Source organism: Cervus elaphus, chromosome 19, assembly GCF_910594005.1.
Source record: "Cervus elaphus chromosome 19, mCerEla1.1, whole genome shotgun sequence".
NCBI classification, from domain to species: domain Eukaryota; kingdom Metazoa; phylum Chordata; class Mammalia; order Artiodactyla; family Cervidae; genus Cervus; species Cervus elaphus.
This window is the reverse complement of record NC_057833.1, coordinates 88157469-89310901: the sequence shown is the minus strand read 5'-3', so window position 1 is coordinate 89310901 and position 1153433 is coordinate 88157469. Positions and strand designations below refer to the sequence as shown.

The 1153433-nt window shown below is 43.4% G+C and overlaps 2 protein-coding genes, 1 non-coding gene and 1 pseudogene across 4 annotated transcripts; all 4 read right to left on the bottom strand.

Moving 5' to 3' along the window:
• Positions 1-53196: 53196 nt before the first annotated feature.
• Positions 53197-53303, bottom strand: LOC122676307. The gene has a single exon (XR_006335566.1). It is a non-coding gene; the product is annotated as a U6 spliceosomal RNA (small nuclear RNA).
• A 47691-nt stretch (positions 53304-100994) lies between these two features.
• On the bottom strand, positions 100995-127194 carry TRIM42 (tripartite motif containing 42). The gene is made up of 5 exons (XM_043875506.1): positions 126854-127194; positions 121104-121801; positions 114840-115663; positions 110781-111005; positions 100995-101081 (listed from the first exon to the last, which is right to left on the bottom strand). Exons 1-5 carry the CDS (start codon positions 127192-127194, stop codon positions 100995-100997), a joined length of 2175 nt encoding a protein of 724 aa, XP_043731441.1.
• A 77491-nt stretch (positions 127195-204685) lies between these two features.
• Positions 204686-932926, bottom strand: CLSTN2 (calsyntenin 2). Of its 2 annotated transcripts, none has more exons than XM_043874074.1 (17): positions 932639-932926; positions 656726-656848; positions 385362-385557; positions 383576-383784; positions 376722-376871; positions 339067-339252; positions 320602-320850; positions 312974-313095; positions 257771-257933; positions 242244-242410; positions 233308-233456; positions 228756-228973; positions 220795-220965; positions 220156-220301; positions 219904-220027; positions 218471-218655; positions 204686-216200 (listed from the first exon to the last, which is right to left on the bottom strand). In XM_043874074.1, the coding sequence occupies exons 1-17, from the start codon at positions 932739-932741 to the stop codon at positions 215997-215999; spliced, it is 2865 nt and encodes a 954-aa protein (XP_043730009.1). In that variant the 5' UTR covers positions 932742-932926; the 3' UTR covers positions 204686-215996. The 2 variants fall into 2 exon arrangements, with proteins under 2 accessions (XP_043730009.1, XP_043730008.1); XM_043874073.1 differs by having other exon boundaries at positions 228750-228973; positions 932639-932924.
• Positions 932927-995522: 62596 nt separating this feature from the next.
• LOC122676292 lies at positions 995523-995621 on the bottom strand (annotated as a pseudogene).
• Between the last annotated feature and the right edge of the window lie 157812 nt (positions 995622-1153433).

Here is a 1153433-nt window from a genome sequence, read left to right as displayed (position 1 = left end):
TTCCCTATCTCCTCCTCTTTTGTTTGACTTGGTGGGCATTTTTCATGTTCCTTTACCTGTTGGGTATTTCTCTGCCTTTTCGTCTTGTTTAGATTGCTGTGTCTGGAGTGGGCTTTCTGTATTCTGGAGGTCTGTGGTTCCTTATTATTGTGGAGGTTTTACCCAGTGGGTGGGGTTGAACAATTGGCTTGTCACGGTTTCCTGGTTAGGGAAGCTTGCATCAGTGTTCTGGTGCATGGAACTAGATTTCTTCTCTCTGGAGTGCAATGGAGTGCCCAGTAATGAGTTTTGAGATGGGTCTGTGTGTTAGGTGTGACCTTGGGCAGACTGTATGCTGACACTCAGGGCTATGTTCCTGCATTGCTGGAGAATTTGTGTGGTATGTCTTGCTCTAAAACTTATTGGCTCTTGGGTGGTGGTTGGTTTCAGTGTAGGTATGGAGGCTTTTGGATGGTCTCTTATTACTTAATGTTCCATGTAGTCAGGAGTTTTCTGGTGTTCTCAGGTTTTGGGCTTAAGTCTCCTGCCTCTGGATTTCAGTTTTATTCTTCCTGTAGTCTCAGGACTTCTCCAACTATACAGCACTGATAATAAAACTTCTAGGTTAATGGTGAAAAGATTCTCCCCCATGAGGGACACCCAGAGAGGTTCACAGAGTTACATGAAGAAGAGGAGAGGAAGGAGGGAGATAGAGATGAGCAGGAGGAGAAAAAGGGGGACTCAATAGGAGAGAGACAGATCTACGCAGTTGTCTGTTCCCAGAGTGTTCTCCGTAGCCCAGATACTCACAAAGGTTCACAGAATTGGATTGGGAAGAGAAGGGGAAAGGAGGAAATAGGGGTGTTCTGAGGTTGAAAACGGAGAGTCAGATTGGGAGAGAGTAATCAACACACTCCTGAATAAAAATGGGAACTGAATATTGGATTCTTAAATGTCCACAATTTATATCATATACTGAAAAACAAAGATTAAAAATCTAGAGTAGAGGTTAGACTCTTAAAAAATACAATATTAAAAACAAAAACCAAAACACAAAAAAATTTTAGAAATATATATGAAGTTTGGTTTAAAAATAGGGCTGCTTCTTTTTTTTTTTTTGGCAAGGTTATAGTGTAACGAAAATGAAAATTAAGGAGTAGTAGAGGAGTAATAGAGGACTTTAAAAGGAAATAAGAGAAAAAGAAAAATAGAAAAAAGAAGAGAAAAAGGAAAAAAAAACAAGAAAAAAGTTTTTTCCTAATTAAAAAAATCGTAAAAATCTATGAAAATGAAAGTTAAGGCGTAATGGGGGAGTAATAGGGAATTTTAAAAGAAAATAAAAGAGAAAAAAGAAAAAAGAAGAAAAAAATTTTTTTTACTTAAAAAAAAAAAGGTAAAAATATATCTAGGAATTTCTCTGGAGCTGTTGCGGTCAGTGTGGGTTCGGCTCAGTTTCAGATAGCTCCTCGTTACAGCTTACACTTCTTGATATCTACAGGCCCCTTCCGCTGTAGTCGGTGTTTTCTACAGGGATTTTAATCTGTTGCACCGGTCCCTTCTGAACCGGTTCCCTTTGTTTATTTGGCTTCTGTTTGCTGGTCTCTTCAGTGCCTAGTTTCCGCCCTGACACAGGCGGGCGGAGGTGGACTCTTATTCAGGCTGCTAGTTCCGTCGCTCTGCGGGGCGGGGTGGCGCTGCTTTCCCCGTCTACGCTGCTCAGGCTCCCGGCTGCCCTATATGGAGCGTGCCCTGCGCGGCATGCGGTTCCAGCCCTCGGGTGTTCCACAAAAGCACGGAACACAAAGCTGCGCCTGCTTTTTGTGCCTTCCCCGTCTGAGCGGCTCAGGCAGCCAGGAGCTTGACGAGTGCACGCTCCCTGCGCCCGCGCCAGTCAGGTGCCTGTGCCCTGTGTCTCGCTGCGACCCTCCTGGCAGATGTCGACCATCCAGAATCTCAGGAAGTCTTTGGTTAGAAACTGGAGGCCTGTTTGCAGTGCAGTGGGGGATGCGGTCCTTGGGGCCGAGCCTGCCCTTTACCCCTCCCCCCTGCCTCCTGCCTCCGGTGGGGCTGGGCCGGTCCGCAGCCTGCAAGCTCTTCTCTGGACTTGCTTGGTCCCTTTGTTCTGCGAACGGCCAGCAGTGTGTTCAGGCCAGTTAATTATCTCTCTTTTGCTGTCCCACAGTTTAAGTTGGTAACTCAAAAAATGCTCCCTCCGATTGTCCTCAGGGCACTCAGGCCCAGTCCTTACCCTAAGCAATGCCGCCTGCTCCTCTCCATTCTGCCCCCACTTGCTGGTGGCGGATGTGGGCGTCTGGGGTACTTTTCTGCTGGGAGTTGCTTTTAGGCACGTAATCTGTGGGTTTTATTTATTCTTCCCCTTCCAGTCAGGTTGCCCACCGAGATTCAAAAATTTCCCCTAGACCCGCCAGTGCGAGGGTTTCCTGGTGTTTGGAAACTTTATTAAGACTCCCTTCCCAGGACGGATCTCCGTCCTTAGCTCTTTTGTCTCTCTTTTTATCTTTTATATTTTGTCCTACCTCCTTTTGAAGACAATGGACTGCTTCTCTGGGTGTCTGATGACCTCGGCTAGCGACCAGAAGTTGTTTTGTGAAGTTTGCTCTGTGTTCAATTGTTCTTTCGATGAATTTGTAGGGGAGAAAGTGGTCTCCCCGTCCTATTCCTCCGCCATCTTGGCTCGTCCCCTCGAGTATTTGTTTTTCTTATGGCATCTTAGGGCGTCCCTGGTAGTGCAGTGGTAAAGAACCTGCCTTCCATGCATGAGATGCAGGAGATGTGGGTTTGATCCCTGGGTTGGGAAGATCCCCTGGAAGAAATGGCAACCCACTCCAGTATTCTTTTATTTTATTTTTTAAATTTTATTTTATTTATTTATTTATTTATTGTAGTGGTTTTTGCCATACATTGACATGAATCAGCCATGGATTTACATGTGTTCCCCATCCCGATCCCCCCTCCCCAGTATTCTTGCCTGGGAAATCCCATGGACAGAGGAGCCTGGCAGGCTACAATGCATGGGATTGAAAAAGAGTTTGATGTGACTGAGCTACTGAGCACATGTGTGTGCATAACTGATTCACTTTGCTGTACACCTGAAACCAATGCAATGTTGTGAATTAATGATATGCTGATAAAACTTTTTAAAATAAATAAAAATTTAAATATAAAGTAAAAAAATGACAGTTGCAATTCTGACATTCAGCAGGACTTGTATTTTTGTTCTTAAGTTTACCTTTATAATTGTAACTTTATATAATATTGTAAACTAAAATGGACTGGAATGGGTGAATTTACCTCAGATGACCATTATATCTACTATTGTGGGCAAGAATACCTTAGAAGAAATGGACTAGCCATCATGGTCAACAAAAGAGTCTGAAATGCAGTACTTGGATGCAATCTCAAAAACAACAGAATGATCTCTGTTCATTTCCAAGGCAAACCATTCAATATCATGGTAATCTAAGTCTATGCCCCAACCAGTAATGCTGAAGAAGCTGAGTTGAATGGTTCTATGAAGACCTACAAGACCTTCTAGAGTTAAAACCCCCAAAAGATGTCCTTTTCATTATAGGGGGCTGGAATGCAAAAGTAGGGACTCAAGAAACACCTGGAGTAACAGGCAAATTTGGCCTTGGAGTACAGAATGAAGCAGGGCAAAGGCTAATAGAGTTTTGTCAAGAGAATGCACTGGTCATAGCAAACACCCTCTTCCAACAACACAAGAGAAGACTATACACATGGACATCAGCAGATGGTCAACACCGAAATCAGATTGATTATATTGTTTGCAGCCAAAGATGGAGAAGTTCTATACAGTCAGCAAAAACAAGACTGGGACCTGACTGTGGCACAGACCATGAACTTCTTATTGCCAAATTCAGACTGAAATTGAAGAAAGTAGGGTAAACCTCTAGACCATTCAATCAAATGGTCTTACGATTATATAGTGGAAGTGACAAATAGATTTAAGGCATTAGATCTGATAGACAGAGTGCCTGAAGAACTATGGATGGAGGTTCGTGACATTGTACAGGAGACAGGGAGCAAGACCATCCCCAAGAAAAAGAAATGCAAAAAAGCAAAATGATTGTCCTAGGAGGCATTACAAACAGCCATGAAAAGAAGAGACGCCAAAAGCAAAGGAGAAAAGGAAAGATATACCCATTTGAATGCAGAGTTCCAAAGAATAGCAAGGAGAGATAAGAAAGCCTTCTTCAGTGATCAGTTGTATAGAAATAGAGGAAAACAATAGACTGGGTAAGACTAGAGATATTTCAAGAAAATTAGAGATACCAAGGGAACATTTCATGCAAAGATGTGTTCAATAAAGGACAGAAATAGTATGGACCTAATAGAAACAGAAAATATTAAGAAGAGGTGGCAAGAATACACAGAAGAACTGTACAAAAAAGATCTTCACGACCCAGATAACCATGATGGTGTGATGACTCACCTAGAGCCAGACATCCTGGAATGTGAAGTCAAGTGGGCCTTAGGAAGTATCACACGAAAAAAGCTAGTAGAGGTGATGGAATTCCAGTTGAGCTATTTCAAATACTAAAAGATGATGCTGTTAAAGTGCTACACTCAGTATGCTAGCAAATTTGAAAAACTCAGCAGTGGCCACAGGACTGGAAAAGGTCAGTTTTCATTCTAGTCCCAAAGAAAGGCAATGCCAAAGAATGCTCAAACTACTGAACAATTGCACTCATCTCATACACTAGTAAAGTAATGCTCAAAAATCTCCAAGCCAGGCTTCAACAATTCATGAACTGTGAACTACCAGATGTTCAAGCTGGATTTAGAAAAGGCAGAGGAATCAGAGATCAAATTGCCAACATCTGTTGGATCATCAAAAAGCAAGAGAGTTTCAGAAAAATATGTGTTTCTGCTTTATTGACTTATGCCAAAGCCTTTGACTGTGTGAGTCACAATAAACTGTGGAAAATTCTGAAAGAGATGGGAATACCAAACCACCTGACCTTCCTCTTGAGAAATTTGTATGCAGGTCAGGAAGCAACAGTTAGAACTGGACATGGAACAACAGACTGGTTCCAAGTAGCAAAAGGAGAATGTCAAGTCTGTATATTGTCACCGTGCTTATTTAACTTATATGCAGAGTACATCATGACAAACGCTGGGCTGGAAGAAGCACAAACTGGAATCAAGATTGCTGGGAGAAATACCAATAACCTCAGATATGCAGACGACACCACCCTTATGGCAGAAAGTGAAGAACTAAAGAGCCTCTTGATGAAAGTGAAAGAGGAGAATGAAAAAGCTGGCTTTAAGCTCAACATTCAGAAAACAAAGATCATGGCATCCGATCCCATCACTTTATGGCAAACGGGTGGAGAAACAGTGGAAATAGTGACAGACTTTATTTTTGGGGGCTCCAAAATCACTGCAGATAGTGACTGCAGCCATGAAATAAAAAGACGCTTACTCCTTGGAAGGAAAATTATGACCAACCTAGACAGCATGCTAAAAAACAGAGACGTTAGTTTGCTGACAAAAGTCCATCTAGTCAAGGCTATGGTTTTTCCAGTAGTCATGTATATGTGTGAGAGTTGGAGTATAAAGAAAGCTGAGTGCTGAAGAATTGATGCTTTTGAATTTTGGTGTTGGAGAAGACTCTTAAGAGTCCCTTGGACTGCAAGGAGATCCAACCACTCCATCCTAAAGGAAATCAGTCCTGAATATTCACTGGAAGGACTGATGTTGAAGATGAAACTCCAATACTTTGGCCACATGGTGTGAAGAGCTGACTCATTTGAAAAGACCCTGATGCTGGGAAAGATTGAAGACAGAAGGGGAAGGGGATGACAGAGGATGAGATGGTTCGATGCCATCACTGACTCAGTGGGCATGAGTTTGAGTAGGCTCGGGGAGTTGGAGATGGACAGGGAGGCCTGGTGTGCTGCAGTCCATGGGGTCGCAAAGAGTTGACCCCGACTGAGCTACTGAACAGCAGCGGCAGCAGCAGAGCTACTGAACTGTAGTGATAATATTGTGAGTGCTCTTTTTTCTAGACAGAATTGCTTAGTTCTTTTGTATGAATAATGATAATATTAATATGCTTCATATTCCCTATCCTCTCTTCCATCACCCACTCTTAGTGTTTACCATTGTGTCTTATAAAGTTGTTTACACATACACCTTAACTTGGTTTGTCAGCTTTGAACTATATTCTTTGGTTCTCCTATTACAAATGTAACAAGCTGCAAACTTACCCTGCTTCTCGTTTTCTCTACCCCTTCTCCTTTCCATTTTTTTAATTACTTGTGTCATTTATACACTGTAAAGGTATATAACATTTAAACTCTGTCACCTCCACCTTTGTTTAATAATTAATTTTAAAAAATTTATTTATTTATGGCTGTGGTAGGTCTTTGTTGCTTTGTACTTGTTTTCTCTAGTTACGGTGAGTGGGGGCTAGTCTTTGTTGTGGTGTGTGGGCTTCTCCTTGCAGAGGTCTCTTGCTGTGGAACATGGGATTTAGGCCCACAGACTTCAGTAGTTGCAGCACACAGGCTCTGCACTTGTGGCTTGAAGGCTCCTGAGCACCGACTCAGTAGTTGTGGTGCATGGCCTTAGTTGTTTCACGGCATGTGGAATCTTCCTGGACCAGGGTTCAAACCTGTGTCCCCTGCATTGGCAGGCAGATTCTTATCCACTGCACCACCAGGGAAGTCCACTATTGTTTCTGTTTTTTAATGTTTTGGTATTTTGGCTATGAGGCATGTCGTATCTTAGCTCCATGACCAGGGTTTGAACTTGCATCCCCTGCATTGGAAGGCAAAGTCTTAACCACTGAACTGCCAAGGGAGTCATAATTAATTAATTTTTAATTGTTATTAAGCTACAATTGACATATAGCATTATGTTAGTTTCAGGTATACAACATAATGACTCATTATTTGTATATATTGCAAAATGATCACCACATTCAGTCTAGTTAGCATTTGATGTTTAATCTTAATTTTGTGGTCATGGTCCATAGTACATAGTACTCTTAACTTGCCTTTTTGTTGTTGTTTGTTTCCTCAATAATCAGCTGGTTGGCTGAATGTTGATCTCTTGTGCATTCCTGAAGAAAGGTGAATGGGACAACATTACATAAATTTGAAGATTTCAAAGCTGTTAGCTTTGTTTGGCTTTGGAAGGACATTCTTTGCTGGGTATAAAATCCTTGGCACACAGGTCTCTTTCTTTGACAATCTAGTAAATGTTAAGTACATTATCTTCTTGTTTTGAATGTTGAAGAAATCTGAGACATGTCTGAATTCCCCGTTTAATGGGCTTGTCTCTTTGCTTGAACCCCTGGAAGAGTCTTTCTTTTCTTCCTGCCCTTTATCCCCTGCTCTCTCACTTTTCTCTTCTGCCCTCCCGTCTCTCTCTCTCTCCCTCTTTCTCTTTCACCCTCCGACCCTGTGGGGTGTGTCTCATGGCTGACAGCTCCCCTTTAATTTTCCCTGGTCCGTGGTATACTCTTCTTTTTAAAAAAATATTTATTTATTTATTTGGCTAGACAAAATCTTAAATGTGGCATGCAGGATCTTCCATCTTCATTACAATGTGTGAGATCTTTAGTTGTGGCATGTAGGATCCAGTTCCCTGATCAAGGATTGAACCCAGGCCTTCTGCATTGGGAGCATAGAGTTTTTAGCCACTGGACCACCAGGGAAGTCCATCCCCTTCTAATATGTAATTTCAGGTCTTCTTTTATGTATTCAGTTTCATCGTTTCTGTTTTCCTCTTTATGGACTCTGATTTTGTACATGTTGGATCTCCTTTGCTGCTGTAGCTATCCTTTTCTTTCTAATCCCCTTAAATTCTATCTTTATTTCATTCAATCCTGATTGCATTTATTGTATCTGTCCTTTATATTCTTTCATGTCTTTTCTACAGCTTATAGTCTTTCTTGTAAACTTTCCAATTTTGTTTTAATTTTTCTGATGGCTTATTAAACTTTTGGTCAATCATATTACAGAGTTCTGCTAGCTCACAGTTCATCTCCTCCTGTTTCTTGCTACAACTTCCCTGAATTCTGGTGTTTGTATTTTGTGGTATTCTTTCAGAGGGATGGTTGCTTTATTCATTTTTATAATATCATGGTGAAATATTTATGTGATTTTTTTGCTTTATAGAAAGATTTTTTTGGGATGCATGTTGTTCATCTGTTGGTAAATTTTGCTATTTTTCAAGTTTTTACCTTACAGTAACATTATATAGATGCAATGCTAGTTTATGTTTAAAAAACACTTATCAATAAATGTGCTAAATGTTTTATTTCCAGCTATTTGCATACAGTTTTTGATGTATGCACAAATCAAAGCATTCTTTGCTTTTCCCAAAATGGATTGATTGCTGGAAATATGGTTTTACTGTGTAGTTCTTTGTGTGGTCTTACTTCCTCTGTTTCTTTGAACCCCAGGGGTACTCTTCCTATGCTTTATGCTTCCCTTGGTCCCTGCAACTTGCTGCAAATAGGGTGGTAGCTTACACACTTCACAGTGAGTTGCTTGCCTTCAGGAATTTTATTTCTACTGGCACTTGTAAGATCTGCCATCACAATATTCTTTTGCAACTCAATTTTCCTTTTTTCCCCTTTCTTTCCATGTGATTTCTGTCTGATTTTAGTTGCTTTTGTCAACCTTTAAGTATATTTTGGAGTGTGCAGATTATATTTGGTTTCATGTTTCACTGAAAATGGAGTTTGTGGATATACATTAGTTTCAATTTTCCTGTTCCTTTCACATGATTTTAATAGAGAAGAGGACAGCAAGCTGATATGGACAACCATGTTCATACCAGAGGCCCTTACAATGACTTTATTTATTCTTTAAAATTGAAGTATAGTTAATTTACAGCATTGGGTTGTTTTACAATGTTGAGTTATTTCCAGGTGTTCAGAAAAGTGATTCAATTATGTATAAAAGCAGAGGCATCGTTGGTTATCCATTTTAAACATAGCAGTGTGTACGTGACCATCCCAATCTCCCTAGCTATCCCTTCCCCCTGGCAGCCACAAGTTTGAGTTCTAAGTCTGTGAGTCTCTTTCTGTTTTGTAAGTAACTTCATTTGTATCATTTCTTTTTAGATTCTATACATAGTGGATGTTTCATGGTATTTCTCCTTCTCTGTCTGACTTACTTCACTCAGTATGACACTCTCTAGGTCCATGCATGTTGCTTTTGTATAGCACATGGAACTCTGCTCAATGTTATGTGGCAGACTGGATGGGAAGGGCGTTTGAGGGAGAATGGACATGTGTATATGTACGAATGAGTCCCTTTGTTGTTCAGCTGAAACTATCACATTGTTAATCGGCTTTACCCCGATACAAAATAAAAGGTTTTTTTTTTTTTAAAGAACCCACCTGAGCAGTGTATTAGGTACTGTGTCATCAGTTGCCAGGATAAGAGAAGTGAATCCCTGTTCTCCCTTCCATTTCATTCCAATATTCTTAAGATGATCCTAAAAATTCAGCCTCACAAGGCTTAAGATGGGTACAGGTAACCAGCAAGTTGGGCAAAGCTATAATCAGACAAACAGATATCAGGTAACAAGAGGTGTGCCTCCACATTGTTCAGAACACAGGGACTGGGGGGTGGGGAGAGGGGCGGAAGACGTCACTTCACCGACAAAGGTCTGTGTAGTCAAATCTGTTTTTCCAGTGACACCAAAGAATCGATGCTTTCCAACTGTGGTGCTGGGGGAGACTCTCGAGAGTCCCTTCGACGGCAAGGAGATCAAATCAGTCAATCTTAAAGGAAATCAACCCTGAATATTCATTGGAAGGACTGATGCTGAGGCTCCAATACTTTGGCCACCTGATTTAAAGAGCTGACTCATTGCAAAAGACCCTGATGCTGGGAAAGGAGGAGAAGGGAGCGACAGAGGATGGGATGGTTGGATGGCGTCACGGACTCAATGGACGTGAGTTTGAAGAAACTCCGGGAGATGGTGAAGAACAGGGAAACCTGGTGTGCTGCAGTCCATGGGGTCACAAAGAGTTGGACATGACTTAGTGACTGAACAACAATAGTATACATACATACATACATATATATATATATATATATTCTGATTGTTTCTGGTACTGGTGCTGATCTTCTAACTGCAGGGAGGTTTTGGCCTTTCTGCTCTAAGTTTAGACTTTAAAATGTATATAGATCTCTGCTTCAACCATGTGAAGCTGATCAACTGCTTTCTCCTCCTATTTGCCTTAGCAAAAGTTTTAGTGGCCCAAGAGAATGATGTATGTTATGACCAATTAAGTTTTCTTTGTTTTATTCATTTGTCCTTTAAGTATTTGTTGAAAGACTACTACGTGCTGCCATATTTTTAAAAATTGAAGTGTAGTTAATCTACAGGCTTCTCTGGTGGCTCAGTGGTAGAGAATCTGCTTGTCATTCAGGAGACTCGGGTTCGATCCCTGGTTCAGGAAGATCCCCTGGAGGAGGGCATGGCTACCCACTACAGTATTCTTGCCTGGAGAATCCTATGGACAGAGAAGCCTGGAGGGCTACAGTCCACAGAATCACAGAGAGTCGGACATGACTGAGCAGCAGCAGCAGCATAGTTAGTTTACAATGTTGTGTTAGTTTCAAGTGTACGGCAAAGTGACTCAGTCACGCACACATATATTCTTTGTCAGATTCCTCTACCATATAGGTTATTATGAAATATTGAGTATACTTTCTTGTACTATACAGTAGGTCATTGTTGTTTACTGTTTACAATGACTTTAAGGTTTTCTCCCATCATGGGTTCTTCTTGTTTGAAACACTGCAGCACTGAGGTCTTTGGGTTCTTGAAAGAGTCCCTGCCTCTGCCCCAACTTAATAATAAAGGAGATTACAGATTTTTAAAAAGCCTCATATCTCTGGCTCTCCAGAAAGTTAAAGAATATGTGTTTTAGCTAAATCTGAGTTAAAACTTTAAGCTCTAAAATTTTCCACTGGAGCCATTTTGGAAGGAAATCATTCCAAATACTAACATATTTTTTGCTTTCTTGGGGCTTAAAGGACCTACTCTATGAATATGATTGTATACTAGGGGTTATTATGACTATATTGTACTAAAAAAGTTATTTCATTGAAGGAGTGGAGGGTATTGACATATATAAGAAGAGGCTTCAAAATGTATGTTTGGAGCTTTTGTCATACATAGTTTTCCCCCTTTTTCCTGGTGAGTAGATATTGGAGAAGGAAACGGCAACCCACTCTAGTACTCTTGTCTGGAAAATCTCATGGACAGAGGAGCCTGGTAGGCTATAGTCCATGGGGTCACTAAGAGTTGGACACGACTGAGCGACTTCACTTTCACTTTTCACTTTCATGAGTTGGAGGAGGAAATGGAAACCCACTCCAGTACTCTTGCCTGGAGAATTCCAGGGACGGAGGAGCCTGGTGGGCTGCCGTCTATGGGGTTGCAAAGAGTCGGACACGACTGACTGACTTAGCAGCAGCAGCAGCACCAGATATTCTATGGGTGCCTTTTCTTATAGCTTTGTGTTTGCCTGTCATTGTTCTCCTTTGGATTTGATGAAGGCTCAGCATTCAGACAGGTCTTCCTGGTGGCTCAGATGGTAAAAAATTCACCTGCAACACAGGAGACTCAGGTTTGATCTCCGGGTCAGGAAGATACCCTGGAGAAGGGAATGGCTACCCACTCCAGTATTCTTGCCTGGAGAATTACATGGACAGAGGAGTCTGGTGGACTACTGGGGTCGCAAAGAATCAGACGCGACTGTGTGACTAACACTTTCACTTTCAGCATTCAGACAACAAAGATTGCTGGAATTTTGTTGTTGTTGTTCAGTCCCTAAGTTGTGTCCAACTCTTTGTGTCCCATGGACTAAGCCTGCCAGGCTCCTCTGTGCTTGGGATTTTCCAGGCAAGAATACTGGAATGGGTTCCCATTTCCTTCTCTAGGGGGTCTTCTCTATCCAGGGATCAAACTTGTGTCTCCTGCATTGGGAGGCAGGTTCATTACCACTGAGCCACCAGGGAGGAATTATATATTAATATATGGTAAAAGTAAATACCTGTTGGGCATGACACGAGGGACTCTCCCATGGGGAAAGTACACAGACTTGGTCATATTTGCTTTATATCTTTGGCTTGGAAATCTGTTGTTCTTGGATCTCAGCTGCCTCATTCCTCATTGGAAGAAGAGAATTCCCATGCTGACAGTTCATCAGAATGACAGGTAGGAAAGTAAAGAATGCCCTGCAGCTGTGTAGGCTATGTAGGCTACATGGAGAAGGTCATTTGACCAGATTATGCCAGGTAGGTTATATGTGTGGCCACTGCTAGGACCAAAGTTATTTTGGCGGGGACATAAAGCAGAAAGGAAAGAAAGGTAAATAGTTACATTTCTGACACACTGGATGATTCTGTGGTCTTGATTTTATATATGCTTCATGATATTATTGTAATTGAATATTGTAGCTCTATAGTCTCTTTTCTTTGGAAACATCATGGAAATTGCCTTGCAGAGAACAGTGTCTTTGTGTCCTCATCTCCCTGTTGTCCCAGAGTTGGGGGAGGGGCAGATGTTTGCTATGCAGGCCAAGTGCACAGGGAAGGTTCTAAAGTTGTTAAGTGCAAGCTGCGAGATTCTAAGATTAATTGTGCTTCACTCTCCAGTGAGATTAGTGTATTATAAATCATAGAGGCATATCCCATCAATCTGGTGCCTGGATGCGGGGACCATGATAACCCCTAACTCAGCAGAAATGTACCTTCCATCCATTACGGCATCTCTCCTGGAATGAACCATGCAGTCCTCAGATAGGGCCAGGGCAACAGACAGCATTTTAAAAACATCTTTGTGATCACTTCCTTCTTTTATAACTCAGAAAGCATTTCTATGGCTCCTTGGTTTTATTCTACAATAACTTTAAAGGAGACAGATTTAAAGAAGTATTTTCTGGGTACTTAGTTTTGTTCAGCCCTTGGGCATGTTCTCTGGGGTTTTAAAATAAAAATATAAAGTAATCTCTACTCTCAATGAGCCTACCATTTAGTTGGGGAGAAAAGCCATTTTAATTATGATTATGTGATATTGATGCTAATTGCTATCATTGATTTAGCACTTACTATGTGCATAGCGGGGCTTCCCTGGTGGCTCAGATGGTAAAGAATCTGTCTGCAATGCAGGAGACTGAGTTCGATCCCTGGGTGGAGAAGATCCCCTGGAGAAGAAAATGGCAACCCACTTCAGTATTTTTGCCAGGAGAATTCCATGGACAGAGAATCCTGGTGGGCTATAGTCCATGGGATCGCAAAGAGTTGGACGTGACTGAGAGACTAAGCAACAACAGTGTGCATACCAATAGAATATACTAAGAAATGATTCATAGAACATATTTCAAATTCAATGCTGACAAGAACAGAAAAAGGAGGAATAAGGATTGACTAGATTAGTCGTGAAGGTCTGTGCTTAGAGAAGGTAGGTCTGTGCCGGGTCTTGTTCACAGGAAGGCTTTCGTGAGATGAGACAGGCTGTATTTCTCAGTGTGAGGGTGTAGATTGCGAGAGAGAAGGTTATCTGGAAGTGATGAGTAATGGAAGGAGGCTTGCAGGTAGCCAGTAGAACCACAGAATTTGCCGGTGTCTCTTGCTCTGCACCTCTTTGCCTTTCCAGGTTCCTACTGTTATATAAGTCACTTCCATTCTTCTTTGGAGCACCCTAGAGGAAGAAAATGCCCGTGGGAACACCTTAGCAAAATAGCCGATGAAGAGCTGAAGGCACTATAGCTAGATAGACAGGTAGGCTACATGAAGATCATTTGATCAGATTATGCCAGCTAGGTTAAGTGTGTAGACACTGGTGGGGCCCAAATTACTGTGATGATGTTTGGCAGGGAGATTAAATAAGCTTTCCTCCCTTCTGCCCTTTCCTCTTCCTCCTTCCTATCCTCCATTCTTTTTTCTTTTTAAAATATTTTTTTTTGATGTGGACCATTTTTAAAGTCTTTATTGAGTCTGATACAATATTGCTTCTGTTTATGCTTTGGTTTTTTGGCACAAGGAATGTGGGATCTTCATTCCCCAACCAGGGATCGAACCTGCATCCCCTGTATTGGATGGCAAAGTCTTAACCACTGGACCACCAGGAAAGTCCCTGTCCTCCTTTCTTATTGTGAATATTTCAAGCTTATCATTCTGTCCCTGCTGAGTTTAATCCCTCCTCTTCCTTCATGCTCAGCTCAGTTCTTTTAGCTACAATGTCATGGTCACACAATGCTCATTCTACTTTATTTATATACTCACTCAGCAAGTGCTTACTGAGGATTCCATAGCATTTTCAGAAAATAGACAACTTTACCAGAAGACAAGTAAGATGCAATTACAATATATTGTGACAAATACCTTGAAATGAGAAGCTGATAGCAAGAGGACTTAATTTTATTAAGGGAGGAGAGTGTCAGAAAAGAAGTGGCATAAAATTGAGAACTAAAAGTGTGAGTGGAGATGTTCTAAATCCTTCCTAAAGCTGTTGAGGGGGACCCCTGTCTGATCTGGGGTGCTGCTAGACACTTAAGCTTCTTGGTTGTCTTTGGCTGCCACCACCATTACACAGAAAATTAACATATATCAACACATATTATTCAATCAATACATATTTCTTGAGCAGTTCTGTGATTTAAACAGTGTCCTGGGCTCTGTAAACCAAACAGCTGTAAAAAAACCAAGCAAAGCACCTGATTTCACAGAGCTTACATTCTGGTAAGGATGAGCAGACAATGAATAAATAAGCACACATATGTAATATTCTGGATGTTATGGGGAAAAAATGAAACAGTAAGATGAGAGAATGTACGTTCTTGCATGTGTGTATATGAGTATGTACTATTTTAAATAGGGTGGTCTGGGCTTCTCTGTTAAGGGATATTTGAGCAAGAACTGATGAACTGAAGGAGTGAGTCACATGACTATCTGGGTGGTGGGGTGTGGGGTGGGGAGGGGACAGCATTCTAGGCAGAGGGAACAACCAGGACAAAGGCTCCCTGGAGGATGTGTGCTAGGAGTGTTCAGGAAACTTTAGGAAGGCCAGGTGGCTAGAGCTCTGAGAAGACCATAGAGATGAATGATGTTGCAGAGGTCCCTGCAGGCCTGATAGAGTCTCATCCCATGCAAGATTTACATTTAAGAGGATCACTTTGTCTATAGTGTGGAGATCTGACAATACAGGGATAAGAGTGGAAACAAGGTCAAGTAGGAACTTATTGCAAAAATCCAGGCAGGAGATGCTGGTAGCCTACAGGGTGGAAGAGGGAGAGGTGGCTGGATCCTCAAAGGCAGAATGGACAGGTTTGCTGATGATTTGGTGGTAGAATGAGAGAAGAAACAGCTTAATGATGACTCCAAGGATTTTGGCAGACTGGATTTGCCACTGACCGAGATGGGAAAGAGCATGGGAAAAACAGGTTTGGGGGAGCAAAGACATGTTAAGTTTGTTATGCCTGGCAATCATCTTAGTGGAGATCTTATACAGGCAGGTCATTCCACAAGTTCAAGGGAGAGTTGGGAAGTTGTCATTAAAAGCCATAAGAGAGGTTGAGATCATCAAGTGGGTGAGCCCAGAGAGAGAAGAAATGAGGTCTGAGAGCTGAACCTTGCGTGGGGGGCTCTATCTATGGTTTACAGGTTGGGGAGTTAAAAGGTCTAACAAGAGATGAAAAGGAAGCAGCCAATGAGATAGAAAAGTCAAGGAGTGCATGTTACCCTAGAAGCCAAGTAAAGAAAAGGTGTTTCAAAGAGGATGGAATGACCACCTCTGTCTGACACTGCTGAGAGGTCAATGGAGATGAGGTCACTGGGGACCAGAGCAGGTGTGATGGAGTGGTGGGGCCAATGCCTGATAGAGTGGGCTCAAAAGAGGAATAAAGGGGATACAGTACTAGAATACCTCTTCCATGGAATTCTGCTGCAAAAGTGAGGCAGAGAAATGAGGCTGTACCTGGTGGGGGAGGTGGAGCCAAGAGAGGAGTATTTCCAAGTGGGAGAAAAGCATTGTGTTTGTAGGAATGATCCAGTAGAGAGGAAAAGTGATGGTTCAGGAGACAGTGACACCTCTGGAGCAATGTCCAGCAGGTGAGAGGATGTGGGATGCAGTGACCAGGTCAGAAGGAGCAGCAGTAGCTCATTCCTGTAACAGGAGGGCAGAAGGTGGGGGTCTGAGTTGGGTGGCATATGAATTCTCTTCTGTTGCTCCTATTTTCTTGGTGAAATGAGATGTTGGGTTCTCTCCTGTGCGTGAGGATGGGGAGGAGATGTCAGAGGTGTGAGGAGAGAGGAAAAGGGAAAGTGGCTATCTAGGAGGGTGGGAGAGCATGAGACATTCCTGGGGGCAACAGCAAGAGTCCCTTTTAGGGAAGTGCTCATGAATTAAAAAATGGTCCAGGAAGACTGGGTCAGGACAGTGTTTAACTGGATAAACCAGATCTTAGCTGAGAAAAGAAAAGACACAAAAGGCAAAGGAGAAAAGGAAAGATATACCTATTTGAATGCAGGGTTCCAAAGAATGGCACGAGAGATAAGAAAGACTTCCTCAGTGATCAGTGCAAATAAACAGAGGAAAATAATAGAATGGGAAAGACTAGAGATCTCTTCAAGAAAATTAAAGATACCAAGGGAACATTTCATGCAAAGATGGGCACAATTAAGGAAAAAAATGGTATGAACCTAACAGAAGCAGAAGATATTAAGAACAGGTGGCAAGAATACACAGAACTATACAAAAAAGATCTTTATGACCCAGATAACCACAATGGTGTGATCACTCACCTAGAGCCAGACATCCTGGAATGTGAAGTCAAGTGGGCCTTTGGAAGCATCACTATGGACAAAGTTAGTGAAGGTGATGGAATTCCAGTTGAGGTATTTCAAATCCTGAAAAGTGCTGTAAAAGTGCTTCACTCAATATGCCAGCAAATTTGGAAAACTCAGCAGTGGCCACAGGACTGGAAAAGGTCAGTTTTCATTCCAATCCCAAAGAAAGACAATGACAAAGAATGTTCAAACAACTGCACAATTGCACTCATCTCACATGCTAGCAAAGTAATGCTCAAAATTCTCCAAGCCAGGCTTCAACAATATGTGAACCATGAACTTCCAGATGTTCAAGCTGGTTTTAGAAAAGGTAGAGGAACCAGAGATCAAATTGTCAACATCTGTTGGATCATAGAAAAAGCAAGAGAGTTCCAGAAAAACATCTACTTCTGCTTTACTGACTACGCCAAAGCCTTTGACTGTGTGGATCACAACAAACTGTGGAGAATTCTGAAAGAGATGGGAATACCAGACCACCTTACCTGCCTCCTGAGAAATCTGTATGCAGGTTAAGAAACAACAGAACTTGACAAGGAATAAAAGACTGGTTCTGGATAGGGAAAGGAGAGTGTCAAGTCTGTATATTGTCACCCTGCTTATTTAACTTATATGCAGAGTACATCATGAGAAATGTTGGGCTGGATGAAGCACAAACTGGAATCAAGATTGCTGGGAGAAATATCAATAACCTCAGACATGCAGATGACACAACCCTTATAGCAGAAAACGAAGAAGAACTAAAGAGCCTGGTGATGAAAGTGAAAGAGGAGAGTGAAAAAGTTGTCTTAAAACTCAACATTCAGAAAACTAAAATCAAGGGATCTGGTCCCATCACTTCGTGGCATATAGATGGGGAAACAATGGAAACAGTGACAGACTTTATTTTTGAGCTCCCAAATCACTGCAGATGGTGACTGCAGCCATGAAATTAAAAGATGCTTGCTCCTTGGAAGAAAAGTTATGACCAACCTAGACAGCATATTAAAAAGCAGAGACATTACTTTGCCAACAAAGGTCCATCTATTCAAGGCTATGGTTTTTCCAGTAGTCATGTATGGATGTGAGAGCTGGACAGTAAAGAAAGCTGAGCGCCGAAGAATTGATGCTTTTGAATTGTGGTGTTGGAGAAGACTCTTGAGTGTCCCTTAGAGTGTAAGGAAATTCACCCAGTCCATCCTAAAGGAAATCAGTCCTGAATATTCATTGGAAGGACTGATGTTGAAGCTGAAACTCCAATACTTTGGCTACATGATGCGAAGAGCTGACTCATTTGAAAAGACCCTGATGCTGGGAAAGATTGAAGGGAGGAGGAGAAGGGGACAACAGAGGATGAGATGGTTGAATGGCATCACTGATTCAATGGACATGAGTTTTACAAGCCCTTGGAGTTGGTGATGGACAGGGAGGCCTGGCGTGCTGCAGTCCATTGGGTTGCAAATAGTCAGACACAACTGAGCAACTGAACTGAAACCCTTGCAGTGAATGTTTTTGAAGGATTCTCCAGACAGTATTGAACATCACTATCATGTCAGGAGTGCGGGGCTATATTCTCAACAAGTGTGTGTGTGTGTGTTTGTGTGTGCATTTACTTGCACTCAGTCTTGTCTGACCCTTTGCAAACCGTGACCCACCATGCGCCTCTGTCCATGAGATTTTTCCAGGCAAGAATACTGGAGTGGGTTCCCATTCCCTTTTCCAGGGGATCTTCCCGACCCAGGGATCGAACCTGTGTCTCTTGTGAATCTTGCATTGGCAAGAGGAATCTTTACCACTAGCACCACCTGGGAATGCTCTCCATCTCTCAGGGTCATGGGGGTTGTAGAACTCCAGGGGGTTCCATTAATATTTATGTTTCCCTCCTGAGTCTGCTCAACTTCTATCTCTTCCAGGTTAGTCCCTTCTTTGGCTCCAAGCTGCAGTCAGTTTCCTTTCCGTGAATTCCTAACCTATAGGGCAGAGTTGCCAGATTTAGCTAACAAAAACACAGGATGTCATTTAAATATTACATGGGACATACTTGTACTAAAAAGTTATTGTTTATCTGAAATTCAAGTTTAACTAGGCATCTTGCATTTTATCTAGCAACTCATTGAGATTGGGAAACACACAGTTAAGGCTTTCATTCAGCAAACCTTTGTGTAGAGGGAACATGCCCTCTCCTGGACACTAAAGTAGAAGCATCAGGCCTGGACCCTGTGCTCTGGCCTGGGAGCACCAAACATGTATTTAGGTCACCAGCCAAATAGGGTCTCAGAAAAAACACTGCAAAAGGTTCAGCTTGAATAACTCCTCCAGAATTTTATGACCATAATATCTAAAGTAAAACTATTTTAATTTCAATATATATGAAAATTTGTGACTTATTTTTAGAGTACTATGTGTGTGTGTGTGTGTATATATATATATATATATTTTTTTTTTGGCTATACAACACATCATGTAGGATCTTAGTTCCCCAATCAGGGATCAAACCCACATGCCCTGCATTGGAAACATGGAGTCTTAACCACTGGAGTGCCAGGGAAGTTCCTATAATTTTTATTTTTAATGACATTTGGGAATGGAAGCATAGATATCTTTTCAATGCTTTGGATATCGAAGTCTCCATTATGATTCATCTGTCTAGGAAGAGTTTGTCATCATCATCGTCGGCTTTGGCGTTGACCACAAGTGGCTGTTGCTGGGCAGAGGCAGGGTGAAGATGGCGTGGCATCCCTGCTGTGCCATCTACTAGCTGTGAGGTCTTTGGGAGCCACTTGATCTCTCTGTACAATGACATTTAATCCTAAAATCGACCTCAGAGGGCTGGTGAGAAGATTAAAGGGTTAAAACTTGTGACGTGCTCCAAACCATGCACTAATGCATGGTAAGTACTAGATAAGTGTTGATGAATATAATCTGAACATCATTCAAAAAGCTACGCTGTATTTGATATATGTCCTGGTACTATGGGAGCTCAGAGCAGAGAGTGCAGAGTATTTCTGAATCGTGAAATGACTATCTGCATTGGTCTTTTATTTTCCCTTAAGCCTTCTTGAAGGTGCAGATCATGCTGCCCTCAGCTTGGTGTCCATCTGTCCCCCCATCTCAGCTGCACCTATATTGGTGTGATAGGGACCCTGGAAATATTTGTTGGTGGGTATATTAATGCTATTGACAGCCTCAAGAAATGTTGATGACATTCATGGGTGATGTTTCTCCAAGGTCACTGAGTTCCAAAATACTCTAAGTACCTGTAATTTCAGTATTCCTGATTTATTTGTAAAGACTAAGGCAAATGTACTTAATTTATGAGACCCAAGGTGAGCTTTATAGATACCCTAGGAATGAGAGCAAATTGAGAACTCATTTACCATTCACAGCTAAGTATACATTAGTATGCCAAGTAAAAGTAAGTTCCAACTGATGAAGCATTTAATAAATGACCAATTTTTTTTTACCACTTTTTTTTTCACCATACATTATCTAACTGAATTTCACAAACCTCTCTGAAAGTTAGATATTATTAACCTCACATTACATACAAGGGAGGGAAGGTGTGGAGCAGATAAGGAATTGCCTAAAGTCTCCTAAATAGTAATTAGTTGACCCTGGGTTCAAGTTCTGGATTGTCAGATTTCAAAACCCATGTTCAAAATGAATAAGCATATTTCTCAACATAAAAAGCTGGAGAACAGAGAAGAGGCCTGAGACCATTCATTCATTCAAATATTTACTGAAGTGTGGAGCCTGGAGAGGTGTGAAGAACAAGGCCCTGCCCTCAAGACGGTCACAGTTATATAGAATTGAGTAGAGTGAGTATGGTAAGTGCTCTAGCAGAGGCAAGGTAACATAAAGTGCTAGGATAACACAGAAGAGCCAGAGCTAAAGTTATCTGGGAATAGGGTGATGGCCTGCGGAGGCATCAGAGAGGAGAAGCCATTTTGCTGTACCAACTAAGAGAAAAGTGCTTATTTAGGTCTCATTCAGCATTTAATGGACCTGTATGCCACTTTACCCACATCACATATGAAGGAAACAAATATTTTTGAAAGTCTGCTTGGTACAAAGTGCTATGCTAGGCACTTTTCAAGGACAGAGGTTAACTTCTTGACAACCAATCTCCATTATACAGATAAAGATACTGAGGCTCAGAGTGGTTGAGATTTTCCTAAAGTGGGAAGTTATTACTTATTTACCAAATTCAGGTATTTATTTATTCACTTAGGGAACACTGGTTGAACACCTACAACGTGGTTGGTGCTGACTAAAAATGGTGGGCCAAGGAGAACTAGATCTCCCCCTGAGGCAGGAGATAGACAGGCTCCAGTCTAGATATTTACAACTAGCCTCTGGTTTGCACTTCAAAATAGAAGTAACAACAAAAACAAGGTCAATAGCCAAGCTTTGTCTCCTGGAAGCTCTTCAAGATAACAGTCATGGCAGGAGCAGAGAGGGGCTAAACCCTCCTTTAGTAAAAGATCAAGAAGTCATGTATTTCCCATCCTTGGGGCAAGGGAGACATGGCATATGTGCAGAAAGGCTGCTTGGGGGTCAAAAAGAAGGGGCACCACTCCAAGCCTTCCCCATAGGCATTGGGGCTGGAATCCATCTTGGAAAAATTATGCACGTATGTTGTGGAGGGTCCTAGGGCAGGTTAGGTGTGGTAAAGAAATCAGACAATTGGTCAAAGGTAAGCAAGGACCCAGAAGAACTACCCTATATGAAAGATTTAACTGCCTCTTTACCATGCTCTGCCTTGTTGGGGAGGAAGCCACACCCTTTGTCTCCCGGTATGCATCTCTGCCTTCGTTTTAATGAAACAGTTTCTCTGTATGCTCTCCCACTTATTGTTCTGTGTCTCTAATAATAAACTTTTTAACCTACATTTGCAGTTTTTACCTCCTTGAGAAATGCGTTTTTCTGTGGGGGCAAGAGCCAGGGAAAATTTTCTTCTAGCCTCTAGCCCTTGCTGGTCTCATGGCCAGGATTCCTGGTTTTCATCCAGGCTACCCAGATTCAATTCCTGGGCATGAAACTAAGATCTCACTTGAAGCCACCACTCACTGCTGCTGTCTTTTCTAGATCACTCACGGACAGACTACCATCCTGTGGAAAGATTGAACATAATATATCAGGTGGTGCTAGTTGTCAGGTATTCGCCTGCCAACGCAAGAGACACAGGTGTAGTTTCGACCCCTGGGTCGGGACCATCCACTGAAGTAGAAATGGCAACCCACTCCAGTGTTCTTGCCTGGAAAATCCCATGGACAGAGGCACCTGGTGGGCTACAGTCCATGGGGTCGCAGAGTCAGAAACAACTGAACATGCGCGCGCGCACACACATATGGAAAACAATACATCTTTTGAGAAGTTTCAAGTGAGAGTGACCGGAAAAACCTATGGATCTATAATTGGGATTGTCCTCTATTCTCTTCCCATGCAGGTTTGTGCCCAGGTTACAGGGCGAAGGTACCTTCAGTCAAAACCTCCAGTACAGCTCCACTGAGCATACAGGACTGCCATGCCCCGAGTCTGTAGGGAGCTCGGCGGAGACCCAGAGGAGAGAGGAGCAACATGTGGACTCTAAAGAGTAATGGAAGAGACCGTTCACAAGCATATGTGAGACACCCTTGGCAGTGTACCATAGAGTGGTATAATTCTGGAGGGGGAAAAAATCTGAGCTGAGAAATCCACTTTTGTGCTCTAATTCATTTTAGAAAACTTTATTGAGTTGCCATATTTAAAAAAATTAATTAATTAGTTTATTTGTTTGACTGTACCAGGTCTTAGTTGTGTCAGGATCTTTAGCCTCAGCATACTAACTCTTAGTTATGACATGTGGGATCTAGTTCCCTGACCAGGGGTTGAACCCAGGCCCCCTGTATAGAGAACTCAGAGTCTTAGCCTGTGGGCCACCAGAGAAGTACCTGTGCTCTAATTCTGATACTAATTTCACTTTTTTTTTTTTAAAAACAAAGGTCAGTGTTAGGGAGAGCAGACTCTCAAGAAGGTGAAGAGCAGGGCTGCCATGTTGATTTAGACCTTGGTACCCAGAGTGTGAAGAACCGGTCCTTGTGACCACATGCTGACTCTGGGTGGGTGTGGTGCAGAATGGGCTCTGTGCTAGGGAGAGACTGGATGGAAGCACTGGGCATCAGGAAGCCACAAAGACAAGTTCAGTATTCCCTAAGACCAATTTTTCCCCCTTATCACTTTGATCCTGGGAGAACCCGTGTACATAGTGAGGATTTCTCTGTTCATTTAAGGTTTTGGTCACAAGCAACAGAAACAGATCTTGTCTAATGTAATCGACTGATTGAGAAATCTCAATTCATTGGAGTCAAATCAAATATTGTATTTCATCCAGCTATTCCTGTGATTCTCAAAGTTTAATGTGCTTATGGATCACCTGGGGATCACGTTAAATGCAGATTCTGGTTCAGGCTAAAGGCAGAAATTCTGCTTGTCTAACAAGCCAATGCTGCCAGTCTGTGGGCCACACTGGAGTAACAGGAAAATCTACTTTATGCAATGTCCCTTGCCCCCTTGTGTTTCCCTAAACAGTCTTGGTCCTATTTTAACACCTTGCAAGAGTTGCAGGTTCTACTTTTTATGGAAGTCAAAGCTTATTCATCCTGTTTCTTATTTTAAAAAATTTAAAATAATGGTTTCAAGAATTTATTAGCCTCAAACTTTTGGGACGAATTCTCCTTTCTCTAGTGAAGGCTAGAATTATGGTCCTACCTTCTTAGATTGTGGAGGAGGTGTGAGGTCTGGTCCTGAAGTTACCCCTGCTCCCTGAAACAGCATCTCATCAGGGGTCTTGGAGTCAGACAGGGAGCAGAGATGGGGAGGGGAGGTCTCTCTCTTTTGGCTCCTCCATGACGGCCATGGGAAGTGTTGCAGATACCACTCTGCTTCAGGCAGCTCCAGCCATCACCAGGGCCCTTTGCTGGCTTCTCCTGACGGGGCTGTGTGGGGTTTTGGGGCAGTGCTCACCATGGCTCCTCCATCTCTTGGGAACAGACCAGAGGGGCAGGCTCCCCTCCCTTTGGCTCCTGGAGGTATACCCTTTTGTCAGGCTGGACATCCTCTCATGTGGCCTTGAACCAACTATTCCTGTGGAGCCAGCCTCTGTGTCTGGTGCTGGGTCCTGGCTCTGGGGCTAGTCGAGGGGAGCGGCCATCCTGGGTTCTCCCTCTTATGGATACGATGCTTGGGACCAGTGTCGGGCCACTGAGCATCCCACAGCAGGCTTCCAGGCTTCGGTGGGAAGTGGGCCAAGGCTCCTCATAAGACTCTTTCCACGTCACACTGCATGTCCAGAAGCCAGTTTCTCCCCTCCTCCTTCCAGGAACCACCATCATAGGAACTCATTCAACACACCTGACTTGAGATGTGTGCTTCTCTGTGGAAGATTTTCCTCCCAGGTGAAGCGATCTCAGGGAAAAGACGGGAAGGCAGAGGTGAGTCTCAAACATCTTCACCATGTTGGTGCTGATGGCTTCCATCTTGCAAATGTCCTATCTCTTTTTGGTCCACAGTGGGCTGGATGTCTGGATATAAATCTCTCCTTTATTGTTGTTGTTCAGTTGCTAAGTCATGTCCAGATCTTTTTGACCCCATGGACTGTAGCCCGCCGGGCTCCTCTGTCCATGGGATTTCCCAGGCAAGAATACTGAAGTGGGTTGCCACTTCCTCCTCCAGGAGATCTTTCTGACCCAAAGTTCAAACCGGTTCTCCTGCATTGACAGGCAGTTTCTTTACCCCTGGGCCACCAGGGAAGCCCGATAAATCTCTTCTTAGTCTATGCCATCGCATAGCACTGAGTAGCAATGCTCCCCTTAGTCCCTGTGGACAGAGCCCAGGTTGCTGGGCAGAGCAGCTCTACGGTGAAGACATGCTTGGCAGCCCCAGGTGTCTGAGGCTGTCAGCTCTGCTCCTGCTACAGGGTCTGGCCTCATGCTTGTTGTCATCATCCCTCACATTCACCTGGAGAGACTGAAAACCTGAGCCATTACAAAGCAGACAGATCTTCGTATTTGTGAAAGGTCCCAATTAATATTTCATGGAGAAAAGATTAATAAAACATCATGCAATTAGCTGCTTCCCTTCAGCCATCACATCTCATTAAGGGTGGCAGAGGCAGTCCCCGGGACTCCTGAGCCGGCAGCTGGCCTGGGCCCTGGCTTGCGCGGCAGCCCTGCTGGTTTAGCCACGGCCCCAGTTCTGCCTTGTCTGGGGAAGAACCTTCTCCCGTAAGTGGTGTGATAAATGGGGTTGGCTTTCAGCAGGATGGCTTTCAGCAGTCACACTTTGACCTGTGTCCCAGAACTTTCCCATCACTTACTCATTTATAGTCTTCAGTGTACTTGGTGCTGCGCTAAGTGCTGGGGAAGGAGCAGTGGTCGTAGCTCCACTTCTGAAGCCTCTGCCGGATGGATCCCAGCAAAGGCTCTGCTTATCCCTCGAGTCCCTTCCTGTCTGGTGCTGCCCATCCCCGACTCCTTCTGCCCACTCAGCTCTCATCTTCCACCCCATGAAGACCCTGAAGAGTTCATCCCACACTTTTGTGCCTTCGCTTTCTTCTGTAGGAGGCCTCCTCCCAGGCTTTCTTCTCTGGACCCCAAAGTTATACAAGGAGACCCCATCTCCGCCCCCACTTCATGAAGAATGGCACAGAAAAGGCAATGCTGGGGGCCATGAAAACTCTGTCTCAACACCTCCTTCTTACCTGGGCCAAGAGCAAGCAGGTGAGCCCAGTTTCCCATCTGAAACTTTCTCTTTCTCCTCAGTTTTCGTTTCTCTGGAGTAGAATGGTTAAGAGAGGAAAATAGGTTTGAACATGTGTCTGAAGTCCTAGGAGGGTAGCAGGTAGCCTTGGGCAGGTGACTGCATCTCTCCAAGCCTCAGGGTCATGCCTTGTGGAAGGGGAGGACAGTACTGACTGTATGGCCTGGGGAAAGGCTTCATGACCTACACTTTCCAGAGGGAAGCTGCAATGGTTACTTGAGATGGTTAATTTGGGTACCTGCTGGGTGGGCATCTGACCCAGAGGTGCTGGGCTGAGTGGCTGGCTCTGCTGGCCCCCAGGGGACAGGTCTATCCCTGTGAAGCAGAGCACTAGCACTTTTTTACACCTTGTTGATGCAGATATTATTAAATGGTGACACTGTCCCTGCTTTCATCCTGGCATCTCTGTGCGAGGCCGTGGCCTTGGTCTGGGATCAACATGTTGATGTGGTCCCAAAGCCCCAGAGACAGGAGCTGACAGCACCTTCTGACTCCCATAAGACTGCATCAGCTCGCATCCTCCTAGAAGGCTGTGATCACAATGAAGCCCAATTAGACATGTGGGATCGAGAGCATTGGGCCAGAATGTCACACTTGGCAGCCTGTCTGTTCATGTGTCAGGCCACCTTCTCTGAGCCCTTTGAGGCTGGAGGCAAGAAAACTGGTCATCAGTGAAACATCTTCAGAGTCAAAGTGACAGAGGAGGGCATTCATTCATAGCTTTGTTTGATCTACCCATGCAGGCAGTTGGCATTGCTGTAAAATGAATGGATTAGGAAATGCAATTATCTGGATGATTGCTTCAGCTTCCTAGCCAACTTCACCTGCTAGCCAACATCCACTTCACCTGTGGATAAGAGTGAGGAGAAGGAGGAGGAGAGGGAGATGAAGATGGGGAGGGAGAGGAAGGGAAAAGTGGGGAGAGACAGAGTGAAGAGAATGAACTAGGGAGAAATTTGATTTGGACTAGGTTGTGGAGAGTTTGGGCTGTGTGTCTCCACCCCAGTCCAGTGCAGCTGGAATCATCTAATAGTCTTTTTTTTTCCTTTCAGTCATTATTGAATTCATTACAATGTTGCTTCTGTTTATGTTTTGTTCTTTTGGCCATAAGGCATGTGGAATCCTAGTTCCCTGACCAGGGATTGAACCTGCACCCCCTGCATTGGAAGGCCAAGTCTTAACCACTGGACCACCAGGGAAGTCCTTCATCTGATAGTTTTCGTCAGAGACATGATGAAAACAGACCAGTTTGTTGGGGAGGTCATCGAAGGTCACTGTAGTGAATGCTGTTGGTGTCAAGCCTTAATCTCTTTTTTTACATTGGTACCATCTCCTAGCTACTGAGTGTTTGCTGCTAATAGCTCACAGCTGTCCCCTTTTTCTAAAGTGTTGCCCTTGGCCAAAGTGAGCCACTCTGCCTGAAAAACAGCATGCCCTTTCCCTTGCCCCTTAGGTCAATGCCTGACACAGGAGGCAATGAATCCGCTTTGCTTTGGTGTGGGACCAGTTCTGGTATAGCTAGTGTCATTTTTGAAGAAGCTGCTAAACTGGCAGAAGCATTACAGTTAGAGAAGACAAATTTCATATCCAAAATAGGTACCTAGTCTAGTGAAACATGTTGCCACCCACCCCTTGATGAAAGAGATGCAACGTAATCAACTTGCAACTGGGTGACTGGCTAGTCCCCTCAGGGAATTGTGCCACACTAGGGGCTTGGGGCTGTGCTATTGGTAAGTCAGACCTTTGGTAGTAGCAGTAACCAAGTCAGCCTTAGTGAGGGGATGTCCATGTTGTTGAACTTGTGTAGAGCTGCCATTCCTGCTAACATCCCATTTCGTACATCATCTGTAGGGCGAACATCCACAAAGCGTTCCATCTTGTCCATGTTATGAAGAGTCTCCTCTGTGGTAGATATTCTTTGGTGAGTATTCACATAGAACATAAATACCTTTCCATCCTGTGCCCATTCATAGAAAAAGACTCATTTCCCATATCCTTCACAAAATTTAGTAAGTTTGTGGTCACTTAAAAAATTTTTTTTTTCTGTACTAGATTCTTTCTGCTCTAATTCTGGCCCTCCAGTGTCACAAAAGATAGACCTTCTGATTTTTTCCCCATAGATTCTTGAGGCTATATTCATTTTTCAAATCTTTTATTTTCTTTGTTGTTTAGACCAGTTAATTTCTATGATATAATTTTGCTTTCTCTTTTCTCCATCATCTCCATCAGTTTTTGAGCTCATTCAGTGACTTTTAAATTTCACATATCCATATTCTTTTTAAAGCTTTGTGGCATAGTTGAAAATCAGGGAGTATGATACTTCCAGCTTTTCTCTTCTTTCTCAAAGTTGCTTTGGATCTTCAGGGTCTTTTGTGATTCCATACAAATTTTAGGATTATTTTTGCTACTTCTGTGAAATATGCCTTTGGTATTTTGACAGGGGTTGCATTGAATCTCTAAATTGCTTTGTGTAGCATGGATATTTTACCAATATAAATTCTTCCAACCCATGAGCATGGTGTATCTTTTCACTTATTTGCATTATTTTCAATTTCTTTTGTCATTGTCTTACAGTTTTCACAGCACAGGTCTTTCACCTCCTGATCAAATTTATTCCTAGTTATTTTATTCTTTTTGATAAAATTGTAAATGGGATTGCTTTCTTAATTTCTCATTCTGATGGATTATTATTAGTGTATAGACATGTTACAGATTTCTGTACATTACTTTTGTATCCTGCAACTTTACTGATTTCACCTATTAGTTCTGACAGTTTTTTGGTGGAGGCTATAGGGTTTTCCCTATACAGTATCATGTCATCTGCAAACAGTGATAATTTTATACAAGTGACCTTCTTGATCATTTGTAAGCAGATTTTTTTTTTTTTGAACATGCTATGCATGTCATTTGCTACCAGAGTCTTTGGAAATATGAGATTTTTGCTTAAATCATGATGTCTGCTGAGGTGCAAATGGCAGTTGGTGCCTGCAAAGGATGTCGTTAGTATTACAGTCCCTAAGTGGGTCCTGAAACTCCTAGTGTGGCGATATATAATCTTCTCTTCTTAAAAGAACAAACAGTAATAATAATTTTAGACTCTTGTCCTTATGTAAGGGAGGCCAAAACCATTGCATCCCAGCTCGGAAAGTTTCTTGCACACCCACACTAGGGAGGGAGAACATTATTCTCATTCTCCTGTTTAAAGCTCCTTTGTTTAGCAATCCTGTTTATTTAATGTTTTGACATATGTATACTTTTAATAAAAAAGAATTTATATTTGGCCTTTACCACTCAGTGAAGCAAACAAAAATGTTAAAGGGAAATGTGATCCTTTGACTCCTAAATAAACCAAAGTGTTAGTCTTTCAGTCGTGGCTGACTCCCTGCGACCCCATGGACTGTAGCCCACCAGGCACCTCTGTCCGCAGGATTCTCCAGACCAGAGTACTGGAGTGGGTAGCCATTCCCTTCTCCAGAGGATCTTCCTGACCCAGGGATCGAACCGGGGTCTCCTGCATTGTAGGCAGATTCTTTAACATCTGAGCCACCGGGCAATGGCTACCCACTCCAGTATTCTTGCCTGGAGAATTACAATCTTGCCTGGACAGAAAAGCATGAACGGTGTGTAGGCACACCAGCTCTCTGGGAGAAAAAAGTAAAGCAAAGGGAAATTTTAGTTGGAGTTTGCCTTGAACTCACAATTTTTGCCCAGCAAAATTAATACAAAGGGTCATAACATTCAAGTCTGCCTTTTTCTGAGACAGTTTGCTTGGGCCTGTGGGGATTCAGATGTAAGTTTCAGGCAACCTCTTTGTCACTGGCTTTGGTCAGCGAGGGAGAAAGGTCAGAAGTGGGGTCAAGGACTTTAGATAAGGAGACATTCTGCTAGTTAGGGAAATGGTTGGGTAGAATGCAGATTATAGCAAGGTGTTGCTTGGATTTTGTGTTTGACAGGTCTAAAAGGCAAGTGAGATCTTGGCCAGTCTCTGTCACCTAGGGCTTTGAAACTTGCATTTTATCCTAATTGAAAATAATTGAAGTACCATTTAGTCCAGGGAGAGGGACAGCCCCAGGGTTGACGGACATGTCTAAGCCTTCCAAACTTTTCTTTCTTTCCCTAGGGTCCCTCCTGAGGCAACATTCTTATGGTAATCCTAACTGAGGGCTCAAGTGTAAAGAAGCACCATAATGAGTGTTTGAAGGAGGAAGTTAAGAAAAATTGCCTTTATGCCTTTTTTCTGACCACGTCCCTTAAATTAGAGTCCCCAGACAGCATGCTTCAAGTCATTTGGCACAAGGTTACCTTTGGATTAACATGTCCCCACCTCACGCCCCCAAACAAAAGACAGAGTGCCAACGAGAGGGACAGTACTTGGAGGGGGCTTCTTATAGTGGTCTGGGGTAGAAAGAACCAAAGACCAGTGTTTTGAGTCAAAGCCAATATCAACACCAAGACCATGGCACAGGGGGAGGATTATAAAAGATGGCTTGAGTGGACATTGAAGTGTCAGGCTGGGGGTGGAAGAAATGGAAGTGTTTCTGGAACAAAGTAAGGTGGTCCTAGGTGGCTGTTGGCTGCCACTGGTGTGGGTGAAGTTTAGCATTGTTTGTTGGAGTAGAGTTGGGGACTGGGGTAGATAGGCTTGTTGCTGCTGCTGCTGCTAAGTCACTTCAGTCGTGTCCGACTCTGTGCGACCCCACCCCTGGGATTCTCCAGGCAAGAACACTGGAGTGGGTTGCCATTTCCTTCTCCAATGCATAAAAGTGAAAAGTGAAAGTGAAGTCGCTCAGTCATGTCCGACTCGTCGCGACCCCATTGACTGCAGCCTACCAGGCTCCTCCATCCATGGGATTTTCCAGGCAAGAGTACTGGAGTGGGGAGATAGGTTTGTTAGGTGGTCCTAAAGGTAGAGGATCCAGTCAGACAATATTGAGGTGGACTCTCAGGGTTTATTTCCCTCTCTCTTTGTCATGGTTGTGGCTACGGTGCGTGTCAGTCGCTTCAGTTGTGTTTGACTCTTTGTGACCACATGGACTATAGCCCATCAGACTCATCTTCCATGGGATTCTCCAGGCAAGAATACTGGAGTGGGTTATCATTCCCCCCTCCAGGGGATCTTCCACATCCAGGGATCAAACATGCCTCTCCTGCATTGTAGACAGATTTTTTACTGCTGGGCCACTGGGGAAGCCCTATAGCTATAGAATCTGTTGTAAATAAACAACATTTTCAACTTGTACATTTTCCCACTTATAGCTATAAGTATTGCTTTAACATATTATTTTATAAAAATAAAACGTGCTGAATGGTTTCAAAAAGAGCATAACAACTTCAAAAGCACAAAAGAGAATTAAGAAGAAAATAATCGGGAATAAGGCCACCCAGAGATAACTGGCATTGGTATTTTGGATGCAAAGGAACAATTGTTGAACATATATTTTCAACCAGGTGAGCTGACCAGGTGAGCCCTGCTGGGTAGGTATGAACCAGATCAGCCAGGTAAGCTACCATCCAGAGCAGATCTCCAGCTGGACTGTTGAATGGAGAAATCTTCAGATACATTGCCTCTCAGTAGATGCACCTTGTTAGGACTTCCCTGGTAGCTCAGCTGTTAAAGAATCTGCCTGTAATGCAGGAGACCCTGGTTCAATTCCTGGGTCAGGAAGACCCGCTGGAGAAGGAAAAGGCTACCCGCTCCAGTATTCTGACCTGGAGAATTCCATGGACTGTATAGTCCATGGGGTCACAAAGAGTCAGACACGACTGAGCGGTATGACATCATTTTGTCAATATCACTGGTGTGTTTCATCCTATGGAGCATCTGATACCATTTGGAGATGAGACCTGGGAAAGTAAAGCCCAAAATGATCCAGTTAATGAAATAGCTCAGCTTTGTGTACAAGTCTAAGGAGGGCTATTTTCAAGTCAATGTCATTACAGTCACTCAGTGGGGGAACATAATTTTCCAAGCATCTTCTGTAATGAAGACCTTATTACAATGATGTAAAGAAATATCCATGAGACGTGCACATCAGAGGATAGTGAGAACCCCAAACCATGACGTGTCCAATGAACTGTTTAATTGGAAAGGATTTTACCGGAGATGGCAGCCGCCCTCCTGACTCTCCAACTATGATGGGAAGTTATGGATTGTCGATCATCATCAACGCTGCCCACAAAATGGCAGGATGAAATCATATAAATGCAAATTATGCTGTAATTAAAGAGGAAAGAGGCAAGAAGCAAAAACATTTAGCTGAGCATGGCCTTCGGAGTCCTCTGTTGCCTTTGAGAGTTCAGGAAGGCTCTGAGGGTTTTCTTTGAAATCATCCCCTTAAGCTGTTGACGGGGGCAGGAGGTTAATGAAGAGAGCTGGTGCGACATTTCAAACTGACAGTCACTAGGGGTGTCAGATTGATGGGACTCTGACCCCTCACTGCAAGAAGAAGAGCAGACTCCCTGTTATTTACTGAGTCTCCCCACCACTGTTAATCTTCCAGGGACTCAGCACTGGAGCTGATGGAAAAGGAAGAAACAAACAGTGTTCCTCATATGGGGTGCTAGGACTGTTTTCATGGGCTATAAAGACATCTATTTCTTAAAATTAATTAATTAGTTTTTGGTTGTGATGGGTCTTTGTTGCTTTACGTAGGCTTTCTCTAGTTGCAGAGAGCGGGGGCTACTCTCTAGTTGTGGTACGCCGGCTTCTCATTGCAGCGACTTCTTTCTTGTGGAGCACAGCCTCTAGGTCATGGGTTTCAGTAGTTGTAGCACTCAGGCTCAGTAGTTGCGGCTTGTGGGCCCTAGAGTATGGGCTCAGCAGTTGTGGAGCACAGTCTTAGGTGCTCTGTGGCATGTGGGATCTTCCTGGGCTAGGAATCAAACCTGTGTCCCTTGCATTGACAGGCAGATTCCCACCCACTGTACCACCAGGGAAGTCCCATGACATCTATTTTTAATTTAATTTTTTCAGTAGTCCTGACATTCAAGTAAAAAATAAAGAAAAATAAAATGTAAACAAGTGAAATTTCCTTTTCCACTTTTAGCCCCTGCCCAGTCTCCCATCCTCCAACCACAAGAGCCATTGTTATTAGATTTCTGGGTACCTTCCAGAGTGTCCTTGTACTTATATATGCAGACATTGATATATATATATATATATTCTAATTTCCCACCACTTTTATTTCTAATTTTTTAAAAAAAATTATTTATTTTTGGCTACACTGGATCTTTGTTGCTGTACATGGGCTTTCTCTAGTTGCAGTGCATGGGCTTCTCATTGCAGTGGCTTCTCTTGTGGCAGAGCACAGGCTCTACGGAGATTGGGCTTCAGTAGTAGCTCATGGCCTCATTGCCTCGCAGCATGTGGAATCTTCCTGCACCAGGGATCAAACCCATGTCACCTGCGTTGGCAGATGGATTCTCAACCACTGTGCCACCAGCGAAGCCCTCCCTCCATTTTTATGTGGAAGGGAACATGTTACATTTTATACCTTGCTCTTTTACTATCTCATGGAGTCCTATCCATACCAGTGCATAGAAAGCATCCTTATTCTTTTCTACAGCTGCATTTTACTCCATGGATGTACCATACTTACTCATCTTCATTCATGGACATTTAGTTTATTTCCAATTTGGCTCCTACAAGCAAGTGTTTCTGTTTGAGAGGTCTGCTCGTCCCTGGATTCCGAACTCCATGGGGACTATGTCCTGGGCCTTATTCATAACACATAATATAATTTCCAATACCTAATGGATGCTCATAAATGTAAATAGTGAAATTCAGTTAAATTGAACATATATCCATACAAGGCAGTCATGGTGAACACAGCTGCCCACTGGGGTGATTTCAGTAGGCTTAATAAGAACCTTTCTTCCCTCCCCCACTCAACACCAAATGTTTTCAGATTTTTCTGGATCGTAGCTGGAATCCCTCTATTCCTTTCATCTCTTTAGCTCCCTGTTCCCACTAGTTAAAAGGCAAAAGCTTTACCCTGGTGTCTGCCAGTCATGCACTTCTCAGTGGGGGTCTTCAGACCTCCCTTTTCCTGGCTACATCATACCTTCTGACCATTTAGGAGACAGAGGGACAGACACTGACAACTGAGTCAAGTCATAACTGGCTCTCATTCATGCTACCAGGTAGTCAGTTACTTGATTGGTCCAGGACTTAGAACAGAGACTCTTGGCTTAAATCTTGGCTCAGACACTTCCCAGTGTGTGGCATTAGGCAGGTCACTTAATCTCTGTGTCTCCACTTATTTGGTGTGTAAAATAGAGATACTTACATTTATACCAACCTCATAGGGTTGCTAATGGGATCAATGAGCTGAAGTATTGAATACTTATGACAGTGCCTGGCTCACAGGAAGTGCTGTGTAAGGATTTACTGTCATTGTAATTGGCCCTCAGGGAGGGCAGGAAAGGGAGTCTCTGCTGCTCTCTGGTCCTGGTCTCTGCTCCTGAGTCTCTGCCACCACTTCCGGGCAACCTCTTCAAAGCTGTGTGGGGTTGGCACCCTCTTTCCTGCTTTCCTGGTGCAGAAATTTTGGGTCATGTCCTTTGACACCAGACCAAGGAGGGCTTGCATGAACTTCACTAACATTACATGCTCCTTCCCTATGTTCCATTTGCCTTGTGTCTCCTGGGAATGAGTACACAGATCTTTGATGAATTTTGCTTAAGAGTAATAGAAAGTAGCCACAGCCTATTAATTCCATCGATTTCCAAGTTAGACGGAAAAACCATGTCTTGATAGCACAGGGTTCCGTAGATAGATTTGATTGAGGTTTTCCTGTATTAGTGGTTTTTTCAGATAGGAAGGGGAGTGAGAGGTAGGGCATGGCTTGTATTATTGCAAGGTTTCTATATTTTCACATAAAATCATACAATTCTAACTTTAAGTAGACTGAAAAATTTAAGGATGTATATCATAATCCCTACAACAGCCACTAAAAATATAATTGAAAGAGACATAGTTAAAAAGCCAAAGAAGAATTCTAAAAATTATTAAATTATTTCAAAAGAAAGCAGGAAAAGAGGAAAAAAGGAACAAAAACAAGAGAACACAAACAAATCACATAAAAATGCTTGATGGCTTAGTTGCTAAGTTATGTCCAACTCTTGTGACCCCATGGACTGTAGCTCACCAGACTCCTCTGTCCTATGGGATTTTCCCAGGGAAGAATACTGGTGTGTGTTGCCATTTCCTTTCCCAGGGGATCTTCCTCACCCAGGGATCGAACCTGGGTCTCCTGCATTGCAGAAAAATTCTTTACCAAATGAGCCACCAGGGAAGCCCCATATATGTTTATATTGGTAATCACTACTCAAAAATAAAATAAATGAATCATTGATACATGGAACAATATGGATGGATCTCTAAATTTGTCTAGAATAAGCATGAAAAAGAATGCATATTGTCAATATTTATTTTCTATATCTATATCTATCTATCCATCCATCTAGCCAGCTAGCTATCAAATTCCACTTATATGAAGTACTGAAGTTCTAAATTGAGTCTATGGTGGAAAAAATCAGCAACTTACTTTATTGGGAAGGGGACAGGGATTTAACTAGAAGGGCATAAGGGGATTTTCTTGGGTGATATTTATGTTACTTATCTTCAAAGAGATTTGGGTTGAATGTATACATGTATGTCAGATTCATCAAATGGTACACTTAAGATTTGTGAGTTTCATTATACATAGGTTTACCTAGACAGAAAAAAGTCAATTAATGTTAACTTTAATTTAATTAAAGTTCACATGCTAAAGTATTTAGGGTGAAGTTTACTGATTTCTGCAATTTATTTGCATAAAAATTAAGGTAAATGATGGATAGAGAGATGGATAGATGGTAGATTTGTAATAAAACAATTATAATTAAATGTGAGTGGTAGAATTTAGGTAGTGAATATATAGTATGCATTCTTTCAACTTTCTTGTGTATTTGAAAGCTTTTATAATGAAAAATTGTTTTTTAAAAAGGTGAAACAAAAAAGGTAAAACCCAAGAAAATTTGTTGTCAGCACACCTACACAACAATAAATGCTGAGAAAGTTTCAAGTGGAAGGGAAATGATACCAGATGAAAACGTGAATCTATAAGGAAGAAGAACTCTGAAAATGCTAAGTAGCACATACTGTTTTTCCTTTATTTTCTATGTTCCTTAAAAGCAACTGACTGTTTAAAGCAAAAATGGTGACAAGTGTATTGTGGCATTTAAAATATATGTAGGAGTGAAATATACAACAACAAGAGTACAAAGGCAGGAGGGGGTGTAAAAAGAAATACACTTTGTTTCTTTATTGTAAAGGAGTGATGTAATATTGATTCCAGACAGAATGTGATAAGGATATGTGTTTTAATTATGAGAGCAATCATAAACATAAAGAGTCATAATTTAAAAACCAATCAATGGAATATAGAACTGAAAAATGCTTGAATAACCCCTAATGAAAGGTGAAAAAGAAGAAGAAAAAACAGTCTAGATAAGTAAAAAATGAGAATTACATTAACTGTAAATGGACTAAACATGCTATTTAAAAGGCAAAGATTCTCAGACCAAATAGAAAGCAAGACCTAAGTCTATGATGTTTAAAAGTTATACACTTGAAATACAAAGACACAGGGAGGTTAAAATAAAAGGAAAGAAAATATATGACATGTAAATACTAAGCACAAGAAAGCTGGTGTGGCTATATTTCTACCCCAGAAGGAGGATTACCAGAAATAAAGTGGGTCATTTCATAGTGAGGGACTGATTTTGGTTTAAACATCTCTAATAAGGATTCTAAATTTCAATCAAAATTGTTGCCTAAATCAACTGTTTTTGTTTGCGTTCTGCATTTTTATTTCTCTTCCTCTCACATCTCATCTAATTTCTTCCTCTCTAATATTATTAATTTGTTATAAAGTTCTTTTCTCATTTTTATTTCTTGAAAAACTAATTAGCAAAAATGAAATAATATTTAAATATTTGCTCATAGTTTCCCCTTTGTAACAATACATCTGCCTTTTAAAAAATTTTGTTCCTTTGTGATCCTGGTGCATATTCATAAACAACTTTGTAGCTGAAATTGTAACATGGATATAATTTTGCATTCTGGTATTTCTCTTGTATCAGTAAAACACCCTGTTTATGTTGCATGTATTATGGCAAGTTTTCTCAACCTTGACACTATTGACGTTTTGCACCAGACTTATTTGTAGGGAGCTCTCCTGTGAATTGTAGGTGGCTTAGCAGCACCCTAACCTCTACTTACTTGGTTCCAGTAGTCTCCAACCCCCTAGCTGTGACTATCAAAAATGTTTCCTGACTTTGTCAAAAGTTCCTCGAGAGGTAAAATCATCCTTGGTTGAGGACCACCGATTTCTGTGAATCATTTTTATTCACTTCCTAACATTAGTTAACATTTAGTTAAAGACTCATACTTTGCCAAACTATTTCCTGTTACTGGACATCTATATTATTTATAACATTTTACATTTTAAATTGCACTACATGCACTATGGCATGCTCATAGCCATTTCTTTCTTCTAGGCTATTCATTTTTCATAGAGTAAATTCCCAGGAGTCGGGTGTGGGAGTTCAAGGGCATTTGGTCATCCTCTTTTGAGTACTTTGAGGAGAAGAGGGCTCCTCAGAGTGAGCGAAAGGTGGGGCTTTCCATGGTTTCATGCTCTGAATTAGTCCCTTGCTAATATAAATCACCTGAATCATTTAGGACCCATCTGTGTCACAGAAAATAGTGCTAGGTGACTTATACATTTTGGTGCTGGGTCGACAAATTAGTTATCTGGGCTATAAATTACTGCAATGATCCATAAATCAGATCTGTATTATATAAATCAAAGACACAGATGTATGATGGGAATTTAAGAATACTAATTTATAAAACTCATTATGATAGATTGAACCACACTGCAAGGGAAAACTATGGCACATCCATCAGACCTCCTCACCCAAGGAGATATGAGATTCCCAGACTGGCACCAAGACAGCTAGGAAGTAAAGTCGATAGACTCTGCATGGAAGGGGAGTTTGGGGAAATCTTAGTGGCTCCTGCAAAACAGATTTCTGATGTTTATTTTAACTTTTAAGAAACCCCTAAAGTAAAGTTTTCCTTTTTTGTATTTTTTCCTCCAGAGTATCTGGTTCCACTGGGTTTAGGGGTGGTTTAGAAAGAAGCCAGGGCTTCCCTGGTGGCTCAGATGGTAACGAATCTGGCTGCAATGCAGGAGAAACAGGTTTGATCTCTGGGGGAGGACAACCCCCTGGAGAAGGGAATGGTAACCCACTCCAGTATTCTTGCCTGGAGAATCCCATGGACAGAGGAGCCTGGAGGGCTATCCATGAAATTGCAGAGAGACAGAAACAACTGAGAAACTAACATTTTCACTTTCAGAAAGAAGCTGAGTTTTTTCTTGTCTCTGTGCATACTGCTTCTCCAGCCTGAAATTCCCTCCAGCTCTCTCTTTTCTTCACTTATATTCATCCTCTCAGTTCTCAGTTTGAATGTCCTTTCTTCAGGGAGCCCTCTCCCACAGTCCCAAATGGATCAGGTCATCCTGTCAATGGCTTCTGTAGCTTCCACTTCCTCATCTCGAATGTCTCCATTCCCATCCATTATTCATGCCATGATTGGGCTCATGAATGAAAGCATAAGCTCCAGAAGAAAAATAGTAGCGTCTGCTTTGTCCTCTGCTGTATCTCTAACACCTAGTACATTTCTACAGACTACGTATGCTAGTGTTTCTGCAGTAAATGAATGATAGGAGACAGGAGGGTCCCACATCTAGGGTCTGGGGGCTGTGAGTTATCATTTCTAGCAGCTGCTGGGTCAATGATACATAAGGTATTAATAGTATTTTCTAAATTTTCTCAGCTGCTTTATAAGAACTTATTAAAGATTCTAACAAAAGGAGAGTTCGTGTGTAGGTAAGTTTAAATAAGTTACATATTTCATTCCCCACTAGGAGACCTAAGATGCACATCACCACAGGAAAGGCTCCTCTAGTTAAAAATGTTAAATACTTTTTCACTGAGGTCAGGGTATCCAAACAGAGGGAGGTTATCTGGGTGGTGACTTTTGCAGAATCCAATCACCAGCCTCTGATCAACACAGATTTCTTAGGCATTTCATGGTCTCCCCATGCTGGACCAGCTGATGCCAGAGGCACAGGCCGTAATCCTCTCCCACTAGGATCTTTTCTTGTTGGGGATACACATACTTACCTGTAACTGAAATCCCGGCTGAAATCTCAGGGCTACAAAACAAAAATTTATTTTTTTCTAACCACAGCCTTCAAACCTGCTCTGTTTCCCTACTTTATGACAACAGTTCCCACAGACCCTGTGATTTAACGGTCCCTTTAACTGTAGAAATGGTTACCCTGACAGTTGAGACACATTCAGGCAGCAGCAAGTCCTCTGATCGTATCCCCACTTGAGCCTCCCTCCCATGCAAAGCCACTCCTGCCCCAGGCTCAGGTGTGGTCTGAGACAGGTCTTCTTTTATTCTCTCTTCATCTTCATCTGCAGCTTTTCTGGAGTGGGCAGGCAAAGGGGAATTAAGACAAGGACCAAAACCTTTGCGCTTATTGGGGCCTGCCCCTGTGGTCCCCTTTCTGCTCCTAGGACTGGGTGTGGATGGTCTCCAGGGACAGGCAGGGACATGCTGGCTGTCTTGCAGGTAAATGCGTGGGCTTTCCTGAAGCCCCTCAGGAGGCGGTTCCTCATTGTCCAGGTCCCTGACCTCTCATGACATTCTTGCCCACCCTCCTAGTCTCTTTCTGGTGGAGCCCAGTGCCCTGGTAGCCTGTCCCTGGGCTGGTGCTCCCCACTTCCTCCCATGGCAATGGTTAGGACCGTGGGAGGGGCACCCTTGTCCCTCCAAACTCTGTGCCTCTCTCACCTCATGAGGCTGTCCTGGGCTGTTTTGCTCAGCTTCCCACCTTCAGAATTCTCCAGGTGACACTCAGGAGACTGTGGCCCCTCCCTCCCAAAGTACAGGCAATGCTTGGCCAAGCCTCCCAAGAACAGTCTCCCCATATTCTGCACTAGGGCAGCCTCGGAGCTGGAGTCCAGCTTTATGGAGGGGTGGACAGGCTCCCTTTCGGCAGCACCCTCCACCCTTCCGAGTAGTGCCCCTAAAGCCCTCCTCACCTGGCTCTGCTGGATCAGGATACCCACATCCCTCTTCAAGGCCATTTCCTCCAAGGGCCCCATCAGTGACCTTCTTTGACCTTCTGGGCTGCATATATGCACACATGAGAGGGTGCAGTGATGGGGTCAGTCCTACAGGACCTCTAGCTTGTTTCTTAGTAAGCACCTCGGGACTTTCTCCATGATTAGGGGCACTTAACACTAAAGACACTCAGCCACGGGACTGTGATTCTGAACTAAGCAGGAAAATCTCACTCATCTTTCTGTTCATGCACAGATGAATGGGCAGCATCAAATCACCCAAGACAGTGGACTTGGCTAGAGGTCTTTGCAATGCTCAAGGGATGTTCAGAGATAGGCTGGGACAATAGATCTGCGAGTCTGGCGAGGTTTCCCATGGGAGTTGGGACCTAAAATGTGCCTCAGAGGATTTTTTTTCCTTAAAAAAATTACATTATAAAAGTTATATATGTCTCTTATAAAGAACAACCACATAATAAAATAAAACTCCCATCCCTCCAGACTCACTTTCAGGATAACCTCTCATAACAGTTTGCCCTATATTGCCCCCCAGATCTTTTTAAATGTATATATAAACACACGTCTGAACCACAAATAAAGCACAAAGGTTTTTTGTTTTTTTTTTTTTTAAAGATTATCCCATGTGTACTGGCTTGAAGGATTTTGAACAGTCTTTCACCAAATACTTGCATATGGCTGTGGGTTGTGGTGAGACTGGCTAGTCCCTGAGGGCAGGGAGACAAGGAAAGCTGACTACATGTGGAGAACGGGGCTGCTGGACATAGCTCTGCAGGTTGTGCTCTGTCCAAGAACATCTGTCCAGGTCCTGTTGCCCAAGCAAAAGTCATGATTGCGTGTATCCTGGCAAGATGCCTTGGATGGAGGGATACTTTTTCATAATTACAACAAAGGCATTGACTCCCTGAGAAAGGTTCAGCTCATTGGTGGAGCTAGGGAGGGGAACAGACCATCCTAATGGTGGAGCAAGGCTGGAGGGTGACCCAAGGCCATGTACGCAGGGAGATGGGAGATCTCCATACAAAGGGAGTGTGAGCTGTGAGGTTCGGGACCACTGGGGACTCAGAGGAACACCTGGCTCCTGCCCCTGGGAGCTGACACTGTACCTCGGATGGAACTCACACCCTTGAGATAAATGTCAATGAACTGAACAAACGGACCACGGTGTTGTGCTGAAGTGAGAGACGCAGCTGGTATTCTAGACATCAGCTTCTTCTGCGTGGGGTGTGGGGGACGTGCTCATCAGGTTTTCTGATGGTCAGTGTCCCTCCTCTGCTCAAAACCCTTCACTGGTCTGTCTCCCGTTGCCTTCAGGGGAAAGAAAACCCAAACTTGGCAGGGCACCTAAGGATGGCCCTCTGAAATCTGACTGCTCCCCATCGCTCCCTCCCCATTTCCTGGCCTTGGGTGTTCTGGGACCTTCCACTCACATGGAGACTTTCAGAGTCCCTGAGAAGCCCCTGGCCTCAGTGCTCTGCAGTTTCTTGGCCTTGTCGACATGCTGCTCTCAGTCTGGGGGCCCATTACATGCTCCTTCCACCGCCCCTCCCTCTGTCTGGCTAACTCTTGTGTGCATGTGTGCTCAGCCGCTGAGTCCTGTCCAACTCTTTGCAACCCCATGGACTGTAGCCCACCAGGCTCCTTGTGCATGGGATTTCCCAGGCAAGAATATGCTGGAGTGGGTTGCCATTTCCTGCTCCAGGGGATCTTCCTGCCCCAGGGATAGAACCTGCATCTCCTGCATTGACAGGTGGGCTCTTTACCACTGAACCACCAAGGAAGCCCCTAGCAAACTCTTACTTAGTTCCTAACTGTGGCAATTCCTGTGGGGTTTGGGAATTTGCCCCTAGGATCCACGTTTAATCTTTCTTTTAATTTTTCTTTAAAGTCTTTATTGAATTTGTTATAATACTGCTTCTGTTTTGTGTTTTAGTCTTTTGGCTAGAGCCACCCTTATGGCAGAAAGTGAAGAGGAACTAAAAAGCCTCTTGATGAAAGTGAAAGAAGAGAGTGAAAAAGTTGGCTTAAAGCTCAACATTCGGAAAACTAAGATCATGGCGTCTGGTCCCACCACTTCATGGGAAATAGATGGGGAAACAGTGGAAATAGTGGCTGACTTTATTTTTTGGGGCTCCAAAATCACTGCAGATGGTGATTGCAGCCATGAAATTAAAAGACGCTTACTCCTTGGAGGGAAAGTTCTGACCAATCTAGATAGCATATTAAGGGGCAGAGACATTACTTTGCCAGCAAAGGTCTGTCTAGTCAAGGCTATGGTTTTTCCAGTGGTCATGTATGGATGTGAGAGTTGGACTGTGAAGAAAGCTGAGCACCGAAAAATTGATGCCTTTGAACTGTGGTGTCGGAGAAGACTCTTGAGAGTCCCTTGGACTGCAGGGAGATCCAACCAGTCCATCCTGAAGGAGATAAGTCCTGGGTGTTCATTGGAAGGACTGATGTTGAAGGTGAAATTCCAATACTTTGGCCACCTGATGCTAAGAGTTGACTCATTGGAAAAGACCCCGATCTGGGAAGGATTGGGGGCAGGAAGGGAAGGGGATGACAGAGGATGAGATGGCTGGATGGCATCACCGACTCGATGGACATGAGTTTGAGTAAACTCCGGGAGTTGGTGATGGACAGGGAGGCCTGGCGTGCTGCGATTCATGGGGTTGCAAAGAGTCAGACATGACTGAGCGACTGAGCTGAACTGAACTGAAGTGCATGTGTGATCTTAGCTCCCCAACCAAGCATTGAACCCACACCCCCTGCATTGAAAGGTGAAGTCTTAACCACTGGACCTCCGAGGAAGTCCCTTTCTTTTAGTTTAAGTGGAGTTGGAAGCAGCCCTGTTGGTGACCTCCAGTCTCCTATTCTGTCATTTGTTCCTAAAACTTCATGGCAGACAGAAAGGAGAAAGGAGGTCCAGATAACCCAGTGTGGGTCTCAGAGAGGGAGGCCTGCATGAAGAGACATTGAGCCTTTGTACAAATTAAACTTTTACGTGAAGTGGCAAACCATTACATGCTCTGCTGAGGTAGAAAATGGCATTTTTCTTTAAGCTCCGTTATGTTTGAAAGTTATTTGAATAAAAGTATACTTGTACAGCCAAATCAATTCCTTGTTAGAATGAGTCTATGCTTCTGAAACATTGTCTTTGAGGACACATGTATTTAATCTTGGTGGAATGTCATTCCGTTTGCTAACACCATTCAGCCTCAGTGTTCACTTGTAGCTAGAATGAACGTGAAGGAAATCCTAATTGTGTTTTGAGAATTAAAGCCTAACAACAACCACAAAAAAGTAAAACTTTGTCTCAAAAAGAAAAAGACTTCTTATATATGGTGCCTTTTGGGTACTCTGGAAAGCCTGAGATTGTTTTCAATCATCCAAGCAGGTTAGGCTATTTGTGCCGGTGTTGGCTACGAGTGATGGATGTGTCCTTCCTGGGCACAGAGGAAGGTGGGTGATGAAAAATGGCGACCTGCCTGCCTGCACGGGATCCTTCCATCTGCCCCCTTGCTCCCGTCTCCTGCTTAGTGAAATTCATCAAGTGAGCACTGTTCTAATGGCTGCTCCAACCAAAACAGTAAAAACCTATCAGAGAGTTACCTATTTGTATCCAATTGTGTTAACTTCCTACTAAGGTGCTTTTCTTCTGCTCTGCTCTTAACATCCAATGATGGATGATATAAGAAACATAGATGGGTAAAGCCCTCTATGGTATTTATTGTAGCTGGTTGGTGAGGATATTGTCCACTAAATCAGGGGACCTTGTTTGAACAGCCATATGAAAAATTTAAAGCTTGAGCACAAGAAAGGCATTGTTTCATCTGGAGAACTACTATGCTTTATTTTTCATGGACAAGTTCAATTTTGTAATTGATTGTCTTGCTTTGGCTGCCAGGAAACTCAGAGCCCTATTTGCAGTCCATTTTTCCTGTTCTAGTGTATGACCCTGTGAACCTATATTTATGTACGCTGTCCCCTTGATCATCTTTTTATTTTATTTGCACTTCTTTTCTGAAAGATTTTTATTTAATGTATACCTGACAGGCTACAGTCCATGGAGTTGCAAAATAGTTCGACATGATTTAGAAACTAACCACCAACCACAAAATATTTGTATTCATATCTCCAGCTCTAGGTACTTCTATCAAGCACACATAATGAGTAGAACCCAACAGGGTGCTAGCAGGAGATAAGTATTTGTATGTATTTTTTTCCCCACCACGTTCCCATAAGACCTGCTCTGTGTCTTGGACTTCCTTGTGCCTTGGATGAAATCCCTGTGAAGTTCAATAACTCTACTTGACACTCTTAGGGGAAAACATTTTTTGTTCACTTTCCATCACCAGAAGTCTCATTTTAATAGTTACAATGTTCACTCCAGAGCAGTAACCAAAATTCAGAACTTTTTTCCAGGTTAAACTTCTCCAGCTTTGAGCTCACTTCGGGATGGGAACCTTGGTGGGGAATTGTGGACTGGGGGTGCAGTCAGCATCTCTTTTGCCTTGAATTGTGCTTCTAGCTACCTCCCACCCTTTTCCCCAGCTTGCCCCTTGCTTCTCCTGAATTGGATGGAAGATAAGGGGTAGGAAAGCTTCTACCTGGCTGAGGCTGCTTTGTCCTAGGATAGAAAGAGTCTTGGTCTTTGCAATATGAACCTCAGCTTCCATAATGAAATCTAGAGGGCAAGACACAACACACATCTCTGCCCCACTGTTGGTCAAAGGCATTTACTCCTGGGCCACCTCAAGCCAAATCTCTCATACACTTGTTTAGACTAAGGTGTTACACCTGTCTCTGTACCTGTTACAGAATGAGAGCACAAAGTCAACTTCCCAAATAATTCTTATGATGCCCTTTTTGGACCTTGTTGACATCACTATTTGGCTGTGGACATTCAGAGAGCAATCTAGGAGGGATTATGGATAGAGGTGGGGCAGAGTAAGAACAAAATAAAGTGAGGCTCCTAGATACCAGCATTGTGCCCTGAAGTGGGTAGGGGAGGGAATGGTGAATTTGTGAAAGACAGGCTGCTGGACCAATGCAGTGGCTATGGGGAACCATCCATAGCCAGATAGTGATATGTTATGGGTTGAATTGCATCCTCTCAAAAACATATGCTGAGGCACTAATCCCCAGTATTCTGAATGTGACCTTAACTGGAAACAGGGTCTTTACCGATGTAATCAAGTTAAGATGAGGTCTCTAGGATGGGTGCTAATCCAGTAAGACTGGTATCCTTATAAGAAGAGAAGACAGAGACACAGATGTAGACTGAGAAAGGGTAATGAAGGTGAAGTTGGAGGCAGAAATTGGAGTGATGTGTCTTTAAGCCAAGGAGCACCAAGGATTGTTGACAACCATCAGAATCTAGTGGAGGAGCACTGAACTCCCTTGAGCCTCCAGGGGGAACCAACCCTGCTGGCATCTGTTTTTTTTTTTTTTTTTTAACAACTTAAAGTACCAACAAGCTTGATTGCATTCTTTTTTTATTAATTAATTAATCTTTGGCTGTGCTGGGTCTTTACTGCTGTGTGCAGCTCTCTTTAATTGTGGTGAACCGGGGCCACTCTTCGTTGTGGTGTGCGTGCTTCTCATTGCAGGGGCTTCTCTTGCTGCAGAGCACAATCCCTAGGGCATGTGCACTTCAGCAGCTGCATCACTCGGGTCTGATAGTGGCGGCTCCTGCACTCTAGAGCGTGGGCTCAGTAATTGTGGCTCATGGGATTAGTTGTTTTGCAGCACATAGGATCCTTCCAGACCAAGGAATGAACCTGTGTCCCCAGCATTAGCAGGCTGATTCCTACCCACTGTGCCACCAAGGAAGTCCCCTCCCATCAACATCTTGATTTTAGACATCCTTTCTCCATAACTGTGACAGATACATTAAAATTTTTTAAATTAGTTTTAATTTTTATTTTTTAAAAATTTGAAATTTATTTGTTTATTCCTTGGCTGCACTTGGTCTTTGTTGTGTCACACGAGCTTCTCTGGTTGAGTGTGTCGAGTGTGTCAGCTTAGCCCCGCAGCATGTGGGATCTTAGTTCCTCAACCAGGGATCAAACCTGCATCCCCTGCATTGCAGGTGGATTCTTAACCACTGGACCACCAGGGAAGTCCCCATTTTGTTGTTTTAAGCCATCCAAGTCTCTGGCAATTCGCTGTGGCAACCCAGGGAACTAACACAGAATGGGTGAAGAAATTCCATAGCTCTGTTCTCCTGCCAGACGGTGCTTGGCACTGGACAGATGCCTCCAAGCCCAGAAGCCAGAGAACAGAGGAACAGCTGGGCAGTCACCTCAAGGTCAGCCTCTGGGCATAGGGCAGGGTGGGGAGTGGAGGGAGGGTGGTTGCAAGTGGAGAATAAGCCCAACCAGCTCTGCTTCCGGCTTCCATCTTCTTCAAGGTCAGAATCAGGGGTTTCAGGGGGTCCATCCCAAAGGCACTGGAGAAACTGCTGCCTCAACCCCTCTTTTCTGCCCTTTGAATTTGGTTCTTTCATGAGCATGAAAGACTTGGAGCACAGCTGGCTCTTCAAAACTGTGTTTCGGATCAGAAGTTGGCTTTCCCAGGAGAATGAAGTTATAACCAGGCGCGGAGTGGTATGTGCATACTGAAGAAGGTGATGATGTACACGCTAAAAGCATGGGGAACCATAAACTTGAAATGCTGGTCAAACTCATTTGTAAGCAGGCAAACCCAAGTCAGAACTGCACGGAGATGAATCACTTGTCACCCTTCAGGTCAGCAGGCTCCCAGGGCTGCCTACTGCTCCTTTCAGGGCTGGCTGTGCATTCCATCAGGTGTAGAGACTCAGAACAGCGCTGGCATATGGTAGGTGCTCAACGAATGTGATCTCCTCTGGCTTCCTGGCTCAGCCTTTCCCCATCTCCCCTAACTGGCATTGTGAAGAATGTAACAGTGAGCACTCAAGGCACAGCATCAGGGTAGCAATGCTGTGCAGAGTTCAGCTGTACTGATGGGAACCCAGGCTGACGTCCCACTGAGCGCTCTCAGCAGTACATCCTCCAGAGGCCGAGCAAGCACGCTCACGCGAGAACTGACTGCATTCAACCACGTGGGTCTCCAGGGAAGTGGAAGGGCAGGGTGGTGGCTGAGAGTTAAGAACAACACCTGCACCTTCTGCCCATTGCTTCAGAATCGTAATCCCATTGAGAGAGCCCATGAAAGTTGAATGAGTGCAGCTATAGTGGGTGCTCTGCTCCTATGTTCTCAGATGTTTTAAGCATTTCCACCTTTCCCGGTCCAACACCCAGGAGTCAGCCCCTGCATCTTTGTTGGGGTTGCCCTTGGGCTACTGGGACCCTATTTGTCTCTGTGCACTGCTGGGCTGGAAGTGCCGTTGAATTAACATCCTCTTGGGGTCAGCCATTAACCACTGGCTGGTGGATATTCAGGTAGAAGTCTCCCAGCCCCCTAGAGCTCTGGCTAGGATGTGTGTGTTAGTCGCTGATTCATGTCTGACTCTTTGCAACCCCAAATACTGTAGCCCTCCAGGCTCCTCTGTCCATGGGATTTTCCAGGCAAGAATGCTGGAGCTGGTTGCCATTTCCTTCTCCAGGGAATCTTCTTGACCCAGGGATTGAAACTGTATCTTTTGCTTTGGCAGATGGATTCCTTATGATACCCTTAATAGCATGGTACCTGCTCTATTTGGAGGAGGGCATGGAAATCCACTCCAGTATTCTTGCCTGGAGAATCCCATGGACAGAGGAGTCTGGTAGACTACAGTCCACAGGGTCACAAAGAGTTGGACGTGACTGAAGCAACTTAGCATGAACCATGCATGCACCTGCTCTATTATTTTGCATCACGTGTATTTGCCTTGATTCTTATTTTTATGTAAGTGGATATAAAAATAAGCATGAAAGTTCATGGGGATGCAGATGGCCAAGTGCAGGGGAGTCTAACTGGGCACAGATTTCTAAAGTCCCCATTCCTTTTCAACCAAGAAATTCCATCCTCATATACAATGTAAGTAAGTTCTCCATAGGATGCCTCTGGTGTGGGGCTGTTTGGGAACCACCAACATGGTAAGAGATGACTAGATTTGCATTTTAAGATCAAGTGGACTGAAGGGCTGAGGTGAATTTTGGGGATGGGGGTGTTGGGAGTAGGAGGATCAGTGAGAGGCCTCTGGGAGAGCAGGGGACTGTGGTAACATGTAATAGGGACCAGGAGACATGCAGAGAAAGAGAGGCTGGTGGATTTAAGGCCTATTTTGGAATTAACATCAATGGGAAGTCCTGCTGTCATTCTTGGGAACACTGAGACCCTCAGAGATAGTCCATTCTATACTTGGCTTTTTCAAGTCTTGCTCTCTGGACTTTAAGAAACCTTCATCTCCTCTCCATTTCAGCCATCTATTCCAGTGACCACCCCACAGTCCATACCCTCCTATCACATGGATCTCCTATATTTTGATTTCCCAAATTGTGGTTATACTCTGACCATCCCTCCCAATCTTTCTATCACTCTCACTAGGCTCCTCCCACAACACCTGCTCTTTTTCCATATTGAGATTTCACCCCCTTGATCGTTCTAACTTCTTTCTATTTTCACCCTTTATGTAGTCACTTCCATTCTACCTTAAAGTCTATCACTCAATCTCTCTCTTGTCAAGATCTTCCCTCCCTTTCATACTTCTCCTTCACTACCATCCATGCAAGAGAACATGCTCTACATCAGATGGCTCACTCTGACTGTCTACTGTCTCCAAGTGTGACTGGGCACAATTACACAATTTGGCTGGTTGGGCCACTAGAAACTCATGACTTATGACCTGAGTTAGGTGCTCAGCTTTTCATGGAAAGATTGTATTTCCCTGGCAGTGCTCCCTTCTATTCCTCTCAGAAGCTCATTCATACTTTCTCCTTTCTCATCAAATCCTCTACGCCAATACCTTTCCATTCACCCTTGGGGGTTGACTTGATCTCTTACTGAGCCGAGAAAATAGTTGCTCAGAAGGGCATCCTTCCAAAACTTGCTCTATCTCCAAAACTCCTTACACCTCCACTCACTTTGTCTTCTTCCTACTGGTCTCACAGGAGAAAGCTCTCTTTTCTGGTGTAAGGCCACTTGCTCCAGTTGGGTCCCAATTTTTCCTCCTTCTGCACATTCTGTTTAAATTCTGACCATCACATTTTTCTCATCTTGGAAGGGTCCTTTGATCATCCTCGACCCCTGCTCTTCTCAGCTGGACAAGATCCCTTCCTAGTTGCCCCATTTTTAAGGTCCCCAATGCCTGTGTTGATGCTTTTGAACTGTGGTGCTGGAGAAGACTCTTAAGAGTCCCTTGGACTGAAAGGAGATCCAGCCAGTCCATCCTAAAGGAAATCAACCCTGAATATGCATTGGAAGGACTGACGCTGAAGCTGAAGTTCCAATACTTCAGTCACCTGATGTGGAGAGCCAACTCATTGGAAAAGAACCTGATGCTGGGGAAGATTGAAGGTAGAAGGAGAAGGGGATGACAGAGGATGAGATGGTTGGATGGCATCACCAGCTCAATGGATATGAGTCTGAGCAAACTCCAGGAGATGGTGAAGGACAGGGAGCCTGGTGTGCTATAATAGTCCATGGGGTTGCAAAGATTCAAACTTAGTGACTGAAAAACAGTAACCCCTGTGTTACAGGACTTCAGAGCTCAAGCCCTGAGGCCAATGGGGGCCAAGGTTGGATAAGAACCCCAGACCCCTGTTTCACTCGTGGACCAGGTTGGCCCTGGCCACATTGCTACCAAGTATGTCTTAGAAAACCCAGACATCTGAGGAGAGATTGAGTTTTCTGAATTGTCATCAACATTGACCTTAAAAAAGAAGCCTGGTAAGAAGAAAAGAGGATTTATCTCTCAATTTCAACCCTGTGAACTTCAGCTGGAGAATTGTGTTTAGGGAGTTTATTCTTCATAAGCCTATTACAAAAATAATACAGCTACATAATTGCAGGGGGAAAATTTTATTCTCTTTCTGTGATGGCCTGGAGGAAAAATAGAAGCACAGAGAAAAATTTCTACTTAGGAAAAATAACCAGAACTTCCCCAAAATGCTATGTAATTTGGTCGTGAGGTGCTTTGGGAAAAAAAAAGTCTATTTATCTTAAGCCCCTAAAGAAATATCCTCATGGAAAGATTATTTCATTGAAATTTATTTTAAGGAATTATTTAAAGAATGCTGGTCTTTACTACCCACTAATCAGATTTCATTTGATCTTACTTTGGTTTCTTTTTAGTTATGGGTAATTATTTTAAGACTGCTGATTGCCTGCTATAAAGGATTGGATTTTTATGTTATAAAAACACTTCGAATGATCTATGGGCCTGAACACTGTGGGGGAGACTGGGAAAGTTCTGGGAGGCAAATTGCTTTAAAGTCGATTGGGTTTTGTCTGGGCTGTGACAGTTCAGAAGCATGAAAATGGAGCCGCTCTGGAGCTTTGCTTCGGAGGCAGAAAGTTCCTCAAATGTGGCAGAGGTCTTAAAGGTGGTAGCAGACTGGCCAGAATCTCTGGAGATGGGGTGTGAGTCGAGCCCACTTCTGGGGAGGCCTGAACCTACTGCTGAATGAAGAAGACACTGCACCTCTCACAACATGGGTTTCTTGGGGCCTCAGAAAGAGCCTGGGTGGAAGGATGAGTCCCTGCACACTCCCAGTGCTTTCCTCTGGTGGGACTCTTCCTCTCATTTCCCAAAGTCCACCGTCAAGTACAAGCAGACAGGCGGGCAGGGACATGTATGTGGAGAACCCACGTGGTGTAGACAGTCATATGCCTACAGTCAGCATGGACTGACGGGATGGTGGGACCTTGAACAAGTGACTCAAATGCTCCAAGTCTCAGTCTTCTGACCTGCACAATGGGAGAAATAAGGCTGTTGTAAGGAATTAGTGAGATGATGCACATAAAGCATTCAGCCTGGTGCATGGCCCATAGTAGACAATACACGTCATTCTTGTGGGGCTTCCCAGGTGGCACAGTTCATTAAGAGCCCTCCTGCCAATGCAGGAGATAAAAGAGATGGGGGTTCAATCCCTGAGTTGGGAAGATCCCCTGGAATAGGAAATGGCAACCCACTCCTGCCTGAAAATATTCTTGCCTGGAAGATTCTCTGGACAGAGGAGCCTGGTAGGCTACAGTCCATGGGGTTGCAAAGTGTCAGACGTGACTGAGCACATCATTCTTGTTAGTATCTGGTAAATGGATTCATAAATGCCATCTTGGGAACCATTATGATAATTAGATAAGGTAAGTTAGGTGAAAGACTTAACACAGTGTAGGGCCCACAACAAACACTCAATACAGGGTAGTCATTAGTGAAAGTATCAGTAACATGTCTGAGTAGCTATTTGCCCACCTTTTCGAGCTCTCCCCCACCCTACCTCCACTTCCCTCATGGCCCTCTAGCTGTGCTGGCCTCCTGTTCCCCCACGTGCCCAAACCCAGTCCCTCTTTACCTGCCTCCTGTATCTGCACTCAGGGCTCCTTCTCATCACTCAGGCCTCAAGTCGAAAGCTGCCTCTGCAGAGAGAACCCTGGGCTCGAAAGTCTCTCCACCCCGCCTCTGCCCCACCCCTTCCACTATCTGTTCTGTGTGGGGCAGCATAAGCCAGTAGTTACTCAGTGCTCTCCAGGCTCTGTCCCAGGAGACCATCACAGCCTCCTGGAGGGACCGATGCCCTTGGGGCTTTGGGTGAGACAAGCCGGAATCAATGGGGTGAATGAATGCCCCTTTGGAGTGGATTGTGCCAAGACCCACATCCCCCAGCACTTCACGGAACCAGCTCCTCAGGGATTCTGGAGTTATCTGTGTTTGATTTATAAAACTTTCCCACGAAGGATTGCTTTGGGCTAGCAGTGGATGGCTGGTGCTGGATTATCTTAATGTCTTCCTGGAGAAACTTTGTGCAGGTTATTTTTCTTGCTAATAAGTGTCATATCTATTTATCTATCTGCCCAGGAATAACAATTCAACACTGCCACAGTTGTCCTTGCTGGAGAAAACCCTGTCTTTCCTGAGACGTATGTGCGTGCAATCCAGATGACTTATCATGAGTCTTCCTGGACCCTGACTGCGTGCATTTCTGGTGTTCTGTCTGGATTAGAGAGTAAATGGGGCAGCCCCTGCATGTTTGCAGTGACTCTCTGCAGGGGACTCAGAGGTCTCCATAGCTTAGGGCAATGCAATTGTATGAGTCTTCTTTCTACCCACAGCATCATGGCTCGCTATTTTCTAAGGCTTTCAGACAAAGTAGTTCTACCAGCATATGTGCATATGTTAGAAGGTAGAGCATAGTGGGGAAAAACAAAGCAAAATGATAAACATGGATTCTGAGGCTGAGATCAAAATTTGGATCCTGGAATTATTTGGCCTGCTAGCTGTGTGGGTCTTAGCCACTGTGGTAGACAGAATAATGGCCCTCTGAAGAATCCATGCCCTAATCCCTGGAACCTTTGAATGTGTTACCCCACTTGGCAGAAGACACTTTGCAGATGGGATCAAGGCAAGAATCTTGAGAAGGGGAGATTATCTTGGATTCTCTAGGTGGGCCCAGTGTCACCACAGGCATCCGTGTAAGAGGGACGTAGAGTCAGAAGAGATGTGATGATGGAGTGAAGGGTGAGAGAGAGAGGTGAAGGAGAGAGGGAGAGACAGGACAGAAAGAGAAAGAGAGAGAGAGAGCTACATTAGAAGGTGTTATACTGCTGGCTTTGAAGATGGACAGGGGGCCGTGAGCCAAGGAATGCAGGTGGCAGTTAGAAGCTGGAAAAAGCGAGGGAAAGAAGACCCCTAGAGCCTCTGAGGGAATATGGCTGTGCTGACACCTTGATTTTAGCCCAGTGAAGCCCATTTAGATTGTCTGACCTCCAAACCATATGACAACACAGCGTGTAGTTTTAAGCCACTGTTTGAGGTACTTTGTTACAGCAGCAATAGGAGACTGATACCAGCCTGCATTCCCTCTCTTAGCTTCTGTTAGCTCATTTCTAATCAGAGAAGAAAAGCCAGGCTAGGAATTGCTTTTCTGTAAGGTTGCTGGGTGGGTGAATGAAGTAGTGAGTTGGCAGAGATCTGCTAAGTGGGGAAGAGGAAGAAGGAAGCAGGGGAACATTCTGGGCATCAGGTACTCTGGACCAGGGAGTCCCCAACCCCCAAGTTGTTCCCCATTGCTGGCATTACCACCTGAATCACCACCCCTCTCCTTTTTAATAAATTTCAATCCACTGTGGAGCAATACTTTTATAAAATACAATAAAAATGAATCATTAGAAAAAATGAAATGAAAGACATACATAATCCAAGCCCCAGTCTTTTTTTTTTTTTTTGCTTTTTTTTTTTAAAAATATGGAACGCTTCACGAATTTGTGTGTCATCCTTGCGCAGGGGCCATGCTAATCTTCTCTGTATCGTTCCAATTTTAGTATATGTGCTGCCGAAGCGAGCACGAAGCCCCAGTCTTTTAAAAAAAATTTTATTATTATTATTATTATTTTAATTTATTTTTTTCCCATTTATTTTTGGAGGCTAATCACTTTACAATATTGTAGAGGTTTTTTGCCATACATTGACATGAATCAGCCATGGATTTACATGTGTTCCCCATCCGATCCCCCCTCCTGCCTCCCTCTCCATCCCATCCCTCTGGGTCTTCCCAGTGTGCCAGCCCTGAGCAGCCGTCTCACGCATCCAACCTGCAAGCCCCAGTCTTTTATTGTTGATTCAGTAGTCATCAAATTGCTCTTAAAATCTCTCGACACTGACTCTCATATTCTGTCCTCATGTCACTCTCTGTGGGTCGGGAACAGACAGCTTGGTCCCTGGTGCCAGCACACTCTCTGAGCCAATTGCTACCTAGAGGTGAGTGTAAGTTGCGGCCAAGATCTGGGGTGGTCAGACTGCCTTGCAGATGAGGCGATAGCCAGGCTGAATTCTGAGGCATCCAAAGGTGTTTACCAGAAAGAAATGAGCAAAAACAGAACAGAGGAAATAACATGCTGAAAGGCATGGAGGCAGACGGAAAAGGACAAATATCATATGATACTGCTTATATGAGGAATCTGAAAGAAGATACAAATGAACTTATTTACAAAACAAAAATAGACCCACAGACATAGAAAACTATGGTTACCAAAGGGGAAAGGGACCACAATTTAGGAGGTTGGGATTAACAGATGCACACTCCTGCATGTAAAACAGATAACCAACAAGGACCTACTGTTTAGTGCAGGAACTACACTCAGTATTTTGTAATAACCTATAAGGGGAAAGAATCTGAAAAAGAATATATACACACACATCTATATATACACACATACACACACACACACCTGAATCACTATGGTGTAAACCTGAAACGAACACAACCTTGCAAATCAACTATACTTCAATTTTAAAAAATCTTAGAAATAGAAAGCCACACCGTAAGGAGTACATCATATCTCAAACACGAATTTACCTCCTGGGATTCACACAGCCTGAAATTTGACCTGTCCTTGAGTCTCGATAAAAAGGAGACTACAGCGTGGAGTTAATGAAGAGGACATGACCTCTCACCTTAAAATCTTTCAGAAGCTGCCCCCTGCCTGTGGGCTCAAGTAACGGCTCTCACTGGAGCCCTGGCGCTGCTCCTTGATCCAGCCTCACCTGCCCAGCCCCTGTGCTCCAGGCCAAGGGGAATCCCCGCCCCTTCATCGAGACACATCCTTCCCTAGGACCCAGCATGCTGTTCCTCTGATGGGCATGCCCTTTTGCCTTCTCCTTGCCTGGTGAATTCTACCTGTTCTTCAGGTCTCAGCTTGAGCAACATTTCCTTGAAGACCATCTCTTCCCTCCCAGTTTTTGTCTCGGTATAGATTTCGGTGAGTACCTAAGGCAGGAGCTTCTCCGGTGGCTCAGTGGTAAAAAAAATTTGCCTGTAATGCGGGAGGTGCAGGTTTGATCCCTGGGTCAGGAAGATCCCCTGGAGAAGGGCATCATATCTTCAGTATTCTTGCCAGGAAAATCCAATGGACAGAGAAGCCTGGCAGGCTACAGTCCATGGCGTTGCAAAGAGTCAGACAAACTGAAGCGACTGTGCATGCATGCACAAGGCAGGGTTTTGCCCGCTTCAGTGCTCAGTGAGTATCTAGTGGTCGGATGAATAGACATGCTGTATTTCTCTCTCCCTAGCAGGCACCACAGTTCCAAAGAAAACTTTTATGTACTTATCTGTTTAATGTTAGTATTCTCACTAAACTATGACTGTATGGGGTCAGAGATCATGTCTGTTTTGCCTTCCACAGTGTCTTGCACATAATAGATACTCAAATACACATTGAATAAATATTTGAGTGATTGACTGAGCAACTGAATGATGGGAGTCGGGTGGGCTTGATGGGGCAAACCCTATGGGAAGAATTTGATTATCTTCCTTGAAGTTGCTTGAGAGTGGTGGCAACCACAGCTGACATTCAGAGGGCTCCCCCAACCCTAAAACCTCCTGCTGTGATCAATGGTGAGACCCGATGATCAAATGAGGGAACTTTTCAGATCGCAAGAGGAATTAGTGAGGTAAAGTTTACATTTTCTAGAGAAACAAAGTCTTGTCTTTTCCAGTGCAAGCAACTTCTTCATGCACAAAGATTTGAATTTATTTAGTTTTAGGAAGGTCTTGAATATTTTCTTCAGATAGAATGGCCACATTTGATAACAGCCAGCAAGCAAAGAAAACCCACAATAAAAACAACAATAACAGCAACAAAACAACCAAATGACCCAACTGTATGAGCAATTAATCAACCAGGAAACATCAGCTACTCCTGGGACACATGTAATCCAGAGGAGCTGGTTCTCGCATGTATTAAGTGCTCTATATATGTTAGCAGATGTGACTATGTGACTTTTGTTTTCTTAGATGCAGATGGCATTCCGTGGTCTTTCTGACTTGGCAGAATCTGTGGCTTCTTGGAGCAGACATAACAGCTGTTGGGCCCTTGGGAAGATGGGGCTGACTTGGAATTGCAATTGCTTTGTGCCTGGCTTGATGCAATGTGCCTTGATGACTATGAGGTCTGAGGAGGGCCACCTGACCACCTCCCAGGAGCCCCTCTGACGCTGTCGGTGCTGGCTCTCCAGATGGGGGTAGGTTTCCAGCCAAGGGTGCATAGTCAGAGCGTTTTCCTCTGTTGGGCAGCAAGCATGACTTCCCTGGGGTGTGAATTCCTCAGGCTCAGTGGACAGGCTTCTCTTGAGCCTTGATGGTCTCTAAGGAAAGGCCAGCACTCAGCTGTGCTTGTTAAAGACTCACTGACAAGCTATTCCATAGACACCAGTTCATAACCCCAGAGAGGAAAAATGATCGGGTGGAAAGAAGCCAACAGGAGGGGAATTCGGAGAGCTGGGACCAAGTCCTAGATCTGTGATCGCTCAGTTGCAGGTCTGAACTGAAAAACGGATGAGGAAGAAGAATTCTTCCTGGCTAACTTTGAGTGAGAAGTTGTTTTCTTCCTGCCTTTGGACTTGAACTGAAACATCAACTCTTTCTAGATATTGAGCCTGATGGCTTTTTTAAAAAGATGGTGGATTAATAGTCTATTTTTAAAAGTTTTATTGGAATATTGTTGAGCTACAATGTTGTGATAGTTTCCGGTGTATAGCATAGTGATTCAGTTATACATATACATACATTAATTCTCTTTCAGATTCTTTTCCCCTATAGGTTATCACAGAATATTGAGTAGAGTTACCTGTGCTATATAGTAGATCCTTGCTGGTTATCTATTTTATATCCAGTAGTGTGTCCCAGGAGAAGGTAATGGCACCCCACTCCAGTACTCTTGCTTGGAAAATCCCATGGACGGAGGAGCCTGGTAGGCTGCAGTCCATGGGGTCGCGAAGAGTCGGACATGACTGAGTGACTTCACTTTCACTTTTATGCATTGGAGAAGGAAATGGCAACCCACTCCAGTGTTCTTGCCTGGAGAGTCCCAGGGATGGGGTCGCACAGAGTCGGGCACGACTGAAGTGACTTAGCAGTGTGTCCCAAGTTTCTGATTTATCCCTGCCCGTCCCAAAGCCTCATGGCTTTTGGCTTTTGGACTGGAACTTCCCCATTAGCTCACCTGGTTCTCAGCCTTTCGGACTCAGACCAGAGCTACACCACTGGCTGTCCTGGGTCTCGGCCACACATGCACACACACACACACACACACATTAGCTCACCTGGTTCTCAGCCTTTCGGACTCAGACCAGAGCTACACCACTGGCTGTCCTGGGTCTCGGCCACACATGCACACACACACACACACACACACACACAGAGTTGATTCTGCTTCTTTGGTGAACCTAATATAGCACAGTCATAAAGTAGAGTGATCAGCGTGGTGATGGAGGTCTGAGTGCTTCGTCACAAAGATTCTACCAAGACAGGAAAGTGGGCCTTTGATCCCACTGTTGGGGAGTCCTTGTGGCACATGAACCCTCCCTAGCACCAGGGCAGGCCCCAGAATGGCAGCCTGCCCTGCCCTTGCAAATTCCCAAGACCATGGCTTCCATTGGGTCCAAAGCTTTGAGGGGGTATCAGCAGATGCAGAGGATCATTCATTTAGCAAATGTACATCAAGCATCCTTTATGGGATGGGCCTCATTATGAGAATACACTCATGAATAATGCAGATGTACAAGTCTCCTCTCTTACTGGGCCTTTGGTACAGCAGGGATGGGAGAGCAGGCAATGAAGAGCAGTAATGTTGTGTGAAGACCGTTAGGCATCATATTGGCTTCTTGAGGCAGTACCGTTAGGTAAGAAGCACATTCCAAGCAGAGGGCCAAGCCAGGGTGGAGGAGGGTGCAGAAAGAGGGTGACAGGGCTAGGCCTGGTGAGCATGACAGGGTGGTCTTTGGTGAGGCTGGAGGGCTGGGCTGGGCCGCCAACAGGTAGGACAGATAGACCATGGAAAAGACCTTAGACTTACTCCAAGTGGTGAGAACATTCTCTGGAGGGTCTTGAGTAGGGAATACTGTGATCGGATTCATAATGGAACACAACATCCCTCTGTCGTTGTCCAGGTGAGGGCTGAGGGTGGCCTGGACTGAGGTGGGTGCAGCGAGGAGGGACAGGTTCAGTAGGTGGGGTGTATTTTGGAGGCAGTGGGCTGTTGCTGATGAATTTGGGGGAAGGGGTACAAAAGAAGAGACAGATTCAAGAGAGAAACCTGATTTTCTAGGAAGTGGTGATCTGGCCGTCTCTGAGTTCATCAGAGGCCCTGACTGGAGTCAGTGATGGCATCCGCCACAGAGAGGTCAAGGCCAGCAAGTTTTGAGCAGAGGCCATCCTGGCCAGTCCCTTCATCTCACCTGAGCACTGGGGTAATGCCCTCTGACCTCCTCCTAGTTGCCCTAACAGCCACTTCTGGAAGCAGGTTGCTAAGGTCACCTCTGCAGGTCACTAAGGAAACTCGGGGCTACTATCTACTTCTTTCATTTCAGGCCCACCTGCCATTCAGGACAGCTCTGCCTTCTAGGGTGGGAAGGCTCCTCAGTTCCTGGGTGTCTTGGGTGTGGGGCAAAGGGCATCACAAGCTTTGGGATGAGCCTGGGTGGGTGAGTGCTTCCCACAGGACACGGTCTTCTCCCGGCATGCCAGACTCTCACCTGGGACCTGTTCATACCTGGAAGACCTTAGCCCTCTTCTGGGTTCTAATCCCGCTCATCCTCAAAGCTTTTTCTGCCAGCCCTTCCCACCCCAGGCCTCCCGTCTAAGTGCCCACAGCCTCTACATTAAAGTGAACTGTTTCTTTACTTGAGGGTCATCCTTGCTGAGCTGGAGAATTCCTCGAGGGCAGGGACTGTGTCTCCTTTCTATTCCCAGTGCCCATCTGGGGGGCCTTGTCCCTGTTTGGAGTGAAGCCGACAATGCAGCCACCAATGGCCACAGCAGCAGTGGCCTGGGGAGATTTTCAGCTTCCTTTTCTAGCGCTATTCAGTTTCCTTTTCACACCCAGCAGGACAAGGACGACAGACCCCAGTTCTATCTCCTGTTTCTTGATTAGGAAGACCTAGTTCTGAGTTCAGGTTGTAAATGAGACGCCACAATTGTTTTTTGAATAAAAGAGCCCAATTTGCTTGAATTTAGGCGATAAGTATGCTACTTCTCGGACCTGTTTGGCATTAGGTTCAAAGCAGACTGCATCAGACGTTCTATGATACAGGCTTGGTGTTGGGCTAAAATTCAAATGTAGTCATACTAATGGGAAAAAATCTGGAGGCTTTAATCACAGCTTGTGATTCAGCCTGATTGACAGTGTTTCCATTTTTTTTTTTAACATGCCCATTTTACATGTGGAGTGAATAACTGCTTTTTCATTTTGCTCCTGTAATAGGAAATGTTCTCATTGTGGAGGTAAAACTCTACAAGCAGCCCATCAGGTAGTAAAATGTAACTGTCTCGCCTGCCTGGAATGATCATCCATGGGAAGTGTCAGTCCCCCTGGGGGTCCATCTTGAAGGAGGTTTGCCCAAATTGCCAAGCTTGGAGGTAATTTGTTCATCACTTGGGGAGACATGCACTCAACATCAATGTCTTTCCTCTCCCCCAAATGAAACCTTAGTCTGGACATCAGCTCTGGGAACTCCACTCCATCTACTTCAGGTGAAAAAGGACTTGGTTAGAAGCATCTTGGGAGTGTTGCTGAGTCCAGCTTCAGAGATAAAGCTGGGCAGCAGGACCAGAGCTGGTCTGAGTGTGGTCCCAGCCCAGGAGTCTCTACTCCTCGTCCATCTCCAGTTTCTTCTCTTCGACTTTCTGTCTTGCTGTCACCCAGCCTTCCTCTGTTCCCCAGTTCTCATGATGGGGCCTGGTCACCACTTCCAGCTCCCAAATTTGCAAACCACACACCAGCTGCCGGTGCTCAATGCAGTGCTCTCTCCCTGGACCATCCATGGTAAGCAGAGGGTGGGGTGCGTTACCATGTAGAGCTTCTTCTACAACATCCTGGATGGAGTGGGGAAGGGTCAATTCCTAGATAAGTCATAGTAGAAGGTAATCCAAGGGTGTCCGTTACGTTGGTAGCAAGAGCCTAGAGTCACCCCACAAGTGGATAAGAAGCTCAGGGACTCCTGCCATGTTAGGATTCAAGTTCTGACAGGGAAACCCATAAATATCTGCTTATGAAGAAAGGGTTGTGTTTCCATGTGAAGCTGTGACTAGACCTAGTGAAGTGAAGTGAAGTGAAAGTCTTCCACTCGTGTTCGATTTTTTGCAACCCCAGGGACTATGCAGTCCAGGGAATTCTCCAGGCCAGAATACTGGAGTGGGTAGCCTTTCCCTTCTCCAAGGGGTCTTCCTAACCCAGGGATCAAACTTAGGTCTCCTGCACTGCAGACAGATTCTTTACCAGCTGAGCCACAAAGGAAGCCCAAGAGTACTGGAGTGGGTAGCCTATCCCTTCTCCAGCGGATCTTCCCGACCCAGAAATCAAACTGGGATCTCCTGCATTGCAGGCAGATTCTTTACCAACTGAATTATCAGGGAAGCCCTAAGTCCCTGACATTTGCCACCTCATTCTGAGAGCTTGTGCCACTGATGTAGTCTTGAGGGGTCAACCCTCCCCACACACGTGGTTCCCTTTCCCTCCTCAGAGTGGCTGCTCCTTAAGTGATATCCACAACAAACCAGGAGCTCCCGGCCACCTGATGCTGTCCCTCAGAAACATTGCTTCTGCACATGATCTCTCAGCCAGACAGCAGCCCATCTTACAGATGCAGAGCTGAGGCTCTAGCTTGGCGAACTTGTGAAGGTCACATAGACAGGACAAAGGGGGACTGGGACAAGCATTCACATGTTTCTGGTTTTAAAGCCTTTATTTATTTGCCTTTATTTCTTTTGCTTTAATTTAATTTTTATTTTATATTGGCGTACAGTTGACTTCTAATGTTGTGTTAGTTTCAAGTGTCCAGCAAAGTGATTCAGTTCCTTATATTCTTTTTCAGATTCTTTTCCATTATTGAGTATTAACCAAATATTGAGTTCCCTATGCTATACAGTAGGTCCTTGTTGATTATCTGTTTTATTTACTTAAGATTCATTTATGTGTTTTATTTTTGGCTGTGCTGGCTCTTCATTGCTGTGCGTGGGCTTTCTCTAGTTGTGGCAAGCAGGGGCTACTCTTTGTTTCCATGTGAAGGCTTTTCATCATGGTGGTGTCTCTTGCTGCCCAGCATGGGCTCGAGGGCTCTGGGACTTCAGTACTTGTGGCACTTGGGCTTAGTTGTTCTGTGGCATGTGGGATCTTCCTGGACCAGGGATCGAACCCATGTACCCTGCACTGGCAGGTGGATTCATAAACACTAGACCACAAGGAAGCCCAATGATCTATTTTGTTAAAGCCTTTATTTCATAACACACACAATGTTGTATACAGCATCATATCTGGAGACCAGGTTGTTAGCAAGAAGAAAACAAAAATGATGGAGAGGAAAGTGGGCTCATAATGAGACAGGATGCAGAAATGCTTGTGTGGACCAGATAGGATTTCTGGCCACTAGGACCTCAGATGGGCTTATAACCTATTCCATGCCTTGTGGATAGTCACGGTCCTCCCCCTGGATGTTGTGAATTTCCAGGTCCCCTCGTCACCCAGGTTCTCGGGCCTGTGGGTGCTTTCTCCTTGTGACCTAGCCTCGAACCAGCCTTGGAAACACATTTCTTTTCTTAGATAATGCCCCGAGCCTAAGTAAAACCTATTCACACAAAGTGAATGTAGGAATGTAATCTTTCCTTGAACACTGGGAGGTGGGTAGAAGATGGTTTCCAGCTGGCCATTCAGATAGTCTGAGTCACTCCCACTCATATATGTATGGTGAACACACCCAGGGATATTTCCATGCCCTCCTCACCCCATAGAGTCTCCTTGCCTCTCACCACCTGCAGACCTCCCCCTCCCCTTTCCTACCTTCTCTTGAGTTTCAGACAAAAACCACATAGTTCTCCATTTTATTTTGCCTAGCAGCTCATGGATGCACTTTCTGCCCCTTTCATAGTCCTTGTGTGGAACTGTGGCTTCTCTCTTACAAAGTCCCGCTCCCCTGTCCGCCCCTGGGGCTGCTGTCTCGGCTCTCCCAGGTCCAGCCTTGTCTGTCCACCTGGACCCGTGGCTACCCTTTTGCAGCCCCTGCCACAAGTTTCTGCTGTTTAAAGTCATTTTCCTCCGACAGCACAGCACTAGCTCAGCTGTCCCTGCCTGGAGCCTCCAGAAACAGCCATCCTTGAGGGGAGAGGGAAGGCATTCCTTTCCTGCAGTTGGAGCAGCCAAGGAAGAATGCGGTGGCAGGAGGAGCCTGGGCAGCCAGGAGCAGGGGAGAGGGGCAGAAAGAGCCTTAGGTTGGGGCAATGCGGGAAGCTGATGAAGGGCTCCGCCTGCCAGGGAGGGGGCGCCACAGTCTGTGCAGGGAGCAAAGACAACAAACTTGTCTGTTTTTTGGCCATGCACGGTGTTTAGGGGCTGGTTCTTAAATATTTCTCTGCCTCAGCCCTAAGCACAGCTCATAGAGGCAAATGGTGAACGCGTGCTGATGAAAGTAAGTGCGGGAATGGGTTTTGTCAACTGTGAAAGGGATTTAAGGTGCTAGGGAGTGGGTGGGTCCTGAAATCCCACTCCGCTTCAAGGTCGGCTCCGGGGTTCTGCAAAGCTGTACCCGGGGACCATAGTCCATGGACCAGTGAGGCCCACCAGCGCCTTGAGGGAGGAGTTAGCCTGTCTTAGTATTCGTGTTTCTGCCCCCATCACATACAACACGCGCCCCAGAGGAAACGCTTCCCAATAGAGATCCTAGTCTCCACAAGGTGGCGCCATTGTTCCGGCCAAAGCCCGCAGAGCCTGTGGGCAGGACCACACGGCTTGGAATTTGGAGTTGACTCCAAACTCCTCCAACCTGTCGGGCTCTAATCTCAACGCAGTGATATATTCTAATCCCATAACAAGGGGATTAACAAACCACTGTAGCTAATTTGAACTGAGAAAATCTGTTTCAGAGAGTGAATTCCAAGACGCTTCGTTCCCTTAGCTGGAGGAGAAGGTGGAAGCAGTTTCTGCGGAGTCACGACTCTGCTTGCAGGCTGGGCTGTGCACACAGGTGCAGCCTCCGGAACCGCAGCGCCCGCTGCCTCCAGCCCCCGTGCGCCGTCTGGGTGGGTGTCACACAGGCAGCAGGGGACAAATGGAGGGAGGGTCCCCACCCTAAGTTCCCAGCACTCCTTCCCTTGGCTTCGGACGCCCCTCTGCTCTTCTTCACGTCACATTTCTTCAAGGTCTAGTTCCCAAGGAGGCTCCTTGTGCACCCCCTACCGCAGGGACTAAGACTTTCTCTGAAATCTGGAAGCTCTTCTGACTGGATGACCGCTGACAACTAGGACAGGGACCCACCATTCTGTACCTTTTGTTTCTAGACTCTGCATCGGGCTGGTAATTCGCCTGAGACCACACCCCTGCAGTTGGAAGTTGTTTCCTGCACACAGCGAGCACTGGGTCGATATTTGTGGACGTGGAAGAGTGAAGTAAGACGTTACTTCCATAGTCAAGGATCTGGGAGATGTTCAATAGCGAAACATAAAAGGAGAGTTCTGTGGGTCATTACTCTTATTCTCAGATAGCTATAGATTATGGTTTTAGATCGTAATCTATAAACTAGCAGCATGACTTTGTATTAATATTGTTACAAATAACATTAAGAACAGGTGCATTTATTGAGTTCCTGATATATAGTGGTCCCTGTGCTATGCCTTTTACAAACCTACTTCATTGAGTTCCCCCAACTATCTAGGAGGCATTATTTCCAATTTCCGCAGGAGAAAAAGTAAGGCTTAGGGAGATTAAATTACCTGCTCAAGTTTCTAAGTTGGTGCTGGCCAAGCTCTGTGGGGTTGAATGTGGGACTTTCAAGTCACTTTCACAGGGACTCATGTGCTGGGGCATGAGTCCTTCTTCAGACCTGACTCTTGAAGGGCCCCTGGAGCATGGGGAGCTTTGCAGTAGGAGGACTGGCCTGGTAGAGGCCACAGTGGTGCATCTTGAGGACCTCGATTGAAGTGAAACCCTCAAATTGTCCTTCAGTAAGAACCAGACAAAGCCCAGACTAGAATGTATTTGCCCAGTAAAATTTGTGCAAAGAAAGTGTATCATTGCCCATTTGGTATGATTTTATAGTCACCAGGGGGACTTCCCTGTCCCCAGATATCTCCCTTTCTGGCCTGTTATGCTGCCCCATAACACCATTAGTTCTCATTTCCTTTGAGTCTGAAATGTTGTGCAGTCTGTCAACACTTTCTGTGACAGGACTTCCCTAGTGGTCCAGTGGTTAAGAAACCACCTTCAATGCAGGAAGGTGGGTTCAATCCCTGGTTGGGGAACTAAGATCCCACATGCCACAACTAAGACCCATTGCAGCCAAATAATTAATTAATTAAACTAATTCTCTATGATTTATCACACCTGGCAATGGATGGCTGTGAGACGTTTGGGAGGAGGGTGAGTGCCTTGAAGTGGCAGGGGGCTGGGGGCAGCTTTAGTTCCCTTCTGCTTCATGGCCAGGGATGAGGCCAACAGGAGGCAGAAGGGGACCCTGGAAGGCAGGGAGAATCCTGCCTTTGGATTTGGACCAGAGTTCTCAGGACCTTACTTTTCACCTGTTCTTGGCACCCTGATCCCCTGAGGCTGCCACTCTTGCAGCTGGAGTTCCAGACACAGTGGTTTGTGAAACAGGCAGAGCAGGTGCTGCTAGTGATGCGAGTTGGAGGAGGGAAGACAGGTCTTCAGTAGAATCTTCAATTGGCTGAAGATCCTGCAATGGAAATGCATTTTCTAGGGGAAAGATGTCTCTGGCTGAAAACTGAGTATTTCCTTGTTGGGGAAAAAAAAGAGCTAAAAGGGCCTCACTGGCCAGCTGCATGAACATCAGGAAGCCCCCAGTTGATTTCTGATTCTGGAAATTCCTTCTGCAGAGGATAAAGCCTTTTATCCTACTATTAAAAGCTAAGCTCAGGCTGCATACCCTTGCAGAGTGAATTCCTGATACTGCTTTTCCCTACAAGTCCATTGTTATGGAGGAGAGACCTGAGCAACTGGGGAGAGCGGGCAGGTGGGGCCAGGCAGGCAGGTTATCAGAGATGTCCTTGCACTTGCTGGTTTCATGGTGCACTGTAGGTTGGCCTCCTTGTGTTCGTGCTCAGACAGTCGTGTCTGATTCTTTGCAACCCCCTGTATTGTAGCCCGCTAGGCTCCTCTGTCCATGGGATTTCCCAGGCAAGAAAACTGGAGTGGGTTGCCATTTCCTTCTCCAAAGGATCTTCCTGACCCAAGGATGGAAACTGCGTCTCCTACACTGGTAGGCAGATTCTTTACCGCTGAGTCACCAGGGGAGCCCATGGTCTCCTTACAGAGGTCAAAAGTGTATGCATATGACTGATGAGGCTGTAGCCTTGACTATTTAGTAGTTTTCTGAGTTACTTTTATAGCATGCCTCCAAACTTGGTTGGCTTTGTTGACTTCAGAAAGTCCTCAAAGAGATCCAGCCCTGAGGACTTCCCTGGTGGTTAAGACTCTGTGTTTTACTCCAGGGGACACGGGTTCAGTCCTTGGTCAGGGGACTACGATCCTGCATGCCATGCTGCACAGCCAAAAAATTAGTAATTAAAAAAGAAGATATCCAACCCTAATCCCTGAAATCTGTGAATGTCACCTTAAATGGCAAAGGGTTCTGCAGTTATGATTCCGTTTAGGATCTTAAGATGGGGAGATGATCCTGGATTATTCATGTGGCCCCTATATGTAATCACAAGTTTCCTTAGAAGGCAAAAGGAGGGGGAGACTTGGCTATAGACAAAGAGGAAAAGGCCATGTGACAGAAGCGGAGGGAAGCAGGTCAGAGTGTCAGAGGGAAGGTACTGGCTTTGAAGATGGAGGAGGGGCCACGAGCCAAGGAATGCAGCGGTAGAGGCTGGAAAAGACAAGACCAGATCCTCTCTAGAGTCTCATGGCCCTGCCAACACCTGGATTTTGGTTAGTGGAATCGTTTTGGATTTCTCACCTCCAGAGCTATAAGCAAATACATATATGTGGCTTTAAGCCACCACGTGTGTGGCATTTTGTTACAGTGTCACAGGAAACTAATACATGGGCTGAGGTGGGAATTTCATCCTTGGGGTCCTGGCCCTTAAGGGGCTTCCACTTTAGGAGGCGAGATGAAACCTGCGAGGATCTTTGGATACTAACTGTGCACCACACTGTTTCCTACGTCCCTTAGCAGTGGAGTGGAGTGGGCTGAGGCTTGGGGGCAAAGAGTTTAGGCTCAGAGATGCCGGTTCAAGGCTGGTGCTGCCGTCTGTCATCTGATCGACTTTGAGAGTGTTAAGTGAACTCTTGAAACCCGGCAGCAGAAAATGGAGCTAAGAGTACAGGCTCTGTGAACATGAAACGAACTAAGGGCTGTGATGGAGTCATGTGAACTCAGTGCCTGGTCCGTTTATTGTAAATCCCTCATCCCTCTCCCCACAGACACACAAGGTATTGATGTTCTGAGTAACTGGGGAGGTGATTGTGAATTAGTCAAAAAAATCTGAATTCTAGGCTTTCGGTTAAAAAAAAAAAAATAAACCCATTATTTTACAGATGGGGAAACAGGCTCAGAGAAATTTCTGACTGTATCTCCAGCCCTACCAGTCAAGTGACAGTAAGATCTGTAAGTAAGGTATGATCAAATGCTCCTTCCTACCTTGTCAATCACCAAATCCAGCACTATTCTCTGACTTTTAGTCTCCTCCCTTCCACAGGCACAGATTGAGAAGGAAAAAAGGGTTGTTCTTAAATGAACATTGCAAGGGATCTGCTGACATTGAAGTGGACTTGGATTTTTAGTGATGTAAGCTACTGTAGCATAAGAAATAATGGCATTTAAAATCAGGCCCTGATGAGGCTGAGAAAGACAAATGCTTCATTTTTCTTGACTACAGTTGAGTTCCTCTATGCATATAAAAATCCCTGAAGGATCTAAAAGTGTGTGAAGTGTACATGTGCACACATGACCAAGGGAGGTCCACGTGAGAATGGGTATGCTGCATCTGAGTGAGCTGGTGTGAGTACCACATCCTCTGTTAGCTTGGACTGGAAGCCTCAGAAAGCAAGGCATGACTTGTGATTTGGCAGGTGATTCCAGGGAGCAGGGGCGGGGAACTCAGAGAAGTGAAACAGAGAAGGTGGGAAAGCCAGTCCAAGGGTATGTCATCGAGCTGGTCAATACTGTGTCAGTGGCCTCAAGGGGCCCTGGGTGGGTGTGCCTGGGGCTGGTCCCTGTGGGGGGTGGGAGAGAGGATCGTTGGTGACAATGTCAATAGCCTTCACCCATCTCACCTGGTTCATGCTACCAAGGGCCTGGCTGCTTGGCCACAGGCAGGTTCACAGGCCAGGACAGGGCATCTGGGGGCAGGAGAAGGAGTTGCATAGCTGGGGAGGCAGGTGTTTACAGCTGGTGGCTGCAGTAATGGGGGTAGAAAAGGCAGGCAAAAGATATGTGAGACAGGGCTTAAGATGTGTGCACCACTTTCTCCTACCAGAAGGACTTTTGCGTTGGTGTTGAAACCTCACTTCTGTCTTGTTTTTAAAAGCATCTTCCAAGTATTGGAGTCTGCAAGTATAGATGTGATGGGTTTTGTGCAAGCTCAGTAAACTATTTAGAATCTTTCTGTGCTAATTGACATAGCAAGGGAATGACATTGGCCAAGGATCTGGGATGCGTCATGCCCTGTGCTGGAAGAAAGGATGAGGAGATGAATACAACATGAGTTTCTGTCCTTAAGGAGGTACCACAGCTAAGGGGGTGGTGCTGGTTCCTGACAGTTGATGGGAGTGAAAATCTCAGCTTCTTAACCATTAGCTGTGGACTTAGGAAGCCCACACCACTTTTCTGAGCCTCAGTTTCCACACTGATGGAAATAATAATAATGTCTTTAGAGGCAGGATATCAAAATGAAATAATGCAATGAAGGTAAACTGCTTAGCTCAGTCCCTGGCCCGTTACACAATGGTGCTGATAAGAAGCTTGCTTGCAAGTGGGAAGATGCTGGTACAGGGTAATTCCTGGTCATGTGGTGAGTGTTGTCTACATTTGAGGGAAGCAAAATGAGGAATTAATGAAGGCTAGAATGAAGTGAAGTGAAAGTTGCTCAGTCATGTCCAACTCTTTGCAACCCCATGGACTGTAGCCCACCAGGCTCCTCTGTCCATGGAAGTCTCCAGGCAAGAATACTGGAGTGGGTAGCCATTTCCTTCTCCAGGGGACCTTCTTGACCCAGGGACTGAGTCAGGCGATCTGAGCCACCAGGGAAGTCCTAATGAAGGCTATGTAAAGATAAAGATTGTTGTTACAATCATACAAGATGACATCACATGGTGATTTTCATGTAAAATTCAGTCAAAGCAATTGAGAAACCATTAGGACCAGTAGCAGGTTCAGAAGTCTGGATGATTAGATTAGAAAACAAGAGGTTATATGAGAGAAGTTTAGAGAAAACAGACAGAATAGATGTTACTAGATGGGAGGAGATGATATTTTAAAGATGGCAGTTCTTCTCAAATTATTGTATAGACTCAATAAATCACATTGATTGTTAGTATGAGACTTGTTGCTACTTCATGATTGGAAACAAATGTGTCATATTTACCCTATTGTGCCTTTGACCCAACAATTCTGTTTTTAGGAGTCTTGCTGCTGTTCAGTTGCTCAGTTGTGTCTGACTCTTTGCAACCTCATGGACTGCAGCATTCCCCTCTTTCTTGTTCTTCACCAATTCCTGGAGCTTGTTCAGACTCATGTCCATCAAATCGGTGATGACATCCAACCATCTCATCCTGTGCCTTCCCCTTCTCCTCCTGCCTTCAATCTTTCTCAGCATCAGGATCTTTTCTAAGGAGTCAGTTCTTTGCATCAGGTGGCCAAAGTACTGGAGTTTCAGCTTCAGCATCAGTCCTTCCAATGAATATTCAGGACTGATCTTCTTTAGGATTGACTGGCTTAATCTCCTTGCAGTCCAAAGGACTCTCAAGAGTCTTCTCCGAGAGTAAGTGTTTCCGGCCATTCATACGCCCGACCTCGGCTGTCGGTGGTCGGATTTCGTGTACTATCAGGCCAAAAGGGTGACGGCACTGCTAGGATGAAGCTCGTGAGATTTTTGATGAAATTGAGTCACGAAACTGTAACCACTGAATTAAAGAATGGAACACAGGTCCATGGAACAATCACAGGTGTAGATGTCAGTATGAATACACATCTTAAAGCAGTGAAAATGACCCTGAAGAACAGAGAAACTGTACAGCTGGAAACACTGAGTATTCGAGGAAATAACATTCGGTATTTTATTCTGCCGGACAGCTTACCTCTGGATACACTACTCGTGGATGTGGAACCAAAGGTGAAGTCTAAGAAAAGGGAAGCTGTCGCAGGAAGAGGCCGAGGCCGAGGAAGAGGGGGTCCTAGGCGATAATGTCTCTCAAGACTACTATTTCAAAGTAGTTTTGTTTATGGCAGGTGGGGAAGGAAGACTAATCCATGACAGAGGAAGATTATGAGGCCGAGGCAAAGGAATTTGAAGTCCTAAGCGATAATGTTCCTCGAGCTTACTGTTTCACAGGGGTGGATGTTCAAGTTTTTTGTACAGGCTTTGTTTGTTTGTAGCAGTTTTTAATAAACATAAATGTAACAACAACAACAACAAAAAGAGTCTTCTCCAACACCATAGCTCAAAAGCATCAGTTCTTCATTGCTCGGCCTTCTTTATGGTCCAACTCTCACATCCATACATGGCTGCTGGATAAACTATAGCTTTGACTAGATGGACATTTGTTGGCAAAGTGATGTCTCTGCTTTTTAAAATGCTGTCTAGCTTTGTTATAGCTTCTTTTTTAGGAGTCTAGCCTCTAGCCATACTTAAGCATGAACTCGTCCAAGTTTCATTGCAATAGTTTGTGTTAGTAGGAAATTGGACACCATCTAACATTCTTCAATGGGGCTTCCCTAGTAGCTCAACTGGTAAAGAATCCACCTGCAATGCAGGAGACCACAGTTCGATTCCTGGGTCAGGAAGATCCGCTGGAGAAGGGATAGGCTACCTATGCCAGTATTCTTGGGCTTCCCTTGTGGCTCAGCTGGTAAAGAATCTGCCTGCAATGTGGGAGAACTGGATTCCATCCCTGGGTTGGGAAGATCCCATGGAGAAGGGAAAGGCTACCCACTCCAGTATTCTGGTCTGGAGAATTCCATGATTCTCTGATGTTATGGAATGCAATGTAATGGCAAATAAAGTCAGTGTGTATTGACAGGGAAGTTTTCTAAGACACTAATTCACAGGATAGTATGTACAGTATGCTTCCAATTGTGTGTAAATGAAAATACTGGCCCAGGTCATCACTAATTTCGCCGGAAACTGGAACAAGTTTACGAGAGATTTAATTTTCTCAAATGAAGGGATATTGTGTTTGTTAGTGTAAAAATAAGGTGAAAAGGAGTAACATATATTTTCCTTATAGAATAATAGTCCCAGTACATTTTTGGTATATAGTTGTTCCAAAATTTGACCCTTAATTGACACTCCTAATTTAATGAAAATAGCCTAGTCATCAAGTAAAAGCCTAAATGAGAGTGTTCATTTCTGTTTTTCTTGACTTATGATTCAGTATTTAAAATATAACTTTTCATCATAATCACTGAATATTGACTCTTCTATTTTCTTATACTTCTAGATTAATTTCCCTATTCATATAAAAAGCAATGGGTAACTTTAATTAAAGTTTTACGTTCTTTTTCATTCCTTGATCTTCCATAATTTTTACCTTTTTACATAAATCATACATGAATACACTTGAGTTTTGTGTTTCACCTTGCAGCTCACTGTGTTGGTTGAATTTGTTATCTCTTAGGTAGGCCATGGGGTTTTCTGGTGTCTCAGTGGTAAAGAATCTGCCTGCAGTGTGGGAGATCCAAGTTCAGTCCCTGGGTAGGGAAGATCCCCTGGAGAAGGGAATGGCAATCCATTCCAGTATTTTTGCCTGGGAAATCCTGTGGACAGAGGAGCCTGGTGGGCTACAGTCTATGGGATCACAAAGAGTCAAACACGACTGAGCGGCTAACACTTTCACTTTCAGCAGGCCATGGTGTCTGGAAGTCTTCGCTGATGAAGCCTGCACTTAGATTTTGGGACTTGGATGCAAACTGTTCTCACAGGTTCCCTGATGGTCTCACAGGTGGGTCATGGTGGGTGCTCAGGGGCTCCTTGGGCTTAGTCTCCCGTTTCATGTATTATCTGACTACTTTGGGTCTGAGCTGCAGCATGCAGGGTTTTCATTAGGTCTTGTGGGGTCTTTTGCTCAGCCACTGTGGTGCACAGGCTTAGTTGTCCTGCAGCATGTAGGGGCTGAGTTCCCCAACCAGGGATTGAACCTGTATCCCCTGCATTGCAAGGCAGATTCTTAACCACTGGGCCACCAGGGAAGCTTCAGTCTTCCCTTTCTTTTTGCTGTCTCCTTTAGGGTCACACCCTCCTGGACGTCCTGCCAGAGAACTTGTAGTCTTGTGTACCCAGGTGGGGAACTTAGAGTTTCCAGACTCTTCCAGGGAGCCCCACGAGACAAGTGAGTCCAACTCTTTTCCTAGGAGCAATAGCATTTCCCAGCTGTCATGATATTAATGTCTTCTCCAGGAAGGGGGGTAGCTGGAAAAAAAGAAGGCCAAGAAAGGAAAGCAGACCTGTTTTTTCTTGCCACAGCAGATGAGGATTTAAAGTGAAAAGGAGCAGGACTGTGTGATGGAAGAGAAGGCTGTGTGGTCCAGGCAAAGATGATCAGAGCAAAGGAACACATTGGGGAGGCGTGAACTCGCCAGACACCCCTTCTCACCCCACCTGCTTCAGCAAATGCCTGTCAGGGACCTTGTCAAAGGTTGTAGATCCTGACATCACAGAGTTTTTCTCTTTGCCACAGTCCCTTCATCTATAAAACGAGACCAATACTGGTGTATTGTGAGGATTTAATGAGTGAACATTTGTAAAGTGTTTAAAACAGGTCCTGGTGAGCCGTGAGGGCCATGTAAGTATAGGTATTAATATTGTGATGAACAATCTGTGGCCTTTAATTTTTTTCTTTACAGATGAGCTGCCTGTTTTTAAATTTTCCTTAGAATATCTTCTTCTCTGTTCAGGGAGAGTAAAGAAACTGCCAGCTTTGTACATTTAAACAACAAAGTGGTTTTATTTCAGAAACAGTCCCTATCATCCAGTCCTGGCCAAAACTTTTTTGGCATTTGCTTCTCTTTTTCCTCTCTTCTTCTTCTTCTTTTTTTTTTTTTTTTTTTTTGCCATACCACGAAGCTTGTGGGATCTTAGTTCCCCAACCAGGGATTGAACCTGGGCTGTGGCAGTGAAAGTGCTGAATCGTAAGCACCGGACCGCTAGAGAATTCCCAGCATTTGCTTTCCAGTTGGGTTTACCTGATCTGAGAAAAAGTTGGCTGGCCTCTGGGTACATGTTCTTTTGTGTTGGTTTTTCCTGTCATTGGGGAATCAGTGATGGCCCCATGGGAGCTGTTGGGAAAGCTCTGTATAGTTTGGAGAGAAGCTATGCCTTAGGTCCAAAGTTCCCCACAATGTCCAGCCACCTGCCTGTGGGTTCTGGGTGGGGTCTGGGTAAGCAGCTTGGTGAAGTGTAGCCTGCCAGCAGGGTAAGCAGATAAACAGGTCCCAGGATGGGAGCTTTGATGTGGAGCGTTACCAATTGCTGTAGTGTAAACAGTCCTACCATGGCCGATTTCAGACAGCCAGCATGAGGTCCCCGAATGTGGAGCTGTGAGGAGATGATGCTGGTCGGCAGGAATTGGCCTGCAAGCTGGTATGAGCCAGCTGGGGCTACCACCATCTGCTCGGGAAGAACATAGATGGAGCAGAAGAACACTTACTCCCATAGCAAAGGAGCTGTGGCTGGTAAGGTCAGGAATGTTCCTGCGGGGATTTCTTTCCGAGCAGGGAGTATTGGCTGAACCGGAATGGATTAACATTGTCTGAGCATCTCCAGAGCACTTTCTGAGCTTCATGCTTTGCAGACATGATCTCATTTGATCTTTGTGATGACATTGCAAGCCGGCTAATGTCAACCCCATTTTCATAGGAGGAGACAGAGCCTCAGAGCTTTAAGTAACTTGCCCAAGGTGATGCAGTGGTAGAACAGGGATTTAAACAATACCAGTGAAAGCATAATGACTCCTGGGATGGAAAGCAGCAGAGAATAATGCTAATGAAGAAATTATAGGTAATTCTCTATGGGTGAATCCATTTTCACTTCACTCTATCACTCTGACATAAAAACCATGGATTTAAGACTTGAAAGGAGGCTTTATTGAGCTTAACCCCTTATCAAACAGATAACGAAATTGGACTAGAGCCACTGAAATAGAGATAGTATGAGCCCATGTGCAGCAATAGTTAGGAAGGTAGTCTGTACTCTTGGAAGACAGAGGGAAGAACTGATTTTACTTCCCCAGGTCCCTCCATCCCATTCCAGGGCAAGGGGCAAGGGCGTTCTGTACCCTAATTTGGGGAAAACAGAGTGATTCCTTGGACCAGAATTGTAAATAAGCCCACGGGAGGATGTGTATCCTTCCCTCCCTGAGGGGCCTTCCCATGGATTCAAGCCCAAGGAGCGAGACACTGCTCAGGATGCTGATGGCTTCACACCTGCAGGCGACCAGCTGGCTGGGCACACGTCCCATGGTCTCCGTTTGAGGAGGAGGGCTGCCTTTGAGAACAGCACTGTGGGACTTCCTGGTTTGGCTGTCACTTCCGTGCAGAGGGACTGGAGAAAGTTCTGGCCCTCACCTTGTGTCTCAGCTTTTGTTTCTTAGGGAGGAGCTAAGCTGGCACATTTAAAACCTGCTGCTCACTCTGCACTGATTTCCTCTGTGAACGTAATGACAGCCTCTGGGTCAGATGGGGTCACCACAGGGGCAGGGTCACCATGCCTTCGGCCTGCAGGCAGGCTTTCCCATCATGTCTTGTGTCCATGGACAGTGGGCTTCCTCTCTCTCTGTGGCCCCTGGGCAGAGTGTGGTCAGCTTTGGGCCACACCATCTTTTCTCCACTCCATAAGATCATTCTGTGGTGGAGGCATAAAACAGATGCTTGCTTGAGGTGAATAGACTATTTTTTCCTACCATATTGCCTTTTGGGGTGTTGCCTATATGCCTATAAAACCTGCTGTGGTGCTAACCATAGTTTATTCACTCATTCATTCTTTTTATTTTAATTTTTTCTTTTTTATAAAATTTATTTTTAATTGGAGGATAATTGCTTTACAATATTGTGTCAGTTCCTGTCACACATCAACATGAATTAGTCATAAGTATACATATGTCCCTTCCTTCTTGAACTCCCCTTCCACCTCCCCCCCTCTAGGTTGTCACAGAATTCCCCGAGTCATACATCAAATTCCCACTGGCTATCTATTTCACATATGGTAGTGTATATGTTTCCATGCTACTCTATTTGTCCTATGCTCTCCTTCCTGCTGTGTGTCCATGAGTCTGTTCTCTATGTCTACACCTCCACTGCTGCCCTGAAAATAGGTTTATCAGTACCATCTTTCTAGATTCCATATATATGTGTTAATATACAATATTTGTTTTTCTCTTTCTGACTTACTTCACTTTGTATAATAGGCTCTAGGTTTGTCCACCTCGTTAGAACTGACTCAATTGTATTTCTTTTTATAGCTGAGTAATATTCCATTGTGTATATGTACCATAACTTCTTTATCCATTCATCTGTCTTTTTAAAAATTTTTCATTGGAGCATAGTTGATTTAAAATGTTGTGTTAGTTTCTGCTCTACAGCAAAATGAATCAGTTATATATGTACTATACCCACTCCTTTTTAGATTCTTTTCCCATATAGGTCATTACAAAGTGTTGATAGTGGCTTAGGTGGGTGGTTCTTGTTCTAGGTCTTTTATGAGTTTGCACATAAGACACTGGATGGGCCATATGAAGGCTCGACTAGGGCTGAAATGTCCACTCACATGGCTCTGGGCAAGGACCGTCACTTCTTCTCTGGCTTTTGGCAGGAGACCTGGGTTCCTCACCACATGGATCTTTCTTTAGGGCTGCCTGAGTGTCCTCTGACAGGGTAGCTGACTTCTCCCAGAGCAAGAGATCCAAAAGAAAGCAAGATAAAAGCCATCTACTCTCAAGTTTCACCCTGTAATTTCTACCACATTCTATATATTAGAAGCAACTCATCAAATCCAGCCCACCACACAATTCCCTGATTTAGCTCCACCTGTTGAAGGGAGGAGTGCCAAATAATTTGTAGACATGTTTTAAATTTATCACACCAAGTTTGACTGGATTCAAGGATGAAAATACAGTCTTTCTCTCTCCCTCTCAGTCTTTCTCTCCTGCTTCCATTTCACCAAAACACATGTTAGAAATTCCTTGGCTACTCTTGTTAAACCCTTCCCCTCTGTTCCTCATTTACTCAATCCGTGCTTATAAGGCACTTACACAAGGCAATGATTAAGCCAAAGGAATGAATTTCTAATGATAGAATATCAGGCATCATAGCGGGTTGATAGAGGGGATATTTTGGAGGTGAGAAGGATAATTACGTCCTTGTCCCAGGCATAAAACTCTACATCTCATAATAATTAAAAGTGAGGGACCACTGCTTTTCATATATTTTGTTTTCATTTCATCCTCATAGCTCTTACTGGCTATGCCCTGTACCAAGCACCAAGGACTGGCTATATGAGTGTGGTCATCAATGCACAGAGTTCAACACCAGTTACAGGCTTGCAAAGCTGGGCCAGAAAACAACACCACCAACAGCAAGGACAGCAACTTTAAAAGTTCCAGGCTCTCTCTTCTAAGTGTTCTACACATATTATCTCATGTGATTCTCACTATAGTTCCAAAAGGTGAAGTACTGGTACTATTGTCATTTTGCAACTGAGAAAACAGGCTCAAAGAGGTTGTGTACTCAGTTGCGTCCAACTCTTTGCAACTTCCTGGACTGTAGCCCAGTAGGCTCTTCTGTCCATGGGATTTTTCAGGCAAGAATACTGGTGTGGGTTGCCATTTCCTTCTCTGGGGGATTATCATGACCCAGGAATCGAACCTGTGTCTCTTGCACCTCTTGCATTGGCAGGCAGTTTCTTTACCACTAGCACCACCTCAAAGAGGTTGAGGTTGAGTCAATTTTTTCACAGTCACATGCTAAAAAGTGATGGTTTTGAATCAAGGTAACGTGATTCCATAAGGGTGGTGTCATCAGCATATCTGAGGTTATTGATATTTCTCCCAGCAATCTTGATTCCAGCTTGTGCAGAAAGTGAAGAGAAACTAAAAAGCCTCTTGATGAAAGTGAAAGAAGAGAGTGAAAAAGTTGGCTTAAAGCTCAACATTCAGAAAACTAAGATCATGGCATCTGGTCCCATCACTTCATGGGAAATAGATGGGGAGACAGTGGAAACAGTGGCTGACTTTATTTTTTGGGGCTCCAAAATCACTGCAGATGATGATTGCAGCCATGAAATTAAAAGACGCTTACTCCTTGGAAGGAAAGTTCTGACCAACCTGGATAGCATATTAAAAAGCAGAGACATTACTTTGCCAACAAAAGCTTAGTCTAGTCAAGGCTATGGTTTTTCCAGTGGTCATGTATGGATGTGAGAGTTGGACTGTGAAGAAAGCTGAGCACTGAAGAATTGATGTTTTTGAACTGTGGTGTTGGAGAAGACTCTTGAGAGTCCCTTGGACTGCAAGGAAATCCAACCAGTCCACCCTAAAGGAAATCAGTCCTGGGTGTTCATTCGAAGGACTGATGCTGACGCTGAAACTCCAATACTTTGGCCACCTGATGCTAAGAGTTGACTCATTGGAAAAGACCCTGATGCTAGGAGGGATTGGGGGCAGGAGGAGAAGGGGATGACAGAGGATGAGATGGCTGGATGGCATCACCGACTCGATGGGCATGAGTTTGGGTGAACTCTGGGAGTTGGTGATGGACAGGGAGGCCTGGTGTGCTGCAATTCATGGGGTTGCGAAGAGTCGGACACAACTGCGCGACTGAACTGAACTGAACTGAATGTGATTCCAACAGTGCACTCTGCAAGCTGACTTTGGTTAACACACTACAGTCTAAGTCAACGACATGACCCTCTGGGTGGAGACTTACTTGTATGGGTGGCATGTGGCATCTCTATGTGCTCTATGGAGCTGGCTTCCAGCTTCCTTCTTCCCCCACCCCCACTAGGGAATATTTTGATCTCTGTGAATCTCCAGGCAGAATAGGATTTCAACTACTGTCACTCCTCTGGGAAATATCTTACAAGAAATAGCAAAGAAAAGCCTAGCCAAAAAAAAAAAAAAAAAAAAAGCAGCATATCAGAACAGGAGAATATAGCATAACAGAATGCATTTTCTCTCTGCCTGTTCATACAGGTACACTGCATTGAGAAGGGGCTCTGAAAGCACCCTTGAACTGAATTCTAGGAAAGGCCAACCCCAGTGTGGTCATTAGGAATGTGGTCCTCTGATTTTCTTCCATCTGGGGCACGACAATGTCAAAGTTGCACATACCTGCCCCTTTGAGGTCAGGTGTGGCCATGGGGCTTTTGTTGGCTGGTGGAATGTGAGCAGAGGTGACATGTCTCACTTCTGGATGGAAGCCGTGCTCCACCCCTTTGCCTTGGGGCTGGCCAGGCTGCAGATGGCGCATTCTGTCAGCTTGGGTCTCAGAGTGGCAGAGCCCAGCCAATCTGTGATACACATGCAGTGAGAGATAGCTATACTTTTCTTAGGCCGTTGATTTTGGAATTCTTGTTATAGGATCACGATGTCCTGACTGATTAGTCATGACTGATGCATCAAGTCTCTCTGTCTCCCTGATGAAGGAGTTATCCTATGTCTCTAACCGAACCTGATCAAGAAGACAGGTCATGCTTAGGAGACTGAAGTAGTTGGATTTGGGATGGACCCATTGCTTACCTCAAAGTCACCCGAACCAAAATAGATTAAAAATGGGAAATTGAGGGGCTTCCCTGGTGGCTCAGTGGTGGAGAATCTGCCTACAAATGCAGGAGACACAGGTTTGATCCCTGGTCTGGGAAGATCCCACATGCCACGGAGCAACTAAGCCTGTGCACCACAGCTGATGAGCCTCAGCTCTGAAGCCTGGGAGCCGCAACTACTGAAGCCTGAGTGCCCTAGAGCCTTTGCTCCAAGAGAAGCCACTGTGACGAGAGGGCCAGCATTGCAACTAGAGAGTAGCCCCACTCGCCACAACTGAAGAAAGGCCTGAGCAGCAAGAAAGACCTAGCACAGCCAATAATAAATAAACAAGTAAATGATGTTTTTTTTTTTAAAATGGAAAATTGAACTGAGGATCATAATGGAACTTGGTAGATACATGGGAATTTAATTTTCCAGACAAAAGTTATATGAGACAGATTCTACTTTTCTGTATCTAATATCCCATTTGCTCTTTTGCAATGTGATCTTGCCCTTCCCCCAACAAGAGATGCGGTTGATTTCTCAGTTCTTGATTCCAGGCTGGACTTTGAGTACTCTAACCAAGAGAATTAATTGAGTGGAATTTGTGCTTTGCCAGTTCTGAAAGTAACTCTTAATTGACTGCATTTGGCCTGCTGTGTTCAGGTTCTGAGATACCATGTGGAGAGAGAGACTAAGAAGTATTACTGTACCAGATAAGTGAGTGATAGAAGCATCATGGAACTGGATTCTCCAGCCCCAGAGGCCCTGATTGATCCCACATAGGGCTAAGGTGAACCATCCAGATGGGTCTTTCCCCAGATCCATGACCCATATAATCATGAGCAAAATAGATGGTTTTTAGCCACTGTGTCTCGTGGTAGTGTTAGGTAATACTAGATAACTACACGTGAAAACAACAGTAACACCTGGAGGTAGCTAAAGCGTGACTTATTTTATTATTTTAAAGATAAATAAACTGATGCTCAATGACACTAACTCTTTTGCTCGGGATCACAGTGCTCCTTGGTGCCACCAAAAGCGCTGAACACACGTCTGATTATCAGCCTTGCTCGGAGGTTTTTCTACAACAAAAGACATCGGGGCACATAGGATGCTTGTGGCATATACTGCAAGTGGATCTACATAAGAGGAAAATGAAGCCCAGAGAGACTGGGGGCCTAGCTCAAGGTCACCTGGGGAGTCTGGGCCACTGAACAGACAATAATCCCCATCTTTTAACTCCAGGTCCAGTTCTCTGCCCTACAGGCTTCTGATTTCTCTATTATCTGAAAGAAAAAGAGCCAAATTGCTTGAACAATTAAAATGTGTTTTGTTGCCTTTGTTTCTTGGTAATACCCTGTAAAAGCAAATGATCATTCTCAGGGGGATGTTAAATAAAAAGCTATAAAAGTATCTCATTGCCACAGGCTGAACATTTGAAGGGAAATCTGCTGAGTGTGAGCCATGTTGTTGCAGCCAAGGGAGAGAAGGCAGCAGTCTGTTTCCACAGCCAGAGACCCTCTCGCAGACACCCTGCCCAGACCCACCTCTGGCTGCTGGTTTTCTCAAAATAGAAATAAAAATATAAATCTCAAGTGACATGCTTAATAGATGCTATTTAATAGTTATATATTATAACATAAATTACATAGTTTATAGATGGTTTAAAGCCCCATCATTGTCTTCCAAATTGTTCTGTCTCATCTCTTTCTCCCTCCCTAACATTACCTCTAGAAGATTTTACAGCTTTCTAGTCACTTCTTGGTTACAAGAACCCTGTTTTCAGGTGTTTAAAGGTCTAGTCAAATCTAAATAAAGACCCTAATTTCACATCTCCTTCCAGGTTAGAATGAGCCAAGCTGAGGGCTCTATAATGGGAAAGGAGGGCATGGTGACCTTGTTACATTTCCTTGCTGTTCATTCATATCCTTGCCACTGGTTCCTGCTTCCACTGCTTTTTCCTCCAAAGGTATACCCACAGCCTCTAACTCACCGGGCAGACACTGCTTTTGAATGAGATTCCATCAGGCTGCCTCAAGCCTTCTAACTCGCTTCCACTGGGGTTGTATGGGAATGCATGGGAATCTCAGTCGTCCTTGCCCCAACAAATGGTGGCAGTGCCGCCGCCAGCTGTGTCCCGTCTCTCCTTGTCCTGGCATTATGGGCGGCTTTTGCCGGGGCCGCCCTCACAATTCTCCAGGCGTGAATCTCTAGGCTCATGTGTCAAACCACAGAGTAAATTATCAAGGTGTCTGAAGAACACTCACCATTGTATCAGTCAGCTGGATGTACAATAAGTCTGTGTAACAACTCACCTCCAAACTGAGCAACATGTAGATTACTACATTTATTAAGCATTTATTTTCACAATCACAGGACTTCTGTTCAACTATTCAGGTATGACCTAAATCAAATCCCTTACGACTATACAGCGGAAGTGAGAAATAGATTTAAGGGACTAGATCTGATAAACAGACTGCCTGATGAACTATGGATGGAGGTTCGTGACATTGTACAGGAGACAGGGATCAAGACCATCCCCATGGAAAAGAAATACAAAAAGGCAAAATGGTTGCCTGAGGAGGCCTTACAAATAGCTGTGAAAAGGAGAGAAGCAAAAAGCAAAGGAGAAAAGGAAAGATATTCCCATTTGAATGCAGAGTTCCAAAGAACAGCCAGGAGAGGTAAGAAAGCCTTCCTCAGCGATCAATGCAAAGAAATAGAGGAAAACAACAGAATGGGAATGACTAGAGATCTCTTCAAGAAAATTAGAGATACCAAGGGAACATTTCATGCAAAGATGGGTTTGATAAAGGACAGAAATGGTATGGACCTAACAGAAGCAGACGATATTAAGAAGAAGTGGCAAGAATACACAGAAGAACTATACAAAAAAGATCTTCATGACCCAGATAATCACAATGGTGTGATCACTCACCTAGAGCCAGACATCCTGGAATGTGAAGTCAAGTGGGCCTTAGAAAGCATTACTATGAACAAAGCTAGTGGAAGTGATGGAATTCCAGTTGAGCTATTTCAAATCCTGAAAGATGATGCTGTGAAAGTGCTGCACTCAATATGCCAGCAAATTTGGAAAACCCAGCAGTGGCCACAGGACTGGAAAAGGTCAGTTTTCATTCCAATCCCTAAGAAAGGCAATCCGAAAGAATGCTCAAACTACCACACAATTGCACTCATCTCACACGCTAGTAAAGTAATGCTCAAAATTCTCCAAGCCAGGCTTCAGCAATACGTGAACCAAGAACTTCCAGATGTTCAAGCTGGTTTTAGAAAAGGCAGAGGAACCAGAGATCAAATTGCCAATATCAGCTGGATCATCGAAAAAGCAAGAAAGTTCCAGAAAAACATCTACTTCTGCTTTATTGACTATGCCAAAGCCTTCGACTGTGTGGATCACAATAAACTGTGGAGAATTCTGAAAGAGATGGGAATACCAGACCATCTGACCTGCCTCTGGAGAAACCTGTATTCAGGTCAGGATGCAACAGTTAGAACTGGACATGGACCAACAGACTGGTTCCAAATAGGAAAAGGAGTATGTCAAGGCTGTATAATGTCACCCTGTTTATTTAACTTATATGCAGAGTACATCATGAGAAATGCTGGGCTGGAAGAAGCACAAGCTGGAATCAAGATTGCCGGGAGAAATATCAACAACCTCAGATATGCAGATGACACCACCCTTATGGCAGAAAGTGAAGAGGAACTAAAAAACCTCTTGATGAAAGTGAAAGAGGAGAGTGAAAAAGTTGGCTTAAAGCTTAACATTCTCGGGGCTGGTGCACTGGGAAGACCCAGAGGGATCGGGTGGAGAGGGAGGTGGGAGGGGGCATCGGGATGGGGAATACATGTAAATCCATGGCTGATTCATGTCAATGTATGGCAAAAACCACTACAATATTGTAAAGTAATTAGCCTCCAACTAATAAAAATAAATGGAAAAAAAAAAAAGCTTAACATTCAGAAAACTAAGATCATGGCCTCTGGTCCCATCACCTCATGGAAAATAGATGGGGAGACAGTGGAAACAGTGTCAGACTTTAATTTTTTGGGCTCCAAAATCACTGCAGATGGTGATTGCAGCCATGAAATTAAAAGACGCTTACTCCTTGAAAGGAAAGTTATGACCAAACTAGATAGCATATTAAAAAGCAGAGACATTACTTGGCCAGCAAAGGTCCATCTGCTCAAGGCCATGGTTTTTCCAGTGGTCATGCATGGATGTGAGAGTTGGACTGTGAAGAAAGCTGAGCGCCGAAAAATTGATGCTTTTGAACTATGGTGTTGGAGAAGACTCTTGAGAGTCCTTTGGACTGCAAGGAGATCCAACCAGTCCATCCTAAAGATGATCAGTCCTGGGTGTTCATTGGAAGGACTGATGCTGAAGCTGAAACTCCAGTACTTTGGCCACCTGATGCTAAGAGTTGACTCATTGGAAAAGACCCTGATGCTGGGAGGGATTGGGGGCAGGAGAAGGGGATGACAGAGGATGAAATGACTGGATGGCATCACCGACTTGATGGATATGAGTTTGAGTAAACTCTGGGAGTTGGTGATGAACAGGGAGGCCTGGCGTGCTGTGATTCATGGGGTCGCAAAGAGTCGGACACGACTGAGCGACTGAACTGAACTGAACTGAACTGAATCAAGTTTGGCTTGTCAGCTCAGCTTCAAGTGATGGTTCCAGGTCATCTTGGCTCCTTGCTGCTGGTTGGGCTCAGGTTTATTTCATGTGTGTTCCTTCAAGGCCAAAACTAAAGGGGGAGCAAATTCCCTGGGAAGTTAAGCCCAAGAAATGGCAGAAGTACAAGAGAAAAAAATCAAATCATGCCTACACATTCAAGTATCTGCTAAATATGATGTCTGCTAATATCTCATTGGTCAGAACAAGCCCCATGACTGAGTGAAAATCCAGAGATAAGGAGGTAGGCATACTATGGGGGTCAAAACAAGTTACGTGCCCAAGTTCAAACTCCATGCGGTGGGAAAGAACACTCCCATGGGGACGGCTGATTGGAGGGAATACTTGCTCAATAAAAATCTAGTTTACCACAGTCGCTAAGATAGGATTTTGTTTCTGGAACTCAGCTTCTAGTTGGAGAGAAAACTGCCAGCCCTCCTTCAGTCTCTCCAGGAAGTTCTCCTCCTCCTGCCCTGAGGCTGCACACACATTCCGCTCCAGGGCAGAGGAAGGGAGGAGACCAGTTCTCTAATTCTACTTTACATTCAATGAGCTCTCTTTGATTAACTCATCTTCTAATTTATAATTTGGATGGCGTAGTGGTCACTGAATGGGTGTCTTTGTCTTTTAGCAAGACCTACATGAATGTATCTAGAGATTCTCTTTAAAATGGGTGAATACATATCATCTTTGGTTCTCAGCTTTGGAGCTTCAGCCAACCAGAAGAAAAGTCCAGTTAACCAGTCTCTTTAAAAATGATTATGCTATAATTCCCCTCAGATTATCTGTTTCTCCCCTATCTCCCTTAACACCCGTCAATGGACACCTTTCCGTGCCAAAATTCCTTATAACGATTTTAAAGTATTTGAAAGTATGGAGATGTCATAATTTAAATACTCAAGCTCTTAAATGGTAGGCATTTAGCTTGTCTTTAATGTTTTGTTATTTAGAACCACTTTGCAATATGTATTCCTGACATGCATCTTTATACACTTGTTTGTTTCCATAGAATATATTTCTAATGGTGGGATTGCTGAGTTTGCAATAAATTCCAATTTTTTTTTTTTTCATGGAGAAATTAAAACCTAACATAATATTTCCATACAACATTTCTTTACAACAACTATTGCTAGAGGCATCACTGTTTTACATTTTGGTAGACTGGCTAATTCTGATGTGAAAGTAGAAAGTCCCAAAGGGAAATCTGATTTAGAGTTGAGAAGATACAGGAAAGAAAAACACTTCAGTTGCTCCTTTTCTTTTCTCTAAATTTGTTCTACATGTGCTGACCAATAGTGCCAGACTGAAAGATGTCTTACCATCAAAGGAGAGACCAGACATTGGAGTTTCTGTTTCCTTCAGGGTCTCCCGATTCTTTGCAGCAGCAGCGTTTGGCATCTTCTGAGCCAGACTAACATGCTGAATGCGGGAGTGACAAGCATGACTGTTCCAATAATAAACGGCCCCTTAATGGGACAGGCAAGCTATATATCATGATTGCACCCAGATTCCAAGAATTCATCATGTACACCATGGAACATAAACTCTTACACTGAATGGTAATAAAAGGTAATATCCCAGCAACTATTCTTCTGTGTTTGTTCTTTGAGTAATATTATTACATTGCAATAACTTTAAAATATTTTCAATTTATTTCTTTTCTGGTTATTAAAGAAACATATTTTCTTTTGAAAGTAGAAGAAATGTATAAAGATGCAGGAAAAGATTTACCCCCATAATCTCACCACTTACAAGTTTATAGAATAAATGTTGGTATCTTGGCCCTGATTTATACTAATATTATTGTTGAGTCTGCAAAAATGGGGTATCACCCTCTGGTGGAAGCTTCCTGAATTGCAGGTAATGCAGATGACCAATCATTTACTAAGAGATAAATAAGGGAAGAAGCTTATCAGCTAGGAAGCAGTTCCGGAATGAAAATGGTGCCCCTTTCCCTCGGCAACATAATTCTCCTAAAAGAAAAATGGAGAATGAGAGGGTAACAGGCAGGAAGGCTAGGGGTCTCCAAATGGAGGAAATAGGCTGCAAATGTCAGATATTTTTTCTCTCTCTCTTAAGCGGCAGGAGGAAACAAACTACAAGTGTCAGATTTTTGGCTTCCCTGATAGCTCAGTTGGTAAAGAATCCCCCTGCAATGCAGGAGACCCCAGTTTGATTTCTGGGTTGGGAAGATCCCCTGGAGAAGTGATAGGCTATCCACCCCAGTATTCTTGGACTTCCCTTATGGCTCAGCTGGTAAAGAATCCACCCACAATGCGGTAGACCTAGGTTTGATCTCTTGATTGGGAAGATTCCCTGGAGAAGGGAAAGGCTACCCACCCCCAGTATTCTGGCCTGGAGAATTCCATGGGCTGTATAGTCCATGGGGTCATAGAGAGTCGGACATGACTGAGCAACTTTAAATGTAAATGTTAAAAAGGAAAAGGAAGTAATAGATCTCTGTTCACCTTTCAGTTCAGTTCAGTTCAGTCACTCAGTCATGTCTGACTCTTTGCAACCCCATGGACTGCAGCACGCCAGGCTTCCCTGTCCATCACCAGCTCCCGAAGCTTGCTCAAACTCATGTCCATTGATTTGGTGATGCCATCCAACCATCTCATCCTCTGTCGTCCCCTTCTCCTCCTGCCTTCAATCTTCCCCAGCATCAGGGTCTTTTCCAATGAGTCAGTTCTTTGCATCAGGTGGCCAAAGTATTAGAGTTTCAGCTTCAGCATCTTCCTTCTAATGAATATTCAGGACTGATTTCCTTTAGGATGGACTGGTTTGATCTCCTTGCAGTCCAAGGGACTCTCAAGAGTCTTCTCCAACACCACAGTTCAAAAGCATCAATTCTTCAGTGCTCAGCTTTCTTTATAGTCCGACTCTCACATCCATACATGACCCCTGGAAAAACCATAGTCTTGGCTAGAGAGACATTTGTTGGCAAAGTAATGTCTCTGCTTTTTGATATGCTGTCTAGGTTGGCCATAGCTTTTCTTCCAAGGAGCAAGTGTCTTTTAATTTCATGACTGCAGTCACCATCTGCAGTGATTTTAGAGTCCAAAAAAAATAAAATCTGTCACTGTTTTCATTGTTTCTCCATCTATTTTCCATGAAGTGATGGGACCGGATGCCATGATCTTAGTTTTCTGAATGTTGAGTTTTAAGCTAACTTTTTCACTCTCCTCTTTCACTTTCATCAAGAGGCTCTTTATTTATTCACTTTCTGCCTTAAGGGTGGTGTCATCTGTGTATCTGAAGTTATTGATATTTCTTCTGGCAATCCTGATTCCAGCTTGTGCTTCATCCAGCCTGGCATTTTGCATGATATACTCTGTGTATAAGTTAAATAAGCAGGGTGACAATATACAATCTTAACGTACACTTTTCCCTATTTGGAACCAGTCCGTTGTTCCATGTCCAGTTCTAACTGTTGCTTCTTGACATGCATACAGATTTCTCAGGAAGCAGGTCAGGTGGTCTGGTATTCCCGTCTCTTTAAGAATTTTCCATAGTTTGTTGTGATCTACACAGTCAACCAAGATAGCATATTAAAAAGCAGAGACATTACTTTGCCAACAAAGGTCTGTCTAGTCAAAGCTATGGTTTTTCCAGTGGTCATGTATGAGAGTTGAACTGTGAAGAAAGCTGAGTGCTGAAAAATTGATGCTTTTGCACTGTGGTGTTGGAGAGTCCCTTGGACTGCAAGGAGATCCAACCAGTCCAACCTAAAGGAGATCAGTCCTGGGTGTTCATTGGAAGGACTGATGTTGAAGCTGAAACTCCAATACTTTGGCCACCTGATGCTAAGAGTTGACTCATTGGAAAAGACCCTGATGCTGGGAGGGATTGAGGGCAGGAGGAGAAGGGGACGACAGAGGATGAGATGGTTGGATGGCATCACCGACTCGATGGACATGAGTTTGAGTGAACTCTGGGAGTTGGTGATAGACAGGGAGGCCTGGCGTGCTGTGATTCATGGGGTCGCAAAGAGTTGGACACAACTGAGCAACTGAACTGAACTGAACACAGTTAAAGGCTTCGATGTAGTCAATAAAGCAGGTGTTTTTCTGGAATGCTCTTTCTTTTTTTTTATGATCCAACAGATGTCGGCAATTTGGTCTCTGGTTCCTCTGACTTTTCTAAATTTAGTTTGTATATCTGAAAGTTCTCAGTTCATGGACTGTTGAAGCTTGGCTTGGAGAATTTTGAGCATTACTTTGCTAGCATGTGAGATGAGTGCAATTTTGCATAAGTTTGAACATTCTTTGACATTGCCTTTGTTTGGGATTGGAATAAAAACTGACCTTTTCCAGTCCTGTGGCCACTGATGAGTTTTCCAAATATGCTGGCATATTGAATGTAGCACTTTAACAGCATCATCTTTTAGGATTTGAAATTGCTCAACTGGAATTCTATCAGCCCTACTAACTTTGTTCTTAGTGATGCTTTCTAAGGCCCACTTGACTTCACATTGTAGGATGTCTGGCTCTAGGTGAGTGATTACACCATCATGGTTATCTGGGTCATGAAGATATTTTTTGTAAAGTTCTTCTGTGTATTCTTGTCACTTCTTAAAATCTTCTGCTTCTGTTAGGTCCATACCATTTCTGTCTTCTATTGTGCCCATCTTTGCATGAAATATTCCCTTGGTATCTCTAATTTTCTTGAAGGGATCTCTAGTCTTTCACAGTCTATTGTTTTCCTCTCTCTATTTGCATTGATCGCCTAAGAAGGCTTTCTTATCTCTGCTTGCTGTTCTTTGGAACTCTGCATTCAAAGGGTATATCTGTCCTTTTCTCCTTTGCCTTTAGCTTCTCTTCTTTTTTCAGCTATTTGTAAGGCCTCCTCAGACTACCATTTTGCTTCTTGGGGGATGATCTGGATCATTGCCTCCGTATAATGTCATGAACCTCCATCCATAGTTCTTCAGGGACTCTGTCTATCAGATTTAATCTCTTGAATCTATTTGTCACTTCCACTGTATAATCATAAGGGATTTGATTTAGGTCAGGTCCAGTGGACCAGGTTTTGTTCACCTTTGCCCCAAGACTTTTTTGTTCACCTTTGCTTGGAAGATTCAGTAAGAGCTGGGGAGAGGGATTGGAAAAAGCACAGGTGTGGAATCAGAGAAGGAACACAAAGGTGATGGAGAGGGCTTTAGAAAAAAGCTTCATTTATTCAACTCTCTTGCCCTAAGGCATCTTTGCTTTTTATTATTATTAAAGTTCTCCCTATTTTCATTGGCTACAGTATAGTAAGTTGGAGACAGTGTAAACCTGCTGGTTTGATTGAGTAGTTCTTTGGAAGAAAATTCAATCATAGGCTTTCCACATTTGAAAATCAGGCAAAACTATTTAATCATTCTAACTTTAGTTTCTGTGACTTTAAGAGAGCAAGATGAAAGAAAAAGAAACAAAGACAAACCAACCCAACCACAACCTTCTTCTTTGTGTATGAGAGTCTAGTTATGGGGAACTGGCTAAGTGGCTATGAGGAGAATCCATGACCAGGGGATCCTGGAAATGGGATTTATTTGCAGGGCCTAAATAAAGGGGCATGATTTTCTTCCATTTAAACCGTGCTCTAAAAGATTTCTACTTTAATTAGGTTAGTGGCCACAGGAGGCCCAATACTCAGACATTGCTAGGCAACCCTCTGTCACGGATGCTGGATGCTGATGCTGGGCTGGGGGCCGGCAGAAAGGCAACTGGACTGTAGCAGGGATTTCTGACTGTGAGGCGAGCAGAAGTAACGCAATTTAGATTAGGAGTAGGCCTTCCTACTATCAGGTAGCTTTCGCTTAACAATGACCACTGCTTGCCAATTAGGACCAATTAGCTTTCACCGATGTTTGCCAATTAGGAAATTAGGAACGGGGCGGAAACCCCCAGGAAAGTCCCGCGCGTGCAAAAGTATTGACCAATGAAATTGCTTTGCAAACGTGTAACCAATCCGCTTCTCACCCTATAAATTTGTGTAACAGCTTGGGCTCGGGGCTCTCTGACCCGCATCACTGCGTTGGTTGCGGGCGGAGAGTCCTGGCTCGAGTCAGTAATAAACTTCCCTTCCTGCGAGTTGCACTGTCTTGGAAGCCTTCTCTCTTCCCGCTCGGGGATTTGGACATCGGGCATAACACTGACCCTGTCAGGTTTGTGGTTTTCCCTAAACGTCAGGCTGTTGCTTGTGCTTTCAGAAGCTCTTTTTATCTTGCATTTGTTCATTGCCATAGCAGCTTCAAGTTCGAAAAATGCAAGCTTGCCTGTGGAACAGGCACTGCTATTTTTTCAGGCTGCACTCACTGCTTGGTGAGCATGCTGATTCCCAAGGCTCTTTGGTTGCTCTGTGGCCCAATATTGGACTTCCTGGCAGCGATGGTGATGGGCCTCCTAAAACTGCCCTGGGAAAAAAGTGCCAAGAGGCGCCCTTACCCTCATCTCAGGGCAAAATGAAGGAGCTCAGAGATAGGCAAATTCTCCTGAATGCAGAGCCTTTGAACTTGGAGCCCCCAGACTCCCACAGGGCACAAAGGTGGGATTATGGGCTTCTGGACTGTATTGACGTCCTGTTCCAAATTGTGTGGGTATGTGCTTTATGCAAAGGTCTGTCATTTCTCCATATTCTCAAAGTTATTGTTATTGCTCAGTTGCTAAGTTGTGTCTAAGTCTAGGAATTTTGAAAAAATTCAGAACTGCTCTGCCTTAAAAGAGGCAGTTCTCATCCAGACATGGCTGAATGGAATGATGGCAATTGTGTGGATTATTATCGCAATTGTAGCAACACATCCCGGTTACTGGGCATCCATCACAGGTCAGCACTTCACTTGAGGTTGTGGGGACTTATTCTCCTTATACCCCATGGTCTTCATGAGAGTCCTATCCAGTGTTACTCTCCCCTCTAACGGTGAACTCCTGAGGATCAGAGAATGCCAACACCCTGACAGGGTCCTGCAGACACAGAGTGGCCGAGACAGCACAGGGGCCCAGCTCTGGTGCCTCCTAGGCTGTGCCTCTCCGGGGAATCACCCAGGGAAGGTGACAATTGTTCAGATGAGGTGTCCTCCTGGGAATCTCTGCATATGTGTGAAGGACCTCCCCTTCCTGTCCCAGCTCTTCCTGGAGGGCTAGGAGGGAGATTATGTTTTTGGAGTTGGGATCAATCCCCTGAGACAATCTACACATCACAGGCGAGGTCCATTCAGCCGGTGGGTTCTCACCTTTAAACCCACAGAGCACTGGGCTGGTCCCAAGAGACCATTTCTCGACAGCTTAGCCCTTCAATTTTGCCCACATAAGACCTCAGCTTTTAAAGTGGAAAACACACACTTGAGCTCGGGGCCCTAATGTGTAACAGTGGACCTCGGTGGTCCTTCTTTCAGTGTCCCTTGTGGGGGACCATGCCCAAAGCCTCTGCTGAGATGAGACGAGAATGAAGAGGAAGAGCCCACCTGAACACGGCTGCGAGATCTTAGTGGGTGTCGCTGGGTCCAGGCCAGGACCTGGGCCCCTCTCCCAATGTCTCTGTTCCCCCAGAGCCACCTGGCAGACTCCACTCACCCTCCTCACCTGCCTCCTCTGAGAACCTTTCCCTACTCCCAGGGCATCTTGGACCTGCTTAGATCATGACCTGCCCAGGCTTGCACCTGAAGAGCCCCAATCCGAAAACAGTAGACAATGAAGTGAAAGTTTATGTAAGTGGCAGGACCCCTGCTCCAACCAGAGGATTTAAGAGGATAGTGTGGATCCTGATCAGACCCAGAAGCATCCCCAGGCGCCCGTCTACCTCTCACTTTTCAGCTTTGTTTTCAGAATGGCTGTGCATGAGACAGGGTACAGGGTGAAGGCAGGGCAGACCCCTCACCCATCACAGTCTCCAGGGCCAGGCTGCATCCTGTCTCAACTTCTCTGTGCCACTTATAAGCTGTGTCACCTTGGGCAAGTTATTTAACCTCTCTGTGGATCAATTCCTCACCAGTGAAGTGGAGATAATAATAGTGCCCACTGTGCTAAGACGCTTCAGTTGTGTCCCACTCTTTGTGGCCCCAGGGACTGTAGTCCACCAGGCTTCTCTGTCCATGGGATTTCCCAGGGAAAGAATACTGGAGTGGTTTGCCATTTCCTTCTCCAGGTCATCTTCCTGACCCAGGGATTGAACCTGCATCTCTTATGTCTCCTCTATTTGGCAGGTGGGTTCTTTACCACTAGTGCCAGCTGGAAAGCCCTAATATTAATAATAGGGCCTACTTCATAGAATTTTGTGAAAATTAAATGATCCCATACCTGTAAAATGCTTGCTACAGTGCCTGGAAAGTCATAAGTGTCAACTCTTTTGGTTATAATTACTACTATTATTTATTTCCAGCTTAACAACCTCATCACCCATAGGATAAACTTGAAATTTGTTTTTCACTGACCTCTCTTCAGTTCAGTTCAGTTCAGTCGCTCAGTCATGTCTGACTCTTGGCAACCCCATGAATTGCAGCATGCCAGGCCTCCCTGTCCATCACAAACTCCCGGAGTTTACTCAAACTCGTATCCATCGAGTCGGTGATGACATCCAGCCATCTCATCCTCTGTCATCCCCTTCACCTCCTGCCCCCAATCCCTCCCAGCATCAGGGTCTTTTCCAATGAGTCAACTCTTCACATGACCTCTCTTATCTGGCCACAAATGCCCCATCTAGGCTTATCCCTTCTTGGAGAGGAACACACTCCTGTGTATTTTTTCCTTCTGTGTGAGGGTTTCCCAACACCAAGTAATTCTCCATGACATCAGCTGGGTGTCCTCTGCTGCTGCTGAGTTGCTTCAGTCGTGTCCGACTCTGTGTGACCCCATAGACGGAAGCCCACCAGGCTCCACCGTCCCTGGGATTCTCCAGGCAAGAACACTGGAGTGGGTTGCCATTTATTCACTTCAGATCTGACCCTGTCTACCTTCAGATCCCAGCAGCGAGGGGCTCAATCCCACCAGACTGCCTCTGCAATTCTTAGGTGGTCACCTGCGTTTTTGAGCCACTGGCCAACCATCAGGGTTCCCACAGCTCCTCCTTGGGCTTGATCATTTGCTAAAACAGCTCACAGAACTCAGAAACAATCCCCTATGTTTACTAGTTTAGTATAGGATAAAGGATATGATAAAGGATACAGATGAACAACCAGATTGAGATACAGTAGAGAGGTCTGGGAGGGTCCTGAGTTCAGGTGCTTCTGTCCTTGTGGAGTTGGGGTGCATCACCCTCCAAGTACATGATGTATTCACTAGCTTGGAAGCTCCTAGAACATGTACTATTGGGATTTTTATGGGGCATCATCATGAAAGCATGTTTGCTTGTTAACTCCATTTCCAGACCCTCTCCCCACTCTGGAGGATGGGGAGAGGTCGGGCTGAAAAATTCCCAGCTTCAAAAACATGGTTTGGTCTTTCTGATGATCAGCCCCTATTGGGAGCCACCCAGGAGCCCACCCAGAGTTGTCTCAATAGAACAAAAGATGCTCTCATCACTTAGGAAATTACGAGGATTTTAGGAGCTGTGAATCAGAAACTGGGGTCAAAGGCTAAATGTCAGAATAAAAGATCCTCCCAGCACTCTTATTTACAAGAGTTTTAGATGCTCTGTGTCAGGAAACGAGGGCAGAGACCAATGTATGTATTTCTTTGTTTTACTCTCATGCACTTGATATGCTAATCTAACTTCTACCTCTTTCTCTGTGCTGTTCCCCTATCTGCTCTGCCTACCGCTTGTTTCTCTGCTCCTTTAAGTTCCTTCAACTTTCATGGCCCTGGGGATGTTCCATGCCTTCAACCAAACCTGGTCTGGACACAGAGCCCAAAGTGGGTGGCTTTGACTTTCTCCTATTGCTTCCGGTGTGGAAACCCATGGAGGGTAGAGCTTCCTCTATCAGCTCCTCTATTTGGCGGGTACAGTTTTAATTTTTTAAGTAATTATTTGATTTCATTTTTGGCTCTTCTGGGTCTTGGTTGCTGTGCAGGAGCTTTCTCTAGTTGTGACAAGTGGGGTCTCCTCTCTAGTTGCAGTGCACAGGCTTCTCATTGTGATGACTTCCCTTGTTGCAGAACATGGGCTCTAGGCACTCGGGCTTTGGTAGTTGCAGCATGCAGGCTCAGTAGTTGTGGCTCTCGGGCTGTAGAGCACCTGCTCAGTAGTTGTGGGGCAGAGGTTTAGCTGCTCTGCAGCATGTGGAATCCTCCTGGAGCAGGGATCAAACCCATGTCCCTTGCATTGGCAGGCAGACTCTTAACCACTGACCACCAGGAAAGCCCTTGATCAGTTTTTATGGAGTGACTTTGTTGTCTACTTTGGGGCTTGGAAAAAAACTTGCTATGGCTGGCTTTATTAAGATGAAAGACTCCCTTTATCTTGATTTTCTTGGAAGGCAAAAAAAAAAAAAAAAATCAAAGAAATAAACCGTGAAACATCTACAGTTTTATATAGAAAGCATTATTTCTGAGCTAAATGATTTTTTTTTTCCCTGAAGGAAAATTTAGAAATTGTAGCTCCTGGTGGAATTAAAGGAATGAAAATGAAGTCATGCATAGATTCACAGCAGCTGAAGAACTCTGTTCAGGACTCTATTTTGCTAACTTCTACAATTTGCTGTAAAAAATTCAAGCTTCTGGGCCCAGTTCAGTTTTGCAGTAACCCGTGTCCCTTGGGCTTCTCCCTAAATTGCATTTTTCCCCTAGATTCAGTCAATTATTTGCCTTGGAGCATATTGGCTTTTCTGAGAGCTTCTACACAACCTGACTTCTGGTTGTTTTTCTGGCAAAGAAATCATTTGATTTAAAGCCAAAATGTCTTTGTGAATCCTTTGGAAAACAGGGTGACAGGGAAAGGTCTCCCATCATCTTTCCATCTTGTCAGACTTTCCCTTCCTCCATGTCCCCTTCCCATTGCAGACTTGGAGTTACATTGGAGTATAATTGATTTGGGCTTCTCTGGTGTCTCAGTGGTAAAGAATCTACCTGCGAATGCAGAAGATGCATTGATTGAACCCTGAACCCAGGGTTCAATCCCTAGGTCAGGACAATCCCCTGCAGAAGAAAATGGCAACTCACTCCTGTATTCTTGTCTGGAGGATCCCAGGGCAAAGCAGCCTGGCAGGCTGCAATCCATGGGATCGCAACAGTGTTGAATACAACTTAGCGACTAAACAACAACAACAACAAATAGCTGATTTACGATGCTGGGTTAGTTTCAGCTGTACAGCACAGTGATTCAGTCATATATACATTTTCAGATTCTTTTCCTTATAAGTTACTACAAGATACTGAAGATACTTCCCTGTGCCATACAGTGGATCCTTATTTATCTATTTTATATAGTGTGTATCTATTAATCCCAAACTCCTAACTATCCCCCGTCTTCTCCTTTGGCAACCACATGTCTATTCTCTGTGTCTGTAAGTCTATTTCTGTTTCATACATAAGTTCATTTGTGTCATATTTTAGATTCTACATATAAGGGTTATTATACATTTGTCTTTCTCTGTCTGCTTTACTTCACTTAGTATGATAATCTCTAGGTCTATCCATGTTTCTGCAAATGGCAATGTTTTGCTTTTTTGTGGCACACATTCCATTGTATGTGTGTACCACATTTTCTGCATCCATTCATCTGTTGATGGACATTTAAGAACCATGCCTCTTTGATCTTCTAATCCTTCAAATCTAAGTGAAAGTGAAAAGTGAATGTGGTAGTTGCTCAGTCATGTCTGACTCTGCAACCCCGTGGACTGTAGCCTACCAGGTTCCTCTGTCCATGGAATTCTCCAGGCAGGAATACTGGAGTGGGTAGCCATTCCCTTCTCTAGAGCATCTTCCCTACCCAGGGATTGAACCCAGATCTCCTGTATTGCAGGCGGATTCTTTACCACCTGAGCGACTAAGACAAGTTCCTATTGGTTTAAGTTTTTGGGGAGAGATGATATGGTTCAAAGGCAGTGAATCTGGAGTGCATGTGTGCATATATGTGTATTTGTGTGCACATATATTCATTCATATGAGTGTATGTGTATATACGTGTATACGTGTGTGTGTGTGTGTGTGTGTGAGAGAGAGAGAGAGAGAGAGAGAGAGAGAGCTGAGTGTGTGTGGCTGGGTGCTGCTGATGGCTTTTACTAGGAAGACTTGTCAGCGGGCAGAAATAGGGGCACTTGTGTATAATATTGGTCCTGCCATTTTTGGTTCATATTATCTCTTTTTTCCCCTGCATATACCCCTTTATTTATTTTGGAGCAAAGCAACTGTTGAAATGATATCAACATTTCCCCACATACCCTGTTTCTCATTATCTCTCAGAGCAAAATGAGAGATAAAGATAAATAGCAAAGGGTAAATTCAGACTTTAACAACTCAAATCAATGAACATTTTCTGAGGATTTTTTGTGCCCAGATTCCATTCATTCCTGCTGCCATGCCCTTCTGCAAGCCATCTTCATGGTGGCCTCTCCTCTGGCCTGTGCCTTATCATTCCTGCCCATCCCTCGAAGGCTAACTCTGGTCCTCGTGCAGCCTGGAACCATCTTCCAGCAACTCAGCAGATCTAGTGGGTCCCACATGCTTGCTGGTCTGGGAAAGGGCCATTCCTCACAATCACTCAGAGGCTTTTAGAAAACACCAAAACCAAGGTCTCTGGGTCCTATAATCTGATCACTGGCTCTGGGGTGGACCCTGGGCATCTTTATTTTTAAAAAGCTCCATAGGTGATTCAAATGCTTACTTGGGATGGGGCCCCATAGCTCCAGAGGCCACACAACAGATTCAACACCCATGTGCTTTCCAGGTGGCCTGGCGGTTAGTAAGCAACCTGAAGACAGGAACTAGCTTCTTGTCTCTCTGGTCTCTCCTGCAGAGCCTATTTGAGTTGGAGACAATTGATGCCATTAGTATTCTAGCAAATCACTGAATCACATCCATCGATGGCTCAAGTTTGTGTCCCCAGTCCAGGCCTATAATTTGGGTCCTAGTCTCACATAATTGTGCCAATTATTAAGCTGATGTCTCTCAGCCTCTACCACACCTTTCTGGACTTGGTCTCTGATGCTGAGGTTGTGGCTCTGCAGATAGCATTTTTTTTTTTTTTTTTGCCAGCTTACTCCATGATGCTCTGCTACTAGAGGATACCAGAGGAAGACTGGGCTCCTGGGAGGGGGTGTAGGAAAAAGTTTCTTCCTGTCTTGCTCCCTCTTCTGGGTAGCATCATTTCCCAGGCTGTGGCAGTTCCGTTGTCACTGACAGTTTCCAGCTTTTCTCCGCACACCCGAGAACTGGCCTCCCAGAACTCCCCCAGAGACATCAGCACCAGCCTGGTGGTGACCCTTGCTCAGAGATCTGAGTCCCAGCTCAGCAGGGCTCCTCCTCACAGCCTCTGGTTCTGGTAAGCACACCTTCTTCCCTCCATTTCCCTGGCCATGGGATGACAGTGGCACCTAGGGGTGATAGCTGCCACCTCTGTGTTATCCCAGTGCCTCTTTTCTGTCCTGAGTCTTCCAACATCTGTTGACCAATTCCTGTATTCAGTTCACTCTGTTAAAAGGACTGGTGTGGTTTCTGTTTTCCAGACTGAATCAGACTGACACAACACCCAGATGCCGCTGATTCCACTCACTAATCCTTCAAGCATCCTCTTTCACCCAAGGCAGAACTCTAATGTTTCCCTGAAACTGAAACTTGTCTCTTCCCTTTCTGAACCTGTCATCCACCCAATGCTTCATCTGGAATCTTTGACACAATCCTTGGTTACTTTTGCCCGCTCACCCATATACACCATTGGTCAGAAAACTCTCTAGATTCCACCTTGAGCCTGTCCCTTCAGCCCAGGTAACCACGCTGGTGCTAACAGTCCTCCTGCCTTTTCTCTTGGCTCCTTGCAACTCACTGTCCACACAGAACCGGAAGTAACACTACTAAAATATAAATAGGGTTGTGACATTGCCTGGGTTACAGCTTCTTTACATGCATACCCTCTGTGATGGCCTTTAAGTTCTGCCAAGGCCATTTACCACCCTTCTTTTCTCCTAATTTCATGCAATCAAGCCTCTAGGAATGCTGTGTTCCCATTTTTTTCCTGCCTCAGGGCCTTAGCACTGCTGCCACTCTATCTGGGATGTTTTTCTCTTCTGCTTGTCACATGGCTGGTTTCTTCCCATTCTTAAGGAGATACTTTAAATTCACTTCTTGGGGAGCCGTTTACTAACAAAGCGTTATAGACTGGGTGTCTTATAATAACAGAGATTTACTTCTCACAGTTCTAGAGGCTGGAAGTCCAAGATTGGGGCACCAGCATAATCAGGTTCTGGTGAGGACCCTTCTTCTGTAGGTGTGGATGGTTGCCTTCTTGTTGTGTCCTCAAGCGATAGAAAGACAGTGAGTCAGTTCTCTAGCTTCATCTTATAAAGGCACTAATCCCATTCTTGAGGGTCCCACCCTCATGACCTAATTACCTCCCAAGGCTCCACCTTCCAATACCATCACATTGGGATTAGGGTTTAAATAGATGAATTTTGGAGAATGCAACATTCAGGCCATTTCACCCTCTTTTGAATTCATACCTCCCAGCTCCATGCTCCTTTTCTCCCTAGCACTTTTCATCATTTCTAGTCATCAGCATACTTATATCTTTGTCTTCCTCATTAGACTGTAAAATATGTGTGGCAGGACCATGCCTGTTTAATTCCCCACTGTGCTCCTTGTACCCAGGTCTCATTATACATGTGTTAAATGAATGAATGAATTTAGAGTGAAAAGAAAAAAAAAGAAAAAAGTAAGAAGAGGAGAAGTGCTAGAAAACTACCATTTTCTTAGCTAGCAACTATAGCAATATACTACAAAGTCTTTTCAAGTAGACATAGCCACTAATTATCTGTTCCTGTACTCAAACACTGTTCTCTAAAGAAAGACTGACAGGGATGTTGAAATATGCAGATATACAGTGAGATTATTGCTCAACATTGAAGTGATGTGAAGTGAAGTCACTCAGTCATGTCTGACTCTTTGTGACCCCATGGACTGTAGCCTACCAGGATCCTCTGTCCATGGGATTTTCCAGGCAAGAATACTGGAGTGGGTTGCCATTTGCTTCTCCAGTTGCTCAACATAGTGGTGTATATTTATAAATCTCTTGGTTATGTTAGTAGTACACACATATATGTACTACTATGTACATGCAGAATTATAAATCACTGTATTTTATGGCTGTAACTTATGAAATACTGTACATCAAATATACTTCAATTAAAAAAAAACTTCCTCTTTAGAACAGACTTGGAGACACAGTGGGGAATGGGAAGGGTGGGACTTGAGAGAGTAGCATTGAAACATACATTACTCTGTGTAAAATAGATAGCTAGTGGGAAGTTGCTATAGAACACAGGGAGCTCAACCCAGTGCTCTGTAACCTATAAGAGTAGGTTGGGTTTGGGGGAGTGGGAAGGAAGTTCAAGAGGGCAGGGACATATGTGTACTTATGGTTGATTTACGTTGTTGTAAGACAGGAACCAACACAACATTGTAAAGCAATCATTCTCCAATTTTAAAAAGAAACAAACGAAAACTTCCTTTTTAATAGTATTTTCTACTTTGTTACATGCTTTCATATTTATTACTCATTTGCATTTAACAACAGTCCTAAGACGTGGGAAAAGGAGCTTTATTCTTATTTTATAAAAGATTAGCTGTAAAATATCTAAACAAACCACATCATCATATAGACAATAAAGCTGACATCCTGCTTTATGAGATGAGAGGGACTCAGGCAAGGTGAGAGAGGAGCTCACTCAAGGGTACATGGCAGATTAGGGGAGTGCTGGTTTTATACCAGATCCTTGCCTCCCTTTTTATACCACAGGAAGAGTCCTGAGAGGGTGCAGTCTGTGTAAACCATATCCCAGGGACCCATTGACGTGCAAGGATTTCTGCACCACTAAGAAACTCCATCTTGCATTTGGGAGAATAGTTCAGCTACCAGTGAAGTGGGCTTCTCGGAGAATCCCACTGACAGTCTTGGTTGCTGAATGCAAGTTTACATGTTCTCTAGAGAGGCAAGATGGGGTGCTGAGGCTTATCTGATTCTGGTCATTCTTCTCGGCTCTGAGTAGGTGTGATCATTGTAATGCAAAATTGGTATCATTCTATTTTTTTTTCATCTAATTTCATTTTAGTTTATCAGTAGTAAAATCCCTGCTGGCATGTCATTTAATTTGCTCCCTGTGCTAATGATGATTCTGAAGCATTTTACAGAAATGATTATATGGTAATACCAGATCTGATGGTGGATTCAAGCCATCATTTATAGTAATAGGATCATGACGAAGCTCCCTGCGGTACCGCTCCTTCTAATACTGTTGTGGGGCAGGGCAGGAATCAGCTGAGCTTCATCTCACATTATTAGATCATCACCAGGGACTTCTCACAGGGAAAGGCCCTGTTCTGGCTCTGATGCTGAGCCTCTGGGCAAAATTATGGGTTGCAAATGCCATGATCCTATGGGTGAAGCTAAGTTGGCTGGCCACATATGCCCATGGGACAGCTCATGAAAAGGATGGGGTTAGAGAAAGGGGAGATCACTGCCCACCTGTCCGTTTCCATGCCCTCTCCCACTTCTGTGCCTAGACCCCCATGGTGCAATTTGACGTGTTGGGGGTGGGGTTCACAGGACGGTCATTCTGTGCCGCTGTCTTCCAACACTAGTTCCTCTGTCCCTGGTACTAATGTGCAATGTGAGCGTCACTAAATCAGCCAATGGAACAGAATAAATGAGGTGCTGTCCCTGCCTTAGAGACTAGGGACCAATGAGTGCTTCTGAGCATCATAGACTGGAATAGATGACTCTCTGGGGGATGGGGTGGGGAAGAAGTGCTCTGTGTTTAGTGAGAACCCAGGGAAAAAAAGGAGGTATCATCCCCAATTAGACCACCTGGAGAATCAGCAAAGACTTCCCAAAGGACGTGGTTGAGCTGGGGCCTATAAGACTGGTGGTGTCTTCTAACCAGCAATGGGGTGGAGTTCAGGAGAGGGTCGTTCCAGGCATGGATCCTTGTCAGGTAAGAAGCTCTGGAGGCTTCATGTTGTCTGACGGGCCTGGCCAGGTTCAGCGAGGTTGGAGCTGACACACAACTGCCATTCTTTACTGCCTTACTTCAAAGAACTGCAGGGAGGCCTCCTACCAGGCATTCTACTGCTCCTCCTTTGCTCTGAGGACCAGAAGGAGTGAAGGGAAGAGGGAGCACTCTCATTCTTTTGGTTCTGAGGCATGCCTCAGACCACAGGGTTAAAGTTATGGGAAGGCAAGTTCAGGCTCAATAATTAGGAAGTGCCTTCTAACAATATTGGCTTTTTCGTATTAAAACAGACTGAATAGGAAGGGAGTGATAGGCCTATGTTCACATGTGCCGTGTGCCTAGTCATGTCTGACTCTTTGTGACCCCATAGACTGTAGCCTGCCAGGCTCCTCTGTCCATGAAATTTTCCAGGCAAGAATACTGGAGTGGGTTGCCACTTCCTATTCCAGGGAATCTTCCCTACCCAGAGATCAAACCTGTGTCTCCTACGTCTTCTGCCTCCCCATCCATCAGTGATTTGCCCGAACATTAGTTCTAGTAACTAGAACTACTTAGGCCAGGATCAGAATGCACACCCAGGGACCTGACTTCAAAGAGAGTGACTTTTTTGTGTGTGTGTGAAAATATTCCCTTAAGGTTTATGTAAATGTTAGTCTCCATTTCTCATTTTATTTTTTATTTTTTTTTCATTTATTTTTATTAGTTTGAGGCTAATTACTTTACAATATTGTAGTGGTTTTTGCCATACATTGACATGAATCAGCCATGGATTTACATGTGTTCCCCATTCTGATCTCCCCTCCCACCTCCCTCCCCATCCCATCCCTCTGGGTCATCCCAGTGCACCAGCCCTGAGCACTTGTCTCATGCATCCAACCTGGACTGGCGATCTGTTTCACGCTTGATAATATACATGTTTCGATGCTGTTCTCTCAGATCATCCCACTCTCGCTTTCTCCCATAGAGTCCAACAGACATTTTTTTTTTAAACCAATGCTGCCTCTTACAAAACACTATAAAATTCTGAGCCTAGGGTTAGACCAGAGATAATAAAACATACTGACTTGCTGACTGTTTTGTATCTTAGTTTCAATTTAATGAGCAAACAGCAAGCCAAGACATCATGCATTTCCTTTTATTAGCTTTTAGTAGACTCCTGCTGAAATGGTTCAGAGGTCCAGGAAATATCGTCTACAACCTCACTGAAGAATGTGGTGAGAAAAATACTTTTACATATGTGTGTGTCTCTATGTGTCTACTTTGTGTTGCATCTCTGAGGTTGCTGCCTGCTCTGTAGGGATGCTCAGAAGCGTTTCTGGAGGGCAGTCTGGATATTCTTCAGCAGGCCCCACTTAGCTCGGTTCTTTCCACGCCCATCTGGTGTTGCCACCTGCAATCAGAAGCAGAGAGCCCTGGTACCAACCACAAGGGACACAGCAGCTCCCAGAAGCCTGGCCTCTGCAGCAGGCCAGACACTGCACACATTATCTGATTAGCTCGTCATGTCGACAATCACATGGGGCAGGTGCCATCAATCCCATTTCAAAGACCAAAAAAAAAAAAAAAAAAAAACAACAACTGAGGCTCAGAATAACCAGGTAGATTTCCTAAGTCTCATAGCTAGTATGTGGTGGGTTTGGGATTTCACAGAGAAGGTCCCACTTCTTTAAGGCAGCTCATGGGACTGAGTGCCGATTATTGGGTTGGGCTTCACCAGAGAGTAGCCCCAGGGTGCTCCCCACCCAACCCCTGGAAACTGTTTTGGTCACAGCTCATCATTTGCACATTTCAGCAAGTGTGTTTCATTTTCTTACGAGAGTGTGAGCACCCTGATTGGGATGTGGAGGCAACGACGGTCTTTCATCTCTGTATTGCCAACATTGGATGTGGTACAGAGAAGTGTCTTAGAAAATTGAATGAAAGGTGAATAGAACTATAATTTGTACATCTGCCAACTGTTTCTCTTTTATGTTTCATACTATCCCTGACCACAGTGCATAGTCAGTGCTCCCTAGAAAAGGCAGCTTGCATTGGGTTGCAGGACTTTCCTAGAAGTCTCACTGACTCAGCTTAGATGTGGAGCTCTATGCCTTACCTTGAGGGTGATGGACTTACCCAGATCTTGCTCTGGTGGCATTTCTGTTCCTTCCTAATACACATTTACCGACAAGGCATTTAGGGAGTGAGGTCAAAATCTGGGTGTGATAGACAGCGCACAGGATCAATGAGCTCAGTCTCGATGGATCAGGACTCATGGGGGAGGTGGAGTGGGGGGAGTGGGGGTGCAGTTTGGATTGTGAAGAGAAATGTTTATACAAAGCACAAAGTCTGTCTATGTAAGATTTTTATGTTTGTATTCAAAGGGAAAGGACAAAAAATAGACACTATTACCATTATGCTCTCTAGTTTTGCAAAATTTATTTTTAGTTTTAGAGAAAACAGGGCTTCATGCAAGATAAAGATTATATGTATGGTGTTAGATTACCCATACCTAGATAAAAATGGAAATAATACGTGGAGATAACCCTGATAAGGGTTATATAAATGTGTAAGATACACACACAGAGCTATTGGGGGCAGTGAGGAAGAAATAACAGTGTTGTGACAGGTTGGGAATTGACTCATAAAAATAGAGGATTTAAATTCTGTCTTAAAGGACAGGATCTTCAGAGATAAAGACTGAGTATGACATGTGAATGGGGCAGTGGGGACTGAGGTGTATCTGTGAACAGGAGGATCAGATGAAATAGGACGGAAGAAACAGAAGAGAACTTGAGATACTAAAGACATTGAGATGATAGCTGATAGACCTTCCCCAGCCCCAAACCTCAGATGGCTTTCCAAATCAATTCTGTCAAAATTTTGAAAAAGAGTAGTTTTAGAAAATAGAAAAAGAGCAATAGTTTCCTACCTCATTTTATCAAGCTAGTAAAATATTGGTTCCAGAAGCAGATAAAACCACGTAAGCAAAACAGTATTGGTCCGGTTCATATATGATCATAGATGCAATACTCCAAAGCAAAATATGAGCTAACTAAAGCCAAGTATATTATAAAAATAATGCATCATGATCATAGAGGGGTTTATGCCATGAATTAGAGTTTAACATCAGAAAAAATAATGTGATTTATTTCATTAATGCCTAGAAGAGAAAAATCACATGATTATCTTAAATGATATAAAAAATTATAAAGTTGCATAAGCTCTCAAAAATTTAAAAGTAGAAAGAACATTCCTTAACTTAATAAAGATTATACATCACAAAGACTAAATAAAAAAACCATCAGGGTTCAATGCAAAAACATTAAGATTAGAAATAAGAATAAGAATAAGACAAGGACATCAACCTTACAGCTGCCACTTACTTCTACAGGACCACTCGCCCTGGCCAAAGGTACAAGGAAAGAAAAAGAAACCAGTGTTCAAGAATTGTAAGGAAAGAGATAAAACTATCATTATAGCTGGTATGATCTTATGCTTGGGGAAAAAAGCAGAATCAACAGATAGACTCTCAGAATAATCTCAGAGAGATTATTGAGATTGCTGGTATCAGGATTAACCTATCAACACAGCAGTTTTTTTCCTAAGCCAGCAATACATTGTAAAATATAATTAAATAAAAATAACATTAATAATATACACCAAGTCTGTAAAATATATAGTTTAACCAGAAACATGTAGTACCTCTACAAGAAGAATTTTAAAACCTTAATAAAACACACAGGAGGTGATTTGAACAAAAATCAGAAATATTACAAAAATATTAATTGTTTCAAAGTTAGAGACTCAGTGCCTCCCCAACTGAATTCTACTTGTTTTATCTTTCTTTGTTTTTCTTTAGGAATTCAATTTACTTTCTCCAAAATGGAGTTGGCCTTCAATAAATGAGACCTTTAAAAAGCATTAATTTTCATGGTTCATGTAAAGGACAACATTTCTGTGATTAACTAAACAGACCTTAAAAAAGAAAGACGGACAATAGGGAGACTTACCTTAGCAGTTCATTAAGACATAGCACAAAACTGAAATCAACAAGTAATGTGGTACTGACATAAGAGCAAACAGACCGATGGAATACAGCAGAGAGCTCAGAGAAATGCCTCTAAATATATGGCAATTTAATATAAGGTCATATGGCATCTTTTTTGTGTTCTAATGGAGAGGATATTGCTAGGTAGATGATATTGGGAAAACTGGCCCATTCAATGTCCAAAAAAAGGAGAACATACATACCTAGCCCTACACACAAAGGTGAACTCTGGATGGATTAAAGTCCTAAATTTGAAAGGTGAAACTAAAGTTAATAAAAGAATATGTGGAAGATTACCTTTGTGATCTAAGCCTTCTTAAGGACTTTTTAAACAAAACTTCAAAAGGTCAAACCATGAAAAAAATAACTGGTGACACTGATCACATCAAAACGGAAGATTTCTGCTGTTTCATGAAGTACTCAATGAACAAAGTTAGTAGACAAATGTCAGAGCTGAGAAGATATTAGCAGTATCTAAAATCATGATCTAGAATATATAAGGTCATACTACAAATCATCTAGAAAAAGAAAAATGCAATGGAAGAATGAGTACATGATATTTAGCAGGCTATCTGCAGAAGAAGGAATCCTGAAAACAAGCATGTGAAATGAAATTTTAAATAATAAGGAGACAGCTCTTTATACCTCTCGGGCTAGCAAAATGGTAATGGGCTAGGTGGGGTCTAGGATATAGGGCCCCTCATTCACTCCTTATGGAATGTACATGCATCCAGTCAGATCAAGTACACACACACTCTATCCCCAGCAATTTCACTCATGGTATATGTCTGATAAGGGCTGAATTGTGTCCTTTGAAAATTTTTATGTTGAAGTCCTATTCCCAGTATTTCAGAATGTGATGTGTTTAGAGACAGGACTTTCAAAGAGTTGATTAAGTTAAAATGAGGTCATTATGGAGGGTCTTAACAAACCTAGACAGTGTATTAAAAAGTAAAGACATCACTTTGCTGACAAAGGTCCATATAGTCAAAGCTATTGTTTTTCCAGTAGTCATGTACAGATGTGAGAATTGGACCATAAAGAAGGTTGAATGCCAAATAATTGATGCTTTTGAATTGTGGTGCTGGAGAAGACTCTTGAGAGTTCCTTGGACAGCAAGGAGATCAAACCAGTCAATCCTGAGGGAAATCAACTCTGAATACTCAGAAGTACTGATGCTGAAGCTGAAGCTCCAATACTTTGGGTACCCGATGCAAAAAGCTGACTCACTGGAAAAGACCCTGATGCTGGCAAATATTGAAGGCAGGAGGAGAAGGGGGTGGAGAGGAGAAGGGCAGAGGATGAGATGGTTACATAGCATCACTGACTCAACGGACATGAGCTTGAGCAAATTCCAGGAGATAGTGAAGGACAGGGAAGCCTGGTGTGCCACAGTCCTTGGGATCACAGAGAGTCAGGCTTGGCTTGGTGATTGAACAACAACAAATCCAGTGTGATTATCTTTATAGAAGAGAAAGTCTGGGCACACAGACACACCCAAGGTGCACTTGAATGATAACAGACCCTGTGAGTCTTTTCTCACAGGGAGAAGGTGGGGAGAAAGTAGATATCTGCAAACCATGGGGAAGGGTTTCAGAAGAAACCAGACCCTCCAATACCTTGATCTTGGACTCCTGGCTTCCAGAACAGTGAGACAATACATTTCTGTTGTTTAAGCCAACTAGTCAGTAACGTTTTATGTGACAACCCTAGTAAACTAATAATATGTCCCAGAGAAAGTCTCACATCCCCATCCCACCCACGAAATATGAATAAGGCTGTTCACTGAGCATTATTAGAGGTCACCTGAGAGTCTATTCTGCTGAGTAAACAGGTAAAACCTGGTGAACACCAGCTCATTGTAAAGGATGGGGCAGTGTTAAGAGTTAGGGGCTAAATGTGCCCGACAACATGGGTGGTTCATAAAAACAGTGTTCAGAGTAAAAAGGTAAGACACAATAAGTTATGTAACACCACGCTGTTTGTGCAAATTAATAACACATTCAAAACAATACATACCATGTAACAACACATAAAAGCAACAAGATGCACAGAAAACATACTGGAACAGATATTTAGGGAGGAATAGTCACAAAAGGAATTAAATACATAAATAAGAAAGGGCTTGAAGTCCTAAGATTTTTTGCCCAATAAAACATAGCTCTCAAGAACAAAAGCACCCCCTAATACAAAAAAATCAAACAAACAAAAAGAAAAGGGCCTTACATAGACCCATGTTGGTAATGGACCATGGATTGAGGTATCTGACTAATTCCACCTTCTATGTGTGAGGTTAAAAAATGATAGATTAGGTTTGAGCCTAAATTATACTCATTCCAGGGTTCTAACTTATTGGCAGGGAAAATAGGAAGGGACCAATAGGGTTCTATTTACATGAACCATCAAGGGGCCCTTTGGAAAATGATGAATTCTAAGGAGACAGAGCATATAAACCACTTCAACTTCATTTCAGGGCATGGAGTCACTGTGAGTACGTGGGTGAGTGAGCGGGTAGCTTCGGGGTAGTTATTTCGAATGTGTATTAGTGTTGGTCACTCAAATTATCCTCTAATCCCAGCCCCTGAAGGTGTGTGTGTCACCTTAAGGCAGGGTGTCTGCAGTAGGGACAGAAGGAAAACCAGAAGGAGGGTTTTGTGAAACTGAACATGTCCAAGAAGGCCAGGGAGCCCTGGTCTGCGGCCGGACTTCCGGCCTAAGTGCAGCCGGAGCAGGAAGGAAGCAGCCCTGTGGGTACGCAGCCTAGCTGGCAGGACCGCTTCCTGAGCACACGTGAGGCACAGCTGAGGGGCGGGAGCAAGTACAGACTGAGAAGGAATTTGAGAGGATGGGTGGGGACAGGGATTGGTGCATTTCCTTAAGAACTGTAGGGAATGACACAGAACAGTACCAGTTTGTGATTATTCTGGGGCCTGAATATCTATCCCCAGACCTGATGTGATCTAGGACATCTGGTCTATGTCAGATGCGGTAGGCAGAATAAATTCCCCTGCAAAGATGCCCATGTCCAAATTCCAGGAGCCTGTGAACGTCATGTTACATGTCTGTGCTATGTGTGCTGAGTCGCTCAGTCCTGTCCGACTCTTTGTGACCCCACGGACTATAGCCCGCCAGGCTCCTCTGTCCATGGGATTCTCCAGGCAAGAACACTGGAGTGGGTTGCCGTGCCCTCCTCCAGGGGATATTCCCAACCCAGGGATCTAACCCAGGTCTCCCACAATCCAAGCAGATTCTTTACCGTCTGAGCCACTAGGGAAGCCCTGTTACATGGCAAAGGGGGATTAAGGTTTTAGTCAGCTGGTTTTAAGATAGGGAGATTAAGGACTTCCTGGTGGTCCAGTGGCTAAGACTCCACGCAGGGGCCTGGGTTCGATCCCTGGTCAGGGAACGAGATCCCACATGCTGTAACCAAAGATCCTGTGTACTGCAACAAAGACCCAGTGCAGCCAAATAAGTAAATATTAAAAAAAAAAAAAAAGAGAGATAGAGGGATTATACTGAATCATCAAGTGGATCCAATGTGACCACAAGAGTCCTTCAAAGTTGAAGAGGGAGAGGCAGAAGGGAACCAGAGAGATGATGATGTGAGGACTCAGCCTAAAGTTGCTGGCATTGAAAACAGAGGAAGAGGCCATGAGCCGAGGAATGTGGCAGCTGCTTGAAGTCTGAAAACGCAAGGAAATGAATTTTCCCCTGGAGCCTCTAGAAATCACAAAGCCCTGCTCACACCTTAGATCTCTGATCCCTAGAATTGTGAGTTAATAGGGAAATTTGTATTGTTTAAGCTACCAATTTGTTATAGCAGCAATAGGAAACTAAGGCACAGAGGAAAGTTAGATTTGTCATGGAAAGACTTCCCTGGAGATTTGAAGTCAGAGGGAGACAATGGGGTGAGAACGGGGGCAGTGGTTGTTAGGTGCCCTGAGGTCTAGAGGAAGAGCAGGAGGAAGGACGGAGGCCACAGAGTACATGGTTGATCCAAAACCACGTCTCCATTCCTTCTCAAACATCAGTGAAGCTCTTGGATGTTAGAAACTCTCACCTGTGAACTAGGGGCCAAGAGGGGTGAGCAAGGCCAGCATGATGTCTCTCCTCACTGCTCAAGTCTAGTACCCTTTCAATATGAAGTATGATTTTGCTTCATAAAAAAAAGTCCCACTCACTGCTGTTGATTGGACAGAATCCTTCCAGAGTGTGAGGCCAGGTCCCCTGAGGCTGAGCCCACCCTGCCCAGACTTCACTGCATCTTGTTATCTGATTATGGTACATGGGACAAAGAGCTTTCCTGCCTTGGATGAGACCTAGGTTCCCACTCAACTCCAGGTTACATAAGGCCAGTCAATTTCCCTCTCTGAGCCTCAGTTTCCTCTTCTGTAAACTGGAGGCAGTAACTCCCTGCCTTCGAGTGGTTGGGATGATCACTGATAATGAAAATACAGTGTTGGACACAGAGTCAGCCTGCAATGAATGAGACCTTTAAAAAGTGTTAAAGTTAATTTTCATGCTTCGTGTATTAGACTGCAAATAAAATCCCTAAAAAATAAAATCAACAAGCCGCAGACTATGAAAATCAAATATAAAAGATGTTATTTCACTTCCTTAACAAAAGGATGGGAATATTGTATTTTGGATAAGAAATGATTCTGCTGCCTCGTTATGGCATTTTAAATGAAACCTTTCAGGAATACCTGCATAGCACTGATGCCGAAGGAAAAAATATTTAGATTTTATAGGAAAGAGCTGAAGTCATTACTTTTATGAAGCTTTATAAATGTCATTCAAACACACCATCTTATTTTCATTTGCTATTGAAGCCTTTACTTATGCAAATCATGACAAATGTTAAGAAAAGCTGAGTTTCCCCTGGAATGCTAATATAATCACAAAGGAGGAAGAATTACTTCTGAAGGAAAAATCTATATTGCAGCTCTGTGAGTCAGATAAAAATGAAGCTTCCAGAAAAACTTATTAATTAGTGCTCTGCTTATTTAGAAATTGTTTTAAAAAGAAAAGAAACTGGAATGAGTTTTCTTTCCTTATAGGGAGTGCAAATGCTTGACATAAACAGTTTCAGGGGGCTGTTGCTTCTCAATTGATTGTAAAATAGCACAAGACAACTTTAAGGCCTCTTACAGTATTTTGCAATTATTAATTTTATGTATCAGTTTCTTTCTTCACTCTTTTATGTAGACATTTTTTCATATATTTATTTGTTTGGTCACATTTTTACCCGTGTATTCATTCAATAACCATTAAGAATCCACTCTATGCACAGTGCTTTGGTAAGCATTGTGGGAGAAAGAAAGATGAATTAAATGTGAATTTTGTTTTCAAGCAGTTCAGAGTGTAAGAGGGATGACAAAATATCTACCTAAGGAAGGCTGACACTCATTGGTCTCTCCACCCACATCTTTGTTCCTTGCATCTAAAAATGACTTAAGATACATGTAAAAAAAAAAAAATGAGTAACATTACTGAGTGCCCTTCATGGCAAGACATTTCAGAGGAATTTCTAAAAAATGAGTAGGCAGATGGAATCAGATTGAAGGAAAAACCCATAGTCAAAAGGACATGCTGTCAAATGTGGCGGCAGCAGTGGGTGTTCTTTGCTCTGGAGAGAAGGGTACCAGCAAGAACTGGGCTGTGGAGCAACTGAGCGACAGGGGACCTGGCTGGGGTCTAACAGGGAAGTGGCCAGGCGAATTTCTCATCACTCACTCTGCCTTCCCATGTGAGTGTCTGACCTCCATGGAGGGGGAGGGCATGCACAGGGGTGCTGTGCTCCAGAAAGAGCGCATCAGGGTGGAGTAGAGGGCCCCTGATTCCCCGGGAGACTTGCTTCTAGTGTAAGGAGCAACAGCTCAATCCTGCCCCACCCTTCCTCCCACTTCCCTTTATTACTAGAGGTAGCAACCAGTCAGATTCTCTTCTGCAAACATTTAACCAGAGTCCAAGGGCATGGAGCTAGCCAGACTGTGTTGGTCACACACAGATTGCACCACAAACCTCCAAAACCATATGCAAGCTGAATTTAGGGGAGGAGAAATGATGGGCTAGCTAATAGTGGTGGAGATTTGGACAGAAGCAGAGACGGAAGTAGGGCGTGGGTGGGAGGGAGTAGAATGAGAGATATTGATGGAGAGGCTGAGAAAAACTGATGACGTCCCAGTTTTCTTGTGTACCAGGTGTGTGTCCCGCCTGCAAGTGGTCTCACGAGAGTCCTCTCTCTCTGTACTATAAATTTGTTTTCAAAAGTCAAAAGGAATGGATTTATTCTCTTTACTTCTAAAGGATCTCTGATTAAGATATAATTTACTCTGATTCCTAAGAGCACCATCATGGTTGTACAGTAAGATAGTTCTAGGCAGTCTTGGCATTTTTTTTTCCCTTTCTCCTTTGAATATCAATAAAATTATGCCCATGAATGTATTTCCCCTGGAGATACAAGGAAGAACCAGCCTTGCATCATAAAAAAAGATAGGAATAATCTTATCCCTTCCTTTTTTGGAGTCCTTCCTGGCTTGCTCACTGGCAACTACTTGACTTTCAGATACACAACAAATACATTTTTTAGTATAATTATATCCTAAATATGGCATGGGACACACTAACACTAAAAAATTTATTCATTGCATGTGTCCTATATTTATATTGGTTAAATCTGATACACTATCTTTGCTTGAGTCACCACTGGGGATAATGAGTCACTTTTTTTTTTTGTCTATCTTACACCAAGATAATTTGTTTTCTAGACCTTGAGTTCCTTGAAGGCAAGAATTATGTCTTATTTTCCTCAGGACCTCTACATCCTAACCTGATACCTGGCATGAATGTTTTCTGAATCAGGCTGAAGTGACGATTCTCAGGCCTCATTGGCAAAGTGGGTTGAGGCCAGGGGCGCTCTCTGTGCCCTTGAGAAGCAAGTTTTCTGGGAGTAGAGGGGCCTGTGCACAGGGTGAGTTCCATGATCTCACGATCGTCCTGACAGCTGCATCCAGAGTGGACCAAGAACATCTGTCTGAGAAATAACGCGCACAGTACCTTGCAAATGTCACTCCATTGCCCGGGACCGTTATCATTGATGGCTCGCACTTTAAACAGATACTCGGTGTTGGGGGTCAGGTTGTGTAGCTCCAGATTCTGCTGCATTATGTCCCGAATTTGTCCACAGAGCTCTGTCCGCACATTGTTAGGAGGGGAAGTAATGAGTTCGTAGAATTCCATCTCAAAAGAGTCCACGTCTTCTGTTGGGCATGTCCAGTAAACCTAGGAAGAAATGGATGTGTTAGTGGGGTATTAGCACACGCCATGCAGTTTTCTTTTCTTTGAAGATCTGTGTTGTAGACCCCATGGGGTAAGTTTATTTATTTATTTATTTTTTGCTTTTTATTTTTTTTATTTTTTTATCTATTTTTTTTTTTTCAGCCCCTCTAGCTGCTGAAGACCTTGTGCAACAGTCTTGAAAGGCTGGGTGATGAGTCCTGACGTGATGCTTACCAAGTGTTTTAAGAACAGACAGATGCTCCTCTGGCTTCAGTTCCTATCAGTCTACGTGCAGGTGATCTTGCCCTTTGAACACCACTAACCAAAGTGTCTACCATTTACTGAACACCTGTTATGCATCAGTTTCTGTGTCAGACATTGCCTGACTCATGGGGTCCTCACAACTCCCTTGGAGGGAGATTTTATTATCCCATTTTCTAGTGGGGGCTTCCCAGTTGGTGTCGTGGTAAAAAGCCTGCCTGCCAATGCAGGAGACACAAGAGATGTGCGTTCAATCCCTGGGTCAGGAAGAACCCCGGGAGTAGGAAATGGCAACCCACTCCAGTATTCTTGCCTGGAAAATTCCATGGACAGAGGAGCCTGGTGGGCTGTAGCCCATGGGGTTGCAGAGTCGGACATAACTGAGTGACTGAGCATGTATGCAGGCATTTTACAGTGGAGGCTCAGAAAGGTTACATCTAGCAATTTCAACTAGAAGTTGAAAAGTGTATATATTTCAACCCTTCATTTATATACAAAAGAGTCGCAAAGAGGTGAAATGACTCATTCATGTAATGGAGAATGTATTTTCACACTCAAAGCATAAAATGTCAATTCTTGGGAAGAGAAATATTAACAGATGTTAATTAGTAGATTGTGCCTGACATATAAATATTTTGTAATAACTATATTTAAATAAACATTGCATATTTTATTTACATTTTCATAAAATTAAGTGTTATTGTACAGGGAGCTCAGCCCAGTTGCTCTGTGGTGACCTAGAGGGGTAGGATGGAGGGTGGGGTGGGAGGTAGGTACAAGAGGGAGGAGATGTATGTATACTTGCGGCTGAGTCACGCTATGTGGCAGAAATCAACCAACACTGTAAAGCAAACATCCACCAATTAAAAATTTAAAAATGTTGTTGTGTACAAAATAAACTTATAACTACTCTTATAAGTATACACATTTTAAAGTTTCTATGAATTTGTATGATTAATTTATAATTATTTTGTATATATTTACACTTTTAGAAGTGTAAAAAGCTTGACTTATTAATAAGTCATATAAATGTGTAAAGTTTTTGAACATTTTTTGATTATCAAAATGTACTCATTTTAAATACAAACTTGGAAAACACATAAAAAGTATAAGAAAGAAAGAAAATAAACATCTCTTATAATCTCACAGTTCAGTTAATAATTCATTATTATTTCTTTCCAATTTTAGAATACAAACACAAAAATTTATATAATTTGGATTATATTGCTTTGATTCCTGCTTTTTTCACTTATTACATTTTATATATGTCCCTGTATCATTAAAAATTCAGTAAAGCACCATTTTAATAATTGCCGCATAAATGATTTAGTCCTTCTATAGTTGAACATTTAGGTTGTTTCTAATTTTATACTCTAATAATGATGCATTGAACACTTTGGGGCATGGATCTTCATCACATTTTTAATCATTTCCTCAGGAGGGATTTCTAGAAATAAAATGGAGTTTTTGTAAAAAACTGTTTAAGATTTTTAAGATACATAGTGACAACTCATAAGGCTAACTTAAAGAGTACTTCCTATGCCAAAAGGAGACAATAAATTTAAGGTTACCAAAGGAGAAATGTGTAGGGGTGGAGGTATAAATTAGGAGCTTGGGATTAACACACACACACTACTGTATATAACATAGATAACCAACAAGGACCTACTATATAGCACAAGGAACTGTATTTGATATTCTATAATGACCTATATGAAAAAGAATCTGACAGAGAATGAATATATGTATATTTGTAACTGAATCACTCTGCTGTAACCTGAAACTAAAAAATCATTGTAAATCAACTACACTCCAATTAAATTAAAAAAAACAAAAACAAATATCCCCAAGCAAAAGAGAACTGTTGGTCAATCATCACTTGAGAGAGATGCCAACACTGATTTCAACTTCTGTATCACTGAGCACTGTGATTCCTGTGTGAACTATATCCCATGACCCTGAAATAGGTGTATTTCACCTATTCAGGTGACAACATATAAAAAATGATATTTTTATATCAAATACCACTCTCTGGCTGTAGGTTTAGGTCCAATTTCGAGAGTCAGTGACTTCACTGAGTTTTCCTGTGTACATTCCTTTCTTGAATTCATCAAGGGACCATTTACAGGTGGCATAGGGAGACTGTTCTCCAAGCCCAAGTATAGGGCAGATATCACCAGTCGTTCCCATCCAGAGCTAGATCTTGCCAACCTCTCAAGTGGTCTGAGTTGCCTGGAGATGAGACCTAATGCAATCCCTGATACAATGTCACATATATTGCAGGTTTTGCTGATCTAGTATCATTTGGAAGTGTAGGTTCAGCTACTTAGTTGTGGGAACCTGTTATGTGAAGGGCATAGATACATTTGCTTGTGTCTGACAGCCCATGGGAGGATATGTTCTGTATGTTCTACCTTGCAACATAAGGTCATTCTTGGAGTTAATTATAAATGCCAAAACATAGATTATGATGTTTCAGGAGAACAAAAATCTAAGGCTTGGTCAGTTCTCCCTTTAATTTTCTTGTTTCTAGATCCTTTGATACTGAAGTGTGGTCTGCTAATTGGTAGCAATGGCAACATCTGGAAGTCTGTTAGAAGTGCAGAATCTCAGGCCCCACTGAGACCCACTGAAGCAGACTCTGCAAATAACAAGATTCCCAGGTGCATGTTAATGTTTGAGAACCACTAGTTTAGGCTTCAAGGATGTTAAGTGTCTTTGTGAGTGTTCTCAGATCATGAGGACAGAAGCTGGACTCTGCTACATGGAAGCAGGCCATGGGTTGACTTAGGAATTGTCCCTCTAGTGACCCCAAGAGGAGGCAAGATATGCTCTCATAGAATATATTTTTTCCTCCCTGGATGCCAATAGAACATTATATGAACTATTCAATTTAGATTCATTCAGCTAGATTTGAAAGGAATGTTAAAAGATGGGCTATTTGTTCATGTTAGGCCAAGAAAGTCGAGGAAGAGTCACATCCCTTGATGCTGAATGATGGCAGTTGTAGAGGTCTGTGAGAGATACATACCCCTCCCTCACTAAAAGCGGAATCTCAGGAGATAAGAACTGGAATTCCATTGGGGATTATCCTTCTAGTCTTTCCAAATCATGAAGAGTCTAGATAGTTTCTTTAGAAAAAGTAGCAATTTAGAGGAATCACAGCTGATAGATCATGGAGCCCACTTTTCTAATTCCAATTTCTGTTCTCTTTCTACTGTTACAGGCTTTCCTTTGGGAAATATTACCCTCTTCAAGCAGTCTCTTCAAATTACTTTGGTTCCCAAATTGCAGTCTCTTTCAATAGAGAGCTGCCTTTGAAGTGGAATTGGGGCTTTCAGATGCATTTCTGGCTATGAGTTAAATATATTGTTTGGTTTAAGTCAATCTTAAGCTCTAAAGATTTCAGGAACTTATCCCTTTTGAATGGACTGACCACACAGAGTCCAGAGGAACAGATCTGAGTGACCAGATCCTAGTGGTCAATGAGCTAAGTGCAAACTTTCCTGACTACCCACCTCCATGCCATAGCTCACACCCTCCCATCTTTCCTACAGGGCCCAGAGCCTTTCTTACCTTGGCAGCTCTTGGATACACCAGAGTCTGGTAGATAACAATTGGGCCTGGAGTCTGCACAGAGCTATCGTTGAATGAGTACCAGTTGTGGAAGCTATTGCTATTCTGCACAGGCTGGTTTTCTACCCCTGCGCTCCAGTAGGTGTAGAGGCCGTCTGTGGGCTTGGCAGGTGCAGCTGACTGGGCTCGCCCATAGGCCTCCAGACCTATCTTGGTCTTCTCACAGGCAGGGGCATTGAAGGACAATAAGGAGGAGCTTCGCTGGTATATCTGCTGGTTGTCGAAGCTGTGGGTGCTGAAAGTGACCTTCCTGGCGATCATCATTTCTGAGTGCAGAGGGTAGGGGGACGGCAGGGAGTCCCCGGAGGAACATACCTTCTTGGGTCCTGTGGGGAAGAGCTCGTGAATGGCACTAGAGAGCTCAACGAAGTCCAAGGGCATGCAGTTCAAGGAGTGTAGCCGGAGCTGTGGGTCGGGCCTGTAAGTGCTCTGGATGCCATCCTCTATCTGGTCCACCAGGATCTTGGCTGACTGCAGGAATGCCACTTGGCCTGTCTCCTTCAGCGCCTCCTTGGAGTAGGCAATCAGGCCATCCATTTCGTTCACCTTCATGGTAGTGACATACACATACTTTTCAATCTCCTTCTGCCTGGACACCTCCAGATTCTCTATCTGCTCCATGATGGTTTTCTCTTTCTCCTGGAGAATGCTGCGCAGCTTGAGAAATCCATTTCTGATCTCTTTTCGCTTTACCTCCTTGTCAGCTTTAAAGCTGTTTTTTAAAATATTGAATTCCATGAGGTCATTATCAATTTCATAGCGGACTGCAAAACAACCAAGTTAGTTACTTCAGTTAAATTTTTCATTTCCCCAGATATCAAAGCCAGTGGCAAACTGGAGCATACTAACTTGGGCTCCAAAGAAGTGGGTGGAAAGGGAGGGAAACCACTTGTTGCTGGGCTGAAAGATGCTAACATAGGTTTATAAAGTGACTCTGGCCTCTCTCCAAACACCCTTCTCTTCCTCCTTGTCTAATATTTCCCTTGGGTATGATAGCCAGCCTTCCCTGGCATACTTCTATCTAATAATTCTTACATCCTTGGGTCTAAAGGTGAAAGTTCAAGGCCACCCTTGATATTAGTTTTCACTCAACTTCACCTGTCAGCAAGCTGGACTTGAGAAGAGGTGATGTCACAAAGTGATGGATTTGCCCCATGTGAAAGCCTAAGCTTTTGCAGGGGTGGGAGAAGAAATAAATTTCTGATGACTACTTCTAAATATTGCTTTGCCTCATTCACCAAAACCCAGCCCTAGGCAATAGTGGCAAACCAGCAAAGTTCCTCTTCGCTGTGGCTTCTCTTTGACATGTCCTTTTTCTCTGCTGGGGGCTTTGACTCCCTGTCTTACCTACCCCACCTCCCACTTCCTTTCCAGAAAGGGTCTGCTGTTACAAGTCAAGGAAAACCAAGTTCATCCTGCAGCCTTGACATGGAATTTGGGTTTTAAGTCTACTCAACCATTCAACAACCATTTATGGGACACCTGTTCCACATCATCTACTTTTCTAAGCTCTAGGGATACAGATATGAGTATGAGAGGCCACTGATGCTCCAGGAATGCACCAACCCAATGATACTGCAGTGCAGAGAATGCCAGGGCAGGGTGAGCATATGGCCCACCTCTGTCTGTGAAATGGCAACTTCATTGGTTTTAAAGGGTTTTAGGCATTAGACAGCAAATTGAATACAGGTCAACCTTCTGTGGCCTATTCTAGAGGTAAGGTCCTCTCTAGGAAAGGCTGACTCTGCAGTGAATTGATGGGCTATAATCCTTTCCAGATTTTACTCAGCCATGGGGGTGACCAAATCTTGGTTGGTAATGTGGTCCTGGATCACAGTAAGTTGGATCTCTGTGGGTGGTGGCCTTTGTGACAATGATGTGCATTAAACCCTAGTGTTCTGGCAAACTGTGAAAAGACGACGATGACTGTCTTGGTTACCACCATGACTAGGATATGTAGGGTGCTGGAAAGGTGTTTGCTGAGTGTGAGCCATTCTGCCGTGTTCTCTAACATCTTCAGGGTGAATGTCAGCAGTGTTGCTTTCTGGTCTACTTTCTGAAGCCCTAATTTCCTCTGCCCACCTCCTTCCTCACACTGGCCCAGAAGGGTGGATGGAGAAGCAATACAGATGGGGGCTGGATAGGGGACTATCAGGATATGATTGCAGTGGTGCTGAGAAATGCTCCCTGCCCTCCCCACATGAAAGCCCTGCTTGTGACTTAGGGCCCCAGAAATTCCACTTAATGATGCGTTGATTCCTTTGACTCTTCAGCAGTTACTCACTGTTAAAGATATTTGAATAGGAAATTCCTTGCTTTATTAGGGATTAGTTAGATATCTGTAGAGCAGAGTACAGAGAGACAAGATAAAAATGTCTTGATGAGGGGGAAGGAGGGGTTCCAGGAGAGGAGAAAAGAGAGGAGAGACCAGAAGTACTACCCACCCTCCCCCCCTCACCCCCACCAAATGCAACTTTGCAAGAGCTCCTCTTAGAACAAATTCAGAGCCAGGTCTCTTTCAGGCACTGTATTTAAAATTAGCTACTATTTATTAATCATTTATTATAGATCCAATCCATACATCATTGTGTGTCATACCTTGAATCGTATCCGTATATTATTATACATTTCATATAACTTCCTATGAGGAAGACATCATTTCCGTTTATAGAGGACACTAAGGCTGGTAGCTCAGATGGTAAAGCATCTGCCTACAATGTGGGAGACCTGGGTTCGATCCCTGGGTCGGGAAGATCCCCTGGAGAAGGAAATGGCAACTCACTCCAGTATTCTTGCCTGGAAAATTCCTTGGACTGAGGATCCTGGTAGGCTACAGTCCATGGGGTCGCAAAGAGTCGGACATGACTGAGTGACTTCACTTCTTCACTTCAAGGCTCAGAGAGGTAAAATGACTGTCCAGGGAAGTAGAAACCAGGGCCTGTCCCTAATTCTATTTGCCTAACTCCAGAGCCTTATGTTTTTAATTGCCCCAGTTGTCCTTCTCTGCCCTCTGTGAGCACTAGAATCACCTGGGAAACTTAAAAATAAAAGAAAGAAACCTATTAACTTTACCTGCTCAGTGAATCAGGCTGAGCTGAGGCTTGGGAAATCAGGTGGGACTGTCTGCAGCTAGATTTAGAATCTAATCCAGGGAACCTTCAGTGGGTCTTGTTAAAAGTGCAGATTCTGATGGAGTGGGACCTGAGGCTCTGCATTTCTAACAGGATCCCAAGTGATTCCCATGCTGCTGGACTTGGACCACACTTTGAGTGGCAAGGCACTAAACTTCTGAGCTCCCTTTAAGCCAGTGGTTCTCAACATTGGTGTCACATTAGAATTACGTGAGAGTTTTGAAAAATCCTCATTGCTTAGCCTATACTTCTATGGGGACAGGATACATATATCAGTTGTTAGTAAAGCTTCCCACTGGTCCCAGTAAGCAGCCAGACACTGCACAGCATCAACCCAAACCGAACCTTCTCTTCAGAGCCAGAGCTTCTCAAAGTGTGTTCTCAGATCACCTGATTTTAAATTATGTGGAGATCTGTTAACAGTGCAGATTTATAGCACCTCCCTGAAAATGAATTGAGTCCTTAAGAACAAGTTTGAGCCCTGGTTAAAAAAAAATTTTTTTTTTTTTAAACAAGGATGAACAGGCTCAATTCTTCCTCTATATCTGAATGGATATGCCACAAAGGTGGCCCTTTCCCAATGGCTGGGCTCATTGGAATTTGTAGCGATGTCCCTTCATTGTCTTGTTTTTCAGGTGTCCTGGACTTTGAGAAGATGATCCCAGCAGGACTTTGTTAAAGACCCAGGCTTTCTATGATTGCGTGAGGCCCATAGCGGGCTACATGCAGCATCTCTCTCCCTAAACCAAGCTCTGGAGAATCCAGTCAAGCTCAGGCCATGGGTCCACCTTAAGAAAACCCTGTAGGAACAAGAGGGGCTTCCACTGGCCTGGCAACATGACTCCTGTATAATATAAAGGCTTGCCTGGTGCTGTTCCCAAAATTAATAAATGTCCACTGACAAACCATATTTCTAGGCATGGAGCAATTGAGAAATCAAGGTGTTCCTGAAATAAGATGGTGAGAGGTCCTGAGAGGCATAATTAGCAAGGTCTGTCTCTGACCCACCTCTCTGTCCAATGGAACCTTTCTGTGCAGTTCAGGGGAAAGCTGCCCCCTTGTCATCTGTTTAGACAATGCTTCTGTGGACACTGAAATATCTGACAGGGGAGGAACTGGGCTGATCTGGGGCATCCTGGTCACTTGACTCTAGCCCACCTCTTAGAGGGACAGGCCGCAGGTGGTGGTGGTGGTCGCTGTTGTTTGTCAGTCTCTCTGTCTCTAGATTCTGACCACTGTTTAGCAGAGTAGGTTGTCAAATGAATGCTGTGGAGTTAACACAGGCTTTGGACTCAGAGAGACTAGGTCACCATTTACTAGGGGCCTTGTGCCAATTACTTCTTGGAATCCCAGTTGTCTTATCCATGGAGGGAATTTTAATGCTGTTACTATAAGATTATTGAAAAGATTAGACAATTCTGAAAGGCTTGGGTAAAGTAGGCCTCTGTTCAAGGAAGATATTCCCACGAATAAAAGAGCCTAAAAGAATCAATGAGATCCTCATGTCTACCCTGGTGGATATACACACAGAAATTACTGGACTCTTTGCTGATATCTGTAAAATATCATTGTACTGGGTTCCATCATGAGAACTTGACTCAGTTTCCCTTATAGAAACTACAACTATGGTATATGTAGTATTTACATATACCATGAGCAGGCATGCAGAGGAATAGCAAGCTGTGGACTAGAACATTATTAGCTATTTCTGGGTATTTGCTACCAGTTCATTTACTTTACTGTTTGCAACCTTGGGGGGAATTTAAAATCGAGTTAACTCTCAACATCAGTTAATTCTTTTCCCCTTCAAATTGGGAAAATACTGCAAGAAATCCATCCTTAAGGACAAAACATCTTAGACAGGCTCACAGAACTTCAGATCAAGCTCCTTCATTCTCCAAGGAGCAATATGAGGCCCAAGGTTACGAAAATTATAACCAAGATTATAGAATCTTTATGCACAAACTATGTGTGAGATCTGTTTTTATATGTTTCAGATAGAGTAACTCATTTAATCCTCACAAGCATCTAATGAGGGAGTTATTACTATTGTAACAGGGAAGAACAAATCTGACTCCATATTATATCTGTTCCTTTCGTTTTAACCTTTGTGTTTTGTTAACCTGTGCTTAGTCCTGCTGACTCTGCACATTTTGTAAAAGAATATTGCCCGTAGCCTGAAATATACATGCTAGCCTATTCTCAAGATTCTGATCTTCAAGAGTCCATTCATATAGAGATTAAAAGTTGCAGAACAGAGAATGACATTTGTCTTGTTGCAGCTTTGCAAGAACATGGTGACCTGATCTAGGTGGACAGCTGCGAGAACAAAGGATATAGACACCAAGAAGTTTGCAGCACCCAACCTTGCCCCTCCCTTACTCTGCCTTTAGAAAAGTGCTTTGCTGAAACCCTTTGGAGAATTCGGGAGTTGGGTGGGACAGGAGCCGCCTGTCTCCTTGCATGACCCTGCAATAAATCTTTCTCTGTTTCAAACTCCAACATTTCGATGGTTTGTTTGGCCTCACTGTGTGCTGGGCACATGAACTTGCATTGGGTAACACTATTATCCCCATTTTTCAGCTGAGAAAGCCAAGGCACAGGGAGTTAAATGGCTGGCAGTAGTTGCCAGATGTGACTACCAGGCCACTGACTTGCAGCCTGGCTCAGTGTCTCCCGGGGCTTGGACCCCTTCACCAGGTGGATTGGAGCTAAGGCTCTCTGTTAAACTGCTGCTGCTACTGCTGCTAAGTCGCTTCAGTCGTGTCTGACTCTGTGCGACCCCATAGACGGCAGCCCACCAGGCTCCCCCCTCCCTGGGATTCTCCAGGCAAGAACACTGGAGTGGGTTGCCATTTCTTTCTCCAATGCGTGAAAGTGAAGTCACCCAGTCTTGTCCGACTCTTCACGACCCCATGGACTGCAGCCTACCAGGCTCCTCCATCCACGGGATTTTCCAGGCAAGAGTACTGGAGTGGGGTGCCATTGCCTACCCTGAAACAGATCCTCCCAAATCACCTCCCCCATCAGTTCCTGAACTAGGAGTAGTGGAGGGAGAACAAGGGATCAGGACCTGCTTTGAACTTGGCGATGGCGCTGAAGAGCGCGGCGGCCCTCTCTGAGCAGGCGTCGATGAGGCTGATGGTGTCGTGGCCGCTGTGGAGGGAGGTCTTACAGAAGCCGCAGAGCAGCTCGTTGTCGTTGCGGCAGTACTCGATGATGCGGCTGGACGGGTGGTGGATGCAGATCTTCTCGTCCTGGTCCTCCGTGCTGGTGTCCACGAACACGTGGTCCTGCATGGCCACGTCCGAGTGGAAAGTCTTGAGGCACTCGTTGCAGAGGTTGAGGCGGCAGGTGAGGCAGCGCTTGTAGGCGATGCGCTGGCTGCGGCAGACCTGGCAGACGATGGGCCCGCTGGAGCGGTCGAAGCGCCACTTGAGGTAGCCGTGCTCCTGCATGTAGCGCTTGGTGAGGCGGCCGCGCAGGTAGTTCTCGGGCAGCTGCATCTTGTGGCTGTAGGGCATGCAGTGTGAGCGGCTGCACACCGGGCAGATGAGGATGAAGAAGTTCTCGGTGACCTCGGCGTGCTTCTGCAGCCGCCGCAGGCACTTCTCACACAGGCTGTGGTGGCAGGGCAGCATGAAGGAGTGCAGGCGCAGGCGGCCACAGATGGGGCACGACAGGTGGCTGACCAGGTTGCTGTTGGCCGTCGGCATCTTGGCCTCCTCCAGCTGCGTGTCGCTGCTCCCGATATGCAGCGCCGTCTTGGAGCTGCAAGGAGAAGAAAACATGCGGACTCAGGAGGCGGCCTCCGTTTCTCCCCCTCGGAAGGAACAGGTGCATCGCTGAGTCGCAGCGCGCTGTGATGGGGAGGAGCATGGGTTGTCCGACAAACCTGGTTCTAAACCCGCCTCCACCATCCTTTAGGTGGGCTCACGCATCTAAGTTAACCTCTGCCTGCCTGTCTCCTCATTATAGAATCACTTGATGGGGCTTCTTGAGAAAATGAAAATGGAACTGAATACCTCGATGGCCTTTGAGCAGTCCTTGGAACGCTGTACCTGATATGCAACTGCTTGTTGTTATTTCTGAGCAAGAGAAAAACAGCCCAGAGGGGCAGGCACTTTCAGCTGGGTATTGGGATTCTGTTGGCCATAGATAATATCACAGAACACCCGCAGCAGACAAGGCCATTCTGGGACTGTGGTGAAGCAAAGCAGAAACAAATCACTTCCTCATGTTTGAACTCAGAAGCAAGAACATTGTCCAAACCACAAAAATCACCAAACATCCCCTGTCCTGATTAAAAGCAGTGACTGCTGCTTTTTTTCTTAACCAATAGCAGGCTCAACCCTGTTATTTCCTTCTTCTATGCAAGATTTATTAAGATACCCAATAGGAGATTTACCCCTGTGTCCTCCCCTACCATGAGCATAAATCCTGTAATAACTTAGTGATGCCTTCTTACTGAGACAACTCACACTTGCTCATGGTGTATTTCCCTCTTGTTTCAGTGGGACAGTAAATCCAAAGTCCTCCAGCTATAGGTGTGTTCTTCGTGGGTTTTACCTAGAGGGCACCGACATCATTATTATTGGTATGTGTGAGAGGGAACACAGGGGTGGGCAAAGTGTTCTTCCCAGGACACCAAGAGGTCAGTCTCCCAGCCAAGCCCAGAACTTGAGTGTTCTAATGATCAGACCACAACTCTGGCTTATGGGGGTGGAAGTCCCATTAAGGTTGCACATGATGGAATGCACTGCTTTAGAGTTGCACCATTGAGATGTGTGATCACCTCTCTCATCCTCAGTTTCCTCCTTTATAAATCAAATCTCACAATACTACTTCCTTCATGAGGATTTTAAAGTCTCCATGGGATAATCCATGATAAGTGCTTAACTGCCTGGACATAGTAAGCATTCAATAAATGTGCTCTGTAATGACTTCATTCTGCTCCTAGCTAGCCCACGTCCACAGCAGAGAAAAACAATGGTCAAGTCTGCGAGAAGTGTATGCTTCTACTGTATGTGTCTGTTGAACATTTATCTAATATCTGAAACTGATATCATATATTGTAAGAACCGTGGATGAAGTAAGTGCATACTTGTAAAATTCAAGTGCATATTCTAAGAAACTACAATCAGGGCAGAAGCAGTTTGTGAAAATAAGTGAATTAGATGGAAGTATGATAAGATACTTAATTTGTGACTATTCTTTTCTCTCTTATCCTCTGTATTAGTGATGTCTGGGGGTTCAATTTGACATTGTGCCTGTGTTTTTTTGTTTTTTGTTTTTTTTTACTTTTCCCTTCTTGCAGTCCCTATATGCCCCTGGCTTCTTCCCCATTCCCTTAGCCAGGGACCTAGGTCTCAGAGCCCAGACAATCAAGTGTGATTTCCCAAAATAAGGCGCCCAAACATGCTGGGATGGAGTGGCCCTTTGGTGACAGTGCCCCTATGGAGACTTGGGCACCTGGGAAGCTCTCTCTTGGAGATTTGGATGCTGGTATCCAAACCTGTTAGCCTCAATGTTTTCAGTCTCATTCCTTCTCTGCTTTCCCAGCCTCTGATTTTTCCTGCCCAGGTCCTGAAGGGGTCACCTGGAGAAGCAGGCTAGTTTTACATATGGCAGCTGGATAGATTACTCCAGTTTGATAAGGTGGGACTCTGAGAATCAGGGTGTAATATAAAGAGAGATAGCAAGAGAATTCAGTAAGAGAGAGGGAGAGACAAGGGTGTTGGGGGAAGAGGAAAAGAGAATGCAGTGAGGAGACAGGTGTTAATGGCCCAGGGAGCTGGCATGGAGGTGAAAATGAAAGTGGGAAAAGGAGATGAGTAAGGCAAGGAGGGATGAATGAGCTCAGAGTGAGGTGGGATGAGGAAGATGCTGAGCAGGAAGCAGTGATGAAGAACAGGGGAGGCAGGGATCAGACACCAAAAGAGAGGCCAGATGGAAGGAATATCTCAACGTACCTAGCACAAGCCGCCTGACACTTGTGGTAGCATCTCTGACCATCATCAGAAAGCCTCAGGCCTGGACTCAGGCATTCAGTGACCATCATTCCAGGCCAAAACAGTTGCCAAGCCAAGCAGCCTGGTCTTCTTGTTGAGATAATGGCCTCTGCTCCCCTGTACAATGACTGCCTGCTCTCAGATTTAGGCCTGTTCCTTTTGTGCTTGGGTTCCCATCATATCACCTGCAAGTCTCCTGGCTTCCTTTCTTGTTCCCTCCAGGCCATTCTGCACTGTAGCATCACCTGGGGTTGGGGGAGGCTTTTCAAATCCTGATGTCCAGGTCCTACCCCAAGCCAATGAAATCAGAATGTCTGGGGGTGGGGGCCAGGTATCAGTAGTTTGTAAAGATCCCCGGGTGACTCTCATACAAAACAAAGTTTGGGAGTTCCTGGTCTAAGCATCCCCCCAAAAGCCAATGTCATCCCCCTCTTGTTGGAATGGCTCCGAGACGCTCCATTGCTGATTTGCAGGAAATGGGGCAGTTGAGAGGAGAGAGGGGTGTGGAAGCTACTTTCTGCTCCTTAGACCTTCGGGACTTGCATTGGGAACCCCTGGGTTCTCTATTCACTCAAAGATTGCAAGAGGTCTATGAGTTGAGAGTAACCTTTACTAAGCATCTACTAAGTGCTGACCTGTGAGAGAGAGCATATCCTTCCCTGAATTCACTGAACCTTTGCTCATAGGATTGTTCTAGCCTTGAAAGGTTTCCAGCCTGCCCCAATTTTTCTGCCTTTCCAAATGCTGTCATCCTAGAGGGCTGAGTTTTGGTCTTTCTCCTGTAAGAAGTGTGCCTCTGCCACCTCAGACAAAGTGACAGAGACTGCTGTGGTCAGAGCAGGAAGAGGATGTTCAGTGCCTGACACAGTGGGTTAATGCCTAAGTGAGTAACTGAGACTCTCAATGCAATGACGTCTGGCTAGGAACAAAGAGAAGGCTGGCAGCAGTTCATGGCCATCTGGAGTATTTATTCAGGCCACAGGGCCAAAAGCAGCCCGTGGAAGCTATTGCTTTTCTAAGAAGTGTTGCAGATATGAAGGGTTCAGAGGAGGAAGAGGAAGAGCAATTTATATTTTTATATCACATAACAGATTTCAAAGCGATGTTAATCCTCATACCCCCTGAATCACTGCAGGTACCATACTCTGCATTTTGAAAGACAGCATTTCAATTTAATTTTAATTTAAGCACACAAACTCTGGGTTCAAATTCTGACTACATCTTACTAGTGGTGTGATCTTGGGTCATTCAAACTCTTAAATGCTCAGTTTCCTCATAGGTGTGGTGGCCATGGGACAGGGATTACCTGGGGTCACGCACATGGGTCCTGGCAAGTTGTTTTTGCACTAAGCATCAGCTATTATTATTTTGTAAAGGTGAGCGAGGTGGGGTTTAGGAGAGCTCAGCACTCATACGGGGTGGGGCTTGGTTTGGAACTCAGGTCTATACTGGTTAGTGGCTGTTTAGGACACCTTCACTTCAGTGTTACAAAATTCTTTTTTTGAAGTGGAAGTAATTTTTATTGCTACATTTTGAAATGCAAACAAAAATATTTAAAATAATAACATCATTCAACATATATTTTTATTGTTACATTAAGTACAAAACAAATTATTTGTAGTGTTTTTTTAGCTCTTCTTTCCCTTTCTATTTTATTGAGATGTAGTTGACATTTAACAATGTTTAAGGTGTAGAACATAATAATTTGATTTACAAACATCAGGAAGTGATTATCACAGTAAATTTAGTGACCATCCATCTTCTCCGACAGATAAAAATGAAAGAAATGGAAAAACATTAAAAAATTTTTCTTATGCTAAGAACTCTTACGAGTTGTTCTCCTAACAACTTTCATATGTAACTGACAGAAGCATCAATTATGTTTATCCTCTTGTATATGATACCCCTAGTACCTATCTTTTTAAAATTTTTATTTTATTTTAATTGCAGGATAATCACCTTACAGTATTGTGATGGCCTCTGCCATACATCAGCATGAATCAGCCATAGGCATAGATGTGTCCCCTCCCTCCTGAACCCCCCTTCCACTTCTCTTCCCACCCCATCCTTCTGGGTTGTCACAGAGCACTGGCTTTGGGTTCCATGCATCATATGCCAAACTCCCACTGTGATCTATTTTACATATGGTACCTATCTATCTTATAACTGAAAGTTTGTATCTTTTGACCTTCACATCCAACGCCACATCCCCACCTTCTGCCTCTGATAACCACACATCTCCTCTTTTCCTGTATTTGTTTCTTTTTGAAGTGTAACTGACCCACAGCACTATGTTAGATCCTGTTACACACAACATAGTGACTTGATATTTCTGTACATTTCCAAATGATCACCACCGATGTCTAGCTACCATCTGTCACCATACAAAGACCATGTGATATATTTGTACCATGACGAAGTGTAACTAGGGATTTCCCTGGTGGCTAGATGGTAAAGAATCCACCTGCCAATGCAGAGACATGGGTTGGATCCCTAGGTGGAGAAGATCCCCTAGAAATGGCAACCCACTCCAGTTTTCTTGACTGGGAAAATCCCATGGACAGAGGAGCCCGGGACGACCGTCCATGGGGTTTCAAAGAGTCGGACATGACTGAGCAGCTAAAGAAAAAAAAAAATGTAACTAGAATTAATTGCTAGGAAGTTCTTGGGCTCTCCTTTTCAGATAAGGAGGTGGACTCGGGGCGGGAGCGCCGGCCTGCCCCGTCCCCACAGTCGGCGGGGGCGCCCCCTCCCCGTTTCCGGTTTCCGGTTTCCGGAGCCACGGCGGCCCGCGTCGCGGCGCAGCACTCACGAGGTGCGGATGCTCCGGAGGCGGCCCTTGCGGAAGGTGATGGTGGCATTGCGGCAGCAGCGGCTCTCGTAGTAGTAGCACTTGAGGTTGCTGCTGGCCGTGCAGCAGCACTTGCAGTTGGGGTCGTTGGCCCAGGAGCAGCAGCACCAGTGGCAGTTGGGGTTCTCGGAGCAGGTGCAGTGGCAGCACTGGCAGTTGCGCTCGTCTTTGTACGGGCAGGGCAGGCAGGTGCAGTTGCGCTCCGAGGTGAAGAGGAACTTGCAGCACAGGCAGGAGCATAGCCGCGGACAGCATCTCTGCCATGTACAACATGGAGAGCAAACGCACATGGCAGTATCCATGGCGCCTACATGGTGGGCACCCGCTCCTCGCACGCTTTAAGGCCCCTTCTACTGGAATCCTGCTGCCAGTTCTCCCTCGGAGGGGGCCACTCCTCCCCCTGATGAGGCCCGTCTGCTCGGAGGTTGCAAGAGGTTGGCTGTGATGAGGCCTTCACAGGTGGTGTACCTGCTGGGAAGCCCACGGGCTGACATTTACAGAGATCAGCCCCAGGCCATTTGCTTATGTCATAATCCCTGTCTCCCCACCATGTCTCACCATAAAGGGTAGGAGGGAGGGTGGGATCCGGGTGGGTAGTGGCACGTAGGCTGATGGACACTCTCTGCTTCCAGAGGACCAGCTCCAGAAGAGTGTCAATGCAGAGAGCATCCTGGAGGTTTGGCACCTTTGGGGTTATGAGATGGATTTCAGAAGCTATTTCTCTTTCCTTGGAACTTGGGCAAGTTGAGGCAGGGGTATGTCTTCATGGGCCGAAAGGCCTGGGTGTGGTGCACTGGAAATGTAGACATGATATTCCTCTCCTTGGACTGTTTTTGCATTGCTGGAACTCTTTATTTGATTAACAAAGTGCAGTGCTTACAAATAATAGTGCCATACATAAAGGGAATTACCATTTGTAGAAAGAATTAAAGGAAAAAAAAAGATATAGGTTCTTTAAGGCACTTCTTTCTGTAGTCACTGAGTTTGTTAGTCAGTGCATAGTCACTGCTGATTTTCATGAGGCTTCAGGCATAAGTCATTCTGAGTATTTCTTGGCATTTATTTTGCAGGCTCATGGAGTTTGGCTGAGACTCAGGCTCTGTTTCCTATGCCCCTGCCCTTCTCCCCAGTCCCATCCTGCTGTATCCCTTTTATCAGGAGGCTGGAATTCTATACAAGACTCTTTATCTCTGCTTTTATCATTAATATATGCTCAGTATCTCTAGAAATGACCTTCTATTTTAGGGGAGAATTTTGCTTTCCACTTTATGCAGCTTGCAAAGATTAAAAGAGCAGAAATTTCATGATCATACCATATATATGGTATGAACACTGTCTTATTTTTTGTCCAAAAAGAAACAGAAGCGAGAGCCAATTTGGCTGCAGGAATTTATTGCATAATATATTATCTCTCCCTATGATTATCACCTTTATAATAAGAAAGAACATTCACTGAGTGCTAGCTGTTCCATCCACGCTTTGATTTTAGGTTCCTACAGATGAAAATTTCGGATCCTCTACATCCTTATCAAAGCGTGTTATTTTTTTTTTTTTCAAAAATTATTATTACAGCCATCATGGTGGGTTAAGAAGTGGGCTTTTGTTGTGGTTAGACTTGAAGTTTCCTTATGACTAATGATATTGATTTGTATATCTTCTTTGGGCTTCCCTGGTGGCTCAGATGGTAAAGATCTGCTTGCAGTGCTGGAGACCCGGGTTCAATCCCAGGGTTGGGGAGATCCTCTGGACAAGGAAATGGCAACCCACTCCAGTATTCTTGCCTGGAGAATTCCATGGACAGAGGAACTTGGCAGGCTACACTCTGGTGTTGCAAAGAATAAGACAGGACTGAGCAGCTAACACAACACTTTGGAGAAATGTCTATTTAAATCCTTTGCCCAATTAAAAATTGAGCTATTTGTCTTTTTTATTGTTGAGTTATAGGAGTTCTGTGAATAATACAGAGACTACACAATTACCACATACAAGATTTGTAAATATTTTTTCCATTCTGTTTTTAGGTTTAAAAAAATTTTTTTTCACAGTTTTCTTTGAAGCACAAAAGTTTTAATTTTGATGAAGTCTAATTTATTTATATTTTTGTTATTATTGCTTGCCCTTTTTTGTGTCATTTAAGAAACTTTTGCCTAAGACTTACACCTACATTTTCTCCTAATACTTTATAGTTTGAACTATCACACTTAGGTCTTTGATTCATTTTGAATTAATTTTTAAATTTGATTTGAGAAAATCAATTAACCATAGATGGTTTACTACTGGACTCTATTCTGTTCCTTTGTTCTATGTGTCTATCTTTATATCAACCACACTGTTTTAACATGGCGGCTTTGTAGAAAGTTTTAAAATGGGGAAATGTGAGCTCTCCATATTTCTTTTCCTTGTAGAACTTATTTAGGGTATTCTAAGCCTGGTATATTTCAATATAAATTTTAAGATCAGCTTTCTTATTTTTTTTGCAAAAGGCTACTAGAATCTTGATAGGGATTGCATTTAATCTGTAAATCATTTGCAGAAGTATTTTCATATTAAAATTAAAATTTCCAATCCATGAACACAAGATACTTTTCCATTTATTTAGGTCTTCAAAGATTTCTGTTAACAATGTTTTTTAGTTTTCAGTGTACAAATTTGACACTTATATGGTTAAGTTTATTCCTAAGCATATTTTTTGGATACTGCTGTAAATAAAATTTTTTCTTAATTTTACTTTTGGATTGTTCATTGTTAGGGTATAGAAATGTAGCAGATCTTTGTATACTGGTCCTGTGTCCTGCAACTTTGATGAATTCTTTATTAGCTCTAATATTTTTTAATTAAAAAAGTTTTTTAAATTTCATGTCATCTGTGAATAGATATACTTTTACATGATTTTTTTTTGGGTATGACAAAAGAAGGATAGGCAACAAAAGCAAAAATCAACATGTGGGACTATGTCAAACTAAAAAGGCTCTGCACAGCAAAGGAAACAATCAGTAGAGTGAAGAAACAATCAATGAAATGATGCGAGAAAGTGAAAAAAAAAAGAAAAGGGAGAAAGTATTTTTAAACCATATATTTGATAAGAAGTAAATTTCTAAAATAAATGAAGGACTCATACAACTCAAGAGCAAAAAAAAAAAAAAAAGAAAGAAATCCCAGGTAATCCAACTAAAAATGAGCAGAAGACTTGAATAAATATTTTTTTTTCCGAAGAAGACATGCAAATGGTCAACAAGTACATAAAAAGTGCTCAACATCACTAATCATTAGGAAAATGCAAGTTAAATTCACAGTGAGATATCACCTCACATCAGTTAGGGTGGCTGTTGCTGAAAAGACAAGAAATAACAAGTGTTGAGGATATGGAGAAAAGGGAACCCTAGTACTCTGTTGGTGGGGATGTAAAATGATATAACTACTATAGAAGCAGTATGGAGGTTTCTTGAAAAGTTAAAAATAGAACTAAAGTAAGAAATCCCAGAAATCCCACTTCTGGTTGGGATAACTGAAGGAAAAGGTCAGTATCTTGAAGAGATGTCTGTACTCCTGTATTCATTGCAGCATTATTTACAATAGTCAGCATATGGAAACAGATTAAGTGTCCATCAGTAAATGAATGGAGAGAGAAAATGGGATACACATGCATACATACTCACACTGGAATATTCAGTCATAAAAAAGGAAATCCTGCATTTGTGTGACAACATGGATGAGCCTGCAGGATGTTCTGCTGAGTGAAATAAGTCAGATGGAGAAAGACAGCTATCGTATGATCTGGAAAAAAAAAGTAAGACTCAGAGAAACAGAGAGTGGAATGATGGTTTCCAGGAGTTGGGGGTAGGGACACGGGCAGATGTGGGTTAGGGAGTACAACCTCCATTTATAAGATGTATAAGTTCTGGAGATCTAATGTACAGCATGGTGACTATAGTTAATATTATGTACTTGAAATATGCTAAGACAGTAGATCTTAAGTATTCTTATCACACTAAAGACTATGGATATATTGATTAATGCGATTGTAGAAATCATTTTATAGCTTATCAAGTCATCATGTTGTATCCTTTATGTATATACAATTTTGCCACCCAATTGTTCCTCAATAAAGCAAGGGGAGAAACAAAATTAACATGCAAAAATCAATGACCTTCATATATACAAACAAAAACCAGAAGACATAAAAGGAAGGACTACCCATTTACATTCACAAACAGAACAAAAGCAAAAAACAAAGAAGTAAATAGGTATAAACTTGACCAGAAAGTTAAAAATCTATATTGGGTAAGTTCTAAAAGACCCTTGAAAGACTTAAATATGGGCCTGAACGAATGGAAATATGTACCATATTTATGGATAGCAAAACTCAACATCCTAAAGATGTTGCTCCCTAAATTAACACGTCCAATGTAATTTTAATAAGAACAGAATTTTTTTCTGAAGCTAGAGATGTTGCTTATAATGTTTACTTAAAGAAGAAATAAGCAAGAATAGCCAGGAAAACTCTGATGGAGAATAGAAAGAAAGGGGTGTACTTGTGCTTCCCTAGTGGCTCAGACGGTAAAGAATCTGCCTGCAATGCAGGAGACCTGGGTTTGATCCCTGGGATCCCCTGGGGAAGGGTCCAGCAACCCACAGCAGTATACTTGCCGAGAGAATCCCATGGGCAGACGAGCCTGATGGGCTACAGTCACTGGGGTTGCAAACAGTCAGACACGACTGGACAACTAACACTTTCACTTTTCACTTGTACTAAATATTTAAAAATTTTTATGCCTCTATAATTAAACAGTACTGGTGTTTGTGAAGAAATAGACTGACCCTGAAAGAGAAATAGAAAAATCCTAATAGACAAAATTGGATATGGAAATTTAATATGTATATAAAGGTATCATCTAAGGTCAATGGAGGAAAAGATGAAGTATTTCAAGTATATGGTTAGGACGACTGGATAGTCTTCTGTAAAAAAATAAAATTGAATCCATTCTTTACACCAAGATAAATGCTGGATGGATCAAAAGTTTACATGTGGTAAAAAATGAAATTATGCAAAAAAAGGAAACATGGACTAATTGCTTTGTAACTTGGGAGTGGGGTAAACCTTCCTAATTATGACAAAAATGCAAACACAATAAAGAAAAAAGATTGATAAATTTGATTACATAAATAAAAATATTTTAAAGGATTGAAACAAAACATAAACAAAAAAGTGAAGCAACCCCCCCGCCCCCCACAAAACTACCAAACCCACTCACATCAACAAAGTAGAAAGATGATGAAAAATTGAAAGCAGTGTGTAGCCTATGGGCAAAGATTTGATATCTTTAATATCTAAGGAGCTTCTAAAAATTTTATATGAAAAAGATCAAGTTTCCTTCAGAAAAATGAGCTAAAAATATAAAATTGATAGAAAAAATGTTATTAGCCTTGGCATGCTCGCGCTCAGTCGCTTCAGTCACATCCAATCTTCGTGAACCTACACACTGTAGCCACCAGGTTCCTCTAGCCATAGGATTCTCCAGGCAAGAATACCAGAGTGGGTTGCCATGCCCTTCTCCAGAGGATCTTCCTGACCCAGGGACTGAACCCAAGTCTCCTGCATTCCAGACAGATTCTTCACTGACTGAACCACCAGAGAAACCCTTGAAAGTGAAAGTGAAAGTGAAAGTTGCTCAGTTGTGTCTAACTCTTTGTGACCCCATGGACTGTAGTCCATGGAATTCTCCAGGCCAGAATATTGGAGTAGGTAGCCTTTTCCTTCTCCAGGGAATCTTCCCAACCCAGGGATCGAACCCAGGCCTCCCACATTGCAGGCGGATTCTTTACCAGCTGAGTCACAAGCGAAGCCCAAGAATACTAGAGTGGGTAGCCTATCCCTTCTCCAGCTGATCTTCCCGACCCAGGAATCGAACTGGGGTCTCCTGCATTGCAGGCAGATTCTTTACCAACTGAGCTATCAGGGAAGCCCAGAGAAGCCCTTACTAGCCTTTAATGATAAATAAAGTTTCTTACCTTTGCTCATCATAAGTGAAATGCAAAATAAATCAACACTGAAAAAAATCAACATTTTCTACCCATTAGATTACCAAAATTAAAAAAAAAGAAAGAAAATTGAGAACATATTCTCTTGGCAAAGCTCTAGATGAACAAAAGTTCTCAAGTGTATGGGAATGTTACACCAGGGAGGAGAGTTTGACATAACTCTCAAAATCTCATCTACCTGTTGACTCAGCTGTTTCAGTTCTAAGAATTTCTCCCAAGGATACACTGACAAAATTACAAACAAGATTTATTCATGGTGTTATTTATTACAGCACTATTTGTAATAGCACAAAACTGGGAACAGTTCATATGTCCATCATCAGAGAACTGATAAAATAAGCTAAAACAGACAATGGTGCTTAATGCTGTTACATAAAAGAATGAGAAAGACCTCCGGTGACTGTTTTAAAATGATTCTAAAATATGTTACTGAGTGTAAAAAGGTGAGGCAATGTGTATATAATGTGCAGCCATTCATCTCAGAAAAGGTTTTAAGTTGTTGGTTTAACTTGACATGAGAGATAGAAAGATAAAGCAAAAATTTAGATTTATAAGGGAGTGGAAGAATAAGGTGGAGGGGGAATATATCTTTAGAAACCAATTAAATATTTTGTATAATTATAATGCAAAATTAAGCTAAAAGAGCAATCCTAAAACTTAAAGCAAAATGAAAAAAAAAAAAAATGAGCCTGTGACTTGAGTTGGTGGTACAATCATACCAAGAGGAATTATTTTCAGTTAGTTTAAAACAGTAATTTGATTTTACCTAGTGGGATTGATCCCTAAGTACAGGCAAAATAAAGCAAGGAGAAAGCTTATGTTCTTTCACTAATTGTGCTGTTAATGCTAGTGTTAGTATTGTTCATCTGAAAGGGTTGTGTGTGTATTTTTCAATAAATGAGGAATTTTGTTGATGTCAATGAGTATCACAATCTAAGGCATGGGAGAAAGAATATACAGAGAGATGACTGCTGAAGTTAAGAACATTGGGTAGTCCTGATATGGATTAAAAACATCAATATCAACTCATGATGTATTTTACCTGAAGAAAATTTCTTTATTCTGGCCTCTGAAAAGGCCTTGAAACCATGACTCAGTTCAGTCAATTCAGTCACTTGGTTGTGTCTGACTCTTTGAGACTCCATGGACTGCAGCATGCCAGGCTTCCCCCGTCCATCACCAACTCCCAGAGCTTACTCAAACTCATGTCCATCGAGTCAGTGATGCCATCCAACCATCTCATCCTCTGTCGGCCCCTTCTCCCCCACCTTCAGTCTTTCCCAGCATCAGGGTCTTCTCCAGTGAGTCAGTTCTTTGCATCAGGTTGCCAAAGTATTGGAGTTTCAGCTTCAGCATCAGTCCTTCCAATGACTATTCAGGACTGATCTCCTTTAGGGCTGACTGGTTGGATTTCCTTGAAGTCCAAGGGACTCTCAAGAGTCTTCTCCAACACCACACTTCAAAAGCATCACTTCTTTGGTGCTCAGTTTTTTTTATAGTCCATCTCTCACATCCATACACGACTACTGGAAAAACCATAGCTTTGACTTGATGGACATTTATTGGTAAAGTAATGTCTCTGCTTTTTAATATGCTGTCTAGTTTGGTCATAGCTTTTCTTCAAAGGAGCAAGCATCTTTTAATTTCATGGCTGCAGTCACCATCGGCAGTGGTTTTGGAGCCCAAGAAAATAAAGTCTCTCACTGCTTCCATTGTTTCTCCATCTATTTCCCATGAAGTGATGGGACCAGATGCCATGATCTTAGTTTTCTGAATGTTGAGTTTTAAGTCAACATTTTCACTCTCCCCTCTTACTTTCATCGAGAGGCTCTTTGCCATTTTAGTTTTTTAGTTTTTCGCTTTCTGCCATTAGGGTGATGTCATCTGCATATCTGAGGGTATTGATACTTCTCCTGGCAATCTTGATTCCAGCTTGTGCTTCATCCAGCCTGGCATTTCGCATGATATGCTCTGCATATAAATTAAATAAACAGGGTCACAGTATACAGTCTTGAGGTACTCTTTTCCCAATTTGGAACCAGTCTGTTGTTCCATGTCCAGTTCTAACTGATGTTGTTTTACCTGCATACAGGTTTCTCAGGAAGCAGGTAAGGTGGTCTGGTATTCCCACCTCTTGAAGAATTTTCCACAGTTTGTTGTGATCCACACAGTCAAAGGCTTTGGTGCAGTCAATGAAGAAAATAGATGTTTTTCTGAAATTCTCTTCCTTTTTCTATGATTCAATGGATATTAGCAATTTGATCTCTGGTTTCTCTGCCTTTTCTAGCTTGAACATCTGGAAGTTCTCTGTTCATGCACTGTTGAAGCCTAGGTTGGAGAATTTTGAGCATTACTTTACTAGCGTGTGAGGTGAGTCCAATTGTGTGGTATTTGAACATTCTTTGACATTGCCTTTCTTTGGGATTGGAATCAAAACTGACCTTTTCCAGTCCTGTGGCCACTGCTGAGTTTTCCAAGTTTGCTGGCATATTGAATGCAGCACTTTAACAGCATCATCTTTTAGGATTTGAAATAGCTCAACTGGAATTCCATCACCTCCACTAGCTTTGTTCGTAGTGATGCTTTCTAAGGTCCACCTGACTTCACATTCAAGGATGTCTGGTTCTAGGTGAGTGATCACACCATCATGGTTATCTGGGTCATGAAGATATTTTTTGTATAGTTCTTCTATGTATTCTTGCCACCTCTTCTTAATATCTTCTGCTTCTGTTAGGTCCATACCATTTCTGTTTTTTATTGTGCCCATCTTTGCATGAAATGTTCCCTTGGTATCTCTAATTTTCTTGAGATTTCTAGTCTTTTCAATTCTATTGTTTTCCTCTATTTCTTTGCACTGATCACTGAGGAAGGCTTTATTGTCTCTCCTTGCTGTTCTTTGGAGCTCTGCATTCAAATGGGTCTATCTTTCCTTTTCTCCTTTGCCTTTAGCATCTCTTCTTTTCTTAGCTATTTGTAAGGCCTCCTTAGACAACCATTTTGCCTTTTTGCATTTCTTTTTCTTGGAAATGGTCTTGATGATTGCCTCCTGTACAATGTCATGAACCTCCATCCATAGTTCTTCAGGTACTCTGTCTGTCAGATCTAATCCCTTGAATCTGTTTGTCACTTCCACTGTATTTAGGTCATAAATGAATGGTCTAGTGGTTTTCTCTGCTTTCTTCAATTTAAGTCTGAGTTTGGCAATAAGGAGTTCATGGTCTGAGCCACAGTCAGCTCCCTGTCTTGTTTTTGCTGACTGTATAGAGCTTCTCCATCTTTGGCTGCAAAGAATAGAATCAATCTGGTGATGTTCATATGTAGAGTCTTTCCTTGTGTTGTTGGAAGAGGGTGTTTGCTATGACCTGTGCATTCTCTTGGCAAAACTCTATTAGCCTTTGCCCTGCTTCATTCTGTATTCCAAGGCCAAATTTACCTGTTACTCCAGGTATCTCTTGACTTCCTACTTTTGTATTCCAGTCCCCTATAATGAAAAGGACGTCTTTTTTGGGTGTTAGTTCTAGGCGGTCTTGTAGGTCTTCATAGAACTGTTCAACTTCAGCTTCTTCAGCATTACTGGTTGGGGCATAGACTTGAATTACTGTGATATTGAATGGTTTGCCTTGGAAATGAACAGAGATCATTCTGTTGTTTTTGAGACTGCATCCAAGTACTGCATTTCGGACTCTTTTGTTGACTATGAGGGCTACTCCATTTCTTCTAAGGGATTCCTGCCCACAGTAGTAGGTATAATGGCCATCTGAGTTAAATTCACCCATTCCTGTCTGTTTCAGTTCACTGATTCCTAAAATGTAGACGTTCACTCTTGCCATCTCTTGTTTGACCACTTCCAATTTACCTTGATTCATGTACCTAACTTCCAGGTTAATGAACCCTCTTGTCTCCTAGATTATGATCTCTAAATTTCAGCAAAATGAACCAGGGTGTTTTGGACAAATGATGGTCCCAGGCCTAGGGCAGGAAATGCACAAAACAAATGTGGATTTGGATATACGTTTTACAAAAGTCAACAAGTCCCCTTTGGGCACTAGCTCATTTAGCCTTGTTAGAGGATACAGGGCAAGAAGAATAGCATGCCAGGGGCAGGGGCAGGTATGACAGCTCACGTACAAAGGAATGAGACCAAATGAGTGGGTACAATGATGCTGTAATGCACTATCCAGGTATCTTTGTTAAGACTGAGATACTCACTCCTCTTGTTGGCTGCTTGCAGTCCACACCTGAATCTTTCCCTGGGAATTGCTTTCAGTGGAGGAGAGCTGCCTTGCCCAAGATTAAGCTCCAATTCAGGGAGCAGTCCTGCCTAAATTGGCACCACCCCAGTTACTGAGGCTTCTCTGATAGCTCAGTTGGTAAAGAATCAGCCTGCAGTGCAGGAGACCCCAGTTTGATTCCTGGGTCAGGAAGATCTGCTGGAGAAGGGTTAGGCTACCCACTCCAGCATTCTCGGGCTTCCCTTGTGGCTCAGCTGGTAAAGAATTCACCTGCAATGTGGGATACCTGGGTTTGATCCCTGGGTTGGGAAGGTCCCCTGGAGAAGGGAAAGGCTACCACTCCAGTATGCTGGCCTGGAGAATTCCATGGACTCTATAGTCCATGGGGTCACAAAGAGTTGGACATGACTGAGTGACTTTCACTAACCAGCTACTGAGGAAGTCCAATTGGATTGGCTGAGGTTTCCAGTTTCAACTATGTTACAGTTTAACATGTCCCGCTGTACAATCCTATTCCCCTCACTCCCCAGGAGCCCTCTCCAGTACACCTCTAGTGCATAAATTTCCATCTCATAGTCTGTTTCTTGGGGAACCCGGCCCAGCTGATGGATATGGAAGCCATTCCGGCTTATGAGCGCCATTTCCCTTATGAAACAATATGTTTTACTTCCTCCCAGGGGATTAGTTTCCAGGGGTCCTAGCAAGAGACATGCAGTTACAAGAATGCACTGCATTCAGAGAAGCTCAAACTATGAATCCTGTTTAGATATTTATAGTTAATTCATACTGCTCCCAGGCCAGGTGTAGTTTACTAATTAGAAGTCATTTTATAAGTATCCTCCAAGGCCAGGTGTAGTTTACTAATTAGAAGTCATTTTATAAGCAGTGTTGCCTGGTAACATAGACAACTTCCACCTTTATTATGTTTCCAGGGGAACAGAGCTAGGAGGTTAACTCAAGGTCATTTTTCTGGAGAGAAAGAGAGTGAGTTTGTTAACCATTCACATTTAAAGATAATCACAAAGATAACTGAAACAAGAGAAAAAACCCCACAACCCTCACTTGGATGATACTCGGAAACTAACTTATTTTGAGACCTGGTAAATAAAGGGAGAGAATAATTTATCTAGATTTTGTTATATGAACTGTATAAGGGGAATTTTCTCTTCACAGAGGTATCCTGGCTTCTGTGAGGATCGAAGAGGGATTGAATTGTGTTATCATCTATTGCAACTCCTACTGAAAAGGTGAATCTAGACAGGGGTCCCCAACTTCTATGATCTAACACCTAATGATCAGAGGTAGAGCTGATGTAATGATAGTAGAGATAAAGTGCACAGTAAACGTAATGCCCTTGAATCATCCCCAAACCATTCCCCACTCTCCTGGTCTATGGAAAAATTGTCTTCCATGAAACCGGTCCCTGGTGTCAAAAAATTTGGGGACTACTGATCTAGACAGTATCACCAGGGATAGCTAATAGTGCCAAAGACCATCAGACATTGTGTGCCCCCTGATGGAAGTACACAGCACTACCTATAATGTATTGCAAAAAGTATTTAATTTGACCAACTTCCCTGGTAGCTTAGACGGTAAAACGTGTGCCGACAATGCGGGAGACCAGGGTTCGATCCCTTGGTCGGGAAGATCCCCTGGAGAAGGAAATGGCAACTCACTCCAGTATTCTTTCCTGGAAAATCCTGTGGACTGAGGTTCCTGGTACGCTACAGTCCATGGGGTCGCAAAATGTAGATTGTGGAAAACACAATGACCTAGTTGTTTCAACAGAGACTTTGCAAGGGAGACACACACATACACAGATATAAAGGTGAAAATTTCTGATTTAAAAGCAACCTAAGACACAAGAGACATATAAACCAATTGTAATTCTTGAGTCTAAGATCCTGATTTGAACAAGTTGTAAAACTATTCATTATTCATGATTCAAATGAGGGATTTGACTACTGCTGGAAGATTGGATGATAGGAAAAAATGATTATTACTTTTTCAGATTTGATAATGGTATTGTGGTTATGTTATTTAGGAGAGTCCTTAACTTTTACATGTAAAGACAGATACATTTATAGATTAAGTGATAAAATATCTGTTTCCCTTCCCCCAAATAATCTAGACTGTAGTGAAGTAGGTAAGAGATTACATGAAAGAGATGAAAGTGAGTGGGAGATTACAGACTGGCCATGACCGGATAACTGCTGAAGCTTATCATTAGGTTTATGGGGGTGCTTTATACTATTTCCATGACTTTTATATGTTTGAAAATTTTAATTATAACAAGTAGAAGCATTTACACATTTACTTTTTAATATAATCATCTCACTCTTGGAAATCTTCCATAGGTCTAAGGATTATTAATGTAGCAACACTAACAAAAAGAAAAGAAACCCTGGAAATAAAATGAATACCCAACAATGACATATGGTTGAATTAATTGTGATAGTGCACTGTCATTAAAAAGAATAATTTAGAGCCAATTCAGTTCACCTGGAGGAGTTTGGGGGGATAATGTTGAATGAGAAAAGCAAGATGCACACAGGAGTATATAAGATCTCATTTTTTGAACGAAAAAAAAGACATGTGCCTATTTGTCTACTATGTGTAGTGTATATTAGAGGGTGTCCAGAGGGGTATTATCATGGTTTCCTTGGGGTTGGGGAGTGAGAAAGTATGAGCCCCTGTTGTGGGGTCAGACTGTGTTCTGGTCTAACTTTGTCACCAGTGGTGTCACTACGGAGAGTTCAGCAGTGTTCATGGAGCACTTCCTGTATGCCCGGCTGGCCTAGCAGCTGATGAGACAGCAATATAGATGCTATTCCTGTGACTTCCCTGCAGGTCTAGTGGTTAAGATTCCACCATCCAGGGCAGGAAGGTGGGAGGGGGGTTCAGGATGGGGAACACATGTAAATCCATGGCTGATTCATGTCAATGTATGGCAAAAACCACTACAATATTGTGAAGTGATTAGCCTTCAACTAATAAAAATAAATGGAAAAAAAAAAAAAAAGAATCCACCATCCAATGTAGGGGACGCAGATTCCAACCCTGGTCAGGGAACTAAAATCCAACATGCCTTGGAGCAACTAAGCCCATGTTGAAAATAACCAAGCCTGCATGCCTCCCTGAAGATCCATCTTAGCCGGAAAAAAAAGATAAAGTGTTGTTCCTATCTCTGGGAAGCTGCCATGTTGAGGAGGGAAGGTTGAAGATTGCAGAGCGCTGTGGGCATATTGCTTAACTTTCATGAACCTTAGTTTTCTTATTTGTGAAATGGGATTATGACATATGCTTCATAGGGCAATTTTGAGGCTTAAATATGTGCAACATGAATCTAACTGCACTGTCTTGGGCCACAATCTTCTCACTGTAAGACCCTAGCAGTTGCTGGTAAGGCCCTCATTGCTGGTATTGTCCCCAGGGGCAGAGAGATGGACCCTCAGAGCCCAGAAGGTGAGGGAGGGTGTTGGTCAGGGAGTCAATCTGAGAGCTAAGACAGAAGAGTGAGGTAGAATTGTATGATGGTTTCTTGAGAACATAGGAGAAAGGAGGCAAATGTGTGCATTTATCCTTCATTTGAAAGCATTCACTTAATCTGTGTGTGTGGGCTTCCCCAGTGGTGCAGATGGTAAAGAGTCTGCCTGCAATATGAGAGATCCAGGTTCGATCCTTGGGTTGGGAAGATCCCCTGGAGAAGGAAATGGCAACCCACCCCAGTATTCTTGCCTGGAGAATCCCATGGACAGAGAGCCTGGCAGGCTATAATCCTTGGGGTCGCAAGTAGTCGGACACGACTAAGGGACTAACACTCAATAACTGAATGTGTGTGTGTTAGTCGCTCAGTCGTGTCCAACTCTTTGTGACCCTGTGGACTGTAGCTCGCCAGGCTCCTCCGTTCATTGGGTTCTCCAGGCAAGAATACTGGAATGGGTCGCCATTCGCTTCTCCAGGGGATTTTCCTGACCCAGGGATTGAACCCAGGTCTCCTGCACTGCAGGCAGATTGTTTACCATCTGAGCCACCAGGGAGGCCCATTCACTAATTCTTTATATTAATACTTTATACGCAAGTGAACAAAGTAGATGAAGACCTGTGCCCCTTCAGAAGTGACAGTCCAAAAAGGGGAGACAGACACTAGACATTAAAAGGAATAAATGAGTAAATCTGATGATTCATTAAAGTTTCATGGGAAAGAGGAAAAGCAGAGCAGAGGAAGTGTATTAGTTAGCTAAGGCCGCTGTAACAAAGTGTCACAGACCAGGTGACATAAACAACAGAAATGTGTTGTCTCACTGGTCCGGAGCCTGGAGGTCTGGGATCAAGACCATGCTTCCTCTGCCGAATCTAGAGAAGGATCTATTCCAGGGAACTCTCCTAGCTTCTGGTAGTTCCCTGGCTTGTGGCAGCTTAACTGCAGTCCTCACCTGGCATTCTTCCTCTCTGCATGTGTGTCTCAGCGTCCAAATTTTATCTTTTTCTAAGGACATCAGTCAGATTAGGGGCCACTCTACTGCAGTGTGACCTCATCTTAACTAAGTACATTGACAGTGACCTTATTTCCATATAAGGTCCCATTTGGAGTTATTGGGGGTTGAGACTTCAGCAAACGAATTTACAGAACAGGAAGGGATGTGGACATGCCCATGATAGTGACAGTCTGCAGTAATAAATTGGGAAACTTGGTGAGAAGGGGACATTGGAGAGAAGGTTTGAAGAAGGTAGGGAGTGGGCCATGTGGCTATCTGGGGAACTGAAGACTATCCCAGGTAGAGAGGACAACCACTGCAAAGACACTTTGGCAGGCATGTGCTTGAGATTTTCTAGGAGCAGCAGGAAGGCACTGTGGCTGCAGCAGAGAAGGAGTGAACCAGGAGAAGTCAGATGGGATCAGGCCCTAAGCATGTGGCCCTTGGACACACGTGAAGGACTTTGGCTTTTACTTGGAGCATAATGATCAGTGGTTCTGGGCAGAGTGGCTATGTTGATAGACACAATCGATGGGTGGGGAAGCAGTTAGGAAGCCATGTCTGTGATCCATGTGGGAAATGACTGAATTAGGAGAGAGTGGAGAATTGCTGGAGCAACCTCCTGAGTAGAGAAGGGGAATCGGTCCACTGCAGAAGTAGAAGGATAGGCATGGATACTGGGCCTAGGTGAATATATTTAAATACTTTCCCCTTATTGCATATTTAAAGAATCTAGCAAAGTATGTGGTGGACAGAAGATTCTCAGTACAGGTTAGTTTTTCTTTCCTCTCCCTTCCATCCCAGAATCTGGTCTCCTGAGCACCCACCCATCATTCTCCATTCCCATCACTCAACTTGCTCTCTACTAATTCTTTAATCCTTAAATGATGTGAGCTGGTAGTGGCTTATAGAAATTTTTTGAATGGTTGCTCAATGAATCCTAGGTTTTAGAGCAGTACCTGGGGCCATGTGAGAGTTCAAGAATCCTAAATGGAGGAGCTCCCAGGGATTCCTGCCCATTCCTGTGCCCACTCCATGTCTCACTTTATCCAGAAAATCCAATATCTATGGTTTCTATGAAAGTGTTAGTTGCTCAGTTGTATCCAATTCTTTGCGACCCCATGGACTCTAGCTCGCCAGGCTCCTCTGTCCATGAAATTCTCCAGGCAAAAATACTGGAATGGGTAGTCATCCTTTTCTCCAGGGTGTCTTCCTGACCCAGGGATCGAAACTGGGTCTCATGCATTGCAGCCATATTCTTTACATCCACCAAGGAAGCCCCATGGTTTGTATTGAGGGGCACATTCAAGAATTTCATTTAAAAGCAAGAAGATTTCTGCTTCTTAAAAGTAACCCATTGCCTCAGAGCATTTCTTTTGTCTGAGCTATTTTAAAACCCTCTAATTCAAAAGAAATTAATCTCTAATGGTAGAATTTTAGATCATGGTTCTACTTGTTTTGCGGCAAACAGATTTTTTTCTGACTTCACACAATAATGATGGTGATGACAATGATAACTAATATTAATTCAGGGCTAAACTTGCCCTTGTTTAGGATCCTGCCAAGGAATTATAAAGAACGAAGCTATTCATAGCCAAAGCATAGATTTGTGAAGCCATTATGTTATAGCTTGGAGAGCTCTTAACAATACTCTAACTTCAACCCTTTCATTTTATTAACAAATAACTGAGAGAAATGTTGACTTGGTCAAGTTCATCTAAGGATGACTGGGTCTAGAATCCAAGCAACCTATGTCCCAGGTCCCCAATTTTCTCATTATATCCTGCTAGGAGGCAGGTGTCCTCAGATTAGTATAAGGAGTGCCATATCACAGCTGTTTAAACAAAGGGTAGACATGAAATGAATACTGAAGACATTTGATGTGACATTTACCATCCCTGGGAGTTCAGGTTTATAAGCTCCACCACATTTAAGAGCCTTTTAAAGTCTCTAATTGCTCATTTATCTGATGTTGCAAAAACAGTCTCCACAGATACAAACTGGCAGGTAAATAGGTTGTTGAGAATTTATTTAAAGTGATAAACTAGCATAATGCATCTTCCCTTGAGAGAATTATCAAAAGCACAGGATTATACCACCATTTGTAGTCATATTTCTTTTGGAGTCATTATTGGCTGTGGCCTCCTAATTTTCTTGGGGGAATATTTCATTTCTTACTCCACGAATGACTGCACTGTAAATAAACCTGCCAGCTCCCATGGGGACACGTGAATCAGAGCAACCTGGTGAAGGGTAAAGAAGACAATTTGGGGGTTGGCCAGATGTGGCTGTGGGTTCTACCTTTGCCTCTTAGATCTCTCTTACTTGGGGTAAGTGCTTTAGTTCTGGATGCCTTAATTTTCTCTTTGGTAAAATGGAAGTTATAATATCTGCCTCGTAGGATGGTTGTGGGGATGAAGGGAATGAAGGCTGTAGGGCATCTTATGCCATGGCTGGCTATAGCGGTGGTTCAGTTGCTAAGTTGTGTCTGACTTTTGCAATCCCATGGACTGTAGCCCACTATGCTGCTCTGTCCATGGGATTTCCCAGGCAAGAATACTAGAGTGGGTTGCCATTCTCTTCTGCAAGGGATCTTCTCAACCCAGGGATCGAATCCAAGTCTACTTCGTTGCAGGCAGTCTCCTACATTGCAGACACATTCTTTACTGACTGAGCCACAAGGAAAGCCATGGCTGGGTATGGTAGGTGATAAATAGTGAACCGCTCTGTCGGGAGGCAGAATAGAGATGTGATTTACAGGCCAAGTGTAGCCCCTGGACCAGCAGTTCCAATTTGGGGGCTTTGGCATCAGTCTGGTTGGATTCAAGCTTCAGAGTGGTTAGTAATTAGCTATGTAGCTTTGGGTGAAATCACTTTCTTAAAGTTAATGTTTGTTTACCTATGAAATGGGAAGGATGACCATAGGAGTACCTATTTTGTGGGTCATTTTTACATACTAATGAGATGTTGCAGAGTCTCTCACCCTGGCTGGCATTTGAGGAATCACTATTAGAATTTTCTAGAGCCTGATGTCCAGAAGCAGTAAGCCTGTGGTAAATAAAACTAGTGTGACAGTTTGGGAAAAGGAAAACTATTTCTATGTTCCTGTTTCAAATCAAAGTATTAGATGGATCTTTGGTTTCCAAACCACAACCTACCACATTTGTGTTAGCACTAAGTCTTAATAGTGATTAGTGCACTTCTGGGGCAATTGGAGAGGAGGTAAGTTGGGGAGAGGGCTGGCAGTTGGCTCAAGCTTATAATAAGAGGCTTGTACCAGCAGAACTGGAATAGATCTCAATAGTCATCTGCTCCAGGCCCTGTTGATACGGGAACACTCCCCCAGCCTCCCCAACTCATGAACCCTCAGTTTCTCCTTATACTCCTCTGGTGTTGGGGAGCTTCTTCCTTCTGCCAAAAAAAAGTCCATTTTTGTTCAATTTGTGAGGTCTCTGGTTGGGAAGCTCTTTTAAGTTAAGATGTTCAGTTCAGTTCAGTTGCTCAGTCATGTTCAACTCTTTGCAACCCCATGGACTGCAGCATGCCAGGCTTTTCTGTCCATCACCAACTCCCAGAGCTTGCTCAAACTCATGTCCATCAAGTCAGTGATGCCATCCAACCATCTCATCCTCTATCATCCCCTTCTCCTCCTGCCTTCAATTTTTCCCAGTTAAGATGTAGTAAGTTATGACGTGGTAAGGCTCAAAGAAACATGGAGTCAGTTTGGAACTGCTGTAGACTGACTGTGTTCCCACCAGAATTCACACATTAAAACCTAAACTCCTGTGGGATGGTATTTGGAGATAGGGTCTTGGGAGGTGATTAGGTCATGAGAGTGGAGAGTTCACAAGTGGGATTAGTGCCCTTAAAAAGAGAACAAACAACTCCTTGCTCCTCCTGCCATGTTGAGGACACAGCAAAGACTGCTGTCCTCAACATGGCAGGAATGGGTCCTCACCAGATCCCGCATCTGTGCCTTGATCTTGGACTTCCCAGCCTCCAGAACTGTGGGAGATAAATGTTTTTATTTAAGCCACTCCGTCTATGGTATTTTTGGTTATAGAAGTGTGAATGGACTAAGACAGGAACTATGTCTCAGGGTTGGGGACCAGGTTTTCCAATGTGATGTTTCCTTCTTATGAAATCATTCTAGTGTAATTTTTATTCATTAACCAATTTGGGGGGACATTTGTACTCTCAAAAGGTGAGCCACATTTTTTATGACATATTCATATGTTTAATTTGCAAGGAAAGGTTTTGAATTCCACAGGAAAATAAGTACTTTCTTGATTGAATTAAGTAAACAAACTATTAACTTTGTATTAGCTCCAAGCTACTCTCAAAACCTCAAATTTCTCTTGTGTTAATTATATGAAAGGGAACATTAGCCTTATTATTCAGAGCCCTCACTTTATGACAGCCCTGAGTTAGCTTAACAGTAACTGGTCAATGTCATTTACTGGAACAATCTGAATCCTTGCCAGTACTGCAAATCCTGTCTTTACTGGGTAGAAAAGGTTTAGTACTTGGGTTCCAGGCATTGACACTCCTTGTGGCAACCAAATTTCTCCTCAATAGATAGGATTAATCATTCCAGACAGAATTGTGATCCACTTCTTTGCCTGTTGGATCACTGGCATGCAGAGTCCAACCCAACCAGATCTCCATCTTGACTTCTAAGTCAAAGGAAGTGTTGTGTCATCTAGCAGCAAGATTTCCCTCTTGAATCTAAGACTATTTAAGCTAGTAGAACCCAAAGGTGTAAGGACAGCAAGTAAAAGTTCTCTAAGTGGATTATCAGGTATACTAATGAGAAGGACCACTCCTATTTCACCTTGTGATTCTCAGATGGTATACTACCTATGGGGGAAAACTACCATCTACTGGATGTTTACCCTCCTAAAACATCCTTTAGGAAGGTACCCCAATCTTGTAAGGCATTCTTTCCCACCTGGCTCTGTGGTGAGTCTCCAGCAAGCTGTTCCATGATTCTATGAGTCCAGTTGCTTTTAGGTGATGGGGTAGATGCTAGGATGTGTTGGAATTCTGTGAGCATGAGCCAACTGCTGTACTACTTTGGCCATGAAAATGAGTTGGTCAGAAACAATGTGGTGATGATTAATGAGATAGTGAATGAGCATTAAGTTCACAGACGGCTATGTGCTCAGTAGGGCTGATCTGGATTCAGTAGAAGGGCCTGTTTCAGTGAGGTCACATTGTTGGCCCTCTAGGATGGAAGGGCAGCATGGCAATCCCTGCACCACCGGGTGACTGGACGCCTCTACAGGGAACAGTGCCATGTTGGGGTTTCAGCACTGATCTCTGCTGTTGGCAGGTCACTCTCAGCAGTAGTTCAGGTGGGTTAGGATTGGTAGGGAAGGTCCATTTGGAGCTTCCATATAGCCTCCCTCCTTGTCACTATATTCAGGAGCCCATTGAGCAAGCACTGAAGTGGCTGGGGAAAGAGGTTGACAATCAACAGATTCTGTTGGGTTGGCTAAAAATTCATGTAGAGCTTTCTGTAACATCTTCCTGAAAATCCTGAATGAGTATTTTGGCCAACTCAGTATTTTGTCCACTTGATTATAACAACCACATTTGAATGAGCAATCACATAGAACAGAGATATCCAGATTTTATACCCACTTTGAGAGGGCCATCCATATACTTTCCCTGCAGACCTCCTGGTCACCAATTCTTTTCTTTCCCAACACTGACCTTATAGCCAGACTTATAGCCACTGATTCTGAATCAATGTAGGCTCTAACTTTCTGTAATGGGATTGATTCATCAGGCTTGTTTTTGCTTGAACTAGAGTATTTACAGCTATGTAGATAACATTAATTCCTCAGGAGGTTGTCAAACTCTTTCATTCTAAGGAATGCTGTGATCAGTTATCCATTGTCAAAAGTCCCATGGAGTCAAAACACTGGTAGTCCCTTTATCTCTGTTTCCCCTCATAGTGATTATACCAACTTTGTTTCTGGTGATTAATTTCTACCACCTGGCCTCTCTACCTCTTCCAGATACCATTATTTCCATTAAAATAATGGAATCATTAAAATGGCAGTGATATTCCACATTTTACATTAAATATATTCTTAAAGGAATAAGTTTGTTGACTGCATTGTAATAGAAAATTTTAATTTCATTTTCCAGTTGTTTTCTGCGAGCCTGATTTTAGTATGTTGAATTTGTTTCCTATGAATTCACTAAACTCACTTATTAACCCTAATAAATTTCATTGTAGATTTCTTAAGATTTTCTATGCTATCATGTCATCTGTACATAAATATTTTACTTTTTCCATCTCATTTTTTTCCTTCTTATTGCACTGACTGGAACTTCCAGTACTATGCTGAACAGAGGTGGTAATAGTGGACATGCTTCCCTTGTTCCCAATCTTAGGGAGAAAGTATTCTACCTTTTGGGCTTCCCTGGTGGCTCAGAGGTTAAAGTGTCTGCCTGCAATGTGGGAGACCTGGGTTCGATCCCTGGGTCAGGAAGATCTCCTGGAGAAGGAAATGGCTTGAGAGTGATGCTCACTGTAGTTTTGTTGATATTGACTGTAGTTTTAAAATTATATTACTTTTATAAGTTTCTTCTATTCCAAGTTTTAAAGTTGTTAATGAATGTTATTTTATCAAATAATTTTCTGCTTTTATTGAGACAATAAATGGTATTAAAAATGTTTTAAATTCACTAATGAGACAATCTGTCCTTCACTACAGGAACTTTTTTTGTTTTTACTATAAATTCAATGTCTCTAATAGTTATAGGGCTATTCATATTATATATTAAATTTTGTCAGTTTTTGTAGGTTGTGGTTATAAAGGAACTAATCTATATTTTCTAACTTGAATGTATTGATATAGTGTACATAAAAAAATCACTGCAGATGGTGATTGCAGCCAGGAAATTAAAAGATGCTTACTACTTGGAAGGAAAGTTATACCAACCTAGATAGCATATTAAAAAGCAGAGACATTACTTTGTCAACAAAGGTCCATCTAGACAATGCTATGGTTTTTCCAGTGGTCATGTATGGATGTGAGAGTTGGACTGTGAAGAAAGCTGAGGGCCGAAAAATTGATGCTTTTGAAGTGTGGTGTTGGAGAAGACTCTTGAGAGTCCCTTGGACTGCAAGGAGATCCAACCAGTCCATCCTAAAGGAGACCCATCCTGGGTGTTCATTGGAAGGACTGATGCTGAAACTGAAGCTCCAATACTTTGGCCACCTGATGCAAAGAGTTGACTCATTAGAAAAGACCCTGATTCTGGGAAGGATTGGGGACAGGAGGAGAAGGGGACGACAGAGGATGAGATGGCTGGATAGCATCACCAACTCGATGGACATGAGTTTAAGTAAGCTCTGGGAGTTGGTGATGGACAGGGAGGCCTGGCATGCTGCGATTCATGGGGTCGCAAAGAGTCAGACATGACTGAAAGACTGAATTGAACTGATAGTTGATTAACAATGTTTTAATAGCTTCAGGTAGACAGCAAAGTAATTCAGTTTTCATGTACATGTATCTTTTCTTTCTCAACTTCTTTTCCCATTTAGACTGTTATGTAATATTGAGCAGATTTCTATTTAATTTTTTATTAAATATAAACATTATATTTATATTTAATGCAGTTATTGATGTTGGATTAACTATACTATCTTCCCTGTGTTGTTTGTTGTATTTTATTTTGTTGTTGTTGTTGTTCAGTCACTAGGTCATGTCTGACTCTTTGCAGCCCCACCGACTGCAGCTTGCCAGGCTCCTCTGTCCTCCACTATCTCCCAGAGTTTGCTCAAATTCAGGACCATTGAGTCAGTGATGCTATCTAATCATCTCATCCTCTGTCACCCTCTTCTCCTTTTGCCTTTCAATCTTTCCCAGCATCAGGGTCTTTTCCAATGAGTTGGCTCTTCACATCAGGTGGCCAAAGTTTTGGAACTTCAGCCTCAGCATCAGTTCTCCCAATAAATATTCAGGACTGATTTCCTTTAGGATTGACTGGTTTGATCTCCTTGTAGTCCAAGGGACTCTCAAGAGTCTCCTCCAGCACTGCAGTTCGAAGGCATCAATTTTTCACACTCAGCCTTCTTTATGGTCCAACTTTCATGTCTGTACGTTACTACTGGAAAAACCACAGCTTTAACTATACAGACATTTGTCAGCAAAGTGATGTCTCTGCTCTTTAATGCATATTTTCTTATTTTACTAGTCCATTTCTATTTAATTTTGTATTAAATATAAACATTATATTTATATTTAATGCAGTTATTGAAGTTGGATTTCACTATACTATCTTATTGTTTTTATTTATCTCAGCTATTGTTTTTCTTTCTCTCTTTCTTGTCTTTTTTGGGTTGATCAAATATTTTTTAGTATTATACTCAAGTTCCTTAGTAAGATTCTTATAACAGTTTGGTGCTTTTTCACCAAAGTCCTTTGTGCTATTCTTTTAACACATATTGTATTTACATATGTTAAAAGCCTGCAAAGCAGTGTTATAATTTTTGTTTTAAATAGTCATATGTCTTTTAGAGGAATTAAGATTTGTATAATATCTTGTATTTACACACATCTTTACTTCAGTTCTCTTCAGTATTTTTGTGTGGATTTGAATTTCTATCTGATATCAGTTCCTTTTCATCTGAAGCACTTCATTTAGCATTTCTTGAAGTATTATTCTCATGACAACAAATGTTCTCAATCTTAGGTTATCTAAAAAAGTCTTTATTTATTTTTATTTTTTGAGGAATATTTTCCACAGGATATAGAACTATGAATTTTTTCTTTTAGCACTCTACAGATGTCACTTCTTACTACTTTGATCTTGGTTGTTTTTAAAGAGAACTGGCCATTATTCATATATTTTTTCCCTTTATCTAGTGTGCTATTTTCTGTGGCTGCTTTTGAGAATTTTCACTTATCTTTGGATTAAGCAGTTTGACCATGGCATGCCTAGCTCTGCTTTTCTTAATATTTTCTTTGTTTTGGTTTCTCTGAGCTTCATAAATCTATGCACGCTAAGTCACTTCAGTTGTGTCTGACTGTGCAACCCCACGGACTGTAGCCCGTCAGGCTCCTCTGTCCATGGGATTCTCCAGGCAAGAATACTGGAGTGGGTTGCCATGCCCTCCTCCAGGGGATCTTCCCAACCCAGAGATCGAACACTTGTCTCTTATGTCTCCTGCATTGGCAGGTGGGTTCTTTACCACTAGTGCCACCTGGGAAGGCCTCATGAATCTACAAGTTGATGTTAACAAAATTTGAAAAAATTTCATCCATTATATTTTCAGATGTTCCTTTCTTTCCGTGTTGTCCATCTCTTCTCCTTCTAGGACTGCAGTTGCTTGTTATTGTCTCATAGGAAGAGGACACTGTAACCCTTTCATTAAAAAGAAAAAAATTCTTTCTTCTCTCTGCTCTTCACTTTGGAAAACTGATACTGATCTCTTTCAAGTTCAAAGATTCTTTCTTCTGCTATTCTCAATTTTCTGTTAAGCCTATCCAGAAAATTTTTATGTCAGAGATTATACTTTTTTAGTTTTTAATTTTTTATTTGGTTCTTTTACATAGTTTCCATTTCTCTGCAGAGGAGCCTATTCTGACCATCTATTTTTATATTTACCTTTAAGAGTTTGAAAACATAACAGCGACTTTAAAATCCTTACCTGGTAATTCCAATATCATCTCAGAGTCAGTTGATATCAATTGATATTTTTTTCTTAGTTATGGCTCACATTTTCCTGTTTCCTCATATTGTCTGCTAGTAAGATATAATTGTAGGAACTTCCCTGGTGGTCTAGAGGTTAGGTATCTGCCTTCCAATGCAGGGAACATGGATTCAATCCCTGGTTAGGGAACTAAAATCCCACATTTTGCAGCACTACTAAGCCCATGTACCACAATGATACATTTAAATAAATAAATAAATATTTAAAAAGATTGTATTCTGAACATTAGGATGAAACATGATTAAAACTGTAGATTTTCTTGTTTTCCTCCAAAGATTGGTGGTTTTAATTTTAGGAAGCAGTTTTCTTATTTGAACTCAAATTCCAAAATCTGTCTCTTCTATGATTGGCAATGGCTGAAATATGCATTCAGTTCTTTCTGCCTTTTGACTGTTAAGTGAAGTAAAATTTGCTCAGTCGTGTCCAACTCTTTGCAATCCCATGGCCTATATAGTCCATGGAAATCTCCAGGCCAGAGTACTGGAGTGATAGCTTTTCCCTTCTCCAGGGAATCTTTCCAACCCAGGGATTAAACCCAGGTTTCCCGCATTGCAGGCAGATTCTTTACCAGCTGAGCCACAAGGGAAGCCCTGCCAGACCTCCAGGTATTTTCTCCAACGTGTGCGTGATTCATGGGTCAACTGTGGATTTGAGTAGGCTTTACATGCGGATTGTAGGCTTTAATCTTTGTTGCCTTCTTACCTTTCCAGACACCCTGGCAGCCGTGAACTCCATCCTCTGAGTCAGTAAGGCCACAGAGCTGTTGATGTTTGCTAGATTTCCAGCCCCACTTTGTATGGACTGGGGAAAGCCTGAAGGTGAAAATACGCACAAGCCAGTGCTGTCTTCTTGTAACAAGCTCCTCCAGTATCTGCCTGTTTTGATCACTTTTTAATGCTTTCAGGTAGATTAGATTTTCCTCAAGTTTGTCCAGAGTTTATAATTGATATCTGTGAGAGAGTTTGTCTGATAGTAGCTACTTTTATTACGGAAGCAAAATTCCAGCATCTTAAACTTTAAATTTAAATTTTACTATAAACTATATACTTGCACACAAATTCACCAAGTTTTTCAGTGAAGCCATGGCATTTTCTTCAAGTATGTTTCTTTTTTGAGTATGTATGTCCACAGCTTCCAATTTGGATTTCTTCAAGAGTAAAACAAGAACTTAAAGACACTTGTGAAGGACAAAGCCTTTCTTTGTGGTCTTAGGCTCAAACTGACATTTGTACTCACTTGATTTCAACAGGCACAGCTGGCTTTAGCTTCAGCTAGAAGGACTGTTGTTGCTTAGTTGCTCAGTCGTGTCTGACTCTTTGCGACTCCATGGACTGTAGCCCTCTGGGCTCCTCTGCCCATGGAATTCTCCAGGCAAGAATCCTGGAGCGTGTAGCCATTCCCTTCTCCAAAGGGTCTTCCCAACTCAGGAACTGAATTTGCGTCTCCTGCATTCACAGATGGATTCCTTACCACTGAGCTACCTGGAGAGTCCTCGACGAGAAGAATGTAGGACAGTAAATACAGCAGGAGAGCATCAGGTTTGCTTTTGTTCATGGTGTTCTCACACTAGTCAAAAGTCTATGTTTTTAGGGCTTTGAAGAACAGTTCAGGTACTGCAAAGGAGATCAGAACTGTGGTATGCAAGTGAGACATATTTACTGGTTATGGACAGGAGAATATCTCTCATCTTATATGCTCTTCTTAAAATGTGAACCTGTGACTTCTGCTACCTAGTGGTAGAGAATTTTTTCCCTTACTTTGGACCTGCTTTAGAACAATTTTGAAAAAAAAAAAAGAGAGAGAATTATCTACCCCTCAAATATTTGCTAGAATTCATTAGTAAAATCACCTGGCTATAGTATTCTGGGCAGACGTGAGATCTTGACAGGGTAACTCTTTGACATATTTCTTAGTTTCCACCATGATTTTCTCCTTAATTTGGAAGTTTTGGTAGTTTATATTTTCTTAAAAAAATCATATTTTCCATTCATATTTTCAAAGTTACTAATTCAGTTTTGGGCAAAATATACCTTTGAATTTTTCTCCACATTTGTGTTTTCTTCTTTATTCATTTCTAATTTTTATGTTTTTGCACTTTCTTTCTTTCCTGATTAGGCTATGCAGTAATGTATTGTGAAAGTGAAAGCCTCTCAGCTGTGTCTGACTCTTTGTGACCCCATGGACCATAGCCTGCCAAGCTCCTCTCTCCATGGAATTCTCCAGGTAAGAGTACTGGAGTGGGTAGCCACAATTGTGTTGATCTTTTTTCTCTAAAGGACCTGATCTTAAAAAATCTTTAATTCTATTATTTGTTGATCATAAATTAATTGTTTTTCTTTGAACTTCTTTTTTCTTTCTTTTTAAACTTTTTATGTTTCATGCTAATTTAATTTATATTCATTCTTGTTTATTGTCATAATATGTGTTTAAAGTTATGAATTTCCTTGTTGGTATAGTTTGAAAGTCTCCCAGTTCTAATTTGCGATGCTATTATTTTATTTTTAAGATATTTGACAATTGTAATTTATCTATTATCTTTGACCCAGTGGTTAAGATAGATGTTTCCCCCTTAATTTTCAACTTTTTGGCATTTCTTTGTTTCTGTTTGCTACTTATTATTGTTTTGTATTACATTCTTAGAATGTAGTTTGCATTATAACAACTTCTTAGAATTTATGTCTAAAAGATGGTAATTTTTATAAATGTACCATAGCTTCCTGAAAAAAACATAAATTTAATCATATAGTTTATATAGTTTATATCCTCATTTGCATCTACTCGATCTATCACAGATCTAAAGAGGTATATAAAAATCTATTAGTTTTATATTTTTGTCAGTTTCTGTTTGTATTTCCTGTAGTTTTATTTTACAAATGTTGATGCTTTGTTATTTGATTTCCAATGGTTCATGACAGTATTATCCATACTATGGATTGCAGCCATCATTATTATGAAGTGACTGCTTCTGCCCTCACACAATGCTTTTGACCTTGAATTCAACTTTATCTAACAGCAGAGTCACAGCTCCTGCCTTGAGTCCATTTAGGCTTTTGCTCCAGGTTAGGAAGCTGGTTTGGGAACAGAAGTGGTGTGGCTGCCCACCTGTCTCCCTCTGCCCTGCCTACATTGTTTCTCTGTGTGGTGGAAGGACAACATCCCACAGAGGGCCCTGCTTTTCCCCTGGCCCATTAAACCCCAATGTCCCCATCTCTCCTAGGTGAGGGCTCTTCAGGTCCCCTTCCCTGATCTTCGCAAGTTTACCATGCACTGGGTATTCACTGGTGAACAAGACACAGACCGTGGGAGACATTCAGAGGGAGAAGTCACACTGCTGCTGCTGCTGCTGCTAAGTCGCTTCAGTCATGTCCGACTCTGTGCGACCCCGTAGACGGAAGCCCACCAGGCTCCCCTGTCCCTGGGATTCTCCAGGCAAGAACACTGGAGTGGGTTGCCATTTCCTTCTCCAATGCATGAAAGAAAAAATGAAAGGGAAGTTGCTCAGTCGTCTGACTCTCAACAACTCCATGGACTGCAGCCTATCAGGCTCCTCCGTCCATGGGATTTTCCAGGCAAGAGTACTGGAGTGGGGTGCCATTGCCTTCTCTGGAAGTCACACTAGAGAATAGCAAGAGTTACCTCTGGTGCAGCCTCTGTTCTGAGTGGGTGGGTGCTGTAGGACGCAGGGCGCCTCCCCCATCCAGGCTTCCTGAGGAGGTGACACAGGTGACATATAGCCTACATAGAAGGTAGTCAGGCAAAGGGCAAGGAATATGTGGACATTCAAGACAGAGAGGGTATAATGATCAAAGGCAAGGAGATAGGTATTTATATACTGTGTCACAAAGAAGGTAGTTGAATTTCAAAGGAAGGAAATAATTAGCCCAAGGTAATCACAGCTAGTAAGTGATAGAATCAAGATTTGAATCCAGGTCTTTCTGACTTGTAAGTCTATGCTCTGCCCACTTTATTGTGCCACTTGCCCAAATGCCATTTTCCCCTCAACAATGTTCCATTTCCTTATCCTCTTCATGTATTTATGTTTCTAGTTACCACACTTTCTTCTCTAGTAACAAAGCTTTCACAAAGAAGAGCAAATGATTGACAACAGTTTAAAGTCTGAGTTATTTTCTCTCCAAGGAGATCTGGATTTTAACGAGATTAAAATCAGAGGCTAAAAGAATGCAACTCTAGTGGTGGAATTCTGTTCCTTGTTTAGAGATGGGAGTCTTTCAGTGCTTGAGAAGTTTCACCTCTGGAGCTGAACTGAAGGCTGGCCTCCCTCTCATCATCTCTGTGTTTCTTTGGTTTTCTATTTCTGTTGTTCTTTTGTTCACATAAATCCCTAGCTCTTTTGTGCCAAGGAGTCCTAACCCATCTCTTGTGATTGAATCCACGCTGGAACCCTGGACCTCTGGGAGGAAGGTGCTGAGAGGGGGACACAGGTTTCAGTGAGTGAGAGCCAAACTTTGCTCAGTTTACAGTTTTCTAAAGCTGTTCCTGCTTATGCACTGGTTCTTCCTTCATTATAGGGCTTGTGAAGACTCCCTTCTCTTGGAGTCCAGGGCCTTCCAGCTCTGCAAGATGTTTTGAATTGCCAGGAATACTTACCTGACCTGTGTCAGGAGGAAGCCAGCTTCTTCCTGCCATGGACCTCTGGCTCTGAATGAGTTTCTTCCATAAATTCATGCTGCCTCTTTCACCCCACGTTTCCACATCCCTTTGAGGTGGGAGGCACTCTAAGGTCCTGAATCTGATTGCTCCCTGCTCCAGAGGCCCATCTGCAATGGGGAAGTGCAAGTGATACATATCAGGACTCTTGGTCCTCCCCAGTCATCAGAAATTGATGAGATGCCAGACAAGACATTCAGGCAGGGCTTTACTGGGACTCCTGCAGCAGTAAGGAGTGAGAACAAACAACAGATTCCTTTGCTTGCTCCCTGAGTAGGGTGTTAGTTGGTTCCTTATGTAGGGTTAGGGTAGGGGTGTGTCCAGGGGGTCAGGTTGGAGGGTGGCTTAGGTGGTTTGCCCACCTTTTGGTGGTGTTGAGTGCAGGGGACATGCACAGTACCCTATTTTTGCTCCTGGCTCTTCATAAGCAGTAGTTGGGTTGTTGGGGGGGGGATTTTTGTATTTTGTCCAAAATTCACTCCAACTACACATGTATGCAGTTATTTTTAGTCCCTTGGAGTTTCTTTGTATTTTGTTGCCCAAGGAGATATTTGTCCAGGTGCAAGCACTGCAACAGAGTCCCAGGCCCCAGCCTGTCGTGAGAGGGAAGACTTCCCTTAGGTTTTGCTCTTCTCTCTTTGGCCAGTGAGTCTGGCCAGTGAGAGCATAGGAAATACAGAAATGCAAACCTTTTGTTACTCAGTTTACACTTTTACCATCACTGAATATATTTTTCAAACTTAAAATCAGTGAACATGGCGGGGCACTCAGGATTTTTTGTTTGGTTTGAAGTAAAATAATACCCAGTCAAAACCTGCTTAAACAAAACCAAAAAAAAAAAAAAAAGGAAATTTTGACTCATTTAACTGAACCACCCAGATGGTTTCAGACATCTATAGATGGATTTATTTCAGAGTTGTAGATGGATTTAAAGATTCAAACAGTGTTATATCAGACTCAGTTTCTCTCCACATCTCAGCTCTGTGTTTCAGCTCTGACTTGGCAGAGAGTCTCAGGTTCCACATGGTAACATGATGGTGGCAACAAGTCGCAAACTCCTTCTTCCTTACAGTTTAAATCCAGAAATGAAGACACTCGTCTCTCTCCTAGAAGACCTGCGTGCTTGTGTATGCTAAGTCATTTCAGTCGTGTCTGACTCTTTGCAACCCCATCCCACCGGGTTCCTCTGTCTATGGGCAATTCTCCAGGCAAGAATACTGGAGTGGGTGCCATACCCTCTTCCAGGGGATCTTCCCAACTCAGGGACCAAACCTGCTTCTCTTATGTCTCCTTCATTGGCAGGCAGGTTCTTTACCCCTAGCGACACCTGGCAAGCCCTAGCAGCATCTTATTGGCTCGGGTTGGGTCATGTGACCATTCCTAAGCCAACTGCTGTGGCCAGAGGAATGCACTGTGCTGACAGACTTAGACCCAACTCCCAACTTACACATTCACTACTGAAGCTGGGCATGGGCTGAACCTACAAGAGCACATGGACTGAGTGTGGGAGGGGGTGGATCCCCAGGGACTTCCCCCAGAAATACAGGGATGGGGTGGGGTTACCAGTACCATCGCAGATAGATGGTAAGCAGCAAAAGTACAGATATTTACCACACCTGAACTGACCAAGAATTTTGAACTTCCAGACTTAAAGCCAGATTGAGAGAAGTAATATGATGCCAGTGAATTGTCATTTCTGGAACATATTTTTCATTCAGTGACAAGCCTGTCACCGAGTATCAGTGATTTATGGTCACTGAACTGTTCCCTCAGTCCCTATGGTCTTTCTAATTATTTGGTAATATCTCCCAGGGGAAACCAACAGAGGAAAAACTGAATCTCACCCAGTCTAGATAATGTTGGAAATTTTAAGAGAGATTGTTTTGAAAACCTATTTATTATATGGGCTGAGAGCTTATAAATCGCTCTCAGTGTTTTCCAGAGAAGTGCGAAGTGCCCTGAAGGCTGCCAACAAAATGTGAAGTCAGCCAGAGAAAGGTAGAGAAACCTTTGGAAAAGATGTTATTGTTTCCCATTAGCTTTCATTCCATCTGAATCTGAGCAGGTGACCTGAGGAAGGAAAGAGGAGAGAAGAAAGGCATGGAATGCTGAATAAGCCCTTTACCAATAGTTTCAAAGGGAGAGATGCCACCTTCATCATTATAATTCTAAGGGAAGCACTCATGGTTCAAAGACATTGGAGTGTCTCTGCTTGCAGAACAGAACTTTACAGTGTGAAAAAGAGATCTCAGCACAAATTTCGGGTTGGGGGAACATCTTTTATGAGTAAACTCAAGCCAACCAAGTGATTTCCTCCAAAGCTCATCAGATTTCTAAGAAGGCAAGCAAAATTATTAATCATGGCACATATTTTATAGTGAACACAGAACAGTGAATTTGTTCCATAGTGATCTGATGGTGTTGGGTACAGAGAACCAGCCTGCAGAGACCAGACAGCAGGGTAGCAGAGGAATGGATACAGGTGAGTGGAAGCCATTTAATTCAGGAGTCTCCTTGAGAAACTTCCATTCCACTAGAGGAAGGGTCTCCCTGCTGCCAAGGGGAAGTGTTTGGGCAAATTCATTAAAGACAAAACCTGGGTAGTTCCTAGAGAATCATAGGCCCATAAACTTTGAAGGGACTTATCTCTTGGGGCCTTGGGTGGCAAAAACACTGGGCTGGGTGGTTTTTGTTTATCATGTTAAATTAACATGATGTATTACTTTTTGGAAAGGTTTTATGTCAAAAGGCCAAAGGGCATTCCTATGTTCCTGAGGTCTTCTAAAGGACAAGTTTAGGGACTTAGGTGGCCAAGGAAAAAATTAAAGCAGAAGATGCTAGTGGCCTTATCTGATCTAGAGGTATAAGTCCTAAAGAACTAGTCAAGTTTTATCTCTCCTTTCCCACTTCTCTCATGTCCCTACATATAAAGGTCAGGGCACCTTCTGCCTGGAAAGGGCCTCACCTAGAAAAGGCCTGGGTGGTGACCTGAGAAGGGCAGTTCTACTCTCCATGTTAGAAATTTCTTTCCAGCTATTTTTGTGGTGGCTTCTTTTGAGAATACCTTTCCTCCCCTTTGGAGAGATGTAAGACCCTAAAAGGAAGCATCTCATATGGTTTTAGTTACAACTGCATCTTTCTCAGGTAACAGAAGTCCTCTGCATGGTTCAGCCTAGTTTACTGAGTGGAATTTGGGGCCATAGTCTCATGATTACACATAATGTGTCTCTGTAGGAGGTCGGTCCTGGAAATATGACCCCAGGGATATATGTAGGAAGGAGGGGAAACTGAGACAGATGAATATGCAGAAATGGATCCTGAATATTTTGTACTCTCATTCAGACACATTCAGCCTCTTTCTATCATTCATAATTACCCTAAGTTGAATTTAAACCCAAGTCAGTCTGATGTCAAACTCATGTCCTTTCCCTTTTCTACTCAGGAATAAGGCCTTGAAGTACAGGCAGAATTTAGAAAAGCAGAGGGATAGGGAAAGAAGATCCAGCAGAAGGCAGAGGAGTAAGAACAGGCAGAAGGATGAGAAGGCCCTGGGTGTACTAAGAATGAAAGGTGGAAGGCTGATTGAGGAGGATGTCGATGCTGGGACCGGAGGCCCATGGAGCAGTGGAAATGAAAAGACATAGTGGAGAAAAGGTGACCAGGATGGGACTCTATCTTTAGGAAGCAGATGGATAGTCTGGGAGCTTTGAACAGATGGGGGATGTGATGGTAACAGAATGTCAGGGGCAGTGTGGTGGATGCCTTTACAGACAAGAAGCCTATCCACGGGGCTCCATTTCCATTATTGCCTCAGAGAAGACTGTGCTGTTGACTCTTTCTGCTTCCTTGGGGACCTGTGGGCCCATGCCTGAGGAGGTGCAGCTCCCAGCCTGCCCTCAGCACTGTCAGAGGAAGCTGAGTCCCAGGGCTCTTGGTGAATGTTCCAGAGTCCCCACAGTCAAGTTATGGCTAGATTTAGTCAAATCTTAAGTGTGGAAGAGATCTTGGAAATAGAAGAAAGGGTTTAGAAAGAAAAAAAATGGCTCTTTATTAGCTAGTCTACTGCAAATGTGCAAAGACAGCTCCTGGGGGTAGGGTGGCATTCTGGATAAACAAATGGGGAAGATGGCTTCCAAGACATAAACTGCCTCCACCCCACTTCCTACTTATTTTTAGCACTTTGGGACTAGTGTGGCAAAGATGCATTTGGTTTCAAAGTAATGTGGGAAAAAAAAGACTGGCTTTAACAAATAGTGACTTGAATGACTGAGATGTCTCGAGGTAGAAAATTCCATTTTCAGGCTCAGTCTGACCAGGGTGCTGGCTCTATTTCTCCAGCATTTCTTCTGCTCTGCTGTGAGTCAACTGCATTCCCAGACTGGCTTGCTTGAGTTCAGGCTGGCTGCAACAGTTGTAGGCTTCATATCCATACACTACTCCATCCAGAGCAAAAGAGCTGTTCTTTTCCAAACCATCCAAAGTCCTGAGTTGTATCTTAATTGGATCAGTTACCATGGTGAAAAGGAGGGAGTTATTCTGATAGATTTAGGACATTTGGGGCTGATATCAGGAATGAGGGTCTTCCCAGGTGACTCTAGGTGGCTTGCTAATGCAGGAGATATAACAGACCCAGGTTGGATCCCTGGGTTGGGAAGATCCCCTGGAGGGCACAGCAACCCACTCCAATATTCTTGCCTGAAGAATCCCATGGACAGAGGAGCCTGACAGACTATGGTCTACTGGGTTGCAAAGAGTTGGACACGACTGATGTGACTTAGTGCACACACATACACACACACCAGGAATGAGAGTGGTAGGTCAACCTTAGTCAGACCCTATGCCTACTAATACAATGGGATGGTGAGCAATAGATATTGTGGATGGAGGGGGCAACTAACAATGTCCTCTGCAAGGCTGGTCACTTTCTCATTAGGGCAGAGGACAAATACATCCATTCTGTGGTGAATGTGTGGAAGAGATTAAAAAAAATACCCCATGTTTATACCAATATAGATCCAGGGCCACAGGTGGAATGGGTATGCATTGCAGTGGAAATGCCATACAGTTCACAATGCCATCATTCTTTTTTGAAATTAATGAATTGCCTTATAAACATAGTGAAAGTAAAAGTGTTAGTCCCTCAGTCATGTCCAGCTCTTTGCAGCCCCATAGACTGCAGCCCGCCAGGCTCCTCTGTCCCTGGAATTCTCCAGACAAGAATACTGGAGTGGGTAGCCATTCTGTTCTCCAGGGGATCTTTCTGACGCAAGGATCGGATCCAGGTCTCCTGCATTGCAGGCAGATTCTTTACCATCTGAGCCAGCAGAATTCATATTAAATAGTTGGTCTAGATGTGCCATTTACAGATGAGCTGTTTGCTCAACGTAAGTTATTACTTGAGTATATAATGGTATTTGCCAAGTCATTGCCAAGTCACTTAAAGTGAGTGACAAAAATTTACTATGAAAATGAAGTGTCTAAATAAATAATATTTTCTTTTTTTCCCCACAAAAATATACCATTTGCAGCAAAAGCAATGATACAGAATTATCTGCTCTATGACACTCCCATACCCTTGTTACAGAGATAGATAAATTGATAGATAAGGTGAATTATCTCCTTTTACCATGTTTTTCCTAAAGATCCTGACAGACATAGGCTTCTGGTTGCTTCCCTTCTGATGAGACACAGAAAAGTTTATGATGGCTGTTCACCCACTCAAGCTAGAGCACAGCATCTCTCTATGTAAAATTAATTGGAAAACTAGTAAGTTTTCCTTGGGGCTTCCCTCATAGCTTAGTTGGTAAAGAATCCACCTGCGATGCAGGAGACCCCAGTTCGATTCCTGGGTTGGGAAGATCTGCTGGAGAAGGGAAACCTTACCCACTCCAGTATTCTGGCCTGGAGAATTCCATGGAATATGCAGTCCATGGGGTTGCAAAGAGTCAGACACAACTGAGTGACTTTCATTTCACTTCATTTCATGTTTTCCTTGGGCTTCCCAGGTGGTGCTAGTGGTAAGGAACCCATGTGCCAATTCAGGAGACAAAAGAGATGCAGGTTCAATCCTAGGTCGGGAAGATACACTGGAGGAAGGCATGGCAACCCACTCCAGTATTCTTGCCTAGAGAATCCCATGGACAGAGGAGCCTGGTGGGCTATATTCCATGGGGTCAAAAAGAGTTGAACACAACTGAAGTGACTTAGCATGCACGTACATATGTTTTCCTTGCTCTCTCTGTCTTTAGGGTGATTTGATACAGGTAGGGGAAGTCATTGCAATAGGCCCAGCAGGTGCAACAGAAGACCCACAGGTCCCTCACTTCTTCAGGGGATGAAGAAACTCAAGATGGGTCTTTCCTGTTGTAGGTGTGGAGAGGCTTCCTTTAGGTGTTCAGGGAAACCAAAATGAGAGGAGTTTGCGATGGTGTTGGATTTTTAAGCTCTTTTGGAATGTGCTGTTCCATAATGTTGGGATATAATCATCAACATCAGCAAAATAGCACCTCTGAAGAGACAGGACTGAGCTGTGCGCTAGGGACAGAACAGTGCAACAAATCACCTAGATTACAGAGTTTGACAGTTTGTAGCTTTAGGTCTTGTCAAGGACATGGCTTTTTTCTTTCTCATCTGTGGAAGAGCTCCATAGAGCACCTGAGATCCCAAATCTGTCCCCTACTATTCTGTCACAGGAGCTGAAATTTCATTTAAAATAACTTTTTTTTTTGTCCTTGAGACCCATGTACTCAGACTTTGTTGATTATACCCTTCAGCTCAAGGCACATTATCATCCCCTGTTTGGTGCAAACTCTCTTTCATTTATTTTATCTCCATTTTCCCCTTTTATCCCACAAGCCCACTTCATTTCCCTTATTCTGTAGGAGCCCATTCTAGAATATTTTATGTCCATCCATTCAATCCACCTTCCATGTGTTTATTCAGATAAGTCTGTTCTTAAAGATCTATAATGCAGTTTCTTTTTATTTATGTGGTTGGTTCTACGCTGTAGATCTCCTTTTGTTGCTTACTTTTTCCACTCAATATGTTGTTTAGACTTATCCATGTTGCTATGTTAAAATCAAATCTATTTTCTCCTCCTTTAGAGCATTTATCATAGGCAAATTCCACAATTATTTATCCAGAGGGACAACTGGGTTGCTTTCTCCTCTTTGTTATCATAAACAATATAGTGATAAGGATTTTTGCATGTTTCTCCTTATACTTGGATTTATGTGAGTTTCTCCCAGATAAGCATCAAGATATAGGGTACTTCTTGTCATTCAGACCTTCAAGATTGTCCTCAAACATGACAACACCAGTTACTCTTCCCAGCCAGGCACTAGGTAGTAGTGGTTTAATTTATGTCAATAATTGGATGTTTTATCACAGCAAGAACTCTTGTGTCCCACTGAGAGGGAAGCAACCAGAAACTTGTGGCTATTGAGCTCATTGGATAAAACATGGTGTTTTCTTTCTTTTTCTTTTCTTTCTTTATTTTTTCATTTGGCTGAGAGGGTACTTCATTGCAGCATGCATGGGCTTCTCTTGTCTTGGTGAGTGGGCTTTTCTAGGTATGGAGCATGGGCTCTAGAACGTGTGTGCAGGCTCAGTAGTTGTGGTAGGTGAGATTCTCTAGTTGCAGTGGGTGGGCTTAGTTTCCCTGTGGCTTGTGGGATCTTAGTTCCCTGACCAGACATTGAACCTGCGTGCCTGCATTGGAAAGTGGATCACCAGGAAAATCCAGTGTTTAACCACTGGACCACCAGAGCAGTCTAATGTTTTCTTATTTTAATGTGCAATTCTCTGATTACCAGTGAGATTGAGAATTTCTTCATATACTCATCAGCAATTTGTGGCTCCCTTCTTTTGGTTTTCCCACATCATTTGTCTATATTTGTTCTTAGGTTTTTTACCTTTTTATCACTGATATGGTAGCGAAAATAAGGTAGAAGGGTAAGTGCAAACTACCGTGTGTTTAACCATTATCCTATTGACATGTGGTCATTTCCAGCTTGGGATATAGCAGCAAGTTGGTTTATTTAAAAATTTTCAGCGTAATTCACATATTAGTAACAGACTAGCACGGAAAAAAAATATTTCTCTTAATAGACACAGAAAAAATATTTGACAAAATTGCAACACATGGTGAAAACACTCAGAAAATTAGGAATAAGGGACTTCCCTGGTGTTCCAGTGGTTAAGAATCTGCCTTCCAATGCAGGGTATGTAGGTTTGATCCCTTGTTGGGGAACTAAGATCCCACATGCCACAGGGCAGCTAAGCCAGCACACTGCAACTAAAGAAAGCCCACATGCTACAAAAAAGAGCCAGCACAGCCAAAATACCAAGAAAAAAGAAAATTAGGAATAAATGGAATTTCCTAAACCTGATAGAGCACTTACAAAAAACCTACAGTTAACATCATACTTAGTGGTGAAAGATTGAATGATTTCCCCTAAATTTGGGAAGCAAGGGAAGCATGACCCCTCTCACCACATCTCTTTAACATTGTACTGGAAGTCATGGCCAGTGCAATAAGGCAGGAAAGAGAAATAAGAAGCATGTAAATTGGGAAAGAAGTAAAATTGTTTTTATTCAAGGATAACATTATAGTCTCCATAGAAAATGTTAATAAAACTATTAAAAAGCTATTAAACTAAAAAAATTTATAGGCTTGCAGGACAGAATGTCAATGCACAAAAATAAATTGTATTTCTACATACTAGCTTTCCTAGTGGCTCAGACAGTAAAGAATCTACCTGCAGTGCAAGAGACCTGGGTTTGATCCCTGGTTTGGGAAGATCCCCTGGAGGAGGGAATGGCAAACCCACTCCAGCATTCTCGCCTGGAAGAATTCCGTAGACAGAGGAGCCTGGTAGGCAATAGTCCATAGGGTCACAAAGAGTCAGACATGACTAAGAAACTAACACTTATACTAGCAATGAACACATCAGAATTAAACTTAAAAATATTATTTAAGATAGTATTGAAAACACAAAATTATTTAGGGAAAATATAGAACACTGGGGGAAAATTTTAAAATACACACAAAATCTGTATATACTGAACATATATTTAGTATACTGGAAAATTATTGCTGGGAAAAAAATTTAGAAGACTTCCAAGACTTCTAGTTCCTGGTTCTGCATGTAAGGAGCTTAGACATAATCATTCCAGGGTTTCCCTGGTGACTCAGTATTAAAGACTCCATCTGCCAATTCGGAAGACATGAGTTCCATCCCTGGTCTGAGAAGATGAAACTCTTATGAAACTCTTATTTGCCACAGGACAAATAAGCCCATGCACCCCAACTGCTAAGCCTGTGCTCTAGAGCCCAGGAGCTGCAACTAATGAGCACATGTGTCACAGCTACTGAAGTCCGAGTGCCCTAGAGCCTGTGCTCCACAAGAGAAGCCACTGCAATGAGAAGCCTGCACACCGCAACTACAGAGTAGCCCCTGCTCGCTGCAACTAGATAAAAGCCCTTGAAGCAATGAAGGCCTGGCACCGCCAAAAATGAAATAAATAAATAAAATTATAAAAATAAGTCATCACTCTGTCTTAACAACAGGTAAAAAACTGACCAGGCTGAAAAATCAACTCTTCTTGAATCTGTAAGAGAAGAGAGGAGACAAGGGAAACTGCTGCCCCCAAGACTGAAGAGACACAGGAATGCAGAGGGTCATGGCTCACTGCCGCAGAGACTCACTAATGGAAATTGCCAAGGGAACCAGTGCTTTGGAGTAGGAAAACCTGAACTGTAATTGTTTAATTGCCAGAGGCTTCCTGTGGACAAATCTGAAAGTTAAAATCTCTAAAAGAACACAGTCATAGGGTAATGTGAGATTTACCTCCAGGAGCTTGACCAGCTTCCCACAGTAAGTAGAGAAAATTCCCTTGTGGTTCCCAGAGAAGCAGGGGAAAGGAATCATTTTGAAATCTGTAGATCACTTTGTTCTTCCTAACAAAGCTTGCATTCATGGGCAACTAGTTAATAAGAGCTTAACCTGCTGGGGTGTTTTCAGAGCCCAACTGACTTAGGGAAAGAAAAATAAACAAATCAGGCTAGCTCTAGCCTATCCTGTCCCACCTAATGGAGGAGAAAAAAAATGGAGAAACTCTTATGAAGTCCACAGACCAGGAACATTGTACAGTTGAACACTTCCCCTCCCCAACATGTTCCCACTACATCTCTAAGGGCCTATCCTGTAAATCATGTGTAGCTGTCAGGGAAAAAAATCACAAAGCATACTTTTTGCATGCCTTTGCCTTTTTGGCAAAAAACACAATTTGAAGAGACAGAGCAAGCAGCAGAACCAGGCATGGTAGGGATGTTGGAATTATCAGACCAAGAATTTAAAACAAATATGATCAATAATGTAAGGGTCCTATGGATAAAGTAGACAGAATTAAAGAACAATGGGCAATGTATGCAGAGAAATGGAAATCTTTTTCTTTTGGCCACGTGGCAAGCGAGATCTTCCCTGACCAGGGATTGAACCCATGCTCCTGTATTCACTGGGAGCGCAGAATCTTCACCACTGGACCACCAGGGAAGTCCAGAGAGATGGAAATCATAAGTTAGAACCAAAAATAAATGCTAGAGATAAAACCCCCTGTAACAGAAATGAAGAATGACTTTGATGGGCTTATTAGTAGACTGGACATGATTGAGGGAAGAATCTTTGAGCTAGAGGATGTAACAATAGAAGCTTTGAGAACTGAAAGGCAAAGAGAATAAAGACTGGAAAAAAACAGAACAGAATATCCAAGGACTGTGGGACAATTACAGAAGGATGAGCATCTATGAAATGGGAATACATGAAGGAGAAAAAAGGAGGGAACCAAAGAGATATCTGAAATGATAATGACTAGACTTTCCCCAAATTAATGTCAGACACCAAACCACAGATCCAGGAAGCTCAGAGAACAAAATTATACATAGGCATATCATTTTCAAACTACAGAAAAGTAAGAGAGAATAAATAAAATCCTGAAAGAAGCCAGAGGGGGGAAAATGTTATCCATAGAGGAACAAAGACAAGAAATTACATCTAACTTCTCAGAAACAATGGAAAAAATAAGAGTGGAGAGAAATATTTAGAGTACTGGAAGAAAAACGCATCAAACTAGAATTTTATACTCTGTGGAATTAACCTTCACAAATGAAGGAGAAATTAAGAGAAACAAAAATTCATTTCTCAGACAAATAAAAATTAAGAGAAATTGTGGTCAGTAGTAGTCTTATTTGCAAGAAGTTCTTTGGAGAAAAGGAACAACAAAAGTCAGTAACTTGGGTCTACATAAAGTAAGGAAGCACACTGAAGAAGAAATACATGAAGATGAAATAAAAACTTAACTTTTTCTTATTCTTAATTGATTGAATATATGACAGTTATATTTGAAATAACACCCACAATGTATTTGATTATGTGTGTATATATGTATATGTATTTGCTTATGTATATATTAACTTATTTGTATATATATGCTTATGTATACTTTAAAAAGACATAAGAAATGGAATAATATACCATATCAATTTGAAGACTCGATATTAAGAGGTCAGTTCTCCAGAAATTGATCTATAGATTCAAAGCAATTCCAACTGAAATCCTGGAAGGTTCCTTATAGCTTCTTTAAGAAGCAGATTCTATGATTTTTATAGAAATGCAAGGAACTTAGAATAGCCAAAGCCACTTTTATAGAGTAGAATAACAAGGGAGGACACACAGTACTTACTTTCCAGACTTATTACATAAAGCTACAATAATCAGCGTAGCTTGGATTAGGCATAAGGATAGACATGTAACTCAATGAAATAGCATGAAAAGTCCAGAAATGGACCAATGTGTATATGGTCAATTGATTTTCAACAAAGGTGTGATGATAATTCAATGAAGGAAGGCTAGTCTTTTCAACAAATGGAGTGGAACCAATTAGGTCGTCATATGGAGAAACAAATGAACCTTGATCCTACTTTCATACTATCTATAAAAATTAAACTCTAACAGAACATATTATAATCTAAAAGCTAAAACCATACCTTTTCCAGAAGTAGATATAGGGAAAAATGTTTATGACCATGGCTGAGATAAAGATTTCCTAGATAAAACACAAAAAACAGGAACTATGAAAGAAAAAATTTGGTCAGTTGGACTTCATGAAAATTAAGGATTTGCCCTTTGGCAGCCCTGTTAAGAAAAAAAAAAAAATCAAGTCTCAGGCTGGGAGAAAAACTTTGTCAGCCATGTATTGGGTAAAGGACTTGCATCCAGAATATATCAAGAACTCTTAAAACTTAGTTTTGAGAGTTCAAAGAACCCAATTTTTAAAAAAATGAACAAAAATTTGATGACCCTTTACCAAAGAAGATAAAGAAATGGCAAATAAGCATATAAAAAGGTACTTAATATCATTTGTCAGAAAATAAATTCAAATTAAAACCTCAACAAAATATCACTACACACAATTTAGCATAGCTGGATTGAAAAACTGATATTAATAATACCAACTATTAGAGAGGATGTAGAACTGGAACACAGAAATTATGGGAGAGGAAAATGGCATAGCCACTATGGAAAATAGTTCGGCACTTTTGTACAAAGTTAAATATATGTGTACCATAGACTCAGTGATTCCAATTCTAGATTTTTATCCTAGAGGAATTAAAGTATATTCCACATAAATATTTGTACATAAAGTTCATAGCAACTTTATTCAAAATTGACAAAAACCAAGAACAATGTAAATGTCCCTCAACAGGTGAATGGATAAATGGTGATATGTGCGTGCAATGGAATTCTACTCAGTAATAAATAGAAACAGTCTGATGATAGATGCAACAACATAGTTGAGTCTTTTTAAATATTTATTTATCAATATTTTATTTATTTGACAGTGTCAGATCTTAGTTGCAACATGTGGGATCTTCCAACTTTGTTGTGGCAGGCAGAATCCTTAGTTGTGGCACGTGAACTCTTAGCTGCAGCATGTGGGATCTAGTTCCCTGATCAAATCTGGGCCCCCTGCATTAGGAATGTGGAGTCTTAGTCACTGGACCACCAGGGAAGGCCCTGAATCTTAAAAGCATTGTGTTAAATGAAAGAAGACTCCAAAGAATATAGACCCTATTCTTCCATTTTATGACATTTTAGAAAGGGCTAAACGTTAGTGACAGGATGCAGATTGTGGTGGCCTGAAGCCAGGAACTTTGGGGGGTGCCACAGGGAACTTTTGGGGATGATGAAAATGTTTTATATCTTGACTGTGGTGGTTGTTACAAGATAGTATACTTCTGTCGAAACTTCTTACACTGTGCACTTAAAGCAGGTGACATGATCAAAGTTAGACTTTAATAAATCTGATTTTCCAAACTGTTGTAGTGTTTGCTGTGCTGTAGTGTTCCATATTGTTGGACGATCGATCCAGCATCAGAATGCTGGAGGGTTTGGGATAGGGTATAGGGGGAGTATTTTGAAGAAAGGGAAGCAGTTTGGGCTAGGAAGGTGTCCACAGCTTTGGGGAAGCCTCTGACATCAGGCCCATCATTACCAAATGCAGTATGGCTTCTGTCTGAATAAACTAATCATAGTAATAACTATCAGGCCTCCCAGGTGGTGCTAGTGGTAAAAAAAACCACATGCCAATGCAGTAGACACAAAAGACAGAGGTTCGATCCTTGGGTCAGGAAGATTCCCTGGAGTGGGAAATGGCAACCCACTCCAATATTCTTGCCTGGAGAATCCCATGGACAAAGGAGCCTGGTGGGCTATGGTCCATAGGGTCACAAAAAGTTGGACACGACTGAAGTGATTTAACACACATGCATGCTGTGCAAATATTATACAATTTAATCCTTGTATACATCATGTGGGATCTGTACCGTTAGCCTCATTTTTCTCGGGAAATAAATGAAGCTCCTGATAGTTATAGACCCATCAAGTCACCTGGACAGTGAGCTCTGACTGGAGCGAAGGATGGTTAGGAAAGCAGGACACCCTCTCTTTTTTTCTTTTAGTCTTATCCTGGCTTTGTTATTGTTATCAAGAACAGCAAACCCAAATGCCTTTAGGAGCCAGGTAGGTAGGTCATGTAGAAGAGGGGGAGGCCTGGGTGTCAGACTGCTTAAAGGGTGGAGTTGTGAGGAACATGCCCCATCTTTAGGAGCCAGCATCTTGTCAGCTCCAGCCAAGTTCTGCCAAGCAGGGGTGCCAGCTCCATGTGGCCAGCTCTTGTTTTCCAGGAGAAGCACAAATCTGAATTTAAAAGTAATCTTTAAAGTGAAAGAAACCGAGTTCTAATTTATAGCTTGAAAATTAAGAACAATTTTGTGTGGACCTAGCTACACACATTGTGGGTTAGATTAGGACCCAAATTTCACAAGATCTGTCCAATATAATCTTCTTTTAATCTAAGATTAAGAACCAAAAAAAGGAATTTTTTTGCCATATGCTATATTCAAAAATCTGGAAGAGTATATTGAATTTTTGGATGAATGCTACTTTAAACCATCTTGGCAGTTGCATTAGTCAGAATTTTCCAGAGAAACAGAACCAACATATATGAGAGATATATGTTTATTTTAAGGAATTAGTTCATGTGATTATGAAGACCCAGGGAAGAGCCAAAGTTGCAGTTCAAGTCTGACAAATTCCTGCAGAATTCCTGCTGCCAAATTCCTTCTTGTTCAGGGGAGATCAGTCTTTTGTACCATTTAGGCCTTCAACTGATCATATGAGACCCACCACTCTATGGAGGACATTGTGCTCCACTCTAGGTTTACTGATTTAAGTGTTAATCTCATCCAAAAAAGAAAGAAAGAAAGAAACCCTTACAGAAATATCCAGAATAATGTTTGGCCAAATATCTGGATGCTGTGGCCCTGCCAAGTTGACACATAAAATTAACCATCCCAGTTGGTAATATGCATAATGGAGGGGCAGTTTTGACAGGTAGGGCTGGGCTTTCTTGAAGACCTGGAGCAGGGATTGATCTGGGCTGTGATCAGCAGTCTTACATTTGGGACTGTGTTCCATACCAGCTGTCTCTAGAATGTAACCAGAAACACATCTAGGACACTAGAAAACGGGGACAGCAGCCTGTTACCCAGACTTGGCAGCCTTAATACAATAACTTTCAAGGAAAAGGCTGAAGTCAGAAGTTTGTTGCTGCTTGGAACAACTTTGTTAATCAGTACAGACCTCAGGGCCAAAAGCCAGGAGGTTGGAGATTGAAGTCTAGCACTTGTGAGTCAGTGAGTGAAGATTTTACCTGCCTGCAGGTCTGTTGATCACACTTGGCCAATGGACAGAATACCTTGGTTTGCATATATTTTATAAGCAAAAGAATCATTTATTTGTTAATTTAGGCTTCAAATGGAAAAACCAGCTGCCTGAAGAGGCGGAGTGGAAGAGTCAAATTGGACCCAACCACTAGTGGTCAGAGTATGAGCTGTGTCCCCACGTACAGTGGACACACTGTGCTCGGCAAGGTTGGGGCAAGGGCCTGTGCTCAGGGCTGGAGGTCCAGCTCCCAGCTCTGGTCAGTTAGGAAACAGATCCACTCCCAAGAGGGTGTGGGTGGAGAACATGAAGCAACCACTCTGACCCTTGGCATCCTCATCTCCTAAATAAGAACATTTCCTGAGCTTGTGTTGGTACATTTTTGGCTATACACTCTTTGATGGTCTTTTTACGCGTTAACAATTTTGTAATATTGCTTACAGACTATTGCTTAACAAATCAAATTGATACGCCCTTAGAGGAATTGAGTAAAGCAGTGGTCTCCAACCTTTCTGGCACAAGGGGCCAGTTTCACGGAAGTTAGTTTTTCCATGGACCGGGGCGGGACGATGGTTTCACAATGATTCAAGCTTATTATGTTTATTGTGCACTTTATTTCTTTTATTATTACATCAACTCCACCTCAGATCATCAGGCATTAGATCTCGGAGGTTGGGGACTCCTGGACTAGAGCGTCCTTGAAATGCTTAACACTAGGCAAAAGAGAAAAAATAATGAGAATTTAAAAAGGCTTTAAAGGAGCCGCACAGACTACATTGGGCTTACCGGGTGAGGTGGCGCTGGTGGTAAAGAATCCACCTGCCAATGCAGGAGATATGAGAGACATGAGTTCTATCCCCATAGAACTCATAGGGTCAAGAAGATCCCCATAGGTCAAGAAGGTCCCCTGGAGTAGGAAATGGCAACCCACTCTAGTATTCTTGCTTGGGAAATCCCATGGACAGAGGAGCCTGGTGGGCTAGTCTATGGGGTCGCAAAAGAGCAGGACACGAGTTAGCGACTAAACAACAATGATTTTAGCAGTTTTCTTTTATATCTCACCTGTTATTCTGTGCTCAGATCGGAGGAAAGAAAGAGGGCTTCAAATTATGTACTTACAATGCTACATTGACCCAACTCCCACTCTCCTTTCTGTTTTAAATTACAGGATGTGAATACATGGTGGGTCAATGATCAAACTCACACAACTAATGGAAATAAAGTTTACTTGGCTTGAAGGATGTGGACTGGAGGGGAATGGTAGGGAGAGGACCAGCTTGTGCAACCCTTGTGCATGTGTGAGGCACAGTGAAGCTCAGAACAAGACAAACACCCCGCACAAGACACATCCTGCCTGGAAAGGACACACCTGTTAATTCAGCTTACTAACTCTTAAGGGCAGAGTTTAAGCCCAGATATACTTTCCATGTGAACCTGAGCTCCAGAGTCAACCGCCAAAGCCAGAAGTTTTGCTACTGAAACCCTGAATTAGTTATGCTATGGTGGTGGTGGAGACTATCAATATTTCACATTATTTAATTTTTACTTTAATTACCTGGAATGTGACTTACTATTTGGAAATGACTCTTGAGAATACCTTGGACAGCAAGGAGATCAAACCAGTCAATCCTAAAGGAAATCAACCCTGAATATTTACTGGAAGGACTGATGCTGAAGCTGATGCCCTGATATTTTGGCCACCTGATGTGAAGAGTCAATTCATTAGAAAAGACCCTAATGCTGGGAGAGATTGAAGGCAGGAGGAGAAGGGATCGACAGAGGATAAAATAGTTGGATGGCATCAATGACTCAAATGGCAAGAATTTGGGCAAACTCTAAGAGGTAGTGAAGGACAGGGAAGCCTGGCATGCTGCAGTCCATGGGATTGCAAAGAGTCAGACATCACTGAGTGACTGAACAGCAACAAGGGGTAGGATGTCAACCTTTTGACCCATAAATTCTTTTTTTCCCTGCCCAGTAGTTGTTTATGTCTACTCCACAAGGCCTGGGATGGGGATGGGGTTTTTAGGTGGGGGGCACTGGAGGGCTTTTTCTGTAACTTTCCTGTGGGATGACACTTTCAAAAAATTAATTTGATTGACATGCAGTTGACTTACAGTTTTGTGTTCATTTCTGGTGCACAGCAGAGAGATTCAGTTATGCATATATACATTATTTTTCATATCCTATGCCATAATGGTTTAATCACAGGATATTGAATATAGTTCCCTGTGCTATATAGTAGGACTTTGTTGTTTATCCCTTCTTTGTTTTATTTTTGTCTGTGCCACGTAGCATGAAATATCTTAGTTTCCCCACCAGTGATTTGAACCTGTGCCTCCTGCAAGGGTAGAACAGAGTCCTAATCCCTGGACTGCCAGGGAATTCCCTATCCACTCTACATATACTAGTTTGCATCTGTTAATCCCAAACTCCCCATTCATACCTCCCCTCCACCCCCATCACCAGAGGACATCTTTTGCAGATTAAGTTATAAGACAGCAAGCAAATAACACTTTTAGTTTCCTGTGCACCTATTTGTTTATAACTGGCTTTTCTAGACTGGCTGGACCAGTTTTGGAGCAGAGGTGGGGTTATTTCAAAGACTTTCTTTCAAAGCTTTGTTTTCAGAACTCATTTTCTCCTCTTACTCTCAAAGGGGGGAAAAATGGTAGCTCGGTATAGTTTATTTACTAGCAGCTTTTCCAAGGGAATTGAAGTTCGGCATTTCAAAGGCTTTGTTTTCAGGACTTTTTTTCTTTCCAGTTTTTTTCCCTTAGAGATAAAAGTTAGATCTATACAGTTTACAAAAGAAGTTCTTCTATAGGGATTTGTGGGCTGGTTCTTTCAGGGTTGCCAGAAGTATTCACTGTCAAATTTCCCCCAATTCCTAGTCTGCTGGGTTCAAGCAGAAAGGGGCTTCAGCCTGTGACTTTGGGGTAGGGGGCTGTAGCTACCATCTTATTACTCCTCCTCAGAGTCTGGTGTCTAGTTTTACAGCTGCTCAGCTTCTGGCTGCTACCCAGGCCCCAACTCAGCCTCTGACAACACCTACCTTCATGTTCACGTCCATCCTGGCCTCTAGCCTGGTTTGGGATTGGCCAAGGACTACCTCAACCCCACAGCTCCTTCATGAGCTCTACAGCCTGCAGCATCCATGCCCCAGCTTCTCATTTCATCAGCTGAGACTGCATCTTTGAAGTCATCTCTGTGGGAGAAGTGAAAGGCAAAGGAGAAATAGAAAGATACACCCATCTGAATGTAGAGTTCCAGAGAATAGCAAGGAGAGATAAGAAAGCCTTCTCAAGTGAACAATGCAAAGAAATAAAGGAAAGCAATAGAATGGGAAAGACTAACAATCTCTTCAAGAAAATTAGAGATACCAAGGGAACATTTTATGCAAAGATGGGCACGATAAAAGACAGAAATGGTAAGGATGTAACAAAAGCAGAGGAGATTAAGAAAAGGTGACAAGAATACACAGAAGAACTATATAGAAAAGGTCTTAATGATCTGGCTAACCACAATGGTGTGGTCATTCACCTAGAGCCAAACATCCTGGAGTGTGAAATCAACTGGGCCTTAGGAAGTGTTACTACAAACAAAGCTAGTGGAGGTGATAGAATTCCAATTGGGCTATTTCAAATTCTAAAAGATTATGCTGTTAAAGTGCTGCACTCAATATGCCAGCAAATTTAGAAAACTCAGCAGTGGCCATAGGATTGGAAAAGGTCAGTTTTCATTCTAATCACAAAGAAGGGCAATGCCAAAGAGTGTTCAAACTACTGCACAATTGCACTCGTTTCACATGCTAGGAAGGTAATGCTCAAAATCTTTCGAGCTAAGCTTCAACAGCCCATGAACTGAGACTTCCAGATGTACAAGGTGGATTTAGAAAAGGCAGAGGAACCAGAGATCAAATTGCCAACATCTGCTGGATCATGGAAAAAGCAAGGGAATTCCAGAAAAACATCTACTTCTGCTTCATTGACTACACTAAAGCCTTTGTGTGGATCACAACAAACTGAGGAAAATTCTTCAAGAGATGGGAATACCAGACCACCTTACCTGTCTCCTGAGAAACCTATATGCAAGTCAATAAGCCACAGTTAGAAATGGACATGGAACAAAAAACTGGTTCAAAACTGGGAAAGGGGTACATCAAGGCTGCATATTGTTACTCTGCTTATTTAACTTCTATGCAGAGTACATCATGTGAAATGCTGGGCTGGATGAAGCACAAGCTGGAATCAAGATTACCAAGAGAACTATCAACAGCCTCAGATATGTAGATGATACCACTCTAGTGACTGAAAGTGAAGAGCCTCTTGATTTGGGTAAAAGAGGAGAGTGAAAAAGCTGGCTTAAAACTCAAAAAACTTAAAATTCAAAAAACTAAGATAATGGCATCTAGTCCTATCACTTCATGACAAATAGAAGGGGAAAAAGTAGAAGCAGGGATAAATTTTATTTTCTTGGGCTCCCAAATCACTGCAGATGGTGATGGCAGCCATTAAATTAAAAGACACCTGCTCCTTGGAAGGAAAGCCATGAAAACCTAGATGGTGTATTAAAAAGCAGAGACATCACTTTGCCAACAAAGGTCTGTGTATTCAAAGCTATGATTTTTCCAATAGTCATGTACAGATGGGAGAGTTGGATCATAAAGGCTAAGCATTGAAGAATTGATGCTTTTGAACTGTGGGGTTGGAGAAGACTCTTGAGAGTCCCTTGAACTGCAAGGAGATCAAACCAGTCAATCCTAAAGGAAATCAACCCTGAATATTCATTAGAAGGACTGATGGCTGAAGCTGAAGCTCCAATATTTTGGCCACCTGATGTGAACAGCCAACTCATTGGAAAAGACCCTAATGCTGGGAAAGATTGAAGACAGGAGGAGAAGGGGAGAGGATGAGATGGTTGGATGGCATCATCAACTCAATGGACTTGAGTCTGAGCAAACTCCAGGAGTTAGTGAAGGGAAGCCTGGTGTGCTGCAGTCCATGGGGTCACAAAAAGTTGGATACCACTGAGTGACTGAACAACAATCACCACAAATTGGGTATCTGATGCTTTCTGATGAGCTGACCTATAACTAGAAGCCCTAAGGCTCTATCTCCTGCAGCTACACACTATCTCCCAGGCTTCACATTCCCTTCCCCCACTTTTAAGGAGCTATTTTTGTGTGCAGCACCGTAGCTGCTGCCTGCGGGAGGAATGGTTGTGTTCGTAGCGTGTAAATGATGACCCTCACTCAGGTGTTGGGAAAAGCAAATCAACAGTTTACTTCACTTTGAGGTTGTAGGTACAGTGCGTAGGAAGTGGCCTGTCAGGGCCCATGCAAACATGGGAGGGTTTTTTCATAACGGGAAACCTGCTATGATCTAGAGCAAAGGTTGAGGAAATATAGATCACAGGGCCAATTCAACTTGCCACCACTTCTTGTACCTGACTGGACGACAGCCACAGGTGTTTGTTTACATATTCTGTCGCTACTTTCATGTCAAAGTCAGGGAGTTGTAACAGAGATCGCATGACACACAGATTCCAAAGTATTTACTATCTGATCTTTCCATCAAAAGTATGCCAATCCCTGGTCTTCAGTCTGTTGAGGAGAGGAAACTTGAGGCTTCCAGCAAGGCCCGGAGAGATTCAGGAAGGCTTCCTGATGGCTGTTCAGCATCCTTTAAAGTATCTGTTCTGGGTGTGTGAGATACGAGTGATGCTTAGCCATTTACTAAAGTAAGCCTAAGTGCATGTGACTTTGCCTGCACATGACAGCCTGAAGGAGGCTCCTAGTTGGCTCTTGCCCACTGTTCCCCTCCAAGGGATGCTATGCTCACAGGAAAGGACAGAACCAAAGATGATATTGTAATAATATTAGAAACAAAAAATGTTATGATTATTTGCATCTTTGTGAAGGTTTCAGGGTGTTATTTGCTTGGTGACACCTCATGAGACATAATGAGGCCATAAACTCTTTGACCACCCATCCTGACCCATTGGTAGGAGTTCAAACCCCCTTGGCCCCAAGGTCAAGGAGCACAGCAGAGTTGTGGGCTGCCACAGCCTGGGACAATCCACAAAACAACCACACTGGGAGAGTAAGTGATGCCTTCCTTGTTGGGTTTCTGCCCATTCATCCCTGGCCCTGGGTAGAACAGCTGAGGCCACACGGTGCACAAAACATGTGGTTTATTTATACTGATTGACTGTACCTGCAGGAGCATCACCAGATGCGCTGCACCTGAGAAATTCTCAAGTACTCAGATTCAGGATGTGGTTTTATCTTTACAACCCAAGATTATTCTCCATGACTGTGGTGTATTCCTCAAACAACAGTAAAGAAAATTTACTTGAAGTTTAAAAATAAGGCAAAGATGTAAGATGTCCTTTCAATGGCTAACAGGCTCAACCAAAGAGTACTTAATTATTTATGAGACTGTTCCTGTATTTGGCTTTGCTATTTGTTATTTATTAGAGTTGAGACATTGTGAAATTACATGTTGACTTATAATTCTATTTGATAATCACTGCTGCACACTGCCTCCCTTCAAATTGTGATTCAATTGCTCTGTAAGACAGTAACTAGTTTTATATCTGGCACAGCAATTGTCTTTTAATTTCCACCCCCCTTTTCCCCCAGCAATTTCATTTGAGCACTCTTTTTTAGAAAGCCTTTTGCTGAGAACAATACAAACCCTGCTCCCACATATTCTTGGAAGCAGCTGTACCATTTTACTGGCATATAGTTGTGATGAAAGTTATGCCCCAGCTTGTAATTTCAAGCCCCTCCTTCCTTAACGGACTCTCACATCCCATTGGCCAAAGAAAATCTCCTCAATTGCTAGGGCAAAGGAAGTGGGAATGAATAGTAGCTCAATAAGTATCTAACCAATTGTCATGGTTAGTTTCAGGTGTCAACTTAATTGGGCCTTGGGGTGCTCAGATAGCTGGTTAAACAGTATTTCTGGATGTGTCCCCTGAGGGTGTTTTTGGATGAGATTAGCAATTGAGATGGAGGCTTGAGTAAAGTAGAAGTCCCTCCCCGATGTGGGTAAACACTATGCAATCTACTGAGGGTCTGAATGGAACAAAAAGGCAGACAAGGGAGAATACCCTCTGCCTGACTGTGGAACTTGACAGCAATCTTTGCCCTCCGCACTCCTGGTTCTCAGACTAGAACTGCAATCTACGCCATTGGCTCTTATGCTCATGGGCTTTTGAACTATACCACTGGTCTTCCCGGCTTCTCCAGCTTGCTGATGGCAGACTGTGGGACTTCTCAGCCTCCAGGATTCTATGAGCCAATATCATCTATCTATCTATCCCAGCATTTATATCTATACCTGTATTGTGTCTTTCTGTCTGTATTTCTATAGCTCTTCCATTAGTTCTGTTTCTCTGGAGAACTCTGACTCATACATCAGCCACAGTGGATCAACTGGGGCATTTCATCAGCAGGTCTCACTGCAGTGCACTCAGTCAGATTCCTAGGGCAAATATGATCATGTATTATATGAAATATAGAAGCGTGCAAAATGACTTCTTAGCAAAAGCGCTGATTACAAATTGCACCCCTATGAATGTATATCACAGACTGTGATACAAGGCAGAGCCAGTTGGAGATAATAAGTAAATTTAACCAATTCAAATGTTGCAATGCCATAATCCTACACTGGTATCAGGTACAGATATTTGTTTCTTTTTTTTTTTTTTTTTTTAAGAATTTCACTTGTCACAACTTTGTAGGTAAATAGATAGGGCCAATGTAAGCATGCTCATAAAAGACTAAGGTTACACCCATTCAAAAAACATCTAAGATGAAGCAGAAAATTTGAATTAGAGGTGAGAAACTCTACAGACTTGGGGACTAAATCTTGCCCATCTTGTGTTTTGTAAATAAAGCTTTATTGAAACACTGTCAAGCACATCCCTTTACGTGTGGTGTTATGGCTGCTTTGGTGCTACCAGGGCACAGCTGAATATTTGCAACAGAGCCACAGGGCTCACAGAATCTGAAATAGGTACTCTTTGGCCCTTTACAGGAAGCATTTGCTGACCCCTGATGTAAAATAATCCAGGTCTGATTTTTGTCTATTCTTAAGCTGCCTCTGGATACACCATAAACTGCAAAGTGACCTGGAAGGCAGCAGGGTGAGCCTTGCTAATCCCGCAATCTCAGAGAACCAGAGCCTCCTCGGAGCTGTGGAAACAGGAGTCTACTAGGACCTGTTGAGAGCTTCTCCTTCCCTGTTTCTTTTCAGGCATTATAGAGAAGTTTTTCTAAAGGGAAAAATGTTCTGGATGTTACCATCTCTCAAAAATTGGAAACATTTTCCTCCCTCATACACCTTGAGCTGAAAACAAAAGATATTTCTTTGAAATGTGAAAAACTCCATTTGCAGCAGAAGAGACAGGCACATGCGGTGTCAGGCTGCTGGCTCCCTGCTGACATTGCCAGGATTAAAAATAGCCGTTCTGTTTGTCCTTCAGCTCTGTATTGAACTGGAGCCTCTGAGCCGAGTTCTCCTTAGCTTCACGCTTAATGAAGCATAATTTGTATTAATAGCAGCTATTAAATCTAGAGTGCTTAATATGAATTTACAGAGGAGGCCCTGAGTCACCGAGCACCTCAGACATGGTCCCCAGAGAGCTGAGCTCAGGCCTGGATGGTGGCAGTGATGAATCTTGGGCCTGGTGAGGTGAGGCAGCTGTGGCTGAGCAGGGGAGAAGCAGGGCTCAAACCTTCCACCAGCCTTGGGCTTTCTCAGGTCCCAGGTCCTGCTCATGGTCCCTGCACCAGGTAGTGGCTGCATTCCAGAAAAGGCAGTGTTGGGTGCTGGGCAACAAGTAGACTTGATGAATTTACTTGCATTTAGATTTGGATTCTGCTGTGTCAACTTGCCCTGTTCTCTTAACATCTCTGAACCTTAGTTTTTTTTTTAAACCTGAGAAATAGGGATAATTAAATAGGGATAATATAGTATGATATAATGGGAATTTCTGTGAAGAATAACAAGGAAAGACAGAAATGAACATTTGATGCTGGTTCTGTATCTCTGTTTTCTCATCCTTCTTTAAAACTATCACCATTTAAAATGTCACATGGAAGGATTTCTGTAGAAAATGATTGCAAGAAGCAAAAGAGCTCCTTTTCAGTTGTGCATTACCAAACATTTCCTTACTAGACCAGGCTTCCTGCCATTAACACATGCTGTGTTTGTATTTCCACTATTGTAAATCCCCTACTCGAAGGTCTGTCCCTGTCCCCGTCCCCACACCCACCCCATGAACTCCTTAAAGGCAGTGGGAGAAGAAAATGGTCCTTCTCATCATGAACTCTCCACTGTCTTAGCACAGAATCCTAAGTAGGTGTGCGATTGTATGGTTGCTATCAACAATCTAACTGTGCAATTAAGAAAACAGTATTAAACACTGGGTCTAATTTTCCTTTATAATATTTCCAGCTGCTTGCCCTTGGGAAAAGCACTTAGTCCATTTGGGCCTCAATTTCCACATCTGCAAAATGGGGCTAATAAGAATACAACTTCATAGATTGTTGAGACGATTAACTATAAATATATGCACTTAGGTTGGGCTTGTGCCCTCTAGTGGTTATTTTCACTGGAAGTGCCATATAGTTATCTCCATTGGAGCAGAAAAGACTGAAGAGCCTTCAGCGAGTAGCCAGTAGAGTTTTCTGACAGTTGCATGCTCAGTGTGAATGTCCCTTTCTGCCCTGGGCCATGGAATTTGGTCTCCATGGTGGAGGCCTGGCTTCAAGCAAAGCTTCTGCTCAGCACTTGGGGAGAGGGGAGAAAGCAACAGAACGCAAAACTTCAAAGAAACAATCAAGTTTGCAGTCTCCCTTTGGAAAGTACAGTTTGAGGTAAGTCATTGCAACCACGCCCCAGGGCCATTTAAACATGCCTGGGAGAGAACGCCTTTAAAAATCTGTTAAATCCCTGAAGCAGGAGCATTCAGAACAGCTGTAGTCTGGGACTCAGGCAGCCAACAGGAAAACAGACTGTGAAGACCTGGCAATATGGGAGTCTGAGCAACGTCACAGAGCCACCCTTTCCAAAGAGCCAGCATTAGGGGAGGAGGAGACTGCTCACTGTTTTATTTGGTCAGCAAGAATGCTCTTAGTTTCATGAGCAAGCTCATGAACCTATATCTTTACTCCCACATGCACCAGGGGAGTCTATTTCAGGGGATTATTCATTTCCATGATGTTGGCTTAGCCAACACAGAGGTAGGGCTCTTTGCTGGACTGTGTACATGCAGACAAGCATTCCCAGGACATTTGCCCATCTGTGGAAGGCAGGAGGCATCTGCAGGTTGATGACCTGGCAGGAGCTGAGGCGGATCCCCCAGCTCCAGGTAACGTAGCCTTTGGGACAAGAGAGGACTCTGTGTTTGCAGAGGAATAAACTGTGAGGTGACTTAAGGAGTCACAGGGACAGGGCAATAAGAATCTAGTTGGCTCCCAAGCTTGCTCCTTTTTCCTTCAGTGAGCAAGTGCTGAGGTGTCCACATAAGCTGAGACAGTGCAAATGAGACCGACTGGGACCTGGGACCTAAGACCCTTTACTGCAGTGCTTATACCTGGACAAATATCTCTTGGAGCAACAGAACACAAAGAAACTACAAAGAACTACAAATAACTTTATGTACGCTGCAGCATGAATCCCAGTAAAGACTTAACCTGAATTCCTCATCTGGCCTCTTATCAATTTCTATTGATTAAAGAGTTCAAGGACCCAGGTCAGTAACATAGAAACTTGGAAACAGCAAGTTCTCCCATCAGGGAGTGGATCCAGCATTTGCTTGGTTTTTACTGATTATGACTACAAAATTAGATAAAAATGGATATTTATTTAGAATAAGACAGACATTACATCAAATTTCATATATTTAAAAGCTGACAAAATCAGAAAAATAGCATTGAGCTTAAATCAACAATCAGACACAGTTCTATGATGCTTTTCACAAACATATTTTGATAGTATATACTTTGATCATCTCTTCATGTGGGAACAATTTTATAATGTTATTTTCTAAGGAAGAAAGAGATGATTCAGTCATTCCTTTTGCCTAGTTTGTCAAAAATTGCTTTATATTATTGGTAGTTGAGGAAAGTTTCTTTCATCCTCATGTATCATCACAGTAATGGCATGTAAATGGGAGGATTGTAAATTAAGAGAAAACTATCTCCAGTGTAAGGATTATATAATCTATTTCTCTTGCTGTTTTTTTTCTTGTTCAGTGATGTTCTGATTCTCGTCATCTCTTTTATCTCTTCTGCTGTTTTTTAATCTATACATTTTAAATATCATAACTCCTTCCTTATCTTCCTCTGGACCATCAGTGTTTTAGCCTAGAGTGATATAAGAGGTTTTGACATTTTGAAGCCTGTCTTTCAGTTGATATTTTTGACTTCCCCTAGGACAGTTTCCTTCTGTCATATTTTTGTTTTAGAGTGATCATTAATTTTGAAAATTATACAAAATTGATCTGTAATTAAGAATTACACAAAGGACATGGAAATCCACTTCTGTGACGCCAGTTACTGTTGTTCAGACCCTCAGTCCTGCCTGACTGTTTGTGACCCCATGGGCTGCAGCGCACCAGACTCCCCTGTCCTCCGCTGTCTCCTGGAGTTTGTTCAAATTCATGTCCACTGAATCAGTGATGCCATTTAACCATCTTATCCTCTGCCACCCGCTTCTCCTTCTGTCTTCAATCTTTCCCAGGGTCAAGGTCTTTTCCAGTGAGTTGGCTGTTCATATCACATGGCCAAAATATTGGAGCTTCAGCTTTAGCATCAGTCACTCCAATAAATATTCAGCACTGATCTCCTTTAGGATGGACTGCTTTGATCTCCTTGCAGTCCAAGGGACTCTCGAGAGTCTTCTCCGACACCACAGTTCAAAAGCATCAATTCTTCAGTGTATCATCCAACTCTCCCATCTGTACATAACTACTGGAAAAACCATAGCTTTGATTATACTGACCTTTGTCAGCAAAGTAATGTCTCTGCTTTTTAATATGTTGTCTAGGTTTGCCATAGATTTCCTTCCAAGGAGCAAGGTTCTCTTAATTTCATGGCTGCAGTCACTGTCAGCAGTGATTTCAAAACTCAAGAAAATAAAATCTGTCAATGTGTCCATTTTTTTCCCCACATATTTGCCAGGAAGTGATGAGACCAGATGCCACGATCTTAGTTTTTTGAATGTTGAGTTTTAATGCAGCTTTTTCACTCTCCTCTTTCACCCTCATCAAAAGGCTCTAAAGTTCCTCTTCTTTTGCCATTGGGTGGTATCATCTGCCTATCTGAGGCTATTGATACTTCTCCCAGCAATCTTGGTTCTAACTTGTGATTCATCTAGCCTGGCATTTCACATGATGTACTCTGCATCTAAGTTAAATAAACAGGGTGACAATATACAGCCTGGACATGGTCCTTCTCCAGTTTTGAACCAGTCTACTTTTCCATGTCCAGTTCCAACTGTTACTTTTTGAATTGCATACAGGTTTCTCAGCAGACACATGAGGTAGTCTGGTATTCTCATCTCTTTAAGAATTTTCCAGTTTGTTGTGATCAATACAGTCAAAGGCTTTAGCATAGTCAATAAAGCAGAAGTGGATGTTTTTCTGGAATTCCCTTGCTTTTTCCATGATCCTGCAGATGTTGGCAATTTGATCTCTGGTTCCTCTGCCTTTCCTATATCCAGCTTGTACATCTGGAAGTTCTTGGTTCACATACTGTTGAAGCCTAGTTTGAAGGATTTTGAGCATTCCCTTCCTAGCAAGTGAAATGAGTGCAGTTGTACAGTAGTTTGAATGGCAGTACTTGGTGTTTAACTGCATAATTTTGAAATAAACTTACTTTTATACTCCGTACACTGACTATGTAGGCGTTTGGCCAGACAAGTTTCTTCAGGTTGTTTTTTTGTGTCAATGCTAATTTTGTATGCAGTTTTATCTGTAGCTTCCAGACTTTTTGGAGGACAAATTACGTCAGCTATACTAAGCTGTACCTGATGTATGGGGAGGTTTAAGACATGGTATTTCCCACATAGACGTGTTCTCTGTTTGCATTATTGCTACAGGTTTGTGCCCTATAACACAAGAATCAAGATAAAATTTACTGTTACATTCCATAAAAAGGAATTTTAAAATGTGTGCCAAGTTTATAATTGTATATACAACATTATTAATTATAACCCTGAGAAGAGGGACATTTTTATCTGGGTGTGGATGAGCTCCAAAGCCTTTGCTTACAACTGTTTCTTCCTATGATGATAAGAGTATTACATATTTGGCTCTGGCTCCATGCATTCTTTTTTTTTTTTTTTTCGGCTGTGCTGGGTCTTTATCGCAGTGTGTGGGGGCTTCTCTAGTTCCAGCCTGGGAGCTTAGTTGCCCCGTGGCGTGTGGGATCTTAGTTCCCCAACCAGGGATCGAGTCCATATCCTGTGCCATTAGAAGGGACATTCTTAACCACTAGACAACCAGGGAAGTCCCTGGCTCCATGTGTTTTAATTTTTTTTGTTGTGGTTCACCTGCAGATGCAATGGAACATGTTTATACTGTCACCCCATCTCTGGAACTTTGTCCCTGACTCTGGAGGAGTTGGCACACATAGGTGAAAGCGTATCCCATAGAAGAAACTGCAGCACTTTTGTAAAATGTCCCACTCAATCCAAACTGAATCTATCCACAGCTGCTTCGGTGCCGCCTGCATGAAAGGAAGTGACACAGGGAAGTCAGATGGAGAGAGATGGCAGTGTGAACCCACTGTATCTTACTTATCTGATGTCAAAAATATCTTATTTTTGACAAATAGCATGACCATGAGGATACCAGAGCCTTGGGAAGGAACACTGGGCAAGTGAGGAGACCTGAGGCTAGAGCATCCTCAGCTTCATGGAGAATCCACCTCTGTCCATCCATAGAGAGGGAAGGAGGAAGAGAGAGAGGCTAGTAGACAGACATGGCAGGATAATTTGATCCTTCCGTGTCCAGGGAAAGCACACGGCAGTGGGGAATCAGAGAGGAGGGGACCTAAGTCAGTGTGGGTGGCAGGGAAGGTATTCTTGGGGAGAGAGTGTCCAAGCTGGAACCTGAATGATGGCCAGCACTTAGCTAGACAAACCAGTTGAGAGAGATGTTTCAGCTGGAGGGCACAGCATGAGCAAGGGTCCAGAGGTGTGGATGTCCACAGAGTCCAGGGATGTACAAATAGCTTGTGCTGTAACTCAGAGTGTCAAGAGAGAAGGGGACAGAAAAGAAGCTCAATAAAAAAGCAGGAGTGAAGTCACAAAGGGCCTGGAAGACCATGCTCAGGGGATTCTACCTGGGTCATGGGGGGATATTTTGAAAAAGGTGGATGGGATTTGCATTTAGAAAGCTCACTTAGAGCAATGTTGAATTGCATAGAAGTGGGGTAATTAAAACCAGGGCCGGTGCAGTAGTATGGATAAGAGTAGCTTTGTGTGGGAAGAAAAGGTCCAAATGTTAGGGGAAAAAATAAGAAAAAAATGAGAAAAAAGACTTTGTATGTGTGAGGATTTCGAAGGATAGTGATCTAAGTGTGTAAATTGATGTGATGTGGAGAGTGGGCAGAGGAAGAGAGTAGCTTTGTTGGGGAGGCTGGATGAGCCGCTTGATATTCTTACAGGGCATCTCATGCGTGAACTCTTCCAAGGAGAGTCTGTGGCATGGTAAGAGTTGAGGACATAGCACCAAACCCTGAAACAGTAACAGTGAAGGCAAAGAAGTGGAGGGATATGCATTGGAGATTGTGAAGAAATGGTCAAAATGTAGGAGGAAGATCGGTCTCCAGGGAAGTTTTCTTGGATTTGGGTGTGATCCTAGGACAGGTTAGAATCAGACAGAGCTTCCAAGGAACCAGTGATGGTTGGGAAGTGTTAGTTGCTCAGTTGTGTCTGACTCTTTCATGATCCCATGGACTGTAGCCTGCCAGGCTCCTCTGTCCATGGGGATTTTCCAGGCAAGAATACTGGAGTGGGTTTGCATGCCCTTTTCCAGATCTTCCCAACCCAGGGATAGAACCCAGGTCTCAGGCATTGGAAGGCAGATTCTTTAACCGTCTTAGTTACCAGGGAAGCCCACTGATGGTTGGGGAAGTCCCCCAAATGGCAAGCATGATTTCCATTTTAGAATTCCAGGTTACTTTTCCATGTTGGCATCATCTGGTTTATTGTGCCACTAATTTAAAAGAGAAAACAATTTCTATTTTATTTGTGTTTTTCTTCAGGGGGACTCAAGAAAATACAAAACAAGAGGACTCTCAATATCAGGTAGACATCCATGCAATCAATAGAGAACATAGACACATACAAGATAATTATAGTTTTATATTGCATGCTATTTAGGTGAATACAGTTATCCATTCTTCTACTTAAATTAGCCAGAATAATGCTATATAACTTAACACAATGAAGGTTTATTTCCCACACATAGTTCATATCTACCATGGTCAGTGATCTCAGCCCCACATGGTTACTCAGGATCCAGGCTGGCAGAAAGTCTACCATCTTGAAGCTACACCATTTGAAACATTTGACTTCTGTAGTCTCTTTACTAGGGAAGAAGAGAAGTCCTGGCTTTGTCATGTCCTGGCTCTAATTTGCTTTGTCCCAGAAGGGGTATGAAACACTTTAAGTCATAGTCCTCTGGCCATGTAACTGCCCATATAACTGTATGGAGCTGGGAAATGTGGAGGAGTATATGGTGACCAGTACATACCTCTGCCATGCTCCATGTTATAAAAATCCAAAGTCCCCAAAGCCAATTTACATCATAAAATATATACAAAAACCAATAATAAAATACCTTACAATTAATATTAGCAAGTATTAGTAAAATGCTTTTATTGAAAATCTAAACAAACATAAATGGAAGTGCATCTATGTCTGGTTTCATTAGAAGCAATTTACTTCTTTAAAACCCTAGTTATTTAGATACTGACATGTTATCTGTAACACTACCACATTGTCATTACATTTATATATTTTCCAAGCTTCTAATCACAACTTGTTCTTTCTGGTGATTGGCCTTCATCCAGCAGCACACCAAGAGTCACCTCATTAGAACAACAGACACTTCTATCACCCAGGGAATACTAAGCATTTTAAAAGCCCTGTTTAGGAACCAGGGGCAAGGACTAATATATGTATTTTCTACTATTTCATACCTTGAGGAAATTTTCATGCTATTTTATATTTATCTAAAGCTCATATTACTATGGCACAGAATAATTTTGGAATGTTACCAGTTTCTATAGCATATGGAAAGGAGAAAGCAAGGGAATTATTGCTTATTATTATGCTTATTTCTTATTGAAAGGAGGAAACGAGGGAATTCCAGAAAAACATCTATTTCTGCTTCATTGACTGTGCTAAACCCTTTGACTGCGTGGATGACAACAAACTGTAGAAAATTCTTCAAGAGATAGGAATACCAGACCACCTTACCTGCCTCCTGAGGAACCTGTGTGCATGTCAAGAAGCAACAGTTAGAACTGGACATGGCACAATGGACTGATTCCAAATTGGGAAAGGAGTATGTCAAGGCTGTATATTGGCACCCAGCTTATTTAACTTTTATGCAGAGTACATCATGTAAAATGCCAGACTGGAAGGTCCACAGCTGGAATCAAGATTGCTACAGGAAATATCAGCAACCTCAGATATGTAGATGATACTACTTAATGGCAGAAAGCAAGGAAAACTAAAGAGCTTCTTGATGAGGGTGAAAGAGGAGAGTGAAAAATCTGGCTTAAAACTCAACATTCAAAAAGCTAAGATCATGGCATCCAGTCCCATCACTTCATGGCAAATAGATGGGGAAAAAGTGGAAGCAGTGACAGATTTTATTTTCTTGGGTTCCCAAATCACTGCAGATGGTGACTGCAGCCATGAAATTAGAAGATGTTTGCTCCTTGAAAGGAAAGCTATGACAAACCTAGACAGCATATCAAAAAGCAGAGACATCACCTTGTTGACAAAGGTCATATAACCAAAGCTATGGTTTTTTCAGTAGTCATGTACAGATATGAGAGTTGTACCATAAAGAAGGCTGAGCACTGAAGAATTGATGCTTTTTTTTTTTTCATTTATTTTTATTAGTTGGAGGCTAATTACTTCACAACATTGCAGTGGGTTTTGTCATACATTGACATTAATCAGCCATGGAGTTACATGTATTCCCCATCCCGATCACCCCGCCCACCTCCCTCTCCACCCGATTCCTCTGGGTCCTCCCAGTGCACCAGGCCCGAGCACTTGTCTCATGCATCCCACCTGGGCTGGTGATCTGTTTCACCATAGATAATATACATGCTGTTCTTTCAAAACATCCCACCCTCACATTCTCCCACAGAATTCAAAAGTCTGTTCTGTACTTCTGTGTCACTTTTTCCGTTTTGCATATAGGGTTATCGTTACCATCTTTCTAAATTCCATATATATGTGTTAGTATGCTGTAATGTTCTTTATCTTTCTGGCCTACTTCACTCTGTATAAGGGGCTCCAGTTTCATCCATCTCATTAGGACTGGTTCAAATGAATTCTTTTTAATGGCTGAGTAATATTCCATGGTGTATATGTACCACAGCTTCCTTATCCATTCATCTGCTGATGGGCATCTAGGTTGCTTCCATGTCCTGGCTATTATAAACAGTGCTGCGATGAACACTGGGGTGCACGTGTCTCTTTCAGATCTGGTTTCCTCAGTGTGTATGCCCAGAAGTGGGATTGCTGGGTCATATGGCAGTTCTATTTCCCGTTTTTTAAGAAATCTCCACACTGTTTTCCATAGCGGCTGTACTAGTTTGCATTCCCACCAACAGTGTAAGAGGGTTCCCTTTTCTCCACACCCTCTCCAGCATTTATTGCTTGTAGACTTTTGGATAGCAGCCATCTTGACTGGAGTGTAATGGTACCTCATTGTGGTTTTGATTTGCATTTCTCTGATAACGAGTGATGTTGAGCATCTTTTCACGTGTTTGTTAGCCATCTGTATGTCTTCTTTGGAGAAATGTCTGTTTAGATCTTTGGCCCAACTTTTGATTGGGTCATTTATTTTCCTGGAGTTGAGCTTCAGGAGTTGCTTGTATATTTTTGAGATTAATCCTTTGTCTGTTGCTTCATTTGCTACTGTTTTCTCCCAATCTGAGGGCTGTCTTTTCACCTTACTTATAGTTTCTTTTGTTGTGCAAAAGCTTTTAAGTTTCATTAGGTCCCATTGCTTATTTTTGCTTTTATTTCCAATATTCTGGGAGGTGGCTCATAGAGGATCCTGCTGTGATTCATGTCGGAGAGTGTTTTGCCTATGTTCTCCTCTAGGAGTTTTATAGTTTCTAGTCTTACATTTAGATCTTTAATCCATTTTGAGTTTATTTTTGTGTATGGTGTTAGAAAGTGTTCTAGTTTCATCCTTTTACAAGTGGTTGACCAGTTTTCCCAGCACCACTTGTTAAAGAGGTTGTCTTTTTTCCATTGTATATCCTTGCCTCCTTTGTCAAAGATAAGGTGTCCATAGGTTCATGGATTTATCTCTGGGCTTTCTATTTTGTTCCATTGATCTACATTTCTGTCTTTGTGCCAGTACCATACTGTCTTGGTGACTGGCTTTGTAGTAGAGTCTGAAGTCAGGCAGGTTGATTCCTCCAGTTCCATTCTTCTTTCTCAAGATTACTTTGGCTATTCGAGGTTTTTTGTATTTCCATACAAATTGTGAAATTATTTGTTCTAGTTCTGTGAAAAATACCGTTGGTAGCTTGATAGGGATTGCATTGAATCTATAGACTGCTTTGGGGTAGAATAGCCATTTTGACAATATTGATTCTTCCAATCCATGAACACGGTATGTTTCTCCATCTGTTTGTGTCCTCTTTGATTTCTTTCATCAGTGTTTTATAGTTTTCTATGTATAGGTCTTTTGTTTCTTTAGGTAGATGTACTCCTAAGTATTTTATTCTTTTTGTTGCAATGGTGAATGGTATTGTTTCCTTAATTTCTCTTTCTGTTTTTTCATTGTTAGTGTATAGGAATGCAAGGGATTTCTGTGTGTTAATTTTATATCCTGCAACTTTACTATATTCATTGATTAGCTCTAATAATTTTCTGGTAGAGTCTTTAGGGTTTTCTATATAGAGGATCATGTCATCTGCAAACAGCGAGAGTTTCACTTCTTCTTTTCCTATCTGGATTCCTTTTACTTCTTTTTCTGCTCTGATTGCTGTGGCCAAAACTTCCAACACTATGTTGAATAGTAGTGGTGAGAGTGGGCACCCTTGTCTTGTTCCTGATTTCAGGGGAAATGCTTTCAATTTTTCACCATTGAGGGTAATGCTTGCTGTGGGTTTGTCATATATAGCTTTTATTATGTTGAGGTATGTTCCTTCTATTCCTGCTTTCTGGAGAGTTTTAATCATAAATGGATGTTGAATTTTGTCAAAGGCTTTCTCTGCATCTATTGAGATAATCGTATGGTTTTTATCTTTCAATTTGTTAATGTGGTGTATTACATTGATTGATTTGCGGATATTAAAGAATCCTTGCATTCCTGGGATAAAGCCCGCTTGGTCATGGTGTATGATTTTTTAAATATTCTGTTGGATTCTGTTTGCTAGAATTTTGTTAAGGATTTTTGCATCTATGTTCATCAGTGATATTGGCCTGTAGTTTTCTTTTTTTGTGGCATGCTTTTGAATTGTGGTGCCAGAGAAGACTCTTGAGAAACTCTTGGACTGCAAGGAGATCAAACCAGTCAATCCTAAAGGATAGTTCAGTACAGTTTAGTCACTCAGTTGTGTCTGACTCTTTGTGACCCCATGAACCACAGCACGCCAGGCCCCCTGTCCATCAACAACTCCCAAAGTCTACCCAAACCCATGTCCATTGAGTTGGTGATGCCATCCAACCATCTCATCCTCTGTCATCTCCTTCTTCTCCTGCCCTCAATCTTTCCCAGCATCAGGGTCTTTTCAAATGAGTCAGCTCTTCACATCAGGTGGCCAAAGTATTGGAGTTTCAGCTTCAACATCAGTCCTACCAATGAACACCCAGGACTGATCTCCTTTAGGATGGACTGGTTGGATCCCCTTGCAGTCCAAGGGACTCTCAAGAGTCTTCTCCAACATCAGAGTTTAAAAGCATCAATTCTTTGGCGCTCAGGTTTCTTTATAGTCCAACTCTCACATCCATTCATGACCACTGGAAAAACCATAGCCTTGAATAGACAGACCTTTTCCACAGTTTATTGTGATCCACACAGTCAGAAGGAAATCAGCCCTAAATATTCATTGGAAGGACTGATGCTATAGCTGAAGCTCCAATACTTTCACCACCTGATGCGAGGAGCCGACTCACTAGAAAATTACCCTGATGCTGGGAAAGATGGAGAGCAGGAGGAGAAGTGGATGACAGAGGATGAGTTGGTTGGATGGCATCACCAACTCAATGGACATGGGTTTGAGCAAACTCCGGGAGACGGTAGAGGACAGGCGAGCCTGGCATGCTGCAGTCCATGGGATCATAGAGTTGAACACAACTTAGTGACTGAATAACAATGACATACTTTAAAATTAGTAATTAAAATGAGCTTAATTACAATAGCATCTTATTTTTTTATTTTGAATTCATCTTGAAATTTCTGAAAGCTGTGATTTGCAGCTCTTTAAAAGTACTTGCATATAGGCCATTTTTCCCCTGGTCAAAACACATTCATTTCTCAAGAATGCTGTTTTGAAAGAAGTTTTTAAAAAACAGTTTTACAAATGGATTTTAGACATTCAATTGCTGTTTTTATATTGGATATTTAAGAGATACCTTTACTTATCAAAGGGCATTCCAAGTACTTAGTGGTAAAGAATCTACATGCCAAGGTAGGAGACACAAGAGATGGAGATTTAATCTCAGTCCAGAAGATACCCTGGAGGAGGAAATGGCAACCTGCTTTGGTATTCTTGCCTGCTGCCCCTTCCAGTTCTCTCATCTCTGTTCCAGGCAGGAGGAATAGAGAAAGGTGAAGTTGCCTTTTAATTCAGGCAAGAACATCTTCCTCAGGGTCTTCCAGCTATATCTAATTGCCCAAACTGAGTGATGTGACCATGCTTAGCTGCAGGGGTACAGGATGGTTGTATAATTTTAACTGTTCTGTTCACAAGTAGGGAAGTGAGAGTATTAACCATATAGGCAATTAGTAACATTTGCTGAACTTACCTGAGTTAAAATAAAGCTACTTATGTAACTAAAAAATTAAGAAGTATATATTTATTTGACCAGTGAGTAACATTCAGTGTTATTTATAATTGGCCTTCCTGTAGAGAGCCATCTTGGAGCATTTCTCAACTCCAGTCTTATATCTTTCTATATCTGACATCTGGGTATTTACCTCCTTTTAAATAAAATGATCTTTGGTTATTTTTAAAATCGAGTGAGGAGGACACTTTTGGTTAACCTATGAGATAACCAGGCAGATATAAATAGATCTAAATAAGGAAATGCTAGAAACCTTAATGGGGCTTCCCAGGTGGCTCAGTGGTAATGTGCCAAAGAATCTTCCTGCCAACAAAGGAGATGCAGGAGCTGTGGGTTCCATCCCTGGGTCAGGAAGATCTCCTGGAGAAGGAAATGGCAACCCACTCCAGTATTCTTGCCTGAAAGGTCCCATGGACAGAGGAGCCTGGCGGGCTACAGTTTATGGGTTTGCAAAAGAGTCAGACATGACTTAAATGACTAAAAAACAATAATAGAAGTCTTAACACAGATCCAAGTGTATCGAATGATTACCAGAGTCTGAAATGTTGTATTTCCCAGCTTTGTTCAATAATATGTTTTAATTTCTTTTGAACTTGCTCATGTCAAGTCCAAAGCAAGAGTTCCTCATCAGTGGTCAGCTCTGCCTCAAGTGGTCCATCTCCTGTTTCTACCATTGTCAACCATTCCTTCCAAGGATGCATGTCAATCTGCACCCGCTGGTAGAAGGGAAAGAACCTGCAGAACTGACTGTTCATAGCCAGTTTCTAACAGTGGCTGGCTTCCTGTCCATGCACATGCCACTGGTTAGAACTTCATCTTGGGACCCATTAAGAGCCCTGTCGCAAGGATGGGGCACTGTAAACTGTTTGCCAGGAAGAAGAGCAAAGGGGTTCAGAAAGACAGCTGGGCTCTGTCACATAACTGATTTGCCTGGTCAACAATTACCTTTTGGCAAACACTGGTTGAGTCTGGCAAGGTTGGTGGGGCTATATTTCTCTCCTCCACAATTTTGCTGCGGAAGAACCACAGAAACATGTTTTAAACTCAATTCTGATCAATGTACGAGAAGTCACAAGACAGTCACATGAGCTCTGCCTATAAAAAAGGAAGTCCTCATTCTCTATCCTTAATAACTGCTATGAATACTTTGAGTGAAAGGTTCACTCCTGGGCAGACCCTCAAATACTTAAAATATTCTGATGGCAGGAGCAGCCAGCCATTAAGCTGGGGGGCTGGATGAAGTGCTCTGTAAAGTGGGTGCTCCCAGGACCAGGGAACTCTAGACCTTAGTGCTGGTCTGAAGGAAGCGGGCTGCCATGCTTGCTTTCTTACTGGTTTTTTTTTTTTTTTTAATAATTTTATTTAATTATTTATTTATGTTTTTGGTTGTGCTGGGTCTTTGTTGCTGTGCTCGGGTTTTCTCTAGTTGAGGTGAGTGGGGGCTACTCCTCATTGCGATGGTTTCTCTTGTTTTGGAGCATGGGCTTTAGACATGCGGGCTTCACTAGTTGTGGTGCATGAGCTTAGCTGCCTTGCAGTATGTGGAATCTTTCTGGACCAGGGATGAAACCCATGTCCCCTGCATTGGCAGGTGTATTCTTAACCACTGGACAACCAGGGAAGTCCTCTTACTGATTTTAATACAAGGGCCATGGAGATCCAAACTCTCTCTGTAGGCAGCCATATATCCAGAACCAACCCTCATTTCATCTATTCAAGTTCCTTTATTGTTATGAGTAATAGTAGCAGTAATACTAATTTGGACCTCAGGTGCAAAAGGGCTGACCCAGTGCACCCTTCAGCTCCTGTAGTGCTGTCATTATTGTTCTCTGTTCAAAGTCCCGTTCCTCTCCTGTTCTCTTCTCCGTTGCATAGGTAATCCATGTAATGTTCTTTTATCTGTATGTGTTCTTGAAAGCATGTGTAGTTTTGTATGCCTTTTTAAAAATTTTATATTTACTCTATTGGGTTAGAGACCTCATTCTACTATCATTTTTTTTTCTGCCCTTATCACTGTTCTTTCATGATATGTTCTTACATGTTGCTATGCATGTTGGGTTGGATTTCCCAGGAAACAGACTATGAGATAGAGATTAGCCTGAAAGAAGTTTACTTGGAATGTTCTGTGCTTCAGGGTCAAGCCCTGGGACAGTGGGGAGGAGAGAGGAGGGAAGAGAAGCAGGACTGGGCAGGGGGAGGACCTGACCTGTGACCCAGATGATGGGGACCTCAGGGGGAGCTCTGGAGCTGGGACATTCCAGCAGAGTTGCCCTGACTTAAGGCAATGGGTCCATCCTCAAGGCATCAACCAGTTATTGGACCTGGGCTGCCCTGGTAGCGTGACTGGGAGAGGGGTTGACAGCAGTTGTCAGAGAGGACTGTGGGTAAGAGTATCAGTGGCCAACAGTTCCTGGGCCTGGAGGAACTGTTCAGTTCTGAATGCTTCTGTTCTGACAGAGGGCGCAGAACACACTCTACTAACTGCCATGCTACACGCTAAATCCAGGTTGTTCTTTCTAAGCCATGCTTCATAGCCCACCATGTTTACTTGCATGGCTTCAGATGGCCTGGACTCCCTGGTACCAGAAATGATGTTACAACAAACATCTCTACTTATCAGGTGGATCCAAGATGTTTCCCTGGGGATTGTCAAATGGAGTTTGATAGTGTTGGGTGCCTATATTCCCACCCGTGGTGCACAAGGGTATTTGGGCTTCATCAACTTGAAGTTATATAACTCTCTAATTTTTGCCATTCCGATGGGTCTGTGATGTTTGAATTTGGTTTAAATTTGCATTTCTATCATTTTTAATGGGTTTGAGAATATCGTTATACACCTTTTAGCCCCCTGAGTTTCCTCCTTTTTGAGTTGTCTGTTCACATTCTTTGTCCATTTTCTCTCGGGTTCTTAAAAATATTTCTGATCTCTCTTTAGCTGGTAAACAAACCTCCTGTATAGATTTTAATAATGATATCTAAAGAATTTAAGCAACCCTCCCTGGAGTGTGGATTCCTGTTCAGAATATTTCAATATTAACTAACCATTTTCTCTCTCTCTCTTTCTCTCTCTCTCACACACAATGCTATTTATGATGAAGTATTTTTGAAGAAATTCTCACTTTGATTATATAACAATTGTCTAGTTAATTTTAGCTGAGGATTTCTTTGGAGTGGCTGACAGTGTATGTGTGTGTGTTTAACTCTCACTGTTTTCTCTGTGCCTATTATTAATCCTTTTACATCTAAATCTACAAAACTTATAATATTTTCAACATTTAGGGGTTAGAACTTCTCAACTTATATTCAGCTGAATCTATAAAGGAGCTGAAGGAGGTAGAAAGACTGGTTTTTCTTCTATCTCTCTTGCAGTCTCCCCTGCTCTCCTCTTTTCTGTCTCTTTCTGGTATATTGGTCAAAATAAGGCCTTGGAATCCCTGAAGTCTATCATTTTGGGAATGTTTTTAAGGTACATTATTTTATCTAAGACAGAATATCCTATACCTGAGGGAAATGTTTTTCATCCCAGAAAATGTAAAGCCTTTCCAGACATGTGATGTGCACACAAGCTGGGCCACGATCCCAAACAGGTTCATCTTCAGACTCTCCTTTCATAGCTCGAATGGCAACCCACCCCAGTATTCTTGCCTGGAGAATCCCATGGACAGAGGATCCTGGTGGGCTACAGTCCATGGGGTTGCAAAGAGTTGGACAGGACACGACTGAGCGACTAACTCTTTCACTTCACTTTCATAGCTCACCGCCCACACGGGGGAGAAACACCCTCAGGGTGGTCTGCCTCAGCTTTCCCCAGGGGAAGTTTATGTCGGGGGATGAATCTAGTCACACCCATCTGCTTTGGGTTAAAATTTTCACTGAATACAGACCAAATCCTCCTGCAGTCTTTCCTGCAGAAGCCTGGGTTGTCTTTAAGATGGGCTGACAGTGCAGACTGTGTCCTCCCACACCCACGAAAATTCAGAATAACTATTCCAGCTAGAGCACAATATTTTAAAAATTCTTTTCCCCCCTGTTTTTGGGCCAAGCCGCATGGCATGTGGGATCTTAGTTCCCTGACCAGGAATTGAACCCATGCGGTGAAAGCAGAGTGTCTTTAACCACCGGACCTCCAGGGGAGTTCCTAGTGCACTGTTCTGAAACTGGTATCTTAAATTCATTTCCGAGCTGGAAGTGGCTTCTATTTACCTCATTGATACCACCTTTATCCTTGAGTCTAGATACCATATTTCCTCTTGGATGAAGGAACTTGGAAAGTCTGGCAGCACAACTGGCAGGGACGGTGGACATGCACCCAGGTTGCCCATCTCAGAAAGCGCTCACCAGAGCCTTCTGGTAGTGAGCAGTCTGCCCCACTGTCCCTCTGTCAAACTTAGCCAGAGTTACCTTCTAGTGGAAGAAGCATGCTTCTAGCTGTGTTTGGATCAAAATCTGCTAGCACCAGTCTCTCATGCTACCTTTTGGCTGCTGTTGAGAAGCAGAAAGTGTGCACCAAAGGGTTTTTTTAAATCAAAGTGTGCTCCCGCCAAGTGACAGAGTGGACATATTTTTGTCAAGTGAAAAGTTACCCCTCTTATCATTCATTAGCAGGAGGAAAATGCACAATGTAGTTTTTAAATTTTTTAAACATGTCATGTCTGAGAAGGCTCATGGCTGCCCATCATCTGCATTACAGGTAAACAGCTACATTTCCCAGAAAGTAGCCTCTTTCTTGAGATCACTTCAGGCTCCCCCCCGCCCCTCACCTTACCCCATATTAGTTAAGTCTGATGGGCACACGCATGCGCTCTGGACTGCAGGATTCCCCCCAAGAAGGAGTGGAGGATGTGTGTCTGTTACAAGTAGGTGGTGGCCAGCTTATTAACCGTATTATAAGCCTTGCAGTGGGTCTCCCTTTATCTTGCAGTTATGGGGGTCTCTTGGTGGATTTCGAGCAAGGAAGTAGCATAATCTTAATTGACAAAATCTGAGTCCATTTGGATTAGAGTAGCCCCAAGCTTAGTCTACATACTCACTGACTCTCTACCAGTGGGCTCATCCAGGCTGAGACACGGCATTTCAGGAGGTAGAGTCACAGGAAGTTTGGAGTGAAAGTCTTAGGGGAAGAATGCAGAGAGGAAAGTGAGATGGAATTCCTTCCAGATCTGCAGCCCATATCTGAACTCCGGCCTTGGTTCATTCATGCTGGAGAAGGCACTGCTGGATGGTGTTTCTGGAAGCTCAGTTTCTCTTGCCATCCCAATCATTCTGTTCAGGAATATCTGCTGGCTTCCACTAGCTGATGGTGCCTTTCTCGTTTGCAAATAGAAACCTTGACCAATTCACTTCTCTTTTCTTCCTCTTCTTAACTTAATCCTGGGAACTTTGGCTTTCTGATGAAGGTAATCTACCCTGGCATAGATGCCTGTAGCTTCAGAGGTGCCTCCTTTACAGTGTTCATAAGTACGATTATACTCTACTTATGAGTTATTTAATAATTGCTTCTGTCCTCCACTCGGCTGGTCATCCAGTGAAGGTGGGAAGCTGGTGTTGCTGGTATCCTGGTACCTAGCATGGTGGATGGTTCACAAGAGTCATTGTTAGGATCATGGAACAGCTTTGGGCAACTAACAGACAAATGAATGAATGAAGACTCCAAGTTGTTCTCAGCATTGTCATGGATTCCAGGATTCAGAGGTCAACAGAGACTTTGAGGACACTTAGCTGGCATTACTGCTCTGGGAAAGGAGACCCATTTGCCCTTGTTTCTGAGTATGTATTTTCATATAGTTTCCTTTCCTGTTGGTTTTTAGACTTCCTCTGGTTTACATACTTTTAGCATTTCTATTATTTTTGGAACTCTAGTTGGCTAATCAGGGCTTTTCAGTTCCTATCTGCTGTGTACTTTGGGAATGGTGGTAGCCCAAGGCACTAAAAAGGAAAAGAGCATTCTTCTCTGGGCTCTGGCACCTGCCATTGGCTTTCTCAAAGGCAATATTTTACTCTTCAAGGCTGGTTTTTTACTCTTCAAGGCTGGTTACCTCTTAGCTGCATGGGCAGACACTTGGTTCAGTAGCCCAAACACATTCTGAAAACCACATCTGTGTGGGAATCTGGATTCTGCCATTCACCAGCTGTGTAACCTTAACAGGAGACCTCCTCTCCTAGTTCCTTCATGTACAGGATGAGGGTGAAGGTTCTTTCCACATGGGGCTGTTGGAAGGATTCAGTTAGAAAATACCAATGAAGTGCCTGATCCACAGCAATACCTTCTCTTTCCGAAAACCTCCACATCAAGGAGATAAAGTGGAGATACCTATTGAGAGTGTTGTTCAGGGCAGACCCCAGGACCACTGAATGAATAGATGAGAGAATAGACAAAGGACGGACTGAATGAGTGAGGGTGTGACCCACACTATCTCTGACTAAGGGAGACTGGAGATCAGAACCATGATGTAAATACTCAGTGAATGCCCGTAGAGCTGGACATCGTGGGAGACTTGTTTTTTATTGGGGTATAATTGCTTTTTAATGTTGTACAAGTTTCTGCTATACAATGAAGTGAGTCAATCGTATGTATGCATATATCCCCTTTTTGGACCTACCTTCTACCCCCCTAATACCACCCATCTAGGTCATCACAGAGCACTGAGCTGAGCTCCCTGTGACTTACAGAAGGTTCCACTCACTATCTATTTTACACACATGATAGTGTATCTATGTCAGTTCCAATCTTCCAATTCATCCAACCCTCTTTCCCCACACCCTGTGTCCCCAGGTCTATTCTCTACGTCTGAAAACAGGTTCATCTGTATTATCCTTCTAGATTCCACATATGTGCATTAATATGTGATATTTTCTCTTTCTGACTTACTTCATTCTGTTTAATAGACTCTACGTCCATCCTTGGCTCTACAAATGACCCCCTTTCATTCCTTTTTATGGCTGAGTAATATTACATTGTGTATATGTCATCTTCTTTATCCGTTCATCTGTAGATGGACATCTAGGTTGCTTCCATGTCCTGGCTATTGTAAATAGTGCTCCAGTGACATTGGGGTGCATGTGTCTTTTTGTTTGGCAGATTCTTAATGGAAATTACCTCATTTAATTATCACAAGAATCTCTTAAGAAAGGTATCATTATCAACATTTTGTAAATGAGGAAATGAAAGCTCATGGAGAAGGTCACATAACAGTGGTACCATGACTAGTACGTGGTTTTATTAAGGAATCATGAAAATGGAAGGCCCTAGATATATACATGTGTGCATAGGGGTATTTGCAGGTATGTATATGTGCCTATGGTGTTTAACTTCATCCCAAGAAAACGGTAGGCCCTGATTACATGCCTGTGCAATGATTAGATGACTATAAATGTTGGTGGTAATTAGAAGGGACAAGGCAGATGAAGGGAAGGGTAGAACAGGAATAATGGTTTTGACAATGTGGCCTTGAGGAAGGGAACTCAAGGTCAATTCATGGAGGACTTCCGGGGCTGCCTTCCTATATTTTAGGGAAGAGAAAACTGGACTGAAGGTTCTGAGCAAGGTCAGAGGGGTGTTCCTGAGGATTCCAGGAGCCATGGCTGGGGGGCTTGTGTCCAGCGAGGGTCCTGGTGAGATTCATGGGCACATGAGGAAGTCTCTTCAATATGACCAGTGTATACGAGCACTCAGATCTTTTCCTTTTAAAGGTTTTTGAGTAGCTCCATAAATATGGAGCTCATAGACTATAGGCATCTGCTTTTGGACTGATTTGTTATTTCTGTTTAGTCACTAAGTTGTGTCCAGCTCTTTTACGACCCCACCATACTCATCTGCCCATGGGATTTTCCAGGCAAGGATACTGGAGTGGGTTCCCACTTCCTTCTCCAGGGGATCTTCCTGAACCAGGGATTGAACCTGGGTCTCCTGCATTGGCAGGCAGACTCTTTACCAATGAGCCACCTGGGAGAGTTAAAAACACCAGTTTGAGCCTGAGTGACCCTGAGCTTTATCATCATGTAGCCTCAGATTATGCACTTGGCCTCTCTGTACTTTGTAAATGGAGATATAAATCTAATAAAATTTTTGTGAGGTTAAAGTAAAATAATGCACATAAAGCACAGCACAGTTCCAAGTACCTAGTTAGTGCTTAATAAAATACATATATTAATAATGATTCCCATGACAACATTTGTTAGAATGGAAAGCACTTCTAAGCCATAGTCCATTTGGTTTTATTTTAAGATCATTACAGGGGCTTTGCTGGTGGTCTAGTGGTTAAGAATCTGCCTTGCAATGCAGGGACATGGGTTCAATCCCTGGTCAGGGAACCAGGATCCCACATGCTGTGGGGCAACAGAGCCCGTGCTCCACGACTAAGAACTGACACAGTCAAGGAAATAAATATTTTTTTTAAAGAAGATCATTACAAAAACACAGAGAGGCTCTTTGGAGGCCTGTCCCTTGGTTTGCTTTGCTAACATGCTGTGGTCTCAGTTGGGTGGGACTGACCCAGAGTTTCAAGCTGGGTGTTATCATGGTGACCAACCAGTGGCAAGGAAGAGAGTCCCTGCAGGTGCTGTGGCCACCCGTGGTACCCGGTCTTGAAGCTCAGTGAACCCTTTACCTTCTCCACTTCCCTTTGGCGGCCCAGCATCCCAGTGTGCAGGACACCAGCCAGCTCCAGCCTGTACGTGTCACCCTTCTGTTGGCCAGGCAGCACTGCTGACATCACACCCCGACGCTGGCGCCATCAGCAGCAATCCATACATGCTTGGGTTCCACAACTTTTCTTGGCCGATTGAACCTGAGATATTGCCTTCATGTGCAAGATCAAGAGCATAGAAACTGAAGGGACTTCCCTGGTGGTCCCTTAAGACTCTGCGTCTCCAATGCAGTGGGTATGAATTTGACCCTCAATCAGGGAACAAAGATCCCACACACCACATGGCCAAGAAAAGAAAAAACAATGATCAAAAAAGAGGATTCACACTGGAAGTTAAGGTGTGATACTGAGTGGGCTGTTGGAGCAGATAGGTATTGAGGGAAGTGGAGCTGGGACTCAGAGGTGTCATGCTTGGCATGAAATTAACTGCTTGGTTCTGGATGATTCCCTCAGATGAGGCACTGACAAAGGGAAGAACTATGGGTCTGGGCTCCAGGTCCTTATCTCAGGCTAAAGGCAAAATTTCCCAAAGTGAATGCTGGTCAGAAGGATCTTTAGGAGGGCAAGCATTCCACAGTCCAATCAGTTTGAGAAACTCTCTTTCCTACATTTTCTTCCAGATTCCCAATGCATGTTCTGAAAATTTCTGGCCTTAGGTCATGGGTACAGGTGCTCCGGGAGTCCTCTTGATACCTGAACTGTAAATAGTGGTGTGTGAAAGTGGCCTTGAAAAAGCTCACCATTAGGATCTCTTTCTAACCCTGACTTTAGTGATATCACGTTGGTGGCTTCAGATCAGCCAAAGAGGGAGTAGTTATGTCATGGGAGTCAGCAAATGCTACAAATTTGAACTCTTCCCCAGAACTGCTTGATAGACATCCTCCAGTACACCATGGCCCAGAGACCTGCTCGCCTTGGTCACGTCTTTGAGTACCCACATAGCTGACCATGACCCATAGGACCAAATAATAGGAATCAAGGGTGGTGTGACGATTCTTTGTTTCTGATGAATTGTACTCACCTGATCCACACTAATATGGTCTAGAATAGAGGTCACAGAATGGTCAACTGAGTCCTGAAGTCAGCCTGCTAATCCATTTTGGCGGGGGGTTGGGGGGGGGGAGTCCATACAACATTTGTTAAAACCCAGGAATTAGTGGCCAAAACTTAAAATCTGGTCTATTCCACATGAAAACCCAGGCTTCTGACTGTCTTGAAAGAGAAAATCAGAAGCTCTGGCAATCTTGAGCAATACCCTTGCACTGAGACAGGGGCTGGGGCTGAGAGTCAGTCACCCCTGTGGACTTGCGCACATTTGTCTTTACACTGAAGGCCCCATCCAGGTAACTGTTCTCCCTTTGGCTACCTTTACCTCTGCAGGCATGTGAGTTTGGCTTATAACAAAAAGTCAGTCCCGCGCTCTGTTCCTCCCACAGTTGGCTTGAGGTGCTTTACAGTAGGAAGGCCATGCTCCAGGGTGCAGAGGTGGGTAGGATCATCTTCCACTGGGGAAATCAAAGTGGCATTACTGATCTATAGCCCTGAAGCTCAGGGGGGAACTTTCTATCAGAGATCAGACTTCCATGATTTTGGGTATGCGAGGATGGATGGCATTACAGGTAGTAGGACCAGCAGGAGCAAAAGCATGGAGATAGGAATGTTCACGTGTGCTTCGGGAATTCCAAGACCTAGGATTCCTGCTAGGCAATTGGGTGATATAAGGGTGAAAGCGTAGACTGGGCCAGGTCACAGAGCCCCTTGGATTGGAGGTTTAATTCAGTTTAGCTTCATAAATGCTCTCTGAGCCCTTTCTAGCCCAGGTTCTCCACTAGAGCATGAACACAGGTCTGACTGAGATGAAAACCTCTGTCCAGGACTTTTATCCATAGTGTAGTCATTTATAAGTTGGTTTTTGTTGGTGTGTGTGTTTGCCATGGACCCTCATCAGGTTTACCTAACGTAAAGCCCTTTATTCAAACCTGATAAACCAGAAAAAGTTCAGTTAAAAAAAAATCTATCTTGTTTGACCTGAGGGACAAGGAAAGCCCTGGAGTTCCAGGGGATTTCCATATGAAGGGTAAGTTCCTAGAAGTCTCTGTAGCCTGTCTGCCTGGGAGGGCACCGCCCAGCAGAGCTTCACTCTCATGTGGACACAGTCAGAGAGGGAGGCCAAGAGCAGGCCGTTGTGGAGGCTGAGGGGTGAGGGGATGCTTTTGGAAGAGATGAGAGGGAATAGGCAGGAAAGATAATGAAGGGTCCGTTTATCAGACAGCAAGACCATGGGCCCAGTTGTTTCAAGAACAAAGGAATGATGAGAACTGTCAAGGGCCCTCTCTATATAGGGCTCCAGAGATGCCCAAGGATAGGGGTGTGTGTGTGTGTGTGTGTGTGTGTGTGCACTTGTGTATAAGTGTACTTGTGTGTGTGTTATCCAGGTGAAGATGGAAGGAACCCCAAACAGACAAAATCTTCTCAGGCTTCTTGCTGACTCTCTGAGACATAATACAAAAAATACAGTTCATTGTGATAAACCTGCTGTCTTCACATAGAACAGAAGAGCTCCTCTTAGGGTGTGAACAGCCTGTATTTGGGGGATCCTCATAGATGGGGAGATGTAAGCAGGGGTAGGAAAGGAAAGGGTGGCAAGGGTAGGTAGATAGCATATGGCTGGAGGAGGGTAGCCTGAGGTGCTTTAAAAAAAAGGGTCTATTGGTGATGTTTGCTGTGTTGCATGCAATGTGAATCCCCTCCATGACCTCAAAACTTCCAAGAAAACTGACTTTTCCTTCCTTCTCTCTGGAAGCAAAAAGTAAGACTTAACCCCTGGGTGGGCCCAATATAAATTAGGAGGGAGAGGCAGCTGTATCCGCGACTCACATAAAAGTCCTCTGGATGTCCACTGGGTTTGGATGGGAAGACAGCCCATCTTCAGGTTTCAAGAACAAGGTGGACCTGACTGGCACCTGGGTGTAAGGGAAGGTCAGCGGGAATGGAAGAGCAAGAAGCAATAGGCTGGGGAGAGAGAGAGAGGGGGAGAGTGCTGGCCTCAGCCCCACCTGCCCTCTTCAATGCCCCCAGCTCTCTTGGGTCTCATCTTCATCTTAATTAAGATCACACACATAGAGCTCCAGCGCTTTGTAGGTGCTCAGCAAACACCTTAGCACCGCCTTTGCATTGGTCTCCAGTAACAGTGCAGCCCAATTCCGCTCTGTGGGTAACAGGGTGCCCTGATGGAGCCCAGAGAGGGGCCAGTTTGCCATGTCACCATCCCTCAAATCGTCCCACGTCCCTCTCTCCCCCAGGCATAGATTTAGGACAGAGCCCCAGAGACTACTGACCCAATCAAAGCTGTTCTTAGCATCTCACCTCATCAGATAGTCTCGAGAACAAAAGCTCTCCGAGGTCACCTTTACTGTGAAATTTGAAAATCATATTTATTCACCAATTCACAGAAAGTGTCATAATGACCACCAACATGAATCAGTTTGTAGGCATTTACAAGCCAAGGCTGAAAATAAATATCTGTGTTGAATAGGCATTTAACAAATTACTTGGAAACAGCAAGAATCTGAATTGTTAGAAATTCAAAGTTTGTGATTCACACACGGGTAAGATCACAGTCATGGGAAGGAGCCCAACAGATTCCTATGATGGTTCTTATTTCTTCTTATATCTTTATATACATACAGCTTCTCGGTGCGCCTCACCTCGTGTCAGCCTGGAGTGGATCCGACAACTCAATTAGGCAGGGGAGGGGAGCTGAGAGAGGGTGGGGGGAGGCAAAAGGGCATTTTCCTCTGTGACTGGGCAATCTTGCTCAATGAGCAAGATGACAGCATGATCCCCTGAAATTAGATTCAGTATAAATGCATCTTTCTAATGAGATAGTCCAGAGTTTGCCTTTTATCACACTCATACACACACAATAGTATATTTAGTAAATAAACCCATTTTCTAAATTGAAGGAATTCACTCTGAGACAGCTAGAAGATCTCAGAAGTCTGACATGTGTCAGGTACACACTGGCCCAGCCATGGAGCTGCAGATGGCCATGGCGAGAGGCACTCTGGCCTCACTGGCAGAAACTGTCTAGACAGTGATGGTGATTAAAGGTGATTCTATAGAATGATGCTGCTGGCCCTTCCTCTGTCTATAGTGTCAACACCACAGAGGTTCTGAGGAGAGAAAGCTCACAGGACCTTTCCCCCACCCACTGTGGTCAGGCAGATTGGAATAAACAGTCATCCAAGGCTTCTAAATGCCGGTGGTAGCTCTGGATAAGGGAGAAGAAATCTCTAGACCTTTGAGATCAGCTGAGCCCAGAACCTTTTCATTTAGCTCCAGAACTGAAGTTGGCAAAATTCCACAGCATTTCATTGAGTATCTAGGAAATGGCAGAGACCACAGGAAGAGAGCCCCTAGCCCTGTTCCTTGTAGAAATATCTTGCTGGGAGTTATGCAGATGTGGCTTTAGTGGTACTGACTGACTTACTGTAACATTCTGTCAGTGATCACTACCAGAGAGCCTGACCCAAGACTTGCAGCTGGCTGACAGGATGCCGAATCTGTGAATCCACAAAAGCTTCTCATCCAGCTGTGATGATCTACAAGGGGGATGTGGCTGACCTGCTTCTCTGCAACTCATTTAACTTGGGGTGTGTTGATTCTAGGGCTTCCCAGGTGACTGATTGGTAAAGAATCTGCCTGCCAAGCAGGAGATGCAGGTTCCATCCCTAGGTTGGGAAGATCCCCTGGAGAAGGAAATGGCAACTCACTCCAGTGTTCCTGTCTGGGAAACCCCATGCAGAAGAGCCCAGCAGGCTACAGTCCATGGGGTCGCAAAGACTCAGACATGACTTACTGACTAAATAGCAGCAGCAGGGTGATACTACCGTCTACTAAGTGGCAACAAGCTGGACCTTCAATTTCTAAGCGTTTACCAAACTCTTACTATGTGCCAGTGTTTTGAGAGCAAGAATAACAGTAAGAAAAAGCATAACATCCAAACCAGGGCTTCTAAGGAATTTAAAATGTGAACCATTGACATCTTCATTTTACACCTCACTTATTTCTTCATTTTATATATGTGTGTGTGTATATATATATATGACACATATTTAGCTGTCCTTAGCTACTTGTCTGAAAATTTATATTTAATATACTAATTTTCCAAACATATGTCCCAAATCATTTTGACTCTTACCTTACTGACATTATAACGTCCATACCAATATAACATATCCACTCTACTACCTACAGATGTCTTTGAAAACAACTGATTTCTGCATGCAGTTTCTTTTCTAAACTCATCAACTGTTTTTCTTCCATCTCCTATCAAGTCTGTCCAGTAGAGACCACCAACAACCCCTTTTGGAAGCCACTGAAGCCAGGCTGGAAGCAGTCAAGTGGATTGATCCGTAATAACTAGTTCATCCAGAACTGAAATCAGCTTCAAACGACTCAGTTTGGAAGCGATTGATTTGCTTGCCTCAGCAGTCACATGACCAGACTCACCCATCCTTGGCTGAACCTTGGATTCTACAGCTGTCAATCTAGAGCAATCCTCTGGCTTCCCCAAGGAGCCATGTCCCTCTTGCTGTCACTCTTCCTCAGCCTCACCTGTTCCCTCTCCCAACTCTGAGTCACCTTTCCCCTCAATCTCTTCTCTTGTTTTTTGAGTAGTCAGTCCTGGGTAGCAAGTCTGGTTTCCTGATCTCCTAAATGCTTCTGCTTTATTTCCAGCATTTGAAATTAGTGAAAATGGGCATGACCTCTCCCGAATCCCACATGTCAGAGCCTCCTCTGCAGCCATGTAAGGGAGTTGGGGTTGGGGGTGGGGCTCCTGATCCTTCGTTCCAGACCCACCAGGATGGATGTACTTTTGTCTCAGAGGTGGACATTCATCATTACATTCACATCTGTGACCCTGCCCCCTCCCTCAAGCACAGGCAGAGCCCCGCATCAGAGAGCTATTAACCCTTTCCCAGGGTTGATATCTCCTCCTTTTCATTCCCTTTTCTGTAAGAGGGGCTGGAGCCTGTAGCTGAGACTTATGGTTGGTTCTCTGCTTCTGCAAATACACACAACCTGTGGGCTCATTTCTCTGAGAGTTCTTCCCATTGGGGAAAAAGAACCCTCCAATTTGTGTGTGTGTGCATATGCATGCATGTGTGCGTCCCATTTCTGTTCTGAAATGCTCAGGAAAAAAGGTCTTGGCAGCCAAGATGCATTTTTGTTTCAAGATAAAAGCAAACAGACATTAGAGCTGACATGTTTCTCTTGCCTGTGATTAATACACACCGTCTGCCTTTCAGCTCTTCTCATGTCTGTTGCCCTCTTTTCATTAGTCTGTTGGGAACTGAGCTTCATCTTGATGAATCTCCTCTGCAGTGAATCTGATAAAAGGGCCTGAAGAGCAGCACAGGCATTAACAGAGTATGACTTTCTCTCCTCGGTCAGGATGCTGCCCATGACCTTTGGGGCAAAGCCAGTCGGCTCATCAAGGCCCACCTACCCCGGCTCCTTGCCTAGGGGCTCCTGTTACTGGTTATAGCTGGGAGAGGGTCCCTCTCCAAAAAACCCCACTCTCTTCTTCCTCCACTGGGGCAGCAGGAGTGCTCCCCTTTCTCTACTGCACTTCTGTCCTCCTCCACCTGAATTTATAAAGGACCTGGACTTGTATACGGAGAGAAAAGATAGAGCCATCCTCCCTCATTGTAGCATCTTAATTTTTCAAACCCCAAATTCATGGAGGTTAAGTGATCTCTGCTATTCCATTTACTTCAGCATGTATAGAGCACATGCTGTGGCCGAGGTGCCTTGCTAGACACCCAGGGTGTTGCGATAGATACGTTTCTCTTCTCGCTTTGAGGAGGGGCCTGGGGCAGCCGAGGAGGCCACAGCCAGGGAGCCATCCTAGCCTTACACAAGCACGTTTTCTAGTGTTCTAGTCGCCCCCTCTGGTGCCTGGAAAATGAGGGCGGTGGTTCCTTTTCACTCAACGGAAAGTTTTCATGGAGTGGGCCCTGATTCTGGACATGTGGCACCTCAGCGTCCAGAGGTACCAGCTCCCCACTGCTCCTCAAGATGGGAGGAACTGCTGGTATTGGGACATGATTTTCTCTGGTGTTTCTGGCTAATGTAAATGGCTGTTATGTCCTGCCCAGTGCCACACTGCGTGTGTCCCACCTATATCTAGGACTTCAATGAACACTCCCCCTTATTCACTCACTCTACCTGATGTCATGGCTAGATCTGTGTCCTCACCCTCAGTTCACGGTGTGTCCCTGTCCTGCCTGCCAATAAGAACAAAACCCACCTGCTCCTGGAACTACTGAAGGCCTCTCCATCCTCTTTCTGCCACCCCCATGGGAGCTTTTGTCCCACGGGAGCCTTTGTAATAAGTGACTAACCTCAGGGAAACATATAACGTTGCCTTAAGGTCATGGGCGAGAAATGTTTCATGAGAGAACTCACAAAGAGGCCAGCTTGTGAACAGAGGCTCTCCTGGATCTAAGTGACATGAAGGAATGCTTTACCTTCCCCTCTTGGGTCTGGCTGATTCTCCCCTCTCTCTTCCCCCAGCACACTACTGGCCAGCCCCATTTGCCCTTGTCAGTATATTCTAATCTATGAGAGATGAGTTAATCCCAATAGGATCTTTGTGGTTTTAGGACACTGGACATTTAATTAGAAGATCTTTTCCAAGCTGGATTGGAGAAACAGAGGTGTCCTGGGGAGAGGGGGTGGCATTTGGGAGGTATCAGCAAGGAGATGGCTGAGAGGACCAGGAATGAGTCTGATCAGGAGGGGATGGGGGTTCGTAGGAGTTAAACAGTAGATGCTGGATCTCTGAGGTCATGTATCTGGGCTCCTTCCCAGCCCGTTTCTCTCTGTGCTTCCACCCCAAGGCCCAGCACCCCATTCTCTGATTCCCAAAAATCCATACATGAAGACAGATTCAGTACCCCAGAGCTAGGTGTAAATGACTAATAGGGCGCCAACTAGTTCCTTCCAAAGGTTTGTGGACCTTCACAGTTTAAACCTAATCTAGAAACTAAATCAATAAAAGGTGGACCTCAGGGATCCAGTTGATGGGGGGAAAGGGCATTGGTGGAGCCTGGCACCTTTGTAGGTCTTAGAAATTTGAGGGCCAAGACATTATTTGTAGGGAAGGCTGCACATTTGTTTTGGGGTTTTGTTTTCTACTTTCAGTAGCATCCAGAGTGAGTTACTGCCCTTCCAAGAAAAGCCATTCATTCCCCATCTGATTTAGTGGCTGCATGTGACACCGCATGGCACTGTCTCATTACAAATGGAGCCATGCTACAATCACCTGGCTGTGTCCTTAACTGACCTGGCTCCACTCCTGCAAGGCCCTGGGCCACTCCACCAGTGTACTGCAGTTTAATTGTTTCCCCTTAAAATACAGACGTGAAGGAGGCCACTCATCTTATAGGACCCTGGAAGGTGGCCTCCCTATGGCTGGGTGGCCTCGCTGCAGCTTCTCCTGGGCTGTCTTTCTCCAGGGTGAGTGGGGCCAGACCAGCAGGGAGTGGTTCATGCCCTAGGGGAGGAGCGGAATTGGGACTAGGACCAGGGTTCCCGGAAACCACTGACTCAGAGAGAGAGTGGATTAGAGCCTGGAGGACCCAGGAGAGAGGTGGGGCAGTCTGTTTCAGCATTCTCATCAGTACACAATTTAAAAAAAATCTTGTTAATAGTCATCGGCTCCCAATGGCAGCTTTAATCTTTCTTCTCATCCTCTGGATCAGTGGTCCTGAAACCTTAGTGTGCATCAGAATCAGAGAGCTCCTTAACACACAGGTGCCAGACACCACCCCAGTTTCTGGTTCAGCGGGTCTTGGGTGGGGCCCAGGAATTTGTATTTCTCATTTGATCCCAGGTGATGCTACTGCCTTGGCCTAAGGACACCTTGAGAGCCTGGATTCCATAGCATGGGGTGTGAACCTGCAGTAGGTCCTCACAACTCAGCCATTTTTCCTTCTTCAGCTCTAACCTGGGACCTCCGAACCCCAGGCTGTTCCACCTAGGCTGTAGATCTAGGCTCATGCTGGCTCCTGGACCTGGGTTGCCCTTCCTAACTTCCAATGTCTGGCTGCCTGCTGTTTCTACATATGAACTTCCTTTGGCTGGTTTCACTGAATCTCAGCCCTTGGCCATGCTATTTCTGCCTTGTAGGCAGGGTGACTGGCTTCCATCTACAGGCGAGCTGAATCAGCCTGGAATGGAATTAAGAAAAACCATTACAATATTGTAAAGTAATTAGCCTCTAACTAACATAAATAAATGAAAAAAAAAAAAAAAGAAACATGTAGGATAAGGCTGCCTACATCCCTAGAAAGTTCTCCACTTGGCCTCAGCAACGTGTGGCAGGGTTCCCACCTACCTCCTGACACAGTTGGAGAACTGCCAAAGCAAGCTATCCCCCTCTCCCAATCCCAACTTCTGTCCCCACCATCCGGACTGCTTGTGGACAGCCTCCAACAGGGCAGAGGAAACATCCCAGCAGCTTGGAAGATCCTCACAGGTAAAACCACCACTCATCCATCCTCCCTTCCCCATTCCTGGCACAGGGCCTGGCACGCCATAGGGGCTGAGCAAGGCTTTTCTGAATTACATTGAACAGAGCGGCAAACACAGAATCCCATCTGTTTGCTCATGGCATACAGGGGGTGTCTGATTGCTTTCTGGGGTGCTCATGAAGGTAACATCTTCTATCTCTTTTCGTCTCCCTGGAAGAGTCAAGTTTGGCTTCTAACCCACTTGTTACCAAGCCAACTCTTCTTTCTGGTTGGCGCCCCAAGGAAAACCAGAACAAGATCTATAAAGCAGGTACAGAATGAATTTATAAAGTAAAGCAAATAAGGGCAGGGAAATGAAGGTGCTGGAGTAGATTTCAAAACTTTCATTACTCATTGCCTTTGCCCACAGCTGGACAACAGAAAGTGGTTACATGAAAATTAAATTGTGCCCAGGGCTTTGGCTTGTCAGCCTTGATAAATGTCTGATGCCAATGGAGAATGCTGTAGCATCTTGAGCCTGCCAGGGTGCATCACAGGAGGCTTAGGGGGTCCCCCAAAGACCTCAGGATGGTCTTCCCTGAAAAGCATCTACATTGCACTGGTACATTTTTTTTCAAAGGATTAGACCAGCTCTCTCTCTCTCTCTCTCTTTTTTTTTTTAAGTAAAACTGATCTGGTTAATTCAAATAAGGGGATGGTTAAGAAGAAAGTTCTCCTGTTTTCCTTTTCTTCCTTTGGCTAATGTTGACTCATACAGCCAAGAAGACTGCTAATTTTGAAGTGTGCCCGGCTGGGCTTTCAACTGATTATGCTGTATTGATTTAAACAGTCACAAGTTTTTTAGATCATTTTTATAGCAATGGCATGAGCAGGGCTGAATGGAAATCAGTCTGAGATAATGAACATTCCTGCTTAGAAATCATTATGGGCTGAGTTGTTGGGGGAAGGCCCTGCACCTGGGAGCCAGCACTTAGCTCAGTGGGCTTCATGCTCAGCGGTCAGCGGGTTCCTGGATCCCAGGCTTTTGGCTCTTGACGAATGCTTGCCTGAGCTTGAGTCAATTCAACTAGTAACAAGTTATTTTTTGGTTTTTGTTTTTGTTTTCCCTCTGGAACATGGATTTTAAAAACAGTTTAGTTAAGGACTATGCATTATTTGCTGTTCATTTTGGAGGCAATGACCCCTGAGTAGTTAATGGGAGGGCCTAAGATACCTGCTTTCTCTTGGCAAATGAAAGGCTGGAAGGCTGCTTTCCACACACACACGGTTGAGGTGTGCAAATTGTGGCCCCAGGGCTGAATCTGCCCAGCTGCTAGTTTCTGTAAGGTCCATGGACTCAGTTATTTCTGTTTTTAAATACTGCAAAATAAAAGTCAAACAAGTAATAAATTTTTGTGACATCTGACAATAATATGAATTCAAACTGCCTGATTTTTTAGTGTTCATAAATAAAGTGTTTTTTTTTTTTTTAATATAGCCATATTCATCCATTTAAGTGTATTGTCTGTAGCTGGTTCATGCTACCATGGCAGGGTAGAATACTTGCGACAGAGACCTTATGGCCTGAAAAATCCAAGATATCACCAACTTGCTCCTTCCAGGTGAAGTCTGCCAATCCTGCCATATGTATAAGAACAGGGTACATTACTTCCCTTCCAGGAGTCCATCTCCCTGCAGGGTCCAGATCTGCCAGGTCACAGCCCTTACTACAAGCAGAGCTGTGTGGGCTAAGCCCTGCTTGATAGAATGACTGTATATATTTAAGACAGAGGTGGTGAAAGCAGAACCCACTTTTGGCAGAAATCACACTTTTGGTAACTAGACGAACTGAGGCCTCGGTCAGATTTATAGCACTTGATTAAACCTACTAGAGTGTACTTAGTATTATTTAACGCAGGTGGCCAACTAGTTGATTGCTTTACTCCACTAGGGCAACTCATTCTGTACTAGCCTTTCCCATCAACCTCCTCCTTCTCTTCTTCCTTGTCACCTGAGGTTTCAGCCTATGAGTTTCCAACCTCCAGAGAGCAGGATCTGGGCATCTGCTTGGCAAGACAAGCAATGGTCTGTCCTGTGGACAAACTGGTCAGCTGTTCCTTCCTGTCCAGATGGACATCTGCTGCTGCTGCTGTCTGGGTGAGAGGCCGCAGGGTATCCGGCCATCTGGGAGTTTGGGTTCCTACATGCCAACAGATGGAGACTGGAAAACGCTGGACTGATGAATGGCATTTTTCACCTGTGGTTAGAATCCTTGAGAGATGGCAATTTATGTTACTCACCACTTCCTGGACACTCCCTGGAGCTTCTGCTACTTTTATATAGTTGCCCCTTCTTGTTCTCACCTGTGGGGCTGAGTTCGGTGCTGGGAACACCATAAACACCCACAGACCCAGCAGTATCTCAGGTGCCTCATCCTCAGGGCTGGCAATACAGGCTGATCTCCCACAGTGGGAGCAGACAGAAAGGGCTCTGACCTGACCCCACTGTTTCTCTGCATATGAGTCCTGTCACAAGTGAATCGACTGCGCTGCCCTGGCCAAGTGCTACTTTCACCTGCTCCCTTCCCTCCAAAAGTCCCCAAACGTATAATGGTTTTTTGTGCCCCAAACAGCTCACTCAGCCGTAAATAAGTGATGTAGCCATTTGAGGCAGCAGAAGGCATGGGGACCACCTTCCCCACCCCAACCAAACCGAAAGACCTAGCAGAAGAAAGCACTCTCCTGAACACCAGACTTAAATATTTTAAACAAAAATCCAATTCCACAAGAATTGGCTTTAAACATATCCATACAGTATTCATTTTACTGTTATAATTTTGCAAGACTTCTGTTAGCTCCTGAAGGCCCAACTAAAGGATCTCTGTTTAACTAAGGGGACTGTAAGGAGTAAAATCCCGAGATTTTCTTCTAGTAGATGCATAGACCCAGCCTGACAGAAAAGGGCTATTGGGGAAATTCACAGAGGCGCTTATTTCCAGTCAATGAATAGAAAAACCACAAAGTTCTGCTAGTGCTTCTTCTAAGAAGGGAAAAATGAGAGCATGGGTTGAGTTTGTGAATGAGTCCATCTTCTTCCTGCAACTTCTCCCTCTCCCTCTGCATTTGTCTCTTACATGATTTCTATGCCTATTTCTCCTCTGCAGCTATCAAGTCCTTTAAAGGTTGGAAGAGTTTATTGTCTGCTTTCTTCCTTTCCCACAGCTGCTGGTAGAGTGCTTAGCACACAGCAGATTCCTAGCAATGCCTCTTGGTTCATGAACACAAATAAGTAGAATCAGAGTGGCAGGCCCTAGGCAAGGAGTGGATGGTGGGGAGTCCCATCTAGTTGATGCATCAGAAAAACTCTGAGCAAGATGCTGAATCTCTGAAGCTCAGTTTACTCAACATGAAAATGGGTCTAATAATAGATGTCCCCACTACCTCATAGGATTATTGGAGGCTTGAAGGAGAGAATAGATGCAAAAAACACTCTAGGCGATGGAAAAAACTGCCTAAGGTGGTTTCCTCAAATCAGAAGGTTTCCTTGAATCAGAAAGACCTGTCATGGATCCTCACTGGGTGGAGGTCAGACTAAAGGACACTGACGGTGGTCCCCCTTCATAAGTTCTGAGTTGGTAACACAGCAAGTAGAGTGAATAGATTCTGACCTTTCTTTCGAAGCTGAATGCCCTGTGCCTATGGACCAGCTCATTGCTGTGCCAAACCAATATGAGATGGTTGGGGAATGGGTGTGGGGAGAGTTCGCGGACAGACCATACATACTAAGGACAAAAAAGCCCAAGACATTTGAAACAAAGACATTCGCAGAGCCTCGTGGAAGTCCTATAACAGCTCTAGTTCTTGCCTGCTATCTTCTTGGCCACAAAAGATCACAAACCAGTTACTATAGCAACAACTCTCCTCCAAAAGTGTCCACGTTAAGATGGAGATGGAAAAGATTTTCTTATTTAAAAAAAGAAGAAAGAATGAAACTAGGTTTTTGGATATATCTGCCGTCCACCTAAGGCGTTGCTCCTTTTCTGAGAAGAAAAAAGAAGCTGTTATTATGGCAAACATGCTTCTAATTCCTAGCAGTTTAATCTCCAAACTCTTATTTTAGATTCGACGCAGTCCATGCTTGTTCCAATACATTCAAGAGGAATGTATCTTCTCAAGAGGCAGAACTGTGAACTAGGGGATGAGGGACCCTAAGACTAGATGGTGAGAGCCTTGTCCACTTTGGGGCCACCTTCTGGCCTGGGAGGGCCCAGCCACCCTCATCACCCAGCTGTTTCCACCATGCAGCCCAGCCGTACTTCTCCTCAGCCCTTCCTTCTGCTCCCCAGTTGTAGGTCTGTCTCAGTTGCTGCCGGGGGCAGTAGCTGCGTGGAATGCTTTCTGGCCTCCATGGTGTCCTGTGGTGGGAGCTGCCAGCAGGGCAGCCCTGCGGGGCTCAGTGGCCGCCAGCAAGGCAGATTTTCAGAGCACTTTGGCAGGAACCAGACCCTGCTGTGGCCAAGGACCTATTCTTGGTTTTGGACTTTTCATATAAGCTTCTATGGCCTCAAGAAGAACAAAGGAAAAGGCTCTCCAAAATGAGAGAGCGGATGTGTGTGTGGGGTGAGGGGAGCCCAAGCAAACCTGTCCTGCAAACTTAATTCCACCTGGGTAAGGATGTTCCTTTGACGTGCAGAGGACTTAGACCTCCGGGGTGTAGAGTCTGACTACCCTGCCTGTAGGAAGCAGCCTAGAGAGTCAGGTGAGGAGAATCTGCCAGACTGTTTGGAGAGAACATGGAGTCCGCACTCGCACAGTGGGTTGGAACTTAAGAGCCCTGGGGACGCGGAGCCCCCAAGTTGGGGAGCAACATAAAGGCTGATCTTCTCCCCTACTGGGAAGAGCAAACAGAGAGAACCCACAGATCTGGTTAACAGAATGCTGGGTGAGCCCTGGGCCAGAGAAGTGGGTGTCACAGGAAAACGTTCACCCTGAAGTTCCCCCTAAGGATGACGCTGGGCTTCTGGAAACTGCCCCAGGACTGGGACACGAGCAGAGCCCAGGGCGTAAAACGTGGGTTCCAGAATGCTGGGGAAGGCCTGCGCGGACCATCATGGAAATCAGAGGTGACATGTGATAGGCTGCGGTGTACATCGGGGCGGGGCTTACAAAACGGACAGGCGGGTGGGCGTGGCCCCGGGCACTAGTAGGGGAGGGTGGAGTCGTCCCACTCCAGCTGGGCTTTCTTGGCTCCACTCTGACCGTGTCTGCCCCTGCCGGACCCTTCCTCCTCCTCCTCGTCACTGCCCTCCGACTCGCTGCTGCTGGAGCTAAGGTCTTCCTCCGCTTCTTCCTCCTCCTCCTCTTCCTCGGTCTCCTCTTCCCCACGCCCTGGGGCTCCGTGTTTCTGGATGTCAGAAGAGAGAAGGGAAACGCTCATCATGGATGAGACAGAAGCCATGTTGGCGCTTATGTCTCTCTCTCCATTAAGGAGATAATTAGGGCACCTTGGAACTCCTTCCCTTAATGCTAAACCCTTGGGCCAGGAGATGGACTTTGGAAGGGAAGTCCTCTGGAGAAAGACCAGTTGGAGGACTAAGGAAAAGACAAGAAATGGCGAATTCCAAGACCCAAACTCAAGATAATTTGTTGTTTTAGGTACTGCACATTTAAGTTGATCCCATCCATCATCCAGTGAACCTTTTGGGTTAAGGTTTTGTTGTTGTTGTTTTGTTTTGTTTTAAATTTTTGGTGAGACTTCCCTGGTGGCTCAGATGGTAAAGAATCTGCCTACAATGTGGGAGACCTGGGTTTGATCCCTGGGTCAGGAAGATCCCCTGGAGAAGGGAACCCACTCTGGTATTCTTATCTGGAGAATTCCACGGACAGAGGAGCCTGGTAGGCTACAGTCCGTGGGATCACAAAGAGTCAGACACAACTGAGTGATGAACACTAACACACTTACATTTTTGGCAGCACCCCACAGCATGTGGGGCCTTGGTTCCTTGACCAGGGATCAAACCTGCACCCCCTGCTTGGAAGGTGGAGTCTTAACCACTGGACCACCAGGGAAGTCCTGGGTTAAGGTTTGTTTTCTGGCATTTCTGGAACCTATCTACATGGAACTTTCCAAGTCTTTAGTGACTTGCTTCTCAATGAGAGAATGACATTTAAGTTTGTACCCCTTTTCCAGGTAGGAAAATAATGTCTCTGGGAGCAGGTGGTCTTCTAAGCCAAGACTCAGGTGGGCTGCCCCTCAAAAATACTCCTTCCAGAAGGACAAAGTTCATGGTCCTCATTTTCCCTGCCTGCCCTTCATCACCCAACTTGTGTCCTAAACTCCACCCTACTCTTTTCCAGTCTTATCCCCTCCCCCGAGCTTTTTGGTGATTCCAGTAAAATCTGATATCTGGCTTTATGCTTTGAGTTGATGACTAGCCATAAAAAACACACACCCATGCCTGTCTTTATCCCTTCTCTGTAGTGTTTTCTCTTCTACCTTTACCTCCCCCTAAATCCTACCCATTCTTCAAGGTCTCTCTTAGGTTCCAAGGAGTATTCCCTGGACACTCCAGCCCCAAAGGCTTGCCCTACTCTTGCTTCACTGACTGCCAGGTTAGCCCTTGGCAAGCACACTCTGGTCAGGTAATCAGACTGCTTCAGGCATAATGATCTTGCATCCCACACCCAAGGCTCAGTTCTTTGAGGGTGGAAATTATGGGGTTCCACAGTGATGCACTTAGTACTACACCTCAGCACATGAGGGAAGCTGCATCAGTGTATTGGCTCTGAAACTGAAGCATGAAGCCAGGTGAGGGGGAAACTGGGGACAGGCTAGGACACTTCATTCTTCAGTGGCGCCTCGATGGCCAGTGGCTGCCTTGCTTTCCTGCTCCAGCCTTTCCCTCCACCCAGCACCCATGGGCAGACCAAAGGGCACAATGGAAGTGGCTTTTGTTGGTATTCATATGCCCAGATCAGGAGCACTGGACACTCATGGGTGGATTTGGGGAGCTGATGGCCAATTGGGACAATAAGAACTTTAGAATCAGGCAGTGGTGAGTTTGAATACTGGTGCTGACATTACCAGTTATGGGAGTCTGAACACTTTACTTTGCCTCCCTGAGTTGGTCCCACATTGGTAAATGAGGATGGGAACTCCTATGTCACAGGTTGCTGGGAAGATTAAATGAGGCGATGTGTACTGAGGACCCAGTGCAGTTCTGGCATGATGGGGGCTCAATAAATGGCAGGTGTTAGCATTGTGCTTTTGTATTTACCTACTCTGAGCCTCTAAGTGAGCTCTGCAGGCAGATGGAGCATAGCCACCTAATTTATACTGGTAGCTAATCAAAAATTCAATCCTGAGTCCCTGAGTATGAGTCAGCTCTGAGTTAAAGACTATGGGGGAGGCCAAGGACAGACACCACTTTGCTGCTTGGCTTAAGAAATGTCTGGTTCTGTTTGTTGACTGAGAGCAGTTCACAGGTTTTTGAGCAGTGCATGCAGTGGGTAGCAAAGTGTGGACCGTTCAAGTTGAGAGGGCTGGAGGAGCCCAGAGAAGGGAAGGATGAGTGGGATTAGGCTAGCTGGGCAGGGCTTCCAGCACAGAATGGATGGAACCCAGTGGAGGAGAGACATCCCACTTCAAGCTCCCAGTCCCTGCCTGAGGATCACCTCCATGGGGTTGACTGTGATAGTGAGCGCAGAATCATCCCAGTCCATCTCTGCTTCCTTGGCAGCCTCAGTCTCCTGGATGAAGTGCTGGTGGGCGATCCGGACCCGGTACACGCCCATGGCCACGACAAACACTAGCATGCACACGGAGATGATGATGACCACTGTGGCAATGCTCGGGACCACTGGAACGAGGAAGGAATTCGCATGACACAGTGAGCAAAGGACTAGCTTACTCTTGGGATGGAACATGATCGAAACATTCACGTGTAGCTTAAAATCTGCCTACACCTACCTCAGCTGGAGAACTCTGGGTCAGCACCTTAGTCTCTCTGGGCTTCACTTTTGTCATCTATCGATAATATAGTAGACTTAATCTTATGTTTATTGTCTGCATCTGTGTCTCTATCTCTGCTTTGTAAATAAGATCATCTATACCAATTTTTTCAGATTCCACATATATGCTTTAATATACCATATTTGTTTTTCTCTTTCTGACTTACTTCATTCTGGATGACATCTCTAGGTCCGTCCACATCTCTACAAATGACCCGATTTTGCTCCTCTTTATGGCTGAGTAATACTCTATTGCATATATGTTTGCCACATTCCTCTGTTGACGGACAGTTAGGTTGTTTCATGTCCTGATTATTGTAAACAATGCTGTGATTTGATACTCCGTATAAAGTGGATGACTAATGAGAACCAACTGTGTAGCACAGGGAACTGCTCGATGCTCTGTGGTGATCTAAACAGGAAGGAAATCCAGAAAAAGGGGATATCTGTCTACGTATAGGTGATTCACTTTTCTGTAGAGTAGAAACTAACACAACATTGTAAAGCAACTATAATCCTATATATATATATAGACTTAATCATTCCTACCCCATGGGTAGTTGTGAGAAGTAAATGAAATCATCCATGTGAATTTTCACAGAGGCACACAGTAGGTGCTTAATAAATGCACACTCTCTTTTATCTCTTGCTTTTTCCATCAAAGTGTAGGGCAGCTGCCCTGAGAGCCAGGGACTGTGGAGTTAAGTCAGGACAGAGAGAAGTGCCCACCAGACAGGAAGACGATATGCTAAGTGCTGGAACAGAAGGAAGGGTAGGAGCCTTTTCAATATGTTCACATGTGTGTGTGAGCATATGTGAGTTGTTCAGGGAAAGTGCCATGCAGCGCATAGCTTTGAATTAGGCTTAAAAAGATGCTAAACTATACTCCAGCCCTGTGTACGAACATGTTTTATCATCCACTGCCTGTAACTTCTTGTGTACTTGACCAGCTCCCTCCCAAGGCTGTGAGCACCTCAGAGCAAGGCTCATAGCTTCTCCATAGCCGGGTGCCTCCTTCAGTTCTGGCTGCTGCACCCTAACTGTTGAGTCACAATGACCACCTGGTATCCTGAGGTCCCTCCCCCCAGGTGACCTACCTGAACTGTGCTGGATGCTAGTCTGGGACTCCGGGTGGTGGATGGACTGGAGGAAGGGCGGCTGCGCGATAAGGTGGTTGACGTGCTCAGTGTCCGAGACTCTGACCTCATGGAGGACACTGACCTGGGAAGAGCAGGGAGAAGGTGCTGCTGACCGGGAGTGGCCGGTGGACCAGTGGTGCAGTTTCCTGAATAAATGAGGGAGTAAATGGGTGAGCTGGGGCTTCCCTCATCACCGCAGGTCTCACTCACCTCCAGGTTGAACTCATTGCTAGTGTAGCGCCCGTTGAGTTCTGAGCACTTGATCCTGAAGCGCCGGGACTCCAGGGCAGCTGGACGCCAGTTGCGGTAACGGATGTGACGCAGAACCTGCTCGTAGCGACTCATGGAGCCCACACCTGTGCCAAGAGACCACACCTGTCATAAGAAGGCAGAAGAGGAGATGCTGTGGAGACAGACTGTGCCTATGGGGAGCGAGGGTCTCCCTGAATTCGGCTAGGGTAAGTGCTTGGCGTGTTTAGGGGCAGACAATGTGGGAAAGCAGAGGTTCCAAGGAACCAATTAAGCTGAAGCACAGATTTTCCATGTAGACTGGCTCTCACTGGAATGTTTGACCTCAATCTGCCAAATGCTGCTGTAATACTTGCTGAGATCAAATATGATAAGAGCAGACTTCCACCTGGTTTCTACAGAAGACTTCCCCAGGAATGGAATGGAAGCCAGAACCAGAGGAGGTTGGAGCATCTTGTCCAAAGAGGGGCTAGAAGTCCATGCTTTGAGCTCAAGTGTCCCCTCCTGACCCCCCTCCATGGGTGATGGAGCTCCCATTGCACTCACGACTCTCTGGATGTGAGAGGGGACCACTGGGTCCAGGATTGAGCACCGCCTTACCGTAGATGGAGTAACCTGCTGTGGAGTTGGTGGCGTCCAGGTGTCGCTGGTGGAGCTCACTGTGGTTGAGCTCCAAGCACTCCTGTCTGGGGTCCAAGTCCCCTCCCAGCACTAAAATGTCACAGAAATCTAAGTTGTGAAGCATTTCTTCTAAAACTGCTGATTTGGGGGCTGTGGGAAGAGAGACAATGAAAAATACAGGCATGAGGACAGCGCAGATATTGGCGCCCACACACCCCGTCCTCCTCCGTGTCTGTACCCCAGGTTCAGGCTGGGTCAGGAGGAGAGGCTATAAGTCCCCCCAGGTCACCATCTCTGCTCGGATGGATGTCCAGGCAGCCCCTGAGGCAGGGCAGCATGAATTTGTGTGAAGAGCGTGAATACTGCAGTCAGAAGATGTGAATCTGAGTACTAGCACCACTCCTGAGAACCTATCTAGTTTACCCGTTGATTTCCTCATCCACAAAGAGGGCGAGAGCATTGAGAGGGTGGAAAACAGTGTCTGGCCTCTATATGATTTCAGTACCTTTAAACTATGGAATTTTGCACCTTGTTTAATATGTTCTATGTCTCTGGCTTTATAGTCTATGGGAACTGGAATAGAATTTGTATCCCGCCATTGTGTGAAAGTTGTATAAATCTTAATTTGTTGAGTTGGTTCATAGTGCTTTTCAGGTCTACTATATCACCTCTACTTTTCTATTCATTCTATTAAGTTTTGATAGTTTGATATTGAAACTCCAAATAAAAATCTTAATTTATCTACCTAAAAAGTAATTGTAATATATAGGGAGCTGCAGTCCATGGGGTCACAAAGAGTTGGATACAACTGAGTGAATGAACAACAAACAATGGAACTATATATAACTTTGTTCTGTATTTTCCAAGTCTCCTGTAAATGTATTATCATGCTTTTATAATTTGAAAAAGAAAAAAGAAAGAAAAAAAGCAAATGGTGTCTGGCACAGAATAGATGCTCAAGAAGAACTGGTCTCCTTTGGGACCAGAGGTGAGTTCCCCTCCATGAGGCTCTCATAGCTTTCCCCACGTGGTTATGGTGTATGTCTCTGTTGTTCCCAGTAGACTCTGAGCGTCTCTGAAGCACTTTGCATGACTGATTCCTCAGTATCTGACCCAGAGGCTGGTAGACACCTGTATTATGACACATTGCTCAAGTGGAGGTACACTGTTTATATAATTAAATAAGTAAATTGGTTAGTCTAGTTGGCAAGCTATTGGTCAGCCTAGCTGTCCTTGACTGATATTATGACACCCAAATTTCCCAGAGGATGTCTGAGTACTAGAATGCTGAACAAGTTGGTAGTCCTAAATTAAACTCCTACTTTAAAATAAAAGTGATTTGTGTTTGTGGAGTCTTTGCTTGATGCTAGGCACAGTGCAAAGGAAATCCTGATAGACACTAGAGGAGGTACTATTATTATCTCCATTTCCCTGAGTGGGGAATGGAACATCCATGAACTGGGCTAGATTGCCTGGGGTTACACAGACAGCCGGGGAGGAGCTGGATGGCAACCATGACCTTCTTATTTTTTAAAGATTTTTTTGATGTGGACCATTTTTAAAGTCTTTATTGAAGTTGTTATAATATTGCCTCTGTTTTATCTGGGTTTTTTCCTTGTTGTTGTTGTTTGTTTTTTGGTTTTTTTCTGGCTAAGAGGCATGCGGGCTTTTAGCTCTCTGACCAGAGAACAAACCTGCACCCCCTGTATTGGAAGGCAAAGTCTTTTTTTTTTTTCCGTTTATTTTTATTAGTTGGAGGCTAATTACTTAACAATATTGTAGTGGTTTTTGCCATACATTGACATGAATCAGCCATGGATTTACATGTGTTCCCCATCCTGATCCCCCCTCCCGCCTCTCTCCCCACCACATCCCTCTTGGTCTTCCCAGTGCACCAGCCCTGAGCACTTGTCTCGTGCATCCAACCTGGGCTGGTGATCTGTTTCACCCTTGATAGTATACTTGTTTCAGTGCTATTCTCGCAGAACCTCCCACCCTCGCCTTCTCCCACAGAGTCCAAAAGTCTGTTCTGTACTTCTGTGTCTCTTTTTCTGTTTGGCATATAGGGTTATCATTACCATCTTTTTAAATTTCATATATATGCGTTAGTATACTGTATTGGTCTTTATCTTTCTGGCTTACTTCACTCTGTATAATGGGCTCCAGTTTCATCCATCTCATTAGAACTGATTCAAATGAATTCTTTTTAATGGCCAATTAAATTCCATTGCGTATATGTACCACAGCTTCCTTATCCATTCGTCTGCTGATGGGCATCTAGGTTGCTTCCATGTCCTGGCTATTATAAACAGTGCTGTGATGAACATTGGGGTGCACGTGTCTCTTTCTAATCTGGTTTCCTTGGTGTGTATGCCCAGGAGTGGTATTCCTGGGTCATATGGCAGTTCTATTTCCAGTTTTTTAAGGAATCTCCACACTGTTTTCATATAGTGGCTGTACTAGTTTGCATTCCCACCAACAGTGTAAAAGGGTTCCCTTTTCTCCACACCCTCTCCAGCATTTACTGCTTGTAGACTTTTGGATAGCAGCCATCCTGACTGGCGTGTAATGGTACCTCGTTGTGGTTTTGATTTGCATTTCTCTAATAATGAGTGATGTTGAGCATCTTTTCATGTGTTTGTTAGCCATCTGTATGTCTTCTTTGGAGAAATGTCTGTTTAGTTCTTTGGCCCACTTTTTGACTGGGTCATTTATTTTTATGGAATTGAGCTGCAGGAGTTGCTTGTATATTTTTGAGATTAATCCTTTGTCTGTTGCTTCGTTTGCTATTATTTTCTCCCAATCTGAGGGCTGTCTTTTCACCTTGCTTATAGGTTCCTTTGTTGTGCAAAAGCTTTTAAGTTTAACTAGGTCCCATTTGTTTATTTTTGCTTTTATTTCCAGTATTCTGGGAGGTGGGTCATAGAGGATCTTGCTGTGATTTATGTCAGAGAGTATTTTGCCTGTGTTCTCCTCTAGGAGTTTCATAGTTTCTGGTCTTACATTTAGATCTTTAATACATTTTGTATTTATTTTTGTGTATGGTGTTAGAAAGTTCTAGTTTCATTCTTTTACAAGTGGTTGACCAGTTTTCCCAGCACCACTTGTTAAAGAGGTTGTCTTTTTTCCATTGTATATCCTTGCCTCCTTTGTCGAAGATAAGGTGTCCGTAGGTACGTGAATTTATCTCTGGGCTTTCTATTCTGTTCCATTGATCTATATTTCTGTCTTTGTGCCAGTACCATACTGTCTTGTTGACTGTGGCTTTGTCAGGCAGGTTGATTCCTCCAGTTCCATTGTTCTTTCTCAAGATTGCTTTGGCTATTCAAGGTTTTTTGTATTTCCATACAAATAGTGAAATTATTTGTTCTAGATTACTGAGGGTAGCTTGATAGGGATTGCATTGAATCTATAGATTGTTTGGGGTAGTGTAGCCATTTTCACAATATTGATTCTTCCAATCCATGAACATGGTATATTTCTCCATCTATTTGTGTCCTCTTTAATTTCTTTCATCAGTGTTTTATAATTTTCTATATATAGGTCTTTTGTTTCCTTAGGTAGATATACTCCTAAGTATTTTATTCTTTTTGTTGCAATGGTGAATGGTATTGTTTCCTTAATTTCTCTTTCTGTTTTCTCATTGTTAGCATATAGGAATGCAAGGGATTTCTGTGTGTTAATTTTATATCCTGCAACATTACTGTATTCATTGATTAGCTCTAGTAATTTTCTGGTAGAACTTTAGGTTTTTCTATGTAGAGGATCATGTCGTCTGCAAACAGCGAGAGTTTCACTTCTTCTTTTCCTATCTGGATTCCTTTTATTTCTTTTTCTGCTCTGATTGCTGTGGCCAACACTTCCAAAACTATGTTGAATAGTAGTGGTGACAGTGGGCACCCTTATCTTGTTCCTGACTTTAAGGGAAATGCTTTCAATTTTTCACCATTGAGGGTAATGCTTGCTGTGGGTTTGTCATATATAGCTTTTATTATGTTGAGGTATGTTCCTTCTATTCCTGCTTTCTGGAGAGTTTTAATCATAAATGGATGTTGAATTTTGTCAAAGGCTTTTTCTGCATCTATTGAGATAATCATATGGTTTTTTATCTTTCAATTTGTTAATGTGGTGCATTACATTGATCGATTTGCAGATATCAAAGAATCCTTGCATTCCTGGGATAAAGCCCACTTGGTCATGATGTATGATCTTTTTAATATGTTGTTGGATTCTGTTTGCTAGAATTCTGTTAAGGATTTTTGCATCTATGTTCATCAGTGATATTGGCCTGTAGTTTTCTTTTTTTGTGGTATCTTTGTCTGGTTTTGGTATTAGGGTGATGGGCCTCATAGAATAAGTTTGGAAGTTTGCCTTCTTCTGCAATTTTCTGGAAGAGTTTGAGTAAGATAAGTGTTAGCTCTTCTCTAAATTTTTGGTAGAATTCAGCTGTGAAGCCATCTGGTCCTGGGCTTTTGTTTGCTGGAAGATTTCTGATTACAGTTTCGATTTCCTTGCTTGTGATGGGTCTGTTAAGATCTTCTATTTCTTCCTGGTTCAGTTTTGGAAAGTTATACTTTTCTAAGAATTTGTCCATTTCTTCCAAGTCATCCATTTTATTGGCATATAGCTGCTGGTAGTAGTCTCCTATGATCTTTGTATTTCAGAGTTGTTTGTTGTGATCTCTCCATTTTCATTTCTAATTTTGTTGATTTGGTTCTTCTCCCTTTGTTTCTTAATGAGTCTGGCTAACGGTTTGTTAATTTTATTTATCTTTTCAAAAAACCAGCTTTTAGCTTTGTTGATTTTTGCTATGGTGTCTTTTGTTTCTTTTGCATTTATTTCTGCCCTGATTTTTAAGATTTCTTTTCTTCTGCTAACCCTGGGGTTCTTCATTTCTTCCTTTTCTAGTTGCTTTAGGTGCAGAGTTAGGTTATTTATTTGACTTTTTTCTTGCTTCTTGAGGTAAGCCTGTATTGCTATGAACCTTTCCCTTAGCACTGCTTTTACAGTGTCCCATAGGTTTGGGGTTGTTGAGTTTTCATTTTCATTCATTTCTGTGCATATTTTTATTTCTTTTTTGATTTCTTCTATGATTTATTGGTTATTCCGAAGTGTGTTAGTTAGCCTTCATATATTGGAATTTGGAAGGCAAAGTCTTAACCACTGGACCACCAGTCCGTGTGTGCTAAGTTGCTTCAGTCATTTCTGATTTGTGACCCTATGGACCACAGTCCTCCAGGCTCCTCCATCCATGGGATTCTCCAGGCAAAAATACTGGAGTGGGTTGCCATGCCCTCCTCCAGGGGATCTTCCTGACCCCAGGGAACCCACATCTTTCATGTCTCCTGCATTGGCTAGTTCTTTACCACCTTGGGAAGCCCCACTGGACCACCAGGGAAGTCCCCAGCCATGACTTTCTGATTTCACACTTTGTGACAGTCTCAGCCTCTGGGCCATTGCTCTTCAAATGTTTTTGATGTTGCAGGCATTTATTAAAAAAATTTGTGACCTGAGATCATGTAAATAAGTATATTTATTCATTAAGCAGACTGTTGTATTTTGTGCCTGATAAAACATTTATGAAAACAGAAATTTTAAAAGGATTCACAAAAGATGAGAGCTATTTTGAAATAATTATTTTATTTTGTTTAACTTTTAAGGAATACCCAAAATATTTTTTATTCTCACTGGATATATGTTGTTAATAAATAATTCCATATGCTTAATTTTAAAATGCTTGCCAGTGTCAATGGCTTTATGTATTGTTGGCAAAATCTAAAAGCACATTAATAAATACTTAACAAGGTCTATTATTAATAATGGTGCACATATATCTCTCTTTCAAATGGCATATGGTTTCTGGGGTTTCTCTGGAGCTATATCCTTCTGAGTCAGGTTGGGTCATCCTTGCTTCTAGGACCGCACGTGATTGACTGATTGCTCCCCCTAGGCAGAGGTGTGTTGACGCCACAATCTTCTCTTGTTCTCTCATGCTTGCATAATGGGCTAAATATTCCATTGGCAGTTTCCCTGATTCCCACTGCCCTAAGGGGACTGTTCTGGGCTGAGGAACTTACTGGAAAATCAGCCATGGTTAGTCCTGGAGGAGCTCCTTGTCTGGTTATTAGTAAACAGATAATCACCAACCATGAGCCTGCCAATGTGTGTGAGAGGGAGCCTTAGTGGTTGGGGGGCATACAGAGTGGTTAGAGGTGTATAGTCTGGGGTCAGGCTGGGGGCTGCCCCAGTGGTTGGGGGCTGCCCTCTGGAGGAGACATTGAACGTAGACTGTTTTTTTCAGTAATAACAGGGAATAGGACAGAGAAGGACCTTCCAGGCCAAGGACAGACCATGAGCAGATGTGTAAACTAACACAGAGGTGTTGGGGGAGAGAGGGGTGTGTGTGTCGTTGGCACTGAAACAGCGCAGTAAATGAATCCATGGGGGTAGAAGAAGGATGGTGGAGAGGGTCACTGGTGGAAGTGCCATTAGTGTGCTTGTTTAAGGCACCCACAATAATGATTATTCTTACAACCATAAGAGTAAAATTTTAAAAGTACTGATAATAGCTCTCAGGCACTTGGCTACATGTTTTGCATGCACTCTCATAAACAGAAGGTGACACGTGGACCCATACAATTGCTTGTCGCTAGATTACCTGTATGCTGATGTCAGGCCTCGAGAATTCAGATACTCTTAGCTATGGCCTGCAGCCCCTGCAATCAGAGTCTCTTCTTTTTCTGTCTGATTTCAGCCACAAATGAGGACCAGAGGGAAGATCACATGACCTAATGCATCTTGGAATATAACTGGAAAATGGTTCTGCCCAGCCAGTTGGCCCAACACCATCTATTTTTGTGAGCTTAGAAGGACAGCCTTGCCAGGCATCCCATTCCTAGGGACCAGCATGGATTAAGGCAGTGGGTAATTAGGATTATTATAGGAGCAGCCCTTCAGGGACTCAGGCCCACTGGCACTAGCACATCATTAGCAGCTGCTTTTGGAGGCAGAGATGGAGAGTTGAAAATATTGGAGGAGGAGGCAAAGATGGTTCTTAAACATATTCTTCCCATAGCTCTGGCCCCAGAGGTTTCCTGCCTTCTTTCTTTATCTTTCCATCCTTCTTCCCCTACCAGCTGAATACACTATAGATTTCAGATCAATGCAGTGTTTCTTCCTAGCAGGTAATTCAAATTACTTTTACTGAACGGCCCTCCCAACAATGAAACCACTGGAAAGAACAATTGCAAAGTTCCCTGAGAGTTGAGAGTGATATTACTGAAGCATGTTTCTTCATGCTTCTTTAGCTTTTCTTCTGATCACCAGAATGATACATGCCTACTATAGACCATTTTGCAGCTGTAGAAAAGTGAACAGTAGAAACAAATATGCTCTCCTGCTTCTCAGAGAATATCACTGTTATCCCTAGGTGTGTTTCCTTCTGGGCATTTTTCTATGTATTTTTTTTTTTCTTGACATAGTTGTTATCAGTATGTGTGTAGATACTCTGTAATTCACTTCTCACTTTTTTTTTTTTTTTTTAAACTTACAGTTTGGCATAAGTGCCTCCCCTCCAGCATCATACCTCTTATGTGTTGTTGTAGTTCAGTCACTATGGTGTGTTTACTCTTTGTGACCCCATGGACTGCAGCATACCAATTCGTGTTTGTCTTTCAACCATCTCCCTGAGTTTGCTCAAACTCATGTCCATTGACCCAGTGATGCCATGGCATCACCTCTTATGTGAGGGTACCACAATTTGCTAAGGCATTCACTCCCCGTGTTATTTATCTGCATTATCTCCAGGATTTTTTGTTCTGTTATAAATTACCCCACTATGGTGAATAATACTGTTGTCCTGAAGTGTGATTTGATAAGAAACATACTTTATGTGAGAATTTAAGTTCTACCACCCCTTGACTCAGTGTATGCACCTGTACCTGTGGTCTTCAAGTCACTGGGAGCCTCAGCTTTGGCGAAGGTGCTCACAATCTTGATGTCAGGGAAGAGGATCACCCCTCTGGTACTTTCAAACTGGGCAGCGGGTCTCCAGAAGCGGTCTGTGCCGTGGAGGGTGATCTGGGGCTCGACTGCCTGCAGCACCATCACGTAGGCATCCATGTCAGGGATGCTGATACACACATCTTCTCCAAAGCACCTGGGGAAACAGCAATCATTGCTGAAATTATCTATCATCCAATATGGACAAGTATACCTGCAACCACCTCTGGCCTTCAATGAGACATCCTGACTGCTTGAGAGCCTCTGACGATGTCAGCAGACATTCAAATTTAAAGTTACATTATTGACTCAAGTGCTAAAGAATCCCCCTGCAGTGCAAGAGACATAAGAGACAGCGTTTGATCCCTGGGTCAGAAAGATCTCCTGGAGGAGGAAATGGCAACCCACTCCAGTATTCTCACCTGGGAAATAACATGTTTAGTGGAGTCTGGTGGGCTACAGTGCACAGGGTCACAAAGAGTCAGACATGACTGAGCATGAACACATAGTCAAAACTACTAGCAATCTAGGAGAAATGGGAATTTTCTATACCCAGCAACAAGTAACCATTAAACCTTTAATTATCCTTTAACAGAGTAATCAACAGCAACATTAATTAGACAACAACTGCTTGCTCTGTGCATAAGGATTTAGTAAACAAGTTGTCATCTCGCTGGTTAGTTACAGCCATCTTACTAGGTGAGACCCCAGGGCTAGTCTCCCCTGTCTGCTGGAGCAGTGTATATGTTCTGTCTCTATGAGGATATCACACACATGCATGCCTGTTCCAGATGTACCGGCAGACTGCTATTGTAACCACACTCCTTAGTCCTGATATACTGCCACAAAAATGTCTGGGAGCCAGGGTGGTGTGACAAGAGCAAAGCCTGGGAAGTGAGACAGGCAAGGGTCCACTCCCGACTCTGCCACTCCTGGGCTCGGAGAATCTGGGCAGGGAGCATGACTGCTGCGAACCTCCGTCTCTTTATCTATAAATGGGACAATAATTATCTTATAGTAGTAAGGCTTGAGTGCAGGTGCCGTGTAGATAGGAAGCCACCCAAGAGCCTGCATCATGGTTGGAGCTCAGTAAATGCTGACAGACTAACACTCTCTTCAGACCTCATCAGGCATGCGTGTCACTGGCATACTCTGCTGCTCCTTGTGACCAAGACCCAGGTTACATGGGGAACCCTAGGGTCTAGATGGATGCTTTGGGAGTGATAGTGGATTCCAGCTGGTGGCAGTCATCAACTTATATCCTTTGACAAGGTTCCTGGGGGCAGGATAGGCTGAGCCACTCCATCTTCTTCTCCAGGGTGGGCTAGGTGTGGGCGTGGTGGTGGGCTCTTGCTCCCACTTGTTTTTTGGCCTTTGTGGCACCAGCAGCCCCTCTCCTTGCCAGTTTATGGAAGCCTGGTCCTAGAGCTGGAGACCAGCAGTCTGGTCTCTCTTCTTCACTGTAGGACTGACCTGGAGGTCAGCTACCTCCTGCCTGTTGTAGCCTCCAGGGGTGGCCTTTAGTGTGGAGGTGGAGCATTTTCTCCATCACTAGAACTGTTGGATGTATTTGCCATCTGTGAGCTCTGTTTTAGCATCTGTTCCAGGCCCCAGCAACCTGGTAGGCAGCAGACCCATGTTTCCCACCCTTCTTGCTGTCTTTCTGGGTCCTCCTAATGGCTCCAGGTGCCAGGTGATTCCCTTTGTGCTTCTCAGGAGTTTTTCTAGGATCCCTTTCCTAGCTGCCCTCCCACGCAGATGTTTGGCTGAGAAACATTTTGATAGACCAGAAAAGGTGTCATCTAAATGTCACAGTGATAATCTCATCTCCTTAATTTAACTCTGATCCCTGGGGACAAGAACTATGCCTTCTGTTTCTCTTGCATACTTACGGTATTTAGGAACTCTATCAAGGCTAGGTTGGTTAATTTAATTCAATTAATAAACATTTGTGAAGCATGATACTATATATAGAAAAATCCTAAAGATGCTACCAAAATCTATGAGAACTAATAAATGAATTCAGTAAGTTGCAGGATACAAAATTAATATGCAGAAATCTGTTGCATTTCTATACAGTAACAATGATCAGAAAAAGAAAAAGAAAACCATTTACAATTGCATCAGAAAGAATAAAATACCTAGGGATAAATCTAATTAAGAAGGTAGAATATCTGTACTCAGAAACTGCAAAACACTGATGAAAGAAATTAAAGATGTTACAAACAAATGGAAAGTTATGTATGGCATGTTCATGGATTGGAAGAATTAATATTATTAAAGTGACCATCCAAAGCAATCTACAGATTCAATGCAATCTCTATCACAATGCCAAGGGTATTTTTTTTTTAACTAAACTGGAACAAAAAATTCTAAAATTTGTACAAAACCTTAAAAGATCTCGAAAAGCCAAAACAATCTTGACAAAGAGGAACAAAGCTGAAGTCACTGAAGTCATTCCCTGACTTCAGACTATGCTGCCAATCTAGAGTGATCCAAACAGGTAAGGTACTGGCACAAAGAAAGACATGTAGACCAATGCAACAGAATAGAGAGCTCAGAACTGAGCTCATGCAGAGATGGTCAATTAATAAATGACAGAGGAGGCAAAAATATAAAATGAGGAAAAGACAGCTTCTTCAATAAATGATGTTGGAAAAACTGGACAGGTACATGCAAAAGAAACAAACTGGACTACTTTCTCACATCATACACAAAAATAAACTCAGAATGAGTAAGACCCAAAACCATAAAACTCTTAGAAGAAACACAGGAAGTATGTTTCTTTGACTTCGGTCTCAGCAATATTATTTTGGATCTGTCTCCTCAGGCAACGGAAACAAAAGCAAAAATAAACACATGGGACAATATCCAACTAAAAAACTTTTGCACAGTGAAGGAAACTCTCAACAATATAAAAAGGCAGCCTAATGAATGGGAGAAGATATTTGCAAATGACGTATACAGTAAAGGGGACTTCCCAGGTGGTACGGTGGTAAAGAATCCGCCTCCCAATGCAGGAGACGCAGGAGATGTGGGTTTGAAACCTGGGTTGGGAAGATTCCCTGGGGAAGGAAATGGCAACCCACTTCAGTATTCTTGTCTGGAAAATTCCATGGACACAGGAGCCTGGTGGGTTGTAGACCATGGTGTCACAAAGAGTCAGACACAACTGAGCACACACACTATATAGTAAGGGGTTAACATCCAAAATATGCAAAGGACTCATACAACTCTACAGCAAAAAACAGATAACCCAACTGAAAGATGGGCAGAGGACATGAATAGATATTTTTTCAAAGATTTACAGATGGCTGACAGACACATGAAAAGATGTTCAATATCACTAATCATCAGGGAAATGTGAATCAAAACCACTAGGTATCACCTCACCCCTATCATAATGGCTAATAGCAAAAATAAATAATAAGTGTTGGTGAGGAGGTAGAGTAAAGGAAGCCTCTATGCACTACTGGTTGGAATGCAAATTGGTGCTGCCACTGTGGTAAACAGTATGGAGGGTCCTCATAAAAACTAAACATAGAATTGCTATATAATCCAGCAATTTCATTTCTGAGTATTTTCCTGAACAGTGCTAATTTGATAAGATATATGCACACTAATGTTCACTGCAGCATTATTTACATTCATTAACTATGATATGGAAGCAGTCTAACTGTCCAAGGATAGATAGATAAAGAAGATGTGGATTTGTATATTTATGGTAAATACATATTTGTGTGTATATCTATATAGTATATATATTTAAAATATAATTATACAGACATAATTTATATAGTATATTTATATAGTATATATCTAATATACATATTAATGCTATAGCAATAATAAATTATATATATATAATATATATACAATGGAATATTACTAAGTCATAGAAAGAATAAAATCTTACAGTTTGCAACAATATGAATAGAGGATGTTATGTTAAGTGACATAAGTCAGACAGAGAAAGACTGTAGGATTTCACTTATATGTGGAATCTAAAAAAACAAACAAAACCAGATTCATAGATACAGAGAACAAACAGATGGTGGCCAGGAGGGTGGGGGTTGGGGTTGGGGTGAAATACGTGAAGGAGGTTAAGAGGTACGCACCTCCAGTTATAAAATAAAAGATCCACAGGGATGTGACATACAGCATAAGGAATATGCTCAATAGCATTGTAATAACTTTGTATAGTGACATATGATTACCAGATTTATCATGGTTATCATTTCATAATGTATGCAAATGTCAGATCACTATGCAGTACACCTAAAACTAACATAGTATTTTATATCAATTATATTTCACTTAAAAACAAAACCAAACAAAAGGAGAACACAAATCCATTGGGGTGGCCTCAAAGGGACAGTAGAGAAGCTGCCAGCAGCTGAAGAGAGGTGAACCCTAGTTTGCAAGAGAATATTCCCCAGTGACTATCCCTGATGCCTTGGCTGGGCCCCAGGCTGCCCAGTGTCCACTCACTGGACTTTGGAAGAGACTTTCAGGCGCCGCACACCCGCAGTTGGGAACTGCCTGGAGTTGATGTAGGAGACCTTCTGGAGGGCACGGTTGATATTTCCGATGTCGTCACCTTCCATCACCAGGACAGACTGCGAGGGGTTGAAATGATACTGGAAGACAGGGGTATCACAGGAGAGAATGGTCAGTCATGTTCACAGTTCCACAGAGACCCTCCATCTCCATACAAAGGCCACTGAGGCATCTCCAGAGCTTGTGGAAGTGTGGCAGCTGTGTGCACAGTGGCTGTTTTAATCCCTCAAACAATCTCGACTCTCCCCTGGTGGACTTTGGAACTCTCCACTGTAAGATACCCTGGGATTATAAACTGGTAATACCACCCGGAGCCACAGGATCAATCCTTTTTAGTCATCACGCTCCTGTGGTCCAGCCTTTGGCGGGCTCATGCTCAAGGCTACTATGAGGTCCTTCTCAGAAACTTTCAGCTCCTGGACTGCCCACCGCTTCAGCTGACAGCCTGGAAACCAGGGGCTTCAGCTCCTTTTGCTGTCTTGACTTTGACCTTGAACTGCTCCTCCATTCACCCTGCACTCCACTTCCTCACCCCATGTCCCATCGTTTCAGCTTCCAGTCGTAAAGTTCATTTTTAAGTTAATGGCCTTCTCTCTCTCTTAGATCTGATTCTTGATCTTGCCTTCTTGGTGCTAAACTTTGGCTTCCCAGGACTTCTAATCACTTGATATTTACACACCTGTCAGCTGCCTATCTGTCCCATTTGGGGTCCCTGGTATCACACATTCAGTGAAGGTCAGGGGGCTCTGATACTCCCCACTGAGTCACTTGGGTTCTCTAACCAGATAAACTCAATCCAAACTTCTATCTCTTCCATGGTATTATTCCATCCTCCAGCAGTTACTTTATTTTTGAATGAAGCATGGAGAACCGCCTTTGTACTAATCTGAGTTACTGACCCTTGACACACTTCTGAGTAATAACTATTAGGAACTACTATCTATAATATGTCAGGGACTTATCTGTGGATTCAGATTTTTTATCCAGTACTCGTGTCATAGGAAAGAGAGACATGGATATATTTTAATGTAGCTACTTGCCAATAATTATTTATATTTTTGAATAGATAACATATCCACATGGTTCAAATATATATATGGATATATGTGTGTATATATGTGGGGCTTCCCTGGTGGTTCAGTGATAAAGAACTTGCCTGTCAATGCAGGAGACATGGATTTGATCCCGGGGTAGGAAGATCCCGTGGAGAAGGAAATGGCAACCCACTCCAGTATTCTTCCTGGAAAATCCCATGGACAGAGAAGCTTGGAAGACTACAGTCCATGGGATCGCAAAGAGTCAGACATGACTGAACGACTAGACAACAACAACGGTGTGTGTGTGTGTGTGTGTGTGTGTGTGTGTGTGCGCGCGCGCGTGTTTGTATGCTAAGTGAAACTGTCCATCTTATTTTTATCTCCTGTGAAACTAATTTCCCCAACCCCATCCCACAGGTGATTGCTGTTCCATTAATTTCTTAGTGACAAATTGCATTATTATTCATAATTAGTTATTTGTCCTCCTAGGGAAAGGCTTATACAAGCCTGTCAACAGGTTTGATCATGTAACTTATGGTACCCTTCTACAGGATATACATTTTTGTCCTGTTGCACTCAATAGTGATCATGTGACTTGCTTGGCTAACAAAAAGTGGGCCAGTGTGTTATTTGGTTCACAACTTGGGTGGAAGATTTAACAGCCAGTTAATTCATGGTGCCATGTCCCTTTCCCTCTGCCATGAAACTTGCAAACTTCCCCAATGGTCTAACAGCCTGGGTCTCACAGTGAGGCGGGTATGGATAAGAGTTGCAGCTAATCTTTAGCGGACATGAAGTGTGCACAATAAAAAAAAATTCTATATATTCCATTGAAATTTTAAAGTCATTTGTTACTGCAGCATAACATAGCCTATCCTGACAGTTATATTTAAGCATTTAATGAATGTGTAATCAATGAATATAGATTCCCATTTTTCTTCTTTCTTCCACCAAAGATAGCTGGTTACATGCTATACTGTACTTTGTTTTTTCACTTAGCTTGTGTCTTAGAGGGCTTTTCTTTTCTTTTTTTAAAGTTGTATAATATTATTTAATATTAAATAATCTAACCAGTCTTCTAATATGAACATTTGGGTTGTTTCCAATCTTCTACTAATAATGCCACAGTGAATAATCTTTTATATATAACAATTTTAAAGTGTGTAAATATATCTGTAGAATAAATTCCTGTGAGTGAAATTGCTAGGTCAAAGGGTATATGCAGTTTAAATTTTAACAATGTTGCCAAATCTCTCTTTGCTAGGGATTATATCACTATACCCTCCCTCTCACGGTGTATGAGAATGCTCTTTTCTCAAAACCTCAACAGAAGAGCATGCTGTCAAACTTTAGGATTTTTGCCAATCTGACAGGTGATAAATACTATCTTGTGTAGTTTTATTTTGCAGTGCTCTTTCCAGGAAGTAGACTCAGTATATTCTGAAGGATTTAAGGGAAACATCTATTTTAGCTTTTCCCTGATATGACCTGGATGTCTTCACAAGAGTTTCTCATTCTGTGTCTGGACCCCACTAGGATGTAGATGTCTCATGAGCACTGTGGAGCCATTGCACATGGCAACCCACTCCAGTGTTCTTGTCTGCAAAATGCCATGGTCAGGGGAGCCTGGTGGGCTATAGACCATGGGGTTGCAAAGTTGGACATGACTGAGCACACACAACGCACATGGTGGCCCCCAGCCAACAGATGCTTAATCTCTGTCTCTTTCAAGTATCATGCTAGTGTTTCATTGTTATGTTCTCCTTAAAGCCTCCCTGGCTTCCCTCACTTATGTCCCCACTGGGTTCCTATAGTGCCTATGAAATGGTTTGTTGTTGTTTAGTCACTAAGTCATGTCTGACTCTTTTGGGACCCCATGGACTGTAGCCCAGCAGGCTCCTCTGTCCATGGGATTTCCCAGGCAAGAATACTGGAGTGCATTGCCATTTCCTTCTCAGGGGGAGCTTCCTGACCCAAGGATTCAACCTGCGACTTCTGCATTGTCAGGAGGATTCTTTACTACTGAGCTACTTGGGAAGCTCACATGATGATAGTATAATTATAGTGCAGTGACCATGCACTGAGGACGGGAGCTGTGACTCTTATCCCTGAATCTCAGAACCTCATCCTGAGTGCCCAGGAGCCCCTGTTAGATGAATGAGTGAATGGTCTTCCAACCCATATTTTACTCAGTATTTTTCTTTTTACTCCCCAAAAGGACTTTTTTTCGTCACTTGTCTTTTCAGTCAAGCCTTGGAGCAAATCATTATCAGTGCTTCCCAAACCGTGTTCTGCTTTCCTTCCTGGGCTTCCTGGAGGCTGTATGCCTCAGCTGCCTCAGGCCACCTGCAGGTGGACCATGTGGCTGTCTGCCCAATGGCATGCGAGAGGAAGTGATGCAGCCACTCTGGGCTGAGGTAGTGAAGAGCCCTGCTGGACGCCCCAGCTGTTTTCTTTCTCAACTCTGGTGTTCTAGGCAGAAAGCCTACCTCATTTCCCTGACTTAGGGTGGGAGAAAAATAAACTTTTAAGCACTAAGTGATAGAGTTTTCAAGTCATTTGCCATTGCAATTGTTTTATCCGTTAGAAGAATTTAGCCCTTCCTTCCCAGGCATGAGTCATGTCCCCCAAGGCTATGTGGTACTTTTGAAAGGTCATGGGCTGTGTAGACTTTGTACCCCAGGTCCAGAACGAGCTACAGAATACAGCTTGGGAATATTCACTTCCCCTTTCTGGACTTCATTTCTTCATTGAAAATAATGGGGATATTAATATTTACCTGTCTGGAGCTTAAGTAAGATAATGTATATAAAGTATCTAGCACTTAAAAAAAGGTACTCATTCTATAATAGTTTTTATTATAATTCTTAATACTGTAACTATTTCTGCACTGAGGCTTTGCCTATGCTGGTACCATTGCCTTCACGGTTCATCGTTCCCTGTGATCCAGTTTTCTCCCATCCTCAAAGCCCTGAGCAGAGTCTCTCTGAGCTGTGACATGTGGTCCCAAGCACTGTTCCCTGTGTTGGATTTGGGAGCCTACGGGCATATGCACAGCCTTTGGGTGATGCTACAGTGGGCCCCTAGCTGGCTTCTCTCTTCTTCTCACTAGCTTAGAGTGCTCAGCTGTGGAGATGCCACACACTGGTGAATCATCAGTAGTTCACAGTGTTTTACAAATCATCCACTTCTGATCTGAGCAGATTCAAGATCATTCTTCTAAACATACCACTTAAGTTTCTATGTTTTCCCCTGCCCTCATCTCTACCATCCCTGCTATGGAAGTCTTCTGGTGCTTTTGCTGTCTATCTCCTCCCCCAGCAGATTGCAAGCACCTCCAGGGCAGGATCGGCTGACTTTGTCAGCATCACCACAGGTCCAGTACACAATAAGCATGAGACAAGATGATGTCCCCTGCAGAAAAGGCTGATTTCTGAGCCTTGCATGAGGGCGGCATAGGAAAATCAAGCAGTGCTTCCAGAGGAATGGACTGGCAGCAACCCGTGGCATCAGCATCAGCAGAAGGCATTCCCACTGAAGGCTCCTTGAGAGAGGATGGGTTAGGGAATGTGTCGGATCTCTGATGAATACACAATTCTAATGAATACACAATTCTGGCTTCCAGAGCGTCCCAAAGACTGCCACAGGACATAAGGTGGGCGCTGGCCTAGCCATCAACACATTTTCCTACAAGATCAATAAAATCCTCCACTAGAGTAGGTTTTGTTTGTGTGCTTGTGTTGTCTTTTGTGGCATGACTAAAGGTCCGGCTCTGGTACTACAGGACACAGAATGGTGTTGGCATTACCACAGGGGCAGGCGATGGCTTCTTGGGAATCAGTGCTCACTCAGCCTGGAAAGCTGGTCTGTAGCCAGTGGTTCCTTTTTTTGAACCAAGGAGTGATTAGACAGATGGCCTTTGCAGAACGATCAGCTGTCCTGGAGGGTCAGGCTGGGACATCAGTGAAGTCCCTGCCCAAAGCCCTGGCCTGTTCTTGGGGAACAGACTGGCCATGGCACTCTGGGCATGTTACCCTTCCCTTGGGCACCTGCCAGCTTTTCTGTGCTGGGCCAGGGGAAGATTCACCACAATAGAGGCTATTCTGTTGCAAATATCACCCAGACTGACTTTTCAAAGGAAGCTGGGGCAGCAGCAATGCCCACTGCAAGGTCAACCCATCAGGAGAAGGGAACTGATTTGTTCAGAGCCTATTTAACAGGTTTTCTAGGGGAGATTTGTATCTATACCTCATCTATATGGATATCTTTGCTATATCTGATATATAAATATATGTACAAATATATAAAATATATGTATTATTCAATTCTTACATTGCTGCACGATGATATTAAGTCCATTTTACACATGAGGGAATTGGGGTTTAAAGGATTAAAGTACCTTGCCCAAGGTCACCCTGCTCAGAAATATCCATACTGTGCTTTGAATCTAGAAATGTTTTGTCCCAAAGTTCTTTCCCACACTTCCACACCAGAGACGACAAATTGGCAGGGATGAGGCTATGAAAATCAGAAGCAGATTTTCCTCAGGAATGTGGCGATTCCACTGTGTTTTGTATGAGTACATAACAGCAACCACCTTGGCCATTTACTCACTCCAGACAAGCTGGTGAAATATCCAGAAACGCACATTTTCCAGAGGAAAACAAGTGAGAAGAGGAACCCGCCTGGGTCCATGTGAGAAATCAAGATATTTCCTTAGTTCGTGGGAGGCTCTGGCTTCTTTGGACTAGCCAGAAAGGAAGGAGGAGTCTGGGAGCCAGCAGGGAAAACACTGCATGCGTGCTCGGTTGCTTCAGTCACGTCTGAAACTCTTTGCGATCCCATGGACCATAGCCTGCCAGGCTCCTGTGTCCGTGGGATTCTCCAGGCAAGAATACTGGAGTGGGTTGTCATGCCCTTCTCCAGGGGATCTTCCCAGCCCAGGGATTGAACCTGAGTCTCCTGCATTGCAGGCAGATTCTTTATTCCTGAGCCACCAGGGAAGCCCAGAGAAAACACTAGTCATTATTCAAAAACAAAATGAGGGATAAGAGGGAATACAGGTAGGAAGCAATTTTAATCATTTTCAAGAATGTCTTCTAATCTGAGCTGTGTGGAGGAAAGAGCCTAGACTTATTTTGGACAAGTCCCTGAGCCCCAATCTCCTTATATCTGAAATGGGGTCATAATATTTAATTTGTTGTGAGAAGTAGGGATAATGAACCTAAAATAGCCCCCAGTGGGTGCACCGTAAGTCATGTGTGTTATCATTAACTTTTCATATGCAATCTAGTTCTTGCCTGCTGAGTCCCAAGGATGGAATAGGATCATTTGCAGCGGCTGGTTCTGAGCAGGTGGTATACTAAAAAATGTCGGATTAGCCTCCTCTACCCCCCACAGCTATGGGTGCCCCTGAATTTAGCACTTCCTCTTTCCTAGGTAGGAACTGCCACGGTTCTTAATTTATATTCTGCGAATGTGTGGTTTTTAAGTCAGCACCTTTTGTTGATTTGTCTGGAGTGCTTGGAGTCCTGACACTGTGGCCCCAGGGGATGGTCCAGAGCAGAAAAGATCCACCCAGAGGCAGGGAGCGAATACAGAGTCAGAGAGGGGACAGATTCAGGATCTACCGCAGGACAGATTTCTGCATCACTGGCTTGAAAAACACTGAGAGAACAACGCACACAGGAGATCAGGGATCAAACCCCAGCTCTGCCTGTGAGAACACCCGTGTGAAATGTGCGTGAGGGCCTTGCCTGGGCCAGCTGTTGTGAAATTGACCAGTGGAAAGCTGGCCTTTGTATACATGTGGTCTTCTGAGTTTCCTTCGATGACAGGTGATTAGCTGTGTATCCAGAGCACCTGAGTGTGTGTTTTCATGCATGTTAAACAGTGTTCTGGAAAGCCATTCTTTACATTGTCCATGTACTCCTCCCATCATCTCCCGCTGACCCAGGTTCCAGGGTGAGCATTCTGAACCCTACATCTGTCCAGATCATGTTCCCTTGCATGGATAGAGCCCTTCAATGACTGCTTGTTGCCAAAAAAAAAAAAAAAAAAAAGAAATATCAGACATTAGCAAGGCCCCATGATGTGGCCTCTGCCTACCTCTCAGGTCTCTTTCTAGCTTTCCTCCTGCAATCTTGGTACTTGTAACACTGACCTTCCACCTAGAGTGACCTCCCTGCCCTCGGCCCCACCACCCCCTGCCTTTTTCCTGGGTGGTTCTTACTCATCCTTAACAATGTGCTTAGACCGAATTTGCCTGAGGAATCTAATTCTTCCAAGAAGCCTTCCCTCACTGCCCATGCCCCAGGTTCTGAAGCTCTGGAGCACAGCTGTCTGGGTTCACATTCTGGCTCTGCTCTTTACTCACTCCGAGATCCTTGGAAACTTTCTCTTCCAGGCCTCCATTCCTCATGTGTAAAATGGGAATATTCATGGTATAATTCTTTTTATCTTAGGGGTTACCTGGGGTTAAGGGAGTTAAATCAAGGGAGTTAAATTCAGGGCTTAAGGGAGCTTTTAGAACAGTGCCTGGCACCTGAGAAACCCTCAGTAAATGTTGGTACTTATAAATTACAGATATCTACTTGGACCACTGAGTTTCCCAAAGACAGTATACTTGGACCATTCACTTCTGTGTCCCTCTCCTCTACCCAGAACTGCATTCTGTGGTTGTCTGTGGAATGTTTGCTGAAGTGACTGCTACAGAAAGAGAAACATGATGTACCTAGACCACTGGTTCCTTCAAGGCCAGCCTGAGTCACAGCCCCACAAGCTGTTGGCCACTAAGAACATAAACAAGAGGCTCCTCTGTTGGAGGGGTGACTCCTTGGGTTCTGGCTGGGGACAGGAAGGCAGGGCAGCTCCATGGACAGTGCTGAGTGGGGACAGATGGGAAGCAGTGGGAAACCTCTGCCCTGGTCACCGCCTCCTTCAGAAAACTTCTCAGGGCTCTCCTGTGTTCCCAGAAGCAGAGGGAGGGCCACCCTGACTCTCAGAGAGGAGGCCAAGGGACTGCGTGCTCCCACTGGGATCCGCTATGAAGCAGCACAGGCCGTGATGATGTTTACCCCCCTCTTTGCTCAGGACTCTGAGGCCTGAGGCTGGCATGTGCTTCCTGATCCAGGTGAGGCCAGAGCTGTTCCTGCCCATCGGGGCTGAGAGGCTTGATGAGGACAGCCACTCATATCCTGCCCCCTTGGGAGGAGCTTTTCTCAAAATGTAGCTGGGATTCCCTGGGATCACTTTAGTTATAGTGTGCATGGATGACAAAAATTGTAAATCTGCTAGTATTCTCTCTGATGGGAGACATTGCCTGGAGCCCAGTCTGGGCCTCAACTTAATAATGGAGGACCCAATGACCTCAGCATCTGCTTTCTACTCCCACCCCACACCAGGATGACCCTCTGTGCTAATTCATATTTTCCATGGTGCAAACTTTTAATTCTATTTTTTTTTTGTATTTCTGAAAGGTATGCTTGCATGATCCCTCAGTTCCTTTGGGCAAATAAACAACAAAGCAGCCCACCACCAAGGAAAACAGTGAAATATAACAATTCCCTTCAGGTAGACATTGAACGTGTGCCTGCTTTTGTGCATCAAACTGATTACCCTCAGGCTTCATCAGGGAATTTCAGGAGATGGCACAAAGTCTGTTGTGTAGTCATGGTCACGATTCTCCCCGCTGTGGCCACACTGTCACCGTGGCACTGTCTCTGTGTCACATGGCAAGGAGCAACTCGGCTTCCAGGAGTGCACTGGTGCTGGGTGCCTCCCCCTCACAAAGCACCATCTGGCTGGGGGCGAGACTGGCTCCTTTCTTACCTTTATTCCTTGGCCCAGGCTTTCCAGGGAATTAATATCCAGCCCTTCCTTGCAGGCCTGCAGGCAGGAAATCACCTTCTGACTGTCCATTTTGCCAGGGCGGATGGTGAGACTGGCCAGGCTGCCATGGAAGAATTGAGCAAAGCGTGGCTTGGTGACTTCTCCTCCTAAAAGATAAAGAAGCACCATTATCTGCCCTGTGGCGATTGGGCAGGCAACATTGCTTCATGGTGCCATCCGGCCACGGAGCCAAGGATCCAGTGGTTGTGTCCCTTAAACCCGAGTTTTTCCTTCCAAGTGGAGAGTGCAGAGTCGTGAACACAGAATGTCAAGAGGATGTTATTGGCTGCCAGGACCTTGGCACTCCCCAGCTGCACCTGTTTCGGATTCTGGAATTCTTGAATTTAAAACATTTACTTTCAGAGGCACAGAATGTTTTAAAACAGCGGTCCCCAAGCATTCTGGCACCAGGAACCAGTTTTGTGGAAGACAATTTTTCCATGGGACAGAAGAGGGGGATGGTTTCAGGATGATTCAAGCACATTTCATTTATTGTGCCCTTTACTGTTATTGCATCAACTCCACCTTGGATCATCAGGCATTAGATCCTTGGAGGCTGGGGACCCCTGTTTTACAAGACGGAAAGTGCCTACAGAGTAAAAGCAGGGGAGAGGGAATCTACCAGTGATGCAAGACGTGCTGTGTGCCAGGCTGTCTGCTGGGGACTTCATCGGGGTCAGCCTGCAAAGAGGAATCAATGTTTCCAAATGACAGATAAGGAGCCCTGGGACTCAGAAAGGTGGAAGGACTTGCCTCAGGACATACAGCTAAACGCTGGAGCTGGTACTCTGGTTCTGGTCTGTGTGACTGCAGAGCTGGCATCTGCTACCCAGTGTTCATTTCACTGAGAGGCTGGTATGCGATTGACAGGTCCTAGGGCCCCGAGTCCCTGGGCTCCAACTCGCAGAGAGTTGATTTCATATCTGCTCAAATCCAGGTTATTTGTCATGCAGGGGCTTGCTTGATTCTGTTCTACCTCTGTCCTTTCCCTCACCTACATCCTTCTGCTGTCTGTGCCCGGGTCAGCTCTTCAGCTGGGGCAATTGTTCAATGTGGCTTGTGTTGCAAGGGCAACCTGGAAGCTGCCTCCTCCCATTCTCTCCCTCATTTCCCAAAGTTCCTTAACATCGATGCCCCTTTAGGTCCAGTGGAAGCCTCACCTCCTCCAGGAGCCCCTTCCCACTGACTTCATTGAGCACAAACACTGTTCCATTTGGGGGCAGCCTATGTCAACAACCTGAGCTTTGATCTTGTACTTCAGTTCATTCAGAGAGGTAGCCAAACGTGCAGGAAAGATGGATCTGGGCAGAACTCCAGCTTTGCTAATTCCCCGTGGGAGGTTCTGTAGCCTTTCTGAGCCTCCACTCACTTGTAGGGGACACTGCTGGGTTTTGCCTCCTGGTTCTCCTGTGCTGCCTCAGTGGCCCCCTCATCAGTTTCTCTAGCACCTGGAGGGCAGGTTTCTGGAAGGTTCTGCCAGAGTAACACCACGGTGACTTCTCTGCCCATGAGTGAGCCATGCTGTGTCAGCAAAGTCTGAACATCAGCCTGGGTGGCAGAGGATCCTCCACTGGGGGCCCTGTGTCAGTCTTATGGGAGTGGGCATCCTGATATCTGCATTCCCATAGTCTTCAGAGTTCTCTCTTAGCAGCTGATCCTTCATTATTCTAGTGGTCTGTTACAGTCAGTGAGTTTTTATATTTTCTTGTTGAAATTACTGTGTGGTTTCTCTCTTCTGATTGGGTCCAGACTGACACACCCTCTATGTTTGCACACATACTTTTGCTCTCACCCATTCTTCCCCATCCTGAGATACCACCTCCAAAGTGCTCAGGTCAGGAAGATCCCACAGGTTCTCCAAGACCCCTCAAGCTCCCAGCTCACCTTGCCTTCTCTCTGCCCTGAGCCTTGGCACACAGAGAATTCATTTCAGTGTACCTCTAAGAACTCAGCATTGTTAGTTAATGCACGTGTGTTTCATGTCTTCAAGAGCCTATAAGGGGTGGTTGTCAGTTTTGGCTGCACATTTTAATCATCTGGGGAATCTTTAAAAGAATAAACTGATTCTGGTACTGTATCCCACCCACAGAGGTTATGGCCTTTTTTTTTATAGACGTATAGTTGATTTACAATGTCACGTTAGTTTCAAGTGTGCAGCACAGTGACTCTGTATATATATATATTCCTTTTCAAGTTCTTTTCCCTTATAGGTTATTGTAAGATATTGAGTATAGTTCCCTTTGCAATACAGTAGGTCCTTGTTGTTCATTTTATATATAGTTGTAGGTATATGTTAATCCCAACCTCCTAAATTATCCCTCCCCCGCACCTCTCTTTCCCCTTTGGTAACCATGTTTGTTTTCTATGTCTATGAGTCTCTTTCTCTTTTGTAAATAAGCTTATTTGTATCTTTTTTTAGGGTGCACATATAAACCATATTATATTTGTCTTTCTCTGACTTCCTTCACTTAGTATGATATCTCTAAGTCCATCCATGTTGCTGCAAAGTGGCATTATTTCGTTCTTTTTATGGCTGAGTAATATTCCATTATGTGTGTGTGTGTGTGTGTGTGTGTGTGTGTTCAGTTCTTCAGTCATATTCAGCTCTTTGTGACCTCATGACTGTAGCCCACCAGGCTTCTCTGTCTAGGGAATTTTCCATGGCAAGAATACAGGCAGGGGATCTTCCTGACTTAGGGATCTAACCTGTGTCTCTTGTGTCTTCTGCATTGGCAGGTGGATTCAAAGTCATATATATATAGGCCAAGGTTCAGAACCACTGGGCTATCAGCTTCTTGAGGCTGGGCTTCTGCTTACTCCTAAGTGATCTCTCTCCTTTATGCCACCTGGTGGCTTACTCTTGCCCATCCTCACACATTGCTAGAATTTATTTAAGTCTGTCTCCTGGTTGGAAGGGAGCAGTCATGCATGATTCATTGTAATGAAGACAATACTGGGCAGGTAGCAGGGGCACTGAGGACTGTCCCAGGCACTTTGCACATGTTGTTCACTTATCCCTCTCAACAACATGAGCCCCTGTCCCGGTGTCATTGGGCATGCTGTCTGGCACACACGGTGGACACTTCCTAATTGTTGGCTGGATTGAAGGAGATGCTCCAGCAGAGTAGCCGACCTGTGGCATCTCTCCAGCATCCACCTCACTCCTGCCCTCTTGCACTGGCAGCACTGAGGTTTGGGGGGTAGACTCGAGTTCCAGGGATGGATTCTATTTATTCAAAGCTAATGCTATATATATATATATATATATATATATATATATATAAAACTTTGAATTCACCTGCCAATGCAGGAGGCACAAGAGACACAGGTTAGAGCTCTGAGTCAGGAAGATCCTCTATTTAGTCAAAGCTGGGTTTCCCTGGTAGCTCAGCTGGTAAAGAATCTGCCTGCAATGCAGGAGACCTGGATTCGATCCCTGGGTTGGTAAGATCCCCTGGAAAAGGGAAAGGCTACCCACTCCAGTATTATGGCCTAGAGAATTCCATGGACTGTATAGTCCATGGGGTTGCAAAGAGTTGGTCATGACTGGGCGACTTTCACTTTCAATCAGGCTGTTTTGTCTCCATTGCTCCAGTGACTGAGTCAGGCATGGACCTGGGACTGGTCACACCAGGTGAAGCCAGTCAGCACCTGGCATCCAAAAAACCACAGGGGCTGGTCTAGGGATAACCAGGAGATCAAGTTTAAGCCAATGAGATGGCAGAGAAACTGGCTGGCAGCCTCTGGGACAAGAGCTTCCATCTTCTCTCTAGAAGGCTTCTGGAACCTACTCTTGCTCTCTTTCCCTGGGGATCATTCTGTGAAGATAGAAGGCTGAGAGTGGCTGCAGCCATCCTGCAAGCAGACCAGGGACAACTAAGGCAATGCCTGGAGCAGGGGCAGAACCAGGAGGGTACAGCAGGCTGAGCAAATCCTGAGTAGACCTCCTCACTGCGTTACTGTGGGATATTTTCAGCTGTGGGAGCCAAGCATCCATCTTTATGGGTTTAAGCTGTTTTGACTCAGGCTACCCAGAACATCTTCACATTGGAAATGAATGGACAAGGCTCTATCAAAGTGCTCGGTCCACAGGTTTGACTTTGAGAGATGACCTGAGGTGATATCTCAGGCCATGGCTTTGGGTATGGGGGAGCCAATCTGGGGGTCTTTGGGTTTAGGCCCCTGAAGCCATCATGGTTAAGGTGCTCCTCACAGCCATTAGTATGCTCCTGCCCTACTGAAAGAACACTTCGGTTACCCTGCAGGAAGAAGGGTGTGAGCCTGGATCTGACTGGTAGACTGCCACACTCCAGGGCAGCCAGGTGGTTATCTCTTCCCTGCCTTGTCTCCCACTTAGAGCAGCAGATCCCACAACAAGTCTCAGTGACTAGGCAAGAACTCTGTGCCCAATGCTCTGTGAAGTCCTCAACATACATCATCTTATTGAACCTTCATAGAACTCTTGAGAGGTAGGCATTTCCTCTACAGTTAAAGAGGAATAAACTCAGGTTTAGAGAGAAGAGAGTGGCCAATGTCCCCTGAGGAGTAATTGGTGAAATGTGGGCTTCTAGAGAGTGAGTGCATCCATCCATGCTCAGGACCAGCTGGTCATCCTGGTGGTACTGGGCAGCCTAGTCTAGAGTGTGGCTGGTACTATGGAGAAGAGCATGGGGATTCCTTAAAAAAACAAACTAGGAATAAAACTACCATATGACCCAGCAATCCCACTACTGGGCATATACCCTGAGGAAACCATAATTGAAAAAAAAAAAGACATGTACTCCAATGTTCACTGCAGCTCTATTTACAATGGCTAGGATGTGGAAGCAACCTGACTGTCCATCCACAGATGAACGGATAAAGAAGTTGTGGTACATATACACAATGGAATATTACTCAGCCATAAAAAGGAACACATTTGAATCAGTTGTAGTGAGGTGGGTGTAGACTACACTGATGTAGCTAGGAACCCAGAGCCTGTTATACAGAGTGAAGTAAGTCAGAAAGAGAAAGACAAATACCATATAGTAATGCATATATGTGGAATCTAGAAAAATGGTACTGATGAACCTATTTGCAGGGCAAGAATAGAGACACAGATGTAGAGAACAGACTTGTAGACACAGTGGGGGAAGAAGACCATGGGACAAATTGAGTAGCATTGAAACACATACATTACCATGTGTGAAACAGAGAGCTATTGGAAAGTTGCTCTATAAAACACAAGGAGCTCAACCTGGTGCGTTGTGATGACACAGAGAGGTGGGACGGGGTGGCAGGTAGAAGGGAGGTTCAAGATGGAGGTCACATAAGTGTACTTATGGCTGATTCATGTTGATGTATGGCAGAAACCAATACAATATTTTAAATCAGTTATCCTCCAATTAAAATTAAATCAGAAAAAATAGAGTGTGGCTGGGAGAGAGCCCTTGTGGTCTCCCACCCAGAGCACCTCAACTGCTCACTCACCACTCACCATCCTTTACACTCTCCTGGATGCCAGAACATCTTCCTACACGCTATTTTCACTCAGCAAAACATCCATGTTTCCTTTTTGACTTAAGAATCCTAGACCTATGATACACTCTATTTATTAATGACGTGACTCCAGGAAAGCAATTCAATTAGCATTGTGCTGGCAAAAACTAGAAATATATTTGCACTCAGAGGTGGTTGTGATGCAGGATTAAAAAAAATAATGGATACATATACTGAAAAATCTTTCTATTTAATATCTAGGGTGTCTGCACACACCACATGGCTTCTCTGCTAACATTTAGATATACACATGCTCATGAATTATTTTAAGAAAAGAAAATAACCTGATTTCCAACACAAAGAACCTTCTCCAAATATTTGCAAACACAGATTCCTGAGGCTAGATCTGCACACATTTTTAAAGTGTTTGCTGTTTGCCTAGCATTCTGTTTGATTCAGCTGATGATAAGATAGGACTGTGTTTTCCAGGAGCTCACATTCAGTTGGGAGAATAAAGTATAGACACTGGAAAAGTAAAATAAAAATATAAGAGTAAATTGCCAGTTCAGTTGATTTCCTAAGGCAGTGCATGATTAATTTCCAAACACATGATATAGAAAATACATCCAACAGATCAGAGGAGAAAAATACTAGCCATGATTTATTAAGTCCCCAGGTGATGCTATTAAGGGATTTCTTAAGTCCCCAGGGCTTCCCTGGTGGCTCAGATGGTAAAGAATCTGCCTGCAATGCAGGAGACCTGGGTTTGATCCCTGGGTCCAGAAGATCCTTTGGAGAAGGGAGTGGCTACCCACTTCAGTATTCTTGCTGGGAGAATTCCATGGACAGAGGAGCCTGGTGGGCTAAGTCCATGGGGTCAGAGATTGAATACGACTGAGCTACTAACACACAGGTGGTGCTAGTGGTAAAGAATCCGCCTGCCAATGCAGGAGACTCAAGAGGTGCAGTTCGATCCCTGGGTTGGGAAGATCCCCTGGAGAAGGAAATGGAAACACACTCCAGTATTCCTGCCTGGAGAATACCATGGACAGAAGAACCTGGCAGGATACGGTCCATAGGGTTGCAAAGAGTTGGGCATGGCTGAAGCAACTTAGCACACACACATTAGGTCCTTAAAACATAACGATTTTTTTTCCCCCAGGGTATTTTATTTAATAATGCTTAAGTGGCAGGATTGTACTTTTGAGATCATAGTCTGTCTCTTCTGATTTCTTCCATCTTACCCTCAGTTTAAACATCTCTCTTCCTTGTGCTCACTGCTGCAAGAACGGTTGTGACAGGAGGGAGAGAAGACGGGGCTTGGAGCTGAGTCTCTTCCTCAATTTCATTTCAAGTCCTAAATTTAGAAGGGTGGGGAAGATGTATCTTCAACATCTGTGGACAATAGAGGGGGGAAAAAGCTGCCTTTCCCCAGTCTAGGAGATGATACCCCAGGCTAGGGGGTGGCAGGGGAGGTGTAGATGGATAGGATGACAGAGATGCAGAGTGAGGGCGAACACCCTGGAAACAGTGTGTGATGTTGGGAGGGAAAGCTAACCTGGCACATCTGGATAGATGGAGAGAAGGACTAAGAATGGCTTTACAAGGTATGAGAAGCAGAAGAGGTATTTCTGTGTCCCTAAGTAAGACAAGGAATTACACAGAGCACTGATGACCCCGAAGGACCATTAATGACTGAGGATCAAAGAGATGGACACCGTTTCAGTAGACACCTGCTTGGAAAGATGACTGGAGGCCCCTCAACACCCTAGCACCTTATACATCCCCCTGAAATCATCTGGCACCCTAAATGGCAACCCACTCGACTAATCTTGCCTGGAGAATCCCACAGACAGAGGAGCCTGGCAATCTGCAGTCCACGGGGTTGCAAGAGTCGGACACAACTGACTAAAGAAATGGGAGAATTCCAAATTTACCAAGGTTGAATCTCCCCGACTCAGATAGAAGAGGGACTGGAAGTGACACTAAGACGGATGTGGAAAAATGACTTTTTTCTTTGTGAATTCAGATTCTTACCTGCTAAACTACAACTCCTTTTACAGATGATGTTTTCACAGCTAGGTAACTTGCCTAAGGCCCTACAGGCAGAAGTTAGTGAAACTCTGATTCAGACTCAGGTTTTTCTTGCTCTCAAGCTTTTGACCTGAGTGCCATACAATACATATGGCTGGGAGGGTTCAAGCAGAATTTCTTGGAGGATCCCATAATTGGGCTGCTTCAGAAAGATGAGGACAGGTTGGGATTGATACAAGGCTGAGGGAGAATGTCCAATTACACGGAGTTCTGTAGACACTGAATGATTTCAGCAGCAACTCCCAGTGATTTGTGTCAAGCTTTCTGGGAAATATAGTTCTCATGAAAAATAATAGTATTTGGAAAAAGTGATTTAACATAGCTTGTGTTATTCTGAGCCAGAGTTTTCATTCAGCTTTCTTTCCACTGAGAGGTGGGCCCACCAACTATACACATAGCTTTACAATCAGTATTATTCACTTTCCTCTGAGTGAAAGACCTGTGTTGTGTGAATGGACAAAGTAGCTTCCCTTTGCAGAGTATGTGTGGGATGTCGCTGGTCTTTTTTTTCCTGCTGTCTTTCCCACAGCTATTTAGTCTGAGAAGCACATAGAAAGGAGTGGGGCCATGTTCCCTCCTGCTTGAGTTGGATGCGGCTCTGCGCACGGCTTGTTGATGGGGATGCCCCTCAATGAACACAATTTCACGGAGGGTTGGCTATCAATTTTGAGCAATGCAAATGGTGAGACCATTGGAAATCTTGCTTTCTCTCATTTCAGTGATGGAGATACCCACTGAATGCAAAGACTAAGTGAAGTGTGTAATAGACTCCCATAAACTCTGGCTTTAAAACCTGCACACAACCCCAGGGTTTAGAACTGTAATTGTAAGGACTGGTGGTCAGGGATGCTCTGCCCACAGGACTGGCCATGACACAGTCTCAGCAGGCTTTATTGATCCTTTGGTGGTTATGTCTCCATCCTTCCAGCATTTTCAGTGAACATTTGCATGGTGGGTTCTAAGTTCATAAGAAACATATGACTTATGGGATGACCCCAAAAGGTCAGTACTCTGGGGTTAGGCACCTAGATTCACAAAGTTGGAAGGGCCCTCATATATCAACCAGAATGGCCCGCCATTCTCCAGGAGCACAGAGGCAAGACACAGTCTTAAAAGACCCAGAGAAGGTAAGCAGCAGCAGTGAGGGTCTGGAATTCTTTTCTGACTCCAGATTCAGCCCTCCCATTAAACCAAGATGCCCAATGGGCCAGTCATTATCTTTGGCCTCAGCTTGACTTTGTCTGATCTGGGGAAGAATGCCCGGGGAGTCTAGGCAAATGGTTTGACTGCAGATTCCAGAATCTTCTGGCCTTCCTTGCTTGGCTATTAAACATCATCTGGTTCTACATGTCTCTAGAAGCAGAGGTGGGTGTAGCAGTATAGTTAAGGCTGTGGGTGACACAATTCTCAGTGCAAATCCAGGCTCTAGGTAACCCTTCCCAAGTTCTTATGTTCTTTGAGTCTCAGTTTCCTCATGAGCAAAATGGAGATGATAATTACATCCACAACATAGGGTTGTTAAAGCGAAGACAAGCCAGAGCTGAGCACAGTGCAGGAAATCATAACTAGCAGTCAGTTTTGGTGCCAGCAAGAACCAAGGGAACTCTGAGATGAGATGTTGTCATGGGAGTCTTCTCTTTCTTCAGGGGCTTCTTTCTCTTTTCTTTCTCCTTGCCCAAGTGTGTCTCTCAGAGAAGTTAAAATGATACTTAGAGTTAAAATGGTCTTTTTGCTCTAAGACCCTTGCTAAAATTTTCTAATTAATGTAACTTTCAGAATGAGATTCAAAGTTAAAATTGTAACTCAGTTATCCTGTGTTTCCACACATAAATCACCGAATTTTAAAGCTGATTTCATCTGTGTTGTCTTTAGACCAATATACCCTTATGTCAAATGAAGTCTAGGGCCTAGAATCATCTTTACTTGATTTTTAAAATACAGACAATGCTAAGAGACACCGTGTTAGTCATCTCTGTGTGTAATACATGAGCCATACACCTTTGTCAAAACAAACTCAAAACTGGGATATAATGCAGTAACCAATAATTATTGACCTTCTCCAGGACATGACATAGGAGGAAAGGGGAGGGAAGGGGAGTCTTTGAGAGCAGATAGTCCTTGCCTTCTGCAAATCCATGCCTTAGTGGGGGATAGAGACCTCGATTAATAACTCCAATGAGATGGTTCCCAAACAGTGCTCCAGGAACACTAATCTACAAAGAGTGAGTTCCATAGTGAAATAAGACTGAGAAACATAGGTTAGGTAATGTCAGACTGATTGGTTCCTTGGTGGGCTTCTGAGAGCTTTGAATAAACAAAGGTGCATTGTGACTCTTCAGTGTGGGGCTGTGGGGATGGCTTATATGGTTTCCCAAACTTGACCTTGGCCTTCTTGTGGAACCTGGGGGAACCAATCTTCATGAAACCCTTGGGAAATGCCACTTGAATGTAAAGCAGACTATGCTAGCACGTGCCTCTCTCCCAGCAGCAGAGACCTCCAGGGATGCAAAATAATTTCAACACAGACTTTATTAAGAGAATTTGTATTAAATTAGACCAAGTTTATTAAGTGATGACATGCACTCCAAGTCTGCACTAATTTTAGTGTCTGGCAAAAATAATGACCTGAAAATGTACACCAGATCTCAGGACCACATGTGGCTCCAATTCCCCTCTGTCTGAGGAACAGATGCTATTGATTACTGCAACTTTCAGCATCATTTCTGCCTTTTTATTCCTTCTTTTGGCCATTTGTATTCTTTAACTCAGCTCCTCCCAAAAGCCACAAGGAAGTGGGAGTTCTGTTTCTGTTTCTTAACAGAGTCTAATTTTTATAACCATCCTCTTCTCTATCTCCTGCTGCTTTGTTTGTTAAGTAGCGGGCAGGACTCAGCCAGACTAGGAGCTAGGGTAGAAAGCCCTCCCCACCCAAGATCAGGGGGTGCCATCATTAGGAAGAGGTGAAGCTGGACACTCTAGGAAGGCCAAGGTCCAGAGCACTGGAGGAGAGTCCCCAGCAGAGGCAGAGATGAGGTGGTCACTGGGGACAGAGCCACAAACAGGGAAGACAGTGATGAGCTCTGCCAAGAACAGATAAGGCTCAGGCAGGGGGCAGGGTGGTAGCTTCTTAAGTGTGTGTTTACAGCTATGCTTCTTCAAACACGTTTAGCCATTTCATTAAAACTACTCTAGCTCTGATATCATATAAAATAAGTAAGTCAGAGCTTCTCTGGTTGTCGTGTTGGGGGAGAGGTGCTCTGGAGTATCACCTGCTGGGGCATCTCTGTGGCTGGCGCATCAGTAGCCTTCCTAACTCACTCCCATGACAACTGAGTTATAGGTGCTGGGTGGTTGGACCCGGGGTAGAGGTCCAGGCACAAAGAAGATTATATAATTTTTATCATATATGAGTAGAACTTGAATTTTTGTTGTTAGAAATGGATGAATAGGGACTCTAAGGAAAAGGACAAATTAATTAGTCTTTTAAACAATCTTCCCGCATGGCATGACCCAGAGCGAGACAAGGGACCTGGTATTTGTTTAAAGACAGCAGTTTCACAGTCAGCACTGACTGATTTTGGCCAGGAGGGTCTGACTCCATCCTGGAAACACTGACAGAGCACAGAGGTGATGGCTAGGTGGCACACAGTGGCCACACAGAGACAGAAGGACTCTCTTGAGATGCAAGGTCCATCCTGACTTCAAAAGCCCTTCTCTAGAATTAAGATATGCCGCCTGCTTAAGGCCATCCTGGCAATATTTCTTAAGTGTAAGTGAAATCTCATTTTTTTTTAATTACTGGAAAAATACCAATGAAAATGAAGTTCCACTGATTACTCTGGCTTTCCGATTCAATCACAGGACACAGTAGGCTAAGTGGGGCAGCAGAGTCCTGCCTCGCCTCTGAGCTGGAGCCTCTGAGTTCCAGCTGTGAGTTCCCGGGAGCACCCAGCAAGCAGCTGCTAGCACATTATTTTCTATCCCCATTGTTAACACCCTGAATGGGAATTTCACAAATGGGAACTGGTTCCCTTGCCAACCTCAAAAGTACCTGAAAAACTCCCCACAATTACAGGCCCAAAGGGCCCTGTTCACACAGCGGGCTTATAATGTGTATGTATATAAGCGGACTTCGGAAGGCTTAGAAACATGCTGAGACAAGGGCTGTATCAGAGGCCACCAATTTCACGGCACAGTGTGCTATTGAAAGACCTTTTGATGTCTCCTCCCAAGACAAAGGGGACTTCCTTTGTAGCTCAGACAGTAAAGAATCTGCCTGCAATGCCAGAGACCCAGGTTCGATTCCTGAGTCGGGAAGATCCCTTGGAGAAGGAAATGGCAACCCACTCCAGTATTCTTGCCTGGAGAATCCTATGGACAGAGGAGCCTGGCAGGCTACAGTCCATGGGGTCGCAAGAGTTGGACACGACTTAGCGACTAAACCACCACCCAAGACAAAAACATGGCTCCAGGGAGCATGTACATATTCATGAGAATCCAAGCTCCTAACAAGGCAAGATGCACCCTATGGTCTGGTCTCAACTCTATCTCATCCTCTTCTCCACTCATTCCAATCCATGCACATTCCAGTGATAGGGCACCCTGGGCATGCTGACGTTAAGCTGCTCTGCCATGGCATATGCTGTTGCTACCTTTATCATCCTAGTGAATTCATACTCCTCCCATAAAGCTCAATTTTAGACTTTAAGGGATTTTTCTCCCATGCTGAAAATTCACCAGAGATTATCTTTTCCTTTCAGAAAAGATACCCAAATCGTCTCCGCGCTCAGAAGCCTGGATGATGAGTTCTCTCCTACAACATCAGCCCCATCTTCCAATGCTTGTCTTCTGACTGACTCTTTCCCAGGCTCAGTGACCTTCTTTCTGACCTAGAGATGGACCTGGTTGGCCAGGGCCTGTCTGTGAGGGTTAGTCCTGGGGAAGGGGAGAAGGTCAGTACGTTCAGGGAGCCGTGGGGAAGCTGGAACCACAGAGGCCAGAGTGTACCAAGGTCTTGTGGAAAATCTGCCATACAGGGTTTAGGTGCAAGGAGCAGAGAAGGAGGTAGAGGAGGCAACCAGCAGATGTTTTCAAATTTACACGTTCATTCAACTGAAACATGCCAAGCACACTCCAAGTGCCTGCCACCGAGTCCTTATAATAACCTTGCAATACAGGTATTACTCTAGATAAGGAAATAGGTGAGAAAGTATTAATAGGAGCTCAAGGAAGTTAGAGATTCTGCAGGTTTCCATTGCAGGCTGGGATGATGGGGATCAGATGTGGTCCCTGAGGGCCTCTAGGGAAGTCATGGTAAGGTTCCTGGTGACGACATGATTAGGGCCCTTTCTTCCTTTTTTAAATTAATTAATTTATTTTAATTGGGGAATAATTTCTTTATAATATTGTGGTGGTTTCTGCCATACATCGACAGGAATCAGTCATGGGTGCACATGTGTCCCCCCATCCTGAACCCCACTCCCACCTCCCTCCCCTACCCCATCCCTCTGGGTTGTCCCAGAGCACCAGCTTTGAGTGCCCTGCTTCATGCATCAAACTTGTACTGGTCATCTATTTTACATATGGTAATATACATGTTACAACGCTATTCTCTCATGTCATCCCACCCTCGCCTTCTCCCACATAATCCAAAAGTCTGTTCTTTACATCTGTGTGTCTTTTGCTGTCTTGCATATAGGACCATTGTTACTATCTTTCTAAATTCTACATATATGCATTAAAATGCTGTATTGAGGTTTCTCTTTCTGACTTACTTCACTCTGTATAATAGGCTCCAGTTTCATCCACCTCATTGGAATTGACTCAAATGCATTCTTAGCACTCTTTCTTATGGGAAGCATCCAATCTATGTTCCAAAATATCTACGGACTGGCTGTGGCATCTAGCTGGGGCATGAGCCACATGAGAGGGCTGTTGTTCTAACACCGTGTTCAGTGACTAACGATTCAGAGGCAACCTCTGAATTAGTGCCTTGCTATACTAACTAGTTTCATGGGTTTGCGCCAGATGACACAGTCTTCCTCTCTTAATATCCTGGGGAATTCTGCAATACTGAGGGAGCTCTTACCATGTTCTATGAAATGTTTGAGAAGATTTTTACTGTCATGTGATGTACATCAGACTTCAAGTAGGTGACTTCTACTCAAAAATACACTCTTACTCATAAGAAAAGAATGAAATAATGCCATATGTAGCAACATGGATGGACCTAGACATTATCATACAAGGTGAAGTAAGCCAGACAAACATTGATAATGCCTATATGTGGAATCTAAAAAAAAAAGAGATACAAATGAACTTATATACAAAACAAAAACATGAGAAAGTAGCATCGACATATATATACTACTATGTGTAAAACAGATAACTAGTGGGAAGCTGCTGCGTAACACAGGGGCCCAGCCCGATGCTCCGTGATGCCTTAGAGGGCTGGGATGAGGGTGGGTGGGAGGCCGGCTCAAGAGGGCAGGGATACACATACACATACACATAGAGCTCATTCCTATTGTTGCACTGCGGAAACCAATGCAACCCTGCAAAGCAGTTATCCTCCAATGAAAAATTTAAAAAGTTAATGCTAAATAAATTCTTTTCATTAAATAACAAATATATTTAGAAACTGGAAAAAAGAAACCCAGATACAGACTTACAGACAGAAAACAACCATGGTTACCAAAAAAGGAAAGGGGGGAATGGATAAATTAGGAATTTGGATTAACATATACACACTACTATAAACACAATAGATAATCAAGGACCTACTATTTAGCACAGGTGACGCTACTCAAGATTTTGCAATAACCTGTAAGGGAAAAGAGTTTGAAAAAGAACATATATAACTGAGTCACTTTGCTGTATACCTGAAACTAATACAACAATGTCAATCAACTATCCTTCAATTTAAAAAAACACACTGTCTCCCGCTGCCTCGTTCCTGCTTTGTCTCCTTCCCAGGTTCTGCACCCCTAGTGCTCCCAGGGCTGCACCTCATGCCCTCTTGCATCTTCTCTTGCATGGAGCTGCCCAGAACTTACTCTTTGTCCCAACCCAGATGGGCTTATGTCTCCCCTAGAGGGAGCCAGTCCTCTGAAGTCATAATCTTGTACCACAACCCACCTTTTCCCTCTGCCTGCACAGCAAATGGTTAAGGTCTCAAATCTTAGAAACCTGCAAAGAAGGCATCAACAGGAGTTTGAGGAGTCATCTCAAAGTACTGATCTGCTTATTTGAGGAGCGTTTTACTTCCCCTCTGGTCTCTCACTGATACTTCAAAGAAGCCCAGCTGTTAAGGGAGCAAAGACAAAGATGCCAACAGATCTGAGTGGGGAACAGAAAGGCTAGATGCATGCTGAGAGAGCTGGCTCTCCTACTTCCAAAGAGGTGATGAGTCTGGGTTTGAGGACTGGAGGAGAGGCAGCAGCAGAGGAAGAGAGTTCCCAGAACAGAGGATCGGGGTCTTAGACAATTCAAGTGGGGATAAAGAGAGATCCTTGGCTCCTGACCAGTGTAGAGAGCAACAGAGCCAACTGGCAATTTTTTATACCAGATTCCACTTGCAGGCTTTTCTCTACACAGCCCCAGTTTGAAACCAGATAAGGTTCCAGAATAATAAAATGCATTAGCAACTCAGAGGCAATCCTGAAATTGCTCATGTTGATCTAAAGTCAAAATCTGGTCTCAAGCCAAGTGCTTTATTATTACACAAGCTTAGTGCTTGGATTCATTCTTATCTTTTTAAGTCCTGTTTTATTAGTAGGGGACAGTAAATTTTCCTGGCTGAAGCTCATACCACTTGCTATGCCCTTTTCTTTGCCTTTACATTTGATGGACTGTACACAGATGGGCCAGGGAGAAGGGCTGGACTTAAGGGTTACCTTGCCAACAAGCGCCGACTGTCAGTTGCATGGCAATGTGAGATGGATGAATGGGCCAATCGTTAGTCACCAGGTATGGTTCATACGTTGCTCCATCCATGTATAAGGTGACCACAGGAAACTCCACATTGATGACATAGTAATGCCATTCTTTGTCACAAATCTAGTGAAAAGAAAGAGAAGCAACACTTAAAATTGAATACGCAATGAAACATCCAACAGACTTTTATTCTAATTATGAAAGAGGGAGAAGAGACCTTTAGGTTAACAATGTTTATTGCAAAGGACTCAGTGAACATAATGGCTGATATGCACTGAGGCTATAGAAATGCACATCAAACATGATGGAGCAAACCATGGGGTAGAGGAACACCTGGGAAACTAATCATTGGGTAAATAACTGACTATGGACAGATTATCTTGGTTACATAATTACCAACTGTCTAGGTTGGCAAGTTCTTGGTGGACAGGTGGGGGTGTCAACTTAAATTTTCTCTGTATGAAATTTTTTCTTAGTTCCTCAATAGAGAAAAAGTTAAAACTGTTTTTCGAAGCTTGGGGATGGATGGAGCTATAAAAAGAAAGATGCTAGGCTGGAAGCAGAAATGAAGATGAAGATAGAGAAGGGGCAGAGGAAGGGAAAGAGAAAGAACAAAACAGAAGAGGAAGAAATTAGGAGTTATGAGCAAGGACAAGGCAACAGACAAAGGAAGAAGGATTTTTCATAAGAACAGAAAACCTTCAATTCCTTTGTCTTTATATTATGCTTGCCCAAGGAGCTGTTGTAGTCTCATGCTCCTTTCAACTGAAGCAAAATAAATTCTGAGACAGATAGTCTTCTCAAGAAGATTCAGTTTCATCCTTCCTTAGAGCCCCTGGGAAGCCAAAGAAGGATGAGAGATGAGTCCTCCTGGCTGAACTTGGTACAGAGCACACTCACATTCACGTCCCCTCATAATTTCAGTACCTAAGACTTATGGTCTTAGACCTGTGAACCAAAACCTAACCTTAATGGGTGGGTAGAGACATTTGGAGCCAGGATAAAGTCACTATTCCTGACCTCAAGGTACTCAAATCCCACTTGTTGTTCAGTCGCTAAGTCATGTCTGACTCTGCGACTGCATGGCAGACTCCTCTGTCTTTCACTATCTCCTGGAGTTTGCTCAAATTCATGTCCATTGAGTCGGTGATGCTGTCTAACCAGCTCATCCTCTGTTGCCCCTTTATCATTCTGCCCTCAATCTTTCCCAGCATCAGGGACTTTTCCAATGAGTCAGCTCTTTGCATCCAGTGACCAAAGTATTGGAGCTTCAGTTTCAGCAGCAGTCTTTCCAGTGACTATTCAGGGTTGATTTCCTTTAGGATTGACTGGTTTGATGTCTTTGCAGTGTGATCCAAATTAGAAACCAACATGGCATGTCTTGGAAAACGAGCTAGGAAGAACAAAAGGTGGCAAGGCTGGGGAATGGCACCCCCTCCCTCCAATCCAAGCAAGTGCCCTAGAAGTCACATTAGACTCCATCTCTTCCCCGCTCCCTCGCCCTCAGATCCTTCTGCATCCTCTTGTCTTCATCGCTCTTGTCATCTGTGGCAGCGGAGACAGATGAGTTCTGCAGGAAGGTGACCCCAAGTGAAGGCATCAAAGTCCTCCCTACACCCCACTCTGGATTAAATGTGCTGTTTCTCATGAATAGATAACACCAACAGGGATGCTAAATGATCTTTTCCCTTTCATTTTAGAGTAAGATTTTTTCCCCTTAATGTTCTTTTTTATACTGTCTTGTCTCATGTCTCAGAAAATTACTCCTTTTGAAGTCCATTAACCTGATAAAGGCTGATGAATATTTTAGGGACCCTTGGAAGGTAAGCAGGAGGGGTCCAGGCAGACATTTCAAAAATCCTGTTATATTTCACTGAGTACACAGTTCAGCACTGCGTATATCCCACTAGAGGCCCTAACCCAGTTTATACTCCCCTCCTGCTTGATGCCTGTGATCAGACACTGGACTGAGTACACGAGTCTGGGGGTGGGTCTGGGACCCAGATGAGGCTGACCTAGGGGTATATGTATGGCAGAAAGGAAGACCAGGAGACAGGGTCTGGGGGCAACAGGAGACTGAGGAACTAAGGAGATTTCCGAGTGAGGAAGCTTGCAACCCAAGGAGGCCCAACATGCCCTGGACTTGCAGTCCAGGATGCAAGTCAAGGATGGCTAGTCAGAACACCCCTGCCCCCAGGATATCCTCTGAGGCATCAGGAAAGCTCTCACCAGCCCAGGGTGGGAAGGGAGCAGGTGGAAGTGCAATAACCCTCTCCGCATCTCATCCCCTTTGAAATGTAGACAAAGCACAAAAGTCAATTGGGCAGCACAAGGGGGCTCCCTTGCCCCGGTCGCCTGCACCCCACTTCCAGCGGCCGTGCTCTCGGGCCTGATGGCCACATAGAATCCACGTGCCGGCTGACTCTGCAGTGCTGCATGTCTGCCGGGGCTGGGTGGGGGCTGGGTCCTCTGGCTTGCTTTCTTTCACATCACTTACAGGGTGGGTAGCAGGAACAACGCCAAGGAGGTCTGGGCTGGGAGCAGGGTGGTACTCCAGGGTGAGCTGGGGACTGGAGAAGCCATTCACGAGAGGGGAGGAAGTTAGGCTGCCAGGAGTTGGTCTAAATGGCCTAGAAAGGGCCACATGGAAAGTTCTGAGTTTGTTTCCTCAGGAAATCAGGTATTTTTTTTTTTTTTAGCTTGGTTAATCTGGTTTTGTTTTATTGTTTTTTTTTTGTAGTGGTTTTTGCCATACATTGACATGAATCAGCCATGGATTTACATGTATTCCCCATCCCGATCCCCCCTCCCACCTCCCTCCCCACCCCATCCTTCTGGGTCTTCCCAGTGCACCAGTCCCAAGCACTTATCTCATGCATGCAACCTGGGCTGGTAATCTGTTTCACCCTTTATAATATACATGTTTTGATGCTGTTCTCTCAAAACATCCCACCCTCGCCTTCTCCCACAGAGTCCAAAAGTCTGTTCTGTACATCTGTGTCTCTTTTTCTGTTTTGCATATAGGGTTATCGTTACCATCTTTCTAAATTCCATAGATATGCGTTAGTATGCTGTATTGGTCTTTGTCTTTGAAATCAGGTATTTTTGAACATAGTTATTCAATATGTGATGCATTTACCTACAAACCAATGTGTGAGGGAGTGTACTAGAGGCTGTGTGGAATGCAGAACTTATCAGGTATGTGCTTTGCCTTCAGATTTTCAATTTCGGGCAGGGGTGGTGGTCGTGATAGTGGTGGTTAGGTATCAAATACACAAGAGACTTGAATGAAATGGGAATTGAGATTAGTCTTACACACAAGACACAACGCACTGTGAGATCCAGACTTCTGGCTGGGAGAAGCGGGCACGTAGGGTCACTAGAACTGCTAAGCCTCCATTAGGAATAGATGGTAAGGAAAACATTCCAGGCAAATGGAGCAGCAATCTTTTAATCCTTCATTCATCAATCCTATTGCCAAAAAAAGATACTGGGTTTGGGATGAATGGAGATTCACTCATTCATTCAGTCCTGCGGACATTTACTAAATGCATATCCTGCTTTGTGAAGGAAGGAAAGCACCTGTCCTCATGGAGCTTCCAGTTCAGACACAGAATTGACAAAAAGGCTTGCAACAATTGTGACTCCTGCCCACAGATTTGTGTGAGGCACTGGGATGACATGGTGGAGGGGAGTGAGTGTCTGATTGCCCTGTGAGGAGGGAAGGAGCACAGACGCAGTCCCATTGGTTTGGGAAAGGTGAGGAGTATGAGACGAGGCTACAAGGATAGCTTGGAACTGAGGTCCTAGGACTTGGACAGCTTTTTTATTTTTCCTACAGGCAGTATGAGGTACCAGTCTTTGAGGGCTGGAGGAAGATGGTAGTCATAGCAACAATCAATCTTGGGACATGCTTCTCAATGTCAAAGCAGCTTTTCCTCTTCCTTGTACCACTTAATCCTCCCTTGTTGTTGTTGTTTATTTGCTAAGTCCTGCCCGACTCTTTGTGACCCCATGGACTATAGCCTATCAGGCGATTTCCCAGGCAAGAATACTGGAGTGAAATGCCATTTCCTTCTCCAGGGGATCTTCTCAACCCAAAGATCAAACCTGCATCTTCGGCATGCTCACTGCCAAATCATGGTCTTGAGCAGATACTTAACTCTTATTCTTTTTAAAATACTTAGTTTTTTACTTTTAATTTTTTTTTTTGGTTGCCTTGTATTTTCATTGCTGCATGTGGGCTTTCTCTAGCTGCAGCGAGAGGAGGCCGCTCTTTAGTTGCGGTATGCAGGCTTCTCTTGTTGTGAAGCACAGGCCCTAGCGCGTGCAGACTCAGCAGCTGTGGTGCCCGGGCCTAACTGCCCCCTGGCATGTGGGATACTCCCAGACCAGGGGTCGAAGCTCTGTGCCCTGCCTTTGCAGGTGGATTCTCAACCTCTGGACCACCAGGGAAGTCCCAGACGCTTATCTCTTGAGTGATGGACTCACATGTCAGATTGCCCGAGTGGTCCGCTCGGTTGTCCCACAGGCACTTCAGACTCACCGTGTCCCAGACTGAGCCCTATAGCCCCGTGCCCCAGCCTCGCCTGCTCCTTGTCCCGTGTGCCCCGCCTCAGCGAATGCTCCCTCATCCAGTCTGTCATCCAAGCCAGTACACTGGGCACTGCTTTTGACTTCCTCCCTCTGTCCCTCCCTCCAGCTAAGTTACTGCCAAATGCCGAAGATGCTCCTCTCATTTGCTCTCACCACTCCATCCTCGCTTCTCCTTAGAATTTACAGTATGTACTAGAGAGGGCTTGAGAAAGCGTGTTTGACATTTCAGTAAGATGGAAGGCATTTCAACGGGGGGAGAGGACCAAATGTAGTAGGAGAAGCATGAGAAGTGGGTAGGACAGGGTGAGGGGCTGCCCTGGGGTTGAAGGCAGCCACAGAGTGCAGTGGGCGGGGCACCCAAGGAGGGGGTGGGGAGTCCTTGTAGGGTGAGCCTAGGGGTCACAGGTTGGGTATCACACTGGCTTTAGGAATTTCTGGGGAACCATGTTCTGGACTTGAGGAACGTACTTCAAGCTTCCTGATCCTTAATTCCTTCACCTGTAGAGTAAGGATAATAATAGTATGTACATCATGGGGTGGTTGTGTGAATTGAGCTAAAACAAAGCACTCAAAATACTTAGAGCATATTTTCAACCTGAACAGATATGGAAACTCCTTCCCTTTTCCAAACACATGGAGATGCTGCATAAACTATAACAACAATAGCAACAATATAAAACAAGAATAAGAGAGAAAGGCACGGCCTATCAGCTGTGGTTTCAAAGCCCACAGGAATCAGGAATGACTCAGGTCTTCTGTGCAAAGAAAACTCGAGTTGGCATGTCTGCATAAAGTCTGGGACTGTCTGAAGTCTGGGTCTTGGGACCACTGCCAATATCCACCCAGGGATGTGGGGGGAGGCCAGCCAATCACTCTGGTAAGCATCTCTTCTGAGATGTTACCCCTCCAAACCATTCCTGAGCATACATGTTAGCTTCAAGTGTAAACAACCCATTTGACATGGAAATCCAGAACTTAGACTCTACTTTAAAAATGCATCTTTGAAGTCTTTAGGCCTTTAGCAAAGACATACTCAAAACCTCTGGACAGACGTGTGCTCCCAACCCAGGGCATGAGCAGGACCATTCCTGCTGGAGATGAACTGAGAGTTAAAACTGATAAAACATAGAGGGAACAATTCTTTGCATGCCTGAGAAAAAGCAGACAAAACAGATGATCAAACACATTCCAGGAACCAGAGAAAATGGAGCAATTGGAAAGGAGGTAGGAGAAGGCAGGTTTGAAAAAGAACCAGAGAGAAATTTCAGAAATAAAAGACATAGTTGTTGAAATAAATCAAGAAAGCCAACAACAGAGTTAGTGAATTGGAAGAAAGATAAGATTACCGCAAAATGAAACATTCGATAAAGCAATCAAGAGAGATGATTCTGTGCATGATAGAAAGATACTTTCCAACCAGTGTTGTGTCAGATATGTGTGGCTGGAGGTGAGGCTGGTGGAAAGCAGTGGGGCTGGGATCCTGAGAAGCTTGTACACCACGCTAAGGAGTGTGTTACTTTATTTAAGTAAGTGCCTTGTGTTCTAGAAAGCCACTCTTCACTGCAGCAGCCTTCTCATGTGTTAGATTCAGATGAGAGTGAATACATAAGCTTCATAAGCTCCTACCCCACAGGACATATTTGAAGGGTAGGTCAAAATTGAACTTTGGTTGCTGAAATGGAACGCTAATGAACCAAGAGGATTGAAACCAACTGCATTCTCACCGAGGACTTGCAAGGCCACCTGGCCCCAGGCCACTGTTTTGGAACATTAGAAAGATGAGGTTTTGGTTAGTGCTAAGATCAACCTCACACCAAGGCAAAGATGCCACTCTTATTTGCAAATCGATTTAAGATCTCCCCAGGAGGTCGCCTGCGCTTCTGAATTGGCAGGGAAAAGTTCAGTGGTTTTTCAGCAGCAGGTGTTTATGACAGCTCAGAAAGCACCTGGTGGGTCTTCTGTCAAAAAGCAATTGCTGACTCAGGGCAGTGGAGCCCAGGGGAGCAGGAAACATAAAAGGTGGCCGGTGTCAAAGAGACTACTCCCATTTGCAATTTGGTTGAGGAACATTTGCGCAAATCCTCAAAACCATCCCAAAAGGTTGTCCTTGTAATTTGTGCTCAGAGAGTGTAAATCAAGAATTGCTAGCACCCAGGATTTAAATTTATCCATGGGGAGAGAGGAACACCTTTATTATGCAGCAATGATAAGACTGGTGCCCTGGCCCCATGATATGATTTTTGCCTGTGTGATCAGCTTACTGGATCAGCTGGTGTCACCCCAGCATGACACCCTGGGGAGATCCTTTAACTTCCAGGTCTTACTGATGGGCCTCATTTCCATGCAATGAAAAGTGCACTTCAATTAGTCCCTCAACCAGGATAAAGGTTCTCTTGCCCAGCCTGGGGCTGACTGGCAAATTCTGCAAAGCCCCACAGAGGTAGGGTTGGCTGAGTTGATGTGAGAGTCAGAGGTTAGGGCAGAAATCTCACTCTCAGTAAAGTGAGAGTACATCAACCCTGAATATTCATCGGAAGGACTGATGCTGAAGCTGCAGCCCCAATACTTTGGCCACCTAATGTGAAGAGACAACTCATTGGAAAAGTCCCTGATGCTAGGAAAGATTAAAGGCAGAAGGAGAAGGGGACAACAGAGGATGAGATGGTTGGATGGCATCACCGACTCAATAGACATGAGTTTGAGCAAACTCCAGGAGATGGTGAAGGACAGGGAAGCCTGGCATTCTGCTGTCCATGGGGTTGCAAAGAGGCAGACATGACTTAGTGACTGAACAACAATAACAAACATCTGTTGTCTAAACTGGCAATTGTGGTATTTTGTTATAGCAGCCTGAGCTGAGACATTTAGGAACTTGAAGCTCTACACATGCAAATTCTCAAGCCCTACCCTAGACCACTGAGGAGGAGTGCGCCTGGCAGTCTGTGTTTTAACAGGCCCTCCAGGTGGTTCAGAGAGGCTAAGTTTGAGAACCACTGCTGCAGAGCACTTACTGTGCTACTGTGGGGAATAGAATAGTCAGTTTGCCAAATTTTCTGAAGCCCTTTATTTTATTTTCCCGTGTGTGTGTGTGTGTGTGTGCTCAGTTGTGTCCAACTCTTTGCAACCCCATGGACAGTAGCCCCCCAGGCTCCTCTGTCCATGGGATTTCCCAGGCAAGAATACTGGAGTGGGTTGCCATTTCCTACTCCAGGGGATCTTCCTGATCCAGGACTTCCTGATCCACAACTTTTGTATCTATGGCATCGGCAGGTGGGTTCTTTACCACTGAACCACCTGGGAAGCCCTTGGGGCACCTATGAATATCGCCTGGAAAAAAACTCTCAGAAGACACATCCTGTGAGATTCATTCAATTCATTCAACACAGACTGATCAAGTGCCTACTATGTCCCAGGCACTTCCCTGGAACTGGGAATGTGACAACAAACAAAACAGGAAGATTTCTGCCAGCGACTTCCCGCTATCCACCAGACAGATGCTCCTTTCTCTGCACACCCTCCCCTCCCGCCATCCCTCCTGCCCCACCTGGAAGCTTTCCTGCCTCTGATCACACATTTGAGCACTCCCTCACCCCACCCCCCCCAAACAAAAAGCCTCCCAAGCCCGGCTTTTCCCCTTCCTCCCTGGTTTTTGTTTCCAGGACATGCCATGGAATTCATCTGCAGGTATTCTCCTCCTGAATTTCCCGAACAGCTGACATCTGTCAGGGCCCTGGGGCTCAGATCGGAGCCTTGAAGGCATGGTCTGCCTGTTGCAGGTTGTAAGCGACTGTGTACAGAGCAAGTTTAATATTTTAACAGGCCAGGAAGCATATGTCTTCAATTTGACAATTAGGAAAGAGACTATTCCTCGTCTAGGGTACTTTCCCTGATCACAATTGACTGCACAAAGAAAAGATTGCTTGGTTCCAGAAAGGAACTGTCTTGAAAGTGAGTGAACCCCATCACTTTAGGATGGGGTTGAGGCAGTTAGAGTTCCACCACATGAGTAAGACTCCCTCCCATAAAAGACTATGAGTTTCTCAAGGTACGGTCTAAGGGAAACAATGGCCACTTTCAATGAATGAATGAATGAATGATTACAGTATAAGCCAGCAACAGTGGAATCGGTTTCTCTAGAAAAAGGTGATGAGAGTCCAGATTAGGAAGCTGGAGCATGATCCTGATCATGAGGATGAGGCCCTATCTGTGTCAAACACTTGGAATCCTGGTGACCTCACTAGGCTGGCAGCCCAAGAGGAAGGGTTGCAAAAGTTCAGCAGACATGGAGAGTTCTGGAAGGTGGGAGCCTCATGGTGTAAAGGAAGCAGGGTGAAGGTCGTCAGATATGAGTGAGTCCTAGTAACAGTAAGACCCCGGCCTGGAAAGGACCCAGGACTGTCTTATCAGCCTCCCACCCACCCCCCCATCCTACACCCAGGCATGGTTGCCTCCTTGCAGTCTCACTGACTGGCAATGGCTTTTAGTGGGGGAAATTGCCTTTCTGATCTGGAACCTGGGGCAAGTTTCTTTAAGTGCCAGTTTCTTCATCTGTACAGTGGATAGAACATCCATGTTGCAGGAAGATCTGATTATGTATCCAGTGGATATTTACTGATAGCAGTAATGGGTCAGGAATTATTCTAGGTGTTGCATATATAAAGTGAGCAAAAATAGACACAGTTCCTTCCCTGAAGGAATAGACAGAAAATGAAATGTTCACATAAATAAATATAACTTTATATCTGAAAGAAATACCAGAAGGGGATGTGCATGCGTGTGTGCTAAATCCTTTAACCCATGTCCGACTCTTTGCGACCCTATGGACCATAGCCCACCAGGCTCCTCTGTCTATGGGGATTCCCCAGGCAAGAATAGTGGATTGGGTTGCCATGCCCTCCTCCAGGGGATCTGCCCAATCCAGGGATCAAACCCACATCTCTTATGTCTCCTACATTGGCAGGCAGGTTCTTTACCACTAGCGCCACCTGCAAAGCCCATGAAGGGGATGTACCAGGTGCAAAATGAGTCCATAATTGGGAGATTTATCCAGTTATGGAGGCTGGAAGTGATGGTGAAAGGAAGGAGGCAGGTGAGGGGGTCCGTAAGAAAGCTGGAGGCAGAGGGACAGCGCAGGTGGTGGCCCTGTGGCTAGAACACAAGGATGAGGGCCAGCTTGTAACAGGGTGGGCAGAGAACCCGGCAGAGCAGGTGCCGTGGAAGCACCAGGCTCAGCCCTTCTCCCAGCTGCACTGCTGCCAGCATATACTGGGGTGTCCTCCAAGCTCCCTGCCCCCCGATTAGCCTTCCTGTCTCCTCAGACCGGGCCCTTTGCTGCTCCAAACCTATGGGGGCGCCCATTCCCCACCAGGGGCTCACTCCTCAGCCCAACCCTAGAGAGGGGCTGAAGCAAGTTCAACACTGAGGCTCTGGAGTCTGGCCTCCACACTCAAATCCTGATTTGACTACTTCCTGGCTGTCATGGCACAATGTGACAGGTGACAGGCAAGTCACATTCCCTCTTTCTGCCTCAGTTTCTTCATCTATAAAATGGAAATAATAACATTAGCAACCACCTCATGAGTACCTCATATATATGACTTGACATCAGTTCAGTTCAGTTCAGTTGCTCAGTCGTGTCCAACTCTTTGTGACCCCATGCATGCCAGGCTTCCCTGTCCATCACCAACTCCTGGAGCTTGCTCAAACTCATATCCATTGAGTCAGTGATGCCATCCAACCATCTCATCCTCTGTCATCCCCCTCTCCTCCCACCTTTAATCTTTCCCAGCATCAGAGTCTTTTCAAATGAGTCAGTTCTTTGCATCAGGTGGCCAAAGTATTAGAGTTTCAGCTTCAGCATCAGTCCTTCCAATGAATATTCAGGACTTATTTCCTTTAGGATGGACTGGTTGGATCTCTTTGCAGCTCAAGGGACTCTTAAGAGTCGTTTCCAACACCGCAGTTCAAAAGCATCAATTCTTCAGTGCTCAGCTTTCTTTATAGTCCAACTCTCACATCCATACATAACTATTGGAAAAACCGTAGCTTTGACTAGATGGACATTTGTTGGCAAAGTAATGTCTCTGCTTTTTAATATGCTGTCTAGGTTGGTCATAACTTTTCTTCCAAGGAGCAGCATGTTTTAAACTCAGCATTCAGAAAACCGAGATCATGGCATTTGGTCCTATCACTTCATGGCAAATAGATGGGGAAACAATGGAAACAGTGACAGACTTTATGTTTTTGTGCTCCAAAATCACTGCAGCCATGAAATTAAATGATCTGACATAGTGAGTGCTTAAAAAAGAGGGGGCTATTCTTGGTGCTTGCTTGGTCCTCATTACCTTCAACTACTTCCTCTGCCCTCCCCGCAGGTGGTCCAGGACGTGCCCAGCTTCTCACCCCTTCAGGCTACCCAGGCTACTCTGTATCAGCCCACACCATCCCTGCCCACCTCCACCCTCTCAAGTCCCTCTCAAAACTTAAAGCACATATGTAATCCCACATTTTCTAGTAGCTCCATTAAAAATCTAAAAATAAAAAAAGTGAGTCAATGTTAATACTATGCTGTATTTAATCTGATATATCCATTTATCATTTCAACATGTAATCAACAGTAAAACTTAGAAAGACATTTTCCATTATGTTTTTCTTATGAAGTCTTTGTGTCTGTCACATTAATAGCACATCTCAGTTCAGACTAGCCGCATTTCAAGGACTCAACAGTCACACGTGGCTGGTGGCTGTCCTGTTGGTGAAGACAGTCTTTGACTCCAAGATCCATGAGGTCAAGAACCATGTCTGTCTCCAGGTATGTGGTAGGTTCTTGGTAACTGCAGATCGCATGAGTGAAAGCATGGATGGAAGGATGAATAGGTGCCATATTCTGCAAAGCCCCATCTGCTCTTCCCTGAGGCCTCTTCCTCTGTTACTAGGCACACAGCCTTTCAGCTACGATGGGGACCAAGTCCTGGGTAACAAGTGCCCAATGACCTTTCCAAAAAGAAAATGAGGGGCGAACTTAAAGGACCTGGAGACCGGGTGAGCACCATAAGGAGGGATGCGCAAAGAAGGAGAGGGGGTGGTGAAGATTTATGTTGTGTCAAGGAGGATAGACCCCATCCTCGGGAGCCCTCAGCCTCCTGCCTTCAGCAAGAGAGGGAGCTGCAGAAGAGTAGGTGGGAGGGTCCCCTGGAGCCTCTGACCAGTCTTTGGGTCAGAGAATATCAGGGATTCGGTCATGGTGAAGGAACTTGTAGGTGGCAGGGCTGGAGCCCAGAACTCCTGCTTCCTGTCCTCAGGTGCCTTTGAATGTTATCCTTTGACAAAGATAAAAATGAATCATAGGCTCTTTGAAGGGGACCCCAGGCTGCTCAGATGCAGCTAACTATTCAGTAATGTATGCATTTGAAGAAAATTAATTTTTCATCCTGCCACTCAGAATATTAAGACTGGCTGTCCATAAACACACAGTTTGACTCCTCTTTGCAAGTTAAAAAAAAGAGGAGGCATCTCAGCAGATATCTTTAGGGAAACATAATTATAATTTAGTTGGCATTTATTAATATCTTGGTGTAGATGAATAAAACTCCCCTGAATAATTCAAATAATAAATTCTGCCCCCTTGGAAAATTGAGCTGATCTTGAATGGAATTGTTTAAGTGTTTCCATCTCCAAAGACAGCACATGCCAAGTCAGCCAGTGCCTCCTGTATCTCAAATCTCACTGGGATCTCCTTAGGTATTGGCTCTGTGAACCAGGTGCCACGTGGCTAACCTCTCTCACAGGTCACATGCCCACCTGGTATGTATCTGTCAGCTCTCCTGAGCTGAGTGGAGAGTAGCTGAGACTCTACCCACTCTGAGGGTTGAGTGGCTGAGACAAGGGTGCCTTCCAAACAGAGCAGCTGAACTTCTAGCACAGAGACTGTACCACAGGGGCTTCCCACTTTGATTTTGCCCTGGTGGCCTCTGGAGTTCCTGATTATAATTACAGACTGTCAGTGCACCTTGGCTATAAACTTCACATGGCTGCTCCAGAAAAGATGCATCCTGGCCACATGTGGATCACCTGCTCCTCCCCCCGCCCCCACCCGCAGAGTGATTTCTGGAGAGGGAGGGGCCGATCTGCATTTTACAGGGGCCTCCAGGGAAGGCCTGTGAACAGGTTGCCTCTGCTAGGAATTCCACAGCAAAGAAATTGGGTGCCCTGTCTGAACTACAAGTCAGCCCATTAAGTTTGGGAGTCTGTGTAGAAATCTTTAGGGAACAGCCACAGTTTTAAAAGCATCAGTACATCCAAGATCTTAAGACCGGTCTGTTAGGGAGATTCACCACTTGGAATTTTCACTGTTGGGTTTTAGTCTCACACAAAGCTTTGGGAACAGTTTTTAAGATCCAGCAATATCTCTTCTCCCTCCCCACTTCCTCTTTCTTCTCCACTGGAACACCCAAAGAAACACAGGAACCTGCCAGCACCAACCTTCTCTTGTTTTGGAGACAAGGTGGGGTATGCTCTGACCAGCTCCATGCCCAGACTAGTCACTCAGCATGGACTCTGGGGCACCAATGAAGCACTGATCAGGGGCAAAGCACCTGCTAGTTTTAACCTTGGGTCTGATTGTAGATGTCAGGAAATACAAATGGGCCACTTCATTAAGAGAGATATGTGTGGTTCACCTCTATCCAAGCTACACTGTGTGGGGACCAGGTTGTATAGCCTTCAAACAAGACTGGGGAGGTCTAAGTGCACAATTCTGTGTTAGCCTTTGTATTAGTTTGCGAGGGCTGCTAGGAACCCTAGGTAGTACAGTGGTAAAGAATCCACCTGCAATGCAAGAGACACAGGTTTGATTGTAGGGTTGGGAAGATCCCCTGGAGGAAGAAATGGCAACCCACTCCAGTATTCTTGCCTGGGAAATTCCATGGACAGAGAATCCTGGTGGGCCACAATCCATGGGGTCACAAAAGAGTAGGACATGACTTAGCAACTAAACAACTACAAGGAAAGAACCACCAAAGAACCAAAGAACCACCCACTAGTAAGACCAAGAACTATTGGTCTTACAGTTCTGCAGGCTAGAAGTCTGAGATCAAGATGTTAGCAGGGTTGGTCCTTTGGAGGGTTCTGAGGGAAGGTCTGCTCCATGCCTAGGGTCAGTAGCCACAGGCCTCTCTCCTTGGCTCACAGATGCAGTCTACCAATCCTCCATCTTCACATCGTCATCTTCTAAGACACCAGTCACATTGGGTTAGGGGGTTGCAGGTCCGCCCTACTCCAGTATGACTTCATCTTCCTAATTCCATTTGTAACAACCTTTGCAAATAAAGTCACATTCTGGGGTATTAGAGGTTAGGACTTTAACAGCTGTTTTGGAGGAATCCAGTTCAACCCGTAACAGCCGTGTTCTGGCCATGTTCCCAAAGTGCAGGGCTGGGACTTATTAATAGAAAGTTCTCCAAGGCTGTGCCCAGCATTCTATCTTACCATGTACCTGATAGAAACAGTAAAGTGACCACATAGGTCACCATTGTTCTGGGGATGAGAAAAGGCTATTTGAATCCTATGTAATAATAGTAAACTGTGACATGTTATAGGTGTTCTGGAAATGTACATAAAAGAAGAATCAATAATTAAATAATTGAATCCCATTGAAAAGTCTGTACACTATATTCATTCATTCATCCAACAAATATGCATGCAGCCTGCCATGTGCTAGGCACCCTGCCTCATGTGGAAGAGGCTCAGTTCCTGCTTGGGGAGCCTGGAGCCTTGGCTCTGCCAGGCCAGGCCTCTGAGGTTCTCTCTGGTGACCTGGCAGAAGTGGGGGAGAGGCTCAGGCTTAAGACCACTTCATCAAGCGTTTATTATTATGCCTGAATATGAGCAAGATAATACTATATATATATATATATATATATATATACTATATACATGTATATATGTGTGTGTAAAATACTGGCCTCTGCCTATGGCTCCTGACCTAAAAATCCTTGTAAATAGCGGTGCTAGGAGAATCTTTTGTCCTAACATTTAGTCTTTGATCCCAGTTCCTGACACAGAGCTAAGACCTTTGTGATTTCCTTAATGATAAAAGCATCTGAGACCAAGCACCTCACTCTCTTGGGACTTCCTGTGTGGTAGAAATGCCATTTGTTCTAACAAGGCTACTCTTGGTGGATGAGAGTCAGTCACTAGAAAGGCGAAACCATGATTGGAAGCTTGGAACTTTTAGTCCTACCCACTATTCTAGGGAGAGGTGAGAGGGGAAAGGGGTTGCAGAAAGAGTTACTCGTGTGTCATGCCTACATGATAAAGCCTCCATAAAAATCCCAATAGTATGGGGTTCAGGGAACTTCCAGGTTGGTGAATACACCTATGTACTAGAAGGGTGAAAGTGAAACTGAAGTCACTCAGTCATGTCCGACTCTCTGTGACCCCGTGGACTGTAGCCCGCCAGGCTCCTCCATCCATGGGATTCTCCAGGCAAGAATACTAGAGTGGGTTGCCATTTCCTTCTCCAGGGGATCTTCCCGACCCAGGGATCGAACCCAGGTCTCCCACATTGCAGGCAGACGCTTTAACCTCTGAGCCACCAGGGAAGCCTAACAGACCCCAATTTCACAGGAACAGAAGCTCCTGAGTTTGGGACCCTTCTAGACCTCACCCTATGTGTCTCTTCATCTGACTGCTCATCTGTATCCTTTATCTATTTATTTTATTACATAAAAGTGATCAACACAGGTAAATGTTCCCCTGAATTCTGTGAGCTGTTCTAGCAAATGATCAAATCCAAGGAAGGGGTCATGGGGACCTCCGACTTGTAGCCTAGCTGGACAGAAGTGGTGGGTAACCTGGGGACTTACTACTTGTGATTGGCATCTGAAGTGGGTGTGTCTCATGTGACTGAGCCCGCAATCTCTGCTAATTCCAGTTAGTGACAGAAACTGAATCGAATGGTAGGACATCCAGCTGATACTGGGGAGAATTGCTTTGTATAAAAAAAACAAAACCACATCTAATATCAGAAGAGTTATGAGTGTGGCATAGTATGAGAGTAAAGGAAAAGTACACAGGTGAGTTTTTCTTAATACACTGAGATTCTAGGGGGAGGCGTTGAATTTATCAGGTAAGGGGAGGGTAGTGCTGAGAAGAGGGAGGGAAGGCCAAGACAAGGACTCTCCCAGGTCCTCATGGCCTGCAGGCTGCCTTTCCCGTGCTGTGGCTCTTTCTTGGAGATCCCAGATGAAGGCAACTCTACCAGGATGCCCTGTATGACCTTGGTCCTCAGTGTTTGTGTCAAGGGGAAGTTCTCCTTACAAATCTGCTAATATATTAATATAGTTGGGTCATGAAAAAAAATTTTCCCTCTGTCCCAAACTCTTGGATAAAACTTTTCTTTTCTTTCTTTTTTTTAGGAACTTCTTTAATAAGTTACATTTCTAACAAAATCCTGGAAGACAGACACATTAAAGTCACCCCCAACTTGGAGGCTTGGATGTGAGAGTTGGACTATAAACAAAGCTGAGCGCTGAAGAATTGATGCTTTTGAACTGTGGTGTTGGAGAAGACTCTTGAGAGTCCCTTGGACTGCAAGGAGATCAAACTAGTCAATCCTAAAGGAAATCAGTCCTGAATATTCATTGGAAGGACTGATGCTGAGGGTGAAACTCCAATACTTTGGCCACCTGATGTGAAGAACTGACTCATTGGAAAAGACCCTGATGCTGGGAAAGATAGAAGGTGGGAGGAGAAGGGGACGACAGAGGATGAGATGGTTGGATGGCATCACCGACTCAATGGACATAAGTTTGAGCAGGCTCCGGGAATCGGTGATGGACAGGGAAGCCTGGCGTGCTGCAGTCCATGGGATGGCAAAGAGTCGGACACGACTGAGTGACTGAACTGAACTGAACTTGTAGGCAGAATAATGGCCCCAGAGATGTCTATACTCTAACCCTAAAATCTGTGACTATGTTCTCTTACTTGGCAAAGGGACTTTTCAGAAGTGATTAAGTGAAAGATTTTGAGATGAGAAATTAGCCTGATTATCCTGGCAACCTCAAGGGTCCTTGTAAGTGAAAGGGAGGCAGGAGGGTCAGAGGTTATGTGATGAAGCAGAGGCCCATGTGACTGCTAACCTGGAAGATATAGGAAGTGCCACAAGCTGAGGAACATGGGGGAAGCCTCCAGAAGCCAGAAAGGGAAGGGAGTCCCATTCACCCCAGGGCTTTCAGAATGCACACCACTCTTCTAACACCTTGATTTTATTGAGTTGGTCAAAAAATCCCTTCAGGTTTTTCTGTAACATCTTATGGAAGAATCAAAAAAACTTTTTGGTCAACCCAATAGCTCTGATTTCAGACATCTGACCTCCAAACTCCAAGATTATAAATTTGTGTTGTTTGAAGCTACAAGTAGGTGGCAACCTGTATAGTAACAATAGGAAACCAACACACCCGTCTCACTAAACCCATAATCCCTGCTTCTCCAAACACACCCATTTTCTCACTGTCCTCTTTTGGTAGTCATCTCCATTTTTGCATCTCACTTCCATCAGTCACCCCTCCTTTTACTTCTCTCACCCTGGTTGGCCCACCCAGACCAGTTCCCAACTACACACCCTACACAGCTCTCTAACTCCCCACCCCAGCTCCAATCCTTCACTGATACCAGGCACAGTTATTACTCTGATCCCTGATTGCCCTCAGTATTTCAAAGAGTGTTTCTCATTACATGTCATCTATGGTCACTTTAAACAAACAAACAAGCAAGAATTCTATGTATCTAAAGACATTTAAATGGGCTGGCCACACACCACACAACTGGGGACCTATTGAATCTCCCCAAAGCCAGTTTCCTCATGAATTAAATGCTGTTTAGTAGGGGCTCATTTTCCTGAAATGCTAACAGTCTTTACATTCAGAGATGTGGAAATGGTTGTCCTTGGCTCCAGCAGTACTGAACCTGAATGATGTGCTCTTCAAAATCTCTGAAACATCTTCCCAGGGAAGGCACCCTTAGGAGAAGGGTTCCCCCCATCATCCTGTGACCTCACTCAATGTTGGTACTGCAAGTACCACCCTCTCTCATCTGCTTTGTGCTACTCCCAGGGCCAAGAATTCTGCAGGCATTGCCTTACTCAATTCTTCCAACAATTCTTGGAGGCAATACTATTATTTTTGCCACTTTACAGATCCAGGGAGGCTCAGAGAGGTTAAATAACTGGCCCGAGGTTTCACAGTGAGTTTGTGTCCAGAACCTGGCTGGAAAGCCTTGCTGAGCAAAACATGAGTCATCCATCAGCAACAGTACTTGCTAGTAGCAAAGGTGTCCCCTGGGAGCTGGTCAGAAATGAGAATCTCAGATCCTGCCCCAACACTGAATCAGAATGACATTCTAACAAGATCTCCAGGTGATGGGCTTACACATGAGAATTGAGAAGCTCTGCTCTACACCAAGATGTGGTGTTCTCACTCAAGAAACATCAATTCATTGTTGGATGAGAAGTTGAAGAGGGTGTCTGTCAGGGGTCCTTGCAAATCAAGTGGACATAGGCACTGTTGGAGGCCAGAGGGCCTTGGGAGAGGAGGTGAGGCTTCCCAAAGCATTCCATTTCATCCCTAAGCACTGAGAGGCGGGCATCCCTCAGGCCGAGCAGGGGAGGCCGCTCCTGCAGGGCTGAGGACTGCTGAAGGACTGACACCATACCGGGTGTTGGCCCTTGTGGGGTGGCTGCAGGTAGATGGCCTGCAAAGGGTGTTAGAATGTCAGAGCGACGGTGAGTGCCCTTGAAAACACCCCTGTCCAGACTGCACCTTCAGTCCCTTAGCCTAAGGAAAATGGGGCAGAAATTCAGGCAAGCTAGCTAGTAAGGAGAGGGAGAATAGGAGTAGGTCAGGGGAGGGGATGGATTGCTTTGGAAAGAAGATGCCTCGCTCGCCAGCAGTGTTGAGTACAGGGCCGGCGCTCTCAACAGACTTCTTCCATTAAGCGGGTTAGGGAGGTCTCCCCTCCCCACAAGACTCACCTAGAGATTAGAGGAGCCAGGCTGGTTCTCAATTGCTATCATTACTGCCTTTTAAATCCATTCACTTAGATCTCTTTTACTTATTTATACCCACCTCATTCCTCATCAGATTTAGGATTAATTTGTATTTATAATGGATACTTAATAACCACCATTAATGGCAACAGCACTCATCATTTTCCATTAATGAACTAACACCTTATTCTTTTCTTTTCTTTTTTTTTTTACCTTATTATTTTCAAAGTGCCCCTCATGTTATCCAACATTCTCCTGAGTCCCAGGGAGGAAGAATGGGTGAGCGTTCTATGTGTTCTACAAATGAGAACCATACATGCCTGCAGAAGTGCCATGATTCCATCAGAGGCAGCTTAAGGAGCTGGGCTCCTGATTCTAGATGACACTGCTTCCTTGGTATTTCCTTCAACCCAGTAAACACATGAAAACTGACCCAGCAGTAACAATACAACACTAGCGCAATGCAGGCAAAAAGAGAGCAGACTGCCCCACCCTGATTCAGGAACACTTTTCCCAGTTCCCCATCCTCTGAGCACACACCATGTTTTTGATTCATGACTGCAGGCTCCTGCTTGAACGCTTTGCTTTGGTTCCACTGTGGGATTGCCCACATCTATTAGAAAGCTTCTCTCCCTCACAGATAGGGGTGTATTTCTAATTTTCAAATACATTTCTCTATTTTAAATTCAAGTATCGTTTAAAATATTGTGTTAGTTTCAGGTGTGCAACAAAGTGATTCACATGTATTTTTACATATATATTCTTTTTCAGATTCTTTTCCATTATAGCTTATTACAAGATACTGAGGGGCTTTTATTCATTGGAAAAGACCCTGATGCTGGTAAAGATTGAGGGCAGGAGGAGAAGGGGGCAACAGAGGATGACACGGTTGGATGGCATCACTGACTCAATGGACATGAGTTTGAACAAACTCCAGGAGATAGTGAAGGACAGGGAAGCCTGGCATGCTGCAGTTCATGGGGTCCCAAAGAGTTGGACACAACTTAGTGACTGAACAACAACTACAAAATACTGCATATAGTTCCCTATGCTATATCTACTACTGTGGGCAGGAAGCCCTTAGAAGAAATGGAGTAGCTATCATAGTCAACAAAAGAGTCTGAAATGCAGTACTTGGATGCAATCTCAAAAATGACAGAATGATTTCTGTTCATTTCCAAGGCAAACCATTCAATATCACAGTAATCCAAGTCTATGCCCTGACCAGTAACACTGAAGAAGCTGGGTTGAACAGTTCTATGAAGACCTACAAGACCTTCTAGAACTAACACCCAAAAAAGAAAGACGTCCTTTTCATTATAGGGGACTGGAATGCAAAAGTAGGAAGTCAAGAAACACCTGGAGTAAAAGGCAAATTTCGCCTTGGAGTACAGAATGAAGCAGGGCAAAGGCTAACAGACTTCTGCCAAGAGAATGCACTGGTCATAGCAAACACCCTCTTCCAACAACACAAGAGAAGACTCTACACATGGACATCCCCAGATGGTCAACACCGAAATCAGACTGACTATATTCTTTGCAGCCAAAGGTGGAGAAGCTCTATACAGTCAGCAAAAACAAGACCGGGAGCAGACTGTGGCTCAGATCATGAACTCCTTATTGCCAAATTCAGACTGAAATTGAAGAAAGTGGAGAAAACCGCTAGGCCATTCAGGTATGACCGAAATCAAATCCCTTATGACTATACAATGGAAATGAGAAATAGATTTAAGGGACTAGATCTGATAGACAGAGTGCCTGATGAACTATGGATGGAGGTATGTGACAGTGTATAGGAGACAGGGATCAAGACAATCCCCCTGGAAAAGAAATGCAAAAAAGCAAAATGGCTGTTTGAGGAGGCCTTACAAATAGCTGTGAAAAGAAGGGAAGTGAAAAGCAAAGGAGAAAAGGAAAGATATACCCATTTGAATGCAGAGTTCCAAAGAATAGCAAGGAGAGATAAGAAAGCCTTCCTCAGAGATCAATGCAAAGAAATAGAGAACAAGAGAATGGGAAAGATCAGAGATCTCTTCAAGAAAATTTCAAGGGAACATTTCATGCAAAGATGGGCTCAATAAAGGACAGAAATGGTAGGGACCTAACAGAAGCAGAAGATACTAAGAAGAGGTGGCAAGAATACACAGAAGAACTGTACAAAAAAGATCTTCATGACCCAGATAATCATGATGGTATGATCACTCACCTAGAGCCAGACATCCTGGAATGTGAAGTCAAGTGGGCCTTAGGAAGCATCACTACAAACAAAGCCAGTGGAGGTGATGGTATTCCAGTTGAGCTATTTCAAATCCTGAAAGATGATGCTGTGAAAGTGCTGCACTCAATATGCCAGCAAATTTGGAAAACTCAGCAGCGTCCACAGGACTGGGAAAGGTCAGTTTTTATTCCAATCCCACAGAAAGGCAATGCCAAAAAAATGCTCAAACTACCACACAATTGCACTCATCTCACACGCTAATAAAGTAATGTTCAAAATTCTCCAAGTCAGGCTTCAGCAATACGTGAACCGTGAACTTCCAGATGTTCAAGCTGGTTTTAGAAAAGGCAGAGGAACCAGAGATCAAATTGCCAACATCTGCTGGATCATCGAAAAAGCAAGAGAGTTCCAGAAAAAACATCTATTTCTGCTTTATTGACTATGCCAAAGCCTTTGACTGTGTGGATCACAATAAACTGTGGAAAATTCTGAAAGAGATGGGAATACCACACCACCTGACCTGCCTTCTGAGAAATCTGTATGCAGGTCAGGAAGCAACAGTTAGAACTGGACATGGACCAACAGACTGGTTCCAAATAGGAAAAGGAGTATGTCAAGGCTGTATATTGTCACCCTGTTTATTTAACTTATATGCAGAGTACATCATGAGAAACGCTGGGCTGGAGGAAGCACAAGGTGGAATCAAGATTTCTGGGAGAAATGTCAGTAACCTCAGATATGCAGATGACACCACCCTTATGGCAGAATGTAAAGAAGAACTAAAGAGCCTATTGATGAAAGTGAAAGAGGAGAGTGAAAAAGTTGGCTTAAAGCGTAACATTTAGAAAACTAAGATCATGGCATCTGGTCCCATCACTTCATGGCAAATAGATGGGTAAACAGTGGAAACAATGACTGACTGTATTTCCTTGGGCTCCAAAATCACTGCAGATGGTGAATGCAGCCATGAAATTAAAAGACTCATTCCTTGGAAGGAAAGTTATGACCAATCTAGACAGCATATTAAAAAGCAGATGTTTCTTTGTCAACAAAGGTCCATCTAGTCAAGGCTATGGTTTTTCCAGTGGTTATGTATGGATGTGAGAGTTGGACTATAAAGAAACCTGAGTGCCAAAGAATTGATGCTTTTGAACTGTGGTGTTGGAGAAGACTCTTGAGAGTCCCTTGGACTGCAAGGAGATCCAACCAGTCCCTAAAGGAGATCAGTCCTGGGTGTTCATTGGAAGCACTGATGCTGAAGCTGAAACTCCAATACTTTAGCCCGCTGATGTGAAGAGCTGAGTCATTTGAAAAGACCCTGATGCTGGGAAAGATTGAGGTCAGGAGCAGAAGGGGACGACAGAGGATGAGATGGTTGGATGGCATCACTAACTCAATGGACATGAGTTTGGGTAAACTCCAGGAGTTGGTGATGGACAGGGAGGCCTGGTGTGCTGTGGTTCATGGGGTCGCAAAGAGTTGCACATGACTGAGTGGCTGAACTGAACTGAACTGAATGCTATACAGTAGAATCTTGTTGGTTATCTATTTTATATATAGTAGTATGTATATGTTAATCCCAACTAATTTATCCCTCCCTTGCTTTCTCCTTTGCTCACCATAAGTTTGTTTTCTGTGTCTGTGAGTCTATTTCTGTTTCATAAATAAGCCCACTTGTATCATCAAATATGCTTTTCCTCTGTGGTCTTCCATATATGTGTATGTGCTGCTTGGTCTGCTCATTTCCCAGATGTTTTCTGTCTCCTTAAACATTGATCAGCAAGACTGGTTTGGGGACCAGCCTCTGATATATAATGAGAAATGCCTTCCTCTTATGCTAAGTGGATGAAGGAGGAGATATTTACGTTCAGAATCCTCAAGGGTCATAAGCTGACTCTGAATTCCTGAGCCCCAACTTGGGGACCTCTAACCTGGACCTAGGGCTTCCCAGGTGGCACTAGTGGTAAAGAACCTGCCTGCCAGTGCAGGAGGCCTAACAGACATGGGTTTGATCCCTGGGTTGGGAAGATCCCCTGGAGGAGGGCATGCCAACCCACTCTAGTATATTCTTTTTCAATTAATTAATTTATTTTAAATGGAGGCTAATTTCTTTACAATATTGTGGTGGTTTCTGCCATACATCATCATGAATTAGCCACGGGTGCACATGTGTCCCCCACCCTGACCCCCCTTCCTCTGGGTTGTCCCAGAGCACTGGCTTGGAGTGCCCTGCTTCATGCATCAACTTGCACTGGTCATCTATTTTACACATGGTGATAAATATGTTTCAGTGTTATTCTCTCAAATCATCACACCCTTGCCTTCTCCCACAGAGTCCAAAAGTCTATTCTTTACACCTGTGTCTCTTTTGCTGTCTTGCATATAGGGTTGTTGTTACTGTCTTTCTAAATTCCATATATATGCATTAATACACTCTATTGATGTTTCTCTTTCTGACTTAGTTCACTCTGTATAATAGGCTCCAGTTTCATCCATCTCATTGGAACTGACTTAAATGCATTCTTTTTCATAGCTGAGTAATATTCCATTGCATTTATGTACCAGAAGTTCCTTATCCATTTGTCTGCCAATGGGCATCTAGGTTGCTTCCATGTCCTGGCTATTGTAAACAGTGCTGCAATAAACATTGGGGTACATGTTTCTCTTTCAATGCTGGTTTCCTCAGTGTATATGCCCAGCAGTAGGATTGCTGGGTCATATGGCAGTTCTATTTCCAGTTTTTTAAGGAATCTCCACACTGTTTTCCATAATGGCTGTACTAGTTTGCACTCCCACCCACGGTGTATGAGGGTTCCCTTCTCTCCACACTCTCTCCAGCATTTATTGTTTGTAAACTTTGTAATGACAGCCCTTCTGACTGGCGTGAGATGGTACCTCATTGTGGTTTTGATTTGCATTTCTCTAATAATGAGTGATGTTGAGCATCTTTTCATGTGTTTGTTAGCCATCTGTATGTCTTCTTTGGAGAAATGTCTGTTTAGCTCTTTGGCACACTCTTTGATAGTGTCGTTTATTTTTCTGGTATTGAGCTACATGAGCTGCTTGTATATTTTGGAGTATTCTTGCCTGGAGAATCCTGTGGACAGAGGAGCCTGGCAGGCTACGGTCCATAGGGTCACAAAGAGTCAGCACACAGCCCAGCCTGGACCTTCCTAGCTCCCTACGAAATGCCCTGATATCCACACCCTGCCCTCCCTTTGGTTAAGAACATGTGTCTTTTTTTTCCCCCATGGGGGTCTTAAATATCTGCACCCCATGCAAGGCAAGGGGTGAACCTCAGACACCCAGGCAGGCCAGTGAGAAGCAATCCACAAGAAATATTCAGAGACAGAGGAATTGTACCACCCACTCCACCCAGGGCATTTCTGCCAGTAACCCAGCTGCCTGGCACAAAGACCAGTCCCTCCATCTCCAAATGCTACCCTCGCATCCAGGCCTTAGGGCAGCTTGGCACCAGGCTAGGTCTTTGTTTGTGGGGCTGCAGTTCTCAGGGCCTCAGCCCAGAAGAAGACAGAAAAGAATCCCAAGTGAAGGGTGTCCTCCCACGTGTTTCTCTGACCATTTAGTTACAAGGGCCAGTCAAACTAATTACACTTTTGGGACACTGAAGACGTTAGGTAATTAAATTAAAGGACACTGCCTCACTGCTGAGTTCTGGAAGGTAGATGGTTTTTAGTGCAGGCGGTAGATGGGGTGGCGAGTCACGCAGTGAAAAGGAAACCTGGAGACCAAGGCAACCAGAGAAAGAGAAGCACCCGAGATGGTAAACTCTCCAAGGACTCAATATTGTGTTGACATTTTCAGGGAGTTAGTATATAAATTTTTTTCTAGCAAAATCCATCATCATAGAAATCTGGTTTTGCCATCAGGTTGTACGGCTGAGCCACAGATGGTAGGAGCTGAGTTCTGTGAAATTCAATGACATAAACTTGTTCCAGGGCAGGGTTGGGCATATAGTAAATGATCAATAAATGGTTCTTATTAGTACATAATTATTGTTACTTATTTGAGTTAGTACAAAAACATTCATCAAGTGCTCAGTGTTGGGGACTCCAAGGAATATTGTTCTTGCAGGTTCTTGGGGTTTTCAATAACAGATGTAGCCAAGGTTTAGAGGAAACACTTCAGGAAACCAAGCCTTACACTTGGCATGAGAGTTCAAGGCTACCAAGTTGTGTAGAGAGGTGATGACAATGGCTAGTGGTTGAACCAATTTAGCCTCAAGCACCCACTTTAGCCACCTTCAAGGATGAATGAGAAGGGCTGTTTTGAGGACATGACTCTCACTGGAGAGACAGGATTAACACACAGCAAAGATTTTGGGATTTATTTATACCTCAGCCCATCCAAAAGCAGATTTCATGTGGCTTATGAGGATAAAATCAATACAGGTTAAGAAAGCAGGTCAGAAAATAGGAAGAAGCAACGAAAGGGAAGATGTGGGAAGAACAGTTTGTCAGATCCACCTTGGGTCTTGGTACCACCTCTCTGTAGGTGGTGGGGAGGGGCATGGCCACACATTGGCTCCAGCTGTGCGGCAACTATCTCTGCATGGTCTGCCCAGCTGCTGACCAGTGGTGAGCTTCCCAAGGGCACAACCCACAGCGCTGCCCCTGCTATGGGCTCCCCAGCCATCTCTGAGCCATAAGACACAGCAGGACTCATGCCACCCAGAAATACAGAGGGGTGAACGCTCCTGGGGCAAACAGGAGGAAGGTGCCTGTGGACGAATTCTTCCTTTCTCTCCTCACCTAAGACACTGTAGCTTGTTATTCAAAGTTAATAACTGCTTTGGAAGAGCCATCACCTGAACTTGATAGTAAGCAGTGTCCAAGCCTGTAACATACTCTCTTCTTCATTGTTTTAATATTTTTTAATTGAAGTATAGTTGGTTTATAATGTTGTGTTAATTTCTGCTGTACAGCAAAGTGATCCAGTGTATATATATACATTCTTTTTAATACTCTTTTCCATTATGGCTTATCACAGGATATTGAATGTAGTTCTCTGTGCTATATAGTATGTGTATGCATGCTAAGTTGCTTCAGTCATGTCTGATTCTTTGTGACCCCATGGACTGTAGCCCACCAGGCCCCTCTGCCCATGGGAGTCTCCAGGCAAGAATACTGGAGTGGGTTGCCATGCCCTCCTCCTGGAGATCCTCCCAACCTAGGAATCGAACCCATGTCTCTTATGCTTTCTGCATTGGCAAGCAGGTTCTTTACAACTAGTGCCACCTGGGAAGCCCATGCTATATACAAGGACCTTGTTTTTGTCCATCCTATATATAAAAGCTGGATTTTTACATATAGATATATAAAAGTTATATATAAATGTAGGTGACCCAGGCTTCTTGCATTGCAAGCAGATTCTTTACCATCTGAGCCACCAGGGAAGCCATATATAAAAGCTTATATCTGCTAACCTTGACCTCTCAGACCATACCTCCCACAACCCTCTCCCCCGTGGCAATCACTAGTCTGTTTTGTGAGTCTGTTTCTGATTCTGTTTCATTGATAGATTCATTTGTGTCGTATTTTATATTCCACACATAAGTGATATCATATGGCATTTGTCTTTCTTTTTCTGTCTTACTTAAGTTAGTACAATAATCTGTAGTTGCATCCATGTTGTTGCAAATAGCATTATTTTGTTCTTTTTATGGCTGAGTAGTATTTCACTGTATATATGTACTACATCTTCTTTATCCATTCATCTGTCGATAAGATATTCAGGTTGTTTCCATGTATAGACTAGAACACACCCTCTTTATTTATCTCCTTTATTTGTGCCTCACTCCTTTCCCCCTCACTCTCATCTCCCTGAGCTTATCCTCTTTATTGTAAAGGAAAAACTCATATGTTTTCACTTTAGGCTTTGCTTTCCAGTGACTTGGGTGAAAATAGAAAGTTAAGATGAAGCTTTGGAGGGAGTATGTGTAGTTTGCCCCTAAATGTGTGCTGAAAGGGTTTACATTCTTAACAAAGGGGCCACCAGTTTCTACAAGCTAAAGAAATCAATGCACAGATGAAACCTGCTGAGTCCTATTACTGTACCACACCCATGCAATGAAGAGGCAGCTTTTGTCAAAGAGAAGCAGAGTTCTTCCTTGTACTTAGTCCAGACAGAGATCTCTCTTGTGGTTCTCAAAAGAAGACACTGTGTGTGATGTAGACAACACTATATTCAACATCACCCTTTACAGATTTGATAATGAGTTTAGGGGACTGGTTCTTATAACACACTTCACTGTAGTCTGAGAGTTTAACATCAAGGTATACTCCATTAAGAATACATAACTGAAAAGATAGTGTAGTATAAGATTAAGAATAGGGCTTTGAAGTAGCTTAGTGTGATTTCCAGTTCCTGACCACCTCTGTGACTTTGGGCAAATTAAATCCTCTAAGTCTCAGTATTCTTCATCTGTAAGACAGGTTGTGGAAAGGACAAATAAGATAATACACAAAATGTTTTCAGTATGACACTCAGCACACAGTGAGTATTCAGGAGAAATCGCTATTGATAAAACTGTCCTGAGAGGGGCCCTGGGATGAAATCTAAGAACAATGTGGTTCTCAGATAGTCTGTCTTAATTCAAGGATTAAGTGTAGAGTATTTTGTGTTGTAGCTCCCATATTTTTTCAAATAATCACACAAACAAAAATATATTTTAAATCGTGACAAATGCTTTGAAGAAAGAGCCCTGTAGTCTAGGGACTGGAGAAGGCTTGCTGGAAAAGCCTAGGGCCTCCCTCCTCAGACTAGCATGATGGGCAAAGTGATTCACAAATGTGGAAAAGGGCAGCCTTCACGAACAGTGGCCCCTCAGCCTCTCTAGGAGGCAGTATGCTGAAAGAACACAGGTTTTTAGACAGCTCAACTACAGAGTTGTGTGGCTTAGGACCAGCCACTTCAATGCTCTGAGCCTCAAGTCTCCTGTCTGTGAAATGGGAGAAATGGTTCTCCTGAGCAGACTGATGTGATGACTAAAAGAAAGAATGCAGGCAAAGTGCCTACAGCAGATTACAGTATGGGAAATCTCAGTAGTGTTCAGCCCTTCATCCTCCTCCCTTCTGCTGAATTAAAGCTGGTGATGTCATCCAGCTCCTGGTATGATAGGCAGCAGTTTTGCCAAGAATTTCTCTGTGACCCCCTCAGAACCTAGCTTAATGACTAGTATACAGCAGGCATGCACAGTAGGTGCTGCTCACAACATATTTGACTGAAGAAGCAAACTTGTCATATTGCCCTTAGGTTCCATGACTAATGTCATAGTTATAAGAACAGCATGACTGAGATTCTAAACAAACCCTGTAATGCATGTAAATGATTTTCCACCACCCTAAATAATAACACAGATTTAATTAAAAATACTTTAAAGACATCCTTTCAAAGCCTCAGTCCATCCCTCTATTCCTTTATCAGCCTCTCAATTTGCTGACTAGAGTGTGATTTTTGCTGAAACCTCTGAATGGCAAATCACATTTTCATCCCGAAGTGTCAGACATAAAGTCATGCAAGAGAATAAAATAATCAAAGGCCAAAGAGGTAAACCCAGCTAGGAGTGCAATGGGAAAACATAAGTGGGCCAATGATCTTCACAGACTTTTTTTTCTTTTGCTGATTAAACCAAAGTTCTTTACTGTAAATTAGAACAGTGTTCTCCTAAAATATTAATCTATGTTGTAAGTAAAAAAAAAAGTAGTCCATGGTTGATTGTAACAATTCAAACCACTGATGAGTGTTCTTTGTAGAGATGAGTGAGTTTATCAAACTCTTTGGGGAATATTCCTCACATGGTTAGAGATTTCTACCTCCAGTGGGAGCATAATTAATCTACAGACTACTAACCTCTTCCCATTTATCGTTATTTTCACCCACCCACCCACTCACTTCCATCCATCCACCTCCCTAGCCATCTACCCACTCAATCCATCCATCCATCTATCCACCTATCCATCCATCCATGCTGCCTCTAGCATGTACCTCATGAGTCCCTGCTGTGAGCCAGGCACTGCTAAAGTCCAGGGGGACACAACAGGAAAAAAGACTGGTGGGGTTCCTGCTCTCATGGAGAGAGACAACATAACTGCACAAGCAGTTACAGAATACAAACCAGGATTGTCCATACTGACATTCATGCAACCAAATTTCCTTGAGCTAAATGCAAAAGGCCAAGATCTCCTGTTTGTTGAGAAAGTAACTGTGTTTTCCCAAGAGAGTACAGCCCATCTCTGATTTAGCTCTGCATTACTAGTGCCTAGCATGAGACCTGGGACAGTACACACTCAGGAGAAGTGTTTAGTGATGAGAATCTACTCTGGGGCAACTTAAGGACCAGGATACTGTCTTACCTGCCTCTGCACAAAGCAGTGCAGCTAGGTTTTAATTCTACTAGCATTTCCTGAGACCTGTTCATTTCCCAAATACTGTACATGTTGTTCGGTGAACACATGTATGTGCTTTTGCTGGGTAGACTACTAGTAGTGAAACTTCTGGGACTACTAGGAGAATTACTAGGAGATCCTGCCAAGCAGTTTTCCAAAGTGGTTGTACCAATTTACATTCCCATAAGCAATACACAAGAGTTCCAGGTGTTCTGCACTCCTGCCAAGTCTTAGTATTGTCTTTGGTTCTTTTCTCTCCTCTTTTTCTTAACCATTCTGGTGGCTGTTTAGAGCACCTCATTGTGGACTTAGTTTGCATTTCCCTGATGTCTAATAAAGTTAAGCCCCCTTTTAAGCATGTACTGGCCATTCAGATAACCTTAGTGCAGTGCTTGCTTGGGTATTTTGAAGCCCCAGGATTTCTGTCTGCTTGGCTCACTGTGCATTCTCAGGGACCAGAGCAACTCGTGCCACGTACTAGGTGCTCGTTGTTAAGTAAACGTGCAAATTCACATACCTTTTCTACCATCATTTTCCTAATATTTTTTCTTTAAGTCAGCTTGTGGTGGTGGTGGTGGTGGTTTAGTCACTAAGTCACATGCGACTCTTGTGACCCCATGGACTGTAGCCTGTCAGGCTCCTCTGTCCATGGGATTCTCCAGGCAAGAATACTGGAGTGGCTTGCCGTTTCCTTCTCTAGGGGAATCTTCCCGACCCAGGGATTGAACCTGGCTCTCCTGCATTGCAGGCAGATTCTTTACCAACTGACCTATGAGGGAAGCCCCTTAAGTCAACTTACTCTTACTTAACTAACTGACTTAAAAAGTAATTTAATATAATTTCACAGCTCTGAAATCATGGCTGTAATATAAAAGTTACACTTTTCCTCTTACGCATTAAAATAAATGGGCAACAATTTTTTTTTTTTAAAATCCACTCATGTATTTCTAATTTCTCTCCCTTACCGCAACTGGTGATAGACTAATATCACCCAAACTAAATGATTTGATCCCCATGAACATTTAAGTGCTCTTATGGGTTGGGTATGACTAGCTTTCCCATTTGCATTAGTTGCTCAGTCATGTCCGACTCTTTGCAACCCCGTGGACTTTAGCTCACCAGGATCCTCTGTCCGTGAAATTCTCCAGGCAAGAATACAGGAGTGGGTTGCCATTTCCTTCTCCAGGGGATCAGCCTGACCCAGGGATTGAACCCAGGTCTCCTGCATTGCAGGCAGATTCTTAACCACCTAAGCCACCAGGGAAGCCCAGCTTCCCTGTATACCAGTGGTATGGGAACCACACCAGCATTCAGGGCAAGGGTGAAGTGGGCTCAGGAAACATGTATAGGTCAGACAGTGGTGCTGCAGCCCCTGCAACATCTTTAGAAAAACTGCCAAAGCGAGGTAGCCAAGTGGACAAAAGGCTGGGGGCAGAGGGGTGAGGGAGGGCAGGCAGATGGGTGAGCCACGTGAAGACATGGGAAGACAAATTAACATGACTAAGCTTGTGATGTAAAATATGTTTTCCAAGATTTTTTTTTTTTTTTCCAAGATTTTAAGTGACCAATCGTGCTTTCCTCCCAGGATAAAAAGCCTGAAATCTATTAGAGACAAATGACTTACAGGGGATTGAGACTGTGCTAAAATCTTATTAAATGAACAGCCTTTAAATGTTCAGCCTCTCTCTCCCTAGAAAAGCGGCTGTTAGATGAAATGCAGAAATTGAACACTCTCCAGTAATAAAGTGTAATGAGGAAGCCTCCTAGGCTTCTTTAATTGACTGCATGTGAACCTGCCCTGACATCACAGCCAGGAAGGCTGGTCTGTGGGACCTCTGCAAGGTGTGGGGTCTGCACATGCTGACTGAGCCGATGATGGGGTCAGTGTTCAGCCTACGACACTGCCAAGCGAGCAGACTGCCCATAGCTGAAAGGTGGTGAGCCACAGAATCCTGTCTGTTCAGAACATACTCCCAGGGGGTGGGCCACATTCTGAAGTGGTCCAGGGCAGTTCAGGCAGACTGGATAAAAGCCTTCTCTGTAGCTCAGGCATAGGGTTCTGGAATGAAAGTCAGTGGAGCCCCTACTCTGGGGGCAAATGATTCTTCAGTGTTGCCCATTAACTGTTTTTTCTGGGAATGGGTGTCTAACACACAGGCCCCAAGGGGTGTTCCAGTAGGAAGAGCCCTGGTTCCAGTAGGAAGGTATCCTTCCTTCATGTTAGTTAGTTGATGTTAGTCGCTCAGTAGCGTCCGACCCATTGTGACCCCATGGACTATAGCAGGTCAGGCTCCTCTGTCCATGAAATTCTCCAGGCAAGAATACTGGAGTGGGTTGCCATTCCCTTCCCTTTCCCACCTCAATGGGGGTGTAAACATGCACAGAGAAGAAGTGATTGGTGTGGAGCCCAAAGGATCCACAGAGCAGGGACCTAGGCTGCCATGCTTGTTCAATGGGCTGAGCAATAGAAGGAAGCAAAGACTCAAGTCTTTCATGTCTTTAGCCTTCACGGAGTCACTGCTTAGCAAAGTCAGAACCTCTGCTATGGAAACAGGAGTTGAGAAGCCCCAGAGGAGCCAGTGATGCCCAGGGAAGGTGCCAGTCAGATTGATAGGGATGCAGAAAGCCTGCAGTCAGAAAGCTACAGAGGGTACAATGCACTGTATTACCAGGTTTAATCCTCCCAGTCCTATGGGGTGTTATTTTATCCCCATTTTTAGAAATTGGGAAACAGCGATACAGTGAACTTACTTTCTCAAGTTTGCTTATGGCAGAGCACAGATTCCAGCCCAGAAAATCAGGTTCAGAAATCTGTGCACTTCACCACTAAACCAGGCTACCATCCACTGCCAGGTACCCTAGAGGGCAAAACTTCTTGTTTCTATTAAGCCCAGAATTCTAGAATTCTCCATAATAGATTCAAACTGGCTAAGCCAAGACTTTGATCTCTAGGATGAACAAGACCAAGTAAAAACAAGGACAAAGATAAAACAATATAATTTATTATCATCCAGCATGAATCAGGTGCTTTATATGCACACAGATAATGCTCATGTTTAAGATGAGGATATGGGGACTTGGAGGGATTAAGTAACATTCCTAACTTCCCACTGCTAGAGGGTGGCCATGGTACGATGTGAACTTGAGATTTCCTGTTCAAAAATTACACTCTCACTCCTATATAATTTCTTCTGCCTTCATGAGGCTGTATATTTTCTCCAAGTCTAGTGTACACACATCTGTCCTTCTTCTGTCATGGGTGTTTGAATGGTAAAGTGTCATCTGTCACCTGGGAAGGCGGCTGAGGCCCCAGGATAACCCTGGGAAGCTTGCATGGATTCATAGGTGCCCTGTCGGCGCACATGTAATGTACCCTAATTGTGCTTGGTACTCCCATTAAAACAAAAGCTGTGTTACTTTGTTGTTTTACTTGGTAACAATGACTTTTTCACTTTTATCGTTTGTGCTTTTCTGTTGCCAATCCCTTCAAGTTCTGGTCAGCCCACTCCCACAGACACACCAGCTGGACCTGTCAAGGAATCTGTCTCAGCCTTCCCTGGGAATGTCATTGGTTCAAAAGTGTAGGTTTGGGTTCAACTCTCAGCCCTTCTAGTCACTGACCAGTTGATCGAGGGCAAATTGTTCTATATCTTGTCTAAGCCTCAGTTACCTCCCATCTGAGTAATGGTGCAATAATGTCTGGCAGGAATTAATGAGACAGAGGAGAAGTGGTGTGAAGTTCAGGGCAGGGTCCCTGTCTATGAGCAGATCATCTGCCCACATCACCATAGTGAGACCGTAGTCAAGTTCCTTTAGAGCCAAGACAGAGTCACTATCACCCCGTGTGCTCACAATGGACCAGTGTATGGGTGGTATTCACAGTTGTTAGGTTCTGTCCTTGCTGTTCACGACAAGCCTCAGCTGCCCCTCAGAGCTGGCCAGGTGCCCCTCCCTGTCCACCTCTCCCTCTCTCCTAGCTCTGATTGTGGTAATGCAACTACCTTCTTTCTCACTCAGCTCTAACCTCCTTCAGGGCCAGGCTAGAGCTTCCTTCATTGCCAGAGCACATGGCAGAGTCTCCAGTGCACAGCAGCCCTACACCAACACCTGCTGCATCCTAATTTACCTTTAAATTTTTTTAAAAAAGTGTGGGGGCCTAGCTGTGTAGCATGTGAGATCTTAGTTTCCTGAGCAGGATCGAATCTGTACCCCCTGCATTGAAAGTGCCGAGTCTTAACCACTGGACAACTAGGGAAGCCTCTAAGTACATTTTTACTATAACTTGAAATAAGATGCCAAGAGCCACATAGATTAAGTGTAGAACCTACTGAACTATTTATATTATTGAGCAAACATCCTTCCAGCCACTGTTTAGGCTGAGAAAGAACTTTATCTGTTACAATCTCCCAGAAGCTCACCCTTCTGGTGATCCCTTCTGACAGGTGGATCCCACCTGTCAGAACCCCCTTCCTCCTCCCAAGAGTATGGTGTCCTGACTTTTAAAGTCTTTACTCACACAGTATCATCATTCACGTGGGGCTTCCTAGATGGTGCTAGTGGTAAAGAACCTGCCTGCCAATGCAAGAGACCTAAGAAATTCGGGTTGGATCCCTGGATTGGGGAGATCCCTTGCAGCAGGGCATAGCAACCCACTCTAGTATTCTTGTCTGGAGAATTCCATGAACAGAAAAGCCTGGTGGGCTACAGTTTATAGGATTGCAAAGAGTTGGACACAACTGAGCAAATTAGCATGCATGGTGACACACGCATTGTCATTCAAATTTGTATCCCTAGATACTATGGTTTAGTTTTTCCCATTAAAAAACTAATTTGTTATGCTTTTAAGTTTTTTTTTAATCTAAAGATTCCTCCTCCGTTGCTTTTTTCCTCAGAATTTATCTACTGAAGAACATAGGAATTTGACAAAGGAGGCAAAAATATACAATGGGGAAAAGACAATCTCTTAAACAAGTGGTGCTGGGAAAACTGATCAATCACCTGTAAAAGAATAAAACTAGAACACTTTCTAACACCATACACAAAAATAAACTCAAAATGGATTAAAGATCTAAATGTAAGACAAGAAACTATAAAACTCTTAGAGGAAAACATAGGCAAAACACTCTCTGACATAAATCACAGCAAGATCCTCTATGACCCACCTCTTAGAGTAATGGAAATAAAAATAAAAATAAACAAATGGGACCTAATTAAACTTAAAAGCCTTTGCACAATGAAGGAAACTATATGCAAGGTGAAAAGGCAGCCTTCAGTATGGAAGAAAATCATAGCAAATGAAACAACTGACAAAGGATTAATCTCCAAAATATACAAGCAGCTCATGCAGCTCAATACCAGAAAAATAAACGACCCAATCAAAAAGTGGGCCAAAGAACTAAACAGACATTTCTCCAAAGAAGACATACAGATGGCTAACAAACACACGAGAAGATACTCAACATCATTCATTATCAGAGAAATGCAAATCAAAACCACTACCTCACGCTGGTCAGAATGGCTGCCATCATAAATTCTACAAACAATAAATGCTGGAGAGAATGTGGTGAAAAGGGAACCCTCTTACACTGCTAGTGGGAGTGCAAACTAGTACAGCCACTATGGAGAACACTGTGTAGATTCCTTTAAAAACTTGAATAAAACTGCCATATGACCCAGCAATGTATGCTGGGCATACACACCAAGGAAATCAGAATTGAAACAGACACATGTACCTCATATTCACTGCAGCACTGTTTACAATAGCTAGGATGTGGAAGCAGCCTAGGTGGCCATCAGCAGACGAATGGGTAAGGAAGTTGCGGTACATATACACAATGGAGTATTACTCATCTATAAAAAAGAATGCATTTGAGTCAGTTCCAATGAGATGGATGAAACTGGAGCCTATTAGAGTGAAGTAAGTCAGAAAGAGAAACACCAATACAGTATATTAATGCATATATATGGAATTTAGAAAGACAGTAACAATGACCCTATATGCAAGAGAGCAAAAGAGACACAGATGTAAAGAACAGACTTTTGGACTATGTGGGAGAAGGCGAGGGTGGGACAACTTGAGAGAATAGCATTGAAACATGTATATTACCATATGTAAAATAGAAGACCAGTGCAAGTTCAACGCATGAATCAGGGCACTCAAAGCTGGTGCTCTGGGACAACCCAGAGGGATGGGGTGGGGAGGGAGGAGGGTGGGGGGTTCAGGATGGGGGGACACATTCACCCATGGCTGATTTATGCTGATGTATGGCAAAACCCTCCACAATATTGTAAAGTAAGGAACCCCCAATTAAAACAAATAAATAAATTTTTAAAAAGTCACCCTCCCCAAAAAACAAAAGAACACAGGACATTGACCTGTTGAGTTTCCCAGTCTTGATTTCATTAACTGCATACTCAAATTCAGCTCTGTCCCTACTGGAATAGGAAACCAGATCCAGATTTGTATTGTTCATTTTCTGCCCCAAGCCTGGAATTAGCTATTTCTTCAAGAAAAGCTAGTTTCTTTCGACACAAATGATATGCTAAAACCATAATCTGAATAAGGAGAGCAGAGGCCTATCAAAGTTGTTTTCACCAGATCAGTGCCTGGCATGGAGAAGCTGCTAAAATAGCATGTATTAAATGCTTGTGTATTTAGAAATAGGAGAGTGCTTATTCTACATCATCATCATTTATCATCCATTTATCTATCTATCTATCTATCTACCTATCTATCTATCTATCTATTTATCTACCTATCTATCTATCTATCTATCTCCCTTTCTTCCCAGGTTACTCAATGGTAAAAGACCTGCCTGCCTGTGCAGAAGATGTGGGTTTGATCCCTGGATTGGGAAGACCTTCCAGAGAAGGAAATGCAACCCACTCCAGTATTCTTGCCTGGGAAATCCTATGGACAGAGGAGCCTGGTGGGCTACAGTCCATGGGGTCGAAAAAGAATCAGACACAGCTTAAGATGCTTGCATCTATCTACCTAATTATTTATCCATGTGTATATATATATTATGGCAGTGATGGCCCTATACCACACTTACATGGATCTGAATAATCTGCTGCCACTCCTTCATTGACCTTCCTTTATAGTCATTATATCATTTAATCTTCACAAACAACCTTGAGGTGTTTACAACTAACCTCATTTCACAGATGAGGAAACCAAGGCTCAGAGTGGTGAAGTGCCTCATCCAGATCACACAGCTAATAAGAGCAGAGCCCAACCACAAACTCAAGTCTGACAGACTCCAAAGCCTGCCTGCTTTCCACTGCTCCTTCATGAGCATTTACCCCTGAAATATTTTGTATGTTCATTTGGAAATTTAATCTCAATTGAAATTTGTTATAAATGAGTGATTGAATAATCCTAACTTCATGGGGCCAAGTATAGACAGTCAAGCTTTGCACTCAGCCCATGAAAGAATCTTTCCTTCCTTATTTTATTTTTAGTTCCCAATGTGACATGTTTTGGCTGGGTATGGCAGAGGGATATTTTTAGTATTCTGGAATAAACCTGAAGGTATATTTTTCACTCTTGGCTTGTGAGGCTCATTTTATTCATATGTTTGCAGATACAAAAATAAGTGAATAATATCTTTAAGTCATTCATGTCTCAATTCTCATGTACACACCAATTATGGGCTCACTTTTTACTTGAGTTCAAATAATAGTTATAAGAGTTTCTCTTTGCTTTGTGCCCACATAGCCAAAGCCTCATTGTCCCCTTATATTTGTGATGGTAATGAAACCTTTTGAGAAGGTTGTTTGATGGAAGGGTATGTGACCCTTTTACTAGAAGCAGACCACATTACAAAGCTGATACAAAGCTGTTTCCTGGGAAACCTAAATAGAATGATAAGGGGTACTTGGTGTCTAACATTTCATGTAATGTCACGAAGGCAGATTTCGTATTGGGATAGGAAAGAGTTCTCTTCCCCATGAGCACATGGGAAGTTGCCACCTACACACTAAAGAGAAGAAGACAATGAATCCATAGGGTCAAGCACCAGGGCGGCTCCAGCACTGTCCTGTTTTTGTCTTGGACAATGAAATCAGGACAGTGTTTTTAGGAAGAATAATTTATCCCTTCTGATAAAGATGAGGGAGGGTCATAACATGTTTGTACCTTTATTTAGCCTAGAAGATTATAAGGAAATTGACTGCAGAGCCTCCATGGAACTGTTCATAGAGGCTATTTTGGCTTTTGAAGACGAAATGGCCACAAGGTCTGGAGGTGAGAGATGAGGATTTAAGGAAATGCCAAGTAAATATGGGAGACTCCTGATGTAAACGAGGGATTATTTCTGAGACCTTTGTGAATACCTTAATTCATAAATACTGTTTATAATTTCCCCCTTTAACCTCTAATTTATGGCTAAAATCATTACTTTTGTAGCCCTCTTCACTTATTCTTTATTTAAACACAGAGTGATACCTACGTTTTAAAAGGGAAAGAAGGATACTTACTCCATCTCAGGTATGCTGATTATCAGATGACACACACAGTCCTCAAGGCCTCTATGGTACACAGTTTTTGTTTTACTTCAATTCCAGAAAAATAAATGACCAATCAAAAAATGGGCCAAAGAACTAAACAGACATTTCTCCAAAGAAGACATACAGATGGCTAACAAACACATGAAAAGATGCTCAACATGACTCATTATCAGAGAAATGCAAATCAAAACCACAATGAGGTACCACTACAGGCCAGTCAGGATGGCTGCTATCCAAAAGTCTACTAGCAATAAATGCTGGAGAGGGTGTGGAGAAAAGGGAACCCTCTTACACTGTTGGTGGGAATGCAAACTAGTACAGCCGCTATGGAGAACAGTGTGGAGATTTCTTAAAAAACTGGAAATAGAACTTTTAATTAATTTATTTATTTTAACTGGAGGCTAATTACTTTACAATACTGTGGTAGTTTTTGCCATACACTGACATGAATCAGCCATGGGTGTAAACGGAACCTAAGGTTCGTTATAATCAGGTATGGTAAGATACACCTATTAGAGAAGTTCTTATACTCATAGATCCCTAGAAACAGGAGACGTGGCACACCATGAAGGGCTACACAGGGAAGCACTAGAGTTGCTCAGGAGGCAGAGGGGGTGAGAGGAGAAATAAGCTGAATAATTCCAATGGGCTCTAGGCTATAAGTGTGGTCCCCAGTTGTCCAGTACTTGGTTCTAGAATGCTTTAGGGCAGGTGTATAGTGTCCTGGTCTGCAGAAGTCCAATCAAAGGAGGCAGGTGGGGTAGGAACTCGGCACACCTTTCATAACAGAGAAGTGCTGGCAGACAAGTCATTTACTATCTCCAGAAATAAACTAGCTCTGAGAGGGACACTTCCTTCATGGGTTCACAAAACCCCCAAATGTCAATGCATCAAAATATAGGGGAAAAAACCCCATGACTGATACATGAAAGGGACAAGGTTGACACACTGCTTGCAGCCATAAGAGCAGCAAATTCCACCTTTCTTTCTATTCCTGCACTTCCAGGTCATTTTCTAAATCCCTTAAACTTATACCTGTTACTTCTCTTGCTTACTTTCTGAAACCCAAACTTCAGAATTTTCTCGCTAGGCCCTCTAAAGCATGACAACTCTGTTTCATGGCAAACAGACAACCATACATTCTTAAATATTGTGCCCAATTCCAATTAAAGATTGGGAGGTAAAAATCAGACCCTCCTTCATCATTCATACCAATCCGTGAGCACTCTTTTTAAGCATTATTTAAAAATCCCAGGCTCAATTTTTTCACTCCTTTTGTGACCCATGCACATCAATTGTTCTTTCCCATTGTCACCACCATCACCCAATTTTGTCTGTTTCAAGAAATCTACAACATCCTGAGCTTGTTTTTTTTTTTTTCTGAGCATCCCTTTAATTTCATGGTCTCTACTCTAAAGTAGGCCTTCTTTCACATGCATCGTTAGCTTATCATAGTATACTTAGAGCTAACATTAAAGTACTTTACATAAAATGTAAGAAGCGTGCAACAGTATAACTCCATTTCCCACACTCATCATTTGGTCTACTGCATTTATGTATTTTAAATCTATGTACATTTTATGCCCAGAGCACACTTGTAACTGTTGCAGTAAAAGTCATCATTTAAAGAAGTTAGGAGAGAAGTAAAGATAGTCTTTTATGTTCACTCACATATTACCATTTCCAGTTCTCTTCTTTCCTTCCTATAGATTTGTTTTTCCATCTGATACCACTGCCTTTCTATCTTGAAGACTTTGTCATCCCATCGTCTTCTGGTTTCCATCATTTCTAGTGAAATGTCAGCTGTAATTCATATTATTGTTCTCCCACATGAAAAAACAATTTTTTTTTCTCTTTCTCAGTGCTTTCAAAATTTTCTCTTTATTTTGGGTTTTCAACTTGTTTAGGAGAATGTGTTTAGGTGTGGTCTTCTTTGTATTTATTCAGTTTGGAGCATGCTTATCTTATTTAAATTTAAAAATGATGTTTTGTACCAAGTTTGGAAAACTTTTCAACCATTATGTTTTCAGTTAATTCTTTTATGCTCCATTCACTTATTTTTGTCCTTAGGTCCTTTTGAGACTTTTCTCTGTTCTTTATTCCTTTTTTCTTCTCTCACCCTTACCCCTCACTGACTCTAGATTTTAAAAAAAATCTATCTCCTCTTTCCTTCTCTCTTCATATTGTACCACTGCTTTTGATCTCTCTTCCAGTTTACTGACTCTTCTATCTCCAATCTGCCACTAAATCCTTCCTTTCATTTTAGATATCGTATTTTCCACTTTAGATTTTACATGTATGCATAGTTCCCATTTCACTGCTGATATTCCCCATCTATTCATTCATTGTGACAATACTTACTTTAAAACAATTTAAAATAGCTGCTTTAAACTTGCTTTCTGAAAATTCCAATATCTGTGTAATCTCAGGAACTGTTTCTTCTGAATGATTTTACTCTGAACCTTCAGTCAGTTCAGTTACCCAGTCATGTCCGACTCTTTGCGACCTCATGGAGTGGGGCATGCCAGGCTTCCCTGTCCATCACCACTCCCAGAGCCTGCTCAGACTCATGTCCATCGAGTCAGTGATGCCATCCAACCATCTCATCCTCTGTCCCCTTCTTCTTCCACTTTCCCAGCATCAGGGTCTTTTTCAATCTTTCCCAGCATCAGGGTCTTTTTCAACTCTGAACCTTAGGTCACATTTTTTCCTGTTTCCTCACATGTCTAATAATTTGTATCTCATACTTGGGACTGTGAATTTTACATAGTAGAAACTCTGGATTCTTGTTATCTTTCTCTGAGACTGTTGATTTTTATTAAATTATTTAAAGATCACTTTGCACCTGTAGACTTTGATTTTATACTATATAAGGGTATTAGTGTTTAGGTTTATGCTTAATCTTGAACAAGTCCCATAATCCTGACATGTGAACTTTACTTCTAATATATGTTTATTCTGTCATTTTTATTGGAAAACTCTGTTTATTTAGCCCTTATAACTCGGAGGAATTCTAAAATTTGTCTCATTTGAAATAGACAGTAACTAAAATCTCTGATCAGTATTTTCATCTTTTGTGCTATCTCTTTTCACTGGGTTTCCAAAATCTCCTCTGTGTGTCCATAGTCCAGGGGTAAGTCAAGGATCTGAAGTAAGTTTGCCTTCAGAGTTTGAGATCTCTTCCTATATATTCCTCCTTTCTGGTGTTATGTATGCTGTATGTATGCTTAGTCACTCTGTCATGTCTGACTCTTTGTGACTCTATGGACTGGAACCCCCCAGGCTCCTCTGTTGGGATTCTCCAAGCAAGAATACTGGAGTGGGTAGCCATGCTCTTTTCCAGGGAATCTTCCAGACCCAGGGATTGAACCTGAGTCTCCTGCACAGCAGGTGGATTCTTACCATTTGAGTCACCAAAGCCTTTCTGGTGTTAACTCCCTAAATTTCCAGGAATTCTTGAATTGATGAACTTCATCTTATGACACCTCAAGCTCAAGGAACTGTGGTTTTGCTTTCTTAGTTCCTTCCTTCCTTCTTTTCATTCTTCTTCACTTTTTAAAATTCTTACTTTTAATAATTTTATTAAATAGCTTCATAGATAAAAGCTATCTTATACATCATTCAATTCACTCATTGTAATTGTGCAATTCAATAATTTTAAATAAATTTATAAAGTTGTGCAACAACCATCACAATCTAGTTTTAGAACATTTCTGTCACCTAAAAATGACTGTGTTCATTTGTAGTTTACTCCTCCTCTGACTTTGAGTCCCAAGCAACCATTGAGCTATAACATTTTCCATCTTAAAACTGTGTTTTGCGGACATTTCATGTAAATGAATTCATGGACTATCTAGTCTTTGTTGTCTAGTTTTCATCACTTAGCAAAATGTTTTTGAAATTAATCTATGCTGTGTAAGTCAATATGTTGTTCCTTTTTATTGCTGAAAAGCATTCCATGTATGGATATACAATAGGCTATTTATTCATTCACCTGTTAAAGGACATCTTGGTTTTGTTTTGTTTTGCTTTTGGAAGCTTTTTTTCAATGTTCCTCAGATAATACTTATATAGCCCAACTGGTACTTGTAAGTCTATGGACCAGTGTTTGGGAATCATGGTGTAGAAAATCAAATTATGACATTCAGATAAGGACTCATCTTTTTAAATTTAAGAAGCATATTTTGGACACATATTTGTGTTAGATGCTGTGTTAAAGGTTAAAAAGGTGAATAAGACATGATATCCCAGCACAGTGGGAGAAATAAACCAACAAACAAAGACATGTAATGAAGTGTGAAAAATGGTGTGATAAAATTCTGGAGCCCTCATAGAGTTAAGGCTAATTCTTTATGGGAAGAGAATTACAGAAAAGTCTTATAAAGGATGTGATCCTTGAGTCTTGAAAGATGGTCTTAAAAGATGAACAAGTAATTGGTCAGTAAGATAGTGGAAATAACTTGCTTTGCCACGACAAATTCTGTTTTATTTTTAAAAGCTATGCAGATAGGTGTAAACATAGTATTGTCCAAACTGTCTTTACCTTGGAATTTTATGGAAACAAATTATTCCTGTGAGTGTCTGCTGAGATCAATGGATGGAGAAATATGGTGAAAACTTGGCAGATACTCCATTATGCCAAACTATATAAATAGTTCTCAACAGGATAAACACATAATGGAAAATAACCCATGTTCTTTTGTAGAATAGTAGACTTGGTCCAATACCTTAGGCAAATTGCTTAATCTTTCAGAGCCTCATTTTCAGCATCTGAAAAACTGAATTAAGAAATAGCTTCAAAAGTAACTGAGCAGATTAGACTTAATGTATGCAAATCAATGTATTTAGGGATTGGCACATAACAGCTTCTCAAAAAACGCGTTTTCCTTCTTTCCCTCACACATTGGCTGTTTGCCATTCTTGCACATAAGGGCTACAAGAAGTTAATGCAATCACAAGGCTTATTTGTCTTTTGATTCCTATTTCTGTTGTCTCAAGAACAGTACCTTCTTCCTAGTAACCAAGGGGTGCAATAGCTGTTTCATAATGAGGCCTTGCTTCCTTCTAAATATGCACTAATTGTCAAGGTGATGGAGGAGGTTCATTATTTAAAAGCATAATTAAAGGGCACTTCCTTTAGCTAAACTAATGAGCAGAAAGTGCAGCAATATTTGCATGTTTAGACATTAAGGATGGAAACAGATGACTCATAGGAGAATGGGAGGAAGCAGGGAAGGTAGGGCAAATTAATCTCACTGCCTAGGACCTCCAGGGTTATTGCATTGCAGGACGTCCCTGGAGGAGTGATCTTCCCTGAGAAGTCAGCTTCACTGGCTTTTCTTGTTTTATTGGATGAACAGCCCTCTTACCCCTGTACCTCAGGAGAAAGCTGATCTTTACTGCAAAAGATGCTAAAACATGATTCTTGATAAGCTGATCTTGGAATCTGTTTCTTGCTGGACATCCATGCCCTGTTCTAAACACTTAGGTATCAGCAAGATATTGATTCATTCTTCTCATGCTGTGTATTCACTAAGGTTGTAAATCCCCCCAAGTCAATACCAGTGCATTTTACCCTCTTGGCACATGTGTGTTAAGGTCATATTCAAGGTTCTTCCATTTATTAGAGGAGGGCATGGCAATCCACTACAGTATTCTTGCCTGGAGAACTCCATGGACAGAGGAGCCTGGTGGGCTGCAGCCCATGGGATTGCAAAGAGTTGGACATGACTGAAGTGGCTGAGCACATTTATTAGATAAGAGATGTGGAAAGCACCCTATTATGTCTCCTATTCTTCATCCTTAACCTGGGTGTTTTGCCTAAATTGCAAGAGTTTTGTTAGAATAAAAAAAGAAAGTGTCTGAAGCAAAGTAAGAATAGAAATAATGTTCAATCCAATTCTCTTTCTCACTATACAGCAATTTCGTGGTCATCAGTGCCTCTCTCTGCCTTGTGTCTCCTAAATGAGGGTGTTAGCATTAGAATGTGCCATTTTATATTAGGTTTCAATTATGCCAATTTCTTGTTTCCTATACTGTGGACGTGACACAGAGAGATGCTTGGGTTTGATGGCAAGGAGGAGTCTCCCTCCCCTCCCCCTGGTACCTAATCCCCAAAGCAGTCTAGAAAGATAGGAGCAAGTCACAGTCAGTGTGGTGACTGAGTCAAAGCTGCTTCCACTGGGACCACCCCAAGGCCTGAGCATCTTATTACTGAAATGGTAATTTGATTTACTAAGCATTTGTAATTATGTTGACATTGTTTTTGTCTTTTTAACAGTAAAATGAGACTGATTTTAAATATGTATTACAGGATGTCTACTGACCAGAAAATGTATTTGTTGCCTCTGGGCAGAGGTACAGGCTAAGACACAAATAATGATTTCACAGGAGCAAAAGGAATTACTGAGCAGATGCTCATCTGAGGAAAAGAGGCCAGAGAGGAGACACGTCTGCCAGCAGAGGGAGAAGGTATAGGATAATTAGCATCTTTGATTTGTTTAAATTTACCAGTGGTATAGCCTTCTACTTCAGGATGGAATAAAAGAGTGGGAGAAGCCAGGTGAGATCACAGCAGAGAAGAGAATTATAACTGAGCAGGACCCTATGAGACCTTTCTGGAACAAACTTCCCCCTCCCCACCTCCCTCAAGTCCTTTGTTTGCCTCTTATCTGAAGAAAAACTTTTGCCTCTTAGGCGTTCCCTGAGTTCCAAAGAATAAAATTAATCAGAGACATGAGAAAATGAAGAAAGGAAGGAAAACAGTCAAGCAAGACAAAATAATAGTTTAGCCATTAAACAAAGTCAAGGACCTTTAGATCCTCCTCAAGAGCCATAGATAATATTGTGAGAAATATCCCTTGAGATGTTTTCAGGTAGTGAAACCTCCACTAGGAGGAAGAAGTTAACTGTATGTTGCCCATAAGCACATGGACCCCAGACAAGTTGACACTAGGAGCCCAGTGATATTGACTCCCAATTACCTCACCACCAACTAATCAGAAAATGTCCAAAAGCTGATCAAGCACCTCATAACCCCTTTCCATCACCTTGGCTTTGAAAACGTTTCTTTGAAAGCCATCGGGGAATCCAGGTCTCTTAGGCACAAGCTGCCTGGACTCCTTGCTTGGCACCCTGCAGTGAATGCTGCACTTTCTTTCACCACAACCCAGTGTCAGTAAATTGGCTTCACTGCATGCAGACAAATGGACCCAAGTTTGGTTTGGTAACAGAATTACATTCCTGAAGCTCTTAATTCACCAAGAGTCTGGATTCTCCTTTAGCACAGGCTCTTCAGAAGAAAATTAAAGAAAATCCTTTGAGCAATAATGGAAAACCAAGAAAGCCTTGCAAAACCCCCTCTTTAAGCCATGACTCAGGATGTACTGATGAGCAAGGCTAAGGGGACCCTCAGCAGGTTTGTGGAGACTATGTCCCCAGTACAACGGATGGAATTACCTATTCGTCATCAGATCATACTGCAGGTTAGGCTTGTGATCATTTCCACTCACAGTCCTGACAGCCTTCATCTCCACCTTGCTAACCTTCCTTTCCTTCCTTTGGCTCACTTCATTTTGGTCTCTTGGTAATTTTCCCCTTTTAGTCATGGTTCTGCCTCTGAAACTCTGCAGAAGTCCCTTTCTTTCCAATAATAATAGCAGTGGCTGTTTGCTAACGGCCCACTGTAGATCAAAACTCTACCTGTGCATGCTAGCTGGCCAAATCAGAGCAGAGAGTTCATTTGGGAGCTGATTCCAGGGAGGAAGAAAGAAGAAGTTTACAGAGAATAAGACAGGGGGCACGGACAAGGTCATGGCTGTGGCTGGTGGGGTAGAGGGTTGGCTATCACTGGGACTCCTGAGAAGAGTGAAAGAGGCCACTAAGAAATGCTCCCCATCTTCACGCCTGGCTGCTCCCACGCCCTCTGAGTGAGGGGTGCTCCCAGGGCAGTAGGGCTGCTGCTTCTGGGCGGTGGTCCCTTGGAGCCAGCAGGCTTCTCTCCCCTGGAAGCAAGCCCTGTGGCACCAAGCTGAGAGCACAGCGGGGTGAGGTGTGAACTACAGTAGAGACCTTCCAGTGGAGGAGGTTTCTGTTCTTCAGGGGAATGACAGGTATTATCTAGAGGATCTCATTCAGATATCAACTCTGTCATTCTTAAGGTTCCAAGTGAGGCTCTGTCAAGAAAAGGAGGATTTTCTAAGTTTGTGTTAGCATTTTTCAGAACCAAGCATAAAGGACTCATGCTTCTTCCTTAAAGGCAGAGAGGTACCCTTCCCACTGATCATGGCTGGTGAGGTGACCTTAGGCTAGAGGAAAAATATGGCTTAGGGCAGAAGGAAAGGCTCAATCTGCCCCTTGGGGATCCTAATTCAGAGGCTTGTGAGGAAGCAGGCTTGGTGAACAGCAGGCAGTGAATGGGGGATGTTAAAGGCAGTGGTTCTTTATCCCTCCCTCCTAGGTCCATGCCTCCAAGGGGAGGGGTTCTATAGAGACCCTGGACAGAGGCCCCACACTGGGGTACAGAAGAGTCTCTGAACCTGCCTGGAAAGCTGGGCCCAGGGTCACCTCAGTAAAGTGTGGGAAGATGGGAGGTGATCTCCCAAAGGCCCATGAACAATGTATGTGTTTCCTATTGCTGCTATAAAAAAATAACCTCAGTTTTTCTGTTAAAACAACACAGATTTATTATATTACAGCTTTGGAGGTAAAAAAAAATCTGAAGTGAGTCTGTCTGGGCTTCAATCAAGGTGCCTTCTGGAGACTATAAGAGATAATCTGTTTTTGTTTTTGTTTTTTTTTTTAACCACCAGCTCATAGAAGTGGGTGCATTCCTTGGCTCATGTCACATCCTCTCTAACCCTTCTGCCTCCCTCCTGTAAGAATCCTTGTGGTTACATTGGATCCACTTGACTAACCCAAGATAATCTCCCTAGCTCAGGATCTTTAATTATGTCTATAAAGACCTTTAGCCATGAAAGGTAAAATATTCAGATTTCAGGGATTAGGAGGAGGACCACCTTTGGAGCCATTATTTTGTCTACCACAGGTAGGCACACTTACTTCACCAAGAATAAAAGATTTCTCCTTTCCCAGGAGCTTTGGATTTCTAAGCAAGTAGAATGGACTTAATGGGCAAAGGTGTTGGTCTGACAAATGTGAGTATTTGACTCAAATCCTGGCTCTGTCACTTTTTTCCAGAGGAACTTGGGCCTGTGATGTGTTCTCTCCTTTATGTGGGAGGAAAGAAGACCACTTGAGTCTAAGAGACCCTGCCCCACTCACAGCTGCCCCTTCTTCCTGGGTGTGGTGAGGGGGCCACTGGGGACAAAACATGCACCATAGGTGGCTCACTGGGGGCCCTGAGGAGCCTGGGTGAGGTGTTGTGTGATGGAGGTAACCAGTGCAGCAGAGATGGGCAGGATGAAAGGCTGCCAGGAAAGGAGCTTCGAGGGGGAGAGAACATGGCTCAGGAAATGGGTTGAAAGGATGGATTTCCAGGATGTTGGTACCGTCTCTAAAGAAAACAGAACGATTGGGATAACCATGTCGGCAGTCACTTTCCAGAGAGCAGGAGATGCGGTCACTGCACAGTCCTGACCCAAGAGGACCGAGGGCGTCTGAGGACCGTTCTCTGCCAACACCAAAAAATCACAGATGCCCCCCTCCCCAAATGTCTCTAGAAGTTCTTAGAGGTGAGAAGAGGCAGGAAGAGGGACATTGAAAAAAAGTAAGGACTTATAAAGGGAACTTATGTATTACAGAAAAATAAAGAAATAAGAATCACTGTGTTTGTGACTCTCCCCATCTCCTTATCCATTCTGAACAACCCTGCAAGTTGGCATCTTAAGGGAAGTCAATTGGGATTCTGCCTAAAGGAGAGACAAAAGAGGTTCTGGACATTCTTCCTCTCCATCTGATTAGGACACATGTTCCTAAAGGGAAGCAGGTCTCACCAAAGGCCAGTGTGCTGGCGGGGGGGGGTGGGGGGTGTTGAGTGGGGTATGTCACTGCATCAGAGGAAGCATGGCCAATGCACCCAAGAATCAGTCTTTAATTGTGGAATTTAGAGCACTGACAATGCCCAATTATTTTGCTCATTAAGACAACTGGTCTGGACTAGATTGACCATTTTCCAATTAACTCCTTGGCACTTGGCTATAATAATGATTGAACTAACTCATTTGACTTCCAGTGTGGCTGAAAGAGCAGATGTGAGTAAACTCATTCTACATCATTCAAACACACTTTCTTCACCAAGAATTAAAGATTTCTCCTCTCCCAGGAGCTTTGGATTTCTAAGCAAGTAGAATGGACTTAATGGGCAAAGACGATGGTCTGACAAATGTGAGTATTTGACTCAAATCCTGGCTCTGTCATCTTTTTCCAGAGGAACTTGGGCCTGTAACTTATTCTTTCCTTTATGTGAGAGGAAAGAAGACTACCTGGATCTAAGGGACTCTGCCCCACTCACATCTGCTCCTTCTTCCTGGGTGTGGTGAGGGGGCCACTGGGGACACAACATGCTCCCCGCCCCCCCCCCCCCACTTGACACTGGGAATCCAGCATTCTTCATGGAAGGTGGGGCATGGGAACTAGGACAGGAGGTGCTCAGAAAGGACAAATGGGCCTTATTGACGAAGATCAAACTTCTCCAACAGTCATGGTGTGGTTTTTCCTGTGTCCAAATGACAGTGGGTTTTTTGGTGACTGATCTTTTGTTTGTTTTTATCAGTGACCAGATTATAAAGTATACCATGGGAACATCTGGTTTGATGATACATTTTTAAATGAGAAAATACTCAATTTGGAAGGTTTTCTATGGCAATCTGACTCCCCATTTGTGAATGACTGGAAGTGCAGCATCAGGCTTGGATTCTTGTGTGGCCTGGATCTATGTGGTAGCTGAGTCTGAATGAGGACCCACAGTCACCCAGCCAGGCATCTGCACTCACTTCGACTTCTTCTTCTCTCCATGACTACTAGAGTTTGGGACTCTTGCAGGAGAATAATCCTCAGGTCTCTAAAACTGAGCATAATCTAGGCAGGGCTGTGGGCTCCTAAGGCAGGATCCTTTGTGTCTTTCTTCTCTCCCCCAGTGCTTGTTGCAATTTCTGGCACAGAGAAGGTGAGGTCAAACAGAATGGATTTCACTTCCTTGCGATTTTTCAGAGATGCATTTTTTTTCCCTTGTCTGAGCCTGGGGTGCCTATCCTCTTATTGCTCCATTAAGGCTGCCACTCAAGCTGTGTCTTCCAATAAGTGAATGTGCCGTCTCCCTCCAAGCACCAGTAAGTCCAAAGGGAAGATCATTAGAATTTGTGATGCTGAGTCAACCATATCCAAATAACACGGAAACTGGGAGGGCTGTAAATTAATAAACCTTTCCCATGTGAACTGGCAACTGGCCTTCTCCTCTGCTCTTGTCTGGGTTTGCACATGACTAAGTGCAGGCTTGAGGGATTTGCATTAGCAGATCATAAGTAAAAATCCCATTAAAATGACAGTCTCCTCATCGTGGATTCATTTTCAAGAAGTACACTGGATAGTTGGGGCACTTCTTGGGGTTGCCTGGTAATGGATTTACCTGGCAGCCTATATACCCTGGCAAAGGCCTTCTGAGGTGCAGGGGGAAGGGATGGGCTTTTTGGAAGCATGTAGCTCCTCTGTGACAACTACCACACTCCCTGGGCACACACTTGAAGAGCTATGTAGAAGCCAGCCCACCTATCATGCCCTTGTTTCCATGCCCACAAGCAGCATCTGTCACATGCTTAGTCTCCTGGCTGCAGAGAAAGAAAGTGAATGACCTGGCCTGTAGAAGCCAGCCCACCTATCATGCCCTTGTTTCCATGCCCACAAGCAGCATCTGTCACGTGCTTAGTCTCCTGGCTGCAGAGAAAGAAAGTGAATGACCTGGCCTGAGTTACATTTGCTTGAATGTGATATTTTATGAATGTCATACTAGCATTCCTTGCAGTTGTATCCCCCAAATTATGTTATTCTTTTGAATAACAAAATGCTTTGATTGTGGCCCATTCTTTGGGGATAAATTACTCAATATCATGCTATAAAAAGCTTCTTGATGCTTAATTCTCACCTGCTCCTCCAAACTGGGTCCTAACACCTGTTGAAACCGTACTCAAATCCCTATGTCCATGTCTTTGGAAGTAAAACTATTTTATTTTAGTCCCCCAGGTCACCTCTCAGTCTTAAAAGAATCCCTAAGGTGGGCCAGAAATTTGAATGCACATAATACATGGCTATCGTTGTTTAGTTGCTAAGTCCTGTCCAGCTCTTTTGCAACCCCATGGACTGTAACCCACCAGGCTCCTCTGTTCATGAGATTTGCCAGGCAAGAATACTGGAGTATTCTCCAGGGGATCTTCCTGACCCAGGGACTGAACCCATCTCCTGCATTGGCAGGTGAATTCTTTACTACTGAGCCACCAGGGAAGTCCACACAATACATTAGAGTGGCTTTGAAGGGTTAATGATTAGGAATTGTGAAACAAAGACTCATTGTTGAACTAACAAACTGGTGACAATTTAGACAATAAGGCATCCACAAAGCAGTGTCACCAAACTCCCAGGTCCCTGAAAAATACAGATAAAGGTCTGACACACATTCCTAAGTTGTTTTACAGGTTACAGACGCTCATCAGATGAAAGTTGCTGACTAAAAGCAGAGAGACTCCAGACAGGTTGAAACCAGATTGGTAATGCTTAAAACTTCACCTTGATGCCAATCAATTAGAACTATGCATGAGCTGATCATGTACTCTGAGGCCCACTCCCTCACACCACCTTTAAAATACTCTTCCCTGAAAGCCATGGGGAGTTCACAGTTTTTTGAGCATGAGCTGCCCATTCTTGTTGCTTGGAGCCTTAGAATAAATGCTGTACTTTCTTTCACCATAACCTGTGTCAGTTGGACGAATGGACCCAAGTCCAGGTTCAGTAACACTGTCAACGTCTTCCCCTTCCACCGTGTCCTTGTGCCCTGACACACAGAAAGCTTACAGTCCCCTGAAGACAACCCTCCTTCTCATTCCCTCCTGGCTTGGCTACCTGGCTCTACCTCCTCTGAACCCTTCCATCCCTCCCAGAAGCTTTCCCAGGCCCTTATACCCAGGGACATGTCAGGATCCTTCAGACTCTTCTCCACAGACTCCCCCTACCTGGTTCCCTGCCTTCTTCACATATCACATAGGATTGTACACTGTCTGTTTATGTGTTTGTCTGCCCCGTTGTCATGGATACTTTCAGAGAGCAGAGGCTTTACTTCAGCTGATCTCTGGTACCTAACAAAGAGTTTGGCACAAAGTTTATGCTCAGAATAAATGAGGTCTCATCAGGCAGTAGGACATTTATTATGCTTTTAGAACCCCTAAGGTGGGCCAGCAATTTGAATATACACAGCACATTAGACTGGCTTGAGCCTTTTCCACTCAAGGCCAGAAAGTTTTATAACAGTTACAGAACCACTGGGGGTAAAATCAGTGAGATCTTTGAAATAGTAAATTTATCAAGATCAAAGCTGAACCTTTGAGATCCAGAGAGTTAAAAAGGGCAAAATTTTAGAATTTTAAAATGTTCCATAAAAATGGATCAAAAGATCAATTAATCACCAGGAGGTTTTAAAAGATCTTGATTTTTCTTCTCTACTTCCCTCTCTTCCTCCCTCATTTTGTCTCTCCTTTCTTTTGATCTCAACATCCATTCATTTTTATGCAAACATTTACTGGACACCAACTGTGTGCTCAGGGCTACAATCTGTACTGAGAATTTGGAGAGAGTAGGACACAGACCTGCCCTCCAGGATCTCAGCACAAAGTGGGAAAAAAGGCAGGACAAATAAATGGGTAACTAAGGTAGAGTAAGTATTGGGATGGATTCTGCATGGAGTCTGGAGAGCATTGGGAAGAGGCAAGCTATACAAGAGGTGACCCAGAATGACTTCCTGAGGGAGGTACTTTATCAGATATACACAGTTTGGCATCAAATGACTTACATCCAAGAAACTTCGGTTATGTTTCTGTCTACAGAAAGAAGCTAGAGAGCTAAATAGTGGACAGAGGAATCTGGGCTGGTCTGTATATACCACTGGATTGCTAGTATGAGTATGGTGGAGGTTCCCTATTCCCACCTACCGTAGCTCCTCTCAGGGTGTGGGCAACTGTTCAAGTGAGCTGGGGCTTCTGATAATCAACAGGCAGGCTTTACATTTTTTTATGTTAATTTCTTTAGTAGAAGAATGCTATAGCTAAATTGTTGTTTGTTGTTTTTGTTTAGTCACTAAGTTGTGTCTGACTCTTTTGCAACCCCATGGACTGGAGCCCACCAGGCTCCTCTGTCCATTGGATTCTCCAAGCAAGAATACTGGAATAGGTTGCCATTTCCTTCTGCAGAGGATATTCCCAACCCAGGGATTGAAATCACGTTTCCTGCATTGGCAGGTGGATTCTTTACCACTGAGCCACCAGGGAAGCTCCATAAGCTAAACTGTGTCCCTGCAAATTCATATGTTGAAGCTCTAACCCCAAACATGGCTGTATTGGGAGAAAGGGTCTAATTTTCATTAGGAGTAATGAAGGTTAAATGAGGTCATAAGGGTAGGACTCTAGTCCAATAGGGTTCCTGCCTGATAAGGAGAAGGAAAGGTACCCAAGCTCTCTCCACCATGTGAGAACCCAGTGAGAAGGCTGCTGTCTGCAGCTAGGAAGAGGGTCCTCATGGGGGAACAGAACTGGCTAGCACCTTGATCTTGGACTTTCCAGCCTCAAGAACTGTTGAGAAATAAACCTCTGTTGTTCAGGCCAGCCAGGCTATGGTATTTGGTTATGGCAACCCAAGCTGACTAAGACAAGGAAGACAGAGCTTGAGCAAAGTGAAGATTTGACAGTTTCATAGGGTTTCATCAGGATAAACATTTTGCATAATTCCAATCTCCAGATAAAAATTATTTGAAATTTAAAAATGTAAACATTTTGCATTTTAATGAGCATGCTCACCAAAGAGCATTAGAGCATACGGAAAAAGCAGGTCCTAGCCATGTTTATTGTGTGACCTTGGCCAAGTTGCTGGATCATGGTCTCCTGCCCCATATTATCCACCCAGCAGGACTTGGGGAGAGAAGAGAATGAGCTATGCACACACAGTACCTGGCACAGAGCAGGCACACATGAATGGTAGTAAATGAGACCAGAGAAGTTTGGAAGATATTCAGTGGCTCTCAGCTCCTCCTTAAAATCATCAGTTTGGGAAAAGATTTCAGAATTCCTAGATTCACTATAGGGCTCCCCTGTGGCTCAGATGATAAGAAATCCACCTGCAATGCAGGAGACCTGGGTTCGATCCCTGAGTCGGGAAGATCCCCTGGAGAAGGGAATACTCGCTCCAGTATTCTCGCCAGAATTCCTTCCGCACCTAGTTTAAATTCCAAAGCCTATGACTTTCATTTGCCTATAACAGTGCTTTTCAATCCCATCTTAGGAAATACTGAAGGGCATCTATAATGATCTCAGCCAGTTAGAAATGTTTTTGTTAAAACCCCTCACAATACGGAATTTATTCTAATACACCTCAATTCATATTATGTATTTATAAAAACATCCCATAAAAATCATATGGCATTTTAGAAGGTAGCCAAGAGGTTGCTGGGAAATCAGATAAGCAATGTCAAGATAGTGTAATTTCTGTAAGACCCAGAATTCCTAATTCAGAAGAACATATATTAATCCAAACGCCATATTTCCAAAACCCCAGGGTCCAGCAGGATGGGATTTATTGAGAATGGATTAGGCAGTTGCCCCAGGGCTCCCTCAAACATCTTTCCCATCAGCCTGGCATCCTTGACCTTGTCACACTGCCTGATGTCCCACCATTGAGACATTCCCTGAGATTAATGAATCTCTCTCCTAAAGAGCATATGTCAGTGCATATAGAGGAAGAGTGGTAGCAATCATTCTCATCTCGGTGGAAATGAGTTCCTTCTGGCATGCTTTCCAGTGACACACTCTGAGATCAGCCCCACTGGGTGCCTGGGGCTTCAGCAGTAAAGGGAGTGGGGAGTGGTAGACACAGGTAATAAGGAAAGAGAAGGGAAAGGATTATGAAACATTCCGTCCCAAGCATGCTGAGGCAGGTGGCATCCACCTGGAGGGAGAAAAGAAGGTTGAGGGCCCCAGAAGCTCTCAGAATATGGGTTGGGCAGAAAGAAAGCAAACAAGAGATGAAGTAGAATGAGCATCATTTCATCTGCTTCATTAAGCAGCACCCATGCTATGACCCTCTTCTCTGCTGACCACCACGCTCCCTCTTGACAATATAAAACCATTGAACAAAAATTTACAACTCCCTCCCCCCCCCCCGCCTCCCGCCCAATCTAAGCAGAGGGCAACTCTAGGTTTGCTGCACTGACACTTCTTCAGCAACATGGCCCCCCAGAGAAATGCCACCTCCACAATCTCATCACTGCACGGCCCTCAGAAACAGACACTTCAAAGCATCTCATTCCAACCAGACACTTCATATGTCATTGACAAGTACGACACAGCGGCCCTTGTGATCACAAGTCAGGAGTCAGAGATTTTCCTGCTTCAGAAGAGAACATGCACTGCTCACAGAGCACTGCGTCACTGATGACTTCAAAGTCCTCAGGTCCCTGCTCTCAACCTGTGTCACTAAAGGCAAGGCTGCACCGTCACCCAAAGGAGAGCATCAAAGAGGAGACACAGAGCATTTATGACAAAAAGATGTGCTAACAAAGATCAGAAACCGGGCCTAGAGATCAAGAGGATCAGCTTCCAGGAGCTCCACAGGGAGCAAGCCGACAAGATGCACACTGGCAAGTCCACTGATGGGTGAAGGTCCCAGCCGGGAAGGGTGGTCCTCCCCACTTCCTACTGGCCTTTAAGGCGGCAGTTTCCATCCTGACTTCAAGATGTTGTGTGTCTCCCAGAGTTGCTGCTGCTGCTACTGCTGCTAAGTCGCTTCAGTCGTGTCCGACTCTGTGCGACGCCATAGACGGCAGCCCACCAGGCTCCCCCGTCCCTGGGATTCTTCAGGCAAGAACACTGGAGTGGGTTGCCATTTCCTTCTCCAATGCATGAAAGTGAAAAGCGAAAGTGAGGTCACTCAGTCGTGTCCAACTCCTAGCGACCCCATGGACTGCAGCCCACCAGGCTCCTCCGTCCATGGGATTTTCCAGGCAAGAGTACTGGAGTGGGGTGCCATTGCCTTCTCCGCTCCCAGAGTTGATTTTCCTCCAAATCAGCAAGTGACCAGAACCGTGAGATACCTACCCATTGCCATCATCCCTGGACCACATCAACCATCCCGGCAGAGGGGTGGGGGTGGGGGGGCAGGCGCGAGGGGAGCCCCATACCTGGTCCAGCTTCCAGTGGAACTCCGCGGGGCGGAAGGTGTCTGCCTGGTCAAAGTCCTTGCGCAAGAGGAAGACGAGGCGGCAGTTGTGCACGTACAGCGCGTAGTGATGCCGGTTCATCTCTGAAAAGCAGAAGGAGGGTGTGAGCGGCGCCGGAATCCCCAAGCCCATCAGCCCTGGAGGCGTCTTCCCGGTTCATCACTTCGCACAATCCCAGAAAACAAAGAAATGGGCATTCTAGCCTTTTCTTTTCCAACTGATCTAGAACACACGTGTGGAGCTCTCTGAAATGGAAGAGGTAGATTCCAGAAAGCCCACAAGAAACTTCTGCCGAGAAGCCATCTGGGCCTTAAATACCCACATTTACTGCATTAGCACCTGGATAAAATTACATATGTTCACAAGCTCTCTCTTTTTTGTACATAGACTTTTGGGAGTGCCAAGGACACTCTCTGACAATCACATCAGCCACTCTCGGTGCCTTTAACACAGCTGGATCCTCCCAGAGTTCTGGGCTCTTATTTTATTTCATCAGGCTTGACAGCAGTAACCACAGCGCACACCTTCATTTCTGTGTGAAGTTAAGGAGAGCTGCCTCTCCTCTGGCTGCTGAGAGGAGGGGGCAGGTCAATTTTCCAGCTCTAGACACAGTTCCCTGAATTTCCAAAGCAATGAATAAATACCTTTTTCCCCATACACAGACAACAGATGGGACTTTCTCTTCCCTACTAAAACTTCCTTTTCTGCTTAAAAAAAAAAATCAACTGGGCCCCAGCCATGATATCCTGTAGTCACAATATAACAACCATTGGGAGGGGAAGAGCTGTTCTTTGACCAATACTCAGAGAACTCACACTGTACTACAAAGAATCACAGAAGTCAAGTATGATGCACATGTTCTGTAAGTATTGGGCAAATGAGCAGATACAGCAAGAAGGGCATGGGCCCTGGATTCAGATAGACTTGGAGTGAAGCCATACCTCTGGATGATGCTGGAAAAGTAATTTAACCTCTTAAAGGCTTGATTTCCTTAGCTGTATCATGACAGGGGTGCTGGATTATCCTAATGTGTCATGAGAATAGGATGTTAGGATTGATTTTTGCACATCCTGTACACACCTTGCTTATGGAGGTATAAGTGGGAGGAATCAACACCAAATCCCACTTCTAGGCATGGGCTCTGAGTTGGTTTAAGCCAAAGGGGTTCATGAAACACCCCCCGCCACAGTGTTTGGTTCAGAACCCAGGTCCACATCCAGTATTGCAGACCATTCTCCTGGCCATGGGGCTTCTGTCAGGAAAGTGACTTGAGTCAGGCCAGTGATTCTGGAGCTGTTATAAGTAGTCTAGGAAAGAACTGTCTCCCTCTTTTAGCAGCTAGCAAGAAGAGACTCCCATCTCTTTCAAGAAGTTGCAGTATATAAGGGAGGCTTGGAGCTGCTGCAGCCATGTTTGCTAAGATGAAATTGATACATATAAGGTGGCAGATCTGAAAAATTGTAGAGAAAAGAAGCCAGGACCTTGATCACACTTTATCAGAAGCTGTCTGTCTTAGCTCTAGCCACTTTTAGTTACAAGAACCCCACATTCCCTTTATAATTTTGATTTTTAATCATTCAATATCAGTTTGCTCTGTATTTCCCATTCCTTGTAACTGAAAGCATCTTAATTGATACAATGAGGAAATGTGTATAAACCATCTGCCCAGAACAGATGTTCAATGGCTGTTGGTTATTATAAGGACTACTACACTGCCTCGTGACCATGACAACATAACAGAGTAGTGTCAGATGCTGTTTTCACGAAAGCATTACCGTTCTTCAAGATGCAACCAAAAGATGGACAGAAGGAGAATGGTCAGTTGCCAAGTGTGGCAGTATTGGTCAAGGCCAAAATTCAGGTGACTGCTTGGTCTTTACATTGATGAAATACCCAAGGCCTGCTTATAGGAATTTTACTAACCAGTTCTTGTCTCCCACACTATTGCCTAACTGATTTCCTATAGTTTCTATAGATAACTGTCAGGAAGATACAGAAAGATTTCTCCCCTTTAGCTTCATTTGGTATCAGGAGAGGTTGTGGTGAAGAGGTAAAAGAAGAATGAAAGGCCAGACCTCATGGGAGGTTTACAGCATCTCTTGGCCTCCCTCCCCCGCCCTCTGTTAGCTGGATCCCTGGAGTCACCACCCCCACCAGGGATAACTGGTTCCTCAATGACATGAGGAACATCAGTGACATGATACACTCAGAATTCAGCTCCTCTTTTGCTGTCCTTCAGTGCTCTCCCTAGCAGCCCCCCTCCTTTTCCTTGCCCATATGTCTGGCATATCTTAAAGTCTTCTGGCCACTGTCAGATATTAAAATAGTCCAGAAAGGTTCTGTCCAAATCAAATACCAGAGTGTCATTCATTAAAAGATCTTCCCCACTCAGCCTTGTCTGTGGCTCGTTGGCCACCAGTGGGGAAAGGACTTTTCTTGTCCCACTGCCTCCTCCCCCAAACTCCTCCCAGCTCCAGTCTTGGTCAGGGGCAGGGAAGGCAGATAAGGAGGAGAGACGTGGAGTCCCTTTAAAGAGGCAGTGGACTTTGTCATTTTCCCAGGGATGTCCAGTGTCCTCTGTCATGTGGGTCTACATGTGGGTTCCTTCATGGGTGCATTGGCTGGTTTTTGGAGAGGCTTTGCAGGGACCACCTGTAGCCATGAAACTGGGTATGGGCCCTGGTTAAAAAATGTTTTCAGCCCTTCTCCCCCCACTGTCCCTTCAATCTCCATGCCCTCAGTAAGAAAGGGCCTGTTACGACCTTCACACAGGAGTTGATCTGATACATGACACAGTCCCAATCTGGACAGCAGGGACATTCACACCACTTCCAGCCAACTTTGTTGGCTCTTACCTCTCCATTTGGAGAAGAAAATGGCAACTCACTCCGGTATTCTTGCCTAGAGAATCTCATGGACAGAGGAGCCTGGCAGGCTACAGTCCATGTGGTCGCAAGAATCAGATGCGACTTAGCAACAAAACCATCGCCACCACCACCTCTCCATTACTTCTCTAAGTCATTCTTTTCATGATTCCTTTGATGATTTTCGTGACACCTTTCCTGATCTTGGCACCTGCCCTTGGTTACTTATCCCTGCCCCTTGTCAATCTGCTTCTCCTACTGGAGTCCCACTTCCTGGCACTCAGCCCTCTTGGCTCCAGTCTCAACCATTTCTGGATGTCCGTTTGGTTCCCAAGAATACGAATAAAAACACTGATGTTCTGCTAAATTGTAGTAGGGCAGCCCTTCCCCCTGATGCTCATCTCTCCTCACTGCTCCCCACTCAGAGGCAGCCCCCATTAGCCTCTTGCCTTCAGATCATCTGGGCAAGAGTCAGAGCCAGGTACACCTTTCCTGTACCCTAAACTCCTAGGACACGAGTCACACTTGCCCAGAGCTCCCCTGGGCTCTGCTCCAACAGCAGGCTGGAACAGATGTAAGAGTGTTTGCAGCTCAGCCAACAGGCAGGTGGGAATGAGATTCCCACCTCCTCTCTACTTTAGACAACCTTGGTCCCTCTGAGAGGTTTTCTTGGCATCTCTGGACATGTGAGCATCCCTTCCTTGTCCAGCAGGCTGAGGGACCATCCTAGGACTCTCTACTAGGCTAGTACCTCTGCCCCCATCACTTGGCGATTTCTGGACTGGTTGGCCCCTCTGTATTGGAAAGCCCTGTATGAAAGTAGCTGGCACTGCAAGTGGCACATCATATTCAAATGAAACTCAGAGGCAGCAAGAGGGCTGATGCCAGGAAGAAAGGGTCCCACAGGAGGAGCGGGTGTATAGGGGGAGAGGAGTTTCTAAGAGAGGCCAGGAAAGGACATTGCTCACACCAGGAATGGAGAAATAGGGTTAACAAAGGTGGGGTTGGAGGGAGCACAAGTGCCCCTCACAATACCATGTGGTAGAGCCATTGCTATGTGTTCACCTAACCTTGTATCCTTGCTCTTAGAGACATAGCTTAAGTCATATCGCTGCTTCTCTCATGGTCAGATGGAACACTGAGATCAAATTCTCACCAGAAAACTGTGAGTATGTGGCTTGCTGGTCTAGCTAATAAAACCCTTCTGTGTTCAACCCTCTAGTCCAACTTTCTGTTCCATGGTTGAAAATGGCAGTGACAAATGATGGAAGGATCTTGAGTCCCCGAATGTCTGGGCAAAGCTGAGCCTCACCCCGCAGCTCCATCTCGGGCTGCTGGTCAGTGACAGGAGGGAAAACTAATGAAAGGTGTTAGTCACCGTGAGGCTTCTTGGTGGTTGTGCTGAGAGTGGTTTTCTTTCTTTTATAAAACTGCAATTAACCCTTGATGACTAATCAGTTCTGTTATCCAACTATTAATAAACTACTTCATCATAGGCTAGCACTGGTGAGTTTTACTTAGTGGGTAAGACAGAAACTAGTGCAATTTTCATGAAGGGCAATTTTGTAATTTGTATCAACAGCCTTTCTAACATTTATTGGGTTGACCAAAAAGTTTGTTTGGTTTTTTTCCATGACATCTTATGGGGAAATCCAAATGAACTTTTTGGCCAACACAATATATTCTTTAACTCAATAATTCAGCTTCTGGTCAGGAAATAATCAGAACTATCCATACAGGTATATACAAGAATGCTTATTATGTATTGCAATAATGCCTATTACAACATTATTTCAGTTGCATTTAAAAGGAAACAATCTAAATGTCTAACAAAAGGGAGCCAGTTAAATGAAGTATAATAAAGCCTCAGGACTGTCATGTAATTCATATTTGTAAAGAATATTTTATCACATAGAGAAATGACCTGGATACATGTAATGCTATTTAAGAGAGACATAATAGTATCAGAGGTATTATAAAAATAGATTGAAAAATGTAAGAATACTCTATATATACATAGAAATAAAAATAAGATTTCATTTCATAGTGAAATATGCCAACTCTTGTCAGAAAATACCTCCAATTATTAGAATTTTAGGTGACATATATTTTTTCTGCTTTTCTGTGATTTTTAGGTTACCTGCTATAAACATGTGTTGCTTTTATAACTTGACAATTCTTTTCCTGATACATAAAAGCCCTAATGAAGCTTTAGTTGATCCTGACAAATGTTTTAATTTAGGGCAGGAGATATATATAGGTTTATTTTCAAGTCAGAGAAATGAGAAAATCTTCCCCATTTTTTGTGTGCCAGTGTTGAGCGGATTGGCCCAGTGTTATTTCATGCTGAGGCCAAAGCTGAGCAGCGCCATAACTTGCTGGTTGAAGGGGCTGAAATGCCTACTGGGGGTGCTACTCTGATGAAAGTGAGGCATCATCATCTAATGCAAAGTTTTCAGCCATGGCTGCACGAAAGAATCCCCCAGATGCTGACTCACTGAGCCGGGGCAGGGCCCTGGCATTAGGTATTTTTACAGGGTCACCAGGTTATTCCAGTGCATAGTAGGGTTGAGAGCTGCTGTTCCAATCGCATGGTCCTGAAACATGAAATCAGTCCTGAATATTCATTGGAAGGACCGATGCTGAAGCTGAAACTCCAATACTTTGGCCATCTGATGTGAAGAACTGACTCATTGGAAAAGACCCTGATGCTGGGGAAGATTGAAGGCAGGAGAAGGGGATGACAGAGGATGAGATGGTTGGATGGCATCACCGACTCATTGGAAGTGAGTTTGAGTAAACTCTGGGAGTTGGTGATGGACATGGAGGCCTGGCGTGCTGCAGTCCATGGGGTTGCAATGAGTTGGATATGACTGAGGGACTGAACTGAGCTGAAACCTGAGCCAGAGGAACTAGGGCCAAGCCTGTTTCTTTGGCAGTCAATTGTGTTATCTTAGGTTAGTTGCTCAACCTTTCATATTCCAATTTCCTTCTCTGGAAGCCTGAAGGTCTCTATCTGCCTGACCTGCCTCTCAAGGGCATTTGATACATTTTAGAAATGACTCCATGTGTGTGGCCACTAACCTTAGCTGGGGATGCTTTGCATTTGGGCTCCTGGGTTCATGATGGAAGCACCCTGCCAGGCACTGCAAAGATGGGGCCACAGGGTGGTTCCTAGGGTCCTGGGCTGAGCGCTGAACCCAGTCCCAATCCCCCATGGCACCTTAAGCAGGTCTGTGGGGCCCTTCCTAGAGAAAGATCCTAGGAAAACCAATCCTTGGCCCTGGCTCTGACACCATATGCCTAGAAAAATGGGCAACTTCCTTTGTCTCAGTTTCTACATCCAAAAAACACTTTAACATGTATTGAAAAGATTAGGTGAAATAGGAAATGTGGGGTTCTCATAATAATAGAATGTGGAATAAAACCAGAAATAGTAGTGACAATGACAACCACATTGAGTAAATTGGCACTGATTTTATGTCTGGATCTGCTAAGTGATTTCATACATTATCTCATGTTTATCTCCCCCATTTTACATATGGGGAAACTGAACTGAAGCTGAGTAGCAAGCCCTCAAAGGTCATGTGTTAAATAGTGGGAAAGCTTCCATGTGAACTGTGGCTGTCCAGCGGCAGAGCTGAGCATGCAGACTTCCTTCTCTCCTGTCTTCTCACTGCACCATGGGCTGCTGTTATTTATTTGAAGTATTTTAACAAGAGTAGCATTTGAAATGGAAAACTGTGGGCGTCAAATTTTCATGAGATATCAGAGTATTTGTGTGTGTTTGTCTTTACATGTGGGGTGTGATGAGCAGAACATGGGGTTGGAGTTAGCCGGAGCTAAGCTTACCTTCCAGTTCTGATACCTACTGGCTGTATAATTTGGGATAAGCTACTTAACCTCTCAGGGATGTTTCCTTATCCTTAAAACTGAAAACACAATATTGCTTTTATAAAATCAATTGTAGAGATGTGAGACACTGTTTGGAACAGGAAGAGCTAACACAGATTGCACTTCCTGTGTGCCAGGTACTGTTCTAAAGCTCTATACGTACATCAAGTCACTTAATTCTGATAAAAAACCTTATGAGGTAGATAATACTATTAATAAAATGCATGTTTTATAGACTGGGAAATTGAGGCCCAGAGAGGTTAAACAACTTGCTCAAGATTACACAGCCGATAAGTGGTGGAGCATTTTTGACCACCAAGCTGTGAATCTCCTTACACACACTTAGCATACTGAAAAATAGCTAAGAAGACTTAGCTATCATTATTATGCACAGCAGTGATTTTCAACTACTGTTGTAAGTTAGCAGGACCCTTTCATTGAAAATTATCGTAATGGAAATATGCCTATATATAATACAGCGAAGGTGGAGCTGCTTTGCTTGAAGTCAAGATGAAATCCCCTCCCTCAGCCCTAGTCCCTGGTACAGCAGCCCTAAGTTACATCTGGGGAGGCTGAGGTTCTGAAGAACCCAGTCTGAAAACCACCAATGCCAACTTTTCAATTCTTTGGTGTCTGTACCCTACCTCCCATTTGTGGTCTTGCCCTACCCCAAGCCTGGGAAGTCAGCAGGCAGAAAACCAGAGACCAGATTGTTTTCCCAGGTCTCCTCTCATGCTCCTGTTTTTCTCCCACACTCTTGGTGGCCGTGGCCGTGCCTGACCAGCTGGGACATAACAGGCAGCTGCTAGGAAAGCTGGATGCGAGGCTCACCGGTTTTATCTGAGTTGCAGAGGATGGTTTCCTTCTCGGCTCTCACACCAGGGCTGGGGCCGTGCTTCATCCACATGGTGATGGTGAACTGGTCGGTCAGGTTCTTGGGCACAACTCCGTCAGGGATCTTGGCACCCTGCCTGCCATCGAACTTGAAGATCATTTCACTGCTGTCCACCAGCAGTCCTGTGGTCCAGTTGGTGGCAGCACTGGGGGATGGCAAGAGGTCAATGATGCCAGAGGAAGCTCCTACAGGGGGTGGGGACAGAGAGAACAAAGGGTCATGCCTCCCAGGCCAGGTGTCCTCATGTTCTGTTTTCTGCTCTCAGGGTCACAATGAACTAATCTGCGTACTCACCCAGAACTAAGAGCTCCGCCCTGAGCTGGGTGACTTGGGAAAAGAAGGGTTAAATGCCATCCTTGCCCAAGTTGCCTATGGTGGCTTGGGGAGGCATCAGTAACTTACAGACAAAAATATTCCATGTGAGAAAACAGAGTGCAATTAACCATTATACAAGGGAAAAAGTGCTGAAGGATTTAGAGAAATGAGATTACCCTGGGGGCTTTGATAAGCAGGCAAGGTTCCTGGAGAAGGCCAGGGCTTGATTCCAATCAATTGATTCATTCACACACTTATCCATTCATTAACCTGTCAGCCATTTATTGAGCACCGACCAGGTGCCAAGACCCCTCCCGGGTGCTGGCAAAGTAAAAGTGAATCAGCGCAGTCCCTGACCTGGAGGAGCTTGGTCCCCACAAATTGAAGGACACCTGGGATGCAGTGAGACCAGGGCTGTGATGGGGAAAGTCCTAGGTCCTGACCTGGAGGAGCTCGGTCCCCACAAATTGATGGACACCTGGGATGCAGGGAGACCAGGGTTGTGATAGAGGACACACAACCTGATTCCAAGAGGAGTGTGAATCACTCTGCACTCATCACACTTTTTTCCAATCATTTGTTTAGGCCAAATGGTACAGTGGTTGAGAACATGGGTTCTGAAGTTGGCAGAACTTAAATCTGATGCCTGGTGGTGGCCTGACTTTTGAGCCTCGTGACTGTGAGCAGAGACGTCAACTCTCGGACCCTCCGCCCCCTTCTCTGCCACCTGCCCTCCCAAGTGTTGTGTGGACCGGATGAGAGACGGCATCCTGGCTTGGGCGGTGTGCTTGGCACACCACGAATGGAGCTCACTCTAGTTAGCTATAACTCCATCATTTTTATTAGAGTTACTGTGATTTCTGCTACCACTACGATTCCAGGCTAAGGATAACCTGAGGCAGTGGGAGTGCTATAGGCGGATTTGTGTTTTGGAAGAATTACACCAACAGCTTTGTGGAGGGTGGGGCTGAGTGAGCCAGAGGAGGTGGCCCAGAAGGTAGGATGGCACAGCCAGGAGAGTAACTGGGCTGCCGTGGCCTTTTCATTGAAGCTCAGGTGCTGCCAGCAGTGTTCTTGGCATCCTTATGCTCTAGAGAGGAGCAGAGCTCAGCTACTCAGGGGATGAGGAAGGTTGAGGTCTTCCTAATACCAGGGAACAAGAACCAGGGAGTCCAAGGTATGCCTGGTGCAGGGGACCAGGTGTGTGGGGCTCCCTCGGCACAGTACCGACCAGGCGGTCATAAATGGATTTAATGGACAGCGGTTATGTGTATATAACCTGCCATTTGTCAGGGATCGCTGGACTTCTGAATTCTGTATATCAGAGACTTATCTCACCTGGGGACTGTGTTCCAGCCTCGGCCACCACAAACACCCCCTAGAATTGAAATGACCCTTGAAAATTCCTCAGAAAGGTGCTATATTAGAAACCAATGTACTTTGAAAATGTTTCACCCAGCCAGTTTTCCCTCTAGCCTTGGAACCTATTGGTTTGCAATTGAAGGCTGGCTGCGTGAAACATTTGTATCCTGAGAGCCAGCTGCTCTGCTTAGCTGGTGAGAAGCTCACCTTGGGAAAGGCCTCTGGGGAACTACAGCGTCTGAGATGTAGAGGGTGGCGATTCCAGTCTCTTAATTCACAATCACCCTGTAGCTAGCTTATCAAGGGAAATTGTGGGCAGCGTTGACTGTGTTATTAACAAGCATGTTTCTTAGGGCTTTTGCCTGGTAGCATGCCTGACACATAGTAGGTGCTCCATTAATGTTTATAACTGCCTTTCCTTCTGCAGAGTACCTCCGTGAGATGCTTCTGGCCCCTACTCAATACCCACTGAGCTTATTCTCCCAGCCTTTAGTCCATACCCTGCATCTCTCATCAATATGTACTTGGGATTTCCATGGTGGTCCAGAGGCTAAGACTCGATGATCACAATGCAAGGGGACCAGGGTTCAATCCCTGGTCAGGGGACTAGATCCCACATGCCACAACTAAACTTGCATGACATAACTAAGACCTGGCACAGCCAAGTAAATAAATATTAAAAAATAAATTTTACTCCTAGAGCCTTATGTGATATCCATTTTACTTATCTGATAAGCTAGTTCACACTAACATTGTAATGACTAGCAAAGCCTGTAGGGCTATGAATCTCCCTAGGTATTTGAAAGAAGGAAACCTACCAAGGTAGTGGTAGGTAAAGATTTGGGGGTAGTTGGGGAGTGGGACATACATGGTCTTTGGAATAAGTTCATTTTCCTAGAATCTCCCAGAATAATGCAACCTGGCAACAGCTTCTCTGTCCCATAAGTGAATTGGTTCAGACACCAGGATTTGTCCAGGATAACAGCTGGTGACTAAGGCTCACACAGAATGTATGTCGTTCCTGAAATTTCAGGTGGCCAGGGAGATGCAGGCTGACCATGCAGGGCTCCTGACTTCTAGCTCAAGCCAGTGCCCTCAATGCAATCTGGCAGGGCCTGGTTGGCCGTTATCAAGATCAGCTTCACCACCACACAGAGCCAGAGACTTGCATACCAGGGAACCAGGATGACATTGATATGGCTCAAAACTCCACCTCTTGAGCTTCCTTTTTGACTGAGGACCTTGCTGTTGTTAAGGAGCCGGTGTTCCTGCAGAATTCACTAGTCATTTAGGCTAGTGAAGGAGCTGATTGCTAATTTTCCCCAAAAGCAAGTTTGGATAGACGGAGGGAGGTGCAGAGGAAGGATGAGGTGGAGGGTGATGGAGAGAAAACAGAAAGAGAAGGTTAGGAGGAACAATTGGTTACATATCATTTTATGTATGTGTATTTAGGGAACTTTATTTTTCGTAGTTACAGACCTTTATTATTTTTTGACATTGATTTACAATGTTATGTTAGTTTCTGCTGTACAGCAAAATGACTCAGTTATCCATATGTATACATTATTTTTTATATTCTTTTCTATTATGGTTTATTACAAGATATTGAATATAATTTCCTGTGCCACACAGTAGGATCTTGCTTATCCATCCTATATGTAATAGTTTATTTCTGCTAAACCCAAACTCTCACTCTATCCCTTCTCCACACCCTCTACTCCCTGGCAAGTGCAAGTCTGTTTTCTATGTCTGTGAGTCTGTTCCTGTTTTGTAGATAAGTTTCTTTGTGTTAGATTCCACATATAAGTGATATCATATGGTATTTGTCCTTCTCTGTCTGACTTACTTTACTTAGTGTGACAATCTTTAGGTCCGTCCATGTTCCTGCAAATGGTTATCATGCTTCTATGAATATGGGGTGCATGTATCTTTTGAATTATACTCTCAACAGACATTTATTCTTATTTTCCTTGAAACATTTTATTAGACACTGAGTGGGTCCAGACTTAAGTACGTCAATGCTTTTCCTTAGTTATTCATCTAAGTGGTGGATATTATTATGATTCCAGTTTACAGTAAGAAATCCAAGGCTCAGCAAGCCCAGGATCACAGCCAGCGAGTGAGTGGACCCATCATCAGAACTTGCCAGCCCCAAAGCCCACAATCCCCACTGCACCACCTCGATCAACCTGGAGGAAGATCTTATCATCTCCTGCACATTAAAAAAAATGGAAGTATAGTGATTTATAATATTGTGTTAGTTTCAGGTGTATAGCAAAGTGATTTGGTTACACATATATATGTATGTATCTATACACTTTTTTTGATTCTTCTCCATTTTAGTTTATTACAAGATAGTGAATATAGCTCCCTTTGCTATACTGTAAAACACTGCTGTTATCTATTTTATATATGGTAGTGTACATCTGTTAATTCCATTTTCTCCAATTATCTGCTCCCAACCTCCTGTACATTTACAAACATGGAAACCGAGGCCCAGAAAGGGGAAATGACTTGACCAGGATCACACAGCCGCAGAGCTAGTTAGAGGCAGGCCCAGCTGTCGGACACCTGGTGATATTCTTTCTACCATATAGCGCAGTGTCCTGCCAAGCTCAGCCCAGAGCCCAGGACCAGGTTGCTGTCCACAGAGAGGCCTGCACCCTGGAAAGGCCATTGATGTCTTCCTTGATGAGGGAAATATCATGTCACTCTGCCCAGCCCACAGATGTTGCCTCTAGGAAAGCATGACACTGTGTTTCACTAGATGATACAGACTTCCACAGACTTAACTGATTGTATTTCATTTTCTAGGGGCTTCCCAGATGGCTCAGTGGTAAGGAATCCACCTGCCAATGCAAGAGGCTCGGGTTCGATCCCTGGGTCAGGAAGATCCCCTGGAGGAGGATATGGTAACCCATTCCAGTATCCTTGCCTGGAGACTCCACGGACAGAGTCTAGTGGGCTATAGTCCGTGGGATTGCAGAGTCAGACATGACTTAGTAACTGAGCAACAATTTCATTTTCTGGTGCACTGAAATAAAATGAGAGAGATTTCCTTTTTCCTAAAGTTCTCTCTCCTCTCCCCAAGGTATCCCATGGAAAGCAGTGGGTAAACAGGATGCATAAGATAGTGCAAAGATAGTGCGGTATTATCTGCATGTCAGGGTGTATTTAAGATGCAAATGTCCCTGGGACCCACTGGGCTGCTGAGAGCTCATACTGGTCTGGTGCACAGAAACTGTGGCCTGAGTGTAAGGGGCTTGCAACCAGAAATGAAGTCTGCTTTGAGGTCTCTGAGCCCTATCAAGGTGGAGAAGCCTTGCTGAGCCAGCAAGTAGATAAAGACAGGGGTGAGTTAGGCAGATTTCAGTACACACAGTGGAGTGAGAGCCCACGTGAAGCCTGGGGGCAGGGGTCACCATCTGGTCTTTTCTTTTTTAATGTTTACTTATTTATTTGGCTGCACTGGGTCTTAGTTGTGGCACATGGGGTCTTTAGTTGTGGCATGTGGGATCTAGTTCCCTGACCAGGAATCGAAGCCAGACCCCTGCATTGGGAGCAGGGAGTCTTAGCCACTGGACCACCAGGGAAGTCCCTGGACCTCTTAACTGTAGGGTTTGTGTGCTGTTCTGGATGGCCTTGGTGAAGGCAGAGTGCCCTCAGCATTTCACTGTGGGCCTGTGGCCATGGTGAGAGACATGGAGCCTCAGTCATGACTCCTTATGGTCCACAGTGGGATGCAGAAAGGGATAGGGAGAAGGGGAGGATCTCAGGGGAGAGGAACCATTGTAATCAAGGACACAGGCCTCATTTTGTAGCATCTTCCAAGATTAGCAATATCAACTCCATATTATTTCATTACATGCTTATATAATGTCTTAGTTATGCCAGGCACTGTGGTGGGAATACAGCAGTGAACTATGCAGCGATGGGCCCTCCCTCTAGAGACCCAGTGGAAAGTCTTCTAGTTTTGGTGGGTGGAATAGTTCATCGGTAGAGAGTCTTGACAAAGGTCCTACTTGAACTACATGAACTGCATGATGGTAGAAAGAATTCTTCTGTTCTTAACATGCTTCAGTGACCCACTGATCACAGTTGGCTGTGTGACTTGCTCTGACCAAGAAAATGTGAATGCAAACAACATGTGTCACTTTAGGGCAGAAACTTTATGAGCCAGTCCAAGCTTCACCACATGTATTTTTTCCATCTGCCATGAGATCAGCAATATTCTAGATAGAGACTATTCAGTTAGCCTGGATCCTGGTGGGAAACCGACATGCAACAGAGCCACAGTCAATCCAAGAAGGACATGTGGTAGGAATGGAAATTAACTTTTGTTATTTTAAGCCGATAGACTTTGGAATCATTTGTTACTGCAGCCTAACTTGCCCTGTCCTGACTGATAATGCATAAGTGACTAACATCAGTGGCTACCATAACCACTTTTCAATCTGCATGCCTTCAGGATGGAGGTGGAGGACTTCCTGACATCCTTTCCAAAGCTCACAGCTTGTTGATCCTACCATCAGATTATCCTTCCATCTCTGGAATCCTAGACAACAGGGCTTCTTCAAAGGCCTTGGAATCTCCCAGTGAAGCAAGCTGAGCTTTGGATGAAGATGGTCAGCCAGATCCATGGCAGGGCCGTGGATCCCCAGTGGCTGATCAGCCTGAGCAAGGCTGCTGCAGGCAAAAACCTTCTCCCCAGAATAGAAGGGCATGCTATATGGTAGCTACTTCATTGACTTTAAAGAAATCATAACCAAAGAGAAGCCCATTGCTTACTGTCATTACCCATTGCTCAGTGCATGCAACCCTTGCTCATGTATGAATAGTGATTTAGTTGGATTCCCAACATGTGTGCATCAATTTTCCTTATACTAAAAGGCCCAATTCAGCTCTGAGAATGGAAAAACTGGTTGTGACTGGGGAACTGGTGCTGTCCTCCTTGGAAGCACTGGCTCTTTAGAAGAATCTTGGAGGAATTGACAATGGTTTCTCATAGTTGAGCTATGCTGAGGGTATAAAACCTGGAACTGTGATTCTTAATGAGGACAAGCTCTGTTAAGCTGCCCAGTGTAGTATAAAACCATGGACTAAATTTTTTACATGACTGTCTTCGCCTTAAACTGTTAAGTGGTCTTATTAACTTCTAGATAACCTCATGAATGAAAGCATTTGGACACTGAACAAATATTTGCTGAATTAAAAATAAGCAAATGAGGACCTGGTGGTCCAGTAGTTAAGAATCTGCCTGCCAATGTAGGGGACATGGGTTTGATCCCAGGTCTGGGAAGATCACACTGCTGCGAGTCAGCTAAGCCCATGTGCTACAACCACTGAAGCCCGCATACTCTAGAGCCTGCGCTCTGCAACAAGAGAAGCCACCATAAATGAGAAGCCCATGAACTGCAACTAAACAGTAGCCCCCACTTGTCACAACTATAGAAAGCCTATGCAGCAAAAAAGATACAGTGCAGTCAAAATAGTAAATAAATTAAATAAGCAAGAAAGCTGAACCTGAGTTTTAAAAAAAAAATGAATGAATGAATGAACAGATTCTCTTTGAAAATCTCCTGTGCTCACAAGTGTATAAACTCTGAGAATAGCTCATGCCTGATGATCTGAGCTGGTCTGATGGATTCATTTCTTGATTTAACAGCAGGCTCTCACACTGCAGCCTCTCCTTCAACAGGACCTGTCCTTGGAGCTCTTGACTCCACACACAGAGCAGCTGACCCCGGGTGTCATACGGGTGGTGCTGGACAGATGCCAGGAGCCTGTGGTTTCAGGAAGGAGCAGTCCTGGCCTCAGGGCTCCGAGAGACATGTGTGTCACAAACTGCTTTGCTGCTTACTGTAATATGCAGTGACTCAGGGGCATGGAAGAAGGCCTTTTCTTAGGCTTGGGTTCATGTCAAATTGAATTTGGTCAGGAAGCCTCACTGGGGCCTCATCGTACATTTCATTCTCAAGGCAGTTTTGTGGCACTTCATCTTGGGAAGACCTGGGACTGAGATGGCAGAGTCCTTCATCTTGAATTTCTGAATCCAGAGGAAGTGATTAGCGGCTTGTCCAACTTCCCCATGAGGCCTGGCTTCACATACAGGAAGGTCAGTGGGGGACCGTGTTAGGCTAAATTTGTTCCTGCAAGTGGAAAGGGACACAGGTGCAGGACCTTGCATCACTTTTCCCAAAGTCTCAGCGCGCAAACCTCAGGCAGCAATATGGCTGATGTCTGGTGCTCCCTTGGAAACAAAGAGGCTTTTTTCTGGTGCTATTGCACCTGCCAGGTACTTCCTGACAGCGGCTCCGTCCGGCTGTTGTTTGATGGCTCCTTATTCAGGGATGCCATCACTGCTCCTTGTGAACGATACTGCAGGAAGAGGAAGCAGGTGGGCACTGATCCGACCTCTCTCAGAGGGGAAGGCAGCCTTGCCTGGGCTACTGCACAAGGACAGTGTCATAGAAGCAATGCCAGAATTCAAAAGCACCCAGGAGCCCTCCTGCACTGCTTCTGGTAGCAGAGATGACAGGCAAATATTGACTTAAGCAAAGGGTTTGGAATGGTAAAGGGGAAAGAAGCTCTAGCAAGAAAAAAAGTGAGCAAAGACATAGGGATGGGAATGAGCTGGGGATGGGGGAAAATGGAGTACTGTGGCCCAGAAGAGGCCACACACTGGGAAGAAATGGGCTCTAATGATGGACCAGTGTGATGGTGGCAGGTCCTCGGGAGCTCAGGAGGGTGGGGAGTCATTCTAGAGCCGGGCACCCATACCTGGCTGTTCCACAGGTATTTGTCATCACTGTTCCCTAAATCCACCCTTGCCTGGAATTTCTAGTTCTGGTTGGTGGCACTCTCATCCAGCTAGATGCTCACATTAGAATCTTCTAAGATTCCCTGTTTTTCACTGCTTGACAGCTAATCATGGTTGACTCTTACTGATTTTGCCTCCTAAATCTGTCTTAGGTTCATCCCTACCACCACTCCCCCAGTTCAGAAATCATTATCTCTTGCTTAGACTATGGCCATAACATCCTAATTGGTCTCCCTGTTACCATCCAAAGTCAATGGAGACATGTAGAATGAAAAATGCATGAACACTGGGGCTTAAAGTGTCGTGGTGGCCCTCTGGCTGGGAAACCCCGCCAGCAGCTTGTCGACGAGCTAGGGAAAACACAGAGAAGCTTGTCTTCAGAACCTAAGGAGCCCTGCATGAGTCAGGAATCACAGCCCAGGTTCTGCTTTAGAAGAGATCTGGTCTGCCTTACCCTCACGGTCTGGAGAGAGCATGGGGCCCGAGGAAGCAGACTTAACACAGATCAGATGGGCATATGTCTCACTCATTTGCTTCTGCCTTTTCTCCTCTGTAGATTCAAGAGGCAGACTCCTGATCTGGAGGCAGGAATAGGCCCGCCCCGTCAGGCTCACTTGGGGTTCCCAGAAGTGTGCATCAGGAAGTGAAAGTGAGGACTATACAGTCCATGGAATTCTCCAGGCCAGAATACTGGAGTGGGTAGTCTTTCCCTTCTCCAGGGGATCTTCCCAACCCAGGGATCAAACCCAGGTCTCCCACATGGCAGGCGATTCTTTGCCAGCTGAGCTTGACAAAGGGTCGCTCTCAGTACCAGATAAGCTTGCATCTCAGGGTAAAGTGCTTTCCTGACTGAATTAACCTGCCTTCCTGCCAGGTGAGGCTGGCAGCCCAGAGGAGTGAGCTATATTAACAACCAGATGCAATTTTGCTCTAAAGTTTTTTCCCTTGAAAAATCCTCTCCTTCTCTCCATCTCCTGTTATCCCCCCAGCAACATTCAGAATCAAATCACCCGTGCGTGCCCTTGGGCTCATCTGATCTTTAACAAGTTGACTCCATCATCTCCTAACCTGGAGGAGTTGAGGAAATGACTGTAACCTGCGGTGGCGTGGGGTTGAGCTGGCTTATAATTCAGGTGCACAGGGAGCGGGATGGGATATTCATTCAAAATGAGGTGTTGGCGGAGACGGCTTCTCTGTGCGTGGAGTAAAGAGCACTGGAGGCAGCTTTCTCGGTGCTGCGGGCTGCTGATGGGCATTTTTACAAGAGCTGTTTGGAATACTTAGGTTGTGCTGTTTTCCCCAATCTCCTGCATCATTCTAGAAAAACCTGCCTTCCCATGGGCCCTCCTTCCAGCCTGGCAACATGATAAATGGGCACTGTGCTACCCAAGCAGGGCATACTGCACATCCAGTTCTCAAATTGTCACTTGGTCCTTGGGCAAGAGCTACGTGCATGAAGGTGTGAGTGTGTGCCTGTGTACGTACCTGTGTGTTCACTGTGTGCGTGTGTGTACCTGTGAGTGCATGTGTGCGCCTCTGTGTGTGCATGTGTGCACCTCTGTGTGTGCATGTGTGTGCTTGTGTGCATTGCCCACCTAAGTGTGCATGTGTGTGTGCCTGTGCCTACTTTGTGTGCCTGTGTGCACCTGTGTGTGAATGTGTGTGTACTTGTGTGCATGTGTGCACTGTGTGCATGCGTGTACCTGCGTGCACCTGTGCGTGAATGTGTGTGTACTTGTGTGCATGTGTGCACTGTGTGCATGCGTGTACCTGCGTGCACCTGTGCGTGAATGTGTGTGTACTTGTGTGCATGTGTGCACTGTGTGCATGCGTGTACCTGCGTGCACCTGTGCGTGAATGTGTGTGTACTTGTGTGCATGTGTGCACTGTGTGCATGCGTGTACCTGCGTGCACCTGTGTGTGAATGTGTGTGTACTTGTGTGCATGTGTGCACTGTGTGCATGCGTGTGCCTGCGTGCACCTGTGTGTGAATGTGTGTGTACTTGTGTGCATGTGTGCACTGTGTGCATGCGTGTGCCTGCGTGCACCTGTGTGTGAATGTGTGTGTACTTGTGTGCATGTGTGCACTGTGTGCATGCGTGTGCCTGCGTGCACCTGTGTGTGAATGTGTGTGTACTTGTGTGCATGTGTGCACTGTGCGCATGCGTGTGCCTGTGTGCACCTGTGCGTGAATGTGTGTGTACTTGTGTGCATGTGTGCACTGTGCGCATGCGTGTGCCTGTGTGCACCTGTGCGTGAATGTGTGTGTACTTGTGTGCATGTGTGCACTGTGTGCATGCGTGTGCCTGTGTGCACCTGTGCGTGAATGTGTGTGTACTTGTGTGCATGTGTGCACTGTGTGCATGCGTGTGCCTGTGTGCACCTGTGCGTGAATGTGTGTGTACTTGTGTGCATGTGTGCACTGTGTGCATGCGTGTGCCTGTGTGCACCTGTGCGTGAATGTGTGTGTACTTGTGTGCATGTGTGCACTGTGTGCATGCGTGTGCCTGTGTGCACCTGTGTGTGAATGTGTGTGTACTTGTGTGCATGTGTGCACTGTGTGCATGCGTGTACCTGTGTGCACCTGTGCGTGAATGTGTGTGTACTTGTGTGCATGTGTGCACTGTGTGCATGCGTGTACCTGTGTGCACCTGTGTGTGAATGTGTGTGTACTTGTGTGCATGTGTGCACTGTGTGCATGCGTGTACCTGCGTGCACCTGTGTGTGAATGTGTGTGTACTTGTGTGCATGTGTGCACTGTGTGCATGCGTGTACCTGCGTGCACCTGTGTGTGAATGTGTGTGTACTTGTGTGCATGTGTGCACTGTGTGCATGCGTGTGCCTGTGTGCACCTGTGCGTGAATGTGTGTGTACTTGTGTGCATGTGTGCACTGTGTGCATGCGTGTGCCTGTGTGCACCTGTGCGTGAATGTGTGTGTACTTGTGTGCATGTGTGCACTGTGTGCATGTGTGTGCCTGTGTGCACCTGTGTGTGAATGTGTGTGTACTTGTGTGCATGTGTGCACTGTGTGCATGCGTGTACCTGTGTGCACCTGTGTGTGAATGTGTGTGTACTTGTGTGCATGTGTGCACTGTGTGCATGCGTGTACCTGTGTGCACCTGTGCGTGAATGTGTGTGTACTTGTGTGCATGTGTGCACTGTGTGCATGCGTGTGCCTGTGTGCACCTGTGTGTGAATGTGTGTGTACTTGTGTGCATGTGTGCACTGTGTGCATGCGTGTGCCTGTGTGCACCTGTGTGTGAATGTGTGTGTACTTGTGTGCATGTGTGCACTGTGTGCATGCGTGTACCTGTGTGCACCTGTGTGTGAATGTGTGTGTACTTGTGTGCATGTGTGCACTGTGTGCATGCGTGTACCTGCGTGCACCTGTGTGTGAATGTGTGTGTACTTGTGTGCATGTGTGCACTGTGTGCATGCGTGTGCCTGCGTGCACCTGTGTGTGAATGTGTGTGTACTTGTGTGCATGTGTGCACTGTGTGCATGTGTGTGCCTGTGTGCACCTGTGCGTGAATGTGTGTGTACTTGTGTGCATGTGTGCACTGTGTGCATGTGTGTGCCTGTGTGCACCTGTGTGTGAATGTGTGTGTACTTGTGTGCATGTGTGCACTGTGTGCATGCGTGTACCTGTGTGCACCTGTGTGTGAATGTGTGTGTACTTGTGTGCATGTGTGCACTGTGTGCATGTGTGTACCTGTGTGCACCTGTGTGTGAATGTGTGTGTACTTGTGTGCATGTGTGCACTGTGTGCATGCGTGTACCTGCGTGCACCTGTGTGTGAATGTGTGTGTACTTGTGTGCATGTGTGCACTGTGTGCATGCGTGTGCCTGCGTGCACCTGTGCGTGAATGTGTGTGTACTTGTGTGCATGTGTGCACTGTGTGCATGCGTGTGCCTGTGTGCACCTGTGCGTGAATGTGTGTGTACTTGTGTGCATGTGTGCACTGTGTGCATGTGTGTGCCTGTGTGCACCTGTGTGTGAATGTGTGTGTACTTGTGTGCATGTATGCACTGTGTGCATGCGTGTACCTGTGTGCACCTGTGCGTGAATGTGTGTGTACTTGTGTGCATGTGTGCACTGTGTGCATGCGTGTACCTGTGTGCACCTGTGTGTGAATGTGTGTGTACTTGTGTGCATGTGTGCACTGTGTGCATGCGTGTACCTGCGTGCACCTGTGTGTGAATGTGTGTGTACTTGTGTGCATGTGTGCACTGTGTGCATGCGTGTACCTGCGTGCACCTGTGTGTGAATGTGTGTGTACTTGTGTGCATGTGTGCACTGTGTGCATGCGTGTGCCTGTGTGCACCTGTGCGTGAATGTGTGTGTACTTGTGTGCATGTGTGCACTGTGTGCATGCGTGTGCCTGTGTGCACCTGTGCGTGAATGTGTGTGTACTTGTGTGCATGTGTGCACTGTGTGCATGTGTGTGCCTGTGTGCACCTGTGCGTGAATGTGTGTGTACTTGTGTGCATGTGTGCACTGTGTGCATGTGTGTGCCTGTGTGCACCTGTGCGTGAATGTGTGTGTACTTGTGTGCATGTGTGCACTGTGCGCATGCGTGTGCCTGTGTGCACCTGTGTGTGAATGTGTGTGTACTTGTGTGCATGTGTGCACTGTGTGCATGCGTGTACCTGTGTGCACCTGTGTGTGAATGTGTGTGTACTTGTGTGCATGTGTGCACTGTGCGCATGCGTGTACCTGTGTGCACCTGTGCGTGAATGTGTGTGTACTTGTGTGCATGTGTGCACTGTGTGCATGCGTGTACCTGCGTGCACCTGTGCGTGAATGTGTGTGTACTTGTGTGCATGTGTGCACTGTGTGCATGCGTGTACCTGCGTGCACCTGTGTGTGAATATGTGTGTACTTGTGTGCATGTGTGCACTGTGTGCATGCGTGTACCTGCGTGCACCTGTGTGTGAATGTGTGTGTACTTGTGTGCATGTGTGCACTGTGTGCATGCGTGTACCTGCGTGCACCTGTGTGTGAATGTGTGTGTACTTGTGTGCATGTGTGCACTGTGTGCATGCGTGTACCTGTGTGCACCTGTGTGTGAATGTGTGTGTACTTGTGTGCATGTGTGCACTGTGTGCATGCGTGTACCTGTGTGCACCTGTGTGTGAATGTGTGTGTACTTGTGTGCATGTGTGCACTGTGCGCATGCGTGTACCTGTGTGCACCTGTGTGTGAATGTGTGTGTACTTGTGTGCATGTGTGCACTGTGTGCATGCGTGTACCTGTGTGCACCTGTGCGTGAATGTGTGTGTACTTGTGTGCATGTGTGCACTGTGTGCATGCGTGTACCTGTGTGCACCTGTGTGTGAATGTGTGTGTACTTGTGTGCATGTGTGCACTGTGTGCATGTGTGTGCCTGTGTGCACCTGTGTGTGAATGTGTGTGTACTTGTGTGCATGTGTGCACTGTGTGCATGTGTGCACCTGTGTGTGAATGTGTGTGTACTTGTGTGCATGTGTGCACTGTGTGCATGCGTGTGCCTGTGTGCACCTGTGTGTGAATGTGTGTGTACTTGTGTGCATGTGTGCACTGTGTGCATGCGTGTACCTGTGTGCACCTGTGTGTGAATGTGTGTGTACTTGTGTGCCTGTGTGCACTGTGTGCATGCGTGTGCCTGTGTGCACCTGTGTGTGAATGTGTGTGTACTTGTGTGCATGTGTGCACTGTGTGCATGCGTGTACCTGCGTGCACCTGTGTGTGAATGTGTGTGTACTTGTGTGCATGTGTGCACTGTGTGCATGCGTGTGCCTGTGTGCACCTGTGCGTGAATGTGTGTGTACTTGTGTGCATGTGTGCACTGTGTGCATGCGTGTGCCTGTGTGCACCTGTGCGTGAATGTGTGTGTACTTGTGTGCATGTGTGCACTGTGTGCATGTGTGTGCCTGTGTGCACCTGTGTGTGAATGTGTGTGTACTTGTGTGCATGTGTGCACTGTGTGCATGCGTGTGCCTGTGTGCACCTGTGTGTGAATGTGTGTGTACTTGTGTGCATGTGTGCACTGTGTGCATGCGTGTACCTGTGTGCACCTGTGTGTGAATGTGTGTGTACTTGTGTGCATGTGTGCACTGTGTGCATGCGTGTACCTGCGTGCACCTGTGTGTGAATGTGTGTGTACTTGTGTGCATGTGTGCACTGTGTGCATGCGTGTACCTGCGTGCACCTGTGTGTGAATGTGTGTGTACTTGTGTGCATGTGTGCACTGTGTGCATGCGTGTACCTGCGTGCACCTGTGTGTGAATGTGTGTGTACTTGTGTGCATGTGTGCACTGTGTGCATGCGTGTACCTGCGTGCACCTGTGTGTGAATGTGTGTGTACTTGTGTGCATGTGTGCACTGTGTGCATGCGTGTGCCTGCGTGCACCTGTGCGTGAATGTGTGTGTACTTGTGTGCATGTGTGCACTGTGTGCATGCGTGTACCTGTGTGCACCTGTGTGTGAATGTGTGTGTACTTGTGTGCATGTGTGCACTGTGTGCATGTGTGTGCCTGTGTGCACCTGTGTGTGAATGTGTGTGTACTTGTGTGCATGTGTGCACTGTGTGCATGCGTGTACCTGTGTGCACCTGTGTGTGAATGTGTGTGTACTTGTGTGCATGTGTGCACTGTGTGCATGCGTGTACCTGTGTGCACCTGTGTGTGAATGTGTGTGTACTTGTGTGCATGTGTGCACTGTGTGCATGCGTGTACCTGTGTGCACCTGTGTGTGAATGTGTGTGTACTTGTGTGCATGTGTGCACTGTGTGCATGCGTGTACCTGTGTGCACCTGTGTGTGAATGTGTGTGTACTTGTGTGCATGTGTGCACTGTGTGCATGCGTGTGCCTGCGTGCACCTGTGTGTGAATGTGTGTGTACTTGTGTGCATGTGTGCACTGTGTGCATGCATGTACCTGCGTGCACCTGTGTGTGAATGTGTGTGTACTTGTGTGCATGTGTGCACTGTGTGCATGCGTGTACCTGTGTGCACCTGTGTGTGAATGTGTGTGTACTTGTGTGCATGTGTGCACTGTGTGCATGCGTGTGCCTGCGTGCACCTGTGTGTGAATGTGTGTGTACTTGTGTGCATGTGTGCACTGTGTGCATGTGTGTACCTGTGTGCACCTGTGCGTGAATGTGTGTGTACTTGTGTGCATGTGTGCACTGTGTGCATGCGTGTACCTGCGTGCACCTGTGTGTGAATGTGTGTGCCTGTATGTGCATACATGTGTATTTGCACCTTGTGTGTGTGTGCACAGAAGTGTGTGTGCATGTGTCTGTGTGTCGGTGGTAAGGGAGAAAAACTGCTCCAAAGACAGTAGTGGAGAGGTCCCCAGGAGGGGCTGCAGGCTGTGTTCAGGAAGCCACATCTTCCTTGGGAGATGGAGTTACCCCCAAGTACAGGCCCCGTCTTAAGACTAAGCTCTTTCTGGAGCTGCCCACAGTCCGTCTGGAGAGGCTGTGTGAGGGCCTGAATAGTCATGGAGAGAACAAGAAAGAAATGAAATATACATGGTGGGGAGGAAAGAGGCCCATCAACACATCCATGATCTGGTTTACCAAGCAGGTGGGACCACTTCCACCACACTGTGTCTTATTCTGCAGTTGACTTGAGAGATTTACATTCCAGCTCTAGAGGTCTGGCCCAGCATCACAGATCCAGAGCCAAAGAGCCCCTCCCTCCCATAGACCTACTTTCAAAGTCTGGCTCTGTCACTCCCTGTGTGACCTTAAAAATAATTTCTCCTCTCTGGGCTTCTAATTGTCCGTGTTTAAAACTGGATGAATAAGACCCTCCTCAGTGTGAATTAGGGTAGGTCATGTGAAGCTCACTGGAGAAGGGAATGGCAACCCACTCCAGATTTCTTACCTGGAGAATCCCGTGGACAGAGGAGCCTGGTGGGCTATAGTCCATAGGGTCGCAAAGAGTCAGACACGACTGAACAACTAACACACAAACATGTGAGGTGCACACAGCAGGTGCTCAATAAAGCTAAGGTTCATCGGGTAGAACCTGCATCAGCCTGGCTCCCAGTTCCAGCCTGCTTCTTTCTTGGGGCACCATCTCTCAGCCCACTGACAGCCAGCCCTCTGTCCCCCACACTTGGATCCTTCACGTTCCCCATCTCTCCTCCCAGCCCAGCTCTTCTCCAACATGGGCACCCAGGCCCGGCTTCACCAGCATGTGACCTGAAGTCACACGGGGCCCCCGGCTTGGTTTCATGCTTTGCTGTCTCTGCCTTAAAAGTATTCATAACTTTGGAACAAAGATCCAGCACTTTCATTTGCAGTAAGCCCTCGTGTTCCATAGCTGGTCCTGGAGGAGGAGACCCACTTCTCCCTAAGAGGCAGGCACCACCCTTCACCTTGGCCCCTGGGAAGGCACCTCTCTGAAATCAACACAGTATAGGGGAGCCGTGTTCCTTCAGGTCCCATGCTAGGTGCTCTTCCACACCTGGGGCTTGTGTCTACATGTGTGTGCCTGTGTGTGTACACAGGACCATAACATCCCTATGTTACTGATGAAGAATAGAGGCTTTGTCTCAGCACTTGCCCACAGCCTTGGAGTCGGTACATGGTGGGGTCTGAGCAGGTATGGTTGGTGCTGAAAGCTATGCCTTCCAACCCTTTAACCCAGGGGTCCCCAACCTTTGGGATCTAATGCCTGATGATCTGGGGTGGAGCTGATGTAATAATAACAGAAATAAAGTACACAGTAAATGTAATACGCTTGAATCATCCTGAAACCACCCCCCACCTCCAGTCTGTGGAAAAATTGTCTTCCACGAATCTAAAAAGGCATGATACACATGAAGTTACTAACAAAACAGAAAGAGGTTCACAGTCTTAGAGAACAGACTTATGGTTGCTGGCGGGAAAGGAAGGGGAAAAGGGATAGTTAGAGAGTTTGGGATGGATATGTACACACTGCTATATTTAAAGGATCACCAACAAGGACCCACTGTATAGCACAGGGAACTCTGCTCAGTGTTACGTGGCAGCCAGGATGGGAGGGGAGATTGGAGGAGAAGGGACATGTGTATATGTATGGCTGCGTCCCTTTGCTGTCCAGCAGAAACTATCACTACATTGTTTGTTAATCAGCCGTGCGTGTGTGCCTGCGTACTCCGTTGCTTCAGTTGTGTCCAAGTCTTTGCAACCCTGTGGACCATAGCCCCCCAGGCTTCCATCCATGGGATTCTCCAGGCAAAAATACTGGAGTGACTTGCCATGCCCTCCTCCAGGGGATCTTTCTGACCCAAGGACCAAACCCCCATCTCTTAGGTATCCTGCATTGGCAGCTGGGTTCTTTACCATTAACACCACCTGGGAAGCCTGTTAACTGGCTATACTCCAATACAAAATTGGAGAAGGCAATGGCAATCCACTCCAGTACTCTTGTCTGGAAAATCCCATGGACGGAGGGAGCCTGGTAGGCTGCAGTCCATGGGGTCGCTAAGAGTCCATGGGGTCACTGCAGTCCATGGGGTCGCTAAGACATGACTGAGCGACTTCACTCTCACTTTTCACTTTCCTGCTTTGAAGAAGGAAATGGCAACCCACTCCAGTGTTCTTGCTTGGAGAATCCCAGGAACGGGGGAGCCTGGTGGGCTGCTGTCTATGGGGTTGCATAGAGTCAGACATGACTGAAGCGACTTAGCAGCAGCAATACAAAATAAAAAACTTAAAAAAAAACTGCCTTCCATGAAACTGGTCCCTGGTGCCAAAAGGTTGGGCATTGCTGATTTAACCACAATAAGTAAACTTAATATTCATCCAGGGGTTACATGTGCCAGTGCAGTGGGGAGGGGCTGATTCCTTCGTAATATAGTAAGATACACTTTGTATATATTGTTTAAAACAATGAATTAAAAAACAACCCGAACAGGGAAGCCTACCACATAATTTCTGAAGGGACTTCTCAGAGTAGGTCTCCCGGTCACAGCCCTTCCCAATGTAGTTGGTCTGCAGCTCCGTGGTGATCTGGATGGAGGACACGGCCCCGTCGCACGTCTCCAGGTGGATGCTGGGGAACAAGGGCACGCTCCCTGAACCAGGCTGGTACTCAATCCTCTTGGTCCAGTCTGAGTAAACAAGGCAAGAGTGACTGTCAGTCAGGTGCAGACCGTTCTGCTGTAACATGTGCTTTGAAAATGTGCATTTGTTCCCACACAATTGATACCTTTGGAGAAGGAAATGGCAACCCACCTCAGTCTTCTTGCCTGGAGAATCCCATGGACAAAGGATAGGCCTAGCAGGCTTCAGTCCTTGGGTTCGCAAGAGTTGGATACGACTTAGTGACTAAACCACCACCACAATTGATACATTGGGAAATGATTCAAGGATAACAGGGATTTCACATTTGTTTATGCAAGATTTTGTCCCCAAGAAATGCTAGATGAATTCAGAAATCCATGCCTAGCTGAGCTAAGCCACGTAGGAAGGCATAAAACAGGCCCATGTACAGACCTCAAAACATCTACCAGCTACTCCACTCACCATGTGTGCTGAGCCACATCTGCCCGCAACGCAGTCACAGCTTTCTGTGTCATTCGGAAAACCCTCTTCACAATAGTGCATCAGCTTCAACCCTTCCTATATCCACCACCACGAGCAAACCTCAGGTCTCTTCAAGGTAAGGTACCGCATTTACTGTAGTCCTTATATATTTCTTAACCGTTTAACCTGTGTAAAACTGTGCTGGTGTTTTTTGTTTGTTTGTTTGTTTTCTGTCTCTTTTCTTCAAATAAGGTTGCCTTTTAATTTATTTTATTATTATTTTTTACTATGCTGGGCCTTTGTTCCTGTGCATGGGCTTTCTCTAGGTGTGGTGAAGGGGTGGTGTCTACCCTCTAGTTGCTATATGCAGGCATCTCACCGCAGTGGCTTCTCTTGTTGCAGAGCACAGGCTCTAGAACTCTGGCTCAGTGGTTGTGGTGCTGGCTTATTGCCGTGGGGGCATGTGGGATCTTCTAGGACCAGGGATCAAACCTGTGCCCCTGCCTTGGCAGGTGAGCTCTCAACCACTGGACCACCAGGGAAGCCACTTTGTCTCTTTTCATGCATCACTGATGATGTGTTTGACTGTTGAGTCCCTCGTCCCATTTTTCCCAGCAAGGTGATTTTCAGTAATGCATACACCTTGCCACAAGCAAACAAACAAAATAAGAGACCAAGGTAATTCAGGATTCCATGAGGGCCTGGGGTTAGGCACAATGATTCATTCCCTTTCAGGACTGTGACTTAAGTAGGGCTGATGTTCTTATCCCCGCATTTTAGTGGAAAAATAACTTGAAGACATCAAAGTGTTGGAGAGGAACAAAATCACAATCAAAATGACACCACACAAAAAAGAGCAATCAACAAAAATAAACACTGAGAGTGAGTATACACAAGAACTGATTGAAACAACAATAGTGGAGAGTCAGAGCCTAGGCAAGGCCATGCTCATGGTGACTGGCAACAGCACTTGCTGACAATGATGCCTGCCTGAGAAGTCTATGTAGGCCTGAGCCAGATTTGTGGGTAGAAGTCGAATCATCAAGGAACATGAGTTGTGGATACCATTATATATGACTCTCAAAGGTTTGTCACATTGCTAGATGGTATCTCTTTTTTAAAAAAGTTTTTTATGTGAACTGTTTTTTAAAGGTCTTTGTTGAATTTGTTACAATATTGCTTCTATTTTATGTTTTGGTTTTTTGTCTGGAGGCATGTGGGAGTTTAGCTCCTGGATCAGGGATTGAACGTGTACCCCATGCATTGGAAGGCAAAGTCTTAACCACTGAACAACCAGGGAAGTCCCTGGATGGTGTCCTTATGCCAAGGTAAAAATGAAAATCTATGGACTGCCTGCCTCACCCTTGGGAAACTCAGAAAGTCTTGCATTTAGGATCATTCATCAGCCACCAAGGGGTTCCCCGATAACGCCCACTGGCCACTGGCTGCCATCTTGAGGAAACCAGCAGAATGAAAGTTGCTGGGCTTAGGGACAGATGGCTTTGTTCAGTGAGCAAGTATGTGTTTGAGCTTCTTATGTATTCAGCTCTGCTTGGAGCAACACAGATACAGCAGTGAAGGAGTCAGAAAGGGTTCCTGCCTTGTGGAGCTGAGAGAGAGGCAAGCAATGAATACGCCATGCTGTCCTATTGCGGAGGGTAAGTGCTATGAAAGGAAAAGTGGTGACAGAGAGGAACTTCTTTAGCTGGAGAGAGTTCTTGTCTGAGCTGACGCCTGAATGTCAAGGATGAAAGCCCATGGGGAGCCTCAGAGAAGCTTGTTTGAAGTAGAGGCAGCAACGATCTTGGCTTGACTCCATCAGGTCAGGAAGTTCTTGGGCAGGCTAGTGAAGGTCTCCAAGCCTCAGGCATCTTATCAGTGAAGTGGGGACCATAGTGTGGGGGTGAGGACTAGGTGCAACCATGTGGGCCTGGCATGCAGTAGGGCTCCAATCCTCGCTATTGCTTCCCCGGAGAGGAAAGGAGATGCTCATGCCCCCTGCACATTCCACATAACCCAGCAATCTGGGTTTAGCTCTGAACCCCCAAGTTAACCAACCACCCTTTAATGTATTTTTTGGAGTCATGAGCAAAGATTTAACACCACGTTGTGAGGTTTATCACCAGGAAACTTGCTATGGGATGATTTTTGTTTGTTTGTTTCTAAATGAAACTTTATTGGAGTATACTTGCTTTACAATGCTTCCACTGTACAGCAAAGTGAATCAGCCATACATATACATATATTCACTCCCTCTTGGATTTCTTTCCCATTGAAAGGATGTTTAGATGACAATGACTATAGGTAAAAGAGATTATACCCAATTATATGTCTTTCTTCAGAGCCCCGAGGAGCTGTGTCTGGAATGGCCCATCACCTCCTGGAGGATTAGACTATGGAGTTGCTATAGCCCATGTGGCCCCAGGTCAATCTAAAGGACAAATCACTGGCAGACAGGAGGGCTTTTTGTCTGATATATCTGAAAATCAGAGTGCTGTAAGCAGCAGTCCACACATGACCAGGCTCGTCTCAACCTAGGTTCAAAATTTTGCATACCATTGTGCATTCAGTCATGCAATTTCTTCTGCATGGAGCTCCCTTCCTATTCCTTTCTGTCTGTTACCTCTACCACATAACTTTCAAGATATCTCCAGTCTGGATAGAAACCCTCCTCTGTGCCCTCACAGCATTCTCAACAGTAGAGTCCAAGCTGATGGTAAGTCTGAATCCCCATTATGCTGCACAATGCCTAGCACAGGGCAGATACTCACTAGACAGGGGTAGGAAGCGTGTAGGATATCACTGGACTGATCCATTTGTGTGCCTTCCCCTTCTTGTAACTAGGAACTCTTCAAAGGAGGAATTGTGAGTTTTTGATCTCTCCACACCTCCACACCAAGCTCCGAGCCCAGGAAATATTTTCCAGGTGGATCTGGGGAGCCCCAGAGACCTAACCTTGACTTCAGCCTTGGCAGCCTTTCTTGAGCCACAGACAGAACCCAGAGCCTATTTGTAACTTCTCTCGTACTTCTCCTGTCTGCCCCTATTCTCATCGTACAGAAACAACCACTCCAACAGAAGCCATCACATGTTTGCTTCTCTTTGTTCTCAGTAAGGCAATTGGCCCAGAAATGATAATGGAAGAATCTCTTCCCAGTAAAAAGATATAGTATCAAGGAGGAGGCTGCTCTTCTTCCCTTCCTCACTCCTGTCTCTCTGCGTCATCCTTCTCTTTAGAGATGCAATTTAAAAAGATCAGAGACATGGTTCTGTGCAGGATGCCCGTGGTATGGCCCGACATCACCAATTCTTGAGTCTCTCCTGCTAGTGGGTGAGAGATTCCTCACAACATCTGCTTCTGGAAGCCTCTTCTGTTAGAGAAGCCCAAGACATCCCTGGTATTGGTGTTCTGTGGGAGCTGTGGGCATTTCTTTCTCATCCAGATATGTTAGTGGTTATCTCTGATGAGAAATTCCAGCTCAAGTCATTTTAGAAGGCATGTAAGTACTGGACCAAATAAATAACAAGGCTTTATGTTGTCACCCTGCTTATGTAACTTATATGCAGAGTACATCAGGCGAAATGCCAGGCTGGATGAAGCACAAATTGGAATCAAGATTGCTGGGAGAAATATCAATAACCTCAGATATGCAGATAACACCACCCTTATGGCAGAAAGCAAAGAAGAACTAAAGAGTCTCTTGATGAAAGTGAAAGAGTAGAGTGAAAAAGTTGGCTTAAAGCTCAACATTCAGAAAACTAAGATCATGGCATCCGGTCCCATTACTTCATGGCAAATAGATGGGGAAACCATGGAAATAGTGACAGACTTTATTTTCTTGGGCTCCAAAATCATTGCAGTTGATGACTGCAGCCATGAAGTTAAAAGATGCTTGCTCCTTGGAAGAAAAGGTATGACAAACCTAGACAGCATATTAAAAAGCAGAGATATTACTTTGCCAACAAAGGTCCATCTAGTCAAAGCTATGGTTTTTACAGTAGTCATGTGTGGATGTGAGAGTTGGACCATAAAGAAAGCTGAGTGCCGAAGAATTGATGCTTTTGAACTATGGTGTTGGAGAAAACTCTTGAGAGTCCCTTGGACAGTAAGGAGATCAAATCAGTCAATCTTAAAGGAAATCAGTCCTGAATATTCATTGGAAGGACTGATGCTGAAGCTGAAACTCCAGTACTTTGGCCATCTGATGCAAAGAACTGACTCATTGGGAAAGATCCTGATGCTGAGAAAGACTGAAGGCAGGAGGAGAAGGGGATGACAGAGTATGAGATGTTTGGATGGCATCACTGACTCGATGGACAGGAGTTTGAACAAGCTTTGGGAGTTGGTGAAGGGAAGCCTGGCGTGCTGCAGTCCATGGGGTCACAAAAAGTTGGACACAACTGAGTGACTGAACTGAACTGAACAGCAGCGACAGAGTCCTACCAAAGTTTTCAGTCCTTTTTCTGCCTTTGGTTATGGGGGCAAGGCCCTTTCCAAGGAGAAATCAGGCAGAAAAGAACTTGAAGAACATCACACCTGCCAGTAGCTTTTGTGATCTCATGAGGCTTGTTTTTGAGGGTTTATGGAGGGCAGGCAAACCGTAACCATATCATAAAAGAAATCAATGAAGCTTTCTGAGTGTAGCATCCTTGAGATAGTGGGAAGCTCACACAAACATCTTTCATTTTCCAAGAAAGGGTGGGGGTTTAAGAGAGCAAAAGGCAAGTCATCAAACTCAGTGTTTGCCACATGAAATATCTATTCATTTTCATTTTCTGGAGGGTAGATGGCAGGATGACTAAAAGTATGACCCCTAAATTCAGGGTGTCTGGATTCAGATTCCAGCCTTCTCACTTCCTGTGTGGACTCTGAGTAAACCACAGTGGACTCAAGTGGGTAAGTAAACTTACCCACCTTGAGCCTGAATAAAAGTAGCACCTACCACCCAGGATCTGGGGAGATTAAATGCTGAATCATTTCAGCCTCAAACACAATGGACACATTCATCAGATATAGTATTAATGCTGTTAATTGATCATGTATCCAATAACATTTACTGCAGGAAATAAGAGGACATACAATTATTAGCATCTACAAGATGATAAGTGCTTTGACATCTGTTCTTTCATTTAATCCTCCCAGCGACCCAGTGAGTAGGTGTTACTATCTTAATAGTGCATATGGCAAAACTGTGGCTGAGAGTTGGTGTGACTTGCTCAAAGCTATATAGTTCTTTTACAATAACTCCTCTATGATTCTGAGGTTTTGCTGGGACTGAGAATGGCAATTTTTATGGATTTAGCTTTGAATATTCAATTTACACTGATAATTTTTTTTTTTAAATGATAATTTATGATGATGGTAAAGGATCAAGGAATATTGTCAGTTTCATCAATGCTTGACCTTGGGGGCATTTGTAGGGGTCGAGGGACTGCTTTGATACCGAGGACTTGAAGAAATCTGGGCTTGAATCTCATCTCACCCAAATTCGGGTGATGTGACCTTTGCGAAGCAGTTATCTTTGGGCCTCTGTGGCCTCACCTGTAGATCTGAGATACTTATACCTCCTCATGGGCTTGATGTATGCATTGAAGGCTAAGGGCCCAACAGAGTGACCTTCCCTCTGACACCTCATGATAGAAACATCCCACTTTGGTTCACAAGCTTCCTAAACTTCTCTGAACTATCCCACTTGGAAACTAAATCTTTTCGGAAAGAAAATCATGAAATGGTTCTTGAAAGATCTAGAGACTAGTTAATGAACTGTTGTTCATTATTTTTCTTAAATAAAGAGAAGAGAAGTGGACCACCTATTGTTTTAATGCTCAGGCTCAATGACATCATAAGCATTCCTAGAAAGGTTACCCTGGAATGCCTTCAGGAATTAAATTCCCTCTCAAGGGATTAAAGATTTAGAAATGCGATGAATGTATTATAACTCATGCTGAATTTGGGGAACATATATTTTCTCATTAGGAAAAGATTAACTACTTAGAACTCTCTTATTAGATGCCTGGAGGTGAAAAAAAGCTAAGCTGAGACTTCTGGAAAGCATAGGCTTTATGGGCTCTTATAATTCAAGACACTTGGTCCATCGTTCCAACTCTACACTCAGAAGTGACACAGAAGGATAGAAGGGAAAGACACAGGTGTGTCTGATGCTTCTTTTTCCTTAACTGTGCATGTTCAAGGGCCTCCAGCTCTTCCTGGTCTCAGCTCCTAGCAGAGGAAGAAGCATCAGGTTGTCCAGGAAATTGCTCCATTCATACAAAATAAATGGCTGGATGTGGGGATGCTGGGCAAGGGGAGAGATAGGGAAGGGGTTGTCCTGATTAGGGACTGTTCAGGCAGCTGATATCCTAGCCAGTCTCTGTGGGTGTCAACCACCTGGCATCTTTCAAGTCTTTCTTCCAGGAATGGGTGACTTTGATTTGGCACCCAGGGACTTCCTTTCCTACTGGGAGAAGCTCAGGAGGTATACACGCTTAACGGTAACATGCTTAACATCTTTATCTTCACTGGCATCCGGTGCACCTGAGCTGGGGGTGAGTGAAGAGGTAGAGATAGGCTGGAGAGGTAAGTGGAGGTCAGATGATAAATGCTGGCTAAGCGGTTTGGGTTTCATCTTAGGACCAGTGAAGAGCTATAAATGGGTGTTTAGTGAGGGTATGAAGAATCCAGACTGTGCTTTGGAAATGTCACTTAGCAGCTAGATTAGGTCTGGTGTTTAGAACACTAAAATATCTCCGATTGCCACCTCAAGATCAAGCCACACAGAGGTTCACCGCTGACAGGGTCACACAATAGGGAAATTAACTTCAGTTCAATTCAGCCAAATTCAAGAGTGTTAATTCTGCAGTTGGACAGACTCAGGTCTGAAGCATGACTCTGCCACACTTGGCTGTGTGGCCCTGGGTAAATCACTGAACCTCTCTGAGCTTCATTTTCACATCTGAAGAATGGTGATTACATAAATCCACCTTGAAGAGTTGATTTGGGAATTGGAGAAAAGGTATGCAAAGCACAGGGCTTCCCTGGTGGCTCAGGGGTAAAGAATTTGCTGGCCCGGCAGGAGATGCAGATTCTATCCCTGGGTAGGGAAGATCACCTGGAGGAGGCATGGCAACCCACTCCAGTATTCTTGCTTGGGAAATCCCATGGACAGAGGAGCCTGGCAGGCTGCAGTCCATGGAGTTGCAGAGTCTGCCGACTTAGCAACAAAACAACAATAACAACAAATGCAAAGCACCAGGAACAGAGAGCTACTGCTACTACTCCTATCATCAGTCTTGATCATTCTTATCATTATTCTGATGCTATGCATTGACTGAGCACCTACTATGGGCCAGGCAGAGCCCCAGGCATGAGAGACAGAAAAGTGTAACTCATGAGCCCTAGCTTGCAGGCACTGACAGCAGGTAAGGGGAGTGACAGACACACAGCCAGCTTTAAGGCAGACAGAGGGACAAAAAGCAGACCCCAGAGACCAAGAAGAGGTAAGTTTTACCAACTAGCGTGAACAAAGGAGGCTTCCTGGAAGAAGTGACCTGGACTTTGTTTTAGCATAGGTTGTATTATTACTTAAGTGTGATAAGGCCAACAGATCAGGATATAATTGCCACTGAAAAGAGAGTTTGTTATACTCACAAGTCCCAAATGGGGGGGGGGGGTCCCCCACCCTGGGGATGCATGGAGAATCACCGATAGTTAGGAGACAGAGGGAGAGGAGAAAACCATGGGCAAGAGCCTGTGTTATGGTTTGCATGGAAGGAAGAGGTCAGGCAAGGTAAGCAGCCTTAGAATCACCTAGTTTGTATAATTTCAGTGGCCTCTGGGGCATGGAGCTGTCCCTAGCTGTCTGGTATCTGGCCCTGGGGTGATTAGTGCAGGTAAACGTTGGCTGGAGTGTGAGACCCTGATAAAAGAGGTGGGTGGGATGTAGGTTCTGGGTTGGTTGATCAGTGCCTGAAAAGCAAAAGGGTAAGTTGTTCATTCTCTCTAGGAATGAGCTGACTGAGGGGGCAGTCCCTCCAGGCTCAGCCAGGCCCCAGTTGTCAAAGCATCAGGATGCAGGCAGTAGAAGGCATGGTTAACCCAGCACTGCAGGATACGGGGCACACAGTGGGCAGAGAGAATTCAAGGGTGTCACCACCGCGGCCTTGGGGCTGCACAACAAGCAGTCTACTTAGACGGAAAATGGTCTGAAAGGTGCGCCCCACTCAGCCGCCCGGCAGGACTCAGCAAGTGTAGACAAGTGTAAGGCCAGGAGTGGGCATCTAGGAGGCCGGGTGTGAGATGGGCCAGAAAGCAACTTTGGGGCCAGATTACAAGGGACTCGAGTGTTGGGCCAGGAAGCGAGCTTTTTGGTAAAAGAGTGACAAGAGTCAGCTTCTGAGACTCTCCTCATGTCTCCTCTCCCCCCCGGGCTCCTGGAGTGAGGTCCTCAGAATCCCAGCCTGACTTTGGTTAGAGCCATGGTGATGCTTAGACAACCGAGTATAGACATGAGAGAGGAGGAGTCAGATGCCTGCCTCCTCTGCCTGCCAGCTACTGCACCTTGCGCAAGACACCCTTTGTCTGTAAAATGGGGAGAATTTACAACTATACCTCATGGAACTGGTGTGGAGATTAGGCTAGATCATACATGTGGTAAAGCCGGGACTTGTGCCAGGCCTGCAGGACTCCAAAACTCAACCTCCAAAAGGATTGCTGGCTTTTCTGAGCTCATTTTCTTTTAACATTTTCTCTACTGCTGCTGTGGGTCTATAAGCACGGGATGGGACACTTAGTTGGAAGGAGTCAGAAGCTGGGCATCCAGTCCTGGCTCCAAGGCCAGCTTCCTGTACAGAAAGGCCCCATGCTTGGTGTAATGCTCTGCTGTCACTGTCTTGAAAATCATTTTGACCCCAATAGCTGCCTTTCTAGCTGAATAACCATAATGTTTCTGAGCCTCAGTTTCTTCATCTGTAGAATGGGAATATTAATTAACTATCCCAAAGAGAGGAGCCCAGGCTTTGGGGTCAGACTCAGGTGTAAGTCCTAGGTCTACCTATTGGTACCATGTACTGGGGGGCTAGTCAGTTCCTTTCTCGCCTAAGTTTACTCATGCAAACACTGGTGATATTATCACCTATTTCAGAGCTGTTGAAAGGGTTTATATCAGATGATAAATGCAAACTACTTAGCTTGGGCCCAATACATAAGACATACATCTCTTTTTAAGCATTAAATTATGTGATTTGCCCTTCCCCAATTAAAAACAATTACACACAGGCACACTTTCAAAAGAAAGAAAACACAAACTCTCTGAACGCAATTACAAATATAAGGAATCCTCTCCCTTCTTTCATTACTGACCCCTTTCCATTTACTATACTTATCTTCACAAGAGCATTTTATTACCTTTTAATTCTTACTAAAAAGAGAGATCTTAATTAACTACAAAAAAGAAGGAGGGAGAGAAAAAGATAGCCACGGTTTAGATCAGGGGGTACAGCTCAGAGCAGCCCTTTGCCTGGTGCTCAGTCCCTCCCACCCCTGGGGCTGGTCCTTCTCTTTCTCCAGGCCCCAAATCACATGTGACTTGGTAAAGGAGGTTGTCTGGGTCTCATCTTGGTGATGACCCCTACCTCCACCCACCTCCTGCCTGGTCTTCCCAACTGAGAATTATTGACTCATGTATCATCTATTCAATGTACTGGAGCATAACCTGTACATCACTCTGCAGGGCTTGGCACATAACTGGTGCTCAATAAATATCTAAGAAATGAGTGAATGATTAGACATATGAAAATCAAAACACACACACTGACATACACACTCACACACACATACATTCTAATTTGGCTGCCTAATGCAGGGAAGCTAGACTGCCAGACTTTACAATGGGAAGGGTCCTAGATGTAGCTGCTGTGTGTGTGTGTGTGCGTGTGCATGTGTGCATGCGTTTGTGTGTACACAATACATACACTTCAGCCTGAGTGTCTGTGGACGAGTGTGTATGATGATGAAACTGCACTTACATGCGACTCCAATTTTGGAAACCCTCATGTATTTGAAACCTTTTTGGTCCCCCAAGATGTCTCAGTAAATGTCAAATGAGACAACCAGCAATTTGTCCTCAAATTTTGTCCTGCCTGTGAAGTTCTCTTTAATTTCCTGATAACAGAAGGGGTTTAATTTCACCCCAAATCACCACCTTGATTACCAACTTCACAGTCTGAGAAAACCCTCACATCGTCACATGGGCAATTTCAAAGTCAGGCATGTGGGTGGACACTTTCAGGTCTTATTCTGGAAGCATCTGAGCAACTGCAGATAGTTTCCTGCCCAATGGCTTTTTGACAAAGTCTGGGGCTTCTATCATACCCTTTTCCCTGACCTGTTATTGTCAACCAGGAGAATGTACCATGAGTTAAGTAAGGATCATGTAAAGATGGCTTATGATCAGATTAAATTGAAAAGATTTGCATGTTGCATGTGCATGCTCATTTGTGTCCAACTCTTTGCAATCCCATGGACTGTAGCCCACCAGGCTCCCCTGTCCAGGGGATTTCTCAGGCAAGAATAGTAGAGTGGGTTGCCATTTCCTACTCCAGGGGATCTTCCTGACCCAGGAATCACACCCACATCTCTAGGGTCTCCTGCTTTGCCAGGCAGATTCTTTACCACTGAGCCATTTGGGAATCCCAAGCCTAAACCATTTCTGATTTTGTGGAGGGCAAAGGAAACAATAGATTCTGGGAGAATGCTACTCACTGTGGTCTATAGATGGGAGTGGCCTTGGAGTTACTTGTTATAGGTCTTCTATAGAAATCCAGGGTAACATTTAAAAAAATTTTTATAGCAATTTGACAGGGTGATTTTGTTTATCGAATCTAATAATACTTTAAAAATTGGCTTGTATTTTGAATGTCTTTGCTATTTATTTCATTTTTTCTAGAAATTTGTCTCTTACTGTTTTTACAAAATTAAGGTTCATGATGATTGGGAAAAAAACCAATCCTTCACCATAGGTGATTTGAGAAGTACAATAGGGAAGAACAAACCTGACTGTCTATTAGATCTGTTTCTTTTATTATTTTTTGACTACAAGAATGTTGCTTATACTGTGAAATATACATGATAACCTACTCTCAATGCTCTAACCTTTAAGAGTATAAAAGTTTTCCACTTATATAAAGGTAAGAAGTTGCAGAACAGAGAACAACATTTGTCTTATTGGAGGTCTGTAGAAGCATCATGACCTGACCTACATGGATAGTTGGAAGAACAAAGGATTCCAACACAAGATGTTTGCAACAACCAACCACATCCCCTTCTCCTTTTAGTATAACAGCAGTCTGAATTCTAACTCTGATAAAATAGTTGTTTGGGACACCAGTCGACCATCTTCTTGGTCTGCTGACTTTCTGATAAAGTCGCTATTCCTTGCCCCAGCAACTTGTCCCTTGATTTATTGACCTGTCTGGTAGTAAGCAGCATGAGCTTAGATTCAATCCAGAAGCATTACTCTAGATAATATCCTATCTATTTTCTAAAATTTACATCCAAAGACTTCAAATCTAGAAGGCAATACTTCAGAGGACTGTAACATTTTACTCTATACATCTACAGGGCTACTAATGCCCTTCTGCTTCTGAATTTTAGATGACTCCTGAGATCAAACTGTTTCCATTCCAGGTTTTTTTTTTAATTCTTTTTTAAAAATTAATTTATTTATCTTAATTGGAGGCTAATTATTTTACAATATTGTGTGATTTTTGCCATTCATTGATGTGAATCAGCCAAGGGTATACACGTGCCCCCATCCTGAACCCCCCACCCACTTCCCTCCCCATCCCATCTCTCTGGGTTGTCCCAGTGCACCGGCTTTGAGTGCTCTGTTTCACCCATCAAACTTAGACTGGTCATCTATTTCACAAATGGTAATATAGATGTTTCAGTGCTATTCTCTCAAATCATCCCACCCTCACTTTCTCCCACAGAGCCCAGAAGTCTGTTCTTTACATCTGTGTCTCTTTTGCTGTCTTGCATATAGGGTCATCGTTACCATCTTTCTAAACTCCATATATGTGCATTAATATACTGTATTGATGTTTTTCTTTCTGACTTACTTCACTCTGTATAATAGGCTCCAGTTTCATCCACCTCATTAGAATGGACTCAAATGTGTTCTTTTTAATAGCTGAGTAATATTCCATTATGTACATGTACCACAACTTTCTTATCCATTCATCTGTCGATGGACATCTAGGTTGCTTCCATGTCCTAGTCCACTCCAGTTTTATAGCCATGATTGCTTCTCACCTGGACCAATCACTGCAACAACTTCCTACTTTACCTCTCTTTTTGGCCTTCTAACCTACAATGGTTAACATTGCCTAACCACAATATATCCAATTATTCTTCCAGGAAATCTTCCGTGATTGCTCCAACCTAGACTGTGCTCTCTCCTCCTCAATTCACATGTCTTGCAATTTACTTCATCTACATGGAGCTCACACTGTGCTCCCCAAATTCTTGTCTATACACAGATTCAGGGTCAGGGTTGGCTTCAGGAGAATCACCTATAAAAGTTCTCAAGACACCCTTTTGGGTCTCACCTTGGGAGATCCCGGTAGAAGGTTTTGAGGAGGAAGCCCTGGAATCTGTCATTTTAACCAACCCCCCTCCGCAGATGTAGAGATAGACTTGGAAATGACCAGCCCAAACAATTTGCTATTTAGTTGCTAAGTTGTGTCCAACTGTTTGCAACCCCATAGACTGCAGCACATCAGGCTTCCCTGTCCATCACCATCTTCCAGTGAAGGCCTTGCTCACACTCATGTCCACTGAGTCAGTGATGCCATCCAACCACCTCATCCTCTGATGTTCCCTTCTCCTCCTGCCTTCAATCTTTCCCAGCATCAGGGTCTTTTCAGCTCTTCGCATCAGGTGGCCAAAGTATTAGAGCTTCAGCCAAAACAACATTGGGCGTTAAACTCCCACTCCATCTCTCACACATTCATGACTGCCAATAGTCGGGGAGGGGCCTGAGAAGGGATTTCTGCTCCCTATGCAGGATGCCCACAGGGAGATCTGTTTGCTGCCTGAAAGCTGACACAGCAGAGTAGGACTTCATACCGAAGGAGCTTAGAACAAGTATTCTTTTCTTTCTTCACATTGTGTGGGTGCCGATTCCAGAAGAACTGCAGATGCAAGATCAGGGCTCTCAGTGGAGAGAGAGCCACTTCCAGCTGTGAGGCCATGTGATTGATAAAACACTTTTTTATATATTGAGATATAGGGAAGTCACTTTGGTTACACGTGATGTAACTTGAAGTTTATGCTAACTAAAATAGCCTGTTTGTGGCCTATCAAACACACAGTATACATCTGCTTTAATTATGAAAGAAAAGGGCACACTGGCCAGAAGCAGACAATGTCCATGTTAACAATAAGGATTAAGTGCCCCTCTACCTGGTACACCAATGCTGGTACTCTTCTGATGATAAGACTTCCTTCCCAGGTGCCAAAGCCATACTGACTCGCTGTGTATGTGCTGGTCTGGTTTTTTTTTTTTTATTTTTGAAACCTTAAAGAAATGTAACCATGACTTGTTTAATATTCTTTGTTTTGACAAGATACAAAACTGTGATGAAAACTCTGCTTCTCTGGAGCAGTTTCTCAGAGTAATCTAGGAAGCTGGCTTCTGGCTTAGACTTCAGTTTGATTCAAATAAAACTCTTTTCTATTCTTATTATTGATTGTTTATTGACTGTTTTCATTGACACCCTCCCTGGTGATTTTGGGGTTGGCCACATGACTGGTTGTGAACAGTAGACTAAGCTGTTTATTTACTGCTGTGATTGTTTTCCACCTGAAACTCTCACCCCTCACCTCCATCTCCATCTACCAATCATGAGTTCCATAAAAGTGGGTCTGTCTCTTTTGCATAGATTTGAAATCTCCAGTGGTTGGTGCGGTTCCTAGAACATGGCTGGTTCTCACTAAATATCTGGGGAATGAATGATATGGCTGCTTTGTGGAAGGTATCTGCTCACGTTCTGGGTTCTGGGAATTCTCCAGGCCCTTCACTCTGGTCAGACTTTCTTCTTGCTGTCTTTATATTTGGATTCTCCTGCTCCCTCCAGCCTCTCTGAATTGAGGATGTTGCTGCTGTTCTGCTGGACTGGGTTTAGGGTTCACTCTGTGCGCTGCTTCTACAGATCGGCCCACAGCCCTTGGGCAAGGTCTGTTCTGCTTCCATGCCTGACACAGGCCCCCTTGGCACTGCACCCCGATCTGGTCAGCCCCTGGCTGTTTGTATGCTAGAAGGGAATCCATTCACTGGTTCTCTGATGCCCTTGGGAGCACCTTAGTTTTCCAACAAGCCTCTGAGCTTGCTGATGTGAGCACCACTTCTTTAAAGCTTGGGTCCTCCCCCTTTCACCTTGACTCCACACTCTCTGGGATTGTCAGTGCTGTCATCGAAGTGAATCGTGTGGTTTTCAAAAACCAGGGCCCCACACCAAATTTGGCTACCCTTACTCCCCACCCTTTTCATTCCTAGAGATTCTCAGCTTACATGCAGAAACATGTCCAGTAGAATTGATGCTGGAAAGGTACAGAAACCAGGCAATTTAAAAGCAGCCATTCTGGAAGACAAGTCTCCCAAGGGGACAATAATTAACTCAACCAACCAGGGCACTTTCTCTAGGATTTATAGAAACTCTTCTCTCTTATGTCCGATAAACATGAGCATTTTCCAGGCAATTTTCTTATCTTGGGATGAATGCATTATTGGTACAAGATGGAGTAGCTATTCTTCTAGAATCTTTACTTTTATAGCCTTGAAAAGCATTTACAATGCAAGAATATGGTTTTTCAAGCACACACTTTCAGTCTTTTTGTAAAGATGGCTTATGTAAACTTTTCAGATTCCGGTCACTTAAATCTCTTTAATCGATAGATGAGTGGCATGTGGTTGCAGAATTTATTTTTTTAAACAAAAGGACCACAACTCCAGGTGATATTAGAGGACTGCAGTGTTTTTCATTTCACTGAGTGACTTTCTAAAATTGGAACCAAATTATCATCTCTTTGGAAAATATGGCACAAAGCTGCAGAGTCCATCAAATACACTGGAAACCAGAGTCCAAGTGCCCAGGAGTGGGGAGAGGTGTCCCTCACGTGGATGGGCAGTGGGAGTCATCACAGATGATTAGACTGATGCTTGGAAAAACATATCTTGAGCCTCAAAATGACCATATGCTTTGGCCCAGGTGATAATACTCCCGAGAAAGTAATCCAAAATGCAGACAAAGATTTTTGCATAGATATTCACTGATACACAGAAAAGCAGAACCGAGCTAAAGCTGGCCAATCACGTTGCCCCATTTGACTGCAAGAACCCCATCAGGCACACTTGACCTTCTTTGAAAGAATGTTATGCAGCTGATGAGAGGGTGGTATGGTTTCATGAAGTGGGATAATATGTATGGCACTAAGTTAAGTAGGAAACACCCAAAGTTCAAATGACTATGTATGAAGGGAGAAATGAATACTATAATATTGATAATACTGCATTCATTAGATCATGGGAAACTTTTATTGTAATTATTATCTTTAAAAATTTCTTTTCAAGGGCTTCCCAGGTGGTGTTAATGGTAAGGAACCTGCCTGCCAATGTAAGAGAACCAAGTCCCTTCCCTGGTCCAGGAAGATCCCACATGCCATGGAGCAATTGAGCCCATGTGCCACAGCTCTAGAGGCCGTGAGCTGCAACTACTGAAGCTGGCGCACCCTAGAGCCTGCACTCCACAAATGAAGCCACCATAAAGAGAAGACTGTACACTGCGACAAAAAGGAGCCTCCACTCACTGCAACTAGAAAAAAAGCCCGCTCAGCAAACAAGACTCAGCACAGCCATAAATAAATAAATAAAATATAAATATATATATATTAAAAAATTTCTTTTCAAATGAGCAGGAAACACTTTATAATTTAAAATATATTTATATCAAAAAGTTGCAGTGATCCAATTGCTACTTATCGTACAGAACTTTTAAATGCTGCTTGAAAACCATCCCTCCCTTGGCCACTTGGGCAGACAGACAACCTGCCACTTCCCTTTGCCACCGAGCTCCTGTTGGCAGGTCTGAGTGCTGCCCACACACTAGGCATGGGGTGCTTTGTCTTGCATTCAGTCATGAAGGGTGTTACAAATTCATGGGGGGCTGAGAGCCTGAAGAGCAAAAGCCTTGGAGGTTGGCAGGGAGTGACATGCCGTCACTGTTTGCTTCTGGGCCTGGAGCCTGGAAGAAGGTGGGCGAGTCGGTCCACATGTGGCTGCCATTCGCCAGACCTCAGTGGGTAGATGAGCTCTGCTGTGCTCCTTGCCAACGGGTGTTGCCAAGTGCCACTGGCTGCTGTCACCCAGGCATGCAGAGTCTTGGGTCAGAGACAGACCCAGCACTGGGAGAGAGAGAGGGGCTTCTGGCTTCCCACAAATGACTCATCACTGAAACAAGGCTGAACAACCCATGTGTCTTAGACAGGCTGAAAATGAGGTCACATTGCAGTCTAGATACTAATTTCCATCAACCAGGTTATCAGAAATTCGTCATCCTCAGAGTGTACTAGTTTCTACAGCCCCAGACAGATACCCCACATTGGCCCACAATCTGAGAGGGGAGCTCCAAGACCCCCAGACCCCTTGAGCTTCCACATTGCTCTGGGCCCATGTGCCCATGCCTTGCCCTGCCCTCCCGACCAGGGCGACCAGCCTCCTGACTGAGGACCCCAACTGTGGATGCTCTGAAGGCCCCTAGACCTTGGCGGCTGACTCAGTTCCATGGGAAGGGCAGGGGAAGGGAAACTCCTCCCACCTACTGAGGCCCACCATGCTCCTTTGGGGTCCAGTGAAGTCTGGTTGGTACACCCACAGCCCAACAGAATCTCCCTGGAAAGTTCTGTCTACTTCATTCACTGTGCACTTTGGAAATCTAACCTCATCTGTCATGAAAACAAACAGGAAAATACCCAGTGGTTCATCCACTTGTGCCGAGTTTTCTCAGCACTCTTATCTGCAACTCAAACTCTTGTCTCTGCTCATTCACAGAGCGAGAAATGTTGAGTTGGACTCAGATGAGAACCCATGGCTGGCAGGTGCAGTACTGAAGGACCAGAGTCTGCTGGAGCACTCCTCCCTGCCTCTTCCCATCAGAGTCCATCCCTACCCCCTCGGGGCACCTGGCAAATTGGACTGGCCCCTCAATACAGCTCCAGTGCCATTTCATCCCTTTCCAAAGGCTTAGGCACCCCTGCTCTGACTTCCCTGGCATTATTCTGCCCCCATTAGAGATGAGGATGAGAGTGGCAAGGAGAGGTGAGTGGCTGGCTGTGGTCACATTCATCATGAGAACCAAGTGTCTGGTTGATGTTCAGATGACAAATATCAGGGGGGCCCCAGTCCCCGCTCTGACTTCCCTGGATTGGAATCATATATTCAGGATCTGGTCACCTGCTTTCTCTCATCCCTCTTCCAGCTCCCAGCCCCAGGGTGCCCTGCCCGCCTGGCTCAGGGTGGGCCCTGGGGGAAGTTCCCTGTGTTGAATGGGAAGCATTGAGCTACTAGGGAAGCCTTGAATGGAAGCATTGAAAGCATCTCTTTTGTGCTGGGACCTCAGCCACCCCTCTGCGTGGTTAGAACAGAGTTAGCGCTCTAGGCCACTGTCCTGGCATCTCCAGGGTCATTACACACTTCACTCTGTGAGTCCAGGGTAGACTCCTAGCTCTCCAGTCTGTTGCTCAGTCCACCAAGAGCCACATGATGAAGTTGCAGAGAGGGGTTGCTGGCATTATTCTGCCCCCATTAGAGATGAGGATGAGAGTGGCAGGGAGAGGTGAGTGGCTGACTGTGGTCACATTCATCATGAGAACCAAGTGTCTGGTTGATGTTCAGATGACAAATACCAGTGTCTAGGCTGATGATGCTTTCCAGTAATGCAGAGCAAGAAGGAAACCACCACTTAGTAAACTCTTGACTGGGCCTTTTATATGTACTATCAGTCTGCCTGGCATCAGCTGAGAAAGGGAGCAGGCCCTCCAAGAGGAGGAGGGCCACTTCACCGATGGTATAACTGAGGCTGAGATGTGAAATGACCTGCCTGAGAGCACATCCCAGCAAATGGCACCGACTAGCTGGCCTGACTCCTAAGCCCACTTTAGAGGCCTCTGTTTCTTCATCTCCTTCGTGGTTCACATGGAGATGCTCCTGCAAGCTGGGCGCAGCTCTGCCTTGGGACCACCCTCTCAGACAAGTGCTGTTCTTAGTCTCTTGCAGACACCATATCCAAGGACTCAAAGAGGTAAGTGACCTGCCCAATGTCCCTGAGTCAAGATGTGATGGAACCCGGATTTGAACCCAGATCTTTCTGGCTTTGGAGCAGCCCTCCCAAGCCCCATCCTCTGTTGACTCCCTTCAGGGTGAAATTCAAGTTGCCTGCAAATATTTAAAAGAACTATCCATGGAAGAAGGAGTTGGCTGACTACATGTGGCTTTGGGGCAGACCCAGGCCCATGGAGAGATGGGGTGGTGGGCTGGGGCACTGAGTCAGGAGACCTATACCAGCCCTGATTCCACCTCTCAGCATTTGGATGTCCTTGGGCAAGTCCCCCCTTCTCAGGGTCCAAGGGGTCATCCAAGAAGGCCTAGAGATGCCCTGCTCTCCTGAGCAAAGGCAGGCATCAACTGTAGGCTTGTGTGGCAGGATTGGCACCCTCCCCACCATTACCTGGCAAGCCACTGTCCTCTCTCATGGTTCCCTACTGTCCGACAACATGCTTTCTTATAACACGAGGAAAGGCTTCTAACTATGGGACTGTCCCCAAGATAGCTTTCCTCCAATGGTCTCCCAAGGAGGCCAGTGTCCTCCTTTGCTTTGAGACACTGCAGCTGAATGAGCAGGGGTCCTGTGTCTGCAGGCAGACAGGACTGGGTTTGCAGGCTGGTCCTGGGTATTACTAGCTGGCTGGCAAGAGTCTCAACCTCCAAGTCCTCATCTGCAAAATGGGAAAAACACAGCTTTCAGGGTGTGATGCAGAGTGAGTGGGTACATGAGTACCTGCCTCAGCCACACACAGGGCATGGCACACAAGAAGTGCTCGGTCAGCGTTGACTATTATTGTGGCTGAGCGCTGCTTGCGGTGAGTGCAGTCCACTCACCCCTCCCCCTGAGGATTGAGATTATGGACCCAGAAACCCTGGGGCTCATTTCCCCCCAGGCTCACATGGAGCCCGGGGAGCTGGGTTTTCGGGTGAGCACATTTATCCAGCAGGTCTTTAAGTGAATTAAAAAGTCATGGAGGGACTTCCCTGGTGGTCTAGTGGTTAAGACTCTGCACTTCCTCTGCAGTGGGCTAGCGTTCAATCCCGGTGCCACAGGCAGGCTTCACAGCGTGGCCAAATAAAGAAGTCACTGAGTAGGTAAATCAGCATCCTGTTCGGAGCCATCTGTTGCACCTTAAGGACCGACTGTGTCAGTGGTGTCCCAACAGGTCACTATTCACAGAGCAGGAGAGCCCCAGGAAGCTTCTCTGGGGGCACAGAGGTGCACTTGGCAGATCTGAGCTGACTCAACAGCCACAGTCCTGGGGTCACACCCACTGGAATTAGTGGAATTCTAATTACTGGGGTTGGGGGCAAAATGTTCCATTGTGATCTTAAGAATTGAAATAAAGGGAACTAAAAAGAGCTGCTGTTCATTAAGCCCTGTCACGTGTGGTTCTGAGCATGGTACGGGGCCCATAACCTTTCATCTCATCCTTACAAGAAGGCATTATTGTGCCCTTTACACTTGGGGGAAGCCCAGTCAGGCAGGAGTAACTTTCTCAAGGTTGAAGACTGGGTTGGAGCTGAACTGGGACTGAGACCTGGTTTCTCGGCCCCCTAGACTGTGCTCTTCCCACCCCGCCTCACTGTCTCCCGTTGGTCCCAGTCTTAGCCTCCAAAATCAAGGACATGGTGCTTAAGCCACACAGCCTTACCCAACTCTATGGATTTCAGTGTGTGTATGTGTCTGACCCATTTGTATGATAGTATCTATTTTATCAATTTTGGTCACAACATTATTTGCCTGATGATTTAAATTTTGCAAAACACTTCCACACATAGAGCCTCTTGTGGTCTTCCTAAATCATACAGAAGAGCCCTTGAGCCAAGGGTCATGATTTCTTAAATTTATAGTTGAGGAAACCCAAGCTAGCCAGGGAAGGGGCTTCAGCAAAGCCTGCAGATCATGATGGAGCTAAGTGTTGAGGAAATCCTTTCCACCCCCATCTAACTGTCTGCACTGTTTTTGTACCTGACTTCTGCATCCCTGTGCCCCCATCACCTTCCCCTCTGCGGGGATATGGGGTGGGAAGTGGTAGAGAATCCTGATAAAGAGGAGAGTCAGGAGGACAGGAGGACAATGAAGGGAGGGCACAGGGGATGAAGGAGCTGAGCCCCTGGGATGAACCTCAAATAAAGCCAAGTTTTGTCCTGTTGAGCGGAAGGGTAGATGGTGGATAATCTTCAGGCTTACATCTCTGACAGGAGATGGTGTCATCCTACTCTGGTGTGAGAAGCTGAGCTTGGGGCCAGCATCTTTTGGTTTGAAGCTTAACACCCAGGTCTTAGGCTCACATTGGGTTTCTCTGGCCCATGAGATCACCAGAGGCAACCTGAGGCTCAGACAAATGGTATCTATTTGTGGGCTTATTTTCAAATGAACTGCAATCTCAAGGGAACAGGGCATTGGATGAGGCTCAATTAAGGAAATGTGAAAAGGGTCAGGCATGGAGAAGGGAGGAAAAGAATACTGGGCACCATTTAGATGCAACCTATATATTAATTCATTGAACTCTAGCTGCTCCTTCAAGGTAAGTCTCATCACCATTTTGTAGATAAGGTGATAAAGAGATTACATATATTCCCGAAAGACATATGTATCTCTTGAACAGCTTTCTCAGATGCCCTTTGTATAGAGCTGCCCCGTTGTAAATTCCCAATCTCCTTGTTCTATTCTCCTCCTTGCTCCTGACACCTTAGTCCCTCTGGGATAGACTGACATGAATGTGAATTCCATCTCTGTGATCTATCAGATTCTATCAGCTGTGAGGTTCTGGGCAAGTCACTCAGTCTCTCTTGCCCCAAGTTTTCCTCATCTGTAAAATCGGCTAGAATTGCTTCTCTGTCTTCTGTGTGGTGAACCTTGCTTTGGACTTTTGTATCAATACTTCTTTGCCTCTGTCTAAATGTGTTCTTTTGTTGCTCTATTTTTTCTAGGCTTCCCTAGATACTCTGATAAACTACTACTCACTAAGGTATCAACGGACAATCATAGCTTCATGCAAGTGTCCGCAAACATTTTATGGAAAGGGCCAGATAATATTTTGGCTTTGAGGGTCATCTGGTCCCCATGAAACTCCTCAGCTCTGCTGTTGTAGTGCAAAAGCTGCCTTGAGATAATACGTAAATGAATGAGTGTACTGTATGCCAAAAACTTTATTTATGGGCAATAAAATTTGAATTTCATGGAATTTTCATGTGCCACAAAATATTATTCATCTTTTGATTTTTTTCAACCATTTAAGATGTGCTAACATTTTGTAGCTCACTGTTTCACAAAATCAGGTCGACTAGATTTGGTGAATCCTGGCTTAATAGTGACATTTGGCATTTGCAATTTAAGTGGGGATTATCCTGTTAAAGAAGAAAACCTCAGGGTCTAAATGGCATCACTAGGCTAAGGCCCCATGATATCAAACCTAGATTTAATACTTGACCTAACTGCAGTTCCAAACTTGTCAAGAAATGCAATCTTAATAGGGCAGTCTGGAATTTTATTCTCAGCACTAACAGGGTACTCTGTCATGTGAGATCTCTCCATCCCCCAAAGGAAGAAGCAACCTTCATGGTAGACTCTTGCCCTTTCCCCCCAAGAAAGTGGGCTGGTCTGAAACTATACTCTCTTTCTTTCTTTTTTTTTTTTTTCCTGCTAATAGCCTCCTTGCTCTACCCTCCTTCTATTAAAAACCTTCCATTTTGTACAACTTCTTGGAGCATCTGTCTAGGTACTAGATGAGATGCTGTTTGTTTCATGAATTATTGAATACAGCCAATTAGATTTTCACATTTACTTGGTGGCATTCTGTTTTTTAACAGATTTGATGGCAGTAGCAGGACTGAAGCAAACTTTCAATGTCATCTGGGGACAGCAGGAAACACAGGCGTGGTGTCCCGTGAACACTTTTAAGTTCACTGTCTTTCTCACCGTTGCAGAGCGCCACTGGTTCCTCTCAGATTGAGCTCCATTCACTTTGCTCTCAAACTCCCAGTATAGTCAGCTTGAGCTGGTAAATGATTCTGCCTGGAGCCAATAGAGCTGGCAGATGACTCTGCCTGGAGCCAAGCCCTTGGCCTTTCAGACTGCAATTTTCAGATTTTTGAGTGGAAAACCCCAGCCCTTGATTCTGTTCCCAGATTCCACATTGGGAACTGATGAAGGTTTAGTGTGCAATTCCACATTTGCTTGGAATTCTCCAAATTCCATGTTGGGAACTGTTGGTGTCAGTTGCAGTTATCCATTTTGTTTGGAATCAGTCCTCAATGCCTCAGTCCTTGGGGTCTGCTGGTTCAATCCTTTCCCCAAGCCTCCAGGGGAATTGCTGATGTTGCATACAGGGCCTTCTTGTAGCCAGGATGCAGAATCATCTCTTGGTTACTGCCTATATGTTAGTATGAACATGTTTGTCTTGTCTTGTATTGATTGTGTAGATAAAGGTTAATTGCTAATGAGATCCTTTATATCCAAAACTTGAGTGTGTCACCCTCTGGCATACCTTCTTATTTTATATCTGAGAACTGTGATTCCAGAAGCTGTAGACATTTTCAAAAATGGCAAAATCTTGCTAAGCTTGTTTTGTGTCCTGAGAGCTGGGCTCAGTAGCCATCCCGTTGGGGGTTCCAAAATATGACCAAACAGAAATGTGGGTTATGCTCCATTTGTAACTAGAGATAGCTGGATAGAAATGTGGGCTAAACTCCATTTGTAGCCAGGGATCTACCAGATTGCTGTCAACTCTCAGAGGAGTTACAATGGCCATTATGAGGGATAGATAGATCATTTAAAAACCCTACATAAAAGCTAGGGCTCCCAAATCATACAAACAGAATGGGATATCTATTTTGATAGGTATGCAGAAGTCTTCAAAAATTTTTGAAATTCCAAAATAGCTTCATTGAAAGACTTATTGCAAAACCTGTGAAAAAAATTAAAGACATAAATGGTACCTAAAACAAAAGCCACATCCCAATTCTTCAAGGAATTGGAAACAACTGTCTATATGTTGCAAATCTCTGCAGGACCTTTTTTTTTTTTTTTTTTTTTTGTCTTGTCAACCCCCAACCCTCACCTATTCCTCTCAAAATGCTTTAAAAAGTTAGGACATTGGACACAGAATTGTCCTGCACTTAATCTATGCCTTTGTGATGTAAATTTCCTACCCCTGTCTTCCGTAGGACCAAAGAGTCATTCTTTGAAATGCAAACTTAATAGAGAGTTTCTCACCAGAAGAAATAGAAGAGACAAAAAGGTAGAGAGACAGAAACAGAACACATATTTGGAAACTGGCTATAAGCTCTCTGCACCTATATATTTGTGTGTCTATATTATATGCATGTTGTAGATTATGATATGTTTCCCCACCTTTGGGGGGGTATCACCAAAATTAATCTGTAAAAGAGCTCCATTTAGTTGATTTGAAGGCAAGTGCTTGTATGAATTGGTCATTCTGAAGTTCTCAGAAATACAACAGAAACTCAAACATTTTTCAAGTTCACATGATTTGGGATAATCTTCAGCAAATAAAAGCTATTTTAAGTTGGTTGGTTTAATTTAAACAGATCTGTCTTTAAAGTTCTCAACAGTGAATATAACACAGATAACTTATTCTACCCAGGTTTACTAGTCAAATTCATGTTTCTTGGCCACAAAATTTGTCAGCAAAAATTAAAATAACTCAGGACAATGGCTGATTTTGTCATGAAGTTTTTGGTGGGTGATTTAGACATAATTGATGGCAGCAAATGAGTTGAAGTGAAAGTGAAAGTCGCTTAGTCCTGTCTGACTCTTTGCAACACTGTGGACTATACAGTCCATGGAATTCTCCAGACCAGAATACTGGAGAATCCCATTTCCCTTCTCCAGGGAACTTCCTGATCCAGGTATTAAACCCAGGTCTTCTGCATTGCAGGCAAATTCTTTACCAGCTGAGCCACCAGGGAAGCCCAGCAAATAAGTTATATAGGTGTAAATAGGATAAGAATTTATACATCAATTTTTTAGCAACAGTTATATCTTATTGTGTATGTACTTAAGAATAGCCTCCAAAGTCATTTTGGTAACTTGAAACTTTTGAATTTTCTTAAGTTAAATGATAGAAATTTGTAAAATATCTAGGTCATTTAAAATAAGACAGTCATGAAATATTAATTACTGAAATGTTTATCTACTTTTGGCTTCCGATTGCAGAGAAACTCAAGATAAATTTGGTTCTATTAGTAAATATGTTCTGTATCACACTGAAAGACTGTACTGTGAAGAAAGACATGTTTCTAGAAATTATGAAATATATTTATAAATTTGCCAATCTAAAATAAAATGCTTATCTGACATGTGGTTTACAACTACTTACTTCTTTAGTTTTCACTAAAAATTAAAGTTTCTAAGGGTTAAGAATTCTAATCAATATATGTAAAGTTATTGTAATAATAAGGGACACAATTTTGTATGCAAGGAAAGTAGGATGTGTTTCTTGGTTAAGAAAAGATATGAGGTGTGGAAATGCATACCTGTTAAGTGAAGTGAAAGTAATTTTGCCTAAACTAGAACTTCCGGTTATGAAAGACAAACTAAAAAAGTTGAAAAGAAAGAGAAAAAGCAGGAATTTTACCTTTTATAATCAATCAAGGTGGCTAAAATTGAATTGATATTATATGGATTTTATTATTATTTTTTTATATGGATTTTAAAATATACTTTAAACTAAAACTTGGTTTTCTTTCATCTGCTAAAGTGACAAAGGAGATTCTCTTTCCACATGCACTAAAAACCTCACTGACCCTTGGACTGAGCAGATAAAGGCAGAGAATGAATCCATCTCCTGGTTAGGAGTAAATACAAATGAGATATAAAATAAATTTCTCCTTAACTCTTGGAGACATTGCAGATTCTGTTGTAAAAGCACTAGCTGCCCAACAAAGATCCTTAGACTCTCTGGTCAAGATCATTCTTGATAATAGAATAGGCTTTTATCCTATTTTATTCAAATAGCTGAGCAAGTTGTCTGCGCTATACCTGGATTGACACTCAAGGGAAGTTGAAACTCAGTTACATAAAATTACCGAACAAACCACTTGGCTTGAAAGGGTGACTGCTTCAGTGGAGTCTTTCTTTGATTGGTTTGGGTCTTGGGGACCATGGCTCTAAAGCGTACTCCAAGCATTGTGAATTCTCCTGCTTATTATAATCACAGTAATACCTGAGTCTGTTTTATTTTCCTGAAAGTCTTAAATGCGTGTTTGCAGTTGCTAACCACCAAGCAAATGATCTCCATAAGACTAGAACATCAGAAAAAGGAAAATGAGAAGACTGATCAACTTAAGGATTATGAACCCAGAACCACGGCCTGTGAATGTCACAGGGATTAAGCAAAGACATCATGAGCTATGGACACCACACCCAGGCTCAACAAGGCTGTGAGAACTGCAGAGCAATAGGTGAGAGTGGTGTTTATGCCTGAACTTCTGATCGCTCAGACTGAGCATTTGACCAAAAACGGGGAAATATTCAAGGGAAAATCACAGGCTCAAAAGGGCATTGCTTGTGCTAAAGCCCTGATACCAAACCGAGATTTAATACCTGACCTGATCGAGGTTTTGACCTTCTCCAGGCATGTAATCCTTTCTTTCTCTCTTTCTCCCTTTTTCTTCATTCCTTCTTTCCTTTCTTCCTCCCTCCCTCTCTCCCTCCCTCTTTCTTTCTTTCTTCTGAAGTATAGTTGATTTACAATATTATATTAGTTTCAGGTGTATACAGGGATATAATTTTATTGGCCAACCTGGAATTTTCTGATCAGCACCAGTGATTTGCCAGAGGGACCCTTTTCATCCCCCAAAGGAAGAAGAGATAATCTGAATAATAGACCCTTGCCTTTCCCCTCAAAGAAGGTGACCTGACCTGGAACAATTCTTTCTTTTCATGTGCTCATAACTTCCTTGCACCTCCCTCCTTCTATAAAAATTCTCCATTTTGTACAACCTCTGAGAACAGTAGTTGGGATGCCTGCCTGACTCACCTATTTTTCAATAAAACAACTAGACCTTCATATTTACTACACTGAGTTTTGTTTTTTGACAGTCTTTTAGAAGAAAAAGTTGGTACCCCATAGTGGAATGTTGGACCACCTGGCAGGACAATGAAGGGGGGAACAGAGGTCAAGGAGCTGTCCTTTCCTCTGTCTTTCTGGAAATGCCCTCTTGTATATCAGCCTGCAACAAGGCTGACATCACCAAAAATCCTCCAGTGGACACATCTCCAACTTCTGAACCCCATCTGTTTCTGTTTCTCTAAGCAAATCTGGGTACCTTTGTGAGCTTATCACTTTATGATTCAAAATCAATGTCTCTCAACTAGTAAAATCTAAGTCAGCTCTTTGCTATACTTGATCAATAACTGATCTGACTTTTGCAAGGCAGAGGGTGAAGCCAGCTGACCCCTGGGACCTGGGTATTTTTCTACATGGCAGGGTGGCAGGGAAGTGGACAGCTGCAGAGGGAACAGACTATATACTTGACAAGGCTTAGCAGGCATCTTTTCTACTCTAGACACGCCTGACTGCCAGCCTTGTCCCCTTGCCTACGGAGTCTCATGGGATTTGCCTGAAAATCAAACCTCCTTTGCTGCTCAGTACTTTGAATTGGTTTTGGAATAAATACAGGACTTTAGATATTTTTCTAGAAGTGTTCCACTTAGTATGCTCTGGAATAATTGTCTTTTCAGGTGGTCTCCCTGCCCCAGTTTCTGCATCCCAGCCACTATCTACGTGGTCAGCCAAGCAGTGCTTCTGCTTCAGTACCCCCTTCATCATGCCTGGTGGAGCCTCTAGGCTTCCCATTGCCCTTGGGATAACATAGGAGGTCCCCCTCTGGATCTGGTCCCCATTGGCCTGTCCAGTCTTCTCCCCCATGCCCAGGCCATATCATGCTCTCCCCCACCTTCCTGTCACCAGATCCCTAGTCTAGGACACTCTTCTTCTCTGTGCTAAAACTATTATCCTTCAAGATCTACCCCAGGTACATCTCCTCCATGGCCTCTGCAAAGTAAAGTGTCTCTCCTTCATGTCCCCAATGCTCCCTCCAGCAGAACTTGTGTCCCTCTTATTGCCTTCTATACTATGAATCCTAATAGGTCTCTTTCCTCTATATCCCCAGCTTTCAGCACACCATGGGCCTTCAATATAGGGGGACTGAACTCTTTCCAGAATATCTCCTACTGTGTCATGTGTGTGTCAATTTCAGTTGTCTCACAATGCAAATAACTAAGGGAAAATGAATCTTATCCAGCAGCTTTCAGGCTGCTGTCTTTCCAACATAAAAATCTTAGACACCCTCTAGGTGTTTAGTAATATTTTCTGCCTGACCATCTGACTCCAAGCAAAAGCCATGGACCAGGAACATCCAGGTCTACCCCAGACTTACTGAGTCAGAATCTGGATTGTGCCCGCCCCCCAGGTGCTCATGTGCACACTCAGACGTGAGAAGCACTTCTCTAAAAGACATCCATCTCCTTCCTAATGAAGGCCTGATTTGTGGAATGGTAGAAACACCTTGACAGTTTGACGCACCTGGAGAATTAGTTAATCCCAAAAGAACAGAGAAGAGATGGCCATTATGTGGTTGCATCTCCTTTTCTTTCTGTATTAGATAGGACACCTTACTGTGAAGGTAAAAGGAGCTGGAACTGGGCCCGAGGGAGAAGCTCTAGGAACCGCCAGCACTGGGCGAACTGATACTGGGCGAGGTGTAATTGGCTGCCATGGGATGGTGCTCAGGGATGAAGCAGGCAAATTCTGCAGGGGCTGGAGTCAGAAAGCTGATTTGATGTGGGAACTTCAGACACAGAATGGCTGGATGTCTGGTTAGCAACATGCCTGGGAAGAAACGGTGAAGGCCTAGAAGGGAAGCATACAGCGGTTCTCTTCAGAGGGGAGCTGTTTTGCATAAAGTGAAAAAGTGAAAATGTTAATTCATTTAGTTGTGTCTGACTCTTCGCGACCCCATGGACTGTAACCCGCCAGGCTCCTCTGTCCATGGGATTCTCCAGGCAAGAATACTGGAGTGGGTTGCCATTCCCTTCTCCAGGGGATCTTCCCAACCCAGGGATCAAACTTGAGTCTCCTGCATGGCAGGCAGATAGATTCTTTACTGTCTGAGCCATCAGGAAAGCCACCATTTTGCATAAAGGGGACAGTAACAGACTGATCTTTGGGTCTCAGCTGGCAGGAGCAAGTAATAAATACAAAATCTGACTTGCAACAATAAAAAGGAAAATGTCCTAAGTAAGTGCTGTGTGGACGATACGTTCAGCTTGAAATGTAGAGAGACATGGTCAAGGGATTATAAAGAACAATAAAGGGAGGGATAGAGAAGGGATGTGGGGCTTCACTGGTGGTCTAGTGGTTAAGAATCCGCCTGCCAGTCTAGGGGACATGGGTTTGATCCCCGGTCCAGGAAGATCCCACATGCGGTGGAGCAACTGAGGCTGAAAGGCGCAACAACTGAAGTCTACCTCCCTAGAGTCTGTGCTCCGCAACAAGAGAAGCCACCGCAATGAGAAGTCCAAGCATTGCAATGAACAGTAGCCCCCGACTCTCCGCAACTAGAGAAAACCTCTGCACAGCAATGAAGACCCAGCATGAGCAGAAATAAATAAATCTTTAACAATAAAAAGGAAGAGATGATAGTCCATCACATAATATAAAAGTTAAACAAACAAAACCCTCAACCAGCAACTGAACTGCAAATGCTCCTCCAGGACACAGTCTGTGGCTCCTATAAGAGGAGGTCAGCAGCACCTTCTCAATGTCTGTTGCTGTTACTGACCCCATCACCCTGAGAGCCTCTGAGGGCGCTGCATCCTCTGTGGTGCTCTGACCCATGGAAAGATGCAGATTCGTCCTGAAGTCCTCAGGTGTGGGCATGCACAACTGCTTGGCAGAAGGGAAAGAGACCCTAAGAAGACTGCAAGTCCAGAAGCCTGGCATGAAAGGCACAAGCTCATATTCAGTGCATGTGCGGCAGGCACACGGTTTTCCTGGTTCCTATTAGAATCGTTCATTTTCATCTCCATGAATAAGAGTTGCTATCAGGCCCCTATGAGTTCTCTGAGCTCAGGACAAAGCACAGAGATTTAGTTTTCCCTTCCACTTGCACTAGTCTAAGTGATGCTTTGAGGAACCTCTTCTTCCCTGGGTAGCTGAGAAATGGGAATAATGCAAACTCAGGCAGATCTCCACCTATCCCTGCAGAGCAAGCTGACCCCTAACACCTTTTCAGAATTACAATCTCAGAACACAGCACAGAAGACAAAACGTAAGAGCAAGACCCATGCCCCTAGTATCCTGGGGTTATTTCTGGATGCCAAGCCTTCCTCCCTTGCTGTCAGCTGAGCCTCTGATAAGTCTTGCTCTGCCACTGGTGAGTGATGGTGGTAAGCAAGTTTACGTTTAGGTGATGGCTGGAAAATTCAGTGAGTGTCTGTGGGAAGTCCCACCGACAGAACCCATATCATTTCTGGGAAGACAAGATTCACCCACAGAAGAAAGTCAGAGAATGGAATACAGGAGCCCAAGAAGATAAGGCCTCAGCCAAAGTCTAAAAGGTAGATGGCAGAAAAGCCAGGGGGTGGGAGGTCCTCATATATAGCTGGGTAAGGCCAGCACCACCTTAGGAAAGCTGCAGCCCTATTTTCCCAGAAGGGGTTATGGTGATGGATAAATGGTCCAGTGCCCTAGGGCATCACCGGGGTCTGGGAGGAAGGGAGGGTTCTAACTGTGAGCAGGTCCCTGGCTTCCCCAGGACAGTTCCTGGGGAGAAGCTATGTACAGCATGGCTTCAAGGGCTGATTGGGAGAGAGTGGTCCAGGGGAGACAGAGGGCTCTGAGCGTGATGGATTGCTTTCACTATGCTGCAGTCCCCTCCTGCCTGGAGGGAAATGACTTAGAACAGGTACAAGAATTTGAACTGCCAAACTGTGTTTGGGTGCTGGCTCTTGCTGCTTGCCAGAAGCCAGCCCACGGAGGAGCCTGTTCTTCTGGGCAGTTACGCCTGGCACATATCTGCAGATCCCTCACTCAGAACTGGGTCCCAGGGGCTTGGGGATCATCGCAGCTCCTCACCCTGCATCCAAAATCTTGACTGTCAACCCTCCCCTCCCCTGACCTCTCCAAACTCACTCCCCACTTCTCCCTAGTCCCTACCCACTCCACAAACCAGACTGGCTTCCTGATACTGCTCACTGTGCCCTGAATAGCCTCCTACAGTGTAGCCTTCACCCCTACACCTGCTTCAGGAAGAGCCCACCCTTTCCCCTAGGAACCGAAGGCCTCCCCCAGTGAGGGGCAGCCTGCTTCATCTGCGATCAGTAAAACAAAACAAAACCAACCCAGTAAAACATGGCTCACTCCAGTTTGCTCTACAAAGCTGGGAGAAGGGGCTGGACAGGAGGCATATATCTGGGACTACTGGCGATGCTCTTCCCTGGATAAAGGAACACTTTAAGTTCCCTGGCAGCCCTAGCCAGTAGAAGAGAGAACTGGCCCCAAGTGGGAGGCAGAGTTTGCCCCTGTGGAGGAGTAAAGTGGGCCGGTATGGTGGAAGGAGGGAAGATTCTGCTCTCAGTCTGGGAGCTGGGATAGGAATTCCAGCAAAGTATTTTGATTTTGACCACTGCCACACATATCAGAGACCCAGGAGCATCTGTCTGTGATCTGTTAGCCTGCTGGGGTGATGGCTGGGGAGATAGACCTAATGCTGTCTACAGCGAGTAAGCTTGAGGGAAGAGGGGAGTGATGCAGAATCAGCATCAGCCACCCAAAGCTGGCAGACTCAGGCAGGGAGCCATCATCAAGTCATTGGTCCTAATGTAACACCTGTTTACACCATTTTGCCTGGCATGGTGAACTGATACAGGGAGGCGCTACTTCCTTCTTATTTCTGTTCCACACAAAGTTACATGTTCCATCATTCATTTGTCCACTCAACACTTGCCAATCACCTGCCTTGTGCCTGGCCCTGTGCTGGGCACTGCAGACACGCCAACAAATGGACGGCATCCTTGCCTCCTTGGCCTCGTTGTCAAGAGCGGAAACTAGCCTTGTGCCCCAAGGTAGGGCCCCACGCGTTTTTCATATACAGAACAAAACATTGTCAACATGTTTTACTTTGCATACATTGAACACTGAAATAAGTACAAACTCTGTTTGGAAATTACATTTAAATTTAAGTACAAAAATGTGATTCCAAATCTGTAGGTATCTCATTTATCAAAGACAACACAGATTGGGATCATTCTCCAGACATGGCTTTGGGTTTTGCTTAAAATCCCATTGGGAACGTGGTCCAGGCTTAGAAAGCTTTTATATTCTCTCTAGGCTTTCTTTTCACTTTACTCAAATAGCTTTCCATTCACTCATTCATTCATTCAAGGCCTATTTCCTGAGCACTTACCATTGGGGCCAGACATGTGTTAAGCCTGAGAAATTCTACTGTGAACAGGAGAGACAGAATCCTGTCCTCAGGATCCTAAGGGACTAGTGAATTACACTCAACCAGAGCTCAGGCCTCCTGAGGTTGTGAACACACAGTTTCCCATTCTGGTTTGTACTCTTTTCTCTGCCTCTGGCTTGATCCTAAATAGATGGACACCGAGATGACCCACCGTGCTCTTTACATCTCATGTATCTCACCTGTGTCTCCTCTTACTCAGCATTTCATCTTTTTTACTTTGTTCAAAGGAGCCACCCTTGTGGCTCAGCGGCAAAGAATCTGCCTGCCAATGCAGGAGATGTGGGGGTTTGATCTCTAGGTCAGGAAGACCCCCTGGAGAAGGAAATGGCAACCCAATCCAGTATTCTTGCCTGGGAAACCCTACAAACAGAAGAGCCTGGTGGACTACAGTTTATGGGGTCACAAAAGAGTTGGACACAACTGAGTGACTAAAAAACAACAAACTTTGTTCAAGAGCTAATGATTCTGGCTCTCTCCAAGGGTGGATTTAATTACCCCTCCCATCTTTCTAGCTTCAAGATTAAGGGAGATAAAGTTGTGCAGGGGACAATCTGAGGGCAGAGATTCAGGTGGTCCTCAGGTGTTCTTGCTTTGAACCATGAGGTCCTGCCAGTCTGGCCTGCTGAACTGGATTAGGACTGAATGCCTGACTAAAAGGCAGCCATTCAAAATCTGACCAGTGGTCTGGCATCAGCCTGTCTGATAGGGACATGAATGAAAAACACAGCTAATCACACCCTTTCTGCGTTGTTCAGTCACCAAGTCATGTCCGACTCTTTGCGACCCCATGGACTGCAGCACACCAGACTTCCCTGTCCTTTACCATTTCCCAGAGCTTGTTCAAACTCATGTCTATTGAGCCAGTGATACCATCCAACCATCTCATCCTCTGTCATCCCCTTCTCCTCTTGCCCTCAATCTTTCCCAGCATCAGGGTCTTTTCCAGCGAGTCAGCTCTTTGCATCAAGTGGCCAAAGTATTGGAGCTTCAGTTTCAGCATCAGTCTTTCCAACAAATATTCATGGTTGCTTTCCTTTAGGATTGACTGGTTTGATCTGCTTGAAGTCCAAGGGACTTTCAAGAGTCTTCTCTAGTACCACAGTTCAAAAGCATCAATTCTTCAGCACTCTGCCTTCTTTATGGTCCAGCTCTCACATCCATACATGATTACTGGAAAAACCATAGCTTTGATTATACAAATCTTTGTTGGCAAACTGATGTCACTGCTTTATAATGTGTTGTCTAAGTTTGTCATAGCTTTTCTACCAAGAAGCAAGCATCTTTTAATTTCATGGCTGCAGGCACCGTCCTTAGTGATTTTGTAGCCCAAGAAAATAAAATCTGCCACTGTTTCCATTTTTCCCCATCTATTTGCCATGAAGTGATGGGACTAGTGCATTCTCTTGGCAAAACTCTGTTAACCTTTGACCTGCTTTGTTTTATACTCCAAGGCCAAGTTTGTCTGTTACTCCAGGTTATCTCTTGACTTCCTACTTTTGCATTCCAGTCCTCTATAATGAAAAGGACATCTTTTTTGGGTGTTAGTTCCAGAAAGTCTTATAGGTCTTCATAGAACCATTCAACTTCAGCTTCTTCAGTATTACTGGTTGGGGCATAGACTTGGATTACTGTGATATTGAATGGTTTGTCTTGAAATGAACAGAGATCATTCTGTCATTTTTGAGATTGCATCCAAGTACTGCACTTTGGACTCTTTTGTTCACTATGAAGGCTACTCCATTTCTTCTAAGGGATTCTTGCCCATAGTAGTAGATAAAATGGTCATCTAGTTAAATTCACCCATTCTAGTCCATTTTAGTTCACTGATTCCTAAAATGTTGATGTTCATTCTCCATCTCCTGTTGACCACTTCCAATTCATGGACCTAACACTCCAGGTTCCTATGCAGTACTGCTCTTTACAGCACTGGACATTACTTCCATCACCAGTCACATCCACAACTGGGTGTTGTTTTTGCTTTGGCTCTGTCTTTATTCTTTCTGGAGCTATTTCTCCACTGATCTCACATAGCATATTGGGCACCTACCAGCCTGGGGAGTTCATCTTTCAGTATCCTATCTTTTGTGGATAGAATAGTGACTGTGGCTCAGATCATGAACTCCTTATTGCAAAATTCAGACTTAAATTGAACAAAGTAGGGAAAATAACTAGACCATTCAGGTATGATCTAAATCAAATCCCTTACGATTATAGAGTGGAAGTGACAAACAGATTCAAGGGATTAGATCTGATAGACTGTGTGCCTGAAGACCTATGGACGGAAGTTCGTGACATTGTACAGGAGGCAGTGATCAAGACCATCCCCAAGAAAAAGAAATGTGAAAAGGCAAAATGGTTGTGTGAGGAGGCCTTACAAATAGCTGAGAAAGAAGAGAAGCTAAATGCAAAGGAGGAAAGGAAAGATATATCTATTTGAATGCAGAGTTCCAAAGAATAGCAAGGAGAGATAAGAAAGTCTTCCTCAGTGATCAGTGCAAAGAAATAGAGGAAAATAATAGAATGGGAAAGACTAGAGATCTCTTCAAGAAAATCAGAGATACCAAGGGAACTTTTCATGCAAAGATGGGCACAATAAGGACAGAAATGGTACAGATCTAACAGAAGCAGAAAATATTAGGAAAGGAGGCAAGAATACACAGAACTATACAAAAAAGATCTTCATGACCCAGGTAACCACAATGGTGTGATCATTCACCTAGAGCCAGACATACTGGAATGTGAAGTCAAGTGGACCTTAGGAAGTATCACTATGAACAAAACTAGTGGAGGTGATGGAATTCCAGTTGAGTTATTTCAAATACTAAAAGATGATGCTGTTAAAGTGCTGCACTCAATATGCCAGCAAATATGGAAAACTCAGCAGTGGCCACAGGACTGGAAAAGGTCAGTTTCATCCTGATCCCAAAGAAAGGCAATGCCAAAGAATGTACAAACTACTGCACAATTGCACTCATCTCACACACTAGCAAAGTAATGTTCAAAATTCTCCAAGCCAGGTTTCCATAGTAGGTAAACTGTGAACTTCTTGATGTTCAAGCTGGATTTCGAAAAGGCAGAGAACCAGAAATCAAATTGCCAACATCCACTGGAATATCAAAAAAGCAAGAGAATTGCAGAAAAACATCTACTTCTACTTTATTGACTATGCCAAAGCCTTTGACTGTGTGCATCACAACAAACTATGTAAAATTCTTCAGGAGATGGGAATACCAGACCACCTCACCTGCCTCCTGAGAAATCTGTATGCAGGTCAAGAAGCAACAGTTAGAACTGGACATGGAAAAACAGACTGGTTCCAAATTGGGAAAGGAGTATGTCAAGGATGTATAGTGTCACCCTGCTTATTTAACTTATATGCAGAGTATATCATGTGAAATGCCAGGCTGGATGAAGCACAAGCTGGAGTCAAGATTGCTGTGAGAAATATCAATAACTTTAGATATGCACATGACCTCGTCCATATGGCAGAAAGCAAAGAACTAAAGAGCCTCTTTTTCTTCCCACTTCTAAAGATCCTCTTGATGAAAGTGAAAGAGGAGAGTGAAAAAGTTGGCTTAAAACTCAACATTCAGAAAACTAAGATTATAGCATCTGGTCCCATCACTTCATGGCAAGTAGATGGGGAAATAATGGAAACAGTGAGATACTTTATATTCTTGGGCTCCAAAATCACTGCAGATGGTGATTGCCGCCATGAAATTAAAAGACGCTTGCTCCTTGGAAGAAAAGCTATGATCAACCTAGATAGCATATTAAAATGCAGAGTTATTACTTTACTGACAAAAGTCCGTGTAGTCAAAGCTGTGGTTTTTCCAATAGTCATGTATGGATGTGAGAGTTGGACTACAAAGAAAGCTGGGCACAGAAGAATTGATGCTTTTGAACTGTGGTGTTGGAGAAGACTCTTGAGAGTTCCTTGGACTGCAAGGAGATCCAGCCAGTCCATTCTAAAGGAAATCAGTACTGAATATTCATTGGAACAACTGATACTGAAGCTGAAACTCCATTACTCTGGCCACCTGATGTGAAGAACTGACCCATTGGAAAAGACCCTGATGCTGAGAAAGATTGAAGGTGGGAGGAGAAGAAGCCGACAGAGGACGAGATGGTTGGATGGCATCACCGACTCAATGGACATGAGTTTGAGCAAGCTCTGGGAGATGGTGATAGACTGGGAAGCCTGGCATGCTGCAGTCCATGGGGTTGCAAAGAGTCAGACATGACTCAGCAACTGAACTAAGTGATGGGACCAGGAAGCTGAACAATGAAAGATACAGAGAGACATAGATAGAGAAGAAGGTAGAATGTAACAGGGGCTTTAAAGACATATGAAGGGAAGGTAACAGACAAAGGCCACGAGGCAGAGAAGTCCATGGAATACCATGAGTTATCAGTAAGCAGAAGCTGCAGCAGCAGCAGCAACCAGATGGCAGCACAGAGATGACTCCAGCATCCCTGCCCAGCCAGCAGGACTACTGAGGTTACCACTAGAACTCTTGTTTCTCCATAAACTCTTCAGTCCTCTGTGAGCTCCTTCTCTGCACTGGCCTTCCCATCCTTATTTCTCCTTAGTTCATTGCTATATCTCCATCACCTAAGAGTAAGCTGAACCTTCTATCTTTGCATCCTAAAAGAGCTAAACAAAAATGCACATCCATCTAAGGCCACTGTGTCTCCATTGCCAGGGCCAATAGTTTAGAAAGCTGCTAATGCAGAGGCTGTATTCTGAATCTCCAACCTCTGCCGGTATGCCCTCCATGCAAGCCCAAGGAACACGCAACCTTCCCTGGCTGCTGAGCGATGATCAAAACTTGAAACGCACTAGCAGCATGTAGGCTTTCTGGCACTTTCTCCTGAGCACTGTGGGATAATTACTATTGATTGGAAGATGTCATAAGACTTGAGAAAAGGCACCCTGGACAAACTGGGCACATGAGTTAGATGAGTTGCCTTGGACGTTCTGAGCTGTACAATGGGGGTAATATATCACCCAGGAGTTGTGAGAACAAATGGGCTACTCCATTTCTCATAGCAGAGTGCCTGTGCTTTACAAACTCCTCTATGATACACTGCGGTGATCAGAAGGCAGGTGCAGCCCCTCTGAGACGCACGGCCAGGCTGCCTTCAGCCGACAAGACTGACAAGAGCAGGCCCACCTTGCCAGCCAGGCTTGCAAACTGGCTTCACGTCCACCTGCACCAGGGTGTCCTGCGCGGCGGGCTTCTGTCCACAGTCGTAGGCGGTTACTAGGATCTCATACTGGTGCTGCTTGTCATAGCTCAGCTTCTCCGTGTTTCTGACATTTCCTGAGGACACAGGGACAATAATTTCAGATCGAGTGAACCAAGTTGCAGTTCTTTAAAATCCCTTCTGCCCTCCTCCAACCTTCACCAGAATAAAATGTCCCCATTTCCTATCTCTTTATAAAAGCTAGGGCACGTACGGAGCATGGCTTCCACACGTGGCCTGCTTGAGCCTTAGTGGCAGAGTCCTAGGAATTGCTGGCTGGAGCCACTCCAGCTGTGGGACAGAACTGGCAGGGAATTCTGTGCATCTGGAGTCCAACTGGTTGTATTAAGTATGGGGTTGTCAGAATACCACCCTAAACTGTGACTACGTCCCTGATATAGGGTGTCGTGTGCTCACGTTACATGAAATCTCTGGGGAAAAGATGGAATTCAGAAACTTCTCAACATGTATTTTTTTTTTAACATCTGGGCTCTTTGCCAGGAACATGCGCTGCCTCTTCTCACATTATTTTGCTACCAAAGAGGAAGTAAAATCAATAAGAGAAAACGTGTGACCTCTCTTCTGAAAGCTACACAGAATAATAGATTCCTTGCCCTGGTGGCAAAGACATTTTTCTTCTCCAAGAGAGATCAGATATTGTTTCTGAGGCATTTGTGTGTTTTTATTCCTGTGGGTTTGATACAATGGTTCAGAAATATTTGAAAATTAATGAGCAAACTTTTATTTGACTATTTTTGCTGAAATACAATTTTGGTTTCAAAAATGAATCAAGGCCTGATGTGCATTTAATTCTTTTAACTTTTTGATTCCCAGAGATTAAAGTCTTCCTTTGAGAAGAATAATTTCATTCTGGCTTTTCTTTTCCAATGAAAATTAGAGCTGACAGCAAATTAGAACTCAAATGATATCATCATCCTTTGCTAGAAGCAAAGATGGAAATTAAAAAACAAATCAACAAACAAATACACAAACATGGAATCACTGACTCAGGTATACAATTTCTGTGCACGTTTGTTGAATTTTTTGAAAAAAATATGAAAGTATAGTTGATTTGCAATGTTGTGTTAATTTCTGCTGTACAGCAAAGCGACTCAGTTATCCATACATATTCTTTTTCAGGTTCTTTTCCATTATGGTTTATCATAGGATATTGAATATAGTTCCCAGTGCTATACATTAGGACCATGTTGTTTATCCATCCTATATGGACTAGTTTGCATCTGCTCATCCCAAACTCCCAGTCCTTCCCTCTCCCACACTGCTTTCCCTCAGCAACTACTAGTCTGTTCTCTATGACTGTGTGACTTAGGTATAAATTTGTTTCAGTCTCAGCTTGGGGCCCCGCGCATGTGTGAAAGGACTCAGTGTGGGTTTAGTAATGTTCTCTTTGGCTTCTGTTAACAAACTAGTTCATGGTTATAGCCATCACAAGGGAGTATTTCTGCCAGGTGGAAGCACTGTAATAGGACCACGAGAATATGCTTCAGTAACATCAAATTGAATTTTGAACAAAAAGTTTTAGCTTTCTTTTTCTTTAAAGTTAAATGGCTCTCAAAAGATACACCTCGTAGAAGAGGAAGGCTCAGGGTTTACAGGCCGTGTGACATTCAGCAGACCAACACTATTGATTGTGGGAGAAAAATAAACACATGAGCCTGCAATCTTTGGCTCAATTTACCACAGCTCCACTTGAGTAAGAAGTCTTAATGAAACTGTCTGAGAAACTAATTTGCTTTCTCCACCACCACCAGCTTCACACAAGGGAGAATGGGTTTCAGAGGATAGGATTTGAAGCATTAGGTAAAATGAGAGTATAATATTGTTGCCGATGGTTGTGGGGGAAGGGTTGTATTTGGCTAAGTCACACTTTAAAAAAATTTTTTGAAAGATCACAAAAAACCATTCTTTTGCTTTTGTGACAATTGTTATTATTCTCCCAACTTGTTAATGATTTCTCCTAGTGGTATCTTCTCAGGAGACCTGAGTCCACAGTTACCCCAGGTGAGTACTGATCTCTGTGCGTATTTCTCTGTTCCAAATGAACCTGGGAAGCTAACTCTCAAAGAACTATCAGTATCTACCATGTGTCATAGTGAAAGTATTTTTTGAAAACTCAGCTGGGGCAGCGGATGCAATGAGACAAGTGCACTGACCTACACTCTCCTTCTGCCGGAATTTAAATTGGAGCAGCCGTTTTAGAAAGCTACACAGGTTGGTCACTTGGCAACTACTCATACCTTTTGGCCAAGCAATTCCACATCTAAAAACTGACTCCAGGAAAATGATACAAATTGCAAACCAACAAACATGTTCATCTAAGCATTATTTATTATTAAAACATTGAAAAAGAGTAAAGAAACTGGATGCCCAATGGTCAGGAGACAAGCTAAGCCTGAATCTCTGCTTAGATGGACTGCTGTTCACAGTAAAGTATTAATTATGAACTGTTTTATGGATGGAAAAAATCCATACAATCGAATGAAAAGTGAAAAAGGGAAAGTGTGGCCTTACTTTTGTTTCAAAACTTCGTGGAAAAAGTGCTGGCAAAATGTCAGTAGTAGTTCTCTTTGTTGGGATTACAAAAGTGACTTCTTCATACTTTTCTATGCTGCCCAGTTTCCCACCAGGGGAGTGCAGATCCTCTTCTATTCAGGTGGAAGAGAAGCATGTTCACATACTTGGAGATAAGCAGACTCGGGTTCACACCTCACTCTTAGGTGGCCAAGGGCCCTGACTCTCCAGGGCAGCCTGCAGAGGGCTCAGCGGAGGCTGTGTGCAACCAACCACCGCTTGGAAGGTACGGAAGCCTGCTAAGTGGAGGCGGGTGTCCTGGTGAGCCCTGCAGCTCCCTGTGAGGTCATCCCCACACCTGGCTGAGTGCTTGCTCTGTGCTGACAGTCTGAGGAATGCCTTGTGAGATCCGCCCTTTAACACAGGCACAGTATGCATTTATTTGCTTACTTCGGCTGCGCTGGGTCTTCACTGTGGTGCTCAGGCTTTCTCTACTTGTGGCTGATGTGGGCTTCTCAAGTTGTGCTGTGCAGGATTAGCTATCCCACAATATGTGGGATCTTAGTTCCCTGACCAGGGATTGAACCCATGTCTCCGGCACTAGAAGGCTGATTCTTAATAACTAGATCACCAGGGAAGTCCCTCGGGCACAGTATTTAATTCCCATTTTACAATGAGGATCTGACATCAAGTTTAAGTAATTTATCAAGGATCTACTTCTTCCCCTCTCTCTCACAGCGGTGGGCAGAGGATTAAGATGAAACTTTGAATTTTTGAACTTAAATACCATTGTCATACATTCCTGTCAAATATCACTGAAGACAGTGATAATATCACTGGTGAAAAACCTTTGGGATCAACTCTCAGGGGACCTGGCTCCAGTCCCCACTCTGCCAGCTCTTTACTCTTTAGGAATGTTTCTCCATCAGTTCAATGAAAGTGAGGATCTAGGACCTACCAATCTGAGAGAGACTAGTCAAGTGCTAGAAGTTTAGGGGGGCCGGAAGCCATCTGAAATGGATCCAAAATATCCCAAGAGTTGGCAATGCCACCAAATTAGTTACCTACTCATAATCTCAGCTTGAAAATCCACGGGGAGTGAGTAACCTTCATGTCCTGGTCACCCAGGCAGGTGTCTGATAATCACGGTGTCGTGAATGGAACACTCTCTATGCCAGGTACACTGTTAACATCATCCACGGGCACTGCCTCTCCTCGAGGCCTCCCTGCTACTGCCATGACATTTTAGGGGAGGAATTCAAGGGAAGGGAGGCCGAGGACCCCTGGTTGGAAGGGTTTGATTCTTGCGTTCAGACAGGTCAAACCACTTCCACGTAATGTCATCTATCCTCCCTGATGCCCTGCTCTGCTCTTTCCCCCACAAGCAGAGAGTCTGGCAGGTGGGAGGACCTAGGAGCCATCTCCCTAAAGTCCTGGGGCCAGAATGAGTAGACCCCAACTCAGCAGTACTTTTTCTAATGTGCATGCGAGGAACTTCTTCAAGGAGCTGGGAAGGTCGCTGGGAGAAGTGATGGATAAGGCCCAACAGGAAAGCTCATTAGAATGGGAGCTGCTTCTGTGTCTGCCCTGAGGTCCTGCCTTCATTACTGGAGAACTGCTTTTGTAAACCTTGCCATCAAGGGCCCACAATCCGTGGGAGCGCCCGCTCTCCTCTACATCTCAGGCTGTAAACCGACGTTGGAGGCAGAGGCCTGGCGAAGGACCATTACTCACTTTTAATGAGACAGTCAGGGAAATAAATTGGCATATGTTAGTGAAATGGCTCATCAAGGTGAGTAATTATCTTCATGGCTGGGGCAGTTTACCCTCTGATAAAGGAATTAGCATCTCCTCTCTCCTGGGGCTGTGGCTCCCCAGAACTAAGGCAGGAGGCCAAGGGCAGCTTGACCACTCGTTCTGGATGCCCTCCCCTCATCCAGTCCAGCTCTACGGCAAGGACTTGTCACTCCCCCAGCTCCAGAGCTCTCAGAGTCATAGACTGCACAGCTGATCATAGGAGACCAGAAAAATACAAAGCGTTATTCCATATTTATACAGTGGGGTGTGCGTGCCTGTGTGTGTGTGGTGGGAACAGGTCAGCCATGTCACAGGGCCTTGTAGGAAAAGCTATCCAGAGCAGTTCTGGCAGGCTCTACAAATGAAATCACCTGCTTCTTAATCCTGAGCCAAACTTTAATCACAGTACAATATTTTCTCCTTTACTTTATCATGCACTGATTTTGTGTCCCACAGAATTAATCTCTAGTGAGTGATGCCCAGGTGTGTGACTGACACTGGCCATGTGTTTCAGCATCTTATAAGGAAACATCTCTTCTATCACATTATCTGCTTTATGAATATTGGTTTCATCTTTCGAGACAGATGATAAACTCCTGGAGGTCAAGGATGAAGGGATCTGTAACAGTTCCCAGGATGCAGAGCACTCTGTTACAGGGTATGTTTCTCCCTGGTCTCAACATCAGGAACCCTGGGAAGCACCGAAGGTTTGCAAGCAGGTGACTGATGCTGTTTCCCTCTAGGCACTGGCTACCAGGAGGCTCAGGGCTAAGTCACTGCCTACCCCTGGGTCTGGTTCAGGGCACGCTTTGTGCACCACCCTCATCCCTGATGCTGCCTTTCTAGTTTTTTTTTTTTTTTTCAATTTTGCTAGATGGTAAGCTCCATGTGGGCAGGTCCACTTGCTTTGACTTCCCCTCTCTCTCTACTCCCAGTTTCCAGACTGTGCCTGGCACTTAATAAACATTGACAGAGTGGATGAACCTTAGGTCATACAAAGTTTACATCTTTGAGCAGTTAAATCCTGTTTGAAATAAAATGAGGATAATATACATATAACCACACACTCATGCTAATAATGAAACAATGTACTTGGCAAATAATTATCATTTGATTAATATCAAGTTATTGAGAGTTGAAGTGGGCCAAGCTGCCTGGGCCTCTGCCTATGGTGTTTATCCTGGAATGAGTTTTTAAAATAATGCTGGTGGGGAAATATCCAAATGGCTTTCTAAGTTTAGTTTGAGATTGGGGTGTAGTGGGAGGGGTCTTTCACTCCTCATTCCCACTAGGGTGGAAATTCTAAAAAAACATTGGCAAGAATGGATAAAGATGATGTGGCACACATATACGATGGAATATTACTCAACCACAAAAGTGGTGGAACGGTGCTGTTTGCAGAGACATGGAGGGACCTAGAGACTGATACAGAGTGAAGTGAAGTCAGAAAGAGAAAAACAAATACTGCATATTAATTCATATATGTGGAACCTAGAAAAATGGCACAGATGAACTGTTTGCAAAGCAGAAATACAGGCACAAATGCAGAGAACAAATGTATGGATACCAAGAGGGGAAGGGAGGGTGGGATGAACTGGGAGATTGGGATTGACATAGACACACTACTATGTATAAAACAGATAACTAATGAGAGACTACTGTATAGCACAGGGAACTCTACTCAATGCTCTGACCTAAATGGGAAGGAAATCCAAAAAGGAGGGGATACATATACATGTGCAGGGGATTCACTTTGCTGTACAGCAGAAACAAACACATCGTAAAGCAACTATAATAAAAATTAAAAAACAAAACAAACCCCCCCCCCCAAAATGGCAAGAGCTTCAAAGATTGCTATAGATCAGAAAATCTGCAGCTTAGAAGGTGTTTCCAAAATCTCCACCTGTTCTTTTAGTGTCTCTTTGGGAACAGACTGTTTTGGTGTAGAAGTGATGTTATAGCTTGTTATCTAGGAAACTAAGATGTGGCTGCATTGATGGTATGGCTCACGCTTGAATGAGAACAGGAAAATTCTACCAGAAAACCAACCTGTCTTCAGCATCCAGATATATGGCATTGTAAGTTCTATAGACTATTCACTAAAGAGATTTACAAAGTGTCTTGGGGTGTTTTGGAGAAGGGAATGGGAACCCACTCCAGTATTCTTGCCTGGAGAATCCCATGGATAGAGGAGCCTGGTAGGCTATAGTCCACTGGGTCGTAAAGAGTCGACCACAACTGAGCTTTAGACCTGGCTGGACTGCTAATTACGTGAAGTCATCCCTTCTAGCGCAGGGAGTGTACCCAAGTTCTGGGTACAGAGCCTAGATCAGGGGTGGCAGGGAGGCATCACCTGGCCAAGTACATTCAGAGCCTAAACTTGGCCTTCAGAGGGGTGGGGGGTGGAGCTGTTCCCTGCTCCCATCCACTGGGGTCCTCTAAGGACACTCACCATTCCTGTCGATGGCAAAAGGCACATCAGTCGTGACAATTTCATAGTTGCAAATCTGGCTATACTGGGGGGAGCAGTCTTCATCGATGGCCTCCACTTGCAGGATGCTGTCATAGATCTTGCCCTCCGTCACAATAGCCTTGTAGGCTGGCTCTTTGAAGGTGGGAGCAAACTCATTGACGTCCTTCACCTGGATATGGACCACAGCCCTAGAACAACACACAGGAAGGAAGAGATGCCAGTAATGAAAGAATTGCACCAGACTCTTGCACTTCCCATGGGCACTGATTCAGGTCCCAGGGCCAAGAGAGTGGAGAAATCATAAGACAATTGGGGTGGCTGTTGTCTGACGGCTCTGTTCCCTCTTCCACTGAGATGCCTTTGCCTGTCCTGCCCCAATCCTTTGAGATGAATTCATCCCAGAGAGATAGCCCCCACCCAGCTTCTTTGACCTTCCTTGTCACCCAGCTTTAGGCAACACATTTCCTCTAGAATTCAGTGGTCTCCAAGCTTTTTGGCACCAGGGACCAATTTCGTGGAAGATAGTTTTTCCATGGACCACGGATGGGGAAGGGATGGTTTCAGGATGATTCAATCACATTACATTTATTGTGCACTTTATTTCTATTATTATTCTGTTAGCTCCACCTCAGATCACCAGGCATTAGATCCTGGAGGTTAGGAATCCCTGCATCTCTCTAACTCATTTGTCCATTCACACTCCACTCAGCAAGAATTGAGCCACTCTTTAGCTCAGTTCAGTTCAGTCAGTCACTCAGTCGTGTCCAACTCTTTGTGACCCCATGGACTGTAGCACGCCTGGCTTCCCTGTCCATCACCAACCCCTGTACCTTGCTCAAATTCATGGCCATCAAGTCGGTGATGCTATCCAACCATCTCATCCCCTATTGTCCCCTTCTCCTCCTGCCTTCAATCTTTCCCAGCACCAGGGTCTTTTCCAATGAGTCAGTTCTTCACATCTGGTGGCCAAAGTATTGAGCCACTCTTGTGAAAAAGTGAAGTTGCTCAGTCGTGTCCAACTCTTTGTGACACCATGGACAGTAGCCCACCAGGCTCCTCCATCCATGGAATTTTCTAAGCAGGAGTACTGGAGTGGGTTGGCATTTCCTTCTCCAGGGGATCTTCCCAACCCAGGGATCAAACCTGGGTCTCCCGCATTGCGGGCAGATGCTTTAATCTCTGAGCCACCAGGGAATCCAATTTGAGAGAGTTATAACCCCAAATGAGGCTTCCTTGGTGGCTCAGATGGTAAAGAATCTGCCTGCAATGCAAGAGGCCAGGGTTCGATTCCTGGGTCAGGAAGATATCCTGGAGAATGAAATAGCAACCCACTCCAGTATTCTTGCCTGGAGAATTTCAGTTCAGTTGTCCATGGGGTTGCAGAGTTGGACACAACTGAGCGACTACCACTTTCACACTCTCTAACCCCAAAATGAAAGGTGTTGTGACGGACAGAAGCATATGGCCCGCCAGAAATCCAGGGAAAAGTCCCAGCCAGTTCTGCAGGGATAGGTTGGATCATGGAAAGCTTCCTAGAGGAAGCGACAACTAATTTCAGTTTTGATAGTAAAATCAGAGTGTCTGCATGTGAAGCAGAGGGATAGAGTATTCCAGGGGTAGAAAGTGACCCATGCTGATGCCTGCAGGGGTCTATGGACCTAGCCAGTGGTCTGGCAGACTGGAGCTTCAAGGAGTGACGTGCATGCGTATCGAAACAGACAGGCAGGCAGGAGAGCGAGGCAGGGAGCTCCATCAGGTCTCTCACTTGTGAGACTTCTTCCAGGCTGTCTCCCGGGGCCCTGTGCCACAGTCATAGGCCTGGATGATGAACGTGTACTCCTTCTGCAGCTCACAGTCGATGGGGCTCTTGGCACGGAGCCGGCCTTCTCCAGACGTCTTGTTGAGCACCACGGCCTCAAAGGGCAACTCCTGGCCATGTATCTTGAATGCACAGATTTCTCCTGCAGGAAGACAGAAGGACAGAGCAAGCATCTTAAGAACAGCCAGATTGCACACAGAACTTCGACTGGACCAGACTTACACACCCAAAAGCCCTAGGCCATTTCCCTCCACACAGATAATTGTCAAGCCGGAAGCAGCCTTTAGGGAGCCAGCTGAACTTGTTCCTTTCTGGGATGGTAACAACCGAATATCCCCCATCCAGTGTAGCTGGCAGAAAAAGCATGGGGGTGGGGAGGGTGGTCATCACGCAGGGGAGCTGGCTGCTCATCCCAGCTTGCCAGTTTTCCTGGCAGGTTTCTCGCCTGCCCTCTGCCCAGTATGAGATTAAGGAATTTGACCACAGTCAAAAGACAAATGACTGCAGAGGAAAGGAGAAAAAGGCCAAAGCTTTCACTGTCTTTTGTTCTGTGACAACATCCTCGATTCTTGAAAGTGTGCTCCGTGAAGCAGTGACCTGGGCATCCCTGGGGAGCTTGTTAGGATTACAGACTCCTAGGACCTGGACCCTGGACCTCCTGAGTCAGGAACTATATCTTTTTAATTTTTTTTAGTATGTCCATTATATCTTTTTTTTTTTGAAGTATAGTTGATTTATAATATTGTGTTAATTTCTGCTGTACAGCCAAGTGACTTAGTTATACATATGTATATATGTATATACATTCTTTTTTATGTTCTTTTGCATTACAGTTTATCACAGGATATTGAATATAGTTCCCTGTGCTACAGTAGGACCTTGTTTTTTATCTCTCCTATAAACGATAGTTTGCATCTGGTAACTTAATTAGGGTCCCCAGGTGACCTTTTGCTCAGTAAATGTGAGCAGCACTGCTCTGCTCTGTCCTTCACTCCTGGTTTAAGCACCCCAGGATGCTGTAGCCCCCTTCCGGTCTCTCACCCACTACTTCTCTGTGGGGACCGGGACAGACACCACTCCGAGTTTGCCATATTCTCTCCAAACAGTGGAGCTGAGTCTATGTGAGTTTCAGAATCCCCGTGGAGCCTGAGAAACCACCTTCTTAAGGAACTGACCATGTTGTAAAATGAATGCATTTCTCTCCCCCAGCTGGGTTCATGTGTATTATACCTTTTTCTCTGCATTAAAATGATAAAGCAATGAAAATATCTTCTTTACCTCAATTGGTGAATATTGATTTCTTGAACCCTGACTGTGAGCCCTGTAGTAAGTGTTCTGGAAAGTATTAAAGGTTTGAGACACATTCTCTCCCTGGGTTGAGGGAGCTTACAGACTTGTTGGGGAGACAATGTGTAGATGTCCAGAAGGACCATTCATAGTGTAAAGAGCTGGGTGAGCATCATGTGACATGGGCATCAAGGGGTCCAGGCTTCTGGTGAATAAAATATAGGCTTGAGCCCAAGGGCCTGAGTCATGTTGCAGGTTTGCTACTTACTAGCTGATTTAGTCAAATTATGTTGACTCGCTGGGTTTAAACTGTGTCATCAGTAAAAGCATCCAGGAGATGATGTTGCAGGGAGAGCATCTAACTGGCATGCCCCAACCCTGGTCTGACATTGTCCCAGCTGCACTGCTGGGACCAGGGTGAGGTGCCTACTGTATATACTTTAATGGGGTCCTCACATTCAGAGTGACCAGGCACCTGCCCAGCTGCTCCAAAGAACAGACACCACGAGAAGAAGGGATAACATGACTACATGTCTGCTCTGCCCAGGCATCCAGCTTTGTACCTCCACCCAGGTGATCTGGTTTAATCATCCCAGCAAACCTGCAAGGCAGACATTTTATACCAATTTGTACAAATTAACTACAAAAAGGATCAGAGAAGTTATTGCTTGCACAATGTCACAAAGTGAAAATTGGTATAAACCCCAGGTATGGCTGAATCCTAACTCCACACCCTTTCTGCTGCACTGCACTGTCTCCAAGCAGCCTTCTCAGAGGACCACTGCAGGAATTGCTTCCGGTAACATTCTAAAATCCTGTTCAAGCCTCACTCAGGAGAGAAAGCCCCCATTTTACATAGAGGAAGCATGCCCTGATCTCTTACTAACAATGTTTTCTGAGATGGTCAATCAATACCAATTTTACCTTTAGGCTTTTGTTTTTTATTATTTCATCGATCCTCAATTTCATTATGAACACTCCATTTTCACTACATTCCCTCCTGGCCATTTCTCAAATGTAGTCATGGAATAATGAACAAGACAGACAGCTTGTGGGCCAGGCTCTAACAAGAAGGCTGCTTCCCATTCTATCACTGCACTGCCTCTTGGACAAGACTAGGTCTACAGCCTTGAAGGTGAGAGAAGGGGTTATATCCCATCCTCAAGTTTCATTTCTGCTCTGAACTGGCTGGGCTTGAAGAGATGGACTTCTAACATGCCTGCCTTGAGATTCTATCTCAAGATCAATGCCAGTTACAGGAATACTAGCAGTAAATGTGCCCAGATTAGTTCTAGGGTATTCTCTGAAGTTCCCAACTACTGCCACAATTCTAAGACTCATTGGATCCTTTCTCTTTGAAGAGTCCAATTAAACTGAACGTAAATGAGGGCAATTCTCTGTTGGAGACACTTGATCTCATCTAGAGTAGTCCTCAAGGCTCAGAAATCCTGAACCAGAAGAAAGGAGAGGAAGGAGGAAAAGGCAAAGGAGGAGGGGGAGATGCAGACACAAGGGGAAGCTGAGAAAAGTAAACCTCAGGGCCACATGTTATCACGGAACTAAATGCAGTTCAATTCAACTCAATAGAACCAGTAATTTTTGAGAACACAGTAAGTGCAAGGCACTGTGCTGGACCTGGAGACACAAAGAAAACAGCTTGGATACCTTAAGGCAGTGATCCCCAGGGCCTTTGGTACCAGGAATTGATTTCATGGAAGATGATTTTTCCACAGATTGGGGATGTGGGGGGATGGTTTCAGGATGATTCAAGTCATTGCATTTATCGTGCACCCCATTTCTAATCCAATGTCACCACTGATCTGACAAGAGGCACTGGTCTATGGCCCAGAGGGTGGGGATCCCTCCCTTAAGGCATAAAGTTACCCAATCCTCAAGTCCTCATTACCTCCTAAAAGAGACAGTGAAGTTCACAAGGGCTATGCCATGCTCACTTAGTCTGCACCAGCTCAGACTGAGATGGGACTTAGCCTCCTTTGAACAAAAATTAGAATTCACCCTAGTGAAATACATCACCCTCGTTGATCCCACCTCTTCATCTGACTTTTGTGTTCTGGCTGCAAAAATGTTCATTCATTTATTCATCCATTCATCCATTTCATAAATATTTATTAGGAACTATGCTCCCTGCTTTATTGACTATGCCAAAGCCTTCGACTGTGTGGATCACAATAAACTGTGGAAAATTCTGAAGGAGATGGGAATACCAGACCACCTGACCTGCCTCTTGAGAAACCTGTATGCAGGTCAGGAAGCAATAGTTAGAACTGGACATGGAACAACAGACTGGTTCCAAATAGGAAAAGGAGTACGTCAAGGCTGTATATTGTCACCCTGCTTATTTAACTTATACGCAGAGTACATCATGAGAAACGCTGGGCTGGAAGAAGCTCAAGCTGGAATCAAGATTGCCGGGAGAAATATCAATAGCCTCAGATATGCAGATGATACCACCCTTATGGCAGAAAGTGAAGAGGAACTAAAAAGCCTCCTGATGAAAGTGAAAGAGGAGAGTGAAAAAGTTGGCTTAAAGCTCAACATTCAGAAAACTAAGATCATGGCATCTGGTCCCATCACCTCATGGGAAATAGATGGGAAGACAGTGGAAACAGTGTCAGACTATATTTTGGGGCTCCAAAATCACCGCAGATGGTGATTGCAGCCATGAAATTAAAAGACACTTACTCCTTGGAAGGAAAGTTATGATCAACCTAGATAGCATATTAAAAAGCATATTAAACCTAGATAGCATATTAAAGAGACATTACTTTACTAACAAAGGTCCGTCTGGTCAAGGCTATGGTTTTTCCAGTAGTCATGTATGGATGTGAGAGTTGGACTGTGAAGAAAGCTGAGTGCTGAAAAACTGATGCTTTTGAACTGTGGTGTTGGAGAAGACTCTTGAGAGTCCCTTGGACTGCAAGGAGGTCCGAGCAGTCCATCCTGAAGGAGATCAGTCCTGGGTGTTCATTGGAAGGACTGATGCTGAAGCTGAAACTCCAATAATTTGGCCACCTCATGCGAAGAGTTGACTCGTTGGAAAAGACCCTGATGCTGGGAAAGATTGGAGGCAGGAGGAGAAGGGGATGACAGAGGATGAGATGGCTGGATGGCATCACCGACTCGATGGGCATGAGTATGAATAAACTCCGGGAGTTTGTGATGGACAGGGAGGCCTGGCGTGCTGCGATTCATGGGGTTGCAAAGAGTCGGACGTGATTGAGCGACTGAACTGAACTGAACTGATGCTCCCAGCACTGATGAAATAGTGATGATCAAACTCCACCCAGGCCTGACCTATAAGCTGATAGCAGTCCAGCACAGGAGGAAGTTAAGGAATTGGATAATCACCTGCTGTCAGGAAGGATGGTGATGGTGATATGTGTATTGAAGGAGGTGCTAAGAGTCCTGACCTGGGCAGACTGGGCAGGGAGGTCTGAGCTAGATGTGATAGATGAGCTGAAATCACAGGAAGAGAAAAAGGGAGACACCCAGGCCACAGGAGAATGAACTGAGTTTCAAGCGGGGGGTAACACATGGGAGTGCCCTTCAGCAGGAAGGGACAAGGGGCTGCAGAGACCCGTGTGGCAGGAGCAGAGGCAATGGGGCAGGGCCAGCTTCATGAATTTGCAACCAGAGAGGCACTCAGGGGCCGTGTGCTCAAGAGGGCCCTGAGCATGGTTGAACTCTCCACTGTTGCCACACTGAAATTCTTAATAATGTTATCTTTGAACTTGGGTTTTGTAAATGAAATCTGGTGGGACAATGGAGTCTTTCTTGAGCAATGGAGGTGCTCCCTATTCATTGCTCCCCCTTCGTATCTAGTGGTCAGGATATGCCATGAGCAGAGCATTCTAGTGGACCCATGATGTGGAGAAGGAGATTCAGGAACCTCAGTGAGAGCAAGGTGAGCATGTGACATCTACAACTGAGTAATCCACTAGGCAGGGAGCTGATAACCCCATGAGGCTACCCTTTCTATTTAAACCAAAATTGAACACAGAACAAAGGCAAGTGACCAAAGAACCTTGTAATATCCTCTCTTACTATGTTCTTCCCTGTAGTAGCCAATCACTTAGGCTGAAAAGGATGACAGAGAGGTAAAGATAAAACCATCCATTATTCCTTTTCTTTTTACACCATCCTTACTACCAGCAAGCCAAAGGTACAGAACATTGGTAGAATATATGCATACGAAGAAGTGAAATGAAAACAGTTGAGTATTGCTTATGTAGCATTTATACTGCTCTGGTGAAGAATAAAATATGAATGCATACCTGAGCTAGGACATGCAAATTCTGTAATTTTCAGAGATGCTGCATAGCAGTTAACTGCTCTTCTATTTGCATTTGAAACTGCCATTGCATAGATAGTATAAAGATAAATGGTAGAAATTATGCTAATAAATGAAATTTTTAATTTTTCTTTACTTAGAATCACATCAAATAGCAAATTAAAAACACAGCAAGTTGAAAGAGACACTGAAAGACAGGAATGTGCTGGGACAGAGTCCTGAGGAAGAAGGATATTTAAAATTGCAGTTCCCAATATCTGTGAGTGACACATTGGGCTGTCCTGATCTTTTGTGAGGCCTGTCACCAGAATTTGTTATCACTAATAAAGCACAGTAGTAGGAGGGTGATATACTTAAAAGATCAGACCTAATGGCTTCCATATAAAAAATATCACTTTTAAAATCTTGCTTTCCAATCTGCTTTCCTGGGTGGGACAGTTGGTGTGTGACCTGTATGTGGGAATTCAATGCACAGATGCACAAGCACTTGGGATCAGCAATGGACTCTGTGGTGAAATGAGGCCAGCAGCACGGGGCATTAGCTGTGGCTCAAGGTAGTTGAACTCTGCTTCACTGAGAGTCCCTGGAGGGGCCAGACCAGTAGAGGACCCCCTGCAATGTCTGAGCAAGGGGGATTGTCATGTGGCTCCAGCCCATCATCACCTGCCTCTTTCTCACAAATACCTTTTCCTCTGCACCAGCACACCATATGACACATCAGCAGAAACTGGGGTAGTTTTCTCTTGAAAAAAAAAAAAAAAACTCTCTCTTAATTCCTCCTGTAAGATTCTGGGGAAAATGGAATGAAAAAATAGATGAAATTGATGAATGAATGAATTAATGAAACTGATTTTTAGAATATATTTTCTTTATACCCTTGAATACCCTTGACCAACAGATTGGATTGATTTTCTTTTTCAGGTGTGAAGACTGAGCCTCAGAGAGATTAAGTTGTTGACCCAAGGTCTCTTTGATAGTAAGGAGTGGATCAAGAACTGAGATCTAGACCCTTTGAATGTAAATCCTGTGCCCTCTGTCCTTTCATGTTGCTTACCACTCGGTGGGTATGATTTTCTAAGAGAGGGGTTTTCAAAGTGTGATTTGTACACCCCTTGGGTCCCTAGCAGAAAAGGCAATGGCACCCCACTCCAGTACTCTTGCCTGGAAAATCCCATGGATGGAGAAGCCTGGTAGACTGCGGTCCATGGGGTTGCTAAGAGTCAGACACACCTGAGCAACTTCATTTTCACTTTCTCTTTCATACATTGGAGAAGGAAATGGCAACCCACTCCACTGTTCTTGCCTGGAGAATCCCAGGGACGGGGGTGCCTGGTGGGTTGACGTCTATGGGGTTGCACAGAGTCGGACACGACTGAAGTGACTTAGCTTAGCTGGGTCCCTAAGGACCTTTCTGCAAGGTCCTCAAAGTCAAAACCATCATGATATTAACACTGAGATGTTATGTGACTTTTTCCCTGGTGATATTTGCACTGATGGTACAAAAGCAATGATGAATAAAAGTACTGATGCCTTAGTAGCGCCTGACTGCATTCTATGTGACAGGTACTAGCAAGTATTAGTTGCGGTAATTTACATGGTTTGGTTATTCAGCTTAAATCTGAGCTGTGTCTTGTATTATACTGTCGTTGGTGTGCATTGTTTCTGAAATTCAAAAATCATTTGTTTAGTGAGTAAATAAATGCATAAATAAACATTTACATTTTATCCAAAAAATAAAAAAATAAAAAAATAAAAAAAAAATAAAGGAAGAAGTCCAATTTCACTTAAGAATGTCTTTAATGATGCAGCAAATATTACCAATTTTCATAAATCTCAATCCTTGAGTACATATATTTTAATATTCTGCATAACAAAATGGAAAGTACTCATAAAGCATCTTTGTAGAGCAAAGTATGGTAGGAAAAGCATTCCTGTGATTAAAGTTGAGTGGGAGTTAAACTAGGATGTTTTCATAGGAGATGCTACTTTTACTTGAAAGAATGACTGACAGACAAACTATGTTTATTCAAATGAGTGTGTGGCAGACTTTCTTTTAAACTAAGTCTGTCACTTCAAGGAAAAGAACTCATCATAGTGGTTAACCAATGATAAATTTGAGACTTCAATTTTGGAAAATCTGTGTCTGCCACAGACCGTGTGACAATTTACCAATGCTTTAATACTTTTCTGATGAAATGAGTAGTGGTATTAAGGAATGTAAATGTTGATAGGGTATAATGAAATATGTCAGCTTTTGAAAGATCTACTTAACCTGAAATCAATATCTCCTAAACGACCAATGCATATTGTTATGCAGAATGTATGAGTAAAAGATTCATTCAAAGTGTGAAATGGACCAACGGATTTTAATACAGCAGTATATAATAAGTTCATCGATGTGATTTCAGATTCTTGATGGTAGCTAAACTTTAAGAAACTATTACTGGGACTTCCCTGGTGGTCCAGTGGTTGAGTCTGCCTGTCAACGTAAGGGGGTATGGGTTCGATCCCTGGTCTGGGGCGATCTCACACGCCTCAGAGCAACTAAGCCCATGTACCACAACTACTGCGCCCACACTCTAGAGACTTCGGGCCACAACAGGAGAAGACACCACAATGAGACGCTCACACACCGCAACTAGAGAAAGCCTACTTACAGCAATGAAGACCCAGCAGAGCCAAAACAAATAAATAATTTAAAAAAGAAGCTATTACTTACAGCGTTCTGGGGCAGTATCAGAGAAGAACAGCTACAATTATCTGAAAAGATTAAAATACTCCTCCCTTTTCCAACTATATACCTGAGTGAGGCCCTATTTTTTTCTCCACATACTTTAACCTACACAGCATATCACAACAGATTGAAGGGAGAGAAGTTATGAGGATCGAGCTGTCCTCTATTGAAGCAGACAATGAAGAGACTGCAAAAATGTGCACGGTACCACTCTTCACACTAATTTTGTTTTGGAAAATTTATTTTTTGGGTCAAATCAGTTATATATGTTAACCTGTAATGAGTTTATTATTGTGATTTTTTAAAAAATAAGTTAATAAATTAGCATTTGGAAGCTTCTCAATTTTTGTTTTGAATAGAGTAAATATCAGTAGGTATAACCCAAAGTGTCATTAGCAATGTTTAAGAGTATAATGTGGTCATGAAACCAAAACGTTTATCATTTACCAACCATAGTGACCAGCCAGATCATGATTCCATATTCTATTCCTGGTACTTGCAACATGATCCACCACCTGTCAGAAAACTCCTGATTTCAGAGCAACTCAGTTTTCTTTGCATTGCACAGCTGGGGCATTTGTAATAAGAAGAACCAGGCAGAGCTTGATATCAACAAGGTGCTGGGGGTGGGGCTTCATTTCTACATCTTCACTGAAGCATGGATGGTTAACATCTGGCTCTGGAGCTAGACAGGCTGGACTCGAATCCTCCATTATCTACATGTGTGACCTTGGGCAAGTCACTTATCTCTCTGTGACTGCTTTCTCATCTATGAACTGGCATGATATTAGTAACAGTTATTCATAGCATTCTTGGTTGTTGGAAGGATTAAATGAGCTAATACATGCAAAACACTTAACAGTGCTTGCCATGAAGTAAGTACTATATATATATGTTAGTGCTTACCAGTGTTATTATATTGAAGAAAAGCCACACACTTCTGGCAAACTCCCTGCTCATGTTTCAGAATGGGAGAGGCCAAATGTGGAGCTCATTTCACCATCAGAAATATTTTCAATGTGTGTCACATGTGCCATTAAAAACAGTCTGGGGGCTTCTCTCATGGTCTAGGGGTTAAGAATCCACCTGCCAATGCAGGGGACACGGGTTTGATCCTTGGTCTGGGAATATGCCATGTGCCATGGAGCAACTAAGCCTATGGGCTACAACTACTGGAGCCTGAATGCACCAGTGTCTGTGCTCCACAACAAGAGAAGCCACCATGATGAGAAGCCTGCACACCACAACTGGAGAGCAGCCTCTGCTTGCTGTAATTAGAGAAAGCCCCATGTGCAGTAATGAAGACCCAGCACAGCCAAAAGCAAATAAAAGTTAAAAAAAAAAGAGCATTTGCCTAACAAGCAAACAGTCTGGCAGCTCCTTAAAGTACTTTACACTTATCAGTCACAGCTTAACAACTTTCCTGGATATTGTTGGCCAATGATTGCATCCTGTGAATCTGCAAAATCTCGTCCAGGGCCAGTCCTGCCTCATGGGGAGAGATTCTGTGGGGGTGGGTTTGTGTGTCTGTCTGATTTTGCTCATCACAGTGACAGGAGGTTGCTAATGGCCTTTACCAGGCAGGAGTCAAGGGTGCTAAGGGCTTTCCTGGTGGTTCGTTTGGTAAAGAACCTGCCTGCCGGTGCAGGAGACACAAGTTTGATCCCTGGATTGGGAAGATCTCCTGCAGAAGGAAATGGCAACTAGCTCTAGTATTCTTGCCTGGGAAATCTCATGAACGGTGGAGCCTCGCAGGCTACAGTACATGGGGTCCCAAAGAGTCGGACATGACTGAGCGACTGAGCATGTATGCATGTAAAGGTGCTAAACGGCCTGTCCTGAGTGGGCCAGTCTTATAGCACTGAGAACAGTCTCACCCGGAATGGCCATAGCATCTCCTTGAGAAACACTGCACCCCAAGCAGATAGAATTGTTGGAACAAACATCAGGCCAGGTCCATGATCCCAGGTTTGAGGAAAATGAGAGATCTTGCCAAGGCTTCTGCTTCAGATTGGTGAGGTCCCTGCCGTTGGAGGATGGCATCATCTGCTCTGAGCTGCATGCTCTGTTCTCCCAGAACACACACTCGGCAGGCAGGGAATACTGACCACACCGCCTGAGGGCTGGGCAGAAGGGTTTCTTAATGTGTACCACACACCTCTATGAGGAGCCACCTGTAGTCACTAAAGGTGTAATAAAAAGGACAGGACAAATGCTAATCACACCAAGCGGTAATCATGCGCAGAAAATCAAATTAAGGCTGAACTTAAACTTAAAAAAAAAAAACGGTTGATTATAAGCCCTCCCACTTCAAACAAAAACTTGAAATTTCCAAAAGTGAAAAGTTGAAGGGAAAGGTTCAAAGGAGTGTCCTTGAACTTGGCTGCCCCCTTATGTATCTAGGTGGCAGGAAGATCTCAGATCAACCTACACAGGCCTTGCTCTGAGCCCCATCTCTGCTCTTCTTAGCTTTATGACCTTGAGTGTACCCCAAGTTCCTCTTCACAACTGAGGATATAGCCATGCCTAATCCTGAACATTCAGTGAGGCTGCACTGACACCCTAAATGTGAAAGAACTTTGGAAGGCATAAAACTCTATCTACTTTTTATTATTACAGTTATAATAAATCCTGCCTGAAGACCTGCAGCAGCTACAAGCATATTGGCAACTTACTTTGTTTCTATTAGAAACCAAAGGTGGCGGTGGGGGAATGTCACCATTTACAGTTATCTACTCAGTATTGAGCAAAAGTAAAATATACTCTCTTATTTCAAAAGTCATTTTCATTTTCCTAAAGCTTTGTGCTAAGTCAAAATCCCCCTCCTTTTGGAAGATTAACACAGCGGTTATGTTGTTGCTGAAACAGCAATGAAGTTAATGCATTTTTTCCTTCTTCAACAACATTGTTGAAAGAATAAATGGTGTAGCAACCAATGTATATGGTGAGATTTGGAGTGATCTCCAGGGTTCAATGAGTCACAACTGGGTCACAAAGAGCTTGGAGAGATGTCAGGCAACCATTTGTCTGGTTGGAGCCCATGGTCTGGAGGTGAAGGACTCCCAAGTACAAAAGCATGCTGTAGTTATCATTCACTCATCAAATCTTCCCCAGGTATAAAAAAATAAAGTAAGAAGAAAATGAATAATAATAATTTATAAAATTTATTCTAGCTTACATTTATTGGGTATTTATAGTGAGCCAGACATTAATTTAGGGCTACACCTTCCCTAGTTGCCCAGTTGGTAAAGAATCCACCTGCAATTCAGGAGACCCTGGTTCGATTCCTGGGTCAGGAAGATCTGCTGGAGAAAGGATAGGCTACCCACTCCAGTATCCTTGGGCTTCCCTGGTGGCTCAGCTGGTAATGAATCTGCTTGCAATGAGGGAGACCTGGGTTGGGCAGATCCCCTGGAGAAGGGAAAGGCTACCCACTCCAGTATTCTGGCCTGGAGAATTCCATGCACTTATAGTCCATGGGGTTGTAAAGAGTCGGACACAACTGAGTGACTTTTACTTCACTTGAAAACAAGTAGCCCGCTTCTCTCTGTGCTGACCAGCCTGGCCAGGGATGGGAGGTTTAGATGAACCAGAGATCAGCTCTGTCTTTGAGAACAGGAGAAGGAGGCAGGCATACAAAGAGATGAGTGCGACAGTAGCCGTTGAGGCTATAGTAGGTGTCTGCTCTGGTGTTAGGACATAAAGGATGATGGATCAGTCAGTCTCTCTCCTAAATACTTCCAGAATTAGTCGTGGTTGTCATGTGGCCACCACCATAACTGCAAGAAGGAAAACCTTTCAGCCTCTGTTGAGACAAGACCCTGTTCTGTGGACACAGCCATGTCTTTCTCTTTGCAAAGGTTTTGGTGCCGCTTTTCACAACAGAAGGATCAGTGTCTAAGAAAAGGTAAACCTAGATTCAAACCCTGACTCTTCACTTGTCTTCTCTAAAATTTATAAAAAGTTAATCTTTCCTATACCTCCATCTCTCCATTTGTGAAATGGGAATACAGCTGTCTCCCTCCAATGGTCACCATATTATAATCAGAATAGTACTTTTTTCTTTCTGAAGCTGAGAATTTATGATGGCATCAACTGGGTTAAGTGATTTGTGAAAAGCTATAGAGTGGATTCTCATCACAGCTGAATGAGGGAGGCAACAGAAAGCAATGGCAGGCCATATCAGATGGTCTCTTTCCTAGTTCTACTGTGTGATCTTACCAATGTTAGTAATGCCCAGTCCTTCTGCTGACCTCACTGGTTGATCCTGAGGTGTCTACAATTCAGATCAGGTGTGGACAGATGGCAGGAGGAGGGAATGAGCAAGAAAACCTCATTGACCAGGACAGTGACTGTTTATAGTGGCTGGATTTTTAATATTTGACAAGAGAGTGTTTAATTTTTGAGTGTATCAAAAATTACTGGCCTAGATACAATTACAGGAGGGGATAAGTACCTTTCCCACTGCCAGTGGGAGTAAGGACTGTAAAATAAGGGTAGAGAAACTTATTTAAAAATGAAGAATCTTGTTTGCACATAGCTTTTGGATACAGATGAAGACCTACAAAACCTTCTAGAACTAACACCAAAAAAAGATGTCCTTTTCATTATAGGGGACTGGAACACAAAAGAAGAAATTCAAGAGATACCTAGAGTAACAGGCAAATTTGGCCTTGGAGTACAAAATGAAGCAGGACAAAGGCTAACAGAGTTTTTCCAAGAGAATGCACTGGTCATAGCAAATACCCACTTCCAACAGCACAAGAGATGATGCTACACATAGACATCATCAGATGGTCAATACTGAAATCAGATTGATTTATTCTTTGCAATCGAATATGGAGATGCTCTATACAGTCAGCAAAAACAAGACCAGGAGCTGACTGTGGCTCAGATCATGAACTCCTTATTGCAAAATTCAGACTTAAATTGAACAAAGGAGGGGAAACCACTAGACCATTCAGGTATGACCTAAATCAAATACCTTATGATTATAGAGTGGAAGTGACAAATAGATTCAAGGGATTAGATCTGAAAGACAGAGTGCCTGAAGAACTATGGAGGGAAGTTTGTAACATTTTACAGGAAGTGGTGATCAAAACCATCCCCAAAAGAAATGCAAAAAGGCAAAATGGTTGTGTGAGGAGGCCTTACAAATAGCTGAGAAAAGCAGAGAAGTTGAAGGCAAAGGAGAAAAGGAAACATATATCCATCTGAATGCAGACTTCCAAAGAATAGCAAGGAGAGATAAGAAAGCCTTCCTCAGTGATCAGTGCAAGGAAATAGAGGAAAACAATAGAATGGGAAAGACTAGAGATCTCTTCAAGAAAATAGAGATACCAAGGGAACATTTCATGCAAAGATGGGCTTAATAAAGGACAGAAATGGTATGGATCCAACAGAAGCAGAAGATGCCAAGGAAAGCTGACAATAATCCACACAACTATACAAAAAAGATTTTCACAACCCAGACAACTATGATGGTGTGATCACTCATTTAGAGCCAGACATCCTGGAATGTGGAGTCAAGTGGGCCTTAGGAAGCATCACTACGAACAAAGCCAGTGGAGGTGATGGAATTCCAGTTGAGCTATTTCAAATCCCAAAAGATGATGCCGTTAAAGTGCTGCACTCAATATGCTAGCATATTTGGAAAACTCAGCGGTGGCCACAGGACTGGAAAAGGGCCATTTTCATTCCAATCCCAAAGAAAGGCAATGCCAAAGAATTTTCAAACTACCACACAAATTTCTCTCATTTAGCATACTAGCAAAGTAATGCTCAAAATTCTCCAAGCTAAGCTTCAACAGTACATGAACCAAGAACTTCTAGATCTAGATTTAGAAAAGGCAGAGGAACCAGAGACCAAATTGTCAATATCGTTGGATCATAGAAAAAGCAAGAGAATTCCAGAAAAAAAAATCTACTTCTCCTTTATTGACTATGCCAAAGCCTTTGACTGTGTGATTCGCAACAAACTGTGAAAAATTCTTCAAGAGATGGGAATACCAGACCACCTGACCTGCCTCCTGAGAAATCTGTATGCAGGTCAAGAAGCAACAGTTACAACCAGACGTGGAACAACAGACTGGTTCCAAATTGGGAAAAGAGTACATCAAGTCTGTATATTGTCACCTTGCTTATTAACTTCTATGCAGAGTACATCATGCAAAATGCTGACAGGATGAAGCACAAGTTGGAATCAAGATTGCTGGGATATATATCAATAAACTCAGGTATGTGGATGACACCACCCTTATGGCAGAAAGCGAAGGGTAACTAAGGAATCTCTTGATGAAAGTGAAAGAGGAGAGTGAAAAAGCTGGCTTAAAACTCAACATTCAGAAAACTAAGATCATGGCATCCAGTCCCATCACTTTATGGCAAATAGGTGGGGAAACAACGGAAACAGTGAGAGACTTCATATTCTTGGGCTCCAAAATCACTCCAAATGGTGACTGCAGCCATGAAATAAAGACTCTTGCTTTTTGGAAGAAAAGTTATAACAAACCTAGACAGCATATTGCAAAACTGAGACATTACTTTGCTGACAAAGGTCCATCTAGTCAAAGCTATGATTTTTCCAGTAGTCATGTATGGATGACTACTTTTCCCTTAGAGAAAATAAAATGGATGTTGAAGCACCCCAGAAAGTGAATAAGTCACATACAAATATAATGGCCTTTCACTACTGTCCAATTATCTCCATCAACAAAATTTTTGTAAGCACCTACTTGCTGTCAGAAGTGAATCTTACTAGGTGTCGAGGTCTCCAGAACCCCAAGACTCTGTCCTTACTTTCCTGGGGCTCACAACCGAGTTTTAGAAATAGAAGCTGTATATTAGATCAAATAATTAAAGATGTTTGAGGCTAATAAGTGCTAATGAGTTCTCAAGATATAAGGGCTAAATATTGCAGCCTCTTCAATTAATCAGAGGAAGACCTAATATTCAAATAGAATTGGTAGAATCATGCTGACAGCTAAAATCTTTGGAATCTTTCTGTCCCCCTTTTCCTCAGTGTCCAGACAGAGGGCTCAGACATGGCCTCAAGATTGAACCCGTCAGAGGTTCAAGCTCAGTTTTTATTTTCCCTGCCTCCTTTATTCTGAGTTTTTTTCATCTGCAGTGTCTTTTGGAACTTGGATAGACACAGGATGAAAGTTTCTCTTCAAAGAATAACTTCTTGAACACTTTATACTTTTCACTGTGGAAAAAGACCTTTTTAATGAAAAATAGAATGTAAAATTTCTCAATAATGTTCTATTTGCTAACATATCAAAATGATTATATTAGATAGTTTGGGTTACATAACATATATTAGTAAAACCAATTTCACCCGTTTCTTTTTACTGCTTTAGTGAGGCTACTAAAAAACATAAATCATGTATCTGTTTGAATTATTCCTCTGTTAGACAATGCTGCTCTACATTATTAATAATATACATCATTAAAGGCTAATTTTCCCATGAAAATAAATGAAAATAGAGAGATTCACTCTGTAGAACTGTTCTGCTTTAACACTGATTTTTATTTCTTAGCATGATTCCTAACATTTAGGAGAATGCTCCCTCTTAAAAAACAGCCCATTTGGCCTTCTTCAGATAATAAATTCAAATTTACCTCAAGTTCCCAAAGTGTTCATTGTCAGGCTTTGAATTAACATCGCATCTTAATGATTGCTTGGATGGCATTGTTATAGGACAAAAAATATTTGAAATTTTAATGACAGTAAAAATTTAAATAATAGCACAGTGGTCACTTTTATAAATTCACATGTATGTATTGATAAATGGTTTTAATACTAATTACCAGCTATGGTAGAAGTCTTTTGACAATAAAGTTCTAGTTTACAATTCATTTACTCTCTAGAATTCAAAATGTATAGCTCTTTATAAAGAAAATTTTATTTTTATAAAACAAATTTAATATTACACTAGTCATATTAATACTAAATAATACTTTTATAAAATAATAAATATATATTGCAAAAGTCATACTATGTCAATATTGTTATTGTACTTTTCCTAGTTAGAATCATTCAGATTCACACAAATTCAGTGCACTGTGCTCCTTTACCTGTGAGTAAAAGGATAGAACACTTGAGATTGTCAAAGGGACCCAAAGCGAGATGAGAAGACTCCGAACACAGACTCTCTCACAGGAACATCCATAATCCTTGGAAAATACTACCCCTCCTCCCCAACCCCCCCAAAAACCTAACAGTCTGGAGAGCGATTCAAAACAGGTAGATACTGGAGGGGAGTAGAAATTAGAGGAAGCTACACACACTGTGTGAATTTTTTTTTTCTGTTTTAAAATAATTTTTTAAAAATCGGTGTAAAATACATATAACCTAAAATCTAATCTTAACCACTTTTCAGTGTGTATTTCTGCATTACTAAGTGCATTCATGAGTTTTCTGTTTTGATCCTGCAACTTGAGAGCAACTGTGGCTCTGGTGGAGCAGGGAGGGGCTGAGACGCTAATAGAAAGTCTGGTCAAGTACACAGACCTGCTGGAGCAGGAGGGAGAATCCTAGAGAGGAGCAAGCCAGGGAAGGGGAAGCCCAAATTCTATGCTTAAACTCTACCAGTTGACCCCAGAATGATGTATGGTGGGGACAGACTGAAAGCCATCTGCAATGAGATCTGAACTGCTGCCCACAGCAGGCAAAAGAGAGTTCACAGTTTGGGTGGACCTAAGTAAATTGTCTATTAAACAAAATATCATCATTTTTTGGAAGGGATATCACAATCTAGATTCTTCTTGAAATAACATTCAAAATGTCTAGGATGCAATCCAAAATTACTTGACACATGAACAGACAGGAAGATGTGATCCTTTCTCAGAAACAGGGGCCAACCTCTAGATGACTCAGATATTTGTATTTTCAAACAAGTACATTAAGTTCTTATAAGATGTGTAAAGCTATAAAAGAAAACATGCTTGTAATGAATGAAAAGACAAATATAGAAAAAAATAAAAAAACAAATTCTATAACTAGAAGAGATAATATTTGAAATAAAATATTCATTGGATGGATTTCATGGCAGAATGCAGATGATAGAAGGACAGGTCAGTGAGTACATGACAGATCAATATAAAAGTAGCCAATCTGAAGGAAACAGAGAACAAAGCTTGGAAGGAAAGGAATGGTGCTTTGGTGACCTGTGGGAAATCTGAAGTAGAAAAAGAAAAAATATTGGAGAAAAATACAACCTCAGGAATGTACAGATTGATATAAAAAAGACTAACATAACAGGTAATTGGGGTCTCAGGAAAGAGACGAGAGGGAGAATGAGGCAAAAATAATACCCAAAAAATAATGGCTGACAAACTTTTCACATTTGTTGAATGGCACATATTTACATGTTAAAGAGGCCAATAAATCCCAAGAGGACTAAACATAAGTGAAATGACACCTGTGCACATCAAAGCCAAAGATAAAGAGAAAACAGCCACAGATTAATGACATTATATACAAGGAAACAATAACTAGAATGTTTGTGGGCTGATCATAAACCATGGAAACTAGAAGACAGAAGAACACCAGCTTTAAAAAACTAGAGAAAAAGGATCTATCAGTCTCTAATTTTATAGCAAAGAAAAATACCCTCCAAGAAAGAAGGTGAAATAAAAACATGTTAATTCTTCTCCACTAGACTGGACCTACTAGAAATATTGAAGGAATTATTTTCCAGCAAAAGAGAAATGATACTAGGGAAACACGGGTCTAAAGGGATAAATGATGATCAATAGGAATTTTAAGTATCTAAAAGACAATTCTTTCTTCTTAATTAGCTTCAGTTCAGTTCAGCCACTCAGCCATGTCCGACTCTTTGCGACCCTATGGACTGCAGCACGCCAGGCCTCCCTGTCCATCACCAACTACTGGAGTTTACTCAAACTCATATCCATTGAGTTGGTGATGCCATCCAACCATCTCATCCTCTGTCGTCCCCTTCTCCTCCTGCCTTCAATCTTTCCCAGCATCAGGGTCTTTTCAAGAGTCAGTTCTTCACATCAGGTGGCCAAAGTATTGGAGTTTCAGCTTCAGCATCAGTCCTTCCAATGATTATTCAGGGCTTATTTCCTTTAGGATTGGCTGACTGGACCTCCTTGCAGTCCAGGGGACTCTCGAGAGTCTTCTCCAACACCACAGTTCAAAAGCATCTATTCCTCAGCACTCAGCTTTCTTTATAGTCCAACTCTCACATCCATACGTGACTACTGGAAAAACCATAGCTTTGACTAGATGGACCTTTGTTGGCAAAGTAATGCATCTGCTTTTTAATATGCTGTCTAGGTTGGTTATAACTTTTCATCCATAGCTTTGACTAGATGGACCTTTGTTGGCAAAGTAATGCATCTGCTTTTTAATATGCTGTCTAGGTTGGTCATAACTTTTCATCCAAGGAGCAAGCGCTTTTTAATTTCATGACTGCAGTCACCATCTGCAGTGATTTTGGAGCCCAAGAATATAAAGTCTCTCACTGTTTCCATTGTTTCCCCATCTATTTGCCATAAAGTGATGAGAGCAGATGCCGTGATCTTAGTTTTCTGAATGTTGAGTTTTAAGCCAACTTTTTCACTCTCCTCTTTCACTTTCATCAAGTGGCTTTTTAGTTCTTCTTCACTTTCGGCCATAAGTATGATGTCATCTGCATATCTGAGGTTATTGATACTTCTCCCAGCAATCTTGATTCCAGCTTGTGCTTCATCCAGCCCAGCATTTCTCATGATGTACTCTGCATATAAATTAAATAAGCAGGGTGACAATATACAGCCTTGACGTACTCCTTTCCTGACTTGGAACCAGTCTGTTGTTCCATGTCCAGTTCTAACTGTTGCTTCTTGACCTGCAAACAGATTTCTCAGGAGACAGGTAAGGTGGTCTGGTGCTCCCATCTCTTTAAGAATTTTCCACAGTTTATTGTGATCCACACAGTCAAAGGCTTTGCCATAGTCAATAAAGGAGAAGTAGATGTTTTTCTGGAACTCTCTTGCTTTTTCGATGATCCAGGGGATGTTGGCAATTTGATCTCTGGTTTCTCTGCCTTTTCTAAATCCAGCTTGAACATCTGGAAGTTCACTGTTCACATACTGATGAATTAGCTTAAAGTATGTATTTTAAACTATTGTTTAAAGTAAAACTATAACATCATTTCTAGGGTTTATAAGGATGGCAGGAAAGGCCTTGTGAATGAACCAGTTGGTTGCAGGCTTTCTGCAATTTGCACAAAGTTAGAAAATATAGTTGTAGGAAGACTGTGAAAATTTACAGAGATATATATAAAGAGAAAGTAGTCACTAAAAGAAAGAAAAAAGACATTGCAGAAAAGTCAATAGATAAATGAAATTATAAGAATATTAAAATAATCCCAAAGAAGACAGGAAAGGAGCAATAGAGAAACAAACATTAGAGGCTAAACAGAAGAAAAGTAATAAAATGGTATACTTGGCTCTAATCATATCAATAATTATGTTAACTATTCCAGTAAAAAGAGGTTATCGGAATGGATAAGAATGCAAGACCCAATAATAGGCATGCTATCTATAAGAGATGTGCTCCAAATATAAAAACATATATAGGTCAAAAGAGATGAATGAGAAAGAATCCAACACAAATAGCAAGTATAGGAAGGCTGGAGCAGCTAAATAAATAGCAGATGAAACTGATGGCAAACAGAGATTAGTGCTAAAGAAGGACACTTTGTAATTGTAAAGGGAAGAGACAATGATAATAAAACATATACACCAAATTATTATCCTCAAAACACATGAAGCAGAAATGGACAGAATTAAAGGGAGAAATAGACAATTTCACAGCAATGTAGGAGAGTTTTAGTAATTGACTGAACAACAAACCAAATATGATGAATAAAGTCATAGGTAATCTAAATAACACTACCAACCGCTTTGTCCCAGCTGATATTTACAGAACTGCACCCAACTGCGGAATACATATTCAGTTCAACCTCACAAGTTATGCTGACAAAGAACATACTCTGGGCCATAAAATGACCCAATCAAACAAAAAGGTTGAAATCCTAGAGTCTGTTCTCTGATCACAATGGCACTAAATTGGAAACCACTAACATTTAACAGTAAGAGATCTAGAGAAACTCCACATATGTGGAAATCAAACAATACACAATTAAGCAGTACATGAATCAAAGAAGAAATTGAAAGGGATATTAGTAAATAATTTAAACTGAAGATAATATAAAAACAATATATCAGAATGTGTGGGTATGCAGATAAATCTGTTCTCATACAGAAATATGGCTTCAAGTGTATATATAATAAAAGAAAAAGATCTGATATCAAGAAGCCAGGAAAAGAAGAGTAAGGTAATCCACAGTAAGTGTATTTTAAAAACCCTATTATTACCACATTTAACCAAATGTTAAGTAATTTGTAATTTTTATAAAAATGTCTTCCCACAAAGAAAACTCCAGGCCTGAATTGTTTCATTAATAAGTTCTATCATATATCCAAAGAAGAAATGACACCAATTATACACGGCTCATTTTTAGAAAATAAAGGAGGAGGGAACACTGTCTCTTTTTAAGAGATTGATGCTATTCCAATACCAAAACCTGAAACAGACAGACATTAACAGACATTATAAGTAAGGGAGATGACAGACCTCTGTCATGAACACAGACACAAAAATCCTTAACAATATCCTAGCAAATTTCATCCAATTCTAAAAAAGGATTATGACTAAGTAGAACTTCTCCTAGAAATGCAAGACTCAGTCAATGTAATTCACCCAAACTTAGTAACAGGATAAAAGAGAAAAACCATATGGTCATTTTTCGATAGACAAAACAATTTGCCAAAATTCAGCACCCACGGGAAATATAGTCTCCCAGTAAATTAGAAACAGAAGAAACTTTTTCAAACTGATAATGGGCATCTATGATAAATCATGCTAATGGTGAAATAACAAATCCTTTCTTCCTGAAATCAGGAACAAGGTGGGAGGTCTACTCCTGCTACTCAGCCGTTCTTGGGTGATTATTTTGTGCCGGGTACAGTGCCAGTGACTTTAGAGCCACTCTTTGTGCCAGCAGAAATGAGAAGACTGGCGCACAGAGAGGTTAAGAAACTTCCCCAACATCACGGAGCAATCATAAGCCAACATTTACATTCAGAGACTTCAGAGTTCACCTCTGATCCCACTGTCTTCTCAATAGTATAGTAATAATTATTACTATAGAACCTAGAGGTGGGGAAAAGGCTCTGTATCTGGCTCCTTTCGCTCCCCCTCCCCCCAGCAGGCCCAGAGGCAGAAATGACGGCTGACACTTGTCCACCGGGGACAAAGCTGACACAGGCTGAAAGGTACATGGTTCTTAGGAGATGCTAGTGAGGGCTGTTGCCTGATTTACACCTCTCCATCAAAGACGCCATGCTCTCCGTCAAAGCAATATTCACATTACAGTGGTATTTTGCTATTCAAAGTGAGTCTAATTTGCTCATTTTCATTATTTAGAGGTAGTTAATTAAAAACTCAGCTGATATTTATTTTGCTTCCTTCACATCACCAGTGATTTCTTGCTGCTGTGTGTTCTCAGCATTACAGGTTTATGACTTGACACAGCCGATTGTGGGATTCTTATGGTTTTGTCTCCCATTATTTTAATTTCTAGCAAGACATTAAACTGCTGTAAGAATTCAGCCATGGCTGGTGAAGCATGAGGAACAGCCACGGTGCTCATCTTAATGAAAGAGCAGGCCCTACTGGGTTTTACAGTAGGGAATGGACACTTCATCCTTTCTACAAGGAGAAGGGAGGCTTTGGGGCTAGTAAAGGATTGACTGCAAGATTATACTGGCCAGAAACTGACAAACTTAATCCTAATCCCATCCAGCCATTTCACTATCACCTAATGATGGAATAGGAATTGCTATGCCAAAAAGTGGGCTGTGTTAACTGTGATGTTTCTAACAAAGCTAATGTGTTATTTCTCAAGAGTCATGCTAATTTTGCAATTCACTCTGTAAAATATCTAATATCTTTAAGACTTCTCTGGTGGTCAAGTGGTTAAGACTCCATGCTCCCAATGCAGGGGGCCTGGGTTTGATCCCTGGTCAGGGAACTAGGTCCCGCATGGCACAAACTCAAGATGCCACACAGTCAAAGATACTTATTTTTAGTCAAAGATATTTCTTTATTGATTGATTATTTCCCTGAACCAGACCTTAATTGTGGTACTCAATCAAGATCTTTGTTACAGCATGCATGATGCAACTAAACAGATTCTGCATGCACAACAAAGATCTTCTATGCCACAACTAAGACCTGGCACAGTCAAATACTAAATAAATAAATACCTTTGATTATGAAATTAATGTTGTTTATCCTTGCCTCTTTGAGTAGAATTAACATTCTGAGAAAATGTGTCATGCTTATCTGGCAACTCCAGACTTGCTTGGCAAGGGCCACTTCAAGTAGAGAGAAGCTCTGCTCGAAAATTGCTGGTTGAAGGTTAGGATATCAGAAAGCCAAATGGCAACTAATGCATAAGCTTTTTAATCTGGAAATCAAGGAGCAAAAATACCCCAACAAGCAGGCTTCTGCAGACTATCTGCAAACAGAAACCTGTGGAAACAGAAAGGCTTGCAAGCTGCAAGCCTTTTGAGAGGTTAGTAAGCAGCTGATATTACCATCAGCAGCCTTTATTCCTAAGAAAAAGGGCCATCCAAGTTGCTCTTGGTCAACTAATAGAGAACTCTCCCTTATAAGTATCTCCTGGGAGAACTCCTACACAAGCTTCAAAACCCAGTTATCTCCTTTGAGGAGCCTGCTCTGACTTCTCAAGCTGAGATGGGCATCACCTCCTTGGTGCCCATACTCCATGCCCCATGCTTCCCAGGCTCCCTGCACATTCTGCATTATGAATTGCTTCCACACATTTTTTCCCCCCTTTGGAGCTTCCGGAAGTAAGAATCTATACTTATCTTTCTGATTTTACTGCCTAGCTTAAGACCTGGCTTAATATAGGTGTTCAGGGAATACCTATTGGATGTCAAAGTCTTGATCAACTCATAGGAAAAATGGGATGACGGTTAAGAATCATTTGGAATCAGGATGACTTGGCTTCAAGTACCAGCTCCAACATTCCTACTCTGTGAACATGGCCAAAACGCATGGACTTTTCTAAACCTCAGTCTTCTCATCCATACAATGGGAATAATAACAGAACCTACTATATTGGGCTTTGTAAACTATAAATCAACAAAGCAAAGTGCAGGAAGCACTTTACAGGATGCTAGCATGGAAAAAGTATACAGTAGGTGTTGGCAATTGCTCACATCAGTGGTGGCACCTTTGTACTAAAGCTGGGAAAATAATTTTCTTTGGATTTTGTCCCCCTAGGAGAGAAAGAGCCTCAGAAGTCACCATCTGGTGTCAGAAAGATCCAGCAAGGTCATCACTAGGACCCTGCCTCCAGGTTTCTCTTTGCCCCTTTCTCTTTTACCTGGTCATTTCAAAGTCTGTTTAGCTCCTACCTCAGATCCCAGTTTGTGTCTGGGGCTCTGTCCTGTAAGACATCTCTGGTGGGCTGTCATTCCAGGTGCCAGGGCTCCTCTAACGCCTAATGCTATCAATAATCTTAGCCATGGCTTGCTTCTTCTGAGCTGGATACACCGTTGCATTCTTCCCAAATTAAGTTCTAGTCAATGGGCACACTACCAGTAGAACTATCACCTTACCAGCAACCCCACTGTCAGTAGGTATCCACCCCACTTGATGGATGAGTCAACTGAGGCACAGAGCAACTGGATGACCTGCTCAAGTCACTGTGGGATCTGGTCCCATGCGTTTCCTTGCTCTGGTACTCAGTCTCCACATCAAGCTTTTTCCTTGTACAGCAAGGCCTCTGAAACTGACAAACTACTGCAGGTGTACAAGACCTCACATTTTCACTTCTTGAGAAGTTCTGCTCATAATCCATATCTGGTACTGAAGTTCCCAAGTGTTCAGGTGGGGAACCCCAAAGGGGCATAGGCATATTTTAAATGTTTAATTCAAGTTAAGGCAAGTGTCAGAAAAATCCATATTTCCAGCTGCAGAAGAAAGAGAAATGGCAGCCCAATCAATATTACAGAAGTATATGGACTCTTTTTACTGTTCTATCAATTCTGGGAGCTAATAAGTCAGCCTCCCGGGGGACAGCTTCACAGTTTAAAACCAAAGTTCAGAGGCCGCTGCCTGTCAGGCATGACTCCAGCTTTCATTCTTATCAAGGTGGCTGGGAGATGAAGGACCTTCTTACACAAGGACCTGATGACCCCCTGGACACTGCTCATCAAGACCAGGGCTGCCTGGCTGATAACAAGCGCCTCCGATGTGGTTGGCTAATTCTTCATTTCCTTGTCATCAATAGTGCTGGCAAAGCCCCCCCAGAAGGCAGGCAGATTAAAATGTTAAATCAAACTCAGAAGAGAAATTTGAAAATCAATTTGAGGTTCCTGAAGAAAAGGCCAGGGAAGATAATTAAGGCTTGTAACTCCCAGCTTCATCTGCTTCATTTTATAATTCTGGGGCAAAATAAAACCATCACCCCCCAAGGAATCAGAGGGAGTAGGGATGCAATGGAAGGTCTGAGCATGCTCTGCAGGCTGGCAGCCACCATAGCCAAGGCATTCCAAGTTCACGGACAGGACGTGCACTCCAGTAAACCAGCCTTTCAGCGAACTGACTCAAAACATCTTTCTCATTTTCTTTTCATGTACTGTTTTTTTCTTCTTTTTCCTGGCAGCAGAAAGCCAATGCAAATGTGAAAGGTTGGCTGCTTCCAAGTTTACAGTAAATAACTTGAGAGAGTTGTAGATTGCCCAGGCCCTGGGTGTCAGGAGCTAATGCATTCTAAATGTAACCCATTTCCAGCAGAGCCAAACTCTGCTTTGACATTTTCCTTTGCCTCACACAGATATTTGTATTATCAGTGCTTTGCTCTGGCTCTAATTTGCCGATTGTGATTCACACGGACCAGCAATGCTAATAGGACGCTTCATTTCTCCCATGGGCCAATGCAAGATAAATTACAGCTTCATGATCCATCTCATTGTACAGTAAATACCCCTTTGCTTCTTCATACTTTCCATGCAAAACATATGTGGATGTAGTTCACTTTTTTAAGCTACAGAGAAATGGAAAGAGAAATGGAATTCCTCCTTCTCTAGGTAGGAGTTATTTATAGAAGACCCAGGAGAATTTAATTCCCTTGCTGCCAGCAGCAAAGGTCACATAATTATACTATCTCCAATAAGATCCAAAATTCTGCACACCCAAGTAAAATAAAATTGACAGAAGGAGTCATTTCTGCAGCTACTCAGAATTACCTTTGTTTTTATTGATTAGGAAGTCTGCATTGCACATTTCTGCACAAAATTATCAGCCCTAGTTTTTCATCCTCCTCCTGCTTGGTGAATGGCATTTGGCTTAGAAACTCCGGGATAAGCTTAGGGTACAACTACTTACATCTTTTGTCACTTGTTACTCTCCTAGCCAATCACAGTCATGCATGGGATATTAGGAATAATTAACAAGCACCTGTTACATTCCAGACACTGCAGAAGAGGCAAAAGAAATAGAATACCAGCTGACATCTTCTTAGGAAGAGGAGCTGTATGCACATAGCAGTGTGAAGTTTTAGACCAAAGAAAGATTCAGGCTTTTCTGGTAATGTTTCTCATCCTCAGTTTTTGAAGGATCACCTTTGTGATTTTGTCTATAATCCACAAAGACTTTTTTTTTTTAACATTTTTACTTCATAATTTCAATAAGATTTGCTCATTTTTACTTAAATTTATTTATAAGGAGAACACACTGGTGGCTCAGCGAAAAACAAATCTGCCTGCCAAAGAGGGAGATGAGGGTTCAATCCCTGGGTTGGGAGGATCTCCTGGAAAAGAAAATGGCAACCCACTCCAGTATGCTTACCTGGAAAATTCCATGGACAGAGGAGCCTGGTAGGCTATATAGTCCACAGGGTTGCAAAGAATTGGACATGACCTAGTGACTCAACTTATTTATAAAGAATATTTTTAACTATTACTACAGTTTGATAAGCAACACAATAATTCACAAAAACAAGGTGCTGTTTAGTTATGATTTCCAGTTTGACAGTGTTACTGCATAGTGAGTAAATAGACACATGCCCACCCATTTAATATAGCATCTGAGAAGTACAACAGAGACAAGCTAGTCAAGAGTAAGGTGGGGAAGGCTTCCTGGAGAAGGGGACATCTAAGTTGGGCTAGAAGTATGATTAGGAGTTCATCAGGAAGACAAGAAAAACTCCCATATTCCCTTGAGGTTTTCCTTGTGTCTCTGGCACCAGCCAAGATGTCTTGGTGTTAATTTATCTGTCATCCTTTCTGGAATAATGCAGAGAAATAAATTACTGACTATCCATCATGGACATCAAAATTGATTTGCACCAGCACCTTTCAAACTGCTTAAGCAGTTACTGTGACATGATCTGATCATTTTTTTTGTGAAACAACTCAAAAATGTCTGCTTTCACACTCAGCATCTCTCACGTGTTTTGATTGCTATGATTTAAAGACCACATTATAGGCTATTCCCACTTTCCCCAGGTTCTGATCCTCTGTTAGGATCAGAACCTCAGTCTCTCTAGCTTGCCACAAACATCCCAGTTTTCAAAGTGCATGAAGTGTAATGATGCCTGGAGACTTGGTTGTGGTGACCTCCCTCCTGGAGCTGAAGAATCCATTTCCTGGTTGTCTGATTGTCATACAGGGGAAAACCCCAGAGCCTTTTAGTTGGAGCCCCTCCATTTCTCCTCCTGAGGGCATAGAATCATCTCATTTCTCACAGAGCCTATGTGAAGCATGCTTGAAGTTTATGCAAAGAATAACAGCCTCTGCTGCTTCCTGTTTTTGATATTACTTTTCTGTAGCAGGAGGTTTTTAGCAGGGTTATCCCAGTAAATTGGGCCCCAAAAGGAATGAAGTAGAGCATAGTCCATAGATATTGACGAAGATGGTGCTGGTTTTAGGGGTGCTTGTTAACGTCCACGAAAACAAGCAGACTTCCTTGGCAAATCACATTGACTGAATCACTCAGTTGGAAGTAGAGACTGTGAGTTACTAATTTTCCCTGGATGATCAGCATCCCTTGGCCTTATGGGGCCACATGTTATCTAGAGGAAATACTGTTTCCATCTGTTAGAGACCCACAAAACAGTCCCCAGCACCCACTGTGAGCACAGCCTGAGTTAGGTGGCAGTAACCCATGGATAATAAACTGGGCAGGACCTTGTAGTCTCGAATCTGGTCTAATGGTAAAACTAAGTCTCCCTGAAACCAAGTTCCTCTGCCAAATTTATGATTAACCTCTCTATCTAAAACGTTATTCCCTCTCTCCTTGTCCCCAACCTGTTTCCCCCAGAAACGAAGAGTATCAAAGAAAAGGGGTGACTGAAGCCTAGCAGGCCCCTCTGGAGGCGTCCCAGGGCCAGGTCTCCACTCAGCCCACCACCGTGCCCCCCAACCTCTTGCTTGTTGGAAAACTTTAGTTTTCCAGGCCTCTCCTGAGTCTCAAAAGACTGGCTAAAGGCTATGAATAACAGTATGGAGGCCCCTTAAAAAACTAAAAATAGAACTACCATGTGACCCAGAAATCCCACTACAGGACATATACCCTGAGAAAACTATAATTCAAAAAGACACATGTACCCCAAGTTTCATAGCAGCACTATTTACAATAGCCAGGACATGGAAGCAACCTAGATGTCCACTGACAGATGAATGGATAAAGAAGATATGGTACATATATATAATGGAATTTACTCAGCCATAAAGAGGGATGGATTTGAGTCAGTTGTAGTGATGTGGATGAACCTAGAGCCTGTCATACAGAGTGAAGTCAGAAAGAAAAAAACAAATATCATATATTAATGCATATATATGGAATCCAGAAAAATGCTACAGATGAACCTATTTGCAGGGTAGTAATAGAGATGCAGATGTTGAGAATGGATGTATGGACATGAGACAGGGGAATGGGGGTGGAATGAACTGGAAGATTGGAATTGACCCGTATACACTACCAAGTGTAAAATAGATGGCTAGTGGGAACCTGCTCACAGCTCAGGGAGCTCAGCTTTGGGCTCTGTGGTGACCTAGAAGGGTGGAATTGGGGCAGGGTGGCAGGGAGGTCTAAGAGGGATGTATATATGTAGCTGATTCATTCTGTTGTACAGCAGAAACCAACACAGCATTGTAAAGCAGCTATACTCTAATTTTTTTTTTAAGAGTTAGTCATTGTAAGCATGTGAACATGCAGTAACAAAAAATAGCAGTTGGGCCAGAAGAATGGGCAACAATTTCAACCTCAAATCAGCCATACTGCAGACTCACAGAATCTTTACTTCCTCCTTGATGGACATAGATAACAGTCTCTGATATGCATTTCTGAGTTGCTTTTTTACAGAAGTCAGACTCCCACCAGATGGAAACTGCTGACCACAAGCACATAGACCCCAGGCCAGTTAGAACCAGAAGGTTGATGATGTTGACTCCCAAAATAACACCTGGTTACCTCACCATGCATGAATCGGAGAGCTGGGCACCAGCTAATCACACAGCCCAAGATCCCGCCTCCATTTTCTTCCTTTTGTTTTTAAAAAACTCACACCCCAGCCAGCAAGATGGACCTGAGACAAACTGAAGTTCCCTATCCTCTCAGCTGGTGCCTTCTCATTCAGCAAACTTCTTTCTCCTTTGGTTTGTTTGGTCTTACTGTGTGTCAGGCATATGAACTTGGAACAATGGAAAACAATGGAAAAGACAGGTATCAAATGAGTACAAGGCTGATGATGTGGTTACACACTGGGTTTAATGCTAGGATGGGAACGAACAAGAAAATAACTGCACGTAGGGAGGATGCTAGGTGAGTAAAAAAATGAGAAGAAATTTGTCAGTTGTATTGGGAGACAGGGAAGAAGGGTGGAGGGTAGATGTATAGGGCACTTGGGGTAGAAGAAATAGCAGTGCAAAGGCCCTGAGGTAGGAGTGTGCTGCTGCTGCTGCTGCTAAGTCACTTCAGCCGTGTCCGACTCTGTGCGACCCCATAGACAGCAGCCCACCAGGCTCCGACGTCGCTGGGATTCTCCAGGCAAGAACACTGGAGTGGGCTGCCATTTCCTTCTCCAATGCATGAAAGGGAAAAGTGAAAGTGAAGTCACTCAGTCGTGTCTGACTCCTAGCAACCCCATGGACTGCAGCCTACCAGGCTCCTCCATCCATGGGATTTTCCAGGCAAGAGTACTGAGGAGTGTGCTAGCCTCTTGTTAAGGAAGAGAAAGGGAGTCTGAATACAGTGAGGATGTGATCAGTAGCACAAGAAGAGTCAGAGAGGTAAGTATAGACATGTTTTCTAATTCAAGGCTTTCTGGTCTGACCCCAAATATATTCTTTAAAGGCCTCTTGTTTTCTGTTATTCAGTAGGCCTTGTGGCAAAGGTGGCCTCAGTGATGTTGTTTTAAAATGGCAAGGTCCAGTTGTTCAATTCAACAAACTCTGATACATTACCAGCCTCGGGTTGGCACTGTGCTCTTGCTGGGGACACCTAGCCAGACAATTTGGGAGGCTCCTGATGGCCTGTCACTCTCAGACTCTCCACATTGTGGAATCAAAACTATGGTGTCAGCTCTGAGTGGAGGAACTGTGTGGTCAATAAGTGTAACTTGATAACAATGAGAAGTCCCACCTAGGATGAGCCAGGCATCATGCTGTGTGCTTTACACACAGAATTTCATTTATACCTTGCAATGACCTTGGTGTTAGACTTTTATATGTGTATACACACACACACACACACACACACACAGACATATATACATACGTATGTATATATATATATATAATTCTCTTGGATTAAGCCACCCAGCTCATGGTATTTTGCTATAGCAGTCTAGCAGTCCTTGGAAATTGATACAAAAATCAAACCAGGAGGCTGACACTCTCTGCTTTCTGAGCTGCAAAGCCCACAAACACACTTATGCTTGGCTGCCCTTCAGGTCCAGTTGGTCCTGTGTGGGGGCCCTGGGGAAGCAGAGGGAGAGAACGTCCTTGAAGGACATGCAGTCCAGCCATGACTGTCATGTATGTATCATGTTCACTATCACAAGCCCCATGTGAGCAGATGGGAATCCAGCACACAGTGTGCTCAGAGTAAGTTTGTTAAATAGATGAAGAGTCAGCCACAGGGGTGGCTGAAGAGGTCCAGGCAGGGGAGCCCAACCAGGGGGTGTCTTGAGGGGGCTGGGCAGGAGGCTAGGGTCACCATAAAAAGCCCTGCAGAGTCGGTTGAAGGTGCTTAACTAGGTATTGTGCCTCTGACTAGATTTCTTTCAAGAGGAAATGAAAATAATCCTTGTCCGTGTTTCCAAAATTTGGAGGAACTGCTGACTTAAAAAAAAATAAATTGTCAAGGACGTCCATAAAAGGACTATACATAAAACCATTATTACTTCATTGCTACGTGCTGCCTCTCAAGGTGGTCAGTCTGATAGGCATTCTGGTTTACAACTGGCTAGACAAGACGAGATAGAGGGATGATGCAGAATGGGGGTGGGGGGCACTTTTGGGGTGAGGTTGTGATGTTTCAGTGGAATCATTTACTTATTTATTTTTAAAGATTTTTTTTTTTTTTTGATGTGGACCATTTTTAAAGTCTTTACCAAATTTGTTACAGTAGTGCTTCCATTTTATATTTTGGCTGTGAGGAAAGTGGGATCTTAGGTCCCCAACCAAGGATGGAACCCTTACCCCCTGCATTGGAAGGCAAAGTCTTAACCACTGGACAACCAAGAAAGTCCCTCTGTGGAATCATTTATAAGGAAAAAAAGCATCCAGGCTCTCTCCCTTCCTTGTCCATCATGGCCTTTGGGCAGGGAACCTGCCTGCTACAGCCTAGAAAGTGCAGTCTTGAGTACTACTTGCCACCATCCTGTGGGTTCATGCATGTGGGGGTGGGGCGAGAGACGGAAGTTGAAAACTTAGCCAAGCTAAACCGCCCAATCAGAGTGTCTCTTCCTGGTGTTTGGACTTGATTGACAGTGACTGAGTCATTTCTACCGTAGTAGGTTCTGGACTATGAGTCAAGCAGACTTGAGCTGGGGGCTGGGGTTGGGCCTTTGGGAAAGCAGATCTGAACTGTTTGAAGAGGACACATGAAAGAGAGGAGCAGAGAGGGAGGAACAAGGGACCCCAGAATGAGAGACAGACAGAGAAGATAGCTGTTGATGATAATTTTCCACTTCTAATAAGGCTTGAATATCCTTACTGCACTTTGTTTCTTTGGCATGAGCCTGTATCCTTTCAATAAGCCTTCTTTGTACTGGAGACAGCATGAGTGGCTTGCTGTTTCTGACCACTCAAGGTGTCCTTTCTGAGACACTGGATGAACCCTCACATCTGCTTCTTCCAAGACTTTTCTCAAACTTACCATTTGGTAATTAAAGAGCATACAAGACATAAAGTAACAGTGGGCTATCAACAAAAGAGATGAATCAAGGCAAAAGCCATTTTAAAACAGCATGAAAGGCAAATAACAAGGCTAAAATAAAAACGAACAACATAAAGCTCAAAATAAAAGTTGAATATGATGAGAAAACTGGTAGATAAAATATAAGCCAGGGATAAAAGTATAAGCAAGATAAAAGAAAGTCATTAAATCCTACATCAGCTGAGAACAATTAAAATATAAGAAACTGAAGAGCAAAGTGAAGAAGAAGAATATAATCTACAAACTATAAAACTAGGATAATCAGGCAATAAAACAAAATGGATGGGAAGATAGAGCTCATTTGTCTCCAGTGCATATGCCAAAGTCTTGAGTCTCTAAGAACAAAGACCATCAGGGCCTCTCCAGCCACATTAGTCACTGCTGGGCCACAGGTTTCCAAAACTGTTCCCCCATGGCAACCAGCTCCTAAGCAAATTTCTCTGACTAGAGCGTCCCAAGATCAGACAGCAGGCGTCTGTCTTCCCCTTTTCCCTTTCTTTCCTCTCTCCCTCAATTTATGCCTCCTCCCCAGGCTGGCTTCTTTAATGCAACACGGTGAAACCTGCCAGTCCATCCTAAAGGAGATTAGTCCTGGGTGTTCATTGGAGGGACTGATGTTGAAGCTGAAACTCCAATACTTTCTCCACCTGATGTGGAGAGCTGACTCATTTGAAAAGACCCTGATGCTGGGAAAGATTGAGGTCAGGAGGAGAAGGGGATGACAGAGGATGAGATGGTTGGATGGCATCACTGACACAATGGACATGGGTTTGGGTGGACTCCAGGAGCTGGTGATGGACAGGGAGGCCTGGTGTGCTGCAGCCCATGGGGTCGCAAAGAGTCGGACACAACTGAGCAACTGAACTGAACTGAACTGAAACCTGCACCAGGGCAGCTGCTCTCCATTGGTCCCTCAACTGCATTGTGAGCACCAAGGACTAGAGCTCATTCATTCAGTTCACTAGATAGTTCAGATGTCAAGATTCAGAACTGCCAGAGATAGGGGAAAGGGAACTGTTGGTGGTCATGTCAACTGGTGTATCCACTGTGGAAAACAATATGGCGATTTACCAAAAACTTAAAATAGAAATCCCATATGAACTAGCAACTTCACTTCTATTTTTCTGAAGAAAACAAAAACCCTCATTTGAAAACAGAAACACTCATTTCTGTTTTCTGTTGAAAAACAGAAACACTGTATTCTTTGCAATATTATTTGCAATATCCAAGATATGGAAGCAACCTAAGTGTCCATCAATAGATGAATGGATGAAGGCACATGCGTGTGTGGGTGTGGAATACATACTGAAATATATAATGGATATATAATTATTATAAATTCATTGTAATGAATATATAATGGAATACTACTCAGCCATAAAAAAGAATGAAATATTGCCGTTTGTGACAACATGGATGAACCTGGAAGGAGAAATAAGTCAAAGAATAACAAGTACCATATGAGGTCACTTGTATGTGGAATCTAAGAAACAAAACAAATGAACAAACATAACAAAGCAAAAACAGACTCATAGACAAGGAAATAAACAGGAGGTTGCCAGAAGGGAAGGAGGCAGGAAGATGAGTGAAAAAAGTGAGGGAGATTAAAAGATACACATTTACAGTCACAAAATAAATGAGTCACAGAGAAATGTGCAGTGTGGGGAATACAGTGTGGGGATAACAGATGGTAATCAAACTTATTGTGGGGATAGATCATTTTGTGATGTACAGAAATATTGAATCATTATGTTGTGTACCTGGAACTAACATAGTGGTGTCGGTCAATTATACTTCAATTAAAAAAAAAAAAGATTCAGAATGGTCATCCTGCTCCTAGATGGGCAAAGGGAACTGGAAGGCTAAAGGCCTTATCTGAAATTCTGTAAAAGACACAGAAGCTTTAGGTTGGGCTGGGGTGGCCAGAGGAAACCATCAGAGCAACAGAGTTGTCTGGGAGCAGCTGGCCTTCTCCCAACTCTCTCCAGAGTACTGGGAAGGATAGGACGGCCAACCTCAGTCAGGTGATACCAATATACATTCTGACGCAATCAAGAAGTTACCAGGGAGTTGACAGCAAAGCTGGTAGGAAACAGGCATCTGACTATGAAAATTATTTGCTCCATTTATTTAAGAGTTATATGATTGTTTTCCATTTATTTTTTATCAATTTGAAAAGCAATATTAGAAATTTGTTTATGTTGGTTATATTTTCAAATTTTTTGTCATAGTCATTTTTAATACATTGGATTATCATGTATTTAGGTTGGGCTGTCTCCTCTTTTCTTCTTGCTATAGGTTATGTCTTCTTTTTAACCTGTTCATCATTAGCAGAGGTTTATCCATTTAATCAGTGTTTTCAAAGAACCAGCAAATCCAAAGAATAGAAATCAAGGAAACAGCAAAGAAGCTTACAATAGAGAGGCTTATTTGGCAGCAGGGGTGGGGGAGGATCTATAAAACACAGTTAACAACATGGAGAGGAAGGTGAATGCTATATGAGTGTTTAGTAATGGGTCCTATCAGAATTCACTCTAAAGACACACCAGGCAGGCTGTGGAACATCAGGCGGGCTGTGGAAAAGGATAGAATGTGCACAGTCTGAGAGGAGGAGGAAGAGGAGGGGTGGGGGAGGATGAAGAGGAAGAGGAGGAGGGGGAGCAGGGGAAGGCATAGAACAGACAAGTTGACTGACCTGGTTCCTCTGCTAGGATTTAAGGCACAGAATTACACAGCAAATAAAGGCCAGGTCACAAAGGGCTGCTATGTGAGAGCCAGTGGGCAGGGGCTGTGGCACACCCTACAGCTAGTGGGCCTTGAAGGAGTCTGATGGATGGAGGATGCCGCCCTGAAGGACCTCTCTGCAGAGGAGCAGAGGGGCAAGCAGCTGGACAGGGAGGCCGCCAGTGGCACCGAAGGCCCAGGGCCCAGGGGTGGGGTCCAGCTGCAGGAAGCCTGCAGAGAAGATGAGAGAAGGGTCTAGAGCCTGAGCAATTGGGAAGGAAAATAGCTGGGGCCACGTGAGATGTCCAGTCCAGAGGGAGGGCTCCAGACAGTGGCCCATTTAGCACCGCAGTGCTGACAGGAGCCTCAGCCTCTTCGTTTTGACCCCTTCCCTTGGGCAGATTGGGGAGTGAGGCTCCACTTCACTCTTCAAAGACGTGATCACACCCCTACCTTTCCCACCATCAGAGCCCGCTCATGACAGTGTGTGTAGGTCAGAGCAACTGCTCCTATTGCCCTAAACAGGCAACAGTTGGCGCCTTGCTGAGCCAGCAGTCCTGACTGCTAGCACTCCACACATTCAGAGAGCTCTTCCCACTAAAGATGGTTGCACACCCTGGATGCACAGCCCCACGCTCAAAAGAGAAAAAGCTGGAGAGATTCCCTCTGAGCTGTTGGTCTCTGAGTCTCCTCTCAATAGACAGCACATAAGGGTGCAGAAGGGACCTTATGTGGGAGCGCAGTGAAGCAGAAAGCTGATTGCTTTCCATTTGGAAGTGTAGCTGCTCACATTGGGCATGTTTTAATGCTGGTGGGCACTCACAGAGCAGTGGCGGGGGGACGAGGTCATATTTCCCTCTGACTGAGCTGAGCTTCTCTCAAGAATAAAAAACAAACAGTCCTCAATGTTTCAGTGAAATTCTCTCTCTTATTATCAATATTAAAGTAGTCTTATGATCATGTTTGCTAGAATATAGTCTGCCATTTTTAAATGGATATTACACACACTTATAGTTTCCTTTATGCTATGAGCTATGTTTGGAAATTGTTGGCTTAAAACAGGTTCTTCACTCCAAGGTTTCTCAGACTTTAATATGCTAATTTGTACTGGGAATTTCCAAGAGAAATGGTGTTTCTAAGACTATGCATCCTTGGAACTATGAATATCTTTTTGTAGAGCATCTCCTGCAGCTAGCACTTCACAGGGTATCTTTAGGGAAGATTAGATTTCATCCTGGAAACTATGAGAGTATTATGGCCAGGGACACAGGCATGCATGTTTAAGTGTGGGCTTCCAGGAGCAACAGCGTAAACTGAGCTCCTATTCCTCCCTCCCCAAGCTGGATTTCCCAGGCTGGGTATACCTCCATCTGCTGCACACCTTTCTCCAGATTCATCCTCTGCCCTTGCTCCACCCAGATCCCCCAGTTACAGACCCCCTTGCCACGCAGCTGTTACTGGCTTGGTCTCTCTGGCCTCCACCCAAGGCCCATTGTGAAGCATCAATGTATTACAAGCGCTCCAGGAAGGGTGAGGTGGACATCGTGGGTGTCCCTCTGGGGTGAGGGTTGATGAGGACAGCCTGCCCGCTTCGTGGCAGCACTACTGTTTAATGTGAAGCTCCTTGACCACAGATTTGCTGAGCATATGCTACTCAGCCATTGTACCCTAACTGGTTTGATGCAGAAATCCTGAAATTGATGAAAATGTGTGGTCCTACCTGAGTCCTATACTTTTCCTGAGATGTAGTTGTTAGTTGTTCAGTTGCTAAGTTTAGTCTGACTCTTTGTGACTCCAGGAACTGCAGCACGCCAGGCTCCCCTGTCCTTCACTGTCTCTCAGAGCTTGCTCAAATTCATGTCCATTGAGTCAGTGATGCCATCCAACCATCTCATCCTCTGCCACCCCCTTCTCCTTTTGCCTTCAATCTTGCCCAGCATCAGGGTCTTTTCCAATGAGTTGGCTCATCGCATCAGATGGTCAAAGTATTGGAGCTTCACTTTCAGCATCAGTCCTTCCGAAGAATATTCAGGGTTGCTTTCCTTTAGGAATAACTGGTTTGATCTCCTTGATGTCCAAGCAACTGTCAAGAGTCTTCTCCAACACCACTGTTCAAAAACATCAGTTCTTTGGTGCTCAGCCTTCATTATGGTCCCATTACTCAGCTGATGTGCAGTTACTCAGCTGAAAGTAAAGATACACGTTCTTTCTCAGGCTTTCTTTTTATTTATTTATTTAATATTGTAGTGGTTTTTGCCATACATTGACATCCTTTAGGATGGATTATATTGGATGATGGGCATTTAGGCTCTAGTCCAAACTGAGACTGGACTCAATATACCTGGACATAGGTGGCATGGAGGGCAGGCATCAGGATGATTTACAGGAAGGTTCCAGGGTGACCACGTGTTGTCCCCAATGAAAGCAAGGGTTGAAGAGTATATTCATTGGGCCAAGTTGCTCCACAAACTGGGTGGCTTCAACAACAAAAATTCATTGCCTCACAGATCTGGAAGCTGGAAGTCTGAGAGTAAGGTGTTGGCAGAGTTGTTTTTTTCTGAGGGCTGTGAGGGAGAATCTATCCACGCTTCTCTCTCAGCTTTCTGTGAATGCTGGCTTCACCCCAATCTCCACTTTCACTTCTGTGTGTCCATGTCCAAATTCCCCTTTTTTTATCAGGACAGCAGTCACATTGAACTAGGGGCCTACCTACCCCAGGATGACCTCATCGTACCTAATCATATTGGCAAATATCCTCCTCCCACATAAGGTCACAGTCTGAGGTACTGGGGCATAGAACTTCAGTGAAAGAATTTTGAAGGGACACAATTCAACCTACATCAGGGAGGAATGTGGGATGACCCAGGAAGTTCATATGAGACCTGGAAACTGCGGGACTTCGCATGGTCTGAAGCCTGAATCGTGCCAGTGTCTTGAACAGCCTAAATGTTGTGTTGCTCAAACTTATGTCCATAGAATCGGTGATGCCATCCAACCGTCTCATCCTCTTGCCACCTTCTCCTCCTACCCTCAATGTTTCCCAGCATCAGGGTCTTTTCCAATGAGTTGGCGCTTCACATCAGATGGTATATTGACAGTATGTTATTTGTTACTGGTATGGAGGCTCCACTGGCACCAAAGATTGGTGCAGTCTGTGAAACTAGCTTGTGCAGAGAATGTCTAGCCTGTATCTGGTCCTTAGTCTAAGACAGCTCCTTGTCAGCCACCCCCTAACTCCCTATGTTCCAGCATGTTCTCTCCTTAATCCTCTTGTCAATTTTGTTTTTTTGCCACCATTTTCCAGGGCCATGTCTTCCAGGCCCAGCCACTCCTGACTTCAAAGATCAACCTACATGCTTCCTATGGCTGAAGCTCTCTGCTTCCCAAAGCCCTGGCAGACCCCTGGCTCCAGAGGTCCCTGCCAGGACTTGTAGAGGGCACGTCATACTTGGCCCCCTTTGTCTTTTAGCAGCCTTGGTGCCAGGGGAATTGCTGTGTGAAACATGTCACTTCTGAGAAGTGAGAAAATTCCTGCAAAAGGTGTTGTTTTCACTTATCAGGTGTTTAAATTTTTATGAGACACACAAACTTGTGGAAATTGCAGACTTTCAGATGGGTGTTTGGTATCTAGAGTCACCATGGTTTCCCAGCCAAGTCACTGGAGGTGGTGTGGGGTGTGTGTTTGCTTGGGGAGGGGTGGTACTAGGATGCTTCTTCTCATGGAAAAAACATAGTGTGCTCATGGGTCCAGCATGGTCCCTGTGGAGCTGGGTATCAGAAGTCAGCTTATCTCTAAAACATGTATTTATTCTTCTGTAAATTTGAAGGATTTTCTTTTTTCAACTACATGTCCTTCCCATGTAAGCTTGACTCCAGACTGCCCAGGGCGAGAACATGCTGAGTAAACACAGTTCTCTCAAGCTAGTGTAGTCATATCGGGGTCTCCTCCTTCCTCCTCAAACCTGATATGACAACCATATTCTAGAACCACAAAATCAGAGCCAAGCTGGATCATAAGCTTTCCATGATAATGCCTTATTTCCCTCCCTTTCTTTCTTCCTTCTGTAAGTATAAACTGAGTATCTACCATATGCCAGGCACTGTGCTAGGAGAAGTCTATAACACCAAGCCATCTTGGGTCTCTGGTGTGGTGGGGCAGACAAAACCCCCAAGCTTTCAACCCAGGACTGTATTTCAGTCCCATGCTTACTGACCTTAAGAAGACAGACTTCCTTGGGATCAGTGATTCTGTACCATGATTGCCCGTAAGAATCATCAGGAGACTTTTTATCAATACATATGTAGGTCCCAGGCCTCCCCTGAGAGCAGCTGAGTCTGACTGGGCATTCTAGTACAGAGCCAGGGTGGAGACCTGCCCTGGACCACCCCAGGGCTTCTTTAGACAATCCAAACACATGTCTTGTCCCCTCTTAGTTCAGTCATCCACCTGGTTAGTTCTCATGATTGATGGGGTGTTTCTAGACAAGACATGGAAATCAACCCTGCCTGGAGTAGGGGACTCTCAGACTGAAGACATGTTCTCACAATCCTATGGCAGTAGTCCTTATTCACTCCCAGGATAAATATGTAGTTTCAGCTTTTAACATAACATATATGTCTGTAACAAAAGGTGATCCCAAGAAACAACTTACATGGGGCCCTACTTGCAGCTCCAAGTGGTGCTTCCCAAGGTGAGGCCTGTGTGTCCATCTCCAGCCTTGATCCTCAACCATCTGCAATTAGGGATTTCAGTTCCTGGTGGTAGTAATACAAGGCTGGGTAACAGAAGTGAGTGGGGCAGGCTGAGTTAAGGATGACAAGTGGGAGGTTGGCCATAGGAGTGCTGATGCCAGGTCCAAAGTGGTTGGACTGTATTTAGCTCCCATTGGTTCTGGTCAAGCAAAAACTGAGATGTCAACTGTAGATGTACAGTTGCTTTGCAGATTTTTATAAAACATCTCCTGATTTTCCAATATTAAAAGCCAATCATTTTTTTAAAAAAAAATTAAAAACAAACAAGCAGGGGCTTCCTTGGTGGTCAGGTGGTTAAGAATCCATCTGCCAACATTGGAGATGTGGGTTCGACCCTTGGTCTGAGAGGATCCAACATGCCTCAGAGCAACTAAGCCCATGTGCCATAACAACCAAGCCTGTGCCATAGAGCCTGTGCTCTGTGACAAGAGAAGCCACCGTAATGAGAAGCCTTCATGCACCAGTGAAGACCCAGTGCAGCCAAAATTAATTAATTAATTGGTTTTTTAAAACAAACAAGCGAAACACACACTGAGCAATGCAAGTCAGACATGTCAACTGATCTGATTCAAGTTCTGGACCAAAAGGATGGGAAGTACACTGGCCAGGCAGCACTCTTAACTATGTACAGATCTTCTGTGATGGATCATTGCTGGTGACTTCTGCTGGATCCCAGGGTTAATTACTTGACGTTAGAGGCAGGATAGCCCCGTAGCTGGCATTCCTCTGCTGCCTGATGCGAAATGCAAGTATGAAGTTCATAAAGATCCATGATGTGAAAATCTTTCTCACTGACTCGGTATTGACTTACAATGGTTACTGATGAATTTTACACAAGACAGTTAAACAGGAAGCTGTAACAATGGAAGTGCCTAGAATCCAATTGATGAATTTGTTAATTACTGTTTCTCATCTCAGTGATGGGTCTTAAGTGTGGCTGGGTAACACTGGAGCCACAGTCTAGCCAGAAATTCATTTGTTTACTGAAAAATTACTACTGAACCTCTGCTTAAGGTGGGGGGCAGGTAGGGGGTACTATGACTCAGATGGGATGGTAAGGTCAACACTCTCCTAGAGGAGAAGAGACAACTGTCAATCAAAATGCCTCAATCGTGCTGTGAGAGGGGCAGGCTAACTCTGGAAATCTATACAATAAACTACATTCTTTTATGGATCAAGAGGTTGAGTATGTGGCTAATATTTCTTTTTTTAAATTAATTTATTTTATTTTATTTTTTATTTTTATTTTTTTTTTCACTTTTCTTTTCTTTTTTTTAAAAAAATTTTTTTATTATTATTATTTTTTTTCCCAGTGGGTTTTGTCATACATTGATATGAATCAGCCATGGATTTACATGTATTCCCAATCCTGATCCCCCCTCCCACCTCCCTCTCCACCCGATTCCTCTGGGTCTTCCCAGTGCACCAGGCCGGAGCACTTGTCTCATGCATCCCACCTGGGTTGGTGATCTGTTTCACCATAGATAGTATACATGCTGTTCTTTTGAAATATCCCACCCTCACATTCTCCCACAGAGTTCAAAAGTCTGTTCTGTATTTCTGTGTCTCTTTTTCCGTTTTGCATATAGGGTTATCGTTATCACCTTTCTAAATTCCATATATATGTGTTAGTATGCTGTAATGTTCTTTATCTTTCTGGCTTACTTCACTCTGTATAATGGGCTCCAGCTTCATCCATCTCATTAGGACTGGCTCAAATGAATTCTTTTTAATGGCTGAGTAATATTCCATGGTGTATATGTACCACAGCTTCCTTATCCATTCATCTGCTGATGGGCATCTAGGTTGCTTCCATGTCCTGGCTATTATAAACAGTGCTGCGATGAACATTGGGGTGCACGTGTCTCTTTCAGATCTGGTTTCCTCAGTGTGTATGCCCAGAAGTGGGATTGCTGGGTCATATGGCAGTTCTATTTCCAGTTTTTTAAGAAATCTCCACACTGTTTTCCATAGCGGCTGTACTAGTTTGCATTCCCACCAAGCGTGTAAGAGGGTTCCCTTTTCTCCACACCCTCTCCAGCATTTATTGCTTGTAGACTTTTGGATAGCAGCCATCCTGACTGGCGTGTAATGGTACCTCATTGTGGTTTTGATTTGCATTTCTCTAATAATGAGTGATGTTGAGCATCTTTTCATGTGTTTGTTAGCCATCTGTATGTCTTCTTTGGAGAAATGTCTGTTTAGTTCTTTGGCCCATTTTTTGATTGGGTCATTTATTTTTCTGGAATTGAGCTGCAGGAGTTGCTTGTATATTTTTGAGATTAGTCCTTTGTCTGTTGCTTCATTTGCTATTATTTTCTCCCAATCTGAGGGCTGTCTTTTCACCTTGCTTATAGTTTCCTTTGTAGTGCAAAAGCTTTTAAGTTTCATTAGGTCCCATTTGTTTAGTTTTGCTTTTATTTCCAATATTCTGGGAGGTGGGTCATAGAGGATCTTGCTGTGATTTATGTCGGAGAGTGTTTTGCCTATGTTCTCCTCTAGGAGTTTTATAGTTTCTGGTCTTACATTTAGATCTTTAATCCATTTTGAGTTTATTTTTGTGTATGGTGTTAGAAAGTGTTCTAGTTTCATTCTTTTACAAGTGGTTGACCAGTTTTCCCAGCACCACTTGTTAAAGAGATTGTCTTTTTTCCATTGTATATCCTTGCCTCCTTTGTCAAAGATAAGGTGTCCATAGGTTCGTGGATTTATCTCTGGGCTTTCTATTCTGTTCCATTGATCTATATTTCTGTCTTTGTGCCAGTACCATACTGTCTTGATGACTGTGGCTTTGTAGTAAAGTCTGAAGTCAGGCAGGTTGATTCCTCCAGTTCCATTCTTCTTTCTCAAGATTACTTTGGCTATTCGAGGTTTTTTGTATTTCCATACAAATTGTGAAATTCTTTGGTCTAGTTCTGTGAAAAATACCGTTGGTAGCTTGATAGGGATTGCATTGAATCTATAGACTGCTTTGGGTAGAATAGCCATTTTGACAATATTGATTCTTCCAATCCATGAACATGGTATGTTTCTCCATCTGTTTGTGTCCTCTTTGATTTCTTTCATCAGTGTTTTATAATTTTCTATGTATAGGTCTTTTGTTTCTTTAGGTAGATATACTCCTAAGTATTTTATTCTTTTTGTTGCAATGGTGAATGGTATTGTTTCCTTAATTTCTCTTTCTGTTTTTTCATTGTTAGTATATAGGAATGCAAGGGATTTCTGTGTGTTAATTTTATATCCTGCAACTTTACTATATTCATTGATTAGCTCTAGTAATTTTCTGGTAGAGTCTTTAGGGTTTTCTATATAGAGGATCATGTCATCTGCAAACAGTGAGAGTTTAACTTCTATTTTAATTGGAGGATAATTGCTTTACAATATTGTGATAGTTTTTGCTATCAACACGAATCGGCCACAGGTGTACATGTGCCCACCCCCCATCCTGAAACCCACTCCTAGCTCCCTCTCCACCCTATCCCTCTGGGTTGTCCCAGGGTACCGGCTTTGGGTGCCCTGCTTCATTCATTGAACTCACATTGGTTATCTGTTTTACAAATAGTAACATACATGTTTCAATGCTATTCTCTCAAATCATCCCACTCTTGCCTGCTCTACTGAGCCCAAAAGTTTGCTCTTTATGTCTGTGTCTCCTTTGCTGCCCTGCAGGTAGGATAGTCAGTACTGTCTTTCTAAATTCCATATATATGTGTTAATATGTGGTATTTGTCTTTCTCACTTCACTCCATATAACAGGCTCCAGGTTCATCCACCTCATTAGAACTGACTCAAATACATTCCTTTTCATAGCTAAGTAATATTCTACTGTGTATATGTACCACAACTACCTTATCCATTCATCTGCCTATAGACATCTAGTTTGCTTCCATGTCCTAGCTATTGTAAATAGTGCTGCAATGAACATTGGGATACATGCGTCTCTTTTGATTCTGGCTTCCTCAGGGTGTATTCTCAGCAGGGAGATTACTGGGTCATATGGCAGTTCTATTCCCAGTTTTTTTAAGGAATCACTGGAAGTAAATGTTGGATTTTCTAGATTGATCCTCCATGCCATAGAGATTTAATGGACAAAACCAGATCTGGTGGGAGAAATCTGCAACACCTCAGTTCTAAAGAATATATGAATCTTAATTTGTTTTTTAAGGAACTGTAATAAGTATGGAAAATTTAATCTTTTAAATATCTTAAATGTATTTAAGAGTATCCAAGTGTTTAATAAAGGTCATGTTGTACTTCATTAAAAAAAAAAAAAGGAGTCACCCACCTTTCTTTCTGCTTTCCAGATTGTTCTTTTCACTTAATGCTTCCATAGAACACTGTAAGATAATCAATGAATGCTAAAGCTAGAAAAAATAATTCTTTTATAAAATTGGGGTATAGTTGCTTCCCAACAATGTGTTAGTACAACAAAGTGAATCAGCTATTTGTATACATATATCCCCTTCCTCCTGAACCTCCCTCCTAGCCCTCTAGGTCATCACAGAGCACGGAGCTGAGTTTCCTGTTCTGTATAGTAGGTTCCCATTAGCTATTCACTTTACATATAGTAGTGTATATAGATCAATTCCATTCTCCCCATTCTCCCCATTCACCCCAACCCCCATTCCCCTCTCCCTGTCCACACGTCCATTCTCTATGTCTGTGACTCTATTCCTGCCCTGCAGCTGTACCATTTTTCTGAATTTCACATATATGCCATAATATACAGTATTTGATTTTCTCTTTCTGACTTACATCACTCTGCAAGAGTCTCTAGGCCCACTCACATCTCTACAAATAACCCAATATCATTCCTTTTCATTCTGAGTAATATTCCATTGTATATATGTACCACATCTTAAATTTTCCCAGTGAATGAATAGCAGGTGGTAATAGGCTGCTATAGGTAATAGTGCTATCCCAATGTGGAGAAAGATGGCAATTCCTCTGCTCTCTGATTGTAGGTGAGACAGAGGCAGAAGTAGGGTGGAGGTGAAATTTAGTGACGTGAGTACATGCTGGGTGCTGAAACAGTTTTTTTACAACTAACATGGGTCATCTTGAGGGCCTTCAAGCATAGGTAGAGACAAGCACAAGTTGAGAATTAAAGGCCACTTGGAACCAGCAGGAAAGATGAGATCCTGGCTCTGACCCATTGAGGGATGGGGCTTGATTCAGGCCAAAAATTGGATCTCCCAATAGGGTCTGGAGAGCTCCAGGTCCCATCCTTCCTTCTGGCGACACTGTCTCCTCCAGCCAGGCTGGCTTGTGTCCTTCTACTGGGTTATTCCCACATTTGAGCCTCTCCTCATGGAACCGCAGAGGCCCTGCCTCTTTCTCTGCACATCCCCCAAAGTCATCTACCTCCAAGGCCAGTTTTAGTCCCACAGAGCCTTCTCCTTCAGGAGCCCTTCCTGTCTACCTCATTTCCCTGGTGGAAGCTCCTGTACACGTGTATTTACCGAGTGTCTACCACATCGAAGGTACTTTATCTATAAATTAGCCTCTTTCACGCTCACCTGCTTTGGCCACCTGCTGTGAAGAACTGACTCATTTTAAAAGACCCTGATGCCAGAAAATATTGAAGGCAGGAGGAGAAGTAGACGGCAGGGGATGAGATGGTTGGATGGCATCACTGACTCAGTGGACATGAGTGAGTAAACTATGGGAGTTGGTGATGGACAGGGGGGCCTGGCATGCTGTGGTTCATGGGGTCACAAAGAGTCAGACACAGCTGAGCGGCTGAACTGAACTCACTCTCACCATCAGCCAGCACAGAAGGTTCACAGAAGAGAACATGGAGGGTCAGAGAAGTTCACCACAAGGGATGGGGCCACCCAGGTGCTAAGTGTTATGTATGGAGTTTGACCTCATACTTTTTTCCCTTTTAGGAGAGAAGTCACTCATTTTCTATATGGTACTTGTTTCAGCCTTTCCTTCAGGAACAACTATACCATGTACAAAAAAAAAAATCTCAATTATTTTTTAAAGAATTTTTAAGGTGTTCTCTTTCATTTAAAACTTCTTTGGGACTTCCCTGGTGGTCCAGTGGTTAAGAGTCTGCCTGCTAAAGCAAGGGACGCTGGTTTGATCCCCAGTCCAGGAAGATTTCGGGCTTCCCCAGTGACTCAGTGGTAAAGAATCTGCCTGCAGGATTCTCTGTGACCCAGAGTAATGGAAATAAAAGCAAAAACAAACAAATGGGGCCTAATTAAATTTAAAACCTTTTGCACAATGAAGGAAACTATAAACAAAGTGGAAAGACAGCCTTCAGAATGGGAGAAAATAATAGCAAACGAAGCAACTGATAAAGAATTAGTATCAAAAATATATAAGCAGCTCATGCACCTCAATACCAGAAAAACAAATGACCCAATCAAAAAGTGGGCCAAAGAACTAAACAGACATATCTCCAAAGAAGACATATAGATGGCTAACAAACACATGAAAAGATACTCAACATCACTCATTATCAGAGAAATACAAATCTAAACCACTATGAGGTACCGTCTCATGCCAGTCAGAATGGCTGCTATCAAAAAGTCTACAAACAATAAATGCTGGAGAGAGTATGGAGAAAAGGGAACCCTCTTAAACTGTTGGTGGGAATGCAAACTAGTACAGCCGCTATGGAGAACAGTGTGGAGATTCCTTAAAAAACTGGAAATAGAACTGCCATATGACCCTGAAATCCCACTGCTGGGCACATACACTGAGGAAACCAGAACTGAAAGAGATATGTGCACCCCAATGCTTATTGCAGCACTGTTTACAATAGCTAGGACATGGAAGCAACCTAGATGTCCATTGGCAGACAAATGGATAAGGAACTTGTGGTACATAAACACAATGGAATATTACTCAGCTATGAAAAAGAATGCATTTGAATCAGTTCTAATGCGGTGGATGAAACTGGAGCCTATTATATACAGAGTGAAGTAAGTCAGAAAGAGAAACACCAATACAGTATATTAACATATATATATGGAATTTAGAAAGATGATAATGATGACTCTATATGTGAGACAGCAAAAGAGACACAAAGAACAGACTTTTGGACTCTGTGGGAGAAGGCGAGGGTGGGATGATTTGAGAGAATAGCATTGAAAGATGTATATTACCATATGTGAAATAGATCACCAGTCCAAGTTCGATGCATGAAACAGGGCACGAAAAGCCGGTGCACTGGAACAGCCCAGAGGGATGAGATGGGAAGGGAGGTAAGAGGGGGGTTCAGGATGGGGGACACATGTACACCCATAGCTGATTCATCTCAGTGTATGGCAAAAACCACTACAATGTTGTAAATTAATTAGCCTCCAATTAAAATAAATTAATTAATTAAAAAAAAAGAATCCACATGCAATGCAAAAGATGCAAGAGCTGTGGGTTCGATCCCTGGGTTGGGAGGATCCTCTGGAGAAGGGAGAAAGGCATGGATACCTACTCCAGTATTCCTGCCTGAAGAATTCCATGGACAGAGGACACTGGCGGGCTTCAGTCCATAGGGTTGCCAAGGGTTGGACACGACTGGAGCAACTGAGTGCAGACACACATCAGGAAGATTCCATGTGTCGTGGGGCAGCTAAGCCCATGTTCCACAACTACTGAGCTGGCACACCCTAGAGCCTATAGTCTGCAACAAGAGAAGCCACTGCAGTGAAGAATAGCCCCTGCTTGCCACAACTAGAGAAAATCTGTGTGCAGCAATGAACACTCAGCAGAGCCAAAAATAAATAAATTTAAAAAAACTTCTTTTATTTTTAGTATCTTGATAAATGGAGTTACCATCTACCAAGTGTTTTGATCCAGAAATTCAGAAAGTTTCCTAGATTTTCCCCTTCCATGTATCCCTCACACTTTACATGTAATTAATCCCTGTACTCCCACCTCCTCCTTATCTCATCAAAGTGCCTTTGTCTCATCTTATAGTTTACCTGGACTACTGCAATAGCCTCCTAACTGTCCCCGCTCCAGTCCAACCTTTATAAGGTCACCAGAAAGTTCTTTCTATAAAGCTAAGCTGATCATGCTACCCCAGTGTTGAAAATCCTTTAGCGGTTAGCATTATCTTCAAATATACTCCAACTTCCTCAGCTTTAGCACCTCAAAATTTCATAACTGTATGAACTTTTCTTTATACAGTTAGCTTCTCTGTATGGGGTACCTGCTTTCTTCTCCAGGATAACCACCCACCAGCCTCCCATGCAGAGGGCTTTGCAGGGCCCAAGGCCAGCTTTTGTCTTTTCACATGGGGTAGGTTTCTCTTTACCTCCCTCTTCATCTCATCTCTACCTAATAGCCACAGTCCCAGGAGGAAAGAGGAGAAGTGGGCAAAGGGACTATTGCCCAGGGAGATGACGTTCAGATGGAGAGAAACCACAGCGACTGGAGCAGAAGCCAGGGACACAGACAGTGCCGGGGCCTGGGTCAGGGCAAGGAAGTGGTCTCAGAGGTCTGAAACCAGAGGCTGTGATGATCAGGCCACCTGACAGGACCTCTGGTCCTTGATCAAGCACACATCTGCCAGCAGTGGCCAAGCAGGGAGGGTGCCTGGGCAATGAATAACCTGGTATCTCTTTTTCTTCCCCTGAGCTCCTGCATGGCCCCAGTGACTGAACCAGCTGGAAACCAGAGGGCACAGCACAGAGCAAGGCAGGAGAGGAGGACTCTGGAGAGCAAGAGCCCCTGTACCTAGGCCTCCAGTCATCCATTACACCTTCCAGGCAACCTGGCCTAGGAGGCCCTCTTGACCACCCCATCCTCCATCCTCAGCTAACTCAGGGGTCCCTCCTCTGTGCTCTCAGGGCTCCATGACTGGCTTAGCTTGGGGACTCAGAGAAGCCACACTGAGCATGTGAATGAATCTAAGTATTTACATTCCACTGGTGGCCCCTCTCACCTCTAACTTGGGTAATGAGCTTCACATATTTACAATTTTCCATGTCAAATAGGTGTCCAAAGCCCTCCGCGGTTTAGATTTCAGGTTCTGGAGATTTTTAGATTCTGGAGAGTCTTAGAACTTACTTAATTCCCTCCTTCACCCTAGTGATGCCACAAGTAACCATGACAACTGCCTCCTGAGCCCAGACAGGAGTAATGACAGTTTGGAGCACTGGTTTTCTCCAGTTCCCATGCTCAGAACTTACAGGCTTACCAAATTCATCAAATATCCTAGGAGGTAGTGACACCATTCCAGTTTGACAAATTAAGCAGAGGTTCCACACCATACCCAGTGCTGCATATTTACTAAGTGGTAGAGCTAGGACTGGGGTGAGCACTTTTGGAGCTTTGTGCATTAAAAATGCTCTGCAGCCACAATCTTCCCAATTCAAAATATAAATGAAACATTGACACAAAACCAATGTAGATGATGGAGTTTTAGAATTCTAAAGTTCTGGATACACATCTCTAGAGCTGGACTGCTCTCCCTTTTGTGTGTTCCCCTCTTTTGCTGGTACCTGAAACACCCCTTGGTATCCCTCCTGGCCCTGAATGAGAGGGCCGGAATCTGGGTGGTGGGCTCAGCATACAAGTTCTTAAACACCAGGCCCACTGCCAGGCCATCTTGGTAAGCACTCTTTTGAGGGTAGAGTGACCTAGAACATTTCTTTCTGGCTGCATGTGGTCACACCAGTCATGTGAGTTTGGCTCTCCCTGCCCTCCTGCACATGCTGTCCAGCCCCAACCCAGTCCTGCCTCTGCTCTGGGTTGGTCAGTGTGAGCACCAGGGTCATTCCTAGCAATCAGGTCATGGCATCTTCCACCGTTCCCAGGTGCCAGCTGGTCCCAGAGGCTGGAAGGGGAAAACTCAAATACAGTAGTCCTCACATATCCATGGTTTCAGTTACCTGCTCTCAACCATGGCTTGAAAATGCTAGATGGAAAAAAATCCAGAAATGAACAATTGAAACATTTAAAATTGTGCACCATTTTGAGTAACATGATAATATCTCATACACCCCACTCTGTCTGGGATCTCCATCAACATTCTCTGTTCCAGACACCCAACCTTGGACATGATCATGACTCGATTATTCAGGATCAGCCTAAGCAGATAACCTTCTTTCTATGTAACATCAGAAGGTCAATAGCAGCCTAATACACCATCACGGCACCTACATCATTCACCTCTCTTCCTCTCATCATGTGGGCATTTTATCATATCACATTATCACGAGAAGAGGGAGAGTACACTACAGTAAGATATTTTGAGGAGATTCCCTGGCAGTCCAGCGGTTAGGAACCCTACTTTCACTGTTTAGGATGTGGGTTTGAATCCTAGTCTATGAACTGGAATCCTACAAACTGTGTGGGGTGGCTCCCCCAAAGAAGAAGATATTTTTAGAGGCACCATGTATATAGCTTTTATTAGAATCAGTTCAGTTCAGTTCAGTTGCTCAGTTGTGTCTGACGCTTTGTGACCCAATGGACTGCAGCACACCAGGCTTCTTGGTCCATCACCAACTCGTGGAGCTTACTCAAACTCATGTCCATTGAGTCAGTGATGCCATCTAACCATCTCATCCTCTGTCATCCCTTACTCCTTCCACCTTTAATCTTTCACAGCATCAGGGTCTTTCCCAATGAGTTAGTTTTTGACATCAGGTAGCAAGAGTATTGGGGAGAAGGAAATGGCAACCCACTCCAGTGTTCTTGCCTGGAGAATCCCAGGGATGGGGGAGCCTGGTGGGCTGCCGTCTATGGGGTTGCACAGAGTCAGACATGACTGAAGTGACTTAGCAGCGGCAGCAGCAAGAGTATTGGAGTTTCAGCTTCAGTATCAGTCCTTCCAATGATTATTCAGGGCTTATTTCCTTTAGGATTGGCTGACTGGACCTCCTTGCAGTCCAAGGGACTCTTGAGAGTCTTCTCCAACACCACAGTTCAAAAGCATCTATTTCTCAGCACTCAGCTTTCTTTATAGTCCAACTCTCACATCCATACGTGACTACTGGAAAAACCATAGCTTTGACTAGATGGACATTTGTTGGCAAAGTAATGTATATTGCTTTTTGATATGCTTTCTAGGTTGGTCATACCTTTTCTCCCAAGGAGCAAGCATCTTTTAATTTCATGGCTGTGGTCATCATCTACAGTGATTTTGGAGCCCAAGGAAATAATGTCTCTCACTGTTTCCATTGATTCCCTATCTATTTGCCATGAAGTGATGGGACTGGATGTCATCATCTTAGTTTTCTGAATGTTGAGCTTTAAGCCAACATTTTCACTCTCCTCTTTCACTTTCATCAAGAGGCTCTTTAGTTCTTCTTCGCTTTCTGCCATAAGGGTGGTGTCATCTGCATATCTGAGGTTATTGATACTTTTCCCAGAACTCTTGATTCCAGCTAGTGCTTCATTCAGCCTGGCATTTTGCATGATGTACTCTGCATATAAGTTAAATAAGCAGGGTGACAATATACAGCCTGGATGTACTCCTTTCCCAATTTGGAACTAGTCTGTTGTTCCATGTCCAGTTCTAACTGTTGCTTCTTGACCTGCATACAGATTTCTCAGGAGGCAGGTGAGGTGGTCTGGTATTCCCATCTCTTGAAGAATTTTACATAGTTTGTTGTGATCCACATAGTCAAAGGATTTGGTGTAGCCAATAAAGTAGAGGTAGATGTTTCTCTGGAATTCTCTTGCTTTTTTGATGATCCAATGGATGTTGGCAATTTGATCTTTGGTTCCTCTGCCTTTTCTAAATCCAGCTTGAACATCTGGAAGTTCACGGTTCACATCCTGTTGAAGCCTGGATTGGAGAATTTTGAGCATTATCTTGCTAGTGTGTGAGATGAGTGCAATTGTGCAGTAGTTTGAACATTCTTTCTTTTGCATTGCCTTTCTTTGGGATTGGAATGAAAACTGACCTTTTCCAGTCCTGTGGCCACTGCTGAGTTTTCCAAATTTGCTAGCATATTGAGTGCAGCACTTTCACAGTATCATCTTTTAGGATTTGAAATAGCTCAACTGGAATTCCATCACCTCCACCAGATTTATTCATTGTGATGCTTCCTAAGGCCCACTTGACTTTGAATTCTAGGATGTCTGGCTCTAGGTGAGTGATCACACCATCGCAGTTATCTGGGTCATGAAGAAATTTTTTTTATAGTTCTTCTGTGGATTCTTGTCACCTCTTCTTAATATCTTCTCCTTCTGTTAGTTCCATACTGTTTCTGTCCTTAATTGTGCCCATCTTTGCATGAAATGTTCCCTTGGTATCTCTAATTTTCTTGAAGAGATCTCTAGTCTTTCCCATTCTGTTATTTTCCTTGATTTCTTTTCTTTGATCACTGAGGAAGGCTGTCTTATCTCTCCTTGCTATTCTTTGGAACTCTGCATTCAAATGGATATATCTTTCCTTTTCTCCTTTGCCTTTAGCTTCTCTTCTATCCTCAGCTATTTGTAAGGCCTCCTCAGACAACCATTTTGCTTTTTGCATTTCTTTTTCTTGGAGATGGTTTTGATCACCACCTCCTGTACAATGTTATGAACCTCTATCTATAGTTCTTCAGGCACTCTGCCTATCAGATCTAATCCCTTGAATCTATTTGCCACTTCTACTGTATCATCATAAGGGATTAGATTTAGGTCATACCTGAATGGTCTAGTGGTTTCCCCTACTTTCTTCAATTTAAGTCTGAATGATCTGAGCCACAGTCAGCTCCTGGTCTTGTTTTTGCTGACTGTATAGAGTTTCTCCATCTTTGGCTGCAAAGAATATAATCAATCTGATTTTGGTATTGACTATCTGGTGATGTCCATGTGTACAGTCTTCTCTTATGTTGTTGGAAGAGAGTGTTGGCTCTAACCAGTACTTTTTCTTAGCAAAACTCTGTTAGTCTTTGACCTGCTTTGTTTTGTACTCCAAGACCAAATTTGCCTGTTACTCCAGGTATATCTTGACTTCCTACTTTTGCATTCTAGCCCTCTATAATGAAAAGTACATCTTTTTTGTGTGTTAGTTCCAGAAGGTCTTATAGGTCTTCATAGAACCGTTCAACTTCAGCTTCTTCAGCATTACTAGTCGGGTCATAGACTTGGATTACTGTGATATTGAATGGTTTGACTTGGAAATGAACAGAGGTCATTCTGTCGATTTTGAGATTGCATCCAAATACTGCATTTTAGACTCTTTTGTTGACCATGATGGCTACTCCATTTCTTCTAAGGCAATCTTGCCCACAGTAGTAGATATGATGGTCATCTGAGTTAAATTAACCCATTCCAGTCCATTTTAGTTCGTTGATTCCTAAAATGTCAATGTTCACTCTTGCCATCTCCTGTTCAACCATTTCCAATTTGCCTTGATTCATGGACCCAACATGCCAGGTTCCTATGCAATATTGCTCTTTACAGCATTGGACTTAACTTCCATCACCAGTCACATCCACAAGTTGGTGTTGTTTTTGCTTTGGCTCCATCTCTTCATTCTTTCTGGAATTATTTCTCCACTTATCTCCAGTAGCATGTTGGGCACCTACTGACCTGGGGAGTTCATCTTTCAGTGTCCTATCTTTTTGCCTTTTCATGCTGTTTATGGGGTTCTCAAGGCAAGAATACTGAAGTGGTTTCCCATTCCCTTCTCCAGTGGACCACATTTTGTCAGAACTCTCCACCATGTCCCGTCCAACTTGGGTGGCCCTACACAGCATGGCTCATAGTTTTATTGAGTTATACAAGGCTGTGGTCCATGTGATCAGTTTGGTTAGTTTTCTGTGATTGTGGTTTTCATTCTGTCTGCCCTAATTGCTCTATTTTATTATTAGTTATTGTTGTTAATCTCTTACTATGCCAACTCATAAATCAAATTTTATATATTCTGCATTCCAATCCTTTATTACATATATGATTTGTAATTTTCCCCCCAAGTCTATGGCTTATCTTTTCTTATTCCTTGTAGTGTCTCATGAAGCACAAAACTTTTAAAATTTTGATAAAGTCCAATTTATCGATATTTTTATGGGTCATACCTTTGGTGTCATATCTCGGAATTCCTTGTCTAATTTAAGATCATGAGATTTATAGTAAGTTTTGAAGTCATAACGTCTAACTCTCCCAACTTTGTTTGTCCTTTTCAAAGTTGTTCTGGCTATTCTGAGTCCTTTGATCAGCTTGTCAGTTTCTGCAAAAATAAGCCTGCTGAGATTTTGATAGGGATTGCCTTGAATATATAGATTCATTTGTGGAGAACTGCCACTGTAGTAGGGCCTCCCAGGTGGTGCTAGTGGTAAAGAACACGCCTACTAATGGAGGAGATGTAAGAGATGTGGGTTTGACCCCTGGGTTGAGAAGACCCCCAGGAGGAAGGCGTGGAAACTCCAGTATTGTCTGGAGAATCCCATGGATAGAGCAGCCTGTTGGGCTGCAGTCCATAGTGTTACAGAGTCAGACATGACTGAAGCGACTTAGCGCACACACACACACACGCCATGTAATAATAGTTAATCTCCCAATTCATCAACTTGGAATATCTCTCCCTTTATTTTGATATTTATTTTTTTCTCATCAATTTTAAAAATAATTTTCAGTGTGCAAGTCTTACACTTCTTTTTTTAAATTTGCTCCTAGATATTTTATCAATTTTGATGCTATTTTGAATGGAATCATTTTCTTATTTTCACTTTTGTAGTGTTCATCATTGGTATATAAAAATACAATTGATTTTTAATATTGATATTGTATCTGTGACTTGCTAAACTCATTCATTAGTTCTAGTTGAATTTTATTGATTTTGTAGGATTTTCTATATCCAGGTTCATGCTGTTTGTGAATAGGGACAATTTTTACTTCTTCCTTTCCAATCTGAATGTCTTTAATATCTTTTATATTATTGTTGTCTTATATCACTGACTTAGAAGCATCAGTTCAATGCTGAATATTAATAGAGGTGTTGAGAGTAGACATTCTTACCTTGTTTACATTTTGTGGGAAAAGCTTTCAGTCTTTCCTCATAAAATATAATAATAGTTGTAATGTTTTGTAAATTCTCTTTATTAAGTTAGAGAAGTTTCTCTGTTTTTAGTTGGAGTGGATGTTGAATTTTTTTCACATGCTTTTTTTTGTATCTATTGAGATGATCATGTGGCCTTTGTCCTTGCCATTTTTTCCTGTTCTAGTAAGATGGTGTAGTATATTAATTGGATTGGTTTTTGGACACTAACTCAGCCTTTGATTCCCAGGATAAATTCCACTTAGTCATGATGCATAATCTTTTTTATGTGTTGCTGGATTTGACTTGTTATATTTTGAGAGTGTTTGCATCTATGTTTCAGGAACCCATCCAGCATTCTTGCCTGGAGAATTTCATGGACAGAGGAGCCTGGTGCGCTATAGTCCATGGGGTTGCAAAGAATCAGACAGGACTGAGTTACTAACACTTACTTATGTTCATGAGAGATATTGGTGTGTGGTTTTCTTATGCCTTTGTCTGACTTTGGCCCCATAAAATAAGGTGAGAAGTGCTTCCTCCTCCTTTAGTTCCTGAAGCGTTTGTGAAGGTCTGGTGTTATCTTCTTTAAATATGTCATGGGATTCACCAGTGAAACCAACTTGACCTGGGCTTTCTTTGTGGGAAGATATTTCATTACTAACTCAATATATTTGCTTGCTAGAGGTTTATTAATATCTTATATTTATTTTTGAGTCCGTTTTAATTATTTGTGTCTTTTTAGAGATTTTTCCATCACCGCAGTTATCTAACTTATTGACATAAACTTGGTCATGATAGTTCCCCAGCCTTTTGTTTGCCTTTGGTCAATTTCTAGAGTCCAGAAATGGATGTTATTTATAATTTTTTTAGTTTTATTGTCTTTAAAATTTTTTATTATCAGTTTTACTTTTTAAATTAAAGCATTTTATTATTATTTTTTGTTATACTCCATTTTGAGGAGAGTGAGAGTATTTGCCAAGGTCCTCACTCCACCATTCCAGAAGTCACACCCTCCTTTTCTGGCTCTGATACTGTATCCTCATTTCTCAGTGAAGGACTTAGTGTGGATGACTAGTCAGACGTTTGGGTTTCTGTTCAAATGACAACTCCTCTGAGAGGCATTTCTTGGTCAATCTCCTCTCAAAAGCCTCCTCACTTCTCTTCTTTCCAAGTACTTATGATCACATCAGTCAGTTGTAATGTATCATAGCACTGATCACTAGTGGAATTTACTCAATTTAGTCAGTCAGTTTTTCACTTATTTTGTTTAAACTTTTTATTTTATATTGGAGTATAGCCTATTAACTTTGAATATTCATGGGAAGGACTGGTGCTGAAGCTGAAGCTCCAATCATTTGGCCACCTGATGCGAAGAGCCAACTCACTGGAAAAGACTGATGCTGGGAAAGATTGAGATCAAGAAGAAAAGGGGACAACAGAGGATGAGATGGTTGGATGGCATCACTGACTAATGGATGTGAGTTTGAGCAAGCTCCAGGAGATAGTGGAGGACAGGGAAGCCCATTGTGCTGTAGTCCATGGGGTCGCAAAAGACTCGGACCCAACTTAGCAACTGAATGACAATAGCCTACTAACAATGTTGTGACAGTTTCAGGTAGACAGTAAAGGGACTCAGCAATACATATACATGTATCTATTCTAGTTTTTCACTTGTTTGTGTGTTTCTTGCTCCATGCCTCCCTTAAGCCTCTCTGCCAGAATATTAGTGCCATGAAGGCAGAGGCTGCCTTCAACTCTATCTACAGCTGCCTGGCACCTTGAGGAGCCAGACAAATATTTTCTGAAGAATGAGGGAATGGAGGAAAAAAGAAAGGAAGGGTATAGGAGGAGTGAGGCCTTAATTTCCAGATCAGTGGTTTTCCCACCCTCTGTTACTCCTTTCTAAATTATAAATGTGTTCCCAGGAACACAATGAGGGAAAACTAATATACATGGAGCTTTACTGCCCAAGGGTGGTAGTAGACATTTACTGCACATTTCTAAGCCTCCCTTGCCATTAGGTTGGGGCCAAGTGACTGGTAGAATTTAACCGGAAGTAAGCCTATTATGTCTTGACTGTCCTAATTCAGCAAGATAGATATTTAGAGATGAGGCTGCTAAGGGTCAGAGGTTAATAAGCAAGATGACCAATCTCACCCAACTGATAAAAGGTGAAGCTAGCCTTCTTTTTAAACCTGATTCAGAAGATTTGTGATCTTTTTGTGTTTTCATTATTCCTGGCAATCTACATGGGAGTAATTATGCCATTAAATTATTATAAACAATTAACACCATAAATGGTTTATTGCGAGTTAGGCAGAGAATCAAAAACCCCATTTCTTTTTCCTTTGCCTTCCTTAATGTGAGTACACATAATGTTTAGCATCAGTGCATCCCTGGCTAACTATCAAAATGATTTTTATGCTTACTTAATTAAAATTTAGGACAGAAGAGCTAGTTGAGTGTGGAAATGATTTCATTATATGATGTTCAAGGTTTAAATTTAAACCTCGTGTTTGAGCACTTCAGATGCTTTTGTTCATCCACTTAATCTCTCACTCACTCGCCCACCAAATGTTTTTTCTGGTTTGATTTCCTCTGCTGGGGGATGCAGAGATGAGGACATTCAGCCCCTGCCCTGAAGAGCTGAGTCCAGAGGGAGAACAGGACAACAGGCTGTTTTACCCACAAACACCAGCAAATAAACCACCATCTCCTGCTTTGGCACTAATTCCCAGAACAATATTCATGGCAGATGTTTTTGAGGTGGGTGGTGGTAGGGTGATTGCAGACTTGAAGATGATATATTTGATTGACAGGATTTCTGCTGCTAGGTGTAGATGCCTGGATGTCAGAGGGTTTGGTTTCTGGCCTGCCTGGCAGGGCTTATATTTTCTTTTTTTTTTTTGGCCTCCTGGTGACTGCCTCCTGTATACCTGTGGAGGGGTCCCACTGCTCCCAAATTCGCTGCATCAGTACCTCAAAAACCAGGGGCTGAACCAAGCCAGTCTTTCCCTCCCCAGGTGCACAACATCTGTGGCATTTAAAAACCACTCATGTTGTTATCCCACCTCCAGACTAATGGGATCAAAATGTGAGAGTTGGAGGGTTGGAGTGATGGGATAGGAGGTGGTGGTAGAGGAATGGTTCTTTTGAAAAAGCTCCCAAGAGCTGCCAGGGTTGGGAACTAGAATAATATTAATCTAAAATAATCTTCTGTGTCCCTTCCAGCTCCGTGCAGAGGTTCAACTACGCAAGACATGATCCAAGAAAGGGTCATAGTCTCGAATCATTTCCATGGCCAAAAGGCATTCTTATTGCCTTACTTTTGATATTGGCTTACGCTTTTCTAAGTGCTTTCATATTCATTAAGGGAATGATCTTTAAATACTAATATTACAGCAAGATAGGCTATTTTCACCATTTTATAGGTGACAATTTTTAATAGATGAAAAATCCTCCTCAAAAGGACAGTCGAGAGTCTCTCTCAAGGTCACCAACTATTCAGCCACAAACTGGGACCAGAGTCCAGCCAGGCTGTGGACTTTCAGCCCAGAGCCCCTTCCAGGAGCTCTCGCTGCTCCCTAAAGCCAGGAAACTTCTGGGAAGTTTTTCCAAGGGGAGGTGGTATGGGGCTGGCCATGTCTCCTTGACACTGTAAGAGACCAAGGACCCAGGCTTCACAGAATCCTCAGCAGAGGAGACCCACTGATGGGCCGTCTCCTGACACACAGCATGGGGAGCTCTAGCCTGCCCTTGGTCTGCTGGAGGATCAAAGACATCTTAGGGCCATGTGGGTGTGGTGAGAGCAGGCTCCCTCAGCATCAGCCTGGCTCATGCTGTAACAGGAAGAGACATTCATTCGAGGGCACTTCATACTTCACCCCTCGCTATTGGCTAATGGACTGTCAGAATCCATAAGAAAGCCTGCATTTCTGCCATGCAATCCAGAAACATATCATACTTTCCTCGGTACTAAGTTGACAAGACTAGTTGGCTCAGCACTGGATTTAACGGCTCAGATGGAGAATCTGAGCCCCTGGAGCACCCTGGTGATTCTTAGCTGGGCTGGAAATGATGGCATCTAGATGTCCCTGAACCACAGTCCTCTGTGCCCTGAATAAGACAGTCTGAGCCCCAAATATCCCCTTCCCAGAATCTCATTCTAAAGGCACGTGAAGAAAGGACAGGATGAGGTGGAACATTGAGCCTTAGGTGAGCTCTGACCCCTGTAAGCAGCACTCCCCCTGCCTCGTCTCTGCCCAGGCTCTCTGTCTGCGCCTGCCTCCCTCACGTGAAGGGAACATCCTGGGAGAACTAGGCAAATGCTAATTAACAACACTAATAAAAATCTCTGTGCTACAGGGCCACATACTCAAGGCTCCCAGCCCAGCCTGAGGCCTGGAAGGCTTCCTGGAGGAGGTGTCCAAGCAGCAGGAGGAACACACAACTGGTGCTCCATGACCACTGGTGGGGATGTGTCAAAGTGAAAGTCGATCAGTTGTGTCCAACTCTTTGCGACCCCATGGACTGTAGCCCACTAGGCTCCCCTGTTCCTGGGATTCCCCAGGCAAGAATACTGGAGTGGCTTGCCATTTCCTTCTCCAGGGGATCTTCCTGACCCAGGGATAGAACCCTGGTCTCCTACACTGCAGGCAGATTCTTTACCATTTGAGGTGGGGGTTGGGAGGGGTATTTTCTCATTTTAGCTTCACAACAATCCTCTGTGACTGATGTTAATATGCCCATTTTATAGATCAACAAAGAGAGGCCTAAAGAATCAAAACAAGCATGTGGAAAGAGATGAATTCCCTGAGTCAAACTACTTATTCAGGAGAGTGAAGGTTCATATTTAAGTCTAGAGAAAGAAAATAAGAGGTGCCATTTTGAAATAAAAAATGCCATTCTAAGATGGGTAGTTCTTATGTCCACACACAGTTGGCTAGCAAAGCCCCTTCTTTCTGTAAAACACCTCAGATCTACATGTTAGCTTAGGTGTTCTTCTGATAACACAGTGAGAAGTGTGCGGCCTCTCCTCACTAACTCACTCTGGACCTCACCAGGATTGGTAGGGAGCAGGTGTATACAACCTCAGACACCTCAGAGTGGGGCACAGGCTTGGGCATGTGACAGGGTTTGAAGAGATGCCCACGCTGAAAAGCATCTACCCATGAGCAGTACACCTGTGCAATGGGCAGCCCCCAACCTGAGGTGCAGCCTAGCAAAGGTAAATGTGAAGATGGCCAGGAAGACATGCAAGGGGAAGTGGGTGAGAAAGCAAAGTCTCTCTTCAAGACTCTCTTGCAGAAGAAAGTTAAAAGGGGTAACTTTATGTACTTGATTCCTACCAACCACGGGGCCACTCCAGATTCACCCTGTCCATGTTAAAACACAACACACTTGGAGCTACAACGCAGGCTGGAACTGCTTGCTTTGAAAGTGGATCCTCACAGAATCTCAGGAGATGCCCAAGGGGGTGGGGCACAGTGGGGGAGTCAGGGAGGATGCAAAGCAGGCAGAAATCCTCTTTCCCCAACAGCGCCATCCAAAGTGCTGGAACACTGGGCGGGGTGGGCTGATGTGGGGCAATCACACACAGAATGACGTGAAGATGAAGTTTACATGTTGTCACAAAGATGACATTGTGGTGGGTACCATTGACTACAAAGGCTGTAAAGTTTCTGTACAATTAAAGGGCATAAAGTATCTTTAATCACACATGATAAGTAATCTTACAATGCTAGGTACACAAACACTCCCGGATGGAAATCCAGCATCCACCTGTGGCTCAAAGTTCTGCCCTGATCCATGGAACCAGGGTGACATCATGGTCTGGAGACTGGATGCAGTCAGGTATGAGCATCCATTGCCATTTTTTAAAAAAAATTTTTTTTCATTTATTTTTATTAGTTGGAGGCTAATTACTTTACAATATTGTAGTGGTTTTTGCCATCCATTGACATGAATCAGCCATGGATTTACAGGATGGGGAACATATGTAAATCAATTGCCATTTTCAGGATGGTTTTTCCTAACTGTTTTCAGCCTCACCCTCTCCACCTCCCCTCTCTCCTAGATAGTAAGGCTATGTGCCCAGCTACTCTCCGAATACAAGGAGCCATTTCAAAACAAGCCAGCACACTCCTAAGTGGTCAAGTGTGATGGACGAATAGGAGGCTTGTGGCCCAGGCTGACCATTTTCCAGTGGGCTCATCCTTCAGAACTGCCTTAGGTTCACTCTTGAGGTTCAGAGTCTGCAGTCTGATGTGGACTCAGCACTGTAGCTGTTCCTCTGCCCTGGATCACTAGGCAGCATGTTGGCTTGAACCCCGGCAAAGATGGACAGCACTGTGTGGCATTTGTATCATTAGTCTAACAGTGGGGACTTCCCAGGTAGCACTAGTTGTAAGGAAACCACCTGCCAATGCAGGAGACACAGGAGATGACTGTTCAATCCCTGGGTCAGGAAAATCCCCTGGAGGAGGGCATGGTAACTCACTCCAGTATTCTTGCCTGGAGAATCCCATGGACAGAGGAGCCTGGCGGCTAAAAGTCGCAGAGTCTGACATGATTTAGCACACATACATGCACATTACTATTTAGACATTTCAAAGAAATACATAATTGGTCTGGAGCAAATACTTTATCATCATTATTTGTTAATATTTCATTGTAGGCATCTGAGTAAGTGTTAGAGCTGCAAACAGAGGGCAGATATTACTAGCAACCTCAATGAGACTGAGGGGGGTGAGGTTGCCAGGATGTTGGGTGGGGAGACATGAACTCTTCTGCTTTGAAGGAGATAACTGGTCCCAATTAGCAAACAAACAAACGAAAAAAAAAAAAAAACTAATAATAGGTAGTTTTAAAGAGTGGCTTTGAGTAAGTGCAGGACACTGTTGACAGGGCCAGGAGCAAAAAGGGCTGCTATCTTTCTTAGAGAATCTCTTAGGGCTTTAACAAATGGGTTGGAATCATTCTTAATTAGCACATCCATTGTCTGAATGCAAATGTGGCTGCTAACCCAGCTGTCTTGCTCAAAGTACACTCACTGTGCTTGTTTATAAAGTTATTGTCCCCAGAGCGCTGTTGCTTATGAATTGCTAAAAAGGGTAGGGAGGGGGTGTAAGAAGATTTTTTATAGGAATTTCAGGAAAGGGGTATTGAAGGGAGAGACTGAGTTGGTTTTAGGACAAAGCCTCAAAATACCAAAGACCTTAAAGGGCATGGTAGGGAGCAATAGGATTTTCCACTCCTCCTTCACGAGCCCAGCACCTATCCTTTCCAACAAATGATTCAACTGTAGCCCTAGGACATCCCTTTGGTTTTGATTAATAAAGAATATCAATGATGATTTTATAATTAAAACCTATCATTTGTTGAGTATTAGGACATGGATTGTTTCTTTTAACTGTCACAGCAACCTCTGGTGGGCCCAATATTATCCTTATTTTTGAAGCAGGAAAACTGAGATTTAGTAAGATTCACTCAAACTTCACAGGTCACTCACTGGGATTAGAACCAGGTCTGGCTCTCTTCCTTGCCCAGGTGTATTACTCAGGTACACTTATAACTACAGGTAAAATGATGGCTGATTTCTTCCCTAAATAATTCAGCTTTATTTTTAATATGGGCTTCCCTGGTTGCTCAGAGGTAAAGAATCTGCCTGCCAATGCAGAAGACTGGGGTTTGATCCCTGAGTTGGGAAGATGCCCTGGAGAAGGAAATCGTAACCCACTCCAGTATTCTTGCCTGGGAAATCCCACGGACAGATGAGCCTGATGGTCTACAGTCCGTGGGGTCGCAAAGAGTTGGATATGACTTAGCGACTAAAACAACAACAGTCCCTAATACACCCTATCAATGCTCCAGGAATTTTAACTTGGTCATAGTTCCCAATACAATGTGTGAGCTCATGCCCTATGCCTTTGCATTTGTTATTTCTTTTACTTGAAACCTGTTAAGGAAAAAAAACACCAAAAACATCAGTTTTCTGATTGAAAGTAAGTTCATTGATGATTATGCCATCTTTTCAGGTCATCATGGATCAGATTCCGTGTCTTGTGGGCCAGATCTAGATAGCTACTTGGTTTTACAAACAAAATTTTATTGAAACCCATCCATGCCCATTTATTTAACGACTGTCTAGTTAAACTATTTATTTAACTATTGTGCTGTGAGAGCAGAACTGAGTAGTTACAATAGTTACCAAGTCTAGAATATTTACTCTCTGGGCCTTTATAAATATAGTTTGCTAACCTTTGCTCTAGGAGGACTTGGCTGTGTTTTTCTTACTGCTTACTATTGATTTGGACAGAGTATTTTGTATTCTACAAAGGATAAAGGTTAACATATAGAAAACATTTGTTTTCTGATAAGGAAGAGACGCTGGTAGAAAAGAAACTGAAAAATTATGTTATAGTTTCACTGCCCTGCAGGAATTACCTGGCTTTGCATCTAATTTATCTATCTCTTTTCACCATTCCTTTTTATGTCACAAGTTATATAAAATCCCAGTTTTCATTTTTCTTTTGTACTGATTTTCTCATCTTGCCGGTTCCCTCATTGAAAAGTTAAAACTCTGATACATTCTCGCTCTCTTTCCACCCCTCATATTGAGAAATGTTTTTTGACAAGCTTGTCTAGCCTCTTCTAATCATACTTCCATACTTATCTATGTTGCTCTGCTCTCTGGGCAGTTTTCCCTTATCCTGGTTACTGGCCCCTCTCTCTGCCCCTGGAGCATCCTGCCACTAATTCTTCCACCAGCACTAATTCTCTTAGGTTAGGGGTAAAACAAGGGATGCTGGGTCAATAAAGACTAATCTTTCTGTGGGATCTGAGAAAATAAACTGCTCAGGTGTTGGCAGGAGAAGGTGGGTGGGGATTAGTTTAAGGGTTCAGGGTTTGTCAAACACCTAATCAGCCTTATGATAACTGTACTCAATGATTTTCTCCATTTTGAACAGCTAATCACTCACTCTTTAGAACTACCGAGAGCCCCAGGCTTCAATAACCCGGAGTCTAAGGCAGAAAGTCATGGATTACTTAGATGAAGGAAGAAACCAAAAGAAGTGCCTCATTCTGTGTATACTACTTGCAGAAGGCTAACATGAACTTAAAAGCATCTTGTGAAAACATCTGGGACGAGACAACCCAAGAAGTTGCTAGCAAGCAAGCAGTCAATGAGTAAACGAAACAGAATCACACAGAGCACCCACTGTTAAGACTTTGAGATGGCACTATGTCACTTATACACTCATTACTTAATGTGTCCTTCAGTGTTTTACTTTTGGAAACTTATAACACAAGAGGGGCTCTCACAAGTTATTCCATCCCTACCCTGTATCCTATTTTCTGCATGATATCTGGTCCCTCACCACTGAACTTTCAGAAACCCAAAGCTTTGTGTTGAAGGTGGAAATCTGTAGCTAGCTATGCAGGATCTTAGTTCCCCAACCAAGGATCAACACCCCCTACAGTGGAAGTGTGATGTCTTAACCACTGGATGGCCAGGGAAGTTTCTGCAAATTCATTTTACATGAGTGACACTTCTCTAGCTGTTATTACCCTCTGAGATTAATGTGAGTGTTCTTGGCATCATTTAAGAAAGATTTGCTTTTCTTGGATGTGCTTCTTTCAGCTTTCCAAAGTTATTATCTTTTTTCTTAAGCTGCTGCCAAGTCAAGAGGGAGGACCTCACCTGCCGTTGCAGCCAGCTCATTTCCCCTGGGGATGGCAGGGTGCCTATGTTCAGAAAGAGGTTCATTAGCCCTCAGCCACTGCCTGACTCTGGCTCTCCTTCCTATACTTCTGGCAAAGTTTCAAAAACTGTCATCGAAATGAACCCCTCAGTTTTATGAGAGATGTCAGGGAAGCGAGAGGTGGGGAGAGTCAGAGAAGCTTTGGAGAGAGATACCGGGAGGCAGAATGCTTGTCCTCTGTTTGCAAGCCAGCCAGCAGTGCAGAGTGATAGATGGGGATATGTGTGGCTGCTCATTCCCCCTGAACCTCTGTATCTTCAGAGTCTTGTTAGAGAGAGAAACAGCCATGGAAGGAAAGCTAGCAAGAGTTCATGGGTGCCCTTCCTGTAATAAGGGTCTTTCATTCCATATAGAAATTTCAAATTTTATTTTCCAAGAGAAAGAAAAACAGTGAAACTCAAGCTGAGATGTAAATGACTAACAGCACATCCTTCCTTTCTTGAGAGCAGACTGGTGCTGAAGCCGGGCTGGCAGGAAAAGTACCCTGGCTGACAGGGACCCAGACACAGAAAAGTGAGAATGCAAGGCAAGTAAGACAGTCTTCACTAATTGACCCTAAGTGGGGGCATGGATATAAAGGCGGTCAGAGAAAGAAAATGCCCTTATAACTTGAAATGGATTTAAATTTAATTTTAAAATTAAAAAAAAAAAAAAAAAAACTTGGTTTGGGGCATCAGGGTTCATTTCATTCAGAAGTTCAGCCTGTCTAGGCCTGTGGGATAAGAATGAATGAATTAGTTTCTATCTGAGAGTTTGAAGCCAAAGAATTACAGCCACATCTCATCTTGGTTACAACAATTTTAAGAGAAACTTTTCCAGGGGCCAAAGCTTGAGAACTTGACTACAACTGGTTAGGTTTGCAAGCCTAAGATCCAATACCCAATACCTGTGCCATGACTCTCTCTTTCTACCCAATGACATGTGTGCTCAGTTGGTCAATCATGGCCAAATCTTTGTAACCCCATGGACTGTAGCCCACAGGCTTCTCTGTCCATAGGATTTCCCAAGCAAGAATACTAGAGTGGATTATTATTTCCTTCTCCAGGGGATCTTCCCGGCTCAGGGATTGAACCTGTCTCCTGCATTGGCAGGTAGATTCCTTACCACTGAGACACCTGGGAAGCCCTCTAAGTGGTACAGAGCAGTCCAAACTTGGTTAAAGCAGTGAGTGCCCCTCAAGTCTAAACGTACTCTAGAGTCCTACATGTACGTGAAAGATTAAAAAAAAAAAAAAAGCAACAACTAACCCAGTGATTGTAAAGATGAAGAAGGAGAATTTTAACTACTTCAATTCTATCTTCCATGAGACAACTTGTTGAACAATTTTTTATTTGTGTTTAACATTTAAAACAGTGAAACAGTATGAAGTGAGAATTGTAGTAGGTGCAAATTTTCCTTATAAGTGAAAATTTTCACCCAAGTGACAGTCAATCCCAATTCATCACAGTATCCTCTGTACTGAGTCAATATTAAGCGTCTGGTTCTTCTCAACCCACCTCTTTATGCTGCCAGAATTAGTTGATGGGACTTGGCTCTAGGGTCAAAATCTAATATTTTTTTTCTCCATCAAGTGCAATGAAGAGATTCTACATATAAATTCTCCAAAGGTTCCATCTCTATGCTATTTTTCCCTGAAGAAGCAATTCAGGAGAGAGCACCTTAGTAGATATGCAGTAGGTCTATGAGCATTTGATAAAAATTCATATGAAAACAAGCACACACCATTGACCCCTTTAATAACGATTGCTGAGAGGCAGACTGAAGGAAGCATTACCTGGAGATCATAAAAGTATATCTGCTATGACTGCTAACTCTCTCTTGCTTTGAGAGAAGAAATGATTCATGGAGATCTTATCTACACAGAACAGCAATAAAGAAGAGCTGTAGTCTGTGTTTCAGTGATTAATCAGATGTTTGCTTCACCAAACAACAGAGGAACCATGATGAGGTAGTAAGTCCATCACAAGTGACTCACCTTTGTTAACTCTCTGATTTAGGATGGCAGGAAAATGACAGCTCACCAATATGGTAGCCTCTGTAGTACCATCCTGTAAATATCCATTGAACAAAGTCACAGTGGACTCAAGATTAAGCAAAACCTGCCTGGGATCTCCAACTCACTCAGATTTCACATCATTGGAATGATTCAATCTCTCCTGTTCAACAGGGAAAAGTTCAATAGCAAAATATTTTTGTGTGTTTATTTCAGGTTTTTTTTTTTCCTTTGGGTCTATTAGGAGACTTCAAATAACACATTTTACTCAATGGTACTTTGTGAGAAAAGCATCAAGAAAATGACTCTGCTCAAAATGTGTGTATCATTCTCAGAAGAAAACAGAATCAGGGCCCCTTGAAAGAAAATAAAGCAAAACTTTGGTAAAGCTGTGAAATCTCTCTCAGGAGAGAAAAGTTATAAAAAAAATGTTAGAAAAGATATTCTTTCAGTGTTTACTGTTTATGTATTAGAAGAAAATAAAAATATGATAACCTAGGGACTAGTACAGGGAAGTCTGATATTAGCTGAGGCAGGTTAAGTGTATTGGTAGATAGAGATAGCTTGGTAGATAGATAATTTTAACCATTATTTCAGATTCCAGATCATATAATGAGGGTCGCATGCATTTTGTTCTCTATCCATTACCCATAATCCTCACAGCCACAATGAAGGTTGTCATTATCTCACTTTTTGGTGAGTACTGTAAGATGCTATAGGATAAAGTCAGTGGCTAAGAGTCATTACAGAAAGTGAAAGGCTGACTATACAAACATATTCAAAGAGTTTTCAACCCAAATTTTAGATAAATAGGAATTGAAAATGGCTCAGTTCAGAGTTTCTGCATATTGGACTTTTGTTCCTAAATGTACTTAATTCTCATATTTCAATCCGACATGTTTTTTTAATAACTTCTCTGTACAATGCCCTTGGACTAGCAGGGGATGCTGCCCAGAAGATCTGAATGGGCAGAACTGGGAAGGTGGGCAGGTAAAGCACAGCCCAGGGCTGTGGATACAGACTGAGTCGGATGGGAGCAATGAGCAGAGTGGGTCACTGAAAATGAGATGAAGGTGCCAGACAGGCCCTGTACCTCTATCCCCCATGTTCTTAGAATAGCTCCCTGAGGCCCGTTCCTAAATAAGAATACCCAAAAGAACTTGTTTGGGCCATTATATGCAGGGTAGCTGCATGGACTTGGCTACAAGAAATTATAAACTTGAATAAACAATGCAATATCTGCCTGATGAATTTCATGGAAATTCAACTGGCATGGAGAAAAACATCTTTGAGGTGGTGAGACTCATCTGAACATTTGCATGCCTAGGGGGGTGAAAAATGACATTAGAAGAGGTAGCAGGGTTTGGAGCTCTGCCATTCCCTCTGACCGCTCATATTCTGTGTATTGATTTGGAGAGGCTTTTGAATGTCTCCACTCACTTCTTTGGATGAAGACCCAGCCTGGGAAGCCATGCATTGTTTCAGAAAGCTGAGATGACGGGTTATTACATCTAAGAGCACCATATTGAACCGGCAAATGCAGATAATTGAGTTACCTTCAAATTGATCATTCACAGTGAAAGATTTTGGAGTTCTTTAAATGAAGAACAGCTGTGACTTTAAAGCACCACCTGGGAAACATAGAAATTCCTATTTCCAACCTCATTCTGAAGAAGTTGAAGAGGGTTGAAAGCCTGTAAGTCTGTCCCCTTCACCCTCCTTACTGCCTCTGGAAAATTCCAAACAGAGATGAGCAGTGGCCACATATGTTACTGCCTTTAACCACATGCACAGCCTTCTGCTCCACATTCCCAGCCCCACAACCTTTACCAACAACAAAAAAAAATCAACACAGGAAAATCAATGGCAAATCGATGACAGATCCTGCATAAAACAGCCTGTATCTATCCAATGCCTCTTGGCCTCAAATTCTCCAAGCCTACTCCTTGGGGATCAAACAAGCAGTTAATCAGACCCACTCCCCATCTAAATCAGGATAGGAGGAACAAAATTCAAAATGGGCAAGTGAGGATCTGATGCCCTCCAGAACAGAACCTAAGCCACACAATCTACATTGATTTCCCAGTCTCCACATGCCTCCAAAGCAGATGGCATTTGTTGGACACAGTTAGATGTGCCCAGACAGCTTGGATAGTTCACTCCAAATGGCCCTCCCCCTTGGAAATGTTGAAACCCCAGTTCTATCTCTGCTTCTTCCCGAGAGCTGACAGTGTAGGAAAATCTCAACCCTTCACCCAATGCCACAGACACAGTGTGCCTTTGCTTTTTAAGTCCTTTGAGCCTTGGCTTCCCTGGTGCCTCAGTGGTAAAGGATCAGTCTGCCAATGCAGAAGACATGGGTTCAATCCCTGGTCCCGGAAGATCCCACATGCCATGGAGCAACGAAGCCCATGTCCACAACTATTGAGCCTGTGCTCTAGAGCCCAGGAGCTGCAACTACTGAGCCCATGTGCCACAACTACTGAAGCCCGTGTGCCCTAGAGTCCATGCTCCTCAACAAGAGAAGCCACTGCAATGAGAAGCCTGAGTACCACAATGAAAAGTAGCCCTGACTCTCTACAACTAGAAGAAAAGCCCTTGCATCAGTGAAGACCCAACACAGTCAAAAATAAATAAATAAATGCAAATAAATAAATAAATAAATAAATAAAATTTAAGAACAAACAAAAAACAGGACCAACTTCTGAGTCTCTGCTATATGCTGGGGAAAGAATGGTGACTCAGATGTGGTTTAACACACATGAATGGGATGGTGGGGGTGATACAGACCAATAGATACATCCACTTGGTTCAGGACGTACAGAATATTATGGGAACCCGGAGAAGAGTCCAGGAACCCAAGTGTGTTATCAGGGAAGGTGTCCTAGAGGAGGCGGCTCTGGCCTGTAATCTCAAAAGATGAGTCAGGGAATCGGATATTTTGACCCCCAGTGGAAGAGTATTCAGGTCCAGGGGATGGCATACTAAGGTCCAGAGGCCAGAAACAGCATGGCTCTTATAGAAGAAGTACTGGGTGTGCTAGATTAGATTACTGCTTAATAAATATTCAAGCACTTTCCCCCTACCTCCTGGGGGGAGTCTACTGATATGCAACTTGACTTTTGACTGAAAATATGACTTGTTTTGGTCACTGGCAAGTTAGTAGACAGGCTTCCCAGGTGACACTAGTGGTAAAGAACCCGCCTGCCAATGTAGGAGACATAAAGATTCAATCCCTGGGTCAAGAAGATCCCCTGGAGGAGGGCATGGCAATTCACTCCAGTATTCTTGCCTAGATAATTCCATGGACAGAGGACCCTGGTAGGCTACTGTCTACAGGGTCACAGAGTTGGACACGAGTGAGGCGACTTAACACACATACGCACAAGTTAGTAGACATGATATGAGCAGAGGTGTAAAATACACTTGCAGAGTGAGATTTGCTTTCTTTGCTCTTGCCTTTGTCATGAGAACACGTCTTAGCTAGCTTCAGGTCCAGCCATGAGATATGTGTAAAGCAAACTTGAACCCAATCTTAACTGAGCTCAGCTTAAATCAGTCAACCTCCAGATAATGGTAAATGCTTACTTTTGTATGCCAACAAGAAGTGAGGTGGCTCGTTATGCAGGATTACTAAAAATATAGCAGACTGATAAACCAGGAAAGGCAAAGAATGGGAATAGAGGAGGCTGGAGAGGGAAGAATAGGCTAATCATAACCAACTATAAATAAATGTAGCAGATAAACAAAGCTAAAAGGGCCCTAAGACTTGATGTCTGCCTTCTTTTGGATAGCCACCTATGTCTGCCACTTAGAATGAGTCTAAGCACACAGCTGTCAGTAAAGGAGAGTTGAATGATCAAACCAGGGAGTCCTCAGCCAGGAACAAACAATGAGTTGCATGTACATCAGCAATGCCAGACTATTTGCAGCATCAGCTCAAAACTACCATAGGCAAAAATTTAGCTATGGCCACCTGGCAACTCAGATGGTAAAGAATCCACCTGCAATGCAGGAGACCTGGGTTCAATTCCTGGGTCATGTAGATACCCTGGAGAAGGGAATGGCTACCCACTCCAGTTTTCTGGCCTGGAGAATCCCACGGGCAGAGGAGCCTGGTGAGCTACAGTCCATGGGTCTCAAAGGATTGAACATGACTAAGTGACTAAGCATAGTACAGCTTAGAAACTCTTTCAAGTTATATTATTTCAGAATAATTATGTGTATTACTCAGTGCAACTAGGATTTGCATGAGGATTAAATGAAAGTAAAACTTTATATTCTGTTTCTCTTTTGTCTAGATCTTCCAGGCTTAAGGAAAATATCACAAGCCTCTGATATAGACAGTACTAAATATAATAAAATGCCTGGTCGCCGAGGTCAGAAACAGTTATTCAGTAAACACTGAGAACGCAGTGTGTGCACTGTGCATTGGTGGATTCTGGAAGACACAAGTTTACTCTTTAGAACAGTCTCCCAAATGCAAAGATTTGTGTGAAATCTTATTTCAAGTACACCAGTCTCATAATTCTTTACTGAGCTAACCTCGATATCGAGTAACCAATGCTGTGGCTTTTGCTTTAAAATGAGCTTTTTCAAGGTAAAATGGAGTTAGCTATTCTTAGGACCTCTAGACTTGAGAATCAAAAGGTTCTCAGAAACACTGGAGATATTGAAAGGGAATAAACCAAACAAAACCCCAGTATTATCCTTTCTAGCTGATCTGGGGGGTAATTTCAACTCAATTTCTTTGGTTATGGGGGAGCCTCTATGATGACATAAAAGAGAGGAGAAAGCCTGAGAGAAGAGAGTCAGGGCCCATGCGATGGGGTGAGGGAAATACCCTCTTTTAGAAAGATAAAGTCAGGGAGGGATCTTGGGGAGATAGCTATAATAATATACCCCGCCCATATGCTCTTCATACAATGTGACTTTGACACACCTGCCATCTGGGAATGCTTCTGTTCACAGTGGAAGCTGCAGCATGTGAGTTCCAAAGCTTGGTCATAAAAGGCAAGACAGTTTCCCCCTGCTCCTCTTTTGATAGTCACTTTTGGAACCCCAAGACACCATATAAGCATCTGAGTGCTCTGAGGCCGCCATGTTGTAAGGAAACCCAGATCACATGGAGAGGTCACAAGTACATATACTGGCTACAGTCCCAGCTTAGTTCCAGATGACAGCCAGCATCAACTAAAAGTCATGTGAGTGAAGACAGCCTTGGATGATTCTAGGTCCCAGGTGTCAAGCCCCTGATAGCCTTCAAATCTTCCTGCTGAGGGACCCAGACATCAAGAGCAGGGACAAAAAGTCCCCTCCTAAAGACCACAGCATCCAGAAATGGTTACTGTTTTATTGCACTAAGGTTAGGGTGCTTTGTTACACGGCAGTAGATAACTGGACCAGGAACCATGATGGGGACTACCTTCCTGGTTTCAAACCCTTGTACTTTCTGCAATTAATGGTTAGCAAGCTGTTTGCCCTATACAGGCAGGAAGTACCTGCATCTCCTAGTCCTCAAGCAGAAACACATGCATAACCAAGAGGTGTAAATGCATTCCACTGTACAGGACCTAGACAGATACCCAGCCCTTTACAATAGTGGTTCTTAGTGAGGGAGATTTCCCCTCAGGGGACACTTGGCCATGTCTGAAGACAGTTTTGTTTGCCACGACTTGGGAGAACGGTGCTACTGTCCTCTTGTGGGTGGCAACCAAGGATGCTGCTACATCCTAAATGCACAGGACAGTCCTCTACCACGAAGAATTATTCTGTCCACAGTGTCAGCAGTGCCAAGGTTGAGAACCTCTATGTGAGAAGGCAGCAGCCACCCAGAGCTGTGAAATTTGCTGAGAATTTTCCATATTCCCAAAGAAACGCTACCTGGTCCAGGAAGACAGGCCAGGACAGGGTATGACTGAAGACTCTTTTCTTCTCTTTTAGGTGTTAAATAAACAAAGCTCAGTCCACTGGTCAGCCATCCATCCTGGGGAACCCAGACCCAACAGTGTTCTTTCTAAACCTTGCCTTCTGTATCAGGCTCCTTTTAAAGCAGAGAAATTAGCCACCTGCTCTCAGACTCACTCTGGAGAACTGTTTCCTTCACAAAACAAACAAACGAAAAACAAGAATAGTAAATTTCAGGACAGCATGGCTGCTGCAGGTGGCCAGGAAACTGGTACCATAGGCAAAGCTGTCTCATTTTCATGCATCACTCTCGTTTGCTTCTTTGACAAAAAGCCAGGGATGAGAGGAGGGAGGAAACTGCTACAGTTTACTCATTTATCCCACTGAAAATTGAACACAACATGCCTGGCCTGGAGCAGGGAATGTGTGTTCTGAAAGGACAGAGTTGAGAAGCAGGTTGTCTTCCAAGCTGCGGGGACGTTTTCAGGTGGCTGGATAAGAACTTCTCCTTCAGCAAGATTTACGCCCTGTTTACCTTGGGCAGCAATGAGAAAGTACAGCTGAAAGGCCCCTTTAATTTTACAGTGAGGGCAAGGTTCCTGGTTGATTTATGGGGCTGCTCACATGGCATCATCAGAAGTTACATTGCAGGATACACTCTCCATGAGGTGATCAGCCAGGGTCAAGGTCAGGGTCATACTCAGGAGGAACCGAGACTGTGACCAGACCACTCCCTGCAGGGTCTTCTGGAGGAGCCAGGAGCAATAGTATGAAAATTAAGCCATAACAATATATAGAGAAAGGATGAAAGTTTGATGAGACTTTGTCATTTTTTTTCTAAACAAAAATATATTTTTTCTCCCTGATTATCAAAGTAATTACTGATATATTCATTGAAAGAAAAAACTTCAGAGTATATGGAACAGTAAACAAAAGAGTATAGTATAGAAAGTAGTAGGGGTACAACTGCATTTATGGTGGAGAAACCTGACAAACACAACTTCAGTCGGGTGATCAAGGTCAACATCAACAGTGGTGAGTCAGTTTGACAATGTGCCCATGATACAATGTGATGAAAATGGCTCTGGACCACTGAGATCTTCCTCCACAAAACCCATAGCCTCAGTCTAATCATGAGAAAAACGTGATACAAAGACCCATCAAGGGGCATTCTTCAATATATCTGATCAGTCTACCTCGAAACTGTCAAGGTCACCAAAAACAAGGACAGTCTGAGACACTGTCTCAGCCAAGAGGAGCCCGAGGAGACAGGATGATTGAATGTAATGTGATGTGCTGGATGCGATCCTGGAGCAAAAAAGAACATTCAGTAAAAAAGTAAGAAAATCGGAATAAAGTATGGACTTTGGTTAATTAGAATGTATCAATACTGGTTCATTAATTGTAACAAATGTACCATCTTAATGTGAGATGTTGACAATGAGGCAAACTGAGAGTGGGGTTTATGGGAATTCTCTGTACTATCATGTAAAAATTTTCTGTAAATCTAAAACTACTCTAAAAAATTAAGTTTATTAAAAAGCAAAAAGGAAATGAGAATCCTCTACAATTGCACCCACCAGGCTACTGTGAATACCATGCTGTACAACCTTCTCTTTGCATATACAATCATTCTATTTGTGTACCTACTTTTATTATTTTCTTTTTACATTTTTTAAAATAAAAATTAGGAATATTCTATAAGTTTTTAACTGTTTTAATTCACTCATTTCCAAATCTATTCAGCATAGATTATTACAATGTTTCACATACAGGGGAAGGTGAAATGTGTGTATTATGCAGAAGTAAATTAGAGCTCCTGAAAGTCAGGTGTACTTTACAAGGTAGTCTGGACTACGATGAAAAGCATGCTTTAGGAAGACATATGCTAGGCAAGTACTAGTTTCAACAAGATCTTAAAGGGACACGTTCGAGCCATAACCAGGGGAGTGAGACTTGAATCCTGATGCTGTTTTACACACTACTCATGTCATAACAGCTATGACAAACCTAGATAGTGTATTAAAAAGCAAAGACATCACTTTATGGACAAAGGGCCATATAGTCAAAGCTACAGTCTTTCCAGTAGTCATATATGTATGTGAGAGTTGGACCATAAAGAAGGCAGAACACTGAAGAATTGATGCTTTCTAACCGTGGCACTGGAAGAGTCCCTTGGACAGCAAGGAGATCAAACCAGTCAATCCTAAAGGAAATCAATTCTGAATATTCATTGGAAGGACAGATGCTGAAACTGAAACTCCAATCCTTTGGCCACCTGATGTGAAGAACTGACTCACTGGAAAAGACCCTGATGCTGGGAAAGATTGGGCAGCAGGAGAAGGGGGTGACGGAGGATGAGATGGTTGGATGGTATCACTGATTCGATGGACATAAACTTGGGCAAACTCCAAGAGATGGTAAGGGACAGGGAGGCCGGGCGTGCTGCAGTCCCCGGGGTCACGACAAAAACGGACACGACTTGGCAACTGAGCAACAACAGCAACACCTCATAACCACCGTCTCTTCTAATGTTACAGAAATCCTTCAAGGTTGGACCTGTTTATCCTTATTTTCAGGAAAGGAAACTGGGGGACATATGTACCTGGCCCAGACAATTAGTAAGTGATGGAGCCAGTGTCTGAACCAAGCCCAACCTCCAAAACTTCGATTCTTTCTCCTGCATAATGCAGTACTGTTGCTTAGACCAGGGCTAATGTCCAGAGGGGAGGAAACCACGGCCAGATAGGTGTATGATCAACCTCAGTGCAGCTGCTAGAATAACATTTGTTAAGTAACATATGCCCCAAGTACTTGTCTTGCATAATTTGAATATCTGAGTGGTCTAGGGCTTCTATTCTATGTAAGGACATTTGCAGTTCAGCTGATGATGAAAACTTCTCAGCCACATTTCAAGGCCCCCAAGGCTCTGTGGAAGCACGATGCCAGGCTGAGTGCAAAGATTTGCAGGCTCCAGTCCCAGGGATCTCATTTGGTAGGTCTAGTTTGTGACCTGGGAACTGGCATCTTTTTAAAGTTCCCCAGGTGATGCTCATGCACAGCGAGCTTTGGAAACCATTGAGCTAGATGGTCCCTTCTAGCTTTAAGATTCTAAAAGCTATTAACTAGCAAACTAAATGCCTGTAATTACTTTTTACAGATCTCACTGTAATTCCAAAGGGTCTCTTCTGGTCTTCTTAATACATTTTCCCTGAATAATGAGGTGGCAGGGGGTTTGGAGAGAGAGAGAAGGAGAAAGTGAGAGACAGAAGCATAGTTGACCAGCACGGAACATTGATACTAGGGCCAAGGCTCTTCCTCAGATTTCAAAAATAAAAAATCTTGAGATGCTTCAATCTAGCTCCTAATGGTACAGACAAGGCACTAATGTTCTGAGGGCCACATTCAAACGTGGACTGTCCTCCTCAAACCCACAAGCCACTGTCTGGGAAGCAGATGGCACGGTGCTGCTAGTCATGGCAACTGACACAGGGAAGCTTTGCCAAGAGAAGCCACTGCATAGTGTGACATATCCCTATTCCCTCCTAACAGAGCAGAGCATGCGGGTCTGTGTCAGGAGGCCAGAACCCTCATCTCTGCCCCCACCTCGTTAGCTAAGAGCCCATATGCCCCACTATCTGTTTGGGAAAAGCAGAAAAGCACCGTGCACATCAGATTAACAGAGCAGCTGACCAGGTTGAGGATGGGGAGGAAGGGGCATCTGTGCACTAAGAACCTTTAGGCCTGGAGGAAGGATGGCCCACCCTTCCCCCATCTGTTCTACTAGGTGTGTGTCCTCCCGAGTCTCGGATATCAAAAGCCCCTCTGGAGCTAGTGTCAGGTCTGTGCAGTAAAGAACACTAGTATTTGCACAATTATTGCACATCCTTCTAGAGCCCCAAAAGTTAAGAACTCTTGAGTTCAGAGTCAGACAGTGCTGCACATTCCAAGGGTGCTCTTACCCAGAAAGCTGCCTCTGACTGCTCGCCACCTAGAGGCTAGGAGTGGAACTGGACCTGTTCCGTGCATGGCCATGTTCCATTCTGGCTGCCACCCTTGTGAAGTGATGTTATTAAATATTTCTGCTTTATAAATGAGATATAGAGGGCTTAAAATACTTGCTCCATTGGAAGAGCTGGAACTTAAACCCAGGCACAAGCAGGAATGGCTCCCGGAGGGCCTGTGGCAGTGTTGTGGGTGCAGGTTTTATTCTAGGAGCTACAGGGTCACAGACAGATCTGTGGCCTCAGGTTTGCCTTGCAAATAGATTCCTTGGACTGCTGTGTGGAGAAGGGTGGAGTGGTGGTGTATAGACGCCCATTGCCTCTCAGGCCCATGTGCCTGAGAGGAGAGAGACAGCAGTCAGAGAAGAGGGAGGAAAACGATGGGTGTTACCCTTGCTACTCCAAGGTCTGTAGATGAAAGACCTTTTCTAATAAAGTCATTTCCATGGAAACAGGAGGACACTGTTAATCCACGTATAAACTGTAGACTCTGTAGCAGGATCACTACAGGTACTCTTAAAATTCAGATTCCTGAGCTCCATCTCATATTTGCTAAATCAGAATCTCTGGGTCAGGGGGCAGTGTAGGGGGGAGGGAGGTGGTTAAAGTCTGCATTATCAAGAATTCAGGATTAAAAGTCTGGATCCTGAAGATCCTGCAGTCAGAGTGCCTGAGTTTTCACCCCAATGCTGTCACATTAGTGAGCCAGGAAAGTCACTTGCTGTCTGTAAAACAGGCCTCATGCTAGTATCCACCTCCTAAGAAAGTGATAAGTGTTAAATCAGTTAACATATATAAATCCCTTGAACCAGTTCTAGGCCAAGAGTAAGAGCTCAACTAGTGTCCAGCTACCTCTGAAAAGAAAAATGCAGATATAATGTCAGCTGGTGGAGGCTCAGGCTCCATTCCCTCTAAGCACAGATGCTTTCTTCATGGGCTAGTTCAGAGTTCAAGATCTCAGAGTGAAGAGGGTTATATTCTGTATCTCAGATGAGGCTGTCCCACACCCTGAGTGTCTCTCCATCACCTTGGCAGCCTATGCATCCATAGCTCCCGTGCAGATTCAGACACAAAGGCAGCATCTTGGCTGTTAATGGGTTGATTGTGTCCTCCTCAAAGATGTTGAAGTCCTAACCTCTGGCACCTGTGAATGTGACTTTATTTGGAAATAGAATTTTTGTAGATGATCAAACTAAAATGACAGCATTAAGGTGGGCCCTAATCCAACATGTTTGCATGCTAAGTTGCTTCAGTTGTATCTGACTTTGTGACCCTATGGATCATAGCACACCAGGCTCCTCTGTTCATGGAATTCTTCAGGTAAGAATACTGGAGTAGTTGCCCATGCCTTCATCCAAGGGATTTTCCCAACCCCAGGATCAAACCCATGTCTCTAATATTTTCCACACTGGCAGGCAGGTTCTTTAACACTAGAGCCACCTCTGAAGCCCAATCCAACATGACAACATCCTTAATAAAACAGGAAATTTGGACACAGATGAGACATGTACAGAGGGAAGATAATGTGAAGACCCAGGGAGAACATCATCTATAATCCAAGGAAACCACCAAAAACCATGGAGAAGACTTAGATCTTCCCACACAGCTCTCAGGAGGAACCAACAACCCCTTGATATCAGGCTTCCAGTTTCTAGAACTGGGAGACAATAAATTTCTGTCGTTTATGCCATTTGGTTTGTGTTTGTTACTGTAGCCCTTGGACATTAATACATCTGTCAGTACAGAAAGGGCAGTAACTGGGCCCTGGAGTAGACAGAGATGAATGGCAGCTCTCCAGAAGGAAGCCCTATATTCCTAAATTTGGACCGAGGATCTGGCCAGCTGAGCCCCAATGGGCAGCAGCACTTTGGAGACTGTAACATGGCTGCTGATTGGAAAAAGGCAGCTGCTCCATACTTTCCGCAACTGTTCATCCAGGGGGTGGAGGAGGGTGATATTGCCAGGACCACCAGCCCCTTCCTTGCTTGTGAAGCTGTGCAATCTGGTTCATGATAATGGGGTGTACTCATGTGCTCCAAAATCAATGCAGACAGTGACTGCAGCCATTAAATTAAAAGAAGCTTGCTCCTTGGAAGAATAGCTATTGCAAACCTAGACCATGTATTAAAAAGCAGAGATATCACTTTGCTAACAAAGGTCTGTATATTCAAAGCTATGGTTTTTCCAGTAGTCATGTATGGATGTGAGAGTTGGACCATAAAGAAGGCTGAGCACCAAAGAACTGATGCTTTCAAATTGTGGTGCTGGAGAAGACTCTTGAGAGTCCCTTGGACAGCACAGAGATCAAACAAGTCAATCCTGAAGGAAATTAATCCTAGATATTCATTGGAAGAACTGATGCTAAAGCTGAAGCTCCAATACTTTGTCCACCTGATGGGAAGAGTTGACTCATTGGAAAACATGGAAGATTGAGGGCAAGAGAAGGGGACGACAGAGGATGAGATGTTTGGAAGGCATCACTGACTCAATGGACATGAATTTGAGTAAACTCAGGGAGATAGTGAAGAACAGAGAAGCCTGGAGTGCTGCAGTTCATGGGGTCGCAATGAGTCAGACATGACTTAGTGACTGAACAATAACAGAAGCCCCATCAGCCCATCATTCAGTGAAAGCTGCCAATCAAAGCCTCTGGCGGCTGATTTTCTGCAGCACAATTCACAAAAAACAGCAGCAAATGGCTCCATAAAGAAAACACAAAAGACGTCCCCCTCCTCAGTACTTCAGCTTTTAATACATTGAGAGCAGGTGGTTTTCAGCGAAATCTTGGCATGCCTACACTGGCTCTGACAGGCCGATGAAAGCTGGGGGGACTGTGCAATTGGCAGAGGGTCAGTTCCTAGCCCTACCTTGTTAGGTGGGGACTCTGTGCCTATGAGTCCCGAGCAGTGGGAGAGCTCTGCCATTTCATGGACTTGTCCACACTTCAGGGGATGCCCAGGAGGGGCAAGTCCACAGGCAGAGCCTGGAAACTAGGAAGAAGGGAGGCCAAGCCCCCTAGAATGATCCCTCTAGAATAACCCTTCATGACTCATTTCCAGCTGCAGGCTACCCCCCATCTACTTCCTCCTCTTATACACCAGGCTCCAGAAAAACTGAGCAAGGGATTATTCTTGAATTCAAATCCAATCTCCACCACATATCTGCTTTGCAAGCTTACAAAGATAGAAACTGAGCCTCAATTTCTATCTCTGTAAAATGGGGAAACAAATGTCTATTCTTCTTAGTTATTTATAAGGACTATATGAGGTAAAATGTTCAAAGGGCCTTCATGATTCCCAATGCACAGTTAGCACATGGGAGAAGCTATTATTTGTCATCAGTAACTCTTGCATTGGTTAATTCAACAGTATTTAACCTACAGATAACTCCGCTGATTGACAACAGAATCATCAGAATCAAAATCGCAGTCATTGACTCATTGAATCTTACTCCCCTATTGCTTCCAAAGGCCCAACCGTGACTCTGGAAAGGATGAAAGAGCAGTTTTTTGCTAACTAGTGTCTACTTTAACTTAGACTCTGGTGTGGCCTGGAGCCTCAGTTCTGAGCAATGTTAAGGTCAGAGAAGAGGAGGCCATTCTGAGCCTCCCGCTCCTTGCTCTTCACATATACACAGACACACATACACAAATACATACACAGATATGCAGAGACACACATAGAGACACACACAGAGAGACACACATATACATCATATATACACAAATACACATACAAATCACACACACACAGACACACAGGCACACACACATCACACATACAGACACACACACACACATATATACAGACACACATACAAATCACACACAGACGCAAATCACACACAGAATCATAGTCAAGTCTATTGCAAGTTCATTTTCTCCCTCTTCCTGGAAGAACTGACTTCCAGAAGCTCATGGCCCCCCAGTTATAGGTGTCTGATTGAATTAATGTCAGCATGGTGGGAATCAACAGCCATTTGAAAAGAACTTTTGACATAATAGTATTCTCCCTTCTGTCTTTATTACACATAATGATAATCCATCAGAAATGCAGTCTCAAAGATTTCTGATCTGATTTATCCTGTCTTTAACTCTCTTTGAGACTCTGGCTATCTCAATCAGGGTAACCAGACAGAGTTTCTTTGTTTTTTTAAAGGAAGCTTTTAAAATTATTATTATTATTATTATTTGGCCATGCCACATGGCATGTGGGATCTTATATCCCTGACCAGCAATTGAACCCATGTCCTTTGCACTGGACCACCAGGGCAGTCCCCAGGCTTCTGTGTTCGGGCACAGTGGACCCAGGCCTGCAGAAGGAGAGAGGGCCTCAGAACAGGAGAGTGCATGGAGTCCTTTGATTTATGTCAGAAGAAAAAGCCACTTCAAGTCTCAATGGGTCTTTCTTTGCCTTCCTCATCTTCTGAGCAAGGACACACTGCTCTGAGTTCCCTGGATGACTTCTCCCCACCTGCTACCTGTGGTAATTGATCCTTTCTAAGAACTGGAAGGTTGTGAAGTTTATTCCATCTTTCACTACCACCAACCTCAGAGTCACCGGTCTTTCACAGATGAGTCTGCCATGTGCCTCGCTCCATCTCCAGCCACAGCCACCAAATGGGTCACCAGGGCCAAAGGTTCTAGGTGGCCAGAGGCAGGCTGCCTACCCCACACTTGGGTTTTAATCAAAACTAGGATGCAAGTTACTACCCACAGGGCAAGGCTCTCAACAATATTTCCATACAGAAGGTCTGGGAAGATTCCACTAGCCTCTGGGCAACTAAACCTGTGTGCCACAGCTACTGAGCCCACACACCCTAGAACCCATGCCCTGCAACAAGAGAAGTCACAGTGAGACGTTCACACACCCCAACTAGAGAAAGGCTGTGTACAGCAATGAAGACCCAGCACAGCCAGAATAAACAAACAAATGAATGAAAAAGAAGCTCCTGCAGCTACTCCTCTACTAGCCTTTAATTTCCTCCTGGACATAAGCAACTCCCCTGGACACCCAGGCCCTGTGCCCACCTGCCCACAAGGTAGCACCAAGTAGTGACAATGATGGAACATCCCTGGAGCTCGGGGGTAAAGGAAAGGTTGACTTCCAGCGTCAACTGGCAGACTGCTGGCTTGGCTTTACACTTGCATGCTGGTCCATCCCTACACTTTCCCTACACCTTCTGCCTATTGTTGACATTCAGCCCAAACTCAAGGCTCATCTCCCTTGCCACCTGCCGGCTCCCTGTCCCCTTCTGCAAGTGCCTCACCCATCCTGTAAGACTCCCCTTAACTTCTGTCTCCTCTGTGAACCTCTCTGGATTCCTCTGGATGATTTAGTGATCCTTCTCTTGGTTTCCCTGCCCTTCATTCTGTCACTGATCAGAACATATTGCACATGCTTTGAGTGGGTCTCCCCACATGACTGGGAGGTGGTCTAAGGTAGGCCTTGGCCTTCCATTCATGCCTAGACTGCCTAGTCCAGGGTCTGGCACGGAGCAGGGCTTCAGCACATGTTGGGATGCACTCAGTGAATGAACACAGGGTAGTAAAATGCATGAGTAACACAGAGCAGAAACTTGCAGGTGGGCAGTGACAAATGAGGCCACCAGCCTGTTTCTGCATTTTAATATTTTAGAGCTGCTATACTTCTCCCATTGATTCAGGACATCCATGAGAATGAGTCATTTCTCAGTGGCTGGGGTGGATGATGGGTTTTGCTCACTATACAAAGTCTTTCTGTAATGGGGGATAAGCAATGACTTCAGATACTGTTTGTTCCTCTTTGGGGGTAGCACTTGGCTGTTTTTCCCAAGGGACCTCTGTGTGTAATGTCTCAATCAGGGCACCCTCCAGAGAGAAGTGCACCTTCACTTTGCAGATGAGGAAACTGAGATCCAAGAAGGTAAGCAGTGGACTCAAGGGCATATGGTGACTTAAGATAAAGTTGAAATGAGGCTTCTACCTCTGCCTTCTTCTGTTACACTGTCCACAACTCCAGTCTGCCCATCCTTGATCAATGTGACATATCCAGACCTAGAATTCATGTGTGATTTTCATGTTATCTGCTCAAAACAGTCTCAACAACAGGTTGAATGTGGAGCTATAGGTACTTCTGGGGCCAGTGTTTCTGCCCTAACAACTGTGTAGTGAACTCAGCAACCATATCTTTGATTATAAACTCAGGCTTTCTTTGTCTTCCCTGCAGTAATATTCAGAATAAAATTCCAAATTAACACAACGGAAAAAAAAATATGGCATGTCTCCTTTCTACTCAATACTGTTAATTGTTTTAATGAAACAGAATGAGTGAGGAGGAAATACCTAGTGTGATGGGATCCTAAGTGGGAGCAGAGAATTCTACTGGGTTGAGAAAGCAAGGGATTGGATAGTGGAAAAGAGAAAATCAGGGATGATATGAGTAAGACTGTAGTCAAACCATGGGGCAAGCATCCTGGTGAAAGCTCACATGCTATGCTAAATAAAATATTTGAGCTCTAGTTTCAGGACAGTGTATAGCCATGGAATCATAATGTCATATAATGTTGGAGCTGGGAGGACTCAGAAACTATCTGATCCACTCATCCATTCTACAGATGGACATGCTGAGGCCCAGGCAAGAAATGTGACTTGCCAACAGTCACATGGCAAATTACTAGCAAAAATAATGCACAATCAGAGTGCTGATTCAGGATATCCTCACTGGTGGTGACACAGTAGATTAACCTGTAGAGAGATGAATGAGTAGGATGATGCTGACATATCTTGGCAGAGAGCTTGTATATTTACAAAGGGAGGATGAGGGCCTTCCCTGGTTGTCCAGTGGTTAAGACTCTGCACTTCCACTAAAGGGGGCATGGGTTCAATCCTTTGTTGGGGAACTGAGAACCTGCATGCTGCTTGGTAAGTTCAAAAAATAAATAAAAAGAAAAAAGAAAAGGAGGCTGAGAGAAGAGGAAAGAGATCCCTAAAGGAGGGGTGGGTGGAGAGGGAGGAGCAAACATCTAATAAACTTCAACACGGGTCACCGTCAGAACCAGGCTCTGGGCCAGGCACTCTGTTTTGTCCCTCTCATTGTCCAAACAGCCCAAGAAGGCAAGGGCCATGAACTCCCTTGAGAAGGAAACCTGAGGTTCAGAGAAGGCTAATGACTTGCCTGAGCTTGAATCTGGCTTTGAATAAAGGTCAGTGAGACACAATGACCTCATGTTTTTTTCTGCTCATATGAGCCTCCCTACATTTTACAAGGTCATGTTAAGATCTTGAGCAAACAAACAGGAATAGGTCCCCCTCCTCCCAGCCCACTGCTAACCCTCTGCCTTCCTCTCTTCTTGCTCTGTGTCATGCCTGTGTCCAGGAGGGAAAGGAGTCTCTTCCTATAGACTCTCACAGCAGAAATGACAATGGAATTCACCTAGGAGGAGTGTAGACCAGAAAATCCACTGTGTGAAAGGGACAGGGATCAACAGTGATAATCACAGCCTCCGATCCTCATGACTCAGCATCTTCCAAGTTGAGAAGACTAAGTCCACATCCACGACATTTCTCATCCACTCATTATGGCCAAGTGTTCATCCCAGTCCAATGAACTCCAACTCTACATGCTTACCATGCAGGAACACAGGTAGATTTGGGGGAAAAAAAATTAATTGAGGTTTTACTATTTGTAAAATAGAAGCAAGTGTGAAGCCCTTGCTGAGCACCGGGGGTGTCTCCCTATACTGTGCAGGGTTGATTACTGTGAGCACCTTACTGGGTTTATCCTGTTGGGCAGGACCTTGCTTATCACCTGCACCTGCCACCACCCCCCACCCCAGTCCAGCCTCATCTCTCTGTTTTCTCTATCTCCAGTTTATACTCCAACAAAGGCCCTTGTGGACTTTTCTTTTCTCCTTGTCCTTGAACTTGCTATTCTCTCTTGAAATGTTCTCCACATCTCCCACCCTCCACCTCTGCCTCATGTGAGGACAGCTATCTGTCACTGCTCTGCCCCAGACTAGGAAAGGGACCCTCATGCTCACAGAGCCCCTGTGCACTTGTCACTTCACTGTCAACTGTTCTGTTTCTGTCTGTCTGTCTGTCTGTCTTTCCCCAGAACAGGGGTTAGATTGCTTCATGTCTGCAGACCCAGAGTCAAGTATTTATTAAAAAACACTGAATACATTTTTGAAGAATAAACATATGAACAAATGGATGAATCCTAATAAGCACTGTAGTGACCCAGGTCAGCCTGGAAGCTGATAGAACAACTGGAGACTTGAAGACAAACACTGCAGAACATGGGAGTACCTTTTGGGAGAAGAGTGAGGGAGAAAGTCAGTATTAGCCGAGGGTAGATGCAGAAATAAAATGTCATATGGAACATGGGAGAAAGACTGCCTTGGTTACAGTGTTAGGTATGTGGATGAAAGTGGTCAGACACAGGGCAGAATCTTGTGTGAAATGGAAAAAGGTACCTTCTTGGTGTAGATGACAACCTGAAGCCACAAGATCTAGACAACGAGTGATCAGTATCCTGTTAAGAAACAGGAAACTTTTATTCTGCTGGATGCAGCCTGGAACTTGAGGGTGCAGCCTGGTAAGCAGAACAAGTGCTCACGGGGCTCTGTGAGCAGAAGGAGGGATGGTTGATGCTCACAGAACAAGGGCTCTGTGAGCACAAGGGTCCCTTTCCCAGTCTAGGGCAGAGCAGAACAAGTGCCAACTTCCAAACTTCTGTGGTTTTTTAATTTTTTTCCATTTATTTTTATTAGTTGGAGGCTAATTACTTTACAATATTGTAGTGGATTTTGCCATACATTAACATGAATCAGCCATGGATTTACATGTATTTCCCATCCCGATCCCCCCTCCCACCTCCCTCCCCATCCCATCCCTCTGGGTCTTCCTAGTGCACCAGCCCTGAGCACTTGTCTCATGCATCCAACCTGGGCTGGTGATCTGTTTCACCCTTGATAATATACATGTTTCGATGCTGTTCTCTCAAAACATCCCACCCTCGCCTTCTCCCACAGAGTCCAAAAGTCTGTTCTGTACATCTGTGTCTCTTTTTCTGTTTTGCATATAGGGTTATCGTTACCATCTTTCTAAATTCCATATATATGCATTAGTGTACGGTATTGGTCTTTATCTTTCTGGCTTACTTCACTCTGTGTAATGGGCTCCAGTTTCATCCATCTCATTAGAACTGATTCAAATGTCTGTTTAGTTCTTTGGCCCATTTTTTGATGAATTCTTTTTAATGGCTGAGTAATATTCCATGGTGTATATGTACCACAGCTTCCTTATCTATTCGTCTGTTGATGGGCATCTAGGTTGCTTCCCTGTCCTGGCTATTATAAACAGTGCTGCGATGAACATTGGGGTGCACGTGTCTCTTTCAGATCTGGATTCCTTGGTGTGTATGCCCAGCAGTGAGACTGCTGGGTCATATGGCAGTTCTATTTCCATTTTTTTAAGAAATCTCCACACTGTTCTCCATAGCGGCTGTACTAGTTTGCTTTCCCACCAAGCGTGTAAGAGGGTTCCCTTTTCTTCACACCTTCTCCAGCATTTATTGCTTGTAGACTTTTGGAGAGCAGCCATCCTGACTGGTGTGTAATGGGACCTCATTGTGGTTTTGATTTGCATTTCTCTGATAATAAGTGATGTTGAACATCATTTCATGTGTTTGTTACCCATCTGTATGTCTTCTTTGAAGAAATGTCTGTTTAGTTCTTTGGCCCATTTTTTGATTGGGTCATTTATTTTTCTGGAATTGAGCTGCAGGAGTTGCTTGTATGTTTTTGAGATTAATCCTTTGTCTGTTGCTTCATTTGCTATTATTTTCGCGCATTCTAAGGCTATCTTTTAACCTTGCTTATAGTTTCCTTTGTTGTGCAAAAGCTTTTAAGTTTAATTAGGACCCATTTGTTTAGTTTTGCTTTTATTTCCAATATTCTGGGAGGTGGGTCATAGAGGATCGTGCTGTGGTTTATGTTGGAGAGTGTTTTGCCTATGTTCTCCTCTAGGAGTTTTATAGTTTCTGGTCTTACATTTAGATCTTTAATCCATTTTCAGTTTATTTTTGTGTATGGTGTTAGAAAGTGTTCTAGTTTCATCCTTTTACAAGTGGTTGACCAGTTTTCCCAGCACCACTTGTTAAAGAGGTTGTCTTTTGTCCATTGTGTATCCTTGCCTCCTTTGTTGAAGATAAGGTGTCCATAGGTACATGAATTTATCTCTGGGCTTTCTATTTTGTTCCATTGATCTATATTTCTGTCTTTGTGCCAGTACCATACTGTCTTGATGACTGTGGCTTTGTAGTAGAGCCTGAAGTCAGGCAGGTTGATTCCTCCAGTTCCATTCTTCTTTCTCAAGATTGCTTTGGCTATTCGAGGTTTTTTGTATTTCCATACAAATTGTGAAATTATTTGTTCTAGTTCTGTGAAGAATACCGTTGGTAGCTTGATAGGGATTGCATTGAATCTATAGATTGCTTTGGGTAGCATAGTCATTTTGACAATATTGATTCTTCCAATCCATGAACACGGTATATTTCTCCATCTGTTTGTGTCCTCTTTGATTTCTTTCATCAGTGTTTTATAGTTTTCTATGTGTAGGTCTTTTGTTTCTTTAGATAGATATACTCCTAAGTATTTTATTCTTTTTGTTGTTGCAATGGTGAATGGTATTATTTCCTTAATTTCTCTTTCTGTTTTCTCACTGTTAGTGTATAGGAATGCAAGGGACTTCTGTGTGTTAATTTTATATCCTGCAACTTTACTATATTCATTGATTAGCTCTAGTAATTTTCTGGTAGAGTCTTTAGGGTTTTCTATGTAGAGGATCATGTCGTCTGCAAACAGTGAGAGTTTTACTTCTTCTTTTCCTATCTGGATTCCTTTTATTTCTTCTTCTGCTCTGATTGCTGTGGCCAAAACTTCCAACACTATGTTGAATAGTAGTGGTGAGAGTGGGCACCCTTGTCTTGTTCCTGATTTCAGGGGAAATGCTCTCAATTTTTCACCATTGAGGGCAATGTTTGCTGTGGGTTTGTCATACATAGCTTTTATTATGTTGAAGTATGTTCCTTCTATGCCTGCTTTCTGGAGAGTTTTAATCATAAATGGATGTTGAATTTTGTCAAAGGCTTTTTCTGCATCTATTGAGATAATCCTATGGTTTTTATCTTTCAATTTGTTAATGTGGTGTATTACAATGATTGATTTGCGGATATTAAAGAATCCTTGCATTCCTAGGATAAAGCCCACTTGGTCATGATGTATGATTTTTTTAATATGTTGTTGGATTCTGTTTGCTAAAATTCTGTTAAGGATTTTTGCATCTATGTTCATCAGCAAACTCCTGTGTTAAGTGCTCTTGTGAGTACCCAACCTGCACAATTGTGGCCTGACCTTGACAGTCTGGGGAAGATGTGTAGAGAACAAGATGCACAACTGAAGCCCAGTTATTTTCATAGACTCTGACTTTTAGAGATATTTGTTTTTGGTTTTTTTTTTTGGTCAGCTCCTAAGCCTCAAAGTTCACTTTTTCCATAAATCCTCCTCATATTGTGTCCTGAATGGGTCCCCAGAAAGCAGAATCTGAGACAAGGACTTGGACCAGGTAATTTACTTGGGAGGTGTCCCAGGAAGTTGGAGTGATGGGGCAAGGAAAACAAGACAAGGAATCTTGGGAAGGGTCAGAACTGGACAAGTTACTGCTGTGGCAAAATGAGGCTCAATCCTTTGTGGATCCTTTGAGAATCATGTAGAATGCACATAGAGATTGTCCCTCTAAAGGAGGAGCAGCTGAGATGTTAATCAACCATCCCACCCTCTGCTCCATTAGTGGGGAGTTACTGGGACCAGGACCTTTCCCACATTTCTGGGCTGTGTCTGAGCATGAGGTGGGTGCTCCAGTGGATGTAGGGATTCTGACAGTGTGCACTAACCTGTCCATTGTGGTTGCAATGAGACCAGGTGGGTTGAGGGGGCAGGATTTGGGGCTACAAAGAGCATATGACATAGCCTATCCTTAGGTCTCATCAGACACTGGGAATCTTCTTTTTAGTTGAAGAGGTCAGGAAGAGGAGCAGCCCCTTTGGCTCTTTCTCCCAGAAGCCAAAAATGTTGGGTGCAGACCTGGCTCTTTATCAGTCATTCCCTGCAGCAGAAAGCATCATGGGACCCTAAGAAAGGCAGCTTCTAGCTGTGAACAGTAAAGGTGTAGGAACTCACCAGTATTTGGGAGCCAGGCGGGGTACTCAGGGCCATTCCTGCCTGAACAGGGGAAGGAAAATGCTCCAGCTTGGCTCTGGCCTTTGGGTAACATTGAATTACTTACATTTAATATTTTATGGTAGGTGTAATGATATAAACTTCATTCTTCAGCATCCATTAGAAATGAAGGAACATTTATATTTTAGTGGCATCCAGCCATAGATTTCCCCATGCCGGCTTTTCTGGGACCATGCCATGAATACAGGAAGCAGATGAGAAACCATCGATCAGAGCTTGGATTTTAACCCCATAAATATGACCCGGAGTGCTTATGCCTATGAAATCAAAGGAAGAGGCTGATTTTTTATGAGGTTGGGCTCAATTTCTTTCTTTAATTCAAGGTGTGTCACATATATTTATAAGCCCCAATCACAATCCTTTCAGGGAAGATTGGTAGATTGTTCTGTGAATGCAGAGTACCTAGCATAGGAAACTGACATGGGAAGAAGAACCCAAGTAATGTGCTGGGCAGCAGAACCTGCGACCAGTCCATTTCTGCCATATCAAGCAGAAAGTCACAAAGTCAGAAGATATAGAAGACACCAAACACTCCTTAGGGTAGCCACTTAAAAAAAAAAAAAACTTAACCCAGAAAATAACAAATGCTTTGAGGAGGTGAAGAAATTGGAACTCTCAAGTACTGTTTTGTGGTAATATAAAATGGTACAGTTGCTAGTGGAAACAATATTGTGGGTCCTCAAAAAAACTAAAAATAGAATTACCATATGATCCAGCAATTATTTTTGGGTATATGCCAAAAACTACTGAAAGTTGGAAATCAAAGAGATAATTATGCATTAATATCCACTGTAGCATTATTCATAGGTAGCCAAAAGATGAAAGTAACCCAAATGTTTACCAGTGGATGAATGGATAAACAAAATGTGGTGCACACACACAGTGGAATGTTATGCAGCCTTAAATGAGAAGAAAATTTTGACATGGGATACAATGTGGACTAACCTTAGGAACATTAAGTAAAATAAGCTAGTCAGAAAAGAACAAATATTGTATTATTACACTTACACGTGGTATCTAGAGTATTTAAAATCCTAGGTTCAAGAAAGTAGAATGGTGGTTACTCAGGCCTGGTAGAAGTATGAGGAGTAATTGATTAATGGCAACAGAGTTTCAATTTTTCAAGATTTAGAGTTTTGGAGATGGATGGTGTGATGGCTGTAAACAATGAGAATGTTAATGCCACTGTGCTGTGCACTTAAAATGGTTAAGATGGTAAATATTATGTTACATATGTTTGACCATAGTTAAAATTTTTAAGAAGATAGATATAGGCAGGGAGGTCAACACAACCAAGAAGGGGGATGCAGGCAGAGCTCACCTCCCTGTATGAATACATCTAAAATACATATACAAGTGGAGCAATTCTTGTGGAAAACAAACTTGAGACTGTCACAAAGTCTCCTCTACAACTAAGACTTTAGAGAAAGATCTATAAGGAGCTGGGTATTAAGGGAGAAGTGATCAGGTCAGGACCCGGGGCTCCTAGCAGGGGACACAGAGGGGAAGGAGGATATCACAGACTTGGAGATCCTCCTTGGAGAGTGAGTTCAAACCATATATTTGGCACCCAGGCTCTGGGTCTGACACTGGGAAGACACATCCCTTTTGCTGGTTTGAAAACCAGTGGGTCTTACTGGACAGCTGTAAGAAGCCAAGACTCTGCTTATGAAGAATATGCATACACACTAGCTTATTCCCGGAAGTAAGGTAGAGGAAGTAGATTAAAAATGGCTTGGGGTTCTGGTCAGTCTGAAACGTCACCAGCATGCACCCCAGACAGCACTAAATTCCTGCTCCAGCCCCTATTGCTTTGGTTCAGTGCCACACTAATGGAGAAGACTGCTACTGCCAAGCAGAGTATGCACTCGGGTCAGAGCTGGCTTGGACCTGGCCCTGCATCTGAATGGGGTGAGGGCAGCTGTTTCTGGCAAGTACACAGAGAACTGGGAATAGCCTGGGGCCCTGGTTGGCTTGCTAGGACCATGCCAGCCAACACTTCAGCATGCACTAGGTGCCCACTCCAGCTCCTCTTGCTCTGGCACTGATCTCCACTAGAGTGGAGGTCCCATTGCTGGCAGTGGTGGGAGAGTACAGTTAGAGGGAATGGAACCACCTTGGATCTGACCCTCAGGGCTTCTGCTCCAGCACTTTGGATGCTGCCCCTGCCCCCAGTAGAGTAGTGACAGTCACTGAGCATAGAAGCCTTGGCTTACACCTCGTACTGGCTCTAGCCCTTCCATCTCCAGCCCTACTTCCTACCTAGGTGGTAGCTGCCAGCACACTCAGAGGGAAGATGTGACACATGCTCACTTCAGAATGAGCTCTCCAAGCAAAGGCACTGGGCACATATATACTGCATATTGATAATCCCACATAAGGATACACCTTCAAGACCAAGATAAGTAAGTGTTTCACCTAAATTCATAAAGACAGAGAAAGTCAAACAAAATGAGAAGAGTTTGTTTCAAATGAAAGAACAAGAAAAAACAACAAATGAAACAGATAAATAATTTAACAGGTAAAGAATTCAAACATTAGTAATAAGAATGCTAACTGAATTTGGGAAAAGAATAAATGAACACAGCAAAAATTTTAACAAGGAACTAGAAAATATAAAAAGAATCAGTCAGAAATGAAGAATACAATAACTGAAATGAAAATATACTATAAGGAATCATCAGCAGAGTGATTGATAAAATAGAATGCATAAGAGGTATGCAAGATAGAATAATGGAAATCACGCACTCAGAACAGCAAAAATAAAAACAAATTATAAAAGAAAGAACAATTTAAGGAACCTCTGGGATAACATCAAGCCTACTAATATTTTCATTGTAGGGTTCCTGGAAAGAGAACAGAGAAAAAGGAGTAGAAAATGTATTTGATGAAATTATGGCTGGAAAATTCCTGAACCTGAAGAAAAAACAGATTTCCACATTCAGAATGCAGAAATTCTCAAACAACTTCAATCCAAGAAACTCACACCAAGACATATCATAAATAAAATGGCAAATTTAAAGAAGAAGAGAGAATTGTAAAGTAGCAAGAGAAAAACAGAGTCATACACAAAGGACCCCCTTAAGGCTATCAACTGATTCTTCTGGAGAAACTGCCCACCAGAAGGGAGTGGAATATATATTTAAAGTGCTGAAGGGGAAAAGCTACAACTTAGGACACTCTGTACAGCAAGGTTAGCATTCAAAATTGAAGGAGACAAAAAGAACTTCTCAGATAAGGAAAAACTGAAAGTGTATTTCAATATTAACTGACCTTTAAAAAAGTGTTAAAGGGTCTTCTCTAAGTGGAAAAGAAAAAGCTACAAGAAGAAGTAAAAATCTATACAAATTTGCCACTAGTAAAGTCAAATATATAGGAAAGGCTATGGATTAACCACTTAAATAGGCAAGTATAAAGATTAAAAACAAAAAATATAAAATGAATTATAGACTACAACAAACAGTTAAGGGACAGATAAGATGTAAAACATGACATCAAAAACATAAAAGTTGGACAAGAGGAATAAAAAATGTGTATCTTATGTATATCTTCTAGAATGCGTTTGAACTTAAATGACTATTGGTTTAAAACAAGTAGATACAGTTACAGCTCAACTTTTAGGCCCATGGACTTCTCCAGGCAAGAATACTGGAGTGGGTTGCCATTTCCATCTCCAGGGTATCTTCCCAACCCAGGGAGTGAACCCAGGTCTCCCGCATTGCAGGTAAATTCTTTCCTGTCTGAGCCACCAGGAAAGCCCACATATGAACTGCCCCCTCCCCCATAGTAGCCACAAATCATAAACACACAATATAAACACAAGTCAAAGAGAAACAAACAAAAGCATATCATTAAAGAAAATCATCAAATCACAAAACTTAAAGAAGAAAAGAACAGAGAAGAACTAGAAAAACACCCAAAAAATAAGCAACAAAAGCAATAACTACATACCTATCAATAATCACTTTAAATTTCAATGGACTAAAAGCTTCAACCAAAAAACATAGGGTGGCTGATTGAATTAAAAAACCAAGACCAATGTATATGCTGCCTACAAAAGACTCAGTTTATATCTAAAAAGGCACACAAGCTGAAAATAAAAGGACAGAAAAAGATATTTCATGCAGACAGAAATGAAAAGAAAACTGATGTAGCAATACTCATATCAGATAAAGTAGATTTTAAAACTGTCTATACTGAAATATAAAGAAGGGTACTATATAATGATAAAGGGATCAATACAAGAAGAGGATGTAACACTCATTAAAATATATGCACCCAATATAGGAGCACCTAAATATATAAAGCAAATATTCATAGACATAAATGGAGAAATTGAACATAACACAATAATAGTAGGGAACTTTTAACACTTACATCAATGGACAAATGATCCTTACAGAAATTAAGGAAACAGTGGCCTTAAATGACATTTTAGACCAGGTCGACTTATAGATATCCTTAGATATCTATAGGACATTCCATCCCAGAAAAGAAGAACACACATTCTTCTCAAGTGTACATGGAATGTTCTCCAGGATAGATCAGATGCTAGGCCACAAAGTAAGTCTCAATGTATTTGGAAGGACAAAAATCATGTTAACCATTTTTTTTTTTCTGACTTCAACATTATGAAACTAGAAATAAATTACAGGAAGAAAAATTGGAAAAACACTGAAGACTACACAGCATGCTACTAAAAAAAAAGGCTAGTGAATAAATTAAGGGGGAATCAAAAAATATATTGAAACAGGTGAAATTAAAAACACAACTTTCCAAGGTCTATGGGACACAGTAAAAGCAGTTTTAAGAGCAAAGTTTATAGTGATACAAGTCTACCTTTTCTTATTTGAGATAAGAAAATCTCAAATAACAACCTTACCTACCATCTAAAGGATTTAGAAAAAGAAGAACAAATAAAGCCCCAAATCATGAGCAAAAGGAAGTAATAAATATCAGAGAGGAAGTAAATAATAGATCACAAAATAGTAGAAAAGTTCAATAAAACTAAGATCTTTCAAGGTATCCCATGTTCATAGATTGGAAGAATTAATATTGTTAAAATGTCCATGCTACTCAAAGCAATCTATATATTTAATGCAATCTCTATCAAAATACTCATGACATATAGTCCTAAAATTTGTATGAAAACACAAGAGATCTGAATAGCAGTCTTGAAAAAAAAAGAACAAAGCTGGAGTTACCATGCTCCCTGACTTCAGACTACACTACAAAGCTATAGTCATCAAACTAGTATGGCGCTGAAACAAAAACAGGCACATAGATCAATAGAACAGAATAGAGAACCCAGAAATAAACCCACATACACATGGTCAAATAAAGTATGACAAAAGAGGCAAGTATATACAATGGAGAATAGATAGTCTCTTCAATAAGTGGTGCTGGGAAAACTGGGCAGTTACATGTAAAAGAATTAAATTAGAATATTTTCTCACACCATATACAAAAATAGGCCAAAAACTGGATTTAAGGCCTAAATGTAAGACTGGAAATTATAAACTTGTAGAAGAAAATACAGGCAGAACACTCTTTCACATAAGTTGTAGCAATATTTTTTTAGGTCAGTCTCTTCAGACAAAGGAAACAAAAGCAAAAATAAACAAATGGGACCTAACTGAACCTGAAAGCTTTTGCACAGTAAAGAAAACCATTGATAAAATGAAAATACAGCCTACAGCATAGGAGAAAATATTTGCAAATGATATGTCGTATGAATCCAAAATATGTAAACAGCTCATACAAATAAATATAAAAGGAAACCCAAACAACTCAATTGAAAAATAAGCAGAATACCTGAATAGATATTTTTCCAAATAAGACATAGATTGTTAATAAGCACATGAAAAGATGCTCAACATTACTAATAACCAGAGGAATTAAAATTAAAAACATTATGAGATATCATCTCACACCTGTCAGAATGGCTATTCTCAAAAAGACCACAAATAACAAATGTTCGCAAGGATACAGAGAAATGGAATACTAGTACACTATTAGTGAGAATATAAACTGGTGCAGCATTATGGAAAATGATATGAAGTTTCCTCTAAAAGCAAAAATAGGACTGTTACTTTGCTGACAAAAGTCCGTATAGTCAAAGCTGTGCTTTTTCCAATAGTCATGTATGGATGTGAAAGTTGGATCATAAAGAAGGCTGAACACTGAAGAATTGATGCTTTTGAGTCACAGTGCTGGAGAAGACTCTTGAGTCCGTTGGACTGCAAGGAGGTCAAATCAGTCAATCCTAATGGAAATCAACCCTGAATAGTCATTAGAAGGACTGATGCTGAAGCTGAAGCTCCAATACTTTAGCCACCTGATACAAAGAGCTGACTCATTAGAAAAGACCCTGATGCTGGGAAAGATTGAAGGCAGGAGGAGAAGGGGATGAAAGAGGGTGAGATGGTTGGATGGCATCACTGACTCAGTGGACATGAGTTTGATCAAGCTCTGGGAGATGGTGAAGGACAGGGAAGCCTGGCATGCTGCGGTCCATGGGGTTGTAAAGAGTCAGACATGACTCTGCAACTGAACAACAACAACACAATCTGGCAATTCTATTCCTGGACATGTATCTGATGAAAACAAAAACAGTGACTCATAAAGATATATGAACCCCAATGCTCATAGCTTATCTAGCTTATTTAAATAAAGCTAAAATGTGGAAGCAAGCTAAGTGTTCATAAATAGATGAATGGATCCCAAGGTTATGGTATATATAGACATCAGACAGAGAAGACAAGTGCTGTATAACATCACTTATAGGTGAAATCTAAAAAACAAAACAAATGAATAAATATAACAAAACAGATACAGACTCATAGGGAACAAACTAGTGGTTACAAGTGGGGAGGGAGTCGGGGGAAAAGGAAAGACAGGGATACAGGATTAAGAAGTACCAATTACTACTATGTATAAAATAAATAAAATATAAGGATTTATTATACAGCACAGAGCCAATATTTTATAATAATTTTAAGTGGGGTATAATCTACAAAAACATTCAATCACTATGTTGTATTCCTGAAGTTGATATAATATTATAAATCAATTTTACTTTAACAAAAACATAAATAAATAAAAGATATAGATGACAGGAGGCCTTATAGATGATCTTCTTCAACCCACTGATAATATAATTGTGAGAAAGGCCCAAAAAGCAATGGTAACTTGACTAAAATCACACATCAAATAGATGGGAGGCATAAGACTAGAACATAGCTCCTGACTCTCAGTTCAGTGTTCTTTTGATAATCCCATACTAACTCATTTCATTATAAAACACTGTGCAAAATGTCAGTAAGAAGTTTATGGAACACTTAATGCAAGCAAGGCACTGTTCTGAGATCTTTACACATACTAATTTGTTGAATGCTCATAATGACCCTGTAAGGAAAGAACTATTGATACTATTATTTCAATTTTACACATGAGAAAACTGAGGCAGGGAGATGTTAGATAACTTGTGCCAAGCCACCCAGTGACAGAGCCAGAGGCTGAACCTAGAGAATTCAACTCCAGAGTCCACTGTCTTAACCAATCCACTGTTCTATTTTCTAAACAGAATTCCTAGCATCCCATGTTTCAGGGGAGTCTTCCCAAATACAAACAATATAATGAACAGTACTGTGAGGAAATGTCTTAGCTCTCTTCTGTCCATCATGTATATACTGAGCTCCCTAGGGCTTTCTTCTAGTGTAGGCAAAATGAAAAATAGAGGAGTTGAGAACTGTGGAGAAACAGCCAAAGATATGATGTCCCCCAAATCCCAGATGTTTTACAACCCAGTGAGAAACTCACTGAAAGAAGAGCCTGTGTGGACTGGGAAGCTCAGTGAAACTTCTCTTTGGAGGGTCAATCTGCCCTGGGTTTTGAAGAATGAACAGGATTTGGTTTAAAGGTATGGCCCATGCCCTGAATATGGGATGTGCAGTCCCACCCTGGGAACTGTACAGAAGATCAAAATACAGATGTCATTTATTTACTTTCCAGGATGCTAGGAAAAGTCTGTCTGCACTCATTTGGTTGGAAATAGGGTCCACCTCCTGGAACTTTCTAGTTTAGGGCTAAAAACTATAGAAGATGCCTAGTTTCTTTCTGAAGAATCTAAACCAGTCACAAGGCCAGTGTAGGTGGAAAGAAGACACAATGAGTACCCAGAACAATTGATAAACCATCCTTCAGAAACCCGTGATTCCTGTGGACTTGTGGGATCATCTCAGAGTACTGAGACTGAAGTATAATTGGCCTGAGGTTCAAGAACTCCAGGTCTCCCACCCTCACAGTTTCACTAAACAAATGGGCCTGTGACTAAATATGTCTGAAAACTATAGCAAGAAGTTAACATGCTACACTGAATTCTCAGATCCCATTGTATTCTGCGGATTGGCAAGTAAACCATCATTTATTGCGTGCATGGTACTCATTTCTTTTAATCCCCACAGAAACACTAGAGGGTAGGATTTACAGTTATATCCACTTTATATATTAGAAATCTGAAGTGAATGAAGGTAGGGTGACTTGCCAAAGATGGCACAGCTGTTTGTCCGTGGAGCCAGTACACGAACAGAAATCAGCTAGACTTGGAAACCCATATTCTCTTGAGTACACCAAGCATAGTGTACAGAGTTTTCACAGATTCCATATTCTAAAACTGGGGAGAAGTATGAGGGAGGTTTGGCTACAGAAGACCTACACCCCAAATTTGAGACCAGCAATGCATGGATCCTACATGAGTTCAAAGAGGCTTTCAGTTCTTCTGCATGAAGGCATTTCCTAAGTTGCACCTGTTGCCCCAGCTACAGGGGCAGGTTGGGAATGTCTGAGGTTACCATGCCTGTTATTGTCCCTCTGGAGGGCAGAATGATGGCTATGTTGAGAACAGCAAAAAGAGCCTTTGTTACCACAGTGAACGATAGAGCATCAGCTTTTGATTGAATACCAGTAAGCCTGACTTCAATTCTAACGATTCTCAGGTTTTCCCATAAGAATGAGTCCTGGCTCATTCAGGAATGAGACAAGATAAACTCATCCTCTTTACTGTGTGCTTTCTGGCATTGCTTTAATGATACTGACTTGTTTGCCAAGAGCTATATACACTGTCTCTTTAATGAGGTGTTATTTTTTCTATGCAATAGATAATCTTATTTGACTGTATTTTTAGTTATTCTTCAGGGCAAACACTGTATTAATAGCAATGACAGATAAAAGGTCACATATAAAATATTTCACATCCAAAAAGTCGACCTTTCCCTCTTTAAATTGATGTCTAAAGCAAATGTGGTTGTGGAGAGCATTTCAGGAAAATGTCTCAACAAATTGCACAGGTCAAAGAGAGAGTTTTGTCTGAAGGTGCAGAGGCAAAAAGAAAGCTACAGTCTTTCTAAGGAGGACCAAAGCTTTGGTTCCTTTGGTGCCTCATAACTGGTGTAAAGTCACAGCATCCAGTCCCACAGCCAGCACCATGGCAAGACTTGTCTGGATAAAACTGGCAACTGGTCAGAGTCCAGTGGTAGCTTTTGGAGAATTCTGTCTCCCAGGTTCTCGAGTTCTTGCCAAAATCTGCTATGTATTAACATGAAAACTTCTAAGTTCCTTAACTAATTAGAGCTTATTTTATTCTGAAGATGAAGAAAAGCTGGGATGATGCAATGATATATGGGAAATGCTCAACATACAAAGTTCGCTGTTCCTCAGTTTCATGGAAGATTTAGGTAATTCACAGCAACAATCAATGAGAACACAATATTTGGATACGTCGGCACAAGACATGCAATTTTGTGTGATGACCTTGCCTTTTGGGGCCTATGTCCTCCTCTTGTTTTGCCTCTCCAACTTCATACCTAGATGATTTCCTTACTGATTATTGTTGTTACTGATGGTCAGCTCCTAATCTATGAGCTGCTCTGATAGTCACATAAAGCTTTACATCCCAGAAGGAGAGCATTGTTTGAGGAATATTAAGAAATGAGTGATTATTCAAGGGTCAAGAGTAAAGCGATAATGGTGGCAATTCAGGTATGATGCCAAGCAGCAGGGGAGAGTTTGGATATGAAACGTGCAGGGTGAAATTCTGACACACACAGAGTTTGTTACAAGGCATTAAAAGGGTACTTCTTTATGTGGCTAACATTTCATTGTGGGGTAGGACTGTAAGGAGTAAAAGTACACATTTGGCTTCTTAAAAACTGATTCAGTAATAAGTTACAGATGAGGTATTTGGAGAAGGGAGGGGGTCTTTCATGAGCAACTCATCCATTGTGAAGTGAACTGCACTGTCCATTTAGACATCAAACTGGTTCTCCGGAAACCTCATCTCATGCTTTCTGATCCATCTCATCAAACTTCTTGTCTTGGAGGCAGCCTCAGTTCTTTAACCTCTTTGTAATCGAAATAAATGTCTTAATAAAGATGCATGTCAATCCTCTTTAATTTGTCACAGATAATAACTATGGTTTCCCAACTTTTCAGCATTTTCATGACATGTTTGAAGTCTCAGAAGGGTCTTCTAACCTGCATTTCTCTGGTCACTGTCACCACAATATCACTTCTAGTTTATATAACCTGTTCTCAGGGCAAAGAGGTCCTCTCCCTCATCTCTCACTTGTTTCAATAAATCTGTTAAAAATGCATGAGATGCAGAGACTTTCCCACATAGTCTGAGTTGCCTTTTCACATTGATTTTGACAGAATAGAGAGATGTAAATATATATGCAGATCCATGTTAAGAAGGCATTCTCTGTGGTCAGGCTAAGTACCATTATTTTTTTAAATTATTTTTCTCCCTGTTAAAAGAGTAAAGACATGAATTATAGAAAATTTGAACATTGTAGGGAAAAAAGAAAACCAGTCCATCAGGCTCCCATATGCTATAAAAATCACTGCCAATATTTTGGTCTGATTTCTTCTAGTGGAGTTTGTTTTTTCCTATACATACTTTAATTTTACAACTATGTTTGTTTCCTTAGTGGAAACAATGTTGTGTATATGCATTTTAATTTACTCACTATACATTATAGGGGCTTCCCTGGTGGCTCAGACGGTAAAGTGTCTGCCTACAATGTGGGATACCTGGGTTCAGTCCCTGGGTCGGGAAGATCCTCTAGAGAAGGAAATGGCAACCCACTCCAGTAATCTTGCCTGGACAATCACATGGACAGAGGAGTGTGGTAGGCTACAGTCCATGGGGTCGCAAAGAGTTGGACATGACTGAGCGACTTCACTTTCTCTTTTATACATTACAGAGAATTTTTATATGCTATCTAAAATCATTTTTAATACTTAAGAATTAGAGGGGTGCATTATTGATTATCAAACCATTCCTCTAATGTTAAACAATTAACTTGTTTCCTTTTCTTTCTTGCTTTTAGAAATTATACCATAGTTGACAGCTTTCTACATAAAGAATAACTACTGTAAGCATAATAGTTTTTAAATAATGGAATGTTTCCTTAATTGTTTTTAATTAGAAGAAACACTTTAGCAAAGGCCTAATGTGTGCACAGTCCTTTTCTAAGTAGTACGAGAGAGATTTGAAGTCTATGAGATCATGTCTTGAGCCTTGAGCCTTAGGGCACAGGGTCTTATCTGGCTGTTCCTTAGAGATCCACCTATTTTCCTTATTGGTAGATTTCTTAGTCTATTGATATCAGGAGGACATCCACTTCTGGGTATGGCCTATGAACACTGTTGAGTGGGCATGCGATTCTGGGAACTGTTGCAGGCATCTTTGAAGAAAAGTAAGGGACCAGCCTTAGGAAGCCAACACTGGAATTTGGATATTTGGTGATGTCACTGAATTGATACTCAATTCGTCCTCGTTATGTCCTGACCCCAGACTTCTTATTACATGAGAAATACATTTTTCTCCTTCTAGTTTTTTTTCCAGTTGAGTTGGGTCTGTTTATTATTTGCTGAAAGTATCCTAATAGAGTAAAATCCACATGTCATAATAATGACTACCATTTATAAACCTATTTTACAGACTTTATCTTTTTTGTCTTTAAAATGTATGATGTAGTTTTAAAGTTATTCTTTTGAAAAAAATATTTATTTTTATTTATTCACTTATTTGTCTGTACCAGGTCTTAGTTGCAGCATGCAAACTTTGAGTTGCAGCATGTGGGATCTAGTTCCCCAACCAGGGATTGAACCTGGGCCACCTGCATTGGGAGAACGGAGTCTCAGTCATTGGACCACCAGGGAAGTCCTAAAAAGCTATTCTTACCCAATATAATCACATCCATGAAGAGTTTAAGCTTTGGAAAAAAGCTTCCTGCTAACTTTGTTTCTACCAGTCAATCTCTGTTGTCAGAAGATCATCATTCAGCAACCATGATCACCCTGCATTGCCGGACCCTTGAGTGGGTTTTACTGCATTCACGTGTTTTTATACAAAAGGAATTCATTTCTTCTCCAGGTTTTTATTTTAGGTTCCATGAAGAACATTCTTGTATGTATCTTCTGGAACAAATATTGAATGAATGCAGCACAGTGTACTCAGACTAACACTTCGGTCTGTTCACTGTGTACATCAACATGTGCTGGACATGACTCCTGCTGTGCCTGAGAAAGAGCCACTCCTTATTCCTTGTCCTTCCTCTTTCTCATCTTTTGGGCTTCTTCCTTAGGTATGAGTCTTTAGCGGTCTACCTTTGAGCGCATAACTGCCACTTTGCACTCTCCACTTCTGGTTTCATTCTACAGACTATCTTTAACTGGACAGTGATTCTCTTCATTGAACAGATAAAGGGACTGATTATAAGGGAAGCCAAGCAACTTGCCCCAAATCACGGATCTGGGATTTGAATGCAAATTTGTTGGAGCCTTGCTGATGGGGAGATCAGAGAGAGAACAGTGTTAAGAATATTGTTCACGAGGGTGAAGAGGAAGCAGACAGCTTTCTTAGCATCTGTGCCCTTTGTTGAAATGTGCATGTGTGAAACTCACTGCTTTCGGAAGTCTTTTGACATCTACTAGTCTATTATCAGAGAAGGCAATGGCACCCCACTCCAGTACTCTTGCCTGGAAAATCCCATGGACAGAGGAGCCTGGTAGCCTGCAGTCCATGGGGTCGCTAAGAGTTGGACATGACTGAGCGACTTCCCTTTCACTTTTCACTTTCATGCATTGGAGAAGGAAATGGCAACTCACTCCAGTGTTCTTGCCTGGAGAATCCCAGGGACGGGGGAGCCTGGTGGGCTGACGTCTATGGGGTCGCACAGAGTCGGACACGACTGAAGCAACTTAGCAGCAGCAGCAGGATATTATAGTCTCCCCCAAACATCTTGTGGAAGAGGAGACAGGTCGACCATAGAGGTTTAAGTGCTCCTATCCCCAAGCACAGTGCTAACTGGCATCAGAACTGGAAACTAAGTTCCCTGACCAGTGGTCCAGACTTTCCTCCACTAGAGCCCACTGCTGGGGACGTCTGCTCAAGAGAAGATTCTCATCCTCCTTCCTGGTTTTCTCTCTTTAGTCCCACCATTCAATATTCTTATTTTTTCAAGCACAGCATCTACCCTGTGGCAATGTTAACAAATATAATACATCAGATAAAGAATTACAAATATTTATGGCTGCAATAACTTCCCACCCCAAAAGAGGCAGGGATCAGATTATTAGAGAAAATCAACCCAGCATGAAGTGTGCTTTTGATTTCTCCCTTCGATTTTTTTGGGGGGGTTGTTTTTATTATAAAAGAAAAAAAAATAGTAACTCCTCAGGAATCTTAACAAAGGAAGGGAATAATTTCACACTCAGAGAACAGACACCAAGATACAAAATTACAACTGTTTGGACTCCAGACTTGTCCCATCTCCTCCAGAGCAGAGATGGGGAGGAGACAGCTGAAACAAACAAGCAGTTCTGTAAAACAAAGACTTAGAAACCCTACAAATATGATTAAAATCTAAAATTCTGTTTTGCTTTAAAAAAAAAAACTTTTTCTTTTTTTTAATATTATCAAAAGGCCTGCTTTAGTGACATGCTAGCCCCACTGGAAAATAACCCCAATACCCCCTTGTCAGTAACATGCTCAAGTTGACCAGCCAACTCATATTTCCAAACCCCTGTGTGTACAAGTACATGTGTGTCTTTTAAACCTGGGGCTCAGGTGATGGCTACTGCTATCATGGGCTTCCACCTGTTAGCCAACCAACATCAGCCTCCCCAGAAGTGCGAGCAGGGCAGAGAGAAGCCCTGAGGTGGTAGTGAGGGAATAACAACCCCAAACAGCTAACTTTTCCAGCATAGCTTCCCCCATCCCCATGCCCACTCAAAAGGAGATCCTTATTTCTAACCAGACTACTTGTCTCAAATTTGGGTTCCCTGTAACCAGAATGGTTTTTTTTCCCTAAAGAGAAAACACACATTTATCTGCACACCCATATATATATTTTTTTTGTTTTTACATTTAAATAGAAAAATACTACTCTGTTTTGTGTTATAAATGGAGGACCACACAATGAGAACTTTTTCTTTTAAGGTAGGGCTATCCATCCATTTATGTGGAGCCTGTCAGGGTGTTGAGCCCCAGGCAAGGGAAGCACCACACCAGATCTAGGGTGTTTTCTTACCTGACTTCCCACCCTTCCTTCCCCCCTAATTCTCACTTTTGATAGAAAGTTGGTTACAACCTTGTAAGGAATAGAACTTCCCACCAAGAAGGGAAATCCTAACCTAACCACAGAATCCAGCACCCCTGTCCCCCACTCAGTAACCACTCAGAAAAAGTCCTCCCCATCTCTTCACAATGACTGGGCTCTCTGTCCAGAGAGCTATGCCTATTGGACAAACACACCTGATTAAATGGAAGCAGTGGTTATGTTTCCCCGCCCCCCTCCCAACTAATGCACTAGGAAGCTTCAGTGATAGGAAAAAGAAAAGGGTAGGGGTAAGTAGGTGGTTGTGCAGTGATTAAGAACTTGACCCCTTCAATCCTGACCAAAGAAAGCAAGAGATACTAACTGGGTGTGAGGAATTAAAAAACAAAACAAAAAAGAACCTTGATATTCCACCCTTTGAGTTATAGCTATTATGACATTGAGAGGGGTGACAGTGGGAGTAAGATGTAGAATTAAGAGGGGTTTTGAGGGCTGCTTCGATTTTATTTCACATAATGTACATGGTTTTCTGAGAGTGAGAAACTTTGGCTCTGGGTAAGAGGACTTTGCATGACAGGGATACTAGGTTGCAAATAAGGGATTTAGTTTTGATTCACTGATTCCATTGGAACTTTGTAACCCAGATATCCTTTAGCGGTTTTCCACCTGGTTCTTAGAGATTCCAAGAGTGATGATAGCATCCTGGTGGGTATGTGAGTATGAGACACACCTCACCTTCTCTCTCACTCATTTTGAGTCTTTCAAAATCGGCATCTGGACAAATCCTTTTGTTGACTTACTTTTAATAAAAAATTTTTTTAAGGTTCAACGAGAAATAACAAAAGGGTTCCCTTTAAAAGACAAGACTTGGTTTACTGCCACCTGCTCTAGAAAATTCCCGACTCCCTCCACCCTCAGGCTGGCTTGGGGCTTCTCCTCTACATTTCTACAATCCCTGGAGATGATATTGGCATTTATCACTCTGCATCTTACTGATTGTTTTCTTGTTCACGTCCTCCACTAGACTCAAGTTCTTTAATCAGAAACCATATTATGCTTGTATCTGTATTGCCAACCCTTAGCATGGAGCTTGCCATAAGGATAAGTGCTCAGCATGTTCTTCATTTCATCATTCCTAAGTGGTACACAGAACACGACTTAGTGTGTGTTCACATCTCAGTATTTGGCTGAGAATTTGTAGATAGCCTATTTCAACCTGATGGAAACCAGCAGTGTAAAACACAGACCAAAGGAAGTCCCACCTCTACCCAGCATTTTGTCTCTTTCTCTTCAATAACAAAGTCCCTGTTCTGGGAACTTATTTATGACTAAGACACTACCCTGTGAATTATTCCTGTCCTAGTGCTTCCTTTCTCCTGGGTGCTGCAGCCTGGAGAGATAGATGCACAGAAGGTGATGGAAGGTGCTGCCAGGGCCCTCAGATCTGCTCTAGAGTTAGATGCTCGTTGAGCCCCTCTGCTCCAGGTGCTGGTCTTGTGCTGGAAAAGCCTGCAGCCCCTGCATAGTCCCTAGATTCCCTCAGAAGCTGGGAGCAGTAATGGCCCTATGAAAGCCAGTTTGAATTGGATACTGAAGTAGCAGAGTGGGAAAAATACGTATTTCCCAGAACTCTCTCCAGGGAGAAGAACCTGATTACCTCTGGGGGTGGTATGGGGCTGAGGGAGCACCAGTATCTCCTAACCACCTTCTTGGTAGGAAGTGCTGATTATCTGAAGGCTCTCATTATCTGAAGGCTCTGGTTATCCGAGGCCTCGATTTCTCAGAGGGATGTGCCCCCACTCCCACAGCCTCACTCTTTATTAAAAGGGCAGCATTTTAAGGACTGTTGGTTTGAAGGGATGCTAAGTTATTAGCTTCTATGGTCCCCAGAGGTCCTGAGTGGAGTCCACACCTGAGGGTGTAGGAAGCCAGCACAGAGGAGGTGGCACAGGCTGGATGGCACAGGTCACTGATGGGAGCTGCCTGGGTCCAGAGAGAAGGAAGGGGAGGCTAGTCTGGGGCTGAGGCGCACATGCTCACCAACTGGCTGGGCCAGACCCCTCCACCCGGCTCCTCAGGTAATCATGTAGGAGGTTGACCTTACTGGGTAAAATGTGTCAAAGGTATTGGCAGAGAGGAGGCAGGATGTGGATGCTTGAGCAGGAGTCTGGGCTGACCTGGGGTCCAGGGCTATCGAGGGTCCCAGGATATGTCCTTTCTAGACTCATCTTGAAGACCCCAAGGCTCCCATTCCAGGAATAAGCTGTGCCCTGCCCAAGGTATACCATAGTCAGGGAAGCCAGCCTTTCCCATAAACACTCACCACAATCACTCACCATCAGTCACCTAGACACCCTTGCCCTTGACCTGTTGTAACCAAGCCCATTGATTTCAGCTTCACAGCACCTAGAAGATAAGGAGACAACCTGCAATTTCCCAGCATCCTTTGAATGGGGCTATTTGGTGAAGCCTTGCTCTTGGCATTCAGTAGATATGATTTCTCCATTGCCCCTGCTAACCTCCCATCAAACAAAAAAGCAAATGTAAGCAACTCAGTTTCTTAGTGACTGCATTTGCCTTCTGTTTCTGCCTTCTCACATATCTGGCATCTATTCTTGCATTTCTGGAGTGACTTAAGGCTACAATTGCATCCTCCCCAAATGGCCTTTTCCTAGTTGACCTGGTTCAGCACTCCAGCTAATAATGAGATGCTCCTGAATCTAGTATAATCTAGAAGATACATAAAGTGAGTCCTCTCAAATAAAAATGAAGTATGGGTATTACTTATGTGGAAGTAGGGTCTGGTGGGCACCCAGGTCTCTTAGGACCACTGCCAGCCTGACTTTACATGGTTAGGCCTGAGATGTCTACTCACTGCCAACAGTGTACTGTGATGCCTGCATCTAAAATCATCCAATTAAGACCATGTCATTTATCACTCCATCATTTTCCAGCAACCTTATCACACCCTCTTTCCTTTGAAAGAAGGCAACAGGGCTGTCACTTTCAGTTTTGAACCCATGGCTGGGACTCCCTTTTTTGTGTTTCCTCTTATCTGGTTTCCCTACCCCCTACCTGGAAACTATAAATGGGAGTGAGTTCTGGCAAGGTCCCCCAATCTGTGATGCACTCCCAGTGAGAGGCTGTCCTGGTAAACCTATTCCTCCACCTGTCCTCAGGATCTCCTGGCTGGCTTGCACTATGCAGAGCTCCTGCAGGGAACCCAATGACAGGGGCTGTCAGAGCAGCTGGGCTGAGGGAAGATGCAACACATGGTTGCCTGTCGTCAGACCCTAGATGTACATCACACCCTGAGATGACACTTCACGTGAGAAGGCATCTCATGGCAGGACAAGGACGCCTGTTTAGGACACTAGAACACAGCATTCAGAGACTGTTGGGAATGCACTTGCAATAAAGTATAAAAGCCATAAAGCAGCCACTAAGTGTTTGCAGTGAAAATGGCCTTTTCTCTGAGGGGAAGTGGCTCAGATGCCACTTCTCCAAAGCATCAGCATAGTGCTGTGCCTGGGGCGTGTTTCAAAAGAGCAAAGCGATTATTACTTGAAGAGGAGACAGAAATTCCTAGAAGGGTTTGCGCCTGTGCTTATTATTAAAGTGATCTACAATCACACTAAGGTGCAAGCTCAGAACTTTTCACGTGTCATCCCTTTATTCTTTGTGACAAACCTCGGTCACAGTACTTGTGCTGGACACTGCTGTTGGCTGCCTTCCCAGTATCCATGTCCCCACCCCACTTCCTAATTAGATCACGATCTGATGTACAGCCAGCCCAGCCCCAGCCCCACAGAGGCAGCCTAGTGACTTAAATAAATCAGAGCATGGCATTTCTCTGGCCATTTTAGCTCGAGTAAGAGGGGACTCAAGATCATGGCCCTAAGAAAAAAGACACTTGTGGCATGGTTGGGGACCTGATGCTCTCTCTCACTCTCCCCCGGCATGAGGAGAGAGTAGTACACAGACCCAGGTGCCACCAGGGGCCACCTTGGGATCTCAGCAAACTGCCCTTAGCCTAGTACCCATGCTAAGGACAACAGAGCAGAGGGACAGGTTCAAATCTTCCACTTTATTTTTTCTTTCATTTCCTCTTCAGCTAGGTGCAGAGTAGACACTCAATCTGTTTTTATTAAATGACATGACTCAGCTCTCTGAGCAGGTAACAGTGGCTCTGAGGAGTGGCCTCAGGTCCTTGGACTCTTTTTTGCCTCACAATAATTCTCTGGAACTCCAGGACGTGAAGACAGTCATGCCAGCATGAAGAAAATAATCAGCTTTCAGCAGTAGCAAAGTTTTTACAATTAATCACTTTCAGGTCACAGCCTGAGACCTGAGGGGCCATTGTTAATCCCCTAGGAAGGAGCATCCCAGAGGGGCTCTTCAGTAACTGCTCTGCCCTCTGGGTACCATGAGTCAGCTTCTGCAGGAACCTAGCATTCTGACCCCATCCTTTGTTGGGAAACGGGATTCCTGACGCACCTGCTTTGTCTTTGCCGAACCTGACCCTGCCCTCTGCTCTGTCACCCTTGGGGTTCATCTCACCACTTAGCTTCCCAAGCACCCTCCTTACCCCGTTTTTCTGTCAAATGGCATTGGCTGGTCATTGGACCAAATGTCTGTCTCTGCCCAAGGCACCTGAGATTTGCCAGGATAGCACTAATCCTGTGAGATTTCCTGAGTGATGACATAGCATAGGTGCTAAGAGCATGGCCTCCACAGCCAGTGCACAAAGCTCCATCACTCACACGGTGAGTGACTCTGAAGAGATCACTTCATTTTCCTCATCTCACATAGGAGCTGCACTAGTCCTTGCCCCATGTTGCTCATATCCATTGCCCCACAGTCACAGAGGAATGAGCTGCACAGCCCTGGGGGGTGTGTGCTCAGTCTGCACATCAAGGTGGCCCTGAATTGCATGTAGCAAGCAATGAATCCATATTTCATGTTAGGGATTATTATTGTTATTATTATTACTTTTACTGACTAAATTCCCTGGGATCCTCCCAGCCATCTATGCCATCCCAGCTGGCCCCTAGCTATTATGTCCTTACAGAAGGGGACCAAGTGGGTTAGACTCCCTCACTACTATGTTTGGCATGGATATTACTATAGCTGGGGTGGGGGGGACGGTTGTAATTTCTAGGAGCCTTGATAACAAGAAGTACAATACTGTGAGGCTTCCTAGGAAACTAACAAGTCTGCCATAAAATGTGAGGGAGGATCTACCTGCAACTTTAATATGAATTTTGGTATTTCTCACTTCTCTAACAACTGGACATTGAGTCAGGTAACCTTAACAAGTTCTTATTTATTCATTCAATAGAAGTGTAGTTGATTCATAATATGTGTTAGTTTCAGGTATATAGCAAGGTGATACAGCTATATGTGTGTGCATATAAATGTGTATATAAGGATACACAGAGGAAGTGAGAAATAGTTTTAAGCGACTAGATCTGATAGACAGAGTGCCTGATGAACTATGGAAGGAGGTTCACGACATTGTACAGGAGACAGGGATCAAGGCCATCCTCAAGAAAAAGAAATGCAAAAAAGCAAAATGACTGAGGAGGCCTTACAAGTAGCTGTGAAAAGAAGAGAAGCAAAAAGCAAAGGAGAAAAGGAAAGATATACCCATTTGAATGCAGAGTTCCAAAGAATAGCAAGGAGAGATAAGAAAGGCTTCCTCAGCAATCAATGCAAAGAAATAGAGGAAAACAATAGAATGGGAAAGACTAGAGATCTCTTCAAGAAAATTAGAGATACCAAGGGAACATTTCATGCAAAGATGGGCTTAATAAAGGACAGAAATGGTAGGGACCTAACAGAAGCAGAAGATATTAAGAAGAGGTGGCAAGAATACACAGAAAAATTATACAAAAAAAGATCTTCATGACCCAGATAACCATGATGGTGTGATCACTCACCTAGAGCCAGACATCCTGGAATGTGAAGTCAAGTGGGCCTCAGGAAGCATCACTATGAACAAAGCTAGTGGAAGTGAAGGAATTCCAGTTGAGCTATTTCAAATCCTAAAAGATGATTCTGTGAAAGTGCTGCACTCAATACGTCAGCAAATTTGGAAAACTCAGCAGTGGCCACAGGACTGGAAAAGGTCAGTTTTCACTCCAATCCCAAAGAAAGGCAATGCTAAAGAATGCTCAAACTACTGCACAATTACACTCATCTCACACGCTAGTAAAGTAATGCTCAAAATTCTCCAAGCCAGGCTTCAGCCATATATGAACCATGAACTTCCAGATGTTCAAGGTGGTTTTAGAAAAGGCAGAGGCCTAACTGGTCCATTGTATCATTTAAAATTTGTGTTTCCTTGCTGATTTTCTGTTTAGTTGATCTATCCTTAGGTGTGAGTGGGGTATTAAAGTCTCCCAATGTTACTGTGTCACTGTTAATTTCCCCTTTCATATTTGTTAGCATTTGCCTTACATATTGCGGTGCTCCTATGTTGGGTGCATATATATTTATAATTGTTATATCTTCTTCTTGGAATATTCTTTGATATGTAGTATCCTTCTTTGTCTCTTTTCACGGCTTTTATTTCAAAGTTTATTTTATCTGATATGAGTATTGCTACTCCTGCTTTCTTTTGGTCTCTATTTGCATGAAATATCTTTTTCCAGCCCTTCACTTTCCGTCTGTATGTGTCCCTAGATTTGAGGTGGGTCTCTTATAGACAACATATATAGGGGTCTTGTTTTTGTATCCATTCAGCTAGTCTTTGTCTTTTGGTTGGGGCATTCAACCCATTTACATTTAAGGTAATTATGGATAAGTATGATCCCATTGCCATTTACTTTGTTGTTTTGGGTTCAAGTTTATAAACCTTTTCTGTGTTTCCTGTCTAGAGAAGATCCTTTAGCATTTGTTGGAGAGCTGGTATGGTGGTGCTGAATTCTCTGAGCTTTTGCTTGTCTGTAAAGCTTTTGATTTCTCCTTCATATCTGAATGAGATCCTTCCTGGGTACAGTAATCTGGGCTGTAGGTTTTTCTCTTTCATCACTTTAAGTACGTCCTGCCATTCCCTTCTGGCTTGAAGAGTTTCTATTGAAAGATCAGCTTTTATCCTTATGGCGATCCCCTTGTGGGTTAATTGTTGTTTTTTCCTTGCTGCTTTTACTATTTGTTCTTTGTGTTTGATCTTTGTTAATTTGATTAATATGTGTCGGGGTGTTTAGCCTTGGGTTTATCCTGTTTGGGACTCTCTGGGTTTCTTGGACTTGGATGGCTATTTCCTTCCCCATTTTAGGGAAGTTTTCAACTATTATCTCAAGTACTTTCTCATGGCCTTTCTATTTGTCTGCTTCTTCTGGGACTCCTATGATTTGAATGTTGGGGTGTTTTATATTGTCCCAGAGGTCTCTGAGGTTGTTCTCATTTACAGTAGCCAGGACATGGAAGCAACCTAGATGTTCATCAGCAGACAAATGGATAAGAAAGCTGTAGTACATATACAATGGAATATTACTCAGTTATTAAAAAGAACACATTTGAGTCAGTTCTAATGAGGTGGATGAAACTGGAGCCTATTATACAGAGTGAAGTAAGTCAGAAAGAAAGATACCAATACAGTATATTAACGCATATATATGGAATTTAGAAAGATGGTAACAATGACCCTATATGTGAGACAGCAAAAGAGACACAGATGTAAAGAACAGACTGTTGGACTCTGTGGGAGAAGGCGAGGGTGGGATGATTTGAAAGAAAAGCATTGAAACATGTATATTAACATATGTGAAATATATCACCAGTCTAAGTTCAATACATGAGGCAGGGTGCTCAGGGTTGGTGCACCGGGATGACCCTGAGAGATGAAATAGGGAGGGAGGTGGGAGGGAGGGTCAGCATGGGGAACACACGTACACCCATGGCTGATTCATGTGAATGAATCACAAAACCACCACAATAATGTAAAGTAATTAGCCTCCAAATAAAATAAAAAGGAAAAAAATTTAAGAAAAATAAATCAATAACAGAAAAAAAAAGAAAAGGCAGAGGATCCAGAGATCAAATTGCCAACATCCGCTGGATCATCAAAAAAGCAAGACAGTTCCAGAAAACCATCTATTCCTGCTTTACTGACCATGCCAAAGCTTTTGACTGTGTGGATCACAATAAACTGTGGAAAATTCTGAAAGAACTGGGAATACCAGACCACCTGACCTGCCTCTTGAGAAACCTACATGCAGGTCAGGAAGCAACAGTTAGAACTGGACATGGAACAACAGACTGGTTCCAAATAGGAAAAGGAGTATTTCAAGGCTGTATATTGTCACCCTGCTTATTTAATTTATATGCAGAGTACATCATGAGAAACGCTGGGCTGGAGGAAGCACAAGCTGGAATCAAGATTGCCAGGAGAAATATCAATAAACTCAGATATGCAGATGACACCACCCTTATGGCAGAAAGTGAAGAAGAACTGAAAAGCCTCTTGATGAAAGTGAAAGAGGAGAGTGAAAAAGTTGGCTTAAAGCTTAACATTCAGAAAACTAAGATCATGGCATCTGGTCCCATCACCTCATGGGAAATAGATGGGGAAACAGTGGAAACAGTGACTGATTGTATTTTTCTGGGCTCCAAGATCACTGCAGATGGTGATTGCAGCCAAGAAATTAAAAGATGCTTACTCCTTGGAAGGAAAGTTGTGGCCAACTTAGATAGCATATTAAAAAGCAGAGACATTACTTTGTCAACAAAGGTCCAACTAGTCAAGGCTATGGTTTTTCCAGTAGTCATGTATAGATGTGAGAGTTGGACTATAAAGAAAGCTGAGCACAGAATTGATGCTTTTGAACTATGGTGTTGGAGGAGACTCTTGAGAGTCCCTTGGACTGCAAGGAGATCAAACCAGCCCATCCTAAAGGAGATCAGCCCTGGGTGTTCATTGGAAGGACTGATGTTGAAGCTGAAACTCCAATACTTTGGCCACCTGATGCAAAGTGCTAACTCATTTGAAAAGACCTTGACGCTGGGAAAGATTGAGGGCAGGAGGAGAAGGGGACGACAGAGGGTGAGATGTTTGGATGGCATCACAGACTCAATGGGCATGAGTTTGGGTAAATTCTAGGAGTTGATGATGGACAGGGAGGCCTGGTGTGCTGCGGTTCATGGGGTCACAGTCAGACATGACTGAGCAACTGAACTAATGGAAGAATACATGTATTCTTTTTCATATTCCTTTCCACTGTGGTTTATGATATGACATTGACCATTTCTCTGAGCTACATAGTAGGGCCATATTGTTTATCTCTTTTATATATAGTAGTTTGTATCTGCTAATCCCAAACTCCTAATTTATTCCACCCTCACTCCCTTTCCTCTTTGGTAATCATGAGTTTGTTTTCTATGTCTGCAAGTCTGTTTCTGTTTTGTAAATAAGTTCTTTCTTAACAAGCCTTTTGACTATTGAGAGACTTAGTTAGTTCCCAAGGTGTCACCTGCAACTGTCTAAGGTGAACCTCCTTGTGTCCTTGAAAGAAAATCAAAACAGAGAGTTTCCATATTTTGATGTGAGGAAAAGAAAACCTCTGAAGACGTGGTGACTCCTGACACAGGGAGGCACTTGTAAGTCTGATACTTGAATTGGGGGCCTGAGGCCACTGGGCTGCAGGGCAGGCTTGGATGCGAATGTGCCAGCAGAGGTCTCTGGCCTCTGATGCTTCACCTCTTAGTTTTGGTTTCATCATTGTTGTTTAGTTGCTCAGTCGTATCTAACTCTCTTGAGACTCCATAGATGGTAGCCCACCAGGGTCCTCTGTCAATGGGATTTCCCGGGCAAGAATATTGGAGTGTATTGCCATTTTCTCCTCCAGGGGATCTTCCTGACCCAGTGATCAAACCTGTGTCTCCTGCACTGGCAGGTGGATTCTTTACCACCAAACCACCTGGGAAGCCCAGTTGCATCAGAAAGCCATAAAACTGCTGCTTCCAAACACTGAAATGGCTTATTAGATGTGCCCTCCTAGAAGATTCCTTACCACCTACACTTTCCAAGGATGATGTAAAAAGCAACAATCCTGTTGGTAAATGAGCCATCTGGTCCACTCACCACTTCTTGGATATAATTCATGGAGATTGTTTTCTTTCTTTGTTTGTTTATTTTTTAAAGGCTCAGCTTCATTACAAAGATGCATTCTTCCCAGAGGATCCACTAATCGGGGAAATCATTGAACCTCTCAAATGGAAATGCCTCTAATAATTAACTTTATTGTGACTCTGACTAGCATTAAGAACTTATTTTCTTGATTTCCTCAAGTTATCCCTAAAGTGAGACAATTTTCCCATCATCATGCTGACAGCCTACTCTGCATTTTTCCATGGAAGTCTTTATTTGCATTCACAGTGAGTTTAAAACTTGGAGTAGTTTGATGAGATTAATATGAGGTGTCTCTTCAAAAGTTGAGTGGTATAACAATTTCATGATGCCTCCACTAACTATGTGAAATGAAATATTAACTTCACAAACACAGTGACAGATTAGAATAACATTTGCCTCCAAGGCAACTATGGCTTCTGATCACATGTCACCACCACCCCAGGGAAATGTGTGAGCCCCTGTCAATCACTCCCCAGCTGGCATTCAGGGAATGCCTGCTTTTATCCCACACAGCTCTGGGAGACCTGAGATATAGTCCATGGCATCATGGAGCTGACATACCAGTGGAACTAAAAAATGATTAAAATGGCATGTGATCGAGAGGCAAAATGGGTGACACAGACACCAGGAGATGTTGAGAAGAGAAGACAGTGTGGGTTGAAGAACTAGATCCACAGAAAAGACATTTAAAAAAAAATTGTAAAAGTACAGGAGCAATTTGACAAATGCTACTTGCACCAACACCATGCTTGGCATCTGACATATGCTGCTGAATTCAGACTTGATCACAATTCTATGAGTCTGAAGCTCATTCAAGCTCAAACAGCTATCATCGTTGCAACTGGCAGGGCTGTGGTTCTCCTTTAAGATCTAAGATCTGGGGTCATGAATCTGGCCAGGTGAGATACCATTCCCTGTGCTGTCCTCCAGAAAGGGCTTCTCTCCTTGACACTACTGCTCACACGGAATTGTAATCATATGTTAATTTGTCTGCCCCCAGACCAGGCTGTGAAGCTCATAGCTGGGTTTCATTTATTAATACTATCACACTGGTGACAACTCAACAGAGCCTGACACATAGCTGGAACACAGCAAATGCCCATGAAATGAGTAAGTGAGCAAAAAATTCCTCCAGGGCTGGGGTAGTTGCACGCTCCTTTGCAAGCCCATTCTACCTCTTTCTCCCTCTGCCGAGCTTCCCTCCTACACCTCACTGAGACAGAAGTCATCATGGAGGTAGTGACCAAACATTCTCCACTTTTTATCCTCTCTGCCTTCTACCCCAGACTCTGTTCCATGCTGAGCCCATTGCACAGACTTGGGAAACTGACTTGGGCTGTGACCTTGATGAAAGACATCAGCTCTGACTTGAGACTTTTGCTCAGACAGATGTGGTCCCTGGGTCCCTCAGAAGCCAAGTTGCAAGGAGGATGCTTCATTTTCAGGAAATAACCACTCCCTAGAGTACCCCTCAGGACTCTGGAGCCTTTTAATTTCCCTTTATTAATTGAAAACCAGTTTAATAACTAAAGGACTTGAGCAAAGGAACAATGGACGGTCTCACATTTGGCACATGGGGAAGGCAAAAAAGCTCCAGTAGTGAGGGATAACAGCATCTACATGAACAAATAAACATTTTCATAATTTGCCTACTAATTAAAATAGAAAATACAATCAAATCCAATTAACGTAGATTGGTCTATGGGGCTTTAAATCAGAGGAGCCTGGTTGATGACTCTGGAGTCATTAATTAGGTCTGACGTGATTTCTTCCAAGAAAACCCTATTGGCATACACCTTTCCCAATAATGGGGTTCATGATCAACTGAGAAATACAGGTGTAATTCAGAACTGGACTCTGGCAGGGGCCTGTTTCAAGGCTTTCATTTGCTTCATTCAGGAAAGGCTTTCCATGTTTCTGAACTTGGTTGGTGTACCTGGTGGTTCCTGGGGTTCAAGGATCAGGGATGTGAGTAAAGGCTGGTCCCCTGGGTCTTCATCCCTTCCCTTATCAGCAGTGCTCTCTGCTCTCCACATCCTGCCCTCACCAGGAAGCATCCATAAATTCAGGGTCACTGTACTAGTAGTTCCTTGGCTGAGGCTAGAAAGTAATGGAATGCTCTCATCTGACTGAGATAAAGAGAAGCTTGGTTCAAGCTCAGTTTCCCTGAAGGATATTTCTTGGTGCTGGCTTTGTGCTAGAGAGTGTCCATGAGTGAGCAGAGGGCTTGCCCGAAGGAACACAGATGTATTTCCTTTGGGAAGACAGACATTTCACAGAGATATTAATAGTTACTCCAATGCCCCCAGGGGCCAGGCCTGGCACAAAACCAGAAAGTGGGCCTCACGTAAGAAAAACAGGGAGGGAGGAGCTAAGATGGTGGAGGAATAGGACGGGGAGACCGCTTTCTCCCCCACAAATTCATCAAAAGAACATTTGAATGCTGAGCAAACTCCACAAAACAACTTCTGATCACTAGCAGAGGACATCAGGCACCCAGAAAAGCAGCCCATTGTCTTCGAAAGGAGGTAGGACAAAATAGAAAAGATAAAAAGAGAGACAAAAGATTTAGGGATGGAGATCCGTCCCGGGAAGGAGGTCTTAATAGAGGAAGTTTCCAAACACCAGGAAACCCTCTCACCAGTGGGTCTGGGGGAAGTTTTCGAATCTCGGAGGGCAACCTAACCGGGAGGAAAAATAAATAAAGCCCACAGATTACAAACCTAAAGGCAACTCCCAGCAGAAAAGTACCCCAGACACCCACATCCTCCACCAGCAAGTGGGGGCTGAACAGACAGGAGCGGGCAGCATTGCTTAGGGTAAGAACCGACCTGAATGCCCTGAGGGCAATCTGAGGGAACTAACGTGAGATAGCAACTTAAACTGTGGGATAGCAAGAGAGAGAGAAAATTAACCTGAGAAAAGCTCTAACCTAAGGCACAGCCAGCCTGTTAGCAGAACAAAGGACAGAGAAGAGCTGGCCGGCCCATCCCCTGCCAGGGCAGGAGGTGTGGGGGAGGCAGGCACCAGGCTGGAAAGGGGCAAACTTGGCCCCAGAGAGGGCACCCCCTACCAAACTGCAAACAGGCTTCCAGTTTCTAACCAAAGACTTCCTGAGATTCTGGATGGTTGACATCCGCTGGGAGGGTCGCAGCCAGAGATCAGCTCCCCAGAAGAGACACAAGGTGCACTGGACCGGCGCTCGCAGAAACTGAGGCTGGGACAGGGAGGGGAGAAGTTGCGCTGCACCTGAAGAGAGTGTGCTAGTCAAGCTCCTGGTTCCCTGAGCTGCTCTGACACGGGAAGGCACAAAACGCAGGCCCAACCAAGTCTGCGCCTTTGTGGAGTATCCTACGCCCAGATTACTGTACCGAGCAAGGATCTCATTCAGATATGAAGAAGAATTCAAAAGCTTTACAGACAAGCAAAAGCTCAGAGAATTCAACACCATCAAACTAGATCTTCAACAAATGCTAAAGGATCTTCTCTAGACAGGAAACACAGAAATGTTGTGTGAATGCGAACCCAAAACAACAAAGCAAATGGCAGTGGGACCATACTTATCAATAATTACCTTAAATGTAAATGGGTTGAATGTCCCAACCAAAAGACAAAGACTGGCTGAATGGACACAAAAGCAAGACCCCTATATATGCTGTCCACAAGAGACCCACCTCAAAACAAGGGACACATACAGACTGAAAGTGAAGGGCTGGAAAAAAATATTTCATGCAAACGGAGACCAAAAGAAAGCAGGTGTCACAATACTCATATCAGATAAAATAGACTTTCAAATAAAGGATGTGAAAAGAGACAAAGAAGGACACTACATAATGATCAAAGGATCAATCCAAGAAGAAGATACAACAATTATAAATACATATGCACCCAACATAGGAGCACCGCAATATGTAACGTAAATGCTAACAAGAGTGAAAGGGGAAATTAACAATAACACAATAATAGTGGGAGACTTTAATACCCCACTCACACCTATGGATAGATCAACTAAACAGAAAATTAACAAGGAAACACAAACTTTAAATGACACAATGGACCAGTTAGACCTAATTGATATCTATAGGACAGTTCACCCACAAAACAATCAATTTCACCTTTTTCTCAAGTGCACATGGAACCTTCTCCAATAGTGGGAGACTTTAATACCCCACTCACACCTATGGATAGATCAACTAAACAGAAAATTAACAAGGAAACACAAACTTTAAATGACACAATGGACCAGTTAGACCTAATTGATATCTATAGGACAGTTCACCCACAAAACAATCAATTTCACCTTTTTCTCAAGTGCACATGGAACCTTCTCCAATAGTGGGAGACTTTAATACCCCACTCACACCTATGGATAGATCAACTAAACAGAAAATTAACAAGGAAACACAAACTTTAAATGACACAATGGACCAGTTAGACCTAATTGATATCTATAGGACAGTTCACCCACAAAAAAATCAATTTCACCTTTTTCTCAAGTGCACACGGAACCTTCTCCAGAATAGATCACATCCTGGGCCATAAATCTAGCCTTGGTAGATTCAAAAAAATTGAAATCATTCCAGTCATCTTTTCTGACCACAATGCAGTAAGATTAGATCTCAACTACAGGAAAAAAAATTATTAAAAATCCCAACATATGGAGGCTAAATAACATGCTTCTGAATAACCAACAAATCATAGAAGAAATCAAAAAAGAAATAAAAATATGCATAGAAATGAATGAAAATGAAAACACAACAACCCCAAACCTATGGGACACTGTAAAAGCAGTGCTAAGGGGAAGGTTCATAGCAATAGAGGCCTACCTCAAGAAACAAGAAAAAAGTCAAATAAATAACCTAACTCTGCAGCTAAAGCAACTAGAGAAGGAAGAAATGAAGAACCCCAGGGTTAGTAGAAGGAAAGAAATCTTAAAACTTAGGGCAGAAATAAATGCAAAAGAAACAAAAGACACCCCACAAAAATCGACAAAGCTAAAAGATGGTTTTTTGAAAAGGTAAATAAAATTGACAAACAGTTAGCCAGACTCATTAAGAAAGAAAGGGAGAAGAACCAAATCAACAAAATTAGAAATGAAAATGGAGAGATCACAACAGACAACACTGAAATACAAAGGATCGTAAGAGACTACTACCAGCAGCTCTATGCCAATAAAATGGACAACTTGGAAGAAATGGACAAATTCTTAGAAAAGTGTAACTTTCCAAAACTGAACCAGGAAGAAATAGAAGATCTTAACAGACCCATCACAAGCAAGGAAATAGAAACTGTAATCAGAAATCTTCCAGCAAACAAAAGCCCAGGACCAGATGGCTTCACAGATGAATTCTACCAAAAATTTAGAGAAGAGCCAACACCCATCTTACTCAAACTCCTCCAGAAAATTGCAGAAGGTAAACTTACAAACTCATTCTATGAGGCCACCATCACCCTAATACCAAAACCAGACAAAGATGCCACACACAAAAAACAACAACAACAACAGGCCAATATCACTGATGAACATAGATGCAAAAATCCTTAACAAAATTTTAGCAAAGGAATCCAACATCATATTAAAAAGATCATACATCATGACCAAGTGGGCTTTATCCCAGGAATGCAAGGATTCTTTAATATCCACAAATCAATCAATGTAATACACCACATTAACAAATTGAAAGATAAAAACCATAGGATTATCTCAATAGATGCAGAGAAAGCCTTTGACAAAATTCAACATCTGTTTATGATTAAAACCCTCCAGAAAGCAGGAATAGAAGGAACATACCTCAACATAATAAAAGCTATATGTGACAAACCCACAGCAAGCATTACCCTCAATGGTGAAAAATTGAAAGCATTTCCCCTGAAGTCAGGAACAAGACAAGGGTGCCGACTCTCACCACTACTATTCAACATAGCTTTGGAAGTGTTCGCCACAGCAATCAGAGCAGAAGAAGAAATAAAAGGAATCCAGATAGGAAAAGAAGAAGTAAAACTCTCACTGTTTGCAGATGACATGATCCTCTACATAGAGAAGCCTGAAGACTCTACCAGAAAATTACTAGAGCTAATCAATGAATATAGTAAAGTTTCAGGATATAAAATTAACACACAGAAATCCCTTGCATTCCTATACACTAACAATGAGAAAATAGAAAGAGAAATTAAGGAAACAATACCATTCACCATTGCAACAAAAAGAATAAAATACTTAGGAGTATATCTACTTAAAGAAACAAAAGACCTACACATAGAAAACTATAAAACACTGATGAAAGAAATCAAAGAGGACACAAACAGTGGAGATATATACTGTGTTCATGGATTGGAAGAATCAATATTGTGAAAATGACTATACTACCCAAAGCAATCTATAGATTCAATGCAATCCCTATCAAGCTACTAACGGTATTCTTCACAGAACTAGAACAAATAATTTCACAATTTGTATGGAAATACAAAACACCTTGAATAGCCAAAGCAATCTTGAGAAAGAAGAATGGAACTGGAGGAATCAACCTGCCTGACTTCAGGCTCTACTACAAAGCCACAGTCATCAAGACAGTATGGTACTGGCACAAAGACAAAAATATAGATCAATGGAACAGAATAGAAAGCCCAGAGATAAATTTACGTACCTATGGACACCTTATCTTCAACAAAGGAGGCAAGGATACACAATGGAAAAAAGACAACCTCTTTAACAAGTGGTGCTGGGAAAACTGGTCAACCACTTGTAAAAGAATGAAACTAGAACACTTTCTAACACCATACACAAAAATAAACTCAAAGTGGATTAAAGATCTAAATGTAAGACCAAAAACTATAAAACTCCTAGAGGAGAACATAGGCAAAACACTCTCCGACATAAATCACAGCAAGATCCTCTATGACTCACCTCCCAGAATATTGGAAATAAAAGCAAAAATAAACAAATGGGACCTAAGTAAACTTAAAAGCTTTTGCACAACAAAGGAAAGTATAAGCAAGGTGAAAAGACGGCCTTCAGAATGGGAGAAAATAATAGCAAATGAAGCAACAGACAAAGGATTAATCTCAAAAACATACAAGCGACTCCTGCAGCTCAATTCCAGAAAAATAAATAACCCAATCAAAAAACAGGCCAAAGAATTAAACAGACATTTCTCTAAAGAAGACATACAGATGGCTAACAAACACATGAAAAGATGCTCAACATCACTCATTATCAGAGAAATGCAAATCAAAACCACAATGAGGTACCATTACACACCAGTCAGGATGGCTGCTATCCAAAAGTCTACAAGACTGGAGAGGGTGTGGAGAAAAGGGAACCCTCTTACAGTGTTGGTGGGAATGCAAACTAGTACAGCCGCTATGGAGAACAGTGTGGAGATTCCTTAAAAAACTGGAACTAGAACTGCCATATGACCCAGCAATCCCACTTCTCGGCTTACACTCCGAGGAAACCAGGTTGGAAAGACACACGTGCACCCCAATGTTCATCGCAGCACTGTTTATAATAGCCAGGACATGGAAGCAACCTAGATGCCCATCAGCAGACGAATGGATAAGAAAGCTATGGTACATATACACAATGGAATATTACTCAGCCATTAAAAATACATTTGAATCAGTTCTAATGAGATGGATGAAACTGGAGCCCCTTATACAGAGTGAAGTAAGCCAGAAAGATAAAGACCAATACAGTATACTAAAGCATATATATGGAATTTAGAAAGATGGTAACAATAACCCTATATGCAAAACAGAAAAAGAGACACAGATGTACAGAAGAGACTTTTGGACTCTGTGGGAGAAGGCGAGGGTGGGATGTTTTGAGAGAACAGCATTGAAACATGTATATTATCAAGGGTGAAACAGATCACCAGCCCAGGTTGGATGCATGAGACAAGTGCTCACGGTTGGTACACTGGGATGACCCAGAGGGATGGGAAGGGAGGTGGGAGGGGGCATCAGGATGGGGAAGACGTGTAAATGCATGGCTGATTCATGTCAATGTATGGCAAAAACCACTACAGTATTGTAAAGTAATTAGCCTCCAACTAATAAAGATAAATGAAAAAAAAAAAACCTACTATATAGCTAGGGAACTCTAGACCTTTATAGAAAAGAATGTAAGAAGAGTGGATATGTGTATAACTGATTCCCTTTGCTGCACAGCAGAAACTAACACAGCATTGTAAATCAACTATACTCTGATAAAAATTAATTTAAATAAATAAAAGTTAAAATACAAAAAAAAAAAAAAAAGGAAATAAAGAAAAAGCAAAACAGGGCGAGGTGGCACTAAATTGGAGACTGTAAGCTCCTTCCTAAGGATGTGACCATTACTAACTCACCATGATGGTTTCCTGTCAGGGATCCATGCCCCAGTTCCTAGAAGTTCTAGGTTTACCCAAAGGTTAGAAATCCAGACTTTTATAGAAAAAGCCCCAGTTTTGTTGTTGCTCATTTAGTTTTCCTAAATTGGCTTATTAAAAAAAGCAATAACACAGGAACACAGAAACATAGATAGTCCTCTGTGATATCCAGGGGAACAGCCACATGGGTTAGGCTTAACAACAGATAATTCTCATCCGAATTAAGGAGGTAAGGACAGGTAGGAGGCACAAGAAAGAATATGTGCAAAGTCACTGTTCCAAGGGATAACCTAACCTCTTCCCCATCCCTGGAGTCTTGCAGGTGAACAGCCATCCCATGAGGAATGCCAGGGCAGCAGCTAAGGGAACCTCCATGTCAGGAAGTCTAGGGTTTTTCATGTATCATGAATAATTTAGGGGCTTTGAATTAACATCATAAGATTTCCTTTTTACCCAAATTCCTCCTAAAAGCTTGGCCTTGAGGATAGCCATCTAATTTAAAGGGAAGATGGAAGCAAAAAAGAAAATCTCACTTCATGATGTGGTTGTAGGGATCCCATAAGACCATACTCAGGAAATGTCCAGAACCTGTCACTTGCAGATGTAATGTGTGCCCTACAGGTCATGGTGTGGCCCAAAACATTCCCTTCCCTTGAACCAGGTTGTCTGTACTGCATACTCTAGTTCCTTGGTCCTGTCGTCACCCAAGGACTGGGATTGAGGTAGATCAAAGGAAGCAACCTCAGAAGGCAGGGCCTGTTTCTATTCCCACTTTGAGCTGCCCTTGACATTCCCAAACTGGCAGAGGTAACTTCCCAAAGGGCTGAGGACCTTACTGAGGAAGCTGCTGGTGTATTTGCTGGGACCTGGAGATGGGGACATCGTGCTTTGTATCACAAAGCCATTATGAGGTTTAGACTCTTTACCAATGACACACTTCACATTGTGAGTAAAGAGAGAGCCCCTGAGTAGCTGGTACTGATGCACCTGAAAATTGTGAAAGTTACCCTGTCAATCTCTGAGTTGTCCCACTCCTGGAATCATTATTCCCCTTTGCTACGGCTTTATAACCCATTTGTGCTTCTTCTAAAGCCCTTACCACAGCTGCTGCCTCCTCCAGGCATTCTCCACTCCTCTCTGCTCTCAGCCTCTCTCAGCAGTAATTTGTCATACAATTCAAAATGACACTCTGCTCCACTGAACTGCCATCTCTTCTATGGAGTTTTCAGGAGGACCCTCCCCTGACAGAGAATATATATCCTCCCCTTAGGGTATGGAGTCTACACTGGAATGAGGAAAGCACAATGGACCTTAGAGTTAGAAAGCCCTGCATTCAGTAACCCTGGCTGACCTCTCTGAGCCCTAGTCTCAGTTCAGTTCATTTCAGTCGCTCAGGCGTGTCGGACTCTTTGCGACCCCATGAATCGCAGCATGCCAGGCCTCCCTGTCCTAGTCTACTTAGTTGTAAAAAGAGACTAGTAGTCCTTCATTTTCAGGGTGATTATGAAGATCAAGCAATGAGACATGCACAACACACAGCATCTGACACATAAAGGGATTCAATGAAGAGCCATAAAATGACATGTTACACTTGTTTTTCTGTCTCTTCTGCTAAAGAACCAGTTCCCAGATGGTGATGGTATCTGATTCATCCATCTTTATAACCCAAGCACCTAGCACCACAATTGGTACATTGTTTCATTCATTCAATGTAATTGCCTGAACTTCCCCCTCCCTTCACCTCCACTCCCACCAGAGGCTTTGCATTACTTCTTTCCAATGTTTATGTTAAAAAAATTAACACATAAACCAATAACACCAAATAGAAATTGCCCAGGATTAGGGTGGAGACCTTTGCAGACAAGCTAACAAAGAATCCAATTGCTGAAAATGTCACCCTTTAAGAGGTTTTGCTATCAATTTTAAAAACAAATGCAAATTCCCAGCTCTATTTCTCTCACATACTTGTCAGGCTCTAAAACCAAGGCAAATCAAACAGTGTTCCTCTGAAACAACGCCCCCCTCCCCCATCCGTTTTCCCCTTGACCTCAATCAATTACAATTTCATTGCGGTTTTAGAGGTGACTTCACTGCTGACTGCAACTTGCTGGTTTGTCCTGACTCTTGACAAGGCCCATCAGAGAGGAGGTGGGACCCAAAGGTGGTCAGTTTCCATATACCTTGTTATTTTAAAAGAGGGCTTAGGGTTGTCTTGCACGTTCCCAAGGCAAAGTGATAGCCTCAAACCAGCTCACAGTTCAAACCCAGAAAGGACTGAAGGGGATAACATGGCTGTCAAAACTGTGTGTCTATTTCCCCCAGGGAGAAAGACTTTAAAGACACATAATGAGAAGGAAAGTTAAACTCCTCACATGCGACCATGAAAGAGCCGGTCAGGGGCCAGTGCTGGGGTGAATCGCTGAGTGAGGGCTCCTCAGGCAGCCTGTTGGAGGAAGGTCACCATATACAGAACACGTGGCCCCGCTGGAAGCAGGAAATCCTTTATTTCTGGGTAACTGGGATCCCAATTTGTAAAGTAATGCCCACCTAGCGATCTGAAACCAATTACTTGTTAGCAAAACTAGCACAGAGCAAACAGCGACCAGGAGGAGAGCTCAGATTCATGTCCTAATGAAACTCTTGGCCCTCTCATTAAAAATAAATGTCTACCTTGCCTCTCAGCATTTGGAGACGACAGGCACAGACTGCAGGGGAGAAAGGAAAGCCCTGTGGGTCCAGATAAACCACAGAAAGCAGAACCAGGCTTAATTGGATTACTGCTAATTAGGTGCCGCTAATGAGAACGGAGAACATTGGATGTGCGTGTAGAAAAATAACTGGAATAATCTTCAGTATTAGAGATGCAACTTTAGATAAGGCTTTTCACTCCGGGATGGTTTGTTAGTACAAGCTTGCTCCTCCATCTTCCTGTCCACAGAGCCCAGCGTCTGGGTCCTGTGCCTGGGTAGAAATCCTGGCCCACTCTCACTAGCTGTGGGACTTGGGCAAGTCACCGAACTCTGTCTCTCTCTCTCTCCTTCTCCGCTGAACACAAATGATTCAAATAGCACTTACTTTATAGGGCTCGAGTGGGGATTATATATGTTATTACATTTAAAGCCCTTAGGATAGTATCTAGAACATAGTATGTATTCATGCACTTTAGATGCTGTCATCTATTTACGCAAACAATTTTGTTAGGTATTTTCAAGGTCCCTAGTTCTGGGATAAGCAAGTCTAGTCACACCAACCCTAATTCAACAGCTTCCCACTAATCTTTTTTTTTTTAATTGAAGTATAGTGGATTTCACAAGTGGAGCAGTTGGTAAAGAATCTGCCTGCCAGTGCAGGAGATGCAAGAGATGTGGGTTTGATCCCTGTGTGGGCAAGATTCCCTGGCGTAGGGAATGGCAATACTCCAGTATTCTTGCCTGGAAAATTCCATGGACAGAGGAGCCTGGTGGAGGTTACAGTCCATGGGGTCACAAAGAGTCAGACACAACTGAGCACATACTGGCTGGCTGGCTATGGAGCACTTTTCTACCTATAGTGGATTTACAACGTTGTGTTAGTTTCAGATGTACAGTAATTCTACACAAATATATGAATATACATGTTTATATTCATATGTACATTTTTGGATTCTTTTTCATTATATGTTATCATAAGATATTGATATAGTTCTCTGTGCTATGCAGTAGGTTCTTGTTATCTATTTTATATATAGTAGTGTGTATATGTTAATTCCAAACTCCTAATTTATCCCTCTGCCTCACCTTTCCCCTTTGATAACTGTAAGTTTGGGCTTCCCTGGTGGCTCAAATGGTAAAGAATCCACCTGCAATGCGGGAGACCTGGGTTCTATCCCTGGGTTGGGAAGATCCCCTGAAGGGGAACATGGCAATGCACTCCAGTATGCTTGTCTGGAGAATCCCCATGGACAGAGGAGCCTGCCAGGCTACAGTCCACGGGGACACAAGAGTCGGACACAACCGAGCGACTAAGCACAGCACAGCTATGTTTGTCTTCTATGTCTGTGAATCTGTTTCTGTTTCGTAAATAAGTTCATTTGTATTTTTTTTAGATTCCATATATGTGATATCATTTGATTTTTGTCTTTGACTTATTTCATTCTTTTCTATGGCTGAATATATATGCATCTTCTTTATCCATTCATCTGTTGATAGATACTTAGGACACTTCCATGTCTTGGCTATTCTGAATAGCACTGCTATGAACACTGGGGCGCAGGCATCTTTTCGAATTAGAGTTTTCATCTTTTCCAGATATGTGCCCAGGAGTGGGATTGCTGGGTCATATGGTAACTCTATTTTTAAAATGAAGACTCTATTGACCTGCGACCACATCTTGCTCACCTGTTCCTTCCTGTCTGTGCTCTGGCAGGACTGGCCTCCCTCCAAGCTCTGATCAGCCATGCTTCCTGCTCCCAAGAGCCATTGCTCAGACTCTTCCCTCAGCCTGGGATGCTTCAGGAAGGCAGAGTCTCTATCTGTTTTTGTTTCTTCCTGAATCCACAGCAACTAACATAGAGGCTGGTTTGTACCAGGTGCTCAATTAACAGTCATTGAACTAATGGATAAATGAATTAAAGACTAAAAAACAACACATAAGACAGTGCTAAGACATGATAGTACTAGCTCACAATTATTTAGTGCTTGCCCTGTGAAAGACAATGTTCTAAATGCTTTTCTTATATAATCTCATACCCAATGCAGCTTGAATAGCAGGTAATCAATAGTTGGAGAATAAAGTACTGGAATAGCACCAAGTAGGAGAGGAGAGCCCAGGCTAAGCCAATAAGGGGAGGAACTTTGCCAACAAAGGTCCGTCTGGTCAAGGCTATGGTTTTTCCAGTGGTCATGTATGGATGTGAGAGTTGGACTATAAAGAACGCTGAGCACCAAAGAATTGATGCTTTTGAACTGTGGTGTTGGAGAAGACTCTTGAGAGTCCCTTGGACTGCAAGGAGATCCAACCAGTTCATCCTAAAGGAGATCAGTCCTAGGTGTTCATTGGAAGGACTGATGTTGAAGCTGAAACTCCAATACTTTGGCCACCTGATGCAAACAGCTGACTCATTTGAAAAGACTCTGATGCTGGGAAAGATTGAGAGCAGGAAGAGAAGGGGATGACAGAGGATGAGATGGTTGGATGGCATCACCGACTCAATGGACATGGGTTTGGGTGAACTCCGGGAGTTGGTGATGGACAGGGACGCCTGGCAGTTCATGGGGTCACAAAGAGTCGGACATGACTGAGTGACTGAACTGAACTGAGCTGGAAAAAGGCCACTGGAATCAGTGAGTTCACCCCACAGTTAGGCAGGGCAGAAAGCATGGCAGCAGCCCAGAAATGACCCCTCAATTGTGTCTGCAGACACTGAGGATGATCTCACAGAGGGGACCAAATCCCGAAAAGAGTGCTAAAGGACAAGTAGGGGAGCTTGCTTCTACAGGAAGTAGGTGGGGTCTTTCCAGAAAGAAGAACAGCAGCCACAGTAGCATGAAGGCTCACCAGAGCCTGGGAAACTAACCAGTGTGTGAAACAAGGCAGTGTTAGTTCAAGGGAGGAGTGGAAAGGGGCTAGGGAGTTGGGGGCCAGTCAGATTTACCCAGGCCTACAGGCCAACCTGAGCATTCACAGAAGTCTTTAAGAGTCAACAACCAAACATAAACACATCTCTGGCTGCAGGACTGAATTTAGATGGGATGGGACCAGGCAGGGGAGAGGTGAAGAGTGGGGAGACCTCTTTAGTAGCTCAGGGGACAGATGTTCAGACCTGAGCTTCTGCAACTGTAGCAGTAAGGGGAGGAAGGCCAAGTTGGAAGGAGATGAAGGTGGAGCAGGAGGAGGAGGGAGAGAGAGCATGGAGGTTTAGAGCCCCAAGGCTAGACATTCCCTGGAGGGGATAATGGCAAGTCAGGGCTGAGGGGCCCAGCCAAATACCATGCCACAACACTCAGAGGCATCAGTCCTACTCCAACAACCAGGCTTGTGTCCTGGGAGAACTGGGCATGTGCGTTTGCATGTTCATGGTGGGAGGGGCACGGGGGCAGAACCCAGGCCTAAAGAAGTGGGAGGACAGGGCCAAGTGCCAGGGCATGGTGCAGACATTAAAGGGACAGGGAAGAAGTGGAGGGGCTGAGGAAAGACTTAGTCCCCAGGGGATAATTTCTGGCTGGGCCTGTGGGGAGGTTCTTGTGGCTGCCAGCTCTTATAGCTGTGACTTGAAATCCTTGACTCAATGCCCTGATCACAGAGGGATCCTACCATGCCCAACAGGTGTGTTGGCATGTCCAGGTCCTGCATCCTCTGGCCTGTCTACCTTAACACTGGCTATGTCCTGCTCAGAAGAGCAGCCCTCCAGAGTGTTGTGACGTCTATGGTAAGACCAGTACCCAGAGCTCCCCCTCATCCTACTCCATCCCTGAGCCATTTGGGCCACTTACCTCCTCACCCTCCTTAGACATCCAGTGCCCAGGGTCTTTCCCACCTTCTCCTGTCTCAGCACCAGAGGTAATCCACCAGTGCACACCACAGTCCTGTTAAGGGCCTGCCAGGCCTGAGTAACGTGAGGTCGCTTCTCACTAGCCTCACCTGGCATCACTGCCCATGGGAGCAGCAGGTGGCCCAGACATCTTCCCAGTACCCCTGTGTCCTAAGGATCTCATTGCCTCTGACCCTTCACAGGTAAGTTCATGGCTACCTTGCCCCCACCTCCTATTCAACCTTCAGTTTGGGCCTAAGCAGGCCGCCCTCAGATAAGCCTTCCCTTGGAGCCCCACTTAGCCACCCCCCATACCCTCTACTGCTTTGCCTTGCTTGTCAAGATGACAACTCAAATAACCAGTTCCTTAATCATGTATTTAGTCTGACTCTCTAGTCTGACTCTAAGTTCTGTGAGGGCAGGGGCCAGGCTGATCTATCCACCACTCTATCCAGAGTACTCGAAATAGAGCCAAATACATAGCATGTGCTCAATTAATATTTACTGAATATACATGAATGAATACCAAATGCAACCATGGCTCAAAGATCACAGAGCTAGTGAAAGTTAAATCAAGATGCAAATCGCCTATTCTGCATAGGCTTCAGGCCAATTCAGTTAAGAACTAATTTTTAGCAGAGAATTCGCTTTTACATCTATGTTAGGGTGGTGCTTAGGAAAGCAGAGAGATGGAGGAGGGAAAGAAGGGATATGACATGCATATTGATTTTCTGAAAATCCTGGATGGCTTAGCACAAAACTGGAGCGAGGGTTATGCTTCTGAAATGTTAAACACTGTTTAATAATTTGGCGCCATACGATGAGAGGTTTCTGTCAACACGGAACACGTGGCAATCTGGCTGGCTGAGAAATGAGCAGGGTGGTTTTGAAAAATTCACCAGTTCCCTTGGGAAAGGCCGACTAATCTGATTTTAGCACCTCGCACAATGATTTGGATTGCGTTCATTCACTGTAAAAATGTGCTTGCCAAAATTAACTAGGTAGGCTCTCCCAGAGGAGATGCAGGCTCCTCCATCAGGACCACATTCATCTGTCAGGATGCGGCGTGCATTCCAGGAGGGCCTGCAAAGGATTGATAACCATAGGGTCATATATGACGAGCCTCCTATGAGCCAGCCCGGTGTGTCCTCACCCATGTTGACCAGCTGTCTCTGTGTGGGCAATTCTTACACCTTTGTTGTAGTGAGTGACTTGCCTGGGTCCTGACACCTACCCGAGCAGAGCAGGCCTGGGCACCTGAGGCCCTCTGGCCCTGAAGCCTGTGCTCATCCACCAGTTCTATCTTGTTGGTTCCTGGGTTGGTATTGGTACCATCAGTGTTCCAGAACTGAGGGTTCTGTAGCCTTCCAGTGATGCCAGGAGGCTCAAGTTGGCAGGCTCAAAGTTTAGCTAAGTGTGGGAAGGGAGGTTTATTATGGGCTGTGGTTGGGGGGGGGGGTCCTTTGGTCCACTTCTCACCTTCAAGAAGAGCCTCATAAAGAGACTTGATGTCTGGTCTGCATGGTTATACCTGTGGACCATGTTAAAGGGACACCTCAAGAGACTTCATAGGAAGCAGTCACTACATAACTCTGAGTGTTCAGTGTAATCTTTGACAGTGGGCTTCCCAGGTGGCACTAGTGGTAAAGAACCCACCTCCAATGCAGGAGACTTAAGAGATAAGGGTTCAAGCCCTGGGTTGGGAAAATCCCCTGGAGAAGGAAATGGCAACCCACTCCAGTTTTCTTGCCTGGGATATTCCATAGACAGAGGAGTCTGGTGGATTACAGTCCACGGGGTTGCAGAGTCAGACACAACTGAAGTGACTTAGCACATAGCACTGTTCCAGACAGCATTGTATCCTGGTGCTTCTAACGGGTTTGTCACTGCTCTATTTTTCAATATACCAGAAGCTTCACAAAGCAGAAATGGCTGAGACACCTTTGCTCCCATGAGTGATGGAGGAAAGCATAACATTCCCAAACTAGGGTCTGGCCATTTATAGAAGTAGGTTTCAATAAGACAGGGAATACTGGGAAGGATGAAGGAGCAAGATACAACGAACCCATTAAAAAAAAATTCAGTCAACAAACATTTAATGGGCACTCACTCTGCTTTGCCCTGATTCAGGCTTGGTTCCATGGACGTGACTAAGCAGAGGTGAGCACTTACTGTATAACCTCACACTTCTATGCCTAGTCCTGAGGCGACTATTTAGAGATGATCAGCCTCACCCTGCACAGCATGGAGACGTGAGGCATGGATATGGGGTTGTCAGAGGCACAGTCTATATGCCCTGCTGAAGGGATCAGGGAAACACAGGAGCCAGGAGTCCCCAGAAAGAAGAGCAACGAGGGTGAGAGGGAAGATGTAATGGGTCCTGTGGGGAGGTTCACACTGGCTCGTTGGAGAGGACTGGGGAGATGTCCCACAGGCGAGGGCCTCTGAGCACTCAGTGTTGCTCATGTAGAAACACCACCAATGAGAAAATAAATTCTTAAAAAAAGAAAAACAAAAATGGATCCCAAAGCACCAGAAATCCGGTGGGGACGAAACTGCCTTGAATAGGCAGAAAACCACTTCTGCAACAGAGACATAAATTTGCTGGAAAAGCCACTTTCTGTGGGTGCTGAGACCAGAGGCCAAGCGGCAATAGGGCTGTGGGTCTGGAGTGGGTGAAGAAACCAGGGGTAACCCATCAATCTAGGTAAAGCACACGGGGGTGGGAGACAAAAATGGGTGGGGCAGGCGTTGCTCTCATAACATTCATTTTTCTCTCATTCTCAAGTCCTGCAAATCAGACTGTATTTTGCTTCTACTTGACAGAGGTGGGAACAGAGACTCAGGAGTTTCAGCAATTTGCCCAAGACCACAAAGAAGTGGAGCCAGGATGAGCGTTCAATGTAGCCACGAGTCCACAGTACTAAAGCACGAACATGCTGCCATCCTCTTAGAGGAATGATGCTGTGGGGAAGAATATATCTTCTAATTGGAGAGGTCATGGTGGGTGTTTGTAACAAAGGGAAACAATTAGAATAGGAGAGATTCTCCGTGGCAGGTGGGTCATTGATTCAGAGTATTGATGAGCACCGGCTGGGTGCACAGAACTGTCCTGGGCACTTTGCGTGGATCCCGAACACACTGGGATGCCTGTGAAATCAAGCCGGTGAACAGATAGTGTGCTGTGAGTCTATTTGGCAAGGGCAGTCTGGCAGAGACTGGGTGAAAGATGAATAGGCTCTGGATTTGCGTAGAAAGGAGGTGAACTTTCTGTGGTGGGGAGGGGCACAGCATGAGCCACTGGTGGGGGCAGGGACGACTACTGTCTACACCACCCGCTCTAGTCAAAGCTGAGAGATGGATGCTTCAAAGCACCATTCCCTGCCTGATTGTAAAAGTAACATATGCTCACTGCAAACATCCTTGGAAAGACAGAAAAGTATAAAGGAATAACTAAAAAGTCATCCGTCAGTCTATGGTGTCTATCCTGGCAGGCTTTGTTCTGTGCATTAAAAAAAAAAACAAAAGAAAAAACTAATCCATGATCAGACTATACAGACATTTCCCTGGCTTGCTTTTTTTTTTTTTTAACTTATCAAAATATTGGAAGCATTTCATTCTGTTAAAGTATTTTTCAAGAATCTGGCAGCCATGGCTGCACAGGCTTGGCTGAAGGCCTGCCGAGTTCTTCTTTGGCCCTGAGATCGTGTCGCCCTGCACTGGCTTTCTGGATGGTGATACACATGTGGCTTTCTGGAATGGTGAGGCTGGTTCACCAAGGCCTTCCTGGCCTCCTCTGGGCACTGCTTGAGGGCCCATTCATCTCTTCCCGTGCCCTGACGGTACTGTGCTCCCCTCCCCCTCTCCTCCCACAGCATCTGGTCAAGCTTGGGGTGACGTAAAGCAGGGGTCCCCAACCTCTGGAATCTAATGTCCAGTTATCTGAGGTGGTGCTGATGTAAAGGTAATAGAAATAAAGGGCACAGTAAATGTAATAACACCTGAATCATGCGGAAGCCCACCCTCTACCCCCTGGTCCGTGGAAAAATTTTCTCTCATGAAACCTGTCACTGGTGCCAAAAAGGTTGGGGACTGCTGATGTATCAGAAATAAGAGGAACAGTCTACTTCCTCTTTGGAAGCAAGGGTCCCAAAATGCCTTCACCCCACCATACTTGCAAACACAGCTACTAAATGATTTTATTTTAATTTTTTTGATATTAAAAAAATTTTGATTGGAGCATAGTTGATTTACCATGTTGTGTTGGTTTTAGTTGTATATTTTCTAGAGACAACACAGTTTAAAGAAACCTGTGTCCAAAACAGACGTAGACTTAGAGAACGAACCTAACGTTGCCGGCGGGGAAGGACGGGGAGAAGGGGAGTCTGGGATGGACATACATGTTCACACACAATGCTGTATTTAAAATGGATAACCAACTTCCAGGTTTCTGGAAGTAATGAGATGTGATTTCTAATTCAACTCCTGTCGGAAATGAGCGTAACAAGCTATTACTATACAAATGAAGCTCCTTCTGACCCTGGTTTTTGTGGTGACAGCTTGGATCTGTCTATAGGGTCCTCAGCACAGAGCAGAGGCTGCCCCTTGATCAGTACCGGAAATGGGGAGGGAGGGAGCATTGCATACTCTGTGTGTGTGTGTGTGTGTGTGTGTGTGTGTGTGTGTGTGTGAGCTCATCTGAATTTACCTTGCAGGGAGAAGCAGACTATCATGCATCACTTACTACTTACAGACATATGGGGCACCAGGCACTTGATAGAGATAATTTTTCCTTGGATTTATAACAATAGGCATGAAAAGAACACTGCCAGCTCTTCTTACCTGAGGAAACAGGGAGGTTAGCCTCTTGCCCACATACATAGAGGACATACCTACCAAGTGGTGGGGTTGGGATGAGGATTTGGGTCTGCCTGGATGCAAAGTTGGCTTTCTTCCCACACCACCCCCTACCCCTGCGCTGGCTCAAGGAGATTAGAGGCATCCTCTGTCTCCATCACCATGGCCACATAGAGCCAGTGGTGGCAGCCAGACTTTCAACTGCAGCTCAAGTCAGAGCTCCACTGTCAGCAAAGGACTCCATTTGGAACTGAACTCAGCATTTTGGAAGATTATTAGGGATGAAGAAAGAAGCATGAAGGGCTTTGAGGTTGGCCACAGTTATCAGAAAATTCAAAAAAAAAATGAAGTTTTATGTAGTTACAGTCGGGAGACATTTAATCTTCTCACTGTCAATTTCCAAGGTAACCACCTAGCTTGCATATATCCTTTTCTGAATTTTACATATATTGGCCATTTAATCCACACAATTCCCCTAATGAGGAGCATTTCTGATCATTTCAAAGATAAAAGGAAACTCAGAGAAAGAAGTAACTCATTTAAAATCAAAGAGAAAGAGTAGCATGCACTGCTGTGGACTTTATTTTCCCCGAGATTGTGGATTCTCAGTGCCAGGGCCACAGGCCCTGCCCTGTGACAGTGACCTAATGTAAGGTCAGAGTGGGGGTCTTGATGGTGGCTGGTCTCCTCACACATCCAGCCAGAGAGGGCTGACACTTCCTAGCACGCAAGTCAGTGTTCCCTCCTTTAGAACATCTAAGATATGTTCTAAATATGGCCCAGGACCATTGTAAGATAGTTACAGGTTACGATGACCCAGGGCCAGGCTAGGACACTGAATGGTCCCTTCAAGCTCAAGTTTGCCCTGATGGCTTTTGCAGAGATCCCTAGACACTTACCTTGTCGGCACCAATTGGCATTCAACTGGATTCACTTTAAAATTTGGCAGTCCAGTGGTTAGGATTCTGTGCTTCCACTGCAGGGGCCCAGGTTCTATTCCTAGCTGGGGAACTAGGATCCTGCAAGCTGTGTGGCACAGCCAAAATAAATAAATAAGTAAGTGCTTATTCTTAGAAAAAAAATTTTTTAAACCCACAAATTTACGCCATTATAAAAAACAGTTGGAAGGAAGCGTTTTTGTAAACTGCAGGAAACTCTATGCTTGGAGGATGTTATTATACTTACACATAGGAAAAATCCTGGAAGGATCATTTATAGAGATTATCCCTCTTTTATAAATGGAAAATTGTCCAAAGGAGCTAAATGACTTGTCAAAGATGGCGAGGTTGGGCAACGGGATAGCTTAGACCAGAGCCTGACCTTTCTTTTGGATTCAGGTCAGTGAAATACTAATTGAGCACCTACTGTGTACCCAGCATCCTCCTAGGCACATAGGAGAAGAAGATGTCCATCCCTAAAGTGGGGGGAGCACAGGTAATGTCTTCTGGTTCCCCAAGCCTAGTGGTAGGCTGGGCACCAAATATGCACTCAAGAGCTAGTGGTAATGCAGAAGATTTAAGAGACGAGGGTTCAGTCCCTGGGTTGGGAAGATCCCCTGGAGGAGGGCATGGCAACCAATTCCAGTACTCTTGCCTGGAGAATGCCATGGACAGAAGAGCCCAGTAGGCTATAGTCCGTTGGGTCACAGAGAGTTGAATACAACTGAAGCAACTTAGCATGCCACACACATGCACTCAAGAAATACTGCCATATGAATGGCTGAACTCATACAAGCTCACTCTTTTTTAAAAATATTTATTTATTTTTATTTATTTATTTGTCTGTACCTGGACCTAGCTGCAGTGTGTGGGATCTAATTCCCTGACCAGGGGTTGAATCAGGGCCTCTGCACTGGGAGTACAGAGTCTTAGCCACTGGACCACCAGGGAAGTCCTATACATGATCACACTCTTGTTTCCTCTTATGAACACTTAGAGCATAAACTGCCTACCTGAGGCCGGAATTCATCCAAGAACGTCCCAGGCTTTCCTGTCCTCATGTTCCCTGTGTTCATCAGTATCCTCAACAAGATCACATACCGTTTGACAATAGAGACTTTCCTCTTGCTTCAGCCTCCCCTGCTGTGTGCATCACAGGCCTGGACAAAGCATGGGGACTCAGCAGTGGCCAAGGAATCACAATCCTACATCACTTCTGAGACTGACAGCTTCATTAAGGCAGGCATACTCTTGGCCCATGCCAGAAGGCTGGCTTCCTCATTTGGCATCTTAGCCCTCCTGGTTCCACACTGGGCCCAAACCATCCTCCCTTAAACCACCATTCCCACCCCACCCCACCACCCAGCCTCCCAGAGAGGAACCCTCCCTTGTCTGCTATGTACAGCTGCCTCACCCCCCATCTGGACTGTGAGGCACTCTTTCTATATCTATGATCACCTCAACATCTAGATCTACAACCACTCCAACACCTAGATCAGGGTTTTTCACATGGCAGGTACTCCAGAAGTTTGTGTTAAACACAGAAACATTTTAGCCACACGTGTTTGGCTCGTTTTCAGTGAAAGTTTGTTGGCCTTTGAGGGTAAATGCTTTGAAGACCATATTTTTCAAAGAGCTCCTATGCGAAGCCAGAATTAATAAGCATCTAAATTACAAACCTCACCATGTAGAACAAATTGGATTTCTTTTCATTAATAGCAAGGAAGCAGAAAACAAGCCCAATCCCAAGGGAGCCAAATGAATACAGTTATTCACCATTTTCACTGGCATTCTTTTTTCCATCTCTAAACCCATCTTTATTCAATTATGTAGCTTGTAAATATGGCCCCCGTATGTCAACACAACTAACAAGTGGTCTCCAATGTCAGGGGCCTTCTGACAGTTCACCCAGCCTTGCAATAACAGAGTCATGGCCCTAAGTATGACAGTCTTTTTCTCTTTTTGCTTTCAGAGAGGAAAAAAAAAACTACAAAAGCTAGCAAAAACCAACCAAGCCTTAAATGATCACAATGTTCCAAATATTAAGATGTGGGCCTACTGGCTTTTTAATCAAATAAATGCTAATGCTGTTCTCTATAATAGCATAGAAACTCTGTTGCTGATGGAAAACAAAGGCCAGTCCATGCATGGTGTATTTTCACATATTCCTTCTTAAAAATGTATTTGCTTTTAAAACAGGCCTCTTTTGCAGGAATCTGAGTACACTGATAGCAAAGGCTCTGTGCCAAAACAACCACTGCAAGAGTTGGAGGAAATTGCACCTCTGTGTTGGGATTGTGTCTATACATTCCCCATTTGTCCTGTTGGGCAGAGGGTAGGGGATATCCTCCAGGAAAAGGAGTAGGTCCCCTGCTTGCAGAACAGAAGTCCACCACCTAGCAAGTTAGCCAGTCCCGCATTCTTGACTTTCTTGTCTCCAAAAGAGAAATTCTCCAAGTGTAATCCAGGGCCCCTGGGTTTGCATGTGGCCCCTTGGAGGAAGAACCTGTTAATTCAAAACTGTTTTAATAATTTCATGAAGATGTTTTTGTCTTTTTTACTTCACAACTCATGAATATATAGTGAAGTTTTACAAAAGCTACACAAGATATAATACTACAACAGATCAAATGGAAAAGCAGCAATGAGAATTCTGCTGTCTTCTACTAAGCTAGATCCTAAAAAGATTCACCATCAGGTAAATCAAAATCAATGCCACTCTTCTCACTGGATTCACTTTGTTTGGGATCATATAGTTAGTTTTCAGAAAAGATGTTATTTATGTTCACATATAATGGGTTGATTATCGATGAATGAATAAGTGTGCTCAGTTGCCCAGTCATGTCCAACTCTTTGGGACCCCAAGGGCTCCTCTGTCCGTGGGATTCTCCAGGCAAGGATATTGGGGTGGGTTGCCAATTCCTCCTTCAAGGGATCTTATCGAGCCAGAGATCGAACCCATGTCTCTTGCGTCTCCTGCATTTGTAGACAGATATCATTGAGCCACTGGGAATGAATAAATAAGTATAACTAAAATAGGTCAATTTTCATTCTAATAATGTAAGTGCTAATAGATAGAACCTACATAAATAAGTGCTTCATGATCCTCAATAATTTTTAAAGAATGTAAAGAGGTCCAGAGAACAAAGAGCATGAGGGGTCCTGTCCAAGGATCCCCCTCAGCACTGCCTTCAGCAGCACGTGAACCCAGAACTCCCAGATGTTCAAGCCAGACTTAGAAAAGGCAGAGGAACCAGAGATCAAATTGCCAACATCTGTTGGATCATCAAAAAAGCAAGAGATTTCCAGAAAAACATCTACTTCTGCTTTACTGACTATGCCAAAGTCATTGACTGTGTGGATCACAACAAACTGTGGAAAATTCTTCAAGAGATGGGACTACCAGACCACCTTAACTGCCTCCTGAGAAATCTGTATGCAGATCAAGAAGCAACAGTTAGAACTGGACATGGAACAAAGGACTGGTTCCAAATTGGGAAAGCAGGATGTCAAGGCTATATATTGTCATCTTGTTTATTTAACTTATATGCAGAGTACATCATGCAAAATGTTGGGCTGGATGAAACACAAGGTGGAATCATGATTGCTAGGAGAAATATCAATAACCTCATATACAGATGACACCACCCTTATGGCAGAAAGAGAAGAACAAAAGAGCCTCTTGATGAAAGTGAAAGAGAAGAGTGAAAAAGCTGGCTTAAAGCTCAACATTCAAAAAACTAAGATCACGGCATCCAGTCCCATCACTTCATGGCAAATAGATGGGGGAAACAATGGAAACAGTGAGAGACTTTATTTTCCTGGGCTCCAAAATCACTGCAGATAGTGACTGCAGCCATGAAATTAAAAGATGCTTGCTCCTTGGAAGAAAATCTATGACCAACCTAGACAGCTTATTAAAAAGCAGAGACATTACTTTGCTGACACGGGTTCATCTAGTCAAAGCTATGGTTTTTCCAGTAGTCATGTATGGATGTGAGAGTTGGACCATAAAGAAAGCTGAGTGCTGAAGAATTGATGCTTTTGAACTGTGGTGTTGGAGAAGACTCTTGAGAGTCCGTTGGACTGCAAGGAGATCCAACCAGTCCATCCTAAAGGAGATCAGTCCTGGGTGTTCATTGGAAGGACTGATGCTGAAGCTGAAACTCCAATACTTTGGCCACCTGATGCGAAGAACTGACTCATTGGGAAAGACCGTGATGCTGGGAAATATTGAAGTTGGGAGAAGGGGGACGACAGAGGATGAGATAGTTGGATGGCATCACCAACTCAATGGACATGAGTTTCAGCAAGCTCCAGGAGTTGGTGATGGACAGGGAGGCCTTGCGTGCTACAGTCCATGGGGTCACAAAGAGTCAGACATAACTGAGTGACTGAACTGAACTGAATTGATGGCTCAGATGGCAAAGAATCTGCCTGACATGCTGGAGACCCAGGTTTGATTCCTGGGTCGGGAAGATTCCCTGGAGAAGGGAATGGCTACCCCCTCCAGTATTCTTGCCTGGAGAATTCCATGGACAGAGGAGCCTGGTGGGCTAGAGTGCAAAACTATATAAAAAATATACTCCGATTAGCCTAGTTTTCATGCCTATGCTTCCACTCCATTCCTAACCAACTCCTTCAGGTAATTATTTTCATTAGTTGCTAGTTTACCTTTCCCATGTTTCTTTTTAAAAAATAAATGAGTGTGTTAGTGGTGTAAAAAAATAAAATAAAATGCCACAGATATTGCATAATGTGGCCAAAAAGAGTCAGATCTTTATATCACTTTTCAAACCAAAATAAATTTCAGATAGATCAAAGGTTTATATGGAAATAACACAAGTACCTAAATATTGGACAAAAATGAGGGCAAATCCTTTTATAATTTTTTATAAGTCTTTCTGTAAAGGAACAACTATGCTAAACAAAGTTAAAAGATAAATTTAAAAGCTAGGGGAAATATTTAAACATATGTGATTGATAAAACACTAAAATCCCTAATATACAAACTGATTCCAAATTCATAAAGAAAAGTTCAATATCCTTCTCCTTAAATGGACAAAGAAAACAAACAGGCAATTTAGAGTAGAACTATAAACAGTCAATAAACATGTGTACATCTTTGCTTATGACAAAATAAATATAAACAAGGTATATTTTTTTCTTAGAAAACTGGCAAAATCATACATATAAAGCCATGTATTGATATAAAGTTTCAGAGAGAAATGAGGGAAGAAGAGAGAAAATGAAAGCTCATTGATGATAGGGTTTGATACACTCACACATCATGGGTGGGGATGAAAATTGGTCCCTAGATTCATGTCCCTCCTTCCTCATCAGCTAAAAATGAAAATGACAATAGCTACCTGCAAGTTCTGTTACTAGTTGAAATACACAGTACTGAAAGTAGTCTATAATTTTATAAAGCATACACACACCTTACTGTGTGCAGTTCTGTCAGCAACGCCGTGAGTGATATATCGTTATCCTCACCTTCATTTGGCAGCTGATGAAATTGAACCTGAGCAAGGTTAAGTAACTTGCTTAATGTCACTTGACTAATAAAGGTTGGGAAATGAATTTACACTGTACACCCAAGTCTTTGGACTCTGCCTCCTGTATGATTCTCTTTTCTGGGTAGCACTTGTTCTAATAGGCACTCGGGAATGCTGGGGTAAGTTGAGACAGATGCTGTAGCAGGTGGGCAGGGTTGTTAATCAGTTCATTCTTCAACAAAGACATGTGAAGGAGTTAGTGCATAGCCAGCGTGATGTAAGATGCTCGGGACACAGTTGTGTTCAAGGCAGATAATGTTCTTCATGTAGTGTGTGGGGCTCTATTTTAGTAGGGCAGATAAAAAAGAAATGAACATCAATGCTGCTGCTGCTGCTAAGTCACTTCAGTCGTGTCTGACTCTGTGCGACCCCAGCAGCCCACCAGGGTCCCCTGTCCCTGGGATTCTCCAGGCGAGAACACTGGAGTGGGTGAACATCAATGGCATGGCTAACTAGGTATGTCACCTAGAAGCCTTAACTGAGGAAGAGATATTTGGGCTATGATGTACATAACAGGAAGGAAGCAGCTGAGAGCTGATGGACAGAGCAACAGCATCCCAGGGAGGGAGCAGCAAGGGCAAAGACCCCACTGTTGGAGGAACAGAGGGAGGCCACAGGGCCTGAGTGTCCTGGGTAAGGGCAAAATCAGCAGGAGGAGAGCACAGAAGGCAGGACTCTGGCAGTCCCTGGGGGTTTTGCAGGTCATGGGAGAAGGGATGGTTTTTATCTTCAGGGTACTGGGAAGTCTTTGAGTTGAACTAAACAAGAGAGAAACATGATCTGGAATTTGCTTTAAGAAGACCCCCCAGCTTTGAAAGAAGAATGTACTGAGGGGGGCAAGCGCTGGAGCAGAGAGACCAGTGGGGGGGGTTCATGGGGTCTCCTGGTGGAGTCGATGTAGCCATGTATGTGGATGGGCATGGAGGACTCAGCCATGGCTGTGAGTCTGAGTGGTTGGAGCTTGTGTTTGAGATGGAGAGGATGGAGTGATGACCATCTGAGGTGGGGGGCCGGCAGAGCTCTGCTTTTGACAGGGGATTCAAGGTGACTGGGACACAGAGGAGCAGAGACCAGTGAGCAGGGGAGTATGTGGGCCTAGAGTTCATGAGAGGTCTGACAAGGAGAGGGTGGACAGGGCAAAACAGTATGTCAAAGGCTCAAATATTTGTCTACCTAGTGGAAGAAGGCAGCAAAGCAATGGAGCAGGAGCTTATAGCAAAACCATGGAGTCCCAAAGTCCAAGCGAGGAGTATTTCCAACAGGAGAGGGCAGTAGGCATTGTGGAATGGTGCGGGGTCCAACAGGGAGCAGACAGGGAAGTGGTCACCTGATTGAACTTCATCTTATCTACTGGTGACCTTGACAAAAGCAACTTCAGCTGCACATTAGGAGGGGAGGACAGATCAGAGGGGAGTGAAGACTAATAAAATGAAGAGGTCAAGAAATTAGTACAGGCAACTTGCTGGAGATTAATAACTGTTAACAGTGAAAACTCATCCCAGGCTGGGCCCTTTCTATATACTTCATATGGATTTGCTGATTTAATGTTTTAGCAACCCCATGGGATGATTATGATAGCCTCTTTTCACAGATGAGGAAACTGGGGTGCAGAGAAATGAGCAGTGCTTTCCTGGTGAGGGTAGCAGAGATCTTTGGATGCAGCTGAAGGTGAATAAAAAAGAGTGATTTAGTTTTTTCCTTTAATAGCAGATTCTTGAGCCTGTTTGTATGCTGATGGGAGTGGTACCCCACTGAGGGGTATGAAAAAGGGTATCATTGCAGGTCAGGTGATGGATTGACCCCAAGAGGAGGAAGGACTTGCCTCCATTGAAGGGTAGGAAAATGTGGAAGCTGTCTTCCAATGGTTTCTATTTCACAATAAGGTATGGAGTGGGGGTCATCAGCTAGAGGAGTAGAGGCTAATGGTGGTTTGATGACAGAGGAGGAAGTGTGAATCAGACTCCTTATGACTACACATTGCATTATCCATACCACGCTCTCAAGTGGAAGGAGAGCCAGGAAGCCAGGACCCTGCCAGGATCTCAATCAGGGAAGAACTTTCCCTGTGTTATCTGTCCATTGCACCCTGGTTGGTTGCATTAGGGTCTGTTTTCCCCAATGGACCACGAACTTCTCAAAAGACATGGAGATGCCCCTTTCTTCCCTTCTCTTTCTCTTCATTTGCAACAATCTCTCCACCTGTCCCTCAACCTCACCTGGAAGACCACCCCTCTGAGAGGACTGAACTGGGTCTTCTGGGTCTACACCAAAGAACACTCTCCGGAGAGACACCTTGCAGGCTCCTCCTGCTATATTAATGCTCCCTCCCAGTGACAGGAAGCTCCCTGAGGGAAGGACTCTGTTCTCTTAGCCGCCTCTAAAGCTCACTCTATGACCAGCTCCCCCCACCCCAATCCCCACCCAGAACTGACTGCAGTGCCTAACTCATGGGAATGGCTCTGTAAATGACTGTAAGATAAACTCAACCCTACTCCAAACCAGGCTCAAAAAAATTCAAAAAATGGGAATTTGTAGCCAATTCCAGAATCCCTCATTATCTTAAACTTGCAAAAAGATAATGAAAGTCTTTTCTGATGCCTATTAGCAAAATTAGAGCACTAAAGGGACTTTTGATCTTTATTTCTCCACCTTTTACATAAAGTCTGGTTTTAAAAGCCTTAAAAATGTCTGTTCAGCATCTAGTAGTCTGGTCAAAGAGGCTTCAGAGACTATTTTACATGCCTCTCAAGCCCTGTTTCAACCTGAAAACACAATTTTGCCTGACTCAATATGAAAATTTGTCATCATTTAGCATATATGAGATCCTGATAAAATCCTATGTTTTAGGTCCTTAAATCTTGTCTGATGTGTAAGAAACATATATTGAGACTATTGACAGGGTTATATTTTCAGTTCAAGAGCAAGTTGGCAGGGCTGTGATTTTAGAAAGGCAACAATTGCTAAATTCTGTCCTTATACGGGTATATGTTTTGGTGCATGCATATGCTCATTTCTTCATTCATTCATTCAACAAATGTCAATTAAGTTACTTATGATATGCCAGTCATTGAAGAGAGGGTAAAGGTTTACTCAAGTGTTTGACCTTGACTCTGAAGACCATGAGGAAAGGGTCTGAAATAGGACAGAGGCCTGGTTGGCCACAGCTGGGACTGAGCTGTAGAATTAGATTATGGCCCCCATAGGTGCCATTCCTTCAGCTTAAGTTTTTGGTCCAGATATTAACTATTAATAGGTACCTGAAGAAAGATCTCAGTTTCTAAAAGTACAAGTCAAGGTATGCCAACAAACTTTTTGAAATTGGATTCTATAGCAGACTCTCTGGGTTTGAACCCCAGCACCTCTGTTTCCTAGCTGTATGACCCTCGACAAGTAACTGAATTGTTCTGTGCCTCAGTTCACCTGTCAATATATCTGTGCTGCTGTTTAGTCGCTCAGTCATGTCCAACTCTTTGCAACCCCATGGACTATAGCCCACCAGGCTCCTCTGTCCATGGGAATTCTCCAGCAAGAATACTGGAGTGGGTTGCCATTTGCTTCTTCAGGGGATATTCCTGACCCAGGGATTGAATCCGTGTCTCCTGCTTGGCGGAAGGATTCTTTACCACTGAGCCATCTAGGAAGCCCCATATATACATTACTATATATAAAGTAATAATACTACAACTCATCTCATAGAATTATGAAGATTAGAGGACTGGATACAGGTAAAGTCCTTGGGACCTACCTGGCCCACGGTAAACACTTATACTGACCTGACTATCTTGGGGCTACTTTTTCTTGGGTCCTGTGGATACAAAGGAAGTAACTATGGTCTTGCTCAAGGAGCAACCAATGGAGATTCCAGAGGACTTCAGCACAGTGTGCTCAGGGTAGTAACACAGTAGCAGCAGCATTGACCCAAGTGAGAAAGAACAGGGTGGGGGAGAAGTGTCTGGGGAAGCTGTCAGGGTTGGGGGAGGTGGGTATGAAGGATGGATGAAAAGAATCCAGCTCATTCAGGGGGCTGTGGAGAACGCTTCTACCTGCACAGAAGAGATTGGGGTTTCCTCACTAACAGATTAATTCATTAGTGTCCAAGTATGGTTCACAGTCATTTTCATGTAAATCCCTCAGAAGGTGCTAATGGGACCTTCCACGGCATCAATGATGGCATTGTGAGCACTAATTAGTCAGTGGTGTTGGTGTAAGCATGGGCTGCTAACTGGAGTACAGTGAGAAAGAAAATCGAAACAATCGATCAGCATTTCCTCAATCCAATACACAAACCTCAGAAATTATGTCCTGGACTGAGGAGGCTGAATGCGAGGAAAAAAACTTAGGGAATCAAAGGGTCCCAATCAGCTGCATTTTTTTTTCTTAGGCACCACTGAAGACTCTTCCCTTAGCATCAAGGATATGGTGTTCAGTGATTGCAACAGAATTTTTCTCCAAAGAGCTGGGTCTCTGAGGATCCCAGGGAGTTGGTGTGATGATCACTTCTTAGTGCCAAGCATCTTGGGTAAGAGCAGAAGTGCCAGGAGAATGAGTTGACTATGCACTGATCTAGATGTACATCCCCAAGTAGATAAATTTTCCTCCATCTCTCACTCCTCTTCTCTCTCCCTCCTTCCTTCTTCCTTCTGCATTTCTTTCTACTCCCCTTTCTCACTTTCCTCAACATTTCACTTCTATTTTTATATGATACATGTTCATGATTAATCATTCAAAGATTACAGTGGGGTTATATCTGAAACGTAAGTGGCCCACACCCATCTCTGACTCTCTTTGTTTCTGTTATGCTGATTGCTTTTCACATGAAGGCTATGCCTTGTCTCTTTAGAAGAGGAAATGATTAGCAATCAGTGGTTGGGTTAAAAGTTTGAGCTAAAATCACTGTGATAATTATTATGTAAGATTCCCCCACCCCCAAACCAAACCCATTCTGAAAGATGAGATGCAGTGTCCAGAGAGGTTTTGGAAGTGCTGTTTGATTCATCAGTTCATCCCTTTCCTCCTGAGCATTGGGGAAGCTTTCAGATGGAGAATCTAGTTTGAGAGGCACAGATACAGTACATGCATAGTGATCTGGAGATCAGATAGATCTGTGTTGGAATCCTGGCTCGGCCCATTACTCACAAGCTGTGTGACCCTCAGTAAGTCACTGAACATCTCTGAGCCTCAGTTCAGAATTTGTGAAATGAGAATTTAATACCTACATCCCTGGGTTGCTTGAGAGAATTGCAAGAATTGACATATATAAAGTATTCCATTTTACTTAAGAAAACATACTATGTTTTCTCCACTTACACTGTTGTGGTGGATAACCTCTTTTTTAAAAAAAACTCAGTGAAACATAATTGAAGTGCAAGAAACTACACACATTTAAAGTGTATGTGTATACACTGTGAAACCATCATTGCAATCAAGATAAGAAGCATTTCCACATTCAGCTCTCCACATTTCTTCATGTCCCTTTGTAATTAACCCAGCCCTCTGCTCCCATCCGATCTGCTTCCTGTCCTCAGAGATTAGTTTTCATTTTCTAGAATTTTGTATAAATGATATAAATGTGATCTTACAGGATGCCTTCCTCTTTTTTTACGGCCTAGCTTCTTTGACTCAGTATCTCAATGATTTTGAGGTCCATCCATGTTGTTGGGACTATGAATGACTCACTGCTTTGGAGACTTCCATGTGGTCCAGTGGTTAAGAATCCTCCTTGCATGCAAAGGATGCAGGTTCATTCCCTGGTTGGGGAACTAAGATCCCACATGCTGGGAAGCAACTAAGCTCACAGGCTGCCACTACTGAGCCCAAGTGCTCTGGAGCCCACACACTACAACTGCTGAGCTTGAGACAGAACTAGAAAGTCCATGTGCCACAGTGAAAGATCCTGCATGACACAGCGAAGATTCCAAGTGCTACAACTGAGACCTGACATGGCCATATAAATAAATAAATATTAAAAATTAATTCACTGCTTTGTACTGCTGAGTAATGTTTCATTAACTGTACTATTTAGCTACTAAGACTGCCTTAACAAATCACACAACATCCTGGAAAAATCAGGAAGTCAGAAAGATCTTATTGTCTTTCATTCTCAGAAAACTTTGCTTACTATTATATTCCAGTTGAATACATGATGTAACAGCCCACTTCTCAGCTGGGCTATTAAGGCCCTTCATTATCTGCTCCCTGGATTGGGCCAATCTCTTTCCCCTCTGCTGACCAGTCTGATCCCTCACTCCAGCCAGGCTGGGCCCCTCCCTGTCACCCATACTTTCGAGGGTCTCTCCAGTGTCTGTGTCCTGATGATACTGTTTCACAGCCAAGGGCAGCCTCTTACCCACTTGCCTCTAAAAAGCCTACCTTTCCCGATGCTCCAGGGCCTGCCTCACCTCCTCCTGGCCCCTGCTGCTTCCCTGGCCACCACTCAGTCCCTCTTCTGGCTGAACACGTACAGAGGAGCAGGCTTCTCCTTCTTCCAGAAAACAGCCTCCAATTGGCAGCTCCCTGTCAGGCTCTGAGCTGAGTCTGGGAATCTGGGAGAGAGGTAAGATGGTCCCTGCCCTCATGGTGTTCACAGCCTCCGGCTGGGCAGGGAGGTAGACAAACACTCCATCAAGCCCAAGGGTAGACAGAATATAGAATAAGAGGGAGAGGCTGTGAATACATCTGTCTGTCTGTGATTGGGAACTGGGAATGGGTGTCTTCATACCATTCTTTCCTTGCCAATTGGTCAGGGACATTCTAGAGCAGGGAGCAAGCTTTGCTGATCCTCTTCACCCCTTCTAATCAAACATCTAGACAGGATTGAACAGAGATGACAGTTAATATTTAATTGATTTGGAAGGAGAAATGGTCCAGAGAGTCTCTCCTCGAAAACATCACACCTAAGAAGGAAATAAACCTGCCATCAGGTGGGAATCAAAGGCTCTGTGCAGAGCTCCCCACTCTGGTTCATCCCACAGGATCCCAGCCTTACCCAGGAGAATCAGGACCTAGACAGTGGGGCTCATTTCTTTGTCAGGGCTACACTTCTGGATGCTGCTCAAAGGCTGGGGATCAGATCAAGTCTCTTGTTCTAGAGGCTCCCCGAACCCTCTGCCAGTGGAAAAACAGCATATCTTAAAGCCCAATGCTACAATTTCCCAGGCATCACACACCAGAGCTGCCCTGAGAGGCAAGCAGGACTGGGTTTAAACTTCCCACTTGGCAAAGTCACTGAGGAACAGGTGGCCAAGTGCCAAGACGCCTCCAAATGAGGGTGATCACCCTGTCCGGCTTCTCTAGGACTGTTCTGATTTGAACACTAAAAGTCTCATGTTCATGGTGCCAGGCAAACTGGGTGGCTGGTCACCTCAGTTCCAACTCTGGTTCACCTTTGACTTGAGCCCAGGGATCTGGTAATGCGGTCACCTGGCCAGCAATACGGGTATCAGAAGCCCCCAGGCTGGCCACCAGCAATCTGTTTTAACAAGCCTTCCTGGAGCTCCTGGTGCTGTGCTGATTTGAAAACTACTGCTGTAGGCACGGGGTTTCCTTTGTGGCTCAGATGGTAAAGAATCTGCCTACAATGCCAGAGACGGAAGTTTGATCCCTGGGTCAGAAGATCCCCTGGAGAAGGGAATGGCAACCCACTTCAGTGTTCTTGCCTGGAGAATTCCACGGACAGAGGAGCCTGGCAGTCTACAGTCCATGGGTCTGTTGTAAATAGCCTTAAGCAGCTCCTGCCTCAGCTACACCAGCCAGAGCCCCTCCTTTGTACCTCCAGCTCCTCTGATGGAGCAGTAGTGCTGGGCGGGGGGCAGGGGGGGTTCCTTTAGGAACCTCCTGCACCTATGTAGACTGACGGACCCTCTGGGATGTAATCCCGCTGAGGTGACAGGACCCAGAGCCACTGAGGAAATGACACCCTCTCCCACTCTCTGGGCTGGCAACTTGAAAGCACACATTGTTGTTGTTTAGTCGCTGACTTGTGTCCGACTCTTTGTGACCCCAGACCTCTGTTGGACTATAGCCCAACCAGGATCCTCTGTCCATGGGATTTCCCAGGTGAGAATACTGGAGTGCGTTGTCATTTCCTTCTCCAGGGGATCTTCCCAACCCAGGGATCAAATTTTCATTTCCCGTGTTGGCAGGCAGATTCTTCACCACTGAGCCAACACGTAATCAATAATAAAAATTAAATAAAAAGAAATAAATGTAAAAAATCAGTTTATCAATCTCATGGGCCATATTTCAGGTGCTCACCAGTCACATGTGGCTAGTGGATGCAATGCTGGACAATATGAGAACATACTCAATATCACAGGAATTATCTCTAGGCCCCAGTTTGCACACAGTCGTGACCATCTGGAGGGTGTTCCTTCATATGGACTTTTCTTTCCTTCCCTCTTGCACTCCACTCAGCCCCCATCTTGTCACCTGGAATCAGCAAACCTTTGTCTCACTCGGCTTTTTCCAGGAAGAGAGGGAGGTGGGGGTGACGGGTCAGGATTGGCAGCTTCGAGGACAAAGCTCGTTCTGCCTTCCACCCTCTGCTAGTCCCAAGTTCTGTCCATCCCTCTGTCCTGGATGTCAGGCTGAGGCGGCTGAGCTTGGACAGGTTCTGCCACCAGCCTAGCAAACACAGACTTTTGACAGAGGTGTCTGTCTCTACACTGAGAAACGTGACCTGAAGCTTACTGGAGAACAAAGCCTCCGGCATGAACTGTTTCAGGCAGAGGTTTGCACTGGCTTTGAGAGAACTTGTGCTCCTGAAGCCTGTCTTTGCACAGAAAGTGGACACCTGAGGTAGGTGCAGTCAAGGCAAAGTGACTCCTGAGGTAAGAAATCCACCGTTGGTAACACACACCCCTGATTTGATAACTTGATCCCCCCAGTCCCCTGCAGTGTATAAATAATGTGATTTTCCTAGGAAAAAAAATCACTCATATTTTCTTTAGGACTCCATTAATATTATATAGGAGGAATAGGCCTACAATTTCTGTTATCTTAAAAGACTGGCTAAGGGTAATTGTGTCTTGAGATCTTTTCAATTCAGTTCAACTTGACAAGCATTTACTGAATAATTATGGTGGGCCCAGTATGGTGCTTTTTAGCCCAACAATAAATTAAAAGCCCAATCTATTCTTTCACTTAAAAAAATCTAATAGCATTTAAATTTTAAAATACATGTAACTCATTTTGACAAAAGCCTACCCGGATTTCATCTGTCATTACTGCATCTTTGGTAAAACCTTGATTTCAATAATAAATATCTCACGGCTTTCTCTTTTAAAGCAAAAAAAGATATGTTCTTTTGGATGACAATTTTATTTGATCAATAATTGCATCAACTCCTGCCAAAAGCACATACGAGCTGCCCAAGGTGAAATTTACCAGCTTCCAATTTTTAATTAGCCTGTATCTCCTTTTCAGTTGGAGCTTCTCACAGAGAATTAGAGCAAAGTAACTCACTGAAGAAAGGCAAGTCATGCAGAAAATGCCAATATCAATTTCCTAAATAAGTCATAACTTAATGCAACCCATCCAGCTCCCAGCTCTAAGGTTTAAAAAAGGGAGTAATCAAAGAAACTGATTGGGCAGGGAACATTATCAATTAATGAGAGAAGTTAAAAGGGAAAAAGAATGTACTACATAAATTGGAAAGACAAATTTCAACTGAGGCTTGCTATTTTCACTCAGTGGAGAAATGACTTTTCTGTTCGGACTCATCCAATTTTGCCTATGACTGAGTAACCCAGAGCAAGGCAGAGACCCTGCTGTGGGTGCTAGAGTTGGGGGGTGCCCTAGAGCTAGGCAGAGGAAGCCCAGGTACAAGTCTGGTTCTGCCATCTGTGAGCTCCTGCCCATCTCCTACCCCCTCTTGAAGTCCCTATTTCTTCTCCAAAAAGTGAGGTGCAATCTGCCCACTAACCCCACAGGCTCACTGAGGAGACCAGACAAGATCTGAGGCAGAAAGTGAAGCATGATGAATCTCCTGTAAGGAAAAGTGGACTCTATATGTGGGTGTGGGTGCATGCACACATGTGTGTATATATGGCATACATGTGTGAGTGTACATGTGTACCAGTATCTGCATAAACATGTGTGTAACCTAAAAATGTACATAGACCTTGGCTCTCAGAAAGAGGAGGATGCACGGAAATGATAAACACCAACTTTCTGCTGACTAAATCTGAAAGATTTGGTCAGAGAGAGGCACGTAGGGTTTCACCTGAATTGGTGATGTTTTATTTCTTAAGCCAGTTAGTAGGAAAACGGAGTTTAGCTGTGTTAGTCGTTAGAACCTTCTGTATTTTGAAATCTATCTATCTAAATCTATCTTTCTACTCTGTATCCATATCTATTCCCTTATCCATCTTTTTATCATCTATCATCTATCTAAAGAACAAAGGGATAAGTATCCACTTAATAGGAATGTCAGAGGTCTGACACCATTACTTCGGGACTATACCTCACCCGCAGCTGAGAGTCTCTTTACGTCATTTCTCTGGGAGACGACAGCTCGGTTTTAGGGGGGAAGCCATTTTGAGGAGTGATCATCACTTCCCCTCCGGAACCAGCAGCTCAGAGACTTGCAATGGAACCCATCCTCGGCTTGGTGAGGATGGGCTGCAAATGATAAAAGACAAGATGCCTGACACTTTAAAGCAATGTACACACTGTACAAACAGCACAATGAAAGAAGTGTCACTCAGTTCAAGCGCTCAGTCATATCCGACTCTTTGCAACACTATGGACTGCAACATGCCAGGCTTCCCTGTTCATCACCAACTCCTGGAGCTTGCTCAAACTCATGTCCATTGAGTCGGTGATGCCATCCAACCATCTCATCCTGTCATCCCCTTCTCCTCCCACCCTCAATTTTTCCCAGCATAAGGGTATTTTCCAACAAGTCAGTTCTTTGCATCAGGTGGCCAAAGTACTGGACCTTCAGTTTCAGTATCAGTCCTACCAGTGAACACCCAGGACTGATCTCCTTTAGGATGGACTGGCTTGATCTCCTTGCTATCCAAGGGAGTCTCAAGAGTCTTCTCCAACACCACAGTTCAAAAGCATCAATTCTTTGGCGTTCAGCTTTCTTTATGGTTCAATTCTCATATCTATACAAGACTACTGGAAAAACCATAGCTTTGACTATACAGACCTTTGTCGGTAAAGTAATGTCTCTGCTTTTTAATATGCTATCTAGGTTTGTCACAGCTTTTCTTTCAAGGAGCAAGCGTCTTTTAATTTCATGATTGCAGTCATCATCTGCAGTGATTTTGGGGCCCAAGGAAATAAAGTAAACCCCTTCTAACACAGACCTAGTTGCAATTTTCAGTTCCTCCACACACCAGCTCTGGGCACTTCAGCAAATCATCCCACCACTCTATAAGTTGCTTTCCTTGGTATACACAGAATAATACCCCTCCAAGCATATGGAGATCACACACGGGGAAGGAAATGGGTGAGAAGGAATTTGGAAAAAAAGAAAACAAAAGGTCACAGGCAAGGTTCTTTGGTCCATGTTCTTGCTGTTGTTTAGTTGCTAAGTCACGTCTAACTTTGTGACCCCATGGACTATAGCCCACCAGGCTCCTATGTCCATGGTATTTCCCAGGCTCACAAGAATACTGGAGTGGGTAGCCATTCCCTTCTCCATCATTGGTCCATAGAGTGTTTTTAAAAAACTGAATTAGTGGCTAATATTTTAAATTTGGGAGATTTCCCAAGAAGCCCTGATGTCCAGCTTCTTGGAGAATCAGAAGTTCTTCGTCACCTAGCCCTCCTCCTCATCACACAGAAGTCTGCAGTCCTGTGGGTACCATCTGCTCTCTGGCCCACCTAGACCCTGTGGGCCCACTGCAGCCATTGTGCCACCTGTCTGCACTTGCCCACTCAGGGGTGAGGCCCTCTCCATGATGCTTGGGGGAATATGAATGAGGGATCTAACTTAGCACTGCATCTCCATCATCCCTTGTCAACTAGGACATAGTTTCTGGCTGGTGTGCTTACTGCCTAAATAATGCCACTGTTGAGCTTTATTTCTCTGAGATTGACATGGCCAGTTGCTCGCCTCCTGTAAGAAGCATCCCTGTCCTCACGCCCATGTCCTCCTTGGACCAGGTAGCCAATCTGATACAGCAGTGTGTGCCTGGGGGGCTGGTGGTTGACAGGGGTGGGCGGTTCCCCTAAGGTTGGGCTTTCATTTGGTTTCATGTTCCCTTTTCTGCTTGTGCTGCCCAGGCTTGTCTCTGGCTGTCTCTTTTGAGTTTCTTTTCTAACCTTGATCAGAGGGCTCCCTCTAAAATTCTCCACTCCTTACTCCCAACCTCAAAACTTGTGCTTCTAATCAGTTGTGGGTTGAGGAATCAGACTGTTAAGATTTTAAAATCAAAGATCTTTTTTCCATAAAAGCTCAGTGAGTGAACTGTGAATGGGAGTATTTCTCAGAGCAAACTAAGCAGGTAACAGGAAGTATCTCCGCATGTTTCTGGAATTAGAGATATGGACAGAAAAGAGTGGTGATCACAGAACCCCAAACGTGCTCCACCTGCAGTGAGCAGCTACCAAGATACATTTTCTCAGCACCAGTTGCCCTGAGGCTGATGTGATCAAGGTGAGCTTCATGTTTGTTTTATTTTTTCATTTCTGAAAGGTCGTCAAAGTCCAAGAGCTCGCTGAGGGCGGGAACACTCTCCTTTCTGCTATCTTTCACTGTACCTGACACTTAATCGGCACCAAATCAATATTTGCTAAAATGAAAAGAATTTATTCCCAGTATGTTCTAGTATTGGAGGCACCCAGGGTGCCCAGGTGGCTCAGTGGTAAAGAAGTTGCCTACCAATGCAGGAGAAGTGGGCTCAATCCTTGGGTTGGGAAGATCCCCTGGAGAAGGAAATGGTAACACACTCCAGCATTCTTGCCTGGAAAATCCCATGGACAGTGGAGCCTGACAGTCCATGGGGTCGCAGAGAATCAGAACAACTTAGCGACTAAACAGTAACAACATTCCAGGCACCCACATGCATTTAAGGATTTACTCAAAAACATTTACAGAATTCCTACTCTATACAACATATTCTTTGAAAGAGATTTTTAATATTTCATGATGCTGCCCCAGCCCTTGTGAGGCTATATCCACTGTACATGAACTTACATTCACAATTTGACCTTGAGCCTTAGGGAAACTCTAAACCCAGGCCACTGTGCTCTCCACGGCACCCAGGACAGATGCTGCCTAGTCAATTATGTCAATCATGACATTCTTTCTTACTGAGCTCAGATTCCGCCTCAAAATCCTTCTCCATACATTCCCCAGAGGACTCCACCAATTAAGCTTAACTGACTTTTGAATGCATAAAAGTTATTCGCCATCACAAATCAAGTTCAATGTACCAAAGCCCTCATTTTTATGAAGACCGGGTCCAACCTTGGACATGCTCAGTCACTAGCAACCATTCTCAAAGTCCCTCGATGTAACCCAGGCTCTCCTGGCTCCTGGGGCACCTCAGCTATGATCTCCAGGCATGTCATATCTACATAAAGCCACCTTCTCCCCCCGTCCACCCCCTACCAGCACACATTGCCTCATGGCACACTGGAAGATGCTCTAGTTCTATACCCAGAACAACTGAACAGAAAAGCAAGTCTCTTCTGAGCTGTATCAGAAGTCATCCAAGGAGAGTTTCTCCATAACACACAGCAACACATTCTGAACATTCTCCATCTCACCTCCTCACAGACACAGCAGGCACTTCCTAGTTACTTTCTTCACCCTCCTAACTCCCCAGTTCTCCTCTCGGTTGCCTATCTCTGGCTGTCCCCTTTTCTTATAATTTCCGGGTATCTCCTGTTCATTCCACCAGTCATTTTATGCCTATGTCTTTGCGAATAAATCCAGTCCCTCAATTTTCCTGCTTACCTATTATTGTGATTCTGTACATAAAAAGCCCAGGACCTGATGAAATGATAATATTTATTTCTTTTTGCACATATATGATTATGTAAGATTCAGGAATCTCAGAATGTCACCTACTTTGGACATACCTTCTTCCTTGCTAAAACTTCCCTTTATTTAAGAGAAGACATGAATATTTTAGTTTGAGGCCCACACAATTTCCTGCACTCCCTTCTCTGGCCTGACCCTGTACTGGGGCTGCAGGCACAGAGATGAATAGAGCAGGACTGTGGCTCTGGGAGCAAACAGACTGCATGGGGGCTGACACGAATGTGGAGTAAGGCTGGTGCTGGGTTCACTGTCAAGTCATGGCCTTCATTGCTCTAGAAAGGCCTGCTCACCTCTGGAACAGCACAAGAAAGCTTGATGGGTGTGGATCCCCCAGGGCAGTGTGAGGAAGGAGGACTGATCATCACAAAGTGGGATGGTCTGTCTATTTCCCCCCTCCTTTGGTCATTTGGCACCAACATTAACTGAGCACATGCCGTCTACCAGGCATCTGCCAGGCGCTGGGGACACAGGGACAAATAAGGCAGTCTTCTGGCTACGAGAGGCTCATGTCCACTTAAAATAAGCAGATGGTCACCTGCTTTCCCAAATTCACCCAGCTGGACCTGAGTGAAGACATCGTTGCTTTGCTACAGCGAACAGGAAGGAGGGTTCCTTCAGAGGCAGTGATCTGATTGGCAGAGCAAATCAGAGGTTTCCTGAGGCCACAGCCATCTGCCCATATTCATCATGATCGTTCCATCCTCCTGTTTATCTCCCTGCCCAGCTCCTGGGAGGATACACTGAACAGACTCTTCTCAAAGAAGGGCCTGTGGCAGCTTCAGCCCACAGGCTGGTCACCCAGCAGTGACCTGGCCACTGTCCCCATACCCTGAGCTCCAGTGCTGTGCTTGCAGCAGCTGGTGGGAGCTCTGTCTGCAGCCCTGAGCTTGTCCCTGTCTTCCACAATCGGGGGCCTCCCAGCAGGATCAAACAGGGGAGCCCTGCAGGGGATGAGCTCAGGGCACACTAAGTGCCATCAAGATGAGCCTCAAAGACATACGGAGGGAAAGAAGCCAGACACGAGTCCCTGCTGTGTGATTCTGCTTCTATAAAGGCTGCAACAGGCAAAGCTGATCAGTGGTGATAAAATCACAAGCATGGTTACCCTGGGGGTGAGAGGCAAGAGGGGGCTTTTTGGGGTGCTGGAAGGGTTCCATACCTTTATCTGTACAGTGGCTACATGCTGGCACAGACATGGAAAACATAATCCTTCTGTACCTGCAAGATTAGTGAACTTTATGTAAATTATACCTCCATTGGGGGAAAAAAACAAAACAAAAAACACCTTTGGAGGCATAGGCAAAGAGGTCATTGTAAACAAGCACAGATAAGCTCCCTGGAGCCAGCAGGCTGCTCCTGGCACTGCACTGGGTTCCAGTATGGCAGGGAGAGGCCTAGGGCTGATGCTCACAAAGTTCACGGATTGACTGCGAGACAGCCATGGGCCACGCAGAGAGGAGACCACTGCAGGCCAGGCCTGGAGGGTGAGCAGCCACAGGTCTGGATGCAGTGGAGGCAGGCTTCCTGGATGAGAAGCGGCTGAGAGAAGCCACTGGGAGCAGTGGTATTTGCATGAAGGCAAGGAGGGGAGGGACTCAGGGTAACATCTATGAGTACCTGGGGCCGCTCCCACTCATCTCACCTCATTATTCAGGCTAAGACCCTCCAGGGATCTCAAGGATGAGTTATTATAATCCAATTTAGAGCCACCCATCTTGACTACCAAGTAGATGCAGGAGCTTGGGGAAGGGCCATCTCAGATCACCCAGATCACACCCTCTGCCTTATTTCAGCAGTCCGCAGACTGGTCAGGGGGCCAGGTTTCCAGCGGGGCAGGCCTCAGACCTGATATTTTACCAGCACCTGCAGAGAAAGGCTCAGCTGCTTAAGATGCAGGATTCATTCTTCCTTTACAAGCATTGCTGTCACGGCCAGCAAAGAATTATTCCTTGTCTACAAGTATTGTTTATTTCCTCTTTCAATAAAGCCTCATGGAACACGGATATTCCTTCATTTCCATTTTTATTAATTGCCATGTCTTTGAGGTGAATAATAAGGCTGGGCAATCAATAGTAATGATGGAACCACTGAACACAAACAATATCTCCTCTACCATCTCTCCCCCAGCATCTATCTGCTTTATTAAGTGGCAAAGTATATTAGTTAAAAAAAAAAAGTGTGCTGGTAAGGGAAACAAATCTACAAATAATTATTAAAAAAAATTAATTGGTGGTATAATTCAATTATGCAGCAGGCAATGCAGAAAAGTTCTCTTAATTACAACAGAATTAAATAGAACATTCTTCAGCCTTAACCTTGTTATTTTTCAAGGTGAGTTATTACTAACTCAATTCTAGTATGGCGTTCAGTAGCCTCCCTTTGTAGCAGCTGCCTGCAGAGCTATTTAGAAGGGATGTATCTCAGGCTAGATGCAGCTGGAGATGGCTGGAGGATAACTAGATGACTGGAAACCACAGGTGAAAGGCAAGGTGAGTAGGCTCTGAGGCTGGACACCTCTTGCCACCGGGACAAAGCCAGTGACCTCAGGGGAAGCAACTTAACACCTCAGACCTGCAAGTTACCTCATTGCTCCTACCTTGCAGAGTTCCACACCTAAGATCACAGGTACTGGTAACTGACTTTACTGATGCTTCCACTCACATCCTTCTGGCCCACATCTGAATTCACCTGTAGCCTCATGGACTGTTCAGCATACGCAGATGGCTTCTTACCTCAACAGCCTGCATCTCCCAGCTTCTCTGCCTGAGGGATTTCGCCAGTGTCACAATATTGATAGCTTGCTCAATTGCTTATATGGGGCAGCCCAGAAGTGCCGATCCTCAAAGGCAATGCTCAACCAGTGAGGGACTTGTGTCAATAAATGCTTCTATCTCTGCATTCTTCAGTGCATATTCCCATGATATCAGTGGCCATCCTGGTCTGCAAGGAGCTGAGGAGATTCTTGGGATGTGAGACTTTCAGTGCTAACACTGGGTCAGTCTGGCAGACTTGGGTGGTTGGTCATTCTCACTATATTGGGTTGGCCAAAAGTTTGTTCAGAGACGTTATGGGAAAACCCGAATAAATTTTTTGGCCAAATCAATATCTATGAGGGTCGCCGGGGGGGGTTAGAACCTGCCACAGGAACCTGTGTGCTATGCTCCATTCACTGACTTTCTTCCCTCTGTCCTAGGTCCCCCACTCCTGTACTTGAGCTTCCTGGGGTCACCTCCCCCCAATAAATCACCTCCATCCTTGTCTCAGGGGAAGCCCAGACTGAGGTAGCACTCAGCAATGAGGTGGATCTCTTCCCACTCCTGGTCTTTGCTCCACTGCAGACCCTGCTCAGACCTAGGCTGAGTGTGGGCTGGTGAGGTGAGCAGGACCATGAAGGGAAGGCTGCCTACTAGAAGTCAAGGGGAGTCCCAGAGCCTTCGCATCAGGCAGGCTGAGAGGACTCCCAACACACCGCATCCTCAGGGACCTGTGAGTGGTTAAGGTGCTGCCAGCTGGCTCGTCCTCCAGACACTAGGACCAGCTTGGACCTTCTCCACTATTCCCGCACCCATGGTGGGGGCGACCTGGGTGAGGAAGAGAAAGGTGCATTCTTTGCTTTCCAGGTGGAATAAGAAAGGCAGGTCTCTGGATTGTATCCAGGTTCTCTACCCAACCCACATGAGAGCCTAGACAGCTGAGCTGCTTTTCTCTTCAGCCTCTAGACCCCCCACTGCTGGCAGCCGCCTCAGCTTCTTTGCTCATGAGTCCCCCTGCTCACATCCTGCCATGGCCTCTCTAACCCCTACCCTTCAAGACTAAGTGTCAGCCCATATCATCCAGGAAGTTCCCCTCAAATGATCACAATCCACCTTGACCATTATCTTCCTACAAACCTGTACCACTTGGGTACTCAGAGTCTTGTGGGCTACTCCGCTGCGTCCCCTGCTGGAAGTGAGTGCCAAGGGGATAGAATCTGAGCCCAGAGGTGTGAACTGTACAGGACGCACAGGGGGAGCCCAGAACCTGCTGGGAAGTGATGTGCCATCACGGTCACGAGTCAGATACCGCCTAAGGGGGCTCCTGAGAAGCAGACCCTGAGACAGAGGTTCTTGTGTAAGTGGTTCATTAAGAAATCCTCCAAAGGGAGACCTACAAGGAAGTGGGCTGGCTGGCAGGGAAAGGAGGAAATCAGGTGAGGATGTGACTTCAGGCAGAGTCCCACGGAGGGTGACTTCACTCGGATCCAGCAGGGGTCTCTGGAGTATATGACACGGCTCAGAATTGTCCTGACCTGAGGCAAGGGGCTGGACTTTCATACTTCTCTAGACAGTCACTGGTACAGGGTGCCCTAGGAGGAGATGCATAGATTTCCAGGCACCTCTGTCTCTCTCTATCAACAGGAAAAGCACTTCCAGGAGCCCAAAGGCAGTCAACCCAAGAAGAGACTCAGCTGCAGGCCACTGAGAGACAAAGCCAAGGAAGGTACCTGCTGCCTGCTCTGGCTACTTGGGCACACCAACCTCCAGCTCTACAAAAATCGCTGCCTCATAAAGGCAAGTATCTGAAACTTCCCGTTTCCAGCCTAAATTCTGACTCACCTCCCCTAGCTCATCTTAATGCTCTGTTTTGCTATCCACACCTGTCCTTTGCCCCCTGATCCCCAACAACTTTGCCTCGCTCCCCAGATCTGATGAGACCACTATCTCACAGGCCCAAATCTCTGACTTGCCTCCTTAAAGAGGGCCACACTCACCCTCTGAATAAGTTACTTCCAGTAGCCCTGGGAACCATCCACACTGCATCCCATCCCAGGACCTGGGGCGGACATGTCTGACAGACCTGCCCTGTCTCAACTCTCCCAACATCCTGGCCATCCAGGATTCAGAGCCTGTGAACACAATCGTCTGCCTTTCTCTCCTATTACTGTATGAAGATGTGGCCCATGCTTGGTAATTTTACAGAATAAGTCCTAATAAGGCAAATTTACATGAATGGTTACTGTTGAAATTGCCTGAATGGACAGAGCTGGGGTAGCATCAGGCAGACCTTGGGAGATTGTCTCAGCCTCTCTGATGAGCTGCAGGTTCTAAGTCTAAGTTGCCCTCGGTCAGAGTTTTCATTGCTTAGGAGAAGCAGGACCAAGGCCCCCTATTCCATGACATTCCTTATCTAGGAAGAGAGCCCATATTAACCTGCATGGCCTCTCCTTGGTGCATGCGTGGTTCGTTCCCCTGTGGGAGGGGCCCAAAGGCCTCCAAGCCCCGTGTATTCAGCTCAGTGTCAACGAGCAAGTGCCAACAGGCTAGAAGTCTCTGAGGGGAAGAGTGCAGACTTCCGCTGGCTAGGCCCCAGAAGTGGGCGGGGCTGCACTGTAACCTTTGCTTAACACCTGTCCCCTGAGCATGCCGCATGGCCATGGCATTGTGAGTTCAACTGGCGGACATCCTTTGAGTCTTCGTGAGCTTCTCTAGCTCTGCCTCCCTTTTGGAATTAACCCAGACCCACCCCTACCCCCCATCCAAGTCACAGATGTTGCAAGGAGAGAGTGAGGTGACTACATATCTACAAAACGTCTTCCTAATGGAAAAGGATACAAAAAGAATGCATATATGCATAACTGAATCACTGCTGCACAGTAGAAATTAACATAACACTGTAAATCAGCTATAATTTAATAAAATAAATTAAAAAGTAAAACACCTTCCTACAACTAAATTATTAGTATTTCAACATTTGTTCAGAGCCAGTGCTCTGACTCCACCACCAGGAGTCAGTAGAGCAGGTGAGTTATCCAGAGGGACTGCTTCTGGGGTTTAGTGAGGAGGGCCCAGCCTGGTGGTATGGGAAACCAAGAGTGAGCATCTGTTAGGAACTGACTTTATACCAGGCCCGGGGCTCTGAAACGGCAGCTGTGTTACATTCTCCCGACAGCCTGCACAGATTTTTCCTCTGCACCTTGATATTGTTAGCCCTACAATTTTTACAAATTTATAAAAATATTATCCTTTTTCTATGTGATATGGGAAATATGGACTTCCCAGGTGGTGCTAGCGGTAAAGAACTAGAGTGCCAATGCAGGAGACATAAGAGACGTGGGTTTGATTCCTGGGTTGGGAAGATGCCCTGGAGAAGAAAATGGCAACTCACTCCAGTATTCTTGCCTAGAGAATCCCATGGACAGAGGAGCCTGGCGGGCTATAGTCTATAGGTCTGCAAAGAGTTAGACATGACTGAAGCGACTTAGCACAGGAAAAATATGAATTTAGGATTCATCCTGAGGCTACCTATACCTGTGAGGCTTCAGCTGCCTTAGCTATAACACTGTTGTGAAGGTTACATGAAGGAACATAAGTTGTGGCACCATGGATGATCAAGATTTTTAAGAAAGAGAGAGAAGTGAGTATATTCTCCAACCAGAAGGAATTCAAAGATCAGAAGTCTGATTTCAGTGGTGTAGTCATTTTACAGGAAGTTTGCCCTCAAAATGTGAGCTCATTCCTTCATCTCGAGTGCTTCCTATCTTTACCTGAATATGCCAATCAAGACAGGGAGAGAGAGAGAGAGGCAAGGGGGACATGGGATGGGGGTCTGAACCCCAAAATAACTGGGTCCATGTGTGTAAGAGCTTTTCCCTGAAGGTTTTCAAATGAACCAAGACAGAAAGGGACATTGCCAATCACAACCGTCCTTAAACATCCTATGATTTTCCCTTCTGGGGATCAATACAATGAAATGCAAAATACAGAATATTACATTTTAAATAGTCATGCCAATTACACTAATCGTATTGAATGGCTCTCGTGTTCTGGACACAGTGCACACCCTTTCAGGATCTTATTTCTTTTCACACACCCTGTGAGGTCTTAATTGCTGACGTTTTACATGTCCTACGAATATTGATTAAATCATCACTCTCTCAAAAGAGAGGGGAAGAAACTGAAGCCAGCAACAGGAAATAACTTTCCCGAGATCTCTCAACTAGACTTGGAGGAGTTGGCTTGTGGCTCTGGGTTTAACTTGTTCAAAAACCTCTTAAGTTTTAATATCCTACATCGCTCCACAGGCTTTTATGGATCGAGGTGTAAGCAAAACCAAAGCAGGGTAGCTGCATTAAACACCGTGCTATTATCATGATGAACAGGAAAGGAGATCGCAGAATGCAGAGTTGGTTTCTGTGCGAACTTTGATTCTAGGAGCTAAGGGTTCACTGCTTTGAGTAAACATGTCTTGCCTCAGCTGGGAACCCACACACATTTGTGAGTCTGTATTACATCAGCACATTTAGTTCCAATGTCATGAGATTTTCTTTTGAGATGAGTCAGACCTAGTGAGCAGCTTCACACACTATAAAACTGGCAGCTCCTTTGATGAAATCAATGGGCTGTCTGGAAGGGAGGTGAGCAGACCGAAGCACCCCAACCATCCTGCCACTTGCCCTTCCCTGCTTGGACTTAGCTGGCATTGGGGCTTGTGCTTTTTTGGGTGTCAGGGCCCTGATGAGCAGAGGTGACCTCCAAGAGATTCGGGGGTAAATGATTACAGAATGCAAAGGCGCTCTAAATCCATATGATTGGCGGCAATGATGCACCGAGCCATCGGCTGTTTGGTGAGCCAGGACAAAGTGATTATACTGCTCCCTGGGAAGAAAATCACCCAGAGATGCTGGGAAAGAATTATCTGGCATAAGGACATCAGGGAGTAATTTCTCTTAAATTATGACTTTGTTGCAAGGGTGCTAAATTTTCTCTGTGCTAGGATGAGAGGTCAAAGGCAGATGTCTTACTGGGTCTGTTGGAGATGAGTAATGTCGGGGAAGGGGCTGTAAACTCTCCCTTGGGACCACTCTGAACTGCAGGTTCTAGAATTCTGCTAGCAGCAGCCAGGTAATGAATGTGCTTTTCTTTCCATTTTTTTTTTTTTTATATTCATTTATTTAGCTGCTCTAGGTTGCAGCACTTGGGTTTTTTTTTTTTTTTCTTTTTAGTTGCAGCATGTGGGATTTACTTTCCTGACCAGGGATAGAACCTGGACCCCTTACATTGGGAGCGTGGCATCTTATCCACTGGACCACATGAATGTGCTTTTCAAGTAAAATGAAGATCCCACCATTGTGTAGGCTATAATAGAATCATCTGGAGATGCTGGGTCCCTGTAGCACTTGCCACCTTCTGGAGCAGGATTTCCAATCACAGATGCACAGACACTAAAGGTGGACCAGGTGGACTCCTGCACCCCAGTACCTCGGCCCCTTCTGCACCCACACAGCTTGGCCTCACAGCAGAGGATCCTGTTCTTTATATTCCAGAGTGTGCATTGCTCAGGTGGGGGCCACAGGGGTTGACATGAAACTGACAGTGGGTCATACACGCTCTTCCGTTCTCTGGTTTTGAATTCCATCCTCACAACCAGACCATGGACACATCCCAAGCAAGGATCCTGTCTCATTTTGTCACAAGGGCAGCTGACACAGAAAGTGGCTGCCAGTCATCTTCCCTTCAGCCTCCTCCCTTCTGTGGACACCCCCTGGCAGAGGGGAGCCGGGTACCTTTGGGCGTGAGTCCAGCTCTGGCACAAACTCTTACCTGACCTTCTTGAGTCTCCATCTTACCTGTGTCAGAAGGTCCCAAGTACTATGAGTAAAGGATCCAGGCAATGAATGAACAGTGCCTTGTCGAGAACATGTGGTTAGTCCTCTCAGTAAGTGGGAGCAAGAAATCCTCACTCTCTAGGGCATGCAAGCAGTTCTGGTATTCACTGTTTTCCAGTTTCCTTGGCATGTTCATCAGTGAAGACGGGCTTAATAACACACACCTTATATATTGGCTTTGAGTTTAAATGTGCCCCTGTCTGTAAAGATCAGGGTCCAGTAATGAGCACTTGCTCAAGAAACCATTCAGCACTTCCTCCCCTTCGTGTTCCATCTTTCCATCTTCACCACTTTGAACTCATCAAATCCTCACAAAACCTGTCTGACACATGTATAATTACTATTATCATTACTATTACCATTTTACAAATGAGGAAACAGAGAGGATAAATAATTTTCCTGGGATCACATAGCTGGGATTTGAACTCAGGACTAAGTGCCTCTCTTAATACTACCCCAAGTTCCTATGGGGCCAGAAGCACCCTGGTGATGCAGGTCAGGAACTGCTTGTCAGCAGGTCTCAATTTCCTACAACACCTGGTTTGATTCCCTATCAGTAAGAAAACTGCGCTATGTGCAGTGTTAAACTCAATAATAATGAAAGCTTTTCCTTCCAGAAGGGTCCACTGTTTAATTACCTCCATGTCTGTGAACACACTGCAGGCCTGGACCACTCTGCCCCACAAGAGTGTCCATCGTTAGATTCCTGTTAATTAGTACAGAGTTTAATCTTCTTTGATTACAAACATTGATTATTGCTGATCTTTCAGCATCCCTGCCAGCGGGTATGTATCTGAGTTCCAAAACACTCTGGCACCATCATGCCAGGAGAAAGGTGAAATAAAACATTAAGCTGGGTTTATGGTCAATTTAATTAATGCAAATGCACAGCTTGGTTCATTTGTCCCAATAATGCTTTCCAATCTCGCTATTGGAAACCAAGCCTTCCTGACTGTTTATTTTCTACGTCCTCTTAAAAAAATCCTTTCTGTAAAATCTAAGGAAGCTAGGGACTGAAGGACATTGTTAAGTTGTATGCAGCTCTATGACTCCATAGAAAACCTGCCTCTTGACTGAAACTCTGAAAACAAAGATATGGGTCTCTCAGCAAGCAGACAGTAAGCCTGTGAATTTGCAGAACTGATGGTGGGAGGTAGGTGTGAGTGTGAGGGAGAGACAGAGATTGTTGGGGCAGGAAAGAGAGAGGAGAGAAACAAGAAGAGGTAGTGAATGTAAGGTTTATCCACCAGCAGATTTAGTAAAGATTCCCCTGGTCCATTAATCAATAGGCAGATCTCAACTGATTAATAATATTTAACATCTGTGTAGAGGCTTCCAGGGCCCAGAGCACCAGCATATACACTAATATACACACAGTAATCAAGGTAGGTGCATATTACGGTTTCCATTCTGTGCTCACAGACAATGAGACTTTGAGAGCTCAAGTGTGCTGCTTGGAGTTACACAACATCAAATCAAGACATAGGCAGTGTGCTTCTAGCCCACTGCCACCGGGATGCTATGTACAGTTGCACAGGTTGCATACTGTGCAAAGAGTACCTGAGTGCTCCCGTGGTTCACAGGCTAAGTCAACACTATGGCTGCGTACAGATTCAGTCAGAAGCCTGGGGCTCTTCCTAATTTTCACAATGAAGCTTCTGCTTGTCAAGCCACATGCCTGTGGGTGGTGTCTGTCCAGAAGAGGTGCCATTCTCCAGTGTGCCCTGAAGTGCCTCATGGAGCAGCCAGTCCAGCCTGCCCACCTTCTGGCCCATCAGATCCATCCTAGCACTCATAACACTAACATGTGCCTGACTACATGCACTCCCTGAACTCCCAAATGGGGAGAACTGACCTCTGTTCATCTCTGTGACCCCAATGCCCATGGGTTTTCTAAACCCCATGGATGAAAGGTTGGTTAAAGGGCTGAGGAATAAATGCATAAAAGCATAACCAGCGCCCATTTCACTGTACATTCTTGGCCCAGCCCTCTGCTGGGCGAGACCCCCTTCCCTGAAGACCCAGAGACCTCGGTCTCTCCCAGTTGGGTCTCAGGCCATTGTACTCTTACCAGACAGTAAGCTACTTTAGAGGGCTTCCCTGGAAGGCATCCACAGGGCATGCCAGTGAACCTTTACACCACCAACTTCAAAGCTTGACATCGCATATCACTTCCCTCTCCTTCCCTCTGCCTCCAATTCATTCCCCGTTTTTATGTTGTATGTTTCTCAAGGACAAAATGATATGCGTATGTGAAGGAGCTAATGGATGTCAGTTTGGTATAATTTCACTTCACAGAATCAATCAGAGTCCAAGAAAAACTACACCTTCCAGGAATCCCGTCTTCTGTGCTGTTTTCCAAAGCCTTTATCCACACCATACTGTTCCTATGCTGGGGCTTCTGAGCCAAACCAGAATTCCCATGTCTCCAAAGCTCAGTGCAGTGTGAAGCTGAGGTATCAAAAAGATGGCAACAACTTCCCTCAGACCAAGCAAGCTAGCAATCATTGAAGCTTTCCCTTGTACTTTCACAGGCTTATGTGTCTGCTACCCTGGGGTGTGGCAGACCACCTAGACTTCTATCAGAAGGAGGCAGCACAGTGATTTTAAGCAGCTTGAACCTGGAGAATGCAGGTACGTTCCTATAGATCAAAGGATGCATCCACACACTCTCAGCTTCTTTAGGTGATTGTCATTGCTTGACTCTTTCTGCTTCAGCCAGCATCACCTTTTCTCCCTGACCTACAGTGCTTCCTCAATACCCATAGGCTTTCATCTTGTTCTGAAACACAGACATGTGCAACAGACCTAGAGATTGCAACCTATGGACGGAGATGCTTAGGCCAGGTCAGAGGCATTCTATAACATCAGAAAATACTTACACAGAGGAGCAATGTGGAGCTGGGTGTGCTCCAAGTCTCATTTATCTGTATTTGCTCCTTAGGCTGTATTCTCATCCTCCTTGCTAACAAAGGATCAGAGACTTCTGGAGACTGACAGATGCTCAGAAGAGCCTTGGAATCTTGAAAGGGGGATCCCAGTGTTGTAACAGACAAAAAGATACACAATCTCCTCCCTACTCAACTTGATGCCCTGAGAGGTAACTGGTCAATTTTCCATCCTCCTAGGATTTCCCATTATGGTTGGTTTCAAATGTTGCAGCTCTAATCCAGGGATGCAAAACATGGGTGTCTGTTGTCCCAGTTCTCTCTACATGCACTCATGGTAAACATCACTAATTGATCATGATACTGTTGCCTACTGAGCCAGTTTCAGACTTGGAATTCTTTCCAGCACAATGATCCAGACAATAACTAATAATCAGAGATGGCACATAAAAAGCCACAGTTCTCTTCTTGCTCTCCATAGAGCTAAAGACAAATCATTGTTTTTCTAATTAATTAATTTTAATTGGAGTATAATTACTTTACAATATTGTGATGGTTTTTGCTATACATCAACATGAATCGGCCATAGCATCCACAGTCAGATGGACAACCAGTGGACCTGGGAAATGGGTCTATTTAAACTTACTATGAAGGATGTTCACTTGTCAGACTAATCAACATCCTATATGGTGACCATCAGCCCCACAAAAAACTGTCAGATCTTCAGTGCCAGCACAAACAAGATAATGAAACAAAAACTGAGCAATGGAAGTTCAGTGCACCAGGCTCGAGCACTTGTCTCATGCATCCCACCTGGGCTGGTGACCTGTTTCACCATAGATAATATACATGCTGTTCTTTCGCAACATCCCACCCTCACCTTCTCCCACAGAGTTCAAAAGTCTGTTCTGTACTTCTGTGTCTCTTTTTCTGTTTTGCATATAGGGTTGTCGTTACCATCTTTCTAAATTCCATATATATGTGTTAGTATGCTGTAATGTTCTTTATCTTTCAGATGCATTTTCATTTATTCAGCCTCTACTCAAAGCCTCTACTTAAATCAAATGATGGGTTTAAGCAACCAGTAAGTAAACGGGAGGGAGAAGGAAATGGCAACCCACTCCAGTATTCTTGCCTAGAGAATCCTGTGGACAGAGGAGCCTGGTGGGCTGCTGTCCATGGGGTCACACAGAGTCGGACACGACTCAAGCGACTTAGCATGCGTGCATGCATTGGAGAAGGAAATGGCAACCTAATCCAGTACTCTTGCCTGGAGAATCCCAGGGACAGAGGAGCCTGGTGGGCTGCCGTCAATGGGGTCACACAGAGTCGGACATGACTGAAGTGACTTCACAGCAGCAGCAGCGTGTAAACAGGATATCAATTGATATATCTTCAAATTGTCCTCTAGGAGCTGTGAATAGGAATTGTTCCTTAGGCATGCATGTGTGGGCGAAGGCAATCATTTCTTACACTTTAAGTGGAAGAAAGCTGAAAGATACTCTCTTTGTTTTATAAGAACATCAAAACTACTTTATACAAATGCACCTAATACTTTCTCAAGTTTTCTGTGGTTATTTTGGATCTTACTGTCGGGGTGTGATTTCTAGTGCTTTTCCTTCACATGTCTTATCGGTTCCATTCACTTACAAGATTAAAAGTTGAGGAGCATCTACTCAGGGAACCATATCTCTGTGTTCCCTCTGGAAACTGGGAAAATGAAAGGACAAAGGGTTTGTGGAGTCAGCAAGCCAACACTGAGTGCAGAGAGAGGGACCAGACAGTTGGGTGATGGACTAAGTCACCCTCAGAAGTCCAGTGCCCCTGTTTCTGGCATTAGGCTACTGAAGGGTGTCAGGTGCAGTACTGGAAGATTTGTTAGGAACACCCATGAGTCAAGGGGATCTGTTGTAGATGGCTGAGCAGAGGCAACTGCAGTATTGGTATCTGTACCAGCTATGCCCACCTAGCCAGGAGATCCTAGGATCTAGGAGATCCCTAGAGCCTAGCTTTCCTGATGCAGGAGAGCTTTCTGAATTTACCGCTGAGGCTCACAGGAGGGAAAACAGACCTGCACAGATGCCTCTATCTGCCTAATTTTCCTGGGCCTCTAGCCCTGATGATCTCTTTGATGTGTAACAATCTTGCTGACTTACTTCCCTCTTCAGGAGCTCCGCGTGGGAGTGGGAACTAGCCCTTAGGGAAGAAAAGGCAAAGCGTTGATGGCTTTCTTTTTCTTCCAGATAAAACCAGCTTTCCTTTCCTATCTGCAGTGGGAGAATCACTCCTAAAAGTCAGTGTAGATGGAAAGTGCATTCAAAGGGCACTTAATCACACTCAGTGGAGACGGGTTAGCCAGAGTGATTGCCTTTTTTTGATGAAAGCTTGTTTTCTTGCAGGCTGGCCTCAAGGCGCCTCCGACAGCATAGCTTAGTTTGACCTCATGGAGGCTGTGCAGTGGCACTGTCTCTGAGCCCTCCCCGCTCTGCTGAGAAGCTGTGAGTTCACACTTTCTCTTACTACTATCTGAGACTCTGGAGGTAACAGTGGCCGAGGGTTCCCTCAGCCCCTGGGAGCACCCCCCGGTAGGCAGCACCATTGCCTGGAACTGTCTTTGTTTCCGCATCCATCCCCTAACCAGGACGGGTAGTGCGGACCAGCATTTGAGGACCTGGTGTCTGCAGCCCCCCTGTTTGGACTCAATTCCTGACGCTGTCGTGTACTGTGCAAATTCAGGCAAGTTCCATCCATTCTCTACAAATGACCCAACTGAATTCCTTTTTATGGCTGAGTAGTATTAAATTGGGTTTCCCCTGGTGGCTCAGTGGTAAATAATCCTCCTGCCAATGCCGGGGATGTAAGTTCGATCCCTGGGTTAGAAAGATCCCTTGGAGAAGGCAATCCACTCTAGTATTCTTGCCTGGACAACTCTATGGACAGAGGAGCCTGGTGGGCTACAGGCCAGGAGGTTGCAAAGAGCCTGACCTGACTTAGTGACTAGACAGCAAACAGCAACAGTGTTACACTGTATGTTTCCACCACATCCTCTTTATTCATTCCTCTGTGGATGGACATTCAGGTTGTTTCCACATCCTAGCGATTGTAAGTATTGCTGCAATGAACAATGGGGTACTTGTGTCTTTTTGAATTACTCTTTTCTCTGGATATATGCCCAGCAGTGGGATTTCTGGGTCATATGCTAGCTCTATCTTTAGTTTTTTAAGGAAGCTCCATACTAGAGACTATCATACAGAGTGTAGTTAAGTCAGAAACAGAAAAACAAATATTGTATATTAATGTATACATGTGGAATCTAGAAAGATGGTATAGATGATCTTATTTGCAAAGCAGAAATAGAGACAGAGACATAAAGAACAAGATGAATATCAAGGGAGAAGAGGGGAATAGGATGAATTGGGAGATTGGGATAGACATATAAACACAATTGATACTATATATAAAATAGATAATGAATGAGAAGCTACTGTATAGCATAGGAAACTCTACTCAATGCTCGGTGGTGACCTAGATGGGAAGGAAATCCACAAAAAAAAAAAAAGGATATATGTATACATATAGCTGATTCACTTTGCTGTACAACAGAAACCACACAACATTATAAAGCAACTATGAAAAGTGAAAGGTCACTTAATTGTGTCCGACTCTTTGCGACCCCCTGGACTGTGGCCCGCCAGGTTCCTCTGTCTATGAGATTTCCCAGGCAAGAATCCTGGAGTGGGCTGTAATTCCTTTCTCCAGGGGATCTTTCTGACCCAGGGATCAAATCCAGGTCTCCTACATTGTACGCAGTTTCTTTACTATCTGTAATCCAATAAAATTAATTAAAAAACACTTAGGCAAGTTATCTGACCTCAGGTACCCACTCTAAAAAGTGACAGCAGTATTAAATAATAGTATCTCCTCATACAGTTAGGGTGGAGAAGAAGATTAAATGGACTACAATGGTGATGGGTTACATGGCAGGTCAGCACACACCCCCCGTTCTTTGATCAGTGTTGGGATGGAGAGGTAGGGACCAAAGATAGTCAGCGCCTCAGGAGCAGGGCTCTAAGTCACCTCTGTCATCTCAGCATCGAGTCTGACACAGAGAGGGCTTGCCACAAATGCATGTGGAAGCTGGCCCGATCACTTGGATCTCCCCTGCTGGCTTAGTTCCCAGTTAATAGCCATTGTTCAAGGAGAACTGCCAGTTTCTTAGGGGCCTAGAAATCCCTGAGCAGGTCTCACTTTCTTCTCCCTCTGTCCGAGGCTCCTGGGGCACTTCCCTCACAGGCTAGAGATGATAGATCTCTTGCTGGCAGGTCAGGGGAAGGCAGTGCAAGGGGATCACCCTCAAGGGGAATCATCACCAACCATAGTTGATTCTTGTCATCTGCAGTATAGTTATAGCCCGTGAAGCCACCAAAAATGCTGAAGCAATGAATACTGAATCATTGCCCTAGGGGAGAAATACAGGATTAGGTTCCTGAGATCCTCTGATCGTAACATTTTCAACTGATAAACATGTAAACTTATTTTAGACCTGTTTCTGTTTAAAGACACCGTATTTAATATACATCATTGATTCATTAACATTGAACTCATGACCAGCAGCCCTAGAACTCACGCCTGAATGAAGCTCATCTAACCCAAGTGTTTTCTCCATAAAGCACATCACGGACACTTCGCGCTCAGGGACACTAGAATGCATTTCAACACCACGGAAGAGGCCGTTTTAGTTATTTATTTATTTATTTTTTTTGACCATACTGCGCCGCATGTGGGATCTTGGATCCCCCACCAGGGATTGAACCCATGCCCCCTGCAGTAGAAGCACAGAATCTTAACCGCTGGACTACCAGGGAAGTCCCAGAGGCCATTTTAAATAGCAAAATTACCAAGAAAAAAGCACAAAAAATGCAATAACACTCAGCACTAAATCGACCATGGAAAGGACATTTGTTAACAAGATGAGCTGAAACACAAAGGCAAAGTGTCATGCTGTTCCTCCTCAGTTGGAAACTGGTGCACTGGGCAACTCAAGTTTTTGCCACTTTGCACATACCCACAAATGACTTTAAAGGCATTGTGACTATTGCTTGTTGGGATTACAAATAATTTTTGGCAAGTAAGTGAACTTGCAAATATGGAATCCATGAAAGATGAATACAGGGTATATATGAGCATGAAATATGGAAGGAAAATACTCAGTGTGGCATTTGTAATGAATGCCTGTAAACTGTAGCTTTGAATGTTCTCAGACTATCAAGTTCAGCTTTAAACTTTCCTTCAGGTAAATTTCTCCTTCTTGGAAACATCAATGAATAGTTAATCTAAATGTCTCATTGTCCGAATGAGGGATGGAAAGATGTGTCTTTCTTCCTCTCAAAGACTAGCCTCAACACTCACAGGCTGAATCTGATCACCATTTGCCTTCATCCCAGCCATCAGCCCCTCTTAATGCCACACTACATTTTTCATAGTCTGTGACATCATTTACAAATACATACACATACAAACACATTTTTCATACTCTGCTGGATCATTTTCATCTGCAAATAAACATGCACAGAAACACAGTATACATAAACACAATTATCCTGCAAAGATTTTACTCTAATCTCTCATTTCAAAACCATGCCTCAGAGAGGTTAAGACACTTACCGAGGTCACACAGCTTATCAGGCAGAACAGAGCAACTCTAAAATCTATAATTTTTATAGCATTATCCTAATTAGCTTGGGTATATGGTTGATCTTGAGATAACTTCCAATACCAGTGATAACTAGCAGAGCAAGCTCTGAAGACATTCCATTGGCTAAGGTAAGCTATAAAGATACATGGAGCTATTACACAATTACCAAAGGGACTGACCCAAATGTGTGTCAGTAGTATGATATAGACATCACATGTGTGAGGTTATCCATTTACTGCCAAAGACATGTCCACGGCGGCTTACATCTCCCTACACAGACAGTCATGACATTATATACATATCATGATTTTCATCAGGGAGAAAGCTGATATTGTGGATCACTCCAGTACCCTTGCCTGGAAAATCCCATGGACAGAGAAGTCTGGTAGGCTACAGTCCATGAGGTCGCAAAGAGTTGGACACGACTGAGTGACTTCACTTTCTTTCTTTCTTTTGAAAAGAAAGATAGTTATATAGAACACCCTTCTTTTTCGTTAGTTTTTAAAAATTGTATCTATATTTTAATTGAAATATAGTTGATTTACAATGTTGTGTCAATCTCTGCTGTACAGCAAAGTGACTCAGTTATGCACGTATAGACATTCTTCTTAAAATATTCTTTTCCATTATGGCCTATCACAGGATATTGAATATAATTCCCTGTGCTATACAGTAGGACCTTATGTAAACTATGATATATTGGATGGATAAACAACAGAAGACCCTTCTTAAGCACTGTTTGTCATCAGACAGGTTCTGGTAATCACATGGCAAATGTCAGAAGAATGGAAATTTCCAATATTTTGTTAAAACCCAAAGAGGTCTTGCACCCCATAGAAAACTCAAAGCTCAAAGATATTAAGATGGAGGTTTCCACAAAAGACATTAAAGGAAGAAAAAAAAAGGTGAATAGGGAGGAAGTAATGGAAATTAGTAAGTAGAAAAATTCATTCTCACTTCAGGTTTGAAAAGAATACATATCTCAGCAGCAAATGGGAAATGACAAACTTCCCATCAGAAACATGACTTTTCATTCTCACTGTGTGCATTTACAGCTTTTCCAAGTATTTGACTAAAGAGAGCCAGAAGAAGAAAAAAGGAAAAGACAAATGAATTGGAAATGACCTTATCTATTAATATTATCTATGGCCACATGGAAGAAATCATGCTTTCCCAAAGCTGAGCCATGGATTGGCTGTCAAATAAAAACCTTATGTATAAATACTTGACCTAAGCACAAAGCACTGAAATAATAATTTCAGCTACAAACATCATTGAGGAAGTCACTACCAGGTGAAATTAGCAAGTGGATAGATAAAGGTCTCCACACTGGGCTTTCTTTTCCTAATCTCAAGGTTTGTTTAAATAACTTTACCAAAGCCAGCCTAACACAAAGGCATAACACAGTGAAAAGTTACAAACAGAGCATGTGTTTAAAAAGGAAATTAAAAATGTGATTAAGCACTGGGGAAAATGCTTAATCAATAATGAAAGAAAAACAAATTAAAGATGAGATCATTTTGTGACCAACGTAGGAAAAATATATATAATAATAGTCAGTGCTGGCAGAATCTATGAAAGGGAGAACACCTGGATACTGTTAGTGGAAAAATAAAATGACAAACCTGAAAAGAATAGATGTGGAGAGTCTTGGAAATGTTTATAACCTTTGACCTAGCCATGTGTCTATGGGGACTTCATCTTAAGGAAAGAATCTGAAATAGAGAGTAATATTTTGGCACGAGAGTGATGACTGCAATACTTTAAAAAATATTTATGTTTCTATCTGCAAAGGTTTGGGAACAACCTACATGGGCAGGAGCAGGAGAACTGTTAATTAAATTGTGACACATCTATATGTCAGAGCAGTTTGCAGCCACTTAAAAAAACATTTTCAAGACATTTTTAATGCCATGGGAATATTTAATATACAGAAAAATAATTGTACATAGAATGTGATCTTATAACAAACACACACATATGCACTGCTATACACAGAGCACTGAAAAAGGCTAGAATACCAACAATGCTTGCTGTCCCTTGCCAATGGGACTACCAGCTATTTTAATTTTATTCTTTATAAACAAGTGAGTAATAACAAAGTTAAAATACAAGAAGTTACTATCATGACACTTACGATCTACCATGTATCCTTCTCATCTTTTCTCCATTACACAGGCAGACTGTGTTACTGTTGATTATGTCTTGACCACCAGATCATGGTTTTCTACTTATCACTTAACACTTTCCCTTATTAAATCATTTTAATCTCTTAAGTGATCCCCAGAGACTTTCCCACTGTGCATGGAGGGCTATTTATGGAGCACACAGTCAGTTCTTATGGGGCCTTTCCTTAGTCTGATGAATGTTTGCTTTCAAAGTTTGAAACTGATCCTCCACATGCTTCTTCAACAGTTCCAGTGAACACAGAATTCAGTTTCATGAATACATTCATTTTTTAAGCATCCACTATATGCCTTTCTACATTACATATATTGCTCTCAAAAGCCCCCTGTGCTTCAAGCTTGTCACCCCAGCCACACCTGGGAGTGTGATGTCCAACTTCCAGTATGTAGCATGGAGTTACAAATCTGGTGTGGCCTTGCTTGGAAAGACACCCACTTCTCACATCAGAATGCAAATTAAAAACAAACAAGCAGCGCATTACAAATGTCATGGAAATAGCGCTGATGATATTTTAGTTATTGATATTTCTTTGGTTTTCTGTTGAACTGAAACAAATGGAAGTTCCAAACGAGTAGAAAAAGTAATAATGAAAATAATGACAAGTCAATGACTTCTAAAACAAATGCAATAGAGGAAAAAAAAACTCTAAAGCATTGAGAGGAAATAAAATTCCAATTAAATAGAGAAATATCATTTTCATTAATGATTAAAACATTTTAATGAGTTCATTTCCATCCAGAGGAAGTGATTAAGTGTAATAAAGTTAGAACAATAGTATAATTTGGGGGAAGTAGAGATTTTGATTCTCAGTCCACAAGAAAAGGAATTTATTCAAAGAGAAAGAAGAACTTTTATTGGGTGGAAAAACATGAGAGGTGATATGGAAAAAAAACAATATACTAAAACATTCTTAAAAGTCATTACTGGAAAATATCTCATCAAAGTGAATATTGATATAGTCTCAAGAAAAAAAATTCCATTTTAATTTGGAAACTGACTAGTTGATAAAGTTGCCATTTTAATTAAGTTGGAAAATTACAATTTGAAAGAAGAAGAAAATGTAATTATTGTTATATTGGCTACTTTCTAACATTCAGAAAAAAAATCTATTTATAAATACAAAAAGAAAAAAGAAAAATTTAACCTGAGGACAACCAAGTTGAAAAGATAAGTACTGCAGAACCCGGAGAAACACGCCTTTCCTAGGATGTCAGGTCCAGCACATGCTCTTCTAGGATGTCAAGCAGGGAAGACAGAGAATGGAATTACCAACCTGAAACTTATTCTGAAGAATGCCAGTGCAAATGACCACTACTCAGAGTGATGGCACACTCTCATTTCATGTCACTCAGTCTGTACAAATAACCCAGTGAGACTGATGTGATGATATTTATCCCGTAGAGCTTGGAAAGGTGCAGTATCAGATTTCCATTTACATATTGCAACAGGTTGCAACCATCCAAATGCACATTTTCCTCTAGGAATTAGTTTGCTCATGATTTTAAAATATAGCATTCTTTTTTTTTTTAATTGAAGTCCAGTTGATTTACAATGTTGTGTTAATTACTGCTGTACAGCAAAGTGATTTAGTTACACATAGATAATTATATTTTTCATATTCATGTTTACCACAGGATATTGAATATAGTTCCCTGTGCCATACAGTAGGACCTCGTTGTTTATCCATTCTATATATAAAAGCTTACATCTGCTGACCCCAAGCTCCCACTCCATCTCTCCCCTAACCCCCTCCCTCTTAGCAGCCACTAGTCTGTCCTCTATGTCCAAACACAAAGTATTCTTAAGGTTGCTTCTTGGAGAAGTGTGGCTCAAAATGAACCTTAATATTCGCCTGCATCAAAAGAGAGGTAAGCATACATTTTGAGATAAGAGTCCCAACACCTAGCAGAGGACTGTGGCAAGGAGGCTTTTGTGGACATTTTGGCGGAAAGGTCTCTCTTATCTTTAGCTGTTATACCCATGGTTAACTTTGACCTAGAAAAAGCTTTATCATTGCATATAACCTCATGTCAGCAAAATGTGGGCAAAGGGAATATTTGGGTTGGCAGAGATCTGACTTGAACACTCAGTTTTTCAGACTTTAACAATCTTAAGTTTCCAAATGTCCAAGTGTCCTGAGTTATTTGGAGTTGATAATTTCTGTTCTTGAAGTTTGTGCTGGAGTTGAGGGAACAGGAGTCAGAACTTTGGTTATGTGTACAGTTTCCAAAAACCAAGAGGCATGTGGCCAGTGAGCACTGAACATCTCTATGCCTCAGTTTCCTCGTGATAAGCTGAAGATAACGGTCTCCGCTCTGCTTCATTCACAAGGATGATATGAGGACCACATGGACCATATCTGAAGGATTTTCTTAAACTCAAAAAAAAAAAAAAAAACCCCAAAAAACTCTAGGTTCTTAAGCTACTTTAAATCTTTTACAATTTTATGAATTACCTGATCTGATTCTCATAAAAATATACAAATGCACACATACAAAAATTGTACCCACAATTATTTCAGACAGTTCATGGAATTCCTGAAGCCACAGTGAGTCCTAGATTGAGAAACTCTCTTATAAATTAGTTATGGGAAACTCATAAAATTCCTCCCCATGGGGCCCAAGACCTCCTCACCCCTATATGCAATAATTTTTCCTTCTTGCAGGAAGTCAAGAAGATTATTTCCATCTCTTGCATAAGGTTTGCAAAAATCTGCATCTCTTCTTAGATCTGTCACGAATTTGCAATGAGTGTGAGAACATAGGAAGTCTGCAAATATCTTGTAAACAACCCTTCCTTATCTATTTTATGATTTTTAGAGAAGACTGGGGAGAGATGTGCCCAAATGAAGTAAAGGACCCACAATTTCTGCCCCAAGGATAGTTCCAAAGGGGGCAGAATGCGACTCCCTGACAGCAGTGAAGAGTTACCCAACTGCCTCCAACAAAGGCCTGCTCGTAGCTCTGAGGAGAACTGATAGCCCCTGCCTCCTGTGATCAATCATGGGGATTCCAATTCCAGGAGTCATTCAATCAAAGACTCCCACATCTGTCAGGCGGTGATGGCAATGGTCATGTCTGGAGGATGCGAGAAAAAAAGCAAAGACTGAAACTCTTGGTGGGACCCTGTCTCCCGGGATCCTGAACGTCCTATCTCCTTGCAATGAAAAGAATTCAACTAAGGTCTGTCCCTGAGAAGGGAGCCATCCCTGATTCTGGCAGCTCTGGAAACAGCCCTTTTGCTTCCTGTTCCTCCTGTGCTCTCTCTCAGAGCACCCACCTTGCGCTGGGAGGAAAGGCAGGAATGCCAACCTGTCAGACACCCCTGCTCATCTTCTCCCTCCCTGCACTGTGCTATTTTGAAATTTTTAAGTGAGTTATGGAAGAGCAATTACATAAATTTGATTATGTAATGTCATAAACAAATTAGTGATGCCAATCACTGCCATTAATTAAAGGCATCAACTCCTTGGGTACCACGTGCATGGTGCCCTCGAGCTCAGAGCAGATGAAGATAGCTTTCCTGGGTATGGAGACAGCTCCAGCAAGTCCCCATGGAGGTAACTCCCATGTGGCACGCTCCCAGCCAGTGAAGGGCCTGGCAGTGACCTTGGCAGTGCTCTAGTGCTAACTTTGACTAGCCCCCTTCTTAAGGCTTACATCTTGCCCATGCCCAAGAGTCACTGATTCTGTCTTTGCAACTGTAACTCTGCGATCTTGAAATGGCCTTTTGCTCTCCATCCATCCCTCTGCCTTGACCTAGGGCAGGGTTTCCCCTGTCCCTTGCCTGATGTACCTGGACTACACCAGGAGTCAGGAGGATCCTGGTGATCAGACTCATACACATGAAAACAGTCTTAGGCGGGAACACATATTTGGTGGACAATGAGGTAGTTCAGCAGAGACATCACTTTGCCAACAAAGGTCCGTCTAGTCAAGGCTATGGTTTTTCCAGTAGTCACGTACGGATGTGAGAGTTGGACCATAAAGAAGTCTGAGTGCTGAAGAATCGATGATTTTGAACTGTGGTGTTGGAGAAGACTCTTGAGACTCCCTTGGACTGCAAGGAGATCAAACCAGTCCATCCTAAAGGAAATCAACCCTGAATATTCATTGGAAGGACTGTTGCTGAAGCTGAAGTTCCAATACTTTGGCTACCTAAGGCAAAGAACCAAATCACTGGAGAAAGACCCTGATGCTGGGAAAGATTGAAGGCAGGAAGAGAAGGAGATGACAGAGGATGAGACGGTTGGATGGCATCACCAATTCAATGGACATGAGTTTGAGCAAACTCTGGGAAATAGTGAAAGACAGGGAAGCCTGGCATGCTGCAGGGCACAGGGTCAGAAAGAGGTGGACACAACTGAGTGACTGAACAACAACAAGAAGAGAGTTTAGTTCGGGGGTAGGGGAGATACAGGGATCAATGTTAGCATGCCGGCTGGATCTCCCTGGCCCTCTTGAGACACACAGGTCGGCAGATCCAGCCATCAATGGCTTTCATAAAATGGCCTAGATTGAGCCTGACCCTCCCTCAACTGCCCACGTATCTCTTCAAGTCTCTGAGCCTAAGCTGCTACTTCCCTGAACAACATCATCAGCTCTAAAGGGTGCATCTATACACCACACTTTCCTAAATGCCTGCGCCTTACAGAGTTGTGCTCCTCCTTCCCACGATTCTTTGCAGACATGAATCTCCAGCTTTCACATGATCCTGATGACCCAGAGAGCTTGTTCAAATGCAGAATTGGTGGGGACTGAGGTCCCACATTGGAGGCCCATGCTGGTGGTCTGTGGACCATGCTTCAAGCAGTGAGGGTCTCTGAGTGCTACCATGGGACCTCTGACAAGGGTAGACATGTGAGCTCACACCTGTACACAGGATTGGGTTTCAAACCTTGGGCTTTTATCTAGAATCTGCTCCTTCTTTTCTCCTCACTGTCCACTGAACCTGACTGTTAATCTCATCTCTGCTCGACCCTCATCTGTCCCTGCTCCTCTCAGTTCTGTTTCCAAGGTCTTCTCTACGAAGAAAACCCATGTCTCATTGTGTCACTCCCTTGCTCAACATTCTTCAGTGCCTCTCCACAGTGCTTAGGTGTGAATTGCTTCATGTGGCATCTGTGACTAGTTGGAACCTAGCCCTGTCTTCCCACTGCTGTCTTCATATCTTGAGCAGATGCCAAAGCAAGCACAGTGCAGTCCCAGGTGTGTTATGGCTGTCTGCCTCCAGGCTTTGAGTGTGGTACCCTGCACTGAAACCACCTCCTTCCCACCTCCCCCTTCTCCACCTGGGCAACTCTCACTCCTTCTCCCAGGCACGGTATAGATGCCACTGCCTCCGGTACTACGCTCATGCCTTTGTGCTATTGGTTTACTTCTTTGTTTTCCTCATTTGACAAAGCTTTGTGAAGGTGGGAGCTGGAAGCTCTTCATTGTGTATACAGTGTACTGTTGACAGCACAAATCAGGGGCTTGGCTCAGGGAAGATGCTCAGTAACTCTTGAGCGAGGAATCGAGGAGGGAGGAAGGAGAGGGATAGAGGGGAAGGGAGGAGGGATGGAGGGGGAGAGAAGAAAGGAGGGAGGAAAGGGGGGAGGGGGCGGGAGGTGGGGAGGGAGTCAGCAGCTGCTCTTGGTGACCTTCCTCTCCCCTTGCCACCCTAGTCAAGGAACCAGGTGTCCAGCACCAAGCTAGTGTAAAGATGTCTCCAAATTTCATGAAACAGTTTTAGCTTTAGCTGACAACATTTTGAAGAAAGCAAATTAGCTCTTCAGACTCATAGTCACAAAAGATTCATTTAATAACTCATTTAATAATTTAGCAAACTAAAAAAGTATAGAAACAGATGCTGAATAAATAACATAGGCCAGAGTAAATTTTAATGGAAGAAGCTACTTATGATGATTCTTGTTCAAAAAATTTTATAAATGTCAAACTCAATGGCCTTGCCCCAAAGGAGAGGCCAAATTTTAGTACTGAGAACAATGAAGTTACCTTTTGGTAATGTCACTCTTTCCTTCCTTCTTTCCCTTCCCTCCCTTCCTGCCTGCCTTCTTTCCCTCCCTCCTTCCCTTCCTTCCTTCCTTCCTTCCTTCCACAGACAGTGCCTAAATGCCCAGCAGGCAGGACTCAGAGAAGGCAAGCCAGGAAGGATACGGTACCGGCACTCATAGAGTGGACCGAGCACCCAGGCATCCCCACACGTGTGCAGCCCGCAGGAGTCATAGTCAACATATGCTTGGCACAATTGTCACAGTGTGAACACACCTGCCACACAAAGACCCAAGCCCGTGGGAGAAAAGGCTCTTCTCAGAATTCTTAAGAAATCTTGTATAATTCCATATCGTCAGCTCTGGATTTATTAAAGGTCACCAAAAAGCAATATTCTTTTCCACTGAAAAATCAGGCTTTGAATTAAGGTCTGCCTAAAACCACATTTCACATTAATGAAGACTATATTATGAAAATGGATTTTAATTTTAGTGTTTTACTCACAAGTTTGGGGAAAAGAGTGATTAATTAAAGAGACAGCTTTCCTTTCTTTTCTCCCCCTGGGTGGGTTTTCACAACCATTCGGCCTAATTATCCCTGGCGGGGGGCTCATCCCATTGCAGCTGAGCGCAGTCTGGCTCTACCCACCCCTCCCCAGTGCAGAGAAAAGTCTGGCCACAATCCCAGGGGCTGAGTCCCTTACAGGGACAGTGGCTCCCATGCCACTCCAGGGAAGCCTGAAACAAATGATATTACATCAAATGATTATGTAAATTTGACTTCTAAAATGTAATTAAAATAGATTTTTCTCATTTTTTTTCTCTATGAAAAGTTCATGGAGCCCAAGTCCCAGCTGCCCAGAAAGGCACAGCCAAGTAGTTGTGACTCTGAGTTGGAACCTTCTGATGTGGAAATCTCTAGTATATTCTCCAATGATGGACTCCCCTTCCACTGTCAGTTTGCCATATTCTTTGGAGGGCCCTGGAGGAGTGTGGGCTCCTGGAAAGATGAAGCAGATCCAGCTCTCTCAGTGTTCCAAGATCCTGGTATAGCGCAGGCACCAGTGAACTGCGCTGAGAGAATACGGGATGGTCAGACAGGCTTCCCTGGTGGTTCAGAGAGTAAAGGATCCGCCTGCAATGCGGGAGACCTGGTTCGATACCTGGGTTGAGAAGATCCCCTGGAAGAGGGCATGGTAGCCCCCTCCAGTATTCTTGCCTGGAGAACCCCCTGGACAGAGGAGCCTGGTGGGCTACAGTCCAGGGGGTCACAAAGAGTTGGACATGACTGAGAGACTAAGCACACAGCACAGACAGGCTTGCTGCCAGCCCTGAGTGTTTGCTTCTTGAATAATGTCTGTCTTCCCAGTATGTTGTCAGTCTTATTTTAATATATCCCACCATAGCACAGATTAGTTCCAAGTTTCCAATAAAAAATGAAGCAGGCTCTTTGTATAAACCAACTGAGTTGATCTCTGAAACTGGATTACTGTTCGTTTAAGGCAGAACATCTTACAAAATCATGTCAATCAAGAGATTCAAACTTTTATGTCCATTTTATGAACACCCATGTGACTGCCCAGGCCATCAGGCTTGCATATTCAATAAGCCACCAAGTATCTATAAGATGTCACTTTACAGGAGCAATGGATGCTATTCTGTCCTTACAATGATGGATCTGGCAGATGTGTCCAGGTGAAACAATGGGGTCAGACACAGGGTCAGTGGCCCCAAAAGAGTGCTGTTTGCTGCACAAGCTTAAAAGTACAAACAGTGATGATAAACTTAAGGGTTTGGAGGTAGATTTTCTGGTCATTAAGAACATTCAGGTGACTGAAGCTACCATTATCTATAAAACCCATTAGCCCTAAATGAGCTCTGCCACCACATTGAGATGTTCTTTATTAAAGAAGAAGACTGTCCCTAAACCTCAAGAGGAGGCTGCATGGAAGAAAAAATGCCTTGGGACTTTCCTAGCAGTCCAGTGGTTAAGACTCAGCTTCCAACGCAGGAAGTGCAGGTTCTGTCTCTGGTTGGGGAACTAAGATCCCACATGCAGTGTGACAAAGCCAAAAAAAAAAAAGTAATAAGAAAAAGACACCCCAAAAGAGGGTTCAGTGGTAAAGAATTCACCTGCCAATGCAGAAGACGAGAGTTCAATCCCTGGGTTGGGAAGATCCCCTGTAGAAGGAAATGGAAACCCACTCTAGTATTCTTGCCTGGAAAATCCCATGGACAGAGGAGCCTGTCCAGCTAAAGTCCATGGGGTCACAAAAGAGTCAGACACAACTTAGCAAATAAACAACAACAACCACCCCAAAAGAATGTGCAGAAAGAAAAACTTATGGCTCAGGAATAAATTCAGCATAAAATAAAAGCAAATAAAAGTTTTTTTTAAAAAATAAGCAGGCACCTTTTGAAAGGAGCTCTTGCTATTTCTTAAGTTGACCTGATTTTCAGCTAGCATCTGAGGTCACACTGCTATTGTTCTGGGCTCTCCCTGCCAGCCACAGGCCATAAGCCAGGAGGCGTGGCTGGGTTGGTACTGATGCTGCTGCCAGCCTGTTGCCCTGCTGAGCGAGGCTCTCTGTTGACTGTCCTAAACTTAGACCTTTTTAGGCTCCTCCCTGACACCTCTAACCTCCTGTACTCCCAAGTTATCTTAGCTGGGACTCATGAGTTACAGTAGTTTCCAAGAACGGCGAGTGATAAGCATACCTAGCATTTAGCATGTAAGAGAGGAAAGGAAATAGCCTTTCATGCCAGACCACTTGAGGCACAAAGTAACTCTCCCTTTAGAAACCCATGGAAACCCACTCCAGTATTCTTGCCTGGAGGATCCCATGGACAGAGAAGCCTAGTAGGCTACAGTCCATGGGGTCGTAAGAGTCAGTCAGGGCTTAGCAACGAAACCACCAAACCTTAATTTTCTCATCTGTAAAATGGAGATAATAATGTCCTAAGGTTTGGAAGACACTGGAAAAAATCTGCAAAGTACCAGTACTGTACCTGGGACACTATAGGTACCCAATATGGAAGTCATGTGCTATTATCTCCCACCCAGGTCATGTCAGCTAGTTAGACGAGAACACACAGCCCTTGACTCCCTTGACCATTCCCTCCTGAGAATCCCAGCCCCCAAAGCAATACGGTGCCCAATAAGTCCTCTGCTCAACCTCAGCCTTGTCAGACTTCTCAGACTAAAGGCTGGGCACGTCAACTAAACTTTCTTATGTGAGCTGCAGGGCAATTGCTCTGGTTGGAACATTTGTCTGTGTCAATTTATCTTCACTGGAGCTTGTGTGAACTTTGACTTGTCTGAACAAAGAAATAACTTAGGAGGCAGGATAGTCTCTCTCTTTTGAGGTTCTGTCCATGGAAGTGACATCTTAACAGAAGTAGGGCTGGACTTGCACAAGCTGGCTGGTATCTCAGCCCCTCTGTGGCTCTGTGGCTCCCCGAGTTGTAGGGACATGCTTAGGAGAGCGGAGGCGGGGAGGGCGACTGTGGCTGGGAATGAGGAATCAAAGACTTCATGGGTAAATCCTTCCTCAGGACCTCTCTTTCTTTCCATATTTACTGTGCGGTCCATGGTTAATTTTTCTTTTTTGGCCATATTGCCCTGTGGTTAGTGGGATCTTAGTTTCACCCATTTCCCTTAACTACTGGATTACCAGGGAATTCCCTGTGGTAGTTAATTTCATGTGTCATCTTGATAGGCTATGGGGTACCCAGATTAATTATTTCTGGGTGTTTCTGTGAGCATGTTTCCAGAGGAGATGGTTATTTGAATTGGTGGAGGACTCAGTAGAATAGATTGCCTTCCCCAAGCTGGGTGGGTCTCAAGCTACACTTTAGGAGATCTGTTTAGGCTGAAAGGCAGAGGAAGGATGAATTCATCCCTTTTTTCCTGCATTGCTGATTAAGCTGGGACATTTCTTCTCATCCTCTTCAACTCTTGGACTGGGGTTTATACCACCAGCTCCTCTGGTTTTCAGGCCTTCAGACTTGAACTGAATTAACCCTCCAGCCTTTCTGAGTCTTCAGCTTGAAGACAGCAGATCATAAGACTTCTCAGCCTCCATGACTGCATGAATCAACGCACACACACACACACACACACACACACACACACACACGTTCTGTTTCTCTGGACAACCCTGATGAATAGACATTGAACTAAAAAAAAAGCATGAATACCTAAAGAATCAGTACTAAGCTGTCTCCTAGAAATCATCTGATCCACATCTCTCATTTCAAAACTGGCTTAATAGAGGCCCAGGGAGGGAAAGTGACCTGTCCAGGGTCATACAGTTACTTGGTGGGAGTGGGAAACTGAAGTTGAAACTTGCCCTCCAAATCTGTGCAGTGTAGCTCCTCTCTCTCCTGTGTGTAGACAATGATCATAAATTAATCTTCAAATGCATTATGGAAGCCCTCAGTTGAAGAGGTTTTCTATGGACTTCTTTTATTCATGTGCAGATCCTGCAGTAGCGTGCCCAGGTGGAATTGCTGTTACCAGATGGGAGCTGCACTGATACCCGTGTGTCCCAGGTGCCTCAGCCCTGCCTTTCCATCCTGGCATTTAAGTGTCCCTCTTCAGACTGCTGATGGAGGTCTTCCCAGGTACTATTCCTGGAAGTTCTCAGAGTGAGCCTAACATGTGCTGGAGAGCAAGGCCACTTAATGCAACATTTCAGGAAGATTCTAAGTCTCCTCCATCTCTGCCCAAACTTGCCACCCTCTCCTCCTCCTCTGGGCTTGGGTCCACTGCTGCTCTGCAGACCCAGCCATTGCTGCCTGCAAGAATCAGGACAAGGTGCCTTGTTCTTGACTGGTGGCACTCCCCCACAGAGCCCCCAGGCAGTACAGTTTGTGTCTATTAAAAAAAAATTATTTAGTTGTGTGGGGTCTTAGTTGTAGCATGTGGGATCTTTCATGGCAGTGCAGGGACTCTCTAGTTGTGATGCCTGGGCTCTGGAGCACACCGTCTCAGTAGTTGAGATGCTTGGACTTGGTTGCCCTGAGGCATGTGGGATCTTAGTTCCCTGACCAGGAATCAAACCCGCACCCCCTACACTGCAAGGCAGATTCTTAACCACTAGACCATGAAGGAAGTCCCCACTTGTGTCTTCACTTCAAAATGGCCCCTTTGGTTATACCCAAGTTTTCTGTGTATATCAAATCAGATGCTTCGGTCTGCCCAGGGAATGGACTTTACTGCTTCTCATTTCATCTCAGACACCCACAGACAGGTCTCTGAGGTTCGTCTCTCACATGATCGTCAATTTGTGCCTTAGATGCCTGGAAAGTAGAGGGTCTGAAACGTGCTGATGTCCAGAACCCCTACTGCTCATACATTCTGTTTGATTAGAAACGTGTCCTGGCAGTACTGGCAACATGTTAGAATCACCTCAGGGGACTTCGAAGGAATCCTGAGGCCCGGCCTACACTGGGCTTAATTAATAGAGTCTCTGTGGGTGTGGCCTAGGAGTCAGTGTGTTTGCCGAGCTCTGAATGCAGGGGCGGTGAGTCCTGTGAGGCCTGGCTGGGCCCGGGGGTGGGACTACCACACGTCTCACTGCCCATGTGCCCCATGGCCCTCCACACACTCAAATGCCTGCATCTTCCACTTAAATGATACCCATTCAAAAAAAAAAAAAAAACAACAACAAGCACGCCAGAAACCATTAAGAGGGAAGAACAGCAGCAAAGGACATAAATCACATCATTTTGTTATACTCTTGAGACCCAGGTGTTCTGTGCTCTCGTGCTTGTTTTTTAAATGAAAAAAAATCTGTCTAATATACATGTTTGAGTTTTTAGGTTTAGGAGAAAGGTAGTTTAACCCAAGTGTAGTTTTGAGCACTACAAGGATACCAGGGCTTTCCAAAGGTCACCTCTTATCTGTAGAGTGACAAGTAGGGGCATGAGCCTTCTAGTTTGCCTGGAACTAAATAATTTCCCAGTACGCAGGACTTTTTGTGCTAAAACTGGGAAGTTCAGTTCAGTCGCACAGTCGTGTCCGACTCTTTCTGACGCCATGGACCACAGCACACCAGGCCTCCCTGTCCATCACCAGCTCCTGGAGCTTACTCAAACTCATGTCCATTGAGTCAGTGATGCCATCCAACCATCTCATCCTCTGTTGTCCCCTTCTCCCCCTGCCTTCAATCTTTCCCAGCATCAGAGTCTTTTCCAATGAGTCAGTTCTTTGCATCAGGTGGCCAAAGTATTGGAGTTTCAGCTTCAGCATCAGTCCTTCCAATGAATATTCAGGACTGATTTCCTTTAGGATGGACTGTTTGGATCTCCTTGTAGTCCAAAGGACTCTACAGAGTCTTCTCTAGCACCACAGTTCAAAAGCATCAATTCTTCGGCACTCAGTTTTCTTTATAGTCCAACTCTCACATCCATACATGACTACTGGAAAAACCACAGCTTTGACTAGATGGACCTTTGTTGGCAAAGTAACGTCTCTGCTTTTTAATATGCTGTCTAGGTTGGTCATAAATTTTCTCCCAAGGAGTAAGCAGGAAACTTACTTACAAGTAAGTAAGTAAGTAAGTAAACTTACTTACAACTAAGTAAGGAGAAACTGGGAAAGTCTGAAGAAAATAAGTTAAGTTGGTCACCTTATTTAGAGTGAAGTCCTAACTGCTGAGTGGCTGGGTTCTCAACATGGCCACAAAGGAGAAATGTGGTTAAAAATAGGCCCCTGTGGGGCAGATATCAAGCCTCCCAGGTGGTTTAGTGGGTAAAAAATCACCTGCAGTGCAGGAGACATAAGAGAGATGTGGGCTCAACCCCTGGGTTAGGAAGACCCCTTGCAGAAAGGCACAGCAACCCACTCCAGTATTCTTGTCTGGAGAATTTCATAGACAAAGGAGCCTGGTGGGCTACACTCCATGGAGTCACAAAGAGTCGGACATTGCTAAAGTGACTGAGCATGCACAGAGCAGATATTACTGACAGTCAAGTCACGACCCAAGGTCAGTCAAGGGCCTTTCATGATCATCAACTCACTTTTCTGAAAACCAACCAAAAATCTCAAGGGCGTTCATTCCTGGTTAGAAAGGGGAATCTTAAAAAACCTGTCACGGTGGATGAGTTCCACACTCTACATTTTCTGGTATCATTTTATAAGTACAGTTCCAAGGTATTTGGCGCCAAGAGTTTTTTTTTTTTTTTTTCCCCAGTGTCAGACAGCTTGCAGGATCTTAATTCCCTGACCAGGGATTGAACTCAAGCCCTGGCAGTGAAAGCACTGAATCCTAACCACCACTAGAGAACTCTCAGGTGCCAAAAATGTTCATAATGCTTTCATTCATTATTCACAGTCCCTCAGTAACTGGAAATGGCACCATTATTCCCATTTTAATAATAACCCTAGGATTGGATCCCAAGTCTATCTGAATTCACAGCCTATGCCCTGCTTACTACGTTTACTGCCTCTCAGAAACAAGTGAGTGTCCCCCAGGACATAAGCAATCCTCCTAGATGACTGCTAAGGAGCCCAAAACCCCCTCCTGGAATTCCCTAAATTCACCATCCTCCCTGCCCAGAGATGCCCCTGTCACTCTCTGCCCCATGGACTGTAGCCCACCAGTCTCCTCTGTCCATGGGATTCTCCTGGCAGGAGTGGGTTTCCATGCCCTCCTTCAGGGGATCTTCCTGACCCAGGGCCTGAACCCGCATCTCTTATGTCTCCTGCATTGGCAGGTGGGTTCTTTACCACTAGCACCACCTGGGATGCTCAGTAATATGTATAATACAATATAATATCTATGGGGAAAAAAGTGAAAGTGTGAAAGCTCAGTCATGTCTGACTTGTGACCCCATGGACTATAGACCACCAGGCTCCTCTGTCCATGGAACTCTCCAGGCAAGAATACTGGAGTGAGTAGCCATTCCCTTCTCCAAAGGATCTTCCTGTCTCAGGGATCAAACCCAGGTCTCCTGCATTGCAGGCGTATTCTTTACTATACTATAACATAGGGTTTCCCAGGTGGTGCTAGTGGTAAAGAATCCACCTGCCAATGCAGGAGATGTGGGTACCATAATAATAATAATATCATCATTATCATAAGAATACCACCAACACCAGTGTTAAGCGCATTTACTATGTGCCAGGCATTTTGCAATGCATTTTACAACATGTTTCATGAAATCCTTATATGGGGACATGGGTATCATGGCCAGTGTTGATTTGAGGAGACCCAGGCTTAGAAAGATGAAGTAAATCATCAAGGTGTGCACAGCTACCTAATCAAAACCACACAGTTCTGATTCTTCCTTCTGGCTCAGAAAGGCTGTGTTGGTGAAAGGCATCTGGAATGACGCTTTGAACTCATGGCAGTGAAAGTTCCCCTATTAGCAACTGGCCACTCAGAACCACAATTATTTAGCAGGGATATCCTCTGATTGAAGGGGCAGGAGGTGAATTCAATTAACATTTCATGAAAAGTCAAAATTCATGACTCTCCTGGGGAAAATAATAGAACATCACCTTAATCATAATTAAAAATGATACTCAACTTCCATCTGATAGGCATCTAAATCTATTTTAGTGTTATTAGTGTGGAAACAGATTCTCCATCAGTGTCGTTCCTGGCTCATAAATAAACTAAAGTAAAAGCAAAATAAATTTTAAGTTGGAAGTATCAACATAAATGCATTTTTACAAGTTGTCTTATTTACAGTCACAGATTCACAGCTTATTGATTGTAAGCTGAAAAAAAAAAAGATACACATATCTGTACTGCATAATAACAAGATTTTAAGCAAATAAGTATGTCGTGGATATACATCCCTCAGTTAGACACCATCAGCCACGCACTAGAGCAGTGCCCACACTCTATAGCAGTCACCCTCAGTCCCAGAAGGACAGCAATTGAGCGGGAGTTCAAATGGTGAGGCCACTGTTCAAAGCCACCACAGATCCCTGCAATCAGGGAGTGTAGTACCTTCCAGAATCAGGGTGAAACCATGTCCCTGCAGAGCTGCACTGCCTCTAGAGAAGCAAGGATGTATACACTGTGACTGAGGATGATCTCAACTCCAGTACCTGTCAGTCATTAGATTTTCCTTTTTGGAAGCCCTGGACCAGCATGGACCTCCTCCCTGCATCACCCACCCCTCTTCTTGTCAACCTGGTAATATCACTGTTAGCCTTCCAAAACCCACTTTAGTCATCATGAAGGTAAAGGGTTAAATATTCCTTTTCCTGTGCAATCTCCAAGCCTCATACATCCATCATCTGTCCCATTTATCCACAGTTGGGTGATTTCTTTATTTAAATGGCTGTCTCTCCTTCAAGGCTTTGCGCTTCTCAGGGACATGGCTGAGTCTCCTTCATGTTTATATTCACCATGCCTAGCACAGTGCCTGGCACAGAAGCAGTGACCTGCACATGCGCGCTGCATTGGATTAGACCCACGTTGATGGAATATGTTTTACCCTGGAATTTACATCTATTTGACTTTCTCAAAGGCATATTTTTATCAAGTTACTTATTCATTCAATAGACACTCCCTAAATTGGTATAAACAAGCTTATTTATAAAGCAGAAATAGAGACAGACATATAGAACAAACATATGGATACCATGGGAGAAAGGGAGAAATGGGATGAATTGGGAGATTGGGATTGACATATATACACTATTGATACGCATATAAAATAGATAACTAATGGGAACACAGGGAGCTCTACTCAGTGCTCTGTGGTTACCTAAATGGGAAGGAAATTCAAAAAAGAGGGGACATGTGTATATGCATAGCTGATTCACTTTACTGTACAGCAGAAAATAACACAACATTGTTAAGCAACCATACTCTGATAAAAAATTAAAAAAAAAGAAAAGAAAGACCAACAATCCCTAAATACCTCCTGTGCCCTCTGTCTTGAGGACTAAAAGCCAAGTACACAACACTTTGCCATTCCTGTAATGTGTGCTTGTCAAGTTAGGAGACACATGACATGCATAGTAGGCCAAATAGATCAGTGCTTCCCAAAGTAAGTTTCAAGAACCCAAGACGCTGTGAGGAAGATGGTCCATGGTGAGGTCAGTGTGGAGACGCTCCTACCCCTGCTTCCTGGGAGCACAGCTCAGCAATCCTGCGGCATGGCGCACCATCATGTTTTTGAACCTGATGCTTCAGAATTTATTGGGCTACAGAACTTTTAAAAATATAAAATGAACATTCTTTTTTTAAAATTTTTTTCCATTCATTTTTATTAGTTGGAGGCTAATTACTTTACAATATTGTAGTGGTTTTTGCCATACATTGACATGAATCAGCCATGGAGTTACATGTATTCCCCATCCCGATCCCCGCTCCCACCTCCCTCTCCACCTGATCCCTCTGGGTCTTCCCAGTGCACCAGCCCTGAGTACTTGTCTCATGCATCCAACCTGGGCTGGTGATCTGTTTCACTCTTGATAACATACATGTTTCGATGCTGTTCGCTCGAAACATCCCACCCTCGCCTTCTCCCACAGAGTCCAAAAGTCTGTTCTGTATATCTGTGTCCTTATATGCAAAATAAAATGAACATTCTATAGGAGCAAGTGTTACAGAGAACCAATTACAATTTACATCAAACTAGAACTGTAAGACTAATGAAACATAAACACAAATTTAAAAAAAAGAAAACCCCCTTCCCTCTCCCAGAGTTTACAGTGCAGTTTCTCAGCACTCCCTGTAAAGGTGGAGACTCCAGACCATGGAATCTGTGGGGGCTCTGCATGTACACAGTAGAGATTACCTGTGTGTCTCAGTCACACACAACCCATATGGGGCACTTTCACTCTGGACTGACATGGGAAACAAGTAGGTATCCATAGAGCATGCACTTACTTTCAATCATTCACATGTATGTACACGTGCCACAGGTCCTCTCTCTTCTCCACCCCATGTTCACCAAAACCTTTCTCCACTCTTTAATCACAGACACATGAGGACATCATAACCCAGGATGCCTTGGGACACTGACACCATTCATGACCCACTAGTGGGAAGCACAGCACTAGCTGATCATTTACACATCAAGGGCTTTCCTCCTAAAGTCTGGGTCAAAATATTGTGCCTCTGGTAGTGAGTAATCCCCCCCTGGGGAAGCGAAGGCTAAAGCACACTGTTTCTAGCTATTCCCAGTGGGCTTTGTCACATAGACCTCATGTGTTGCTGGCTCTGTGCTACACTCTAGTGTGATGGGGAACAATGGGAATCAAGAAGATCTCTGCCCCGAGGGAGTATTTTGGAAAACAGAATTTATGCAATAAACAAACATGTGCTTTTGAAGATCAAGGAAGGAAAAAGTGCAGTGGGCTGCACTGGCTTGGCAAGGGTTCTAGCAGAATCAGAGCTTAACAATGAGTCAGGGAGAAAAGAAAGAAGTGGGTGTTGATAAAATCAAGCACATAAAAAGTACAGATAACCCTGACAGTGATTGTGTGTTCCCAAATGTGAGTCCAGAAAGAGGGCTACCTGGGTTAGTCCAGGTCTTTCATCTGGGATGAACGTGGTAGCACTACAGTGGTCCTCTGGGAGAGAATCGTTTGGGAAAGGAGTGTTTTTTCTCCACAGGCTGTTGGGTAGTAAGGACTCCGACAGGCCCCATTGCCCCTGTGAATGCCAGACATGGCAGCCTGGGGAATGAGAGTCATGTCCTCTCATAAAGCTCAGGGTCCCGTGAGCGTGCACTGCTTGTAAGTTTCCCTGTGGGAAGGTGGTGGCTGAGTGTCAAAATCCCTCAAGGTCCATAAAAACCCTTAGTGTCCAGCCAAGTGGGAAGACACTGTGGTGGGGGTTGTGTTCCTACATCATGTAGGGAACAGTTAACTTCTTTGGTCTCCTGGAGGTCAGAGCACAGAAAATGGACATTTGGAATAAGGCACACCAGGCCCAAAATGTAAAGTCAACTTGAATAAAAAATACTCTTAGAAGTTGGCCCATGATAGCCCCATGTCCACCTTTACCAATACTGTATTTCAAACGTTCTTAATATTTCTGCTCATATGTCTCATAGACAGGTTTTGAAAATATTAAAGATGCATTTAAAAATGACAACATTTTTTTCAAGGAATCTTTCACTGCCTCCAGGAATAGGTCAGGTTCCCCTATTTTTATGTATTCATAATATACTGTACAAGTTTCCTCCTCTGTATCATGTAAGAGAGCAGTATCTTGGGGGTGGGGCTGAGCATGGCATGTGGAATCTTAGTTCCCTGACCAGGGATCAAACCCATGCCCCCTGAAGTGGAAGCCCAGAGTAGTAACCACTAGACTGTCAGGGAATTCCCAAGGGAGCAGTATTAAATAGCATGTGTGCTTGTTGAATGCCTTCTTACTTACAACAGGATTCCATCTGTCTTATTCACTAATCTATGCCCAGATTCTAGCACAGTAGGATCTGATCACAATAAGCACCCAAACAAAATTTGTTAAATGAATGAATGAAGACATAGTCTAATCACTTGTGCCAGAAGAATCAGGGCAAGATGCCTAGGAACAGTTACAGGACATTAATAGCAGGATGAGAATTAAGTAAAGGATTAACATCTTCCTCAGTTGACTCTTTTTTTTGTAAAAAAAAAAAAAAAGATGGGACTGGGGGATTCAAGACCTCTTGGATCAAGAGCCCTGTTCCTCAGAGCCACATCACTTTTATTTAGTGTCTTGGCAAGCAGAAAGTATCTGTTGTGCTACAATGAATTCAGCCTCCTGTGTCCCCTGTCATGTCTACCATTTTATTGATTACTTTATTATTTTTTAATATATTTATTTTAATTGGTGGCTAATTACTTTAAAATATTGTAGTGGTTTTGCCATATATTGACATGAAACTGCCACTGGTGTACATGTGTTCCCCATCCTGAACCCCCCTCCCACCTGCCTCCCCATCCCATCCCTCTGGGTCATCCCAGTGCACCAGCCCCGAGCACCCTGTCTCATGCATCGAACCTGGACTGACGATCCATTTCACATATGATAATATACATGTTTCAGTGCCATTCTCCCAGATCATCCCACCCTCGCCCTCTCCCACAGAGTCCAAAAGTCTGTTCTATACATCTGTGTCTCTTCTGCTGTCTTGCATATAGGGTTATCATTACCATCTTTCTAAATTCCATATATATGCATTAGTATACTGTATTGGTATTTTTCTTTCTGGCTTACTTCACTCTGTATAACAGGCTCCAGTTTCATCCAACTCATTAGAACTGATTCAAATGCATTCTTTTTAATGGCTGACTGATATTCCATTGTGTATATGTACCACAGTTTTCTTATCCATTCATCTGCTGATGGAAATCTAGGTTGCTTCCATGTCCTGGCTATTATAAACAATGCTGCGATGAACATTGGGGTACACATGTCTCTTTCAATTCTGGTTTCCTCAGTGTGTATGCCCAGCAGTGGGGTTGCTGGGTCATATGGCAGTTCTATTTCCAGTTTTTTAAGGAATCTCCACACTGCTCTCCATAGTGGCTGTGCTAGTTTACATCCCCACCAACAGTGTAAGACAGTTCGCTTCCTCCACACCCTCTCCAGCATTTATTGCTTGTAGACTTTTGGATAGCAGCCATTCTGACTGGCGTGAAATGGTACCTCACTGTGGTTTTGATTTGCATTTCTCTCTTTTTTTTTTTTTTTTTCTGATAATGAGTGATGTTGAGCATTTTTTCATGTGTTTTTTAGCCATCTGTATGTTTTCTTTGGAGAAATGTCTGTTTAGTTCTTTGGCCCATTTTTTTGATCGGGTCTTTTTCTGGAATTGAGCTGCAGGTGCTGCTTGTATATTTTGGAGACTAATTCTTTGTCAGTTGCTTCATTTGCTATTTTTTTCTCCCATTCTGAAGGCTGTCTTTTCACCTTGCTTATAGTTTCCTTTGTTGTGCAAAAGCTTTTAAGTTTCATTAGGTCCCATTTGTTTATTTTTGCTTTTATTGCAATACACTGGGAGGTGGCTCATAGAGGATCCTGTTGTGGTTTATGTCGGAGAGTGTTTTGCCTATGTTCTCTAGGAGTTTTATAGTTTCTGGTCTTACATTTAGATCTTTAATCCATTTGCAGTTTATTTTTGTGTATGGTGTTAGAAAGTGTTCTAGTTTCATTCTTTTATAAGTGGTTGACCAGTTTTCCCAGCACCACTTGTTAAAGAGATTGTCTTTTCTCCATTGTATATTCTTGCCTTCTTTGTCGAACATAAGGTGTCCATAGGTGCATGGATTTATCTCTGGGCTTTCTATTTTGTTCCATTGATCTATATTTCTGTCTTTGTGCCAGTAGCATACTGTCTTGATGACTGTGGCTTTGTAGTAGAGCCTGAAGTCAGGCAGGTTGATTCCTCCAGTTCCATTCTTCTTTCTCAAGATTGCATTGGCTATTTGAGGTGTTTTGTATTTCTATGCAAATTGTGAAATTATTTGTTCTAGCTCTGTGAAAAATACCATTGGTAGCTTGATAGGGATTACATTGAATCTGGAGATTGCTTTGGGTAGTATATTCATTTTCACTACATTGATTCTTCCAATACATGAACATGGTATATTTCTCCTATTTGTGTCCTCTTTAATTTCTTTCATCAGAGTTTTATAGTTTTCTATATATATGTCTTTTGTTTCTTAGGTAGATATATTCCTCTGTATTTAATTTTTTCATTGCAATGGTGAGTGAAATTGTCTCCTTAATTTCTCTTTAATTTCTATCTGTGTCCTCTTTCTTTCATCAGTGTTTTATAGTTTCTATATATAGGTCTTTTGTTTCATTAGGTAGATATATTCTTATGTATTTAATTTTTTTGTTGCAATGGTGAATGAAATTGTTTACTTCTCTGTTTTCTCATTGTTAGTGAATAGGAATGCAAGGGATTTCTCTGTGTTAATTTTATATCCTGAAACTTTACTATATTCATTGATTAGCTCTAGTAATTTTCTGGTGGAGTCTTCAGGCTTCTCTATATAGAGGATCATGTCATCTGCAAACAGTGAGAGTTTTACTTCTTTTCCAATCTGGATTCCTTTTATTTCTTTTTCTGCTCTGATTGCTGTGGTCAACACTTCCAAAACTATGCTGAATAGTAGTGGTGAGAGTGGGTACCCTTGTCTTGTTCCTGACTTCAGGGGAAATGCTTTCAATTTTTCACCATTGAGGATAATGTTTGCTGTGGGTTTGTCATATATAGCTTTTATTATGTTGAAGTATGTTCCTTCTATTCCTGCTTTCTGAAGGGTTTTATCATAAATGGATGTTGAATTTTGTCAAAGGCTTTCTCTGCATCTATTGAGATAATCATGTGGTTTTTATCTTTCAATTTGTTAATGTGGTATATTATGTTGATTGATTTGTGGATATTGAAGAATCCTTGCATCCCTGGAATAAAGCCCACTTGGTCATGATGTACAATCTTTTTAATATGTTGTTGGATTCTGTTTGCTAGAATTTTGTTAAGGATATTTGCATCTATGTTCATCAGTGATATTGGCTTGTAGTTTCCTTTTTTTGTGGCATCTTTGTCTGGTTTTGTTATTAGGGTGTTGGTGGCCTCATAGAATGAGTTTGGAAGTTTACCTTCCCCTGCCATTTTCTGGAAGAGTTTGAGTAGGATAGGTGTTAGCGCTTCTCTAAATTTTCAGTAGAATTCAGCTGTGAAGCCGTCTGTTCCTGGGCTTTTGTTTGTTGGAAGATTTCTGATTACAGTTTTGATTTCTGTGCCTGTGATGGGTCTGTTAAGATTTTCTATTTCTTCCTGGTTCAGTTTTGGAAAGTTATACTTTTCTAAGAGTTTGTCCATTACTTCTAAGTTGTCCATTTTATTGGCATATAGTTGCTGATAGTAGTCTCCTATGATTCTTTGTATTTCTGTGTTGTCTGTTGTGATTTCTCCATTTTCATTTCTAATTTTGTTGATTTGATTTTTGTCCCTTTGTTTCTTGATGAGTCTGGCTAATAACTTGTGAACTTTATTTATCTTCTCAAACAGCTTTTAAACAAGCTTTTAGCTTTGCTGATTTTTGCTATGGTCTCTTTTGTTTCTTTTGCATTTATTTCTGTCCTAAGTTTTAAGATTTCTTTCCTTCTACTAAACCTGGGGTTCTTCATTTCTTCCTTTTTTAGTTGCTTTGGATGTATAATTAGGTTGTTTATTTGACTTTTTTCTTGTTTCTTAAGGTAAGACTGTATTGTTATGAACCTTCCCCTTAGCACTGCTTTTACAGTGTCCCATAGGTTTTGGGTTGTTGTGTTTTCATTTTCATTCATTTCTATGCATAGTTTGATTTCTTTTTTGATTTCTTTTGTGATTTGCTGGTTATTCAGCAGTGTGTTGTTCAGCCTCCATATGTTGGAATTTTTAATAGTTTTTCTCCTGTAATTGTTTTAATCTTACTGCATTGTGATCAGAAAAGATATCTGGAATTATTTCAATTTTTTTGAATTTACCAAGGCTAGATTTATGGCCCAGGATGTGATCTGTTCTGGTGAAGGTTCCATGTGCACTTGAGAAAAAGGTGAAATTCATTGTTTGGGGGTGAAATGCCCTATAGATATCAATTAGGTCTAACTGGTCTATTGTATCATTTAAAGTTTGTGTTTCCTTGTTAATTTTCTGTTTAGTTGATCTATCCATAGGTGTGAATGGGGTGTTAAAGTCTCCCACTATTATTGCATTATTGTTAATTTCCCCTTTCATACTTGTTAGCATTTGTCTTACATATTGCGGTGCTCCTATGTTTGGTGCATATATTTATAATTGTTATATCTTCTTCTTGGATTGATCCTTTGATCATTATGTAGTGTCCTTCTTTGTCTCTTTTCATTGCTTTTATTTCACAGTCTATTTTATATGATATGAGTATTGTTACTCCTGCTTTCTTTTGGTCTCTATTTGCGTGGAATATTTTTTCCAGCCCTTCACTTTCAGTCTGTTATGTGTCCCTTGCTTTGAGGTGGGTCTCTTGTAGACAACATATATAGGGGACTTGTTTTTGTATCCATTCAGCCAGTCTTTGTCTTTTGGTTGGGGCATTTAACCCATTTACACTTAAGGTAATTACTGATAAGTATGATCCCATTGCCATTCACTTTGTTGTTTTGGGTTTGCATTCACACAACCTTTCTGTGTTTCCTGTCTAGAGAAGATTCTTTAGTTGGAGAGCTGGTTTGGTGGTGCTGAATTCTCTGAGCTTTTGCTTGTCTGTAAAGCTTTTGATTTCTCCTTCATATCTGAATGAGATCCTTGCTGGGTACTGTAATCTGGGCTGTAGGTTCTTCTCTTTCATTACTTTAAGTATGTCCTGCCATTCCCTTTTGGCCTGAGAGTTTCTATTGAAAGATCAGCTTTTATCCTTATGGAAATCCCCTTGTGTGTTATTTGTTTTTTTTTCCCTTGCTGCTTTTAATATTTGTTCTTTGTGTTTGATCTTTGTTAATTTGATTAATATGTGTCTTGGGGTGTTTTGCCTTGGGTTTATCCTGTCTGGGACTCTCTGGGTTTCTTGGACTTGGATGGCTATTTCCTTCCCCATTTTAGGGAAGTTTTCAACAATTATCTCCTTACATATTTTCTCATGGTCTTTCTCTTCGTCTTCTTCTTCTGGGATTCCTATGATTCAAATGTTGGGGTGTTTAACATTGTCCCAGAGGTCTCTGAGGTTGTCCTTATTTCTTCTAATTCTTTTTTCTTTTTTCCTCTCTGTTCATTTATTTCTACCATTCTATCTTCTACCTCACTTATCCTATCTTCTGCCTCTCTTATTCTATGATTGGTTCCTTCCAGAGTATTTTTGATCTCATTTATTGCATGATTCATTATATATTGACTCTTTTTTATTTCTTTTAGGTCTTTGTTTAACCTTTCTTGCATTTTCTCGATCCTTGTTCTCCAGGCTATTTATCTGTAATTTTGTTTTCAAGATTTTGGATCATTTTCACTATCATTAATCAGAATTCTTTATCAGGTAGATTCCCTATCTCTTCCTCTCTTGTTTGGTTTGGTGGGCATTTATCCTGTTCCTTTACCTGCTGAGTATTTCTCTGCCTTTTCATCTTGTTTATATTGCTATGTTTGGGGTGGCCTTTTTGTATTCTGGCAGTTTGTGGTTCCTCTTTATTGTGAAGCTTCCTCACTGTCGGTGGAGTTGGACGGGTGCCTTGTCAAGGGTTCCTGGGGTTTCTGGTTAGGGAAGCTTGTGTCAGTGTTCTGGTGGGTAGAGCTGGCTTTCTTCTCTCTGGAGTGCAATGAAGCGTCCAGTAGTGAGTTTTGAGATGTCAATGGGTTTGGTGTGACTTTGGGCAGCCTGTACATTGAAGCTCAGGGCTATGTTCCTGTGTTACTGGAGAATTTGTGTGGTATGTCTTGCTCTGGAACTCGTTGGTTCTTGGGTGGTGCTTGGTTTCTGTGTAGGTTGGACTTCCCTGGAGGCTCAGATGGTAAAGTGTCTGCCTACAAATCGGGAGACCCAGGTTCAATCCCTGGGTCGGGAAGATCTCCTGGAGAAGGAAATGGCAACCCACTCCAGTACTCGTGCCTGGAAAACCCCATGGACGGAGAAGCCTGGTAGGCTACAGTCCATGGGGTTGCAAAGAGTCAGACACGACTCAGTGACTTCACTCACTCATGGAGGCTTTTGATGAGCTCTTATCGATTAATGTTCCCTGGAGTCAGGAGTTCTCTGTTGTTCTCAGGCTTTGGACTTAAGCCTCCTGCCTCTGGTTTTCAGTCTTATTCTTACAGTAGCCTCAAGACTTCTTCATCTATACAGCACCAATGAGAAAACATCTATGTTAATGATGAAAAGTTTCTCCACAGTGATGGACACTTGGAGAGGTTCACAGAATTAAATGGAGAAGAGAAGAAGGAGAAGGGAGATACAGGTGACCAGGAAGAGAAGAGCAGGAATCAAAAGGGGAGAGAGCAAGCTAGCCAGTAATCACTTCCCTATGTGCTCTCCACAGTCTGGATCCCTCAGAGATGTTCACAGAGTTACACAGAGAAGAGAAGAGGGAGGAAGGAGACAGAGATGGCCAGGAGGAGCAAAGGGGGAATCAAAAGGAGAGAGACAGATCCAGCCAGTAATCAGTTCCCTAAGTGTTCTCCTGGAACACAGCCTGGAACACACAAAGAGATTCACAGAGTTGGGTAGAGAAAAGAAGGGGGAAGGGAGGAGATAGAGGTGACCTGGTAGAGAAAAAGGAGAGTCAAAAGAGGGAGAGAGCAATCAAGCCAGTAATCTCACTCCAAAGTAAAAATGGATACTGAAAATTGGGTTCTTAAAGGTACAAAATTGATAACAAATGCCAAAAAGCAAAGATTAAAAATCTAGAGTAGAGGTTAGATTCTCAAAAATACAATATTAAAAAAACAAAGTATTAAAAATTATAAAATGTATATATGAAGTTTGTCTTAAAAATAGGGTCTTTTTTATTGCAAGGTAATAGTAGGTTATAAAAATGAAAATTAAAGGAATAATAAAGGACTTCAAATTAAAATTTGTTTTTTAATTTAAAAAATGATAATAGTAAAAATAAATCTAGGAATTTGTCTGGAGTTGTTGCGGACAGTGTGAGGTCAGTTCATTTTCAGATAGTTCCTTGATCCAGCTTATACTTCTTAAGATCTATAGGCCCCTTCCTATGTAGTGGGTGCTAACTACAGGGTGTTAATCTGTTGCACCTGTCACTTCCAAAGCGGTTCCCTCTGTTTATTTTAGCTTCTTCTGTTTGCTGGTCTTTTCAGTGTCTAATTTCCACCCTGACACAAGGGGGTGAAGGTGGTCACTTATTTAGGCTCCCTTGTTCAGCTGTGCTGTGGGGAGGGAGGAACACTGCAAACAAATATTACTGGCATGTGTGGGGAGCGCTCACAGTGTCTCAGCCACACTGGGTTTGCCCCTGCTCACGGCGTGTGTGCTTTCCTAGTCTACACTGCTCAGGCTCTAGGTTGCTCTGCTGGGAACTGTCTCAGGCGGGCCCTGGGTTGCATGCACTTCAGGTTCTTGGGTACTCCACAAAGGTGCAGACTCGATTGGGCCTGCGTTTTGTGCCCTTCCCAGGTCCGAGCTGCTCAGGTGACCAGGTGCTTGGTGAGCACAGTCACCCCCAGGTGTGGGGTACGTCTTATCGTCTCCCCCATCCCAGCCGCTCAGTTTTCTGGTTGTACAATGGGCGCGCCTTCTCAGGTGTGCCGTGTGTCTCTCCTGGGGAGCTGACCTCTGGCTGCGACCCTCCCAGCAGATGTCAACCGTCCAGAATCCCAAGAAGTCTTGGTTAGCAATGAAGCCTACTTGCGGTTTGGTAGACGATGCCCCTCTGGGGCCATGATTGCCCCCTTCAAGCTCTGGCTGCCCCCGCCTGTCTCTGGCAGGGTATAGGCTGGTCCACAGCTGGCTAGCTCTCCTCAGTCCTTTGTTCTGGGAGTGGGCCTGGCAGTGTCTTAGGTTAGGGCTTTTCATGGGATAGTTCTCTTTCTTTTTTCTTTTTTCTCTCTCTCTGGCTATCTCACAGTCTGGGTTGCTATCTTAGGTTAGTTCCCTCAGATTGCCCCTGGGGCATTCAGACCTGGTCTGAATTACCCTAAGCAATGCAGCCCTCACCTCCCTGTCCAGCCCCCACTTGCTAGTGGCGGATGCCAGTGTCTGGGCTGGGAGTTGCTGTTAGGCATGTAATCTGTGGGTTTTAATTAATTATTTATTTATTTTCCCTCCTGGTTATGTTGCCCTCTGAGATTCCAAGACTTGCCACAGACCCACCAGTGAGATTGTTTCCTGGTGTTTGGAAACTTCTCTCTTTTTAAAGACTCCCTTCCCGGGACAGATCTCTGTCCCTACCTCTTGTCTCTCTTTTTATCTTTTGTATTTTGTCCTACCTCCTTTCGAAGACAATGGGCTGCCTTTCTGGGTGCCTGATGTCCTCTGCCAGCATTCAGAAGTGGTTTAGTGGAATTTTTTCAGCGTTCAAATGTTCTTTCAATGAATCTGTGGGGGAGAAAGTGGTCTCCCCATCCTATTCCTCTGCCATCTTAGGCCCACCCCCCTCAGTTGACTCTTAAATGTTTATTCCAACCTACAGATTTGAACAAGTGACCTGGAGCACAGGCCAGGGTCAGCGGATTCATGGAACACTGACTCCATTCTCCTCTTCCTCATCTATGACAAATATGAAAATTTAAGTCCTTACAGAACACTTACTTGCTGAATATGGACATGGCCTGAGAATATTTTACAACAGAGTACTCCTAGAAGTCACTGCCAATTGCTTGCAGATGACAGTAAACATAAAACCTACTTACTATCCTGAGTATAGGTGACAGGAACAGGCAGGAACTAGACAAAATGGATATAAATTACAACCATGAGATGGCACTCTTAACATTGCTTTTTTAAAACTACCTTGTTAAAACTATTGAGAAATAGAACACAAGAATAATAACTTACAAATCATAATTTCTACACCTGATTTCATGCATTATCATTTTTCTTGTTTTGTCACATTGTCAACAGTTACAACTCCCCGTCTTCTGCAATATTGCTACATTACACCTGACGACTGGGGACACATACCATCTCCTCAACTCTGAGGCTCTGAGATGATGGTCAGTATGTCATCTATCAGGAGGAGGGTTCTCTGTTGGAGAGGGTGAGTATAGAGTAAGGGAACCTTAGTGCTACAAAAGAACTTTGCCCTCCTTGTCTATTCCAGCTTCAAAACAGCCCTTATGCCCTGTTCAGTCTTATTGCTTCAATCTCTTGAAGCTGGCTCTCTAGCTCTCTATTCTGTTGCTTTTCTAGAAGTGAAGTTAAGGATTATCTACCATCAGCATTCTTCTCCTCTTGGTCTACAGGACATGTATAAGTGAGATTCATGTGCGTATCATTTTACATTTCTATTAATGTTATCTTATCTGCATTCTCATCAAACCTGTCAAGTTGGTAATGATAGCACCATTATTTGCAGATGAGGAAATGAGGTTCATGGAGGATATGTAACTTAGTTAAGGTCTCAGCTGGTAAACAGTATAGCTCATTGGGGCTTAAATCTTGTCTTTTTGCTTCTAAACTTCATTATTTCCCCCAAATGTCAAGTATCCACTCATGCTTATTTTCTCTGTTTATGATAACTTTCTCTGTAAGTACTACCATAAAAACAGCAAGGTATCCAGATGTAATTAAGATAGAACTATGCCTGAATCTGGGGCCAGGGCTTGGAGAAATGCCAAGGCCAGAGGTAAGTGCACAGATGGAATGTTCTGCCCAGAAAAGAAATAAAGGTGACCCATTCTCTGGTGTGAGATCCTAGAAAACAGGAAATCTTTTGTTTCTTTTAGAAATGTGTGTATAGAAATACACACATATAGAAATAATATACAGATAGAAATATCTGTGTGTATTATATATACATACATATATATGTATATATAGAAATATATATGAACATATATAACATTTCATGTTTTCTAGGATGCATAGTTTTTATATTTTATCATCATTGAAATCCCGATGAATTTTAAAATAGGTGAATCAATGGCATCTCACAATTTCTGGCCAGGCTGTAGTCAAGTTGTAGTTTTCATTGCCAGCATATACATATCAAAATTTGCAAAATGGCTTGTAGCACTTGGAGAAAGTGCTGGATATAATAATGAGGCACTTACCGAAATGCTGAATGAGCAATGCTCTAATGGCACGAGGGATAATACTGTACGGAAAAACTGGACTGGACAACTCTAAATGACACATCATTAGAAAACTCAGCCTCTACATATGAAGATGATTTGAAGGCTCCTCAATCATTTAATTTTACCTATATTATCATTTTGAAGTATGCATAGGAGGGATAACAGTCTATTGTTTGTTTTAATAAGTCTTTCAATAAGTATGAAATAAATTTTTTTCTAATCATTAGGAAAATATGCCATAGTTTAGCTAGCAGTGTTTTTCCTTTCTTAGTAGTACAAATAATGGTGCATCTCATATCTGATGGCACCTTAACATTGATAAATAGAGCTAACATATATATTATGTGTGTATTCATACGTGGGTGTGTCTATTCTCCAACTTTTTACAATATCTGCAAACCACTGAAGGAAAACTGAGTAAGCAGGTTTGGGCTAAATCAAAACTGTGACGTTATCTCATTTTCCTTTTCACGCCACCAACCACCCTACCCTACCCTTACAGTCAGTATTTGAAGAGACTGGCAGCAAAAACTACAATTATTAAGGCATTCCTGCAATCTAAATGTGACAAAGATTGCTGGGATCAATGATGAGAGGTGGAAGACTTTTGAGAAATGCACAGCTTTTTTTTCCACTTTGATTTCACCCCCCCCCCCAAATGAATGTCTTCAATTCAGCTGGGGAATCTTATTTCCCTTTTAGATTCACATCCATTGTACTTTACACCATGAATGCTGAATTAAAACTCTGGAATTTAAGTCCTTGCCTTAGTCATTCTATTATTTCAATGCATCACAAATTTCTTTGTAGCTGAATCCAAGGCTCTGAGGCATTCTTGAAATAGTCCTTTTAAAACTGACATTTTTTAATCACCCCTAACTCAAATTAAAATGGTTTTGACATGGTGTTCTGAGAAGGCACAGTGCTTAACAGCAAACACTTCTCATGTATTAAGCAAGATTAGTCAGCCTGATTCTAAAAAATGTCATAATGAGTACGCTGCAATAGATGTTTTAAAACTTGGGCCAAATTTGCTTCTATTTTTTTTCCTTTTAATGTCTTGGAACATGAAGGGAAAGTTCCACTTCTAAAATGAAGAGAAATCTCTTATTACCAATTACAAAACACGATGCAAGAAAAATGGATGGAGTTCAGACTTATTATTTCTTTTCCCTAGTAGAAGTACAATACATCAAAAATAGTTGCTTCTGGACAGTATAGATTTTTTTTTTCTACTCTGTACAGAAAATATGCTGAAAATAAAACACAGAGAACTTTACCTAGCTGAAAACCATGCATTATTCAGCATAGACAGTGAACCATAATCTCTTTACTGTTTGGTTAAATGGTTTGTGCTCTGAAAACAGGAATTTTCCAGATAGCAGTGAAAAGTCAGATTATATTTCTCTTCAATACAAGAATCTGTCACAAATGGAGGCTCTGGCAATCTATCCTGTGGCCCCAAAGGGTTAAGAGAAATGTCTTCTGTCCACAGAACTGAAACAGGATGCAAATACAGCATTGGGGTTGATGCCTGAAGAAGCACCATGCTTAGTAGCTCTGAGCACATGGATGAAAAGAATAGGCCGGTTTCTTTGAATAGTGGATGATTTATGTTAAAACACATGCTTATTGCCTTCTTCTGTAATAGGGAAATACAAATTATAATTGGTAAGAATTTTGACTTGATTTACAGAAATACTTTTGAGACAGGAGTGCTTCAGATTTAAGAACATGACTTCAAATCTCTGTCTACTCCAGTTGTTAACCATGCAAGCTTGGGCAAATTACTCAGACTCTTCGTGCCTCAGATTCACCATCCATAAAACAAGGATAAAAATAGTATCTAATAGAAATTCCACTTCCCACCATGATGGAATAATAAGAACCTACAGCCTTAAAAAATTAGAACACTGGGAAAAGATATAAAATGCAGTGGTTTTCAGATATTGTACAACAGACAACACTGCATAGTGATTTCTGAGGGAAGAGAAGCATGAGAAAACTACCAAGACTGGGGGGTGGGGAACTACTATAAAAAAAAAAAAAAGCAGACAATAATCCCTGGAGCTCAGTGCTAGGAATAGCTTGTGTTCCCACCACCCAGTGAGGGAAAACCTTGTAACGCAATAGGCATGGAGTATGCCTCGGTAATGAGAACAAATTATCCCTAGACGAACAGCTGATCTGGTCCCACCTAATGAGGCTGAAAAGCTAGGCTTGAAAAGCTAAAAGTGATTCCAAGAAACTTAACTGCATTCCAGAATGAAGTCTGAATATATTTAAAGGTATCAAAAACATGCCACAGCTCAACACCATAAAATTCACAATGTCCAGTATCCAATAAAAATTTACCAGGCAAGCAAAGAAGCAGAAAAATATATATGGAGAATAATCTGTTGACAGAAATAGATTACTAATAGAAACAGAAAATTAATAGTTAAGAACATTAAAACAAATATTATAAATATATTTCAGATGCTTAACAAGTAAAGAAAAGAAAGCATGGGCAGATAAGAAAAGAGATGGAAAATTAGGTAGATGGTAGATAGATAGATATTACTCTTCACTGCTATCTCCTCTTCATATCTGTGGCTTTCCTCTAAAAACTCCTTTTCTCAGAATTTTCCCAAGTATTTTATTCTTCTCCATTCCCTTCCTTCCAGCAAGTAAAGTGTCTTCACCTTCTTTAATCACCTAGCTCCAAGCAAGGTTTAAACCTTAGATGAAGACAAACCTCCCATTCACTCATAGATTGGGAATGCAATAGTCTACACACTTAGGAGGAGGCTTAGGAACCCCAAGGATGGTCTGAATCTTCCCCTTGTGGCCTCTACCTCTCCCACCTCTGGAACCTGCTGGCACAGACCAGGTAGGCAGCAAAGACTCCTCACCAGGGTGCAGCGGAAAGGTAAGACTAGCCCTCTGCCAGTCACAGCACATCAGAAGATTAACTAAAGCCACACAAACCAACAGGTGGGTCCGTAGACCTGCATGGCACTGGACACATCCCAGGTCCTGATTTATTGTTTCTACTGTGTTCACTGAGCATGCATTTAAATGTCTCTCCAAACAGAATGATCCATTTCTGCTCCCAGAAGCACTGAGACTCTCCTTTACCACCACCTTTCTTCTTGAGGGTGAGGGTGGGGTTACATGCTAACCCAGAAAGTCTTTAGGGAAAGGAAAGCATGGAAAGAACAGATGGGGGACTGTCAGAACCCCCAACCAGCCCCCTGAGGCCATTCACTTGGAGCAGCTCTGCTATCTGGGGCAATTCACACAGTCCATGTGCCCAGCTGTGTGCAAACAGTCATGTGCTAAAAGCATACCATGTACAAGAAACATAAATTATAGTTAATCCTAACAACAATCTTAAAAGATAAATATTCTTCCTATTTCCTAGTTGATAAAATTGAGCCTCAGGGATGTTAAATGAGTCATACAGCTAAATAAAGGCTGAGGAGACAATTCTCACAGACAGAGCAATTGTTTGTCCTCGGGCTGTATGAGCTCTGAGAAAGAGAACAACACTCTGGATGGGGACCACAGTCCTGGATGGCTTCCTGTAGGAAGTGGCATGGCAGCTGGTCTTTGAGAAGCAGGCTGAGGGGTGGGATGAGAGAATGTGAACTTAGGGGAACAGTATGATAAAGCAAAAGAGCAAGAAGGATCAGGGCAGGGAAAAGGCCCACTGCTGGGGACAGAGGCTGAATGACATCAGAATGGATAACGGATGGATGGGCCAGTTTTGATCTTCTCACATGAGCACTGAGATATATAGTCAATTTCATGCAAACAAGAAAGCTTTAGGAAATCTGGCTGTTCCTAGAGAGCTAAGCTATTTCTTTTGAGGAGAGAAGTCCAATATTCAGGAGATCTTGGAATTTTTTGCTACAGTCCTAGAACACAACTGAAGAAAATCATGACAGTTGACATTTATTAAGCATTTTAAACCAAAAAAAAAAAAAAAAACAACCTCCTGTAACAGTTTCCCATGTCCCATCTACTCTCCACTGTAACCTTGGCAATTGATGTTACTTTCATTAAACACATTTCACAGAGCAGGAATACAAGGGCCAGGGGGTTAAGTACCTTATTTGCTCCAGTTTACACAATTGAATAGTGAGCCAACTGTAGGCACAGGCAGAGACTATGCGCCATCTCCTCGCAACTCAAAGTGTGGGCCACAGAGCAGGAACAGGGGCCTCAGCTGGGAGCAGTGATACTTGGATTTGGAGATCTTTTCCTTAATGAATATTAAAGTACTTAGACAAACAAAAAGCTTTATCACAGGAAAAGTATTAGGAATGCCTCTCAGTCATGGAAATTTGATTTAAGACCATGACCCTTTCTTGGGTTATGCCCTGCATATTTGAATCTCAGCACAGAGCTAAATGGGCCCAGATGCTCTCGAGCAAAACTAAAGCAAACCTTTTTTTTTTTGTAAAGGTCCAGGGAGTAAATGTTCTGAACTTTTCAGGCCATATGGTTTCTGTACTCAACTCTGCCACAATGGCATTAAAGCAGTCATAAACAGCACATGAATGAACAGGGTGGCTGAGTTGCAATAAAACTTTATTTATAAAAACAGGTGGTGAGCTGAATTTGGCCCTCAGGCTACAGCTTGTCCTTCCTATTCTAGAGCACCAAATATTACCCTCTGAAAGAGGGAATGTGGAAGGGAGGGGAAGGTAAGAATGGATGCTTCAAGCTAATGGACTTTCTACTAGCCACCTGGATGCAGAACATTTCGATGATGGACAAAAAATATTTGGATTCTGGGTGTCTGGGATGAATATCACAGTTATTAAAAGGGTAAAGAAGAATTTCAGGCTATTTATGGTGGGAGACTTTTTGCCCCTTCATATCCAACTCTTTGTTAGATGAGCTCTATAGAGGGAAATATCAACTAACATCTGTCAGTTCTTTTTATTCATTTATCTTTACCAAATGACTACCGTATACCATGTAGTATAAATACACATGGACTTCCCTGCTGACTCAGTGGTAAAGAATCTGCCTGCAATGCAGGAGACCTGGGTTCGATCCCTGAGTTGGGGAGATTCCCTGGAGGAGGGCAGGGCAATCCACTCCAGTACTCTTGCCTGGAGATTTCCATAGACAGATAAGGCTGGCAGGCTTCAGTCCACAGGGTTGCACAGAGTCAGACATTAGTGAAGTGACTAAGCAGCAGCAGCAATATAAATAAACACAGGATAAATTATGCAGCATTCCTGTTCTCAGAGAGCTCATAATCCAGTGGGGAGGAAGATGTAAACAGGCAGCCTACCTATATGCATGCTAGCACAGAGATACCATGGGGCATGGTGTGAGCTTGGAGGAGAGCACCTTACACACACCAGGAGGAGGGGGTCAGAGCAACTTTCTGCAAGAAGATAAGCCTCTACTGATACTTGAAGTCTTAGATAATGTAGAATCAACAAAGTGAAGGAAGAGGGGCAAAGTGAACAATGTTCAAAGGTTAGAGGCAGGAGGCTAAAGCAATCTGATTGCCAAACCAAAGAATTAGTCTGAAAAGCAAATGGTGGCTAATGGGTGAGGGAGAGTCTGGAGCCAGATTATCAAAGACCTTTGCAACCTCTGAAGGAAGTGGGCTCAATTCTTAGGGCAATGGGTTTCACCGAAGCCCTTTAAATCAGAAAGAAATGATGCATGGATTTTTAAGAATCTAAAGAAATTTTACTAAGGTTTCACTAAAGAAAATGGATAGACTGGAGATGCGGCAAGTGGGGTGCAATACAAAGGAGAGGTCAATCAGGAAGCTCTGGCAGTGACAGTGGTCAGCGAGAGGAGGTAGTGCTAGAAAGAAGAATTATAGAAGGAGGGCTTATGGAGCTTGGGGGATGCTGAAATGAGAGTGGTGAGAGACAGTAAAGACACTCAAGTTTCCAGCTGAGTAACAGGGTGAGTGTTTGTGTCATTTATAGCAACATTCAGGTTTAGTGGAGGCAAAGCGAGGTTAGACTCTGAGTGTCTGTGAAGATGTTTAGTACGTAGGTATATGGGACTGGAAGTTATGGAGAGATCTGGGCAGAAGGTAAGAAGTTGGAACATCATCCTGTAGGAAATGTGATCAAAGGGGTAGCAGAGAGGAGACCACACACAGGGAGTGCATACAGTGCATACAGTGAGCATAGAGGGCTTAGGAAGACTAAGGGGAGAGATGGTCAGAGTAGGGAGACCATGAGGGAGAAGGAAAGGGCACCCATGATGAGGGAAGGAGGACCAAGAGAGACTAGCATAAAATAACTGTCAAGAATGGCACTTGGATTATCTTCTGTAATATTTCCAACAGCTGTATGGCTAGACCTGATTATTCTTATTTTACAGATATGAGAACTGGGAATCAAAGAGGGAAAGTAACTTGACTAGGTTTGTAGTGCCAGTAAGGTTTGGAGGTGGGATTGAAACAGTCTATGTATTTCTGTCCTACAAGCTACATCACAGCTTTCAATAATAAAATGAATGATATTTGTTTGTAAATACGTACTTGGCTCTAGACACTGTTATAAACACTTAATGATATATTCACTCATTCAACTCTCACAGTAATCCAATGATACACAGTATCATAATAATCCAGTACCATAATAATCCAGTATCATAATTTCCTTATTTTTCAAATGAGAAAACCCTGGCACAAGTTTGTTTAAGACCACACAGCTAAAAAAAGGCAGATCTTGGATTTGAACATAGGAAGTCTGATTTTCAAATCTAGTACCTAACCACTACATGATAGAACTTGAATTAATCCAAAACCTTTCATTCAGCAAAAGCTAATGGGGTGGCTTAGATCATAAAGAATCTGTTTGCAATGTGGGAGACCTGGGTTTGATCCCTGGGTTGGGAAGATCCCCTGGAAGAGAGCATGGCAACCCACTCCAGTATTCTTGCCTAGAGAATCCCCATGGACAGAGGAGCCTGGTGGGACAGTCCAAGGGGTTGCAAAGAGTCAGACACAATTGAGTGACTAAGCACAATAGAGTGACAATTACATTCGAGGCATCATGTCCAAATTAGCAATTCAAAAATGTGCTAAAATGTTAAAATTCCTGCTTATATAGATCTTACAATCCAGTATCTCCTAGAATTGATTCTCAATCATATTTAGAGAAGATAAACAATGAAGAGACAATAGAGTTGAGTGACAGAATGTGGACAAAACTTGAACTCAGGACTGTTGAGAGAAACACAGGCTTTTATTGAATACCTCAGTGTGCAGCACTTTTCTAGACTTGAGAGGAGCTATACTGGGTAAACTAGTTTAAGAGCACCATCACTTAAAGATATTTCAGACTTGCCTTGACCTGAATTTTTCTCTCCTTGTGTTTTCCAGTTGATGTGATGGTTTGTGATAGTTAATTCACTGTTCATGAGACAATCTACACTTTTTAGAAAGTCATAAAGCTTTTTTAAATATCCTTTTTATGATGGGAATAGATGTAGATGTTTAGAATTTAGAAAGATGGGCTTTATGGAATCATGGAGCCCATCCAGGGGTGAAGGGGATTGGGAGGATATTAACAACTCTGGAGCCAGGGAGAGGAAGAATGTCTACTTCAGGCGGGAAGGACTCTTAGGTGATATCACCAGGGACAGTGAGGGCCTCCCCCAAAAGAAGTTAAGATCCTTGTTTCTTGTTAATAATGGTTTTCTCTATCTCTGGATAACAGTTCTTTTCCCCAGTGCTCACCATGGGATTCCATTGTTATGGAGATGACAAAGGTCTGAATTAGGAAGGATCTACAATATATATTTCATTGTAGAGAAAGAGTATTTGACTTATAAAAATTAGAAAATGATTCCTCTAGTAAAAGCCAAGTTTCAGCTATGTCTTTGCCTTTAGGAGCTGCCAGGCTGTCCTGGTAATGAAGTCTCTTGAGAACCCATAAGGCCCTATGTTCTCGTATAAATAGGAGAGACCCTAGGGAGACCACAATATCCTAAGTGTGGTTTGGGAGGACTTCCCTCCACAAATGACCAAAGGTGGTTTCTGAAATAGCTGTATTTACTACTTGAGATATACTTGAAGGACTGAACTAACTATTTATTCAGGGTATTACAGGTAAGTCTAAAGTACCCATGGGTTTGATCTCTTTCTTTGCACTTAGGCTTGCTATGTATCGGACCACACAATATTACTGTGTGCAACTTTCTCAGCAAATACATTTGCCTCATATCAGTGCTGTCAGGATGTATTGTTCCATACATCAGAAATCAATGTCAAAACTACCCCTGCCCCTGCTCACTGAGGCCTGATATTTCATCAGTGCCCCATCCATCCATCCATCCATCTCATTGCTCCAGCAAACACTGGATGAGCATTTAATTTATTGAGCTTTACTATGGGGGCAAGGAGATGAATTAGACACATCCTCCAAGCTGCTCAGAGACTATTAGAGAAGATAGAAAAGCAATAATTTCAATCCAGTGCAATAGATTCTATAGTAGCTGTGAATCAAAAACAAACCTAGGAAGCATATTAAAAAGCAGTGATATTACTTTGCCAACAAAGGTCCATCTAGTCAAAGCTATGGTTTTTCCAGTAGTCATGTATGGATGTGAGAGTTGGACTATAAAGAAAGCTGAGCACCGAAGAATTGATGCTTTTGAACTGTGGTATTGGAGAAGACTCTTGAGAGTCCCTTGGACTGCAAGGGGATCCAACCAGTCTATCTTAAAGGAAATCAGTCCTGAATATTCATTGGAAGGGCTGCTGCTGAAGCTCCAATACTTTGGTCACCAGATGTGAAGAACCAACTCATTAGAAAAGACCCTGATGCTTGGAAAGATTGAAGGCAGGAGGAGAAAGGGACAACAGAGAACAAGATAGTTGGATGGCATCACCAACTCAGTGGAAACGAGTTTGGGAAGGCTCTAAGAGATGGTGAAGGGAAGCCTGGCATGGTGTAATCCATGGGGTTGCAAACAGTTGGGTACAACTGAGCAACTGAACAAAAACAACATCAAAAACAAAAAAATAGGTTGAGCTCCCACCTCACATCCTATTCATAGTGACAATCATGGGAGAGAGAACAAGTGTGACAGAACTCATCAGCAGAAGTTTCTGTCTATGTACGCATAATGCAAAAAGAAACTCTTCCTTGTTAGAGCTTTACCTCTTACAGAGCAAGATCTTAGTTTGCTTTTGTAAGAGAAGATATTGATAAACAGTAAGCTGGAAAGCTGGGTCTAGAGGAGCCCTGGAAGAATTTCTGGAGAAGGCAAAAGTAGGTATAGTATTTTAAGGCTTTCAGAGTGAGCATGGCTGTTTCCCCACTTCCTCCTTCACTTCCTTGTTTACTTACTTCCTTAAACACCTGGACGATTTTTAGTTCTCTTGAATAACCACATAAATAGCATCAGTATGTTTTTTGTTTTGTCAGAGGAAAACAACTTAGGATGCTAGGGAAAAAGGCTGTGGAATGGGAACCCTCAGAGCCTCCTTCTCTCATGGAGACACTGACCCAGCAACAATACATGAATGAATCCCCTTTGTGAGAAAACCAGAAATCAGTTAAAAGGATACAGTATCCCAAGTGAGTGCAAAACCATCTGTTATGACTATAAAATGTTTTATGTATGACCCATGGTAACCACAAAGAATAATACCTATAGATGACAAACAAAAGAAAATGAGAAAGGAATCAAAGCATGTCTGCACAAAAAGTCAACAGAATACAGCGGAAGATAGCAAGAAAGGAATGGGGGGCAAAATTGCTATAAGACAGACAGAAAACAATGAACAAAATGTCAAAGTAAGTACTTCCCTATCAGTAATTACTTCAAATATAGTTTAAACTTCTGATCAAAAGACATAGACTGACTGAATGGATTAAACAAAATAAGATCCAACTATATGCCGTCTACAAGAGATTTACTATGGATTTACTAGGATTTACTAGGATTAAGGACCGATATAATGAAAATGAGGGCTTCCCTGGTGGCTCAGAATCTACCTGCAATGTGAGAGGCCCAGGTTCAATCCCTGGATTGGGAAGATGCCATGGAAAAGGGAATGGCTATCCACTCCAATATTCTTGCCTGGAGAATTCCATGAACAGAGGAGCCTGGTGGGCTACAGTTCATGGGGTCACAAAGAGTCAGACACGACTGAGTGACTAATACTTTCACTTTTCATAATGAAAATAAAAGGAGGTAAAAGACATTTGACATAAATGTCAAACAAAAGAGAGCAGGGATGGCCATACTTACATCAGACAAAACAGACTTTAAGTCAAAACTGTCACAAGAGATAGAGAAGGCCACTATATAATGATAAAAGGACAATTCATCAAGAAGATATAACTATTATAAATATATACGAACCCAACATCAGAGCACCCAAGTATATGAAATAAACCATGACAGAATTGAAGGAAGAAGAAGATAGTAATCAATAATAGTAGGAGACTTCAACACCCCACTTTTGATAACAGATGGAACATCCAGACAGAAGATCAATAAAAAAACAGAAGACTTGAACAACAGGCCAAGTAGACTTAACAGACACATAAAGAATATTCCCCCCAACAGAAGCAGAATACATATTCTTCTCAAGTGCACATAGGACATTTCCCAGGGTATATCATTGCTTTAGATCACAAAAAAAGTCTTAATAAATTTAATAAGATTGAAATATTTTCTGACCATAATGAAATAAAACTAGAAATCAAAGGTAGAAGATTAAAAAATTCACAAATATGTGGAAATTAAACAACACATACTTGAACAACCAATGGGTCAGAAAAAAATCAAAAGGGAAACTAGAAAATATCCTGAGACAAATGAAAATAAAAATGCAACATATGAAAACTAAGGAGATGCAGCAGAAGCAGTATTAATAGAGAAGGTTAGTGATAAACATCTATGTTAAAAAAGAAGAAAATCTCAACTAAACAACATAAATTTACACTTCAAGAAGTTGTAAAAAGGAGAATAAGCCCAAAGTTAGGAGAAAGAAAGAAATGATAGAGATTAGTATAGAAATAAATAAAATAGAAAATAGAAAGGCAATAGGAAAAAATCAACAAAACTGAGAGTTGGATTTTTTAAAATAGCAACGAAATTGACAAATCTTTAGCTAGACTGACTAAGAAGAAAAGACTCAAATAAATAAAATTGGAAAGAGGAGACATTCTAACTGATGCCACAGAAATAAAAGAGAATTACAAATGACTGCTGTGAGTAATTATACAACAACAAAAAAAATGGATAGCCTATTAAAAATGGACAGATTCATAGAAACATACAATTAACTCAGACTACATTATGAAGAACTAGAAAATATGAACATACCTATGAGTAGTAAGGAGACTGAGCCAGTAATCAAGATCCTGCAACAAAGAAAAGCCCAGATGGCTTCCCTCGAGAATTCTCCCAAATTTACACCAGTTGTTCTCAAATTTTTCCAAAAAATTGATAAAGAGGGAACACTAATATTTTTAGGCCAGCATTATCTTGCAACTGAAGCCAGAAAGAGACACTACAAGAAAAGAAAACTACAGGCTGGTATCTCTGATGAATACAGATGCAAAAATCATCAACAATATACTAGCAGATTGAGTTCAATAATATATTAAAAGGATCACACACCAAGACCAAGAGGGATTTAACCCTGGGATGCAGGGATGCTTCAATATATGAAAAAATCAGTTGATGTGATGCACCACTTAAACAGAATGAAGAATAAAATATCACATGATCATCTCGATAGATGTAGAAATTTTTTTTTTAATTCAACACTTCTTCATGATAAAACACAGAACAAACTAGGAATAGAAGGAAATTGCCTCAACATAATAAAGAAATAGGAAAAGACCACAACTGACATCATAATCAAAGGCAAAAAAAAAAGCAATCTGAAAGCTTCCTCTCTAAGATCAGGAACAAGAAAACGATGTCCACTCTCATCATTTCTATTCAACAGTCTTAGAAGTTCTACCCAGGGCAAATAGGCAAGAAAAACAAATATATGGATATAAATCATATAAAAAGAAATAAAACTGTCCCAATTTGCAGACAACATGGTCTTATATGTAGAAAAGCCTAATTATTCCATGAAAAAAATTGTTAGAATAAACAAATTTAGTAAAGTTGCAGATTACAGAACCAACATATAAAAATCACATGTTTCCATACTCTAACAACAAACTACCTGTAAAGGAAATTAGAAAAACAATCCCATTTACAATAGCACCAAAATAATAAAATGCTTAGGAATTAACTGAGGAGGTGAAAGACTAGTACATGAAAAACTGTAAACATTGATGAGAGAAATTAAAGAAGATACAAATGAATGAGAAGATGTCCTATGTTCATGAATTGGAAGACTTAATATTAAAATGTCCTAACTATCCAAAGCAATCTATAGACTCAATGCAATCTCTATTAAAATTTCAAAGTTACTTTTTGCAGAAGTAGAAAAAAAATCCAAAAATTTATATGGAACCACAAAAATACCCCAAATAGCCAAAATAATCTTGAGAAAGAAGAAAAAAGCTAGAGGCTTCAAATTTTTTGACTTCAAAACATTATAAAGCTACAGCAATCAAAATAGAATTGTACTGACATATATATATATAGTATATATATTATATATATTTACATACACACATAGCAGGGAAACAAAATAGAGAGCCCAGAACTAATCTATGCACATACAATAAAAAAATCTTTGACAAGGGTGCCAAGACTACACAATAGGGAAAGAATAGTCTCTTGAGCAAATGGTGCTGGGAAAACTGAATATCTACATGCACAAAAATAAAATTAAACCTTTATCTTACACTATAAATAAGAATCAACTCAAAATGGATTGGACTTAAGCATAAGATTGGAAACTTTAAAAATTCCTAGAAAAAAATGTAGGGCAAGATTGGTCTTCACAGTGATTTCTCAGATACAACACCAAAAGCATAGGCAACAAAAGAAAAATCAGACAAGTGAGACTACCTCAAACTAAAAACATGTATAGAAGAGGAGACAATTGGCAGAGGTAAAAGGTAACCTATGGGATGGGAGAAAGTATCTGCAAATAATATATTATATATTATAATATCTGCTAAGGGGTTAATATCCAAAAAATATAAGGAACTCTGACAACTTAACAGCAAAAATTAAAATAACTTGTTAAGAAATAGGCAAAGGATATTTCTGCAAAGAAGACAAATTGCCAATAAGTATATGAAAAGATGCTCAATATCATTAATCATAAGGGAAATGCAAATCAAAATCATGACAATTATCATTTTACACCTGTTAGGATAGCCACTATCAGAAAAACCAAAACAAACAGACAAACAATAAACAAACAAAATATTAAGTGTCAGCAAGGATGTAGAGAAATGGGAACACTTGTGCACTGTTGATGAGAACGTAAAATGGTTCAGCTGTTATGGAAAACAGTGTGGAGGCTCCTCAAAACATTTAAAATAGAACTACTGTATGATTTAGCCATTCCACTTCTGGATATTTATTCAAAGAATTGAAATCAGGATCTCCAAGAGATATTCGCACTCTTACGTTCACTGCCTCACTATTCACAATGGCTCAGAGGTGGAAGCAACCTACTATCCTCCTTTTCCACTCCCTTCTTAATCTTGCCAACCACTAAACTCTTTTCCATTTCAATAATTTTGCAACTCAAAAATATTATAAAATAGGGCTTCCCTGGGGGTCCACTGGTTAAGACTCTGAGCTCCCCTTGTAGGGGCCCAGGTTTGATTCCTGGTCAGGGAACTAGATCCCACATGTCACAACTAAGAATTCACATGCCACAACTAAAGATCATGCATGCTTCAACTAAGACCCATCACAGCCAAAATAAATAAATATTCAACAAAAATGTTACAAAATGGAATCATGCAGTGTAGCCTCTTGGGATTGGCTTTTTCACTTAGCATCATGCTCTGGAGACTCAGGTAAATATCAACAGTTCAATCCCAATGTGCTTTCAAATGCTTTTTCATACCTAGGGGAACAGAGCTTGTGTCAATGTCAGTTAGTGGAATCCCTTGCGATGTTAAGGAAGGAAACATATGCTCTAGAGTCTTTCCTTTTTTCAAACACCTTCTGGAGGTTTTGACACTTTGTGGTATTGGTCACAAATGTTTTGAAAAGTTTCCAATATGATGTCTGTGTGTGTGAACTTGAAAAGGGAATAAAAATGTCAGTGGCCATATTCATCTTGCATAAAATATTTGAACTTTATGCTGCACTAAAACAATAAATTCTCTCTGTAATAAGACATGGACAATTAAACAAGCAAGAGAAACAATTCATGTAGCTTGAGTTGAACAGAAGCAGTGCAATTGAAGTAATGTAATCACACCCTAGGAACTCAAGGAGGGGGGTGCATGCCCAGGAGAGGTGACTGGTTTATGCTACTTTATATAATGTATAAGGGAAGTGTAATTTAATTTGCAAACAGCAATCTTTAGAAATCAATTAGGAATTTATTCCAAAGAGGGCAAACACCAGTCAAAGATTTATAGACTCCTCTACAAGAGGAGTGTAGTTTAGCATTTAGAGCTCAAGTCTTGCCTTATACATCTCCACAGGACTGACTCTGTCAGGGAAGGATATGGTGAGGCCACAAGGAGAGGTATCCTTCTTTGTAAGTAGCCCCTTGCTTGGGCTTCTTGGTGGAAGAACAAACTCTATTATTTCTCATTATATGTTAGAGTGGCTTTTTCAGTCATCTCTAGCCAGTATTTTCCTTTTTGTCTTTCTTAGAACATAGAACACAGGCAGTCAGTCTAATAGGAATTAGCAAACAAAGGTTTTGTGGTCATGTGAGTTTGGGGAATACTGGTTTAATCAAAGTTAAGCAGGCATCTTTATCACAGGACCACTCAGATCCTTTGATAAGAGGCTGTGCATGGGAGATCTACAGATTATTTTAAGGTTATACAGTTACAATGACTGATTATACCATTATAATCAGGATTTTTTTTGCCTCTCAGACCAGGAGACCTCATTTTCTTGTGAAGCTTTACCCAGACAAAAGCACTCTGAGTCCCAATCTGAGGAAAGTTGACTTCCTTGATTCCTGCCTGGGGGCTTCCCATTGTGTTCCCTGATGTATCTCCACGCCCTACATAGTAAGGGCTCACTGAATGAGGGTTGAATGACTAAAAATAGTAACTATTATTGCTTGAGGTCTAGAAATGGTGAATATTTTTAGGTATTATCTCATTTAACCCTCAAAACAATACAGAGACCTAGGCCTCATCGTTACTTCCTTCCATAGATGAGAACACTGATAGTTACCATGGTTCAATAATTTTCCCAAATTCACCCAGATAGGAAGGGGCAGGTTGATGCTTGAATTCAGATTATATGATTTTTCAAGCCCATACTGGTAACTGGTTCTCTATGCTTCTTCTAGGAAGGAACAGATACGTAGATAAATGAACCCAGAGCCCATGTAGGGATTACTCACAGTAAGGGAACCATCCCAAGGGGCCTCACCTAATCACCCCACTCCTCTGAGCTAATGGATCCTTGGACATGACCTTACAGAATGCTCAGGGATAACATACATTTCCAGAACCTTCCTGGCTGCAGAGGCTGGTGGGTCTCTTTCAAAGAGTCCACACCAAACATGGTGGCATTTGGAATAAAACAGCCACAGCAACAGGTGTGACGAGGTGGGGGTATAGCGGGGGGAATGAAAGCCTTGGAAGCAATCACTAAGGCTTCCAATCAGGAATTGGTGGTGGTTTAGTCGCTAAGCTGTGTCCGGCTCTTGAGACCCCATGGACTGTAGCCTGGCAGGCTCGGGGCAAGAGTACTAGAGTGGGTTGCCATTTCCTTCTCCATGCGATCTTCCCGACCCAGGAATCAAACCCAGGTCTCCTGCATTGCAGGCAGACTCTTTACCAACTGAGCTATGGGGGAAGCCTCTCAGGAATTAGGAGCATTTATTTTAGCACAGTAGAAGGAGGTCCAGGAGAGAGGGCACCTCAACCTGTCAATGTTCCCAGTGGGTCTACATGATGATTCTACCTGCACTGTGCTAGACAGGAAATAACACACCTGCCCAGGAAAGGGGATGTCAATAAGGTAAAGTGCCCAGTGCAGAGAGACCTTCTGAGGACCCCTCTTTGGAAAGAGGAAATTTCTCAGAAAGTGATGAGTTAGTGCCCCAACACTCAAGGGTCTCTTGAGTTTTGTCCAAAGACTGGCAAAAGACTCCAGAGGCCAGCTCTGGTGCTGGGAGCTCACCTTTGCTTCTTCCTATTGATGATTTCTCCATGCATCTAGTATCAGATCCACATAGAAGTCACCTCTGACCCAGAGTGAATAGGAACATTTCTTGGTCAACATGACTGCAACTCAGCAGAGGACAGTGGTTAAGAAGATAGATTTTCAAGCCAGATTGCCTGGGCTTGATTCTTAACCCTTCCACTTTCTAAGTGGGTCTGCTTTGAGCAAGTTATTTTTATTTCTCTGGGTCTTACTGCTCCAATCTATATCACTGGGATAAAAAAGACAGCATCTCTTATGATTATGGCAAGGATTAAAAGATACAAGAGATGCAAGATATTTACATGTGGAGGCTCATCTTCTGCATAACTCTAAGTCTTACTGGCCCTCTGGTTTTCACATCAGCCTTGATATGTTTAGGGTGGAGAGGCAGTTTCTTGGTGCTGGATCAGCTCCAGAGCACTGATAAATTCTGGTTTGGGGAGCTGCAGTGCTGGGGTTCCAGTTCTGGCTGCCTTGTGAGTCTTGTGGACCCTGGATCCTGGGTCTCAACACAGGTGCCAGCCAACCTTCAGCACAGTTCCTCATCAACCCCCAATGGATGTAGTGCACGCTAAGTCACTTCAATTGTGTCCGACTCTACGACCCCATGGACTGCAGCCCACGAGGCTCCTCTGTCCATGAGATTTCCCAGGCAAGAATACTGGAGTGGGTTGCCAGGCCTCCTCCAGGTAATTTTCCCGAGCCAGGGATTGAACCTGGGTCTCTTATGTCTCCTGCATTTGCAGGCAGATTCTTTACCACTAGCGCCACCTGTGAAGAGTTCCCAAGGTTTGCTGGCATCAGAATGAGACCCTCAGGGGCTACAAATCTAGCCTGTCCTCCTGCCTCCCAACATTCCAGGTCTCAAGCATTTGCCCCACATTCTGATGAGATGTTTAGTTCTTAGCTGCAGGCATAATCTGAGGAGTGTCTAGAGTAATAATTGAGAGTTAAAGTCATAGGCAAAGACTTGAGGACAGCAATCAGGAGTTTAAATTTGTTATCCTTCTGAGTATCCTTCATGTTTCAAGACAGAAGAGCCCTTAAATATTTTTAAGTCATTGTTTCAATAATATAAAACATTTTCTCAGCAACTGGTAAAGGCCTAACATTGTTGAGATACAAAGAATAGGTCTGACTCTTGATGTCTGCTTTGATTGGTAGTACATTTGAAGTCAGACCCAGTATGGGACTGGGTTCATGTGTGTCCAGAGCCTGGCTAACTCCTTACCTGTCCCCTATGCTCCACCTGCTCTCAATCTGGTTTCCGTACAGTCCCAAACCCATAGTCCCACAGAGCCAGCACCTCAGTTTACTTTCTGCCCTTCCTGGCCCCAGAGGTCAAATCTATTAATGCAGATTGTGCGGATCCAAGGACACCATGTAGGTGAATGTGCTGGGCAGGCAGTCCTGGGCACACAGAGGAATCTGTAAATATCATCCTCCTATCTTTCCCTGGATGGAAATTGCCTTGTCTCTATTACAGATCCCACAAAATGATATTTGGTCTTGCTCTGTTCTTTCTCTCCTATGAGTTCATGCATTGGTTTTTGCTTTTGGATTTTCAATTAGATGGAAAACATTATGGAAGCAGACACCAATTCTGCTCATGTATCTCTGTGATGTATTTCTATTGAAGACATTTCTACTGAATTGAATGGAAATGACTCTTGGCAAGTTTGTCTCTGAATGCACCCAGAATCTTCTTCGTGAGTGATGGAGTTAATAGTCATAGACACAGCGGGGAGGGGCACTTGCTATGCCATCCAGGCGAGGATGCTTGGTTCTAAAGCTAAAGACATCTAGACCAATTTAAGGCTAAAATTGGAAGCTGTCTGTTGACTAACCATGGGGCTCAGGTAAGAAGAGGTCAAATTCTACATGTGGTCCTGCTAATGTTCACAATTCTATTCTCCCGGGGAACCTGTACTCTCTGCTCCCTCCAGTATGACAGACTGGTGACGCATAGAGCATGATGAGCATAGATGACACTTGGAAGGTGAGCCAGCTCCACCAGAGGGCGCTGTGGGCAGACTAGCCTGTGGGTCTCTGAGGACTCCTGCGACAGGCGACACAGCAGTCTGTGCCCCTTCAGATGCTTAAGGCTGAACGGATGCATTTGATTGCTTTCATCTGGGTGTTACCTTCTTGATAGCAGGGAAACCATGAGAGGCAGGATAGCATAGCATCTGGAGCCAAACTACCTGACTCTGACACTTACAGATTAGACGTTAACAACATACCTGAGTCCTCATGTCTTCCATCCCCAAACCTATAAAATAAGATCAATAAAAGTGCCCACTGCCCGAGGTTGCAGTGATGCGGAATGAGGAAATATGGCCAAAGCTCTCAGAACAGCATGGAGCACAAAACCTGCAACTCAATAAAAAATGTACAGAAGATTAAAATAGACATTTCTCTCAAGGAGACATATACATGGCCAAAAGCACATGAGACAATGCTCAGTATCACTAATTATTAGAGAAATGCAAATTAAAACTACAACAAGCTGTCATCTCACACCAATCAGAATGGCCATCATCAAAAATGTCTACAAATGAGAAATGCTGGAGAGGATATGGAGAAAAGGGAACCCTCCTACACTGTTGGTGGGAATGTAAATTGGTACAGCCACTATGGAGAACAGTATGGAGATTCCTTAAACACTAAAAATAGGGCTACCATATGATCTCACAATCCCACTCTTGGACATATATCCAGAGAAAACCATAATTCAAAAAGATACATGCCCCCCAGTATTCACCGCAGCACTGTTTACAATAGCTAGGACATGGAAGCAACCTATCTAGGTCTATCAACAGGTAAATGGATAAAGAAGATGTGTATATATACACAATAGAATAGTATGCAGCCAGAAAAGAGAATGAAATAAAGCCTTTTGCAGCAATATGCATGGACCTAGAGATTATCAAAAAGTGAAGTAAGTCAGACAGAAAGACAAATACCACATGATATCACTTATATGTGAATCTAAAAATATGATACAAATAAACTTACTTACAAAACAGAAACAGATTCACAGACTTAGAAAACAAACTTACAATTACCAAAAGGAAAATGCTTTTGGCATTTGACAGGGGGGCAAGTAGAGAGGGATAAATCAGGAGCTTGGGATGAACATACACACAATATTATAAGATAGATAAGCAACAAGGACCTACTGTATAGCACAGGGACTCCATTAATATCCTGTAATAATCTTGTGAAAAAGAATGGATATATGTATATGAATAGCTGAATCACTTTGCTGTATACTTGAAACTAACACAGCATTGTAAATCAACTGTACTCCAATATAAAGTAAAAGTTTAAATTAAAAAGTAAATACAAATAAACTTTCTAGGAATGAAAAACAAAACAATGCCACAGGTTGGCAGAAGTGATAGTGGCAATGCCATGTTTCAGAGACACTCCTGCCCATCTGACATAGAACATTCCCAGGGAGGTGCCAAGGTCCACCAGGAAGCTTTTATAAAGCCAGGTTTCCAGGTACTTTCTTTTTTTTTAATTTTTAACTGGAGGATAATTACAATACTGTGATGTTTTCTGCTATACATCAACATGAATCAGCCACAGTTATACATATGTTCCCCCTTCCTGAGCCTGCCTCCTACCTCCCTCCCCACCCCACCCTCTAGGTGGTCACAGGGCACTGGCTTTGGGCCCCCTGCGTCATACAGAAAATTCCCACAGGCTATCTTCTTTCCATATGGTAATATGTATGTTTCAATGTTGCTCTCACAAATCATCCCACCTTCTTTCTCCCCAACTGTGTCCAAAAGTCTGTTCTCTATGTCTGCATCTCCATTGCTGTAGATAGGTTCATCAGTACCATCTTTCTCAATTCCATACATATGCATTAATATACAATATTTGTCTTTCTCCTTCTGACCTACACTTCACATTGTATAATAGGCTCTAAGTTCATCCACCTCATTAGAACCAATTCAAATGCATTCCTTTTTAAAGCTGAGTAATATTCCACTGTGTATATGTACCACAACTACTTTATCCATTCATCTGTCGACGGACATCCAGGTTGCTTTCATGTCCTAGCTGTTGTAAATAGTGCTGCAGTGAATATTGGGGTACATGTGTTTTTTTCAATTATGGTTTCCACAGGGTATATGCCCAGTAGTGGGATTACTGGGTCATATGGTAGTTTTATTCCCAGTTTTTTAAGGAATCTCCATACTGCTCTTCATAGTAGCTGTTATCAATTTGCATTCCCACTGACAGTCAAGCAGGTACTTTCTTGATGAGTCATTTTACCAAGCAGATGTGCAGGATCCCAGCTCCCCTGATGCCAGAGCTGAATCCACTGGCCAGTCTGGAAGGACTGGACACTGCCTCTCCATCAAGGCACCATGGACTCCTTCTCACTGTATTTACCAGCAGCCAGGATACCATGAGAAGACTTGCTCTGAGTGAAAAGTGAGCAGCATCCGTAAAACATTAAATAAAATGCACCAAGAAAAAGAACTCTAGAAACAAGATTGTTCCTAGATAAAAAGCCACCCTGTTTTCTTTAGGAGCTCAGAATTCTCAGAATGAAGAAACTGTGGTTTGAAAGGTTACCTTCGGGAAACCTGGAGCTTTTAAAGCCCTGAGCTTTAATTAAAGCTCACTCATGCGCAACTCATGTGTGAGCCCAGAGGTCTCCTGAGCGCTCTTCTGGAAGGCAGGCCAGATAACGGCTTTCACGAGATGAGAAACTCCCGAGTCCTTGGCACGCATGTGAGACCTGTGTGCCCCTGTTCCCATTTGCACTCTTTAGGAAAGGCTGTACTCTCCACTCTTCAGGGGTGAATGCACCCAGCCATCCAAGTGTCCATCATTCCTGCAACTTGTGTGTGATGGTTGCTGCAGTGCTACCCAAATGGACCACAGTGTGGCTGGAGTTGATGCATTGGTGGTATTTTTTTAAACTCTCAATTATTAAAATAAAATAAAAAATAGGTTCAGGCACCATCTACGAAAATCTAGAGTGTGAACCAAATGCTGCCAACTGGGGTTTCCTGCTCCACCCAGGTTGGTCCCCATCTGTCACCACTCTGCCATCGCTGCTCCTGTTGTTCACAGAGATGGTTCAGATGATTGCAACATTTAATCCTGCTGCATATGACCGTGTTGGTGCAGCCTGTTACTACATCCTCATCCCCCAAGGGACTCCACACACTCTGTTTTTAGGAGCAAATGCAAGTCATCATTTCCCGCAACAGATTCACCCCAAATACTGTCTTTGTTCCAGGTGTCATGGGGCTTGGGCTATTTGGTAAAACTGCCACACACCTTGAAAGATTTCTGGGGAGAAAGCTCCTGTGGGCTAAATTTGGCCTGAAGACACGCTTGCTTGACCTGCTCGGTATTTCAAAAAATGTGAACTACTTGCTGATATATAAAATACAGGAAGTTTATATGTATTAACTCAGATTCCTCTCAAAAATCAGGAGAGCTAGCAATCTGGGCCAACAAGGCAACAAACGTTGGGTCCACTCTCCCTGAGAGCAGACTGTCTTCAGCTCACCACGATCGCAGGGCCCCTCTGTCTTATACACTGCTGCCTCACTTGAGTTCACATCCTATTTGGTCCTGGGATAGGTCTTTCCAACCCCAGAAGTAAGGACTAACTAATGAGCAAATGGACTTCCCTGGTGGTCCAGTGATTAAGAATACGCCTATCAATGTAGGGTATGTGGTTCGATCACTGTCTAGGGAAATGAGATTTCACATGCCATGGAGCAACTAAACCTGAGTGCCTCAACTAGAGAGTCTGTGGGCTTCAACGAAAGATTCCGCATGACACAGTGAAAATCCTGTGTGCTACAACTAAGACCCAAAGCAGCCAAGTAAGTAAATAAGTATTTTTAAAAAGTTAAAACCTTAAATAAGTGAACAAATGTTTATGAATGCCTGGATGGCATCGAGAGCACCACCCCCAGATCCCTAACAGCTTTGCAACTTAGGGGATGTGTGAGGTTGCATCTTTGCTTACACAGCATGGATGAATGCAGGCAGAGCATTAGCAAATTTAATGTCTCCGAAGAGTTTTGTTCCCAAATACTGGAGAGTGTTAGTCACTCAGTCCCATTGGACTCTTTGTGACCCAGTTGACTGTAGCCCACCAGGTTCCTCTGTCCATGGAATTCTCAGGCAAGAATACTGGAGTGGGTAACCATTCCCTTCTCCAGGAGCTCTTCCAGACCCAGGGGTTGAACCTGGGTCCCCTGCATTGCAGATGGATCCTTTACCATCTGAGCCTGGGGAGCCCTGGCGGCTCAGATGGTACTGCCCGCCCTCAGCTAACAGTGGTGGTCATTTTTCTGACAAGATCTGGAAATTTCTGCTGATGAGAGCTTAGTTATGCAGACATTCCATTTTTACAAAATAATAACTGATATGTTTCTTATCAACATTTACTTAGTTTTGTTTTCATTTCCTGAGTTCCAGTTCCTTGATGAGCTCTTGAAAAATGACCACAGGTCCTATAAATGGTCATTTCTCTGCTTGGGGCAGACAGAAAATGGATCAATTCTTCTATGCTGAGTCATTAATTAAGACTTCGAGAAGGGCCTGGTTCATTCCAGGGCCACGTGAGTTGCTAATACGCTTTGGAGCTAAAGCAAAACATGATTTGGTTTCTTCCTTCTTTTCTGCTTTAGAAACATTTAAAATTTAAAACATAATTTCCAATCTTCCTCTGTACTTGACATTTCTTAAATAAGTTTCATTTTCTAGCCCAATAAGAGCATTCTTGCTTTCTAAGGCAAATATGGATTTTTTTTTTTTTTCATTTGCTTTAGAAGCATCTGACTGGGAGAAAACCAAAGGTGAGGGGAGGTGATTAGAAGAAATGTGCTACATTTAAGTCCTAGGACCAATACCCTCTCTCAAGATGGCAACCATTTCTATTCCTTTCAAATCTTGAAAAGGTACAGAAAATATTGTAGAGCAAGATTTATTTTGCTTTTTGCATTTTACTATTTTTTAATTTTTGTCAGGCACAAAGTAATTAACAAAACTGTATTTTAATGGTGACTAACGATGATCAGTTTTTCCTGGATCTCAGCAAACCATAGGGTAGGTGACACTGTGGGCTGAATGGGAATGAGTTCTAATAGGAAAAGTCAATTCTCAGGGCAAATTATAACTCTGCTCCATGGACAGCTGTCCTGGGACAAAGTGGCTTAGTTTGGCTTGTCAAAGTATTTTTGATCAGAGAAAACATCCCCAACCTTGGTCCCAAATTGCTTTTAGAAGAGCAAAATAACAACCTGTGCTTTTAAAAATAACCTTTTCTCTAAGGATATAGAAACAAAACTGGTGCATAATAGATCCTCAGCTCCAACCAGAGCCAGCCCCTGGGTAATTATGAAGTCAGCCAACTCCAACTTGACATCCTCTCCTTTCTCTGTTACCTGGCAGTCAAGAAACTGACCCCTGGAGTCACATTGTTGTTTAGTTGCTAAGTTGTGTCTGACTCTTTGCAATGAACTGTAGTCCTCCAGGCTCCCCTGTCCATGAGATTTCCCAGGCAAGAATACTGGAGTGGGTTGCCATTTCCTTCACCAGGAGATCGTCCCAGTTGGGATTCAAATCCTATTTACTAGCAATATAACATTGGGAAAGTTACTTGCTTGCAAGTTACTTCTCTGGACCATAGTTCCTCATCTGTAAAATGTAATAGTAGTACCTCCCATATGGGCTTTTGAAGGATTAAGTAAATTAGTGCCTGTAAAGCCTCTATACTAGAGCCTGGCACATGGTAAAGTCTTGAATGTGTCAAATTATCTGTGGACATACACTCCACTGTCAGATGGTTTCCCAGGTTGTCTTATCTGGTCTTGGATTCACTGCCAGGGCATATTCCTCCCACTGCACTCCCAATACCATCAAAATCTAATACCTGCATGCAAGTTTGAAGTTGACAAAATGCTCTTACACTCTAAACCTCATGTGCTCCTTATATCAACCCTAGGTATCATCCCCACTCTGCCTGAGTGTTATGAACAACTTAACATCACTTTCTCTCCTCTGAGTTTTGTCCTGCATCACAGGCCTAGAGTTCTGAGAAGTAGATTTCCTTGAATCTTAACCAGCAGGTAACAGATTTCTGTCTTTGTGAAAGCAGAGAGGCCTAAGTTGGAGAATTTGAAGGTAGAGGAAGAGCAGAACCTTATTGCTCCTGAAGCCATGGGAGGTGGGCAGACATATGGGCTTTCCAGCAGAGATGGAGGGACTGATGCAGGAGCATTGGGCATCCTCCTGCAAACCACCTCTGCTGGTGTTGCAATCCCTGAGTTCCAAAATGCTAGTGGTGGCTTTCCCTTTCTTTCACCCCACAGCGCCTCTAAAGACCTTATATCTTCTAATCCCTGCTATGCAATCCCTTCCTGTTGGAAACACTAGAAGTATTTGCCATTTTCCCGACCAAACCCAGACTGATACACCTACTTTATATTGGATGATACACATTGTTATATATCAAGGACTGTTTTAAGCTTTTTGTACAAAGTACTTATTAAATCTACCAATAATGCAGTTTGAAAAGCAGCACTGTTATCTTGATATTTCAAATTTAAAAAGTGGGGCACAGAGAGGTTATGTCACTGTGCATGATTATCACTAGATTCTCCTGACTCTCTTAATTGATGGCATGCTTGTTGTATGCCTGGCATTGTGCTAAATGCCAACATGAACAATGAGTCTCAGGTTTCCTGAGGTAAGAGCCAAGTAAGGGTCCCCATCCCTCCCCAAATCTACACCCAGGGTTTCTTTCTTTCAAACCTCTGATATCTCTTGCATAGAGACAACCTTTCTGGGGGTGTGTATGTGTGCGTGCTCAGTCATGTCCTACTCTGCAGCCCCATGTCCTACAGCCTGCCAGGATCCTCTGTCCATGGAATTTTCCAGGCAAGCATACCAGAGCGGGTAATCATTTCCTTCTCCAGGGATCTTCCCGGCCCAGGGATCAAACCCAAGCCTCTTTTATCTCCTGCACTGGTAAGCAGATTCTTTACCACTAGCACCAGCTGGGAAGCCTATCATGGAGATAAAGACAGTCAAACTATTGTGGTTAAAGGGTGGTCTGGCTAAGAACTAGCTGTCCTCCTCCTGTTCTGTGTGCTCCTTGTATTTTACAGAGGAAACTGTTTTATCCCAAAGAACAAGCCTGCAGCGGTGGGACTCGAGGGCCAGGGAGAGTTTTGATTGGCATAGAAAGAAGTTGTGGGAAACAGGGAAAGAGAAAGGGAATGAAGAGAACAGGAGGTGAATGGTGTAAGAGGAGTGAAGGAAACAGTAAAGGAAAAGGATGAGGTCAGAGGAGGAAGAGGGAGGGAGAAGGAAGGCAAAGTGAGGGGCAGCCTTTCTGATCACCAAAGCTAACAGTGGCACAGAAGAGCGAGGGTGGAAAGAGAATCTTCCTACCTAAGAATCCCTCTTATTTCTACCAGGGGATCCAGGTCCCTGTCATTACAAAGACTAAGTGCACTTACTAAAATATTCATCCCTCTGCCCTAGATTTACATCATAATGCACAATCCATAAGCGTCCGTTATTTTGGTTGCTTGATAAAAATTTGATATATTTGGATTAATGCATATAAAATAAATAGTCTAATTTTATTATGCTGTATAAAGACTTCCAAAATATATGGTGTCTGTGATTTTCCAAAGTGTAAGAAAACAGATAAGGCTTCAGACAGTCAAAGAAAGATTGCTTTGATTAAATTATGCAGTTATTGAATTTCTCTCCTATGCTATACTCTGGCTGGTCTCAAAGCTGTCTGCCACATGAGCAATAACTTGGGGTGGGAATTTTCCCTTGATCTCTGGATGGGATCCTTGAAAATAACATTTAAATAATTGGGGAATTCTTTACTGAAGACCTGCAAGCAGTGAGGATGTGTCAGAAAGAGGTCAGACAAGCTGGTAAGTGTTGTGCCCAGGCTATTTTGAAAAGATGCAAGCTCTGACTCTAGCCCTGGGATATCTTGAAGTTAAAGAATGTTGACCACCTACTCTGTGCTGGGCACTTTGAAAGCCTTTTCAAAGTAGGTGGGCATGTTCATCTCTCTCTTTTTTAAAAAATAAATAATAGATAAGAAAGCTGGGGCTTGGATAACATTATCTAAGATAGGCTTAGAAAGGCTATCTTGGGATGTCTTGTAGTCACTGTTCTTTATTTTAGACTGGAACTATAAACCAAACTGCCAGGTCAACTGAACTTTCTGGATCACCAAATCTTGAATAGATTGTCTCAAGGATGGGAATTAAATTTGGACCCTCAACCTTCTCTCTGAGAACTCACGGAGGGTGTATGAGTTCCTTCTGCTCTCATATTATTCCAATAAATCCTCTTCTGCTTCAGCCAGCAGAGTCTGCTTCTGTTGCTTGCAACCAAAGTGATCTGGGTGATGGAGAGCAGAGCTGGATTTGAGATCTGATCTTCATGAAGCCAATACTAACTCTCTGCAAAAGAAATGAGACTCCTCCTCCTGCTACTTCCACCAGGAGCTCTGCTTTCACATCACAAGGTCAGACCTTAGACTGGGTGAATGAGGGTAGACTAGATGTTCTCCTGGACCAAACAGAGAGATGACAACACTGGGCACCAACAGTTACTACCCAGGACAGTGCTCCTGCCTGGTATTCTGGGCATCTCTGGGCAGCAGGGGGCAGGTGCTCCTAATTTTACTCTGATAAGAATCAACAGGCATCACTACTGCCTTGGAACTGACTCCCTCCATGGCTCATGCCAAGTAAAATGATCTGTGGGAGAGATTATGCTTTCTGTCCCCTTTGCTCATTGGCATTTTCTAAGGGCAATCAGCATCCTCTTGTCCCGCCCCGCCCCAGGCCTGCATTCCAGGGGAACAGGTCTCACCCAAGGTCATCAGGTACCCATTCCCAAGACCAATCTGCTCATCCTGCCTCATTCTTTGGGGCCTGAAGCTATGCAGATACCAGGTGACATAACACAAATCTAGAGGTGAGATGAGTGGAGAGGATAATCCCAAAGAGCCTAGAGCTGGTTTGGCTTTATCTAGCATGCTGCATTCCCTCCTAAGAGTGACACTTTGAGAGAGGATTTTCCAAACTGTCTGCATTCAGGAGGCTGCCTGATGTTTGCAGAGTCTAGAAATCAATGGGCAGAGGATTTGGCAAAAGTATAGGAAGAATTGTTAGTGGGAGACACACCAGTTCCCATCACACATTCAGAGGGTAAGTATGGCGATGGAGAGGAGGTACACTTAGTGGCTGAGGTTCCAGAAGACAGAACTGAGAAAGAAGGGTGGGAATTACAAGGGGAAGATCTTTGTTTACTGCAGAACAAATGTTCTAGTTAGGGTTGCCTTCTCTAGTACCAAGCATTCTGTTTCTTACAGTATCTGAGCAACAGCAGATACTGTCTGACCAGTGATGCTACTGGAGGGACTCCAGGTTCTAGAGAAGATCTGATCACATGATCCCTGATGTCCCTCTCTCTTAAAGATCCCAGGATTACACCATACTTAGATGTTGATGGACAACAGGGGAGTAACTAAATAAACTTTTCCATCCATGTTGGGATATCCTGATAGCTTCTAAAATGAATGAATCAGAACTAAGGGTGCTAAAGCCAAATTTACAACATAGTATACATCTCCAAAAGCAAGCTGCAAAGAGATGTTTCCATTTAATACTGTACATTTTGGAGGGTATGTGGGTGTATGAATACAAACCTGCAAACACACATACACAGGTCAGGAAAAAAAAATACGAAAAATAGTTGAGGAGTCTGAGACTGGAAATGGTATGTAAGAGGAGTTTAGCCTCATTTACAATGTTTCTCTTCTTTCTTCATTTTTTTAAAAAGGAGACTATATTAATGCACTATTTCTCGTATTAAAAATGAAAGGAAAATTGCTGATGGCTATGAGGTTATAAAAATGAAAGGAAAAGTTTTTTCATGCCGATGACTATGAAGCTATTTCTTCCAGTTAGGGAATTTGAAGTTTAGCCTTGGTTGACGTTGGTTGGTTGACTGGGTGGTTCATTCATTCATCAGTAGCCATTGAGTACCCCTGTGCACTGGCAGTGTGGGGAGACAGAGCATGGTGGAAAGACAGCCGGGGTTCTACCCTCAAGGAGCTTATAGGAGAGGAACCAGGGACTGCAAGAGACAGTGTGGAGAGCACAAAGCTCAGGCAAAAGGAATCAGAACTAGCTTCCCAAAGACTGAGAGCTGAGGTGTGGGGCGGGGGATCAGAGAGTGGTGGTTGAGGATCCTTGGCGTAAGCAATATTATGTGGCAAGGTCTGGAGTGAACAGAAGGGCAGTCTATTTGTAGATGTGAAATAAGTTTGTTAGGCTGCTGGGAGGTAAGGGGAACAGACAGAGATGAAGCTAAAGATACAGAGAATGCAGATACTAGAGGACTTATGGGTCATGTTAAAGAGTTTAGACTTCCGCGGAAGTCAGCAGGGATTCATTGAAGAATTATAAGCAGATAAGAGGTGGAACTTCCAGCTAGTTAATAAAGGCGGTTTCCGGGCTGGGTGGTCCTCAGAACACAACACATAGGCTTCCTACTTATATACATCACAGTCTGGATTTCAAAGAGGTACAACCAAATCAACCTGTAATTATCTGTATGCAGATTAATTGCTTTGTAGATTACCAGTGGCAAGTGAAAAATGTTAACCTGTAACTCATGTTCCATTCTTGCACAGGACACCGATGGCTGCTTTTCTGTCATTAGTCACCAATTCCCCTAGGCCTGCAAACTCATTTTAATGCTGGATGGAGCTAAACCATATGCAGAGAGAGAATATCTGCTGAAAATGATTAAAATAATGCATAAGAAAGCTAAGCATAACTGACTGATTATTCAGAGGAATGCCCACAGCACACACCCATCACGTTCCTGAGGAGTCCAATGTCCATGGTTGATTCTGCTCAGCCATGCAGAAAGCTGGGGACAGGGAAGGGGTTTCATCATTGGTGTCACTGCGCTTGAGTCCTGGCTGCTCACTAGATCCTTAACCCCTGGGCATCAGTCTTTTCATCTGATAGGTAATAAGGGTGATACAGGGGAAATCTATGCAAATTTAGACTTTAGACTATGTCAAAAGTCAACAGGCATGCTGAGAACTGAAAATTAAGCACATTCAAAATTACTTGAAAAATTAAACAACAAAACCTTACATCCTCTTTGAATTATGAACATCAGGCATTTGGAAACCTAAAAGATCCCATATTTTTTCTTTTTCTTTTCCCATATTTTCCTGATTACTGGAGGTGAAGATCCAGTTTGAAAGGCTGAGGGGGAGAGCTGGTGAATGGGGTGAGGGGCAGGGGATGTAGAGGTGAGATAAAGGCTGGTTCTCTCTCACAATTCACGTCTGCTTTCATTCAAGTAAATTAAATGTGTATGATGACTCAGCTCCACTGTACCACTGTAGGTATTACAACAAAAGCTTTTTGTTGTGAGGATTAAATGGATATATATGAATTACCTAGCATATCTTATGTGGTTTGGGACCTCTCCTTTTCTCTACTGGTCATAGATAATTGAGAACAGATCGCTCATCCCTGCAAAACAATCACTTTAGAATGGACCTTAAATAAAAGAGCTGGAAGTTTCTTTAAAATAATCTAAACTGAATTGGTGAATTTATAGAGGAGGAAACTGAGGCCAGGGAGAGGACTGATGTACCAGCGCCACACTGCTGGTGAGCGACAGGCCTGAGATGAGGCCCGGACTTGCTGACAGTCAGATTCTGGTTCCACCAGGCAGAGCCTGTACAGGAGCCTGGCTCTGTCTGATCAGGGAATGAGGCAACCTCTTTCAACTCTTCTTACAAGTTATGCTCATATTGACATAGACAGCAGAGGCTCTGGTTACTGTTGATGAAGACCTTGGGAGTGGGGGAGGGGGCGGGCATTATGAATTTGGAGACTTGAAGCTTCCTAGGAAACTGTGGTATTCTTAGCTTCATAGATATCTTAAGTAATTTTTTTTCTCATGAAACCCTCCCTTTTCCACCATTTTCACCCCAATTGTTATGTCAATTAATAGGTTTATTCTGAAGATTTCTATAAACACCTGTCTCCATTGAGCCCACTGCATAGACAGGGCCCATACCAAGATTTACACAAGAAGAAACATCCGGGAAAGTGATGCTTTCCCTGAGGAATGTGGCAAAGACAGGTCAGGACACGGATGGCTTCACTGCGATGAATTATCCAGAAGAGAAGCAGCTTGATGTCTTCTTGATCCTCTACGACCTCAACTCAGGCTACTGCACAATTTCCCTGAGGATTACAAGAGCAAAACCGAACATTTCTCTCAGACTTCAGGAGTCTATCCTCCAGGCGAGAAAGCCTCTTTCCTGCTGGGCATGTGTCATGCCAGCTGACTGGCTCCTTGATGCCAAACACCTGCCTGAGGGTGAGTAATATTTCCAGATGTTTCTTAGCATCCAGCTGCCAGCATCCTCCAGCTATTGCTGCTTCCATCAATGTGAACATCATGGCTCTCTTTCAAGTCACATCCTCACAAACGTTCCCATCATACACAGGATTTAGGGAGCATGAGGTAAGGGCTTTAGAGTCAGACAAATAGAAGGTCAAATCCTGTTTCTCCACTGACACAACCAGCAAGTTCCTTGGTCCCAGGTCTTCTTTTGTGAAACAGAGACACGGTAGCAACCTCCCAGAGTCATTACAAAGATGCAGTGGTGATACATGTAAGGCTCCTAATAAAAGAGGATGAGGGACTTCCCTGGTAGTCCAGTGGTTAAGATTCCACCTTGCAATACAGGAGATGCAGGTTCGATCCCTGGTCAGGGAACTAAGATCTCACATGCTGTGGGACAACTAAGCCCAAGTGCCACAACTAGAGAAGAAAAGTTCATGTGCTGTAATAAAGACCCAGCACAGCCAAAATAAATATTAGGAAGAGAGGGTGACATGGTAGGTATGCAATGAAGGATGGATTTTCTCACAGGAGACAGAGAAGGTTCTGCCTTGTTCACCACTGTATCCCCAGCACTTAGCACATGGCAAAAGCTTAATAAATATGAAAAAGGGAGGAAATGAATGAGTACCTGAATGGTCTCTGATTTGCAACCCTGTAGGTATCTAGAATCCCATGGTCAGAGGAGCCTGGTAGGCTGCAGTCCATGGGGTCGCTAAGAGTCGTACACAACTGAGCGACTTCACTTTCATGCATTGGAGAAGGAAATGGCAACCCACTCCAGTGTTCTCACCTGGAGAATCCCAGGGATGGGGGAACCTGGTGGGCTGCCGTCTATGTGGTTGCACAGAGTCGGACACGACTGAAGCGACTTAGCAGCAGCAGCAGCAGCAGCAGCAGGTACTTAGAAAACCCTTGAAGTCTATGTGAGAACTCCATTCATTAAGGCTCCAACTTACACTTACGAAGTTAGAACCACGTCAAAGTTTAACCACTGAAAAGTCCTCTTCCTCTACCACTTGAACTAAGAGTCCACTGCCCCTCATCCTGCTGGCCTCTTTCTGCCACTGCTCCTTTCCGGCTTCTGGCCCCCAGGGGACAGTGGTGTGTGGGGCCTGTCACCTTCTCAGCCACTGAATACCAGGGTGCTCTGCTAGTTCAGCCTGGGGAGCTTCAGGTTCAGATAGCAACACAGACGTTGCTGTACTTCAGGAAACTACCTTCTGGAAGGGTCCCTGATTAGCAGCAGCTGGTGCAGTCTCCCTCAGTACCCCAGTGGAGGTATGTATGAGGACACAGCAAGGATCACTCCTCATAAAAGCACCCAAATCTGGCCCTGGCAGTGAACCTCCTGCCAGAATTGAGAGGAAAGTCCTCTTGCTCACCAATAAAATGAACATGAAAAAAGACCCATTAATGGCCACCAAAGCATTGTGGATGAAAGGAAGCGACCTGCTGACCCAAGAGTCCCCTCAGCCCCCCATGTAATTCCCATCCAGAAATGCAAAAAAAAATCAGCCCCTACCCAAAGACTGAGCCATCTTTGTTTTACTAAATAGTTCTTGGTTTGATAAGCAGAATGTTCTCCAAGCAACACCCTCAACTCTCCACCCCCACTCTTGCTGACAGCCACCAAAAGACACACATCATGGTTTTTAATCAATAGATAGTTGAAGTCCCAGAGTTTCAAAAATCTGAGAGCAAGAAACGGGTGTGTGTAGATGAAATCTCAGTGTTACATTTTTCTAAATAAATGGTTCTCCTAGGAAGGTGCTGTGATGGTCACAAAGATATGAAGAAACTTGGGAGCAGTTCACACTGGGAATTGTCATTTTCTATCCATTGCATCCTTTCAGAGTTAAAATAACCAGAAAGTGGTGGTGGGTATTGGTAATAATAGGTAAGATTAATTGAACCCTTTCTGTATGCCAGGCATGGTTACAACCTCTTTATGAGTATTGATTCATTTTATTCTCCTAATCACCTGCTGAGAAGCAGAGAAGTTACACAGTTCACTTGAAGTCACAAGGTCTTTAGTTGCAGAACTGGGTTAAAAAATAACAAATAAGGTGAAAACCCAGCAGAGTTCATTAAAACAAGATGAGTAAAATGTAAAAGAATTGCAACAGAACCCTAAATGCAGGATCACAATGAAAAATTGTATTCACAGCACAGAAAAGCAAAATGAACACTGGAAAACTGTCAGTGATGAAAAAAATAAATAAAACAGGAAGATGTCTAAGAAGGCAGGTAAATGCCAAAGCAACATACGACAATATCAGAATACACAACATGCAGAGGGCAGAGGTCCGAAGCATTACCTGTATTTGGGAGAAACGGAATCAGTAAACAAACATATTGTAAATTCTTCCTGGCTAAGATGAAAAAAAAAAAGCTGAAACAAACAAACAAACAAAAAGATTCATCATAGTTGTAAGGTTAAAAGATCTTATTTTATTCCATAATCAGTAAAAAGAAACTTTTTCTGTATACAGCCAGCTAAATTTACTAAATCGGGGATTAATAAAATCAGTATTAATAAATAATTAATAAAATTATTTTTTAGACAATTAGTAAAATACTTCTACCCATAAGAAATTTTTAAAAATATTATATATTTATTTGGCTGTATTGGGTCTTATTTGTGACATGGGGATCTTGTAAAGCACGGGCTTCTCTCTAGTTTCTGTGTGTAGATTCAGTTGTTGTGGCACATGGGCTTAGCTGCCTTGCAGCATGTGGGATCTTAGTTCCCTGACCAGTGATGGGACCCACATCCCCTGCATTATAAGGCGGATTCTTAACCACTGGACCACCAGGAAAGTCCCCATTTCATAAAGAATTAAGTTAGAACCTCATCAATTCTGCTGCTGAGTCGCTTCAGTCGTGTCCGACTCTGTGTGACCCCATAGATGGCAGCCCACCAGGCTCTCCCATCCCTGGGATTTTCCAGGCAAGAGTACTGGAGTGGGGTGCCATTGTCTTCTCCATCATCAATTCTACATCAAAACAAATTTCAAATACAGGTATCTCTGCTTTTCAAAAGTATACTTTATGCCACTTTGCTTTTTAAAAGACCTACATTAGTACCTGATTTGCTAAATGAAAGAAATCCAAAGAGGGTTTTCACTTTTGCAACAACAATAACAAAAAAGAGTGAAAAGTGAAAATAGTATCTAGGGTTTGTTTTGCAGGGAGCCTTTATGTGCTTGGACCAGAATGACACCACCAAGCTCTTTCCCAGGAAACTAGACTTGGTGCCTCAACATCAAGGCACCATAACTTTGAGCTATGTCAGTGAGCATCTGTGATTTATCTTGATTTATTTTGCACATCTATTAGCAAGATATGTCCTAAGAATTGCTCTTTGCATTATGCCATTTTGGCTTATGAAAGGCTTCAAAGAAATGCTCTACCTTTGGATAGTAGGGGAAACCTGTAGTTTAAAGAGTTAATTTAAAAATGAGCCATGTATAACCTTGGGGGTGAAATGTATTAGTGTTGTTTGGATATTTGGATGAAGAACCTTTTTTTTTTTTTCTTTTTGCTTAGAGCAAAAAGTAATGAGAAAAAAAAAATCACAAAAGCAAACATCAATGGATTTGACTAACACAGTTTAAAATGTATATCCAAAACAAACTAATCAAGATTTAAAAGCACAAAAGAGTAATATTTCTTACAAAAAATATAGCAGTGGATTATGGTTAAAAAGAGGAAATTAAAGCTAGATATTTTGCATTTTAATAGTGAAGCAATAATCACTTCATTTATAAATATATATGAATATAAAACTTATAAGACAAAAAAGCATATATACCCATAAACATTTTGTAAATGTTCAAATTCCTCAGTAATCAACAAAATGCAAAACAAAACTGAAGTTTTGCTTATTAAAGGGGCAAAACAGAAGAGAGAGTAGTTTGTTTCTTAACTGTTGATAAGCCAGTTCCTTTCTGGAAGCCAGTTCTGCACTGGGTACCAAGAAAACAAACAGTGTACACATTTGACCCATAAATTCAACTCCTAGAAATGTATCCCATGCACCAATAAAACAAGTGCATCAGGACTTCCCTGATGGTCCAGTGGCCAAGACTCTGAGGTCCCAAAGCAGGGGGCCTGGGTTTGATCCTTGGTCAGGGAACTAGAGCCCACATGCTGCAACTAAGAATTCACACGCTGCAACTAAAGATCCCTCATGCCACAACTAAGATCGAAGGTCCTGAGTGCCACAACTTAGACCCAGTGCAACCAAATAAATAAATATTTAAACAAAACCAAGTGCATCAGGACTTCCCTGGTGGCCCAATGGCTAAGATTCCACGCTCCCAATGCAGGAGGCCTGGGTTTGACTCCTGGTCAAGGAACTAGATCCCTAAGAGTTCGCATGCTGCAGCCAAAGATCCCACATACCACAACGAAGATCAAAGATCCTGAGTGCCAAAACTAAGACCCGGCACAACCAAACAAATAAATATTTAAACAAAAAAGCAAGTGCATTAAGAGGTATCCAGGAGGATTTTTTCAATCCCAGGATGCTTGATCTATTCTGTTCTAGATTATTTTTAAAACTACCATCAACCTCAGTCCTCACAGGTGTTTTGACCTTCTGAATTTATGGATCATGTTCCCAATGTCATCTCCTTTAATTTTTGAAACAACTCACCGAGGAAGGCATTATCATTATGCCCACTTAAAGACAAAAAGGAGAGGCCAATGTAGTCTGAATTCAAGGTCACAGAAAGTTTTCTCTCCTGACTGAAATCATGCCACCAAGACATGAAAATATAATGACAAAATGGGAAGCATGGGGACCTAGACCTAATCCTTTCTCTTACAAATTAACAACTGGCATTTAGAGAGGGGAAGGTTCTTACTGAGGTTCACATGGTGATTCTGGAACACTAACTCTTTGAAGAACACAAACATTCCAGGAGAGGAGGACTTGCTCTCAAACCCTTTTCTTTACTGTTTGCTAGATTATTAGTTAAAACACAGACATCTGAGAAGTTGGAAATAGGACATGGAGAAAAAGGAGGTTAAGGAAGGTCTGAGAAAAGGTCTGGGAATCTCCCAACCTTCCATCTCCACCCAGGAGGGCTCTGGTCACTCAGTGATCCTGGGGATGGATAAAGAAGGAGGAACAGAAGAAAGAGAGAACCAATCTCAGCTGCTCATGGCATGGCTCAGGCCAGGGCAGGCTCTGACATCTCCCAGAACTAGGAATTCCTGGTTCAGGCAGCTGTGTTGTGGACCCATATCTGCCATTTCAGGCCAACCAGTGCCTGCTGAGCCCTGAGATTTGCCTGGAAGGACCCTGGATAGCACCCCACCAGCATTCCAAAGAGAAAAACCCATCAGATCCTCCCTAACCGGAGATGCTAACAGAGCAAGTAGGGATGTCTCCCTGGCAAGTCTGTGGGGAGGTTCCCTGGGAGATTTTAAATCTGATCTCAGCCTCTCTCCTGGGCTGCTCGGAATCCACTTGGTAGTACATTTATGGGATCCTTCATTATTTAAAAGAAAAAGCCCTGAAGAATTGGTTTGGGGAGCTAATTTGGGTCTGGAAGATGAGTCAGGTTTGGCTTTTACTGTCAGGTGTCCTCCTCTTTGATAAGAGCAGATGGGTATTAACGAAGCCAGATCCTGCCTGGAGTGCTTCAAGCTCATTTCCTGATGACTGGGGCCGCAATTCCTCCAGCAGTTCCTTTAGGGATACTTTGTTGAAATCCCTGCCCTGCCACTCAGCCTTAGCCTGCCCCTTAGCCTCTGCTCCCAAGCTGGGGAAGGGTGGCCGTATCCACCAGAGCATGCCCTTCCTTCCAGACATCCACTCCTGCTGAGCCCAGGTTTCCACCTGGAGGTGTCCTGTGGGTTCCCTCCCTGCTTTCCTCAACTCCCCGACTCCACTATGGATAACCCACCCTGCCCCCATCCTTCCTACCTCTGTGAACAGACTAATTTGGAGTTGTTTACAGCTGTGAATCCCAGCAGCAGTATTTCCAGACAGTGATTTGTTACTAATAAAAGCAAATGTTCTTTAGTTTGCAAATGATTTCCTTTCTAGTTTTCTTTAAGTAGGAGCAGATTCAAAGTTGTATGGATTATAAAATCTCTTACTCCTGTGCATTCTGGTGCAATTTTCTCTAGGACAGAAGATGCAGCTCCCAGCCCCCAGGGGCACAGCACACACTCCCTCCACCCCCTTGGGCTGACCAGTAAGCACTGCTGGTCTGGAGCTTTGTGAGGCCTGGCTGTTTGCATTGATTGGGGAGTAAGAGCTCCTTAGGGCAGGGGCCTTGCCTCAAAGTCCTTTGTGCTCCAGCCCCAGACACGGTGCCTGCATGTAGTGGGTGCTTAGTCGTCATGGAGTGGCAGAAGGCAGTGCTTTGACTGATGAGCTCCTGTACTGACCAAGCCCTGTGTCTGAGCATGCATAGAACACAGCTTTGTGTAGTCAAGTCTGAATAGCAAGGACACCCAATCTTCAGCCTCCCTCCACCCTCCCCCCCACTTCTGTGGACTTCCTCACCTTATCTGCTTTCCAACCTCGGTTTAATATGGCTCTGATTACCCTCACCATTGTGACCCAGGAGGTTCCAGCAATCACCTTTCTCTGAATCTCTGCTTTTCAGCTTCCCTAGTGCCTCGGACAATATAGAATCCGTCTGTGATGCAGGAGACCTGGGTTTGATCCCTGGGTTGGGAAGATCCCCTGGAGGAAGGCGTGGCAACCCATTCCAGTATTCTTGCCTGGAAAATTCTCATGGACAGAGGATCCTGGGGGACTACAGTCCATGGGGTCAAAGATAGTCAGAGACGACTGAGTGACTAAGCGCAAGCACAAAGGCACACAAGCAGACACGGCTTTACGGCTTGGCTCACCTGACCATTCAGCGTGTGCTCAGGGGCTCCCTGAGTACAACTTGCCTTCTCGGCCTACACTCAGCACGCCTCACGGTGGGCATGATGTCTTCTGCATTCACATATGTTCTGCCTTCCAGCATCAAGGACTCAATGTGAGCTCCATAAGCATTTGAACTGAGTTTAACCACACATGGGAATAATGAAAAAGAAATTTAAAAAACATAATATTTGGGTGTCAGCGGGACTTGAGTTCAGAGCCCAGCACATACCTTTAGATACTATGTGATCTTGGGCACTTTACAGTCTCTCTGACTTTCACTTTTCTTAACCTTTTTTTTAAGAGCCCAAATTTATTTTATTTATTTATTTGGCTGTGCCAGGTCTTAGTTGCAGCATGTGAGCTTTTCGTTGCAGTGCATGGGTTCAGTAGCTGTGGCATGAAGGCTAAGTTGCCCCGCGGCATGCAGGATCTTAGTTCCTTGACAGGGATCAAACCCGTGTCCCCTGCATTGGAAGGTGGATTCTTTACCACTAGACCACCAGGGAAGTTCCCACTTTTCTCAGCTTTTAAGATGCACATGATAATGTTTACCCTGTCACAGGCAGGACAGAAGTCACATCTCATAGAAAATCTCGGCCCTTTTCTCACATGCCTCCTGACTCCCCCACCCCCACCATATTTTGAGCCCCCAAGAATCATTAGCAGGTCAATACTATCTTGATCAATGCACTGTCATTAGGCATTATCAGTCCCTTCCAATGCCTCATAGAGCCAGAACTGGGGACAAGCAGGACTGACCCGTCAGGAACACTACTACAGCGTGGCTATCTGTGGGGCACTGACCAGGGTAATAATACCCCAGGTGCTGCAATAACCTCATGGTGGCTCATGTGGCCCCTCAGATGAGGGGGAGACCCATCAGCATGTCTAGTTTCCCCCAGGAAAGGACATTTGGACATACCTCGAGTGACAGGCACTGTTATTCAGAAGTAACAGATCTGCAAGTTTCAGATCCTTTGCCACATTCCCAGGTTCTTCCCAGGTGCCATGTTAAGCACAACTGACCAGAAAGGAATATGTCTTTTTCCAAGTTAACACAAAACCACATGTATGTGCAAATAATTCTACGAACTAATTAATTAAGAAGTTATGATGCACCAGACACTCTTTTCTATGTATTCACTCACTAATAAACCCCTCCAATCTGGGACATAGGTATTGTGATGACCTTCACATATGGATTAGGAGAGGAAGGCTCAGAGAGGCTCAGTAGCCTGGGCAAGGCTGGAGAGAAAGAACAGGATGATAACCCATTAGTTCATCTTCTCTGGACCATCACATAGATGCCCTACTTCTAGATTCCTGCCTCTTGCCAGAAGTTATTTCAGATATTACAATCTCCATACTTCAGAAGGGGAAATTGAAGAGTTGAATAGTTAAGTGACTTAAGATCAGACAGGCAGAAAGTGATGAAGTGGGAATTTAAAGTCAAGCCTTTCTAACATGCCACACTGCATCCCGAAGGACACTTTCTTTGGGGAAATGAAGAGCAAGGGGAGATCCATGGAGATTAATCGCAAAAGGAAGTATCCTCTCTTCTCATAGGGTGGTCCTGGCTGCCTCCCACTAACCAAGACCCTTCTCTCATGCCTTCTTTCCCTCCACCAGCTTCTACCAGTTAGGCCAAACCTGGGAGCTTATTTCCTTCCCACGTTAAGTTTAGGCTCCATGTTAAGTAAAATCTTTTTAGTGTTTCCCTCTTCCTCCTCCTCTGTCTTTGAGCATAATGCTGCTCATTACCATCCCTGGAACCTCTCCAAGATAAGCACTGCCAGGAGAAGCCATTGTCTTGTCAGAAAAGTCCATTAAGGCTGTCAAGTTCCCTAACAAATCAATCAGGCACCACGAGGCCTTTCAAAACGATATCATTTGCTATTCAGGCGGAAACAAATAACTCTCCCAGGTGAGCGGCAGAGGCACGGGCCACGGGCCAAACTGCACCACCGTCTCGGCAAAGAGCTGACATTCCCACCAACAAATGGCACACGGTGTGCTGATTTCTCCCATCTTTAAACAGTCCTTTTCCCGACCCCTCTTTCTCCAGCAGAGAGCAGGTCTGGACTCACGGTCATCAATTTCTTTCCTTTTCTTTTCTATTGGACCAACTCCAATCAGACGGTCCTTCACTCTCCCCTGAGACCACTTTTCTCAAGGTCATCAAAGACCTCCACGCTGCTTCATGAGAGGACGGTTTCTCAGTCCTCACTCATCTTCCTTGACCGTGTAATCAGTCTCTATCTTTGCCAGAGATACTAAATGCTGTAACAACCAATTCCTAAATCTCTGTGGCTAAAAATCATAAAGGGTCATTTCTCACCAGTGATACATCCCAAAGGGTGTGGCTCGTATGTGCACAGGGCTGGGGGTGCTGTTCCACAGTCATTAGGGGCCTAGATCCTCCCATCCACAGTCTCTGCTCTTCCCTGAGGCCATGGTCCTCTGCTGCTCTAAGGGAGCAGAAGACGTTAGTGGCCAGGCCTGGAAGTAGCACACATCACTTCCAGCCACATTTCACTATCCAGAACTCAGTCACATGGATGCATCTAATTTCAGGGGAGTGTGGGAAATATAATCCAATGCTATGCCCAGAAACAAAAGGAGCTGGTTTGGGAGCAGCTCCCCCATCTCATCCATGCTCCTCCACACTTTCTTCACTTTATCTCCAGATACTTTATTCTCTTGGTTTTTTCCTAATGCACTGGCCATTTCTTCTCAGTCTCCTGTGCTTATTCCATTTCTTCTCTTGCACATCTTAATAGCCCATGGCTTAAAAGACTAATTCTTATTTCCCCAGTCAGACCTTTCTCCCAAACCCCAAATTTGGGTATCCAAGTGCTTACTTCACATCTCCACTTAGTGGCTAGAAGACATAACAATGGAATATTCTAAAGCAAATGCCCAGTATTGCTTCCCGAATCCACTCCACCCGCAGTCTTTCCCAGCTCAGGCAATGGCATCTCTATCCTTCCAGTTTGGACCTGAAAACTTGGTGCCATCTTAGATTCCTTTATTTCTTTCACTTGTCATACAACACATCAGGAAATCCTGCTAGCTCTACGTTCAAAGCATACCCACCCCGCAAAAATAAATCCCACTATTTCTTACCTCCTGTTAGAAGCCACCAGCATTCCCAGCTGGATTATTGCAGTGGCCTCCTGCCTGGCCTTCCAGATACTACCCATGTCCTCCTACAATCTCTTCTTAATGCAGCAGCCAAAGAAATCTTACTAGAAGGTATATCAGTTCATTCTACTCCTCTGCTCCAAAGCCTGAAATGGCTCCCACTTCACTCAAAAAAGAAAAAAAGTCAAAGTTCTCACCATGGTCTACAAGCCATGCTTGATCTTCCTCACCCTCATCATCTTTCTGACCTCCAGCCTTTCCTTAAATAGTCAGGCAGGCTCTCATCTCCAGGGCTCTATGCTAACAATTCCCTCTGCCTGAAAAACACACCACTCCGTGACACAGGGCATATACCCTCCTTCCTTCAATATCACTCTCACAGTGAGGCCACCTGACAGTCCAATCTCCATCTCTCTGCTCTTTCTCGGGATTCTTTCCCTTTTCATTTTTCTATCCAACCTACTGTATAATTTGGGCTTCCCTGGTGGCTCAGACAGTAAAGAATCTGCTTGCAATACAGGAGATGTGAGTTCGATCCCTGGGCTGGGAAGATCCCCTGGAAAAGGGGATGTCAATCCATCCCAGTATTCTTGCCTGGGAAATCCCATGGACAGAGGAGCCTGGTGGGCTTCAGTCCACGGGGTGGTAAAAGAGTCAGACATGACTTAGTGACTAAACAACAACACTATATAATTTACGTATTTGTTGTCTGTCTTTTTCTCACCTCTGCTACAATGTGAGCTTTACAGGGGTACAGGACTCTTTGTGGTTTACTAATATGAATCTTAAGTTTCTAGAACAGAGCCGACCACATAGTAGGTGCTCAATGAACAGTTTTTTGCATAAACAATTAGTTTTGCAACAACAAAATGTATAGAGTATTCACAGCAACTCTTGTAGTGGCTAAGATTTTGACTTCCCATGCCTCTATTCCAGTCCTGTCAATCAAAAACCTTCCTGGCTCCCCACTGAGTACAAACTTTCTGGCTGGCGGTGAATGTGCTCCACATCTTTGTTCTGTTGTTCTTTCTTGGCTGTGGCTCCCACTTCCACTGTATGCAAAGGCTGTGCGCCAGGCAAAGATAAAGACCATATCTTTCTCCCCCTGTGTCTCTGCTCCTGGCTTCTAGTCTCCTTTGGAATGAGCCTCTGAGACTCAGTTTTCTTTCAATGGCCATTTCAAGAATTACCTTCCATGATGAAGCTGAACTGAGGCCATATCACTCTTTAAAGGCCACAGTGGAGTTGAGGGCATCTCTCATGTCAGCTTTCTCTCTGAGTAGATGTTTAGAAGGCAGGGCTTTTGTTATGCTCACCTCAAGGAACAAGGACAGGACTTTAAACTCATTTATTTCCGTTTGATTTAACAAACGTTTTTGCTCTGTGCAGGTATGGGAGATCTAGAGGCAAGCAGGTCACCCTCCCCAACTTCAGGATGGTCCCTGTTGGGAGAGGAGAAAGCTGGATGAATAAGCAGTTCCAAGGTCATATTGCCAAGGTCCTATAGAGGGAAGTATCAGGTGATGGAGCAATGGGAAGGTGGGGGAGGGGCTGGGAGGGCTTAGCAGAGGAGATGATGCCTCAGTTATGGCCTGAAGACAGTATAGGTGCTGAAAAGAAGAGCCAGATGGTAGAGGAGTGGGCATTCTAGACTAGAGACCAGAGAGGGACTCAATAATATTTGTTCAGAATTTCCTTCTTGGTCCAATGGCTCAGACTCAACGCTCCCAACGCAGGGGACCCAGGTTCAATTCTCAATCAAGGATCTAGATCCCACATGCCACAACTAAAAGATCTTGCACACTACAACTAAGACCCAGTGCAGCCAAATAAATACATAAATAAAAATATTTAAAATAATACTAGTATTTGTTCAATTCAATTCAATCTTTGAAAAATGCTCTGTCTTTGATGCATTTTCAAATGTTTGAACATATTCATACAATGCCTTAATGAGACTGAAGAATAACTCAGATGCCTTAGAACCAGACACACTTTTCTTAAAAACAAATAACAGGATCTTGCATTTCAAAATAGCCTCTTTAATGCTTCCAGATGCTTTCACATTCACGATACATTTTGGTTTTTATTTTTCACTATTATTTGTAGATATTAAGAACACTCCCATTTCACAGATTTAGAAATAAACTTGGAAATGTATGGCATGCTAACATTGACGAGCTAATTGCTCTAAATAAGGGTCCACTCTCTTCCCCTCCTAAGACTCTCTGCTATGTTTGGGGGTTATTATCTGGAGTCTAAGGATGGAGTGGTTTAGGGGTTTCATGAGTCCCTGAAAACTTGTGTGAAATTCTCTCAGCATTTTTCAGGGTACTAAATTCTGTATCATTCATTAGATTTCACAGGGACTGTGATTTTAAAATATGTACAGACTTCTGCACCATACTACAACCAAGTTCTATTTAGAAAGAACATGGACATCTTGGCTTTCATGATGACCTTGCCCAAGGACAAACCCGGGACTGGTTTGTACAGCTCATACCCAGAATGAAGCTCCAGGTGAAGAAGCACTAGGCTACATGTAGAATATAGACTCCTCGGAGCTGAAGTGCCTTTGTGCCTACACTACAGGTCTCCTAGGAAGTACCCAGAGTGAACCACTCACTGCTCCAATCCTAACATGCATAATGCCCTTCAGCCGGAATTTGAACTCTATGTGCACTGTGTTTGGGGTCAGTGCCACTAAATTTAAAAGACCTTTGCAATTTCTAACACTCATTGTCTGAGCTGGATGAAATGTCTTTTAAGTCTATACAAGTGATTGCTGGAGGTGAACTCTGCTGCATCCACCTAGTGGCCAGGTACATGTGTTTAGTTCATTCATCCCAGCAGGTCTCTGGAGAACAACTTTGGAGACCATCAGATTCACCTGTAGTGCTTGTCAGCCATCTGTCTGTCCAGAGCTCACCCAGGCCCACTGACCACATCTCTGGGAAGGCCAGCTTCAGGCAAGTGTGGGGACTCTGGGATGGAAGGAGATTGGGAGAAAAGATGTCAGTGTGTCCCCATTATCCGTGGTGACAATAACCACCTGGGGCCTGAGTGGCTTCAAGTTTGAAAAGCACCCAGCTGATCAGAAGCACTGATCTATTTGGTGGTTTTTAAATCTGACTCTGCATCAAGTTTCCTGGAAGGTCTCAAGACAATTCTGATCCTCAGGACCACTTCAGGTCAACTGAGTTGAACTCTTTAGGGATGAAACCCTTGAAATATGAGTTTTATATCTGTAGTTGATTCTGATGTTCCAGTAAGGGAATGGATGATTAGATGAAGAGTTGCTCTGATGAACTAAGCCTGGCCAGCCACAAAGACCACACGACTTTTATGTGATAGATGGATTCTCCACCTCTGGCCTTGTTGGCCTTGTGGGGATTGAGAGAAAGGGAGGGAGTTAGCGTCCAGATGAAAGATGAGCAGAAGATAAATCATTGCACGCGGCTTTTGATTAGCCCTTGGAGACCCAGACGGATTGATTAGGCCTGGGAACCAGAACCAGACCTACCTGGAAGCTGACAGTCAGACAATAATCTAAAGCCCCTGTGTCTCCATTTACTCATCTGGGGGATGAGTATTAACTTCAGCCTAATGAGATTATTAAGAACAAGGAACAGGCACCCTAGTAAATTAAGCCAGCTTGCTTTCTATAGCCTGCAGGCTAAGAATGGCTCTTAGATCTTTAAATAGTTACACTTTAAATGGTTATACTAAGTACTTCACTAATAGGTTTGATGTTGCTTGTTGATCTGCAATGCCTAAAATATTTACTACTGGGCTCTGTAAGAAAGTTTGCTGACCTCTGGTTTAGAGGGTTAAATGAAATAATCAATGTGAAAGGCCTGGCATATATTACATTACTTACAAGAACTTTTAGGAGCTGAGAACATCTCCTGGCTGGCAGCCAGCAAGAAAGTAGGGACATCAGTCCTACAGTCACAAGAAGCTGAATTCTGCCAACAACCAGGGAGCCTGGAGGAAGACCCTAGCTCTGGGTGAGAATACAGTCAAACCAACACCTTGGCCTCTGCTGGGCGAGACCCTGATCAGAGGACCCAGCCATACCATGTCCAGAGTCCTGACTCTAGGAAACTGAGATTATAAGTAGACATTGTTTTAAGGCACTCATTTGTCATTCTTTGTTAAGTAGCAGGTGAAAACTCCTATAAGCTTCTAGACACCAAACTCTGGCTTTTCTCACCAGATAAGGCACTCTGACTTCCCCCTCACTCTCTAGAAGTCTCCCACCTACTTTCCTCTGCCTTATCTTTCAGGTTCCCTGCCCCCTGTGGAGCCACACTTGACTATCCCTCGCCCTCAGGTAGTCTGCCACCCTCGGTCTACAGGCTCTTGGGCATGCCGCTCAGATGTGCAAGACTTCATCCATTCCTCAGGCATTCCCTGGGCCAGGTGCAGGGGATACTGACGCAAGCTAGCCAAGGATCTTCCCTCAAGGAGTTGCTAGTTCAGGTAGAGCAAGGTGTGGTAAAGCAACATACATGGATCAGGAGCGAGAACTGTGCTGGGTCTATTATCATGTTCAGCAATGTTCACTGAAGTCTCTATAGGCCTGTCACTCCACTCACCCATGATGACGCAGAAGTAATTCAGCCTGCAGAAAACTCACCCAGTCTCGTGACTCTGGCCCAACCCCACAGCCTCGATGGCTACAGCAGTGTCACTTACCTCCAACCCAGCTCTAACATACCTCCCTATCAAGACACGACCAGGTCCTTGAAGGCAGTAACAGAGTCATGCCCACACCTCCATCCTAACCTATGACTCAGAGAGAGTTTAGAATTTAATTTACCAATTCTCAAATGCCCTCTTCTCTAAAATTTAAACAAATCCCTACCTGTCTTTCTTTCGCTGACCTTCACAAAAGCATTAGCAATGAATCTTTAAAACACTGGAGGTTTGCTCTCCACAATTATAAAACACTGAAGTTAAATCCTCATAAAATAAATACGAGTGAAGTGGTTGAAAGGTTTAATCCTTTGCCAAATGTGTGGGTTAATCTGTGCATATGTAGGTGTATATGTGTATAGCATGCTGGCAAAGCAGTACCTTTTTGGCCTTGGAGTAATTTTTTCCTCTGACCTCCACTGGCCAGCTGGGCCAGTCCAGGAGAGCAGAACCATGGTGGGGTTCATGCGGTCCGTTCATGTTATAGGGCTCAGCCATTCTTGTGGTTGCCACAGTGTGTGTGTGTCCATAATACAGACAGTTGTTGGCAGCATGAATACCTTAGTTCCACTGTTAGCTGCTTTGTCTTCCCCAAAGGCACCAACATACCACGAAACACGAAGCTGGGCCAGCCATGGTGACACAATCACTGGTTGGCATAGAATGGGCAACTTAATTATGCTAAGAAGTCAAAGTTTAACAGGATCATCAACGAAGGCCCAGATACAATGAGGTGAAGACAGTTTTTTCTACTGCAGAATGCATAAAGTGTCCACACTATATAATGTATTGAGGCCATCAAAAACTCTCCTTACTTTTGCTTAAAGCCTCAGTCCTTTTGACAGGCATTTTAAAGATGACTTCAAGAACCACAAATAAAATTCTAAAGTTTTTCAGGATCTGTAGTGTGTGAAAGCTGGAAATATCTTAGAGGTAATTTGGTCTAACAATCTATTCCTTTGATTTACACACAAGAAAACTGAGGCTCAAAGAGAGGAAGTAACTTTTCCAAAGTTAAATTCTGAGCTAGACGCAGAATAGAAACTAACACTGAAGCTTCCTGCCTTCCAGACCAGAATTTCTCGATCTCAACACTATGACCTCATGCTTTGGGTCAGATGATTCTTTGGTGTGGGGAGCTTTCATGTTTACCGTAGGATGTTTAGCAGCATCCTTGGTCTCTCCACTAGATGCCATAGCAACCCTCCATCCCATTAAGAAAACCAAAAAATGTCTCTAAATGTTGCTGAATGTCTGCTGGGGGGCAAAAATTGCCCCAGTTAAGAACCAATGACCCGAACAAATAATCCAGCTTATGTGAATTCTGGCTCTAAGATGTACCTGGCTGTGTGATCCCAACAAGTCACATAATCTTTCTTGGACTGAGTTTCCTCATCTTTAAAGTAAAAATAGTGCCAGATTTACAAGTTCACATGACTGGAAAATGTAAATGAAATTATGTTTGTCAGTAAAGTGCCAAGCACATAGTAGGCAGGCAATTGCTATGATTTTTATGAGACCTGACTGTATGACACCAGTCTATTTCCAGCAAGCTTTCTCCTCTCTGCAGTTTGCTGTAAATACCAATGAACAATCATTCCCTAGTGGAGACAGCTGCCTTGGCAGCAGTGAGCTGAGGCTGGGGACTCTTCACATTTGGAGAAAGGGAGAGTGCTTGCGAGTCAGGTGGGGTTGTATTTTGCTGTGCAGGAAGACAAACTATGTGCTCTTTGTTTGTTTTCATCATGCCTTTAAGCTTCCTTATCTCCAGCTGCAGGATTCTGCAAAATAAAATTCAATTAGTATTTATCATCCTTTTCCTAGCCGAGTAAGTCAACTTCTTTTATGGCTGAAACTCATAAAAAATGTGGAATTGCCAAAGAGCTCTGAAGATTTCAAGGTTTTGAGATGGAAAGGCCCAAGTGTAAGAGGAGAGAAGTAATTTTTTTATAAGAAAATAACCACGCTGTCATTGGGATCACAGATAATGTTCAGACATGAATGTAAACAGAAAGTTCAACGCTGAGGTTTTTAAACTTTGGCTTCACCACAAAATCTGTATGTGCAGAAATATAATACTGTGCAATACATGTGAGTGGGACAGCTTGTGCTGTTCATGCTGCCTCTCTGTTTCCACCCCACCATGGGTGTTTATGCTGTTTGGGATTTCAGGGGACTTGAAGACACATAAGCATCTTAAGAGGCAAGACTAATCTTGCATCCACCCTAATGACCAAAAAAGGCCAAAAGAGTTTGTAATGGTGCCTTCTTGGATTCAGCCCTCTCTCCTTTCTACCCTGGAAATGGCAAGTGGTACTCACTCCATTCCAACCCCTGGTTTGACCAGACAAGTACATGCTGAGACAGCTGTTCTTAATTTTCACTTCCACCTCTAGCCCCTCCCTATCCATGCAGTGGTAACTCATGCCCTACATCCAGATGTCAGCCCTCCTGTTTCCTTGACTTTCATTAGTGTGACTTTGGATACTTTTTCCCAAACCGCCATGAAGTTTGGGAAAGCTCTGCTATCTCTGACTATGGCCAGTTTCTAGGTCAGGGCACCCTGATAGCTAGGAGACACTTGTTCCCTCTCTTTTCACTGTCACTGGAGCCAGTGAGGCTGCCCCCAAGTATTTCTCCTAAACAACAAGAAAGATGACTTTGGATTCCTGAGGAAATTCACTAGGATTAACTATTAGAAAGATGGTTCACCTAAGAGGCTGCCCACAGAGTCACATCTCTTTATGAAAATCTTTTCTCCATCATGATGTCCACTATAGGAGGGTGTGTTTTGTTTGCTCATGTAAGCTCCATGGTGAGAAGCCCTTGACTGGCTCATTCACCACTGTAATTCACGTTCAATAGACACTCAAAATTTTCTTATCAAGGAACAAATATGGAATAGGGCAAACATCCCTTTTTGGCAGTGCACAGGCCTCCAAGTATACCAAACTCAAAGGCCGTCATCCCTCATTGCCTGGGTAGCCTAAAACTAGAGGTCACAAGCTGGTGGTCTTGGGAAAAAATTTAGCTAGCAGTGATGTTTCATCTGTAGATTGTATGTCCACACAGTGCTCTATAGACAAAACTGAATTATTTACTTTTTAAAAAACATTTTGGAAATTACACACAAAATTCTGTATTTCTGGCTTCTTTTGGAAAATGACAAGACCTGATAGACTTGAGGTTACATTTGTAGATGAAAAATATTAGACTTTTTCCTGTTTTTCCCACTAAGCATAAAGATCCTAGAATATATATATATAAATATATATACATATATACATGTATACATATATGTGTATATATATAAACCATAGGAAGATTCTGAAAGTTGGAGAGAAGAAGACAAACCAGTCAGTTAGGGAGCTCAGAAGCAGAGAAACAGCATGATAATGAGTTCCCTAGGTTTTCATTTCACCTCATATTCCCAAAACTGGAACTGAAGAAGGCTGCAATTCAGAAATGCCAACAGACACAGGGAAAAAAAAAAAATCTCTGAACGAAAGTTTACTTTCTCTAGCCAAAGGACCAGAAAAAAGAGCTGCCTAGCAAAGTAGATTGCCTTTGAACAATTACCACTCTACTCAGATAAATGCTACATAAAAAACTGTGACCTCACCTCTACCTATGCCAAACAAGGCTCAGTAGGGATCTTAGACCTCCACTCTCATGAGGCTATACTGAGGTACTCAACATCCTGGCTGAAACACTGTCAGAGAAGATCAAGTAGGGAGCTGGGACTTCCATCTTCAACAGCCAGTAATGAGGACTTTCCTATAGTGTCAGTGAAGACCATGTGGGGAGCCTGGGTGTCTACCCTCACCTGGCAGTAATGAGAAGCCCTCCCAGCTCCCCACTATCAGAATAAACTTAGGAAAAAGTGAGGTCTTTCATCATTGCCCCACTGTAATGAGGCCATCTCCATTGCAGTATCACTGGAGACGATGTGGGAAGCTGGAATTCCCAACCCAACTTGGCAGTAATGAGACAGCCCCCTCAGGTATCGGTGAAAGCCAAGACTCTCTAGACTCTTACCTCCAGGTGGCACCAAGGATATCTATCAGAAAATTCAATGAAAACAAGTGGTATATATAATATCTAGAGTCTCAGAGAACAATTTAAAATGTTTAAGGTTTCCATAGGAAAAAACTAAGAAAATCACAAACTGAAGGAAAAACAGAACATCAGTAGATAGTACTGCTGAGAAAAAAGACCTATGAGATTTATCTGACAAAGGTTTCAGAGCAGGCATGATGGAAATGCTTGAAAGGTCAATTATAGACATGAATGAATCAAAATAAAGTAGAAAGCCTAAGCAAGGAATTAGAAAACCTCAGTAAAAAAAAAAGTAGATATAAAGAAGGACCAAATGGAAATTTTAGAATAGAAAAACCCAGTGAATTACAAAGTTCACTGGATGGGCTTATCAGAAGAATGGAGGAAGAAATCAATGCCTTAAGAGAGAAAAACAGAAATGCCTAACCTGAGCAACATAGGGAAAACGCACTTAAAAGACAGAGAGAAAGAGCTTCAGGGGCCTGTGGGGCCCTACAATGGAAGATCTAACATTCACGTCTCTGGAGTTCTGGAAAAAAGAGCAGTGGTTAAAAAACATTCAAAAAAATAATGGCTTGGAATTTCCCTGGCACTCCAGTGGTTAAGACTCCATGCTTCCACTGCAGATTCAAGAAGTTCAGTGAATGTCAAACAAGATAAAGTCAAAGAAGTCCAATCCAAGGTGATATAACTAAAATATGTTATATTTTATACAAGACAGAAAAAAATATCTGAAAATATAAGACAGAAAAAATATGGAAAGCAGCCAGCACAACACTTTACCTATAAGGGAAAAGAAGTTAGAATGATTGAGGAGTTCTAACCAGAAACCAAACAAGTCAGAAGGAAGAAGCACAATGTTATTCAAGTGCTGAAAGAAAGTAATTGTCAACCTGGAATTTGACAGTCAATGAAAACACGTTTCAGGAATGCAGGGAAAATAAAGATACTCTAAGAGAAAGAAAACTAAGAGAATTGGTCATCAGAACACCTATTCTGGAAAACTGGCTAAGTTTTTGAAAAAAAGAAAGAAAGAAAAAAGAACGTGATAAACAAAAATCCAGGTAAACATAATAGACTTTCCTGAATTTTCTTAATTATATTGAAGAGTTAAGCAAAAATCATAACATTATCTGATATGATTCTAAATGCATGTAATATATTTAAGACAATTATAAACATGGGAGAGTAAAGAGACATAAGTGGAGATAAGGTTTCTGTATGCCATTTGAACCGATAAAATAACGACACCAATAGACTTATGATAAATTATGTATATCTATATTTGCCAGAGCAACTGACAACAACAACAAAAAAAAACTATACCAAAAGATACACTCAAAATACTATAAATACATCAAAATGAAATTTGAAACATATACAAGTAAGTAACTGGAAGGAGACAAAGCAAACAGAAATACAAAAAGAACACACAGGAAACAGCAAATAAAATGGCAGACTCAAAACCTAAAATATCAATAATTACACTAAATGTAAATGGTGTGAATACATCAATTAAAAGACAGAGATTGGGAGAGTAAATTAAACAGATTAGACCAATAAATGCCCAAATTTCTCTTGTCTATGAGAAATTTACTTTAAATATAATGAAAGAGGCAGATTGAAAGTAAAACAGTAAAAAAAGATGTAGCATGCAAACATTCATCAAAGCAAAGCAGAGTGGCAATATTAATATCAGATAGAGTAAACTTAAGAGGGAAAGAAATGCTAGAGGCAGAGAGTAACACTATATAATGATTAAAGGGACAACCCAGCATGAAGACATAGCAATTCAAAACATGTATGCAATAGACACAGAGATGCAAAATGTATCAAACAAAAAGTGATAAAACTGAAAGGAAAAATAGAGAAGCTGAAGCTGTCTACAGTCCTATCTCAACAGCTGATAGAACTGGACAGAAAATCAGTTAGGATATAGAAAAAAATCAGCAACACTATCAACCAATAGGATCCAACTGACATTTTTAGAACACTTCACCCAACAAGAGCAAAATATATGTTCTTTTCAATTGCCCAGAGAACACATACAGAGATATATCCTGAGCCATAAAACTAGCCTTAAGTTTTTTTACATTAAAATCATAAAAAGTATGCTCTCTGATCAAAAAAGAACCAAAGAGGAAATCAACAACAAAAAGATAACAGAAAAATCTCCAAACATTTGGAAACTTAGCAACACACTTCTAAATAACTTATGGCTCAAAGAGGAGGTCTCAATGTAAATAAAACTAATACATCAAACTAAATAAAAATACATCAAAACTTGCAAGGCACAGGTAAAGCAGTGCTGGGAGGAAAACAGATAATGCGTACATTAGATAACAGAAACAATCTAAAATCAATAAAGAACACTCTCACCTCAAAAGCTAGATAAAGAATATAAAAATAAACCCAAACAAGCAGATGAAGGAAATATTAAGACAGGAACAAAGTCAGTGAAATAAAAATAGAAAAACTATAGAGAAAAATCAGTGAAATAAGGAGCTGGTTCTTCAAAAGGATCAAGAACAATAAACTTCTAGCAAGTCTGAAAAAGAAATAAAGAGTGAAGACATAAATTTTCAATACCAAGAATGAATTAGTATGTATAATTACAGTGTCACATACATATTAATAGATAAGAAAAGGCAAAAGATTCAGTTTGAAGACAAATATGAGTATGAATTAGATAACAGGATACTAAAGACAATACGCCACACACATACATCTGCCAACTTACATAAAATAAACCAATTCCTTGAAAAACATCATCTATAACTAGTCACAGAATATAAAATAGATTATCTGAATAGCCTTACAACTATTTAGAAAACAATTTATAATTGTAAAACTCTCTAAAAAGCATTTTCACTGGAGAACTCAACCAAATATTTACAAAAGAAATAACACCAATGCTACACAATCTCCTCCAGAAAACAGAAGGGAGAAAATATTTCCCAATTCATTTTATGAAACTAACATTACCCTGATATAAAACCAGATAACGGCAATACAAATAAAGAAGATGACAGACTTATATCCCTCATGAATATGAATGAAAAATCCTTAATAAAATATTAGCAAGTACAATACAGCAGCACATAAGTAGAATTATACACTATAAGTAAACTGGGTTTACTTTACAGATGCAAAGTAGATTCATATATGAAAATCAATCAACATCATCACCATATTAACAAACTGAAGAAGAAAAAGCACACATTCATAACAATCCATATTAGGAAAAAAATTGACAAAAATCAAAACCCATTTATGATTAAAAAAAAAAAAAAAAAACCTCTCAGAAACCTTGGAATAAAAATCTGCCTCAACTTGATAAGGAGAATCTACAAAAACCCTATACGTTATATTATACTTATTGGTCAAAGAGTGAATGCTTTCCCCTAAGACCTGGAACAAGGCAAGAAAATCTCTCATCTCTAGTCAGTGCAGTTAAGGCAATGAAAGGAAACAGGCCTGTTCTTAATTACAGATTACACATTTGTCTAGGTAGGAGTTCATCAGGGTTGTGGGACACAAAGCATAAAAACAAACACGAAAGCAACTGCATTTCTATACAATAGCAATGAATACATGAACAACAAAATGAAAAACAATACCATTTACAGCCACTGTAAAAATGAAATATTTGGATATAAATCTAAACAAACATGTATAGGATTTGTATGCTAAAGACTATACAACACTGCTGAAGGAAATCAAAGAAAAGTTAAACAAATGGAGATGTATACCAAATTCATGGATTGGAAGACTCAACTTAGTAAAGGTATCAATTTTCCCCAAATTGATATGCAGGTTTAACTCAATTCCTGTCAAGTATCAGCAGAATTTTTTGTAGATGCAGACAAAATTATTCTAATGTTTATATGGACAGTGAAGGAGGCTCAAAATGGAGGGGATACACACACACACACACACACACTCCAATACTTTGGCCACCTGATGCAAAGAAGTGACTCATTGGAAAAGACCCTGATGCTGGGAAAGATTGGAGGTGGGAGGAGAAGGGGATGACAGAGAATGAGATGGTTGGATGGCATAACCGACTCAATGGACATGCGTCTGAGTAAGCTCCAGGAGTTGATGATGGACAGGGAAGCCTGGTGTGCTGCAGTCCATGGAGTCTCAAAAAGTCGGACATAACTGAGTGACTGAACTGAACTGATATATACACAAAATGCAAATCAATCATAAATATATATATTTTTATGTCATAAATATATAATTATGACTGATTCACATTGTTGTGCAACAGAAACCAACACAACACTGTAAAACAATTTTCCTCTGATTAAAAAATAAAGTTTACATGGAAAGCTAAAGGAACTGAAATTAATAAAAATAAACAGGGAATCTACCAAATTTTAAGACTTACTATATATTTACAATACTCAAGACTGCATAATTGTTATGGAACAACATACAAATCAATGAAATAGAAGAGAAAACCCAGAAACAGATACACACAACTCTGCCCACCTGATTTTTGACAAATGTGCAAGAAGAATTCAATGGAGGAAAAAAAAACTTTCCAACAAATGATGTAGAAGCAATTGTACATCTGTGCCAGGTGTGGGGGGTGGTGGCAGGAATCTCAACCTAACTGTTTCGTTTTATACAAAAATTAACTCATAATGGATTATGCATTTAAATATAAAATGTAAAGCTACAAAACTTTTAGGAAAACACATCGGAGAATATCTTTAGAATCTAGAGCTATGCAAATAGTTCTTAACCTGGACACCCAAAACACAATTCCTAGAATAAAAACTGGACTTCAAGAAAATTTAAAGCTTTTGCTCAGAGAAAGACCTTGCTAAGAAGATGGAAAGGCAAACTACATAATGAGAAAAAAATATTTACAAACCAGATATCTGACAAAAGACTTGTTTTTAGAATATGTAAAGAATTTTCAAAGCTCAATGTTAAGATGGGACCAGATACCATGATCTTAGTTTTCTGAATGTTGAGTTTTAAGCCAACTTTTTCACTCTCTTCTTTCACTTTCATCAAGAGGCTCTTTAGTTCTTCTTCCCTTTCTGCCATAAGGGTGGTGTCATCTGCATATCTGAGGTTATTGATATTTTTCCCAGCAATCTTCACCCAGCTTGTGCTTCATCCAGTCCAGCATTTCTCATGATGTACTCTGCATATAAGTTAAATAAGCAGGGTGACAATATACAGTCTTGACATACTCCTTTCCTGATTTGGAGCCAGTCTGTTGTTCCACGTTCAGTTCGAACTGTTGCTTCTTGACTTCCATACAGATTTCTCAGGAGGCAGGTCAGGTGGTCTGGTATTCCCATCTCTTTAAGAATTTTCCACAGTTTGCTGTGATCCACACAGTCAAAGGCTTTGGTGTAGTCAATAAAGCAGAAGTAGATGTTTTTCTGGAACTCTCTTGCTTTTTTTATGATCCTACACATGTTGGCAATTTGATCTCTGGTTCCTCTGCCTTTTCTAAACCCAGCTTGAACATCTGGAAGTTCACGGTTCACATACTGTTGAAGCCACGCTTGGAGAATTTTGAGCATTACTTTACTAGTGTGTGAGATGAGTGCAATTATGCGGCAGTTTGAACATTCTTTGGCATTGCCTTTCTTTGGGACTGGAATGAAAACTGACTTTTTCCAGTCCTGTGGCCAGTGCTGAGTTTTCCAAATTTGCTGGCATATTGAGTGCAGCACTTTCACAGCATCATCCTTTAGGATATGAAATAGCTCAACTGGAATTTCATCACCTCCATTGGCTTTGTCCATAGTGATGCTTCCTAAGGCCCACTTGACTTATTCCAGGATGTCTGGCTCTAGGTGAGTGATCACACCATTGTGGTTATCTGGGTCATGAAGATCTTTTTTGTATAGTTCTTCTGTGTATTCTTGCCACCTCTTCTTAAAATCTTCTGCTCCTGTCCACAATAAAGGACAGAAATGGCATGGACCTAACAGAAGCTCTGGTATAAGGAGCAGTCAATGAAAAAGGTTACATTGAAAGCACAGCAGAGCCCAAGATGAACCCAGGAGATAATGTGTCCAAAGCAATAAGAGAGGATGTTAGATCAATTTAAGCATGTGATGTAATATGACTCTGCCATTCATTCATTCCACAGACTTTCACTGAACACTACTCAGTGTCAGGTGCTAAGGACACAGAATGGATTGAGACACAGCTGCTCAAGACCAAGCAGGCTCATTAATACAATCACAGCCTAATGTGGCATGTACCATGGCAGAGGAGAGAACTACATGAGCCTGGGACCATGAAGATACCACTCAGAAGACAAGAATCTATTTCTCATGATGTAGGAACTCTGGCAGAGGAGTGATCCTGATATGGGCATTCAGAATTATAAGGCCCCTCTAACCATTCCCCTGCTCTCTGCCTGTACACAATGGGCTGCATTTGGCCCAGGACCCTCTTTGTAAATTAAGTTTAGACATTTAAAGTCATGTCTGATGGATTAGATGTGGACATGAGAAGGGGCATGAGTGGAGACACCCAGTGGAAACCAGACAGCAGGCAGGAATATCTGAGCTTGTGAGAGAAGCAAAAATCACTATACATGAGACAGAACTCAGAAGGCAGAGGGCAGAATCAGTGGCAGACTGGAGTGGAAGGTAATGTGCCACAGCACATCTCTGGCCTGCACGTGAACCCTCCATCTCTGAGAAGGGAAGATTTTGTAGTAAAACAGAAAGAGATGTCAACACTAGGAGTCCAAACAATGTTTCTGTGGGACCCCTGAGCACAAGTGGACCAGAAGAGGAGAAATCCTACTTCTTCCTGGGCTGAGAGAGAGGTGATGAGGTGAGGTGATGAAGCCCTATTACATGGGCCCATCAACAATATAGTGGACCCCCTGAGGACAGTGCTAGAGTAATAGGCATCCATAGGTGGGGGGTGAAGGAGCACCCACTGGTAGAGGTCAAGGTAGAATACACCAAAAATGGTATGACCAGCCCAGGGCAGATACCATAGGAACAGGGAACAGCACTAAGAAGGATGGCCCAAAGATGGCCCAGATAGAGACGTGGCAGAGGGGCAGGCAGCAGTGACTGTTACATTTGGCTTCTTAAGGACTCTAGGAGAGACACGAAAAAAGGGAAAGGGCCAAGGGGTGTTCCTGGACACTGAACTTGGGTCCAAAGAGTGTCATGTTTTTACCCTGGCAACCTTCAGCAAAATGAGCCAGGAGGCAGCTTTGCAAATATGCTCACATTCTTCAAATAGGGTTTTTTTAAAACTCTTCCCTGACCTTAAAATTTTCCTATTAGTATCATTAATGAGCAAAAAGAACCCCTGCCACACTGAGATTCTTCTTTCTATTAAAAAAAAAAAAAACACAGTATTTGTATTTTAATAAAGTCAACAGCCACCCAAGCTGACCATTGCCAGGGATGTCATTTACCATGGCGCTCAGCTGGAACTTAGATAAATAATGATAATTTTTTAAGTTTGTAGATCATATTGAACTTGACTTAATAGGCCCTCTCTCCAAACCTCTGAAAGGATGGCTCATAAAAAACTAATTAGTTTATACAGACTGTCAAGGTTCATGGAGGACAGCTGGCCTTTGATGCCTCATCTGTGATTACAGGCAGCTACAAGATCATAAAATTGAGCTCTGAACTCACGCCAAGGTATTCCATGATCTTGTGCTGGACACTGTGCCAACGCAAAAGAACTGAACTATAAATGCCTGCTTGTGCTCCTGTTCTTTGATTTGGAATCTCAAAACAAGCTAAGACATTTAGGATTTGCATTCATGGGCCCCTGATTCCTGTTAAAGTTAAACCACTGACCTTACAAATCCATGTTCATAATTAATAATTGTGATGGGGCTCAATTCCAGGCCTATTCAATACAGCCACTGTCGTAAGCTACAGAAATAGCTTCTAGAGAAAGGATTAGAAACAGTATTAACTTGTCTAAGCTTGGCTATTAAATGGCCCAATTACAGAGAGTTGGAGCTAGTTTTCAATCATCATTGATTTCACCGTGATGATCACTGGTTACAGCTTTTCTAAGAAGATTTCTTCAGTGTTTTCAAATTCCCAGTTCATTCCTCTCTATGCTGTTCCCTTATCTGTCTTGGGCTCTTTTCTTTCCTGTAGCTCAAACAATGCCCCATGCCCTCAACATAGAAAACCACATTGGCAGGTGGTTTTTATTTGGCCTCTGGTTTTCAAAGACAGAGACATACTCAGTTATATCAGGGCAGAGAGTGGAAATACAAGTACAGCAAAATCACCAGGACACCAGGACCACTCGGGAACTGAGGCCACAGTTCCCATCAGGGACCACTTAGACTCCATTCCCTCTGGTCACATCTGTGTCTCTCTGGGACAGCTGCCTCCTCTCAGTCTGCTGACCAAGCTCTTTTACTGTGATTTGCATGTGTCACAGAAGGTTTACCTGCAACCCCCACCCTCTAGCATGGTACCTCAGCATGCAAACAGAAGCCAACTGGCCCACGTGGCCTTTTCTACCCAGGTAGCAGGTCATAGGATGGAACTAGCTGATTCATTGGCCAACTACAGTCAAGTGTCCACCCCGTGTCCAGTCACAGTCAGGCAAGGGGGCTGGGTCATGTGGCCTGGAATCCAGCCACCAGGGGCAGTGAGTGTGAAAGTGCCGTAAACTTGTGATATCATGCTTGTCGATAAGGCCATAGATTGGGAGTCCATTATGCTCAGATGTCTTTGGCCTTGAAGCTTGGTGGATGCCTGTGTCTCCTGAATTATTTCTCCAGCAGGAAAAAAAAGGCTTTGTTCTTACTTTGTGTGTCTCCTGATTTATTATATAAGGAGACCTTAACTTTGGAGTTAGGTTTGGCCCATTGTCTTTGGTTGAGCTAGACAGAGTCAGGGACACCTACATAGAGATAAATGAAGCTAAGAGTGTCCCCAGGGACTGAGGCCGGGACCTTGACCTCAGGGACATTGTGGCCACTTCTACTGAGTCCACTAGTCATGGGATAGAGCAGAACTAAATGACAGTGAAAGAGAACAGTGGTTCGCAGGGAGCAGTAGAGAACAGTGAACTGAGGAGCCCTCCTAAGAAAAGAATCACCCTCAGAATGGGGGAACCTGACACTATTTCTCTGGCAGGAATATCAAGATTGCTACAGGTAAGGCATCACAGTGATGGCTGTGTGCCTCCATTTCTGCCCCTTTTGATGAGAAGTTTACTGAGGCTTGCCTTTCCCTGGAGGCTTTGTGAGGGAAGAGATCTTTCTAGTTCACAAGTCTCTGGATCAAGAAGAGCTACATCGAGACTCGAGGATCACAAAATCTTGGGCTTCAAGCCAGATGCCTGACTTGATTCCACTTCTGGGAGTTCCAGGATGCAGTGAGCATATTTTGCATGAAGAAGGGATGTGGATAATTGTAGCCTAAGGGTAGGGAGAGGATGACTGCACTGGTGACCCTAAGTTGTCACCTCTCCAGGCCCTACGGTAGTCTGCTCCTACTCTGGGCTTAACCACGTGACTTGTTTAGCTAGTGGGACAGTAACAAACTGTCAAAAGTTTCTGCAATCAGCACAGGAATACATATGCTCTGGCCAGCCTGCTGACATGCTAAGCCAGTGTGCTGGAAGATTACATGGCAGAGAATGGTGTCATCCCAGCCAAGGCCATCCTAGCGCAGCCAACCTACAGTCTACCCACCAGCTGTCCATGGATACCCGAGTGAGCCCAGCTGGGATCAGCTGAGTTTGACTCAGATGAGCAGAGCTGCCCAATCAATAAGTAGACCCATGAGAAAGAGTTAATGGCTCTTGTTCGATGCTCCTAAATTTTGTAGTGGCTGTTGGAGAGCAATACTTGAATGATACATCAACTTCACCATTTGGAATTACAACTTCACCTTTATTACTGTGTCTGAGCAAATCATACAATCTGATTTAACTTCAGTCTCTCCTTCTATAAAATAGGGATAAGGAGAATGCTTATTTCAGAAAATTGCTGTAAAAAGTAAATAATGCAGTGTGTGTAGAATACCTACTACAGTGTCTGATATGTAGTGTGGGCTCAGTAAGTGTTAGTTAAGGGACTTCCCTAGTGGTCCAGTGGTTAAGAATCTGCCTGCCAATGCAGGGGACATGGGTTCGATACCCAATTGGGGAACTAAGGTCCCACATGCCACAGGGCAACTAAGCCCACAACCTACCACTGCTGCTGAGCTGCATGCCTCAACTTTAGAGCAGTCTTCACACTGCAATGAAAGATCCCTCATGCTGCAACTAAGACCCGATGCAGTCCCCTACCCACTCAAAATACCCAAAACCTCCCCATAAAATAAATAAGTAAATGTTACTTAACGTTCAGTGCTGTGTGCAAGCTGCTTCCTATATGAGGATGTGTGATCAAGGGGACAATTTAGGGTTAAAATCCACCTATTCCTCTACTTGTCAAGTCATGTGCTCTGATGTGGGACAGTATCTCTCTGAAAGAAGGGGCACCTGTTTCTAACTGGCCCAGTTACCACATGGCTGGCAACAACTCTGCTGTTATTACTGACTTCATTATTCGCTTTTCATCTTGTTTTAGTATATTATCACTCATTCAGAATCCAGGAGACTTGAAATTCTCACATCCAAGGGCTTCTCTTAAGATCTCTCCTAGGGCCAGCATGCAAGTTTTCCAACCCGGGACTCCACCTCCCTCCTATTAGGGTGACTAACTCACTCCAGTTTATCACGACCTTCTCAGTTTTGGCACCAAAAGTCCCACAGTCTAGGAAACTGGCAGTCCCAGGCAAGCCAGCATCATTTTTCTCCCTGAATGTCCCTTGCTCTTCAGTCTTATTGATGGAGAACACCCCACAGTATCCAGTGGTTCCCCCTTAAGTGTTAGTTTTACCTGGAACATGACCTCGCCAGTTTTCTCATCTAGAAGGTTAGGGTCACTGGTGGATTGTTTCCTACCTCCAGTCAGACCATGAAGTCCAGTCCCTGTTGTCATCCCCTTCTTCCTCCTTAACTGACCACCCCTTGATCCTGTGCTCCTTCCCCTGTATTCTGGCTCGAGTTCCTCCTCTAGCCATCCTTGACCCTCCAATACCAGGAGAGCTTGTGTGACCACACCATAGGGTCTCCAGCTGCTGCCCAAGAACCTAGTCCAACCAGGCTCCTGTAGAGAGGCCTGGGATACCAGGATTAAGCATAGAGTGTGATAGAGGAGAACTGATCAGTAGAATCTTTAAGATGAGATGAGCCATCTGAAACTTACCAAGGTTGAGCAGATCCATATCCTGTAACATGCAAGAAGTTAAAACCAACAACCACAAAAGGCCACATGGCAGGGGACACACAGACAGCTTCAGTTTTGGGTGGACAAAGAAAGAGAATAATTAACAAGAAAAAAGTGGAAGTCTTTGTCACAACTGAGAGAAACAGTTCACGGCAAAGACCCCAAAGTCATGGGTAATAGAGATCCAGGGAAGCTCCTTAGTCTCCCTTGGGCAGAGTGGCTTCACCCTACAAAGTATGGCAGTAGGCGTGCTGTGTTCTCTGCTCAGTGAGGCGAGGGCTTCGTGCCCCAGTTTCCTGGCATGAAGGATGATATGATGGCCCCTGTCCACCCCTGTGGAGCTAAGATCTGCCTCCTGAAGCGCTCAGCCCTCAGCCAACAGAAGGGAGAAAGAAAATGCGTGAGAGGAGAAAACTGGAATGAATGCAGTGCCTGTGAAGAAAGGACCCCCATTATGCCCCCAATTCCACATCAATCACTGTCAAGGCTGGCAGCTACCAAGTGGGTAGAACAGAGAACCAAGGAGCAGAGATAAACAACACTTTAATTCCAGAGTGATGGATGCATCAGGTCTTTCTCTCACCCAGCTGCCTGGCAAACCCCTCCAGCAGCAGCAGAATCAGGAGCATAGATGTGGTCTGATAAGCCTTTCTGCTTCTGGGGACTACACATGAACCTTTTCATAGTCACCCCTGACGCCATCTCCCCCGTGATCACAAGCATCAACTTGACCAGATCTTCTGGTTTATTGACTGGTTGTTGCACCCTCACTTTTTTTCAGCTTTCAAAGAACTCCTGTATTGCTCTCAAATCACAGCTAACCTACAGCTGGAAACTTCCAGATCACAGTCACTATAGAGAGGGGGAGACTTCATAGGGATGAAGGCCTGAGGACTATGGAGATGGGACCAAGGACTCTGCAACAGGCTGCAGAGAGGTATGGGACTCCTGTCTAGCCCTTACTTCCCTGTCTACGTCTAATCTGAACCCGGCCATCTGCTTGGATATTGGGCAATCACAGATTATATCAGCAAAAACATTTGACAACACAAGCTCAAATCTGTCACTGAAAAGAGAACACGTCTGTTTTTTTCTATTTATGAACTAAACCATAAACATAAAATCCTGACTCCTATGTTTATATAAAAAAGGTGCTTTAAACAAACTTGCCCACGGCAGTGTTATTTTTTTAATGGAAAAATCATGTAAACAACTCAAATATACACAACATAGTAGAAAGGTGAAGTAAACCATGATATGGTCATATGATATATAATTATGCCTATACATTAGTATTTTTGAATATGTTTCAATCTGCTTGGAAAATGTTCTGTGAAAAGAAAAAAACACAAAGACTGAACCATACATACTCCAGATGAATAAGAACTATGTATCTAGACATGAATAAAGATAGTCTGGCAGGGTTTTAGAAGTATGAGTATATTGTTTTATTCTTTTTCTTTTGTTCTTTATTTTTATTCTATTCACATGTATTGGGTTGGCCAAAAAGTCTGTTCAGGTTATTCCTGTAGCCTGTCAGGCTTCTCTGTCCATGGGATTCTCCAGACAAGAATTCTAGAGTGGGTAGCCATTCTCTTCTCTAAGGGATCTTCCCAACCCAGGGATTGAACCTGGGTCTCCCACATCGCAGGTAGATTCTTTACCATCTGAGTCACCAGGGAAGCCCAATGCCATCTCCTTCTCCAGGGGATCTTCCCAACCCAGGGATCAAACCCAGGTCTCCTGCATTGCAGGCAGATTCTTTACCAGCTGAGCCACCAGGGAAGCCCAGGAATACTGGAGTGGGTAGCTTATCCCTTCTCCAGCAGATCTTCCCAACCCAGGGATCAAACCCAGGTCTCCTGCATTGCAGGCAGATTCTCTATCAGCTGAGCTGCCAGGGAAGCCTAAGATGTACAGTACTTGAATGCATAGATGCTGGTCCATATTTTTCTGTTTCCTGTTTATGCTAGATTCCAACTCTGTGAGGTCCAAGCCAACAGCCCACATTGTAGATTCCAGAGCTAAGTCTGAACCCAATTCTCTACCTGGCCTGCTCTGCACTTAACTCTGGTTGAGGCCAAGTGCTGCTCAGAGAACAGGATGGGACACCAGCCTCTGGTCCTCAGGAATAACCCTGTACACCAATTAACTTGGAACGCAAAGGCACATCCACAGTGAGGCTGACACAGATGGCCCCTCTGCTGCTGGGACAAGAGCTCAGAGAGCTGTGGGGTGGGACAGACTGAAGATGGCTGTGTCCAGTGCAGGCTGTCCTGAAGTTGCTGGATGGGGCAGCGATGCCCAGATGTGGCTGTTCCACAGTATCCCATGTGGTACTCAGCCAAAGTCTTCTTTCACAGTTTTTGCTGCTGCCATAAACTACCTAAATACTTATCTACTTATACTTTTTCTTTAAATTGGGGTTTTAAAACTTGAGTAAATGTATTTAGAAAGAAAAGTAAAAAGCCAGCAATATGTGCCTCAAATAAAGCATAATCTAAATAAAATACAACAAAATGTTATTAAAATTCTAGCACGACATGGTCGCCCATGGAGTGCTATGGGATGGAGCTTGCTCTGTCTTTGTCAAAAAAGACAGATTAGCAAGTATTTGAGAGTGCTAAAGACATTTTGATCCTCCAAACTGCACCTTTCTCCTTGATAGATTCAGAAAGATTTGAAAAAGAACTTAAATGGGAATGACTTACCATGGAATTCAACTTTCTTTAACAGTATGTCCAGGTACCATGGGAATCTTGTACTGCCAGTGAGATATGCCTTGCACACTGGAAAATTGGCAGAGGGGAAAGGAGGCAGGACTTGGAGTCTGAGGGTCTGCAATTGAGTGACAGGGCTTAGCTTGGCAACCTAGAACAGTTACTTAATTTTTCCAAGTCTCAAGGTCCTTATTTGCAAAACAAAATCATAATAGCTGACCCACTTGTTCCACAAGGTTGGTGAAAGGCTTGGATGTAATTCTGTGCATGGAGCACCTTGTGCACACACACCTCTGTGTGTGTGTGTGTGTGTGTGTGTGTGTGTGTGTGTGTGTGCATTTATAACGAAAGAGCACACAGTTCGCAACTAATAGGTTATCCCACAGGGATAAATGATAGGTAGAACATAAGGATATTACTTTTCAACTAAAATTTCCAGAGTTCCACACAATTCATAAATGATTTTCTGCAGCATTAGTTAACTGGTTTCCACTTAAGCAGACAATCCAGGCAGCATAGCTTGATGGTAAAAGTGGGTGACTACATCAAGCCTTCCAAAAATCCCTGAACTTGTTTTTCTTCTTTCCTTAATATCAGCACCACAGATTACATCACTTCATTATAATCAAGCTAAAATGAATAAACCACAGCTTATTGATGACTGTGAGAATTACTGTTACTCTTGACTGCTCTCATCACTACCATTGCTGGGATTATCAGAACCATGGCACACTGGGCATCCTCTGGCTGCTAGTGCTCTTGGCACTTGGTATTAGTATCTTATTTAATCCACATATTAGCCCAGGAGTAGGTATTATGTTCATTATCATTCAGTCGCTAAGTAATATCTGATTCTTGTAACCCAATGAGCTGTAGCCCGCCAGGCTCCTCTGTCCATGGGATTTCCCAGGCCAGAATAATGGAGGGGGTTGCCATTTCCTTCTCCAGGGAATCTTCCCAACCCAGCAATCGAACCTGCATCTCCTGCGTTGGCAGGCAGATTCTTTACCACTGAGCCACCTAGGAGGCCCCAGGGGCTGTGTTTACCCCTATTTTATTATATATAAATAAGTTACCCCTCAGAGGAGTTCAGTTCCTTATCTGAGACCATACATCTTGTCAATGGCAGAGCCGAACTGTGAATCCATGTGTCTGATCAGAGCATGGGACTGTTCACAAGTAGGATTTCTTTATCATCATAAGATACCACTGCTGTACAGACCCCTGAGGAGGGTCTCTGCCATCAGGCAGCTGTGGTGTCCAAAGCATGAACAAGGGCCCTGGGTGGGTCCAAAGACAAGGAGGGAGATATATTGGTAGATACTGAGCAGAACAAGGAGGACCCAGAGAGATAACCATGGAGGAAAAGGTGTCTTTTGCTATAACCAGCTAATCAAACCAGGCCAAATCATATCCCAGGCAATTTTCTGGGCAGCCTTCAGAGAGTCACCCAGGCTGAGAAGCCAGCCAATTATGCCTGATCATTCTCTGCAGCCCTATCCTCACATAAGACAAGTCCAGACTGGCCCAATGTAGACAAATGAGCAGTTCTATTATCTCTGAAAGGCAGTCTAATTCCCTTCAAATTTAAAAGTCTCCACAGTTTCCTAACAGGCCTCAGTGGGGCTCATGCAGAATTTAATAAGTTCATGGTGCGCCCAGCTTGCTTTCATTATCATTTTTTTTTGCCATGCAGTGGACAGAATTTTCATTATGACTCAAGGATTCTTCTGTATCTGATTCTCTAAGATCGTGTCTGCTGAGTTTAGACATCAGGTTGAGAACTGAGTCAGGTCTAATGGACTGGACTGAGGTCTGAGAGAGCTTTCATTGACTGAGAGAGAGTGTCTCTGCTAATCAGCTGGGGCAGGGATCAAACAGAAATATCACAGGGAAAGGGAACTCACAGCAAGGATGAGAGCCTCGCATTCCACTCCCAGCCCCATGGCTGGCCTACTCTAGGACACTGAGCAATTTTCTTGGGCTCCCTGTGAGTTAGTGATCTCCTGTATGAAAGAAAGAGAAGCACTGTGAAAAGGAAACTCAGATCAACAAAAGTTTTACTATATCTTGAATCATTGCAACATTCTTTAAATTTAACCAATACAACAATCCTGGGAAGCTTATATATTTATTCGACGAATGAAAAGGGTGAGACTACTGGGAGTGCCCTGGTGGCCCATTGCTAAGACTCCACGCTCCCAATGCAGGGGGCCTGAGTTCGAACCTTGGTAAGGGAACTAGATCACACATACCACAACAAAAGATCCTATGTGCTGCAACTAAGGCCCGGAGCAGCCAAATAAATAAACAATTAAAAAAAAAAGACTGAGACTATGTAATTGGTGATTGCATCTTATTGCCATGAAATAAGATTCCACACATTAGAATGAGCCATATAGGGTCAGGGAATGAGAGATTTGTGTGAATGTGACTGAAAGTGCATTCAACTTTTCTGGAAAGCAATCTAATGTGTTTCAGAACTTTAAAATATTTGACCAATTAATTCTAATACTGAAATCCATCCAAATGATAGAATCAGAAATTTAGACACATGTTGTAATAAGAAAGACCAGGAATAGACAAATTGTCCATCATCTCATACCAGTTAGAATGACCATCATCAAGAAGATAAGAGTTAATGAGTGTTGGTGACGATGTGGAGAAAAAGAAACCCTTAAGTACAGTTGATGTAAATGTAAATTGGTATAACCATCACAGAAAACAGTATGGAGGTTCCTCAAAAAAGTAAAAACCCGAACTACCATATGATCTAGCAATCTCACTTATGGTTATATATCCTAAGGAAATTAAATCAGAGTCTTGAAGAGGTATCTATACTCCCAGGTTCATTGCAGCATTATTCACAATAGTCAAGATATAGAAACTACCTGTCAGTCAATGGATGAATGAATAAAGAAATATATACAGACATTATTCAGCCATGAATGAAAGAAGGAAATCCTTCCATTTGTGACAATATGGATGGACCTTGAGGGCAGTTAACGGTCAGTGAAATAAATCAGACAGAATGACAAATTCTGAGATATCACTTATATGTGGAATATAAAAAAGTTGAACTCATAGAAACTGAGCAGAATAGTGGTTAGAAGGGGTTGGGAGTGAGGAAATAGGGAGATGTCAGTCAAAGCATACAAACTTCCAGTTATAAACCTGTGGGATCTAATGGATCACAGCATGGTGATTAAAGTTAACAATGCTGTATTATATAATTGAAAACTGCTAAGACAGTAGACCTTAAATATTCTCACCACAAAAATAAGTGGTAATTATGTGAGGTGATGGAGATGTTAGTTAACACTAGGTGTGGGTAATCATTTTGCGACCTGTAACTGTGTCAAGGCAACATGTTGTATGCCTTAAACTTACACGTTATATGTCAATTATATCTCAATAAAGTTGGAAAAAATAAAATAACAGTAAACTATAGAATATTCATTGAGTCAGAAATCATGCAGCCATTTAATGAGTTACAGAAGAGTACTTAATAAAATGGCATATATTCCTTAGTTTATCAGGAAAAATAAGTTATAATATTGAATATGAAGTGTGATCAAAAATTTTAGATTAAAACAAAGTAGAACAACGACTGGAAGGAAATATGCTATAATGTTACAGAGGCTTTCTCTGGGAATAAGAAATGTTCACATATTCTATAATAAACATGATTGTCATAATCAGGAGATACACAATAAAAGCTATTTTATATCCCTGGATTTTGTGTTTACCCACAAAATGCAATCATGATTTTTATTTAAATGAATGATACCTTACATAGGAAATTTTTATTAAAAAACTTTTTAAAAGGGGGGACATCTCAAGAGAAACCAGACAGAGCAAAAGTGACACGGTTGGAACCATCCCCCCATGAGCTTATAGCTCATCTCACTGGCTAAGTGGAAATAAAGACCACCGGGATGAGGGTGGAAAACCTGACACACAATACCAGAGCAGTTGATAAGGGGCACCAAAAGCTGCAGTTGACTTCGGGAAGTGATGGAGCTGCTAGATATGAATTTTTCAATTTTATGAGAATGATAGGAATCTGAAATAAATCTTCAGTATTTTCTTTTTAAGATAAATGTTTTGAAATAAACACCTGCAGCGTAGATGGATGGTTAGTGTCTATGTCCTGTCTTAGAGCCAATCATAAATAATGCTGAGAAAAATAGCTTTGACCATTCTAAAAAGCACCTTTATTTTTTACTCTTAAGAGCTTGGAAGATTATATTTTTGATGCGTTAAGCTAGATTTTTAAAAAATTCAGCTGTAAATATCAAGAGGAGTGTAGAGATTGTCTTCAGAGAGACTACTCGGGGCTTCACTTAGAAGCTAATCTTACTTTCAAGAAGTGTCAGAAAACCTGTGGTCACATTTAATGGTTAGAATTCAACTCCAAGTTTAGAGTATTTGATGGATGTAGAATTGAAGAAAATCCTTTGGTCAATCTTCAAGTGAAATGATTAATTGTCCTTCAGGTCAACAACCAAGGAAGGTAAGTCATTATAAATCCAAACTTCCCAATACCAGATTTGCTTAAAAAATTTTCTTCCCACTTTGGTCTTTACATTATAGAGTCTATAACTTTACTGTAGAACAGCTTGATCAACAACCTCAGTTTCCTAGTTCACTACTGGATGAGAACAGGGTTACACTGATGCAGACACAATGAATACTCAGACACATCCTTCATCTTTTTAAGTGTTAGCCTCACTACACTACAGTGACTTAACAGCATCCATATACTTCTCATTTAATATGTCATTAATTTTCTCTCTTGTGTCTTAAACAGGGTTCACACTTGAATGGAAAGATGAATAAAAGACCTGTACATACTCCATCTAACCAGGGAAGCCATGACTCAGTACTTCAGATACTTCACATCTGACTCATCAAGATAAACCAAAATCCTGCAGTTTTATGCAAAATATCTCAACTTCTAAATGTTGTCTCTATTTCATTTTTTAAAGCACACATCACATGCCAATTCAAATATTCCCATAATGCAGACAATTTTGCTAGTGTTTGTTTTGAGGGTTGGTGAGAATTGCTGATTAACCCCGATATAGTTTAGTTATGTCCAAGAAGGGGATGAGTTGGAATATTCCCAGGCCTGACAAAGAAGGTCTGGGGAAGACATTTCATCTTTTTGTGGAAAAGACAGCATGGGATTTACACTGCCAAGTGGCGTTTGGTTGAGTTGGGACCTCTGAGGATGGCTGGAAAATATATGGAAATGTCCCAACTCTAAACACCATGGAAGTCACAGTTAGGCACTCATTGTGGCTATCATTCTGCATAAAATAAAGATGAAGCCTTCTTCTGAGAGTCTCCCCCATGCTCTGCAAGAATGCTTATGGGTTTATCTTCACATAAGGCTGAATTTCCCTATTTTATTCACCCCTCATTCCTTACTTTATAAAATGTTCTGTAATGGAAAAAAAGGCCTTCACAAAGCTTATCTCTTAGAAGTGTGAAAGAGCCATTTTTTTTTCTGCCCAAGTAGCTCATAAAGTAACAGACAAACTGTCAGAAAAAATAGACTTCATCATGGTGAAAACCTTAGCTTGGCACCCATCTATCATAAAGCAATCTTCCAGAAATCTTGAGAACCTTCATTAAATTTCCTGTCTTCCTCCTGACAGTTATAAAATGTTAACAATATCACTCATGATGTAGGCATCTTCAGAAATTCTTTGTCCAACCCAACCTCCCCTTGCCATCACCCACCCCCTTTTCTTTGCCAAAATCTATGAAAACATGAGATATAGCCATCTTCTTTACACACCCTTCTGGGGATTTGGCCCTTGCAGGAGGTTAGAGAAGGAAGCAGTGGTCATCTTGATGACACTGACCAGGCTCTTTAGCTACAAGCTGCAAGGACAAAATGGCCCTGCCTCCAGATTCCTTCTCCAAATGGGACACCCATTTTGAAGTTCAAGGACATGATCCTTAACAAATAACTTCTGACACTTTTTTCTTTCCTTTTTCTCTTGTCAATCCACCAAGTTACAAGTCATCTGCCCATGATCGTGAGTAGTGGGGACAGTGGGTCGCACATCTTCTCATGTGTATGAGTCATCTTTCTAGAGGAAAAATTCCCCTATGGACCTTGCTGGCCCAACTTTTCCAACTCCAGGGACCACTTCAGCAATATATCATACACCATCCCTCAGAAGAAAAAGATATAAGGGTCCTTCATTGGAGGCAACACCAAGAAGAAAAACCAGAAGGAGGTACAGAATTTACACCAGGAATCAGAAGAAATGCCCAGTTTTGAAAGCACAAACTCATCTGTGAAAGGCACAGGTGGTGACAACAGCAAAAAAATCTTTGTGGAGGTTTCTCAACACATCTCTCAAGTGAGTGGAGCCCGACCATGCTAAGCCATAATCTCACCTGCAAAAGGAACTGGTGCATCTTTATCCAGGGCGACCAATGGTGGGTCCAAAATGACTGTGTCGTTGTTCTCTGTTATGACTCCGTGGTATGAAGTCTCAATCCATGGCTTGTGCTTGTTCACTGGAAAACAGTGGAAACAATAAAACAAAGACTGACTTTTAATATCATCATTTGAATAACGAATCCATAATAATATTATGAATTTGGTAAAATCCCATTATTTCTATTTCTAGATGCCTAGCATGTGTGTTTATGTGTATCAGTCAGTCATGTTCAACTCTTTTCGACTATCCAACCCACGGACTACAGCCTGCCAGGCTCCTCTGTCCATGGAACTCTCCAGGCAAGAATACTGGAGTGGGTTACCATTTTCTTCCCAGGGGATCTTCCCAACCCAGGGATTGAACCTGGATCTCCCGCATTGCAGGCAGATTCTTTACCATCTGAGTCACCAGGGAAGCATGCAGATGCCTAGTGTAGATATTTTAAATAATTGATCCAAAGCTTTATATCTCAAATGCCACTATCTATTCATAGATGATTCAGAGTTAAAGATTGTTATCAATCAACAAAATAGCAGATTACAACTGCGTACTGGGATTTTTTACCTCAACCTTATCTGATCTGTCATTAGGAATTATTACTGAACTTTATATACATATATATGGATAAGTACCAAAATATGTGTGAAGATGTAGCATGTATTTGAATATTTTCTGATCAATGAAAGATTGGGTCTGTCCAAATCGTCTAAATCACATAGCATTTGAAGTTGTTCTTCAATAATTTGACCAGCTGAATGATACACTATATAGTATACAATTAATACATTTAAAATATGTTTAGTAGTTGAGGTATATCCTCCCAAAACATTGTATTCTTAACCTCCAGTACCTTGGAATGTGACCTTATTTGAAGATAGAGTCTCTATATAGAGGTAATAAAGTCAAATGAGGTTATTAGGGTGGGACCTAATCCAAAATGACTGGTGTCCTTATGAAAGGGGGAAATTTGCACACAGAGAGGGACAGACATACACACAGGGAGATCACCATATGAAGACTGAAGCTGTGCTTCCACACCTGAGGAACTACCGAAAGCTACCAGGGAGACTTTCAGAGCAAGCATGGTCCAGCTGAAAATCTGATTTCAGACTTTTGGCCTAGCACTGTGAGACAATAAACCCCTGAAACCTATTTCTGAAGATTGAATCAAACCCAGGGAAGAGAGCCCCTTTGCCTAGAGCAGGTCTTAATGTGGCAGCGGGCTCATCCATGCTCACACACTGGCATTCAAACCAGTGCTTCATTATGGACTCTGGAAGAATTACAGCCACTCTGGGCTGTCCCCATACTCCTCTGCTCTTTTATTAGCCATCAACACAAATGAAATGTAAATAATTTGCAACTGTTGGGAAAAATAATGAATCTTTTTTTCCTTTAATTAAACCCAGGGGCCTATTCATTAGAAATGTGTACAAAAGATATGCCAGGAGCTCACCCAATGCTTCAGATTCATGTGCCATTCGGCTCAGTGGCAGACAACAGAATCTAGAGTCATAGTTGCTGGGTTTCAGCCCTGGCTCAGTCACTTGAGGGCTGATCCCCTGCAAGTCCATTGGCCACTCAGTATCTCAACTCCCTCAGTTGTAAAATGGGGATGATGACACCACCCATAGGGTTGTCATGTCATTCAGGTGTCCTGGGCTGGATACTTAGCCCCTGACTTTCCATCACTCAGATTCACCCCTGCTCTTTGTGCAGTGACAGTGTCTATAGGAAAGGTGCTTTATAGATCGTAATGTTGAGAAGTTGACACTTCTTCCTCATTAGTTAGGCTTTTCCTCTTTATCACTACTGCTAGTTGAGTACCTACCACACATTAGGCATTTAAGATACATTCTTTAGTCTTCCCAACAACCCCTCTAGATACCCCTTCATATCCTCATACAGGTGAGCAACAGAGTCTCAGAGGGGCTTAAATTTCCATTTTTAGAAAATAAGGGGGGAGGAGCCAAGATGGCTGAGGAGTAGGACGGGGAGACCACTTTCTCTCCTACAAATTCATCAAAAGAATAACTGAACGCAGAGCAAACTTCGCAAAACAACTTCTGATCGCTAGCTGAGGTCATCAGGCGCCCAGAAAAGCAGCCCATTGTCTTCAAAAGGAGGTAGGACAAAATATAAAAGATAAAAAGTGAGACAAAAGAGCTAAGGACGGAGATCCGTCTCGGGAAGGGAGTCTTAGGCGGCATTGCTTGGGGTAGGGTCCGGGCCTGAGTGCCCTGAGGACAATCGGAGGGAGCTTCTGTGAGTTGCCAACTTGAACTGTGGGAGACCAAAAGAGAGAAAATTAACCGGCCCGAACACACTGCCGGCCGTTCGCAGAATAAAGAGACCGAGAAAGTCCAGAGAAGAGCTTGCAGGCTGCGGACCGGCCCAGCCCAGCCCCGCCGGAGGCAGGAGGTAGGGGGGAGGGGAAGGTCGCTGCGAGACACAGGGCGCAGGCACCTGACCGGCGCGGGCGGGGACTGGGGCTGGGGACGCGGAGGGCAGAAGGCGCGCGCACCCGACTGGCGCCAGCGGAAACTGAGACTGGGTCCGCGGAAGGGAGCGGACGCGCCACACCTGGGGATAGTGCTCCCATCAAGCCCCTCGCTGCCTGGACAGCTCTGACGGGGAAGGCACAGAGAGCAGGCGCAGCTTTTCCTTCCGGGCTTTTGTGTAACACCCGAGGGCTGGAACCTCGCGCAGCGCGGGCCGCGCTCCATATAGAACAGCCGGGAGCCTGAGCAGCGCGGACGGAGAAAGCAGCGCCACCCCTCCCCGCAGCACCAGCCCCTCCCCGCAGCGTCAGCCCCTCCCAGCAGCGTCAGCCCCTCCCGGCAGCGCCAGCCCGCCCCCGCAGGGCCAGCCCCTCCCCGCAGCGTCAGCCCCGCCCCGCAGCGCCAGCCCATCCCCGCAGCGTCAGCCCCTCCCCGCAGAGCGACGGAACTAGCTACCTGAATAAGAGTCCACCTCCGCCCGCCTGTGTCAGGGCGGAAATGAGGCTCTGAAGAGACCGGCAAACAGAAGCCAAATAAACAAAGGGAACCGTTTCAGAAGGGACTGGTGCAACAGATTATAATCCCTGTAGAAAACACCGACTACACCGGAAGGGGCCTGTAGATATCGATAAGTGTAAGGTGGAACGAGGAGCTATCTGAAACTGAGCCGAACCCACACTGACCGCGACAGCTCCAGAGAAACTCCTAGATATATTTTTACTTTTTTTTTCTTTTTTCTTTTTTCTCTTTTATTTTCCTTTAAAATTCCCTATTACTCCCCCATTACTCCTTAACTTTCATTTTCATAGATTTTTATGATTTTTTTAATTAGGGAAAAAAATTTTTTTTTCTTTTTTTCTTTTTTCTTCTTTTTTTTCTTTCCTTTTTCTCTTCTGTTTTCTATTTTTCTTTTTCTCTTATTTCTTTTAAAGTCCTCTAGTACTCCTCTACTACTCCTTAATTTTCATTTTCAATACACTATAACTTTCCAAAAAAAAAAAAAAGAAGAGAAGCCCTATTTTTAAACCAAAGATTATTCACTCCCAATCTTGACTCTCTGTTTTCTACCTCAGAACACCTCTATTTCCTCCTTCCCCCTTCTCTTCCCAATCCAATTCTGTGAATCTTTGTAGGTGACTGGGCTACGGAGAACACTCTGGGAACAGACAGCTGCATAGATCTGTCTCTCTCCTCTTGAGTCCCCCTTTTTCTCCTCCTGCTCATCTCTATCTCCCTCCTCCCTCTCCTCTTCTTCATGTAACTCTGTGAACCCTCTCTGGGTGTCCCTAACGGGGGAGAATCTTTTCGCCATTAACCTAGAAGTTTTCTTATCAGTGCTGTATAGTTGGAGAAGTCCTGAGACTACAGGAAGAATAAAACTGAAATCCAGAGGCAGGAGACTTAAGCCCAAAACCTAAGAACACCAGAAAACTCCGAACTAGATGGAACTTTAAGTAATAAGTGACCGTCCAAAAGCCTCCATACCTACACTGAAACCAACCACCACCCAAGAGCCAATAAGTTTTAGAGCAAGACATACCACGCAAATTCTCCAGCAACGCAGGAACATAGCCCTGAACGTCAACATACAGGCTGCCCAAGGTCACACCTAACACATAGACCCATCTCAAAACTCATTACTGGGCACTCCATTGCTCTCCAAAGAGAAGAAATCAAGTTCCATGCACCAGAACACTGACGCAAGCTTCCCTAACCAGGAAACCTTGACAAGCCAATCGTCTAACCCCACCCACTGGGTAAATCCTCCACAATAAAAAGGAACCACAGACCTCCAGAATACAGAAAGCCCACTCCAGACACAGCAATCTAAACAAGATGAAAAGGCAAAGAAATACCCAACAGGTAAAGGAACATGAAAAATGCCCACCAAGTCAAACAAAAGAGGAGGAGATAGGGAATCTACCTGAAAAAGAATTTAGAATAATGATAATAAAAATGATCCAAAATCTTGAAAACAAAATGGAGTTACAGATAAATAGCCTGGAAACAAAGATTGGAAAGATACAAGAAATGTTTAATAAAGACCTAGAAGAAATAAAAAAGAGTCAATTAAAAATGAATAATGCAATGAATGAGATCAAAAACACTTTGGAGGGAACCAAGAGTAGAATAACGGAGGCAGAAGATAGGATAAGTGAGGTAGAAGATAAAATGGTGGAAATAAATGAAGCAGAGAGGAAAAAAGAAAAAAGGATCAAAAGAAATGAGGACAACCTCAGGGACCTCTGGGACAATGTGAAACGCCCCAACATTCGAATCATAGGAGTTCCAGAAGAAGAAGACAAAAAGAAAGGCCATGAGAAAATACTCGAGGAGATAATAGCTGAAAACTTCCCTAAAATGGGGAAGGAAATAGCCACTCAAGTCCAAGAAACCCAGAGAGTCCCAAACAGGATAAACCCAAGGCGAAACACCCCAAGACACATATTAATCAAATTAACAAAGATCAAACACAAAGAACAAATATTAAAAGCAGCAAGGGAGAAACAACAAATAACACACAAAGGGATTCCCATAAGGATAACAGCTGATCTATCAATAGAAACCCTCCAGGCCAGAAGGGAATGGCAGGACGTACTGAAAGTAATGAAAGAGAATAACCTACAACCTAGATTACTGTATCCAGCAAGGATCTCATTCAGATATGAAGGAGAATTCAAAAGCTTTACAGATAAGCAAAAGCTGAGAGAATTCGGCACCACCAAACCAGCTCTTCAACAAATGCTAAAGGATCTTCTCTAGACAGGAAATGCAGAAAGGTTGTATAAACGTGAACCCAAAACAACAAAGTAAATGGCAACGGGACCATACCTATCAATAATTACCTTAAATGTAAATGGGTTGAATGCCCCAACCAAAAGACAAAGATTGGCTGAATGGATACAAAAACAAGACCCCTATATATGCTGTCTACAAGAGACCTACCTCAAAACAAGAGACACATACAGACTAAAAGTGAAGGGCTGGGAAAAAATATTTCACGCAAACGGAGACCAAAAGAAAGCAGGAGTCGCAATACTCATATCAGATAAAATAGACTTTCAAATAAAGGATGTGAAAAGAGACAAAGAAGGACACTACATAATGATCAAAGGATCAATCCAAGAAGAAGATATAACAATTATAAATATATATGCACCCAACATAGGAGCACCGCAATATGTACGGCAAACACTAACGAGTATGAAAGAGGAAATTAATAGTAACACAATAATAGTGGGAGACTTTAATACCCCACTCACAACTATGGATAGATCAACTAAACAGAAAATTAACAAGGAAACACAAACCTTAAATGACACAATGGACCAGCTAGACCTAATTGATATCTATAGGACATTTCACCCCAAAACAATCAATTTCACCTTTTTCTCAAGTGCACACGGAACCTTCTCCAGAATAGATCACATCCTGGGCCATAAATCTGGTCTTAGAAAATTCAAAAAAATTGAAATCATTCCAGTCATCTTTTCTGACCACAGTGCAGTAAGATTAGATCTCAATTACAGGGAAAAAATTGTTAAAAATTCAAACATATGGAGGCTAAATAACACGCTTCTGAATAACCAACAAATCATAGAAGAAATAAAAAAAGAAATCAAAATATGTATAGAAATGAATGAAAATGAAAACACAACAACCCAAAACCTATGGGACACTGTAAAAGCAGTGCTAAGGGGAAGGTTCACAGCATTACAGGCTTACATCAAGAAACAAGAAAAAAGCCAAATAAATAACCTAACTCTACACCTAAAGCAACTAGAGAAGGAAGAAATGAAGAACCCCAGGGTTAGCAGAAGGAAAGAAATCTTAAAAATCAGGGCAGAAATAAATGCAAAGAAACTAAAGAGACCATAGCAAAAATCAACAAAGCTAAAAGCTGGTTTTTTGAAAAAATAAACAAAATTGACAAGCCATTAGCAAGACTCATTAAGAAACAAAGAGAGAAGAACCAAATTAACAAAATTAGAAATGAAAATGGAGAGATCACAACAGACAACACTGAAATACAAAGGATCATAAGAGACTACTACCAGCAGCTCTATGCCAATAAAATGGACAACTTGGATGAAATGGACAAATTCTTAGAAAAGTATAACTTTCCAAAACTGAACCAGGAAGAAATAGAAGATCTTAACAGACCCATCACAAGCAAGGAAATCGAAACTGTAATCAAAAATCTTCCAGCAAACAAAAGCCCAGGACCAGATGGCTTCACAGCTGAATTCTACCAAAAATTTAGAGAAGAGCTAACACCTACCTTACTCAAACTCTTCCAGAAAATTGCAGATGAAGCTAAGCTTCCAAACTCATTCTATGAGGCCACCATCACCCCAGAAAATTGCAGATGAAGCTAAGCTTCCAAACTCATTCTATGAGGCCACCATCACCCTAATTCCAAAACCAGACAAAGATGCCACAAAAAAAGAAAACTACAGGCCAATATCACTGATGAACATAGATGCAAAAATCCTTAACAAAATTCTAGCAAACAGAATCCAACAACATATTAAAAAAATCATACACCATGACCAAGTGGGCTTTATCCCAGGAATGCAAGGATTCTTTAATATCTGCAAATCAATCAATGTAATATACCACATTAACAAATTGAAAGATAAAAACCATATGATTATCTCAATAGATGCAGAGAAAGCCTTTGACAAAATTCAACATCCATTTATGATTAAAACTCTCCAAAAAGCAGGAATAGAAGGAACATACCTCAACATAATAAAAGCTATATATGACAAACCCACAGCAAGCATCACCCTCAATGGTGAAAAATTGAAAGCATTTCCCCTGAAATCAGGAACAAGACAAGGGTGCCCACTCTCACCACTACTATTCAACATAGTGTTGGAAGTTTTGGCCACAGCAATCAGAGCAGAAAAAGAAGTAAAAGGAATCCAGATAGGAAAAGAAGAAGTGAAACTCTCACTGTTTGCAGATGACATGAACCTCTACATAGAAAACCCTAAAGACTCTACCAGAAAGTTGCTAAAGCTAATCAATGAATATAGTAAAGTTGCAGGATATAAAATTAACACACAGAAATCCGTTGAATTCCTATATACTAACAATGAAAAAACAGAAAGAGAAATTAAGGAAACAATACCATTCACCATTGCAACAAAAAGAATAAAATACTTAGGAGTATATCTACCTAAAGAAACAAAAGACCTATACATAGAAAACTATAAAACACTGATGAAAGAAATCAAAGAGGGCACAAACAGATGGAGAAACATACCGTGTTCATGGATTGGAAGAATCAATATTGTCAAAATGGCTATTCTACCCAAAGCAATCTATAGATTCAATGCAATCCCTATCAAGCTACCAACGGTATTTTTCACAGAACTAGAACAAATAATTTCACAATTTGTATGGAAATACAAAAAACCTCGAATAGCCAAAGTAATCTTGAGAAAGAACAATGGAACTGGAGGAATCAACCTGCCTGACTTCAGACTCTACTACAAAGCCACAGTCATCAAGACAGTATGGTACTGGCACAAAGACAGAAATATAGATCAATGGAACAGAATAGAAAGCCCAGAGATAAATCCACGGACCTATGGACACCTTATCTTTGACAAAGGAGGCAAGGATATACAATGGAAAAAAGACAACCTCTTTAACAAGTGGTGCTGGGAAAACTGGTCAACCACTTGCAAAAGAATGAAACTAGAACACTTTCTAACACCATACACAAAAATAAACTCAAAATGGATTAAAGATCTAAATATAAGACCAGAAACTATAAAACTCCTAGAGGAGAACATAGGCAAAACACTCTCCGACATAAATCACAGCAAGATCCTCTATGACCCACCTTCCAGAATATTGGAAATAAAAGCAAAACTAAACAAATGGGACCTAATGAAACTTAAAAGCGTTTGCACTACAAAGGAAACTATAAGTAAGGTGAAAAGACAGCCCTCAGATTGGGAGAAAATAATAGCAAATGAAGAAACAGACAAAGGACTAATCTCAAAAATATACAAGCAACTCCTGCAGCTCAATTCCAGAAAAATAAATGACCCAATCAAAAAATGAGCCAAAGAACTAAACAGACATTTCTCCAAAGAAGACATACAGATGGCTAACAAACACATGAAAAGATGCTCAACATCACTCATTATTAGAGAAATGCAAATCAAAACCACAATGAGGTACCATTACCCGCCAGTCAGGATGGCTGCTATCTAAAAGTCTACAAGTAATAAATGCTGGAGAGGGTGTGGAGAAAAGGGAACCCTCTTACACTGTTGGTGGGAATGCAAACTAGTACAGCCGCTATGGAAAACAGTGTGGAGATTTCTTAAAAAACTGGAAATAGAACGGCCATATGACCCAGCAATCCCACTTCTGGCCATACACACTGAGGAAACCAGATCTGAAAGAGACACGTGCACCCCAATGTTCATCGCAGCACTGTTTATAATAGCCAGGACATGGAAGCAACCTAGATGCCCATCAGCAGAGGAATGGATAAGGAAGCTGTGGTACATATACACCATGGAATATTACTCAGCCGTTAAAAAGAATTCATTTGAATCAGTCCTAATGAGATGGATGAAACTGGAGCCCCTTATACAGAGTGAAGTAAGCCAGAAAGATAAAGAACATTACAGCATACTAACACATATATATGGAATTTAGAAAGATGGTAACAATAACCCTATATGCAAAACAGAAAAAGAGACACAGAAATACGGAACAGAGTTTTGAACTCTGTGGGAGAATGTGAGGGTGGGATATTTCAAAAGAACAGCATGTATACTATCTATGATGAAACAGATCACCAGCCCAGGTGGGATGCATGAGACAAGTGCTCGGGCCTCGTGCACTGGGAAGACCCAGAGGAATCGGGTAGAGAGGGAGCTGGGATGGGGGATCGGGATGGGGAATAAGTGTAAATCTATGGCTGATTCATATCAATGTATGACAAAACCCACTGAAATGTTGTGAAGTAATTAGCCTCCAACTAATAAAAAAATAAAAAATAAAAAAAATAAATAAAAAAAAAGAAAATAAGAAGGTTCATTGTTCTAAAATTTCTTCATTCCTCTCCTACTTTCTAACTTCCTTCAGATCTATCTAAATTTTTGTTTTGTCAACATCAATAAATATTTTCATCTTGATGAGTAACCCAAACGAAATCTTTGCTTTGTGTATAGATCAAATCCTCAGGGTTGCAAATCAGTACATAAATTTGACATTATTTTGATTATGAGGATAAAGTTCATGGCTAATCCAAGTATTGGGCAAGGATTACTTTTCCTTCTTAGAGGTCCAACTGTCAATTCAAGAACATCATTCCTTGTATCCAGACCAGCTGGATTCTTCATTCATTTATTCCATCAAATGGCTGAGTTGTCCTCCATTTTAACTCGCATCATATTTGGAACCAGCCTCCTTTGTATATTTTTGGTGTTCTGAACTTAATGATTTTCTTTTTTTATTTTTGTCAAGTAATGAAACACAGGAATTCTTCCCCACATCCTGATAATACTATAGATTTTAATCTTTCCATATATTATTTATCCCTCATTTGTAAAATAGAGACACTTACTTCATTGGAATAGTGTGAAAAACTGCACGATCATTTAGCCAAATCTAGTACCCCTGGTACAACGAGGCATTTAAATACTCTTAAGTCCCCCTAGCTCATCTCATGCTCTGAGTGGTTGAGATGTACCTAACACTTCAAAGATATTTAGCTCAGCTTCATTCATTCAACAAATATCTATGGAGTACTTAAAATGTGCAAAAAGAGTCTAAACAGTGGCAGTAAAATGGGGAAAAAATGTCGCTGAAAAAAGCATTTGACAAAATTCAACATCCATTTATAACTAAAGCCACTGGCAAATAAGGAGTAGAAAGAAACTTACTCAGCTAAAGAATTTTTATAAAAACCTATAGCTAACATTGTAATGATTAAAGACTGAATGTTTACCCACTCAGTCTTTTGGGTAAAAGTCTTTTTTACATTTCATTTGGAAATGAAAAAGTAAAATTGTTTTTATTCTCAGAGAACATGCTCATCAGTGAAGCAAATTCTATGGAATCTACAAAAGTGCCACTAGAACTAGTATATGAGTTTATGAAAGTCACAGGATAGAAAGTTGATCTATAAAAATCAATTGTATTTCTATGTGTTAGACATAAACAGTTGGAAGTTTAAATTTAAAAATATGAATATTATAGCATCAAAAAACACAAACATTTAGAAATAACTTTCACAAAATACATGCAAGATCTGTATATTAAAAACACTAAGATATTGCTAAGAGAATTTAATGAAGACCTGGAGAGGTCTTAGTGGTAAGATAGGCAATGTTCACAATTTAGTAAACTTGATATAGTTAAGATGTAAACTTTGTCCTACTTGATCTGTAAGTGTCAATGCAACCCAAGTCAAAATAATAGTAGAATTTTTAAAACAGATAAGCAGCTAATCCTAAAATTTTCATGAAAAAGACCTAATATAGTCAAAACAATTTTGAAAAGAAGAGCAATGTTAGAGGACTTAAACTACTTGATTTTAAAACTTCTTATAAAGCTACTCTAATCAAGACAGTGTGATACTAACATAAAGATAAGAATAGCATTGAAACAAGTATACTATCAAGGGTTAAACAGATCACCAGCCCAGGTTGGATGCATGAGACAAGTGCTCAGGCCTGGTGCACTGGGAAGACCCAAAGGGATGGGATGGGGAGGGAAGTGGGAGGGGGGATCGGGATGGGGAACACATGTAAATCCATGGCTGATTCATGTCAATGTATGGCAAAAACCACTACAGTACTGTAAAGTAAATAGCCTCCAACTAATAAAAATAAATGAAAAAAAAAAAAAAAAGATAGACATATAGGTCAAAAGAAAGACTGAAGAGTATAGAAACAGACATACATACATAGGGTCAATTAACTTCTGACAAAGGTTCCAAGATAATTCAATGGGGGAGAAGATAATCCTTTCATTAAACGCTGCTTTGGATATCCATAAGCAAAAAAAGAAAACAACAAAAAAAAAACCTTCAATCCTATTTACTACACATCATACACAAAAACTGTCTCTAAATAGATCATAGTCTTTTTTTTTAGACCCAATAATCTAATCCAAACATTTATTTGATTTTTTTATAAATTCCAAGAAAGTAAGGTCACAGTTATAGGTTTCTTTGTTATTTTGAATAACAAACTTCTCTGAATCTGACTACTCTCATTATCCCATTTAGTTCTTTCTCAGAGAAAAGTGCTTTCCAAAAGGAAGAATGACTTGGCGTCTCTTGACCCCGCAGCATCTTAGTCATTTCCTCCTTTGGGCTTGTGTTCAGCTACCCCTGACCTTTTGAATGTCCCAGTAGCCTCTTTCTTCTAATCCATCACCTCCTTCAAATTCTGGCTCCATGCTGGCCTTCTTTAAGAGAATTTCCAGGTTTCTTTTATTCTTCTAAGCTCCTCAAGGACTCTGTGTAGTACACCCAGACTTGCTTACATGTTGCCCATGAATCGTTCTCTTGTTTCATGTTTCTGTGCCTCTCCCTCAGAACTCTAACTCCTAAAGGGCAGCGAACCTCTGTCAGTGGAGATAAAAAGGAGAAGAGCTCTGGATTTTCCTAATGATCACAAAACATGGGGCACAAAACAACCACTAGGGGCCTAAGACCCATCAAACAGCAGTGAAATTCCACTAGGATTAAGGTTAGGTGGGGCAAACCAAGTTTCAGAAGATCAGAGACATTTATATTCTGTTCTGAGTAGTTCAACAGTCCTTCCAAATCACCAGGACTACAGACGTAAAAGTTTCATCTAGCCACTAGCTCTAGCTGAACATATCACAGGTTACTTAAAGTGCAATTTATTTTTAATAGAAAAATTGATTCTAGAATGAAACATGAAGTAGCCTTTTTTTTTTTTTGGTAGTAGACTAACCTTTTATTTTTAGTTTTTTTTTTTTTTTTTTTCATTTATTTTTACTAGTTGGAGGCTAATTACTTTACAATATTGAAGTGGGTTTTGTCATACATTGACATGAATCAGCCATGGAGTTACATGTATTCCCCATCCTGATCCTCCCTCCCACCTGGTGCACTGGGAAGACCCAGAGGAATCGGGTGGAGAGAGATCTATAGTCTTAAATGTAGGAGCTAAAATTACAAAACCTTTAAAAAAAAGTATAGGAAAAAATCCTGAGTATCCTTAGGTTAGGTGAAGATTTATTAGAAGGGACAAAAGCAAGTATGAATTATAAAAGATAAAGTTGATTCATTCAACTTTATAAAAGAACTAGGAGAAAACATTAAATAAGCATATCTCATAAAGGGCTTGAATCCAAATTTTAAAAAGAACTCATACAAAACAAAGACAAATAATCTGTTTTCAAAAGGGCAAAAATGTGAATACACTTATCACCAGAGCAAATACATAAACAGCAAATAAGAATGAGACGAGATAGTCAGCATTAATAGCTATCTGAGATATGTAAGCTAAAGCCACTGTGGGATATCACCATGTCACTGCTAGAATGGTTAAAATGAGACTGACAATACCAAGTTGTGATGAAGATGTAAAGCAACTGAATCTCACCCGTTGCTGGTAAAGAATGTAAAATAATAAAATCACTTCAAAAACAGTTTAGCAATTCCTTATAAAATGGCTCAGCAGCTCCATTCCTAGTATTTACCCAAGAGAAATGAAAACATAAATTACATAAAAACCCTTGCAGGTAAACGTTCATAGACTTTGTGTTCAGAATAGTGCCAAAGTGGAAACTAAAGTGGCCATCAACTAGCAAATGGATAAACAAATTGCAATATATCCATATAATGGACACCTACTCAGCAATGAAAAGAAATCAACAACTGATCCAGATGACAAAATAGGTGAATCTCCAAAGTATTTCACTGGTGAAATGAAAGAAGTCAGACACAAAAGACTACATGCTATGTGATGCCATTCATATGACATTCTAGAAGATGCCAATTCGGACAAATAACAGATCAGTAATTGCTAGAGTCCGCTTGCCAAGGAGTACAAGGAACTTTCCGGGATGACGGAACTATTCTGTATCTCTATTGTGGTGATGGTTACACCTCTGTGTGCCTTGTTGAAACTTACCAATATGCATATTTAAAAAGAGTGAAGTGTATTGTGTGTAAATTATACTTCAATAAATATGGGAAAACAACAAAGTCCTTATCCTCAAGGGACTCTCAGAGTAGAAAAGGATCCGTGATACCAGGATAGTAAGAGATAGGTAAGAAGAGGAAAAGAAGAGTGCTTTGGAAAAAGAGACGAGAAGCACTCATCCAACCATGGTAATCCAGAATTAACTCCTGGAGAAAGCAGATTCGAAGTCAAAAGCAGGAGGAATTAAGCAGGGATACAGGATATGGAGGTTCTCAAGCAAAGGAACATTGCATGGGCAAGGACTCAATGGTAAAGCACCTGCTACACCATGGGGAGTGGGTGGAGGGAGGAATATGAATAGTTACATTTGGTTGCAGGCTACAGTTTGAGGGGCAAGGCCAGCCAAGAGGCAGGACTGATGGATATCATCTACATCATCTAAGGATTATTGTCTTGCACACAATCATCCAGGAACTGCCTCCAAACTCTGTCTTCAAGCTACACTGGAGAACCATCTCTTCTCCAGAAAGGAGTAATAGATACTGACACTGGTGTCTTGGCCATAATTTCCTATTTAATCTCTTCCCTTCCCTGACAAATGTTTTGCCTTTGTATTTCAATAGACCGAGGCCAGTCAGCACATGCTTTGCTCCATTTGGTTGTAATTTCAGAACTGACTTCTCATCAGTTCTTCATAAGACAACATCCCTGTTGGCTGTACAACTCCTCTCAAGGTTGAACTCTGTCCTTTCCACAGCATTTCAGCCTCTGGAAAATGCCTGCATCTTTGCATCTATATAGGGGAAACACCAGTGTGATATTTCTGCTCCATTTACACAGAAATTAGGTCTTGCACCCCGCCCCCCCCCCCACCATGCACCCTTAACTAGAGCACAGATGCACCCTGAGAATACTCCTTGGCTCTTGTCTCTCTGCTTCCACCTCTGAAACACTGCATTAACACTCAATCCAAGCTCCAGTGCCAAGTGGTTGATGATTCATTCTTTGAATCTTCCTACTTATACCCTACAGTTGACCCTCTAGCCATTGCTAGGCTCCTTGAACCTCAGAACTACAATACTTCCTCCTGGGTAAAAGTGAATTATGAGTAAAAACACACCATACTGCTTGCAAAATGCTCCAGTGAGGTTAACTACATCCTAGTAAACAGGTCACTCTAATTACAGACTGTTCTTTTGCTTCTTCTGTCCAATTTCCCCTCTGACTTCATCCCCTGGTAGAGCTGCCTAGACCAGGGAATTTGTGAGTGGAGTAGGCTGCGCCAATTAATCGGATCTTTAAACTTTCATTTAAGAGGCTGAGAAACTATAATGTGTTTGGTAATGGGCACTTAAGGTGAAAGTTCATAAGGAGTTGGGGCTGGTGTTCATGTAGTGATCACCCAACCCAACATTTAGAAGGAGCCGGAAAGCTATTAAAATCCAAGAAAGCTAATCAGCCAGGAGACAGAGAATCTGGGAGCCAACATACAGAGAGAAGAGAAGTACCCTCAGAGGCTGCAGGGGATATACAGGCTGCTCCCCACTCCTGTTCTCCAGTCCAGGACCCACTCATCACACCTTCACTAACTTGCCAGCCTGCTGCAGGGTGTCTGAGGCTGACAAGTGAAGCCTTTCAGTAATTCTTCCCCCAACCACCATTTTTGAAAATTTGTACTAGTTTGAGTGGGTGTCTGTTCTTACAATAAAATGCTTCCTAACTACCATAAATGTCATAGCATTTCAAAAAGTATTTTTATTCCTTGCTTGGGAGTGAGGGTGGGATAGACCTCTGTCTCAGTGGAAGTAAGCCGCCTAAGGGCAAATCTGGTCCTGTGCTTCCCTGCCTCGGGTCCATCAGCAGTTCTCCTGCTCTCCAACCACAAGATCATGGAAGCCACCCAAAGACTCTGGCTCCCTCCATGACCCATGGCTTTGCCCTCATGGTATTGACTACCCCTCTCCTCACACTCCTTTCTCCTGGCTTCTGTCTGTTCATCCTCCCAGATGTAACACCAGCCCCACCTCCTCCAGTGGTCCTCCTCTGAACCCCTCATCCTCCTGTACTGCCTGCTCTCAGGTTACAGGATTGCTGCAGTGCCATTAGCTGGTTCCTTGCCTCTCCTTCCGCCAATTCATGGAGAGGGAGCATCCTAGTCACAATGATGTCCACAGGTCCTGGCACAATGCCCAGCACCTTGACAAATGAAGTCAGCATTCCTTTGCTTTCCTCGAACCTCCAACACCTAAAGCAATTAGCAGCACTTTAGTTCCAATGAGCAAGTATTCTGACATCACCCAAATAGAAAGAGGGTGTGTCTCTCAAAACAGGGTGGAATTTGCCATCACTTAATTAGTGGCAATATATATCTCTTGCTAGAGGTACCAATTAGAGAGTTTTAAATGCAAATCCCATGTGTGTGACACACATAGAAAGATTCACAAAAGGTGAATCTTAAGTTACACTGTTTTAATTGGGTTGAAAAGTGAGGAAGAGATGGTTGAGTCATTAATCCTTATCTACTTGATGGCTGCAATCAGTGAGAGTGGACCAGTGCTTTCCTTCCCGTCCTCTCTCCTTTTGATAGGGACAGAGTAAAGGGACAAAGCAGATCATTTAATAGTTAATCTCATTAGAAGATCTAAGTAGAGAAAAAAAAAAAGTATGGGAAACCCCTGTAAGTTAATGATTATTCAAGAAAGCAGGTTTGCTTAACCACAAAACCAAGCAGGCTTGCTTAGCAACAAAACTCTGCAATAGAAGCAAGAGACATGCCCCAAATAGTAAAACAATGGTGGCATGAGACCCACATCCTGCCCAATAAGCTAAGTTAATAACCCCTAGGATATGCTCTCTGCACACATTAAAAACCAATAATTTATGGAAAGGTGACATTTAAAAGTCAAAGACCCTCATTGTACTGAGACCTGAAATAATTTTTCCACAGTGCCATAACAGTCCTGGCTTGATCATGGACCAGGAACAAAACAACTCCTTTATCCAGCCTGGGAGAGGAGCTGATGGTGGAAGTATGACATCTACTCAAGAATGAGGAAGAAGGTGGTTTCTTCCCTCTCCCCACTCTTCCTTTGATCATAAAACTGTAACCCACTAAGTTCTCAGGGCATGGCACCCCCTCGCCCACCTACCTGTAAGCCTCACAAGCATCCTATTCTAATAAATCACTTCTTATCCATCATCTTGCCTCTCACTGAACTCTTTCTGTGCTGAGACATAAAGGACTGGAGCTCCTCATAGTCTCCCTACCCCTGAAAATGCCACCTCATGGTTTCACTTTCCTTCTGTCCATCTTTCCATACATGTATCCACCATTCCTATTTTTCCTTTCTTTCCATGTGTCATTTGCTATCCATAAATACTCAATTGTTTAGAGTGTGGGTTATCTCAAAGTCAGGAACTAAATTTCCCTAGCCTGAGGATGACCCATATACCACTATTCCAGTGCATACTGGCATGTGGATCAGGAGAAAGGCTAGCAAGCTCTGTGTGTGTACAGGAGAATTGTAGAATCTCCCAAAAGTGAGATTTTTCAGTTGTCTCTAAAGAAGACATCCAAATAAAGCCAATTACCCAAAGGTTGCCCTAAGACAGACCTTGAGATTGGGTTCGGGGCTTAACGCCATGGTCCTGACACTATGTAACTAACAGGTTATCTTAGTCCATTCTTTCAATCTTCCTAGACTTCTGCTTGCCCTCCTTTATAAAATGGAGGTAATACCAATCTCACAGGGTTACTGGGAATGTTGACTAAAAACTTATTCACAACTTAAAAGTTCAGAATTATGTTTTATTCTGTAGGAATTTTTAGGACATCAAACCCAGGAGGCAGCGTCTCAAGTAACCCTGAAAGGGACTACCCTCGTGGTCCAGTAGTTACGACTCTGCACTTCCAATATAAGGAATAAGGGTTCACCTCCTAGTTGGGGAACTAAGATTCTCACACGCTATGTGGAGTAGTAAAAAAAAAAAAAAATACTATCCAGTCAAGTCACCCTGAGAGAATTGTTCTCAGGAGGCAAGGGGGAAAGCCAGGAAACATAGGAGTTTTGCAACAAAGGGCAGGTAGTCAGAGCATCAGAAGATTACTCTCAATTAAAGATGATTAATTAAACCACATATCTCAAGTGAAGAAATTTAGCGCTCTTCTATGTATAGAAGAATGCAAGAGTCTAGACTCACTGACATCATTCCTTTGATATGCACCTCAGCTCTCTGGGGCCAGTGTCCTGTGCTTTCTCCTCCTGAGTTTCCCCAGGGAGCACCTTAGGGAGGTGGGTGCAGCCTGATAGCTGCTAGTGGCAGGTGCTCTTTCCTTCCTGAGCTTACTTAGGGCTTGCTGGCTCAAGTTGGAGGGCTGCATCACTGATGACTCTGACATCTTTGTTTACTGATACAGCAGGCAATATTCCACTTAACAGGAGGAAGATAAAACAAGGTGCCAGATCAGAGCTGACTCAGTGGAGATGAGCATCTTAAATGTCCCCAGCAGAGGCCCTTTTGATTCTGAATCTCAACACCCACAGCCTGTCAAGACCCACATGGGACCCAGCATGCCCCCAGACAGGCAATGCCCTAATCACCCAGTAAGTCTAGTGGTGGGCTGGAAGATTAGATTAAGTCTCAGAAGAAGATTGGGAGCCCAACCAAGAAAAAAATCTTTTAGAATAGGAATGTGGCAGGAGGAAGATGCCCCCCAACCCAGAGGTAAGTGGGGTAAGTTCATTCCCTATGGACAGAAACTCCAAAATGTCAATAGCAGGACAATTGAAGGAGAAGGCTGGGCCCTGCTCAGATAAGAGATAAGAGACCACAAATTTCTAATTCTCAAAGTCAAGGAAACCCTCCCAACTAGAAAGTTCCTTGGAGGTAAAAAGGGGAATGATTCCAAGCCTACCAACCCATAGGCCTCTTTGGTGGAATCCATCTTGGCTGAGAGGTGCTCTGGTATACATGAGAGGATCCTGAGATATACCATATATGGACTCAGAACCAGGAAAATCAAAATGATTAGTCCAAGAAAACCCAGAAGAAATGCTGCATATAAGTGAATTAAATTACCACAAGGGTGAGACTCTGAGTCCACCATGTGTCTATGCACTTTTTCCCTCCAAATAAATACTTTGCTTGTTTCCCTGCTTTCCATCTTCATGAGAATTCTTTTCTGCAAAACTGAAGGGCCAAGGCCTTTTCACTGACCACTGGTCTAATGGCTAAGATTTGGTGCCCTCATCACCCCAACCTGACCTCAGTCTCTAGCTGAGAACCAAAACCCTGCTTCAAGCCACTGCAGGCTGAGGCCACCCGAGATCAAGAAGATGAGGGGAAGAGACTGTGAAGGTTTAATGTTCCATCAATTGCTAGAGCCAACTTGCTTTTCCACACAAAATGTGTTACCTACTGAACAACATTATTGGACTGAAGTGTGCACTAAATTGTTATATCTATAATTCCCCAAGATTGTTATTACTTCAATATCTCATCCTTCACTGCATTTTAAGCATCCCTAACCCCTAAAACTAGCCTGTAACTTACTTTGGAATTGATGCTACTAAATATAACTGTCTACACCTCTTTCTGTAATTGCCGTTGTTCAACCATAATCATCATGTAACCAATCAGGAATGGCCATTCTGGAGGGCCTACTATGTGCCAGACTTTATAGCTGTGATCTCATTAAATCCTTCCAACTGCCCCTGTGAGGGTTGCAAGGACGCCATTTCATAGATGATGTTACGAGGCTCAGGAAGCTTCAGGAAATCATACAAGGCCATGGTCTCTAAGAAGAACTGAGATTCCCATTTCCTGGGTCATTCCTCTTCCAACCAGAGGTCAATGCAGCAGCACATATTTGTTTCCATTCCAACCCTGGGGGTTGAGTCTTGGATCAAGTGCTCTGAGTAGACACAGAGTTCTCCAGAATAGCCAGAGTTCTCCAGAGACATAGAACCAGTGGGAGACAGAGATCTAGAGACAGATAAAGAGGTAGAGATATACACATACATATACAGATATATACACATGTGCATCTATATATACATACATATATACATATATATATATATATATATATATATGCATGTATGTATGTAAATGAAAGTGAAGTGAACGTGAAAGTTGCTCAGTCATGTCTGACTCTTTGTGACCCAATGGATTATACAGTTCATGGAATTCTCCAGGCCAGAATACTGGAGTGGGTAGCCTTTCCCTTCTCCAGGGGATCTTTCCAACCCAGAGATCGAACCCAGGTCTCCCGCATTGTGGGCAGATTCTTTACCAGCTTAGCCACAAGGGAAGCCTATGTATGTATATATATATATACATATAAAGGAATTGGCTCACAAAATTGTGGGAACTGGAAAGTCTGAAATCCATGAGGTAGGCCTCCAGGCTGGAAACTCAATCAGGAGTTAATGCTGCAGTCTTGAGGCAGTCTTGGGCTTCCCTGGTGGCTCAGACAGTAAAGAATCTGCCTGCAGTGTAGGAGACCTGGGTTCAATCCCTGGGTTGGGAAGATCCTCTGGAGAAAGAAATAGCTACCCACTCTAGTATTCTTGCCTGGAGAATTCCATGGACAGAGGAGCCTGGTGAGCTACAGTCCATGGGTCCCAAAGAATCAGACATGATTGAGCAACTAACACACACACACACACACACACTTGAGGCAGAATGCTCTTAAAGCCTTTCATCTGATTGGATGAGGCCACCCACATTATTGAGGATCATCTCCTCTACTTAAAATCAACTGCCTGTAGACATTAACCACATCTCCAAACTGCCTTCACATCAACACCTAGATGAGTGTTTCATTGAATAACTAGGTATTATCACCCAGCCAAATGGAAACATAAAACAACCATCATACTCACTGAAGGATCTTTTAAAATGTTATATTCAAAATGAGTGAGAAGACTGGATGCAGCAGTGCAAATTCCTTTTAACCTCAGATAGAAACACCAAATTCTTGTTTTTCTATTGGAAAACTAATAAATAAAACCTTTGTGGCTTTTGCTATCAACTTCGTTCTACAGGGTAGCAAATGTGCGGTACATTTTTATTGCAAATTCCATTTCATGCCTTTGATCCCAAGATGTTCAGAACAATGAATGGCAATTATCTGGTTTACAGTATATTCACTACAAAATGTTCACCTGGTTCTCAGTGCTTCTGAAAGTAAGCACTGGCAGGTCAATTTCACTTCTTATTTATGTGGATGGTTATCTGCATTTCTTCAGCTCTGGCTCCTTCTCAGGAAGTTGTGGAATACCAGAAGTAGAAGGTAGGCAAGAAAAGCCTCCTTTCCACCACCACCAAACACACAGTCACCATAAAGCCGCAAGCCAAATGCCCTAGGTCACTCTCATGATCAGCCCTGAGTATCAAGGTACCTGAGAAGGTGGTCTATTTGCATTCAAATTTAATTATCTGCTCAGCTCAGGCACCACTGACTCAGGAAAGCATTTTCTGACTCCCTGTTCCTCTCCAACCTGAAAAACACTGCCAAACTGAATTAGCTCTCTCCTTGTCCTCCCATAGCCCCCTGCCTATCCCAAGCACATCAATGACTAGACCAGGTTGTAAATACCATTTTGTGTCTTTCCACTACTTGTGGAAATATGCCTGTATCTCTAACCCTAGTACATCAGTTCTTGAAGTATAGCCCAGGAACCCTGAGGGGTCCCTGAGACTCTTTTTGAGATTCACAAGGTCAAACCTATTTTCATGCAGTACTAAGATACTATTTGCTGTCTTTTCTTTCACTCTCTCTGCAGTTTTCCAGAGGCTATATAAGAGGTACCATAACAGATTAAATCCAGAAACAGATATGAGAATTTAGCTGTCTTCTAATAAGCCAGACATTTGCAAAAATGTAAAACAATAGTACACTCCTCATTATTTAAAAATTTTGGATAATGTCATTCTTTTTTAATAAAAAGTATGCCATTTTCATCAATATGTGATAGGTTTTTTAATTATTTTGACTAAGTTAACAATAATATGTTACATTTTATTACCTCTAATTACTAATGAAATAAATAGTAATAGGTGTGATCCACAAAAATGAAAGCTCAGGGGATGTTAATGATATTTAAGAATGCTACAGTGGAGACTTCCCTGGGTGGTCCAGTGGTTAAGAATTTGCTTTCCAATGCAGGGGACACTGGTTTGATCCCTGGTGGAGGAACCAAGATCCCACATGCCACAGGGCGACTAAATCAGCACACCCAACTAGAGAAAGCCCATATGCTGCAGGCAAGACTCAGTGCAGTCTTAAGTTTAAAAATAAATAAATAAATAAAAATAATGTCGCAGTGTTCTGAGACCAAAGAGTTGGCTGTGAGACCTGGCAGTGGACTTAAAACATAGAACCTACTACTCACATAAGAATAAAAGGTGTGAGCAGAGGAACTGAGGGGAGAGAGAACAAAGAGACAGAGTTGAGGGAAGGAAGAAAGAATACCTAAACTTGTCAAGGACAGATTCACATAATCAATTCTTAGATTCAACTTAGTTGGGGGAAAGTCCATTAACATGGTGACAAGATCAATCTTTTCTCTGGTTCTGAAAGACAAGCAACAGGTTGACTCAGCAGTTTGCACAGCAATTGTTGCAATGCAATGAAGGTAACAAAGCTTCTGATTTTTCTGGAAAAAAGAAAGAGGAGCATCCTCTCTTGCTGTGTGAACTTGAACACATGCTGTCAAGAGAATAACTGTCTGAAATTACAATCCTTACATCACTTGCAACATGGTTGAAGAAACTGCCATAAAAAGAAACAAACTTCATAAATCATTCCTACAAAAGGTATCAAAAGTTAAACACATCATGATGAATTTCTGAAATAAATCTGGACTCTGAATTTTCAGAGAGTTGGAGAGGCAATCATTGTACCTCAATAGAGAAATCATGATCTCAGCAATTTTACAGGGTAACTCCACTACTAAGGTATCAATTTCTCCTGGAGGTAAGTAGAACAGGTCTTTGGCAACTGGAAGAGTCTGTCAATGTTTAAGGCACCCTTCTCAAAAGAAATGTAAGGGATTTCTGATCTGATGATTTCCAAGTACCCTGAGGACCTCGTATGTGGCAGGTACCCAACAAATGTAATTAAAAGATCAATGAATGAGTACGCTCTTAGTGTCGATTATCTGCACAAAGACCCAGGTAGCACTCTACATGAAATCACTATTCCTTCACAATTATAAATTTTCTTAACCAAGATTTCTAGTTTGAACATATTTACTTCTGAATATGAACAATTTACTTCTTTGATGAACAATGCACAAAAATAGGGGAAAACAACAGAAGGGGAAAGACTAGAGATCTCTTCAGGAAAACTGGAAATATCAAGGGAACATTTCACCAAAAGATGGGCACAATGAAGGACAGAAATGGTAGAAACCTAGCAGATGTAGACAAGATCAATAAGAGATAGAGAAAATACACAGAAGAACTGTACAGAAAAGATCTTAATGAAGCAGATAACCATGATGGTGTGGTCAGTTACCCAGAGCCAGACATTCTGGAGTGTGAAGTCAAGTGGGCCTTAAGAAACACTGCTGTCAATAAAGCTAGTGGATTCAATGGAATTCCAGTAGAGCTATTCGAAACTCTAAAAGCTGATGCTATTAAAGTGTTGCATTCAATATGTCAGCAAATCTAGAAGACCCAGCAGTGACCACAGGATAGGCAAAGGTCAATCCTCATCCGAAGAATGTTCAAACCAAACATTCAAAACTCAAAACAGTTGCACTATTCTCTCATACTAGTAAGGTCATGCTTACACTTTTGCATGCTAGGCTTCAGTATTACCTGAACCAAGAACTTCCACACGTCCAAGCTGGGTTTAGAAAAGGCAGAGGAACCAGAAATCAAATTGCCAACATTTGCTGAATCATAGAGGAAGCAAGAGAATTCCAGAAAACCATCTACTTCTGTTTCATCGACTACGCTAAAGCCTTTGACTGTGTGGATCGTAACAAACTCTGGAAATCTCTTAAAGAGATTGGAATATCAGACCATCTTACTTGTCTCCTGAGACACCTGTAGGTGGGTCAAGAAGCAACAGTTAGAATCCTGTATGGAACAACTGATTGGTTTAGGATTGAGAAAGGAGTGTGACAGGGCTGTCTGCTGCCACCTAGTTTGTTTAACCTGTATGCTGAGCACATCATGAGACATGCCGGGCTGTGTCTGTTACAAGATGGATCAAGATAGGTGGGAGAAATATCAACAACTTCAGATATGCAGATGATACCACCCTAATGGCAGAAAGTGAAGAAGAACTTCTTGATGACAGGGTGAAGAAGGAGAGTGAAAAAGCCAGGTTAAAACTATTAAAAAAGCTAAGATCATGACATCCAGCCCCATTACTTCATGGCAAATAGAAGGGGCAAAGGTGGGAGCAGTGACAGATTTCCTCTTCCTAGGCTCTAAAATCACTGCACACAGTGACTGCAGCCATGAAATCAGAAGATGATTGATTCATGGCAGGAAAGCTATGAAAAACCTAGACAATGTGTTGAAAAACAGAGACATCATTCTGCCGACAAAGGTCTATACAGTCAAGGCTATGATCTTCCCAATGGTCATATATGGTTATGAGAGCTGGACCATAAAGAAGGCAGGGCACCAAAGAATTGATGCCTTCAAACTGTGGTGCTGCAGAAGACTCCTGAGAGTCCCCTGGACAGCAAGGAGATCAAACCAGTCAATCTGAAATGACATAAACTCTGAATACACATTGGAAAGACTGATGCTAAAGCTGAAGTTCTAGTATTTTGATTACCTGATGTGAACAGCTAACTCCCTGGAAAAGTCCCTGATGCTTGGAAATACTGAGGGCAGAAGGAGAAGAGGGTATCAGAGGATGAGATGGCTGGATGGCATCACTGATGCAATGAACATGAACTTGGGCAAATTTCGGGAGATGGTGAGGGATAGGGAGACCTGGCGTGCTGCAGTCCATGGGGTCACAAAGAGTTGAACATGACTTGGCAACTGAACAACAACTTCTGAGTAACTTTGGTTGATCAAGAGAATGTTGGTTTCACATACACTGACATTACTTCTAGGGACAACTAAACAAGGAAGAAATAAATAAAAACAAAGAAGATTGATGGACAGGTAGATAAAGGAAATTGGCAGAAGATAAACAACAGCCTAGAACAGTTCAGTATGGAAAGAGAATTCAATGGAATTGAGAAAGGAAGGTCCCAGGAGGAACTCTGACTTATGAAATCTAATTGTCACAGATCATTTGGTGGGGAACAAGAAACACATATTATCTGTAACAAAGCACATAAATGTATGAGCAATGAACTGATTTAGGGTTAGGAAAGTCTACAAGATTCTTATGAGTACAGAATGATAAATGGAATTAATTGTGCAGAGTTCATCATACTGAATTTAAGATGGGTATCATGCTATTGATAGTGTATTATTTGCAGTGCTGCATATTAGTGAAAATGGAGAGATTTATTTTTAAAAGTTACATATTAATTCCAAATATCATTTTATTATATCCTTTTTTAAAAATGAGGATTTAATTTCTCAACAGTGATGCTTCCTCCCATTGTACATTTCCAAGAACTCAATCTACTTCACAAAGGGCATGGGAAAGACCTCCCCTGCTGCCCTGTTGGCATATGACCCTTGTCTTTTCTGAAGTCAGCAAGATGTGCTGGTTCAGGTCCTCCTAGACACAGATACAAAGACCCAAGATGGGACTCAGTGTGTAAGTCAATGTATGGCAAAAACCACTACAATATAAAAAAAAGAAGAAGAAGAAAAGAATTTTATAAGGGAACATGTAGATTTGACCTTAGTGCAAATGTATTCCCAGTGCAGGAGAAAGGAAAGGTTGGATGAAAGTGTCTCATACTCCTAAGTATTTAATTCTTTTTGTTGCAATGGTGAATGGTATTGTTTCCTTAATTTCTCTTTCTGTTTTCTCATTGTTAGTGTATAGGAATGCAAGAGATTTCTGTGTGTTAATTTTATATCCTGAAACTTTACTATATTCATTAATTAGCTCTAGTAATTTTCTGGTAGAGTCTTTAGGGTTTTCTATGTAGAGGATCATGTCATCTGCAAACAGTGAGAGTTTCACTTCTTCTTTTCCTATCTGGATTCCTTTTATTTCTTTTTCTGCTCTGATTGCTGTGGCCAAAACTTCCAAAACTATGTTGAATAGTAGTGGGGAGAGTGGGCACCCTTGTCTTGTTCCTGATTTTAGTGGAAATGTTTTCAATTTTTCACCATTGAGGATAATGTTTGCTGTGGGTCTGTCATATATGGTTTTTATTATGTTGAGGTATGTTCCTTCTATTCCAGCTTTCTGGAGAGTTTATCATAAATGGATGTTGAATTTTGTTAAAGGCTTTTTCTGCATCTATTGAGATAATCATATGGTTTTTATCTTTCAATTTGTTAATGTGGTGTATTACATTGATTGATTTGTGGATATTAAAGAATCCTTGCATTCCTGGGATAAAGCCAAGTGGGATAAAGCCCACTTGGTCATGATGTATGATCTTTTTAATATGTTGTTGGATTGTTTGCTAGAATTTTGTTAAGGATTTTTGCATCTATGTTCATCAGTGCTATTGGCCTATAGTTTTCTTTTCTTGTGGCATCTTTGTCATGGATTGGAAGAATCAATATTGTCAAAATGAGTATACTACCCAAAGCAATCTATAGATTCAATGCAATACCTATCAAGCTACCAACGGTATTCTTCACAGAACTAGAACAAATAATTTCACAATTTGTATGGAAATACAAAAAACCTTGAATAGCCAAAGCAATCTTGAGAAAGAAGAATGGAACTGGAGGAATCAACCTGCCTGACTTCAGGCTCTACTACAAAGCCATAGTCATCAAGACAGTATGGTACTGGCACAAAGACAGAAATATAGATCAATGGAACAGAATAGAAAGCCCAGAGATAAATCCACGTACCTATGGACACCTTATCTTCGACAAAGGAGGCAAGAATACACAATGGAAAAAAACCTCTTTAACAAATGGTGCTGGGAAAACTGGTCAACCACTTGTAAAAGAAGAAACTAGAACACCTTCTAACACCATACACAAAAATAAACTCGAAATGGATTAGAGATCTAAATGTAAGACCAGAAACTATAAAACTCCTAGAGGAGAACATAGGCAAAACACTCTCCGACATGAATCACAGCAGGATCCTCTATGATCCACCTCCCAGAATATTGGAAATAAAAACAAAAATAAACAAATGGGACCTAATGAAACTTAAAAGCTTTTGCACAACAAAGGAAATTATAAGCAAGGTGAAAAGACAGCCTTCAGAATGGGAGAAAATAATAGCAAATGAAGAAATAGACAAAGGATTAATCTCAAAAATACACAAGCAACTCCTGCAGCTCAATTCCAGGAAAATAAATGACCCAATCAAAAAATGGGCCAAAGATCTAAACAGACATTTCTCCAAAGAAGACATACAGATGGCTAAAAAACACATGAAAAGATGCTCAACATCACTCATTATCAGAGAAATGCAAATCAAAACCACAATGAGGTACCATTACATGCCAGTCAGGATGGCTGCTATCCAAAAGTCTACAAGCAATAAATGCTGGAGAGGGTGTGGAGAAAAGGGAACGCTCTTACACTGTTGGTGGGAATGCAAACTAGTACAGTCGCTATGGAAAACAGTGTGGAGATTCCTTAAAAAACTGGAAATAGAACTGCCATATGACCCAGCAATCCCACTTCTGGGCATACACACCGAGGAAAGCAGATCTGAAAGAGACACGTGCACCCCAATGTTCATCGCAGCACTGTTTATAATAGCCAGGACATGGAAGCAACCTAGATGCCCATCAGCAGATGAATAGACAAGGAAGCTGTGGTACATATACACCATGGAATATTACTCAGCCATTAAAAAGAATTCATTTGAATCAGTTCTAAGGAGATGGATGAAACTGGAGCTCATTATACAGAGTGAAGTAAGCCAGAAAGATAAAGACCAATACAGTATACAAACGCATAATTATGGAATTTAAAAAGATAGTAGCGGTAACCCTATATGCAAAACAGAAAAAGAGACAGAGATGTACAGAACAGACTTTTAGACTCTGTGGGAGAAGGTGAGGGTGGGATGTTCTGAGAGAATAGCATCGAAACAAGTATACTATCAGGGTGAAACAGATCACCATCCCAGGTTGGATGCATGAGACAAGTGCTCAGGGCTGGTGCACTGGGAGGACCCAGAGGGATGGGATGGAGAGGGAGGCAGGAGGGGGGATCAGGAAGGGGAACACACGTAAATACGTGGCTGATTCATGTCAATGTATGGCAAAAACCACTACAATATTGTAAAGTAATTAGCCTCCAACTAATAAAAATAAATGGAAAAAAAATAAAAACCAAAAACAACAACAACAAAAAGTGTCTCATACTGTCCTGCAGTCTATGTGGGACTATACAAAGCCAAAGCGTTTGGGCTTCCTCCTCAAGCCAAAGTGGGCGTGTCTCCCAGGATACTTAGTGTCCCCCAGTTTCCCCACACTCCATAGGAATAACTGATGGAAGATATGGCCAGATATTCAATTCCTAGCCCCTGGTTTTGTGAGAAAGGAAGGGCAAGGATGTTCAGCTTCTGAATCTGCTACTTGCTCATGTCTTAAAGATGAGCCCCTTACCAGGTATAATTTACCATTCCCATTCAGATGTCCTGTAAGCCCTTCCTTCTGGCTGCCACTTAAAAACAGGAAACAACTTTTAATTTCTTCCCCAGACATGCTCCTCACCAAAAGAGCACCATCTCAGAAAACGGCACCATTATAGATGCTCAAGCTAAAACCCCAAGAGGTGCCTTGATTCCTGTCTTTTTTTTTTCCATTTATTAGTTGGAGGCTAATTACTTTACAATATTGTAGTGGTTTTTGCCATACGTTGACATGAATCAGCCATGGATTTACATGTATTCCTGTCTTTTCCTAACCAACAGTCCTTTCATATACACATAGAATCCATCAGCAGGTTCTGCCATTTCTACATCAACATATTAGAATGTGGATGGAACCTCTCTTCCTTCTACCTGCCATGATCCTATCCCCAGCCAATACCATCCTTTGCCTGAGCCTCTGCAAGAACTCTAAACTTTAACTTTGTGTTTTCACTCTTCTCCCCTATAAACCATTTTCCACTAAAGCAGGCCATGGCTATTTCTGCTGAGATCCTCTCAAAGCAGCCCATCACACTTGGAATAAAGTTCCAGTTTTCTCCCATGATCTATTAGGGCCAGCCCTAACTCATCTACCATAACCTTTTCTCCCCCTCGATGCCCCACCCACAGTGGTTTCCTTTTTATTAATTAAATTTACCAAACTGAGTCCTACCTGCGGTACTGATCTTCCCACTGTGTGGAATACCTTGCCCCAACAGCATGACTAGTTCCTTCCCATCACCTCAAAGAGCCCCTTCCTGATGACTTCATCCCAACTATCTCTCCCTGCCCCCACAACCCATCCTTTAGTCTTTCTATCACAGAAACCACATAGGCATCACCTTCTGCAAGACTCTGTGACTGTCTGCCCTCTCCAGAAAGGGCGCCCTGTCTCATTTGCCCTCCACTGTTTCTTCTGAGCTGAGACAGTGTCTGGCCCAGGATAGGCTCTGATAAATACATGCTCAGTCAGTGAATAAACTGGAACCATCAGGACTGTCAGTGACGTCAAGGAAGTCTCCTTCTTCTTTAATTTTTTAATTGGAGGAAAATAGCTCTACAACACCATGCTGGGTTTCTGCTGTACAATAGTCGTAATGATATATTTATATACATACCCTCCCTGAGGCCTCCCTCACCTCCCCCCATCCCACCCTTCTAAGTCATTGCAGAGCACCAGGGTGAGCTCTCTGCTACACAGCATAGTTTTCCACTAGTTATCTATTTTACACGTGGTAGTATGTACATGTCAATGCTACTCTCTCAGTTTGTTCCACCTTCTCCTTCTATTAATGCAGAAATATGGAATCTAGAAAAATGGCACCAATGAACCTGTTTGCAGGGAAGGAATGGAGACACAGATGTAGAGAACAGACTTGTAGACACAGTGAGGGAAGCTTCTGACACGAGGCCCCTCCTGTCAAGCCCATTCCTGGCTCAGCTCAGCTCCCTCCAGAAGCCCCGTCCCCACACTGGTGTTCTCTCCCCCTCCCTGGCTGACATCCCAGCACTCTGCCTGCCCTCCCCACTGCCCTGCCCCCACCATCACCTGGCACCACTGGTGGGTGATGCTAAGACTTTCTTCATCTTCAGGCTCTCATTTTCATCCAGAGAGAATCTGAGAACTCCAAAGGCCTTTTAACCTCCAGAGGATATGGCTCTCAGAGGAGGAATTCAGGGGCGAGGTGATGATTTTGAGAATGACTTCTCTGATTCACCTGTGCTTTGACTTCTTTTTTTGTTTTTTATTTATACTTATTTATTCATTTGGCTGTGCTGCACAGCTTGCAGGATTTTAGTTCCTGGACAAGGGATTAAACCTGTGCTCCCTGCAGTGGAACTGAGGACCACTGGACCACCAGGAAGACACTTGATTTCCTCTTTAAGCCCTAATCCCAAACACACACAGGTACGCCTAGCCCTCACAGCTCTTTCGACAGTACCCACAGCCTGAGCTGGCAGAGGCCAGCAAACAGGGCTCACCCCAGCACTGGAGGGGGCAGGCCTGCTCTGTACGGCTGCTAAGTAGACTGCTGAAGCCCCAGGCCAGAGCTCTGGCCATTTTCCCTCCACAGGGAGGTGACTCCAGGCCTGAAGAGTGACAAAGGCAGAACATCCCCATGCTTTTGTGTAATTTATGTTTATAAGGGCCTGGCAGCCCCTTGTCTTCCCTGTGCCAATGGGCACACCTTCCTCCACCCCTACAGCTTTATAAAGCAGCTTCTGTCTACACAGGCTGAGGGACAGGATCCAGAAACAAAGCTGAGAGGGGCCATGGACCTGCCCCCTTCCCCAGCAGCGGAGGCTGAGACCTTGTCTCTTCCTCTGCAGGAGTTTAACAAGCCCCATACCATGCGCTGGCATGAAGTTCTGAAATCCTCATAAACCAAGTTCTTGGACATGCCACACACACCAAGCAGGCACCCAAGCTCCACAGCCTTCATGCCCCCAGTCACAGGAGGATCCAGATTCCTTTGGGAAAATCTGAGCTAAAGTCAGTGCCGATGGGGACACTCCTTGGCTCCAGGGACTGTCCCCCGGGGTTGTACCTACCAGGCTCTCTTTCAATACCTGCTGGATTCATGAAGCATTTATGAATCTACACTGGCTATGAAGATTGCCTCTAACTCCACTGAGCATGGAGTGGGAGAAAATGGGATCTCCTATAGCACAAGGAAAGAGAACTAGCTATGAAAATATAGCTTTATGATAAGGGGGCTGCTTCATCCTGGGGGATGAAAGAGACAGTCGAGTCATCCCCCTGAAAATAACTTTCAAAATGGTTTCCAGCCACACATGGGGGCTGAACTAATGAAATGTGAACACTGATCGCCCATGCACATGGCGGAAGCAATAAGTAACAGTTTCATTCAACAAATATCTACTTAATGAGTAACTATTGTATGTGGGAGGAATGACGCTTGGTATTGGAGGGACAAAACTAAGGAAGTACACTGGTAATTAAATTGGGATCAGTGCCAAGAAGGACAAATACAGGATCCCAAGAGGATACATGTCAAGGGAAGTGACCTATTTTAAGCTGTTGGAGGGACCACTATTCAACAGAGACAGGTGAGCTGAGATCTGACATTTAAGAGAGACAGAACATTCCAAGAAGAGAGAATCACACAGGGAAAAACTGAGAGAAGCGCAGCTGGTCAATGTGAGAAAGAATTACAAAGAGACAATCAAGTGTGCTTAGGATGATAATGGAGGCTTCTTCTTGGAGAAGTTCCCAATGACATAAGAAAATGAGAATAGGATTCAGAACTAACTATGTGATTGGGAGACTCAGATGTAATTTTGTAGAAACTTCAGCAGAAGGGAAGCTCAATAATGACCTTCAGGAGATGGAGACTGGAGCTCAGTTGGGTCTTGTATGATGAGCTGAGTAGGCAGAGTGGTGATGGAAGGTCAAAACCCTGCATGCCTACCTCCATGGCTCCCTTCTCGTTCATCTGTTAATTCATCTTTTACCGTACATATTATACATAATGTCCTGCACAGAAGTGACTCCTGTGCATCTGCTTTCCACCCCCACTACCTAGGCCAAACCCTGGTCCCTTAAGCATTCTCCCTACTGCGGGCAGAGTGACCTGTAAAATGCAGGTTGGTCCACGCCATCCCCTGCTCCCCTCCTTCTAGAAGCTCACTCTGTAAATAAAGATCACGCTACTTAGCCTGGCCCAGGGCTTCTCATTCTATAATCTCCATATGCCTCTGACTTCTCTCTCTCCAGCCCTGACTATAGCCCAGAGCTTCTCTCCCATCAATTCTTGAATCTCTGGGGAATCCATCACTCTTGCCTCATGACCTTGTTTTGTGGACCAAAGGTATCCTCAAACCCCACATTCCCACACTACACCTACTCATGTATCTCTTTCACACATTCTCCTAAAGCTATATGTATCTGTAAATGACTTTCCCAAAAAAAGATCACTATTCCTTCTAATCTTCTGAAGCCAAGCAGCTAAATGTCTAAACATTTATTGAGCACCTCTGTGTTTCCAAGCCCATGTCAGCCACCAAGAAAGGCATGGAGGCAGTCACGGGCCTTGCACTGATCACAATCTAATGTCAAATGACATCACCACCAGCAAAGAAGCCTTTTTAAGAAGGTGCAGGAGCTGCCATGTAAAGCTAGATCCATGTTGTATGTCTGACTCTGCTACTGCCATTCTTGGGCTGTTGTCATCTATGTTTCCATGAGTTGAGCACTTAGGCTATGTGCCAGGAATGGTACCAGGCTCTGGTGGGAGGGGTTTCCTGGGAAGTAGACTCTAAGACATAGTTTACTGTGCAACATATTTTGTTAGCAGTGGCCTTGGGGTCACAGATGTGGAAGAGAAGGAAGAGAAGTAGGAAGGGCAGAGGGGAAAGTGATGCAGGCTCAGTGACCCCCTTCAGTGATGCTGTAGAGCTTTAATGGCCCTTTCTGCATTGTCCTGGGTTGAGCTGAAATAGACAGGACTTCACACTCTTGCATCCATCAGTCACTGGATGGGGGCCATTCCCAGGAAGGAACGTGATTCTTTTAGCTAAGGCAGGGCCTGAAGGGGCTGACAGCTGGAAGCTGTTTCTGTCAATAGTTCTCCCAGCAGTTTTGGGGCAACTGGTACTTTACTGAAGAGGAGTCTGGTGACACAACATGGGGGTCACTACGTAGCTGCTTTCCATATCTCACGTTGGAAACTCATGACAGCAACCTGAGAGGTAGATATTATCTACATTTTACAGACAAGAAATTGAGACATGGAGAGAGTATTCTACGACCAAAGTTCTACAAGTGGATTTGAACTCAGTTCTGATTTTACAGCTTATGCTTGTTCACTGCCATCTTCATTCCTACCAAGCAAGTGCCCCTCCCTAATCAGAGCCTGGGGTACAATAGACCAAGAGGACCTCCTCTTTACTGAGATAACCATGTGGATGAAGGTGGAAGCAGCATGTTCAGATAAGCCCAAGCACAAGTGGGCTGGATATGTCTACTCACCTGTACCTCTGTTACTAGGATGGGGTCTCATCTAAGCCACAGTCAGGACCCCAGGGGATGGTACCAAGTCTAGGGCTCATTGCTGTTCAGTCACTCAGTTGTGTCCAACTCTTTGTGACCCCATTGACTGCAGCACTCTAGCTTCCCTGTCCTTTGCCATCTCCTGGAGCTTGCTCAAACACATGTGCATTGACTCGGTGACGTCATCCAACCATCTCATCCTCTATCGTCCCCTTCTCCTCCTGCCTTAAGTCTTTCCAAGCATCAGGGTCTTTTCTAATGAGTCAACTCTTCGCATCAGGTGGCCAAAGTATTGGCACTTCGGCTTCAGCATCAGTCCTTCCAATGAATATTCAGGACTGATTTCCTTTAGGATTGACTGGTTGGATTTCCTCACAGTCCAAGGGACTCTCAAGAGTCTTCTCCAGCACCAAAGTTTGAAGGCATCAATTCTTCAATGTTCAGCCTTCTTTATGGTCCAACTCTCATATCCGTACATGACTACTGGAAAAATCATAGCTTTGACTATGCGGACCTTTGTTGGCAAAGGGATGTCTCTGCTTTTTCATACGCTGTCTAGGTTTGTCACAGCTTTTCTTCCAAGGAACAAGAGTCTTTTAATTTCATGGCTGCAGTCACCATTTGCAGTGATTTTGGAGTCCAAGAAAATTCCCCATCTATTTGCCATGAAGTGATGGGACCGGATGCCATGATCTTCATTTTTTGAATGCTGAGTTTTAAGCCAGCTTTTTCACTCCTCTTTCTCCTTCATCAAGAGGCTCTTTAATTCCTCTTCACTTACTGCCATAAGGGTGCTGTCATCTGCATATCTGAGGTTATTGATATTTCTCCCTGCAATCTTGATTCTGGCTTGTACTTCATCCAGTCTGGTGTTTCACATGATGTACTCTGCATATAAGTTAAATAAGCAGGGTGACAATATACAGCCTTGATGTACTCCTTTGCCAATTTGGAAGCAGTCCATTGTTCCATGTCTGGTTTTATTGCTTTTTGACCTGAATACAGGAGGCAGGTAAGGTGGTCTTATATTCCGATCTTTTGAAGGATTTTCCACAGTTTGCTGTAATCCACACAGTCAAAGGCTTTATAGTCAATGAAACAGAAATAGATGTTTTTTTCTGGAATTCTCTTGCTTTTTGTATGATCCAACAGATGTTGGAAACTTGATCTCTGGTTCCTCTGCCTTTTCTAAATCCAGCTTGAACATCTAGTTCTCAGTTCACGTACTGTTGAAGCCTCGCTTGGAGAATTTTCAGCATTACTTTGCTAGTGTGTGAAATGAAAGCAATTGTGTGGTAGTTTTAAGATTTTTTTGGCATTGCCTTTCTTTGGGATTGGAATGAAAACTGACCTTTTCCAGTCCTGTGGCCACTGCTGAGTTTTACAAGTTTGCTGGTATATTGAGTGCAGCACTTTAACAGCATCATCTTTTAGGATTTGAAATAGTTCAGCTGGAATTCCATCACCTCCACTAGCTTTGTTTGTAGTGATGCTTTCTAAGGCCCACTTGACTTCACAGTCCAGGATGTCTGGTTCTTGGTGAGTGATCACAGCACTCTGTTTATCTGGGTCATTAAGATATCTTTCGTATAGTTCTGTGTATTCTTGCCACCTCTTCTTGATATCTTCTGTTTCTGTTAGGACCATACTATTTCTGTCCTTTATTGAGCCCATCTTTGCATGAAATGTTCCCTTAGTATCTCTAATTTTCTTGAAGAGATCTATAGTCTTTCCCATTCTATTGTTTTCCTCTAATTCTTTGCATTGATCAGTTAGGAATGCTTTCTTATCTCTCCTTGCTATTCTTTGGAACTCTGCATTCAGACTAGTATATCTTTCCTTTTCTCCTTTGCCTTTCACTTCTCTTCTTTTCTCAGCTATTCTTAAGGCCTCCTCAGACAACCATTTTGCCTTTTTGCATTTCATTTTCTTGGGAATGGTTTTGATCACTGCCTCCTGTACAATGTTACAAACTTTCATCCATAGTTCTTCAGGCACTCTATCAGATCTAATCCCTTGAATCTATTTGTCACTTCCACTGTATAATTGTAAGGGATTTGATTTAGGTCATACTTGAATGGCCTAGTGGTTTTCCCTACTTTTCTTCAATTTAAGTCTGAATTTTGCAACAAGGAGTTCATGATCTGAGCCATAGTCAGCTCCGGGTCTTGTTTTTGCGGATTGTATAGAGCTTCTCTACCTTCGGCTGCAAAGAATATAATCGATCTGATTTTGGTATTGACCATCTGGTGATGTCCATATGCAGAGTCATTTCTTGTATTTTTGGAAGACAGTGTTTTCTATGACCAGTTCATTCTCTTGGCAAAACTGTTAGCCTTTGCCCTACTTCATTTTGTACTCCAAGGCTAAACCTGCCTGTTACTCCAGGTATCTCTTGACTTCCTACTTTTGCATTCCAACCCCCTACAATGAAAAGAATATCTTGGTTTTTGGTGTTAGTTCTAGAAGGTCAAGTAGGTCTTCATAGAACCGTTCAACTTTAGCTTCTCTGGCATAAGTGGTTGGGGCATAGACTTAGATTACTGTGATATTGAACCTCCTAGGACTCATGGATGAGGTTATCTAACTTAAATAAATCCAGTTAAATTTGAACTTCAAATAGACAGCATATGATTAATTTAGTATCATTTTGCCATGCAGTCTTTGGGACACACTTCTGCTAAAAAATCATCTGTTGCTTATCTGACACTAAATTAGCTGGGTGTCTAGTATTGTATCTGTTAAGCTTTGTCATGGGTGAAGTAGAAGGCATGCCTCCTTATTTGCAAGATAATTTCAGTGACTCGAAAGCTTCCTCAGACCAAGCTCTCTCCCAGTCTGCAATCCATTTTCCTGCACCCAAAGTGTTTCATTGCACACTTAAAGTGAATGTACCCTGGGAGAGAGGACCCCTGAGCTACACTTATTCACTCTCAAGATATTATTAAGAGCAGATTTTGGGGACTACACACAGAAAATACAGATGGGGAGGAGGAATACCTGGAGTATGCATCCCTAAGGGGTGAAGGGCTCAGGATGAAAAAAAAGGCTGTTGGGGTGTGGGACAGCCTGATGAGAAATGGGAAGCCTCCATTTTTCTCAGTCAGACTGCCTGAGAAGGGGGGTCTTCTAGAATTGCTCAGTGTGTTTCTGAGCTCTTCTCTCTCTACTTGGAGAAGACTCTATTCCCACCCCCACAATAAACTCCTGCCCACTAGCAACCAGCTGTGGTTTATGGACCACCAAGGGCCCAGTGGCCAAGTGCCACTGTGTCTGAAATAGACCCAAGTATTGCAAACCTCCCAGCTTTCCACTCAGAGTCTCCTCATCCAGTCATTGGCCTACATCCTAATATTTCTTAGCCACTCTATGATAAGTAAACAGTGTGTAGATCATCCAAAAGGCATCAGAAGTGACCTGAACATCTTTTTTTTCTCCAAGTTTTCCAGATAAGCCATTCCCTTTCTTATCCACAGATTCATAAAAACACATAAGTGAAAGCAACAGCTTAAACAGTTTTCTTTTAGGAGTTTTGGCACTAAATACATGAAATGAATTTCTTCAGCCCTTGGACAGGAAGCCATTAGATATGGACTATTACTTGCGTTATCATTACATTAGAGGGTCATTATGAAAAATAAAAGTTCTAATCAGCATGAACATTTATAAAGTGCCATGGTGAGGAATATGCCAGGCTGGGCTGTCTCAAGTATCCAGAGGAACCACAGTGAGTAATGACTGAACAAAAGGAGGCTTGAACACAAAGAACCACTTTAACAAATTCCATTCAAAGTCGTTAGCAATTAAAGGCTTTAGGCAAAAGGAGACATCCACCCCCACCTCTCCAGCTAAGTGAGAGTTCTCTGAGCACTCCTCACTGGCCTGTGACAATACTCACTGCCTTTACCTTCCCACTCAGCCTCCAGCTGGAAGGAGCAGACCCTATGTGGTCTTCACAGTGTTCCAGGCAGCCTGGCAATTCTCAGAGGACCGAAGTGGGTGGTAAGGAGCCACTGCTCATGCAGTGGACACAAGCAGCGTGATGGATCCTCCACCGTTCTTTAATCCTGTCCTTTATCACTCATATGTTTGTTTCTGCTGTGATCCCCTTTGTGAGTTCTAGGTGATTCTAGAATGAGCTACATACATTCACTGTCCCCGAACACAGGATGATTTTTTAAAAATATTTACTTGTATCTATTTATTTATTTGGTTGTACCAGGTCTTAGTTGTGGCACACAGGATTGTTAATTGCAGCATTCAAACTCATAGCTGTGGCACATGGGATCTAGTTCCCTGACCGGGGACTGAATCTATGTCCCCTGCATTGGGAGTGGAGAGTCTTAGTCACTGGCCCAGCAGGGAAGTAGACAGAGGATGATTGTAAAGTGAGCACATTACCCCCTGTCATCTTGCTGGGGACTCTGTCACATTCATGGGAAGTGTGGGTCAACCCCATGGGCAGACACCAGGGGTCAGTTACTCGGGAGTGGCCAGAAATAGACTGAATGAGTGAGAAAGGGGTAAACCATGAAAGCAGCCAGGCCAACAGTCCAGCGGAGAAGCTGACCCATTCCTGGAGGCTCACTGAAGGGGGCCTGGGGACAGGAGGGTCGTTTTGGAAGGCGGTGCCTCAGGATGCCTTCCATCCTTCTCAGGGACACACTCGCTGACTTCCCAAGGTGAGCAGCCCCCACCCCAGGGCACTCACTGGGTCCTGCACAGACTCCTATCTGAGTTACCTGGAAACAGTTTAGCTGAACTTCCTTGCTCCCGTCTATTAGACCCTGGCCTCTGCTAGGGTGGGGGAGTATCAGACACTCTCACTCTTCCATCCATTCACTCATTCAATCATTAATTCCCTCAGCAGATTGACAATCAACAAGGTTCCTTTCACAGTGCCAGGTGTTTGTCTCTGCACCTCCAGCACTGGAAACAGAGTTTGGCACATAGTAGGTTCAAGGGAAATGCTGATGAATAAATGCACAGGTGCCTGAGGACTTGTTCTGCATCCCCAGGTGATCCTATTGCTGAAGGGATGGAGAAAATGGCCGAAAAGGATGTCACTGTGGCTAAAGCCTCAGATTGAAGACTGACATAAACAGCCCAGCTGACCAGCAGTGTCTCTCTCGCTGTTCTTCCCAGCACACAGAAACTCTTTTACTCTCAGCACCATCACTCTTTTGGATTAATAACTTTTCTTCTGTGTGTTGCCAGTAAAATGTTTACCAGATTACTGCTGCCACTTTGGAGGTGCAACACAATTTCTTTTGAATTTTCATTTCCCCCAGTTGAACTTCCTCTGAATCACCCACCTGCTTTATTTAGCAAAACCTCAAGGAGCTTTTGAGGAGAAATGCTGGCCCATTTGTCTTCACGGCACTGCCTGCTTGGCGAAACCCTTACATTTCACTTTCCCAGAGCTGCGACTCACTCTCTCTGTCTGAGTGATCTCACCCTTCGGCTTTTCAGCACCATCCTGACAATGCTCTGCTGAGTTTTTGATATTTCTATAATATCCCTTTCCTAATAAAACCAACCTGCGTCACACACTGCATTTAACCACAGTTAAATTCCTCTTCCCTTATTGTGTGTTCAGCAACTTTTGGTCATCCCAGTTATTTTAAGTTACCAACTAAAGAAAGAAAGTGAAAGAAAGTGAAGTCGCTCAGTCGTGTCCGACTCTTCACGACCCCATGGACTGTAGCCCACCAGGCTCCTCCATCCATGGAATTTTCCAGGCAAGAGTACTGGAGTGGGTTGCCATTTCCTTCTCCAGGGGATCTTCCCTACACGATGGCCTGCCATTTCAAAACACTTTCCCACAAGAAGCCTGCTTTATTTCTGGGAACTGATTAGAGGGACTCAGATGTGTGGGGAAGATCCCCTGGAGAAGGAAATGGCAACCCACTCCAGTACTCTTGCCTGGAAAATTCCATGGATGGAGGAGCCTGGTGGGCTACAGTCCATGGGGTCGTGAAGAGTCGGACACGACTGAGCGACTTCACTTTCTTTCACTTTCTTTCTTTAGTTGATAACTTACAAATCTCCAGTTTTGTTTATTTTCTTTTCTGTAATGGAGTCTGTGCCCCATGGTATATAGTTTTATACTTTTCAACAGGCTTTCTGAGCCAGCAGGGGCCACAGGGAATTATCCTCACCAGGGAGTGACACTTGGGCTCCGGGGGTTTCCTGGGGAAAGGACTTCCCGGAGTCTGTCCTGTGGCTCCAAGCATTTTGGCACCATACGTCCAAGTTCCTCTAACCAGTTCCCAGAAACAAAGCAGGCTTCTTGTGGGAAAGTGTTTTGAAATGGCAGGCCATTGTGAAAGCTGTACCATCTCACTCATGGGCAGTGGTTTTCATCAGATAGAATGTTCTGTAATGCCATCTGTTCCACATGGGCGAGATGTGTCAGAAAGATCATCCTGCCAGCTCCAGAAATGATATTCTTTGAACCCAAGAAACCCTCCTGTGCTTGGAAGAGGCACTGGAATCTTGCCTGGAACTTGTTTAACTGCAGAAGACTGAACAGAGCATGCAGATGAAGTTGGAAATGTGTTAGAATTTGCCACTGGGGCTCTTGGATAGGGGGCTGGGGCAGCCCTGGACAGGCTGTTTGATCATAAGCCTCAGATAGTGGAAAGGAAAGCTGTATTTCCCACCACACACTAGCATCTGCTCAGACCGTTCAGAGAGATTTCTTCTAAGTAGTCCCTTGAGAGCCTATGTACTTATTCCAGAGATTCAGCCTTGCTGGACCATTTGGAGAGCTTCTTTCTGAGAACTGCCTTGAGAAGCTATGATCCTTCCTGCAAATGTTTTACACAGCCTGTATGTGCTGTGCAGAGCATCTGGCCCATGCCATTCATTTCTCCTAGAAACCCCACACCTTTAGCAATCATTTTCTCCCTTCTATGGATCAAGAGGTATTAGGCTCAGAAATGCTGTCTTTCCCTGTGCCCCCTGCCCCACTCTTATGGGCCAGGAAGGAAGGTGAAATTGAAACAAGGGAGAAGAGGGCAGGGCACAAGCTGTAAAAGAATAACATAGCCCTTGAGGATATGACATAAGCTGGTTAGAATCAACTAGGTCCAAGATGGCGTAAGATTCAAGTTCCACTAGACCTTGAGCCTCATTATGCACTCATTGTAATACATTAGCATATGCTAAGTGACACATCCACCAGTGCCATGACAGTTCCAAGCCTGACCATAAACAGTCAAATGTGAGCAGAGGCCCAACTCCTGGAAATCTTTGCCCCTTCCCAGAAATAGTTGGAATATTCTTCCCATTCATTAGCCTATGAATTACCCAGCCCACAAAAACTAACCATGCCATATTTTGGAGCCTCTCACCTTCTGAGAAGGCCCACACTCTGCCTATGGATGTGTTTCTCTCAGAGCTGCTTTCACCCTCTGAGATGACCTCACACCGTACGGCCACTCTCACTTTTGAAACTGACTACATCCCGTCTATGGAATGTGTATCTCTCTAACTAATTCATTTCTCACTGAGTTCTTTCTGCCATAAGACATAAAAACCTGAGTCTCATTAAGTCCTGAAGACCAGGTGTGTGATCTTAATTAGAAGATAGTTGATTAAAGTCCCAAGCTGAGTTGTACAGCTTCAAAATCAAGGCTGTCTCATGTCAGAGCCTAAACTCTTCCAATTTACCCATGCTTCTAAAGGTCTAGAGTTTTGAATAAACATTTACTGAGCTGACATCATGTGTTGGATGCTCCACTGAAGACTGGATTAAGAGGTTTAGTAAAGATCTGCTCTCTGATCTAAAAGAAAGCAGTGTGAGGAACAATGCCATAATGCAACTCTTCTGAGATGGCAAAGCTGCCAAGGAGTAAACATGGAGCAGCAAGGGTACAAGGGCAGAAAATATTTTTCTTGGGGGAAAACTGGAGTTGCGAACCTTATTCATGGGACAAATGAGTTGAAATGACTCTTCAAAGATGACAAGGAGTTATCAAGTCCCCACAGAACGGAAAGCTATTTCAGGCCAAAAAAAAAAAAGGTCACAAGTAAAGACCCAGAGAAGGTGAATGTACAGCCTATCGGGTGAATAAAAATGGTTTAGCATGATGCAAGCTAGCATGGGGCTGGGGATGTAAAAGAGGAGCCTAGTGCATCTTCTTTATCCCTTATGATGCAGCCTTTAAAAGGAAGGCAATCTTGCTAATTGTGACACCATGAATGAACCTAGAGGACATTATGCTAAGTGAAATAAGCCAGTTATAGAAGGACAAATACTGCATGATTATTACTTACACGAAGTGTCTAGATTAGTCAAACACATGGAAAGAGAAAATAGAATGGTGGTTGCCAGGGGCTGCAGGGAGTAGGGAGGGGGATTTGTTTTTCAACGGGTAGAAAGTTTCTACTATGCGAGATGACTAATCTCTAGAACTAGAGTTTGGCTGTGCAACATAGTACCAATAGTTAACAGTACAGTATTATGCATTTTAAAACATGCTTATATGATAGATATTGATTTAAATGTTCTTTAAAAAAAAAACCCACAAAAGAACATAAGGAAGTTTTTGGAGATGATAGATATATTCAGTACCTTGGCTGTGATGCTGGTATCATGGATGTGTCGATATTTCCAAACCAATAAAGCTTTAAAAAAGATACGCTCCAATAAAGTTAAAAAAGAAAGAAAGAGCCCAGCATCACTATCTTCAAGAACAAATAACACTGAGCTAATCTGGTAAATCTGAACTGTACTACTTTGGGATTTTTGGTTTTATGGACTCTGAAAATAATCTTTAAAAAAAAAAAAAGAAAGAAAAGACATTTAAGTACATTCAATGTAATCAGAATAAGTGAACCATCTCCTAAGGGGAAGACTTTTAACATCAACCTTCATTTGGGGGGCCTGCTCACATTAACAGGGGTCATATTTCTCTCCAACTCTCATAATTTTTACCTGTTGTTAGAAAGACCTGGGAAAATGTCGATTCTCCTGCAACTCAGCTAGCAGCCCTGTTGACAAGCATCCAAGCCCCTAATCTCCAATCAGATTGAGTTCTTTGCCTTTCACGTGAACGAGAAGGCTCTTGCTAGCAAGACTCTCTCCCAAGTCTCAGCCTCAAAAGAATGGTCTTAAAGGCTTCTGTTAATTTTATCTGGCTAGAGCACTGGGGAGCACGTCCAGCTCAAAAAGACATCTATTAAGTTGTCAGTCATGATATCATTTGCCTTCACAGTGTTTAGTATCTACTAAGCAGAAGCTGACAGGCAGCACAAAGGCACTCTGGGAGGGAGACAGCAGGCATGCTAATGAGCTCAGTGCTCTCCACATGCCTTCACGGGTTAGGAGAGCTGGAATCCTAACAAGTCTTTCTGCTCACTTCCCTCAAAGATCTCAGGTAAAGAAGCAATTGAAAGTTTGCTATCAGAGCATCCTAAATTCCTACACAAATCGTTAAGCTTTCTGACCAGAGCCTGTCCTGCCTCATGGGGTGATGGGCTCAGCCAGCATATAGAAACATCTTCCCCTAAGCAACAGAATGGGGTAAAATTCAGAGAGAGTGAGCTATGGACCTCTAGAAGATGCTCTTCATCCAGGGCTCAGGAAGGCTTAACAAGGCTGATTCTAGGTTTAAACAGATGTACTTTGTTGTTATTGCTCAGTCGTGTCTGACTCTTTGTGACCCCATGGACTGCAGCACGCCAGGCTTCCCTGTCCTTCATTATCTCCCAGAGTTTGTTCAAACTCATGTCCATTGGGTAGATGATGTCATCCAACCATCTCATCCTCTGTCATCCACTTCTCCTACCCTCAATCTTCCCCAGCATCAGGGTCTTTTCCAATGAGTTGGTGCTTAGCATCAAGTGGCCAAAGAACTGGAGCTTTGACATCAGTCCTTCCAGTGAATATTCAGGATTGATTTCCTTTAGAATTGACTGGTTTGATCTCCTTGCTGCCCAAGGGACTCTCAAGAGTCTTCTCCAGAACCACAACTAAGAACCATTATAGTGAAAGAGGAGGGGAGGGAATTCCATGAAAGAATTGGGTCTACCTGGCAAAAATATCTGAATTCCTATCTACAAAGATTATAATTAGTCTAATGATGACAATCATTATAACAGCTGCTGCTGTTTTGGGTTTGTAACTTATACGCCAGGCACTTGTTAGAGCCTATACACATTATCTTAATCCATAGTGGCCTAACAGTCCTGTTGTGATGAGGGAATTATTATCTTTATCAGACTGATGAGAAAATGGGACTCTGGGTGCACATTTGTCATAATATTAGCAAAAAGTGAGAGCTTCCCTGGTGGCTCAGATGGTAAAGAATCTGCCTGAAATGCAGAAGACCCAGGTAGGAACCCTGGATCAGGAAGATGCCCTAGAGAAGAGAATGACTAGTCATTCCAGTATTCTTGCCTGAAGAATTCCATGGAAGGAGAAGCCTGGCGGGCTATAGTGCATAGGGTCGCAAATAACTGGACACAACTGAGCGACCAACACTAGCAAAAAGTGGAAGTTCATTCAAGTCCAGGTTGATCGGCTGCTCCTTTCATTTGTAGAGTTTAAAGTTGCCTGCAAGATTCCAGTTCCATTTCAAAGGCATCATCACCTTTGGCTTCCCATGAAGTGAGTGGGGCAGGTGTTATTCCCATATTACAGTTGGGGAAATTGAGGCCCAAAGAGGTAAGGTACTTATTACCTGAGATCACAACAGGCAAAACCAGAATGCTACTCCCTGCCTCTCAGGACTTCTCTCCAGGTCACACAAGGGCCTGGCAGCATTAGAGTGGTCATTACTTGAGCAGGAATATCCGGAGACAAAGACAGGATGATGGCAATTCTTAGCACATGAAAGGAGTTTGAAAATAAGAAGAAAAAGTATCACAGAAATCCAAGTATATCACTTGGTCACTCTCAACACTTTCTGTAATTCATGGAGATGGAACCTAGGGGTCTCTGGCATCTGGTGTGGGTTTAGCTGGGGGCTAGGCTCAGGACAACTCCTTGGCTTCTTTCATGGTCATCCAGCTCCCTCAAACCCCTGGGGCAGACACTTCAGGCTGAGGGGGCCCCCAGACTGGGCAGCCTGGATAGTAGTGTCGTCCTCAAGTGCCTCACCCTAGGCTGGGGGTCCTTCATGCAAGCAGCCTTCATGCTCTTAGGTGTCCCTTGTTCGCAACAACTACTTCCACTGTCCTGATGACATCATCAACGAAACCATGAACTCTGTTCTCAGAGTCCACACACAGGAAGTAATAGGAGCCAAATTGGGATTTTGCAATCACACACCTGGATGCCAAGATTTACTGAAGGATGTGGACTCTTGAACCTATCCACCTCCTAAGACAAGTCACAAATGATTCTATTCATCAGGCAAATGAGGCAAACGAGTCTGAGAAGAAGGAAGTGAGGTGTCCAGAACCTCAAGGCCATCAAGTGGACTTTAGAACACAAGCCCCGTGTTGTTCTGCCCCGCCATGAACCAACTCTTCTGCCTTTTGGTTTCTCCATTAAGGGAGGCAAGGTTGGAAACTCTTCAGGACAAGAACTACCTTCTTGGAGGAAACATGGCTCTTGGAGCAACAGAACACACACCAACGAGTCAAGAGAAGGTCCTTCGTGTCAGTGAAGCTGGATGGAGTATAGAGACCACTCTTCATCCTCAGGGGATGTGGGTGAGGCCCCATTACTTGCGCACAGAATATATGCTATGTGAGGGGCACTGCCAAGTATGAGCAGGGCTAGCGCTGGGTTTCCAGGCAGCAGAAGTGGCTAGGAGCTGACCAGCCCCACTTTGGGGACTGTGCATGCACTCTAGCCTAGCGACCACCTTCGCAGGCTCATGGGGAATTCTGTTAGTGGCTGTTCCCTGTACTGGCCAGGCTAGTGGTTCTTCCACATGTTATCACTGCCAATATTCTCCTAAGACAAGCCACTTCCCAGAAATTCAACCATAGTGACTTCTGGAAGACACAGCATCAGTCACACTTCCTCTAAAGCAGCCCCTGTGACGACCTTGTCCCTGTCACTCCTCCTGTGACTTCTCCAGGGGAGCTCCAGCGTAGACCCGACACTGCCCAGTTCTTCTGATGGCAAACAATCCACCTGGTCAAAACATAGGCATGGAGCACCAGGCCTGGAGGGACCCCAGCATCAGGACTCTACCCAGCAGGCAGGAGGCAGGACCAGGGACACAGTTTAGGGATCAGGTATTAAACTGGAGCAGAGACCCCAGGTACTCTCAGGGTCACCTTGTGACGAAAGCCACAGTGAAGCAGGTACAGAACCTAGAACCTCATGTCCTTTAGGATCCACTTTCCTTCCTCCTCCTCCAAGAGCCCTTCCTGACCCCTGTAGCCCACAGCCCTCCCCAACCCTGGAGCTATTCTGCGGAAAGGAGCCTTGAGGCACTGGGTCCCTGGTTGTCTCCTATTGTTATTGCTTTGCTGCATACCTGGAGTGGCTCTCTGAGTTTCTTTTCTTGATGCAGACTACAGAAAGGTTTGAAGTTAGTTAAGGAGGGGTCCTTTGTCACTTCCATGTTGCCTAGAACATGTTGAGATCACTGCAGGAAGCGAATGACAGCCTGGAGGAGGCCCAGCGGTAGGTGGAGAGAGGCAGATTCAGGAGTTAGGCAGCCCTGCGTCAAGCCTGATCCTTCCACTTGAAACGTGTGCCTCTCAACAAGTTGCTTGGCTCTCCAAGCTTTCTGAAATGGAGATGGTTGTGCCTATCTATTAACAGAGTTTGGAGAGATTGGATATGAATAATAAAAGAACCGAGCCTGCCTAAACCAGGGGTTTTCCGAGTGTGGTCCCTAGACCAGGAGCATCACCTGGGAACTTGTTAGAAATGCAGATTCTGGACTCTACTTTAAATCCACTGAATCAAAAACTCTAAGATGATGCCTAGCATTTGTTAACAAGACCTATGATTTCAATACACCTGAAGGTTTAATAACTTTTGTAGGTTCTCAGTAAAATTGTTTGTCCTCAGCCAGACCTTCTGTACTGACTTTCAGATACAGAATTGAAGGAAGGAAGTGGCCAATGGCCAGACCAGTCATGATATAATGGTGATCATTTGGGACAAGTCATTGGGTACAGGACGAGAGTCTGGTTCTAATGACTTGAACATGAGTCAAGAGTACGTCCAACTCAATCTAATCCAGCAAGATTTTTGAGTGGTTGCTATTACACAGAGTGACGAACTCGCCTTAAAGCAAGTATTCCGTACACGTGGACAGAGTTAGAGCCAGTTAAATGTGGGCTGCCACTTACGTTTCTTTAGATCTGCTTCCCCTCAAAGCAAAGGCTTTCATCCCTCACTACACCTTAGCATCACCTGGGGAGTTTTGAAAACTCCGGATGCCCAGGCTACACCCCAGACCACTCATATCAGCATCTCTGAGAGAAGGTGAGACCCAGGCCTGAGTAGTTTTTAAAGCTCCCAAGGCGACTGCATTGTGCAGTACAGGGCTACAAACTACTGAACCAGATAGGTCAGTATGCAATGCAGGCAAGCTGAAAGCAGGTAGGAAGCAGAGGCCAGCCCCTTGTCTTCTTTTTCCCCATCCCTCCATTCTCTCGGTCCCTACCCTTAGGTCATAGACTCAGCCATTCTCACTGTAGAGGCAGAAAGCTGGCTCATGAGTTGGAAGAAGTCATTCGGACTTCAGAGAAACATTTGGAGAAAGGAAGGGCAAGTGTTATTTCAATGTTGTGGATAAAAATAACAACAACAACACTGCCCTTGTGAGATTCTGAGATGTGTTCAGTACTTCGCCTGAGTTGTGGGGGGATCAGAACTGAGCTGAGACTCGACCCCTGGCCATGGTTCTCTATATCCCCCGACTCTGCTCTATCCTGACATGCTCTCCTCCTTTCATCTAGAAAGCAGCCATATACTGAGCACCTACCATGTGGCAGGCACTTGACTCATCCCTAATCCAGACAACTATGGTGATTCATATTCTATAAAGAGAAAACCCAAGTGCAGAAGAAAGCAATTAACTTGCCCAATCTCATACTGACAGTAAAAGAGGGAGCTGAGATTGGACCTGGATCTTCTGTGTCCTTAGTGCTCTTTCCGTGTCTGGGTGAGAGGACTTGAGAAAATTCCAACAAAGCCTCTCAAAATGGACTTTGATTTGGAGCCATCACAAAAAAAGTTACTCAGAACCAGAAAGAGGCCCATCTATTTTTCTAATTTTGCACATTCTTCTACCGTTTCTACAAGTCCTGGGTGAACCAGGAGCAGAGAAGGACCTCATATGGCCATACTGACCAGGGTGAGAGCACAGGATGGACCAGGGATTGATGGGTTCAAAGAGAAAGCCATCCATATGTGTCCAGGGGCTGCCAGGCTCCAGGAGTGGGTGTTGACACATTTTCCAGGGCCTCCCAAAATGAACTTGTCATTCAGAGTTGAAATTCAGACTGAGGTTCTTGAGTTTACCTGGCTTCACTCAGCCTTGATCTCAGCACATTGCCAGCCACGCTGCCTCAGGGCACCTGGATAATGCACCTATGTCAGGTGAGTCTGACCCAGGAAGGATGCTCATCCCTGTACACTGGCCCAGTTGCTGCATGGAGTCCCCATTTGCTGGACAAGGACCAGATAGGTGGTCTAACCAAGCAAAGGGCCCATGCGTGGGAAGCAGCACTGTGAAGGCAGTAAAGCTGGTTTCCTCTTCTGTCCTGTCCCCTGTCACATAGCACTCTGTCCTCCCTTTAAGCACAGAGTCTCAGGAGAAATCTGCTCTCTGCATTTTGGGTATTTGCAATATTCACAAGCTAAACACTATTATATTATGTTAGACTTTGGTCCCAGTGGAGAGATGCCAGGTCTCAGGAAATTAGCCAAAGGTAAGTAATTTAAGGGAAGGAGAGCTGCCAGCTAGTGGACCCTTTACTGCTGGGTCCGGCACTTGCTGCACGTCTACTGGAATTTGTGTTTCCAAGTGCATATGTCCTGTGTGTCCTTTCCTTAGGACTTAACAAACAAACAAATGGCAATAGTGAAGCTTCAATACTTTGGCCACCTGATGCAAAGAGCTGACCTGATGCAACATTCTGATGCTGGGAAAGATTGAGGGCAAGAGGAAAAGAGGGCAACAGAGGATGAGATGGTTGGATGGCATCACCAACTCAATGGACATGAGTTTGAGCAAACTCAGGGAGATAGGAGATAGTTAAGGACAGGGAAGCCTGGAGTGCTGCAGTCCATAGGGTCACAAAGTGTCGGATGCAACTGAGCAACTGAACAACAACAAGAGGAGACAAAAGGATTTGGAACCATACAGAACTGAATTTGAATTCCAGCCCTGACACACCCGAGCCCACCTCATCAGTCCTTCCTCAACTGTTTGTCTGCAGGGCACGGGGCAGACAAGCAGATTATTCTGTTCTACTCAAGTTGTCTGCCTTGTGGTGTTGGGTGAGAACTCAGTGAAGAAAGACCAAGGCAGTGCTTTGTAAACTGCAAAGCTTTATGTAAATATTGGCATAGTTGTAATAACGGCTACCATTATTACATCTCTTTGTGATTTGCAGATACATTATGCCACACACATTCAGATCACATCAGTACTGCCCCTAACACACTACAGTTCCTGGGCTAGGGACAGTCTTTGCCATCAAGAGCTTATAGTCTAGGAGAAAGAGGTTCCCTGGCCAGATGACACAGAGTAGTGGGCACTAGAAATGTTAGAAGGGAGAACAGGGAGGGAATTCAGGTTCTGGTAGAGGGATACCTGCCCTAGACTGTGGTCTAAGAAGGCTTCATGGAGGCGGTGACCTTTGAGTTTCACCCAAGAGGATGTATAAGTATGACACAGCTTAGGAGGCTGGGGATGATGGGAACTTTTCAGGCAACCAGATAGCACTTATATGAAATAGAAAAAAGACCAAGTATACTACAGTAATTTGATATCTGCAAAGGACCCCAGCTCTCATCTAAGTGATTTCATATCACTAGGCTCGTGAGCCCTGTTGAGGCTAGGACAGAAGGAAGATGAATTTCCTCTTGCCCCTGGTAAGACAGCTAGCTCTCATCCTCCGATATGTAGATGACACCACTCTTATGGAAGAAAGCAAAGAGGAACTAAAGAGCCTCTTGATGAAGGTGCAAGAGGAGAGTGAAAAAGCTGGCTTGAAATTCAGCATTGAAAAAACAAAGATCATGGCATCTGGTCCCATCACTTCATGGCAAATAGATGGGGAAAAAGTGGTAACAGTGACAGACATTTATTTTCCTGGGCTCCAAAATCACTGCAGACTGTGACTACAGCCATGCAATTCAAAGATGTTTGCTCCTTGGAAGAAAAGCTATGGCAAACCTAGACAGTGTATTAAAAAGCAGAGATATCATTTTGCCAACAAAGGTCCACATAGTCAAGCTATCGTTTTTCCAGTAGTCATGTACAGAAATGAGAGTTGGACCATAAAGAAAGCTGAGCACCAAAGAATTGATGCTTTCAAACTGTGGTGCTAGAGAAGACTCTTGAGAGTCCCTTGGACAGCAAGGATATCAAGCCAGTCAATCCTAAAGGAAATCAACCCTGAATATTCATCAGAAGGACTGATACTAAAGTTGAAGCTCCAATACTTTGGCCACCTGGTGTGAACAGCCAACTCTTTGGAAAAGATCCTGATACTGGGAAAAACTGAGGGCAGGAGGAGAAAGGGGCAACAGAGGATGAGATGGTTGAATGGCATCACAGACTCAATGGACATGACTTTGAGCAAATTCCGGGAGAAGGTGAAGGACAGGGAAGCCTGGCGTGCTGCAGTTCACCGGGTTGGAAAGAATCAGACACACCGTAGTGACCGAACAACAACAACAAACTCATCAATGATTTCTTCAGAATAAATCAATGCACCCACTGTACCTAGCCCAAATCCTGGCACATTGTTGGCTCTAAGTAAGTATTTATTGAATAAATTGCATCTTCAGCCTTCAATATAAGATAGAAGTAGCAGGCTATAGTTATGATAAAAAGAAAAGTAACTACAGAGTATCAAACAGTTCTATATTTTTATAGCCATATCATTTAGAAACTGAGTTCAGCTATCTTTGCAGTGACCTGTCATATTTTCTGCTATTCAATCTCCACAGTTTGTATCTGACATTAAACCCAGCTACCCTGGCTCCATCCACCCACAACTCCCCCTTCTCCAAGTGCAGAGTAAGAAGAGTAGCCGTTTGTCAGCCAGGACCATGCTCATGGGGTTCCCTAAGTTTTTCCATCCAATTCTTCCAAAAACTTTGCGGGGCAGTTGAGAGGTTTAGAGTCACCATGTCTTCTAGACAGACAAGCTAAAGCTCTGAGAGGCCAAGTGATTTTTCCCAAAGTCACACAGCTTTCACCCCTAAAACCTGTGTCTTTTGCCACATCAATGGTCAAGTTTCCACCTGGGCTAAAGTTAGGAGGTGTGGCCAAGGGACCAAATAATGATAATGAGAGTGACAACAAAAATAACTAGTATATTTTGAATCTCACACCTCTCATCGACAAAGCAAGGTACTAATTGTCATCTTACTTAACCCATACAATCCCCTCAAGATAAATACCACTGTCCCCATGTTACACACATGGATCTTCACATTCAGAAAGGCTAAGTAACTTTCTCTAAAGCACAACTATTAAGTCGTGATACTAATTCTGCGGAATTCCAAAGCCTGTCTGCTTCCCACAATATCACTTTCGGGCCAACTACAAGCACAGCAAGACTCGAGGGGGAGATTTGCCTATTTTCAACAGGAGTCCAAGATTCTATTGGGGTTTGATGATGAATAGTGATATATATTTTTAATTCCTAAAGCACTGTTATCCATCAAAATCATTTCAGGGAAGCTCAGCTTATAGACATAATCAGCCTCACTCTATTTGATAAGCTTTGAAGGAACTGTCCATTAAGAATGACAGTGACCCTCACTCTGCCTCTCTGGATCTAAAACCTTTGAATCTTCTTAAGTTCAAGGTAAATAAATGACTTACCCATATTAATGCTCCAAGATAGAGACATAAATCTCCTGCATGCATGCCTGCATTCACCAGTGCTCTCAAGGTGAAGAGCAGAAATATAATTTGGTTTGTGGTTATGTGATTTTAGAGATTAGGATTTAAGCCAGGTTCCTAAAATGGAGGGATTCTGGATAGAAAGAGGCTCATACAACACAGGTCATTTCTTTGATAAACTGACTTAAGCTAAAAAAAAAAAGAAGAAAGAAAAAGAAGAAGAAGAAAGGAAGGAATGAGAAGAAAAACATTGAGACACATACACCACCGGATGAACAAGTCCATTTGTCAAAAAGCTAAATCTTCCTGCTCCAAGTGTGATCTTGATTACTCTGCTATGGCTCTGCTCTCAGGGTAGGGTAAGACAATGCAATGGGCTATCCATACAATCCTGTAATATCTATTTTCATCCCCCCTCCAAGATTCTTTTCTTTGATGTTCCTAGAACTTTAGGTGCTCATGAATTTCACCTATGTTTAGAGAATGTGAGATTAGAAACACACCAGAAGGACACATCATATCAACCTCATTCTCCATTCAGCTCTAAACCCCACCTCTGAGTATGGTCACAAGGACAACACAGGAAAACTGTTGTGAAAACTCTCCAGGTTTCCCAACTATGTGACCCCAAAGAGGGGAGGAGTGTGATTAAGGACATCAGAAAGGTTTCATAATAAATAAGTTCAGGAAACTCCGAATGAAACAAAATTAAACAGGTATCTTTACTACAGGTCTCAGTCTTTTATATGCAAATAGGCATTGTATAACTCCAAGGAAGTATATCCCTGATATATCTTTTTAAAAGCATCACGTTAGACTGTTGTTATTATGAGGACTACTCTCTCACCCTCATGAAAATGCTGTCTAACCCTTTCTAGAACCCATTCTTGTTTGCAAAGGGATCACACCTGGCACAAGAAATTCCACATGTTCTCCATTATAAAATGTTCTTAAATGTACCTTCCAACCTTCTTTTTTTGCAACCTAGCTTGGGAAACTCTTCACAAGCCATTATCTAGGGTTTGCTGCAGGTATTTATGTATTTTGGAGCTTTGACAAGTATGTTTCCTGATGGATGAGTGGAATGACGGTGCATGCATCTTGGGCACTGATAGCTCCTCCCCGCCCTCCCATCTTGGCCCCAGTCCAGCTGGGCACTGATGACCTCATCACACAGAGTGTTGTCTGGTGCCCTTTGCGCTACCATAAAATCCATAAAGATGAAGTTCACAAGGGTCAAACTATCTTCTCCTAAGCTGATTGCCCAAGTGATAACTCCCGCTGCCCAAGAGGTCTGATTAGAGACCTAAGCTTTCTCAGTTTTAGCACAGTCCAGGTTTCTATGAAAATATTATTTTAAGGAGTATGTCTTGAGTCAGCTTTCCAGACCTTTTGGAGGGTCTTATGAGCCTCGTTGGTGCATGGTTGCTTTTCCCAAGATGTCGGCTGTCTGGGGTAGGAGCTGAACTGTCCTGACTGGAGAAGAGCAATCCAGCCTGATGTTGGCCAGGGAGCAGAGATCCATCCAAACAGGAGACTGAGACAGACAGGCTGTGATAGCTCTGCGGCTCTAGGGGAAAGACATCTACTTCCAGAAGGAAAACACCTTCCGAGTATGTGAAGCAAGAGGGGAAAATAAGGTGTCTTCTGTGCTCACCACTGTATGCTTAACTGAGGAAACTGAGATTCAGAGGCAGTGAAGCTATATGATGGACATGGGGCTCCAGGCCAGGTGAGAGCTTTAATCTCAAGTCAGCTGCTCTTTCCACTCTAACTGCAACCAGTTACCCAAGGGACATGGGGAGGAGGACAACCCATCAAAGCTCCAACCACCTGAGGTCCAAATTGCAGCAATAAATGTCCAATTGCCTCCATGGTGGGCTGCAGCTCTTCTAGTGAGAACAGATACTATTCCCACTTTCCCAGGGAGAATAGCCCAGGTTTTCTATGCTGTGCTGAATGCCATGCGTGGAGTTCCTGGCTTCCAACCTCCCAAGCTTTCTTCAGTACTGTGTAATCTGACTGATCTCCTAGTAGCATCTGTGCATGTTCTTGAACCAGGCAATGAACTCCTGGTTACCCCACCTTTGCCCCTCTCCAGGAGTCAACCTTCAGATGTGGGAGTGACCTGGGTCTTTCCAAACATAATCTTGGCCATGCTTCTAACCAGTTATTGATTTGCCAAGTGTCAACTGACCCCAGGTCTCTCTAGAAATACCTTGGCTATAAACACAGTAGACGAGGTATGGACCAAGACTTTGTCTATGATTCCACTGAAGAATAAGACCTCTGCGTGGTCTCCAGGTCAACAACTTGCTCAATTAAGCCAACATTTTAAGACGTTACCCCCAAATCTCCATTTTAAAATCCTTTAAAATGATGACAAAAATCTATCATTTTCCAAAGACACTGAATGTACTTTTCACTACAGTATCTTCAAAATGAAACTTCCCTGGGAAGGACTAGGGGCTGTAACTATCCCCACAGGGACACAGATGCAATTATAAGGAGCTAATCATTTTCTAGCTGTTGAGTCAAGTTGCTCTTATAAGAACTGCCTGAGATGTCCATTGATATCAATCATGTATTTCAACTTGAAGAAATACAAAAATGTTTTAAAAGAGCTCACTTCACTGGAGCACCTATTTTGTGCTGTACTTTCACATGTCATCTCTTTCAATCCTCACGGCAGCCTAAGGTGCTCAATGTCCAGCCAGGAAACTGAACTTCAGATACACTAAACAACTTCCCACACCTAGAGAGAGAGAGAACTGAGACCAGAAGTTGGGTCTACCAAAGCCCAGGGTCCAGGCATTTTTCCTTTCCATGCCTCCTCTCCTCTGCACAGCATCAGAGTATTACTTTCTTTTCTTTTCCTGTGTAGGGATATGAAGTTGGTTTACAGAGTACTTTTATGTATTTATTTATTTGGCTGTTTCAGGTCTGAACTGTGGTATATGCGATCTTCATTGCAGCATGTAGAAACTCATTGTGACCCTCAGGCTCTCTAGTTATGGCACATGGGCTCCAGAGTATGTGGGTTCAGTAGCTGCAGTGAGCAGGCTTAGCTGCTCCATGGCATGTGTGACTTTAGTTTCCCAGGATTGAAACCACCTCCCTTGCATTGCAAGGTGGATTCTTAACCACTGGACCACCAGCAAAGTCCCTAAAAAGTACTTTTAGATTTGTGCATTCTTTTTTTTTCCCCCATATTTTTTTATTAGTTGGAGGCTAATTACTTTACAATATTGTAATGGTTTTTGCCATACATTGACATGAATCAGCCATGGATTTACATGTGTTCCCCATCCCGATCCCTGCCCCCCTCACCCCCCGCCTCCCTCCCCATCCCATCCCTCTGGGTCTTCCCAGTGCACCAGCCCTGAAAAGTTGTCTCATGCATCCCACCTGGGCTGGTGATCTGTTTCACAGTTGATAGTATACTTGTTTCAATGCTATTCTCTCAGAACATCCCACCCTCGTCTTCTCCCACAGAGTCCAAAAGTCTGTTCTGTACATCTGTGTCTCTTTTTCTGTTTTGCATATAGGGTTATCACTACTATCTTTTAAAATTCCATATATATGCGTTAGTATACTGTATTGGTCTTTATCTTTCTGGCTTACTTCACTCTGTATAATGAACTCCAGTTTCATCCATCTCATTAGAACTGATTCAAATGAATTATTTTTAATATCTGAGTAATATTCCATTGTGTATATGTACCATAGCTTCCTTATCCATTCGTCTGCTGATGGGCATCTAGGTTGCTTCCATGTCCTGGCTATTATAAACAGTGCTGCGATGAACATTGGGGTGCATGTGTCTCTTTCAGATCTGGTTTCCTCAGTGTGTATGCCCAAGTGGGGGATTGCTGGGTCATATGACAGTTCTATTTCCAGTCTTTTAAGGAATTTCCACACTGTAGATTTGTGCATTCTAAGTGAGGTTACCTGTATTAGCTTGAAAAACTAAGAAGGAAGAGATATATGGATATATTTATTATGCACCTTTAAATGCAGAAGAAAAAAGAATTCTTTAAGTGCTACCAGTAAAAATCATAGAAGTCAAAGGAAGGCATTTCCCCTTAAAGTGAAGTGTCTTTTACACTCTTTCCTCCTGTTAAACTTCAACCAACATGATAAGTTATAGGAGCCTGCCATGCAGAATAGCAATATGTATCAAAATTGCAGCTCTCCCTGTGAGCTATCTATCAGAAAACTTAATGTAATTGCCAGACTGAATCTTAATTCATCTCTGAGAGCAGCTTATTACTTTGGGGGTGTTGTATCACCTGTTTTTAAATCACACACAAGTATAACCTCAGTGATCTATTAGTCTTCAATGTTTTACACATCACTACCTGTGTCTACATTAATTCCCCATCTGCAGCCTGTTCAGAAGACACTGGTCCACTGAAGAGCAATTTTAGGGACTTCTTTGAGCTTTGTTCTCACCTCTGTCTTTTCCCTTCCAGTCCATTTCCTCTACACAAATGTCAGAGTGAGCTTACTAGAAGGCAAAATCGCTGGGCCATGCCCTGTAAAAAACCCTTGCATGATTCCCCATCATCAACAGGATACAAGACCTCTCACCATCCAGCCATCACCTACACCTCTCCCCATCATCTCATACCTCTGCCATTTCCAGACAGAAGCAGAATTAAAGACAACACTGGAACATGAGGCTAGTTAACATCAGGCTAAAAATTGTCAAAAAGAGCCAAGACAACCTGTTGCCTCTAAGAGGCTGTGACAACTCTGGATGTGAACCACATACTTCACAAGTGCCCTTAGAATACAGGAAGAAAAGACAAAAAGATAAAAAGTCAAGATGGAGAAAATGATAAATATAGACAACTACAATCATCAAAGACACACGTAATTTGCATTCCAAAAGAAAACACCAGTACAGTACACAGGATGGAAACAACAAATAGATACAACTAGATATAAAAAAAGAAACATTTGCTGAGCTAAAAAAATGACCTAAGAGGATTATTGCATTAAAAAAAAAAATCCTTGAATAGACTCAGTCTTAGTAACCTGCAAAATTTGGATTTGAAAGGACAAAATATGGTCTAATAAGTACCTGAGCAAAAAAATTATGATATGCTGCCAAAGAAATAGAGTTAGGCATCCTTAGACCTCAGCTTTGGTTCACTAACTTCCAGTCCCAGATCTATCAAGTTGTGAGGGACAAAGTGGTTGTGACCCAACAGAGGAACAGAAGCCATGCTTTCCTTCTCAGAAGAAGGAAGTAGAGAGATCAGCTTTCATCCATAAAGGCTCAGAAAGCTTGCCCCTGATGTGCATTTCCTGGGGGATGCAGTATCAAAGTATGTCTATGGGAATGATCTCGTCCAATCAAGTCAACAGGGCTAAAATTAAGAGCCTAGACAGGGTATAAAAGGACTGTCCATGCTGAAAAGTTAATCACAGAATTCAAACATTGCTTTGAATTGGGCCACAAAATTGCAAGTGCCAAAACTTCTTGAAAATAAAGATACAAAATAGAAAATCAGCATCTAGAAAAGCATCTCCCCCTCCAGCTTCCTGCTGGCTGGATCAGGACCCCTCCTCCCTGTCCCCCTGCTTCCCTCCATCATAACACTCACCTTCTCACCATGCGTGTTTCATGTTTGTCCCTTTATCATTAGAAAGTGAGCCCCTATGAGCAGGCACTATTTTATTTGTGTCTCCCACCCCTGCCCCACGAAGTGGCATATAGATTGCAATTGTAAATGCTTATTGAAGGAATGAATAAGGAAAAACATGATGTTCCTTTATTATACCCCCAGGCAACCTTCTGTAAAGGAATCTTTGATTTCTGGCAGGGCTTCAGGGAGGGTTTCATGGCATGTGCATCTAATACACTGAACATTAGCGGAATTTCCCTCAGCATCTCCCTAAAAAATGCAGGGGGGGGGGACTTCTTACACAGCAAGTCTGTTATTGCCACTCCCAGGAGGCAAAGATGGCAACTGAGGCTCACCAGGGTTGTTTGAGCCTCATACATTCCCAGGTGTACATTGTGAGGGGAGCATGAAAGCTGACTGCATCTCTCTGGCTATGAAATCTTCTCTCTGCCTCTGTTTTCTTGCCCTGGTCCTCGTAGGAAAACCGTGTGAGAGATGATCACATTATGACACCAGGGCTTTTATCTCCTGGATGTCAGCAGGCCACACTCAGGATCCATCCCAAAGGGCGCCTGGCTCAGGCTGCTCAGTATGCTGCGGAACTTGTGTTCACTGCACATTAGGCAGCCGAGTTTACCAGGAGAACACTCTATCCCCTTGATGAATGGGGTCCGTGTTGCATTTACATGAGAGTGGGCTTCCCAGACATGATAAGGGGCTGGGTGATGCATCACTTGCTGTGCCAGTGTGCGCGAGTCAGAAGTGATGAATGGGGCTCATGGACAAACAGTGCTGAGCTTCAACACACCAGGCTCAGCTGATGTGGTACCTGTTTAGGGGTTCCAGAACACCAACCCGCTCAAGACCCAGTCATTCATATACCCTTCCTCTTGTCAACAATTGACTGAACACTTTGTCTGAGCCAGTGCTGGCCAGATGCTGCAGATAGAGAAGGAAGGTATGGTCCTTCCCTACCATCCAGTAACAAGAGCATCAGTTATTGAGCATTTCTTGTTTACCAGATCCTGTGTGGGCTTCCTCTCCTTGAATCTTCATCACTTCCCTTTGAGGTAGGTATAATCCTTGCTTAAAAAGTGGAAAAACTAGGATTCCCTGGTGACTCAGTGGTAAAGAATCCGCACGCCAATGCAGGAGACACAGGTTGGATCCCTGGTCCAGGAAGATCCCACGTCCTGGGGAGCAACTAAGCCTATGTACCACAACTATTAATCCTGTGCTCTAGAGTCCAGGTAGCCACAACTACTGAAGCCCGTGTCTGACTTCTTTGTGACCCCATGGACTGTGGCCCACCAGGCTCCTCTGTCCATGGGATTTCCCAGGCAAGAATACTGGAATGGGCTGCCTTCCTTCTTCAGGGGACCTTCCCAACTTAGGGACTAAACCTGCATCTCCTGCATTGGCAGGCAGATTCTGTACCACCAGGCCACCTGGGAAGCCCTTTAAAGTCATAGGAATCAATTCAATTCGACAAACACTGAACACTCAAATTGGATCAGCTCTGTGCTGCTATCAGGGAAAAATGACATGGCTACTCTGTTTCTAGGATCACAGTATTTAGATATAAGATTCACACTCCATAAAATATGATGACTTCATGTTCTCAAACCTTCTGACTGTGGAGACACTATCTATTAATACTTTTCCTGCTGAGAATTTAATTATGCACAATGTCTGCATTTCTGATGATCTTATGTGTTAATCTCACATGATCCACTCAGTAATCTCACATGATCCACTCAGTAATCTCACATGATCCACTCAGCCCGTACTGTCTTCCCAACAAGGTCCCTGTGGACATCTTCAGCTTCCCCTCCAGATGAACCTTTCTTTCTCTGCCCAGCTCTGTGCTCTGTGAGACAATAGATCATATCAGGATGGGGAACACATGTACACCCGGGGCTGATTCATATTAATGTTTGGCAAAACCACTATAATATTGTAAAATAACTAACCTGCAATTAAAATGAATAAATTTATACAAATAATAATAAAAAAAATAGATCATATCAGTGAGCTTCCCTGCCTGCCCCCTTGTGGTTGGGTTCAACCATAGGGGTTGCTGCAGGGATAGAGGAAGGGAGGGAAGAGGTTGGGATATTTACTGTCCTAGCAATCACTACACAAGTCCCTGAAATGTGGCCAAGTCCCTCCACTAAAAGGAAGGTCACAGCTTTTAGGAGATCCTCCCTGCCGAACTTTATCTTCAAGGTCAGCAGTAAGTCCCTCTCCTTCAAGTCTGAAGGTGGTCACATACCCCACCATGTCTAGACCAGGGTACCACACTATCTCTTTTTGTTCACACCCTCCTGCCCACACGCTTGTAAATAATCCCTTTGTTAGCCTTTCTTCGAATTACCTAATTTGAATGTGCCATCTGTTTCCTGTCAGGATGCTGTCTGGTGTCATCTTTGAAGGCAGAAGCTATGTTTAATGCATTGTTTCATTACCTACACTATCAACCGCAGAGCAGTCAGGCCCACAGTTGGTGGGAATTGCCCGACTGGACATCTCCTAGCACTTGCCTAAGAGTTGGACTTGTGGCAAATCTACTTAAATTGATTTTCTTTTTTTTTTTTTTTTGCAAATGAAATTCTGTTTTAATTGGGAGAACTCAATGTCTCCTAATATATTTTGGGGACACAGATCTTTTTTAAATATCTGATGAAAGCTATAGACCTTCAACCTAGCAAAACATACAAATGCATGTTTTTGCAAATGTTTGCATAAATTTTCAGACAGTTCATAAAGCATAGACTAAGAACCCCTGCAATCGATCCATTATTTATTAAACAAAGATTCTATTATAATGTATTTGCTTCTTCATTCTAAGACATAATCAGTTTTAAATGTTTTATGATGATTATTTACTATTATTACTATTACTATAAATGGAAATGGTGCTTGGATCTACAAGTCAGTGTGGTATTCCCAGGATCTGAGATGAAACAAAAAATTTCTAGACTCACAAATGACCAAAAAGAAAAATAACAACAGGAACACTTAGCCCTTACTCTGTGCCAGGGACTCTCCCAACTGCTTTATGAATATTAATTCATTTCATGCTCAGGATAACCCAACAGTCTCCTACTCTTATCTCTCCCTAGTCTCCTCAAGCCCTTGATATTAGCCTGGCTCTTTTCATTCATAAGTGTCAGGGAAATCCCCTCTTGACTAGGGAATTAGACTCAGGAGGGATCTGAGAGCCATGATTCCTGATAGTCTGTTCATCCTACTTCATTCCTCTGACATTTTGTTCAGTCATTTGCATTATAGTCATCTGTTTGTGCACTGCCCTTGCTGTCACACCAGTGGTTTTCAAAATCTTTCCCACAGTCATGCACCTGACTCAGAATATAGACTGCGGCATGTTAATAATAATTCAACCTACCATGTTTTGAGACCTTCCTTTGTACAGGACTAATCCTATCCTTAGAGTTTTATAGACATTACAACTTAGTTAGTCCTCATGACAAGTCTATCATTAGGAATATTACTATTCCCACGTTACAGATGAGGAAGCAGAGGCTTAGACAGGTTAAGCAATCTGGAGTAGGTCAAATGACTAGTAACTACTGGACTTGGGATCTGAACCCTAGTAGGTTTCCTTAGATTATTACTGCCTTCCACGGTTGAAATAATACTGTGGGGCACTCCCATATATCCCAGCCCTCTGCCCCTAACATCACCCTGATTTCCCCCACTCAGGAATGCATCCTGGTATGCAAGTGAAGAAGAATGACACTATCATAACTCTGAACCTGCTCTGAATTTTTTTAAAATCAACAATTCACTAATTGTACTATTTTAACCACTTCCAGGAACACAGCACTTGCACTGCCTGGCAAATGCCAGCCTACTTGTGTATCTGTACACAACGTCAGGGATCCACTATATTGGGCAGGATCCAGATATGACCATTTCTGTGTCCCCAGCACAGCTGACGCTCTCATTAAAATGAATACATGCAAGCATACATGAAGGACTTTCCAGGTGGCGCTAGTGGTAAAGAACCTGCTTGCCAATGCAGGAGACATAAGAGACATGGATTTGATCCCTGAGTTGGGAAGATCCCCTGGAAGGGGGCATGGCAACCCACTCCAGTAATTTTGCTTGGAAAATCCCATGGACTGAGGAGTCTGGTGGGCTGCATTCCATGGGGTTGCAAAGAGTCAGACACGACTTAGTCACTGAACAACAAAAACAAAGATGCATGAATGGATGAATGAAGTTAAAAATCAGACCCTCAATTTTCAGAAGTCAGGTAATAAGAAAAAAAATTGCAAAAGGATTAGAAGAAGTAAGTGATGAAGAGACCACACTAGCCCATTGCTTCCCTTATTCCCCCCAGAGTCCCTTCCTGATCCTCAAACACATTGGCCAGTCCCTGTAGAACTCAGATGATATCAAAAGCAAACTTACTTCAATCCTCAGTTTTGATAGTTTTGGATAGCTTTGGATAGTTCCTTCACCTTCTTATTCTAATGGAAACCCAGAAGGCCTTAGGGTCTTTCTACAGGACTTTCTAGTGGTAGAGGCTAATTTTTCACAGCTCGTAGTCTGGAAGACGGAAGCTGCTTTTTGGTTCCTCATTTCCACTTTCAAACTCTGTCACAGACTTCCTCATTCAAAACCGCCAGCTCTTTTGAAGCACATCATCACACTGCTGCCATCAGTCAAGGCCCCAGTCCTCCCGCGCCTGTCACTCACCAATGACTTCATACCTGCTTCCCTGTCTTTATGTGGGTAGACCTGAACATCCATGGGAATGCTCTGTCCATGACAATGGCCTCTGAGTTCCTTGACCTCCTTGACTCAATCTTTTGCCTCCTCACACCTCGGGCACCCAATCCTAAAGTCATACATCATCATCAATCACTGAATTAACTACAAAATTTCTATTTATCATCCATTTCTGACCATCACCTCCCACCCCCCCCTACTCAGTCACTCTGGCATAAATGCACCAACAATTATTTGACGCCCCACAGGGACCTACATTGACCCCACTGACTCTGACACTTTGTTCTTGTCAACCACGTGCCCACATTCTCATTTCCATCTTTATTCTGTTTAGGACCCACTGGAAAGCACCATAATCCCTCCCTCAGAAACCTGCCAAACTGCCTTGGCTCTATTTCCTTCTTGCTTACCTGCCCTACTCCAATCCTCAGTTCAAGTCAGTTGCTCACTCATGTCCGACTCTGCGAACCCATGGACTACAATGCGCCAGGATTCCCAGTCCATCACAAACTCCCGGAGTTTACTCAAACTCATGTCCACTGAGTCAGTGATGCCATCCAACCATCTCATCCTCTGTCGACCCCTTCTCCTCCTGCCTTCAATCTTTCCCAGCATCAAGGTCTTTTCTAATGAGTCAGTTCTTTGTATCAGGTGGCCAAAGTATTGGAGTTTCTGCTTCAGCATCGTCCTTCCAATGAATATTCAGGACTGATTTCCTTTAGGATGGACTGGTTGGATCTCCTTTCTGTCCAAGGGACTCTCAAGAGTCTTCTCCAACATCACAGTTCAAAAGCATCCATTCTTCGGTGCTCAGCTTTCTTTATAGTTCAACTCTCACATCCATACATGATGACTGGAAAAGCCATAGCTTTGACTAGACAGACCTTTGTTGGCAAAGCAATGTCTCTGCTTTTTAATATGCTGTCTAGGGTGGTCATAGCTTTTCTTCCAAGGAGCAAGCATCTTTTAATTTCATGGCTGCCATCACCATCTGCAGTGATTTTGGATCTATTTGCCATGAAGTGATGGGACTGGATTCCATGATCTTAGTTTTCTGAATGCTGAGTTTTAAGCCAACTTTTTCACTCTCCTCTTTCACTTTCATCAAGAGGCTCTTTAGTTCTTCTTCACTTTCTGCCATAAGGGTGGTGTCATCTGCATATCTGAGGTTATTGATACTTCTCCTGGCAATCTTGATTCCAGCTTGTGCTTTATCCAGTCCAGCATTTCTCATGATGTACTCTGCATATAAGTTAAATAAACCGGGTGACAAAATATAGCCTCGATGTACTCCTTTCCCGATTTGGAACCAGTCTGTTGTTCCATGTCCAGCTCTAACTGTTGCTTCTTGACCTGAACACAGATTTCCCAGGAGACAGGTCAGGTGGTCTGGTATTATCATCTCTTGAAGAATTTTCCACAGTTTATTGTGATCCACACAGTCAAAGGCTTTGGCATAGTCAATAAAGCAGAAGTATATGTTTCTCTGGAACTCTCTAGCTTTTTTGATGATCCAAAGGATGTTGGCAATTTGACCTCTGGTTCCTCTGCCTCTTCTAAATCCAGCTTGGACATCTGGAAGTTCACAGTTTATGTACTATTGAAGCCTTGCTTGGAGAATTTTCAGCATTACTTTGCTAGCATGTGAGATGAGTGAATTGTGTGATACTTTGAACACTCTTTGGCATTGCCTTTCTTTCAGAAAGGAATGAAAACTGACCTTTTCCATTCCTGCGGCCACTGCTGAGTTTTACAAATTTGCTGGCATGCTGAGTGCAGCACTTTAACAGCATCATCTTTTAGGATCTGAAATAGCTCAACTGGAATTCCATCACCTCCACTGGCTTTGTTCATAGTGATGCTTCCTAAGGCCCACTTGACTTTGTATTCCAGAATGTCTGGCTATAGGTGAGTGATCACACCATCATGATTATCTGTGTCATTAAGATCTTTTTTTGTATAGTTCTGTGTATTCTTGCCATCTCTTCTTAATATCTTCTGCTTCTGTTAGGTCCATACCATTTCTGTCCTTTATTGTGCCCATTTTTCAATGAAATATTCCCTTGGTATCACTTATTTTCTTGAAGAGATCTCTAGTCTTTCCCATTCTATTGTTCTCCTCTATTTCTTTGCATTGATCACTGAGGAAGGCTTTCTTATCTTCCTTGTTATTCTTTGGAAGTCCGCATTCAAATGAGTATATCTTTCCTTTTCTCCTTTTCCTTTTATTTCTCTTCTTTTCACATCTATTTGTAAGGCCTCCTCAGATAATCATTTTGCCTTTTTGCATTCCTTTTTCTTGGAGATGGTTTTGATTACTGCCTCCTGTACAATATCATGAGCCTCTGTCCATGGTTCTTCAGGCACTCTGCCTATCAGATCTAATCCCTTAAATCTATTTGTCACTTCCACTGTATAATTGTAAGGGATTAGATTTAGGTCATACTTGAATGGTCTAGTGGTTTTCCCTACTTTTTTCAATTTAAGTCTGAATTTGGCAATAAGGAGCTCATGATCTGAGCCACAGTCAGATCCTGGTCTTGTTTTTGCTGACTGTATGGAGCTTCTCCATCTTTGGCTGCAAAGAATAAAATCAATCTGATTTTGGTATTGACCATCTGGTGATGTCCATGTGTAGAGTCTTCTCTTGTGTTGCTGAAAGAGGGTGTTTGCTATGAACAGTGTGTTCTCTTGGCAAAACTCTGTTAGCCTTTGCCCTGTTTCATTCTGTACTCCAAGGCCAAATTTGCCTGTTACTCCAGGTATTTCTTGACTTCCTACTTTTGCATTCCAGTCCCCTATAATGAAAAGGATATCTTTTTTGGGTGTTAGTTCTAGAAGGTCTTATAGGTCTTCATAAAACCATTCAACTTCAGCTTCCTCAGTATTAGTGGTTGGGGCATAGGCTTGGATTACTGTGATATTGAATGGTTTGCCTTGGAAATGAACAGAGATCATTCTGTTGTTTTTGAGATTGCATCCAAGTACTGCATTTCGGGCTCTTTTTTTTTGACTATGATGGCTACCCCGTTTTTTCTATGGGATTCTTGCCCACAGTAGTAGATATAATGGTCATCTGAGTTAAATTCACGCATTCCAGTCCATCTTAGTTAGCTGATTCCTAAAATGTTGATGTTCACTCTTGCCACCTCGTTTGACCACTTCCAATTTGCCTTGATTCATGGACCTAACATTCCAGGTTCATATGCAATATTGCTCTTTACAGCATCGGACTTCACCTCCATCACCAATCACATCCACAACTGGGTGTTGTTTTTGCTTTGGCTCCATCTCTTCATTCTTTCTGGAGTTATTTCTCCACTGATCTCCAGTAGCACATTGGGCACCTACTGACCTGGGGAGTTCATCTTTCAGTGTCCTATCTTTTTGCTTTTCATACTGTTCATGGGGTTCTCAAGCCAATCCTAGTTTGACCCAAATATCCCCTTCTCAGATCCTGCACCCACTTAGAAGTGTTTAGAGAAGAACAAGTAAACAGCTCTAGCTTAGACTACGAGTCCAAATTTCTAGTAGGTATTTAGCACCATGGACTATAGCCTTTCCACAGTAAATTCACTGTCTAGTTCCTCTTCTGATTATTTCACACCTTCCTCTCTCTACTTAAAAACTTCAACACACTCTCCCTGCTCCTAACTGTCAGCTGTTAAGTCTGCCTCATATTTCATGAAGAAAACAGATGAAATCAAGGAACTACCTCATATTCCCACTCCTAAACTGTAGCTCCCTGGCATCTGTTCTCACATACTCTGCTTTCCTTCCTATCACAGTAGAAACCTCCCTGTTCCTAAGATTAAACTCTCGCTGTAGACCTTAGACATATCCCTCCTGTCCACTCAAGGTCTTTGCTCCTCCAAGTGTCCTCTTTCTCCCAAATAGCCAACTTTGTTCTCACCATGCCTTGACAGTGACTCTCTGAAACATGCCGCACCCTACAATTCCACTCCCCACTTCAGACACTGCCTCATTTCCATGTGTCTGTTCATGAAAACTTTCTCAAAAAAGTTGACAATGCTCATGCTTCTCACATCTTCCCCCTCATCTGACCTCAAACCCACTCCAGTTGGGCTGTCTCCACTGCTCTACTGAGGCCACTGCCCCATGGTCATGAGTTGCCTCTGTCCTGCTAAACTGAATAGTTCTTGAGCCTCACCTTATTCAGTGTCAGAAAAGATCACACGGAATTATGGTCTCCTGTAGGTCACCAAATGCTCTTGGGATTCCTCCTACTTGATGCCTGCTGCTCCCTCCTCCTTGGGTGAGTCCCCTCTCCCGGATTCAGTGTTGTCCTTGGCCCTCTTCCCTATATGCACCCACTTCCTGCATGTTCTCACCCTGCAGGAAACTTTACCTCCTATGTGTTGGTGATGCTAACATTTCATCCCCAGGCCTGACCTTCAGACTTGAGTATTTAACTCCCAACTCTGCCAACGGCTGCACTTGGATGTATCAATGTCATCTCAACATGCTCAGGATCAGATGGCCTGAGTGATGGCTTGATGGCCTCTATCAAATCTGCTCCTTTCCCAGTCTTCTCTATGCCAGCTACTGGCAACACTATCCACTCAGTTGTTCACGCCAAACACCACTGGGCTGCATGCATGCATGCTCAGTTGTTTGGTCATATCTGACTCTTTGTGACTCCATGGACTATGGTCTGCCAGGTTCTTCTGTCCAAGGGATTTCCCAGGTGAAAATACGGGAGTGGGTTGCCATTTCCTCCTCCAGGGGATCTTCCTGATCCTAGCGCATGAGATGCAGGAAACACTGGGGAGTCATACTTTACTTCTCTTTTCAGGCTTCTTGCATATCTCATTCATCAGTAAGCCCTGTGGCTCTACCCTCAAAAATTTCCATAAATTCATCCATTTCTTATCATCTCTTATTGCTTTTACCGTACTGCAAGTCACTTGCATGGGGCTTCCCAGATGGCTCAGTGGTAAAGAATCTGCCTGCAATGCAGGAGACACAGGTTTAATCCCCAGGTCAGGAAGATCCCCTGGAGTAGGAAATGGCAATCCACTCCAGTATTCTTGCCTCAGAAACACCACAGCAGAGGAACCTGGTGGGCTACAATTCAGGGGGTCACAAAGAGTCGGACAAGACTTAGCAACTAAACAACAACTAGCATCCCTTTGCCTGGGCTATTGCAGTAGAGAGAATCTTATCTCCCCGCATTCATCACTGTCCACTACATTTCAACACCTCTGTAGTAGTCTGCTTAGAACCCTACTAGCTTCATATAGTAACATTAAAGATCCGCTGTTATGAGGCACTCCCTGATTTGATCCTGGCTTCCCCTGTCTCATTGTCCACCCAACCCCAAATATAAGTAGGCTTATTTTTCAATACACTGAACAGTTTTTACCCAGGGTCTTTTTTAATGTGCTGTTCCTTCTTCCTGGGATGCTATTCCCTCTATATTTTCATAGTCAGTATCTTAGCATTCAGATTTCAGCTCAAATGCCATCTCCTTAGAGAAGCCATCCCTGACCACTCACCCTTGGTGTCATTCATCTTATTTATTTTCTATATAGCACTTAACAAACATTTACTATGCACTTACTATGCTCTAGGTACTGCTTTAAGAGTGTTACAAATAGCAACACATTTAAACTTCCCACCAACCACATGCTATTTGTTATATTATTATCCCCCTTCTAAGATGAAGAAAATGAAGCACAAAGAAATTAAGTTACTTGCTCAAGGTCTTATATCTGGCACATGTCATGGTCAGGATTACCACTGAGGTGAAGGCATTGGAGTGTGTGACTTCCAGAGACCTTGCCTGGTGGGGGATAACTCTGAAGAGACGTTATCAGCAAAACAGTGAAGTGGTCTGATGTGCCCTGGGCTAGAGGTAGAAAGAGTTCTAAGATCTACTGGGTGACCTTTCTCTCGAAGGGTCTTCATCAGTAAAATGAGGACTTTGGACTTGATGACTTCATTGGCCTTCCAACCATAACCACGATGGTTTGGCAGCTTTGACATAATGGACGGATGTTCTGGGATCTTACCAACTAGTGCTCTAGCATTACTAATACCACCATCACTATGACTACTAATACAACTTATAATATCATGAGGATGATGATGGTATCTGGAACGTTGTATTGAATGTCTCCTGCTAAGGTCCTGTGCTTCATAGGTTCATCTAGTCCCCACAAGTGCCCTTGATGGTTACCCTCATTTTACAGAAAAGACAATTTGAGACTCAGGTGAACAAAACCACCCAAAACCATACAACTAAGAACTGGTCAAGAAGGATTTTGAAAGAAGGGACACCCAAGCCCTCTCTTCCTCTACCTCCTTCCTCTAGCAGTTCCTACTTTTCTATTTATATTTACTTCTTAGCACTTATCACCCTCCTACATATGTTTTTTCATTGTCTCTCTCTCCCCACTACAATGTGACCTCACAGGGCAGAGGTCCTTGTTTACTTTGCCCACTGGCACATCCCATGCGTCCTACAACAGTGCCTGGCATGCAGAAGGTGCTCAGCAATGCACCGCCTGAGTGACTTCCACACAGGCTCCATCAGGGCTGTGTCCCCCACCTCTGAGGCTCATGAACTGATTGGCTCACCAACCTCTATGACAAGGATGGGCAAACTACCTCCTAGTGGCCATACCCAGTCTGTGGCCTGATTTTTCACAGCCTATACGCTAAGAATAGTATCTGCATTTTCAATGAATTGTAAAAGAACAAGAGAAAGAGGAAGAGGATGATGAAGTAAAATAGAAGAATAAAAAGCAGCAGTAGTAGCAACAGCAACCAACCACAAGAAATATCCAATTACTATGTTATGTAACAGGAACTAACATACTGCCAGAGGTCAATTATTTCTCAAAGACAAACAAACTCATAAGAAAAAGAGATCAGATTTGTGGTTACCAGAGCCAGGGGGTGAGGGGACATGGAATAGGACAAAGATAGCCAGAAAGTAGAAACTTTCTGCTTTAAGATAAATGTAAGTATCATGATCAAGGACTATGAGCAATAAATCACTTCAATATTAAAAAAAAAATAAGTATCATGATGTACAACATGATAAATATAATTAACTCTGTTGTATGTTGCATATGAAAGCTGTTAAGAGAATAAGTCCTAAGAATTCTTATCACAAGGAATTTTTTTTCTATTTCTCAAATTTTGTATCTATATAAAATAATGGATGTTCAGTAAACTTACTGCAGTAATCATTTAAAAATAATACGTGACAGAACTAAGGGTCACAAAGCCTAAAACATCTGGCTCTTTACAGAAAAAGTGTGTGGACCCTGTACCAGGAGACCAAACATGAGTGGTATACGCGCCTTTCTCTCTGGGTCCCTCTGCAGAGCACGCTGTGCCAAAGGCTTTACACACTTAAGACAGACACTTGCCTCCCAATGACCCCAAGTAATACACACTCTCCTTGAACCATTAATTCATGTTTTCAGCCCATTGGGGAGCTAATGTGGTACAGGGTGGAGTGCTCAAGAGGGCTCTTCATGGGAATTTCCATGGAAGCCCTTTCTTGGGAGTAAAGGCATTCTTTATCATATAATATCATAGTTATGAACCAATCAGGAGTCCAGTTTCTGTTATGGACCCAACAGTTCTGCCCCTCACACTCATCCAGTACGTTTTGCTGGTTTTGAAGTAAAGAAGAGCTGTCCAGATTTGCCTCCTCATAAATGCCAGCTCTGCACAGCTAATAGATTCATCCTGTTAAGGATGCATTGACAAGCTGATGCAGTGGGTAGAGGCATTCTCTGGCCACAAAACCTGCGCTGAAGGTGAGTGCACACCCATGGACATCGGCATTGTAATCACATCTAAGCATTTTGAGGGGTGTGAAGAAGTGTCTTCTGCAAGACAGCAAGAGAGAGAGCCACTGGGAGGTGCCTCATGCTTGGCTTTAATACTGCTTCTGAATGAATCAAAACTACAATTAACAGCCCCCTATTATGGTTGTGTTCTCAGTTAGATAGCATCACCGACTCAATGGACACGAACTTGAGCAAACTCCGGGCGATGGTGGAGGACAGTAGAGTCTGACGTGCTGCAGTCCACGGGATCGCTGAGTCAGACACAACTTAGTGACTGAACCACTACTTTATGGTTGTGTTATTGTGTCATTACAGCTGTGCTTACTCTCTCTAAAGTCGGTGTTAACTTCAAACAGCAGTATTTCCCCACCAATTCGTTTTCTCAGGAGGGCAGGCGAGATGAGCCACAGGATTACTGTGCTGGCCCACCTGGGCTGGCAGCATTGACCCTGCCCTGAATGCCCAGGTTTCACTCCTCCAGGGCTGATTTGAAGGGCTGGGCCTTCCCCTACTGGGGACAGTCCTCCTACTAAGGAATTCTCCAACCCTGAAGGGGAAGAGTACTTCCCCTGAGAATGTGTGGAAGTGCAGAGAAGAAGCCCTGAAGGCATCCTATGTACCAGCAAATCGAGACTATGGGACCGTCCTTCCACTCAGCACCACATGGTGTCTGAAAGCTCCAAAGGCAACACTCTCTCTGAGATGCAGGATGCCTGCTGCCTATGCATTCCAGCAACTGACTGTACTCACGTGGCTTATATAAACCCAACATTTATTATGTGCTGTCTGGTTTGCACCCACTGCTTCACTGAACTATATCCTGTCTGGACACCTCACCCATCTCTCTGGGGTGACAGGAGGGACCCAGGTTTCTCGCTCCTCCTACTCCTTGATGTCTAGAACTAGACATGCCCTGCCCACCTCCACACCACACCCCCAAAGCCTTCTTATCCCCACCTGTAACACAGAGCTAGCAGTGCCTCTGCCAGGGAAATGATGAAGATGTCATGAAGTTTTGCTAATAAGTGCATCTGTACCACATATATGCAGTAATATATGATATTTGCTTTTCTCTTCCTGACTTACTTCATCATGTGTGACAGACACAGACATAGAGAACAAACGTATGGATACCAGGGGGGAAGGGGAGGTAGGATGAAGTGGGAGACTGGGATCGACACATATACACTATTATGTATAAAGCAGATAACTAATGAAAACCTACTGCATAGCATAGGGAACTCTACTCAATGCACTCTGATAACCTAAATGGGAAGGAAGTCTGAAAAAGGAGGAGATAGATGTATACGTATAGCTGATTCACTTTGCTATACAGCAGAAACACACCCTGTAAAGCAAAGACACCTCAATTTACAAAAAAAAAAAAAAAAAAAGATGTCATGAAGCAAAACCAAGCCTGAGCCTGCCCATGAAAGCTCCCTCCACTGCTCGCTCCCCTGGAAAGGGGCTCACTGAAGAGGTGGCTCTCTGCTTAGAGTAGGGAGAGGCAGCAGAGACCAGTTTTCGTAAACTACAGTTATCATCACCCCTTCTCCTTTTAGTGAAAAATTTATTATCAACCACATAGATCCAATGGTTTTAGCTTCTCAAAGAGTTTTGATAATCATGGATTTACAGGATGAACAGAGCAGCTCTGGGACAGGAGAGGAAGGTGGAGACATACCCACTTTACAAATGGGAAAATCACAGAGGTGAAAGGACTTGCCCAAAATCACAAAGAGCGCTTGAGGCACACAATGGTGCTTATTACTAAGGGCTAACTGACCTAGGTTGACTCGATCCTGGGGTTCTGCCGAGTGTGGGCCAGGGAATCCTAGCACGAGCTTTCTGCTCCTGATCCAGCAGGAAGTAGTACAGAGAGACAGGCAGTGGGAAGGGAAGGAATGTGAGCATGAGCTGTGAAAACTCTGAGCTGTGACACCTCCACCCCACTTCCTGAGCCAACATCTGACTTCTTCTGGCCCCAGAACTAGTGGAGAGCTAGGTCCTGTCTCTCCCTTCCTTATGCCCTCTTTGGCTCCCTGCTGTCTTCTCTGCTGTGGCCACCTGTGGCTCTGCTGTGGGTCTGGTTCTCTACCTTCAGCCCCAGCACTCCTACCCAGTGCCCCGGGAATGCAAGGGGACACCAGAGGAGCTCAGCAAACAAAGTGCTGACAACAGCTGCACCACTGCCACTTCTCTACCCCAGATACGATCCCCATTTCTGTCTTAGGAGAGAACATATTGTCCACCTTCTAAAGATAAGGGACCTGAGCCTTGAAGAGGTTAAGTAACTTGCCAGTGTCTGAATTCTAGCCTGGGGGTATCTGAAATTGAACCATGTGCATCCTCATGCAAACTTCCCAACAGACCTCATTTTGACGCCCACCACCCCTCAGTCCTTTTACCTGGCCTGAGTTCCAAGACAAGATCCAGATTACTCCACTGAATTATGTCCATTTTGCCTCTTTGTCGACTCTGAGAGAAAACCTACAGTGTCCTCCCCAGGCCTCAGCATTGCCAGGTGCTCCAGAGCATTTAGTTTTGGAACAATATCAGAAGGTCCCAGCAGTGGTGAGATCAAATGATGACTCAAGGGTCTTCTCTGGAATTGGGAAGTTCTTCCAAGTTTTTCCATCATGCCCCTTGCCCAGGTGGCCCATTCTTTTATTTATTTATTGTCTTTCAGTTCCAACATGTGACTGTATTAGTTAGCTTGGGCTGCCATAACAAAACTTGGTGGCTTAAACAATAGAAATCTCACAGTTCTGGAGGCTAGAAGTCCTAAGATCAAGGTGCTGGCAGTTTTGGCTTACACATGGGCATCTTTTTGCTGTATCCCCTCATGGTTGTCCCTCTGTCTATATCCCAATCTCCTCTTTTTAGAAGAACACCATTAACACTGGATTACAGCCCACCCATATGACCTCAGTCTACCTTTATACCAATTTAAAGGCCCAAACTCTTAATGCAGTCAAAGCATGCAAAGTTGGTGCTACTGGGGGTCAGGACTTCAACACATGAATTTTGGGGGAAACAATTCAGCCCATGGGATTCCTTGGTGGCTCAGCAGTAAAGAACCTGCCTGCAACGTAGGAGAAGCAGGTTCAATCCCTGGGTCAGGAAGATCCCCGGAGAAGGAAACGGCAACCCACTCCAGTATTCTTGCCTGGGGAATTCCATGGACAGAGGAGCCTGGTGGGCTACAATCCATGGGGTCACAAAAAGTCAGACACGACTTAGAGACTAAACCACCACCAATTCAGTCCATAACATGGCCTAAGAAGGAGACAATTAGCAGCAGAACATCTCAACAATGTTTCCTAGAGGCAAAGGGACCAAATGCAAGGAATATGGAACCCAGTTAGGAGAACAAAGGCCCAGGCCTGACTCTGCCCCAGCTCTCTTTGTGATTTTGGGCAAGTAGCCTCACCTCCCTGATTTTTCCTTTTGTAACAGGGGTATGTCCCACCTTCTTTTCCTGTGCCAGAGCTGCTCTGCTCATCCTATGAATCTACATCTATGAAAGTTCCTTGAGGAATTAGAAACATGGACCTATGGAGTTGATAATAAGATTCCCATCAAAAGGAGAAGGCGCAGTGATAAGTGTGGTTTACAGAATGTGGGTCTCTGCAGCCTCTCCCTACGCTAACCAGAGTCCTACTTCTTCAATGAGCCCCTTTCCAGGGGAACTAGCAGTCAAGGGTGCTATCATGGGCAGGCTCTGGGTCAAGGGATCTGCCTGTTTTGCCTCATGACATCTTCATTACTTTCCTGGCAGAGGCACTGCTAGCTCTGTGTTACAGGAGGGGGAAATCAGGCTTCAGGGGCTGTAGGTGGGGTGAGCATGCAGAACCCCTACTGTCTGATTCTAGAGCCTATGCCCCAGTTCCTGTGCTGGACTGAGCCCTGGTTATTGGCACCGTGTAAGACACATATCCACATTTAAGGACTCCCAGGCTGCAAAGGCCCCCGTGATGTAACACCCAGTACAGAGGAAAAGAAGAAGACTGAGCAAGGGTCACTTACATCGTGTGATGGCAGAGGAGCACCTGGTCAGGGAGCAGGGACCCCTGAGTAGGGCTTTGAGGGCTGAGAAGGAAGCAGACTGAGGAAGGCATTTCAGACACAGGAACAGCATAATGTATACTGAGGACCATCCTAGCAGCACCATTCCCCTGCCTGCATGGGACTCCAGAGTGGGAGGAAGGGAGGGGAGTCAGGGGCATAGGAGTGATGCCAGAAGGGCCAAAAGCAAACAGCACCCAGGTTCCAAAAGGAGCAAAATGATAGATGCTGGAAAACCTGATGAAATCACTCTGTGCATCTGGCAGGCATGAGTGAGGTCTTAGCAAAGGGTTTAACCACAGCTAAGAGTTACCTGAGCACAAACACACTCACCCCAACTCTCTTCTGAGAGCCCAGAAGGAGGGCTGGAAAGAGTCAGTGTTTCCCATATCTGTGGCTGGTGCTCCAGGAACAAATTTAAGTGGTAAGGGGTCCAGATGATGAATGATACCCACTCACAGAGGGCTGGGACCAGAGTAAGGCAAAGTGAGGGAGCCAAGGGGCAAAGTTTAAGGAGGTGCTCCCTCCCTGCATTGGTGTAAGTGTACGGCCATCCCTGGGACCAAGTACCTCCTTAATTATGTGCCCAGGAACTGCACTGATCTCACCCTATGCTTGACCCAGCTGGAAAGGAGAAAATTGGTCTTTTTTCACTTCAGAATCAAGTCTGTCTGACGGCCACATGTCTGAAAACCTGTCTGCCCTCTCTGGCTTTGAGCAGTCCTAATGCTTTCAACCTCTTGCACAGCAGTGTCTGGCTAGAATTTAATACTATTGCTTTGATTTCACCATATTTACTTTCACAGATTTATAGCAAGTGGTATTAATTTTCCACTCATGGCCAAAACAGAAAGTTCCTTTTCAAAATAACTTTGAATAAAAAAAGGCTTCCCTGGTGGCTCAGTGGTAAACAATCTGCCTGCAATGCAGGAGACACATGTAGGAGACTCATGTTCGATCCCTGGGTTGGGAAGATCCCCTGGAGAGGGAAATGGCAATCAGTTCCAGTATCCTTGCTTTGAAAAAAAATAATAAATTTGAATAAAAAAAAGTAAGTGCCTCTGAATAAAAATAGCGGGTTGGCCAAAAACTTTGTTCAGGTTTTTCTTACAATGATATGGAAAAACCTGAACAAAGTTTCTGGTCAAGCCAGTATTAAGTTAATAATAGATCAGTAGATCTACAGATGAGAAGTCTCAGGAGGTGGGGACTTTGGGGCTGAGGCTGGCAAACAACAGGATTTCCCACTCAGTTGTTCTTCCAATGGAACAGGTTGGTCTTCCAGGGGCAAGGAGAGCTCACGTCTCTGGCATTAGGCACCCACACATCAGACACTCTGTCCACTGAACTAAAAGGCATGACTGCCCATGACAGGGGAATGCAGGCTTCCAGTCCAGTGATGACACTGGGTTTATATAGCCCACAGAACAATGCAGGAAGCTGGCTGCTTCTAGACCTTGTCAGTGTAACCAACAAGATCAGTCTTAGTCACTTTAGTAAGTTCCTCCATGCAGATTTCTGATCAAATCTGCAAAGCTAGTTTATCTTTCCTGAAGAGTGAGCATCTCTGACAAGTGGCCGTTCATTGAGAACAATGCAATGGGAACAACTTCTTGGTAAAGATGTCTTTATTGTTTCAACCCATCTCTTGGGGAATGACAGCCTGGGGACCAAAGAGGGTATGACTCCAGTGTCTCCCCTTGAAAAGAATCCCAAACACAAAATTTTTTTGTCCCAGGCTGTCCTACCAAGGTGCAGAGATCAGAAGGGGACAAGCTGGTTTGAGGAGCAAAATCTAATCAGAAGCAGGGACTTTTTATGCTTGCTCTTTGTGGATGACCTTCTATTCATACTTTCCTCCTCCATCTCTGCACCAGTGGAGTGAAGAATGAGCTCTCTTTCTAGCCTGGTGAGCAGAGGAAGGGCTGGGGGTCCAGAAAATATGTGATATCCTCAAAGAAGCAAGGGATGAAACTGCACAGCAGTCATGACTTTATACCTTTGAAAATTGTAAACACACACAGAAAAAAGTCATGCATGTTTTAGGGAAATGTCCTGCACCCCACTATAGAATCCAGTAACTGGGAAGACAAAAACAGAATTGCAGAAAGAAAATAAATAGGCACAAGGATCTACGGTATAGCACAGGAAATACTACTCAATATTCTGTAATAACCTATATAAGAAAAGAATCTAAGAAGAGTGGCTATATGTATAACTGATTCATTCTGCTGTACACTTGAAACTAAAACAACATTCAATATATACTTCAATATAAAATAATTTAAAAAAAAAGAAAAGAAATAGGCTTAGAGGCTGAAGAATGGAGTGCTGTTCCCAGATCCACCTTTCACTTGCTCACAGTATGTGATTTTGAATGAGCCTTGCAACTCTAGGAGCCTCAGTTGCCTCAACTGTAAAATGGGCTGGTGCTTCCTCCCTTCTGGGAACAACTGATATCATCCTCAGAAGGCCTACTGGAAATGAAGATGTGTTGGCCAAACCAGTTAACACTTTCCTTATTATAAAGAAGGAAAACAAATAGTATGCAGGCCAAGGGGTGGGTCTGGAAAAGTCAAGGTATAAGTTCCATCAGGGTAGGTGAGAGGAAGCTGCAGCTGTTTTCACCGAGAAGGTTCCAGGGATGGCTCCCGGAAAAGCAGGCATCTGGCATTGGGGAAAATTAAACATGTTAATATTAGATGGAGGAACTGTGGACAGAGGGTGATGGTCTTTGTGCTGCCAGGATGGTGAACAACAGCAACCCATTTGTTATTCATTCACTATTTTGGTTCATTCAACAAATAGTTGAATGGTACACCTACTGTGTGTCAGGCACCAGGAATAGAAATGATAGACATATGATATCCTACCTCCAAGATCCTTATAATCTGGTAGTCCTATGGAGGGATGTATTCACTTGACTGCAGAAGCTCTGTCATGGAAATCAGATGGATCTTATTGTAAGAGTTATTACCCCTTTGTCTAAGACCATCTCTTTATTATCCCAACACAACATGTACTGAGTAGCTTGGGCTGGGGGATGCAGCTTTAGAGACTAGCCTCATTCAAGCCTGTTCCCCAGAGCTTACAGGATGGACACAAACAGAAGAGAGAGAAGGCAGGGTGCTATGCGATGAGGGTCATGACAGATTCAGCGGGCAGTGGGAGCACTGTAAGTTAGACCTTTAAGAGTGCACCATCCTTACAACATAGTAGTGCTCATGCTTAGTCATGTCTGACTCTGTGATCCCATGGACTGCAGCCTGCCAGGCTCCTCTGTCCATGGGATTTCCCAAGCAAGAACACTAAAGTAGGTTGCCATTTCCTCCTCCAGGGGATCTTCCAGACCCAGGGATCGAAGCCATATCTCCTGCATCGGCAGGCGGATACTTTACCACTGAGCCACCTCGGAGCACCACGGAGCAGACCTAACCCAGCACACAGGTGAGGAGAAGTCTAGGAGGGGGTTTCTTTACCAAAGAACCAATGGATACCAAGTTCTAAAGCAGTTCAGTAGAGCTGGGGACAGGGCAGGAGAAGTGACGAGTACAGCCACTGAGACAGGGACTCCCAAGGCAAGGAAAACTGACATGAGATCTGCCAGAGAGGGTATATGTGGAGCCTCGTGGGCAGGGGCAAGGGATCTGGGCTTTATCCTGAAGGCCAGCAAGGAGAACTGGATGGACTGTAACTAGCAACATCTGCTCAGAGGCAGCTGTAAGTGACTATAGGGCATCACGGGGCCCAAGAGCAGGGCCCCAGAACATCCCCCATTCACTGGCCTGACCTTCCACAGCTATCCCATGCAGCTGGTACGTTCCCAGGGTTGTAAATAACTTCCCACATTTTATGTCATGATTCATATATGATAAACACACAATTTCTTCATTCACTTTATTTTAAAAATTAAACTCTTGGCTCAATCTGAGTCCTGCAATACCACCAATGAGTAGCATGATTTTGCACAATCTCTCTATCCAATCACTCTTTGCCTTATTGTTCTTAACTGAAAGAGAGGCATGGTCATGCCCAACTTAACTTGGAGGGCTATTATAAAGGGAAATGAGATGTTTTTCAGGAAACTTTCAAGAATCTGCTTGCAATGCAGGAGACCTGGGTTTGATTCCTGGGTCAGGAAGATCCCCTGGAAAAGGAAATGGCTACCCACTCCAGTATTCTTGCCTGGAGAATCCCATGGACAGAGGAGCCTGGCAGGCTACAATGTATGGGGTCGTAAGAGTCGGACACAACTTAGCGACTAAACTACCATCACCAGGAAACTTTGACAAATTTGACCCCAGGTTAGTGGAAGTGAAACTCTAACCCCTGCAGTTCCACTCCCACCTGTGTGAATGGTGTAGTACTGTGGGTTGGAATCAGGGCACCAGAATGGCATGGCCCTGAGACAGGAACTGAGGTGAATGCAGTGGGAGCACCGCTGGCCATGCTGACTGGGGGGCAGCTCCCACCAGCAGCTAGAGTGAAGACCCACAGCCTGTATCACTGAGGGAGACAGTCAGGATCTGCAGCAAGCCTGCAGGCTCTCTGTGGCTGGACCCCCAGGTTCACAGGGTCTCCACAGACCTCTGAGGAGCACAGTCGGGGTGCTGCTGAATGTTCTGAATTTGATATCAGCTGGCACACAGGCGTGCTAGGAAAACAGCCCTCCAGAAAACAAAAACAAAACTCCCCATCTGTAGTGTTGACCTATTTTCACAGTATAAAAACCCCAAACATGGCCAGTTTCAAGCCACCAGTGGTTTAAATTCAGACTGCTTAACAACTGGATTCCCCACACTGGCACAGCCAGCTCCAGCAGGACTCTGAGGCAAACATCAGAAGGATGGAGCTGGCATCTCACGCCTCTCCAGAAAATTACCACCAACAGATTATGAGCCATTTTCTGTGATAAGCATTTGTACTTCACTTCGGTTAAGTGAAAATCAGCCTCAAAGGGATATTTTTAACTTTTTATTTTATATTGGAGTATAGCCATTAACAATGTTGTGATAGTTTCAGGTGGACAGCAAAGTGACTCAGCCATTCGTATATAAAAATCCATTCTCGGGGAGGGAACTAAGACGGTGAAGGAATAGGACGGGGAGACCACTTTCTCCCCCACAATTTCATAGAAAGATCATTTGAACGCTGAGCAAACTTCACAAAACAACTTCTGATCGCTAGCAGAGGACATCAGACACCCAGAAAAGCAGCCCATTGTCTTCGAAAGGAGGTAGGACAAAATATAAAAGATAAAAAGAGAGACAATAGAGTTAGGAATGGAGATCCATCCAGGGAAGGGAGTCTTAATAGAGGAAATTTCCAAACACCAGGAAACCCTCTCACTGGCAGGTCTGAGGGAAGTTTTCGAATCTCAGAGGGCAACCTAACTGGGAGAGAAAATAAATAAAATCCACAGATCACATGCCTAAAAACAACTCCCAGCAGAAAAGTACCCCAACACTCGCATCTGCCACCAGCAAGTGGGGGCTAAACGGAGAGGAGCGGGTGGCATTGCTGAAGGAAAGGACCGGGCCTGAACGCCCTGAGGGCAATCGGAGGGAGCTAAGGTGAGATAGCAACTTAAACTGTGGGATAGCAAGAGAGAGAGAGAATTAACCTGGGAAAACCCCTAAACTTAGGCACTGCCCTCCTGTTCCCAGAACGAAGGACTGAGCAAATACCAGAGAAGAGCTAGCCGGCTGCGGACCCGCCCATCCCCTGCCAGAGGCAGGAGGCAGGGTGGAGGGGAAAGGGGCAAACTTGGCCCCAGAGAGGGCACCCCCTACCAATCTGCAAACAGGCTCCCAGCTTCTAACTAAAGACTTCCTGAGATTCTGGATGGTTGACATCCACCGGGAGGGTCACAGCCAGAAATCAGCTTCCCAGAAGAGACACAAGGCGCACCCAACTGGCGCGCGGAAACTGAGGCTGGGACCGTGAAGGGGATAAGGCACGCTGCACCCAGGAAGAGCGCGCTTGTCAAGCTCCTGGCTGCCTGAGCTGCTTCGACAGGGGAAGGCACAAACGCAGACCCAACCGAGTCTGTGCTTTTGTGGAGAACCCAAAAACCTGAATCTGAGCGGCTTAGGCCTGGGAGGTGCATGCAACTCAGGGCCCGCTCCTTGTAGAGCAGCCTGGAGCCTGAGCAGTGTGGACGGGGAAGGCACGCACGCCGCGAGCGGGGGTAAACCCAGTGTGGCCGGAACACTGCAAGTGCTCCCCACACAGGCCAGTGATATTTGTCTGCAGCGTCCCTCCCTCCCCACAGCAGGACTGAACAAGCGAACCTAAAGGAGAGACCACCTCCGCCCGCTTGTGTCAGGGCAGAAATTAGACACTGAAGAGACCTGCAAACAGAAGCCAAAGAAACAAAGGGAACTGCTTCAGAAGTGACCGGAGCAACAGATTAAAATCCCTGAAGTTAATACCGACTAAACCAGAAGGGGCCTATAGATATCGAGAAGTGTAAGCTGGAACAAGGAGCTATCTGAAACTGAACTGAACCCACACTGCCCGCAACAGCTCCAGAGAAATTCCTAGATATATTTTTACTATTATTTTTTTAATTAAATTTTTTTCTTTCTTTTTCTTTTTTGAAGTCCTCTATTACTCCTCTATTACCCATTAATTTTCATTTTTATAACCCAAAAAGGACCCTATTTTTAAAGCAAACTTCATATATATTTCTTAAATTTTTTGTTTTTGTGGGTTTTTTGATATTGTATTTTTAAGAGTCTAACCTTTACTCTAGATTTTTAGTCTTTATTTTTCAGTATTTAATATCAATTTTGTACATTTAAGAATCCAACCTTCAGTACCCATTTTTACTCAGGAGTGTGATTACTGGTTTGATCACTCTCTCCCCCTTTTGACTCTCCTTTTTCTCCCTCAGACCACCTCTATTTCCTCCCTCCCCCATCTCTTTTAAATCCAATTCTGTGAATCTCTGTGGGTGTTCTGGGCTGCAGAGAACACTTAGGGAACAGAGTACAACCTAGATCTGCCTCTCCTCTCTTGAATCTCCCTTTTTCTCCCCCTGCTCACCTCTATCTCCTTCCTCCCTCTCCTCTTCTTCATGTAACTCTGTGAACCTCTCTGGGTGTCCCTCACTGTGGAGAATCCTTTCACCAATAACATAGAAGTTTTATTATCAGTGCTTTATGGATGGAGAAGTCTTGAGGCTACTGGAAGAATAAGACTGAAATCCAGAGGCAGGAGGCTTAAGCCCAAAACCTGAGAACACCAGAGAACTCCTGACTACCTGGAACATTAATTAATAAGAGATCATCCAAAAGCCTCCATACCTACACTGAAACCAACCACCACCCAAGAGCCAATAAATTCCATAGCAAGACATACCACGCAAATTCTCCAGCAATGCAGGAACATAGCCCTGAGCATCAATATACAGGCTGCCCAAAGTCACACCAAACCCAGAGACCCATCTCAAAACTCACTACTGGACACTCCATTGAACTCCAGAGAGAAGAAATCCAGCTCCACCCACAGAACACCGACACAAGCTTCTCTAACCAGCAAATCTTGACAAGCCAAACATCCAGCACCACCCACTGGGAGAAACCTCTGCAATAAAAAGGAACCACAGACTACCAGAATACAGAAAGGCCATCCCAAACACAGCAATCTAAATAAGATGAAAAGGCAGAGAAATACCCAGCAGGTAAAGAAACATGAAAAATGCCCACCAAGCCAAACAAAAGAGGAGGAGATAGGGAATCTACCTGAAAAAGGATTTAGAATAATGATAATAAAAATGATCCAAAATCTTGAAAACAAAATAGCATTACAGATAAATAACCTGGAGACAAGGATTGAGAACACAAAAAATGTTAAACAAGGACCTAGAAGAAATAAAAAAGAGTCAATTAAAAATGAATAATGCAATAAATGAGATCAAAAACACTCTGGAGGGAACCAACAGTAGAATAACGTAGGCAGAAGATAGGATAGGTAAGGTAGAAGATAAAATGGTGGAAATAAATGAAGCAGAGAGGAAAAAAGAAAAAAGAATCAAAAGAAATGAGGACAACTTCAGGGACCTCTGGGACAATGTGAAATGCCCCAACATTCAACTCATAGGAGTCCCAGAAGAAGAAGACAAAAAGAAAGGCCATGAGAAGATACTCGAGGAGATAATAGCTGAAAACTTCGCCAAAATGGGGAAAGAAATAGTGACACAAGCCAAAGAAACCCAGAGAGTCCCAAACAGTATAAACCCAAGGTGAAACACTCCAAGACACATATTAGTCAACTTAACAAAGATCAAACACAAAGAACAAATATTAAAAGCAGCAAGGGAGAAACAATAAATAACACACAGGGGATTCCCATAAGGATAACAGTTGATCTTTCAATAGAAACTCTTCAGGCCAGAAGGAAATGGCAGGACATACTTCAAGTAATGAAGAGAATAACCTAAAACCCAGATTACTGTACCCAGCAAGGATCTCATTCAGATATGAAGGAGAATTCAAAAGCTTTACAGACAAGCAAAAGCTGAGAGAATTTAGCACCACCAAACCAGCTCTTCAACAAATGCTAAAGGATCTTCTCTAGACAGGAAACACAGAAAGGTTATACGAACGTGAACCCAAAACAAAAAACCAAATGGCAACGGGACCATTCTTATCAAAAATTACCTTAAATGTAAATGGGTTGAACGCCCCAACCAAAAGACAAAGACTGGCTGAATGGATACAAAAGCAAGACCCCAATATATGCTGTCTACAAGAGACCCACCTCAAAGCAACGGACCCATACAGATTGAAAGTGAAGGGCTGGAAAAAAATATTTCATGCAAACGGAGACCAAAAGAAAGCAGGAGTCGCAATACTTATATCAGATAAAATAGACTTCAAAATAAAAGCTGTGAAAAGAGACAAAGAAGGACACTACATAATGATCAAAGGATCAATCCAAGAAGAAGATATAACAATTATAAATATATATGCACCCAACATAGGAGCACCGCAATATGTAAGGCAAATGCTAACAAGAATGAAGTGGGAAATTAACAATAACACAATAATAGTGGGAGACTTTAATAACCCACTCACACCTATGGACATATCAACTAAACAGAAAATTAACAAGGAAACACAAACTTTAAATGACACAATGGTCCAGCTAGAACTAATTGATATCTATAGGACACTTCACCCCAAAACAATCAATTTCATCTTTTTCTCAAGTGCACATGGAACCTTCTCCAGAATAGATCACATCCTAGGCCATAAATCTAGCCTTGCTAAATTCAAAAAAATTGAAATCATTCCAAATATCTTTTCTGACCACAATGCAGTAAGATTAGATCTCAATTACAGGAGAAAAACTATTAAAAATTCCAATATATGGAGGCTAAATAACACACTTCTGAATAACCAAAATAGAAGAAATCAAAATATGCATAGAAATGAATGAAAATGGAAACACAACAACCCAAAACCTATGGGATACTATAAAAGCAGTGCTACGGGGAAGGTTCATAGCATTACAGGCTTACTGCAAGAAACAAGAAAAAAGTCAAATAAATAACCTAACTTTGCACCTAAAGCAACTAGAGGAGGAAGAAATGAAGAACCCCAGGGTTAGTAGAGGGAAAGAAATCTTAAAACTTAGGGCAGAAATAAATGCAAAAGAAACTAAAGAGACCATAGCAAAAAGCAACAAAGCGAAAAGCTGGTTTTCTTGAAAAGGTAAATAAAATTGACAAACCGTTAGCCAGACTCATCAAGAAATAAAGGGAGAAGAACAAAATCAACAAAATTAGAAATGAAAATGGAGAGATCACAACAGGCAACTCTGAAATACAAAGGATCATAAGAGACTACTACCAGCAGCTCTATGCCAATAAAATGGACAACTTGGAAGAAATGGACAAATTCTTAGAAAAGTATAACTTTCCAAAAGTGAACCAGGAAGAAATAGAAGATCTTAACAGACCTATCACAAGCACGGAAATCGAAACTGTAATCAGAAATCTTCCAGCACACAAAAGCCCGGGACCAGGTGGCTTCACAACTGAATTCTACCAAAAATTTAGAGAAGAACTAACACCTATCTTACTCAAACTCTTCCAGAAAATTGCAAAATAAGGTAAACTTCCAAACTCATTCTATGAGGTCACCATCACCCTAATACCAAAACCAGACAAGGATGCAAAAAAAAAAAAAAAAAAAAAAGAAAGAAAAAGAAAACTACAGGCCAATATCACTGATGAACATAGACACAAAATCCTTAACAAAATTCTAGCAAACAGAATCCAACAACATATTAAAAAGATCATACACCATGACCTAGTGGGCTTTATCTCAGGAATGCAGGGATTCTGTAATATCCGCAAATCAATCAATGTAATGCACCACATTAACAAATTGAAAGATAAAAACCATATGATTATCTCAATAGATGCAGAAAAAGCCTTTGACAAAATTCAACATCCATTTATGATAAAAACTCTCCAGAAAGCAGGCATAGAAGGAACATACCTCAACATAATAAAAGCTATATATGACAAACCCACAGCAAACATTATCCTCAATGGTGGAAAATTGAAAGCATTTCCCTTAAAGTCAGGAACAAGACAAGGGTGCCTACATAGTTTTGGAAGTGTTGGCCACAGCAATCAGAGCAGAAAAAGAAATAAAAGGAATCCAGATAGGAAAAGAAGAAGCAAAACTTTCACTGTTTGCAGACGACATGATTCTCTACATAGAAAACCCTAAAGACTCTACCAGAAAATTATTAGAGCTAATCAATGAATACAGTAATGTTGCAGGATATAAAATTAACACACAGAAATCCCTTGTATTCCATTACACTAACAATGAGAAAACAGAAAGAGAAATTAAGGAAACAATCCCATTCACCATTGCAACAAAAAGAATAAAATACTTAGGAGTATGTCTACCTAAAGAAACAAAAGATCTATATATAGAAAACTATAAAACACTGATGAAAGAAATTAAAGAGGACACAAATAGATGGAGAAATATACCGTGTTCATGGATTGGGAGAATCAATATTGTGAAAATGAGTATACTACCCAAAGCAATCTATAGATTCAATGCAATCCCTATCAAGCTACCAACGGTATTTTTCACAGAACTAGAACAAATAATTTCACAATTTGTATGGAAATACAAAAAACCTCAAATAGCCAAAGCAATCTTGAGAAAGAAGAATGGAACTGGAGGAATCAACCTGCCTGACTTCAGGCTCTACTACAAAGCCACAGTCATCAAGACAGTATAGTACTGGCACAAAGACAGAAATATAGATCAATGGAACAGAATAGAAAGCCCAGAGATATATCCACATACCAAGGACACCTTATCTTCGACAAAGGAGGCAAGGATATACAATGGAAAAAAGACAACCTCTTTAACAAGTGGTGCTGGGAAAACTGGTCAACCACTTGTAAAAGAAGAAACTAGAACACCTTCTAACACAATACACAAAAATAAACTCAAAATGGATTAAAGATGTAAGTGTAAGACCAGAAACTATAAAACTCCTAGAGGAGAACATAGGCAAAACACTCTCCGACATAAATCACAGCAGGATCCTCTATGACCCACCTCCCAGAATATTGGAAATAAAAGCAAAAATAAACAAATGGGACCTAATGAAACTTAAAAGCTTTTGCACAACAAAGGAAACTATAAGCAAGGTGAAAAGACAGCCCTCAGAATGGGAGAAAATAATAGCAAATGAAGCAACAGACAAAGGATTAATCTCAAAAATATACAAGCAACTCCTGCAGTTCCATTCCAGAAAAATAAATGACCCAATCAAAAAATGGGCCAAAGATTTAAATAGACATTTCTCCAAAGAAGACATACAGATGGCTTACAAACACATGAAAAGATGCTCAACATCACTCATTATCAGAGAAATGCAAATCAAAACCACAGTGAGGTACCATTACACGCCAGTCAGGATGGCTGCTATCCAAAAGTCTACAAGCAATAAATGCTGGAGAGGGTGTGGAGAAAAGGGAACACTCTTACACTGTTGGTGGGAATGCAAACTAGTACAGCCACTATGGAGAACAGTGTGGAGATTCCTTTAAAAGTTGGAACTAGAACTGCCATATGACCCAGCAATCCCACTCCTGGGCACACACACTGAGGAAACCAGATCTGAAAGAGACACATGCACCCCAATGTTCATCGTAGCACTGTTTATAATTGCCAGGACATGGAAGCAACCTAGATGCCCATCAGCAGACGAATGGATAAGGATGTTATAGTGCATATACACAACGGAATATTACTCAGATATTAAAAAGAATTCATTTGAATCAATTCTAATGAGATGGATGAAACTGGAGCCCATTATACAGAGTGAAGTAAGCCAGAAAGATAAAGACCAATACAGTATGCTAACGCATAATTATGGAATTTAAAAAGATGGTAACGGTAACCCTATATGCAAAACAGAAAAAGAAACACATGTACAGAACAGACTTTTGGACTCTGTGGGAGAAGGTGAGGGTGGGATGTTCTGAGAGAATAGCATTGATACAAGTATAGTATCAAGGGTGAAACAGATCAGCAGCCCAGGTTGGATGCATGAGACAAGTGCTCAGGGCTGGTGCACCGGGAAGTTCCAGTGGGGTGGGATGGGGAGGGAGGTGGGAGAGGGGATCGGGACGGGGAACACATGTAAATCCGTGGCTGAGTCATGTCAATGTATGGCAAAAACCACTACAATATTGTAAATTAATTAGCCTCCAACTAATAAAAATAAATTTAAAAAAATCCATTCTCCCCCACACTCCCTCCCATGCAGGCTGCCACATAACATTGAGCAGTGTTCCTTGTCTACACAGTAGGTTCAAAGGGATTTTTTTTTTTTTATCGTCTGTTTTTCTAATGTTCTGGCTCCAAAAGCATGTTTGCAAAGAGAAACTTTCTACCATGATCTTACCATAGCATCAATAAGTAGGTTCTGCCCAGAGCTCTAAAGAGTAAACAGCTGCCTTTCTCTCTGTTTGCTCAGTCAGACATGCAATCTTAGCCCAAGTTCCTCTTGCCTTTGCTTAGAACCCAGCACTTGCCCCGGTCTATATGCATCCATGAGAAGCTCTACGTAACAAAGGGATGAAAGACTCTTTCCCGATTACTGAGTTCACAAAGGAAGTTATGGCACTGTACATAGTATACAGTATGTGGCTGTCTGCATCTCCACCACATATTCCTTGAAATTTCTCCATGAAGATGTGTCCCTGTGATTTATAAGACTCCTTATTATTGCAGGTTTCAAAGATGTATATATTACACCAAGAAATTCAGGTGAAAAGCAATTATTTGGAGCATAGTAAAAAACATGCTTTTCATATTTGCTCCTCTTCCCTGTTACTTCACTTCATTGGTGATTTCAAAAGCAAAATAAGCTTCAAAAATACAAGTATTCCTGAAATCTCTTAGAAGATAAGCCATTAGAGTAAACTTTCTCTTTTCTCGGCCACTCCTCTCAGAACAGAGGTGAATATCCCATCAAAATGGTGCTTTATCTTCTTCTTAGGCAGGAAAGGAAAGCAAATTCTGTCTTCAAGAAAGACAATGGATTCAACAAATGAAGAATTCCTCCCATTTCTTTCACTGGAGTTTTGAGCTGAGCCAGGCCAGTGATGCTCGGCATCTTTATTCCTAGTTTTGCACACACTTTTGTATAGTAAGGGTTAACCCACACAGGCCTTAGAGAGGATGTGGAGAAAAGGGAATCCCTGTATGCTGCTGGTAGGAATGTAAATTGGCGAAGCCACTGTGGAGGTTAAACATTATGGAGGTTCCTCGAAACACTAGAAGTAGAACTACCATATGACCCAGAAATACCACTCTTAGGTATATGTCTGAAAAAAACAAAAACAAAAACACTAATTCAAAAAGCTACATGCACCCCAATGTACACAGCTGCACTATTTACAATAGCCAAGACATGGACGCAACCTTACCATCCATTGACAGATGAATGGATAAAGAAGATGTGGTACATACATACGATGGAATACATACTCAGCCACAAGAAAGAATGAAAGCTTCTCATTTGTAGCAAATTAGATGACTTGGAGGGCACCATGCTAAGTGAAATAAGTCAGGCAAAGAAAGACAAATACTGCATGATATCACTTATATGTGGAATCTAAAAAGTACAACAAACTAGTGAATATAGCAAAAAAGAAGCCAACTAACAGATATAGAGAACAAACTTGTGGTTACCAGTGAGAAGACAGGAGGGCGGGGCAACATATGGGTAGGGGAGCTAGAGGTAAAAACTAGTAGGTATAAAATAAGCTGTAAGTACTTTTGTACAATCCAGGGAATATAGCCAATATTCTATAATAACTATAAATGGAGTATAACCTCTAAAAACTGTGCATCACTATTTTATACCTGTAAGTTATATAATATTATACAGCATCTATGCTGCTGCTGCTAAGTCGCTTCAGTTGTGTCCAACTCTGCAACCCCATGGACAGCAGCCCACCAGGCTTCTCTGTCCACAGGATTCTCCAGGCAAGAATACTGGAGTGGGTTGCCATTTCCTTCTCCAATACAGCAACTATATTTCAATTTAAAAAGACACTTAACAAGAAAAAGGCACAGGCCTGGGGGTCAGACTTTGGGTTTGAAGCCAAATTTTGCAGCTCATGAGCTATATGGCCATCCATAACTCACTTGCACTCTCTAAACCTTCAGTTTGTTTCCTCACCTGTGTGGGAACATTCCAGAGATGTTTTATGCATGCATGCATGCTAAGTTGCTTCAGTCATGTCCCACTCTATGCGACCCCATAGACAGCAGCCCATCAGACTCCTCTGTCCCTGGGATTCTCCAGGCAAGAATACTGGAGTGGGTTGCCATTTTCTTCTCCAATGTATGCATGCATGCTAAGTAGCTTCAGTCTTGTCCGACTCTGTGTGACCCTATGGACAGCAGCCCACCAGGCTCCTCTGCCCATAGGATTCTCTAGGCAAGAATACTGGAGTGGGTTGTCATTTCCTTCTTCAAGGGATGTTCTAAGGATTAAGCAAATAAGAGAGTGCATATAAAGCCCTTAGTACAGTGGCTGCTGGTACAGAGTGAGAACTCCATAAACTATGATACTGCTTCTGGCTAGCTGCTCCAATACATGTACCTTGTCTTTAAACCTTATTTTGACTACTTGAAGGGGTGGGCCATTTTTCTCATCTCATAGATCCAGGAACACATGAGTCTCGCAGACTGGTGTGCTGTTGAATCAGGAGGTGGGGAAAAGAGAAAGAAAGCCAAGCCTAAGTAAGAAGGAAGCCCTCAGGGAGGGAAGAGGGTGTCTTCCCTGTAGAGGTGGTGGCACTTTCCATGCTGAGACATCCTGGTTCAGGTCTAAATAGGGACTCCTTTCCTCCACCACATGGCTTCACACTTGTCTCAAAGCAACCTCTACTTAAGGGACCTCCCCAAGTCCCTGGTGACCCAAGTTCTCACTGGAGAGATCATCTCTCTGACTTCGCTAACAAAGATGGAGCCATTCTGAGCCCACATCCATGAGCTCATCCCTGTGGGCTGGGGGATCTGTCAGGAGGAGATGAACAACGAAACACAGTCTCCAATGGGGAGGGCAGAGCAAGAAGAACTGACACATGGGACAGGACAGGGTCTGTGTCTGTGGGGACAGGGATAATATTAAGCATAAAAAGAGAGATGTCATCTCTGGACACAAGACTACTTCAGACTATCCAGCAGAATCACTGTCCCTCTGTGGAGCTCAGAAAGAAAGCCCATGATGGGAAGTGTCACAGGCTGAGCCTTGAAGATGCAACTTAATCCCTTGAGGGGAACGGGATTGAGGATCCCAGGACTTTCTCAGAGTACAGTCTGTAATTCTATCCTGATCTAGGAGTTAGCAGGGGAGTAAGGTGAGAAGCCATCACCTGGCCTTCCAGAGGGTCACTGTCCAGCTGGGAAGCCATCATTAACAGAGGCTGAGGGGCATCAGAGAGAACTCAGGACTGAGAGTAAGTCAAGTCCTTCCTGCCTGCATGATTGAGATCAGTGGACCTTGAGGAATGCTGGTTTTCCTATATTTATGATAGAAACCATCATCATCATATTATCATCATCCCAGTGGTTGCAGCAATACATTTACCTTTCAAGGGAATAATTTTAGAACATTCATAGTTAGCTTTTTAATTTTTCTTTAATAAGAACAAATAAAAGCATTTTGAGGAATAGCAAAATGAAAAGTCCTGACCTTAGAATTAAAGTTCTCTTCTCTCTACTGAACTGTAGAAATTAAGATCTTAATTCAGTAACATGGTGCCCCATTGTGTTTAATGTTTACATTTCCCTCTTTGCTTATTGCCAAGATACTACTGTGCAAATATGTTCTGAGGTTACTCTTGCAAAATGGCCCATTCCCTGATCTTCTGCACTTCCTGTATGAGTGGTCAGAAGTGGGCAACTCTTTAGAGGAGGCTAATCATCCTAACATCCATTTGGAACTCAAGAAGTTCATCCTGATTAAAAAGCCCAAGGAAGCACAGACTCATCTAAGTACCATGCTTTTCAAAATAAAAGAATTGAGAAATTCAAGGTAAAATCTGAATAATAAGGTGGAAAAAAACATTTTCAAAAACATTAGCTCAGTTCAGTTGCTCAGTTGTGTTCAATTCTTTGCGACCCCATGAACCACAGCACGCCAGGCCTCCCTGTCCATCACCAACTCCCAGGGTTTATCCAAACTCACGTCCATTGAGTCGGTGATGCCATCCAACCATCTCATCCTCTGTCATCCCCTTCTCCTCTTGCCTTCAGTCTTTCCCAGCATCAGGGTCTTTTCAAATGAGTCAGCTCTTCGCATCAGGTGGCCAATGTATTGGAGTTTCAGCTTCAACATCAGTCCTTTCAATGAACACCCAGGACTGATCTCCTTTAGGATGGACTGACTGGATCTCCTTGCATTCCAAGGGACTCTCAAGAGTCTTCTCCAACACCATAGTTTAAAAGCATCAATTCTTTGGCACTGAGCTTTCTTTATAGTCCAACTCTCACATCCATCCATGACTACAGGAAAAACCATAGCCTTGACCAGACGGACCTTGGCTGACAAAGTAATGTCTCTGCTTTTTAATATGCTGTCTACGTTGGTTAAAACTTTCATTCCAAGGAGGAAGCATCTTAATTTCATGACTGCAATCACCATCTACAGTGATTTTGGAGCCCCCCAAAATAGAGTCATTATTAAGGTGGAATTATTTTGATATTTACAGATTTGAAGATGAGTGGTGAGCATGACTTAAAATCTCCAGCCCCTTACAATAAAGAAATATTTTAGAAAACCTGGACATAAAATTGGCATACATAAGTCTGAGAATCACAGTTCTGGGAAGCAGATGGGGGTTAGCAAAACAAAGGAGTTAGAGAGATTATTGTGATCAAATGGCCAAACTGGGAGGAAACCTGGAAAGCTTTAACAAATTCCTTTCAGTTATTACAGAGGAAAAGGAGCCCCAGAGAAAAGCATGGCTTCCCTAGGTCCCGTGGGTGTTGACTGCAAAGTCAGAACCAAGCATGGCCTCATGACTAGGTCACATGAAACCCCCTTATGCCTCTCATCCTGGGGACAACTCTATGAGCTGGGGATCATTATATCATGATCCCATTTTAAAGGTGGGGAAAGTGTGCCTCAGAGGGGCCCAGTAACCTACTCAAGCCAGGCAGCTGTGAAGTGGTAAAGCTCAGATTTGAACACAAAAGATGAGGACAGGTGGAATTCCAAAAGTAGAATCCCAGGTGTTGTGGTTCATGGCTAAGGGCATTGGTTCTGGGCACAGGACACAATTCTAGGCTCTCTTTGCCATGGAAAGAAAGCTCTTTCGGATCAAATCTGCCCTTTCCTGCAGGAGTTCCAGCAGGCTTTGAAGAGGTTTCCTGGAATTGACTCACTGGAAGAAGTGCATGTCAGGGATGATATGGGTCCTGGGGGGACCTCTCTCTCAAGCAGAAATGGGCCTGGTCATCTATCACTCAGAGAACTTGTCCATCTGCAAGGTGTGTTGCTCAAGGTTGGATCATGTCAAGAGAAAGAATAGGTGGAGGCTTTAGAGATCAAATCTGACATGAGAAGGCAGCCTCAAATGCCTGCCATACACATGAAAAGGCAGGAACCCCTGCTGGTTCTCCCCAAGGAAGTGACCATGCTCTGCAGGTGCTCTGGAGGTGACCCCAGGCCTGCCACCTTGGCCCCCACAGACTGAGTGGGGCGGGGGGTGCTGGGGGTTACATGGGAGGAGATGGGACTCAGGATCCACCATCTCTTACATCACAGAGCAGGATCTGTGTTCAAAGGGGACCCTATGTGCTTCATGGCAATGAGTGGACCCATAGCAACCCTCTCTCAGGGGTGGTACAAATGTCAAAGAATGAGGGAAAACAGGTCTTGTCCCCAGACACAGAGGTCAATGCCAGGAGTATACGAGGCCTGCTACATCCTCCAGTCTTGGGCTAGCAGGAAACCAGGGTACCAGGGGTCTGGTCAAACAGCATCAACACAGCCTGCCATTTCTGGGGAAGGCACCCATTTCATGGAAGAAGTCTGGCACAGAATAGATGTTCAGCAAATATCTGTCTGATGAGAGACTCTATGAAATCAGCCTGGTGTTGATGCCAGGGATCAAACCTTTCACTGTGCTCTGAGGACAGGAGAGCATGAATCTCAGTGGCCTGGGAGAAAAGTAACACATTCTGTCCTGGACTAGCGAACTGCAGGCCTGGATGAGGAGGAAAGGCAGTTACCATTCATGACCACCTATTATAAAAAGTACCAAAATGTGTGTCATGTGTGGGACCCTCAAATGTTTGGGTTGAGACAGTTTCCAGCTGACTTAGGATACAATGCCTTCATTCCAGGAACTCTTTTCATACTTGGGGCATGAACTTTGACAAAAACCTGACTTTCCACCAGGGTGTGTCATGAGTATGGTTATTAACAGGTGCCTGAATGCACTTCATCAAGAACTTTAGTAAAATAGCTAAGTCAGAGAGATCAGAGTATTTAAAGATGAGGCATCTTAAGAGGATGAATTTAAAGAAATAAGTCTCTGAATAAAAGCGTTACTTATCTCACTAATTCTTAACTGCTCTTAGTCACTGCTTAACTTAAACCTGGAACTATCTTGAGCCTTGGATAGAGCAACTCTTTCTAAGTCACCCAAGTCCTTGCCCTGGAAAGATTCCTTCCATGTTACCAACAAAAATTCAGGTTTTGCCTCTTGTTTTCTGTTTGAGCAACAGCTTCTTTTTTTTGTCCCGGCTTTGGGCTTTTCCTGAATTATGAACAATTCTCTTGGGGATCAATCAATGTGTATTTGGTATAAGCAGAATTATTACATGTTGTGTACTTGATGTGGCTGTAAGATCAGCCCAAAGGACCCTGCTCTACTGTGAAGCCAGCAGGCTTAGGGTGGGAAGCAAGAAAAGCAGGGGGCTCCTCTCTGCCAGACATCTCTTAGTTGGCAACAGTGAAAGAACCCTAGGTCTTCTCTCACATTTGTGCTAGGAACAGAAGAGAAATGTCTATAGCTGGCAGCTCTCCATTGGAGAACAATGACCCTGCAAGTGTGGGTGGTACACTGCAGAGAGTTTCTCTCTTTCTCCCATGCCCCTAGCTTGCGGTTCTGTAAAGAAAAGGGTAGGAGGGAGGGACTATCTCTGGAAGAAGCCAGGTTATCCTTTGAAGGGGGCCATTTGACCCTTATCTCAGTTGGAGTCAGCAGGGTGACAGATATCCTTACCAACCACACGAGAGTGAATTGCACAAGTTGGCAATATCTTGATTAAAGTTGTACACTTCCTTCCATTCTGGCTAAAATGACCAGTCTTTACTGTGAACAAGTATCTCCTTGTTCCCTGATAAGAACAAGGTGAAGATAAAGTTCTAATCGGCTTCCACGCTTCCAGCCACCATCTCCATCCGTCATGCTCCAGCTCCCTGGAGATCAGAATACTGTTTGTACCACAGTTTTTCAAGGACTGGCAGGTATTCTGTTCTCTATGGCTGCAAGGTCTTGGTATTGTGCAGTCTTCTTGCTTGTCTTTATCTTTCCTCCCCAACTAGTTCAAAAACTCTTTGAGAGTCCAACTGGGACTGAGTACACAGTAGGTGCTCTATAACGGCCTGCCCCATTGACTGTGATTCTCAAAGACTTCAGCAAAGCCATGGAAAACAAGAGGAGAGAATATCTCCCCCACCCCTTCCAGAATATGACACTGTATTTTATTTTTGACAATCTAGACATGGCTGAGTATACTTCCTGATTCAGACTTCATTTGATGTCTTGTAACTAAGATTCTGAGATCACAGCTAAGATGCTTTCTTCAAAAGGAGGTGAATGCATAAGTCACTTATCCATGCAGCTGATGGACAGATAAATGTATAATGTCTAAATGATGCCACAAAGAGACTGTGATGATGGAGCTAGAGGCACTGTAGCAGGAGGGGGAGGCTGAGGGAAAATTGTGAACAGAGACTTCCTGTTTCCCCTGAGAGCTCACTGTGGAGGATGTCGCTGCCTCCCTCTACTCACAGTAAGCCAGCTGTGCATCATTTACTCAGTTCTGCAGCAGGTGTGTGAAGGTAGCGTGAGGGCAATGCAGAAATTAGCAACCCCTGGCTTGGCTAAAGGGACAGCCAGCGTCTTGTCAAAAGGAGATCTCTCCAGGCATTCCATCCAGCTGTGCAGACCCCAGACTGAGCTACGACTGATATCTGGACTCTGTGAGCATGGTCAGGTCCAGGAGAGGTCTGCCTTCAAAGGACTGTGAAATCATAATGTCAGCTGCCACCTTTAACGGAGCATCTATTCTCTTTCAGGTAGTGAGTTACGTGATTTTCATACTTTATTTCAAATATTCACAACAAAGATAGTAATATCCCTATCTGATAGGTGAGGAACCTGAGAGTCAAAAGAACTGAGTAAACTGTTAATCACATAGTATGTTTCAGACCTTAGATACAGAACCCCAGCTTGACTCCACTGCTCTTTTCAATGACTGGTCATTCTGTAACAATTACACCTACTAATTCTTTGTTTATTGCATGTACCTCAGTTCTGAATCCTATCTTTAGAGTTCTCTTTCCAAGTTCTCCACCTCCAGCTGGGTGCAGCTGAGGTTTCTATTTCCCAGCTTCTAACACCAGTATCATTCAGAACATGAAATCACAAAGGAGCCATCTGGGTCATGGGAAGACACTGGCTTCCAGTGGAGATTTTGTTGTCTTTATGAGGAAATTACCTCTCACTTACAGGAAATCTTACTAGGCAATGCACAGTATGATTATTAAAGTTTCTGCTTAGAATTAGAGGCAAGATTCTCTGCAATATGTCTCTCAATCTGCACCTTGCCCTACTTTCCAAGGTCCTGAAGTAGGCTACTTGGTCATCTCAGAGACCTCTACATAACATGTGTGGTCTGGCTTGAAATGACCAACAAAAGAACAGTGCCCATGGAAGCTTTGGGTTGGCTGAAAGGACACCTGAGGGGAAAAGTACAACACTTTCAGCCTTTAGACAGATCCCTGCAAGATCTGATTGCCAAAGAAATTAGGAGAAAGAGCTACTGTCATGCTACTGTCTCAGGAACATCTCCTCACAGGGTGTCCCAGAGCCCTGCCAACAGAACTCCCCAGTCTCCTCATTCTACCTGTAGTTCCTGTGTTCACCTCACCCCTTAACCTGAGACAGTCATTTTATTCAAGGTTGGCAAACAGATTTCATCTACTCTGCCAGCTCTAATTGAACCTGCAGCATCACACTGTGAGGAATTCATGACAGAAATGCTTTAGACAGCTAAAAATGTGCATCTCTCACCCTCCCTTGCAGACAGGGATGGCCGTGGGCCCAGTTCTTGCTATTGAAATGGAAGCAGCAATCTGGTGAGTGCAGTGGATTGAATACGTCTTCAAAGATATGGCCATGTCTAGGACCCTGTGACAGAGAAGGCAATGGCACCCCACTCCAGTACTCTTGCCTGGAAAATCCCATGGATGGAGGAGCCTGGTAGGCTGCAGTCCATGGGGTCGCGAAGAGTCGGACACGACTGAGGGACTTCACTTTCACTTTTCACTTTCACGCATTGGAGAAGGAAATGGCAACCCACTCCAGTGTTCTTGCCTGTAGAATCCCAGGGATGGGGGAGCCTGGTGGGCTGTCATCTATGGAGTCGCACAGAGTCGGACACGACTGAAGCGACTTAGCAGCAGCAGCAGCAGGACCCTGTGAGGAATCCCTGGTGGCTCAGATGGTAAAGAATCTGTCTGCAATGCAGGAAACCCGAGTTCAATCCTTGGGTCAGGAAGATCCCTTGGAGAAGGGAATGTCAACCCACTCCAGTATTCTCGAGAGAATTCTAGGGACAGAGGAGACTGGTGGGCTACAGTCCATGTGGTCACAGAGTCAGACACGATTGAGCAACTAACACTGTCACACTTTCAGGACCCTGTGACTGTGACCTTATTTGGAAAAGTGGTCTTTGCCATGTAATTGAGTTAAGGATCTAGACATAAGACAATCCTGAATTATCCAAATTGACCGTAAACCTAATGACAAGTGTCCTTAAGGACACACCAAGGAGAGGCATACGGAGAAGAAAAGGCCAGGTGGAGATGGAGTCAGAGATGAGAGTGATGCAGCCACAAACCAAGGACTGCCTGGAGTGACCAGAAGCAAGAAAGGATTGTTCCCTAGAGCCTTGAAGGACCATAGATCTATAGACACTTTGATTATAGACTTCTAGCCTCCAGGGCATGAGAGAAGAAATCTCTGTTGTTTTAAGCCATCAAGTTCACGGTAATTTGTTACTGCAGTCCTGGAAAACAAATTTAGTGGGATTTGCAGGTTGTTGTTTTTGCTGTTGTTCAGTTGCTAAGTCATGTCCGTTTCTTTGCAACCCCATGGACTGTAGCCCACCAGGCTCCTCTGTCCATGGAATCTTCCAGGCAAGAATACTGGAGTGAGTTGTCATTTTGTCCTCTAAGGGATTTTCCTGACCCATGGACTGAACCTGTGTCTCCTGTAGTGGCAGGTGGATTATTTACCACTGAGCCACCAGGCAAGACTGGGACTTGCAGGAGAGCTCCTTAAAAACTAGCACAGATCATTCAAATCTGTCCGAGGGAAGAAAGTCGCTATTGGATGAGACTGTCTGAGCCATGCATGGACCAGCAGCTCTTGTGTCTTTCTCTGGGCTCTGGCATCTGGTTCACCTCTCACTCAGCTAATTGTCCTAACATTGGACTCTTCTTGCCTCAAGTGTCTACATACGATATCACCTCTAAGTATCACTTGAATCTGGTTTAATCCTAGGTTTGTGATCTGCCCCAGCAAGTGTTTGCTCTTTTCTTTTTGATATGGCAGTCCAGGGAATTTCATCTCTCCCCGTGCTACTGAGTGGGTTTTCCTAAAGCTTCTGTATAAAATTAAAAATAATAATAAATCATAATACTTTTAGGAGCACAGAGTTTATAGCTAAGTAATTTAGGGCCATGGAATAAGTTCTTTGGAAGCCAGATAGGAAAAAATCAAGGGACTTCACGTCTACTATGGAACAGTGAACGACATTCAAAGAGGATTATACGTTTCTTAGTATTTTGTAATTTTCTCCAAAGCCAGAGGAATGAATAGAATCTCCAGGAGAAAAAAAATTTATTGCCCTCAAAATAGTAAATATGCAGTGTCAATACATTTCCAAACAAACATATTTTGATTAAATCATTAATGTCACATAATAGCTCTTTCTCTCTCTCCCTATGTCCTGCTGAAGGATTTAACATCAAGCAATTCAACAGTGACAGCTGGCGAGAAATCAGCTTTGAGATTTCTCATTAAAAGTAATGCTGTGTTAGTAGCCAAATACTCGGAAATGTGAAATGTTAAAATTTAATGGTGCGGAAAAGGCTTATTCTAACTTTGCAGATTGTACCATATTTTCGGAAGTTGGTAGAAAATACCAGTTTGGATTATGGAAGGCCAAGTGTGGCTCTAAAAACAACAGGGGTTTGCAGAAGTCCGTGCCCACCAAGCTGTAAACCCGACTGTGGTTTGCTTTGCGGAGTTCTTAAAGCTTCCTATCAGTTCTCTCCTGCACAGAATCAAGCTCCCACTGGTCTCTACTTCTTCTCGCTATGCTCTTCACCATCACTAGCCTTCAAGATGAATAGGCAAATTTATTCAGTTTATATTCTCTTCCCAATGGTGCTTTCAGAAATAGTCCTCCCAATATCTTATATCATTGCATTGTGCAAAGCATTTGGGAAATTCATTTCTCTAAGAGGAATATCAGGAAATAAAGTTTCATTGTATTTTACATGAAGAATAAAAATACTAGAACTCCCATCCAATGTAATCAAAGATGCCCATTTGCATTTGGGGGACATAATTACATTCTTTATTTCCTGATCTTAAATCACTTCCTGAAAACCTCCAACACCTGTGACAATGAAAATGTACAACCACACAAAGTAGTTAGTGAATCCCATCTGTGGAATTTAAACACAGTGCCTTCCAGCCCTGTAACTGCACTGGAATTGAGGATAGATGGGACTAGGGGGTCTGTGTGGGCCCTCTGGCCCACCCCATCTACTTCTTTTCAAGAATTTGAAACTCTATGTGCAACTATGTATCATTTTGAATAATCTGTGTGGTTTTCCCTACATATTTCACATTAGCATGTCTTATCTCCGCAATTTGACTGTAAGCTGCTCAAGAGCACATAGTAAAGGCTGAAGAATATTAGCTGCTATGATCATTATTATGACACTGGTAATTCCAAGAGAAATGGCAGTCCCCTAAGTAAGGCTGGGCAAAGAAGCCCCTAAGCAGAAAAGCAAAGAGTTCAGATAAGACAGTGGGTATATCTGTCAGTTTAAAGATGGAGAAAGAAAAAAGGACTACTGGGTTTGGAAACAAGAAGTCACTCAAATCTTAGAAAAGTCATTTAAACCCAAAGTTTGGAGTGACTTTCATTCACTGTAAATGCAACCACCCAAACCTTCTGAGACTTGTCATCTTTATGTGTAAAAGGAAGCTGATAATAAAGTTGTTATTATATGTAATAATGTATATGCCATACTCTATTTAATAGTATAGTTGTTATTTATATTAGAAAAATATACATACAGTCCCTGGCACATTACAGATACTCAAAAAATATCCCTTCATTTGAGATGATAAAATTATAATATACCCAATATTGGGGCTGGAACAAATCTGAGACCTCGGCTGATCCAAACTTCCCTCTAATAAATGAAGAAAGCATGGCTCAGAGAAAGAAGATGAACTGCCCAAGTTTAACCAGGAACTGGACTGCTCAGGGTTAATGGCAGAGCAAGGGCTAGAACCTCTGTGTCCTGCACCCACACCCTGGCTCTGTTTACCCTGCCCATTACCCTTCTCACTTCATGCCTCTTCCAACAAGTCCAGGAGAATTAGAACTGTCCCTTCTGTTGTTTTTCCCCACAGCACAGCAGACCATTCCAGGTTAAGAGACCACAGATCTCTTGTGAGATGAAACAAGACTGACTCCGAGCCAAGGGCCTGAGTCCTCTGTTCAGTGTCCAACATGGGCCATATCTATCTCTGGGCATTTTCAAAGGAGGCTTTGATAGATCTCCATTAGCACTTAGGCACACATCAGCTAGTGATCCTAACTGATATGGTCCTGGGTCAAGACTTAGAAGACTTCCCACAACCTATCACCCCCAGAAGAACCCACGGGATAGGAGCCAGCCAATCAGAAGAACAGAATACCAGGAAGGTATTTCTGCCTAAGACCCTCTCCCAGCACCCTACCACCAATGTCACAGTCTACCAGCAGAGCTTCATCCCTTTAGCGTCGCAAAGAGTCAGACATGACTGAAGCAACTGAGTATGAACGTGTGCACACACAATGTCCTGTAAGCCATTAATGTCAATTGGGATATCAGAAACCTTCCACCGAGAAGGCTGAGAAACTTCTAAGCAAAACAGCATGTTCATTAGATAGCACCAGCTTTAAAGGGGCAGAAGGGGCAGCAGAATCAATTATGCCCTGAGCTATTTGGGGAGCTGGAGATGGTAGTAAACCACTGGACAGCACAGAGAAAATGAGATTTCAGAAGCAGGAATGCAGGAGGAAATATGATGTGCTCTGAGAACTCTGAAACTACACTTTGGAGTCATTTGGTAAAATCAAATGGCTTTCTCTTGGAATCTATTCTCTGGGAAAGGCGCTTTTGTTTCTTCAAGAAGCTGACTAAATTGTCATCCAGCGTCCTTAAATTTCCTCATCTACCCATTGTGCTTTTACCTCCTAGGAGAGCAGCTTGACACAACTGCACAAGCGTTAGAAACAAGAGCCATCGCAGACAAATCAGCAGCAGCCCACTCACCGACAGTGTGGGTGCCAGCTTGTAGCTCAATTATTTCCAAGTCCTAAAGCTAATTCACAGGGTTTCGAGTGGCTGTCGCTGCCCTCGGAAAACACACAGCACTAAAGAGACACAGACATTCGTTACCAAACACTGACATGGTCCCAGCCACCAGGTGTTCTTTTCCACTTGCCCTTTCTCCCCTATTTCTGCAGAAATTTGAGGATAGCATGACCAGTATCTCACAACACCAGACAACATCTCTGTCTTCTTTCTGAGAATGGAGGTTGTTTGTAGTTGAAGAGGAAAACTATTAATAATCATGCTAAGGCTTGATGTTAATTATTGTGTAAGGCAGAAAATGCATGTCACTTTGCTCTCCATCAGCTGACACTTTCAGTTCAGTTCAGTTGCTCAGTCGTGTCTGACTCTTTGTGACCCCATGAACCGCAGCACGCCAGGCCTCCCTGTTCATCACCAACTCCCAGAGTTCACCCAAACCCATGTCCATTGAGTCAGTAATGCCATCCAACCATCTCATCCTCTGTCCTCCCCTTCTCCTCCTGCCCTCAATCTTTCTCAGCATCAGGGTCTTTTCAAATGAGTCAGCTCTTCGCATCAGGTGGCCAACGTATTGGAGTTTCAGCTTCAACATCAGTCCTTCCAATGAACACCCAGGACTGATCTCCTTTAGGATGGACTGGTTGGATCTCCTTGCAGTCCAAGGAACTCTCAAGAGTCTTCTCCAACACAGCAGTTCAAAAGCATCAATTCTTCGGCGCTCAGCTTTCTTTATAGTCCAACATCTTTATAGTCTCACATCCATACATGACTACTGGAAAAATCATAGCCTTGACTAGACGGACCTTTGTTGACAAAGTAATGTCTCTGCTTTTTAATATGCTGTCTAGGTTGGTCATAAAAGGCAGAAAATGCATGTCACCTGCTCTCCATCAGCTGACACTTTCAGGAGTAGCACAGTTGTTAACAGCCCCCTAGTTCTGTCCATTCTCCAGTGACACTGGGCTTCCCCATCTACACACACTGTCCCTGTTAGAAGGAGATTGTTATTGTTGCTTAGTCACTCAGTTGTGTCCAATTCTTTGCGACCCCATGGACTGCAGCACACCAGGCCTTGCTGACCTTCACCTTGAGTTTGCTCAAACTCACCCACTGAGTCAAAGATGCCACCCAACCATCTCATCCTCTGTCTCCTCCTGCCCTCAACTGTGAGATCTAAAGAATGTTTCATGTTTGACTTAAGGACATCAGGGAGCACAATCGAGCACCCTGCAGCACCAAATTAAGAAGCGGGGCCACATGACAAGACAATTTCAGAGACCGTCCTCCCTGGGTGGTGATCATTCATGGAGAACCTTCAGAACAAAAGGCAATGTTGCAAATTCCATGTATTCCATTAATTCTACCATGACTGCTCCAAATCCCAAATATTCTTAATATGCAAGCAGCTTTGATGTGGTGTTGGGAGAAGGGACAGAGACACTGAGCTCATACAATCTCACAAAATCTTTGTGCAAGGCTCCTATAGGGTTGAGGACACCATCTGCCTCCCATAATGTGGTGACCTCATGCCGTCAATAAAATCTGCTTTAGTTTTGAGAATCCATCTTGGTCTTAACTGAAGGAACTTCCAGACCTCAAAAGGGCACTGAAGGTCACACCAGTCCTGGCAATGACTCTGAAGTCCTGGCTGCAGTCAAATCATTGATGTATTAGAACATCATTCATGCAAAGTTAGTTTGCTACACATGAAACTTGCCACAAGGAAAATACAGTGTGCTCACAAGATCTCAGGACATGGCCAATTTCCATACTCAAAGGGAGCATCTGGACATCACAACTTGGGGACACAGACCTTATAGTGGGGAGGTTTTTCTGACTTTTTCCAATGTTTGTTGTCGTTGCTGCTGCAGACTGAAGGATATAGTATTGATACTGCACAGCACTCTAGTCCCTTAATTTCAGCACTTAAGATGTTGCCTTTTTAAATTAGAGTTTTGAGCGCCGAACAGTTCATTTGCTAACGTATTTTCCCCTTCTTCCCTGCAGAGGCTCCTGCACCATTTGAAATAAAAACTCATTTCCTTGAATACATGGAATTGATGCTAATTAAAATGTCTGGGAGAGTTAAAGGAATCAGCCAGCCCCAGGAAAATAGGTCAATTTTATTTTTCAAAGGGCATGGAGAGAAATTAAAATACCCTTAATTCAAGTCATAGACTTCATAGAGTCTGAAGCTCCTTTTGGAAAGTAAGAGAAAGACCACGGACTCTGAAGTCAGATAGATGCGGGTTTGATGCTTGACTCGGGGTCGGCCTGATTCTGTGACCTTGGACAAGGTCCTCCATTTTCTACCCCACTGGATTGGGAAGAGGTTTTAGAAGTGACTGTCAAGTTCATGCATCAGATGCTTCTGCTTCTCCTCTGTCCTGGTGTTGGGGGTTGAGAGCTGGTGTCTCTCTTATAAGAATAATAATATTAGCAATGGAAAATGCAGTCCAAGCTCAGGTAATTATTTGAATTTCTCCTATGGAGCAGATGGGCTGGCTTCAGAATGAACTACACACTCTGTAATGGGTCCCCCTGGGCACTGTCCCCAACACTTAAGCTCCACCCAGATTCCCTTCTCAGGTTCTTGCGGTATCTGGACACTCTTTGTACTTCTATTTGCTCCTTGTTCTTATTATTGACTTATCAACTCACTTTACTGAGTTATCCTTGTCTTAAGATATTATTATTTGTTATCTGAGAAATAATTGACTTGACATGTTCATTGCATGTATTTTAATATTTGATGAAATCAACACAGAACTATAAATCAGCCACATTCAGCCTGCACTATTCCAAATCCTTTTGCACACTGCTTGTTGGGAAATACTTTTTCTCAAGGGGAGAGTGAGAATGGCAGATTATCATGGTTTCTTCCCAGCCCACCCTTAAAATGACGAGATCTGTGCCCCTCCCCTGGCCTCTGTGGATGCTGAGTCAGAGCCCACCCTGCACCCTGGACCCTCAGTTATTGGCCTTGGGAGACAATGAGACTCAACACCTAAGGATTTGCGATGTGCACAATCCAGAGAATCAGTGGGGACTTCACTGGACTCTGGTGTTTGAGGATAAGAGGGAAGGAGGTGGGAAGAGAGCCTGGGGGTCAGTGGCAGAGAGGTTAAAAGAGGAGACTGAAAGGAGGGAGGCAGAGAGGACACCTTCAGGCCAAAGAGGGTGTGGACTGGAGCTGGGTCCTCCGGCTGGCTGGCCTGGCACTGTTACTTATTACTTCTACTGTCACTCACTTGACTTTAAGTACACTCTGGCTTTTACCTAGACTTAAGTAATAATATAATCAGTCTGATTTCGGTGTTGACCATCTGGTGATGCCCATGTGTAGAGTCTTCTCTTGTGTTGTTGGAAGAGGGTGTTTGCTATGACCAGTGCGTTCTCTTGGCAAAACTCTATTAACCTTTGCCCTGCTTCATTCTGTTCTCCAAGGCCAAATTTGCCTGTTACTCCAGGTATTTCTTGATTTCCTACTTTTGCATTCCAGTCCCTGATAATGAAAAGGACATCTTTTTGGGGTGTTAGTTCTAAAAGGTCTTGTAGATCTTTATAGAACCATTCAACTTCAGCTTCTTCAGTGTTACTGGTCAGGGCATAGACTTGGATTACCATGATATTGAATGGTTTGCCTTGGAAATGAACAGAGAACATTCTGTCGTTTTTGAGATGGCATCCAAGTACTGTATTTTGGACTCTTTTGTTGACTATGATGGCTATTCCATTTCTTCTAAGGGATTCCTACCCACAGTAGTAAATATAATGGTCATTTGAGTTAAATTCACCCATTCCAGTCCATCTTAGTTTGTGGATTCCTAGAATGTTGACATTCACTCTTGCCATCTCCTGTTTGACCACTTCCAATTTGCCTTGATTCAGGGACTTAACATTCCAAGTTCCTATGCAATATTGCTCTTTACAGCATTGGACCTTGCTTCTATCACCAGTCACATCCACAACTGGGTGTTGTTCTTGCTTTGGCTCCATCCCTTCATTCTTTCTGGAGTTATTTCTCCACTGATCTCCAGTAGTATATTGGGCACCTACAGACCTGGGGAGTTCACTGTTCAGTGTCCGATCTTTTTGCCTTTTCATACTGTTCATGGGGTTCTCAAGGCAAGAATAGTGAAGTGGTTTGCCATTCCCTTCTCCAGTGGACCACATTCTGCCAGACCTCTCCACCATGACCAGTCTGTCTTGGAACAACAGACTGGTTCCAAATAGGAAAAGTACATCAAGGCTGTATATTGTCACCCTGCTTATTTAACTTATACACAGAGTACATCATGAGAAACGCTGGGCTGAAAGAAGCACAAGATGGAATCAAGATTGCCGGGAGAAATATCAATAACCTCAGATATGCAGATGACACCACCCTTATGGCAGAAAGTGAAGAAGAACTAAAGAGCCTCTTGATGAAAGTGAAAGAGGAGAGTGAAAAAGTTGGCTTAAAACTCAGCATTCAGAAAACTAAGATCATGGCATCAGGTCCCATCACTTCATGGGAAAGTGGGATAGGGAAACAGTGGAAAAAGTGTCAGACTTTATTTTTTGGGGGTCCTAAATCACTGCAGATGGTGATTGCAGCCATGAAATTAAAAGATGCTTACTCCTTGGAAGGAAAGTTATGACCAACCTAGATAGCATATTAAAAAGCAGAGACATTACTTTGTCAACAAAGGTCCATCTAGTCAAGGCTATGGTTTTTCCAGTAGTCATGGATGGATGTGAGAGTTGGACTATAAAGAAAGCTGAGCACAAAGAATTAATACTTTTGAACTGTGGTGTTGAAGACTCTTGAGAGTCCCTTGGACTGCAAGGAGATCCAACCATTCCATCCTAAAGGAATTCGGTCCTGGGTATTCATTGAAAGGACTGATGTTGAAGCTGAAACTCCAATATTTTGGCCACCTGATGCAAAGAGCTGACTCATTTGAAAAGATCCTGATGTTGGGAAAGATTGAAGGCAGGAGGAGAAGGGGACGACAGAGCATGAGAGGGTTGGATGGCATCACTGACTCAGTGGACATGAGGTTGAGTAAACTCTGGGAGTTGGTGATGGACATGGAGGCCTGGCGTGCTGCAGTTCATGGGGTTGCAAAGAGTTGGACACGACTCAGCGACTGAACTGAAGTAATAATGGTATCTGTGAAACAACGGTTCAGGGAGCAACCACAAGGGAGCAATGCCCCTGAACCCCTTCACTGAGGAGGCCTGGCTAGGCTGTGGTTGAGGGAGTCAGGCGGCAGAATGGACATATAGCCTGTGACGTGTATCCATTCTCCCTCCCTCTCTCTCTCTCTCTCTGGTTCTGAAGCTCCCATCTGAACACCTTGGGTAACAAAGGGTTAAATCCTCCCAGTGGTCCAGATGGTATAGACACACCATGGGGAGGACAGATGGATCTGGTGGCCTTCACAAGGGCAGAGTGGTGTCCAGTCATCCCTCATTCCTGTTCCTTGGCCCCCTCCAGCCTGCTCAGAAAGGAGCATCCACCCACCAGGCAGTGCCCAACTCACCCTTCCCAGGTGATGGTCAGAGACCCACTGTGGAGCTGTATGGGGGCGAAGGGGTTGGTGGAGGCTCTCTCAGGATTATCATCTCTCTGGTGCACAGTCCCCTCTCTGTACCCCAGGGACCGTAAACACACAGCGAGCAGAGCTTTCACTGTAGGTACAATCCCCTTGTGTAGTAATTAATTTGTTTGATGTCATAAAGACTGGAATAGACATAGGTCATCTGACTCTCAGCCCACTGCTCTCTGCAAAGTGACTTCATCTCTGCCTCTGTCACCCAGCTGGGCCAGCCTAGAGCACTGCAGTGCCTGTAAGCACTGGCCCCAGATGAGACAACCTGGTGGGTGGTTGTAGGGGGAGCCCACTCTGCCTTCCAGCTCTGAGATCTTAGGTAACATCCTCAGCCTCCTGAAGGCATGATTCCCCATGAGAAAAACAATGACACTTCCCGTTAAGATTCCTGCCAGGAAGAAAGGAGTAATGTGTGTAAATACCAATTACATGCTAAGTGAACGCCAGTTTCTTGTCATGAACTACTGCCCTGGGCTTGAGCAACACAGGGCATCAGTGTCATCCTTATTCTCTCATCAAGGTGCATGCTTCTCTCAGTGGGATTATCCAGCTTGTCTAAATGTATGTTCCCAGGGGGACGGGTTCTGGGAAGATTCCTCAGTGAACCAGACAGCAAAACCACACCTCAGCTCCAAACATTGCTAAATAGGGCCAGGAGGGTTGAGAGGCACACTGCGCTCTCAGGAGCCTCAAAGTCTCACCCATGACAGAATGTGAATCACTCCCCCCGCAGGGTGATCAGGGGTCAGGAAGGAAGCGCAGGGCATGCTATCTTTAAATGTTCCGTGGGTGAAAGCGAGGCACTGCCAGCCTAGAACGACTGCATCACTATGTATTTACCCAACATTTACTGAGCACCTACTATGTACTGGGCACTGACTGTGAACTGGGAGTAGACAAAACTAATGGAAATCACAGGACTGTGTGATGAGGCGTAAAGGGAAGGCGAACAGCTCTTGTTCCCACTCATAACAGAACTGGAAAGTGTAACAGAACTTTTAAGCACATAATCAACAGAATCTCTCATGGGATATTTTTCCTTTTGTGTTTGTTTCCAAGGCTTTGTGCTTGGCTCAGAGGGACCACAGAAGACCTGGAGTCATGATGGACCATGTGTGTTCTTGAAACAAAACTTTTAAGCACATAATCAACATAACCTCTCATGGGATAGTTTTCTTTTTGTGTTTGTTTCTGAGGCTTTGTGCTTGGCTCAGAGGAACCACAGAATATCTGGAGTCCTGGAGGGACCATGTATGTTACATTTCAACAATAAAAAGTGAGGAAAATGTTTCCATTCACAGAGTGATTTAGGAAAGTAATTTCATAGGGAAGTGCAGCAAGTCACCAGAAACAGTTTCAAAATGTCTTCAAACTGTAAACAGATTTTGGAAATGAAATGCTCTGTTTTTTTCTCTGATTGTCACATACTTCCCCAGCAGGCCAGGGTGTTTACCAGGAATGCCTTCCCTCAAAGACAGCTGGGGACTGACACAGACAGCAGGTGAAACAGGGGAAAACCTGTTCACTGCTCCAGCTCCTGGGAAGCCAGCCTCCTGAGAGTACAGTCAGGGAGATTTCCTTTTTTATTTTTTTTTGTTGAAGTATAGTTTATTTACAATATTGTGTCAGTTTTCCATATACAGCAAAGTGACAGGATTCTTGCTTGGAGAATCCCCATAGACAGAGGAGCCTGGCAGGCTGCAGTCCGTGGGGTCACAAACAGTCGGACACTACTGAGCGACTACGCACAGCACAACACAACATACACATATATCTTTTTTCATATTCTTTTCCATTATGTTTATTAAAAGATATTGAATATAGTATACTCCTCTGTGCTATACAGTAGGACTTTATTTTATACATAGTAGTTTGTATCTTCTAATCCCAAACTCCTGATTTGTCCTTCCCCTAGTCCCTTGTCCCTTTTGATAAGTGTAAGCTTGTTTTCTACGTCTGTGAGTCTTTTTCAGTTTATAAATAAGTCCATTTGTGTCATATTTCAGATTCCACATATGAGCAATATCAGATGATATTTGTCTTTGTCTGTCTGACTTACTTCACATAGTATAATAATCCCTAGGTCCATCCATGTTGCTGCAAATGACATTATTACATTCTTTTTATGACTGAGTAATATTCCGTTGCATAAGTATACCACATCTTTTAGATTTTCTTTTGTCTCTAGATTCTACACCATTTTTTCAAACTGAAGACCTTCTGTTGAAGTCTCATCATGAAGGTGTCTTCTTCAATCAATCCAGCCTGGTGGTGCCCTGGGTATGTCTGGTCCCTGCCAGCCACTGTGTACACAGTCTATTTAACGCCCAGTGTTTATGGAGCACTAACTATCTGTTCATTATTAAAGAGATGGGAACACCAGACCACCTTACCTGTCTCCTGAGAAACCTGCATGCAGGTCAAGAAGCAACACCTAGAACCAGACGTGAAACAACAGACTGGTTCCAAATTGGGAAAGGAGTATGTCAAGGCTGTATATTGTCCCCCTGCTTATTTAACTTATATGCAGAGTACATCATGTGAAATGTCATGCTGGATGAAGCACAAGCTGCAATCTAGATTGCCACGGGAAATATCAATAACCTCAGATATGCAGATGATACCACTCTAATAGCAGAAAGTGAAGAAGATCTAAAGAGCCTCTTGATGAAGGTGAAAGAGAAGAGTGAAAAAGCTGGCTTAAAACTCAACACTCAAAAAATGAAGATCATGGCATCCAGTCCCATTACTTCACGACAAATAGATGGGGAAAAAATGGAAACAGTGGCAGATTTTATTTTATTTTCTTGGGCTTTAAAATCACTCTGGATGGTGACTGCAGCCATGAAATTAAAAGACACTTGCTCCTCGGAAGATAAACTATGACAACTTAGACAGCATATTAAAAAGCAGAGACATCACTTTGCCAACAAAGGTCTGTCTAGTCAAAGCTATGGTTTTTCCATTAGTCATGTACAGATGTGAGAGCTGGACCATAGAGAAGGCTGAGTGCTGAAGAAATGATGCTTTCAAACTGTGGTGCTGGAGAAGACTCTTGAGAGTCTCTTGGACAGCAAGAAGATCAAATCAGTCAATTCTAAAGGATATCAACCTTGAATATTCATTGGAAGGAATAATGCTGAAACTGAAGCTCCAATACCATGGCCACCAGATGCAAAGAGCTGACTCATTGGAAAAGACCCTGATGCTGGGAAAGACTGAGGGCAAGAGGAAAAAGGGGTAACAGAGGATGAGATGGTTGGATGACACTACCAACTCAATGGACATGCGGCTGCTGCTGCTAAGTCACTTCAGTCATGTCCGACTCTGTGCAACCCCATAGATGGCAGCCCACCAGGCTCCTCCATCCCCGGGATTCTCCAGGCAAGAATACTGGAGTGGGTTGCCGTTCCCTTCTCCAATGCATGAAAGTGAAAAGTGAAAAGTGAAGTCACTTAGTCGTGTCCGACTCTTAGTGACCCCAAGGACTGAAGCCTACCAGGCTCCTCCGTCCATGGGATTTTCCAGGCAAGAGTACTGGAGTGGGTTGCCATTTCCTTCTCCCAGTGTACATGAGTTTGAGCAAACTCTGAGAAAGAGTGAAGGACAGGGAAGCCTGGCATGCTGCAGTCCATAGGGTTGCAAAGACACGACTTAGTGACTGAACAACAACTATCTGCTGGGCACCAGGCTGTTCCTAAAGTTCATCCACAGCAATCCTCACAATTGCCACAATGGGTCACTGTCATCAGCCCACCTTTAAAATCAAGAAACAATGACTGGCTCTGAGTGAAAAACGCCCACGGCACCAGAGCTGATGACAAACCCACTACAACCCACCAGGAAGAGTCCAGCATCGTGGAGATTCCTCCACCAGCTTGCTCAGCCTCCACCCTTCAGTGCTCCCAACTGGTTCACAGTCCCAACCTGGCACATGAGAGCCTCCAACTTCCTACTACAAAGCTCAGTTCCACACCCCCTGAACCTCTGCTCGCCCACCTCTTTTCCTGCCTTTCTTACCCATAGTATGCCTAGCCTGCCACAGAGCCCAAATTGCTCCCCTCAGAATTCTCCCCTCTCCCTAGGCTAATTTGCCCCTTGCCTTGCCCTGCAAGGGTCATATTCATCCAGGGGTCCTTTGAGAAGACTTCTCTGCTGATCGTGCCTTCTCCTCCCGAGAGAATTCACTGTGCCCTGCTTATAGCCTGTGTGTTTGTGCTATGTCTCCAATGGGGGTCAAGTTCCCAGAGCAAAGGTATCAGGACTTAACCTCATCCTTCCCTCCTATCTCCTGACACTACACTAGACACCAGGAAGCATATGACCTGCATTTGCTCATTCTTTGATAACATCTCTGTCTTTTCTCATTTATCCTGGATGGAGTAGGTTGATTGATATAAAGAAGATGAAAAGGAAGACTGCCAGAACTGAGTAACCTTCTTCACTGCTCTCTCAATGTCTTAGGTGTTTTGAGCTTGCTTCACGAATATGTCCCATTCTCCACTGGGCACAGCAGAGGGCTGGCCTGGGACAGAGTCTTACTGGAGATGCCAGGGTTGGGGCCTAGACTCAAAGGCCTGCACTTAGGGGAACCACCTAAGTGTTTAATCAGGGCACTCAGAGACCACATAAAGTGAAAGTCACTCAGTCATGTCCAACTCTTTGCGACCCCATGGACTATACAGTCCATGGAATTCTCCAGGCCAGAATACTGGAGTAGGTAGCCATTCCCTTCTCCAGGGGATCTTCCCAACCCAGGGATCAAACCCAGGTCTCCTGCATTGCAGGTGGATTCTTTACCAACTGAGCTATCAGGGAAGCCCTGGGACCACGTAGTCCAAGGTCAAATCTGAACCATGGCCCAAAAGGGAAGCCAGAGGTAAACCCCAAATGAGCAGAAGGACTGTGATTTATTTCTGAAGGGTGCACAAGGTCACATGAGGGAAAACAAGCCCCAAGTAAAACTCCCAAGAAGTCTGAGCAAGTAGAACAGAAAGTAAGGGGGTGAGAGGGGACCACTGAGCTCAGGCTGAGTGGCACATGAGTAGCCTCTAAGCTGACAGGCCTCAGGAAGCTTGGACACAGACTAAAAAGGCTGAGAAAATAGGAGAGCGGGCAAGCGTCCATGAATTCCCGATTGTGAGTCTTGCATCAGATAACCTATTGCAAGGTATGAGGGCCTCTCCAGCAGTCCAGGGGGAGCCCCAGGGATGAGGCATGACATCACCACATCCATTGTGGCAGACCACATCACCCTGGTAATGAAGTTCTCCCCGGCACCTCAGAGACACTGGGTGAAAGATTTGGTGTTGGGAGAGTGATAAGAAGGGGCCAAGTGACAGCTGCCCTGGAGAGCTGGCTTCTTTTGTTTTTCTGCAGTTTTAATTCTGGGAAGGTCAGTTCAAATTACCTTGAATGTCAACGTGGACTTGGTGGACAAAAATGGGAAATGGGATGGGGGTGTGGGCTCAGCTATGTTCTAGATTAAAAAATATAAGACTTTGAGAAAAGTATCTCCACCAACAAGTTATGTCATGTCCAGGTATCACATAAAAGTGAACCTTGATCTATGTGCTTTATACAAGAATAAAGGAGACTCTAGATTATAAACTGTGTCTTAAACTCATTGTCTGGCCATTATCAGAACAAATCCCATTCTCAGATAATGGACATCTGTTAAATCTTCTGCTGCTAATAGAAAATGTTGCCTGTGGGACCAAGACATTTATGGTCGCACCATCTCTTCTGTGATAAAAGTGTTCTAAATCTTATTTTAACCAAGAGATTCTATTTGCATCTGCTTTACTTAGGAGAAAAAGAATAATGAGCCCCCAAAATCCAATGTGTCTGAGATGTCAGAGCGTAACAAAGGGCTGATGAGAAAACAAGCTCTCTTGCCTTCAGCCTTTCATCCAACGCATGGAGATCAATAGCTCCAAACTCCTTAAAATCTAGACTCCTTAACCTGGACTCTGAGACTTATACGGGTATGGTCTGAGTCTTGCCCCATGGTCCTGCCACTCTTGAAATTTACACTCTAACCACACCAGCATTCTGAAGTTTCCAAATATTTCACACATCACCATACCTCCCTGCCTTGCCACCTACAAAGAACTTAATCTTACCTGGTTAACTCAAAACTCACCTCTTCTGAGATACCTTCAGTGACTTTCTTCCCCCATTTCTGGTTGGGTTAGGTGTTTCCTTGGGAAACTTACATAAATTAATGGTGGTCTCCATATAAGCCTCACCTTACTGTGCAGGTATGTTTACCTATTTTCTTTTCTTTCTTAACTTTGAACATGCATTCTTCAAACAGCAAGTCTATCTTCTTCACCTCTTTATCCACAACACAACTACCAACTCAGAGATGCCTGGATGGATGAAGTCTTGGATGGGTAGAAGGGTGAACTCATCCTGAGAGACAGATTCTGGGAGGTAGAGAAATGGACCCTTCTGATGCAGGACACTAAGAGACAGCTATAAAGGCAGGGGATAATATAAATTTTCCTGTCCATGGGATTTTCCCCACAAGAATACTAGAGTAGGTTGCTAGGCCCTCCTCCAGGGGATATTCTGACCCAGGGATCGAATCCACATCTCCTGTGTCTCCTGCATTGCAGGAGGAATCTTTACCACTGAGCTACCAGGGAAGCCCATAAATTGAACTAGGATATAAAAAAGATAAATTCATTTAAAAGCAAGGCCACAATTCATACTTTTAATCTCTAATTGGCTTGCTTGATAACTTGACCATCCATCTACCTGGACTCTGTCTTAATCTCAATGACCTGTCCCTTGACCTATTGAAGAAACTTAATCTAAATCAAGGTCTTCTTTCTACCCTCTTCCCTTAAACTCAACAAAGGGAAAATGAGCTTACCACAACTCCTATCTGGTTGGTCTTCAATGACACTGGCTCCTGATCCAGAACTTCACCCCCAGCTTCCAAATCCTGTTTCAGATATCAGCTGGGATCCTCTTCCTTCCACTTCAAAAATCTCTACCAAACAAAAAGTCTTCAATTCACCTTTCACATGAGCCACTGATCTGAGTTTGAATTCAGGTTTTGGCATTTGCCAGCTGAGCAATCTCAGGCAAGACATTGAAGTTCCCTAAGCTGTAGATATATTTAAAAATCTCCAAGCCATTTAAGTGTTCTCATTTGTAAAATGGAGATGATCACAGTGTCAACTTGAAAAGACTGTTGTGAGGAGTAAATGAGACAACAAAAGAGAAGCTCTTAAAATTGTTTGTGATGCACAGTGACACCGCATATGTCACCAGGATCTGTCAAAGACAGCTGTGCAATAACAGAATGAAAGCAATGTCTAAAGATCAAGCAATGGCAAAAGTCCTATTTTTAAGAAATGAGAAAGCATGAATCCAGAAATACATCATGAGGTACACAGTAATGTCCAAGAAGATTGTAGAAAATATAGAGATTTATAAGCACTGAAAAACACAAAACAGAAATCCTAAGGACCCCACATGGACTTCTGATGATAAATACATCAGGCTAACCTTAATTTTTTATTGGATGGGTGGTCAGAGATATGCATTAATAATTACAATAATAGCAAATATTTATTTTGCACTTACTCTGTGCCCAGGAACCATTCTAAGTATTTGACACATTTTTTTCCATTTATTTTTATTAATTGGAGGCTAATTACTTTACAATATTGTAGTGGTTTTTGTCATACATTGACATGAATCAGCCATGGATTTACATGTATTCCCCATCCCGATCCCCCCTCTCACCTCCCTCTCCACCCGATCCCTCTGGGTCTTCCCAGTGCACCAGACCTGAGCACTTGTCTCATGCATCCAACCTGGGCTGGTGATCTGTTTCACCATAGATAATATACATGTTTCGATGCTGTTCTCTCGAAACATCCCACCCTCGCCTTTTTATTCAATTGATGGGAAAGCCCTATGAGGTAGGTACTGTCAGTATATTCAATTTACAGATGAAGATACTGAAGCACAGAGGTTTAAGTGATTTGCTTAAGATCATACAATTGTAGGAAGTATCCGAGCTAGGATGTGAGTGAAAGAAGTGTAGCTCCAGAGCCTATGTACCATGCATTACATTAAATTCAGCACACATGCTGGGCTTCCAGGATAGCTCAGCAGTAAAGAATTCTCCTGCAGTGCAGGAGATGCAAGAGACACAAAAGACGTGGGTTTGATCCCAGGGTCGGGAAGATCCCCTGGAGGAAGGTGTGGCAACCCACTCCAGTATTCTTGCCTGGAGAATCCCATGAACAGAGGAGCCTGGTGGGCTACAGTCCATAGGATGGCACAGAGTGAAGCAACCGGGCGTGAGCATGGGTACACATATCACTACTTGGCTACCACACCCCCACAGCAGACATGGCTAATCGATCCCAGCATCCCTTGTCACTGAACAGAGATACAGCCTCAACAGTCTTCACCAGACAGCACTTCAGAGGAACCACGCCTACCCTGTGGACCTGGTCATACCAGAGGAAATCCTTTTGCCATTCCTGCCATTGGCATAACATGTCCAAATGTTGACAGGGTCATCAGCAAAGTCTATTATAATATTTTTATGAATTAGGTGGGGAGGGGGAAGCCCCAAACTAGATTTGCAGTTGCATGAACATATCTAAAAACTTAATACATCTCAGTGAGGGCTCAATGCTCATCTGAGGGGATCTCTAGGAGTTACTCCAAATGACCTGTACCGTAGCTAGTTCTATCCTACATGATTGATCGTGGACTTGTACAAGCACAGGATCTGCAAGATACACAACTGAGTTACAAAGGAGATCAAAGTCCAAAATCTCCCCCAAGGCTACAAATTCTAGGGTACCTGCAGGGGCCAAGTTTTCAGTCTCTAGACCAACTTCTATTAAGCCTATAGCCACTCAAGCTTGTATGAGATGCTGGGTGCAGCAAAGAAGGGAGAAAGCACAAAAGGAAGCAGTCAAGATGCTGGGAGGCAGGTATATCACAGTGACACCCGAGTCTCTCATCAGATGGACCCCAGCACCCAGCCACAGACCACTGATCATATCAACTCTCTGGGGAGAGTAGCTGACCCCAGAGGATTTGGACTCTCATAAAAGATGCCCACAGCCCACTGACTTCCTCCCCATGTCAGGCCAGGGTGGTCCCAGTAGGTAGCACTGTGAGCAATCTCTCAAGTGTTGAGTACAGCTCATATCACGGCCCTATCTGCACTGATGTAAGGAAGAAAGTAAGTGGATTGAATGCTGGTCAGAAGGACTGTGCCTGGGAGACAGAAATACTTTCCAGTTGCTGGCAGGAAAAGACTTTTTGTGCTGAGTAGAACAAAATGCTTTGATCCATCATTTTTCTTTCAGTGAAAAAATGTAACAGCAATGACACCCATATGTTTGTTGATTTCTTTTCTATAAGGCAGGAAATGAGGTGTCCACAGAGACCCTGGATGAAGAATGCATAACATTTGCCAACAGAATCAGCCCTCAATTAACCGTACTGGTGGAGAGAGGCTATAAGAATCCAAAATATCTGACAATCCTAGAAAGATTCTGTTTCTCTTTGAAAATGGTGGGGGGCATGCAGGTAAATGGTGGGAGATTCAGCCATACACGCTGGTAACAAACTCATGGATTACACAAAGTGTATATAGGCACACTTACACTCACATCTACACACTTACACTCACTCACACATACACATTGATTGAGTCCTACATAAGTCCAACAGCAACAGGGCTTCATTAGGAGGGCATTGCATTCCCTGTCATTGGGAAGTGGTAGGCAGGGCTGGAATACACATTGCAGATGTTGGAGGGGGATTCAAAGGTCTGATGAGAGGACTGCCTTTAGGCTTCCCTCAAGCCCCTAAAAACTCTGTTTCTGGAACTTCTTCAAATTGAGCAACAGATTGTATCCTACATCAGTGTGCCCTGCACTGTGTAGCACATCAGAGAACCTTCAAATATGGTCTCCTTGAACCTGAGAATTGAGTAAAATGGCCTTAAAAACAGCAGCATATTCTGTTACAGTTGTCTGCAGGCTCAGTTTCTGACAGATGTTGGCAGACTCTCAGCTACTGTGGGAAAGAAGATTTTGTCAGGCAGCTGGAATACATATGAATGTATATTCACCAATACGCACCCCTGCTCCTTACCTTAGCAAAAGCCCACAGATACTAAAGGACTTGCCAGAGTTCACAAGGCTGGTTAAGGGCTTTGCTGAGCAGGAACCTTATCTTCCCATTCCCTGCCCAATACTGCAGCTACTTCCCTGGGCTGGTAAGAAAGAAGGACGTACTTATTTATTTAACACACATACCTCTCTGTCTTTTGGTCACCAACACAAGGCCGGGGTGCTGCAAGCATGTGTAGGAGCCTCGTGGAAGGCAGATGGGAGATGTACATGTGCCCAGTTTGCCACAAGAAAAGCAGAGAGCACAGCAGAAATGCTGACTCATTGGGATTTGGCCTCCCATTCCTCTGGGGTCATACACAACATCAGGAAACATCTACACTTCCATACCAAGAGAACTTATTACTTCCCTTTGGTAAGAACTTTCTAAATGTAATGAAGAATGACTTCCATTGACCTCTAGCTTATGTGACACATTAAAAATATAAGTATCAAGTTCACCTGGGATGAGTACTGAATGGAGGCAGAGGATCAAGGTAAGAAAGGAAGAAAGAAAGAAGGGAAAGAAGGAAGTGTGAGGGAGGGAGGGAAGGAAGAGAAAGAAAGACAGAAAGAGAAAGGGAGGAAGGGAGAAAGAAAGAAATCCTCAACAAAGATCACAGAGCTTAGGACACATGAATGCTGATATTCTTCCTCCTGTTCATCACCCATGGCTGCGTCCTGCACACAGAGGCTGATTAGCCAGTGTTACCACTAGAATTGGGTAGCATCTCTGTACTGAGCAAGCACTCCTTAGGATAGCTGTGCTCAAAACGCTACACTGAAAGCACAGACTCATCACACACCACTCAACACAAGAACCAGGTTTCTGCCCCTGGAATTACAGACGCTCAGGACCAAAGAGTCCAAAAGTGATGAAAGACTGGAGGACACAGTTTGGTTGGAGGGGAAAAGAAAGGCAGATATCTAGATGTCGCTGAATGACCATGGTTGCTGTTTGGAAAGGCTTAATTTTATTCTTTCAATCATTCATTCAACCAACCATCCATTCATCCATCCATCCATCCCTCTATCCATTTTTTCTGTCATTTATTTGATACAAATTAATCAAATAGCAACATAGTGGATTTATCACTGTGCCAGGTGCTAGGCATAGAGTGGTAAACAAAATAGATCACATTCAACACATAGCTTATCATCTTGAAAAGGAGACATAAAATAGTCAAAACATCACACAAGCAGATCAGTAAAAACTATGATAAATACTATGACAGAAGAGTTCAAGAAGTCACAAGTGCTTATAAAAATGACCCTGATACAGTATTCAGTGATCAAAAGGATTCTATGGGACATAACATTTCAGCTGAAATGTAAGGGAGTTTATTAGTCCAAGGAAGAAGAAATAGCATGTGCAAAGGGTGGAAACAAAGATGCTGTCCATGGCTACATTGATTTATAAAGTTTGTACATTTTCTGCATGATCCCCTGATGGAAAGCCCCGTGCTTGTTACTGAGACAAACATGGGGGACGCACAAAAGATACAGCCTGGATATAAGTTCACCATAATCAGGAACCATGTTCAATTCCCCCATATACCTCCAGCACCTAACCATAGCCTCTGGCAAGAGTCAGGCCCCAGAATGAGTCTCTTACTTACTTACTCATTACTTATGGTAGGAAACTACAGTAGATCATGAGAAGGTTCATGGATAAGTTGAAACAATTGGAAGTAGTACAGAAGAGCAACAAGAGCATCCCAGAAAGGGGATGTAGCAAGACTAGAAAGCAGTCACACACACACAGGGTATGATAGGGACCAGAAAGCCACTTCTTTCTTTGGAGTGGTTGTGTAGAAACATTAGAACCGTAATGAGCGGTTTGGAGAAGTAAACAGAAGTCAAGTTCTGGAGGATCTTAAAATCCAGAGTGAACCTAACTCGCTCTGATCCCCAAAATGAGGCAGAATGGAGACATAAATTTCAAGGATGCATTTCTCAGACTCTGCTTGCCACCTGCATAGCAAAGCCCGGAAGCATGGTCCACTCTGAAACTTCTCAATAGAAAAAGCCCAGTGCAAAAAGCAATGTGCATTCCCATTATTTCCCTTTCCAGCCCTCCAGACAGAGCACACAGCTCTCTGAAGTCAAGGTGTAGGAGGAAAGGAGGGGAAGAAAAAAAAAAAAAAACAGCCACAGGAGAGGAGCCTAGAGCCCTCAAATAAAGTCAGAAGAAAGATCACAGGAAAGAATTAACATTTCAGTATTACTCCCCAAGCCTTGGGCCCAGAACAATGCTCACAAATCCTCTCCTTGGACACCCACCTGCTGGGGGTTCTGGACTGTACTCGCCCCTCACCAGTTGCTCCAGCTAAGGTGTTTGGTCATTGCAGCACTCCTAAGAGGCTTGTTATCCACCAACAGCTGGGAAGAAATATCCTGCCTGACACTAAATCCAACAAAAGGGCTTACACTTAACTAAATGAATCAGCCAATAGGTAGTTATATCTCCATTTTATATAAAAATAATAACAAGCAAGCTAACTCCAGAGGGGTTTAGCAACTTGCTGAAGGCCAAACAGCTATTAAGTTGCAGAGCTTGATAATTTACCTCCAAGTTGCTTTGATCTCTAGAGCAGAATACAGGCTAAACCTAGTAGATGAAAATGAACAAAGTTCTCTCTCTCACTGGACAGTCTTGAAGACTTCATCTCTGAAGTGTTCAGAAGTGCTGCTCCGTGCTTGGTGATGACCTCGATGCGGCAGGGTGGGAGGGGTGGGAGGGCTGGCGGGGAGATTCAGGAAGGAGGGGATATATGTACACTTACACTGATTCGTGTTATACAGCAGAAACCAACACAACATTGTAAAGCAATTATCCTCCAACTAAAAATTAAAAAAAAAAAAAAAAGAAGAAGTGTTGCTAAAGGAGATAGAAGTGGCTGGGGCAGCTTGGAAATGGGAAGGAGAAAGAAAGAAGTGGCTGGGAAGACAGGGGTCAGGGTGGGGTCAGGGGAAGGGAGCTAAGGAGTTTGTCTGGATAACCTACCAGTGCCTGGGGCTGCAGCCCCAAAGCCAGTAATTTCCTTTCCCCATTCCCTACTAAATAAAATCAATGTCTCTGCCTCCTGTCACAGTTTGCATTTTCAATCTGATTCACAGGGAAAGCATTGACAGGTAATCTTTATCCATTTCAAGGGTTTAACTTTTCATGCAGAATACTAATAGCAAACTTGAGGACAGAGGAACATCAACCTCGGCGCCAAGAAATTAATCTTTCAAAACAAAAACATGAAATGGCCCCATGCTTTCAATACTTCGGTATTCTCTTTTCTTTGTCCTTCATTTTTAGCAGTATCTTGACAGCTGTGAAGGATTTGCCCTAAGAGGAGGAAACAAACTGAAGTGGAAAATGTTGCTATAGGACAAAACTCCCCCACTTGGTGTCTTTTTTCACAGAGAACTATCACTTTCTCACACAGCTTCACCTCTTGTCCTAGGCTGTCATCAATAGAAGCATCTTCTTTTCTCTTGGAGATCCACACTCCACAAAGAAATAGCATGTTTAAGGCATCTTTAGAATCGCTGTGTATGTTGTGGAGTTGAGGACAGGGGAGGTAAGTCAGCCTCCATCTCCACTTCAGTAACTCTCTTCCACACACAGCCTTCTCACAATACCAGAAACCAACCTGTGCTTTGATAAACTTAACTACATAATATGTATCTTTAGCCCTATTGTAGAGATGAGCGGAAAGAGGCTAAGAGAATTAGGGGTCCCATAGCTGATAAGTGACAGAAGTAAACTGAAACTTCCCCCATTACTAGCAGGATCTTGTGGAGCCCTCCAAGGTATAAAAGTCTTTCCTTATCTCTTGTTTCTTGTTTGTAGGAAAAAGGTTTCAGACTCCTACCCCTTCCTGGAATTTCAAAGGGCAGATTCAAACAGCTCCTCATTAGGGAGGTGAGGGAATGCAGAAACAAAGGAAAAGAAATCAGGAAACAATACTGCAGCAATAAAGCAGAGTCCTAATTCCTCCACAAGTGATATATGTAACAATATATTTTTGAATTCTGCCAATCAGAAAAGTCACACACTTTGCAGCCTGCTTCCTCCCCTAAATTCTCCCTATAAAAACTCTTCCCTGAAAACCATCAAGGAGTTTGTACCTTTTGCACATGAGCTACTCATACTCCTTGCAATAAACCATTCTCTGCTCCTAACTTTGATGTTTCTGCTTATTTGGTTTGACTGCATTGGGGCACAAAATCTCAAGTTCAACAGCGACTGCACTTATCCTTGTTATGCACCGTGTAATCATCTCATTCTTACGGCAAACCTTGAGTTGCCTCATCCAGGTGGGTTCACAGAGCTCTAGCCCCTGGGAGAGCACTGATTTGAAGGTGTCTGGGGCAGTACCGTCATCAGTGAGGGATAAGCAAACATAGCCAAGAGTTCGAGCTGCAGGTGGGGTTTGAAAGTCGATGAAGGGGGCAACACTGTGGATGGAAACAATCAGAGGAAATCTGGGTTTGGAGAAGCGGAGGATCCTGGGAGACCTCAGGAGTCAGTCTGGGAGAGCTTTAGTCTTGATGAGAAAAACCCATGGACCAGGGAAAGAAGGTGGAATTGGGAAAAGCGTGAGCCCAAACAGCACCCTGAACAGATGAGGCTGAGACTCACTGCAGCTCAAAGAAAAAGGCTGAGACCCAGACATGTGGGGATTATCTTCTAATATCATTCAAACGTTTCTTAGGCACCCATGATGTGCCAGCCACCCACAGGAAGGTCCTGGAGGTTCAGAGGTAAAGAGTACCCAGTTTTCTTTAATTTTGAAATTCACTCTAGAGATAAAGTCTAGAGAAGAAATGAGCACAGTACAGTGAGTTAAGTGAGGTTGTTGCAGGAAAGAAAGGAAGGGTGTGAGGAGAGGATGGTCACCACCCGGGTCTCAGGCGAGCCCCTAGAATGGCCATCAAGTGTGAGTTCTTGGCTTCATGCAGGAAAGAATTCAAGAGTGAGCCACAGTAAAGTGAAAGAAGGTTTATTCTGGGAGATACACACAGACAGACTGTGGGCCATCTCAGAGGCAAGAGGAATCAGGGTACAGGGTTGTCATATTTTTATGGGGGTGGTAATTTCAAAGGCAAATGAGGGGGAGGACTATCCCAACTATTTTGAAGAGGGAGAGAGGATTTCTAGTAATTGAGCCACTGCTCACTTTTTAGCCTTTTATGGTCAGCCTCAGAATTGTCATGGTGCCTATGGGTGTGTCATTTAGCTTGCTAATGTATTTCAGTGAGCATATACTGAGGTTCAAGGTCTAGTGGAAGCCAACCACCCACCATCTTGGACTTAGGTGGTTTTAACCAGTTTATGTAATATCCTCAATGGCTGTCATTCTTTTAAAGCTGTGCCTTGCAGGGTGATGGCAGAGACCCAACTACTGTCAGATCATAAGGAAGGGCACCCACTGGGCCTGAGAGGGGAAGAAGTTTCAATAAGATTTTCCTGGTGCCAATATCGTCCCTCTTCCATAAGGCAGCAAGAGGATCATGTGGAGTGTGAACCCTGGCCTCACTCCAGCAATGCAACTTGAGTCTATGTTAAATATTTTATTTTCAATTTCCTCATCTGTAAGATGTGGAGAAATACCTCCTATCACTGAATTGTGATAATAATGTATGTGAATACATCTGCCACAAAGCAGGTATATATTAACTCCTCCCTACCAAATAATCAAGAATAATCAAGTGTATATGCCTTGGTCCAAAAGGGTAAACATGAAAACCAATATATTCTTCCTCAGATTTTTTTCCCTAGCTTTTTTAAAAATAACTTTTTGAACTTCATTTTGGAAAAAAAAAAAATATCTATTTATAGACTCATTCCTCCTTTTCATCCACCCAGGTAATGTTTTCTATAGTGCCCGTGACAGCTGAGCCTTCCATTGCTTTTTTTTTTTTCCATTTATTTTAATTAGCTGGAGGCTAATTACTTTACAATATTGTAATGGTTTTTGCCATACATTGACATGAATCAGCCATGGATTTACATGTGTTCCCCATCCCGATCCCCCCTCCCACCTCCCTCCCCATCCCATTCCTCTGGGTCTTCCCAGTGCACCAGCCCTGAAAACTTGTCTCATGCATCCAACCTGGGATGGTGATCTGTTTCACCCTTCCTTGATAGTATACTTGTTTCAGTGCTATTCTCTCAGAACATCCCACCCTCGCCTTCTCCCACAGAGTCCAAAAGTCTGTTCTGTACATCTGTGTCTCTTTTTCTGTTTTGCATATAAGGTTATCATTACCATCTTTTTAAATTCCAAATATATGCACTAGTATACTGTATTGGTCTTTATCTTTCTGGCTTACTTCACTCTGTATAATGGGCTCCAGTTTCATCCATCTCATTAGAACTGATTCAAATGAATTATTTTTAATATCTGAGTAATATTCCATTATGTATATGTACCATAGCTTCCTTATCCATTCATCTGCTGATGGGCATCTAGGTTGCTTCCATGTCCTGGCTATTATAAACAGTGCTGCGATGAACATTGGGGTACACGTGTCTCTTTCAGATCTGGTTTCCTCAGTGTGTATGCCCAGAAGTGGGATTGCTGGGTCATATGGCAGTTCTATTTCCAGTTTTTTAAGAAATCTCCACACTGTTCTCCAAAGTGACTGTACTAGTTTGCATTCCCACCAACAGTGTAAGAGTGTTCCCTTTTCTCCACACCCTCTCCAGCATTTATTGCTTGTAGACTTTTGGATAGCAGCCATCCTGACTGGTGTGTAATGGTACCTCATTGAGGTTTTGATTTGCATTTCTCTGATAATGAGTGATGTTGAACAACTTTTCATGTGTTTGTTAGCCATCTGTATGTCTTCTTTGGAGAAATGTCTGTTTAGATCTTTGGCCCATTTTTTGACTGGGTCATTTATTTTTCTGGAATTGAGCTTCCGGAGTTGCTTGTATATTTTTGAGATTAATCCTTTGTCTGTTTCTTCATTTGCTATTATTTTCCCCCATTCTGAGGGCTGTCTTTTCACCTTGCTTATAGTTTCCTTTGTTGTGCAAAAGCTTTTAAGTTTAATTAGGTCTCATTTGTTTATTTTTGCTTTTATTTCCAACATTCTGGGAGGTGGGTCATAGAGGATCTTGCTGTGATTTATGTCGGAGAGTGTTTTGCCTATGTTCTCCTCTAGGAGTTTTATAGTTTCTGGTCTTACATTTAGATCTTTAATCCATTTTGAGTTTATTTTTGTGTATGGTGTTAGAAAGTGTTCTAGTTTCATTCTTTTACAAGTGGTTGACCAGTTTTCCCAGCACCATTTGTTAAAGAGGTTTTCTTTTTTCCATTGTATATCCTTGCCTCCTTTGTTGAAGATAAGGTGTCCGTAGGTACGTGGATTTATCTCTGGGCTTTTTATTTTGTTCAATTGATCTATATTTCTGTCTTTGTGCCAGTACCATACTGTCTTGATGACTGTGTGAGCCTTCCATTTCTGTGTATTTCCAAGGCTTATTATTATCTTTTGGATGAGGTTTCTATATCTTTTAGAGACTTGAGCTTGCTCCTTCAAATTGAGACTAAAATGATTACTGTTAATCAAGAGACTAAAAAATCAAATACGCCACACATTTCCTTCTTGGCCTGTGGCTGAGACCATTGAACTGTGTGACTATAACAAAATAAGAATACCAAGATAGTGATGGCCACACCAGAGCCACAGTTTATTTACTGAGTGTAGCTATTTGCTACCAGGATCTGAGACACCTTTACAAATACACATGATGCTATTTGAGCTTCATAACCACCCTGGCTAGGGAGATATACTTATCCCTTTTTACAGATGAAGTTACTGGCCAATAGTCATGCAGCTAATAATAGGCAGAACCAGGATGCCAAAACAGGTCTAATGTCAAAGATCACTCTCTTCCCCCCAGCATCCCCAGAGCTCCTCCATCCACACAAACATTCATTCCTCAGTTCTCCTTTTCAAAGACTACAAAAACTGCAGACTTTTTCAACCCAACATAGCTGCTATGTCTACCAGGAAGTTGGATTTCTTTCCCCTCAGTTCTCATTTTCTCCAACCAAGTTATAAACTGAAAGGAAAAACTATCAAGTTCATAACCAGTTCAATAAAAACCACCCCAGAAATAAACGACTGCATTTATTATCATGACCCTGCTAATACTATTGATTTCCCCCACTGCACCATTTCCCTTTTCTTTGCTCTCTTTACAGACCACTAGCAGGAGGAAAACTCACCATTAACCTCACAGACAGCACTAATCCATCACTATGCTGTCACCCCCACCCTCTTTTGTGATTGAGCATAATAATTCTAGGCTGCGGCACAGCTTTTCACCTATCAGTCATCAAAGCCCCCTGTTGGAGACAATATACTCATTGCATGGAGCTCCCCCGGCTGCTGTCGGCTTGCAATCCTGGACTGAAAAGTCACCTTTAATTTTCTAATACAACTAGCAGTATATTGTATCACACTCGGCTCCACATTGGCAAAAAATGGGTCAGCTCTGCCTCAACCATCTCCCCCAGGCCTTAGTGACACACGCCGTGCACTGGACAGCTTCAGGTTCAAATTGCCAATTCTGTAATCATAAGCAGTCCACCAGCAGAAGCTAGTTTACTGCCTCTGCACTTACCACCTCATTAAGAAAATACATCAAGCACAGATGCAAAGTCTATCATCAGAGAGCTGCTCTGAGCATTTCCTAACATTTATCTGAAGGAGGACGGGGCATGTGGAGGGGAGACGGATTCCTTTTTTGTCTTCTGTCCTTCCTCTCCTCCCTTGCTACCCCCAGTTACGCTTCTCAATTGACCTTTTGCAGGGGAAATTCTTTACCAATGCCAGTGACTTCTCATATTTGATTCATTTCCCTCTAGTTTCAACGACTTCCCCTGAGATGGAGCCACAGGCTTTCATATCACAATCTGGACTGGATTCTAGGAGACGCCACACATAAATTGTCAATGAGTTAAATTCCAGCAGAGGAGTGATTCAGCCATACCAAACAGTGGCAGCGACAGCAGGCGGACATTTGATGTTAGATGAAAGGGCATGGGAAGAAAGGGCTGCCTGGGCAGTGGGTAGAGGAGGTTCTAGGGTTAAGTATTTTCAAGTCTTAGGGTTTGAGCAGTTTTTTCCTCACCTCCCAATGAAGGGGATGCTGACAAAACCCCTCCCACTGCAGGCCTGATGGGGTTTGTAGGAAGGCTACACCAACTGTGCAGGGCAGGCCTTCTGCTCAGGGCATTAGCAGGGCCTGCTTCCACTGAGAAGAGGTAGCTTCCCCTATCTCTTACATTTGAAAACTTCTGCATAGTACCAACAGACATAGAAATAACTAGTGCATAGAAACACTGGTAGAACTCTTAGGCGCTTTAAGGAAGGAACATTTACCAGGTGCTCACAGAAAGATGGAGAACTTGATGCTATGTATGAGAGCTCTCTGTGAGGAAACCAGTCAGCTAGCCTGGGATGGCCTGGAACAGATCAGAGGAGAGGACATCTTGGCAAAGAATGAAGGAAGAGTCAGCAGTTAGCAGATAACTACTAGGACAGAACAGACCCAGAACACAACTAGGACCAGGAATCTAGCTCTAGCCATGACTGTCTAAGAGAACTTTGAGCTGACAATGTAGATTCCCCTATTTCATTGAGAGAATTTTCCCTTTCCTAGTCATCTTTGAGTTAGTTATCCTTAAAGTTCAGAGATGAGAAATGCAATTCAAGTGTCAGTCCTGGGGAGCCAGAGTAGAGAAGAGGTGTAACCAGCAGCTTCAAAGCACAGTGTCTGGCTGGGAGGGCAGAGCATCACCCTGTAAATCAGCCCTGGGCAAGGCAGCATTTGGCATCATGAACCCATGGATGCAAAAACTGTGGCCTCCATTTTCACTGCATCCTTACCCTTCAAGGTGTCCTCAGTTTGGCCAGGGAGGCTATGAGCTGTAAAAATATAGAAAACAATTCACAATGCACAAACAAAATGTCAAATAAATCATGCAGGCATTCACTGCTGTTGAGTTTACAGGAAGCACAGCAGGGTCAGGGAAGACTTCAGAGAGAAGCTGGGCCTGAAAAGGCAGAGAAACCATTGGTGGCGAGCAGGCAGTCATGGACCACACAGCTCAGGTCTACGCTCCAGAATAACAGGGATGTTAATCTGCTTCACTCACTGAGGTTTCCCTAGGGCCTAGAAGAGCACCCAGAAGACAGTCGGTACTCAATAAATATTTATTAAGTGAATGAATGAAATAATATTTACTGAGTTCCCACTAGGTACTAGGGGTTGGGGTTGTAAGAATTAATACAAATCTTTTACTCCAGGTGCTTTTGGTCCAGCAGAAGAGACAAAAAGAGTAAGCAAATGATTCTCATTTAGAGGGTTAGGTGCTATCATGAAGCTGTCCTCAGGACACACAACCTCCAGTCCTGGGAATATTCACCTAGTTTGTCTTGTCCTGTATTGGGAATAAAAGACACAGAGAGTCCTCATGTTTAAACTATTGATACCGAGTGGAACCCTGTGGGGTTCCTGGGCACAAAAGCCTTTCTGTACCTCCCTATTTCTTGATTATAGGAAAAAGATCTCATTCAGCCTTGACAACCTTCCCTGAGTTCCAATGGGCAGGCTGAAACAGTTGCTAATTAGGGAAAGGACAGGATGTGAAGACAAGGGAGGAACAGTCAAAAGAAACAATAGTGAAGCCTTGGGGCAGGTCCTGGCTCCACCCCAAGGGATACACAACAATATCTTTGAGAAGTTGGGCTTCCCAGGTGGAGTTAGTGGTAAAGAGCCCTCCTGCCAAGGTAAGACACACGGGTTCAATCCCCAGGTCAGAAAGATCCCCTGGAGGAGGGCATGGCAACCCACTCCAGTATTATTGCCTGGAAAAGCCCAAGGACAGAGGAGCCTGATAGGCTACAGTCCATAGCGTCTCAAAGAGTCCAACAAGACAAGCAACTTAGCACGCATCCAGATACTAAAACCCCCACCAGGTGGGAGAAGTTAACAGTATGCTGCCCACAAGCACTCAGAACCACTTCAAACCAGAAGGCTGATGATGCCGATTCCCACTTACCTCACCACCAATCAATCAGAAGAATGTCCACAAGTTGATCATGCCCTGTTTGAACTATTACTATGAACGTCTTTACCACACCCTCCAGGTTGGGACACACAGTTTTGAAGGCATTAGCCTGCTGTGGTCTCCTTTGCCTGGCAAAGCAATAAAGCTAATCTTTTCTACTTCACCCAAAACTCTGTCTCCAAGATTCAATTTGGTGTTGGGGTACAAGAGGCTGGATTTGTCTCCACTATGAGGGCGAGAACATAATGGGTTCAGTTCTAGTGCAATGCTCTTAGGCAGTGCAGATCAAAAGCATTAGAAAGGAAGGCCTAGCATTGGGCCCAACAGTCCTCGGAATTTATCCCAGGGTTAGAAAGATTAAAGGTGTGCAAATCAAATTAACTCAGAGGTTGTTAACTGCGGCACTGTATACAGCAAAATGAAAAGAAAGAAAAGGAGCCCAAACAACAATATTGGTTAAACAAATTGTGGTACCGTCAGACAATGAAATACAACACAACCATTAATCACTATACCAGAATACTCACTGACACAGAAATATGTCTCCCGTATATACTCACTTGAAAATGTAAGATTCAAAGAAAATGCATACAGTAAGATCTGTTTTTATTTTTTATTATGTTGAGGTATGTCACCATTGAGGGTAATGCTTGCTGTGGGTTTGTCACATAATAAAAGCTATATATGACAAACCCACAGCAAGCATTACCCTCAATGGTGAAAAATTGAAAGCATTTCCCCTAAAATCAGGAACAAGACAAGGGTGCCCACTCTCACCATTTATGATTAAAACATCTATTTTTACAAGGTTATCTTTGATAAATATTTGAAAAAATATACTCAAGAAAGTTAAAGTGATTGTAAATGATGAGATTATAACAGGGTTATCCAGAGTGAATGTGCATTTTTTTGTATAAGGGAAATATGTTATTTTTACTAAAAAATGAACAGTCCTTCCCATCCCACACATACTTACCACAAACTAAACTGGCCATCTAGCTCATGTCACGTGAGTGAAGATTCCATGGCATTCAGGGCCATCTTCCCCAGGGACAGCCCTGTGGCTGGGATCAACTGCCCCAAGCCTGCCCCAGCTCCTGGCCAATTTGTGAATACAGCATTGAACGCCATCATTTACAAGTTTTTAAAGAACTGACAACAGGCAGGTTAGATCCCTAACACTCAGAATATCTGGACCAGATCCTCTTCGCATTTCTCCTTAAAGAACTTACCCTCTCACTACTTTGAGCTCAAATGACCTCATTACAGAACAGAAAGCTCTAGAAACTCCAGAGTTTGTTTATTATTTATTGATGATCTCTGGAAAGGACATGTGAAGAAGCAAATTCTCTCTCCAGCTGCCTTGGATAATTTAACAGCAAAGAGATTACCTCCAGGAGGGCAGAGAAAAAACAGGCCAGGGGACAATACAATGAAAGCCTGTGTGCCAAATAATGACCAGAGTCCTCCTTTTTCTCCTTAATATTTACTAAGGATGAACCACCCTGATGCACTTGCGTTATGATGGAATCATAAAGGAGCTGCTTGCCAGCTGGCCTGCTCATCAGGTGGGGTGTGGGAGGCAGGCACTGACATCCATCGGCTGCTCAAATGACGTGTCACTCACATCCTGAGGCAAGCCCTTCCCTCCAAGCTAGTTTTGCATTTTTATAACTCGTTTTTTGCTACTCTGATGGTAGAAGCCTGACGGTGGCTGAAATAAGGAGAGCTGGTGACCAGAACATGAGTTTGTCAAAAGTCACCCGGGCAATCTGAAGGGAGAACTTTATAATTTTTTTTCCATTTATTTTTATTAGTTGGAGGCTAATTACTTTACAATATTGTAGTGGTTTTTGCCATACATTGACATGAATCAGCCATGGATTTACACGTATTCCCCATTCCGATCCCCCCTCCCACCTCCCTCCCCACCCCATCCCTCTGGGTCTTCCCAGTGCACCAGCCCCGAGCACTTGTCTCATGCATCCAACCTGGGCTGGTGATCTGTTTCACCTGAAGGGAGAACTTTAATTAGTGACAATGAGTGCAAGGCAGGACATAAAATAAGTGCAGGGCAGAAGAAGCTGGTGCCCACCTGAGGGATGATGACATGGACCCCAATCCCTCTACCAACGCCAAAGCCCTTATTTGTTCACATTCCCTGTGACTGGGAACTGGAGATGAGATGGTGGCAGAAGTAAACTTTGGAACCAGGAAGAACTGGGTTTCAGTGGACTGCCTTCCTTTCTCTGCCCTCACACATAATAACTGTGTGACATCAAGTGGTCTTCATCTGTGAAATGGAGACACTGACACTCCCTGAGCAGAATGGGGGTAGGAGCTGAGAGGAGGAGTGAGCTCCTGCCCCAGGGTCAGGAGTGGTAAATGGGAGGGTGTTTCTGTTTGGAAACAAGAGTATTAGCCTTTAAGCAGAAATCAATAATCAATAGATAAACTCGAAAAATCACCCACTTATTTGGAAGTTAAGACATACACTTCTAAATAACCTGAGTCAAAAAAGAAAACATGATACAAAGAGAAAATATTCTGAATTCAAGACATAAATAGTACACATCAACCCATGCAGCATTCAGCAGAAGGAATATTTAGATGAAAATACACAGCCCTAAGTGAAGAAAGGACAAACATTAATATGCTAAAATACCCTTCTTCTTAAAACAGGTACAAGAAGAGTAAATTGAACCCAAAGAAAGTAGAAGGAAAAAAAAAGATGAAAGCCACAGCTTATAAAATAATCAGCATAACATAGAGAGGATCAAGAAAAGGTGAATAAAATTGATCAACTTCTTTCTGGTGTTGCTGATAAGGAGGAGGAGGAAATAACCGGCATCAGGATACTAGTGAAGGCATTTTGCTGAGTGTGACTGCTGCTCCCAGAGTTGGCCTCTGCCTCAGGATGGTGACCGTGCAGGGGAGAAATAAGACATGTTCCATGAAAATGTACCAGGATGAGATTTTGGGCAAGCGAGGGCTCCAGGCAGGAGGTTCAGGGCAGAGAGAACCTCTGACTGGGAAGCCAGAGAAGGGACTTCAACAGTGGTGAGGGCAGAATCCCTACTGCTTCCTGCAATAAGACGACATCTCATATGGGCCACGAGTGCAGATTTGAGAGTCAACTGGAACAGAGTCTTCATCTGCAACTAGTTGTGACCTTGTGCAAATCACTTAACCGCTCTAGGCCTCTATTTCTTCATCTGTAAAATGGGAGTAATAAGAGGCCCTCTCTTACAAGGCTGTTGTGAGCCTTAGAAGTTGGTGCAAAGAACATGCTCAGTTTCACTAAGTATTACTATGGTTATTATTACTCTATTTACACCTCTATGAACAGAGCTTAATGTACCAATTTGGGCAGGGAGGCAGAACTGCATTTCTGTGGACAAACCCAGACAACCAGGGACCACTTACCCCCCATGCCCTGAGCAGTTACCTATGAAGCACCTCTAATGTGCCAGTAACAGTTACCATTTCCACCAGGTGGTCCAGGAGCTTCCCAGAAGGGAAGAACATCTTCCATCACCGCCCAGGCCGAGGCACACTCCCAACTGGGCCTCCTGTGCAACACCCTCATAAGGAGGGGGTAGGTAGGCCAGGTGACAAAATCTCTCTCAGATGCTAAAGGGCCAAAGAATCAAGACAGAAATGGGTGATAATAGCCCTGAGCAGAAGTGGGCGATTCTTTGAAATTACACATTTTACCTAAGGAAAATCAAAGGTCATAGGACAGATGAATAAAGAAAAACAACAACAACAACAACAACAGCAAGTTGCAGCTTTGACCTCAGTTTTTATGCCGAGAACTTTGGGACTGGTGTTTTCCTGTGCCAAAAATAGAGGAGGATAACCTGCCTGACCAGCCACCGCCAGAAGCATGACCAGCAATGGGGCCTCGTGCCTGTACCTTCAGAGAGCCTCCAGAGAGTAGGGCCAGGCAGGGGTGGACTGAGCTCACGGCTTTTCAGGCGAGTTCTGCAAGACCCAAGGACCATAAATCCCAGAAATGGAAAACAGGAGTGAGAAATAAAACCCTTGGCTTCTAGCGAACAGCCAGCTACTTGCTTCGGGCCGTAAATAACCACAGTTAAACCAAGCACCACTTGCACTTCTCAGCAGGGAAGTGCATGAAACCATCTGATGTAAAGATTTTAAATGCTTAACTGCTCTCTGCCAACATCTACTTGACCATCCAGAGATGCCTGGTCCAGATCTTTGAAGTGAACCTGGCATATCTCTCCCTCCATGGCCCTGACCACTGCCTCAAGGGACTCTGACTGGTGGGCTGCTGGGTAGCATCATGGGTGAGGGGGATGGGTCAATTAGGGACTGGCAGAAGGAAGTGGGTAGCCCTCAGCTGTGAGTCTAGGTGCCCCAGTGCCAGCTCTGGCAGTCATCATTCTGCAGGCCCCAAATCAGTCGGCTGGTGAGTCAGCGGCTGAGCCCAGATCCAAGCCTGTATTGTCCCTGCTCCAAAGCTCAGGCACAGTTTCAACATGCACATCACAGGCTCCCAGGAGAGACATCCCAGATGGTAACCGTGACTACGACTTAGGAGCTGGGACTACTATTTCTCCTCTTAGCACCTTCTCCAGCAACTTCTCTGTAACTCTGAGACTTCACCATCTTACAGTGAGCCTGATGGGTAGGAGCTCAGACTTTGGCAATAATGCATTTTCATTATGATGGAACCTCCGAAGTCAAGGAGTCAAAGCCATGTTTGGGATCATCTGGATGGCCATCTTTTAACCAAAAACTGCCCAAAGATGCAGCCCTGTTTTTTGAGTTGCAGGGTCATTGCAAATGAAGGTCAAATGGCACCATAGCAGTTCGTAGAAATAAGGATGTCAAAGTAACTCGAAAAGAGAAAAATGGTGGGGAAATTGAGTCCTCTTGCATGTAGAACACGCAAAACCGCGATTCACATGGGCCACAGAAGTCTGCGTGTATGCAAGTGTGCACAGCCCTGCCTCCCACTCATTAGCAGTGAGCATGGCAGTAAATACCCCAGGAAGAATGTTTATGGTCTCAGTTCCAGTGATAATTAGATTTATTACTATTTAGCACACATTTCAATAAGCCAGGATGCTAACCTTATCTTCAAATAAACTGGATAGCTTCACAAGATTATCACTGACAGCTCATTAAAACTGGCATTTGAAGGTTTTGATTAATCATGGATCTAAATAGCTTGAACTCACAAGCAAAACCAAAATGTATTTATATAATTTAAAAGCCTATTTATGTAAACAGGCCTTCCTTTTATTAGTATTATTGAACTGAAAGTATAGATTTTATATATAAAACTGAATGTGTATGTATACAACCCATTGTTAATACACTCAACATTCAGTTTTAGGAGAATACAGACAAATTATAAAATTAATAAAACTCATAAACATTTTTAATTTATATGATAATAAGAACTATAATGTATGAGGTTTATACTTAGTTCAATAGTTCCACATTTTAGAGAAACGTCATAATTAAGGTCTGTGTAGTCAAAGTTGGGGCTTCCCTGGTAGCTCAGCAGTTAAGAATCTGCCTGCAATGCAGGAGACTAAGGTTTGATCACTGGCTCAAGAAGATGCCCTGGAGGAGGGCATGGCAACCATGCTAGTACTCTTGATAGAGAATCCCACAGACAGAGGAGCCTGGCAGGCTGCAATCCATTGAGTCTGACATGACTGAAACAACTAAAGCAGCAGCAGCAGCATATTCAAAGCTATGGTTTTTCCAGTAGTCATGTATGGATGTGAGAGTTGGACCATAAAGAAGGCTGAGCACCGCCGAAGCATTGATGTTGTCAAATTGTGGTGCTGAAGACTTGACAGTCCCTTGGTCTGCAAGAAAATCAAACCAGTCAATCCTAAGGGAGATCAACCCTTACTATTCATCAGGACTTGCTGAAACTGAAGCTCTAATACTTTGGCCACCTGATTGGAAGAGCCAACTCCTTGGAAAAGACCATGAACCTGGGAAAGAATGAAAGCAAAAGGAGAAGGGATGGCACAGGATGAGATGGTTGGATGGCATCACCCACTCAATGGACATGAATTTGAGCAAACTCCAGGAGATAGTGGAGGACAAAGCAGCCCGGCAGGTTACAGTCCATGGGGTCACAAAGCGTTGGACAAGACTTAGCGACTGAACAACAACATAATAAAAATAATTAAATTCAATAGAACAAGTTTCTGAGGATTTATTTGTACCTTAAACAGAATGGATGCATTACTCAGTTTGAGAAACACTGACACAATGAAACCTTAATGATGGATATTTAGGTCGTTTCCTGTTTTGTTTTGTTTTTTTCTGATATAAACAATGTGCAATGAATCTCCTTTTCCAAGTAGCTTTGTGTGTTTGACAATATCTGTAGTATAAACTTATAAATGTGGCAACACAGGTCAAAGTGTAGATGAATTTACAATGCTCATAACAGTAGTCAAATTACCCTAGAGTGAGATTGCAATTGCTCTTTCCAAATCCTGTATGCAAATATGTTTCCAGACACCCTTGACACTTTTTATATCTTTGCCAAGCTGCTAATCTGACAGGTAAATTAAGATATATCAGAGTTGTTGTACTTTACACATCTTCAATCAGGAGAAGAATGAGCATTTTTCCATCTGTTTATTTGAATATTTTCATTTCTTCATTGTCTATGTAGGAACTGCCTGTTGATGCTCTTTGTTGATTAGATTGTTTTATCATCTTCTCATTGATTTTTTGGCACTCTTTGCTTACAACCTCTGTTGGTCATAGTGAGGATATTTTGCCTTGTTTTTCAAGTGCTTTTTGTCTTTGCCCTAGTAAATTTACAGGGAAGGCTTCAAAAAAAATTTTAAGTAAAATATATCAACTTACTTTCTTTTGTACTGCTGTTTCCTTTCAGCTTTAAATGATTCCACTGATTATTATTAAATGTTGCATTCATCTACAATTTCTTTCATATAAGGCATAAATTATTGAGATTTTTTCTTTTTTCTAGATATCAAATAGTTTATTGAATAGTTCATCTTTTCCTGATGATTTTAAATGTCATCTTATCTTACACTTGATGTAAGTTCTACCAATATCTGGGCCTATTTCTGCACTCTTTCATAACATTGAACAATTTTCTACTTATATATCAATACCAAACTGATTTAAGTAGTGTGTATTTATCAAGCACTCTGAAATTTGGTAAGGCTGGTCTCATATACATCTTTTCTCATGTTTAAATAGATATTTTTATGTGTTTAATTTACTGGATCAGAAGTTTGCAAACTTTTTCTTAAACAGTAAATATTTTAGAAATTTTGTGGGCTGTACAGTCTTTGTATAGTAACTACTCAACTCTGCCTTTGTAGCTGGAAAGCAGTCACAGGTCATAAGGAAACAAGTTTTGAGTGAGGCTGTGTTCCAATAAAACTTTATTTACAAAAACACCAGTGGGCTAGATTTCAGTGAGCCCTGGTTTGCCATCCTCTGTTCTAAATAAACTCTTGTATCATTGTTGAAAGTTTTCCCACCTAAGCAACCAAAACAATTTTAGACTATTGGCTGGGACTGCTTAGAATTTAATGATTAACAGTGGAAGAATATACATTTTTAAACGCTGACTCTTATCATCAAAGAACATTTTTTTCCTTTTGTTTATTTGCAGCGTCACTTTTGTCCTCATAAGACCATGTTTTTCTCCTAGATACCTCACATTTCCTTAACAGCTCCATCAGGAATTAGACATCCCATCAGAACTGGTCATCATCAGAAATCGGTCATTCCATCAGGATAACTTAAAAAGGTCATGTTCTAGCTAAAGTCTGCCCAGAAAGCAACGTATCACAAGGTAGCATTCAATTAAACAAATATGCACTGTTCCTCAGTGGAAAGAGAAATGAAGCATACTGCTCCCAAATGCATTTAAAATCCAAGTACTCAGGGAATCTGAAAGTCCATCTGGATGCAAAGAAGAAGAGAGACATAAACTCGACATGAACAGTCCATATGGAACCTGAGGGCAGTCTACCACATACCAGCCACAGTGCCAAGAAGCTCCTGGTATCAGTTTATCTGGGCTTAACTCTGAAAGGCTTCCTTGAGTCTATTTGTAGATGAAGATCCCAAGACCCAGAGAGGTTAAGTGAATTGTCCAGATTCCCGGTACTTATAGTGGAAAGAGAAAGTTGCTTGGTTGTGTCTGACTCTTTGCGACCCCATGGGCTACACAGTCCATGGAATTCTCCAGGTCAGAATACTGGAGTGGGGAGCCATTCCCTTCTCCAGGGATCTTCCCAACCCAGGGATCGAACCTAGGTCTCCTGTACTGCAGATGGATTCTTTACCAGCTGAGCCATAGAGGAAGCACTTATATGAGGTAGTCAAAAACAAAGGCGACCCCAGGCACTTTCTTCCAAACTTCAGGGCCATTGTCCACTTGGCTGAAATGGATCCATAAAAACAGTGCTTATGCCCAGGACAAACCCTGCCTCCTGCATAACTAAACAAGGCTGGTCCTGCTCTGAACCAGACTCTCTGCCTCACTTTAAATCATCTTCCAAGGAGTATCTGGTTGTACATGTCCGCCACACCCTGGGCTTGGGAGTCTGAGAGAGATAGAGCTGTGTCCACAGTGCCCAGAGCCTGGAATAGAACCAAAGTTTCATACAAATACTGTCCATATTGCACAGATACAATCTCTGCCAAGAGGGCAGAGCATTCATGTCAGAGAGAAGATAACAAACATCACTAATTTTCATCCTTTTTAGTGCAGCGGTGGGATGAGCTGAAGAGACTCATTATATCAAGAATTCCATTTCCTGAAGCCAATGAAGCAAAGATACCAACAACAAAACAATGGAAGCAGCCCCGTTTCTCCCAGGGAAATGTCCTTCCTGAAATGGCTACCCACAGGGGAGCCCTTGTGATCAGGGCGGGTGACAGCACCTGATATCCAGGCATTTAAATGTCAGGCACACTCAAATTTACATCCATCCTTTGTAGCTCTCTGTGATCATTGGGATATCATTTAACTTTCTGAGACTCCATCTTTTCCTCTCTCAAATAAATGTGATGCCTACTTTCCTGGACTTTCTGGAGAGTCAAATAAAATCATTTATGTAACATGCTTGCCACAAAGAGGTTCTCGATGTGGCAGTTTCTTCCTCCAGACTGAAGCAGCATCAGCTATGCAGGACTGCAGAGACCCCAGAGACATTATCTATCTGAAATTATGGGAAGCAGATGAAGGTTGAGCAGCACTCCATCAACAGAGCCGGATAACTGAGCAAGAATTTGATTAGGAGTTTGGGATTAACATATACACACTACTATATAAAAACAGATAACCAACAAGGATCTACTGTATAGCAAAGGAGACTATACCCAATATTTTGTAATAATCTATAAGAAAAGAACCTGAAAAAAAATACACATGTATAACTGAATCACTTTGCAATACACCTGAAACTACTTCAATAAAAATAAATTAGAAAAAAAAAATGGATAGCTACAGGGAATGACAGCAGTCACTTCTAAAAGCAAAAACCAAAAGAAATAAGGAACCCATGGCCATTCAGCCCCAACCATGCAATGGCCCTGCACTGGGAGCTTTACTCAATGATCTTCAGAACCGTCCTCCAAGCTGGCGACTAAGTCCCCAGTTTAGAGAGGAGGAGGCCAAGACCCAGTAAGCTTGTGGAGCATCACTGCGCCTTCTCTGAGCTGATAAGACACCTTCCCGTTACCCTACGCTACCCTGTTTAACCCCTCATGGAGTCACACAGGCTGGGGGTACACGGAGAGTCAGGGGTCACACCTCTCCTCCCTCAAGATTGATGAAATCCCCTCCAGACATCTCTTGCTCTGATTAAAATAAACAGGATAAATTACCAAACTCCTTTATGTGGACATGTGAGTAATAGGAGTGCTGCTAACAACTGGTCCAGGGTGGTTGTCACAGAAAGAGAAAGAATAGCCATGCAAAGCCTACCTCCTTGCCATCCTTTTCTGACTCCACCTGTGAGTGCCTGTGGGTGAAGGACAATGAATGCGATGAACTGATGCATCAGAAGAGGATATGGATGTCATAGTGGTCACAGATTAACATAAACCAACAACCTACTGCTTTGGTTTAATGTACCAGAAGCCTAAGTAGAGGGTTGTTTCCCGCAGGTGGCAAGAGTCTGGAAAGTCCGTCTTGACAATCTTCAGCCTCTCCTGTTTTTGTTTCTTCCGTTCTGATGGAAACATTCCTGCACAAAAGTTTTGGTGCATTCAGCCCTATTGACTTTCCTGTCTAGCCTTTCTTCCCAGAAAGTATCTTCTAAATCAGCCACACTTCTATGTTAATATACATCTGCTCATCTTCTTTCAAAAGATCATATCCTCCCTTAGCCTTTTCTCTCATTATGGAACAAAAGTTTGGTGCCTGCAAACAATACTTCAGGCATCAGAGACAGATTAGAGAGACAGCCCTGGAAACACATTAGGACAGAGGCTGTATAGCCTCCTTGCAGAAGCAGAAAGTGGGAGACTGCTTCTCCAGCTCCCATCTGTTCATGCAGACAAACAGGCTGCTCTGGGACTCCTGACAGGTGCCGTGAAGAACAGGATGGAACATTTTACAAAAGATTCTTTCTGGGCATGTGCCTATCTGAAAAATCGTTGGATGATGGAGAAGAAAAGTCAAGGATATTAAAATCAAACTGTAAGTCTCATCCTCGGTACTTTCTATCTCAAAGAGTACTGGCAATTTATTTCATTCCTTCATTGACCCACTCTCTTGAGTGGGGATAAGAATATTTCCATATTAGTTGGTGATGGCGAGTGTTATGTAGAACAGTGAGTGTAACATGGGTGGCAAATCAAGGGAACTTAAAAAACATTAAGTTACCTATGAGGGTTAACTTTCTTTCTCCACCATGGCTGGGCAGATCATTTAAGAATAATTCTTCCATGGGACAGTAAAAGTAGTCAATTAAGATCTAACATTCCCCCACAGCATTTTGTCACTCATGGGTCTGGTGACTCTCACTCCCAAGGCTGTATTTGCCAACATCACACTTTATATGAATGAAGCAAAGCATGATGATGCATTTAATGATCTCTGGGAACTGAACCTTTAAAATCCCCACTCTTCTGACCTTCTGGTTCCAGATAGACTATAAGGAGAGTTTGGGAGGTCACTTAAGTTTAGATGGTGACTTAGAAAAAGATTTGCTTCCTGGAGCATCCCCCTCTGCCCCCAGCCCTCTTGGCATGGCCTCTCAGGATAAAATATTCAAGTCCATGGGAAGCACCTGAAAGTCTTGAAGTTATCAACACAATGGCTTTTTAGGAATCAGTTTCTTGACTGTGATGACAGTAGGCCTTTCCCTCAAATTACTGTTAAAACTGCATCAGTACAAGCACTCAATCTTTGCAAAACCTTTCCCATCAATAGCCACAAAACTCAGGGGTGAGGAAGTGGTGAGGTCTCTCTCTCATTATGACCATGAAGATAAGGGTAGGACCCAGATGGCCAGATCTGAGCTTCAAAAGTAGCACACTTTGGATGGGTCTCTATCTAGATCCAATCTATTCTAGACCCTGACTCACCTGCCCTCACCTCCCACATACCTGCCCTTGGCCTTGACCACCTGACTTCATCCTGATCTCTGTACCCCTGACCATGTCCTGCTCCCTGTCTTGCCCATCCATGCACCTGCTCCAGTAAAACCCTGACTCAGTCTGTTTTGACCCTTCTCTGAAAACTTCTGTATTTATCTTGATAATTCATTAAACATCATTTTAAATTGCTTCCATGGCTATTAGCCAAGTTAACTTTTTGAGTCAAATCTGATCATATACATTTTCTCAGAATGCCAAATATTTCAGAATCTTCCCAATAATTTAGCTTAGAGCTTCAAGTTTTATGACCTTCTAATTTAATCTATTCTATAACCATGGTTATATTCCATTTGTCATCTTAAATCTTCTGTATTTGCACTTGCTCTCTTATTTTATTGATTATATCTAAGAAGAGCATGTCTGTTTTATTGGTTTCTTCAAAGAATCAGCTTCTAGATTCACTTATAAATTCTAAGGTTTTCCAATGTTTCTAATACATTAAGTGAAAGTTGCTCAGTTGTGCCCAACTCTTTGTGACCCCATGAACTACATACACAGTCCATGGAATTCTCCAGGCCAGAACACTGGAGTGGGTAGCCTTTCCCTTCTCCAGGGGATCTTCCCAACCCAGGGATTGAACCCATGTCTCCCGCATTGCAGGCGGATTCTCAGTTGGAAAACTGTGCTATCAGGGAAGCCCTGGCCCAATTCTATAATCATGGTTATATTCCATTTCTCATCTTAAATCTTCTGTATTTGTGCTTTCTCTCTTATTTTCTTGATTATATCTAAGAAGAACATGTCTATATTATTGGTTTCTTCAAAGAATCAGCTTTTAGAATCACTTATAAATTCTAATGTTTTTCAATTTTTCTAATACATTAATTTCTACTATATTTGTGGTTTATGGCTCCCTAATTTCCTGAGATTTCTCCTTTTTAACTTGTACTGAATGCTTTATCTATTTTCATTCTTTCTCATTTATTATTAAGCATTTAAGGCTATAGATTTGCTTTGAAGGATAGCTTTGGTCACATTCCATAAGTTTTGGTATACAGTGTTGCTCTATTAATAGCTTGTAATTGTGATTTTGATTTTCATTTCTACCCAAAAGTTGTTTAAGAAAGTTTTGGGTATTTTTTCTTTCCATGTGGTTAGGTTTCATTTTGCTTTGATATTCCTGGTTAATCCTGCAACATAGTACATTTTTTACAACATATCTTTGTACCACAAAGATATAGTACATTTACAACGAAATATTACTCAGCCATAAAAAGAGTGAGAGATTCCCATTTACAGCTCCATCAGCAAGGAAGACATTTTATTTCACTTTTCAGAGAGGAATAACCGAAAGTATGGTGAGGTTAAGCAACCAGCCTGAAACTTCTGAGATAATAAAATCAGAAATGATATCCAAAATGTTTTGCATAAGAAAGATAATTCCCAAAATCAGATCCAGAGCAGCAGTAGCAAAGGCCCTGGAGAGTCTCAGTACACACATGTTCCAGACGCAAGACTTCCAGCACCCAGAGGCCACGGCTAGACTTGTCCACATGGGGCCAGTGCCCGTATCACTGCAGGTGTATTTCTGCCTAATTGTATTTGTCATTCAATCCTATGGAGTAGTTCTCAGCCCCCTGCACTGATAAAGAAACCGAGGTTCAGAGGGAACATATCCAGGGCAGGGTTAATGGTGCAGGATCTCACTTCTTCAAAGGGTGACCAGACATGTTAGGAGAACACGGTGGTGGCTGAGATACTCCTATTGTAGAGCAGGCTTCTGGTAGAAGTTCAGTCAGGGTTTTGAACCTCTGTTTATGTGTTTATATTTTATATGGTTTATTTATAACACTCCTCTCCTAAGACGAGGGAGGACTTTACCCAGCTCTAACCATAGGTTTAGGGTGACACCCAGTATGTGGCAGGTGCTCAGTTAACATGGGGTTGGGAGGGTTCCATCAGTCCTTTTCTCCCCTAGCTTGGGGCTCAAGCTGGAAGGACATGGCCTACCTTTGGCAGAGTCTAACACCAGTAAAGTGCTATGATTGGAAGAGCCCAGAGAAACCATGAAGTCCAGGGGTTGCTACTGGCATTTGTGGGTACAATTCAGGGGGTCCCTAAAATTTGAATAGGAAATATTTATGTCTTTATCCTCACTAATCTCACAGCAGTTCAGGATTTTCTTCATTGTGCATGTAGGCAGCAGACCCCAGCAGTCCTAGCTGTGGACTAATAGAAATGACTTTGTGACTAATAGAAATCACAGGTGCTTGTGTGTCCCATCACAGTTATCACAGACATCTCAGAATATTATTTACATCCATTGCTACTTGAGAACTAGGACAGGTATACTCACAACTAGATTTTGTCACTTAATGTGTTAATAAATAAGCATATATATTACACCATCACAATTTATAAATCTTTGATAGCTATTTCAATATTAGTTCCCTTTATAATCCAATATATTTTACTTTGCTAATTAAAAACCATGACTCTAAGAAAGGGTTTATATGTTTCACCAGACTCCTCAAGAGGTCTAGGATACAAAAATATGTTTAAAAACTCTGGCGGTATAATTATTAGAGAAATGTAAATCAAAAACACAATGAGGTATGACCTCACACTGGTCAGAATGGCCATGATCAAGAAGTCTACAAGTAATAAATGCTGGAGAGGGTGCGGAGGGAAGGGAACCCCCCTACACTGTTAGTAGACATGTAAGTTTGGAGGAAGAAATGACAACCCACTCCAGTATTCTTGTTTAGAGAATCCTGTGCACAGAGGAGCCTGGTGGGCTGCTGTCTATGGGGTCGCAGTCAGACATGACTGAAGTGACTTAGCAGCAGCAGCAGGCATGTATGTTGGTGCAGCCACTGTGGAGAACAGTATGGAGGTTCTTAAAAAACTAAAAATAGAGTTACCATATGATCCAGAAATTCAACTCCTGAGCATACACCCCAAAAAGATGAAAACTCTAATTCAAAAAGGCACATGCACCCCAATGTTCAAAGCAGCATTATTCACAATAGTCAAGACATGGAAGCAACCTAAGGGTCCATTGACAAATGAATGCATAAAGATATAGTACATATACAATAGAATATTACTCAGTCATAAAAAGAATGAGAGATTCCCATTTACAGCTGCATACCTGAAACTACCACAATACTGTAAATCAACTAAAGTTCAATTCAAAAATAACAAAGAAAGCCTTATAGATGAGGTTACAGACAAGGAAACAGGCCCAGAGAGAAGTGATCCACCCAAGGTCACGGCAGAGTTGGGACCAAACACCATCTTCCGATCCTACTAGCACAGGATGGCTTTACAATGAGGGGAACCTGGAGGCGAGGGTGGTAAGCACAGAGCTTAGCCCTACGACGACTTGTGACAGCTATGGGAGGAAAGGTGAGGTTGAGCCAGGGCAGGGCAGGGAAGAGGGAAGACTGCACAGTCTGCAGTCCTACCTGCTCAGCCAGGGAGGCCCTCAAAGCAGCAATTACAAGTATTTATTATTTGTTTTCCTGATGTCTGCTCACATGGAACCAAGCAATAGATTAAATGATCCTTCAGTGGCCACATGAGAAGATGGTGGGGCTTGATATATCTTTGCAATCAAAACCCACATCACGTGCATGTGTTCTTTATAATTGTAGTTGAGCAGCTTAGGGAGGGAATTTAATCCCTCAGTATAACACCTGGCAGGGGGTGAGGGGCATGCTTGTCTATAGAGCAGGAAGTTTTCCGCTTGGAGAATGCTCCTTTTCCCGGCTACCTGAGACTTGCTGAGGTTGGTAACTTAGAATCAGATAGAAGGTGCTTCTCAAAGAAGAGTGTTCACATGTTTAGAGGGGACTAGGTCATTGTACCCAGCAATTTGCAAACTGGGTGCCTGGGACTCCTGATACACACCCACCATTCTCATGACTTTTCCCAAATGCCGTACTCATCTCTTGATGAGCCATCACTTGGAATTCCTTCTCTACACTTCATCACTACCATTATTAATAATAATAACAACTTTTATTATTGTTGTTGTTGTTGTTATAATTGCATGCATGATAAGTCACTTCAGTTGTGTCCAACTCTGTGTGACCCTATGGACTGTAGCCTGACAGGCTCCTCTGTCCATGGGATTCTCCAGGCAAATACTGGAGTGGGTTACTATTTCCTTCTCCAGGGGATCTTTCTGACCCAGGGATCAAAACCACATCTCTTAACATCTCCTGCATTTGCAGGTGGGCTCTTTGCCACTTGTTATAATTATGGGGTAGCAACTCCTACAGCTTGAGGATCGCTAATAGGCAAGAACTCTCAGTCTGTAAGGGAAGCTGCTGCATACACAATCATTTATAAATACTGTGTGATAAATCAATACTGTGTGTGATAGATAAATACTGTGACTATAAATCAACGTCGGGACCAGTGAGCACAGGCTTCTGGGCACTTTGGTGAGTCTTGAAGAAGCATCATGGGTGCCAACGGAGTTTCAGGCAGAGAGAACAGCACAAGCAAAACCACGGGGCAAAACACAGCATGGTCCATTCAGTCCTTCACAGGACTTCCCATCTGCCTGGTGCAGAATAGAGCCATGTCAAATCCCAGTAGGCTACAACAGTCTCAATGGGATTTCTTGGAAAGGCGGGCTTTATTCAGGTCTTAGAGGAAGGGTGATGAGAGTACTCTTGGAGGGGGTTCCAGCCCAGAAGAGTGGTGCAGGGGACTTCCCACCTCCTGCTCTAGAAGAACACCCGCCCCAGATCTGGAGAGAAGCCGAACTGGGGTGAGAGTAGCCAGGTTCCTGTGCGCTGTCCACAGCCTTGGAACCCCACACCTCCTGAGCCCCCCAGGGAGATCTGGAGAGATCCACTACTTATAAATTCAGGAACATCCAAAAGGGAGTGTGCAAACTGATTCTCTGCAGTGAGTTTCTCGTTTCCACGTTACAAAGCACGGGTGCTGAGTGGATTTGTGGACCTGTGTCAGCAACTGGCTGATGCTCCAGATGAAGGAACCTCTCCATTCACATGCATTTATCTGCCTGCCTTTTAATTCTTCTCCTTTGAAGGTTTAACTGTTGTATTGCTTACAAAAGAGAATTTCATCCAGAAATGCTCACTTTGAGAAAATGATCAGCCTTACTGTTTTCATGGGAATTGAGAAGGCTGGAATCTTGGGGAAAAGCTTGGGATTCCCTCAGGGAAGGCTTCTTGGCCCCCAGGCAGAGTAAGGGTGTGTCTCCTCCTGTTCCCCTCTGCTCAGAGCTTCCTTTTGCCAAAGCACTAGTCTAGTGTCAGTGTCCAGTCCTGGTCTGTTTCCTCCTCTGTCCTCCAGGCTGGAAATTCACTGAAGGCAGGGATCAAGGTTCATCTTTTCCAGGCTACCTTGGCACAAATTTGGCCCTAAGATGCTCAGAACATGTTGAATGAGTGATAGGAATGGCACACCATGAAACTCAGACCCAGAACTCAGCATGTATGCCTGTGACACCCAAATGTTTCCCTGTGTTGCTCACCACTGTGGTTAACAGTTTCCTGGGGCAACAACACATCTCATCACCCACAGAGGGCAGCCCACTAGTGGTGCGCTCAGACTCTAAAGGGCTTGCTCTATCAGCCAGATGGGGAGCACTTCCTCTGGACCAGGCATCCTTGAGGCCCATTACATTAGCTATCTCTTCTGGCCCTGCCATTGCGAGGCTCAGTCACTTAAACAGCCAGAGCCGGGAGCCCTGAGATCCAGGGTTTCCCCATGTCTGGGAAAGCCCAGGCTGCCCTTGCTGAGTTCACTTCTAAAAGGACTTTGGGGATCTTATCAAGGTAAGTCCTCAACAATTTAGCAGGTAAGCAGCTGAGCAGCCCTGGTTATAGTCCTAAAAAGCCTTCCTCTCCTGACCCAGGTTCCTCCATCCTCACACCCCACCTCCCCAGGAACATCATACCTGACCTCACTACCATGTTTCTTCTCCTACTGGAGGACCAGCCTTTCAGCTTTCACAACAGCACGTATATTACTCCCTCGAAGCCAGGCTATCTGCACAAATAAGGCATAATAATAGAAGAAAGAAGTATAACAGCCCTTTACTGAGCTCTTCCTATATGCAAAGAACCTTGCCGAGTTATTTATAAACATGTTATTTAGTTCTCCTAACAGCCGTGAAGGAGTCTCATTATCCTCATTTTATGGATGAGGAGACCAAGGCTCAGAGAGATGAAGCAGTTTGTCAAAAGCCACAGAGCTGCTGAGGCAGGGCTGAGGTGCGATGCCAGCTCCTCTTGAGTTCTGCCTGTGACAATGTTATTCCTAACCCCATCATTCTGTGAAACATTTAGATCCTGAATAAGCTCTTTCTGCATTACTATCAGTCCCTAATTTTTGTTGTTTACTATTGGTACTCTCTTCGGACATTTTGTTTTTTTAGTAAACTAAATGCTTCTGTTGCAACTTGGGAAATCACAGATTGAGGATCCAAAAAGCAGCATGGGATGGGAAGACCCAGGGCTAAGGAGCAGCCCACCCAGCTGCCTCCAAGCCAGTTCCTTCACTGCCCAGACCTCAGCCTCTCCTCTGAAAAATGGGAATGACCATATCTATCCCATCATGCTCAGAGGAGGCCAGCGGGAGGACTGGACACAATGGTAAGTGTGCAAGGGCTCGACATGCAGTCCTGAGGAGGAGGCTGGGGTGAGGTCACGTGGTCCCCCAGGACCCTCTCGTGTGGCTTTCACTTACCCTCTGCTCAGAATCACACTTACCTCCAGCGAGAGAAGGCCTTTGTCCCAGCTCCTGGCACACCACCATGAGTCATCTATTCAGCACTGAACACACTTTTTGGACACACATCTGTGTCCCAGGCATGGTTTCAGGCCCTAGGGAGACAGCAGTGCACGAATACTGAAGCCCTGCCCACACGGAGCTGCTGGCATCCAGAGGGTGAGAGCCCAGGCTCCCTGGGCACTCATCATGGCTGGTCCAGGTACCTGGTGCTTCTCTGTCCACTTGATGCTGGCCTGCACAACTCTGAGGGAGAAGCCAGTATCACAGCTAAAGGAACCAAGGTATGGAAGGTTAGGTAAGCTGCCCCAAGTTGCAGGGGTGGAAAGCAGCAGAACTTAGTTGGAACTTGGCAGTCTGGCCCCAGAGCTCACACACCACCCTCACTCCTTGCTTCTGCAGGTCTACCTGCTTTTCCTCTGACACCAAAGCCTTTCACCTTGTCCTCCACAGCTTGTCCAGTCTTCTCCAGCTCTACTTTCTGGTAGCCTCCTCTCCCTGACCCAGGCCCTTGTTTGTCCTTCTAGCAGCACAGCAACCTCCCTCTGGCCTCTCTGCTTCTTCCAGCCTCTGCCTAGCTCCTGCTTCTCTCACCTCTACCCCATCCTGCCTCTTACCCCAGCTGAGTCCCAAAAAATCCAGGTGTGGAACCATGGCCTCAAGGCCAACCAAGGTCTGCTGAAACATGCATTTCTTTTTCTTTTCTTCCTTCTTTTTCTTTCTTTCTTTTTGATATGGGCCATTTTTAAAGTCTCTATTGAATTTGTTATAATACTGCTTCTGTTTTATGTTTTGGTTTTTTGGCCTTGAGGCATGTGTGATCTTAGCGCCCCCACCAGAAATCTAATCTGCACCCCCTGCATTGGAAGGCAAAGTTTTAATCACTGGACCACCAGGGAAGTCCCTAACATGCATTTCTGCATTTTTCTTCCTGCTCCCCAAATGCTCAGTTCACAAAATCTGTCCTCCAGGCCAGAGAGCCTAAATTTTAGGGGAATCACTGGCCTTCTTGTGAAGATAACCACAAGTTACAGCATTCTTCCCCAGGAGAATAAACATGTGTGAATGTTCCTTGAAATTTGCACCTGTCTTCTGCACAGTCACAATGCCACCATGAAGACCTTGGTGATAGACACTCGAATCTTAATACTGTTCCTCTATTCCTTAAACGTGTGTCTTTCCATCTCTCTCTCAACATCTTCTCCCACCTGAGATGCTTCCTCCACCTCTCTTCCATCTAATGAAATCCTCATGACCCATCAAAACCCAGCCCCATTGTCACCAGGCTAGGCTAGTGCGCTTCCTTGATGCTTTCACCACCAGCTGCCCTCGTGGGATTTCAGTGATCCCTGCCTGGAATGTGGGACCACACCTCATTTCCACCTACTTAAATGGACCCCTCTAGGGAAAGGAGGCTGGCTTAGCTGCCTCACAATCTTTCACCTCATGCAGCACAGAGTTCTTGTAAACAGCAGGTATACAGTGTCCATTTTTTGAAAAACTGAAAACTGAAAGCAGCCATCCTTATTTTCAAATAGAAGATTCTAGAATGCTAATGAAATGGATGTTTCATTATCTGTGTCCCACTAATAAGGCTCTGCGGACAGTGGGTTTCTGAAAAATTTCACCAGACATAAGCCTAGGAAAATGATCTCTTGCCTTTGCCATTTGTTAGAAATATAAACATTTCATACCCACTTGTTACTGCAGTTCTTGAATTCCTATTTAAATCTCCATGTCTCTGGTAATGGTAACCTAGTTTATAGGAATATATGGCTTCTAAAGAAGGTCAGATCCTGATTAATTAGTTATGATCCATATTTTGTATCTGATAATTAGCTTACAGCTGCAGTGAAAATTGGGCCCTACATTTTCAGAAGGTGGAATGTTTTAAGAAAGCAAGATATTCTTTGTGCGTTCTGATCTCTGCTTTGTTAAAAGGCTGTTAAAGAGAAAACTATAACATAGGGGGAAAATGAATACATTTGCTCTCAAGATGCAATTAAAACAGAATGCAAATATGACTAATGAGACAATTAACTTTTCTAGAAATATTATGCAAGAGTATCAACTCCTGGGATATAACATTTCTATGCTAAAAAATTCAGTTTGATGGCATTAGTGACCAAAGGGATCTGGGAAGAAAAGGCATTGCTACTGTCAGGGAAGGCTGAGGAGGGCATGAAAAGTGCCCATTTCTTTCTAACTTGATCTGCTCAGCTATGGAACAGATGCTACTGCAAATGCTCCCATGTGGCTTGTACATGTGGGCTGCTTCCAGCAATTCTTTTCAACATGGCACCACGAGAACGTCATTAATTCAGGAGTCAGGAGCCCTTAGCTCAAATCTCAGCACCACCAGCTACAGTTAAGTGACCTTGGATGGTCCATATCATGGCTGTGGGCCTCAATTTCTTCCTCTGTGAAATGGAGACACCTGTCTCATGAGCTATGAGGCTCTATGAGCCAATGCATATAAAGTGCATGGTATGGAGATGAGCAGCTGGTGTGTCCTAGAGAAATTGCTGTTGAAACTGCAGAGCTGGGGGGCAGGGCATGGAAACTCCTTGTTCCAGAAAGAGGCTCTGTCATGAGGGTGGATTCTAGGGAGGAGGATTCAAGAGTCAGGATCTTGGGCCTCACGCTGTGTTTCCAGTTCCAGCCAAGTGATCCTGAGCTTTGATGTCATGCTTTCAACACCATAAAGCAGCAGCACTTCCCTAAGTGACATCCAAGGCACTGTCCTAAGAAGCCAGTCCTGTTCAAGGCTACAGAAGAGTTCACATTTTTTTTTACAAGTAGTTCATTACTAACTAGCGTGAACTTCTCCAAATATGGCCCATTCGCCACATGTCTGGGTTTCGGCCCACAGCTTAGTTGCCTGTAATTACACTGCAATTAAATAGTCCTATTTGTAGCTCTTAAGGGCCTCCATTTGGAAAACTCAGCACTGGCCACAGGACTGGAAAAGGTCAGTTTTCATCCCAATCCCAAAGAAAGGCAATGCCAAAGGATGTTCAAACTACCATACAATTGCACTCATCTCATATGCTACTAAAGTGATGCTTAAAATTCTCCAAGCCAGGCTTCAGCAATACATGAACCATGAAATTCCAAATGTTCAAGCTGGATGTAGACAAGGCAGAGGAATCAGAGATCAAATTGCCAACATCTGCTGGATCATTGAAAAAGCAAGAGAGTTCTAGAAAAACATCTATTTCTGTTTTATGGACTATGCCAAAACCTTTGACTGTGTGGATCACAATATACTGTGGAAAATTCTGAAAGAGATGGGAATACCAGACCTGACCTGCCTCTTGAGAAACCTGTATGCAGGTCAGGAAGCAACAGTTAGAGCTGGACATGGAACAACAGACTGGTTCCAAATAGAAAAAGGAGTACGTCAAGGCTGTAAATTGTCACCCTGCTTATCTAACTTGTATACAGAGTACATCATGAGAAACGCTTGGCTGGAAGAAGCACAAGCTGGAATCAAGATTGCCGGGAGAAATATCAATAACCTCAGATATGCAGATGACACCACCCTTATGGCAGAAAGTGAACAAGAACTAAACAGCCTCTTGATGAAAGTAAAAGAGGAGAGTGAAAAAGTTGGCTTAAAGCTCAACATTCAGAAAACTAAGATCATGGCATCTGGTCCCATCACTTCATGGCAAATAGATGGGAAAACAGTGGAAACAATGGCTGACTTTATTTTTCTGGGCTCCAAAATCACTGCAGATGGTGACTGCAGCCATGAAATTAAAAGACGCTTACTCCTTGGAAGAAAAGTTATGACCAACCTAGACAGCATATTAAAAAGCAGAGACATTACTTTGTCAACAAAGTTCCGTCTAGTCAAGGCTATGGTTTTTCCAGTGGTTATGTATGGATGTGAGAGTTGGACTATAAAGAAAGCTGAGCACCTAAGAATTGTTGTTTTTGAACTGTGGTGTTGGAGAAGACTCTTGAGAGTCCCTTGGACTGCAAGGAGATCCAGTCAGTCCATCCTAAAGGAGATCAGTCCTGGGTGTTCATTGGTAGGACTGATGTTGAAGCTGAAACTGCAATACTTTGGCCACGTGATGAGAAGAGCTGACTCATTGTAAAAGACCCTGATGCTGGGAAAGATTGAGAGCAAGAGGAGGAGGGGACAACAAAGGATGAGATGGCTGGATGGCATCACTGACTCAATGGACAGGGATTTGGGTGGACTCCAGGAGTTGGTGATGGACAGGGAGGCCTGGCATGCTGTGGTTCACGGGGTCACAAAGAGTCAGACATGACTGAGCGACTGAACTGAACTGAAGGGCCTCCAAGTCCTGCAAACTTCCCCATTTAGGAGCAGCATTCTATCTTTTCAACCCATGTCTGTGGGCATTGATTTGACCCACTTGTTCCATGAATCAGGTTGTATGGAGTGCAGCTGCCCTCAGGAAGACTGCAGTGCAGGAGGGTGTGGGCTGACAGAGACAGACAAGGTCAACCCCATGGGGTATGGTCTATAAGAGAATGCATAGGGGTTCTACAGTCAGAGAGGGGCTTGGCAGGGTTAGGAAAGGCTTCTTGGAGGAGGTGATACTCTAACTGAGCCTTGGCCATCCAAAAGGATATGCATCCACCCAGCAGTCTACAACTAATTATTGAGTGCCTACTGTCTACAAAGCATTTTTCTCGATGCCAGAACTCTAACGCTGAACATTACCATGTCACTCCCTACCTCAAGAATGCACAATGCTGGGTGTACATCCAGAGAAAACTCTAATTTGAAAAGATATGTGCAACCCCACGTTCATTGCAGCACTATTCACAATAGCCAAGACATGGAAGCAACCTAAATGTCCATCAACAGATGAATGGATAAAGATGTGGCATCAGTTGAGTTCAGTTCAGTCGCTCAGTTGTATCCAACTCTTTGCAACCCCATGGACTGAAGCAAGCCTGGCCTCCCTATCCATCACCAACTCCTGGAGTTTACTCAAACTCATGTCCATTGAGTTGGTGATGCCATCCAACCATCTCATCCTCTGTTGTCCCCTTCTCCTCCTGCTCTCAATCTTTCCCAGCATCAGGGTCTTTTACAATGAGTCAGCTCTTCTCATCACGTGGCCAAAGTATTGCAGTTTCAGCTTCAACATCAGTCCTATCAATGAACACCCAGGACTGATCTCCTTTAGGATGGACTGGTTGGATCTCCTTGCAGTCCAAGGGACTCTCAAGAGTCTTCTCCAACACCACAGTTCAAATACAACAATTCTTAGGGGCTCAGCTTTCTTTATAGTCCAACTCTCACATCCATACATGACCACTGGAAAAGCCATAGCCTTGACTAGATGGACCTTTGGTGGCAGAGTAATGTCTCTGCTTTTTAATATGCTGTCTAGGTTGGTCATAACTTTTCTTCCAAGGAGTAAGCGTCTTTTAATTTCATGGCTGCAGTCACCATCTGCAGTGATTTTGGAGCCCAGAAAAATAAAGTCAGCCATTGTTTCCACTGTTTTCCCATCTATTTGCCATGAAGTGATGGGACCAGATGCCATGATCTTAGTTTTCTGAATGTTGAGCTTTAAGCCAACTTTTTCACTCTCCTCTTTTACTTTCATCAAGAGGCTGTTTAGTTCTTGTTCACTTTCTGCCATAAGGGTGGTGTCATCTGCATATCTGAGGTTATTGATATTTTTCCCGGCAATCTTGATTCCAGCTTGTGCTTCTTCCAGCCCAGTGTTTCTTGTGATGTACTCTGCATACAAGTTAAATAAGCAGCATGATAATATACAGCCTTGACGTACTCCTTTTTCTATTTGGAACCAGTCCATTATTCCATGTCCAGTTCTAACTGTTGCTTCCTGACCTACATACAGATTTCTCAAGAGGCAGGTCAGGTGGTCTGGTATTCCCATCTCTTTCAGAATTTTCCACAGTTTATTGTGATCCACACAATCAAAGGCTTTGGCATAGTCCATAAAGCAGAAATAGATGGATTTTTTAGAACTCTCTTGCTTTTTCAATGATCCAGCAGATGTTGGCAATTTGATCTCTGGTTCCTCTGCCTTATCTAAATCCAGCTTGAACATCTGAAGTTCATAGTTCACATATTGTTGAGGCTTGGCTTGGAGAATTTTGAGCATTACTTTGCTAGTGTGTAAGATGAGTGCAATTGTGCAGTAGTTTGAACATTATTTGGCATTGCCTTTCTTTGGGATTGGGATGAAAACTGACCTTTTCCAGTCCTGTGGCCACTGCTGAGTTTTCCAAATTTGCTGACATATTGAGTGCAGCACTTTCACAGCATTATCTTTCAGGATTTGAAATAGCTCAACTGGTGTTCCATCACCTCCACTAGTTTTGTTCATAGTGCTGCTTCCTAAGGCCCACTTGACTTCACATTCCAGGATGTCCGGCTCTAGGTGAATGATCACACCATTATGATTATCTGGGTCATGAAGATCTTTTTTGTACAGTTCTTCTGTGTATTCTTGCCACCTCTCTTAATATCTTCTGCTTCTGTTAGGTCCATACCATTTCTGTCCTTTATTGAGCCCATCTTTGCATGAAATGTTCCCTTGGTATCTCTAATTTTCTTGAAGAGATCTCTAGTCTTTCCCATTCTATTGTTTTCCTCTATTTCTCTGCACTGATCATTGAGGAAGGCTTTCTTATCTCTCCTTGCTATTCTTTGGAACTCTGCATTCAAATGAGTGTATCTTTCCTTCTGTCCTTTTTTTTGGCTTCATTTCTAGCTATTTGTATGTCCTCCTCAGACAGCCATTTTGCTTTTTGGCATTTCTTTTTCTTGGGGATCGTCTTCCTCCCTGCCTCCTGTACAATGTCACGAACCTCCATCCATAGTTTATCAGGCACTCTGTCTATCAGATCTAGTCCCTTAAATCTATTTCTCACTCCCATTGTATAATCATTAGGGATTTTATTCAGGTCATACCTGAATGGTCTAGTGGTTTTCTGTACTTTCTTCAACTTAAGTCTGAATTTGGCAATAAGGAGTTCATGATCTGAGTCACAGTCAGCTCCCAACAGATGAACTGATAAAGACGTGGCATATATATATATATATATATATATATATATATATACACACACAATAAAATATTACTCAGCTATAAAAAAGAATGAATAATGCCACTTGTAGCAACACGAATGGACCGAGAAATCATCATACTAAATGAAGTAAGTCAGCCAGAGAAAGATAAATACCATGTGATATCATTTGTATGTAGAATCTAAAATATGACACAAATGAACTTATTTACTAAACAGACGACAGAATGACAGACACAGAAAACAAACTTATGGTTACAAGAAAAGGGGGCATTGTTGTTTAGTCGCTAAGTCATGTTCAACTTTTCTGCAACCCGCCAAGGTCCTCTGGAGCCCGCCAAGGTCCTCTGTCCATGGGATTTCCCAGGCAAAAATACTGGAGTGGGTTGCCATTTCTGTCTGCCATTTCTGTTTTCTTATCTAAGGTATCAAAAGGATAAAGGCATCATTTACTGAGCATCTACTATGTGTCAGGTACTATACTGGATGTTTTTGTTTTATCATTTATTTTAACCTTCCCCCTTATAAGCCTGCAGGCAAGCATTTTTATTTCCTCATTGCAAATACAGAAACCAAGGCTTAGAGGGTAGGTTAACCTGCCCAGGGTCTCACCACTAGGAAGAAGCAATACAAGATTTAAACACAGCTCTGTGTTTCTGATATCTAACCTCCTCTTCCTCCACCAAGCCTTTCCTCATGAACACATATCTTTTTTCTACTTCCAAAGGCCTGCTTAAATACTGCAATCTGAAAAGACACATAGAACTTGTTTGCTGTGTGATGGTGTCTCAAAATCAGGTGAAAATCCAGGGCCTCCTCAAGGGACAGGAAGGCCCCCTGAGCCAGGGTTTAAGCAAACAAGATAAGAAGAATAAGAAAATGGTTTCTGGACACTGCCATCCATCTCTGTGAAGCCTGAGATAGCAGGCATCAGGTGATGAAGTAGAATGAAATCTGAGAGAAAAAAAAAGATGAAAATGGAGGTTTACACATCACTGCACTGCCTTCCTATCTAGAGGGAAAATCCAACATTAATAAAACAGAAAACCTTCAACAAAATCAAAGCCAATTTTTCCGTCAAGTTCAGAAACAACAGTCCATAAACCTACAGGCATTTCCCAGGTGTGTTCCAGAAATAGACAGGTTTCTGAGAAGTTGAGTGGAAATCAAATTTGGGGTGAACTTAGTCCCTGTTACTCAAGAATTCTGTGAATCAAGCTCTGCCAATAAATTTGTCCAGGATGAACATGCGTGTGCACACAAACACACACACACACACACACACACACACACATACAGAGTGTTCAGGGTCTCCTACAGACAGACCCATGTGGGCATGCACACTCAATCATTAAGTCATGTCCAACTACTTGAAACCCCATGGACTATAACCACTAGTCTTCTCTGTCCATGGGACTTTCCAGGCAAGAACGCTGGAGTGGGTTGCCATTTCCTACTCCAGGGGATCTTCCCGACCCAGGTCTTGCGTCTCCCTCATCTCCTGCATTGGCAGGCGGATTCTTTACCACTAGGGCCACCTGGGGATATCCACTCTTTCAGATTCTTTTCCTATATAGGTCATTACAGAGTAAGACTAGCGTTCCCTGTGCTATAGAGCAGGTAGGTCCTTATTAGTTAACCTTTTACATACAGTAATGTGTAAATGTCAATCCCAATATCCTAATTTATCCCTCCTCACCCCTTACTCTCTGGTAACCATAAGTTTACTTTATACATAAAGGCCCCAGTGAAGGAAACCTTTGCTGAAACCTCTGCTATATGGGTCCCCAAGGATCTCTCCCTCCCATGAGCTCTATGGTACTGTTGGTTACCACCAGCCCCATTGTGGTCACTCACCACCCTCTCCTGTGTTCTGGGAATTTCCAGCCAGACAGAGAACCAACTGTGGCCATCCACTGCAATCAGTCTCAAGCCTCCTTCTGAGCAGATAGAACACCTGTGTCTGCAAAGAAGGCATTCAATCACCCAAGAAGGGTTTCCATGATGGAGAAGTTCCTCACGTTCATTAACTGACTATGTCCAAGCACTTGAAAGCAATCATCTCTATTCTACCACATCCCTCTGAGACAAATATTATTGAATCCATTTCACAGATGAAGAAACTGAGGCTCATGCAGGTGAGCTAGTTGTTTGCCCAAAGCTCTGAGGCTTCTGAGGGACAGGAATTGAGGCAGAACCATAAGGAGTAAGGGGAAGAGAGATGGGCCACGATGAATGGGACAGACGGAGGCAGAGGGTCAGACAGGAGGGAGAACTCCTCCCTGTGGAATCCCTGTTATGAGTAGCTCTCAGACGGCCCCTTCCCTTTGGGCTCCCTGCCACATTAGAGGCATCTAGAGTTCTTGGCACTGGCCTCACACTTGTGCTTATCATACCCAGAGAAAGCCAGTGAGACAGTAACCACGGCCCCGACCTCTGCCCCTGCCCAGCTGAGCAGCTGGTTTATCCCCGATACAATCCAGTAACTCTAGAGAATCAGAATTGGAACTAGATTGCTTTCCTCTAATAAAATTTACAGTGTATACAAATTCAATTACATCATCGTGTGCACCAACGGTGGCTGAGGGGCCAAGGTCACTTACACACATCCATCACCGGGGTGCAGAGTGTCAGGGGCATGAAATTCTCTCCTACCCAGGGCCCAGAGGATCACAGCGGCATAGGGAGGGCACAGAGGGGCTGCTGACTGGGAGGGTCAGCCTCTGGGGCAGGGCCTGCTTTGCTCAATGCCCATCTTCCCTGCACCCAGGAGTGGCAGGGAGCCCGTGTGGATGTCCTGGGAGACCTGCCTGCTAGCCCCACCCATAGGAGGGGTCAGTGCTCACTCTTGCAGGCCCATGGTTGGCTATGCTTTCCTCGTGGCAGCTATGTCTGTCCCTACCACACAGCCTGGGATGGGGGACAGAAATGAGGTGCTGTACCCACACCCAGGGCATGCTATTTTATCTTCCCCATATCCTGCAGCAGAAGTGGAGCTGTCAGAAAAAGAAAGTGAGCTCACAGAGATTAGGTAACGTGTCTCGGACCACACAGCCTATGAATTGACAAGCTGTGCTTGGAACCCAGGTTTGCTAGGCTCCAAGCCCATGTCAAGGATCTTCCAAGCAGGAGAAGGGAAAGGCGACACTTTCAAAGAGGAGTTCAGGAAGGCCAATGCTTCCCTTAGGGGATGTTTCCAAGTCCACTTCATGGTGGCAGGAGACACAACTGGCTAGAAATAAATATTTTAAACAAGTGCTTCCCTTCCCACTCTCCCTCACACCAGGATTCTTATGATCTGGTGAGTCTAGTAAACACAGACTTAAAAGACTAAATCTAGAATGGGATGGGGAGCAGGTTTGGCTCCTGTGATAATCTGACACCAGAAATATTTGAAGAAAATATTGGCCCACTGCACAGCCTCAACCAGCCAGGTCTGAAGAGGGACAGACAGACATCAGTTCTCTGTCCACCGAGCGTCGTTTGACCTCAAGCAAATCCTTTAAACTCTCAGAACCTCAGTTTCAACTAAGGTAGTAGTTCTACCATGTGGTCCCCAGACAAGCAGCATCAGCTTTGCCTGGAACTTTAGAAAAATTCTCAGTCTCCACCTCAGATCTACTGAACCAGCACCTCTGGGTATGGGGCCCCACAATCCAGGTTTGCAAGCCCTGCAGGGGTTTCTAATGCAGCTCAAGAGCATCCCTGCTTGAAGACCGTGATCCTCATGCTGGGTACACACTACTGTCACCTGGAGAGCATCTACAACAGTCCCAGAACCCAAGTCACTCTCCAGCCAATGGCATCACCATCTCGGATGTAAACGAGGTGAGACCTGGGCCTCAATACTCTTGAAGCTTTTAGGTTATTCCAGGCATTCTGTTCTCTGGAAATGATCACACGGTCCTTGCAGGAAGCAGGTGCCACATCTAAGAGTACAGATGGAGAAATACAAGTGTGAACGAAGCCCTCCAATGGTCCCTGCAGCCCACAGACAGCTCATTGATCCTCCCTCTTCCCCTGCCTGTTGGTCAGGGCCCAGCAACTGTGCAGGTGGGGTACGGATGAATGATGAGAGCGCTTTTAGGAAGAGTCCCAGCGGCCATGCCAAGGATGGATCAGGCACTGACCAAAGGCAGGAAGGGTTTTCAACTTTGACTGTAATGGGGCTTCATAAAAGCCTGTAGTGTTGACCTCCCAGGTGGCACATTAGTAAAGAATCCACCTGCCAATGCAGGAGACACAAGAGACGCATATTTGATCATTGGGTCAGGAATATCTCCTGGGGGAGGAAATGGCAACCTACTCCAGTACTCTTGCCTGGAAAATTCCATGGACAGAGGAGCCTGGCTGGCTGCAGGTCATGGGGTTGCAAAGAGTCAGACGTGACTGGGCACACATGCACATAAAAGTCTGTGGTATTTTATCTAGGTCCGATTGTTTTCCACTCATCAGAAAAAGTCCTGAAGGTCTGCAAACTTGTGCAAACTGCAGAGGCCCTAAGATTGATGGCTTTTCTTGACAGCCTCTCTCTGGAGCAATTTGCCATTTAAAGCCCAGTTCTACCGAGGACCTTGAAACTGTTCACACCGTCAGCTGGGCCTGGACTTTGAATGAGGATTAGATGCTGTGTTTCCTGCTTCCCTTGGCCTTGGGTCCTAGCCAGGGAGTGCCAAAGCCTGTGTGAAATCCAAGACAATCCCAAAGGCCTCTCTGTGTGGATTTTTCTTGTGGTTGGTCCAGTGCTGTTTCTTTCTTGATGTTACTGAACCTCTGCATCCCCGTTCACCGTGACTGATCTTCAATCCCCCCAACAATAGTAGGGATAAGGATGATAAGGAAGCAGCCACCCACTGCCAGGCTCTCATCTGAACAGAAGTACAGGAGCTGGTGACTCCCCTCTCCTGCCCGCAGACCCATTCTCTACCTCTCCTTCGTGTCTGGGAGGCTGACATCTATGGTTTGATTCATCCACGCCCCCGGTGCCCTTTGTCTGGTTGGGTTTAACCAGAGGGAGGCGACAGGAGAATTCAGAAACAGCAGCAGGAGTGTGCGGCAGGGGTGTTCATTTCTCTGTCCCTTTGTTGGTCCCAGTGTGGTCCCTGCTCCTTTACAGAGGGACTCAGCTGCTGGGGGATGGTCTGTCTCAACAGTCACGGCTCTGGGCAGGGCTGCTAACCGCTAACCGCTGCTGCTAACTGCTCTCCCCCGACCCCTCCCAGCTGGGGCGCTATGGCTGCCATGTTGCTAGGCCTGGGTGCTTCACCCTTCCTCAATAGTGACAGCCCTTTAACACTGCTCACACTTGGGAACCACACAAAACTGCTGTGTCCGTAGGTCAGAAATGGCCAAATCACTGGCGATCCCATATGGTTCATGTAGGAAAGAGTCCTTTCCTTAACTCTTTTCAGTTAATCCCTCAAGTGGGTCTCCGTGTCCTACTCAACCCACACGGCAAGTCTGAGAGATACTATCGCCTCCACGCACAGGCTGAGAACAGAGACACAAAGGCCTTCACTAAGTCGCCCCAGGTCGTCTCGTGTACGGCTGAGAAAGCCACACGGTCGGGACATTACTGTGGGTGGGTCACAGCGCGAGCCGTGCACACAGGTGATCCCATTTAATCCTCAAAACTCTGAGGTGGAGACTGGTATCCTCCCCCTTTGACCAATGGGGACATGGAGGCCTGCCTAAGTTAAGAGCAGGTAACTTCTGGTCAAACTCAGCCAGAGGCCAGAGGGAAGGGCATTTGGAGGAACCACCTCCAGAGGTCGGTCCCCCAGGGCTCAGGATGGGACACAGACAGTGGAGACGGGCCTGAAGGGACAGGAAGGGGCTAACAAGCTCCTGTGCTTTGAGTTCAGATGGAAGGAGAAACCTTGTGGGCCCAGCTCGGGGCGGTCACCTTACCACAGACCCTTAATCACAGCCCAGCTATAACCTTCAAGCCTGTGCTGCTCCTGCTGTTCTTCCCTTGCACTGCACTACCTTCCACTCTCTTCTTTCTGCCTGTTCTCTCCCATCAGAGGCCCCTGACATATTTAGTACAAGACTCAGTCAGTAATACAGCTTTAGTAGGTAACTGGCCCACAGGTGAGAGTGTCTGAACCTGGAGAATGCCAAGCAGGTTTTGCTCACCATCCCAGGGTCACTACTATCACCACTGTCTTGAGACTTTGAGCTGGGGCACAGCCTACCTGCCTTCCCAAGACTTTTTTTTTTTAACCTCGCTGTGCAGCATGTGGAATCTCTGTTACCCATTCAGGCATTGAAACCATGTCCCTTGCTTTGGGAACATGGAGTCTAAACCACTGGACTGCCAGGGAAGTCCCCCCATGACCCTTTCAAGTTTACATCTAGCCCCTGGGATCCCACTGGGCTCCTCCCAAACCGATGTAATTGACAGGAAGCTTTGGAGTCATGGAGACCACAGCCCAGGGTTCTCTTAGCTCTGTGCCCTGGGCCCCTCACCTGGCCCCCTACACACAGCATCACACAGCATCCGCCCCCTCAGGGAGGTAAGGCACCCCCTCTTTAGAGAGACTGAAACAATGAAATAAGATAGCAAAGGTAAAACATGTAGTTTTACCTATGAGCATTTGAGAAAGGGCTGGTTTTGGTCTCTCCTTCTGGAAATAATCACTGTATTCTGGAGATTATAATTGATGGTTTAAAAAGAAAGGCTAAAACTGTTTATCACACATTGATTTTATGCACCTGGGATTAGAAAACTTGCCTTAAAAGATAGTTTTCTTGGTTTTACTGTGAAACTTCAGGATTTCCTTGGCAACGGCCTTCAGGAAGACAAAGAGTCAGTCAAAGGCCACTCAGAGAGGGGTGAGTTGAAGGTGATTTGTTCCTCTTCAAAGCTGGCCCTCTGCAGGGCCTGCTGGTCACTGTGTCCTCCATAGAGATGCCTTCTGTGCCTCGGTCAGAATTAACTCCCTGCTATCCATGTTGCCAGGTCCCTTTGATTGTTTCTCTGGCTGAAACTTGAGTTCCAGCCAGTACCACCTGCCTGGGCTTCCCCAAGAGATGGAGCAGTGCTGGCCAGAGAGGTGCAGCTGGTCAGACTAGGAGGGAACAGAGACATGAATCAGGTGGGGCCAGAGACCAGGAGATGAGTATCTGGGAGAGCCGGAGTGGTGGGCGGGAGCTGAGTCCGGTCATTGTCCCCAGGCCACTGGAGGGCGTCGGTCCCAGGAGTGGACGCTAAGTTTGCCGGCACCCCCACCAACCTGCACTGAGGCCTTAACACAGGACCACCCCCCGAGGAGGGGCTCACATGGCTCCACCAACGGGACAGGAGCCCAGAAGAGCAGAGCGAAGGATCCAGAGCCCCGTGTCCCCCTCCCCAAGTCCACAGCCAGCTCCCCTGCTCCCTAGTGGTGTGACCCGAGGCAATCTATTTAACCCCTGTCTTTTTCCTTATTTGTACAATGAGGAGGATCATGAGAGTATCTCTCTATCAGGGTTGTCATGAGAAATAAGCTAATATATGAGAAGCACATCTTGCTCCTGTTTAAGTGCTACTTCGGGCTGGTTGCCATTCCTGTTAGCAGGACACTAGCCAAGTCTCAGGGCCATTCTGTGTGGAGCTGGAGGAAGCCTTCAAGCTCACCACAGATCACCTGTGGGTTGTGGGCATGACGCCTGAAATTCCACTGCAGACCACTCATTCTTGGATGTATTCATTCATTTGATGATTTAACTCTGAACTAAGCTGTATTTCCCAAAGCAATTTCCATGAACAACCATGGCATACAAGCTGACAGCAGGGGTTACCCTGGAGCGTGTTATTTTAATTTTAAAGGCTATGTATATTTTTAATTTCCTTATATCAATATTTAAGGCAAGCCCTATCAGCTTTCATTTAAATAAATAATGCTAATATTTCAGACAAATGCATGTCCTTTTAGATCATGATTCTCAGCTTTATTCCCTCCCCGCCCCTGTGCAGTCACCATGGGAACAATATTCTTCTGGTCAATTTTTTATACTTTATACTTCAATTTTAATAGCCATGCTTTTCTTTATTTCCTTGTAACTTTATTTAAGGCAAGCAATAATCATTTTCCATTTATAGAGACGACACAGTTTCCTTCTTAAATTAATTTCTATAAGAAATGAACTTGTTAACAGAAAATATTATGTAAATGAAAAGTACAGGTGGAATACTATATGGCAGTTAGAAAGAAGGAAGTATGAATCTATGTATCAACATAGAGAGTTAGGCTAAAGTGAGAAGAATGTTATAGACTCAATATACACTTTGTGACATCATTTAAAAAAAACTTAAAGTATACCCTAAAGATGACTACTGATATTTTTCATGACTACATGTATATAACCGAATAGACACACAAAACTAACAGGATGATGTTTCCCACGGAAAGGGAAAGAGAGGGAGGAGTATGGCCAAGACTGATGGTCAAAGGGGATATAAATTAACTCAAAGTTTTAAATCCTTTTTTTTTTAATTCAGGAGAGACAAAGTGACTTGAAGGAAATGACTTGAGATGAAGGAAGTGACTTGAGATGATGCAGCAATCTGGATGGAAGCAACACAGACATTTACCAAATATTCTTGCCTTTTCCTTTATTTTATAAATTTCTCAATATAAATAACATAGAAGATAGGCAGATGTGAAAAAAACCACTCAGACGGGACAGGTGGAGGGGGCAACACCAAGGGCAGCTGGTTGCTAAGTATGCAGAAATGACAGATGAGTCCTAGCTGTTACAGTGTCCTCCTCGAGTGGTAGATGTAGAAAGCAAACTGTCCCAAAACTGTGTCAGAGATGAGCCAGGAAAGGCTTCCTGGAGGAGGTGACAGCAGAGCTATCATTAAGAATTGCAGCTGGGACCCATGGACTGGTGAACAGTTAAATAAAAGGTGATATATATACACAATGGAACGTTACTTGGCAATAAAAGGAATGAAGTCCTGAGACATCCCACAACACAGATGAACCTGAATGATGTTGTGCTAAATAAAAGACACAGACACAAAAGGCCATAGATGGTATAACTCAATTTTTATGAAATGGCCAAAATAGGCAAATCCACAAAGAAAGAAAATGGGTTAGCGTTTGCAGGGGTCAGGGGAGGTGGGGGCTGGGGAAGTAGCAGAGGGGCTGCTAATGGATATGAGGTTCTTTTTCATTTCAAATGTATAATGAAGCAAATGAACTTAACTGTGTATTGACTGCTAATATGCATGGGGTTTTGTTGATGAAAATGTTCTAAAATTGATTGTGGTGATGACTGTACAACTCGGTGAGTATAATAAAAATCACTTAATAGCACTTTTTAAATGGGTGAATTCTATGACTTGTGAATTCTATTTCAATAAGGCTTTTATGTTAAAATAGAACAAAGACTCAGGACTAGGGTGTGATGGAGCAGGAGGGATCATGACCAAACAGTTCAGTCTGTCTCCCTTCTTTAGCAAAGGTTTCTCTGTCCGGCTCTGCATAATCTAGGCTGGGAATGCTAAGACACAACAGATACCCAGACAGACAGGACCCCTGCCACTGAGCTGGTGCTTGCCTGGTGAATAGAGAGAAGCACTGGCATTGATGGTCTACAATGACACAGAGATGCTTTAAAAACCTTGTGGGAGATGGTCAGACCCAGAAGGTGGAAGAAACATTGTTCAGGCAGAGGGAACAATGTGTACAAAAGTGTGGAAGCAAGAGAGACTGAGGCTTTGCAAGGATTTTAGGCAAAATGTAAGCACTGAAAGGAGCTGGCTGTAAAGAGACAGGCCAGGGGCAGAAGAGCCGGGTACTCGCACGTGATGAAACCTCAGGCAAGACCTGGCTTCCCATCTTTCCTCCTGCACCACCTACCCTTCCCCACAAAGCATAAAAGGAAAGCTGTATTTCCTCCGGGACTGCCCTCTACAAAGATCTTATCTAAAATGGAACTGAGTTCTTGTAGGCTCCAGACCTCCTGGAGAGACCAGAACCTTCCTGGAATCTTCTTTTTTCTATGAAATGAACTCTCTATATATGAGAATGAACTCAGATCTCCGATCCCAGAGAGTTCATTTCCCAGGTGTCTCAGTGGGTAAAGAATCCTCCTGCAATGCAGGCAACACAGGAGATGCAGATTCGATCCCTGAGTCCGGAAGATCCCTGGAGAAGGAAATGGCAACCCACTCCAGTGTTCTTGCCTGGAGAATCCCATGGACAAAGGACCCTGGTGGGTAACAGTGTATAGGGTCACAATGAATCAGACATGACTGAAGTGACTGAGCATATCATATATGGACCAGACAGTCCTTCATGCAAAGCAGATGGCCTTCTCAGCCACAGCTAACTCCATGTGGCCTAGTGACCCTCACAGACAGTACTTACAGCCTTGGGAAGAGACTCTAAATAAACTTGCTGTGAGTTCGTTAATTAAAGTCACGACCACATCTTGTCTATCTCAGGATGATAAAAATGAGCTCTTATGTCACCCCACTGCTCTACAGATGTAACGTGATGAATGGCAGGGCTGATATATCACATGGAGAGCTCATGGAAGTACAAAGGAAGGTATCTCCAATCTTTATTACATTGCCTCTTCTCCACACGGGCTGCCTGACTTGGAGGGTGCTCAGTTCTTTCATTTATCACTGCTGTTGGCAAGAGGAGTTGGATGACAAAGCCCCATTTTCTTCCCTCATCCCCCTATCATGCCAGACATGACTGATTCATGGCTATGCCTGCCTAACAGCCAGATCCTGCATGCTCCACCTTGTAATCGTGAAAAATACTCTCTCTCCCTCATCGGGACTGTCACCCGCACTGCATTATCAACAGCCTCCAAGGTAAGACTTGATTCTTTTCCTTTCGCCACCAGGTTCAAACTAAATGAGAAGTAAAAGCATGTTTCTAAAGAAGGGGTCCATTTTCTTTAATCTCTTCAAACTGCTTGGCCACTCGAACTTTCTTTCCGCCAATGGGAAACGACATCAGCGCTGAATAAAACATCCAGAGCCCTGGCAGCATCCACATAAGGTCAGACTGGGTTGCTTGGGCAGGAATACTAACATGGGCAAACATGGGTACATTAGTCACTGGCCTTCCTCTTCCCACCTTGCAGGCACAGAGACAGCATATGAAAATAACACCAGGGGTGGAAATCTGCACCTTGCAACAGTTCTGATGGATGAGCTGGCTCTATTTAACATATTCAGTGTATGGTCTGGCACCTTGAAAGGGTTCAGGCTGTTTTTTCCTTTGCACACTGGCGCCCAAGGATGTAGACTACAACTTCCATTGTGTTTCTATGACAAATGGTACGGGGAAGTTAGATTGAGGTCTACAGCCTGCCTCCGGCCAGGACTGCCTCAGCTGTGCTCAGGAGAGCAAAGCGTAAGAAAGATACCAAATGGAATGAAGTGAGGAAGGCACAGCTATGGAAAATAGTTCATGTGCAAGGCACAGGAGAAACCGACCACGCGAGTGCAAGATCCGGCAGCTTCAGCAGCTCAGAAAGCAATGGTATGAAGTGTGAGCTCACCCACAATGCCTGGCTCACCCACAATGCCTGGCTTACAGGAGACAGATAATGAATTTTATTGGACAAAGGAATATTGATTGAATACTGGAGCTTTGATTTCTTAAAACAGCTTAAAAGAAGGAAAGTTCTAATTTATCTAACTCCAAATAATTTAGGCATAGTTTGATATTTTTGACATTTAGAAGTTTTTAGTGTTATCTTTTAATCTAGTTGGTATTATTTATCTGTTCCTACTTATTTAATAAATTAAATACTTTATAACATACATATGCATTTACTTTCTATATATGTCCAAACACAGGTAATATATATCTACACACATAAAACAGAATTTTCCTCCCCCTTAGAATCCCAGTTCTCAAGTTGTTTTCAACCCCACAAATTACCTGGTGGCAGGAGAGAGATATAGGGCATGTTGTGGAGAAAGAAATCAATAGTATTTCTAAGATAGGCCCTAAAACTGAATTAGCTATAGGAATGCCATGCATGGTTATAAACTAAAACACTAATTTATTTACAAATAGAGCCACATGCTTTTTTTTTTTTACTATTGTTAGTACAACAGTAAATAACACAAGTATTCATGTGCAAAAGATGGACATACAAACTAGAAATATACATGCTACTAGGAATGAAGATCTGAACTAAAACCTTCCAGTGGTGGAAGCAGGAAAGGAAAGTTAGTTGGCAAAATGTACTCAAGAGCCTTAAAAGGCCTCTACCTCTTAACCCAGAGATTCCACATTCTAAGAGCTCATCTTGTGTGTGTGCTAAGTCGCTCCAATCATGTCTGACTCTTTGCGACCCCACAGGCTGTACCATGCCAGGGCTAATGGTAAAGAACCTGCCTGCCAATGCAGGAGACAGAACAGAAGAGATGTGGGTTTGACCCCGAGAAGGGGAAGATACCCTGGAGAAGGAAATGGCAACCCACTCCAGTATTCTTGTCTGGATAATCCCATGGAAAAAAGAGTTCATATTAAGGACATAATCAGAAATACACAAGAGTACTTCCCTGGTGGTCCAGTGGTTAAGAATTCACCTGCCAATGCAAGGGACATGGGTTCGATACCTGGTCTGGGAAGATTCCATATGCCAAAGAGCAACTAAGCCCATGTGCGACAACTACTGAGCCATCACACCCTAGGGCCCACACTCCACAACAAGAGAAGCCGCCACAGTGAGAAGCCCATGCACTACAAACTAGAAAGTAGCCCCTATTCTCTGCAACTAGAGAAAGGCCATAAGAAGCAATCAAGAATCAACAGTCATAAATAAACAAATTATTCTTTAAAAAAAGAAAGAAATGCACAAGAAAGATTTATATTCAAACATATTCACCAAGCCATATTTATAAAGAGAAAAAATGGAACCAAAATATTCAGGAAGAGGAAATGGATCAAATAAATTATGGTGGATGCAAGGGACAGATTTGCAGCCATTACACAAGGATGGAAGGAAAGAGGAAGGAAGGGAGGGAGGGAGGAAGGAAGTTCAAAATCAACACTAGTCCAGAAACCCTTAAGAGAAGAAGAGCAGTTAGTAGGAACTGGCCTCACCAGATATCTGGGGATAAGTGGCTCAGACTGTCAGAATCAATGAAGTTAAGTAAAGACAAATTCACTGGAACAGATCAGTTTGCTCTTATAATGTGTTTCCTCTAAAAATAGGTTAAGCCATGTGAAATTGCCAATATTGGATCACTTTAACCAATAACATGACAATCTCATAGAGCTTAACTAAATACATTTCCTCAAGCTCTAGCTAATGAAAAGATGAGAGACAGTGAAAAACCCAGCAGCAATGGCATCCCTACTACCTATAAAACATTTTCCAATAAAGGCTCTTTAGAGAAATGTCTAATTCTAGGTCTGGGACAGGAGATGAACAAGAGGAGCCACGTGCAGCCTATGTATATTGCCAGGACAAAAAAGCAAGGATGTCATCAAAATCTATGGAATTGTGTCTCAGGGAACCCAGGCACCAGCCTAAAGCTATCTTTTCAATGGCAGTGGGTCTGATTTTCATTTACATAGTTCCTCTGGGAGAGACAAACCAGTGCTGAAAGCCAGCCCAGGTGCCAACTTGCTGAGACTCCCGCTCATGGAGCCTCCTCAGATAGGAGCTGGCACTGAGGACTGCCTCAGCCATCCCTTCTCCTGCTTGCCGGGTGGGCGAGGACATTAAGCAGAGGCCTTTTGGCTGTGAAGACACCTTCTTGGCAGGGAATGCAGCGCCAACCTCAAAGTGCTATGCTGAAAATCCAGATGCCTGTATCTTCTCTGCAAAACGAAAAGTAATCCTGGGGGAGTATCTGTTCCTTAAGGAAACAGGGTCTGACTGAAGGTGTAACCTGGAGGCAATTGCTCACCTGATGTGGTCAAGTCCAGGCAGGTGGCTTTTGGTTTTCTCAGTTAATACGACTTTCTGTCTGGCAGAGCCTCTATCTTGCTCCTTATCTCAGTCATGGTGAGACTTTCTCCCCAGCAGAGAATATATGTACCTGGATTTCATCTTTCTGGCTGTTCTGCTGCTGCCTAAAATCTCTGTGTTGCCATGGGAGGAGGAGGAAGTGAGTCTGGAGGGAGGCCTGGAATTGGAACATCATGGATATAAGAGGTAAGGGGTTGGAAGGTGCTTGACTTACAGATGAAAAACAGTCCCTGTTCTAGAAATGTCTCCAGGGAATCTGGGAGACTAGGAGAGGGAAGGGAGGGTGATGCACTGACCATAGATGGGACAATTTGAGTATTAATAGTAATGCTAACTGAAACATTATTATCTGAATTATTACTGAAAAGCACACCAAATGTGCCTCAATCATGTGTTCATAGAACATAAAACACGCATTAGCTACCTTCAAGCAAGGAAGATTAAGGAACCAGCTCCTTATTTTAAACCTGCCAAACAGTTACTAAAGGGAAACATACCTTAATAAAAGTATTTTGGCTAATATGTGCAGAAGGAATGATAAAACTGGAATATCACTGCGCCATAGGCCCCACTGAAATAATTACTTAGGCAATAATCATTAATGACTACCAACACCACAAAATTAAGGACAATCAGACATTACATACCATCTGATGGATATTTGCTATGCCACACGAGGGTATCTTGCCAAAACTTCAAGCCAGAACCTAACAAAGTTCTAGAGCTAACTAGCAATTTACAAGAAATAAAGAGGAGAAAGGAACATGTTATAAGGATACCACAGGGACATAATTCCAGACTGTGGGAAACTCTACAGAAAAAAATTAACATATAAACTGCAAGGAAAAAGGGGGGGGGGCACACATGTACGCAGGGGAGCTTTTAAATTAAAAGACACTTTTGAGACATATCAGCCAAATGCAACGTATGGACTTTATTTGGACCTTATTCAAACAAAATGAACTGTAAAAATCTTTTATAAGTCAACTGGGGAAATTTGAACAGTAAATGAATGTTTCATGGTAATAAGGAATTACTATTAATTTTTAAGTGAGATAATGACACTGTGGGTATGCATTTAATAAGACAAGCCTTTATCTTTTAGAGATCCAGGTTCACATCTTGATGAAAGAAAGGGTATGATGGTTAAGAACTCCTTAAAAATACCTCCATGGTAGATGAATCAAAAGTGTTGAACCTGAGAAACAGGTAGGTGAAGGTTAATAACAGTGGTATGTTTCTAGTCATATCTGTTTGAAGATTTCCAACCTCAAAAAGTTTTTTAAAAGTGTGAATAATAATTAAGATTGGTAAAAATGTGTCCCTAAAATATTCATTTTCAGAAAAAAGATGTTACAAAATTGTATGTACTGTATAATTCCAAGTTGGTATATACGTATATATGTATAACACAAGAGAAAAGGCTAAAATTATATACTCCAAAATGCAAACTGTAATTATCTTAGGGTGCAAGGATTATGTAAGACTTTTATTTTCTTTATACATTTCTGTATTTTGTACTTCTTTATAGTTATCATATACATTTTAATCCAAAAATATTATTTCTCTTTACCTCTCACACTGTACATGATGTTTGGGAATTAGATTAAATATACTCTCATTTATAAATAAATATGATCTAAAATGTAGGTCAAAATTAATGACAACATACTAAATGCTGGAAACATTCGATGAGTGACAGAATGTCTTACATTTATCTGATCCTCAACCTCCTGTAAAAACGGATCTAGTGTCCTTGCTGACATGATTAGAATAACGGGGGTGAGGGACTTCCCTGGTGGTGCAGTGGTTAAGACTTCACCTTCCAGTGCCGGTTTAATCCCTGGTCAGGGAGCTAGGATTACACATGCCTCGTGGCCAAAGATCCAGAATATAAAATATAAAACAATATTGTAGCAAATTCAATAAAAACTTAAAAAAAAGAAAAAGGATAATGGAGGTGGACAGAGCATTTGATGTGATATTGCAATTTGGACATTAATACTATGTCCACTTCATGCACAATAGGGAAAAGAAAGTAGAATTTTAAAGTAAAAATCCAAATATTTCCAAACGTCTTAGTTGTGCCCAGATTTGGACTTTTTTTAATATTAATTTTTACTGGAGTATAGTTGACTTATGATGTTGTGTTAGTTTCTCCCGCACAGCAAAGTGGATCAGTTATACATATACGTATATCTACTTTTTTTCAGATTATTTTCCCATATAGGTCATTACACAGTATTGAGTAGAGTTTCCTGTGCTCCACAGTAGGTTGGAATTTTTACCTACATACCTGTTTTTTTATATGTATCCCAGGATATCATTAATTCCCACTTACTTCAAACAGATTTATCAATAAGGAAAGGCAGCAATGTATAATGCCATCTGAAACTTCAGGGCAAACACGACAAAGCCATGGGATTCTTCTAGACTTGAGCCAAGCTGTCTCAGAGTAGATTCTAATTAAAGGCAGTGTAAATCACTCTATGGATTTGGGGCTGGACTGGAAGCATACCTCAGAGATACTGCAGGTTCGGCTTCAGACCACTGCAATAAAGCAAATATCTCAATAAAGGGAATCATACAAATATTTTGGTGTCTCAGTGCATATAAAAGTTATATTTACACTATTCTGAAGTCTATTAAGTATCTCTAAAAAACTCCATATACCTTGATTAAAAATGTTTCATTGCTAAAGATTCTACCCATCATCTGAGCATTCAGCAAGTTACAATAGCAACATCCAAGATCAGTGATCACAGATCACTATACAAGTATAATAACAATGAAAAAGTTTGAAATATTTTGAGAATTACCAAAAGGCAACAAAGAGATATGATGCGAGCAGGTGCTGTTGGAAAAATGGCGCCCTTAGACTTGCTCAACAAAGAACTGCCAGAAACCTTTCAATTTGTAAAAGAGAGAGAGAAAAAAAGAAATATCTATCTGCAAAGTGCAATAAAGCAAAATGTAATAAAAAGAGTTATGCCTGTAATGGAATGGAAACCATTCTGAAAAGTGAAGCAAAACATGTATGCTTGCCAGGGCTTCAGAAGGTAAATGTTCAGCCACTCATTCAATAGATACTATCCAGCATACAGTTGGTGTTGAGTCCCAGGCCAGGCCCTAGGAAGCAAAACAGGCAAACAAAGCTGTCCCCAGCCTTGTGGAGCTCACCGTTGACTGGGAGAGAGGTTTCGATCAAAGAAAACACAAAGGTATAATTACAAGTAGTGATAAATGCACCAAGCCAAAGACCAAGCTACTTTGTGAGCCTAGGATGGGGACCTGGTCCAACACTGTGGCTCAGGGCAGGGGCCGTCCAGCTGATGTAAAAGCGAAAGATGTAAAAGCATGTGGCACCCACACACTTGGAGAGGTGAGTTTGGGAGAAGATGTACGAAGGAGAAAGGAGCTCTCTTAAGGTGGTACTTCCCAGGGATGAAGAGGAGACAGATATGACTGGACCCCAGGCAGGGAGCTCAGGAGGAGGTTGAGGAGGCAGGCAGAGGGTGGTGGATCCTCTCAACCCCCAGAACAGCCCTGGGAGGCGGGTTCTATTATTATCCAAGATGGAGCAATTTCCCACAACTAGTAAGATTCAGAGCTGGGACTCAAACCCCAAATCCAAAGTCTGCCCTCTCGCCCATGGTCTGTCCCCTCTGTGTTCACAGCGCTCCTGTGTTGGGAATGACTGGCAGGGGCGGAGGGCGGGGGGAAGGAAGTTCTTCTAGGAGGCTCTCACCCATATACTTCACAAAAAGCTTACGGCATCATGGAAGAAAGACATTCCAACTAATGGGCCATCCTACGTACTTAGTGATTCCCTTGACAAAGTGCCACTGGGATCTATAAGCCCTCCTCCTGTCTTTTTTTTTTCCCTCTTCTAGTCTTGAGATAGATCAGAATTGCAAAGGAGGCAGAGATTCAGTAAAAGTTCCTTAGCTGACATAGGCCACAGGACTAGCATCTAAGATGGCCAGAATTGAAAATTCCTCAAGGGATTTGCTTTTTTTTTTTTTTTTTTCATAAAAAAATTTCAACATGTATGATTAGGCAGAAAATGATGTCTTTCATGTGTCAGTAATTCCTAAACCAGGTAAGAACTGTTGTTCAGTCATTAAGTCATGTCTGACTCTGCCCAGCTCCATGGTCTGCAACACGTCAGGCTTCCCTGTCCTTCACCGTCTCCCAAAGTTTGCTCAAACTCACGTCCACTGACTTGGTGATGCCATCCAACCATCTCACTCTCTGTTGCCCCCTTCTTCTCCTGCCCTCAATCTTTCCCAGCATCAGAGTCTTTTCCAATGAGGAGGCTCCTCGCATCAGGTGGCCAAAGTTTTGGAGCTCCAGTTTCAGCACCAGTTCTTCCAATGAATATTCAGGGTTGATTTCCTTTAGGACTGACTGACTTGATCTCCTTACTGTCCAAGGGACTCTCAAGAGTCTTCTTCAGTACCACAGTTTGAAAGCATAAGTTCTTCAGTGCTCAGGCTTCTTTATGGTCCAACTCTCATATCTGCACATGACTACTGAAAAAACCATAGCTTTGACTATATGAACTTTTGTTGACAAAGAGACATCTCTGCTTTATAATACGCTACCTAGATTTGTCCTAAATTTTCTTCCAAGGAGAAAGCATCCTTTAATTTCATGTATGTCTCTACCCCTAGAATAAATGAATTACTGAATGAAGAGATTGCAGGGGGTGGGGGTGTTGATTAATATCAATGGATATCAAACTCTAAAAACATTCCCTTGCCATTCCTCCATACTCCTCACTCTCTTGGACCTCCAGAGGCTAGAACTGCAGTTGAAGAAAATGTTTTGATGAAGGAGAGGAAGGCAGGGCAGGCTTCCCTAAGCCTGAAAGGCCCCCGGAGTCAGCATTTGCAGACATACTATCCACATGGGATGCCTTATGGCAGGACGGGGATCATTCCCAAGGAAACAGCACAGGGAACCTCTGTAGGGAGCACCAGCCTTATTTCAAACTTTGATCTCAATTTGGCATTTAAGACTCCTGTGGTCTCTGAGATTTTTACTTCCTCCTTCTCTGACAGGATGGTGACATCCCGATACTAGGTTAATGACTAAAATATGAGAATTCCCATTAGATGCTCCCCCATAGCACTTCCCTCTCCCCCACTGCTAGAGACAACCTCTACAAAAATCATTTGCTCCTTTCCAAAGAGCAGAGACTTGGATTTCGGCATTCAGTCAGTTGCCTCAGGCTGTCACCAAAAAAATTACTTATTAATTTATATGTGCTGCAAAGCCATCTCTAAAAGAAATAGAGAGTTGACTTGAGATTGTCAGCATTAACCCCCATGTTATGCCTTTCTGCCTTCTGTCAGCATCTCAAAATGTTATAATACAGAGTAATACACATTTGATCACATTTACAAAATGCAAACTTACTCAACATTAATTGAATACATTCACTGAAGTCTTGAAAGTTTGCACTTTCAAGTTGTTAAAGGGCAATGAGAGACATTTTCTTCCGTTTATTATGATACAACTAATTATTTCAACCTCCTCCTGTCTAAAAAAAAATACTGACTCAGTAGATTAACAGGCTGCAACCTTTTGAGCTTCAGCCCTTTAAGAATATGAAGAGTGGTATGAACCCTCTCCCTGGTAAAACTCAGCATTTCACCCAGTATACACATGCACACACACAAAAAGGGAATTTTTTGCACAGACATAAAACATAATTTCAGATATTTCCTGGCTCATCTAAGATCCCAAGAGCCCTGAGGAACATTCTTTCTCTTTTTTTTTTTTTTTTTTTCCAGTCTACTCAACTGTTTATTAAACTGATGGCTGCCTGTTTCATCAGTGGTATTGGAGCAAGCAAAGGAGGCGTGCAGAATGATAAGCAGTATTTGTGTTTATTTTCTGCTCTCACACTAAATTATCAGATGTTTTGCATGCACTATAAGAATATGCTCATAGCCTCTGGAGAAGACAGACAAATGCATCACTGAAATGGGGGATGGGGGTGGGGAATATCATGCCTGGCATCCCAGGAAAGTTACAGCAGAAAAGCAAGGCTCTTTTCTGAAGCCCAAGGTGGGTGTTGAATAAAGCTGCTCTGGCTATCACTGTGAGCCACCGCTTGGAGAGCACAGCTAGAGGCTGCTGCCTGGTCCCTGATGCAGTTAGGCTGATCCCGCCACCATGCTAGGTCCCTTTGGTCTACAAAGGAGGTCTGTGCAGCCTCAGTGTTCACTTCATCTGTGTCCCAGAGCAGATTATAATTTCTATATGCTACCTGCCATGCGCCAGGCCTATTTCTTTTTTAATATTGAAATAGCTCTCTAGAGTAGGGGTTATGATTCCAGTCATACGAATAAAGAAACCAAGGCTCCGGGAGGAGAAGGGACTCATGCTGGCTTACTGGCTGCTAAGTGTCGCAGCCAGATTCTACTGGACCAAGGGCCAGGCTGTCTCTCCCATCTTAACAGCACTTTTTACTTTGCTCACACACACACCAACTCATTCTCAAAAACTAACCCAGAGGAGTATTTCACTACCTTTGATTTGGTAAATGGGGAACATGAGGGGCAAGGAGACCAAACCACTGGCCCAACGTCATACATACGTAGACGTGGGGCTGGAGGCCAGGTCTCCTGGGTCTTGGGCCACTGCAGACCCTGTATGCCACCTGATGCCCAGCTGGCAGGAAGCAGACAGGTGTGCCCACACTTCTGCCACCTGCACCCCCTGTGAACTACCCAGAAATGGTACTTACTGGCCCTGGAACCTAAGCTTGGTGGGAGCAAAGACAGAGCAAGAGAACAAGAATAAATCTGACACAGACTCATAAAAAGGCTACATGGGAAATATATGTTTCACAAATTAATTTTTCCCCTGAGTATATTTATGGGCCCATTCGCCCCAGCAAGCCTGTTCATTTTGCACAGACATAATTTTCAGGACAAGCCCCACGCAGTATTTCCAGGGGCAGCACTCTCCTTTTGTCTGGGGTGGGGAAGAATGAGGTCAAAGGATCCCTCCCACCTACTTGCACTTGCTCTGGGCTCAGGGCAGCGTGCCACACTGTCCCCTCAGCTACAGAGTGCCAGGACAGTCGAGCAGTCTGCAGCTCCTGGAATCTAACCTCTGCATTTTACAGAGGGCTCTTAAGACCCAGAAAGAGGAGGAACTCATCCACGGTCCCCAGTCAATTGTGCAGCGGCAGCGGGCACAGAGAGTAAAGGCAGACTGCCTGGGCTGAAAGCCAGTTTTGCCTCTCTAACTAAGTTTAGACAGATCATTCAGGCTGAGCAGAGAATTACTCGAAGACATAGGGGGATCTTCCCCAGGGCAATCTCAAATCATGCAAGCTGCCAGCCACCTGACTTCTTCCCAAGGTCAGCTTTGGATGACACCACTCCACTTTGTAGTCACAGTGAAGACCCAGGTCTAACAAATAGCTTCTTGAGCCTGTGCCCTCTCCATTACACCAAGTTCCAACCTATGAATGCCATCCTTGTTGTCGTGAGCTGCCTGGAATTAGGAAACTACAAATATCCCTTGATCTTCGAACTCACACACTTAGATATTTCTCCCATTTACTTAGATGCTTCTCTCAAATATAGATGCACACTTAATTATCTGAACTGATTTGGTTCCTAAAAATTAGACAGAAAACTATCAAGACATCGGATAGCAAAGGATATCTGTCCTAACTCAGAATTTTTATCCAAACGATTCATCTCCTCACTTAGGACAGCAAGAGTTGATGTAGTAGGGACTCCTCCCCAGGACCCTTCAGGTGGCAGCCAGGACTTGGATAGCCCACGCCTCCACCACCCCAGGGAAATGGTGGTATACCCCACCCCAATCCATTGAGAACTGTATGTTGCTCATTAGCAAATAGCCAAAAGGGACATAACAAGGTTCTGCCCATCTTCCTAGTCCAAGACTGTCTTCCCTCCAGATACCACATATAAAATTCAGTTTGATTTGTAGCAAAATGAAACTGAAGCAAAGCATGACCTGCCTGCCCCCCAACCCCTGCACCAGTTTCCTAAGAATATCAGTCTTTTACCTGGATTTATTTGAGGTCTTTAAAAAACATCAGGCGTAGCTGTTGAAGTCTTTGGCAGAAGGGTGTCCTAACCTTTTGACACGGGGCTGTCAAGTTGTTCCAAGATGAATAAAAGCTAGAAGAGGCAGTGTCAAGCTGACATCTCCACAGCAGAAGGGCTGACATGAAAAAGGAAGGAAATGGAAGGAAATGCTCCCACCATTCGTCCGGGGCTGCTCATCCTGAGCCTAATTTATGCTGCAGAGCCCTTAACCCTGTTTCTCTGACTGTAATCTCGTGTCCCACCAAGGGGACGTAGGAGGAAGATGCCATTTATCTGCCATTCAGGGTCCTTAGAGAAAACGTTGTTGGCATGCAGTTTTAATGAACAATTCCAAAAGTGCATTCAGGAGTGTAGATTTCAGTTACATCATCTCCAGTGAGGGGACAAGACTATTTTTCTTATAAAAAGACTGAAGAGGGGTAGGAAGGAACACTGAGGGTCAGACACCCGTCTAGCCCTGTGTCCTCCCACCCTGGGGCTGTTTCCTCAACAGAAGAATGTAGGGGGTGAGTCTCCACCATCCCTTCAGCCTCATGTTCTCCTGCCTCATGAGTCTTCCACCTGCCTGCTGAGAGGAGATCTCCTGGATCCATTAGAAGACAGGGAAAACAGAGGCTGCAAGTGTGGCCCACACTTCCCACTTCTGTCTACTTCTTAGTTCCCCAATGATGCAGCTCAGCATACACCCAGCTTTCAAGAGTCAGTATTGGAGAGAAATGCAAATCAAAACTACAGTGAGATTATCACCTCACACCAGTTAGAATGGCCATTACCTAAAAATCTATAAACAATAAATGCTGGAGAGGGTATGGAGAAAAGGGAACTGCCCCGATACTGTTGGTGGTAATGCAAATGGGTGTGCCACTATGGAAATCAGTATGGATGGTCCTTAAAAAACTAAAAATAGAGTTACCATACCAGCAATCTCACTCCTAGGCATATATCTGGAGAAAACCATAAATCAAAAAGATACTTTTTAAAATAGCCAGGAAAAAAAAATAGCCAGGACATAGAAGCAACCTAAATATCCATGAACAGAGGAATGAACAAAGAATAGACACACCATGGAATATTACTCAGCCTTAAAAAAGAATGAATTAATGCCACTTGCAGTAACATGGATGGATCTAGAGATTGTCATACTGAGTGAAGGAAGTCAGACAGAGAAAGACAAATATTATGCTATATCATCTATATGTGAAATCTAAAAAATTGGTACGAATGAACCAAAACAGATATTGAGTCACGGATATAGAAAAAACTTATGGTAAAGGGGGGAGGGATAAACTGGGAGACTTAGATTGAAATATACTCACTATATATAAACTAACAGATAACTAATAAGGACCTACTGTATAGCATACCGAACACTGTTCTGTGCTCTGTAATGATTTATATGGGAATGCAGTCTAGAAGAGAGTGGATATTTACATATATATGGGTGATTCACTTTGCTATATAACAGAAAGGAACACAACATTGTAAATTAAGTCTACTCCAATAAAAAGTTAATTTAAAAAATTTTAAAAGAGAGAGAGTATGAGGGAAAAAGAAGCACGGGGACTCTGTGAGCAGTCATTGTGGGGCATATACGGTACCTCTAACCAGAGGCCTAGCATTGGGGAAGTGACCAACTCTCCAGTCCCATCTCTGTAATATTATCTGCCTCCCAAGTGGATGAGGTGACATGGGCTATGGCATGCAGCCAGTATGTAGCTGGTGCTCAGCCAGCCCTCCGGACAGAAAAGGGTGACTTCAGCCCAGCTCGGTCGCTGCACCCCACTCTGCTGTTTTGGCCCGCACACAGCTCCTGACAATTCTTAGTGGTGCCAGACGCAGTGATGGACAGTGTGTTTTATCACTGAACAAAAAACAGAAAACGCAGGGCCAAGGTGAAGTGCTAAGAGAAACAGTGGAGGCTGTGACCTCTCGGAAATAGCTTTGGCTTCTCTGAACTCGGCCTTCGGGAACACTATCTGCTGCATTGTGGCAACTTTGAAATTCATTGAGGTCTCCAACCTGAGTCTTTGGAGAACTCAGTATTAGACTAACCAGGTGATACAGAGGGAGCAGCAGATGGGGAGCAGAAATAAGGGGGAATCCTTGAAGAATCAAATGGTAATGATCCCAACAGAAGAGACAAGAATAACACAAACACCAAAGCTCTGGGGAAAATTTAATTTCAAAATTTACAATATTTAGACAGCGGCATATAGCACGTTTCATCTGTATCTGTGCATTTCTCACATACAGGTATTATCCAAGCCTAAATTCCCTACCAAGTTCTTAATTCCTTGAGTCAGATAGTTTGGGGAAGACTATTCTAAAGGCCTGATTATGCTTTTATGAGGATGACTTCAAATTTCAAACAATAAAATTAAAAGTCAACATGTGGGGCACAGACCTTGCATGTGTGGGCCTGATATCCTCATGGGTGTTCTCTTTTCCCCCGGCATCCTTTACAGACCTACATTCAACTGCGAATGTTAAGAACACTTACATACCATATGGACACCAGACTTTGAATCACAAAACTCATTATTTCTGCCATACTTAAAATGTAAAAATGCAGGGGAAAAACAACAAAGGAGAGAATTCATTTATCTTCAAAAATTAACATTTCCTTTCTATATTTACTACAGACCACCTCCATTCTCACTCCAGACAGATGGAGAGAAACCTCTAGAAAAGCCTGAGAGAATGTACTGGAGTCTCAGAATGAGAATGTTCCAGATCCTGGAAGTTTGGGGAGGAGGCAGAGAAAAGAGGAGATGGAAACAATTTTAAGATGAAACAGCATGAATATGGAAGTGATCTACTGAACTCATTGCACAGTTTCAGAAGGAAGACCTCAGCCTGGTGTCCTGAATAGTCTGCTGCCCCATAACTGCTAGTGGGGCTTTTTAAAATGTAACACGGGAGCCCCGCCACTCACTCCGCAGGGCCCATGCTCAACTTAGCCGCAGCTTCTAAAATGGCTAATTCTGTGTGTCAGCTTGACTGGACTTCAGGGTGCCCAGAAAGCCTTCAAACATTATTTCTGAGTGTGTCTGGGAGGGTGTTTTCAGATGAAATTAGCATTAAATCAGTGGACTGAGAAGTCATTTGCCCATCAGTGCAAGTGGGCTTCCCACGTGGCACTAGTGTTAAAGAACCCACCTACCAAGTACAGGCAGACCTAAGAGAATGGGTTTCATCCTCCTTGGGAGGATTTGTTGGACAATGGAATGGCAACCCACTCCAGTATTCTTGCCTGGAGAATCCCATGGACAGAAGAGCCTGGTGGGTTATACAGTCCATAGGATGGCAAAGAGTCAGACACAACTGAACTGACTTAGCACACACACAAATGGGCATGAATCACTCCACTGAGGGCCTGGATAGAACAACATAGGAAAAAAAGAAAGAAAAAAATATAGACTTTATTTAAAAAAAAAAAAAAAAAAAAAGCAGAGGAAGGAGGGAGGTGTCCCCTCCCACCTGGTTGCTAGAGCTGGGACATGGAACTTTTGCAATCTGAGCTCCTGGTTCTCAGGCTTCAGATTCAGACTCAACTATACCCCTGGCTTTCCTGGGTCCTCTGCATGCAAACAGTGTAGACTGTGGGACTTTTCAGTCTCCATTTTTGCATGAGCCAATTCCTCAAAACAAATCTTTTCATGTGTGGGGTGTGTGTGTAAACACATCCTATCAGTTCTGTTTCTTTGGAGAACCCTGACTAACACAACATCTGAGATAGAAAACCCAGTTTGAAACATTCTCATTTCTTTAAACTCTACCCCTCAGCTAAACCCCCACAGCCCATCTGCTTTCTGCAAAGAGGCAGATCCAGGAGCAGCCCCTCTCTACCTGTGGAGAGTCTAGGGCTGCGGGAACAAACTGCCAGACACTGGGTGGGTTAGAAACTCATTCTCTCACAGTTTTAAGGCTAGAAGCCCCAGATCAAGGTGTTGGCTGGGATTTCTGAAGGCAGAAGACCCTAGGGAAGGGCCCCTCCTTGCCTCTTCCAGCTTCTGGGGGCTCCCCATTTCCTCAGCTTGGGCTGCCTGCCCTGCATCTCTACATCCTCTCCTAAGATGCCAGTGGGTGGATTTAGGCCCCAATGTAACACAGCAGAACCTCACCTCAATGAGTTATACCTGCAAAGATCCCATTTCCAGTTAAAGCCATTTAGGGGGACTTCCCTGGTGGCTCAGACAGTAAAGAATCCACCTACAATGCAGGAGACCTGGGTTCGATCCCTGGGTCAGGAAGATCCCCTGGAGAAGAGAATGGCAACCCACTCCAGTATTCTTGCCTGGAGAATCCCATGGACAGGGGAGCCTGGCGGGCTATGGTCCATGGGGTCACAAAGAATCAAACATGACTGAGCAACTACACTTTCACTCTCTTTTCTGGGGTTCTGGGTGAATGTTAGGCAACCCACTGCTACATCTACGGCAAAGCTGTGTCTCGGGCCCCTCCACTCGGCCTGCAGGCTCAGGTGGGCTCTGAGGAAGCCCCTAGGCTGAAAGCTGCAGGAGAAGGACCGACATTTGTTTTTCCAGGTTCTCCTGAAACATGCACCTGAACAGGAAGCCTCATCATGGTTCCGAATCTAACCTGTGATGCCTGGGCCTCCATCCAGCAGGGGGAGGTTATCCCTGTGGGTGCTTGTGAGCTGGGGCTCCCAAGGTCACTGTCATAGGTCTGACTCAGTAATCTGGGCTCTCGGCCAGGAGGCAGGGAGGTGCCCCAAGCAGGGCGGTGTGGAGTAGGGAACGAGATGGGGGCCTCCCCACCTCTCTGTGGGTCCCTGGTACCCATCTGTAAAACAATGAGCCAGCTCTGGATCTCAGACACTCCTGGAGGGAACAGTGAGCAAGTGAAGGAAGGGGAACCATAGGGACAGAGGTATCACTCAACCTCCGAGTGTCACCTTGCAGTGGGGCGCTGGCTCAGGGCCCCAGGGGGCGGGAGCTTCAATTCCAGCCACCCTCCTCCTGTCTCAGTGACCAATCCAACAAGAAGCAAGTGGCAGTTCCATTCCTCAAAGCTGGTAACGCTCTGTGACACGGAGACGGAGCAGAGGAAAGATGGCCCTTTATGGGAAGGCAAATTTTTTGTCTGTTTAGTTCTTTTTCTGCTTTCTGAGCCTTGGGACACATTTTGCACATACACACCCCACACAGGACATAAAGGGCGCGGTGATGTATTTGCAAGCACTTCCATATACTATTTATTTTACCTACTGAAATATCATTTCTGTCTGGGAAAGACATTGGGTATGGTTGGCTTTTATGCTCTCGGCACTTTCCCCCCAACAAAACCCTTCCCTATAAATCTGTGGTCCACAGCCTGACTTCGGAAAACACTTTAATAGTTTCCAACTCCAATATTTTCCATAGCGATATATCCTCATGTCAAGAATACTGAAATGCCGAGGCTTGAATTCATCCAAGAGGGCTCATCAACACCCTGCCAGTGGGGTGAGGGACTCAATCTCATCCCGCCCCTCACCAGGGAGATGCAGGGGGTGAGGGGAGATGCTGGAGAGAAGGAAGTCCACAGACACTGCCCATCACTCCCGCCTAGGAAGCAGATGGGCTGCCTAGAGGAGGGAGGGAGAGGGATGCCCTTCACTATTTTAAAAAAATATTTATTTAGGGTGCACTGGGTCTTCGTTGCTGCATAAGGTCTTTCTCTAGTTACAGAGAGAAGGGGCTACGCTAACTGTGGTGTGCAGGCTTCTCATTTTGATGACTTCTCTTATTGTGGAGCACAGGCTCTATGGCACACGGGCTCAGTAGCTGTGGCTTGTGGACTCTAGGGCGCGTGGGTTTCGATAGCTGTGACTGAGGAGCTCAGTTCTTCCTGAACCAGGGACTGAACCCATGTCCCCTGCACTGATATCCACTGTACCACCAGGGAAGGCCGCCCTTCACTATTATCAACAACAACCACGACCACTGTCCTAGATCCCAGAAACTCCCCAGAGGTACCGTCTCTGTTCCCATGAGCACCCAGCTCTGAGCCATACATCCTTTCCCTCTTGCACGATCATCCCACAGTCAACTCCATCTTTAAGCAAACCCATCCTCAGGAAGGACACCCAGCAAGACGGACATTACTGAAGATCTCAGAGAGGTCTGCATCATACGTCACACTGAACACATTTTTTACATCTTCCTCACACAGCTCTCGTCGCCCTCTCCTCCTCCTCTTGCTGTGCTCATGAAGAATGATTTAACCCCTCCCCGTCATCACCCACCGACATCCACTGGGAGGCAGTGGGAGGTCAGAAATAACCATCTGTAACATCAAGGATAACAAAACCCTGCACAGATGTGCTATTTGTTTGTTTTCATCTCCAATGGGGAAGCTGAGGCTCAGATGGAATGAGCACCTTGCCGCAGTCACATGGCTGGAGAGGGTGAAGAGGAGGAGCCAAACCCCGACCTCCGCCTTACAAAGTAAACACTTGGAAAAAAGTGCATCCTCTCTCTGCACACACACCCCCCACTTTTATGGGTGTACTTTAAGACCTCATGCTGGAGGGACACTGCTTTAGTTTGGGTCAGCATCCCCATGAATAAAATTTTGCTGATCAAAATTCTTATGTACCCCACATAGTAAATGGAAACAAAACTAAATGACTTGAGGAACAATACTGTGGTCAGTTTCAAAGTTCCTGTTTACTAACAAATAATTCGCAGCTAAAGGGGAAGAATTCGAGAAACAGCAAGGTTCCTGACCGGGTAGATCCTAGGTCCTTAATTTCTCATCTGCCAAACGCAAGCAGTTGAGTAGGTTTCTTCCAGCATTAAAATTCTTAGCCTAATTCAAATAATTTTGTAAGTGATCACCAGAGTATATTCTAAAGGGCCAAATCCCTAGCCTCGGGTATATTCATTTAACAGAAATAGCAACCATTATTTATTGAGCAGCAAATATGGGTCAGATGCTTTACATGTAGCATCTTGAGACAGAAAAAAATCCTGCAAGATAAGGGTTATCATACCCATTTTATAGATGACAAAACTGAGTCCCAGAAAGCCCAAGTAACTGGTTTGAGGCCACAGAGCTGAGATTTGGATCTGTGCATCTCTACACGCAATGTTTGTGTCTCCTTCACCCGCAGCACCACTGTGAGACTTATAATGAACAGCCCTGTAGTGACAATAAGCCATCACACAGACCCAGCTATGTGAGGTGTGGGTACCCTCTAGCCCAGCCTGCTCTCTATACCACAGAGCATCTGCTAATGACCAGCCCTCCACTGGAGCCAGGCTGAAGATGCCAGAGAGCTGCAGAAAAGTTGTTCAACCCATTGGTGATCTCCAGGAAAAGAAAACCTTGTTGCATGGGGAAAAGGACACATGGCTGAGGTGGGCCCGGCTTGCAGCTCTGTCCACATCTCCCGGGGCAGACTCCCAGGCTGCCCACACGTGTGAGGGACTGACACAGGGGAGGACGAAGGGCGGGACCCTGGGCAGCAGGCCCCTAGTGCTGTGGGACGCTCACATGTGAAACAGCATGGACGCCATCTCCAGGCTCAGCCTTTACACATCTGATTAGTAAATAGCCAGAAAGTAGCTGGAGTTTAATGAACACCAATGCTGTATCAGGATGTGTGCTGAGAGCTTTGCATGGACTCCCTCACTGAATCATCTTCATCATAGTAGGTATCCTTACTTATCCCCATTTTGCAGATGAGGAAACTGAGTCCCAGACTGGCTGTAGTCTACAATGAATGGAGCCAGGGTTTGAACCCAGGTAGTTTGGCTTCAGAGGCTGAGTGCTTAACCTCTGCTGATGGCCTCCAACCCCCATCAACCCCCAGAGGACCCTCCCTGTCAATGTGAGTCAGGGAGGAGGGTAGCACCAAAGCCCCGAGCAGGGCCCAGAACCCTAGGTCTGGGGCCAGGTGGAGGCCAAACCCAGGCTCAGCAATTCCAGTCTGAGCTCTCTTCACTTGGGACCAGACTCCTGCCAAGCAGCAGCAGTGCCTAAGAGGAGCGGGGCGGGGTGAGACACACAGCGTCCCTGGAGAGCCACCTGGTAAACAAGGAGTCAGCGCTTCCCTGGGACCCCTGCCCCCAGGAGCATGCCCTGGTGCCCAGCTCGAGCACCTCCCGGGGCAGCAGATGCAGTTCAAGCCACTGAAAGCTGTACTAGCAGGCTCCTTTGCCCCGTGAAGCAGGGCAGTGCCCCCCACAAAGTCGCACGTGGGCCCGGGACCTGTTGAGGGCTTGAGGTGGATGGAGAGGCCAATGCTCCAGAGTATCAGGGACCCAAAGCAGCTCCACCCTCAGAGGACCATCCAGTTTACCCTCCATATTACAAAAGGCGACACAGGCTCAGAGAAAGCAAGGCCTGGTCCAGGGCCAAACAGCAATTTTTCTTTCAGACTCAAGAAAACAACACCAAGTTTCCTGTGTTGGAGAGATTTCCATCTGATCTTCAATGCAGTTGCGTTTCAGGAACAGAACCAGTCCCAAGCCAAGAAGGAAAGACCAGAGGCAGCCCAGTTCTCAGGTCGGGGGTGTGATCCCTGTTGAGCCTTGCTCTGGATCCTCACCCATCATTACAGATGATCATGCACCACATTCCCTAAGCATCTCATCAGGCTACCTCTTCAGAAGCTCAGTGCCTGGGCCCCAGCTCCGCCCACGGCCTGGCTGGGTACACTGCACTCTGGCTCTGGTTTTGTGCTTCTCCCCAGAAATGTGTTGGATGGCCTTTTAAAAATGGTTTTAACGATCAATGGCTCCACACTGTAATCTGAACTGATCTCTTTTTGTTTAAAGTTTTATTTATTACTTTTGGCTGCACTAGGTCTTTGTAGCTGTGCACAGGCGTTCTCTAGTTGCAGCGAGCAGGGGCTACTCTTCGTTGCAGTTCATGGACTTCTCATTGCAGTGGCTTCTCTCGTTGCACAGCACAGGCCCTAGGCGCCTGGGCTTCAGTAATTGTGGTGCACGGGCTTCACTACTCTGAGGCATGAGGGATCGTCCCCAAACCAGGGATTGAACCTGTGTCCCCTGCATTGGCGGGCGGATTCCTAACCACTGGGCCACCAGGGAAGTCCCTGAACTTGAATGTATTAACAAGGGAGAACTCCATTCTGGACGTGAAAGGGGGTCTTCTTGCCTTAAATCCCTAAGAAATGCACCCCTTATGGGTAGAATAGCAGGTACAGTGGCATGTGGGTGAGAGAAAGTATTTGGACCCATGAGGAGAGGGGACTTCATGGGGCTCCCTCAAACCATCCCAGAAAAGTCCCAGGGATGCCCTTAGTGCTCCTGGAATACAGAAACTACCCCCAAAACAGAGACACACTCGTGTACACACAGCCCACACAGCCTCTAATAAAACATCAGGTATATACTTCTGATGGGGAGTTTTCTAACAGAATAGGGCTTGCAGGTGTCCCAGAGCTAAGTGTAGAAAGAAAGAAGCCTGGCTCCTGGCAAGGCTGCAGGTACACTGCATCACTGAGTCACCTGTGTGGACCGGCTCTCCTGACTCGCTTTCAGCCCATCATCACCGCAGCCACCATCAGAATCCACTTCTCAGGGCTCTGTGCTGGAGTTCAGTTCTTCTGAAAAATTTCAATCCCTTCAGCCCCTATGAACATTAATGAGCACAGGGGCAGTAACTCAGAGTACTTAACAGTATGCAACAACATCAAAATACTTAAGAGGCAGGGGACTGTCTGTGTAGCTACAAAAGGATGCTTTTCCTATAGAGAGAGACCCAGTGAAACCATGGCTCCAAGAAGGAGTGAAGGCATCAGATGGGAGAAGCTGGGAGCCCCACGTCATAAAAGTTATTATCTCACAGGAGAGTAGTTTTTTCCTCCGATTTGTATCTAAATATGAGGTGGAAATGAGTGCTGGGTGGAGAAGGGAGCACGCAAGCTTTTAAGTCATTTATAGTTTACATTTTTATGGCACAGCAGAGATCGGCATCCGTTTTCCATCTGCAATTAGAAGACGGAGCAGGCTGCCAAGTCTCCGTGTAAATTGTGCCTATTAAAAGAGTCGATGCCACGCGATGATTGATCAACATCGAGGATTTATTCACTGAGCTAACAGCGGTTTTTACTTTTGCCATTACCCAGGGTGATACATAACAATTTAGATAATGCACCCAGACAGAAACATTTATAACCCCGGTGTCAGAGTCCTGCCTCAGAGGCCGGCCAGCCCGAGGGAAGAGGGACGCGGCTCCCCGTCACAGCAGAAAGCCTGCTGGCCTTGGGCCTGACATCTGGGAGGACGCAGCCCACAGGCCAACCAAGAGGGAAGACTCGGGCCAGACCTGCTGCCTCCCAACTCCCATCACAGCGCTCAGAGCCCATCTACAGGCACGGGGCCCTCACGCTCCTCATGCGTCAGTGGGACAAAGCAGCTGTCAGAGGGGGCAGAGAGAGGGGGTCTGTGAAGCTAAAATGAGCTCCTGATGGCTGGTTTACAGAGACTCAGGTATTCATAAATGCATGTGTGTACACGAATGAGGGGTCTACCTCAGTACACATGTGTGCACCCACGGAAAACCCTTCCCCTACTCCTTCCAGCACAAGCAAGACACTGCCTCCCTCTAGGGTGGGGTTGTCTCAGAGTCTTTTTCCATTTGTTTTACTTGGCTGGCATCCGATGGTGTTTAATGCCTTTGCTGAGTTCTGGCGACAGGTATTGAATTTCCCCCTCAGCATTAACTAGCTCCTTGTGTTTGGCCCTTGGGAGAACTAGACTGAGCGAGGCGGGCACGGCACTCAGACAGGTGTCCCATGCAAATGATGCTCTGGGAGCAACATAGACAAGCTCTACATCCTCTGCAGGGTTTCAGCCCCCCCCCCCCAAGCTGTGACATCTCCCAAACCCGTGCTCCCGGGGCATGTCCCCCAGGATAAATGAGCACAATTTGACATACCCCTCAGAAAACCCATCACCTTCCTCCACCTACTACCCCAGCCCAATCCTCCTTCTTCTGTACCATCAGGCAGTGGCATCCCCAAGATATCCAGGAACCAGATCCACCCTGACTTTCTCTTCATCGCCCATGCAATAAGGGGATGAACTAATCCCTATTAGTTCCTCTGGATAACTATCTCCCCACTCCAGACCCCCTCTCCATTCCCACATCTGCTACCAAATTCGTCATTTCCTACCTGAATAAACACACTGGTTCCCCAGCCCCTAGTCCCCCCACCCACTGCCTAACCTGCTGAGCATCCTTCTAATATATAAACCCAGTCATGATCTTCTTTTGTTTTAAACTCTTTAGTGACTTGCAGTAAAAACAAGATGAAGCTCAAACTGCTTTGCCTGGGAATACGTATTTAAGAAATGTCTTATTTTTTTCAGAGACCCAGCCAAGCCATCTATATTAGTCAGATTTCTCCAGAATAAACAAGGGGTGTGTGTGTGTGTGTGTGTACACAGATAGGGACTTCCCTCATGGCTCAGACGGTAAAGAATCTGCCTGCAATGTAAGAGACCTGGGCTTGATTCCTGGGTTGGGAAGATCCCCTGGAAAAGGGAATGGCTCTCCACTCCAGTATTCCTGCTTGGAGAATCCCATGGACAGACAAGCCTGGCAGGCTACAGTCTATGGGGTAACAAAGAGTCAGACACAACTGAGCAACTAACACACACACACAGATATAGATAGACACAGAATTGGTTCACAGGATTATGGAGCCTGACAAGTCCAAAATCTGGGGGTGACATAGCAGGCTGAAGTCCCAGGGAAGAGCCAGTTCAGGTTTGAAGGCCGTTTGTGCAGAATTCCTTCTTGCTCAGGGGAGGTTGGTCTTTTGTTCTAGGTGGGCCTTCAACTGATTGGATGAGGCCCAGCACACTAAAGACAGCAATCTACTTTACGCAAAGTCCACCAACTTATACGTTAACCTCATTGAAAAACACCCTCAGAGAAACATCCAGATTAACGTTGGATCTAAAATCTGGGCACTGTGGCTCTACCAAGGTGAAGTATGAGATTACCTGTCACATAGCCTCTCTTCTGTATCGATGGGTTGGGACTCAGGAAGCAAGCAGGACTGACCTTGCTCCTGCATGACCAGGGCGGAGTCCTCTGAGTGGCTCTCCACAGAGGACACCAAACTGTCAAAGATGGAGAGACCCCCCCAGGATCATCAGATTGGACCCCTCATGAAGCAATAGGAAGAGAGGGGCCAGAGAGGCTCCAGGTTTCACAGACATGCAACAATTCATTAACTGGGAAGCTGTGGCACCCTGTACATCAGTGCAATAAGCACCTAAATCATGCATAACAGAAAAGAACCTGAAAGCTGAGGGCCCCACGTGGTGTGGTACTTATCACTGAGCGCTCATCTCTGAGCATTACCTACCAAGTGCCAGGCTGTGTGCGGTACGTGTGGCAGAGTGTGTGCACAGTGGGGGTGAGGCTTCCCTTAAGGCAGGGCTCAGGGCGGCCGTCCAGTGGGAAGGGGCCGGTACAGGCAGCAGAACCTGCCCTCACGCTGTGTCTCCATCACCCACACACACTTTCTACTCAGGTGTCTCCTTACCCAGAGTGATGGACAGCTGACCAAAGAATGTTAAGACAAGAATGCGCCCCAGTGGCACCTTCCCAACTTGGAAGGGTCACTGCTGACACACAAACTGGGGAAGAACTCCAGGCACAGATGGAAATAGCCACTTACAGCCACGCAGGTGGGAACTGAGGAGCTCAGCCTTGACCCTTAGCTGACCTCAGACTCTGCTCTTTCTTCTTCCTGTTCCCCTCCACATTCTTGCCCAGAAAGCCACCAGAGCATACTGACTCTTAGGGACCCACAGCTCCCCAAGGCATCCTTCACTCTGCTCACAGAGCAGGCTGCAGCCCTAGAAAAGGGCACTCCTTTAACTGACTCCAATCAAATGCCTCCCAGCTTCCTACAAGTTTCTTATCACAGTCAACACCTCCCAGGAGAGGTACCTTCTTCAGCAAAGTCTGCTATAAATACCACCGTTCCCACAATTACCGCAAAATGCACCCCCTCAGACTGAGGGCTCGGGGAGGGAAGTATGATGTCACAGCTGCAAGTGGGTTTTCATCTGGAGATTAGACACCTATGAATGGATGCATCACACCAGATTAGAGCATCTTCCAAACACACATCTGATGTGACCACAGCTGATTGTTTGGCAGTTACAGTGGAATATCAGGAAATTTTTTTCTTTAAAAATGTGGGGAAAGGAGTATCCTGAGATTGTAATTTATAATCATAGATCAACCTGAAAGGACAAACCACTCTATTTCTTCCTTTCTTAGGGAAGAAAACAAACACAAAAACAAATATAAACACTGTGTATATATATTATATACACACTGTGTGTGTATATGTGTGTGTGTGTGTGTGTGTGATATGTATATTATGTGTGTGTGCTCAGTTGCTTAGCCGTATCTAACTCTTTGTGACCCCATGGACTACAGCCCACCAGGCTCCTCTGTCCATGGGATTTCCCAGGCAAGAATACTTGAGTGAGTTGCCACTTCCTTCTCCAGCGTATCTTCCCAACCCAGGGATCAAAGTCACATCTCTTGCATTGGCAGGCAAATTCTTTACCTCTGAGTCACCATATATTTTACATATATACACTAAGTTTTTTGCTCAGTCGTGTCTGACTCTTTACAACCCCATGGACTATAGCCTGCCAAGGTTCTCTGTTCATAGGATTCTCCAGGCAAGAATACTGGATTGGGTTACCATTTCCTCCTCCAGGGGCTCTTTCTGATCCAGGCATTGAACCTGTGTTGCCTGAGTCTCCTGCATTGCAGGCAGATTCTTTACTGCTTGAGCCATCTGGGAAGCAAATATACATATACTGGTTGGTCTGCAAAGGCACCAAGATAAGCCTCTTCCCCCACAGTTGGGCTCACTTGAGAAAAGCAATCTCTGGAATGGGTCTCATGTTTATAAATAGGATGAGACAATTAAAGTACTCCCAGGCCCTGGAACAGGCTCCCTTGGAGGGACACTTGTCCGCATCATTTGCAAGTCTAAGGAAAGGCCCAACTCAGTCCTGTGGCCAGCTTTGCTTGTGCGACTGGCGCTAGCAATGAAGAACATCACATTCCAGGTGTCCTCCCCACTTGGTTGCCTCTGGAACACTGTCATCCTCTTCCTTCCTGGGAAGGCATCAGTTGACATTTAACTCCAGGGGCTGATGGGACTCCACTCCCCACTCCTGACCCTGTGCCTTGAGTCTCTATGGGCTTCTGGTGCGTCCACAGCCCTCCCTGTGTGCCTGAGAGCTGGGGGACGTCTCTGGATCCTGAAGTCGTTGGAAGACTCAAGGTCTCATTCCCCTCCAAGCCTCTGTCCACGTCCCTCCGTGTCCAGGGAACCCTCACCACTGCTGCCCCTGGATAACAGCCCACATCCCCCAGACCCCACACAGCCTCAGCATACCTTCCCAGACACCCTTCCTCCTAGACTGATGTGGTACCCTGCTCTGCACCTCCTGGCAGGGGTCAGACAGTGAACTGAAAGGGGAAGTCTACTCCCAGGCTCAGGAGGATAGGTGACCGGAAGGTTGAAACAGCCACTGAGAGCATCTTCTGCCTGGAGTCCTCCCTCCTGATCAGAACAGCGAGGCAGGCAGGTCAGCTCAGAGGTCTCTGGGCTTAGCTTCCAGCCTTGCTCCCTAAGCCATTTACTAACAGGCAAATCACACACATCATGACCAGAACGTCTCACCTTTTCAACCAAACAGATTCCTCCCACCATGTTCCCTGCTGGGTTGATAGAAATGTCATCTTTCCACTGCTCCACCCCCAAACCTTGGAGTCCTCCTCATCTCTTCCTTCTCTCACAGACCTCATCAGCCCTGTCAAGAAATCCTGTGACTTTACCTGCACTGTATACCCAGAATCTGGCTTTTATTTCTCACAACCTGCACTGCTATGACCCTGACCAAACACCATCATCTTTTTCCAAGCAACATCCTCTTGCTGGGTCCTCTGGCTTTCCCACCTTAGTTTACTGTCACCAGACAGCGGGGGAAGGTGGTAATTCTTCATGCCAATTCCATGTGTTTTGTGACACTCTTTGTACTGGACTATCTTTTCAAGAATGGTTATAGAAACAGACTTCAGAGGAGAGAGACAGTACCTCCTCCCTAGACAGAGGGCAGATTGTCTTCTTAACAAGATAATAAAGATGCTGTCTCACTCCAGGACAAACTTGGGGGCGCTTTGCCCAACAACCCCTCATAAGACTATGGGTTCCTAAACGTGGGATTCCTCAGCTGTGACGCAGACCTACTGTGTGCACAGCATCCACCGAATGGCCCCGGTATAACTCAGGGAAGCGGGTGTGAACAAGAGGCAGGAGCCATGCTACTTGCTATCCTCTGAGTAATAAAACCCTTTATCTCTGATCGGGAGGCTTGTGTCTGCCAACATCTATGAGACTGTGGCAGGTCAATCTGTTAGCTTGGAAGTGGACCCTTCATGATTTTTGACACACAGCCGCCCAAGTGCTCATCTGTTATCTAAGTCAGGTCATGTCATTCCTCTCCTCAAACTCCTACAATGACTTTCATCTCACTCAGAGGGAAATGCAAAGTCCCTACACAATGACTGAACAGCCCTGCAGAAGCCCACCCTCCATCCCCATCAGACCTCTGACTTCACTTCCTCTCTTCCTCCATTCTTCACTCTCCTCTAGTCCCAGTAGCCTCCTCACTGCCCCTCAGACACACGCCAGGCACATGTCCTACTGTGACCTTTATACAGCCCGATGCTCTTCTCCCACACCCACGTAGCTCCCTCCCTCCCCCACCTGCTTCATGTCTTTGCTCAATGTCAACTTCTCACTGAGACCATCCTGAACCCCTATTTAAAACCACATCCTCCCTGCCATCGCAGATCTCCAGGGCTACCTCTCTAAGCCCTGGATCCCCAGTGGACCACCCACATCCCACCTGCATAGGTCCCTCTCCTTCTTGGGTCAATTTACAAGTCTCACTGCCACCCCTGCCCCCACCCCCCGCAACACTGCCCTGGTCACAGCCCCATCCTGATAACATCTGGATGATTCAGGAGAGCACCCAAGGTTCTCTCAGCTGTGGGGGAGGGAAAGGCCACCAGGGACATAACAGCAGAGAGAAGGAAGCAGCTCCCCACTCAGCAAAATGGCAGAGCACTGGCTGGTCCTGGACATTGGTGGAGGGAGCAAGGGGTGGCGGGCACTGGCTGGTATAAACATCTTCATCACAGGAGCATCAAGGAATACTTGAGGAGGGGGATGAGGCCCTGGGTTGAGCTCTGGCCGGGCATCTGGAAGGAGGCTGTAGTGATTCAGGCACACGTGGACCCTGCCCCAACCCCTTGACCCCCAGCATAGGTTGGGGACGTCTGGGAGACTCAGCTTATTTTTCCAACTGGTCCATTTTCTACAGCATCTCATACTCTTTTCCAGTTTATGATTTTGAGTTTGGTGATGATGACAGGCCTGTTCTGCTATTTATGTTTCTGATTATTTTTAGTGTTTTGCAATTAAATTTTCTTAAATTAAAACTTTAGACCCAAGCATCAGATTGTCTGTCATGTGCCACGGTGTGTTCACATAGGCAGTTTATATATATTTGGGTTGCAAAAGCCTCAGGAAAAGAAGACATTTCAATAGTTGGCACCCAAAGCCTTTATTTCCACATCACCCATCCATTTCCATGCACTTCTTTCTATTCCTACACTCAGTGACACCCTCCAGATCCTTGTGAGCCCAAACACAGAGCTGAGTGAAACATCTAGGTCTCTCATTCAAAGCCATCAGGGCCCGGCTGCCTTTTCCCACAATCTCAGCACCTCCCATGGGCTGGGTCCATGGACAGCACAGCCTGCAGACTCGAGCCTCAGTCCCAAGGCCCAGAGCCTCTTCAACTGTTTTCCCTCACCCAGAATTAGATTCATCAACTCCAAGGAGGCTGCCTGAAGTGACATGGCTTGCCTCCTGACTCAGCGCCCGCCACACTCCCCAGTGATGCTCTCCTGACACGGCTCCCCTCCCATAGCCATGCCTGAACCATCCATCCACTTGACTCCTGCTAACTCCTGATAACCCCGGCTTGTCGCCCTCCTGCCACCTGGATCAGGACAGCAATCTTTCTTGTGTTCACCAATGGTTGTGCAATTATGACGGCCACCTCCAAGACTCTATGCCCAGCCCCACCTCCAGGCTGCATTTTCAGGGCCAGCTTTGCTTCTGTAGAGACGCACTTTGGAATTTCAGGCTCATCAGTTTCCGTCTAAAGTGCCTCTTGCCTCCTAACCTCCTTCATTGGATTAATTCAGCCTGCAGCCACTCAGTCATCTGGGGTAAGCATGTGGGATCAAGGGCACTGGCTGTTGCTCACCCCACATTTTTTCCAACCCTTCTGACTCAACTGTCTCATCACAGAGGCAGCAAAAGCTAGTGACTTGCCTTTCTTGCAGCTGGAGATTGTCAGGAGACACAGTTCCAACCAATGAGTTAGATGTCTGCTTGGGTGTCCAAAAAAGGTTTTACTTTCCTGAAAATATGGACCAAAGTTCCCCCTTTCAGCTTCCCCTTCCCTCTATGTCCCCCCAACCCTGATGAGTATCTGGAGCTGAGGCAGCAGCCTTGAGGCCCCAGGGACAGCAAGTACACAATCAACAGTTGAAGGGAGAAAGAGAACACCAGGGACTTCAGTGGCAAGGCTGAGTGGTCCCTCAAGCTCTGGACAGCCTACCTCAGATAGCTTGTCCTGAAAGAGAAAAAGAGGTGTGCAGTGTGTTTTATGATGCATCCTTTTGTTGTTCAGTTGCTCAGTTGTGTCCAACTCTTTGTGACCCCATGGACTGCAGCACACCAGGCTTCTCTGTCCATCACCATCTCCCGGAGCTTGCTCAAACTCATGTCTATTGAGTCAGTTATGCTATTCAACCATCTCGTCCTCTGTTGTCCCCTTCTCCTCCTGCGTTCAATCTTTCCCAGCATCAGAGTCTTTTCTAATGAGTCAACTCTTTGCATCAGGTGGCCAAAGTATTGGAGCTTCAGCATCAGTCCTTCCAATGAATATTCAGGACTGACTTCCTTTAGGATAGACTGGTTTGATCTCCGTGCTGTCCAAGGGACTCTCAAGAATCTTCTCCAATACCACAGTGCAAAAGCATCAACTCTTTGGAGCTCAACCTTCTTTATGGTTTTCTTGATGCATTTAGTTTGTTCTTACCGCTTCTCCCGCCAACTCCACCCTCTTGCCCTCAGCAGACCTTCTCATTCAGTTGTTTGCTCCCTTGTTTCTCTCTCTTCCTCCCTCCTATCTCTCATCATTGTTTCTGTAGGCACTTGCTCTCTGAGCACCCACTCTAGAGAGGCTCTGTACTATGAGAACGCAGGAGGCTGTGGCATCCTTAGTGCAGACGTTACACAGAGGCAATGTGATGGGCTAGGTGCCCTAGCACATCTTCTGCTGGGCTGAGCGTCGTCACATCTCCCATTGTGGTTCCATTTGCCTTGTTCAACAGCTTCCTGCACACCCCCAGCCAAAGTAGCATCTCAGGTATCCTCCGCTGATGGACAGCAATGCCCCTCAGCTCCCCCAGAGGCGTTTCTGGCCTCACTCTCTTGACCAGGATGGTTCAACGTCCCAGATCTGGGGTCCTTTCCCTCTTAGTCCTCTCTCAGGCCACCCCCACTGCCCTGGTCACCTGAGCCCTTAGATCCCACTTCCCCAGTCACTCACCCCTCCTGGTGGGGCTCTGTGAAACCCTGGTGTGAGGGTGGCGGTGGCCAGAGAAAGGGGCCCCAGGGGTTCAGGGGTCTAGGAAGGACCAGGGTTACATTCTGGCACACCATCTGCAGCCAGATAGTCCTGTGAGAGTCATCAGAAGGACCAAGCCAAGGAGCTCATGAGCGATAGGCAAACATACAGTCTATGCTAAGCCTGGAGCCAGGTGGCATCCACATTTTATCTCATTTTAAAATGCACCACTGGGATGGCTTTACAGAGGATGGATTCCAAGGTTCAGAGAGATTCAGCAGTGGGTCTGAAGTCACATAGCAAGTAATGGGCAGGTCCACTGTCTGAGGAAAAGTGAAATGGATTTGGAGGAACAGGTGGTCTGCAGGTCAACGCTGCAGGTAGGCACATCTGGGAGTGGAGGATGGCCCTTTCCTCGTGCTCTATCACCGGTTCCTCAGCTCTGCTGGGACTCTCTTTCTAACACCAGACACCCACTAAAATGCCAGCAGAGTAGCTGTAACAGACCTAACTCTAATACAACCATCCCACCAATCAGGGGACAACTGATCCCTGGAAATGTTGCACTCTAACCTGCTGCCCTATTAGCATTGCCGGGGCTCCAGCCCAGAGAGGGTCCCTGACTCTGTCCAAGAGGGTCTGAGAAGGCCTGGGCTAGAGCTCAGGCTCTAACTGTGGGGAGACGGGGAAGGGACTGGGTTCTCTGAGCGCAGACCCCTCCTCCAGGGGATACCTCTGGGACACACAGGCCACCCAGCTGCACCTCTGGGGCAAAGCCAAAGAGATGTCCAAATCTACAATGTTTTTAGAGCCCCTTCCTTTTTCAAATTGTTTTATAAACACTGAAGTGCTTTCACATCCACTATTTCATCAGGTCTTCACAACAATCAAACCAGCACTATTTTTCTAATGTTCTGCATGAATAGTGTCAACAATAGCCGCAAAGCAAGGTCCCGAGAAGTCGGACATGCTGAGGACCACATGACATCTTAAAAGTGCAGTGGAGTGGACAGAGATAATGGGCAACTTTATCACCCTGACTTTCCCTCCATTTCCCAGTGGGACCCCAAGCTCACAGGATCTTACCTCCTTGGGCCCAACAGACAGTTCAGGGAAGGGCTTGGGACCCTAGTCAGGCCACTCAGAATCCTCCACCCATGTTTGATGGACTTCTTAGGAAAGAGCAAAAAAGCAACTGAGAGTCACCACCCTCCCCAGAACACCTGCCAGAGAGTGAGGCCAGGTTACAGGCCTGGAAATGGGAAGATGAGTATCTGGGAACCATCATGGAGCCCAGAAATCCAGCCATACTTGAAGCCCATCCCACCGCTAGAATTTTCATGCATGTGAACCAATCTCTTCTTATCTTAGAAAAAGTCTCTACAGCAACACAAAGAAGAAGAGCAAGCCCTCCTAACTGGGGGCAGGGCACAGACATCTCCCCAAAGACGGAAGTGAAAATCAAAGAAAAACATAAGACAAACACAGACAAGTACTTTCACTCATCCAACAAATACTTGAATCCAACCAAGAGCCATACTAATTGGTTAGAAAGACAGCCTGACAACAGGATCCCTGTCTTCAGGGATCTTAATAAGACAGGAGAAGTACAGACACTCTGGAAGGGCTGGGGGTGGTTGCAATAATAACACAGAACTAACCTAATGGGGAGTCAGCAAAGATTTTCTGAGAATGTCACATTTAAATTGAAACTGAAGGATGATCAAATGCAAACCTCAGGAAGCTGAGTCTGGGCAGGTACAACAGCGCAAGTGAGACTGCATTGCTGAGATAGCAACTTCACTACCAGGGACTCAAGCATATTGGCCCATTTGTGTGTGGGGAGGTGGGGGGAGCAGGGCAGATTCTACACCTTCTTTTATAACTGGATGTAAATACAAATATGAAAATCTTTCCAAAGTAATCAGATAAGCATGCCAAGAAATACTGACATGAATCTTTGTGGCAGCAATGTTTACAATGATAGAAACTTACAATACTGAAATTTTAAAATAACAGAATATATTGATATGCACATAGACTTGAAAAATATTTTAAAAGATGATGTAAACACACATTTATTGACTTGAGAAGATGTACATGCTTAGGAGAAATAAGTGGGCCTCAAAAAATATACAGAGGATGATTTCATGTGTACTGAGTACAAAATAGGAATTCAATAAATATTTACTGAGCGAATGGCAAATAAATACCTCTGAACAGATAAACACCAAACAAGATGTTTGCAGGCATTATTTCTGGGTGATGGGATTATTGATGATTTTAAATTGTTTTTTAGATCTGTTTATCTGAACTATCTAACTTTTTTTGTACCGTGCACATGAATTACCTACACTATAAAAAGGAATAAAAAGAAATATTTCCAAAGCAAGCAATGACTCAACAAGGTCAGTTTTAAGATCGAGACAGATAATTAGGAAACAGAACCTTAAGACAGAACAGAAAACAGTGTGGCTGGATAAGCATAATAGATAAGAACATATTCCTCCTCTAAACATTGGAGAGAAATGAACCTTTCTTCAGTGTCACAGCTAGAATTTGTTTAGCAGAAGTCGATGACATATTTCATATTTGTTCAGCTATCTGTAACACAGCACATTAGTTAAACATTGGTAAAGGAAAATATTTACATTGATGCAAAAATGAAGCCAACAGGCTTGTATTTGTACAATGCCAACAAAGTTATTAAAAAAAAAAGTTTATGTATGCCAAACAATTAAATATTTGGGCAAATCTGCAAACAAATGTCATCTGAATCAATTTCTGGGGTGACTGATTGCATCATCCATGTTTCTCCCAGATGTTTCAGCAGAACACAGAATATGGCCTTAGACAACCAAGCCAGTGGCTGGGCAGAATCACAGTCAGCTAGCTACACTGTCACCATCACTAATAGCATAGCTAGGCAATTAACCCTATCCACTCTGATTCTTTTGCAGCCAAACTGTAATCCACTGCTTGTTCACATCATTGGGAAAATTCTGTTAACTTTGAAACTCTGGAGGTCCTGATGGAGGCAAAGCACTGGCTCTGATGCTGGCAGATTTGAATAAAGCCGACAGCAAGCGCTATGGATAGCCTGCCAAATTCGGCCTAGAACTCTGTGCTATGCTTAGTCACTCAGTCATATTTGACTCTTTGTGACTTCGTGGACTGCAGCCCACCTGGCTCCTCTGTCCATGGGGATTCTCCAGGCAAGAATACTGGAGTGGGTAGCCGTGCCCTTCTCCAGGGGATCTTCCCAACCCAGGGATCAAACCCAGGTCTCCTGCATTGCAGGTGGATTCTTTACTGTCTGAGCCATCAGGGAAGCCCCTGAGCCCTGGGGGCCCCTATAAGTTATAAGAACAGCTATCTGTATATTACATGGCCTTTCAGGTCCCACAAACTTCTTGGGGTGCCTCACCCACCAGGCTGCACCTCCTCACTCAGAAAAGCATGGAAGGAGCTCACAGGAGGCTGAAAATGTCATGAGATGCACACTGCAGGAGTGGGAAGTGAGCTGAGCCTTGGAACACCAGCTGAAGGGAAAAGGATGCCAGGGGCATGGTAAATCAGCCACTGCCAAGACAAGGTTGTAGCTCTTGGGACAGCTGGATGGCTCATAACTGCTCCCTTAAAGAAGCACGGGACACTCATGGTGCAAACACAAGGACCTGGGAAAGAAGAAGGGCCATCACCCTACAGAATCATGCCTCCCAGACTACCTGCCCTGTGCCAGAAGCAGCTATTTACATGTGGTCATTCCCAACTGAAACATGAGCTCCTAAAGGTCAGATAGTGTCCTACAAGGCTTGGCATCCATGAGGCTGACATAGTATCTGACCAAGAGTCTTCACTCAGTAACTACCAGCAGGTAAATGAATAGATGAATGCTTACGACAGACAAAGCTTGCATCTCGCCCAGTGCTAGGTTCTAAGCACACAGCATATGCTATGAAACTCATGGATGGTCAGGCAGGTAAGGTTCTGTGTGTGATTCCTCGTGTGCAGAGGGTAAAAGAAGATCTAGGAGATTGGTAGGATAATTTAGGGAAGCATGAGGAAATGAACCAGAAGCTGGATTAACAGGAAATTCCTTAATCTGTCCAGACGACATACAGAACCAGCCAGCATCTTTCCTCCACTACTGGGCAAGGTCACTGGTTCTTGTGTTGAAGCCAAAAGTAGCTACCGGTTCACTGAGAGTTACTGCAGTCTACAGCCTCCCATACGCATACACAGGTACAAACACAAGGACACATTTGGCTCTGCAAGGTTCTCACACCATGGGGGGTACTTGGGAACCTAGGCTAGGCTGAGCCTCCTGCTGCCCCTAGATCTGCTCACTCTGTAGCCCACCTGCTAATGGTGGAATCCCCAGCACTAACTCAACTGATCTCTTTCTCTGCTTTTTCAAAATTGCTGGAAACATGAATAAATGAAGGAATTAAATTCATATATGATGGAACTCCATACTTCTCTACTTGGATTACCATAAACTCAAAAAGAAGATGGGATGGGATGGGATGGGATGGGAAGGGATGGGATCGGATGGGGTCGGATGGGATGGGATGGGATGGGAGAGGGAAAAGGCTACTCCCTGAGAGGGCCAGCGGCCCTCTGGGTACCACTCACGTTGTGCTAACAACACCAGCTGCCAGAACACCTACCTCTCCTACTATCTTGTGTCTAGTTTCCACCCCACCCCCTGGCCAGGGCTTACACTTTGAACTATTCAGTCCCAGCTCAGGCCTGCATCCTCCTGGACACATCTATGCTTTTCTTAATGCTATTTCTTCAGCAAGCCCAATGGCTTGGGGGAACCATCCTGCAAGATGAACAATCCCTCCACCCTATTCTATTTCACTTTCAGATTCCTTAGTGGATGATGGAGGAAGAGAGGCTTCATGGTGGGCCAAATAGGAAAAAAAAGGGCAGGAACGGGCATAGATATATAGATATATAATCACATACCAGTGCCATGCCCATCTGTACTGGAGTCAAAATAAAAAATCAGTAATATCAGTCTTATACCTATTTAAACATTTGACATTTTAAATCCTGGATTTTAGCATTTATTTTGATTTTCTAAAATGTAGCACTGAAATAGTAGTAAGCTTTATTTACAAGGTTTAGTGTGTGTGTGTGTCCATACGTTTTACCCCTCAGATGGTCCTTTATTCATCTCACCCTAGTCCTTATGATATGGCTACTATTTATTATCATTCCTCACCAGACACTGTGCTTAAAAATTAAACACAAGCCTCACAATACTCCTATCAGTGTTTATCATCCTCACAATACTTCTATCACTCCCGTGTGACAAGTGGGAAAACTGAGGTACAAGATGTTCACAGAATAGAAAGTGTCACACACCTGGGAAGAGATAGTGGAGATATAAATTCAAGAGTCAATCGAGGGGACCATGCTTGATTAGAAAACATCAGCCTACTGTGTATCTTATTCAGAGGAGAAATAGCATGCAGCAAACATGGTGAGGTGTACTACAGCCAGCCAGAGAGATTTAAATGGATCCCATGGTGCCAGCAGGCTTCCCAGATGGCTCAGTGGTAAAGAATTCTCCAGCCAAGCAGGAGATGTGGGTTAGATCTCTGGGTCAGGAAGATCCCCTGGAGAGGGAAATGGCAACCCACTCTAGATTCTTGCCTGGGAAATCCCATGGACAGAGGAACCTGGCAGGCTACAGTCCATGGGGTTACAAAGAATCAGACCCAACTTAGCGACTAAGCAGCAGCAGCATCATGTCTGCTAAGGCTCCAGAGACTTGGAGAACAACTTCTTCCATGCACATTTGCATAGGAACTAAGGAAAGTCTTCCCAGCTGATCCATATACTGAAGAAAGCCTGGTAGGTTTTTAAGAAACCAGGCTTTGAATTTTTCATAAGATTATTTTAGATTTGTGGGACAAAGATTATTATAAAATCTGGGGCCAAGAGTCTTTTTCTTGCAATTTAAATTTTTCAGAAAGAAGAAAACAAAATATCTCACAAGAAAATGTCTGATTTGATTTAAAGCCATCAGTCAGCCTTCTTTATCTGCTCACGAATACCACATTCTCATTAAGACCCAGGGATCCATGGAAACCCCACTGAGAAACCGTGAAAGCTCCACAGGGATTGCACTGGGAGCCACTTTTCCGAGAATGTGTCTGTTATATTGAATATCAATATATCAACTTTGGCTCCTGAACCATCATTTTGCTAATGTTAGTAGCAGTAGGTTGAATGAACTTAGATAGTGTTAATTCCAGGCTAAATCAAATATACAATATTGCTCCAACGAAGCTGTCAACAACAGAGGCTGTGAGTGATCACTATTTTGGTATGTGTCAGTTGGCACACCTCCAACTCTGTTCATCATGTCGTTTCTTTTACTATAGCTGTTCACCAGCCACCTTGCCAGTTGGTGATGACATTGGTCAAAGTTCAACACTCAGGGAAGACACACCTGCCAGACCAAGATCTACTTCTTCTCCCATTTCAAACTATATTCAATTTTCCCTCCTCAGATTTTCTCCAGCACTTATTAGCACCACACCATTTAGCACATAATTAAATATAGCCCCATACACCCTGAGAAAACCATAATTCAAAAAGACACGTGTACCCCAATGTTCACTTCCCTGGTTGCTCAGTGGTTAAGAATCCACCTGCCAAGCAGGAGACACAGTTTCAATCCCTGGATCAGGAAGATCCCCTGGAGAAGGAAATGGCAACCCATTTCAGTATTCTTGCCTGGGAAATCCCATGGACAGAAGAGCCTGGCAGGCTACAGTTCATAGAGTCGCAAAAGAGTTGGACATGACTTAGAGACTAAACAACAACCCCAGTGTTCACTGTAGCACTATTTACAATAGCTAGGACATGGAAGCAACCTAAATGTCCAAGAACAGCTGAATGAATAAAGAAGATAAAGTACTTACATACAATGTAATACTACTCAGCCATAAAAAAGACCAAGCTCCTCCAGGGGATCTTCCCGACTCAGGGATAGAACCCACAACCCTTGCATTGGCAGGCAGATTCCTTGCTACTGAGCCACTAAGAAGCCCCCATATACACGACCCTGTGTAAAAGGGATAGCTGGTGGAAAGCTGCTGCATAGCACGGGGAGCTCAGCTCAGTGCTTCCTGATGACCTAGAGGGGTGGGATGGGGGTGGGTCGGGAGAGAGAATCAGAGGGAGGGGATACATGTGTACATATATCCGATACATGGTGCTGTGCATTAGAAACTAACACAACATTGTAAGGCACTTATACTCCAATAATAACATTTTTTTAAATCTATACAAATAATAAATAAGTAAATAAAGCCCCATCTTTTTAAGAACTAAGAAACTTGTGTCTCCTCAGGTACAGCAGCATTTTGAATTTTAGAATTTCAGCATCTTGTTTTACTTCCACAGCACACAGTGTGGGATAAGCATGTATTAGGCTGTCAGTTCAAAGGTTTACTGGGGTGAAAAAGAGACACAAAAAAGGGCAGATGGGGGGGCTCTGTGCATGAATCCTGTTGGGCAAAGGGTGAAAGGAGGTCAGGAGCCTGGCAGGACTATGTGGGGACCCAGAGAATATGTAGCCAGAGGCTGGACTAACACAAAAGACAGGGAGAGAAGCTAGAGAACAGATAGGAAACACTGTGAACAGGGGAACCAATAATCACAACACACGCTGGGATGATCTGGAGTGAGGAGGGGGACAAAAACCAGCCCATGCATGTAGTTTAAGACCAAGAACCAGCCTGACATGAGGGTATCGGTGGTCACAGTGATAACCATGGAATAATGGGGCACTGTCCTCCTCAGGATGATTCTACCCAGAGCTACCACCATCCCCAGGCCAATGTCTGCAGGGTTTACTCCTCTCCTCTTGGGTTCTTGGGGCCACCTTTCTGGGTTGTGGTAACACCCAGGGCTGGCTACTGGTTACCATTCTCTTCCACGGCCTTCTCCAATGCCGTTAGGAGGTGGGGGCTACCCGATGTAATGATACTCATTTATGAATCACAAACTTTGGTTCCAGTTCACCAACGGAAGGGGCATGTTAGATGGCCATGCTGTGGAGACTGAAAAACACTGCCTGCTCCAGGATGGAGAAGAGTTTTGGATTTCGATACTTTGTTCAGCACCCAAAAAGAAACTATGTAGTCCCCACAAATAAATCCAATGGGTCTTTCATGAATTGACCAAAGGTCAGCTTCCTGGTGGCCCAGATAGTAAAGAATCTGCCTTCAATGCAAGAAACCCGGGTTCAATTCCTGGGTGGGAAAGATCCCCTGGCAAAGGGAAGAGCTACCCACTTCAGTATTCTTGCCTGGAGAATTCCATAGACAGAAGAGTCTGGCAGGCTACAGTTCATGGGGTTGCAAAGAGTCAGACATGACTGAATGACTAACACTTTCACTTCTTTTCACTTCATAACCAAATTATTACAAGAAGCCCATCACATTGTGTTTTACTTGTATTAGCTGGAGAGGCTACAAACCAGTTCCTCCTGCCCCAAAAAATTTCTTTTTTTTTTCAGTTTGGACATCTTCCTGAAGTGCTCATTCCCAGATGAAGAGCTTCATCATGCTAGTGAATTACCGGAAGGGCAAAAAGGCAAGAAACTTGGTCCCTGAGAGGGCCCCAACCTTAGAGAAAGTCTCCAGAGAAAGACCTCCCAAATAATTCTAAAGGTTCACCCTTCCTGCTCCTCCATGAGTGGCTCTTAACACTGATTGCTAGATGGGGTTTCCCTGTTGGGATCCAGATGGCCAGAGGTGAATTTCTACTGACTTCTCCCACATCCCACCCCATCGGGGTCTGCCCTCCCCTGGAGGGCTCTCCAGATGGCACTCGTCATAAATGGAAATCAAGGTCAGATCAGTCATCTGCTTACATTAAGAAAGCCACCTTCCAACTGATTGACTATCTCTTTCTTTGTCTTTAATTATGTGAATAAACAAAAAGACTGCATATTAATGAAGGTACTTGTTTAATTATTTGGCGTAAGAGAAACTGTAGCTTCATCTTTACCATGAGGGAAACTGCCTGACTGTGGAAACATCAAAGAGGCACTGAGCACTGATTGATGCATTATATATGAATGTATATGTTTTATTAGATCGAAGTCATCATTTTCTCACCTTATCTACCTAACAAAGAAAGGGAAGTCCTCTCTGGTAGAAAATAATTTTAGAGCTTCTACAGTTTTCTACATTCAATGACCAGCATACAATAAAAAATTACAAGACATATGAAGAGGCAAAAAAAATTGACCAACAATCAAGGGAAGAAAGTTTACAGAAATAGACCCATGTACTATCCCAAAATTGAGTTAGCAGATAAGGACTTTAAAAATAATCGTGATTAACATGTTGAAAATAGAAGAAAATATGAACAAAATGAATGAAAAAATGAAGAATTGCAACCAAAATTAGAATGTGTAATAAAAAAAGTTAAAGGTATTGTAGAACCGAAATATGTGATGTATCAAGAATTCATCAGGTGTATTTAACAGCAAACTGGACACAGCAGAAGACAAGATGAGTAGGCAGTCACACTAAAGGGCAGGGAGAAAAAATAATCACAGGAAAAATATGTGGGAAACATCGAACAGGTCTAGCACGCACGTAATTAAAGTTGAACTATGCTTTGACCTTCAAGAGAACTGGGTTGAACCTCACCTTCCTCTGAGGTTACTTACTGGGTCACTTACTAGATGAGTGAATGGTATGCTTAGTAAGTGACTTAAAGCCTTTGAGCTTCAGTTTGTGTGTGTGCAAAACAGGAACTAATAAGCCAACACTTTATGCTTTTTAAGATTTCTTTCTGATGTGGACCATTTTTAAAGTCTTCACTGAACTTGTTACAATAAAGCTTCTGTTTTATGTTTTGATTTTTGGCCACAAGACATGTGGGATCTTAGTTCCCCAATCAGGGATCAAACCCATGCCTCCTGCATTGGAAGGCAAAATCTCAACCACCTGAATGCCTGCGAAATCCCTGTACACTTTTTTAAGTGAGTCAGGAGGATAGTTTGAAGTATTCATCTGTGTGCTTCTCCCAGCCATCTCTGCCCTAGAATCAAGAAACATGCCAACAGCTGCAGAAGCCTGGTATAAAGGTCCTAATACTGAACTCTTAGGCTCACAAGACCTCGGTCAGCATGGAAGATGGAAAGAGAGGGATGAGGACTCATGAAGTGGTTTTTCCTATCTCCCAGGCATGATGAGAGAGCACAGGATAGGAAAGTGAAGAAAGAAGAGATAATGTTGATCAGGGAAGAGCAAGATGGGAAGCCCAGGCTGCTCCACCAGAGCAAGTGTCATCCCTTCCTAGGACCCAGAGATCACACGAAAACAGCTCAGCTCTCAGAGATGCTTTGCACTGCCATTATCCAGTGACGACAGCTGAAACAGGACCATCTATAGACTCCAGAAGGAAAAAAACTCATCTGGACCCTGACGTTCTGTTAAGTCTCTTATCTGATCCTCTCCATTTGGTCAACCCCTGTTTTACGATTTGAGACACAGATAAAATGAGACAACAATTCCAATAGCTGGTAACATTATTCACAATTGTATTAATTACTGATGATTATGACTTACTACATATTATTTAATTTATAGCTAGCATTAAATGAATGTATACTATGTGCCAGGCACTGTCTTAACATTTCATATGTTCACTAATTTCATTAATTCATTATATTTATTCATCACAACAGCCTTCTAAGGTATACCATATGATCTCACCTGTGGTGGTTTAGTCACTCAGTCATGTTCGACTCTTTTGAGACCCCACGGACCATAGTCCATCAGGCTCCTCTGTCCACGAGATTTCCCAGGCAAGAATACTAGAGTGGGTTGCCATTTCCTTCTCCTGGGGATCTTCCTGACCCAGGGATCAAACCTTGGTCTTCTGCATTGCAGATTCTTTACCAACTGAGGCACCAGGGAAGCCCCTTCTAAGGTAAGTACTCACTAAATTGCTTCCTCAAGGTCACCCAAGCTAATGAGGTGTCAAAACTTCAATACTACCCAAGGGATGGGTACTATCTGATGAGTGCCACTGTATATTAGCAACTTTCTCTACTTCGGCTGATTGAATCCAAACAGCAACATCTGGGGCTCAGCCCCTTACCTGCAATGCAGTTCTGTTGTTAACCATCGCTGCCCCTGCAGCTCTGCAGGGAAGCTGTAAGGAGATGATTACATAAAGTGCCCATCACAGTGATCAACACATTGTCAACTCTCATTAGATGTGCTGTCTGTTACCTTTCATTTGTGTGACAACAGAGAGCTCAGAGAAAAGGGAAGATCTGGAATTTTTAAAGTTCCATCCATAGAATTCTCATGGTGACTTGAAAATGAAAGCTGCAAACATCTACTTTTCTGGTTGCACTTTTTCCTCTATTTAATGAAAGTGAAATAAATAACAAAAGTGTCTGTCTCTGATTTGGTTAAGGGTTGGCAGCGAGAGCATCAGAGCTCAGCAGGATGTATCAGACACGCTATCTTAGCTCATCCCATCCTGGCTGGCACATCTGAGGTCCATTTCAGGTGCCCAGAACAGCTGCTTTTCTCTGAGCAAGCTGATAACCACAGAGGCCCCAGTCAAGACTCAGCTTCCTCCTTATAGAGCTGCACAGTTCGGGGAACAGCCCTGGGGCCTGAGGTGGGCCGGTACAGGGTGCAGATCTATTCCCCATGCCCAGGTTCCCCAGGAGTCAGGATCAGAAAACGTCAGGGCTCCTCAGGCCATCACCATGGGGACTGCCCCAGGTGGCTGATGCCTGGAGACAGCTCCTCTCCAAAGGGCAGGCACAGAGGCATGTCTGCCCCAGGCAGGTCAGGCCATGGGGACAGGCAAATGTAATGGGGCCACTGGAGGCTTCAGAACACAAAAACCACAATGTCCGGGGGGAAGAGGAAAGCTGAATCTGAAGCTCCTGCCCTTCCCATCAGAGGCAATTTCATTTGAAACTTAGCCTCAAGGTTTCCAGAAACCTATTTAGATCTGGTTTTGCCTCTGTATGTGACTAGAATATAAATCAGAACATCAGTTGAGGAAAGAGGGCTTCCAGCTTCTGAGACCCCCTTGGGCCAGGGCAGAGCAGATGGCAGGACCCTATTGGGAAGGGCCCCTGCAGTTCCCAAAGCTGAAGGAGGAAGGTCAATGTCCTGAAAGTGAAAGTGTTAGTCACTCAGTCTTGTCTGACTCTTGCAACCCCATGGACTGCAGCCCGCCAGGCTCCTCTGTCCATGGAATTCTCCAGGCAAGAATACTGGATTGGGTAGCCATTCCCATCTCTAGGGGATCTTCCCAACCCAGGGGTCAAACACAGGTCTCCTGAATTGCAGGCAGATTCTTTACCATTTGAGCCACTAGTCTGACCATAATTCAGGGGAGGGAAGCACTCTTTATTGATCTCCCATCTTTGCCAAGTGCCAAACACTGAACTGCACACCTAACAGAACTTTCCCAGAGCCCTGTGTTATGAACTCTACTACCCCAGTTTCCATAAAGGAAATTGATGCTAGGAGACATGAGGTCCCTGACCCAGGTCTTTTAGCTGGTAGGTGCAAAGATGCAAAGCCAGGTCCACATGATTCCTAAGCTCAGGGAGCCTCATTTCCTGGCAGCATACTCTCCCCATTACTGAGATATTGCCCTGGGCCAGACAATGCACCAGCCAAACTACAGACATGGTTTCATCTTAATTTTTCACAATCTATCTCCCTGGGAAGAGGAGAGAAAACTTTAAACCAGATGACCATAAATGTTTTTTTTTTTTTTTCAATATAAGACCATAAAAACCTCTAACTGGCAAGAAGAAAGAAGGGATCACTGTGGTCTAAACGTGTGCCCTGTACTTCCAGGATCCTGAGAAAACTATTATCTCCAGGCTTCTCCTTCTTTGAGATAAATACCACATTCATGGAAAGGACGTTTTCATCATTAGGGAGATGTCAGTATTCTCCAAAATGGCCTATAAATTTGATGCAACTCCATTCAAAAACAACAGCAACCTTTTTTAAGGTATTTGACAAACTGACTCTAAATGTATATTAAGGAGAAATAGACAAGGCACAGCCCCCACCACACTTGCCAAAGGATACAATGAAGGAAGGTACCACATACAAAGACTACAGAGATTAAATATAGAGGTGTGATCACTAAAACAGAAGGGCGTTAATAAAGGACTAGAAAAATGACTAATAAACCAGAACAGAGGGCCCAGGAAGAGATCTTCACATACGTGGAACTTTAATAGTTTAATGTATAAAAGAGACAGCATGAACATACAGGGGAAAGGAGGGTACAATTCAGTCAACAGAGTCTGAAAATGTAGTTCTCTATTTGTAAAAATTAAAACTGGATCTCTAACTCATCATTCACAAGATGAACACTGTGTGTGTGTGTTTAGCTATCCATCTTTCTGTCTGGGGAACAGAAATGATTTCTTAAACAAGATTAAGAAAGTTCTAGCAATGAAAGAAAAATTGATACATATGACTTCATCAAAATGAAAAACTTTTGTTCATCAAAAGACAACTCAAAGAAACAAAAAGGACAAATTACGACCCAGAGAAGGTATCAGTGGAATAGACAACCAACAAAGGGCTAGTGTCATTATAAAAAGGATCTACAAAAAATTTAAAAAATACAAACAACCCAATAGGAGAATGAGCAACAAACATTACCAGGCATTTTTACAGAAGCAAAAACACTTACAGCTAATAACATATGAAGAAATGCTAGGGCTTAGCAGCAATCAAGAAATTGGAAATCAAGGTCATGAGATTTCATTTTAAATTTGTTCAATGGAAAAATAAGAAGGTAAACAATATTCAGTGTTCAAGAAAATGCAGCTTAATGTGGCTATTTTACACACTGTCAGTTGGGTTATAAAATTATATAAGTATTTTGAAAAGCAATCTGGAATAATCTTGTAAATTTGGATAGTCACCACCCAAAGGCCATCAACAGCAAAAAGGATAAAGTATGCATATGTCACACTGAAATATAGATACACACAGTAACATCTAAAAGTTGGCCACAAAAAAAAGCCCCAGGAGACAATATCCAGTAAGATGCTTTTTATAAAGTCCAATACAAGTAAAACCAAACAGTTTGGAGCTTATGCATCATGTGTGATTTTAAAAACTTAAAAAAAATAAACAGGGAAGTAATAAACTCAACCTTCAGAATCATGGTCACCTCTCCAGGGTAATGGAGGCATACAGCTGAGGTAGGGGAGTAGCACATGGGCAGGTGTAAGTTATTGGTAATATATAATTCTTGGTTAGAGTTGTGAGTTCAGAGTGTTTATTATATTTTTAATAAATAAAAGAGGGTGACTGATAACAGAGTGTCATGAAAAGAACTACAATTAATCCAGTTCTGTATATCTAAGGTCCAGTTGTAAAAATCTGGGTTACAGGTGCAATGGAATATTGATGACTGCCAGACACTGCCATCTATAAAAAGTGCCAATCTACCACCCACACTGCTGCAGATTAGAAAACTGTAGGCAGAGATTTTCCATCCCCCTTTATACCTTAACACAGATAGCACATATGGCTTCTTTTCCTTGTTATACCCACGACAGACATCAATGATCTGCTAAGACTTCAAGCTCCTTCGTCACACAGCTCTTCCCATAGTCTCCTGGGATGAAGCATGTGGAAAAGTGGCCAAGTTCTATGTAAAGAAGCCCAATCAGGATGTCAGAACCACAGACAATTCAGAGAAGAAAAATTCAAGGGATCACATGCAAGAGAGAAAAGTCAGCTGATGTAGCAAGATGCAAATTCCATAAAACTGCCATGTGGCTCCCTGGTTGACAAAGCCCTGGGCACAAGCCCCTCCCTGCTTGGTTCCCAAGAGAAAGGGAAAATCAGAATAAACAACAGCATATTTAACTTGACACGTGGGAAATATGCTATTCTGTGAGGTGTGGAGGCTGGAAATGACAACCAATTTCCCAAAGAAATATCTCTGTTCATGGGTGACTGGGTAATTTGGGGTCCCAGAGGTTTTGATGCCCATTTGCTCATTATCCATAAACTCAGAATTAACTGGGTACTAGCACCACTTACCCCTCTTCTTCCTTGTAGGTCAGGAGAGGAAGCAGAAGTTATGGAAAGAAATGTAATCCCTCTAGCCCATCCCTGAATGCTCACTGCAAGCAGGACCTCAGCCTGGATAGATGGAGCAGCATCCTTCAAGTCTCCAAATGCCCCCCAAAATCTCCTCAAAGTCAGAGGCACAGCTAAGAACAGCCACCCCACAAACATCAGAGAGACAAAGGTCAGGACACCAGTAATGAATGGTGTTCTTTTGGTTCCAAGCCAAAGTCTTGAGCCTGAGACCACAGTCATTTAGGAAGGATATCAGGATCCCAAAGAAGGAAAGAAGAGGAAGAAATCATATGGAAGGGACCATCTATCTCTCTCTTGTAAACTCCCCAGTGGCAAAGAAAACATCTCATAACTCTTATAACACCTTCACTTACTAGTAGAGTATGGGACACAGTATATTCTCACTAAATGCTGTTGACTGCCTAATCAACTTCTCTAATCCCAAAGTCTCAAGTAGGCAATAAAAAATATGCAGAAAGGATGTACCTGGTGTCAATATCATAATTAAGCATTGGCTTAATAGAAACAGAGGATGGAGGAAGGGTGGTTAGCAAGGGGCAGACAAGGAGAATCAGTCCTCTCAAGAGCACTGCACATTCTGGAAGGTTTGCTTACAGTCCAGGATCTTAACTAGGGCAGAATAATAAAAGTGTTAAGACTTCATAAAACATCGTCTCCATGTAGGAATAATAAAGACAGAATACCAGATGTGTGACTCAGAGTAATATAGTAAACATGAGATCAGAAATTAGGAGATCTAAAGTAAGACATCACGTTTCAATTTCCTCAGCTGTCAAATGGTATAGTCTCTACCAAGGTGGTATAAGGATCAGGTAATGCAGATGCGAAAGTATGATGAAAAGTATGGAACATTACAGAAACACAAGGAGAGGTTACTGGCAGTTTCTAAGCCAAATCAACGATGAAAAAGAAAGTGAAAGTGTTTAGTTGCTCGGTCATGTCTGACTCTTTGCGACCGGTGTACCATAGCCTGCCAGGCTCCTCTGTGCATGGGATTCTCCAGGCAAGAATACTAGAGTGGGTTGCCTTCCTTTCCAGGGTATCTTCCTGATCCAGGGAACAAACCCAGATCTCCTGCATTGCAGGTGGATTCTTTACCATCGGAGCCACCACGGAAGCCCTTTATGTGCGACTGGGTAAAAACAAGCTGAAACTTCTGGGAGGCAAATAAACTTCTTTACAGGAAGACGTAGAGTCCAATCCCAAGATTTGGATGGTTTCAGGAATAGCACAAAAGTTCTGAGTCTGCCCAAACACCTGTGAGTGAGTTTTGCTCTTCATCTGGACCCTGGCAGGTACAAAAGTCAGATGGGCCAGCATCCCTGGGGAATAAGCCAGGCTAAGCTGGCATTCCACTGGGAGACCTTCCTGAAATCCCAGGGAAGATCTCACCACAGATGTCCTCGGTTGCCCAGGAAGCCCCAGCAAGCAGTCTATGGGGACAAGTCCTCCTACAGATTCCCAGCACCAGCCACAAGTCTCTTTCTGCAGCAGCCTGCATTTACCATTCACTTGTCACACACTTTTGTCAATTTCTCCCAACTCCACCAGGCCAGTATTTTTAGCCTCATTTAACAGATGAGGAAACTAAGATACAAACTAGTCCAAAACCACATGATTGGTTTGTTGCAAAGTCAGGATTTAAACCAATATACGCTTGTCCATAAAGACCACAATTGTGTCCACTGTTTAGGGAATTTGTGTTAATAAATCAATCAGTGTGAATAAATTAACACTCAGGAAGGTACAGGCACAGTAAATGAGTTTCTTTATTTTTGGTGGGGTGGGAGAGGTGGGGACATATTTGGTCAAAAGGCCCTTCAGTAGAGGGCATGTTGGGGGTTAAAGTGAGGTTTTGGTGCCCAACTGCTCATTATCCACAGACTCAGGATTAGCTGGGTACTAGCATCACTTACCCCTCTTTATTCTTTTCAGGTCAGGAGAGGAAGCAGCACTAATGGGAAGCACAGGGTCCCCCAGCACAGAGGTGTGTGCTACAGACTGAGCTGGGCTGTAAGGCAGAGGCCACATGGCTCTAGAGTCACTTGGATCAGAATCTTGGAACGACTATGTTCCAGAACCTCTGCAGGTAGAAACAAAAAGAGGAAGGGAGACCCCCAGGCCCAGAAGAAGGATTTGACTTAAATTATCCATGAGGTATTCTTGGAAAAGAAGGAGAGACTAGACTAGATCTCTCTATGGGAGAAAAAGATAGAAAGAAGGCCTGCACCACAGCCTTTCACCAGTTTTACTGCCAAACCATGCCCAACCACACAAACATCAGGAACTGTTCCCCAATTAAGATCTCAGGCACAGCCCATCAGCCTTCCTCCCTGACAGAGGACTTGAAGATGGGCCTGGGAAGAGAAGCGATACTGTAAGAAGAGAAGATGCAAGAGCAGAGACCTTAAAGGGTACATGAGCACCCTGAGCTCATGTAGAGCAACAAGCAACAAGAGAAGTGGGAGAGGAGAAACAATGACTCTTCTGCACTACATGTGGACTGGAGCCCTGATAGATACTAGTGTGCACTGAGATTCTCCTCTCAGGTGGAGCTCATATTGTTAGGGGCCACCACAGTGGACAGAATCTTGAGGAGTTAAGAAAAAAGTAGAGAAGAGAGATGGAGGAAGTCATGTCCCAATAACATTTCCTGAGCACCTGGATACTGCCATGCCTGACGTCTACCCTTAGGCTTTTCATTGTGTGAAATTACAAATCTTTTGTCTGTTTGTTTGAGCCAGTTTGAGTTAGTTTTGTTTTGTTTTGTTTTTTTCATTATTTGCTCCTGAAACAATTCTGCCTCACATTAACATCATCACTTCCCCAGAGACCTAACAGCATGGCACATAGTGGACATTCTATAAATTAAATCTAACAACTCTGTGGCAGTCTATTTAAACACTGGCCTCCAAAAGTACAGCTTAACATCTTCCTATGCCCTCTTGCTTACTCCATGGAAGGAAAGTTATGACCAACCTAGATAGCATATTAAAAAGCAGAGACATTACTTTGCCAACAAAGGTCCATCTAGTCAAAGCTATGGTTTTTCCAGTGGTCATGTATGAATGTGAGAGCTGGACTGTGAAGAAAGCTGAGCGCTGAAGAATTGATGCTTTTGAACTGTGGTGTTGGAGAAGACTCTTGAGAGTCCCTTGGACTGCAAGGAGATCCAACCAGTCCATCCTAAAGGAGATCAGTCCTGGGTGTTCCTTGAAAGGTCTGATGCTGAAGCTGAAACTCCAATACTTTGGCCGCCTCATGCGAAGAGTTGACTCATTGGAAAAGACCCTGATGCTAGGAGGGATTGGGGGCAGGAGGAGAAGGGGACGACAGAGGATGAGATGGCTGGATGGCATCACCTACTCGATGGACATAAGATTGAGTAAACTCCGGGAGTTGGTGATGGACAGGGAGGCCTGGCATGCTGCGATTCATGGGGTCACAAAGAGTCAGACATGACTGAGCGACTGAACTGAACTGATGCCCTCTTGGGAAAAAGAAATTCGCCGTTTTATTTTGATTTCTAATCTCATTGCAACATCATTGATTCCTCAGGAACTGCTATGGGGAGAAGCTTATTGTCTTCTAACTTTTGGAAGAGAACTTCTAATTAAGGCAATATTAAACAGTAATAACTGTCTTATAATTTTATGGCAATGCCTATGATCACATAAATAAGCATTTTATATCCAATTAGCATTTTATATTTATTCAATCCTAAAACAATCTAGCATTTTTATTAATCAAATAAAATAGCATTTAATAGATATGGTTGTTTTAGCTCCTGAAATTAGTTGCATATAAAATAGCAGTACATCCAATTATGCAATATATTGCCCCAAAAGAACAATATGTGCTTGCCAGGATTTCCATCAACATGACACCCATATTTACCTAAACAAGCTAAAACCAACATTTTACAGAGTACCATCATTTGCATAACACTCTCATGATTTCTACTATAGCCATGTGCCACCTGTAGTAGCATTTACTTAAAATATTTCTTTAAATAGAGCCACATTGTTCATTTAAATAATTTTATTTTAAAAGGGAAGTTTAGATCATGAGTTTGATATGCTAGCTATGCTTTAAGACAATATTAAAATAAAGACACAGCTATTAACATAAAACCAGTTTATCGCTACATTCATCTAAAGCTGTTCTGTATGCCAACAATGGTCATCATGGCATGTTTGGGGGAAATGTGAGTTAAACCATTCCAGTGAGAACTCCAAGGGAATTCTGTCTGGCACCTTCCTCAGCTCACCTGTTTCACGCAGCAGCTACCTGTTTGCCTCTAACTCATCCAGGCAGGGCCTTCAGCTTGGACCCCCCGGTAGTGAGCCTTCTTCTCTATGAAGCATTTCATTATTTATTGATAGGACCAGGAACTTGGCAGTAAAAGGTTAGGCTCATCTTTTACATGGTGGGTAACTTCTTTGATTTAGCAGGACAATTGCAAAGGGTATAGTTCTGAAGGGGTCAGGCAAGTTAAATCAGGCACATTTCCAGACCTACAAAGTAAGGGGGATGAATCCTAGAAGCACATAAATCTGCAAACACTCTTGCATATTTTATTTTGAAGCAGCTTTTTATTTTCTCAGCATGGTTATAATATTCCGTGGAGTGGTCACCCTTCTGTTACCATGCAACATATTATGGCAGTAGCCTGGCCTTCCCCTGGTATTTTATCAGGCCCAAACCTATTGATATTTAAATGCAACTTTCAGGACAAACAATGCTTCTTAATGAACACATCAGTGACATTTATACTCCCACAGGGTATTTTAAAAAAGGATTCCAGTGATAATAACAGTGAATGTTAAAGTAACAGCACAAGGGTTACCGAAAATGCCTTGCAGCCTGTAACCAACAAAAGGATCCCCAGGATGTGGACATTTCTGCTTACTGGTTTAAGGGTGAACGCAGTTTATAGTTCAGCCATCTGGCTTGGAAATCACGCAATTTGTAAGGAAAAAAATACGGAAAGACAAAAGGATTTCCAAATGTGTACATAAAGTGACACTTTTAAAACTCATTCTTTATATCTGCTTTATATATCTTTATATCTCTTTCATTATATCTCCTCATTGCCCTGCACATGGATTACACTGGCAGGAACCTTTCAGAAAGGAGAAAAATGGGAAAAACCATGGACTGCAGGGTGGGTGGGAAAAGCTTTGTGGTGGTACTCTGCAGTGAAAAGTTGGTCCAGTACAACTTTATCTGTGCCCTATTTTATTTTACCTTCAAAAGAAAACCACTATGAAAACCCAAGGAACTCCATAGTATCCTCCACAAGTGGTTGACATTGGACTACTTGTTTGAATTCCATATGAAAAGTCACTGGCAGTGTGTGTTATTTCAGGAGTTGACTTGGTTTTAGTTTTCATTTTTGATTCTGAGTCATTGCATCCTCTACCAGCTATTATCCCATCACTATGAAGTGGGGAGGAAATGGGGTATTGCCATTTGTAAGCTTTTTAAAATTATTTTTTAATTATTAAAGGTCTGACTTTCTTCTCTTAAAAACAGGGGAGAGAAAGAAACTGTCACTTGCTGGCCCCTCAGATGTAGTAAGGCTCCATGCAGAACTGGTGAATACATGATCCCAACTAATTCTCACGTCCCCCTTTTAGAGCTAAGAAACCAGAAGGCTCAGGAGGTTCAGGGACGTGCTCACCTGCATAGGTCCTAAGAACTCTGGTTCCCAGGGAAAGCAGCCTTAACTTCATGCAGGAGAAATGAGAGCAGACAGAGCAGAGGGAGATTCAGAGCATGGAGGGTGAGAGAGCTCAGTAACAGGCCATGTGGAGGGAAGGAGCACAAGGACTGGGCAGAGGCATTCGGCAAGTGGGGAGCAGAAAGCCACACAGGAGCAAAAACCCCCAAAAAGGCAAGAGGAGAGGAAAACCACAGCCCCAGAGCATGGGAGAAAACTGAGCAGAAGAGGAAGCATGGGTCTGTGATGCGACATGGAAAAGCAGCATTGCAACCATTCAGTTCAGTTCAGTCGCTCAGTCGTATCCAACTCTTTATGACCCCATGGACTGCAGCATGCCAGGCTTCCAAGTCCATCACCAACTACCAGAGCTTGCTCAAATTCATGTCCATTCAGTCGGTGATTCCATCCAACCTTCTCATCCTCTGTCATCCCCTTCTCCTCCTGCCTCCAATCTTTCCCAGCATCAAGGTCTTTCCCAATGAGTCAGTTCTTCGCATCAGGTGGCCAAAGCATTGGAATTTCAGCTTCAGCATCAGCCCTTCCAATGAATATTCAGGACTGATTACCTTTAGGATGGACTGGTTGGATCTCCTTGCAGTACAAGGGACTCTCAAGAGTTTTCTCCAACACCACAGTTCAAAAGCATCAATTCTTTGGCACTCAGCCTTCTTTACGGTCCAACTCACACCTATACAGGACTACTGGAAAAACCATAGCTTTGACTATGTGGACCTTTGTTGGCAAAGTAATGTCCCTGCTTTTTAATATGCTGTCTAGGTTGGTCATAGCTTTTCTTCCAAGAAGCAAATGTCTTTTAATTTCATGGCTGTAGTCACCATCTGCAGTGATTTTGGAGTCCAAGAAAATAAACTCTATCACTGTTTCCATTGTTTCCCCATCTATTTGCCATGAAGTGATAAGACCGGATGCCATGATCTTAGTTTTCTGAATGCTGAGTTTTAAGCCAGCTTTTCCCCTCTCCTCTTTCACTTCCATCAAGAGGCTCTTCAGTTCCTCTTTGCTCTCTGCCATAATGGTGGTGTCATCTGCATATCTGAGATTATTGATATTTCTCCCAGCAATCTTGATTCCAGCTTGGGCTTCATTTAGCCTGGCATTTCTCATGATGTACTCTGCATATGAGTTAGAAAATCAGGCTGACAATATACAGCCTTGACGTACTCCTTTCCCAAGTTCAAACAAGTCCATCATTCCATGTCTGGTTCTAACTGTTGCTTCTTCACCTGCATACAGATTTCTCAGGAGGCAGGTAACGTGGTCTGGTATTCCCATATCTTTAAGAATTTTCCACAGTTTGTTGTGATCCACACAGTCAAAGGCTTTGGCATAGTCAATAAAGCAGAAGTAGATGTTTATGCATGACCTTTATTCATATGAAAATCTCCAAATCCAGGCAAGTTCCCACCAAACAGCAGCAGACTGCCATTTGCACAGGCATAATATTTAGTATCCAGGATTCAAGCCCCACCATGCTCTCTGATGACACTTGAAACTTTCTATGTTTGGACATCCTTTCCATGCCCAGGCCCCTATTACAGGATCACCTTGCCTCTCTGGGAAACCTGCCAAATCCCACAAACAGGCCAGGTTAGCTGCTCCTCCCCCATGCTTCCACAGTTTGATGGAACTATGAAATCCTTGTGGAAAGGACTACATCTTATTCATCCTTGTATCTCATGACCTAGCAGAGTAATCAACATATAGTAGATGCTTAATAAACTTTTGGGAGGAAAGTTTTATTTTATTTATCTTTATTTTTTAATATTTTCTTTCTTATTGAAGTATAGTTGATTTACAATATTTCAGGTGTAGAGCAATATGATTCAGTTTTTTATATATATAAATATATATATATATATATATAAAACTGAATTTCAGATTCTTCACATTACTGGTTATTATAAGATATTAAATATAGTTCTCTGTGCTATACAGAGGTTCCATTACCTTACATACAGTAGTGTGTATCTTTGCTTAATAAACTTTTGAGAAGTCAAAACTGACCGTGTACTGAAGCCCCACAAATCCTATGGGATATGGACTTTGGGTGGAGTCACAATATTTGGAGGTTCCTTTCATTATGTTGGGACTTTGCTCTCAATACTGTAATATACTTTAAAATTCCACCCAGCTGAAGACTGCCCATCTTTTTGAAGATTAGCATGATTTGTTTTTCTTTTTTTCCCTTCTTGTTTCTTTGTTACTTGTTTTTAATGAAAGTGAAAGTCACTCAGTCAAGTCCAGCTCTTTGCAACTCCATGGACTATACAGTCCATGGAATTCTCCAGGCCAGAATACTGGTGTGGGTAGCCATTCCCTTCCCCAGGTGATTTTCCCAACCCAGGGATCAAACCAGGTCTCCCACACTACAGGCGGATTCTTTACCAGCTGAGCCACCAGGGAAGTCCATTTTTAACAAAAGGCAGAATCTAATTGGGACAAATAAGATGAAGGGAATGCTTCTCACACCAGCTGGTGGCTCCAAGTCAGTATATCCTTGAGAGGAAAACGGAGCAGGGTGGCAAGAACAGGAGCTACAGCAGTTCCATCCTCCTCAGCAAACGTCCCTAGGCCTCCAAACAGCATTCCTATTCAGATGTCTTTAGAAAACTGCCAGTTCTACAATGTTAATACAGCTAGAAAAGCTGGGAGCTGGCTAGCATCACCCTCCCAGTGCTAAGATGAAATCTAACCCAACATAAAGAAAAGGGACTCAAGACCCCACCCTTATGGCAGAAGGTGAAGAACTACTAAAGAACCTCTTGATGAAAGTGAAAGATGAGAGTGAAAACGTTGGCTAAAAACTCAACATTCAGAAAACTAAGATCATGGCATCTGGTCTCATCACTTCATGGCAAATTGATGGGGAAACAATGTAAACAGTGAGACTTTATTTTGGGGGGCTCCAAAATCACTGCAAATGGTGACTGCAGCCATGAAATTAAAAGATGCCTGCTCCTTGGAAGAAAAGCTATGATCAACCTAGACAGCATATTAAAAAGCAGAGACATTATTTTGCCAGCAAAGGTCCATCTAGTCAAGGCTATGGTTTTTCCAGTGGTCATGTATGGATGTGAGCGTCGGACTATAAAGAAAGCTGAGTGCTGAAGAATTGATGCTTTTGAGCTGTGGTGTTGGAGAAGACTCTTGAGAGTCCCTTGGACTGCAAGGAGATCCAACCAGTCCATCCTAAAGGTAATCAGTCCTGAATATTCATTGGAAGGACTGACTGGTGCTGAAGCTGAAACTTCAATACTTTGGCTACCTGATGTGAAGAACTGACTCATTGGGAAAGACCTTGATGCTGGGAAAGATTGAAGGCAAAAGGAGAAGAGGATGAGAAGGTTGGATGGAATCACTGACTGAATGGACATGAATTTGAGCAAGCTCTGGTAGTTGGTGATGGACTTGGAAGCCTGGCATGCTGCAGTCCATGGGGTTGCAAAGAGTTGGACATGACTGAGTGACTGGACTGAACTGATTCAGGTAAAAACTAGAGTATATTAAAGATTACTAGTGCAGTACAAGTCCAGGAACAATTGCAGCTGCCACACAGGTAGGACAGGTTTCCAAGGACAAAATCAAAATCCTTAACTAATTCCAGTTTCTGCAGCTCAAACGCTGAACTCAGAGGGGTTTGGTGATTTTCCTGCTGCCCTCAAAGTGTGCAATTTGTATTTTTGTGTGTGCCTGGCACCTCAACAAGCCTCACCAGGAGGATCAAGGATGCTGGAGGCAGGATACCTGCTAACCTTCTACCACTCGAGGTGGATAAATTCCACCACCAGCAGCAACATCTCCATCTTATTTGCTGGTTTGCAGAAAAATTGTATTAAAGAAGTGCTTTTCCTTTTCTGTCTTAGCTATCTATAAAAGATAAGCTCCAATCCAACGACAAAATAACACGCAGCCCTTGTAAAGAGACCCTGGATGGTGAGAAAGGTGGAACTACACAGGAGCTGAGCTAAAATATGGGAATAATGAATTTCATTGACTGCTTTTAGTGGTTTCACTGTCCTTATCATCCAGTGTTTGCTGTTACTAGATAATGCCATAATTAACATTTTAAACATAAGTTTAGCCCATGTCTCATATTCTTTCCTTAGGGTAAATTTCTATGGCTTCATTACTGAGTGAGGGGTAGCAACATTTTAAGAACCAGTTAATCCATATTGCTAAAACACCTGCCAGCAGCAGTTTGTAAGGGCCCGGCACAAGGCACAGCAATTGCTTAAGGTCTTTGCAAATGTTATAAGCAGAAAAGAAAAGGCAGCTATACTTTCAGGTTGCTGGATTATTAAAAAATACTTGACTCTCCAAAAGATAGAGGAACTGACATCACTAAAGGTGACTTCTCTTCTTAGGATTGCTATGCCAAGGGGGCTCTTTTCAACAACTTCAAGCTAGATAATAGGCATGTATGATCTATCCTTAAGTCAAGGAGGGTACATAAGTACAGTCACTGAGGATATCTCTTTTTTGGGGCAGATACCCATCTCTCAAAGCAACTCTGTTTCTCTGGCATCTCTGCCACCTTTCAAATATGGTCCAGTAACACCAGCCCATAGCCAGTCCCTGAGTGTGCAACAGATGCTGCTGACAAACCCAGCTCTCTGGTGCTCCATATTCTGATGCCAGAGTTGTGTTAAGCACAAGAGAATTATCACTCCTTACACCCAGACAAGAATGCCTCGACACTGACCTGCTGCTAAGGGCAGAGCTGAGCACAATCAAGCAGCACAGAAATGCACAACTTCATAAAGAAACACAGGGAGAGGGAGTCCTGCCCAGAGCAACAAAGCAAGTTTGTTAGGCTCTAAATAGTCTGGGCTAAAGGGTAGGGAAAACAGGCTCCAATATTAGACTTGACAGAAAGTACCATGTGCTCCACCAACAGGGCAGCAGGGTGAACAGAACATCCCCATAGTCTGCGAGACCCAGGGTCAAGTGAAGGGGAGCAGGGGGCCTGAGGTTGTCTACAGGAGTGTGACAACCCAAGCTTAGATGCCCAGCTCTGCCACTTACAATGGGCAAGATCTGAACCTCTCTGGGCTCAAAGAGGTGGGTGAAAACTAATTAGCACAACATAATGCCCAGGAACATGTAACTATCTAATTAAGACATGTAATAAAGGGTAGTTGTTATTTTTAATAATTATAGTAATGATTCATAACAGAAACCTTTATGCACATGTAATAACTCACTGTAAATTTTTCAATACGTCCTGGAATTTACTCTATAAAAATTCAGTCATCTCCTAGAAACCCAGGCAAAGCATGCAAATGTCAGTGTGTTTCCTCAATAATACCAGAGAGGAACACATCTACCTCCCAGGGTGAGGATGACATGAAAAGAGAGAGAGATATTGAGGAGCTGGAAGGGCTGAAGTGCTACATGACACCTGGGTGATTCATTCATGTCTACTACACTTGGACAATCGGGCTTGAGGTGGCACTGTCCATGTGCTAGCCACTAGCCATATGTGGCTCTCTTAATTTAAATTAATTAAAATTAGATAAATATAAAAGTTCAGTTCCTCAGATGCACTAGTCACATTTCAAGGGAACATGTTACTAGGAGCTGTCATACTAAGTGATGCGGATGTATAACATTTACTTCATCACAGGAAGTCCTACTGGATGACACAAGCTTGACCTCAGGGCAATTAGGCCCCAAACACAGACATCTAAATGAACCTCAGGGCAACCAAGATTCTACTACCTTTTTTCCTTAACTTTATCCCTAAGTTGGCTTCCCTGGTGGTAAAGAGTCCACCTACCAATGCAGGAGACATGGGTTCGATCCCTGGGTCAGGAAGATCCCCTGGAGAAGGAAACAGCAACCCACTCCAGTATTCTTGCCTGGAGAATTCTATGGACAGAGAAGCCTGACTGCCTGCAGTCCCTGGGGTCGCAAAGAGCTGGACACAACTTAGCAACTAAACAACAACAACAATACCCCTAAGTCACTATATTTAAATAAGCTACTTTTAGTGACAGCTATAGACCTCTTCTAGAAGCTGACGAAAAGCAGTGGATTCTCCCTCCAGGAAGAAGAAAATGCACAGGAGAACACAAACACAATCACATAAGCACACACACAATTTTGCAAACAATGTCAAGAGTTTCAGGAGGTACACACCCATGGACTCCTGATTAGAAACCTCAATCTACAGAACAACACAGAAGGCCTGTTTATCTAACGATTGACTGATGTAAGGCTGGGAGGAATACCTAAGAAAGTGTTAGTCACTCAGTCGTATCCGACTCTTTGCCACCCCATGGACTGTAGCCCAGTAGGCTCCTCTGTCCATGGAATTCTCTAGGCAAGAATACTGGAATGGGCAGCCATTCTCTTCTCCGGGGGATCTTCCTAATCCAGGAATCAAAGCCGGGTCTTCTGCATTGCAGACAGATTCTTTACCATCTGGGAAGGTTTTTACAAGAAATAAAGCTCAAAAAGCTCTATTTCTGTTCCATACCACTTTATTTGGGATGTTCCTTCCTTTGTCCTTATTTAGACAGAAATGGTCAGTTCCTCATGCTAAGCTCAGTCTTCTCCACTCTGCCCTTGTGAGCCTCATTTATCTCAGCTGAGTTTGGACTTTAGGCACAGTACAGTAGGCAGCCACTGGAGAGTATTAAGCAGTAATGTGAGATGATCTCATTCTTCTTTAAAAAAATTTAAGATACCCACACATGACCAGTGGCTAGCACATTGGACAGTGCAACCTCAAGCCTGGTTGTCCAAGTGTAGTAGAAGATAAATGAATCATCTGGGTGTCATGTAGCACTTCAGCCCTTCCAACCCCTCAACATCTCTCCTCTCATGTCATCCTCATCCTGGGAGGTAGATCAGACATGTGTCCCTCTCTGGTATTATTGAGGAAACACACTCACATTTGTGTGATTTGCCTGGGTTTCTATTGTGGGACTACTCTGGCGGTCCAGTGATTAAGATTCCACACTTCCACTTCAGGAGGCATGGGGGGGTTCGATCCCTGGTCAGGGAACTAAGATCCCACATGCCACTGAGCACAGCCAAAAAAAAAAAAAAAAACCTGTTGAGTGGACAATTACCTATGGATAACGGTTGTCGGGAGTTTCTCTGGTGGCTCATTGGTAAAGAATCCACCTGTCAATGCAGGAGACATAGTTCAATCCCTCACCTTGGAAGACCCCGTGGAGAAGGAAATAGCAACCCAACCCAGTATTCTTGCCTGGGAAATCCTATAGACAGAGGAGCCTGGCAGGCTACAGTCCATGGGATTGCAAAGAGTCAGACATGATGTAGTGACTGAACAACAATGAACTGTTGAGGGGGAGTGGAAATCAGAAGCAGGAGACCAGATAACAGGTGATGCAGGTGAAAGTGGCAGAATACAGTGATTTGCACTTGGTTGTGGCAGTGGAGGTGATGAGAAGTGGGCACACCTGGAACACATTTTAGAGGCAAAGCTGATGGCATTGTTGCTGGTTTGGAATGTTTTTTGACTGGAGCAAGAATATGGTGCAAATATGAAAAGGAAAATGCTTGAGGCTAAGGATGGAAAATAGGTGAACATGTTCACCTTTGAGATATTCAACTGGGACCCAGGTGGAAATATCAAGCAGAGAATTAGAGATAGAAGGCTGGAGTTAGAAGTGCAGCTTTTGGAAACTTTCATGTAATGTATATTGATGTATTATCACAGGAATGGATGGGATGAGGTGGTACAGGGAGGGCTGAGAAGAGCACCATGGAGAGAACCTAAGGAAATGCCATGTGAAATGGTCAGAGGAGTTGGAAAGGGGAAAGTTTACTGCATGGAGGAGTGTGGGAGGAAAGAGGAATGCAAAGTCTGGGGCCCCAGTAGGCAGCATTTCAGGGAGGAAGAGATGGTCACCTATATTTAAACACTGCTGTGAGGTCCAGCAATACAAGAAAGGAACAGGGCCCACTGGGGTGAGCTGGTGGTAGATGCATGCTCAGTCACTTCAGTCACATTTGACTCTCTGTGACCCTATGGACTGTGGCTTGACACGCTCCTTTTTCCATGGGATTCTCCAAGCAAAAATACTGGAGTGGGTTGCCATGTCCTTCTCCAGGGAATCTTCCTGACCCAGGGATCGAATGTGCATCTCCTGCAACTCCTGCATTACAGACTGATTCTTTACCTCTGAGCCACCAGGGAAGCCCAGCGTCGGTGGTACATGACTACAGAACTGAAATTGGAATGGCTGAAGGGGAAATGTGAGCAGAGTGACCAGACACATCTCTCTGTGTCTCTTTTGGTAGATGACACTCTACTGTCTTGGAACAGCATCTTTGATGCTACTCCTCATTTGTGAGAGACTCTGACCATCCGTAGCCTCCATAACCACAGACTGTCCTGGAGAATAGTCCCAGGGTAAGAATCTGTGCTATTGGGTAAGATCACAGGGCATTAGTCTCCTTGGTTGCCACGCACTGGATACCTGCCAACCTTTGTCCCCACTACTTCCTCAAACACATTTCCCCACCAGGTTCCTCCTGCTCTCTGCTCAATCCCATGACGGGGATTTCTGACCATGCCATTGTCATCAATAACCATCACTTGGCTCATTAAAGAGATGGATTCATTTATGGAGTGACTCCAATGAGTTTTACTTTTGGCTCTGAGAGAGAACCCAGAGAGGAAAAAAAGAAATGTAATGAAGGGAGCCCATTTGGGAAGGCTGAATCAAATTACAAATGATTAAGAAATAATAGTGCTTTATATATTCATTTTCAGAAGCACTAGACTGCTGGATCTGAATTTCACATTATTACAAATATGCAAAGTTAATAACATGCTATTGATTGGGTAAGCTCCCATTTAAAACATGGAGCATCTTAAACGAAACAAAACACTATACACAGTATCTTCTAAGTAATCTGGGAGTTGACTGTAAAATACATTAAAAATTATATATTAAATCATTACCATTTAATACTATAATGCAGCAGAAGAAAAGTGGCATTTTGACTCTGCAAAAAATTTAAGTCACACAGGCATTTGACGATTTAGCAAAAATGAACTCTACATGTAAAATTCTGTATTTTTAGAAATCCAAAGGAAAATAGTCTTAGTAATATGCAATAATTTCTCCTGTCCCTCAAGTTCATAATATAATCACATGTGGATTTTTGTGGCTGTAGGGTTAAAACAGGGGATTATTTCAAGGCCTTGGAATGAATATGTGAACCAACCAAGTTATGATACTGAATTAAGGGAAAAGCTCATTTCTCTCTTAGGAGTGCTTTAAGGCATATTTCTCCAGATGAGACCCACAGCTTAAAACTTCTTTCCTAATTAAGATTTTAATGTGGTTAGATTATATTAAATCAGATGAAAACCTCCCTTCCCATCTTTTTTTTTTTTTTTTAGACTGCTCTTTTTGTAAACAGATTTCCACATGAGTGGCTGCTTATGAAAGGTGAGTAACACACACATAATCAAATTTCACTGATCAAAACAGATCACGCCCTAACCCACCCCAAGTCCTTTCAGTAACATCAGAGGGAAAAACAGGAGATGAGAGGCAGACTTTACATTAGAAAGAGCTCACCTCTGAGGTTTTTATTGGCTGCTTTTGTTTCTTAAGTTTGCATGATGCTCTAGCGTATTGTTTACTGGGGAACCAGCGAAGTACATATTTTTCTTTAACCAAAATCTGGTATCTGCCTAATAACATTAATCAACTTATCTCAATAGTATCTGGTTATGTCTAGTTCCCATTAATTTTTATCGAGTCCTTAATGATTTTTTTCTCCTGTGCCTTTGTTGTAGGCACATCTCTTCTTCACAGGATGCAGCAAAATCTACTTTTAATCTTTAGCCGTGATGTAATTACATTACAATACATTAAATGCAATGATTCAATTGCATTACATTGCTACTAAAGTCACAGGAGAACTTTAGTAGCAACACAGTGAATTATAGATGGATGACTACTCACAAACAGGTTACATTTAAGATCCCATCGCTCAATGGTGGGGCAGGGTTGGCAGTCTTTGCTCTGGTGCACAGCTATTTCTCAGATCTATGAAAGCTTGTTATGTTGCAGACATCAAGTAAAGAAGTCCTTCAAAGCATCATTAAAAGATCTCCTGGCATTTCTAACTCTCAACAATATTCTTTCAGCAGAAATAAGACCCCACATAAGTATTTAAATACCAAGGATAGAACATTCATTTAGTGAGTGAAGTGAAGTCGCTCAGTCGTGTCCGACTCTTTGTGACCCCATGGACTATAGCCTACCAGGCTCCTCCATCCATGGGATTTTCCAGGCAATGATACTGGAGCGGGTTGCCATCTCCTTCTCCAGGGGATCTTCCCGACCCAGAGATCAAACCCGGGTCTCCGCATTACAGGCAGACGCTGTGCCATCTGTGCCACCAGGGAAGTACTTAGGAACCTATGAAAGCTTTTAAATTTAAAACAAAAAATTAAAATGCTTTAATATTACTATGATACACTGTCATTCACAAGTATAAACATATTAAAAACCAAGACCAAAAGACTTCTCTGAAGTGTAACTGGAGAATATGATAAGTTCATTAGGCCACTCATAACCTAAAAATAAAATAATCAGAGTTTTTGTAGTAGGTCTTTTGCCTCCTTAGATACGTTTAGTTCTAGTTATTTAATTCTTTTTGGTGCAATGGTACATGGGATTATTGCCTTAATTTCCCTTTACGATCTTTAATTATTAGGGTAGAAACACAACAGATTTCTGTGTATTAATTTTGTATCCTGCAACTTAATCAAATTCATTGATCAGTGTTAGTAGTTTTCTGCTGGCATCTTTAGGATTTACTATGTACAGCATCAGGTCATCTATAAATAGTGACAATTGTACTTCTTCTTTTCCAGTGTGGATTCCTTTTTTTTTTTCTTCTCTAATTGATGTGGCTAGGACTTCCAAAACTATGCTGAATAGAAGTGGCAAGAGTGGACATTCTTGCCTTGTTCCTGATCTTAGAAGGAGTGCTTTCAGCTTTTCACTGTTGAGTATAATGTTGACTGGAGTTTTGTCATATATGGCAATAATAACAACAAATATTTTGAGGTATGTTCTCTTTATGCTCACTTTCTGGAGAGTTTTTTTATCATAAATGGATGTTGCATTTTATCAAAAGCCTTTTCTGCATTATTGAGATGATTATATGGCTTGTATTCTTCTGTTAAAGTGGTATATCACACTGATTGATTTGCAGATATTGAAAAATCCTTGCATCCCAGGGATAAACCCCACTTGATCATGGTGTATGATCCTTTTAATGTATTGTTGGATTCAGTTTGCTAGTATTCTGCTGAAGATTTCCGTGTCAATGTTCATCAGAGATATTGGCCTGTAATTTTCTTTTTTGTGTGGTATCTTTGTCTGCTTACGGTATCAGGGTGATAGTGATCTCATAGAATGAGTTTGCAAGTGTTCCTTCTTCTGCAATTTTTTTGAATAGTTTTGGAAGGATAGGTGTTAACTCTTATCTGAATGTTTGACAGAATTCAGCTGTGAAGCCATCTGGTCCTGGACTTCTGTTTGTAAAATAGAACTACCATATGATCCTACAATCCAATTCCTGGGCATACATACTGAGAAAACCATAATTCAAAAAGATACATGCACTTCAATATTAATAACAGCAGCACTATTTATAATAGGCAAGACATGGAAAGAACCTAAGTGTCCATTGACAGATGAATGAAGAAGATGTGGTGAATACATACAATGAACTACTTACTCATTCATAAAAAAAAGAATGAAATAATGCCACTTGCAGCAACATGGATGGACCTTGAGATTATCATACTGAGTGTAGTAAGACAGAAAGACAGATACCATATGACATCGCTTAGATGTGGAATCTAGAAAAAGGATACAAATGAACTTATTTACAGAACAGAAATAGACACACAGACACAAAAACAAATGCAGGGTTGCCAAAGGGGAAGGAGAGAGGGATAAGTTAGGAGTTTGGGATGAACAGATATACACTACTATGTATAAATTCAATAGCAAGGGCCTACAGCATAGCATAGCAAACTATACTCAACATCGTGTACTGACCTATAATGGAAGAGAATGTAAAAATAGAATATGCACGTATATATGTGTGTGTATATATGTGCATATGTATATACATGGGCTTCCCTGGTGGTGCAGATGTTAAAAGAACTCTGTCTGCAATGTATATAGGAGACCTGGGCTCAATCCCTGGGTTGAAAAAACTCCCTGTATATATAACTGAATCACTTTACTGTACACCTAAAAGTACCACAACACTACAAATCAAGGATATTTCAACAAAAATTAAAATAAATAAATAAAAGTTAAAACAATAATACCCCCTCCCCCACAAAAAAAGAACTCAACCAGAAACACACAAAGAGACAAGAAATTAGCCATATATTTTAATTTGCTGATGAACACTTAAAATTTGGTTAGGAAAAGCTGCCCACAGTATACTCAACTTCTCCTAAATAGAAAACAAGTTATTATTGGCTAAATTAGCAAGTTCCTCATCACTCAGGGCCTGTTCTTCTTTGTTCTACCAATAGCAGGAAAGGAATACACAAATCATGGCAAGTCTCCTACAGGCCATGTTTGAATACTGAGGACAGATATTGACCAGCAAGAGAGGGAGGGGCCAGGGTGCGGCAGCCTTGGAGACAGAATTGCCGTCTCCACCTGTGAGCCCCAGCCTAAGTAAGTGTTAAGTCGCTCAGTCGTGTCCGACCCTTTGTGACCCCATGGACTGTAGCCCACCAGGCTCCTCTGTCCATGGAATTCTCCAGGCAAGAATACTGGAGTAGGTTGCCATTTCTTTCTCCAGAGGATCTTTCCAACCCAGGTTTCCTGTATTGCAGGCAGATTCTTTACCATCTGAGCCACCAGGGAAGCCCCTCCTTAGAAACTTACTTTCTCATCTGCTTACCTTGCAGCGTGAGCCCAGGCAAGACATGGGCTCTCCAGGCCATGAAAACGTCCAAAGTCAACATGGACGACTGGGAAGAGCAAAGATTCTCTCTGAAAAGGCAACCATCTTCCTTCACAAAGCAGCCAAACATCTCCGTGTGACAAACTGAAGTTGATTTAGCAAATGCAGGGACGCAATTTGGAAGCCCAGACTCTTTTGTTCTTTTAATTTAGTCTGCCTAATCTCTCTCACCATTTATTTCTAATTATATGTAGCCAGAAAATTGAGCTGAGGAATAGTCAGTGACCATTAATTAATGTCTAGTATTCCATTTGCTGAAGAAGAAACTCCAATTAATGGGAACTTAACATAGCCACCCTGAAGCATAGGCAATGATAAAAGTTATGGGGGAGGACTATACTTTAAAAGGGCATTAAACCCACATAGATGTATGCCCTTTTCCGTGGGTCATTTTAGCCCCTATAAAGAGGCTAATTCCATCCACACCTCTATTTCCTGGAACAGAACAATTCACTCACTGGGATAGTCAACAAATACCTACCAAGTGCCTAGTGTGTGTTGGCACTGTGGCCGTATCAGGGGATTGAGATGACAAATGCTCTCATGGAGATTATTGTCAAAGAGGAAGATAAATATATTCGTAATATAGTGTAGAAATGGAAACCATTCTCAAGAAATATAAAGCAGAAGGGGAGAGACCATGATGTGGGGGAGAAGTATTGTCATTTTACACATGATAGTCATGGAAAGCCTGTCCAATGAACTTCCATGGAAGCTGAGATCTATTTGAAAAAAAGCACATGATTATCTAGGGGATGATTCTAGCAGAGAACTGCAAGTGCAAAGGGCCTGAGGCAGGAGCAAGCTTAAAGTGGTCAGGAGCCTTAAGAAGGGCAGGGTGGTTGAAGCACAGTGAGCTAGGAACAGAATGACAGGCAATGAAGCCAGACAGGTGGGCAGGTCACACAGAACCTTGCTAATCATTGTGAGGACTTTAGGTTCTGCTCTAGGCACCCCTAGAAGGCATCTGAGTTTTAAATTTCCTTTTGCAGACTGTAGGTCCCAGGTGGGAGCAGGGAAATGTCAGGAGACTACTACAGTAATCCAGGAAAAGGATGATGATGGCCTGGACCAAGGGGTGACTGGTGGGGTAGAGAACTGGATGGGTCATGGGTGCATTTTCAAAGCAGAACTCACAGAATTTCCTGATGGATGGAATGTGGAGTGAGAGGAACAGACAAGAGTCAAAGAATATGACTAAAAGGATGGCTTGGACAAGTGGGTAAATGCAAATGCCATTTGATGACTTGATGATGACAATGACAACGATGGTGATATAGTATTAAAATGAAGAGTTCATCTCAGTTCTCCAACGTTAAAAATTAGTGCTCACAGAATTGAGCAAGAAACCCACATGGAGTTCTCTTTAGGAAGCTGGTCTTCAGCTACTTGCTCGATGAAAAAGAACTGAACCAGTTATCTTGAGTTCCATGAACAAGGAAACGTAAATGACAGACGACAATAGCACTGCCCATATTTGCCCTGCACACCCTCAGAGAACAAGTGACAAATCTTCAGGGCTCTGCTGGGCTGGGCAGTGGGCAGTGGTTATTGCTAACAAGGCCCTCACAGAGGAGGCAGGGAGACCCGGCAGGCACCACGGCCTGGTCTGGAGCCCTGGTCATTTATCATGGATCAGAGGCCACTGCTAAACAGGCTTCAGAAGTCAGGGGACCAAGCTGCAAAGCTTGCTACCTCCTAAGTGGGTGTTCACATCCTGGAGCGTGAACAGGTGGGATTCCACTAGGTGTTGTGTATCCATTTTTAAATATTTTCTTTTTTAAAATGTATGATTACCTTTTATCAAAGTCCAAAATACACGGACTTAAGAATCAAATTGTCCTACAAGGCTTTTACAAAACAGCAGTCACCCCTAATCTTTCCTCAGCCCCACTGCCCACTTCCCAGAAGCAACTGCTTCTTTCATTATTTACCTCCATACCTCCAAACAAACGTGTTTAGGTTGCTACCTCATTTTTCACCTCTAGGCAACATCTTTGCACCTTGGAAAAGGAGAATTTAGCTCTTGTTCTCTCTCCACACTATACACCTAAATATGGACACACACACACACACACACACACACACACATAAACACAACACATACATACATGTGCACACACACATATACACACATAAACATCCCCAATCTTCCCAACAGAGCTGGCTATGTTACACTCTGTTTAGCCCAAAGTTGTTTTTGTTCAGTCACCAAGTCATGTCTGACTCTGCAACCCCATGGACTGCAGCACACCAGGTTTCCCTGTCCTTCACCATCTCCCAGAGCTTGCTCAAACTCAGGTCCATTAAGTCGGTGATGCCATCCAACCATCTCATTCTCTGTTGCCCTCTATTCAGTGTTTACATGATCACGATTGTGCAAATGTCATTCCCAGCTAAATCATACAGATGCCTCGCTTTTCTTTTTCTGTACAACATTTTGTATTTTCCAAACATATTAACTATCTTGATTTCTGCCTTTCTTGTTTTCTACCCACTTTCAGTAAGTTATTAAGCAGAATCTAAACCTGCAATCTTTAAGTTCATAAGTTCACTCTCTCTCTGACTCTCTGTGGCTCCTGCACTCAGGGAGTTTTTAGTGAGAAAGGAGACAGTGGCCCCAGAGCAACATTTCAAAAACAAATTCATAAGTAGCTCCTGAGAAACAGCTTTCCCCAGTTGTGTGGCAAAGACCCGGCTGAGTACCCAGCAACAGTAGGTATTGCCTTTCACTGGACTCAAGTTTTCAGACAATTGAATAGATGAGCTCAGAGGGTCCCTTGCTTTTTTCTGCTTTCCTGCTCTGTTGAGAAAAGGGTCCCTTTCAGTACCCCTTCAACTTGGCACCAGCCCTTCCTTTGGTGTTTGAACTCAACACAGAGCTGATGCTATGTCTGGGGGTCTTCCTCAGAACCAGCCTCTCCCACTGTCAAAAGAACTATCAGTGCCCCCACCCCTTGGGTCACCACATGTCATGGAAACAGGTCAGCCAGGGAAACACTGGGGACATGCTGAGCAAAGAGCATGGGACTATAACCTCCAATCCAAAGCTTTATTTTTCTCAGCAGGTGAAGAATAAAAAATAATGTGATTGACCTCTTCCCTGGCCAGTACACGGAAGCAACTGAAGGTCTGTTCTCTGCTGGGTGGTGGCTTTCCTGCAGTGCCCAGGCTGCCTGGTCAGGTGCATTGCTCCCAGTCTCCAGGCCAAACAGACCTGGTAAAAAGTCAGCACAAGGGAAGGATGGTCCCCAAAAGGCTACAGAGCCTATGAATCAGAAGGATGCCCTTAGAGTTTGGTAATCCTGATACCAGAACATTAATCTAGCAGGTGCCTTGGAGAGTCACAGGTGAGGGGAAAAGGCACAGGTATAAAAATCCACATCAGTTGACATTGCTTATGACTAACACCATCATTTTGCTCAAGAACACTGTGGGATTCTGAAAGGAACGAGAGAACAGAGGGCAGATGGTGAGTCTCAGGTCTTGCGGTGGTTGGGGCACCAGTATTGTCAGCAATGGGGTTCTGCCCACTGGGAGCTGGTTTCCTCATTGGTCCCTGCTTTTTTCGGGCCCTGTCCCATCCCCGTCCAAATCTCCTGTGGGCTTGCCCACGGGGCCCTGAAGAACTGCCCAGCCCTTCGTTTTTAGGAATTGTGGTGTGAATAAGAGATCAGGTAAGGATGCAGGAAGAAGGGAGAAAACAGCAGGAAACACACCAACTCCCATTCTCACCTACAGATCACAGTGTTAGTGCTGCCAGTCAGGCCCCGGAGGGTGGAAGGATTTGTCCTTTCTCTCCCACTGATTCCTATTTGCAAGCACCTGCTGGTCCTTTCTAGGCCCCAGGCCCAGGAGGCAAGAGGCTGGAGCAGGAAGAAGAGGCAGATGGAGGGGGCGGGCACTTCATTACTGGAGGTCTCCAAAGAAGCAGACTGCATATTTGCATTCTAGGAAGTATGTCTGCTGGGGAGGGTTTTAAGCCTCTAACTGCCAAGGCATATGCAGGCGCTTCAACAGACATATAGCTACAGACGCGCACCCCCAGAGTCATCAACCCAAAGCATATTTAGGTCCCTTTATACTACAAATAGGGGCTTCCCAGGTGGCGCGTGGTAAAAAATTCATCTGAAAATGCAAGAGATGCAGGTTCAATCCCCCGGTCAGGAAGATGCCCTGGAGAAGGAAATGGCAACCCGCTGCAGTATTCTTGCCTGAAAAGTCCCATGTACAGAGGAGCCTGGCAGGCTATAGTCCATGGGGTTATAGAGAGTCAGACACGATTTAGCATGCCTGCTTGTACCCATACTACTGGTGTGGAAAAAGAGGCCTGGCGAGGTGAGGTGACCTGTTCACAGCAGGCTGCATGCTGGACAGGACCTGAGACTGTATGTCTCTTTCTCCCGCCCCAGCCATCTGCTTGCTGGGTGAATCCATCACAGGCCTGCTCGTGGGCACACTGGGATGGGGGTAGGTGGAAAAGGCAGGGACTTTAGGCTCAGACAGACTCCACTGGAATCCTGGCCCTGTCACCACTGGCTGAGTGGCCTTGGACAAGTTGTTTACGCTCCCCAAGCCTCCATACACTGAGGACCTCCTCAGTGCATTGTTTACCTCCTCCCTGCATTGTTTCAAGGATTCTATGGGATTCCACGTTTGTGCCCATAGATTCCACGTTTGGCCCAGCGCCCCAAGCACAGCACCTGTTCCTTTAAGTGGTAGCTGTTAGTAACTCTCACCTTAATATTCAGATTTGTGGCAAATTTAGATGGTGTGGTCCGTCCTGGCTGAGCCTTCGTCTCTGGGTGGTTCCAGAGAGGGAGGCAGTTAAGGGCACTGTCAGTGGAAAGGCTCTTGACTAAAGAGGAGCAGAACACACTCTCACTGCAGTTTCCAGGGGGGCTGTCAGCTCTGTCTGCTCTGCAGAAATATTTGACGACAGTATGGGGAAAGTTATAAAACATCCATAATGTACACGGAGCGGTCACGGTCATTTATTCCATATATTGTCATGTATTCCTCAGCCTTTTGATGTGAACTCATTCCATGGCTCCATGGAAAAGTCAGTTTAACGCTACCCCAAGTCTCAGTCTCTGCATCCTAACCGCCGCCTCCTGAGTCATGAGGATTACATGGTGCCAGATGTCCAAAGCCCTCAGCAAGTGCCTGACACCCCATGAGAGCTTGATGAAGACTGCTGGCTGTACCTGTTGCAAAGACTGTAGCAACGATTCAGCTGGCTTCCCAGGGACCAGGGAGGAGGGTCCACACATGTGATACAAGGCCTTCTGACTCACTGAGGATGCACTCACTGTGGAAGAGTGACGGGGGAATGGTCCATTCATCCATCTACTCACTGGACGAGCACTCATGGAGCCCCATGCTCTGTGTCTGGCCTGGATGCTGGAACCCACGGATGACCAAGACCCAGTACCTGGTCTACATGACCTTGCATTTTGAGAAGTCTGAAGCTTTTCACTCCTATCACTGCACCTAAGGGTCAGATGTCACAGGTCCTTTTTTAGAATCAAGATCTCCTGAGTGTTACTTTGGAAAGTCTCCATCAGTCACTTAGTTCTGATTCAGTTGAATGACCTCTACTCAGGGTGCCATTTCATATTTGTAATTAATACTGAGAATAATAGTATCACTCTTTGGCTCATGAACACTTAACGAGCACCCACTCTGTGCTCTCCAGGGCCAGGGGGCCCACCACAGCTGTGGTTTCTGCCCTGAGGGAGTTCACAGTCAAGCACAGCCTTCCCCTCTCCCCACCCCAGTGCATGGCTCCTTCTGAGTCTCTCTCTCCACCCGCTCCCTGTTGCCAAGTGCGGCCTTCCTCAGCCCCACCCCCAACTCCTGCACTTCCTACACTGGAGGCTCTGTCTGTCCCCCACCCTCATTAGGGCTCCTAAAAGCTCTAGTTCCAGGCCCAGGGGCCAAGTGATCACTTCCAGCCTGTTTCTAGGCAGCTGAGAGACTTCAGGAGACACTTGCTCACCTAGAGTCTCAGCTTCCTCCTCTGAAGACTCAGGAGTCTGGGGATTAAATGAGACACAGCATGAAGTGGGCCCGTGCTCAGAGGAGGCAAAGCCCCACCTTCTCCTTACAGCCCTGCACTCTTGGGCCTACTGAACCCCTGTGCCCAGCACACCCTCTAAGCCCTCCTCCTCAGTTCGCCTCTCTAAGATAAATATCTGGAGTCTCTGTACCAGGGCAGCCAGCATGCAACCTGCCCCTCCCTCCCCCGCCAGGCCTGGTCTCCCAGAATAAATTATAGCAGGAGAAGTTGGCCTCATGAGCAACTGATTTTATATATCATTTGGAAAGAGAAGAATATTGTTGTGCTTTGTTTTCTTATGACTATTATCCCCATAAGAGCTCATTTCTACCTCTTAAAAGGGGTTCACTTGGACTGATAAATAGGCTAAAAGCCTTTCTGCCCAATTTCAATTTATTCAGTGCAACACATGCTGTAAAACATTTAGCAAGAGCATAAATGCTGTCACTGCAGGATGCTGCTGTTCTTCCCCCAGAAACCTCCTCTCTGCCTTGGGGGGCTCTGTAGAGATCACCCAGTGACCTCCGGGGAAGCAGGAAACAGCCAGGGTATGCCACCTCTATCCCACCCCGAGCAGGACAGCTGACAATGTCTCTGGGACCTTGTCCAGTGGGGGCAGGAGGGCAGAGGGAGAGTCCTGTGGCTGAAAGTATCTAGGTTTCATCCAGAGGACAAGAAATTTGAGTCCTTGACCTGTGACTCCCCTTCCCAAACCAGTTCTCATAGGATGGACAGCATCATCTTCAGGCCCCAAACCTGTAGCTTCATGCAGCTTTGCAAAGCTTCCCAAAAATGTTTATATCAAATTGCTTTCTCTCGGGTATTTCCAGTAGTCATGGATGGATGTGAGAGTTGGACCATAAAGAAGGCTGAGTGCCGAAGAATTGATGCTTTCAAACTGTGGTGTTGGAGAAGACTCCTGAAAGTCCCTTGGACTGCAAGGAGATCAAACCAGTCAATCCTAAAGGAAATCAACCCTGAATATTCATTGGAAGGACTGATGCTGAAGCTCCAATACTTTGTCCAGCTGATGCAAAGAGCCTACTCATTGAAAAAGACCCTGATGCTGGTAAAGATTGAGGGTAGGAGGAGAAGGGAGTGATAGAGGATGAGATGGTTGGATGGCATCACCAACTCAACAGACATGAGTTTGAGCAAACTCCAGGAGATAGTGAAGGACGAGGGGAAGCTTGGTGTACTATAGCCCATGGGGTCGCAAAGAGTCGGACACTGAGAGAGACTGAGCAACTGAACAACAAAACAAGCACCTTGGTTTGGGTAGAACCACAAAACCAGCCACTTGTGACAGGAGCAACAAAAACTTAGTCTTGGACAATCCAGCCACTTTCTGCCCAGTCCCAGCACCTGATCACACATATTCCAAGCTGAGCTCTTCCTCCCAACATAACCACAGGCTCCATCCTTTCCCAGAAACCTGCCATTGAGTAATATCAGCTTCCTGGAAATGTAACTTTCCCAGCCAAGCAGGTTTGGCAACTCCAAGTTCCTGGTCTCCCCCTGCCCACAGCTCAATTTCAGGTGTCACGGGCTATCTGATAACCCTTTGCTCCTGAGGACAAGTCCTTCACCTCGTTGCCCCCAACACCATGTCTTTAGGTAGGACAGACGTCCCCTCCTGAAATCATTGCCTAAGAGGAGGCCACCAGTCCTAGGAGTCTGAAGTGGACACCTGGCAGAGGTGTGGGCGTGGCTCCAGGCAGACCACGCCCCACCAGAGCACCCAACTCAGCGTTGCAGCCTCAGAATCAAGGGACCCTGCCTTCAAGGCCGTGCCCCTGGCGTCCATCAGGAAAGTCTCCAATGCCCAGCTCACAGCAAGCACTGAATAAGTGTAGGTTCCCTTTCCCACCAATCTGATCAAGAACCCAACTATCCAACATCTCACTCATAGACAAAACTCTGCAGGAATCCTTTTCCTTCTTCAAGGTAGAAGAAAGGAACTGTTGATTTCTAACAATAAAGATAGATGTGCTAGGAATGTTTCCTAGCAAAAAATACCAGATGGCCAGTTCTGGATTTTTATTTATTCATTCATTTATCTAGTCATTCATTTAATAACCACTGCTGGGAGCTAACTGAGGGCTGAAGCAGGAGAAAGCAGTGGTTCTATGATCCTCACACTGTCCCTGATGGAGGCAGTTGGGGGCACCTCCAGCATCACCTCCAAGTTCCCCATCAGGCACCCCCTGCACCATGGAATTTGTCACAGAATAATGAATACTACTAACCACAATTTACTGAGAGATGGCAAGGTAGGGGGGGACACATTCTGTTAAGGGCTTGCATTGATAGTCTTATGAAATCTTCATAAACCCTGGAGTAACTGGGATTGACCTCGTTTTCCTGAGGAGAAAGCTGGGCTCTGAGAAGGAGCTGGGTGGCACCGTCAGCAACTGACAGAGCTGGCCATGCAGCCCATTGTTGGGATCCATGGTTTCACTCTTTCCTCTCACTAGACTTAGAACTTATGGGGAAACTCAAATCCTCAGAAAGATGCTCATAATCACGTGACTCCAAATAAATGAAGACCTTCCAACCCGCCACTTGCATCCCTCAGGGCACATCAGGCCCTTTCCTCCAGAAAGCCTCTGCAAACGCAGAAGGTCTCTGACCCTCTTCAGCCCCCAAGGTCAGAGATTAGGAGACAGTCAGAGGCTGCGCAGATGGTGATGGTAACACTAGAGCCTCATTGGCTGAGGTCATACGCAGGCATGAAGCAGAGCTGGGGCTGGGATGTGTGTCTCCTGTTCTCCTGGTCCACTGCCTAGTGATAGAGGAGGCTCAGTTCTGTCCATTCTGCTAACGGTGGGCCAGGTGTGCACTCTGCAGCCACGGGTGGGCTCAGAACCCAGAGCACCTGCCCGCCTGTGAAGGCACGGCTGTGGCCTTGGGTGAGCCCAGCTCACCAGGACAAAGACCTCTTACTCCTTCACTGGGTATAACCCCTCCCCTTCCTTCAAGCCTGGCTGAGGCCACACCTCCTCCGGGCAGCCCATGCTGCTCTTCATCCCCAGGAGACAGTCATCTCTCCACAGCCAGCAACTGTAGCTCATTCCTCTGAGTGTCTCCAGGCCCCAGCCCAGGGCCTGGCACAGAGGAGCACTCGATAAATGACTGTTGAATAAATCTTGTTGAACACACCAGAAATGATATAATGGCCTCAGGCTCAAATAGATATTTCATTATCTGGTGAGGAATTAAAAGATGCTAACTCATCTTTAAAATAATTGACTGCTCTTTTACGAGGCCTCTCATCTCATTCCTCTCCAGCCCTGCAGAGTACTGAGGCTCCTCAGCACCCCTCCTAATCAGGGGTGTATTTATTCTATAAGATTTCATTTAATGACAGCCCAAATCTTCAGCAGTCATTCCTTTTCTCTGGCTTCAAGAAGGACTACTAATGGCTGTTCAGCCCCAAGAAGAGCATATGCATGCCAGGAAGAAAGCCTGATCATTCTAAACCATAATCTTGCCCTTGATTGATGTCCTCAAGGCAAAAATTTACCATTAAAGGCAGCATTGACTGCCCAAGGTTTTTACAGAGACCACTGGCCCTCCATAATGTTATGCGATGCATCTGACACAGGGCAAGGGGCAGGGCTTCAATGGATCTTGTCATTGTTCTTTTAGCTTTTCCGGAAAGCTTTTTCCCATCATTATGTTTAAGAACTATTTCTAAAATGAGCATCCTCTCTCAGCCACTGGCCCATCATGACTTGGTAAAGAGAGAGGCCACAATTCCCCTCAGAAACCACAGCATCGGCACCTGTAAACTCCTGCCTGCCCAGTAGGATTGCAAGATTTCAGCTCTTGCTGAAAGAGCGCAGCTCTGGGGTGGGGGGAGGGGACTGCGTGCAAATCTGCAGGTGCCGCCAACAGGGGCCAAGTGTAGCTGTGTTCAGGAGGAGCCTCACTAGGCAGTTCACAGGCCACTTGCGACAAGCGCTGTCACCAAAATGGTCACCAGAGGTTACTGACACGTCATGCTGCTGTCACAAAGCACCCTGTTCTCACATTTCATACTTTAGAACCGGGCTTTGAGCACCCGCCTTGTTCAGGCCAGGGTGTGAGGTGCTGTGGAGGCTGCAACATTGAATCATTGTTCTTATGACCTCCATGTACCGGCAGCATAAAAAGAGCACCTCACACCAGATGCTTTACACATGCGGTTGCCTGCGATGCCAGGAACTCTGGGCAAGAGGCGTTTTATCCCAGAGGAAGTTCTAACCTATCTGCTTGTGTGTGTGTGTGTCTGTCTGTCTATGTGTGTGTGTGTCTGTCTGTATGTATGTGTTAGTCACTCAGTCATGTCTGACTCTTTGTGATCTCACAGACTGTAGACCACCAGGCTCCTCCGTCCGTGGAATTCTCTAGGCAAGAATACTCTAGGCAAGAATCCTTCTCCAGGGGATTTTCCCAACCCAGGGGTTGAACCCTGGTCTCCTGTGTAGTAGGCAGATTCTTTACCATCTGACCCACCAGGGAAGCCCCAGTCTATCTGCTCAGGCAGAGTTAATCAGTGGCTCTCAACCTGTGCTGCTCATCAGAATTGTCTGAGGGCCTTTTAGGATCCTGATGCCCTGGCCACACTCCAGCCCAATCTACAGGACAATCTCAGAGTGGGATGTACACCTCTTTATATGGAAGCCCTGCAGGTGACTCCAGTAAAGACCTAATGACGGCCTGAAATTCCCATGGCTGTAGAGGGACCGAGTGACTTGCTCTGACTCAAAGGCTGGCATCCCATGCTTTAGGTAATCTATACCAAGGTTCTCGCCTTCAAGTTGCTCTATAAGGGGAACAACGCCAGTCTACGGTGTTGCAGGAGAGGGTCAATCAATTCTACAATGTGGGTACAAAGAGATCAAGGGAGGAGAGATCCTTGAATCTGGGGCAAGTAGATGATAGTTTGTTTGGGAAAGTCTTGTTTGCCTCTGTGCCCAGAGGCACAGATCCATAGAGTGGACTCACATAGGACACAGGAGAGCAAAGCAGGCAGGACCCAAGTTAGGACAATGGCTCAGGCAGGCTGGAGCTGAGAGGCCTGACAGAGAGAAGGCAGAGGCAGGGCAGAAAGACAGGTGGGGGCAGGAGGATATGATTATGTGGTTGGCAACAGGAAGCCCCTGAAGATTCTCCAGTGGTGATGAAGATGCTCTTGCAAAAGACATCGGGCTGTAGCACAGGGGAGGCCCTCAAGGTCTACCATAGAATTAGAAAATGACCAAGAGATCGGGTGGGTTGGGATGTAGTTCAACTAGGATGAAGATGCAGCTGTCCCAAGAATTAATAACTGAGCCAGGCTAGGACAATGAGACTAGAAGGAGTAAGAGCTATCTGATGGCAGAATAGACAGGACTTGGCAGTGACTGACAACTCGGGAGTCCTTGTATTTGGTAGTGGTCCTGACATTTACTTCCCTGGTGGCTCAGACTATAAAGCGTCTGCCTACAATGTGGAGACCCAGGTTCGATCCCTGGGTCGGGAAGATCTCTGGAGAAGGAAGTGGCAACCCACTCCAGTACTCTTGCCTAGAAAAATCCCACGGACAGAGGAGCCTGGTAGGCTACAGTCCATGGGGTCGCAAAGAGTCAGACACGACTGAGCAACTAAACCAAAAACTGACATTTACTAGTTAGGTGACTTTGGGCAAGTCATTTAACTCTCATGGCTTGGTTTCCAGCTCTGATGAATGGGAATATACAAACCCTCCCTGCTGATCTCACAGGCAGGTTGTGAGAGTCTCACGTAAGAAAATACATAAGAACGTGTTCGAAGGAGTAAAAAGAGCATTATACACAAAGCTCTATACAATTTCATGATGACTTTAATACTCTGCATGTTCTTACTTTTCCAAGCTCTTAAACTTAAAGGCTATGCTACCATATGAGAAAAAAATGTTAATAATGATCTTTTTTATAGCTCAAAGTTATGAACAAATAAAAAGAGTTTATGTCTTTTGCTGCTGCTAGAGAACAGACTTACCAACATGAATTTGAATTAAAATGTCAATAATTTTTCATTGGAGTTTCTTAAAATATATTTAATTTCTTTTTATACTTTTCCCTGACTTTATACAGCCATATATTCCACATATTGAGTTTCTGGACTACTCCAAGGTCCAAACTAACCAGAACACAAAGTCATAAAAAAGTTACTTTCTGTCTTCCATTTCAGAAGAGAAAAGAAATAAGTTAACGGAGCTCTCAGAAGACTGTGGTCATGAGGATCGTGTTTATGCCAAGGGTCCTCAATGGATTATTTTTCTTGAAACTTTGGTAACATCCTAAAGGGACTGCAGAAGAGAACAAGTTGAAGATTAACCCTCTATTATCCCCAGAATTTCACTAATATTCCATAGTCCCAAGGAACCCAGTTCTTACAAATGTGGATTTCTAGTTACTTTGTGGCCTCCAGTTAATTCTTTGGTCCCCAAGGCCTCCAACGTGAGTGCTAAATTCTTCGAAGACTTCATATGTTCAAGAAGGCATACAATGCCACCCAAGTGGAGAGACCCATTTAGGTTTCTCAACCTATTTTAAACCAAATAACCAATCATTAAGTACTTTGATTATACCAAATATTTAATAACATTTGCTGCTATACAGATATATGTGTGTGTATATATCTTTATGTATATATATATGTGATACCTATATAGATATAGACATCATTATTTTATTTTCACGACAAACTAGGCTTATTGTCGCCCACTTTACAGAAGAAGAGATTATACAACTTGCCTAGGGTAACACAGTATGGCTTTTATGTTACAAAACATTTCAGCACACCCAACACCCTTTGTGCATGCCCCCATTTCTAGAGAACTGGAATGTGAGACCCTGGGCCCTAAGAGATGTGAATCATTTCATGTGATTCTCTTCACTTTCACAGAACCAGCAGGCCCACTTGACAAACGGACCGTCTGACAAATTGGTAGTGACTGCATGCGTGTTCTCACGTGTTAATAATTAGTCTGATGTGTAAAAACATGGAGTGATTTAATCATCTTTAAACAGCTCTTTGCTACAATGTCAAAATATCCAAAACACAATTGGAGTATAATATTCCTGGCAAACTGGGAGTTCTCATTTTTAGGCAAAGAATAAACTGGCAGCCACTTTTAATAACAAAACAGCTTTTCCTAAATCAGGAGGGAAGAGGGAAAGGCATCCACAGTTTTGGGGACAAAATTATACAAAGGAAATACAATTAGGCTCCCAGAGAATATATGAGGTTTTGTCCTGAAGCCACCTTGAGTCTCAGACCAAATTCCCTTGGCTTGTCCCTGAAGGACACATGTGGGTGACAACCATGACCATTCTCTGGCGGCCCTTCCTTCGACGCCTAGGTGTTGTGATGCAGACGGAAGAGGACAGGGGCCACTGCTGACAACTGATCTGACCTCAGTACCTAAGAGCTCAGGCAGAGGCATAACCAACTGAAAAATTATCCATATCCTAATGGGTGTGATTTCATAGCTTCAAAAGACAAGGCTGTCTTGCAGGTTGCTGTTGGACCAGTCACAGAAGAAGGGAGAGGAATGGCAGGAGGCTTCCCACTCACAAGATCCCTCAAAAGTAGTTCTTGTTCTTCTATTCCAGACATCTCTCCCCTTCATCCAACATCCCTGGGTAATCCAGCCAGTCCCTGACTCCCAGCATGATCAGAGGCAAGTGTTCAGGAGCACTGGCCTGAAACAAGTCCTGCTAAGGCCATTACCAGAGATGGTGGCAATTATCAGGCTGAAGCTTAAAGAGTTGCAGGCTTCCTCCACCCTCAATGTACTTACAACACATCCATGCCCCTTCATATTCTCCTCTCCTGATTTATATTCTGGATTCCCAGTGCGGACAGTTTGGGAACCTGACTTGGGGGCAGACTCCCTATCTCACTATAACTAGTAACCTCTTTCAGTCCTTTGCTTCTGGCAGGCCCCAAGCACAAATAGACACCCAAAAATCAAACCACATGCCTGACTCTGGGCATCTTCCCTTCACTCATTCAGTCCATCAACAAACACACATATACTTTTGAGGACTGTAGTCACTGATTCAAGGATCCCGTGCTCTAGTAAGATCTAGACAAATTAATTAATAAACTATGAGAGTGCAGTGTGGTCCATGCTCCAAGGAACTGTAGGGTTCTGTGCCAGCTCAGAGAGAAGGCCCCACCGCAAGCTGCAGCACCCTCGGAAGTTCTTTCCAGAAGGAGTGAGGCCTCGCCTGGTAAATCTGAATAGATGAATAGGAATTAGCAGGCTATGTGAGTGGGGAGGGGACAAATGGCCATCCCAGACAGAGGAAACAGCATCAGCAGAGCAGGAGGTAATAGCAGTCATGGTGTATGTGTGGGAATGACGCTCACCGGGTCGAGTGTTGGGTTGGGGCTACTTAATAAAGGACCAGAGATGCAGTTAAGGAGCTTTGACTCCACCCTCAATATGATTAGAGCAGCTGAAGGGATGCAAATAAAGAACAGCACACTGAAATCTGGGTTTGAGGACAAAGTTTACCACTGCAGAGAAGGTGAAGGGGGTTAGAGACTGTGAGGGCGTTAATAGTGCTATGGCCTGAGTAGGAGGCTGCCACAGTCCCCCCAGGCACAGCAGGGCTAAGACTGCAATTTGATATCATCCCTACTGAGAGCCAAGACTGACTCGGATGGCAACGCTGGCCCCCCAGAGCCCATGTCTCCCTCCCTCTTTTGGTCACAGGAAGTCAGAGCCCAGGGCACCCCTTCCACTACCTGGTCCATGCTCCTGGTCTGAGCTCCCCCAGCACCTTCTGTCCTCCAGGAGCCAGTGCAGATAAAGTGCCAGCACGTTCCAGAGGAAATAAACAGAACGCCAGCTCAGCTCAGCCATCATACCACCATCCAACAGATTGTCAGGGCAAGCTGATTATGAAAGAGAACAGCAGCGAGAGCCGGACACGGGATTTACAGAGGCAGCAAGAGAGGGGCACATTGCAGAATACTGTAGGAGCATCCTGGGACTTCAGTGGGACATGGGGGCAAGGGGGCGTGGGGTCGGCATGTGGAAAGAGCAGGAGACTATGGGAGGGCTCTACCCTCCCTGTCAGAGGGCAGGCAGGTCCCTGAATGGAAGAAAGCTGGAATCTGGTGCCTTACCTAGTTCTCAAGAGGGCTGGGCCAGCCCTGAGAAAGGCATGTGTTTGCCTTCCCTGTCTTGATACCATAAACCAGAACAGGCCACCCTGCCTCCAATCTGGATGAAGCACTGCCCTATATCCACCCACCTCCCTCCTCAGCGCTCAGCAAAGCAGAGGCCCCAAGACCATGAGCAGAAGCCCCAGCCCCAGGTGTGATGGGAGCTGCTCCCACCACTATGAGAGGAGAAGCAGATCAGTCTAGCTTCTGCTCAGAACTGCAAATGACCCACGGCTTGCTCACAAGTCCAGATGCCCCTCCTTTCCAGGTCACAGACAAGTTTGAGAGAGGCACTGCCCCAGATACAAAGGCAGAGAGGTGGGTTCAGACAGTGCCATTGTCAGAGGCTCAATCGTTGCCTCACCTGCAGAACCAAACTTGAGCAAATGATACAGCGTTTCATTCATTCATTTCATTCATTCTTTTAAACAGCTATTGAACCAAATTGCAGAAGAATATTTTCTTTACTAAATGATACCGTGTAAACTTGCCAGAGACCTAGAGAAGGTGGCAGTAAAAGCAGAAGCACGCAAAATAAAATCACTGAAGAAAGTCTCAAAGTAAAAAACATCCACCATGGCGGTGTCGTCTGAAGCCTGCCATCAAGGTGAATGGAGGTGCCCAGGAGAAGCATCAGATGGCATTTGTCCACTGGTGGCTCTGAAGGAGAGCAGGTCGTTCCCGAGAGAAGAGAAGGGAGGCAGCTGCCACAGGCCCGAGACATGCGGCTGTGAGGTGGAGGCAACCCTCCTGGAAACAGCAGTTTCTAACATTTGTTAAAATGCCCTTCTCATTTGTTTAAAGAAAAGGAAAAAAGAGAGAAGACAAAGCATCCCAGGAAAGGTTTGGGGCCACACAGCCCGCAGGACAGGGGAGAGGACACAGGAGTCTGCCCTTCAAGGCCTGAGCCTCTGTCTCACTCCCCCTCCGATGGCATCCTGGCCAGGAAGTGCAGACCACCCCTCCACACCCCACTATCCCCCTGGAGCCCCTTCTGGGTGGTTCTGCCCTCGAGTCTGCTTCAAGGCAGCAGCCCCTTCTCCTGGAATGCCTCCTCCAACTCTTGCTTTGAGCCCAAGCTCAGATATCACCTCTGCCCAAGTGTCCTCCGGCTCTATGGGTTGGTTAGAACATGAGCTCACACCACGGCCCACACCACCCTTTCTCGTTCTGTAATCACGCACTTTCTTAGATGAAACGGGCTCTTCCTCTGCCATGGAGAACAACTGCCCTGACCCCTGACCTGGTCCAGATTAGATTCTATGAGGATCTTCCTCCCCTTAGACCAGGAGGCACTTGAGAGCACTTCCTGCAGGGCTCCAGCCCTGAGACAAAGGACACTGTTAGCATCCACCCGGCACCAGGGTGAGCTGGGGGAGAACAGTGATGCTGTGGCTATGGTTCCCAAACCATGTGCCAAGACACCCTGGGGAGCCACCACAACCTCCCAGAGATGCCCCTGGATGTTTTAGATTTTTCTAGACATGTGACATCTGCCAGGTGCACGCAAACAACCAGCTGGAGGCATTTCAGTTTCAATGTTAGATGGCTGCCTTCCTTTCATGATGCCATCTTTGTGAACTATGAATTTCAGGATTATTGTGATAAAAGGCAGAAACTGTATAAAAATCAGTGTGGAACAAGACATGAGAATGGCAGTGTCCAGTGTGATTCTATGGCCTGAGACATCGTGTGGCACCTTGCAGGCACTAAATTGTTATTAAATTTGGGGGACAAATCAATTTATTAAGCAGAACTGGTTGGTGTTTTTTTGGGGCAGGGGGTGCTGTGGGAAAAAAGACCTGAGCTGAGAAAGTTCAGGAACCTCTGCCCTGGTGATGTCATCCAAGCCTGCATACAAGACTATTCACTCCCATAGCCACTGAGCTGCTACCATGTGCCAAATATTGTGTTCAGCCTGGGACGGGCTTCTTAAGGGTGAGTCTGCTCCAGTTCCCAGCCCAAGACACTGTCCAGGAAGAGCTCCCTGACAAGCTATGCCAAGAGACTCATGCACCACAGACAGTGTCCTTCCCACAGGCCAGAATGCAAAGCAGAAAGCAAAGGTCTTCTGGATCTGACTAGAGTTCCCAAAGAAACAAACCCTAAAACAATAGTAGATGGAACTCAACAGGAGTCCTTATCAGATGCATCAGAACTTCTCTCTAGGATCTTCTCTCTCCAGGATCAACATGGTGAGTGGCTCAGAGAAAGATGAGGACAGACGAGCAAGGAGACAATCTCTGTCCATCTTCCTGGCTCATAAGTAAACCCAGAGATGCTGGGGTGCAGGGCCCCAAGACAGGCCATGTGAGAGTTGGCTGCCACAATGGGCAAAGGGGACAGTCTCAGGCCACACCTCACTACATACTGTGCTCCTGGGAGGAAGGGCATAAGAGGACTTCAGGCCCTTCTGGCCACAGCCAGCAGAGGACAGGGGTTCACATCTGCAGGACCAGTGGACAAACGGCAAGTGTCTCATACCACTTAAAGGACAAAAACAATCTCATCCTTTCTCTTGCTGTTTCAAGGCCCATTCCAGCCCCTCAAGGCTGTGTGCACTGTCAACTCACTTACATTAGCTGAGACCTTGGGCAGGTTTCCCCTAATCTCCAAGTCTTGGTGGCTCACCAGAAAAATGGATATAATTCTAGCCCATATGTTTGTATAAGCTTTCAATGTCATGGCGTATGCAATTCCCCGCCTCTTCTAATGCTTTCTGAAGCACACAATCTAATATTTCATATTTTATCTTGTATTGCATTCTGTGTACCATATGCTTCCAGAAACCTTCTCTGATTGCCCCAAATAAGTAGACTTGCTCATTCTGTCCTCTGATCACTGATGACACTTAGTATTCCCCTTATGTAAATTCATGTATTCATTTGTTCAACAATTCTTTATTGACTGTCTTGTCTCTCCCAGCCAAGAACAGCAAGCAGGAAAGACCAGACTGGCTCCATGGAATTCCCAGTCACTCCTGCAGTACAGTTTCTCCCACAGTCCCTCACCTACCACTTCTACTCTCCCCTTAGTACTAGGATGCGCAGTGAGTGCAGAAGAGGGAAAGGAAGTGATGTGATTGGAAGAGGACTATGTCATTTCCGCAGAAAGTATTGTAAAGAGAGAAAAAAGTTGAATCTAAGCAGAACATGCCAATCAAAGGCAGGACGGATGCGAGTCTACTCTTCTGAGGAAAAGGGGAGGGGGCTGGGGTATAATGAGCAGAGACAGGGCTACAGACCCAGTGTAAGAAGCAGGGGTTTAGAAACCACTTTGTGCACAGAGGATCCCCCTTGCTCACTCTCTGCTGAACACCTAAAAGAGTGACAAGAAGGAGGTCTCTGTCTCCCTCCTCATTTCCATTGCTCCTCCACCTCAACTCTGATCAAGCACAGTGTTCAATGAGACAGTTAAAACAGCCACAGATTTTATTTTCTTGGGCTCCAAGATCACTACAGACAGTGATTGCAGTCATGATAGTAAAAGATGCTTGCTCCTTGGAAGAAAAGCTATGACAAACCTGGATGCCATATTAAAAAGTAGAGACAACACTTTGCTGACAAAGATCCATCTAATCAAAGCTATGTTTTTTCCAGTAGTCATGTATGGATGTGACAGTTGGACCATAAAGAAGGCTGAGTGCCAAGAAATTGATGTTTTCAAATTGTGATACTGGAGAAGACTCTTGAGAGCCCCTTGGACAGCAAGGAGATCAAACCAGTCAATTCTAAAGGAAATGAATCCTGAATATTCATTGGAAGGGCTAATGCTGAAGCTGAAGCTCCAATACTTTGGCCACCTGAAGCAAAGAGCCAACTCACTGGTAAAGATCCTGATGCTGGGAAAGACTAAAGGCAGGAGGAGAAGGCAACAGCAAAGGATGAGATGATTGGAAGGCATCACTACTCAAAGGACATGAGTTTGAGCAAACTCCCAGGAAGTGGTGAAGGACAGGGTATCCTGGCGGCTACAGTCCATGGAGTCACAAAGAGTTGGACATGACTTAGTGACTGGACAACAACAAATAATAATTATAATCATAAGTATTATCATTATCATCATTATAATGCACCAATGTTTTGCCCTAAGAGATAATTACTACTAATGAAAGACACCAATTAGTTAAACATATAACTGCCATACAACTCATCTATTCCATTTCCAGGTATTTGCCCAACAGAAAGAAAAACATATGTTCACTAATAGCTGATATATGAATGTTCACAGCAGCTTTATTTGGAAACAACCCAGATGTCCATCAGTTGAATAGATAAACTAATGTTGGTCTATCCATACAATGGAATACTATTCAGCAATAAAAAGTAATGAACTATTGATACATGCTACAATAGAAGAATCTCAAAATTATTACGCCAAGTAAAAACAGCCAGACAAAAAGAAGAGTAGATTTTGCATAATTCCATTTATATAAAATAAAAAATGCTAACTAACCTAGAATGATAGGAAGCAGAATAGTGGTTGTCTGTGGGGTGGGAGGGCTTCCCAGGTGGTGCTAGTGGTAAAGACCTGCCTGCCAATTCAGGAGACATTAAAAGATATAGGTTCGATCCCTGGATTGGGAAGATCCCTGAAGGAGGGCATGGCTACCCACTCCAGTATTCTTGCCTGGAGAATTCCATGGACATAGGAGCCTGGCGAGTTACAGTGCATAGCATTGCAGAGTCAGACATGACTGAAGTGACTTAGCATGCATGCACACACATGGGGTGGGAGCAAGGTGAGGAAGGGCAGAGGAGAATTTTGCAGGGGCAAAAAATTTTGAAAGTGATAGATCTGTTCATTGTCTTGGTTGTGGGGATGGTTTCACGGGTGCCTACGTATGTCAAAACTGATCAAACTGTACACTTGAAGTATGTGCAGTTTTATACCTGTTAAGAAAATGATAATAGAAGCTAGGGAAATAAAGTGATATAAATAGGAAGATAAACCATAAGCCCCTCTTGGAAAGCAGTTTGACTAAATGTATCAGGGACCTTGATATGTCCTTATCCTTGGGTACCTCTCTTCTAGAATTGTACCTTAAGGACACAAAAAGAGATACAAAATTTTCACTACAGAATTATTTTAAAAGAAAAAAAAATAGAAACCACTAATATATCTGACAAAATGACTGCTCAAATAAATTATGGTATACTCACATATTGAAACACTATGTAGCCATTAAAGGCAATGTTTATGAGGCATTTTTAATAACCTGGAAAAATACTGATGTGATAATATTAAGTTAAAAATGTAAGATATAAATGGTATATACGATATGAATTAAACTATGCAAAAATATGCACAGAAAAATCTCAAAAATACCTTGAGGATTATCTCTGAGTGACGGGAGATATGGTAATTTTTAAACTTTGAATGTAAAATTGTAAATGTTGTTACTATTTTTTATGCTTTAGAAGAATGTATTTTTTAATTATAAAAGAAAATCACATTCAAGGAAACATCTAGTCTCTCCTATTCCTTGAAAAAGCAAGTCCTGCTGTAAGGATAAGAACCAGATTGCATTTCTCTAATCTTCCCATCTGTGAAAATGTAGATGTGTCTTTAAGGCAAATTGCCATTCTGTAACTTGAATCCATGTTCCTTCCTTTTAGGAAACCTAGAGAACCAACCGAAGAACACCATATGTTGTCACCTACTTGCATTTTCTATTTTGTTAGCACTCCACTTCTATCCACATTTTGAGTGTAAGCCATGTGAAGGCAAAGGTGGGGTCTTTCTCTTTGTTTATACCTCCCCGTCTCTCCAACCCACTGAACCATAACATCCAAGAATGAGGGAGAGAGCAGGGACGCACACACACCCCATGATGACATACATGAATAATAAGGTCATATCATGTTCTTATGCAGTCAGCTTTTCAGAGTCATCTAATTTAATCCAATCACCAACAAAAGAAGAGCCCTATGGCATTGCAAAGAGTCGGACACAACTGAGCAACAACAAAAACAAGAGGTGGGTGGTAAGGTTGGGGGGATTTGGGTTCCATTTTTAAAGAGAAAGATGAGACCTAAGCACTAACTACCCTTGGCTGAGACCAATTCCGGAAGCCTTTCTCTGACACCTCTAAGTGACAGTAGACAGAAGACTGGGACTCCACAGTCACTCATGAGTCTGTGAGGGTCAACCAGGTCCTGCTCTCCCCTGTATTGCCACTGTCCAGCCCAGAGAGATATTCAGCAAATTCATGTTATTTCTAGAAGAAAGGGTTAGCCATTGGGCAAAGGGATAGCTATGTATTTGAACCTGTTTTCTCTAATGTAATATAGTGGGTTGGCCAACCCAATACATCCAAAAGAATCTTCAGGTTTTTAAGACTTCTTTAATAATTTCCCAAAGATGCGACCCTCTAAACTGTCACTTACTTCATAAGCATCTTTGCAGGTGCCTAGAATGATTGACACACTGAGAGCTGCCCCTTAAACAGACCTGAGAGCCCCAGACACAAAGCTGGCTTCTTCCACGGTCACTGTCACGTACAGCCCAAGCAAGTATTCTAAAATGACTGAACACCCAAAACAGGTAAAACAATGGATGGTAAGGAAAAGGAAGGCAAAATGTCAAGAGAGTCAGCAGGTGTATCCTGGCTCCTTGGGGGCTCAAGGTCAATGTTAAGGCTGGGAGGAGACCTAAGGGTGGAGAGATTGCCATGTCCTCCAGAATCAAGGCCAAGCAGACTCTGCCTCTGATGTTTTTCTAAGCCATGGGAAACTCTCAAAGCTTTTTAGTTGGGGGTTGATACGCTCCAATCTGGTGAAGGATGCCTGCAAGGGGGAAGACACATCAACAGGGGCTTGACGAGGCTAACAGAGAAGATGGGGATAAGAGGGTAAGTGCAGAGCTGGCTCAGAATAGCTCACAAAAACTGACTGTGCACATCTCTTCCCAAGTCCACATTTAGTGATGTCACAGTGGTAGCCTACAATTACAGCCACGATGGGAATATCAGCAAATGCTACAAATCAGAGAACTTATCTACCCGCGTCCAAGATTGCTAGTTAAACAATTATACACACCACCAGATACAGAGTTTGGAAACCAGCTGGACTGAGGAGGTAAAGTGAAGAGAAGGGTCCACAATGACCCCCTGATGATTCCAGCACAGATCTCAGGATGAATGAGGCTATATCCCTTGAGATAGTGAACACAGGAAGATGAGCAGGCATGGGGTCAAGGGTGAAGAAGATGAGTGCAGCCAAGAACACTTCAATTTTGAAGGATGTGAGGACAACCCAAAGCATGTGGCTGAAAGAAGAGTGGAATTCTGTGTTTGTAGCTTGGGAGACAGTTTCATGCTGTGGAGAGAGTGTGTCTTAAGCCACAGGTGTGGGCAGGTAAAGGGCAGAGGGATGACCCTGGACTTTGCAGAACCTGACAATACAGGACTTGCAGAAGAGATGACTGGGCAAAGGAGACCGAGGAAATTCACAAGGCAAAGAGAAGGAGGAGTGGATGTTCTAAGTCATGGGAAAAGGGGAGATTCAATAAAGGGGGATGCTATGCTGCCAGATACTGTTAGATCTCAAAGTATCTTCTGAGATTGGCATCAGAGGGGCCACTGGTGACCCGAACTTGACCAGATTCAGGAGAATGTGGGGATCTGGGGAAGAGTAATCATGGCTCCTCAATGTTTAATCATGTGACGTTGCATCTTTGTGTCAGTCAGGGTCTAACCAGGAAAACAATGACTGATACTTCAAAAAGAGGAAATTTAATGCAGAGAATCAGTTACCCAAGTGAGAGAGAACAAAGAACCTAAATAGCAACTGGCAAGACAGGAAGACACTACCACCCAGGTCTGGAAGGGGCAAACAGAGATGGCAAGGTCACCAGAGCCCAGGGTCTGGACCCACATGACAGAACCCGGAATCTTGGTGGGGCCATTGGCAGGGACAGGAGCCATGTGGCAGCAGGGAGACTGCCCAGGACAATAAGCAGAGGGAGGAACTCTCTGGCTTCTCCCTTCTCCACATTCTCCAGTCTCCCACTAAGGTCTCCCATGGGTTGTCCTGAGGCAGAAGCAATTGGCAAGGCCACTGGGGATCATGGTGCCCTCCCTACAGAGCCCAGCAACAAGAAGGTAAGGACAGATCTGACACCAAACAGGCAAAGGAATGTTACAGTCACTTACTACATTCCATCATATCTACAACATCATCCACCAGAAGACCCATCTTGATTTCAGAGATGTTAATATTGGAAAGAACAACCGTCAGCTTGGAATTGATGAGACATGGTATACCTGTGGAGACACGGCATGAGGTCACAATGCTCCATGCAGTATCTATTTTCCTAGATGTGTTGGGTTTGTGTGACATTATTGCCTAATCCTGACTCTACAGGGACACATACTGATCCCTTAGGAGGAGAAGAGAGTTGCCAAGTGTGCATCTCTGCAGGTTCTTAGTGGATCTCCCTTTCCTAATGCTCATTTCCCCAGCCCACCAAGTAAATTATGACCTAAGTGTGTGTGTACAATTTATATATTTTTATTATATATTTTCATATATTTATGTATACATAAACATGTATACATTTATTTTATATATATATATATTATATGTCATGTCTTCAAGTTCATCATGACCACTCGGGCACAATTCATGTGTATTATTTTATCTAGGTGGGGTGTTTATTTTAACGAGGTGGGGTGATTGTCCCACCTCGTTCTACAGTGGATTTCAGTCTTTTGTACAGAAATGCATACTGTGCCAAAGAAGAAAAGTAAGGACTGAGCCAGAAGGAGAGACAACAGGGACAGCAGAAAGAGAAAGCTAGGACAGTGTGAGTACACATCACTTGCTTCCACACCTTCTAGACAAGTGCTGGAGTAGGGGCACATACCCCACATGGCCAATAAGCCCTCCCAAGAGTGGACCAGCAACATTCTCCGGCCTCACTGACAGTCCCCATCCCACAGCCTCCCAGGAGACATCACTATGCAGCAAGGGTTCCAGAGGCTACGACCCTGTCCAGAGGCAAAGCTGCATCCAGACTCCAAAGCAGACAGGATCAGGTATTTGCTCTGACCAGCCTTCTGAGTGACACTTGAACCCCAGATGCTCCTTGTGTAGGAGGGCAAGCAGCCTGGGCACTCTGGCTAAGCCCTATTTCCACATGGCCCTGGCTGCATCTGTAGTGTAGATCAATATCAATCAAGGGGTTCCCCATTGGCAGGTGGACAGCAGCTCCCTCCCAGGCAGTGACTCAGCAGGAGAAAATAATCAGAAAAACAAGGAAAGTCCATAACTCTAAAGAATCTGACACATGGGCTCCCACTGGGTTCCTGAGACCCTGAGTGCCTGAGGATGTTTCCTGTGCTAGCCTAGTCCCTCCAGCCCAGGGCAGTGAGGCTCGCCATTAGAAAGGGGGTCCCTATATTCTCCAGACCTTCAGACAGCAGCCATGGCAGAGAGCCTGGTCTCAGCTTGTGTCTGACACAGCACACATGGCCTGCTGACTTTGGGTCTTTCCTTGACATCGTTTGCCCTCTCCAGAACTCTCAGAGGCCCCCACACCAAAGCATCTCATTGAATCAACAAGTCACTCATTCCTTTGTCCATTCACCCACCCAGTCAACAGTTTGTCGGTTACCAGGTACTGGGGAACAGGGATATATTAAGAGTTGAGCAGTGCTCCTTTATAGGCCTCACTGTCTGGTAGGCAAATCCAGATTTTCAAATTAAAAAACAAAACAAAACAAACAGCAAGTTTCTATTTGAGTACAGATTCGAGTCAGGATGGGCTTCCCTGCTCAGATGGTAAAGAATCTGCCTGCAATGCAGGAAATCTGGGTTCGATCCTTGGATGGGGAAGATCCCCTGGAAAAGGGAATGGCTATCCACTCCAGTATTCTTGCCTGAAGAAATCCATGGACAGAGGAGCCTGGGGGCTACAGTCCATCAGCTCGCAAAGAGCCAGACAAGACTGAGCCACTAACACTTCTCATTCCTAGAACCAGGACATGACTGTGGGAGAAAGGGCAAAGTGTTACAGAAAAGTCCCCAATGAAGAGACTTGATCTCTCTCCTCTGTGGAAGTCTGGGATGGAGGCTGTACATGAGGAGGTGAGAGCATCCTATGCCCTTCAGGGGAGGAAGGAGTGTTGTCTGGAGGGGCAAACACCTGGTTCCATCCCTGACAAAGTACCAGGCCCTGGCCAGAGATGAGGGTGGAGAGCTGGGCAGCCCCAAGGCAGAGAAGGCTTCCTGCTCAGAGCACTGCACTCATCACCTCCCCTCATCACCTCCACCAGCCTGACTCTCCAGTCTATTTCAATGTCTGTGTTGCCATTCTCCCCAGAATCATCACTGACTATTTTAATCTCTCAGCTTGTTGGTTTCCCCCATCAAAACTTAGATCTTCTTATGTCTCTCCAATCAACAATATTCACCCAAGACTTTTTTTTTTAATATTTATTTATTTGCCTGCACCAGGTCTTCGTTGTGGCACAAGGGAGCTTTTAGTTGCAGTATGTGGGATGTAGTTCCCTGACCAGGGATCAAACCTGGGCCCCCTGCATTGGGAGCGTGGAGTCCTAGACACTAGACCATAAAGGGAAGTCCCTTACCCAAGACTTCTATACTCCAAACAGCCTGCTCAACCAGGAAGAAGAGCTGATGTTTCAGGGTCAGGGCTGAAATTGACCCAGCCTTGGTGAAGTGAAGTTTATAAAGAGTACTATTCCAGTCCAAGAAGTTCCTAAGGCAAAAGGACACTTACCAGCAAAAATAAATTGATTTTTTTTTTTTTAATTAAGATCTTGAGCTTTTCAGGGAATCTTATTACTGGTGATTGACAATCAGCATTGTGCTCAGGTTTTTGTCATGTAAATTCCACATTTATCCAGCAGCTTTAACCTGTCAGAGCCATTCATGAATTTTTTGGAGGATTTCCTTTCTATTTGCTTCCTGGTTATTGCTTTTAACCTGAAAACAGGGGGAAAAAAAGAGAGTGCATTCCAAATGGGACATCTCTTTAGTAGACCTTCTGTGTTTCAATTTCAAAATCAATACTTCAACAATAAATGAGAAGAAAATTTCCTTTGAAGGCTAGACCATGAACAACAATGCCTTCGCTACGCTCAGTCCACCAGTGCCCAGCTGGTGGGGCTCATAAGACAGAGGATCACCAGGGGGGCTCCTGTAAGTCATGGCTGCCTCTCTGCCTGGCCCTGGTGCAATTTTCTGGGGGATTCCAAGTGCACAGGAGGGGGATGTAAGAGGAGAAGACATGCTTTTGCCCTCAGTGAGTAGAGAATGGAGTCAGGGAAAAGGATGAATGCACAATAAACAGAGAACAAAACATGGAGAATGTCATCAAGTGGGAGGCTGCCACCTGAGTGATACTAAGAGCCTAGATGCAGAAGTCACAGATCCAGCTTAAGTCCTGAACACCATAGTTTAGGGACTTATTGAGAGTTTTCAGAAACTCTGCTTCTTCAACTGTAAAGTGGGGGAGTTATCAGATCTACCTCACAGAGTCCCTGGAGGAAGAGCTGACTCGAGTTGATGGGTGTAACTATGCTCAAGGTCTGGCTACCCCATCACCCCCTTCCCTCTAGCCTTTGGGTAGCATCTCTTTCGGGGCCCCATCTTTCCTCCAGAGATCCCACTGTGCATGCTGTCCGTCTTATAGTGTGTGGGCTCAGGACCCGAGGCCTGGGAAATGAGTGTCCTCCATCCTCTCTCTCCGGGCATGAGAGAGTAGAGACGACTCCAGCTAAAGCCAGGGTCAAGGACACAGAGCGAAGGTGGAAGTGCAAGTCATCATCTAGTGAGAGAACCCCTGAGGTGAGCAGGGCCTACTTCCAGATGACCTAGGAAAGGGATGCAGCTGGTCCACAGGAGGCCGTGCAGCTGCCATTCTGTGTACCGGTAAGAAGTGTGCCTATCCTTCCTGCAGGGAGCATGCTGAACCACGTGCAGCCTCTGGTCAGTAGGTCCAGCTAGATCCAGTCCAGAGTCATCCCAGCCTAGGCACCAGGCTCGGGAGTGGAGAAACCTCCAGGTGATCCCAACCAAGACCTGGTCATTCAAAGTCACCGGCATCACACAGCATTTACACGTTAACCCCCCACCCCCACCCCCACGTGTAAATTCCTAAGCCACAGGCTCTATGAGAATAAATTGGAACTCACATATATACACTACTATATATAAAACAGATAACTAACAAGGACCTACTGTATAGCACAGGGAACGATATCCAATATTCTTATTCTTAACAACCTATATGGGAAATGAATCTGAAAGAGACGGATATATGTATAACATTCACTTTGCTCTATACCTGAAACTAACACAGCATTGTAAGTCAACTATACTCCCAAAACAATTTTTTTAAAGTGGTTTCTGCTTTACATGGATTAGTTAGGAGTAGTTTGCTAGGTGGACTTTCCTGGTGGCTCAGACGGTAAAGAATCCGCCTGCAATGCGGGAGACCTGGGTTCAATCCCTGGGTTGGAAAGAGACCCTGGAGGAGGGTGAGGCAACCCACTCTAGTATTCTTGCCTGGAGAATCCCCATGGACAGAGGAGCCTGGCGTGCTACAGTCCACGGGGTTGCAAAGAGTTGGACACAACTGAGCGACTAAGCACAGCACACAGTTTGCTAGGTAGCAATAGATAATCAGAACACCAGCCTCTTCTACACCAAGTTTTTATGTTCTTGGCTTACATTATTTTTCCAATGGTGTCTCAAGGTAGGATTTAATATAGACATCGTAAAGATGAGAAATCTGACCCTCAGAGAAGTTTCCAAGATCCCATTGTTTCTAAGTAACATAATCAGGACCAATACACCAAATCAAGATTTACACACCATTCACACGCCATGAATCAGCCAATCACCCAGAATTAAGACAACTTTTAAAATAAATCAGGTATTGTCTTCAGTACCTGAAATGGCCTATGTACATAAATTTATATGCTGAGAACACTCGCTCTGAAATAAAGTCATTTGGCTGTCAAAAAAATAAAAAAAGCACCAAATCGCATACCTTTGAGCCAAGCCATGTAACTGAAGCTAAGCGGATGGACCAACTCCTGTCAACCCGCTCAACCGACAGTGGCTCACTGCACTAAGTCTCTCGGAGAAAGGGCAGAATTTGTATCCACCGGATTTTTCTCTGCCTTCCTGAAATGACAGAATGACCATAGTCATCCAGACACACAGGCAAGCCAGGGTGGGTGGAGAAGAGAGATTTTCAGCTCTGCCGGCTGCTCCACATCAGTGAAGGAAGCAGAGGTAACTCTGCAGACAGTGGTAACTGCTTTGCAAATTCACTCACAGGTGCTCTGGGAGAATGCTGAAAATAGACTCTTGAGAAATCTGGCTGCGATCAGAGGCACCAGATGTTGCCCCAGAAGCGAGGATGATGTGTGCTGCGGGCATCAGCCTAATTTAACCCATTCCCCTCAGGATGGGGGCAGGGGGAATCTACCTTAGTCCAGATCTTAAGGAGCTGGGGCAACCTTGCCCTCAAGGGACCTTCAGAGTCCCGGGCCTCTGCTCCCCAGGAAAGAGCCACCCACCCCAACCAGGTCCAGGGTTGCTGGGCTGCAGAGCCCAGCACACAGCCTCACTGCAGGGAAACCTCCTCACCCCGGGCTGGATCGAAGACCAGGTGAAGTGCAGCATGGAAATGCCCCAAGTTCAGTGAGGAGAAACACCAGTCAGGGATAAAACACGCCTCCAAAGGCCCCAGGAGACCTCACAGCTACCAAGTGAGTCTGACTAAATGTGCAAAGGAATCCCAGCATTCAGATCCTGTCAGATTTATTATACAGAACAGCAGGGAAGTCCACAGAGAGCACACAAGTGCTCCCTATAAAATGCCTTCTCTTGTTCGCTCCTTCTATCTGTTTGGGTTCCCTCAGGAGCAGACCCCTCCTGAGACAAGGATTTGAGTGCAGGTGGTTTATCTGGAGACTTCTCAGGTGGTGCTAGTGGTAAAGAACCCACCTGCCAATTCAGGAGACATAAGAAACTTGGGTTCAATTCCTGGGTTGGGGAGATCCCCTGGAGGAGGGCATGGCAATCCCCTCCAGTATTCCTGACTGGAGAATCTCATGGACAGATGAGCCTGGTGGGCTACAGTCCATGGGGTCACAAACAGTGGGACTCAACTGAAGCGACTGAGCATGCACGCACAGTTTATCCGGAAATGATCTCAAACAGACCAGTGGAGGAGAGGAAAAAAGAGTGGAAGAAAGAGTGAAAGCTGGACAAGTGGAACCCAGATCTCACAGGGACCCCTGAGAGACCATGTGAGAGGCTGTGATGTTCTCCCATCTGAGGGACTAGGGAGTGGGGTTATTGATCTATTACCTCCTGTAAGTCAATGGTGGAGGACCATTCCTGGGGGTGTTAATTCCTCGAGTCTTCTGACCTGGCCCACACAAGGGCAGAGGAGGGTCTTCTGGCCAGTGAAAGCACACAGGCATAGCGCCATTAGTGCTGAAAGTTGGGCCTGGATCCATGAAAGTGGGGAGCAGAGGGAACGTGGGCAGGGCACCCTCAGTGGCCACACATACCTTGTGGCTACTGACTAGTCTCTACCCCACCTGCATGTTATTGAGTCTGTTGCCAGTGTACACTGGAAGCGGGCAGGGTTGAGATCTGCTGTGTGGTCTAGCCTGGAGTTCACATCCCCTCTGGGCAGGAGGTCCCTAATTCTAAGTCACTGGTAGCAGGCCCCACTGAACCTGACAGCTAATCTATTCCTCTAGCCCAGCTGGGTGGTGGGGCAGGGTGAAAGAGCCAGCCTTTCCCCATCCTGGGCTGACTATGGGGAGAATACAGGGCCATCACAGACTTGGTTTTGTGACCACCCTCTGATAGAAGGAGGTCTGCTCCTGAGCCTCCTGGCAAAACAAAGAAACAACAATGAAAGCAACACAGAGTAGCTAGGCATGAGGGATCTTACTGGGGTCACAGGAATGTTTCAAAACTGATTGATGACGACTGCTGCACCACTTGGCCAATTTATTTAATTTATTTAAGCAATCATTGAAATATACACTCAAAATAGGTGATTTATGTGATATATAAATTTGCCTTCACTAAAAAAGAAAACAAAGTGGGGAGGGGGGTTCTCCCCTGATGCCTTAGTGGTAAAGAACCAGTCTGCTTTTGCTTGCCAGTGTAGGAAATGTGGGTTTGATCCTTGGGTGGGGAAGGTCCCCTGGAGAAGAAAATGCAACCCACTCCAGTATTCTTGCCCGGAAAATTCCATGGACAGAGGAGCCTGGCAGGCTATATAGTCTATGGGGTCACAAAGAGTCAGACATGACTTAGCAACTAAACAACAACAAAGTTACAAAAATAAATTTATTTTTTAAAAATTTAAAAACTTAAAAGCAAAACCCCACAATACTCCACAAAACCATTGCATCCTAGAACTACCTGACCTGAATTGCTGCCTACAAGTGATATATCAGATTCTTGATATAATCCATTTAGAGCATTGCTTTCCTTCAAGAGTGAGCTAATGCTGAAATGAGAAACAAATGGAGAGAGGGTCTGAATTACCCCGAAATGCCCAAGAGATACCAGAACACCATGCCCTAGGCATCTCTTTTACTCCCCAAATTTTGTTAGAAATACTTTTGTCTGGTTGTCAGAGCAATTTCATACAACCTCAGGCTCTTCCTGCCATTTTACTTTTTCCAAGTTCAACCATTTCAGGTGACTCGGGATGTAAATTCTCCATGAAGTTAAAAAAGACTCCACTTTCTAAAAGAAACTCCAAGGAGCCATTGTGGAGAGAAAAAAACCAAAGAGCCTTGGAGAAGGAACCATTTTAGTAAGTTAAGTTGGAAGAGTGAGAGTGAGAACTCTCCCTTCCCAGCTAAGTCAGTGCGGGGAGCTTGAAGGGAAAAGGTTTTTACATGCAAGGCCCATAGTCCATTATAATTGAAAATATGGTGACGCATAAGAGATGATGTTGATTTTTGAATCAGAATGTCAACCAGGTCTTCTCATTTCAGAAAGATATACAGCCCTTAGTGCCCTGAAGTTACCGTTGGGCTGAAATTTTTATAAACTCAACTCCAAGTCAAATATTATAGAACTACCAAATGTCACTGAACTACTTATTATGGGGATATACCATTTCCCATTAAATCAAAATATTAAAATGCACTTTCATCTCAAAGTTACTGAAACTCTCTGGCAATTCAGCTTCTCTCTCAGGAGCACCTTCAAGCTTATGTGAAGGAAGGCAGAAAAAATAAACAGACAACTTGGGATTAAAAACAAAATAAAAACCCTCTTCCCTCTAAATTATCAATGAGAACACTAAGGAAGAATTTTCCACCCAAGAGGACAGCGTTTTATCTCTGAAATATCAGCACTGACCATAATAAATACTCTAGGTAGTTTGTTAGCATTTAATCCGTCTGGACATGAACATGAAACGCTGTTATTTTTGCCCCCAACAGTACTGTCAAGCGCCTCCGTCCCACTGGATAGCAAATGCTTTAAAGACACTCCAGGCCAGTTCTATAGCTTTTCATTCAATTAATAAGACTTAATCCAATGCATTTTGAAACTCCGATCTCCTATCTGATCCACAGACCTTCTGCTCCCTCTGAAAAGGCAAGGCATTTCAGTCTCCTGAAGAAGGGGCCCAGTGTGGTCTGCTCCCCTGTCCTCCTCTTCTTCCCTACTCGTCTGCTTGTGAGAAAGAGAAGCAGGAGAAGAAAAAGAAGACATGTCTCCATACTTAAAGCAAAATATGTCCTCCCAAATAGCTGGTATTCAGTGCTATGGAGGCAAGAGGGAGCCCATGACTAAGCTTTCTCACTGATGGAAAGTTAATTTACATTAATTATCCCAGAAAGATGTACATTCTGGAAATGGCCCCCAGAATCATCAGCCTCAGAGGTCCAAGGCCCTGAACCATCTCATATGCAACCTGTGTCACCCCCAACATGTTACCTGCTCCCGGCCTAGCTCCGTCTTAGGCAAAGTAGCAGTCCTCTCTTCCACTGGTCTATCCCCTTAAATGATGCTCCAGCACACAGTTGATGCAGTCTTCCAACATGCTCCCTGGAAAGACCTTATGCTTCAGAAAGTCTTCCTGTGAAATGGGACAACCTCTTTCAGTTGTCCATCAGTTGGTGACATTTTCCCCTATGTCCCAAAAGGTCCCCAGAAAGACTACAGTTCCAGAAGTTGTCTATGCTTGAAGGTAATTTCACCTGCAGGCATATATGGAATCCAGCTTAGAAGCAGAAACTTACAAGCGTGTGTGTGTGTGTGTGTGTGTGTGTGTGTGTGTGTGTGTGTGTGTGTGTGTGTGTGTGTGTGTGTGTGTGTGTGTGTGTGTGTGTGTGGGGGCTGGGGTGGGGTGTATCTTCCAGGCACCTCTTGGCCTGAACATCCCCCAGCATGTCATCTAGAGCCCCACTGTTCTCTTCTTTATACTAATGGCACAAGAATGAGTCAGCTAAATATTCTTTGTGTAGCTTTAATAAACTCTAAGTTTCTCAGGAATATAACCATCCAATGAATTAAGACCAGAGTATACTGCCTTGTTCAGAACTTCACCAGAAGAATGCCACCATTTCTTAACAGTGCATTCCCCCAACACTGATCATGGTGTCTGTGCCGATACAGATATCATGACTTGCCCATACAACACACCTGGATCCATCTGCATTTGTAGCTGTAGAATTCACAGCAAGCATCTAATTCACTAACTCTTCTAGTATAAGCTGGGTGCAAGCATCATATGTTATTTTATAATACATTATTTTCCTTTTGGTTTCTTTATATTTCAGTTAAGGCATTACACTGATTTGTTAAATTAAGTATACAAGCAAGCAATGATATCAACAGATTTCATTTCAGGATAATAACGGGAGAACTACAAAATATGTGTTGTAAAAAGGAGCCATTGGTTCTGAAGCAATGCAAACCAGTGGTCTAGATTCATGTTCCTTTCTGCTTATTTCCTTGTTACACGCCCTGACCCTTTAGTCAAACTCAACTGGGTCCAAGCTCCAGTCTTACCAGCTGAAGGGTAATGTTGTTTTCCCTTGAGCCAGAGTCATGGGAAGGGGGCAGCTCTGGCATGTCCAGGTCCCTGCCCCAACAGCATAACTGACAAAAAAACTTGGGGCTTGCCAGGTGGAACAGTTGGTAAGGAATCCTCCTGCCAATGCAGGAGACACAGGTTGGATTCTTGGGTCAGGAAGATCCCCTGGAGAAGGAAATGGCAACATACTCCAGTATTCTTGCCTAGGGAATCTTACAGTCAGAGGAGCCTAGCAGGCTACAGTCGATGGGTAGGGGCGGGGAAGTGGGGGTCGCAGAGTCAGACCTGACTGAGAGACAGAGCACATGACGAGAAAGGGGGTGTCAGGGTCAGAGGCAGGGCTATTAGCCTCCTGCCCCCCCCCACCCCCAGCACAGTCCACATCACCAGACAGCACCTCAGGAGCTTCCCCTCCCAACAGCAGCCTCAGAAGCACTGAATTTGGGTGTTTCCCTGTGCAGAGGATCAAAACCTTAACACTCAGAGCTGAATGAGCATATCCTTAGATCCAGAAGTAAATGTTTTGACTTTGACAGATCCCCACTTGCTCATTTTTGGTGAACTATGTGCACAGCCCGGGAATCTCAGCCCAGCCAGAAGTCAGCACCTCTCCTGCTCACCCACTTCCCTGTTGGGGGCAGAACTCCATGGGCCTTATCACACGGAGCTATCTCACTCTCATTGATGACAAAGCTTTTCCAACTAAAAACTCATCCTTGCCTCTCCATACATATGCATCTGATATCATCAACTGTAAATCACTTTCAATGATCTGTTTTGGAAAAGGAGGCATGCTTTATACATGCTTTCTACAATCTAGGGCTTAAGAGAATACTGACAGGAGTAAGGATGATCCACTGAGAGACACAGGAGAGTGTACTGGGCAGAGCATCAGACCTGCAGTAGCTGATGGTTGGGCATCCCCAGTGGCTCAGTGATAAGAATCTGTCAGGAGACTCGGGTTTGATCCCCGGGTGGAGAAGATCCCCTGGAGGAGGGTATGGCATCCCACTCTAGTATTCTTGCCTGGAGAATGCCACGGACAGAGGAGCCCGGCGGGCTGCCATCCATAGGGTCCCAAAGAGTCGGAACACAACTGAAGTAACTTAGCATGCATACACACAGCTGATGGTTACAACTTAATTCTCAGTAATGCAAGGACAGACGATGTTCTTCCAGATAGGTTGTTTTCAGTGCTACAGATTAAAGAGTGAGTCTCATAACTAAGCCTTTTCATTGATGGGAAAGTTAATTTAATTATCCCATAAGGATATACACTCTGGAAATGGCCCCCCAGAATCATCAGCCTCAGAGGTTTAAGGCCCTGAGCCATCTAGCTTCCCAATCCCAAACCTGTCTCATCCCCAACATGTCATCTGCCCCAGCCTGGCTCCAGGTCCCCATTCCTGAATGCACCAGTTCACGCCAATGATAGCAGTACCTAGACTGTGCTGACTTCCTAACCAAATCCTTATACTCCATCAGCCCTACTCAGGTGGTCTTGCACTGGAAAGATGGGCACTGGGGGCCCAGGGATGAAGAAGAAAGATGAGTCAAGGGAAACTCCACCCCAGCCCTATCCCCACAAAGCAATAAGCTGGGTTCTAGGGAACTCCAGCCATCACCCACCCACCTACCTGTGCTAGACCCTAAACCTCTGCGGACACAGGATGAGGACGCCACAGACCCTGACTTCAAGGATCAGACAGTTTAGGAGTAGGCAGGTGGGCAAGCTGCTAAGTGACACAGTGAAAGTACATATGGGAGTTATGCAATGGAGGTAGGGGTGGGGAGTGGTAAGAATACCCTCCGGCAGAGCCCAGGGATGCATCCTAGAGGAGGCACCAGGCTGCCAGGCAAGGCAGAAGCAGATAGAGCAGGGTGTGTGCACTGGCACAGAAGCACAAGATGGCCCAGGAGGCAGGGAACTGAGTTCCTTCCTCGGGTCAGGCTGAAGCATGAGGAGAAAATGTGAGAGAAGATTCACTCATCTGCTCACTTAGGCACTGTGCCAGGAGCTGGGCCCTGTACACATAAGCACACCTTCTGGCCCAGGAACAGGTGGGCACCCACTAAAGAAAGGCCTTCTGCGATAAGCCAAGGAAAGTAGGGCTTCCCAGGTGGCACTAGTGGTAAAGAATCTGTCTGCCAATGCAGGAGACACAAGAGATACAAACTCAGTCCCCGGGTAGGCAAGATCCCCTGGAGGAAAAAATGGCTACCCCTTCCAGTATTCTTGCCTGGAGGAGCCTGGCGGGCTACAGTCCATGGGGTCACACAGAGTCAGATATGACTGAACATCTGAGTGCACACAAGGAGTAGATATTATCCTGAAAGTGATGAAGTGACACAGAGGAATGCTGACCGGGGGTGATGGACTGGATGTGACAAGGGCTGAATTGGATTAAAGAGGAATCAGTCCACAAGATGGAGGGATAGAGAAGTACAGTCAGGCCAGGAGAATCCAAATTACCAAGTGCTCTCTGAGCTGTGACACTCTGCCTCCCCACCACGCCCCAGGCTCGCCCTCCATCCTGAGATGGCTGCAGTAGAAAGAGTTAGGGGTACAGATGGTGCCTGTCACAAGAAGCAAGGACCAGAGGAAAAAACAGTCCAGGGCACTGAAGAACACATGGAGAACAACAGACAGAGAAGGAGCAGGGTGCTACGACTGCTGAGTCAGGCGTGCTGGCTGCTGCTCAGGAAACACCCTGTCCTGCCTTTAAGCAGATGCAATCAAGCCAGAGAACTAGGTTGAGTCCTTGCGGCTAATGCAGAGGAGACACCGGGCTGGATGACCATATTCAGGCAGCGCTTCTGTGGTTCAATCTGAGCACCCCTATCTTCACACCTGAGACTCTTGCATTTCAATGGACATTGACTCCCTCCCTTGCCTCTCGGGGTACCTACTTAAGTGTTCAGGTGGCTGGCTGGGGATTGGCAGGGCTTGAGTTTCCCAGAAATCAAGGTTGCCTTAGTTCTGGGGAGAAAGGATGTTCAAGTGCACGTCTTCACCCACAGCCATGGAAACCACACACACTAAGCACCATGGTGTCTCCATGCCAGAACCTAAGAGTGAAAAGCCATCAAGGCCCAGTAGAGCTGGCAGTCAGTACGGGCAGGAGCCCAGCTTTTTAAGGATCCATAGCCACCACTGCCAGCTTTTGGATGACATCAGTTCAGTTCAGTTCAGTTCAGTCGCTCAGTCGTGTCCGACTCTTTGCGACCCCATGAACTACAGCACACCAGGCCTCCCTGCCCATCACCAACTCCCGGAGTTTACTCAAACTCATGTCCATCGAGTCGGTGATGCCATCCAGCCATCTCACCCTCTGTTGTCCCTTTCTCCTCCTGCCCCAATCCCTCCCAGCATCAGGGTTTTTTCCAATGAGTCAACTCTTCGCATGAGGTGGCCAAAGTATTGGATTTCAGCTTCAGCATCAGTCCTTCCAATGAGCACCCAGGACTGATCTCCTTTAGGATGGACTGGTAAGGTGGGTCAAATAGACTCATTCCCAGAGGGTTTCCACAATTTGAGCACAGAAGCTAAATCACTCTAATACTGTTTGAGCACCATGACAGAGACCCATCTGTCTCACACGTCCCCCACAGCCTCCAGACAGCCTGTCATGCTACCCCAAATGCCACCAGTGTGCAAAGGCTTAACCCTAGGGGTGGAGCTGTGTTCCCTCTTTCTAAATGCACACATCACTAAGCGAGATCATGCATCATGTCCCATTACCTTAGCTTACAGGAAAGTCAGAGTGTTTCCTCTCCGATAAGATGATGTAAGTAGAGCATTAAGGCATCAGGTCTAGGATACTTGAGACAGGGGCAATGGCAGCTCCAAATTCCCCTATCAGGGTCCATTTGGTTGGGAGTATGAACAGGTGACTTGTTTTGAAGCTGTGACTGCATAGTGAGCCCTCTGTCTTTAGTAAGATTAGATGGTTCTGATCCACAGAAGTAGCCAAGTCTTCTAAAGATACTTCTATTAACATTTCCCATTGGACTGAGAAAACAGATTGTAAGATTAGGAGGAAGATGATTCTCATTTAATATTGGTGGTATTTTAAGGAGTGGCTTCCAGGGAGCAGCCAAAAGCAGTCCTTGGTCCTCCAAGGTTTTGAAGACACAGATCCCAGTGGAAACCGGGGAGCAGGAAGAGATAGCTCAGGATGGAAAACGGTGGATGAGAAGAGTGCTGAAGGTGACCCAACAATTTCATCAGCCCTCCCCTTCTCCCTCATGGGCTCTGAGACAAGAGGTGGGATGCATCTGAAAGCAAAACCCCAGGAAAACATCTTCAAGCAAAGATTCTTAACTAATGTCTGACTTGAGTTCCTCCACAAAACAGGGCTGGAATTTAAGTACTGGCAGATGGGTAGAGAGGAGGCAGGGGGCTCTTCAAGAAGAAAATATTTTATTCATGATCTCTAGTCAAAAGAGGAATAAACCACTAAAAAGACTTAAATATCATTTAAAAATTAATACACAAGAAACAACCATCTTGATAATTCTGATGATGGTGCAATAAAGCCAAAATCATTGGTTTGCTTTTGGGGAAAAAAAATAGCCAATAAAAAGAAAGTGAAATCTAGGTCTTGAATGTAAAATTCTTTTTAGCTCTATAAATCTCTGATTAGCCTCCTTCCCTGTTCCAAGTGACAACACACGCTCCCACAAACAAACAAAAATAAACAAGAAATGAAGAAATGAAGATGACAGAAGGAAGAAAGGAAAGTAGGAAGGAATGAAAGAAGGAAACAATACAATAAAATGCAAACTCAGTATCTTCTCTCACTGCCTAGCATTTCTGTGAGTTTCCTGAGTGATGGCTTGTCTTTTAGCTCTTGGCTGAGAGTCCTGATTGTTAATCCCTCCATACAGGGTATTGAGGAGAGAATTTTGAGCATTTTGCAGCAGATAAGTGTGCCAAGAAGTGCTGGCAGAGCACTATTAACTGAGATTCTAGGACTGGGTGGGTGCTGTCCTTGCATGAGGACCAGAGTATGTGAACTCCAGAAATAGGGAGAAGCAGTCTCACACTCCAACACTGTTCTCCCACATTCTATGTGACGTCTAACCATTTGTGATACATTCCTTGGGATTAACATTATCCTTGGTAGGTCTGGAACCACTAGCTCCAGGTCAGGCTGTTGTTATCTGAAACACACTGCCTTTCAAAGGGTTGTGGAACAGAGTGAAAATCTGTCCCTAGGAGAGCACTTGCGGGTTGGAGAACTCAGAAGCAGAAAGAGTTGGAAAAACAAACATTCAGAACCACAAACCACCAAACACATCCAAACACACAGTCAATCAAGTTAAGGAAATGCATACAGGGTCTCCTCCCCGATTCCTTTTCTTCTTCTTTTTTTTTTTTTTGACATGGACTATTTTTAAAGTCTTTATTGAATTTGTTACAATTGCTTCTGTTTTATGTTTCGGTTTTTTGGCTGCAAGGCATGTAGGATCTTAGCTCCCCAGCCAGGGATCAAACTGAACCCCTGGGTTGGAAGGTGAAGTCTTCACCACTAGACCACCAGGGAAGTCCCTCCCCTGATTCTTCATAAGTGTTTATACTACAAGCCCTGCTCCCTCTCCCCTTTGTGCAATCTCCATGGTCCCATGAGAGAGGGACAGAGCAGGTGATAAGCTGCTACAGAGACCCCGGTCCTCACTCAGCAAACTTTCCTTGAAAAGCAGGCTTTTAATTGGATGGTGAGGGACTCCTCTTCTCTCACACTCTCTACCCCAGCAGGTAAAAGGACAGCGATCTTGGCCCCCAACCTGACAGGTCTGAGTAGAGATCCCAGATGAAAGAGTCTGGGTCCATTTCCATCCACTTGACCCTCCTTCTTTCTTCTCCTATAGCCTCCCAAGGTTTTATTCACCAGCCTGTCCTCAGCAATCAGACAGTCAAAGACAGAATGAAAAGGAGGAGCTACAGGGGCCCAGGGCAAAATGACCCTCGATACCCCAATGGGGCACTAACTTCCCATTACCCACATCCACTTGAGGCTGCCCTGTCCATACCCAAAGCCAGGGGTGCTGGGGTGCCTTCTGTGAAATAGGCAGAAGCTTCCTCAGAGCATCTAGCCTGAGCATCAGGTAGAAGCATCTCTGGCTTCAGGTGTGGATTGACATGCTAAGTGTTTCCTGACAGCCCGAGAGAGCCTAAATACCTAGCCGTGTTCGCAAGCTACAGAAGTCTAGTGCAAACTGTACTGATGCAGGGGAAATCACCAATAATGCACTTTATGGCCAGAACTTCAATATTTTTGAAGGGTTTCATTTCTCCTTTCCAACTTTGATATACATACTTACTTAACAAGGGTCTGGGGAGGGTTAATTGAATTAATATATGTAAAGTGCTCAGGGTTTGAAGAGAATATGCAATATAAATGGAAGTGTCACTAAAAAGGTTAATCTAATTTACATCTAACACTTTCAGTTCATGGTGTTAATGAACTATATCCTTTTAGAGAGTGATTAATTTATAGAAATGTGATTATTTTTCCTAATGCTCTATATGGGTCAGCTTCTTCTCTTTCTGTATCTAACTTTACAGGAGAATTCAGTATTTTATAAATTAAAATAATAAATCATATACCCCATAATGGTTATATTTCATTAATTACAAGGAGACATGCATTAGATTAACATTTATCTGTTTTAATTAATTTGCTGCAATGCAGTTATCCATGCAAATGGGAAAACGACACATCAACCTGACATCATATTAAGTTTTGACTGGTTCTACCCTGAAAATTTATGGGCCTGCAACTGCTGCATAACCATGGTGACCACCCGCTGTGCGCCATATGCAGACTAAACATGAAAAAACAAGGAAGAGCCTTAATGCTAAATTCAGACTTCTGAAAATATCATTAATTGAACTGATAAGACAGTATAAAGGCAGAAAGATGTAGGGCTTTGTTTGGGGGGAGTTTGAGCCCTGAAGTCTCTCAGACAGTTTCTTAAATCTGATCATTTTATTTGCTTAGACCCTTTATCCTTCCAAAGGGCATTCAGAGCCCTTAGCAAGTGGATACTAAGAACTTTCTTGAGTAGAGGAAGGAGATGCCATCGTGTCCTTTTGGCACAGAAAGAAACAGATATCAGAGGGCTGAGTGATGTGCCCTGAGCCTCACACTGATCAGTGAATCCAAGTCAGGAGACTGGAAGAAAATGCCTTTCCTACCTTCTCCACAACGATTTCCTTGTCACACTTACTTGGAAGACTGCAGATTTGTTTAACTCTATAATACAACAGACAGCATGGAAATGCAAAGGGGCAGAAGTCACCAAAAATGATGTGTTGTGGGCCTTTTTTTTTTTTTTAACAGCAAAACTTAAGTTAAATTTCAGCCAATTAAGCATTTTTAGAAGCAATGAGAGTAGCATTCACAGGCTTTCTCAGTGAGAATTCCAATAGCATCTGCCACACCTGATTCCCTCAAACATCGTGGTGTGGTTAGAGGTCTCCTGATTCATCTGTAGAACAGAGTGTTTTCAATACCATGTGTAAAAGAGCTAGTGGGAAGCCACTCTATATATAGTACAGGGAGCTCAGCTCAGTGCTCTATGAAGACCTAGAGGGCTGAGATGAACATATTTTATGATGTTCATTTACCAATGTGTAAAATGGGTACTTGTGAAAAAGACAACTGATATGTGTAAAATCCAGCCATGACAGCAGAAGGAAGGGTGGCTTTAGGAGCAGTCAGGTTACCTGCTACTCCATCTACACCATCTCTCCCACCCTTGCCACACTCACCGCCTCATTCTCCTGAGTCCAGGCTTCAAGTATATCTAATATACTTGAAAATGTCTGTGGTAGCTTTCTTTGAACCTGGCTGTTTAAAAAAAATAAATAAAGGAGTCAGAGGAGGGCCATGATTAACTGAAATGAACGACTGCTGGGAGGCCTTCCTGGCCCAAGAGACCCGGCCAATGGACCACGCAATGCAGACAGCTGCCTTCTCTGCTTGAGGCCAAGTGTGATGGGGGTGGGTGAGGAAAGATGGAGGAAGGCCTCCAGCTGCCCAGGTGAGAAGAGAGAGGCTATGCTCACTCTTGATGGGGAAGTCAATCAGAGAGTAAGACTTCCAGAAAAACCAATTCTTTCAGCAATTTTGTAGTGAAACCCAAATGCTCTCGGACTGTGAGGAGATGCCTTCCAGAGCAGCAGAGCCTCTCTGGCTCCACTCAGAGCTTTCCTCAGACTGAAGACACATCACGCTGCTAGGTACGCTCATGTGACACGGGAAGTCCACGTCTGCCACACTGTTCTGGGTTCACATCTCAGTCCCATGACCACTAAGTTGTGGGACCTTGGGCAAGCTACTTCCCTTCTCTGAGTCTCAGTTTTCTCCTCTGTAAATACAGGATAGTAATTCGAACTACATCATCGGTAGATCAATCCAATTGGGGTTAAGATCAAACCAACTGTCACATGCAAAGTGCTTAAAATAGTGCCTGGCACAGGGTATGCATTCAATAAACACTCATTCCTTTATTAGCTCTGTAATCTCTGTGCAGAAATATATTTTTCCATGGCTGGGTTCCCTCTTCACTCCTGCCTGTATACCAACATGAGCATTCTTACTTTGTAGCTACATGTCCTACCCCCCAATCCCATCTTCTTACTAAATGCCTACTCACCCATTAAGACTTCTTTCATGTACTTCATAAATCTTTCCTAGTTTCTCCTATCCTTGCCAATTTCTGTCTTTCCTGAAAGACTTTTTCAAGGTCTTTCATATGCGGTCTGACCTCTCCCCAGAAGCTATAGAGTTCTTCAATAGTTTGTGTCATGTGTGGTGTTTGCCCTAGACAGGGTGTGAGCTCTCTGACATCTGAAACTTGCTTTATCTTTTTGTTCCCCTCACAGAATAACAGGAGACTGAGAAATAGCTAGCTATTGGCTGATATGGCTAAAAATGGGGCCCAATGCATATTTGGGTTGGCCTCACTCTCCCAGGCATTCTCCTCTGATCACTGCCCTCTTTTGCCTTCTGCCTATTGCTTTCTGACAGAACGGTATGGATGAATGTCAGTGTTCTCCCAAAATTCACCTGTTGAAACCCTACCCCTCAATGTGATGGTATTAGAAGAGAGGGTCTTTGGGAGACCCTCTTCTTAAAGCCCAAATCCTAGCATACTAGGATTAGAAGAGGTCTTGAGGGTGGAGCCCTCATGAATGGGATTAGTGCCCTTATAAGAGTCATGAGAAAACCTGCTTCCTCTCTCTGCATTCCACACATCAGACACAATGAGAAGTTGGCAGTTTGCAACACAGAAGAGAACTCTCACCAGAACCCAATCATGCCAGTGGCCTGAACTTGGACTTACTTCCTTCAGAACCACAGAAATCAATTTCTGTTGTTTATAAGCCACCCAATCTATTGCATTTTTTTTTTTACAGGAGCTCCAGCTGACTAAGATAGCAAACTTCTGTCTTATTCAGTGCCTATGTCTTCAGTTCAGCATGCTTTCCCCAGCTCAGTCTTCTCATGATCCATCCACAAACCCACCATTCCAATTTCCACAGGTTCCAATTAGTGGTGGGCTAAATAATAAATTATAAAGTAATAATCTGTCTCAAACTGCCATTTGGTTATCACAGCTTCAGTTACCCCTTTCCACATAAACATGCACCATCACAGAAATGGTCAATATCTTAAACAAACAAAACAGGATGCTTCTCTGTTTCCTGGGACAGCAAGGCTAGGCAGAAAATATTCACTGGTCAGGGGACTTCTCTTAACAACCCAAATCACACCAGAGACCAGAATCCCATACTTTCAGCACCAGCACTGAGAGACGTTTGTTTATTTAGATAACATACATTGCTGAGTCCTTCCTCAGAGCTCACCCTGCATTAAGTGCCAGGGCTTTAGAGATTAATGAGATGAGATATGGGTCCCAGCCTCAAAGGCATTCATAGAGTAGTATTTTCACAAGTCAAATGTCACTGTGTATGTGTATTTATATATCACTGTGTCCATATATACAGAGAGAACAGAGTTTGAATGGAGAGAAGGTATGAACAAAACTACTGAACTGCCAAGAGGTCAGTCAGAAATGGAGAATCTCAGATGTTAGAACCCAGTGTTTAAATGATCAGAAATTATAGTCACCATATATTTAATGCTGTTTACATGCCATGAACTGCACTAAGTGATTTCTAAACACTATCCTGCCAACTACCTGGCAAGGCAGATCTTTGTATCTCCATTTTATAAAGAAACTGAGGTTCAAGGGATTAACTGATTTGCCCAAGATTATCTAACTGGGAAGGGGTAGGGCCAGGATTAGAACCCAGGTTTCTCTGGTTACTAAGCCCAAATTTTCCTTCCTACAGGACAGGAGGAAAATGAAAATATCCAAAATGTCTGTGAAACAATACCACTGCAACCTCAAACAGGTGGATTCACTAAGCCAATCACTGCTGATTGCTCTGGAGAAGGCAATGGCACCCCACTCCAGTACTTTTGTCTGGAAAATCCCATGGACGGAGGAGCCTGGTAGGCTGCTGTCTATGGGGTCGCGAAGAGTCGGACACAACTGAGCGACTTCACTTTCACTTTTCACTTTCATGCATTGGAGAAGGAAATGGCAACCCACTCCAGTGTTCTTTCCTGGAGAATCCCAGGGATGGGGGAGCCTGGTGGGCTGCCGTCTCTGGGGTCGCACAGAGCCGGACATGACTGAAGCAACTTAGCAGCAGCAGCAGCTGATTGTTCGGCTGATATTCCAGAGGCCAGGCAGAAGGATAATCTTGGAGATGCAGGGAGAATCAGGATGAGATTCCAGCTCACAGGGCTTACAGGGTGGTGATGGGCCAGACAAGGAGCACAGATACTCCAGAGGGAGAGCCGCAGCCTGGGGGACCAGATTGGGGGACCAGTCAGGGGAGGCTCCCAGGGGAGACCATGTCCAGCCCTGGCCATGTCTTGAGTCACAGAAGGCATCAGGATGAGGAAGGTGACCTTACAGGCCAAAGACATAGCCCAAAGGGTCCAGGGCAGGAATGAGCACATCCTGGCCCAAAAACCATAGGTACTCTGGGATGAGTGCAGGTCAGCAAGTGCCCTCGGATGCACTGCTGGGGATGTTTTGTCACTGTGCTTCAGTTGTTGGGGAAACTACTGTCACATCGCTAGAAGTCACATGCTACTTTCCCAGAGATGATACAGGACAATTCACCATAAAAATCCCACACCACTTTCCCCCCATAGGAGGTCCTGCATTTGCACTTTGGAATAGACAGGGATGGTTTCTGAATCTGTGAGAGGGATGATGAGGCTGCTGCTCGAAGCAGGTTTCCAGGGATAAGAACAAGGCCCACTCCCTTCACCTCTTGACAGGCCCCTTGAGACAACAGCCCTGGACTCTCCTTTTATAGGCAGGACCACAGGGCTCCTGGGGATCTCAGAGATATAGTCAGCTTCTCCATGGCTGCTAGATCTGCCTTTAAACGCAACGGGGAGAACACGTGATGAACAGTCAGGGGGCACTGGGCATGGCGAGCCTTCTCATTCTCACCCCAGTGTCACAACCTTCACTGGTGGCCCTGGCAAGTCATTTGCACTCTTTCAGACTTAGTTTCTTCTCTGGAAAGTGGGCTACCAACATCAGCCCTGCGTGACTTGTAAATATGAAAGACAGTCCAGGTAAAGAGATTAGCAGAGTGCCTGTTACACTAAGGAGAGGTTCCACAAACTGCAATTACTACAATTATACCACTCCTGCTACAATTCCGCTCTGTCCTCTCCCCTCCTGATTACCAAATGCTGCACTTGCAAGCCCCTTCCTACCCCCATCTCCCTTGTCTACGTCCCCATCATACGGTACTACACTTGGTACAAAACTCAGCCTGCTGTGTCATTCTCTTAAGGTTTTCACATAAAAATCTTGTCTCTTCAACCAGATCAAAGCTCTCAAAGCAAGGCAGTCATGAGATGGGAATGGGGGTGGTCTTCTTATATTTTCTAAGAACCCTCCAAAGCACCGAACCAGGCTCTGGAAACGTAGACAGACACAACATCAGTTATTACTGATGGTCTATACTCAAGTATGGGTTTCCCTGGAAGCTCAGCTTGTAAAGAATTGGCCTGTAATGCAGGAGACCCTGGTTCAATTCCTGACTTGGGAAGATCACCTGGACAAGGGATAGGCTACCCTCTCCAGAATTCTTGGGCTTCCCTGGTGGCTCATACGGTAAAACAATCTGCCTGAAATGCAGGAGACCCCTGGGTTAGGAAGATCCCCTGGAGGAGGGCATGGCAACACACTCCAGTATTCTTGGAGAATGAAAAATAGCCTTCTATTTTTTTGAGAATCCCCATGGACAGAGGAGCCTGGTGGGCTGCAGTCCACGGGGTCGCAAAGAGTCAGACACAGCCGGGCAACTAAGCAAAGCACATACTCAAAGTATTGTTCTGAACAATCAATGCCTGGATGTTGAGAACTGAAAAGAGTTTGTGTACCAGGTCCATGAGACCTGAGACCACTGATATATCACCAAATTTGACACAAATCTTAAGATGTTTATTGTATTGTCTTTTTTCCCTGGATAAGACATGCCTTTCTCTGCCCCAGAGGCTCCTAGGGTCCGCAATACCCTCTCAGCTTTGCATAGGATCCGGTTCTTCCAAGGCGTCCGGGAAGTGTTTGCCTATTTTGAATAGCTAAGATACAGAAGAGTAAAAGGAAGGGGTTATAATAGCTCCCTGGACACTGTATTATTTCTGAAGTCGGGAATATGTTTGCACTGAAATTGCAGAGATCCTGCAAAAACGGTTCTCAGGGCTTAGCTGCTCGATTTCCTACAGGCAAGAAGCAAGAAACACAAAGGCAGAACCAGCTGTGCGCCTCAAACACATCATCATACAGGAGCCCAAGCCAGCAAGATGTGCTTCCAGACAGTTGTCCAGAGGGTGTATTCAAGTCTGCCAGGAAGCCTGACACCCCACTCCCAATCTTCCTCTACACATGAATTCAGAACTGTACGGGAAAAGAAGGGTATTTTTCATTCAATCTTCTTTGCATGCCTTCCTGCCTTTTCTCTTCTTTAGTAATATGGGAATAACAACAACATGAATGTTAGAAATTGCAAAGTCAGTGGCAGGATGCATCATATACAAAGCATAACCTTCAGTGTCTCAAACATTCTTCAGAGATGATTTGAAATTTGGAAACGTAAAATGCATGTGCATTGTGAGAAGGAAAGTCAGTTCTGTATTTCCCAGCCGAAGTGTCATAGTAAATGTCTCTGTTTTGATCAAGTATTACACATTTGTCTTAAAAAAAAAAAAAAAATGCAGCTAACAACGCCCTTTGCAGCCCCCCAGTGGTAGGAAAAAGAAGGAAGACGGGTGATTCAAAGAGCAACTCAGCAGACCAATCAACTTTTTACTCCAGAAAGACAAATGGCTTGTTTTCAGCACGAAATGAGTATGTTCTGTGTGGGGAAGATGAACAGTGTTGGTTAAAATGCACATAATTATTCATATGAGCGTGAATCATTGAGAGCCTGGATTTTTTTTTCTTTTCAATCTTTCTCTTTTATCTGTACCGTTTTCCATTCTAACCTGGGAACCCTGCGATGCATTAGCATACCAGGTCTTCTTCTCAAACAAGTTTTCCCTTCTTTCTTCACTTGCTGTGAGCCCCCCTGTTTGCAGACATCTGCTCATACATACACCATTTGCTCTGCTACAAAGTGACGAAAAAAATTAAATAGATATCACCCGCCTGTTTAACAACGTTTTTATAGTGGGGAAGGAGAGCAGAAGTTTTGGAACTTCATTAATTCCGTTTTCACAAAAACAACAGTCTCTCGGGTGATAAGCGACTTCTTCACGCATTCCTTTACCTTTGCCACATGTTTGAGACATTTTCATCATCAGTTTTCAGCTGTCTTCCGCCAAAAGAAACTACTTCTCAAAGATGGCGGTGGGGGGATGGGATGAAAACAAATAGGATGCCTGCTTATAAAATCATGTCACCAAAAACCATGTCACCACAAAACTAACAGAAACTCTACTATCCTTCTTAACAGTATCACTCGCAAGTTGCGGGAGAGGCATTTCCGAGGTTCTCAGGAGGCGAACTGTCTGCCTCGTACTCTCCCCACCCTCCAAGGGTAATTAAAACAGAAAACATTCCCTCTTGAGCCAAGTGGAAGCTACAGTGCAAAGCCAGCTTGCAAATCAGATTGCCTCTAATAGGGCGTCTCTATCTACTGGAGCAAACTCCTCCTTCCTCTGACGACGGTCACTGACCACGGTCCTCCCCGAGCTGGTTAACGCGCAAATTTGACCACTACGATTAAACCAAGCGCACGCCCTCCTAGGTAAAGCGCAGAGAATCAACAAGTTAGCACAAAGCTGGGCGCCCCAGCCCAGAATTGCCTCTCCGGCGCCCACCGCCACCCACCCCTCGCTCTGCTCCTCCCTAGCCTCTCCCACCACCGTCCAGCAAGCACGTGACCTTCCGTTTGCAGTTCACCCTCGGGTCGCCCCCACCCCAGCGCTCCTCCACGCACACCAAGGCAGCAAATTCCGCGGTTCGCCAGCCTACAGCCTCTCGACCGCGCCAGGCGTTCGCCCGGATCTTGCTTCCTCCGAGGCGCGAGGAGCCTAGAGGTCAAAACTCCAAGCGAACCAGAGTAGCGGGGAGGGAGGTCACCAGGTTCTGCGCTCCGGTGCCGAAGCACAGTCGCAGAGGCTGTGGGAAACATCACATCCCGCACTTCTCCTGGACTCGGCGGCCCGCCCCGAGGGCGCGCGTTCCCAGGGGAGCCAGAGCCACCCTGGGGGAACCTGAGGCCAGCCAGGGGGAGCCTTCTCTGGAGCCCACAAGTTTCCACCCCATCCCCGAGCTGGGAGACGAGCCCTGCTCTCCTTAGAGGCGCGGCCGCTGATTCCTCCCTCTGGGCTGGAGCAGACAACTGCCTCTCCGCGCCTCAACAGCGCCCTGCTCGAGCCGTCCCCCGGCCGGAGCCCGCGACTCAGCCACTACGCCCCCACCCCGGGGCAGACAGCCCCCAAACTTATCCCGACTCCCCAGACCTCGCCTTCCCCAGGGTCCCTAGGCCCCGCCCAGGGGCTGGGTCGGCGTCCGCAGGTGAAATCTGTCTAGTCCACGGCTCAGGGCGCTCACTTCGGGCAACCTGGGCGCACGAACGCCGGGAAGCTGCGGCAAGGAAGGGTGTGCAAATCCAGCGTGAGCTCGGGTCCCCGCTGCTTACATTCTCAAGCCCGCCCTGCTTTCCTCCTCGAAGACGAAGAAAGTTCCCCAGCACCCACCTTTAGCCGCGAGGAGGCGGCGCCGCCCGCTGTCCCCGCCGCCGCTGCCGCTCCCCACGCCCAGCGCCAGCAGGAGCGGCACCCACAGCCTCCCGGTCAGCATCCTCGCCGCCGCCGCGTCTGAGCTGCCGCCGCCGCCGCCTATTGCCCGCACGGGCTCTCCCCTCCCGGTGCGCGCCGGGCCGCGGGCCGCCTCGCCCTGCCGCTGGGTGCGCTTCGGGAGCCGCCGCGCTCGGTCTCCGGTGTCCACCGCCTCTCCGCTCGCTCGCTCGCCGGCAGCAGCCGCGCTCACTGGCACGGACCCTGAGCGGCTCCGTCGCTCACCCCGGGACGGCCCGTGACGTCACGGACGGGGGGAGGCGGCTCCTGCATATTCATGAGGCGCGGACACCGGCGGCGGCCGTGAGCTGGCGGCTCCGCGCCCCCGGCCCCTAACTTTCCCCGCCGTCCTCGAGCTCTCGGGGCGCTCCTGCTCCAGTTTTCCTCCTCCAGGCAGGACTCGGCTCCCAGAGGGCCGGGTGGGCGGCTGCGGGGAGCCCTCTGGCCCCGCACCCTTCTCGCTCCGGCTTGCAAATAACTGCCTCGAGGGATGACTGGCTTCCTCAGAAGTGGTCCCCGGGAGCCTGAGCGTCTCCCGCTGGGCCTCAGGGCGCCGGGTCCCGCCACGCCCTTGGAGCTGACATCCGCGCCGAGACACGCGGGGGCGTTGCTGCGAGTCCTGCCCTTGGCCCGGGCTCTGGACGTTCTATGCCGCCTGGTCTGGGGAGGGCGCCCGGCCCACGCTAGAGTTGGAGAGCGCGCGTGCTGCGAGCGCTGGTCGGAGTTGCCGAACCGTGTGCATCACCGCGGACCGGAAGGGCAGTGGCCGGAGTCCGCACCATCTTGGAGAGGCAGGGACAGCCAAGGCTCCCGGAGGCTGATGGACCAGATCACAGAAGGCAGACTTGGGGCGCTGGGCCTGCCGAGGCTACAGTGGGACAGAAACTTCGCTGCAGTATGGTGCCCAGGCAAGAAGTTAATTACCACCTTTCTGTTTCACTCCACGTATCTTAAGACCAGGCCACCTGACGTCATGCCTTGTAACACCTCGTGAGTAATTGTCAGTTCCCAGAGTGCAAGGGCCATGCACTCCTGACGACCTTCCCCATCCCCAAGCCACAGAGGTTTCAAAGAGGTACTCCATAAACACTAATTAATGGCTCACAATAAATCATTGACCGTATTCACATACATGTATGCAGTGCCAATATCACACACAGGTCAGGGTTCAAATAAGGACGCAGGGAAATCCAGAGAGAACCAAAATTTATTCACTGATTCATCCCTTTTACTGAGCACCTAGACAGGTAATGTCACCCTGCCACTGGACACTAAATTAGACATTAGACCATCCAAAGACCCAGCAGAGTTGTCCATCCTCTCTTTAAGGTCTTTGTTCCTGTGTGAGAAGCCAAAGAAGGCTGTAAAAGGCAATTACAATGCATTGTGTTAGGCACATTCTTTATGTTGCTAGATATGAGCCTATACAAATCAATTAACAAAATGTATATGCCGCAACGGTGTCTAAACAGCATCCTATAATTAATAACTGTAGTTTGGGGTACTCAACAAAGCCATAAAATCCATTAACAGCCCTCGAGCTGCTCAGTCACTCTGCGCCCGGCTTGGCAGCTTACCCAGAGCTACTGCCATTGTGCAGGTGGACTCTTGTGCATTTCCAGGCACTGAGAGATGCTTGGTGTACAGCCATGAATAACATCGGCTGCAGGAAGCCTCAGCCCAGGAGGGGCGCTTCACCTGCCCGTCTCCTTTAACCTGCACAACCCGCGTCTGTGCTGTTACTGTCCTTTCACACGGGAGTAAATGGAGCAAACTTCCTTGTTCAAGGTCAAAGGGCTAAAAAATGCCTGAGGCCCACACCAGGCCCTTGCGCTTTTCAGACTTGGTGTCGGGATCCAGAAAGGATGGTGTGGAGAAGGAAATGCTGACCCAGGCAAAATCAGGGACGCCAGCAAATAGAGGAAGAATATAGATGTGTCTCATTTTCTTCCATTTATGCTGCACCCAGGGCTACCCAGGTTGGCTCAGTGGTAAAGAATCTGCCTGCCAGTGCAGGAGACGCCAGTTCTATCCCTGGGTGGAGAAAGGTCTCCTGGAGAAGGGAATGGCAAATGACTTCAGTATTCTTGCCTGGGAAATCTCATGTTCAGAGGATCCTGGCGGGCTACAGTCCATGGGGTTACAAAAGAGTTGGACACAACTTAGCGACTAAACAACTACTCCATGCTCCATCCAATTACATATCTGCCTCCCCTTCATTTTCTAATAAATAAACCTACTTTACTGACTTACCTGCTCTGTCTTTTGATGTCATTCTATTGAGTTTTTTAAGACCAGTTGGCTAGTTCCCAAAATTTTACATGGACTTTCAAATCATACCAAATAATGAGAAAGAAGGGAACATACAGCTGATGGGGAAGCATCCGCAGCCCCATGCAGCAGATCACCAGAAAGAAGACAGCAGAGAAAGACACCATGAGGCAGGCCAGTTGCTAATAACATTGGTAACCTCTATTTCCTCCTCTATGATTAGGGGTGATGACTTATGCCTGTTGTAAAAATTCAAGTGCACTAATGGCCCCTGTTTGTTTATACCCCCCTGAATTCATTCCCTTTGGATATATTCTCCACATGATTAGCTTTGGCCAGTAGGACAGCAACCATGCATGTTTTCTCTTCCTCTTCCAGGTCAACCAAGAGGTGACCTGCTGGAGGCTGAGAGACCACACAGAGTGGAGCTGAGCTATCCATCCAGCCAAGGTCATCCTAGACTAGTCAGCAACTGACCCACAAGCTGAACGCAGACACATGAGCAAGTCCAGCCAAGACCAGCCAATCCTGACCCACATCAGAGCTGCCCCACTGACTTATGAAAAGTAATCAATGGTTACATTCAGCCACTACATTTTGGGGTGGTTGATTAAGGAGCATCTCCCTTGTGGCTCAGCTGGTAAAGAATCTACCTGCAATGTGGGAGACCTGGATTCAATCCCTGGGTTGGGAAGATCCCTTGGAGAAAGGAAAGGCTACCCACTCCAGTTTTCTGGCCTGGAGAATTCCATGGACTGTATAGTCCATGGGTCACAAAGAGTAGGACACAACTAAGTGACTTTCACTTTCACTTTCACACCTACTTCATAAGTAGGTCATTACAAGAAGTAAATGAGAAAATATATGTACAACTCTTATGTGTTGGCACATAGTCAATGTTCAATAATTGTAAAAATGTCTCCATTTCATCCTTACTTCCCAAGTCTCTGAAATGCCAGTCATAAACCTGAGTTATATCTTTTGCAAGAAAGGCACTAACAACCTGGCATGGAGGGGATGAAGGTGAGTAAGTTCAGCCTTGGCAATTCTCAGGCCACAAGAGCCTTGAGCCCACATCATCTGTATGGAGCACCGCTATGTCCTCTGCCTGTGCTGGGCCATTGCAGATACAAAAAGTAGGTAATATAACCAACAGTTAATATGTTCTGGTTCACTCCGTGCCAGGCTTTGCAATGGGGGTTTTGCATCCCATTCTTAATTTAATCCTTTCACCAACAGGTGTTATTTTCCTACTTTGTTCTGACCAGGTTGCTGTCTCAGAAAGTTTGAGTAACTTATCTACATTAACTTAATTGTGCAGGATATGAATTAATGTCTGCCTAATAGAAATTCTTTCTCTCACACATTATGGTTTTGAGAGAAACATGTAGGATAAGTAAGCAACAAAAAGTAATTTCACAGACTCACAAACATAGAGAACAGACTTGTGTTCCCAAGAGGGAGGGAAGACTTGGGAGTTTAGGGTTAGTAAATGTGAAATATTATATATAGAATGTATAAACAACAAGGTCCTACTCTATAGCACAGAGAACTATATTCAATATCCTGTGATAAACCATAATGGAGAAGATTATGATAAACCATATATGAAGAAATATATATATCTGAATCACTTTGCTGTATAGCAGAAATTAACACATTGTAAATCAACTATACATCAATAAAATAAATTTTCTTTTAAAAGTAGTTTCAAATCAGAAGAGGTAGCTTCGGGAATTCAGCTTTTAAAAAGCTGTTTATCCACCATCATTTTTGAATATTAAATAATTATTTAAATAACCAACTGAAACCAAAGTAGTGATACAAATCTCTGAATTTGTTGAGGCTGCCCCCTTTACTCTTGACTAGCTATTGCGGTGTGTTCTTTTACAGATCTTGCTCAAAAATGGTGAGCAGATGATGTAAGGCTTTGGTCACTTGAAGCTCCAAGCCCAGGGCCCCACCTGGCAAAGCAGTAATGAATCTCAGTCAATTTATTTGGGTCAATAGTTTTTAATAAATAAATAACTCTGCTGTTTCAGAAAATAGAATCTAACAGGAACAGGCCTGACATAAACACAGCCATTCCCTCTCATTTTCACCGGGGTCATTAATGCTTTGCCCAATTAAGTACCAAAACACAGCCCCTGAATAATTTAAACTGGATGATTGAGGAAAATAAATTATACCAGCTTATGGAAACTTATTTTTAAAAAGAAAATTAAACTGCGGCTTTCTACATGACCTAAATTGAATTTAACTAAAAATACTTAACTTTAAACGAAAGGTCAGAAACCTGATTCTTAAAGAACTGGAGTCATTTATTGCTCCCCTCCCCCATCTTGGCAGGCAAGGCTGAGTCTTCATGACCCACAAGCAACTGGACAGGTTACCGAATTTTCAACATCTCTCAGATGCTTTAGTGCTCCTGCAGACGCTGCCTCTGCCAAAGGAGCTTTTTAAAGTTTACGCATTTATCTTCAAGAGAAAGCAAGACAAGCTTGTTCACAACCAAATCCAGTTCATGTTCGACATTGTTTAGACATGAATGTTCTATGCTTGGCGAGGCAGAGTGCCTGACTGAAAACAAAGATGTCATTGATTATACCAAGGAATTGTTCCAGCACACTCTCTTATACTTTCCTTGGACCTTTATACCCTGCGGTGTTAAAAAAAAAAAAAGCCAGACGATTCAGTGATTTCTCCCATTGACAGATGGATCTATCTTTTCTCTCCTTGAACCTGAACAGGCTTGCAACTGCTTCCTCAGATAGAATTCAGCAGAAGTGATGCTCTGTGACTTCCCGGACTAGATCATAAGGGCAGTGAAGCTTCTGCCTTGTTCACTGGGATGCTCACTTTTGGACCCTAGCGTCTCCATCGGCAAAGTCCCATGACCTGAGGCTGCCAGCCATGTTGTGAAGGTACCAGGCCACGTGAGGAGGCCACATGTAAGTGCACTGACAGCTCCAGCTGAGTCCAACATTTCATCATCCCAGAACCTCCAGGTAATTCCACTTCCTAGGTGCTGAGTCACCTTCAGCTGTTTGAGTCTTTCCACCTAAAGCCTGGGGCATCATGAAACAGAGTCAGGTCATTCCCACTATACCCTGTCTGTATTCTTGACTCACAGAAACCAACAGTGTATGGAACAAAATTGTTGTGAAACAGCATGTAAAACATTACCCAGATTACACTGGTTTTGCCTCCTTAAATAGGTTGCTGATTAATCAAATCTTGACTTATTTTATAGAGACAGAACTGTGAAGGTGCAAGACAGAAACCCCTGTCTCCAGGATGAGTCCAGAACCAAGAATCTTCAGTCTGCAGGACTCAAAGAATAGAAATGTTGCCACCAAAGCTCTTTATGAAGCAGGCAGTCCTTCAATAAGGAAAATCCAGGTACCAACCAGCAAGTAGCTTGTAGGGACTAATTCAAGATGAGCCAAACAGCATCCAAGTTTGAAATTCCCCTAACTCCTTAAATTTCACCCTTGAACCCCACATCAGGACAGATATGAGAGCCTTGTCTTCTGTCTCCTTGCTGGTTGATCTCTCAGTAAAAGTTCTTTTCTAAAAAACTGATGCCATATTCTATGCCTATCAGGCAGTGCATCTTTGCTTGGTAACAGTTTATGCCACTAAGTTTTGGGGTGGTTTGTAATGCATCAAGAGTAACTAAAACATACGTATTCTAACTTGGTCCCTACAACAAAGACTGGGAAAAGGAAAATGTGGTGAGGTAAGTCCCATGAGTAGTGTGTAATTAGTCCTATTCTGTAGCTCAAATGTTGAGATTTGTAGGGGCCAAGAAAAGGAAACAATGGGGCTTAATGGAAAAAGAATGATTTCTACAATTGCACCAGCCTGGATTCCAAACCCAGTTCTACTATTATCTACCTAAATATGACTCAAGAGAACTGCTTATTCTGTTTGAGCCTAGTTTCCTCATCTACAGATGGAAGTGCAATATGTAACTTAATGTAACAAGACTATTTTTAGGGTTATATGAATTGTAAAGAGGTGAATCCTTTCCCTGCCAAATGGTAGAGATGCAGTAAATGAAACCATCCCTAGTGAGAGTGGGTACTCACCCAGCACCACTTCTGCTTTTGGTGGGCTTTTTTCTGATGCTTCAGTATTTGGTGTTATCTATGCAAGAAAAATGTGAACATATGTGGATGCCCATGAACATCAGTGCCAGACCCACCAGACCCACTGTCACAGGAAGCACCAGTTCACATGCCCTGCCAGACCAGTTCAAGTGTGCTATATCTAAATCTACCTGCTCTGTCAGCCTCATGCTAGAAAACTCAAAACATTCTTACTGGTGGGGATGTTGGTAAAGAGTAAGAGAGTATGCTGATGAGTGTGTGGTGAAAGTATTGTTTTCATTTTATACAGAAGGTAATGGAAGCCCAGAGAGGTTATGCTGCTGGCTTAAAGTCATACAGCCTGGGGTAGATTCTAGTTTTCTTGATTCCTGATCCAGAGCTTCATCTAGACCATGTCCAGTTACATGGGAGTTAATAAGTATACAAACATCAGTGCTTAAAATGCCTGGAGCCAACCAGATCAGGAGCCAGGAAGTGCCTTCCATACCAACAGCCCAGTGGAGAGGTCCTAGTAAGAGAGAAGTGAAAGGGTAAGCACTTCTTTATTTTCCTGGTTCAGAGAAAGAGGCTTCCCATGCCTGCTCTTTCTCATTCACAGCCATCCAAGCTTGCTAGACTGCTCCAAGGAAATCATTTCACCCAAGTAATTTTAAAGTTTTATGTCTTTCATATTTCTCAATATTTAAGAAATTCTTTTCCAGGTTGGCATGGTAATGTGTAGTGAATCATGTGTCCAAAGGGGACAGGATATATTATAGCACCTTCACATGATGCTCTACAGCATCTGGGAATGTCAAAAAGCAGTGTCATGTGGTGGCACATGATAAATGGTATATATTTGCCAGCAGAGGAATTGAAGGACATTAAAAACCCGATGCTTTTCCTAAATGGCAAAGCGTGGTTCCCTTCTTGCTTTCATCCATGAGCAACTGAATGTTGGAAGCTGACTTTATTGTAAAAAATATCAAGCTGTTTATGGGATTTAGAGTTTGGAGATGAATACTCTTAAATCAGACTACTAAAATCCAAAGTAAATTCATTTTCCTAAAATTGGTCTAAAGGTTGATTTAATACTGCAGCTACCTAGAGCAGGGGAGGGAGAGAGGGAGGAAGAGAGGGCAGGAAAACGAGAAAGAGCTTTACAAAGAGCAAATGTGCAAACAATGATTAAGGATTTTGAAGATTTATGTAACATGATTCATATACACGAATATGAAATTGTACTTTACAGAGATTAGGGCTTCCTTTAAACTCTTAATAGAAACTGATCAGATGCCTGTATCTTCAAAGTGCTTAAAACATGCCTGTAATTAATAAATTCTTTAAATAGCTGAGCTGTTGTTGAAGAATAAATATGAAACAAAGATACTTTCAGGCACCCAATGCTAGGTCATCAGCTGCCTCTCAGAGAGGGAAACTCTAAGACAGAAGAAGGACGAGTGTACAATAAAAAAACATGTGGATATATCTAAATAAGATCTAAGCAATGAAACAAAAAAAAGTTAAAATAATGAGTAACTTGCGTGACCTAAAAACAAAATAGCAGCAAAATACTAGGCAAAAATAACATACAAACCAGAATAGAAAGTTCAGAATTAAAATGTTTTTTGCTCACAAGTATGCTTGTTAAATCCTTAAAGAGGTGGGAATATCAGACCATCTTACCTGTCTCCTGAGAAACCTGCAGGTCAAGAAGCAATAGTTAGAACTGGACATGGAGCAACAGACTGGTTCAAAATTGGGAAAGGAGCATGTCTAGGCTGTATATTGTCACCCTGCTTATTTAACTTATATGCAGAGTACATCATTCAGTGTCAGCTGGATGAATCACAAACTGGAATCAAGATTATCAACAGCCTCAGAGATGCAGATCAGTTCAGTTCAGTCGCTCAGTCCTGTGTGACTCTTTGCGACCCCATGGACTGCAGCACACCAGGCCTCCCTGTCCATCACCAACTCCCAGAGACCACCCAAACCCATGTCCATTGACTCAGTGATGCCATCCAACCATCTCATCCTCTGTCATCCCCTTCTCCTCCTGCCCTCAATCTTTCCCAGCATCAGGGTCTTTTCCAGTGAGTCAGCTCTTCGCATCAGGTGACCAAAGTACTGGAGTTTCAGCTCCAACATCAATCCTTCCAATGAACACCCAGGACTGATCTCCTTTAGGATGGACTGGTTATATCTCCTTGCAGTCCAAGGGACTCTCAAGAGTCTTCTCCAACACCACAGTTCAAAAGAATCAATTCTTCGGCACTCAGTTTTCTTTATAGTCCAACTCTCACATCCATACAGGACCACTGGAAAAACCATAGCCTTGACTAGATGGATCTTTGTTGGCAAAGTAATGTCTCTGCTTTTTAATATGCTGTCTAGGTTGGTCCCAACATTCCTTCCAAGGAGTAAACGTCTTTTAATTTCATGGCTGCAATCACCATCTGCAGTGATGTTGGAGCCCCCAAAAATAAAGTCAGCCACTGTTTCCACTGTTTCCCCATGTATCTGCCATGAAGTGATGGGACCAGATACCATGATCTTAGTTTTCTGAATGTTGAGCTTTAAGCCAACTTTTTCACTCTCCTCTTTCACTTTCATCAAGAGGCTGTTTAGTTCTTGTGTACTTTCTGCCATAAGGGTGGTGTCATCTGCATATCTGTGGTTATTTATATTTCTCCCGGCAATCTTGATTCCAGCTTGTGCTTCTTCCAGCCCAGTATTGCTCATGATGTACTCTGCATACAAGTTAAAAAAGCAGGATGACAATATACAGCCTTGACATACTCCTTTTCCAGTGGTTGGGACTTCACTTGCCAGTGTGGAGGGTGGAGTTCAGGTCTGATCCCTGGTCATGGGGTGGAGTGGGGGATGGAATCCCACATGCCTTGCAGCGAAAAACCAAAAACCAAAACACAGAGCAGAAGCTGTATTGGAACAAATTCAATGAAGACTTTGAAAATGGTCCACATCAAAAAAAAAAAAAAAAACCCTTAGGCAAAAAAGATCGACACATGTGTAAAAAACAATATATTCTTTGAAGTCAGTGGGGGAAAGGAGAGATGATGAGTCAATCAGCGGCAATGAAGGATCTTCAGATGGAACAAAGGCTTCATCTGAAAAATGCAAAATTATAAATTTTAAAAGAGTTTAGGAGAGTATTTTTATAGCTTAAAAGTAGGCAAGAATTTCCTAAGCACAAAACAAAAAGCGCAAATCATGAAGAAAGGTATTGATGTATTCAGTACTTTGAAATTAGGAACCTTTGTTCATTAAAAGACACCCTAAGTAAAATGAAATGTGAAACCATGAGGTGAAAATTGATATTTGCAATCCTTATTACTAACAAAAGATTGGTGTCAGAATATATGAAGAATTTCTACAAATCAATAAGAATAAACTAAGCAATTAAGAAATGAGGGGGAATTTATAAACTGGCAATTTATAGAAAAATAAATCTGAAAGGCAAATTAACACACTAAAGATGCTCAATACCACAGGTCATCAGGGAAACAGAAATTAAAAATGATAAAAAGATACTGCTGTGATCTGAAGGTTTTCTCCCCCCCCAAATTAGTATTGAAACCTAACCTCAAAGATGATGATTTTAGGATTTGGGGTCTTTGGGAGGTGGTTAGGTTATTATTAGGTGATTAGACTCCACCCTCATAAGTGCAACTGATGCCCTTAGAAAAGAGATCCCACAGACACCCCTGGCTCTTTGGGCCATTGAGGATACAGAGAGAAGATGGCACCACAGCAGAAGGCCCTCACCCAACCATGCTGGCACCCTGATCTTGGACTTCTGGCTTCCAGAACTGGGAGAAATAAATTTCTGTTGTTTACACACTATTCAGATGTGGTGTTTTGTTATAGCAGCCTGAGCGGATGAAAACAGATACTATTTCACACTTACCAACTTGGAAAAGTTGTTAAAGTCCAATAAAACCATACAGTGGTGAGACTGAAGAGCACTGGCAATATTTACACACTGATAGTGGGAGTGTAATTGCACATTAGAGAGCACTGGGCAGAACCTATTAAAACTAAATCCTCAAACATACTCGGATCCAGGTTAGTTTCAGAGGGCTACTGTAGCAAAGTACCACAAGCTGGCTGCCTTAAACAGATTTATTCCATCACTCTTCTGGAGGCTAGAATCTGAAATCAAAGTGTCAGTTATGTTCTCTCTCATGCCTTTGGGGGAAGGTCCTCCACTTGCCTCTTTCAGTTTCTGATAACCCTGTCCCTTGACTGTGGTAGCATCACTGTAATCTTTGCCTCTGTCGTCACGTGGGCTTCCTGTGTCTCTGTGTCTTCATGTGGCTCTTTACTTACAAGGACACCAGTCATAGTGGATTAGGAGCCTACCCTACTGCAGTATGACTTCATCCTAACCGAACGAATTGTGTCTGCAAGGACACTAGTTCCAAATAAGTTCAGATTCTGGGTACTGAGAGCAAGGGAGACTTTTTGCGGGGGGGAATACAATTCTACCCATAACATCTAGCCATCACTGTTTTATATATATATATATATATATATATATATATATATATACATATATATACATATAATATATTAGTTATATATTTTAAAAATACACACATGCATGTGAAAACATGTATATGTATATTCATTGTAGTATTTTTCAAGATTATGAAAACAGAAAACTAGAAATATCCTTCAACAGGAAATGTGTTCAATTATGATATATTCATTCAATAGAATATTAATTAGCAGTTAAATAACAAAGTAGAAATAACAAATGGGAAAACCAAATATATCATGGCAAGAATAAAATACAAATTGTAAGTTTCCATTTTCAACAATATGATAGATTAGATATAAAAATAATAGGCAAATCAGAAAAGTTTTAAATACACTACTGAGCTGACACAAAAATAAGGATTTTGCAAAATAAAAAATTCAGTGAAACGTGAAACCCTGGGAAGTATGTGAGCCCCAAATCTGGCTCTGCCCTGGTGATTTTGCCAGCCTTGTAGACCTTTAATGTCTGCATGTCCTGTGATGTTCAGAACCTAAAGTCCATATTCCACTTTAGGAGGCTACATCTTTACTATGAGGCTGAGGAATAAACCTCACAGAAAGGGACAGCAAGGACACCTGTCTGACTAAACTTTAGCCCAGGGTAAGTGAAAAAAATCTCTCCTGAGCATCCATAGATATAACTCATGTATTTGTGTTCTTAAAAAAGGTTTTGTGTAATGTTTGACTTGTTTTCAAAACTCCTCTGTCCATGGGATTTCCTAGATAAGAATACTGGAGTGAGTTGCCATTTCTTTCTCCAGGGAATCTTCTTGACCCAGGAATTAAACCTCATCTCTTGCATTGCAGGCAGTCTCCTGCATCACAGATTTTTTACCTCTGAGCCAGCAGGGAAGCCCCAGTATCACCTATAACTGATAGAAAAAATATACTGAAGAATAAAATTTTGTGTAGCCCTTGAAAAATTACCACAGGTAAAGTCTGGAATAAAATAAACAGCACAGGATAAAAACTATGTATACATAGGTGATTACAAACCAGCACATAGGTAGGAAAAGCAAATACACAGAAATCAAATACTGAAATTTACAGACATAAAAATCTAAATACATTTATTATACCTAAAGAAATGTTCTTAAAAGCTTGAGAAGAACAGAGAGGAAAACATTAATGAAAAATCTTTCTTTTAGAAAGAACAAAGTATACCTTTAGAAATAAAAATATGTGATTATTGAGATATAAAACAAAATGAACAAACTAAACAGCAAATTATATGTATCTGAAGAGAGAAATTTGGAACTTTCAAAATAGATGCAAATAGTTACTCAAAATTCAGGCCAGAGAGATTATGAGTAAAAATCAAAAAAGAAAGGTCAAAAGGCATGAGAGATAGATGCAGAGTTCCAGAAGAGGCCAAGAGAGAAAAAAGGAAGAGACAATATAAAAATAAATAGTTTCTGAAAACATTCCAGAATTGTTGGGAGTCGTCAAGTCTTTAGTTCAGAAATTCTAATAAATTTTAAAAAGGATAAGTACTTTAAAAAAATCTATACCAAAATACATCAAAGTGAAACCTGAGAACACTATACACAAAGAGAGATTACCTGCAAATAAACAGCAATTTGATGCTGACCTTTCTGTAGCAATAGTGGGAGCCAGGACACACAATGCTGAAAGAAGAGTACTGTCAAAATTGTTATTCAAAAATGAAAATAAAACAATGCCTTTTTTAGACAAAAATTGATTTATCCCCAAAATTATTCTCATGAACATAAAGTTGCAAAGGAACAGGGAAATAATCCAAAATTAAAACTCTGAGTTATAAGAAGAAATGGTGTGGTAGGCAGAATAATGCCCCCAAGGATGACCACATCCTAATCCTTGGAATCTGTAAATATATTACCTTACATGGCAAAGGAGAATTAAGGTAATAGATGGAATTAAGGATGCCAATCAGCTGATCTTAAAATAGGGAGATTACCCTGGATTATCTGAGGGGGCCCACTGTAATCACAATCATCCTTAAATGTGGAAGAGGAAGACAGAAGTGGAGATCAGAGAAATGAGAGCCTGGTAAAGACTTGGCCTAACATACTAACATTGAGAGTAAAGGAAGAGAGCCACTAGTCAAGGAATGTGGGCACCTTTTAGAAGCCAGGAAAGACTAGAAAATGGGATTCTCCCTAGAGCTTCTAGATGGGAATGCAGGTCTGCCAAAATTTTGATGTGGGTCCAGTTGAAACCCATTCTGTAGTTCTGAACTACAGATATGTAACATAATGAATTTGTCTTGTTCTAAGCCACTAAGTTTGTGGAGTTTGTTACATCAGCAACAGGAAACTAAGACAAGGGGGGAAGAAAGGTATTGATAAATACTAGTTTAAATATAAACCAAAATTCACATGGTAAAGTAACAAGGGCAATGCTAAATTTGAAGGAAACACGATAGGACTAAAATACTGGACAATAATAGCTTATGTATTGCTCAGGATCCCATTAGGAGATAGAATCCTCTCAGTGATTTGAATGCAGAAAATTTAATAAAAGGAATTATTAACAGGGAACTAGAGTAATATGGAATTGGCTAATGAACATGAAAGGGAACTACAAATAATATAGGAATTGCATATACAGGAAATAACCTCTATCCCTTGGGTAAGTTAAAGTATCCAAAGAAATGTCACCTATATCTTCCCCTGGACTGAGATCCAAACATCACTGGGAAGAGCAAAACTTGGCTCACTGGGCAGCAGAGAAGTCTGTGCAGCACTGGTGGGACATACAAGGATCCATCCTCCGGGGTGACAGCAGAGGCCACAATCAGGTAAACATCAAGCCTCACAATTTGGGAGGTGCAAGAGGAAGCTGCTGGCAGAGGGATATGTTTCGAATAAAGGAAGAAGGCAAAACCTCAGAAAAAGAAGTAAATGAAGTGGAATTAAGCAGTTTACCCAATAAAGAGCTCAAGGTAATGATCAAAAAATGTTCAGTGAACTCAGAAAAAGAACAGATGAACACAGTGAGAATAGCCTGCAAGGCTCCTCTATGCGTGGAATTCTCCAGGCAAGAATACTGGAGTGGGCTGCCATTTCCTCCTCCAAGAAAATATAAAGAAGACCCAAACAATGTTGAATAATAAAATAACTGAAATAAAAACTACACTAGAAGGAATCAATGATGGAATGAATGAACCAGAGGAACAGAGCAGTGAGCTGGAAGACAAAGTAGCGGAGATCACCCAAACTCATCAGAAAAAATAAAAAAGGACAGTTTACAACATCAAGTATACTAACATTCGTATTATAGGGTATCCTAGAAGGAGAGGAGTGGGGGCAGAGAAAACTTATTTGAGAAATAACAGCTTAAAAAAAAGAAAAAACCTAACTTGGGGAAAGAAAGAGACATCCAGGTCCAGGAAACGCAGAAAATTCCAAACAGGATGACTCCAAAAGAGATACACAAGAAGACACACAATAAATAAAGGCAAAAATTAAAGAAAGAATCTTAAAAGCAAGGGAAAAGCAATTATTTTCATAAAAGAGAACTCCCATAAGGCTATCAGCTGACTTTTCAGCAGACACTTTTCAGACCAGAAGGAGTGATACAATATAGTCAAAGTGATGAGAAACAAAAACTTACAATTGAGGATACACTACCCAGTAAGGCTATCATTCAGATTTGAAGGAGAGATTGCAATTTTATACACAAGAGAAAGTTAACGGTTAAGCACCACTAAATCAACTTTACAAGAAATGTTAAAGGGTCTTCTCTAAGCAAAAAAGAGAAAACCAAAGTAAAAATATAAAAATTACCCCCCCAAAAAATCTCAATTGTTAAGTCAAACACATAGTAAAGGTAGTTGATCAATCAATTATAAAGCTAGGAGTACGGTTAAGAGACAAAAGTGATGAATCTTTTGTCCGTAAGTTGTTATTTCAGTTCACTTGCTCAGTCATGTCCGACCCTTTGCAACCCCATGGACTGCAGCACACCAGGCCTCCCTGTCCATCACCAACTCCCAGAGCTTACTCAAACTCATGTCCACAGAGTTGGTGATGCCATCCAACAATCTCATCCTCTGTCATCCCCTTCTCCTCCTGCCCTCAATCTTTCCCAGCATCAGGGTTTTTTCAAATGAGTCAATTCTTCACATATGGTGGCCAAAGTACTGGAGTTTCAGCTTTAACATCAGTCCTTCCAATGAACATCCAGGACTGATATCCTTTAGGATGGACTGGTTGGATCTCCTTGCAGTCCAAGGGACTCTCAAGAGTCTTCTCCAACACCACAGTTCAAAAGCATCAATTCGTCAGTGCTCAACTTGCTTTATAGTCCGACTCTCACATCCATACATGACCACTGGAAAAAACATAGTTTTGACTAGATGGACCTTTGTTGGCAAAGCAATGTCCCTGCTTTTTAATATGCCGTCAGGTTGGTCATAACTTTTCTTCCAAGGAGTAAGCATCTTTTAATTTCATGGCTGCAGTCACCATCTGCAGTGATTTGGGAGCCCAAGAAAATAAAGTCAGACACTCTTTCCCCATCGACTTGCCATGAAGGGATGGGACCAGATGCCATGATCTTAGTTTTCTGAATGTTGAGCTTTAAGCCAACGTTTTCACTCTCATTTTTCACTTTCATCAAGAGGCTCTTTAGTTCCTCTTCACTTTCTGCCATAAGGGTGATGTCATCTGCATATCTGAGGTTATTGATATTTCTCCCAGCGATCTTGATTCCAGCTTGTGCTGCATCCAGCCCAGTGTTTCTCATGATGTACTCTGCATGTAAGTTAAATAAGCAGGGTCACAATATACAGCCTTGACGTACCTCTTTTCCTACTTGGAACCAGTCTGTTGTTCCATGTCCAGTTCTAACTGTTGCTTCCTGACCTGCATACAGATTTCTCAAGAGGCAGGTCAGGTGGTCTGGTATCCCCATGTCTTTCAGAATTTTCCACTGTTTATTGTGATCCACACAGTCAAAGGCTTTGGCATAGTCAATAAAGCAGAAATAGACGTTTTTCAGTAACTCTCTTGCTTTTCTGACGATCCAGTGGATGGTGGCAATTTGATCTCTGGTTCCTCTGCATTCTCTAAATCCAGCTTGAACATCTGGAAGTTCACGGTTTGTGTATTGCTGAAGCCTGGCTTGGGTATTTTGAGCATTACTTTGCTAGCGTGTGAGATGAGTGCAATTGTGCAGTAGTTTGAGCATTCTTTGGCATTGCCTTTCCTTGGGATTGAAATGAAAACTGACCTTTTCCAGTCCTGTGGCCACTGCTGAGTTTTCCAAATTCCCAGCATATTGAGTGCAGCACTTTCACAGCATCATCTTTCAGGATATGAAATAGCTCAACTGGAATTCCATCACCTCCACTAGCTTTGTTTGTAGTGATGCTTCCTAAGGCCCACTTGACATCTCATTCCAGGATGTCTGGCTGTAGGTGAGTGAGCACAGCATCATTTTCTGGGTCATGAAGATCTTTTTTGTACAGGTCTTCTCTGTATTGCCACCTCTTCTTCATACCTTTTGCTTCTGTTTTGTCCATACCATTTCTGTCCTTTACTGAACCCATCTTTGCATGAAACATTCCCTTGGTATCTCTAATTTTCTTGACGAGATCTCTAGTGTTTCCCATTCTATTATTTTCCTCTTATTTCTTTGCACTGATCACTGAGGAAGGTTTTCTTATCTCTCCTTGCTAGTCTTTGGAACTCTGCATTTAAATGGGTATATCTTTCCTTTTCTCCTTAAGAACTTAAGAGAGCATCAACTTAAAATAATCATACACATAGAGACATAGATGTTGTTAAAGATGAACCTCATGATAACCAAAACCCAAAAAGCTGTAATAGATATACATACAAAAAGTCAAGAAAGGAATCAAACATAACACTAAAGATAATCCTCAAATCTCAAGGAAAGAGAGGAAAAGAAGATAGGAGCAAAAATCTAAAAATATAACCAATGAACAGTGAACAAAACGACAGTAAGTTCATACTTATCAATAATTGTTTTGAATATTAAAAAACTAAATGTTCCAATCAAAAGACAGGGTAGCTGAATAGAAGAAAACAAAGCACATATATATGTTGCCTACAGTAGAATCATTTCAGACCTATAAACCCTCACAAGTTGAAAGTGAGGGATAGATTAAAGTGAAACAAAATAAACATTCCATGCAAATGGAAACAAAAAGAAAGCAGGGGTAGCAATACTTATATAAGATAAAATAGACTTTAGTTTTTTTTTTAATTTTTATATCTCTCTTTTTTAAGATTTCATGTATAAATGACATCATATACTATTTGTCTCTTATTTATTTTTATATTTTTATTTTTTTAAAGCTTTTGGCCATGCTGTGTGGCTTGTGGAATTTTAGTTCCACAGCAAGGGAAAGCACCAAGTCCTATACCGCCAGGGAATTACCCAAAGTAGACTTTAAAACAAAGACTGGGCAAAGAAGGACATTACATAGTGACAAGGAGAACAATACAACAAGAGTTAACAATTTTAAACATATATGGACCCATTTAGGAGCACCTAAATACATAAAGCACATGTTAACAAAGATAAAGGGAGAAATTGACAGTAACATAATATCAGTAGGCATTTTTAACACCTCATATACATGAGTGGAGGGCCTTCTCAGGTGACTCCGTGATAAAGAATCCATCTGCCAATGCAGGAGACCCAGAAGACTTGGTTTTGCTCCCTGGGGCAGAAAGATTCCTCTGGAGTAGGACATGGCAAGCCACCCCAGTTTTCTTGCCTGAAAAATCCCATGGACAGAGGTGGGCTACAGTCCATGGGGTCTCAAAGAGTCGGACATGACAGGGCACAGCACAGCAGCATACAGCAATGGACAGATCAACCAAACAGAGTATTAATAAGGAAACACTGGCCCAGAATAACAGGTTAGATCAGACTCTCTCTCTATATATATATATATATGTGGAACCTTGCTATTTGTGACAATAAGGATGAATCTAGAGGATGCCAAGCTCAGTGAAATAAGTCATACAGAGAAAGACAAATACCATATGATCTCACGTATATGTGGAATCTAGAAAACAAACACACAGAGAACAAATGTGTGGTTCACAGAAGGGAAGGGGGTAAAGGTAGTGGGTGAAACAGTTAAAGGGGATTAAGAGTTACAAACTTATACAATAGATAAGACAGGGATGTAATAAATGGTATTGTCAATAATATTTAACTATGTGGACAGGTACTAGACTTATTGTATGCAGATACCAAATCACTATGAAATATACCTGACTAACATATTTAACTATATTTCAATTTTCAAAAAGAAAATTAAAAATTATTGAAATAGGAAAAACTCTGCCCTGATTAACCAGGAAACAAAGAAAGAAAAATACACATGAACAATATTTAAAATGAAAATGAGGGCAAAACCACATGTGCTATAGACATTAAAAAAGACAATAAGATGGTATTATGAGTTATTTATGCTGATACATAGTTTTATTGAGTTAGACAAGGCTGTGGTCCATGTGATCAGATTGGTTAGTTTTCTGTGATTGTGGTTTTCATTCTATCTGCCCTCTGATGGAGAATAATAAGAGGTTTATGGAAGCTTCTGGATGGGAGAGACTGACTGAGGGGGAAGTGAGTGAAGCAAGTAAGTGAAGTCGCTCAGTCGTGTCCAACTCTTTGCGACCCCATGGACTGTGGCCTATCGGACTCCTCCATCCATGGGATGTTCCAGGCAAGAATACTGGAGTGGGTTGCCATTTGCTTCTCCAGGAGATCCTCCCCACCCAGGGATCGAACCTGGGTCTCCCGCATTGTAGACAGATGCTTTACCATCTGAGCCATCAGGGAAGTCTGACTGAAAGGGAAACTGGGTCTTGTTCTGATGGGTGGGGCCATGCTCAGTAAATCTTTAATCCAATTTTCTGTTGATGGGTGGAGCTGTGTTCCCTCCCTGCTATTTACCTGGGGCCAAACTATGGCAGAGATAATAAAGATAATGGGGACCTCCTTCAAAAGTCCCATGCACCCACTGCCACACTCAGTGCCCCCAACCCTGCAGCAGGCCACCGCTGACCCACACCTCTGCCAGAGACTCCTGGACACTCACGGGCAAGTCTGGGTCAGTCTCTTGTGGGGTCACTGCTCCTTTCTCCTGGGTCCTGGTGTGCACAAGGTTCTGTTTGTGCCCTGGAGTCTATTTCCCCAGTTCTGTGTAAGTTCTGGCAGCTCTATGGTGGGGTTAATGGTGACTTCCTCCAAGATGGCTTATGCCATACCCAGGTCTACTGCACCTAGCTATACCCAAGAGCCTCTGCCTCTGCAGCAGTCCACTGCTAACCCATACCTCCATAGGAGACACTCAAACACAGTTCTGTCTCAGTCTCTAAGACATGCAAAATGGGCACAATAAAGGACAGAAATGGTATGAACCTAACAGAAGCAGAAGATATGAAGAAGAGGTGGCAAGAATACAGAGAAGACCTGTACAAAAAAGATCTTCATGACCCAGAAAATGATGCTGTGCTCACTCACCTACAGCCAGACATCCTGGAATGAGATGTCAAGTGGGCCTTAGGAAGCATCACTACAAACAAAGCTAGTGGAGGTGATGGAATTCCAGTTGAGCTATTTCATATCCTGAAAGATGATGCTGTGAAAGTGCTGCACTCAATATGCTGGGAATTTGGAAAACTCAGCAGTGGCCACAGGACTGGAAAAGGTCAGTTTTCATTTCAATCCCAAGGAAAGGCAATGCCAAAGAATGCTCAAACTATTGCACAATTAATCATCTCACACGCTAGCAAAGTAATGCTCAAAATACCCAAGCCAGGCTTCAGCAATACACAAACCGTGAACTTCCAGATGTTCAAGCTGGATTTAGAGAATGCAGAGGAACCAGAGATCAAATTGCCACCATCCACTGGATCGTCGGAAAAGCAAGAGAGTTACTGAAAAACATCTATTTCTGCTTATTGACTATGCCAAAGCCTTTGACTGTGTGGATCACAATAAACAGTGGAAAATTCTGAAAGACATGGGGATACCAGACCACCTGACCTGCCTCTTGAGAAATCTGTATGCAGGTCAGGAAGCAACAGTTAGAACTGGACATGGAACAACAGACTGGTTCCAAGTAGGAAAAGAGGTACGTCAAGGCTGTATATTGTGACCCTGCTTATTTAACTTACATGCAGAGTACATCATGAGAAACACTGGGCTGGATGCAGCACAAGCTGGAATCAAGATCGCTGGGAGAAATATCAATAACCTCAGATATGCAGATGACATCACCCTTATGGCAGAAAGTGAAGAGGAACTAAAGAGCCTCTTGATGAAAGTGAAAAATGAGAGTGAAAACGTTGGCTTAAAGCTCAACATTCAGAAAACTAAGATCATGGCATCTGGTCCCATCCCTTCATGGCAAGTCGATGGGGAAAGAGTGTCTGACTTTATTTTCTTGGGCTCCCAAATCACTGCAGATGGTGACTGCAGCCATGAAATTAAAAGATGCTTACTCCTTGGAAGAAAAGTTATGACCAACCTGACGGCATATTAAAAAGCAGGGACATTGCTTTGCCAACAAAGGTCCATCTAGTCAAAACTATGTTTTTTCCAGTGGTCATGTATGGATGTGAGAGTCAGACTATAAAGCAAGTTGAGCGCTGACGAATTGATGCTTTTGAACTGTGGTGTTGGAGAAGACTCTTGAGAGTCCCTTGGACTGCAAGGAAATCCAAAAAGAAATCAGTCCTGGATGTTCATTGGAAGGACTGATGTTGAAGCTGAAACTCCAATACTTTGGCCACCATATGTGAAGAATTGACTCATTTGAAAATACCCTGATGCTGGGAAAGATTGACGTAGGGAAGAGAAGGGGATGACAGAGGACGAGATGGTTGGATGGCATCTCGAACTCAATGGACATGAGTTTGAGTAAACTCCAGGAGTTGGTGATGGACAGAGAGGCCTGGTGTGCTGCAGTCCATGGGGTCACAAAGAGTTGAACATGACTGAGCAATCAAACTGAACTGAACGAAACTGATGCTGATACATTTTGAAACTTTGGTGAATAAATACATTCTTAAAAAATTGAGAGTTGTCTTCAAAATGTCAATGTTATGATAGATATATTTTTTAACAGGTTTGGGAATTATTCTTGTGTATAGGTGACTAAAAGAAATGAAGGAGAAATGAAAAGTGTAACGTGATATTTTCTTGGAATATAGGTCAATAAACATCTTTTTTTACGTCTACAAATGACACAATTGGAACTTTAGGGGAAATATGAATATAGATTGCATGTCAGTTAAGAGAGTAATATCAATTGCAAATTACCTAAGAATGGTAATAAGAAAACACTACTCGGTGAAATACTTAAGAGTGAAATATAGTTATAATACAACTAATCTTAAATGGCACAGAAAAATATATGATTATGTATGTATATAGCATTATGTGTCTGTGTGTGAAGGAGAGAGAGAGACAGTGAGACAGAAAAAGGAAGCAGGAAAGCACAAATAAGTCAAAATGTTAACAGTGAATCTAGGTGAAATATTAATATATGAATTCTCATTGAGGTATTGTAGACTCTTTCAAAAGTTTGAAAGGCTTCATAATAATTTAAATACACATTAACAATATAAATATTATCTACTTTATCAATAAAATAAAAACACAAGAATATTGACTCAAACAATATAGGAAGTGATCCAGTAATTTAAATCTCTCATAAAAACGCTAGGCTAACATTTTTATAAACATTTAAGAAACCCATAATTCTTATCTTAAATAAAATTTCCTAAATTTTAAAAAAGGCAAGAATGGCTCCAAGTTTCTTTGTGAGTTTACATTATCTCCAAAGCTGACAGTACAGAAGAAAAGAAAATTATAAGATAAACCCCTTCATGAACATAGATGCAAATAGTTTCCTTCCCCAGAAAAGAGAATTATCAAGCTGACCTAACAGAGTGTTAAAAATTGGGACTTATTTCAAAAAAAAAAAAAAATTGGGACTTATTTCAGAAACACAAGGTTCATTTAATTTTAGAAAATAGAGTAATGTAATTCACACATTAACATATTTAAAGAAATAAATGGATGCTAACCTAGATAGCATATTAAAAAGCAGAGACATTACTTTGCCAACAAAGGTCCATCTAGTCAAGGCTATGATTTTTCCAGTGGTCATGTATAGATGTGAGAGTTGGACTGTGAAGAAAGCTGAGTGCCGAAAAATTGATGCTTTTGAACTGTGGTGTTGGAGAAGACTCTTGAGAGTCCCCTGGACTGCAAGGAGAACCAACAAGTCCATCCTAAAGGATGTTCATTGGAAGGACTGATGCTGAAGCTGAAACTCCAGTACTTTGGCCACCTCATGCAAAGAGTTGACTCATTGAAAAAGACCCTGATTCTGGGTGGGATTGGGGGCAGGAGGAGAAGGGGACGACATAGGATGAGATGGCTGGATGGTATCACGGACTCGATGGACATGAGTTTGAGTGAACTCTGGGGGTTGGTGATGGAGAGGGAGGCCTGGCATGCTGTGATTCATGGGGTCACAAAGAGTCACACACAACTGAGCGACTGAACTGAACTGAACTGAACTGAATTTAAAAGATGCAGAAAGGTGTTTTTAAGATTCAATATATATTCATGATTTTAAAAAAGTCTCAGAAAACTATGAATAGATGGAAACTTCCTCATCTTTTAATATGAATGTATGTATATCTGTGTAAATATCCCTATATGTGTATTATATATAAATGTATATGTTGTAATATATATATTAGTCATATTAAAAGTCATATTTAATTGTTAAACTTTGAAAGCTTTTTCTTCTGTGACTGGGAATGAGGCAAGGATGCTACTCTTATCTCTTTTGTCCAGTTTTGCATTGGAGGATCTAGTGAGCATGATTTAAAAAGAAAGAAGAAAAAGAGGGTAAAAAGATTAAGGGTAAAAAGAAACAAACTCTTATTATTTGCAGATTATAAGACTGTGAATCCGGAAAGTCAAAGACTCTATAGAAAAATCATTAGAATCATTAAGAGCAAGGTTATGGGATATAAAAATAGTATGCACAAATCATTTGCCTTGCTATATAGCAGCCACAAATAATCGTTTTAAAATAGAAACATCAAAAAAACCCAAAAATAATTACAGTAAAAGACCTCTACAGATAATATGATAAAATATTATCAAGAAACGTTAAACAGACCTAAATAAATGTCTGGAGATAGCAAGTTATGAGATCAAAGTATTTTTTTTTATTTTAAAGATGTTTCTCTCCAAAAGAACATACCAATTCAATGTAATTCCCATAAGAACTCAGAAATACTGATAATATATCAATATATAATATATATATCTCACATTTTCTTTATCCATTAATGAACTCTTACATTTTTTCAAATAATGCTACAATGAACGTGCATGTGTGTGTGCTCAGTTGTATTTGACTCTGTGACTTCATAGACTGTAGCCTGCCAGGCTCCCTGTCCATGGAATTTTCCAGTCAAGAATACTGGAGCAGATTGCCGTTTCCTATTCCAGGGGATCTTCCCAACCCAGGGATTGAACCCTTGTCTCCTGTGTCTCCTCCATTGGCAGGAAGATTCCTTACCACTGGGCCACCTGCTAAGCCCTGCTACAATAAATGTGGGGGTTTAAATATCTTTTCAAAATATTGCTTTCAAGTACTTCAATATATACCCAGGAGTGGAATTCCTAGATTATATGGTGATTCAAGTTTCAATTTTTTAAAGATATGGTATGTACTATATACAAAGAAATATTACTCAGCTTTGACAAAAAAGGAAATCCTGACATTAGCAACAACATGAACCATAAGGGCATTATGTAAGTGAGTTAAGTCAGACAGAGAAAGACAATGTCATATGATATAATTTATATGTGGGGTTGAAAAAAAAGCCAGGCTCATAAAGACAAAGTGGAATGGTGATTGCCAGGGACAAGGAAGTGGGGATACTGGGAAGGTGTGGTTTAAGGCTACAGACATGCAACTAGTAGATGAATAAGTTCTGTAATCTAATGTACAGTGTACCAATTAGAGTTGACAATACTGTGATATAAACTTCAAAGTTGCTAAAAGACTAGATTTTAATTGTTCTCAATACAAGAAAGAAATGATATGTATGTGATGCCAGAGAGGTATTAGCTAGCATTATTATGGTAATCAGATTACAATATATAAATGTATCAAGGCAACATGTTGTACACCTTAAACTTCCACAGTGCTACATGTCAATTATATCTAAGTTTAAAAATCCAAAAAGAATTACTTATCTCTTGATTTTATGGAGCTTTACAAGCTAATCTAAAATATATTCCTAAGAATGGCCAAAAAAGCCCAAGACAAATGCATAACTTGTTGATAGATCTTGCCTTATCTTGTATCAGAATGTATTGCAAAGCCATAGTAATTAAGATAGAGACAGTCTGCTGCTGCTGCTGCTGCTAAGTCGCTTCAGTCGTGTCCGACCCCATAGACGGCAGCCCACCAGACTCCACCGTCCCTGGGATTCTCCAGGCAAGAACACTGGAGTGGGATGCCATTTCCTTCTCCAATGCATGAAAGTAAAAAGTGAAAGTGAAGTCGCTCAGTCGTGTCTGACTCTTAGCGACCCCATGGACTGCAGCCCACCAGGCTCCTCCGTCCATGGGATTTTCCAGGCAAGAGTACTAGAGTGGGGTGCCATTGCCTTCTCTGAGAGACAGTCTAGCGGAGTAGAATTGCGTATAAAGAAACATACCCATGCAAATGGGCTTCCCAGGTGGTGCTAGTGATAAAGAACCTGCCTAGAGAGACAAAAGAGATGTGGGTTTGATCCCTGGCTCAGGAAGACTACTTGGAGGAGGGCATGACAACCTACTCCAGTTTTCTTCCTGGAGAATCCCATGGACAGTGGAGCCTAGTGGGCTACAGTCCAAAGGGTCACAAAGAGTTGGACAGGACTGAAGTGACTTAGCTAGCATGCATGAACACACCCATGTAAATATGGGTAAAACAATATTGGATACCAATGAGGACATAATGACTTTCCATAAACTGTAATAGGACACCCCATCTCCAAGTACATTAAAAAAAAAAACAAACTACATGAAAAGCAAAATTATATTTAAAAGATAATATGGGAGACTAGCTTCATGACCTTGAGTTACAGGAGGTTTTTTTTTAAACAATACATAGGAATCACTAACCACAAAGGAAATGATTAATAAGTGTGATTATATTAAATTAAAAGCATGTATTCATCTAGTACCATAAAGAGAGTGAAAATAGGAGCCTTAGCTGTAAGAAGATATTTGTGGTATTTCTTAGTGACTAAGGTCTAAAATCCCAAATATATGTAGATCCTTATTTATTATGAGAATTACAAATGCAGATTGTCCAAGATTAAAAGCCTGATAGTACCTAACATTGGAGAAGGCAATGGCACCCCACTCCAGTACTCTTGCCTGGAAAATCCCATGGACGGAGGAGCCTGACAGGCTACAGTCCATGGGGTCGCTAAGAGTAGGACACAACTGAGTGACTTCACTTTCACTTTTCATTTTCATGCATTGGAGAAGGAAATGGCAACCCACTCCAGTGTTTTTGCCTGGAGAATCCCAGGGATGGCAGAGTCGTGGGCTGCCGTCTCTGGGGTCGCACAGAGTCGGACACGACTGCAACGACTTAGCAGCAGCAGCAGCAGTAACTAACACTGATGACAATGTGGAGCAATGGGAACTATCTTATCCTATTGGTGGAGGTAGAAAGTGTCACAATTCTTTGACAAAGCGTTAGGTATAAAATTTAAGATATATATCCCGTGACCTAGGAGAACCACTCCCAGACATTTAGCCTAGAGAAACTCTTGTACACATAGAACCCAAGAGTGTGTTTATTATCACTCTGTGATAGTTCCAAACTGGAAATAGTCCAAACATCAATCCACAGTAGAAAGGATAAATACATTGTGACATCTTCATTAAGTGGAATATAGTAAGACAATGAAAATGAACAAACCACTGCTATACTTTTGAAAAACACGGATAAATCCCCAAAACATCGTGCCAAGCAAGAAAAGTCAGACACACAGGACTGACTATATGCGGCATTATTCAGTTCATATAAAACTTCAAACCTAGGCAAAAAGGAAAATGATATGTCTTAAGAATGGATTCATATATGACAAAACTACAATGCAAAGCACAGAAGTGATTGTGATAAAAACCAGGATTTGTTTTCCTTTGGAGCTAGAAGCCCCCTGAAGCCAGGAGCCAAGTCGTTTCATCTTTATCCCCAGCATCTAACACAGGCCAGACACACAGGTGGCACTCAAGACATTGTTCTTTTCATTACATACTGTGGGTGGTATCTACAATTTGAATTATTAAAGTGTAATTGTTAAACATCTTTGTGGTCTAAACTCGTCTTCTTTCCAGGCCACAGGTCCCAGACAGGACATCACAGAACTGTCCCTGCTGGTCTCGGCTCCCTTGGCAGTGTTTGTCAAGAGCTCTTTCAATTTGTTGTTTTTCAGTCACTAAGTTGTGTCCAACTCTTTGAGACCCCATGGACTGCAGCATGCCAGGCTCCTCTGTCCCCCAAAAATTAAAAATAAAATTTAAATGACTCAGGCCTCTTCCCCACAAGGCTCTCACGTCATCACAAAAGACTGTAAGACACAAAAGCATTGCTAATGATTAAATACATACATGACACATCCCGTGTGAGAATGTTTGGCTTTCACCAGGAGCCTTCCATCCTTTATCCAGATCTTAGCACCGCTGTTTACCACACTACTTGCTGCTTACCACTGGATTGGCAAAAAAAAAAAAAAATGTTTGGGTTTTTCCATATCAGTTTTCTACAAACACAAATGAACTTTTTGGCCAGACCAATACTTCTATTTGGCCAGACCGCTTGGAGGAGGGCATGACATGTGTTGATTTCACCTACCTCTTACCTCCACCTCCCCCGCCCCACCCCACTGCTGGGTGTTTGCAGGAGAGGCTGGGAATGTGTGTTGGATTTTGATAATGAGGGTCAGGGACCAGAAAACCTGAGGAGAGTGAAGGGCGTTCCCCTTGGAAACAGATGCTCTTCTGACAAGATAATATATCTTGGAAGAAGAACCAGGGACTGAAGAGGGGCAGTGCCCATAGAAGAGCCTGAAGAGGAGGGATTTGGGTGTGCTGACCGGGGTGGGAGGTGGAGATGGCCTCTGGCTGTGGAAGGTTGTTCAGGAGGCATCTCGTGGGACTGCACTGCCGGTTACTGCGTGCTTATTCAGTCTTATTCAGGAGCTTGTAGAGGAGTCTGGGTTAAATATTCCTGCCTGTTACCAGGCACTGCCCACAGGGAAATAAGTGAAAAGCTGCAAGTCATTAAAATTTAGACAGGGAGTGGCACCACCTGAGACCACCGCGCTGATGGCAGCAGTGACTTGCCAGAAGTGCCCAGGGAGAAGCTGAGCATCGGAAGACAGGAATCAAGACTGCCAAACCCTGCCTTCCCTCCTCAGCTATGCCCACATGACAGATACTCCCCCCTCCCCCGGTTAGTTTTATGAGGGGAGTCAGCAGGTTTTGCTTTGTCAGGGCAGCTGGCTTTGGGCCGGTGCAGGGTGGCAGAGGGACTCTGTTTCTCACCAGCAGTCTCCATTTCCCCAGGAAGCAGGAGGACCAGGAGGACGTTGGAGTAAGTGGCACAGTGGGTGATCACAAAGCGGGACACATGGGACTTGCAAAAATCTGCCTTCCAAATATATCTCAAAGGGTATTTGAGACAACTGTTGGTGGCTCCCCAGGACACGGGAGTGGAGTGCTATCTTAAAAGCTCACTGCTCTCTGAGGCCTAATTTGTCACACTCAGGTCAGGGACAAGTATGGGCATGTTCTTGATTTAGTCTCTGTTTTGTCACTTTCCGAGGGAGAAATTTCCCAAGTCCAGCAGATCTCCGCCACCGCACCCCCCACCGTTGTGTTTTCACAGCTGTGGGCTCTGTTACTGTCACCAGTTCGCGGCAGAGAGACTTCCAGCATAGACAGGACTCCCGGTTGAGCTGAGAGCAAGCTGAGTCCTGGATGAGGTTTTAGAGGCAAAGACAAACAACTCAGGTAGGAAAGCAGGGGCAGGACCCATTTGCAACTGAGGCTGACTCAGAAGAGAATTTCCTTCCAGAATCCATGATTCCAGACCTCAGGGGCTAATGTCCTGGAATCGGGATCAACATGTAATCAAGGCTATGAAAAAGGAGACCATCTCTGCCTGCCAGTTTTCACTAAATTGTGGGGAAAATGATGATTAACTAGAGCCCATGACAGACAGTTTCTTAAAACACCAAGGAGAGCAGCCACATACCATTTGGGGGTGTATTGCTACTGTGGCCACAGGAGCAGCAAAGGCATCTCACATGCAGCTCCCATCTACAGATCCAAGGTTTCCTCCTGCCAGTTGGGTTTTCAATCCAAGAAAGGGTTGAGAGACATTGAGATTCCAGTTCTGGATTATCCCTGCAAGTGCTGCCTCTCCAAATACATCTCATCCAGTTACAAAGCAGGGTCTTAGGAAAACAAATGGTCTTGTAAACCTGAAAATAGCCAAAGCAGCACATTATTTTGAATCATATCATTGCAGTTCTGCTGAAACTCTTAGTTTATTTCCACCTGGGATTTTTGCACAGGATGAGATTGGTGGGGAGTAGGTGGAAGCCTCTCCAGGCACTGTTGAGATGAGAGAAGAATAGAATGGAGTGGGTGCTGAGAAAATCCACAAGGCAACTTGACTTAATTCATACCAAGACCTTTCCCTCCAGATGACCTCCACTCCTGTGGAGTAGAGATGGCCCCAGCTGGTGAGAAACTCTAAATCTCGCACCTGTCCAAAGACTAAGGAGAAAAATATGCTTCCATAGATGGCAAAGGCACTGGAGAGAGGCACAGAATTTTTACTTTTAATAAAAATAAAATTGGATATAGTGTTGAGGGAAATTAAAATGGACTTCTGAAAAGAGATACATTTGTGGTTCTGAGCAATGAAACATAGTTCTCTGGGTTTCATAGACTGGGGCACATATCCCATAAAAACTGATAACTCAAAAGAAAAAAAGAGAGAGAGAGAGATGGGAATTCTGGGCAAGCTGTGCTCCTGTCGCCTGGACAGAGATCTCCAAATTAAATTGCTTACATGCTGGTTGTGCTTGACAAGTGTCTGATTTGGCCATTTCCACCCAAGTCCTTGGTTGTAAGCAGTTTGGAATCCACACTGTGCCTCTGTCCTCAGACCATGATGTGCTTTGCTGGCCATCAGATCCTTTCATTTGCCAAGTGCCTCCTGGCCTGGTCCAGTAGAGTACTCTTTGCCAAGCTCTAGGCTCTCTGCCCTCCCAGCTGTAAAGTCCTGCCTCCCTTTGAGTCCAGTGCTCTACCCAAGACACTTGGCAGCTTGGTAATAAATGGAAGTCCACAAATCTGCAGTGTGAGCAGCTGGCCTCTTCCTCTACCTGCAGACAAGGTCATGGCTAATGCCGTTCACTCCAGAGGAAGCTAAAGAGGACATATATTGGGAATCTTTCCTCTTCTTGGAAATTATTCTTCTTATTGCTTTTTTAAAAAATTACAATTAAGGGGACTGAATTACAAGTGTCTGTAAGATGACGATCAATTAGATCTTGAACAGAGAATCATATTTCAGATATTACAGTCTTAAACTTATATCCACAAAACCCCCCTACGAATTGTGTGCTCCCAGAGAAGTTAATCCCTTTATCCCTGAAATACTCAACATGCACACACACTCACACACACACAATTTTTTTTTCAGGATGCCCAAACCTTTACAAAAACAGTTTGATTCTCTGATGTGGAAATAAACATGAGTCAATCCTGCTTCTTAACAGACTGCCATGTGTGAAAATGGCTTCAATGGGAACAATAAAGTTATTATGATGACTTTTTTCTTGTATTAATCTTCTGGGTCTCATGGGGAGTTTACCCTCCCTGGACTCTAGGAGGCAGAGGCAGTGGACATCTCCCACAAAACCCCCCTTTTGGGAATGGCTGGAACATCCCCCAGCAGGCTAGACAGTAAATCACTGGTCTCTGCTTGCAGGATGGTTTTCAATTGAATTCAGCAAGTATTTATCGAGCTCCTTGCTGTGTCCCAGGCCTGAGCTGAGCTAAGCAATGAGCAGGACGAAAGACAGAGACGTACCTCCACCTCCCTTGCCTTGGGGTAGGGTGGATTGATGGCTCAAGCTGGAAAGCAGGGTGAGACAGGCTGTGGGGAGAAGCTCCTTGACCTCAGCAAGGTCAGGCTTTGGGACGTATCAGATTTTAGGGTTTGTTTCCACACTATTCACCCCGAGTCCCCAGCAAGTTACATCTGAGGCAGCTTGGAAGGAAAACGTAATTCAACACTCCCATCCCCAGACCAGAGACAGAGGGAAGAGAAGAGGTGAGACATGGCTGGCTATGGTCTGAAGAGCAGTCAGACTTGTAGCCCAGCAGTAAGGCAGAGAGTGGATTAAAAATTCACTCAGTTCCCCAGCTGTTGAAGGCCAACCAGGAAAATCCCCTGAATCCATTGGATCCCCCAAATTTCATTTCCAGAGGGCAATTGCTCCGCAGTGATAATGGCCCTAGGGATCTCAGCTCTCTTCAGTGTGGTATTGGATGATTTCAATTATGATAAAGAACACAAGCTCCAGGGTAAGTCTTCTTGGGATTAAATCCTGGCTCTGACACTTGTAAACCTCTATTTTTCTACCTATAAAGAAGGATACGAATAATAACACCTCCCTGATAGGGATAATATGAAGCCCCAAAAGACCGTCTAAGTCAAGTAAGCACAGGACCAGGCACTAGGATTCAGTAATGTTGCCTACTGTTTCATTTATTTCTTCAGCAAATATGTAAGTGCTTGACACCAGTCAAGCCTGACTGGTCTCAGGCTCCACGTTCTTTGGACTGCACAGAAACAAATGCAACAGAATCCTGTCCTGTGGGAATGTATGAAGAGAAGAGTGAAGCCAATTACACTGCCATTGTAGAGTGCTATAAGAAAGGAAGCCAGGAGGCTGTTGGAACCTGAAAGTCCCCTGGCCCAGTCAGGTTTCTTGGAGGGTTCAATTCCTAGTTTGCCTTAAAAGGGTAATAGAACTCAGTTGGCATAGAAAAATAAGAGGAATCAGAAGGGCACCTCAGGAAGGCATTATTGAAAATCTCCCAACAGACAAGAGCCTATAGAGGCTGAATAACTAGGAATCTCTGGCGGTAACTCAGTCCATGGGAAACAAATTGGTGGGACTGAGGGCAATGGAGTCCAGAAATATTTAGGAAGTAAAATTGGCAGAACTCCAAGGTTGGTGGGATGTAGACCATGGAAAGAAAAATCCAGACGGGCTTCTAGTGTGGGAAGATGAGTGGAGGGTGGTGCCAGTGTCAGAAACAGAGCAAGCAAGAGAAGCACAGGAGGGTAAGGAGCTTGGGTCTGGAGCAAGTTGGATTGGGCCAGAGGTGGGGCAGTCAGGTTGCAGGGCAAGGTGACTATGATGATGGGGGCTGAAGTGGGTGACTGGGCAGACAGAGTGCCCAAGCAGGAAGGGCTGCAGTCTGCTTCTGTTGGAACTCTGAAGGCATCACTCACCCTCTGCCATCCAGCACTGGCTCCAGCCGTGATGCTGGATGTGGCTGCTGGGCATCCTGCACATGCCTGCTGAAGAAATGTGAAGGCATCATGACTTTTCCATTACCTGCAGATGGTCCATGAAGACACCAGTCCTCTTGCCTCCTGCCCCTGCCCTCAAATACATCCTCTCTACCCCTGCAGACTGACCTGTTTACAAGACTACATAAACCAGTTTACTTCCTTGCTTAATCATCTTCAATGGCTCCCCAGTGCATTCACAATTCAAGCAAATCTCTACAGAATGGAGATTCCATACCTTTTTGTTCAAATAGTGTCTACATGGTTTTCAAACAACTCAGCAGAAAAAGGAACAAGTGTAATCAGCTACCTGGATACTTTAGAACAGGTAGAGATGGTTTCAGAATCCTTGAGTATCTTCAGCCCCTTTATCACATTGAGCAATATTCCAACCCCCAATATTGCCAGGCACCTGTGTGTTCTAGAATTTCAGTAAAGGGAAGGCTCTTAGATGCCAGAGGACTCCCTGCCTCATGCAAGATCTTCATGTTGTGGCCCCTGCCAACACTCTTTCTCCCTTTCTCCCTCTTCACACCCACTGTCATACCCCAGGAAAATGCAGAGGAGCTGCACATCTCTGATGCCATCCCTTCTCATATCAGATATCCACATATGCCTTTACTTTTTTTTCTCTAACCCTAATGCTCTTTTCATCAACTCCCCTCCCGCTTTTTTTTTTTTTTGCCAGACTATTTAAGACATCTTGAAATTCACCTCCTTCAGATTCTTCCAGAAATCTCTGACGCTTCAGGTCAATTAGGTATCCTGCTTCTCTACTCCTACACCTGGGCTTCCTTCCCTCCACCACATCACATCCCACACTGTTGTCCTTGTTGTCTCCTCCTCTAGATGGTGAGTTCCTAAAGGCCAGAGGCTGCATCCTGTCCCTCTTTGTGTCACTACTGCTTAGCACAGAGACCCAGCATGGAGTAGTGTTGACCCAGTAAGGCGTTAGTAGTTAAAATAAATGCACCATCTAGAGTTGAGAATTATATTTTATTTTGTTTAGTGGACTTTTTGAGCACTCAAGCCCAGGAGGCAGCCTCTGAAATAACTCTGAGTGACTACTTCCAAGAGGAAAGTGAGGAGCCAGGATACACAAGAGTTTTGCACAAAAAACACGTAGTTGCAACATCAAAGATTATCATTAATTAAAGAAACCAGACACCCCAAGTTAAGAAATTAAGTGCTTTTCTCGGCATGGGAAAATGCAAGAGTCTAGGCTCAATGAAATCATTCTTTTGATAGGCACCTTCGCATCCTGTTTTTGTCCATCCTGAATCCCTTCAGTAGGCACAGGTCATGTCTGCAGTGACTGCTAGCTTGATGGTACAACAACCTTTGTTTACTGATACAGCATGCAGCAGTTTTTGTCCACAGAGGCATCCAGATTAGATAAACTAATTTCTCTAAAAACTCATGACTGAGTGTGTTTCCCTGGCATGAGGTTCATCTAAATGCCAGACAACTACTCAACAGTTGTAACAGTCAGCAAGGCCGGCAGCAGCATCCATTGCTGAGCATGAGGCCTTGTTGACACACCAAGGAGGGGCACTGCTGTAGGAAGTACTATTTGTTAAAGGGTGGCAGAAACAGGATTATGAAGTGGAGCAAGTGGCCTTTTGGGAGTGGCACCATTTAACTGTTTTATCTTGTCTTCTCCATTATTCTCAGAAACTGGGGTGGGAAATGAATATTAGACATTCTCCAAAGAAAATACATTCATAACTTTCCATTTAGACAGTGTCTGCATGGTTTCTAAAGTAGATGGAAAACTGGAAAGAAAGTCCCTTGCTCCTATCTTAGGCTGAGTGTGTGTGGTCTCAGAATCACCCAGCAACTTCAGCCTTTTCATTCTGGTGGGTGACACCCTGGCCCCACACAGCCCAATACTCCAGGGAGTCCTTCCTGGCCTTTTAGAATTACTAAAGAATCTTCGAGACCACAGAATCCTATAGTCTCATTACAAATATCAAAGGAACTAATGCTCAGGCACACTTTAAAGTACATGTGTACTCCATCTGATTAGAATAGGAAATGGCAACCCACTCCAGTATTCTTGCCAGAGGAGCCTGGAGGGCTGCAGTCCACGAGGTTGCAAAGAGTCAGATACAACTGAGCACACTCCATCCAATTAAGAGCACACCTAAAATATCAAGAAACTTGACAGTATTTCAAGGTCAAAGGATTAAAGATGTATCCCTTTAAGGGTTTTGAGTGTGAGGTCCCTCCCTCCAGGAGCTCAAAATCTGGTGAGGAAACAGATAATTGAAACAGGAAATCATAAGCAAAGTACAGGAAATAGTGTAAGCACTAGCAAGAGCGGGCAGTCAACTCAGAATAGGAAAATCGTCCTAGCCTCTTACAGTTGGAAATATCTGAACTGAACCCTCATGTATGTGTAGCCAGGTAAAGAGGTAGGGTGAGTGGGCTGCACCGTGTCCTAGAAAAAAAGGTACTGCATATATTACAAAAGCCTTGAGATAAGAAACCATGGCAAGTTTTGAAGATAACAAATGATTCAGAAAAACTGAACCTTGGATTCAGAGATTAGGTAAGGAGGGATGAGCCAGGAAGCTTGAAAAGGGAGCCTAGGCCAAATTGAAGTGACTTGTATTATATTGGTAAAGCATAGTGACGCTGAGCAATTCAGACCTTTTTTCTAAAGTCAGTGGGGAGAAATTGAAGAGGAGTGATATGAGCAGAGAAGCATTTTAAATCACTTCAGTCTGGCTGCAGGGGGAGAAAGGACTTGAGAACCAATAGGAAGCCACAGCCAGACAAAAGAGGAGCTGAGAAGGAGCAGCAGGAATGGAGGAAAGGGTGCATTGAGAAACATTTAAAAAGCAGACTTGAGAGTTCTGGGTTATTAATTGATGTGAGAGGTTAGGAATAGGAAGGAATCAAGGGTGATATCAGGTTCTGAGTTGAGTGACTGGTTGATGTCAATTCTATGAATGAAGAGCACCCAAGAGGAGACACCAGGATGGGATCAGGACTTAAGAACTATCATTTATTGAGCACTTACTCTATGCCTGGATTAAAATCAATGCTTTTCATGTTATTACCTAATGTAATCCTTGAAAAGTAGTGAAAGTGTTGGTCACTCAGTTGTGTCCAACTCTTTGTGACCCTATGGACTATAGCCTGCCAGGCTCCTCTGTCCATGGAATTCTTCAGGCAAGGATACTGGAGTGGGTAGCCATTCCTTTCTCAAGGGGATCTTCCCAACCCAGGGATTGAACTCAGATCTCCTACACTGCAGGTAGATTCTATACCATCTGAGCCATTACTGCAAATATTATCAAGTAGGTGATATTTTCTGCCTAGTTTACAAATAAGATACTGCGGAACAGAGATACTGAATGTTTTTTTCCAATATCTCACAACTCCTAAGTGACTAAGCCAAGATTCAGACATAGGATTGGGTGGAAATCAACAATCCTGTTCAGTTTTTAATGCTAATTAGACATACAAATGGAGCTATCAGATAGATAGCCAGAGCCCAGAATTAAGGAGATAAGTCCATCCCAGTATCCTAGATGTCAAGAGGAGAAAGGGCATCAAGAAAGATGGAGTGATTGGCAGTGCAAATGCTACTAAGAGATGAATGCCAAGACAGAGACTGGATCTTAGATTTGGGAACATGGATGTCATGGATCTCAGCAAGAGTGGAATTAGGAAAAGTGGTGAAGACAAAAGCTCTTTGAAGTGGGCTCAAAAATAAAAATGGGAGGTAGGGTCACGGAGATAGTAACTATACACTTTTTCAAAGAGTTTAGCTACTAAAGGGGTCAACTGGGCAGAAGAGAGGAGGTTTTGTTGTTAAAATGGCACATGCTTGTATGTTATTAAGAATGAGCCAATAGGGAAGGGAACTTTCATATTTTAAGAGAGAGAGACTGGAAAAGTCTAGGAGAAAAACTCAGATTCAAGTGGAATGGTTGGCTTCACACAGGAGCATAAGGGCTTCCATTGTCCTAAGTGGAATGGCTGAGTCTTTAGAGGCAAAGTTTGGTAGATGTTCTGATGGAAATTTGGAGCTGTCTTCTCATTTTTTCTGTTTTATCAGTGAAAGAAGAAGCAAAATTACAGACTGAAAGTAAGGAGATGCCAGAAGTTTGAGAACAGAGGAAAGGTATGAAACATTGTCTACATCTAGGGACCTACTTGAGATCTGCGATGATGAATTCAAAATGAGACCTGATGTTTTTTTCCAGCTGTGTTTAGCTTCTAAGATGCAACTGTAGAGTGAGTAGCAAGTTGACTTTAACCAACAGGAATCAGATTCTTTTCAGGGAAGTGCAATGAGAGGAATGAGAAGCAAGGGTGTATTCAAGAATAAATAATGATGAAATTTAAATTTGAAAATAAGGGAAACAGGGGTGATGGATAGTGAAAATGTGTCTGGGCTCCATGTTAGGATCCCAGGGAGTCAAGGAACTGCTGGAGTACAGTCAGAAAAGCAAACAGATGGGAAAGTTGGCAGAGGTCAGAGTTTGCTAAGCTTTAGGCTAAGACTTTGAGGTTACGGTCACTACTCACAAGAAGGTCTTCAGTGTGTACATGGGAGTGGATGACGAGGTGGAGTGGAGGACAGTCTCAGTGGAGATGAGGCAGGTAAGCAATTGAGAGTTCACGAAATTGGATGCCTCATTGCATGAAAGTCAAAGTCACCAAAAATGATGGCAAGTGCAGAAGATAAATATTGTGAGCCAGATGCATGACTCATATCTGAAGAAGAGTAAAAGGACAGTATATAATGGCAATGAATCAGATGATAGGCAAAGCAAACCGGAAGAAGGAAGAAAGGATCATTAGGATACCTCAATCAGGAGTGAGGAGGACATCTAAGTCAAATTTAGGCTCTGACAGCGAAAAGATAGCCTCAACTTGAGAAGGCTTCTGAGGAAGCCAGGTCCTTGGGGGAAAGTCAGCTATTGGCACAAGGAAGGAGGTGAAGGGACCATTCAGAGACGAGGTCTTTCCAGGCGGCTCAAGGCATAGGTAGAGGGGGTTAGCCAGTAGGGATTGGGCCACCCAGAGCTGTGTGGATGAGGAAAGAGACCCAGTGCCTGGGGTCCACAGTGATGAGATTAATCCTGATTGTCCTTTTGGATTGCTGTGTCACAAGTCCTCTTTGGGGTGTACTCAATTTGAGGTGCCTGCAGGGCATCCAGGACCCATTGATGTCCAGTGGGTGGTGGCAGCTGCAGGTCTGAGACAGAAAAGAGGGCACCAAGCTAGAGATGGAGTATTTCTGAAGAGTGGGCAGCTGGCAGGTGACTGTTGAAGCCACAGAAATGTGTCAGACCATCCCCAGGTGTGGACGCTGTGAGAAGAGCAGAGGACCCAGCCCAAAGTTCCTGGGAACACCAACATTAAGAGGTGGAAGAGATTGGGAATGTCACTCAGGAGACAGAAGGGGCATACAGAGGAGATGGAGGAAAACTCAAACGCTGTGGGGCCACGGAAATGTCGCCTGTTGGAGATGCTGCAGAGAGGTCAGCTGAGGTAAGGAAGGAAAACTTTCCATTGCATTTAGCTACAGTCACTGGTGCCCTTGGAGAGAACCGTTGCAGTGGCTCCATAAAGGAACACACTGGGCTGGAGATTCCCCACCCCACCCCCACCCCTTGCAGCAGCACCTTAAAAAATCTTCTTGACTTCTGAACCTTCATTTTTTAACCTAGAAATAGGGGCACTGGTCCTAATCATATGGGCTTGTGATTAAGTAAAATCAGGTAAAAGTGTGTTTGGCAAAGAGCAAATATGGAATAAATAGTAGTTATGGTAAACAGGACAAAAAGTAGGTGTGCAATAAACAGTAATTATGGTAAACACTGTAAGAACTTATTGCTGCTGTTCGGCTATAAAGGATCTGAGAAATAAGATTGGAGCCAGAATGTATGTTTCATAAATTTTTCTTTGTTTCTTTAACATGGAATAGATTCAGTGAATCTATTCACTGAAGCATGTTTAGAGATGGAAAATATAGCTGTAAAAAATGAAGAAAACTGCCCCAAGTTGAAATGAACCCATGACCTTGGCTGTATCAGCTCCATAGTGAGGAACAGAGCTGATTAGAAAATTTTCAGATATGTTTGGAAAAGCCACCAGGGTTCCCAGAAAGTGTAGCTGTTCGGAAACCTTGGGAAATGCCATCCATAGCTTCAATAGACCTTATCACTCCAGCTAGAATATGCTTTCTAGAATGGAATGTTGCTGATTATACAGCCTGGCTATAATTTTCTGATTTGTGCAACAACATCTCTCTGGGAGGAAGACAGATTGTCATGCATTGAATTCCTAATCAGATGCCTAATTTTGTCCACAGTACTGCAAATCTTGATGCGTTACCTGAAAAGAAACCTTTGGTTTCTAAAAAGTTAATATTATAGAGCTTTCTATGACCCAGAGAGACTTGTGGAGCAGGCATAAGCCATGTGGCATGGACTTTTGCCAGCTGCATTCAGGTGCTGAATAGAGAAAACAGCAAATGCTCACCCTGGCCAACTGTCACCCTGGGTCCAGTGACCCCTCACCTTCAGCAACTTCAATTGCTGAAAGTCTGAATTAGCACCAGGAATAAATGAGGAGATGATGCTACTCTTTAGCAAATAAAGTACAGAAGAGTTAGTAATTCACATCAGAGTCACCATGGTATTTTTGGTCTCTAAAGGGTCTGCAGGACAACCATCCAAACTTCAGTCACTTCTCTAGGCCTGGGCGGGGGAGAGGAAAGGTGAAATCAGAAGACTACAAAAGCAACTTGTAGGTTTTCAGGAAACCAACTCGACCAGAATTTTCAAAGTTAACTCAGTTTATCTCCTCCAGGAAGTCCTCCCTGATAGGCTTAGGAGGTCAGCTCTGTGTCCCCATGGTCCCCTGCTTAAACTCTCAAAGCTCTTATTTATTGAAAATTCCAGAATGTCTTTACAAAAATGGATGAATGTGCTTCAATCTGGTGAGCAAAGGCCACTTGGAGCTGTAGTTCCCTATTCTTTTACAAAAGATTGAGGAAAGACCAATTGTCCATGTCAACGATTGTGGGGGGAGGGGCCGCTGGAAAATTAAAAAAAACCTCTAACTGGCACATGCCTGCATATTCCAAGTTCTCAGGAAGAGTTTGTTGAAATTATGTAATTGATGGAATATTTTGTTTGTGGCCTGAATCTCCTCTTGTCTTTCAATTCTTTGAACTCATATCCCAGCACTTGTATTTCCCTCCCTGCTGTGGTCTTTTGTCTGTTGCTTTGAGAAGCTCTGGAGGGAGACAGAGCAGGTTGAATTAATATCAATCAGAAAAGGCCTTAAAAAGAGGTACTAAGGTTCTAGACTGGTCTCCAATAAAAAGTTAAGAGTTTTTAGAATAAAATCGAGGGAAGAACATTGTAAGTAGTAAGAGGCCTGAGCACAGTGGAGAGCAGAAGGACTCGGGAGAGCTCTGATGTGACTGCAGCATGAGGCAGGACAGAGTGTGTAGGTGAACCAGGACCATGTTCTGAGGGGTCTGGAGTGCAGCTCCAGGACTGTGAATATAACTTAGTGGGCAATGAGAGCCGAGGAAGGTTCTGAAGGGGAAAAAGTGAAAGTATTAGTCATTCAGTTGTATCTGACTCTTTGCAACCCCAACGACTGTAGCCCACCAGGCTCCTCCCTCTGTCCATGGGATTATCCAGGCAAAAATACTGAAGTGGGTTGCCATTCCCTTCTACAGGGCCTCTTTCTGACCTATGGATCGAACGCTGTTCTCCTGCATTGCAGGCAGATTCTTTACCATCTGAGCCACCAGGAAAGCCCTCTGAAGCAGAGGTTTCTGACAAAAGCTGTTACTTACAAGACAAGATTGCCCAAATTTGCATTAAAAGGATAACTTTCTTTTAGGAATAGTCACTATTTCTTGAAATTGAGGCATGTGGTCCTCTTTCATAGGTAGTACACACAAGGTCATTTATTTGACAGATTTGTAATTGAATCCGTACTGCACACATCACACTGAAGCAGGCACCATGAGGGTGCAAAGATGTGTAGAAGCAGATTCTTGCCCTCCGGAAGCTTAACACTCAGAGGAAAGATGACGCGACTATAGTAACTCAGATATCTGTGTGATCAAAAGTAGCAGAAACCTACCCAAGTCAGCTACAACTGGTAACAGACGTAAGCTGTGGAAGTGTTCTTGATAAAGATACAGAGGTGATTCAAGGACCCAGGAAAGGGCAGAGCAGCTGAGCCTCCCCGAGGGCCGACAGGAGAGTCTAGGGGCAGCTCACCCTGCCCCACCACCCCCTCATTCTTCACCTGTGGCCACCACATTGCAGTGCAGATGGTTGCCCCACATTACTGGCATCCAGTCACTCCTCAAAACACTTGAAATCAATGCCTTTTGGACCCAAGGTAGGATTTCCAGGACACAGAACCCAGTTGGCCTGATTTGGGTGAGCTGTCCAGCCTGGTCCAATCAGCTGTGGCATGGAGACGGGTCACGTGGTGTAACCGTGACCCCTCCCCTGTGGCAGTGGGTGGCACTCTGTCCAAACAGGAGGCCATTGTGGGGTAGACAGACACCCCCTAACACACCACCCTTGCCAATGTGATCTCAGGACTTCAGAAGGCAAGTCGTCTGGGGTTCAGAGGAGGATAAATCACTCCCAGCTGAGCAGTGCTGGGAACCTTCCTGCCCTCATGGATTAAGGACCTGCAGGAGGGGAAGAGTCCATTGGCAAGATAGACTTGGGAGGAGGGAGCTCACACCACATCCAATGGGTGCAGCTTTATCGCTTCATAAGGGACTGAATATTGTTCTGTTCACATGAAGTCTGCAAACAGAGTCAAATTAAAAGTGGTGGAAAACAGAAAATGACTTCATCATTGACAGTCTCAACACCAGCCTCTATGCATCTTTGCCCAGGAGGAAGGATAAATGTCTCAAGGAGAGAGTCAGTCTGGGAGACTTTGTGGCACAAGATGACCAGCCATGGTGGGATCCTCAGAGATGACCATGCAGGCACCCGAACTGGCAGCAGAGAGGGCCCCACAGGGGCAGCTGGGGCTCCAAGGCCTTTGTGGGAGGGGAGGGTTGGCACTGGCAGACTCTGCTCTGCCCAGGGGTGGTCCCAGCACAGAGACGAGGAAGCTGAGTATCAAGCACCATCTCCACAGTGTGTAATTCTAAAAGATACAACATGTTCTTTCAGACCTGAAGGCACCATAGCGGGTGTTCAGGGCTGGGACCTAGCAGTGACCACAGACATTGTCCAGCGCAAACACAAGAACTAGCTGGGCCTAGAGGGGAGTCTTCCAGACTCCTCATGGAGTGCTGCTTCCGCTGTGCTCACTGCCTCCGTGACTCAGCCTTGCTGGAGCTGACCTTCTGTGGTGTCACAGGTACTCGGCGTTGGCCAGGACCAACTTCAACAATCACTCAATCCTCATTCACTGTCACACTTTCCATCTTAGGGCTTCTTCCTTCATTACTTTTTTTTATCTCCTCTCCTTCACTTATTCATCCATCAAATACTTCTATGTGTCAGGCACTGTGTAAGGACCATATGATTGAGATAGGCAGTCCCTCTCCTCATGGACTTCTTAGATGATGAGAGCAGAAAGAAACACACACACACAGAATAAACAGACCAGTAAAAGTAAAGATGCTTCCCTGGTGGCTCAGATGGTAAAGAATCTGCCGGCAATGCGGGAGACCTGGGTTCGATCCCTGGGTTGGGAAGAGCCCCTGGAGGAGGGCATGGCAATCCACTCCAGTATTCTTGCTTGGAGAATCCCCATGGACAGAGGAGGCTGGGGGGTTACAGTCCATGGTGTCACAAAGAGTCAGACATGACTGAGCAACTAAACACAGCACAGCACATGTAAAGATAAGTCTCATGAAGGAAAATATCAAGCTGTAGAAGAAAGGGGCTAGGGCCTAATTTAGATGATCTTGCATAGATGGAAAATCATCTCGCCAATCTCTCTAAGGTGAAGACACTTAAGACCTAAATGATAAGAAGCTGGCCCTGGTAAGTGTCATTTCAGGCAACACTTGGCATGTGCAAAGGCCCTGAGGTCAATGTGAGATTGGTGGGTTGAAGTGGAAGTCCAGTGACTGAGCGAGGGCCATGGGAGATGAGAACAGAAATGGACAGGGACAGGTCATGGAGGCCTGAAACCATGGTAGGTGCTGAATTTTGTGCAACATGAAATGGGAAGCTTTTTAAGGGTTTTAAGCAGATATATGTTACCAGACAATTTAAATATTAAGAAGAAACTTCCAGCAGCTGTGTGAAGAGTGGATGAGAGAGAGAGCAGAGTGAATGCAGGAAGATCAATTAGGAGGCTTTCATGGTGTCCCTAGGTGAGAGAAATGGTGCTAGATCAGGACGACTGTGGAGATGAAGAAATGTGGACAGATTAGAGATACAGATGACAAGATAGTGCTGTGTGCTGGTCGGCTGTAGAGGCTGAGGGGCTCCTAGGTTTCTGGGAAGGCAGGAAGGCACTGTGTTCTGGAGGGAATAACTAAGAGTTCCAATTTGGAAGGGTTAAGTTTGTCACGTCCTTGAACTTTCTAGGTACAATCAGGTTTGTGCAAAACTGGAGTGCCGAGGAGACCTCTGGGCTGAATTGTACATTTCATTGCAGGGAGAAGCCTCTAAAGTGAGCTTCCATAAAGTGGCTTTGTTAAAAGGATTCAGAGGACTCTCACCAAACCTGAGGGCACAGATTGCAGACAGGCCTCCCAGGGAGCTGCAGCCAGCAGACCCTGAGGACAGAGGCCAGGAACCTGCGGTGTCTCTGCCTCTGGGACTTGATGAATGCCTATGGACTCGCTAAGTCTGGCTCTCCGGTCTGTTGTTATGTCCCTCCTTCTCGATGTCTCTGTGTTTTTCTCGACATCCCCATTTGCCTCTGTATGTCTGTCCCTCTGAATGTGTGTGTATGGGAGTCTGTGGGAGTGGGTGTGGGCTTCTCCTTGGGTCTTTGGTCTCCAGGATTAGTTCTCTCCTTTCTTCATCTGTTCAAGAGTATTTGTGTGCTTCTGTCCCTGTCCTGTCTGTCTCTGCTGGTCTGTCTCTCCAGCAGTACTGTCTCTTAAACTGCTTCCTTTGACATATCTTTTCCCTTCTCTCTCTGTTCTGTGTGAAGGTAACTTTGGTCTCTGCCTCCATACAATGTTTATACCATTTTCTGATTTGCCTGCCCTAACTGAGACTGACCACCAACTCTGAATTCCAATTCCAAATTCCTGGGAAATAGGATCTGATTGGCCCAGCTTGGCTCAAGTGTTAATTTCTTGTTCAATCTATCCATGGACAGGAAAGCTTGAAGCTGGGGCAAGGAAGTGTCAGGTAATATAAAATGACTGTGTGCTACTGATGAACAGAGCACAAAGGTCCTGGGCAATGGAAAAGCAAAAGAGGACAAAAGACTTTGAAAAAAAGATAAAATGATCACTATTCAGAAATATTATAAATATCTAACTAGAAACACTAGCAGGATCAAACAGTATAGGGAAGCTTGGCAAAATGCTGGATTAAAGGCAATCCAGTAATTAAACATTAAAAGTCAATATCATTTCTTTACTTGTTTCTTTATAACAGTGATAACCAATTAGCAAATGTGATTTTTAAAAAATATAAGGCATCTGTGAAAAAAATGTACAGTTAATAATTACTTTTGATGGTGAAACATTGAATGCGTTTCTGAAGATTGGGAATAGTTCAAAGATTTTTCCTCTCACTAATTTTGTACAAAGTTTTACTGCAAATCCTTATACACAAAAAATAATTTAAGAGAATTTAGACCTACATGTAAAAGCTAGAAACATAAATTTTCTTGAATAAGATAAAACATACAGTAATATCTTTGTGACCATGAGAAGTAAAGATTTTAAAATTGAAACTCAAAAGGAACCAACCATAAAAGGAAAAAAGATAAATCAGACTTCCACAAAATTAATATTGCTTTTTTTTTTTCGGCTCATTAAAAGTAACCATTAAGGAAATGAAAAGGCAAGATACAAACTGGAAAAAATATTCATAATATATTTATGTGACAAAAGGCTCAAATCCAACAGATTGAAGTGGGGAAGATGTGCTGAGAATTTCTACAAGTCAACAATGAAAAGATAATTCAAGAAGAAAGGTGGGCAAAGGATATGAAGTCACTTCAAGAAAAATTAGGCAATAAGCACATGCAAGGGTGCTCAGCATCATTAGTCACCAAGGAAATGCAAATTAAAAACCACATCGAGACACATTTTGTATCCACTAGTATAGCTGCTGTCTAAAACTGATAAAAACAAATATCAGTGAGGGTGTGGAGCAACTGGAACTCTCAGACATTATTGGTGGAATGTAAAATGCTACCTTAATTTTAAAGGATAGTTTGGCAACGTCTTGTAAAGTTAGACATAAGCCTATGCTAAGACCCAGCAATTCTTCTCCTAGGTATCTATCAAAAAGAAATGAAAACCTATGTCTACAAAAAGACTTCAATGTTAATGTTTATAAAAACTTTTACATAATATATAAAAATAGAGACAATCCAAATGTTTATCAAGAGACAAATGAAAGACAAATCAACTCAGCAAAAAGGAATGAAATGCTAACATTTACATCAATGAGTAAAAAACACTAGCTATAAAAGAATGCAGACTAACTCCATTTACATAAAGTTCTAAATCACATAAAACTAATGGTAATAGTACAAAACAGAAAACAATCATGGTTGGGGTGGAATTAACAGAAGAGCTCAGGGAAATTTTCTGGGGCACTAAAAAATACTCTACATATTAAAGTTGCCTTAACTAATTCTGGAATTTTATTCTTCCATATAAATTATTGAGATATAATGCTATATAGAAAGATCCCAAGTATTCAGTTAAATGTTAAATTTTGAAAGCTGTATGTAAATATTTATGTATATTGGTTACAGCTCAATAAATCTTATGGAAGAACAAAAACCTATAGTTAAATAGGATAATCTTAATAAAGAAGTATAACAAGGAAAAATGTGCTTTATCAGAAAATAAAATATACTATAAAAACACAGTAATAAAAACAGCCTGGCATTGTTCTACAAAAAGATTATGGATCAATAGAACAGAATAAAGAGCCAAGATAGACCACTATCTAACCTTTTGCATAACAAAATAACACTATAAATGAAAGCAAATATTGGTTTAATAACAGTGTTAAAAAATGAAATATAAGAAAATTAAAGCTGGATTCCTGTTTAAATGTCACTTTATTTCACATAGATAAAAGATCTAAGCATCTAGAACATTGTTATGACATAGAAGTAGGATAACAATTCCTAAATAACGCTTCAAAAACACAAACCATACAGCAAAATTAGCTGGATCTGATCATGTCAATATTACGTATTTTTCAATTCAGTGAAAGACATTTTGGAAAGTTATTAGATGACAGAATGAAAGTACATATTTGTGGCATTTAATATCAAAAAAGAATTAATTATTTATAGTACATAAGAAGCTCCTATAAATCAAAAGGAATATAGATAGCAATCCCATATTAAAAATGTTCAAAGATACAGTTTAGCAATTTATAGGAAAGAAAACTCAAAATGCTCAAACTCATTATTTATTAGGGAAATACTGATTAACAAAGAACTATCTCTTTATACTTAGTGACTGGTAAAATTGAAAAACTGGATAATGCTAAGTACTGGAAGGGACTGGGGTATGGAAATTTCTGGGTACTGCTGGTGGGAGGGGTACAGCCATTCTGGAAAAGTTTAGTAATATTAATTTAAATTAGATATTGAGATACCTATGACCCAGCTACCCTGTTTCTTCAGTATGTATCTCAAGAAATTTTCACACAATCCAAGATGCACAAGTATGAGGATGCTGAGTTGTTGCCAAGGGGTTGGAAGAGTGGTTAGGTATATCATAGTGAATGCACATCCTGACTTATGTACCAGTCAGCTGTTAGTAGCAATGGATCAAATGTGTACATGGCAACAAGGATGGATCTGGAAAACACAGAACTCAGTAAAATAAGGAGAATTGAAATATATGAAACACTATCATTTAGGTAAATTTAAAATACAGGCGCACAAAATGATAATATGCCATTTGCAAAAGGTATTGCATTAAACGGGCTTCCCTTGTGGCTCAACTGGTAAAGAATCCGCCTGCAATGTGGGAGGCCTAGGTTCAGTCCCTGGGTTGGGATGATCCCCTGGAGAAGGGAAAGGCTACCCACTCCAGTATTCTGGCCTGGAGAATTCCTTGAGTCCATGGGGTCGCAAAGAGTCAGACACAACTGAGCGACTTTCACTTTCACTTTGCATTAAACAATTTAGAATAAATGATTGGTTGAAAGGAAAGAAGAATGGAGAATAAAGAAGAAAATGAAACAACAGAGACCTTGTAAGGACCATGTTGATTTTGACTCACAGATAAAGAAGACTAACTCAAGCCTCTACACCTACAACTTAAAGCTAGCTGTAAGAATTCCTTCTTGGGGAAAGGACAATTATCTGGAAGGGAGAGTGAGGGCTATAGAGTCAACAGATTACCAAGAGCCCACCAAGAACCAAATGATTACAAAGGAAGTGTTTTCATCTTCAATTATTTTAGAAGAAAGAATTGAAGTTCAAGGAAGTTAAATAACTTGTAAGAAGCTGTGTCTGATTTCAGATTCAATATCAAAATAAGTCATCACTTGACTGTTACTGCCTTGACCAAGCCAACATGGTTGCTCACCAGGACTGCTGCCCTAGCCTCCTCACCATTCTCCCTGCTCCCACCCATGCCCTATGTTCTACTCAACACAGCAGCTGGAGCATCATTGTAAATCCCTGCAAATGTAAGTCAGATCATGTAAACTTCCCAGCTCAGAATGCTGCCAGGCTGTCCCAGTCCCACATCATTCAGAATGACATCTGAAATGCCTGTGTCCTACAAGGCCCTGGATGGCCTGGCCCCTGTCTAGCTTTCCAGGCTCATCTCTGATCACTCTCCATCTGACTCTTTCAGCTATCACATTGACCTTCTTGCTGTTTTTTTAAACACTCCCAGGACACTCCAACCTCCAGACTTGGCACTAGCCTAATCTTTTCCTTCATTCTCACATCATATTATCAATCCCTTCACTCTGGTCTCTGCTCAAATATTACCTGGTAAGAAAGACCTTCTCCGACTACCTTATCAGTCATGTACCATCTTCTATTCTTCATTTTTAATGCCTTACTCTGCTTTGCTTCTACCATTTATCCCTACCTGACAGCATATTATCTATATTTTTGTTGGTTGGTTTGTATTTATCTCCCACATTAGGATGAGGGCAAAATACTGCTCTGAATCATGTGGTTTGTACAATCCCTGGCCCAAGGAAAACCCAGATTCAGTGTGTGTGGATGGATGTTTAGATGTCTGAGCCTAGACCCATGTTCTTTCCACTGTACCACTCACAGCTCCCAAACAGGGCTTGGGGAAGGGAGCACGGTAAAAATAGGGACAACAACAAAGGTCTAGGTGGCAGGTGTGTGGGTCAGAGAGAGGAAAACCCAGCACCTGATGCGGCTGAACAAAGTGCACATAGGAGGAAGCACCAGCAGGCATTTAGATTTTAGGATTTTAGCCTCTCTGATCTTTGTTTCCAAAAAAAACTGAAAACCAAACTGACCAATCAGTTCCCCCAGCCTTAGATCAATGCCTGAACTTGATCTAATGCCTGAACTATGAACCTCAAGGGAGAAAGACTTCATCAGTGCCATACAAAATTCCTTTCACATTAAGACCATCACAATAAGAAATCTGGCCATGTTACAGGTATTAATGTCTCTTGCTACAATTTAATCCCATTTCTTTCAAGAAATGTATTGTGTAATTGAGAAATAAATAAAGAGGTAAATTGCTATGGAAATCTAACATCATTTATACAATCAAAGAAGAGATTTTTCCCCTGGATTGTAATTATGTCTCTTGTTAATCCCAGCTAGCTCTCAGAACCTAGCTCTTGGGACTGAGCCTGGCAATCAGCTTCCATAAAGATGTCACTTAGTGTGTGTCTTTCTTAAGGGACACTATTGATAGAACCATTAAGAGGAGAGATTCCTTAGTGGGAGGAGAGAAAACTCTTCCCAAACAATTCACTGACTTTCTGCTAAAAGCACATTCACTATTCATTTTTACCCACACACAATGATGTTCTTAGGAGCCCTGAAAGAACTCTAGTCTGGCTACAAAATCCGTCTGGTCTGCAAAAGAAGACCAGACTAGTCTCCCTCCACCATCACTTGAAATGCCATCCTATGGATTCATTCCTTTTGAATGAAGCATTGCCCCCTTCAGGTTCTGCATCTAAAATCTCAACAACTGAAAATGAGAGAGACAAGTACTTAATGTTTCAGTGTAATGTGCATGTGTTGCTTCTGCTGCATCCTTCAGCCATCCTTCTTTTCATAGCTGCACCCATCTCATATACCCATCTCAATTTTCTTGCAGCAACCATCACCAGTTGTATCTGTTATTGTTTGCTGTAATAATGCTGCATAACAAATAATCACAAACCTAGTGTTCACAGAAATAAGCATCCATTGCTCATATGTCTGCAATAATTGTAATTTTATCTTGCATGGGCTTGCTCACACTTCTGGGGACCACCTAGCTGTTTGCTATTCCAGGGCAATTGGAGTGATTTGACTCTGTTCCATGTGTCTCTCATATGCCTGGATATAGCCTTCTGTTGATGACAGGTACAAGAGAGCATGCTAAACATTCAAGGTCTCCTGAAGCCTTGGCTCAGAAATGGTACAATCTTACTAGCTATTGAATAAATGCAAACTTAAACAAAGACAAGGTACCTTTTGCACTTATCAAACTGGAAAGATGAAAAAATGTTGAGGCATAGGATTAGTGAAATGGAACTGAATCGTCCCATTCTTGGTAGAGAAAGAATCAGTTGGTAAATCTCCTCTATGGTGACTTGTCCCTTTGATATAGACACAACACTTCTCAGGGTTTATTCTAAGCAAACAGAGAAATGTACCAAGATGGGTGTACAAGTGCATTTAGTACAATAGGTAAGAATTGGGACAAATTAAATGTCTAACATTAGGAGATGAATGAAATATAGTACTTACATGAAATGAAGTATCATATATTATATATGGCATTATATAGGATAAGTATCAAATGTTGACTGCTCCTACTTTTGTTAAGAAACCACACACATATGTAGATATATAGTCATTGAAAAAAATGTTTAAAGAATCCAAAACATTTATTGCATATATCTATCTCTGGGTAGAGAATTATAAGATATTTTATTTCTTTTTGCTTGAATCCAAAACATTTATTGCATATATCTATCTCTGGGTAGAGAATTATAAGATATTTTATTTCTTTTTGCTTGTCTGTGTTATCTCATTTTTCCACAGTAGGCCTGTATTAGGCATTTAATTTAAATCTTTAAAATTGTTACAGGGAAGAACTGACTCCATGCTGGGTCTGTTTATTTTACTTTAACTTTTGCTTCCCATTGCTTTTGTCCTCTAAAAGCATACTGTCCATACATAATGGCCTGCCTCAGGAAACCCCCATTCCTCTGCCTGCATGGTAAACCAAAATGCCTTTGTTCAGGACCCTGTCTGCCTGTGGATGACTACAGAAAGGAAGAAATTAACACATCCCCTCCCCAAGGCTTGCTATTCCAGGAGATATTTGTAAGATTAATGGCCTTTGTACTTTACCTCCTCACAGGTCTTCCTCTCTGTTCTATGAAGGAACCTGGTATCCAGACCCCAGTAAGATGGTTATTTTGAGACATTAGTCTGCCATCTTCTTCATCAGTGGGCTTTATGTAAAGTCATATTCCTTGCCTCAACATCTTGCCTCTCAGTTAATTGACCTGTCATGTGACTAGCAGAGTGAGCTTGAATCAGTAACAAAATGTGTAGGGTTGTCCATTTTATTGAAAATCTCTCTAGCTTGCAACTTTTTCAGGGGAGTTTTGCCCAAAGTAGACTCCAAATTCCCCTGTCCCCTTGACCTGGCCCTGCTCATCAAGGCTGGCATCATAACTATAACCCTCTTCAGTTTCTTTACTGCAGTGGGTTTATAGCCCTGTAACTGTCTAATTAGGGCTTCGCAGGTAGCTCAGTGGTAAAGAATCCTACCTGTCAATGCAGGAGACTTGGGTTCAATCCGTGGGTCAGGAAGATCCCTTGGAAAAAGAAATGGTAACCTGCTCCACTATTCCTGGCTGGGAAAGCCCATGGACAGAGGAGCCTGGTAGGCTACATTCCATGGGGTCACAAAGAGTCAGGCACAACTTAGCGACTAAACAATAAAAACCATCTAATTCAGGAGAAGAAACTGCAAGGCCAGTGGCTCCTGGCTCCCTAGCACCACGTGGAGTGGGCAGCCTGGTGGCAAGGCTCACCCCAGGCTATGGTTCCATTCCCAGCTGCAGGAAACTAGCCTGCTCCTTTCTGCAGGAAGCAGAGTACCCCAGGTGTGGAGTGCCTTTCAAGCCCCAGAGTTGCCACTGAATACTCCTGGGAACAATAGCCCTGTGCAGAATGCACTGAGGAGCTCATTACTCAAATATGCCTGGTGGCAAACCATTTGCAAAGCAAGCAAGCTGTTTGTAGAGTGAATAATCACTCTAACATTTGAGATTCACTCACAAGGAATGTTAACAGCACATTGTAAACATTATTCATGTTAATGTTATTTTTTTCAAGCCTTCATTTTCAGATGAAACATTTCTTTCATCTGTCCCAGATCCAAAGCTTATATATATTGGAGAAAATGTACCTGGTTAGCAAATAATGTTTCCCAATTTGTATTCCAATGTCTGTATTGGCTTTGATTTGGCCTTAAAGACTTGGCTGACCTTCCAAGACAGTGGAGTAACAGATTTTTTCAGAAACACAACTAGGATGAGCTGAGAGCAAAGATCAAATTTAAGGCTTATATAATCGTCACTGAGATGTCCCTGAAAGTGATAGGACCTCTTTCCTCCCTCCCCTTCTATTTCTATGTGATTTAATCCATTGATCTACTGTTAGGAAAATACCATAGACACAAACCATAGAAATAAATGCAGATTTATTTCTCATTTGTTCTCCAGGCTGGAAAGTCCAAAGTCCAATATCTAAAATCAAGGCAAGGAAGGAGAGAGGAATCTCTGGGTCTACATTATAAGGGCATTAATTACTTTCATGAAGGCTCTCTCCTCATGACTTAATCACCTCCCAAAAACCCCACATCTGTATATGATTATATTGGGAATTAGGTTTCAGTATACAAATTTGGAGGGACACAAACATTTAGTCTAAAGCATTGCACCTCTGTGCATGGGGTACAAGGGCCCTAAAGCCTCTAAGTTTTGTTTTCTTGATCCATCAGTCTGTGACAGCTCTGTATTAATACTTCCCACTAGGACTTGGGACCATCCATTTCTCCTTGTAATCCTGCCTATTTTTAGGCCTTGTTATTAGAAGCGTGAGGTCATAATTATTATATCTTGATGAATTACACCATTTGTCATGCAGCATCTTAATGCTTTCACCTTAAAATCTATTTTGTCTGATAGAACATCTTTTTTTGGCGCTAGCATTTGCATGATGTGCTATTTCCATCCTTTATTTTTAAACTTTCTATATTCATTTTATTTATGACTCTTAGAAGCAGCAGATAAATGGATTTTAAAACATGGCTTTGATTTTTAGTCAACATGATAGTAGATAGTCCTTGCATTTTAATAGGTTAGCTGAATAAGTTTATATCTGGATTTCCAATTTTTTAATTGTTTTCCATGGTTTTTTGGTCAATTTTTTCTCTTTCCAAACTTCTCTTTTCCCATTGATTTGATTATGTTTTACTTCTCTTAATCCCCCCTTTTATCCCTTAATGGTTACAATATATGTTTTTATTATTTTAACGGTTGCTCAAAAAATTTAATATGGATCTTTAATCCAACCAGTCCATCCTAAAGGAGATCAGTCCTGGGTGTTCATTGGAAAGACTGATGTTGAAGCTGAAACTCCAATATTTGGTCACCTCATGTGAAGAGCCGACTCATTTGAAAAGACCCTGAGGCTGGGAAAGATTGAGGGCAGGAGGAGAAGGGGACGACAGAGGATGAGATGGTTGGATGGCATCACCAACTCAATGGACATGGGTTTGAGTGGACTCCGGGAGTTGGTGATGGACAGCGAGGCCTGGTATGCTGTGGTTCATGGGGTCACAAAGAGTCAGACATGATTGAGCAACTGAACTGACCTGAATTTTATATATTTCTAACACTGTCTAAGGGCTTCCCTCGTAATTCAGTTGGTAAAGAATCTGCCTGCAATACAGGAGACCTGGGTTTGATCCTGGGTCAGGAAGATCCCCTGCAGAAGGAAATGGCAACCCACTCCAGTATTTTTGCCTGGAGAATCCCATGGACTGAGGAGGCTGGCAGGCTACAGTCCTTGGGATCGCAAGAGTTGGACACGACTTAGTGACTAAACCACCAACACCAACAACACAGTCTAAAGTTTGGGGATATTATACCCTACTCCTTCCTCTAAACCATGTGAAAACATCTTCATTGGTGATGCTGTTTAGAATTTCAGCTCTACCTCTGTTGAGAAAGTAGGAGAGAAGAACAGGTAGGAGGTAGAGGGTAAGCCCCTTACACTAGGAATATTAATAATGCTCATTCACATTTCTTTATTTAACACAATTAAAATTGCTGTATCTTTTGATTTTTTAGAATATATGTTTATTGTGAAATATTTTCAAAACTGTACAGAAAAGTATAAGGGCAAAATAAAAGTTACCCAAAATCCCTCTACCATGTAATGACTAGATTTTGATAACCAACCACTCATATATCTTTATATACATATGCACATTTTCATAAATGGATTTATATATTCACATTTAAAATCAAATGACTAGTTTCATTGAATTCTTTGAGTTTTGCTTGCCTCTCTCTTAACCTAATACATGCAACTTAAATAACCAATATATTAACAGCTTACCTAAATATCCTATCTGAGCTTTTTCCAGGTTCATTTAATTAGAGATTAATAAGATGAAGGGAAGAAAGGGAGGGAGGGAAGAAGAGAGGGAGAAAGAGAAGATGGGCAAGCAGACAAATACATAAAATTTCAGTCACTGTGTATTTTACAAAACTAGGATTATATTACTTACACTTCTCTGAAGTTTGCTTCTCCCACCTTATAATTCATCATGTAAATCCTCTGCAGTCAGCCCCAATAGACTTAACTCATTCTTTGTAGGCTTTTATTATGGAAATTTTCATACATACACAAAAGACGTGAGAAAAATATAATGAACTCTCATATTTCCATCACCCAGCTTCAACAATTATCAATATTTACATTTCACCAATCTTCTCTCATTAATCCTTTCTGCTGTAGGTAGAAAGATGCCCCCAAAGATGTGCACATTCTATCCTTTAGGACTATGTTACCTTCCAAGGCAAAAGGGATTTTGAGGGTGTGACTAAGTTAAGTACACTGAAATGAGGAGATTTTCCTGAATAATATAGATGTGCCAAACCTAATCATGTGAATCCTTAAAATCAGAGAAGCTTACTTGACTGAAGTTAAAAAGAGATGTAACTAGGAAAGAATGACCAGAGAAACGCAACTTTGCTGGCTTTAATATAGAGGCAGAGGGATTCACTGGTAGTCCAATGGTTAAGAATTCCCCTTCCAACGCAGGGGGAGTGGGTTTGATCCCTGGTTGGGGAGACAAGATCCCTTGGGGATCTTATGCCTCAGGCCAAAAAAACCAAAACATAAAACAAGCAATATTGTAACAAATTCAGTAAAGACTTTGTGTTAATTTGTACGGCAACAACAAAAACCTGATACATACACCTCTACCTCCTTCCTCTCTCCCTCCTTCCCTCTTTCCTTCCATTCTTCCTTTCTTTTTAGTGAGGGCTGCAATATTTTTTCTTTTTAGTAAATTCCAAATATCATCACATTATGCCTACAAATACTTTACCGTACATTTTTAGCAGATGAGGATTTTAAAAAATAATCATAATACTTAATTCATCTTACAAAATAAACATTTGTTGAATATCATCCAATTTGTATTCAGATTTTCCTTTTTGATTTTTAAAAAAGGATTTTTTACACTTTGTTTGTTTAATCAGGTTCTAAAGAAGGTCCTTGAATTACATTTCACTGATATTTCTCTCAAGTCACTTTTAATTCATAACAGTTTCCCCTTCTTCCCTTTTAAAGGGCTAGTTTTTGAGTAAAGAACCGACATGCATCACTCCAACTGACATTTCATTGGTTAAAGCAAGTCAGGTGACCAAGATTTATGTTAATGGAGTGGAGCTGTATAATGCTCTTAGTAGGAAGGGGAGCAAATAATGGAGAATAATACAGTCAGTCACTGTCACTGTCTGATGTGACAAAGAGAGCAGCAACCTTGGTGGGTCAGCTCTCCGTTGGTGTCCTGCAAGTCGTCCCTGAAAACTCAGGGTAGACCCACTCCTCCAGGCTCCCAAGCATTGTGTGCCTACCTCATCCCCCACATCAGCCCACTGTATCTTCAAATTAGCTGTAATTGAACTCTACAGACACAGTATGGATGCATCACAACTTATTCATTCCACATTGATAATTAATCATTTTGTTTCCAGGTTTTTTATAAAAAGAATTTGCTACTAAATATAAAGCTGTCACAAAATCCTTTAAAATATATACTTGAATGCTGTATCTTTATTCCTATGGGATATCTTTTTAGGTGTGGAATTACAGAGCCAGAAACTATAGATCATTTTAATTATAATAGTTTTTCACATTTCTTTATAAAAAAGCTGAAATAATGATTCCAACTTTCTTCTTAAGTCTTTACCAGGGGTATGTTATCTAACTCTTTAGTATTTTGCCATATGATAGATCACAAAGGTTATTTGTTAGGTCCCTTAATTTGTATGTCGCTGAACCCTCTTGAAGCTAGGCATTTTTCTTTTTTCTTTTTTTTAAACAGATTTATTAAGGTGTAGATAACATATCGGGCTTCCCTGGTAGTTCAGTTGGTAAAGAATCTGCCTGCAATGCAGGAGATCCCTCCATTTGATTCCTGGGTCAGGAAGATCCACTGGAAAAGGGATAGGCTACCCACCCCAGTATTCTTGGGCTTCCCTGGTGGTTCAGCTGGTAAAGAATCCACCTGCAATGCTGGGTTCGATCCCTGGATTGGGAAGATCCCTGGGAGAAGGAAAAGGCTACCCACTCCAGTATTCTGGCCTGTAGAATGCCATGGACTGTCACAAAGAGTCAGATGCAACTGAGTGACTTTCACTTTCAGATAGCATGCCATAAGATTCACCTATTACAATTGTACAATTGAATGATTTTTAGTAAATTTGTAGAGTTGTGCAACCAATGTACATGTTCAATGGCTCTGTCATGTCAGACCCTTTGCGACCCTATGGACTATAGCCCACCAGGCTCCTCTGTCCATGGAATTATCCTGGCAAGAATACTGGAGTGGTTTGCCATTTCCCCCTTCAGGGGACCTTCCCAACCCAGGCGCTGAACCTGAGTTTCCTGCAGCTCCTGCATTGGCAGGCAGATTCTTTACCACTGAACCTCCTGGAAAAGCCCCATTGTAAATAATGCTGGTATGAAACCCTGGGTACAAGTCTTTGTGTGAATATACATTTGTGTTTCTCTTGGTCAGATATCTTAGTGGAACTGCAGATATGATAAATTTATGTTTAACTTTTTTAAAAGTGCCAAACTTTTCCAAAAATGGCTATACACATTCATTCTTCCTCCAGAGATGTATGAGGCGCTTTCTCTCCACAACTTTTGATTAGAGATATTCTGGTGGATAGGCAATAATATCCCATTGTGGGTTTTTTTTCCCCATTTTTTTAAATTGAAGGATAATTGCTTTACAGAATTTTGTCTTCTTCTGTCAAACATCAACATGAATCCTCCATAGATATACATATATCCCCTCCCTTTTGAACCTCCCTCCCATCTCCCTCCCCATCCCACGCCTCTAGGTTGATACAGAGCCCCTGTTTGAGTCTCTCGAGCCATACAGCAAATTCCCATTAGCTATCTATTTTACGTATAGTAATGTAAGTTTCCATGTTACTCTTTCCATACATCTCACCCTCTCTCCTCTCCCCATGTCCATAAATCTATTCTGTATGTCTGTTTCTCCATTGCTGCCCTTGTAAATAAATTCCTCAGTACCATTTTTCTAGATTCCATATATATGCATTAGAATACAATATTTCTTTCTCTTTCTGACTTACTTCACCCTGTACAATAGATTCTAGGTTCATCCACCTCATCAGAACTGACTCAAATGTGTTCCTTTTTATGACTGAGTAACATTCCATTCTGTATATGTACCACAGCTTCTTTATCCATTCATCTGTTGATGGACATCTAAGTTGCTTCCATGTTCTAGCTATTGTAAATAGTCCTGCAGTGAGCAATGGGATGCACGTGTCTTTTTCAATTTTGGTTTCCTCCAGGTATATGCCTAGGAGTGGGATTGCTGGGTCATATGGTGGTTTTATTCCTAATTTTTTGAGGTATCTCCATACCATCTTTCATAGTGGCTCTATCAATTTACATTCCCACCAACAGTGCAAGAGCATTCCCTTTTCTCCACACCCTCTCCAGCATTTATTGTTTGTAGACTTTTTGATGATGGCCTTTCGGACCAGTGTGAGGTGATATCTCATTGTAGTTTTGATTTGCATTTCTCTAATAATGAGCAATGTTGAGCATCTTTTCATGTGTTTGTTAGCTATCTGTATGTCTTCTTTGGAGAAATGTCTGTTTAGGTCTTTTTCCCACTTTTTGATTGGGCTGTTTGTTTTTCTGGCATTGAGTTGTATGAGCTGCTGTGTACCCTGGAAATTAATCCTTTGTCGGTTGTTTGCTATTATTTTCTCCTATTCTGAGAGTTGTCTTTTCACCTTGCTTATAGTTTCCTTTGCTGTGCAAAAGCTTTTAAGTTTAATCAGGTCCCACTGTGATTTTAAATTCTGCTTCACTAATGATTAATGATGTTAAGTACATTTTCCTGTGCTCATTAGCCATTTGTATATTTCTTTTGGTAAAATGTATACTTAAAACCTTTTTACCTGTTTCTAAGTTGGCTTGCTTATCTTCTCATTATTGAGTTATAAGACGTCTTTATATATTTTAACATAAATTATTTACATATATATGATTTACAAATATTTCTCCCAGCTGTGATTAAGCTGTTGGTGTTGGCACCCCATCTCATCCTGGTAGAACCACCTAGGTAACCAAATTAAGACAGAAGGAAATAATGAGGAATAAGAACAGTCCCAGACAAGATGCCTTCATACCTGAAGGTCAGTTGGTTTTGCATGAATAAACACTTCTCAATATGCTCTTTATCTCTGGTCAATTTTAATAAGTCTCAAATGATCATTTGGGCCACATATTGTAGTTGTGTTTTGAGAGGATTCACCAATCTTTTCACTCTATGCTGAAAGTTGCTAGGCAACCCTTGTTATGTATATCATGATTTGGAGTTGGGTTCCTTCCTCAACAGCCCCAGAAAGTGCCAAGACTGTGTTCTATTTTCTGGAACTGGGATTGGGCCCTGCACCCATCCCTGGACCACTCACAATGGCCAGGGAAATGTAGTGCTGTGATTGGTCACACTTGAGCACCCCACTCACTCCCAGAATCTGGGAGGGAATGAATTCCCACAGCACCTAGCGTGAGAGTGGAAAAGATAGATCATCCAGAAGTGAGTTGGGGTAATTTTTCCTATAGGCTCTCTTCAGAGTTGTGATTCCCCAGGGTGAAGCTCTTACATCATAGGCCAAGGACCAACACCTACAATGTCTACCAGCCTCATAGAGACCCTCCTTGACCATTCACCTTGCTGAGTTCTAAATGATCCAGACATTCAGATGTGTGTGTGTGTGTGTGTGTGTGTGTGTGTGTTAGTCATTCAGTCATGTCCAACTTTGCAACCCCATGGACTGTAAGCCTGCTAGGCTCCTCTGTCCATGGAATTCTCTAGGCAAGAATACTGAAGTGGGTAGCCATTCCCTTCTCCATGGGATCTTCCCAACCCAGGGATCAATCCCCAATCACCTGCATTGCAGGCAGATTCTTTACCATCTGAGCCAGCAGGAAAGCCCCCAAGATAGACAGAGCCTTGCACAGTTCAGGCACAGCATTCTGGTTTAGAATGTGAGCAGATTTCAGTGCCCTCTAAGGGCTCCTCCTGCCCTAAACCTAAGAACCTACAGTTCTAAATTCCTCTTTTGTTTTGCATTGTATTTTTTCTCAAATTTCCTCTTAGCTTCTTGTGCCTTCTTTTCAACAATGTTCTGTTTAAACATCCCGTACCTCCCATCCTAAAAACTCTGGCTTTTGTCTGGCATTCTCTGCTGCTGTCTTTCTCACTCTCTCTCTTTCATTATCAACGTCTATTTATTGAACACTCACAACAGTCAGGCAGTGTGCACAGCAACAATGGTGTAAAAACAAAGATGTGTTATTTACAATCCTTTGCCTCAAGTTTACAATGTCTTTGCCAGAGAGAACCTGTCCTTTGTGGTGAAGCTTAACCCAAAAGTATAACATGTAAGTGTGACATGAAGGATGCTGACAGGGCAATCTTTGCATTCTTCCAAAGCTGGCCTTGCACACAGACAGATTACCAGAAACCTTCCGTAACTACAAGAAGGCATCTAAGCTCCAGGATACCTTCATCTTCCCAGGACTTGAAATAACACACTTTATTTCTTTACACTTTTGAAAAATGCCAGTAACTCAAGAATAACTAGGATGCTGGACACCAGGCATTTGTAATGAAAGACAAATTCATTCCAAAAGGTAGGTTGCTTCTTAAGACACAAAGTATCACTTTTTTTCTTTTTCTTTCTTTCTTTTTTTTTTTTTTGTGTGTGTTATAACATGTTAAGATTTTGCTTTATTCATTGTTGAATGTTTTCTTGTATAGATGTAGGACATTGTTTTTTCTTTGTTTTTTTTTTTAGTGGTTTTTGCCATACATTGACATGAATCAGCCGTAGATTTAGACAGAAAGCATCACTTTAAATAAAGATGGCAGTTTTGATGTGGTGGGGGAAGGATTCTGGAGCAAGGATACATTCTGGGGAGGTGGGCTTGCATGGGGCTGCCCAAGGGTATCGTGTGCCTGTGATGCAGGATAAGGTAGGTACAGAGGAAGAAAGAGGACCCATAGAAGGAGGGAACCTCCAAGTGTTGATTCTATATACTTCACTTCTGTGCCAAGGACCACTCAGAATCCCATCCATCTATTATCCCTTGTTTAATTTTCTTCCTCCTTTCTGTTCTTTTCCCACTCAATTGCCAGTTGGTGGGCAGTAGTTTATATGTGATTTAGAGCTCAGCGGTCTAGACAGAGCATTTTGACTTTTGTTGATGTTTAAAAATTATGCAGTCCCTGTGATCACTGGTTGCTAATGTCACAGGCTGGTGAGTAACTATAAAGAAAAGCCAAATCTTCCATTCCATTGTGGGTTCCTTGCCATCACAGTGAATTATCACAAGGGCAAGCCAAGTGCAGAAACACCTTTTGGGGGAGGGGGAAATGGATAGGATTATTCTTGCTATGGAAATTTTGAAAAACTGAAAAAATAGACCCTGAAAAGGGGTGGGGGAAATCACACAATAAGAAGAGAGAGAGGGAAAAACAACAACAACAACAACACTATCTCACCTTAGAGTGTGAAATTAGTTTACCTTTGTTAAGACTCCAATCCCATGAAAATTATAAATATAGCATCCTGATTATTTAAGAGAAAAACGCTAATTTTCGAGTTTGTGCTATTTCTAGCGATTCCAATCTGCTGTGCAGGAAGTGTGAGAGTGCTGATAATTAAGGAACACTATGTGAGGCGATGATAACACACCGCCTCTGGATCCCAGCTCACGGTGCCTTGTAAATGTGACAAAATCAGATTTGATACTGCTAAAATGTCAGGGCCACATGTTAGCAATTCTCTTATTTCAATACAATTCAGTGACGCCTAACTTCCCACTGCAATTCTTGTGTCAGTGTTTCTTGTCATAGATTATGTGAAATCAGGATAATTACTACAAGGAAATATCAAAAAGCCACAAGCTGAAATCATTAACAAATCACTTCTTCCACCCCACCCCCACCCCCACCCCCCGCCAACACACACACCCCTGCTTCTTGTCACTGACCTCCATAAATTGCACAGTTAGTAGTCAGGAGAATGAGAGGAGTTGATGGATCTCCTCGTGGCCTTCGAGACTGTGAAACATCACAGAATGAACTTGTGATGGTCTTCGCCCTGTCACCCATCCCTTGATGCTGTTAATGACCCTCTAGCTGTCACCCAAGTGGCCATTTTTCCAGATTCTTCTTTGCCTCATGCCAATCTCACCAAATCCTAAAAAGTTTATGTATACTTCTCCAATACCAGGTTCTCCCTCAGATTTCCCCCATCTTCTGAAGTCACCTCCTGTGTCCCAGTCTGAGCCCCCATCTGGCTGCCTGAGTGAGGTATCCCAAAAGGCAAATCTAACCACACCTTGCTGGAAAAACCTGCAGTAGTCGCTTTGCCTTCTAGGTTGAGGTTCTAGTTCTTTGGCATGTGCATATGGTGCTTGGTGATCTGCTCTATCCATTCCTCTGAACAGATGTCCCCTCCTCCGTTGCTATCTGCACCTTGTACTTCCTGCCCAAACCAGAAATACCAAACTTTGGTATGGCATGCTTGGTGGAGGGTTCATTGTACCCCCTGCTGCTCTGGTTGCATGTTTTTGTTCCTGTCAGTATCACCCACCACCTTCACCTAAACAGCTACACTCATCCTTTAAGACTGTGCAAAAGGCATTTTCTCCAGAAAGTCTTCCCTGAGCTCACAGAGGGAAGTGTGCTTTCTCAGTTTTCCAACCTTCTATCTGTTCCATCATTTGCTGACCTTTCCTTCAGCCCTGAGAGCTGAGAGGTCCCTCATGACAAGAGCTAGGGCTCATTCATCTTTCTACTCCCAGCACAGAGCAGCAGCCCAGCATGTTGGAGGCATCCTGTGCGTCTTTTGAAATTTGAATCCAATTGTCAGTTTGATTAAGTCATTAGTAAATGTTGTACAAATTCAGATTCTGTGGGGGTGGGGACCACTTCCTTCGACCCCTGCAATTCCTGTATTAAAGCAGCAGTGGTTGAATTGAAGCATTCATTCAAATAGGTCATTAACTTATGAAATCATAGGCCGTGTATTTATTCATCTGCAATATTATATTGTTTTATGTTCTAGAACTTACATAAAAGTGTCATTCTCCATGTTCTGGGATATACCTTGCTTTTTCACTCAATGCATTTTTAAATTAATTAATGTTGATACATTTAAGATCTAGCTCATTCATTTTCATTTCTGTGATATATTGCATTGTATGACTATTCCATGGCATACGTGTTCATGATTGTTATACTTTCTTGCTAGAATATTTGACCTATATGGGGGTTTTCTTTTTATTTCTAATAACACTGTTTCCATTAAATTAGATTTTCTCTTATATTGGAAATACCAAATAGCTTGCTTTCTTTCTATTTGCATTTTTAGGTATAGCTTGCCCTTTTTATTTGTAGATATTCACTGTGATTTTATATTTGGGATGCTTTAATGAAAAACAAATAGTTTGATTATTATTATTTGTAATCAATCCATTGTTTTTTCTTTTGATAGGCAAAACTTATGAATGATGAGATTTAGAATGAATAGATCTAATTTATTTAGATTTAGTTATTACCAGGTAATTTTCCTTTCTTCACTTTCTTGCTATCTATTAAATTAATACATTTTTCTTTATTTTTTCCTTTCTCCTCTTAACTGGTTTACATACTATAGACTTTTAAAATTCTATTTGTTTTTACTTTTAATTTTTAATAAAAAATTATTGAGATACAATTCATATATAATTCACCCATTCAAAATGTACAATTCAATGGCTTATAACGTATCCATGGAGTTGTCCAACCATCACCTTAATATCTCAATATGCTTTAGAATATTTCATCACCCTACAAAGAAAGCTCATATCCATTAGAAGCCACTCTCCATTTTCCCCAGAACCCTCCCTCCCAGCCCCAAGCCACCCCAATCTATTTTCTGTCTCTATGGATTTGCCTGTCCTGGACATTTCTTATAAATGGAATCATACAATATGTGGTCTTTTGTGACTGGCTTCTTTTACTTAGTGTAATGTTTTCGTAGTTCACTGATGCTATAGCATGTTAACACTTCATCTCTTTTTAGTGCCAGGTAATATTTCATTGTATATACATGCCACATTTTATTTATTATTTGATCAATGATGTACTTTTGAGTTGTTTCCATTTTGGCGTCATTATGAGTAATGCTACTATAAACAGGTATAAGTTATTAGATGGACAAATGCTTTTATTACTAGGGTATTTCTAGGAGAGGAATTTCTAGATCATGTGGTAATTCTATATTTACCCTGTTGAAGAACTTTGGGCTATTTCCCAAAGTGGTATTTTGCACTCCCACTAGCAGTGTATGAAGGCTCCAATTTCTTCACATTCTCACAGTATTTGTCGTCTGATTTTTTAATCCTAGCCATGCTCGTGGATGTGAAGTGGTATCTCGTTGTGGTTTTGAGTTCCATTTCCCTAATGGCTAAGGATGGTAAGCATCTTTTTAAGTGCTTTTGCTCGTTTGTATATCTTCTTTGGACAAATGTCTGTTTAGATCCTTTGCACATTTTAAATTGGGTTATTTGTCCTTATGGGGTTTCCCTGGTGGCTCAGTGTAAAGAATCCTGGAAATGCAGGAGATGTGGGTTTAATCCCTGCATTAAGGTCAGGGGTTAAAGGAAGATCCCCTGGAGAAGGAAATGGCAACTCCTCCAGTATTCTTGCCGGGGAAATCCCGTAGGTAGAAGCGCCTGGTGGACTACACTCCACGGGGTCACAAAAGAGTTGAACACAATTGCACAACAATGGCAATTTGTCCTTATATCATTGAGCTGTAGGAGTTCTTTATAAACTCAAGATACAAGTACCTTATCAGATACATAATTGGAAAAAATATCATCTTTTCATTCTCTTAATAGTGTCCTTTGCAGTACGAAGAATTTTAAGTTTATTGATTTCCAGTTTATCAATGTTTTAGTTTTGTTGCTTAAGCTTTTGTTGTCATAAAAGATACTACACTTGATCTTAGCCAAAAGGCCGAGAAGCGATTGTCGTAAATATTTCCTAATCCAAGGTCATAAAGATTTATACCTATGTTTTACTCTTTTAATTTTTAAGATGCATACTTCATTATGCCACCAATTCCTTTATTCTTTTTTCTGAATATTTAACTCACTTTACAGTTTCTCCATGTCTCCTAACTGATTTTTTATTTTAATCTTCTTATGCCATATTCTAAATTAATTTGTCTACTCTCTTCTAATTTTTTCCAATCTAAAGTTGAGTCCATCAATATTTTAATATTCCATTTGTTTATTTTTCCAGGGTTTCAAATAGGGTGTTTTTTTTTTTTTTCCATATCCACTGGTCCTGTTTCATTTTGCCTATTTAATTCCACAAATATCTTTTAATTCATGGAGGTCATTTCTTTATCTCTTTGAGGATCCTAAATATGCCTTTTTAAAATTAATTTTCCCATGGTCAAATTTATTTCACCTGGAGTAAATTCAGCTCACAATTGTCCACCTTTCTCTTATTTTCTCTTAGGTTTAGGAATTTTCATTTACAATCTCACCTTGAGTGAGAAGGTTTATTTTTCTCAACCTCTGTCTCTGAACTCAAAACTCATAATAATTGTTCACAGTCCCTCTCCAGTGGTGATATTTTGGATATTTCCAGTCAGGCAGCAAATGTCAGCATGGCCGTGACCAACCTGGGCCTGCATCCCTGGGCCTCATTGGCAGCACAAGACAGCTTTTCATCAGTCATTACTCCAAGCAGCAGGACTTTATATATCAAATTTCTTTCTAAATGACTAGAAAACCCAGTCTCAGAGATATCCTCACAATATTTGTTATCTGTGAACAATCAGAGACATTGTGAAGCTAACTCAGCTAAGAAATTATGATACTGGGATTTAAACCTAGTTCTCTGACTCCAAAGCCCAGTATGCTTTGTTGACTCTGAAGGCGGGTGGCAGCAAGTCATCTTCACACAGCCCCGAGGGTCCCAATTGGAGAAACACTCATGGACTGAGGGAACAGAGGCCTGCCCCTGAAGCTGTTTCACATAAATATTCCTTCCTTTGAATGAATTGCCTGCAAATTGGTTCCCTTCCTTGAGCAGGTAAACCATGCCCAGAAGGAGACTAGAGTGAGTGGGTGAATGACTGTGAAACTGAAACTCAAATTGAGAGTTGAACCCATGGTCTTTCAATTGAGATCACACACCTCATTTCAGGACTTAATGAAGCCCCGATTCTGAATGTCTCATCATAGAAACAATTCAGTGAGAGATAAAGTGATAGGTAAAAAGTGAATTTACTTAGAAACACACTCCACAGAGTGTGGACCATCTCAGTAGGAGAGAGCGGTCCCAGGATATGGGGTTGTCAGTTTTTATAGGGGTGGGTAATTTTTCATATGCTAATGAGTGGGAGGAGTATTCCAGCCACTTGGGGAAATTCAGTTCAGTCACTCAGTCATGCCCGACTCTTTGCAACCCCACGGTCTGCAGCACTCCAGGTTTCCTTGTCCATCACCAACTCCCAGAGCTTGCTCAAATTCATGTCCATTGAGTTGGCGATGCCATCCAACCATCTGTCTCATCCTCTGTTGTCCCCCCTCTCCTCCTGCCTTCAATCTTTCCCAGCATGAGGGTCTTTTCCAGTGAGTCAGTCCTTCACATCAGATGGCCAAAGTATTGGAGCTTCAGCTTCAGCATCAGCCCTTCCAATGATATTCAGGACTGGTCTCCTTTAGGATTGACTAGTTGAATCTCCTTGCAGTCCAAGGGACTCTCAAGAGTCTTCTCCAACACCACAGTTCAAAAGAATCAGTTCTTCAGCGGTCAGTTTTCTTTATAGTCCAACTCTCACATCCATACATGACCACTGGAAAAACCACAGCCTTGACTAGATGGACCTTTGTTGGCAAAGTAATGTCTCTTTTTTTTAATATGCTGTCTAGGTTGGCCATAGCTTTTCTTCCAAGGAGCAAGCGTCTTTTAATTTCATGGCTGTAGTTGACATCTGCAGTGATTTTGGAGTCCAAGAAAATAGTCTGTCACTGTTTCCATTGTTTCCCCATCTATTGGCCATGAAGTGATAGGACCAGATGCCATGATCTTAGTTTTCTGAATGTTGAGTTTTAAGCCAACTTTTCCTCTCTCCTCTTTCACTTTCATCAAGAGGCTCTTTAGTTCTTCACTTTCTGCCCTAAGTGTGATGTCATCTGTATATCTGAGGGTATTGATATTTCACCCAGGAATCTTGATCCCAGCTTGTGCTTCATCCAGTCCAGCATTTCCCATGATCTACTCTGCATATAACTTAAAGAAGCAGGGTGACAATATACAGCCTTCGACGTACTCCTTTCCTGATTTGAACCAGTCTGTTGTTCCATGTCTGGTTCTAACTGTTGCTTCTTGACCTGCATACAGATTTCTCAGGAGGCAGGTAAGGTGGTTTGGTATTCCCATCTCTTTAAGAATTTTCCACAGTTTGTTGTGATCCACATAGTTAAAGGCTTTGGCACAATCCATAAAGCAGAAGTAGATGTTTTTCTGGAACTCTTTTGCTTTTTTGATGATCCAAAAAAGGGTTTTGGGGAAAGGGGTGGAGATTTCCAGGAACTGGGCCACTGCCCACTTTCTAACCTTTGTGGACTTGGAACTGTCATGGCATCTGTGGGTGTATCATTTAGCTTGCTGATGTGCTGCACTGAGCAATGCAGGAGCCCTGGGTTAGATCCCTGGGTTGGGAAGATCCCCTGGAGAAGGGAATGGCAATCTACTCCAGTATTCTTGCCTGGAGAATTCCGTGGACAGAGGAGCTAGCTTGGCAGGCTATAGTTCCTAGTGTTGCTAAGAGTCAGACATGACTGAGCAACTAACACTTTCACTAACACTTTTACTGAGGCTCAAGGTCTACTGGAAGTTCATCTTGGATCTATTTGGTTCTAATCAGTTTATGTCATGTCCTAGGGCTATGTCATTCTTTTAAATGTTGTACTCTGCTCCCTTCCCTTCTGTTTCAACACAAGTTCCAGTCCCAACTCTGCCACTTACTTTTAGGGTAACTTAGATTATGTTACATCTGTGACTCTATGCCCTAGGTTATAAAGTGGGGACAGTAACACTTATCTTCATAGGTCATAAGAAGGATTCTGTAAGCAGACTCACAAAACAGTACTATCATAGTGGTTCACCTTTCCCTTTCTATGGACATAGTCAGTTTCACATAGTGGCCTGAGTATTGCTGGGAGCATGCTTCTTCTCCTCCTATGTCTAGAATCTGGGGAAAAAAACCCACATACTAGGAAAATCTAAGGCACAGTACAGTAGACTATAACACACTCCCTGCTATGAGATACGTTTCCCTACTGATCAAGAACATGAGATGGGTAGGAGGGGGCAGTGAAACCAAACAGGATCCTGTAGGACTCCTGGGCATGGGAGCCTATGTCTCCCATTTCTTTTTTTTTTTTTTTTCCATTTATTTTTATTAGTTGGAGGCTAATTACTTTACAATATTGTAGTGGTTTTTGCCATACATTGACATGAATCAGCCATGGATTTACATGTGTTCCCCATCCTGAACCCCCCTCCCACCTCCCTCCCCATCCTATCCCTCTGGGTCATCCCAGTGCACCAGCCCCAAGCACTGTGGAGCCCATTATACAGAGTGAAGTAAGCCAGAAAGATAAACACCAACACAGTATACCAACGCATATATATGGAATTTAGAAAGATGGTAATGATAACCCAAGACAGAAAAAGAGTCACAGATGAACAGAACAGACTTTTGTACTCTATGGGAGAAGGCGAGGGTGGGGTGATCTGAGAGAACAGCATCGAAATATGTCTCCCATTTCTTGTTAGTAGGAAAAACGTTTCAGCCCCCATGACCCTTCCTGAGTTCCAAAGGGCAGATGCTTGGAACAGCTGCCAGTCAGGGAAGGGAGAGGATAAAGAGACAGTTGGAGGAGCAGCCAAGAAAAACTAGTGCAGCCTTGAGGTAGGGTCATGGTTCACCTAAAGGGATACACACAATATCTTTAAGCTCTTTATAGAATTAAAATCCCCAAACAAATGGAAGATGTTTGCATTTTTCCTTCCAGAGAAGACCATCTGAGACCAGATTAAGGAAACCAGAGAAACTCATCAAGAGACTACCCCAAAACTAGAAAGACATGTTAATCTTATCAGCAATCCCACCCTTCAACCATTTCTATAAAACTCCTCACCAAATCTTTCCAGGTTGGGACACACAGTATTTGAGGCAGGAGTCCTCTGTGTTCCCCTTTTGCCTGGTAAAGCAATAAAGCTCTTTTCTACTTCACCCAAAACTCTCTCTCTCAGATTTTATTCAGCAGTGGTGCACAGAGGCTGAGTTTTTGGCCTCTGTAGCATAGGAAGGCAAGACCCATAAAGGCCCCCATTCTAGTTCTCAAGAGAGAACACTTTCCCTTGATAACCTGGAATAGAATAGAGCCTCTGGGAGGTAATAATTCTGGGTGACAACTCCATAGGCTGATACAGACTATGAAACAAGTCTCCAGAGGATGCTTTGTTTCAAAGAAAATAGGAGTAAATCAGAGACTTGGGATTTTCCCTGAATAATGCATCTGAGCTTCAATTTTGAGCAGGCTTGAACACCATTACCTTATTAAAATAAGACTTATGCCTTGGGTGAGACAAATATTTCTTATATATGACACCAAAAGCACTGTCTATAAGAGAAAAAATTAATAAATTGAACTTCATCAAGATAAAAACTTCTGCTGACATTGTTCAGTTCAGTTCAGTTCAGTCGCTCAGTCGTGTCTGACTCTTTGTGACCCCATGAACCCACAGCATGCCAGGCCTCCCTGTCCATCATCAACTCCTGGAGTCCACCCAAACCCATGTCCATTGAGCTGGTGATGCCATCCAACCATCTCATCCTCTGTCGTCCCCTTCTCCTCCTGCCCTCAATCTTTCCCAGCATCAGGGTCTTTTCCAATGAGGCAGCTCTTCACATGAGGTAGCCAAAGTACTGGAGTTTCAGCTTCAACATCAGTCCTTCCAATGAACACCCAGGACTGATCTCCTTTAGGATGGACTGGTTGGATCTCCTTGCAGTCCAGGGGACTCTCAAGAGTCTTCTCCAACACCACAGTTCAAAAGCATCAATTCTTCTGCACTCAGCTTTCTTCATAGTCCAACTCTCACATCCATACATGACCACTGGAAAAACCACAGCCTTGACTAGATGGACCTTTGTTGGCAAAGTAATGTCTCTACTTTTTAATATGCTGTCTAGGTTGATCATAACTTTCCTTCCAAGGAGTAAGCGTCTTTTAATTTCATGGCTGCAATCATTATCCACAGTGATTTTGGAGCCCAGAAAAATAAAGTCAGCCACTGTTTCCACTGTTTCCCCATCTATTTGCCATGAAGTGATGGGACCAGATGCCAAGATCTTAGTTTTCTGAATGTTGAGCTTTAAGCCAACTTTTTCACTCTCCTCTTTCACTTTCATCAAGAGGCTCTTTAGTTTTTCATCACTTTCTGCCATAAGCGTGGTGTCATCTGCATGTCTAAGGTTATTGATATTTCATCCAGCAATCTTGATTTCAGCTTGTGCTTCCTCCAGCCCAGCGTTTCTCATGATGTACTCTGCATAAAAGTTAAATAAGTAGAGTGACAATATACAGCCTTGATGTACTCCTTTTCCTATTGGAACCAGTTTGTTGTTCCATGTCCAGTTCTAACTGTTGCTTCTTGACCTGCATACAGATTTCTCAAGAGGCAGGTCAGGTGGTCTGGTATTCCCATCTCTTTCAGAATTTTCCACAGTTTATTGTGATCCAGACAGTCAAAGACTTTGTTAACAAAATGAAAAGATGCAAATCATATGTCTGATAAAGGACATGTATCTACAATATATAAAATAAGAAAATAAACAATACAATGTTTTAAAGGGACAAAAGTTTTAACAGGCACTTCACCATAAAAGGTATATGGATGGCTAAGAAGCACATGAAAAGGAACTCAACAGCATTTGTCACTGAGGAAATGCATATCAAACACACAAATACTACCACAGTGCTGTTAAAATGACTAAAATGAAATATATACACTATGGCAAGCATTGGTAAGGAACTAAAAGTTTCATACACTGCTGATGGGAATGTTAATAGAAGAATCATTTTGGAAGGCACTTTGGCAAGAAGTAAAACTTAACTTACCATGTAATCCAGTCATTGGACTCTTAAGGATTTATCCAAAAGAGAAGAAAGTATGTGCTCTTACATGTGCTCCTAGCTTTACAAGTAAACCTACTATGTGCTTCATAGTAACTTGATTTGTAGTAGTCTCAAAGTGGAAGTGACCTAAATGCCCTTTAACAGATGCTCCTGTTATCAGGTGAACAGATAACAAACTGTGGTATATCCATACAGTGGAATCCTACTTAGCAATAAAACAGAATGAACTTTTGATACATACAATGTGGAAGACTCTCAGAATAGTTTTGCTCAGCGAAAGAAGCCACGCAGATAAAAAGAGTATGTATTGTATGACTCTATTTATATAAAATTCTAGTAAATGAACATGTAATAACAGAATGTAGACTAGTGGTTGCCTGGAGCTGGCGGGCAGGAGGATGAAGAATAAAGCTTTTGTGGTTTATTGCGGTGATGCTTTCTTGGGTGTGTGCATATGGCAAGGCTTACCAAAGTTTACACTTTAGACATATGCAGACTATTGTACATCAACTACATCTCAATCTACATCTCCATAAAGCCATTAAGAGAAGGGAAAAGGAGAAGGAGCCCTGAGTTCTGTGATTCTTAGCTGTTGACAGGTCCCCCCAAGACACTAGCAAAAGTTCCAAAATATGGGAATATCTTTCAAATTTGGAAATTTGTACTGGAAACTCAAGATCATATAAGGTCTTTCAGGGTCTTTACAAGTTTAAAGAATTTTTGAAACTTAATGCTTAAAGGTGTTTTTTTTTTTAATACTGGGAAGCTGTTATCCCAGGTTTTGGAGTTTTTGGTGGAACTATCATTCAAGGCCCCCCCTCCATTTTTTCCAGGTTCCAGTCAGTTTCCTAGCCACCTTGCTACTTGTATAGAAAGTGTGGGGTCTCAGCTTCCTGGTGGTTGGCATTGCAGACACACCTGCTCCTACTCCAGCCTGATCCCTTCAAGTTCCTAACCCCGAGATCTTGTCTCTGCCTGTCATTCTTGACCTACTCCTGCCTTCTAAGCACTTGGCTTTTCATCTCTACTCTATCCTCTGTCCTCTGGCACACTCATCCTGGTTGCCCATACAGATCCTTGGCCCTAGTTGTGGTTATACAAAATTCAAACACTGGCCAGACACATCTGGTGCCTCTGTGGAGGGGTCAAGGGCAGAACTATGGGGAGGTTTTTCAGATTCTCTTTGGCTGGATTGTCCTCTGACCTGCAGATAGTATCACAGGTTCCTTCAGCTAAGTTTACACAAGTGGCTCAGAGCATCTCCGTGGAAACACTCCTGACCCCCACCCCAGGCTGGTTTGGGGTACCCTTTTCTCCTCAAAGATCTCATGTTTCCCATTATCATTTCATTTACTTGCTTTTCTTTTTATTTTCTTGCCTTTCCCCAATTCACATCCCTTTTCCAATATGACAGTCTCTGGAGAAAAGGAATTCGTCTCTTAAACATCTCTGTATTCTCAGTACACAATGTAGATCCAGGCACATAGAAGACAAACAGCTAAACAGCTAATTTAGCTTAGAGCAGTAATACCAGCAAGGCCTAAGCTGATAGGTCCTGGAGACCATCTGTTTGTTTCAGCTTGCATTACAAATGTGGTTCCTTGACTTTCGATTTTTATCAGTGTGGTTTGAAAGGAAGCAATGACCCTGTTCTTTGAAAAACTTTAAAGAATGTCTAAGCCTTAAAGACGTATAAACACTAAAGAAGAATCAATTTATTCTTCCCAGATGAACTCTAACCTGTTTTCCAAATATATTACATTTCCTACCCAGCAACCAGAAAGCTGTGTTCGTTACATTCCTTGAAAAGAGAGATGGCTGAGATTCACATCCCGAGTCCCTGGCCAATCTTCTACCCACACGGTACGTGATAGGTCTCCATGCAGAATAGCAGAATGATCACTCCAGGAAAGTTTGCTTCTGAAAAATGCTGTTCCCCATCTACTTTCCTGCCTGGGGAGTAGGCTAAAGAGTGAGAATCATGTGGGATCCCTCCTTCCTCTCTGGTTTGAGGTCTCTGCAGAAGCCCAACCAAGTGTCCTAGTCCTAACCTAATTCTCTCCAGTTCCTGTTTGGACACTGTCCACTGAGCAGGAGGCATTTTCAGACTTGTCAGACTGCAGTGCTCCTAAGAGGTAGATAATGCATGGTGTCCATCTTTCCTCCCTTTCATTTCTTGCCCTAATCCCTTTATCCCATCCCACTTCCCATGTGAGAAGGTGATGGTCCCTGAGGGCCCTTGTTCTCATTGGGTTTTGCTCAGACCTGAGCTCATCGGCCCCAGGAATGAAGCTGGGGGCAGGGATGAGGCCAACAGAGGGAGGGTGATCACAGTTACACATAAAGCAGGGTGACGGAGGAGATGTGAGGAATGGCAGCTTGAGTCCTGATTTCTGATGTCCTCTCTCACCACATTCCCTGCAGGAACTCAACAAGGAAGCAAAAATGATACATAGGTGGGAGTGGTCTCGATGCCAACTCCTAAAGAGGAGCCAACACATGCCTAAGTTTTCAGGTTCCCAGGGACTGGATGGTGGTCAACTTCTGCTCTGTGGGACCTGCTTCAGTCACCTGGAAGAGGTAGGATCCAGTGACAAGGGAAGTGGAGCCCTTTCTGGCCAAATCTGGGTGAAGACATCTGACCACCCAGCAGGATGCGCTAGCCCAAGACACCAACCGTGAGCCACCAAAGGCACAGAGAGAAAGGCCACTGCCTTCAGCACTGAGAGAAAACCAATCCTTCATGTTCTCTGCCTTGCTCTTCCATCCTCCACTGATGCAAGACTATCAGCCTGACCTGCTCCTGTCCTGGAGGGAGCCACGCCCACAGACAAGGATACGGAATGAATGAGTCCAAGTGAAAAGCAAGAAGAGGGGCCAAGCAAAGAGCCAGACTTCTTCGCAAGGATGGGCTTTAGTAAAAGAAACAAGAAAAATTAAAGAGAAGTTCATAGAAACTGCAGAAAGCTATACAACCAGAAAACCAAAAAGGAATTTGGGTATGTTTTTTAAAACATCTGAATTGAAAAGTACAGTTGCAGAACTAAAAAATATTGTAAACAAGTATATGCCAATAAAAATCAATTTTATAAAGTGTAGAAAATTCTAAAAAAATAAGCTGAAGAAAAATTAAGAGAACTCACAAGGTCACAGTCATATGATGCCAGCAACATTTTAATTTTTGTGTTGTATTTCTATATATTTATAGTAAAGATATCAAATTTTAAAAAAGAACTAAAAAGTAGAACTGATTCAACTGAAAACTAAATTAGTAATCCAAAACATCAAGTAGAAGAATGATCTCACTACACAAAAGCAGAAAATACAAAGGAAAAAAGAGTGAAAAGAATAAGAGATGTGAAGCATAGATCCAGGAAACTCAAGATGCAAAATGCATAGTTTCAGAAAGAGATAAATGAACAGACCTAAGAGAAGCAAAAAGGTTAAAAAAAGGAAAAACTCCGAGTTGAAAATGATACAAATTTTTAAAGATACACTTGAAAAAATTTCCGAACTTTGAAAATAAAGAGATTGGCTTACAGGCTTCCAAACATGGCAAGAAGTTTCATTTCAAAGGCAAGAGAATCAGAGCACAACAGATTTCTCATCTGCAACTTTAGACACTAGAAGACAATGCTAAAATGTTTGTTTAGTTTTTCAAGGACAGCATTGTGATTCAAGAATCTTACACTGTTCAGGTAAGATACTTACTAAAGTATCCCCTAGTGGCTCAGATGGTAAGGAATCCACCTGCAACGTGGAAGACCTGGGTTTGATCCCTGGGTCAGGAAGATCCTCTGGAGAAAGGTATGGCTACCCACTCCAGTATTCTTGCCTAGAGAATCCTATGGACAGAGGAACCTGGAAGGCTACAGCACATTGGGGTGCAGAGTCAGACATGACTGAGCGACTAAGCACAGATACATTCATGTGGGAAGAGAAAGAATTTTTTCAGCTTAAGAAGACTCATAATGGATGCCATCCAAGTATATTTCTAAGTAAATTACTTGAGGGAGTGTTCTAATTTTTTTTTAATTAGAACAAAAAACTCTCAGAATGAAGTATTCAGAGTAGGAGTTAGTAAAAAAAAAAAAGTTGAGCCTTCATTTTGTTCCAGCATAAAGTGGCAAGCAAGACAGGGCCCTGTCCTCCAGAAGCTGCTAATCAGATGCTCAGTGTTGTGAAGATTTGATGGGGGTGGTCTGGGGGAGAAGGAACTGATATGCCAGCACTGCTTTGGCAGAATTGGGTATGGCATTTGGGTTAACTGAACCCAGGTCTCCCACATTGCAAACAGATTCTTTACCAGCTGAGCCACCAGGGAAGCCCAAGAATATTGGAGTGGGTAGCCTATCCCTTCTCCAGCGGATCTTACCAACCCAGGAATAGAATCCTGCATGGCAGGCGGATTCTTTATCAGCTGAGCTACCAGGGAAACCCCTTCTAAGGAGGAGACAACCTTGCAAACTTATAGCAGAAGAACATTCTGAGCAAAAAAAAAAAAAAAAAAAACAGTCTTTGTGATGAAAATAATCATGGTATGTTCTGCTCATTCAGACAGAATGGGTGACTGGGCATGGGGAACATGGGCAGGAATGGAGGAAGAGAAAGTCAGGGAGACAGTGGAGCAGAGACCATCACCAACTCACTGAAATCTAGTTTGTTCTTATTCCAGGACACATTAGATCAGTCTTCCAGCCTTCTGGGAAAGTGTGTGTGATAATGAGAGTTCCAGCAAGTGCAATGTGAACAGAAGTGACACTCAATTCTGCCCCATAAATGCCACCCATATGCACTCCTCCCTGCTTTTTCCCCCTCTTCCAGCTAGTTAGAATGAAAATGACCCCCAGGCTGACTTTCAAAGAGACACACAAGTTGAAGATGATGGCAGTCTGTATCTCTGAAGTTTACCAATCAGTGCTGGTATAGGAGCAAGAAACAAACATCTCCACAGTTTTGTAACTGAAAGTGGGGTCTGGCTGCTCGCCACTCAAAAGCCAATAAAAAGGTAAGGCTGGTGGAAAGGAAAGTTTGCTTTATTTTGAATGCTGGCAACCAGTGGGGAGGGCAGACGCCTGTTCAAAGGCTGACACCTCCCACTGACAATCAATGGGCAAGAGCTTTTACAGGCTGAGAAAGGGGGTTATAAGCAGAAATAGTACCAAGTCATCTTGAAACTGGTCATTGGTGGTGTGACCAGTGTCATCATTTTTTTTTTTTTTTTTTTGGCGGCACTGTGTTTTCATTGCTGAACATTGGCGTTCTCTAGTTGCAGTGAGCTGGGGACTGCTCTCTAGTTGTGGTACAGGGGGTTCTCACTTCGGTGGCTTCTCTTATTGCAGAGAACAGGCTCTAGGTGCTTGGACTTCAGTAGTTGTAGCACATGGGCTTAGTTTCTCTGAGACATGTGGAATCTTACCAGACTAGGGATAGAACCCATGTCCCCTGCCTTGGAAGGTGGGTCCTTATCCACTAGACCACCAGGGAAGCTCCTGACCAGTGTCATCTTGATTGTTATAAGTACAGTTAGTCTTCAGTTCCAGGGTCAGTTTGTTACCATTTCCTTGAGGTCAATTCTTGGAATTGTAGCAGCTTATGTCATGGCTACAGTCTGATCATGATGTAATTAACTTCTTAAACCTGGTAGAGTTTTCAGTATCTATGATAGAGCTCACAGGATACTACCCATAGCTCAGAATATTGCCTATAGCTCTTGAGAAGGAACTAAAAGGTCCTTGACTATGTTTAACTGCTATTTGGTCTCCTTTGACTGTTTTGTTTCTGCACGTTTTCACTTCTTTCATTAAACTTATTCTTTGGGTAAAGTTTTTCCACAGACAAAAAACAAGCAGAGGACATGTGGAACAAGGACCATAGGATCCTGCCCTGTTTCAGTTTGAGCCATTGTTGAGAACTGGGGTAAATCTGTTTCAGCAGTTAGCACACTCTGACCACCACAGGCAGGCAGGATCTTATGGGATCATAGTCCAGAGCTGAATTTTCTCACCAAATATAATCAGAAAGGCCAGAGGTATCATGGGAATGGGAGGGGGAAGGAAGTATCATGATCAAACTTATAAGTTCTAAGGCCAGGGATCAATCAAGAGACCATTGCCATGGTCTTGGAGAGAGATTGCTGTGTGTTGGAGCAGAGATTTAGAAATTGAGAGGCCATAATGTGATTCAATTAGGAGAAATTTTGGAGGTAAAGTTGATATTTTGAATGCAGGATATGTGAGAGGAATAAAGGATGATTCATGAGTCTGAGGTATTTTACTTAAATGAGAAGAGTTACAGTCAAAAGCAAATTTGAGGAATGGAAAATTCAGATTTCTGTTTGTTTCTGTTAAATCTGAGATGTCTACTAGATATCCAGGGGAGATTTTTAGATATATGTATCTGGCATCTCACACAGTAATTGGGAACCCTTAGTGTCTGACGCCTGTGACTGGGACCTCTTAGAGGAGAGTGTTGGTAGAAATGAGTCTGGCATTTCGGGTTCTTTTGGCTAGGAGGAGCCAGCAATGGGGACTGAGGTGTGCCAAGAGGGTAGGAGGAGAGCCTATGAAGTGTGGATTCCCAGGAACGTGATGAGGTTTTCCCAGCACTGCCCGACTGCCCTGATGTAAGTGAGGGTTAAGCACACACAGTAAGTCCCGTACATATGAACCTTCAGGTTGTGAAATATTCAGATGCGAATGTGTGTTCTTATATCTAATCACATCAGGCATGAATGAAATTGAAGCTTGCCCTGCATCTCCTATTGCTGATGATCCTTCGTCTATACCATCTCCCGCCTCCTCTCCTTCCTCCGGTCAGTAACTTCTTGCCTGCTCACTCAGTGCCAGTTCCTGTGTGCCAGCTGCTGTACTGTACTTTTCAAGGTACTGTAAGATTTAAAATGCTTTCTTTATTTTTGTCTGTTCTTTATGTATCATTTGTGTGAAAAGTATTATAAGCCTCTTAGAGTACAGTACTATACAGCCAATTGTGTTAGTTGGGTACCTAGGCTAACTTTGTTGGACTTACAAACAATTTGGACTTATGAATGTGCTCTCAGAATGAAACTCGTTCACTGTGTAGGGGACTTGCTGTAGTCGGTTTTAAGCAATTTAGGATTTTTCCAGTCAACTACTTAAGCAGAATGCATGAGTTTCCTAGGGCTGCCATAATAATATGGTGGCTTAAAGCACTAGAAATTTACTTTCTCTCAGTTCCATAGGGTAGAGATCTCAAATCAAGGGGTTGGCAAGGTTGCATGCTTCTAGAGGCTCTGAAGGAGAATTCACTCTATGCCTCTCTCCTAGTTTCTGGTGGCTGCCAGAAATCCTTGGCAATTCTTGGTTTTCTTTGGTTTGTAGACAGAGCACTCTCTCTGATTTCTGCCTCCCTCTTCTAACTCTGTGTGGTTCCTTTTCTCTTATAAATAGTGTTTGTCATTGGATTTAGAACCTGCCCTAATCCAGGATCTTCAATTACATCAGCCAGGATTCCTTTTTTCCCAAACAAGGTCACATTTGAAGATTCTAAGTAGGTGTGCCTTTGAGAGGGCCATTATTCAACTCACTACCAGGAGTGAGAGGCAAACTGGTTAAAAGGATGTGTAAGGGGGCTATAGAACTGAATCATGGAATCCAAGCTGGATGGGAAGGGAAAGAAGGATAGGAGATGGTCATGGAGAATAGAGACTGCTGAGATCAGGAGGGGGAGTGGTTAAACAGAAGAACCGGACAAGGAAGATGAGGTGGGGTGAAAGGAGGGTTGACATCACCATGGCAGACGGAGTTCAGTTACTGATTATGACAGTCTGGAGAATGGGCACCTGAGAGGGTGACAGTGATGACCTCTGAGAATACTCCATTGGAGGAGAGGAGGGTGTGAGGCCCTGAGAATGTAGTCTGGGTCACCAGTGCAGATGATGAAGCCCTCAGAACGATGATGAGAGTGGAGAAGGGAGATCAGTGAGCCAGGTACCAGAAGCATCAATGAGCAAGCGATAGACAAGGGGCAAGGGCAATAGCCAGGAGGACTGAGTAAGTGATAGAGATGGCTAAGTCAGAATAGAAGAATGTAAGTGATTGAAAGATACAGGATATTCTATCAAAATAAGAACTAAAAGCTGGGAATCAAATTCCAAACGATTCCAACAAAACCCACTTGGTGGGGGAGGAAGAGAGACAATGGTGAAGTAAACACACACTAACAGCTTCATTTTGATGTGCAATATGTGGCTGGGATTGAGTTGAATGAACCTATACTAAAGGGTCTTCTCTTAAAAAACGGGGACAGTTAGCATATTGATAGAGAAGTACAGATTTGAATATACACCTTATGTATATATGTACATATCCATGTGGGCTTCCCTGGTGGCTCAGATGGTAAAGAATCTGCCTTCAATGCAAGAGACCTGGGTTTGATCTCTGGGTCAGGAAGATTCTCTGGAGAAAGGAACGACAACCTGCTCCAGTATTCTTGCCTGGAGAATTCCATGAACAGAAGAGCCTGGCAGGCTGCAGTCCATGGGGTTGCAAAGAATCGGACACAACTGAAGAACTAACACACACACACACACAAACACACACACATACATATACATACACATATACACATTAAAAGAGAGACACATGTAGAAAGGCATCCAAATCACCAGAAATCAAAATATTAAATAAAAATAAAAACTTTCTCAATGAATTAAAAATTGGTTAGGGAACAACAGAACAAATAATATATAGTAGCACAAAAAGCACACAATAAGATAAAATAAGGCCAAACATGTCTTTTTCCAATTATGGACACTGTATTTAATGTCCCTATTAAAACATCATTAGGCAGTCATTTACAACAATCATTTTGGTGATTATTTCATGGATGTATACTGTGCACTTTAAATATGTATAGTCTATTATATATCAATTATACTTCAATAAAGCTGTTTTTTGAAAGAAGCAATGAAGACTCTAAGACTGAATGAAAAATAAAATTCTAATTTTATGTTTTATGCATATACCTAAAAAAGACAGAGAAAGGTTGAAAAGAGGAGTGGTGAATGCAAACAAATAGAAAGGAAGCATGGCAATATTTACATCACACAAAGTGGATTTTAAGGTTAAAGTTACTGTAAAACAATATAAGTATATTTTAATGATAAAAGGTAATATCCACAAAATATTCTACAGACACAGAAAGCTTTCATGCACCAATAATATAATTTTAAAATATGCAAAGCACTGGGTCTTCTCTGGTGATGCAGTGGCTAAGACTCCACACTCCCAATGTAGGGGGCCCAGGTTCGATCTCTGGTCAGGGAACTAGATCCCACATGTGACAACTAAGAGTTTGCATGCTGCAGTGAAGATCACATGTGTGTTGCAAATAAGAGCTGGCACAGCCAAATATAAATATTAATATATGCCGGGAGCCGTTATGGGGGGTCCCGCCCATGATGAGGTCATGAAGAAAATACCGGGCAGGCAAGGCCATCTGGGACCCCATCCATGACGAGGTCACGAGGAAAGAACCTGACAGGCAAGGCCGTCTAGGATAAGGGACCCTCCAGGTTGGCCTCGGCCTCTACCCCACCCTGTATCCTCCCCCCTTTTCTGCTGTTGCTCTTGTTTGCCCTGTTGCAGATTCTTGTGTTGCCTGCCGAGAGCTCTCCTGCTCCTCTTTCACTGAATGAGGACCAACTTAAAACCCTAATTAATAAATCTCCTGGATGCTGCTGCCCTATGAAGGGGCCAGAGATGAAGGAAATGCTTCCATTCAAACATTTTGCTGGCATTCTGGCTTGTTTGATAAATGTGTGATCTCATTGCACAAAATGCTCTTGATTGTTCTAAACATCCTAAGCACAGTACGCTAACAAAGGAAACTATTAAGCATAGGCCCCTTCACGGGGTGAGAAAAGCTCCACAAATATGATAGCCACAAATGTGCCTAATAGAAAATACTTTAGATAGAGATTAGCTGGCGACTTCTTGCAGGTGGTTAACTTTTAGACTAAGAGCCTGTTTTGTGCCATATCTGCTGTTTCTGTAGTCCTTCGCATTTCTGTTCCGTAAAAATGTAATCCTATCTAGTTCCCATAGAGATGATGCTTATTAGAAAGAAAATAGATTAATTATAAGAAAAACAGGGTCGGCTACTGAAGTTGCTTAAGTCACACCAGGGGCAAGTCATAAAATGTTAGCAGGCCTGAAGGCCAAATGATAAGAAAGACTCTTGTGAACGAAAAAGTAAGTGGGTGACATCCAGTTTCTGTTGAAGGTCAAGTTGCTGTAATGTTCTGAGATACCCTGTGTGTAAACAATATGCACTTCCCCCAAAGATGTTGTTAAGGGTATAAAGGGGCCGTGCAAAAATAAACTTCAGACTTAGCCCCGAGCTTTGTCTCACTTTCTCTCTCATTCGCCAACGCCGTTCATCCTGAGGGTTCCCCTAGATCCTGCTGGGGCTGGACCCCGACAAATATATATGTATATATATACATATTACATATATGTATATAAAGTATATACATATATATGTGTACTAACTCCTGGAGATAGAACAGATAGGCAAATCTACAATCATATTAAGAAACTTCAATTCAGTTCAGTTCATTTCAGTCACTCAGTCATGTCCGACTCTTTGCAACCTCATGAACTGCAGCATACCAAGCCTCCCATCACCAACTCCCAGAGTCCACCCAAACCCATGTCCATTGACTCAGTGATGCCATCCAACCATCTCATCCTCTGCCATCCCCTTCTCCTCCTGCCCTCAATCTTTCCCAGCATCAGGGTCTTTTCCAATGAGTCAGCTCTTCACATCAGGTGGCCAGAGTATTGGAGTTTCAGCTTCAGCATCAGTCCTTCCAATGAACACCCAAGACTGATCTCCTTTAGGATGGACTGGTTGGATCTCCTTGCAGTCCAGGGGACTCTCTAGAGTCTCCTCCAACACCACAGTTCAAAAGCATCAATTCTTTGGCGCTCAGCTTTCTTCATAGTCCAACTCTCACATCCATACATGACCACTGGAAAAACCATAGCCTTGACTAGATGGACCTTTGTTGGCAAAGTAATGTCTCTGCTTTTTAATATGCTGCCTAGGTTGGTCATAACTTTCCTTCCAAGGAGTAAGCGTCTTTTAATTTCATGGCTTCAATCACCGTTCACAGTGATTTTGGAGCGCAGAAAAATAAAGTCAGCCACTGTTTCCACTGTTTCCCCATCTATTTGCCATGAAGTAATGGGACCAATTGCCATGATCTTAGTTTTCTGAATGTTGAGCTTTAAGCCAACTTTTTTCACTCTCCTCTTTCACTTCATCAAGAGGCTCTTTAGTTCTTCTTCACTTTCTGCCATAAGGGTGGTATCATCTGCATATCTGAGGTTATTGATATTTCTCCAGTTTGTGCTTCCTTCAGCCCAGCATTTCTCATGATGTACTCTGCATATAAGTTAAATAAGCAGGGGCACATACACAGCCTTGACGTACTCCTTTTCCTATTTGGAACCAGTTTGTTGTTCCATGTCCAGTTCTAACTGTTGATTCCTGACCTGCATACAGATTTCTCAAGAGGCAGGTCAGGTGGTCTGGTATTCCCATTTCTTTCAGAATTTTCCAGTTTATTGTGATCCACACAGTCAAAGGCTTTGGCATAGTCAATAAAGCAGAAATAGATGTTTTTCTGGAACTCTCTTGTTTTTTTGATGATCCAGCAGATGTTGGCAATTTGATTTCTTGTTCCTCTGCCTTTTCTAAAACCAGCTTGAACATCTGGAAGTTCATGGTTCACGTATTGCTGAAGCCTGGCTTGGAGAATTTTGAGCATTACTTTACTAGAGTGTGAGATGAGTGCCAAGCTAGGTTTCAATAGTATGTGAACTGAGAACTTCCAGATATTCAAGCTGGATTTAGAAAAGGCAGAGGAACCAGAGATCAAATTGCCAACATCCGTTGGATCATAGAAAAAGCAAGAGAATTCCAGAAAAACATCTGCTTCTGCTTCACTGACTACGCTAAAGCTTTTGGCTGTGTGTGAGTGAAGTGAAAGTTGCTCAGTCGTGTCCAACTCTTTTTGACTCCATGGAATTCTCCAGGCCAGAATACTGGAGTGGGTAGCCTTTCCTTTCTCTGGGGAATCTTTCCAACCCACACATCGAACCCAGGTCTCCCACACTGCAGGCAGATTCTTTACCAACTGAGCTATCAGGGAAGCCCCTGGGTGTGGATCACAACAAACTGTGGAAAATTCTTAAAGAGCTGGGAATACCAGACCACCTTAACCTGTCTTCTGAGAAACCTGTATGCAGGTCAAGAAGTAACAGTTAGAAGCAGACTTGGAACAACAGACTGGTTCCAAATTGGGAAAGGAGTACATCAAGGTTGTATATTGTCACCCTGCTTATTTAACTTATATTCAGAGTACATTATGAGAAATGCCAGGCTGGATGAAGCACAAGCTGGAATCAAGATTGCCGGGTAAAATATCAATAACCTCAGATATGCAGATAACACCACCCTTATGGCAGAAAGTGAAGAGGAACTAACGATCCTCTTGATGAAAGTGAAAGAGAGTGAAAAAGCTGGCTTAAAGCTCAACATTCAGAAAACTAAGATCATGGCATCCGGTCCCATCACTTCACGGCAAACAGATGGGGGGAAAATGGAAACAGTGACAGACTTTATTTTCTTGGTCTCCAAAATCACTGCAGATGGTGACTGCAACCATGAAATTAAAAGATGATTGCTCCTTGGAGGAAAACTATGACTAACCTAGACAGCATACTTAAAGGAAGAGACATTACTTTGCCGACAAAGGTCCATCTAGTCAAAGCTATGGTTTTCCATAGTAGTCATGTATGGACGTGAGAGTTGAACCATAAAGAAAGTTGAGCTCTGAAGAATTAATGCTTTTGAACTGTGGTGTTGAAGAAGACTCTTGAGAGTCCCTTGGACTGCAAGGAGATTCAACCAGTCCATCCTAAAGGAGATCAGTCCTGAATGTTCATTAGAAGACTGGTGCTGAAGCTGAAACTCCAATACTTTGGCCACCTGATTCGAAGGGCTGACTCATTGGAAAAGACCCTGATGCTGGGGAAGACCGAATGTAGGAGAAGGGGATGACAGAAGATGAAACGGTTGGATGGCATCACCGACTTGATGGACATGAGTTTGAGCAAGCTCCAGGAGTTGGTAATGGACAGGGAAACCTGGTGTGCTGCAGTCCATGGTGTTGCAAAGAGTCGGACATGACTGAGCGACTGAACTGAACTGAACAAATCTTAATATACTTATCTCAAAAGTTATAAAATCTAGTAGATAAATATGAAATAAATCTATAGAGGACTTGAATAACAATTAACACATGACTTAATACACACAGACATGGAGCTTAATCCTCAACAAATAGAAAATGTAGATTCTTTTCAAATACCTTAGAACTTTGTATATTAGCACCCAAGGTAAACATCAATTGCTTACAAAATAAATAGAAATCATAAAATAAAACTAGCAAATGTCAAGAAAAACTTAGCCCATAAAATGTAAACAAACAAAAATCCACTTGGAAATTTTAAAGTTTCTTTTCTAAATCATCTTGAATTAAAGAAGAAATAGAAACTTGGATTTTATTTAGAAATAAGTGAGAAAATTATGTGCTAAAACCTTGTGGGAATAAGCCAAATAGTGATATTTAGTAGAAAATGTGTAACCCTACTGTTATGTTAAGAAAGAAGGATATGATTAAATAATGAACTAAAACCTAATTCAAGAAAATAAAACAAATTCAGAATAAAACCAAATAAGATAGAAGGAAATAATACAATTTAAAAAGTAATTATCAAAATAGAAAGAAAAAAGAAAACCCTATGGTCAAAAATAGTAAGATAAAAATTTGTTCTTAGGAAAAAGTTTCAGCCAATGGAGAGGTTATGCCTTTGGCAAGAAAAAAGGCAGTAGATCCACCAGAAATGACCAAAAAAGATAAAATTGCAAACAATAAGAAGGCTTAAGAATTTTAAGTCAATGCACTGTAATTACTTAACCAAGCCAAAGGTGGATGATTTCCTAAGAAAATGTAAGTTACCAAAACTGACTCAAAAAGTAGAAATCCTAAACAGTCCAGAAAAAGTTAGGTTGCCAAAGATATGTCTGTAAAAAATGCTTACATACAGAAGTAGAAATATAATGTTGAACACATAAATCTTGTGTAAGGTTATATACCCGATGTTAACTCAATAAAAACAAAAGCAAACACAGAATATTTCCTGTACCTTACCAAAAAAAAAAGAGAGAGAGAGAGAAATGCTTGGCGCATTGATAATTCATAGTGCAGTAAAAGTTGTGTATTCTTCCTTGCTCTGCCTCTTACTGACCATGTCACATTAGTATGGTGGGCAGATTTAGCAAATAAAACTACAGTACACCGAAATATGAATTTCTGATAAACAACATATGTGTTCTGTATCAGGATTCCCATTCATAAGTTGGAGCTTTTTCCACTTCAGAGTCAGCGACCTGTGAGCTTGTTGAGATAACCTGACTCTTCCAGTCTCTCTCATGTCAAACATGCATTTAATGGATTAAAGATCTAAATGTAAGACCAGAAACTATAAAACTCCTAGAGGAGAACATAGGCAAAACACTCTCTGACATAAATCACAGCAGGATCCTCTATGACCCACCTCCCAGAATATTGGAAATAAAAGCAAAAATAAACAAATGGGACCTAATGAAACTTAAAAGCTTTTGCACAACAAAGGAAACTATAAGCAAGGTGAAAAGATAGCCTTCAGAAGGGAGAAAATAATAGCAAATGAAGCAACAGACAACAAAGGATTAATCTCAAAAATATACAAGCAACTCCTGCAGCTCAATTCCAGAAAAATAAATGACCCAATCAAAAAATGGGCCAAAGAACTAAACAGATGTTTCTCCAAAGAAGACATACAGATGGCTAACAAACACATGAAAAGATGCTCAACACCACTCATTATCACAGAAATGCAAATCAAAACCACAATGAGGTACCATTACACGCCAGTCAGGATGGCTGCTATCCAAAAGTCTACAAGCAATAAATGCTGGAGAGGGTGTGGAGAAAAGGGAACCCTCTTACACTGTTGGTGGGAATGCAAACTAGTACAGCCGCTATGGAAACCAGTGTGGAGATTCCTTAAAAAACTGGAACTAGAACTGCCATATGACCCAGCAATCCCACTTCTGGGCACACACACCAAGGAAACCAGATCTGAAAGAGACACGTGCACCCCAATGTTTATCACAGCACTGTTTATAATAGCCAGGACATGGAAGCAACCTAGATGCCCATCAGCAGACGAATGGATAAGGAAGCTGTGGTACATATACACAATGGAATATTACTCAGCCATTAAAAAGAATTCATTTGAATCAGTTCTAATGAGATGGATGAAACTGGAGCCCATTATCTGGAGCCCATTATCCAGAGAGAAGTAAGCCAGAAAGATAAAGACCAATACAGTATACTAACGCATATATATGGAATTTAGAAAGATGGTAACGATAACCCTATATGCAAAACAGAAAAAGAGACACAGATGTACAGAACAGACTTTTGGACTCTGTGGGAGAAGGCGAGGGTGGGATGATCTGAGAGAATAGCATTGAAACAAGTATACTATCAAGGGTGAAACAGATCACCAGCCCAGGTTGGATGCATGAGACAAGTGCTCGGGGCTGGTGCATTGGGAAGACCCAGAGGGATGAGGTGGGGAGGGAGGTGGGAGGGGTGATAGGGATGTGGAATACATGTAAATCCATGGCTGATTCATGTCAATGTATGGCAAAAACCACTACAATATTGTAAAGTAATTAGCCTCCAACTAATAAAAATAAATGGAAAAAAAAGAATAAATATATGTAAGGATCCATCACACCTGAGAGACCATTTGCTTTTTCTTCCACTGAAAGCACTGCGGTGGGAGTCAACCTTGGATGCTTTTGCCTGCATGGGTTTTTCCCTGGAGTAAATTTTTGTGTGTGCTCTTTCCTGATGAGAAACAGTAACTGAGACAGCAAAACTTTGCCTAGTCTCTGCTTCTGTCTGCTGTGGTTGTTCCATTTCCCTTGGTGGCCAGGTCTTCAAAACCAGACAAAGAACACCGCCTGGGGCTCCACATCATACCCCTTCCCCTAGGGGACCCCTTGCCCTTTGAGCCCACCTTAGTGCCTCCCCACCTTTCTCCTTCAGCTTTCCAGGTGCCCGCCCGTGGCCTCCCCTCTCCCCCAAATAACATCCTACCCTGAGGCATTTCTGCAAGGGCAGGAAGGGTCTGCTTGGCTTTGTCTCAGTCTCTGGGCTGCAGAGTCCTTTGGGACCAGCTCTGAGGAAGAAGTGTCCCCGCATCCTTAGCCCCATCTGCTTCCCGCATGCTGGCCCCTGCTTCTGCTCTCCGCAGCAGATGGTATTACGTCCCAGCACTCCACACCTTCCTCTGGTGTCTTTTATTTACACTTTACACTGGCTGTTAAACAATGAGGCCACTGCATTAAGGATTGTGAGAAGAAAGGCTTTATTTCTATAGCAGATGAGTTCCTATTATGTGCCAGACACTAGGCTAAGCCTCTGACTACATATTTTTCTCATTTAATTCTTGAATAATGTCACAAAAGAGGTGTCAGTGTCTCCATTCTACAAATTCAAAAGCACAGATTCAGAGAATTTGTGTCTAGTCCAAGGTTACCCACAAGTCAGTGGCCGAACTGGAATTTAAATTCAAGTCTCTTTGACTCTAAGCTGATGACTCCATCTTTTCCACGACCCCACACTGATTGCCAGCTGTGGAAAAAATGCTTCAGTAGGTGTGTGTGTGTGTGTGAGTGTGTGTGTGTGTGTGTGTGTTAAGGTTTTTAAAATGCACCTAGATCTCAGTCAGCTCTGGTTTTTCTGGCCTCCTGTTCTCCTTCCTGCTCTTGTTTATGGGCCTGTGGCTTTGCATTTCTGTCTACTCAGTCTCCACGGTCAGCTAGCTCAGAAATCAGACCGCGAGCTAAGGGAAAGTAAAGTGACTGCTGCCTCTTGCTGCCCTGGTGAAGCCCGAATCCCCAGACAGTGTCTTGCCTGAAAGCACAGACCCTTGCTGAGTGGAGAGCAGCCAGCCTGGGATGCACCTGTCAGCTGCCAGGTCATGTCCACATGTTGGCCAGACCTGGAGCTTGTCTCCTCTTTTGTTTCTCTCCCTTCTTCCCTCTCCATCCTTTCTAGTAGCTTCTAGGGCTGCCATAACAAAGTGCCATGGACTAATTGGCTTAAACAATGGGAATTAATTTTTTTTTTTCCACAATTCCAGGGGCTGAAAGTCCAAGATCAAGGTCAAGTGGAGTTGTTTCTTCTGAGGCTTCACTCCTTGACTTGTAGACACTTGTGATTCTTGTGACACTCCATGTGTCTCTCCTAATCTCTTCTTATAAGATCATTAAACCAGAAACTTCCCTGGTGGTCCAGCGACTAAGACTCCATGCTCCCACGGCAGGGGGCCCAGGTTTGATCCCTGGTCAGAGAACTAGATCTCACATGCTGCTACTAAGAACCTTTGTGCTACAACGAAGATCGAAGAGCCTGCATTTTGCAACTAAGACCTGGCACAGCCAAATATCTATATCTATATATCTATATCTATATCTATCTATCTATGTAAAGAAAGATCATTAACCAGACACAATGGGTAAGATCCATCTCAGTGACCTCATTTAATCTACTCACTTCTTTTAAAGACCCTATCTCTTAATATAGTCATATTCTGGGGTGCTGGGAGTTAGGACTTCAACAGAAGAATTTTAAAGAATAAACAACAACTCATTACACACACACTCTCTTTCAGACACATACACAAACACATACCTGTTAATACTTGAGACTGAGGCTGGACCTGTCTCACTGGAGATTCCTGAGTCCCACGTTTTCTCAGGAAGAGAAAACATTGCCTTAGTTACTGTCTCCTTATTACTAAGAAGGAGGAGTAATGGGTGCTGGCCAAGGGTTAGTGGTGGGAAAGGTTTCCATGAGTGCAGAGTACTTGCAAAGGATGCTGGAGATTTCGGGGAGGGACTCTTGGGACATGTGCATTTCTGACTTGTGAGTATGAAAAGAATGGAAAAAAAAAAAAAACAGCATAGGAGAATTGGGATCCATGGTTTAGCATTTTCAAGAGCTGGAATCCATGGCCACTTTCACAGAGTTTTCAAATCCTGAACAAGGATAATTTTTCAAATTTCTATTTTCATTTGAATGATCATCTAGGCAATTAGCATAAATACATCCTGAAATATCAAGATGACCACCCAGATGCCAGGGCTGCCATTTCAATGCCTACGTTTGTGTTCATTTCTATCATTGTGTTAGTGCCAAAGAACACTATTCTAACTGCTCAGAGCCCAAAAGAAAAGAACATATTTGAGTCTATGCATAAATATAATGTTTATGCAAAGTGAAGGCCAAGTAATAGCACAGCTCATGGTATAAATTTGAGTTTAAGTTATTTAGTTGCTAAAACAGAGAAAAGAGGAGAATTGAATCATCCCACAGCACAATTAAAATCTGACATTCAGAGGTAATCATATACCTTAATCCACTCACTCATAATATTAATAATAACTCATAATAATAACTTAACTAATTAATGTTGCTAGTTTTGTTTGCAATCACTTTTTAAAACTGGTTAAATTTGTTAGCCAAGTTTTAAGTAGGTTTAAATTTCTTAACTGGTTTTGATTTTTGTTTGTCTGGCCTATTACTATAAGAATTGGAATCTAGCTTTATATTGATACACATATAAGAAATGTATTAAATTTAAGTCCAGACTCACACTTCTAGATGAGACAGATTGTATCAGACTAATTCTCTGGCTAAAAAAAAAAAGTAAGAGGAAGATAAAAATCCAAAAATAGCTGTTTGATGGCATCAGAGAATAAATAAAGTATCCAGTACTTGAGGGAAATGCTTTGTGGTGAGTCCTACATTCAACAGTTTTTTCTCCTTGAGTCATTTATCAATTCCTAGCTGGGACTATAGAGTCAGAGGAAAAAATCAGGGATCTAAAGCATCCAGTAGCTTCACTGGGCTGGATGGATACAAACTGGAGTTGAATTTGCCACAAAGAAACCACAAAAAATCCAGGACTTGCAACTTAAGATCCTGGAGAAAAAGAACCACAAAGAGATAAAGCTGACATTAAATCTGAATTTCTCCTTGAGTCATTTTACAACTGCCAAGCTATATGTTGGATAAGACACAGAGAAACCAAGTGGAAAGAAGTTGCCAAGACAGTAAAAATCTAAACATGGAGTGTTGGAGCCTCATGGTGCTTGCAAGACAAAAATTGAGGTTTGGGGCCTGTAATAAATGAGGCCCTAGTAAACACTCAGGACTTCACTTGAGACCCCAGAAAAGCTGTCTCACAATTAAGGACAAACAGAAGCAGAAAATCCTGCATTGAATCAAAGTGATCTTGCCATATCCTATCTATTTGCAGGAAGATTTATTCTCTTTCTATTTCCAATCTGGCGAGAGCAGGTTGGGGTCACATGGAGCTGCTTCCCCACAGCCTGCTGAACTCACATGTGGGAGGGTGGGGCCCCATGGCTTCTCCTGCTACCTCCAGTCCACCAAGGTCCACACCAACCCTGAGGAGTTTAACCCTAGCTTTATGGCACATTTGATACCCAAGGCAGAGTGGGCGGCCCCTCTGGAGGTAGCTGATACCCTGCATCTGGTCGAGGTGCCCAGAGAGCCAATCTGCAGTGTGAGTATGATGAGAAATTTCAGAGGAAGATACACTACAAACTACAAGTATGTTCTAGGGAACTCTGCCACGTCCAGAGCCTGGACATGTCTTCCCCATCAGCAGTGGGATTCCCAGCATGCTTGCTGAGTGATGAGGAGACTGAGATTCAACTATACCGGGGACAAAACTTTTGTTCTATGACCATATGTATCTTTGTTTATATGTATCGTGTTTTCTGGTTATATCATGTACACCCCAACCCTTGGCCCCATAAAACCTCAAACAACATTTTCTTGAGCTCAGTATGGATATATATATCTCCATTCTCATTAAAGTTTCCAAAAAAAAGGAAGAAGAAGATGGTGATGATGACAATAACATATTCTTCTTTGGAGGCAGAAAACATCATCTCAAGTTTCTAAAACTTTTTAAACACAATGTCCAGAATTAGATAAGGAAAATTACCAATTATGCTAGGAAACAAGATCGAATCAGTGAAATCCAAGAGGAAAATAGTTCATATCAATAGCCCCATAGGTGCTCTGGATATTGAAGTCATCAGATATATGCTTTAAAATAACTATATCATGTCCAAGAATGTAAAAAAGTTATAGACCATTTTATCAGAGAATTGCAGTTAAAAAAAAAAATCAAATAGGAATCCCAGGTCATCAACCTCTGTAAGCTATTGTTTAGCCTAGAAACTCAGGTCTTGTTTTTTATTCCTTCACCTTCTCCAGCCTATGAGTACGCTTCTGCTTCACTATTCATTGCTAATGTCAACTTCCCTAATTAAGGGCAACCTCGGGTCTCACCTACATCCACACTCCATTCCACAGAATGAGCTTTCTCTACTGTAAATCTGATCATTCTTCTTCATAAACTCATTCGGTGGCTCTGCTCTTCAGAATAAGCTCCAAGCCCTTTCTTGTGGGCTATGTGGCTCTGGCTTTCCTCTTGAGAAATGGAATATTTTCTGCCCTATCGGTAAACAAGGATGCCACCGTCATCAGCAATCGCTGCCCTCCGATGTGAGCCAATGAGCCCTAAGGGAGCCAAGGAAGGAAAAGAATACCTGACATCTCGCAGCTGTCAGACTGCATCCCCTCCCTACGGTGAGCCTCAAGGACGCTCAGGATGTGAAAACACTGGCCCCAGATGGGTGAGGTGTATACCAAAGGAATGATATCAGTGAGTCCAGACTCTTGCATCTTCCCATATGTAGAAAAGCACTAAATTCTTTAACTTGGGAGATCTGGTTTTCTTTAATTAACAATAATATTTTGACATTAAGACTACCTGCCCTTTGTAGCAAAACCTCTATACAACCTAGCTCAACCCCTCACCTCCTTAAAGAGGCTTTCTTGGGGCTACTTGAGATGCTGCCTCCTGGGCTTAAGTCCTAAAAATTTCCACAGAATAAAGCATGCCTCTCAACTTTTGGGTTGTGAATATTTTTTAAGTCTATACTCTCTAGTATGCATCTTGCTTCTTCAACATCCCAAACCCCAGCAAACACTTGTCCTTCAACTACAGTAAGTTAATTTCAGTCATCAAATGCACTGTGCTTTCTCCACCTCCTGAAAAGTGCATATACTGTTTCTTTTTTGTGACATGTTTTCTTTCTCTTCACTTAGCAAATTCTACCCACCTTTCAAAAACCTTGTCTTCCAAGAGGCTCTCTCTGAGTCCTTAGGACCACTTTAACCCTCACTTCTAACATAACATGTCCTTTTTCAGAGCATTTATGATGCTAAAAAGTAATTAAATATCTACATATACATCTCCCCCATAAAATTCTTTGATGGCAGGAACCATGGCCTCTGAGAGTTTGCACAATAGCTCACATATTATAGGATAGCACTTGTCCTGGGAGATGGCATTGCACCAGAGTCCTGAGAACAAAGATTCAGCATATTTTAAAAAAAGATTCAGCCCACCAGTGAGCCCATCTAGGACCCAAATAATGACCTTGAGACTGTAGCTGTTTGCCTCCACCCACAAGGGTCCCTGGGGTGAGATCAGCCTCCATGGAGAGCTGATAATTACAACCAAGCCCAGAGCCTCTGGGGCCCCACACCCCTTCATGCCAACCCAAGGACAGCTAAGTGCCAATGTTCCATTTCCACACCCCATGAAGGTCGTGAGTGTAAGGAACACAATCCCCAAGGGCCTGTCTTCAAACTGCAGGCAAAGAGTAAAGCTAGCTGTTCTCCGGCTGTGACTGCTTTCCAAATGGCCTATAAACGTCTATGTTCTTCCCCAAAGTGATCTTTTCTCTTAAAACCTAAGTGCCTAATCAGTTTTGTCCTACCCACAAACTGGAGTAAGAAATGTGTGTTTAGAAAAGTTTATTTGGAGTGATTATACAAACATAAGGAGCAGCTAATACTCTTCTGTGATTGTCACATAGACCGGAATAGATGAGGCTGTTCCCATCAATAGCAAGCAAATCTAAGATGCTCTTCAAGCCCCAACTTTTTTTTTTTTTGATGTGGACTATTTTTAAAGCCTTTATTGAATTTGTTACAATGTTAATTCTGTTTTGTGTTTTAGTTTTGTGGCCCTGCAGCTTATAGGATCTTAGCTCCCAGACCAGGAATTGAACCTGCACCCCCCTGCACTGGAAGGGGGTCTTAACCTCTGGACCATCAGGGAAATGGTGGCCCTAGCTCTTAAAGCCCCAATACATTGATCCCTAACAGCGTGAGTATCTTCTCAGGTGGCAGCTTTAAAAACAGCTGAAACTAATAATGCCGGTAAATAACCACTACTCAAATTTTATACAGCTTAGCTTTTCATCTTCACAATGAGCCTCCAGATTGAGACTTATTATCTCCATTTTGGAGGTAAGGAAAATGGAGCTGAGAGGCTCAGTAAGTTGTCTAAGATCACACAGTGGCATGTAGCTAGGATTCAAACTCATGAATCTGACAGATGCACTAAACTGAGGATTATTTTCTCTGATGTGGAAGCAACTGTTTTGGGCACAAGTCACTCCTGGTCCTCTGGGGTGCTCTGGACTCTGCTTGCAGATCACGTGCCTGGGAAGGGGCAAACATGATTTTGAATTCTACGCTTATAAACCTAAACTAAAAACAGTGGTATTATCAGAATAGGTCAAGGGTCGAAGCTATTTTAACTCCAGGACACTGTCTGCTAAACAGGAATCTGTTTCTCTCCCTTTTAAGTCTCTCTCTCCAAGAGCATCTCTGCTGCCTGGATGACTCCCTCGCGTAAGGAGTACCAGGGCTCCCCCAAGACCAGTAAACCAAATGTTTATGTGTCTCAAATCTCCTTCCAAGGAGCTCAGGCACCCCTGGTCCTCTGATTACACTTGATGGCACAAGATAAAGTAAAAAAGAAAGCTTCATAATGATGATGCACTGCTTCCTGCCGCAACCATAAGGAAGGAAAAGCTCACTGCTGCCTCATTCACAAGACAGGCAGCAACAGCCCAAGTTCATTTCAAGGTAGAGACATTATTAACTCATGACCCAGCCTAGGACCCAGGCAGCTGTGAAATCTCTCAGTTAGAAAACAAAAAAGAAGAAAGAAAGAAAGAAAGGAAAAAAATAAAAACCCTCTAGAACATATTGCTGATAAAATGTTTGCAGTCAGTTTAACAAATTTTATAGTAATGATGCTTTAAAAATGTGTTTCTCATGAATGGCTTTGTGATACTGAATGCAAATAAAGAAATAATGAGACTTGGAATTGCAAACAGATTACCTTTTCCCTGGAGTTGATGGTATACATACATTCCTCCCCACCAGCCCCCAGCCAAACCCATACACATGGATTTGCCACTTGATTCCTGGCAGATCCTATAAATTGCATTTTAGTCACCTTGTCAAGTGACATGCTGACAGCTGGATGGTTCTGTATGGCTGTAGGTGCCACAGCAACAGATCAGACTTTTCTCATCTCACTTATATTAAAAAATAACCAAAACATCCTAGAGGTTTAGGAGTTGGCCAGGTGAGCACCATGGAAATGAGAGAAACTGAGGAAAGTGACACAACTCTTAGGCTGACCTCACAATGTTTGACTTGGAATAAATGTGAAACAGAGAGAAAGGCCAGTCTTGCATGGAAGCAGCAGAGATGTGATTTTAACCCAGAGAAATAGAATGCAACCTGTGAGCATGATGAGGCTGGATGCTGAAGTGAGAACTAGAGCACACCTGAACCAGTCTTTCAGGCAGTACCCTGCAAACCCTAGGGAGAACCTTAGTCTGCAAGGCTTTGTGTCCCCATAGACTCTGGACACATGGAAAGGGAAAAGCTCAGTTTCATGATCTATGGTAACTTACACTCAATATCCCCAGGCAAGCACTGTAACACAGCCCACTCAGGTCTTAGCTTCTGGCTGGTGGTGGGGGGGGTGCTAGAAAGTAAAAAGGTGATATTAGAATGAGCAAAGAACTCTCATCAGGGAGCAGAGAACACAGACGCTGAAATGAAGGGAGAGTCACGGTCTTAGGTGGAGTGACCAACAGGCCTCTGATTGCTCAGAACTGTCCCCGTTCTAGCACCGAATGTCCTGGTTTCAGGAAACCTCTCAGTCCCTGGCAAGCCCTGGAAGCAGGGCACCATGCATAGAGAGAAGCAAAAGCCACAGCCTTAGCAGTGATTCCCAAATGAAACCCAAGATGAATCAGGCCAAGCTCAAGGGAGGGTTGCAAAGCCTCTTTAGAGGCTGTGCTCATGATGGATGCAGAAGGCTGGCTGAAAGAAAACCCAACAGCTTGGCACTGAATATCTGGAGGGAAAAAGCGCGGGCGGCTCTGGAGCCCAGGGACACATAGTTATCAATAGGACCTCTGGAGAAGGACCAGTCCAGGCTGGACCCTGGGTTCTCCAAAAATTCCTTTCAAGGCTTAGAAATGGTGATCAGAGATCACCATGTATCTCTCATAGTTTATGTATATGACAAGAGTACTTCTTTCTCCCCTCTGTGTGTGGGCCATGCTCCATCGTGTTCAATACACTTTTCTGTCCGTCTCACAAAACCCTGAATTAAAAAACCTTTCTGAGATCATGTCACATGTGAGCAGGCTTGATCTGACCATTGGAATAACATTCTGGTTCAAATTCTGCTTTAATCTTCCCTGGTCTGTCCCCACCTCTGCATCCCTTATGGAACTGTCCCTGTTAATCAAATAGGATTTCACAGCCCAGACAGGGATAGGGTTCAGGCAGAGACCAGAGTGATTTCTCTCATGGATCCAAGTGAGGGTTTACACATCATTCATTCCTGACAGAGGCCATGATATAAAATTATCTTTAAAAAAGGCTTTGAACACCATGAGACTCTATGCTGGTATTATATAAAGGACTGCTGCTGTTTAGTCGCTAAGTCATGTCTGACTCTTTGCAACCCCATGGACTGTAGCCCACCAGGCTTCTCTGTCCATAGGATTTCCCAGGCAAGACTACTGGAGTCGGTTGCCGTTTTCTTCTCCAGGGGATCTTCAGACCCAGGGATCGAAACTGTATCTCCTGCGTTGACAGGTGGATTCTTAACCACTGAGTCACCTGGGAAGCATTATATAAGGGACAATTATTATTAGCTAGCACTATCATTCGGAGAAGGCAATGGCATCCCACTCCAGTACTCTTGCCTGGAAAATCCCATGGATGGAGGAGCCTGGTAGGCTGTAATCCATGGGGTCGCGAAGAGTCGGACATGACTGAACGACTTCACTTTCACTTTTCACTTTTATGCATTGGAGAAGGAAATGGCAGCCCACTCTAGTGTTCTTGCCTGGAGAATCCCAGGGACGGGATCGCACAGAGTTGGACATGACTGAAGTGACTTAGCAGTAGCAGTAGCATTATCATTAGATATTAGAGTGAAGTTTGATACATTATTCCTCTCACACCTCCTGCCCTTTCTGGAAGACAGACCTTCACGAGAAATGCTAGCTAGGAAGGGACCTGCTGAGGTTATACTATTGGGTCAGAGAGGAGCCCACTCACCCCAAAAGCACCATAGCCCCCTGAACAGACTGGGTTAGAGAGGCTGCTTTCTTCACTGCCCTTCTGTGACTTGAAGAGCACAAGCCCCAAGAAGTTGAACAGAGAGAGCAGTATGAGCCAGGGACAGACCTCAGCTAGGGACTCCTTCCCAAGTAGAGACTTTCGAATGCAAGTGCCCTAGTGCCTGAAGGTTGGGCAGCGCAAGAACAGGAAAGGGTATGCAGGGCAGCTGTGTATGGTTGTGCAGGTTGTGCACTGCACAAAAGTGCTCCCTGCCAGGGCAGGTGGGAACTGAAATCTAAGCCCAGTCCTGCTCACCCAGCATCCTATGGAAGTGGAAAGGGCATGTTTGTTGTTTGTCTTTGCGACCTGTTATCTATTCATCAGCCTCTGTTCCTGTTGGTCCCTGCCTGCCCAGATGGGGCATCATTTTCAAATTCACACAGAGGCACTTTGAGCTAGTCTCTTTCGGTAAGCATTAGTCTGCAGTCTCTGAACACTCCCACTTTTCTTCCTGGTCAACGCATGTCCTTCTGAATGTTAGCAGCTCCACTGTCCTTGATGTGACAGAGTTAGCAGATGGTAGAAGGAAGCCTCTTCTTTGTGGAAACAGGAGGCAGGCGGGATCAGGGTTTTGCCCTAACTCCACCCTGAGTTTGCCCATTATCTGAATAGGCTAAACAGTCAAGTCTACAGTCAGCCCAGAGACACCTGTCCTTGCAGGGAGGGAGGCCAGCAGAAGCGCAGGACCTTCACAACTTCCGGACACGCCAAGCATCACTCACCAAGGGCTACGGAATGGGCAGTCAGCTGTTACCCCCAGAAGCTTCCAAAATGGTCAGAACAGGGTATTAAATAAAATCACTCCGAGGCCCCACTGCAGACAAGGCCAAAAATTCACCCCAATTATATTTCCCATCTCAAATTTCAAGCCATGCTGTCAGATATAGCTCAGTCGAGGAAGCTCAACCACAAACACCACATGATAGCATAAAAATACCCCAAGGAGCAATTTAAAAATACCCTGAACCCGAGCTCTGTGGAGCCCTCTTCTTTATTAAATTCTAGCAGAGAAACTGGAGTTCAAAATTGTAGTTCTTGTCCTTTTGCAAATTAAAATCCCAGTAAATCAACACCTTTCCTCCCAGATTTGAATTCCTGGAGTCTTGGTCAGTGGAGCTCCCCCAGCTGGAGTCTGAGTGTCTCGCCCCCTCCCCCAGAGCAGCTGCTCTTGGCCTAGTGTATCCAGAATGGGTGTGTCCTCCCACCCCACAACAAGGAGATGGGATTTATCCAATCCCCAAATTACTCATGTGTCCCACTTTTCAAAGAGTTTGAAAATCAATAGGGCACACAAGAATAAACCAGCCCCAGCCATACACCCACCAAATTTAGCCAAGCCATGTGATGTTCTCAGAACCCATGTTTCTGCTGCAGGCCAGACATCTGGGGGAAAGAAGTTAGAGCAAACAAATGGAGACATAGAAAGAAAAGAATACATTCTGCATCTCAGACTCATTAGAATTGCCAGGAAGACTGGCATGTGCAATCCCCCTGCCTCCAGGTCTTCTTTGAGGTGCCATCACCTCCGCATCTAGCCCATATTTACAAAACCTCCAAAAGCAACTCCTGTATTACCTGGAGAATTCCATGGACAGAGGAGCCTGGCAGGCTACCGACCATGCAGTCACAAATAGTTGGACACAGCTGAAGTAACTGAGCATGCACACACAAAGTCCCGTTGGCCCTTTGAGCCTTCTGTTCCCGGCAGCCCTGGGGCTGCTACAGGCGATCAGTCCTGCCTGCCCCTTCCTTCTTGTGAGCAGGAACTTGCTGAAGCCAGGTGTGCGTAGCTCTGCTTTCCTGACACCCCCACTCCTCTACGGGGCTGTCACCTGTACCCGAGTGTTTCCTGTCCTTCCCTGTATTCCCTGCTGCTTCTGCCCCCTCGCAGACCTTGTAAAGCCTGTCTATTGTGGCCTTTTCCTTCTCCCTAGTTTCTAACTCAGCTGTAGAAATGCCAAGAACTGAAGCTGCTGTTAGGACACCTGGAGAAGACCATCTCTTCCTGCCATAGTTTCCTCTCCAAATCTTTGCCTCTCCTCATTTTCTGAGGTTTTCTTCCCACTGTCTCCTTTCCTGCAGTGGGATAGCCCTGTGGAATCTCATCTCCTTCTGGACTTCCCTGACTCTTTTCAGGCTGAGTTTTACAATGTATACCCTGCCTCTTCAGTTTACCCTTTTCCTTCTCTACCATGGGTAGGGTTAACGTGGCTTCTGGGTCCTGGCGCTTTGCTTTATTTCCCTATTTCTTTGTTTTCAGGGCCAGATGTTTGTGGTCATGGCCTTCTCCTGAGTTGTCATGAATGGCCCCACAGAGCAGGGGAAAGTCAGAGTCAGAGGCAAAAGTACCCCTTACCCAAACATATCCTGCCTATCTTTGTCACTTCCTCTCTGGAAAGTTCAAGTGCACCAGGATGCAACTTCTCAACAGTCACTCATCCAACAAATATCCACAGAGGACCTACTGTGTGCCAGGAACCACCCTGGGTGCTAGGACATGGTGGTGAGCAGGCCTTACCACGGCTCTTACTCAGGACACCAGTCCAATATCTAATGTGGACCTCACTCAGCCGTGAGTCTCCTACACTCGGCTTCCCTTCCAACCATAACTCCACACGCTATCTGACCCACTTCTTCAAAGACCTGTGCCAGGCCCACTTTCTTGTGAAAGGTATCTCATTTTGAAATTTGCCTTAACAAGCTGGAATCATTCTTCTGGGGTCATTCTCATCTTTCTTCTCAAATCTATGCAAGCTTTCTTTAATCCATTCTGGTCTTCAGGCAGGAATTCCCCAACTGCTTTTAGAACAAATTCTTTCTAGCTAAAGCTTCCAATTCCTTTCTTAGGCATGAGGTTTGTAATAATTCCATTTAGTCTGTTGGCATCTCAGTCCAAAAAAAATGAAACGTCATCTGGAGAGGACCATCTGAATCCTTGTATATCTGAATCCTTATGCTTCTACAATCTTTATACCTACAATTCAGGGACTATGTGAGGATCGACTCAGACAATATATATCAGAAGTTTACATGTGTGTTAGTCACTAAGTCATGTCTGACTCTGTGCAACCCCATGGACAGTAGCCAACCAGGCTCCTATGTCACACTTTGAATCCTTAATTCTCTTTATCTATTTACAGATATAAATCATCTATTTCTTGGAATTCCTTGGCATTCCTGGTTAGGACTCCCTGCTCTCACTGCTGAGGGCTCAGGATCAATACCTGATCAGGGAACTAAGATCCCACAAACCTTGTGGTGTGACCAAATAAATAAATAAATAAGTAATCTTCTATTTCTCAAAACTCCATATTTCCAGAATCTTAACTGCTAGATCCTGGACCAAGTGCTGGATATGTAAAGATTAACTGCACCTAAGAAAGTAAGGAACATACATATCCATGCTGCTGTTTAGTCGTTAAGTCTTGTCCAACTCTTTGCGACCCCATAGACTATAGCCCACCAGGCTCTTCTGTTCATGGGATTGCCCAAGCAAGAATACTGGAGTGGGTTGCCATTTCCTTCTCCAGGGTAATCTTCCCAACCCTTAGATTGAAACTGCATCTCCTGCATTGGCAGGCAGATTCTTTACCACCTGAGCCATACATGTCCATTAGGGAAATAGAAATAACTCTCCATATTTCAAGAGGGAGAGATTTATTGCTCTAAGAGATTCAATATTTATAAAACTGATGGGAGATCTAGGGAAGTAATGATAATGGAAAATTGATGCTGGCTTTCAGAAAGTGAGGAAGAGAAAGAATGGCCCAAAGCCACCATCTGCTCATGCATAGGTCTGCCATTCCTGGAAGTAAATAATGACTTGTCCTCTTCTTTTAACTTCCAAATCCCATGCACCAGCCTTTTATTTGAAGAATTTAAAGTAGAACTCTGCTGGCAAAGGAACCTGGATAATGTAGTTTCCAGACTTCTAGCCTCTATGATAGAAGGACAAGCTTTGAAAGCCAGGGGAGGTGTTGAGCATCAGTTGACATTTGGTAGCACAGCACACTAGCTCTAACTAGAAGGGTCAAGAAAAGTCTCTTGCAGGGTGACATCAACTAAGCCTTGGAATATGAAAAGGTGGGTCCACCAAAGGGAGTGATGTGAGTAAAAACAGAATGGCAGAGTCTCCTAAGGAATGTTAAGTTAATGAGTCCAATTAAATAAAGTGTGTGTGTTAGTCACTAAATCATGTCCAACTCTTTGTGACCCCATGGACAGTAGCCTGCTAGGCGCCTGTGTCCATGTAATTCTCCAGACAAGAATACTAGAATGGGTTGCCATTTCCTTCTCCAGGGGATCTTCCCAATTAGGGATAGAACCCATGTCTCCCACATTGCAGGGGAATTCTTTACCATCTGAGCCACCAGGGAAACCCTAAATAGGAGACCAATGGGAAGGCTTTGCCAAGTGCCAGATGATGGTGGATTAGAGCAGTGGCCATGGGGAGGAGGACCAGGGGCTGGTGTGGGAGGGGTAGGACTGAGTGATTCATGGACTGTGGGCATAAGAGAGAAGGAAGAGTCAGCCAGGCTTCCAATTTGGGTGATTAGAGGATGCTGAGACCTTTCACTGAAATGGGAGCTTGTGAGAAGGGTCATGTTTAGGAGGTGAGGGAGATGGGGATTGCTGAGTTCGGTTCTGCTCAAGCTGAGTTTGAAGTGCCCGGGTGATGGAAATGATGTTAACACCAATATGGTGTGAGCTGACATCCTAACCAGAGGCCAGGCCATCTGCTCTGTGCCAGGAGCACATGGCAATACCTGTCTTGGAGGAGCTCTGAATTCAGTCCACCCCGAGGAGACTCAACAATGGAAATCCTTGGGGAATATTCAAACTTCACTTGAGGCAAATGTTTTCTGTTCTACAATGTCTGAAAGCAAAACTATCCTAGAGACACTCAAAAGCACATTGGAAATGAGTGCTCATTTTCCTTCCTCTGGGCCCCACCCATGTTGGGTTAGAAATTATGGGAGGGAAGGAGAATGCTCTTCTGCCATTTGGTCTTGATTAAATCCCCAGCCTCTCTGAGTTCTAGTTTATCTATCAAACAAAATGATTGGACTTAAAACATTTTTAAGTAGGCACAGGGTGATTTAAAAAGCTTCCCTGGTGGCTCAGTGGTAAAGAATCACCGCAACGCAGGAAACCAGGGCTCAATCCCTGTGTTGGGAAGATACCCTGTAGAAGGGAGTGACAACCCTCTCCAGTATCCTTGCCTGGGAAATTCCATGGACAGAAGAACCTGGAGGGCCACAGTCCATAGGGTTTCAAGAGTCAAACATGACTGAATCGACTAAAACACCACCACCAAGACAAAGCCGGAGCCCTGGACAGCCAGTCCACTCTGTGACTGGTTGAGGGCTCACTGGGGCCAAATTACAAGTAAGATTCAACTGAAGCACTGGCATGGCCTAGAGACACCCTTTATCCCCATTTCTCTAGGTTTTAGCTCTGAATTTCCCATGCCCTGGGAATCCCTCCATCCCAGATAACCTGGGACATTTGGTCAGCTTATGTGGGGATCATGTGCATCTCATTGAGATGAGGTTCCCCAGGAAGACTGGGATAGAGGTCTCAAGACATCCTGGGGCAATTTTAGCCACTTCCCTCAGACCTACTATGCCTGGCAACCAGGAGAGTGAAAAGTCACCTAAACACAATATATGTCAAGTTCACTTTCCCAGGGAAAACTTGCCTGACTGTCTTACTGTTGTGCAGCACCACTCCCAATCCCCAACTCTTGAGCTCCTTTCCCCTGCTTTCATTTTAAAATTTATTCCACAGCATTTTCCAGCTTCTGTCATACTAGGCTATGTACATAATTATTGTGTTTATCGTCTGTCTCACCTGCTAGAATGTAAACTCCTTGAGGGCAGGAATCTTTTGTGATACTTGATTCTCCATGTGTCACATTTGTCTAGAACATTGTAAGCCCTCAGTCTACATATGTGGAATGACTGGATGAGTTAAATGTGCTCTCAATCTATAGGATTTTAGACAGAACATGAACCAATCTTGACTTTTTTTAAGTCAAATGAGACTAAGGAGACATTTGCATTATTTCATATTCAAAGCCGACTGTTGACACATTTAATCTTGCTAAACTCTCCAAGTGTGGCGGCTTTCTCCTGCCAGCAGGTTACATAATCTTCCAGGCACTCATTTGAAGCAGCAAACTAACCCTCGCGCATGGCAGCTGTGGAGTGGTAATTGCGAGGGGGTGTCTCTGAAGGGCTGGAGAAGGCAGGCCATCTGCCGCCGCGTCGGAGACAGCCAGGGGCGAGGATACCTGGCCTCCTGCAATGTCTCATCTGCCAATTAGCTCTCCCCAGGCCGGCTGAGTGCTGGCTGCAGGCTTGGCTGGCCAGAACCATGGAACAGAAAGGCCCCAGCATAGGGAGCCGGAGCATAGGCTCTGTGCCGGAGCCCACATAGGACTGGCTGGATGTCAGCATCTCCTAGGGAAGCAGGCAGGAAGCTCTTTCCATTTTCTCACCCACAAGCCTGAGGAGACGAAGGACTGAGATTTCCAGAGAGCAGCTGCTTAGGCTAGCATGGGGCTGCCTGACTCTCTGACCACCCCACACTGAGCCTCTTTCCCGAACTCCTGCCAACAGAATTAGTCACTCCTTAATCTGAGCAACTTCAGTAACAATAAAAATAATAATAACCATAGTAGCAGTGACTGTCAGCATAGTCACTGTGCTGTGCCTTACACATGGTGCTATCCTTCCCTCCCTTCATGTCTCTGTCTTTACTTAGTGACAGGGTGTCTCCCCACTGGCTCCCACTCCTCCGGGTCTCAGCTCCCAGGAGACAGGATCTGTGTCTCTTTGATTCTCCTCCATGGGCTAAGCCCTACCAGTACTTGGCACATAGTAGATGTGCAGAAAGCATTTCCTGAATTAAATAATAATATAGGTAAAGAGCTGGCACGATGGTAGCTGAACTCAAACTGATCTCACTAATTAGGTTAACTAGGAGAAGGGGGTGGCAGAGGATGAGAAGGTTGGATGGCATCACTGGCTCAGTGGACATGACTTTGAGCAAACTCAGGGAGACAGTGATGGACAGAAACGACTGGCGTGCTGCAGTCCATGGGGTCGCAAAGAGTGGGACACTGCTGAACAACAACAATTAGGTTAATTAGGAGTATCGGGAAACTTTGATGGGCTTGAATCCATATCTACCGAATCAATCTGCATTTTCTTAGTGTCCTGAGGAATTACAAATCTGTGAGAAGGGCCCAGACTCCCCAGGAGCAGAGATGCCAATGGCCACAGAAGCCTCAACCTCCTGAGGGTCCTCAGTGCCCTGTGATGCCCAAGGCCATGTGCACAGTGGGGGTCAGAGGTCCAATGACTAACCCCAGAAGCTGCCAATTGGGTTGTAGATGTATGAAAATATATGTACCACTGAAAAAATGTCCAAGAAGAACCAGACCTGTGTGGGAGCCCAACTCAGGGCAGTAGGGACCTAATCAGTGAAGATGGGTGTTCACGGTACTACATCAACGGTGGTTCTCCTTTCCCTATGTTTCCTTATCACATGCCTTGTCCACAGGGCCCCAGATCATCCAACTTAGAACCCAAGGTTGTGACAAGACAGAACATGGGGACATAAGAGGTGACACCTAACAGACAGTTCTGTAAACCATTCAGTCCTTCTCCTTCAGACACAAAGAATGCCAGAGAATCCTTCTCTTCTCTTGCTACTGAAAATAGCATCTAGCCTGGCCCAACATCAGAACCACAAGACATCTGTATCCCAAGACGCTGGAAAACACCAGAAGTAGCCCGGCAGGGAGGAATCATCTCACCCATGCTTGGCCAGGGCTCCCTGGCTGCTCCTCTCTGTGGCAGCCAAGGTCTGGTTTCCCAGAGGAATCAGAACAGCGGAATGCCTATGACACCTGCTGCTCTCCTCTTGAGAGCCCATCTGCTTCCCCTCTAAGACTTGCTCCTCCAAACATGGCTGGAGATGGACACCACCACCCAGACAATAATGACTGGGGTAACATTCATATTCACGTCACACCTACCCTGTCCCAGGCACTGTTCTAAGCATTTTACACACAGCAACTAATTTAAACCTCATAACAACCCCTGAGGTATGTACCCATTTTATAGATGAGGAAACTGAAGTACAGAGAGGCTTAATATCCACAAAGTCATCCAAGGGCCCTAGGAAGTTACTCAACACAAAATACCTCTTCCACTAGTAGCCACTTTTAAGATTAGTATATTCCTTTTCAGAACAAAGAGGAGAGCTCTTTTGCAATGTTCTCAAAAGAAAAAAGCCTAGAGTAACCACTACATTGATAAGAGAAGTGGTTAATACTTTAGGTTCATAAATTGACTTCCTTTCCTATCTTGCATCAGCTGTGTGACCCTGGGCAAGTTGCTGAAGAGTTCTCTGAGCCTCAATTTTTTCTTTATGCAAAATGAAGGCAGATTTGAGTTGCCTCAAGGATAAAATGAGACAATCCCTATATAATGCTTAGAATACCTGAGCATTCAGCAAATGTTGGCCCCTGTCATTACTATGAATACTGGTGTTACATTACTGAGAATCTGTTTTTCTCTTCTTTTTCTCAGTGTCTCTAGCAGAGAGCGAAGTCTTGCCAGGGTGGGAGGGAGACAGTTTTCAGGAGAGGTGAGCAGGCAGAAATCATCTCACCATCTTGGTTTGTGCCCCAGGAGGCCTGGTATGAAAAGGGGAATGAGAGAGTGGATCCCACGAGGACACAGCAGAGGCACCAGAGGGAGCAGGAGCCCACGGAACGTGGTGGGATGGTCCAGACAGAAAAGTGTGGCCAGACGCAGAGGTGTGCTGTCGTGTCTGGGCTTTTGAAGCAGCAGAGGCACCTTCAACAGTTCTAGTGCTGCCAGCTTTTTGCTCCCAGACAAGCTGCAGAGGCAGACAGAATCACCCCACTTCAGCAGCACCAGGGGTCTGAAACGGCAGTCCTAGGGAGAGAACTCTCTTCTGTTCCCACGTCCAGGGCTCAGGAGGATGTTTTTCTTTCCTTTGGGAGGAATGTTCTTCCAAGAGATGGTTGGGCCATGAGGCCAGAGAGGAGGCGGAGTTGCCCAGATGGCACTGTCTCTTCTGCCACCCGCTGGTTCTTATATAATATAAGGTCCCCCCCTCCCCGGCACATGTCCTCCCAGGATTATGAGCCTGGAAAGGCAAGTGTGCCAACCAGGCACCCTGTTTACAATAATTGCCTTCATTTTCCGGAGAAGAAACCTCAGACTCAAAGAAGTTAAGACCTTGCCCAGTGTCACGAGGCCTTTGTTTGTCTCTGAGACACTTCTGTCCCCTCTCATATGGCACATCACCCCACTTCAGGAGATGTTTACTTCCGGGGGGTTTGCTTTTCTCAGGTACATAGAATTAAGTAAACAATAGTGCTCCCCTTTTTGCCTAGGGATGCCATGAGTTTGAGCTAAATTTAGAGAACCCTATCTCTTATTTTAATTTCCTGATGCAAGTTTCTCCTTTCCTTCTTTGATGTATTTGCAGCAAGCTCTTTATAAAATCTTTGTCTTAACTGCCCTAACGCATGGGTAAGCTGTTTAGATCCCTACTGGGAATAGGTATAGGATAAAAAACAAATTTTAAATGTTTACATTTAAACATAGTGTCTACATGACCCTCTGATACAGAAAACATGTCTGGGAAATGAGATGTTCTGAGGATTAGGAGATTCTGATGGATGGAGATGGGCAAATCCTACTCACAAGTGGAGTGGGAGGCTGGCAGCTCCCCTGGTGTGATGTAAGGGGTGTGTAGAGGCTGCGTGTGTAGGGGATAATACTTTCTCACTCCTGGCTGACACCTGATACACCAGAGTGGGAATTTCATCCTCCAGCTAACCATTTTTAAATCCCTCGGGATATATGGAAGACGGCAAGAAGGGTCCCCTGCGAGCTGGTTTCAGGTGTGGCCGCCTTGGTGCTCCTCTGTTAATCAGATCATCTTTTGGGGCAAGGCCATGGTTTACAGGGGATGAGGCTGCCCTGAATGGGACACCGAGGCAGCCTGCCTGCACCGTGTAATCTGCCAGTGTCACCCCTAAAAACACACTTGTCTCACTAGTGCCGCAGGGTTAATTCTCTCCTCTTGACTGTGCCCCCCCCCACCTCTCCCCGACCTCCAGCCTGCTCTCACCCTCCCGGTTTCTGACCCCCTGGTTTATGCTGCCATTGTTGCCACCATCAAGTTGGTGACACTTGCTCTTCCCTCTCCCAGTTTCCTGATTCTGGGCTCCTGTTTTCCATGCCTGCAGCTTTCCTGTTCCCCAAAAGCCCATGCCTGCCCTCAATGTTCACCAGAAATGCCCTGCCCTTCCCTAAACCTAGAGGTGTGGACTAGAGGAGTGGGAAGACATAGTGGCTGGGTGGGGAGGGGAGGCTTGTAAGGTGACATTGATCATCTCTGGGACCACTGGCCTGCCACTACTTCTCTTGGAGCCCCAGCAGTACAAAAATCAAGCTGGATTTAGCATCTCTATTGCCCTCCCAGTTTAAACATTCTCTGATTTTCTAAAGTTACCGTAGTCAGGGTTGTGGTCCAGCTTGAAACACCCTAATGGTGCTCATCTCACCTCCCCAGACTACACAGGTATGCATCCCAGCCCCGCTTCTGAACTTCCATGTAACCGTACACAGAAGGGGGCTCCCAGGATCATCGAAACCCAAGTCCAGATCCCTGTGACTAATTCCTCCACCAGATGAAGAGCTAGTTAGACTGAGGTTCAGGAACCACTAGCGCATTAGGCTCCCACGAATGCACTTGCAGGACAGCTGGGAGCCCCATTCCCCAACTGGTACCTCATAGGAAGGAAAGGTGGGACAAGTGGCCAGTCTGAGGTGGAGGGGAGGAAGGGGCTTCTTCTGGTCCTGTGGCTCTAAGCCATCACTCCACTGTCATCTCCAGGGCAGGCTCTGCTCTACATCTTCACCCAGCATATGCATATCTTTCATTTGTTTTTGTTCAGTCGCTCAGCCATGTCTTTGCTCTTTGCGACTCCATGGACTGCAACATGCCAGGCTTCCTGTCCTTCAGCAACTCCCAGAGCTTGCTCAAACTCATGTCCATCAAGTTGGTGATGCCATCCAACCATCTCATCCTCTGTCATCCCCTTCTCCTGGCTTCCATCTTTCAAAACATCCTACATGGACTCAGCCAGTGTCTGGCCTCAAGAGGTAAATTTTAACACAGTTGTTTCCCTCTTCAGGGCACTTGGCAAGGGCTGGCTAGGTGGAGAGGAAGACGGCTTTTCTTTCTGGGTCACAGTCAGCCCTCTAGGTGTCCAGCTCCTCTCTCCTCTCTGGCCTGTGGGAAGCAGAGAGCTGACTTCAGGTGGGTAGCATGGGGACTTAGCAAAGCCTCAGGGCCGGGGACAGCATCACTCCTGCTAGTGCGCCAACACTGACCTGCTGACTGACACTGAAGGGCGATGTCTCTGGCCACATCTGAGAGGATAACCAGCACGGTCCTCGGCTGGGGCGGCATCCTCTGTTCATTCAGAAAAGGCCTCACAGCTTCCCTGGGTTCACTGATGGCCCTGCTCAGATCAGGCTCAGGGTTATTCTGGTTGGCTTGGGGGCAACTTCACAGAATCTGCCCTTCAGAGCCTTTGTCTAATTTTAGGGTCTGTGAGTGTTTGTGTGTGTGTGTGTGTTTGTGTGTGTGTGTGTTAGATTGAGTAGGAAGGGGAATGAAACTTCACAGAACCACAAAGCTTGCTTTCTTATGGGAGCCTGAATTTTCAATTCCAGGGCTGAGAATTTGACACCTCTATTCCGTTGTTCTTTGAGGTCCCCCTTCCCCAGAGCAATGAGATACCAGCTTGATTTCCTGAATTAGGGAGAAAACCTCAAGATATAAGGAAGTCATGTTAGACGAAGTTAGTTGAAGCAAAAAGTTATTTTAACACATGATCCAATATGAAGTTAATACAAATAACTCTACATTACAAGGCATGACTAATTATTACAGAAACATTTATTGAGCATATACTATATAGTTTATGCCAAGTAATATGCTAAGGTCTTGAGGGAATGGGGAGAAATAGCATAAAGATAAATAAGACAATCTTTATTCTTAGACAATCTACTAAAGGCAATAAAATACATAGACATTACAATAATTCAAGATAGGATATAAAGGCAATGAGATAAACTACAGAGTGTTTGGTGGGGTTATTAGGCATAAAAAGAAGAACAGCTTAAATACAGTAGGGAAGACAATCTGATTCTTTACTTAGAAAACTCGGTTATTGCACTGAAGAGCCATAAAAACCAAGTGAGTGTAGGAAGGTGATTGGATACAAGACCATACAATAGCCAGAAGCTTTCTCGACACTAGTAATAGCCAATTACCAAATGTCATGGAAGGAAATACCTTATTTACATCCACAACCAAAACTGTAATACATCCAGGAATAAATCTAATAGGAAATGTGCAAGACTTGCTTGAAGAAAGTCATAAAACTTTATCAAAAGACATGAAAAAGAATTGAGTAAATGGAGAGATATCCCAAGTTGTTACACAGAAAAGTTTGCTACTGCAATGATGAAAATTCTTCTCAAATTAATTCGCTATTCAATGTAGTCCGATCAAAAATGCAAATAGATTTCTTTTTGGAATTTGATGAGTAGATTTCAAGTTTACCCTAGAGAAGAAAATATGCAAGAACTGCTTCCCACCCCCCCCCCCCAAAAAGGTTAAGAAAAAGAGAGAGGAAGAAGAAAAAAGGGGAGAGGGGAAATTCTTCATCATATATTATAATAGCCTCTAAAGCTAAAGTAATTAAAGCAGCATGATATTCATGCAGGGTTAGATATGTAGTTTATATTGGGGAGGGAAAAAAATCCCAGAAACACATCCCATGTGTATGAGAATTTAACGTGATAAAGTAGTCATTTCACTAGGAGAAAGAATGAAATACTCCAGTGAATGACATCGTCCTTGAGTCCATTTTTTCCCTTGAGAAAGACATTGTGCAGAGTGGGGAGGCTCCTAGCTTGGGAATCAGATACCTGGATTTGAATCCTTGCTCTACCAGTTAAAGCTGTATCACACTCAACATGTTTCTTCAACTCTCTGAGCTTTCTTTGAGAAAAACAGAGAAGTCAATTCCTATCCACCCACATCACAGGATTGTGATGACAAATGAAACAATATGTGTACATAAACAGAGCTTCTGTGTTGTAATTCTCAGGATTCTAGAAATGAAGGCCCCGGGACCAAACAAAATCAAACGAAAATAAAAATGCTTCATTCATCTAAAGCCTGAAAGGCCGCCATTAGAGTATCTTCCTTTATTTCATGGTCTTGGTCTGTGTTACAGTGTAGATTCCCTGAGAGGCAGTTTAAAGAAACTATTGGCAATCATAGACATCTAGAGAAAAAGAATGCTCATGTAGTAGGCTTAAATGAGAAAGACAAGCATGAAATAGCCAGCAAAGGACAAACCCAGGGGCAAAGAAATCTTCAACGACTAAAGACTGTCTTGACCACCTTCCAAGGACTACAGCAAGTCAACTCTTCAGCCGTCATGAAGAATAGTGGTCATTGGCTTGTTTGCCCTCATATCCATTCCCATTGCTTTGCCTTCTCTGCTTGACACATCCAGGATTACTTTTCCCAGGCCCTCCTGCCAGCCTCTTCCCAGGTAGGTTCAGATAATGGGAGGCATGAGCGGAAGACTGGAGGGTGGCAAGAATGTCTTACCTCACCTCCGGTGGCATCTCAGCAAGGGTTAGCAACCTTGACAGTTTTTCCCTATTATCCCAGCTCCAGAGACATGGACTCTTCCTTTATTGTCTCATTTCTCACTGTACAAGACCTCACTGACAGCCATGTCCTGGTGTTGCTAAACCCTGGATTTCTCACTGTCCCATTGTTTGGCTCCTCAGCTCTTCTATTATTTGCATGGCCAATTCGCTGTGTTAAATTACTGTGCTCGATAAGATTCCAAGTGATTTCTGTTTCTCCTGTCTTGGAGAAAATATTAGATACTTACACTAACATTAATTCCAACTTGAGATTGTTTTATTCATTCCTCACATCAACCCCATGAGATAGGCTCCTTTTTACCCTGGTATTACAGATTATACAAACAGACCTATATTCAAAATTGAAGTCTTTTCTTCCTCAGGAAATACTTACCTGTGAATGGCTAGCTAATTCTGAAAGGGTAGAGATCTGAGTCAACCTACAAATCCCTGTAGCTCCTAACACTGTCTTTCATGTTTCAGGAGGCTCTGTGGTGGCACGTGCCTCCTTCCAAGCCCTCGTCCTAAATTGCAGGCCCCCTGGAGCCTCTGGGTGGGACTGCAGACACCGTCTGACTACTTCATCAGCTGAAGTGGGCACTAACTCTGGCCAGTGATATTTTCATCTATTTCCTCTCTGCATAGGAAAGCATGGCCATGACAAGCAGAAGGTCATCTGTCCCCTTCTAACAAACGTCTGTGTGGTGGCTTTGAGGGAGAGGACTCATGCTGACACCTCAGCCGTTTCTAACTGTGGAATCTTTTATCAACAGCTCTGAACCTTTGCGGAAGGTTAGGCTGGTTGGGCCTTTTACTTCCTGAATCTTGTCTTTTATCATTTTTGCAGAGAAAATAGGAGGTGTTATTCAGACTGCACAAAAAAACAAAAACAAAAACAAACAAAAAAAAAACTGTAAATTGCTCTTCTTGTCCTAATGCTTCTAAAAAACACCATTTTCCCTATCACTCCCCTTCCCATCTCACCCCACCCCCTGCCATCACCACCCCTATTATTTTAATTATCTTCCCAAGGTAACAACATTGAAAGCCCATGGCAGCTGACTTCTGGGAGATCTTCTCTCTGCCTCAGCTCTCTTCTTCCAATTCAAGGAAGGCACTTATAATTTTCCCCTGTGCTCCTAGACACATCTCTTCTCTTTATCACATCTGGAGATCAAGAGTTCTTGGACTCAACATGCAAAATTCATCATACTCTTTTCCTAATACATATGCTTATCCCCTTCTAGAGAACTCCATGCCTAATCTGCTCAGTGGAAGAACTTAATTCACTCCAATTGATTAAACATTAAAAAGATAGATGATTGATGAGAGAGAGAGAGAGAAAGAGAGAGTGTGTGTGTTTCTGAGGATCACTTTCCTTGGAGAATTTGTTTCAGAAAATATAAAAAATCAACAGAACAACAGCAGGGTGAGTCTGTTATTTTGTGTTTGTTTGTTTTGAATTTATTTTGTTTTGTCTTCTGAGGGAAGAAGTTCCCCAACATGTTCTACAATTTGGTTTAATAATAAGAGGCTAAGCAGCCAAAGGGCTTCCCTGATGGCTCAGATGGTAAAGAATCTGCCTACAATGCGGGAGACCTGGGTTCAGTCCCTGGGTTGGGAAGATCCTCTAGAAGAGAGCATGGCAACCCAATCCAGTAGTCTTGCCTGGAGAATCCCCATGAGCAGAGGAGCCTGGAAAGCTACAGTCCATGGGGTCACAAAGAGCTGGACATGACTAAGTGACTAAGCACAGCACAGCCAGCAACCAGAAGTTTATCTTCTGTTCAGAACAGGTATCTCCTTTTTTCCATACCCTTGGGGCCAAATGGAAAATAAGTGTGGCTCTATGTCATTCAGCTTCTTATAAACTAGAAGTCACTCATGTCTGTTTGTAAGAGGATCCAGTTGGAGAACAGACTCAACTGTTATGACTTGTCCCTTCTTGAGTTCTGTTCCCTTTTAGATGCAATTAAGCAGAGCAAATTGAACAGTGTAAGCAATTACTCTAAACTAATGTAAATTCTTATCATATCAAGGGATCTATTTTGTAATGGAGGACAGTTGCTAGTGAAAAATCAGAAATGTAAGGCCATCTCTTCACCATCACTTAATCAATCCATCTTGAAATTTAAGTGTGAGCTCAACTGCCTGCTGGGCCCTGGGAGCAGGCGCGAAGTGACTGACCCAGCTCTTGTACTCTCTGGATTTACCGTAAGTTTGGGGAGACACAGTTAGTAAGGGTCACATCTTGATCTCCAAATCTACTTCCTTTAAAGTAGTCAGGAGGGCAGTTGGGCTGTGCTCAGGAGGGACCAGAAAGCTCCTAGTAACTGTGGCAAAGCACCCAAGTTTGCCCGCGGATAATGAAGTGCTTTGGCACTGGGGTAGAGTTAATGAGGGATTCTTAGTATAGCCTGACTCCTGAGTGTGGTTCCTGTCATAGAGATAACTCATTTGAAAGCCTGGGAGGAGAGGGATGAAAAAAGACAAGGTATAAATTAAAGGAGTAATACCATGTTCAGGCTTCACTGGTGGCTCAGTGGTAAAGAATCTGCCTGCCAACACAGAAGATGTGGGTTCTATCCCTGGGTCAGGAAGATCCCCTGGAGGAGGGCAAGGCAACCCACTCCAGTATTCTTGTCTGGCAAATCCCATGGACAGAGAAGCCTAGTGAACTACAGTTCATGGGGTCACAAAGAGTCAGACACGACTTAGTGACTAAACAACAACAAATGCCGTGTTCATTAGGATTCTTTGGTTGTAAGTAACAGAAACTCACTGAGGCTGGATTAAACAGAAAATGAGAATTTGTCTGAAAGGCATGGGTCAGCTCTCAACAGTCAAGGGTCAGAAGCAACTGGAAACCAGAAAAGTCTATAACCAGAAATGGAAAACTAGCAGGAGTCCAAGAGCAGTGTTTCTGCATCTGTCTTCTCTGCTTCTCTCAGCTCACAGGGGACATTTCTCAGAAAACTGTCATTTAGCTACAGGAGGGTAACCTTGAAGTTGGAGAAGCTGACAATGAATGAGAGCAGAAGACAATTCTACAGAAACACTGAGTCAGAGCCCCGATGAGCTTCTCCTGCCAGTGGATATTTTTACTTATATGACCCAGGAAATCCTTTTTTTTAAATGATCCAGTTTATGTCGGCTTTCTCATTAATTGCAGTGCCCAAAGAGCACTGTCCCTAAGGAAATTTTATTATTTCCTTACATCTGGATGGCACCTAAAGCTGAAGAACTCTTGCAGCTCTTATCTCATGTCCTCCCAACAAGCGTGTAGAAGCAGCTTGGCAACTTTGCCTTTACTCTATCTTGTGTTCAGGAGGAAAGATGATTGAGTTGATTGGGTTTTTTTATTATTGTGGTGAAATGTGCATAACATTAAATGTACCATTTTGAAGTGGCACTGAGTACATTTACATTGTTGCACAACCATCACTGCCAAATATCCCCAGAACTCTTTCACCTTTCCCAACTGAAACTGTACTCATTAAACTAAAACTCCCCATTTGCCTCTCCCCTCAACCCTTGGTGACTATTGCTCTACTTTCTATCTCTATGAATTTGACTCCTCTAAGGACTGGATATAACTGGAATCATACAATATATGTCCTTTTGTGACTGACTACTTCCACTCAACATTATGTCTTCAATGGTCATCTATACTGTATCACATGTCAGAATTTCCTTCCTTTTAAAGAATGCCTAACATTCCACTGGGCTTCCCCGGTGGCTTGCATGGTAGAGAATCTGTCTGCAATGCAGGAGATCCAGGTTCAGTCCCTGGGTCAGAAAGATCCCCTGGATAAGGAAATGGCTACCCACTCCAGTATTCTTGCCTGGAGAATTCCACGGACAGAGGGGACTGGCAGGTTACAGTTTACGGGATCGCAAACAGTTGTGTATGACTGAGCAACTAACATTTTCACTTTTAACATTCCACTGTTTATCTGTGCATTTGTTGAAAGACAATTGTTTCCACCTTTTAGTTATTGTGAAAATGCTGCTATGAACATGGATGTACAAATATCAGTTTAAGTCCCTGTTTTCAAGTCCCTTGTGTATATATCCAGAAGTGGATATGCTGGGCCATATAGTAATTCTACATCAAATTTTGGGGGGAACTGATGTAATATGCTCCACAGTAGCTCACCACTCTACATTCCCACCAGCAGTGCACAAGTATTCCAACTTCTCCACACCCTTGATAACATGTATTTTGTTTTGCTTTGTTTGTTTTATAATAGCCATCCTAATGAGTATGAACTGTGAGCTTCTTTTTCATCATTAGTAGCCCACCCATCGGCCAGACACATGCACCTAGGTGATGTCATACCTTAGATATCAGTTGATGGTGCTATGGGTGCACAAAGCTAGGACACCTAACTGAGCATGGATCAAACAAACTGGAGCTGCTCAATAAACAATTGTTAAAAGAGTGAGTGGATAAGCAGCTTACTTGAATGAATCCCCAACTAAAAAAACCCCAGGATACTCTACTGCAGGGCTGGGAAAGTAGAATGGGTTGTAGGCAGAAGGTATAATGTGGGCACCAAAGTGAGGGATGAGGGTAAGAATGGGGGGGTGGTGAGGCCAAGCTCCTCAGAAAACTTTCTAAGGACATCTAGTCCAGGCACTGTCTGAAATGCTTGCCCCAGTGGTGTGCCTTTATCTATGTCTAGCACCCTCCTTTTGATATTTTCAAGCCCCTGTCTTCTAGAGTAGTACATTATAATCAGAACATCAGTAACAGCCATTCTTTACACCAGCCCTACGTGTTGTGTATGTGTTCAGTTGCTCAGTCTTGTCCAACCCTCTGAAACCCCATGGACTAGAGACCACCAGGCTCCTCTGTCCATGAAATTTTTCATGCAAGAATATTTGAGTGGATTGTTATTTCTTCCTCCAGGGGATCTTCCCAACCCAGAGACTGAACCCGCATGTCCTGCATTGGTAGGCAGATTCTTTACCATCTGAGCCATCTGGGAAGTTGTTTATGTATTGTTGTGAATATGTCCCTTTTTCAATCCGTATCCTCTCAAGCATTAGCTGGAGAAAGGTTCTATACGGGACTGAATCTCAGCAAACTTTCCAGGAAGAAGTTACAGAGAATTGTCCTCAGGACATGAGACGAGGGTTGATCAAATCCACACTGTTTCCATTGGGAAGAGCCTGGGGGGTTAAATACAGAGAAGTTTCACGTAGCACAAGGAACACTTCAAAGCAGCTGGAAGTTTTGCCTACCAGACCCTTAAAACTAATCAGATATTTCTCTAAAGCTTGTCCAAACCACTTTGGTCTGGACACAAGGTTGGAAATCTCCTGGAGAAGCAGTCTCTTTCTAAAGTTTGCTTTTTTTCTTTCTAGGGAAGATGAATATCATAAACAAACAGCAATGTGACCTTGATGAAGTGATTTTCTCCCCAGTAACCGGGCTGGAAGGAGGTTGGCACGTTGTTTCCCTGTTTTCTGATCTCTGTTCTGGAAACCCTGGATGCTGTTTCCCTGACATTTCACTCCTCCCACCTGTTTCTTCCCTGAGTCACTGACGAATCTTCCTCTTTCCCTCTCCTCCTGCCCCACCTGTACACTCCGATCTACAACCCAGGCAGCAGGAGTTAGCGGGCGGAGGTGGGGTGGGGTGGGGTGGCAGTCTCCTGGGAACATGTGGACAACCCAGTCCCTCCTAGGTGAGGGAAGAACGGGCAAAGTGAACATGCACCAAAACCAAGGTATCCAAAATATCCAGTGAGCTCCTGTTCTCAAAATATACTGTTCTGGCCTAGGTGGTTTCGCTGGAAAACTCTACCAAAGGATTTAGGAAGAAATAATACCAATTACACAAATTCTTAAAGAAAATAAAAATGGCAGCAATAAAAAGGAACAAACTACTGACACATGTAACAACATGGATGCATCTGAAAAGCATTATGGTGAGTTTAAAAGCCAGGCACAAAAGGCTTCATAGTGTATGATCCAATTTATTCAACATTCTGAAAAAGACAAAATTATAGGGAGAGGTAGAAGATCTGTGGTTTCCAGAGGCTGGAGGTTGGAGGAGAAGATGGATGCAAAGAGGCACACAGGACCTTTTGGGGTCATGGGGTTACTCAATATATTGGTTGTAGTGTGGCTATGACTGTATACATTTGTCAAAATTGAGGTATACACTTAAAATGGGTGGATTTCACTGTATTAAATTATACCTGGAATATACTGACTTAAAAAAAGAAAATCCTAACTTTCAAAGCACTAATTTCAATTTATTTAAAACTAGCTTTAAAAAACACACTTGTATTTATTATTAATATATATGTATGCATTTGTATACATACATGTATATGTACATATATATGTTCACATATACACATTCTTTTTCTTCTCATGCTGCCATGTTACCATAGCATCCTCAATGTTGGGAATAAGAGCAGCTTCTCCCCTGGGCTCCCTGCCTTTAGTTGCCCTTGCTCTCACCCATCTCTTTCATCTCAGGCAAGTGGATCTTCCTTAAGTTCAATTTTGTGCATAGACACAGCAGTAACTCAACCAAGGTCAGAGTTAGGTCCTGCCCTCAAGAAACTCACAGCCTGGCAGGCCTCAAGGGGATCTATGCTACTGATGGGGGTAGGTTTGTGAATTATGTTGTCCTTCTAAAATAGTAGGGATACTTTGAGGATTCAACTGAGAAAATGCATATGGAGACCTAAGCACCTAAGAAGACCCCAACAGATGTGAAAATCACTGGTATTTTTATCAATATTTCCATTCTTTACTTCCTATCATAAGGCTCCTTTTGATTTTCCTGTTACTAGGTACCATTTCTAGAAATAAACTAGCCCTGTCCAGTCACCTCCCTACCTGCAGAGTTGAGCAGGGGATGAGTGGGGATCTTACATTGTATGTATATTGAAGCATGAGGACTCTCAAGTGATAATCAGTTAATTCTTCTGACGTGGATTCTGGTGTCATCTTCACTGTGTCCAGGTCCAGGGAATGCCATCACTAGTCTTACATGTTTCAATTATGAACAAATATTCTTTGAGCACCTAAGATATACCAAACATTCTTCCATGTATTGAGGATACAGCAGTGAACAAACTCCCTGCCTCAAGGGTCCTGCTTTTTCATTCTAATCCAAAGTGATCTAATGTAAAAGAGGGACTTCACTGGGATAGGAGCATATAGCTAGAGTTTCAGACACTTCCTCCACTTCAACAACAGCAGGGGATTTGAATCTATTTTATATTCTGGGAACTAACTTAAGATTTTCAACTAAATATTCTGCATCTAAAAACAAAAACATTAAACCAGTAAACCATATCTCAGAGTCTGTGCCTTCCAACTTGAAGCAAGCTTCATGAGCTTGTGGGTTCATATTGGAGGTATGGAGGCAGGATAGGATGGGGAGAGGCCCCTGGGAGCCCCAGACTCAACCAGGGTCTTGTTTCTGCCTTTCAGCCATGCTGATGTGTGCGGGAATGATGTGGTGAGGTCAGGAGGGATTGATTTAATTTTTTTCCAGAGGGTGCCTGTGACTTTAGAAGAGAAACAAGGGCCCAACTTACCCAAGGTGCTAAGCCATGATATGATTTTCTGAGTCCTTCCTCACCACTTTGGAGAGAAAAACAGTTTCAGTACCAAGGAGAGTGCCAGAATGTTTCAACTCTGGATTGTTCTTCAAGGGGAGACTCAGCAAGAGAATCCAACTTCATGCCCCCCACCCATGTGAAAGCTGTGCCTACATCTTTCCAGTTGATGAAAATCCGAATTCTACATCTAGGCTTCTCTGGGTCCCCATCTTACTAGAAAATCAGACTCTGCCACACTTAATCATTTCCCATCTAATTTGAACAATCTCCTTTGATTCAGAGGTATAATTAGCCTTAATAACATGCTAAATATAAAGGTACACCACTCACTTCCAGGACATGACAAATGAAAAGAGAGCTGAAGGACCCTAATATTTTCTGTGTTCTCTACTAAATGCTAATAAAGCAGCCAATAAACCACATTTAGAGATACTGGAGTTTTGCTAGTAAAGGGGCAGTTCTGCAAAAGGAATCACCCCATAGGTCAAGGTGAAAGTTTACCCCCACTGTGTAAGAAGGAGAAACTATGAAACAGTGTGATGGACCCCTAGATCTGACCTCCAACATTCCTCAATGGCCATACCCTTGGCTGGTCACTTTAATTCCCCAACCACAGTTTTGTTTTGTTTTGTTTTTTTCCTTAAGGAAAAGGAACATAGTATCTCCCTTCCTTCAAGATCATTAGGAGGATGAAATGAGAAAACGGGTGTGAAATCATCCAGGACAGGGCTAGGTGCATAGTAGGCACCAGAAGTATTACATTATATCCTCCACACTTGGAAGGCATTGTTTCTCTGCAGAGTAGATTGATATGGTTTCTAAGTGGCTTATTAATGACCATTCAGAAAGTATAAGCATCTCCTTCCATCTGCTGACTTTCTGCAAAGGCAGGCAGACAGGTTTGTGCCAGGTTCTCAGCCCCGTCTTATCTAAACTGACCCTTGGCACCAGCAACCCCACATGCTCCAGTGAAGTCAGAAACAGGTCAGTAAGTTTTGCATAGGTGTCCAAGATGGCTCTTCCAAATCACCAGTTTCTCAATTACAAAGGAAATGAGCCTGAAAAATGTCTATAGCTTAATCATTAAAGGTGCTTTAGCTGAGAACCAAAATCCATAGTTTTCTTCCCTTAACTAGAAAGTCATGATTAAGCATTTACTACACTGAGTATTGTACTACACTGAACTACACTGAGTATTAGTTCATTCTGGATTGAAAGTGAAAGAAAGTGCAAGTGAAAGTCGCTCAGTTGTTGTCCGACTCTTTGCGACCCCATGGACTCTACAGTCCATGGAATTCTTCAGGCTAGAACACTGGAGCGGCTTGTATTAATTGCCCTCTCTGTGCCAAACACAGCTCCTACTGGCCTTGGGTCTTTGTCTGGTGGGATACTCCTTGTTCTTAGAGACTCGTCTCAGGTATCACCTCCTCCTCCAGGGAGCCTTCACTGCCTCAAGGTGGCCTGCGGCCGCTCTCTGTACCCCCCTTGTCTCCTTCACCCAACCAAGCTCCCTAAGAACAGGATCTGAGCCTGACATTTTTGTGGCTCCAGTGTTTGGCACAAAGCCTGAGATGGAATTCAGATGCAAGCAGTCTGTTGAACACTGAATGAACATGCCTGAGATCTCCTAGTTTAAAAATATCCAAAGCCTATTCCCCAGAATCGTGGTTCCAGGGGTTATTACTAGCTATGATATGCAAAAAGATTTCTGTGGTCACTTAAGTTCGAGAAAAGGCAACATTAAAGAAGTTTCCTTGTTACGGAATTCTGAGAACCATATGACATGCTTATGTGCCCTGTGAATTTCTGAGGATAAACCAACATTGAAGACTCCCAATTTTGTTTAAACTTGGGACACCGAGTCGGGGGTGGGGGGTGGGGAGGAGGAGGTTGAGAAAGAAGAGGGAGAACCTCAGACGACCAGGGTTCTCTGGAACACACTTCAGATCCTAGACTGGCTTGTATCTCAAAAATTTAATAATCTGAAAGAGGAAATGAAGCATGCTTTCCCCAGGAGAGATGGCATTTGGGGAGCTTGAAGAGATGGGCCAAGCGTGCCAACCGTCCCCCCTCTATTGGAATGAGGAAACACAGATCACTGTCACAGGAGCCCATAACCAGGGAGCTGGGTTTCTTCTGCTTACAAATCTGGGGTTTCATCTGCACTAGCTTCCCTGGAAATGCAAATTGAGAGCATCTGGCAAGTCTCCATCAACAGCTGGACAACCCAGTTCCCCTACAGTCTCCTTATCAGGAAAATACTTCTGAAGGCATTTAAGCCTTCTAAGAAACCTCCTTATCAGAAAAATGCATTGCTGTTCAGAGGGGATGTTTGGGAAGGAAAACTCAGGTGTAGAAGCGTGGTTGTGGTGTCTCTGCCGTCATTCCTGCTATCTTGTCCATCTTCTCCACTGTGCTCTGCACATTCCCCTGTGACCTCTTGTCACTTATGGGCCAAATGCATTTGTATCCTCCAGGCAAAGCTCCAGGCAAAGCTGCTGATGGGCTCAGCTCACAACCAACCCCATTGCTAGGCCAGCCCTTCATTTCTGATCACCTCTGGGCTCTTGGCACTTTATAAACAGATTTCTCCTGGATCAAGAGCTGAAAGCCGGTCTAGTTAACAGCACACCCCTCCCCTCCCTCTGCAGGAGGTGTAACACAGCATTGCTTCTTCCACCAGAGGTAGGGCAGAGCCCCACTGGCTGGAGAAGGACTCTGGCCACACAGATGTCATGATGGGCATGTCCAGGACAAATCCCCTCTGACAGCATTGCTGGCTGCACCAATGGGGGAGATGCAGGCAGAACCACTTCAGGAATCTTTCACAGTAACACAGAATGAAGCTACACATGACAGCCCTCTGAAGACATCTGTGCTTGCTTACACTTGCAGAGTAGGACTTAAGTGCATAGACTTTGCAATGGACCTTCTGGGTGCAGCTGCATCCTTGAGCAAGTTACTTTACCTCTCTGGGGGTTTGTCTTTTCATTTTCAAAATAGGGATGACAATGAACCTGATTCCATTGATCAACCACATGCAAAACAGAATAGTGCCAGACACTTAGTGACCTAACTACTATCACTACTCTCCTTGGAGGCAAATCTCCTGAGTGGAAAACTTCTGGATGTTCCCCACACCCAGAACTCAGCCTAAAGAGGAGAAGGGTTAAGTATTTGGAAACCACTTGGTTGCTTAAAGCCAAATCCAGAAGGCAAATGTTAGTCTGCAGACACTGAGCCCTCATTTGATGAGGTTTGTGGGTGCAGCAGGGTCAGAGGGCTTCTCTCTGGAAAGGGGAGTGATCCAGAACGTTTAAGAAAGGAAGAGCAAGTGTCACTCTCCACCAGGGACTTGGCTTATCTCAGGCAGCAATATGTAATTGAAACATATTGTAATCATTGTGCCCAGTTGGCTCTACCTCCAAATATATCTCAGACTACTTTTATCCTTCTCCACTGCCCCACCCATGTCCTTCCTCTATCGTATCTTATCTGTGCCGTGGTCACCATGTCCTCTTCATTCACTTGTTCCCTCCACAGTCAGCATTGGGGGGGCCTTCGAGACACATTCATCAGATCAGGTATCTCCTGCTGAAATCCTGCCTTGCCCTCCAAGGGCGGGGTACCAGGCCCCTGCCCCCGGGTCAGTCGTTTTCTCTCCTGCTCTCTCCTCAGGCTCCTGCTGTGCAGCCCTTTGCTCCATCATCAGGTTCCTCGGCCTCGTGTGGTCCTACACAAGCTCCTCTGCCTGGAAGGCTCTCCCTCCACAGCACGTGGGTCTCCCCAGACCTTCTCTGACCACTCTCCTCAGTCTGAATCGAACCCCCATTACACTCCTCTCTCCTGCCTCTGCCTTTCATTCTTGGCCTTTATCATGAGTTATCTTGCATTTATTAATGTAATTAGCTGTCTGTTGTGCACACCTCCCAGTACACTCCAAGCTCCTAAAACCATAGAGCGTGTCTGTCCTATTTCCCATTGTGTCTTCTGTGCTGACCTCAGCTCTATAAATACTGGTTGAATGAACAAAACCAAATATGATCTCCGAGATCAGAGGCAGCCAGCAGAAGAACGCACTCGGGCTCCAAGCACTGAAGCAAGGACCACCCCAAAACTCCCCAGAGAGGGTGGAGCTGGTTTGAGGGAAAATCTAATTCTATAGGAGTCATCCAGTGGTTTGTCACATAAAGTGGCCCAAGAGGTCTTTGTGGAGATGACATATTGGTGGTCTGAGGATCCAGTGAAATCACAAACATATTTTTCCTGCCTGCAGTGTTAGCAACTAATTTGTTTTTCACTTTAATACCTACCTAGACTTTTAGATGAAAATCTGAAAGATCCAGCAACACCAAGACCATGATCCCACATGGCATAGCCATGGACCTATACTACCTACCCTCCCCAGGTAAGTCTGAGCTTCCTACCCTCTTCACCATGCCTCATTCATTGTTTTTGGATTCATGGGTTTTTCTTGTAGCTCTTCTATATTCTTATGTCTTATATCTATATCATGAAATTTTAACTGTGAGCTACATGTTAATAGACACAAGCAAAGTTCTACTGTATACAAATTATTTTTTAAATTAAAAGGTATTTTATGTGCTTTCAGCATATATATATATATTTTTTACTTACATATATACGTGTGTGTGTATATATATATAGCACGTATTTCGAATATGCAATACAGCAGTATTAACTATACTCACTGTGAGGTACATTGCATCTCCAGGACTTATCTTCTAACTGGATATTTGTACCTTTTAATCCCCTTCAGCCATTTCACCCCCTTCCACACCCCAACTCTGGCAAACACCAACCAGTTCTCTGCATCTATGATGGGGAAGTTGTTTGTTTATTTTACCTTTTGTTTTTGTTTTTATTGTTTTGTTTTTAGAGACCACATATAAGTGAGGTTGTAAGTTATTTATTGTTCTCTGACTGACATTTCACTTAGCATGATGCCTTGGAGGTCCATCCATGTTGTCAAAAATGACAAAATTTCATTCTTTTCTATGGCTGAAAAACAATGTGTCTGTATTGCAACTTCTTTATCCATTCTTCCATTGATGGACACCTAATTTTTTTCTGTAGCTTGGCTATTACAAATGAAGCCGTGATGAATATGTAGATGCACATATCTTTCCAGTTAGTAATTTTATTTTCTTCATATAAATACCTAGAAGTGGAATTGTTGGATCATGTGGTAGTTCTACTCAATTTTTTTGAGGAAGCTCTACACTATTTTCCATAGTGACTTTGACCCTTTACATTCTATTAACAGTGCACAAGGGTTCCTTTTCCCCACATCCGCTCCAATGCTTATAACTTTTTCTTTTTGATAGTAATTATGTGTGAGGTGGTATCTTGCTATGGGTTTGATTTACACCTCCCTGGTGATTAGTGATGCTGAGCATCTTTCTATGTACTTGTTGCCATCTGTGTGTCATCTTCAGAAAAGTGTCAATTCAGGTCCTCTGCCCATTTTTAAATCAGATTGCTTCTTTTTCATTTTAAACTATTGAGTTGCATAAGTTCTTCGCATATTTTGGATATTAACCCCTTATCAGGTATATGGTTTGCAAATATTTTCTCCAGTTCCACAGGTTGCCTTTTCATTTTGCTGATGGTTTCCTTTGCTATGCAGGAGCTTTTGATATTGTTGTAGTACCACTTGCTTATTTTTGCCTTTGTTGTTTTTGCTTTTGGTATTCAAATCCAAAAAATCATCACTAAGACTGATGTTGAAGAGCTTTATTGCCTATGTTTTCTTCTAGGAGTTTTATGCTTTCAGATCTTATAGTCAAGTCTTTAATCTTAAATATTTCTAGTTAATTTTTGTGTATGGTATAGAAGAAAGTGCAAGTGAAAGTAAAGTTGCTCAGTTGTGTCCAACTCTTTGCCTACCAGGCTCCTCCATCCATGGGGTTTTCCAGGCAAGAGTACTGGAATGGGTTGCCATTTCCTTCTCCAGGGGATCTTCCCAACCCAGGGATCAAACCCGAGTGTCCCGCACTGCAGGCAGACGCTTTACCAGCTGAGCCACCAGGAAAGTCATAAGGTATAGGATGCTGGTCATTCTTTGGCATGTAGCTGTTCAGTTTTCCCAGAGCAATTAATTGTTCTTCCCCCAGTATATATATTTGATTCCTTTGTCATAAATTAATTGACCTTACACATGTGGGTTTATTTCTGGGCTCTGTTCCATTCCATGGATCTATATGTCTGTTTTTATGCCAATCCATACTGTTTTAATTACTTTATCTTCATAATATCATTTGAAATCAAAGAGCTTAATGTTTCAAGCTTTGTTCTTTTTTCTCAAGATTGCTTTGGCTATTTGGGGATCTTTTACAGTTCCGTACAAATTTTAGGGTTTTTTTCTATTTCTGTGAAAAATGCCATTGGTATTTAGATTGAGATTGCATTGAAGCTGTAGATTGCTTTGAGGTGTGTGGTCATTTTGACAATATTATTCAGTTTTTTTGTGACTTCTTCATTTCTTTCATGAGTATCTTATAGTTTTTAGTGTATAAGTTTTTGCCTCCTTAGTTAAGTTTATTCCTAGATCTTTTATTGTGTTTAATGCAATTGTAAATGGCTTTACTTTTTTATTTTCTCTTTCCATTAGTTCATTATTAGTGTATGGAAGGAAACACAACCGGTTTCTGTGTATTGATTTTTTTTCCTACTACTTTACCAAATCCTGTTATTAGTTCTAATAGGTTTTTCTGTTTGTTTGTTTGGCTGTGTGTGTGTGTATGTGTACATGGTCTTTCTTCACTCCTCTTTTCTTTTTCCCTTGATGCCATGGGCAAAACCCAGAAAGCCGTTGCCTCATACCTCAGCTTTTTGTTGAGCAGATTTAAAACCGTGGATTCACTCACTCACATCCTAGCTCCATTATTTATCACAGTGTGACCTGGGCCACAATACTGAAACTCTCAGACTCTAGTTCATTATTTGTAAAAATTGCCTAACGAAAACCTAGGACAATTTGTTAAACCTCTCTGTACCTCAGTTCCCTTATATATAATAGTACCTCCTTTACAGCTTCACTCTGAGAATTCAATGTTCTAATACGCATAAAATTCTTCAGCGAGTGTCTGACCAAGCGTAAGCCCTCAGTACTCCTGCAAGGATTTTAAATTAGATGATACACATGAAAGAGCTCAGGGCAGTGCTGAATACATGGTAGGTGCACAACAAAGGCTGTTTCTTCTCTATTTCTCTCTGTGTATCCCTCCCTGCTTTCCAGTGAACACTAGAATAGGGTGTAGACCCTGAGCAAGCAAAGTCCAAACCATTAATAACCAAAGCCACTTCAATTAAGTTTCAATTAGAAGTTCTACATTCTACGGCCAGGGTTTGACAGTTTTTATATATTCAACGCAGAAAGCTTTCTTTGGCCTCAAAATGTCTTCTAGGAAAAACCATTGAATACCCCCAGAAGCCTCTTAAAATCCATACCCTCAAAGCAGACCCTTCTGCTACCCCACCCTGGGACCCCAGTCTCAGTTAATGGCACTTCCATCTACCTAGACAACCAGACAGAGGGGGAAAAAATCTTGACTTCACCCATCCTTCCCATTATACGTTCTGTTAGTCCCCAAATCTTGCCATGTTTTAGATATGACACACATGTCCACCCATAGTCCCCAGGGAGAGTCCCTTCAAGCTCTAACAGTTGCTTTCTGGCTCTTCTCCCTGTCTCTGAACTTGTTCTCTCTACATGACCACTAGAATGACCTTCCCAATTCCCACATGAGCTCCTGCTGACCATCCCTATCAGCTACAGAATACAGTCCAAACTCTCACTGGCTATGCAGGCAATATCCCCCTTGGTCTGGCCTGTGCTTCTCCACCCATGTGCATGATACATTTTGTCCCTAAAGCAAACAGCTTCTAGTTCCTCGCCTACTCCATGCTGATCTCAGCCCATCGCTTTCCTCATGCTAGTCCTCTAACCTGAAATGCCCGTCATGGCAGCCTACCCCAAAGAGTCCCACTCCCTGACAATTACGCCCTCATGTAATTCCTCCCATACTGAACAATGCTGATTGTATAACCAACAGGATATAACAAAAATGACAGTAGGGAGATTTTGAAGCTAGGTCATAAGAGACATTGCAGATTCTGACTCATTCATGCTCAGTGAAGCCACATTATGAGGACTCTCAAGCCACAGAAACCTCCTGCCAACAGCCATGTGAAGGACCCATCTTGGAAGCAGATCCTCCAGCCTCAGACAAAGCCTTTCTGAAGACTGCAACCTCGTGAGAATCCACAAGCCAGAACAATCCAGCTAAGCTGCTCTTAAATTCCTGACCCACAGAAATTGTATAAGATCACAAATGTTCACTGTTGTTTCACTCAACTAAGTTGTGGGGTAATATGTTGCATAACCAGAGATATCTAGTATATCCTTTCTCCTCTTCTCTGCCTGCCTGATTCTTATGCATCCTTCAAGACACTGGTCAACCATGAGCTCCTGCAGGAAGCTATTCCTGGCTGTCCTTTATTGAGTAGGCATCCTCACTTGCCCTTGGAGCACACCTGCCAAAATGCAGTTTTCTCTTTTTCTTCCCCACCAGACTTTGGATGCTTCAGAGCAGTATCTAGACCTTGCCTTTATTCCCTTCCATTTTTCAACATGCCATAAGTCATTCATTTACTTAGATGAATGAATGAGTGGAGGAGGTCAGATTAATAAAGAACCCAGAAGTGGAATGAAAGTTTGTTATTCCATGCCCTGTAGTCTTTCTCCTACCATCAGTGATTCTCTTCTTTTTCAGCAATGAGGTGCTTTTGGAAAATTCTGCTTCTATCATCGTAGGGATTGCATTTGATCACCATCATTCAGACTCTGTTTGACCCAATGAGAATCTCCTCCTTAGCACAGCCTCACCTGTGGTCCAGCCCTTTCCTAGGACATTTGCTAAATTCTTCCTTCTCTCTTCCTTTCATCTGTTTTCTTTACCATCCATGGATGGGTCAGTGTGGGAAGACATTTTTACAGAAACACTCCACCCCTCTGCTTGACTCTGAAATGACCCTTAGCTCACCTTCTTCTGGCTCTGTGGCTTAAAGATGCAGATGAGGAGATGGCCAGACGCAGGACAGAGCCCATCATCAGGTATGGAGCCCAAGTGTCCCACACAGGCATCGAGAAACAGAAGAGCCCAATGTGGGCTGCTCTTTGAGTCCTGGAGCCCCAGCAGAACTTGGGTGCTATCAGACTCTTCCTTGGCTGGTGGAGGCAGCTTACACAGCATCAGTTAAGAAGACTTGTTAATCATAATGCTCACGGGGAGGTTGTTCAAAATTGGTGTCCATACATCTGGAGGATGGATCTGAAAGTAAATCACTTCTGTTTGCTCCTCCCAGTGGCTTCCTCTCTGCACCCTCATGGCTTGGGTCTCCACAGTAGCATCCTTGCTGACCTTGGCCATTGCTCTCACACCCCACCCCTTCCTCAGCATGCAGAGAAGTGTTGTTTCTAACCCTCTAATGATTTAGGATTGAAGCCCAAATTCTTGATCATGAGGATAGATTCACTATAATCTGGCTGGACTGATTGCTTCACCCACATCTCCTGTTACCCATTTCTAATCACCCCTTAACACTTACCTCTGCCCAGTCCCCTGATAAGCCTCAAGCCTGTATCTCCAATCTCCTTCCTTCCTCGAGCATCAGAGCCTATGCTTTTCCATGTTGTACTTTTGTCTATTACTTTTGTAACAGATTACCACCAAGATGCTTGCTCCTTGGGAGGAAAGCTATGACAAACCTAACAGTGTATTAAAAAGTGGAGACATTACTTTGCCAACAAAGATGCATATAGTCAAAGCTATGGTTTTTCTGGTAGTCATATACAGATGTGAGAGTTGGACCAGAAAGAAAGCTGAGCACTGAAGAACTGATACTTTTGAATTGTGGTGCTGTAGAAGGCTCTTGAGAGTCTCTTGGACAGCAAGGAGATCAAACAAATCAATCCTAAAAGAAATCAACCCTGAATACTCATTGCAAGGACTGATGCTGAAGCTCCAATACTTTGGCCACCTGATGCAAAGAACTGACTCATTGGGAAAGACCCTGATGCTGAGAAAGATTGAAGGAAGGAGGAGAAGGGGAAGACAGAGGGTGAAATGGTTGGATGGCATCACCGACTCAATGGACATGAATTTGAGCAAGCTCTGGGAGTTGGAGGGACAGGGATGCCTGGTGTGCTACAGTCCATGGGGTTGCAAAGAGTCAGACATGACTGAACTGAACTGAGCGACTGAACTAAACTGAACTGAATCTCCTTATATCAAGATCTTTAAGTTAATCACATCTGAAAAATCCCTTTGCAGATACTAACTAAAATACTTCCAGGTTCCAGGCATTACGTGTCCACATCAGCTGTTCTTCTGACTGTCATACAGCCCCAGTTCAAATTCTTCTATTCTTAAAAGATATTCATCCCAATTATTCTGGGGCAGAAAAATTACTTATTGTAATTCAAGGTCACTTTTCTTCTAGAGCCCTGCTTTTCAGGCATCTCATGGGTATGCTCAAGCGCTAACCCCTTAGAGACAGCTGTTCCTTCTACTCATACAGCTTGAAGGGCTCATGGAATCCATCAACTACTGAGCACTCATTTTCCGTTGGTACCTTTACCCAACATTTAGTGAGTTCTTTGAGTTGGACCCTGTGACAACCCCGGGATACAGAGATTAACAAGAAAGAGGGACCCTGCCCTTGAGTGGCTTACGGTCTTCTCATTTTCCCTGTGTCTTGTTCAAAGGTTTTTCCTGATACCAGTTCCTGCCTGGTGTATGGCACCTGCTTGGCAAAGAGTCTGTTGAATTGAGTGATCTGAGATGTCACTCAACATCATCATCCTCCCATAATTTCTCTCTGCCACTCTCTTCCTCTCTCATCATCATTCATGGTTCATGGTGACAAATGCTTCTCACTAGACTGGAGCCCAGCTGAGGGCAGGAAACCTGGGGTGTGTGTGTGTGTGGTGTGTTTGCTCTACTCAGAGCCAGGTTTCTGGTGGCTGGAGATCCCTCTCCCATGTGATGCTCCACAGCAAAACACCTGGCCATTGTGTTATGTGATTCAGATCCATAAATACTTGTGGCATAGAGCATGTGCCTGCCTGATCTTGCAGACTTAGAGGGACTCTGTATGCACTAAAGGAATGTGCTTCTGCAGCTAAAGTCACATGAAATATTTATGCCTGAGAAACTTGCATTTTCTCCCACGGAGAAAGAAGTCAGGAGCAAACTCTAGAATGGCTGTATCCTAAACGACAACAAAAGTGGTATGAACGATATCCACAGTCATATTTTGTCAATGAAGGGGTTCAGAAAACCGTTCATTTGTTCAACAAGTGAAAGAGGGCCTCCTGCATACCAGGCACTGTTGCAGATACTGGAGGATTGGCGGTGAACAAGGTAGTCAAAATCTCTGCACTTCCAGAGCTTGCTTTCTGGTAATAACTGATATTTATTGGATGTAAACTATGTGCCAGGCACTGCTCTAAGTGTTTTACCTGTGTTAATTCCTCCTGTTGATCTAGGGACTGTTATTGTTAGTCCTGCTAACAAAGAAGGAAACTGAACAGAGAACAGTCAATTAACCTGCCTGAGATCATAAAGCATCAGAGTGGACAAGTTAGGATTTGGTCCCAGGCAACCGTGCTATGAATCCTACATTTAACTACTTCCTGGCTCTTTCTTCTCATGTTAGAGGTGGAGAATTTAGGAAAAAGTTTATCTTCTAAAGAGTGCAGAGAGAGAGAAAGATTCTTTTGTCCCTGGGATTTGGGATTTAGGATGAAAGAAGCTGAAAATAAGTAAGAAGAAGAGAAGGTATTAGGCTCCTTATGGGTCTCCAGGAAGCCTGACATGCCATCATTAAAGTTTATGTTACTCTAGACAAAACATTATCATGGTCTACATTAAGTAGCCTTAGTATGAATGGACCTAATGTCCTCTGAGCTTTCAGAGGCCAAGAAGGCAGCACTTTGTATAATATATCTTATTTAATCTTTATATCAACCTTTAAGGTCAATATAACACAATTCACCAAAGGAGAAAATCAGATTAGGCTATTGGATGAGTGCGGTTTCAAACTGAGGCCTGTGGAAAGCCCTGTCTAATGCACTTTCCAAGACCTACGCCTCCCTTTTTTGGTCTCCACCATCAATATTTGGACTGCAGCCATGAAATTAAAAGACGCTTGCTCCTTGGAAGAAAAGCTATGACAAACCCAGACAGCATATTAAAAAGCAGAGACATCCCTTAGCCAACAAAGACCCATATAATCAAAGCTTCCCTTGTAGCTCAGTTGGTAAAGAATCTGCCTGTAGTGCAGGAGACCCGGGTTCAATCTCTGGGTTGGGAAGATCTGCTGGAGAAGGAAATGGCAACCCACTCCAGTATCCTTGCCTGGAAAGTCTCATGGACAGAGGAGCCTGGTGGGCTACAGTCCATGAGGTCACAAAGAGTCGGGCACAACTGAGTGACTAACACACACAACACACATGGTTTTTCCAGTAGTCACAAACGGATGTGAGAGTTGGACCATAAGGAAAGCTAAGCACTGAAGAACTGATGTTTTCAAGCTGTGGTGCTGGAGTAGACTCTTGAGAGTCCCTTGGACAGCAAGGAGATCAAATCAGTCAATCCTAAAGGAAATCAACCCTGAATATTCATTGGAAGAACTGATGCTGAAGCTGAAGCTCCAATACTCTGGCTACCTGATACAAAGAGCTGACTCATTAGAAAAGACCGTGAGGCTAGGGAAGATTGAAGATAGGAGGAGAAGGGGATGACAGAGGACGAGATGGTTGGATAGCATCACCAACTCAACGGACATGCATATGAGCAAACTCTGGGAAATTGTGAAGGGCAGGGAAGCCTGGCGTGTTGCAGTCCATGGGGTTGCAAAAAGTCAGAAACAATTTAGCAACTGAACAACAATCGATATTATTTTAAACATTTGATTCTTTTACCCCAGAAAATCTACTTCTAAAAAAGCTGTTCTTAGAAAACAGTCAGATAAGAATAAGAATGTTTATTGCAGTCTTGTTTACAATAGCAAATTTTAAAAGTGAGGAGAGGAAATAACACAAATATCAAATAAAAAACTACATAAATGTTGGGACTCATTTAATAAAATCTATGCAATACTTTTATTAAGGATATATTTAAACATGGATATTTATTCCAGAGATATTAGGCAAATATAATCAAGTTTTGAAATAAGTACAGAGGCTTTTATGCATAAGTCTCTATGAGGTGGAACCATTGAAACTGCCATTTTGTAAACCAAAAATGATTAACTATCGACAGTTTCACACAGTTCAACCTAGTAGGGAAAAGAAAAAAATCTGATGGATATTCACCAAAATGCTCATTGTGGGTCTCTTTTTGGTGCTTTCAAAAGGATTTTTTTTATTGTTTGTGCTCTTTCATAGTTACATTTCATCCACAATGTGCATGCATCGCTCTTGATCACAAAAATATATTAAAATAAATGCAAATAATCAGAAACATTAAAAGACTATTCAACACTTATTTTGAAGGAGTATGCTAAGTCTCTCAGATATTATGATCTAAGAATAGATTTTTTTTTTAATGATTCAGTTCCAGTGGTTAAATTGAGAACTCATGATAAGAAAGTTGAACAAGTGGTGAAATTGATTTGTCAAATGACTTTTTTTTTCCTATTGACAACATTTGAGCTCTGGGTTATCAATCAAATTATGTGCAAGCTTTAAGGTAGTGAAATCACTGGACCATCTTAAAACTTCATGAGATGGATCTGGCATCAGATTAAAAGCTAAACCCTTGCCTGTGAAGAATACATAACTGGCTGACCTAACTGCAAACCAGCTAATCTGGTGCACCATAAGGATCTAAGAGTTCAAGGTTGGGAGGATGAGTCAATGCATGTCCTCAGCAGAAATGATTACAATAGCTGGTAGTCAGAGTTTTGTTTATATTTCCCTTGGAAAAGTCAGATATTTTTTAGCTTAAGTGAGACTTCAAATTTTGAGCCATGGGAAAACACAGGCAGAACCAGAATCTTTGCTAGGAAAGGCAAGACAGTATACATTATACAATATACAGTGAACAGTAGTAATAATGATTCTAATACAAGAGAGGCAAATGATTCCCCTTGACAAGGGGATACCAAGGAAACCCCAATAAACAGTTTTGCTTATTATATGTACTTTAATGGTCTTTAGCCAGGACACTGAAGCAATTGTTCATTTTTGAGTCTTCATCTCCAAGCTCCATTCTATTCTGGAGATTCCATGCTCCAAAGAAGTGAGACAGGTCCTCCAGAACTTTGCTCTCCTGTTTGATTAGAATGACTAGATTTGGCTGTTGGTTTCCCTTTGGTGATTTTTAAAAAAAATATTTAGATCATTTCTTCTTTTGTTAATGGTGAGCTCCTCAAAGAAAGAAAACATTGTTGACACAATTCTGTGCATGCTGTGTAATCACACACATTCATAGTCAAAATAAGAATTCAAGGACTTCCCTGGCGGTCCAGTAGTTAAGAATCTATCTGCCAATATGAAGGACACAGGTTTGATCCTTGGTCGAGGAATATCCCACATGCCGGGATATCCATGCACCATACAACTGAACCCTCACACCCTAGAGCCCCTGCTCTACAACAAGAGAAGCCACGATAATGACAAGTCTGTGCACCGAAACTAGAGAGTAGCCCTTGATTACTGCAACTAGAGAAAGTCCACACAGCAACTTAGACCCAGAGAAGCCAAAAATAAATAAATAAATATTTTAAATAGCCAAAGATAGAATTCAGAAAACATTAAGCTAATGTACTTCTCACCCTTTCTTTCATAAACCATGTTTCTCAGCCTCCAGTCAGCCACTGTTGTGGAAGAAAGAGAGGGAGCAGAATATGGCATAGGGGAAATTCCCTTTTTTTTTTCACTTATTTTTATTAGTTGGAGGCTAATTACTTTACAATATTGTAGTGGTTTTTGCCATACATTGACATGAATCAGCCATAGATTTACATGTGTTCCCCATCCCGATCCCCCCTCCTGCCTCCCTCTCCATCCCATCCCTCTGGGTCTTCCCAGTGCACCAGCCCTGAGCACTTGTCTCATGCATCCAACCTGGGCTGATGATCTGTTTCACCCTTGATAGTATACTTGTTTCAATGCTATTATCTCAGAAAATTCCCTTTAAAATAGGAACTGTAGCCAGGACATGGAAGCAACCTAGATGCCCATCAGCAGACGAATGGATAAGGAAGCTGTGGTACATATAAACTATGGAATATTACTCAGCCACTAAAAAGAATTCATTTGAATCAGTTCTAATGAGATGGATGAAACTGGAGCCTATTATACAGAGTGAAGTAAGCCAGAAAGATAAAGACCAATACAGTATACTAACACATATATATGGAATTAAAAAAAGATGGTAACGATAACCCTATATGCAAAACAGGAAAAGAGACACAGATGTACAGAACAGACTTTTAGACTCTGTGGGAGAAGGTGAGGGTGGGATGTTCAGAGAGAACAGCATTGAAACAAGTATACTATCAAGGGTGAAAAGATTACCAGACCAGGTTGGATGCATGAGACAAGTGCTCAGGGCTGGTGCACTGGGAAGACCCAGAGGGATGGGATGGAGAGGGAGGCAGGAGGGGGGATCGGGATGGGGAACACATGTAAATCCATGGCTGATTCATGTCAATGTATGGCAAAAACCACTACAATATTGTAAAGTAATTAACCTCCAACTAATAAAAATAAATGGAATAAAAAATAATAAGAACTGGAAGCAGAAATTCCACCCTTAGTGAATAAAAGAAAAGGAAAGTGAAACAAGCAGAAGGAGATGTGAGTGGCTTGTTCTGAAATTCCCCTCCAGGTCGGGGAGGACTATATGTAAGTAAGGGAAAACTAAGGTAGAGGGGCCTTTGTCCTGCTCCCTGTTCAGGTCTCAGGAGGCCCCACAGCAAATCTGGGAAGCCCATGATAGAGTCCAAGTAGCAGCTCAGAATGACCACACAAAGGGAGCCTGAATTAGCATTCCCAACCCTGCTCAGGGGCTGTGTGCAGAGAAGAGACCCAGCATTGCAACGGAGGGAGTCAGCCTTTATTTTCTGGGCCATTCAGGAGTTGCTCATTGCCTGTCAACTTCTCCCAGCTAACCTTGGTTCTCAAGCCATGCCATCTTCCCTGTGGTTCTACTCACTTCTCCTCAGGCTTAAGCTTCTCCCAGAATACCAAACGGACATCTATTATCCCCCTAACTTTACTGGTTATATCTACCTCATTCTGGGGATGTCCTCCCAGACAGCCACTGCTGGCAGGAGCCAGAGGACCAATAGCTCAGATTGACTCCCCTCTGTTACCATCCCAGGAGCCCCCTGGCCTGAGATACAGCCTCACCTCCTGGGGAGTCTTTAATTCACCTCAGGTAGTTGGCTCCTATAGCAATCACCCTGCAGGGAAAAAAAAAAAAAAAAAAAACCATCCCATTGCTACACATGCATGTCCTTTCAATTGGGCCAGAATCAAAACCAAGCAACCACCACAGTGGGACATGGGTCAATACCCAAACCATCGGGCTTCAGGACGTCGGATCATGACTCTGTTGAGAAGGTTGATGAGTTCTGTGACACTGACCTCCACTTTATCTCCAGCTAGCTGCGCGGAGAGCCTCTGGAACTGCAGGACCACCTCACTCTCATTGGCCTCGACGTTGGCGGAATGGGCGCGAGGGGGCGGAGCTCTAGGTTGTACCACGCAGCCGCCTCACTACTGGCCCCAGGCTCGGGATGCTCAAGGCGGTTCCGCCACTGCGGCCACCTCAGCCAGCTTACCACCGCTGCTGCAGGAAGTGATATGCTGCTGCTGCTAAGTCGCTCAGTCGTGTCCAACTCTGTGCGACCCCATAGACGGCAGCCCACCAAACTCCTCTGTCCCTGGGATTCTCCGGGCAAGAATACTGGAGTGGGTTGCCATCTCCTTCTCCTAGGAAGTGATATGGCTCCCCAAATATTAATGACTTGTGGAATGTAATACAGCTGCTCTGCTTGAGCTCCAAAAGATTCAAGCCATGTTGTTTGCAAAGTCTGTGACCAGGATTGAAGGCTGCTCTGTCAAGCACAGGGACGGGAGCAGAACTTACACAGTCTTCCAGCCACTGACACCTCTGAAGATTCATGGTCATTCTGTGTATGCATTTCATCCATCCTTTCTGCAGGCATCAGATGAGCACTCTCCTCTGCCTGACCTGTGCTCTCTCGTGGTGAGTCGGAGAGGATGCTGATCCCTCCTGTAGCTAACCATCTGTAGTGGGCAGAATGGTGGACCCCCGGAAAGACACGTATGTGCTGTGATCCCTGAAACCTGTTACTATTACCTTATATGGCAAATATGTGAATAATTAAGGATCTCAAGAAGGGCACTCCTGGATTAGCTAGGTGGACCTTAATTTCCATCATATGCATTCTTATAAGAGAAATACACAGAGGAAAAGATGCACAGGAGGAAGCCATGTGACCATGGAGGCATACATTGGAGTGATATGGCCCAAGGCAAGGAACATCTAGAGCCACCAGAAGTTAGGAGGGCAGGGAAGGATTCTTCCCTAGAGCCCTCAGAGGAAGCATGGGCTTGATTTCAGAACTGTAAAGAGATATATTTTTGTAGCTGTAAGCCACCTGGTTTGTAGTAGTTTATTTCAGCCATCCCAGGAAATTAACAGAACATGTAATAAATCAAATGTCCCGTTGGCTTTTCTAGGGGCAAGTGAGGGACAGGGTCCTTTCTCAAGTCTCTTTCCCTGAGGAAGGACCCAGGGTCCCTCCTGAGGGCAGATGTAGGAGGTTTTAAGGCCTGTCCTGGTGGGTCAGGTTAATCTTCTTCAATATGAAAGACTCTAGAGGGAAGGAATCCTCTCCTAGGCCTTGCTTTCTAAGCAGGGACTCATGGTTTTCTCCAAAATGCAGCTATTAAGAGAACAATCTCAATCTTGGACACCATTTATACTGTCTCCCCAAAGAATCACCAGTCTGTAAGTTTTCTTATCTTAGAACGTCTGGTGGAGGAAGTGAGTACCCACCTGTGTGGATACACGGTCATGTAACATGACACTAGATGAGTCTCACGCAAGACTGCCTGTCTCTGGGAGGGCAGCGGCTCCTGTCAGCAGGGTTGCAGCCAGCCACAGCCGGGAAAAAAAGAACGGAAAACTGCAGGCCCAGACTTCATGACCTCTGAACAGGTGCTGTCCTTGCGCTAGGATCCATTTGAAGATTGTGTTTGTCTAATTTAGTTTAGACTTTGCTGTGGATAGATACGAAGACATTTCAGTCAACAAATGAGAGATCTCCACTGATGGGGTAAAAGACTTCAATATTGTTCATAATATTCAGGAGGTGAGATGTTACCCCTCAAGGGGCAGGGCTACCATACTGCGTGTAGCTCTTAGCCACTCTTTTCTTCTCCCAACTTAGTATTCTGAGTGAATGGAATTCCCTGAGGTTGCGCAAGGTGAAGGTCCTGTTTTGGACAGCCAGGGCAGATCACCAAACTGATGAAAAATCACAGAATGGTTACTCTGGGCAAGACATGACATAGGGAAGGGCGAAAGGGCGTAAGAGGGACAAAAAGCCCTGAGAATGGCTTCTGGTCATCAAAGAATACAGGAAAGATTTCTGGGAACAGGGGGACCTCAGTTGGACATGAAAACTGAACTGTTTGAGAGGAGGTTCTGTCAGATATCTGGGCTCATCATCTGGTTTCTCACTAGCTTCTGCCTTGAGTTGCTTGTGACAGTCCACAGTTTTTAAACAATGAAATTCCTACTGCTGCTGACCCAGAAGCATGCTACATGACATTACCTGTGTGGAAAGCAACTTAGTCACAAATCAATGTGTATACTTGGAAAGACCTGCACTGGGGATTTTTTATTTGAAAGTGTGTGTTGGGAACTTACGTCTGCTTTCTGGGACTACAGTGTGTTCTTAGACAGGCCATGTGTCCTCCAGCTGGCAGCCCCTGGGCCTCTCCTTGTACATTTTTCCAGCTGTTGTAGAGCAGTCTGCATTCTACCTTGAGGTGCCCCCCAGGGCCCCCGAGGCTTTCATGGAGGCCACATAGTCTGCATTTTAAGGCAGTCCATCCTAGAACTGTACGTTTGGTGAAAAATCAAACCTACCACTTTTATGTTTTAAATAACAGATAAGCACATGAAAACTTTGTTTAATGTATGCAAAGTCTGTCTGAGCATCAAGAACCCTCCATGGAACTGGAAAATTTTCACCAAGGAAACTGGAGGGTGTTTACCAAGGCCACCAGAGACAACATGGTCAGCTCCAAGAGCTAGATCTGCTCTCCCAAGGACCTACCTTCAAAGCCAGGGAAGGAAAGGGTAGAAAGAGGAGAATGAACTTCCAGGTCACAGCCAAGAGTATGAGGAGGCAGAAAACAGCAGGTATGAGAAATAGGTTGGGGCAAACTGTTCAGAACTAAAGCTATGAATGCTGAGAATGTGACTCGATGCCAGATGGCTCAACAAAAATACCTGAAGTGCCTAATAAAAAAAATGTGTCAGTTTCAAAATATATGTATATATGATTTAGGATGTTTATTGACAGCATTACCTATTTTTACTTTGTATAGCATCAGATGGCTTTTAACCATTCTTTGTTTTTCATTCTACTTAGAAAACATTCATTTAAAGAAAATAAAACAAATTGTATTAGGAAGACCCATATAACCTTAACCTATAATCAAATTATATTTTTACCACATAATTGTATCATATGTACCCACTCTCCCTCTCTAATAGTTTGACTAAACTGTTTGAAATAAGGTGAAGAGTCAGGGTTTGAGATGGTGGCATAAGATCTTCAATTCATCTCCTCCCATGGGTAAAACAAACCCACAGCTGCATATGGAATAAATCCTTTTGAAAAGGACCTGAAAAGCTACATGAAAAGAGTTTCCACAACAAAGAGTAAAAGGATAGCATTAAGATGGGTGGAAGAAACATAGACACAGACTCATCAAGGGAAAAACTACACCCCAGTCATGAATGAGTGAGTGAAGTCGCTCAGTCATGTCCGACCCTTTGCGACCCCATGGACTGTAGCCCACCAGGCTCCTCCGTCCATGGGATTCTCCAGGCAAGAATACTGGAGTGGGTTGCCATTTCCTTCTCCAGGGGATTTTCCCGTCAGGGATCGAAGCCAGGTCTCCCGCATTTCAGGCAGACGCTTTAACCTCTGAGACACCCCAGTCATGGTAATCCACAATCAGGAAGGAACACAAAGGCGTGGCCCTTTTCCCTGAGGAGTGAGAGACCTGAGCTCCGTATCAGATATCCAAACCCTTACATTCAGCACAGGGAAGACAAGCCCCAAAACAACTGGCTTTGAAAACCAGTGGGGAATACATCCAAAAAAATTATAGAACTACAGGGGATGAAAACTCCACTCTTAAAGGGCTTGTGTACAGACTCACTCAATCAGAAAAACAGTACAAAAACTCTGGGTTGGAAGGCTCATAGATTATAGAAAGGAGCCCACTTTCTAACCTTGAAATGTCTGCCAGAGTAGCAGGAACCAGTTAGGATACTCTGCATCTAGTTAAGATACTGAGACACTGATGAGAACCATCTTTGCAATCTCAGGCTACCATGCTAATGCAAGCACCAGTGGGTACCATTTGGGAATTCCCTCTAACCTGTTAGCATCAATGGGAACACTGCTGAGAGCCTGAATCACCCCTATGCCTCCCCTGGGATTGCCCACCTGCACCTGGCAGCAGCCATGACTGAGCTAACAGCTGTTCCAGAGGGCAGCTCTGCCCACCAGCATACCCCTGCAGGACACTGCTGCGGCAGCCATGACCCCACCACAACAAGTCGTTGCATGCAACCTGAATAAGGGAAGCCCATGAATGCCTGACTCTGGTGCCCTGGTGGGATTCTGCTTCTAAGCCCCACAAGACATCTACATAGGCCATTCCCTCAAGACTAGGAGAGGTAACTAACTTAACTAATACATAGAAACAAGCACAGAGAATTAGGCAAAATGAGGAGACAGAGGAATATATTACAATCAAAAGAACAAGATAAAAACCTCAGAAAAAGACCCAAACAAAACAGAGATAAACAATCTACCTGAGAAAGAGTTCAAAATAATGGTTGTAAAAATACTCACTGAAATTGGGACACAGTGAGAATTTCAACAAAGTGGTGAAAAATATAAGAAAATATCAAAGAGAAGTTATAATGGACCTGAAAAACACAGTAGAAGGGTTCAACAGCAGATTGGGTGAGTTAGAAGAACAAACCAGTAAGCTAGAAGACAAAGCAATGGAACTCACCCAGATGGAGCAGCAAATTGAAAAAAAAAATAAATAGTGAAAAAACCTTAATTGACCTTTGGGACAATATCAAGCAGAATAACTTTTGTATTATAGGAGTCCCAGAAGGAGAAGAGGGAAATAAAGGGCCAGAAAAATTATTTGAAGAAATGAGGGTTATAAAATTCTTTAACCTTGGGAAGGAAAAGACATCCAGGTACAGAAATGCAGATAATTTAAAATAAGATGAATTCAAAGAGACACACACCAAGACACTTTAAAATTAAAATGGTCAAAGTTAAGGATAAAAACAAACTCCTAAAAGCAGCAAGAGAAAAACAGCTATGTACAAATGAAACCACATAATGCTCTTAGCAGAATTTTCGGCAGAAACTTTAGTAGCCAGAAAGAAGTGGCATGATGTATTCTAAGAGCTGAAAGGACAAAACTTACAACTAAAAATTCTCTACCCAGCAAGGTTATCACTAACAAAAAAGAGATTAAGACTTCTTCAGATAAGCAAAAGCTAAAGGAATTTACCATCAGTAAATTGGCTTTATAAGAAATGTCAAAGAAACTATTTTCAGCTGAAAAGAAATGGCACTAATTAATAATAATAAGACACAGAAAAGTAAAAATCTCACTGGAAAAGGTAAATATATAATAAAAGGAGTGAATCTATCACTTGTAAAGCAAACATGATTAAAAAAAACAAAAGTAGTAAAAGTAACTGAATAAATTAGCTGAGAGATACATAAAATAAATACATAAAATAGACACATAAAATATATACATAAAATGTGTATCTCTTAACACATTAAATGTGTTATCAAAGAATGAAATGCAGATCACTTCCAGTTCAAGATGGCAGAGTAGAAGGACATGCACTCATTTCCTCCAGCATGAGCACCAAAATTGCAACTAGCTGTTGAACAACCATTGACAAGAGGAGGCTGGAACCCACCAAAAAAAGATACCCCATGTCCAAGACAAAAAAGAAGCTACAGCAAGGTGGTGGGAGGGGCATAATCACAATAAGATCAAATCCCATACCTGCTGGGTGGGCAATCCATAAACTAGAGAACAATGATACCAAAGAAATTCTTCCATTATTGTCAACATTCTGAACCCCATGCCAATCTTCCCAGCCTAGGGATCCAACAGAGGGACTGGGAACCCCAGGGAGTCTGACCTTGAAGGCCACCAGGATTTGATTATAGGACTTTCACAGGACTGGAGGAAACAGAGACTTTGGAAGGCACAAACAAAATCGCGCATGCACCAAAGTGAAAGTGAGTGAAGTCGCTCAGCCATGTCCGACTCTTTGCGACCCCATGGACTGTAGCCCACCAGGCTCCTCCATCCATGGTATTCTCCAGGCAAGAATACTGGAGTGGGTTGCCATTTCCTTCTCCAGGGGATCTTCCCAACCCAGGGATCAAACCCGGGTCTCCCGCATTTCAGGCAGACGCTTTAACCTCTGAGCCACCAGGGAAGCCTCAAGATCCAGAGGAAAAGAGCAGTGACCTCGCAGGAGACTGAATCAAAACTACCTGCTAATATTGGAGGGTCTCCTCTGGAGGCATGGGTTAGCAGGGGATTGGTGCAGAAATGGCACTGGCAGCAGCAGTCTGGGAAGCTCCCCCTTGGAGTAAACTCTCTTGGAAATCACCATTAACCCTACCGTAGAGCCTTTAGACCCCAGGACTGGGTTGCCTCAGGCCAAACAAATACCAGGCAGAGAGTGCAATCTCACCCATCAGCAGGTAATTGGATTAAAGCTTTTCTGAGCAAGGCTCTACCCAACAGAGCAAGACCCAGCTTTTCCCACTGCCAGTCCCTCCCAGCAGGAAGCTTACACAGGCCTCTTAGCTTCCTCCATCAGAGGGCAGAGAGATGAAGCAAGAAGAACCACAGTCTCTCAGGGCTAAAACAAAAACCACATTACAGAAAGTTACCCAAGATGAAAAAGCAGAAAATTATGTCACAGAGGAAGTGACAAAATAAAACCCCAGAAAAACAACCAAATGAAGTAGACACAGGCAAATTTCCAGAAAAAGAGTGCAGAATAATGATAGTGAAGATGATCCAGGGTCTTGGGCAAACAATGGAGAAGATGCAAGAAGTGTTTACCCAAGACCTAGAAGAACTAAAGACCAAACAAACAGAGATGAATAATACACTAGAAAGAATTAATGCAGAATAACTGAGGCAGAAGAATGGATAAATGACCTGGAGGACAGAATGGTGGACATCACTGCCACAGAATAGAATGTAGAAAAAAGAATGAAAAGAAATTAAAACAGCCTATGAGACCTCTGGGACAACATTAAATGCATGAAAATTCACCTTATAGGGGTCCCAGGAGGCTAAGAGAGAGGAAAAGAACCTGAGAAAACATTTGAAGAGATAATAGCTGAAAACTTCCCTAACATGGGAAAGGAAATAGTCGACCACATGGAAAAGGAAATAGTCAACCAAGTCCAGGAAGCAGAGAGAGTCCTAGGTAGGATAAACCCAAAGAGGAACACGTTGCAACACTTAGTAATCAAACTGACAAATTAAAGACAAGGATAAACTATTAAAAGCCACAAGGGAAAAATAACAAATAACATAAAAGGGAACTCCCATCAGAATATCAACTAATTTCTCAACAGAAGCTCTACAAGCCAGAAGAGAATGGCACAATATCTTTAAAGTGATGAAAGAGAAGAACCTAAACCAAGAATACTCTACCCAACAAAACTCTCATTCAGATTTGATGGAGAAATCAAATTTTTCCAGACAAGCAAAAGTTAAGAGAATTCAGCACCACTAAGCCAGCTTTACAACAAATGCTAAAGTAACTTCTCTAGGCAGGAAACACAAGAGAAGGAAAAGATCTTCAGAAAATAAGTCCCAAACAATTAAGAAAATGGCAATATGGTCAAATGCACCACCAAAAGACATAGACTGGCGGGTGGAAGAAAACATGTGCATGTACACACTTCCACTCACCACATCATTCTGTTTGACCGCTAGATTGTATGTAACTATTTCCCATTATGGCTTGAAATTGTGATTATCTTTTATTTTTTGACTGGCTATTGACTGGGAAAACTGATAAATATCTTTTACTATTGTGATTCTGTAACTATTACTCAGTTAATACTATTGTATCATGACTGGTCAACAAGAAAATAACACAACTCTGTATCACCAAAACTACAATTTAATAGAAAAACACAGGTGCATATCAGAATTATCTTGGAATTTTTTTGAAAAATACAAATGCCCTGGTATTGCTTTTTTTTTTTTCCCCTCCAGAGCTCCAGATATGTTTTTAATGAGCATGCATGCTAAGTTGTTTCAGCCATGTCCAACTCTGTGCGACCCTAGGGACTGTAGCCCCCCAGGCTCCTCTGTCCATGGGATTCTCCAGGCAAGAATACTGGAGTGGGTTGCCATGCCCTCCTCCAGGCGATCTTCCTGACTCAGGGATCGAACCTGTGTCGCTTGTATCTCCTGCACTAGCAGGCAGGTTCTTTACCACTGAGCCACCTGGGAAGCTCTTCTAATGAGCAGTCATGTTTAAAAACAACTGGACTATATCATGATCTTTTACTTTCACTTTTTCTATTTCATATTGAGTGCTCCCATTTCATTTAGTTTATGTTTTCCAATTTCTCCATGTCTGCTTTTTTTTTTGGATGTTCTTTCTCAAGCCATTATCAAGGTTAGTAGAATAGCTTTTGTATACATATATATGTAAATAATATGTATAATTATATATTTTAGAAATCTTATGAATTTTTGCCTAACTGAAATATTTATGACACCTTGATTCCACTTACTTGACTTAGTATGAATAGAATGCTAGATTTCTAATTTAAAAATAGATATGCAACAAAGGATTACTGTATAGCACAGGGAACTATAGTCAATATCTCTTAATAACCTATAATGGAAAATAATTTCAAAAATAATACATGTGTATATGTAAATCTGAATCACCTTGCTGTGTACCTGAAACACTGTAAGTCAACTATACTCCAATAAAATGTACATATTAAGAAAAAAGAATAAAATGTGGAGAGGAAAAAAAGATAAAGTTTTGGAACATCTTCAAACTGAAGTTGCTGTCAACTTAGAACAGACTGCTATTTACATAGGATGTTAGATGTGAACCTCAGGGTAATCACAAGGAAAAAATACTTAGACTAAGTACACAAAGAAAATGAGAAGGACATCTAAACATGTGCTCAGTCACTCAGGCATGTGAGTCTTTGTGACCCCTGCACAAGGAGCCTGCAAGACTCCTCTGTCCTTGGGTTTCTCCAGGCAAGAATAATGGAGCGAATTGCCATTTCCTTCTCCAGTGGATCTTCCTGACCCAGGGATCAAATGGGTGTCTCCTGTGTTCCTGCATTGGCAGGCAGATTCTTTCACCACTTAGCCAACATAGCACTAAAGAAAACCAGCAAAACATGAAAGAAAAGAGGAAAAAGAAAGGAACAAAGAAGAGTCAGAAAACAACAAAATGGCAGTAATTATATACCTATCAATAACTACTTTAAATGTAAGTGGGCTAAATTCACTAATCAAAAGACACAGAGTATCTGAATGGATTTAACAAATAATAATAAGACCTAACTATATGCTGCCTACAAGAGACTCACTTCAGAAGTAAAAACACAAATAGACTGAGAGTTAAGGCATAGAAAAAGATATTCCATAATATGAAAATGAAAAGAAAACTGGAGTGCCTATTCTCATATCAGACAAAATAGAGTTTAAAACAAAGACTGCAATAAAGGACAAAGAAGGGCAGTACCTGATTAAGGGATCAATCCAGGAAGAAGATGTAACAATTATAAACATATATGCACCCAACATAAAAGCACCAAGTTTTATAAAGTAAATATTATTGAACTTAAAATTGAAAGCAATACAATAATATTAGTGGACTTTAATACACCACTTACATCAAATAAACTCACTTGAGATTCCATTCAAAAAGCAGCAGAATACACATTCTTCTCAAGTGCATATGGAACATTCTCCTAGATAGATTACATATTAGGTCACAAAGAACATCTCAATAAATTCAAGAAGATTAAAATCATGTTAAGCATCTTCTCTGAACACAATGGTATAAAACAAGAAATCAATCCAAAGGGGGAAATACCATAAAAACATGGATATTAAACAACATGTTACTGAAAAAGCAATGAGTAATCAAAGAAATCAATGACAAAATGAAAAAATACCTAGAAACAAATGAGTACAGAATATGACATACCAAAATCTACTGGGTGCAGCAAAAGCATTTCTGAGAGGGAAATTCAACCAATACAGTCCTACATCAAGAAACAAGAAAAATTACAAATAAAGAATCTAACTTTTACACATAAATGAGCAAATGAATCCCCAAATTAGCCGAGGGAAGGAGATAAAAAGAATAGAACTGAAACAAATGAAATAGACACTAAAGCAATAAAAAGATCAATGAAACTAAAACTTGGTTCCTTGAAAGAATAAATGACATTGACAAGCCCTCAGTAGAGTAACCAAGAAAAAAAGAGAGGGGACAAATAAATAAAATCTTTAATAAAAGAGGAGAAATTACAACTAATGCTATAGAAATACAAAGTATCATAAGAGTCTACTACAAACATGTCAATAAGTTGGACAACCTAGAAGAAATAGATTAAAATTTTAGAAATATGCAACCTTCCAAAAATGAATAAAGGCATAAAAAATCTGAATAGACCAAATACTAATAAGGAGATTGAAGTAGTAATTTAAAAATCTCCCAACTAACAAAACTCCAGGATGAAATGGTTTCACTGGTGAATTCCACAAAACAGTCAAGAAAGTTTTAATAACAGTCCTTCTCAAACTCTTTCAAAAATTAAAGAGAAGGGAAACCTTCTAAGCATGTTTTATAAAGCCAGCATTGATACCTAAACAAGACAAGGACACCATACACAAGAAAGAAAACTAGGAGCCAACATCTCTGACGAACGTGGATGCAAGAATCCTCAAGGAAATATTAGCAAACAAAATTCAACAATATATAAAAAGGATAACACACCATGATTAAGTGAGATTTAGTCCAGGGATGCAAAGATGGTCAATATTCACAAATCAATCAATGTGATATACTACATTAACTAAGGAAGGATAAAAATCATATGATCATCTCAATAGATGCAGGAAAAAGCATTTGACAAAATTCAACATACATTCGTGATTTAAAAATTCTCATCAAACTTGGTATAGAGGGAACATATCTCAATATAATAAAGCCCTTTATGATAAACACACAACTAACATCATATTCAATAATGAATAAACCTTTTCTCTAAAATCAGGAACAAAGCAATGATGCTCACTCTTGCCATTTCTATAACACAGTACTGGAAGTCCTAGCCACAGAAATAGACAAGCAAAAGAAATAAAAGCATCCAAATTGGAAGGGAAGAAGTAAAACAGTCACTATTTGCAGATGACATGTATGATATATAGAAAACCCTAAAGACTCAAGCAAAGAAACTATTAGTAATTAATTCAGTAAAGTTGCAGGATACAAAATTATTATGTAGGAATCTGTTGCTTTTCTATACATTAACAATGAACTATCAGAAAGAAAAAATAAGAAAACAATCTTATTTATAATCACATCAAAAGAGTGAAATAAGAATTAACCAAGGAGTTAAAAGACCTATATTCTGAAAACTATAAAACTTTGATGGAGGAAATAAGAGAGACTACAAAGAAATAGAAAGATATCCTTTCGTGGATTGGAAGAATTAATGTTGTCAAAGTGTCTGTACTATCCAAAGCAATCTATGGATTTTATGCAATTCCTATCAAAATACTCATGATATTGTTCACAGAACTAGAACAAGTAATTCTAAACTTTGTATGGAACCATGAAAGACCATGAATAGCCAGATCAATCTGAAGAAAACAGAACAAAGCTGGAGTTATAACATTCCCTGACTTCATAAGATAATACAAATCTGTAGTAATCGGAACAGTGTGGTACCAACACAAAACAGACATAGATACATAGAGCAAAACTACAGACCCCAGAAATAAACCTACATACTTATGGTCAGTTAATCTACGACAAAAGGGACAAAAATATACAATGGGGAAAAGATAGGCTCTTCAATGTGTGGTGCTCAGAAAATTGGACAGATACATGTAAAAGAATTAAATTAGAACATTTTCTCATACCGTATGCAAAAATAAACTTGAAATGGATTAAAGACCTAAATGTAAGACCAGAAATCATAAAACTAGAAGAAAATATAAGTAGAACACTTTGATATAAATTGTAGCAATATTTTTTTTTTTGATCTCTCTTCAAGCAAGGGAAACAAAAGCAAAAATAAACTAAAGAGACATAATTATACTTAAAAGCCTTTGCACAGCATAGGAAACCATCAACAAATTGCAAAGACAACCTACTTAATGGGAGAAAAAATGTTTGCAAATGATATATCTGATCGTGGGTTAACCCAAAATATACAAACAGTTCATAGAATTCGTATTAAAAAACCCAACTTAAAAATGAGCAAAATTCAGAATTAGAGAACAGTTGTGGACACACCAGGGGAAGGAGAGGGTGGGATGAATTGAGAGAGTAGCACTGAAACATATACACTACCATATGTAAAGTCAGATAGCCAGTGGAGATTTTCTGTATGATGCAGGGAGTTCAATTCCAGTGCTCTGAGGCAAACTAGAGGGGTGGGCTGGGGTGGGAGGTGGGAAGGAGGTTCAAGTGAGAAGGGACATACATATACCTCTGTCTGATTCATGTTGATGTATGGCAGAAACCAACACAATATTGTAAAGCAATTATCCTCCATTTAAAAATAAATTAAAAGAAAAAAATGAGCAGAAAACCTGAATTGACATTTCTCCCGAGAAGCCATACAGATGGCCAACAAGAACATGAAAAATGCTCAACATAACTAATCTTCAGGGAAACGTGAATCAAAATTACAATGAGATATCACCTCACACCTGTCAGAACAGGTATTGTTAAAAGGACAACGCTCAACAAATGTTGGCAACGATAAGGAGAAAAGGGAATCCATGTATACTGTTGGTGGAGATGTAAATTGGTGCAGCCATTATGGAGAACAGTGTGGAGTTTCTGAAAAAATTAAAGCTAGAACTACCATATGATCCAGCAAATCCATTCCTGGATATACATCCTAAGAAAACAAAAACACTAATTTGAAAAGATACATTCACCCCAATGTTCACAGCAACACTATTTACAACCACTAAGACATGGAAGCAACCTAAGTGCCATCAACAGATGAATGGATTTTATATATATATACACACACACAATGAAATATTACTCAGCCACAGAAACAAATGAAATTTAGCCTCTTGTAGCAACATGGATAGACTTGGGGGAAATTATGCTTAGTGGAGTAAGTCAGATGAAGACAAATACTGTATGTTTTCATTTACAGGTGAAATCTAAAAATAAAACAAATGAATATAACAAAAAAAAAAGAATGAAATTATGCCATTTGTGATGACTTGGATGGACCTTGAGGGTATTATGCTAAGTGAAATAGATCAGACAAAGATTAAGTACCATATGATTTCACTCATACGTGGGTCTGAAAGAAGAAGGAGTGGGAGGAGAAAAAACAAAATAAAACAAAGACAAAAAACCAGCTGATAGAGAACAAACAGATCAGTTGTCACCAGAAAGGGGGTTGGAGGCAGGCAAGACGTGTAGTAGGGGCCAGCTGACTGGAGATGGATGGTAACTAGACTTGTGGTGGTGATTACACTGTAGTGTATAGACATTAAACTAATGCTATATACCTGATAGAGAAATAAATTTTAAATAATAAAGTAAGGCACAGATATTAGGACAATTCATCAAAAAATGTATATCTATTTTTAAAATTTTTTAAAAAGCTTATTTTTTGTTACCAAAAGCCTCTCTTTAAGGAATGTGAAACCCATTGATAAAGACTTCATGTCAGTACGTGATGTTCTTCGATGCATGGATTATTGCCTAACAACTTCCCACACAATGCAATTGGAAACAGAACACTTAATCTTTTAACACAATTCTCCGCAGAGAGAACATACTCAAGTATCTACATTATCAAGCCTTTAAAATGTGAGATGGCATCAGGTGGAGTCATCTCAGCCCCTCTGAGATGCAGTGGGAGGACAGGGTGAGAGACGTGGGCAGTGGAACAGGAGACAAGGCAGTGGCCAAAACTCCCAGCGACCTGCCTGTCTCCTCTGTGTAGGTGATGCCGTGAGGACAGGGGTGCAGTAAGTGGAGGGGAGAACCAATGCAGAGGCTGATGACAAAGACCAGAGAGATGAGAAAACCAAGAGAAGGGCTAAACATTCACAGGATGCTGAGGATGCTTCTGCATCATTCATAATTATGCTGGCGTCGCTCCTTGAGCACTTGATATGCCCCAGGGGCTGACTCCAGACTGTCCACACTCCAGTTTGCTTGATCCTGCTGTGTCTCCTATTGCCCTTGTTGTCTAGCCTCGAAGTTGTGTCCATCTCTTTGCAACCCCATTGGCTGTAGCCCACCAGTCTTCTCTGTCCATGAGATTTCCCAGGCAAGAATACTGGAGTGGGTTGCCATTTCCTTTCCCATATATCTCCTGAGAGGTTGTATTGTCCTCGAGGACAAGACAAAGTTCAGAAATTTTTCAAATTCACGGTGTTTGTCAGGATGACATCTGATAGGAGCTATTCTCAAACCAGCTTGTATTGGCTCACGTGTCAGATGACCTGGGGTTTGGGCCATGCCGCACCACAGGGCCAGGCTGCGGTGCTTCATCTCGTGCTCCTCCTGGAGCCCCACAGCAGAGTTGGAGACCCATCGTGGATGTAGGTAGGCAGGGATCAGACAGCCAGTCTCAGGAAGGCCTGTAGGGGCTACACCTGGGATCAGGAAAGGAGGAGCAGAGGACTTGAGACAGACCTGGGACCCAGGAGCCCTTGCTTCAGTGCTGCAAAGCTTGCACCTGGACACGCCTCTCCTCGAGCCACAAAATAACAGAGACTACATGGGACTAAAAATGACTGTGTGCATGTGCTGCTACTGCTGCTAAGTCACTTCAGTCGTGTCCGACTCTGTGAGACCCCATAGACGTCAGCCCACCAGGCTCCCCCTTCCCTGGGATTCTCCAGGCAAGAACACTGGAGCAGGTTGCCATTTCCTTTTCTGATGCATGAAAGTGAAAAGTGAAAGTGAAGTCGCTCAGTCGTGTCTGACTCCTAACGACCCCATGGACTGCAGCCCACCAGGCTCCTCCATCCATGGGATTTTCCAGGCAAGAGTACTGAAGTGGGGTGCCATTGCTTTCTCCAGTGTGCATGTGCAGTTGGGGCAAATTTGGGACCAGATGATACAAAAAGATAAAAAAACAAAACAAAACCCTAACTGCCATTGCTGAAGAGCTGGGAGCAAAAACAGGGTGTCTGGAGCAAAGGAAGGGTTCTGTTCATGACCCCTACACTTAACACCACAAAAGGGTGAGCAAACTATCTAAGCCACCCGGCTGGTCCAACCCCTGGACACAACCCAACCCTCACCCCATATAAGAAAGGAACTTGCAAAACAGATCACCAGCCCAGGTTGGGTGCATGAGACAAGTGCTCGGGCCTGGTGCACTGGGAAGACCCAGAGGGATCGGGTAGAGAGGGAGGTGGGGGGGGGATCGGGATGGGGAATACATATAAATCCATGGCTGATTCATGTCAATGTATGACAAAAACCACTACAATATTGTAAAGTAATTAGCCTCCAACTAATAAAAATAAATGAAAAAAAAAATAAACAGAGAAAGTAAGTCGCAGAAGAAAGGAACTTGCCCCCACCTTGGGGGAGCGAGCAAGAGAACATGCTACTTGTTTTCACTCCTTCTGGCCACAGGAGTAGGGGACCCAATAAAGCCTGGTCTGAATTTCTTGTCTGGTTTCTAGTCAATTTCTCTTGATTGGGGAAGGTCAAGGTCCCTAGTCAGTATCACAACCAGGAGTGTTGGGGGATCTAGGTCAGACCATCAGGCTCTAAATATCTTCCTGCTGGGGGGACTGGTGCTTTTCAGGAACCTTCTGATGAGGTGGGTGGATAGCATCTTCTTGGCTAATGCTTCTGCCTTGGAGCAAAGACCGTTAGCCATAACAATCTTCTTGGAAGCTCCAGACAGTGTTTGAGTCACCCCTAAACCCCAGCCAGACTCCTGAGTTCAGCTCTGCATCAGAAAGAAATAGCCATGACTAGAATCCCGGCTTGGGTCCTCCCCCAGCTCCCCACCACTTTCCAAGGTCACTGAGGACTAGGCCAAGGGGCTACTCCAGTCCAATGACACCATCCCTCTAGTTCAGCCCCAAGCCCTGCACAGGCAGCCTTGTGGAGCAGGGCGAATCCTTTTGCCAAGGATAGAGGCTTGTCAGGGCTTGCCTGGTGGTTCAGAGGTAAAGAATCTGCCTGTAATGCAGGCCTGTAATCCAGGTTCGATCCCTGGATCAGAAAGATCCCCTGGAAGGAGGCATGGCAACCCACTCCAGTATTCTTGCCTAGAGAATCCCACGGACAGAGGAGCCTGGCGGGCTAGAGTCCATAAGGTCGCAAAGAGTTGGAAACAACCAATGAACTAAACAGCAGCAGCAGAGACCAGTCTAAACTGATCTGACACAAGCAGCCCCAGCAGCTTCAGAGCCCCATTCCCCAGGCCCACGGCCCAGTACTGACCTGCAGGGTCTTCTTGCTCCCCCACTAGCCAGAGTTGCTGGCCTAAACCAGGTACTACAGAGTCCCCTGCGTGAGTGACCTCTGAGTTGGCTCCTGCCTGGCTTTTCACAGGGAGGCAAAGAGAGGTGCATACTCCCACGCAGAGGGGACTCTGGGCTCCTCTGACCCCATTAGCCAAACCAAAGAAGAGCGTCCGGCATAGGTAGTTTCCGAAAGAGTACTTACGGCAGCTGAGAGAAGGCCCGAGAGAGGTTTCAAGCACACCAGAGCCTAAAAACCTGTGTCCACCACCGCAAAGCTCCATCCCTGGTACCGAAGTCCTTACCACCATCCTCTGGGTGGAGCGAGAGAGTGAGGGGGCCTCACGAGCCTTGGCCTCTGGGGCCTGTCTGGCCCTCCTGACTGTGCCGTTTTGCCGGTGTCCTGCTGTGATCTAAAGGGATGGAGCCCCCTATATCAGTCAGCTCCAGTTGCCATAACAAAACACCACGTATTGGGTGCTTCCAGAACAGAAATTGCTGTTCTCACAGCTCTGGAGCCTGGGAGCCCAAGACCAAGGCGCTGGAAGTTTGCATTTCTCCTGTGGCCTCTCTCTTTGACTGGTAGGTGTCAAAAGATCTGTGTCTTCACAGGATCTCTCATCTGTCTGCACACACCCCGGTGTCTTTTCCTCTTCTTCTTAAGACGCCAGGGCTGTGGGACTAGGGCCCACCTTTATGAACTCACTTAACCTTAATAGCTTATTCAAAGGTCAAATCTCCAAATACAGTGACACTTGAGGTTAGGGCTTCAGCATGAGTTTTGAGGGAACATAATCCAGTGCTTATCAGTTACGTCTTTCCTGACTTCTATCTCTCCCCATTCCCATCCTGCCCTGCCCTTGGATTCCAGCTGGGAGGTAATACAGGATTCAGGTCTCTGAAGACAAGACACACACACACTCACTCCCCACATTCAGTCACGTGTGTAAGAGAAAGAGCAGCCAGATCACGTCTGAGTCTCCTCCCTCTTGGGCATTTCCGTTGAGAGCCTGGAGGCTTCCCAAAGCCAGGTTTTTGTTTCTTTCTCCTACGAATTAAGATGAGAGGCATAAGGGTGCTTTCTCAAGTATAATGACTGTTCTTAGTTAGCATCATCCAGCAAACAACTTCTTAAACTGAGGACCGGAAACCACATAATTCTCTGGATATTTACAGTCACATCTATAGCAACACAGCTGCCACTGAGTCTGTGATTCCCAAGCTCCCACTGAGACAGGAGGCAGGTGATATGGGTCTCCCAGTACTGAGACTTCCAAAGGAAAATAACAACTGTCAGTTTCTGGGCTGACGAGACCACAGCCATTCTCCCAGACTCTCTGCGTGCATTCCGGGGTGGCTGATCCTCCAGACCCTGCCAGGCACAGCTGCCAGCTAGGAGAGGCAAGAGGGAGGCATCTGATCTGGGTTCAGAGCCCACACTCACCTCCTTCCAGTGAAGCCCTGCCCCTGCTCCATCCCTGTCCTGAAAAAAAGCAAAATGCTTCCTTGTAGGAGAAATCAGAGATGGTGCACATGAGACACAGTGTCAGGGTTTCTTCTGAGCAGAGAGGCTCCAGATCGAGAAGAAAAGCTGAGTTCAAAAATTAGACTGTGTGCCTGCCTGGAAACACTTGCCTCACTTCTGCGTTTCTGGATATCTGATGGGAGAGACAGGGTGAGGTCTTGTGGCCTCTCTGTTGTTGGAGAGAGGAGCCAGTGTCACCTCCTCTAGGTTGCTCTGAACTATCTCCTCCCTCCTCTGTGGCGTGGAGCAAAAGCATTTTCTCCAGTGATCAAGAAAACTCCAGAATACCTTGGCTGTAGCCACAGCTCTGAATGGAAGGACCGTCAATAGGTGCTCTGAGAACTCGACAGGTAATATTTCAGCCTCCAGCTAAACAGAGTCGCCTCTTGCCCTGTGGGCTCCAGGGAGGCTGTGGAGATGATAGCTCACATCCCAGAAAAAGCACCTCAGTGCCAAGCTGGTCTGGCACCAACAGTACCAACAGCACAGACCAGTGTGCCTGCCCTCCAGACAGCATCCACTCCCTGCAGTCATTCTCTACTCAGAGTGCTTCTGTAGCTTCTCTGATGTGGCTTCTCCTCTCAAGGCCAGAGGAGATGTGATGCCTACTCAGTCTACCCCAGGCACCAAGTTTTTCTCCACTGAAGCTATCACCGTCCAGGATGAAGAACTGTTCTTCCTTCATCCCCCTCCTGATAGCACTCAGACACCACTCTCCCTTTCACACCCTTTCCCCATGCCTCGTCCTGCTGATCCTACCTATGTAACATTTCTCATCCTTTTCTCCCTCTCTGCCTCACACTATCCTTCATGATCTGAGTCTACTGCTGACTGGCATATCTTGCCACACTCCTTCCCCAACTTCCCCCAGAGCTTTGCCCTCTGGCTACAGTGAGCCTTTTTCAATTTCCTAAAGGAATGATTTTTCTCTCCCCTCCAGGATTTCACCCTCTGTACCCCCTGTACCCCATAAATCTCCCACTGTATCATCTTCTTTGACTAATTTCTTTGTCATTCAGGACTCCACTTAGATACCACCTCCTCCAGGAAGCCTTCTGGGGTTTCTCCAGGCAGATGAAGCTGCTCCCTTTGGGGTTCCCAGACCACTTGTGCTATCTCTACCAGAGACAGAGATGTCATCACACAGTGCCAGCATCTCCTGAGTCCTGATCACATGGTACCAGCTTCATCTGTTCCATCTGGCCTGTGAATTCCTCGAAGGCAGGGTCTGTGTCCCCAGGGCGCAGCTAGGGCCTGGCTCAGAGCAAACAGTGACAAATGTGGGCTGGCAGTGAACACAACAAATGAATCACCTGCCACTCGCCTGCACCGCCAGCTGTCACATGTCCATTGTGCCTGTACATCCACTCCATCAGATTTAAGACTGTGCTCTACTATTTCTGACCAGGGCCTGAGGCTATAACCCCTGCTTGCCTGAGTCTATTTCAAAGATACAAATATCACTGGGCTCCAAAGCCTGTTGGACATGGGGAATATTCAGGAAGGGGCTGAATAAACAACACTCTCCTTCCCCATTCCCCCACCAGACATCCATTTGTTTATTTTGCCTGGAATGTCTCCTCCTCTTTTCCAGCTGCCCAATCCCGATCATCCTCCAAGACTCAAGTAAATTATCACCTGTGCCAGGAAGTCTTTTTTTTTTTTAACTTTCATTTTGTATTGGAATATAGCCGATTAAAAACGCTGTGACAGTTTCAGATGAACAGTGAAGGGACTCAGCCATACATATACATGTATCCATGCTCCCCCAAACTCTCCTCCTATACAAGCTGCCATGTAACACTGAGCAGAGTCCCATCACTATACAGCAGCTGCTTGTTACCCATTTTAAATATAGCAGTGTGTACATGTCCATCCCCACCTCCCACCTCTGGCAAACATAAGTTGTTCTCTAAGTCTGTGAGTCTGTTCCTGTTTTGTGAGTTCATTTGTATCATTTCTTTTTGGTTCCATATATAAGGGGTGTCACATGTTATTTCTTCCTTTCTGTCTGTGTCAGGAAGTCTTTCTTGGTCCTCAGGTTGGATTGGACACCCCACCACTGTGCTCACACAGCCACCATGCTCCCCTGTATGACACACTTAGTCCCCTGTGTTTCAATTTCCCACTTACCCTTTGTCTCTCCAACTAGATGTGAGCTGCTCCGGGACCAGACAAAGAGTATGTGTAACCCAGAGTGCAGGCCAGAGCAGTCTGGGCTCACCACAGAGGGACCCCATTGAAGGAACTGGAGCCGTGGGGTAGCAAAATGAAAGAGAAATAGATCTCCATTCTGTCTGCTTTTAACAGCTCACTAAAAGGAAGATTCACTTGATGAACTAAGGTCCTGAAGATGCTTAAAAGATAAATATTTTTGAAACAGAGAAGCTACCTTTTCTACCCTGGATTTGGAAAAAATCAAAGCCTTACTTTCAAGTCATTTTAAAAGATTTATGAGACCTGCTCCTTGCTGTGTCTCTGGGTAGATGTTCCCTACAAATGCATTAATAAATAGTAAAGAAACCTCGCAGTGGCCGTGCTAAGTATATGCCACCAGAATTATCTCATGGTGACCCTTGCCAGGGGTGCGGGCTGATTCCTGGGGTCATGACCCACAGAATCAAAGCTTTTGGACAAGCCTTTATGAACAGTGTCTTGTTATAAATAAACCCTGAACTTGGAGTCATGGGAAGGCTGGATGTGGGCCTTTGGTGTGCTTGCTACCCTATGTGTCACCACCCAAATGGATATAAATGTCAGGAACCCAACTCAAATTGCCTGAAGTATGACAAGGACTTTATGGGCTCACAAAACTGCAAAATCTAGTGGTAGGTCTGCCTGCAGACCCGCCCAGACTCAGAGCTCAACCCAGGCTGGTAGGCCCCAGGCTCTCTGTCACACTGCAAAGCCTTCCTCCAAGCTGCTGTTCACTCAGATGCTCTACAAAGTGCACCCCGAGAACCCCAGGCTTTCACCCTACCAGTTCAGCAGTCCTAGAAGACAGAGAAAAGTTCTTGCTGAACCACGAAAAGACGCCCGGATTCTTGGCCTCCGGAGAAGAATTCAATCCGGGGCCAGAGATGAGGTTTGATCGCTTAGAGCTTTTGTGCAATAGAGTTTTATTAAAGTATAGAAGGGATAGAGAAAGCTTCTGACATAAACATCAGAAGGGGGCAGAAAGAGTACCCCCTTGCTAGTGTTAGCAATGGAGTTATATACTCTCCAGTTAGTTATTACAATGAATCAAAAGAATGTCTGGAGGTTGTAAAGACCTCACTAGACCTACTCCCATAATTTACATTTTAAGATAACAGGAATTAGCCAGAAGGTTTTTTCCAGAGACTGTCCTCAAGCAGGATACATTATTGTTATATAACCCTAAGGGATGTAGAGTGGAAAAAAAGTTTGTCCTTTCTTCCTCTTTGAGAATTCCAGACCCCTCTCTCCTTGGGGACCCCTGGACTTCTTATCAACCAGGAAATGACTCTCTCATTCCCCCCTTTTCTTTTAGGAGAATTATGTTGCCAAGGGAAAGGGGCGTCCTTTTCATTCCATAACTACTCCCTGCTGTTGAGGGGCATGGTCCCTAAATTGTTGAGGCAACATATTCTCCTAACCCTCATCTTGAGGGTCTCTGATCCAGGGGCCCCAAGTAATAGTTGGAGGAGGCTGTGGCACTCATAGGAGCTTGGACAACCATTTGTAACTTAAAAGCCTTAATGCAACTAGAAACAAATCCAATTACACAGTTACAGATGCAGGGAGTAAACAGCAAAAACAGAACAATCAGAATTATTGTAATTAAGATAGTTTTCCACCATGGGGAACTAGTTAACATCTCCCAAAGTGAGGCAATTGAGGCTTCAGGAGCATCCATAGCCTCAATCACCTTGTTCATGTGTTTAGTAAAATGAGTAACATTAGTGCTCCTATCAGGTATATATGTACAGCATTGGGTATGAATAATGGCACGAGTTCCTCCTTGTATAGCTGTCAGAATATCTAAAGCCAATCTGTTTTGTAAGACCAACTTTCTAATCTGTGCTTGTTCGGCATTAAGAGCTGAAAGACTTTTAAGACTTTTTGAGAATCTTGTAATGCCTGTTGAGTAAAATGTCATAGCATCCACTCATAGCGTAACATCTGTAGTTCCCAGAGAGGGAACAAATACTGCAGCCAAATAATCATACCAGTGAAATACAGACCTTGCCCAGCGAGTTTTAAGGTGGTAAATTAGCAGGCTTTTTTTGGAAGCTCTGAAAATATAAAGCCATGTGTAAAAGCTAGACCTAGGGTGCATCTCCCTATCCAACCAGGGGGAAGCCATGCCCATAGGTAAGAGCCACATATCCAGTAGGTCCTGTTTGGAGCAAGCCAGTATGACTGAGATATCCAGTCCCAATCATTGCCTGGCCAGGCAAAGGGAGGACCTGAATTGGGGTTGGAAAACTCGGGAATGATTACTTTGCATATTTCCTGAGGCAAAATTCCCTAGTGTTTCCAATCATTATAATTAAATTGTTGACTAACTTCTGGGGATGGCTCTATTTGTTCCCAGCATATAGGGGCAGTAGACGTTAGATGTCCTTTTTCAGGGGTTAACCATATAACCCCATCCCATATTTGATAAACATCAGGTAAAAAACCATTAGATCTAGACCCATTTACCTTTTCTGTAGCGAAATAGTCATTAAACTGAGACAATGTATAATCAAAATTAAAAGTCATGTTATGTCCATAGTTAAAGTACAAAGTGTTGCACCAGTCCATCTTAAAGTTGTTAGATGTCATCAGTTTAGTGGAATATTTCTCAGCCATAAAAAGAACAAAATAATGCTATTTGCAGCAACATGGATGAATCTAGAGATTGTCATACTAAATGAAGTAAGTCAGAGAAAGACAAATGTCACATGAAATCACTTATATGTGGAATCTAAAAAAAAAACAAACAAAACAAAAATGGTACAAATGAACAGAAGTAGAATCATAGTTGTAGAAAACAAGCTTATGGTTACCAAGGGGGAAGGAAGGGGATAAACTGGAGATTCAGATTGACATGTACACACTACTCTACATAAAATAGATAACTAGTAAGAACTGTATAACACGGGGATCCCTACTCAGTCCTCTGCAATGACCTATGCAGGAACAGAATATAAAAAAGAGCGGATATACATATATGTATAACCGACCTGCTTTGCTGTACAGCAGAAACCAACACAACACTGTAAATCAACTAAACTCCAATAAAAATTAATTTAAAATAAAAAAATAAAATAAAATCTTTATAACCTCCTTAGCCTGTTCACTATGACAGGGAAAAACCTCAATCCATCCAGTAAAAGTATCCACCCAAACTTGTAAGCAAGAATATCCATTAGCTTTTGGTACATGGGTAAAATCAATTTCCCAGTCCTCTCCAGGATACTTTCCACTTCATCGTAATCCAGATTTTGCTAGCTTTCCAGTCTTTGGGTTATTTTTCTGACAAACCTCACACCTTTTGATAATATTCTTTAAAGTTTTCTTACATTTTTGCCTTCAAACAAATGAGAAGTCATCTGGTAAGTACTCTCTGCACCCAAATGAAAACTGTGGTGTAAACCCTTAAAAATTTTCCATTAAGCATTTTCAGGAATCATTAATCGTCCATCCTTGGACTGTAACCATCCTTTATCAGTAATCTTTGCTCCTCTTTTCTCATATCTTTCTAATTCTTCCTCAGTATATTGTGGTTTTTCCTTGTCCACAGGATCTGTCCAGATCAAAGGCGTCTGTAGTGAAGGGGGTTCATAAAGTGCTGCTTTTCTGGCTTGACAGTCAGCCAGCTGATTACCTTTTGACTACTTTACTCCCATCCCTGTTGTGTCTTTGCAATGCATAACAGCTACTTCTTTAGGACAATATATAGCAGTTAAAAGTCTCTCTATCTCTCTGAAATGTTTAATAGGTTCTCCTGTTGCTGTTTTAAACTTTCTTTCCATATTGCAGCATGAGCATGTAAAGTCAAATAAGCATACTTAGAATCAGTGTAGATATTTACTCGCTGCCCTTTGCTTAACTCTAGAGCTCGGGTCAGAGCCACAAGCTCTGCTAACTGGGCACTGGTTCCCTGGGGGAGAGATTTCGCTTCTAAAACCTGTTCAGCAGTCACCACGGCATAACCTGCTTTACACTTTCCATCCCGAACAAAAGAACTGCCATCTGTAAATATTTCCATGTCAGGGTTGTCTAATGGGGTATCCATTAGATCCTCCCAAGCTGCATAGTTTAAAGCTAGAAATTGGGAACAATCATGATCAGCTGTTTCATTTTCCTTCTCAGGAAGGAAAGTGGCAGGATCTAAATTTCCACAAACGTTAAGCTTAGTTACTGGTCCTTCTAACAACAATGACTGATATTTAAGAAGCCTACTGTCTGTCATCCAAATATTAACCTTAGAATTTAAGATTCCACTCACATCATGAGAAGTCAGTACAGTAATGTTTTGTCCATTAATTATTTTTAAAGCTTCAGGTGTTAATAAAGCTGTTGCCCAATTACTCTTAGTGGGGCCACCCCCGTGAAGTTATGTCTAATTCTCTGCTTAGATAAGCAATGGATTGCAGGTGAGGCCCTCGGGGTTGTGTCAAAACTCCCAAGGCCATACGCTTTCTTTCAGAGACAAACAAATTAAATTCTGACCCTGTGGGCAAGCTCAAAGCGGGAGCTTGCAGGAGAGCAGCCTGAAGAACCTTAAAAACCTTTTGAGTATCTGGAGACCACACCAATTTGTCGGTGTGGGCCTTCTGAGTCTCAGCTACAAGTTTATATAAAGGCCAGGCAAGTTCCCCATAACCCGGAATCCAAATGTGACAGTAGCCTGTGATTCCCAAAAATCCTCTCAACTGCCTTAAAGTCATAGTTAGGGGATGATTTAGTATAGGTTTAATTCTCTGGGCCTATGGCCCTAGTCCCTTCTGATATGATTAGGCCCAGATATCTAACAGATTGTTGACAAAGCTGAACCTTTTCTCTTGATGCCTTGTAACCGCAGCCTGCCAGAAAATTTAAAAAAATCTTCTGAGGCTCATGAACAAGCTTCCTCTGTCTCAGCAGAAAGCAAAATATCATCTACATATTGTAACACCACTGCTTCAGAGCTATTAAAGTTTTGTAGATCCCATGACAAACTTTGTTCGAATAAGTGAGGACTGTCACGAAATCCCTGGGGCAAAACTGTCCAGGTTAACTGAGAAGCTGGCTGTGTAGGGTCCTCAAAAGCAAATAGAAATTGACTTTCCTCCGCCAAAGGCACTGAATAGAAGGCATCTTTTAAATCAATTACTAAGAAATATTTGGCTCTTTCAGGAATTTCAGACAATAGAGTATAAGGATTAGGCACCACGGGGTGTAAACGAACTACAGCCTCATCTATTATTCGTCAATCTTGAAATGGTCTCCATTTACCATTTGATTTCTTTATACCCAAAATAGGAGTGTCGCATGGACTGTTACAGGGAATTAATAGTCCCTGCTTCTTTAAATTTTCGATGATGGGTTTTAACCCTTCCTTAACCTCAGATTTCAGTGGATACCGCTTCTTATGTGGGAATAAGTGCGGGTCTTTGAGCTTGACAACTACAGGAATAGCATTTTGTGCTCAACCCACAGATTTTCCATCAGCCCATACTCTAAGACTGACATTTTGTTCAATTAAAGGGAGAGAAAGGGAGGGCTCCATATTCGTGAAAACAGAGGCATGGACCTTGCTCAGTATCAGTTCAGTTCAGTTCAGTTGCTCAGTCGTATCCGACTCCTTGTGACCCCATGAATAGCAGCACGCCAGGCCTCCCTGTCCATCACCAACTCCCGGAGTTTACTCAAACTCATGCCCATCCAGTCGGTGATGCCATCCAGCCATCTCATCCTCTGTCATCCCCTTCTCCTCCTGCCCCCAATCCCTCCCAGCATTGCTCAGTATATCCCTCCCCAAAAGGGGTGAGGGAGACTCTGGCACAATGAAAAACTCACGTGAAAATAGCACAGAGTTAAGTCACAACTTACAGAAGAACTGATATAATACGTTTTGGCTCATCCAGACAGTCTCATTATGGAAGTGGATCGGGAAGAAAGTGGGCCAGGGTCTTCAGTAAGCACAGAGTAAGTTGCACCAGTGTCTAAAAGGAAATCGACAGATTGGTCCCCCACAGTTATTAATACCCGGGGTTCTTCAGGTGTAATTGGGGCGGGAGCTTGTGTGGGGACCCCAGGCCACCTTCAGTCCTGATTGTCTTAAGAGTCCAACCCCTGAAACCTACACCTCTGGGGGCAGTCTCTCTTCCGGTGTGGTCCTTTGCAGACCGGACATGGAGCTGGGGGCGGCTTAGATGCCTGAGGGCAATCCCGCTTGAGGTGCCCCTCCTTTCCACAGTAATAGCAAGCCCACCCCTTTTCACCTGGGTCCCTCTGGGCATTTTTCTCAGGTTGTTTAAGAACGGTTCTTACAGCCATTGCGAGGGCTTCCGCCTGTTCCTTTGTCTTTTTCTGCCTTTCTTTCCTTTCCTCATATTCCCTACCATAATAGACTGTCTGAGCCAGTTGTAACAGATTATCTAAAGACTGATTTGGTCCATACACCCATTTTTAATAGCTTACGTTGGATATCTGGAGCCAAGTGAATGAGAAATCTATCTTTTAAGATCACTTTTCCCACTTCACTTTTGGGATCAATCTCAGTGAATCTGCGAAGGGCTTCTCTGAGTCTATCTAGGAATTTACCAGGAGCTTCCTTCTCCTCCTGTTCTATGTCTGCCAGTTTGCCATACTTTAAAGGCTTAGCACCGTGTCTGCCTGAGTCCTTCAAGAAAACATCTGACAGCTGTGCCTCTTTTTCTGTCTTGCATACAGGGTTATCGTTACCATCTTTCTAAATTCCATATATATGCGTTAGTATACTGTATTGGTCTTTATCTTTCTGGAGAGGGAGGTGGGAGGGGGGATCGGGATAGGGAATACTTATAAATCCATGGCTGATTCATGTCAATGTATGACAAAAAGCACTACAATATTGTAAAGTAATTAACCTCCAACTAATAAAAATAAATGAAAAAAAAAAAAAGAAAACATCTGACAAAATGACTCTGATCCCATCTTCCTTTAGCTCTGTTGTAGTCCCAGTCTGGTTCTATAGTTGGGACTGCCTGATTCCCAGTGGGGAGGGCGGTTATCTCATCCTCCCTCTTCCATACTGATTCATTACCAAGACATTCATCTCCATAAGCAACCGCTTTTCCCAAAACTCGACTTTTTGAGTCGGGAGTCAGCGTTTGTCCCAAGATAAACATAACATCCTTCCAAGTAAGGTCATAAAGCAGAGTAACACCTTTAAAAGCTCTAATATATTTTTCTGGGTCCTCTAAATAGTCTCCAAGATCCTCCTTGATTCTTTGTATTTCTTGATAAGAAAAAGGCTTATTAACTCTCATAGACTGATTATTTCTCCTGGTGGGTGCTTCATGAAGAGGCAACAGCTTGTGTGGCTGTCCCTCAGTCTCTCTGACTGCTCTGTGTGTATGATTCCAGGGATAGATTGGAGAAACCTGCTTCACTTTACCTCTTTGTCTCCTGTCCTCCATCTCATCTCTTACTTCGATGGTCTGAGTTTCTATTGAAACCAGAGTAGTCTGAGGTCATACTGAGACAGGAGTTGTTTGGACCTCTACTTGGGCAGTTTGAATCTCAGTTTGGGTTTTTACTAAGACCAAGGCAACCCTTCTTGGAGGGTTCTCTGACTTCCAGTTTGCCCAGTTTGGAGCCCCGGGTATGGGGGCAAAGTAGGAGGACAGGAGGGAGCTCAAGGTGTCCCACCCAAATCTATACCCTTAGGACATAAGTCTGGCATATTTTGCATAGACAAAAAGGGCAACACATATGCTACTTCTACCCGTTTTCCTTGTTTTCTACAGAACCAATCTAATTATAAAACAGTATTATACTTAAGGGACCCTCCAAATGGCCACCGTTCGCCATCCTCCAGTGGGTACCTCAGCCATGCAGTATCACATAGGAAGACCAGGTGTGTCTTCTTTAAGCCCTGGGGATCAAATCTATCCCAGTTTTTCAGGATACAGTTCAAAGGAGTGAGGCTGGAACTGTTAGCTCCCATCTGTAAGAGAAAAAAAAGTGACCATCACCATCTTTCTACCAGGGGCATCCCTCCTTGCTCTAGATGGGGGTGTAGACAGACTACACCAAAGCTTTTCTTTCCTAGTCGGACTTAGTCTGTCCCTTACCGACGCAGGCGTCACACTCGTCCCTCCCGGTTCTACCACTGAGACGGGGTGGGGATGCCCCAGGGGTAGACCTGATGGCATCCCTGACTGAGCTCCTCACCATTAAAACCTCGCTTGCCTCTGATGCCACCCGGGGTGCAATCAGAGTAACCTTCCGGAATGCCTCCCAAGCTAAGACCTCTGGGGGACACATTCGTCACCTGAGTGCCTGTGCACGACCCTGAGTACATTCCTGACCGCAATGAGACCGATACTAACATAAAACTGAAAAGTTCCTTCCAAGCGTCACCACACCAGTATAAGAGCCTCCTCTGGTCCACTAAGAGCCAGGGCTACCAAAGGGAAAAACCCCATTGCAGTTCCAATCTGAGTAACGTTTAACCTCAGAGATGCTCTTGTAGCTAGAGCTCCACCTAACTTCTGAACTTTCAATTCCTAGGGAGGTTAGGCGCTTCCTGACTACCAATCCAAGTTTGGGACCTAAGTCATAGTACACAGTAACAGCATAGATCAAAGGCCCCTGAAAGTCTATGATCCGACAGATTAGGTTAGTACTTATAATTCCCAAGGAGTTATGAAATAGTCAAAGAGACCAAAAAGTCTGACCAAGAAAGGAGAGTTCGGTCCACACACTTTTCCCACTTCTGGTCGGTCCCCAAAGGAGACATTGGGTGCCTCTTGGCATTGGCAGGTCAGTATAAACCCCCAACAGGTTTCTGCCATAAACCGTATGAAGCCACCATGGAACCACAGAGCAGGGCTCCTCAATTGCTTCGAACAGGGCATGTCACTCATTCACACAAGCACACCGTAGAGTTAGTAAAGTACAGCAGAAAACATGTTCTCCAGGAGAACAAAGAACTAGAGCTCCAACCATCCTTACCTTGTCCTGAAGAATCCCAGACAAACCCCCAAGATGAAAGGTTGTTGCTGAACTACAAAAAGATGCTGGGATTCTTGGTCTCTGAAGAAGAATTCAATCTGGGGCCAGAGACAAAGCTTGATTGCTCAGAGCTTTTGTGCAATAGAGTTTTATTGAAGTATAAAAAGGTGTCAGAAAGCTTCTGACATAGACATCAGAAGGGGGCAGAAAGAGTACCCCCTTGCTAGTGTTAGCAATGGAGTTATATACTCTTCAATTAGTTATTACAATGAATCAAAAGAATGTCTGGAGGTTGTAAAGACCTCACTAGACCTACTCCCATAATTTACACTTTAAGATAACAGGAATTAGCCAGAAGGTTTTTTCCAGAGACTGTCCTCAAACAGGATACATTATTGTTATAGAATCCTAAGGAATGTAGAGGGGAGGATAAGTTTGTCCATTCTTCCTCCTTGAGAATTCCAGACCCCTCTCTCTTTGGGGACCTCTGGGCTTTTTATCAATCTGCCTAGGAATTGACTCTCTCATAGGGATTGAACCTACATCTCTTATGTCTCCTGCATTAGCAGGCAGATTCTTTACCACTAGTGCCATCTGGGAATTCAAAGGTAAGTAGTCAAGTTTGTTTTAAAATCATCTTTGTCACTAGCCATAATAACACATTTGTGGAACACCATTGCCAGATTGTTTAATGCTACCTGTGAAGTTGGTATCATCATGCCCACTTGACAGATGAGGAAAATTGAGGCTGAGATTCAGTGACTTGGTCAAGGAACCTCAGCTGGGAGACTGAGGTAAGACTCAAAGCCAAGTCTGTCTGCACTGAAGTTCCTGTTCTTGACACTGAGTCATCACTCTTTCTCTGTAGGCTTTTCACTCCAAATTCTACTTCCTGGTACCAGCCTCTGCTGCTGCTTTTCCTCAGGAAACCCACAAAGAACCCAGACTGCATGTTCTCATTAAGTGCTGCTCAAATGATAACCACTTTTGGAAGACCCTGAAGGGCTGCAGAGTCCCCCCAGCTTGGGACACTGCTGACAGGTGGAGCATGTTACCTGTTCTGTGTTCACTGCACTGGAGGTGACAGTCTCAGTGAACCCAGAGGAGTGCACTCCCAAATGCTGTCAGCTCCAAACTGTATCCCCATGATTCAGAGATGTGAGCGAGCAAGGCAGCCTGGCCAGGGGCAGCTGACCCAGGGTGGCTTCCGAAGAGTCACACCAGATAAACAATCCACTTCTGATAATCAGAGGGCGAGGGCTGAGAGATAATGAGCAGATGCCCACAGGCTCCTCCTGTTACCAGGCAGCTGGGCCTAATGAAAAACCCACGTGCCTGGAATCCGGCGGTGGGTTATCATCCTGACTGCTAATGCCAGGAGTGACCTTGAGCAAGGCCGTACCCACAGGTCTTAGGCTCCCCAGCTGTCGAGTGGGAAGAGTAAGCCCACCTGATCTACCTCTAGCAGCAGCGCTGGGCATTTCACAGAGAGCCTCTCTCAATGTTCTGCTCTGTCAGGAAGCATCTTCCAATTACTCCAGGCTAATGTTCTTTCCCTTCCCTGGAATGCTGTTGCTGCTGCTGCAAAGTCACATTAGTCGTGTCCGACTCTGTGCGACCCCACAGAGGCCAGCCTACCAGGCTCCCATCCCTAGGATTCTCCAGGCAAGAATACTGGAGTGGGTTGCCATTTCCTTCTCCAGCGCATGAAAGTGAAAAGTGAAAGTGAAGTCGCTCAGTTGTGTCCGACTCTTAGCGACTCCATGGACTGTAGCCTACCAGGCTCCCCCGTCCATGGGATTTTCCAGGCAAGAGTACTGGAGTGGGGTGCCATTACCTTCTCCCCCTGGAATGCTAAAGTGGCTCAAATAAACTGATTAAGAATATGGTATATGATCATTGTAGAAAATCTGGAAAATGCATACTAGAAAAAAAACCTTAAAATTACTCATCATCCCACCATGAATACACATATATTTGTAACATTATAACATCATGCATATATATAAGTGGTAAAGATATTTCTCTATAAACACTTATGCATTTTTCATTTAATGCTGTATCAAAAGAATTTTATTACTAAAAAACACCTCTGTAAGTATCATTTTACATTCTGTAAAATACTCTATTGTATGAGGGGCTCAATCTACTACCCACCTTGTTGAACATTTAGATGACTTCCATTGTTTCCATATTATAAATTATATTGCACGAATATCTCTGTTCATAAAGCTTTTTCTTCTCCACTTCTGATCATTCCCTTAGACAGATTTCAAGAAATGACACCATCTGGTCAAAAGGTAGCAGCATTCTGGAGGCTCATGTGGCATACAGAAATGTCACAGCAATGTTCGTACCCATCGGCAGAGTGGGACATGGCCAAGCTCCCACAGTCTTTCCATCATTTAATTATTTTCCCTTTAAAAAGTCTTTCTGTTCTGATCATATAAACAAGAAATTGCTGCTTCATTCAGATGTTTAGAATTACTTGTTAGGTGTTCTTGTCTTTTTCTGAAGGGGTTTAATTCTGCTCTGCAGATTTGTTTATTTTCTACTGCATAAATCTGTAGCTTACATCTAACCTCCTAAGAGACAAGGTCTCAGTCCACAGTGGTGAATTGAACTGAAATTCCTTCTCCAGACCTTGTTCGAATGTTTCAGTATGTTCCCGTCACTTTCCTACCTTGGTCCCACTCTCTCTGGCTTCTGAGAGGGTGACTTCTCGTTTTACTGACTCAGGATCTTAAGAGGTCTCCTGGAGAGCAGCACACATCAGGGTCTGGCAGCCACGATGGAATGCTGCAGTGGCTTATGGGTCTTCCTCTCCCACTAGACTGTAAGCTCCTTGAGGAACTCTGTATCCTTGGCCCGAAGTAGGAACTCCAACCCTAAACTTCAGTCAGAAGTACCACTCAGATGTGTATATTCCTCCCCATTCCTAGTCACTCCTGCCAGTCTGTGAGCGGGGGAGATGGTTAAGAATGGCTGCACATGTGTGTGGCTCAGGCCATACTCTGGGGTCTCTGGTGGGGCTGCCTGCCTTCCAGATGCCCATGCTTCTCCATACCTGAAGTATGAGATAACCTGACACAGGCAGGTTTCTTCCCTGTGGATGATACTGACTTTGGCCCAGTACAGGAGAGATGAGGAGAAAGAAGGCCCCAAATGATTTCTGATGATTTCACCATCTATAATGCTGATGCTTATGCCCCTCCCTAAACTCCGGAGACCCCAGATTCTGCAATACCCACAAAAGTGATTTAGTACCAGTTAAAGGCTACACCAATGGTCTTTCCACCCTTTTCTAGAATGAGATGAGAGGCTGCTGGAAATAACAAATAATTTCCCAAATCCATGAAGTTGACTTTTTCTCTTAGACCGTTGTTTCCCAAATCTGTTTCTAGATTCTATGGCTATAATTGGGGTACACACATAAAATATATTCTCTGACCAGTTTCCATTAGAGATACATGGTAGAACAAAGTAAATAGGACTGTCACCCATAGGATTCCTCATAGCCATTAATATACTAGTGTACGTCAAGGCTGTATATTGTCACCGTGCTTATTTAACTCATATGCAGAGTACATTATGAGAAATGCTAGGCTGAATGAAGAACAAGCTGGAATCAAGATTGTCAGGAGAAATATCAATAACCTCAGATATGCAGATGACACCACCCTTATGGCAGAAAGTGAAGAGGAACTAAAGAGACTCTCAATGAAAGTGAAAGAGGAGAGTGAAAAAGTTGGCTTAAAACTAAACTTTCAGAAAACTAAGATCATGGCATAAGGTCCCATCACTTCAGGGCAAAAAGATGGAAAAACAGTGGAAACAGTGGCAGACTTTACTTTTTTGGGCTCCAAAATCACTGCAGATGGTGATTGCAGCCATGAAATTAAAAGAAGTTTACTCCTTGGAAGAAAAGTTATGACCAAACTAGGCAGCATATTAAAAAGCAGAGACATTACTTTGCCAACCAAAGTCTGTCTAGTCAAGGCTATGGTTTTCCCAGTGGTCATGTATGGATGTGAGAGTTGCACTATAAAGAAAGCTGAGCACTGAAGAATTGATGCTTTTGAACTGTGGTGTTGAAGAAGACTCTTGAGAGTCCCTTGGACTGCAAGGAGATCCAACCAGTCCATCCTAAAGGAAATCAGTCCTGAATATTCATTGGAAGGACAGGTGTTGAAGCTGAAACTCCAATACTTTGGCTACCTGATGTGAAGAGCTGACTTATTTGAAAAGACCCTGATGCTGGGAAGGATTGAAGCCGGGATGAGAAGGGGATGACAGAGGATGAGATGGTTGGATGGCATCACCGACTCAATGGACATGAGTTTGAGTAAACTCCGGGAATTGGTGATGGACAGGGAGGCCTGGCGTGCTGCAGTCCATGGGGTCACCAAGAGTCGGACATGACTGAGGACTGTCTGAACTGAACTGAACTGAACTGATACATTGTATCTCTTTAAGAAGAGGTTAATTTAAGGATTGTGTTTCTCAAACATCTTTGACCTCTAAACCCTCTGGGGACATCTTACAGAACTAAAGTTCCGTAGAACATGCCTTGGAAAACCTGTGTTATGTAACCTTCAGGATTCCTCTGTCAGATGTTTATGATATTTCCCAGGAGAAGGGACTTTTTGTCAGAAGGGAAGTTCTGACTCATTCACTCCTTGAACCAATTCCAGTTCCAACCAGTGCCAGCATAGGATCTGGTACTAGTCTGCCTAGATGCTATAGGGAAGAGGTAGGCAAATTTTTTCTGTAAAGAGCTAGACTGTCAATGTTTAGGTTTTATAGCCATATGGTATCTGTTACAACTACTCTGCTCTGCTGGCATAGTAGGAAAGCAGCCATAGATGATTTGTACACAAATGGGCACAGTCATGTTCTAATAAAACTTTATTTAAAAAACCAGGTGGTGGCATTAAAGAAACTCATGGAGATTTTTCATGGCATTTGAAATCGTGAAGAATAAAATGGTGGAAACTGGTTCAAACTTTTGGAAAGGAGTATAAATACCCTTCAAGGCCTTGAGGAGATACTTTCCTGGTATTGTGCATTACATGATAATAGGAAAATGCAAACATTGATCAAAATATTCTTAATAAATAATTTTACAAGAAATAAAGCACTAATTCTTAATGGGAAAAAGAAAAACAGGTGGTGGGTCATGTTTGGCCCATGGACCATAATTTTCTGACCCTTGGTGTAAGGGAACTCAGACCAGGGAAAGGGGCCTCTGGATATTGAGAGTGAAGAAGCAAGTTGGAAAATATAAAGTCATGACAGCTTTCCAAAGGATAACCCACTCCCCAGTGAGGAAGCTTCCCCCACGGCCAGCTGTAGTTTAACTGATGGGGAAACACTGTATGCCCTTCCAGCTCAGACAGCACAGCTAGTACTCCAGCACCCAAAGCTACCACTGTGGGATCAGAGAAAGCTTCTGAAACTCAGAAGCTCTAAGGGAAACCATGTGAGGCCTGTGTGAAGTCCCCAGCATTCCTGAAGAGGTATATTTATGTAGGTGAACTCAGAGTCAGTGGCCTTGTCTGAACCAGGATGCTTAATTGGAGAGCAGCTGCTCAGCCCTCGGGGCAAGAGAGCAGGGCTGAGTGTCTGCCTGCATTCCACCGGGCTGTTCCCCTCCTGGGCTGGCTATGGAGGAATGCACAGGGAATCCAATCACTGTCGGCAATGCCAACCCCCAGGCAGTGGGCCACGTGGGCTCAACAGGCTTCAGAGACCCAAAGCAGGCCCCATTCTGTGTAAACTGGATCCTCATCCTCCAACCCACCATGGAGGGAACTTCGTAGCCTCGTCATTCAGGATCAAGGGCTTTGTGAGCAGCATGCGGGGCTGGACAGGGAGGAGTATGGCTGCAGACAAAACCAGCCTAGAGAGTTTGACCCAGAAACACAGCAGTGCTGACTACCAAGAACCTACTAACATCAGGGGTCTTACTTACAGCAGCACAGATTCTTATCTGCAGGGTCCATATTACCCCATCTTACAGTAGAAAACGGAGGTTCACCATTATACAGAGTGAAGTAAGCCAGAAAGATAAACACCACTACAGTATACTAACGCATATATATGGAATTTAAAAAGATGATAATGATAACCCTATATGCAAAACAGAAAAAGAGACACAGATGTACAGAACAGACTTTTGGACTCTGTGGGAGAAGGCAAGGGTGGGAGGTTCTGAGAGAATAGCATTGAAACAAGTATACTACCAAGTGTGAAACAGATCACCAGCCCAGGTTGGATGCATGAGACAAGTGCTCAGGGCTGGTGCACTGGGAAGACCCAGGGGGATGGGACGGGGAGGGAGGTGGGAGGGGGGATCGGGATGGGGAACACATGTAAATCCATGGCTGATTCATGCCAATGTATGGCAAAAACCACTACAATATTGTAAAGTAATTAGCCTCCAACTAATAAAAATAAATGAAAAAAAAAAAAAGAAAATGAAAACAGAGGCTCAGAAAATATCTGTTAGTTGTCCAAGTTACCAGAGTTAGGGAGAGGGGTGGACTAGGATCTGACCCCAGACCATGCGACCCCGTTGGTTACCCCAAGGTGCCAATCTTCCTGGTCCTCTTCAGCTTCTAAACCTGACTGCTTCTTGGTTGGGTTGGGGGTGTTCCCCATCTCTACTCATTCGTACCTACACCATCTAAGCCATGCCTGCCCTTGGAAAGGCTGGTAGTGATGGTCAGATTTATAGTATATGAGGTCTCCCAAAGATATGTGATTCCCATTTACAGACCTCATAAGGACCAGTATAAGAAATGAGTGGAAAACAAAAGCTCTGAGCATCATCAGGGTAACCCTTACCAAGCCCTTACCACTTTTCATCTTCCCAATGACCCACTGAGTTAGGTACTGTCATCATCCCCATTCTTACAGATAAGGACCGGGGCTCACTCAAGAAGGTTAAGTAGTTGAACCTGTTCACATAGCTAACACAACCTCCTTGAGGGTCCCATGCCCTCGCCACTACGCCATGCTCCAAACCCACTTCTCTTCCAATGTGTAACTTCGATCCAGGCAATCCAGTTTCAGGTCCTGCAGACAGGGGGACCCAAAGGACCCAGCTCCCCCAGAAATCAGTCCCATACTTCTGCCCCGGAGCTGGAAACCCATCACTTCCTTAGGGGACCCCAACTTGAGCCCACTCATCAGCAGCTTGTCTGCATTGAGGAGCAGAGCTCATCATGACAGCATACCCTGGATTTGCCTGGAAAATCTAGATTCAAAATATTCTGCTCCATTTTTACCATGAGTCCTAATTTACAACTCAGAAAATTCACAAAAGTGACCATATTGGGGAAAATAAGTTTGGTGACCCAAGAATTTGGGAGTGAGGCACACAGAGGAGGCTGCCTGGGAGGCTCACGTTGGAAAATGCAGAAATATTGAACTTCCTGGATCACCTCCAGAATGAAAAGAAACTACAAGTCATCTGAAAACCATGCTGCTGAAAGATCTATACATGGGTTGATAAGACCTTTTTTTTAAATTAAATCTTCCAAAGATTCTGACCCAGAACTAGCAACACAGAAGGTTGACTGAATAGATCATTTTTCCCCTGATGGATTAAATTAAGTCAAATCAGAATAAAATGCAAACATCATTGTTTGGGATTATGCTCCCTAGAAGCAGAACCCTGAGATGGGGTCTTTACTGGGCTATATTCTCAGGGGGAGAGGAGTGAGGGAGGCACAGAGGGCAGGGGAAGAGCCCAGCAAGCTGTGGTCTCAGCTGGAGTCTGGCTTCAGCCTGATCCCATGGAGCACACTGGAGCACAGATTGTTTCAGAGAGCCAGTCCCTCCTTGAGCCAAGGGCGTAGACTTTTTTTATGCTGCTGCTGCTGCTAAGTCGCTTCAGTCATGTCCAACTCTGTGTGACCCCATAGATGCAGCCCACCAGGCTCCCCTGTTCCAGGGATTCTCCAGGCAAGAACAGTGGAGAGGGGGCACCATTGCCTTCTCCAGGCCTTTTGTATACTCACCCCCTAGACCAGAGTCTGTCAGTCTTTGGTAGACAGTCCTGGTGGGACCTCCTGGACAGTGTGGTTCCCTTTAAGCTGAGGACAATTCCCTGGAGAATAGTGGTTATGACCCATGGGCAGCCAACACTCACAGCACTGGGAGGGGGACAAGTTAGGGTGAGTACCTGCCTGGTGAAGGGGAGCTTGTCAGGGCACCAACAGCATCCATTATGATGGCCCAAATTACAAATTGAGTTTGAAGGCCAGAACCAACTGAGTGCCAAGCACTTCAAAATTAACAGTGATCGGAGAAAACAATCAAATTGTAGAGGCCTGTCTATATCCTCTTCAACAGACTTTAATATTAAAGGCCATTTATGTAGGAAGCCTCCTAGGGAATGTAGGGCAACCAGACAACTTGCCCTTGAGGAACTTATAATTTATATAAGGAGTGAAGTAGTTATGTGAGAAATTGATCTATCAATAGTATATTAGAATAAAAACATAACAATCATTATGTAAGTATTTTGTACTTGCCAATTGGCCTGAATAGGAAAGAAGAAGCAAAACCAAAAAACTTCCTGAGCAGAAAGAAAGGGAAGAAGAATGTGTTCGGGCCAAGTCTGGGAACATTTCATGGTGAGTTCTCTGTAGGCCTGAGCTGGAAGAGATCTTCAAGACCATCCAGCCAAGGATATAATTATCAGACCTGATCCTCTCTATCAGCCATGGCTGCACCACCAAGCAACCATGGGACTATTTTCAATAGATCCCATAAGTGTACTGCTCCAAATCACAGCCGACCAATTAAAAGAAAGCACAGCCAATCAACAAAAGTGGCACAGATTTGATAACAGCCAGTAACAATAGAGGAGACCGCATGGCAAGTTCCATGATGGAGGCCTCATCCGGTGGGCTAACAGGATGGCCCAGACTAGAGCCCAAGGCCCTGTCTCCACATCCTGGTCTTTCCCTGGCCTCAGGCAGAGGCACTCCCTACTGTGTGTCATGTGCTGGGAGCCCCAGGTCCCCCAGCATCATTTCCTTTCCTGCTGTGCTGGAATTCTTCCTTTACAGAAATCTAGACCCTGAGCTGTCCCATCCTAGTTCTCAGGAGCCAAGAAGGACCCTTCCTCAAAGGTGACCACCCCCATCCCAGGACCACCCCAAGTGATGGCTGTGGTCCCACAAAGGAAGTGGTCCCTCCTTTCTGAGAGGATAAAGGTATGGCATATGAAAGGAGACATGGCTCCATCTGGCTCTAGAATATAGGATTGCAATCAGCCCAGGAAGTGGGAGGTTGTACCCATCCCTGCTGCGGTGAGTGTAGACTGCTAATGGCTCAGGACAACTGTCTCTCTCTTGAGATCTCTTCAAGAAAATGAGAGATACCACAGGAACATTTCATGCAAAGATGATGGGCACAACAAAGGACAGAAATGGTATGGACCTAACAGAAGCAGAAGATATTAAGAAGAGGTGGCAACAATACACAGAAGAACTGTACAAAAAAGATCTTCGGGACCCAGACAACCACGATGGTGTGATCACTCACTTAGAGTCAGACATCCTTGAATGCAAAGTCAAGTGGGCCTGAGGAAGCATCACTACAAACAAAGTTAGTAGAGGTAATGGAATTCCAGTTGAGCTATTTCAAATCCTAAAAGATGATGCTATTAAAGTGTTGCACTCAATATGCCAGCAAATTTGGAAAACTCAGCAGTGGCCACAGGACTGGAAAAGGTCAGTTTTCATTTCAATCCCAAAGAAAGGCAATGCCAAAGAATGTTTAAACTACCACACAATTGCACTCACCTCACAGGCTAGCAAAGTAATGTTAAAAATTCTCCAAGCCAGGCTTCAACAGGACATGAACCGTGAACGTCCAAATGTTCAAGCTGGCTTTAGAAAAGGCAGAGGAACAAGATATCAAATTGTCAACATCCACTGGATCATCAAAAAAGCAAGAGAATTCCAGAAAAACATCTACTTCTGCATTATGGACGATGCTAAAGCCTTTGACTGTGTGGATCACAACAAATTGCAGAAAATTATTAAAGAGATGGGAGTACCAAACCACCTGACCAGCCTCCTGAGAAATCTGTATGCAAGTCAAGAAGCAACAGTGAGAACCAGACATGAACAACAGACTGGCTCAAATCTGGAAAACAGTACATCAAGGCTGTGTATCATCACCCTGTTCCTTCAACTTATATGCAGAGTACATCATGCAAAATGCTGAGCTTGATGAAGCACAAGTTGGAATCAAGATTGCCAGGAGAAATATCAATAACCTCAGGTACGCAGATGACACCACGTTTATGGCAGAAAGCAAAGAACTAAAGAGCCTGTTGATGAAAGTGAAAGAGAGTGAAAAGTTTGGCTTAAAACTCAACATTCAACAAAACTAAGATCATGGCATCAGGTCCCATTGCATCATGGCAAATAGATGGGGAAACAATGGAAACAGTGACAGACTTTATTTTGTTGGACTCCAAAATCACTGCAGATGGCAACTGCAACCACGAAATTAAAAGACACTTGCTCCTTGGAAGAAAAGTTATGACAAACCTAGACAGCATATTAAAAACATTACTTTGCCGACCAAGGTCCAACACTATGGTTTTTCCAATAGTCATGTATGGATGTGAGAGTTGGACTATAAAGAAAGCTGAGCACTGAAGTATTGATGCTTTTGAACCGAGGTGCTGGAGAAGACTCTTGAGAGTCCCTTGGACTGCAAGGAGATCCAACCAGTCCATCCTAAAGGAAATCAGTCCTGAATATTCATTGGAAAGACTGCTGTTGAAGCTGAAACTCCAATACTTTGGCCACCTGATGTGAAGAACTGAGTCATTGGAAAAGACCCTGATGCTAGGAAAGACTGAAGGCAGGAGAAGGGGATGACAGAGGATGAGATGGTTGGATGGCATCACAGACTCAATAGACATGAGTTTGAGCAAGCTCTGGGAGTTGGTGATAGAGAGGGAAGCCTGGTGTGCTGCATTTCATGGGGTTGCAAAGAGTCAGACATGACTGAGCAACTTAACTGAACTGAACCCTCTCTCCAGAGAACCGCCCTTGACTGGGTCCCGGAGGCTACAACCCCACCCTCTCCTGAGAGATGGGTGCAGCACTGTCCCATGGATGGAGCCTAAAAGGAATTAGGTCTCTTAATTAGGTTAACTTGCAACCTCACATTTATTTAATCCATGATTCTAAAATTTGAGAGTACAGAAGAATCACCTGGGGGCCAGTAATTTTACAAATTGACTTGCCTCCTGTTCCAGAAGACTGAGGGATTATAGTGAGAGCAAATGTCTAGCCTAGCACAGGAATACCTCCACAATAGAAGTGATAAAGACCCAACTCCTAACCCATGGCCTTACGGACTATTCCAGGTGTGGTCCCCACCTCTGACAGTGTCATTCCCAACTCTCTCCTCCACTGTCTGCGCTCCAGCCACAGAAAGGAAATGAACCACTCTTCGTCCCACCTCAGAGCCTTCACAGAAGCTGCAGGAAAACTCAGACCCCACTGTTAACCCAGTTAATTCCTACTCCATATCTCATTTAAAAAATCCCTTCCTTAGAGCCTTCCCTAATTCCAGACTTGACTCCACCCAAAAACCTGCATTGCATGATGATCACCTACTGCCCGCCTCCCCCCTCATGATCTTTTGTGGTTTAATACAAAGTTCAGAATTACTTGTTCTAGTTCTGAGAAAAATGTCATGAGTATTTTGCTAGGAATTGCATTAAATCTGTTTGGACAAATTGCTTTGGATAGTGTGGACCTTTTAATATAAATTCTTTCAATAGGTAAGCACAGGATACATTTCTTTGTATTCTCTTCAATTTCCTTCATCGAGGTAGAGAAAATGTATATTATGCTACCAATTACCTGTAAAGGAGGATTTATAAATTCACAAAACAGTCTGCTTTTGTTCACTGTCTTAGCCCGGTAACCAGCACAAGGCAGGTGTGCTTGCTTGTGTGCTCTGTCGCTCAGTTGTGTCCAACTCTTTGAGACCCCATGGACTGTGGCCTGCCAGCCTCCTCTGTCCATGAGATTTCCCAGGCAAGAATACTGGAGTGGCTTGCCATTTCGTTCTGGGGATCTTCCTGACCGAGGGATCGAACCCACGTCTCCATCATTGGCAGGCAGTTTCTTTATCACTGAGCCACCTGGGAGGCTCAATAACGATTGTCTGGCCAATGGCCTTGCCATCTTATTACTGTCCTTGCATGGCTGAAGCATTCTTCCTCCCCGTATGTGTGCTGTGTGCCAGGATTGGGCCAAGTTCTGGGCACAGCAGAACAAATGGGTCATCTAGTGCACATGATTGAGTTAACTGGGGGTGTTTGGCTTGTGGGCACTAAGGCCTATGGACATGACCCCTTTGGATATTCAAAGGTTGAAATAAGCTAACCTCCAAGCCTCACTCAGGGACAGGCATGCTTTCATTTTAAAGCACGGTTATATATCCAGATTGCATGATGTACCCACCTCTCCTTGGTCATAACATAGGTGGTTTGAGCTAAGCAGTGCTTTCTCTGGGAAGACAATGAATGGGAGAGAACCAGCCACTTCAGTAAAATGCCCTCTCTCTCTTTCTCTCTCTCTGTTGGATTTGGACGGTTACCTTGACACCTGTGTCCCAGCCAACACTCAGTGCTAAGAGTTTTTCCCAAGCTACTTCTTCCTTCACAGCAGTTCATTCTCATTTTAAACTGCCCTCGACCTCCACCACCCACAAGGTATGTATGGTATCCCATGGTGTGGCCTAGCCATATCACCTTACCGTAGGGAGGCCTCTAAACCACCGTCCTTCCTCATGTCACCCTGTGGCTTTGGACCACCTGGTCTAAATAAACTCAGTTCTCCTAGAGTCAGAAACGAAGCATCAGAGAGAAGTCTGATATGGAGAAACAAAAGAAGCAGTGCCTCTCTCCCCAGGGAGGGGTGGTATTGGGCAGCTGGGAAGAGAAGACTTGGCAGGGCAAGGGGAACTCTGATGGACATAGGTGTGTGAGCACCTCCCACCTTTCAGGACCAGTCCTGGGCAAAGCTGACTGCTGAGGCTGCTGAAGGAATGTGAGAGCAGGCAGGGAGTCGGGCATCCAACTGGCCTCAGATGCCTCGGCCAAGGCAGGGGCATCTAGGGAGGCAGGGGAGGTGGGATGGAATGCCATGAAGCACCTTCTTTTCAACCACCTGTCTCTCTGGCCTGCCTCAGAGCCCAAACTGCCTTTACATGCCCCTCTGGGCGAGGGTTCCCTGGGTCCTGATTCAAACATCAAAGCACCATGGAGCCCACCCTGGAGAGTCATCATTTATTCTGTAAACCGGAATGTGCCCTAGTAACATCTAGGGAGATTTTTAAAGTCCAGAACCCAGACAACACCAGGCCAATGACATCAGCATCCCTGGATAAGAACTCAAGCATGAGCATTTTACCTCCCTAGGTGTTTTCCATGCGTGCTCAGGTGAAACCTCACTACCCACACTTTGGTGGGGATGAGCTTCTCAGGTAAGACCAGTCTGAGAGCAAGGGGATATACGGCACAGAGATGTGGAGGAACAGGCCAGGTATTAGGTGCTATATTTATCATCCCCACATCAGACACATGGGAGAGGCGTTATCACTCCCATGTCCACAATGAGAGGTCCAGAGCTGGGGAAGTGAAAGGGTAGGGCACAAGCCAGCCCAGTGGTACCCCAGAGCCTTCATTCTTCTCAGGGTTCTGCCCTGTCACTGAGAAGGGAGGACAGGAACCCGCAAGTCATTGGGGACACTGCAGCTGTCCTGCTGTCAGGGTATCTCCAGTACAGGTGTGTTCCCGAAGGAACCTGGTCTGAACGGGTGTGGCACTTTCAAAACCCAGTGAACCAGCAGAGCAGCGGTGGGTTTTTTTTTGCCTTGGAAAAGTCATGATTTGTCTGGACTCTCCACTCTGTGTGCCCATGCATTTATCTTGGGCAACTCTGACCACAAAGATCATATTTTTTTATTTATTATTTATTTACTTATTTTGCTGCACTAAGCCTTTGTTTTGACACACGGGATCTTCATTGCAGTGTGCGGGCTTACTCTAGCTGTGGCTGGGACTCTCTAGTTATGGCATGCTGGCTTAGTTGCTCCCTGGCAAAGGGGATCTTAGTTCTCTGACCAAGAATCAAACCTGCACCCCCTGCATTAGAAGGTAGATTCTTAACCATTGGACTGTCAGGGAAGTCCCAAGACCAGCTTTTAAACAGAGTAGGTGACCTCCCAAATTTCATAAAAATCTGACAGGCACAAGAAAGATAGCTAAATGCCTCCTGCACCTACCTTCCCCACAGCCTGAAGCCTCACCACTAAGGCACCCAATCTTCCTAATTAAACCCCTGGTTCCCAAGCTTTCTGAACATTAGAAGCACTTGGCTGCAGTCATGAAATTAAAAGATGCTTGCTCCTTGGAAGAAAAGCTATGACAAACCTAGGCAGCATATTAAAAAGAAGACATATCACTTTGCAGACAAAGTCCATATGGTCAAAGCTATGGTTTTTCTAGAAGTCTTGTATAAATGTGAGTTGGACCACAAAGAAAGCAGAGCACCAAAGAATTGATGCTTTCAAACTGTGGCTCTGGAGAAGACTCTTGAGAGTCCCTTGGACAGCAAGGAGATCAAACCAGTCAATCCTAAAGGAAATCAACCCTGAATATTCATTGGAAGACTGATGCTGAAGCCAAAGCTCCAATACTTTGGCCATCTGATGCAAAGAGCAGACTCACTGGAAAACATCCTGAAGCTGGGAAAGATTGAGGGCAAGAGTAGAAGGGGGCAACAGAGGATGAGATGGTTAGATGGCATCATAGACTCAATGGACATGAGTTTGAGCAAACTCTGGGAGATGATGGGGAACAGGGAATCCTGGCACACTGCAGTCTATGGGGTTGCAAAAGTCAGACACAACTGAGAGACTGAACAACAACAAGAAGTATTGGGGAATTTTAAAAATTCCAATCTTCAGGTCACCCCCTGTATCAATTACATCAGAACATCTGGAGATGGGAGTCAGGCATCAGAAATTTTTAAAAGTCCCTACAATATTACAACATGTGGCAAAGTTGTGCCTGCCATTGGGTCAGGCAGTGCTCTTGGTGAGCACCTCACAAACTGCCAAGGACAGGGGACCCATCACTGCTTACCTGCCCACCCCCCACCCCCACTCCCACACCCTCCCAGGTCCCAACATGATCCAAGTGCTCAGATTTCTTCCCTCCTGCCCAAGAAGGCTGCTCACAGCACAGTTTTCTCCCTCATCAAGGAGCCGAGACCAGTTCTGAAAAAATGCTCCCTGGGCTGATTCCCTGGCTGTCTCTTTCTCCCCTCATCTGCAGCTTGGTTTTCAAACTGGATCAAGCATCAGAATTCCCTAGAGGGCTTATTAAAACCAGGTCCCTGGGCCCCACCCTCTAGAGTTTCTGGTTCAGTGTGTCTTGGGCTGGGACCTGAGGACTTGCATATCTAAAAATTCCCAGAAGATACTGATGCTGCTGGTCATTGAAGGGTCACACATGGAGAATGATTGGTCAGAGGAAAAGAAACAAAATGGCTTCTCAAAAAAGTTAACAGAACAGTAGTTGGCAGAGGCTTGACATAGGAGACCCCCAGGGGTGCTCAGAAAAAATGCAAAATGATTCTTTTATTAATCTTTTATTAATTCTTTTATTAATTTTTATTGGAATATACTTGCTTTGCAATATTGTGCTAGATTCTGCTATACAGTGAATCAGTTGTACATAAACATATATCCACTGTTTTTTAGATTTCCTTCTCATGTAGGTCACCACAGACCATTGAGTAGACTTTCTAGAGTTATACAGGAGATTCTCGTTAGTTATCTATTTTATACATGCATGCATATGTGAGGTTGCTTCAGTCATGTCTGACTCTATGCAACCCTATGGACTATAGCCTTCCAGGCTCCTCTGTCCATGGGATTCTCTAGGCAAAATCCTGGAGTGGATTGCCATTCCTTCCAGGGAATCTTCCTGACCCAGGGATCAAACCCATGACTCTTATATCTACTGCACTGGTAGGCGGATTCTTTACCACTAGTGCCACCTGGAAAGCTCATTTTATACATAGTAGTGTATATATCAGAGAAGGCAATGGCAACCCACTCCAGTACTCTTGCCTGGAGAATCCCATGGACAGAGGAGCCTGGTAGGCTACAGTCCATGGGGTCGCTAAGAGTGGGACATGACCGAGCAACTTCACTTTCACTTTTCACTTTCATGCATTGGAGAAGGAAATGGAAACCCACTCCAGTATTCTTGCTTGGAGAATCCCAGGGACAGAGGAGCCTGTTGGGCTGCCGTCTATGGGGTCTCACAGAGTCGGACACGACTGACGTGACTTGGCGGCAGCAGCAGCAGTGTATATATGTCAATCCCAATCTTCCAATTCCTCCCACACCCGCCATAAGTAAGCATAGGTTTGTTCTTTGCTTTTGTGATGCTATTTCTGCTTTGCAAATAAGTTTATCTGTGCTATTTTCCTAGATGCCACTTGTAAGCAATGTTACACAATACAATACTTGTTTCTCTCTTTCTGACTTACTTCACTCTGTATGACAATCTATCAGTTCATCAGTGTCTCTGCAAATGGCACGTCATTCCTTTTTATGACTGAGTAGGATCATCAAAAAAGCAACAGTGTTCCAGAATAACATCTACCTCTGCTTTATTGACTACACTAAAGCCCTTGACGGTGTGGATCACAACAAACTGTGGAAAATTCTTAAAGAGATGGGAATACCAGACCACCTGACCTGCCTCTTGAGAAATCTGTATGCAAGTCAAGAAGCAACAGTGAGAACCAGACATGGAACAACAGACTGGTTCCAAATCTGGAAAGGAGTACATCAAGGCTGTATATTGTCACCCTGTTTCTTCAACTTATATGCAGAGTATATCATGCAAAATGCTGAGCTTGATGAAGCACAAGTTGGAATCAAGATTGCCAGGAGAAATATCAATAACCTCAGATATGCAGATGATTCCACCCTTATGGCAAAAGGTGAAGAACTAAAGAGCCTCTTGATGAAAGTCAAAGAGGAGAGTGAAAAGTTGACCTAAAACTCAACATTCAGAAAACTAAGATCATGGCATCTGGTCCCTTTATGGCAAATAGATGAGGAAACAATGGAAACAGTGACAGACTTTATTTTGGGGGGGCTCCAAAATTACTGCAGATGGTGACTGCAGCCATGAAATTAAAAAACGCTTGCTCCTTGGAAGAAAAGCTATGACCAACCCAGACGGCATATTAAAAAGCAGAGACATTACTTTGCCAACCAAAGCCCATCTAGTCAAAGCTATGATTTTTCCAGTAGTCATGTATGGTTGTGAGAGTTGGACTATAAAGAAAGCTAAGCACTGAAGAATCGATGCTTTTGAACTGTGGTGTTGGAGAAGACTCTTAAGAGTCCCTTGGACTGCAAGGAGATCCAACAAGTTTATTCTAAAGGATATCAGTCCTGAATATTCATTGGAAGGACTGATGCTGAAGCTGAAACTTCAATACTTTGGCCACCTGATGTGAAGAACTGACTCATTGAAAAAGACCCTGATGCTGAGAAAGATTGAAGGCAGGAGGAGAAGGTGACAACAGGGGATCAGATGGTTGGATGGCACCACTAACTCGATGGACATGAGTTTGAGCAAACTCCAGGTGTTGGTGATGGACAGGGAAGCCTGGCATGCTGCAGTCCATAGGGCTGCAAAGAGTCAGACATGAATGAGCAACTGAACTGAACTGAATATTCCATTGTACATACATACCACATCTTCTCTATCCATACCTCTATTGCTGGACATTTAGTTTACTTCCATGCCTTGGCTATTGTAAGTAGTGCTTCTATGAAAACTGGGGTGCACGCATCCTTTCAAATTATGGTTTTGTCCAGATATATGCCCAGGAGTTGGATTGCTGGGTCATATGGTAGCTCTATTTTTAGCTTTTTGAAGGAGAAATTGATCCTTAGTGATTAGAAACCTCATCTCTTCAGCTCCTTCAAAACTCATGAGAAGGAGAGAATGAAAGAGGGGCTGAGTGAGAGATGGCTGGTCAGGGAAGGTCCGATTTGGCCGTAGTTCAGGGCTCCCTGTGTTGTAACACAGAGAGGTATCCCTGCAGGGTGTGGGGGTCTGAATTTTAGATCCCCTTTGTTCAGATGAAAGTGTCCGTGCAACTGGTCTTCCAGGGAGAGAACCTGCATGAAGCAGGCAGTTCTTTAATTTCCTCTCTGAAGGCAGAGTTTCCCTTGTACCCTCAGTTTCATTTTCTGTCACTCAGAGAGGCAGCAATGAAATAGTGCTCAGAAAAATTACATTCCCAGCAATTTCAGAGCATGCTAGATCATGAAGCATGCACATAATTGCTACTTCATAAAAGTTTGATAAATGAGATGCAAAATATACAGCTACTCCCTCTGAACAGGGTAAGGGGCCTTATTCCAGGGGTCATTATAGATAATGAAAACCACAATTAATGAGTTTGATTACAGGATTCATTAATGGTAGTGAATGTTAAGAAACTAAAAACAAGCCTCTCATCCTGGGGGCACTGAGCAAGCCACATCAGTTCAAAGCCTGACTGGTCATGGTTTCAGGGGAACTGGCTTCTGAACTTTCTGGACCTCTGACCTTTCTGGATGACCTTGGGTAAGTCCCAGACACTTTTTCTGCCTCACTTTCTCTAGCAGGAGAGCAGAGAATCACATTTCCCTCTTGATTCTCAGATACCAGTTCTGGGCGTAGGTGGTGGTGGTGGTTTAGCTGCTAAGTCATGTCCGACTCTTGCAATCCATGGACCGTAGCCCGCCAGACTCCTCTGTCCATAGGATTCTCCAGGCAAGAATACTGGAGTGGGTTGCCATTTCCTTCTCCAAGGGATCTTTCCAACCCAGGAATTGAACCTGGGTCTCTGTACTGCAGGCAGATGATTTACCAACTGAGCTATGAGGGAAGCCCTCTGTGCCTAGAGTTTGCTGCAAAACTGGTCCCTTGGGTTGGAGCCATAGAGGGCCTGCTGCCCAGTGGACTGCTCAGGATCAAGTTGGTGGCAATAACTGACTTTCTATCCAGTTGTCTGGTTTCTAACATAGCAGAAAGGAGAGCAGTGGGGAAATAGAAGCGCTTCTATCTCAAATAACCATTTCAAACTCCATGATGATGAAGAATGTTGAATGCATGTGTGTATTTGAGCCTAGCTGGGAGTGTGTGGATGTGCATATGAATGTGTGTTTCATGAGTGTTTTTGGTGAGTGTGCATGAGTATGTGAGAGTATGGATGTGTGTGTGTGTGTATCTGTGTATGCTTGTATTAATTAGGAACCTGAGTGTGTCTGAGTGTGTGTTTACCTGTGTGTGTGTGTGTGTGTACCAGTTTTGAGGTGTCCTGACTTTTACACTCTATTAGTGGACGTGCCTCCTGCTGGTCTTTATCTCCTTAGACTACCCTCACAGTAGTTCCAAGAGGCAGTTCAATAATGCAAGCTGAAAGACATGGAAACAACCTAAATATCCATTGGCAGATGAATAGATAGACAAGATGTGGAACATATATACAATGGAATAGTACTCAACCATAATAAAGACTGAAATGAACCTAGAGATTATCATATAAAGGGAAGTAAATCAAAGAGAAAAATACCGTATGGTATCTGTTACATCCGTGCATGCTAAGTCGCTTCAGTTGTGTCCAACTCTTTGTGACCCTATGGACTGTAGCCCACCAGATTCCTGTGCTCATGGGATTTCCCAGACAAGAATATGGAAGTTGGTTCCCAGGCCCTCCTCCAGGGGACTTTCCAGACCCTAGATTGAACCTGCATCTCTTATGTCTTCTACATTGGCAGGTGGCTTCTTTATCATTAGTGCCACCTGGGAAGCCCATGATACATGGTACCATAGCTATATCAATACCATATGATAGCTCTTATATGTGGAATCTAAAGTATGAAATAAATGAACTTATTTATGAAACCCAGACAGACTAATAGACATAAAAACCAAACTATGGTTACCAAAGAGGAAAGAAGTAGGGAAAGGATTAATTAGGAGTTTGGGATTAGCAGATGTAAATCATTACATATAGAATTGATAAACAAGGTCCTACTGTATAGTTCAGTTCAGTTCAATTCAGTCACTCAGTTGTGTCCGACTCTTTACTACCCTATGAACTGCAGCACACCAGGCCTCCTTGTCCATCACCAACTCCCTGAGCCTACCCAAACTCATGTCCATTGAGTCACTGATGCCATCCAGCCATCTCATCTTCTGTTGTCCCCTTCTCCTCCTGCCCCCAATCCCTCCCAGCATCAGGGTCTTTTCCAGTGAGTCAGTTCTTCTCATCAGGTGGCCAAAGTATCAAGTTTCAGCTTCAACATCAGCCCTTCCAATAAACACCGTGGACTGATCTCCTTTAGGATGGACTGGTTGGATCTCCTTGCAGTCCAAGGGACTCTCAAGAGTCCTCTCCAACACCACAGTTCAAAAGCATCAATTCCTCGATGCTCAGCTTTCTTTACAGTCCAACTCTCACATCCATACATGACTACTGGAAGTGCAGGGAACTATATTCAATATCCTCTGATAAACCATAATGGGAAAGAATATGAAAAAGAACATATTTATATGTATAACTAAATCACTTTGCTGTACAGTAGAAATTAACACTATAAATTAAATATACTTCAGGAAGATGGCAGAGGAGTAGGACAGGGAGACCACTTTCTCTCCTACAAATTCATCAAAAGAATAACTGAACGCAGAGCAAACTTCGCAAAACAACTTCTGATCGCTAGCTGAGGTCATTAGGCGCCCAGAAAAGCAGCCCATTGTCTTCGAAAGGAGGTAGGACAAAATATAAAAGATTAAAAGTGAGACAAAAGAGCTAAGGACGGAGATCCGTCTCGGGAAGGGAGTCTTAGGCGGCCTTGCTTGGAGTAGGGTCCGGGCCTGAGTGCCCTGAGGGCAATCGGAGGGAGCTTCTGTGAGTTGCCAACTTGAACTGTGGGAGACCAAAGGAGGAGAGTAAATTAACCGGCCCGAACACACTGCCGGCCGTTCGCAGAACAAAGAGACCGAGAAAATCCAGAGAAGAGCTTGCAGGCTGCGGACTGGCCCAGCCCCGCCGGAGGCAGGAGGCAGTGGGGAGGGGAAGGTCGCAGCGAGACACAGGGCGCAGGCACCCGACCGGCGCGGGTGGGGACTGGGGCTGGGGACGCGGAGGGCGGAAGGCGCACGCACCCGACTGGCGCCAGCGGAAACTGAGTCTGGGTCCGCGGAAGGGAGTGGGCGCGCCACACCTGGGGAGAGTGCGCCCACCAAGCCCCTGGCTGCCTGGAGCGCTCTGACGGGGAAGGCACAGGGAGCAGGCGCAGCTTTTCGTTCCGCGCTTTTGTGGAACACCCGAGGGCTGGAACCTCGCGCAGCGCGGGGCGCGCTCCATATAGAACAGCCGGGAGCCTGAGCAGCGCAGACGGAGAAAGCAGCGTCAGCCCCTCCCGGCAGCGCCAGCCCCTCCCGGCAGCACGACGGAACTAGCTACCTGAATAAGAGTCCACCTCCGCCCGCCTGTGTCAGGGCGGAAATGAGGCTCTGAAGAGACCGGCAAACAGAAGCCAAATAAACAAAGGGAACCGCCTCAGAAGGGACTGGTGCAACAGATTAAAATCCCTCTAGAAAACACCGACTACACCAGAAGGGGCCTGTAGATATTGAGAAGTGTAAGCTGGAACGAGGAGCTATCTGAAACTGAGCCAAACCCACACTGACCGCAACAGCTCCAGAGAAACTCCTAGATATAATTTTACTTTTTTCTTTTTTTCTTTTTTCTTTTTTATTATTTTTTCTTTTTTTCTTTTTTCTTTTTTATTTTTTCTCTTTTATTTTCCTTTAAAATCCCCTATTACTCCCCCATTACTCCTTAACTTTCATTTCCATAGATTTTTACGATTTTTTTAATTAGGGGAAAAAAAATTTTTTTTTCTTTCTTTTTTTTTTTCTTCTTCTTTTTTTTTTCTTTCCTTTTTCTCTTCTATTTTCTATTTTTCTTTTTCTCTTATTTCTTTTAAAGTCCTCTAGTACTCCTCTACTACTCCTTAATTTTCATTTTCAATACACTATAAACTTACAAAAAAAAAAAAAAAGAAGAGAAGCCCTATTTTTAAACCGAAGATTATTCTCTCCCAATCTTGACTCTCTGTTTTCTACCTCAGAACACCTCTATTTCCTCCTTTCCCCTTCTCTTCCCAATCCAATTCTGTGAATCTTTGTAGGTGACTGGGCTACGGAGAACACTCTGGGAACAGACAGCTGCGTAGATCTGTCTCTCTCCTCTTGAGTCCCCCTTTTTCTCCTCCTGCTCATCTCTATCTCCCTCCTCCCTCTCCTCTTCTTCATGTAACTCTGTGAACCTCTCTGGGTGTCACTAACGGGAGAGAATCTTTTTGCCATTAACCTAGAAGTTTTCTTATCAGTGCTGTACAGTTGGAGAAGTCCTGAGACTACAGGAAGAATAAAACTGAAATCCAGAGGCAGGAGACTTAAGCCCAAAACCTGAGAACACCAGAAAACTCCTGACTACATGGAACTTAAAGTAATAAGTGACTGTCCAAAAGCCTCCATACCTACACTGAAACCAACCACCACCCAAGAGCCAATAAGTTTTAGAGCAAGACATACCACGCGAATTCTCCAGCAACGCAGGAACATAGCCGTGAACGTCAACATACAGGCTGCCCAAGGACACACCTAACACATAGACCCATCTCAAAACTCATTACTGGGCACTCCGTTGCTCTCCAAAGAGAAGAAATCAAATTGCATGCACCAGTACACTGACGCAAGCTTCCCTAACCAGGAAACCTTGACAAGCCAATCGTCTAACCCCACCCACGGGGTAAATCCTCCACAATAAAAAGGAACCACAGACCTCCAGAATACAGAAAGCCCACTCCAGACACAGCAATCTAAACAAGATGAAAAGGCAGAGAAATACCCAACAGGTAAAGGAACATGAAAAATGCCCATCAAGTCAAACAAAAGAGGAGGAGATAGGGAATCTACCTGAAAAAGAATTGAGAATAATGATAATAAAAATGATCCAAAATCTTGAAAACAAAATGGAGTTACAGATAAATAGCCTGGAGACAAAGATTGAAAAGATACAAGAATTGTTTAATAAAGACCTAGAAGAAATAAAAAAGAGTCAATTAAAAATGAACAATGCAATGAATGAGATCAAAAACACTTTGGAGGGAACCAAGAGTAGAATAACGGAAGCAGAAGATAGGATAAGTGAGATAGAAGATAAAATGGTGGAAATAAATGAAGCAGAGAGGAAAAAAGAAAAAAGGATCAAAAGAAATGAGGACAACCTCAGGGACCTCTGGGACAATGTGAAATGCCCCAACATTCGAATCATAGGAGTTCCAGAAGAAGAAGACAAAAAGAAAGGCCATGAGAAAATACTCGAGGAGATAATAGCTGAAAACTTCCCTAAAATGGGGAAGGAAATAGCCACCCAAGTCCAAGAAGCCCAGAGAGTCCCAAACAGGATAAACCCAAGGCGAAACACCCCAAGACACATATTAATCAAATTAACAAAGATCAAACACAAAGAACAAATATTAAAAGCAACAAGGGAGAAACAATAAATAACACACAAAGGGATTCCCATAAGGATAACAGCTGACCTATCAATAGAAACCCTCCAGGCCAGAAGGGAATGGCAGGACATACTTAAAGTAATGAAACAGAATAACCTACAACCTAGATTACTGTATCCAGCAAGGATCTCATTCAGATATGAAGGAGAATTCAAAAGCTTTACAGATAAGCAAAAGCTGAGAGAATTCAGCACCACCAAACCAGCTCTTCAACAAATGCTAAAGGATCTTCTCTAGACAGGAAATGCAGAAAGGTTGTATAAACGTGAACCCAAAACAACAAAGTAAATGGCAACGGGACCATACCTATCAATAATTACCCTAAATGTAAATGGGTTGAATGCCCCAACCAAAAGACAAAGATTGGCTGAATGGATACAAAAACAAGACCCCTATATATGCTGTCTACAAGAGACCCACCTCAAAGCAAGAGACACATACAGACTAAAAGTGAAGGGCTGGAAAAAAATATTTCATGCAAACGGAGACCAAAAGAAAGCAGGAGTCACAATACTCATATCAGATAAAATAGACTTTCAAATAAAGGATGTGAAAAGAGACAAAGAAGGACACTATATAATGATCAAAGGATCAATCCAAGAAGAAGATATAACAAGTATAAATATATATGCACCCAACATAGGAGCACCGCAATATGTACGGCAAACACTAACGAGTATGAAAGAGGAAATTAATAGTAACACAATAATAGTGGGAGACTTTAATACCCCACTCACAACTATGGATAGATCAACTAAACAGAAAATTAACAAGGAAACACAAACCTTAAATGACACAATGGACCAGCTAGACGTAATTGATATCTATAGGACATTTCACCCCGAAACAATCAACTTCACCTTTTTCTCAAGTGCACACGAAACCTTCTCCAGAATAGATCACATCCTGGGCCATAAATCTGGTCTTGGAAAATTCAAAAAAATTGAAATCATTCCAGTCATCTTTTCTGACCACAGTGCAGTAAGATTAGATCTCAATTACAGGAAAAAAATTGTTAAAAATTCAAACACCTGGAGGCTAAATAACACGCTTCTGAATAACCAACAAATCATAGAAGAAATCAAAAAAGAAATCAAAATATGTATAGAAATGAATGAAAATGAAAACACAACAACCCAAAACCTATGGGACACTGTAAAAGCAGTGCTAAGGGGAAGGTTCATAGCATTACAGGCTTACATCAAGAAACAAGAAAAAAAAAACAAATAAATAACCTAACTCTACACCTAAAGCAACTAGAGAAGGAAGAAATGAAGAACCCCAGGGTTAGCAGAAGGAAAGAAATCTTAAAAATCAGGGCAGAAATAAATGCAAAAGAAACTAAAGAGACCATAGCAAAAATCAACAAAGCTAAAAGCTGGTTTTTTGAAAAAATAAACAAAATTGACAAGCCATTAGCAAGACTCATTAAGAAACAAAGAGAGAAGAACCAAATTAACAAAATTAGAAATGAAAATGGAGAGATCACAACAGACAACACTGAAATACAAAGGATCATAAGAGACTACTACCAGCAGCTCTATGCCAATAAAATGGACAACTTGGATGAAATGGACAAATTCTTAGAAAAGTATAACTTTCCAAAACTGAACCAGGAAGAAATAGAAGATCTTAACAGACCCATCACAAGCAAGGAAGTCGAAACTGTAATCAAAAATCTTCCAGCAAACAAAAGCCCAGGACCAGATGGCTTCACAGCTGAATTCTACCAAAAATTTAGAGAAGAGCTAACACCTATCTTACTCAAACTCTTCCAGAAAATTGCAGAGGAAGGTAAGCTTCCAAACTCATTCTATGAGGCCACCATCACCCTAATTCCAAAACCAGACAAAGATGCCACAAAAAAAGAAAACTACAGGCCAATATCACTGATGAACATAGATGCAAAAATCCTTAACAAAATTCTAGCAAACAGAATCCAACAACATATTAAAAAAATCATACACCATGACCAAGTGGGCTTTATCCCAGGAATGCAAGGATTCTTTAATATCCGGAAATCAATCAATGTAATACACCACATTAACAAGTTGAAAGATAAAAATCATATGATTATCTCAATAGATGCAGAGAAAGCCTTTGACAAAATTCAACACTCATTTATGATTAAAACTCTCCAAAAAGCAGGAATAGAAGGAACATACCTCAACATAATAAAAGCTGTATATGACAAACCCACAGCAAGCATCACCCTCAATGGTGAAAAATTGAAAGCATTTCCCCTGAAGTCAGGAACAAGACAAGGGTGCCCACTCTCACCACTACTATTCAACATAGTGTTGGAAGTTTTGGCCACAGCAATCAGAGCAGAAAAAGAAGTAAAAGGAATCCAGATAGGAAAAGAAGAAGTGAAACTCTCACTGTTTGCAGATGACATGATCCTCTATATAGAAAACCCTAAAGACTCTACCAGAAAATTACTGGAGCTAATCAATGAATATAGTAAAGTTGCAGGATATAAAATTAACACACAGAAATCCCTTGCATTCCTATACACTAACAATGAAAAAACAGAAAGAGAAATTAAGGAAACAATACCATTCACCATTGCAACAAAAAGAATAAAATACTTAGGAGTATATCTACCTAAAGAAACAAAAGACCTATACATAAAAAACTATAAAACACTGATGAAAGAAATCAAAGAGGACACAAACAGATGGAGAAACATACTGTCTTCATGGATTGGAAGAATCAATATTGTCAAAATGGCTATTCTACCTAAAGCAATCTATAGATTCAATGCAATCCCTATCAAGTTACCAACGGTATTGTTCACAGAACTAGACCAAAGAATTTCACAATTTGTATGGAAATACAAAAAACCTCGAATAGCCAAAGTAATCTTGAGAAAGAAGAATGGAACTGGAGGAATCAACCTGCCTGACTTCAGACTCTACTACAAAGCCATAGTCATCAAGACAGTATGGTACTGACACAAAGACAGAAATATAGATCAATTGAACAGAATAGAAAGCCCAGAGATAAATCCACGAACCTATGGACACCTTATCTTTGACAAAGGAGGCAAGGATATACAATGGAAAAAAGACAACCTCTTTAACAAGTGGTGCTGGGAAAACTGGTCAACCACTTGTAAAAGGATGAAACTAGAACACTTTCTAACACCACACACAAAAATAAACTCAAAATGGATTAAAGATCTAAATGTAAGACCAGAAACTATAAAACTCCTAGAGGAGAACATAGGCAAAACACTCTCCGACATAAATCACAGCAAGATCCTCTATGACCCACCTCCCAGAATATTGGAAATAAAAGCAAAACTAAACAAATGGGACCTAATGAAACTTAAAAGCTTTTGCACTACAAAGGAAACTATAAGTAAGGTGAAAAGACAGCCCTCAGATTGGGAGAAAATAATAGCAAATGAAGAAACAGACAAAGGATTAATCTCAAAAATATACAAGCAACTCCTGCAGCTCAATTCCAGAAAAATAAATGACCCAATCAAAAAATGGGCCAAAGAACTAAACAGACATTTCTCCAAAGAAGACATACAGATGGCTAACAAACACATGAAAAGATGCTCAACATCACTCATTATCAGAGAAATGCAAATCAAAACCACAACGAGGTACCATTACTCGCCAGTCAGGATGACTGCTATCCAAAAGTCTACAAGCAATAAATGCTGGAGAGGGTGTGGAGAAAAGGGAACCCTCTTACACTGTTGGTGGGAATGCAAACTAGTAGAGCCGCTATGGAGAACAGTGTGGAGATTTCTTAAAAAACTGGAAATAGAACTGCCATATGACCCAGCAATCCCACTTCTGGGCATACACTCTGAGGAAACCAGATCTGAAAGAGACACGTGCACCCCAATGTTCATCGCAGCACTGTTTATAATAGCCAGGACATGGAAGCAACCTAGATGCCCATCAGCAGATGAATGGATAAGGAAGCTGTGGTACATATACACCATGGAATATTACTCAGCCATTAAAAAGAATTCATTTGAATCAGTCCTAATGAGATGGATGAAACTGGAGCCCCTTATACAGAGTGAAGTAAGCCAGAAAGATAAAGAACATTACAGCATACTAACACATATATATGGAATTTAGAAAGATGGTAACGATAACCCTATATGCAAAACGGAAAAAGAGACACAGATGTACAGAACATACTTTTGAACTCTGTGGAAGAATGTGAGGGTGGGATATTTCAAAAGAACAGCATGTATACTATTTATGGTGAAACAGATCACTAGCCCAGGTGGGATGCATGAGACAAGTGCTCGGGCCTGGTGCACTGGGAAGACCCAGAGGAATCGGGTGGAGAGGGAGGTGGGAGGGGGGATCGGGATGGGGAATACGTGTAAATAATGGCTGATTCATATCAATGTATGACAAAAATAAATAAATAAATAAATAATATATATATAAAAAATAAATAAATATACTTCAGTAAAATTAAAAAAAAACAGGCTGAGGTGTGTGTGCAACAATTTGTAATAGCCTTTCAAAGCAAATCGTTTGAGGCAGAAGACCACAGCATTATAAAAGCAATACTATGTCCAGTCTGTTCATATGTTGTTGATTCTGCAGAGGTCAAGGCAAGCTGTGGTCCAAAACTGAAGACCCTGTCATCTGGAGAAAACAGAAAAATTTTATGCTTTCAAAAGGGCCAATTATTTCCAGGCCACAAACAGCTACATTATTAATGCTTAGCCAATAAAAGTTTTCATTTAAAAAAATGCCCAAGTATTTTATGAAGACCTGAATATACTGGACCTGAGTCCATTCAAGATTTAACTATGAGATGTAAACAGATGATTTCAGCAGGATGAACTGAAGCTGAAGACATCCTAACATCCAAACAACTGTTTGCAGACACTAGCAGTCTTCACCACCCCCTTCAATAGGCCCATCAGTTCAGTTCAGTCACTCAGTCATGTCTGACTCTTTGTGACTCCATAGACTGCAGCACCCCAGGCTTCCCTGTCCATCACCAACTCCCAGAGCTTGCTCAAACTCATGTCCATAGAGTTGGTGATGCCATTCAACCAGCTCATTCTGTCATCCCCTTCTCCTCTTGTTTTTGAATGAAAACAAGCCCTTATCAAAGGAGAAATCACCATTTGAGACTGAGAATGGACGGGTCATGTATGAATGTTCCATGAAGATGAGGAATGATGTCCATGGGCTGAGAGGATGAAGCGAAACCTCCTCGGTTCCAACTTCCAACTTGGTGTCTGGATGTAGCAGATGCACAAAAGCTTTTATAAACTCAGTGAACACATGATTAGATGAATCAATAAATCGAATACTGTTAAGGAAGAAAAACAATGAATCCCATCCTGGTTTATGGAATACTTTTATTAAAATGAGTCTTGCCACATGATGCTTTTATCCTTAAACCTGCATGATCCCAGAAATGATAGGTTTTTCCAGAAGAAATTCTAATAACAAAATAATGATTTTTCAAGTACCAATGTCTTTGCTGCCAAAGGGATCAAATGCTATGAATAAGTTTGATGTCAGTGTAGTGCTTTCTATTGCACAGTGACTGCTTGTTGTAAAGATATCTAAAACATTTTGATACAGTTCAACTACTTTTTGTTGAGCAACAAGTGTGCTGGGGGCTCAGCAGCCATAATACCCAGCAGAAAGACAAGATCCATTCCTTACTGTAGAGCTCCATGGGTCTTTACTCAGAACCTATTAACACACAATCTTTGTAACCTGGGAGATCTGCACTCCAAGGCACAGGTTCATCACTTTAAGGTAGAAGGTAGGTTGCAGAGACAGGCAGAGTGAGACTGACAAGAAACAGTATCATACATTAAAAGGAAGAAGAATTGAGTCAATGGAGAAACCTCTAAGATGTATTAGTGCAAAAGGCAAGGTAGAGAAAATGTGTAGTGCGCTACCAATATCTACAAAAGGAGGGTTTATAAATACACAAAACCGATTTACTTATATTAAGAGCTAGCTATCCTTAAATATACCTTGATTTAGATATTTGATTTAGAAACCATGTAAATATTTTACCTAAGTATGAAATAAAATTGAGTTTTAGAAAAGCAATCCCTTAAAATCAAAATGAAATAAGTGAATCTAACTCTGTACTCAGTTGTTAGCATAACCACACACAGAAGGATTATTCCCTGTGATTTTAAAACACAGCAGTTTGACTCTACATCCATCACTATTGAAATATATCTTAAGGACAAAAAGAACTGCAAAAGATTTGTATTGCTCTTCTCAGACTGTTGTGCATGTGTTGTGCAGTAGAGCAAATGAGTCATGATCTGGTGACTTTGAGAAATAGCATTTGCAATATGACAGAAAAAAGCATATACATATAAGACCAATGAGGTTCAAAACTCACTACTGGACACATCATTGCACTTCAGAGGAAGAGATCCAACTCCACCCACCAGAACACTGACGCAAGCTTCCCTAACCAGGAAACCTTGACAAACCACTCGTTCAACCCCACCCACAGGGAGGAACCTCCACAGTAAAGAGGAACCACAAACTTCCAGCATACAGAAAGGCCACCCCAAGCACAGCAATATAAACAAGATGAAAAGGCAGAGAAATATTCAGCAGGTAAAGGAACATGATAAATGCCCACCAAACCAAACAAAAGAATAGGAGGTAAGGAGTCTACTTGGAAAAGAATTCAGAATAATGATAGTAAAAATGATCCAAAATCTTGAAAACAAAATGGAGTTACAGATAAATAGCCTGGAGACAAGGATTGAGAAGATGCAAGAAATGTTTAACAAGGACCTAGAAGAAATAAAAAAGAGTCAATCAATAATGAATAAGGCAATAACTGAGATCAAAAACACTATGGAGAGAACCAACAGTAGAATAACTGAGGCAAAAGATAGGATAAGTAAGGTAGAAGATAGAATGGTGGAAATAAATGAAGCAGAGAGGGAAAAAAGAATTAAAAGAAATGAGGACAACCTCAGGGACCTCTGGGACAATGTCAAATACCCCAACATTCAAAACATGTGAGTCCCAGAAGAAGAAGGCAAAAAGAAAGGCCATGAGAAAATACTTGAGGAGACAGTAGTTGAAAACTTCCCTAAAATTGGGAAGGAAATAGCCACCCAAGTCCAAGAAACCCAGAGAATCCAAAAACAGGATAAATCCAAGGCAAAACACCACAAAACACATATTAATCAAATTAACAAAGATCAAACACAAAGAACAAATATTAAAAGTAGCAAGGGAAAAACAACAAATAACGCACAAGGGGATTCCCATAAGGATAACAGCTGATCTTTCAATAGAAACTCTTCAGGCCAGAAGGGAATGTCAGGGCATACTTAAAGTGATGAAAGAGAAAAACCTACAACCCAGATTACTGTACCCAGCAAGGGTCTCATTCTAATATGAAGGAGAAATCAAAAGCTTTACAGACAAGCAAAAGCTGAGAGAATTCAGCACCACCAAACCAGCTCTTCAACAAATGCTAAAGGATCTTCTCTAGACAGGAAACACAGAAAAGGTGTATAAACCCGAACCCAAAACAGCAAAGTAAATGGCAAAGTCATCATACTTATCAATAATTATCTTAAATGTAAATGAGTTGAATGCCCCAACCAAAAGACAAAGACTGGCTGAATGGATACAAAAACAAGACCCCTATATATGCTGTCTACAAGAGACCCACCTCAAAACAAGGGACACATACAGACTGAAAGTGAAGGGCTGGAAAAAGATATTTCACACAGATGGAGACCAAAAGAAAGCAGGAGTAGCAATACTCATATCAGATAAAATAAACTTTGAAATAAAGGCAGTGAAAAGAGACAAAGAAGGACACTACATAATGATCAAAGGATCAATCCAAGAAGAAGATATAACAATTTTATATGTACCCAACATAGGACCACCACAATATGTAAGGCAAATGCTAACAAGATTGAAAGGGGAAATTAACAGTAACACAATAATAGTGGGAGACTTTAGTAGCCCACTTACACCTACAGATAGATCAACTAAACAGAAAATTAGCAAGGAAACACAAACTTATAATAATACAATGGGCCAGTTAGACCTAATTGATATCTATAGGACATTTCACCACAAAACAATGAATTTCAACTTTTTCTCAAGTGCACACAGAACCTTTTTCAGGATAGATCACATCCTGGGCCAAAAATCTATCCTTGGTAAATTCAAAAAAACTGAAATCATTCCAAGCATCTTTTGTGATCACAATGCAGTTAGATTAGATGTCAACTACAGGGGAAAAAAAAAACTATTAAAAATAAAAACATATGGAGGTTAAACAACATGCTTCTGAATAAGCAACAAATCATAGAAAATATTTTAAAAAAGAAATAAAAATATGCATAGAATTGAATGAAAATGAAAACACAACAACCCAAAACTTATGGAATGCAGTAAAATCAGTGCTAAGGGAAAGGTTCATAGCAATACAAGCTTACCTCAAGAAACAAGAGAAAAATCAAATAAATAACCTAACTGTACACCAAAAGCAACTAGAAAAAGAAGAAATGAAGAACCCCAGGGTTAGGAGAAGGAAACAAATTATAAAAATTAAGGGAGAAATAAATGAAAAAGAAAAAAGGAGACCATAGCAAAAAAAAAAAAAAAAAAAAAAAAAAAAAAAGCTAAAAGCTGGTTCTTTGAGAAGATAAATCAAATAGACAAACCATTAGCCAGAATCATGAAGAAAAAAAGGGAGAAGAATCAAGTCAACAAAATTAGAAATGAAAATGAAAAAAATCACAACAGCCAGCACAGAAATACAAAGGATCATAAGAGACTACTATCGGCAACTATATGCCAATAAAACGGACAACTTGGAAGAAATAGACAAATTCTTAGAAAATTATAACTTTCCAAAACTGAACCAGGAAGAAATAGAAAATCTTTACACACCCATCACAGGCACAGAAATCAAAACTGTAATCAGAAATATTCCAACAAACAAAAGCCCAGGACCAGATGGCTTCACAGCTGAATTCTACTGAAAATTTAGAGAGAAGCTTACACCTATCCTACTCAAACTCTTCCAGAAAATTGCAGAGGAAGGGAAACTTCCAAACTCATTCTATGAGGCCACCATCACCCTAATACCAAAACCAGAAAAAGATGCCACCAAAAAAGGAAACCACAGGCCAATATCACAGATGAACATAGATGCAAAAATCCATAACAAACTTCTAGCAAACAGAATCCAACAACATATTAAAAAGATCATACATCATAACCAAGTGGGCTTTATTCCAGGGATGCAAGGATTCTTCAATATCCACAAATCAATCAACACGATATACCACATTAACAAATTGAAAGGTAAAAACCATATGATTATCTCAATGGATGCAGAGAAAACCCTTGACAAAATTCAACATTCATTTATGATAAAAACCCTCCAGAAAGCAGGAAAAGAAGGAACATACTTCAACATAATAAAAGCTATATATGACAAATCCACAGTAAACATTATCCTCAATGGTGAAAAATTGAAAGTCAGGAACAAGACAAGGGTGCCCACTCTCACCACTACTTTTCAACATAGTTTTGGAAGTTTTGGCCACAGCAATCAGAGCAGAAAAAGAAGTAAGAGGAATCCAGATTGGAAAAGAAGAAGTAAAACTCTCACTCTTTGCAGATTACATGATCCACTACACAGAAAAGCCTGAATTTTCCACCAGAAAATTACTAGAGCTAATCAATGAAAATAGTAAAGTTGCAGGATATAAAATCAACACAAAGAAATCCCTTGCATTCCTATACACTAACAATGAGAAAACAGAAAGGGAAATTAAGGTAACAATTCCATTCACCATTGTAATTAAAAGAATAAAATACTTAGGAATAAATCTACCTAAAGAAACAAAAGACCTATATATAGAAAACTACAAAATACTGATGCAAGAAATCAAAGAGGACACAAACAGATGGAGAAATATACCATGTTCATGGATCAGAAGAATCAATATAGTGAACATGAGTATACTACCCAAAGCAATCTATACATTCAAAGCAACCTCAATCAAGCTACCAATGGTATTTTTCAGAGAACTAGAACAAATAATTTCACAATTTGTATGAAAATACAAAAAAACTCGAATAGCCAAAGTAATCTTGAGAAAGAAGACTGGAACTGGAGGAATCAACCTGCCTGACTTCAGGCTCTATTACAAAGCCACAGTCATCAAGACAGTATGGTACTGGCACAAAGACAGAAATATAGATCAATGGAACAGAATAGAAAGCCCAGAGATAAATCCACGTACCTATGGACACCTTATCTTTGACAAAGGAGGCAAGAATATACAATGGAGAAAAGATAACCTCTTTAATAAGTGGTGCTGGGAAAACTGGTCAACCACTTGTAAAAGGATGAAACTAGAACACTTTCTAACACCACACACACAAATAAACTCAAAATGGATTAAAGATGTAAAGATTAAGACCAGAAACGATAAAACTCCTAGAGGAAAACATAGGCAAAATACTCTCCGACATAAATCAAAGCAGGATCCTCTATGACCCACCTCCCAGAATAATGGAAATAAAAGCAAAAATAAACAAATGGGACCTAACTAAACTTAAAAGCTTTCACACAACAAAGGAAACTATAAGTAAGGTGAAAAGACAGCCTTCAGAATGGGAGGAAATAATAGCAAATGAAGCAATTGACAAAAAATTTATCTGAAAAATATACAAGCAGCTCAATTCAAGAAAAACAAACGACCCAATCAAAAAGTGGGCCAAAGAACTAAACAGACATTTCTCCAAAGAAGACATACAGATGGTTAACAAACACATGAAAAGATGCTCAACATCACTCATGATCAGAAAAATGCAAATCAAAACCACAATGAGGTACCATCTCACACCTGTCAGAATGGCTGCTATCAAAGTCTACAAGCAATAAATGCTGGAGAGGGTGTGGAGGAAAGGGAACCCTCTTACAGTATTGGTGGGAATGCAAACTAGTACAACCACTATGGAGAATAGTGTGGAGAGTCCTTTAAAAACTGGAACTATAACTGCCATCAGTTCAGTTCAGTTGCTCAGTCGTGTCTGACTCTTTGTGACCCCATGAATCACAGCACGCCAGGCCTCTCTGTCCATTACCAACTCCTGGAGTTTACTCAGACTCATGTCCATCAAGTCAGTAATGCCATCCAATCATTTCTTCTTCTTTCGTTTCCTTCTCCTCCTGCCCCCAATCCCTCCCAGCATCAGGGTCTTTTCCAATGAGTCAACTCTTCTCATGAGGTGGCCAAAGTATTGGAGTTTCAATATGACCCAGCAATCCCACTGCTGGGCATTCACACTGAGGAAGCCAGAATTGAAAGAGACACATGTACTCCAATGTTTATTGAAGCACTGTTTACAATAGCCAGGGCATGGAAGCAATCTAGATGTCCATTGGCAGACGAATGGATAAGAAAGCTGTGGTACATATACACAATGAAATATTACTCAGCTATTAAAAAGAATGCATTTGAATTAGTGCTAATGAGGTGGATGAAACTGGAGCCTATTATACAGAGTGAAGTAAGTCAGAAAGAAAAACACAAATACAGTATATTAACGCATATATACGGAATTTAGAAAGATAGTAACAATGACCCTATATGCAAGACAGCAAGAGAGACAACATATGTAAATAACAGACTTTTGGACTCTGTGGGAGAAGGCGAGGGTTGGATGATTTGAGAGAATAGCATTGAAACATGTATATTATCATATGTGAAATAGATCACCAGTCCAGGTTCGATGCATGAGACAGAGTGCTCAGGGTTGGTGCACTGGGATGACCCAGAGGGATGGGATGGGGAGGGAGGTGGTGGGGGGGTTCAGGATGGGGAACACATGTACACCCATGGCTGATTCATGTCAATGTATGGCAAAAAACACTACAATATTGTAAAGTAATTAGCCTCCAATTAAAATAAATTAATTAAAAGATTAATGAGGTTAAGTAGTTCTATAGTCCTAGAACTGAATTGGTAGCTGCAGTATTAACTTCTAGTATATCTTAAATATATATACACACATATGCATTTTTTCCTATATGAATTCTTTACCATCTGAGCCACCAGGGAAGTTCAAGAATCCTTGGAGAAAAGGTCTGGGGCAGAGATTTCATAAGATAAGTCTACAACATCTTTAGGGAAACTATGTAAGTTTTGAAGGGTCAGGTCAAAAGAACTCAGGAGCAAACTCAAAAAGGCTCTAGCTGGCCAAAGGGAGGCAATTTGAACTTCAGTAATGATAGTAACTGAAACAGATTTCACCATCAGATACATTTCAATCCACAAGTTCATAAAAAAAAAAAAATAAACTAATCATCACTGGAAAATACAAATGAAAAACTAATATCTTAAAAACTGGTGAAGAGAGGGGGAAACAATAAAGCATTAATTTGCTTTTCTTAAATGAACTATCCCTCGGGTAACTGTAGAGTTGACAAAGAGAAGCATCTATTTACAGACATTTCCAGCTAATAAACAAAGATGGCATCAACGAATTGGTGTATCAACATTTTGGCACTATCAATGAGTTAATAGTGTAAGCAGTGAGCATCACTGTCCCAGAAAGATGGTCAGGCACTGCGTACTTCCTGATAAAACACAGCACTACCTGTGAAGTGGTCTTATAAGCTGAACTTGAATATATCAAGCCTCTAGATCTAACTTCCAATTTACAAGAAATACAGGCAACAGAGGACCTGGACCACACAAATACAATCAGCAAAATTCACAGTGTGATAAACTTTTCAAGACAAAAGATCCAGACCAGACTTTCTCACAAATAAATCACAAGGGAAAAAATTTATAAGGAAATCTGTAGATTAAAAGAGACTTAAAAATTTATGTCAGCTTATCACTTACTTCAATCTTGATGCAAACAAAGTATTAAAGATATATATGAAGCACTCAGGGAAATTTGAACACAGATTGGTCATTTGATGAAGTCAAGGAATTATTGCTAATTTTTTGATGTGACAATGGTACTTTGTCTATTTTTTTTTATTCCTTATCTTACAGAGGTATAACCTGAAATATTTAGCAAGGAAATGATACAATAGCTGGAGTTCACTCTAAAATAACCTGGAGCAGGTTGGGAAGGAAGTGGGCAGAGAGGATTAAGAAAAAAAGACGAGCTCTGAATTGATAACTATTGAAGCTGGGTGTTGGATAAATGGGAGCTCATTATACTATGTCCTCTACTTCTGTGTATGTTTGAGATTTTCCATAATGAAAAATACAAGAAAAAAAAAGCAACTGACAGCCTCATAGTGAAGAGAAACAAAAAGATAAATAAAGCAACAAAAAAGCAATAAGCAGTACGCAGTGTCTAAGAAGGCAGAAGCATGGAATAGACTGTAAAGAGCCTTCTCAATAAAAGAAGGAACCAGAAAACCCACGTAAGTTCCACCCACCTGAAAAATTTCATTCAGGGAGGACTTTACCCTAACAATGGCTGTAAATGGAGCTTCACCAAATTTTTTAAATTAATTAATTGATTTTAATTAGAGGCTAATTACTTTACAATATTGTGGTGGTTTTTGCCATACACTGACATGAATCAGCCATGTGTACATGTGTCCCCCATCCTGAACCCCTCCTCCACCTTCCTCTCCATCCCATCATTTTTATTATAAAAATGCCACATATATGTGTGTGGCATATACATATATACATAGCATATATGTGTGTGTGTATATATATATATAATGATATGTCCCTGATGATGTCATTTTTTCCCTCTTATTTCACAGACGAGAATGCTGAGTCTCAGCTATGTACATGACATCCAAGGCTGCTCAGCTGGTCAGGGCTGGAGCTGTGACCACAGGCTGGAGTTCACCTTCCCTGCAGAGAGCTTGAGTTTCCCCCTCTCCACATTGTTTCCTCTCTGGGAAGGACACCAGTGTCCCTTGATGGACCCAACAAGTCTCTCCCTTGGATAAGTGACACTCTGCTCCCCAAAATAGCATATCCTGCCTGAAATAAGCAAACCTCCCACAATCTACTGACTCTCACATTCCCAGGGAACCCCTTTTTCATTCAGTGTGCCATCACAGTCCAATTTCACCTAATCACATTATTAATGTTGGAAGATGTTTTCATTAGCATTTGAGGCTTCATGGGCTCATTAGACAGAAATACTCACTTGCAGGTGGCAGCTGTCAGCTCCTAAGGAGGGTGGCTGCAGTTCAACACACAACGCAGTGCCATGGGGCCTCGTTTCTGCGGTGGCAGTTGTGAGATGCCACGTGCTCTAAGTCCCCTTCTCTCTGTGGGAAGAAAGGCTTCCCTTGGTTTAGTGGACATTGGAGCTGGAGAATTTGCAGTAAAGGCAGCTAAACTGATTCAGTTCCTTGATGCAGAGTGAAAAGCAAAGCCATCCACTGAGAAGGTTGGTGATGCTGTATCACCCTACATGCCCAGAAACACACAGAGGTCCATCCCATCAGATCAGGAGGTAGGGGGCTTATGTGGCCCTCTGAGCCAGTCCCTTCATCTTCTAGACTTCACCGCTTCCATCTCAAAGATACGGGTGGCAATCCCCACCAAACCTAACCCTGTGGGAACAGAGAAAACCGTGCAGCTGACCTGGGATCGCTGTAGTCACCACCAGCACAGATATTTTGGATCAGCCAACTCTCAGAGCAGGGACTCCAGTAATGTCAGCCTGCAAGTGACAGCTGCCTACTGGGCATGCGCTTCCCACAGTTCATCCTCACAGAGACCCTGTACAGAAGGCAGCGCTGTGATCCCCATTACAAATGACCACACTGAGACATGGAAGGGAAATAAATTTTTCAGTCGCCCCAAGAGAGGGTGGCAGAGCTAGGATTAGACCCCAAGTCTTGTTGATGTCAAAGCTATGCCCTTAACTTCCTGCTACTCTGACTTTGTCCCCTTGAATCCTAGAACAAGGGTAACATGTGCTAAATGCCCAATCAACACTTTAAATGAATAAATGAAAGAATGAATTATTAGTAACCCCCAGAGAGAATGATGTTCATGCTGGTGGGGAGAAGATTGTTCAGCCCAGTGCACTGAAATTGTGTCTTGGGTACTGCTGTGTTGGAGATGCCCATGGTTTTGTAAACAGCATTTTTCTGCCTATAATGGCAATAATACATGTTTGCAGTAGAGAATTAGGGAAGTGCAGAGAAGTGTAAAGAAGAAAATAAAACTCATCCATAATCCACCCCTGGAAAGGTAAGTACTGTTGACATTTGGGCGTATTTCACTCCAGGAAAAGAGAGAGTCTTAAATAGTGCAAGGCTGAGGCAGCCCTTGTGGTCTCCACATTTGTACCAATAACACTCAAGTCAAGAGGTTCAGTAGAATTCCAATGGCCCCCTTCCCTGATGGCAATAATAATAATAAGCATTTCTATAGCACTTACCATGTTGCAGATATTACTGTAAACATTTCTCATATTAACTAATTTAACAGCAGGAGAAAGAGCCATTTTATAGGGTAAATTTCAAGATTTTATAGCATCATAAAATTTAGCCAATAACATTAAACACCTCTCTTTCCTTCCCCTGCCACTCACAAGGAAAAAAAAATCTTTTCCAGGTAATAAATGAGCAATGACTTCTTAAGCATCTGCTTTTAACAAAAAAGCACTGGGCAACGCTCCTGATAAAAAGGGTCTCTTGTCCCTGCAGGCTCTCACTTGGTCATAAAGGAAATGGCACGAGCCCACTGAGCAGTAACCATCACTTTAGACTGGAAGCATCAGCAGTATCTGGGAACTTGTTAGAAATGGAAATTCTTAAGCCCCATCTCAGACATATTAAATCAGAAACATTGAGTTGGGACCCAGCTGGCTATGATTCAACATGCCCTCTGAGTGATGTGACACATGCAAAGTTTGGGAACCTACACTTTAAATATCCTAGTCCAACGATTAAAGGGTTGATGCCAAGCACACCTGATGTCCAACTGAAGGGGGAAAAGCCACTGTGGGGCTGAAACAAGTAGGGCAGCCTTCCCAGAGGAGGTGATTCTTACCTAGAGCTCAAAGTCGTTCCCTTTGGAAGAAGGAGAAGCAGTGTGGCGGAGGTGAGGGAGCATTGGTTGGGCTTTTGGACTCAGACAAGAGATGGACGCCTCACCTTGCTGCATCTGGAGCAGCACAGCCAGACATAAGGGAAGTGTTCATTCCCTCACCTTCAGATTTCAGCCCTGTCATCACCAGTCAATAGCTGTCAATGGTGATTACTGTGAAGAGGCAGAGAAATGCTGACTGGGCAAAAGGGAGTGAGAGGTGTTGGCAGTGAGCAGTCCAGAGAAGGTGGGGAGGTGAGTCCTGGAGCACGGGCAGGCCTTCATTGATCGTCCTGTCCCCGGGGTCACTCCCCATGGCCTCAGTTACCACCAGCCCCCAGGACCCCAGAGTCCCCAGATATGGCACCCAAGGACTACAGCACAAGAGGCAAGCTATCCATCAGCCCATGGCAGTATATCCACAGAGGATCTGTCAGATGGACAGGCATGGACTGGGGTGGGGCATGGGGTGCACTTACAAAACAGGTCCACATTGGTCTTGCTGGTTTCCCTCAGATCCATTACTTCCTCTTCCTTGATTCTGCTCTGTGGGACAGAGGGGCTAACCCCTTAGGCTGCAATTCCCAGGCTCTGAGATCTGCTCACTTCCAGGTGGCTCAGCTCATGAGCAAGGCAGGAGGAAGAGAGAAGCCTGGTGTTTATCCCCCGCTCTCTCTGTTGCAGGAGAATGGCCAGCCATAGTCTCCATGGTCTCAGCACCCGTGCAGCCCCATCATGGGCTGGCAAGCTTCTTCCGTGTGTCCCCATCCCCACCTCACCAGTGCCTGCAGCCAATGGTATAACCATATCCAATTTGCCCCACCAAACTGCATGGTGTGAGCTCTCATTCTCCCTTGGACCATCTGACCCAGTGCCCACACACCCTGGCCACCTCTGAAGTCATCCTCCTATGTTCAGAGCCCTCCTGGGGCTCTCAGTTCTACAAAGGCCCAGACTCCTTGGCAGGCCCCAGACCTCCTCCTCCCATCTGCTCCAGCTTTGTCTCATACACTCCTCTGGCCAAAGAGAAAACCTTGCCAGTCTGAGCCACATCTTGTGCCCTAGCCCTAGTCCTTCCAGGTGTCTTATCCCAACCACTTCACCTTAAATGTATTGATTTATCAGAACCTTCTCCTTCCTTCCATGGGAATGCCTCCTACATCAGGAAGCACACCCCGCTCCCCGCCCTGCTTATACACCCTCTCCTCTGATCGTGAGGTCTCTTCTGCCCCTTCCTTGATCTATCTCACCTACAACATTTGAACATCTATGAAAGATTCACTCAGTCCTGGTCCCCAGTTCTGTAAGGACAGGACCAATATATTCCAAGTCTTTTTCCCCACAGTATCTGGCATAGAACCTTCCAAGGAATAGAGCCCTAATTGATAGCCTGCAGCCTTGACACCTCTCCCATCCAGTGGTCTTTCTAAAATGATCATTTTAGCTGCCTGGACCTCCTGTGAACTCTGCAACAGCCCTCCTGCCCCTAGGGGAGAGTCTGCACTTCTCTGTGTGCCCTACACACCCACTTCGATATGACAAGGGCTGTGGTGGGTGCCCCAGACCAACTACTGACTGGGCACTTTTACTCTGTCTTGAACTGGTCCTCCCACCTGTCTCCCATTCCTGCTCAGTACTGGACACTTAACAGGAAAACAGTCAGACCCCCACCCCCGCTCTACCCAGCCTGACAGCTCAGCAATAGGCTCATGACCTGAAGATTAGAGCATGGGGAGTGAAAAATGAAGCCTTGGTGGAGCAACTCAGGCATTCTAGAAGCATCCGTGCTTTGGAAAATTTGCCTGCAGCTTAACACTCTAGAATTCTGATCCCTTGCTCCATCTCCCCACGGGCAGCTCAGCCCTGAGGGCTGAGGTCCCAGAGCACAGAATAGAAGCTTGAAGGTGTCTGTGAACCAAGGGATGATGGAAATAAAAAGGCGTGGGAGATTCATCTCCCAGGAAGTCAGAAGTATCTCTTCAGCAGAAACCTCAATTTAGATCACCAAATAGTTAGGGAGTGGCTACCATATACCAGGAACTAGAAGAACCAAGATGGTGGGATTTTAAGAACACTGTCTCTTCAGCTATGCATCGTCTGGTCTTTGCATAGTGACTGTGCCTGCAAAGGCTGGGAGAATCAAAAGGGAAAGGCAGGAAAAGAGGAAGGAGGAGGCAGAGTTCTTGTGTGTGCCAGGATCTGGGATCCAGAGATGGACAGGGAAGTTCCCTGGCCCTGCAAGACCTGAAGCATCCTGATTGCTCAGACAGGACAGTCCTTGAGATGATCTCTTTCCCAACTTGTTGCTTGGCTCTTGAGAACAGGCCCTCCTGTTGATGGAGAAGTCAATCCGAGAAGTCAAGCAGAGCTATGAGTGCCCCTCGGCATCAGGAGGCCACCTAAGAGAGACCCAAGGAAATATAAAAGCAGCCAAGTGTGAGGACTTGACAGCCAGGGCTCTTGTACCCCCAGGTGGAAGGGAAGGTACTCACACAGCAGATACAGTGACATCCCAGGTGGCTTCCTGGAGGAGGAAGACATGGAGCAGAGACTGGAAGCATAGGGTGGGTTTATCTGAATGGAGAGGAAGGAACAGGAGCATGTGAGCAAATGGACAGGGCAGGAATACACACAAGAGCAACAACATGGGGTGCAGAGTGAGAAGTTAGGCAATGAATACACCAAGCGGAGCTTCCTTAAATGAAAATCCCTCAGTCGTGTCCGACTCTTTGCAACCCCATGGACTGTAGCCTGCCACGTTCCTCTGTCCATGGAATTCTCCAGGCAAAGAATACTGGAGAGGGTAGCTGTTCCCTTCTCCACAGGATTTCCTGACCTAGGGATTGAACCCAGGACTCCCGCATTGCAGACGAATTCTTTACTGTCCGAGCCACCAGGAAAGCCCAAGAAGACTGGAGAGAGTAGCCTATCCCTTCTCCAGGGGATTTTCCTGACCCAGGAATCAAACTGGGATCTCCTTTATTGCAGGCAGATTCTTAACCAGTTGAGCTACCAGGGAGCTCCCTTACAGAAAAGCATTAGTGTGTGTGTGTGTGTGTATGTATATAATAGATGCTTAAGCAACAGGGACCTACTGTGTAGCACAGGAAACTACAATATTTTGAAATAACCTATAATGGAAAAGAATCTGAAAAAGAATATACTGAATCACTTCGCTATACAACTGAAATTAACATAACATTGCAAATCAACTATACTTCCTTCAATGAAATTAAAAAATAATACTAAAATATAAAATTTTAAAAATAAAATTTTTAAAAAGTGTTAGTAAGTGCCTATACAGTCGTTAGCACAAACTGACAGTGCTACCCTTAGCTGTTTTTCACCTGTTGTCACATGCACGGCTTCCTTCAATTATTCCAACGATCCTCTTAGCCACCTCTTATCAATGGCTTCTCATATTCTCCACTCAGTCATTTCACACCCTTCCCTTATCTTTTAAGTTCTTACCATCTCCTCATGCCCCTTGCTTTTAGCACATGATCTGTGTCCTGCCTCACACAGAAATGGAAACCTTCTAGGAAGTTTCTTCTGTAGCCTCTCAAGCTAAGTTAGACATTCACTGTTGGCTACCTGAAGTCCCAGCATGAATGCCTGTTTATGGGCTGCCTTTCCTGTTAGCAGGCTTCCCTGGTGGCTCAGTCAGTAAAGAATCTGCCTGCAATGCAGGAGACCTGGGTATGATCCCTGGGTCAGGAAGCTCCCCGGGAGAAGGAAATGGCAACCCAATCTAGTATTCTTGCCTGGGAAATTCCATGGACAGAGGAGCCTGATGGACTATGGTCCATGGGGTCGCATAAGAGTTGGACATGACTGAGCAACTAAACCACCATAAGTGAGATCATATGGTATTTGTCTTTCTCTGACTTATTTCACCTAACATAATGCCCTCAAGACTCATTTATGTAGTTGTAAATAGCTACATTTTCCTGCTAGATTGGACACTCCTTGAGGGCCTGTCTTATCTCTTCCCGGTCGCCTGGGTTCAGCATGTAATCTAGACCAGAGTAACTGCCTAGGACATGTTTGCTAAGAGGATAAGTGACTCAGACTTACTTATCAGGTGGGCATTATTTTCTCCATTTAGTTAAGGGAAATCGGGTCAGAGAAATTGATAGAACTGTCTAAGACTCCCTTTCCAGTGAAAGGCAGAACAAACCCCTAAACCCACCACTCCTGATCCCAGTGTTAACACTCTTCAGACCCTAAGATTGTCAAGAGAGGAGCCAGCAAATGCCCCCAGGATGGGTTAACCTTCCTACCTGGCCAAGAGGCTGCCCTGCACACCACCGCCCAAGGCAGCACAGACGGGAGAGATGGGGGCCTTTGGCGGCAGTCTCTGTAGAGTTGATGTGTCTGCTCATTTCTGATCCGTATGTGGGATTTCCTGCCAGTCATCTGCAGACGGCGCTGGATGAGAGGCCGGCTTCTGGAGGAGCCGCGTGGGTGGAGCGTGGCCAACATATGGCTCCTATGCCTTCCTGTTTATGCATGTTGATGTTTCCCCATGCTGTGTGCTGAGCCCGTATCTTCTGTTTGTTTTGAAGTTAGTGTAATTAGTGAACTGGGCTTGACTTCTCTCTCTGTGCCAGCTCTTGGCTCACTTCTCACTGAATGGTTCTATTAGAGGCTTTTCCGGGGATGCGTTATCAATGCTGTGATAGCATTCGCCCTTCCAGGGATGTGCCGACCAGCTGCCACATACTACCCAGAGAGGGGGGATGCCAAGTCCACAGCAGCAGAGAGGACAAGATGCCACACTTTCCCTCACTTCAACCCCTCTCTACAACCACAGTTGGTAGGACACAGGGTATCCTAAAGTATGTTTTTAGGGGCCTTTCAGCACATGCAGGTGGCAGTGCTTCATGTGACTCTGCCACCACTTTGTTCAAAACCTCTCAGAGAGCCCCCTTGTTCTACACAGAACTTCAGAAGCACCCTTCATGCAGATCCATTGCATTCCAGCCCTGTCCTACACTTACTTCCACACTCAGCTCTCCCCCAATCCTAAGTACCACTCACCTATGCTCTCTTTGTTTCCCACACCTGGAACGCCTTTCCTGCTCTGCCCCATATGGGATCGTATGTGATTCTGCAGATGGTAACTGTTTTGTTACTGCCAAGTATGGTTTATCATACCATTCTTCAGATGAAGAAGCTGAGGTATAGAAAAGTTGAGTAACTTGTCCATGGTCACTCAGCTAGCAAGAGGCAGGGCTAGGATTTTGCCCTGATATCTCTTTCACCATAAAGTCTATGATTTTGAAAGTTTCATGCCTCCATACCAGACTCTCATCTCTCAGGATTCAGTTCCTGCTTCCTCTCCTCTCTGAGGTCTCTTCTGAATCCTGTTTTACCCTGCCAGAGCTTCTCTGTCTCCCTCCCCACCATTTCGCTAGGCAGACTTCAAGCTGAGCACCTGAAATGCTGCACAGCCCCGGGTCTCTGTCGCCCCACTGGACCAGGAGCTCCGCAGGCAGGGAAGGGCTTACAGCCTGCCAGTGGCCCTGGTGCTTCTAAGATGCATGGACACACCTGTAGGTGATCACTACACTGTTTTAATTTTTTATTTTTATTTTTTAGGCTTAACTTTTTATTTTTAATTTTTATACAATTTTTACAGTTATTACAACATGTTGGCTATATTCCTTGTGTTGTACAACACATCCTTGAGCCTATTTTATGCCAATAGTTTGGGCCTCCCCCCACCACTACCTTGTTTTAAAATGAGCTAATGAATGGGTGGCAAAACCTCTAAGTACAAATGGCGGCAAGAGCTAATTGCATCCTGCATTTAGGAGGGTCCCACACTTGGGGCTTAATGCTCTGTGTTGCTGCCTTGAAATTCATAATAATCAATTTTTGAGCCTGCATTTTAAGTGAAGCACGTGGGTACATGGAACAATGGAGCCTGGACTCAAGGCCAACCCTCAGCTTATCCATGGCCCCCACTCCTGCCACCTCCCTGCTTCCCTGGGACAGGCTCTTGGCTGCCTGCTCCTTTCCTCCTGGTGTCCTGGGCCGTGTCTGGCCTCCCCTTTCCACCCCTGCCCTGCTCAGCATGGTGACCAGCTTGCATTGCTTGGAGGAGTCCCGGGCTGTGCTGTCATCATCTGCCCCCCAGATGGGCTTGGGTGCAGCCACAGGGGGATCAGATGAGTGGGGCAAAGGGAAGCTGTTCTGACTCGGGGCTGGCAGCATCGCAGCATATCCAGTGGGGACTTGCAAGAGTCCATCTGTCCCTTCACTGTGGGGGACAATCCATGTCCCTGACTGGAGGTAGACGAAGCACAGGGAGTTGGACATACAGGTGAAGGAGCGGCATGAGGGCTGGGACAGAGGACAGTTCAGGATCTCCTCCCATGAGGGGCAGAGTTTGTGCAAGTCAGCAAGGATGAGCAAGACAGGGCATTCTACCCTATTTTCTTTCTTTCTTTCTTTTTTCATTTATTTTTATTAGTTGGAGGTTAATTACTTTACAATATTGTAGTGGTTTTTGCCATACATTGACATGACTCAGCCATGGATTTACCTGTGTTCCCCATCCTGATCCCCCCTCCCACCTCCCTCCTCATCCCATCCCTCTGGGTCTTCCCAGTGCACCAGCCCTGAACACTTGTCTCATGCATCCAACCTGGGCTGACACTCTGTTTCACACTTGATAATATACATGTTTCAATGCTATTCTCTCAGAACATCCCACCCTTGCCTTCTCCCACAGAGTCCAAAAGTCTGTTCTATACAGCTGTGTCTCTTTTTCTGTTTTGCATATAGGGTTATCGTTACCATCTTTTTAAATTCCATATATATGTGTTAGTATACTGTATTGGTCTTTATCTTTCTGGCTTCCTTCACTCTGTATAATGGGCTCCAGTTTCATCCATCTCATTAGAACTGATTCAAGTGAATTCTTTTTAATGGCTGAGTAATATTCCATTGTGTATATGTACCATAACTTTCTTATCCATTCATCTGCTGATGGGCATCTAGGTTGCTTCCATGTCCTGGCAATTGTAAACAGTGCTGTGATGAACATTGGGGTGCATGTGTCTCTTTCAGATCTGGTTTCCTGAGTCTGTATGCCTAGGAGTGGGATTGCTGGGTCATATGGCAGTTCTAGTTCCAGTTTTTTAAGGAATCTCCACACTGTTCTCCACAGTGGCTCTACTAGTTTGCTTTCCCACCAACACTGTAAGAGGGTTCCCTTTTCTCCACACCCTCTCCAGCATTTATTGCTTGTAGACTTTTGGATTGCAGCCATCCTGACTGGCATGAGATGGTACCTCATTGTGGTTTTGATTTGCATTTCTCTGATAATGAGTGATGTTGAGCATCTTTTCATGTGTTTGTTAGCCATCTGTATGTCTTCTTTGGAGAAATGTCTGTTTAGTTCTTGGGCCCACTTTTTTTTATTGGGTCATTTATTTTTCTGGAATTGAGCTGCAGGAGTTGCTGGTATATTTTTGAGATTAATCCTTTGTCTGTTTCTTCATTTGCTATTATTTTCTCCCAATCTGAGGGCTGTCTTTTCACCTTACTTATAGTTTCCTTTGTTGTGTGAAAGCTTTTAAGTTTAATTAGGTCCTATTTGTTTATTTTTGCTCTTATTTCCAATATTCTGGGAGGTGGGTCATAGAGGATCTTGCTGTGATTTATGTCGGAGAGTGTTTTGCTTATATTCTCATCTAGGAGTTTCATAGTTTCTGGTCTTACATTTAGATCTCTAATCCATTTTGAGTTTATTTTTGTATATGGTGTTAGAAAGTGTTCTAGTTTCATTCTTTTACAAGTGGTTGACAAGTTTTCCCAGCACCACTTGTTAAAGAGGTTGTCTTTTCTCCATTGTATATTCTTGCTTCCTTTGTTGAAGATAAGGTGTCCATAGGTACGTGGATTTATCTCTGGGCTTTCTATTCTGTTCCATTGATCTATATTTCTGTCTTTGTGCCAGTACAATACTGTCTTGATGACTGTGGCTTTTTAGTAGAGCCTGAAGCCAGGCAGGTTGATTCCTCCAGTTCCATTCTTCTTTCTCAAGATTGCTTTGGCTATTCGAGGTTTTTTGTATTTCCATACAAATTATGAAATTATTTGTTCTAGTTCTCTGAAAAATACCATTGGTACCTTGATAGGGAGTGCATTGAATCTATAGATTGCTTTGGGTAGAATAGCCATTTTGACAATATTGATTCTTCCAATCCATGAACATGGTATATTTCACCATCTGTTTGTGTCCTCTTTTATTTCTTTCATCAGTGTTTTATAGTTTTCTATATATAGGTCTTTTGTTTCTTTAGGTAGATATACTCCTAAGTATTTTATTCTTTTTGTTACAATGGTGAATGGTATTGTTACCTTAATTTCCCTTTCTATTTTCTCATTGTTAGTGTATAGGAATGCAAGGGATTTCTGTGTGTTAATTTTATATCCTGAAACTTTACTATATTCATTGATTAGCTCCAGTAATTTTCTGGTAGAGTCTTTAGGGTTTTCTATATAGAGGATCATGTCATCTGCAAACAGTGAGAGTTTTACTTCTTCTTTTCCTATCTGGATTCCTTTTACTTCTTTTTCTGCTCTGATTGCTGTGGCCAAAACTTCCAACACTATGTTGAATAGTAGTGGTGAGAGTGGGCACCCTTGTCTTGTTCCTGATTTTAGGGGAAATGTTTTCAATTTTTCACCATTGAGGATAATGTTTGCTGTGGGTTTGCCATATATAGCTTTTATTATGTTGAGGTATGTTCCTTCTATCCCTGCTTTCTGGAGAGTTTTAATCATAAATGGATGTTGAATTTTGTCAAAGGCTTTTTCTGTATCTATTGAGATAATCATATGGTTTTTATCTTTCAATTTGTTAATGGTGTGATGAGAAAGCCATGTGTCACTCTGCAGAGAACAGGTTTTATTTCTTGAGGCCATTTACACTTACAGGTTTTGTCACCCCTTAATTAGCTCATTTTAAAACAATGTTGTCTCTAGGGAAAGACCCAACTATCTGTGTTCCAGTGAACCCTCCAGGCGATGGCAGACCTCTAGCCAGCAATGCGTGTAGACCACAAACTCTCACAGTGACTCCAGAGGCACAAATCCTTCAACAGAGGCAGGGAGCCCCAGCTCTACTACTCACCTAGCTATGTGACCTTGGGCAACTCAGTTAACCTCTCTATGCCTCCATTCCCATGTGTAAGATGACAAGGCTCCCACCTCATAGGGTTGCCCTGATGATGAAATGACTTGAGACAAAAGTACTAGCACACAGTAATTGCTCTGTATGTGTTCATTAATCAAAATAAATAAAATAATGATGGGAGTTAATATTGATCAAACATGTACTATGTATCTGGCACTCAGCGCTACCTTTGGTGATAATTTCGTTTGATTCTTACCCAGGTTGTTACTTTTCTTCTCATCCTATTTTGCAATAAGGGAAGCTTAGGGAGTGAGACCCCAAGGCCAACAGAAACTAGGTCCACTGCTTCCTGGCCCCATGGTACTGAGGTTCACTTTGGTCCTCTCTGGAGAGGAGATGGGGGGCTTCCCTGATAGCTCAGTTGGTAAAGAATCCACCCGCAATACAGGAGACTCTAGTTCCATTCCTGGATTGGGAAGATCCCCTGGAGAAGAGAAAGGCTACCCACTCCAGTATTCTGGCCTGGAGAATTCCATGGACTGTATAGTCCATGGGTTTGCAAAGAGTCAGACATGACTGAGCAAGGAGAGGAGATGGAAACATTTGCCTAATTTGATTGTGATAAGAACTAAATTAAGTTCTGAAATGAGCCTGGTACATACTAGGCCCTTATCACACCCAGCTGTATAGCAGTAACATGTGTTCTGTGACCTTCTGTGGGTCCTGCTCACCCCCAGCTGTGACGTTATTTGCAGGACGACGTTCCTCTACCATTTCTCTCTGGCTCTTAATTGCCACATCTCTCTCAAAGCCCCACTAGGAAGAGAGAAACAGACTCCCATCATTTCCCAACTTTGCCCTGTAAAGCAGCTGGGGATGGAGTCTGGATTTCCCCACTTCTTTACCATTTCTTGGCTGTTTTTCTCTTTGAAGAAGGTATATAAATATTCAGAGAACACTGACATTTAGATGCCCTACAATTTAAGGATCTATTTAAAATTAAGCATGCTGAATAAAAGTCCTTTATGAGGTGTTCTAAACCCCTATAAAATACCATCGCCGACATCTCTGCAAGCGGGTTATTTGCAGCTTCATAAACAGGGCAAGTAGTGGGTGTCTCAGCTGCACTTTATACTCTACCCTGGTTCCTTCTCATAAATGTGGATCGGACCCTTGGAATGCTGTGTTTATGAGCCTGGCAGAAGCCACCAGCCCAGCCTAGGGTTGAGGATCCATTCAAGAATTATGTCCTGGGACACCGGTAATCTCCAAGCGGAGGGGAAAAAGCAAACTGAGACAGGGTTTAGGAAAAGCAGCACATCAATCTCAAGGTCTGAAATGTCCTTCCACCTTTATATCCATTTATCTGCTTGTCTGCTAGTGAGACCCAGACAGTCTGGAAACTTCCCTGCATTCCTCCTGCTGGGGCCTCCTGTGGGTGTGAGGGGCTGAGGCACCCCATCCTAAGACCTACAAAGGGGCCTTTGGGCTGTGTCCAATGACACCTTTTGCCATGCTTTCTCAAATAAAGTAAAGTTATAGTTCAAAGGAAGACTTACACACACACACACACACACACACACACACACACACACACACACACACACACACACACACACACACACACTGTACCAATGTTCTTTCTTGGTTTTTATATTGTATCAATACTACAATGACATAAAATGTAACTTTTGGGAGAAATTAAGTGAAGAGGATGCAGGACTTCTCTGTACTGTCTTTGCAACTTCCTGTCAATCTATACAGGAAGTCCCCCACCCTTTTGAACTTTCAAAGACGTGAAACTCAGACATAAATGAAATTGTTTCTTGCCCCTATTGCTGATGATACTTCAGCTCTACCATCTCCCACTTCTCTCCCTCATCCAGTCAGTAACTCTTCTTGCCTTTTCATTTGATACCAACCCCTGTAGGCCAGCTGTTATACTGTACTACTGTACTTTTCAAGGTACTGTACTGTGAGATTAAAAATGTTTTCTTTATTTTTTGTGTTTGTTGGGTTTTTATGTATTACTTGTGCAAAAAGTATTATAAACCTATTACAGTACTATATAGCCAATTGTTAGTTGGATTCCTAGGCTAACTTTGTTGGACTTATGAACAAATTGGACTTACGAACATGCTGTTGCAACAGAACTCATTCGTATGTAAGGGACTTAGTGTAATTATTTTTACTTTAAACAAATTCAAAAGGAGACACTAGGTTTTGAAGAGTGCATTCTAGGCTGCTTGGTAAATGGCACATGATGAGAGGGAGTTCTCCCCACTTTGCCCAGGGAAGGGTTTCTTGAATGGATTTTGGTGATTTAGATTTTTCATAAACTGATCTTTTTAATTCAAACTCCAGGAAGGGAATTTGATTCACTAGACATTTGCCAAAATGTCTACTAAGTATCCTACTCTGTGCTAGACTATTGAGTTTGAAATTTATCAATTATAATTATAGTAAACACCAATAAAGCATTATAGAGAGTCCTATGTTTTATACTATACTAAGACCCATAAATCTTCACACGGGCTAGTCCCTTAGTCAGCACATAAAATTTTCATTGATTGGTTGGCTGATTCAGTGCTGCTTTTACTATATAAGTCTCAATTAATTTCAATTCAATAAATGATTCCACAAATGCCTATTGAGCACCTATTATGTAGAGACTGGGGCTCAACAAATACAAATTAAATCAATTGTATGCTCAGTGCAGAGGGATTCAAGTTTGTGATGCTAATTCTGGCCAAACTTTACTAATCTTAATAATGGCAGTCACAGGGCACTCTGCCTATTGTTCATAGCAACCACAGTGAGGTAAGTAGTATCATTGTCATCATCATCATCATCCCCATCTCATAAACAGGGAAGTGAAATGGCTCACCCAAGTTCACACAACTAGTAAATAATAGAGTTGGGATTCAAACCCATAGAATGGTCGGAGAGTCTAAGTTTTTCACCACGATGCCTCTTTCTAAGACACAGAAAATCTGTACAAAGGGCTAGGCAAGAACAACTCACTCTGTGTTGAAAGATGAGAGATTTCCCAGAGTAGGTGACACCAGAGCTGAGTTCTGACGAGTATGAGCTTGATCAGCAGAGCTGGAGGTCAGAAAAAGTGAGTCACCTGATTGACTGAGCAGTCAAACCTGGTGTCCTCCTTAGCTCTGTATACCAAGCCCTGCTTCCCTTATCATTGCCTGGTGGTGCCTGTATTTCAAAGCCCTAGGAATTTGGGCCCTATGAGACCATATATGTCTACCATTCATGCAGCCTGGCCCTTGCTTTGTGAGCTCTCAAGGAGAAGTCTCTCTCACCATCTGAAAGTGCTGGTTTGTCTTCTACAGCTAACTTAGTCATCTGTCCTACTTCCCTGGGTGGCAATGACTTTTTGGTACCCAAACATAACAAAGATAAATTTAAGGGTGAAGATGAGAAATTTTTTTTACTGTGGGAAAAAAAAAATGACCTAACTTGAAATTACCTTTTAAATCAATTTTTAAGTGTACAATACAGTATAGGCATACTGTACAGCAGGTCTTTAGAATTTTTCATTTTAAATGACTGAAATTCCAGTAAGAATTTTAAGATGGAGGCTTAAATCCCAAGCAGTGGGTTGGGTACTGTCCAAGGTCCTAAAATACTAATACCAGAGCTGCAGTTTCTCCATGAGTCAACAGAAAATGCTGGAACAGAAAGAGAACCTTAGCCACTATTTTATTCAACTATCTTATCAGTGTCAAAAATGAGATAGAAATCAAAGAGATAAAGGCAGAAAGTGAAAGATTTTCCTCAAATCAAATAAGCTAGAAAAAAACCACACAAGACCATTTTGGAAATTTCGGTGTTCAAAAGGTAGGTCATTTTTCCAAAGAGGACACGATGGCCCCAGTCAAATGAGCACTGGATGGGGTCCACTGCACTCTAGTCCAGATCTCAGTTCTGTTTTTCAGATAGTAATGCCTTCCATTCCAAGCTAACAATGATCAAAAATAAAAATGAGATACTGCATGAGAAGGCACTTTGATATCACGAAAGCATAAACACATAAGAAATTGTTATTGCTAGTAGAGTAATAAATAGTGCAGCAAGCATTGCTGTGTTAGACAGATTTATTCCTACCAAATAAAATCTCTTAAGTTTCTGATTCTCTCACAAATGTGTAAAGTAAAGCTCTAAGTGCTCTTTTTATGGAATCAGCCAAGCCTGTTAATAAAAAAAGGCCAGCTCCCATTGGAACAACACTCATCCCTGATGCATCCCAAGTGATAAGGCAGGACATTTGACAATGACCTAATGACAGGACAGGAAATTCACCTTCTCTGGGACAGATAATGAGGTGTCAGAACATGCAGAGAAGTTGCAGGCCTGACCCTGTTAATCTGAACAACACGACCCAGAAGTGATGCTGGGTGGGAGATTATGTTTTCCAGTCCCAAGCTAAAAGCACACTCAACTTTATCACATCCAAGAGAGTCAAAACATGTATATTTACTCCACAAACACTGTGGAGTTCCTGCATTCTGTGGTCTCTACCATCCAGTAACTCACTGGAAAGGATGTCAAGAATGTGATTATGAAGTATCTTGAGCTTTCATCTGAGGACTTTAAATATCATCCCTAAAATTTGCCTGACAAATTTAAATAGAAGAACAGAAAAATCAGTTTTTAGAAAGATAGTGGAACTCCCATGGAGACCAAAAAAGCAACTGAAGGCAAGTATCTCAGCAAGAGAGAATCAATTTTAACCTAAGAGGGAAAAGAGATGGAGAAGAAGGTGCCAGTTCCAGAAGTAGTTTAATAAAAGACTCTTGTCTGATAGGCTTAGGGAAGAGAAGGGAATTCTCGAATGTTATCTAGATTCCTAGACTGGCACTTTGAGCTGACATTTGGTGCCATTTATCAAGCTACTGAATACAGAAGGAGAAGGAGCAGGCTTGGGCGGGGGGTGGGATGGTGAAGATGATGAAGTCTATTGGCATATGGTAAGTTTGGAGGCCCTGGGAGCAGGAGCAGTCCTTGGTGGAGATAGGTCTCTAATGCAGGCAGAGTTCTTGACTGGACTGAGAGTAGTTAGCAAGTGAATGGTAGTTTAAAAAGTGTGGGAGCTTGGCCAGGTAGGAGGTAGACATTGAATAAACCACAGATCCAATGCCAGAACCTCAGGGGAGCCAGGCCACGTTGAAGCAGAGGGGGTCTCATGGGAGACCAGAAGGATCAACCAGAAAAGTGGGAGGAAACCCAGGACACAGTGATGTCAAATGATGTCCTGCAGAGCCCGAATCCCCAGAGGTAGGGTTCCAGTCAGATTTGCCCAGAATGAGAAAGGCCAGCTCTTCAAGTTCTAAAATTTCCAAATAAATAAATAGTAGAATGTTTCATATCAGCTTTTTCTGAAAAGTCTGTTCAGGAACCAGAGAATCAGAAAACATGACTCCTGCCCTCAAAATACCTCAATCTAGGGTATGGACCCTGAGAGCTGTGAGGAGTCAGAGAAGGTTCAGGGAATATGGCAGTACTTAGGAAGTCTTTGCAGAGAGGGGACTTGACACTAGAAAAGTGGGAAAGTGTTGGAATGTAGACTGGCGGACCATGAAATATAAACCAAGCCTAGAATGGAAGGAACAAGATCCCTGTGGGGTGCACCTTGCCTGAATGCACTGGGTTTTTACCCATACCCTGCCTTGCAGTTAAGTTAAATGATGCAATTCCTCTAAAACTCCAAGTTCTGTTTGCCTCCAGGCCTTTGAATGTGCTGTGTCCACTATCTGGGCTGCTTTACACGTTTTCTTGCCTTACACCACTTCTACAGTGCACATGCTGCCCCAGGCTGATCAACAGTCTGTGAACTCCATAAGGACTGAAACTATATCTAATCTATATATCTCTAGATTAGACTTAATGCTATTAAATCCACACTATCACATTTGTTAACTGAATCAATGAATGCTAAGAAGCAGCATGAAGTTGGCTGGAAGAGGCAGGGAAGATGCTCTGAGAAACAATGTGGTTTTTAACTGATTAACCAGGTGCTTGAGTTTTCAAATTTACTTTATATTATTCCAATGTGAGACCAACTGACAGATCAATAGATTTTATAGTGGCAGTGTGAGGCTTGAATTGGATTTCAGGAGAAGCAAAATCATCTCTAGGTTTAGAAGTTTTTTTGTTTTTTGTTTTAGCCTATCAATATTTTAACCACAAAAGGCACTTTAATCCAAAGTAGGCTGGGTAATCACTTCTGAAACATTCTAGCAACACATCTCTGTGAGGCTAGCTTTATGAAAAGATAAATCTTTCTCTTCTTGACTTTTTAATATTGAGAGAGTTCCGTGGTTTGGGAAAATTGTGGTTGACCAGTTGCCACTTCCTACTGAGCTGGGCTGAGCCCACCCAGCTACCCAACCCTATTCCAACGGTGTTGATTGGAAATGACTTCCCTGGAGGCTCCAGGCTCAGCACCACTTCTCCTTACCTCCTAGCTGGAATCACTTCTCTTCCCCTCACCCCCTCATCCCTCCTCACCATGATGAAGAATGCAAGCTCTGAAGCCAGACTACTTGGATTCAAAACCTCTTGCTACCCTTTCTAGATAAAGAATTATTGAGAAAGCACTTAACTTTCCTGAGACTCAATTTTCTCACTTATAAAGTAGAGATTTTAATTCACCTACTTCATAAGGGCAGTTGTTCTTAGATGGAAGCAATTTTGCCTCCAGGAGACATTTGAGAGTGTCTGGAGACATTTTTTGATGGTCATGATGGGTGGTAAGTGCCATTGGCATCTAGAAGATAGAGGCCAGGGATGCTCCTAAACCTCCTACAGGACATCCCAAGGGACAGCTTCCACCACAAAGAATTATCCAGCCCAAACTGTCAACAGCACAGAGATTGAGAAACTCTATTCACAGGGTTATTATAAAGCATTTGATACTTACCACCTCCTCCCCAAATTCACCTTCAAAATCCCATCATTTCCTTTGGCCTCTAGCTCCATATTCAAAATCCTTCCTTCATCTGTTTTTACCCCCATCACTGCCACAAATATCCTGATGAAAGCCCACATCTCTTTACACCTGAGACTTTCATCTAATCCCTAATTTACCTTCCTTGGTTCCCCACTTTGGAGCAAACTCTGGGCTGCTCACCACCGAGGCTTGGTATTTTCCTCTATGTGTCTTATACACCAATTGCAATGCCTGAGACATGGTGGGTGCCAAGTGAATGTTTGCAGGACCAGCTTGAGATCCATGCCTTGCTGAACAGCCAGATCATCGGTTCCAGTACATTGCCAGGCACTAATCTCCAAAATGCTGCTTAGAGATAAACTTTTAGCCATCTCACCCAAAGTCCCAATCTTTACTTGTAACTTCATTTCCTATCACCCTACATGAACTTTTCTTTCCAGCCACACTGTCGTGTTCACTGTCTACAAAGCACATCTCTATCTAGTCTTGTCTCTTATTGTACATTTGCTCAATCAGTGTTTCCTGCTTTGGTTCCTCCTTCTTTCTTTTCATATAATCAAATTATTTCCATCCTTCAAACCCAAACCCAAACTCACCTCCTCCCAAAAGTTTTCCTTGTGACCCCAGTCCATCAGCCACTCTCTCTTTCACTTTCTCTACACATGGTCACCTTGAGCATGATGCTTCTCTTTCTGAGACTCATTTTCCAAATCTTTGAAGCAAGCATTGATGAAGTGTTTTATCCATCTTCAAATCCACAAAATTTCTCCAATCAACTATTAAACCTACAAAGAAATAGAGCAATGTTTGAGAAATAACTCTGCAGTCTATATCTGGAGATGTTATTATTTGAGTATATCTCCTAGCTTGTTCATGAGAGTTATTGTTGTTATTCAGTTGCTAAGTCATGTCCAACTTTTTGCAACCCAATGGACCACAACACTTCCTTGTCCTTTACCATCTCTCGGAATTTGCTCAAACTCATGTCCATTGAGTCGGTGATGTCATCCAACCATTTCATCCTCTATCTCCTCCTGCCTCCAGTCTTTCCCAGCTTTAGGGTCTTTTCCAATCAGTCAGCTCTTTGCATCACGTGGCCAAAGTATTGGAGCTTCAATGTCAGTATGTCCTTCCAATGAATATTCAGGACTGATATCCTTTAGGATTGACTGGTTTGAATCCTTGCTGTCCAAAGGACTCTCAAGAGTCTTCTCCAGCACCACCGTTAGAAAGCATCAATTCCTTGGCACTCTGCTTTCCTTATGGTCCAACCCTCACATCCATACATGACTATTGGAAAAACCATAGCTTTGACCAGACAGACCTTTGTTGGCAAAGTTATGTCTCTGCTTTTTAATATGCTGCCTAGGTTTGTCATAGCTATTCTTCCAAGAAGCAATCATCTTCTAATTTCATGCCTGCAATCATCACCCTTTTTCTTGGAGCCCAAGAAAGCAAAGTCTGTCACTGTTTCCATTGTTTCCCCATCTATTTGCCATGAAGTGATGGAACCGGATACTATGATCTTTGTTTTTGGTTTTTGGATTTTTTTAATATGGTTTTAGTGGAAATTTATTTATTATATGTAAATTACTTAGAACATTGTTGCCATGTATACTCAGCCAGCTTTTTCACTCTCCTCTTTCACCTTCATCAAGAGGCTCTTTAGTTCTTCTTCACTTTCTGCCATTAGAGTGGTATCATCTGCATATCTTAGGTTGTTGACATTTCCCCTGGAAATCTTGATTCCACTTGTGAGTTGCCCAGCCCAGCATTTTGTATGATGTACTCACAATATGTCAAATAAGCAGGGTGACAATATACAGCCTTAACATACTCCTTTCTCAATTTGGAACCAGCCCATTGTTCCATGTCTGGTTCTAACTGTTGCTTCTTGACCTGCATACAGGTTTCTCAGGAAGCAGGTAAGGTGGTCTGGTATGCCCATCTCTTTAAGAATTTTTCACAGTTTATTGTCATCCACACAGTCAAAGACTTTAGCATAGTCAATGAAGCAGAGGTAGATGTTTTTCTGGAATTCTATGCTTTTTCTATGATGCAAGAGATGTTGGCGATTTGATCTCTGCTTCCTCTGCCTTTTCTAAATCCAACTTGTACATCTGAAAGGTCTCAGTTTATGTACTGTTGAAACCTAACTTGATGGATTTTGAGCATTACTTTGCTAACATGTGAAATTAATACAATTGTGTAGTCATTTGAACATTCTTTGGCATTGCTCTTCTTTGGGATTGGAATGAAAATTAAGCCTTTCCAGTCCTGTGGCCACCTGATGCAAGAACTGACTCATTGGAAAAGACGCTGATGCTGGCAAAATTGAAGGCAGAAAGAGAAGGAGACGACAGAGAATGAGATGGTTGGATGGCATCACTGACCCAATGGACGTGAGCTTGAGCATTCTCTGGGAGTTGGTGATGGACAGGGAAGCCTGGCGTGCTGCAGTCCATGGGGTTACAAAGAGTCAGTCACGACTGAGTGATTGAACCGAGTTCTGTGTCCACTGCTGAGTTTTCCAAATTTGCTTTATAATGGCATCATATTTTAAGATTTGAAATAGCTCTGCAGGAATTCTATACCTCCACTAGCTTTGTTAGTGGTAATGTTTCCTAAAGCCCACTTGAC

What these genes read in the sequence shown, in the direction of transcription:
- TRIM42 (XM_043875506.1), bottom strand. Translation starts at nt 127,194, where the DNA reads ATGGATACTGCCATGTGCGTTTGCTCTCCATGTTGTACATGGCAGAGA. An exon ending in CATCGCCAAGTTCAAAGCAG is followed by an intron (nt 115,664 to 121,103) that starts GTCCTGATCCCT and finishes GTTGTTTTGCAG; the next exon opens with TCCGCTATGAAATTGATAAT. An exon ending in AATGGAGTGACATTTGCAAG is followed by an intron (nt 101,082 to 110,780) that starts GTACTGTGCGCG and finishes TTCTGATTGCAG; the next exon opens with GTGGCAACACCAGATGGGCG.
- CLSTN2 (XM_043874073.1), bottom strand. Translation starts at nt 932,741, where the DNA reads ATGCTGACCGGGAGGCTGTGGGTGCCGCTCCTGCTGGCGCTGGGCGTG. An exon ending in CTGCAACTCAGATAAAACCG is followed by an intron (nt 313,096 to 320,601) that starts GTGAGCCTCGCA and finishes TCTGCTTTTCAG; the next exon opens with AGATGAACCGGCATCACTAC. An exon ending in GCCTGGGCCAAGGAATAAAG is followed by an intron (nt 233,457 to 242,243) that starts GTAAGAAAGGAG and finishes CCTGTCTTCCAG; the next exon opens with TATCATTTCAACCCCTCGCA.